The sequence below is a fragment of the Gorilla gorilla genome, chromosome 12 (assembly GCF_029281585.2).
Source record: "Gorilla gorilla gorilla isolate KB3781 chromosome 12, NHGRI_mGorGor1-v2.1_pri, whole genome shotgun sequence".
Lineage (NCBI taxonomy): Eukaryota > Metazoa > Chordata > Mammalia > Primates > Hominidae > Gorilla > Gorilla gorilla.
Genome location: NC_073236.2, coordinates 93,311,510 through 94,437,500, shown reverse-complemented (window position 1 = coordinate 94,437,500; position 1,125,991 = coordinate 93,311,510). Strand labels below are relative to the sequence as shown.

The following is a 1,125,991-nucleotide window of genomic DNA, read 5'->3' as shown; positions in this document are numbered from 1 at the left end:
AGGAGACCAAGAAGGAGCAGCTTGTGAGACAGGAGGGAAACAAAGAGAGCCATGCTGTTCTGGAAGTCAAGTGAAGAATATACATCCTGGAGGAAAAAGGATCAACTGTGTCAAATGAAGCTGTTAGATCAACTAAGTTGAGGACTGAGACCTGACCCCTGGACCCAGCAATGTAAGGGTTGACAAGAGCAGGCTGTGGAGTATAGGGGCAAAAGGCTGGTTAGAGTAGGTCTGAGAGGCCAGGCACAGTGGCTCACGTTATAATTCCAGAACTTAGGAGCCAAGATTATGCCATTGCACTCCAGCCTGGGCAACAAGAGCAAAACTCCGTTTCAAAACTAAATAAATGAATAAACAAACAGTGGGTCTAGGAGAAAATAGGAGGAAACAAACTGCAAGAATGAGCACAGACAACTTTCTGGAGAAGTTTTGCAGCAAGTAAAAAATCAAACAAAAAGTTGGAGAAAACTTTCAAGGAAAGGTTCTTTTAAAATGGGAGAAGTAATCACATGCTTGTGTGCTGGTGGGAATGATTCAGGAGAGAATGAACAATGAAGATGTGGGAGAGAAGCAGGCAATATTGTTGGAGTGATATCCTTGAGTAGGTGAGAAGGGATGAAATCCAGTGTGCAGGTGGAGAGGTTTGCTCTAGAGAGGGGCATGGAAAGTTCATCCCTGTTAGAGTCAAGGAAACAGAAGATACAAGGTCAGATGCTGGCAGGTGGGGAGTTGTGGTCTGAAGAGGGAAGAAGGTCATCTGCCAGGAGTAATATGGGGGGAAGGTGTTAGGGGTGTGAAGAGAAGGGATGGTGTGAAGTTGTCATCTAGGATAGTGGATGGACTCTGGGACAGAGTGTACGATGACCTGGCAGCAACTACAGGCCTCCTTGAAAATTGTGGGCCTGAATTTAAAGTGAGATCAGTCACAGGCTTGTATTTTTTTTCCACCAACAAGCATGGAGTAAATGGAGAGTTGGATCTAACCATGGTTATGGTTTTGCCAAAACAGTACAACGAAATGAGAGGGACAAGGGTGTCAAAGGGATACACAAGGGAGTGATTATGATAATTGACCATGGAATTTAAGTTGCATTCTAGTAAGAAGGGTTTCCATTTTAGTAAGTGGGAAAATGTGAGGTGTTTTACTTTGCCAAGAGTGAACTGTAGATGGAAAAAGTCTGAGACTCACTGCCTGGAGCCATCATTAACTCGGTGACTCCCTGATGATTTAACGGAGGTGACCTGCCTCCCAAACTTGCTCTCATAATTGGCCGGCGAAGAGATATGATGTAATAGATAAGTCAGCAGTGGAACAGGGAGATTACGAGCTGTCCTGTTTTACCAAACTTGCTGTTACGCTGCCCATGGAGCACCCCATTCACCCAAAGACACAGTCCTCCCTGCCCCATCAGCAAGCCTGGCCTCACCGGGAGTAGCTCTAGCAATGTGTCTCAGCCAGGCCTTCAAACTCCTCCAACCTGGGCTGAAGGAGCTCTGCCAGGCAGCTGCCTGTCCCTGTCCTCTGGCCTCCCTTCATATGGTTGGCCTTTCCCCACCCAATCTGTTAGTCCTGGGATGGCAGTGTCCACTCAGTTCACAGCCTTTGATTCCCAGAGATTTCCGATTCTCTTCTTCTGGCTTATAGGACCAAGTCCTTGGCTGCTCTGCCCTACTACTCTTCCCCATTACTATCCCCCATCCAACATCCAAGCGGGGCCTCACCAGCCGGTCTCATTCCTACATATTCAGCCCTGGAATAGCTGACTCAGCCTTCCCCTACCACTGGCAGAGAGTCACTTCTAGGCCTGTGTCCAGAATCATGATGATGATAATAATAACAGTAGTAACTACTACAATATAACCACTGAGATGAACCAGATCTACTTTGCTTCCTGCTATGCTCATGTTTCCAGAATGCAGCATAGAACCTTACACATTGGAGGTATTCAGTAAATGTCTGAGGAATAAAGGAATAGATGAGTACCATCTATCAAGTGTTTACTAAGCCCCAGAAAGGGCACCTAAGTCTTGTTCTCATGTTACCTAATTTAATCCTCTAAACAAACTTTAGCAAGGGATAATACTGTCCTAATATTATGGGTGAGGAAATTGAGATGCTAAGGAATCATATAGCCAATAAATAACAGAAACAGATGTAAAACCCAGTTCTAGATGTCTTTTAAACCTACTACCCTATACAAATCTATCCTGTGAGTCCCCAAGGTCAGTCTGGCCCCACTAAGAACAGAACAAGAGATTACAAATCAGAGCCCCCTGGGCCAAAGCCCTAAGCAGTCAAGCTACAGCTCATGATGTGTTACATAGAAATGGCAAGCCGCTGGCTCCCAGAAATGTTTTGGTTCCCCCTCAGCTCTGGGAAGCCGGGCTCCAATGCGTGACTGCCCAGTCCCCTCAGATAACTCTGGACAGAGGGTACAAGCTGACCATCCAGAGCTTTGGCCAAGAACTCTAGAAATTCCTCCCGCTGGTGACCACCTTCAGCCCCTCCCCTCCGCAGCTGGACCACTGTGCATTCCAGGCAGATGTCTCAGACATGAGGTGGGACTTCAGTGATTTGGCAGGCTGAGTATCTGAAACAGATGAAAAGACTACTAGTCGTCCCCAAACATCCATTCTCTCTTTAATAATAGAACTTCCAATTTTAGATGGGTAAGTTCTGGGAAACAGAATGACACCAGAAGTCATGTGTACTTTTTCTAGATCCATGGTCCTTAACTAGGGGTGATTTTGCCTCCCAGGAGATATTTTACAATGTCTAGATATATTTGTCATTGTCACCACTGGTATCTAGTGGATAGTGGCCAGAGATGCTGCTGAACGCTGACAGTGCACACTAAAGAGAGTTATCTGGCACAAAAATGCCAGCAGTGTCAAGGCTGAGAAATTCAATTCTAGATCTTATCCTTAAAAGGAATGCACACGGCCTCCTCTGGTTTTTTCCTCCTCTCCTCCAGGCTACAAGTTGAGGAAAACTGGAGCAATCTCCTTGGACTTAGAAAATGGAAACTAGGCCAGGCGTGGTGGGTCACGCCTGTAATCCCAGCACTTTGGGAGGCCAAGGAGGGTGGATCACGAGGTTAGGAGATCGAGACCAACCTGACCAACATAGTGAAACCCCATCTCTACTAAAATACAAAAAATGAGCTTGGCGTGGTGACACGCACTTGTAGTCCCAGCTACTCAGGAGGCTGAGGCAGGGGAATCCCTTGAACTCAGGAGGCAGAGGTTGCAGTGAGCCAAGATTGCGCCACCGTACTCCAGCCTGGGTGACAAGAGCAAAACTCTGTCTAAAAAAAAAAAAGAAAGAAAGAAAGAAAGAAAGAAAAGAAAAAAAGAAAATGGAAACTACCTGCTTGGGGATGTCAGAACCACAATAACAGCCTTGGACGACCTACCTCTACTATTACCATGAAAGAGAAATAATCCGCCTTGTATTTTGGGGTCCTTTTGTTATAGTAGCTTAGCCCATACCCCGATATGAGGGATTTTATGAGGCTAAATAGGATTTCAATTTAGCATAATTTAGTGTAATTCCTTTTTTTCTATCCTCTTTCTCTCTTACCCTTGCTTTTGGTAACACCCTGTGATGGGCAGAATAATGGCCCCCTAAAATGCCTCTGTCTTAATCTCTGGAACCTGTGAATATGTTAGGTTACATGGCAAGGGGGAATTAAGGTTACAGATGCAATTAAGGTTGCTAATCAGCTGATCTTAAACTACGGAGGGTATCCCGATTACCCAGAATTGCCCACTGCAATCACAAACATCCTTATAAGTGAAAGGGGGAGGCAAGAGAGGCAGAATCAAAGTGACGCAGCATGAGAAGGACTCAACTGGCCATTGCTGGTTTTGAAGATGAAAGAGAGCCACAAGCCAAGGAACGCAGGGAGCCTCTAGAAGCTGGAAAAGGCAAGAAAACGGCTTCTCCCCTGGAGCCTCCAGAAGGAACCAGTCCTGCAGTCACCTTGACTTTAGCCCAAAGAGACCCCTTTAGGACTTCTAACCTTCAGAACTGAAGGATAATCAAGTTATATCATTTTAAGCACCAAGTAGTGTGGTGATTTGTTACAGCAGCCAGAGAAAAAGAATATTCATCGCCTTCTTTCTTTCTCCTTCCTCTCTCCTCTATCCCTCTTTTCAATCTAGCTGCTGGGAATCTATTCATTTTCTATGAAAGTATGAGCCACTGTATAAGACAGGCCAAGGCCATAGTTTGCCTATGTCTGGAGTCTCCTGGAAAGCCCTCACCAGCAGGATAGCCTGTGCACCTGCACATGGAAACAGCAGCCATGCTAATCTGGAGCATGAGTTTGGTCCAGCAACTCATGAATTTGACTCTAATTTCTTTCATGATATGTTTTCAGAAACATAGATTTCATCAACATCCAAGATCCTGCAGTAAGGAGCCCAGGCTGCTCTTTATGAAACCCAGGTCATCACTACGTGGTCTGCTTTCCCAAAGGTGCTCTGCCCAAAGCCAAAGGGACCAGTAGGCAACAGCCATGTTAACTGTAGGCGGAATTAGCCAGCCCTGTAATTCCAAAGTGTTTAGCTTTGGAGCACAAAAAGTTAAACACCTTCTTGCAACACATTGTAAACATGTCAGTGTGTTTAACATGTTAACCATGCTCTGTTCTCCTGCCCATGTGTTTAGAAAAGAAACAGGTTATGATGTTTAACTAGTGAATAGATGTATGCGCTCATAGCGGCTAACACTTTCTAAACACTTGTGGATGCTTAAAATTATGATGTGTTTAAGATTCGAACACATTTGCTTTTCTACACTCTTAATCCAATGAGTGCTGGCTGCATTTTTTTTTTTTTTCTAATTGCGAGGGTTTGTCCACCTTGCAAAGGCCAGTCTGCCATGATGAGTTCCAAGAGCTGTCAATTGCCCTTTTTTTAAAATTAGCATTTTCTTTGATACACGAATCCCCTTCTCAAGGAAAGGAATAACTAGAAGAGTGTAAATAATAGTCATTCTCTAGAGGATGTTGAGAGTCCTATTCTGTTAGAGAATTTAAAGGGTTTTACTGGCATCAGCTGCAAGGCTTTACCAATTTCACCATATGGTTCAGAAAATGAAAACCAAAGAGGCTCCAAATCCTGCAAAGGCCACACAGAAGTGTATGGAGGAACTGGGGATAATACCAGGCCTCCAGGTGCTGCCCAGGCCTCTGTTTACTTGTCCTCTCTACCCAGTCTCCTCAAACCAGCAGCTGGAAAAGGCATTAAACACTGCCTCCCCCTTCCAAGCGTGGGCTCACCATTTGCGGTCATACAGAGGGTTGTTTGGGGGTGGTCATCCATCCAGTCCCCTCTGTCGTGCTGTAACCTTTCTACCCTACACCTCCATACTCTTTTGCCTGATGATGCCAGTAATATTCTCTCCAATCTCCTTTATCTACTCTGTGTCTGCCCACTTCTCCATGCCCCCTTCTGACCACAGCCCCTCCTGTAAGTGGCCTCGAAATGGCCTCTCTCTCTGCCATCAGACACCCTCTCTAACCAACCTTATTTCTTGCCAATGTCTCCTTTCCCCTGTAGGTTCCAGCCACCCTGGCCTTCTTTTAAGCTATTTCCTGCCTCAGGGCATTTCAATACGCTGCGAGAAAAACCAATCTTTCCTTGGTTCTTGTCAACTAGCTGTTTTAAACAACAATGCCTCGGGAAAGCTTTGCCTGACTATCCCACAACCCCCTTCAGCCCAGGTCATATCCCCATTTTCTATCCCGGCACTTTTTGCTTCTACCCTTAGAGCACTTAATTACCATTTATTTAGGTTTGCCTTCCCCCACTAGGCTAAATTTCCAATGAGGGCAGGGTCTAAGGCAGTCTTGTTCACTGTTGTATCCTGGGCACCCAATGCCTGACACGTAGTTAGCACCTAATGAATGTTTGTTGAATGGCCAGTGGGACTTCCAGCTATCCAGTCAATCTTGGGGTAGTGGAAAGAAAGATTGCAATATGAGTTGGGGGCTGTGAGTGTTGTTTCCCACCTGGTGCAAGCTGTTTAATTTCTCTGACTCTCGGTCTGTCTGCATGCCAGATGGGGAACTGGCTCAATTCAGCAAATGTTTTTATCAAGCTGGCCCCATGTATAAGGATGCTGATAGGCTCTCTCAGTGCCTGCAGAGATGAAAAACACAGTCCTGGCCCTCAAGGGGCTTGTCGTTTAGTGTGTAAGATTAAGGGGCCAGGCGCGGTGGCTCACACCTGTAATCCCAGCACTTCAAGAGGCCGAGGCAAGCGGATCACGAGGTCAGGAGATCGAGACCATCCTGGCTAACGCAGTGAAACCTTGTCTCTACTAAAAATACAAAAATTAGCCAGGCGTGGCGGCAGGTGCCTGTAATACCACCTATTCGGGAGGCTGAGGCAGGAGAATGGCGTGAACCCAGAAGGCGGAGCTTGCAGTGAGCCGAGATTGCGCCACTGCACTCCAGCTTGGGTGACAGAGCAAGACTCTGTCTGAAAAAAAAAAAAAAAGAAAAAAGATTAAGGCTTCAACATAAGTAACCACAATACAAGGCAAATTTGTTTTTTGTTTTTAGTATATGTCTTCATTTATTTCATTATGCCATTAATTATCTCCCTGCAATATTTTGTAGTTTTTAGTGTACAGATCTTTTACATCTTTTTCAGCTTTATTCCTAAGTATTTGATATTTTCTAATGATATTTTAAATTGCACTATTCATAATTCTAATGTCCAATGATTCACTGTAGATACATAAACATACAATTAATTTGTATATGTTGATCTTGCATCCTGCAACCTTGTTAAACTTAGTGATTAGTTGTAAAATTTCTTTCTTTTAACTTTTAGGTTCAGGGGTACACGTGCAGGTTTGTTACGTAGGTAAGCTTGTGTCACAGGGGTTTGTCATACAGATTAGTTCATCACCCAGGTATTAAGCCCAGTACCCATTAGTTATTTTTCCTGATCCTCTCCCTCCTCCCACCTACAGGACAAATTTGATAATGCTCTAAGATCATTTGAAAGGACAAGGGAATGCATAGAAGAAAGAACCTACCCCCAAGTAACATACTGAGAAGGCTTTATAGGGGGAGGGTCACCTGGGCAAACTTAGAACAGGCAGGACTTCAGCAAGCCAAAATGAGAGGGAATCCTTTCACTAATGCAGTGACATTAAAGACACAGAGATGGAGAAGCCTGAGAGAGGCTTGAGGAGCACCTAGGACCCAATGTAGCTGCCATGTAGGTTACAGAGGAGGAGATGAAACTGGAAAGGTTGATTGGAGACACATCAGGAGGTTTTGAAATGCCACTCAGGAGTTTGGAATAAACTATGCTGTAGGAGCTACTGGAGGACTGTGGGCAGGAGAGTGAGCAATGAGAGCTACGCTTTAGGGTGGTTAATCCAACTTCCAGGACAAGAGGGATGATGTGTTAAGAGGCACCTGCAGTTATTCAGGAGAGAAGGGAGAAAGCAGATGGCAGTGAGAAAAGCAGCAAGACGGGGAGGCTGAGCTCAAGGAGCTATCGAAGACAGAAGCAGCAGGACTGAGGAGCTGGCCAGATGAGCAGGCCAAGGGGAATGCCAGCGAGGATGCCAGCAGGCCAGCGAGGATGCTAAGGGTGCAAGCTTGGACCATCAGGAACAAGATGGGATAACGAACAAAAACACAGGCCACCAGAGTAAGAGAAGCGGGTGGGGAAACACATAGCATATTTCAGACACGCTTACTGCAAGGCCCTGGTGAAGCCGTCAGGTGAAAACACTTGTAGGCAATGGGAAATGCAGGTCTTAAAACCAGAATGTGGATTAACACTTCCCAGCCTGGCCACAGGGCTACTGGGAAAAATCAAAGGAGATGGTGAAACAGAAGGTACGTTGGGACCTACAAGTCACCATGTACATGTAAGGCATGACAATTTGTATTTTTATTACTGCTCCAAAATACATCTTAAATATCTCAGAAGCTGGGGATTGGTCTCTCTCTAATCTCTAATCTTAGAGATTAGAAACCTGAAGTTATTCCCTGAGTGTTAAAACCAACCCATAAAGGAGCAGAATGGAGGTCCTTGTAAGACAGAATGGCTTTGGGGCCAGCAGATAGTGGCAAAGATGCTGAACCATCCCTGTGGACACGGGAAAGGGAGAAACATGGGGCATGACTGATGCTCACCCGAGTACTGTCTAGGGGCACAGAGGCAGGAGCACTTCCCTCTCTGGAATACCTACCTGTCACCACACAGGTCCTCATACCTAGGTGCAGAGACACACGTACATACATATTCCCAATGCCTGGATTCTACCCCCCAAGATGCAGGCTGGCCTTCTGGTTTACACAGCAGCCTGTGCCTGTGTGAGTCTGGTTAATGTGAGTTATGCCATTCATGGCAAGCAAGGCTGAGCACTAGACGTTACACCAATGATTTGCCAAGTGAATGCCACTTGGTGGGTCCTTAAGGCACTTTAAGGAGACAAATGATCCTGGGCTTTCAAAACAATATTTTTTAAATACTTAACACCTATTTAGAGAAATAAAGGGAAACTTATTTTTCAACAGTAATGAACATTCAACATATTTTCATTAACAAAAATAATTCTCATTAATATAAAATAGAATTCCAGACACTGAATGTGCCATTAGCATCTCAGTGCATTTGGAACTGTCTTTCATTTTCCAGTTTTGGCATCACTCATAAATGGATAGCATTAGTCCCCTGCACTCACTGAAGTCTGAGGTAACATCCATGGATAACGTTACAAGGTCATATTGAAAATATGATTTATGATTTTTGTTCCTGGCTTTCCATTTTTCTGTAATTCCTTTGGAATCAGGTGGGTGGACGATTGGTTTCCTGAAGGCGGCCTCCCAGAGAGGGAGCTGGCCTTCTGCTGAGTTCCATGGCTCCTCTGCAGTTTTCTGAACTGGGTATCTTCTTGGCAGGTATATTAAAACGTTTAAATTTTAGATTATAAAATAAATCACTGATTTCCTGAGAACAGCATTACTCCATGCATAATCCACTTTCAGAATTTCAGCTGGCTATGCCTGCTAGCTCTGGGCAACAGTCAGCTGGCTAGTCTCAGAACAGGTGAGGACACCCACAATTCACACCGTACAAGTCGCAAATGTGAGTTACCTAAGCACTTGACTGATACAGGGTCAGTATAGTAGAGACTGTTTCTCATGACTGTTGAGTGCACTGTCTGTGAGGTCACAGTAGACTTTATTTGTTGTCCTCCTGGCACAGGAAGCCTGTACTTCTCAAGCCCCTTGGAGCAAGGCAGAGCCATATGCTGGGCTCTGGCCACAAGCTGAGAGAGGAAGTGACTCCAAGGCTGAGGCAGCAATGAGCCCATGCACGGCTTTTTCTCTCCTTTCCTGTGCCTCATTGATTAAGAAGGTCATGTATTTTACAAATACAGCTCTCATGGGTCCCTGAGTTGTTATATGGAGGACCTTTGCAGAGTTGCCAGAACTGGTGTAAGAAGTAAACCTGTGTGTAAGAACTTGGTATTTGAAGATTGTGTATGGAAATGTGACCCATGCCAGATTTTTCACTTATTTGGTGACATTTCTGCTCTTAGAATTGATTGGTGACTATATTAATTCTCTATTGCTGCTGTAACAAATTACCACAAACTTGGTGGCTTAAAACAATACAAATTTATTATTTTACAGTTGTAAATAACTGGAGGCCCTACGGGAGAATCCATTTCCTTGCCTTTTCTAACTTCTAGAGGTTGCCCACATTCCTTGGCTTGCGGCCCCTCCTCCATCTTCAAAGTCATTAATGTAGTATCATCAAATCTCTCTGGTTTCTGTTTCTGTCATCACATCCCCCTCTGTAACTTGGACTCTCTTGCCTCTCTCTTCTAAGGACCATTGTGATTATATTGGGCCCAGCCAGATAACCCAGGAAATCTCACCTGAAAATCCTTAACTGAATCACATCTGCAAAATCCTATTTGCCATGTAGGGAACATATTTACAAGTTCAGGGGATTCCATTGTGTATATCTTTGAGGGGCTACTATTCAGCCTTCCACAGTGACCCATGCATTTTTTTATCCAATTGATCTTTAATTCCATTCTGGTGAGATTTAGCCAGTAGCCAGATGGCCTTTCCCAAGTAATATTCCTCCATATTGCCTACAGCCATATAGCTTTTCTTTTGAAACACATACATTTCTACATATGAGAGCTGATTATAGGGAAATAATCCAAATGAAGATAAGCGTTATGCACAAAGATGGTTATGAAGGATTATGGATTTTGTTATAAGAAAAAAATTGGAAACATCTAAATGTGCAATGGTATAAGGAAATGTGCAAAGAAATTCTAGAATACCCCATGTGCAAATATTATGCAGCCATTATGTTTATAACAAATGTTTATAACTCTGAAATGTTCTTTATAATGATTTTTAAAGCAAGTTACACTTTTATATGATCTCAACACTGACAAAAACATATGTAGAGGAGAAAATTCTGCACATGTATACACCAAAATGTCAATAGTGAGGTTGTTTTTTTTCTGGAGGGTATATATAACTTTAGTTTTCTTTTTCATACTTCCATTTTTTAAAATATCGACAAAAAACAAGGATGACTTTTGTAATCAGAAATCTCTGTTGATGATAATAGCAGGTCACCAGGGTAGATAGGAGTGATCTGGAAGTGCTGGATAATTCTGTTTATTAGGAGAGGTGCTGTATCCTCCATCTGTAAGAACCTAAGGACTGGGTGCTGGATGATTCCCCTTCTATGTGTGCTGGGACCCTAGGGCATCCCTTCTTTCAGGGCATTTGCCCTGAGGGAGCATCCAGGATTTCTCCAGAAGATACAGGAACCCACCACCCATTGGGCCATACTGGACAATAAGGTACAAAGTTGGAAACATCACATGGATGGTTATCCTCAGCCTTCTGCTCAGTTGAGCAAGAAGATAATCGAAGAAAGGTCTTCAGCGTGAATACGGAAAAAGTATACCATCCTCCAGGGTGGCCAGAGCCAAGGTCAAAAAAAAAAAAAAGAAAGAAAATATTGGGTGATAGCTCTTCACTGCAGAGAAGCAGTGCTGGTCTCAGACCACATCATCCCCAAGGTGAAAATGAGTGGCAGCCGGTGTGGTAGGAGTGGGAAAATGGGGACATTCAAAGACTGCCAGGGGAGGTGCAAACTAGTAAAAACAAAACATGCCTGTGGAGGGTAGTAGGGTCTGAATCAAATCAAATCACAAAAATGTCAGTTCCTGTGGCCCTGTATTTCCACTTGAAGAAATGTATCCTAAAATAAGAAAACTAAAAATCTAAATTCCCAGCTTTATGAGATCCACACAGTAGATTATGCAACCATTAAAAATCATGCTCGAGTAGAATATTTAATAAAAAGAGATGTTTATAATATATTGCTAAGTTTAAAAAGCAGAATATAAAATAGCAAATACAGCATGATCAACTTTCATAGCAAATAAATACGTAAATAGATGTTCCTAGCAAAAAGCCTGCTTATACTAAAATCATCAAATGTGATAGAATAACAGGTAATTTGCAGGGTTTTAGGGGAGGTTGGTGTGGGGAGGTATAGATCTGAGTTCTCTAAGTTTTCGGCATGAAGTGTGTATACCCTTAACATAGGGCTTTTGCTTCCAAAATAATCAGCCTAAAGTTCCTTCCATTGTTGGAACTCCTGTTCTGCTCCCTGGTAGAAACACCTTCATGTCCATTGTCCTCCTGGGCCACATCTGAGTGGCCACTGGAGAATATGCACTTTGAAGAACTACCTGGCTTTTGCAGGCCCCGTCCTGCTGTTGCAGGACTGGGTACCCAGGAATGGTTTTAAGGATTGAACAAGCTTTTTTAGGCCAAGATTATGGTTCTTTTGATAACATCATTTCTTCAAATACATTTGAAATACCTTTGTTTCTGGTTATTCCATATGTAAAAAGCTACCACTAAAGCTCTTGCCCATTCACAATGTTTAAACCTATAAACTGTTCTTTCACATACTGCCTGCTGAGCTCTGCCAGTGCTCATAGTTTTATGGTAACTATGTTGAGACCATCTGAAAGCACAGGTCTGGGTGGAAAGCAGCCCCCGTTAAGCCCACCTAGACCAGCAGGCTCCCTATCGCTGTATGGCAGAACACTAATTTTATCCTCTGCTAAGTCTATGACTTCTCAAATACCACTTACTCTTTGCTTCAGTTTCAAGTACAGAAACAATTGGCTTTTTCAACCCAGCAAGGCTCCAAATTACTGAACTCTCAGTCAATTTAGACTCCAGGCTGCAGGCAAGAGAGCAGCACAAAGTCCCGTTCCTGCCCATCTGCTCTTGCAAACTAGCTCATGCCACCCTAACTTCACCGCATTCTTACCAGACTTCGTAAAAGCAACAAGGTGCAACCCAACACACACCAAGAATCTGAATCTCTGTCATCATTTCCCTATTGCCACAAACCTCAGGCAGCATATGATCTCTCTTTAATGTTGGGCACAATTTGATCAAATGTTTTACCACACATAACAAGGGTCACTAAGCAATATCTAAAGTCAGTCCTTACTGACTGGCACCTCAAATTCTTTTTGGAACAAGACAGAGTATGTAGCAAAATATGCACATCCCAATGCATGATGACCACTTCGAGGGTATCAGCCTTCATTTGGCTGTGCGCATTCTGTAAACTTCGTTTTTAAATTGCCAGCCTCAGTTTCATATTAGTTATACTTAATAATTTCCTGCTCAATGTCCTTGGAAGCAGATTTTCTCCACATTTAAAAGCCTTTCTCAACAATTAGCAAAAAGTGGACATGGGTTTAGCTTGATTCATCATGTCATGTATTAAGGTGTCTGCACATAGCAGGTACGTGCAGCAATTCCTCATCAGGTTCCAGTGAGATGTCTAAGGCTGATGTGATGACAGATATGGAAGCTCAACACTCAGGATAAAGTAATGTCCCCCAATCTCCAATATAGTTTGGATATTTTTTCCCTCCAAGCCTCATGTTGACATGTGATCCCCAATGTTGGAGGGGGTGGCTGGTGGGAGATGTTGGATCATGGGGGCAGATCTCTCATGAATAGCTTGGCGCAATCCTCTTGGTAATGAGTGAGTTCTCACCCTATTAGTTCATGAAAGAGCTGGTTGTTTAAAAGAGACTGGCAGCTCTCTTGCTGTCTCTCTCTTGCCATGTGACATGTCCACTCCCCGTGTACCGTATGCCATGACTAAAAGTTTCCTGAGGGCTCACCAGAAGCTGAGCAGATGCTGGTCCCATCCTTGCACAGCTTGCAGAACCGTAAGCAAAAAAAAAAAAGCCTCTATTCTTCATAAATTACTCAGTCTCAGATATTCCCTTACAGCAACACAAAACAGACTAATACATCCCCATTTTCCCAGTGCCTGACCAGAATTATGGTGTTTTTCCCTGTGGTTCTAGACAGGACATGGTGAGTTGGGCCCACCAACCCTGGTGGGTGAAACAACAGCTCTCTTTATGTGTCTGACCTGAGTCTACCAGCCCTTCTTCAATCAGCCCTTTTCTTAGTGCTATAGCTGCAGGGAAGAGTCTGCTTTTTCCAAGACAAACAATCATACTAGTGACAACAGCTTTGCAAGTTTGGAGGAGTCAACCTGATTTAGTACTGTCCTCTCCCTGGTGAGGACAATTCTTCATAAAAGACCAACATGGGGGGTGAGGTGGGTGAGGAGGAGGGGAAAATGAGCAGGCTGCCTTTGGAGTGTGACCTGTGTGTGCAGGTACATCACCAAAGCTCCCTGCTCACAAGTCTCTCGTGCCCCCTGCAGACTCCATAGTCCCCCATCAAGGTTCCTGTTCCATCACTGGAAACTTTAACCAGGTTACTCTTATAAGTGTCTCTGCCCAAATGGGACAGCTGGGTATGATGCAGGTGAACCCCAACATTGGGGCTTAGCCCAAGAGGGATCTTGGCTTCACTCAGGAAATAATTCAAGCATGAGCCAACAGTGAAAGGAAGCAAGTTGATTTGAGCAACAGCATACAACAAAATGGCTGCTCCACAGACAGGGCAGGGCTATCCCACAGGCAGAGTAGCACTGGTGGATTGCTGGCTAGGTATATTTACCCCTACTCCTAATTAGATGCTAAATAAGAGGTGGGTAATTCATGAACTTTCTGGAAAAGGGGCGAGCAGTTCCCAGAAGCATATAAAGTCATTTCTGGGCATTGCCATGGCATTTATAAACTGTCACTGTGCTGGTGGGAGTATCTTGTAACATGCAAATGTATTATAATTCCTAGTCCTTGCTGGTTGTGGACAGTTCCCTTGCTACATCAGCAGGGTCAGGAAAACAAGCCCTGCTGATCTCCTGGCTCAGTTAGGTTAGGGTCTAGGGGAGTGCCGTAGTGAAGACCCCAGGCACTGACCCATCCCCAGAACCTCCTCCTCCAGGCTCATTCCCTACTCATTCATTTGCCCATCTCCTGTGTTTGTTTGGTATCTATTTCAGCTCCTCTTCCTGGTTACAACATCCAGATAATGGCTCTCCCCACTCAGCTCAATCCCTGGGGCTCCTGCTGCTCACCATCCTTGAAGGGAGTGAACCCACCCATCACCAAATGCCTCAGAAGAGATGCATCAATAGCTGCTTCCCAAGAGGCAGGGAGCGAGTGCTCAGAGAAAACTGGGTAGGGGTGAGGATGATGCCAAAGGTTAGCTCTGCTCCCACTGTGCTCATGACTCTCTGGGCAGTCATGGTGCTTGGCCAGGTTCTCTTGGCATCAACCCCCTTTCTTCAGGTCCTGATCCAGAGCCCAGCCTTGAGGATGCTGCCTGTCTCAGATCCTGAGCTCCTTAGAAGGAGAAACGGGGCCATGCCCAGCACTGGGGCAGATGTAAAGAGCAGTTTAAAGACTATAGGAAAAAGGAGGAAGTAGAGGACAAGGAAAAGGGAGAAAGAAGAGGGGGAGGAGGGAGAACGACAGTGCCTCCTTTATTCCAGCCTCCATGCCTTTGCTCATACTGAAACCTAAAGGGCCACCATATCTGATCTCCTCCCCACAACCATTCCCATCCTCATTGCTCTCCCCTGCTGCTGCTCTCACATCTGTCACACAGCCTTGCCTCGCCTGTGCCCTCCCAACCCAGCCTGGGCTCACAGCCTGCAGCACTGTAGCCGTTAGCTGCATGTGCTTCAGGCTTGGGTCCACACTGCAAGCTGCTCCTCTCGCTTCCCTGTGGTGACTCACAGGCCCTTGCTGCAGCCTTGATTGATTGGGTGACAGGGTAGCCAGGGTCTGAGGCACCCTAGTGGCTCTTTGCAGAAGAAAAAGGAGTCCAGGGCACATTCCAAGCCCTGTCAACACTGGCTTAGCCCCTTAGTGGTGTAAAATCTCACGCCTGGAGTCCTGTAAGCTCCTGGTGCCAGCTGCAATTTTATTGGTGGTCTGTGACTTCAAAGGCCTCTCCTCCTGCATGGCTGAGCCAGGCAGGCTGCAGAGCAGAAGGCTTGTGCCCAGGGCACCAGGGAATTCCCCCAGGACCTGGACCTAGCCTCCTCTCCAACCTACACTGCCTCTTTCTTTTATAGTCACAAAAATCACTTTCCCAGCTCCCTTGGCAGCCAGAGCAGATGGAACTGCAGGCGAGGAACTGGCTTTCCTGGATCAGTTTCTTAGGATACCGCTTTTCTGGATCTCTTTGTCCCAGATTTGCAGGTGAGACACTTCTAACCAAACATCTCTTCAATGTCCCAACAGGATAAGATACTTTTTTTTCCTCTAGAAAGCCCCAGCAGTGGAAAGACAGGAGGCTGGGGTGTGGTCTGAGTCATCCTGAGTACCCACTTGACATCTGTCTGCCTAATCTATCAAGGAGGGTGACACTGAGGCCTGGCCACTGCCTCACAGCTCTTTGGAGGTTAGAAGAGGTCATGTCTGGGAAAGCAGGCAGTGAAGCTCTCAAAGAGAAGGCACTGCTCAGTCCACACTGCTGGTGCCCCTAGCTGGCCGTCTTGACACTCAATGAAGTGTTTAAGACACAGTGTCTGAATCTCAACTCTGACATTTCCCAGCTGCGTGCCTTTGGGAGAATTACCCAACTCCTCTGGGCCTCCATGGACTCATGGGGATTAGCTCATATTGGTGAAACACTTGAACAGTCCCCGACACCTGGTAGGTGCTATAGAAATGTTTGCTATTGGTTTTTTTGTTTGATTTGGTTTTGAGACAGAGTCTCACTCTGTCGCCCAGGCTGGAGTGCAGCGGCATGATCTCAGCTCACTGCAACCTCCACCTCCAGGGTTCAAGCGATTCTCATGCCTCACCTCCCGAGTAGCTTAGGTTACAGGCATGCAACGTCCAGCTAATATTTTTTGTATTTTTAGTAGAAACGGAGTTTTACCATGTCGGCCAGGCTGGTCTCAAACCCCTGACCTCAAGTGATCTGCCAGCCTCAGCCTCCCCAAGTGTTGGATTACAGCTGTGAGCCACTGCACCCAGCCAGAAATGTTTGCTTTCGTTATTATTGCCACACATATGTCTCATCTTGCTCATTTATTCCACATGAATAGGATTTGTGTGCCAATGAGATGACAAGCTTCCTGTATCCTTTCCTCCCCAACACACACAGACACCCAGTCCAGCCTGGTGTGCTCAAGCAAGAGCAGCTCAGACCCTGCTCAGCCTTTTGCTTGTGAAGTAAGCTTGGGCAAATTATTAAACCTCTGCAATCCGGCATGCTCATTTATAAAAGGGAGCTAAGAATAACCTGCTTCACAGAGTGGCATAGAATTTACATGAAATTTAGATAAAGCTACTAGTAAATATCAGCAAAGCTCAGTGCCTGGCCTACTACAGGCACTTAATGAACGTATTAATGAATATTTGTAGTAGGCATTGAATGAATGTCTGTTCTCCCCGGTACTGGGCAAACAACAGCTCAGTAAACACTTGGCAGCTTCAGGTCAGTTCTGAAGAGCATGTGTTAAAGGGGGTGGTGGCATCAAGTGACCAGCCCCACCCTCCACCGCTGGCCACACCTTCCATAGTGACCACACTGAGAAAACACTTAGATGGACTGATGGGTGTGAATCCCTTGAGAGCAAGGCTGTATCTTCTCTCTTGCACTTGCCAGCATCTGGCACAGCTGGGTATTAACCACACAAGACACAACTCCAGAGGCGGTGGCCCTGGATGTCTGAAATCCTGTCCAGAACATTGAGAGAAAGCCAAAGAAGGAAAGCTGCCCTCAAACATGCCCAGGATCTTGCTGGAGATGGAAACTAACAAGGATGGAAACATGACAGCAGAAAAATACAGACCAGTTTGAAGTCTGCCCACCTGGGAGTCAAGCCACATTGAAATTCAATAAGGCATCAAGGCCGGGAGCTCGGAGAGCCGACTGGATACCTGCGTGGGCCTCCTTTAAAGAGGGGAAAGCTTTGAAGTTGCAGACGACCAATAAAAATACAGCTGGCATTTACAGCTTCAACTCCTCCTGCTTTTGCTTTTCACCGTGTTGCTAAAGCTGCCTACAAAGCTGCTCCAGGCGGGACTCTTGGCCCAGGTCGACAGAGCCCATTCCCATTCCATGGACAAGAACAGGGGCTCTTGGTGTCCTCTGGCCAGGGATTGGTGATCAACTTTAGGCACGCTGGCAATTTCCCAGAACAACCCCGTCTTAGGTTCTGAACATCAGAGGCAGTGGCTAAGGTCCCCCAAAGCACTTTGGTAAGTTCAGTTAGAAGCAGGCTAAGTGGTGGCCAAGATAAACCTCAGAGAAGCTCATGCTCTTCTGGGATACCTTCACTCTATTTAGTGTGTTTTCCGTTCTCCTGCCCATTCAGTGTTCCCTTTTCAATGCCTGTAACACCAGGAGGAGGAAGGGCCTTCTAGAATGAGCCCTTCCCCTCAAAGATGGAGCAATCCAGGTACAACGGGTTAGTCTAAAAGGGAAACAATAGTTACAGTGAGAGGGAGCTGGACCCTGATTCCCAGCCCAATGCCTAGGATTTAAGATGCTGAAGCTGGAGGCTCTTCTTTCTTCTCTCACTTCTCTATTTACCACTCACAGGAAGCTCCAGGACCTTCCTCTTTCTTCAGCAAGCATAGAAAGGGTTCTCAGAACTAGGGGCTCCTGGCCCAGTGAGGGAGACAAGACTTAAAGCATAAAACATCATCCAGGCAAAAAGCTACAAAGCAGTCTCAGAATGAATGGAAGGTGTTATGCTATGCAACATATATGGGCAATGTCAGGCTTAATGACCAAGCTGAGCTAATGTCAATAAACAGAGAACTATTAGGAAATTCATTAATCAAGGTCTTGTTTATACTCCTATTTGTCAACCAAATTATTTGCTTGACTTGTGGCCTCCTTGGTTTATTATGGCCATTTCTGTCATCAGCAGAGCTGGGCTGCTGGAATTTCACACATAGGTAGTCCTGCCTCTGTCTTCAGCATGCTCCTGGTCAGCCTTCTCCCAGAATCACACCTCTCAGCAGGGGCCAAGGTCTGTCTTCAGTTAACAAATAACCATTCTTTATAATCCAGTGGTTTACTGGGCCTTAATTAATTGATTTGCTAATCGCTGTTTCCTGTTTCCAGGAATGAGCCCAGGAAGTTGACCTTTGAAGCACTCTCCTGCTCTTGGGGCCATGTCATCAGGAAGAAACTCCAGGCTGAAAACACAACTGCAAGGCCAACAGGCAGGGGAGCAGCTTTCTCAGGACACCTGAGGTCCTGCCCCACCAGGCTCTGGTCTTTACACACCATCTCTCACTGTCCTCCAGCCCCAACTGCACATTGCCTTCCTCCTTCCTGAGCTCATGCTTGCCCCTCCCTCAGCATCTCCCTAGCCCCAGCCTGAAGGCTGACCTCCTCCAGAAAGCCTCTCCCTCACCACGAGGCCAGAAAGAGTCTGTCCTGTCTCTAGCTTCTGAGTTTCTTAGTCCCAACGACTGTCCCTGCTCCACTGACACCTTCCATACACAGCTTTGTGAGCTGTGCGCATCTGTGGGTACCAGAGGGTAAGTTCGAGGGCAAGCTGACGCCTACTGTCTCTACTGTCTCACAGATCTGCATTGGGTTTCCTTGGTCCCAATCCCCCACAGACACACATACATGTACACACTCACACACACAACGCTGGACCAATAGAGAGAACTTTATCAGTAAAATGTAACTATTTCATTACACCAGAAGCTATCCGTGTTTAAGGCCCTATCCCCAAAGCAAGTAGAGAATGACAATTATCTTGGGAAGGAACAAGGGCCTTCCCACTTCCATCCCCTAAATTACACTAATTTCTAGCGTTTCCACCTTCTCTGAGCCAGTGCTTCCATTTGGGAAATAAATATGAAATGATTTCTCCATTCAAAGTGACAGATCACAGGTTTGTAGGTAGCAGGCAGGGGGACCTGCCTCACAAAGGTAGACATCCTTTATGACTTTGAAGGGAAAAGGGTGAAGGGCCTTGTGGGGAGTGGCAGCGAGGATCAGATTTCTCCAGAATCACTCGGAGTAATATCTATCCTCAGCAGCCGCCCTGTGGATTCTGACACATCTCAAAAAAGCAGGGGTCTGGAAAAAGCAGTCAGCATCTCTTACCTTCTGCAAAAAGCTACTGTGCAGACTGTTCCTTTGTAGTTTGGACTTAAAGAAAAAAAAATCAAACCATCTTGGAAAAATCAGAAAGCAGATGCGTCCATAATGGAACTTGGCAAGAGCAATAGAAACCTCGTTATGGGTGTTACAGGCACTCACACCTCAATTAACCTAGGGGGCGTGAGGCTGCTGGTTTCTCTGCACAGATGTCAGGGTGAGAGACCCTCATGGGCAGAAGACTTAGATACCCTGAGACTCCTTCTGAAACTAAGGACCCGGGATCCCCACCCAGCCCTGGCCTAGGATCCTTTTCAGAGCTTCGGAGCCTCATGTCCAGGGTAGTCCGTGGACACGGGGCCACCTCTGGTGCACCCTGGGCTGCCTAGGCCGCCAAGCCCACCCTGGAGTGGCAGGAGCTCAGCCTGTGGCCAGCTCTGCACCCACAGCCACGACCTGGTGCCGAATTTTACTATCTGCCATTTACCATTCTGACGGGGAAAACAAATTTAAAACACCTGGAAATTTATGTCTCTGATGGGTCAGGTTGCACTGTTCCATTATATTAAATAATCCAGGCTGTGCGCTTCAAAGGCCGCTGGCCTCGGGAGGCCGCCAGGGCGCGGGGCCTTTGTTAGCGGTGGGGATGCGGGCAGCCCATGGCCCACCTGCGCCTGGGAGCGCCCCAGGGTGCTTGGGCCTGAAGGCCGGCGTTGGGGGAGAGGGTGGCCTTCAGAATCAGCCCCAGGCACTGGCATGTGCTCTTTCGGAGGCCTGCTTTCCCTTTCCCTGGACTGGGTATGACTCTCATCTGCACTGGCCTGGGTTCAGAAGGTGGAGGTTTCCTTTCTCACCCGGTCACTCACAGGCTCAGTGATGTGGGGCCCCAGTCTCCTCCTCTGTGTAACAGGACCTTAGTGGCAGGCAGCTCTGTTCGCGTGGCTGACGCCCCTCCCCAGCCCCATTCTGTGCCCCAGACTTACCAGGGGGGCTCAATTGGCTCTGTTCAAACTCTCAGAAGCTCTGAAGGTCAAGGTGAGCATGAAGGGTTGAGAAGATTGGAATTTGGAGGAATGATCAAACTGCTTAGACTTGGGTGGCTAGCGGGGTCAGTAGCAGAAGCTGGGAGAACGCTCAGGAGGCTCTTGCTAAGCAAAGCTCTCAAGGCCAGGCTGGCCAAGAGCAGCACTAGTTTTGGGCAAGAAGGAGTTCCATACCCTGGGACCATCCGGCGAGTGATCCTCACCCAGCACTGACACTGCAGGGGAGGTGGGAGGGCCAAGGGGCAGGGGTGAGGACTTGTGTCCCAGAAGCTGGGCAGGAAGGATAGGTGAGTTGTGCCTGGAGTCTGAAACCAACAGACTGGTTTAAGAACTCATATGAGGTCTTGGAAACTTCTAGAAAATGCTAGAGGATGGGATGGGAGTGGACTCTGAGATGTTATCACCCTATGGTGAGGCCTGTGAAGCTTCTCAACGTTTGTGCTACATCTATAAGATGGAGATGAAGCTTCCTGCTCCCTCTGCCTCACAGCACTGCTGCAAGGACCAGAGCACACGTCTTCCGGAAGCACCTTGTAAACCTAAGATTCTGTAAATGAAGTCTTATTTTTGCAGTTGGGAAAAGGAAACCTGGAGGAGGCTGGGAACATGGCAAAGCCACAGCAGAAAGAGAAGACAGAGCTGGGTGTTCTCACTCCCAGCTCTGTGATGTCCAGCCCCCTATCCTGCCGGTCATCAGGGCTCCCGCCCCCTCCCCCATGTCGCCTCTAATCCTCTAAGTGTATCATGGATCCTTCCCCAGGTCACTGGTGACACCCTGCTCAGCCACAGCACCAGAGAGGAGAGAAAACACCACAATAGTCTTCATAGAACTAAAAGACTTCCTAGAGCGCGCTTGCCCTTTGTTTTTATAGCTGCTGCTACGTGGATAAGAGTCACTAGTTCAGCTCATACTCAGGACCAACAGAACACTTCCAAAGGTGGCTCACCTCAGAGACCGGGACTCCAGAGGTCAGCGTGCCTCTGTCTAGCTGTGCTTTCTAGTGAACACGTTACTTCACCTCCCCTGGGCTCAGTCTTGTCACTTTGGCAATGAGGGCATTTGGCGGCATTCTCTGAAGCCACCCTACCCCCTTCAATGGTCTGGAACCTTAGCAGCACATTTGAATCATCTGAGGAGCTTTTTTAAAATACCATGGCCTGGGCTCTGCCCCGAGAGGTTCTGATCTAATTGGTCTGGGATAGAACCTCAGGTGGTTCTCATGGGCGGGCAAGCTGGAGGACCCCTACACTAGTTGCTATGAGGATTTTATTCAGCAAACATCAAACCCCACATGGAGTGGTCCAGGGGCCAGAACCTAGACATTCAAGAGGGAGTTCCTGTGAGTTTAACTTCCTCTCCTGGAATAAAAATTTTAAGAACTCAAAAAGCACAAAAGTTGATTTTTTGGGGGGGGGGGGTCTCTTTTCAAAGTATGACCCTAAAGTTAGGCCGCCATCAGTCATATATAGGTCAGAAGGGGGCCCAGTCCTGACTTGGATGTTAGATGAGTTTATTGGCCACAGAGAGACTAAATCTTAAAGGACCCCCTTGGCAGAAGGAATCAGCAGCCAGCGTGGCCACTCGACTGCCTGACCCAGACCCCCAAGGTGAAGAGGCCCTTTGAGCCTCCATGCAGCAGCCCTGCCAGGAGGCACCACTGTGATGTATCACTGTGGTCAACCATCCCTCCAAGCCTCAGGGCAGCCTTTGAACCGGGTTGCCCTGCCCACAGTGTGAAGCCAGTGCTCTGAACAGGCATGTCGGAGAATACTGCCAGAAAGTCACTCCTCGGGACCAAGTAGGGAAGGGCCTTAACAAGCAGCAAAAAGTTATCCTTCGATGTGTTTAAAAGAAATCCTGTGTTAACCCTTTTAAGGATACTAAATGGCAGATGTTGGTGCTTGAAGAGGCCTGGCCCAAACCCTCCCCACAAGCAGAATAGGTTCTCTCATCCCCATGTTACCTCTACAGTAAAAACCCAGAGGAAGAGCTGATCATGTGCTGCCCACCTGGTCTACTCCAGTGAAACAGGATCATTTCTAATTAGCCAGACTCTAAACAAATGGGTACAATTGACATGCTGGGAACATTTTTGTTTAAGTGATAATGAAAATATTTTCCCTTTATTATGTGCTTGACTCGTAATAAAGTCAAGGATGTGGTTGACTTTCATCCTGTGTGGCACAGGATGGCACTTCATAACCCCTTGAGAAAGTGAGGCAGGTATTCATTTCACTATTTTACAGATTAGGCGCCCAGCATAAGTTAATGCCAGGGCAAGACTGTTTGTAAGCCAGGTCTCCTGGCTTATCCCCTCCTCATGTTACTGTAATTCTCTCTCCAGCTGCAATCAAGCTTACATTATCTGTGTGCTCACCAATTTTATTTTTAATTTAAAGGCATATGTTGTGTTCCCAATTATAATTAAAAAATTTAAAAATATATTATGTTTAAAGTATGAACCCAAGTCTGAAAAAGTGTAAGTTATATAGAATAAAATAACCAAAATAAAATACATCAAAATATTAACCATGGTTATCTATGGATGGTGAGAATGTGGTTGACTTTCACTGTCTTTATTCTACCTTTCTATATATTTTGAGAACTTTAAAATGAGCATGTGTTAACTTGGAATTTCAAAACAAGATGTTTCAAAAATTGAGTTTTGGTTCAGCAGACTATGCAAGAATAAGCTTCTGTTGGCCCCATCTGCGTCATCATGAATTTCAAAATGGCACTGATCCAGTTGGGAATGGCAATTACCAAGGGAGAGCTTATAGTTTAGCACCCCAAGCAAAGCCCAAAATTCATGGCTGTTAGCCATCACAATGGCCAATTTCTCAGGGATCACTCCAATTAGGATCTTCTCCATGGCTTACAACACTAGCCCTCTGACTTCAGACAAGGCGCATCTGCAGCACAGCTGGAGCAGCTGGGTTGGAAAATCAATCACTGCCCAACAACTGTGCAACTGATGGCCCATCAATCAGAAACATAAGGCGTTCACTCCATTTGTAAAACACATACATTTGCTTGCAAATCTGCAAATGCAATAAGCAGCCCAAGCAGCTCCAGCCCTGGAAAAATGGCAGCACCAGTCAATTTTGCCTGTAGAGAGTCACAGACGGTCAACCCAAATGAAGCACTCCCATTGCAAGAGTCCACAAAGACCCCTAGCCCCACACTCACTGGCCCTCAAAGCCCCTACAACCCACAGGACAGAGTTCTCCAGATATACTCAAGACCTGACAACAGTCATGCTTTAACTCCATGAGAATCCATCAGTGCTTGAATAATTTCTTTGAGACCTTCTAATTGTTCCTTCCTTCCTTCCTTCTTCCTCCTCATCCCTTTCTCCCTTTCTCCCTTCCTTCCTCTCTTCCTTTCTTTTTTCTAAAATTCAAACATCAAAGGAGAAATGTCTTTTCCCTCGGTCATGGTCAGATGAAGACCTAGTTCGTAGAACTTAAATGCACACCTGCACATGAACCAATTTCTGGGGCAAATTTACTTTCTCGGCATCTAAAAACTTTGTTGCAAGGTCCACAGACAACATCACTCCACACAGCATTTTAGATGCCCTCAGTAAATGTATTCAGAATAAATATATGAACAGAACACTTTATAGCCATAGCCGCCTCTGTTCCCTCCAGGACACCCTAACACTGCCTCGCGATGTCTCCCTCATTTGCCTGTGGAGTAAGGTGAAGAGTCCTTGGCCTTTGGCCTGGCACCAGGGTGGAAAGATAGCCCAGCCAATATTCCTGATCCCTACCAAGACCGCTTAATATGTTCCTCTCCGAATAATAATAATGGTAAGTATAAGCATCATATATCACTTTGTAATTTATAGATAATCTCACTTGATCCTGAAAATCCTGCCAAATAAGCATTATCATCACCAAGAAAGATAAGAAAACTGAAAGAGAACTAAGGGAGAAGAATATTTAATAAGGATCTATCAGTGATGTGTAGCACTGTGCTAAGTAGTTTTCCAATGTGAGATCATCCATTCTTTAGGATACCCCTGAAGAACGTAGCATGTAGATATTATTAGACCCAATTTATAGGTGAGGAATTAAGACTCAAAAAGGAAAAAGAATCACAGACGTTGTAAGACATAACAAGGTCACATGGTAAGTGATGGAATGAACTTGGATTTAAACCTGAGACTTCTGACTCCAAATTCTCAAAACTTTCTGACTATAGTTTTGTGAATCCAAGTATGTTAGTGCCATAGTTCTTAAAGTCACATGAGCTTTCCTGGTTGGTTGATAACCTGAAGCTCAGGATTTCTTTTCTGGAGCAGAAGACTGGACCAGGAAAACCCCCAAACAGCCCAACCGGAAGTCCAAACTCAATCTTGGGGATAGCCTTCCATGACCCACCCTAGCCCAACTCAGCCCTGAGGCTAGAGCTCAGGATTCTGGAGGCACCATTACATGAATAGCAAGTCCCGTGCCAGGCCAACTCCCCCATCCCTGTCCTCTCAGCCCAGAACTGCAGGCTCTGTTTGCTCCTGAGGGAATGCTTCTTGAAGCTCCAGGATCCTCCACCTGCACTGGTTTGGGAAAAGAAAGACCGAGCTGCCTCTGCCTATGGCTTTCAGAGCCTTTCCCTCTGTGAGCACGGAGTGCATGCCATTGTGTGGGCAGGAGGGAGTGCTGCAATGGGCTCCACTCCTGTTCTGAGAAACTTAATAGTGGTATTACTAATGCATCAGAAAACTCCAGGCAGCAGAACCAGACTGCCAAACCATATCGTGCTTGGGGGTGAGCTGCAAAATGAAGGGGCAAGCGGTACACAGGGAGCTTGGGTTCATGGGGCTCAGAAATCATACTCATAGACAGCAGTTATTGAGCATTATTTACATGTGCCAGGTGGAAGAGCAATCGAGCTTTTCCATATGGTTCCAAGGAAGGACCACAGGGAAGAAGCTAAAGGAAGACCCACCTCAGGTTGTAAAGGGAAGAACAAGGCTATGTAGAGATACAAAGGCTGCCTTGGTGGATAGTGCATTTCTTGTCACTGGAGGTATTCAGACATAGTGTGGACAAGCCCTTGCTGTGAGGCTGTAGATAGAATTACGGATCAGGGCAGAGGGTAAGATGTGAAGATCTTCAATGTCCCTTTCAACGATGAGGTTTCTGTGATTCTACTTTGGTGCCGCAACCTGGTAGCTCCTCTCTTCCATCCTTCAAACCAGGCATTTGCTGAACAAGGAGCAAGTTTGGCCCCCCATACCAGGAAGGAGAGGAGCTGCGGAGCTGCTCGGCTGCTCAAGGCTGCTGCGCCACCCGTGGAGTCCAGGTGCGGTGCACGGGGAAGTGGCTACGGTGGATTATGGAGAACTATCCCCAAGACTGCATTTGGACTTTAAGGAAAGCTACATCTATCAGGCCCTTCCTGCATTCCCTAATCTCACAAGCTCTTTGTAAAAATTCTCAGAGCCATGGTGCTCTTTTTGGCATTTGCAGTGAACACAGAATCCAAAACTACTTTCTGTTACTGAAATAAACCCTGATTCCCAAAGAAACAGGTCTTTTGGACGGCATCGGATTCCTTCCCTTGCTATTGCCAGTTGCTGTTTTTCTTTACTTTGTAACGTTCAGTTTTTCCCACAGTTTGCCACTCTGGAAAAAATGTGGAAGCGGGGCTCTCACATGTTTGAGATGGAGAGCAAACTCCTGCTGGAAAAAATGAAATCTCCAACCTGGAGCCCCAAGCCTGAGTCAAACTTTCCACTGAATCAAGATCTCTACTTACAACCTGAGAGGCAAAATTAAGTTGTAATATTCCAGCAAATAGCTGCAGCCATTCAGAATGCTACTCCTGGCTCCTTGGCTGGATCACAATCCAATGCAGAGGCAAATTTAATTACCTGTCAGGAACTAAATAAAAGGTTTGCTTCATCTAATATTCCCAGTGTGCGGGACAGCTATGAAAACAGTCTGACGCTCAATCGATTTGCTGTTTACAGAGGCCCAAAGAGGCTCTGAGACACACAAGCGGGCTACTTGAAGCTTGCGCTAGTTTAAATATTCTTTAGTGTATTTGCCAACTGCTCCCTATTCCTGAGCTACACTCAAAGCCACTGCCTATCCCCAAGGGCTCTTCCATCTGTTCCTTAAAAATATTCCACGATCTTTCCTTTCAGATGTCAAAAATGGCTGGTAAGGCAAGTCCCTCTCCATTAGATTACCCACAGCAGAATGCTCATCTCCTGCAGAGAGAATCTGGCTTTCTGAGGTCCACTGCCAACTCAGCAAGAGTCCAGGCTGCCTTTTACCTCTGGCAGCATCGGCCATCAGGGAGTCAGGGCAGAAAGGATGTTTTTGCACCAGGAAACTTTGATTAACAAGGCTAAGTTCACATCCATTGCTCTAAACCTCAGTTTCCCCAACTGTAACCTGGGGAAACCTGCCCTGCCCACTCACAGGGTTGTAGTGAGCCTAAGTGTGATGATGAGCCCAAAAGACCTGGGCTGATATAAGGAGGTGTTACTGCTGATTGATACGTGCAATGGCGTTTCATTGTCTGGAGTTGGAGAGCCCGAGGCTGGGGGAGGAGCAATTTCTGTCTTCATGGAAGTTGTAAATGGCAGCTGTGAGCAGCACACGGAGAACACAGAGGAAGGGCAGGGCCTGACTGTGATGGGAGATGGGCAGGACACAGCCAGCTCCCAACAGAGCTTCTCCTCCAAGGCTTTGCAGAAAGCAGAGTCAGTCCACAGAATTGCTTGAGAGAGCCCACTCAACTTGTTTAAGGTAAGACCCTGAAGATGCTACAAAAGCAGCAGTTTGTTGGAAATGAAGGGCAAAATCAAGATTGGAGACAGGAGCTTTAATGTTTTAGAATCATTTCTTCCCTGTGCCTAAAGTCAGAAGTATGGGTTTTTAGAGCAAGGACTCCATGTTGCTGTATCACTTGGACACGTTACTTAATGTTACTTAACTTCTCTGAGCCTCAGTTTCCTTACCTATAAAATAGATTTTGAAAAAAGTAAATAATCTTATAAGTGAAAATCATTATGTAAACAATTCTTGTACCATGATGGCTTCTGCCAGTTTTCACCTAGAAGCCTGGAGGACCTTGGTAAATAACTGGACTCATCTGTCCTCACTCTATCCTCAAGAAGGTTGTTCCAAAAAGGGCAGTGTATTAGTCTGTTCTCACACTGCTATAAAGAGCTGCCCAAGACTGGGTAATGTTTAAAGAAAAGAGGTGTAATTGACTGGCAATTCCACATGGCTGGGGAGGCCTCAGGAAACTTACAATCATGGCGGAAGGAGAACAGGCACATCTTATATGGCAGCAGGTGAGAGTGAGTGTGTTAAGCCCAGGGGGGATCTGCCATTTATAAAACGATCAGATCTCGTGAGAACTCCCTCACTATCACAAGAGCAGCATGGGGGAAACTGCCCCATGATCCAGTCACCTTCCATGAGGTCCCTCCCTCAACATGTGGAGATTATGGGGATTACAATTTCAGATGAGATTTGGGTGGTGACACAGAGCCAAACCATATCAGGCAGCTTGGTGCCACCCAGGAGACACTGCAGACCTAGGTCAGTCTCCTCAACTCTGGGTCACTGGGCCAAGGAGACTTTTTCAACATAAAGGCCCCAAGCTCTTGGCATGTATGTCCTGGAATTATGAAGCATGGATTAAAGCATGGGATCTCCCCACCCAGCCCCAAACCCTGACATCCAGGCACTATCACCACACCCAGCAGGGCTCCCAGGACCAGAGAGGCCTCCTGACCCTTTCTTCACACCCCTTAAAGACAGGTTCTGGAAGGTGCCTGACACAGCTGGGCTGGGACCAAAGTCTGTGGCTCAGTCACCTCTGCTGGCCCTTCTGTCATTGTAGGAGTCACAAGGGGCTCTATCCATATCCCCACCTCCTTGTCTCCCACAGATCAGCTTAAAGTATACTTTCTCTGGCCATAATCCCTAAGCCCTAGAAGGGACTGAGCACAACTTCACTCATCACCTGGCCCAACTCAGGGAGGGTCAAGTCACCCCAGCACTCCAGCTATAGCTAAGGATGAGCTAGAAGAAAGATTTTGGAGAGCCTCTGGCTTCTTTTTCTAAGAGTAGGGTAAAGAAAGATGCTCCCTGCAGCATCTTCAATGATCTAATTATCAGGAGGACACCACATTTTAAATTTCTCTCCATGGTGGCTTTTTTCCAAGGCAGTGCTAATAAAATCTCTAACCCACGTGGAGCCCCCCACTGCTCATCAACTATTAGCTGCCCTCAGGCTGTACCAGTCTGTTTATATTATAAATAAAGGCTGAAATATGCAGCTTGCTCGGTGCAGGATCCTTGGGGGCTGTGGGGAGCAGAGCCAGCCCCCTCCACTGCCTGCCCACCCCAGGTTAGGGAGGGATAGCCCAGCAGAGGTTTTGCCTGAAGCCAGCTCCTTTGGACATTAACAAACCACTACAAGAACCTGCGATCAGTCCCTGGAATCCTGCTTTAATTATTTAGGAGGAAGAGTGTTTTTGCTTCCCCCAAGCTCTGCAGCCCCCCAGAGCCCCCAGAATCATTGTTCAATGCTTATTACCGCCGCAGGCCCGGGCACAGTGTTGCAGAGACCTCATTTCAATATTTACCACTTAGATCACTTAAGGGCTGTCAGCTTTAATAACATTTTATCAATTGGATACTTATATTATTCACGGCTTCATAAAAATAACAAGACCTGCCTTAGCATTTCAATCATACCCGGACTAATTTCAGTGACTGCTCAGGGATTTCGTTTTTATTAACATTTAGATCCGCTGCAACTGATTCTCTTCCTGGACGCATAGCACATGAGGTGGCCACCGGTAGGCTGTGGGGGCGCGTGCGGAGCGATCTGCCCTGGGCATGTGGTCAGGGAAGGCATGGAGTTGACACGCCAAGAGGCCAGGCTGAGATCCCGCCCCATTTGTGTGACTGTTCATGGTGGGTGGCCTGGCTCAGGGCTCTGCTGGGGGAAAACTCCCCCCTCTAGCCTTTGACAATCCGTTCCCACCCTGGCCTCCTTACTCCCAGTCCTGGGGCTTGCAGCCACAGTGACTTATCTCCTGGGCTCTGAAAAGCAGCGCTGTACTCCACAGGGCTCCGCCTGGAAGGCCTCCTACCTGTCTTCCACCTGCAGATTCCTACTCAGCCTTCTGGGCCCACCTCCAAGGTCACAGCCATGAAGCCCTCTCCTGCTGCCCAAGAGCCAGCAGCATGGTCGGGGCTCAGGGTATGTCTGTGGAGGGAATGGCACCCTCCTTGTCCTTCTGGTCACTTCCTGCCCAGATTCTGATGTCCCTTTCTCCCCCAGGCACCAGAGTTCTGGCCTTTCCTGAAGCCACCATCACACGCCACTCTCCTTTCTCCATCCCTCAGGGGCATGGCATCGGAGCCCACTAGTAACTGCGAGGCAACTCCAGGCCTTTTGTCCACTGTCCATCTTGGCAACACCCCTTGGAGATGCTGTCCTTCTAGAGGAAACACCGCCTCACCCAGCAGCTGCCACATGTTCAGGAGTGGCTTGCTTTCTCCTTTGCTGCTCCCGGGCCCCAGGGTCTTCTTCAGCACCCCGTGGCCCCAGGCATGCTGCTGCTGCAGCTTCCTGCCTCCCTGGCCTTGCCTGCTCCTTTGCTCTCCAGTCGTTCTCCTCACAAAGGCCAAGGTTCTTTTATGTCACTCTCCTCTGGGAAGCTTTCAAGCTTCTTCAATAAATTTTTATTGCTCTCAGAACCAAATCAAAAGTCCCCCTCTCCCAACCCCTTGCTCTGTGTGCCCCCATCCTCCAGCCTCACCATGCAGCCTTTCTCCCACTCACAGTTGGCTGGCCATCCTGGTCTTTCAGGTTCTCAGTCCACCAAGCCTGTTTCCCCCAGGACCTTTGCAATGACAGCCCTCCCAGGAAGCCCTTCCCACTGCTCCCCACATGGCTCACACTAGCCCCTGCTTCCATGTCACCTAAGAGAGACATTCCCTGATGCCCTCTCTAACGTGGGTTTCTCCCTCCAGCCCTGTCATTCTCTATCTTGGTCCCATTTGCTACCTCCATGGGACCAATCACCACTTGCAATTTTTAAACTTCTTTGTTGATTTGTTCTTCTCCATGAACTCAGAGACTGTAACTGGTGCATAGTAGTTGCTCAATAAAAATGAATTGACTGAACGAATGAATTTATCCACTTCCTTAATCCTTTTCCCTTATGAGAATTCTCCCCATCAGCATCTTTCCTTCTCACATCATCTTGACTGTCTGTGCTGATAAAGGGAGTTTGACTCCTATGGGCCACTCGCGTCACTGGTAAATGTTCAGACTAGTGTCCACGGTCCACAGACAGGAGCACAGTAGTTGAGGACAGCCTCCCTTGTCAGCTGTGCCTCAGTCTGTTCATCTGTAACTTGGGGTTAGTATTATAATATCTACTTCATAGGGTCATTATGAGGATTAAATGAGTTGATATATGTAAAGTGCTTAGAACAGTGCCTGGCACATAGTAAGTGCACGATAAATGCCAACTATTATTATAGTAAGTTTAGAATGGCCATCCCCATTTCCTACAGAGAAAATTGCCCCCCAACACACACACATACACACACACTCCATTTATCACACCCTGTGGGTCGCAGGGAGGTGATTTAATGAAGCTGTGACTCCCTCACTTCCCTGCAGTTGCTGTGAATGGCCTTGGGGTGGGGATGGGGTGGAGGTTGGGTGAATGCTTCCTGCCGGCTCTCCAGGCAGATCTTCACGTTGAGGGGGACAGGCTTTCTTGCAAGAAGGTACTTCTCATTCCTGCCTACCATCCCAAGGTAGACTCCCTGAATCTCCATAGAAAAAGCCTATTCTTTGCAATTGAGACTTAAGGAAAGTCAGTGTCCAGTAACTGCTCCCAGGAGAGGATTGCCACAGCTGCATGACCCAGGGGGGCAACGAGTGCTGCTGGAGGGAAGTAGATGGGGAAGCCTGGGGCTGGCCAGATTCCAATGTCCTTTTCTCCCCAGGCACCACTGCTGTCCTGGCTGGAGTCCTCTAAACAGAGGCAGATATTCCAGAGCTGCCAGGCTCCATTTGTGCCCCATAATCGGTACGGATTCTGTCAGTAAATTTGTCTATTGCTTGAAGCTTCTGTTTCTGTTAAAGAGATGTTAAATGCCTCCCAGGTGACTGGGCTGCAAGGTTTCCAGTCTCCCAGGGGCTGTGTGGGGTGTGTGTGTGTGTGTGTGTGTGTCTGTGTGTCTGTGGTGGGGGAGCTATGTGAAGTAAGACCTATCCATTTTGACACCCTGAGTTGCCTGGGTTCTGTCCTCCCAAGTGTTCTAAATTGCAGGAGAAATTGCCCTGACAGAACCTCCTGCTGACAGACAGTGTCTTTTGTTACAGACGGAGGTGTTGATCCTTCTCTAATCAACAGCTTAATTAGGTCTGCCAAGATGAAAGAGCCATTTTTACTTTGGGAACTAATATTTATAGATAACCTTCTCCCCAGCCCCTGCACTGGAGGTGTTAACAACTTGAGGGCTAAATCAAATAAAAATTATAAAACTCATTACTTCACTCTACAAAAACCACTGGCAAACTCAGAACTCTGCAGACTGTAAGCTGCCCCATCGAGCAGCTTCATTCACTGCCATAGAGCCGAGCACAGATTCTGGCACATGGTGGGCACTCAGGAAGCATTTGTTGAATCTTGAAAGAGTGGAGAGTCAGTTTGGTGGCTTCCTTCTCTAGCAGAAAACACTATGGCATTGTCGTTAAGAGCTTGGCTTGAGAATTAGACAGTCCTGGAATTAAATCCTGGCAGCCTCACCACTCAGCTGTATGACCTTGGGCAAGTTGTTAAACATCTCTAAGCCTCAGTTTCCATGGCTGCAAAATGGGACAATAATAATACCTACAATTAGGGCTGTTGCCCTTAAAGCCTGTATAGCACAGTCTTTGGCACAGAGAAGTTCCTTTAGTATTGGCTACTTGGAGCAGAGGTGGTAGCAGTAGGGGTAGAAGTGACAAGTAAACCTCAGAGCCTCTATTGCTATAGGAAGGTCTCTGGGTAGCTTTTAAGTTATCTTGTTTTATAGACTGCTCAGTCCTGTTAAGAATGTATTAGGCTTCCTTATTTGGGAAATGAAAATTAAAACCACAGTGAGATACTACTTCATACCCACCAGGCCAGCTATAATAAAGAAAACTGGAAAATAACAATGTTGGAGAGGATGTTGAAAAATCGGAACTCTCGTACATTGATGGTGGGTACAATCAATGATGCAGCCAGTGTGAAAAGTGACTGGGTGATTCCTTAAAAAATTCAGCATAGAATTACCATATATCCAGCAATTCCACTCTTAAGTATATGTCTTAGTTTGTTCACGATGCTATAACAAAAATACCTTAGAATGGGTAATTTATAAACAGTAGACATTTATTGCTCACAGTTCTAGAGGCTGGGAAGTCCAAGATTAAAGTACCAGCAGATTCAGTATCTGACGAAGTCCTGTTTCTCATAGATGGATCCTTCTATGTGTCCTCACATGGCAGAAGGAGCAAGGGAGCTCCCTCAAGCCTCTTTTATAAGGGCAATGATCCCATTCATGATTGTGGACCCCTCATAACCTAATCACTCCCCAAAAGCTCTACCTATTAATACCACCACAGTGGGGATCAGGTTTCAATATGATTTTTGAGGGACATAAACATTCAGATCACAGCAGTATATGCTCCAAAGAATCAAAAATAGAGGCTCAAACAGATTCTTGTTCACCCATGTTCATAGCAGCATTATCCACAATAATCAAAAAGTAAAAACAACCCAAATGTCTGTCAGTTGGTGAACAGAAAAACAAAATGAAGTATATTTACACAAAGGAATATTATTCAGTCATGAAAAGGAATGCAATTCTAACACATGCTACAACATGGATGAGCCTTAAAAACATTATACTAAGTAAAAGAGGCCAGACACAAAAGACCACTTGCTGTATGATTCCATTTATATGAAATGTCTGGAACAAGTCCACAGAGACAGAAAGTAGATTAGTGGTTGCTATGGCAGCCCATTCCTCCTTAAGCTGGGGACACATAGGAGAATGGCCTTGGGACGGGGATAGGGTGGAGGTCAGGTGAATGCTTGCTCCTGGCTTGCTTGATAATGGGTATGGGGTTTATTTTGAGGGTGATGGAAATGGAATTAGATAGTGGTGGTGGTTGCACAACATAGTTAATATACTAAAACCCACCAAATGTTATACCTTAAATTTTACATTACGTGAACTATACCTCAATTTTAAAAAAAGAAAAAAGAATGTGTTGGGCTCCCAGTGGTTGACACTCAGCACTCATTCCCATGGCACCCATGTGCCCACCCCTGCAGGCGGCCTTCTTCATCAACTTGCTGTCTGGGACATGAACTAACAACTGTAGTCACAACCCATACAGTATAAAACTTTCTCTAACACTTCACAATTTGCAAATTACCTTCCTATTTGATCCTTACAATAGCCATGAAGGCAGGTATTATTATCACTATTCTACAGATGTGGAAACTAAAATCCACAAATATGAAGCAACTGGATGAAGATCACCCAGCTAACAAGTGAAAGAGTTGGAACTGGAACACAAGCCTTCAAACCCCAACACTCTCTATTTTCCCTACTGATGATACACAATTTGTTCAACAGTGCTTTCAAATCATCACAACAGTGAGCTACTTCTGAACACAGGCCTGAGTTATCTCTGATTTTAGCCCTCAGCCTCATCTACAAAGGCAGCATTCCCGACCCTGTGAGTTGAGGGCCTCCAGAGCGCATGTCCCACAAGAAAGAGAAAAAGCTTCACATTCTGCACCTACAAAACAGGTCGCTCAATTCCTATTTCACCCAGGCAAGGAGTTGGCCGGCAGTACGAGTCAGTATTCAGCTGCCAGGTACCCCTCTGTATGTCCTGCTGATTTGGACAGTGACTACAAACCTCAAGTAAGGAGCAGTAAAGAAGTCCCAGTTTTCACTCATTTCTGTTGCCTTCCATAGTCTGCTGCATTTGGAAGAAGGCTTCTCATGAAGTTCAGAGTCTTTTACTATCAAGATGAATCAGGTGTTGGGGACATCTAACCATCTGAGTCAAGAAGAAAAAGCCAGGCCAGGCGAGGTGGCTCACGCCTGTAATCCCAGCACTTTGGGAGGCCGAAGCGGGCGGATCACCTGAGGTCGGGAGTTCGAGACCAGCCTGACCAACATGAAGAAACCCTGTCTCTACTGAAAATACAAAATTAGCCAGGCGTGGTGGCACACGCCTGTAATCCCAGCTACTCAAGAGGCTGAGGCATGACAGTCACTTGAACCCGGAGGCAGAAGTTGCGATGAGCTGAGATCGTGCCATTGCACTCCAGCCTGGGCAACAAGAGCGAAACTCTGTCTCAAAAAAAAAAAAAAAAAAAAAAGGAAAAGTCCAGATGCAAAGAAGCTGAGAAGAGTGAGGGGGGCTTTCCATTCCAGATGTTAGAGGAGTGAGAGAAAGGGAGGCAAAGGAGAACCAAGGAATAGAGTGGAGAATATGCAGTGTGCGAAGAGAACCATAAGGAGCCCAGCCTTCCTGGAGCAAGAAGGGCAAAGATGAGGCTGCGAGAGCAGGTGGGAACCAGATTTCAAAGGCCACGGACAGCAGGCTAAGGAGGGAGGCCCTCTCTAGTAGGCAGTGGGAAGCCACCGGAACTTCTTGAGTAGGAAACGGATACGAGAGTTCATATTAGTCTCCAAGAGATAAGTTGTCGATGTGGAAAAGCCATTAAAAAGAAAAAACACCTGCTTATCTGTGGGCCTTAGATGTAGTTTCCGCGGGTGCCCAAGAAAGACTTTAATGAGCAACCAAGTTGGTGTTTGGTTGCCTCATGAGGAATGGAACTAGGGAGATGTATATGGAAGTATATACCCAAATTTTTAACTATGAGATGTTGGAGAAAGGTTCTAAAATCCCAAGGCTCTCTTCTTCATTTGACTCCCCGGTACTTTGTTGAAATAGAAGCTGACCCCTTCAGAACTGGTCAGATTCAACGGATGCAAAGATAATGGCCTTGTCTTCTTAAGGCTGAAAATGACCTTGAAGTCATTGATGCCTCCACGTGAAGCCCACATTCTGAAGTAACATCCTTGCCAAATTGTTGTCCAGCCTTTGCCTGAATGCCTGGCAGTGACAGGGTTGTCACTGTCTATGGGGGTAACCTTCTCTATCTTTAGAAATGTCTGGCTTTTAGAAACTATTTCCTTAGATAAAGTCAAAACCTGACTTCCTGTGACCTCCATTCATTGGCCTCATTCCACCTCTTGGGGCTGCTCAGAAACACATTTGCTCATTGTTGCACATGGTGGCTCTTCCATATTTTAAGCCTGCTGTTCATCCTCCATGCCTACTCAGTGAGTCTTCTCTTTGTATTTCTAATCCGACACTGATTTGAAGCTCTAAACTACCCTAGTCATTTTGGTCCTTTCTCTTTTCTAACAATTTACTTTTCAGAGAAGGAAAAGTTCATATTCTGCATTTCCTCTGAGATACTTCTGAACTTCCCCTCCATGGGTTAGCACAGCATAGGAAAATTCAGTAAAGGGATGGTTTATCTCCTCCTCATCTCCCAAATGTTCCATCTGTCTGGATGACAGCAGGGATGGGGACCTGGAACTAGACACATCAGCTGGGATATAGCTGCTTCTGAGGGGATGTCAAGTGTAACAGCAGAATGTGACATGAGTTCGTTAATGGGCATGAATTAGCAGATGTGACATGGGTTAATGGGCATGAGCTAGTCTGACAATGAAGGTCTCAAGGAGGGTCTCCCCATAGATCCAAAGATCGGACATCCAGGAACAAGCAATTCCCCAAGAATCAAGGAGACAGTGGCACCAGGAAAGCTGCACAGCAAGTGGCCATGCCTCAGGCCCAGGGTCCTCTTCTTAAGGAAACTGGTATTCTGTGAAGGCCAACAGTAACAAGGATGCAGGCACAGAAAATTGAGCCCCAGATCTGGGTCTGGATGAGGGACTTTTCTTGGCCAGTTTGCATACCAGTTCTGATTAGTTGGCAGTGAGTCCTGGGGCCTAAGGCTGAACAAGATTCTGGTTCTACCTGCTCTTGCAACCTCATCTCTGCCCTTTTTGCTCCTGGAAGACTGGGCTCCTCATGGTTTCCACCACACACTTTGTATATTCTCCACTCTATTCCTTGGCTCTCCTCTGCCTTCTTTTCTCCCGCTCCTCATCTCAACATCTGGAATGGAAAGCCCTCCTCACTCTTCTTAGCTTCTTTACGTCTGGCCTTTTCTTCTTGACTCAACTGGTTGGATGCCCCCAACACTTGATTCACCTAAGACTCTAGGAATCTAAGACAAGATTCTAAGACTGATTCCAGAAAAAGACTTTAATGATTGATTGCAAATGTCATCCCAGGCATAGGAGGGAAGAGTAATGGCTTAAATGGTTGACTATTTCCAAACCAGCAACAAGGTTTGCCTGTAGAACTGGGGCCAGGGTCAGAATGGGAAGAGAATCAAATGGTACCTGAAGTTATTGAGTCCTGATGCGGGACCAGAGTTGCATCAATTCCTCCTGCCGGAGGACAGGACTCATCTGCATAGAAGTGTATACCAGAATTTTAAACTATGAGATGTTGGGGAAAGTGCCTAAAATCCCAATGCTCTCTTCTTCAACTCACCAGTACTTCATTGAAATAGAAGCTGACCTCCTTCAGAACTCGTCAGATTCAATGGATGCAAAGATAATGGGCTTGTCCTTTTTTTCTTGGGATATACTTCTATATGGGGCAGATGGCAACATACTGAACTTGTAGGGGTTATGGGGGGAGAGACTGCCAAAGCTGGACGATCAGGCAGGACTCAACAACCACAGTCTTCAGGCCAAAATGAGCTTCTGACCATTTATAATTCCTCCAAATTGCAGTGATGCTTGACGTTCCTCAGTTTGAGTGGCAAAGTTATGCAATCGGGAAGCATTCTGCAGAAGCAATTGTTGCAGTGAACAAAAAGAGAATTCCAGCTGTTTCAGGTCAATAAAACAAAACAAAACAAAACAAAAAACTTACAAAAACCAGGGGGCAGGGAAGGGAGATGAAATGAGGATGGAAATGGTAATAAAGAGATTCACTTCCATAATAAGTAACTGGCAAAATATTTGAAATGTATTTATGTATATTTAAAAGCTTCATACCACTACTTGGAAGGTTATCCTGCATGGGAAACCTGTGATAGAAACTGATCGCGTTTTCTCTGAATGACTTTATTGTAAAAAAAAATGTACATTCTTAATGAGGCAAGGGAAGGCGGGAGGATGGACCACAGCAAGAAGGAGGGCAGAGCATCCTGAGGAGTTTGGAGTAGGATTTTATGCAAATCTAATCAGTTCACAAATCAAATCACAATTATTTAACCCATTATCACTGGTCCAGAGTAATGCCAGGCATATTATTCTTATCAACCCCTCACCCTGTCAAGCCCAGGAAAAAATACGTGTGTTTACTTTTATTATTATGCATCCTGTGATGATAGCCACAGTTGCTAAGTGCATGCAGCACCTTTAACTAAAGAAACTAATTGCAAGCCACTTTCAATATCTCTTGTTTTTTAATTTAATGTCCTCAGAGAGATATAATTGGGCTGGAGGGAAGAATTTTCACTGAAGTCATGAATTTGCTATATAAATACAAACAAGAAAGAAAGCTAATACAGTAAGGGAATATGGGATTAATTTTGAAATTGTCTGATTAGTGGATTGCTGCCCATCAATAATTGCCTTATATTTTCCCAAGGCCCTCTCTTTATTGGAGTCTGGCACCGCATCTGCCCACAGTCTGTCAATCAGCCTGTGCAGCTGGGAGGGTCTGGGGAGACCACAATTGGAAGCCTGCTGGGGCACCTTGTTAGACAAAGCAATATATCCCAGACGTGAAAACACTCCCATCTCAACTCAGCTGCTAACATCTTTACACTCAATCCTCCTGCCTTGGAGCAGGACCTCAATGTGACTAAGTCTGATTTTTAAAAAGGAAAAGAAAAAGTCACAACTGCCTGTTTACATGTATTTTACAGGCCTGGGCTCTACTGGAATTGGAGGTCAGAAACACCTCCCCCCTTGCAGTCGCTAAGTTGCCTAGTAACATCCTTGAGAAGAGCTCTGCAACAGCTGGAATTTTTAAAGCAACATCGGCGTCATGGGGGACACCTAAACACGCTTCAGACATTTAAAAATTAAGAAATATGATCAGAAGGGCTATGAGCAAGTGTGCAGATGGTGGGTTTCTAACTTAATCAATGCCTAAGATCTGGAATGTTCCTTAAGCTCCAAGAACATTTCCCATCTATCCTCCCCAGGCCTGGTGCTCCCAGGTCCTTAAAGACATGATCACAGAGAAGATAGGAGGGTCTGTTGACTGAACTCACCATAAACATCTTTTCAAACCACATGCACACACGCATGTGCATGCACACACGCATGTGCATGCACACACACACACACACACACAAAGTTGCAGCCCTGCTAATGATATGTTTATGCCATGCCCATTTCCAGAAATATTTATGTCTCTCTACCTTGCCAGCAATCAGTCAAAATACACAAAAATGGATTTGCATGTAAAGATGCTTCATTTAGAAGACCAAAAATATGATAATAGAACAAAGATGGCCCAGAGCATGCTTTTTTGTTTTGTTTTCTTATCTTCTACTGTTTTCCTTTTCTGTTTGGTAAGCTGAGCATTTGTTTTAAATTGGGATTTTGTCCTTGTGAGGTAGGAAATAAAATGATCTGGAGCCAAGGTACATAAACATGAGTTTATTAGTGTCAACCAAAAAGTGACTGAGGCAGATGTCAATTGATTTAGAGGCTGATTTGGCCAAGGTTGAGGATGCACCCAGGAAAGAGACACATGGGTCCCAGTAGGATCTGTGTCCTGCGCTTTTTCCAAAGAGGGTTTTGAGGACTTTGATATTTAAAGAGGAGAGGGAGAAGGAAGTGGAGGAGGAAAGGAAAAAAAGGCGAGAGGGCAGGCAATGAGGCAAGTGGTCACATTCTTGTGAGGCTCTGATTGGCACTCAGTAAAGCTACATTTTACATGTGAGAAGAACAGAGTGGTGGGGAAGTCAAGCATGCATTCCTATCTTGCTCAGTAGATCTACATTCTACATGAGATAAAGTAAACATATAAAACTACAGCTGTTTGGGAACAGAAGGAAGGTAGCTTTTTGCATGACTCAGTTCCCAAGCTTAACTTTCCCTTTGATATAGTGAGTTTGGGATCCTGAGATTTTATTTTCCTTTCACATTAGTCATTGAAAGGCAATTTCCTTTCCTCATCACAGGGGCAGAGGTCTAAAGGACAGAGCTAGCTGCGATCCAGGCCTGCGTGGTAAGAAAGCCAGCCCCTGGAACACTGAATGGCTCACATCCATGTTCACCACAGAAACCTTAGGAATCATCCATTCCTTCCTTCTACTTTCCATTTGGTTTCCAGCCTTGAAGTTGGTCACACCTTCCTCCAGTGTGTCTTCCTCCTGTGTGACTAACGAGAGCAGGTGCTGGTGCTTGGAGCACTAAAATCACCCCTGGTGGGCCAGATGCGGTGGCTCACGCCTGTAATCCCAGCACTTTGGGAGGCCAAGGCAGGTGGATCACGAGGTCAGGAGATCGGGACCATCCTGGCTAACAGGGTAAAACCCCATCTCTACTAAAAACACAAAAAATTAACCCGGCATGGTGGTGGGCGCCTGTAGTCCCAGCTACTTGGGAGGCTGAGGCAGGAGAATCACTTGAACCCAGGAGGCGAAGGTTGCAGTGAGCCAAGATTGCGCCACTGCACTCCAGCCTGGGCGACAGAGTGGGAGTCCATCTCAAAAATAAAAAGATAAATAAAATCACCCCAGGTGGACAGCTCAGTGCCCTGGGGTACACACTTACTGTGGCCTTGCCAATTAGCAGGCCTGGGGCCAGTCTGACATTGTGTATCTCCTGTTGGGAGAGAACATGAATATTTAAATCAGAGTTGTTGTGAAGCTTAAGAGATAGAAGGCAGGTGGAAACACATTTTCAGCTCTAGTCTAGAGCGTTCTGTCAAAGTAAGGTGATTTTTTTTATTACTAATTCTTTTCATGACTGGTCATAAGAGTGTTATCAAGGCAGCCGCCTTGGCTGTTTGCTTTGCTTTGGGTGAGTGGGCAGCCACCAGCTTAGGTCACAGGTCCATGGGACTTGTACTCACAATAATGAACTTCCCAGGTGCTGGGCTTGTGGCCCCAGGATGAAGGAGTCTTCCCTGCCTCTGTTTCTCTTTTCAAATATGCTGCCCCTCTAAGGCCTGTCAGACATTGGGCCACTTCTCACTCTGGCTTAAAGGAAATCACAATTTCTTTTCCTTACGAGTTCAAACCTCCAGAAGAGCAAAGCGGCGGCAGGCAAAGTCCTTCTCTCCAGGTACCAAGTTGGCTTTTGGGACCTCTGTAGTGTGTACCTGCTATCCCTGCAAGATGTCCTCAACTTTTTCACAGGCTGATCCCAACACCCCGAGGGGGGCTGAATCTTCTACTTTTTCACATTCTTTCCTCACTTGCAATGCTTCTCTTTTTTCTCTGGGGCCCAAGCTTGCCCTTCTTTAAAGCCACCCCTGACCTCATGGCTTCCAACTGCATCTCCCTCCACTTTCTCCAACCACACTAGCCCTTACTCATCTCCTCCTCCCTGAATCTTGCAGCATTCATGGTTGGTAAAGGTCACTGGACAATGATGAACCTCTATGGGCTTGTTCCTTTCACATTTGTTGAAAATTCTCTATGTGCTAAGCACTGTGCCAGGGCAGATCCAAGCAAGAATATATAAAGTTATACTGTTCCTGATTTTATGCTAGCAATTTTCAATTGCCTGGCCTGATTCTAAGCTCCTAGAGGGCAGGAACCATGTCTTATACTATATTTTGCAAGGTTCATAGTATCTGTCAATAAATATAGAGTGAATGACTTAGCGACAACCAATGTTTGGAGAGATCCAAGGAGTGAGCTTAAACCAGAGAAAACGATCTTGAAAATCAAAATGTTGGTTCTCCAGTCAGGACAGCAATGTCCCTTGCCTCCTAGATGGCCTGCCCCATATTACCAAACACATGGCATTGGGGAAAATCAAAGTGTCACAAAATAGTCATGTCTCCTGTCACAAAATAATCAACTCTGTGGTTCAGGTATAACATGGAAACAGTACTAGGACTGGAGCCATCAGTGTGTTCGTTCTAGGTCCAGACACAGGCTCCGTGCTTGTGAAGAGAACCCAGGGCTTCTGACTAGAGCACAAGAAGGCCACCAGGACCTGGGCCAGGGACTAGATCCATGAGATCTCCAAAGTCCCCATGGGCAGAAGCCTTAAGCCACCAAGATGTAAGACTTGATCCTGGATGGGGGGCTAGGAAACCAAGTGGAGATTACAAAACCATGAGACCAGGAAGGGTGAGCTCAGGTGAGGCCTTCACTTCCAGGTTTGTAAGTGTTGGAGAGCCTTATGGCTGTCCTTGGACCTATTCTCTTCTCCACCTCCCTGAGTAACTCTGTCCAGTCCCATGGCCCTCATCTGATCAATGATGATGCCTATATTTACAGCTCCAGACCCAGACTCTTCCTGAGCTCCAGATACTTGGATATCGGATAAGTATCCCAAAGTCAACACGTCCAAAACACATCTCATGATTCCTATCCCAAACCAGCTCCCTCTCCACATTTCCCTTTCTCAGGAAGTAGCATTGCTGTTCAGCCACTCTGGCCAAAATCCTAGGAGTCATTTTTGAGTACTCACTTTTCTCTCACACCCCATATGCAATCCTTCAGCAAGTTCCGTTGGCTCCATACTCAAAAGATATGCTGAATTTGATGGCTTCTCATGACCTTGACCACTACGGCAGTGTGTGAAGCCAGCCAACCCCACCTGCCTGGGCTACTGCTGCCGTTTCGTGGGTCTTCTGGCTTCCTTCTTTCTCCTCACTAGTCTGTTCTCCACACAGCAGTCATAGTGATGTTTGAAAACCATAAATCAAACCATGTCACTCCACTACTGAAAATCCTCTCGTGGCTTTACTGTATGCCTAGAATAAGATCCCAAACTCCTCCTGTGGTCTACAATGCCCCGCCCAGCGTGGCCTCATTTCCTGCCATGCCTTCCTTGCATACTGTGCTTTGGTCACTTGGACCTTCTTGCTTTTCCTTGAGCCCTGTTTCTTGCCTCTGGACCTTTCTACCTCCTCAGTGTTCCTCTCCTGGGTCTTTGTATAGTTCCAACCTCATTTCACTCTCGCGTCCACCGAAATACCTTCCAAAGAGGATCTAGCCCATCTACTCTCCCTTCCCCATGTCCTCATCACTCTTCACCCCCTTTCCCTGTTCATTTTTCTTCATTGTCACTAACTGAAACTATCTATTTTGCTGTCGTTGTTGACATCTTTCCCATATCAGACCCATGAGGGTAGACATTTTGTCTTTTTTGTTATTTGTTATATCCTTAGGGCTTGAATCATGTTTGGTACATAAGAGGCACTCAAGGAACATTTGCTGAGTAAATTAGTGAATGGATAAATAACCTCTAAACTTAATGCCATATTACTATACTTATGATCACGTACATAGTAACTCTCATGGAGTAATTTTTAAAACTAAAAGCCCTAGATTTGTAGGAAGGCCTTTCTTCGTGGGGGAAAAATGGTCCCCAAAAGAAACCAAAACAGTAGAGTTGCTGACAGGACAGTGCAGATGATAAAGAGAATGACTAGTTGCCTTCATAAAGCAAAACTCAGGTTTTGCAAGGTTGAGAAAGTGTGGCTGGGCCTTTCCTCCTCCGCCTCATTCTTGTCTCAAAGTTCCCCTACCCCTGCCCCAAGACCTCTGAACTATTAACACTTGCACCCTAGCTCCAATTTCTTACAGCAGAACTGAGACCACACTGGATCATTTCAACAAGACTTCACCAACTCAGGGAAACTGAAAGAAATGCTTGGTATACAGTGAGCCGGGTGCTGTGAGAGGGCACAGGGGAGGAGGAGGAGGAAAGAGCTCTGGCAATGTCCTTCCCTGAGGGCCAGGCTCACTGGCATTGCAGGATGGCCACTTTGGAGAAGACAATGTAAGGTTTGGGAGGTAGAAGGAGGACTTCAAAATGGAGATGGGAAGGTGCTTATACTTCCAATTGTTTATGTCCATCTTCCTCACCACTCATGAGAGATGAAAACTTGAATCCCAGTTTTTACAAGAAAACACCGTGCTTGGAGGCAGGAGTGGCAACAGGTCTGAGTGCCGCAAAGCTGGTGCTTTTTAATCACCTTGGATCCCCATTCCACGAGGACCCATGGAACCAAGGGCCACTTCTCCAGCTGGGGCCTGAGGAACACCGGAAGTGTCCACTTACAGTCTATGGCTTTAAAAAGCCTACAAACATGTGTGCTGGCTTGTTTTAAAATAAATGGTGTCACCCCTGGTTCCCCATGATTCTCACACCAAAGTGGGAGTGGGGGAGCCCGCAGGGGAAGGAAAGCTCTGAAGCAAAGCTGCTCCCTAACCATAAGGCCAGAACCCGGCTAGAAACATGACTGATGATGTGATAAGAGGGTGCCTGAACCATACGGAATGCAGAACAGGAATTCCAAGGTAACTGGCTGCATCTTAGGAACACAGTTTCCATTTACCCACTTGGAACAGAACAATCTGCAGCATAAAAGGAAAGTAAAATTTGGCAGGGCTCATTGTAAGCTGGTGAGGAGGCATGAGTGGAGAGAATTCCTAAAAGAGATCCTAACTTAATCAATCACTTGAAGCAGGAGGCAAAAAGCTGCTTTCAGAAATAGATCAAAAGGGTTGGATTGGCCCAGGCGTGCACACACCGTATCAATCTCTGGCCCAACCGTGCGAGGCCCCAGGCATCACCTCACAAGCGTGCACAGAGCAGCCTGGTTTTATTTGTAAATGCACAGGAACCATCTGAAACCCAACCCCAGGGTAAGGCTGATGGGGCAGGGGCCATGTGGAGTAGGAGTCAGGACCAAATGGAAATTCCCTTGGATTTATTTTCCTCCTGATTTCATGCCGGTGGAACACACACTAAATTCATCCCCAAACTGACAAATTAGTGGGGCCCCATCTAAGAGATGGAAAAGGGCCTAAGGCAAGAAAGAAAGGCCAGGGCTGGCTGGTGCCAAGGACAGAAGACCTGCCTCCCTGGCCTGTACCTTCATGAACTCAACTCCCAGGAACTGAGGCCACTCCTGTCTCTCATCTCCGTGCTCAAGGCTTTGAGCCCAGTATCCAGGCTTAGTTCACCTAACCCTCTGCACATGTAAGCGACTATATTAGTAGCTTCTTTATTTACACAGAAGACATTAATTATATACTTTGTGGTCCATCTTGCTTTTCTCACTTTATATCTTTTTCTCACTTTACAGTATCACTTGGAAATATTTCCATATTAACTTTGGTCCTATGAAAGAATTAAGCCCAAGCACTTTAAATCAGCAATGAATATCTGGAATTACGTTTTCTCCTACGCATTCAGAATGGCACTAGTCACATACAACGCTTGGGAGAATTAAGAAAACAGTCACTCAAAACACTTTCTGTTTTCTGGGGTTTGGATGAGGACGTGGGTTAAGAAAGGCTGATGGGGTATGGTGAACTACAATTTAACCAGTCCTGTATTGATGGACATTTAAGTTGTCCCCTCACCCCTCTTATTTTCCTATTACAAACAATGGTGCAATGAATATCCTTGTAACGGTAACTTGGAGAACTTTGGTGGATATCTCTGTAGAGTCAATTCTTAGTGCAAAAATGCTCCACAGCTAGATTTTAAGCTCCTTCAGGATAGGAAAATGTTTTAATCATCTTTCTTGCTCCCTCACTTAGCACAGTCAATATACAGTAGGGACTCAATAAATACTCGTTGACACGGATTAGTGAAAAAGATACAATCCATACCCTGAAATAATAGACCCATAAGCACAAAACAAAAAACAAAAAAATGGTTTATGATAAAGTGGTAAGAAAAGTGGTATGGACCTGGTAAAAAGTGCTGCAGGAATTCCAAATGGACGGTGTTAGGTCTTTGATTTCTACCCTTTTTCCTGCATCTGAATTTTATATAACATTGCTAATTAACATCTCCTTCCAAGAGACCAGCAATGGATAGATCACTCCTGCCTTCTTACTCCTGGAAATAACAAGCAGGTGGAAGAAAAAGAACCTGGTCAGAGCTTATTTCTTTCACTGTAATTTTTGGGAGACATCTAGAACATCACTGACAGGCCTGATTTCAAAACACAATCTTCTTCTAAATTGACTGGCTCAAGATGTTAGTAAAAATAAATATATATATGGAAAATGCTAGAATTTGGAATTTCATATTTTCCTATCTAAAATAATTTGGATCAGGGCTAGTTATGAACATATCCCACTGCAAACTGGCAATTTCTAAAATCATACTGTACCACAGATATGAGGATTCCAGGCTAGCTATGGGATTTGGGACAACTGTTGTTCACTTTGATACTAGCTGATATTTCATTAAGATGATGTCATCATTATCTTATTAGCAGCACAGCACAACACTGTGAGATTGTATCACCATTTTGCAAATTGGGAAACTGAGGCACAGAGAAATTGAGTACTTGACATCCCATAATTCCTAAATAGCAGAGCTGGCTTTGAATGTTATAAATGTTAAATATTAAAACCAGCTTTATAATACAATATTTTACAATATTCTTTCCTGATTTATTAATATTAGACATTACCTATTAATTTCTTATTTCAGTAGATAAAGCTCTCTTCAACCTACCCCCTTCCTTTCTTTCATCTTCTTTTTATAGTTATATTATAATTTTTTGGTTAAATCAATAGTCAGAGTTTACATTTTATATGATAGGGATACTATTTTTTAAAAAATTTAATTAATACTTTTCTTTTTCCCCTCAAATAATTATTCCCCACAGAAAAGCATGCGTATGTTCGTTCACCAAGAAGACAAATACAAGAATGTCCACAGCAGAATTAGTTATAATAACCTCCTACTAAAACCAGCCCAAATGCCCATCAACAGTCAAGTGTATAAATAAATTGTGCTATACTCATATAATTGAGTACTCTACATACATAATAATCAATGAGCTATTTTTATATGCAACAAAATGAAAGAATCTCAAAAACATAATATGGAGCAAAAGAAACCAGACACATCACAGTACATTAATCTAATTATATAACATACAAAAACAGACAAAACTAATACTTCAGTTAGAAATAAGTACAGTGGATGCCCTTGAGGGAGGCATAATGACTGTAAAGAGGTGAGAGGGAGGCTCCTGTGTTCTGATAATGTTCTAGTTCTCCATCTGGGTCCTTTATATATGAGTATATTCATATTTTCACTTTGTGAAAATGTAACAATATGTATACTTAGAATTTCTGTATTTTTATATATGTGTTTTACTTCCATAAAAAAGTGTTTTTAATCATTATAAAAAGATATTCACATCTTTATTACCTTTTGACCTCCCAGATTTTAAAGATTTTGTTGTACTTGTAACATCTGTTTATCCCTTCACCTCCCAACTTTTATTACTTTAATGCTTTTTCACAATATCTTGGTTTATCTATGCTTATATTTACATTCTCTTCTGTCATCAAGAACCCTACATTTGTTTTAGTTTTAGTTCTGCAGTTAAATAGACTCAGGGCTCACCACCAGATTATTTTCCTGAAGTTTTCCAGTCTTCTCCTAGGTAATTAAAATGTATGCTCTTATTCATCAAAAAAGCTCAATGAAATAATATTCCCTCCACTATGTTCTCATATATTCAAAATGGTTTGTTGGTTGCTTTAGTACAGTATTAGAATGATAGTTCAAGAAAGTATGTTCTATTGTCTTTTAGTCACTCTGAGGCTTGTCGGTTAAAGCCCTATATTACCTCCTATAAGAAATCAATTGCTTTCTTTCCTTCTTTCTTTCTCTCTCTCTCCCTCTTTTTCTTCTGTTCTTTTTTCTTCCTTTTTTCTTTCTCTTTCTTTCTTTCTCTTTCTCATTCTTCCTTTCTTTCTTTCTTTCTCCTCTCTTCTCAAAGGATTCTTTGATGTGAAGTTCAGTAATTTTTTGAGGATATATCTCTGAGTTGACCATATTGGCTCATTTTTTTTTTCTGGCTGTGTCCTTTCCATATAAAGATTCACACCTCTCTTTTATTTCAGGAAAGATTTTTTTACCTTTAAATATTTGTTCAGTCCATTATTTCTGCCGCCTTCTTTGAAGACCCTACATTGAACCCCTTGGCTTGTCTTCCGTAACTATCATTTCTCTTCTAAGCCTTTCTACTCATTCATTTGCTTTCATTTCATTTCATTATTTTTCTCATTTCTATTCTGTATGCTAATAGCCTTAAATGAAGAATGCATACCCCTGGGCAAAGACTTTCCTAAGGGTATGTAAGCACAGATAGTTTTAAGAGCATCAATTTCCATGTTCTCAATTTCTTTATGTATTCTTTCCAAAAATCAATCTGCCAGGAAATATATCTTAAGTCGAGATGTTTTATGAGTTATTTTTTTCCCAGCTCCTCTTCCCAAATCACTCACCATCACTGGTGTTGGTGAAGGCTCTTTTAATCAAGGCACCATAAACTCTCAGTAGGGCTTCATATCTTTACTTCTCTCATATATATTTATAATAAGTTTGAAGGAAGACATTAGAAACTGAGAATTTTGCCTGTGTTGGCATGTTCTGAATTCACTGTAACATGGGGACACAAAAGAGATGACAAATTTTGTTTATTAATCTCACCTCTTCCAATCCTTAACTATTGTCAAAAAGAGCACTGCTGTTCAGGGAGAGACTTGTGAGGGCCCGCGGGGGACAAATTGTTGACAAGCCCTGGCTCTTATCTATCTTATCTACATATCCATTAATCTAAAATTTTGAGTATTAATATTTATTTTTAAATGATATCTCTACCACAACTTGTTCTTTCTGAATGTCCACCACTCTTGGTGATAGAGCTTAGAGAATTCTCTCACTCACCCATGCCCTGGTCCCTTCAGGGATATATCCACATGACTTTGAGAAGGAGGAAGTGAACAGTTCCACACTCATTTCCAATGTTCTAGCAGGTTAGCATCACATCTGGAAATGGAACAGATACCTAAGTTAGGGGTTTGTATTTCCTTGAACATTTATTCATACTGGTATGAGAAACATTTTCATTAACTTTTGCCAATCGAGTATGCTATAAACTCCTGTTGATTTTTTATTTGAGCATACATCTCCTTCTCACTGCTACTAGTTAACCACTTGCTCCTCAATTACTCTGTTTTGCCATGCAGTTATTAGATTTATATTATATCAGGGATATGCTATAGATACCACTGTAAATAATGCCCACAGCAACATTAATAAAGTTTTTATAAGTCCTCCACTTACCTAATGGCCCAATAATTTCCTTTTGCTGTTACTTTCCATAAAGTAGTTTAAATTGCATTCTTAAAAGTAGAACATCTACCTCTACCCATGTAGGATAAAATGTTCCCCAAACATATTACAGAACATGATATCCTGAACTTTACCAGTGCAACTTTATTTAATTAGAGATAATTCCTCCCCTTCAGATGTTGATTGTGCTTCTCTAGTCATATCAAACACATCACTATAAACATGCTCCTTTTCAACCATTAAGTAAATGACTAACTTATCTCTGCATAACAACTGTCAAGGATACAACTCTGTTCGTCTGTCTTGCCTTTTTAAGACATTTTAAGTTGTCCTAGAAAAGTCGAATTCACCATGATTATACTTTGTTCACAAAACATGGACAATTTCTAATTTTTTAAAGTGAAACTGTGAACTGAATCTCCAATTTTATGCTGTTCTTTTTTAAAATCTGTTTAAGCTACAAAAACGAGGATTCTCTAAAAATAACAAGAATAATTAATAGCAATTTGATAAATCATGAAAAGACTTTTTCTGGGAAAATTGAGAAATTGAGAAATTGAATGGCTCTAAAGATTAGAAAACAAAATCTTTTGCAAGTTAAGTGGGTTCTAATTCCTGGGCTCCAACAAAATTGAGGGAAGATCTAATCAAGATAGATCATTAAAAAGAATTTTTGATGATCACAATATAATTTTGGCACATAACGTGAAAAAATGTCCAAGTCTTTAGTGAAATTAAAAAAAATAAGACTACTTTGACCTCCATCTGCTTATTTATGTGATCAGCTCTATCTATAAAAACTGAAAAGAAGAACAAAATTGATGCTAAGCCTGTCACATCCTGGAAATAAGTCATATTTATATAGGTACCTATGGATATGTAAATTGAAAAATGCCTCATCCAATACCATTAAGTGGTAATTTTCTAATAAACTTTTATTTTATACATTTAATCATTATTTATCAAAATTTAGAACAAATTTTTTGCTTAATTGTATACTACTAAAAATTATATGGTTTTGGTTGCAAAGAAAAATGATAAGGTAATCAATGAACATTTTTAAATATAAAGATATTGTACTGGCATAAAATTATATGGAAGAAGAGGAAAGGAAATAGGAGTTAAAGGAAAAAAGAAATGATGTACAATATTGGACTACTAAAAAGCTCATGCATTTTGGTACATATCAAAGCATTGTGATATTTAGGTCTGAAAGGATAATTTAAAAGAGTTATGCAAACAGTTGAAAGTGCCTGTTGGGTTATAGTTTCCTAATCTCTGATCTAGACCTAAGAAAGTAATGGAAAAAAATGTTAATAATGTAGATGAAACTTAAAAGTGTGTCATGTCTGTAGCCATTATATTGTGAATAGGAAAGAAAAGTAACTTTCCAAAATTCAAAAACTATTATCCAATTCAGCAAAGTCAGACACACCATTGACAACTGAACTAGTGAAATTCCAACATATGTCTTTATTGTTTCACTTGCATCTTACTTGTTAATGTAAACAAAAGCATCCATCAATGTGTATGTCAGAATCACACTTGGAGAGTCGGCTGCTAAGCATTTACCAGGAGCACACACCACTGGGCTTCCATGTGGGATTCCTCGTTTAGTCCAACTCCTTTTGCTTCTCAAAACCAATTTTCATCTCAGGACACTTCTCCCATCAGCCTATGCGTTTTCTTCTTGCCATCGTTCACAAAGGATTAGGTCTTATACTTTAGGATGTTTCCCTCAACTCTGAGACAGATGTTTGCTAAGGCACTTCTGACATTTGCAGAATGAATCCTCTCTGCTGCTTTCTGCATGCTCTCCTGTTTGAGCTCCACAGCTTTTGTTTTTATCCAGGCTTTATTATCTCTGCCTTTTAATTCAAAGTATTTACTTAATTACTGATGTATTCAGATTTAAATCTTACTATTTATTTTTTATTTGTCCCATCTGTTCTGTGCTTTCACTCTTCTCTCTTGCATTTTAAATGAAAAATTAATCAAATTATTTTTTATCATTGCATTTCCCTTTTGATTAGTTTGTTAATTAAACACTATTGGCTGGGTGCGGTGGCTCATGCCTGTAATCCCAGCACTTTGGGAGGCCAAGGCGGTAGGATCGCTTGAGCCCAGGAGTTCAGAAACAGTCTGGACAATAGAGTGGGGCACCGTCTCTACAAAAAATAAAAATAAAAATATTAGCTGGTTGTAGCATGCACCTGTAGTCCCAGCTACTCGGGAGGCTGAGGTAGGATTGCTTGAGCCCAGGAGGTTGAGGCTGCAGTGAGTGGTGATAGCACCAGTGCACTTCAGCCTGTGTGTGTATATATTTATACACACACACACACACACACACACACAAATTATTTTACTACCCTTTTTGTGGTTCCCTTAGAGATTACAACATGCATCTTAATTTGCTAGGATCAGATATAAATTTATATTTTTACCAATGCAAGGACTATAGAATATTTTAGTTCCCTTTACTCTTTTCCTGCTTTTTGTGTTATTATTGTCATGAAGGTTTTTTTTTTTACATATTTTAAACACCTTAATATAAGTGTTTTTATACAGTCAGTATTCATTATATATATATATCCACATACTTTTCTGGTTTTGGTATCAAGGTAATGCTGGTTTCATAGAATTAGTTGAGAAGTATTCCCTGCTTCAATATTCTACAAGTGTTTGTGTAGAATTAGTATTGTTAACTGTTTGGTAAAATTTCCCAGTGAAGCCATCTGGACCTGAAGTTTTCTTTGTAGGAAAGTTTTAAACTATAAATTCAACCTCTTTAACAGATACAGCACAATGCAAATTACCTATTTCTTTTTGATTGAGCTTTGGTAGTTTGTGCTTTCATGGAATTTTTCCATTTTATCTAAGTGTTGAACTGATTGCCATAAAGTTGTTATTTTACTCTTTTTCTATCTTTTTAATATGAATAGCCTTTGTGGTTATGTTAACTCTCTCATTCCTGACAATGAAAACTTGTGTTTTCTTTTTTTTTTTTTTTTCTCATCAGCCTGGGTAGAAGTTCACCTCCTCCCTGAGCCCCCCAACCTCCCACCCACCAAAAGAATCAGTTTTTGGTTTCATTGATTTTCTTTATATTTCATTGATTTTTGCTCATGTATTATTTTCCTTCTTCTGCTTATTTTGGCTTCATTTGCTCTTTTTTCTTTTTTCTCTTTTTTTTTTGAGGTGGAGTCTTGCTCTGTCACCCAGTCTGGAGTGCAATGGCGTGACCTCAGCTCACTGCAACTTCCACTTCCCAGGTTCAAGTGATTCTCCTGCCTCAGCCTCCCGAGTAGTTGGGATTACAGGCGCCCGCCGCCACACCTAGCTAATTTTTGTATTTTTAATAGAGACAGGGTTTCACCACGTTGGCCAGGCTGGTCTGGAACTCCTGACCTCAAGTGATCCTCCCACCTCGGCCTCCCAAAGTGCTAGGATTATAGGTGTGAGCCACCGCACCCGGCCTGCTCTTCTTTTTTTAGCTTCTTAAGGTAGAAGTCAAGATCACTGACAGGACTTGAGGGCAAGAATCCCAAATAGAAGGGTAGTACATTTTGCATAAGTTTTCCTTTCAGTCAATCTGCTGATCTTAAAAGCTTATGTATAAGAGTTGAAGAAACAAAGTAAAGAGCAGCAGCTTGGAACCTGGGAATCCAGGTGAGTCTTCCAGCAATCTCTCAGGCTAGGTGACAGAAATTAGAGATCAGTTCCTACCAATGAGGAGAGGCCCTGGTGTACCTTCCAGGCTTCCTGTTAAGATGCTGGAAGAATAACAGCACAGGTGTAAGTTGGAAATACAACAGCATGCACAAAGGACTGAAACTCAGCTTCAAATGAGCTCATTCCAGACTGGATTAAAGTGATGTATTCCTACTCTGCCTACCTGCCAAATAGTAGTAAATCTCTAGAAAACGAAAACACTGGCCAGAGACTCAAATTACACTTACAATTTTCAAATATAGTATCTGGCATTCAATCAAGTAATTACCAGACATGCCAAAAGATAGGACCAGTTGAACAAAACCAAGGAATAAAACAGACTTGAGAACAGACTCACAGATGATACAGATATTAGAGTTATCAGGCATAACTTTAAAATAACTGTGATTAATTTGTTCAAGACAATACTGGGCACAATGGAGAATTTCACTACAGAAGAATTATCAACAATAAAAAGAATAAAATGTAAATTCTCCACCTGAAAAACACAAATTGTTGAAATTAAAATTTTGCTAAAATTAAAAACTGAATAGACAATGAAGAAAAGAGGATTAACTAAAGGACAGGTCATTAGAAGATATCCAGAGTGAGCAGAGACTTAAAAAGGCTGGTTTCACCAGTATATGCAAATGTTAAAACTAATCAAATGGCACACTTTCAACATATGCAATGTATTGTATATCAGTTATTCCTCAGGCATGTATTGTTGCTACAATGGAACAAGAATCGTGGTGGCATCATATTTCTTTTCTGTAAAATCATTTTCTAGAAGACAACAGAGCAATAATTTGAAAATTCTCAAAAACTACTACTTTCATTCTAGAATTCTACGATTAACTAAATTAGCAATTATGTGAGGACTGTTTTTAAACATGCAAGTCGCAAAGTATTTACATCCTGGGCACATTTTTTGAAAAAATCTTAATAAGGTATCATAAATAGAAAATGGAGTACAAGAAAAAAGACTGAAGCTTCAAGAAACAGTGACACTTACCTAAGAGTGTGACAAAAAGAAATTCCAGAATGACAGATAAGCAGTAGGCTTGGAAACCACCTAGTTCCAACTGGACCACGGAAAAGCTGTCTTACAGAAGACAGTGAGTTTTATCAAAAGGTTGTATGGTGAAGAAGATGAATGTTTTAATGTTATGGTGAATGTATGTATTGTATATATTAAAATTAATGTGTATAATGTATATATTGAAAATAAATGAGAAAGGTAATTAAAAGCCTAGGTGGGTACTGTACAAGAAATGTGAAGCAACTAAAATAAAGTACAATTTTCTCAGCGCATAAGAAAGATAATTAATTTAATGTGATACCTGGAACATTCTCCTTCAAGAGGTAGTGACATAGGATTCTGTTTCCTTCTCTGAGGTTCCAATAACACTGTTTGACTTCACAATTCACCATATTTTCACAGTCCACTGTATATGTTCAGTGTATAATAATTTAATCAAATGCTATTTTTTTCTAGTTATAGTTACAGAGAAGAATATAAATGCCTTAAATATCAATGTTGTAAAAATAATGAAATACTAGCAGATGTTGCAGAGTAAAATTAGAGAAAGAAGGAAGAAGGAACTGTAAATATGCTTATTTTCTTACTTTACAAAGTGATATACATATATACCTATATTTTATATATATACATATATATTCTAGATTGGCAAAAATAGAGGTTTAAACATATTAGGTAAAATTTGAAAATAACCAAGAGAAGAACTAGACTATTAATAAAATTATCCGCTCTCATTTTAAGATGGAGAAATATTTCTCTGACCCCATCTGCTTTCTAAAAACCAATCAGGAAAAAAAAAAAAAAAAAAAAACAAGAATAAAAATGGAATAAAAAACTCTGGCTAAGAGGAAATCAAGAAACACCTATGACCTGAACTTTAATATTTATAAAGAACTGCTGCCAAGTGCAGTGAAGGTCAGACCAGGGTGAGAAACAAAGCCAAGAGGCCATGCTTATGGCTGCAGATCCCACACAGTCAACAGAGCACATTTTTCCAAGTTAGTGATGTATCTGGAGGAGCAAAAGCAACAGTTCCTTGTTTGAAAAAGCCTGAGGTTTAAAACCTGGCTACAGAATTCTCTATGACACCCTTTTGAAACAATATACACATGACATTCCTGCAAGAGAACATTTTGAGAGAGTTCAGAAAGTAAGGTTAATAGGTGGCCTCGAAGCTAGCAAGTCTTGTAAATTAAAATTTTGTAAAGCCTGAATCCACAATACACTCCACTGAACCTTACATATGTAAGGCCTCGTTGTAAGTTAGGAGGACTTCTTCTTAGTCCAGACATTGTTCAAAACCTCTGAAATCGCTGGGTGTGGTGGTTCACGCCTATAATCCTAGCATTTTAGGAGGCCCAGGCAGGAGGATCGCTTCAGCCCAGGAGTTTGAGGCCAGCCTGGGCAACATGACAAAAACCTGTCTCTACAAAAAATTTAAAAATTTAGCAGGGTGTGGTGACAGGCACCTGTGGTGCCAGCTGCTTGGGAGGCTGAGGTGAGAGGATCATCTGAGCCTAACAGGTTGAGGTTGTGGTGAGCTGTGAATGTGCCACTGTACTCTAGCTTGGACAACATAGTGAAAACCTGCCTCAAGCAAGCAAGCAAACAAACACATCTGATATCTCTCTCACATTTTCTTTCCCCAAAGAAAGTCCTACACAGAAGGAGTTTGTGTCCAAAAATGAGAATACCCAAGAAAAGGAACCAGGGGGTGCTTTCACGACTGTGTAAATATGCTAAAATAAAAATTGAACTGTACACTTTAAGTAAGTGAAATATATTGTATGTGAATTATATTTCAATAAATCTTTTTTAAAAAAGAAGCCAGGAGACAAATTCATTACAGAAAAAAAAGCAAAAGAGATAAAACAAATTTGGCATTTGCCAGGAAAAAAATTTATTGGATAGTTGAAAATTATCCCACATATTATAACTTCATATGGATTCAAGGAACTTGGTGAAAAAGTGGCCATCATGAAGAAGAGTTCAAAGTGCAGATACAATAAGTGACAAAAGTAATGAAAAGACAACATAAGAAGGTAAAATGAAGCCCAGGAAAAATGTAGAAGAGAAAAGTAATAACATCACAGACATAGAAATCACAGAAAAAACAACAGATATTGTTGAAAAGCTAAAGAAATGGAGGACAGGTTTAAGAAAACTGAGCACAAGAAAAAAGAATTTTAAAGAATTATAGAAAAAATCATACACATGGGAAACAGCTAAGGGAGAGTTCATGTTCAATTATGGATTCTTCAGATGACAACAAAATAATCAAGCACACAAAAAATTTTCAAAGTGTAATCCAAGAAAATTCTTCTGAAATAAAAGACTTGAATCTATAAACAGGCATACCATCTTTCAGGAAGAAGTAACAAAGATTAATCAGTGTAGAACATACTCTATAAAAGTTACTGGACTTCAAAGATATGATCTTTCAGACAAAAATCAAATTGCTTCAAGGGACAAGATAGAAATCAGGTTGGCTTCATACTTCCTTAAAGCAACAGTCTACACTGCAGAAATTCACTATCTTCAAACACCTCATGGAAAGTATGACTCAAGAATTTTATTTCTAGCCAAAGTATACTTCAAGCATAAAGGCAACATGAGGATCATTTCAAATATACAAATATTCGAAGAACACAGTTCCTAGGGCTCTTTCTTGAAAAAAGCTACTAACAATTAGCTCTGTCAGTTAAAGACAAATGGAGAATGAAAATAATTAAATGTCCAATACAATAAGTTACAAAAAGAATAACAGAGTAATCTCAAGAGCAAAAGAAGGGAAATATTAGTAAAGATAAGATCAACAATTAAAGAACTAGAAAAGAGAAGAACTGTAGGACAAACACCTCCTAGAGAATGTTTTTAAGGAAAAATAAATGGTAAACTTTTACCTAAGCTAATCAAACAACATAAATAAAAAGGGAAGACATGAATAAATAATAAAAATCAGCATGAAGAAATAAGCATAGATATTGAGGAAATTAAATTTTAAGAGAATACATTGCTCAGCTTTATGCAAATAAATGTAATAGATAATTAGCTCAAGAAAAACAAATTATCAAAACTGATCCCAGAAAAGACAAATCAATTTCTAAAAAATTTTACAAGTTAATTATATCAAATATTTAAGGAACATAAAACCTTAATATTATCTAAATGCTTCCAGAGTATAGAAAGGAAAATTTCCAAAATCTTACCAACTCAACATTAACACAGTCCAATCCCTAAACATTATAAATAAGGATATTAGCTGGTAGATTCTAGTCTATTGTTAAGCAAATATATATCATGATCAACAAAGACTCATACAAAAAAATGCAAAGGTGGGCTGGGCGCCTGCAATCCCAGCACTTTGGGAGGCCGAGGCTGGTGGATCACTTGAGGTGAGGAGTTCGAGACCAGCCTGGCCAACATGGTGAAACGCTGTCTCTACTAAAATACAAAAATTAGCTGGGCATGCTGGCACATGCCTGTAATGCCAGCTACTTGTGAGGCTGAGGCAGGAGAATTGCTTGAACCTGGGAGATGGAGGTTGCAGTGAGCTGAGATCATGCCACTGCACTTCAGCCTGGGCGAAGAAGTGAGACTCCGTCTCAAAAAAAAAAAAAAAAAAAGCAAAGGTGGTTTATTATTAAGAAATCTATTATTATAACTTACACATAGATCAAAGGAGAAATACTGCATAAACATTTCTGTAGATGCTGCAATTCATCTAACAACATTTAATATCTCTGCTGAATTACAAAAAAAGTGTATTAATGCAATACTAATAGATGAGTAGTTCCTTAACATGAGGAATATACTATTTTATTTCAAAGGCCAGAAACTATACAGTGAGTCTCATTAAAATCAGAAACAAAATAAGGGTGTACATCATTATCACTATTACTTAACTTTGGGCAATACTAGCCAATGTCATTAGAGAAGAGAAAGAAAAAAAATTAAGATCAGAAAGGAAAACAAAGAAAATATTATTATTTGCAGATGAGATGATAACTATGCCAGAAAGCCCAGAAAAATCAACTAAAAAATAATCCCTATTTCCAAAAGTAAGAAAATTTAGCAAGGTGGTTGAGAACAAAATTAAAACACAAAAATCAGCAGTTCTCTCTATATAAATAATAATCATCTAGAAAATATAATAGAAGTATCCAATTTATGTTATAAGAAATATAATAGAATCCTTAGGAATAAACCTAAGAAACATGTATTATTCACATGAAGCAAACTTGAAAACATTATTTAAGGCCATTAAAAGACTTAAATAAATAATAAGATGTATCATATTCTTAGATAGGGATGATGGTAATGATGACATCCTCTCCAAATAAATCTATAAATTAAACTTTCTATATAAAAACATTGACACCATTATTTTTGGAATAAAGCAAGAAAAAAGCAATAAGGGATAATCAGCCCTACCCGGTACAGAAAAGCATTATAAAAATTACAGTAATTAAAGTAGTTTGGGACCAGCAGATGAATGGGAATATCTATGGAAAGGAATAGATATCCCAGAAACAGATGTAACTATGTATTGGGATATTGTTTCTGACAAAGTTGGCATTTCAAATCAGTAAAATTGTGTATTTAATAAATGGTATTAGGATAAGAGGGTAGCGATTTGGAAAATATAAAATTCTTTCTTTCACCTCTTACACCAAAATAAATTTTAGATAGACTAACGATTTAGATTAACTATTTAGATAAGAAAAAAAATTAAACGAAATTATATAATTGACTTTACAAAAATTTTGATTTTCTTCATGGCAAAAATCCCAATTATATTTTTTATTTCCAAGCATTAATTTAGCCTGTTTTATCAGACCTCTATGGTCTTTAAAAAATATTATTTTTTCTCTTCATATAAATGATTTGAATATTCAATCCCTTCTTTCATTTAAACAGATTAAATACACCTACTTTATAAATCTTGTCTAATAATTCAATATGTGAAGGCTTTCTAAGTCTTATTCAGCTGTTTCTTTTCCGCTGGCACTTAACTTTGAGTGGCTTATTGCTTGTTTTGGTTTATTTGTTCATTTTTAGATTCTTGACTGTACTATCATACTCCTTGGAACTTTTCTAAAAGAATTCTTCTTCAGAGGAGATTTGCATTCACCTCAGCAGTGGCCAGGGAGCACAGTCATTTTAAATGATATTCTTGGCTTGAGGATTTGTGGATCACTGAGACGGTACAAAATCAGTGGTATTAGGTAGCGTTTTTGTTCATTTTGATAGGTGGTATTTTCTTCTTTTTAAAAAAGTTCTAAGTATTTTCTAATTTTCACTTTGATTTCTTCTTCGATTGATGGATTATTTCAAAGCTTCCAGACTTTTGTTATTGTTTTTTTTTTTTTTTTGCTACCCTCAATTACCTTTATGAGCATTCTGCAAGTGAACTTTCATCACTACTGTTTTATTCAGGCCTTGGATACCTGTTGCTTGTACTAGAATAACCACTGCACACTGTCTATGGCACCAATGTTGTCTCTCTACTCACGTTCTTTGTTTTTTGTTGCTGTTGTTGTTTTAACTGGATGTAATGGCATGTCTAGTTGAGATCTTACAGAATTATTCCAGAGAAAAGTTCACAGACAAAACCTCCTAGAGAGGACATCACGGAGGAATTGAATCACCTGGGTTCACCTGAAACAATAGAGCCCATTGAATCAGGGCAGTCAGACATGCTTCCTTTGAGGACACAGTATTGATTTGTTTAATTTCTGAAAGGTCATCTGCCCTGAGAAAGGAAAAGGGAATTGTTCATTCTCTTCCATGGTCTGTAACCTCATCCCTAACAGCTGCAAGGACATGTGTATGGGGAAGAATCTCTCCTTCTCCTCATACCCCCTCCTCCATTGCTATACAGACATAACTGCTTGAATTTACGTTCATCACCATGTCCTGAGATGGGCTTTATTTGCCAGACTTCATGTTTTCCATAGAGGCTTGCCATGGGAAAGCCTCTCCTTCCACGCCCCTCAAATCAACAGATAAGGCATTATTCCCCATTTGGATTCATCCTTGGATTATCTTCAGTTCACTAACAATTCCTGATCAGTATACCTATCTAAGCCTGATTCTAAGTCAGTGTCTATTCACACTGACTTACATATTACCAGCTCCAGAAGGCAAAACACAAGCCAACAGAGTCAAAATCAAGCCAAGTCCAGGCCCCCATTAACTTGTACCAACTGCAACAACTACCTCCTGACTGATCTCCCTGACTTCTATTCCTCCCACCACCCGCTACACGTCTGCCAGAGAATTGTCCTCAAATAGTACATATTTAAATACCCCCCAAATGAAATCCTTTCCCCCACCAACAATCTTCAGTGGATCCTCTTTGCTTAAAAAATAAGGTACAAATGAAGAGAACCAGAAATGTAGATAACAAGGTTAATATAACATACTATATAAACATATATGGTTAACCCCCTGTATTTGTGATTTCCACATCCATGAATTCACCCAATTGCAATGAAAAATATTCCTCCACCCAAAAGTGAATGGCTGAGTCTGTACTGAACACGTATGGACTTTTTTTCCTGTCATTATCCCTATGTAATGGGTATTTACATAGTGTTTACATTGTATTAGGTATTGTAAGACATCTAGAAATGATTTAAAGTAAATGGGAGGATGTGCGTAGGATATATGCAAATACTACACCATTTTATGTATCAAGGACTTGAGCATTTGTGAATTGTGGTAGCTTCGGGAGGCCTGGAACCAATCTCCCATGGATACTGAGGGAAAACTGTACTTGCTTTCTTTTCTCAGCATCTTTAATAGACATAAAGATACATAAAGTAATAATTATACCAACATATTGTTGGGTTTGTAACTATATATATATATATATATATGTAACAACAACATAATATATAACATAATACTAATAGTATAAGAAGGGAAGAGAGGGAATAGAGTTATAGGAGTAACATTTCTTTATCTCACTGAGATTAGGTTAGTATAAATCTGAAGTAGGTTATGCTAGCTTAATGTTTATATGGCAAGCCTAGAGAAACACTAAAAATATAACTCCAAAGACATCACAAATAAAGAGAGTGTGTTAGTCTGTCCTTGCACTGCTATAAAGAAATACTTGAGACTGGGTAATTTATAAAGAAAAGAGGTTTAATTCTGCAGGCTTTATAGGAAGCATGATGCTGGCATCTGCTCAGCTTCTGGGTGGGGGAGCCTCAGGAAGCTTACAATCATGATGGAAGGTGAAGGGGGAGCAGGCACGTCACATGGTGAGAATGAAAGCAACAGTGTGAGAGACTAGAGGGAGGCGAGATGCCACATACTTTTAAATGACCAGATCTCATGTGAACTCAGAGTGAGAGCTCACTTATCACCAAGAGGATGGCCCAAGTCATTCATGAGGGATCTGTCCCCACGGTCCAAACACCTCCCACCACGCTGTCTCCAATATTGGGGATTACACTTCAACATGAGATTTGGGTGAGGACAAATATCCAGACTATATCAGAGAAGTACAGACCAATATCTGTTATGCATGCAGATATAAAAACCCTCAGCAAAATACTAGCAAATCAAATCCAGTAATATATACAAAGGATTGTACATTATATATAAGTTTGCCAGGGATGCCATAATGAAGTTCCACAAACTGGGTGGTTTAAACAACAAAAACTTATTGTCTCACTGTTCTGGAAGCTATAAGTCCAAGATCAATGTGTTGGGAGGGTTGGTTGGTTCCTTTTGAGGGCACTAGGGAACGATCTGTTCTAGGCCTCTCTTCTACCTTCTGGTAGTTTCTCGGTTTGTGGCAGCATAACTCCAATCTTCACATGACATTCCCCCTGTGTATGTGTCTATATCCAAATTTCCCCTTTTTATAAGGACAACAGTTATATTGGACTAGGGCCCACTTTAATCCCATATGATCTCATTTTAACTAATGACATCCACAATGACCCTATTTGCAAATACAGTCACATTCTGAGGTACTGGGGATTAGGACTTCAACATATGAATTTTTGGAGGTCACAATTCAATCCATAACATACCCCTTGACCAAGCAGAATTTATCCCAAGAATGCAAGATTGGTTTAACATTTCAAAATTAACTAATGTAACATACCATATTAACAGAATAAAAGACAAACCCTGCAAGATCATCTCAATAGATGTAGAAAAAGAACCTGAAACAATTCAATACCCCTTTATGATAAAGATATTTTTTAAAAAAAAGGAATAGAAAGGACCTTTTGCAATTTGATAAAGGGTACATACAAAACCCCCCACATAGATAACATCATACTTCATGATGAAAGACTGAATGCTTTCCCCTGAAGATCAGGAACAAGACAACAATGTCCACTCTCACTATTTCTATTCAACGTTGTACTGGAGGTTCCAGTCAGATAAATTAGGCAGGAAAATTAAATGTAAGAAATTCAGATTAGAAAGAGAGAGATAAAACTCCATTCACAAATGGTATGATCTTATAATACAGAAAATCCAGAAAAATCTGCTAAAAAACTATTAGAACTAATAAAATGAGTTCAGCAAGGTTGCAGGATACAAGATCAATATAAAAAATAAACTGTCTTTCTATACAGTTGCAGTGAACATTCAGAAAAGAAATGTAAGAAATCAATCTCACTTATAACTGCATTAAAAATTAAAATACTTAGGAATAGATGTAACAAAAGAAGTGTAAAACTTATATGCTGCAAACAACAAAACATTGTTGAGAGAAATTAAGGACTGCCTAGATAAATGGAAAGACAGCCCATGTTCATGGATTGGAAGACAATACAGGTGTGCCTCGATATTCATAGGGGATTGTTTCCAGAATCCCCCTTGAACACCAAAATCCACAAATGCTCATGTCCCTTATATAAAATGGTATAGTATTTGCATACAACCTATACACATTGCCGCATACACTATGCTTTAAGTCATCGCTAGATTACTTACAATACCTAATACAATGTAAATGCTATGTAAACAATTGTTATACTGTACGGTTTAGGGAAAAATGAAAAAAAAAACTCTGTATACATTCAGTTACAGATGCAGCTATCCAGTTTTTTCCAAATATTTTTTATCTGCAGTTGGTTGAATCCACAGACGCAAAACCCATGAATTTGGAGGGCTGACTGTTCTATTAAGAGGCTATATCCCCCCAAATTGACCCACATATTCAACACAATCCCTATTAAGATCTCAGCTGACTTCTTTGCAGAAATTGACAAGTTGGTCCTAAAATCCATACGAAAATGCAAGGAACCCAGAATAGCCAAAACAACCTTGAGAATGAAAAACCAGTTGCGGTGGCTTACACCTGTAATCCCAGCACTTTGAGAGGTCGAGGAGTGGATCACGAGGTCAGGAGTTCAAGACCAGCCTGCAAAAGATGGTGAAACCCCACCTCTACTAAAAATACAAAAATTAGCTGGGCCTGGTGGTGTGCACCTGTAATCCCAGCTACTCAGGAGGCTGAGGCAGGAGAATCACTTGAACCTGGAAAGTGGAGGTTGCAGTGAGCTGAGATTGTGCCACTGCACTCCAGCCTGAGCGACAGAGCAAGACTCCATCTCAAAAAAAAAAAAAAAGGAAAAACAAAATTGGAGGATTGGAGGATTCACACTTCTCAATTTCAAAATGTACTACAAAGCTCCAGTACTCATGACTGTATGGTACTGGCATAAACACAGACATAATAAATTGATTGGAATTGATCTATATGTCTCTAGAACACATACATCTATGGTCAACTGATTATTGACAAAGGTACCATGACAATTATTAGTTTGGTGCAAAAGTAATTGCGTTTTAATTACTTGTTTTAAGTGAAGTTTTTGTAAATGCCATTAAATGGCAAAAAACACAATTACTTCTGCAGCAACCTAATAATTGGGGAAAGAATTGTCTTTTCAACAAAGAATGTAGGGACAACTGGATATGCATAGGCAAAAGAATCAATGTGGACCTCTACCTCATTACACATGCAAATTAATTCAAAGTGGATCAGATACCTAAATTTAAGAGCTAAAACTATAAAACACAAGAAAACAGAGGCATAATTATCCTGACCTTGGATTAGGCATTTTTATTAAATGATACCAAAAGCTCAAGCCCAAAAGAAAAAAATAAATTGACCCTCATACCAATTAAACATTTTGTGCTTCAAAAGGCACTATTAAGAAAGTGAAAACTCACACAATGGGATAAAGTTTTTATTTATCTGATAAGAAACTTGTATTTAGAATATATAAAGAACTCCCACAATGTAGTAAAAATAACCTAATTTAAAATATGGTCAGGCTGGGTGCAGTGGCTCACTCCTGTAATCCCAGCACTTTGGGAGGCCAAGGCGGGTGGATCACGAGGTTAGGAGTCCGAGACCTGCCTGGCCAATATGGTGAAACCCCATCTCTATTAAACATACAAAAATTGGCCAGGTGTGGTGGCCTGTGCCTATAGCTACTCGTGAGGCTGAGGCAGAAGAATCGCTTGAACCCAGGAGGCAAAGTGTTTCAGTGAGCCGAGATCGCACCACTGCACTCCAGCCTGGGTGACAAGAGCAAGACTCCATCTCAAAAAAAAAAAAAAAAATATGGTCAGAGTCTGAATAGACATTTCTTCAAAGATATGCAAATGACCAATAAGCATATGAAAAAATGCTCAATGTTATTATTCATGAGGGAAATGCAAATTAAAACCACAGTATGAAACCACTTCACACCCACTAAGGATGGCTACAATAAAAAATACAAACAACAACAAGTGTTGATGAGGATATAGAAAAACTGTAACCCTCATACATTGCTGGTGAGAATGTAAAGTGGTACAGCCACTTTGGCAAGCAATCTTTTGAAGAACTCAAAAGATTAAACATAAAGTTACCATTTAAAGACTCAGTAATTTCACTACTAGATGTACACCCAAGAGAAATGAAAACATATGTTTACACAAAAACTTGTGTTTGAATGTTCATGGCAGAATAATTCATAATAGCCAAAACATGGAAAGAACCCAATGTCTATCAACTCATGAATGGATAAGTAACATGTTGTATATTCATATAGGAGAATATTATTCAGCAATAAAAAGAAATAGACTATTACTACATGCTACAACAGGAATGAACCTTGAAAACATTACACTAAGTGAGAGAAGCCAGTTGCAAAAGACCACGTATTGTATGATTGCATTTATATGAAATGTCCAGAATAGACAAATCCATAGAGACAAAGTAGTTGTCTGCTAATGGGGGTGCAGGATCTCTTGATGGGGTGATGAAAATGATAATATGTATTGTAATGGTTGCAGAACTCTTTGAATATATTCAAAACCATTAATTGGTACCCTTTAAATATGTGAATTGTATGATATGTGAATTATATCTCAATAAAACTGTTAGAAAGCAAAAGAGCAAGACTGTGCAAGGGAAAGTTTCTAGACACAAAATTTTTGATTGCAGACTATTTTCTTTGGTTCTGGCCCTATTCACTCGGGCCAGCAAACTGTATTAGCGAAGAGTTGGCCAAAGCCCAAAGGAACTCTCTTGATCTGTGCTTTGCCCTGAGCAATTTATTTTTAAATAACCCTTTGTCAAATTAGACATACACAGTCTAGTTTTGCATATACTCTCCTAGGGTTTTTGATGTTTTTATCTTAGGAGGACAGGGGCATGGAGGGTATGTTTTCTTGTTTGAAAGATGTGATGGGTTAAGGGCCAATTGTCAGTTTTAGTTTTCTTGGCCCCTGACTCATTCATTTTCAACTCCAACAGCTTCCAGTATCAATCACACAAGAGCCAAACTCTCCATGAGCCAGAGAGATCTCCCCACTGCCCAGAATTTCTAATTTTCTTTCTTTAACGGATATGCAGCCGCTGCTCAGTGCTCTTGGAGATCTAGGTGGGAGGGAAATGATCCAAGGGAACCTTGTAAACAATGAAGAAATAAGAGAAGTTTTGGCACCTTGGTCACCTGGTGCTGCAACAAATTGTGAGGCCAGGGATAAGGTTCTGGGACTGGATTGCCTTGGAGCTGGTTGGGTTGCACGGGTTAGAGTTGAGTTCCACAAGTAGAGAATAGGAGCAAAAAACAACTGGGGTGGAAGAGTGGGGGGCAGTTCAGGTAAGTTAAGTTAGTTTGAAAGACTCAATTCTAATGCTCTGGAAGCTGTACTGGACTGGTTTATGAAGCTCACTCAAAGCCCCATAATCCACTGATTTACTCAGTCTTGCCTGTATCCCTCCCACCCCTGTCCTCAGCCAGTGGCTCCATGGGAAGCCTGTTTGCTACTACAGTCATGGTGCATGCTGTCTCACCTTAGCTGGGGGTGGTAAGGACCAGACTTCAGTGTGGTCTCCTTCTCACCTGCTGCTGTGGGATCCAAAGTAGCTCAAGCACAAGGGTCTGACTCAACTGGTTCCACTTCCTTAGCAGCTGTCCACAGAAGCCAAGTAATAAAACCTTGAAGTATGGAGGAATCAATGTCTGGTAAGGTGAACATTAACTAGTAAGAAAGAAACAGGAGTCAGGAGGGAGACAGCCAATGAATTATCTTCCCCTCCCTTCCTTCCACCCTTCCACTGTTCTGTGCCACCATCATACCACAGAGCTTCTTCCATGACAACCTGGTGACTAAGAAACTGGCAATGTTTTCTTATGAGTCTATGACTAGCTAAGTAACACAGCACTTTGTATTTGCTTTCTCTGCTTCCTGGCTCAATTCCTTTTTTCCCTTCTTCTTCCTGCTCTGGGATTATAACCCCCAATAAAGTATGAGTACATATGCCTTTTTCATGCTCTGTTTTCTCAAAAAAATGAGCTAAGAGCTAAGACAGAGCTCAAGGCCAAACACTATATCTAGAGGAATCAAAGGAAAAAGATGGAAGACTCAGATCTGATGAAGATAGGGGCAAAATCAGAGAAGGAATTAATAAAAAGGGGGTGGTGAGTTTCCTGATTATCACAAATAGTGGCAGATATTAAAGGTTGCTGTCCTCAGAGAGTCCTCAGAGGAAGACATTAACTACATGCTGTTACCATGTACAGAAATGTATATGTGCAGGAAATGAAGGAAAGTCATGTAGTATAAGGAGAGCCTGTAATAGTGAACTTGATTTAGTCTGGGAGAAAATGCCCTCTGAGGTAAGATCCAATACTGGGACCTGATAAACGGGTGGAAGTGAGAGGGAGGGGAGGCCGTTTCAGGCAAAAGGAATGACATCTACAAAGGCTCTGTAGTGTGAGGTACCATGCTGAGCAGGGGAACAGCAAGAGTTCTTACCATAGAGAAAAGTGTCTCCCAGTTTTGACTTTCATTTTTTAAAACCTCAATCCACAATAAAGACTATATTTTACATTTTAACCCAGTACCAATACACATATATGTGCTCATACAATTGAAACAAAAAATCATGAAAAAATATCTAACCTTACTGTATTGGTGGTGGTGGTAGGGGGTTCACAATAGCCATTGACCTTTAAATGTGCATATTCTTTGACAGAGCGGTACCACCAGGACAATGTACGATGGTGCTCACCGCAGCACTGTTTGCAATTGTTTACACACACACAATGAAACATATTAAGGTAGATATGTAGGTACTGACATGGGAACACGTACATGCCCAATTACAAAGAGAAAGAGAACAGGGTACATATGATGCCAGTTTGTTAAAAATCTTTACGAAGGAACATATGCATAGAAAAAGGGACAGGGATGTATGTAAACTATAGAAGGTGGCTACTTAGCAGAGGAGATTTTTATTTTCCAACTTTCGTATTTCATTATTCCTGCCTTTTAGACTACACATATTACTTTTTCAATCAGGAAAAATCATAAAAATACAGTTATAACAAATAGCCCAAAATAACTTGCTGTTTCTTGTGGGTGATAATACAGGTCAAGTGACAGTGTGCTTCATTGGAAATTCAATTATTTTGGTAACTGAAGTAGCAAATTACATCAAATTTGACTAAATTGGGCATTTTGAGTTTTAGCTTCATAAAATCACCTTAACCCTGTGAAACAAAGAATGTGAGTATATCTTAGTTTCGACTTTCACTGGTGTTGCCTTCTCTTTTCATTGCTAAGAGACTTAAACCTGGGAAGCAGGTGGGCAAATGTCAAATGATCAAAGAACCAATCGTTAGGACTGGAGAGAGACATCCAAAAGCGTGCTCCCTTGGGGGAAATTCCCCTAGTTATTGTGGGCCTGGCTATAAGAAGGTGGAAAGTTTTGCAAGAAGTGAAAAGCTTTCAGTAGCACACTTTCATTCGTCTTACTTGATTGCTTTTGCAAAATACTGCAATAAATCTAGAGAGTTATATTTGATCTAATTGCATGGATAAAACTCAACTCTTAAAACTTCGTACCCCACCAACGTGAAGCTATTAAGTTGGTCTCTCCCCCTTCCTCCCTCTGTTACCCCATGTCTCCCTTCACCATTGTATCTTTAACTTTAGATTTTTCTGGTACGACTGGGCTACATAACATTTCAGGCCGCCATATTAGATGGGCCATACAGTTAAGATAAACTCTCTGCTATCTCAGAAGTTTCCCTGAAGCATTTAGAGTAATAATTTACTTCCTTTCTTCAGGATGAGAGCTTCTTCTTTAAAATATTTAAGGGGTGGCTATATAATCCTTAGATTCTTGATATGAGGCAAGAGAACAACCAATCTTTCTGGGGGTGGTTTTTAAATTAATTTCTAAAAAGGTAATGTTTAGTGCTGAAAGGACCAGAGTCTGCTTATCCCACTCTCTCCCTAAATAAGAAATGCAGCCTTCATGCACAGAATCATCCTCACCATATAAAATGAGTGAGAAGAAACCTAATCTTTCTTCCTGTGGAACACACTGCTTTGGCAATGAGCCCAGTCATTCAGGAGTTCTCCAAGATCTGTTATTTAAATCCAACTCATTATGACTGATTTGAGGCAGGAAACCAAAATGAAAAGATGGACTAAATATATTTTTGGTTTTTCCATCCTGTCCCTTCTCGCCATCTCCAATTTTAACACAAGTGCTAACTCTGAGGTCGGGGTTAGATATATAGACACCCCAACATGAGCACTCCATTAATCCAAAGCTAAGCTTTCCAAAAGGTCCTGTGGTTTCAGATAAGATGGGATGCCACCATATTCTCAAGTAGACAGCAGCCAGCTGAATTCCAAAATTCTCATGATATTGAACTTAAAACACCCCTTACTGTAGCTTAAATTCCAACTCCTTCAGGCTGAAAACATCCTCACAAGATGTGCTCTTTTTTATCCCTAGAACCTGGCACAGGGTCTCATGGGTATTCAGGAAATGTCTTCTGAATGAAACTCTTAGGTCTATAGGTCTGTGTTTCCCCTATTTTTCCTCACATTCCACAACTGTGGCTACTCAATCACTTCTCAAAGCCCTTCTAGTTTGCTCGTAATTAAAAACAATTTATGTATAATCCATCTGGAATGTATTTTTGTTTGTAGTGTGGCAATATAATTTTGCCCCAATCTGAAGTGCCATTTCTTTACATTATATTCCCATTGATTCTGAATTTTTTTTTCCCCTCACTTCGATAAGCTGGTCTATGAATTGTTTTATTCCACTCTTCTTTTCCTGTGTTAGTAACATACTATTTAAATGATGGCAGCTTTAGAGTATACTTTAATAGCATGGCAAAGTCTCCCAAACCATACATACAACTCTTCTTTTTTTTTTTTTAATAGAGACAGGGTCTTGCTGTTGCCCAGGCTGGTCTCGAACTCCTGAGCTCAAGCAATCTGCCTGTCTCTCAGCCTCCCAAAATGCTGGAATTACAGGTATCAGCCACCACACCTGACCTGAACTATTCTTTTGAAGTATTGACTTGATTTTTCTCACACACTTTTCCAAATAAGTTTTATTTTTAAGTTTAAATAAACATTGGCAAAGCCTATTGGAATGATGATTAAAATTGTGGCAAAAAAGATATATATCATTTTTGGAGGACTGGTTTTTCTAGAATACTAATTATAGCCTTACAATTTAGGAAAATGGTATACCTTAATATTTTCTGCTTTTTAAATATTCATTAGTAATGCTTTATAATTTTTCTTCATATTCATCTTTTATATTGCTTGTTAGAGTCTAAATTTTTTTTTTTTTTTTTGAGAAGAAGTCTCGCTCTGTCGCCAGACTGGAGTGCAGTGGCACGATCTCGGCTCACTGCAACCTCTGCCTCCTGGGTTCAAGCGATTCTCCTGCCTAGCTTCCCAAGTAGCTGGGGCTACAGGTATACACCACCACACCCAGCTAATTTTTGTATTTTTAGTAAAGAAGGGGTTTCACCATGTTGGCCAGGATGGTCTTGAGCTCTTGACCTCGTGATCTACCCGCCTTGGCCTCCCAAAGTGCTGGGATTTCAGGTGTAAGCCACCGTGCCCGACCAAGTCTAAATATTTTATAGTGTGTTGTAATGAATAGGGATCTTTACTCCATCATATTGTTTTAACATGATTTTTTAGATGTTTATTTTACATTGAACCATTTTATGGAATTCTTAGATGTTCATTTATTCACCCAATCAATATTTATTGAGCAACTGTCACATGCTGGGCATTTTTCTAGATATAGGGGATAAAGTAGGGAACAACATAAATGTATATTAAGGAATACACTTTGCTGTAAGCCCCCACCCCGCTCCCCTCAGCTTAAATGAATGAGGAGTTTTGTTTTTTTCTAACAAAATATGAAGTCCAGTGCAGGCAGTTTGGGGCTATTTTGGTTACTCCATAATGTCAAGATAAATTTGGAAATTTTCAGTCTTTCTGATGTAATCTCCAGCACCTTCAGCATTCTATCTGCATTCCAAGCAGGAAGGAGGGCAAAGACAAAGGTTAAGAAAAGCATGATAGCTGAGCTGCCTGTGCTCCCCACACTTTCTAACTTTCCTAGAATTCCATCCTATGACTTTTGCCTACACGTAATTGGTCATGTTCACATCCATTAGCCACGTCACTGCTCCTCTCCAGGCAGGATCTTCTTAGAAAGAAGGGGAGAAATCTGAACAAGCATCTAGCAGGCCGTGCCATGAGAAAAAATTCTTGCTCTTATGAAGTTCAAAAATTTTATAGCTGAGGGTCTTGGATTTCAACAACTCAGCCCTTGGACCCCTTCTCTGCTTTATCTCCACTTATCCCATTGGTGGTCTCATTCAGTCTTACGGCTCTAAGCAGTTATGCTAGTAACTATCAAATTCACATTTCCAGTCCAGCCCACTCCCCTGAACTTCAAACTCACATAGCCAACTGCCTAACTTGACATCAGCACTTGGATGTCTAATGAGTATCTCAAATTTAACCTGTCTAAAATGAATTCCTTTACCAAAACTGTTCCCCCAATTTAACCTGTCTAAAATGAATTCCTTTACCAAAACTGTTCCCCCACTAGTCTTCTAATTTCAGTAGACAATTCCATACTCCTGATTGCTTAGGCCAAAAACCTTGGAGCCATCCTAGACTGTCTGTCTCACATCTTATGCCAGGAAATCCTGTTTGGCTCTACCTCCACCTAACTACATCCAGAATCCCACCACTTCTCATCATTTTTACCACTAACACTCTGATCCAAGCCACCATTATTTTAGCCTGCATTACTGAGACAGCCTCCTAAAATCATTCTTCACATAGATAATCCTTCCTGAGTTCTCAGTTCTTTTCTTTGAGAGAGGGTCTCGCCCTGTCACCCAGGCTGGAGTGCAGTGGCACAATCACAGCTCACTGCAGCCTCAACCTCCTGCATAGCTGGGACACAGGTGTGTGGCACCATGCCTGGATAATCTAATTTTTATAGAGATGGGGTCTCCCTATATTGCCTAGGCTGGTCTTGAACCCCTGGGCTCAAGAGATCCTCCTACCTTGGCCTCCCAAAGTCCTGGGATTATAGGCATGAGCCAGCACACCTGCTCAAATTCTGTTCTTGACAGACCAGAATTTCTTTTCTTTAATTGATCTTACCTTATCCTTTACTTCTGCTACTTATCCCACTATCATTCCCTATGCTGTCAGTACCAAAAACTGCAACTCCTCTGTAATCTCAAGGTTATGCACTCCACTTTTGACAAGTATTCTTACCTAAACCCATTATTTCCTTTATTAGTCCCACTCCAACATCCCTCCAACTTCATCAGGGTCTACAATCCTTTAATCCCATACTTTCCCACTGCTCCTCACTGTGCCCTTATACTCTCCTTTTTCTTCTTAAGCTTAAATTCCACGGTCAATAGTTTCTTTGTCCACGTGCCCTCAACTTCTTTGTCCTCTTTATCATAGTTGTTTGGCAAACCCCCAAACCTGATTAAATCACCTCTCCACCTAATCTGGGCCTGCATCCACACAGCTGACGGGCTGGAGAAAAAAATAAGTTGACTGATCCTAGATTCAATTAATGATCAATAACCTCAAGTGAAACATTTAACACTGCCTAGAAGTCACGCTGTTTCCCTAGGCTTTTCACTCTCATTCTCATCCGTTCCTCACACTTTCTTTTCAAACCTCCAATTCCCTTTCTCTTCAATGTTCAGTCTCATATGATGGTATTCCTTCATAATTCAATGAGAAAACTAGAAGAAATTCAGAGACTTTCCATGAGCTCCTACATTTGCCTACCTACATCTGTGCTCATATACTTAGTCCTTTCTCCCACTAATATGAATATACTCTTTGTATTCCTATCTTAGACCAACCCCTTGTGCACTAGATTCCATCTGATCTCATTTAGTCAAGGATATCTTTCCAGTAATTCTCCCCTCTGTCTCCTGTATCATATTTTCCTATTTTACTGGATCATTTCCATTTGTATACATTTCTTTTGTCTTAAATTTCGACTCCATTTCCCCCTTCCAACCACTATGCTATTTCTCTTCTTCCTTTACAGCTAAACTCCCTAAAAGAACTGTCTAAATTCACTGTCTGCAATCTAACTCCTCCTACTCTCTTAAGCCCACTCCAATACAGCTCATTCTATTTACTGGGAAGAGTTGTTATTAAAGGTCAGTAAAATTTGTCCTAGTTTTGGTCATCTTTCACATCTCAAATCCCACTGAATTACTATGACTTTTCTAAGTCAACCCATTAATTAGACGCTGTCTCCATTATATCACTTATCTGATTGTAATTTTACATTTTTATATGATTATTTAATTACACTTTCTTTCTCAATAGACTCTAAGCTCCATAAGGACAAGGATAATGACTATTTTTTTCTTTTTCTCTTCTTTTCATGCTCCCTACCCCTACCTATTTTTCCTATCAGAATTTCTGGTCAGTGACTAGCACAATGCCTGGCACACCAGGAGGCCACCAGTAAATGTATATGGGAATAAATGCTTTCTCATATGCCATTTTAAGTTTGGGAAAAGGAGGTCTGCAGAAGTAAAGATACCAGCTCAAACGCACACTGTGGATTACTAGTAGAATAGGGACTAGGAATAGAATATAATGCATCACCATGCACACTTTGCAGTTATAAATGAGATGTGGCCCCTCATTTTATAGCTTAGGCCTTATACCAGCCTCCACCATGTTTGGGCTGGATGGGACAAACTACGCAATCTAGTGCAATGTCAAGTCCTTATTGTGTCCATGAAAGCTTAGCTGCCAGGTCAACAGAGCAGCTTTACACTGTCATCTTTTCTTGTTCCTATATCCGAAGTGTCCAGTGAGAAGGCCTCTTCCCCCACAGAATTCGTGTGAACTTATATCTTGGGCTTCAGAGTAAGAGTCTTCAGGTACACATCATTCATTACTGATCTATAGATTATGAACCTGGAAGAATATTGGGAGGAGTGAGTAGGATCAACTTAAAGTTATAACATTAAGATAGATCCATTATCAGTTAAAGACCACTAAGAAACAGAGGAAAAGCATTTCAGAAATGAAATTGCTAGGCAAATAGTTGTATATATCAAAAAAGTTGATATATGCAACTTTTAAGGAACCTACTGCATTAAAAAGATCTACATACACCAGTTGGATATGTATTTTGAAAACAGCAAACCACCAGGTAGAACTATCACGAAACACAGTCACAGTCACTACTTAGTGACTACTACTAGTTGACCATATGATTTATCATCCAAAATGGGGCACTCTGAGAATAAAGAGAGGCAATATTAAAAATTAGGCCAGGACAATGGGTGTTTCCTAGGCAAATGAACAAGACTGGTCGTCTTTAGTAACTATCCCCTACTTATCATGCATGGAGAAAACCACACACTCATTCAGTCATACAAATATCTTCATCAGGCAAATCAACAGCAGCAGCAGTAGTCAGAATGAACAGGATACCAGTCCACTGTGGGCTTTATTTTGATCCTGAATGGTCATGTTAATCCTTACCATCTCCACTAAATAAAAACGGAATAAGAGTCACTTCCTTTATATACTTGTTTTTCTTGTCCCTTCACACCTGATCTATATTTGATCTTTAAAACGGCCATTTCTATCCCCATTTGAAGTTTAATTCTGATTTAAGAAAGGACACACTCTTCTATGCTAAGTCAAACAAACCATTCTTCAAATTTTCAAAGGCTTCCCTCTTCTCCAAAGGTTGCATAAACCATATCTTTTTTCATCAAGACTGACTTCTAGGTCATTCACTGAATCAACATAGCAAAAAACAAGTCACTAGCCACAAACATTTATTGTTGGGGTCAATACGTATATCCTTTTGAGAAATGTTTCGAGCCATTCATTTGATAACTACAAACACGTCAGAATCTGTTTTACTGGTATATTTTTGGCTTGCATGACAAGGGAAAAGAGATTATTGCAAAATTATGAATGAAGTCCAAAAGGCCTGATTAAAAAAAATCTATAAAATGGAAGGATTAAACACTGCCCAGCCCTACTGTATCAACAAAGACTATACAATTCGAATCAAGAAGACTATCCCACACAAGTCCAGCAAGGCAGATGTTGGCAAGTAGAAGTTAAGCAATCTGTTATACAAAATGCAAAAGGAGTTAAAGACAAATTACAAAAAATAAAAAACAAAATTTTAGTCAGAAAACTATTACTACATAAAGCCATATAAGAATGTGTATTAGCTGTTTCCTTTAAGGGAAAAGGAAATCAAACTGTTGGTTTTCTATTTATTCAGAAGAAAAAATAAAGGAAAGTGTTTGGAAAATATTTCTGATATTAAGTGAATTATTTCTCATCTGCTACCTAGAGTTTACAAACTGACTTATCCTTGTCAATCTGTGGAAATGAGAAAATAAAATCAGTGTCTGGCCTTCGTGGGATACTCATAACACCCGAATGAGGTCCAGAGTAATCCTAGATCGGGGGATGTCAATGTTGAGTACTTGGACTTCCACTCTTTCTCCGGGGCCCAGTCCAAGGCTCCTTCTCTTCTTTGTTTTTGGAAGTTTTGCTTCTGTTACATTTCGTATGGGAATCAGCCCAGATTTCCCCACTCCTATATCCACAAAAATTCCAAAGAGAGTGGCATTCTCAACTTTGCCTGTAAGAACTGTCCCAACCTGCAGATCTTCCAGGCATACTATGCTTCTCTTGAAATCAGGTTTATCAAAATCTGTAAGAGAAAAAAAGTGTAAATAAGGCATTGTACTTCCTAGATACAACATAACTTTGTGAATAAGCACTTACTACATACTGACTACGTGCCCAGACCAATATTAAAGATTAAGGGGGGATTATAAAAGGAGCTGAAGACCAACGCTTGCCTTCAGAGAACATGCATATCAGTTGGAGACAGCATTCATGCAGTAGAAACAATTCAAGAAAATTTACTTCTTTCTACAATGCTACACACTAGCATTATACATAAAGATTGAGAAGAGAGTCTTATTTTCCTCTTTGTGAAGAGGTGATGAGAATATATATTTGCTTAACAAATATACAAAGTTAAACCACAAACACTGAGAAAATAAGACCTTTGGAAACAAGAGACTGGAAGCTTTTTTTTTGGTTTTTCCCCCAGTGCCTGGATTATTAAATTGTTTAAAGATGGTAGAAAGTACATCAACTTTTGGCCAAATGTGGATGAAATTCAAATGTTCTTTCTTCCTCACTTCTTCCCACAAATTTGGAACTCAGAAAATCAATTCCCACCTATTTCATATATATTTATCCAATCAACATTTATGGATTCTTGATTATCTATGGCTCAGAATCCCAGACCAGGTAGTACCTAATATTCTTTCTCTTCTTTCAATTAAATTCATCAAACATTTGTTAACTCTATTATCTCCTGGCCAGGCACTCTGCTGGGTGCTAGAGAAACAATGATGAAGATACAGATTTCTGTTTCCAAGTTCTTTATAGCCCTTTTTTCTTGCTCACCCTGGCATACATTTCTTTGTTCATTATTGTCCAAAAGGTAGGCATAAAGCATGCCGAGGAATCATTATGGTTCTAGTTAAAAACAAAGGTTTTTATGACGGAGACAGTTAGAACTAACAGTTTAAATGGGGCTGTGGATTATCTGTGGACTCCATTTATCCATGCTCCTCCTGAAGGCCCCCTTTCCTAGGATTACTGAGTGTTGACTCTAATAACAAAGAACACATTCTATGCTTGGATCTCCTTTTACTAAGGCCTCATTTTCCCCTCCACCCATTCCATTTCCTTTTCCTCCACAGCTGTTGGCTTTATCCTGATGACTTGTTAAAGCTATCCTTTACATTTGTATTAACAACAGGTCACCCCTTTCTTCGCTTCCCCCAGTCCAACCATACTGATATCAAGATGTTTTAAAAATTAAGCTTTTTCTTATAAAACAAAATAAAAACCTTCTTTAAACTCCAAATCTCACTGTACCCATAAAAATGAGTACACTAACATTGGAATTGATTCTGTGGAATTTTACCTGATGCTAAAGCAGTGAATTCCAAAAGCAAGAAACCTACTGTAATGTAATATTACACCAGGCTAAGGCTGTGTCAAAGCAAAGTGGAACTAAGTCACTGATCAGGGGCAGAGGTAGGACGGTCTCCGAGACCCCATAGGCATTGTTTTTATGCTTGGAAATTCTTTCTCTCTCTTTTCTTGTGGAGGTCCAGCTGCTGCAGATTCCCTAAGGGTTCCTGATCAGCTGTTTAGTTTAATCTTGCAAGGAAAATCAGAGTCAGGAACTACTTAACATATTCCTGAAGACAGTCGGGGACACTGAGAAATCAGAAAATCCCCTGTGTACCATGCAAACTTTAACACTTTCATAGCCAAGCATTTTCAGCCCCTGTGTCTGGACTGCTTCTAATGAACCCAGTTAGGGAAATTAACTAGTCACCATAGTGTTAATACACATGAAATTAATTACACCATTGACAAAACAAAAGACAGAATTATTATGAGTAAAGAATGAGGCATTAAGAAAGGAAATACTTCTGAGAAAATGGAGAAAAGAGATGTAACATAAAATATCATCACGTGGAAATGCCCAAAATACTATCTGCCCCCTCAAAAGTATAGTTTGTAAGCCTTCCTCACCTTGGGTATGTGTTTAGTAGTAAGATGAAAGTTCTCAGACATTTTGAAAATTTGACTTACATTACAGCACAGGTCAGTTCCAAAGTTTGCTTAAAGAGACCTATTTAAAACTTCGCTTGCCACACTGATACAACATTGCAGTAACTGGAAAGCTCACTCCAGAGCCCCGATGCATCTGTCTTTTTGCTCAACAACTTGGTAGTTTAATTGGACCATATAATTTGAGTGTTGATCTTTGCTCTGAGTCTACAATGCAACTGGGATAATGGAACAATCGACACTATGACAGAAAAATGAAGACGGATGTGAAAAAACCAGTACAGGATACCTGCAGTTACAGCATTTTTTGCCAACCCTCTAATGCAAAGGATGTAGCCATACCACCTCCAAATCCAGTATTTTTGAGAACCGTTGCTCCACCTAGTACTCCTGCTAAAAACCAGCCAAGAAATTCCCATAAAAGGATACCGGGCCTCCAAATGGAGATGGATTTGTCTGCTGAAACATCCACATTGTGTGGAGGACTACTAGGAGGCTTCTACTCCCACATTTTTGGCATAGTTCTTACTGGGTGTCATTTTATTTTTCTTTAACTTAAAAAAAAAAAACAAAACAACCCTACAGAAGAAGGAATAGTACAATGAACTTGCTGGATGTATTTCAAATTTCCTTTAAACCTTTTCAAAGAAGTATGTCTAACCATCTCAATGCAGCCTAAACCAGAATAAAAAGAGCCAAGCCCTAAACATGGTATCATCAAAACTGGTTATAAGACCAGTGAGCGGATTCATTTAAATCTCAGGGGTTCCTATTCAAACTTCCTTGGGAAGTAGGTCATTTGATACTGTAATTCTTTTTCACTGGGTCACTGCTCTCAACAACTATGGTTGTTATATGGAAGTATAATTCCCTCACCATCTACCTGTGCTGAAAGCTGAGAGCACTTTTAATTAGAAGGAAAATCAACAGAGATACTATCTTATTTGTTCAATGTGTTCATTGACACAGAATCCAAGAACTTGGAAAGCTGTAATTTAGGAAGAAGATTCACCTTTTAGCTTGTGAAGGGACTGCTTTACCTTGCACCTCTGGCTCCCAGGAGATAAAGACAACTTACAAAAGGACCATAAAAAAATGTGTGCCTCCATGCATACAGCGGTACACGCATGATGCATTTCGTTTAGTAAATGGGAAATACACAGTGAACAAGGGGTCCAGGGAGACCACCTGGCTTCTAGCTTTGGCTCTGGATATTAATTATAATGACTTTGAAGGAAGATCACCATGCTTTATTTTTCTCATGTATAAAATGGGAGAATAATATCCATTCTGCTTATGGCATAGGATTGCTGTGAGGATCAAAGGAGATAACGGGAGCTATGCAAATGCAAGGTGCTATAATTCAAGTTCAATTGTTTACCTGTTCGAAAGTCAAAGCTTTCAGGCTGGCTGAGACCATCTATGATGACCTGTAAGGTGTGTACTGTTGTTTGCAATCTTTCTGCAATTTTCTCCATTCCTTCCTTTTCAAGGAATGAATTTATTTTTTGTTGCATTTCAGGCTTTCCAATCTCATACAGTGTCCCTCCAATGGATGACAAAAACCTGCAGTGGAAAAAATAAAAAGCCCAACACTTAACAATATTACTTCTTTTGCAATCTCCTTATACAGATCACCCTAAAATTCATTCATCTTAGACCCACAGGTCAATCAATCAGTCTTTATTGAGAATCTATTATGTGTCCTGTGCTGTAAACTGTCTTGAAAAAGAAAAGGCCGAGGGAGAGGGAGAAAGTGGATTAAAGACTTTTGTGCTATTTATCAAACAAAGCACCTGCCCAGAGTCAGCACCAAAAACATTTTTTTGTTGTTGTTGAGACAGTCTTGCACTGTCACCTAGGCTGGAGTGCAGTGACAAGATCTCAGCTCACCGCAAGCTCTGCCTCCTGGGTTCACGCCATTCTCCTGCCTCAGCCTCCCAAGTAGCTGGGACTACAGGCACCCGCCACCACGCCCAGCTAATTTTTTGTATTTTTAGTAGAGACGGGGTTTCACTGTGTTAGCCAGGATGGTCTCGATCTCCTGACCTTGTGATCTGCCTGCCTTGGCCTCCCAAAGTGCTGGGATTACAGGCGTAAGCCACCGTGTCCAGCCAAAAATATTTTACACTGTAATGTTCATTATAAGTTTAGTGTCACATATATTTTAAAAATGAGGCTATCTGTTCCCTACAATTTCAATTAGGAAAACATTTTATTTAAATTAGCTAATAGGCAAACGATGAAATGATACCAAACTCTAACAAAATGTGCATTACATATTGCCAGCTTTTGAAAAATGAATTACTCTATTCATGTGTCCTATCACCGCTTTTTACTTCTGTATACCCTTGATGGCAGTATTACCTGTGCAGCATACCATCAGCTTAATAACTCTCAAATTCCGTTTAACAGTTGAGCCTCATATAAACTAAATTATATCAAGTCTATTCAGTATTCAGAGTCAACAGAAAAAATATAGGAGGGGATATCAAAAAGAAAAAGTAACTTTCTTCCAAAATGGAAGCAGGTAAAACTTCCATTATACTATCTAAAGATGAATATTATCTTTATATTCTTTATACATTATGTAGCTGTAATATTTGTAAAATAAAAACATCTGCCTTTTATAATTTTCTTTTACTATGTTTACCATTACCTTTGATTGCAAAGCTACCTCTCAATTACTTTCCTTTATAATTCAGTAAGAAGAAAAAAAGAATTAAAGGGTTAAGATGCATTTCCCTTTAATTTCATGTGAATACTGGGCTGTAGCTTACTTTCTTGACATTCCTTGGCTGGGTATTTTTCTACACCATTAAGTTCCATTTCCTATGATTAATGGCACTTTAAAAATGTCAACACAGTAGTCAGGCAGATAGTGATACTAATGCCCTCAAATCCTTTCCTCTAGGGATACCTCTGGAATACAAAAAGAGAAAAAGGGAATTGTTGGAGGTTTGTCTATAATCAGAATGGGGATATATCCCATTTGGCAGGTTGCTGCACTATCAGAAAAAGAATGCTTGTGATTTTAAGTCTTTTTTGCATTGTTGTGTTCAACCAGAAAGGTCTCTTCACAGTGATACTCTGATAATAATAATCTGGCATCTAGTGGAGAAAGTTCTCCCATCTCTCACTTAAGTAGGGCATCTCTTTGGATTCAAATGTGCAACACTCCTACATTATTACAGCCATATATATGGCCAAAAATAGACACACTTTATGGCATCCGACTAATTCTCTTGAGAATGTATTTTGGTTAATGGTCTAATAAAATACCAAAACGTTGGTGTTTGGTCTCCCTCTTTGAAAATGAGCTTTCATCCAAACTGGTGGCCAGTGAGATAACACTGTAAGTCTGTGTGTCCGTGGCTTCCACAGCATGGTGGAAAGGCAGCCGGTATCTCTTAGTGCTGATGGACGAACAGTAGCATACAAGGGTCCCGGTGACAAGGAACAGCTGCTGGAGCTCTGACTGATGGGGCAGATGACACATGACAACCTCTGCCCAAATCCAACTTCCTTATACAACTTTCTAAATAATGCGTGCCCTGCTGAGCAGGCTTCCCTGGCATTCACCTTCTTGGTTTTATTGGTCTGCAACTGGCTACTTAGCAGAGTATCTTTCAAATCCTCAAGATTCTGGCTTCTAACCATCTGTTAAAAATGACAAAATGTATACTAATGCGCTGTAAGTCTAGAATCTTGAATAGCATTTTATAATTAATAAAAGTAACTAAATGGCAGAAACTTCCCAAAGCACTGTATGAGTCTATCTTAAGGTTGCTTGCACATGTGTATGAGTGTGTGTGAGACGGAGAGAGAGGAGAGAGGAACTAACTACTACCAAAGTCACTTCCAGATAAAGAATTCTGCCTATAGTAGTTGCAGATGTAACAAGAACATTTGTCTGTTTAACCTGGGTGCATATTTCATATATCATTTTCATTCTCACACATATAAGCCTGAGGGCATTAGTAACTGAAATCAATAAAAAAGCACCAACTTGTGCTCCTAGCTAATGCTTCATATTGATCAACCTATTTTTAAATTACTACAAAGTCAAGTGCTTTTTTATTTTGAAAACTTTCTTAAAGTTAACAAGGTCACGCACACACACACAAAGAGCCAACAACAGAGAGAGGAACTGTAAAACGAACTGGGAATAGCATTTAGACTGACCTCTACCTTAATGAATTTTAAATATAGTCAACTGTACATGATAGGAAACAATGTTTTATGCTTAGTAGCCATTCAATAAACGTATGTTCCTTAAATATCCTAAGAAAAATTTATTCTACATATTCTAAATTTCACTTCAGAATTAAGTGTGATAAGTAATATCCAATACAAAGTTTCACTTTAGAATTGAGTGTGGTAAGTAATACGCAATACAAAGTACTTTCTGGCTCAAAAGTACCAAATAAAAACACACTGCTTTATGAAGCTTGGCATACAGAAGTGAACAGGTAGTGATAAATATCTGTCAGACATTGTTCTAAATAGATTTTTCTCATTTAATCATGACAATGATCCTAAAAGGTAGGTATCATATCATACAGAAAAAAAAAATGAGGTTCAGGGAGTTTAAATAACTTGTCCAAGGCCATGAAGTTATTCTAACTGGAGTTTTATGCCACACACAATATATATGTCTGTGTATAACAAGATATGTAAAATTTAAAGTGCTATATTTGGTTAGGATAGAAAATAATACTTTTAGTAATATTTTACAAATAATTTACTGGCAGATTACTTTTAACATTAAAAACACTGAGGAAACCTGCAAAGAAATTATATACATGCTTTTAAACAGACAATTCTTTCAAAAGTCAATGAAATATTAAAGTCATATTCTCATTTTCTCCACTGTTTTTGGAAGGCTTTTTCAGGTTGGTAAGGACTGCTGTTTTTATTTAATGTGTAATTTCATCCATCTTACTTAAAGTAAGAAAGTACCATAAATGCAACAAATAAGCACATCATGTTCTTTAAGCACACATCTGCACAAAGTTAAAATACAGACCTTGCAGCAGAGTTAATGCTTATTTTTCAAACAGAATGCTATATAACCTAAAATGGCTAATATTTTCAACGGAAACTTGTTATAAGTGCAGGGCTTTTCCCCTCAAAGAATAAGAAAAGTCTTGTAAGGCTTTTCCCAAAGAATAAGAAATTCTCAAGATTCATGACTTCAGACACGGCCATTCAGTTTTATGTCATCGTTTCCAGCATGGAGATTTAGGAGCTGAGGACTTGGTTCATTATATTAAAGCAACATGATACCCCACAGAGCATAGAGGAACCATGGTGATGCAACACAATCACTTTAAAAACAACTTAGTATTAGTATGTGCTTTGTGGGCAAAACATGTATGATTTACAACTCCACCAAGAACCATGCTATAAGGGCAAAGTACATCTAGTAGTCTACCCACTCTCAACACTTTCAAGAGACTTTCCTACTTGTCTATTTTTACCCATTAGCTTTACTCAGTTTTAATGGAGTAACGCAACAAGCACAAAATTAAATGCAAGAACACATCATTTTAGAAATGAATAGGTACAGGTAGACAGAGCAGGTCTTAATTTGTAATACAGGTTAAATATTCAATAATTTAAAAAGAAAGCTTATACTCTAAGAAAATCTGGCCTTCTAAAAAACTATGTAAACTGTGGGACATAAATGCAAGTTCAGTAGTAATTTGTTACTCTAAAAATCTGTTACTATTTCTATATTTTCTCTCTATATAACATATATATGTTACTCTATGTATACATTTCTTTAAAATTTATTACTCCCTATTTTCAAATTTACTGCTCTTAATATTAAAAATTGAATATAAATTCAACTGTGGCAAACGAGGAAAACCTGCTGCTCCTTTATGCTATCTACAGAGGAGCTGAATTTACACAGCTGAGAATATCACAGTACCTATTTAGCTTAGCTTACAGAAGAAGTGCTGGCTTCACCATAGGGGCTGTTCTAGCAGTCAAATCAAAGGGACAGCAATGTGAACTGCATTTTAATCATCACTGAGGAATCTTTTCAAACTTTTTTTAAGACAGGGTCTTGCTGTTTCACCCAGGGGCTGTAGCAGTGGTGCAATCACAGCTCACTGTAGCCTTGGCCTTCCAGGCTGAAGTGATCCTCCTCCCTTGGCCTCCCAAGTAGCTGGAACCACAAGCCCAGCTAATTTTTATGTTTTAAAAATGTTTTGTAGAGGTGAGGTCTCAATATGTTGCCCAGGCTGGTTTCAAACTTCTGGGCTCAAGAGATCCACCCACCTTGGCCTCCCAAAGTGCTGGGATAACAGGTGTGAGCCACTGCACCTGGTATTTTCAAATGTCTTACCTCCTTGTTAAACCAAGATACTGAAATAGGCCAGAATCCTTAACAATCTATGCTGGTGCAAAATATACAAGTAATTATAAATTCAAGTATCATTCATTTATAGAGAGGCCCACAGAACTACCTGTTGTACTACAGAAGCTAACAGATATCTAGTGAAAATAATATTTAAATGGCATTTCTTAGCATAATAATCAACCACAGAAAGGGCAAAGAATTATCCAGTAGAACTTACAGCTGAGACCGTTTTTTTACAGTAAATTAACATACTAAGATAAACATTTTAAAAATGTAACCCCTTTAGAAAGTCATGAAGTTGTTCTGAAAGCTCTTCCAGATTCTGATGAGAGAATATAGTTTTAAAATGCATGCAGCTATCTGGGCATGGGTGGGGGCATTTTAAATGTTATTTCTTGGTACCATTTGGAGCACCTCCTGCATATATGAGTAGAAGAAAAAAAAAAGAAATGAAAAGAGAAAGATTTCCTGTCATAGATGAAGGAATGCAGTTTGTCTTCCAAAGGACTCGGTATTATAAGCATCAGACTGTTACCTGCTTCTGACTTCTGAAGAACTTACTAAATGTTTCCTGCTTTTTCAAAGATCTGTTATACATGTACAGAAACTGGATACTCATTGCATGTTGCATTCATTGTATGTAGGAGAATATATCCTTAGAAAGCTGTTTTATTTTAAAATTTCTATTACTTAGCAATTTAGCATTACTGAATAAGAGTAAAAATTTTTTAAAGTGCCATTTAAAAAGTCCTGAGATAGAAATCTTCTAAAAGATTTAGGATGATCATCTTTTCAGAAATAGTTGAACAGTGCTCATATAGTTACCTCAAAGTATCTAAGATCAGTGAAATAATAACCAATGCCATACACAACCACAGTGATTATGCAGCTTTCCCTATTTCAGAACCACTCGCTTTATACTGTGTAATTATCATATAATTTAAACAACTGTACGTATACCTCTAAATGAGCATGAGTATATAAAAATAGGAAAGGTATTGTGTACTGAAATGTTGCTATTATTGCTCCAAAGACATCTAAACTGTTGTAGGAACTGTCTTAGAAATAAATTTACAAGTGACATTAAAATATCAGTCTTCTCACATTTTGAAAAATAACAAACCATTACCCTCCCAAAAGAGAACCAGAAAAAAAAAAATCAACAACCCAGTATTATGCAGCCTGATCACCCTTTTCCTGTGAGTCTGGTTGTTTCACACACCCTGCCATTCCCCTGCCCAAATGATAAAGATTTGCTAAAATCAAGGCTCTTCAAAGGAATGTGACAAAATGCTGAAACCAACAAAAAATAATTTAGAAAAGCATACTCAGCTTTATTCAATAAACATTTATTGAGGAAGATAATAGAGCCTTTGCCTTGAATGAGCTTACAATCTAATTTTAAGTAATGACAGTATAAAATAGTCTTCCACTTATATCTGCTCTTTTAGAGGCAGGACTTTATGTGCAGATAAACAGATAGTTTTGAAAGTGCGCAGTACAGATTATTTCATTTAATTATCTCAAATATTTATTGTGAATGTAGATTTGCTGATAAGAAAACAAAATCTCAGAGAGATTAAGAGACTTGCCCACACCTGACATCACAAGGTAGTAGTAGTGAAGGTAAAAGTTATAACAGATTACATCTTCATTAGCAGGCCTACCCTTTTACTTTGGGAGATTTTCATGCAGACAGAAGATTTAGATCTCTGATAAACCTTGGCACCCAGGACCACTGCCTGGGAGCAATTTCTTACTATTTGTTAAACCAAATTCAAAAGGAAAAAGCTTTGGCTCTTTTTGAATTTCTGAATAAGAGTTGGACAAAATTAAGTTAGTGGTTTCAAAGGCTACAGACTCTCTACAGCTCAAAAACACTGTTTAGAATTAATATAATTTAATTTACTGCCTGTAAAGCCATAATGTGGATTAGTGCCTGTGAATGTTTGAAAGAAGAGGGCAAATTAAAAAAGTAGTATTTAAAAACATACAGGCTCATGGTGGAAAAGCTGAAATTAAACAGACCTTGTACCACTAGGGAATAAAACCTATGTATCAGAGGTAGAGGACTCTTCCCTGGGAAACAGCCTTTTTACTATAAATGCCATCCTGTCAAGGAATCCTCATATCAAAAAATTTGAAAATGCTTAACATCTGCCATTTCAATAAATCCCTAGTTGTCCTCTGAATGGGCAAAAACGTTATTCCATTTAAAGAGTATGCAACTGAGGTCAAAGTAACTCGCTTATGGTGACACTGAGAATCAGAAGACAAGCTAAGATTAAAATCCATAGCTAGGCTGGGGGCAGGAAGGGCAGGAGGGAGATAATGGGAAACTAAATCAATAACCTACTGAGTTTCAGGCTCCAGACTGAGTGGTCTAAACTTGATGAAAAGAAAAAAAGGAGAAGGACAGGCAAATATTTTGAAGATGGAAGAGGCTGAAGCAAGCACAACTTTATGATTGGCCAGCAACTCCCTCACACTCCTCCTTCATTGGGTACTAATAGGTTGCTCCAGAAACACAGGAGAGAAACCAGCATTTTCTCCAGTCTCAAAACCCAATATTAATATTCATTAACAATGTTAAATGTCTCAAATTACATCCAGATCACATGAAAAAACAACTTTTTTTCTTGGGGACCAACCATTGTAACTCTCCCCCACTCCCTCCAACTACCCCCATTTCTTTTATGGCTTAGCTTAGCCCCTCCTCAATCACAACAAAAATAACAGCAATAATAATCATATTAACACTTGCTTACTCTGTCCAGGTGCTAAGTATTCTACATATATTAATTAATATAACCCCATGAGATATGGTACTATTATTACGCACATTTAACAGACAAGAAAACTGAGGTATAGAGAGGTTAAATAACATTCCCAGTTCAAACAGCCATGATTTGAATCCAGGCAGTCTGACATTTCACTGCCTCCAGACTGAGTTAGGGGAAAGTTATATCAAGTCTCAGGTTCTTGATCTTCCTAGTTTCCTCTACCAGCTTTGCCAGAAACCTCATGTGGGCTGTGTTTTGGAACAGTGTGTAAGACATTGGATATGACAATCAATCCATAGCCTGATCATCTAATTCTCAAGTGGGTGAATTTTTTTCATTTTTCTCATTTGTAAGGGCACTTTTGAAAATATGAATGTTACTTCTTGGGAACTAGAGTAAGATGTTTAGGTTTTAACTACTAACAACAACAACAACAACACACAAAACTGGGTCCAGTGGCACACACATGTAGTCCCAGCCACTAGGGAGGGTGAGGAGTAGGGTCATTAAGCTCAGGAGTTTGAGTACAGCCTGGGCAACATAGACAGACCGCTGTATCTTTAAAAACAAAATTCACTTTTAGCAATCTGTCCACTTAACATTTTTATATTTTAGGTTTGGCCTCTCTTTTATGATGCTATGTCTTTTTATAAGGCAATCTAATATTGTCTAGCCATAGCTCTATTAGAAATTAACGTAGGATAACTAATTGATACACATCTTACATTATCATTTATCAAAAGCCAGGAACGAGTCTTTCTGCCCTGCTGCCAATTCTTATAAAGCAAGTCCAAGTTCAGAAAAATTTGGGCTTTTTCAAATTTGCAAATAATCTCTTAGGTCTGTTTACCTAATCATCGTTTATTGTACAGCATTTGCAGTTGGATTTCTTTTCAGGCAAGTTTCCCACAAAGGAACGTGTTTTTATCATTGCAGGAGTTAGCTGGCATGCCAATGCAGAACGAAGCTGTAGTGAATTTTAGATGTAGGGAGGTGTGTTAGACATATTCAGTAGGCTAATGACTCACCTGTCAGAAAAATTGCAAATTACAACTCATGGGCCTTCTGGTTGCTCATAGTGAAAACTCTGAATATCAAATCTGTGAAGAGTCAACGGTTGCTGTTTGTTTTTTAAATAAAACCAATGTAAAGTCTTTGCATTACAGTCATTTATTAGTTAGAAGACTTCTTTGCTCGGCAGTAAGCTCCGGTTGGAGGGAAGGCAATGAAGACTCTGAAGGCAATTCTCAAGGAGCAGTTCAGAGATGCTAAATCCTTGAACAGGAATGGGAAAGAGACAGAGACTGAGATATGCCCACTCATTAAGGGTCTTCAGTGGAGGCCATTCTTCACTATCTGGCTTGACTTATTTTAGCTCCACGGCAGGGAGCTAGGCAGAACCTTTTAAGGCCCTCCCCCAATCTCAACTACTTTTTAGCTCAGGGCACCAGTTAGGAACCTTTATATTCATTTATCTCATGATGGAATCCTTGTGTATCTGTTGGGTTAATCTACTTTTGGTTCTAAAAACCTGACACAAGTTTTTAGTAAATTAAAGAAAAACACTGTTTGGCTTTTGTACAGAAGTTTCTTCCCTCCCCATATAAATATTTTGCTATGTGATTATTCCTGTCCCAGACGTGAATTTTACATTCACGGCTGTCTACTCTCTGATACTTTTCAACATTGATTGTAAGGGTCACAAATAAGCACATCAGCAGAAACAAAGGAAATCCTATAGTACAAATATCACAAACAGGTATTGATACAAATCATTCCTTGACATACATTTGCCTGGTCCATTCCAATGCTACTGCATGTGATATTCCTGCTACACAGGCTGTTAACCACTTATAGAAACTAGTATTAGAATTCCTCCCTAATGGGAAAAATTGAAATAACAAATACTAGCTAATGCTTTATCAAAATGAGTGCCAAGTGACAGTCTTGACATTAAATTTCCTGATATTTTTCAAGTTAAATCAAGAGCACAACCACTTTCAAGCTTAACTATCTGGAGTGAATCAAATTCTTAATGCAGCAGATTCTCTGGAAGAGTGCCAGGTCTCACTGTGGCACATACAAATCAGCATCATCTGCAGCACCAAGCACTACTCCTGGCACCTTATTCAAGAAAAAGAGGAAATGGATACCTGCCTTAGCTCTCTGGATCAACCCAAATGGTAGGACAAAAACAGAGGGGGTAGTAGTGGGGAGAATAACCCCTAAATAGGCTGCTTCTGGGTCTCATTCTACTAATATAGCAGCAATTTTACTTATGGTTTATGGTACACAACACAACAAACTCACTCACACACACAGACATGACAGTTTCTGGATGACGACAGAAAATGGTAAGAAATCCTCTTTCATGGTCTCCAGACTTTTAGTCTGCAAAATCTAGGAGGGCCTTGGCCCTGGATACAATGCTCTGTGAAGGCAAATGGGATTCAGTTTGGGGAGGTCTTGAAATTTTTTCAATCCACAAGAGATTCTGGAAGAAGTACTTACACAATATTTAGGAAAGGCAACGTTAGGAAAGGATGATCTATGTGTTCTACCAACAATTTTGTTTATACAACTGCATTGACCACAGCCAGTTTAGATTATACAAAAAAAAAAATACATGAATTAAAGTAAAGCTAAACATTTCATTTTGTTCTACTGAAGTTATCAGTTCCTGAGTAGTTCCCTTCCTCAGTGTTCTTTTATGTAGTTATCTTTCATTATTAATTTCTATCATTTATTTTTTCATCAAAAAAGTTTCAATTTTAGCTTACAGCCAATAATTATAAACTAACCTGAAATTTAATTGTCACTAGCTTAGTAAATCTGGTGCCAAATTTTCAGATGCATTATTTATTTTGCAGAGACAAGGACAATTAAAGGAGCTCATGGCTTTACTATGATATTCTACTATGTTATACTCCTTTTTGACCATCTGAGCCTATTATGAGTAAGTGGGGTATGGTGGAGTAACCAAGGGGTACATCAAAAGCAGCTTTTTAATGAAAAAAATTAACATTATTTTTCTTGCTTTTATGCCAGATGTGTCTTAAGATTCCTGATCTCTAGGATCAGTTCAGTGTTCCCCATATTCTTTGTATTCTTATTTTAATATTTACTCTGAATTTTGTTGATGATTTTATGCATCATTTAGAACGTGCAGAGCACTGTGGCAGGGGCTGAAGAATATAAAAATGAATAGAGGTGATTTATGCCCTCCAGGAGCCTCCCAAAGTAGGAAGGATATAACTTATACTCACAGATACCATAACAGAAGTAAGAAATTAGTAAATGCCCTTAGTGAAGCATAAAGGTTGTTCAAGGAGAAAGATCTCATTTCCAGCTAAGGATATCTCGTCAGATCAAAGATGATTTCAAGGCTCTGAACTGAGAAGCTGAAAGGATGAACTGAAATAATCTGAGATGAAAAAGATTATAGTTGAAGATTTTGGGGAGAGACGGGTTCAGATTTAGGCATGTTAGGTTTGAGATCTTAAGTAGGCAGATACAGTTTGGAAGAGTGGTTTGGGCTAAGAATATAAATTTGGGAATAATGTGCTTATGACAGTCCTTAGAGCCACGGGACCAGATGAGATCACTATGGGAGTAATCACTGTTTAGTTCTTTAACTTTTCCCTCTTCCACTCCCCTCCAATACAGTGAGTTTCCACTTCATCCTCCACAGTGTCTCTAGTATTCATATTATTTTTGCCATTTGTAACCAGTTACTAATTTTCATATCCTTCATCCAATCTTTCAGTAAATCCTATTGACTCTACTTTTAAAGTATATCCAGAATCTGAACACTTCTCACCATATCTTCTGCTGTATCATCTGGATCTCAGTCATCATCTTTCTCTTGGATTACAGCAATTAGTTTAATTGGTCTCCCTGCTTCTACCACTGCCCCTTACAGTGGACTTAAAACAGCAGACAAGGGGATCCTTTTAACATGTAAATCAGATCATACCACTCTTTCAGAACTACAGTCAAACCCCTATAGTAGCCTCCCAACGCCCTTTTGACTCAATCTCCTATTTTTCTCTCCCTTGCTCACTCTGCTCTGGCCACATTGGCTGCCTTGTTATTCCTTGAACATGTCATGCCTGCTCCCACATTCGAACCTTCACACTGTCTGGCTCCTCTTCCTGGAACTCTTTCTCTAGATATCTGCACAGCTAACTCTTTCCTCCATCAAGACTTTTCTTAAATGTCACCAAGTCAATGAGGCCTGCGATGACTACCCTACTTAAATTTTCAAACCCTTACCCACAATCCTGGCAATCCCTATTCCATTACTCTGCTCTTTCCCTGTTTCCCACAACATTTTATCACACTGTATAATTTATTTATTATGCTGGTTGTATACTGTGTCTCTTTGAGAGCAGGGATCTTTGAATGTATTCCAAGATTGCATAACAGTACTTGGAATATGGCAATCACTCAAAAGACTTTTTTAAATGAAAGATTCTGTCAGTTCTAGCCTAAGTTAACGGAAAGAGATTCATGCCATTAACTATTCATTACTGAGCCTTTTTTGTTTGTCTTGTTTTTGTGTGGGGCTAGTGAGGACTGATGATAAAAGAAGATGGAGTTGTAAAAGGAGAGACAAAGGGGGGTGGTACAAGTTTCAATTTTAGAAACATAGAGTTTCCATTGCTAAGATATTCATGAGAAAATCTCTCACAGACAAATGGAAAGGTTGGGCTAGAGTTTAGAAAGGCCTGAACTAGGGATGTTAAGACATAGGATTTGAATTATATAGTCAGGTAAGAGATACAGATGGTCATGTGTATGGGTAGAATCATCCAAGGAAGCAAGTAGAACAAGTAGAAAAAATGATGAAGGTCAAAAGCTGGAAGAATATATACATCTACAGGGCCAGAGGAGAAAAAGAAACCAGAGACAACATAAAAGTCAAGGTAGAAGGTCGGTAAGTTGATAGTGTCAAATGTGGCAGAATGCGTAAAAGAGTTAAGAATGGAAAGAGATGACTGGTCATTAGTTGAGAGAATAATTTCAGAAGAGGGGTAAGGATAGAAGCCAATTGTAAGGGACTGGGAGAAAGCAGGAAGAAAGAATTAGAGGCAGATAGTTCTGAGAGGGTCAGCAATGAAAAGAAGGAGTGATGGGTTAGAAGGTCTAAGGGAAAGTAAGATAAAAGGTGGCCACAGCTTCTAGCTTTTCGGAAGTGAGGAATAGGGAGACCCCAGCAATAATACATCTCTGGCCAAAAATGATGAGAAGAAGTGAAGACATTAAAGATACAAGAGACAGTTATAAAGCTTTATAAAGCTATTATAAAAAACTTATTCATTTGGCTGCCACTCCCCCACCCCTCACATTTAGAGGTGAGGCAATTAAGACACAGAGATCAATACAATGGGCAAGGTCAGGAGTCCTCAGCAGCAACCTGGCAGAAGTCAGGGTGGGGAAGGAAAGAGAATCAAGACATGGAGGAGTCTTGTAAGGTAGTTTTGAGTTTTTTCAGTGAGGTAAGAAGTGTCACCAGGTGAATGTCACAAGACACTGAAACAAGTAAAAGGAATTTAGAATAGAATGGCTTCAAAGAACTATTGAGGGACAATCTATCTGTGGTAACAGTGTAGAGCAATACTCTAAATCCCATGTTCCCCTTATATATTCTATAACATGGGTTCTCTTGCCATATTTAATTGACATTCTACCTCCATCCTCTTGCTGAAAACCCTGCTCTGGCTCTAGGATGAACACGCTACTCTTGCTCTGTACCATACTCCTCTCCTAAAATAAGACAGCAAACACTTGCCTCATATAAAAAACATGATGGAAGGGAATTATTTTTAGTGGAATATTCTTCAGGAAATAGCATATCTGCAGCAGAACAGCATAAAATTCTACATACTCTAGAGAAGAATCCATTTCCTACATACCCCTTAATAAAATAAATCGGCAAAGTTTCATTTATTGGACAGGGTAATGTTTCCTTGAAAGAAAACGCAGTGTCAAATTTCAGCCACATGACGATAGAGTAACACTCAAAGACAGCATATTCCAGATACTCTTTTTTTTTTTTTTTTCTTAAGAAGCACATGTAACACAAGCCCTGTTACTTTTCTGTGCAGAATAATACATAGAGTCTTTAGGGTACAATACCTTTAATTGGAAAGACCATTATGATTTCATTAAAATCTGGCTGCAAGCTAGCTTTTTCATTGTAGCCTAGTTAAAAGCTCAAGCTTTAAAGTGATATAGATCTAGTTCAAATCTTGGTTCTACTAGCTAAGTCAGCTTAGGCAATTTACTTACCTATCAGAGACTGTATACCTGAAGAAGTGGGAATAATAATAGTACCAACCGCACAGGGTTGCTGCGTGAGGTTTAAACATGATGATGCTTCTAACATGCTTGGTAATGAGGAAGTAGTCAATGAAGGTTGTTTGTACTGGATCATTAACTATTCCAAAGCTAGCCTGAGCTATATTTTTCTGCCTCCAATTTTCTAAATGCCTCTTTCTACAGAATGAAATTTTTAAAAACCTAGCCTAAATGTAACCTTCTGCATAAAACTTTACAAGATTCCCCTATTTGGAAATGAGTTCTTTTTCCTGGGAATAACCTTTGTGCTTCACAAAGGGTACTTTCTAATTGTTCAGCACTATTGTGATATCTGTGAATGTAAGTTTTATCCTCCCCAAGGAGTTATTAGGCTCCTTGAGAGCATAATCACCTCTATTCATTTTTATATACTTCAGCCCCTATCACAGTGTTCTGTACATTCTAAGTGATGAATAAAGTCATCACCAACAAAATTCAGAGTAATTATTAAAGTAAAGAACACAAAGAATATGGGGAACACTGAACTCATCTTAGATGAGGGATCTTAAGACACAATTGCATAAAAACCAGAAAAAGTTTTAGTTCATAACAATTAGACATTCATACTTCAAAAACATAACATTATAAGCAGATATAAAAGGTAAACAAGTAGAAAAAAAAGCCAGTCCATATAACGAAGGGCTTTAATATTCAAAGAACTCATACATAAATAAGGCCTTTAAAAATTATATAAATAATAAATATAAACAAAAAAGTTGACTTTCTTTAAACCACTAAATAACTCAAGCTATAAAATATCATAATCTCAATTTTTCCTAAAAACAAATATGAGACAGACTATCATAAACATGAAAAGAAAGACATAATCATGTTACATTTTGATGTATTTATGTGGGTGATATTATGGAAGGGTGACATTAAAGCCATTTATTTCCAATAGTTTTCTGATATAATTAAAACATGAAATGTACTGCAACAAAAATTCTTTTAATAGAACTCAAATCAAACCAATGATGACCTAATCACATCTTAAATGGGCTTTTTTCTTCCCTGGGAAGACACTTGTGTGAGAATATATAGAGTATGAACTACCTATGTTGAGTGATGTTTAAACTAAGCGTACTTGATAGAAATTACTATCACAGTTCCAAACTGGATAATGGGGATGGCAAGATAAATTGCTAATTTCATCTCTAGGTTTTACACTTGACCTTAGCCAAAAGGCCGAGAAGCAATCATCTCCAGGTTTTGAAGGTCAGGAGTTGGACTGCAACAGAAGAAATTTCCCACTAAATAGTTCACAAATACCCTCCTCCTGAAAGACAAGCTTAGTCCCAAAGGAAACAGACAGAAAGGTGAAGTCACTAGCAGGGCATTTATATTTCACATGCAGAAACTGGACCACATCAAAGCTGGCAAAAAAAAGTCCTGTTTACAGGAGAAATTCAAGATTTTTCAGGTTTGAACATTGCTGATGACATTATAAATCAGTGTGTTACTTGGTGATGTATTTCAAGAGCCACAAAGACTTTTAAGCCCTTTGGTAGAGTAATTCTACTTCTAGGAATCCATCACAACGAACCACTATTAGCACTACTATAACTCAAATAAGTTACAGTTCAATCAGTTGATAAAACATTATCTAGCTTTTAATGAGAGGGGTATGTAGAAACAAAAAAAAATGTGTTTACAATAGAAAGCAAATTAACAAAAATTGAAAAACTTCTAAACCATATTATAACTAGATTATGGAAACAAACAAAAACATACATTATAAAAGATACTGGCCGGGTGGAGTGGCTCACGCCTATAATCCCAGCACTTTGGGAGGCCGAGTAGGACTGCCTGAGCGAAGGAGTTCAAGACCAGCCTGGACAACATGGTGAAGCCCTGTTTCTACTAAAAATACAAAAATTAGCCGGGCATGGTGGCACAGCACATGCCTGTAGTCCCAGCTACTTGGGGCTGAGGTGGGAGGATTGCTTGAGCTCAGGAGGTTGAGGCTGCAGTGAGCCAAGATCACACTACTGCACTCCTGCCTGGATGACAAAGTGAGACCCTGTCCACATCCCCTCTGATTGATTCTCCCCCTCCCCCCCAAAAAAGATAGTGATTTGCACAGAACAAAATGATAATTTAGTCTCCATGTACACCTCAGAATTATTGCAAGAAGTCTATGAATCCCTGTGCACATATGCACCTTCTCATCAAACACTAAAAATACAATTATTATGGAACCACAATTTTTTTTATATTAAAAAAATTCAGAACCATAGCCCAAAGTTGAGAACAAGACAAGGATATCTACTCTCACCATTCCTGTTCAACACTGTACTGAAGGTCCCGGCCATTGCAATAGGCAAAAAAAAAAAAAAAAAAAAAAAAAAGAATAAAGAAAAGAAAAAAGAAGCATGAAGATTAAAATGGAGGAAGTAAAGTTTAACATAGTTACTGATGACATAACTACTTATATAGGAGAACTTAAGGAACGTACAAATACCTAGTAGAACTAGTAAGTTAATTTAACAAGTCTGCAGGATATAAGGTTATTATACAAAACTCGTATTTTTATATATTAGCAACAAACAAGTAGCAGCAAATTTTAAAAACTCCATTTACAATAGTGTTGAAAAACATATAACACATTTAATAAAACACATGTAAAACCTGTACACTGAAAGCTAAAAGACACGGCTTAGAGAAATAAAAGATGACCTAAATAAATGCTGACATAATAAGTTCATGGACTAAAAGACTTGATAAATATTATTAAGACAGCAATATGACATTTTCTTTGTCTCTAAAAAAATAGAGGTAAACCACAAACTGGGAAAAAATATTCACAAATCATATATTTGACAAAGTACATTTTTATATCTGCAGAATATATTAAAACCCCCAAAACTCAATAATAAAAGGGCAAACAATTCAATTAGAAAATGGCCAAATAATATGAACAAATATTTCACAAAGAAGATATAAAAATGGCTAGTAAGCACATTAGAAAGTGTTCAGTGTTGCCAGGGAAATGCAAATTAAAACTACATAGATCTTTCCACACACATTAGAATGGCTAAAAACAACCATCACCACCTAATGTCATATGACAAAAATGCAAGGTAACCAGAATTCTCATGGTGAAAGTGTAAAATGTGAAATGGTACGACCAGAGGAGTTCTAAGAAAACTGAACTTTCATCTACCTCATGACTTATCAATTCCTCTCGTATGTATTTTTCTAAGATAAATGAAAACGAAGGTCAAAGGCAACAAAAAAACTGCGCAAGAATATTCACAGCAGTTTTACTCAGAATGGCCAAAAACTGGAAATAAGCAAGGTTCATGTGATATTGGGAAATACATATCTGGCTTTCCTCCTGTTTCCCTGCAAAAAGCTCCTAAAACCTTTGGAATCTCCAGAGTGATAGATAAGTGTCTTTTGTATGACACGACTGGTAGCTGAGGTCCCCTAGATAGCTTCAGGATAGGGGATGGTCACCAGAAAAACCAAACAAGTGACTAGAGGGGTTGTCACCTTCAGCTCCAGACCCCCAACCTCCAGGGAGGGGAGAAGGGCTGAAGGTCGAATTGATCACTAATGGCCAATGATCCAATCATGCCTATGTAATGAAACCTACTAAAAACCCAAAAGGCCTGGGTTCCAATGAGCTTCTAGATAGCTCAACACCTGGAGGTTCCTAGAGGGTAGTATGCCCATGTAGAAGTTCCATATCCTTTCTCCCATATACCTTCCCCCTATACCTTTCCCTATACATCTTCTTCATCTGGCTGTTCATCTGTATCCTTTGTAATATCCTTTATAATAAGTGGATGAACATTAAGTAGATGTTTCCCTGAGTTCTGCAAACTGGCAAATTAATTGAACTCCAGGGTCATAGGAATCCTGAAGCTACAGGTCACAACCAGACTTCTCAAGTTGGGAGCAATCTTGTAGTTCTGAGCCCTCAACCTGTGGGATCTGACACTATCTCCAGGTAGATAGTGTCAGAAATTAACTAAATTAGAGGACACCCAGGTGATGTCTGCTGGATAATCTGCTGCAGAATTGACTGGTTGGAGGGGAGAAATCCCTACATATTTTGGTGACCAGAAGCCACGAAAGTGTTCTATGTTGTACTGAGAGTAGACAGTATAAAAAAAGTTTGGTATTTCCTATATCTCTTAGATTTCATTAACAGGAAAATAGATAAGCTGTGGTATATTCACACAATGGAATATTACTGAGCAATAAAAAATAAGCTACTGGTACTTGTTACAACATGGATAAATCTCTAAATATGATGCTGAAAGAAGCCTTACACAGATGAGTACAGTTGTGTGGTAGAGGGAGAAAACTAATCTTTGGTAGAAAAAAATCAAAAAAAGTAGTTACCTCTGGGAGGTTGGGGCAGTAACTGATCGGAAGAGGTATAAGGGAATGTTTTCAGATAATAGAAATGTTCCTGATCTCGACAGCAGTTTGGTTACACAGAAGTAGGTATTTGTCAAAATTCAGCTAATATAAACTTAAAATTTAATTGTTATGTAAATGTGACCTCAAAAGAAAAAAATCGTAAAGAATTATCAAATTGTAGTTAATTATATGAATGCTTAAGTATTTAGTGCAAAGTGTACCAATGTCTGTCTGCAACCTTCTTTGGAATGCATCAAAAATATAAGATGGGCCAGGTGCAGTGGCTCACGCCTGTAATCCCAGCTCTTTGGGAGGCCAAGGTGGGTGGATCACTTGAGTCCAGGAGTTTGAAACCAGCCTGGACAATATAGCGAAACTCTATCTCTACTAAAAATACAAAAAATTAGCCAGACCGTGGTGCTGCACACCTGTAACCCCAGCTACTTAGGAGGTTGACGCGCAAGAATCACTTGAACCCAGGAGGCAGAGGTTGCCGAGATCACACCACTGCACTCCAGTCTGGGTGACAGAGAGACCTTGTCTCCAAAACAAGACAAAAAAAATAAGATGGATGGACAAGTAGATGGATATGTGGAAAAACAGATAGAATAAAATGTTAATGATAAAATCTAGGTGTGGCTATACAGGAATTCACTGTAAAAATTTTTTTTTCCAATTTTTCTGTATGGTTAAATTTTTTCATCATAAAACTGTTGGGGGAAACCAGGAACTAGTTGGATGTTCACAGAATATTATTTTTTACTTCTTTTTTCTAAGTTTTCTATAATATACTATAGTCTTTAAATATTTTTAAAACAAAGCAAATTAATGACACTGACTAAAATAATCAAATATAAGTGATTTTAAAACAAAAATCTCATTTTAGATTCAATAAAAGTTAAAATATTCACTATATTTGTTACACTGTCATACAATTCAGTAAGAATCTTTAAAAAATGTCGTTATGTAGCAAGTCATTGTTTTTGAACTAATTAAAACAATTTAAAGCTAATTATGCTATTAAAAAGTTTTTTCTTTTTACGCCGTAAACTTCCCTTTTACTCAAAAACTTCCCCCATGTCATTCTGTTAATGTATACTCACTAAAAGTACATCATTTCTTAGATTTTAAGATTTTAATAACCAATAAAGATAATATTACTTAAGAAAGCTGAGTTGGTTGTTTACTTTCAAAAGGGTTTTATCTTTAGAAAAGCACAAGTTTTATGCCAGGTGCTAGTCAATTGTGTCTTGTTAATTTCCAAAACAAACAGAGGGGAGTGCCATGCAATTTCCATTACACACACTTCACCATTAGTATCAGGGTTTATTAGCTTGACAATGCTCCAGGAGTAATGGTTTCATTCCTCACTGAAATAAAATAATGTGCCACATAACTCAGCAATGCAGAACTTCTGAAAAATGTTGTCACATTAAACGGTCATATTTTTTAGTTTCCATTATGCCAAAACAAAGGCCATTTGCTGTAAAGAACTCACTCTGGATATGGAGAATTCCCACATGGGCCTCAGACTTACCTCATTGCTATGTCATATGATTCTGGATGAATACAAGTTTGGTCCAAAGGATTTGGCTTCAGTAAAACATTCACTGCAGTTTTGCTCTTCTTTTTGCCCTGCTTCTCATTTGTGACCTCAACGTCTGCTGAAGATGTCACAGCAACTCCTTGAATTTGGCCTGAAGTTTCAGTTTGCTGACTATATAAAACCAGAAAAAACCACATTTATGAAAAGGGGAAGGTTGGGCAGAAAAGTCTTCAAATTAAAATGTGCTTACTTCTCTGTCATACAAATATGCAAAAACAGCAACCAGATTTTGACCTTTCACTTCATAGAAACTACCACTTATTTGTTTAAATCACTGGGAAAAGGGCTTTCTGTTACTTAAAGCCGAAAACATTCTTAACTGATTGTCTGTGTAATTGCCATTCTAAGAGAGAAAAGAGGAAAATGTAGGGAAACAAAATAATATTTCTCAGAGCTAAGAAAAACAAGCTCTCAAAAGAATCTATTGAGTGTAGAACAGGATGAATAGAAAAAGACTCATACTTGGCTTAGCTCAGTGGCTCACGCCTGTAATCCCAACACTTTGGGAGGCCGAGGCAGGCAGATCACCTGAGGTCAGGAGTTCGAGACCAGCCTGGCCAACATGATGAAACCCTGTCTCTACTAAAAATAAAAAAATTAGCTGGGTATGGTGGTGCATGCCTGCCTGTAGTCCCAGCTACTTGGGAGGCTGAGGCAGGAGAATCGCTTAAACCTGGGAGGCGGCGGTTGCAGTGAGCTGAGATCCTGCCACTGCACTCCAGTTTGGGCAACAGAGGGAGAGACTGTCTCAAAAAAAAAAGAAAGAAAAGAAAAGAAAAAGACTCATACTTGACATATCATGGATAAACTTTACAATATAAATAATCTTTAAAATTCTAAAAGGCTTTCAAGAGAGAAAATTAAAACATTACTTTAAAAGGATCTGGAATCAGACTAGCATCAGATTTCTCACTGGCAAACATCAGATGTCAGAACATAGTGGAACAATATCTTAAAGGTTCTGAGAGAAAATGATTTTGAATTTAGAATCGCATACCTAGTCAAATTAGCATTCAAGTAGGAGGGCAAATTGAAATCATTTGCAGGTATGTAAGGACTTAAGTATAACCCATACCAAGCTCTAAAAGAATTTCTTAAGGATTAATTCTAGCAAAAACCAATAAATCAAAGAAAAATGATAATATGAACTATAAGAAACTGCAGAAACCACAAAAACTGATTAAATAAGTGCTCATGAATGATGTAAATATATATACATTATGTGTATATACACATATATACATATACACTATATAGTATATATGTAGTATGTATAGTGTGCATACAGTATGTACACACACACACAGTGTGCATACAGTATGTACACACACACACACAGTGTGCATACAGTATGTACACACACACACACAGTGTGCATACAGTATGTACACACACACACAGTGTGCATACAGTATGTACACACACACACAGTGTGCATACAGTATGTACACACACACACACAGTGTGCATACAGTATGTACACACACACACACAGTGTGCATACAGTATGTACACACACACACACAGTGTGCATACAGTATGTACACACACACACACAGTGTGCATACAGTATGTACACACACACACACAGTGTGCATACAGTATGTACACACACACACAGTGTGCATACAGTATGTACACACACACACACAGTGTGCATACAGTATGTACACACACACAGTGTGCATACAGTATGTACACACACACAGTGTGCATACAGTATGTACACACACACACAGTGTGTATACAGTATGTACACACACACATAGTGTGTATACAGTATGTACATACACACACATAGTGTGTATACAGTATGTACATACACACATAGTGTGTATACAGTATGTACATACACACATATAGTGTGTATATAGTATGTATATACACACACATATAGTGTGTATATGTATGTATATACACATTTAAAAAACAAAAATGTACATCTATAAAAATATATTTTATACATATGGAGGAGTGTGTATATATAGTGTGTATGTGTATATGTATATACACACGTATATACACATGCATATAGTGTGTATACATATATATAGGTTAAAAAACAAAAATATACATAAAAATATTTTTATATATGTATAAAATATCTATAGAGAGCGAGAGAAAAGGAGGGGAGGGGAGGGGAGGGGAGGGGAGGGGAGGAGGGGAGGGGAGGGGAGGGGAGGGGAGAGGAGAGGAGAGGAGAGGAGAGGAGAGGAGAGGAGAGGAGAGGAGAGGAGAGGAGAGGAGAGGAGAGAGGAGTCTGAAACTAAAATCCCAGATCATCTTATCATGGGAGGCTGAGAGAGTTGAAGAGAGAAAGATTGGGAAGGATCCTGTTTCTAGTCTTCTCTAAGAGGACAGAGACACCTATTAACTCCAGAGGTCAGTCCAAAACCAATTTAAGGATGATCATAAGAATAGAAGATGTACAACTTTGAAATCACTAAGGAGAGATAAAGATGAGATGGGAAAACAAGGAGAGAAACAGAAAACTTATTAACTGATAAATCTAATAAATAGCGTAAAAGGAAAAGAAGAATCAGAAAGCATGATGGAGGCAAAATACATAGGAAGAATAAGCCCAAACATATAAATAAATACAACAAATATGAATGTATTAATAACAGATTGAGTAAAACCACAAAATCTAGCTATGTGTTTCTAAGAGCCGTATCAAAAATTAAATGTCATAGAAAGTATAAAAATTAAAAAAAAACATGCATATACAGTAACATTGCTAGCAAATAAATTTCAAAGCAAAAAACCTTAAATGTGGTAGCAATATTCCATTCTGAATAAACCTATGAACTATTCAGGAGATGTAACAGTCACAAATCTTCAAGTACCTAATTATCAGCTGGAAAAGTACAAGGCTTTAAAATAAGCTTCATCAATAAGACACTGATTAGACTAAATTATAGCCCATCCATACAATTAAATTTTATGCAGACAATATAAAGAATAAAAAATTAGAAATCTATATGTAATAATTTGGAAAGAGATCCAGAAGACTGAAACAAATAAAGCAAGTTTCAAATAGTTGCAGAGCCTGATCCCTTGTGTATACATTTTTAAAATAATAAACATATACATACAAGGTGACATAACTGTAAATTTACTTTCTGGAAGCAACATATAAGAAACTTTTTCAAGTGAGACTTGAGAGGCATCTTTTACTTTTTGTTCTTTTTTTATACTGTGAGTTTTTTGGTGTTTTTTTGGTTTCTTTGTTTTTGAGATAGATAGGATCTTGTTCTGTCGCCCAGGCTGGAGTGCAGCGGCATGATCTCGGCTCACTGCAACCTCCACCTCCTGGGTTCAAGCAATTCTCCTGTCTCAGCCTCCTGGGTAGCTGGGATTACAGGTGAGCACCACCATGCTCAGCTAATTTTTGTATTTTTAGTAGAGACGGGGTTTCACCATGTTAGCCAGGCTGGTCACAAACTCCTGGCCTCAGGTGAACGACCGCTCCTGGCCTGTGCTGTGAGTTTTCTAACCAAGTGTTCAAAGAACATATAAACTAACAAAAACAGAATCATTTTATCTTCAATTTTTTTCAATTGTGACTTCTAGGTTTCATGATCTATTTAGAAAGAATTTCCATCACTCTAATGCTCTGCAAGATTTCCCCATGTTTTTCTTCTGGTGCTTTTACAGTTTTTTACTTTTTGTGACATTTAAGTCTATGATAAATCTGTAATTTATCTGGGTATAGGAGTGAGAAGTGGGACTATAGCTTCCTTCACACATATTGAATTACTGGCAGTTGTCATAATATCATTTGTTAGATAACTAATCAATTTTACCCTACCATTTGAAATGTCACCTTTACTACAAACTAAATTCTAACTATGTTTTGGTGGATTTCAGACCTTATTCTGTGCTATTCCTACATCAAAAACAAACTGTTTAATTTCCACAGCTTTATAATGTATTCTAGTGAGGCTTAATCAGTCTTTTCCAGAATAAAGGTTATCTTCCATATGACCTCTATTATAAGTTTGTCAAAATTATAAAGTCCATATGAATTAACCACGTAGTCCCAAAGTAGTAGATACGTAAATGTTCTTCTTTCATGATTATATCATGCTAAGAAGTTTATCTAACAAGCTTTTGTGCTTTCAGGATTAGAAAATAAAGAAATTTAGCTCTTGATCCACACAACTGATAATCAATGCTTTGGTCCATTTTCAGTGAGGAGGGAGTGGGGAAACACATCTATGCTTAGGGAACAGCTATGTCAATATAAAGTGGTCATTTTGAAGTCACCATTGTCACCTCACCTTGTACCAGTCCTTCCCATTTGCTATGCCCTAATTGTGTGGGCCTTTGCCTCATTTCCTGAATACACCAAAGTTGGTCCTGCCTTAGGACTGTGCACACTTAAGTGTTCACTTTGCCTGGAATGCTCTCTTTCTGATCCTTGGATGGCATTTCATTCAAAACTCTGCTCAAATAAGTTTTCAAAAAATAACGAATCTAAAGTAGTTGTATTACTCTCCTAAGACAGTGTCACATATCCCTGCTTTAATTTTTATAGCACTTCTTGCCATCTGAAACTACTAATTTTACTAGTTTGCTTATTGTCTGTATCACATGTTAAAATATAACTCCATGAGAATCCGGAATTTGCTGACTTGCTCACTGCTGTATTCCCAATGCCTACCAAAGGACAGTCACTCAACACTTAACTGAATGAAGGCATGAATAATGGACACTTAGAAAATTTTACACTAATCAGTGGTAGGATAGGTAACAGTAACAAGAGAGGAGGTTGACAATAGAATCAAAGTGTATACTTATAATCACCTGCAAAATGTTCGGATATAATCCTGGTTGATTCTGATGAAGCCAGCACACTGTTGGAAGGATTTTGGGCCCAGCCCTTTCACTTTCTTCAGCTGTTCTCGGTTGATAAAGGGTCCATTTTTCTCTCGCCATTCAATAATATTTTTGGCCCTGTTGGCATTGAGTCCTGCAATATGCCTAGAAAAAAAAAAATAAGCAAACTGAAAAAAAGATCTCATCTGAAAAGACAATGATATAAAACATTTGGATCATAAAAATGACTGCAATGACATATCCTCATACATCTAAGTTAAGTTAATCCAAAAGGGAGTTAAAAAAAAAAAAACAAAAACGGAGAAAAAAAGAGTTGTGCAAGAGGAAAGAAGGACAACAGAATAAAAAAATAATGACAAAACCAATAGCTGTCATAAAGATGCTGGTAAGAAGGCTAACACTGATGCAAGAAAAAAATGTTCCTTAGTTTTTCTATACTATTCATATTCCTTATGTTTCTGGATAAAGTAATAATTTCGCCTATTTTTTTCAGCATACATACAAAGTGAGTTAGAAGAAGTTATAATAGCTACGACTGTGTTGTACTACCTTTTTTGTGTGTTAGCCTGTTCTCAGTAATATAGAGCTGAACTACAGAAAGGCCCTTATCTATAATTGTCATGGTTAGTATAAATTATATACAAAGACTATATCATTAGGTAGTTTGCTTGGTGTTAAAAGATTATTTCAGAGAATCTCAACTCTATTATGAAATTGCATATATGAAATTATGAAATGTTTGTAGATGTGTTAGAAAATCAACAACTTAAAATGTAAGGGATAGTTTCTGCTATACCTGTTTCAGTGAAAACGGTCCAGATCAGGGAATTTCATGCTGCATTAGCAGACTTGTGTAATAAATGCAAAACTGTGAACAAAAAAGCAGCTCTTCTAAAACCATGGGGGAAAAGAAGATTATATAACATGTGATTATAGTATGATAAAAATTTTGACAGGTTTCTTGTGGAATCAGGGTAAAAATATGGTAACCATACCTTGAAGCCTCAGAATTTATCTTTTGGTTACTGCCAGGTTTGACAGATGCATGCAAGAGGCTTAACTAGTGAAAAATCTCTACTCTCATGTGGTGGGAAACAGCTCTTTTCCATGTTAACCTTATTTAAATTCTATTAGCAACACTAATACACTCAATGGTTACCATATGCTCTTCACTTTAGACCTGCAATATTAAAAATGATAATGTGAATTGTTATAATTCTTTTCTTAAATGATGTCTTCCCCTCTGATTACTTAAAGCAATGTATAAACCCATAGATGTTCTCTACTTGACAACTTTATACACGTGTTCCCTTCTTCTAGCCGAGTTTGGACTGGATAGCCAGTTAAACTCAAGATTCTGTGATCTTCAGCCACATATTTGTCTCACCTTAACAAAACTTCTGAACAGATGTTAATATCCACTCCCACAAAGCTGACACATTCTTCTACAACACTGTCCAGTGTTGCCTTGAGTAAAGTCTGGGATACGTCATGCTGAAAAGACAAAGATCAAATATTAAAAGTGAAGGAGATGTAGTTCTTGGACTATTCCATTACTCTGCCTATATTACTGGTGGTTAGCTAACACACACCATGGTAAATTTCTTCATTCCTCTTAGACACACTGTTAGCAGAATTAAGCTGAAGTCAAGGCATCTGTGGCGTCTTACTCTTTAAGCTATGCATATATACCTAATTTGAATATAACAGTACCAGTATTTTTCCCTTGCCTGAAATTGTGCCCAGAGCAGTGGTTCTCAAACTTAAGCTTGCATTAAAATCACCTGTATGGCTTGGTAACACACCCACATCCAGATTCCTGATTCAGTAGGTCTAGGGTGGGGTCTAAGAATTTGCATTCTAACAAGTTCCCGGATAATACTGTGGCTGCTAGATCACAATAAGACATAGTCTCTATCATTCATGCACGGCCTTATAGTGTTATGGAGAAGAAAACATGTTATAATAGGAAGCAGTAAAATAACAGTAAGACAGTAAATCAAACTCGTTTCATCAAATTGAAGACAGTACTGTTTATATGAAGCACCATTTTATATACCACTAAGGAAGAAAATAGTCAATTAAACCATGACACATGCTTTCTTATTGCTTACATTTTTTATTTATTTTTTAAATATTGAAAGAGCTCTTTAGACTTATTCAGAAACCGTAAGAACCATATATCATGTACACATAAGAAAATATAAGCAATCTAAACTGGCTAAGCTATTCCTAAAATTTCTTCACATTCAGTGTTCAACTCTTCTGATCACTTTTATATTCAAAATCATAGGTGTCAAGGTTTTCCATGCAGTATTGTTTTTTATACTATCAAGATCCTTGATAACGTAGCATTCCTTAAAAGAGTAATCCTCTGTTGTCTCTGGGACTTTCAAGCTTCAGATGCACATTCTTACAAGCTTTGATGATAGTAGCACTATCTTAATCTTTTTATTTTATTCTTATTATTATACTTTAAGTTCTAGGGTACATGTGCACAACGTGCAGGTTTGTTACATATGTATACATGTGCCATGTTGGTGGTAGCACTATCTGAATCTTAACAGAGGTTATTAACAGAAGACATTTTGGACAGTGACAAAACTCCTATTCTTTTCTGAAAGGTCCTTAAATGGTTTATTATTCAATGGTTTGTTAACTAAAACAGTGAAAGGTGTGCAGTTCAGTCATGTCTCTAGGATTAGCAACCAAGTTCATGTGGAAACTACACCATGATTTACCACAGGGACAACAACAACTGTAGGACACCATTAAATGTAAGCTGCATTCTGATTTCAGAGGTATTAAAATGTCAGAAAATGGCCAGGTGTGGTGGCTCACGCCTGTAATCTCAGCACTTTGGGAGGCCGAGGTGGGCGGATCACGAGCTCAGGAGATCGACACCATTCTGGCTAACACGGTGAAACCCCGTGTCTACTAAAAATACAAAAAATTAGCCGTGCGCCGTGGCGGGCACCTGTAGTCCCAGCTACTCCAGAGGCTGAGGCAGGAGAATGGCATGAACCCAGGAGGTGGAGCTTGCAGTGAGCGTAGATCGTGCCACTGCACTCCAGCCTGGGTGACGGTATGAGACTCTGTCTCAAAAAAAAAAAAAAAAAAAAAAGTCAGAAAATGAGCATCTTACAATTGATGAAATGCAATATTTTAAAGTATTTGTTGACTAACTGAAGCTAGGTTACAACAATGAATACATTCGCTATTACTCGTTAATTCTAAAATTAATGATCTGCGGGACAGGAGACTTCTCTTTACCCAACATCAAGGAAAACAAGGAATATAATCTAGTAGAGTCCCCAAGTATTGTGATTACATTATTACCATTTAATAACAGCAGAAGCTTTTGTTCTGGAAGACTGAAGGGTACAGGAGCACTTCTGTATTTCAGAGATAACTTATTGGTAACTAGCCAGGCCGCAGCTAAAAATTTTGGATGTCATTTAAAAAATCTAATAAGCAAATATCACCATGAAAAAGATAATAAAGTAAAACCTTAGATCTTACTGAGAACTTGGTTACTCTTGAGCCATAGCTTTTAAGAAGCTAGTCTTTTGTCTAAGCAGATGAAAAGCAGCAAAATGAAAAGGGAACTTTTTAAAATGGGTGGGTAGGAGATAGTATGGCAATGTAAAGGCAAGCACAATGATAGCAACAAGAAAAAATATCTGAGGAACACAAAACTACAAACAAACCGGAAAAAGGAAAAATAATCGTTGAGCGCCATTAGAATAAGGGAAACAAGTTGATACAGTACTTCCTAGCACATCAGATGCTTAGGACAGCTAAATGAGTAAGCGACAGTCTCTGCAGCGGATTATTTTGGTTGCCTATCCTAACCTCTAGTTGTCAACCCCTTCTCCTCCTTTCAAACAGAAGCCTGACCGTGCGTCTAGCATTTATCCCATTTCTGCAAGGCCATATGCTTTGGAAAAGCTGGTCCCACCTCCCACAGACAATGGTGACTGGTTAAAATCCATGTTTTTCAAACTGAGGGTTATGATCAATTAGTGGATCATAAAATTAAATCAGTGACTTGCCACCGGCATAAAAAAATAAAGGAATAGAATAAACCACATAGAGCATATTGTATATACCCTTAACATCGAATGAACAATAGAATGAACAATGCAGCCAATTGAGACTATCATGTGAGAGGAATACAACATAAATTGGTCAGGAATAGGTATTTGGTTCACTGATAACTCATTTGATCTTCTGACATGGATGGTCAATTTGATGATAATGAAGAGGTTAAAGAGTAACTCTGCAGAGTTAAAAGCAAAGCATGTGAGAAGTTTATCTATTGGCAAAGTGCTGATTCTTTCAACCAAGTTTAGTTACAAACTTTCAGTGTATTTTTCAGAAAGAATGTTATTGAGTATAAAATTTTTCAAATTCTCAGCAACTGTAATATTTTAACTGATTTAGTATAAGCAGTCCTTAAAATGAATCACTCTATACTCAGAAGAAAAAAAGATAGTGAAGTAAAACTTACAGAGGCAAGCCCAACTACCAGATTTGGAAGTGTTGATAGCGACAAAATTGAGAGAAAATGTTGACTTCAATCAGTAATCTTTGACTTGACTTGAGCCACGTTTTATATAGAAAATAATAACCATAAGACTTTAAAATAAGCTTGATTTAAAACATGGTTTTATAAATGTGCAAAACAATAAAAATGACAGACCCCAGATGTATTGTTGGTAATGATATTCTTGTAGATGACAGTGTTAAAATAAAACTTCAAACTTAAAAAACAAAATCACTTGGAACACCCCTACCACAGGGCTAAAATGAAAACAATGGAAAATACCAAATATTGATGTGAATGTGAAGCAAATGGAATGCTCAAGTGATAAATGCATTTTAGGTTAGATATGCAAGGCAAGGCAGTTTAATGGAGGATTTATTTTATATGGTTTAAATGTAACTTCACATAAAATTAAATCAGATATGTTTACACAATGCAAAAACACATTATTGTTCCATATACATTAAACCAGATACATGGTAAGAGAATAAAAATTGGACAAATTACTAAGAACACCAAAATTGCCAAAACTGACTCAAGAAGAAATATAAAATCTGAACAAACCTGTAAGTACAGTCAATAAGTAATCAAAACTCTCCCAACAAAAAAAAGTTCAGAACCATACAGTTTCATTGGTGAATTCTACCAAACATTTGAAGAACACCAATCCTTCTCAAACTCTTTAAAAAAATAGAAGAGGAGCCAATACTTCTTACCTATTCCATGAGGCCAGCATTACCCTGATACCAAAGCCAAAGATACCTCAAGAAGAAAGAAACCTACATTTGAACTGATTTCCTATGAATATCAGTTCAAAAATCCTCAACAAAATACTAATAAACTAAATCCAACAGCCTATTAAAAGGATTGACATACATGACATACATACAATGTATTCAGTATGTATGAACTTAAGAACCAGACTCACATTGTTTTCATTTTAAAACAATCTCTCTTGACATTTTTAAATTTTAACTTTGAAATAATTTCAAATTTAGAGAAGGCATGCAAGAATAGTACTAAAACTTTATTACCCTTCCTTCACATAAATACTTCAGCGTATAGTTCCAAATAACAAAAACATTGACTTACATATCCATAATACACTTATTAAAATTAGAAAACATACTGATGTAATAATATTACCTAACATTCAACCCATGCTCAAATAATCAATTTTCTCAATTTTTCTTTACAGCATTTTCTTCCCAATCCATAATTCAACCTAGGATGACATACTGCATTTAGTTGCCTCATACTTTGTGCTAGGCAGCTTCCAAGATGGTTCCCAATGATCCTCAAATCCTGGTATTGATACACTTGTGTAATCCTCTCCCACTAAGTACAGAATTCATTGATGAATCTCATCTGAATAAATTATTATTAAGATTATTTTGCTACTCACAATGACCTGTTTGTGTAAAAAGGTATTTTTAATCTTGACTCAAAATTTGAAAAAACGGCTCAACCATGTACTATATATGCTCATAGCATTGTCCTCATGTATTCCAGACTGAAAAAAATTCATGAACAGCCCATATCTATACATTAAGTTAAATCTGTTCTAAATTTTTGTATTTAGGTATTAAAAACCTATTTAAACATAAGTAAAATAGCATTTAACTTACAATCAGTAGTAAAGATAAGCATTATTTTGAGAAAGTTATTTTGAATTACATTTAATTGTATAAGACAGACATACATAAACCCAAACAGAAGTGATGTGTGATAAGTGCCCTCGTCATGACGAAGTAAAATGTATTTCCTAGTGTGTCAAAATCAAAAGGTATGAAAAACAATGGTCTAAGCTAATCATGGTGGTCCCATTCTATTTATTCAATAATGGCAAATGAAATGTGAGGGTAAATCTGCTAGGTACTTCAGAAAAAGACTTCACTGCCCTTAAATAGAGTGACAGAGAACTAGCCTTTTCTTCTTTTGATTCAAGTATGACTCTCAGTAAGCACTGTATCATGTGATGGCAATAGCTTGAAGAAAAGCTAACTTAGCAAGAATGGCAGGTAACATACATTGAAAGACTGTTTCTTCATTGATACTCTTGAGCTTCTGAATTAACTAGTTCTGTACTCAGCCCCCCGAGCATCCTGTAATAAAATCTCTTTATCATTTAATCAAGAATCAGAAATTTCCTTATTGTTCAGGCCACTTTGAGTAAGGATCTCTGATGTTTTTCTAATTGAAGCAGTCACTTTATTTAGGGGCTCAAAGTCAAGCGGCAAGACTGAGACAATGAAAACAATCACCATACTATCAAAACTCCTTGAGATTTTACTGTCAGGCATTGTTGTAAAGCTTTATAATAGCACGTAACTGAATCCTCACAACAATTCTAAAAAATGTACATATGACTTTATGCAGTATCTTCATATATAACATTTTTTCTAAGGAAATAGCAAGACACTTGCGCAAAGGGGTGTGTATATGTGTACAATCTAAATATCCACATAGAGGTGACTTGTACAAATAAATTATGGAACAGCCCTACAGTGAACTATTCTGATGCCATTAAAAATCACACAGTAGGGGGTGGCTGGCAAGATGGCCGAATAGGAACAACTCCAGTCTGCAGCTTCCAGCGAGATCAATGCAGAAGGCAGGTGATTCTGCATTTCCAACTGAGGTACCTGGCTCATCTCATTGGGACTGGTTAGACAGTGGGTACAGCCCACGGAGGGCAAGCAGAAGCAGGGTGGAAAGCGCAAGGAGTCAGGGAACTCACTCGGAAAGCACAAGGAGTCAGGGAACTCCCTCCCTCTCCTAGCCAAGGGAAGCTATGAGGGACCGTGCTGTGAGGGACTGTGCTGTGAGGAATGGTACACTCTGCCCCAAATACCACGCTTTTCCCATGGTCTTCGCAACCTGCAGACCAGGAGATTCCCTTGGGTGCCTACACCATCAGGGCCCTGGGTTTCAAGCACAAAACTGGGCGGCCATTTGGGCAACACTGAGCTAGCTGCAGGAGTTTTTTTTTTCATACCTCAGTGGTGTCTGGAATGCCAGTGAGACAGAAACATTCACTCTCCTGGAAAGGGGGCTGAAGCCAGGGAGCCAAGTGGTCTAGCTCAGCAGATCACAACCCCATGGAGCTCAGCAAGCTAAGATCCACTGGATTGAAATTCTCACTGCCAGCACAGCAGTCTGAAGTCAACCTGGGATGCTAGAGCTTGGTGGGGGGAGAGGCACCCATCATTACTGAGGCTTGAGTAGGCGGTTTTCCCTTCACAGTGTAAACAAAGCTGCAGGGAAGTTTGAACTAGATGGAGCCCACAGCAGCTCTGCAAAGCCACTGTAGCCAGACTGCCTCTCTAGATTCCTCCCCTCTGGGCAGGGCATCTCTGAAAGAAAGGCAGCGGGCCCAGTCAGGGGCTTATAGATAAAACTCCCATCTCCCTGGGACAGAGCACCTGGGGGAAGGCGTGGCTGTGGGCGCAGCTTCAGCAGACTTAAACGTTCTTGCCTGCTGGATCTGAAGAAAGCAGTGGATCTCCCAGCACAGCACTAGAGCTCTGCTAAGGGACAGACCGCCTCCTCAAGTGGGTTCCTGACCCCCATGCCTCCTGACTGGGAGAAACCTCCCAGCAGGAGTCGACAGACATCTCATACAGGAGAGCTCCAGCTGGCATCTGCCACGCGCCCCTCTGGGACAAAGCTTCCAGAGGAAGGAAAAGGCAGCAATCTTTGCTGTTCTGCAGCCTCCACTGGTGATACCCAGGCAAACAGGGTCTGGAGTGGACCCCCAGCAAACTCCAGAAGACCTGCAGCAGAGGGGCCTATTAGAAGGAAAACTAACAAACAGAAAGGAATAGCATCAACATCAACAAAAAGGACGTCCACACAAAATCCCCATCCGAAGGTCACCAACATCAAAGACCAAAGGTAGATAAATCCACAAAGATGAGGAAAAACCAGCACAAAAAGGCTGAAAATTCCAAAAACCAGAATGCCCCTTCTCCTCTAAAGGATCACAACTCCTCGCCAGCAAGGGAATAAAATGGGATGGAGAATTAATTTGATGAAATTGACAGAAGTAGGCTTCAGAAAGTGGGTAATAACAAACTACTCCGAGCTAAAGAGGCATGTTCTAACCCAATACAAGGAAACTAAGAACCCTGAAAAAAGGTTAGAGGAATTGCTAACTAAAGGAAAAATAAGCAGGGGTTGTAATCCTAGTCTCTAACCACTTTAGAGAAGAACATAAATGACCTGATGAAGCTGAAAAACACCGCACAAGAACTTCATGAAGTATACACAGTATCAATAGCCGAATCGATCAAGTGGAAGAAAGGATATTAACCTTAAATGTAAATGTGCTAAATGCCCCAATTAAAAGACACAGACTGGCAAATTGGATAGAGTCAAGACCCATCAGTGTGCTGTATTCAGGAGACCCATATCATGTGCAAAGACACACACAGGCTCAAAATAAAGGGATGGAGGAATATTTATCAAGCAAATGGAAAGGAAAAATAAGCAGGGGTTGCAATCCTAGTCTCTAATAAGACAGACTTTAAGCCAACAAAGATAAAAAAAGACAAAGAAGGGAATTACATAATGGTAAAGGGATCATTGCAACAAGAAGAGCTAACTATCCTAAATAGAGGGACTCCTCCCTAATTCATTTAATGAGGCCAGCATCAGCCTGATACCAAAACCTGGCAGAAACACAACAAAAAAAGAAAATTTCAGGCCAATATCCCTGATGAACATCAATGCGAAAATCCTGAATAAAATACTGGCAAACCGATTCCAGCAGTACATCAAAAAGATTATCCACCGAGATCAAGTTGGCTTCATCTCTGGGATGCAAGCCTGGTTCAACATACACAATACCCAATACAGCTGCACCCAGATTCATAAAGCAAGTTCTTAGAGACCTACAAAGAAACTCAGACTCCCACACAATAATAGCGGAAGACTTTAAAACCCCACTGTCAATATCAGACAGATGAATGAGACAGAAAATTAACAAGGGTATTCAGGACTTGAACTCAGCTCTGGACCAAGCAGACCTAATAGACATCTACAGAACTCTCCACCCCAAATCAACAGAATATACATTCTTCTCAGCACCACATCACACTTATTCTAAAATTGACCACATAGTTGGAAGTAAAACACTCCTCAGCAAATACTAAAGAACAGAAATCATAACAAACAGTCTCTCAGACTACAGTGCAATAAAATTAGAACTCAGGATTAAGAAACTCACTCAAAACCACACAACTACATGGAAACTGAACAACCTGCTCCTGAATGACTACTGGATAAATAACGAAATTAAGGCAGAAATAAACTCACGCCTGTAATCCCAGCACTTTGGGAGGCCGAGGCGGGCGGATCATGAGGTCAGGAGATCCAGACCATCCTGGCTAACACAGTGAAACCCCGCCTCTACTAAAAATACAAAAAAGTTAGCTGGGCGTGGTGGCGAGCGCCTGTAGTCCCAGCTACTCGGAAGGCTGAGGCAGGAGAATGGCATGAACCCGGGAGGCGGAGCTTGCAGTGAGCCGAGATTGCGCCACTGCACCTCCAGCCTGGGCGACAGAACGAGACTCCGTCTCAAAAAAAAAAAAAAAAAAAAAAAAGAAAGAAATAAGTTCTTTGAAACCAATAAGAACAAAGACACAATGTACCAGAATCTCTGGGACACAGCTAAAGCAGCATTTAAAAGGAAATTTACAGCACTAAATGCCCACAGGGGAAAGTGGGAAAGATCTAAAATTGACACCATAATATCACAATTAAAAGAACTAGAGAAACAAGAGCAAACAAATTCAAAAGCTAGCAGAAGACAAGAAATAACTTAAGATCAGATCAGAACTGAAGGAGATACAGACACAAAAAACTCTAAAGAAAAGAATCCAGGAGCTGGTTTTCTGAAAAGATTAACAAAATAGACTGCTAATAAAGAAGAACAGAGAGAAAAATCAAACAGACATGATAAAAAATGATAAAGGGGATATCACCACTGATCCCACAGACATACAAACTATCATCAGAGAATACTATAAACACCTTTACGCAAATAAACTAGAAAATCCAGAAGAAATGGATAAATTCCTGGACACAGATACCCACCCAAGACTACACCAGGAAAAAGTCGAATCCCTGAATAGACCAATAACAAGTTCTGAAATTGAGCTAGTAATTAATAGCCTACCAACCAAAAAAGCCCAGGACCTGAAGAATTTGCAGTTGAATTCTACCAGAGGTACAAAGAGGAGCCAGTACCATTCCTTCTGAAACCATTCCAAACAACAGAAAAAGACGGATTCCTCCCTAACTCATTTAATGAGGCCAGCATCATCCTGATACCAAAACCTGGCAGAAACAACAAAAAAAGAAAATTTCAGGCCAATATTCCTGATGAACATCGATGCAAAAATCCTGAATAAAATACTGGCAAACTGATTCCAACAGTACATCAAAAAGCTTATCCACCGAGATCAAGTTGGCTTCATCTCTGGGATGCAAGGCTGATTCAACATACACAAATTACTAAACGTAATCCATCACATAAACAGAACCAATAACAAAAACTACATGATTATCTCAATAGATGCAGAAAAGGCCTTTGATAAAATTCAACACCCCTTCATGCTAAAAACTCTTAATAAACTAGGTATTGATGCAACATATCTCAAAATAATAAGAGCTATTTATGACACACAGCCAATATCATACTGAATGGGCAAAAGCTGGAAACGTTCCCTTTGAAAACCAGCACAAGACAAGGATGCCCTCTCTTACCACTCCTATTCAACATAGTATTGGAAGTTCTGGCCAGGGCAATCAGGCAAGAGAAAGAAATAAAGGGTATTCAAATAGGAAGAGAGAAAATCAAATTGTCTCTGTTTGCAGATGACATGATTGTATATTTAGAACACCCCATCGTCTCAGCCCAAAATCTCCTTAAGCTGATAAGCAACTTCAGCAAAGTCTCAGGACACAAAACCAATGTGCAAAAATCACAGGCACTCCTATACACCAATAATAGACAAAGAGCCAAATTATGAGTGAACTCCCATTCAAAATTGCTACAAAGGGATTAAAATACCTAGAAATACAACTTACAAGGGATGTGAAGGACCTCTTCAAGGAGAACTACAAACCACTGCACAAGGAAATAAGAGAGGACGCAAACAAACAGAAAAAAACATTCCATGCTCATGGATAGGAGGAATCAATATTGTGAAAATGGCCATACTGCCCTAAGTAATTTATAGATTCAATGCTATCCCCATCAAGCTACCACTGACTTTCTTCACAAAATTAGAAAAAAACTACTTTAAATTTCATATGGAACCAAAAAAGAGCCCATATGGCCAAAACAATCCTAAGCAAAAAGAACAAAGCTGGAGGCATCACGCTACCTGACTTCAAACTATACTACAAGACTATAGTAACCAAAACAGCATGGTACTGGTACCAAAACAAATATATAGACCAATGGAACAAAACAGAACCCTCAGCAATAACGTCACACATCTACAACCATCTGATCTTTGACAAATCCGACAAAAACAAGCAATGGGGAAAGGATTTCCTATTTGATAAATGGTGTTGGGAAAACTGGCTAGCCATATGCAGAAAACTGAAACTGGACCCCTTCCTTACATCTCATACAAAAATTAACTCAAGATGGATTAAAGACTTAAACATAAGACCTAAATCCATAAGAACCCTAAAAGAAAATCTAGGCAATACCATTCAGGACATAGGCATGGGCAAAGACTTCATGACTAAAACGCCAAAAGCAATGGCAACAAAAGCAAAAATTGGCAAATGGGATCTAACTAAACTAAAGAGCTTCTGCACAGGAAAAGAAACTATCATTAGACTTAACAGGCAACCTATAGAATGGGAGAAAAATTTTGCAATCTATCCATCTGACAAAGGGCTAATATCCAGAATCTACAACGAACTTAAACAAATTTACAAGAAAAAAACCACCCCATCAAAAAGTGGGTGAAGGATATAAACAGACACTTCTCAAAAGAAGACATTTATGTGGCCAACAAACATGAAAAAAAGCTCATCATCACTGGTCATTAGAGAAACACAATCAAAACCACAATGAGATACAATCTCACGCTAGTTAGAATGGCGATCATTAAAAAGTCAGGAAACAACAGATGCTGGAGAGGATGTGGAGAAATTGGAACACTTTAACGCTGTTGGTGGGAGTGTAAATTAGTTCTACCATTGTGGAAGACAGTGTGGTGATTCCTCAAGGATCTAGAACCAGAAATACCATTTGACCCAGCAATCCCATTACTGGGTATATACTCAGAGACTACTATAAAGACACATGCACATGTATGTTTATTGCAGCACTATTCACAATAGCAAAGACTTGGAACCAACCCAAATGCCCATCAATGATAGACTGGATAAAGAAAATGTGGCACCATGGAATATTATGCTGCCATAAAAAAGAATGAGTTCATGTCCTTTGCAGGGATATGAAGCTGGAAGCCATCATTCTCAGCAAACTAACAAAGGAACAGAAAACCAAACACCACATGTTCTCACTCATAAATGGGAGTTGAACAATGAGAACACATGGACAAAGGGAGGGGAACATCACACACACTGGGGCCTGTCAGGGGGTGGAAGGCTAGGGGAGGGATAGCATTAGGAGAAATACCTAATGTGGATGACGGGTTGATGGGTGCAGCGAACCACTATGGCACGTGTATACCTATGTATCAAACCTGCATGTGCTGTACATGTATCCCAGAACTTAAAGTATAATAGAAAAAAAACAAAAACAAACCAGTAGACCAGTTATTTCACCAAAACATCCTACAAGAAAAAAGGTCCAAGTTAACACACTGAATTTAGAAGTTTTAAAAACTCCTCTAGCAGCTATTTATGTAATAGAAACTTCTGTGAACACTGCCGTCAGGTCAGCTGTAAATATAAACTTTGCCTACATTCTTCCCCAATTTTTTGCTTAGGAAGGTACTAAAAAGTATTTATTTATTTATTTATTGAGATGGTGTCTCACCCTGTCGCCCAGGCTGGAGTGCAATGGCGCGATCTTGGCTCACAACAACCTCCGCCTCCCAGGTTCAAGCGGTTCTCCTGCCTCAGCCTCCTGAGTAGCTGGGATTACAGGCATGTGCCACCACGCCCAGCTAATGTTGTATTTTTAGTACAGACGTGGTTTCTCCATATTGGTCAGGCTGGTCTTGAACTCCCGACCTCAGGTGATCCACCCACCTCAGCCTCCCAAAGTGCTGGGATTACAGGTGTGAACCACTGCACCTGGCCAACACTATTTTCTAAAACTAAAAATCATATCTATTTGGTGGAAGGAATACTGAACAAAATCCCATACTGTTTCCATAATAATGTCTTTGACATTAAAGCAGAGGCATTCATTTGCTATTCTAAAAACATTTCTAAGCAACTATTTTGTACCAGACACTGTGCAAGTTGGGCTATGTGTTGAAAGTATAGAAAAAATCATATGTATTCCATGTCTTTAAGAAGCTCCATTTAGATTTGCTGAAAGCAGAGTTGTGACACATCACTCTACTGGCAGTAACTGGTACAAGAAGCAAGAGGGCCTGAGGACTAACAGTGCCAATAATCCCTAAGGACTTCATGCCAGGAAAAATGGACTGTTCCATTTTTAAATAGAAGTTACCCAACTCTGAATTTCTGGGCAAGTTACTTAGACAGTCTCTCTTTCGAATTCAACGAAATCCTGGGACATTATATTTTTATTAAAATTTATGAGATTTTTACAAAGGAATATAAGTGATCATTTATGCTAGTCAGCTTTTGTTCTAAGGTCAGAATTCTCAAAAAATAAAACTTTATTATTCTACCACAAACTTCTGAAAAACCTCCTCAAACTGCTGTGTTTTATTTTGCCCTGAAGGACGAAAAGTATCTAACAACTATTATTTTTTTAAAGTCCTTCCAGATGAAATACTGTGGACTACAGTTTCTAGAGCAACAAAATTTCACTTTACATTCCCCATACCAAACTTGAAGTTTTTCCCAAAGTGGTTTCCTAGTGCAATATTCTTAAGTCTTTATTTTACTCAGCGACCATCATCCACTCATGTCTCTTCCTGCCCCTTAGTACTGCCAAAATACAAAATGTAGCTAGAAAACCAAAGATGCAAAAAAGCTTTACAGGTGCAGTGTCACTAGGGTAAATGAGGATATACTGAACTCTTTAAAAATACAAAGAGAGTGGATGCTGAGTGCGCCCATCACAAAAATAACTGTGTGAGGTAATACATTTGTTAATTAGCAAGAGTTAACCATTTCACAATGTATGTGCACCTCAAAACGTCATGCTGTATGTGACAAACATATACAATGTTATTTGTCAAATTAAAAAAAATAAATTTAAGTTTAACCCAGGAAAAAAAAAGCTTTACAGGGACAGTCTATTCAATTTCAAATGAAGCAAGTTTACTTCTTCATTTTGCATCTCCTTTTCTTTGATTGACGTGTGACAGTTTTTAAGAGTCATCCAAACGAGTATGTGCTGAATGACCCATGACAGACAGAACTGACAGGAGGCTGGGAAACATTTGAGAAAACAGTGTGTGCTTAAGAAAGCTCCTCCTCCAATTAATCAAATCTGGTAAACAAGAGGTCTTCATATACTCCCTTTAAAGACAATGTTCAGCACTAAAGAAATACTTTAGTTAACTACTTAAAAACCTATGTGTTCTAGCTCCTGATCACAGACAAGTACATAGAACAAACAATATTGGAAGAAGACCTTGAAAAAGATATTTTCATAAGCACATTCTTTTAAAAATACATACTTCAAACATCAGAAGATTTTTATTTTGTAAATGCATAAACTTGTAAAATAAATAATTCATTGTGCCTATAAGGCTCTGGGATTAAGATGGCAAAGGGCATCAGCACTGGAAGGATTTTTTCCAGATCTGGAAACATAGATTGAAGCATGGCCAGTGGTCATAAGAGGGAAAAAAATAAACAGGAAGACATTCTCTTTGCAAATCCTCCTCCTCTGATAAAGCATATGGAAGGTATGCTGAAGATTCCTTTACTGCTACCTCAGTATTTAAGCATCAGATTTGCATGAATCTATTATCAATTATTCAAGCCAACTTGACAGAAGGATCCTTGGGACAATGATTGTCTTATTTGTTCTGCACAAGACAAATGTAAACTAATTTTTAAAACCCAACATTCCAGGGCTTCAATAGCCTTACTCAAGACATGGACCTTCTCAGGTATCAAATGAGTGCCCATGTTGTTCAGTGAGGTCTCCCCATTCTGGATGGCCTCAATTCTTATGTTCCCAAGACACTGTGTAACCCCTGGAATCTCGATTCACCTCACAAATCTTTAGCAGCTTTTCTGTCCCAGCCCTCATTGGATCTTGGCTTACATATGTGCACCTTAATATTTGGCAAACAATTTTTTTTTGCAGAGAAATAAAGTCAGTTTATTCTGTCAAGGATCTCCTACCTCTAAAAACAGATAATAGTTTCATAAATTTTTAAAGGGTCAGTGTTCTCAGATTTCCTATACAATCAATTATGTGTTAGAATCAATTTAATCAATCACCTCCTTTGCAGGGCTAACTCTCAATTAGAATGTCAAGGGTCTCCAGTTGACTTAAACTTTTGGCCCAGAGGTGTTTACGTCAGCAAGATCTGAAATCTGATATGCTCCAGAATCAAGTCTTTCTTGCCTATTTGCATTTTTTTCTTTTTTTTTTTTTAATTATACTTTAAGTTCTTGGGCACATGTGCACAATGTGCAGGTTTGTTACACATGTATACATGTGTCATGTTGGTTTGCTGCACCCATTCACTCGTCATTTACATTAGGTATTTCTCCTAATGCTATCCCTCCCCGCTCCCCCCACCCCACGACAGGCCCCGGTGTGTGATGTTCCCCGCCCTGGGTTCACATGTTCTCATTGTTCAATTCCCACCTATGACTGAGAACATGTGCAGTGTTTGGTTTTCTGTCCTTGCGATATGTTTGCTCAGAATGATGGTTTCCAGCTTCATCCATGTCCCTACAAAGGACATGAACTCATCCTTTTTTATGGCTGCTTAGTATTCCATGGCATATATGTGCCACATTTTCTTTATCCAGTCTATCACTGATGGACATCTGGGTTGGTTCCAACTCTTTGCTATTGTGAATAGTGAATATATGGCAACCAATTTTAGACAGCTGCAGGACTATGATCCCTGGGAGAGGAAAACTACATAGAATAAGCCTCACAATTGCCCCAGCTTTCTGTCTGAGAATACTTTCTAGACTGTGGCACCAGGAGGTAACCCAAGCAGGACACAGTAATCTTACTGAGCTGGAGAAACAGACTGGAGGTTGGGATTCCTGAAGGTTATAAGAGTATGATATCAGAGAGAATGAAGCTCTGAAGAGCAGTACTCCAGTTACTCATATAAGTGACATCTTAAGCATTTAGCTAAATACTAACCTGCACATACCCAGGGCACCAAGACAAGACAACACAAGGCCAGGGGGAAAAAAAAAAGAAAAAAACAGCTGCCTGTGAGTTGGCAGCTACCCAGAGATTCCTGAGATTACACAGAGCTGGGAGACATAGGACGTCCTACCAATCATACTGAAGAGACCTCGCTGAACACCCCGGATACTCTGCTGATACCCAGAAAGGGGTAGAAGTGAGCTATTCTAGTCCTAGAGAAAGGATTACACTACCCCCACCCTAACAAAATTTTAAAAAATAATCCTTACTCAGATGGGTTCACTGATGAATTCTATCAAACATTTAAGGAAGAAATTATACCAATTCTCTATAATCTCTTCCAGAAAATAGAAGTGGAGGGAATACTTCCTAAATAATTCTATGAAACCAGCATAACCTTAATTCCAAAACCAGACAAAGACATTACAAGAAAATGACAAACCAATATTTCTCATGAACACAGATGCAAAAATTCTCAAAAAAGCTAGGAAATCAAGTCTAACAATCTATAAGAAGAATTATACACCACAGCCAAATATAATATATCTCAGGTATGCAAGTCTGGTTCAACATTCAAAAAATCAATTAATGGAACCTATCACATCAACAAGCTAAAAAAGAAAAAAAAAATCACATAGTCCTAGCTGCAGAAAAAGCACTTGACAAAATCTAACACTCATTCATGATAAAAATTCTCAATAAACTAAGAACAAACGGGAAACATCCTCAAGGTGATTAAAAACATCTACAAAAACCCTACAGCTAACATAACATTTAATGGTAAGAAACCAGAATATTTCCCACTAAGATCAGAAACAAGACAAGGATGTCCCTTCTTACCACCACTCAACATCATACTGGAAGTACCACCTAATGCAGTAAGAAAAGAAAAGTTATATAAGATTGTGAGGTGTATTAGTCCATTTTCACACTGCTATAAAGAACTTCCTATGACTGGGTAATTTATAAAGGAAAGAGGTTTAACTGACTCACAGTTCCACATGGCTGGGGAGGCCTCAGGAAACTTACAATCATGATAGAAGGGGAAGCAGGCATGACTTACATGGTGGCAGGTGAGAGAGAGTGTGTGTCTAAGTGCAGGAAAAACTACCATTTATAAAACCATCAGATCTTGTTAGAATTTACTCATTATGAGGAGAACGGCATAGGGGAAACCACCCCCATGATCCAATCACCTCTCACCAGGTCTCTCCCTCAAGACCTGATGATTACAATTCATGATGAGATTTGGGTGGGGACACAAGCCCTAACCCTATCATGAGGAAAGAAAGAAAACTCTTTGTTCACAGATAATATGATCGTCTATGTAGAAAATTCAAAAGAATTGATTAAAAAACTCCTGGAATTAATACATGATCACAGCAAGGTTGTAGGACACAAGGTTAATATACAAAAGTAAACTGTTTTCCTATATGCCAGCAATAAATAAGTGGTATTTAAAATTAAAAACACCGTACATTTACATTAGCACCCTCCAAAAGCTTAAAGTATAAATCTAGTAAGATATGTATAAGATCTATAAGAAGAAAACTACAATACTCTATTGATAGAAATCAAAGAACTAAGAGGAGAGATATTTCATGTATGTGGGTAGGATGACTCAATACTGTCAACATGTCAGTTCTTCCCATCTATAGATTCAACACAATCCCAATTAAAATTCTAAAGTTTATATAGAGAGCTAATTAGACCCAGAACAGCCAACACAGTATTAAAAGAGAATGAAGTCAAAGAACTGACACTATCTAACTTTTAAGACATACTACACTAAGCATAGTAATCAAGACAGTGCGGTATTGGTTAAAAAAAAAAAAAGACAAATAGATCAATGGAATAGAAAGCACCAAAAGACCCATATACATATAGTCAACTGATCTTTGACAAAAGAGCAAAGGCAATACAATGGAGAAAAGGTATCTTTGCAACAGGTGGTGCTGGAACAACTGGACATCAACATGCAAAATAATGAATGTAGACACAGATCTTACACCCTTCACAAAAATAAATCAAAATGAATCAAGCCAGACATGGTGGTGCATGTCGATATTCCCAGCTACTCAGGAGCCTGAGATGGGAAGATCACCTGAGCCCAGGAGGCGGAGGTTGCAGTGAACCAAGATCGTGCCACTGCACTACAATCTGGGCGATAGAGTAAGACCCTGTCTCAAAAACAAAGACAAAAAATGAAACAAAGTCACATCAAAATGAATCATAGACCTAAATGTAAAACATGAAACCATAAAACTAGGCAATAACATAGGAGAAAATCTAACTAAACTTGGATATGGCAATGACTTTTTTAGATACAACAATAAAGGCACAATTCATAATAGAAATAATTGATATGGACTTTGTTAAAATTTAGTGTCTTTATGATACTATAAATAGTGAATACAGGTTATTATCTGTTTGTCCAAACCCATAATGTGTAACATTACACCATAATGTAAACTATTAACTTTGACTGATAATGATATGCATTCATCAATTGTAACAAATGTGCCATTCTGGTGCAGAATGTTGAGAGTGGAGGGGGCTGTGCATATGTGGCAGGAAGATTTATATGGTAACTCTCTGTAGTTTTTGCTGTTGCGAACCTAAAACTGCTTTAAAAATAAGTCTTGAAAAAAATCCCTATATGATTCATTCTGATCTGATAGTCTGATCTGAGAGTTAATTATCTGATTACCAGAAGAAAATTCAATACTCTTTAAAGGAAGACAACAAAATTTGTATTTTCAACAACAGAGAGCATCCACAATATCCACCATGTAATAAAACTAGCTAGACATATAAAAATGCAAGCACATGTGACCAATAACAGAATAATGGATCAACTTATCCAGCAGAAACCAAACTAGGATGACCCAGATGTTGGAAACAGCAGACAGGAACTTTAAAGTGGCTCCAGGACTTAAAGGCAAACATGGTCCCAAATCAATGAATAGATGGTAAACAGCAGTAAAGGAATTAAAGCTTTAATAAACAAAGAATAAAGAAATACAGCATCTGAAATAAAATTATTGAATGGGCTTAACAGCAGATTGGAGTAGAAAAATAAATAAATCAGTGAACACGAAGAGAGATATGCAGAAATTATCCTATCTGAAGACCAGAAATAAAAAAAGAAGCAGAGGTGAGGATGGGGGGTATAAAAGAACCTTAATAAACTGTGGGACAAGATCACAATGCACAAATATATGTAACTAGAGTCCTGAGAGGGAAAGAGAGAATAGGGCAGATAAATATTTGAAGTAGTAACAAAACTTTCGCCAATTTTTTCAAAAACATAACATAATGTAAAGATGCAAGAAGCTCAGTGAACCCTAAGAAGGATAAAAACAAAGAAAACTATACCTAGAAACTTTATGGTCAAACTGCTGGAAAACAAAGATAAAGAGAAAATTGTCAAAGTAGCCAGAGAGAATGTACATGTTATATATGGAGGAACAACAATATGAGTAATGGTTAACTTTTTATCAGAAACAACAGAGGCCAGGAGACAATGAAACGGTATCTTTAAAGTGCTGCACACACACATACACACACCACAACCACTTGTCAACCTCAAATTCTATATCTTTAAAGATAACGGAAAAGGGATTTTTAGATAAATGAGATCTCATTGCCAGCAGACTTACACTACAAAAAAATTTTAAAGGGAATTTTGCAGACTAAAGGAAATTGACACCAGCTGGAAAATATATGGGTAAATGTAAAATTGTGCGTGTTTATTCTAATTTTACTTAAAAGACATATAACCAGAAAGCAAAAAGTAAAACATGGTATTTTAGGACATATATATATATATAAAACAACTGATGAATGCATATATATATATATATATGCATATATATAGCACAAAGAAGGAGGTGAGGTGGTAAAATATTAACCACTGTTGACTGTGAGAAGATATGACTGTGTATTATAATCCCTAGAGTAACCACTTTAAAAAAAATGCAAAGAAGTATAGCTGAAAAGTCAATAGAATTAAAATGAAAAACTAAAAATGATTTGATTTTCTGCCAAAATAAGGCAGAAAAGGAACAAGAAATGATCAAAAAGCAGATGGGACAAACAAAGCAAACAGCAAAACTGTAGACCTTAATTCAGTTATATTAATACTTATATTAAATGTTAGTAAAAACTCCAACTAAAAAGCAAAAATTGTCAATAAAGACTGTATCACTTAAAATCTTTGCGTTTTTTCTGCAGGTAGATCATACCAAAAAAAAAAAAAAGAACCGTAAGTAAAAAATACAACCTAAGTTTCTAAGTTTCTAACCTGGTAGGCCAGATAATCAGTTTAGAAGACAACAGCAGTGCCCTTAACATCTGTCTCTCGGGTTTCATAGCTAGTGGCCGGGGTGCAAAATATAGAACACTTCTGGTTTTTGTCCACTGGAATCTGATAGCAGATGTCCTCCCCAGATGTCTCACCTCCTGACTCTAAAAGGTAATCCTTTTCTATATAAAGTATTTTGTAAAGCCAGAATCATTCTCAGCATAGCTTCTGTAGACCACATAGGTACTCAGTTAATGACACAAGCTTGCTAGTTAGCTGCTTGTTTGGTTCTCATTCCATAAATAGACGTTAAGATACTGATCCTGCCTTTAAAAGTTTCTGGTGATGATTAAAATTTAAACAAAATATACAACTTCTTTATGAATCACGAAACTAAAAAAATGAGTCTTTTTGTATGTTATCTAAGAGTCCTGTGTTTAAATTTTAATGCAGACAAACTTTCATTCTTTCCTCCAGGAGGTGTTCTTATGTCCCCTAGTGGATATAGGTCGATATGGTGGAGGAATGATAGGGCAATACTGGCTAAGTAAAGGTTCATAAATCCTAAATGTCTGCCTTGCCCACATATTTTTCCAAACCAGTACCTTGCACTATTCTAATTTACCATAAACAAAGAAAACATTAGTATATCTGAACTGGACCACACCTATCTGCCCCCATGTGTGGTCACTGGGCTAAAACATAGTTCTGGCTCATGACATATGCATGAACAAATGCACACCAATTAGCTACACATTTTGACCTGACATAATACAAAGGAGTTGACATTTCCACTGTAAATCTCTATTTTTAGAGATTTATAGCTTAGTCATAAAAGTGGACTTTAGAAAAATCAAGAGTGCAAACTTTTAGCCATAAGAAAGAATTTTTCCCTTCTAATAAATTAAAACAGTGTGTAGAAAATCTGATCTGAAACTATGGTTCTGTGTGAGAGAGACAGAAAGAGAGAGACAGAAATAGAGGGAAGGAGGGAGGAAAGGCAGGGAGGCATCCTCCTGGTGTTCAGAAATTTTGACAGCCATGTTTAAATTATTTGTCTGTTTGAGGAGACAGAGGTTGGAGAAAAAAAGAGTATTAATGCATAATAATAAAAAAAGGCTTTTCTTCTCCAAATGTAGAAAAAAGGCTCTTTCCTAATGTTTCCAGTAGTTAAGTTCTAAAGATACATTTTCTCTTCCCAAATACACATACATGTATGTGGTCACACATGTAGTCAGATATGAATTGGCTTCCAGCCCATTATTATTATAGACAGTAAACCTTCCAAATTAGACCTGAGGCTGACACTGCCAGGACAGGATCCACATTAATGTGGAGTCAGAGAGTTAATGTGGAAAGCAAAGGTTTCCTTTCGCTTCCATGTCCCATCTCTACACAACCATGGCGACAGAGCCCAGGCACTCCATGTGATCTGCAATGATCCTCCATACCTAGCCTCATGCTCTGGTGGCAGTGAAGACCAGGCTGCAAAACTCTGCCTCCCATACTGTTCCTATCCCCATTTCCTATTTTATCCATAGTATTTATTATCACCTGATGCACACAGGTGTGTATGTGTGTAAGTAAATAAATATGATTTGTTATTGTATCCTGGTACATAGTACGTACTCACTCTAACTGCTGCTTTAATTTTATTTCCTTAAGTACTGGTTTAGTTGAAGATCTCTTTGTGCATTTGCTGGCCATTTAGACTTTTCTTTGTATTCCCACTTCTTAACACCATGCTTCTTAGTACATAGTAGCTACTCAATAAATTGGGTAAAGGAAGGAAAAACCAGGGACAAATTTCTAACAGTTCAGCTTTTGGATTCTTCTTGCTGAAGCTGGGAATTTGATTTAAGAAAAAGAATTGCCCTAAAATAGGAGGAGATACTGGTGACGTGGCATTGCTTGAGGGCATTACAGCAGCACAGTCTCAATTCCTATTATAGAAACGCTTTCTTAGCAGGCATCAATCAACAGCAAACTCAGAAATTTTAAAGTGAAATTTAAGATGTCCTAACATGTTAAGACTGACCATAGCCACAGGCCCTCCCACTCCAAGCTGCCAAATTCTCATGCAAATAGTTTCTGGGTAGGTTTTTAGGTCAATAAAGAGTTCCTGATAACTCACACCCTAGTCAGACTAATCTCTGATGCTTTAATTAGAAATGTTTAAGTCTTTCTTTTCCTGGGAACTCAAAACTTAAGCTTCTCTCGCTTCAAACATGAACTAAAGTCCAGCATCTTATCATACAACAAAAAGATACCAAAGAAGCTGGGAGATTTAGAACCGGTATGCAAAGACACACTAGGAAGTCCTGACATGTCAGCTCCCAGGTCAAGCCTTATGAAACTCATTTATGGGATGCCATTTACCACAGACAGATTCTCTATCTTATAACTGACATGGTCAGAAACCAATTAAGCACCTCTAACAGAAAGGTCCAACAGCATACGTTGGTACAGACACATACCTTGATGCAATTAATAGATATGGGAAAAAATCTATATGAAAATGTTGCCTTTAGACATAATCTTTTCTTTAATGTTCAATGTAGTAGGACTCATTTTCCTGCAATATCTCCCGTTCTGGGAGAATTAGGTGAAACCACACCCATTTGACCCACAGACTAACTGTGCCGTGGACAAGGGCTAGGTCACAGAGTTAAAGAAAATACAAATTGAAGAATTCTGGAATTTAGAAAAGAGATATGGATATTACTAACTCCTCTTTACCAGGGAGAGAATCCTAGGGTATAGGAAACAAATGTTGGTCCTTAAAGAAACAGCTATATGAGCAAGATCAGGACTCAGATAATTCATCTTATTCATTCTCAACCCATCAAGGGAATATTCTATTGGAGTAAATCTCAGCTTAGAACTGACAGTTTATTTTAAGTAAGTTTGGGTTTTAAAGTGAATCAGCAACTTATTTCCATTTTAGTTTGACAGTTTTCTGACACTGAGAAGAAATGGAGATAAGGCAGTCTAGCTAGCTTTACATGCCACCCTTTTATAATATTCTAACAAAATTTCTTTCCTTCTCTTGAGGCAGTAGTGTCTGGTCCCTAAGTTTGTAATAAATATCTACTGTTTTGAATGGCCACACGTAGTAACAAGCTACAGTGCTGAAACTGAAAGGAGGGCAATCTGGCTGAGACATAACCAAAAAAAGGGGAAAGTACTAAGAAATAAGGCTGGAGAGTAGACAAGCTCTTGTAAGTCTCCATGGCAAGGAGTTCGAATTTTATTCCAAAGACAACAGGAAGAGAGATGGGATCTGACATACTTTTTAAAAATTATGCTGTAGAAAATGGATTTTAAAAAGACAAAAGTGAAAACAGGAAGTCCTGGTAAGAGACTTTCTCAGTATATCAAGAGGGAGATGATGGCTGCCTAGAGTCAGGTAGCTGGAGGAAAAAGAGGGAAAGAAGCAGATGGAGTTAATAGTAGAGAATGATGAAGCAAAAGGAAGAATAAAGAATCTTAATAACAAGAAGTTTTTAATGACAACAGGTTTGCAGTTTTACTAATTGGGCAGATGATGATGCCATTAATAGAAATAGGGAAGGATAAGACAGTATTGTGGTTTTAATTTAAAATTTTGGTGGGGGGGATTAGTGGAGGGACGTCAACAGTTTTTTTCTAGACATGTTGAGTTTGAGAAGCCTATTAGACTTCCAAATTGAAAGGTCAAGATGGCAGGTGGACATATGGAGTTTGGAGTTCAGGGACGAGATCAATGGTGTTTAAGGTAGAAACTGTCTAGCATGCAGATGGGAAGAACACTGTAAACATCTAAAACTTTGGCAGAGAGGCAGGGTGTGGTAGGGAGAAGAACCAGTAACATCAAGGAATAAAGTGGAAATGTGTATATTGCAAGCAGCTAAGTAAACAAAGAAAAACAAAACAACTCTTTTGCAGTGGTTATATGCAAATAATTCTGAAATTATTTTGAAAAAAAAAAAAAAAGAGGTGATAACTACCCACTAGTTTTACAAAGAGTGTTCCTTCCAGAATTTTTCTTACACATATCTAGTAATTTTCATCGGACCAGGTGCTTAATCTTTAATGACAGGTACTCCATAAATGTCTATTACACGGCTGAATTTCCAGAGAAATATTCATAATCTGGTGCAGCTGTTTTTTATTCTAAGGGGCAAAATACAAAATGTTAGAGAATCTACAGGAAGTTTTAAAGTTCTTCAATAGCTCTACATAAGAAAATCCATTTTACAGTACTAACACCAGAACATATTAATATTTATACTGGCCAGGAGCAGTGGCTCACACCTATAATACCATAACTTTGGAAGGACAAGGCGTGAGGATCTCTTGAGGTCAGGAGCTTGAGACCAGCCTGGGCAACATAGTGAGACCCTAACTTTACAAAAAAAATTTAAAATTACTTGGGTGTGGTGGTGCACCTGTAGTCCTAGCTACTCAGGAGACTGAGGTGGGAGAGTCACTTGAGCCTAGAAGTTAGAGATAACAATAACAAGCTTATAATTTCTTTACCAAAATATCCACATAACTTTAGTAAAGAAATAAGCTTGTTAATATGTAAAGTCATGGAAACCTCCTGTATACACTTGGGTGAAGGTGGGACAGTGGTAATTTTTTTAAATCTTTTTTCCTTCTTTTCCCAAAGAACCACTTTTAACTTTTCAGGGAAAGTTTAAAATAGCTTTGCTTTGAATGAATCCTTTTTGTTCATTATTTAAAAATCAAAATACACAAATAAATAGACAAAGGACCACACTATACTGGCTCAAAGTTCTTTATCCTTCTTCTTTAGTTAAAAATAATCACATACATATGTTAGTTGGCATCATAATTGGGATAATTTCAATAATCTTTTTCTCTAAATTTCCTCTGAATGTACTTCTCAATTGCTCAAATACTAATGCTCTTCTGCACTGGCATCAGAAGCCACTCAAGTTGGGGAACTCCTTTGGTATCAGTAAGAGACAAAGCCTCTGGCCCTGTGACCACTCAATGTTCAGCAAAGGCAACCTTCTGGCATGAAAGCAAGGCTTCAGAAGTCAGTCAGAAAGAATGATGCAAAATTTCTTGAAAACTTTGTCAGATGATGAACATAAAAAGTAGAGGGCAAAATAACATTGTCAAATTTGCTCTCCATTTTAGGAACTCAAGGCAAGACAAAAGTCATCCTGACCACAGTAGACAATGTTTCCATTGCTTTTAACTAATCCGGTAGCAAAAGCATCTAAAGTTTCAGGCATTTAAGAGTGACAATTGTCTTTCAGACAGTTGGAAAGGATGTGAAAAAACACTTGTTGGAATAAACGGAATGTGCCTTGGCTTCTGTGGTCAAAATTTCTGGGACTCAGCTGAAAAAAGATTCTGGCTTAAGACTTACATGGTTTTCGGCCGGGCGCGGTGGCTCACGCCTGTAATCCCAGCACTTTGGGAGGCCGAGGCAGGCGGATCACGAGGTCAGGAGATCGAGACCATCCTGGCTAACATGGTGAAACCCCGTCTCTACTAAAAATACTAAAAATTAGCCGGGCGTGGTGGCGGGCGCCTGTAGTCCCAGCTACTCGGGAGGCTGAGGCAGGAGAATGGCGTGAACCCAGGAGGCGGAGCTTGCAGTGAGCCGAGATCGCGCCACTGCACTCCAGCCTGGGCGACAGAGCGAGACTCCGTCTCAAAAAAAAAAAAAAAAAAAAAAAGACTTACATGGTTTTCATCACCCCATAAGCATTAACATTATTGATGCAGATCTGTCACTTGAAATATTTTACCCATATCCTCCACTGCAAGGAATTTTCTTTTTACCCATTCATCTCTAGTGACAAATTTGTGGCATTTACAAATTTAAAAGGCTGTCAAAATCTAATAATGAAATCTTGGGGGGAGTCACATGGGGCACAGATCAGAAGGAACCAAAATTAATTTTAGAGGATTTACTACATAGGTTAGGGGTCACAATGAGGCAAGTTTCTCTCTACAGTGTGAAATGCACAGAAGCAATATCTTCCCAGAGGTAAAAAAAAAAAAAAAAAAAAAAAGTAGAAAAGGAATTAGTGTTAGTCAAGCCACGGAACAAAGTTAGAAACATATTAAAGAAACCAATGTTAGACAGCATAGAAAAACCACACGTTGTCAGTGACTTAAACCATGCCAGAGTCCATCATTGTTTTAATAATAGCTATTACTAAGAGTCATATATACTTTTCAACTACTGATAACTCACCTATGAAACGTTTTCATCTCAACAGACATTAAATTTAAAGGCTCAAGTTCTACAATTTTTCCCCAGCAAAGTTCAACAAAAATGGAAACATGGTTTAAAAAGTAAAGGCCAGGGTGTTTTCCCTTGCCAAATCCTCTATGATGTACCTGCTACTAGAGAAAGTTCAATGGCTAGGAACAGACATTTGCCTCAAAACTTCAGTATTAGGTGTCTTGAGTAAGAAAAGTCAGAAGGAAGAAGTTGTAGGCTGACACATACATGATGGGGACACAGTTAAGTGGCTCCTGTCAGGCAGACCCTCTAGAGAGGTCTGACTTGGGATATGTCAGAGACCATACTGGACAGGATCTAGGGCATTAACTCAAAGTCAGAATATAAAACAGTTGCCTCCTAAGAACGAATTGACATGCCAAAGACTGATTCCCAGCAGGTTGGCTTCACACAGATGTTGGCCTTCTGCACAGTATGCGATGGGAATGATTGCATAAGCTAATCAATCCTGATAGAAAGCTGAGGTGCTGAATCAGGTCCCTGCTTCATAATGTCTTTAATGCTGGAACTGCAAGTCTTGAGACCCTAAGTCCCCATTATCATGCCTGGGGGAGAGCAGGGAGTCCCCTAACCATGTATACTGAGGTAGGAGAACAAGAGAAGAGGCAAAAATTCTGCCATACCGTACCACAACTGAATCTCCTTAATCCTTAAGGATTCTCCCAAATCATTAATTCTCACATCTTAAGGATTGGGGATCCTTTTCCCAAGTCTAAGTTTTCAAGTGTGAAGTCTGGTCCTAACAGTCCAATATTGAATAAGAAATCAAATATATAGCAAAAGACAATTTCTCAGAAGTGAAGGACATCTTTAGATTACAAAAGGTACAAGAAGTGTTCAACCCCATTAATAAAAAGACATGAGCATCTAGGCATATCAAGATGGAAAAAAAAAACCCCACAGAACACCTACAAAAAAACAAAAACACCCCAAACTTCCAGAAATTAAAAACATAGGTCGCCCTCAAAGGAATGAGCATCAGACTGCCATCAATACCACTGGGTGGTAGAAGGCAAAAGAATGGATGTAAAAAAATCATTAAGGAAAAAATATTTGCAACCTAAAATTCTACATCCACTGAAACTATTATTCAAGCAGGAGGGCAAAACACCTTTTTCGATATGCATGAACTTAGAACATTTACTTCCTATACACCTCCAAACAGTCATCCATCAGTGGCAGGGTTTTACGTCCTTATTCTTTTCTAATTTTCTATGTGCTACTAGTGTAATAAATGTTTTGTATCTGCATAATGAATACTTTCTTATGCAGAAACTTAAAGAGTTTAAAGCAGAAATTACTTCTGTGACTTTCTTCCTTTTCCCATCACTTGTAAAAAATTACCTTTAAAATGGCATGTTGAGGTCGGGCGCAGTGGCTCACGCCTGTAATCCCAGCACTTTGGGAGGCTGAGGCAGGTGGATCACGAGGTCAAGAGATCAAGATCATCCTGGCCAACACGGTGAAACCCCGACTCTACTAAGAATACAAAAATTCTAGGCGTGGTGGGGGGCGCCTGTAGTCCCAGTTACTTGGGAGGCTGAGGCAGGAGAATTGCTTGAACCCAGGGAAGCGGAGGTTGCAGTGAGCCGAGATTGCGCCACTACACTCCAGCCTGGAGACAGAACGAGGCTCTATCTCAAAAACAAAAAAAAAGAAAAGGCATGTCACATTTCCTAAATGGGTCAGATACAAAGAGTTAAGTGATTTAACCCTCATGAGGGTATTAAAAATTTTGGAACACATTATTTTCTGTTCCATATAGAAGGCAATTTTCTGCCTCTAATCAGAATCTCCCAAATTGGTTTCTTTTGCCAAAATAGAACCAAAAGGCAAAACAAAACATATATTTGAAGAATAGGCATTAGGCATATAAAACCATGAAAGTTGAATATCAAATTATTTAACAGACAGCTTTCCTTTTATACACTTAGATAGTTATTGTAGGGGTTATATTCCTGAATATGTTATGTAACAGAAGCTGAGTATATCAGAATTACACATTTTAAGCTAATATAATTTTATATAAGTGTACTATTCCTTGGGGCAGAGAATATTTACATCAAGTTTCCAAAGTAAACAGTATTTTCTCTCCATATCTTAACATACAACATACAACTACTATACATTTAAAATAACATGGTTTATTGTTTAATAAGAGTATTAAAGGATGCATTTTTAATAATTTGTTGTTTAATGCGAGTATTAAATAATACCATGTCGTTTATGACATACAGAAACAGGAAAAGCAATTGTTACTGAGTCCTCTCTTCAATAAGATAAGATTATTACTGGTTAAAGACCTCCAGAGATGCTAAAATGTAATCATTCTGCATATAACTTAGTTATCAATATTAAGAGCACAGATTTTGAATCCAGGTAGACTTAGTTTCAAATCTTGCCTCTACTATTAACAGATTCTTAATCTCTTTGTGCTTCAAGTTGTTTTATCTATGAAATGGGGAAAATAACAGCACCTAGCCATACAGAATTATTAGAACTAGATAGAATAATATATTTTATTATAAACTGGGTACTACAAAAGGGCTTAACAAAAAAAATTATGATCACCATGACCATTACCATATGCTGAGTAAGGAAAAAAACCCAAAATCCCAAACTTGGAGTGGACCATTCTACTATTACGACAAAGGTATTCAGCATTAGGCACAGAGCTGGAAAAATGCAACATCTGCATCTCAGAGGCCTGGGAGGTTACACAAATGTCAAAATCACACAGGCACAAGAGAAAGATGTCAAGGCTTAGGGTAAACTGGAAAGGCTTGTGCCCTAACGACCTTCATATTTACATTATTTAAAAATTTTAGTGCTAGACAAGCAAAAATACTCTGCTAGTGGAATAGACCTGCAGATAACTATTTTTCACCTCTTGAACTAGCGCCATTATTCAAGAACTGAAGCTACCCTGAAAGAAATTAGAAAACAGGATTCCTACATTCCAATGTGTCATTATTTTTCTCTGGATTTCTCATTTAATAAATACTTTTTTCTCCTTAGGGAAAAAAAGTTACATGTTTTAATTACAGCAAATTAGAGCAGTGCACAAATGCATAAAGAGAAGAAGAAACTAATACAATTTTATCACCTGGGGCAACTCATCTTAACTTTTAGGGATTTTTCCTTCAGGTTTTCCTAGGCATATTTTTCTTCTGTAATACAAATGTGAACCCAGCTTTTAACTATTTGAACATTTTATTTTCACATTTTATTAAAAATTGTTTGGAAGTTTAATTTTAAATGATTGCAGATTATTCAATTATATGAACAAATTTTAAGGTCTTTTTTATTGAACATTTTCTTTGCTTTTCCAGTTTTCAATGATTATAGGTAACACTATAAAAACATATTTATGCATAACAATTTACTTGCTTAAGACAAAATGCTCAAAAGAGAACTAGTCAAAACAAAGCAGGACATTTTGAGGACCTTGATACACACTGTCAGTCTGCACACTGAAACAGTTAAATCAGTTTACACTCCCTCAGAAGGACAGAGGAATGCCCTTTTGGCTACCTGTTTACCGACTGTGAGTCCATGGATATTCCTAATAAATGTCATATTAAGATTCTAAAATAGCTTCATAAAATAAGTGATTTTAAACTCTTATTTAAAAGTAATTTTGATACTGAAATCGCCATATGACTTCAAAGTTATATTACTTTTACTAACAGTGCATTGTAAAGTTTTACCTATCCTCTGAAATCCTGGATATGTATGGTTTTATTTCAAGTATCTAAGCTGTATGATAACAAGGGTGTGATATTAAAATCCAGGAATAATATTAGGACTATAATTTTGGCCAATATTTCAACCACTTCAACCCCGAAGTTTTTTTCAGAGCTATACAAATTAAAACACTGTATTTTTACACCAACATTCTCAGAGGGCATACTATGTAGCACTAGCTTGTGCTCTTATGGATATGCTGTGGAAATTAGCTACTTAAGAGTAAAGCCGCAGCAATAAGCGAGCTACAGTTAACACGAACTAGAGTCATCTTGAGTCAACTACTTCAATTCAACTTCAGGTGTGTGAGCTGAGAAGGCGAAGATCAGTGCTTCATAAGGGTGATCAGGGCTTCATAAGGGTGATCTGGGTCTATAGTCATTGTATGTCACAGCCCTCTCTCTTAAGGCAGGTGAAACCAGGTATCACATACAGCTATTCAGGGTTAATGGCTCCATATAACACCAATAATGCCCAAACACTTGGAAGTGAAACCAGGTTTTTAACCTTTCTTAACAGATGACATAAGACCACAAAAAGAAGCACAGGAGGCCTACAATACTAAATTTTCCATTCATCTCGTGAGAGTGTTATATGGAAATCAAATACAAGAACAGTTGGCCATTTGAAAAATTAAAGATTATCACTAAATAATTTTATAAATTGGCATACTTGGAAGCATTAATTCTCTGTTAAGTATAATGAGAAGATATCGAATTCAAAGTTCCTTAAGGGCAGGGATCATGAACTTTGTGATTTGTGGGGTTTATAGCACATTTCCCTTGAAATTGTAGGTATAATTGAGTAAATGAATGAAAAATGTTAATGAACTATATATTTGTATAGTACCAAATGCAAACTATTTTTCACATAATGAATCTACAGCTTTAGTAGTAACATGTTTCCAAAAATTTTAGATCTTCTATACTGGAAGAGTTACAATATTCTTAAATTTTCTGTGCTCTGTAACATTAGTCATAAATTAAGAAGTTCTTCTCAATTAGCATTATATCTTAAAGCACTGTCCTAGTCCATTAGATGTTCAAGGGAGGGAACAAGAGAATGACTATATATGTCAATTAAAGCAATTACAGAACAGAAAGATGTTGGGATGAATACCCATCAAGTTAGTTTTAGAACATATAAGAAGCATCAGAGTTTTGAAGGGAAAAAAGGCAAAAGTGCCCTATCTTGGCTGAGTAGCACTATTAAATTCAGATGCAGGGTTCTATTTAGTTTGGACAGGTCCCAGCCACAGAACAAAGTCAGTCTGTCTTAGTACCATAACTGAATTCTACAAGTTAACAGCTTTTCATGAAAAGCTGCCATTTCAAAATGTCAATCAAATCTGAGCATAAGTGGGAACTCCTGCAGAAATAACCAGCTGCAGGTTTGAAAAACATTTTTCACTGAAAGTGGAAACACAAAAGATGTTTGAACGGGATCTCTTTTCATTCCTGTAACAGTAGACGGCCATTTTCACAACATCAAGGACAGAAAACAAAGGACAAAATTGCAAATAATGTCTTGAAAGGGCTATTTGCAGGGTGATGACTGATTCAAGCTACAAATGACAGAATTATTGGCAAATGGGAACTCATTAATATGAAACTGTTTGTTTCTCATTAAGTGATCATAGTCTTGGACTATTTTTTTTAATTGCACTTGAATGGATTATGCCATACAGAATGAAATGTAGCCTCAAGTTTTGGCATTTATTCTCACCGTCTTTACAGACATTGATGATGGTATCCCTTAACTTTATGGGGGTGAAATTATTGAACATATGAAAAATATTATTTCGCTTTTCAGAATACCAAAGATAATAAAATACTGTGCATTAATATTGCACCTTTCTTCCAAGAAAAAGTCCCTTATTGGCAATTATACAATAAACTGATATTAAATGACAGAGTACTAGGTATGACATACTATCAGAGATTTTGTGGAAGAGAGATAGCATTCATTGAGATACACATCACTTTTCTTTGAGAAAATACTCTGCAGAAGATCTGCTGGCATACAATATCTTCAGAGACACACAACAGCAAAAAGATTAATCAGAAAATAGAATTTTAAAATTGTTCCACAACTTAGAAAGTGGTAAAGCACAAATATCCTCCAAACTTTTTTTTTTTTTTTAATATTACCTACTTCAACAAGTCTTTTCTTTTTTTTCCATTTGCTGGCAGCAACGAAGAGACTTTAAGTTCATATAAACGATGGCTCCTCTCAACACCAATGCAATTGTCTGTCTGGGCAGTAGAGATATCAATTTTGATTTTCTTTTATATAAATGAGAGGTAAAAATAAAAACTGATTTTCTTTTACATAAATGAGAGGTAAAAATAAAAATTGTGGTTAAAAAATTTTAATGTTTCATTAAAATTTTGGGGGATCCCACAGTTAACCAATTTTTATTTGCTTGAAGACTAAGTTTTGTTTACATATTTATTATACCCCATATTGTTACTTAAATATAAAAACAAAAAGGTATTTAGAAATTAGACTCCCACTCCCAAATAAATGCTACAAACTGTTCAAACCAAAAACTGCTTTCATATGTTAAGGAGTAATTCAGGGACATTAGAATCTGCCTTTAAAATTTTTATTTTACAGTTCAATTTCTCATTTTCAGAAATTTGGGCTTTCACTGTTTTGATAAAAATTTGCCACATCTAACTTAACTGCAGATTTATTTAATTGCTGCAGGATAGTCTAATTAACCTTCTTATTTCTAAGCCAAATTGTGATTCTCTGGTTTCACACGCCTACCTTTATCTGAGAATTTCTCTCAGGCTTATAATCAGCAGCAGCAGTGCCCCCAAGTAAGCATCTAATAATATCCATAATATTTGTATATAAAGTCAATTATGCAGAGATATAATCAATCTCAGTACACGTCTTTAACCTTTCCCAAAGAGCTATAACTCATGTTTAGTTAAATACCAATCACATTCTCCATTACAAAGAAAAATACTCTTCATCCTAATTTGAATAAATGAATTTGGTTTTAATACATTTATATGTGTTTCTAAATATAAGATAGCTAAGTCTTGGCATACTGGTGTCTTTTGCTTTAAGAACTTTTCACCTAGTACTATAGCATTCATAGATCTTCCTATGAGAATATCCAATATTTGGTTCTGAATGTTTTTAATTCTTGTGTTCAAACAGCTGTATGGGGTTGTAGAGCTTGTTAAAAAAATTGGTTGTGGTGGGGGGGCATAAGTTGGTTACCAGTTGTCACCCAAAAATAACAGTTTCTTTTATTAGGGTATTACAAATGCAAATGGTTAATGTGGAATAAACTGTATACTAGGTTTTAGTTAGAATGTCTAAAGCTATCACACAAGGCATTCATCTGCATTCCCTGTTTATGGGGATGAAATATGTAGTCATTTGAAGTCCACAATATGTATACTGTGTTTGTAATAACTGCAGATTTTACAAGCACATTATTCTTTCCATTAGGATTAAAACCTCACCGAATAGCAATTTGTGAAAGAATTCTAGCAGGGCCCAGAGCCCAGAACTCTGACCTCTGATGAGATGCTTGGCAGCAACAAACTCTAGGTCTAGGCAAAACATCTGGTTTGAGTTAGACTTCCTGAAAAAAACAGCCCCTGTACTGGGGAAACTGGTATTCACCGAGCTTTATATATATACTTTGACTGACTTCAACACTGCTACAAGGAAAAAAAAAAAAAAAAAAAGAAAAGAAAAGAAAAAGGAAAGAAAGACTCCACTAGAATGCTTGTCAATCATGACAGACTCCTTGGTGGCCCCTCCAGAGTTAAGCACTTTTATTAGCTAGAACAGTCTATTTCTCTCCATTTCTTAAAGTACTTTTTTCCACATTATAGTATACAGAAAATACAATAATGTCAAAATAAATTTAAGTTTGTTATTAACAAACAAATTACATTACTTTTAATCACTCCAGGGAAGAAATCACTAAATTTAACTTCATTCTGTTTACATACATGGAGAGAAAAAAGGTAAAACATGCTGAGAGTTCCTATAAATTTGGTAAATATTAAAACTCAAAAAAAATAGCTTCTAACTAGAGTTCCTTTCTTATAAAAATTACAAACTTAAATGTGGTAGTGATGTTTATTGCAAAGAGGTTCTTTCTGTTTTTGTTTTTAATCTTCACTGCAAATCTGATGAAAAACAAAACTCAGAAATTACTCCTCTAATATATACAGAGAGAGACTAGAGAAAAAGTTCTGGGTTAACATGCAAATATAAAATAATTTGGAGACAAAACATTCTTTTTAAAGATTCTTCTGCTCATTTTCCTCTTCTGATAAGCAACTTTAGTAGGACAAATGTGGCAATTCATCCACTGCAATTAACATAAATCTCCAGTTCATTTTAAACCTATCAAAATGTGAGTATTAAATTATTCCAACATTCTTATATACACAGTCTTTCGAAGCAGAGTTCTTATATGTCAGATTGAAGACAGCCTCAAACTATGAATGGTGCTACAAAAGGAAAAAGCATTATCTAGCAGGATCTATTAGCCAAAGACTAATGTACAGCCCTAACAGAAGCATAAAAGCAGGATATTACAATGTAGTATTCCCTATCTTGCCTAAGATTTTATTTGAATTTCTAGTAAAAGCAAAAATATAATCCAATTTACCCTATTGTAAATGTGTAAGATCGTGGTACTGTGGGATAATGACTGGGAGCGTGATTCACTTTGAAAGACCTGGGAGAGTTCTGTCAATCTCAGGTGGTGGTAAATTGCCATTTTATCTTTCTATATATCACCTTAATTTAATTATTCCCTTTGTGAGTAGAAGTGTAAACTTATTTAAATTTAGTGTTTTGAAAGAACAGTGTGGAATATAATACAAATTAATAGTTGTACATTTCTTTAGGTACAAATTTACTTTTCCACCCAACGGCACCGCGAAGGACTCCATTGAATAGTAACATGTTATAAAACATCAATCTAATTCTCCAACAAATATCAGCAGTCTGCAAACCCCACTTTTACCATACTTTAGGGAGCAATTTAGGAATAATTATGATTACTTACACTCTGCTTGCAAGTAAAAAATAAAGTCTTATTGACCAAACTCAAGCGATAGTCTGCTCTAAGTTCCTCAGAGTTCTTACAATGCACGAACATTTGTTTGTCTACTTCTCACAAACAGCACGGTTTTTCATGTGTCACAATCATTCAGCAAATTATGAACTTTGTTATATCTTAACATTATAAATTTTTAAAAAGCACATTCATATTTCTATCACAAAATCTTGTTTCTATTCTAATTTGAATCAACAGAATAATCACGGAAAGTAAGAAGTAAAAAATTTTACTTCTCCAAGCTTTGTTTCTTGAATCCATTATTTTTATATATTTTAACAAAGTTCTCCTTTGCCAGTTTTGGGTAAATATTATGTAGCTCAAATTTAGCATCTCTTTTCTCCACACTCTTACGATCTCCTTGTGTACACCCACCACACACACAATTCCTCTACACTTCTTAGTTTGCTATAAAATGTTTTTCTAAGATATTCATTTTGACACAAAAGTTAATGAAGGACATGACAAACTCTTTTCATTTAAATTTAATTTTTAAGAGAATATATTCTGAAATTAAATGCAGATTAATATTAGTAAATTTCTATAAGGGTGAATTTACTTTTCCACTTCAAAACTAGAATAAAGTAAACCAGTTCATTTCAGAAAGAAGGCAGAAGCATTTTTTAAAAACTGTGTAAGAATGTATGCAGCATTATCATACGTATTTATATGTAATCGTATTGCAGGTATGTGATAGTAGATTTAGGAATAGAGTTTTTAGAATAATCATCACCTGGGCTGCCTAAATTATTTTTGAAAGACTGCTTTCCCTTAAACCTGACTGTACAACAATCTATATTTAGGTCAGAGCAAAAACATAAATGTGCGTAACTTGACATGTGTAATCTTTTCATTTTGTCTGATGATGATAAAGAGGAAAACCATTATCCTAACTCTGAAGGCCACTCAGAGGGAAACCCTCTGAAGCATAGGGAAGGGGACTTCCCTGTCACCCCTCTTCTGATAGGGATAACAAGCAAACATTTTCTCCCTGACACAGCTTTGCAATGTATGTAGTTAGTTAAATCCTGCGAGTACAGATTTTTTTAAAGTTGACTTTAACAATAAATAGTAACCAAAAGATAAAAAATAAAAAAATAACAGTGGTGATTTTGTATTCTAGTAGTACTTTTACCCTGGAATTAAATAGCAAATTTTCTTTCCAAAAGAGCATGTCACTGCTAACCCTGTGCATTTTTGAAAGCTATTGCCACAAAGACACATTTATAAAATAAGCCCCACTTGTTAAAACTGTAACATTGCCACCATCACTACAGTTTCACCTTAGTGACTTAAATAAATATACATAAAGTAATAAACACTATATGTTTTATAGAGTTCTGTGAACCAGAAAAAAAAAATCACCTTACTAAATAACCTCCTGGCAAATGCAAAAGAAAAGCTAAATTTGGTTTGCTCATATTTTCTGAGTCCCCAGAATATAAAAAGCAGTGGGGGAAACCTTGTTTAACTGAAAGACTTCTGCTTATTTCATTTTCCACACTGGCCTTTCTGGAAAGTAAGGGGAAAAAAAAGTATTAAACAGGAAAGAATGAAAGAATTAGAAAACGGCAATCAATATATTCTATGTTTTAAGATGACCTTGACAGAAATTTTTCTACTGACCGAGCTGAGAGACTGAAAATAAGCTCTGTAAGAATCAGGCAGGATGGCCTGCTATCCCAGGTGGTCAAATGTCCAGCAAGTAAGTTAACCCTTTTGTTTTCTTGACGGTTAAGTGATGGTAAAAAAAACTTTCCATGCTACTGCTGTTAGATGGTTGTCATGTCAAATGTTTATTCAGAATTGAGGGATAGAAAATATTAATGGCTACTGTCATATAACCAATGTTAAAAAATATATTGTTTCAGACTTGCTAATATATAATGGGCATTTTGTAAAGTTTGAGTATAATTTTCAAGTCATCACCTGGATGCTATCAATAACAACAACACTTATTTTAAATAGCCCCAAATTACATACAGTTGAGTAAATTTTAATTTGTTTTCATTTAAGGTCTTCTAAAGTTGAGGCCAGCATGCTGAAGAAAAATATTAAACTATCTATAACCCTGTGTCAACATATGATGCTACTGGGAATGGTAAGTGAATTAATTTTCCAAGGAAAATTAATTACTTATGACTTACAGTTGTAAAAGCAAACAACGTAACTCTGGATTAGGGCACGTTTAATTTCTGTTTGTAGTAGCGATTAAATTAATTTCATTTAATTCATGGTATGTAATGGAAAGCAGAACAAAAATGAAATTCTAGACAATGGCTGACATAGAAAATGTATATATTTATGAAGCCGATCCAAAAATAAAGGTCATGGATATTAATCACTGGATAATAGACCTGTATTTTTAATGGCTCTATAATAATGGGTTTTTATAGCATCATTTTTGAAAAAGTATTATCAAATAGAAAAGTCTAACACAGAGAAACAAAATATAAAACTGTAACAATATCCTGTAACATCGCCTAATACTCCTCCCTGTCACCCCAAAGAAGGCCACTGGAATAAGGATTTACACATCTTTTATTTATAACTGAATAATTTTTGTCCACACAGATTTGGGAAGCTAAAATTAAAAATACCATTACATGATTTGCGGATGAAGTTCTTAAAATTACAACTTTTTTCCCTTGACACCCAACTACTAAAGTGCTTTGAAAATGGATCATCTGTGATTCATCTGACTGAAATATGCACCTGAGCACTACTAGGACAACAGATTTTGGCCAACAGAGCCCTAAGAATACATGCACAGCTGTGCATATTAAAATATTCACCTTTTATATGCCATCACTTCCTACCTGCTCCAATTAAGCTAGAAGTAATCTTTTTATTTCAAATCTCAACTTCATCGTATAGCTAATATTTTAAGATAAAGAAACAAATCTTGCCTTGATACTAACTGCAATTAAATAGTTTAAAGTAATATAAGAAATGTCATTCTCATGGTGTATGTTAAAAAAAAAACCCCGACAAACACTTCATGTTCTGGTAAAAACCTAAATATTAACTGTCACTAGCCACCTGGTGAAATCACTGATAGTCTAATTCAGCTAACATTTGGGAGCTGTTGACTTCAAGAGACCAAGAAATTTGACACGTGCATTTAAACTAAAATATTTTCAATGACTTATGCTTTTAGAAAAAAATGTAGGTGTAAACTTCAGATGAAAAACAGTACAAACACAATGCAAATGAGAATAGAAACTATACTCATACAAAATATGCTTTTCAAAATTGACTTTTTACAAATTTTAAACTAAATTATTCCCTTTCCTAGTTACAGCTCATATCTCAAAAAGCACTTACTATTCACATATTCTCTTTTAAAATAAAAATTAATTTATGTAATGTCTTTGAGATCAAAGAGAAAATAATATATTCTAAAATCCATTATAATTTTAAACCTATCAAACCAAGGAGAACTTGTGATGTTACTTTGGAGTTTATGAAAATAAATAATTTTGGCACTGTAGCTTTTAAGGGGATTTTTCTGAACTATCTCTGCAATGTCAAAAGATTAACTGAAGAGAGAAACTTTTCCATTTTGAGAGAAGCTGTGACCTGAGCGTGATTAGAAAACATTTGTTTTATTTCGAAGGGTAAAACTAAATGAAACAACAGAAGCCTCACCCTTTCTGGCTTGTTTTCCTAAAACACAGGATTACCTTTATTTCAAAATGGGCTTCACTCAGCATAAGCCAGACTGAAAGTAGTCTGTTTACAAAATGGCCTAAATTAAGTCTCTTTAGAGTAGGAGGTATATTCAGCTATTTTTCTGCTACTAAAGCTACCCAGAAGACTGAAACATCATCTTGGACTCTCTGACAACTTTATTTCCTTTCATGCTTGGCTTCAATATTAGAACAGTGTTTTAAGAAAAAAGACAAAGACAGAAACAAGCAACCATATCCTTCTTCATCAGAACAAAATCTGTCCTGTTATCCACATCAGTGCTGCCTTACTACATTTTTGAAAACAGAATGCTTTTCAGATTGGCAGTGGAGTCTACAAGAGAGGGAAGAGTTACATCAATACTTCCTTTTTAGAACACACACAAAACACCCTCTACATTCCCTTAAGTCTGAAATGAATTTCAGAAGTCTCTTCAGGTATTTTATTACAACTCACATTCATATTTCAGTAGAATGACTACAGGGGAATCACTAATTTTTTATGTAAACTATGACGTTTTGGCAAATATTATATGACCAACTATAAATCCACAAGTCTCAAATACTAAAGAGTTGGTAATTACATGATGAGAAACAGCTTGATTAGGGGAGAGGAAAGGCAGGCTGTCAACAAACAAACAGCTGTTTCTTATTGCCAACCGATAACCAGATCATGCATCCCAACAAACTACAGAGTTTGTTTCTGTTGTTGCTGCTGTGTTTGTTTTTAAGCATTCTACCCTCTTCCACTCCCACCTCCAAAATACTGAGTCAGTTTAGATGTGAACCACAACAGAAGAATCAGATACACAAGGATAACAAGTAAAACACTATAGACTTACAAAAAATTCTGTAGGTAATAACTAACAGAAGTTTAAAGTGTACTTTCCAATTCAACTTTAAATGCCTATCTTTCCCTGTGCAACACGTCCTGTCATTACTATTTATAAGAGGCAGGCAATGGGCCTTCACTTCCTCATTCCTGGATTATGACCACAGCAACGCTGCCACTCTCTCTGATCCTTTGTTTTGGGAGCTTTCCCCATTGGCTGCTTCTGTCCTTCCTTTCAGCAGAAAGGAATGAACATGCTTATACCTGACAGGTGTGAACTAAATGACCTTGAGGGTCCCTTGTAACCTGAAATTAAATGATTCAGTGAATATTTGATAAGGTTAGCATATGAATAAACAACAGGAATAAACAGGACCTTAACATCAAAGGTTTAAACAAAGAACTACTAAAGTGAATGAAATTTTTTTGATTTCATGAAGTGAAAACACTTTCACATATGCACCTTGAGGCACTTCCATGTCTAATTTTTTTCCCTTTAACACTCCTTCAGAAAACATATCGGTATCCTTATCTTATTTTCCAAGAAGGTAAAATTACTTTCCCAAGGTGACATGACACATGAGTAGCTAAACCAAGGTCCATAGCTCACTTTGGTGTCCAGGGCTCTGTGTTCTTTCCACTAAACCACACTGAACAAGGATGGTGCCAGTGAAAATGTTTCTGAAATTTTAGTTTAAAGCAGGCTCCTGTCTATGTAAGATCTTTATCTCTCAGGGCAATTTTCACTAAACACACCCTGAATAACCCAACGGCAAGGATGGGCATAGGTCAATGAGCATAGTTATGTACCCAAGGTATGACTAACCAAGTATTCTAATCTAGAGTCCAAATTTCCTTTTACAAACTTAATGATAAACATTAAGTTTGTAAATTTATCCACAAGAAAACACGTCCTGGCTCACTGCCAACTTCCATGTTCCATTTTATTCACAATCATGCCCTGACAATCTCGCTGACTGGGCTGGATGTCTTCTGCATTCTGCTGCCATCACTGGGTCAGTGTTCAGTTAATGCTAATTCTGGTAGCATGCCCGTAAATTTGTATTTTGAAAAACTAAAAAAAGTTGCTTAAATTTGTCAACACATATCCGACTAGGTTTCAAATCGTAAACGAGGTTTGGATCACTTTTTTAAAAGGCTGGTTGTATTTCACACCATATGAGGAGGGTTCTGAATGAGGAACTAGGGAACAAACCACCTCTTCAAAAGGCAGCTCACAGAAGGTTGGAAGGGAGTCGAGGAAACAGGCACATAGCAAGCAGGCACAGAAGGAAATGCTGAGGAAGGCAGGGAAGAGCAAGGATACACCTGAAATTATGGCTTCTCTATTATCTATGTTTTAAAAATAACTTATGTTCTGCATTGGTTTGTGGTGGGCATTTAGAAGAGAGAAAGGAAGAGTAACAGACTTTTCAAAACCAACTCCCAAGAATAACTTCTTAAATCTCAACCTTATAAAAAGTAGCAAAACCATTATGAACACAAATTCTCTTTTAAAAATTTAAATGCTGGCTTACATAGTATCAAACATAACGCTCTTGAAATGTCCAGGACATAGTTTAATTCTACTAGTGAAGACACCTGAAAGTTTGAGAGGCTCAACCAATGCCATTAAAACGAAGTTTTGCCTACAATCCAATTTTAAAATGAAATTTCTACCTCAATCTGGGACTGTCCATGATCATTACTAATCACCACTATGGAAGCAGTTTCAAAGTAGATACAAAGTTACCAGGAATGACTGGTCATGATGACCGAATAACAACCCAACCAGGAGTGCCAGCGCTCCCTCCCAGTCTGCCCTGTTTACAGAAACCACAGGCGTGGACCTCTCTCCTCTATAGCCTGTCTTTAAACTACACAAATAATGTATCTCCTGGACTTTGTCAATTCTCCTGGGGAAGTGTTATGAAGGAATGACATAATTTTTAGAGTAAATGTAGGGATCTGAAGAGAAATGTGGTGTGCCACTCCAAAGAAGCAGAGATAAAATATAAAACTGATTGTTATCCTTCCTTTCATGGAGACTTGTAATGTTCCAGGTATAAAATACCTTAATTGTTGGCAGTTAAATGGCTTACTGATTTCCAAGTCTTCCTGTCTGTTAATGGTTGGTACTTGGCACATCTGGAAAATGACGGAGTCTTTCAAAAATACTGCTGGGAAGATGACCTGTTTTCACTCTCTCTCTAGGCAGGTTCACATCACCAGATGATGCTGGATATGGCTCCACTCCAAGGAAAACAACCTTTTCTTGGTCTTTCAATGGCTGTTTATGAGTATACAACAAGTGCTTTCTATATACTGCAAACTCGTTAGACAGACAAGTCCCTCTGTCAATCCCACTCTACAGTGCATGTGCTTCTGTGTGGTACACATCCCCACCTTCTCCCATAACTGACACCCCCCCTACTTTTAAACCTCAGAGATTCAACTGCCCCCCCAACTTTTAAATCTCAGAGATTCTCTTACAAGATATTAATTTTCTTTTCCACTATGGATCTGCTTAAAAATGCATCCTACAAAAGGGAAGAACAGGTGCCTCATTTTCCTTGACTCTTATTTGACTTCAGATAGTTATCGTCATTCATTGAGAGCTTAGAATATTGACTTATTCTGTGGAGTCCTCTTCTGAGATAGATGTGGGAGATACTTGGAAGCTAAAAAGATGCTACTCAGTTCCCTAATGCCCTAACGTGTCGATCCTCCTCCCTTTTCTCTCTTCAGTTTGCTGATGAGAGCTGTTTAGTTCATTTACTAAGTTTTTATTTTCCCACAATAAAATGAAGAAAAGAAACAGAGATTAAAAATTGTACAAAAACATTACAGGAAAAAAAAGGAATCATTTTGTAGATAAACTTCATGTTGTGGTGTTGAAAGTTAAGGTCCACAAATCAAAATGCAGTCATTTCTACAGAGCTAGGCTTTTTCACTGCACTCGCAGCGAATCACGCTGTGGTTAGTTGAAAGTGCTGTTCACATAATAAATTAACCACCTCATTTCCTTCATCACCAAAATATACATAGCGCCCTCATACAGATTTGTTTTAATAAAAGTAATAAAGCAAGCCCAGAGGTTATGGCTGTTATGACATAATCACACCTCTGAGACTTAAAAACACTCACTTGCACATCATGCCTCAAAAAGTCTTTGCAAGTCCCCTTCCAGCAAAACCTAACTGCATTCATACCCTCTGGCCCCATGTATTCAAAATAAATAATGAAACAAAAGCCTTGTATATGTCAGAAAATTATCCCTTTCCATTATGCATTTGAAAAGAATATACACTTTTTAATAATACAGTACAATAAACAGATTGGGTGCCCTGCTCTAGATTATTAAAGACAACACATCAGCAGAGTTAAAAGTACACTAAGAGGAGATCGAAACCATCCTGGCCAACACGGTGAAACCCCGTCTGTACTAAAAAAAAAAAAATACAAAAAAAAAATTAGCCGGGCGTGGTGTCGGGCGCCTGTAGTCCCAGCTACTTGGGAGGCTGAGGCAGGAGAATGGCGTGAACCTGGGAGGCAGAGCTTGCAGTGAGCTGAGATCGCGCCACTGCACTCCAGCCTGGGCAACAGAGCGAGACTGCATCTCAAAAAAAAAGTACACTAAGAAGGCTGCTAACCTGCCTACTATCCCACCCAAAAATAGATTTTTTAAGGTTAGTTGTTCAAAACGACAACACATGCATTTCTGTGGACTGAAAAACAATTTTCATTCTACACGAATCCAGGATAAGTAACTTTTTTTACATGGTAATGATATTTAATTGTTGAGAATAACCCGGGGGGGAAAATCTCTCTTGTCAATATAATTTTCCCTCACTACAGACTTTTATCATTAGAATTCCTTTCCATGATCACCAGAAAGAAAGACAATGTAACACAACTGTCTATAGCATAAGATAGATTGGACGGAGAACTTTGCCATGAGTGAACCCATACCATAATTTAACGAGGCCACCCTTCCTGTCTCTGTACCACATTATAAAATCACTTTGCAGGCAGGGTTTATTTCCCACTTCAACTCTTATACCTCAGGCCTTCCTGCAGGATTATGCATTTAATGCATACTGTCCCTATAATAATGATGATGTCTTCCCCTTAAATTTAAAATGTAAGATAATCTTACAAGTAATTACATTTGCCTGTGCTATTCTTAAAGATCATGATCAACTCACACTCCAACACACATACATAAAGGAATGAGTTAATCAACATTCCTGAAAAATAGCAAGTATCAGATATTCAGGATACAGTTTTGAAATTCTCATAAGTGCCCCCCCATAGTGCTTCCACATTTTATTTCTCTTCTCAATTGCTATAATCACCTAGCACAATCTTATATTTGGGTTCTCAACATTTTTTCTAATGTGAACATTATTATATTACATGGTTTTTTCCATGAGTAAAGTTAAACATTACATCCAAGATTCTTAGTGTGCCAAATGGTTATCCACATATAATTATATCCCAAAATTCAGCAAAGCAGTAATACCTTTATGAAGGATTAAACATTTTTGGAGTAATCTTATTCTACTATTTTTAGTCTACAAACTATGCATCCACACACAACCAATATATGCATCCACACATAACCAGTATACTAAAAACTCCCTTAGGGCTCTGTATCAAACAAAGATAAAATTACTAAGAACTTCCATAACTTACATTTTGATGAATAAGTTCACTTTAAAGGAAAAATTCTATTCCAATGAATCCCATCGCAACAAAGTTTTTCTTGGATAAAGATATTACACTTTACATTGTAAGTCCTAATTACTGATTTAGTCATAATCAAAGAACATTCCTTTATAAGTGCTACCTCTGATCTGTCCTGGTAAGGATTATTTCCACCGAGAACAGAATATGCCTTGCAGAGGGGGTAAAGAAATGGAGATGTATGCTAAATTAAAGAACTCTAGTTCTTTCATCCATAGGACTCCTTCTTCACTTTCCTTAGCCATTCTCACTTCAACTACATGGCCATTCTAATGCTCTATGGCCCTAAATTATCAAACACCTTTCAAGCAGGTGCTCACATACAGAACTCCCACAGAAAGATCCAAGTCAAAAGAGAACAGAAAGGAGATGAGGTATGCAAGATAGCTCTCTCCTATCCTGTTAGGTTTCAAGAAACTTTTGCTTGCCAATTCACAGAAAAACGATGTTCTAGGGTACCTTTTGAAAAGACATTTCACGTCCTCAGATCATTGGTTAAATGGCAAATATAATAAACAAATAACAGCCCTCATAAAAGGTCAATTAATAAAGAGCTGTAAGTGTCACCTCCATACACTGAATTACACAAAGCATTCTATCACAAAGAAGGGAAAGAATGTGGCATTGGTTATTCTGGTCACTACCTCAGCTTTGAGACAGATTACATTTTGAATATGTTAACGAGGCCTTCACAAGGCCAGCCATTCACTATCAACTAAACCCAAGGGCTTGAAATTCACACAGGTATAAAACACTGAGACACAAAATTGGAGACTGGATCAGTGTTCCAGATCACAGAATGTGTAAATGAGACAGAATATTTTCAGGTAACTGAAGTCTGAACATTAAAGCTCTAAAAATGTATACAAAAGTATAAAAAGTAAGTTGTATGCCAAATACAACCTAATAAAATAAAGAAAAAAAGGCTATTTACGAAATAATAAAGTGGTTTTACCGACATCTTTAAACATTTGTCATAACTATTCTCAATTAATTGAGTACCAATACTCTGTTAAAAAGAAACTGTCATGGTTGAGATTGTACACACACACACACACACACACACACACACACACACACACACACACACAGAGTCATCCCCTGGTATGGGGGATTTTTTCTAGGACTCCCTGCAGATACCCAAATCCATAGGTACTCAAGGCCCTGATATAAAACGGTGTAGTATTTGCATTTAACCTATGCTGCACAACCTCCTGTGTACTTTAAATCATCTCTAGATTACTTATAATACCTAATACGGTGTAAAGGCTATTTAAATAGTTGTTAAACTGTATGGTTTAGGCAACAATGACACGGAAAAAAAGTCTGTACATGTTCAGTACAGATGCAACTATCCTTTTTTTCCTCTCAATATTTTCAATCCATAATTAGTTGAATTTGGAAGCCCCAGATATGGAGGGCTGACTATATACACACATATACATATATGTGTGTATATATATATATAAATGCACACACAGACACACGAATGTGACAGTCAAAATTCTGATGGGAAATGATCCAGACTGCAAGAAAACACCATGGTCCCTGTCTGGACAAAAAACTGAACAGATTCTTACCTTGAACATAAAGGACTTAACACTTTTAATGATCAAAGTATAAGACTGGAAGAAAACTAGAAAGGAAAACAATGATTTTCAACATATTTTCTTCAAAGGAGTTTCATTTTAAAAATATTATTTAACAGTTCAGGTTTAAAATTTTAAGTGAAAGGCTACACTTTTTAATGTAACCTTGATTTTTACAATATTTCCAGGTGTTCTGAATGCATGTTACAGTGCATTACATTACAGTGCATTCAAAACACCTGGATCTAAGAAGCATTTGTGACCAGGCTACATTTTCTTGATTTTAAATGAACAAGAATTGTTTTAAAATTAAACACAAAAGACACATTTTCAGTTCTGATCCCACCTCAACAAAAATTTGGAAAGGCTGCAAAATTTTATGGTGTGTTTATAATAAAGTTTAAAAAATACAATAAATGGTCAACTATACCAATAATCTACCATGTATTCATTCAGAAATACTTACTGAATATCTACCATGTGCCAGGTCCTGGGAGCTGAAGATACAAGAAGTGGAAACAGCCTACCCTCATGTAAGGGCTTTTATTGCATTAGAAGAGAAATACAGTAAGCAAATAAATACTGTGATTTCAGACACTTAACACTAGCTGTACTTTTGTGTGTGTTGAGGGAGCAGTTAGCAGGGAGTAGGTTCCTGCTTCACAGAGAAGATAAGAAATGTAGGGGAACAACTCCTCACAGTCCTGCTATCTTCTATCTCTTGCTGGGCACCTACTACCCCACAGGAGTCTCTCTGGAGCTCCTCTCCATTTTCTTCCTTAGGCTATTCCTGGAGGCATCCTGTGGATGCCATCTCCTCAGGCAACCAGCTGCCTCCCTCTTCAGCATATTCAACTTCTCACTCTCCACTTCTCCCTCCTCCCAGTGACATTCAACACGTTCAAATCCTGACCTCCTTAAATAACTCTCTTCCTTAAACATTTGTATACACTTGTCTCTCAAATGCTTACACTTCATTCAGTCCTGGATTTAATTCTTTCAGATTTCTGCCTCCACCACTGCAGTGAAATTATTTTTATGGTAATCATTAACATTTTAAATGAGTAAGTTCACTTTAAAGGAAAATTTCTTTAAAGGAAACATTTAAAATTAAACACAAAAGACACATTTTCAATTCTGTTCCTATTTCATCTTAGTAGTGTTTTACAATACTGATTTTTGCTTCTTCAAACTCTCACCCTTAGATACTGGCATGTCCTAATTTTCCTCCTACATTACATACACTGCAATGTGCATTCAAAACACCTAGAAATCTTGTTAAAATCAGATTCTGATTCAACAGGCCTGAGGGAGGGCCCAGGAGACTTTCAGCAGGGTCTCTTGTTAATCAAAACAGACCAGCAGCACAGTTATCACCTGAGTGCTTCCTAGAAACACAGACTGTCATTGCTCACTCCAGGTTAACTGAATCAGAATTTGCATCTTTAACAAAGGGATTTTATATGCATAGTCAAGTTTGAGGAGCATTAGAGACCAGTGGTTCTCAAACCTAGGCCAATAAAACACAGATTACAGGGTCCAATCCCCCTGAATTTCTGATCCTACAGGTCTGGGAAGCAAGTGAAAGAATGCGCATTTCTAGCATATTGTCAGATGATATTGATGCTGCTGTATTTTCAGAACTAGTGATTCTCCACCCTGGTTGTACATTTGAATTACATGTGAATTTTAAGAAGCTTGTTGGCATGTGGGGTCCACCCCCAGACCAATTAAACTACAAACTCTGGAGATGTAGCCTAGGTATTTTTAAAAAATCCCCTGCATAATCTTAAGGTTTCTCATTTAAATAATTTAAGAGTGAGGGAAGCAGGTAGTGGCGAAAAGAAAATAGTATACGATAAATGCTAGTTAAATGACAGTACCATTACTGTAACATATGATACCATAATTCCTTAAACATCTGCTCTACCCAACTCTGCCCTGTATATAAGCACTAGAAATTTGGCAGTCTACAGGTTTGTCGTAGGCCACATCTGCCTAAAATGACCACGGGGGAAAAATAATTATTTAATTCCTAAAATTCACAGAAGAAAAACCTGCACTTATGAGATAAGATATTTTTTAAGATAGTGTCAAAACTGTGCCTTACAAAGCATTTGACTTCGTGCAACATTAGGGGCTTGAGAAAGATTTCTAAGAATATTATGAAGGGAAAGGTAACATATAATATTAAATGTATATTTAAATTTTCACTAACAATGAAAATAGCTTACCTTTTTCTGATTATAAGTAAATTCTCATTGTAAAACACACGTGTACACACACACACATCAATATATAGGGAAGACACTAAAACCAACTGAAAGCCAAAGTTCCCGAGTTAAAGCATCTGTAGCATTTGACCAAGCTTTCCTGCATCTTTTTAAAAAATTATGAAATATTTAACAAAAGTTACAGAGTATAAGCGACACCAACCAGTTTAAGAAATAAGATATTATAAATATGATTGAAACTCCTGGTGTACCTCTCCCAGTTCCCATTTTTCTCTCGTTCCATGCCCCATCCAAACTATCATCTTAAATTCTGCGCTTATTTTTATAATCTTACTATATATAGGTATTCATAAATCCTATATATTTCATATTTTTACATTTTATATCAGCCCTATAATACTGTACATATTCTGCAACTTACTTTCTCTCTTAACATTACATCTTATGAGGTTTCTCCATATTAATCTAGCATTTCTGAGTCATTTTCACTGCTCTATCTGTTCTTTCACAGTCTTGACTTTACTAGTGTATCTTTCCAGTTTCCAGATGATGAGCACAGTATTTCCAAATTTTCACTACTATAAATATTGCTTCAATAAACTTTTTTTTTTTTTTGACACAGGGTCTCACTCTGTTGCCCTGGCTGGAGTGCAGTGGCGTAATCACAACACAATGCAGCCTTTATCTTCCGGGCCCAAGTGATCCTTTCACCTCAGCCTCCCCAGTAGCTGGGACTACAGGTGTGCACCACCATGCTCAGCTAATTGTTTTACTTTTTTGTAGAGATGAGGTCTCACTATGTCACTCAGGCTGTCTCAAACTCCTGGGCTCAAGCAATCCTCCTACCTCGGCCTCCCAAAGTGTTGGGATTACAGGTGTGAGCCACCGTGCCCAGTCTCAATGAATTTATTGTGCATGTCTTCTTAGGTTCATTTTAGAGAATTTTTCTAGGCTATATACATTCTGCAACAGAATTGCTGAGTTGAAGAGAATTCTCATCTCCAACTTTGTTAACTTCCAGTGCTCTCCAAAGTGGTGGTACCAATTTATACTGCTATAAATAATGTACAAGATTCCAAGTGTTCCACATGCTTGCTAACATCTGAATTATCAGACTAATTTTTGGCAGCCTGAAGGGTTTATGGCTTTAGCATGCATTTCCTCCATTCATGGTAAGAGAGAGAATGTTTTTCATACCTTTATTATTCTTTTGTATCTCCTCTTCTGTGAACTGCCTGTTCATAGCCTTTGCCTGTTTTTCTCTGGAATTGTCTTTTCATGTCTTGATTTGCAAGAGACCTTTACATATTCTGTATCATTTATAGTTTATGTGTTGTAAATATAATACCTTCTCTCTGTCTATGGATGGTCTATATATTGTTTTCTGACTGAGAGATGTTTTAGATTCTAATGCAGTAGAATTTACTAATCTTTTCTTTTATGATAGTATTTTTAATGTTATATATAATTTTTAAAATGATCATATAATTATTAGTTTTAAACACTGAAAGTAACTTAAAGTTTTAGAAACTGTAACAGTGATTTCTGTGCTAACATGAAAACTAGAAGGTGAACTTGAAACTGAAATGGATCTAGTTTCACTGCCAAGGTCAATGACATACACAGAGTAAGCAAACAAAAGATAAAGGAAATTAGATATGTCATTTTAATTTAAGGCATTATTGGTAAAAGGTTCTTCAAATCATGCTATCATTTCACATTTCTTTTAAAGATAAGTAATGGTGTTACACTAGGTTATGTGTGTGTATATATGGCTTATTACATTGTTGGTGATTTCCAGGAACTTGAGAAAACTAAAGCTAGTATTTCAACATAGGAAGCAAAATTCATCCTGAAGGGAAAAATACCCAGAAAAGAAATTTTAAAACTTGAAATTTAAGGAATAAATAGCAAATTCTAACACATGAGTTGGGTTCATACACCTAGTCAAGGTCAATTACTTGTTTTCCTTCAGTTAGGTCTCTGCTTTGTCACAAGTGAATGAAATATCTGAATTGCAAGGCTAAGTCTGAATTTCACTCATAATACCCTGTAAAGCAAAGATTCAGTACAGCCCATATCCTGGGCCTTAGAGTCAAGGGACAACATTGCAAAACCATTTTGGCAGAGAATTCACCTGTGTAAATAATGCCTCAGTTTTAGAACAATTTCCTCTGTTTCACCTTTGTGTTTTCTCTATTTCAAAATACTGCTTTTGTGTATGGGGCAAAAATCCAAACAAAAGTCACCTAGGTGACCGGGCATGGGACAGACTCTTTTCTGTATCCCACTTTACTATGATAATTAAGGAATTAAAATGTTTTAAAAGATTTGAGCAAACACTGTAGAACAGGCAAGAAACCTTACTTTATTTAGACCTAAACTAAAACTCCATTTAATAATCTCTACATGTTGACTATAAAACAGTTTGTTTTTTATTTTTTTGATTTGTTTTTACATAGAATTGATCCCACAGAGCAGGAGTGAAAGAAAATGCAAATTCCCACCTTTGAGGTTTTACTGTGAAAAATTTCCGCTGGGAAGATGATTTTCCTTTTACAGTAACTATTCGTTATCCACAATAATGAAGAATAAAGATGGCCTGGATATAGAATCCAATAACAGTTCCAAAAACTTATTTTGGCCAACCATTTCATTCTCTATCATCACCAAATGATCTAACAGAGAGGCACAAAGGAGGAAAGAGCACTGTTCTGAGTCTTTCCTACTTTACTGTGTGTGTTCATTACCAAATGGAGGTGTTAATGAGCATGAAAGTATCGAAAACACAGTCCAAAGAAGAAAAAATTATCAAGTAAATCCAATGTATTTAAGTTGTGCTTTCAGGATATGACAGGCCAAGCTAAACCACCATTCCCCACGTCCCAGTGAACTCAACAGAGCCAAACCTGCATCATCCTGCTCTCACTCTGGAGTGTTTTCTTGGGAGTAACATCAAGTCACTTTCCAGCAAAGTCTTTAGGGGTCAGTTAGGGATATGTTGTCATTTGACCATACTGGCTGCCTCTCTCTCCAGAAATAATGACAGGCATGTGTTTTTAAAATCACCTCTCCCCATCTTCTAAGACAAGGATTGGAACGCTGCCTTTAGCATTTTAGCTGTTATTAAACCAAAAGTATTTTAGTTTCTATTGAAATAATATTATAGCTTCTATTATTTCATCTATTTAACATTCTCTCTTTGAACAGCTTTCGTTTTTTAAACAGCAATGTTTGTCCATCTACTCATATCTTAAATCAAAATGAAAATAAGTATTAAGTTTATACTGAAAGCACTTAGAAGTCCAGACTAAAAATAAATTCAGTCCCACTCTGATTGTAAGGGAAATCTATTAATGGCTATACATTTTACAACAAATTTTTCCTAATACATATTCACTATAGGAAGTTTGAAAATCAAAAAGTGAAAAAAAATCACATCAACCAAAGAACAAGTATCAGTCACCTGCTTAGTTTTTTTTCTTCAATGTAAACACATGCCTACATTTTTAAAACACAAATTGTTTTTATTCTAGAGCAACAACTTTGTTGAAATTTTAAAATACTACAAGAGCAATTTCTCACATTATTAAATCTTCCTTGAAAGCCTGTTTAAATAGTTGTATATTTCAACTCATACTATAATTTTAAAAACTATTTTGCTATTGTAGTTGCTTCTAATATTTTGCTATTACAGTAAACTTGTGTATGAATCTTAACAGCAGTTCTTATTGTCTTAGAACTAGCTAAAGGGAGAACTAAAAGAAATGCATTTTTACAAGTGCATTTTAATAGGTATTAACTATTTGCTAGAAATAGTAATTTAGACTTCTACCAGCAGTGTATATAAAATGTTCACCTCACTGTATCCTTCTGACTTGCACAGATATTTTCATCTTATTACAACTTTACTTAATTGTTAGGTTGAAATAATAACACCTTCTAAAATTTGGGTTTCTTTGATTTCTTCCACAGTAAATGGTATGTAGTGGCTCTTTACATATTTTATGTAAATGTTTTATATAAACCAACTATAAATGTATATAAATCAAGAATAAAACAAAACCTTAATAGTATGCAGTTATCACATATACATATACATTTGTGGCAAATAATTTTCCTAATTCATGACATGGCTTTAAAATTATGTGTTAATAAATGACCCAGCAAATCCATTCTGAGGTATACATCCAAGAGAAATGAAAACATACATAAAAACTTGAACAAAAATGTTCACAGCAGCATTGTTTATAATACTTGAAAGGTATAAATAATCCAAAAGCCTACCAACTGATGAATGAACAAAATATCTCACACACCCACACCCACACATACACACACTAGAATACTACTTAGCCATAAAAAAGAATGAAGTACTGATACATACTGCAATGCAGACCACCTCTGAAAACATTATAAGTGAAAGAGGTCAATCATAAAAACCCACATATTGTATGATTCCATGTATATGAAGTATCTAGAGGAAAATAGATTAGTGTTGTCTGGGGCTGGTAAAGAAAGGACAACGGAGAATGACTGCTAATGAATACGTTTCTTTTTGGGGTGATAAAAATGTTCTATTTTCACAACTCTATGACTATACTAAAAAAATCACTGACTTGTACATTTTAAATCAATGAATTGTATGATGTGCAATTATGTACCAATAAAGCTGGGTTTGTCTTTTTAAGAGATGGGGGGTCTCACTATGTCATCCAGGCTGGAGTGCAGTGGCTATGCAGAGGCATGATCATTGCTCACTATAGCCTTAAACTCCTGGGCTCAAATGATCTCCTGCCTCAGTGTTCTGAGTAGCTGAGGCCAGGTGTGTGTCACCATGCCTAGCTTCAAGCTGTTTTTAAAATGTATATATTAATATGGTATGGTCTACTAAGACTCCTGCAAAAACAGTGAATCTGTCTCATCTAATTTTTAGAAAAGTTTTTAATATGCATATTTCTTGAAGCTATGCTGTTAGGTAACAGATTGCTCAGGGCAATCATATTTTCTTGGAAGACTGTTATTAACATGAAATATCTTTCTTTTTCCTATTTAATGATTTTGCCTTAAGTTCTATTTTGTCTAAGGTCAACATTGCTATGGCTGTCTTTTTCATTTATGTGGAATATTTTAATCCAAATCTTTAATATCAAGGTTGTTTTTTTTCTTTAGGAGTGTCTCTTGCACATATATAAGTTAGAGCTGTACTTTATTTTTTAAAGTCTTAAGTTCTATTAATAGGGGAAGTTAGCCCATTCACTTTTAAATACCTATTACTTATTCCTATCTCCTTATATTTTGTTGTTTATTTCCTATACTTTCTTATTTTCTTTTCTCTACCTTTGGATGAAATTATAAGCTTTTTACATTTTACTCTCATGATTTATATTAAATATCTTATTTGTGGTTGTTCTTCATATGTTTCAGGTTATATTTTTAATCAAATTCTAGAGTTAATTTATATCTGAATCTTTTTCCTGAAAAAGAATCTTAATACTTTTTATCATTTCTTTTTCTTCTACTCTCCCATGTTGAACTGATCTGATCTAGACTTCAATATTTAAAGATTAACATTATAGATTTTAAAAACTATCAGGCTCAACTATACATTTTACTGTGTGTACATGTTTCCCATGTTATGTCTTTCCCTTCTTTGGACACTCCCCTGCTTTTTGGAAAGGAGTACTTCCATCAATTCTTTCAAAGAAGATGTGAAACAATCAGAGAAGGTTCAAAATTGTTTTTATTTTCCACTCACACTAAATTGACGGTTTGCCTGATTTAGAATTATGAGTTCAAAATGTTTTTTCCCACAACTCCACAACTACTGCATTCTATCTTCTATCATTTATTTTTTATCAATAATAGGACTGATGTCAATCTCATTCTTTCCTTTGCAGATAAACTGTTTGCTCTCTGAATACTTTTAGTCAGTTCCTCTTTATCACGTATTCTGAAATTTCATAAGCAGGCATTTAGTGTTGGCCTTTTGTTATTCTTTACTTCTGCATTCATAAGGTGTTTTCAGAAGACTTGTCTGTCTTCAGTTCAGGAAAATTTCCTATTACTTCTGTGATTATAACTCCATACTATTTCAATTTTACATCAGATGAACGCTGAAGGTTTAGAATGTCCTCTGTATCATGGGACTTTTTGTTCATGCTTTCCACCTTTTTCAGTTCAAAACTGCATTCTGAAGGAATTCAACCTTCCAATTCATTAATTTGCTTTTAACTGTGTCCACTCTATTTAGTCCAATTATGCATTTTAATCCTGATAATTACATTCTTAAATTCTAAGATATTTGATTGGTTTGAATTCATTTTAATACATATTTCTTTATAAATGCAATAATCTATTTTCTCTCTATGAATCTTACTTTTACTTATTTCAAAGTCTCTGTTACCTATTCACTGTCTCACTCAGTATTACTTTTTGTTTATTAAGTTTGGTGCCTCATTTGTCTACCATAGGTTTTCCTCAAATGTTTAATCATTCTTGGTAGTGAGATCGTTTCAGAGTCCCTAACTGTCTGTCTGTGTATGCTGTTTCTGTTTATTATTCCCCACCTCCGGTGATAATGTGGGAAATGTGGGACATCATGCCAGGTGTCATGTACATGGCAGGAATTTATCTTCTCAGGATGAGGCTCCTTGAGCTTCCTGACATTCGAAGGTCTCTTGAGCTATCTCCCAGCCTCTCTGGCCTATGTTAAGGTCAGTGCTTCAGCTTGGATTCACAGTATACTGGAGGAGGAGGTCAGTACAGGCCTAGCTTTGCTATATGTATCTTCTTATCTAATACTTCAGACCCTCTCCCTACTATATGAATCTGACTAGTTTGGCTCTACCTGGAACTGCACCTACCTCAAGAACACAATGACACACAATGATCTGTATATGTTTTGAACTGTGACTCCACCAGGTTTTATTTCTCCATGAGTGTGATTCCCCATGCTTAGTATCTGTCAGGAATTCCTGAGATTTCCATCCACTAATGGGAGGGACCCTTTCTTGTTTTCCCATGCTGTTATCAATTTATTCAAATAAATATGTATTTATATAGGTACACATGTACACCTTTTCTGTCAACTCATGGAATTAGGAGTTCTGAATATGCAGCAGATGATGGTAGTGTAATTAAAGAATATCATTAATTCAGCCTACCATCTTGATCACGTTCTTAGTTTCATTATTTGCTGAACAGTGAGTAGTCCAATGTTAATATGGCTATTTTTTTAAATCTCAGACTCATACATCCAACTCCTACTTGACATCTTTCCTTGGATTTCTTATAGGCATCTCAAACTTAACATGTCTAAAACTGAATTACTGATCTTAACCCACCAAACCTGCTCTACTCAAGCATCATCCACATATCAGAACCCTTGGAGCAAATTCTTCATAATTCCTTTCCCTCACTTATCACCACACAGACTCTACAAAACAGACTTGACTTCTTTCCATCTTTACTGCCATTAACTTTGTCCAAGCACTATTATTTCTCACCTGGGCTAGTACAAGAGCCTCCTAGCTGTTCTATTGCTTCTCTTCTTCCTAAGTCACTCTTCCCAGATCAGCCAGAGCCAATGCTTAAAAATATAAATCAGATTGTGCCACCCCCCCTTGCTTAAAACTCTTCTATTACGTCTCACTGTTGTTAAAATGAATTCCAAAGTCTTTCACATTAAATGTTATCTCTGAATCCCAATCTGGAGGTTAGGTCTCCACTATTTACTTAAAGATCTCTTTGAAGTCAATAGCTTATTAGCCTGCCCAGGTTTCATAAATTTGGAATCTTCTCTTTATTCCACTATCTTGCCAAGATGCTCCATAACTTTATCTTGAATGAATATAATTCCTCTTCACTATAATGCCTATATCACAAAACTGTTATAGCTGTACTTTTTCTTTCTCGAGATGGAGTCTCGCTCTGTCACCCAGGCTAGAGTGCAGTGGCACAATCTTGGCTCACTGCAACCTCTGCCTCCTGGGTTCAAGCGATTCTCCTGCCTCAGCCTTCTGCGTAGTTGGGACTAAAGGTGCGCGCCACCATACCCAGCTAATTTTTGTATTTTTAGTAGAGACAGAGTTTTGTCATGTTGGCCAGGCTGGTCTCAAACTCTTGACCTCAAGTGATCCACCTGCCTTGGCCTCCCAAAGTGCTGGGATTACAGGCATGAGCCACTGCACCTAGCCAGTTGTACTCTTTAGATACCAGTCATTTCTATCTACTTGTAGCTAGATCAGTCCCTTTAGCAACTATCTTTCTGAAATGAGTAAGTCCAGTTAAAGGTCTGAATGCCTTAGTCCAACTTGCTATAAAATGGAAATATTCCCAGTTGAATCTCAATATATGACAGGTTAATCTAAGCTTTGCTACCATGAGATCTTGGGTAAATGTCTTAAGTACTCCCGGACACTGCCTCTTTTTCTATCAAATGAGGCGGGTAGGGTTACATGAATTCTAAGGTGTCTTCCATATCTAGTAGTCACAGATTCCATGACATAATATATTTCTTTAGAAAAAGTGTAGTATAGTACCTATCATTCAAATTCCATAAAAATTATACAGAAGGAAATACTCTATTTCACATTTAACAGCTTTTGACAAGGAGGAAAACAATTTGACCCAAGCCTTCTGGAGACAACTTCCCCACGTACCATTTTGCTATCACCATAAATTCACTCTGCCAAGGTTTAGTGCTGTCTTGAATTGCCCAATGAACACATACAACCTCAAGAATTAAAAATACAGTAACAACAAAAAACGAGTACCATTATTACCTACCACTTCTCTAATCACACATAAGATCTACTTATCTACTGTGAAGATCAAGTTCAATGCATGATATCACTATTGTAATTATTTTAGATAGCACCACCATTTTTATAATAATGTTAAAAGAAGAGGCTCTCTCTCCAAATTAGTTATGAGTTTCATCTAGTGTTTTCATAGTCTTTCAATCTGACCACAGTCAATTCTAAGTCTTAATCAAAATCATTAACACGAGAACAACGACAAAAATAATTCCCTCCTTCCCTGATGACTTAAAACTCCTACTTTCCACAAACTGTATAACCTTGAAAATGGGAATCTACTCCCACAGACACTTAATTACTATCCCAGGTTTGAGTACTGCTCCTTGTATTGATGGATTTCATAAATTAAATGATCCACATTGCTTTACCTGATACATTCCAACTCCAATGTGCTTCGGCTCAATTTTCACTAGCTCAGCTAATGGATCTTGTACACGCCTTGCTATGGAAACTGAAAAAACAGAATCAGAAAACAAGTATGACTTAATGTGAAAAGCAGTACCTAATAATTACTTACATTAGTTTCTCATAATGTAAGTACTTAATCCTGTCCCTCCTCATCATCCCTCTAAAAAAGGCCAACAATTTAAATTTCAAAGTTCTCTTTTTTCCCCACACAAAAAGTAAATGCAAAATTTCATGAATTATGTCACCAGAACTCCTAGGCATTCTTGAACACAAAGTAGTTTGACAGGATTATAGATTTGGAAAAACAAATAAAACGTTTATTCCCTATACTTACATGATTACCTATTCATTCTTCATTCTTTACATAAAGCATAATAGGATACCTCATGCTTCACAGAGGAAGCAAAACCTTGTTTTAAATAATTCTGCATTATTACAAATATATTTATATGTCAAATATGCTTATTAGAATTTGATCCCCCAAATAATGAACAAGTGACGGAATTACCTCCTTTTTTAAAGTTCCTTTTTTTTAGAGATAGGGTCTCACTCTGTTACCCTGGATAGAGTGCAGTGGTGCCATCTCAGTTCACTGCAGCTTTGAACTCCTGGGCTCAAGCAATCCTCTTGCCTCACCCCTCCAAAGTGTTGGGATTAGAGGCATGAGCTACTGCGCCCAGCAGAATCATATCTTAATGCAACCAGAGATCAAGTTACTTGGCTAATGAATATACTCATGTGGCCTTGAATATGACTGCAAGATTGCCCTGGCAAGTGATCCTCCTTCTGTCCCAACTGCTTGTCTCTTAACACACTATAGTTCTAATTACATCCCTTTCTTGACCATTACAATCCATGCTCAAGAAACTTTAGAGTTAATTTCAAACATTCCTTTAACTGTGTCATGATTTTACTTGATCGTCATTTATTGTCCTTTTTTTTTTTTTACCAAATATCAATAAAAATTCACATCTAATTTCGTTTATAAGATAGATTTAGCTAGAAAAAAAGATAACTATTACAACTCTTATGAATAGTTCTAAAGGCAGCCTCCCTCTCCAGTAGCATATTTACACTGAGTCTTTATATATATATGAACCGCTTCCATTTTCAAAACACATGGAAGCTAATCAGTGTCACCTTCTCATACAGGTTGGATGAAATATAAATTCATTAAGTGAAAATATTAAGACCATCAAAGAAAATCCTATGCCTGTTTCCATGTTAAGCTGTTCAAGGTCTGGAAACAAAAGTCATCTCTTGCAAGTGACTCTCAGATTCTCCAGTCACTGATTTGTACCACTTCTCTAATCAGACATAAGATCTACTTATCTACTGTGAACATCAAGTTCAATGCATGATCATTCAAGTCTTTTTCATATCCTTTATTACTACATCTAATATATAGTGACAATAGCTCCTTGCAAAGCAAGCTTAGAGAATATTGAGCTGGTGTTACACAATCTATTTTTCTCCCAGAAGAGACGGGGATTCCAAGGCCTTCACATAAACCTTTATTATTTAAAGAAATCAATCACAAAACGTTAGTTAGTGCAAGCATTGCAGGTGATAGGAGAAATGCTTTCTTCTAATAACCACATTTATAATTACAGATTTAAAGTAGAGATATACTTGAATTTCTCTAAAGCAAATATTATTTCTTTAGCCTAACATTTAAATGTGTAATGCAATAAGAATGATTTTCAACACATATACATTGCCAAAATACTCTGAGTAAAAACAACAAAAGCCCCCACAACAGTAAACCAAGTCAAGAATTTAAGAATATAGGGATACCTCATTGTATTGCATTTTGTTTTATTGTGCTTCTCAGACACCACATTTCTTACAAGTTGGAAATTTGCGGCAACCCTGAGTTGGGCAAGTCTATTGGCGCCATTTTTCCAATAGCATGGGCACACTTCTGGTCACTGTGTTACATTTTGGTAACTCTCAGAAATATTTCAAAATTTAATTATATTTGTTATGATAATCTGTGACCAATGATCTTTGAAATCACTATTGTAATTGCTTTAGAACACCACGAACCACACCTATAAGGTAACAAACTTAATCAATAAATGATGTCTGTGTCCTGACTGCTCCACCAACTGGCTATTCCCCTCCCTCCCTCTCCTGGGGCCTCCCTATTCCCCGAGACACAACGGTATTGAAATCAGGCCAGTAAATAACCCTACAACGGCCTCTTAAGTGTTCAAGTAAAAGGAAGAGTCGCACGTCTCTTATTTTAAATCAAAAGCTAGAAATAATGAAGCTTATTCAAAAGACATGTTGAAAGCCAAGAAAGGCTGAAAGGTAGGCCTCTTGGGTCAGTTAGCCAAGTTGTGAATGCAAACGAAGAGTTCTTGAAGGAAATTAAAAGTGTGACTCCAGTGGACACACAAATGATAAGAAAGCAAAACAGCTTTTTGCTGATATGGAGAAAGTCTGAGTGATTAAACCAGCCACAACATTCCCTTTAAGCCAAAGTGTAATCCTGAGCAAGGTCCTAACTCTCTTCAATTCCATGAAAGCTGAGAGAGGTGAGGAAACTGCAGAAGAAAAGTCTGAAGACAGCAAAGGCTGGTTTGTGAGGGTTAAGGAAAGAAGCCATCTTCCTAACATAAAAGTACAAGGTGAAACAGCAATTGCTGATGTAGAAGCTGTAGCAAGTTGTCCAGAAGATCTAGTTAAGATCATAATGAAGGTGGCTACAATAAACAGCAGATGGTCAATGTAAACAAAATAGCCTTCTCTTGGAAGAAGATGCTATTTAGGACTTTCATAGCTAGAGAGGAGAAGTCAATGCCTGGCTTCAAAGATTCAAAAGACAGCCTGACTCATTTTATTAGAGGGGAATGCAGCTGGTGACTTTAAGCTGAAGTCAAGGCTCATTTGCCATTCTGAAAATCCTTGGATTCTTAAGAATTATGCTAGATCTACTCTGCTTGTGCTCTATCAATGAAACAACAAAGCCTGCATGATGGCACATATGTTTATAGCATGGTTTACTGAATATTTTAAGCTCACTGTGGAGACCTACTGCTCAGAAAAAAAAAGATTCCTTTCAAAATATTACTGCTCATTGACAATGCACCTGTCATCCAAGAGCTCTGATGGAGACGTACAAGATTAATACTGTTTTCACGCCTACTAAAACAACATCCATTCTGCATACCATGTATCAAGGAGTAATTTTGACTTTCAAGTCTTATTTTTTAAGAAATGCATTTTGTAAGGCTATAGCTGCCATAGATGGTGATTTCTCTGAGGATCTGGGCAAAGTACGTTGAAAATCTTTGGAAAAGGATTTACCATTCTAGATGCTATTAATAACATTCATAATTCATGGGAGGAGGGCAAATGTCAACATTAGCCAGAGTTTGGAGGACAGTGATTTCAACTCTCATGGATGACTCTGAGGGATTCAATATTTTGGTGGAGAAAGTCACTTCAGATGTGGTGGAAATAGGAAGAAAACTAGAATTAGAAGTGGAGCCTGAAGATGTGACTGAATTGCTGCAATCTCATGATCAAACTTGACATAATGAAGAGCTGCTTTCTTAGGGACAAGCAAATAAAGTGTCTTCTTGAGATGGAATCTACTCCTGGTGAAGATGCTATGAACGTTGTGGAAATGATAAAAGATATCAAATATTACATAAACTTCATTGATAAAGCAGCAGCAGCAGGAATGGATAATATGGACTTCAATTTTAAATAAAGTTCTACTGAATATAAAAGGCTTCCAAACAGCATCACATGCTATAGAGAAACCTTTTGTGAGAGGAGAGTCCATTGATACAGCAGACTACTTCATTGTTGTCTTATTTTAAGAAACTGTCACCACATCTCAGCCTTTAGTAACCACCACTCTGGTCAGCAACCATGAACATCAAGGCGAGACCCTCCACCAGCAAAAAGACTGTGAACTGCTGAAGGCTCAGATGATCATTAGCATTTTAAACAATATTTTCTAAATAAGATGTGTACATATTTTTTGAGATATAATGCCATTAGATTCTTAACACACTATAGTATAAACATAACTTTTGTAGGCACTGAGAAAACAAAAATGTCATGCGACATTTTTATAACTCCTATGTCCAGGCTTTAGAGAGAGATGGTGCTACTTTCCTGCCGGCAAGATAATCAAGAATGCATTATTTAGTAGACAGTAATAATGCAGAGCTCTAGGTTGAGAATGATCAGGCTGACAAAAGATTCTTGAAAGTAAGAGGGAGGTAGCTCAGGAAAAGGGAGTCTGATGAATTGCTGATAAAGAGAATTAAGAGACAGGAAGAGTTATGGCCCAAAACTTAGGGAACGTCTACATTTTGAGACAGAGAAGAAAAGGAGGAAGTAATGAAAGAGGCAGAGAATAAATGATGAGGACAGCAAAGTAATAGAAGTCAAAAAGATTTCTGGAAAATGTTAAACATAGTTACATGTGCCCCAATTTTTATTCTCAGGCATACACTCAGGAGAAATGGAAACATATGTCCATATAAAATCTTATTCATGAATTTTCATAGCAGCCTTATTCATAGTAGCCAAAAATGTTAAAAAAAATCTATCAACTGATGACTAAACAAAATGTTGTATACCCATACAATAGAATGTTATTTGCCAATAAAAACAAATGAAGTGCTGATACATGCTACAGCATGGTTGAATCTTGAAAACATTATGCTTAAGTGAAAGAAGCCAGTCACAAAGACCACATATTGTATGATTTCATTTATATGAACTGTCCAGAACAGGAAAATCCATACAGAGAGAAAGTAGATTCATGTTTGCCAGGAGTTTGGGTGGTGAGTGAAGACAGTAAAGGAAGTGATTGCTAATGGGTATGAGTTTCTTTTTAGGATGAAGTTATAAAACTAGACAGTGGTGATAGTTGTGCAACTCCGACTATACTAGAAAACACTGACTTGTACACTTTAAAAGGGTAAATTTTATGTTATGTAAATTATATCTCAATGAAGCTATTATTTTTTAAAATGTAGTATGTCCAAATGTATGCCAAATACTATTTTGCCCACATATAGTGAATGACAACAGTTTGCTGTATCACTACTATTCACCATTGTTCAGAAAACTCTAGTTGATGCAACTTGACAAAAAGGGAAGATATAAATATTGAAATGACATTATTTATGTATGATGATTGTCTACCTAGAAAACCTAAGCAAGTCAAATGAAAAAATATCAGAACTAATAAGGTTCCAATTAGTTGGGTAGTTTCAAGACACACAAACAAAAATTGATGCTTCTACCATATGCTATCGAACCAATAACACAGGAGTTGGGGAGTGGAGAGAATGGGGAGATGCTGGTGAAAGGGTACATAATTGTAGTTATAAGTTAATAAATTACAGAGATTTTACGTACAGTATGGTGAAATTAAAATGTAATAAAAACAATAAAAACATCAAATCATGGAGAAAAACCTATTCACAACGTTAAACATACACACACACACACACACACACACACACACAAACAACCCATGAATAATAAAAATAAAACATGCAGAACAGGGATGAAAGTGGAAATTTCACAGAATTTCACTCTATATACTATAGACTTTTAAAAGTACAGTCATCCCGTATCCTTGGGTGATTGGTTCCAGGACCCCTGCAGACACCAAAATCTGTGGATGCTCAAGTCCTTTATATAAAATGGAGTACCATTTGCATAGAACCTACACATACCCTGCCATTTACTTTAAATCACCTATAGGTTACATTTAATACCTAATACAATGTAAATGCTATGTAAATAATTGTTATACTATATTTTCAAATCTATATTATTTTTATTGTTGTGTTGTTTTTTAAAAATATTTTCAATCCACTGTTGAATCTGTGGGCACGTGCACAGGGTCAACTGTATTTATTAAAAGCCTTTAAAGTTCATTTGCAAAAAACAAAAGAAATGCTATGAAAAATGCAATTTTAAAAAATTAAAGCAAGGCATATTATAAGCCACAGAAATTGAGAGAGTTGCATTGTGGTAGACTAGACAGACCACTGAAACAAGAACATAAAGTACACATAGGGATTTTAGGTTTTTTTATAAATGCTAATTTATTAAATGGTAACATAGGTCAATGTATAGAGGAAGACAATTAATATGGGATATTAATAGAAAAAGTTAAGCATTAGAGAAAAAAATTACATTTGATACACCAAAAGTTGGGAAGGGATCCCAGACTGAGTAAAGATTACCATCCTAAAAGATATGCAACCAGAGCTACTTCCTATGGTAAAGTGATTGAGTATATAACTTGCATGACCACATGCAGTAGCCTTGAAAGCAACATTTCTCCTCACTCATAATATGTCTTATATCCAAAGAATAAAAAGAATGTCATGGGTTTTGGCCTTTCAGTTCTATGAAATATCTAGAATCCTAAAGCTTCTGGAGCAAATCAGTTTATTTGCTTAAAAGACTATACTGAACTGTACTCTCTTTAAAATCTGTCTCATTCTGTTATCTAGCAATATTAGATATCTGTATTTTTAAAGTCCAATATTCATCTCATTTTATCCTTCCCCTTGACATCAGACAGGAACAGAGGAAAATAAGTAAAATTCCCCCATGTTGTCTTTTTCAGTCAACAACTTCAAATTAGAATTTTTTCACTATAATGCTTATTAAAATGTAGTTTTAGAAGTCTTGATGCAAATCTACTGTAATCCTGACCCTCTAAGTAATAATTACATTTTTGAACAAGAAGCTGAGAAATATGTTGAACTGAAAAAAATTTTCTGTATCCTGACGTAATGCAGGTAGACTGAAGGTTACCCAACTAGTATAAACTTTTCAAAATTCATAGATGATGTACCTAAAAAGGGTGACTTTTACTTTATGTAAATATATCTCCAAATAAATAATTTTTTTTATTTCTCTGAGAATGTTAAACTTTTTCTTCTGTCTTCATCATCTCTATTTCGTCCAAGTAGCTTTTTTTCTTCCCTAGTGTATTCTGGCATCTGTTTTTAATATTAATAGTAGAAGTTTTCATTACATGTTAGGTGACCTCTGACTGTCCACCAGGGGCAGGATGCTAAAACAATGACTTTAAGTGTTTTGCCCAGTGGTAAGGCTTGTCAACTATGGCTTACTTTGGGTGCTGTGGCCATTTCTTTGTGGTACCTCTAATCCCAAGTTTCTTCAATGTTGTCTCTTGTATTGGCAGAATCCTCTTATCTGCACAGGTTTATTCCTAAGATCTCTACAACAGCATGTAAATATTTACTCAACTCCCCTTTACTTCAGTAGCATCCCCACTCTCATTTGTAAGCTGTGCCCTCTATCGTAGAAACCTTCTGTTTAACCCTCTCCAGAGAACAAATCCCCAGTCTTCTGCAAAAGTAGTGAAAAGACAGTTCCTTAATTGTGTGGAAGGGGATGTTAATTGTTATTGTTATTTTATTGAGGTGAAATTCCCGTAACATATAATTAACTATTTTAAAGTACAGAAGTCAGTGCTACTTAGCATACTTGCAACATTGTGCCCCACCATCTCCTATCAAGTTCCAAAACATTTTCATTATGCCAAAAGAAAACCCTGTACCCATTAAGCAGTCACTGTCCATTCCTGTCTCTCCCCAGTCCCTGACAACCTACAGTCAGTTTTCAATCTCTACAGATTTGTCTATTCTGCACATTTCATATAACCATACAATATGTGGTCTTTTGGGATTGGCTTCTTTTACTTATGTTGGCATGACATTTTTGAGGTTCATATGGTGTTGTAGCATGTACCAGTACTTCATTCTTTTTACGGCTGAATGATATTCTATTGCATGGCTATACCACATTTTGTTTATTCTTTCATCATGTGAGTTGTTTCTAACTTTTAGCTATTATAAATAACGCTGCTATAAGCACTTGTGTACAAGTATTTTGGTTGAGTACCTGTTTTCAATTTTTCTGGAGACATGCCTAGGAGTGAAATTGCTGGGCCTATGTTTAATTTGGTCTCGTTGCTTTTTAAACAGACTTTCAACCAATACTTTCATTTTCAACCTAGCCTCAACCCTCTCACCATACTTCCAAAGTACTTGGCACCATTTCCTGAACCTATAGGGGTTGCGTGATCCATCCCAGGTTAGTTCTGTATTTTCTACAATGCTGTCTTAGAATTCAATGTTCTGAAGTTGACTAGGTGACTTATTGCTCATCTATCTGCTTTAAGCTTCAAATCTTGTTGTTGTTGTTGCTATCTCCTCTCCCATTCCTTTTATCTTAGTAGGTTTTATCTTAGTAGGTTTATGCTTTCATTCTATCATGTCATTTTAATCAATTTCAGAAGGAGAGAAGGAATAAAACATACACTCAATCTTCCACTTTAAATCCATAATAAACAGTTTAATATCATCCATCTACTATATCCATCCAATTTAAAGGCCATGTACCATGCATTGTGGGGGAATATAAGCATATATATAGAAGACAACTTCTGTTTTCAATAAGCTGATAAACTGGCCAGTGAGATGTAGTAATGAGGGTTATTTTCTTACACATGCTTAACACACATATAAATGTTGAAGTTCTGTTATATTCTTATACAGCAAACTTTTAGAGGACTTAAAGGTAAAAAATCCACACTTGTAGGTAGCTCAGATCTCACATAAAGTAAAAAGTCACCCCTGGCATCAATCACCAGGAAAAAGAAAGACTCCCAATGACAAATAGGAATTGAAAAGAAAGTGGACTCTGGAAAACCAAGAGTAGAGACTCCAAGCTCTTTGAATATTTGACTCCAGGACCAGATTTTAAAGACTCAAAGTTTCTAGGTATATATTAAACATGGTCATTGCCACATAGAAGTGAGCTAAGACACAGAAGGAAGACACAGATACTTAAAATGAATCACACACTGATGACACAGCTAGACTTTGAAATTAGAGTAATTAGAATCATAGAATGATTCTCCATTTTATTATCTTCTATTTTCATAGAATCTTGTTGGAATGTTGTAATTCTGTCTCACCTATAATACTGTGACAATTATTTACACACATGGGCCAGTGGTTAAGAAGAAACAGCAGTATCTTCAGCAGTGGGAGGCCTGAGGGATTGTTACCTCTCAGAAAATATGGTCTAAATATTTTTTCCAACACACTATTGGGAGATACCTTCTCAATAGCAACTTGAGAAATTCTGGATTTTATTTTTTTATAAATGAAAGTACCCTTTTATCATAGAAATTAGGTACACAAATATTATGTGCACATTTACTGGCTATGTGGCCTCTTTAAGCCTCAGTTTCCTATTTTAGAAGTGGGGATAGGCTGGGTGCGGTGGCTCACGCCTGTAATCCCAGCACTTTGGGAGGCCGAGGTGGGTGGATCATGAGGTCAGGAGATCGAGACCATCCTGGTTAACATGGTGAAACCTCGTCTCTACTAAAAAATACAAAAAAATAAATTAGCCGGGCGTGGTGGCAGGCGCCTGTAGTCCCAGCTACTTGGGATGCTGAGGCAAGAGAATGGCATGAACCCCAGAGGCAGAGCTTGCAGTGAGCCGAGTTCGTGCCACTGTACTCCAGCCTGGGTGACAGCGAGACCCCATCTCAAAAAAAATAAAATAAAATAAAATAAATAAATAAATAAATAAATTTTAAAAAGTGGGGATAATAATAAATACCTCACAGGGCAATAGAAAGGATAAAATAATCTTGGTAACATACTTACCACAATGTTTCACATATACTAAGTGCTTAAAAAATTACTATTAGCAGCTCCCAGTATGACTACTATTTCTATTCCTTCTGCCATTATTATTATAAGGCAACCACCAAAAGAATACATGGTAAGGAGACAGAGATCACGCTGAGCTGCTGTGCTAAGAAGCAGCTTCCCAGGAGAAGCAAGATTTTTAGCTCAGATTTAAGAAGATGATCATTTTAGAGAGGGAATTATGTCATGAAACAACTAAAGGGAAACTACAAGCTCTTTTGGACGTAAGAACGCTTTTAGCTTTAGATTACTGTAAAAATTTCATATATATCTCTCCAGGTATAGATTTCAAGAACAGCTGATGAAATCTGATGAGAATATTTAAGGAAAAAATTAAATAAAAGGTCCATTACTAACCAAGTGGTCTAAATATTCACTTATTATACAGAAAAATGCACTGACCTGATCTAACATATTGCTTATGATACCAACTGCTTTCATTAGATGCATCGAAGTATCTTAATTTCTTCACACACAAGATTTTGACTCTTCCACATTATAGAAATCAAAGCAATCAAATACAACTAAAATCAAAGCAAGCTGTTTTAAGCAAAACATGATCAAATGACAACTCTATTAGCAAGATGAGAGACTGGTCATTTGACAAATATTTGGCAATAAACTGAAAGCCTGTGTACTTTCATAAATTTGTATTACAAATATTTTTATGTTACTGTATTACTTTTTGCCAACAAAAAGCTTCAATAATATTTTGCAACAATAATAAAAGATCTTAGGATCTTTTATTATTAATATTATTATTACTAGTATTATTATTTGAGAGAGTCTCGCTCTGTCGCCCAGGCTGGAGTGCAGTGGCACAATCTTGGCTCACTAGAACCTCTGCCTCCTGGGTTCAAGCAATTCCCTGTCTCAGCCTCCCGAGTAGCTGGGATTACAGGCACCTGCCACCATGCCCCACTAATTTTTGTATTTTTAGTAGAGACGGAGTTTCACCATCTTGGCCAGGCTGGTCTTGAACTCCTGACCTCGTGATCCACCTGCCTCAGCCTCCCAAAGTGCTGGGATTACAGGTTTGAGCCACCACACCCGGCCTATTATTTTTATTACTGAACTCTCTAGCATTTAATTTTGCTAAAGACTTTGTGGGTTAGCTTTCCACTATAGAACAGTAGTGTTCTTTTAAAAAGTACAATATTCTTCCTCTTCTTTTCCATAATTTCAATTATTAGTCCAATTAACCACTTTCTTTCTAATATGCCAACTCTTATGCATGTAGTATAACTTTTAAATTTTCTTTGATATTTAGAATATTTAGCATGCCACACATGCTGCCCAAAATATCAAAATCACATGTTTTTGTGATGGTCCATAGTTTCTTACCTGCACTTCTCAAATTAGGGTCCAGCCCTGGCATCTCTTTGTTAGCTTCAGGGCTGACACTGTAGATTGATGCTCCTGCTTCACTGACGATACTGAGAAGACAGAAAAAGGGGAATATCACTTTCCAAACTTCCTGCCTGGTCAAAGAAAATAAATGAATGAAACCAGGCATTACCAGAAAAAAAAAAATAACAGGGCAAACTGTTCTCTTCATATCTCAATGATACTGACAGCATCTAATATTTCATTAATATAAAATGATTATGCAGTGTTTGTTTTTTTCACATATGAAATACACAGACTTAAATCCATAATGAATTCAATCAGAGAAATCAGTTGCTTTCTCTGTCACTGGTAACAATAGATGGTTTATAGATTAATACAATGAATACTCTCCCATGATGCCAACTTCAAAATATTCAGAATGCACATAGCCTCTCCTGTATTTATAATTCATTATTGACTGACATTTATGATTCTTACCTGAATGAATCATTCTAAGGCACCTTGGAAAGCATATGGACATATGTGTGGATATGTGCACATGCAGACATACAAAAAAACCACCATCATAAGCACTGTTATTGTTATTACCTGGTTATAATTAACAACCACAACATGAAAAAAAAAAAGGGATCAGACAGGATGTCATCTGACTTCTTTTCAGGAAGGTCTGAAAATCATCATCCTTTCAGTGAACTTAAAATCTTCCACTCAGGCAGGTGTTAATTCCTTTCATCATTTATTTAATCAAATAGTCACACAAATCATTCTCTTTCATTCTCTTCCTTTCTTCTTTGGCTCCAAATACCATACAAACCACAATGAGAATACTGTCTTACAGCTGACATTTGTATGGGGATTGCCATTTTGTACAGCTTATGAAAAATTTTTACATTAGAGTTCTCCTTTATGACATGACAGGCAAAGAAACATCATCTACTCTAAGTATACACAATACATGTGGCTCTATACCATGTGACCATGTAGGTGTCAATATTCAAAACCAGAAACATGTTAGGGCTCACTTTTTAATTCAGTCTTAGCAACCTCTCCCTTTCTCTGCTCCTCAGTATTTACTTCAATTGCATGAGGCAAATTTAATGGATGACATGTAACGTACTGCCCCACTATAACAACTGAACATTGAGAAGTAAAATGTGGAAAAGTTAGTTTGCTATCCCCATCTTTGGAGAATTCTTGAATAAATTTTTATGACAAATGTAAGCCACCACAACTTGAGAAGATTATTCTGGGGAATGTGACAACTTCTCTTTCTGCAACCAAGATCTACTCTCTTAAATTTAAATAGAAAAAAATAAACACTACAACTGAAAAGCAAGGCTGCTCATCCTGTTTTTCATCATCACCATCATCATGATACAATAACAGCTGAGTGCATATTATACACAAAGCAAAAAAACACTTTACAGACATTATTATCTCATTTAATGGAGTAGGTTCCATTTTGGGGATAAGTAGTATGCCCAAGATCATATAGCTGAAAAGGAACTGAGTTAGATTTGGACCCTAACCTGCTTGATTTCCAAGTCTGAGCCCTTAACCAGCACAACCAGGTAACCCTTAAATAGTTTCTCAAACTCTCAATAAAATGAGAACTCATATTTTTGTGCCAAACAACAAACGCAACATATTTTTCTAAGGAAGAGCTACTTTCTTAAACAAAAGATCTAGAAGAACTCGTATCTCTCTTCCTTTGCCTTTTTCTTTGATCAAAAGGTAAAGTGAATTGTTTACTTATCTAAAGCAGAACTTAAGGACATATAGGAGTCAAATGCGTTCCATAACTTCAGAGACCAGCTTCAAAATTAAAAGGTAATACTGCATTTTCTCCAAAATAACATTTAGATTATGCTTATCTTCTAATAATATAATGATCAAGGAGAAAATGTAATGTTAAATAAAGCTTGTAGTGAAGAAAATGTAGTGTTACATAATAATGTGATGTTAAAACTAAATTAAGAAGTGATTTTTTCAGTTCCATTATAGTGGCATTTCCTAACCAGGGGCCCTTGGACTATTGGGCAGGAAGAGGCAGGATTAATCAGAACTGCATGTAAAATGTTTGTGTTTATATAAATTTTCCCCCAAGGAAAGTGGGTTCTAGCATTCATTGATTACTTAAATTCGTGACCCCCAAAAAGGTTAAGAAATGCTACTACAGGATAAGAATATTTAGCCACCACCTATGGAAAATTCAGTTTTAAATACAAATCAACATTCAATCTAACAAAGTCTTTTCTAAAAAGACAGAGTATCCATGAAGTACAGGCTAGACCTATTATTAAGAGAAAAGAATATTTTTTAAAATCTCACCACAGATTTATTTTCTATCATTTCCAGAAGCCTCCAAAGTTACAACTATTTAAATAAAAGGAACTTAAATGGTAAATAAAAATTCCAATTAACTGTGGTTTTTAGCAACTGGGTACTCAAAAAACTGAGAATTTGCTGGGCTTTTGGAGGTTATAATTTTCAATAGACTGAGGGAAACTATTGCAAAGAAAAACACTCAGATAATAAATATTCCTCCAAATACCATACTGCCATTTCTTTTAAACAGAGGAATACAAAACAGATGTGACACATTGCACCCAAAGATTGTGGATTAACATTAATATTAAATCAATACAAAATGTAGTAAATTTCATATGCTTTAGTTACTGAAGAGTATGTGTCTAATACACAGTTCAGTGCTCAGCATAGATCAGAAATCTTAAATAACCTAAATGCACAGAAAAACCTCAACATTGATTACTTCAATATAAAACATGTAAGGACTGAAGAAGTATATGTGACTAGAATTAATGAAACAAATCAAACTGGGAGTGATGATTTTTTTCCAGACATTGCTAAGAACAAAAGTTTTAATACCCTCCCTTTTTCATTCCTATTTAAGAGTTCAAGAATAGACACTTGCCAAAAGTATACTACATTTACGAAAACACTTTCTGTTTGATGGGAAATTTTCCAATAAACTATTGGGAAATTATTCCAATTATCTCTAATATATTTTGAAGAAAGCAAAAATGAACTTTATATAAAATTCATATATCTAACGATTTAACATTACATTTCACAAAACAAATTTCTCAGCAGTACAAACAAATTAGCCTCAAAATCCTAGCAATTTGATTATTTTATGTATTTTGCCATGAAGCAGATGACTGAGCAGAATTTATCATCTGGGGGGATTTTAACTGCCACAGCTGTAATTCAACTAATTATTTATAGATTATTACAGTACTCAGAAGGCCCTTCAAATTGCTATAGTTTAGACCTTCACCTAAACCAATACATTAGTATTTCAAGCTTTAGATATAAGAAAGTACACTTCAGAAGCTACCACTGAATTTACATTTTACCAGATCTAAAAGTTAATATGCCAATTCTCTATAATTAAATTGATAATTTAAGATATTTTATTTAAGCACTATTTTTAGGATTTTTATTTTAAGGAAACAAACCACACACTTATAAACTAAAAAGCAAGTAAAGTACCTACAATATCAACGCATTCACTTTCAAATTTTTTGACAAAAACCCTATTGAGTTAAAAATGCTGTTTTATTTAATTAATTTATTTTTTTGAGACAGAGTCTCACTCTGTCGCCCAGGCTGGAATGCAATGGCGCGATCTCGGCTCACTATTACCTCCGCCTCCCAGGTTCAAGAGATTCTCCTGCCTCAGCCTCCCGAGTAGCTAGGATTATAGGTGGCCACCAACATGCCCGGCTAATTTTTGTATTTTTAGTAGAGACGGGGTTTTGCCGTGTTGGTCAGGCTGATCAGAACTCCCAACCTCAGGTGATCCACCTGCCTCAGCCTCCCAAAGGGCTGGGATCACAGGCGTGAGCCACTACGCCCAGTACAAAAATGCTAAGTTTTATCTTAGGTAAAATTCAATGGTGTTACTTACATAAAGCTAATCATTAATCAATATAATTTGTTTTCTGTATAAAAGATATATGTTTAAATAACAGAATTGATATCTCTACAGTTTACAAGTCTTTTCTACCATGACAGATTGTATGTTGATGAACCTTTTAAAACTAGGTTTTCAAAAAACTTTTCTTACAGTGACTATTCATTCTGACCGTAAGGAATGTTATTATCATTATTATATTTTGCCAAATTGAGATGGGAAGGTGAGATTATTTTCATGAGAAAGAAAAACTAGGTTTTTTTTTTGTTGTTGTTGTTGTTTTTGAGACGGAGTCTCGTTCTGTCGCCCAGACTGGAGTGCAGTGGCGCCATCTCGGCTCACTGCAAGCTCCACCTCCCGGGTTCACGCCATTCTCCTGCCTCAGCCTCCCAAGTAGCTGGGACTACAGGCGCCCGCCACCACACCTGGCTAATTTTTTGTATTTTGTAGTAGAGACGGGGTTTCACCATGTTAGCCACGATGGTCTCGATCTCCTGACCTCGTGATCCGCCTGCCTCGGCCTCCCAAAGTGCTGGGATTACAGGCGCGAGCCAGTGCGCCCAGCCAAAACTATTTTTTTTTTTAAGTTACTGGGCTAACAGTTTTCACCTTCATTTACAAGATTTCATGAAGACTCTGCATGAATCTCTTTTCTTCCCATTTCCCAAATATGAAAATAACTTGGTTTTTCTGATTTTAAAATAAATTACATGCTCTTTCATGTTAACAGAACTTAATTTAAAAGTAATTTGCTTAAATAAAAATGCAGTTATTTAGTAAGATACCAAAAATCAACTGGGATGTAATTACTCAACACTGACTGATACCTTTTTAATTCTTTACAAAAGTATATTAGAATTCTTCAGGCTCTACAAATATCTAGCATCTTCCTCTTTTCCTTCCTTCTGCCTATCAAAAATGAATGTATTAAAAAGCCACTATGCCAAATGCCTAGCTCATCTCAAAGTTTTAAAAATAATTTATCTAAAAAACATTCTTCCAACTTGTCAGACTGAGAAACATATCATGAGAGGTTAAATGCCTTGCACTAGGTTTCTCAACGAGTAATAGAAAGCACTAAAAACATGAACCAACATAAATCTTAATTATTTGCATATGAGATAACCTGTTCTGAAGTATCAAAAGAATAGCTGTTTGTATTTTAGGGATAGGAGACAAGGCCAAAAACTAAACTACCACGAACAGTGGGGGCTCTGAGATTTAATGCTTAAAGGGTAGAGCTTACTTCTAAGAAAATATCAAAGCAATTTTAAATTCTTTTATGTAATGATGAATTATCATTTCAAGGATTCTCAAATGAGCAATATCTAGTCATCTTAAAAACTTAGGTAAGGCCAGGCACGGTGGCACACACCTGTAATCCCAGCACTTTGGGAGGCCCAGGTGGGTGGATCACCTGAGGTCAGGAGTTCAAGACCAGCCTGACTAACATGGTGAATCCCAGTCTCTACTAAATACAAAAAAAAAAATCAGCCAAGCGTGGTAGTACATGCCTGTAATCCCAGCTACTCAGGAGGCTGAGGCAGGAGAATCGCTTGAATCTGGAAGGTGAAGGTTGTAGTGAGCCAAGATCGCGCCATTGCACTCCATCCTGGGCAACAAGAATGAAACTTCAACTCAAAAAAAAAAAAAAACAAAACAAAAAACTTAGGTAATCTAGTGATGAAGAGGACATGGGGAAACAAGCAGAACCATGTCCCGTCAAAGACTTTCAAACTGCAGAACTCTTTGGATGGTAAATTGAAAATCAGATCAAAAATCACAAAAATGTACATTAATCTCTGAACTAGCTATTATATTTTTAGCAATATATGCAAATGAAATGTAAAAATTCAAAAAAATTAAACTGCACTATTTATGATAGCACAACTGTGACTGAAACAAAGTGGAAAAAAATGCCTATCATTACAGTGTTCATTTAATTGAGCTTTCATTAAGAATTATTATTGTAAAATATTTTTATCTCATGTAAAATATTTATGATAAATTATTAAGTTAAAACTGGGTAAAGAAAAAGCAGGCTTATGTAATATAATGTTAATAGTATTTAAACATGTATTATTACTTTAATTGTATTCTTGTTTAAGTTTTTCTGCAATAACCATGTAATACTCATATGTAATCAGAAAAGGTTTAAAAATGTAAGAACAATTATTAATTGGTCAGGGAATCATATCAGATAATGGCCAACTTTTTTTTTTAATTTACCAAGCTTTCTTTTAAAGTTATTAAAGTTATTGTCAACTTAAATCTTGGTAAATACATCATTTGTTTGTAGAAGATCTCAAGCAATGACATTGTATGACATCATTATGATAACATAAAAGAAAGATAGCTAAGCAGAAAAGTCAAGAATAAGTTCTCAACTTTTACACACAGGCCATTTAAGAAGCAAATGAATGATTAAAAAATCTTATAAGAAAATACATATTATACATCCTTAAATTTCACTTGGTCCTTGCCCTCTTGAATTTTACTTGGCCTCCCAAGTTATCCTTCATGATCACTAAGGCATAACCAGCTCACTATCTACAATATAAAATATGTGAAGTGATGCAGCAGTATGCCAGGAAAGTAGCATGTATGAAAAAGTACTAAGGGCAAAATATGGTGAGGCAGAAAAAGAGAAAGAAAATACACAACCTCCTTACTTCAATACCAAAGGAGTTTACCTTTAGATACGTAACACTAGCACCATCTGGTGGAGGAAAAGTTAGAAGCAATTCTTCAATTACCAGCGTTTTGTTTTTGTTTTTTTAAGTTTGTTATGTTTCAAAAAAGATGATCATTTTCCACAGAGAACAACTCTAGTAGTGGTACAGTTATCACACAGAGGATCCATACCAAGCCTGGGAGAAAATAAAAAGTCTACCAACCAGAGGATCTAAGTATACTCCAGGATGGACATCCTATCAAATCTTAGCTACAGAGCAGTCTTTCAAAAGAACAGAATTATCTTCGCTACTTCTCTTTTGGTGCCCCATACCACAGTGGATGAAAAGAACACTTTCCAACCACAAAAGAAACCTAAAATGGACAGACCCGAATTACCAACTAAAAAGCAGAGCTTTAATTTGGATTTTGGGGTTCCAAACTTCACAGAGATGACAAACTCAATGGTACCTTCAAATGTCATCATGGGGAAAAGCAAATCAACAAACTGAAGGACAAAAAAGATGGAAAGTTTGTCTCCTATTTGTAGATTAAGTACCTCTACTGAGGTAGAAGAAATTTCAACAAAGAATGGCATAAGCAGAAATTGTTTCCCATTACCTTCCACAGTAAGCATCTCACTCTCTCTTCCCTCTCTCCCCGCATTCTGATTTTCTCTTTCAAAATCCCTCTTTTATCTTTTTTCTCTACCTGTATCTGATACCAACATAAAGTTGTTATAAGTATTGCATGGTACCACTAAGGAAACTAAAGAAAAAAACTGCCACAGGACCAAACACAAGACCTGGTGCGTAAGTGGCATTCGACTAGGCAAGAGGCAAGGGCCTGGTTGATTCTGGGACAGGAAAAGCAGGCTCATAGAGAGGAAGGAACACTAACTGTGGAAGAAACCGTTGTTTGCAACAGTACTATAAACATTCCAGGTTCACTGCTAACAAGATACAAAACCTAAGGGGGCAGGGAATAAACACTATTCTAATTTTATAATTAAAATGTTCTTTGGTCAACATTTTGAAATGTATTGGCTTAAAAAACATGGTATGTCAACCCACCTGCCATCCCCACAAAGCACCCAAAAGTTGCTTCTCCTGATTCTTGCACTTAACTCCAAAATTATTTATTTCTTTTGTACTCAAATTTGTATTTACTCATATAATACCAGATTATCTGTATTTGTTTATATTTTTCAAGTGCACCTTCATTCAGATACAAATCTGAGAGCTGCACAGAGAATTGTGAAGTTTTCTTAACAAAGGGAAAAGTTTGCATCATTTACTCTTCCACTGCTCCTATGTTTTGTTTTGTTTTTATTTTTAGCTTAAATGCATCTGTGGGAGTTTGTCCAGTAATAAATATGAGAAGTTCAGATTGCTATGGCATAGATTTTTTAGAATAAAACATATTGCAAATTATTCTACTCCATCATTATCTAATAACGTAAGACAGAATTAGCCAACTTTGAGAATATTCTAATATTTTGCTATATTTTCCCAATAATACTGACTATTAAAAGCATTAAAAAAGAATGACAACAAAAAAGAAAACCCCAAATAAACAAACAGAAAAAAAGCAAAATGAAAGAACAGTAAAAAGTAAAATAATAATAATAATTAAAAAGAGAAAGATAGAAGCAGCGATATACTTTGCCGGCAACAAACAGCCCAGTTCTTTTTTACCTATAGCTGAATAAAGTTTTGGAAATAACAATGGTTTCTGCTACATTCACTAATATGCTTCTATACTGTACTGTTACAATCTCAGCGAACTCCACTAACAAATGACATACATTCATGATGCCATTCCTCACTCCTCCCTCTCTCCCTTCTCTTACATTTGTTTATCTCTCTCCCCACAACCTCTACTTTCCTCTGAACTTATACCTCAGCAGGAGTCACCACTATCCAGTCAAAGGAGACCCTATCTACAAACTTCATCTAACATACTCACCACCCAGTAGCCTCCAGTTTGGATCTTGAAGCTCTATTCTGGAGCAGCCTCAACCTTCAAAATTTCTGTTGGCCACCCAGCTAATGCTGAAAAAAAATTCTGAAAACACATGCTATGTACAGATCAGCCTCTTTTCTAATCATAGTTTTTAAAGTACACTGAACAGATGGAGGGAAAGAATGAGTTGCTCAGTTCAGCCGGCTGCTTCTTAATCTAGAGTCAGATCTTTACTTTTTTGGGATCACTGCACATTTCTGACTCTGCTATATTACACTGTGTAAATATTTAGGAGACATAATTCCTTTCAAGGATCTAAACTTCTACTGTCGCTATGGCAAATGAACCTGTTTATGCTATGTTCATTAATGGCAAGCCTAAAAGAACACAGGAATTTACTAACATGTGGTACACAAACATCACAATCATAGAGCTTCTCATGGGGACATACCAAGAACATGAAAGGCCAGTTTATTTTTACTCTCATTGCCCTATAATTTCCTTTAATTCTACTAGAACAGTCCTTAATTCAAACCCTTCCTGCAGTTACAGGAACAGGGTAGACTGAATGTACATAAACGGTACCAAAAACAACCCACATTTCCATTTAACTTTCCTTGAATCTAGAGCAGTAATTCTCAAACTGGAGCCTACATCAGAATTAGCTGGAGGGTTTCATAAAACAGATTGCTGAGCCACACCCCCACAGTTTCTACTTCACTGTGGCTGAGAATTTGCATTTCTAAGAAGTTCACTGGTGAATCAGATACTTCTGGTCCCGGGCCCACACTTTTTAAGGTTTGCTGAGGTATGATTTACATTGCATACAATTCACCCATGTTAAGTGAATATAATTCAATGACTTTTAGTAAATGTTGTACAACCATCACCAAAATTCAATTTCATATAATTTTTTTTTTTTAAGAAACTGCCAGCCAGGCGTGGTGGCTCACGCCTGTAATCTCAGCACTTTGGGAGGCTGAGGTGGGCAGATCACGAGGTCAGGAGTTCAAGACCAGCCTGACCAACATGGTGAAACCCCGTCTCTACTAAAAATACAAAAATCAGCCGGGCATGGTGACATGCACCTGTAATCCCAGCTACTCAGGAGGCTGAGGCAGGAGAATCGCTTGAGATCGCACCACAGCACCCCAGCCTGGGCGACAGAGTGAGATTCCGTCTCAAAAAAGAAAACTACCCAGGTGCAATGAATGAAGGCTCCAGTTTGTTCATATCCTTGACAATACTTATTATTTGTCTCTCTTTTTACTATAGCTATTTTAGTGGCTATGAAGTGTTATCTACTTATAATTTTATTTATATTTCTTTAATCATTAATGATGCAAACCATTTACTCAATGTTCTTATTGGCCTTTTCTAACCTTCTTTAGTGAAATATCTATTCTGCCCATTTTTAATTGGTTTGTCTCCTTACTAGAGAGTCATAACTGTTCTTTACGTATTCTAACTACAAGTCTTTTATCAGATACAATATTTGCAATTATTTTCTCCCAATTTTGGTTTATCTTGTCATTCTCTTAATGGTTTTCTGAAACAGAAAGTTGTGTGTGCTCATTTTGATTTTTGAAAATTACTTGATATATAACTGTTATACATATTTTTGGGGTACATTGATAATTTGATATCTGTATATAATCTGTAATGATCAAATCAGGGTATAAGTGGGATATCCGTCACCTCAAACATCTATTTTTCTTCATGTTGAGAACATTACAATTCTCTTCTATTTAAAAATATATAATAAATTACTGTTAATTATAATTTCCCCACTGTACTACGGAATACTAGAACTTATTCCTTCTATATAACTTCTTCATGCCCCCCAACTCTGGTAACTACCATTCTACTCTCTATCTCCATGAAGTCAACTTTTTTGTCTCCCACATGAGTGAGAACATGCAACATTTGTCTTTCCATGCCTGGCTTATTTCAGTTAGCATAATGGCCTCCAGTTCCATCCATGCTGCTGCAAATGACAGGGTTACATTCTTTTTTTATGGTTGAATAATATCCCATTGTGTATACACAACCACATTTTCTTTATCCATTCATCAGCTGACAGACACTTAGATTGATTCCATATCTTGGCTAACGTGAATAGTGTTACAATAAACATGGGAGTACGATACCTCTTCAATATACTGAGTTCCTTTCCTTTGGATATATACTTAGCAGTGGGATTGCTGACTTATATGGCAGTTCTATTTTTAGTTTTTTTTAGGGAACCCACATAGAATTTTCCACAATGGCTATACTACCTTACCTTCCCACCAACAGTGTATGAGTGTTCACATTTCTCCACATTCTCTCCAGCATTTGTTATTTTTTACCTTTTTGATAAGTCATTCTAACTGTGGTGAAATGACATCTCATTGTGGTTTTAATTTTCATTTCTTTGATGATTAGTGATGCTTAGCACATCTTTAATATATCTAGTGATTATTTGTATGTCTTCTTTTGAGAAATGTTTGTACAGGTCTTTTGACTATTTCTTAATCACAGTATTTGTGGGTTTTCTTTTGCTACTGAGCTGTTTCACTTCCTTATATGTTCTAGTTATTAATCCCTTTGTGATAGTTTGCAAATAATTTCTCCCATTCAGTAGGTTGCTTCTTCACTTTGTTGACTGTTTCCTTTGTTGTGCAGAAGCTTTTTAGCTTGATGTAATCCCATTTGTCTATTTTTGCTTTGTCTGTGCTTTTGAGGTCTTACCCCAAAAATCTTTGCCCAGACCACTGATCGGCAGCATTTCCCCCAATGTTTTCTTTTAGCAGTTTTATAGTTTCGGGTCTTACATTTAAGTCTTTAATCCATTTTTAGTTAATTTTTATATATGGTAAAAAATGGGGATCTAGTTTCATTCTTCTGCAAATGGATATCCAGTTTTCCCAGCATCATTTATTAAAGAGGCTGTCCTTTCCCCAATGTGTGTTCTTGGCACCACTGTCAAAATGAGTTGGCTCCACGTGTACAGATCTATTTCTGGGTTCTCTCTTCCGTTCCATTGGTCTATGTGTCTGTTTTTATGCCAGTATCATGCTGTTTTGGTTATAACAGCTTTGTAGTATACTTTGAAATCAGGTAGTGTGATGCCTCCAGCTTTGTTCGTTTTGCTAAGGATTGCATTAGCTATTTGGGGTCTTTTGTTGTTTCATTTGAATTTTTAGTATTTTTTTTCTACTTCTATGAAGAATGTCATTGGTATTTTGATAGGTATTGCACTGAATCTGTAGATCACTTTGGGTAGTAAAGACATTTTAACAATATTAATCCTCCCAATCTATGAGCATGGAATATTATTCCAACTTTCCGTCCTCTTTAATTTCTTCCACCAGTATTTTATAGTTTTCTTTGGAAAAATCTTTGACTTCTTTGATTAAATTTATCCTGCGTGTGTGTCTCTGTGTGTGTGTGTGTGTGTGTGTGTTTGGTTAAATTTATTCTGTGCATGTCTCTGTGTGTGTGTGTGTGTATGTGTGTGTTTGGTTAAATTTATTCTGTGTGTGTGGTGTGTATATGTGTGTGTGTAGCTATTATAAATGAGACTGCTTTCTCGATTTCTTTTCCAGATTGCTGCTAGTATATATAAACAATATTGATTTTTTTTTTTTAAGACAAGGTCTGGCTCTATTGCCCAGGCTGGAGTGCAGTGGCACAATCACGGCTCACTACAACCTCCACCTCCCACACTCAAGCTGTCCTCCCACCTTGGCCTCCCAAGTAGCTGGGACTATAAGCACATGCCATCATGCCCAGCTAATTTTTTTGTAGAGATGGGGTTTCACCATGTTGCCCAGGCTGGTCTTGAACTCATGAGCTCAAGCGATCCGCCCGTTTCGGCCTCCCAAAGTGCTGGGATTACAGGTGTGAGTCACCACAGCCAGCCAACAATATTGATTTTCATATGTTGATTTTGTATTCTGCAACTTTACTGAATTCATTTATCACTTCTAAGAGTTTTTTGGTGGAGTCTTTAGGTTTTGAAAATATAAGATGGTGTTGTCTGTAAACAAGGATAATATGACTTCTTCTTTTCTAATTTGGATGCTCTTTATATATTTCTCTTGCCTAAATGCTCTGGCTAGGTCTATGTTGAATAGAAGTGGGAAAGTAGGCATACTTGTCTTGTTCTGCATCTTAGTAGAAAGGCTTTCAGTTTTTCCCCATTCAGTATATTAGCTGTGGGTTTGTCATATACTGACTTTATTGTGTTGAGGTATGTTCCTTCTCCACCCAATTTGTTGAGAGTTTTCATCATGAAGGGACACTGGATTTTACTGAATGCTTTTTCAGCATCTATTGAAATGATCATATGGTTTTTGTCCTTGATTCTGTTGATGTGATGTATCACATTTACTGATTTGCTTAAGTTGAACCATCCTTGCATACTTGGGATGAATCTCACTTGAAACACAAAACTTTTAATTTTAAAAAAATTTTTTGATTTTTAATTTAAAATATTTTTTAGACAAGATATCACTCTGGAGGGGAGGTGGTTCCAAGATGGCCAAATAGGAACAGCTCCAGTCTACAGCTCCCTGAGTGAGTGACACAGAACACGGGTGATTTCTGCATTTCCAACTGAGGTACTGGGTTCATCTCACTGGGGCTTGTCGGACAGTGGGTGCAGGACAGTGGGTGCAGCCCACCAAGCGTAAGCTGAAGCAGGGCAAGGCATCGCCTCACCCAGGAAGTGCAAGGAGTCAAGGAATTCCCTTTCCTAGCCAAGGGAAGCTGTGACAGATGGCACCTGGAAAATCGAGTCACTCCCACCCTAACACCGTGCTTTTCCAATGGTCTTAGCAAATGGCACACCAGGAGATTATATCCCACGCCTGGCTCGGAGGGTCCCACACCCACAGAGCCTTGCTCATTGGTAGCACAGCAGTCTGAGATCAAACTGCAAAGCGGCAGCAAGGCTGGGGGAGGGGCACCTGCCATTGCTGAGGCTGGAGTAGGTAAACAAAGCAGCTGGGAAGCTCAAACTGGGTGGAGTCCACCGCAGCTCAAGGAGGCCTGCCTGCCTCTGTAGACTCCACCTCTGGGGGCAGGGCATAGCCAAACAAAAGACAGCAGAAACCTCTGCAGACTCAAATGTCCCTGTCTGACAGCTTTGAAGAGAGTAGTGGTTCTCCCAGTATGGAGTTTGAGATCTGAGAACGGACAGACTGCCTCCTCAAGTGGGTCCCTGACCTCCGAGTAGCCTAACTGGGAGGCACCCCCCAGTAGGGGCAGACTGACACCTCACACGGCCGGGTACCCCTCCAAGACGAAGCTTCCAGAGGAACAATCAGGCAGCAACATTTGCTGTTCAGCAATATTGGCTGTTCTGCAGCCTCTGCTGCTGATACCCAGGCAAACAGGGTCTGGAGTGGACCTCCAGCAAACTCCAACAGACCTGCAGCTAAGGGTCCTGACTGTTAAAAGGAAAACTAACAAAAAGACAGTGTGGTGATTCCTCAAGGATCTAGAAGTAGAAATACCATTTGATTTGACCCAGCCATCCCATTACTGGGTAGATACCCAAAGGATTATAAATCATGCTGCTATAAAGACACATGCACATGTATGTTTAATATGGCACTATTCACAATAGCAAAGACTTGGAACCAACCCAAATGTCCATCAATGATAGAATGGATTAAGAAAATGTGGCACATATACACCATGGAATACTATGCAGCCATAAAAAAGGATCAGTTCATGTCCTTTGTAGGGACATGGATGAAACGGGAAACCATCATTCTCAGCAAACTATCGCAGGGACAGAAAACCATACACTGCATGTTCTCACTCATAGGTGGGAATTGAACAATGAGAACACTTGGACACGGGAAGGAGAACATCACACACCGGGGCCTGTCGTGGGGTGGGGGGAAGGCGGAGGGATAGCATTAGGATATACCTAATGTAAATGATGAGTTAATTGGTGCAGCACACCAACATGGCACATGTATACATATGTAACAAACCTGCACATTGTGCACATGTACCTTAGAACTTAAAGTATAATAAATTAAAAAAAAAAAGATATCACTCTGTCACCCATGCTGGAGTACAGTGGCATGATCACAGCTCAATGCAGCCCCAAACTCCAGGGCTCAAGCAATATTCTTGCCTTGGCCTGCCAAAGTGCTGGGATTACAGGCATAAGCCACTGCGCCCAGCAAAAGTTTTTAATTTTGATGAAGTCTAGGCCCACACTCTGAGAATCACGAGAATCACTGTTCTAAAGCCTCAAAAACTCAAAAGAAATACCAAGCCCTTGAAATATGTGAAAGCTTAGGAGTTTTCCAGCTGCACAATACATAAATGTCTTTCATAGCATCTACTTTTCTGTTTTGTTTTAGCAAAGCCTATCATAACTGGCATCCTAAACATATTAATTAGCCCTTTCCATGAAGAAAAGAAAACTTGCAACTGACTTTAATATATTATGGAATAAATAAATTTATTTTCATTTATTTCAGCTTCAGATGGGCCTGAGCTATCACCTAGGAAGACTGGATGGAGTGTTCATACTAAAGAATATGGATTGCTGCGCCAGTGTTTTCATAATCATTGGTCAGCCCTATGGCTTTTGACATCCTACTTATGAAAAATATAAGAAACATGTCTACTTCACAAATTAATAAGATAAATGGTGCACCATGGTAAAGATTATAGAGAACAAGCATATTATCTTAAAAATACATTTGATTTATCTTGGCATTTTTGTCTAATTTTATTAGTCATTTTCACTTTAGAGCCATTTAAAATAATTCACACACCAATTCATCCCTTTCTTAGTTGAAAATCTATTGTACTTCAAATTAAGAGGAACCAAAGATGGCAGCTAAAGTTCAAATCTTGTCTAATACCATAATTAGCAACTGTGTGAAACATACTTCAACAAATTTAAAACATGTTTGATTCAGGTCAAAGTAATATTAAGGTTATTCATTTCCAAGGTGAAACCCAAAATAATGCATGGTTTTTCCTTAGTGATTACCCACTTCCAAAAAGCAAATCCAAAGAGGAGGAGGCTTATATGAATGCTATTTCTATAACCTAAGACATATATTCTGTGATTCTATGGAAAAACTGTTATAATAGGCAGAATCCAGTTAAAAGATAAAGTTTAAATTTGCAACAAGAATCCTTCTTTATATAACTCAAGTCAGTCTAGCTAGCCCTAAGCAAGAAGCTTTCTTTACTGAAGAACTACCAAGTTTTTACTATAAAATATTTTCAAATATTTATGTTCCAATTCATGGATCTTATTGATAACATAAAAGCCATTAGTCCTCATTGCCTTCTAATTGCTCAAGATGGATTTTACATATCTACTAGTCTTCATAAATTATCTACTAGTCTTCACAAATTACCCTATAAGTTACAAGCCTGTTGGCCAATCTTCATTCTCCCTTTTCCACGTGCCACTTAAAGCCACTTGAGAAAAAGCTTTCCAAAGTGATGCCAGAGGATGTAGCTTCATATCTGACCCACAATCTTTCAACACAGTCTGGTTCCCAAAAAAATGACTTTTAGGGCATTTTTTCATCCAAATTCTTTATGTTTTTTGCAATTCAAAAAGATTAGAGTCATTGGAGCTTCTTTCCCAAATTACACCAAATTAGACTATCATCATCTCCGTGATGTAATCAGACCAGAGATTCAAGATAAAGATCAACATACGAGAAACAGAGGAAATAGTTTACTCAAAGCATACAGCCAATTATAATTTAACCATAATATTAAAAGGTAATAATATGCAAAATAATAATAGTTTTTTAAGCCTTCCTTTTTCACCAGAGTTCAATTTCCTTCCTTAAACAGGTAGCTATCAATTACTAGAAGGCAAAAACTTATCACTTATCAAGTAAACACTTCTTCTGTCCTTTATTACTAATCAGTCCTCTAGACTTAGGACATTTAGATGGCTCGAGGGGGAAAAGGGAAGGGGAAGCAGCAAGGACCTTAAACAGGAGGCCTTATGCCTGGCCGTTTTAGATTTGATGGTCACCAGTGTGTACATATGTATGACATATGATCGTAACAGAAGCCCATCCTCAAAAATCTGCAATTTCCTCGTGAAGTTTTTAATAAAAACGAGGAGTAAGGATGGGAACACACCGCCAACCCTCATTATTATCTAGTGAAGTACAGAAAATAATCACTAAAACCTTTACTTCTACAAAGATCAAATTAGTATCACACCAAATAGGTGCAAAGGAGAATAAGAACACATAAACACAACCGAGTCTTCTACACAAAACTTGTGGTGCACTGTCAAAAATAAATGAACTGTACCACTTCAGCAACTCATCCATCTATGAACAAATGCCCTCAGCCTCTTCCTGAGAAAGGAAAAAATCAGTTATATCTGTCTTCATCTTGTCTGAAAATCTTGACATTTTTCAGCAAGTAAAGGTTCCAAATGGCAGGTGTCAGAATGTCTTAGCCTCACATGTGGAGCAAGAACGCAGAAAAAGCAGCAGCAGCATGTGGTCATGTCAGAGCCACAAAGAAGCTGCCTAGAGAGCACATTCTGAAAAGAGCAAACCTCAGGCTCAGTTAAATCAATCTAGTGCCAGATGCCACTATCAGAACAAAGCTGTGGTGCCAAGGATTAGCTGCCCAGAGAAACATCCAACTCAAGGCTCTCACATAAGGGAAAATAGCTGAGCACAATGGCACCTGTCCATATCCTGTGTGTATAATTTGGTCAAACTGGCTCCTTCTATGCAGAGAAGAAAATGGCCACCAAATTCTTTGTTAAGTCTACAAATGAGTATAATTTTCTCAAGATCCTTTTCAGTTATTCTAAAGTAAATAAGATGAATCTCCTGCATTTGCACAATACTTAAGAGCTTCCTGAAAGTGTTTTAGGATCTGTTAACTCAAACCCATTTTAATATTTACAGCTTTAGCAGGAAGTTAGGATCATAAGTAAGCTCCTCATATTTGGAGGAAGAGAGACCCAAAGAGTTAAATAATCAGACCAAAATAATCTAAAACCATGACTTAGGAAAAACCTGATCTCTGGACTGTTAGGTCAGACTTCTTTCTATTTAGATATCCTCTGCCTAATCCCTCCTCCCAGTCATCTTTTCACTGGTTTTCCCAATAATAAGAAAGCTTTGGAGGCTTTTAAAAGTTGTTTGTGAATGTCAGCCAATTATCATTTTTGTCTCCAGAGGTTAACACAATTGGCATGATAGTATACTTTGTTGCTCCTCAGACCTGAGTCTAAGAAAGGGTAATAATGTTTAAGGAATATTCAAAGCAGGAGATGCTGAAGAAGCATACAAATCAGTGATTTGTTTAGGGAGGAGTATTTACTGTCAAGCCATCTGGTTAGATACATCAGAAATCAAACAAACTAGGGTTCACTCAGATGAGCAGTATATGATTAATAATATAATCCATCCATGGAAAAAGCAAATTTGTTCTCATTTAGGTTTTTATTCTCTATTGGAATACACAAAGGGATCACTGGGACAAAGATTCATACTTCAAAACCACCTCAGTTCCTCTCTTATGGCACAAGATAAAGCACAAGCAGGAGCCAGGACTTTACTTGTATTTAACTTAGTAATACTTTAACATAAAACAGTGCCAACAGAAAGGCCTTTGGAAGTATCTAGAACAGGTATGATCTTCTAATTCTCTCACAGACAAGCTGGAGTTTCCTCCAGCTTTTTTACTCCTTAATGACATTTTTTATTCCCCACTGACATTTATTTGCCATACACTTGTGCCTATTTCACACTAAAACAGCCCAGGGGAGCCTACATTATCTTGCCTTGTCATCAGCTAGCAAGTACTATTCTTAAACTCTATGCTCAAGTAATTTCTCATCTTTGTATTTTCAGATCTTCTTCTAAGACCAATTAAAATATACAGCATGAAAAGGATAAAAACACCAATTAATACAGACCCATAGTCATTTGAAGACCAAGAGTACTCTCACATATATGTTCTACAGTTTAAAAATCAAATGTAAATTAAATAGTGCATATTAAATAGTGTTTTCTAAATTAATTTCTTATTCACCATTTAGTCTGCAGGTTTCCAGTTCTTTAAAACAAGTCATTTTGATATGATTTCCATGTCTGCTGTCTTTTTTCCCACACACTTGGCTGACTTAATTGATTCCAGACTTCCTAGCATCTCATGTATCTGTGTTATGGACTGAAATAGAGGGTTTTGTTTTTCATTAATATGGATAAAAACCAATTTGTGCTCATGTTTGGCGTATAGTAAAGAATGAGTGTTGGTAAAAACGAGGTCTGATGCTGTTGTCAAGAAATGTTTATTGCTTAAGATCATGAAAATGGTAAACAGACACATGAAATAGAAAAGCTCTGCATTATCAGACTTGGTATGTATCTCAACTGAAATACAAGCAGGACTAACCAGACACACATCTCATAATTTCCAGTGTCACTGTACAATCATATTAACAGTGGTCAGTTTTTTTCAATCCACAGAAAAGCAAGCAGACAAACCAAGGCACTTAAATGTCACTTGGCTAATGACACTCATTTCAACCTCTTTGATTAAGCCAAATCACAAAAGACTTATCAAAATCACAGAACATTTTCTGAAGCTTAAAAATAATCCATATTAGGCTGGGTGTGGTGGCTCACGTCTGTAATCCTTGTACTTTGGGAGGCTGAGGCGGGTGTGGATCACCTGAGGTCCGGAGTTCAAGACCAGCCTGGCCAACATGATGAAACCCCATTTCTACTAAAAATACAAAAAATTAGCCCGGCATGGTGGCGGGCACCTATAATCCCAGCTACTCAAGAGGCTGAGGCAGGAGAATTGCTTGAACCCAAGAGGTGGAGGTACAGTGAGCTGAGATCGTGCCACTGTACTCCAACCTGGGCAACAAGAACAAAACTCCATCTCAAAAAGAACAAAAAACAAAAACAAACAAAATAATAATAATAATAATCCATATTCAGTCAATTCTCCCTTAAAGCCATGAAAATCGTCTAAAATCTCTTGATATCCCTGGCAATTTTCAAACTTAATTGTTGGGCCTAATTTTTGGCAAATACATTTTATCTTAACAATTCTCAATGCTCAGATGAATTCATAAGTGGCAGAAAAAAAGAACCAAAATAAATAAATAAATAAATGAACATAACCTGGTCTAATCTTACCTAAAAGGAATGACATTTCTCCCATCCCTTCTTACTGTTCCCTGACCCAAGTTCTTAAAGCCTGACCTATAGATATTTACATAATTTTTAAAACACAATATGTTAAACAAATTTAGAAGGTTGTTCAGCTATTCAGTCACACTATAATTTAAATGTATATATTCTTGAAAATTGTTTTTAAATATAAAAAATAACACAAATTAGAAGAAAGCTAAAGCTGTGTTCTTGAAATTCCCAAAGGTAAAAGAGGAAAAGAAAAGTTATAGCTGTCACTTAATACATACTGAACACCATGTGTAAAGAAAACTGGCAATATAATCTCATCCTGAAGAATTTAAACTATAGACTTCCTGATTTTCCAGTGCTGGAAATTACCTCTAACAGAAACTATACACAATGGCTGAAGAAACTTTTAAAATTATTTTATTTCCCCTAAGTTTATTTTAAGCATAAAGCCTCCATTCCAAAATAAATTTTAAAGAACTTGATGTTGTCCTAAAAATATAGTCTTTTATATGACAGGACTCCAGTGAATTTTTCCTGTTAAGTTTTCCAACTCAAAATTAGGACAACTACATGTGAAATTAGTATCTCTAATATTATTGTAGTATATCACACACATGGAGTCATATTCCAACATTATTTTCAGTTAAAAGTTAAAAAAACAAAAACAAAAGTATGTTAGAATACAAACTCAATGTGTGATATGCTATGTTGACTTAACTTTGACTTTTTTATTCTTAGAACTTTTTTTCTTAGAGGAAAATAGAATAGTGATATTTCTTCTTTATGAGCAATTTTACCCAGTGAATTGCTAAAGGTAATAAATGATTTTTACTAAAATAAATGTAAAAATGATTAAAGTCATAAGTCTTCATGAAACGAATTATTTACAGTCACAGGCATTCTTAGACAATTTTCCCTATGTTTAAATGAGAGAAGAAAAAAGGAAGAGAAAGAAAAAAAGCAGACAGAAAAATGTTTGCAGGGCACGGTGAGTTGGGAGGTGGGGGCAGGGAGGTGCAGAGAGAGAGAATACATGCTAGTACACAAATTTACATGACCACCAAATCCATTAAAATTTTTTCTTTCACTAAAATACTTACGATACAAACTAATAATGGCTTGTTCTGAAGCAACATAACTAACTGATATCAAGCAACCTACTTCTCCAAATCATCTACCTACCCTAATCTCCGAGGGATATATTGTTAATAAAATCAATGCATTTTCCTCATCTAGAATAAGTCACTATTATGAGCAAATTTGAGAGTATCAGTTTCTAACCTTACCTAGTAAAAAACAAAATTTTACGTATTAGAAACACACACACATGGCCGGGCATGGTGGCTCACGCCTGTAATCCCAGCACTTTGAGAGGCCGAGGCGGGCGGATCATGAGGTCAGGAGATCGAGACCATCCTGGCTAACACAGTGAAACCCCATCTCTACTAAAAATACAAAAAATTAGCCGGGCGCGGTGGTGGGCGCCTGCAGTCCCAGCTACGCGGGAGGCTGAGGCAGGAGAATGGCGTGAACCCAGGAGGCGGAGCTGGCAGTGAGCAGAGACTGCACCACTGCACTCCAGCCTGGAGGACACAGCAAGACTCCGTCTCAAAACACACACACACACACACACACACACACACACACACACACACACACACACACGCAAAGAAGAAACTAAAGGTCACATTTTCCCTTTCTTCCAATCTACTCCCCAGGCTTAGAAACCAGGTTTGTCTCCAGATATTTTTCTTTTTCCTTTTTCTCTTTTAAGACAGGGTCTCACTCTGCTGCCCAGGCTGGAGTGCAGTGGCGCAATCTCAGCTCACTACAGCCTTGTATTCTTGGGCTCAAGTGATCCTCCCATCTCAGCCTCCTGAGTAGCTGGGATTACAGGCGTGTGCCACCATGTCCATCTAATTTTTAAATATTCAGTAGAGACAAGGTCTCACTACGTTGCCCAGGCGGTCTCAAACTCCTGAGCTCAAGTGATCCTCTCACCTTGGCCTCCCAAAATGTTGGGATTACAGATGTGAGCCACCATGCCCAGCTAGATATTTTTTCAAACACCTATTTCATTTCTAGTTTGGCTATTTAAATATTCCCCCAAATACTTGGAGAAACACAGATTTCTAAGATAATTTTTCAGAAACAAATTAGCACGCATGTTTATGTGTGTATATACTCTACTTGTTTAAAGCTTTAACTTCATTATTTAAAAATGTAAGTTTTCTGTTATATAGAGATATACACACAAACACACAAAGAACCTATAACTAAAATTAGTCTTATTCTACCATTTTCAAGTGTGGGAAGGGATATTTTTAAAACAAAGAGTACTTTTTGAGTTAGAAAGATGTAGACTACAATACAACTAAAGGATAAAGGAGCATAAAATTCACACATTTTACACCTAAATTTATTGTCCTTCTGGAAAGCTATGTTTTTCTCACAAAGATTAGAATTTACTGCATTACCCTCTAAAACACAGAAAAATCTTTCCACTGTGTTAGACTATTTTAGGTGAGGCTCCTATGAAAAAAACAGCCAAGCAGCTTGAACTATCACATTAAATGGATCACAGGGTTTATAAAGTGCTGCTTCAAAGGCATTCCCCACACTAAGTATCACAAACAGCAAGAGAAGACTCCACTTCAGGCCCAAGACTAAAATCGTTTCCCTGAATTGTTTCTTGTCAAATTAAAATGTCAAAAATTATTCTATCAAATTCTGTCCCTAAGGATTCTAGCTCAATCCAAAGAGTAGCTACCAATTAGTAAAGTCGGGCCTTTTAACAGTACAAAAAATTTTTTTTCTATTGATATGTAAAATTAGCAGGTTCCAAAAAGAAAAGTTTCATCTCAGCAGTTAGGTTAAGTGCTACTGATAGCTATAATCACATGCAGGCTGCAATTCCTTTTTGAAAGGCTTTTCAAATGAACAAATACAAAGAAAAAAGAGAAGCACAAGTGTTTTCATAGTGAATGACTGCCTAGGATTATAGCTATAAAAAGCCAAGGTTAGAGATCCAGATATCCATGAGTATTGAGAACCAACAAACCAAAGCCAAACGAAATCCTTGCTCCCTCTTTTGACAAGGTCAGTGCACCCATCCCTTAGCACAATAACCGACTGAATTGCAGGCTGTACAAGGTGCTCCAGGAAAATAAAATCTACCACCAATCATTTAACGTTTTTCTATTGCTTTGGATGAGCAAATAAAATCCTCTAAGAAAAACATTTCCTGTTCACTTTGTTGTTTCGCCAAAGCTGCACATCTTTGGAAACTGACTTGTTAGCAGTATCCATTCATTAGCAGCATAAATATGCAGATGTAATAAGATGTTCTTGGCAGCAAATCATACTGTATCTTTTTCACTTGCCACTCCAGATGAATTTTTATAGTACATTTATAATTTATCCACAGAAGTAAGAGTCATGTTCATCTACTAGAAAGAGCTATGAGTGTTCATGAACTTCCCCCAAAAAGTTCTAAAACTTTATGTCAAGGAATAGAAATACAAATAACAGGAAAAACATGCTCACGTATAAGACCGTTTACATGAGGCATATACTTAAGTTGCCTAAGTTTACGGTTTGGCAAAAATCATCAAATGACCTGTGGCTACTAGAGTGATCAAAGTTTCAATTTTAACTGTGGCGAGAAACAATGTTATCGGCAAAAATTCAATGGTATATATTCCCATGCATATATTCCTTCTGCACTTTTCATAAGGAGCCTCTTAGACTTGAATTATCAAATATTTCCCAGTGCTGACGCTTTTTAAAGTCTCCATTCCCAGATACCAAGCTTTTTGGCATTGTGGCTAAGCAATGACAAACAGATCATTTCCTATTGATTCTACTTACCTCATCAAGACTGCTAGAATCCAGTTATGTAAAGAATTATTTTCAACAGCCACCTTCAATTACAAATGTATGACATGATCACAGACTTCCAATGCTAATCTCCTTTCAAGTTGAAATACCCACACAAGAGCCCTTTGAGACACACAGCATGGCTATGTGATTTGCTTTGCTTTATCCTGCAAAGAGGCTGAAATACACTGGAATCTTCTCTTCTCCACAGTTAATGCAATACACATCTTTTATGCAAAGTGGTATGCAGACCAACATGCTTTTGTCAAGATATGAGTCTTGCCAAAGGGATTTTCTTGGTTAAAACACTATTTCTCTAACGTGAGCTTCTAAACCTGAAGGCTACTTAAAGAAAAGGAAAGAAAATCTTCATGTAATTGACTATCATTTCTCCAAGTGTTTTACCTATAGACCATACTTCCTTAGTTTACATACATTTGCATGACTTGAATACTACATCTGTAACTTCAGAGTCCTATTGCTAACCACAATTCTGGACTTAGAAACTTTCAGCCTAGTTTACTAAGAATACGCATCACTTACCCAATGAAAAGAAAAACTGAATCTATGAAGGATAATCCTATCAACATACTAAATTGTACTTATCTGTTGAAGAGGTACTTTTAAATTCCAAAAAATAACAATTTTCTGGCACACTAAATTCAGGCATTTACACCAAGGGCAAACATCGAACTCTACTATTTCCATGCGACAACCAACTAGGGCTTTGAACAGAAAGACAATCATTGTGCTTTACGTGTAGGAGGATTCATGAAAATCTGCTCTTAAACTGAATTCTTATAAGTCAAAATCCATTTTAAATGCAACAAAGAGCTCACCAGCTAAAGGAACTACAAAGTTAAATTTTTACATTGCCAAAGATTCACTGGTAAAGTGCTGATTATCCCTTATTTTATGAACTTTTAACTTATGATTGTATGTTTGGAATTTGTGTAAGTGAATATTTTTCTTTATGCCTGTATTATTCCTAGGCTAGTCATGGAAATATGGACCTCCAAATTCTGTTAGAGAAAAGAAAGGTCTGTCCCCTTTAACCTACTAAGGGAAGTAGAAAGAGACACAAACCTCACGCTGAGAAGGACCAAGCAAGCACACAATAAACACACAAATTACCCCCAGAACACATGCCCCTCTGACAACAGAAAGCAAAATCAAAAAGCAAGAAATCAAGCTCTACTTTGCTGTCAAATGCTCTACCCCTGAGCTATATACCCCCATGGCCTCAAACTCTACTTTGAAACTCTTCCCTTCCTGGCCCTAACACTATTCTCTTCTATAATTTTTATCCCATGGCTCCAGCAAGAACATATCCATAGGATAGCATGCCAGAGAGCTGGACAGATCTTTCCCCACATTCTTCATCATACGAAACTGTGTTAGCCCAAACGTAATCCCTAACTATTTCTTGCCATCTGCTGAGATTTCAGGCTCAAAAAAAATGTCCAGTTATAATGAGAATACATGGTACGTAGTCTAGTTATGTAACAAGGGCTAGATTACAACCTGAAAGTTCCTCTTCTCCAGAATGCTCCCTTAAGGAAAAAAAAAACAACTGACCAGTTAATAAAATACTCCGTTTCAGCCTAGCACTGAGACAAATTCTCTTCATGCTGAATTCTAAAGTGCATAAAAGTTGAAGAAGATGAAAAATTCAAAAGGTGTTATATTTCACAACCTTAATAAAAACTATTTGACAGAGTTTAGGACCTATAAAGAACAAACTCTGGCTGGCTTGATCATTGAGCCCTCAGGTCCCTTCAAGAAAATGAGGAGTTAGAGCAGATCTTTGAGGGTATTCTGACTCAAATACTGTATCATGTATAATTTACGGAAATTCTTTAATGCTGAAAAAAAGATGAAAATTCATTAATCTGAATGTAAATTCGGCCTTGTTCAAAACAGTTTTTTTTTTTTTTTTTTTTTTTTTTTTTGCTATTGTCTCCTCAACCAAAGATAAAAGGTAAAATTAAAGGATGCTAAAGACAAGTTTATTCTCTCAATTCAAACTTTCTGGTAATAGCTACCATATTAAAACAATGGAGAGGTGGAAAGGCAGCATGGTGTGCTAGGACTTTGAGATTTAGAATCAGATGATTTGGACTTAAGTCCAAACTCTTTCATCATATTAGTTTATCAGTTTTCAGTTCAGTTTCCTCACCTATCAACTGTGAACAACACTTACAACCACGGGGTTAAAGTAAGAAATAAATAAGAATAGGTATAAAAATACTTGATAAATAGCAGTAAAGCCATGGGATATGATTACGAAAAGTCTGAATTAAAGAATTTACTAAAATCTACTTTTATTCATCTCTAAGAAAAAGTACATTTGAAATTCTTATAGTGAAGTGTATTATTTCCTATAACCTGATTTTTCACAAATTTCCAGTTCATGAAATCACATTCAACGAAGTGGTGAAATAGTAACAAAGCAAATAAGTAGGGACCATTTGTTGTGAAGAAGTAACATCCAGGATAACTACCAGTTCTAAATAATGCAAATATAGTTTCACAAGTGTATGAGTATGAACCTCAAAAAAAAAATATGAAAAATAAAATTTGTGACAACTTACCTATGAAAAGGGAAAAAAATGACTGCTTTACCACTGCGTTTAACTCCTAAAGTGCTACTGAGTGCATTCCAACACAAGTCATTTAGCTAACATTTAAACTAAAATTTGGCAGAAAAATAATTTTCTTATATGCCTACATAATACATGGCTAGAATGAAAACAAACGTGTCACACTTCTGGATCCTTCTCAGCCAGAATCATATGGGATGGCGGCGGGGACGGTACTGAAACTGTCTGAGTTCTTCTGGCTCTATCATTACAGAACTCAATGAATAGGCTCAGTCAGGATTTCCAGAGGAAACACCTATTTTCATCCTAGTCTCTCCGGAATAAATACTTTGGAAAGTGTTCCAATTTGCACTTAAACCACTTTTAAAATTACTAACAACTTCCTTATACCTTACAAATTTAATAGCACTAACAATTTTCAAAGCATTTTCAAACAAAAACTCCAAGTCTATCTTAGACTACGAACAGCTATAACAGACCATATTCTTGATCAAATATTCTTATTCAGTCTTTTAATCACTGGATGTCACTTTTTAATTTTAAAAGGAATTTCTGTATTTCATAAGAAAACATAACACTGAGCAATATGACTAAGACACTTGGAAATTAATACTGTTTCAAGCTCAAGAACAGCAAATTCCATGAGAACATGGGAACAAGAGAGGGTAGAAGAAATTATATCCTATATACATGTGGAACCATTTCAGAATTAAAGGAGATTTATTATTAGCTACTGAGTGTTAACATTTGCAGTTTCTATGGTCAGACACTGCTATCCTACATGTGTATTAATTTCTTTAACTATCACAGCAAACCTATTATTATCCCATATAGTAGCTGAAGAAACTAAGGTAGAGAGGTTGGGTAATTTGTTAAAGCTTATACAACTAGTAGGTGGCAGAGCTGGGATCTAAGCACAGACAGTCTTACTCAAGAACCCATATTCTTAACCCATATTGTGAGCTACATAATATATTCAGTACAGTGTAGATATCTTATTTAATTCACATATTCCTGAGATGTGGGTATTTTAGAAAACTGAAGCTCAGAAAGATTCAAAAACTTGCCCAAAGTCAGCCAGCTAGCAAGAAGCAGAGCTGAGGTTCAAATCCAAGACTGTATAACTCTGGAGTCTACGCTCCTTGACTTGGCACTATATTACCTCCTAAGGAGGCAGTGACTCTACCACCATGACAACCCCTAACTGATCACTATGCTGTTTCTCCTCCTCTTTCTCACCTGATTGTTGTCTTAATAGAGAAGGTATGAAAACAAAAATAGATTACATGAAGAAAGAAAATCAGCAGCCAAGAAAGACCTGAAAGATGATTTAAGTACAATGTTGTAATATTTCTAAGTTATCTCTATACAGAAAGACCACTGTCAACAATTTCTATCATCAGTAGGCAGGTCATAAATTCACCTTTTCATAATCACTGGGCATGGTGGCTGATTCACTCCATGACAAGTCCCACAGACACACTCTAAAGGGAATCCCTAGATATAACTACTTCAGCAGCCCCTGCCTTGCCCTCTGTGTTACCTATGTTTTTCTTCCACTCTCAAAACACTCCTAGTCAAGTATTCAGCCTTGACTTTAAACACAGAGGAAAGAAAAGGATAGATCTAATAAGCACATTTCAAAGTGCCAGGAACTGTGTTTAATTAAAAAACAAAATTTTACATATAACACTAAATATATGAATTGTACCAAGGGCTAAAACGAGAATCTTTTGCTCTTAAAAAGGGGACAAAATAGACATTCCAAACATGTAAACAAAAATATATGACAGTACACTATTACTTTTCGAAAATAAATATTAGGGATAAGCAGCAGTTGGAGCTGTTTTGAAAGGTGGGATCTGTGTGCCTAATAGTACCCCTGCCCCCACAAAAATCCATATTCTGAAAAAGTACCATAAAATATGCACATGCAATAAGATACTATTCGGCCATCCTTAAAAATGATGAGAAGCCTTTAAAATGGTACTTGTCTGTAACACATTAATGAGTGAAGGAAAAAACAGGTATCACTGTTAAATTATGTAACACACACACACACAACAGATATATCTGGAATAGTGTTCACCAATACAATAATGATTGTTACCCCTTGATGGAAGTAGAGATAATTTTCTACATTGCTCTTTGGATTATTCTGTACTGTTAAAAGTGCTTACAGGAGTAGATATTTCCACAAAAACAATAAAAATATTCTTAGTTTGTAAGTGTAGAGGTATAAAAACATACATTCTGATTTCATCAAAAAAGTATTGCTTTTTAAAAAAAGCTAAGTACCCTCACCATATAGATGCTGTAAGGAATTTTAACGTGGTTCTGCAGGAAAGGCATTTTGTTAATATAAATAAAAGATATATTAGAATCCATAGGTTCTGGTTAACACAGAATATATTAATTGAGTCACTCAATGTATGAGTACCATATGCTAGGCACACTCTTATGTCTGGGGATACATCAGTAAATAAATACTCAAACATGTCCTGCACCCATGGAGCTTACATGTTAGCCAATATTTACTAATCCTTAAATTTTAAAAAGTGTGCAGCCCAATAGCTAAAAACATACATAGCAATGTTATAGCAAAAAGTTAAAATATACCAAGAAATTAGCTCTTCAGAAGGGTTGTACTAATTCATACACAGTAATGAGGGTATCTAAAGCACCATATAATCATCATAATTAAATATCATTTAAACAGTTTAAAATTCAGTTCAAACGTTATCAGGCCATGTTCTCTTCCTATTGTTTTCTATGTGTGTTTTATTTTTTAAATGGTTAGCTCTGCTTTGGCATTTTCTGTTGTTTTTATTGCTCTCTGTTCCTATTTTTATGACTATCACATTGCTTTGTAATATGTTTAATTTCAATTAGAACTCAACTTTTACATAAGTGAGTTCATTATAACATGTTGTGGTAACAAAGAAGACTAAAAAACAAGTAGGTTACAGCAGAGCAACTAAAAGCAGAAAAAACTGTGAAATCCTTTGGATTAGGTGAAAGCAATTTCACAGCAATGAAAGGCTAATGTGAGAAGTTCTGACCAAGTCTGTATACAGCTAAGTCATCAAGCATTAATCAGAAATTTCCCGTTGATCCTAAGTAAAAGTTAACTCACAACTCAGTCTCTGAATATGAGTTTCAGAAATAACTTGGTCAATTTTATTCAGTTTATATTTTATTTTTTTCTATGTACAAGAGTAACTTACGATAATAATTTATGTCTAGATAATTCAAGGCTGGGCGTGGTGGCTCACACCTATAATCCCAGCACTTTAGAAGGCCAAGACGGGGGGATAGTTTGAGCCCAGAGGTGTCAGACCAGCCTGGGCAACATAGCAAGATCTTGTCTGTACCAAAAACATTTTTTTTTTAATAAGCTAGATCTGGCAGCACGTGCCTGTACTCCCAGCTACTCTGGGGGCTGAGGTTGGAGGATCCCTTGAGCCTGGGAGGTTGAGACTGCAATGAGCCACAACTGCACCACTGCACTGCAGCCTGGGTGACAGAGAGCCTATCTCAAAAAATAATGATGATGATGATAATTCAAAAGCTCTCTTTATTTGATGAGAAAGTGTAATATCATAATAGGCAGGCTTTTTTTTCCCTTAAAGTTACCCTTAAAAAGGTGTGTCTTAAAATGGATAACATCCTAGATTAATTGAAATACAATAATATATTTAGTCTCCACAATAATCCTGTAAGTATTATCATCATCATTTTTACAGGTAGAAAAACTGAAAGTAAATAATTCACCCAAGAGCATAAAACTAGCAAAATATCCAAATTTATGTGGAAACCAGATATCTGGCTCTGCTGTGCGATACTGCCCCTTCAAAAAGTCTACTGAATATTTAAGTAATTATCCACTATAACTACCTTCTAATTTACTTGAGCACTGCTATATGAGATTATTTTGAGCAGAATGAATGACAGAATCGTATTATAATTTCCAAACTAGGCTGGCAGCATTTGTCAGTCCAGTTGTTTGCTGAGTGGAATGGAAGACAGAAAAAGAATTTAGAGGCTGGTAGAGGCCTCGTGGCCCCATGTCATACCTCTCATCACCTTAATCTACAGCACCTCGTTACATGGAAACCATGGCTAAGGACAAGTAGGTAATAATCTTCCAACTTACATTTATACAACATGTTTGGTGCCTTTGTAAGAATCAACCAAGGAAACATCTTTTTTATGTTTTGGACAGACTATAAAGGGATAGTCTGAAAAAGCACAGATCATAAAATAACAACCTATAAATTTTCTATATAAAGGATACAGCTGTATTGCAGCAAATAAATCTCTTCAAACACAAATATCTAATTTGACTTGTTTTGTTTACTGTAATGAGGCAACAATTTACAAACTGCCAAAACATGTACTGTTTTGGTTTGTACAAGTAAAAAAAATTATTTAAATCTCATTTTTCCCAGAGACAAATGACAGATTTGAGCTTTCTCAGGGTGAGCTCCTAAGAATGAATAAGGCTAAAAAAAAAAAAAAGAAATCTCACCATTTTTCTCTAGCAGAATTTCTAGCAAAGTATATTGAGAAAGCCTAGAAAATTGGTAGGTAAGACAAAAAGCTGTAACAAAACTTAAAGCTATTCTAGGAGTGACTACAAGCTATAATTTTTTAATCAAATCATATTTATAGCTCTAAAAAGGTTAAACAAGATAGCTCCTGAAGGAGGGCACTAAAAAAGAAAACAAAATGTTTAGTTTTTATAGATAAGTAAAAATTTCAGTTATTCCCAGAAAAGACAAACGGTACAACTTTATAACCCTCATCGTACTCCTGTACTCAGGGGTCTTAAACTATACAACATGGGGACCCCACTGGCCTCACTACCACCTCACTTCAGACCCACACATTTCAAACTAAACCTTGGCCGCCATTGGTCCAGGGAAAGAAAAGCCTTAACTAAAGTAAAGAAACAAAAAGTTCATCTGGCCTGTTAACGCTTACAAGGACCCAGGTGCTGGCCACTTAAGTAGTTTACAAGAGTATCTTTGATTAAGCATGATTTTCATTGTGTCTCCTGTGTCCTCCAAAGGTGATTAATCCATTCATACTCTTTCATTTCCTTAAATATATTCAACATTCTTACATTATATTCTTTACTCAGTAATTCCGACAACTGCAGTGTTTGGTGGTTCCAAAGAAAATTTTGTCCCTTCTTCTAACTCAGGCACATACATTATGTGATTTTTTAAAAATTTTTGTTTATTTTTCCTGGAATTTTAGTTTCAAGAAATCTTTGATGCTTGTTAAATGTGTTGACTTTCAGAGAAGGTGGCATGTGTCTCTGCTATACAGTAATGGAGCCTTCTTCTAAGTACTTGCATATGTTAACTCATTTAATCCTTGCAACAACCTTATAAGGTTACTATTTATTATTATTCCCATTTTACGTATGAGGAAAACAAGGCACAGAAGGGTTAAGTAACCAAACCAAGACCAAAAAGCTAATAAGTATTGGAATTAGGATTCAAACTCAGGCAGATCAGACAGAAAAGTGATGATCTTAACCACTCCCCTGTACAAGTTCTTTATCCTTAGAAAAAATACATTTAAAGCAAGAGGCACTAACAGGACAAAAGTAAAAAAATAGAAAATTACATCTCAGGCAATTATAATACTACTTAAAAAGACAGATGTTCTAGATGTCAGCCAAATAGAGTCCAACAAGCTGTCAGCATGAGCAGCACAAAAACAGCAGCAGGGTACCTGGCCTCAATGGTACTTTTGTGCTGTTACTGGGTCAAGTCAAGCCCATGTCTGCAGGAGCACATATGCTAAAGCTATCAATCTGGTTCTACTGAGGATGATCCAGAAGAGACCCTCCTCCAAAGCCCCATGGCCAGTCCAGGCAGTAGTGTGAGAATATGGATTAGCACCTGCTGACACTGCCACAGGCTGTTTGCTTTAGGCATTTCTGGTGACACTTACAAGATCCCTGAATTTGCTATAGACAGGAGACAGGGAAATACTGGGGAGAAGAGGGCAGTTCCCCGGCAAAGGCCCCACCCTCAAACCTGGATATCCATGGCCCTAGTGAGATACAGGCATTCTTGTTTTCGTGCCCAAAAAGTTGCCTTTTGGCCCACCATGCCCTCCTATCCTGAACCCATAAAAACCCTGAACCCCAGGCTCCACGAGCAGATGAAGAGACAAGCAAATGGCAGAATGGTGCAGCAGAGAAAGAGGAGAGAAGGAGCATCTGAACACCAAGATGAGTTTGGCTGCGGGTGGTCGGAGAGAAGAATCAGCCACTGTACAGCCAAACTCCAGGGGAAGATCATCTTCCCACTATATCCCCTTGTCCAGCTCCCATCCATCTAGCTGAAAGCCACCTCCACCACTCAGTAAAACCCCCACATTCACACTCTTCAAGTCCATGTGTAACCCAATTCTTCCAGGATGTTGGACAACAGCTTGGGATACAGAAAGCTATTGCAATGGCCCTCTGCCCTTGCAAAAAGGCAGAGGGTCCTCTGAGCTGGTTAACACTTAAGCCATCCATGGACGTCAAGGCTAAAAGAACACACTGTAACATATGTCCACTTGGGCTCCTGCAACTGTCTGTCCACATGCTCCCCCTCCCATAAGAGGTTTGAACAGCGGCAGCAACTAAACAGACAAGCCACACCCCTGTCGCACGTCCTGCAAGGGGAGTCAGGGAAGTCTCCCGTTCCAAATCCACTACCTAGATGACACCCAATGACTGCAGAGAGCTAGAAACACAGAGGGGGAAAGTGCCAGTTCCACAGTATATAAGAACTCCTACAACTCAACAACAAAAAGGAAAACACACACACACACACACACACACACACACACACACACACACACCCAACTCGAAAACAGGCAGAGGAGTTGAATAGACATTTCTCCAATTAAGAGATACAAATAGCCAATAAGCACATTAAAAGATGTTCAACATCTTAGTCACTAGGGAAATGTAAGTCAAAACCAAAATGAGATATCACTGCACCCCTACTAGATGTCTATAATTTTAAAAAGAGAAAATAATAAGTGCTGACAAAGATGTGAAGAAACTGGACCCCTCATGCATTGCTGGTAGGAATATAAAATGGTGCAGCCATTATGATAACTCAAGATTTGATAGTTCTCAAAAATCAAAATATACAATTTGATTGTATATTTACACTCCTACATATATATTACCAGCAATTACACTCCTAGGTATATATCCAAAAGGATTGAAAGCAGGAATTCAAATCCCAGCACTTTAGGTGGCCAAAGTGGGAGGATCACTTGAGCTTAGGAGTTCTACACTAGCCTGGGCAACATGGTGAAACCCTGTCTCCACAAAACAATTTAAAAATTAGCCAGGCATGGTGGCACGTGCCTCTAGTCCCAGCTACTCAGAAGGCTCAGGTGGGAGGATCGCTTGAGCCTGGGAGATTGAGGCTGTAGTGAGCCATGATCATGCCACTGCACTCTAGCCTGGATGACAGAGCGACATCCTATCTCCCAAAAAAAGAAAGAAAGAAAGAAAGAAGAAAAAGGAGAAAGCAGAGATTCAAACAGATAATGTATACCAATGTTCATAGCAGCACTATACACAATAGCCAGTAGGTGAAAATCACCCAAGTGTACATCAACAGACAAATGGATAAACAAAATATCGTATAGATTGAGCATCCCAAATCCAAAAATCTAAAATAAAAAAATGCTCCAAAATCTGAAATTTTTTTTTTTTTGACAGAGGGTCTCATTCTGTTGCCCAGGCTAGAGCAGTGGCATGCACTGCAACCTCGACCTCCTAGGGTCAAGTGATCCTCCTAGCTCAGCCTCCCAAGTAGCTGTAGCTGGGACTACAGGTATGCACCACCACACCAGGCTGATTTTTTTATTTTTAGTAGAGATGGAGTTTACCATATTGCGAGAGCTAATCTACAGCTCCTGGGCTCAAGCAATCCTCCTGTCTCAGCCTTCCAAAGTGCTGGGATTATGGGCACAAGCCATGCATGGTGCCTGGCCCAAAATCTGAGCACAAACATGATACTCAAAGGAAAGCTCACTGGAGCATTTTGGATTAGGGATGCTCAACTGTTAAGTACATAATGCAAATACAGTTGACCCTTGAACAACATGGGTTTGAATCATACTAAAATTTTCCTCCATTTCTGCCATCCCTGAGATACCAAGACCAACTCCTCCTCTTCCTTTTTCTCTTCAGCCTACTCAAATAAAGATGATAAGGATGAAGACCTTTATGATGATCCACTTCCACTCAATCAATAATAAGTATATTTTCTCTTTCTTACAATTTTCTTAACATTTTCTTTTCTCTGGCTTACTTTATTGTAACAATATCGAATACGAGACGTATAACATACAGAACATGTGTTAATCAACTGTTTATGTTATCAATAATGCTTCCAGTCAACAGTAAGCTATTACTAGTTTTAGGGAGTCAAAAGTTATACACAAATTTCTGACTACACAGAGGGGGTCAACATCCCAACCTCCACATTGTTCAAGGGTCAGATGTATTCTAAAATCTGAAATCTTAAAAAAACTTCTGGTCCCAAGCATGTGATATAAAGGATACTCAACATGTGTATAAAACAGAATAATTAATGAGTCAAAAAAGAAATGAAAAAGGACATTAGAAAATATACTTTGAGATAAATAAAAATGAAAACACAACATACCAAAACTTATGAAATAAAACTAAAGGATATAGCTAAAAACTATAGTTATAAATGCCCATATTAAAAAAAGAAGAAACATCTTAAATCAATAACCCAACCTTCCACCCAAAACGCTGGAAAAGAAAAAAAGCAAACTAAACCTAAAGTAGGCAGAAGGAAGGAAGTAATAAAGATTACAGCAGAACTTAATAAAATAAAGAAGAGAAAAATAATAAAGAAATGAACTCCAAAGTTGAACTCAAAAGTTGGTTCTTAGAACATATTAACAAAATTGACAAACCATTAGCTAGACTGACCAAGAAAAAGAAAGAAAGAAGGACTTAAATTACTAAAACTAGAAATGAAAAGGGGACATTATTACTGACCTTAGAGAATTAAAAATTATTATAAGAACAACTGTGTATGCCAATATATTAGATAACACAGATGAAACTGACAAATTCCTGGAAAGACACAAACTACCAAAAATGACTCAAAAAGAAATAGACAATCTGAATAGATCAATAACAAATAAGGATACTGAATTTGTAATTAAAAAAAAAATACCCACAATCCAGGTGGTTTTAAAACTGAATTCTGCCAAACATTTAAAAAAAGAATTAATATCAATTCACAAACTCTTCCAAAAAACAGGAGGGGAGAACACTTCCTAATTCATTCTAAAAAGCCAACATTACCCTAATATCAAAATCAAAAGAAGACACCACAGGAAAAATACCAAATAATATCTCTTATGAATATGAATGCAAAAATTCTTAACAAAATACTAGCAAACCAAATCCAACAACACCATCACCAAGTGGGATTTATCCCAAAAATGCAAGACTGATTCAACATCCAAAAATCAATTAATACAGTACATACAATCATGTCAACAAAATTAAAAACAAAATTCATATGATCGCAGAAACAAAAAAAGGAGTTTGACAGAAGGGAGTATCTTTTCATGATAGAAATACTGAACAAACTAGAATTAGAAGGGAAATTCCTTGATCAGGTAAAAAGCATGTAGGAAAAACCCACAGTCAACAACACAATTAATGATGAAAGACTGGATGTTTCCCCTAAAATAGGAACAAGATGAGAATGTCTGCTCTTGCCGCTTCTATTCAACACTGCATTGAAGCTTCTAGCTATGGTAATTAGGCAAGAAAAAGAAATAAAAGACAAATACCCATAGTAGAAAGGAAGAAGATGATCTCTATTCACAGATAACATTATTTTGCATACAGAAAATCCTAAGAAATCCACTAAAAACTGTTAGCACTAATAAACATGTTCAACAAGTTTGCAAGATAAAATATCAATTATAAAAACCGACTGTATTTCTACATCCTTGCAAGAAACAATTAAAAAAATGAAATAAGAAAATTCCATTTACAACAGCATCAAGAACAACAAAATATTTAGGAATAAAGTTAACAAAAGAAGTATCGAACTTATACTCTGAAAGCTACAGAACATTGTTGAAAGAAATTAAGGAAGATCTAAATAAGTGGAAAGACATCAAATGCTTATGGATTTAAAGACTTAAGATTGTAAAAAGGACAATAATCCCCAAACCGATCTACTCATTCAATGCAAAGGCCATCAGATTTCCAGTTGATTTCTTTGGAGAAATTGACAAGCTGATTCTAAAATTCAAGTGGAATTGAAGGGGATGCTGAATAACCAAAACAATCTGAGAAAAAACAAAGTAGAAGACTCATATTTTCCAATTTCAAAACTGACTATGAAACAATAAAAATCAAGACAGTGTGGTTATGGCACAAGGATAGACTTATAGATCAATGAAACAGGACTGAGAGTTTACAAATAAACACACATGTCTATGGTCAACTGATTAGGACAGGGTTCTAAGATCATTCAACAGGTAAAGAACAGTCTTTTCAACAAATGTCGGTAGGACTACTGGATAGCCACGGGCAAAAAAAATGAATTTGAACCCTTACTTTACACCATGTACAAAAATTAACTCAAAATCTGTCAATAACTAAATGGATGTAGGCACTAAAACTATTAAACTCTTAGAAGAAAACATAGGAGCTCATCTTTATGACCTTGGATTTGGCAAAGTGTTCTTATATATGGCACCAAAAATCTGAACAACAAAGGAAAAAATAGAAAAGTTGGACTTCAAAATTTAAAACTTTTGTGCTTCAAATGTAATCAACAAAAATGTAAAATGACAACCTACAGAATGGGATAAAATATTTGCAAATCATACACTTGGATAAGGGACTTGTATCCAGAACTATAAAGAACTCTTACAACTCAGTAATGAAAAGACAAATTATCTAAATAAAAAATAGTAACAGTTTCAGTTATAGGAAGAATAAGTTTAAGCGATCTACTGTACAACATGGTGACTATAGTTAATAACAATATATTGTATTCTTAAAAAATGCTGAGAGTGGATATAAAGTGTTCTTACTATAAAAATATGTGGGGTAATGCAGATAGATGTTAATTAGCTCCATTTAGTCATTACACAATGTGTATATACTTCAAAACATCATGTTGTACATGATACCTACGATTTTTACTATCAATTTGAAGAAAATATTAACATTTTTTAAAGAATTAAAACCACCAATTAAACATACTATCATGTGTTTTATTAGGTTCTAAAAATAAATGAGCAAAGAATATGAATAGACATTGATCCAAGAAATACATACAAATTGCCAATAAGCATATGAAGAAGTGCTCAATATCATTAGTCATCAGGAAAATCCAAATCAAAAACCACAATGATATACTACGTCATACCCATTAAGATGGTTAAACCCAAAAAGTCAGGTAACCGTGGCAGGTTGTAGATAAATCAGAACCCTCATACACTGCTGGTGGGAATGCAGAAGAGTGCCACCACTTTGGAAAACAGTCTGCAGTTCCCCAAACAATCACAGAGTTACCACAATACTTCTACTTTTAGGTGTATACCTAAGAGAAATGAGCCTGTATGTCCACACCAAAACTTGTACACGAATGTTTACAGCAGCATTATTCATAACAGCCAAAGAGTGGAAATAACTCAATGTCAATCAACTAATAAATGGATAAACAAAATGTTGTATATCCATATAATGGAATATTATTCGGCCATAAAAAGGAATGAAGTTCTGATACATGCTATGACATGAATGAACCTCGAAAACATGCTAACGGAAAGAAGTGAATTACAAAACACCACATAATATGACTCCATTCATAAGAAATATTCAGGACAGGGAAATCTATCTATAGAGACAAAGTAGATTGGTGGTTGCTTAGGGCTGGAGTAGGGAAGGTGAGAATGCGGTGATGGGAGAGAAGGGAGTGAGAGCTAAAGTGTACAGGTTTTTGAGATGAAAAAGTTTTAAAATTAGTAGTGATAGCTGCACATCTGTGAATATATTAAAAATCGCTGAATTATATACTTCAAATAGGTAAATTATATGGTGTGTGAATATCTCAGTAAAACTGTTAAACAAAATAAATGAATAAAGACTTCCAAAAACAACAAAAAAAATCAGAAACCCAAATGTCAATCAACTCAAAAATAGAAAAATATTGTATAATTATGTAATGCACCACTGAAAATGAATCACAGCTAAATATATCAAAATGAATGAATATAAAATAATCTTAAGGAAGAAAAATCAAGTTATAGAAGAGTAGGATTCATGTAAAGGAAACATGCAAAATAGCAATGGAATTATTAACACAAAACTCAAGAGCACGAATAGCTATGGAGGGGAAGACAAGAGATGTGAAAAAGAAGGGACAGCCAGGGACTTCAAAAGTACTGATAACGTTACATGTCTTAAGCTGAGTGCGATCTGGGAACACAGATCATTTAATCATTTTAAGTTGTTTCTATAGTTTTTAGAAATGTTTTTTAAAATGTAGCTTTAATCTGAAAAGCATACCTTTTATTTTTTATATCTTCCATAGTCCTTATGGGAGTGCCTTATTCACAGAAGGTTCTTACATATAAATATGAATATATATACATACTCTCCACATACATTATGTGCGGGGGAGGGGGGCCAGCAAGTTTTAAATCAATTCAAATTTCTGAGTGCCAACATGGGCAAATCAGTGAACTATCTTCCAAAGGGATGAACAATGATGATTCTTCCTACCCCAGTCATAAATGAATTTCCGAAAAAAGTTACATAAATCGGTACAGTACAAAGGCGGCTATATATTAAATGTTATGGAAGTACACAGAAAATTTTAGGAGAGCACAGATGAGGGTGAGATTAATCCTAACCTGAGATAAATTAGAGAATTTCATGGAGAATGTATCTGAGTCAGGCCCTGAAGGATAGGTAAGATTTTGATAGGCAGAGGATGAGGAAAGGGTATACCAAGGGAAGAAAACAGGATGAGCAAAAATAATAATTATTATTACACATTTTGAAGTTATAATAAAAATAACTGCTAATATTTACTGATTGTATACTATGTGCCAAGCACCATTCTAAGTATTTTTCAATGTACTATTCAATTTAATCTTCAAGAAAACCCTACGAAGTAGATACTATTATTATCCCCACTTCAGAGATGAAGAGACACAGGGAGATTAAGTAACTTAAGCACAGTCACCATGGTAGTAAAGGATGAAGCTATAATTTGAACCTGGTTCCATAGCCTATGCTCTTAACTACAAAAGGGTAGAAAACTTCCACCTAACACATTCAAAGAACTAAATTCCAACTTACCTTGTATATAGGAATCATTGGTATCTGAGAATACATGGTATGAAAGGAAAGGGCACTCAAATGGAAGCCACTGAAAACAGGAGCCAAAATTTCATTGTAAATAATAGGAGCAGATCAGGAGAGATTTAGCTGAGGCAATTTTGAATAATAAAACAATGTTGAAAATGGATTTATTTTAGCTTATATATTTAATAAAATATAGGATGTAACTGTAACTCTGGGCTAATTCTTATAATGAATAAACTGTTGATTACATAATTCTTTAAACTGTATGATTCCTTAATAAATGGCATCACAATGGCATAATGTAAAAATAAATATGGAGACCCAGATTATAAATGCTTGAATGATGAACACCATGTGTTGGGTTAAGAAGTGAGTATCAAGAGACTATACATGAAAAGTAGGTTGAGGCCAGCTCATGAAAGCCTTAACATCTCAAAAGAAGAAATGGTAAAGATGAAGAACTGGAAGGAAGAAATAGGAGACACATTTCAGAGACAGAATCAACAGGACTTCATGGTAGTTTGAATGGGGTATATGACAGAATAAGAAATCAAAGAGTACAAACGTTGTGCCCAAGAGAATTACCATCAGTAAAGGAAGGACTTATAAAAGAATTAAAAAAACACATAAAAAATAGGTTTGGGAGCCAAAGCAAAAAGCTAAATTTGGTTGAAACTGAGGTACCAGAGGGGTACTCTAGAGACTAGCATAAGCCACTGAATCTGAGTCCATGTCTCTGGTGAGAACTTGAAACAATGTAGACTTAGAACCCACAAGATGCAAAAGATGAAGTTCCAGAAGTGGATGAAGAGATTATCAAGGAAAAGAAGATATACAGAGAAGACAAAGCGGGTGAGGAAAATATCTGGAGTGTTGTCTAAGTTTAAGAGTGGGGAAGAGGTACAAGAATGCCTAGAAAAAATGATTAACAGGCTTAGAAGTACAATTACCAAAAGCAGGAGAGAAAAACAGCAGTGTACGAAACTGAAAAGGAATCTAGATAAGCTACAGCTTAGAAGAGGCTGCTGGGTTAAACATAAAATGGTCAGTGGATATGCTTTTACAAATCTTTGACTCTACCATGCCAAGCACTGTACAGATAGAAGTGCTCAAAAAATGTGTTGAGTGAATGAGTAAATAAATTTTGATAGTCAAAGTGAAAGAATCATCCAATATAACCAAAACATTCCTGAATATGTTAGTGAAAATGTCAATAATTAACAGTACTATAGTAAGATCTCAGGCTTAACTGTAGAGAGGATTTTAAAAGAAGTATTTCCCTTCTATATAATGACAAAAAAGGATTCTGTGCATGCACTAGATTTTGGAGACAAATATCCCCCAAGATATTAAATTCAATAAGACAGATACATTTTACATTTTCCCAGTAAGCTGAAACCTGTCACTTCTCACTAAGAAAATGTAGTCAGAAGGAAGATGGGGAAAAAGCAGTAAAAAAATGAAGAGTAGAAACAAATCAAACCTGAAATAACTAAGATATTTCAAAGGCCCAATATGTTACTGACATATTCTTAGGTCTGCTTTCTTTATCCACTTCTTATACTTCCCTACCAAAAACCTTGAATGAGAAAAATGTCAAGTCCAAAATCCGAAAATTTGAACAGGGGTCCCTAACACCCTTCCAGTCTTTCTGCACCCAAAAAAATTTTATTAAAATAGAAAAAAAACTGATTTCATGGTAGAAATTTTAATTATTACTTTTCTCACCAAAGTCTAAACCATCTAAAAGCAGTATTTCCTATTTAGAACCAGATACAGAGTCTCCCAAATGGGTTGAGTTAGGGATTCCCCAAATAGGAGAGAAGATAAGAAAGAAAATAGGTATCTGGGTTCCTCTTGTGTAATCAGTGAATTTTAACTCAAATTAAGCCTAGAACCTTGAAGACAAGGAAATCATTAAATGCTAGAAATTACAGCATACAAGAATAGAAAGACTTCCTCAAAGCATTTCTCCTTATGAAAGACAGTACAAAGGCTTCTTTGCATCTATATCCCTCAAATTTTTGGTGATACCAAAATCTGAATTCCGAGCCAGAAATATTCCTAATATATTGTTGGACATAACTTAAAATAGGAAGTAGAATATGACAATGGCAATGATGGCAGCAGCATGGTTTAAACAATGGAACTATCTAAATTCAAACCAGGAATTAGAAGGGTGGCCTACCAAACTTCTTATGTAGTCCTAGATTGAGGAAAACCATTATGTTGAAAGGAAAAAGAAAAATACTTCAAAAGGTAGTGGGAATTTCAGGTAAATGGACTAATTGAGTAAACACAAGAATCAGTCAAAAATATACCCATTAACTGCTAACCTGATGACTCATTTGCAAGCTCAAGTTGCTTATCACTAAGTAATATCTTACGATCCTTGACTAGGTGGATTCTTATTAATCAAGCTTTAGACTAGCCTGTAATTAATATATTTGAATGACAACACAACACTAGGGCCAATTCATGTGCTGTAACAATGCTGATCCTAAATTACGTAGGATACACAAAACCTCAGAATATTTAAAAAAGAAAAAAGCAACAGCAGCAGCATGAATCAAAAGTCAATCCAAGGACTCCACAACTGTCCACCTCAGGAAAGTTAAAGTGCTTACAAAATAAGATCTTAACTTTCTAAGCAATATCATGCTTCACTGTCTCCTGCCTATGACTATGATGGGTCATATCAAATTATTAAAGACACACATCCTATATATGAAAGAAGATGCTATTAACTGTGAAGGGGAGCAGGACAGAGGTTGAAGGGAATTGTGGCATGAATAGAAAGGTATAGCACTTCCAACCTTTTTTCTACTACCCAGTTCCTAGTATCAGTCTCTAAAGCCCAGAGGTCACTCTTCCAAATACAGGGGCTGAACCATATATGGTATATGGCAATGACAGTAAGATGTTCTACTTTGCCTATGTCAACAAAGGGGCAAGCTGGACATGGTGGAGCACATCTATAATCCCAGATACTCACAAAAGGCTGAGCCTAAGAGTTCGAGATCAGCCTGGGCAACACAGTGAGACCCTGTCTCAAAAACAAAAACAAAACAAAGACAAATGGGCAAGATGTACCTCTCCACCCACTTTCTTCATCACAGAATCAATTGTCAAATAATTTGCGTATACTGTTCCCTACACACACATACTAGTCTATCTCTCTTCATAAAACCCCGAGAAACCTCAGTAGCTCATTCTATACTGATGGTTACAGTCTGTCTCAAATATCTGCTTTCCTTGAAAAGAAAAGGTCACTACCAAACGCCTCTGTGTCAGTTGTTGTGTTGGTTTCTTATCCTTTACAGGCCAAAGTCTTTAATTCAACTAACTGCCAAGTCCAGGTCTGGATTGAAATTTATTTTCATACTCACCGTATATAAATAAAAAGATAAGCAGGTAAGTGAAAACAATATTACAGAATGTCAAGAGAATATATGACTTTAAAGCATTTCAATACGTAAAAACGCACATTAAAAATACTATTTACAAAAAAGTTTTTATTACAATAGATTTTTAAAGATCTCTACAGGTCAAGGTTACATCAGTAAACTGAAAATAAAGTATATATTTGAAGGCAAGTAAATATTTTCTATAACATTCCATAATTTCTATTTTCCACTATTCAGATTAAGAAAGTTCTATAGTAAAGACGATAGGAATAGATCCAAAGACAATCATGGTGATAATCCAAAAAATAAAATGCTTTTAAATATTTTTTTCTTAAGTTGGGAGAAACAGCCAACTAATATTTATGAAACAAAGAAGTAACCAGGGTTTCAAAACTTAGCTGTAAGAAGTTCTACCCCCATATATTCAGCCTAGAACAGACAACAGCCTCTAAAACATGTTTACAGGAAAATAAATATTCCGTAATACATATGGCAAGCCTTCTCTGAGTCCTTTTTCCTTTGTTCTTTCTTCAGACTCAGTTTCCCACTTTACAGCTTCTTCTCATATGACTCAATAAAGAATAAACAGGCTGGAAGTTAAACTGGTTGAACAATCTCTGAATAAGATACTGACACTGCCTTTTATTCTTTCTTTCACAAAAGTTTGATGACTTTTCTTTGGCCACCCTCTTCAATCTTCTGATAACCAAGATGAGTGCCTCCTCCTCTTAATCATAAGCACTGTATTAAAGACTCTCCAACCCAAAGAAAAACACAAAAACAATCTTGGGAGGGGCACAGCTGAAAAAGAACATGTTCTTAACTTCTCATTTACTCTCATCTCTGGCTAACTTTTGCCATGCCGCTGCCATCACCACCATCAGCACCATCACAACCACCCTCCCCAACACAACCCCAAGACTAAAAACAACTGCTTTAAATTTCTTTTAGTGCAGCAAGCAATAGCTTGTAAAAGGATGCAAACCAGCTGAAACATTTGACAGACAGTGTTAAATACCAGGGAATTCCTATCAACCAATTTACTTTAAAAGGTGCTTTGATGTTGGCTATCTTTCATGTACCTCTTTCATGGCACATTAATAAAGAAAATGGAGCTGAAGTAAATCAAGACCCAAGGTCATGTCTAGAATTACAGCACTGTAGGTACCTGATGAAATAGGGATTAATGCTGCATGAGTAGAGAATAAATAAAAGCACCTCTACCCACCAATCAGGCAAGTTTTAAAAGTGCTTCTGAACTTTATTCTGCAACTAGACCTGAGATATCTTTAATCCCCCATGCCCTTGAAACCTAATTATCATAATGTGAACCCAAATGTTAGGGTTCCTTCAAAATGCAAGTGCTATGAAGCGGAAAAGTAATGGGAATTAAACTGGGCGTAACCTTAGAAATGTACGGATGTGGGGAACTTAAAAGAGGTATTTCATTAAGTTAGAAGAGCATAACACAAAGATTTAGCCACATAAAATACACTAGAATCAAAAGGTTTACCGACCCCCCACCGCAGCCAAAAAATACATAAAACACAAATAAGGTGAATTCAAGAACTACTGTTTTCAACTATCAATTTCTGGCCCCCGAATCTCCAAGTTCTATACAACCAAAAGAAAAGGATCTCAACAAAGGATTTCAGTAATTTTGAATTCAACTAATGCAACTAAAATCAGAGAGAGAACCAAAATAATTCTTCACAACCCAGTTTAAGAAAAAACCTAGATATTCCCTCAATAAGAAACTGAATACATTTTTTAAAACGTGTTGGCCAAAGGTGAGGCAAAACAGTAAGCTGTTTAATCCCAAAGAAAAGAGGAAAATATGGATAAGAATAGGCCAAAGAGTCAACAATCTTAAAGTAAAAATGGTTCCAGTGGTAGCAATTGATATATCCCTCACACATCTAATTTAGCCTAGAAACTATGATGGAAAAAAAGAGCTAACACTGCTTAATAGAAATACATTCATCTTGAATTCACTACATTACCTGTTGTTCACCAAAACACAGAATTCAGCAGAAATTAAGACTGCACTGGACCCTATCTACAGAGATGGTTACTAAAAGTCCTAAAGGATGGACACTACAACCCTAATATGGTTCCTAACTTCACCAAGAACACCATTAATAAGAGGGTCTATGTATAATTATTTCATCTACCTATTTACAAGCATTAAAGTCTCAGAAACTATCCTTTTCTACTCAACTGAACTCTCTAACAGAAAATACTGTTCATCTGATGTATGCTCTTTAAGAACAAAATTGTATACAGGAAATTGGTGAATTCCACTCTATTTTCAAAATGGCAGTAAAATGTCAGTTTGGAGGAGTATCTAGGAGTGTAAAACTGTACATACGCAAACAGATTAGACAGAGAAAAAGTAAGGCATTGTTTCCTCCACTTCTAAAGGTTATCAAAAACACTGATACAATCCCAAAGTTCATCAATTGCTACATTAATGCTGAACATGTTTAATTTACATTTTAGGTTCTGTTAGAGCCTAAATATACTTGTCTAAACAGGACATCTGTTTTGGTTATAATACATTGTATCTTTGGCAAGAACTTAAAACTAACAAAAACAATCAAGAATCTTTATTGGATCTGGCAACAAAAGCAGATTTGTAACCAAAAATCTTAAAACAAGAAATGACCATCACTGGGCTTTAGGCCAATTCTAATCTAAGTCAATAAACAAAGATCTGCAAGAGGGGCTACAGTGAGGGGGTGGGGTAACTCCTGCAGATATTTAAATTGGACTTACGAACACAAAAACACATGGGTTACAAAACTGGTAAAACATTTTATTTTGATCAAAAACAGTCAAACTGAATTCAAATCCAAATAGTATTTTAAAACCACACACACATATACATACACACACATCCAAATTATTCATTCCTTATGTCTCCTTTCCCAACATACTTCACTGAAATGGTCTATTTAAATATGTATTTTTAAAAACATTCTGCCTTTCAACAAAATGAACATAAATTGTATTGATTGTAAAACATAGTTTTATTTTTTAATTTACCTTATATCACAAACATCCTAGAAAGGAAACACTATAAACAAGAGCCCAGTGTTCATAATAGTCACAGAAATGGAGATGAATATCAATAAAGAAAAGGCAACAAAATTCTAGAATGTCACAGTACATCATCTCAAGCCATCACTGTAGAAAGAAATGAGAAATTTAAATAACACAGCACCTTAACTTGTCATTAGGCATGATAATCTGGATATTAGTTTTAATATCCAGAAAACAATTTAGGCTATCCCAAGTTCCAAGGATGATTTATTGTTTTTATCATTCCTAGAAAACTGCATATAGAGGAGACAGGATATTTAAATACAAAAATCCTGATTTCAAATTCCACTTGTGAAACGGAAAATACTGCACTAGTGAGAAATTAATAACACCAACCACATCTTTTCCTCCATATAAAACAGTATTAACTTCATAACATTATGAACTTACATAGCTAAATAGATCTTAAGTTACATAGCTAAGCCTACTGATTTTTTGGAAAGCAAGTTTCTTTAAACCAAAGCAAAAGAAAAAGGTCCAGGTGGTTCAGGACAGGGGAGATCTGCTGCACATTATTCTGATAAAGTCACTCACAGAGTAAAAAGAAACCCGAGAAATCATCCAAAAATCTCTATCAAAAATTCCCCCTACCATCACAAAATTAATGTATCCTTATTAAAATTCATATTGTTAGATTAGGTCCAAAAACTCAAGTCTTTCAAAAACTTTTTTGGTTCTGATTCTAACACACCTCAGTGTCCACAAATTTGAAAAGCATGTCTCCAAATCTTGACTGAATTATTGACTAAAATGTTAACTAATAGGATGTTTGTGGCACACTAGAGACCTCAAACCAGACATCAACACATTAGCTAATCAACATCTTTTTGGGAGCCACATAACCAAATCTCCAGTTTGTCCATAAGTGTATTAAGAGACTATCAATAGCTGTGTTGAGGTCCAGATGTTTCTACCAGTCTAATTTTCCTAACAGAAAATGAAATAGGTTAAGACCAAAATGTTTTATTTGTAAGAAACGCATGGTAATGTCCAGTGGTTATTTTTCTACTGTCCCTTCCTACCTAAGTGCTCATTAACCATTCCTTTATAATTTAATAATAATCTTACCTGTCCAAGATTACACTCAGTCATCTATACAACCTATTTTATTTTCCCTCTGGAACATCAAAATAACATCAGTTCATCTCCAAGCTTCCACAGTTTCTCAACAATTACCAACAGTGGTATCAAAATTTTATGTACAAGTCCACCCAGAACTCCAGAAAATGTTTCATCTGGGCCAGAAGATAAAATAAGAAACAGAAGATCTCTTAATATCTTATTTTAATTATGTTTTAGTTTTCTTTTATTGATACTTATTCATCTTTTCAGCCCCCCAAATCATCCTATCTCACAAATCAAAAGAGAAGTTGAACAAGTCTACTCTTTTATCCACTGATTAGGATTATAATATTATCTAGAAGCAATGAGATTTCTTTTCTAAATCTCTTTACCCAAAGATAATCATTAAAAGACTTTTATGCTATACATGGGGGGAAGCAGGAAAAGGAGGGATTCAGTTCTTAAATTTTGGTCTTCCAGAACTATTTTTAACAGATCAGTAACTTCCCTCTTACACACATTCTTGGTTACTTACACTTCTTTCAGCTTTGTATATGTCCTTGTAAAATCCACACCTGGCAGGGAGTATGCAGTCAATACATACAAATTAATTTACTTTTAGTTCCTAATCTTTTTCTGGTGGCAAAGCCCCTGGAAGTCAATGTGCTCTACTGAGAACACAACAGAATATTTGCATATTATATAATATAATTAAACATATAAGAGCTAAATCAGATACTAGTTACTAGTAGACACCAACAAATTAAGAAAAATACATAAATGTAAAATAAATTGTTCCAAACTTGGTTTGGCAAAGAAACTTTCTTGTATGAATGACATAATTCATACAAGAAAGGTTCCTTTCTTTTTTTTCTTCTAGGGGAAAAAAACATACTTGATAGAATACTTAAGCAATTTTCTGACATACTCTAATAGGTAGAAGACTTGTTCTAGCAAACCAATCACCCAAACATTTTTATTTGTGTTTTTCTCTACTGGAATTATGTTCTCTTTTCCATAAAATTTTGTTAGAAAGAGTGCATCTCTGAATTGGCCTATTAAAAACCTTTTGCCTTGAAATAAGATTATAATAAAGTTTTACCATGTGTTAATAACTAAAGTATTTGTAAAGTTTTCTTTGACATGAGGAATTTTAATTGAGATTGGGAAAATTCTATCCATTAATTTAACTTTTTTCCAAGGAATATGGTAAGGATCATGGCTCATTATTTTACTGGAAGAGTACATTTGTCCAGCTTACATATCCCAATGTGTTCTGAGAACCATTCCTCTATTTACTTCCCTTCAGAGGATCTTTTGCAATTGTATAAGGTAGTCTGAATTTTATTTCTAAAAGCTTTCTAACTTCTCAGTAAAGACTCTTGCGGGCCAATCTTCTCTCTTAACTTTGCATTTTTAAAGGCTGAAAACTGTAATTTCATAGAGCAATGTTCCTCAAACTTTTATGATCAACCATAAGAAATACATCACAACCCAGTACACATACATACATGTAACCAAAACAAATATTCATGAGGCAATACTTAGTTTACTACATGAAATGCCCTCTATTTCCTATTCTTTTCTATTTAACTTTTTAAAAATGCTGGTTGAGATGCACTAAATGGACTTCACATTTCACCAATGGGTTACAAGTTACAATCTGAAAAACATAGGCTCACACGACACAGAAAAATGAGGATAAAGAGAACATGAATCTGGATAGTATGGATAAAGGAGGACACAAATTCATCACACTTTACTTCAGCACTGGAGTCTTCTTAAAATGTGTCTCATATACCAAGAATATCGGTTATACCTATACTTATCTAAAAATTGTACTTCTTGTCACTATCGCCTTACCTTGCTTTTAATTCTTGATACAGAATTTTTCACCAACTGACATATATAAAAATACACACACTCTTATCTTTTTGTCTGTCTTCTCCATTGGAATGCAAACTTCAAGAGGGGTAGGGACTTTGCCTGTACTGCTTTCTTTCCCAGCACACGATACTGTGCCTGTCACATAGTCTTGGTTCTGAGGGATACTCTGCTGACTGGATGATCGAAACAGGAGTAATGGGATGTTTTTGTTCTAGCTAAAGCATCAAAGGCCTGTTTTGCCAACAATAGCAATCATTCATCTGTGTCCTATAAAATGGGTGTGTTTTGGGGGGAGGGACAAGAGTTAGACTTGAGAGAAAAAATTTCTTTGGGAAGATGATTGGGATGCTATGCCATTTTTCCTGCTCTCTCAACATTTCACATAGAAGAATATCTTATCCATCACATGCCAAGCGGAAGGCGCTTTACTGGGAACACTTCATGAGCTTCACATATGCTCCCAGAGTATGGAGTGCTAAACATGCCTTAGAAAAATGAAAAGGAAGAGCTACCTCTGAGGGCACAGAAAAGTACAACAGGAAGGCAAGGATGGGTAAGAAAGAGAATAGGTGCAAGCCTAAGGTATGAGAAAGAGAGAAAATTTAAAAGGGAGACAGCTGTGCTAAGGATAAGCTGTTGATACCCATTGGAGAGCAGGCAAGGCGGTATGAGCCAAATGGGCCTGCAGGAAGAAGTGTATGGTAGGCTTTCAACAGATTCTGTCCAAGAGGACTGAGCAGCGAAGTAATGCAGATGAGAATGGCTGGACTGAAGCCCAGGGCGAGAGAAGGAAAGCCATAACCAGTCAACCAAAGAAAATATCAGCTACATCACAGCTTCCTTGCAAGGGAAATCTCAGAAAACAAAAATAGAAAAATTCTTCATAACACCCCATGAAAGGAAGCATCAGCAATTGTATTTGGGCCACCCAGAGGGCCTTACCCCAGAATGCAACTGGTCCTGCTTCCTAAGACCATGCTCTTTTTTCCCATGCTACTCCACTCTGAGGACTAAACTTAGAGGGATCAGAAAATTCAGCTAGTGAGTTAGGGAAAATAAGAATAACAAAGAGGAAAAGAGAGAGGACACTAACTACATATCCCGATAAACTAACCTGCAAATCCCCATAGTGAAGTAGCATCTTCCGGAGTGAAAGAGGCCTGACATTTAATTGAACTTATCTTAAGTTTGGATCTCTGATTATTGCACTACAGAAGATATTTCAACTGCTGAAATGAGACTATGCTAATAACTAAGAGGGACTGAAAAGGCTATGAGACCTGTCCATTATTTCAGCCAGGAATGAACATGAGTTCATCCAAACATGAGTTGAATAAAGAGAGGAGGTAGTAAAGAAAAAGTTGTTCTCTTCTTGTACCTTACTGAGTCTATCTCATTCAATCTGACATTTATAGGTGATAAATATTTGTTGAATAAATGAATGCATAAGTAAAATAACCACAAGAAAATATATAAAAACATTAATATGATTCTCTGAGTAATGACAGTACCAATAATTTTTATTTTCCTCTTGGTATTTTTCTGGACTTCTCAAGATCTCCCTCTTAAGCATCCTTTAAAAAAAAAAGAATATTAAATTGCCAGAGAATGAAGGCTATATCATGTACATGTTTCCACAGGCATAGATATCCTGAGGAAAGAACTAAAAGAAACAAGTAATTCTTAACTCAAAAGTGTAAATTTAGATGATTGAAAAGATCATTATCTATTTTTTTTTATGGTCTTACTTTGGTGTCGGAAAATAGCAAATTTTACATTTAAAGAAAATTTAAAATACAAAACCAATATGAGAAATTAGCTACCTGGATTCATCTTTTACTGAAAACAACTAAAAGACCTATATTCTTAAAGAGATCTATGAGTTGGCAAGAAAGAAATTTTTTTGCTAAAAAAAAAAAATGAAGTATATGTGGGAACCTTGATTTCTGAAGCTGACTTTCAGCTGAGGGCATCTGCTGAACCAAGTGCATTTTATTTTCAAGTTTCATGGCCTCACAGAGCTTCACAGAACCAGAAGAATAAAATAGAAAACCCAGGATCCACCTAAGATATAGATGTTAACAAAAGATCCCCCACCTACTCTCACATATGTAAAGCTAGGACTCCAGAGTTAGGTTAAACCCTCAGTGTAAGAATAAAACAGAACTATAACTCACTATACTCTACCCCCAGGAGATCACAATGAAAATGGACTATCTCAAACTCAGTCACGGGCTGATGTAGGGGGGAACTACTGATGAGAATATGGAACTATAAGCCATCTGTCTGGTCTGCAGCCTAAATTCACACTACCTGGGTGGTCAGAAAAAAACTCAAGCCGAGAATTTAATTTAAGTGATCCCAAACTGGTAGTATCTAAGGGAGTGTAGCAGAAGCAAATGCAAATCCTCTTTGAAGCAACTTACCATCAGTCCAGGCCTAAATGAATTCCCACAAAGTTCCACCAAAATAAAAAGCTTACCTTAAAAACTGAACAAAAAAGGAAAGAAAGCATCACAAAGCAGAACCAGCAATTACAGCATATAGCAGAAATAAAATTACAAGGATTCTAGAATTATTACACAGATTGTAAAATGCAAGATTTAACATGTTTTAAAAAAAGACAGGCTTGAAAATACAGCCAGGAAAAAAGTGATAGAATCATCAAGCAGATTTGAATAACACAGAACTTCTAGATGAAAAATAAAACTGAAATTAAAAATTGAATGGGCCAGGCGTGGTGGCTCATGCCTGTTAACCCCAGCACTTTGGGAGGCCATGGCAGGCGGATCATGAGGTCAGGAGTTCAAGACCAGCCTGACCAACACAGTGAAACCCTGTCTCTACTAAAAATACAAAAATTAGGTGGGCATGGTGGCAGGCGCCTGTAATCCCAGCTACTCAGGAAGCTGAGGCAGGAGAATCACTTGAACCCAGGAGGCAGAGGCTGCAGTGAGCTGACATTGTGCTGCTGCACTCCAGCCTGGGCGACAGAGAGAGAGAGTCCGTCTTAAAAAAAAAAAAAAATTAAATGAGTGGATGTCAATTCTCCAAATATTAAATTACAGACTTAATGAGTTAAAACTATAAAACTTCTAGTACAAAACAGAAGAAAATCACAGTAACCTTGATTTTGCCAAAATTTCCTAAATAGAAAACAAAAAGCAAAAACTATACCAACAAATTGATAAATTGGACTTTCTCAAAACTAAAATTTTTGCCATTCAAAAGATCCTGTTTAAAAAAAAGTGAAAAGTCACAGACTGGGAAAAAATGTTTATGAAACATATACCTGACAAAGGGCTTAATTCAGAATAAATAAAAATACTCTTATTCAATAATCACAAGGAAAACAATCCATTTTTTTAAATGCAAAGATTTGAACAGATACCTCACTAAAGAAGATACATGGATGGCAAATAAGCAAATGAAGATGCTCATGATCATTAATCACTAGGAAAATGCAGATTAAAACCACAATGAGATATCACTACATATCCACTAGGGCAGCTAAATTTAAAAGGCTGACCATACCAAGCACTGACCATAACTTCATAATTCCATTGAGGATACAGAGAAACTAGTGTTACGGAATCCTTAGGGTGTCACTTTTCCAGCCAGACACCTCTGTGGCCAGTGGTGCCTTTGTCCGAGTTTTGCTCAGGCCCCCTGGGCTCGTTCCACTCACTCAAGCTGGCAGGTTGTGCTTGGCTGGTGCTACTGGCCCAGATCTCACCCTGCCAAGGGCGAGCCAGGCGTAGTGCGGTGAGCGGTGTGTGAGTGAGCACAGGGTCCGGCCACTGTGCAGAGCTAGGCGTGCCAGCTGTGGCAGGGCAGGTGGTGCCATGCAAGGCTGTGGCTGGACCAGATATATCACATGCAACTACCACTGCAGACACCCACATCTGGACGAGGGGAACACAGTGGTTCCTGGAAGGTGGGAGATGCCAGGAACCACAGAGTCCCAAAGAGGGTGCCATAGCCCTGGCTTAGGGAGCACCTAGGTCTGGGCTCCCCAAAGGGCTGCAGCTCTTTTCTCCTTCTCAAGGTCTGCAGCATGGCAGGCAGGAGGGCATGTTTCAGCCCTGTTTGTGTTACAGCTGTTTCAGATCCACCATTTGGTGGAACCAGAGTTCTTGTCCCATGTCCAAGAAGAATGAGGTATGTGGACAACTGGAGGGTGAGCAAGGCAGAGAGGAACTTCATTGAGTGACAGAACAGCTCTCAGAAGACCCAAAGTGGGCAGCACCTTTCCGCAGGCAGGTTGTCCCAATGAGTGTCTAGCTCTCAGCAGAGAGGAGACCCACAATGGGTAGCCCCTTTCTGCAGGCAGGTTATCCCAATGAGTGTCCAGCTCTCAGTGGAGAGGAGATGGGCAGTGGGTAGCCCCATTCTGCAGACAGGTCTCCTGACAAGTGTCCAGCTCTCAGCAGAGAGCAGACCCAAAGTGGGTGGCTCCTTCCCATAGCTGGTAGTCCCAACATCTGTGTCAGTCTGGCTGAGTCCAGGGTTTTTATGGGCTCAGAAGGGAGGAAATGCATGCTGACTGGTCCATGGGCAGCCATGGGCAGGTCTGGAAAAAGTACCATAAGTTCACACTCCCGGCCACAGACTCCACCCAGAACTGGCAACCTGGCCTCCAGACTTCACGTAGGCCCTGGCTTGGAGGTGGGGGTTTCACTGAGACCTGCCCCTTGCTGCCCAGGAATGTCTGCCTCCCACCATCAGCATGCCTCCATGGTGCATAGGCTGTTTGTGCCAGGGGACACCTGTAGGCCTGTGCCAAGCTGCCCTTAGCCATCACCCCACCTCAGCCTCACTCCTGTGTTGGTTGGTGCCCAAAATCCTGAACAGGCTGAGGCAGCCGGGGCTGGTGTCAGCACTGCCCCGAGTGCAGGCACACCTGTCCAGGTCGCAACAGTGCCTAGGCTCGGCCACAACTTTGCTCTGTTCTGGAGCGGGTGCTGGGAGCAGGGAGAGGCCAGGGAGGTGGAGCAGGTACTTCCAAGCCTGCAGGGGAAGGGGCATCGCAGGCCCCTGAGAGCGCAGGGATGCCCAGGTCCAGAGCTGCAGCTGGGCAGCTGCAACTGCGCCCAGGAGCATGGGGCTCCTCTGCCCCACTAACCTGGTAGGAGGTGGGGCTCCCATCACCTGTGGAGCATGCAACCCAAGCCACAACTCCCCTGCTGCAGCCAGTGTCTTCCCAGCAGCTGCTCCAGATGGGCTGCCACTGCCACCGCTAGAATTCTGATACATTGTTGTTGGGAAAGTAAGATGGTACAACCATCTTGGGAAAAAGCTTGACAGTTTCTTAAGTTAAACATATACCGTATACCATATACCACACAACACAGACTTTCCACACATAGCTATTTACCTAAGAGAAATGACAGCATATATCCATACAGTAAATGAATGCTCATGCTGCTTTATTGGTAGTAGCAAAAAACTAGCAACAACTCGAATATCCATCAACAGGTGATTGAATAAACTAATCGTGATACAGCCAAACAATGAATACTGTTCAGTAATAAAAAGAACCACTGGTTTCTGCAGCAACAAGGATGAAATCTCAAAATAATCATGCTCCATGAAAGAAGCCAATAAAAGATTATACACTGTATGATTTCATTATGTATAAATCTAAAAAACACAAACTAATGTATAACTACAAAAGCAAAATGAGTGCCTACCATATGTCAAAAGATTGAAAACTGCAAACCATTCTAGCATATACTTTAAACAAATGACCCATAAAACTGTAGAATTTTTCACGAATATTTTCAACTTTCATTTTTTCATGAACATTTCAACTTCAACTATCACAATTCAGTATGTGATAACTGAGACTTAGCATGGTTACATTCTGCAACTTAACTCCAGTTTAACTTTTTGCTCCTTTGGTAATTAGAATTTGCAGCTTTGGATGACTTGCCCCATAATATGTGTAAGTATCATGATTCGTAAGGTATTTTAAGGGTAGGGAGAGAAATGAATGAGAGAAAAGACAGATGAATGGGTCAGGTTTCCTGGGGTTTATGAATTAGGATATATATCATGGCGTTTGTTAACCTATGGCAGCATGCCAAGGCAAAGAGTGTTGGAAGGAACAGATAAGAAGAAATGTGCTGGTAGATATGGCTGGAAATGTTTTTCAGGATGAGTGGCTGACAAGATTATAGATTAACCTATCAGATTATCTGTTCAGAAGGTATTAAAAATGGCTGCCAGAGAAAGACTGGAGATTTCAATTTCAATGTAACTTCAAAGTGTAAGATGAGAAAACATGGTTTTCTCAAACAGGCACTTTGAATTGGCAAAATGATAATAAAATGAAATTAAACAGCTGATTTTTCTAAAGCACTTGCTATAAATTCCAATTAGATATCTGCATCATTTAAAAACTTCAAAAGCACATATTAGCAAACAAATACAAAAAGTACATTAAAAGACTAATACAGTGTAAGTAGAGTTAAATCAGAACTGCAAAAATGGTTCAACTGTAGAAAATAGCTACCATAATTAACCACACGGGTAGATTTTAAAACCCAAATAATTATAGCAGAAAGGAGAAAACAGACTATAGGAGAAAGTCTACCATCCAAAGCAAGTCTTAAATTGCAACAAAATGGGGCTCTTCTGAAAGAAAATGCCTAATAGAGACTATATTCATAAAAGTGCAAAGAAGGCACCAAAGATCCTGGCTAATACGGTGAAAACCCATCTCTACTAAAAACTATAAAAAAATTAGCCAGGCATGGTGGCGGGCACCTGTAGTCCCAGCTACTCGGGAGGCTGAGGCAGGAGAATGGTGTGAACCTGGGAGGTGGAGCTTGCAATGAACCAAGATTGCGCCACTGCACTCCCGCCTGGGTAACAAAGCAAGACTCCGGCTCAAAAAAAAAAAAAAAAAAAAAAATTTATATTAATGGGGTCTCCCTAAACTCAAAGATTAGCCCACACTTAACATATTTACTACAAATAGCCTTAAAAATAGGAGATACATAACACATTCCATTTTAAATCTTCACAGTTGTCAATGGTGCTAACAGGTAGGTAACATTTCCACAGATGAAGATGCTAAAGCTAAAAGAGGATTAAAACTATATGGCTAACCAGAGGCAGTAGGTGGCAGGCCTGAACCTAGGTCGTCTCTATAGCCCACATACTTCACTTCATACCACAGCACCTATGGTGAGGCTCAACTAAAATGGCATCTAATTCATATCCATTAATAAGACTGAACATCTCATGATACCACAATACATAGATTTATTTTACACAAGTACGACAGACATTATTACTATCCAAAGTGATAGATTTTACTATCATCCCTATTGCATCAAGGTGAAAATAAACTTTATGTAAGTTTATTAATTTGCATAAGAAAATACTGCATCTAATTTCACAGCCCTTTTAAAGACATATAATTTATATTTATAATAAAAGTACGTATATAAACAAATACAAACACACTCATAAAAAAACATATTGTTTATTAAAGCCTTAGTGTTTTGTTTTAATTTATGTTATCTCACTTTTAATACTGTTAAAAAACCTGTAAGGTAGGTATTCTTTTCCCCATTTTAAAAATGAAGGAAAGTGAAGCTAAGAAAGGCTAAGTAACTCTTCAAAACCTACATAACTAGTAAATGATTAAAACAAAAGATGAGGCCGGGCGCGGTGGCTCACGCCTGTAATCGCAGCACTTTGGGAGGCTGAGGCAGGCGGATCACGAGGTTAAGAGATCAAGATCATCCTGGCTAACACGGTGAAACTCCATCTCTACTAAAAATACAAAAAATTAGCCAGGTGTGGTGGCGGGTGCCTGCAGTTCCAGCTACTCGGGAGGCTGAGGCAGGAGAGTGGCATGAACCTGGGACACAGAGCTTGCAGTGAGCCAAGATTGCGCCACTGCACTCCAGCCTGGGTGACACAGCGAGACTCTGTCTCAATTAAAAAAAAAAAAAAAAAAAAAAAGATGAACCCAGATTTGTCTGACCCCACAGTTCATCCTTTCCTTTTTAATAGTACATACTGCCTAAAGTTCAATAAAGGGATATTCTATAAGCAAATGAAGAAAAAATGGAAGACATCTTCACTACTTAATATTTTTTATGATTTGAAAGTTGTACTTATAACCACTACAAATGTATGCAAGATTTTTACATGAAATTAATGTGAACAAGTTAAAAAAAAATCAGAGAAGGTACCTGAAATAAACTGAACCAGCTACATCAGTGCTTGTATTAGTTTCTCAAAAGGACTGGGTACACGTTTGCAGTTCCCAGAATAGGGAAGATCCACCGTATTTCCCAGGCCAACTTAAATTACAACAAGAGAAAGAGGGAAAAATTCTGCAGTGGATGTTTCAATCTGTTTCCTTCTTGAATCATGATCCCATGGCACCTATCAGTTTGTTCCTCACCTTCTCTTACTCCCCTTGTTACCCTGAGTTTGTTTTTCTGACTGACTCTGACTACACTCTTGGCACTCTTGACTATAATAACTGCCTGGCCTTTACCTTTTGGCCTACCTACACAAATCCTAGAATTCTTCCTGTGTTAGGTTTTACTCTCTGTTACTTTGTTGATCCTGTCAGTCACCTGCTCATCAGTCAACCATTCTTTTAGTTATTAGTTTTCTCACTAGCAGTGGGAGATAGCTCTTGATCACTTTCTGTTAAATATCAGCCATTATAACTACTCTCTCTCCTAGAATTAAATCCTTTAGGACTTAATATTCTACTATACTTTGGAAAAGGAAGACATGACTATTGAGATCCAAAGAGGAAGTAGGGAAACAATGGTGAAAGAAAGCAGAACTACTACAAATGCAGGGGCAAGACTAGAGAAATTGGGTCTTTCTAATCCAAAGCTATTCACAAGTTATCTGTACGCCTATATGAAATAAAAGTTTGTGACCAAGGGATAAATGAGGAAAGAATACTGGAAATACTTTTTAATTCATAATACTTACCTTGGCTCTCAGTTCTGAAGGGTAATGATTCATAGGCTTCAAAGCTTTGGGAGAAGAAGGCTAAGTTATTCACAGTCTACTAGCTGCTAGCCTGGTACATCATTCTACTTATTATTCAACAGTTAACTAGAACCCTCACACAATGTATAGCCTAGAAAATCCAATGAAACTGAGCCCTAACGTGCTGCTTCTGTAAGAGGTTTCTGGACTCTGTCCTGCTCTAATCATTCCTGTCTCAAATTTCTCCAAGAGTCAGACACTTTACATTATCCTGCAAAGTTCTCATGAACACCAAGAGGTGGCCTGGAGGGCAAAGAAGATGTACATCTTAAAAAGAGAAGGGAGGATTCATCACAAAAGGAACTTTAAAGTTCCCATGCTTCTCCAAGAAAAGAGACATATGTAATAGCCTTACCAGTAAACAACATCCAGTGGTGCAAAATAATTCTTCATTATCAGGTCAGCAAAGTAAGCTTCTGTTTCCCTGCAGGCAGTTCCATTTCCAATCACTACTGTGCTGCAGCTTCAAGGCAGAAACAGAATGACAAACTGAATTTCAAGGCATGCTTTGAAATCAGCTGGAGAAAATGTACAGAATGCACAAATACTATTATATGATTCTCTTATTCTCTCATATATACAAGCAACCTGTCCACTGTTGCATAAGGAAAAGACAGACTTATACGGAATAAAAGACACTGCCCTGCATTTGGTATAGGAGGCAGCAGAGAAGTATTTTACTGTCACACTATCTCAAAAAAGTCAGCTTTCTTCCCATCGAGAAGGAACCAAAATCAGAGATAAGTAAGTCAACTCTGGAGCATTCTAAGCCATCTAAGCCACAATAAAGATATTATGATTAAATTATATAATATATTGTCAATTTCTGAAACTTCTAACTATAACCACATCTATTCCTCAGATGGAAAGAAGGCAGGGAGAGAGGGAGAAAATTGGAACAGAAGAATGAACTGCTCACATCTGCCCATATTACCTCCTTTATTTGTAATGGTGGCAAAGGAAGGGAGCAGCATTTCTCAAGTCTCCACATGCAGAGTTCTCCAGCAATTTGCCCCAGAACTGTTTTATATGGTTTCTTGTCTCTCACAAAGGCACCTCCCTTAATCCCTCCCTCCAAATTAGGGGCTTCAAAGGTATCTCTGGTTGGCTGAGCCACTGATATATTCAAAAGATTACTTATTTTCATACTTGAAATTCAGCAAAAGTGTCTTTATTTTCTCCGCCTCTCGGAAGCCTTGTCCACAATGCAAGTAAACCACATCAGTATGAAGTATCTGACCTTTAAAAAATGAAAAGAATAAGCCATTTTACAAGAAATTACAAAGTGAAACACATGAATGATTTTGTTAAGCAAGTTGTAACAGAAAAGGAGACTGGCTTGTTTTTTATAATGAAGTCTGAACTATTCATATTCACTAAATCAGATTCTTCCTAACCTCTCGGAAGTATTGCTCCTTCCAATTTCACAGGATTCTGTTTGCTACACAAAACTACTATTAATTGGAGAATATGCTAGGATACCCAAAAGAAAAATGGTTTTCACTAACATCTAACATTAATAGTAGTAAAAGCAAACACTAACTGAATTATTAGTATATGTCAGACACTGTTGTGAGACTATCCTATTTCTTTTTTTCTGGTTGTAGATACATGACTTTATTTACCTTGTGCATATTTAAGACTTATGAGCTTTTCTATATTGCATTATAAAGAAAAATTTTTTTATTGAAAATATTTATAACAATTAAATTTCAAATAATTAAAATTATTTTGATTAAAAGTATTTTTTTAAAATTTGAAGATAACTACCTAAAGAATAAAACTGAGCTAAGAGACTAACTTACAAGTTAGGAAAAGAACAGCAAAATAACCCAAAGAAAGCAGAAGGTAGAAAATGTTGAAGTTAAAAGCAAAAATTAACAGAAAAAAATGCAACAGAAAAGATCAACAAAGTGTAGTTACAAATCACTTAAGAGAAAAACATACTTTTAGCAATACCAATCAAGTAAAAGAAAGGATACAAGATACAAATACAGGAATTATATTAGGAATAAAAAGAAGATATAACTAGAGATTGAACACAGGTTTAAAAGATATCTACCATTATAAACAAGTTTATATTAAATTATGAAAACAGATAATTAGAAATATCTTACCAAAACAGCTTAAGAATATAGATGTGTTTGTGACATTTTTAAAACAATTATCCTATAAGCAATACAATAACTGAAAACTGATCTAACAACACACCCAAAAGAAAGTATCATAACCAAGTTCCATTAATCTAAGGAAAGTGTGACTTGACATTTTAAAAAATTCTAGTAATATAATTAATCACAGCAACATAGTAAAGGACAAAAGCCACATGATATATTAACAGATGCAAAAAAAAAAAACACTGATAAAATATATTTCCCACTGGCTGTAAAATGAACAGCATAAAAAGACAACTAGGATAACAAAAACAAAAAGTCATGACTATATCTAGAACATAGATAAAATATCCCCACAAACCCCCACCCCCCAAAAAAGCAGGTGGGAACAATGTACTGACAAGACACCTATGCATCAGCATCTGCATGGAAGGAAGCAGAAAGAAACAGTGGAATATATGATGGAACTGAGAACAGGAGAATCCCAAAAATGTCAAAGGCTACTTCCCTGGAAATCTCAACAGTCAGTTTGAGAACAGGAGCTGAAACTGAGAGAGATTCAGCACAAAGGGGGTCCAGTACTTCTGAAAGGATTGGAAAACACTGATCCCTATGAACTCTTGAAACTAACTAGTAAAAGATACCTTTAAAGACAAAAATTCCACACTGAGGAGAAACAATTGGTAATCACATCCAAACTGAGCAAAGTAAAGATAGTAACAGCAAAGGAAAAAGAAAGCCCAGATAAAATAAAGGAAAGCAACAGAGAAGCAGATTCCAGAAACTATAAACTATAAACTATCTCTCAATCCACACAGAGTTTTTTTTTTTAATGATTTGGAAAAAACAGAAGAGAAAGTTCTAGAGATATACAGTGAGAACAACTTGCCTGACCCAGCTTCTACTAAAAGTTCAAACTAATGTATGTAAAACTAAACAAAAGAAATGCATGATAGTCAAATTCTATATAGAATGATTATTTTTTTAAGCAAAAAAATTTTTAAAAGACTAATATAATGTCCTTAGAGAAAGATGTGCCTAATGTATGAGAACAAGCTTCTTAAAAAGAAACATTACAGAAAATAAGAGTAATGTTAATTCTGGCTCATGCTGGTAATCCCAGCACTTTGGAAGGCCAAGGCAGGCACATAGCTTGAGCTCAGGATTTCAAGACCAGCCTGGGCAACACGACGAAACTCCGTCTCTACTAAAAATACAAAAAAAAAAAAAAAAAAAAAAAAGCCAGGCATGGTGGTGCGTGCCTATGGTCCCAGCTACTCGGGAGGCTGAGGTGGGAGGATAGTTTGAGCACAGGAAGCGGAGGCTGCAGTGAGCTGAGATCACGCCACTGTGCTCCAGCCTGGGTAAAAGAGCAAGACCCTGACTCAGTAAAAATTAAATAAATAAAAGAATAACATAAGTCAAAATTAGAAAATCTCAGAAATTAGATGAGATAAACTGGGAATGAATTCGAGATGAAAGAAAAAATTATTTCAGAAATGAAAATCTAAACTTAAAAAATTAAAATAGTACAGGCTAATAGAAAATAAAACAAGAAGTTAAAAGATCAAAAACATTAGAAATAAAGAAGTTCATAGGGAGCTATAACCCTATTTTTCAAAGTATCAAATGGAAATTCTAAAACTGAAAAACCAATCACTTGAACTCAGTAGATGGTTTTAGTAACAAATTAGACATAGCAGGATAGAGGATTAATTAACTTAGATGATCAACAGAAAATAAACAAAAAGGAGAGAAGAAACTGAAAGGTATAATATGTATGTAATTGGAGTTCCAGAAAGAGATGCTAGAAGCTCCACAAACCCTAAGTGGAATTCATGCAGAGAAGACAAGAAAACCCATACATACACACCCACTGAAGCACATAATAAGAAAACTGAAAAACACAAAGAGAAAATCTTAGCAGCCAGAGGAAAAGGACATATTACCTTCAAAGGAACAATAACAAATAACAACAGTTTGGCTGACTTCTCAACAAAAATTATAGTAGCCAAAAAAAAAAAAAAAAGAATGACATCTTTAAAGTACTGAAAGTAACTGCCAATCTTGAATTCTACATCAAGCAAAAAACATTCTTCAAAAATGAAGGCAAAACAGACATGTTTTCAGACAAACTAAAACTAAGACAATGTGTCTCATTAAAAGTAATAGCATAGAGTTCTTCAGGCAGAAAGAAAATGATCTCAAATGGAAGCACGGAAATGCAAAAGAAATGAAGAATATCAGTGTAAATGTAAGTAAACAGGAAAAAAAAATTGAGCAAAACAATAAAAATGTCTTTTGGTATTTAAAATATAAGCAGAATTAAAATGCATCATATATATAAATGCATCACAATAATAGAATCTGATGGGGAATTAATAGAGTTCAAGTCCGAGCCTAATTAATCCTCAATATCTCTACTGAGACATAGGAAGCATATAAATGATAGTTGTATATTGAGGAGTTTGATCAACAAATGAGAGAAAAATGAAGTTTGATTATCTGGTTCCCAACACCCCTGTATGTGAGAAAACCACTTTTTAAGCCTTTAAAATTAACATTATTTCCAAATCCTCATGAAATGTATGAAGTGAAACTTATAACCAACCAAACAACTTTTACATGGAAAATTGCAAGACAACTTACTAGTAGGAGAAATTATAGCTAATTTGCAACCATGTTTATAACCAGGATCCACTCCCATTAAGGTGCGCCCTGGAACAGGGCTTGTTAAAAGGAGCTGACGAAGGTTCCGTCCAAACATCATTACTGATTCCTTCTCTGCATCTGATGTTAGTTTGGCTCTTTAGAAATAGAAGAAAAGAAAAAGTTTTTCATTCACCCAAATTTTCTTTCCAGAAAAGGAGCAGAATTCATTTTGTACAATTATTTCTCAAATGATAATTTATTATAACAATATAACTTAAGAGAAAAATTACAAAAATTATATTGAGTCTATTTTCACTAATCACAGTAATATGATACCACAATCAATTCTGAAGCAAGTCTTGTAAGTTTATCATACCTACATTACCTCTCTATCTGCTCTCTACTGTATATAAAACCCATATTTATAAATATGTGTATATGTGAGAAAGACAGAGAGTGTATGCACGTTTGAATGTCACATGGGATGCAAACAAAAGTAGGCACAGTGGGCAGGGAGAAAATATCCCGGACAATGGAAACAGCATATGTAAAGGCTCATGGCTCATCATAGAAACAGCAAGTAATTTCGTATGCTAAAGTAAAAAGAAACAGCGAGACAGAAGTAGAGGCAACAAAAAAACAGATCACAAAGGGTCATGCATGTTCTTCTCAAGAGCTTGGATTCTATCCTGGAGACAAACAAGATCAGCTGAAAGAAGTATACAAGCATGAAATTGTGAGATGAGAATTTTGAAAGGGCGATTTGTAATATGCATTGGAAAAGACAAGACAGAAGACCAAGATCATCTATGACGCTAGTTCAGTAATCCAGACAAAAAATGATGATGTCCTGAATTAAGACAGTCACCACGGAGATAAAGGGGAGGAAAAATTCAAGTTATAATAAAAGATGGCAAAATAGATAGCACTTTGTAACTGACAATGTAGAACTGATGACAGAGATAGATGTGAAAAATGACACATGGATGAATGATCATGACAGTCACGGGAATAAGATATGCAGAAGTAGGCTATGCATAGTATACAGTCAACCAAATTAAGTGACTGCAAAATAAAATGATCTAAAAAACAAACCAAGTGGGAGTGTCCTCCTCTTTAATTGCTATTCAGGTTAAGTATTCCTATCAGGAGGCGTATCTGTAGATAATACCTGCAAACTAACTTATAAACTGAAATAAGTTATATTATTTTAACCATGGGCATTTTAGAAAAAGAAAGAGAAAGTACTCTTGCTTATCTACTGCTAATGGAATTCAGAAACAGTTTATACATTAAATGATCCCACATCAAACCGTTTACATTAAACCTTAATGAAATTATTCCACATGCAGTGAAGCTACTCAAATCAAAAATATATGCAAAAAATGTCAAAAGTGCCACTAGACAGAAGCAACATGAGAAAACAATAAAAAGAAAAACATACAAAAAGAAATTGAAATTTTAAATAATTTTTTCCTTCAGGAAGAACCAAATTCCTAATTTTTAAAGTGTATGCCCTAGCTCTCAAAAGCAAGTGATGTTAGACAGCTTGAAATGAAATACAATTCTAAAAGGAACAATATTTTTAGGCTACATCTAGGCTAAAATGGATGTAACAAGAGATTAAATGACTTTGGTAAAAGAAATTGGACAACAGGACTATGTGTCTTTTTTAATAGTACCTGCTCACTCCCTGCTCTGAACCCATCTTAATTCAATGGTCAAGTCCAGCAAAAGAGAAACAAGCCCTACATAGGCTGCTAAAAATTCTAGAGAGGCTGAAGAGATGGCTACAAAACTACAGTTTTCAAGTAGCCCTTGCTGAAACCTACAAATAAATGAGAATGAAGATAATCTATAATATTTTGGAAGGAATGAATTAGGGAATGTCTAGTTTCTAAAGATTGGGTGCAAAAACAAGGGTTACAGAGAAGCAAGAGAGAGGAGTTTTGCCTCCCTACATTTCCTTTCTTTCCATCTTCTGTCCTGAAAACAATTCTGCACCTCACCTCTTTTGAAGTTTTCATCTATATTACTTAGTCCTTCTATTAGTCCGTTCACATTGCCATTTTAATAATCTCCTAATATTTATCATTGCTGATAATTTTTCATCCAAATAACTCCCATTTGGAGTTAAAAACAAAGTAATTGATTCATCATGTACCCTACTGATTTCCTTATGCTTTCTTTGGCTCTCTTACCTCTAAAAACTGCCTCCAGCTGCAAGACTAGTATTGCAGGATTTCAAGGGGTATACATTAAGTGGTCAAGATTTGAAAAACATATCATAATTAAGAACTATTTTTATGATCTATGCATGTGAATGCATCTACAGATTGAAATCAAGCCTTAACTTTAACACTTTGTGATGCTGACTAAATTCTTTCGATTGGTTAATCAATCAACAAACATTAGCTACACACTGTAATGGTACTAGTATCATATAACAATAATCAGTACACAAAATTAAACAAGACAAGATATATACCTGAATTCTCTACAGAGAAGAGGATAAATAAGGCGTTTAAAGGAATCATTCAGTGAATTATATAAGATCTTCATTAACTCTGGCCTTGCAAAGCTACGTGGTCTCCACCTGCAAAACAGAAAAGCCCACACTAAAACTGATGCAACAATAAATAAGGCCATAAAAAGGCTCCCAAAAAGAAGGGAGGTGGAATACAGAAGGGGGTAAAACCTTTATTGAAGCCAAAGTAACATAATCTGCGAGAAAAGGCTGTGGTATCTGAAAATTATTACTATGACATCTGGAGTTTTTATTTTAAAAATCCTAGTAACTATCTATGGTCAGATATAAAACAAGGAAAAAATTTCCTCTTCAGTAAAGGGTCTCCAAAGCATTAATAATAATGGCCAAAATCTTAAGATACAAGAAAGTCACCAAAAAATTATTACACCACTGCTACAGACTGAATTGTGTCCCTCCCCAAATCCATACCTTGAAGATGGGGCCTTTGGGGGATAATCAGGTTTAGATGAAGTCACAAGGGTGGGGCTCTCATGATGGAATCAGTGCCCTGATAAGAAGAGATAACAGAGGGCTTGCTCTTTCTCTCTCTTTCTCAACCATGTGAGGACACAGCAAGAATGCAGCTGTCTACAAGCCAAGGAGGGCAGCCCTCACCAGAAAATGAATCAGCTGGCATTTTGATCTTGGACTTCTCAGCCTCCAGAACTATGAGAAAATAAATTTCTCCTGTTGAAGCCACATAGTCTGTGGTATTTTGTTATGTTAGTCCAAGTTAAGACAGCCACTGTATCCTTTTTTTCCCCCTTTCTTTATCTCTGAGAGTTAAAGTAGACGGAGCAAAGCAGAAACTCTGTTTCAACCCTTGCCTCTTGCCATTTCTGAGAACTTACTCTATTGCTCAGGCCACAATGCTCCACCAGGCAGCATCTGCATATGTAATGAGGACTATAAATGCCACAGAACCAATTGTTAATGAACACTGGGGAAAGAATAGAAGAGAAAAGCACAAGCTAAAAGGACAAATGTAGCCTCACTGAAACGGTCCCTATAAACCTTATAAAATTAATCAGGAAAGAAGGGAGGGCTAGAAATGAAAATAAACCAAGCTGGCAGCACATTCAGCATTAATCATGAGGTCAGCTCACTCTCTGACCTGCTTCCTCATAGTTGTTTGGTGCCTACTGTCCTAGAATCACACAGACCCTGTTACTAGATTATAGCTCCCCTTAACTGCTCTATAGGTAACAACCTGAACATTATGAAATGTTAAGTTTTCCATTTGAATACTCTTTCAGGTCCTGTGTACCAACGAAGCTACTGACATCAGCTAGTATAAAAGATTCCCACCAAGAAGCTGACTCACCAAAGAGTACAGTTTCCATATGCTGATGATTTTATCCCCCTTACCCCAACCAATCAAAGACCACAAATTTCCAGCTCCTTTCCCTCCACGATCCCCTTAAAAATCCTAGCCCAGGCTGGGCACAGTAACTCACATCTGTAATCCCAGAGTATGGCCTTCCAGAGGCCAAAGTGGGAGGATCACTTGGAGTTCAAGACTAGTCTGGGCAACATAGCCAGACCCTGTCTCTACAAAAAATAAAAATTTAGCTGGATGTGTTGGTGTGTGCCTGTAGTCCCCGCTACTTAGAAGGCTGAAGCAGGAGGATCACTTGAGCCCAGGAGGTTGAAGCTGTAGTAAGCCATGATGCACCACTGCACTACAGCTAAGCAACACAGACCCTTTCTTAAAAACAAAAACAAAACAAACAAAAAAAACCCAGCCCAGAATTTTTTGGAAAAATAGATTTCAAGTCCTCCTCCCATCTCTTCACTCAGTGCCCTGCAATCATTAAACCCTTTTTTTTTTTTTTTGAGATGGAGTCCTGCTCTGTCGCCCAGGCTGGAGTGCAGTGGCGCGATCCCGGCCCACTGCAACCTCCACCTCCTGGGTTCATGCCATTCTCCTGCCTCAGCCTCCTGAGTAGCTGGGACTACAGGCGCCACCATACCCGGCTAATTTTTTGTTTTTGTATTTTTAGTAGAGATGGGGTTTCACTGTATTAGCCAGGATGGTCTCGATCTCCTGACCTCGTGATCTGCCCATGTCAGCCTCCCAAAGTGCTGGGATTGCAGGCGTGAGCTACCTCGCCAGGCCCATTAAACTCTTTTCTCTGCTACAAACCCTGCTGTCTTGGTGTATTAGTCTGTTACTGCACAGTGGGCATATAAACCTGTTGGTCCTATGATACTATCCATTCTGTGTTTTCATCCATCTACAGCATCTCTGCCCTTGCCCTCTTGAATGAAAACCATTAACAAAATATTAATTAATATTACTTTAAGGGTACTCTCATCCCCTTTACTTATCTTAGGCTAGGAAATGAACTACATTTCACTGAACAAACATTTAAGCACTTACAATGTTTTATTCCAAAGATTACATAATAGCAACTAACTGAATCTCTTCCATAGAAAGTGTCATACAGTTTTTAAATTTTAGTGGAAGTGCTTTTAGGCAGGATATACATCCTTCCTTCCACCTAAATCCCTGCTGCTCCCTACTGTAACATTTGCCTGAAGGAATTAGGGATACAGAGGAGTAGGATTTCTCTACTCCATTGAAAAAAGGCATGAATTCAACAAACACACCTTTTTTCAATGAAACAAATATCTAAACAAATGTATGGCACAATAAATGTAAAAACAGAAATAAATGTTAAAGATATGAAGAGCTCAAAAGCAGAAGTGACAGCAAACAGCAGTATAATATACTAGTTAAAAGTATGATCTGCTCTGCTCTATGCTCTATTACTTTTTTTTTTTTTTTTTGAGACAGAGTCTCATCTCATTCTGTCACCCAGGCTGGAGTGCAGAGGCACAATCTTGGCTCATTGCAACCTCCACCTCCCAGGTTCAAGCCATTCTCCTGCCTCAGCCTCCCGAGTAGCTGGGACTACAGACGTGCGCCATCCCGCCCAGCTAATTTTTGTATTTTTAGTAGAGACAGGTTTTCACCACTTTGTCCAGGCCAGTCTCGAACTGCTGACCTCAAGTGATCTACCTGCTTTGGCCTCCCAAAGTGCTGGGATTATAGGCATGACCCACCATGTCTGGCCTTGCTCTATGTTCATGGTGGATTTACTTAAGTATATCTGTGCTACTACTTCTTCATCAGTAAAATGGGAATAATAATAGTCTACTTCATTGAATTGTTGTGAGTTAACATAAGCAAGGGACTTATAATGGTGCCTAATACATTCTATGTAAGTTTTTGCTGCTGCTGCTGCTGCTGTTATTATTAATTTGGGGAATCCAATGTCAAGAAAGACTTCCCAAAAGAAACATCTGAGATAGGTTTTTTTTAATGAATTGTAGTTTACCAAGCAAGACAAAAGAATAAGGGCATTCTGGGAAGAAATTATAGCATATGTAAAAGCTTAGAGGCAGGAAAAAGCACGGTAAATTGAAGTAACTATAAGGTTAGCGCTTCTAGGAAATAAAGTGGCAAGATCAACAGGAGGAAAGACGAGGGTAGAAAATGTGGCAGTGGCTGGATCATAAAGGGTCTTATACACAAAGCTATGGAGCTTGACGAGGTAGGAGAGAGAACATAGTCCTGAATCATGCAACAATATGCTAGACAGATAGTCCTTAGAGGTAGGAAGACCCTAACAGAGTGATTTGTTTTAATGTATGTATCTGATTTGTCTCCTAAGGTGTTTCCCTTTAAGCCACTGCTTGCAGGAAAAAGCCAGAAATCTTAAATATCACCTACCCATACCCTCTCAAACCCCCAGTAGTCTTCTTCAAGTCTCAAGATCCTCCCTTGGCTTGGACTGCTCTCCTCCCCTTCCTGGAACAGAGAGCTACGGGTCTATTTAATACTTGAGGATGCCTCAATTATGCCCATTCAGTTGAACTTTAGACCACTAGACCCAGCCCTGAAAGAGAACGGCTACATTCATTTCCTACATTATAGAAACTCCTTTTTGCTCCTTACACCAAAACAATTCCTGCCCTTCACCGGCTTCCTGGGATTTATTGAAGGCACTTAGCATACTAAGGGACCTGAAATAGTATAGTAAATTCACAAACCCTGTTGCTTAAATCTTTAAACTTAAAGAAAATATGATGGGTTTGCCTTACAGGAAGTCATCTCAAAACTTGATTCTTCCTCTAATTCAACAGTTAAATACATCTGAATAAAACTAAGGAGGACTCACTTAAACCAAATATACATTGCAAAACACATGCTATGTATGTTGCATACAATGAAGCACAAAACTGAGGTGAGGGATCACAAACTCCTCCAAAGAAATATTCTCCACTTTGGCAAAGAAATATGCTCTCCCAACTTCATATATATAAGATAAAGACAGGCTCTCTCCACTGGGCTTTCTTTTTTCCACATTTAAAAGAGAGACAGTTTCCCTTAAATCTACTACATGAAAAACAGCTGCACAATTTTAGGGAGAATAAAAATTAACTTATCAAGTCAAAGACACAAAAATCTGCAAACTCAAAAGACAAGTTCTGAAGCCAGGTGTGGTGGTGCATACCTGCAGTCCCAGCTAATTTGAAGGCTGAGGCAGAAGGATTGTTTAAATCCAGGAGTTTGAGACCAGCCTGAGCAACATAGTGAGATAATGTCTCTAAAAAGAAGTTTTCTTAATTTTTTAAAAAAAATTTCCTTAGATACGTTTTTATTTAGAGAGCAAATGCAGAAACTTAAATTACTGAGGTTCTCACAAACACAGCAACTATTTCAGCATCTAAAAAGCTTAGAAATCCTCTTCATACTTATCTTGTACTAGTAACATACAATTCCAAATGAGGAATTGTTCATTTGCTGAATTTGGACCTAAATATTAGTTTTAATACTAATACATTAGCATTAAATTATTCCTTGTTATGCTAATTAACTTATGTAATGACAAGATTGCCATTTAAATCACTATTTGCCCTATTACATAGTTCTTAATATATTTATAGTGTGATAGTAACTATATCATCTACCTTATTGTTCAAGCCACACAATTTTTTTTTTTTTTTTTTTTGAGATGGAGTTTCACTCTTGTCACCCAGGCTGGAGTGCAATGGCACAATCTCGGCTCACTGCAACCTCCACCTCCTGGGTTCAAGCAATTCTCCTGCCTCAGCCTCCCAAGTAGCTGGGGTTACACGCATGCACCACCATGCCTGGTTAATTTTTGTATTTTGTGTAGAGACAGGGTTTCGTCATGTTGGTCAGGTTGGTCTCAAAGTCTTGAACTCCTGATCTCAGGTGATCCTCTCACCTCGGTCTCCCAAAGTGCTGGGATTACAGGCGTGAGCCACCACGCCCAGCCGCCACACAAATTTTATGCTTCACTTCACCTCTCCCTAACCAATCCACCCACCATTTAATCAGATACCTTGTCCTGCCCGTCTACCTCCTAAATATTGCCCAAATCTATCTACTTATTCCCTAGTGCTACCACCCTAGTCTAAGCTACCATAATCTCTTGTCCCATATCTACTCTTGATTCCTTCCAAATAATTATCTACACTGTGGCCTGAGTGATCTTAAAATGCAATCTGATCATCACACTCCTGTATTTAAAATCTTTATTGGCTTCCCCCCATCCTTAAAAGAAAAAAATCTTTAGCATACCTGAAAGCTATGTATGATCTAACCTGTGTCAACATCTCAATCTCCATTCCATGTCACTTCTCTTCCTTCTCCTTCTATCTCCAACCTACCTAGCTGTCAAGTCCACACTACTCAGGGCTCTGTTACAAGCACTTTTCTTCTTCTTACTACACTTTTCCTTCATAATCTCAACATACTCGTAATGATTTTCTCAGTGTTGTTCTCATTAAACTACGCTGTCATCATGGATAAGCAGTATATCTGTCTAATTTACAGGTGAATCTCCAAAATCTAGCACATAACTTGAATGGATGAGTACATACAGAAGAGGGTAGAAGAAATAGGGAAAAAGAGAGTAAAAAAAGGAACAAGAAGATTCATCAAGTAAGCATTTGTAGTCATTCACATGTGCTTAAAGGAAAAAAAAAAGTTCTTTTGAGAATAATTTTTTAGGTCCTAGAAAAGTGTTTCAGCTCTTGGAATTATCTAAATGAAGAAAAAGTTTCAGGCCGGGCATGGTGGTTCATGCCTGGGGTGGTTCATCCCAGTACTTTGGGAGGCGGAAGTTGGTGGATCACTTGAGTTCAGGAGTTTGAGAACAGCCTGGGAAATATGGCAAAACCCCTGTCTCTACAAGAAAGAAAAATTTAGCTGGGTGTGGTGGTGCGCACCTGTAGTCCCAGCTACTCAGGAGGCTCAGGTGAGAGGACAGCTTGAAACTAGGAAGTCAAGGCTGCAGTGAGCCAAGATCATGCCACTGCACTCCAGCATGAGTGACAGAGTGAGACCCTGTCTCAAAAAAGAAAAGAAAAAAAAGAAAAAGAAAAACTTCCAAACCTGACTGAAAATTATATTACTATGCCATAATGATGTAACATGTTACATTGTAGGCTAAATAATATTACAAATTTTTCAATTGGAGAACTAAATAAAATATAAATAAGCCATGGAAAAATAAATCACTGTAAAAAAATTCCTTGACATTTACTTAGTCTAAAGATAATAAATAGGTTAAAAGCATATTTTTTCTTTAACTATTGAGGACTGACTCTGATACTGAGTATTATGAATATTTACAGAAAAATAAGCCAGAAATTGTCTTCAACTTACTGTGATTTACTAAAACATTTCTAAAAAGAATTAGCACAATAATCCCACTACTTTGTAATAACAGATACCATCAAAGGCCTGTTCTTCACCAGACATTGTGCTACACAGTTACGTAGATTATCATTTAATTCTCTCAAATCTACAAGTAACGTATTACCATTTTAAGGATAGACAAAACTGAGAAAGAAATTAAGTAACATGCCCATAGGTGCAGAGGTAGAAAGTAATATAACTGGAATTCAAACTGAAATATATCTACTTCTTAGGAGTTTCCTCTATGAAACTATCTTACAGTTTTGTCATATCTTAAAATTATCTAATTTCCTAATTTTTTAAATCTAGCATTTCTTTTAGGCATACATTTCCTCTTTCCTTTCATTGGAATTTATTTGCTTATTTATAAAGGAAATAAGCATTCATAAAAAATGACAACTAGCCAGGCATGGTGGGTCACGCCTGTCACGCCAGCATTTTGGGAGGCTCAGATAGAAGGACCGCTTGAGCCCAGGAGTTCAAGACCAGCCTGGGCAACATGGCAAGACCTCATCTCTTAAAAAAAAAAAAAAAAAGTTTAGCCAGCGGTACACACCTATGGTCCCAGCTACACAGGAGACTAAAGTGGGAGAATCACTGGAGTCTGGGAGATTGAGGCTGTAGTGAGCTATGATAGCACCTGTGTGCTCCAGCCTAGGCAACAGAGTGAGACCCTGTCTCTCAAAAAAAGAAAAAGAAAAGAAACTATATAGAAAAATACACACAGTAATATAAAGACATTTATTTGCCACTAGTGAAATCATACTATAAATAAATGCTAATCGTAAATTGTCTTTTTAACTTAGTAAGACATGTTCATATTTCAACTTCAGCTCTATTTCCACTTTTTCAAAATGGCTGCACAGAATTCCACCATATGGATATAACATAATTGGCTTAAGCAATTTACCTATTGATTAACATTTAGACTGTTGTTTTACTTAGTGGTTGCTTAGTTAGTAGTATTTGGTTGTTAAGCAAGTTGATCCTTCATGGCTTTTAATGAATTAACAAAACAGTTGTGTTGAATGAGATAACTGATTTCCAAAATCCATGATACTTATTTTCAAAGAACAAGTCATCTAACTTAAGTATCATTCCTAGCAATCTCTTTATCCTAAAGTTACACAGAACTAGCTGGTGATGAACTTTATCAAAATTTACATCTCCTAGCTGCTAGGAAGCCACTTTACTTACCTCTTTGTATCAGTTTTCTCACTGGCTAAGTGGTGGCTACAAAATCTGCTCTACCAACTAAATAGATTTTTGTGAGGATCAATTACACTCTGAAAAATTAAAACTAAAAGTAAAAAGTATTATACAAACATGGTGCTATTTTAAAAGGCTCCCTTAACAAATAAAAAGGGTAATAAAAAATTACATAAGCTTAGACATTTCCTTAAAATATCTAATAAATTTAATGTTTCTTTCAATCATCCTTAACATGCAACATTTATCCCCACATACAGAATGCTTATTTATATTGTAATATCCAATAAGTTAATTTTTGTTTCCATCATCCTTAAAGAGCTAAACACTTCAGATATGATACATAGAGCATATTTTTGTTAGTTTATTTTTGCAAGGGAAAAGATGATCTTACAAAAGTTTCAAATAGTACAGAAAAGTAATGAAGTAAAAAAGTTCTTCTCCACAGAGATAATCACTATCAAAAATTCCTCACACACCCTCCTGGATATTCTCTGTTTAAATATGCATGACACACATACTTATTTTATTACTTTTTTTAATGCAAAAGGGACACTACATACCTTGTCTGTTATTGGTGGGTTTTTTGTTTGTTTGTTTGTTTTCTTGAGATGGAGTCTTGCTCTGTCGCCCAGGCTGGAGTGCAGTGGCGTGATCTCGGATCACTGCAACCTCAGCCTCTTGGGTTCAAGCAATTCTCTGCCTCAGCCTCCTAAGTAGCTGGGATTACAGGTGTGCACCACCACGCCCAGCTAATTTTTTGTTTTTGTATTTTTAGTAGAGACAGGGTTTCACCGTCTTGGCCAGGCTCATATTGAACTCCTGACCTCACCATCCACCCCCCTGAGCCTCCGAAAGTGCTGGGATTACAGGCTTGAGCCACCGCGCCCGGCCTGTCACTGGCTTTTTAAAAATGTTCACGTAATAGACATCTTTACATATCAGTACATATAGATATCAGTATCATATTTTAGAAAAGAAAGAAAGAAAATTCTGTAAATATCTGTAAACAGACCTGTTTTGGATGCACCACCTACAGAATTCATCCTTCACTCCATCAGAAATATTGACCTTAACCGTCAGTACCTTCAAATTTTCTCCACGGTTAATTGCCAGAATCTGAGTGCAAACATAAGGCAAAGACTAATAATCCACAAAATATATGAAACAAATCAGGCGACTATGTAGCTGACAGCTATATGAATTTTTTACTCGTTTATTAACCAAGAATACATTTTAAAATAATCATTTACTTACACTTTTTTCAAGTAACATACCTCCCACATAAGGAAAACCCTAACATGCTCTTAGAAAATAAAATGCAGATACAAAGCCTATCTATCACATTTACAAGAAGAGACTTTGATGATCTAAAAATCTCATTTCAGATTCTACTAATTGAAAATTTTTGATTATCTGGAGTTGGAAGGGTATATTTTTTATAATTTGAAAAGATAACCTGTGCTAAGATAAATACAAACATGTAAAATCCTAGGTGCAATATTTAGTAGCTACAAATTGTTACCATCCATTGAGCATTACTAATTGTAGAGCCTATGTAAGCACTTTAAATATATTATCTCAAGTAATCCTTAGAGTCACCAGTAATGTGTGTATTATCTTCACTTTATATAATAATTTTTCTGAAACTAACTTGTTCCAAATCACAAAACTAGCAAGTAGCAAAAAAAGAATTTAAACTTCAGATCAATCTGTCCATGCTCTTAATTAAAATATTAAAAGAACGACTGTCTTAAAACACATTAAAAACACTCCTTAAAGTACAAACAAAACCAAAACAAGCAGAAGAAAATAATAGGGTAAAAATAAAATAGAGAATAGAAAAGCAATAAATATCAACAAAACCATAAGTTGGTTCTTTGAAGATATTAACAAAATTAACAGACCTTTCGCTAGACTAATCAAGAAAAACAACAGGAAACACTCAAACACCAAGATCAGGAACAAAAGAGAGGCCACTACTAAGGACCTTACAGAAATAAAAAAGATTATAAGAGATACCATGAGCAACTGTATGACAAATTAGATAACTAAGATAAAATGGACAAATTCCTGAAAGATACAAACTACCAAAAACAAACCAAAAAGAAACAGAAAATCTGAACACACCTATAAAAAGTATGGACACTGAATTAGTAATCTGAAAATTTCCCACAAATAAATGTCCAGGCCCAGATGGCACCACCATTGAATTCTACCAAACATTCTAAAAAGAATCAATATCCATTCTTCACAAACTTTCCAAAAGATATTAGAGAAGGAAAAACTTCACATATATTTCTATGAGGCCAGTATTACTCTGATATAAAAACCAGACAAGACTTCACAAGAAAACTACAAACCAATATCTCTTATGAATATAGATGTAAAAATCCTCAATAAAGTAATAGCAAACCACATGCAGAAATATATAAGAAGGAGTATACACCAAGATCAACTAGAATCTATTCCAGGAATGCCCGATTGATTTCACATCTAAAAAATCAATTGACCTAACACATTATATCAATAGAATAAATAACAAAAATCCTATGATCGTCTCAATAGATGTGGAAAAACATCTGACAAAATCAGGTAGCCCTTCATGATAAAAAACACTCAAAAAACTTGGAAATATAAGGAAAGTTCTTTAATATGAGAAAGGGCATGTGCACAGAAATCTCACAGCTAACATCATATTTACTGGTCAAAGACCAGGAACAAGACAAGAGTGTCCACTCTCACAACATTGTACTGAAGGTTCTAGCCAGGGAAAAGAAGGGAGGCCATCTATATTGGAAAGGAAGATGTAAAACTTTCTCTATTTGCAGCTAACATGATCTTATATACAGAAAATTCCAAGCAATCCACTACAAAACTATTAGAACTAATAAAGAGTTCAGCAAAGTTGCAGAACACAAGCTCAACAAATAAAATTAATTTCTACATAATAGCAATAAACATTCTGAAAATAATTTTTTTAATTCCATTTATGATACCACCAAAAGGAATAAAATACTTAGGAATAAATTTAACAAAAAAAGTTCACAACTTACACGGTTGACCTTTGAACAATACAGGTTTAAACCGCATGTGTTGACTTACACGTGGATTTTTTTCAACCAAACAGGGATTGAAAATACAGTAATTGCAGGATCTGAAACCCACGCATAAGGAGAGCTGATTTTTCATATACATGGGTTCTGCAGGGCCAACTCTGGGACTTGCATATACATAGATTTCGGTATATGCAGGGATCCTGGAATCAATCTCCTGTATATACCAAGGAACAACTGTACTATGAAAACTACAAAACATTGCTGAAAGAAATTAAAGAAGATCTAAATAAATATCCATGAACATCCCATGTTCAGGGATCAGAGGGCCTAATATTGCTAAGATGGCAACACTCCCCAAGTTGATTTACAAATTCAGTGAAATCCCTATCAAATCCCAATTGGCATGTTTTGTGGAAATTGGTGAACTAATTTTAAAACACATATAGTAATTCAAAGGACTGAGAATAGCCAAGTCAATTTTTAAAAATAAAAATAAACTTGGAAGATTCCCACTTCCCAATTTCAAAACTGACTACAAAGCCACAGTTATCAAGACAGTGGGGACTGGCATAAGGATAGACATACAATGGAATAGAATTGGAGTCCGGAAATAAACTTATACATATAGTGTCAACTGATTTTCAACAAGGGTACCAAGATAATTCAATGAAGAAAATCCAATCTTTTCAATAAATCATGAATAACTAGAACTAACCACATGCAAAAGAACAAAAGTGGACGGACCCCTACTTCATGCTATACATAAAAATTAACTCATAATTGATCTTAGACCTTAATACAAGAACTAAAACTATAAAATTTCCATTAAAAAAGGAGAAAATTTTTATGACCTCAAGTCATAAAGCCTTCTTAGATATAACACCAAAAGTGTAATCAATAACAAAAAACTAGATTGAACTTCAACAAATTTTAGTTTTTGTGCCTCAAAGAATAGTATCAAGAAAGTGAAAAGAAAATGCACGGCATGGGACAAAAATTTTTGCAAATCATATGTCACATAAGGGTATCTAGAATATATTTAAAACTCTTACAGCTCAACAATAAGGAGACAAAACCCAATTTATTTATTTATTTATTTTCTTAAGAGATGGGGTTTCACCATGTTGGCCAGGCTGGTCTCGAACTCCTGACCTCAGGCGATCCGCCTGCCTCAACCTCCCAAAGTGCTTGGATTATAGGCGTGAGCCATCGCGCCTGGCCACAACCCAATTTAAAATGTACAAAAGATCTGAAGAGGTATTTGTTCAAAAATTATATACAAATGACTGATAAGTACATGAATAGATGCTCAGCATCATTAGAGAAATGCAAATCAAAACACAAAAAGATGGACAATAAATGTTGGGGGGGATGTAGAGAAATCGGAACCTTCACAAACCGCTGGTGAGAATGTAAAAACGGCATAGCCACTCTGGAAAATATGGCAGTTCCTCAAAAGGTTAAATGTAAAGCTACCATATAACCCAGCAATTATACTCCTAGGTATATATCCAAGAGAAATAAAAACATATGTCCACACAAAAACTTAGACACAAATGTTCATAGCATTATTCATAATATCCAAAAAGTAGAAACAACCAAAGTATTCACTGACTGACGAATGGATAAGTAAAATGTGGAGAATCCATATAATGTAATATTACGTAGCAATAAAAAGGAAAGGCATACTAATACGTACCATAACAGACAAACTCTGAAACCATTATGCTAAGTGAAAGAAACCAGCGGCAAAAGTCTGCATATTGTATGATTCCTTTATATGAAATGACCAGAACAGACAAATCTATAGAGATAGAAAGTTGGCTGCCTAGAGCTTGATGCAAGGAAATATTCGGGAGAAAAATGTCCTAAAATTGCTTGTGGTAACGGTTACACAACTGACTGAATTTACGAAAAACTATTGAACTTATAAAGTTCTAATGGTTGCATTAAATGCAATATGAATTTTACTTCAATAAACCTACTAGAAAATTAAAACACTCTCTTCTTAAAGCACTCTTTAATACCAATTATTAAGATGATAAATAGTAACACAAATTAACCAAATAATTTAATCAAGTTAACAGCCTCCCTTAAATATTTGCTAGTCTGTAACTATATATTTATGTATATTATATATTAAAAATTAAAGAAACAACATCACTTCAATATATATTCAGATTTTTCACTAATTCTTAATGGCTTTCTTCCAATTACTCTTAATGAATGGGGTTTTAATAAACTAAGTTCTCCCTTTACAGGACACAAACTGATATTTTAACAATTTTAGCACATTTCCATGAGGATCTCTAACAAAAACTTAGACTTCCTATCTGTGGTGAAACAAGCTTAGAATAATTCAACTTAATATTACCACAAAATAATTCCACCATGAAAATTTCTCAATTTGTGCTTCATGTTGAAAAGAATGTCAAAAGATAAAAAGCGTATTTTTTTGTAACTTTAATTTAAATTTTAAAAACATTAAAATTTTAAATATCAAATTGTCAGAGTTTTAAAAAAATTATATAGGGGACTTTTTTCTTTTCTTATATACTTCAGAAATTTCTAAAGTAAACATCAGCAGAAATAGAACAATCACTTAGAAATAAATGTTTCGGCTGGGTATGGGGGCTCATGCTCATAATCCCAGCACTTTGAGAGGCCAAGGCAGGAGGACTGGTTGAGCTCAGGAGTTCAAGATGAGCCTGGGCAACACGGCGAAACCCCAACTCTCAAAAAATACAAAAATCAGCCAGGTGTGCTTGTGCATGCCCATAGTCCCAGCTCCTCAGGAGGCTGAAGTGGGAGAATGCCTTCAGCTCGCAAGGCGAAAGTTGCAGTGAGGTGGGATTCTGCCACCGCACTCCAGCCTGGGTGAAAGAGCAAGATACTGTCTAAGAAAAAAAAAAAAAAGTAAGCTTACATAAAACAATATATTCAATAATACTGCATAGAACTATCTATAAAGAAATAAATTGTGAATACAAAATAAACTTCAGTTTGAGCTCAGCAGAGACTTCCGTATTTGCTATAGGTTGTGCCAGCTTAGTAAACAGAAGTTCTTCATACAATAAATTATCTCTAATAAATTAATTTAAGTAGAGTACAACAATATAGAGGAGAGTTATTTAATTCCAATTTACATAAGTATACCATAATATCACAATACATTATTGGAGGTTTTTTGCTCTTTTTCACCATACCTAGTAATGTAATACGTCAAACTTACAAAAAATCCTGACACACAGGAAGACCCATGGTGGAGAAGGGAATAAGGTAACAGAAATAATAAAGCTTGGGACAGAAACTGAAATTGAAAGTGAGTAGTGGGTTAAAGCAGAATTATTGCAGATGGTGACATTGAACAGGAAATAGGTAGTTAAGACACAGGAAATTGCATGTCAGTAAAAAGACACACCAATAAAGATAAGGAACAGAAAGTCCCATGAGAGAACGTGAAGACTGAGTTACAAATTCATGTGGTAGAAAAGATCACACTAAGGACCAATTTGAAAAAGAAAGAAAAAAAGATGCAGCTGGAAGAATTTACTAAGCAGCTATTAACGGCTATTCCCACAGTACTTGGAGAGAGTTCCACAGTAATTTTCCTTCACCACACTGTCTTTCATCATTTGCATTCATTTCTGTATTCTGTGATACTGTGCTGGGGTTATCTACATAAAGGCTGAAAAGTAAGGTTCAGATTTAGGACATGAGGTCTCAGCACTATAGGAATTGGGAAGCTGTTTTTGTAACCTAGCATATCATCACTCCGGCCCGTACATGATAAACTAAAAAGTTCGTAAAACAGCAGTGCTGTTTTTCAAAACTGACATTTCCAAAATGCTCTGCTTTCCCAGGCCTGAATACTGTCACACCCAGAAGCCTGTGTCAATCATAATCTTAAATTCAGTCACTAACTCAGAATGCCACATTTGCTACACACACTAGTTAAAATGCAGAGCCCAATAAAATATTTTCAAGCAGAAATTAGAAGGCTAGGTTTTAACAGAATAAAAGCATTAATGTTTTTCCAAAGTTGCAATAAAATTAAATCAACATAAAAGGTGGACAAAATAAGACAGAAAAACTACTTCTGCAAAAGGAATGTTAGTATACTTAGTCACTGGTACTGTTAAAAATTATTTTTCATTATGTTGTACCTGTGTCAGTAGACTATAATAACTACGTATGTAAAATTTCACTGTACTTTCTTTCAAATTATTGAAAGTATGTACTTCACCTGATGTGGTAAATATAGTGTACACAAAAGTAAAATTGACAACTTTAGATATAATAGTGAAACATTTCAAATCTTTAAATGGGCAAGGGCCATGTTACCTCTACACCCTAAACAGGACCCAACATAAAATAACCTTTCAGGAAATATTTGTGGGATAATTCAACACTCTTCATGTCTTGTTACAACAAAACAAAAATTTTTCACATCTGTGTCATCTTAAATGAAAAACAATTACTTTTTTATTTTTTTAAGAGGCAGGGTCCCACTGTTGACCAGGCTGGAACGCAGTGGCTATTCACAGGAGCAATCCCACTACTGATCAGCACAGGAGTTTTGACCTGCTCCTTTTCTGACCTGGGCCAGTTCACCCCTCCTTAGGCAACCTGCTGGTCTCCCGTTCCTGTGGGGTCACCATACTGATACTAAACTTAATGTGAACACCCAATCGGCATAGCGCACTTCAGCCCAGAAATCCTAGACTCAAGCAATCCTCCTGCCTCAGGGTCCTGAGTAGCTGGGACTACAGGCATGTGCCACCATGCAAAACAATTACATTCTTAATGATGAAAATTAAGTATTACATGAAAGGTTAGGAATACTAGTTTTTTTTCTATTATTCTCTGTTTATAGCAGTAAAATGCAGATAGGAAGAAAATAAATTTTAAAATTATTTATTGAGAAATTCCGCGTTTGAAAAACACTGGCAGTTTCCTAATTTCAAATCTCCCCCTCCCTTTCTCAAAAAACTATAAAACCAATAAAGAAAATAAATAAAACACAACATAGGACCCACCTCTTTGCATTTCTAGGAGACAGAGAATTATACTGGCATCAGATTTCTCAAATATAACATACAAAGGAAGCCAACAGCAGAGCAACATATTCAAGAAACTTAAGGAAAGAAAATGCAAACAAAAGTGATTATACCATGCCAAGCTATCCTTCAAGTGTTAAGGCCATAGAAAACAATTTTGAATGTGTAAGAACTCAGAGAATATTGTACACATATACCCTTCTTCAGACATTCACTAGAGCAGAAGTTAGCAAACTATGGCCCATGGGTCAAATCCAGCCTGCCATCTGTTTTTGTGAATAAAATTTTGTTGAAACACAACCATGCTCATTCATTATGCATTGTCTATGACTGATTTTGTGTTACACAGCAGTTGCGTAGTTGCAACAAAAGCCATCTGGCTCACAAAACCTTAAATATTTGTTCACTGGACCTTTACAGAAAAAGTTTACCAACTGTATACTAGACTACAGAATAAGTTTCATTCACTCTAAAGGCTTTGGAACGCTCTGGCAAAAGGACCAAGGGCAAGCATTTAATATAATTGTAGGGCTGAGATTAAAACAAGACTAGGGAGAGTGGGGTCAATTTCCTTTAAGAAAGCACAGGTTGCAAGGCAATCCTAATACCAAAGCAGACTTCAGGATAAAAAGCATTAAACAAGGTAATAAAGAAAACTATATAACGTTAAAAGCCACACTCCAGCTCTGGAATAGAATGAGGAGTGTGCGATACTGTATTTTAAAGATGTTGTTAGGAGTGACATCACTGAAAATTGTGGAGTAGGGAACTCTAAATTCCATCCCTCCACAAAGGTAACTGGTAAGGTAGCAAAAACTGTCAGAATTAACTTTTTCACAACTATGGAATCTAATAAAAATTTTATAACAATGAAAGAAACACAGAAAGAAGTTGCAGAATTTCTGTAAGAGAGCACTTTTAACGTACCCCAGTCTCCAGCTCAGCAGTGGCCTCTGAAGATGACAGCCCACGTTCCTAAGGCAGGTTGCAGAAGGAGCAATATGGACCTTATTCTCATATAACTATGGTTGTGTGTTTTGATGTCTAGTGTGTCCCTGAGGAACTGACTCAAGGGCTTGTCTTTATTTCACATGCCTTGGAACTTAGGACAGAAGAAGCCTCCCAGGTGGCCTTTGTCAAAAGTACTTAAAGGCAAATATATTAGCCCCAGCCATGAGGGGTAAGGGATAACACGGGAGCAACTAACACAGAGACCAAAAAACCTGTGAAAAAATAAACTTGGAAATGAGATATTTGAGGGAAAAGGGGCTTTTTAAAATTCCTGGGCATGCTGAGGGCTAGGTGTATGCTCTGAAAAGATCTGAGGGAACCTTAAGCTTTCACCTCTAGATGAACTTTGGGCTCCACGCAAACAGGAAGAAAAGGCTACGACAGAGCTGTTAATGGCCTCACTAAGTGTTGAAAGAGTGCCCCAACAAAGTGCCAATCTGCAAAGTCTGGGAGAGTTTGGGTTTTTTTCTTTTAGGGGATTTTTTTCTTTTAGGGTTTATTTTGTTTTTGTTTTTGGCTCCAGGCATTTAGGGGAATCTCTGTTAAATAACTAGATGGTTACTAAGCTAACAAGGGAGACCTCAGTGGCCACACATAACAAAGAACAAAATTTACAAAAATACTTTAGAAAAGTCACTAGAGCAAACCACCCCAAAAACAAGCAGCAACAACAAACACTAGGGAGGGGAGAGAATCTGATTTCCAGAGTTACCAAGCTATAAAATACAACATATCCAGACTTTACCAAAAAAAAAAAAAAAAAAAAAAAAAACTGTCCATGAGGAAGCTTAGACATTGACCTTACAAAACAAAGATTTTAAATTAACTCTATTCAATATGCTGAATTCAAGAAAATCATGAACAGAGACCTAAAGAAAGCCAGGAGAATGATCTTTCAACCATATAGAAAAGTAAGGGTTAGAAATTATAAAAAAGAACCAAACAGAAATTACGGAGCTGAAAAGTACAATGACTGAAATAAAAATGTGCCAGGGGTTCGACAGCAAATTTGAATAAAAAGAATAAATCAACAAGCCTGAAGATAGGTCAAATGGGAATATACAGTCAGAGAAAAAAGAAAAAAATAAAGAAAAGAAAGCAACAGAGGCTGAGACCTGTGAGACACTATCAAACATACTCTCTACATATAATGGGAGACCCAGGAGAGGAGAGAAAGGCGCAGAAAGGATATTTTTTAAAATTATTATGAAGAATTTCTTAAGTTTGATGAAAAACATTAATCTACACGTCTAAGAATCACAATAAACTCCAAGTAGGATAAACTCAGAAAGACCCATGACAAGACACATTATAATCAAACTGTCAAAAGATAAAGACAGAGAATCCAGAATGCAGCAAGAGAGAAGAGACTTGTCATGAATAAGGCATCGTAAGATTAACAGCTGATTCCTCATAACAAACCATGGAGGCCATACCATAAGAGCGGATGGTATATTTAGTATTAAAAGGGAAAAATTAAAAACCATCAACCAAGAATTCTATATTTTAAAAAACTCTCTATAAAAAAATGAATGAAATGTTTAATGGGCATAGAGTTTCAGTTTTGCATGATAAAAAATTTCTGTAGATTGGTGGCACAACAATATGACTATGCTTCCCATTACTGAACTGCATGCTTAAAAATGGTTATGATGGTACATTTTATGTTATGTGCATCTTACCACAATTAAACATAAATTTTTTAAAAAAGGAGAAATTAAGATTTTCCAGAAAAACAAAAACTAGGAAGTTTGTCACTAGTAGACCTGCCTTACATGAAATATTACAGGAAGTGCTTCAGACTGGAATGAAAGGGCACTAGATAGTAACTTGAAGCCATACAAAGAAATAAAGAACACTGATAAATGTCATTATATATGTAAATATAAACGCCAGTATTACTGTATTTTTGGTTTTTATCTCCTTTTTGCCCTATATAATTTAAAAGCCACATTCCACAATGTAGATATAGCCTACGACTACACTTAGGAAAAAAAATTAGTAAACTGAAAAATGAAATTAAAACACTGAGATACAATGACTGATTTATATAAGTAAATGAGACCTCTCACACTTTATTCTAAATCAGATATCTCATATTTGTATTTCACATGGAAGAGATCCAGAATTGAGCTCAAATATAAGGATACTGGGAAGTAGAGTCTAACAAAAAGATCACCAGCCAAAAAGTCAAGATACCTAAAATGTTATATTGTCAGCTCTGCTAATAATTCTCAATGTCACTCATTAACTTCTCTGGGTCATTACTTCCCAATTTGTGAAGCGGCAAGGATATGACAATATTATAAGAATTTATATAAAGAACAAAGAAAACAGTTGACATAAAATCATTTAAATTCTTAGTAAAGTAGCAGGCAAATCCAAAATATTATCATTATTACTATATCAGCATGCACATGCAGTTTCTTTATTTACCTGATGATGGTGAATGTTTCTTATGTTGCAGGAAAAATGCTGGTAGAGCAGAAACTTATCAACATCTTTCTCATTTACCTTTTTTGAGGATACTTTTGCCAGAGATGACTGGATACAAACATGTCTCTTCTGGCACCTGTTCAGATACACAAGTGTTCAAAAAACAAGCAGTTATTAATTTGTGCTTTAGTAAAGAATATATAGAAATAAGGATAGCAAAAAAAGTTAAGCCATTGCCAAGTGAGTTTTTTTAATGATGCCCAGCTATGAAATCGATATTACTACCCCATCAAAAGGACTCTTTGCCTATTCATACTAGCATAGTCCTCCAGATCTATTTATATATCTACTCAATCTCCCCATAAAATGCCTAAATGAATTCAGAAACCATCCGCAATTATGCAAAAGATCAAAACTATCTATAGAAATCAAACCAATAGCTCTGATCTAAATATCAGACTTTTCTAATCACTAAGACAGTCACAGTCAGTTAAAAACTTAAAAAAAGAGAAACAAAAGGATGTGTCAGGACAGCTTCCAATAACAATTTATAATACTGAACCAAATTTAAGTGGCATAATTACTTATAAAAACACATTTTAAAACCTGAGCAATTATTTTGCTTCAACTCATTCCTGCTGGAGCCACTGAGAAAATACAAAAGTTCTTTCTAGCAACAGTAGTCAACTAGGTCATCTCCTCCTTTCCTCTCCTCTGCACAGCTCAAACAGCTAGATATGTGGAGGGAGAGAGAGGAAGAACAAACCTCTAGCAGAAACCTGTCTTCTGATACACAGCAGAAAAAGAACAAAATAATATAAAAATAGGGTTTTTAATTAATGTGTTTTTTTAATGATACATAAAATCCATAAGCCCAAGAAGGCTCTAGGTCAAAGATCTTTAATGTCTGATAAATTGGGACTGTGATGCCATAGATAAGCTGCTCTCCTCAAGAGCTAAAAATCATTTGGAGGTCAGTACTTTCATTCATATCTGATATTACACATTCTCAAGTCAAGCCAACCACTGGTAAACACCAGAAATGAGATACTATAAAATAAGCATACATCACAATCAACATGTTTAAAAAGCAATGCCACTCTAAAGGACATGAATCTCTCTTCGTATATATTGTGTAAGGCAATGGTTTTTAAACTCATCAGGCCCCTCCACTGAGATGCCTCAGTGTAAGGAGGGTGAGTAGGCAGAGTTCCAGGCTCCCTGTCCAGAATTCAATTAAAACAACTTTACTTTTATCTGTTTTATATATTTGGGGTCTGTTGTTTGAACAAAGAGTTCTGCTACTTTAAAAAAAAGTCTGAAAACAAAGTTTTTAATGAACATTGGTATTAGCACTAACCGTGTGACCCTTAACAGCATGAGTCCATAAAGCAGAAAACTCCATAAAAGAGATACTCACAAGTTCCGAATGAAGTCAAGCGTGTCTTTGTCTTTAGCAATCATATCTGCTAAAATATGTTGCACTCCTATTTCAATATCCTGAAGTGTTGAAAGCCCTTTAGGAGAAGGGTAAAAAGGAAAACAAAAACAAAAAGTCTAAGATTGGTTTTAAATTCTATAACTAAATCACAGTAAATTAATTCCAGTCAAAATAAAACCTTAAGTTGACAGTCTTAAGACAGAAAGATATTGCAGCAGTATACTAGCTTCCCTTTGTAACAAAAACAAGTCTCCAAAAGCAATAATACAGACATAATACATAATATACTGCCCAGTGGTAAAAATGCATCTCTGGAGCCAGCTGCCTTGTCGAATCCTGGTTCTACCATTTGCCAGTTGTGAGACACTGGGCAACCTACTTGACTCCTCTGTACCTCAGTTTCCTATAAAAATGGAATCATAACAGTACCTCCTTTATGAAGTGATTACAAATATTAAAGATGTTATGGGAAATATATATTAATAGAGTCAAAACCCAAGGGACACTACTCCATTTGTTTAAAAAATTATCCTTTAGAAGCAATTTCTATTTTGGATTATGGGGCATTTTTTCACATTTTCAACGACCCATTTGAATTTCACAAATCTCAAAAGCACAAAACAAGAGTTTTCATGCAGTTATTCCTCTTCACAGTGAAATTGTCTACAGATGAGCATTAAGTTCTCTTTAAGCATTTCTAATTTGCTAATTTATAGCAATGAATCTTGTAAACCAAGGTCTTTCTGATATCAACTTGCACTGAGAGAGATCATTTGCACTGCTTTGTTTCGTTTCTTTTGTCTTTATCATTCTATTTGCATGAAACGTTTTTTGCACTAAACCTGAATTACACAAGCACTGCATATCATATGTATATTTTCCTGTAAGTAAAGTTTTAATAAGTAATAAGGTACAAAAGCCAAAGGGGACAGGAAGATATTTGTTATGGCATAATTAATAAATAGAAAATATCTAGTTTGGTTGTGTTAGGATAGCTATGTTACCTACTGAAGTAATTATGTTTACAGCTGACCTTTAAACAACATGGGTACAGGTCCACTTCTTTTTCTTTTTTTGAGATGGAGTCTCACTGTCTTCCAGGTTGGAGTGCAGTGGTGCGATCTTGGCTCACTGCAACCTCTGCCTCCTGGGTTCAAGTGATTCTCCTGCCTCAGCCTCCCAAGTAACAGGGATTACAGGCACACACCACCACACCCAGCTAATTTTTGTATTTTTAGTAGAGATGGGGTTTCACTGTGTTGGCCAGGCTGGTCTCGAACTCGTGACCTCAAGTGATCTGCCCCCCTCAGCCTCCCAAAGTGTTGGGATTACAGGCGTGAGCCACTGCACCGGTCTGCACTTCTACATGGATTAATTACAATAAAAGTTGGAACAAGGGTGCCTGCCTCTCGTCACCCCTTCCACCTCCTCCACCACTTCTGCTTTTGCTATTCCTGAGACAGAAACAACTCCTCCTCCTCCTCCTTTTTCTCGTCAGCCTATTCAATGTGATGATGAGGATGAAGACCTTTATGATAATCCACTTCCATTTAATAAACAGTAAATATATTTTTTCCTTACAATTTTCTTAATAACATTTTCTTTTTTCTAGCTTACCTTATTGTAAGAATACAGTATATAACACATATAACACACAAAATGTGTGTTAATCAGCTTTATGTCATCAGTAAGGCTTCAGGTCAACAGTGGGCTATTAACAATTAAGTTTTTATAAAGTCAAAAGTTATACCTAAATTTTCAACTTTGAAGAGGGAGTGGGGAGGGGGTGGGGGTTGTTCCCCTAATCTCTGTATTATGCAACGGTCAATTACATTTTAAAGAAATTTAAAGAAAGAAATGTGGCTAATGAAACTAATAGGAATTCTATTTACATTTTAAGAAAACTTTCCTATGAGGGAATTTTCAGTAACAAATTACCTTTACAAGATGGAAGACTGTATATCTAATGGACTTAAAACAGCTATAACACATAGAGCACTCAATAAACATTTGCTCTTCTGTTAGCTCTCTCAGTCTTCATCTAGGAAAACCATTCACAAGAACTAATTCCTGGAGTTCCAAGTATCCCAGAGCATCATCACATGAAGTTTAATGACAACACCAGGGTGATAAGTCAATAGTAAAGATGGAACCTACAGGGAGAACCATTAATGGAAGCAGAGGACAGAAGAAATTATAGACTTTGCAATAAGAAAGGGCCTTTGAAAAGCCCCCATCATAAGAGGGGAATATAATTTGAAACCTTATGTAATTAATGAATCTAATTAAAATTGTGCTAGAGCTCTAGAGAAATGTTGTAAAGTGTAGTCCAAGGACCCAAAAATAAAATCATACCAGGTACTTGTTAAAACTATGAATGGCTAGACTGTGGAACTGAAGTACTTCATGGAGTGTCCCAGATAATTCTGATACTCATTCAACTTTAAAAAACTGCCACTAGGGAAATGCCTTGAGCTACTTCTAGAGCAGTGGTTCTCAATGGGAGATAGAAATTATCAGAATCATTTGGGACACTCTTTCAAATTACATTCCCCATCTCAGTCCAACCAGGGAGAAAAATAATTTAAAAGGAAAGTCTTCTGTGTTTTGAAAAAGCTCCTTTCCCAATCAAAGGGAATAGATCTTGTGGGTTTAATACAGCCAAGATAACAGATGTTCCAAAAGTTTAGCACCTCAGTTAAATCAGGAGGAAATATGGTACACAGAACCAGAAAATCTATCCTTTGCCTTACAATGAAATCTTTCCAGCTACAGAATCTTCAAAACTCCACACCTGTAAAGAAAAACCGAAAGGCCAACATTTCTTTTCACTTTCTCCGCACTTAAGCTACCTCTTCTTATGTATGACAGAACTTCCTCTTGGACACGAAAGTAGTATTTTGGATCTCCCAGGACATAGTCCATTTGTGGCACAGTATAGCTTTATGATTCAGACCAAATGCTTACTGGTCTGTGGCAAGCAAGCAAGAAGTGTCTTCTACTGGGGAAAAAAAAACTGAACTATCTGGTTTCTTAAATATTTCTTTCAGGAATGATAGGAATTATGAAACTTCTTTCAAAAAACAAGTAAAATTAAGGATGATCATGATTGTGTGTAACATAAAGGAGGAGGAGACAAAGAGAAAGAGAAAACATTCCTATCAAACTTAAAAAAAAAAGCAGTACCTAGCTTATATAGACTTACTAATAATAATTCTACATTTTTGATCAGGGTAAAAGAAAGAGGGAGTAAAGCAAACAAAAGTCCTCACACGTCTGCTAGTACAGTACTACTGTAACTGTGCTAGACCCTGAACTATCCACATTATAAGAAGTATCACCAAGTGTCCATTGTCATATATTCCAGCAGCATCACCATGTAGGACAATCCAAAGAGATATGGTTATCAAAAACCTACCCAGTAAGAACTCAGTGTATGAGAGAACTCAAGAGACCTTGGTACCAAAGGTAGTGAGAAGTAGAAGGAAAGAAAATCAACCACAAGGAGAAAAATAAAAATAAAAGCAGTCGATAAGCCTTTGTGCATCTAACATTCTGAAAGTTTCAACATTCCATTTTAATAAAACATATGATGACTGGGCACAGACAGTTTCCCACTGTGGTTAACCTTAATGCTTAGCTATAGTCTTAGCTATTATTAAAATATTAAGTGTTGCAACCATTTGGAAATCTAAATATAAATACACATTAAAAATTAAACAAACTTGAATTTTAGTCATTTCAACCCATCTCTAAATTCACATAATCCTATTTTACTTTTTCATTATTGCCCTTCTCCAAACATTAAGATTAAGTGTGTTTGGGTATGAACAGATATTTGGATTTTACAGACACACCCACTCAGTTTTTTATATCACAAATTCACATTTGCTGGGTTATTTAAAATAAAAACAGACTATGGTATGCTATAATTTTCTACAGGTTAGTACATACTGTGGATTTTGTTATCAGAGACTGCCCCCTACAGACATTTACATGTCCCAGCCTATGGGATCCACAGAAGGACAAAAGAAACTGGAGGTGGGGGCGGGGTGGAAAGACGTAGGTCAAAGGGTACAAAGTTGTAGCTACATAGGCTGAAAAAGACTAGAGTTCTAACATACAGCACGGGGGCTACAGTTAATAATATCGTAATGTATACTGTGGATTTGCTAAGACAGATTTTAGGTGCTCTTAACACAAAAGAAGGTAACTATGTGAGATGATGAATATGTTAATTTGCTTGATTATCATGTATAGTTTGACTATAGTACTCACTTCACTATGTATTAATATATGTATATCAAAACATCATGTTGCACATGTTAACTATATACTTTTTTAATATTAAAAAAATAATTTTTTGAGAGTAGAGACCACCAGAACATCAATTTCCCCACTCAATCCTAACAGCGAATTCCTGAGAAAAAGCCACTCTTAACCAAAATTTTTACTCTAAGACTCATTTTTACAATAAAACCAATGCATCTTGACATTTATCAACTGTCATTTCCCTTGAGTTTTTCTTAGAAATATGCCTCCCTTACTTCTTCCCTCTCTTATTCTCTGTTGTGCATGCACACACACAAAACAGGAAGATACACTTGGAGGGAAATTTCAGAAAAATACACTTTACTTCTACAGTAGAAGTGTGAGAGTGGAGCTTCACTTTACACTTCCTGGATGTCAAAACTGTTGACATTTTTAAAGAGTATTTATGACTTTTACAAGTAAACAAATTTTCAGAAATAAAAGCTGTAACAGACAATATAGGAGACTCTTTATAAACTTGGGATATGAAGGAATTTCTTTAAAAAGAAAATACAGCTATTATCTTAAAAGATGATTAACTATAATAAAACTCAACTAATACCTATTTATCAAGGGATGCCATAAAGAAAGTGAAAAGACAAGTTACAAACTGGGAAAAAAGATTTGCAACACATATAAATGACAAAAATTATTTTAAAATAATAATTTTAAAAAGAAAAACAATACAATAGAAAAACGGGCAAAAGACTAGAACAGGCACTTCATCAAAAGAGAAAAGCTGAATGGCTACTCAATAGGTATGTCAGGATTTATTTCAATTATTCTACATACGCTGTAATATTCTTTTGTATAATCAGTACTTAACAAAACAGTTTTTTAACATACATTTTTAAATTAAAAAAAAAAAAAAAGAAACAAAGTTGATCTCTGTAAATAAAGCCAGTACCTTTAACGTCAGGCCTAATGTATGATAGCAGACTGAGCTCCCCTGGTTTCTCAAGCAGTGCCCTGGCTGCTCCTTCTAAGCCCAACTGTCTTGCTCTCTGGGCTTTAGTCCCTTTGCTCCCAGTTTTATATGGAGCAGACTAGAAAATAAAGACAGAAAACATACGATTCAGTTTTAAAAAAACAAAAAGTTAAAACTAGGATACAAAATTAGAGGACATGCTGAGAATGCTAAAGAAATCCTTTTCTCAATCGTTTCCTCTTCCTTCAGAGATGAATTAAAACTAATTTGAAAATGCTTTACTGTATGAAGATGGTATGTGCTTTATCTTATTCTTTATATTTTTCTATATGCTAAATTAGTTGCTTGGTTTCACTCATCTTAAAAACTCATTGCTTGGACTGCAAAGTCCTCAACTCAAGCAAGCTCCTTTAAAAGTGTTCTACACGGCCGGGCGCGGTGGCTTACGCCTGTAATCCCAGCACTTTGGGAGGCCGAGGTGGGTGGATCACGAGGTCAGGAGATCGAGACCATCCTGGCTAACACGGTGAAACCCCGTCTCTACTAAAAATACTAAAAATTAGCCGGGCGTGGTGGCGGGCGCCTGTAGTCCCAGCTACTCGGGAGGCTGAGGCAGGAGAATGGTGTGAACCCAGGAGGCGGAGCTTGCAGTGAGCCGAGATCGCGCCACTGCACTCCAGCCTGGGCGACAGAGCGAGACTCCGTCTCAAAAAAAAAAAAAAGTGTTCTACACATAATTCTACTTCTTCGTTTTTTTGTTTTTTTCTTTTTTTTGAGATGGAGTCTCGCTCTTTCGCCCAGGCCTGAGCGCAGTGGCGCGATCTCGGCTCACTGCAAGCTCTGCCTCCCAGGTTTAAGTGATTCTCTTGCCTCAGTCTCCCAGGTAGCTGAGACTACAGGAGCGCACCACTACGTCCAGCTATCTTTTTTTTTTTTTTGCATTTTTAGTAGAGACAGGGTTTCACCATGTTGGCCAGGGTGATCTCGATCTCTTGGTCTCGTGATCCACCCGCCTCGGCCTCCCAAAGTGCTGGGATTACAGGCGTGAGCCACCGCACCTGGCCGGTCAATTCTTCTACTTCTTCTTTTTTTTTTTTTGAGATGGAGTCTTGCCCTGTAGCCCAGGCTGGAGTGCAGTGGCGCGATCTCAGCTCACTGCAACCTCCGACTCCCGGGTTCAAGCAATTCTCTGCCTCAGCCTCCTGAGTAGCTGGGATTACAGGCACCTGCCACCATGCCCAGCTAATTTCTGTATTTTTAGTAGAGACGGGGTTTCACCATCTTGGCCAGGCTGGTCTTGAACTCCTGATATCGTGATCAGCCCACCTCGGCCTCCCAAAGTGCTGGGATTACAAGCGTGAGCCACCGCGCCCAGCCAATTCTTCTACTTTTTAATCCACTCACTCTCCAACCCACCATCATCTGGCTTCTCTTCTCACATACCTTGCAGGAAATGATATCACAAAAATCCATGATGATCTCCTAATTACCAAATATATATATTTTTTTCAGTCTTCATTCTGCCAAACTTCTCTGCTACACATAACTGCTGATCATGACCTGCATCTAAAACTCTCTTCCCTGCTGTTCCAGGGCACCATCATCTCCTGATTCTCCTCATACTTCTCTATTTTTTTCCTACCTCCTTATGCTCTCACATCCTCCATCCACACTTCAAAAGGTGGTAACCTCCAGTGGTCAATCCTGACCTGCTAACAAACACTTCTTGAGTGAGTTCTTCCATTCTCATGGTTTCACGTACCAACTACAGGCTGAAGACATCCACATCTGGATCTCTAGTTCAGCCCTCTCTGATAAGCTTCGCGTTTGTATAATCTACTGTCCTTCCCTACTTGACTGGAAATTCCTTGAGACAAAGACTATGTATTTATTCATCTTTGTAAACCCAAGTGCCTAGCGCAAAAAAAAACTCCATAAATATTTATTGAATAAAGAATAAATATTTTGTTGCATTAAATAATGGTGGCTAATGACGTTAGCTTTTCATTTCTTGGTGTTCTTTAATCATAAGAAGACCCAAATTGCAATATATTCAGGTATTACGTTAAAAGATAAAAAGGATTCCTTACCACGTGTTCTAGTTCTTCAAAAGTTTTACAATTCAGCATGGCTTTTAACAAGCACTCAGACATCTTCCCTTCCTTCTTAATTTTCTGGATTGTACTATGAACTTTCTTTGCAACAGCCCTGAAAAGAGAAACTTTTGTAATATACCAAAACTGTATGTCAAAACTTTATTTTCAAAGCTACCTCAAACTTACAGAAAAGTTGCAGGTAAAGTAAAAGGAACTTTATTGTCTCTGAACTGTTTGAGAATAAGTTAACATCCCTGCACTCCCACACTTTAGTGTGATTTCCTACAAATACAAATCTTCTACATAACCACAAAATAACCATCATTATCAGGTAATTAACACTAATATATTACTACCATCTAATGCAGACCTCATTCAGGTTTTACCAACTGTCCCAATAATATCCTTTATAGTGGATTCAGTTAAGAATTATGGGTTACATGTAGTTGGCATGCAACTACAGTCTCCTTCAAGCTAAAACAATATTTCAGTCTCTCCTTGATTTTCTTCTCCTTGATAAGGCCTTGATGTTTTTGAACGCTACTGGACAGTTATTTTGTAGAATGTCCTGCAGCTTGGGTTTCTCTGATGTTTCCTCACAATTAAATACCGATGGAGCATCTTTGGCAGAAATATCATAGAAGTCATACTGTGTTCTTACTACACGTTATTAGGTGGCAAATGATTTTGATTTGTCTCATTACTAATTAACTTTGATCATTTGATTAAGGTAGTATCTGTGGGTTTCTCCAAGACACAGGTACTCTTTATTCCTCTTGTAATTATAAGTATTTTGTGGAGAGGTACTTTGAGACTATATAATTATCCCATTCCTCATTAAACTTTGAATTTATTCACTGATTTATTTATATCACTATAGATTTAATGGTTTTTTATTTTACTTAGTGCTACAATCCATTGCTATCATTTATCTTAATGTTCAAATTGTTCCAGATTTGGCCAGAAGTAACCCCTTCAAGCTAGCTTCTGTGTCCTTTTGACATGTATCTGTCATTCTGCGAGCACTTCCTTATTCTCTGGCATATGATATTTCAGGCTTATCTTCTAGTTTCCCTGCCCCAGCCCTGGAATCAGAAGAATGATACTTAAAAACCAAGGTATAGGTACTAGATATGCTCATTGCTACTGGAGTATCACTGCTCAGGATGGGCACACCTAGCACCCATAATTGGTTTCCAAATACCATTCCCCACTAAAAAGAACCAGGATTCCATGTAGAAAAGCTGATTCCAGGAATCAATTTACAGGGATCACTAAACAACTAACGACAAAAGGAAGGGTGGGCACAGTAGTTCCCCCACTTTACAACAGGTTTTCACTGTGAATATACAATCCTGTTGTTACAGTTAATGCTTCTCATCCTATTGTATTACCTCCTATTTATAGAATCTGCCTAATAATGGTATTGCTAAAATGATGGGCAAAAGTTAGAGATGATAATATGATTTATTCAAAATGATCGATGGAAAAGAAAATTAAATCTACTTGTAAATTAAAAAAAAACTAAAGGCAGAAGACTATAAATTAAAGAGAAGAATATAAATTAAAAAGAAGAATATGCAGTACTTAGATTACAACCTGTATGTCTTCTATAGTCATGGTAGCCCAAGACTGTTTTCAAGGGCTAAAGCCTACCAGGTCATTTTAACAAAAAGCCAATTCCTTTTGTCCTATTAGCCTGCATACAAGGAAGAAGAGAATTATCTTTAGAGAAAAATACAGAAAACTTTTCTTACTATCCATAATCATACTCTTTAATTCACTTTTCAACAGTGAATTTAAAAATGTTTTACGTTGCAACCCTACATACATATACATGCTACATAATTGAAACATTTCATGAAACAATATTTGCCTTTACCACATAAATGTACTCTTGTATTTTCTATTCACTATTTCATTTTTTAAGTGGTATGACTTATTAAATTGGTTTTACTTCTCATGTAGGGGTAGCAATTAACAAATTGAAAATCAATGCTCTAGTTATAGAAAATGCTGAGCTCAAGAAAAAATAAAGATCATATCTCATTACCAGAAAGAAATCTCTGTATTATAGAAAAAGATCTCTTAAGTTCCAGTCAATGCCCCCACTTACTTCAAGGAATATTCACTCCTCTACTAATATTCAATGTATTCCCCTATTCATAGAAACCCAGAGAATGGAATTCTTTTGCAATAGAAGGGTTTTTTAAAGAAAAAGAAAATAATAATATTCTTGATATACAGCTCCTATTTGTCTCCCATACAACCAAATATTGTTAGACTACCCTTAAATTTTTTAAGCAAGCTTTTCTTGCTTGTGAGGCTTTCTCCAATTTCAGATCCAAAACCCTCAGACTTTCTTAATTACCTTGCCTTCAACCAAACAGAAAGCTTACTTCAGAATTTGCAAACTGCTGGCCTTCTAGGTGTGGTCAAGAGTGGTTTTGTTTGGCCTAGAAATTTCTTACGTAAAAACTCAAATTACCAGCTTCTTTTCAGAAACAGGAAGAACCAGCAAACTGGGCAGACAACCCTGCATGACAGTAATCTACTGGAGACGAGCAGGGGTGGCCCCTCTTAGACAGGGTTTGTAATCTCCAATTCTTATCCCCCATGCTTGATTATCCTAGCCTGGCTCTGGAAGATTTGCATCTGAGACTATTTGATTTAGTCATTTACATTTTTACATTGGCAAATTGATCCTGCCTCTCAATGAAGTATAACTTTCCACATATTAGCACTTTAATTCTCCTGACACTAAAAGAACGTCAACAAAAGAGGTAGAAAAGTGAGATGCAAGTTCCCCCAAAATAACAGAAAGCTTGTCAAGCTTGTTATAAAAATTACCCTTAATACTTTTAAAATGGCTTCATAGTAGAATGATAATCCAATTTTAATCAGATCTTTTTTGTACACTTGAAGAATGTACACATTAACACAGTGCCCATGGGAGACATGCAATAAATGCATAAGCAGTGAAGTGTTTTAATAAACCTTATTGAATAATATGGTCAGTCTTGTAGTCTTTGTACACATATTTCTCTGTTATTAACAGTGAGTCCAGAGGCATAATTTTTTTAAAAAGGTACTTTCCATTCTGTAACCATACAAAACTTACAATCCACTATTGTTAAATTACCATAACCATTAAAAGTATGGGAAAAAGGCTGGGCATGGTGGCTCAAGCCTATAATCTCAGCACTTTGGGAGGCCAAGGCGGGTGGATCACTTAAGGCCAAGAGTTCAAAACCAGCCTGGCCAACATGGCAAAACCCCGTCTCTACTAAAAATACAAAATTAGTGGGGTGTGGTGGCGCATTCCTATAATCTCAGCTACTCAGGAGGCTGAGGCAGGAGAGTCACGTGAGCCTGGGATACAGAGATTGTAGTGAGCTGAGATTGCACCACTGCACTTCAGCCCAGGCGACAGAGCAAGACTCTGTCTCCGAAAAAAAAAAAAAGGTGGGAAAAGGAAATATACATATTTCCTACCAAACTCTATACTGCCAAAGAACTCTCCACTTAGGAACTTTATGAAATTAAAAGGACAGATTTATGTGAGTGGTTAAAAGAGTTAGAATAAAATGTACTTTCTGAGTTTCCTGCTGGCAGTCCTAATTTTGCCATTATGCCCAACCTTTTCTATGAAAGAAGATGACAGTCAAACTCTGAGGCACACACTTTTACTGCAAATGACCTTTTCGCTAATACATGCTCAAGCTATGCATAAACACACCAGCAGAGGGACTCCATACACCCGCTAAATAAAGAGGACTATATCCAGATTACAATAATTCAAGGAAACAAAATGTTGAAATTGTCAAATATACCATCATTCACTTTCTCACTGTTCCTCATTGGCCTTTTCCCCTTACACTAGGCTTATTCTTTTTTAGGTTTCTTACCGTAGCTCTTCTAGGGTTTGCTGAACTTCTCTCAAGGAATCAGCATCAAGGTTATTAATGAGCTCTTTTCTATAACGTATAATGAAGGGAATTGTGTTATCATCATTAAAGAGACGAATGATGTTGGCACAAACCCAAGGTTCAATATTAGTTCTTTCAGATAAAACCTGCAAATTAAAGATACTTAGTGATTTAAGATGCTGAAAATTAAACATCTATATCATGTATAATTTAAAACATAGTATCAAATAATGTTCTCCAGTGACTTAGAAACTACTTGCTATAGTTTTTTAAAAAAAGAAAGCCATATAAAATACATGTATCCATTGACAATCATAATGGTAAAATAGCCATTTCACAAATTCAATAAAATCTAATCCAAACCACTGTATCATTCAAATTCCAGTGTTCAATGAGGGCACTTTTTAATGATGCAATGATATACTTTTCATCTCTCATATTGGTAGCAAAGCAAGGAGTTGGTAACTCACTTTGTCAGCATGAGAGCAAAGGAAAGCCATTTTTAGTCATTGCTAGTGAGCAATCTGGCAATATCTATGAAAATTTACAATGCATAAATAAACTTTGGCCCAGCAGCAATTCTACTACTGGAAACTTATGATAACATATACATGCCTCTAGAAAATATTATTTATGATAATTTTTTTTTGAAGAACTGTTCCTAGCAGAGTAAAGGTGAGCAAAAACCTAAGTTTACAATGGAGGAACTGGAAAATATGTTATGCCTATACTAAATACCATGCAAGCATTTAAGAATCTGAGGCAGCTCTAATATGAACTAATATGAAATGATTCACAAGATCTGGAAATAAAAAGGTAATTGGTTGGGTGAGGGTTAGAGTTGGAAGACCCTTCTATATCTTTTGAATTTTGTATCATGCACAAATACAACATCTTCAAGCTAATTAATTACTTTTTAATTTTTTTAATTTTTTTATTTTTTTGAGACAGTGTCTCGCTCTTTCACCCAGGCTGGAGTGCAGTGGCACAACTGTGATTCAATGCAACCTTGAACTCGCAGGCTCAAGTGATCCTCCAGCCTCAGCCTCCAAATAGCTGGGACTACAGGCCACGCCATCACACCTGGCTAATTTTTTTTTTTTTATTAGTGGAAATGAGGTCTTACTACGTTGCCCAAGCTGGTCTCAAATACCTGGGCTCAAGCAATCCTCCCGTCTCAGCCTCCGAAAGTCCTGGGATTACTGGCATGAACCACCGCAACAGGCAATTAATTATTTTTTAAAATATTTTGTTTTAAAATATTATTTATTTAAAATCATTGGTATTTTAAATATTTAATTATTTTAAATTATAAATATTAAAATATTTAAAATTATTTTAAACATTTAATTACTTTAAATTATAAATATTAAAATATTTAAATTTTTAAATATTTAATTATTTTAAAATATTATAATTATTAAAATATTTAAAATTATTTTAAATATTTAATTACTTTAAATTATAAATATTAAAATATTTATTTTTTTTAAATATTTAATTTTAAAATATAAATATTAAGATTTTTGAAATTATTTTAAATACATATTAAAATTGATGTTAATTATAATATTAAAATACTAATATTTACAATAATATTAAAAGATGATTTATTAATTATTTAAATATTTAATTATTTTTAAGTCTACAGGTTTTAGCAAAATGTACAGTTAAACAGAAAAGTTTACAGAAGTCAACCCGGAAAAGAGAAAGAATAAAATCCAATTTTAGTAGCTTCCCAAACCCTAAGCAGCTCTTTCAAAGTAAAGAACAAAAGGAATACGTTTTATTATTATTTCAACCCTGAATGCCCAAGATCTGACAGAAACTGGGGTAAAAAACAGGGAAAATTTATTAAAGAATTATCGTAATCAACTGATTATCAAAATCAAGTCCAGATACATAACAGACTGAATTTCAAGACTACATATGAAATAAATGGCTAAACTCCAGAGACTATAGAGGATATCTCATTCTCGGGGCATATTAAATCCTGAGGTCTACATCTTATCACCCATTCTGATGGATTAATGCCATTTCTGATAAGAAAGCCAATTTCACATTTCTATCCCTGACTCTCTTTCACATGTGCTCCAGACTCATTTAGCTAACTATTTTGACACATTCTCTTGGAAATCTAATGGGCATCTCAAACCTTGCATTTCCAAAGTTATCTTCTTCTCAAACTTATTTCTCCTCTACTTTTACCCATATTATGCTATTCAAATGGCAATTCAACCCAGAAAACTGAGTCTAACTCTTCCAACTCCTTCAACTCTTAAATCCAATCCATCTTAAGAACCAGTCAACTTGAACTGCAGAATATTTCCTTACTCTGTCACTGTTCTTCATTTCTTCTGCCCCACACCCCAGTCTAGTTCTAGCCTGAACTAATGAAACAGCTTTTACCTGTTCTCCCTGCATCCACTCTGTCTCTTCTATTCCAGTATACACAAAGCAACAAGAATGTTATTTTCAAAATGTATACTGGATGTTGACCTGTCACTGATTTCCCATTGCATTTGGAATCCAAACTCCTTACCATGACCCAAAAGAAAGCAGCCTCTCTCCAACCTCATCTTATCCAGTCTTTCCCTAGATCATTAGATGCCAGCCCAATAGCCTTCTCTCAGTTCCTAGAACAAGGCCAGTTACTTTGCTCTTAAGAGGCCTTCATGAGGCTCCTCCCTCTTTAGAAATACTCCTGTTGCTTGTTATCTTCCCTGACCCTCACAAAATCAACTCATTTATATTTTCTCTCTCAAACCTGTACCTTTTCCTGTTTCCTGTTCCAGTCCACATCATGTCATCTACCACAGAAACCTTAGGGGATACTGTGGTTATCTCCCATAATACTGTGGCCACCTCTCTCCATTACATAGCAGCTATGTGGCTTGACAGCACTTGACCCTAACTCCAGCTCCACAGCATGAGGCTCAAGTAACCAGCTGTTTTCAGAATTAACAGCCTGAGTGCTGCATTGCTCTGGCCAGAGAGATTAGCCCAATCAGCATAAAGTTAAGATTTGGGCTGGAACTTCCTCTGAAGAAATACAGTTTGTAGAGGTAGAAATTCAAAGTTGTAGCCATTTTATTGTTATGAGGATGGTGGTGCTAAGAGAATAGTAGATTGTTTCAGTGAACTGACCGAAAATTTCCTGTTACATAGGTCAATAAATCTCCTTTATTGCTTAAACTAGTTTGAGACAGTTTTCTTTTATTGTAATCAAAAGCATTCTAATCAATGGCCTAAGCATCACTGTATATTCTCTATCACATCCATCTACTCTGTCATCAAGGAGGCAAACAGAACTTATAAAATGTCTGTTCCCTCCCCCCTAAAGCTCTGTTTCCACTAATAGCATCTTTGATCTGAACCCATAGTAGGTATTTATTGTTGTCTATGCCTCCCACCCATCCCATCCGCATTACTACAGATATTTCTAAAATACAAATATAATCAAGCCCCTTATTTTCTTCTTTTGTTTGAACTTAAGCTCCAATGACTCTTAGCTACCTACAGGTAAAGGTCTAACCACTTCCCTCTTGAGAGGCCTTCATTAGGCTGCTCATGAAGAAGTTAGCAATCTAGAGGGGAAGATAAAATATTAATCCAAATAAGTAAAAATAAAACAGCATGTGCCAGGCAATAAGTGGCACCATGTTTTTAAAGAAAAGATCTCCCTGAGGTAACCAAGGGAGGCCTGCTGAAGGAATAGCATTTTGGTTGACCCTTGAAAGATAGGCAAGATTCTGAAAGACAGAGATGACAGGTGGAAACGACAGGAATGCTCATCATTTTGGAACTGTGTGATTGTTAGAGCAATCCATGGGCTCCCACTACCCAACAGCTCAGTTATTGTTGAATAAAAGAAACCTAAGACAGCTAAGACTCCAGACACTGGATGGTACTAGGTCCTAACAAATCCATATGGCATCATGTATGTTATGGGAGTGTACAGTGCTGCTTATGCAAATTTGATCCTTGAAATTAAGGCTAACAAAACCACATACAAGCAGTCTTCATTCTGGGGACTCCAAATCACCAAATGTTTTCTATATTGATTCAGTTGAACATTTATTTTAGCTCATATTATATGCCAATAACCGTACTAAGCCAATGATAAGATGTAAAAAAAATCAAGTGCCTCTTCTCAAGGAGCTAACAAGCTAACAAAAGCAGACAGACATGTAAATAGTCAACATACAGTATGGTTCATACTCTGACAGAAGTGTATATACATTGTTTTAAGACCACAGGAAAGGTGGAAACATCGAATTCTGCAGCAATGGAAAAGCAAAAAGAGAATGAAGGTATTTCCAGGCAGCTAAATGGGGAGGCAGGAATTCCAGGAACAGAGAATAACATCAAAAGCCTCTGATGAGAAACCACTGCACATTTTTTAAATCGCTAAAAGTTCAGTAATGCTGAAATATATAAAACTGCCTTTGCAAAAATCATAACTGAGAAAATTATTACAGCGAAAGAGATCTGACCTAACCAATTCCATCTTATTCCTAACCTCCAAGCTGTCCTTGTCCATTCCTAGGCGTAGGCTGAACTAACTCTGGGAGGAACTTAGTTTACAGTTTAGCTTTGAAACAAAGACAATAACAGCATTTTTGCAAAACAAACCCCCTTCCTGCCTGGGGACTAGACTGCCTTTGTAGGACTAACAAATTAGCCACAAGAGTAGAAATTATGGTTCAGGTGTTGATATGGTTTGGCTGTGTCCCCACCCAAATCTCACCTTGAATTGTAATCCCCATAATCCCCACGTGTCAAGGGCAGAAACTGGTGGTAAATGAATCACAGGGGTGGTTTTCCCCATGCTGTTCTTGTGATAATGAGTGAGTCTTACAAGATATAATGGTTTTGTAAGTGTCTGGCATTTCCCCTACTTGCACTTCTTTTCCCTGCCACCATGTGAAGAAGGATGTGTTTGCTTCCCCTTCTGCCATGATTGTAAGTCTCCTGAGGTCTCCCCAGCCATGCTGTACTGTAAGTCAACTAAACCTCTTCCCTGGCCAGGTGCGGTGGCTCATGCCTGTAATCCCAGCACTTTGGGAGGCCGAGGCGTGCGGATAACCTGAGGTCAGGAGTTCGAGACTGGCCTGACCAATATGATGAAACTCCGTCTCTACTAAATATACAAAAATTAGCTGGGCATGGTGGTATGTGCCTGTAATCCCAGCTACTCGGGAGACTGAGACAGGGGAATCACTTGAACCCGGGAGGCAGAGGTTGCAGTGAGCTGAGATTGCAACACTGCACTCCAGCCTGGGCAACAAGAGTGAAACTCTCAAAAAAAAAAAAACCCTCTTTCCTTTATAAATTACCCAGTCTCAGGTATGTCTTCATAGCAGTGTGAAAATGGACAAATACAGGAGTCATGCAGCTGGAGGCTTCAGGATTTTAAAAATCCCCAAATTGCTCCTGGGGATAACATTCCCATTGTAAAACCTAAGGTCAGTGCTTAAGATATTTTGCAGACCCTGCACTACATGGATCAGCTGGCAACATGCAGATTGATAACCTAGTTCATCTGGTCTTATGGCCCCCACCCAGGAACTGACTCAGCAGAAGAGGACAGCTTTGACTCCCTATGATTTCATCTCTGACCTGACCAATCAGCACTCCTGACTCACTGGCCCCCTACCTACCAAATTATCTTAAAAACTCCAATTCCCGAGTTTTCAGGGAGACTGATTTGAGTAATACTAAAACTCTGGTTTTCCACACAGCTGGGTCTGTGTGAATTACTCTTTCTCTACTGCAATTCCCTTGTCTTGATAAATAGGCTCTGTGTAGGCAGTGGGCAAAATGAACCCATTGGACAGTTACATGTACAAGGAGTGTGAAGATCAGGTGAGAAATGGAAAGGCGGATGAGGCTACATGATGAATTCTACAGAGTTTGAACTTGATATCCTATACTCAATATGAAGCTGTTACAGGTAGTTAGACAGGCATGAGCATGGCAGGAGAGCCCCCCTCCCCAACTAGGAATGTTGGGTGATGGTTCAGCAATTATCACATTGCCTCTCTAAAAGTGATAAATTGGCAGCCAGCCCCAGGAAGAGGCCATTTCCTGATGGTCCATACTTATTACACTAAAGTGTTAACTGAATGCAGACACCAGGGAGAAGCAACTTCCTGGACATGCACACTGAGAGACAAAATGGTGGAGTGTGACCTTCCAGTGTGATATGGTTTGGCTATGTCCCCACCCAAATCTCAACTTGAATTGTATCTCCCAGAACTCCCACGTGTTGTAGGAGGGACCCAGGCGGAGGTAATTGAATCATGGGGGCCAGTCTCTCCTGTGCTATTCTTGTGATAGTGAATAAGTCTCACCAGATCTGATGGGTTTATCAGGGGTTTCCACTTTTGCTTCTTCCTCATTTTCTCTTGCTGCTGCCATGTAAGAAGTGCCTTTTGCCTCCCACCATGATTCTGAGGCCTCCCCAGCCATGTGGAACTGTAAGTCCAATTAAACCACTTTTTCTTCCCAGTCTTGGGTATGTCTTTGTCAGCAGCATGAAAACAGACTAATACACAGGGACACACCACCAGAGAAGCAAAGAAAGCCTCAGACAGGCTATTGCACAACTTCCTAAACACACACCACGTACTCACCTTCCAAGCATAAGGAGGGCACTGCACATGCGGGCAGCCCACTCTAAGGGAAGAATCACGGGAAAGGGGCCGGCCTATAAAGTCCTAGGATCAAAGTTAAACACCACACTTGACCTCAGTGCCTGCTTGGGTCTCTTCCGAGCATACTTTCCTTTCCTTTCTTTCCTGTTCTAAAGGCTTTTAAACAAACTTCCACTCCTACTCTGAAGTTTGCCTTGGTCTCTCTTGCCTTATGCCCCTCAGTCGAATTCTTTGGAGGAAGAGGCAAAAACTGAGGTTGCTGCAGACCCTTACAGATTTGACATCAGTAACTTGGATACCTTCCACTGGTAACAAAGCCATTCAACAATGGATCCACTCATTGTTTGGTCTCACCTGTTGAGTCAACCCCCTTTTCAAGAGTTGATGAGATCTATGAACTACAGCAGTGGTTTACAATGTGTGGTCCCCAAACTAGCAGCATAAGCATCATCTGAGAACTTGTTAAAAATGCAAATTCTTGGGTCCCACCCAAAAGCCACTCAATCAGAAACTCTGGGGTGGGGGTTTAATAACGAGTGTTTTAGAAAAATTAGGCAAACAACAAAGAAACATCTAAAAGAGCTAAAAACAGAGAACAAGTCTTAGAGTTGGGAAGGGGTAGGGCAAAGAACTACCATAGTTTTCACTTATAAGCGATCCACATTTATTACTTTTATATTTTTTAAAAATTAACTGGCAGATAGGAATGAGAGTAAAGGGGAAAAAAGGCACTCTCGAGAATTTTTTGTACCTCTAAGACAGAGGTACTTATTTTGACTGTTGTTTTAGGCTAATTCCTCTATAGAGTCTATTATGTTCCAAACACTCTTATACAGTCAATATAAACTCATTTACACTATATGAGAAAGGTACTTTATTGTTCCCATTTTATAAATGCAAAAACTGAGAGCCAAAAAAAGTAAACTGCCCAAAATTCCACAAGCTATATAACCTCTTCAAAAATTCAATTTATATGCCACGCAAGATGATTCTTCAGGCATAATCCTCATGTGTCAAGGGCACAACCAAGTGGAAGCAATGAATTATGGGGGGCGGTTTCCCCTATGCTGGTCTCAGGATAATGAGTCACATGAGATCTGATGGCTTAAACTGCCCTCTCTCTAAAACCTCCAAGAAAATGCTTTTTCCCAAAGTGTCCTGAGATTTACTCCTCCAAAAGGAAATTGCTATTTCCTCAGTTAAAAAGAAAACATCTTGGCATCAAGCAAATAAACTATAGCCTTAATCATCCAGGCAGCATCTGCATTTTAAAAGAACATCTAAGTTAAATGACTCTCTAATGAGTGAAATTGAGAGAATTTTCTATTCTAAATCACTCCCAAACCAGCAACTGGCCACCTCCCCTCTGAAAAGCTGTTGATTTCTGCAGTTCTCCTTACCCTTACCTAGTTATTTCACTGTATCACTTATTCTACTACACACACAAGTTTCCTTACAGATTGCAAAAGGAAAAACCAATCTATGCTGTTAGAAATCAGAAGAGTGGTTGTATGAGAGAGAAGGAGGAATTGGAAAATAGTATAAAGGGGGATTTTGAGATGTTGGTAATGTTCTGGAAGCTTGTTGCATGGTTACACTTTTGAACATCTCTGAGCGGTACATTTATGCACAATATTCTGTATGTTATACTTCAAAAAAAGGTTGTTTTTTAAAAAGACCATAATAAATACTACCAACAAAATTATATTAACAAAAAGTACCAATTTCTCTTATTTAATTTCTCCTGGACAAATAGGTTAAACCTAATAAGTGGTTCCGCCTTTATACACAGAATTGCACTGAGATACACAACTCAGAAATGTTGACCACTTTTTGTCTCACTTCTTTCCCCAATTTTGTCATCCCATGGCCTTCTTCACCCACATAATTCCACACAATCTCTTGCAGCAAAGCGAAAATAGCTAATAAAAAAGGTTTTGTTTGCCTTTTCTCCCTGTTTAGCAAACTTTACTAAGATATTACACATGGCTGCTCAACTCCCCTACACTCACCACTCCCGAAAGAAACTGGACAACAACCACCTTTGGAGCAGTTTAATTTTCCCAAAAATTGTCTGTAGCTGGTCACTTCTTCAAATTCTTATAGTTCATGGTATCCAAAACATATCTGCAAAATAACTTTAACAAAAACTAGTTTCTGGTCGCAATCACACATTTGCAGTTTGGCAGAAAGGGCTGAAAAGGAGTAGGTTGCTTCTGTCAAAAGACCTTGTGATCCCCAACCCCGGATTAGGAAATAGAAACAAAATACATTCATGTATAATGTCTGTTAAAACATTATAGGAAGCCATTGTTTTGGATGAAGCTCCTGCAGTAGGCCCCGATAGACCCTCTGTTCCATAGACTAAAAATCAAAATGAACTCACCCTGGCTAAAATTTTAGTCACCAAACTAAAACAAAGTTGTTATCTGACTTTCCAAGAAATCTAAAGAATGATAACAGCCAATTTATCAAACAGGCCAGTTTCAATCTTCAATAGGCATGATAATAAAGTTCCCTCTACTTTAATCCTTATACAAAAAGACTGAAGTAACTTCATTTTATCTGTTATTTTTCTATTTTTCTGTCTCCCTCTCTCCACCTTACAAGGAAAGTAATCCACTTTCTGTTGTTTCTGCTTTCATTAGTCCTATCTATAAAACCAACCCCCCTGCTCAATTCATTAGAACACTTATCCTATTTTATGAAATGAAGTGTTGCTTGATTCTAGAATCATAAACCCAATAGAGATCTTTAAACTAAACTTGTAATTTTGTCCTTTTGACAAGCCTAAAACTAAATCAAGTGTTGACTATATAGTTCTGCCTCTCCAAACAAGACAGTGATGTTCCTGAAAAAATCTGTAGTTTTCAGAGTTGAGAAATACACCTTGAACGGAAAAAAACAGAGGACCAAGTTATCATTGTGGCCAAGGCCATTGGGAATAGTACACAAAATAAAGGAAATATAATGACATTTCCACATGTTCAACTAGTAATACTTAATAATTTCCATACAATTAAGTTTCATAACCATTCCTTGCTAACTAGATAACTATTCAGGATTTCCCCCAAAGAATTTGGACATACATTTTGTGGCAGATAATATGCACGTTACAGGTATTTCGTTGAGTCTGATCCTTATCCAAATGTTCAAGACTTTTCTGATTTTCTGGCTTGGTATTACTTGACTCTCATTCTTGTCAGTTCCCTCTTTTTCCAACATCTACCCCTGTTCTCAACCATGTTTACAAGCAGGAATACAGTTTTAAGACAAAATTACTTTCTCTCCCACAAAGTTTCTCCTGTTTACGGAGAAATTTTAAAAGTATAGGAAAGGAAATCCACATATACCACAATAATTGTCTGTAAAATTCAAGTTAAAATTAAGGAAGGATAATTGCAACTGGTTAAATAAAAAGAACCCAAACATGTAAAATTCACACGTAATAGTTTCCCAGGCAATTTCCCTAAACCCACCAGGAAAATGCTGAGCTTAATAATTGCCATCGGATTGCTCAGCAAAGGTGGCAGCGTCCCAAAAACCACTTCCCAATTCACAGGCAAGGAGTGCCCAGATTCTCAGAGAATAGGCTTTCAGCTGTCAAAATTCACTTCAAAAAAGGAAGAGGAAAAAAAAATTGCTTGGAATTAAAAGGAAAATCTAGTATGCCTATAATTTTCAAAATATTTTCTAAGAGGGCAAAAGGCCATAAAATAGTTCTTGTGCCTTTAAATGAGACAACTTGCTTCCAAGTCACTATTCGAACAACACAACAAAGGACATTACTGCTACTAGCTTACAAATAAAACTTTTCTTTCTTTGCTTTTCCTTTGTCACTCACCTTCTGGCAGCTGGGCACCTATCGCTCATCATACACTTGTCCCTCCTCATTCTATTCAGCAAGTAATCTTGCCTTTCTCTTGGAATGTATTTTCCAAAAGGCTTTGTTTAGCTGCTATTTTAGTGACATTACAGAACTCATTAGTGAACCCAGATATTCATTCCTAACAAAACATTAAAAGTCTAGGTTAACGAATTGCAGAACAAATTTTCTTCTCTCAAAGCTCTGAAATCACCTTTAGTTATACCTATTAGAGAAATGATGCAAACTAGAAACTAAATTCTACAAATACTTTGAGTCAATTCTCAGCAATTTCTCAGTAAGTTTTAACTTTAAGATGGTTTTTCTGAACAAACAAAACTGTTTTCTGTCTATTCTACTCCTATCCATAAAGGATTTTTTGATGGTTAACCCATTGCATTTACTAATCCATCATGATAATGTATTAAACAAATGCAAAGTGCCTAGTACAGAGCCGAGCTCATAACAAGTCATCTATAAATAAATGGTAAGCATTATGATCCCTTGCCAATTAAAGATCTGTAAACCAACACCTTAAGGTATTATGGTAAAAGAAACCTAAGTAAATATTTGTCAACAGTGGCTAATCATCACCTAGATTTATAAATTTACATTCTAAAGCTGAACCCTGAAGTAGACATCTTCTGGCCCAGAAATGCCTTCCTTTTCTCAGAGAACACCCCCCCACAACCCTAACACACACACACACACACACACACACACACACACACACACACACACACACACACACACACACACACACACACACACACAGCCCTGGCAGCCATATTTCTAAAATACAGTGAGGCCTCAGCACCCCAGGCACTGGACCAGAGATGGATACCTGACCCAAATTCAGCCAATCAGACTTTCTTCTTAAAATTTGGAACTGGAGGCTGGGTGCGGTGGCTTACACCTGTAATCCCTGCACTTTGGGAGAAGGAGGTAGGCGGATCACCAGGTCAGAAGACGGAGACCATTCTGGCTAACATGGTGAAACCTTGTCTCTACTAAAAATACAAAAAATTAGCCAGGCATGGTGGCACATGCCTGTGGTTCCAGCTACTCAGGAGGCTGAGGCAGGAGAATTGCTTGAACCTGGGAGGCAGAGGTTGCAGTGAGCCAAGATCGCGCCACTGTACTTCAGCCTGGGCGACAGAGTGAGACTCTGTCTCACAAAAAAAAAAAAAAAAAAAAAAAATTTGGAACTGGAATACAGAAGCAACTGGTTAGTCTACGTAACTAATAAAACTAATGGCAAATAAACTAGGGAGCTGTCATTTTCTATCCTCTGTAAAGAAGCAAGAAAATCTTATCTGCTGAGAAAATAATAACTCAAACAGAGAAGCAGCAGAAATTGGTGATTATAAGACACCAGATAGAGAGAAAACTAACAGCACCTTCTCTGAGTCCTCACAGTTTCCAATTTCTGGTTCAAGTCCTTTGGGAGACTTGACCACATTCTGTGCCTTTTGTTCTTTGAAAGGTCCCTATGTCCTTGGTGAAAAACTCTTTTCTACTTAAGCTCATTATAAAGAGCTTATATACTTGTAACCTAGAGACAAAAGGTTAAGGCAGGGCCATTTTCTATATCTCTTTCCCTGTAACACAGGGTGGGAAGCAGAGTCATAGAATAAGTAGCTCTTTACTATGAATAACTTATTACCAAGTCTCAAAGACCAGAGACTTCACAGTCTAAAACTTCTTAACTTCCTCCTGCACACTGCCAACTACCAGAGGTGGATCTATGTCAACAATGGAAATAAGCTTAAAAAGCGTTAGAAAAGGAAAAGAGAAGGGAAGTGGTACATGTCCACCTGCCTCTGTAGGCCTGGTCTGGAACCAAGAACTTTAAGAAAGGCTTCAGGGTGAATCTGATGCAGGTAGTCCATGGACCACACTTTAAAAACACTGCCTTCTAGGTATAAATGAACAAAGAAAAAGAAGGCATAGAAAGAAGCCTAATTATACTCTGTTTTTCCAAGATACCTTGGACTATTCATTCAGGAACAAGGTAAGAGGAAAAGCTGTAAAGCAACATTCTATTCCTTAGTGCACCAGAGAGAAGAAAAATCATGATTAAAAATTACCAGTGACAGGCCAGGCGTGGTGGCTCATGCCTGTAATCCCAGCACTTTGGGAGGCCAAGGCGGGCGGATCACGAGGCAGGCAGATCGAGACCATCCTGGCTAACACGGTGAAACTCTGTCTCTACTAAAAATACGAAAAATTAGCTGGGCGTGGTGGCAGGTGCCTGTAGTCCCAGCTACTCGGGAGGCTGAGGCAGGAGAATGGCATGAACCCGGGAGGTGGAGCTGACAGTGAGTACCACTGCATTCTAGCCTGGGCGACAGAGCAAGACACCTTCTCAAAAAAAAAAAAAAAAAAATTACATTTTACTAATAGGTAATAGAAAAGGCAGCATGGGTACAAAGACATTTGTGACACACAGGCAGTCCCAGATTGAGAAGTGGAATCAGGATCCAGCAGAGGCCCTCGGCTCTACAGCCACAATCACAGCAACGGAAAGAGTACACAATAGAATCACATGGGACAGATAACAGTGAGGGAAGTCACCCCCATCTACCCTGAGAGGCACTACCATAATTAAGTCTAAAATGGTCCCAGAATGTGCTGGGACAGACAAAAGCTCACTAGCTACTCTTCGGGTCTCCAATACTGTCCCCAAAGCCAGCCAAAAAAACTGGGAGAAATCTGATTTCCCCTGTAGTAAGACATATAATTCTGGCATCTCAAGTTGGAATTCTTACAGAATTTCCTTTCAAAAATCACTAGGCCTTGTTGTAGTACATTACAACATTATACTAAGGGTTAAATAGATGTATGAACAACCAGTGACCTAATCACCTACACTGCTTTTATAGGAAAATACAGTCCAAGTTCAAAGCAAAAACTTAACAATGAACCTGTGGGGGCCCAACCAGTTGGTACAATCTGTCTATATAGTTTATGTTCACTAAAACACCATAGCAAAGGCCAGGAGAGGCCACACATCTTAGCTGAAGAACTGATGATTAGCTACAACACAAAACAGTGTACCCAAGAAAGTAACAAGTAGGAAAGCCTCCAGAAATCACTGGCAAAACTGAAGAGAGAATTGAAAACCCCCAGCCCTTCCCTTAGACAGTACAACCCCTATGCTAGTCAAAAAGAAAGCACTCAAAACAACTAAAGTGACAGAAAAAGGCTGCACATACCTGTACCATGTCCCAATTCATTTCCACCTCCTCTTTAATATTATTGGCATTTGCTGGAAACTTGACAGGCTGCCCCTGAGGACATGTTTCAGTCTTGATTTTCTTTAAAGGGGACTGACCAAATGTAAAGTCATCGTCATTCTCTTCCTTCTTGCATGTACCTCCCCACACAGTGCTTGTGGATGGTGTCTCTGAACTGTTACTCTCACCCTCTAAGTTGCTGGCTTTGCTGGTTTCTTCAACTTTCAGCTTTTTAGTCCTTCGAACTGTATGTGGCTGCACTGCACATTTGTGTTTTGTCTTGGCTGTTTTCAGAGTCTGTACAGTATCCAATTTATTTTTTCTGTCTTCCAAAGCAGTATCAGCAATAGCCACAGAGCTACTCTATCAAACCACAAAGAGAACATATGAGAATTAGAAGATAAAAAGCAATTTCCTGGGAATATTACTCACAAATAAAAGTGAACAAATTATTGATACGATAACTTGGAATAATCTCAAGGAAATTATGTTGAGTGGGAAAAAAAGCCAATCTCAAAGTTACATACTATATGAATACATTTATATAACATTCCTGAACAGATTAGAGGTTGGCAAGGGTCAGAGATGATGGGGGGAGGTGGGTGTGGCTATAAAAGGGCAACACTAGGCATCTTTGTGGTGATGGAACTTTTCTGTCATGGTAGATACAAAAACCTACATGTGTGATAAAACTGCACAGAACCAAGTACATACATATACATACACATGAATGAATACAAGTAAAACTGGAGAAATCTAAATAAGATCAGTGGATTTTATCAATGTCAGTATCTCGGTGGTGACATCTTACTATAGATTTGCAAGATGCTACCATTCGGGAAAAAATGGATAAAGAGTACATGGAATTCCTCTATTATTTCTTCCCATTGCATGTCAACTATTTAGAAATAAGCAGTTTAATTTTTAAAAATGAGTAAAGGATAGGTCTACACATGCCAGAAAACCAAGATTAAAACTTGCTATCAAAGTCAACCACTTAGCAGACAGAAAAGTAACACTCATTCACTCATACAACTCAACAGGCTACACATGCCACCAAGTTCTGCTGAAGAGTAGAGGACAGAACACAGAATGACAGCAGGCTAATGTCAGGCATTTTTCTTTAACAAGAGTCCGCACAGCAGCCCACACAGGTGTCTAGGGACTACACTCTGCACTGCCACTGCCCCCCAATCCAAGTGACAGCTCAAGTGTGAAGAAATGAGACTTGGCACCCATCTTGGCACTGGGGATAGTGTAAATAAGATAAAGACCCTACCCCTAAGCTGGTCTGTTCTCCGTTACCTAAATGATGCAGATGGCACAAACATGAACAATTCCCAAACTAAATTTTAGTCAAAATTCTATCTTCTCTTTTATCAAGTATTTTTTCCAGAATCACTATTAAAAATATTTAGAACTACAATAAAGAGCGCCTCCACCTGAATGCCAACCTGCCACCACCACCATCTGAACTTGAAAATAATGAACATTAGAGAGCCCTCTGAGTATTAAATTTTTTGCCCAAAATAGAACGGATCAGAGCAGAGACATAAAGGTAAAATAACTCCCAGGCCTAAAAGAGTTGATAACCTAATCAAATGAATTGACATATCTAAAGAAAGTGTCAATCATAAAGGGTGTTGTCAGCCACTGTCTTAGCTTCAAGCTATTAAAACAGTCAATTGTCATTGTGACAAGCATAGTGCCTAGACCACAGTGGACATTCAATAAACTCAAATGAATGGATTTATCTCATCATCTTATTCTGAGTCCATGCTCATCAAGTAAATTTCTGATTACTACTTAATTCCCTATTCAGATTAGCTTCCAAGGAGAACGAAATGCTGGCCATAAGAATTTCAAGTCCTTGAGATTATTATTTTAAACTATTAAATATTAAACCAGCACTCTGGTTGTATTTATCTCTCTTGTGAACACAACTGATGTAAAAACACCCAAGAGAGATATATCTGTTCCCAAAATGTTGACAAAATCATGTTCCTAACTTAGAAACCCAGTTCCATCACTTACTATCTGTACACCGTGAGCAAGTCACGTAACATCTTTCTTCAGCTTTCTCATCTATAAAATCAGCATAAAAGCACTTGCCTCAATGGTTGTTATAAAGATTAAGATCATTTAAATGAAATGTTGAGCACATTGCCTGGCTAATGGTAAGCACTCAACTATTTGCTAATGCCACCATCATTACCAGCACTACCACACCCAGACCAACTCCTAGGAGAGGGAAAAGGGAATAGACAAATAAACACAGTACAGACCCAAAAATTAAGACCCATGGAAGGGGATGCCATTGCTGGCAGTTTTTGTCATTTACATGCCTTGTCCTACTCTGTAGAATAAGAAAATAACATCACCAATCAGGAAGACACTACAGAGTTCCCTCTATCCAGCTGTAGCACCTACCAGCTCCTCCTTAACAACAACGACTTCTGAGCCATCACTGATCTGTGGGGCATTCTTCTTCACCCGAGGCATCCTCTTTGGTTTGGATTCCTTGGGAGGGGGCTGTTTACGGCTTCTGGGAACTTTCTTTTGGGGCTCCCAGGCACTATCTTCCTTGTCATCTTCTTCAGAGGCAGATGATCTAGAAGTAAATCAACAGAATAATCTCCAGGAAAAATAAAAGCAAATGTCAAAGGTAAAAAAGAGATGCAAGATTCTTGAAAAAATGATAAAGTAGGAGGTGTTTAATATAAAATGGAGTGATTGAGTACAGGCTGTGAACAGTTATTGCTAAGAATTGAACCAACAGAGTTGATGACGGACAAGTATAAAAATACCCCAGTATGCTGTAAATCACAGCTCTGTCTCTCCATTCTCTTCTCACCTAACTGACAAACACATACACACATTCATTCAAGACACAGAAAATCATTTATTACCTTAAGTAATTTACTGGGTCATGTCAAACTATAGTCAATGTGAGCTTTTCAATTTTAACAGTGAAAAGCACTTAAATAAGTTCCCAACTACTAATCAAATTCATTTAAATTGTATTAAGTTATTCAAATCAATGAAAGGATTGAGAAATGGCTCTAGGAAACACCCTAAATTACATTAAAAGCCAGCACCAAGACCCTTCCAACTGCTTTAATTAACCCTTTTTTCCTTTCACAGAATGGATTTCTTTCCTGATTAGATTGGATCAGGTGCGACTATAGTACTTTTCTAACAACGAAGAATCAAACTCACAGCAAGAGCAGAGAAAAAGCAGCCATGGGAACTCTTTTAAAGGACCATCATGCTCCTGCCAACCCAGTTAATTCCATTTCTACTCTAATGTAAAAGGTCAATATTAGTGAGACTTCCTTTACTGAGATGAGTGAATAGGGAAGTCTGGGTTTTTTAATGTTAAGTTCTTCCTGGGGGCAAAAACCTGACTGGATGACGTCTTAGCTAAATTGTGCTCTAGAAGAGAATAATTATGATAGGTCAAACTACTGGTGTTCTCTTCAGAGGTGCCACTAAGCCTGGTAAGCAAAAACAAACAATCAAACAAAAAACAGGAATAATCAGAATAACATAACAGCAGTGGAACTGAAAGAAACTATAATTAGAAAACCAATGAAATAGAAAACTAGGGTTCCACTCCTCATACTATCATCAAACTGAGCAGGATGACTTCTTCCCTCCTTACTCTCATCACCTATCAACCAGGATTACTGACTAACCCTATTTCACAAAGGAATATCACCAAGATTAAAGGCCCTTTAGTTATTATGAACAAAACACAAGCACAGATACCGTTGTGTTATACATGATATAGTTCTAAGGCAGCTAGTCAACTCTCCTTCCCAATCACTTGAGCTCTCAGGAGCATCTGGCACTCACCCCTTAGAGCATATCCCTTACATACAGGAACCCCACCCCTTGGTTTTCATACTACTTCTTGGCAGCTTCTCTTTAGCCCCTTTGACTCCTCTTCTCCCTAACCTCTAAATGTTGGAATCCCTCGAGGCTTAGTCCTCAGCCCTCTATGCTCTCTTGCCAGGTAATCTTATATTTTCTCGATACAGGAATCTATATTTTATTTTTATTTATTTATTTAGAGACAGAGTCTCCCTCTGTCACACAGGCTGGAGTGCAGTGACGTGATCTCGGTTCACTGCAACCTCCACCTCCTGGGTTCAAGTGATTCTCAGGTCTCAGTCCCCCAGGTGGCTGGGATTATAGGCACTTGCCACCATGCCTGGCTAATTTTTGTATTTTTAGTAGAGCCGGGTTTCCCTATGATGGCCAGGCTAGTCTCGGACTCCTGGCCTCAAGTGATCAGCCCGACGTGGCCTCCCAAAGCACTGGGATTACAGGTGTGAGCCACCACACCCAGCTGGGAATCTCAATTTTATATAGTATCTCCAACTCGACCTTCCCCCCTTGAGCTCAAGACTTGTATATCCACTATCACCTGAATGTCCAGCAATCACATCAAACTTACCAAGTCCAAAACTGAATTCCTGATTCCACCACTCTCACACCTGTTCCTCTTCCAGTCTTTCCAAAATGTCTGTCATTCTTTCATACCCCAAATCCAATCCACCACCATGTCCTGTCCACTCTACCTTCAAAATATATCCCAAATTAGACCATTTCTCATCACTTTCACGTCTAGAATCCTATGCTTCTACAATAATCTCCTTAACTCATTTCCCCTACTTCCAGTTTTGCCCCCTATAGTCTATTCTCCACCAAGAAACCAGAATATTTTACAAATATAAACCAGGTCATGTAACATCCCAACCCAAAACCCTCCAGTGGCCTCCCAACCCACTTCAAATAAAATTCTAATACCAGGGAAGATCAAGCTGGAGATACTGTATAAAACTGAGATTTTTATATTGAGCCATAAGACAAGATCAGCTACTAACAGGGAGGGGAGAGGGGAAGGGGGGTGGGGGAGGGGGAGGGCTTAGAATTAAGCCTTGAGGGATTCCAACATTTAGAGGTTGGTGAGAAGAGAAGTTAAAGGGACTAAGGAGAAGGATCTAAGCCTATTAGATCCAGATCCTACTCATTACAATCTCATTTCTTACTACTCTCTGCCTCATGTCTCTAGACTGGCCACACTGGTCTTCTTGCTGTTCCCTGAACACACCAAACTTATTCCTGCCTCAGGGTCTTTGCACTTGCTGCTTTCTCTATTTGGAACACCCATCCCCAAGATCTTTGCAAGCTGCACCTCCAAATCTCATCTAGATCTCTTGCCACATCTTCTGCAATAACTTTCTGACTACTCTATCCAAAATGCCCCCCGACTGCAACCACTCACTATGCTCTCTATCCCCTGCCCTGTTTTATTTTTCTTTATAGTACTTATTACTATAAATATTACCAGTCATTTACTTAACAAATATCTTCAGAGCACCTAATATGACTCTAAAGCAGAGATTCTCAACTGGGGATATCTAGCAATGTCTAGAGACATTTTTAATTGTTATAACTTAGCAGGAAGCTATTGGCATCCAGTGGGTAGAGGCCAAGGATGCTGCTAAAAATCCTACAAGAAAAAAGATAGCCCCCACAACAAAGAATTGTCTTGCACACAATGTCAGTAGTGCAGAGGTTGAAAAATCCTGCTCTAAAGCAATATATAAAACTCTACGCTCTCATGGAGCTTATATTCTAGTGTAAATATTATGTTATATATTTAGTTGGTTACTTTCTCTCTCCTTTCGATACTTTATTAGCAACACTAGACAAAACCTGGAACACAGCATGAGTTCAACAAATACTTGTTGCATGAATGAATAAAAAAAGTTTTTTCTACCCACATCACTTAAGGAGTTAGAAAGTGACAGAATGCATTACTACTTATTAAAATATTCATCATTCCCCTACCCACATATTAAACCAGTATGCTTACAACTCAGAGAATGAAGAAAATTCATCTTTCAGTACCACACCCTGGACCTGTACTTTCGCTCTTCTTGGCAATGATGACATCTAGAAGAAACAGAAAATAAAATCAGCAACACTTGAATATTCTGATCACTTTATTTGGCTACAAGTAATGGGTCATTCAAAACTAACATTTCATAGGAAAAAAACAAAAACAATGATGTTTATTCACAAGCCCAAACATCAGTTTCCTCTGCTATGTAGCTGCCAATTAAAAGAGTAGCTGGCTGGGCACCATGGCTCATGCCTGTAATCCCAGCACTTTGGGAGGCCAAGGAGGGCGGATCACCTGAAGTCAGGAGTTCGAGACCAGCCTGGCCAACATGGTGAAACTCAGTCTCTACTAAAAATAGAAAAATTAGCCAGGTGTGGTCGTGGGCGCCTGAAATCCCAGCTACTGGGGAGGCTAAGGCAGAAGAATCACTTGAACCCAGGAGGTGGAGGTTGCAGAGAGCTGAGATTGCATAATTGCACTCCAGCCTGGGCAACAGAGTGAGACTCGGTCTCAAAAAAAAAAAAAAAAAGAGTAGCTAACAGCCTTCCAATGGTTTAAAACTCTTAAGAGTATGGGCCATCTTTTAAAAAATATAAACTCCTACAGGGTGACACCTGTAGGAAAATTGTGTGCTTCATTTTTTAAGAATTGTGTGCTTAAGTATTCTGTGTTATTTTATGGTAATAATATCAGGCAGCCACTTACAAAGTCCTTTATTAAACTATATCTCAAAGACAGAAACATTTTTTTCCTATTCTTTTTTTTTTTTTTTTTTTTTTGAGACAGAGTTTCGCTCTTGCTGTCCAAGCTGGAGTGAAATGGCACGATCTTGGCTCACCACAACCTCCACCTCCTGGGTTCAAGCGATTCTCCTGCCTCAGCCTCCCTAGTAGCTGGGATTACAGGCATGCGCCAACACACCTGGCTAATTTTGTATTTTTCAGTAGAGACAGCATTTCTCCATGTTGGTCAGGCTGGTCTTGAACTCCCGACCTCAGGTGATCCGCCCACCTCGGCCTCCCAAAGTGCTGGGATTACAGGCATGAGTCACTGTGCCCGGCCTATTCTATATATTCTTAATGAATAAAGTAGAGGTCTCTCTACAAAGTTGGCAATGAAATAAATGATGCTGATTGACTGAGTAAGCAGCCAGGTTATTCTTAAAACAAGATAATCATTCCCTTATAATAAAAGTTCATTAAACTTAAATAAAATGATTAATCACTATGTGACTAAAAACTATTTACCAAATTCGAAGGCCAAGCTGTAAAAAAAAGTTAAGACAAATAACCAGAGACATCACATAATACAGGAAAGTAAATAAAATTACTTTAGCTGTTAAGATTAATTAGCTGTTAAAATTAATTAATAAAGGACTTTATAAGTGGCTGCCTGATGTTATTACCATAAAACCATCAAACTATAAGGACTACACTAGACTCTGACATGTTTGGAACCCTTTAAACAAGTTTCTGACCCAGTCATATGTTATAATGCCTCTGGTTCTAACATCCACTTAGAAGAGGAAATAATCTCTCATGGAAATACTAAAGGGGTTGTCACAAAAGGGAATATGTTCTCCCAGCAGCTATAGCTCAACTCAGTCCAGTAAGTACACAATGATTGGGCAAAATAGTGCTCAGAGGGAACCAAAAGAACAACAGGAAAGCAGTCTGCAGGAAGTAGACAGGATAATCTTCCATCTTTCCCTTCACTCTCTTTTTGGCATATTAGGTTATAAAGATCATCCTTTCTCAAATTAGTATTTTTTAGACATTGATCATGAAAGAACAGGTAATTGTGATTTTTATATTATGTGTATCTTACCACAACAAAATAAGAATGGAGGAAGTTAGTGTATGACAAGGGTGGCATTTCAAATCAGGGCAGGGTAAAAATGGATTATTCAATAAATGGTATTGAGACAACTAGCTATTCCTCTAGAAGAAAAAAAGGAGTTTAATTCCTACCTCCACACCATTAACAAAAATTTATTCCCCAATAACTAACAGTTTAAAATGTACAAATTAAAACTATAAAAGAACTAAGAAATAAAGGTGATTCTTTTCATGCTCTTGAGGGGAGATGGGGAAATGGAGGTTTTCCTAAATATGACTCCTCAAAATTCCAAAACCAAAAAGACTAACAAATTGCAACACATAAAAATTAAAATCCCAAGCCAGCAGTGGGAGCATTTGAGAACCAAACCAATTTACCCTGCAGTATTCTAAAAAAAAAAAATTCATATGAAGCAGTAGCTGATACCTTTGGAATTAAAGGTGAAAGGGGTTAGGGCTGTGTATAAACTGACAAAGGAATATCTCTAAGTGTCCTACCTCACTTCATGCTATTAGGCAACTGCCCCAGGAAAAAGACTGTAAGTTTATTCTCTGGAGAAGGTATTAATGAAACAGTCTAGACTGTGGGCATGGGAACCATACAGACTGAATGCTAAAGGCAGAGAACCCTAGTCTTCCGCCACTAAGTTCCTAAAATACTGCCCTCTAGGGAGGAGAATGGGAAGGCTTTTCTCTGGAGAATCTAACCAGTCCAAGAGTAAAAACTTGAAGGTGCTAAGCTTCCCATCAAACAACCCACCCAGATCACCTTACAATCACTCCTACCACCACATTCTACAATATGCCTGAATTCAGAACATTCCCACACAGACTACCATATACTAATTCTATCTCCACACTTCAGCCTTAACAGAAATGTGTTTAAAATAGGGACAGGCAAACCCTTGGCAGGCTTATGTTTTTGCTTAACCATTATCCTTAAAGAAGGCTCCCCTAAATCAAATATTTCCAACTGCCTCTTTATAAGGCACCCCGAAAGCAATATACCATGGAAAGATGAGTAAGTTGTAATATTTCTTTTCACAAATGTTAAAAATATCAATGTAAAAGGAAAGGTGGGAAAGCAGAATCTGCATGAACACACAAGCCAATTTCAAGCAGATCAGATTTAGAAAGAATATATACAAAAGCTGAAGACCTGGAAATTATGTCTTTAAAACTACCTACGACAGGTACACCCCCAGGAGTATGTATTCTCCAGTTTAAACACCAATATTCTTGAGGCCTGTTTCTCCATCTCCACTACTCCCATATCCTCTTACTTTGTGTCATAAAACTTGTTAGATTAACCAAAACCTCATCCATCTCCACGGTTTTACATACCGATGTCACCTACTTATTAACAATCCTAATCCCTCCATCCCAAACCGTGCCTTTAACATTCAGATTTCTATAATAAACTGCCTGACTCTGAAACTATTTAGATGTCTCACAGTTAACTTAACACATCCACAATGGAACTCTTGATGACCATTTCTTGCTCTAAAACCTGTTCCTATTCCAGTCCTTCCCATCTCAATAAGTGGCACCCACCTATTTGCTAAGCCAGAACCTTGAAAAAAAAAATTTTTTTTTTGAGACGGTCTCACTCTGTCACCCAACCTGGAGTGATCTCAGCTCACTGCAACCTCTGCCTCCCAGGTTCAAGCAATTCTCCTGCCTTAGCCTCCTAAGTAACGGGGATTACAGGCGTGCACCACCACACCCAGCTAATTTTTCTATTTTTGGTAGAGACGGGGTTCGTCACGTTGGCCAGGCTGGTCTCGAACTCCTGACCTCAGGTGATCTGCCTGCCTCGGCCTCCCAAAGTGCTGGGATTACAAGTGTGAGCCACGGCGCCTGGCCAGAAAATTCTTTAACAGCTTCATTGACATATAATTGACATGCAATACACTGCACATGTTTAAAGTGTGCAAATTTGATGTTTTGACATATGTATACATATCACTACAATCAAGAAAATGAACACATTATCATCCTCCAAAGTTCCATTTGCTAAGTCAAAATGTTACAAATCTTTTTTTCTTTCATCTCACATATCCAGACTATTAGTAAGTCACATAAGATCCTCCTCCAAAATGTCTTGAATCTCCACGATCTTCAGTGAGCCTTTAGTCCTCAACCTCCCTCACTTGAACTACCACACTCGCCTCTTAACTGCCCTCCCTACTTCCACTCTTGCCCCTGAAAATCATTCTCCACTTATCAACTCAAGATCATTTAGAATATGCTTTAGAAACAACGAATTACTTCCCACCCCATCCTTCACTTAGAATCAAGCCACATTTTTATGAGGCCTTTGAAAAGGCCCTGTCGGACTGAGCCCTGCTCACCTTTCTAACCACCTTTACTACTTGCTGGAGCTCCTCAGCTCTTGTCACAACATTCTTTCCCACCTCAGGTTCTCTCTGCCTGGAGTATTCTTCCCCCTGCTTGTCAATTGGCTGGCTCCTTGCATCCCTTAGATCTTAACATTTCAGGCCTAAAATAGGTTTCTCAATTATATTTTAAAAGGAGCCTATTTACTTCCTGTATACAGTAGGTTATAACATAATCTGTAATTATTTTTATTTTACTTGTTTATTGCTTGCACTGCTGTCAAGAGAGTAAATACCATGAAAGAAGGAAATACATGTGCCTTATTCACTTCCATATCATAGAACCTAGCACTTAACAGATGCCCTACAACTATTAAATGAACATAATATGTACAAATATGGTCTCTACAGAGGAATATACATTTATTTTCCACCATTCTTAGGCAATGCCACACATTGCACTCGTCTCTTTCTGAAGAAGTGATGGCACATAAGAATATTCCTATTCTTCAGTGACTTGGGATTTTTCCCTCCTTTCAAACTATCTTAATCACTGTGGGCACATGAGCATATTCCAAATCAATAATTTGGAGGTTGCTATGATGTTACTAAGGGAAGAGCCACTAAACTAGGACGACTGAAAATCAGGACAAAGGGGCAAAAGGACGTACACACTAACAAATACTAAATTAAAATTGGAAAAAAAATTTAAATTCAAGAAGGCAAACAAAGGAGGACAATTTCTTAAGAAGCACCTAAACAAGTTTCCATGAAGGACCACCAGAGTGCTTGAATATTAGCAGATTCCCAAGTCACAAAAACAAAATACCAGAGCTGAAAGAACCTGAGATCAGACAGTCCCGCTATATTCAGAAATCTGAGACCCAATGAGGTGAAACAGTTTACTCAAAGGGGAAAGATATGTGGCAAAGGACTAGCCCAGTGCCTGGAACACCAAGACTAGTCTGGTTTCCCATTCCACACACAATATGTTAATGACATGTCACGTGAGGGGTTCGAGGAAAGTTGCCTAGAGAGTTCCCAATTCATTCCTTTCTTCCGGTTACTGAGCGCCTCCTACATGCCAGGCGCACTACAGAAGGTGCAGTTGATTCAGACAGGGCCACCATGACCGTGAAAAGGGTGCTTCCTCTCCCACCTCCGATAATTTTAGGTATAAAAACAATCCAGGTAAATTAGCCGGGCGTGATGACGGGCGCCTGTAGCCCCAGCTACTCGGGAGGCTGAGGCAGGCGAATGGCGCGAATCCGGGAGGCGGAGCTTGCAGTGAGCCGAGATCGCTCCACTACACTCCAGCCTGGGCGACACAGGGAGACTCCGTCTCAAAAAAAAAAAACAGGTTTGCCCAGGCTTTTCTATGTCTGTTATGCGCTAAGAGCTGCAGCAATTTGGCTGAAAAGAGGTGTCACGAGGTAGCTAGGAGGGGTTTTCGGGTGGTCGGTTGTGAGAGACGGCTGACAGGAAAATGTAATGAACTTCTCACTTTTAAAAAAGGGGTGTTATTGCCCAAATGAGCGCTCAGAACTTTTTTAATGGCCCCAAAGATCCCGGAGCCCGGGCGCCGGGCTCTTGAGAACCCGCAAGACGACCGCCAAGGCGCACGCACAGCTCACCTTCCCGCCCGGCACGTCAGAAGACCCGAGATTCCGTGAGTGCCACCGCACCTTCCGGTTCCCGCCGGAAGTTTTTCAAACGCCAGAAGGTCCGCCTCGCTTCTTCCGGACCAAGTTAGCCACAGACCTCCAAGGCGCGGCGCTACCGAACGGGGCGGAGCCAGGCTGGACGGAGGCGGGGCTAGAGCGAGGATCCCGAGGGAGCGCCGGGGTGGGGCTGGTTCGTAGAAATGAAAAATGACTTTTTTTTTACGTGTTATTTACCAAGAACACTAAACTCTTAAGCCCACAGATACAGCCAAATAAATTAGATTATGAAAGTAGGGAAATAAGGCTGCTGTTGTCTACATTCGAATTTAGCAGATCAAAACCCCATGGATTTGTTTTAGAAAATTCTAAAAAGCAGCTTTCCACTGCTAATGACTTATTTCCAGGGACTCTGAGTACTGAAGAGCCTAGCAAGTTATTGAAATGACCTGTGAACGTGCCTTGTTGCAGATCTACCGGAAGTGAGCATAGATTTTACTGGATAATTTTTGTGATTGGGGGAAAAAAAAAGGATTCTTTCTAAATTTAGTAAATCTAATCTTCTATATCTGAGATTGTTGGCCAGGAAAGATCAGTTTCCGAGATTGTTTAGGGATTTTTTTTTCCTTTTAATTAGCACAGTCGTATGTTGCCTTTAGTGATGGTTCCAGAAGGCCTAGAATTGTCTACTACAATCACAGTCTCCTTCACAATTTATGGTCCTGAAGAAATACTAGAGAACGCCTTACCGTTCAGGATTTTGGGAAGAGAAACCAGATCATAGAAATCAACAACAATAATGTACTATTTACTATTCACCTACTTTTGATGTTGCATTTGCTACACAGGTTTATGGTAAGGGGTTGTCTTGGTCAATTTTCTGCTGCTGTAACCAAATACCATAGACTGGTAGATTTATAAAGAAAGAGATTTGTTTGGCTTGTAGTTCTGAAGGCTGGGAAGTCCAGGACAGAGGGCATTATTGTTGTGTCAAAATATGATGGAGGGCATCATACTGGGGTAGGGGTGGGGGAGGCATGTGAACCCAATTGACTCCCGAAATAACTAACCCTCCTGTGATAATGGAATTAACTCATTCATGACCTAATCATTTCCTAAAGGTCCCACCTCTTCATACTATTACAATGACAAGTTTCAACTTGAATTTTTGAAGGGGACATTCAAATCATTGCAGAGGTAGTAAGGGTAAAGGTGAACTAATATACTGCAAAGTCTTTTGACATAAGTCCTGCCCTGGAGGAATTTACGACCAAGAGTAGGAACCAGATACAGCCAGAGGAAACAGACACCCAAGCAAAACAGTCTAGATTCAAGGGTTGGGTATGCAGGTGGTAGCCTCACTACAGTGAGGAGGAGAGTAAGAGTGGGCCAGCAAAGCATTGAAGCTTGACTTTCCTCTCCCCACAAGGGATTTTTGCCTTACAGCTGGGGAAGAAAAAAAAAAATCACAAAAATAAATAGCCTGTTAAGATTTTAGACATCAGACATCTGGGGAAAATAAAATCTGAAGCAGGTTCTCTAAAATTAAAGTATGTAGGTAGTGGCCTACTCTAAAGGCCAATAAGGACTGTCCAGAGAATATTTGCCTTGGAATTCTACAAGAGAGCCACTCCCACTACACGCTGTCAAGGAAAATTTGTAATCACTTAAGTATAAAACAGGCCCTCCCACAAAAACTGCCTTTTCTGTCTAGGACATTGCCCAATCTATTGTTTACTTTTGGATCTCAAGTGCTGAATTCCAAGAAATTCATGGGTTTAGACTGAAAGCCTGGAATAATCCGGACACCCACCTGAGACTATGCAATAGGGTTTGGGAGTAATGAAAACATGTTTTGGATTTGATGGAGGTTGTTTTATCCCTCCAAAGTATATAGCTCTTCCCATGATATTCACTGATACATTATCATTTGTATGTTATTATCTGTTTTCAAGTCCTTCCCCTATGGGTTCTAGCTCCCCAGGGCAAATGTAATAATAATAGTAATAACTTACCTTTATTGATTACTTACCTGTGCCAGGCACTAAGTTAATGCTTTTAGATGTATTTATGTATATAATTCACATATTACCCAATGCAATATTGCTATTAAACCATTTTTATAAATGAGAATACCAGGTATAAAGAAGTTAAATAATTCATCTAAGGTCACATCAGCTAATAAATTGTAGATCTGAGATTCAAATCCAATAATCTGCTTTACTCCAAAGCAAGTACTCTGAAAGGTATCCACATACAATTTGCTGTCTATCCACAGGGGATTGGTCTGAGGACCCCCCACAGATACCAAAATTTACAGATACTCAACCAACCAGTGATAGAAAAAGTTGGCCCACCACATCTGCAGGTTCCATATCCATGAATGCAGATACAGATGGCCAGCTGTACCACAAACTCAAAGCAAAGACCTTTTCTCGCTCCACTATGGTGGCCAGTGAGACTCTCAATGTTTAAGGTGCTCCAGAACTGTCGAATCTCTAAATACTCTAAATAAAGTACTGTCTAACCACCTGAAACATAACAAAGCTATTCTCTCTATTGGCCTCAAACTAAGTTTCATAAGAACAAAAATTCTTAATATGTTAATAGATGCAACTGTTTCACCTACTAATAGATATTTGGATCTAGGAACTAAGTCTTGGTAATTTTTTATCTCCCCCTCTCCAACTTCTCCCTCCACCTACATAGTGCCTAATAATGCTTAACTAGGATACTCAATAATATAGTAGACTAACTCCTGGACCCAAAAACATGTCTAAAGTAAAAACAAATTTTCCTCCCCTCTCCACCTTCTCCCTCCACCCACACAGTGCCTAATAATGCTTGACATATAATAGGTACTCATTAAAAATAGTAGACTAACTCCTGGACCCAATAATATGTCTAGAGTATAAACAAATTTCTCTTATGAGAAAAGTAAGTTAAAGCTCTTGACACAGAAGGTGGGTTGCCATTTTAAAAATCAAGTGTACTTATGAAAATTCAAACATTTTATCTCTGAGAGTCAATCAGTGTGATGGTTAATTTTGGGTGTCATCTTGACTGGATTAGGGGATGCCCAGACAGCTGATAAAACATTACTTCTGTGTGTGTCTGTGAGAGTATTTCCAGAAGAGACTGACATTTGAATCAGTAGACTAAGTAAGGAAGATCTGCCCTCACCCAATTTCGGTGGACACTATCCAATTGGCTGAGGCCCAGATAGAACAAAGAGGAAAGGAATATTTTCTTTCTCTCTCTTTTGGAGCTGGGACACACTTTTTCTCCTGCCTTTAAGCATTAGAACTGCATGTTCCTTTGGACTCCAGGACTTAAATCAGTGTACCCTCTCAGCCCCATGTTCTCAGGCTTTTGGCCATGCAGTGAGAGTTACACCATTGGCTTCTCTGGTTCTGAGACCTTCAGACTTGGACTGAGCCCTACTGCCAGCTTCCCTGGCCCTCCAGCTTGCAGATGGCCAATCATTGGACTTCTCAGCCTCTATAATTTTGTGAGCTAATTCCCTAAAAAATATTCTCATATATCTTTATGCTGTATTTATTACACACACACACACACACACACCCTACTAGTTCTGTTTCTCTGGAGAATTCTAATACAACTAGCAAAGGCAAAAATGATAATAATAATGGCTGTTTCAGATTAAAGAATGCGCAAACAAACTGAGCCCTAGTTCAAAAATTTGCATATTTAATTAGCCAGGCATTGTAGTGGGCACCTGTGGTCCCAGCTACTCTGGGGGCTGAGGCAGGAGAATCGCTTGAGCCCAGGAGGTGGATGTTGCAGTGAGCCAAGATTGTGCCACTGCACTCTGCACTCCAGCCTGGATGACAGAGTGAGACTCTATCTCAAAAAAAAAAAAAAAAAAGTATGTATTAGCTCCTATCTCCCCTCTTTTCCCACTGTCAGACGTTCTTATTCCTAAACACTAAAGCTCTTTGGCTTCAATGAGCTTCTCTGACTAATTCAGCCAGAAATCTGGAGATGTACTGCAAAATCAAAGAGACTAGTAAACAGAGAGGGGCCTACTTCTGTTTCCCAAATGAAAAAGGAGTTTCTTATTAGTGAGGCTGACCAGGCTGGTAGGTGGGTTCTCAAATTTGGCCTGTCCTATTAACTCTTTCAACCTAGCTGGGAACAGCAGCATGACTCCAAAGTGCTAGACTAGTGCTGATGCCATTGTTCTAGCCAGAGTAACTTTGTCAGTCTTTCTTATGAAAGAGTAAAGATTCAAGAGATTAAAACCTGAGTCTTTATTAAATATTAAATGGATCTGGAGGAAGCATCAGTTAAGGTTGAGGAAATTAATTGTACAGATTTGTCAAGGAATTGGAATCAAAGGGATTGTATACATCAAATTTATCTCACACAAAGTAAAATTATGGAAACTGCATATTGAAGTACAATATAATTTGTATCTTTAGGTGAAAATTAAAATGTTCAGTGCTTTATCCTACTTATTTTGTACAAATTCCTAAGGTATTTTGTAATGAATGCAGTTATAAATAGGATTAAGACCCATAAAAAACATAAATAATAGATGAAATACCATATCTATTGCATGGTCCACTCTTCCACTGATCACTTACCTTGCAAAGTCACTGGCTAAGAGGCATTCAATTGGTTGCAATCATGAGCAAACATATTGAAATTTTTTCTCCTGTTGAGTTTCTCATCAGTAGTGCTCAGGGACCATCTCAAAGGCCTAAAATATCTATTAAACAGTCTGAGATCCAAGTATGGAAACCCCAGAGGGCTCATTAAGATCCTGATGATGCCATGGCTGGCTGGGTTTCAAGGAAGGGATAAATGGCAGCATAATGGGGCCAGATTTATTTTAGTCAAATCTGGACTAACCACAGGTAGCCATGTCTGGATACTGTAATTCAGAACTAAATATTATATCTAGTACCATTGGTCCATCTTCCACCTTAATAAATTGAAACTATCCTGCAAAGTGCTTGCTTGAAACATTCATCTAGGAATGCATATTGTCAGAATTTTAGTACTAGAGCCTTCACACACTGGAATTCAAATTCAGAAAAGCATGGTGTGTCAGATCAGTCTATGTCCAAATTTGTGTGTACTATTTTTTTAGTCAGGTTTATTGAAGTATAATTTACGTAGAGTAAAAGTCAGCTTTTTTATTGTTGCAAACACATATAGTTGTGTAACCATCACCACAATCAAGATATAGAACACTTTAATCATTCAAAAAAATGCCCTTTTATAGTCAATCTTTTCCCCTTCCACCAGCCCCTGGCAAACCACTGATGTGTTTTCTGTTCCAATAATTTTACCTTTTCCAGAATGTCTTTATTAGTCCATTCTCACGCTGCTATGAAGAAATACTTGAGACTGGGTAATTTACAAAGGAAAGGTTTAATTGACTCACAGTTCCGCATTGCTGTGGAGGCCTCAGGAAGCTTACAATCATGGCAGAAGGCAAAGGAGAAGCAGGCACCTTATTCACAGAGTGGCAGGACAGAGTAAGTGTCAGCAGGGGAAATGCCAGACGCTTATAAAACCATCAGATCTCATGAGACTCATTCACTATCATGAGGACAGCAAGGAGGGAACCACCCCCATGATCCAATTACCTCCACCTGGTCTGACCCTTGAAACGTGGGGATTATGGAGATTTGGGGGATTACAATTCAAGATGAGATTTTGGGTGGGGACACAGCCAAACCATATCAATATTATATAAATGGAATCACATGGCATGTAACCATTTGAGTCTCATTTCTTTCACTTATTATAATACATTTGAGATTAATGCACATCATTGCATGCATCAGTAGTTTGTTTATTTTTATTGCTAGTTAGCATTCCATTGTGTGGGTATACCACAGTTTGTTTATCCATTCATCAGTTGATAGACTTCAGTTGTCTCCACTTTTTGTCTGTTATGAATAATGCTGCTATGAACATCCATGTACAAGTTTTTGTATGGACAAACGTTTTCATTTCTCTTGGGTAAATAAACACCTAGGAACAGAATTGCTGAGTCATAAGTGTGTCTTTAGTTTTTCAAAGTAGCTATATCATTCTGCATTCCCACCAGAAATGCGTGAGAGTTCCAGTTTTACCACTTTTTGCCAGAACTTGATGCTGTCAGGTTTTTAAATTTTTTGGCATCCTAATGTGTGTATTTCATTTCCCTTATGACTAACAATTTGTATTAGTAATGCATTTATTTGCCATCCACATATCTTCTTTGGTGAAGTGTCTGTTCAAATCTTTTATTTTTAATTTGACTTTTTGTTTATTGAATTACAAGAGTTATTTATATATTGTGGATACCAGTCCTTTGTCAAATATGACACCTGGCTTTAAGAGTTGTATGTTATTACAGGCAACTGCTGACATAGTAGCACACAGAAAAATGATTCCTTCGTTGACCACAAAGAAAACTTTACTATGGCCAAACGTCCTTCAAGAAGCTAGCTGACAGGTGAAATCAAAACCACCAACATTTTTACCATATGGGAACTTTCCTAATGCCAACATCAATGCAGATAGAACACATTCTTTGCAGAAAAATGACCTAATTTCACATTGAAAGATGATAAAATTATGAGCTTAAAGTAAATGAATTTATCATACTAAAAGAATGTTTTAAAATTGGGAAAGTGGCACTTATAAGCTTTAGCAAATAATGTGGAAAGTTAGCTAAGTCATAATGTTCATACAGTATAACTGGGTATTTTGTTTAGATTGGACCATGATCTGAATATAAGAAAATTCAGATTGTTTACCAAGAAACTCCTGTGGCATCCTGGAATATAGAGTTTAGCAGAAGTAGGTATTGTGTATACAAGGGCCTCTTGTGACTTTCTACCATAACTTTTTGTCAGTCAGAACATCCCAGGTCTATAATTCCTGTAACTTTCAGGCCTGTTACCAGTAATCATGTAGCTAGTATGTGTAAAATTTTAATTCACCTAAGAATCACCAGGAGAGCTTTTTAAAATCCCAATGTCCAACTTTAATTTGGGATCTTGACTCCAAGATCCCAAATTAATGAGTCTAAGGTAGTTTCTACATGTCTATGATGACACCAGGTGATTCTGATGGGGTGTTCTATGCACTACAGAAAGACTGCCCTAATTCTTAGTGTGTACTTGACTTAGAAAGCTAGAGAACTGAGCTACAGCAGTATGGTTTTGAAATGCTGTATAACATTTTATGGGGCTTACCCTTAAACATGCCCTTCCAAAAGGCAGACCAGATATTCACAGTTCCTGCTAGCCACATTGACTACTATTGTGTAGTTTATTAATCAAAAATAATAAAAATAGATAACCCTTATAGATTGCCTTAATATTTTCAAGATATTGTAATAAACACTTTATATACTTATTTTAGGGCTTTCACATTGTTGTTTCATTTTGTTTTTTAGTTTTTAAAATAGTCGTTTGAGACAGGTGATATACTTATCCCCATTTTAAGAGGATGAAATTGAAGTTTAGGGAGTTTAAGTATTTTGCCCAAAGGTACAGAGCATAATTTATCTATCAAAACCTCAAGAACTAAAAAATAATAATAATTATATGCAGTGCCTACTTCAACTAAATCTGCATTTGTTAGTGATCTATTGCTGCAAATACATTACCCCAAAATGTTTTTTAATGTTGTAAATATTTTCAATAATCCACCAGCTCTCCTGGCAAACAATCTGCATGAGATGAAGTCCAGAGAGTCAGAGTCAGAATAAGGAAGAGTGCATATTCAAAGATATATTAAAATAATCAATATGCCAGATTATTTCAAAGTATAAGAAACAGAATTTTGTTGTTTTTTTTTTTATTTGAAAGCAGTAGACTTCATTTAGTAGACGAATAATGCTGTTAAAGTCTTTACTGGTAATATACAAGAAAGTCATACTATATTGATGGTGTCAACTCAATTTTTTTCTGTCACCCAGGCTGGAGTGAAGTGATATGATCATGGCTCACTGCAACCTCAACTTCCCAGGCTCAGGTGATCCTCCCACCTCAGCCTCCCAAGTAGCTGGGACTAAAAGCATGTGCCACCACGCCTGGCTAATTTTTTGTATTTTTAGTAGAGATGGGGTTTCATTATGTTGCCGAGACTGGCCTCAAACTCCTGGGCTCAAGCAATCTGCCTGCCTCGGCCTCCCAAAGTGCTGGAATCATAGGCATGAGCCACCCTGCCTGATCAGTGTCAGCTCAATTGAAGGGCAAAAAGAATGCTATGCCTGAATAGTGCACAGTTCAAATGAACACAAGAATAAGTCTGAATTAATAGAAGAAGAAGAGAAAGAGAGAAAAAAAGAAGAAGGAGGAGGAGGAAGAAGAGGAGGGGAGAAGAGGAGAAACCTCACTCAAATGTATTCCTCTTTGAATGTTTTAAGAAGTCACACAGAATTTGGACCTGAGCAAAGCCTACTTGTTCTCTGTGACCATGTCATATTTATTTCCTACAGAAACAGAAATCCTCATGAAGTTCACATCAAACATCTATGGGTTTGGTGGGGGATGAAATTATTCTGGCCATAAGCTGTTATTCTAATTCTATCAAACCTTCCTTAGTCTACATGACCATGGAGAATCATTTCAGAGAGTTTCTTGGGTTGAGTCAGCAGGTGTCAATGCAGGTGGGGCCATGGAGTAAATGTCTGAAAAGCAGAAAAAGTTTTGACATAATTTAGGTCATCAAATAAATATCCTGTGACTTTTTAAGAGGATGTTTGAAATAGCAAGGTGGATGTTAATAGAAATACATATTTTAGGCTGGGTGCAGTGGCTCACACCTGTAATCCCAACGCTTTGGGAGGCCGAGGCGGGCAGATCATGAGGTCAGGAGTTCGAGACCAGCCTGACCAACATGGTAAAACCCATCTCTACTGAAAATACAAAAATTAGCCAGGTGTGATGGTGAGCACCTGTAATCCCAGCTACTCAGGAGGCTGAGGCAGGAGAATCGCTTGAACCCGGGAGGCAGAGGTTGCAGTAAGCCAAGATCATGCCATTGCACGCCAACCTAGGCAACAGAGCAAGACTCCATCTCAAAAAAAAAAAGAAAGGAAGGAAGAAATATGTATTTTTAAATATAACTATGCCTGAAGTGCTAAGAAACTGATTTACCCACATGCTCTTCATTTTGAACTTGGATTACTTCTGCCACCTACTCTGTTTCCCCTTCCAATTTTTGAGTCATAGGAAATTATTTCATTGCTTTTATTTTCACCAGGGATGGGCAGGGGAAGGAAACTGAAGCATATTAAATATGCTACTTGTTAGGTGCTTTGTGGGAAGACAATTGAGATTTTGTTTGCTTGGCTGTTTTTTAAGACTGAAGTGGGACTTCCAGCCTTGGTAGGGTGAAGAGGTCAGTAAATCCTCTCTCCCCTCCCCATCCAAGAAACTGGAAAACTGGAGAATATTGTCCAAAAGTACCACTTCAAGGCTCTTTGATATGTATTGCAAATATTTTTTCTCAGTTTATCATTTGTCTCTTAATTTTACTTATAATGATTTTTCCATCAGAAAATTTTCCAGTTTATATGGTTGACCTCTGAGATTTATGCCATATTTGTAAAGAATTTTCTCACCCTGAGAAAGGTCTCATAGTCACTGGGAAACCAATTTACACTAGTCATTATCTTGCATTAATTTTCTTGGTTTTATTTTTGGTTTCTTGATGAGATTTGGAAAGCAATCTAGAGTCCTGGTGGGAGATTGAGATAATGCTCTAGTTTCCTGATAAGATTTGAAAAAGCCTTAGCTTCTTTAGCAGCATATTTTTAAAACATCATCTGTTCTGTGACAAGTTCTCCCATTTCGCTGTGTCTAGATATCACCTAGAAAACTTGTTTAAAATACTGATTCCCCACTCTGACTTCCAGAGAGAGAGTTGGGTGAGGTCTGGGAAATCTGCCTTTTTAATCAAGTTCCAAATGACAGTGATGTGGATCATCTGCCAGCTGCACTCTTTAATACCCTGGTTCAAGGGGCATTTTATTGCATTTGATCAAATTTAGGCTAGGTCTTCCATAGGGGAGTATATCAATCAGGATCCCAGTAGGAGACAAACGTTGCATTCAAATTAAGATATACTGTTTGCAAGGGTGTGGGCAAGGAAGAGGGGACCACAGGGGGAAATAAGAGAATGCTGCTGTAGGCCGGGCACAGTGGCTCACACCTGTAATCCCAGCACTTTGGGAGGCCAAGGCAGGCAGATCACGAGGTCAGGAGATTGAGACCATCTTGGTTAACATGGTGCAACCCCGTCTCTACTAAAAATACAAAAATTAGCCAGGCGTGGTGGCGGGCACCTGTAGTCCCAGCTACTCGGGAGACTGAGACAGGAGAATGGTGTGAACCCAGGGAGGCGGAGCTTGCAGTGAGCTGAGTTCGTGCCACTGCATCCAGCCTGGGCAATAGAGCGAGACTCCATCTCAAAAAAAAAAAAAAAAAAGAGAGAGAATGCTGCTATAACCTCTGGACCTGAAGGCATGATGAGAGGGAATGGTTACTACAGCTGGAGAGAGTCCTATATGGTTGGCCCCCTTGAGAGGAGCAGTAAATATGGCTGATCTCTTTGGTCAAGGGACACAGCCAAACTGAGTTGGCAAAAGTGGAGAATACATACCCTGACTTCATCTCCCTTGACCCTCCACCCCCAACCCTGATTTCCTGCTAGAGGTCCCCATAAGCCGTGGGTGTGAGCCCTTGAGGTTGCCCATAGGGGTCAGCCTCCTGGGGCAGAAAGTAGGGTGGAGAAAGGTGGCAAGTAGATCTGAGGAATAAGGAAAGGATATCTGGCACAGGACCTATGGAAGAATTACATCACAGAGTACAAAATGTGTGACAGAGAAAGAAAAGCCACAGGGAAACAGGCAAGCCAGTGATTCTTAAAGGGAAGTCATGGGAAAGAAGATTTGGGAGTAAAACTTATCATCTGGTATTTAAATAAGAAAACCATATTTTCTGTACCATAGATTGGAACAAATAATCTATGCTTTGCTTTGAAAAGTTATTACAGGTAATGTTTTATGTTAGTTGCACATTGAATTAACAGTCTTATTGAAAAGTAAATTTATATTAAATTATTAAATTAAGTCTGGCCTAATTCTAGAAAATGACGTTATTGTATCCATATCCCAAACAAGCCACAAAATAATTGTTCATTTTACTGCTGAGTTTTAAGTTGACTTCACCCTGTACCAACTTTCTGATAAGAGTGAACCACAAATGCCAACAAAAATTGATAGTAATCACCCTGGAGCCTGCCCTTTCCACACCCAACCAGCACTGGCTTGGATTCTGTCTATGTCAAACTTGAAAGCTCTGGCCCTGAAAACTGTATCTCTATTCTGCATTAACCTTTTTGACTTATTTTTGGAGTAGACCTGGTATCATAGATATTCACTGGTTATCAGTTATTCTTTGCCACGCAGGATTACTGGGATTGATTTTGCTTACTTCAGATTTAGTGTGGCTTTTTTGTGCATTTAATATTCAGCATGGTCTGGGAAGTGGCTGTTTGCATTTCTAAATATCCTCATCAACAGGAAGGAATCAACAGTGATCCTTTTAGTGACATGCACAACTGCCAACATCTTACAGTCATTTCCAGAATCTCCTGGTTCATTTAGCAAATACCACATATGAGCCATCATAGTAACTCAATTGTCAAGCGCGTTGGTGCCAATTAAACTGTTTTTCTTTTCTTCTCAAGATGTTTCTCTCATTTCCCTACAGGCTGTTCTATGGTTCTGTTGGCAGTCAGAATCTAGTAAGAGCAGAGCATCTGATATATTTGTGTCTTTCCTTATAGAACAATTTCATCAACAGGAAGGTAAAGAAAGCAATGAGGAAAACAGTTATGTTGAACTTAATTTTAACAAACAAAGATCTGGTTAATGATTTAAACATGACCAAAACCTTGGGAGAAAGGAATGATATCATTTAAAGTTAGTCCCTGACCAGGCGCCATGTTGGACCCTGCATTAAGAGGGAAGCATGCAGTGGCAAAGCCCTACCTTCACAGTGCTCATTGCTCATTGGCCATCTCTAGGAACAAACACAGAACTGCATGCAAATCTCTGTGAAGTCATGGTGTTGCAAGGGCTCATGTCCAGTTGTACTTTTTAAATTGGAATCTATTGTCCTAATGTTTTATTTGTTGAGATTTGTGGTATGATTCAAAATGTGAAAGATACAAAAGGAAATGCAATAGAAATTCTGTCACTCTGTTTCTTAGCTACCTAGTTCTTCTCCCTATGAGCAGTTCATTTTACCAGTTTCTTGAGAATCCTTTCAAACAAAATACTTTGCATATGTAAACAAATGCAAATATATTTTATCAAACCTAAGATGCCATGGTTTGCAAGATGTGCCATTGTTGCATATACTACTGCAAAAGAAAAATTTTCAAAGCCCTGTCCATTAAACTATGATATGGTATCTATTATACAATGCATTCTAATTTCAGAGACAACAAATGTGAAAATGTATGCATCTTAGAATGAACGAGACTAAGTGTGGTGGCTCACTCCTGTAATCCCAGCACTTTGGAAGGCCAAGGGAGGATCACTTGAGCCCAGGACTTTGATACCAGCCTGGGCAACATAGCAAGACCCCCGTCTCTACAAAAAAAAAAAAGTAGCTGGGAATGGTGGTGCATGCCTGTAGCCCCAGCTACTCAGGAGGCTGAGGCAGGAGCATCACTCGAGCCCAGGATTTCCATGGGCAACATAGTAAGACTCCAACTCTTTTTTAAAAATTGTTTTAAAAGACGAACTTATGTCTGACATAAAAGAAAACACAAAGTATTATGAAATCTAGATCTTTTACAGAAGTTACACCCTCTGAGCCTGAACAAATACAAACCACAGCACTAAAACAAACACACAGGTATGACAATTAGTGTTGTGGACTTTTGTGAAATAATGAAGAAAAGAAGAAGGGACTTTAGAAGAGGTAAAAGATTATTACTGGCCGGGTGCGGTGGCTCACGCCTGTAATCCCAGCACTTTGGGAGGCTGAGGCAGGCAGATCACGAGGTCAGGAGTTCGAGACCAGCCTGACCAATATGGTGAAACCCCGTCTCTACTAAAAAATACAAAATTTAGCCAAGCGTGGTGGCACATGCCTGTAGTCCCAGCTACTCAGGAGGCTGAGGCAGGAGAATCGCTTGAATAAGGGAGGCGGAGGTTGCAGTGAGCCAAGATCGTGCCACTGCACTCCAGCCTGGGTGACAGAGTAAGGCTCCATCTCAAAAAAAAAAAGATTATTACAAATGTGGAAACTGTAGATTAGAAAAAACAAAGAGTAGTGAAATTTTCCATCCACAACAAGGTTGTGAATACATTATTAAACAGATGGTTTGTTAGATTTAAAGAGTAAAAATGGCATACATTTTTAATTTTTAAAAAAGGAGATGATTAGAAAGAACCAGGAATATACACAGGATTATGCCACAGCTGGGTTGTGGCTGTGATATGGGGAAAGAACCAAGGAGATACTTGCTTTGGCAGGCCCTTAAATGAGTATACCCTGTATAGAATTTCCTTTCTCTGATGCTGTGAGTGACACACTACAGAGAACAACAGGTATAACAGGGTGAAGAATGGAACTGGTTCAAGTTCTGTTTCAGACAATAACTAGTGAGCATGGGCAAGTCACTTCATTTTGTTTTTCCTTCTCTAAAATAAGGAGATTGCATCTATTAATTCCTAAATTCCTTTCCACTAATTCCATTGTATTGCTAATCTGATAGGTCAGGAAAATCTGGAAGAGCTAGAGTTATTTGATGTAAGCAAAATGTCTGATGTTATCTGTGATATATTGGTGGAAGTGATGAAGAAATCTGGATTAGGTTCCCATCGAACTCCAATCAGTCTGACATCTGGGACCTCATGAGAGGCCTGGAGCAGAGCCACTCAGCTAAGCCGTTGCTGGATTCCTGACTTTGAGTTGGTGTAAGACAATATATGCTTATAGCTTTAAGCCACCAGGTTTTAGGGTAATTTGTTTTACAGCAATATAGGACTAGGACTAATATGCACACTTGAAGAGACACTGACAAACCTAAGTATGTCCCAAGAAGGACAGCCAGGAGGGCACTAGGTTTGAAGTCCTGTCACATGTGGAATACACTTGAGGTGGTAAGTAGGGCGGGTCTAATGAGGACCTGATGGCTGTGTACAAGTATCTTCCAGCCTATGAAGGAGTGGGCAAACCTTCTGTATGTGATTCCAGGAGGCAAAATAATGGTGAAAGTAGCTTTGGGTTCTTATTTAGAAATCACTTTCTAACAGTTATAACTGACCCATGTGAGAAAGGGGCCCAGAAAGAGATTTAACAGAAGGGTCTCAGCTGAGGCTTGATGATGCTGTCAGAAATGTTGCTGCAGAGGTCCCTACATGGGAAGAAAAGATGTCTCCGTAGGGATCTCAGGGTTTGGGATTTTGTTTTAGGATACTCCGTCTGCAATTCAGAGTGGATCACAGCTAAGCTCTTAGCTTAAATGGATATAAAGAGATGTTCCTTCTGCATGAAACTACAAGGTATTGGAGTTCAGGATCTCTGCCCAGTGCTGAAGCCTGAACAAAAATGTGACAGCTTACCCACCCACCTTGTGGGGTGAGGATTTTCACAATTATGTTATTCTACATCTTCACCAACCTCTAACATTTTCTATGTGTTTTCACATACCTTCTCTGGTTTGAGACCAACACTGTGAGTAGGTGGCAGGAATGACTTGCCTCTTTTGTACAGAAGAGGACTCTGAGACTCAGAGCCATTAAGTGATTCACTTGGAATCACACAGCTGGTAACTAACTAGTTAGGCAGGGACTTGGTGCCTGGATCCTGTTCATGTTCTAGGAGAAATGTCACAGGAAAGCTGAACTTCAGGTGAATAGATCTTGCTTGGAAGATGACCAGAAGAGTCTTTGGGAAACTTTAAGCCTAATTAGAGCAAATGAACCAGTGAAGGAGATACTAGTCTCAATCTGTATTTACAACTTGCCTTTCCAGAGACAGCCTTCCACCTGCCTTTTCTGAACCAAACTTGTTAATTGAAGGAATAAGTGTGTGGTTGCTTGATTTGAAAATCAGACACTTAGACAGTTTCCTTTACTGGAAAAAAAAAAAAAACAACAACAACCAGTTATCTTCTAAGGAAGATAAGGGGCAGTGAGAAGGAAGTGTGATTTTCTGAAACTGTGGGGGTGCAAGAGAAAAATTGGTGATAATAACTGGGAAAGTGAGTGTTTAAAGCCTTATATTCCCTGTGGTAAGCTGAACCTTTTTCTCTTAAAAGCTTAGCTTCTGCTCACTGGGTAATTTCTTATAAATATTTGGAGGGAAAGGGAGACTCTGGCTTTGTTCCTAGTTATGCCACCCCTGAAAGCTAATGGCCCAGTTCAAACAGGGTGAGTATACCTTTTCCAGGATAATGTGTCCTACAGGCTGAGGGAGGGTGGATTGGGGGAACGGGGGAACTAGAATAGGAAAAGTAAATAGAGCGGCCTCCTTTTTCAAATAAACTTTTGGCTCACACCTGCACTGGTCACTAGGCCTGGGTAGAAACGAGCCCGAAAGCCCGAGATAGGCAAATACTCTTGTTATCTTTTCATCTCTGAGTGATCAGTGGTCCCGAGGTAACCTAGGAGCCCAGGTCTCCAGCGAGCCATGTGAAAGCTCTGTGTCGTTTCATACACAGGGTGGTATTTCTTTCTTAAACAATCACTCCAGACTCATTTCATCAGAGTTAGTTCCTCCTTTCCAGGGACTCTGAAGATATTTTTCTGCTGTCTATGGGGAAAGAATGATGGAGAAGCCTGAACCCAAAGGTTCCCTCATTCATCCTTTGCCTTCAACCTTAAACCTTTTCTAAGGAGGCAGAAATTCCTAGTGTGAAAAACATGGGATTTGGAACCCAATAGAGCACCTGGAATCCTATTTCCATCACTTACAAGATGTGTGAATATAGGCACATTATGTCCTTCTGGGGCCAGTTTTCACATATATAAAACAGAATACTATGACTACTTACTTCATGAGATTCTTGTGAGGATTGGATGAGATTGTGTATGTAAAACATCTAACATGGGTCCGGGGTCATGACACTTGCACAACAAATATTATTTCCTTTGCTTCCACCTTCTACTCCTAGCTCTGCCAGAATCTCCAACTATGTCAGTTACCTGAGCAGATTCACCTAGAGGAGTGAATCTACCAAATGTCCCGTTCTTATGGAAGCCTAAAAGCTCATAGAGAGACATTCCTGAGTTTTACTCCCAGGAAGGAGAAATGTTTGTACTGAACAATCCACTGTACTGTTTATCTGGCTTTTGTGTGTCCAAGGGCATGCATTTGAAGACAATTGACCAAGATGAGGGGCACTATCTCTAGCTAGGACCAGGATAAAATGTGTGGTGAGGAGAACTTATGAATTTGTGTTTAGCTATGGAGCAAGGCACAGGCTAACCGGCCCTCTTACAGTCAAAGTTGGGATGCTAAAGAAAGACTCCAAGCAAACTTGCAGAGTCCACAAGCTCCTCTCTCTGACCCCCAGACTCCCCTTTTTGGATCTTTATTTCTTTTAAGGCCTCAGCAAGCCCATGCCCTCTGAATTAGCTTCCCATGGCTGCTGCAACAAATTAACACACAATGGGAGGTTTCAAGAAACAGAAATTTGTTCTCTCACAATTCTAGAGCCCAGAAGTCCAAAGTCAAGGTGTCAGCTGGGCCTTCCTCCTTCCAGAGGCTGCAGGGGAGAAACCTTCCTTGCCTCTTCCAGCTTGTGGTGGCTGTCTGCATTCTCTAGCTTCCGTGGCTTGTGACCTCATCACTCCACTCTCTGCCTCTGTCTTCAAGTCACTTTCTCTTCTGTGTCTGCATCAATGTCTATTTCACTCTTATAAGGATACTTGCCATTCAATTTAGGGCCTACCTGGATAATCCAGGATGATTTCTTCATCTCAAGATCTTTAACTTAATTATATTTGTAAAGATTCTTTTTCCAAATAATAGTCACAGTTCCAAGGATTAGGTTCCAGAGATTAAGACATGGACATATCTTTTTGGAGGCACTGTGCAAGCCACTATACCACCTAAACCTTTTTATCTTTAATTAATTTTTTTTTTTTTGAGACAGGATCTTGCTTTGTTGCCCAGGCTGGAGTGCAGTGGTACAATTACAGCTCACTGCAGCCTCAACCTTCTGGGCTCAAAAGATCCTCCCAGCCCAGCCTCCAGAGTAGTTGGGACTACAGGTATGCACCACCATGCCTGACTAATTTTTTTATTTTTTGTAGAGGAAAGGTCTCACTATGTTACCCAGGCTAGTCTCAAACTCCTGGCCTCAAGTGACCCTCCTGCCTCAGCCTTCCAAAGTTCTGGGATTACAGGTGTCAGCCACCACACCTGGCCTAACCCCTATTAGGGAGCTGACCAACTAATTCTGGCAATGTGAGTCCATGTATTACTCTTCCCAGGGGTATTTGCACTAGAAATATCACAATAACCTAAAAGAAAAGGGCAATTATTAATTCAAAAGGAAAAATAGTTGCCAATAGTGCCATTTTAGGCATAGCAAGGAACTTTTTCTTTTTATCATTTTCTTCTCATCAGTGAGAAAAGTTTTCCTGGAAAGCTCTCTCCAGAAAACTCTCCAACTCTCACTTCTCACTGTATAGTTTTGTATCATATGCTCATTCCTAAACTACTCTTAGGCACGGGGGATGCATTATACCTCCTATGACTGGCTTAGAGCCTTAGACTGACCAGGAATTCACTCCAGCAGCTGAGAAAGTAGGGAGGACCCAGCCTCTGAGAAACATATAACTTCCCATCAATAATAGAACAAAACAAGGGAGTAGAGATTGGTGAGTGGTTTTTGGAAGGCAATCACCAGTGTCTGCACTCCATGTAAGTTATTTCCTTTCCCACTGGCCATTGGGTTGATCCTGCTATGTAGGCTGCTTCACCTCATGGAACATACCTTGTTGGGAGCACTTGGCTGAAAGGCATAAAAAAATTGGACATTTCTGATGTGCAATCGTGATACTTCTGAAATGCAAGAGTCTGTGGGAGAAGGCATTTTTCAATATTCTTTCAAAAGACACCTACCTAATCATCAGAGAAATAGCCAAGGATGTCCACTCAGTATTTTTAAACTACTGAGGTTTTAGGCCAGGCACAGTGGCTCATGCCTGTAATCCCAGCACTTTGGAAGGCCGAGGTGGAAGGATGGCTTGAGCTCAGGAGTTTGAGGCTACAGTGAGCTATGATCGTGTCACTGCACTCCAGTCAGGGCAACAGAGTGAGACCCCAATCTCTAACAAACAAACATACAAAACCGAGGTTTCAAAGCACCAGGAAGAAAGTTCTTTTCAAAACTCAGAATGTCTCCTTAGAAAAATGTTTGCCTACTCAAATATCGCCTGAAGATGGGTTCTCAAAAATTTAGAGGAAAAAGTGTCAAGATATCTGGATTTAAATCAGCCTGGAGACTATATAGGGAAATTAGCCATATCTAACTCAGCCTGATTCTGAACCTGTGACCTGCAGGTAAAGGCTGAAACTTTTCCCTCCAGAGAAAATGTGAAAGCAGCAGTTTTCTTTGGGCAGCCCCTGCTTTTGAGTTAGCCAGGAACCCACCTCTCACTGGCACTACACTCATGGGGCTTACACGTGCATTTGATACTCTACCAGTTTTATTCTATGAGTTACTGCCTTAGATTATTCTTTTCTTGTTATTACCCTTGTCTTTCAAGTCTACCTCAGGTTTCTTCAAAGCACAAAGTCTCTGGGCATCTTACCCACTGAGCAGCACTGATAAGAGTATAGGTTTGGGCACTGGAGCATTGGGAGAAAAACTATTGCTTCATTATGCAGTTGTACTGCAATGAGATGTATCTTATCTTACTCACGCCGTTATACCAGAGACCTGCAACTGGCTGGCAACCTACCAGCCATGTCTGGCCTGCAATAATTTTTAACTTTTAAATTAGTTGCATTCAATATATACTGGGGACCGCTAGAGCAGAGCAAGGGTTGAAAAACTAACTATTGGCTACTATGCTCACTACCTAGGTGATGGGATCAATCATACCCCAAACCTTAACATCATGCAGTATACCCATGCAACAAACCTGCACATGTACTCCCTGAATCTAAAATAAAAGTTGAAATTATGTTTTTTAAAAATAAAAAAATTAGTTGCATATTAAACATTTAAAAATTTTAAAACAAAAAGAGGAAGGTTTGGATTTGAATATTTGTCCAATCCTTCCCACTCTCTCCTCTCCTTCCAGGACTCCAGTTACTTGTATATTAGGATGCTTAAGTTGTTTCACAGCTCATTGATGACCTTTTTATTGAAATCTTTTTTTCTCTCTGTGTTTCATTTTGGATCATTTCTATTGCTGTATTCAAATTCACTGAATCTTTTCTTCTGTAATGTCTATGCCATTAATCTCATCCAATGTGTTTTTCTTCCCAGATATTGTAGTGAATATCTCTAGATTTTTTACTTAGGTCTTTTAAATATATTTTGTCTCTATTTAGCCTTTTGAACATTTGTAATTCAGTTATAATAACTTTTAATGCCCTTGTCTGCTAATTCTAACATCTGTGCCAGTTCTAGGTCAGTTTCAATAGATTGATCTTTCTCCTTATTATGGGACATATTTTCTTGCTTCTTTGCATAATGTTAATTTTTGGTTGGATGCTGACATTGTGACTTTTAACTTGCAACACAATGGACATTTCTGTATTCCCTTGAATATTCATGAGCCTTATTCTGGGGCGTGGTTAAATTACTTGGAAATAGTTTGGTCCTTTTAGGTCTAGTTTTTTAAATTGTTAGGTAGAGCTAGATCAGTGCTCAGTCTAGAGCTGATTATTCCCCACCACGAATGCAAGACCTTTCTAAATATTCTAATCAATGCCTGTGAATCCTGAAGTTTCCTATTCTGGCTGGTGGAAAGAGATACTATTCTTGGCCCTGTGGGAGCAGCATACACTATTCTCTCTAATCCTGTCCCGTAGTTCTTTCCCAGCTTCAGGTAGTCCCCCCAACTCCAACCCCCCATCCCATGCACTCATCAGTACACAGATGAATACTTGAGGGAACCCTCTTCACTTATACAGAGGAGCCCCTCTATGTGCTTCTCACCTCTCTAGCACTGTGTCATGAAGGCTCTAGCATTGTGGTCTCCCCAGACTGTCAGCTCCATCTCCTCAACTCAGCAATCTCCCAGGCTCTGCCTGGAGTCCCCCTCACTGCATGATAGCTTAGAAACCCTCTCAATGCATTAAGCTGAGTCACAGGACTCACCTTGTTTTCTATCTCTTCACTGTTGCCTGACATTAGCATCTAGAAAAATCATTGTTTCACATATTTTGCCTTTTTTATGTTTGTTTCAGAGAGTAAACCCTGTCTCTGTTAGTCTATCTTATTTAGAAGTGAAAGTTTTTCTCATTCTTTTAAAATTTCATTTTAATTTTTATTTTGCATGTAAAATAAATAGTACATGTATGGTAGTACATGTAAAAAAAGTTATTAAGAATTAAATCTACATAGGCTGGGGGCATCCAGTTCTGGAAGATGGAGTAAGCAGCTAGGAACCTAAACAGAATGATTAGAGAAGCCATCCAAAAGCTCTGAAAAGTAAATGATAACAGACATACAAGGGAAAGAAACCAAAATTTGAAGTACTAATGAGTTGGTGGCGATTTTTATTTTTTTCTCTTCCATGTCTCCCAGCCTGGACTCAAACAAAGACCAAGAACTGTGGGCCCTGAGAAAAGCTTTTCTTTCTGGTCTGAAGAGCAGGAAGAGGGCCCCTGCGGGATACAGAGATTTGGGGGGAATCTCCTCCCTCATTTTAACTTTCTCTCCCATCTCAGCCCCAGGTGAGCCCCAGATACAAAATCACAATCGTGTGATGGCAGTGGCTGCCAACAGACACATAAAACCCAGAGAGAGAGGAATGCTTCTCTCTAATCATTGGAACTGTGATCCTAAAAATGTAGAGCAAATCCCAGGTGCTTTTTTCTCTATTTATCCTCCTGCTGCTTTTCCCCGGAGGTAGACTCAGTTGTAGGAAACAAATTGGAGAGCAAAGAGACTAAAGCCCTAGATTTCCATCAGAAGACCAGGAAGGGAGATGTGTTTAATATATATTTAAGATAACTGAAATAATACCAGGTTTACCGAATAATACCAAATGGAATTAAAGTAGAGCTCAACAACAGAAAGACATCTGAAAAATCCCCCAAAACTTAGACATCTAAATAATGCTTATAAATAACCTATAGATCAAAGAGGAAATATCAAGGGAAATTATAAAGTATTTTGAACTAAATGAAAATGATGTAACTAAAGCAATGCTTAGAGGGAAAGTTTTAGCACTAAATGCTTAAATGAGAAAATAAGAATAGAAAGAAAACTATAGACTGATAATCTGTCATGGTATAGATGCAAAAATTCTTTTAAAAATGTAGCAAATCTGGCCAGACACAGTGGCTCATACCTGTAATCCTAGCACTTTGGGAGGCCAAGATGGGTGGATCACTTGAGCTCAGGAGTTCAAGAGCAGCCTGGGGAACACGGTGAAACACCATCTCTACAAAAAATTATCTGGGCCTGGTGGTGCACACCTGTAGTCCTAGCTACCCAGAAGGCTGAGGTGGGAGGATAACCTAAGCCCAGGAGTTCAAGGCTGCAATGAGCCATGATCACGCCGCTGCACTCTAGCCTAGATGAATAGAGTAAGACACTGAAAAAAAAAAAAGAAAAAGAAAGAAAGAAAAATTAGCAAGTCAAATACAGCAATATATAAAAACAATAATAAAAACCAAGTGGAATTTATTTTTGGAAGACAAGGCTGGTTCAACATTTTAAAATCAGTCACTGTAATCCATCATATTAATGTCTGAAGAAAAAAATGTTTGTACCAAAAGGTACAGAAAAAGCTTTGAGAAATTTCAACATACATTCATGACAATAGTTTTTTTGGTATAATTATGTCTCATGGAATGTTTTGGACATAATTATACTAAAAATTATTTCTTGTTTATCTGAAATTCAAATTTAGCTGGATAGCATGTATATTGTCTGGGAACCATATAAGATCCAAAATGATTTTATAGACTTGATGAATAAGAATCAAAATATTAGCAGGATTTTTTAAAACATAAGCAAGCTGATTCTAAAATGTATATGAAAAGGCAAAGGACATAGAATAAACAAAACAATTTGAATAAGAAGAGTGGAGTTAGCTCACCCAAACCAATTTTAAAACTTAGTCTAAAGCGAAGTATAATAATTTTAAGACCCTGTGGTATTGATGAAACTATACACACAATGATCAATGGAACAAAATAGGCAATCCAGGAATAGATCCACAAAAATATGATCAATTGATTTTTGAAGATAGATTTTTTTATTGAGATAAAATTGACATAACATAAAATACATCATTTTAACCATTTTAAAGTACAAAATTGACAATTTTTGAAAAAGGTATTAAGGCAATTCAATGGATAAAGGATAATCTTTTCAACAAATGAAACAACTGAACATCCATATGCAAAAAAATGAACCTTAAGCTATATATCAGAGTATAATCTATAGAAAAGTTAACCTCAAATGGATCATAGATCTAAATGCAAAACTAGAAACTAACATGTTTATTTTAAAATATATGTTTTTGATAATGTTTAGCTATGACATCAAAATCCAATTCATAAAAGCAAAAAAAGATAAATTAGACTTAATCAAAATTAAATTTTTTTTGGCTAAAAACATTGCTAAATATTTAAGAATTAAAAGAACAAGCTGTAAACTGGGATCAAATATTAGCAAATTGTATATCCAACACAGGATTTGTATCCAGAATATGTAAATAACTTTCAAAACTCAATAATAAGAAAACAACAATACAATTTTAAAAATAGGCAAAATATGCGAATGAACATTTCAACAAAGAAGTTACGCAGATGGCAGATAAAGATATGAAAAGTTGCTCAAAATCATTAGCCATTAGGGAAATGAAAATTCAGACCACAGTAAGGTACTACTCCACACCTATTCGAATGACTATAATTCAAACACCGCCCTCACCAGCAACACCAAACGAGAACACCAAGTACTAGTGAGGAAGCAGAGCAGCTGGAAGAAATTCTCCCACATTGCTGGTGGAAATGCAAAATGGCAGACACTCTGAAATCTGTGTGGCAGATTCTTATAAAGTTTAACATGTACTTACAATATAACCCTGCCATCCCACTCCTAGATGTTTGCCCTAGAGAAATGAAAACGTGATTCTTACAGAAAAACTTGTACATGAATGTCTACAGCAGCTTTATTCATAATCACCCAAAACTGGAAATGCATTAAATGCCCCCCAATGAGTGAATGGCGAAGTAAATTGTAATGCATTCATTCAATGAATCATACTCAGCAATAAAAAGGAACAAAGTATTGATATGATCAATGACATGGATGAAGCTCAAAGACATTTTGCTAAGTTTACAGTCTCAAAGGTTTCTGAAAGAAACAAGTCTCAAAGGTTACCTATGGTACAATTCCATTTATAAGATATTCTGGAAAAGGTAATACTACAGAGATGATGAACTAATCAGTGGTTGCCAGAGGTTAGGTGCTGGAGACAAGAGTTTCACTACAAACTGGTAACATGAGAGAATTTGGGGAGGAGGTAATGGAACTGTTCTGTATTGATTGGTGCTTGCACAGATCTATATATATTAAAGCTCAGAGAACTGTACACACACAAAAATTAATTTTACTCTTTGTAAATAAAAGAAAAAGAGGATGCAAAAGATGTTTGGTCTTTGGATGCCTTTGGTAACAAAAAGAGAAAAACAAAGTTTGGAACTGGGACAGGCTCCTTATTTTACAATTGGAGAAACTTCAGCCAAAGAATGAAAGTAACTTAATCAAGGTCAAAAGAACTAACAAGCAACTACAGGAGTAGATTTTCTTTCTGGAAATATTTCTCATCCCTGTCCCTGACCCAGGCCCATTCTGGCAAGTTTAACTTAGCGTCTATTTTTCTTTAGGGAATATTCTAAGTTCAGAGTTTCTGTGGAAGACAGAACAGAATCATGTGCAAATTAAAACAAAAGAAATATAAATGTTATATATATAAATATGCTCACATGCATATAAAAGCGATATGGTTTGGCTGTGTCCCCACCGAATCTCATTTTAGATTCCCATGTGTTGTAGGAGGGACCCAGTGGGAGGTAATTGAATCATGGGGGCAGGTCTTTCCCATGCTGTTCTCATGATAGTTAATAAGTCTCACAAGATCTGATGGTTATAAAAAGGGGAGTTTCAGTCAGGCGCGGTGGCTCATGCCTGTAATCCCAGCACTTTGGGAGGCCGAAGCGGGTGGATCACTTGAGGTCAGGAGTTTCGGACCAGGCTGATCAACATAGAGAAACCCTGTCTCTACTAAAAAATACAAAATTAGCCAGGCATGGTGGCACATGCCTGTAATCCCAGCTACTTGGGAGGCTGGGGCAGGAGAATCGCTTGAACCCAGGAGGCGGAGGTTGTGGTGAGCCGAGATTGTGCCATTGCACTCTAGCCTGGGCAATAAGAGCAAAACTCTGTCTCAAAAAAAAAAAAAGAAGAAGAAGGGTGGGGGCAGTTTCATTGCACAAATGCTCCTCTCTTTGCCTGCCGCCCATCCATGTAAGATACGACTTGCTCCTCCTTGCCTTTTGCCATGATGGTAAGGCTTCCCCAGCCACATGGAACTGTAAGTCCAGTTAAACCTCTTTCTTTTGTAAATTTCCCAGTCCCGGGTATGTCTTTATGAGCAGTGTGAAAACGGACTAATACAAAAAGATACATGTGTATCTCCTGTTTTGCAGATTGTGAAGTTGGCATGAGCCCAGCTCATAATGGATAGACCTATGGCTGACTATGAGAAAAGGTGTCTGAAGGATGGCCCAGGTAGCAAAACAAATAAACCAGTAAGCAAACAAATGGGGGAGCCCTGGAGTTGGACCACCTGTCTATAAATCCAGGCTCTGCTACCTACTCGATGTGGGATGATCCTGTGGACATTGCTTAGTTTTTTACCACCTTACTGGCTTCATTTATAAAAGGTATCCTAATGTAAAGTACTACAGGAGATTAAAACAAAAAACTCACCAGCAACTATAGTAGTATGCCAGTACTTTCTCATCATGGATTACGTAAGATGCTAGTATGTGACAAAAATGTGCATCTTAGAATTGGAGAAATATGGTAATATATATTTCGTTTGGCTATTCTGATGATTAAAGAGTTGTTAAGGCCAGGTGCAGTGGCTTGCATCTGTGATCCTGGCACCTCAGGAGGCCGAGGTGGGAAGATAGCTTGAGTCTAGGAGTTCAAGACCAGCCTGGGAAACATAATGAGAGCCTGTCTCTATCAAAAAAATATATATATTATTATTTTTTAATTAACCAGGCATGGTGGTGTTGGTTCCACCTACTCAGGAGGCTGAAGTGGGAGGATCACTTAAACATGGGAGGTCGAGGCTACAGTGAGCTGTGATTGCACCACTGCCCTCCAGTCTGGGTGACAGAATGAGATTCTGTTTCAAAAAAAAAAAAAAATTGTTAAGGCTGGGTGTGGTGACTGATGCCTGTAATCCCAGCACTCTGGGAGACCAAGGCAGGTGGATCACCTGAGGTCAGGAGTTTGAGACCAGCCTGGCCAACATGGCAAAACCCCGTCTCTACTAAAAAAACAAAAATTAGCTGGGCATGGCGGCTCACACCTGTAATCCCAGCACTTTGGGAGGCCGAGGCGGGTGGATCACCTGAGGTCAGGAGTTTGAGACTAGCCTTGGCCAACATGGTGAAACCCCATCTCTACTAAAAATACAAAAATTTGCTGGGTGTAGTGGCATACACCTGTAATCCCAGCTACTTGGGAGGCTAAGACAGGAGAATCACTTGAACCTGGGAGGAGGAGGTTGCAGTGAGCTGAGACCTCACCACTGCACTCCAGCCTGGGCAAAAAGAGCGAAACTTTGTCTCAAAAAAAAAAGTTAAATATTGATTTCTGGCACATAGTTCTCAACCAACAGTTGTTAGCTTTTATCACCGTGGTTACTACTACTACCATTTTAAGAAATGAATAGCAAAACTTGTAATAAGTTGTAAAATGCTCCTCACACTCTGCCCTCCTACTGCATATCTTACCCACTTTGCTGTTGAATTTTCAAGCCCTGGTTCCTGCAAACATGAATGTATGGATGTCACCAGAAAAAAAACAAGAGAAACATTGACCAATTCTCAGTTCTTGTTAGAGGAAAACCACAATGACACATTAAATGTTGTGGCAGCAGGGTCAGTTCTGGCATGCACATGATGGTTCTCACAGGATGAGTGAATCGGGGCAGGAACTGAGCGATGTTTGCCTGGGTCGCTGTGCAGCGCACCAGCTGGAGCAGCAGCCTTTGCCTGGCGGGGTGTGGGGGCTTCCTTGGAGACTCAGATTCCAGGGAATTATAAAACACACTCACCGGCTCATTTCACACATAAAGTGGACAAGGTTGGTCATAGGAGGGAAACCTTGTCTGGGGATCTGGATCAATCCTTCACTGAAGGACAGGGGATGAGGGCCATGTCCAGGGTGATAAGAACATGGACCTACGCTGCGGCTCTGGGTCTGCCACTTGCTAGCCCTGGCACTTCAGGCATGTGGCTCAAGGTCATTTTGGTCTCACTTTCTTCTCTGTGGAAACAGAGAAAAATAACTACTCCTTTACTGCACTGAGAGATACATACCTTAGGGTTCCAGTGGGTCAAACGGCTGGAAAACCATGGCTGCAAAGGGAAAGGCACTTAACCACATTGTTTCCCTATATTTCATTTATATCATCATTCAAGTTCTTTGACTCTTTCCATGCAGTTCTACATCTCGCTGTCGGAAGGAACAGTGTATAGGGGGATACCCAGATCTGGTCCTGGAGCCAAACTTAGTGGGACGCTGGGCACAGGGCAAATCCCTTTGTGTGCCCTGACTCTTCACACCAAAACCCCATTATCCAGGAACCACCTTGGGGGAAAGGGGAAGCTGTAGGTCCTAGAGCTAAAAGAATTAAGAATGAAATGTTCCATGGGGACAGTGTATATAACAGAAACTATTATTTTCTGAGAGGCAGTTGTGCCAGCTACTGTACTTACTGGTAATTAGTGGTTACAACCCCCTACTGCATTTGAAGAAATGGAGGCCCATTGAGAGGCAGGTGATTTTCCTAAGATCCTAGAGCTTCCCAGATGGATTCCTCCTGCACACTACACTGTGCTGTAGGGACGGGCACCCCATAAGAGCCATCCGGATTGCACAGGTGACAGTGCTGGGGAGTCTTCATGAGAACCACTGGGCAGCTAAGCACTAGCTAAGAATTCTTTCTTCCTTTCTCTTTTATTTAACAAATGTTTATTGGAGCCTAGGAAGACCTCCACACCCTAAAAATACTCCATGGAATCTGAAGCACAGTCCCTGATTCAGGAAGTTTGCACAGTAGTGGGAAAGGCCATGAGTGAACCTGGGTTTCATGGGACCTGAAGCTTAAGCAATTTGGAGAGCCCTCTTTTGGAAAAAGAACACCAAATTAGAAAGTGGGGCTTGGAGGGAGCACAGCAAATGAAGGGCCCTAAAGCTTAAGCCTTATGAGCACCACTGTAATTCTGCTTTTTGGGAAACAAGCAAGTAGAACAGTGATGACAATAAAATGTAGTGTGGGCTGATGAGAGATCAGGAGAGTCACTTAGAAGAAATGCCTTCTAAGGTGAGGCCCACAGAATGGGCCAGGGAGTCCTGGGAGAGGGAATAATAGGGGCAGGATGCAGGCAAGGAAGAGGAGCTGGCATGGTTTTCAGGGAGTGAGGACAGCATCGTTTTCTCCTTCCTTTCCTAGATCAGGAAGCACCTGGGATGGTCCCAAAGTGCAGAGCCTTGAGCTGCCACACCCTAGAGGTTAACAGGACCCTTTCATCTGCAGGGCTGTCACCTTTTCTCCAAGCTCCCTGAGACATCTCAGGCCCTAGGAGAAGGCTTCCATACTTGGTTCTCACGCTCCAGGAAGAACACCAACCTGCTTTGAGGTCCCTGGCCTTCTTTCCTGGTTAGTTTACATTTGCATTTGCAAGAACAAAATGAGCCAGAAAAGCTTCCTTTGTCAGAAGTTAACCCTGAGGTCTAACAGGCTCAGAGAAAGGGAAGACAGGGGAGAGGCAGAGGGAGAGAGATATAGGGAAAAGACTAACCATAAATAGGAAATCCTTCAGTGAGGCAAAAGCTTGAGCAACATCTACCCTAACCCAAAGGTGGGGTAAAGTTTGTGCCCCTCTGAAAGCATTCAGCAAGGTGTCCAAGGGGCTGTTAAGGCCCCTTAGGGGGCAGTGTGGGCTTTGTTTCCCCTTGTGCAGAACAGTGCCTTGCCTGTTGAATTCTGATGCCAATGCACTCACCTCTTCACCTCCCCAGCCCCCGGGCCAGGTCAGCAGCTAAGAGTGGATGGAAGGTCCTGATGACTGAGCCTGGGTCTCTGTGCAGTGCACCAGCTGGAGCAGTGGCCTTTGCCTGGTGGGGTGGGGGGGCTTCCTTGGAGACTCAGATTCCAGGGAATTATAAAACACACTCACCAGCTCATTTCACATATAAAGTGGACAAGATTGGTCATAGGAGGGAAGCCTTGTCTGGGGATCTGGAGAACCAGGCTCTCCTCTTGGATCTGATGCACTTGAGTCCTTTACTTTCTCTGAGTTCTAGTAGCCCCGTCTTTAAAATGGGAATAATACTTGCCCTGCACTGTGGTTGAGAAGAGGGGAAAAAGGAGGGATGGATATAAAAGCTCCCTAAAAAGTTCAAAGTACAGACCATCATTACATCTGAAGCCTGTGCCAGGTGACTCGCTCATCAGCCTTCACTGCATTGCAGCAACTCTAAGGTCACCTGCACGGAGGACACTGACCACGTTTCATTTGTGGGTTGGGAATGGACCTCCTCCCGCTCCCAGGAAAGAGTCGGGGATGACTCCCACCATGCCACAACTCACACCAGAGATGAGGGCAACTTGGCATTTTAATGGGCAGAAGGAGAGAAGCTGGAAGAGAATGTCCTCTCTAGACACACCTAGCCCAGTGCGTGGCCTCCTCTTCATCACACCTCATCGTCCTTATCTTGGCCCACACCTGCACCTGTGTCTCTTTCACTTGCACCACAGAGTCCTCATAGCCTTTTTTATAAGGAATAAGATGGGGAAAGGGAGAGGAAAATGGAGAGGGGTTCAATTCTGCACTGAGGGTTAACCCAAACAGATCATCCTTATCTCCAGCAAAGGATGAAAGGACCCAGTGGGAGACGTTGCTCACTGCTCACCAAAAAGCCAGGCTCTCCTCTTCTTCCTGGGCACACTACAGGGCTGTGCTTCCCAGCCTCCCTGGCAATTATATGTGACCATGTGACTAAGTCCTAGCCAATGGGATGCGAGTGACCTGGCCCATAACACCCTCCCAGACTTGCTCCCCAGTAATCTGTTCTCTATCTGGATGGCTCCACTGGTGACAACCTTCAGGGTGACTGTGGAAGCCTGAGGACAGGGCCACCCTTTTGATTTGTTGACCTACCCAATACTGTTACATGAGCATGAAGTAAATGACTACTGTGTTTGAGCTTTTATGCATTTGGGGATCTACGTGTTAGAGCAGTCAGCCTACCCTAATTCATACAGATCATGATAGCCCATGGGTTTTGCCACTTCCAGGAAGCCCATGTGACCTCTGCCTTCTTTCTACCATCTTTATCTCTATCAAATGCTACCTTATAGTGCTATTTAATCATTTCATGGGAATAGTAACTAAAATTTAAACAAGGGGCTCTCATCTTTCTTTTCAATTTTATGCCATGCCTAGCAAAGTGCTGTCCCCAAAGAGATGTTTAATAATCATTGGATTAAATCTTTAGGTTCACCCCTCTGTGTATTTAGTAGGAAGTTCCTCCAGCAGGAATGTCCATTCTTTTTCTCTACCTCTGAACTTCTAGCACCTTGTCTATGCCCATTGTCCACCTCTCTTCTTCCACAGGGACTTTCCTTACCACTTTAGGCCTCAGTGATCTATCTTTCCTTCCCTCAAAGTCACAGCACCTTGTGGTTACTCACCTGATGATTCATCAAGATAACTTGTACATTATTGTCTTAACAGTGTAACTATAACATAACATATATAACATATATGTAAATATAACATAACTTACATATAATTTACATATTACATAACACTAGCTGTGTTATATGTAAATATAACATAACTAATTCTGCAGTGTAACTATAACATAATGATGCATTTAAAAGATGGGCAGAGGAAGAGGAGAAAAGAAACTGACAAGGAGACGTCAAGCAAGTAGGAAGAAAACTTGGAGAGTTCAGATGTCCTTGAAACTAGGAGAAGGGCTGGGCAGGTGACTCACGCTTGTAATCCCAGAACTTTGGGAGGCCGAGGTGGGCGGATCATGAGGTCAGGAGATCGAGACCATCCTGGCCAACATGGTGAAACCCCATCTCTATCAAAAATACAAAAATTAGCCGGGCATGGTGGTGCTTGCCTGTAGTCCCAGCTACTCTGGAGGCTGAGGCGGGAGAATTGCTTGAACCCAGGAGGTGGAGGCTGCAGTGAGCTGAGATGGTGCCACTGCACTCCAGCCTGGGCAACAGAGCAAGACTCTGTCTCAAAACAAACAAACAAAAAAGAAACTAGAAGAAGGGAGCATTTCAAGGCGAGAGGGGAGACAGCATCATTTGCGGCAAAGAAAGTGGTCAAATAAGGTACAGACCACAAAAATGAGTTTTAGCAGCATGGAAATGAGAGATGTTTCAGTGAGCCTAATGATGTGGGCTGAGGAGGGAGTGGGTAGTAAGAAAAGAAAATGGAGACTGAAAAATAACAACAAGGGACAGAGAGGAGAGGGTTAGTTAGGTGGTAGCTGGGCAGAAATGTGAGGTGAGGAAGGGTTACAATTTTTTTTAAAAGGGCTGAGACTTACTGAAGGAAAACAACCGGTAGAGGGAACGAGGGTGGAGAAGAGAAGTGAGGGGTGATCCACAGAGCAGAGTCCCTGGGAAGCAGGGCTGGGTGGTGCGGCCAGGAGACAGTTGGAGGCCTGAGCCCAGCCACCTGCTTCCATGATACCTGGTGGGATGGAGGAATGACATTCTTTCTTCCTTCCTAAGCTGTTGCCAGGTTTGGGGGCAAACCCAGCTGATGGCTTCTGTGTTTTTCAGAAAAGTAAGCCCAGCTGTGTGCTGGGATGACGAGAAGCAGCCTCCGAGCAGGTCCTGACCTGCTCCCATGCCCAGCACCTCCCATCCTGGAGGCGATGCCTGCAGTGGGATTGTACGGCCACTTCCCACAACCCTCACCTCAGCTTCAGGAGCTGACCTGCTGCAGCCTCAGGTTTGGGAAAATGCAGGGGTGGTCTCTGTGGTCTGTCTGAAGGCCCTTCGAATACCTTTACCTTCAAATTCTAGCTTCTTCCAAACCTAGACCACAAATCCTTTATCTGTATTTTTCCTGAACCCACCTTGGATTTAACTGTCAAATAGATGGCCTGTGGCTCTAATGCAGCGATAAGAACAGAATTCTTCACTTTGAAAAGCCAAGTTGCTTAAAAAAAAAGTTGGGGGGCACAGTTTTGGCATACAGCGAGTGACTGCATTTGACCTCCGCCTGCCTGGGGCATGTGGATAACGGCAGTGGTCCCATGCCGTGTGGTCTTCCTCTTGGCTTATCCCCCTAGCTCGCTGTTGTCCTAGTGGCCATGTACTATGTGCAGGACACTTTCATAGTCCGTTCATCCACAGAGCAGTCCTAGCCTCTTCTAATCTCCACTTAAGAGCCAATGAAGCTTCCAGAGCGCAGGTAACTTAAGTCACACAGCTTGAATTAGACTGGACAATGAGCCACCTTTCCACCGTGGCTGCACTGTGACCCTGGGTCAAACGGCCTCATGACCAGCCCCCTCCACGCCTGTCCCCTTCTTGCCCGGGTCTGCCGCCTTTTCTGCTCCGGGGCCTTAGGAATTCTCCTGGGACTGTGGCTCCCCTCTAACTCCCCTCCCTCCCAGTTGCTTTCTGTTCTGCTGTTCTTGTGGGTCTCTGTTCTCCTGGCTCCGGGCCTAACGGCCGCCCCCTCCAACCTTGGCCTTGGGAAGTCTCTTGGGGCGGAGAAGAGAGGGGCTGCCTCCTGGCCCCCACCCTGCGACCCTTCGTCCCCCGCTAAGCCGGGATGGCAGGTGGACTCGCCGGACCCCTTTTTAGACCCAAGGCTCTCTTCGCCTCTCCATCCGGCTCCGGCCGGGGTGGGGTGACCTGAGGGACCCGGTAGCCGACGACAGAGAAACTAGACCGGCCAGGACGTAGAAGGGTCGCTTCTCCCAGGCTGGTCCGGGGCTGAGCCGGGCACCGCAGGGAGCGGAGACAGCAGAGGCGGTGAGAGCCTCGGGAGCCACTGGGGCGAGCGCGCCAGCGTCCACCAGAGGGCGCTGTCGGCTCGCGGAGTGGGGCGCGGGCGGCCTGGAGCCCCGCGGTGCGGCCCAGCATCAGAGCGCGCAGCGACTTTGTCACTGCAGGCTTGCCGGGTGGGTTGCAGAAGAGAGAAGAGACCCACCCATCCTCAAGGCACTCATTTGGGCAAGAAGGGAAGAGACCCACAAGAAGACTATTTCACACTCTTCTCATTTCAAATGTGTATAGAGCACAAAGTTGCATTTACCATGTCCAAGATACCGAGGAGCACCAAGATGAGTCATCCTGGGTCTCCAAATTTAAAGACCTTTAGGGAAGTCGCAGGATCAAAGAGAGGTACCAAAGAACTATACTACAGTATATTAGGGAGAGGCAGGAACTCCAACGAGACGTGAGGAAGAAGTGGTAGGAGAGTTGAGGGAGGAGTTACAGCTTCAGCTAGGGGATGAGGCCCGGTGCATGGAGGACTTGGGCCTTGAAGTGGGACAGATTTGCAGCTTTCCAACACATGTGTTGCAACAGAACCCGTGGATTTAAGCAGTTCTGGTTACACATTCTGTTACACACAAATGCTTATCAGTGACAAAAGGCAATATTCCTTGCCCTTTAGCCCCAGCTTGTTGATCCTGAAAGGTAAATTAGAAATAAAAATGGATTCACCAAATATCCAGAATGTGCTAGAGATATATAACCTAGTCTGAACAATCAGATCAGTCATTCTGCTAATTGGTAAAATATCCATAGGGGAGCCTGGGAGACAGCTGTTAAACTTGGTTACAGGTAGCATCAAACCATCCGCCAAAAATACCTCAATACTTCTATTGGTATTGGGAGAGGAGACACAAAAATATAGAAGTTGAAGAACAACAAAGTCTTTCAGTCTTTTTGTTTTAAAGACTCTTATTACCAAACAACTTAAGGGAGAACTCTATCAACATCATAGTTCCCTTGAGAATTATGTTATTATAGTATAGATTATTATTGAAAGAATTATTATATTGCACTGTGCTAAGGCTAGTTTAATTTGGAGCCAATAAATTAAAACAAATCTAGACCTTAGGTTTATAAAAATGTTTCCAAGGAATTAAAATGTAATTGACATGATTATCATTAAATAGTGCTGCCTTGGTTCCGGCATGGCAGTGTAGAAAGAACAGTCAATGTATAAGGTATAAGATTTGGGTCTAGACCTCTAGGTAGTGTTTTGGGGTTTTTTTTTCTGTTTTTTTTTTTTTTTTTTTTGGCAAGTCAGTTAACTTTTCTAGGTATCAGTTTCCTCATTTAATAGAGGAATTTAATAACAATAAAGAATATAGTCTGGGCGCAGTGTCTCATGCCTGTAATCCCAGCACTTTGGGAGGCTGAGGCAGGTGGATCACTTGAGGTCAGGAGTTTGAGACCAGCCTGGCCAATATGGTGAAACCCTGTCTGTACTAAAAAAAATACAAAAATTAGCTGGGCATGGTGGTGTGTGCCTATAATCTCAGTTACTTAGGAGACTGAGGCAGGAGAATTGCTTGAATCTGGGAGGTTGAGGTTGCAGCAGTGAGACGAGATTGTGTGCCACCGCACTGCAGCCTGGGTGACAAAGCAAGACTCCATTTCAAAAAACTAATTAATTAATTAATTAATTAAACAAACCAAGTGATCCCTCAAATCCCACAGAGTTTAACAAGTAAGTCTTCTCAGTTCTGTTGGGCCCAAATGCCTCCTTTGTGCTGCCGTGGTTCTAAAGTGGCTTTAAGGAACTGCACGTCCCATGAGGTGTTAAGCATATAAGGGGGAGGGGAAAGGAGCTTGGATGGCTGCTGGTTCTGATATTAGGCAGGATTCTCCATGTCATCTGGAGTCTTCTGTATGCAGTGGCCCAGAGCAAAAGGGAGGGAGGATGGTCAAACAGTCTGACTCTTACTGTGATTATTGCTACCCTAAGTTCCTATAGTGCTTTCTGAGTGGGCTGATTATTTGTTATTTATTGTGTGCCACCTTGAATTACCTTTCTGCACCTGTCATTTGAGAATAGTGTCTATGGCAGTCTTCAGTGCTATTCACCAAACATTCCATGCTCCTTGACAGTACAGATGGTAGAACTTCCCAGACCCTGTGGTTGGGGAAGGCGGGATCTGAGACTGGTTCTAGCTAACAATTAGTGAGCACAAATGATATTTAGCACTTCCAGATAGATTTTTTTGGGTGGGGGCAGGTGGGGGACAGGGTCTGGCTCTGTTACCTAGGCTGAAGTGCAGTGTCACAATCTTGGCTCACTGCAGCCTCCTCAAGCAATTCTCCCACCTCAGCCTCCCAGGTAGCAGGGATTACAGGCACCCGTCACCATGCTCAGCTATGTTTTTTTAATTTAATTTAATTTAATTTTGTAGAGATGAGGTTTTGCTACCCAGGGCCTCCCAAAATGTTGGGATTACAGGCATGAGCCACCAGGTGGACTATTTAATTGCCTGTGTAAGACCCTCCAGACATCCTTTTTCTCTCTGCCAATGACCAGCCATGTTACAGATGGTAACTTTTTAGCCAGCCTGGATCCAGAAGTGAGAATGACGCTAATGGGAAGCAGAGCTCCCAACCAACCTGCCATAGACTAAGAGCATGCATGAGAAGAAAGCTTTGTTCTTTTAAGGTGTTGGGATCTGGGGAGAGCTTATTACAGCAGCATGACCTAGCCAATCCTGACTAATAAAGGGCCATTTTGTGTTGTCATTTTTTGTTTCCCTAGTGCTCCAAATGACATGACATGACACTACTGACTGTTAAATAAAGGACCGACTGAATTGATCTACTCATCTCCCCAGGTAGAGTAGGAATTATCCATATAGCTATTTATCCTCCCTGGAGCACCTGCCCTAGTATCCTATATATAGCAAGAACTTAGTAAAGACCCTTGGATTGACATATGATCTTAAAAGTCCAAGACAGGGGCCGGGCACGGTGGCTCACACTTGTAATCCCAGCACTTTGGGAGGCTGATGCAGGAGGACCACTAGAGTCCAGGAGTTCAAGACCAGCTTGAGCAACATAGTGAGACCCCCATCTCTACAAAAACAATCAAAAAACTTTAGCTGGGCATGGTGGCACATGCCTTTAGTCCCAGCCACTCAGGAGGCTGAGGTGGGAGAATTGCTCAAGTCTGGGAGGCCAAGGCTGCAGTGAACTGTGATTGTGTCACTGTACTCCAGCCTGGGTGACAGAGTGAGACTCTGTCTCTTATAAAAAAAAAAAATCCCAAGACACAACCCAACATCTGACCCACAGAAGATGAAGAATGTTATGCTATTCTCCAAATGGCATCCTAGTGAGTAGGGCTCACAGTCACAGGCCCTGAGGAATAGGGGCACCAGGCCATCTCCTTCTGCATCCATCAGCAAGCTCCATAGGGCTGCCTCTGATCCCTCCACCTCTTTGCAGGTATTAAGTGAAGCTTGGCCTGAGTCACTGCAACAGAATATAGAGCAGAGATGGGGCCAGAATTCGGAGCTGAGATGGGGCCAAAATAAGAAGACATGGCAGGGCAGACAAAAGCCCACCACAGGAGTATAGGTGTGGGGCAAAGTTTGAAGTGGGGCTCAGGGTCGGGTGGGGGCTAGGCTGGGGCAGGACCAGCGGAGCTCTAGAAGGTTTCTGTGTCATTATACTGCTGCGCGTTCCATCCCATGGCCCAGGTGGTTGGATTCTGTTCAGCGGAGCATGTGTGGAATGTATGATAGACCCTGACCAGGCAGACCTTTGCAGAAGCCCATTAACATTCTATAAATGGCAACAACCAGCACAGCAACAGGGACATGAATATTAACGCGCTAGTCTACGGTTCTGGCTCCCCCTTCCCCGCTTCCTCCAGCTGATCTAAACAGTATCCACAGACAGTTTCAATTTTGATTATACAGAGTGTAAATCATCTTCAGACTTGGATCTTCTCTTTGTCTAATACCCTGTTTTGAGGTGAGCCTTCTGGAGGAAAATTACAGAAGAGAAAAATATTTATCCATCACAAAATCGCCTTTGTAAAGTATTAACTCTAGTTATGCTGCTTGCCCGCTGGAATGTTCGGTGTCTCTCCAGGAAAAAGTTGAGACCCATCTGCAGGCCCTCTGAGGTCTTAACTATCAGGTTCCTACTTACTTCATCTCCTGTTACTACCTGCCACAAGTGGGGCACACCTGGCCGCTTACCTGAAGAGTCATGGCTTTCCTACCTGTACACATCATACTTTTTGCAGCCAGTACCCTTCCCTTTCCTCTTTGCTGCCGGAAGAACTCCTGTTGGAAAGCCTAGACTCAGCTCAAAGGATTCTGCTGGTTGATGCCTTCCCAGGCTCCCCAGGCAAAGGGGTGATCCTTCTTCTGTGCCACTCCCATCCATAGACCTATTGCAACACTGATCGCCCTGTCCTGGCCACATCGGTTGTTCTATTCTTTTCTCATAAGCCTTAATTTTGAAAGGAGAAAGGCTCCATTTTGGTCATCTTTGTTAAATTATTGTATCATTTTCTTCCTTCTCACAAAGATTATGAAATAACTAGGCCATAGTTGGAATCCAAAGGTCATTTTACTCAATGTATATGCTAACCACTGTCTTATCCTTTGGGATTGGAGACAGGGGCTGAGGGAAGGATGAAGCTGGCAATAATTTCCTATTGGAATTTTACCTTCTAAGCCCCCTCCTTGGGATTTTCTTTTCACATGAAACCTGGAGCAGGGGGTTATTTTGGACCTGCCTCTCCTTCAGGAAAACTTAGACAAGCTCACATCTGGCATCTCCATGATGTCCCTGGGGAATTCAACTTTTCATTTGGCCAAGTTTGAGAGTAGGAAGGCGAGAGATTTATTTAGAAATAAGGAGGTAATAAGGGCAGGAAACTAGCAGTGTTTGCATGCAGACTACCAGCCTTCTCCCTTTTTATGTAAACATTAATCCAATACAAAACATGTATTTTGTTTGACAAAGTCTTTTATTACCCTTGCTCCAAAAGAGTTGCTGTAATGGAAAGGAGACAAGCATTGGTCGCCCTTGAGAATTGCAGTCTGGTGATTTACACGGAGTAACAGTCTGCTGAGCCAGCATGCTAGGAAATGGTGCTGGAAGTTTGTAGGTTGTTTTAAGACAGTCACTGAGATGGTAACAGACCCTATTTAATATATTTGGGGGCTGGGCATGGTGGCTCCTGCCTGTACAAGACTTACCCAAAGCAAGTAATGAGAACATATGAAGCACCAATTAGTCAAGGATCCCTAACTCCATGAAATCCTTGACTTTCCAGACTTCCCAACAGGACCAGGACTAGGGTGAGATGAGTGACGCACTCGGCTCAGGTACAAAATTTAACGGGTGCCAATAAACTCAGTAGTATAAATATTTTAGTGCAATATTTAAAATTATTTAAAATGTGGATATTGTGTCCATTCTGGATTCTCACATTTTTATTTTTAAAAAATTGTATTAAATCTTTATCTTGATTACGTTTATTGGTACCCTTTACATTTTGCCTCTGAAAAGTATCTCACTCATCTCACTTTGGTGCTGGCTCTGCTTCCCAAATGCATTTTCAGAAGATCAAGCCATATTTGCCACTGCCTTCCATCACATGCCCTGGAAAGGGGGAAAGAGGCTTCATGAGAATAGCAGAGTGGAAGGAAGAAGCAAAAGGGAAAAAAGTAATAATCAAAGAAATAAAAATTAAACAGCAATGAGATACCCCTGCTTGTGCTTTGTCAAACGGACATATTTTAAGATATCGTATCTCCAGCTGGGGGAGTGACAGGGTAAGACAACCATTGAAATCCTGGCTCTTTACATCGGAGCTACCTAGATCATACGGAAGACTGAATCTTAGCACCATCTCTACCCAGCTGCCCCGTTCAACAGGGCAGACTGCGAGAAATTACTGTATTAGGAAGCTCCAGAGCGGTTGCAGGCAAAGGCTTTGCCTGTTCTTAGGAGATGGCCCTGGGACTTTTCGGATCATTTTTGGGACCTGTTTGCTGCACTTGATATCCTGTTTTTCCAGGGGACTGCCTCCTTCCTCGCCTTTAAGCCTTTTTAGTCTTTTAAGCCGCAGGCAATGATAACCTTTACCCACTGAGGAAAAAGTGATCGGGAGGCGCGTTTTAAATTTTGGTTTACACTAACCAGACCCGCCAGATGAACACTCAGCTTACCACAATACCTACAAATTCCCAGACTTGACTTGGCAGAAGGGCGAGGGCGGAGGTTTTCTTTCCCCACTTGCATAATCCCCAGCTCCCCGGCAGCGGAGCCGACCTCTTCACCGCCGCCGTCTTCGCGGGTGTCCCAGCTGGGCCGCGCCCCGGGGCCCAGCGCTCCGGCCCTGCCCTCCCAGGTTCCCAGTCTCGGGCGCGGGGCAGTCCCTCGCCGGCCGCCGGCCCGGTCCCCGCTCCCAGCCGAGGAAATTTTTCCCCAGCAGCCCAGGGCTCGCCTCACGTGACCAGCCGCGGCTGTAGCTTCCAGCGAGAGTTTAAAGGTTACGGAGGAAATTAGCATGGACACAGCCACTCGCCCCCCGGAGGGCGCGCCCCATTTTCCCGCAGCCCGGACGGCGGCTGTCAGCGCGCTGATCAGTGCCGAAGTCCCCCAAAGGGGCACCGATAAGGACCAGCGCAAATAGGAACAGTCACTTTGCAAAAAATAAACAGACCACAAACCAAGCCGGTGCTCTACCGAGCTTTCACTTGTCAACAAGTTCTCGCAGCCTGCGAAGTCCAGGACAGATCCCAAAGGGGAGAATGTCCCCAAAGAAAGGCAAGAGAGAAGAACAGAGTTTAAAACTTCACCCGAGCCATGCTTGTCCCTCCCCCTTCCCCCTCCCCCACCGCCGTGGATCACAGCGTCCCGGGACAGAGTGACAGATGGGCCAGAACTCCGCAGACTGCTCCTGCCCGCCGCGGCCCGAGTGGGGGTGGGCAAGGGAAGGGTCCCGAGGCCTCTAGGGCAACAGGGCCCCCTCCACTCCCCCATCCCCGGCTCTAAAAGACAGTGTTAGCCGCAGGGACCCCGAGAGATACGCGGCCCGGCGGGACCCATCCATGGCCATCCATGGCCCCCGGCACGCGCATCCAGCCCAGCGCCGCCGCTCCCCGGGGTCCCGCGCGGGGTCCCCGCCCCCCGGCTGCCCCGCCCGCCGCTGCGACCCCGGGCAGCCTCGCCCGCTCTCCACCGTTCTCTCCTCGGCTCACTTTTTCCGTATTGCTCCCCCAACCGGCAAAACTTTCTATTTCCCCAAACACTGCCGTGCGCGCGCGCGCGTGCACACACACACACTCACACACACACACTCACACACACTGACGTCTTTTGCGCATTTCCTGCATTAGAGGGAGGGAGACTCGCTCGCACACCGACAGAGGGAGAGGAGACCGTGGGGGAGCGCGGGCTGGCGGGCGGCGAGCGAGCGGCAGCCGAGAGCGGGGACGCGGGGAGCGCGGCGGGCGGGCGCCGGCGCCCAGGAGGTGGGGCCGCGCTGAGTCGCAGTCCCTGCCCCGCCGCCGCGCTGCGCACCGCCCGGTGCTGGCCTGCGCCCCCGAGCTGGATCGGCGGCCGCCCGGACTCCGAGCCCGCGCGGATGTGAGATTCCGGGCTCCTGGCTCCTCCCGATCGCCGGCTCCGGCGCGGCGCTGCTTCGCCCAGGAGGCGGCGGCCCCGGCTGGCCGTGGGGCTTGTGGATTTTTAAAAATTTGGCTCCGAGGAGGACCATTTCCTCTCGACATGCATCCCTCCGGATAGACTGAACATCCCTCCGTTCACCCCCCCGCCCCGCGCGGTCAGAGGCAGGCGCTGAGTGTGCGAAGAGGATCCGGGTTGAAATCTGCGCCCCCGGTTCTCGTCCCCGCCCCGTCCCACCGCCCCATCCCCCTCCCGGAGTCGAAATTTCCCGGGATTATGTTTCGGAAAGGTAGGTAAGCGCCGGGCGCGGCGCCCGCTTTCCCGCAGCCCGGAGCCGGAGAGCCAGCGAGGCGGCGAGGCAGCCCCCGCGGCTTGCAGCGGAGCCGACAGCTCGTCTTCTCTTCTGGAGGTGCAGCTGGTGGTCGGGGGGAGAGACTTGCTCCAAACACGGACATCCCCCAGCTCTCCCCCCTCCCTGTTTTCCGTTAGGAACCCGGCGAGGAAATACATGCACTGGCTGAGAATCGCCCGCGCCAGGGCGCAACGCCACAAGGTGTAGGGAGTGTGCGGGGTGGGGCGAAAGGGGACCCAAGAGTCCCTGTGGCTCGGAGTGCCGGGCCGTCGGTTCTTCATTCCTGCCCTCGGGGCAGACGGAGTGACCCCGGCCCCCACTCCCCGCCCCGACCATGGTAGTGTTCAATGGCCTTCTTAAGATCAAAATCTGCGAGGCCGTGAGTTTGAAGCCCACAGCCTGGTCGCTGCGCCATGCGGTGGGACCCCGGCCGCAGACTTTCCTTCTCGACCCCTACATTGCCCTCAATGTGGACGACTCGCGCATCGGCCAAACGGCCACCAAGCAGAAGACCAACAGCCCGGCCTGGCACGACGAGTTCGTCACCGATGTGTGCAACGGGCGCAAGATCGAGCTGGCTGTCTTTCACGATGCCCCCATAGGCTACGACGACTTCGTGGCCAACTGCACCATCCAGTTTGAGGAGCTGCTGCAGAACGGGAGCCGCCACTTCGAGGACTGGGTGAGTGCGGCGCCTCCCCGTCGTTCCGGGAACCCGGCTGTGGGGTCCCGGGGAAGGACTCGCTGGTCTTGATCGTAGGGCTCTGGGACTTATTGACGACTGGGGTGTGTGTGCCTGTAAGTCTCAGTTTCCTTGGGGAGGTACACTTCACTTCATAGTTGGGGAGAAACAGGCATTGGCGAGGAAGATGAGACTTGGAAAGAGGATGTGGCCCTCTGCTCCCTCTGTGCCCTCCAGTTGGTGGGTGCTGCGGGAGGTTTGCAAACTGGGAGAGCCTGGGCCGCTGGTGCTGAAGGTTGGCCGAGGACCCGGCTTTCTTCCGCAGGCGCGTGGTGGGCTGGCTGTGTGTGATTGTGTGTGGGTGGGTCCCTCCGTCCTTGGAAAGGCACGTGGAGCCTTTGACTGAAGGCTTCTTGCACGTCCTGGCTTTGTCCTGCTTAGCCGTGCGAGGAGTTGCTTTATTTTTCCCTCCGAGAGGAAGCTGGCTTGTTTCTATTCTCTTGCATGGTGGTTAGCTCATCTTCTGACATACAAGTAGAAAAAATGTGTTCTCCTCCAGGATGTCTCCTCTATGGTCCCAGAAACATCAGTCGAGCTTGTTTTGTCCAATTCATTGCCCATCCATGCAGAATGAATGTTGCGTTTTAAGAAGGGTTCTGCTTGTGGGTAATTGGAAGTCAGTGCTTTGAATCTTATTTAAAGTTATATTGTTTCTCTGTTTTGATTGTCAAGATACTGTGCAATAAAAGACGATTTCTAAGTATGAGATTGAGTTGTTAATTGATTCCATTATTAAACTATTAAGGATTTGGAAAGAGGTCTTGTCTTAATCTACTATAAACCAAATGCATCCAGTCTTGGCACTTGGACAAGCGGAGAGAAGCAAACCTTCATTTTGCTTTTTGTGTTTGTTTTTGGGTTTTTTGTTTGTTTGTTTGTTTGTTTATTTTTTGCTCTTCTTGGAAGGAAGGTGTTAATTTAGGATGTGGATTTTTGTGTTTTCAGGTTTGTTACATGTTTCCAGCAAGTACAAGTGTTCCTCTGGAGGTATATGTTTTCAGGGTTATTTGGTCTACACAAAAAGTGAGAGAGCTATCTAAGCCTCAAAAGTGGTGTAGACCAATTGCTTTCTATTGAAAACCAGGTAACTTCATGAATGTCCTAGAGGTCAGAGGTTGCACATGGATCACCTTGGCATATCACCTTACATATTTTTTTCAAGGACACGGAGTTTTAGGGAAAAATAGGAGAGAGCCTGTTGTTTTTATGCTCATGGCTGTGATGTAGTCTGCCTGAAACCATGGTTACGGTTTCACAGGGAAGCTCCAACAAGCCACATGCGTAGAACTCTAGATTTGTGGTTTGCACTTTGGAAAGCAGGCAAACCTTTATGGAATCCCAGAGAACTCCATGCCATTCTATTCTACTTCACAGATGTCCCTCATCTCTGCTTCCTTCAGCCCCCACAACAGAGCTCCCACTCATTCCGCATTTCTTTTCCATGCATGGCCTTTGGGCCCTTTCCTCATGAATGCAGTGCATATGAGAGGGGGAGTGGAAGGGATAACTAATTTCAGAGGTAGACCTTGACTCTGAAAACCTGTGATTTTGGAGTTGTTGTTTTTGGACAGGAAGGGGGTGGAAAAAACTTGACGCTGGTAGCTAGGAGATGGGGGCCTTTTGCAGTGTATGCAGATGAGGGGCTTGGACAGTGGGGCAGAGAGCAGGGATGAGGAGCAGCAGGTCTGCATTTATCCATAGAACAGATGTTGGTTGGAGGGAGAGTGTCTTTGTATCTCTGGTGATGCTTCACTGGGGCACACCCCAAACTCTGGGAGCTTCAGGACACTGTCCCCACCTTCATCCCTCCTAGTGAAGCATCCATTGGGAACTTGTTTGGTTATCATCCTCTAAGGTTCTCAAATTCATGTTGGATTTGGCCCTAGGCCAGATCATCTAGTGCACAGGCAAGTTTTACAGATGAGGACATTGAGTTCCAGAGAAGCTAGTTGGGGACCGAGGGTCACATGACAAGCAAAGGTGGGTTGGAAGTAGGGCCCTCACCGCCTGTTGCCCATGGCTTGTCTGATGGGGAGCCAAGCCTGCCCATCTGGCCTCCCAGCCTATTCATTCCCTGCAGATCCATGCGCTGTGTCCCTGACATTTTTATTGTACTTGATAACTTCATCTCTTTTGCCTTATAGCAACTGTGAATTAGGTATGGCAGGTATTGGACAAACTAAAAAACTTGAGATAGAGAAGCCCAAAGTCTCAAGGATGAGTCAAGTAGTGGAGCAGGTTCAGAATGCCCATCTGTTTTCACCAGAGGATGCTGTAGCCACTCTGGTTCCTCCAGGCTGAAGGTGGGGACTCATTGGCAGGGGTGACTGGCCCTTGGAAATGGAGACAAGTTGCAGCTGGGCTAAGTTCACCTTTCCCAGTCTTAACATTCAGGGTAAACCCATGGTTTCATAGCTTTGGGTAGAATTCCCTGGGCTCAGGTCTCTTCACTCCTTACCTGGCAGGAATGAAGAAACACACCCTTCTCAGGTGTGGCTAAGAGATCTGGCCTGAAGTAAGGGGATGTGGATAGCATAAAGCAGCCGCTTCTCTCATTGCTGCGGAACACCGAATTCTGCTGCACTTTGAATTCACTTGTATTCCTGGAGTTCCTGTTTTGTGCTCATGTCTAACCAGGGAAGCTTCTCACTGTGGGCCATCCAGAGGAAAATGAGGCCCTGGGTTACTCTCAGGGGGCTTCCATTTCACTAAGGAATTGACGCCAAGTACCCACATATACATCAAGCTTGTCTAACGCATGGCCCGTGAGCCGCATGTGGCCCGGGATGGCTTTGAATGCAGCCTAACACAAATTTGTACACTTTCTTAAAATGTTATAAGTTTTTTTGCATTTTTTTTTTTAGCTTATCAGCTATCATTGCTGTTAGTGTATTTTATGTGTGGCCCCAGACAATTCTTCTTCCGATGTGGCCCAGGGAAGCCTAAAAGTTGGACACCCCGATATAGACACTTAACTAGCAATTAGGTTCCACACAGGTGATACCATTAGTGTGTTAAGAGTTTAAAAAGGGAGTGTGGGCTAGGCACTGTGGCTCACGCCTGCCGTCCCAACTACTTGGGAGGCTGAGCTGGGAGGACCGTTTGAGCCCAGGAGTTCAAGATCAGCCTGGGCAACATAGTAAAACTCCATAACTACAAGAAACTTAAAAATTAGCCAAATCTGGACCTACGGTGTGGTGTGTGTCTGTAGTCCCAGCTACTCAGGAGGCCAAGGTGGGAGGATTACTTGAGTCCAGGAGTTCAAGGCTGCAGTGTGCTATGATCTGACCATCAGGCCACAGCATTCCAGCCTGGGTGACAGAGTGATACCCTGTCTCTTGAAAAAAAAAAAAAAAAAAAAGGTAGGGAGAACTGGAAGAATCCAGGAGGGTTTTTGGAAGGAGGCATGAGCTGAGTGAGAAACAGTAGGTTATATTTAAAGAGGTATCTACAAGAAGGAGCAGTGTTCCTGGCATGGCCACCGCAGGAATAAAGGCAGACAATCCTGTGGTCAGGGTTGGAGAATGGATGAGCAGGACAGAAACTGAGTGTACCTGTCAGAAAGGAGTGGGCAGGACAAGGTTTCCCAAATTTAAGACTTTTTTCTGAGTACTGCCTGTGCTTTCATTTACTTAATATTTAAAAAATTGATTCTTTTATTTTCCACGTAGTCTTTTCTTAAGCCCCACTATTCATGAAATCACAGGTTTGGAGCATGTAGTTATAACTTTTCTTTGTTCACATTAAAATAAACAGGGCTCTACAATACAGAAACAAAGTTCATTCCAGGTGCCTCTGAACATCATTAGTGATGTGGGGCCCACACTTCTGAAACATTGGAGTAGGAAAGAGTTTAGAAAACTGAGGTGAATTCTAGAATGTGTAAAAGCCAAGCTGAGATAATTATTCTCCAGATAATGAGAGATGTTTCAGTTGTGGTGACAAAGGAGGTTGCTTTAGAGAAAGCTCATTACCAAGAGAAGGAAAGATTTTGCTGATGCTTTGAAGTAAAATCTATTATAACACTATTGCTATAGCTGGGTTTTCCAAGAACCAGTTAATAACACTACTCAGACTTTCATGTACATAAGAATCAGTAAGGGAGGGCATATAAAATATAGATCTATATAGATTTATATAGATCCATATAGATAAAAATATAGATCCTCTGGCCCAACCGTGAGAGCTTTTGATGCTACAATTTGGAATAAGCTGGGAATCTACATTTTTAACCAGCTGTCCCAGAGATTCTGACCAGACCAGGCTTGCTTTGAGAAACATTGGGCTAGAATAGAAATTGCAGGCCAGAGAGGGCTCCAGATAATTAATGGATCAAGCATTTTTACATAGATATGTCCTGAAATGTGACTGTATAACTTTATAATTTTTAAAGAAAGATTTAGAAGAATAATTGTGTGAACTAGAAGTATTGGGATTCAGGTTAGAAGCAGAGGCTGAATGAATGCTGGATGGATTGGCATTGCATTTAGCACAGGGGTGGGAGGCAGGCGGAGCAAGGATTAGGGCTTGAAGGGCTGCGTGCAGGTGACAGCTGGCTGGCTCATTCACATTTTGGATTTTTCTCTATCATTGCTTCAGTAGTCTACATACTGAGCTCAGTTTCCTCTTTGTTCTACTGCCCTGCCTCTGAAGACATCTTTGGTGAATGTCACTCCCTTGTTGTATTCTGTAGAAGAGGCAGGCACTCAGAATCCAGAGGTACAGAAAGCCATCATTTGAGAGGTGATTCCCCGGAGCAGCGAAGTCTGGAGTCACACTGCTTGGACTTGAATCCCACTTCTACCATCTACCACTTTCATGACCTTTAGCGAGTGACTTAACCTTCCGTATTTCCATTCCTTCCCCTGTACAAAGTGGGTGATAATAAATATACCTCCCTATAATGAAATGGGTTGACTGTGGGGATTAAAATGAGTTAATACATGTACAATGCATACACCAATGCTTGGTCCCTAGTAACTGCTCAATGCATATCTACTATAATTATTATTATTATAGCCCCCAAAATGAGCATAGGGCTGGCCTAGAGAGAGTTTTTGACTGAGTTGATTATTATATAGGCCACGAGAAAGCTAGGTTTTCATATTCTCCAAAGTAGCTGTCTTCAGTCTGGCCATCTCATTTGGCAAAGAATGGGACACTAGAAGTGTCATTTCTGGTTTGTATTTCCCAAGTAGCCCATTGGCAAAGCTTTTCAAAATGATGGCACCCCTGCTGACTCTGGGAGATAGGCCTATACCCTGTTTGGACTCTGGGAGATAGGCCTGTACATCATTCAGAGAGGTTAGGCTCTGAGGCCGTTCTCCCTTGGCCCACCAGAATCACTTGGGGGAGATTCATGCAACACAGATGCCAGGGCACAGCCTCTAGCAGTGCTGATTCTGATGCCCCAAATGGAGTCTGAGTTAAGCAGGCCCCCTGCTGCATCTCCTACAATGGCAGCCTGACCGCACTTCGATATATGTTACTCTAGAGCACATCTCTATCTTCAGGACATTTGTAGGAAAAAAATTTTTAAAAGGATTTCTGAAACCTCCATTGTCATTTAAACACAGTGGGGTGGGAAGGGACTACTAAGGGGGTAAGGAGGTAGGGAAGGGCTGGCAATTGTCCATACCTCCTTTGTATGCGCCTATACCCTGAATTATTTCCCCAGCAGCTGAGGGTCCCTGGATCTCCCTTTCCCCTACTCCTATAATACTATGTAATCCAATATTGCTCTGATTGGTCCATAGCTGGTAGTTTAACAACTACCCAAAGGATTCATTCTTGGCCCAGTGCTATCACAGACAACCTCTTGGCACTGGGTCCCTAGAGTTAAGGACCTGAGTTAGCCTTCAACTTCATGGACAGTCAAGGGTTGTTTGTCCTGTTTCTTCTTCTTAGTGTCTTTGACCAGCAGCAGATTTAGTGAATATTTGAGACCGTGAATTCCCTGGCTCCTCAATGGACCGCTCTCCCTGGAATCAGTGAGTTCTAACTGGAAGGCATCTCCACCACTCACTAGTTGTGTGACTTTGAGCATGTGACTTAGGCTTTTTAAGCCCGTTTCTTCATCTGTAAAATGGAAATGTCATAGGTCTTGACTTTCAGAGTTGCTATGAGAATTAAATAAGGAACTATAAAGCTTGTAGCAAGTGGTCTGGCTATAATACATTTCAGCAATTTTATTAATATTTGAAGAGTCATTTGTGTGTTCATAGTTTTAGAATCTTAAATCAGAACATATGGTCCAGTGAAAGATATTTTTCTCCTTGATTTGTGAATGTATTTATATGAAAAGTCTTACATACTCTAAAAATAAATTTGATTTAGTTATACTTAACAAATTGCCGTTTTGAAGATAATAGAATTACTTGAAATGAGATTGTTCTGGAAAGTCTAGAAGCTGCGGTCATTGTAGACAAAGGTTAATTATTTATTGAAGAGTATGGGTAATTGGAAATGATGATATTTGGGAGCTGGTGTTTTGGTTTTACTGTGCCAATGTCATCTAGTTTCATGGATTTAAATACATTTTCAGTGCTGTTGACACTAAATTCCTAATTCCAGCTCATGCCTGACCCTGAACTCTAGACTTTATATATGGGATTGCCTTCAGGTCTTCAGCTTTCAATGTGTAAAGGGCATCTTAAACTCCATATGCCTAATATTGTATACCTATTTTCCCCTCTCCTCAATCTAAGCCCTTCTTCCTCAGCTTAAGAAATGGCAACTCCATCCTTCCAATTACCCAGCCAAAAACCTTGAGGGGCCATCCTTGACTCCTGTAATTCTCAGGTGCCCCATATCTTATCCATCAGCAACATCTGCTCTTTCTGCCTTCAAAATATATCTCAGATCACATCCTTTCCATACCTTTGCTGACCTCACTTGGGTCCAAGTCACTATTATCTCACACCTGGATTATTTCAACAGCCTCTGAATTGCTTCCACATGTACTGGCTTCTCAGCTCCTGTCTCTGCTCACAGATCTCTCAGGTGAGGTTATCCCTTACCATAATTTACAAGACCAACAAAGTCAGGCCTTCTGCTGTGACCTCTCTGACCCTATCACCTGCCACTCTTCTCCCTGTTCTTTCCTCTCTAGCTATCCTGACCCACTTGACACCCCTTAAATGCATTTACCATGCTCCTGCCTCAGTCTTTTCCCTTGCCATCCCATTTTTTTAGAATGCTCTTTTCCCAGATAGCCACATGGCTCAAGTCTTCGCTCAGATGTTATGTTCTCAGTAAAGCCTTTTCTGGCAATCCTATCTAAAAGTTCACCCTCTTATTTTATGCTTCATATGCTCCTTTCCTGCCTTTTTTTTTTTTAACTCTTTACTCTTACCTCTATCTTATACACTATTTATTTTTCTTATTTATCTTTGCTGTTTATCTCTAATACCAGAACACCAGACGCTCTATAAATGTAGAGCTTTTTGTTCACCACTTTATCTCGGCACCCAAAACAGTGCCTGGCACTTTGTTGAATGAATGAATAAATTGTTGAATGAATGAATAAATTTCTTGGCACATTGTTGAATGAATGAATGAATGAATGAACACAAAACAAGTGTGTATTTCTATAGTACCTACTATGGTCTAGCACTATTGGTAGATATGGGGTTTGATAACACAAAAGTTGTGTATGTGTAGTTCCTGCCTCTGAGGAGCATGGCATCTCGATAGAAACCAGTTGAATGAATTTCTTAAACAATCCTTCTGTACAGTTGAAAGAAGTGAGGAGGAGGAGGAAGGAGAAAAGGATATTTTATTTTATAAAAATCTATGAGATCCCTGAAGATGTTCTTATGAGAGAATGCTATATTATTTCCACGTAGCGATTTGCATCAAGCTGAAGAATCTCCGTCAAGTCTGAAGTTCCCAAAAGTAGGAATTTTCTACCCTCTGAGTGCCCAGGGCCCATTCCAGGTGCCATGGTGAGGGAAGAAGAAAAAGGCCCACTTGTCCTCCACTTGCAGAGTTTAAATGAAGTTCAGATTCTCATCAGGGCTTTAGATACAAAACCCTTTGTAGTTGGCAGCAACAAGAAATGAAATTTCAAATTCCGGCGCCTGAACTCATAGAGCTATTGAAGCATGTTCAGACAAAGCTTCCAGGGGTTTCACTTAGGCTAAAAGAACTCCAGAGCAGGCCTGCAGTATTTTACATAAATAAAAGCTACACTTGGTAAAACATTACATTTCTCTCCAAGTTCCTCTGGGTATATATGGGCTTGTTAAGTAATTACAATCTATTATAATGCTAATCAGCAGGGTTGCACCTGTTTGAAATTTAGTTTTCTGTCAGAAACCACGTGAAGTGGCCAAAAGTCTGTACTATGCTGGGAGAACCGGGAGGACAGGAACATACAGTTCATCGTAACTCACTGACATCTAAACAAAATTGAAACTCCAGAGGAAATATAACTGAAATCTGTAATACTGTGCTGGGGAAGAGGAGGAAAAACAGAAGCCTATCATGAAACCCAGATGCTGAAATGAGGATCTCCTCTCTCCTCATCCCTGACCTCTACCCCACCTTGAAGTCTCAAAGAGGTAGTTTTATGTTAGTGAAAAGTCACCTGTATTTGCCAGCAAGGAGTAGACTCACTGAGCTCCTGACCCCAAGAGGTAGATAAGACTAAAAATGTAATCAAGCTCAAGAAGAGTTTTTTAAAATTTGAGATGGAGTCTTGCTCTGTTGCCCAGGCTGGAGTGCAGTGGCGCGATCTCGGATCACTGCAACCTCTGCCTCCCGGGTTCAAGCGATTCTCCTGCCTCAGCCTCCCAAGTAGCTGGGATTACAAGCATGAGCCACCACACCCAACTAATTTCTGTATTTTTAGTAGAAACAGTAGAAACAGGGTTTCACCATGTTGGCCAGGGTGGTCTTAAACTCCCGACCTTAAGTGATCCACCCGCCTCAGCCTCCCAAAATGCTGGGATTATATAAGAGAAGTGAGCCACTGCACCTGGCTTCAAGAAGAGTTTTTTTTTGTTTTGTTTTGTTTTTTGTTTTTTTGTTTTTTTTGTTTTTAGAAGGAGTCTCGCTCTGTCACCCAGGCTGGAGTGCAATGGTGCCATCTCTACTCACTGCAAGCTCCGCCTCCTGGGTTCACACCATTCTTCTGCCTCAGCCTCCCGAGTAGCTGGGACTACAGGTGCCCGCCACCACGCCCAGCTAATTTTTTTTTTTTTTGTATTTTTAGTAAGGAAGGGGTTTCACCATGTTAGCCATGATGGTCTCAATCTCCTCACCTCATGATCCACCCGCCTTGGCCTCCCAAAGTGCTGGAATTACAGGCGTGAGCCACTGTGCCCAGCCTAGAAGAGTTTTAAAAAATCATGATGAGTGAATCTAGAACTAATTATTGAGGAGAAAAATAGTCTTTGATTTTGCTTATGTCCTTTTTGAATAGATTTGTTTTTTCAGACTATGGCATCTTTTGTTGCCAGTCTTCTTTCCCCAGGCAGATATAAGCATCTCGTGAGCAGGAAGTGTCCCCCTCTACCCCCCTTTAGCTCTTTGGGGTATGTCTTGTAGAAGCTCAAATAGGCAGTATTCTTTAATCAGACTGACTGAGTCTGTGCTCTTAGAAGTTCATCATTTGGTACAGTGCTGAAAAAGAAAGAATTCACAAAAGATTCAAAGCAGTGGACAGAGTAGTATATTCATTCATTGTTCTGGCCGTCCTTTCATTCACTGAGCAAATATTTATTGAATATGCCAGGTGCTATGCCCACTATGTCAAGAGCTGGTCGTTGCTCTCAGAGAGCATACACTCTACTAGGAGACACGACATTAATCAAAGAATAACATAAATATATGATCTGTAAAATTACAACTGAGAAGCACAGCTTACTACAATCCTTTCAGAGCCTGGGGAAACCTAGATCTCACCTCTTCAGGACTGGATTGGCTAATTTTTTCTCTCTCTCTATGAAATGTATTGAATAGGGGAGTCAGGTGACTCCTATTAATTCCCCAGCTGTGAAATCAGGAGTTAGGATAGTCTAGATGCTCTGTAAAGGCACCTGTTAACAATGATCCTGACTCAGCTCCTGGACCCTACATTCTGGGCCTTGGCTACGATTAACCTTCGCACTTGATAATAGTTTGTCTTTATTATTCTCCATGAAGTTTAGCCTTGTCTCCCCTGCAAAGGGGCCAGCTCCTGCTTTTTTTTTCCCTCTTTGCCTTTCTTCTTTGTTGTGATCGAAATCACAAAGCTATTTTTGATAGCTTGCTTCTTTACCTACCTTTGTTCAAGGCCCACAAAAAATAAATTTAATTCTTAAATGGAGTCCTCTCTCTGTATCATTAAGCCACTCAAAGAGTACTCTGAAAACAAACAAGCAAGCAAGCAAGCAAGCAAGCAGAATTCCTAGAATGTAAGGTGTATGAACCTATCTCCCTGCCTTCTGCACTGATGATTATCTCAACCAGTTTAGGTAGCTGAGAGAATCATCAATCAGCCATTAAAGATGGAGCATATAATTGACCAGCGTTTGCCAGATTGACTTTCAAGGAGTGGGAGCCTTATTTATTTTCAGGTCTCTGTGATCAAAGAGGTTGGGAAAAATGTTACAGAGTCAAATGCACATTAGTGTATTAAAGACTCAAGATGGTCTATCGCAAAGCGAGTTGTACACGTCTGTTTAACCAGATATGTCCCCAAAATATTTCATCATAGAATGCTTTTATTTGGGAAACATTAAGAACTCATGTTTTGTGGACATATTTTGAAAAACATTATAATTAGAAAAAAGAAATGGATATTCTCAAGTGGGCATTCGGAAAATCAAGATTAACACCCTTTTATAAAACAGTGAATCTGAAGAACTGTGGGAATTCAAAGGAGAGGGGAATTAATGTGGGTTCTGCTAGTTGGCAGAGGCTTCTTGGTAATATTTTGAGCCAGGCCTTGAGGAAAATGGGATCTAAATAGACAGGGAAAGGAGCCCCTCTAAACTGGAAGAAGAACATAGAAAATGTTGGACAGCTCACGCCTGTAATCCCAGCACTTTGGGAGGCCGAGGCAGGCGGATCACAAGGTCAAGAGATCGAGACCATCCTGGCTAACACAGTGAAACCCCATCTCTACTAAAAATACAAAAAATTAGCCAGGCGAGGTGGCAGGCGCCTGTAGTTCCAGCTACTTGGGAGGCTGAGGCAGGAGAATGGCATGAACCCGGGAGGCGGAAGTTGCAGTGAGCCGATGTTACGCCACTGCGCTCCAGCCTGGGCGACAGAGCGAGACTCCGTCTCAAAAAAAAAAAAAAAAAAGAAAATGTTGGACAGGCAGTTTTTAGCATTTTGTGTTATGAGGGCAGTCAGGAGACCAGTTAAGATTAAAGTAGGAATGCACTCCAGAAAAATTGCCCGATTAAAAAACAAAAACCAAAACAAACTATCCAAAGAACGGGAACAGTAGCTAGAATGGATGTTCATTCATTAATCTATCCATTCATCTAGCCAGCCAGCCATTCAACAAACATATATTGAGTACTTTCTATGTTCTAGGAACTTTGCTTGGAGCAAAGTGTTGAACAAAATCACTAGTGATATATTGAAGTTTTAATTATCCAGGAAATCTATGCTGACAATCTCACATGCTGCATTTCCAATTAATTTTCTTTTGTTTGTTTATTGATAGGTCTGATAGGGATGGAGAATAACTTTGTAGCATCCTTCATGTCATTGGATAGTGGTTTGTCCAAGTTCACGGATCTAAAACTAGTAGAATGGGCTTTGGAGTTAGTCCTGGGTTTGAAATCTAGTTTTATGAGTTTTGGCTGCATATTGGACAAATCATTTAGCCTATCTGTACCAGTCTCCTCATCCATAAAATGGGAATAATAGCTACCTTATAGCAAGTTTGCGATCAATGGTTAACTACTTATTATTGGTAATTATCTGTGATTAATGTTTATTATTAGATGCAGGTAAAATTGTGCTTCTGTTTGGGGATTTTATTAGTAATAACCAACTGAAGGGTTGCCAGTAAAACCTTTCCAGTCCTTATGTCCCTCCCTCTTGGAAATGAATGAGCAACAGGAGTTGGGTTTGCTAAATTCCAAGTGTGCAGAACTACAATTTCACACTTGGTTCTTTTTAAACAGCTCCTAGGGTGGGAGGTGAGGGGAACATGGATTACCTTCCCTTGGACTGGCTTCTGTCTTAGTCAATGGGGACATCTGTCTCATTGCTCCCTTTTGTGTATTTGAAAAGCTGAGACATTGTTGCATTTTGACCTGAACATCCTCTGCATTAGCTTGTGGGCCTAGTGTGGTAACTGAGGCTTAAGGCTTTTTTTCACATCCCATTTTCTGTGGTCCAGGTGTATATCCCATTTCTCTGGGCCAAAGCATCTGACTTCATTTTCCTACCATGTGAGTCTTATATATGCCCAACCTCTAATGCAGTGCACACTGATTGTTCAGTTGTCCTGGGCCAAATTTGGGCAGTGCACAAACGTGCTGCCTTTAGAGAGCAAAGCTTTGCTTTCCACCACGATGTTGGAATTGCTAAAGAGTAACAAGAGTTGAAGCATAGCCAGCCTTCTGAAAAGATTACTGTACTCTCAGTGAGGAAATATGCATTTACTTGTAATTGTTAAGAGCCTTGATCTTTAAGCTCGGATTTCATTTTACATAATTTACATTTAAGTAACAAAAATATATGTGGCAAGTAGTTCACCTACTCTTCATTGAGGATCACTTCTCAGAAATTGCTTTTTCTTCTTCTTTGCAACCATAGAAATCCTTTTCTTCCTTTAAAACATTCAGAATTCACCCAAGAGCAGGAGGTCTTGTTCTTCTGCTTTGTAGCTTTGTGACTTTGAGAAAATTCACTTAACCTCCTCAAACTTCTGTTTGCTAATTTAAAAAAAGAGTTAATAACAGTCATGTTTTGCAGCTTGTCGAGTTGCTGTGAGGATTAAATAAGATAGATGTAGGTGAAATGTTTGGGCATTTAAGTAAGCATCAACTCTCTGCCCCAGTTGATGAGCAACTGTGAGCTTCTGTAGAGTCACCACGTCTTGAAGTAGAAAAAAAAGTTTCTCTTTGGTACCCATGCTCCTTTGTCTTCTTTGCTTCTTCATGACACCATCCTATTTCTCTTGCAGGTGCACTGAGCCCAGAGTTGCCAGAGGAAATACAGGATGCTCAGTTGAATTTGAATTGCAGGTAAACAATGAATACTTTTTTTTTCTATAGATATGTCCTAGGTATTGCATGGGACATTCTTATACTACAAAAGTATTTGTTGTTTATATGCAATTCAAATTTAGCTTGGCCTTCGATTTTTCTTTGCTAAAGCTGGCAACCTAGGTTTCTGCTTCCCACTACCCCAATAATGAAACATGCCCAGGAATGGATCTGCTTGTCCTCTTGTCCCTGTGAGGGCAGAGGAGGGAAACGTAGCCTCTTGTTAAAATAATTCCAGCCTTGGTGTAAGTAGGTAACATATTTTTGATGAGGGACCCCTTTCTAGGGCTTCTAGAGTCATGGAGAAGGCCTCCCACCTTAACGTTTGAAGTTTATTCCCTGCCATTAGCCTGCTACAGGACCGCTTCCTTCTCCTCCCCTGATGGTGAATATCAGGGCTCTGTTCATAGAAGGTGCACAATTCCTGGCCATGACTACCTAGCTGGCTTTAAAAAATATTTCCTTTGTTTTAGAAAAGAATATCCCATTTAAGCTCCAGGCGCCTGAGTACTAATTCATGGAGACAGCTATAGGAGGGGTTTTTATATCTTTATTAGTCTGGTTCCCTGGAATCCAGGGGATTTGTGTATGAGTTGTGTGGGGATCATGGCACTAAATACCCTTCCGGTTGCTCAGAACCCACCATTGTCTCCTGCCAGCCCCAGTTGCCTACATAGTGAAGTCTGCTCATCCCTCCAGACATCCAGGGCCCTGTGTGGTTTGCACCTCCCCCGCTTCCATTTTCTGCCAGGTGGATATCTTATCCTCTGGGGTAGGAACCTTCTGCTTGAGGGCTTGTTTCTAACTTTCATACCCAAACTCTTTCTATCCCTTCTTTGTGCTCTGCTCTCCCATATCCCCATCCCTGGGATACTCTAACCAGCCATCCAAATCCCCTTCTCTTTGGGCGATCATTCCCAGAATTCTCCAGGCTACAGCTCTTTTGGCTCTTGGAATTGCGGTAACATTTACTGTTTGTGCCCTCCGTTTAAAATTACTGATGCTTAGTGTTGATGCTTTCTCTCTTTTCTTTAGCAGACACAGAAGAGGTCTGTTCCTGAGGGTAAAACTCCTGCCTTTTTGTGCTAATGCTTGGCATATTGCCCCACACATAACAGATGCTTGATTGGTTAAATTTAAAAACAAATTTATTTAAGTGGGGGTCTTCCTCTGTCACCCAGGCTAGAATGCAGTGGTGTGATCATAACTCACTGCAACCTTGAACTCATGGGGTCAAGGGATCCTCTTGCCTCAGCCTCCCACGTAGCTGGGATTATAGGCACACACTACCATGCCTAGCTAATTTTTAAAAGTTTTTTGTAGAGGCTGGGTACAGTGGCTCATGCCTCTAATCCCAGCACTTTGGGAGGCCGGGGCGGGTGAATCACCTGAGGTCAGGAGTTCGAGACCAGCCTGGCCAACATGGTGAAACCCCGTCTCTACTAAAAATACAAAAATTAGCCGGATGTGGTGGCACACACCTGTAATCCCAGCTACTTGGGAGGCTGGGGCACGAGAATAGCTTGAACCCTGGAGGGGGAGGTTGCGGTGAGCTGAGATCACACCACTGCACTCCAGCCTGGGTAACAGGTTGAGACTCTGTCTCAAAAAAAAATTTTTTTTTATCGAGATGGAGTCTCACTGTGTTCCCCAGGCTGATCTCAAACTCCTGGCATCAAGTGATCCTCTCACTTCGGTCTCCCAAAGTGCTGGGATTACAGGCGTGAGCCACCATGCCCAGCCTGGTTAAGTAAAATTTTAACATGAATTTATAATATTGATCTAAATAATAGACTTCCTTTGGGTATTTGCACTAGGGTATTCTCCTTTCTTCCATAACTGAAGAGAGTGTAGTATTGTAAAAAAAATTACATGCACGCACACACCTGTATGAACTTTAAAAAAGGAAAAGGCCAACACATGAGGAGGATTTTTATCTTTTACTTCAGCATTATTGTTAAAAATTAGTTATGTTTATTTTTTAGAGCAGTTTTAGGTTTATAGAAAAATAGGGCAGAAAGTACTGAGTTCCCATATACCCCCTCACCTCCACACCTAGTTTTCCTTGTTATTATATATGTTTTAACTTCAAAAAAAAAAAAAGTGAAAAAGGATGCAGCACAACCACCAGATATGGAACCAGGTGGCACCGTGGTTAAGTGGAAGGGCTTTATATGACAGGGAGATGGATTCTATTCCTGGTCCCACCACTGAACCAGTCGTGTGACCTTTTGACAAGTTGTGTAACCTCTCTGAGGTTTCTTCATCTGTAAAACAAAGTCAGTACTATCTATCTAATTGTGTTTGAAATAAATAATATAATGCATAGAAAGTGCATAGAAAAGTTCTTGTCACGGCTGGGCACGGTGGCTTATGTCTGGAATCCCAGCACTTTGAGAGGCCGAGGCGGGTGTATCACTTGAGGTCAGGAGTTCGAGACCAGCCTGGCCAACATGGAGAAACCCCGTCTGTACTAAAAATACAAAAATTAGCCGGGGATGGTGGTGAGCACCTGTACTCTCAGCTACTCAGGAGGCTGAGGCAGGAGAATCGCTTGAACCTGGGAGGTGGAAGCTGCAGTGACTGAGATGGTGCCAATGCACTCCAGCCTGGGTGAGAAAAGTGCTTGTCACGTGATAGAGCACACAAAAATGTTTGCTATTGCTATTATAATACTATTGTAAAATATAAATTGTGGATGATGTGGTTTGGGACTGAAGATATTGTCGAAGAATCCATTTGGTTTATAGTTCTTTATGTCCGACAGTCACTTGGGGCTAGGGGTTGCTTGTCATCTCAGTGGTGTGTCCTAGACGGATGGTCTTTCTCCTTATAATGAGTTACATAGGAAATGGCTGTGGTTTGCCAAATGTCTATTTGCTGCCCACTGTCAAGCATTTATAGGCTAGCATATATTCATAAAGTACTACATTCACAGTTTGCTAGTTCACTTTTCACCCTCTCGGTACTAATGAGCTGTGTGACCTCGATGAAGCTGAAACCCCTCTGAGCTTCAGCTTCCTCAGCTGTAAAATGGGAATAGTCACATTGGCCCTGCTTATCTCACGGAGCTGTGAGACTGATTTAATATGCATCCGAAAAGAAAAACATGTCACACACATGTAAGTAATAGTGATGAACCACTTTGGGATTCAGGGAGGGGGACGGCCCTTTCGTATACAGTTTACAAATGGAGAAACCGAGGATAAAGGATGCCTCTTGGTGGGGACTAGAATGGGACTCAGACCTTATTTCCCCAAGTCCCTGATCACACTAAGCAACATTTGGGTTTCTTAGCCAAATAGTCTGCCTCATTCTTTCACATTGTTGGGGCTGAAGATTTAAAATTAATCTGTGGGTTTTGTTTCTAGGAAACTTGTGTCTTAGAAGCCCACCCCCTCCCACAAGAGAACGTGTCTCTTTCTCATTGCTTCCTTATCCCTACTTGGCTCTTTAAAAATTTTTCTTTATCGCTGCTTATCATATGACTGTGCACAGACAACCGTAAAGCCAACTATTTTAAGGGGAAAAGGGGAGGAAGACAGATAAGACAGTGATTCAGAAACAAGCAGGAAAATGGAGTCATGTGGCTGTCCCCTTGTGGGTGGGATTTACAGCAGTGTTTTAGACTAAGAAAGCCTCCTTTTCGCCTGGAGAATAAATTAGGCCCATCAGGAATGTGTTTTAGAACCCGGAGGGAGCACTCCTTCACAAGTCTCTCATGTGGCCAGCCTCAGTGCTGGGCTGTGTTCTCTTACCGCGCAGCGTGGCTGAAGCCTCTGCTCTGTGCCTGGGACTGGACTGAGCTTGATACAGTGGGGGCTCCAATACAGAGGTCCTGGTGCTTGTCCCCAAGGTATAAAAAAGGGAGAAATGGCCACTTGAAAAGACTGATCTGATCACATCAGTTTCAGGGAGAGCAGGAAGAAACTAGGCCTTGTCCTACTCTGTTCGTAGAAATATAAATTAGCGGCACCTTTTTGGAAAGCAAAAAGGTAGTATCTGTGAAAATTAAAATGTATATCGGCCGGGCATGGTGACTCATGCCTGCAATTCCAGAACTTGGGGAGGTCAAGGTGGGCGTATCACTTGATGTCAGGAGTTCAAGACCAGCCTGGCCAACATGGCGAAACCCCGTCTCTACTAAAAATACAAAAATTAGCCAGGCATGGAGGCAGGTGCCAGTAATCCCAGCTATTTTGGGGGCTGAGGCATGAGAATCACTTGAACCCAGGAGGCAGAGGTTGCAGTGAGCTGAGATTGCACCACTGCACTCCAGCCTGGGCAACAGAGTGAGACTCAGTCTCAAAATAAAATAAAATAAAATTTATATAATCAAGACGATCACGTCTGTTATTAGTTATCAGTCATATATAGATGTGTGACACACTAATATTATTTAAGTAACTTGCCTCTGCTAGCTGAAGAGGTGGCTCTATGGACACCCCCACCCAGTAAGTCGGCCGCGTGCCTTCTCTAATGGGATTTCAATTTTAGGAAAGTGAGGCATCATCTGACTCTTTCCAAGTTTAAATCTGTTAAGAACCTTTAGGGTTTAATATGCTTTTTGTATAGGCTCCATTTTTCTTTTTGAAGGAGAAAGACGTGAGAAAAAGAGAATAAAGGCATAGCCTGTCTAGGCTATTGGTTTTCAAACTCTGGGTCAGGACCCTCAATAAAGTTGATGAAATCAATTGCGTGGATCTCTACAACAATTTTAAATATGAAAATTGAACAATATACACATTATCAGAATGCTTTGTATGCAATATGAATAAATACTGCCTTATAAAACTCCTATTTCAGTTTTATTTATGTGAGTACGTATGATCTTAATTCTTACTGTGAGTCCCAGTTTAAAAAAACATTGAGAAATATTGCCCCAGAACACAGTTTCTCATTCAATCTAATTTTAATGAGTACCAGTAACATGGAGAAAAGAAAGTAAAGAGGATAGGGTTCCCTGCACTCAATAAACTTACATTTTACTAACCCAAACAATTCCATAAAAGCAAATACGTTATCATTCCCCAGGGAAAGACTGACGAAGGATTTGTAGAGGAGGTGGCTTTTGACCTAGGCCTTGAAGGATGGATCGGATAGACTGGTTCTGAGAAACCTGCCTGACTACTCCTTAGTAAACAAGTCTCTGACGACAAATAATGCTGCAGTGCCCTGATGAACGGAAATACCTTCTGTGGCCTGAAAGCCCCCATCTCTTGAAACCCCTGCAAGTGGCATTCAACATCAGATAGTGGTGCTTCAGGGTTCCTGGGTTGAATTGTTGGAAATTCAAGGTCAGAGAGCTTAGTTCATGCCCTGTAATACATGGCGGGTTTCCTCAGCTCTAGCCATACTTCAGCTGGCACTGGAGAGTTTTGTACCTTCTGATCAGGAATGCAGCATCTTTGGAAGCTAAGGTGTTTGCGGCCTTACCCCTCAGGAGACTGCACAATGGGGATACATTTATTCAACAATTTGTACTGTTTTCTTTTGATTCTCCCATCAAACTTGTATGGTAGTGAATATATTCAAAGCGGGAATTAAGATATTCCTCTTAATTTGACATTTCAGGACAAGACCCAGGGAAGTTAAATGACGAATTGGGGGCCAAGGCAGATGAATGAGCACCTGGATGTCTTGCTTTTTAGGACAAAGGTTTTTTACTGCACATGCACGGGTATATAGTCTCCCAAACACACTAGGTACAGGAGGCCTAGGGCCTGGCCTAGAAGGTATTGATATCAGTACCATTACACATTTAATACCATTATCCATTTATGCATTTAAGCTCTATTTAAAAAGGCAATCAAATGAATCAAAATTTCTTCTTTTGTTCTTTCCTTCCTACCTTATTCTTTCCCTTCCATTCTCCTCTGCCTCCCCCCACCAGCCTTCTCTCACTTTCTTTCTCTTAGAGAAGATTAGGTAGGGGAAAGATTCGTAGACCATTTTACCTCCAATTGAAAAAATGTAAATCTGCTATATAATAAGAGATATTCATTAAATCTTCATTTCTACATAAAAATATAAGAGTTCAGAAGTTTAGTGACTTGATCAAAGTAAAAAAAAAAATCCAGTAGAGGACAGGTATGGTGGTTCACACCTGTAATCCAAGCACTTTGCGAGGCCGAGGCAGGGGGATTGCTTGAGGTCAAGACCAGCCTGGCCAACATGGCAAGACACTGTCTCTACAAAAACATTTTACAAATGATCTAGGCATGTTGGCATGCACCTGTGGCCCCGGCTACTTGGGAGGCTGAGGCAGGAGGATCACTTGAGCCTAAAAGGTCAAAGGTACAATGAGCCATGATTATGCCACTGTACTCTAGCTTGGGTGGCAGAGTGAGACCCCCTGTCTCAAAAAAAAAAAAAAAAAAAAAAAGGAAAGGAAAAAATCCAGTAGAGACAGAAAAAGTATGAGTAAACAGGTTTCCTGGTTCCTAGTAAGGTACTTACATTGCTATATCATGCTGCATCCAGTCACCATTCATCCATCATGCTTCCATCATTCATCCATCTCTACATCCATCCATCTGTCTATGCATCCGTCCATCCATCCATCCATCCACCCACCCATCCATTCATCCATCTCTACATCCATCCATCCATCCACCCATCAATTCGTCCATCCATCTCTTCATTCATCCATTCATTCATCCATCCATCCATCCATCTACGTATCCATCCATCCATCTATTCATCTATCTCTCCATCCATCCATCCATCCATCCATGCCTGAATCTACCCATCCCTGAATCCATCCATCCATCCATCCATCCATCCAGCCAGCCAGCCAGCCAGCCAGCTGGACAGCCAGGCAGCCAGACAGCCTGTCAGTTTATTGGTCATATAGTTAATGCTAATGCCATGTGTCTAAAATTTTTAATAAGGGAGTCTGATTTATTATTATCATTATTATTTTCAGTTTGCTTTTCAGCTATTGACTGAGGTTGCGGCAATTGACCAGACTACCCTGTGGGCTGATAAAACCTGAAACTTGTCTATTTGGTTGAGATTACCATTTGTCTGTCCCTCAGTGGCTGGTCTTTACATGTCAAGAGGATGGTAAAAACTGCCATAAGGAACTGAACACAGTGCCTCACGCCTGTAATCCCAGCACTGTGAGAGGCTGAGGTGGGAGGATAGCGTGAGCCAGGAGTTTGAGACCAGCCTGGGCAACGTAGTAAGAGCCAGTGTCTAAAAAATTTTTAAAAATTAGCTGGGTGTGGTGGCATGCATTTGTAGTCTCAGCTGCTCCAGGAGGCTGAGGCAGGAGGACTGCATGAGCCCAGGAGTTTGAGGCTGTGGTGAGCTATGATGGCACCACTCTACTCCAGCCTGGGCAGCAGAGCAACAGAGCAAGTCCCTGTCTCTAATAAAAACAAACAAACAAACCAAAAACCACAGTGAGAGATTTTTTTTTAAAGACTCCTCCACTCCTTTTTTTGGGTTACATTGTTTTTGTTCCCCCTACTTTCTGAACTCTCTGGAGTGTCAGGATACTTTGACTTTTGTGATTCAATCAGCCTACTGCAATGGTAGATTCTTCCTTTCAAGTTGTAACTCTTTCCTTGGAGCAGGGTTTCCCAAAATGTGTTCCAAACAATATAAGAAGTGAATAGGTCATTCACACTCAAAAACGAATGCCATAATCAAGTGAATTTGGAAAACCATAGAGTAAATGAAGCTAAACATTTATTGCAGGACTTTTTTTTACAGCCTTCGATAGGCTATTTTCCATCAGTTTTCTGGATGGCAATTGAGCGAGCAGTGTTTCCAACTGGATTTGATTGTTCAACACACATTTAGGGACAGTACTTACATCTCTTGATGTCATTTGGGAAACACTGTCTTAGAATCTGGCCCCTACTATTTAAAGTTAATATGACATATTTAGGGCTGCTGGCCAAGAGAAACTAACATGGTGAGGAGGAAATAATCATTATCCATTTATGTTAATATTTTTATCATAAAGACTAAAACTTTGTTTTTTAAACTAGGATCCCAAGTGTTGTTTATAGACACTTGACTAAAGAAGAGAGAAAAGCTTAGGTTGAACAAGTGTTTGTAGAGTATATGAAAATAGAAGTGCAAACAAGGCCCCTATTAGCCAGATTTTCTGAATAATATTCTAGGAGTTCATCCTTGTTCTGTCTTTAGTGAGTGACATTTATAAAGCAGTAGCAAAGCCAATATTATGGTTCCAGGGATCGTTCCTATGGAATTACATTGGCTGAGGACAGAGACCCACTCTTCCTCCTCTTTCCTGAATCAGGTCAGGGTGAATATTATCCAAGTGCAATTGAACTCTTGCTCCTTCTGTTCACAAATCAATTGTTGCTTGATTGGACCCAGAGTGTTTGCTGCTCATCAACTCTCTTTTGAAGGTGTATCTCAATATTTCATTTCCTTGTGTTTATTGGAAAGTATTTTTTAAAAGCTACTTGCAAAGATGTAAGCATGATCATTGGGGTTGACTTGCGGCGAAAATGTGAAGGAGTCAAAGACTGATTTCAGGTTTTGTGCACGCTCCTTCCACTTCTGAGCCCCTCCAAGCCTGGGGCCCAGCCGGGATTCCTCACTTCCTCTTGGCTGAGTATAAACTCATTTACACTGAGGTAGATGGCCATAATGAGATATATAAGACTGGTGCTTTAGAAGAGTGCTGTGGAGGAGGCCTTCCTTTATCTGGAGGGTGACATGGCAATGTCTGGAATTTTCAGATATCAGTGACAGGAAAAGATGGACTTTTGGGTCAAGAGGACTCTTTCAAACCAGGTACTCACTGGAGACCGGGCTATTTCTGAGATCATACTCTGTGTCAAGGGCTAGGGATCTTTACATGAGCCTTCAACTGTAAGTCAGGGCCCGACTCACTGTGGTCAGTGCATATATCTAGATTACCTCACGTTGGAAATGCTTGTCTCCCCACTCTGTGAGGGATTAGTGCTTTTCCACTTTAAAGGAAAAACAGGTCATAAATTACTGAGGAATTTTATGGCACAGCCCAAAGCACAGATTGGAGGCCAAGGAAAAATAAAACTCCAGCTTCTTTATGAAAGTCGAATGGAAAAGAGAAGATGCTTCCTGAAAAGAGGTGGGCACTGCTTGAGGGAGAGGAGGGAAAGGACTCTGAGTGAGCCTACAGGAACTCCTTTTGGTGTCCTTGAGGAGTTTATGAGAATTCTCGGCCTCATCTTGATAAACTTGAAGGCAAAGTGAAGCAGGCAGTTGAACTGTTTGTCTGGGAAATGGATGAGAGACATGATTATTTTTGGTAGCAAGATTTTCTGTGTTTGGATTATGCATGTTATAAATCCAGTATCTTAATTTCCATTTGCCTTGGGTGATCCATATGCCTGATTTTAACTCAATGCTGATTAAATGTCAGAGAAGGAAAGGAAGGGATGAGGTGAGAGTTTCCAAGCCTGGCTGACCAGGAAGACAGCAGGCAGATCCTGGAGACTGGACCTCATTGATTATAAAGAGAAAAATCCCCTGTAAGTTACAAAACAAAATAGCACAAGAAAACACTTTGTAGATGTACATTAAGCCGTCTCCTTTCCAGAAAACGTTTCCCCAGACCAGGAAGACCCAGCGTGCCCCTTAGCACCTTAGCCCAGGCCTTCAGCTCTTCTCAGCTCACCTTTTCCTCCAGTGAAGAAACATGATGCTGTTTTTAAGTCTTTGCTTCCTTGTTTCTAGCCCATGTTTTACTCCAGAGCAGTGAGGGCACTTGTGACCAGCTTTGGGGAGATGAATACACTGTCATTTATACATAAATGTACTGTCATTTATCATTTCAGAATTGGAGTGAATTCTAAATGAATCATAACAGTTGCATTTAATGAATTATTCTCCTGGGTATTGGCTAATTTTAAACCGGTCTGACGAGTTTTAAGGTCCATGTGGTTTGAGGAAATTCAGTGGTGCATTTCCCGGTTTGGTCCTCCTCATTTCCCTCCAGCCCTGCTCCTTTTCAACATGCCAGGCTGCTTGGCTGGGTTATCTTTAATCACTGTAGGTGGGAGGAGGGGAGGCGGGGAGGTACTGAGCCCAAGGTCATGCCAGAAGAGTTCAGGCCTCTGCTTGTCATCTGGCACTGCTCAGAATACCCGGGGGTCTCCGGGGAGCTGGCCCTCAGCTCACAGATGGGCCTGACTTTGGTGAGAGGTGGCCTTCCACCAGGAAGCCTCCAGCTGGCAGGATGGGTGGGTGGGGAGGGGTGAACTTTGGCTGTGGAAGCGTCTCAGCATTTTACTCCCCTTTTTCAACAGTTGCTGCCTCCACTCCAGGCTTTTATTCAAGCAGCACCGGTACCTGGCAGTAGCTCCTACAATGTTTTCTACATTGGCTCTAAAATCATGGCCTAGTAGACACCAATGCTTGACTTGTTTTTTTGTTTGTTTGTTTTGAGAAGTTGTTTACCATTGGCGTGACGGGATTTTCTTGGCCTTGTGAAGTACAGGGAGCCTCAGGATAGCTTCACTGGGGGTGTCATTACATGGTCATTATCAGTGGTAAGTTTCCCAGTCTCAAGATGGAACCCTCTGTTGCTTCTCTGCCACATGTTTGGCTCTGTTGACCTTCCATTGCTCACCTGTGCTTGTTCCCCCAGCAGCCTGTTTCTTGTAACTATTTGCCTCATAATGCAAGTATTCTAGTGATTGAAGTGTTGCTGTGCAAAAGAGATCTTTTAAACTGAAACCAGTAAAACAAAACAATTTAAAACATTTTAGTACTTTCTTAAAGGATACAGAGCCTTTTCCTCTCTTAATACATGCAGGTCAGAATGACGTCAATAAGGATTATATTTTTGCATTAACAGGAAAACTAAGTTTATAAGACTAGAGTATGGATAGAGAGGAAGATGGTTCTATTGGGATATAAACTCTGATCCATACATGGAAGTAGCCCAGTCCGTACAAACACCATTGCCTGTTTCATTCTTGACTGGACATACATATTGCCCCATTGTGATGAAAGGTTGTGATAATGAAGAGAGTAATAGAAGGCTCAGCTCAGGTTCTAAGGAGGGAGCGAGTAAAGGCCATGCAGGCCCATCCTTCTGTGGTCAGTCACTGCTGGTTGGGGAAGGAAGGAGGTATCAAGTGTCTCCATCCTTTCCTCTTTTCTTCATAGTTTCTAGATCATTCATTTAATAAATCATTAGGGAGCCCCTGCCATCAAACTAGGTCTTGGGATATAACCAGGAACATGCCTAGATAGGTACCCTAATCTCAGAGGGCTCATGCTCCAATTGGGGGACAGATACTCAAACAGGCAATTATGACATAGTTCATAAAGCCCTGTGATGTATGCCACCAGAGTACCCAAAAGGGCCCCAAACTAGACATGGGGAGTTGGGGAAGGCTTTTGGGAGAAGGCGACATTTCAGCAGAGACCTGAAAGGAGAAACTGGAAACAGTTTAATGTGACTACTGCGAAGTACTGTGGGGGGTGGGAGTAGGTTGGGGGCATGGGGACAAGTAAGCTGTTTTTTGTCAGCTGCCATTGATCTTCCTCCCTCTCCTCCTCCCTCCCTGCTTCCTTCCTTCTTTCCGATTTAACCCTGGAATCACGAGAGGCCACTTTAGGTGGATAGCAACTCTTGAATTTGGGCTTTATTCTCAGGGAGATGGAGGAGCCAGTGAAGGTTTTTTAAGCAGAGAAATAACCTGATCAGATTCAAATTGTATCACCCTGTGGGATGGACTAGACATGGATTAGAACATTAGGAAACTGCTTTAGGTATTTAGCCTGGTAAAGATACTCTGGCTTGTGGTCGGGTGTTATTTGCTGGGTGGGCTCTGGCTTAAAAGGCAATTGCTTTAGATCGTCGTGGAAAATTCTGTTTCAGAGACACAACCGCTTCAGATGGGCAGTGAAAAGGACGATGGAAAGGCCAGGACACCACGGAAGTTCTGAAGGGGTAGTGGGAACCGGTAGGAGCATATCAGTAGCTTTCCCTGCCCTTTTCTCTGCCACTGTGATGTAAATATCAACTTGATTTTACATGGAGCTGAGGAACCTTTTAGAACCCGATCGAAGAAGTTGGTGGTTCTACACTGAGCCAGGGGGAAAACTTTGTGGTCACATGGGAATTTATACTTACTTGGTTTCTCTGCCTTTCTCACCAATTTCTTTTTGGTTTCTTGAGAGCTGGTTGTGTGCATATGTGAATACATATTGCATATTGAAATTTTGGGTTTTCTTTTTTAAACCTTTAATGTTCTACCCATTTCAAATGCATTCAGGATGTATGATGCTGTTTTTATATAATGTAAACTATTCTTACAATGTCTTTTATTTAATTAAAAGAATAAAAGAAACCAAAGTTAAGAATTTAAATTTTATTTTGGCATTTGTTACTGGTTGGGTTGTGATATATCATTTTGGTAACATTAGTGAGGGATCAGGTTTAAAAAATTTCTCCAATGTTGTCTTCTGCAGATTGCAATTGTCTTGCAACTGCTGTTGGCAAACTAAAAATGCTTTTGCTGGTTAAGGTAACCAGTCATTTCCGAACTTTTTTTCGGTTGTAAGGGCATAGAATGAACGTGCACGCCTGATTTAGTGTGTTAAAACTAATATCATGTGAGGACATTTTATAGATAAGAGGTTAGAAGGCAAACGACTCTATTTTGAGAAAAATTTGGAGGGAACCTTTCTTTCAAGATAAATAAATCATTTACTGTCCAGAAGTTTATCATGTAATTATCTGGATTTTTTTTTTCATTTCTCCGAGCTTTAGCTCAGCCTCGATGGACTCTGCTTTCATAAATACATTACATTTTTCAATTTTAGAAGTCATGGGAAGAGGCACACAACTTTGGGAATTTGTGAAACTTAAAGCAAGTATAATGAAGAGATACATACTCATTTTGTTTGTGTTCTGTTTCCATTCCATTAACTTCTACTATCACTCAGGTTCATCCTTGTTGAGGCCTAGACGAGTGGAAAGTTTCTCATTTTGAAGTTAGTTGTTTTTTAATTGGTCACGCAAAAGAAAGGCTTACATTGATTTTGAAAGACAAAACATGTCATTGTTTTTTTCACTAATGCCCAACTTCTACATGGCTGACTGGATATTGTTCAAATTTTCCAAAAGAATAAAAAAGAGAGAGAAACACCCTTCTTTTGGATCTGAAGCCAGTCATGGAAAATTTCATCCTGAAAGGATAATTTTTCATAAATATGCAAGCAGCAGAATGGCAGTGTGGCTGCAATAGAATCTGCCCCAGGACTTCCATGCATAGTACTTTGCTGTAAACACGAAACTACAGGCACACATATACTCAAAAGAATACACGGTACTGGAAGCCTAATTATTTCCACTAAGATTGAGATTATTCCCTCTAAGAGCTATACTGGAGAAAGCAATGTGTCTTACTTCACTTTATTCCACATCAATTCACAAATTTTTATAGCATATATACTCTGTGAAAGGCGATACTGGGCTAAGGAAAATAATTCTGCCCTCAGTTTGCAATCTAACAGGGAAAATAAAGTCCATATATATTAAAATCTAAGTCTGTTTGTAATAAGTGCCAAGTAGACAATATGGACAGGAAGTACTGTGGATCTAAGGAGGTCAAGCTCATGGGTGTACAGGTTGTAATAGTTATGAAGCCTTTTCAGTAGCAGTAGAACTTGAATGATGGGGTGGATTGGGATAATGCACAGAGTGGGTGCATGTGGAACACTTACAAGAAGAGGAGATATGGGGAGCTGATGACCACCAAGAACAGGGAGCCTGTAGTCTGCGGGTGTATGTGGGGCCCTGCTGTAGGAGTGTTGATTGACCTCTGTAGGCACTTTGCCTTCCTTCTTCTGTGTTCCCTCCAGCTAGGGTAGAGAGGACTGGTTCAGCTTGGCTCTTCCGGGCCTGCCCAAAGGACCATGCAACATGAAGGTGAAGTCCTTGTAGAGCAAAGGGCATGAGAAGTCTCTCTTCTAAACCTAGGCTCTGCCCTGTCTCCATAATTTTATTTCATGATGTTAGATCTGGGAAGAGATTTAGCACGTTTCTGTATTAGTAGAGCATTTGAGGGAGATGATAACTATTAAACAAGAGGGGTAAAGAGAAACATTCAGAGATGAACAGGTTTATTGGGATAAAGAGCGAGGGTACAGATTTGAGGCTACCATTCACAGACCAGGGCTAGCTGTTCTAGAAACAATAGATGTCATTAGACAAATAATGAAATGATGGTTTGATATTGGTGTTCTAAACCTCCAGAGGTTAATAACTTTGTTGGATTTCAGTGATGGACACCAGCAATCTTAGGAGGTCTAGCAGCAAGACTGGTTCTTGCCAAGTTAGGAGATGTTAGTTTGTTAGTGCTGATTGGATGGAATAAGCATACAACCGCTCTGTGTGCCCCCTTCTTTCCCCTCTGCAGGGTGTGAGAATGGAAAAAGAGAATTACACTTCTGATAACCTAAATATTCGCTAACCTATGGTGGGGATGCTTATTTTGGCCTTTTAGGCGCAAACTTGTTTCTTTAACTGTTAGTTTTATGGTGCCCAGGGTTAAACTTTAAAGTTGGACTATTTACATGCTTGCGACATGGTGAACCAAACGGGGAAAGTAAGATAAAAACAGACTTGATAAAGCCCAGCCGACTTCTGCCAGTAGGCTAAAACTCACAGACTCTCAGATATATACATACATATACGGCCAAGATGTCTTGCTGTTAAATGGTCTTTAAGAGAGCAGAAAAGCCTTTTTAACAAATGCACATATTATACAGTCTTTCCAATAGCCTATACCTTTCAACTTGTGAAGATAAATAAGAACATATGGTTTGTCTCAACATGCTTTTAACAAAAACCAGATGAACACATGTAAAACAATTAGAGAGTTGTCTTAGGTACCCTGAAGTTCTTATACAGGATATTTGTTCTTCATTCAACGTTTATTGACTACCTACTGTGTTCCAGGCCACCAGACCCTGTGTTAGAGGTTAGAGATTTAAAACTCTAGTAACTTATGTATTATAATCTATACATGTCATTTAAAGACATAGCATTTTTGGGCCGAGTGCGGTGGCGCACGCCTGTAATCCCAGCACTTTGGGAGGCCGAGGTGGGTGGATCATGAGATAAGGAGTTCAAGACCAGCCTGGCCAAGATGCTAAAACCCCGTCTCTACTAAAAATACAAAAATTACCTGGGTGTGGTAGCATGCACCTGTAATCCCAGTCACTCGGGAGGCTGAGGCAGGAGAATCGCTTGAACCCAGGAGGCAGAGGTTGCAGGGAGCCGAGATCACCCCACTGCACTCCAGCCTGGGAGACAGAGCAAGACTCCATCTCAAAAAAAAAAAAAAAAAAAAAAAAAAAAAAAAAAAGGCATAGCGTTTTCTTAATATAATAAGCCTCCTGGTGGGAAGTAATTGTGATTGAGTGTCTAGGGCAATGTAGTTATCCTAAATTTTAACCAGGTGATTTTAAAATCGCCATTTGGAAAATGGTCCCATTATATCTATTTGTAAACTGAGTCGTGAAAAAGTTTTCAGAGTACTCAGGTAGGCATTTATGATGCACCTAAGTACAGGCCAGCCAAAATTGTTTTGGTTTTGGTGCTTCCACCTGTGATTAATGTCCCACTTGACTCCTTGAGCTGTTTCATCTGAAATTATATTCCTGAAATTCATCTGGCTCTGCTGATTATCTCTCCCTGGGCCTGTGGATGAGATCAGAGAGACCAGAGCTGGGGCTATTTCTTGGTAATGCAACTGCCATTCCCCACGTGTGGACACAAATAGACAATGCCTGTGGGAATCCAAACCCCAAGGACTGTGAGAGGCATGCATGCCCTGTATTAAAGCAGCAGCCTGGCTTGGTGCTCACTAAGTGCATGGTCAGCAGTCACTACTCCTGTGACATGTATTGTCTGAGTCACTCATTTGGCACTTATTACATCCTGTCTTGGGTTATTAGTAACCTTTGCATGCATTTGTTTCTCCTCCCCAGCCACACCGCCCCAGTGGTGCAGACTCAGGGTTCTCCTCGCCATTCAAATTCTTCACCAGTGCTCTTTATGGGCAGTAAACTTGATTTTTATTTTAATTATGAAATGGTACTGTTTAAGCTTATTAAAATATAAGTATTGTTTATCCAAACAATCATAAATGAACTTACTAAATTTTTTACAAACAGCTTTACTGAGACATCTCTGACATACAAACTGCCCATATTTAAAGTGTAGAATTTGATAAGTTTGAACTTCATAATATGATTTCTTATTCTTTTTTTCAGATAACATGATTTCTAACTCATTTTTTACAGATAACATGATTTCTTACTCATTTTCTTTTTCAAAATGATGTTTGATGAGCACTGATTTTACAGAGGGTGCCTGTCTGAGAGTATGAGGTAGGAACTTTTGAAATAACACACTGGTGGTAAGGGGGTAATTTGGTTCCCAGATAACTTTGAGTTTCTAGTTGTTTTTTTTTTTTTGAGACAGAATCTTGCTCTGTTGACCAGGCTGGAGTGCAGTGGCACAATCTTGGCTGACTCCAACCTCTGCCTCCTGGGTTCAAGTGACTCTTGGGCCTCAGCCTCCCAAGTAACTGGGATTACAGGCACACATCACCTTGCCTGGCTAATTTTCTTTTTGAGATGGAGTTTCACTCTTGTTGCCCAGGCTGGAGTGCAATGGCGCGATCTCCACTCACTGCAACCTCCACCTCCTGGATTCAAGCAATTCTCCTGCCTCAGCCTCACAAGTAGCTGGGATTACAGGCATGTGCCACCATGCCTGGCTATTTTTGGTATTTTTAGTAGAAACGGGGTTTCATCATGTTTCAACTCCTGACCTCAGGTGATTCACCCACCTCGGCCTCCCAAGGTGTTGAGATTACAGGTGTGAGCCGCCACGCCCAGCCAAGATTCTAGTTTTCTGCCACGGTAAATTGAGGTGTTCCTGGCATATAGTAGGCATGAAATAAAGCCTGTTTATTGAAGGCTATGTGTATCTAGTTGTAAAGTCACCTCAGTTCTCTTTACGAAAAAAGAATATTGTACATCTTTTATTTATTTTTAATGGGGGAATAGTTTGTAATGGCCTTAGTAACTTTGAGCATTTTATCCTCTTGACAAATCCAGCAGAGATTTTGCTTCCTGAATGAAAGGATACTGGCTAGCCAAGCGTTGGTTGAAAGGTTCAGTGGGGAAAGTAAGTTGATATTCCTATCGCCGCAGAATCTCTTTGTCTCTGGATTTCCCTTTGATTTTCACGAGGACTGAGCAAGTCCTGCAGGTAATTCAGTGCCAGGGCAGGCTAGCTGAGTTTTAATTGATGCTAATTAGCACCCCCATAGACTGTGACAATTTTTTCCCCTCAAGCAGTCAGCCAAGTGGCATTAGGAAATGTGAGACATCTTTCTTTGCAATCGTCATAGGAGCAGAACTATTTTCAGGCCCAGTCTCCTTGGCAGGTCTTGCCCTTCTCAGAAATAGTGAGGAAATGAGATAAGAAAAGTAATACTCTGAGGAGTAAGGTGCCAAGTAGTTCTAGACCCAACTGTGGGCTTAGGACAGCAGGGAGAGGATGCTGAAGGATTTTGCTCTCAAGTACCTTTGCTTCTAGTTGGAAAGAATGAGAGATAGGATGGAATGAAGTCTGACTGCTGCATGGGAGCTGGGGAAATGCTTTGCGGGAGCAGTATTTATGGCAAGTTCAGAAGACATCTTCTTACCTTGAACAAGTCATTAGAGCTGGAACTGTATACTGATGACAAAAGATAAAATATAACAAGATAAACGGTCCCAGGCAGTCTTGTGTGCTCCGTCCTCCCAGCTATACTCCACTGGAATCCAGTGTCTGCCTTTGGTGGTAGATGTTCCTGTTTCTCCATCCCTTGGCTAGATATATATTATCCATTGATAGGCAGCTAAGTTTGCAGCCAATTCTCAATCATTTCTTGTGGTGGGGGACAGAAATAATGTGGGAAGCTAAGTTCACCATCAACCCAGGGACTTATTAGCTAGAAGTTTCAATCTGCCTTGCCACTGAACACCATAAACAACTTCAGACCACAGCTGACTTGGTGTTTGCTGGTAGGAGGGAGTGAGAAATTATGCCAGAGGTGGGAAAACTTGTCAAGTCAAGGGGGGGGTCTCTTTATTCTTCCCCTCTCCATTCAGAGAGGTGATGGTGTCTATCTACCTCATTGAAACCTGCTCCCACGAGCTTCTGAAGTTGGCCATTTAGAACCCAGTGTGAATATAAGGCAGTGGATTCCCCTTTTCAGGAAATTTGTATTTTGAATCTAGACCTCTTTGATTAACCAGAAGGTCTTGGCTCCTGGTGAAGAAACCATGAGGAGATGGGGGGATAGGCAAGCATGATTCTGAAATGACGCTGGGGAGGATCAGGGCTATTTCATCTGTGCTCACATGAACACCACAGTCAAGCCTAAGGCTGGGTTTTCAGATATCTGACCTAGACTCTCTATAGGAAATATATTCTGCCTTGCGGCATAGCATGCACCATAAGGAGCAGTGGAATAGCACTTACCCTCACTACATTGAGAGGCATTTGATCTATGTTAATAACCTATTATTTTACTTAAAAAAATGTTGGTTGGACCTACAATATTGATTTTACAACCCCCTAGTGGCATGTGACCTACAGGGCTAAGCTGAGTTGCTCTTTCTCGTTTCCTGCATCTGGGCGCCTAGTCAGGGGGCAAGTTGGGACTGCACCTCGATTTTCATTTCTTTTGCCAAATGGGCACCCAGACTTGGGGCTGGGTCTGCCAGAGGTGGCAGTGCTTTTTATGATGTGTGTAACGGGTAGTGTGCACATCCAAGGAGGGAATGCATGGGACTTGTGTGTCCCCAGTCAACCCCATTTGTAATTTGCAAATAGGATCTGTGTGGCTGGCAGGGGGCTGGCAGTGTGCACCAGAAAGAGGAAACAGAAGGTAGACTCCCAGGTGAGGAAGAGCTAGATCCAGAGGGAGAAACGACACCCGCCCTGGCTTTGGCACTGGTTAGAAAGTCTGTTCCTGGCTTTTTCCTCATGGCCCTTCTTTCACTTTGTGGTCTGAAAATTGGCCAAAAGATCAGGAAGGTGCTGAATCAAGACGAGAATAAAAGGGCACTTGAAACCTAAACACTGGCCAATGACTCCTGGATAACCAAAACCTGGCTGAAGGGAAGAGCTAACATTCTATCTGCATGGAAAAGTAAAGGAAGATCAGTTCTCTGATGAAAATGAGAAATATTACTATTAAGTTGATCAATACTTTGTTGAAAACTTTCTCTGTACCTGGTACTAAGATACTCTGTTGTTTAAATAGCTTCTTATAGTCACTGTGGATTACAGTAATTTCTTTTTACAAGATATAAGATTTGTCCATCTGCATAAATACCCGTATTTTAATTCTATGATTTGTCTTTACTTCTAGCTACTCACTAAACATACATTTCCTGAAAGCAGAAGAGATTCAATTGCTGTTATTCACATGATTACTATCGTGCCAGGAGGGAGTGTCAGGGAAGTTAACAAAACAGGCCAGGTGTGGTGGCTCACAACTGTAATCCCGGCACTTTGGGAGGCCGAGGTGGGCTGATTGCTTGAGGTCAGCAGTTTGAGACAAGCCTGAGCAACATGGTGAGACCCCAGCTCCAGAAAAAAATACAAAAATTAGCCAGGCTTTGTGGTACGTGCCCGTAGTCTCTTGACTGTAGGCAACTAGCAGTCTTTCCCCAGGTACGGGGGGCAGTGGTATAGGACAGCTTTTAAGGGGGTAGAATGTGACTCAGGCTTTCGTGGACTGCGTGGTATTTGGATGAGCCTGGTGACAGTCTGCACACTATAGACTAGAGCACTCTGCTGTGACAGGTATGCCTGAATAGAACTTACGGAGATCCTGCTGTGGCAGTTTAGTCACTGCCTATCCACGGATAGAACCCTGACTACTCAGTAGTCACAATAGACAAATGATAGCTTAGCAGATTTTGGTTATTATTACTATTTTAAAATTTAAGTATAGGAGATTTTGCATGAATCATATAGAATCACATGTGGAATTTCTTAGAATGGGATCTTAGTACCTTATCTTGTATGTGTCCTGTATAAAACACACAGCTGATCCTATGAAGCCTGACAAGTTTTAAAGGGAAGGAGTATGCAAGCAGAAACCCAGAGGGCTTTAGCAGGGTAAATGTAGTTGGAGAGGCCTAGAGAAAAACTTTTCCTTCTTTATAATTTTCCTGCTTCTATTCTGTTTCACCTAAATCCCAGAGCTGAAATCAGCAATTTAATTGTCTTCTTTTCTCTTCTTCCGTAAGGGTTTGCAGAATACAGAGCTAACAGGATTACATGGGGCTTAGGGGGTCATGCTGCCAACGAGATAAGGAGGTCTACTACTACTGCCTTTATTCACCATTTTTCTGTGGGCACTAGCTGATGCACTTGGACAAAAGAGAAAAAGGTATACATGCAGAAAGAGAGAAATTGACTTATCATGTGCATATGATATGCTTATATGCTATACAATATGCTATTTATTACAAATGATAAGGTAATACAGTGAGGTGGCTTGACATAGAATTAATATACAAAAATAACCGTAGAGAAAAACAACAAGGTAGAAAATAGAGTGGAAGCAAATGCTTCATTCATAGTCAGGATAAGTGAGAATAATAAAGATGAACTACCTCTGCCAGATATTGCATATTTTAAACCATATTATGGTTTAAACTATATTTAATGTACTATAGTTTAATATATTTAAATATACTAGTATATTAGTAGATGTATAGTATATTAATATACTGAATATAGTTTAATATATTTAAACTATATTTAAGTAGCATAGAATTGATACTGTGTAGACTGAGAAATCAGTAGTACAGAATAGAAATGGAAAATTGGTGTCCAGAGCTAGACACCAATATAGAATGAAAATTTGTCTTTGGTGGCATTTTATATCAGTGAAGAATGGTAGATTATTCAATAGTTTGGGACAACTGGGTGGCCTTCTGGAAAAACAAAAATTGGATCTATACCTAGTTTCTTCTGCCAACATAAATGCCAGATGAATCAAATATTTAAATATTAAAAGCAATAGAAGAAAAAGGAGAAATTTAAAAAATCTTATGGTGGTACAGTCTTCCTAGGTATAACACAAACCATGGAAATCAAAAAGAGAGAGACTGACATATTAAATTTCCAAAAACAAAACAAAACAAGCAGGTTTCATGGAGCCCGAGGCCATGAAAGCTTCATGGACCAACATAAACAAAGTCAAAAGACAAACAATGAATTGAAAATCACACATAAAAACCAAAGGACTGATATCCTTAATTTATAAAGTATTCTAATAAATTAGTAAGAAAAGATCAATAACATAATGAAAAAATGGAATAAAGGTATAAACAGACAATTGACAGAAAAAAGAAATATAGATGACTCTTAAATATACAGAAAGATATCCAACTTACGATACGTTACCATTTTTATTAACTGTTAGAATGATAAACATAAAAACATTTATTGTTGAAGGTGGAGGGAACAAGACATCCATGCATAATGGGAACATAAATTGGAATAACTTCTACAGTGGGTGTTGTGATAATCTTTATCCAAAAATGCACATACCCATGAACTCAGTAATTCCACTTCCAGAAATGTTATCCCACAGAAATATTTATGTGTGAAGATATATTTAAGAATATTTCTTGTAACATCTAAATGTCTTTCATTACTCTATGTTTCATTTTGCTTATCTGTAAGGTGGCAATAGGGATTCTAGTTTCCTGACACTTGAAATGGCTGGTATAGGAGCACCTCAGAAACAAGCTAGGCTGCTAGAAAGAAGAAAGGTATTCTCTAAATTTAGAACATTATTCCAATATTTCAGAAAAAGGGAGAGTCCTAATTATAAGGTAGTTGCGCTGTGCTTTGTAATGCCAGGGCAGAGACAGCCCAGGTATTAGGTTCTCGCTTGCTTTTGTGCTCTGTTTGGAAGCACGTTGGAGACCAGTGTGACGGGAGTGGCTGGTGGCCTTTATTGTATGGGGTCCTCAGCGTTGGAGCGTTAGCACCCAGAAGATGTGCTCCTCCCCACTAGGAATCTAGCTCTGGCCCTCTGGCAGTGTCTCTAGGGAGAAGTTTCTCTAGGGCCATTTTCTTGACACCCAGCAAATAAGAATCCCTTATATTTGACAAGATTACATTCACACCAACATTAATTTGACTCAGATAATGATGCCAACTGTTACACAGTCCATCAGCATAATTATAGGTGAGGAAATTGCTAAGAGAGGTCCCTGAGCAGTTGGAGGCCAGAAGGAAATATTTTCAATTAATTAATGGCTGGGCAGGTAAATTTTTTTAGTATTAAAAAAATTAAGAATTCCCTAGTGTAAGATGTCATGGCTGCTAACTGTCTAGAAAGGGGTACATATCAGAAGAGGGTAAGCTGAGATTCATGGATGTTCAAACTTTGGTTGTAAGCGCTTTTCTTCTTTAAATATTATTTTAAAGATACTGTGTTAGGTTTTTCTTCTTTTTTTCCCCCTTAACCCCAAAACAAACTCTAATAAAATAACCATTCTGTGAGTTTATAAGTTGCACTGGCTAGAATTTAGCAAAATGAAAAGAATTTAACTTGGATGAATATATTATGCCTAAGGAATTGAGCATCAGTCTGGGCTTTGTTAATGGTGAATGCCTAAACCACCAAATGATTCTGTTGTTTTTGTGGGTTTCTTGAAAGAGACCAAGTATTTATACTCTCCCTGACTTATGTAACACTTCAGCTATTGCATTGGTAAGTCAAGAAAAATAAGGAACAGAGAACAGGTTTGAAATAAAGCTTCCTATCTGGGTTGCAAGGATATACTTTCTAATTATTTGTTATGATAATTTTATCAATTGCACCTACTGCAAGTGCTCCTTGTCCTTGGATCAATGTGCATTAGCCAGAGACTGTCTTATCAGTAAGCTTCTGAATTGCCTGTATGAGGCACAAATCGTTGGTTGCTCATCCACAACATAAGAGACTTGATGTTGGCCTTTTGGGAGCTCATGTTTCAAATCAGATTAGAGCTAATGTGGCCAGAACATAAGAACACAAGGAAAAATGAACAAAATGTTGTAGGTATGAATGTGCTATGGGGCGTGCTTTGTTTAAAGCAAACCTCATAAAAGAACAGCAGGGTTAAAGAAGCCTATTAAGTTAGGGATCACTTATTTGCTTTACAAGAAGGGAGTGACTTAAGCACAGCTCTTGTGGCACATTCAGAATAGAATTTGACTTACAAAAAAATCTAGATCACAGATTCCGAGTTGAAAGCATGTCATATAAGTGAGATAAAGAACAGTGATGCTTTATTTAACTGGGGAACAGATTTCAGGTAACCTTGGGTAACCAGAACGTGATCATGAATCAGAAAGTGCTGTGGAAGAATAGAAAGAACTGAACTGAACTGAATGGCCAGGGGTCCGGCCTCCCACGACCCCCAATCCCATTCTCTATACCTTGTTTCCTATTGGTGAAAAGAAGGTATTAGACAGTATCAAAGTCTCTCCCCTTGTTAAAAATTGATAATGTAATCTATCCTTTATTTGTTTTTATATATTTTATATATTTATATATTTGTAATATTTAAGAAAAGATTTAATTTAATAAATATACATAGCAAAGCATTCAAACAGTGAAAAAGTAAATGCTTAAAAGTTTATTTTCCAGCCAGGTGTGGTGGCTCACTTCTGTAATTCCAATGTTTTGGGAGGCCACGGGAGGTCAGGCATTTGAGACCAGCCTGGGCAACATGGTAAAACCCCGTCTCTACTTAAAATACAAAAATTAGCCAGGCATGGTGGTGTGACTGTAGTCCCAGCTACTTGGGAGGTGGAGGCAGGAGAATCACTTGAACCTGGGAGGCAGAGGTTGCAGTGAGCAGAAGTCACACCACTACACTGGTGTGACAGGCTGGGTGACAGAGCAAGACTCCATCTCCAAAAAAAAAAAATGCTTGTCTTCCTCTTATCACAGACTCCCACTTCCCTCTCTAGAGACTAGTTCCTTGGATATCCTTCCAGAAATATTCTGTGCGTTCTGTAAACTTATGCATATGTCTTTTGGAAACAAAAAGGAAAATCATGCACACTATCCTGCTTCTTGCTTTTGTTACTTACCAATTTGGAAATTGTTATGATAGGCTCATATTGATCTGCTTTCTTCTTCTGAAAGACTCTTCAGTGTAGTAATCCATAGTTCAATACTTAGTTGAACTAGAATCTTGGTAAATATTTCATTTATTTCATAAATCTTCTCTTCAGTTCCCTGCAGCTCTAAATTTCTATGACTGTAACATCTAAGTTAAAAAGATGTCTGAGATGTCTGAGTAAGAAAAAAAATAGTTGTTGCAAATCACATGTGCTGCTTCTCTTGGGGGATAAAGGCCCATTTGTTCTTGGTCCCTGACCACTGACATGTATGGTGCAAAGCAAGGGCTGAAAACACTGGTCCATATGTCACCAGGGGCAGGGGGCGAAGGAAGCACATTTATTCACAGTGGAGACAGGCCTCTTGCATTGTCAATTTTACCCGTGTGAGAATTGTTGTTCCTGTTGGTGACTGGGTCACTGATAAAAGATTAAATCAGATTGGAGACAAAAACTGCACTGCCTTTTAAAGCAATATATACATGTAAGAGGTTTTTCATGTTTAAATGTTAAAAAGTTATTTGGGGTTACAGATGAACCTCTTAAAGAGAAGGCTGTGTATATCGTGTGGGAGCTGGAAGAAAGGGAGTTGTAGAATTTGAGAGGTAGAAGGTTTGAGTGATTTTCCCTCTCTGTATAATGATCTGAAGTGAAGAGACCAATGTACTTTTTTAGGGCTGGACTGGGGCACGAGTGGAAAGGCAATCATAGACCATCCAGGTGCTCCCAGAGTTTAGGGACAACTTGGCATGGGCCATGCTGGCTTACTCTGAAGCAGATACAGCACATACCTTAGGGTGCCAGCAAAGTCAGGGCACTGCAAATTTATTTTGGAAATAGTTTTATGTTTAATATTTACCAAAAAGCTTCAAAATAGCCATCATGGGAAAAGCCTGAACTTCGCTGGATTTCTTTCTCTTATGGCTTAGGATTAGATTTATTTAAAATTACATACATGGGGAGCATTAAGTTTCAGTACTAAGGTTCTAAAAGCTGTAACCAGGCCAGAATGGGGCCTTTGGAAACCAGTGAGCTGTGTCCGTCAGTGGGCTGGGCGGTTCTCCATTACAATCTGTGCAAGGAAGAATGAGCCGTTTGCATTTCCGTGGCAGGAATAGTCATTTTGCCACCCTCAGATTTGATTTCCTCAGAGGAACAGGCTGGGTGCACCTGTTGCTGGTCTGCAGTGTCTCCAGAGAGACTGTGGATTTTCACTGTGACTCATGAGAATTATTTATGGCCACCAAGCTGGTGGACACCAGCAGACTGAGTGACGCAGGCTCAGAGAGTGTTTCCCCTCTGTCCATCAAAGGTTTTTCTGGAATGCCTTCAATATATTGGTTTTTAGCATTTGTGCAAGAAAGAGAAAAGAGAATAACTAACTGTCTGGCACATTCAGTAGTGTTCTTCCCAGTCCATTCATTCCTAAAAGGCTTTCAGTTCAGGCATCCGCTTCGTTGAATTGAAAGTGCATCAGTATCAATATTGGCATCTTATCATTATACTCCACTTCGTGTATGAAGAGAGACAGTTTTTATCAGCCTTCCCTCCCCACGCCCCCTTTAATGAATCTAATTTCTGCTGCTGGTATTTGGTATTTGAGATCATTAGCTCAGTGGAAGAGAGCCCTGTGCTAATGAGTACAAGGTCACAGCTTTGCATGGAGGCGGCACTCTTTCCTGTAGCGGACACCTGCAGGCCCAGCCAACTGCTTTGCCAGCATTTCCGTGAGGCATGGGAAGCCAGGTGAGGAGGGTACAGGTGGCTTAGAACTCAGCCCATCTCTGTCCTTCTCTGGACACAACACACTGCTCTGAGGTTCTACTGACTATGTGTCCGTTGTTCTATCTTAGGAAAATGATAGTTTCAGTGTTAATAATAACAGTCAAGCCTCAGAGGTTTTTTTTTTAAAAAAACCTTCACTCATGGAAAAAGTTTCTTGGTGTGGATGGTTCATTTTTGTTCATGAATTCACCAAGAAGTTAGTGAGTTTTAAGGGCTCTATGGACAGTGAGGAGTCTACAAAGGTAAATAAGATACAGCTCCCACCTGTCTTAGTTTCCCAGGACTGCCATAACAAAGCACCACAAACTGGGTGGATTCCAAGCACAGAAATTTATGACTTTTACTTCTGGAAACTAGAAGTCCTAAATCAAGGTGTTGGCAGGGCCATGTTCCCTCTGAAACATGTCGGGGAGTTTTTTCTTGTCATTTCCACCTTCTGGTAGCCCCAGGCACTCCTGGGCTTGTGTTAGCACCACTCTGCTCCCTGCTCTGCCTTTACAGGGCCCTTTTCCTCTCCCTGTCTTCTCCTCTTCTTATAAGGACAGTCATTGAATTAGGGCCCACCCTAATGACCTCATCTGAACTTGATTACTCTGCAAAGGCCATGTTTCCAAATCAGGTCACATTCATCAGTACTGAGGGCTAGGACTTCTACATACATTTTTAGGGGACACAATTCAACCCATAAAACCATTTGTCCTCAAGATGCTTCCAATTCAGTGAGGGAGACTGATGGAAAAGATGATGGAATCAGTGCTACAAGGGGCCCAAGCACTGTGCTGAAGAGTCCAAGGGAGGACACACACACACACACACACACACACACACACCCATGCACACACACCCCCATACACACCCCACTCCACCCCACACTAAACACACATCTATCACATGATGTAGAATCGGTCCATTCTAAATGCTCTGTGGGTGAGTTTGCCCTGGCATGTGGGCTCGAGGGATGAGTGGAATTTTAGTTGTAGAGAAGTGAGCCGTGCAGGGTGTTTCAAGCTGAACCTGAGCAATGTCATGGATGCACTTTTGGTCTGGCCTGGGAAAGAAGATGCTTCTGGTAACAATGTGTAAGGGAAGGATTGGACGCTGGAGACTTGAGGCTGACTGAGAGATTCTGCAGGGGGCCAGGGTGGCTCAGGAGGCCTGAACTTGGAAGTGGTGGTGGGATGAGAAGTCAGGAACAGATCCTGAGGAGTGCGGGGTAGGGGAGTGAAGTAGGTGGGAGGTGGCAAAGGATAGGTGGGTGGGAGAAGGTCAGAGGCAACCCTCAGACTTCCTGAAAGGGCCATTTGGGAGAACGGTGAAGACTTTAGGCAAGATAGGGGGTTTAGGCAGAGAGTAAACTTGAAAGGAAGATAAGTTTGCTTGTAAAGATGTTGAATCTGAGATCATTAAAGCTCCAGTGTAGATGCCCAGCACCAAGTGAGAAACTCGAGATTAGCATTCTGGAGGAGAGGCCAGGGCTGGAGGTGAGAATGCCATTGTGATGGTTGGAACCATGGGGGTGGCTGAGGTGACCTGGAGAGAAAGTGGACAGAAGAGAAGCAGGGCAAGGCCCAGGTTTAGGGAATGCCCCGAGGCATGGGTAGGAGATGGTGCAGGCCGGAAGGGCAGGGAGGAAAGTCGAGAGGAGATGGTCACCCAGCAGGGCTGGGTCCTGCCTTGAGCTAGCTGAAAAGAATGGAAAATGAGGAGGCTGTCAGATCTGACAGCTGATGTTCTCTCTGAGAGGCTGGTCTCAAGAAAACTCTCCACAAAGTGACTGGGGCAGAATCCAAATTGCAAGAGGTTAAGGAGAGGTAGAATAAGGCAGTCGGGGTGGACCGTCACCCCTGAGAGGTTTGGCAAGGAGAAGTGAGAAGGCATGGACATCTGAAGAAGCAGGTTAAAGAGAAGGAATTTTCAGTTAGGGAGGAAGATAGAGAGGACAGTACATTGATAAGGCGAGTTCTGGAAAAGATGGCAGGTCCTAGGATCCATAGCAGGGAGAGAAGTTTGACTGAGACTTAAGGGAAGTTAGGGAACATATAGGGAGTCATGGTGTGAAAGAAGTCCAACTCGTGTGGAAATGTTTAATCCGTGAGGGTCACTCTTCCAGCCACCTGAATCCTGGGGGGTGGAATTTTTGACCCGTGGACACAGATTTTGTGGTTATTTATTTCTGCTGTATCCTAACGATATGAGGATGAGAGGCTTACACCTCAGCTCCAAGAGCTTCCCATAGCTTCTTGTGGCCATTTCGAGAACTAAGGAGAGCTCTGGCATTCTAGATAGGCTTTCTCTAGCCTCAAGTATTAAAGCCAGGTAAAATGTCTCATCTAGGAAACGACAGTAGGAGCCTGAGCTGGAAATAGCAATTATTTTCCCTTCATCACCATCCAAGGGAAAAACTATGCTTTGCCCTCGCCCCTGCCTCTCTCTAGATCTGAATTTTTGGATCTGGATATGGATGATGGGCAGAAAAGTAAGGATGGGTTCAGGGAGCATGGAGTATATGACTTCAACCCCATGCCACGCTTATTGGGTGCCAAAGGTTTCACTCCAGGCCTTCCCCATCTAAGTGCTAACAGACACAAGAGGAACAGGTTTCCTGTCTTCATGGAACTTATGTGGGACTAACAGCCTGTCCTATGCTAGTGGGCAAGACAAGAATTCCCTGGGAAATGCATATGAATGAGTTGTGTGGTTGAGGAAGGAGAGGCAAAGTCAATGTTGGTTAGAGTGGCTGAGAAAGGTTCAGGGAGGACATGAGTGAGACTTCGAATGGTGGGTGGATTGGATAGATGGGTAAGACATGGAATAGCATCTTGGGTGGATGGCCAATATGATGGAAGCAATGTGGTGTGTCCATGAGACAGTAAGACCGGCAGACTACAGGGGAGTGTATCTGGGGGTGGACGGTAATCAGGTAGGACAAACCTGAAATGTGGAGGGTTTTAAATATCAGGCTGAGTAGTGTGGGCTTTTTCCTGAGAATGGCTGAGAGCTACTAGAAGTTAAAGAGAAGGGATCACATGAGGAGATCGGTGTTTTGGAAAGAGACCTGCCTCTCCCTTCTCCTTCAGTTTGGCTATAAAGAGCCAACTGCCTCACGTAAGATGCACTGGTCCTGCCCCCTGCCCCTGTGAGACACATACAAGGTGGCAGTTCCTTCTCCCTGTTTTTCCTGAGTCAGGAAACTTTCTCCCAGCAGCTTGGATGTATTCCTTCAAACTCTACAGAACGAAGGTTATTGTAAAGTTTGAAGAGGAAAATCTGTTTTTCAGTGTTTCTCCTTTTATCTCTTCTTCTTGACTTTGGTCTCTTCCCCTTAGCCTCTAAGGATCTTGGTAACATTCCTTTTTGGATTTTCTCTGTTCCTGCGATGATTTTAATGAAACCATCACCACCCACAGAAAAGAACCCAGAGTCAGGCTGGAGGTAGAGAGGTCAACTTCATTACAGTCTTTCTTTCCTTTTCTGCAGGGAGATGGTGTATGTGTTAGATAAATGTACCACCACTTCACCAAATAACTACCCATCACAGAAATCCTTGAAGAAATCCTAAAATAACAATAATAGAATATGTATAATAGGCTGGGCATGGTCGCTCATGCCTAGAATCCCAACACTTTGGGAGGCTGAGGCAGGTGGATCATTTGAGGTCAGGAGTTCGAAATCAGCCTGGCCAACATGGTGAAACCTTATTGCAGCTAAAAATACAAAAATTAGCTGGGTGTGATGGTATGTGCTTGTAATCCCAGCTACTCAGGAGGCTGAGGCAGGAGAATTCTTGAACCCGGAGGTGGAGGTTGCAGTGAGCTGAGATCACGCCACTGAACTCCAGCCTGGGCAATGGAGTGAGACTCCGTCTCAAAAACAAAACAGAAACCAATAGTAGAGTATGTACCATGCTTGTAGGATGCAAGGTCTCATGGGGAAGAGGGTGGAGAGCAGAAAAAAGAAACAGATTTTAACGTCAGGCTGACAAGAGTTTATTGTACTCATCAGTGGTTAGAATAATTACTTAAAATTTTTCTTTTTTTATTTTATTATTATTATACTTTAAGTTTTAGGGTACATGTGCACAATGTGCAGGCTAGTTACATATGTATACATGTGCCATGCTGGTGTACTGCACCCATTAACTCGTCATTTAGCATTAGGTATATCTCCTAATGTTATCCCTCCCCTCCCCCCACCCCACAACAGTCCCCAGAGTGTGAGAATTTTTTTTTTTTTTTTGGAGAACAGGGGTCTCTCTGTGTTGCACAGGCTGGTCTTGAACTCCTGGCCTCAAGTGATCCTTTCACCTAAGCCTCCCAAAGCAATGGGCCTATAGGTGTGAGCCACCACACCTGGCCGAAATAACTTTTTCGATTATTAAAAAAAGGCTTTATTCCTATTGAATACATATTTACAGTCTTTACATGTTTACATATTTAACAGGAATAAAGCCTTTTTTTATAATTAAATAAATTATATTGCCAGGGCCCCAAAAAAGTCACCTTGTTTTTCCAGGTCCCTGGGGCATTTGGCAGGAGGCAGTGGAAGTGCACCCATCTCCTGGCCTGCTCACTTCGAGTTTCCCTTGAGGAGTTTTGTGTGTCTTTGCCCTGATCTCTCCATTTTACATTTTGGGTTTGGTGTTGGCCTCCCCACATGGCTGTGTGGTGGGTGAAGCTGCTACTCAGCTTCATCTTTTCACTGGGTTCGAAACGGGCTTTTCTGAATAAGCAAAATGCATGACGAGTAGCTTTGGAGTCTGTGGGGGTAAGCGGAAGCCCAGAAACCTGATTCTCAGTTTTCCCACCCAGCTAGAATCTTCTCATGGGAAGTTGAGAATGCTGATTGTCACATTGTTCCACAGAGTGAAATGTGGCCACCATGCGGCCTCTCATCCTGATAACAAGCTTTTCATTAGACTTTTAGACTCACTGCAGAGCTCAGAGGCTTTGAAGCCCTGGTGAGGACCTAGAAGTGACTGCTGGGGACTCTGTTGATCATGTGACTGGTCTCATGACTAGAGCCCCCAGTCACAGAGCTGCTTTCCTCCCAGGGCCCCACACCCCACTTCCTTTTTATTCCAGGTCTTCTTTCCCCCTTGGCTTTTGTAATTGCCACCAAGGCCCATGTTTGGTGCAGAGCTGAAAGCAAACCTTTCTGTGACTACATTAATGTCCATGGTAATATTAAAGATTATCCCCTGATTGGAAAAGGTGGATGTTGTTCTAATACTTAGGAACATGCCTCCAAATAAGATGAAATGCTCTAGTGTAGCTGACAGTGACTGCATCGTCCTTTCAAAGAGTCCATGCTACCTGGGAGGGCCTGTGTAAGTGAAGAGGGGGCACACCCCACTGGCTGGCCTGGCCCTCCTGGCTGCCCACATTCTACTTGGCTCTGGTCCGGAGGTTTTATGGGGGATCTGGAGAGCTCTGGTCTGGCTGACGCTGTTGCCCTCTCTGCCTCTTAATGGCGCTCTGACCTTCTATTGTTCTTGGCCAAAATGAGTGAAAATCCATTTTATTTATTTAGCCAGGACAGATAAGGACTAACAAACAAAACCAAACCAGAGTGGAAATGGCAACCCGAGCCTCCCCAGCAAAAGCAAAGAATTGGAGGGACAGAGAACAGGCTCTGCTCTTCACTCAGGGTGGACTGGTTGGCATCTCTATGTGGGTGGCATCTCTAGCTCTTTCTTTTGTTCCGGCCCTGATTACCTCCCTCCCTAGGTGACATCCCTGCAGGTGCCATCTTCACCTGAAGGCCCTTGGCTCCCACCTGCCTCTGTTCCCAGGAACTTTCTGGAAGTTACTTCCTGTTTCACAGCCCCTCTCTTACTTTGAGGTTCCCATTTCCAGACTGAAAGGACAGACTAGCTCTGCTGACCACCCCAATTTCCAGCAAGCTTTTTAAAATGGATTAGCACCTAGGGATTCTTGCAGGCAGGTGGAATTTATCCCCAGATTCTTTAATTGGATGTAGTTTTTTTTTACATTGGAAGAAATTGAGAATATTAAAACTCTTGCACACATCTTCCTAGACAGGGTGAATGGAAAGCAGCCCTTTGACAGAAGAAAGACAGAGACCAGTTTCCAGTGAGCTCCCGAGGGTATGTCAACTCCATGTAGATTTATTTTCAGTTTCCAAGCAGCTAAGATTCTAGTGGACGTCAGTTTGTGCTGGCTTTATTTTCACAAATGCGCCATTGGATGCCACATGCAAATGTGGCTGTTGGCCGCAGGTTAGGTGGCACACACTCATTTTGTGGGCAAGTTCTGGAAAAGTGGTTAGCATAGGGTTTTGTAATGTAGTGATCTACTTTATAGATTTATATGTAAGTACCCAGATTGGTGGTAGGTGAATTTGGCGGAATCATTTTCTAGCAGCATCCTAAAATCATATTTAGAATTGTGTTTTAGCAAAATAAATGTAGTCTGGCTGGATATAAAACAAAAATTTCCAGTTGGGGGTGAAAGTGAAGGGAAGGGCTATTTAGAGGGAGTGTCCCCAGCCAGTGGGGACCTGGCTCCCTGGGGGTTGGGGATGGGGGTAAGAGGCTCGATTTTGCCCATCTCTGCTAATGATGTGGAGCTCCAGTAAACAGCAAGTTAATGGACTTCCCAGATACGTGAATTTCAACAGCTGTTGCAAACAGCAGTGAGCACAGAAAAAAAAATATATAAAGGAAGAGAGAAAGGAAGAGGAAAGAGAGGAAGAGAGGGGGAGGGGTGTCAGCAATGGAAGTAGGAAACAACAAGGATGAGGTCCAGTTTTTAAAATCCAGATTCTTGTATCTGGGCCTGATTGCAAATGCCATGTATCCTAGGAAGCCATCTGGAAAAACAGCCAATCTGAGAATGCCCTGAGGGTGGCCAAGGACAGACTTGTGGAGGGAGTTGTCTGGATTTCCTAGGGCTTGGTGTGCCGTTAGAGGGGAGTAGAACAGACTTTTGATATAGAAAGTATATGTGGTTACCCTCCCTTTTGAGAGAATTAACATCCATGGACTTAGAAATTCACCATCAGTAGTAGGTCAAAATTTATGTATTGCCAAGGAGTGGTAAGAGATTACATCTTGTCATCTTGTTTTAAGACTCTTTATAAACTAGCCCCCAGTTTTTATTTTTTCTAGCTTCGTCTATTTCTATTTTTAATAGACGCCTTATACCTCAGGCAGGTGGGGTGGTTTGCTGTTCCCATAATATATTTTTTTCCTTCTGCTTGGAAGCTCTGCCTTGTGCCCCCAACTCCCTCCTGTCCTCCTCCCTGTCTGCTGTTCGTCCTTAGCAGGCAAAGGAGGGGCTCCCCCTAATCCCCAGAGGTGTCACCCCCTGCAGGGCCCAGCAGCCTTTTGCACGGACCTCTGCTGGGACACTGACCCCACTGCCTTCTTGTTATGTGTGTCTTTGTCTGTAGCTTCTCAGAGTTAAGTTGCTGAAATATTGCAGTGAAGTAGGCCTTTTTCTTTCTCTGTCTCTCAAGTGACTCAAGTTGTTTCGCTGACTTGATCAGAGCTCAGTAAAGGTTGGCTGAGTCGGAGTGAATGAGTTAACCATGAGTTACAAAGTGAAGGAATAGCCAGATTGCTTCCTCTGTGACACCACACAGAGCCCGTCTGTGTGGTTGAGGGGCCGCTGGTGAAGGATGAGGGGCACCAGCCCCCATGCTGTGTGGGTCACTGTAGACATGGCTCTGCTGTCATCTGTACAGAGGCCAAACTTGTTTTAGCCTTAATAACTGTTTAAAGCTGACCCCCAAGGAAACAAGTCTTGCTTTTTTTATGGTCCTGGAGGATTTCAGAAGCAGATCTGGAGATGGGTGTGCACAGGGTAAGGTGGTAAAGGTATACAGTTGGGTCCTTAGAGAGCAGTGGCTTAGAGGAGACTGTGCTGTTGCTGTGGGCTGATGCGGGAGGTGTGATCCTCTTGGAATCCCGGAAGGCACCAGTGTGGATGCCGCTGCTTGTGTCTGATGAGTGGAGAAACGGACGCTCGTTTTGCACACTGATGAGATCGAGATCCCGGAAGGTACCAGCGTGGATGCCGCCGCTTGTGTCTGATGAGTGGAGAAATGGATGTTCGTTTTGCACACTGATGAGATAAGGAAGTGTGGGGAGCTGAGGGGTGCAGGGGGTAGCAGGTGGGGTCATAGCTCTCTGGTTTTCCTGTGATTTCTAGGTGTAAATTGGGCTGTTGAGGGGAGGCAGTTGCCAGGCCCAGCCCACCAGTGGAAGGCAGAAGGCACGAGCCACAAGATGAATGGGGGCAGTTAACTAACCAGGCCGCCTGGGGTTGAGGATGAAATGGGTACCTGAGTTTTCCTTTTAAGTAGCAGAGGGCTAACATCTGAGGCCCTGCCGGGAGCCAGGGTCTCTGTGGAGAGGTGAGAACACACCTGGGAGCAATATAGAGAGGTCTTTTTTCTTTGCAGCACTCGAAGTCTGATGGCAAAGAGAGACATCTATGAAGTAACCCCCAAAGAAATGGAAAACTAAGGGTGGTGAGGAGGGCAGTGAGGGAGACATAGATGGTAAGCAGAGGTCCTGGGTAGGGGTTTTTGAGCTGGTCTAGGAGGTCAGAGAAGGCTCCTTGGTCGGTATGCTTGAGCTGAGAGGCCAAGGAGGACAGGATTGGTTCGGTGAAGAAGGGAGAGAAGTCTGAAGCAGAAGGAACAGTAGAAGCAGCCCGGCACTGTCATTCTTTGATGTAATAAATTTCCTCCAGATATTCAAGTCTGTGCTTCTGCTTGACTGAGGATCATCTAGGAAATGAAACTAAACTTGGCTTTGACCTAGACCTTGTGTGACCTTGAGGTCATCACCCTCTCACAGGTGGGTGCTATGAGTTGAAGTGTGTCCCAGCAGAAAAAGACATTGAAATCTTAATCCCCCCGTACTTCAGAATGTGACCTTATTTGGAAGCAGGGTCTTTGCAGATGTAATCAAGTTAAGATGAAGTCACTGGGGTAGGCTCTGATCCAATATGACTGGTGTCCTTATAAGAAGGGGAAATTCAGATGCAGAGGCAGATGCAGGGAGAGGGCAGCCCCGTGAGGACAGCCACAGAGATAGGAGCTGTGCTCCCGTAAACCAAGGAATGCCTGGGGCTCCCAGAAGCTGGCGGAAGCAAGGAAGGATCCTCCTTTAGATGCCTTGGAGGGAGTGTGGCCCTGCTAACACCTTGGTTTTGGACTTCTGACCTTAACAACTTGGAAGGAAGGCATTTCTATTGTTTTAAGCCACCTGGTTAGTGGTTCCTTTTTGTGGCAGCCCTAGGAAACTAAGACAGTAGAGGAAGGAAGGACAAAGAAGGATTGTGTTGAAGATTAAGTAGAATATATTTATACCTAGAACAAGGCCAGGAACATAATAAGTGCTCAATGAAGAGTATCTACTCTTGTCTCATTGGGTAGAAAACGGGCACATTTTATTTTTCTATGTGTGTGATGGGGTAGGGTTTGTTTTTTGTTTGTTTTTGGAAAAATTGGAAGTACTCAAAGGTTAAATTGGGATGCTACCTATCTATCTATCGATTGATCCACCTATCTATCTGTCTATCAAATTTGCAGTCACCCTAGAGAATCCTTTACTTACCTATGCTGAAAAAAATGCCCCCATCAGTTACCCTATGATGAGGTCTCCAGCCCTTTCATCAGAAGACAGAGCTTTAAAATGCAGGTGGGTAACAGTGACCTGAAGACATACTAACAGGTAAATGATAGATCTCCAGATTCTTCTTTGAGGGCAGTTTTGATTTTGATACCAAGGTGGGAGAGCACAGAGCTTACCAAGGCAATAAAGGCCTGAAGTACAGAGGAGGGCACCCCAGATGAGATAATGCAGTGAAGAAAACTTGTTTTGCCCACCTCCTAGGTTCACCCAGGCATGGCCCCAGATGGAAACAGAATTTTTCCTGGTGCTCCAGGCTACTTCCCATTCCCATGTAAATTCTAGGCTGATAAAGCCTCACCTATTACACAGGTGTTTTAGAAAACGTCTGGATTCTTAGAGACACCGACGAGTCTAGATTATTTTTTTCCTTCTTCTCTTAGTATCTGAAATTTAGGACTCACCGTCACAACACAAATACAAAGATGGGCCAGGCGCGGTGGCTCACACCTGTAATCTCAGAATTTTGGGAGGCTGAGGCGGATCACCGGAGGTCAGGAGTTTGAGACCAGCCTGACCAACATGGTGAAACCTCGTCTCTACTCAAAATACAAAAATTAGCCAGACTTGGTGGCACGTGTCTGTAATCCTAGCTACTCAGGAGGCTGAGGCAGGAGAATCACTTGAACCTGGGAGGCAGAGGTTGCAGTGAGCTGAGATCGCACCACTGCACTCCAGCCCGGGTGACAGAGCGAGACTGTCTCAAAAAACAACAATGACAGCAACAAAAAAACAAATACAAAGATGACTTATGCCCTTGAAAATGGGAGTCCTCCGCTCAGATACAGATGTGAAAATCTACCTGGTTTTAGTAGCTGGTAAGGAGGCTTTAGTGTTGGGCAGCCTGGAATACTAGTCCCAGCTCTTGGGCAAGCTATTAGCCTTTCTGCACCTGTGAAATGGGGATGATCATGCCTACCCACTACAATCAGTTTTCATAGTGATGATCAGCTGAGAGAGCATCTGTAAACTGCCTAGTCTATTGTGTGTGTTATAGAAGGCACTTGGTCAACATGGTCAGTTTTACTTGCATGTGTTTATCCTGAGCGGTGGACTTTATGCCTCCTGAAGGCTGATTGTTGGGATTACTTCAAGCATCCAGTTCTGTACCTGGTTCCATAAACATTTGTTGAATAACTATTGATTGAGATTTAGTCACTGTTTTACGTTAGTGATATCTAAATCACTATTATATAGTAGAACCCTTCTTTTTTTTCCCCCAAAATAAAGCTCCAGGGGTACCCCAGCATATAAAGTGAATCTAAGAAGAGCTTCTGCTATTGCAAGCAGGACACGAACCACCTCTCTTTTCCATTTCTTTCCTTCACTGTTCCTCAGACATACCCTACAAGGAGCCATTTGAACACCTTACTCTGGGAGTAGATGGGCTAAAAGCTCTGCTAGAACTGAAGTTTGAAAAGAGTCATTCCACAGAAAGACTTCTGGGCTTAGTGTTCCGGAGATCAGCTGCTAAGGCCATAGCTAACAGCCTCGGCAGATAAGAGCCTCTCCTATTATCAAGTTTTCTTGAGAAAGCTTTTTTTTTCCCCCCCTCAGGAAGTCAGTCCTTATTCCTAACTAAAAGTTGTAAAATTTAGCTGTCCTTAGTAAGGGTGGAACACATGGTCCTCAGCTTCTGTTTTATTTATTTATTTATTTTTTGTATTTCTGATGGCTATTGTTATGTCACTCCTACCTGAGTTAGAGGCCACAGTGCTGTTTGCTTTCCTCCTATATTTTATTCTCTAGACCTTAAAGGAATAATCAGAACTCCTTGGGCTGGGTGTGGTGGCTCACGTCTGTATTCCTAGCACTTTGGGAGCCTGAGGCAGGAGGATCACTTGAGGCCAGGAGTTCAAGACCAGACTGGTCAACATAGTAAGACCCCCATCTCTAAAAATAATTTGAAAAATGTAGCCAGACATGGTGGCATGTACCTGTAGTCCCAGCTACTCGGGAGGCCAAAGTGGGAGGATTGTTTGAACCCCTAAGTTTGAGGCTGCAGTGAGCTGTGATCACAGCACTGCACTCTAGCCTGGGTGATAGAGTGAGACCCTGTCTCTAAAAAAAAAAGAATAAAGAAAAGAAAAGAAAAAAAAAGGAAGCTCATTGACGGTAGAGGCACCTTTTTTTTGGAGTCTCCAGAGAACCTTGCACTTGAAGGACAAACATGGGCTCTCTGCATGGAACTGATTCTTCTTTGGATTTTCCTTTATTGTCCTAAATAGACATCATCATTTGTTCTTGTGAAGGTTCTTTCCTAGAACATTTCTTTTGTTTTGGTTTTTAAAAGACAATAATTGGGCTTCTGTCACATTCTTTGGAAAACTATCTTTAACTATGCAGCCTGTTCACTCATAACAAAAAAATTCCTATTCTCTCATCCATATGCTCACAGAAGATAAAGCTAAAATAGCTTGTTTTATATTACTGGTATTGAAATGACAAATATGTCTCCAAATAGCAAATGGGTAGAGTAATGCAGATTTAAATTTCACCTGGGTTAGGAGGCATTATTTCTGACAACACTGTTATTTCACCCATTCATCTATCCATTAACCAAACATTCATTGAGCATTTACTTAGTGCCAGGCCCAGAGACACATGGGCGATGCATAGCTGAATAGAAAAGGGTCAAGGAAGGCATGGCAGGGAGCAGCGTATAGTGGAATTATTAGCATTTTACCTCCATTTACTCCTTTCATTGTTTTTAGGATTAAACACAGGAAAAAGAATCTATATGTGCTTCTTCAAGGTAGTATATCTCAAGGAAACTATTGGCTTAGTATGTTGGGGTTGGTTTTTCTGGTTTGTAGATTGTTCATTTTTCATTTCTTCTCTTGTCCCCTGAATATTCTGTACCTTCTGTGTCCCTCCCTCTAGGTCCCTGTCCAGGGACTGGGCAATCAGAGAGGGACAGAGAAAGGGGTGAACCTGTAGCTTTGCTTTTTGTTAGCTACGCCAGGTAAAGACCAGTTCAGAACTCAAATCCTAAAGTGATTTTCCTGTATGAAATGTGACTTGGGAGTGTTGGGGGTTTCCTTAGCCCAGTGTTAAAGTGTCATGACATGGCCTTTGTTAGAAGAGTCACTGGATTCCTAATATTAACTCTGCCAGTTACTCTCTGGGTCCCTCCTCTACCTCGTCTGAAAAGTGAGCATCACCACGCCAGTCTTTTAGAAGTATTGTGAGGATGAAATGCCTGTATGCTGCTGGCGCATGCGGGTGCCCAGCAAATGTCCATCTCTTCCTTCCCCCTCTAGTATTTCAAGGTGACAGGCAGCAGTTTTCACCTAAATGTTATGCCTAAGAAATGATAATCACACTGTTCACTGCCATATTTTAAGTTTAACCCCTGTACTTATTAAAGGGCTATCAAATTTGGTTGAGGAAGACCAGGGGTCATGAGAATAGTCTTGACCTTGCCAACTACTGTATAGTGTGATCTTAAGTAATTCTCAGCCCCTTTCCTTTGTCCCTCCCATCTTACCATCTATCAGGAGGGGAGCCTGAATGGTCCCCTCTTCCTTGCAGGGGAGCTGTGGGGCACAGATGAGATAAAGCGGGTGGAGTACTTCAAGAAGTTTAAAACTTACAAATGCCAGAGACTTACTACCATCACTATCATTTGGACATGGAATAATTCACTTCCAATTCCTTATTCAGTATCACTTTTGTGGGCATGTCTTTTACCACCATATTGCATGCATACGTGTGCCCAGTTCTGTGGAGCTCGGCTCCGAGCAGCGCTAGGGGCCTGAACTATTGTTGCCCTCTTAGGACACAATTTTATGTGGGGAGAAGCAGGAGGCTTTATTTCACCTGCTTGAAACTCTAGTTGCGGAGAAATTTGGCTCAGACTTTCCAAAATAAACTCACCTTTGGGCTGAATCCAGGAGTGGAAAATTTTAGCTGAAAAGGATGGCTTGCCAGAAAACATAGGAGTGACTGCCAGTTGGGGGTATATGTACTCCAGAGGAGGCTGGGTGTAAACCCAGCTGTACCATTCCCTGCACCGCATGCTCCAACCAGACCAACCCAGCCCTCCATGAGTAGAGGTTACAGGCTTATTGGAAGGAGGGAGGCATGACAAATCTTAAGGATTGTCTGTTTTTTTCCACTGTCAGATAAACCTCCACGCTTTGGCTTCTAGAGTGATGGGTGGGCTTGCTTTCCTTTTGTGGGCTTGATGGCATTTGACTGTATAATTATTCTTCTCAGCTGAATATCCCTGAGTGTCCTTTGACATGATGGTGGTATATGTAGCTTTACCAGGCATAATTTCTATAATCCATAGAGTGTCAAGAAGGTACTTATTTTCCTATCAAATGCTGCTGACCTGATTAAGCCTTCTGCCTGGCTTCGTAGCTGAAGATAATGAGTTTGTCCAGTGCAGTAGCTGTTGGGACCTGGGGGCTTTCTGAAGATGACTGTAACCTGGGTGTTGAGTGGGACCTTTTGTCAGTTGCTTTAAGTTAGATATCTGCTTCGGAGCTCTGTGTCTGGCTCTGTTCCCCAGGTCATAGTAGCCAACAAAGGGACCTGGTCCCCTGCAGTTGGCCCTTGAATTTTTTCTATTGTTTGAGAACTAGAAACTATTTCTGCCAGAGATTTCACCTGAGAATACATCCAGGTGAGTGCTTGAGGTTAGGGTAGGATGAGAAGCAGTAGAAGCCCTGGGGGAAAAGAATTCTGAGTTGATGCTGGGGTAGGAATGCCACAGGACTGGCCAGGAGAATAGTTTCACAGCTGCTGTTATAGTTGGCAAGAGAAAGAAGCTATGAAATGAAATATTACACAGGATTGCCCTAGACACTCAATGGAAAACTTTTTTCCCTCCTTCCACCAGAGGAAATGAATGCATGCTGATGGTAATGAGAAAATGAGGCTCTGAAAGTGCCTGCTTTTCCTTCATTTTCATCTTTCCCTTCTTTTCTCTGCATCCTCCCTGCCCTTGTGTCAAGCTTCATTCCTGGTTCTCCTAGGTCGGAGGAACTTGAAGCAGTGTTTGTCAACCAGTCTTGACTGAGAGGTGTCTGAGAAGACTGGGCTCTACCCTTGCAGGAGTCAGATTGGATTCCACAATGATCTTTGCTCTTGTTTCTGCTTTGAATGAATGAATAGTTTGCACATGTCTCAATCTCTGGCATCACATCCCAGCAGTATCTTCTCTCCTGTTTATCCAGAGGCAGGATTTTGTATTGGCCGCCTGATAGTTTGGCCCCCCACAATGAATTAAATTTCAGGAGCAGGAAAATGGGAACCCCTGTCTTCTGTGTGTAAGAGAATCTAAGAATACTGCATGTGACTCACGGTAAGAGATTTGATCATCAATAGCAAGAAATACCTTTCATTTGAACTGTGTCTTTTAGTTACCAGAGTCCTTTCTCATTCCTTATTCCTGTGAGAAGGAAACTGGGGCAGAGGGTGGTTAAGTGATTTGCTCAAGATCCCAAACTGAATAAGCGATGATAGACATGAACTGGTTTTGCTTTTCACAGGTCAGTGGAAATTGAGTCGATTTTCCACTTTGACTGGGGAACTAGCTCTCTCCCCAAGGATGGGGGTCTTGGCCAACTCTGGAATTCTGTGATTTTATGACTGTTATATTCCTCAGTCTAACAAATACCACATCTGAGTCTGCAAGAGCTGGTGTTTGATGATTGTGGTGGAAGTCCCTCATGGATCGCAGTTCATTACTTCACAGGCAGATATTCCTTGATTAGAGCATGTGTCCCAGAACTTACCAGGTCTGCTTGCAGCCCAGGCCTGTGCATCAGTCCCCATCTCTTAAATGTGGAGGCTGCTGCCTTTCTTCTGCTCATCAAGAGTGAGTCCTAGCCAAGATTGTAATTGTTACCAAACATCTGAATTCATTGGAGAGGCAGGAAGGGTGAGTGGATAATAACACCTTATATTCCCATAGAAAGCTTTATACTTCCCAGAGCCATTTAAACATTGATTATCTCATTCTAACTTCAGAACAGCCTTTATTATCTTCATTTGACAGATGGGGGAGAAATGGAGGCACAAAGGATTTGTCACTTGGCCAAGGTCACAAAGCAAACTCAAAGCTGGTCCTGTGACTTGCTCTTGCCCCTGTGCTTGTCCTTTTGGGAGAGGCTTTATCTGTTCATGGAAGTCAAGGATGTTTCCTTCAAATATTTTTCCCTCAGCCCCTGCTTTTGAGGATCTGCACTGGGGGAGGGAGAACATTTCTTCTGTGGCTTCTCATGTCTGTGGGACACACAGTTCGTGACGAATATGAAATAAAATGGAAATAGCTCCTGCATCCTCCCACACAGATGAGCTGAGAGTCTGCCTCTGATGTGACAGCCAGCATGGAAGGAGCGATGGCTCTGACTGTCCCCTTCTCCTTAGTTCCCAACTGCCAAGCCAGGAACCAGACCTGGGAGTGCAGGCATGAAGCTCCAGTTAGGCAGGCCCCAGCCTTCCCGCAGCATGACTTATGTCTGGTGCACCTGCGGGTTGCATTCCTGCTGCTTCTCATAAGGTAGACACAAATTAGAGGCCTCCTCGATGGCAGGCAGTGCATGAGGAATGCTGGGATGCTGCAGGGTGCTGCACATGTTTCCTGCCTTCAGTGAGCTCCTGATCTACTACCAAAGTCCGCCTCTGTCACTCCTCCCTACGCATCATAGGTTGGACTCGAGAGCCTGCAGATTTCCTTTAATGTCTTCCTGGGCAGAGCAAGTTGCTGGTTTAAGCTGGGGCTCCAGTCCACGATCATCAAGTGCCACAGAACAAAGCTGTGAGGTCAGTTGTAGCAGAGATGGCTTATGTGTCCACCAAAGCCTACATCATGGGAAAACAGCTAGACTACACCTCTCATTCCCTTATGACCAGGTGATATGGCTTGGCTGTGTCCCCACCCAAATCTCATCTTGAATTCCCACATGTTGTGGGAAGAACCTGGTGGGAGGTAATTGAATCATGGGGGCAGGTCTTTCCCATGCTGTTCTCATGATAGTGAATAAGTCTCATGAGATCTGATGGTTTTATAAGGGGGAGTTTCCCTGCACAAGTTCTCTCTCTTTGACTGCTGCTGTCCATGTAAGATGTGACTTGCTCCTCCTTGCCTTCCACCATGATGGTGAGGCCTCCCCAGCCACGTGGAACTGTAAGTCCATTAAACCTCTTTATTTTGTTAATTGCCCAGCCTCGGGTATGTCTTTATCAGTAGTGTGAAAACAGACTAATACACCAGGTATGGCCAGGTGTGGTCATGTGGCTCAATTCTGGCCAGTGGAATGTGGGTGAAAGGAGTAAGTGCTTCTTCTAGGCCAGCCCACAAAAACCTCCTGGGTCAGTGTCCCAGGTGCCTTCTCCCTCTGTTGGCTTAGAGCAGCCAGTCATAGTGGTCTTGGGGGCCATGTGTTGAAGGTGGCAGAGTCAGAAGAGGGAAGGAGCCTGACTCTCCAAATCCCTGCTTGGAAGAGAGCCACTCCTGTGTGGATAGTAGCACACAGTTTCACCTTGAATGGCAGTGAGCCACTATTTGGGGATTTACCTGTTACTCTAATATACCAGTTTGAGGGACAAAGACAATGGCTTGAGTCAGGATCACGGATTCAGTCTGGATGAGACAAGTGGGATTTGTGGAACTTACTGGCGCTGCTGCTCACACCTGGAGCCGCCTCTGGGTGTGAAAGAGTAGGAGGTGAAGACCCCCAATTCCCTTCTGGAAGAGGTTAGTAGGGCCTACCAGAGCTTGGTGGCAGGTGCTGGTCAGGAGCACCCTGGCCTGGGGCCCGCATACCGCGCAGACCCAGCCAGGCCAAGGTAGCAGCTGCTCCAACCAGGCCAAGACCCATGCACTGGGCTCTCAGCCTTCCTGGGTCAAGGCCAGAGGGCTGGTGTGATGGAAGATGACCCAGTTCTGGCAGATCTTGGCTCTTGCTTCATGCCCTACATCAGCCAGCTATGTGACCTTGGACAAGGCCCTTCTCTGGCCCTCAGCATGATTCCTTTCATTTGCAGCAGCTGGGTGTGGACTAGATGATCATGGATGTCTATGAATGTGAATTTTGAAAGCTTTAGTACAGACTAGTTTCTAGGAGTTTTTAGAGTTCCTGGGCCACCCCATCCCCATTCTGGATTCCAAGGCTGTGGTTCTGCCTTAGTGTGATTGCTGCAGCATGTTGTCAAACAGCACTTTGACTTTCCCTGTGACCCTAAGTCAGGGACTTCCAGATCTAAACTCTTTCAAACTCTTTTGAATAAAATGGAAGGCATCTCATCTCCAGTCCCCATCTCTATTCACCTGGATATTGTGACATCTCCCACTGGGAGAGATGTCTCCTGTCTCCCCTGTGACCATTTATCTTTTTTTTTGTTTGTTTGAGACAGTCTCACTCTGTCACCCAGGCTGGAGTGTAGTGGCATGATCTCAGCTCACTGCAACCTCCACCTCCCAGGTTCAAGTAATTCTCATGCCTCAGCCTCCTGGGTAGCTGGGATTACAGGCACATGCCACCACGCCTGGCTAATTTTTGTATTATTTAGTAGAGATGGGGTTTCACCATGTTGGCCAGGCTGGTCTCGAACCCCTGACCTCAAGTGATCCGGAAAGTTCTGGGATTACAGGCTTAGGCTACTGTGCCTGGCCCATTTATCTTATTTAATTAACACGTCCGTAGCACTGGCTAGGTGCTGGGCACCGTTCTTGGACTTTTCTGTATATTAACTCACTTAACCCCTGTAACAACCTGATGATGTAGGTACTATCATTATCCTCATATGACGTCTAAGAACACTGAGGCCCAGCCTGAGAGATTAAGGAACACGCCCCCAGTTTTTCAGCAGTAAAACAAGAGGCCAAGCTGGGATTTGAACCCAAATAGTCTGGCTTCAAAGTCCATACCCTTGACCACTGAGGTACACAGCCTCTTGTAAGTACTCCTTGAAAGTCCATACATCCTGCAGAGTCTCTAATATGTCCTCCTGAGAGCTTTGCTCTCCTGCTTCTGAATCTCAGTCCTAGATGGTTTGGTCTCAGTGGAACCCTGGTGTGTTTTTTAGCTCTATTTTCTTCTGTATATTTTCCTGCATGTTTTTCTCTTTGTGAAGCCTGTCCATAGATTAATGATTCCATTGCCAGGCCCCAGGCCAGGATTCCCATTCCCAAGAAGTGGCAGGAGAAGGCTCTGGACATTGCTGCTCCAGCATGGCCCAGAGTATGCCCAGGGCTTGGGGACTGGCTGTCACAGGGATTTACGGCTGTTACTAACTGACATCTTGTTTTTGCCAGGGCCAATCAGAGACGCCCAGGCCTGACTGAGATACCATTGTTTGCCACCCTGCTGTTTCTGGAGCTGAGGCCTGCAGACCCTCACCCCTAAAGGATCAGGGTGTTTTACCACCTGGCAGGCCAGATGACACAACCTGACTTGTCTAGAGGCTGAACCAGGGGTGCTGGGAGAGAGGGGGGACCTTGCCTTCTCTCGCTTAACATGGGGTGGGAAAAATCCAGCCAGGCAAAAACATATTCCATCTGATCTCTCACTATTCTAAGTATTCAGTCTTTTTTCAAGTTGCTGCCCCCTCCCTGTCCCCTGTCCCCCTCCCTGTGGTTTTTGTGCTTTTAGATTGAAGGGAGCGCAGCTCAGAGCATGAACTTTGCAGTCCCAAAGATTAATGTGCAACTCAACCACTTACTTACTCTATGTGCAACCACGGGCAAGGTACTTATCCCCTTTGTGCCTCAGTTTCCTTAGCTATAAAGCAGGGAGAAAAAAGAGTGCCTACCTCACAGAATTATTGTGAGGACCAGAGTAATAGACAACAGCTGCAAGGTACTTTCCACAGTGCTGGGCATATAACAAACAGGAGATCATGGACATCATGACCAAGAGCGAGGACTCAGGCCAGACTGCCTGGCTGCAAATCACAGCTCTACTACCTATGACCTGGGTGACCTGGAGTAAGTCACTTAATGTCTCTGTGTCTCAATTGCCTCATCTGTAAAATGGGGATAATGAAAATCCTTATTTCACGAGATCATTGCAATGATTAAATGAATTAGCATTTGTAAAGCACTTAGCATGCCTGGTGCCTAGCAAATATTCAGTATTTGTTAAATTAACTATATAAGTGTTCAAGACATGTTGGCTATTACTTCTATTATGTTTCCATTATTGTTATTATTTATGTAATTTTTTGAGACAGAGTCTTGCTCTGTCACCAGGCTGGAGTGCAATGGCATGATCTTGGCTCACTGCAACCTCTGCCTCTCTGGTTCAAGCAATTCTCCTGCCTCAGCCTCCCGACTAGCTGGGATTACAGGCATGCACGACCATGCCCAGCTAATTTTTGTATTTTTAGTAGAGATGGGGTTTCACTATGTTGGTCAGGATGGTCTTGATCTCCTGACCTCATGATCTGCATGCCTTGGCCTCCCAAAGTGCTGGGATTACAGGCATGAGCCACCATGCCCAGCCTCCATTATTATGAGTAACTTTATATTATGTCCTATAAAGGAGGCAGGACAAATACTCCTATTTCACTCTGCAGATGAAAGGTTATGTGACGGGGGCAGATCCTCAGTTTAGCCCCCACTGTTACTTGAGTAAAGAATTACATCTTCTTCACACTGTCTGTGTGCCCTCAGGTGTTCCTGTTGACAGTTGACCTCTGTCCACTCTACGGCCTGTCCTTTTTTTTTTTTTTTTTTTGAGACAGAGTTTTGCTCTCGTTGCCCAGGCTGGAGCGCAGTGGCGCGATCTCGGCTTACTGCAACCTCTGCCTCCCAGGTTCAAGAGATTCTCCTGCCTCATCCTCCCGAGTAGCTGGGATTACAGGCATGCGCCACCACGCCCAGCTACAGCTAATTTTTTGTATTTTTAGTAGAGACGAGGTTTCCCCATATTGGCCAGGCTGGTCTTGAACTTCTGACCTCAAGTGATTTACCCCACCTTGGCCTTCCAAAGTGCTGGGATTACAGGCATGAGTCACTGCGCCCGGCCTGTCCTGTCTTTTTGACACCCAAATCTGATCATGCTATTCCCCCTGCTTAAAGCCCCTGATGGGAAGCCTGTACTGTTGGTGGCCTCCAGGAATGTCTCTCCTCCTTGGCAAGGCCCATGAAGCTCTGGACCAATTGGCCCTGGCTGGTCCCACTGACAGTTGCATTCCCTCTATGATCTGCTACACCTCTGGGGCCTGGACAGGCCATTCCCTTTGCCTGGAAGGGCCTTTTGCCTTTTCTCCATCCAGCTCAAGTGTCAGCTCCTCCCTGTACCTACAGGCAGAGTCTGACTCCCTCCTCTGGGCTTCCATCTGCTTGGCTCCAGTGTTCTATTGCGTGGTTCTCATTTGTTTAGGAGATGTTCAACTCCTCCAGCACACTTCCCTGTCCTTGGAGGGCAGGGACCATGTGTCATTTATCTTCGTATTCGCCCCATACTTCTACCTCCTTGAGGCTGAAAGTATACCTGGCATATGTTAAATGCTCAGAGATTGTGACTAGATGAATAATAATGATAATTACAACACTGTCGCCTTGCATCTGTAATGTGCATCATGATTCAAAAGCTCTCACACCTTTGTGTTTTCATCTTGGTCCCAGTCTGGTGCTGACTTGCAGTGCTGTCCTCCATAAGCTAGCTTATCTCCCTGGGCCTCAGTTTCTTTCCCTGTAAATGATCTGTAGTCGCTGTCACCTCGAGGCTCTTATAAAGGTGAAGTGGATGCTTATTTAAGAATGTGTTTGGAATCAAGTTCTAGACATACAGAGGCTGTCATTGTTTTTGCTCATCTTGCCCTTGGACTCCGCAGCTAATCACCTTGCCAGATGGGAAGAGCCACAGGAGAGCATATGCCTGAGGGTGGCTAATAATGTGTATTTTTCTTTGCCCTACATATTTGTGTGATGCGTGATAGTAATGGATAGCTGTAAAGACTCATTATGTCCTGTGTAGCTGCAGGGGTATGCATCTTCCTTCTGTGTTACTGATTGGGAGGCTGAGCCCACAGAGAACCATCCAGGGCACACAGACAAACCCTGCTGTAAGAAACTCAGTATATGAACATCCGGACCAACAAAAAAGTGGATGGTATTAAAGCAATTTTAAAAAATCATTTTTCATTTGAAGAAGGGATCCACTGGCATTTCTTTAAATAGGAACCCATGGCTGTTTTTAGGTTGAGGAGTTAAAACCTACCTAATAATGAATGTGATGGGCCAAGAAGGGGGAAGGCGGAAAAGCCTAAAGATGTGGTATTAGTTTCCACTCATGGTAAATGAGAAGTGAAGATAAAACACCCCTGAAAAAGTGCATCTCTCTAGAAATAGATCTGGATTTGCAGGCATTCCATTTATGGGCACCTGTTTCAGAAGTAGGTCTGTGCTTATAACAGAGAGATCCCCATAACCATCTTCATTTACACAAAGGACTTTTATTCTATAAAGCGTTGGTTTGCAAACTTTTGTATTTCTTGAGACAGTAAAATGTCTCTTCCTTCAACCCCCACACCTCCAAAAGGGAAGGGCATTGACATAAAGTTATGTTCTTTTAATTTTACCAAGTAAGAATTTGAGCAATACATTTACTGTCATAATTATTTCATGAACAGAGCATTTTACTTCAATAATTAAATAAGCATTTTTTGAGATCCAGTAGCCCCAAACACTGTGCTAAGTAGTGGCTGTTTAATGGCAGACACGATAGGCATGGCCCCTGCTCTGATGAGACTTACAGTCGGATGGAGGAGGGGCATGAAACAAGCCAATACATAAGAACACATAGAAAGGGTACTCCGAAGAGAGACATGGAGCTAAGATCAAGGTGAGGGGAGATGGCTTGCCTTTTGGTGGCATGGTCAGGGAAGGACTGTCCTACAAAGATGCAATAAACAGGGACAATGACATTGAGACACAAAGGGAGAGAAGGAGCTGAGTAAGGAAAGGGAAATAAGTGTTCCAGGAAGAGGAAACTGCACTTGCAGAGGCCATGAGGTGGGAAAAGAACTTGATGTGCTCAAGGTCAAAAAGCAGGACAGATACATCTCAGGATACAGAATGGCTCTTTAAGTGAAACACATTCAGCTTTATGAAAACTTATGACAGTGAGTGTCTTTCTGTCTTGCTTTCTGCTTTCCTTCCTTGCTTTCCTCCTTCCTTATTTGGCTGTGGCCTCGTGAAAGGTCTTCTTGGCCCAGCACTACAATCCTGTTAAAGAGGTCCTGTGTGGGGAGTATAGACGGTGTGCTGAGGGGAATGGGGAGCTGGAGGTATAACTCACTGGGTGTCTTCCCTGACTCAGGGGATGATGAGCCTTGAGCCTGTCCAGCCTGTCCTGAAATCTCCTTAGCATTCTTGGAGTCTAATGTCTGTATCCCTCGGAACCAAGGTGGACCTGAGGCATTGGCCACTGGCCTGAGAGTATTAGTCACTTTCATGAATGTGGGTAAGCTGGTTGCAGCCTCATGGTTTGGGTTTTTGGACAAGCAGACAACCACAAGGTGTTTCACCTCTTGGCCTTCAGGTTTCCGGCATCTGTAGGTTCCTCCTTAGGATTTGTTGTTTTCCCTGAAACAGGCTGGAATTGTTCCCTGGCAGAAAATAAGACTGGGCTGCACAAAGCTTTTCCACAGGCAGGCAGGCAACTCGGAGCTGTGGGTTGAATGCATAACTCATTCACTCACTTACCAAATATTTCTTGAGTGCCAACTGTGTGCAACTGTGTGCATGACGCTGTGCAGCGCACGGCAGGAAGCAGAGGAGTGCCCACCACGAGATGCTCCTGGTCCACACAATGGCATCTTTTGCCTCGAACTATCCCTATGTATATTGATCTTGTCACCTCTGCTAGGCTTAAGCTCCTTGTGGGAGGAAGCTTCTTGTCTCCTTCTGTTTTGACCCCTTGACACCCCTGATAGGTGCTAGTGAATCTTGAATTATGTCTCTGACTTTGGCAGTCTCAGGGAACTCAGAGTCCTTAAAGATATGGTTGGGTTTTTTTCTTTGACCAATTTTGGCTTCTCCTGTTGGAGGAAATCCCTCCCCTCTTGCTTCCATCTATCCAGTGTCCTTCATTGTCACAGGGTTTCTAAGGAGCAAGAGACTCCTGCTCATCTCTCCCAAAGACTTGGCTTCTTCTGGAATTTTCTACAAGAGTCAGTCTACAGGGTAGTCTATTCTAAGGTGTCAAGTCCCTTTTAAAAACAAAATCTGCATGGTAAGGTATAAAGAAGAGATGAGCAGGGAAAGGGGGGATTATCTGTGGGTGGATTCTGAGAGCCCTCTGTCTTCTTTGCACTACACGAACTGCCTGTCTTTGGTGACTCAATTATTTTTGGGGGTGAGGATGGGGTCTGATGGTTTGGGACAGGTTGAGCAGTGTTGGCTGAAGGCAAACTGAAGTCCACAAAGCCTGTCTTGATTGCTCTTCTTCCCTTTTCTGCACTCCCCCCATGATGCCTCTCGTCTCAAAGCACCCCTGAACTCTCCCTCCTGGATGGAGGCCTAAAAGTCTCTGCTCCCAGTGCTGGGCCCACATTCTCAGCTGAGTCTTTCCTACTAAAATCCTGCTTCAGTTTTAGCTTCCAAGGTGCTTTTGAAACCTACAAGCCCCTCCTTTCTCTCCATTGTCTTTCTGCACTCGTGTGTTACTCACCTTCAATTGAATAGGGGCCCAGGCAGAACTGGAATCCCTGGGAGGGTTGTTTCTCCAGCTTTCAAATGTCAAGGCTGGTGCCATGGTGTATTACTTCATTCTCATGCTGCTATAAAGAACTACCCTGGGGCCAGGTGCAGTGGCCCATGCCTGTAATCCTAGCCTTTTGGGAGGCCAAGATGGGCAGATCACTTGAGGTCAGGAGTTCAAGACTAGCCTGGCCAACATGGTGAAACCCTGTGTCTACCAAAAATACAAAAAGTAGCCAGGCATGGTGTCGCATGCTTGTAGTTCTAGCTACTTGGGAGGCTGAGGCACGAGAATCACTTGAACTTAGGAAGCAGAAGTTGCAGAGAGCCAACTTCTGGAGTTCCAGTGCACTCCAGACTGGGAAACAGAGCAAGACTCTGTCAAGAAAGAAAAAGAAAGAAAGAAAGAAAGAAAGGAAGGAAGGAAGGAGAGAGAGAAGAAGAACAAGAAGAAGAAGAAGAAGAGAAGGAAGGAAGGAAGGAAGGAAGGAAGGAAGGAAGGAAGGAAAGTAGGAAGGAACTTCCTGAGACTGCAGAATTTATAAAGAATAGAGGTTTAATTGACTCACAGTTCAGCATGGCTGGGGAGACCTCAGGAAACTTACAATCATGGCGGAAGAGGAAGCAAACACATCCTTCTTCAGGTGGCAGCAGAAAGAAGAAGAATGAGAGCAGAGCGAAGGGAGAAGCCCCTTATAAAACCATCAGATCTTGTAAGAACTCACTATCATGAGAATAGCATGGGGGAACTGCTCCCATGATTCAATTACCTCCTACTGGGTCCTTCCCACCACATGTGGGGATTATGGGTACTACAAGATGAGATTTGGGTGGGGACACAGCCAAACCATGTCACATGGTGATGCCTCTGCTATCCTGAACCTGTCCAAGGTCCCTAAGTGAAAGGATGAGGATCCCATTGTTTGCCTCCCACAACAGGCTAGGCCCAGATGAGGATGATAGAATTACAATGAAGGAGGAGGAGCCCAGTTCTCCCATTTGCCACCCACAGTACAGCTTCTATAGCATCCAGGTTTGTGTGTCTGTCAAGTCTGTTTGGACCTATGGGTTAAAGAGCAGCACTTAGATAACAACTGGTTTGTTCTCTCTGTCTGTCTTCTTACCCCCTCTCTCTCAATCAATCATCTATCTCCCTACCCATCACCTATCTTTTTCCATCTATTTATCTGTACATGGGCACATGCATGTAAACATAGATAAGTATGTATTTTGGAAAGTTTTACTTGCAAAGGAATCCTACATTGGGTTCCCCCTAAAGCATATGGCATGTCTTGTGCAGATCTGCACGTTCCCTGGAGCAAAATACGTTCCTTCTAAGTTCTGTAATCTGTCTTGACTGCAAGAAGAGGATCCTGAGGCTTTTTTCCTAATAGTTTTTGTATTTAATGGTGATGATGATATTTAATTTAGCCCGCCATAGTAGTCTGCAAGGGGTGTCCAGACTTTTTCTTCTGCCCCTGTTTTGGGGACTCCTGAGGGTCCCTTACCCACTGGTCTGGCTACTTCCACAAACCAGTCATTAATCTTTGAGCAAATGAGAGTCAAACTGCATAATTGGCCTCATGTGGCTGTTAGCAATGGGCAGAGGACGGGGTAGAGGATGCTCCAGTATCACGGGTCTACTCTCTGGGTAACTGGCATTTGTGCCCCAGCCCCATATTGTACCTCTTGTGGATGTTAAAGGAAAGGCTCCTTTTATATATGAGCAAAGATGGGCCCCCTCAAGAAGCTGGTGGCTTGTTCTATAAGAATCCTTGTAGATACATTGTTTTGGTGAATTTACCAAGATTCTCAGCTTTGCGGATCAAGACCATGGGTTTATAGCACTCAGCACTATTGACATTTGGGCCGGATAACTTTTCATTGGAGGAGGCTGTCTTACGCATTTTAGGGTGTTTAGTTGCATCCCTGGCCTCTGCCCACTAAATGTCAACAGCACTTTCGTCTCAGTTGTGACAACCACAAATGTCTTTAGACATTACCAAATGTCCCCTGCAGGGCAAAGTTGCCCCCAGTTGAGAATCACTAGGTTAGCACATGAGGAAGGCTCCAGCAATTTGGGGAGAGCTAATAATTACCGAATGCTTACTTTTTTTTTTTTTTTTTTTGAGACAGAGTCTTGCTCTGTCACCAGGCTGGAGTGCAGTGGCGTGATCTTGGCTCACTGCAATCTCCACCTCCCAGGATCAAGCGAGTCTCCTGCCTCAGCCTCCCGAGTAGCTGGGATGACAGGCACGCACCACCACACCCAGCTAATTTTTGTATTTTTGTAGAGATGGGGTCTCACCATGTTGGCCAGGATGGTCTTGATCTCCTTACCTAGTGATCTGCCCACCTCGGCCTTCCAAAGTGCTGAGATTATAGGCATGAGCCACTGCACCCAGCCAAGAACAATTGTTATATAAAGTTGATATACTAGTTCAAGTCAGGAAAATTGTGTGTTATGTCACCTGGGACTCTCGGATAAGTTTGCTAGCCTGTTATAGCCCTGGAGGCAAGCTCTGCAGAAAACCCAACTCTATGCTGGAACCAGAGTCACAAAAATAAATTTAGTAATTTCATGGTTTAATCTGGAGCTCCAAGGAACACTAGTTTTGGGGTTATTAATGGTAGTTCCATATAGAAAGAGTTCTTATGGTCAAATGAATTGGGGAAATATTTAATTAAAAACAAACAGATTTCTTTATTTCAGAATTTATCAGAGCCTTTAATGTGCTAATATAGGCTAAAAGTCACCTAAATAATTGATATTCAGTGTTGGCCAAATTTATTAAAACTTGTGGAGTAATTCTTGAGACTATACTTCACAATGTAAAGTGTGGAAAAGTGGTTTATTAGCAGCAGGTTGAGAAGGCTCAAGGCATCTATCCTTGCCACCTGTGGGCGGTGCTAGGATGGGCACTGTCATCCTGTGCTTGGGGACTTCCCTCTTCCTTGGCACTGTTGGCTGGTCCTGGCTACTCCCCAGCCCTACCCCAGCCTCCGGCTTCTTGGAGATGATGTTAATGTGTTTCATCAGATTGACATCTAATCTAAAGTGATTGCTTTTGCTTATCTCTGCACTGATTCAGCATTGGATTAATCTTACAGTTTTATTCTGAGAGAGCAAACTATGTTTCTTAACTTTTTTTATTCCCCCAATGGGAATATCAGTGGAGGCCCACGTGCTGACATCCTTTGGTTTATATTCCCAGGGTGTCCTGTGGACCACGGGAAGGACTGTTTGGGGCTCCTTCCCTCACTAGGGAAAGCAATGGCGGGCAGTTGGCACTTGGGAAATAGGTACTGAGTGACTGGATGGATAGTGGGTCACATCTGAAAGACAGGACCAGGATTTTATCTAATATGTATTTTGAGGTGTGGCACATCTGAAATCTATGCACATAATACATGCTATGTAGCTGTGAAACACACATGGCATTTGGATATGGCTTGGAAGAAATTTTCTCTCCCCCTTTTACAATCTAGATCACACAAAATCATAACCCTCCTCCCCACAAAAACAATTAAAATACCCAGACTGGCCAGGTGCCGTGGCTCTTGCCTGTAATCCTAGCACTTTGGAGGCCAAGGCAGGAGGATCACTTGAGCCCGGGAGTTCGAAGTTACAGTGAGCTATGATCTAGCCACTGCACCTAGTCTGGGTGAGAGAAAAAGACCCTGTCTCCTCAAAACAACAACAACGACAACAACAACAAAATAACAACAGCAACAGAACTCTCAGACTGTTAGTAGGGAGTTCACAGATGGCTTGTTTGCTGGAGTCCCTTCCCAGTGATCACAGTCCAAGCAGCAGAATCTAGATTCACACGGAAACAGCATTCCTTGGCTGTGTCCTTCTTCTCTGATGGAGCTATGGGCTGCTTGCCAGGGACAGAGAGGGAGGGAGAGGGGCTGGAGGGGTAAGAGGAACTGTAGCAAGGTGCGGTAGGTGAGGGAAACAAGACTTCAAAGCTGGGAGCAGCCACTGTCCCACCCTTCTGGGGAGTTACCATAAAGTGGAGGAGTTGAGATAAAGTGAAGTGAGTGCGCTATCATTTCCACCTATCGGTTGGTAAAAGAACTACCTGGGAGGTTGGCGGGGGCGGTAGGGGTGCCTGGCATTGCTCCTAGGGATTTGAGGGCTCCCCAGTACCTCCCAGGGGTAGCTTAGGGAGTTTTCTGTGAGCGAGTGAGAGGAACAACATGCAGCCTCACAATACTGAAATCATAAGGTTCATGTCTGAGATGGAAATCTGTGACATTTGGGTAGGGAGTCTTAGATATGTCACTGCCCACCAATGCCAGTAATTCATGGTCACTAAAAGCCAGTATCCCTCTTTGCCCACATTCACTTCCAAATGTTCCCCTGGGAGGGCAGTACTGTCCTCTGGTGAGACCCAAACTTGATGTATTGATGCATGCATCTTTCAGTCATTCACTTAATTATTCATGCAGGTGATAGTTAAGGTCATTTCTGCCTGTCATGGCTGTGAATTTGGAAAGAAGATTGGTCTGCTTCTAATATGCCAGCACTGTGCTTGGGGCTCAAGAGCGTTACTACTTTTAGTTCTCAGAAAAACCCTGAGCTGGCCAGGCACAGTGGCTCACACCTGTAATCCCAGCACTTTGGGAGGCCGAGGTGGGCAGATCACAAGGTCAGGGGTTCGAGACCAGCCTGGCCAATATGGTAAAACCCTGTCTCTACTAAAAGTACAAAAATTAGCCGTGTGTGGTGGCGTGCACCTGTAGTCCCAGCTACTTGGGAGGCTGAGGCAAAAGAATCGCTTGAACCTGGGAGGCAGAGGTTGCAGTGAGCTGAGATTGTGCCACTGTACTCCAGCCTGGGTGACACAGCGAGACTCCATCTCAAAAAACAAAACAAAACAAAAAATCCTGAGCTAGGTGCTGTTGGAAGAGCAGGTAATTGCCTGGGTTTCACAGGAAGTCTGCCTGGTCTGCATTTTATAAACAAGGAAACTGAGGCTCTGTAACTTGCCCAAGGTCAGCCTGCTAGTTGAGAGGCAGAGCTAGGATTCAGACCCATTTTCACAGTTCCACATTGCCTTGGGGAAGCAAGACATACCCACAGGGAGAGTTAAATAACAACACAAGTTACATAACCCAGGACAATAGTGCAGGGGATGTCACCAGGCAGTGTCTGATGAAATGCTAGGTGGCATAGAAAAACTAGTTGTCAGCGGAGTGCAGAAGGTGGAATTCTCAGACAGATGGGGCTAGGTCAAGATTTGGTGGAAGACATGGGGGTGGTACTGGATCCTGAATGATAGATAGGGTCCGAGGGACAGAAAAGCAGCATAGTCCCAATTTAGTTTCTCAAAACACATAGATGAGAATTGACATGGTGGCTCATGCCTGTAATCCCAGCGACTCTGGAGGCTGAGGCTGAGGCAGAAGGATTGCTTGAGACCAGTAGTTAGAGACCACCTGGGCAACAAGCTAAACCCCATCTCCACAAAAAAATTTAAAAATTAGCCAGGCATGGAGGTGTGCACCTGCAGTTCTAGCTACTTGGGAGGTTGAGGCAGGAGACTTGTTTGAGCCTAGAAGTTCAAAGCTGCAGTGAGCTATGATCATGCCACTGTGCTGCAGCTGGGGTGATGGAGAGAGACCCTGACTCTTAAAAAAAAAAAAGAAAAGAAACATAAATGGGATTTGAGCATCTTTCTTTCTTATGAACTACTGCTTTTCAAACTTTTGGGTCTCAAGATCAAAATTTAAATTATTTAAATTTAAATATTTTAAAATTATTAAAGATTCCAGAGAGTTTCTGTTTATTTGGGCTACACCTATCCATATTTATCACATTAAAATTGAAACAGATACATTTTTAAATTACTTAATTAAAAAATGAGCCCATTGCATGTTAACACAAAGGGCATACTTTTATGAAATAAATGACACTTTCCAAAACAAAAGTCTTAGAGACATTGCACTGTTGTTTATTTTTTGCAAATCTCTTTTTAATTTTTTAATTTAGTTTTTATTATACTTTAAGTTCTAGGGTCCATGTATATCTCTGTGATGCCTGGCTTCATAGGAGTCAGCTGGATTCTTTTATTTGCTTCTGTGTTCAGGCTATTGTCTTATCACATGTCATGTAGCCTCTGGACTCTCCTGAGAGTAAGAGAGTGAAAGTGGCAAAAAAAGCGTTAGTATTATTGTAAGACTAATTATGACCTTGCATACCAACCGAAAAGGCCGCAGGAACCTCCAGAGGTTCCCAGACCACACTTTGGGAACCACTGCTTACATTTAAACCTAGGCAGAAGAGGGTGCTGAACTTGGACAGAAACTCAGGTCTTGAATCTCCCTTCGGAAACGGGAAGATGAGGAAAAGCAGATAGGTCACCATCCTTTTACTTCCTGGAGCCATCGTGTGGCCTGTCTCTCTGCGTCTGAGTGTACTAAGCAGGTGTGATTCAGGAGTGGTGACAGATTTGGCCTATTTCCACTTGGAGTCCTAATCTCACCTTGTGTATGTAACAAAAGCACCTCATGGCTTTCTTCATAGAAACCTAGGAATGCATTGTAGTCAGTTAAAAGATAAGTTAACAGGGCTGGGCGTGGTGGCTCACGCCTGTAATCCCAGCTCTTTGGGAGGCCGAGGTGGGCAGATCACTTGAGGTCAGGAGTTTGAGACCAGCCTGGCCAGCGTAGTGAAATCCTGTCTCTACTAAAAATACAAAAATTAGCCGGGTGTGGTGGGGGGGCACCTTAATCCCAGCTACTTGGGAGGCTGAGGAAGGAGAATCACTTGAACCCAGGAGGCAGACGTTGCAGTGAGCTGAGATCACACCATTGCACTCCAGCCTGGGTGACAGAATGAGACTGTCTCAAAACAACAACAACAAAAACAAAAAGATAAGTTAACACTGTATTTGTTCTCTGTTTGCTAACTGTGAAAAATAGAATATGGGAGGCCACTTCTGCCCTCTCGGGACTTTCAGTCCACATGGTTTACACATGTGGTTATTATTCCCCTAGAGATTCTTGTAGAAAATGCTGTGACTCCTCCCTGTTAAAATATGCAAGGGAGGAGGAGAGGCCCCTATGAGCCAGCATCCAGTTCACATGTGTTTCCAAGGTAGTCATTAGAGGGTGCCTGTAATAAGCCTCAGGAGGCTTCCAGGGCCTGAGGTTGAAGTGTTAATTTTCAACACAGGTGTGCTTCTAGGCTTCTGGACATTAGGTTAAGTGTGTCCTGCTTGGAGCTGATCTGGGACGGTGTTGCCCTTTTTTCTAACCTGTTTGCCCTGCTAATAGTCATGATTTACCGTTCCTTCTGCCCAGTGTGGATTCTCTGCTACTCAGGACAGCTCACTGGTTTAACATTCCAATACATGTTCTTTTGTTTTGTTTTGTTTTTTGAGACGGAGTTTCACTCTTTTGCCCAGGCTGGAGTGCAGTGGTGCGATCTCGGCTCACTGCAACCTCCGCCTTCCGGTTTCAAGCGATTCTCCTGCCTCAGCCTCCTGAATAGCTGGGATTATGGGCGCCCGCCACCACACCCAGCAAATTTTTGTATTTTTAGTAGAGATAGGGTTTCACCATGTTGTCCAGGCTGGTCTCAAACTCCTGACCTCGTGATCTGCCTGCCTCGGCCTCCCAAAGTGCTGGGATTACAAAGGTGAGCCACTGCACCCAGCCCAATACATGTTCTTTTAATTTGTTCATTCTGTGATGACATAGTCTGTTCTTACATTCTTTGAGGAGACCCTGCTTTCAGCTCTCATTTTGAGCAGCTAGCAGTCTAGAACCTCCACTTTTCACTTCCTGGCTTCAGACTCTGGGCAGTGTGCTGGCATCTTGCTATATGGAGGCACACCTTGTTTTATTGCACTTCGCAGATGTTGTGCTTTTTACAGATTGGAAGTTTGTGGCAAGCCTGTGTCAGTCAAGCCTATGGCACCATTTTTCTAATAGCATATGTTCACTTCATGTCTCTGTGTCACATTTTGGTCATTTCTGCAATATTTCAAACTTTTTGGTACAATTATGTTTGTTTGATGTTACTATTATAACTGTTTTGGAGTGGCAAGAATTGCCCCCATATAAGATGATGAACTTAATTGATAAATGTTGTGTGTGTCCTTACTGCTCCTCCAACTAGCCATTTCCCTGTCTCTCTCCCTCTCCTTCAGCCTCTCTAATTCTCTGAGACAAAATGATATTGAAATCAGGCCACTTAATAACCCTACAATGGCCTCTAAGCGTTCCAGTGAAAGGAAGTCTCAGAGCTCTCACTTGAAATCAAAACTAGAAATGATGAAGCTTAGTGAGGAAGGCATGTTGAAAGCTGAGACAGCTGAAAGCTAGGCCTCTTGCACCAGACGGCCAAGTTGTGAATGCAAAGGAAAAGTTCTTGAAGGAAATTAAAAGTATTGCTCCAGTAAATACACGAATAAGAAAGTGAAACAGCCTTATTGCTGATACAGAGAAAGTTTGAGTGGTGTGGATAGAAGATCAAACCAGCCACAACATTCCCTTAAGCCAAAGCCTACTCCAGAGCAAGGCCCTAACTCTCTTTAATTCTATGAAGGTTGACAGGTAAGGAAGCTGCAGAAGAAAAATTGTAAGCTAGCAGAGGCTAGTTTATGACGTTTAAGGAAAGAAGCCATCTCCATAACATAAAAGTGCAAGGTGAAGCAGCAAGTGCTGATGGAGAAGCTGCAGCAGGTTACCCAGAAGATCTAGCTAAGACCGCTGATGAAGGTGGCTACAATAAACAACAGATTTTCAATGTAGATTAGAAGTTGCTATCTAAGACTTTCATAGCTAAAGAGAAATCAATACCTGGCTTCAAAGCTTCAAAGGCCAGCCTGTCTCCCTTATTAGGGGCTAACACAGCTGGTGACTTTAAGTTGAAGCCAGTGCTCATTTACCATTCTTTACATTCTTAAGAATTATGCCGATTCTATTCTGCTCGTGCTCTGTCAATGGAATAACAAAGCCTGGATGATAGCACATCTGTTTACAGCATGGTTTACTGAATATTTTAGCCCGCCATTGAGACCTGCTCAGAAAAAGATTTCTTTCAAAATGTTACTGTTCGTTGACACTGCACCTAGTCAACCAGGAGTTCTGATGGAGATGTACAAGGAGATTAATGTTGTTTTCATGCCTGCTAATACAACATCTATTCTACAGCCCATGGATCAAGGAGTAATTTTGACTTTCAAGTCTTATTGTTTAAGAAATACATTTCATAAGGCTTTAGCTGCCATAGATATTGATTTCTCTGATGGATTGGGGCAAAGTCAATTGAAAACCTTCTGGAAAGGATTCACCATTCTAGATGCCATTAAGAACACTCACATCTGTAATCCCAGCACTTTGGGAGGCCGAGGCGGGCAGATCACGAGGTCAAGAGATCGAGACCATTCTGGCCAACATGGTGAAATTCCATCTCCACTAAAAATATAAAAATTAGCTGGGCGTGGTGGCACGCACCTGTAGTCCCAGCTACTTGGGAGGCTGAGGCAGGATGATCGCTTGAACCCGGGAGGCGGAGGTTGCAGTGAACGGAGATCACATCACTGTACTCTAGCCTTGTGACAGAGCGAGACTCCATCTCAAAAAAAAAAAAAAAACCGCCACCAACAACAAAAAAAACCCACATTCATGATGCATGGGAGGAGGTGAAAATTTCAACATTATCAAAAATTTGGAGGAAGTTAATTCCAGCTCCGTGGATGACTTTGTGGGTTTCAGTACTTCAGCTGGGAAAGTCACTGCAGATGTGGTAGAAATAGCAAGAGAACTAGAATTAGAAATGGAGCCTGGCGATGTGACTGGATTGCTGCAGTCTCATGACCAAACTTGAACGGATGAGGAGTTGCTTCTTAGGGAAAAACAAAGAAAGTGGTTTCTTGAGATAGAATCTATTCCTGGTGAAGATTCTGTGAATAATGTTGAAATGACAACAAAGGATTTAGAATATTACATACACTGATAAAGCAGCAGCAAGGTTTGAGAGGATTGACTCCAATTTTGACAGAAAATGCCATCAAACAGTGTCACATGCTACAGAGAAATCTTTTGTGAAAGGAAGAGTCCATTATGTGGCAAACTTTATTGTTGTCTTATTTTAAGAAATTGGTATAGCAATTTCTTGCTGTGGGGTTGCCACAGCCACCCTGACCTTCAACAATCACTACCCTGATCAGTCAGCAGCTGTCAACATCGAGGCATGATTCCCCAGCAGCAAAAAGATTACAACGTGTGCTGAAGGCTCAGATGTTCATTAGCATTTTTCTTAGCAATACAGCACTTTTCAATTAAAGTATATACATTTTTAGACATAATTACATCGCACACACAATAGACTACATATAGTGTAAACAAATTTTACATACACTAGGAAACAAAATATTTTTATGACTGGCTTTATTATAGTTATCTGGAACTGAACCTTCAATATCTCTGATGTATACCTGTACTTTTGATTCTCAGGATACATTCTTCTAAAAAATATTGCTGATTTAAGGGGTCAGATATGTCCTGGGAGCCTGTGGCTGCTGATCCTATTGCCTCGATCATCAGCCCTCCTGTTTTCCTAGGTGACATAGAGGGCTTGTAGGGTGGCTGTAGGGTGGTGGAAAAAGAAGCAGAACTGAATTCCAGGGCTGACTTTGCTGCTTGTTAGCTGGGTGACCTTGGGAAAACCACTTAACCTTTCTGGCCCTTACTTTCCTCATGGGAAATAAGATTAAAAATGTATGCGAAGGCTTAATATTGACAAGCTCTATTGAGTTTGAGATTTGACCTTAGAGTTTTTATTAATAGACCTGCCATTTGCTAAGCAAATTTTCTAGATAAAGATGTATACCTGGATGCATGTCATAGTACAGTCCCTGTTTGCCCAAAGTGAAGTTAATTTTATGTGATGGGGCATAGTTAATCCTTGTTAGGCAAATGATGCAGTCTTCTTTGCAGTAGAAAACTGTGTAGACAAGAACAGCTTACCTACCTCTTAAGGCCATAGTTATTTATTTAGCATAAACCAAATACATGGTGATAAGGGAGATACAGTAAGATCTTTTGGAAGTCTTTTTATGGAAACTGATGTGTATTGAAGGTAGAAGACAAGCAATGGAGGAATGTTGTGTATGTCCAACCAGTGCACAAAAGTGGGAGTGGGTACCTCTAATGGGAGAGATCACTGCGGGCTTCCCAGAGGATGGAGTTCACACTCTGCCTAAAGGATAAGGACAAGAGGATTTGGACTAGGAGGGAGGGCATTCCAGGTAGCTTAGAGTATTTGACCAAGCTTTTGTACAACATCTGTCATTCCACCCAGATGTTCTGCTGGCCATCATTTGCTCCCTGATGCCTTTAGTTTCTTGCCATTGCATTGGTTGGACTCTGCTTCTTGACTTCACAATGGGGCATGTATTTTATTTTATTTTATTTTTAAGATGGAGTCTCTCTCTGTCACGCAGGCTAGAGTGCAGTGGTGCGATCTCGGCTCACTGTAACCGCTGGCTCCTGGGTTCAAGCGATTCTCCCACTGCAGCCTCCTGAGTAGCTGGGATTACAGGTGCCCACCACCACACCCAGCTAATTTTTGTATTTTTAGTAGAGATGGGGTTTCACCATGTTGGTCAGGCTGGTCTCAAACTCCTGACCTCGTGATCTGCCTGCCTCGGCCTCCCAAAGTGCTGAGATTACATACGTGAGCCACCGGGCCCAGCCAGGGCATGTATTTTTACAGTAAACTCTGGGAAGCCAAGATGGAAAATAAAGCCCTTACTGGCTTAAACCAGGCTGAGGGAGATGGTCTCTTGAGTAAACACCATGCCTCGCTTTCTGTTTAAGTGTATCTTTTTTTTCAAGCCTGCTCCTTCTGTATAAGTGTATTTTTCAAAGTGTGACTCCACATCCTTTCAGGAAGTCCTTCGTATCCCATCAAGGGAGTAAGGTGATGGGTGAGAAGCTACTCTAAATAAATTAAGGGTAGTATCTGTTTTGGCTTCAAAGGGCAAAGGATCAAGGTTAGGGCAAGTAGAAATTTCTCCCTCTTGATTTTAAGTGAAATTTTTTATCTTTATTTTTATAAGACCCTAATTGCCTGCTTCATACCTAGAAGGCCAGAAGCATTCCTGGATGTTGGACTAGCAAGGCAGAGAACAATCTAAGCAATGCCATTTCACTGGCCCCTTCTTCACCAGAACCCTTCCCCCAATAGTCCCATGCCCAAACACACGCACTCTTCACAGTATCTTCTTGTGCATGCTGCTTGCTTTGAGGGTGGTGCAAGTGCTATTGGGTGTCATTTTATATTACAGTTGTAATGCCCACATGCCACTGGCATCTTTGTATCTTAGTCACAGACTTCTAGAGTGTCTGAGCTGGAAGGAACCTTCATTCTCAGCTCCTTGTTTTACAAATGGGGAACTGAAAGCCCCCAGGTTGCCTGACTGTAAGTTGAGGTCTGTCTTCACCAGTTCATGGTTTGTTTTCAGTATCTGAGCAATAACAGCTGCTAATTATTGAGGCCCTGTGCTGAGTGCTTTTCATGCATCATGTCACTTATTTTTCATAAGAACTGTATGAGGAAGGTATGACCATCATCTCTCCTTTAAGGTTAGAGAGGTTGAGTAATGTGTTTAGAGTTGGGTGTTGGAGTTGGGTGTTAGCAAAGATTTGAACTCAGTACACGGTGGCACTGGGGCACTGGCTCCTAACTGGTAGGCTGTGCTGCACTGTGTTTGCCAAGTGAGGCTGCCTCTATTCCCACTTCTTCCCTCACTTCCCATCCTCTTTCTTTTTCACTGCCCCACCAGGGATCTTGCTCTCGACTTGCCAAGGTAGGATTCTGACCATGGCTACCATGATGACTTGGAAGCCTGGACTCCAAAGGAAGGAGTTCCAAAGCCTTGATCAATGGAACAGAGGCATTGTCCTTGGGACCTGAAGGAGCTGATACCACTTCACTTATACCAGGATCCTTGCTGGTTAATTCACATAGGGCAGTGGAGGACACAGTGCAGTGTCTGTTTGCACTGGCTTATGGGAGACTGAGCAAGACAGAGTAGAGAGAAAGTAGATGAAAGGTGCCATGAAAGCCATCCTCAGCTCAAGCCTGTGTCTTCTTAGCAGGGGTCATTGCATCCTCTTTATTATCAAAGGGTGTGATCCTAATACGCTTATGAGACAGCCAGTGTAGATGTGATATCAAGCCAGCTCGGCCCTCCCTGGAGCCTCCATCATATGCATCTATGTGTCCCCCTTCATTACTTTCCGATTCCTTTTCCCCCTCCTACAGCAATAGCCTGAAGGATATTTTTCAGGCCCCAGTGAGGCTGTGATCACTGACCCTTGGCTTCTGAAAATTTTTACACTGTTTTGAAGGGATGTGCATGCTCAGGAATACAGCTATTTTTGAATCTGTACTAGAGATTCTAGGCTGTATCCTCCATGGGGGCTTATTTTTGAAGTTTGAGCAGAAAATATTCCAAAGGACATTGGTAGTGTAATGGATGATGAGCCTGTATGCTGATGCTGATTAGGCCAGAGTGGGTCCAGACTGCTCTGGCCATCCTTGACCAGAGGAAGAACTAGTACATCCACCTTGCCTCAAGGGGAGCAGATTTGTCAATGGCTCAAAGCCTGGAGTGCAGTTCCTACTAGCTCCACCTGGAGTCTTAAAAGAGGAACAGATCAGCATGGAGGAGATCTTTGGGTCCTGGGCATTTTGCATTTTTTAAGGGTATAGAGTCATAATTTTATAGTTCAACAACATTGACAAGAATGGATGTTTTGAGTCCCTTTGTTAACCTTGGATTTGAAAAGAGGAAGAAAAACAGAAACCACACATTAGCAGGGCAGCACTGAGGTTACAGTCATGTTACCAAAGACGCCAGGCTTGAAGAGCCGTTTGGGGATAACAGAGCACAACACTGGGAAAAAAAATTTTTTAGAGACAGGGTTCCGCTCTGTCACCCAGACTTGAGTGCAGTGGTGCTCATTGTAACCTCAAGTTTTTGGGCTCAAACAACCCTCCCATCTCAGCCTCCTGGGTAGCTAGGATTACAGGTGTGGGCCGCCATACCCAGCTAATTTTTTATTTTTTATTTTTGTACAGATGGAGTCTTGCTGTGTTGCCCAGGCTGGTCTCAAACTCCTGGCCTCAAGTGATCCTCCTACCTTGGCCTCCCAAAGCTCTGGGATTACAACTGTGAGCCACCATACCCAGCCAGAGCAATTTTTTTTTTTTTTTTTTTTTCCCGAGACAGAGTCTCACCCTGTTGCCCAGGCTGGAATACAGTGGCACAATCTTGGCTCACTGCGACTTCTGCCTCCTGGGTTCAGGCAATTCTTGTGCCTCAGCCACCTTAGTAGGTGGGATTACAGGTGTGCACCACCACACCTGGCTAATTTTTGTATTTTTAGTAGGGACAGGGTTTCACCCCATTGGCCAGGCTGGTCTCAAACTCCTGGCCTCAAGCTATCTACCCGCCTCAGCCTCCCAAAGTGCTAGGATTACAGGTGTGAGCTACCATGCCTGGCAAGCACAACATTTTTAATTTTCAAGAGCTACCAGTTTCTTTTGTCTCTGAAGAGACACTTCTCCCAAGGAAATTTCCATTAAAAAATTAATTTTGTGTGTCTGCCCGACAGATCATGGGAGACAGAGTGCTGTTATTTGTAAAACATTTTTTAAAACACAGTTTTACATTTATGGAACAATGATATTCCTGGATTTATCTAAAAGGAAAATCTGACTGGTGTGGAAGAACAAGTGGAAGCTGTTAATGAAAATTTTGAAGTGAAGGAAATAGGAATGTGGGAATAGAGGGAGCCTGGGTGTTTTCTAACCAGGGAGAACTCTCAGGCAGAAGGTGGCTACTGTGGACAGTTTAGAGACTGGTGAGTTTTAGGGCCAGTTGATTTCTGTTATTAGTTAGCATTGGCCTTTGTGTTTAGAGAGGAAGATGGTTATTACAGCTAGTGTCAGGAGAGCAAGGGGTGTCTTAATGGAGTTATGCACAGTTTTTGCCTATGACAACTCAGCCTCTTGGGCTCAGAGTATTCACTTAGGAAGAGCAGCTCCATTCCTGGTGGTTTTCTGGTCAGTATTTTAGGACCATCAGTTCTGTGGCTCATGCAGGTGTGATGTATAAATGTCTGGCCTGGGAGAGATGCCAAAAAAGAAGTGGGGAGATGGAGTAAAAATCATTTGTCTGGAGGTTTTTCATTTACTGAGTCTCTTCAGGAAACTGGGAGAAGTTGAGTTTCCTTCCTTAATTCTCAAGTTCATTTTAGACATGAGAGAAAGAGACTCAGAGACATTAAGTGTCTTGGATTTTGTAGTTACTAATGGGGAAACCTAAGCCTGAAAATCAAGAATTTTCTGAATTCCTGGAATTTTTTTTTTTTTTTTTTGAGGCAGGGTCTCACTCTGTTGCCCCGGAAGAAGTGCAGTGGTGCAAACATTGCTCCCTGCAGACTTGACTTCCTAGGCTCAAGTGATGCTCCTACCTCAGCCTCCCAAGTAGCTGGGACCGTGGGTGTGTGCCACCACACCTGGCTAGAATTTTTTGTAGAGACAAGGTCTCACCGTGTTACCCAGGCTGGTCTTGAACTCCTGGGCTCAAGGTATCCTCCCAAAGTGCTAGGTTTACAGTCATGAACCAGCGTACCTGGCCAATTCCTGGAGCTTTTTACTGCTGCAGACTGCCATGTGATTCAAATTAGGCTTTCAGAATGACCTCCTACTCCACAGAACTCCATTTTCACTGTCAGCCACAGTCCTAGAAATTCCACCCTTAGAAAGTCTTTCCTGTAAGTTAAACCTTGTTATGAGTAGTTAAAATACAGATGTCCTAGAGAAGGGCCATACCATCTTATCAGTCATGTGAACCTCAGTATAAATGAAATTTATGAGAGCTTTTTTTGGAACAGACTGTCATTGGAGAGGGAGGAAAGAATATGGGGGCCCTGGACATCCTAGGGCAGGCAAAGGGCTCCATGTCGGGAGGTTAAGGACAGACATGTCTCAGGGACTCAGGTTTTTCTGTAGGTGAGCCCTGAATGCCATTTTAAGTACATTCTACCCAGGTTGTTAGTGTTAAAATATTTGGATATGTTGAGGTTCTTCATATGTTAGTATCAATTCCCAGAGCAGATTTATGTTTCAGAGTACCTATCATATAACCAGGAGATTACTAAATAATGAAATACAGTATTGTTGGTCATTACCTGTATTAAATAGGTTTATTCATCCATTGTTATCCACCTTTTTGAAAAAAGATTTGAAGTCAGTCTATAATATATATTGTATGTTTTACTTATAGCTTACTTTGGGCAGTAGTAGTAGTGGTAACAATAATCATTATAATATCTTAGATGCTGCTTCCTCCAGGAAGTCTTCCCGGATCCTCCAAATCCAGCTACACATAGCTTTCTATGTGCATCTGTAGTGTGTTGCCTGCACCTTCCTCAGCCAGCACCTAACACACTATTTGGTATTTTCCTATTTGTTTATCTGTCTCTTTCACTATCTTTCTCAAATAAGATTCCTCATCTGACCACAGAACAACAACAACAACAAAAAACCGACACGAGTGAACTGTTTTCTGACTTCTCCTAAACATGGTACATGATTGGTAATTTTAGATAAACAGGAGAGAAGTTAAATCGTTATAATTAATGGATGTCCTAGATCAAGGGTCGACAACTTTCTTTAAAGGATCAGAGAGTAAATATTTTTAGCTTTGCGGGCCACATAGTCTCTGCGAAAACAACTTGGCTCTACCATTGTAGTGCAAAAGCAGCCATAGACAATAAAAATAAACAAATTTATTTATAAACAAAGGCAGTGACTGAGATTTGGCCCTGGGGCTGCGGTTTACTGGTGATCCCTGTGGCTTAGGGCTTGAGAGTTTACTCCTCTCTCAGAAGCTGGCTGAGGAGGTATCAGACTGACTGAATGTGAGCTTGATGCAGGCAGAGATTCTGACTTGCTTCCCACCTTTCCCTTGGTGGCTGGCCCTGTCCTGGTACACAGTAACTGCTCAACAAATATTAGCTCTTGTTCATTCATTCAACAAGAATTTGTTGAGTGCCTGTTGTGAGCCAGGCATGATTAAAGGAGCTTGGGATATGTGAGCACAGAAAACAGATAAGGTCTCTGTCCTCATGGAGCTCACATTTTAGCAAGGGAAGACAAATAATACGCAAGAAACAGTAAATCATAAATGATGGGGTATGTGATAAGATGATAAAGGCCACGGAAAAAGAGACATTACTAAGCAAGGTAAAGGGCATTGGAATTCCCTGGGGAGGTGCGGAGTGGCCAGGTTGGGGTGTTATGTAGGCTGGTCAGCACTGGCCTCGTTGAGGGGGTGAGGTTTGAGCAAAGACTTGAAGGAGGTCATGGAGTCAGCCTAGTGGCTGGCCTGAAATGCCCTCTCTCCTCCCTCTCACCATCTTCACTATCAGCTTTCTTTCTACGCAGATAAGAGTCTCTCTTCCCCCAAAGTCGTGTAGTAGGAAGCGCTCGGGGCTTCAAGGGACCTGGATTCCAGGCATGGCTCTGCTGGTGACCTCGGTGGGCTCTTTCTGCTCTGCAAGTCATAAGGCCACTTGGGGCCTGCTGGCCCCTGCCTTCTCAGAACAACGATTTTGCTTTGAGCCTGTGCACATGGCATTCATTGTGTAGCAGTTTCATGGGGTGGTCTTAGCTTCAAGGAAAACCTCCTTGAAGGCAGGGGCCATCTCATACTTTTTATATCTGCTGTATAGCAGGTGGCACCATGTGGGCTGTGCAGTTGAGGCTGGGTAATTATGAAGTACAGTCCAGTGGAAAACATTAAACCCTGGGCTGGGTGCGGTGGCTCACGCCTGTAATCCCAGCACTTTGGGAGTCCGAGGCAGGTGGATCATGAGGTCAATAGATTGAGACCATCCTGGCCAACATGGTGAAACCCCATCTCTACTAAAAATACAAAAATTAGCTGGGCGTTGTGGCGTGCACCCGTAGTCCTAGCTACTTGGGAGGCTGAGGCAGGAGAATCGCTTGAACCTGGGAGGTGGAGGTTGCAGTGAACCGAGATGGCGCTACTGCACTCCATCCTGGCAACAGAGCAAGACTCCATCTCAGAAAAAAAAAAAAAATTAAACTCTGAAATTCAGTTCCATGTCTATAGTTGAGCCTGATTTTACGTAATGCTTGCAGTCCTGAAAGACAGTATACTCATCCGTGTAAACGGGGGGGTTGTCTGCGTTAAGTGGTGTGAGCATTGGAAGTTAGCAAATGCCAGTGAGAGAAGAAGCAGCTTGATGGTATGACTGGGAATCCGACAAACACAAAAGGAGATGAGGTTACACAGGTCCGTGTGTTCTCCGCCTTCCTGGAGCAACAGGACTTTTGGCCTGGGCCTCTGTTGTGTTTTAAGAGAACCCTGAGCCTGAGTGTAGGGGTGGATTTTTTGATGCACAGATCCCCCCTGCAGGCCTGAAGTACTCACTCCCCAACTGCTGGGAGTGTGGGCTGCTGACAGCTTGCAGCTGCGCCCCTCCTCCCCAGGACTATTGCCTCAGCAGAAGAGAAGCCCCTTCCTGAGGGCAGCCCTCATGGAAAGACTGATTTATGGGAAACGTCTAGCCTCCTTTCCCCAAAATGAGACAGTTCTCCAAGTCCATCCTCGCTGTAGAGCTCCCCTCGGGATTGCCTAGGACTTTTGTTACAGCTGCGTCACAGCCCACCTGTTCCCTCTGCCCAGTCCTGCTTCTATCACCCCTTCCACCTAGATTGTTTCTGAGAACAGTCTTCAATAAACCTCCTACATGCTAATCTCCCTCTCAGAGTCACTGGGCCAGGCCAGCATCTGGTGGAAACAGTGGCCTGTGATGTGGGCAGGTCCCTTGGAGCCCTGGGCACATGATGTGATTGCAACACCACATGTGGTCCATCACCCCTGCAGGCTGGTTTGGTTCCACGCATGGCAAGTCTGCCGTATCTCCCACCACTAGAGGTTTCCATCTTGAGTTAGACATTGTCCTCCTGATGCAGGCTCTTCTTTGGCTCATAGAGTCCTCAGAGACTATCACTTCCATATGAACAAATATATCTCGGAACTGTTTAGTTGCAAAAAGGAACAATCAAAGCAGCTGTAAGACAGCTTGTAGTACAGTTTGGGGTCAAGACCATAGACTTTGGGTTTGAATTTTGCCTCCTCCATGGATTAGCTTTGGTCACCATAGGCAAGTCATTTGACTTTTCTGTACCCAGGCTCCATCACCTGTAAAATGGTGGTAATGGTAGCATTCACCTCATAGCATTGTTTTGCAGATTAAGTGAAGTAGTGCCGAGGTGCCTGGCACAGGCCTGTGTGAGTGTTGGCTCTTAGCAGATTTGTAGGAAGGGAAAGGAGCTCAGGGAGATGGGAAGTGGCAGGAAAGCAAAGTGTTGGAGGAACCAAAGAGAAAATAACTCTTAGAACATGAACATTTTGTGCATTTGTCTGAAGGTGCACATGGGAATGAATGAGGAAGGCAAGCCGGATCCTTATTCTGGGGAACATAGATGCCAGGCAGGAGGTAAGGATGAGAGGATAAAGGCCAAAGCTTTCATTCTTGAGTTGCGGAGGGTTGGGGAGAAAGGAAATTAATGCTAATTTGACAACTACTATGTGCTAGGCACTGTGCCAAGTCTTCCTATATATTGTCCCATGTATTTTTTACCATCTGACATACACATTTTCTTTTTCTTTTTTTGAGACAGAGTCTCACTGTCACCCAGGCTGGAGTACAGTGGTGGGATCTCGGCTCACTGCAACATCCGCCTCCTGGGTTTAGGCAATCCTCCCACCTCAGCCACCAGAGTACCTGGGATTACAGGTGTCTGCCACCACACTCAGCTGATTTTTGTATTTTTAGTAGAGACAGGTTTTCACCATGTTGGCTGGGCTGGTCTTGAACTCCTGGCTTCAAGTGATCTACCCACCTCTGCCTCCCAAAGTTTTGGGATTACAGGTGTGAGCCACTGTGCCTGACCGACATACACATTTTTATTCTTATTTCTGAGATGGCAAACTGAGGCTGTGAAAGATTAAGTCACTTGCCCAAGGTCAGAGAGCTATTACATGATAGGCGGGAGTTGGAAGGCTGCTCTGGGTGAGAGCAGGGCTGGTGTTCCTGTGACTAGATCATACTGCCCAAAGCATTTTTCTTCACTGCTGTTGTGTGCCGGGGCTTGAAGGGCAGTTGCTTACAGAAAAATCAGTCTATTAGGCAAATTAGACATGGAGAAGTCACCTCTTCCAGGAAGGCTTCCCTAAGTTCCCCTGCCCTGGAGTCTATTCCTCACTCTGACTTCCTGACACTGCCTGCCTCTCCATCAACTTTAAAACTCCTCTCACTTTCTACCATGTGTTGTGGTTCGCAGTGGGGCTATCCTCATTCCTCTTACAGTCAAGTTTCTGGAGAACAGGAAGGGCTGAACCTCTTTCCTCTCATTGTCCTGCATGTGCGCCTTCCTTAAGCATCCTCCAGTAGGTGTGAAGGACATTCTGTGGGAAGAATTTATGGATAGGAACACTAGGCAGTGATGGTAAGTGACTGTGGATTCTGCATCCTCAGAGGCTTCAGAAGTCTGATAGAAGTAAGGATCATTTTGGTTTAAGGTGATCAGGGGAGACTTCACTGAGTGGATAAAGCCCAAATCCCGGTCCCAGAAAATGGGAACGACTGGGGGGCTGGTTGAGCAGATGGAGGAGGGGCCCGGCCATGCTGAAAGGGAGCTGCCGCCTTCAGGAGATGGACGGTTGTCAGTCATCGTGCATCTCTCTGCCTGTGTGCTGTCAGGCCCCACACCTGGCCACCGGCATCTCCCCTGCAGCATGGGGTTGGGGGCTGGACGACTCTCTCCAAGGAAGTGTGGTTATGCTAGCCTTGCCAACTTGAGACCAAATGTTTCTCCCACGCAGCTGTCTTCAAAATGAAATCCTGAGAAGGAGGTGGGTGAGCGAGCGAGCAAGCATGAATTACCCTTGGCCCACGTCTTGGCTCGCTTACAGATTCCTCTCATCTTCTGGATAAATCAGGAACTCCCAAACACTCTTCAAGGAGTCATCCCTCACTCCCCACCCTGCCTGAAGCCAGGCGGAATCAGGCCTGCCAGTCCTGGAACACGCTGTGCTCTTCTTCAGAGCACTCAGACATCCACTACCTGTCCAGCCTTTGTGCGGGTGGGAACAGTGTCCCTATTCACCTAGCGGGAGACCAGGAGTGGGGCTGATTTGCCCACAGCCCGGGGCTCCTCCTCGCAACTGCCCAGCGGAGGACCTCTCGGCTCCTTTTCTGCCTCTTTCCAGGTGTCTCCTCTCGCCTGTGATGTGTAGATGTTCCCCAAGCGTCTGCCCTGCCTGGCCCCCTTCTCCCCCGGAGCCTCAAGACACAGAATGTCAGGGTGGAGTCAGGTCCAATCACGTGCTCTCTGCATCTCCCCCTGCCCTCAGGCGTGCTCTCCTTGCTCTGTCCGCAGAGCTTGTCTTGCCCGTGGCCCTCACTCACCTCAACCTGGGGCCTGAGACTCACCCTCTCTGCTGACTTGTGTACGTTGCCAAGTGCTTCTTGGACATTTCAACCTGGACATCGCCACAAGTTCAACAAAACCAGGAATAAATTTACATCCCTCCCCCAACCTTAGCGCCCCTTCCTGATTATACAGCACCTCCATTCTTCCGTCTCCCTGGCTTGAACCCTTTGTTTCATTCCTTTTCCCCATGTGCTCAACACCTCCTGGCAGGTCCTGACAGCCTCCTATGCCAGCGTCCTCCTCTCCACAGTCCTGCTGCAGGCGACGCAAACCTTTTGTCTGGGATCTTGGAATTTTCTCCTAACTAGCCTCCCTGCTGCCAATCTCTCCCACCCCTAGCTTCATCCTGCAACTATTACCAGATTTACAGTTTTAATTATGTTAATTAAAATCATTAATTAACATAGTTTTAATGATGTTATTTTTCAGGGTTTTCTCTTTGCTTTAGCATTAAGCAATGACTTCTTGCATAGCAACTAGAGCCTTTTATGGCATTTACCCAGTCTTTCTGACTTAATTTCTTTACACCTGTAGATAAAGTACACTTCAGCCAGAAGAGTTGATTTGCTGTTTTCTTCTTAAGCTGTGTATTTCCTTCCTCTCTGCCTTTGCTCATGCCTTGCCTTCCCCGAAATGCCCTTCCTCCTCTCCTCCACTGTTTGAAATCCCACTGTTTTCAGATAACCTGTCTTCAAGGGTCTTTTTCTGATTTTTGCAACCAGACGTGTTTTCTCTTTCTTTTGGATTGCCTTTATAATGGAGATTATATCTTGTCATTCTTTATATAACCACAGATCTTAGCCTTGGACGTTGTTCTCAGTATTGTCTGAATTGTACTGAATTTGAGCATCTCGGGAAGGATCAGTGTGAGTTTCTATGAGGGCCTAAGGTGTGAATAACTCTGAGATGTTTGATTGTCATATATGGCCTAAGTGTTTTGCTTTTAACCTTACAGTTATTGGGCATTAAGATATGACAGCTCTTAAAAGTACAGGATTGGAAAGCATGTTTCTAGAGACTGAAATAGATGAATTTTAATATCCAACAGCTATGTAGTTTTTACATGGCTCAATCACAGCTGTTATTTCGCGATCTTTGCCACACTTCAAAGTAATAGGTAGTTCATGCATTATTTTTATTAAGCAAATTAAGGGGCAGTATTGGTTCATGTACCAGTCCAAGGATAGATGGAAGCAAAGTGGGATGACAGTGCTCATATGAAGTCATCATATTGCTGTCATTGTCCCTCCAGGCTGCTGTCTTCTGGCTGGCTGTATTCTCAGACAAGATCTTCCCAAGTGGTGGCACAAATGGCCACCAGCCTCTCCAGGCTTAAATTCAACTATTAATATTTTAGGAACCTACAGAATGATACGAGAGGGTATCTCTCCTGGTAGCTTTAGCAGAAGTCACTGGGAAGGCCCGTCTTTGGTCCACTGCTGTGGCCAGGGACACATGGTCCTCTGATTGGCTGGGTCTGGACATCATTGGACAGAGGAGAAAATTATGAGCCTTGGAAAAGCTAAGTGACTTTTCTAAGATCACACAGAAGACTGAAGTGCCTGTCTTGTGACCAAGAGTGTCTCTGTGTGAGCCCTTTTTTGAGTTTAGGGGCAGCTGTTGGCTCAGTCGCAAAGGGAACAGATTGTATATTTGGGGCTTCAACTTTCCTTTTTCTGTACCCTTTTACAGCCTGCAGAGGACTCAGCTAATTCTGAAGACTCATCTAATGTCCAGTCTCTTAAAATTCTGTTTCTTCCCTTCCTTTTTAAAAACCTGACGTTTATATAAAAAAAATTATGTTAAGTGAAAGAAGCCAGACTGAAAAGGCTATATACTGTATTATCTCATGTATGTGGCTCTCTGGAAAAGACAAAACTCTAGGGTTAGGAAATAGATCAATGGTTGCCAGGAGTGGGGTGGGGGTATGAGATTGAGTACAAAGGGGCCCAGGGAATTTTTTGAGGCATGAACTGTTTTAGATTTTGATGGTGGTGGTGGTTACAAGACTGTATATATTTGTCAAAATCCACAGAACTCTACACTAAAAAGGGAAAATTTCACAGTATGTAAATTATACTTGAATAAAAACAACAAAAAACCTTAAATCCTCTTTAGGCCTGTTTGACAATGGGATTTGCATCTTAATGAGCATCAATACTGTAGCTGTGATGAACTAAGTAGCTTTGAGATACACCATAATCTAATATCAAGAACAAGAAACCACAAAGTGTTAGATACATTCAAGAATAATTGGCTGTCAGCCAGGCATGGTGGCTTGTGCCTATAGCCCCAACTACTTGGGAGGCTGAGGCTGGGGGATCACTCGAGCCCAGGAGTTTAAGACCAGCCTGGGCAACATGAGACCCCATCTCAAAAAAAAAAAAAAGGGCTTATTCACTGGAAAATGAACAAGTTGTCCCTGAACTGAGTAAACCAGTGGCCCTTATGCTGCTGCCACTATCTGACTGGAGCAGTGAAGCTGTGCCCCTAACTCTCCTTCCTTGGGCTTAGTCAGGAGTCCCTAGGGAATGTGGGAATCTGGGATGGAGGCAGAGGGCTTAGGGCAATATTCAGGAGGAAGCATCATTATCTCCACTCCAATTCTGTAGCAAGAATGATCCTTCCTAGCCAGTTGATAGGCTGGAAGGGGAGAGGAAAAGTCTGGCATTCAGGGTTCAGCATTGTTTCTCCTTTATGCTCTTTCCCCCTCACTCCTCTCCCTCCCCAACCACCTGACACATTCTTTAGGCCCCACTTGGTCGCACCCTTCCCCCCTGCCCATTGCAAGCCCTTCTCAAACAGAGCATCCTCAGCTCCAGGAATCTCCCCAGGGGCCTGACTTTTCAGTCTTTTCCATTCCAGTTTTTGTATTCCCCATTCTCTCAAACTCCTCCCTAGTTACTTCTAGCTCACCTCATTACAATCTGAGGATTTTCGTTTTTCATTCATGTCTGGTTATTCACTTCGAACACTACACTCCCAAATGTTTCAGTCTCTCCCTGCCTCATTCTGATTCTACCTGGGTTCATCTCAGACCACAGTTGTTTGAAAGTGCAGTATTACAAGGAGATACTGTATAACATGCAAATTATAGAGTGGTTTGTGAAGTTTTAGTAGCCTTCTGCTTAGTGAAAGTCTTTACTGACATGGAGGTAATAAATACTTTCCATTGTAGATATTACATTTTCTGATATAAAACATCTGATGAAAAAATCTCTCTATATAAGATGCAAACACTTTTATTTTTTCTGAAATGATCTTTTTGTGAAAAAATTAAAAAGGTTGCTCACCAGTTGCTAAAATTAAATGTGGAAAGTTCCGTAGTGGAATTGATACATTTGAATGCTGGTTTCAGGAATCCCAAATGTGATTGCTTCTATCGGTGCCTGTAAAGGAGTCTGTAATTATGGAAGCAGTCTTAGGCTGTAGGTAAGATCTGGAGCCAGGGTGGACCTTTGTATGTTCAGCAATGAGGGGATATTTTTGATGAGCTGGAATATCCAATTGAACAGCTGTAACAAAGCTTCTGAGAAACTTTTCCTCATGGTTGTTTATAGTTTGCTTCCAGCACACCCAGATCTGACACTTTCTGGCCTTAAAGTTGCATAAAACACCATGTCAGTTGTAGGGAGTAAGACAGGGTCTTGGGCCGACTGGGGACAAATATCAGAATCTTCCTGGGGCCAGTAACACCAGAAGAATGGGGCCTGGCAGACAGAGAGCCAAGGTTCTTCTGGGAGAAACCAGCAATGCTCTGGTGGAACGAGGTCTGTTCTCCACCTCTGACACGGTCCTCAGCCAGTTTCTACCAATCAGATTGGAGCCTTTGCCGGCTCAGCCTGGCAGATGGGCATGTGCACGTTTTGGGCCTGTGCCCGGGCTGTATGGTACTGCTGACAGGCTGCGGGCTGTGGTCTTGGAAGGGAAGGTTCAGGGGGTGGTGCAAGGCTAATACAGCCTGTGCTGGATTACCCAGGAAAGCTGCCAGCATGACCACTGGGTGACCAGAGAAGCTCAACAGCTCTTCTCTGTTCCAGCACAGTCCTCCCAGTGGGCATGTAGAGAGCTACCAGAAGGCCATGGGTTACCCAGGGTCTCTCCTTTAAAGAGGGCAGAAGTCCCCTGTAATGCTTGTTACCTGGTCAGCCTGAGGGCACTTGACTGTGTGTCCTATGCTGCAAGGGATGTAGAAAGGCAGGCTGTGGTTAGAGTGTGGGCTTTCTGTGTTCTTGCTTCCAGGTGCTTTCCATCTCCTTCTTGGGAATTTCTTGGATATCACACGAAAAGCACAGGCAACAAAAGCAAAAATAACAAGTGGGACTATGTCAAACTAAAAAGCTTCTGCACGGCAAAGAAAACAATCAACAAAACGAAAAGGAAACCCACAGAATGGGAGAAAATATTTGCAAACCATATATCCAATAAGGGTAACTATCCAAAATATATAAGGAACTTACATAACTCAATAGAAAAAAAAAACACCACACAACTGGATTAAAACCTGTGCAAAAGGTGGCTTGCACCTATAATTCCAGCTACTTGGGAGGCTGAGGCAGGAGGATTGCTTGAGCCCAGGATTTCAAGGCTGTGATGAGCTATGATCATGCCACTGTACTCCAGCCTGGGTGACAGAGACCCTATCTCTAAAAAGAAAAAAAAAACAAAACTAGGCAAAAGTCTTGAATGTACATTTTTCCAAAGAAGACATATAGCTTTCCAAAGAAGACATATACCAACAGGTATATGAAAGGGTGCTCCACATCACTAATCATCAGAGAAATGCAAATCAAAGCCACAATGAGCTATCACCTCACACCTGTAAGAATCAGTATTATCAAAAAGATAATACTGCATGTTGGTGAGGATGTGGAGAAAAAGGAATCCCTTTACATTGTTGGTGATAATGTAAGTTGGTACAACCATTATGTAATGTAAGTTGGTACAATAATGTAAGTTGGTACAACCATTATGAAAGACAGTATGGAGGTTCCTTTAAAAATCAGAGAATGACCCTATGATCCAGCAATCCCACTTCTGGGTGTGTATCCAAAGGAAGTAAAATCACTGTCTCAAAGAGAAATCTGCACTTCCATGTTCACTGCAGCATTATTTACAGTAGCCAAGATATGGAAACAACCTAAGTGTCTGTTGACAGATGGAAGGATTTTAAAAATGGAATATTATTCAGCCTTAAAGCAGAAGCAAATCCTGCCATTTGCAACAACATGGCTGAACCCTGAGGCTATTAGGCTAAATGAAATAAGCCAGTCATAGAAAAATAAATATTGCATGATCTCATTTATATGTGGAATCAAAACAAGTCAGACTCAGAAACAGAGTAGAATGGTGGTTGCCAGGGGCTGGGTGGGGAGTGAGGGTAATGGGGAGATGTTGGTCAAAGGGCACAAACTTTCAATTATAAGATGAATAAGTTCTGGAAACCTAATGTACAGCATAATGACTGCAGTTAATAATAATGTATTGTATTCTTGAAATTTGCCAAGAGGGTGGATCTTAACTATACTCACCATACAAAAAAGTAGGTGAGGTGAATATGATAATTAGCTTGATTGTGGTAATTACTTCACAATGTGCACTTATATCAAAACATCGTGGTGTACACCTTGAATGTAAACACTTTTTGTCAATTATACCTCAATAAAGTTGAAGAAAAATAGCCAGGAGCCACCTGATGGAAGTCTTTCTCTCCAGCTATTTCCCACCCCTCACCGAGAGAGGCCCAGGAGCTTTCGAGGGTAGACTTGATGCTTTTTTGCCTTTGAAGTTGCTCCGGAGAAAGGAACCAGGGGGAGCTGATGTAGGAAGTTAGCTCATCCCTTCCCACTGAGCCAACTCTGGTTTATCTTTGAGATCCCGCCCTGCCTGGCCACATCTGTGTACATTTACTTATTCCTCACATCCGTATTGTGGGCGTGGGTATCTTTTCCCCCGACTGCTTCTTTCAAAACCTTGCCCTAAGCAGGAGGTTTTTAAGACTGTGTTTAGTCCAGATACTTTGAGCCAACACATCCACATTAGCAGACTCCACAGAGAGCTTGATTCCGGCTCTGGTTCCTACAGATGTTCTGTTGGCTCTTGGGCCCTAGAAATAGGAAACTGGCCTGGTCAGAGATGGCCCAAGCGCCAGCATGACCTCATCCCCAGGCCTGGTGAAGGGCGAACAGACCTGAGTGTACAGGAAGGAGCCTGCCTCCTGGGAGCTAAGTAGATTGTAGATTTGGCCATTGTGTTTTTTGTTTTTTGTTTTTTTTCCCCAGATAATGCATCTAATAAAAATGATGTATGGGAGAAAGGCAGACAGTACTGGGTTCAAATCCTGGACCACCACAAGCTGAGTAACTTTGTTTTTCTTGCTTTATGTTTCTGAGCTTAGTGTCCTTGTCAAATGGGAATAATAACACCAACCCTGTTGTTTGTCATGAGACGTAATAGATACAATATTCGTAATATTCGTAGCTCAGGCACAGGAAGCCAGGAAGCTCTCAATCAATGGTAGTGGATGTTATTAGGACTATCAAGTAGAGTGTGTGTAGGTATTGTTTTCCAAAAAATTTCCTAGAGAAGGCAATGTTTTTCTCCCAATTCTGGCCACACATCAGAATCACATAAAGTAACTTTAAAAACCCAGTTGCCTGGTCTTTCTCTCCTTCTTTTCTTTTCTTTCTTTTTTCTTTCTTTCTTTCTTTCTTTCTTTCTTTCTTTCTTTCTTTTTTTCTTTCTTTCTTTCTCTTTCTTTCTTCCTTCCTTCCTTCCTTCCTTTCTTTTTCTTTCTTTCTTTCCTCCTTCCTTCCTTCCTTTCTTTCTTTTTGAGACAGAGTCTCGCTGTGTCACCCAGGCTGGAGTGCAGTGGCGCCATCTCCGGCTCACTGCAACCGCCGTCTCCAGGGCTCAAGCGATTCTCCTTCCTCAGCCTCCCAGATAGCTGGGACCACAGGTGTGCACCACCATGCACCACCATGCGTGGCTAATTTTTGTATTTTGAATAGAGACGGGGTTTCACCATGTTGCCCAGGCTGATCTCACACTCCTGGCCTCAAGTGATCCACCTGCCTTGGCCTCCCAAAGTGCTGGAATTATAGGCGTGAGCCACCGCACCCAGCCATTTGCCTGGTTTTTCAATCCTGGCGATTCTGATTTGTGAGTCTCTTGTGGTGCTCTGAAATCTGTATTTTTCCAAGTGCTCCAGATGATTCTGATATGCCCTCTGCTTTAACCCAAAGGAATGAACAGCCCTGAGTAGAATTTTAGGCAATTGCTTGGAGTGCTATGGGGAGGCAGGGAGTGAGGGGAGTTTGAAGGGACAGCGAAGGCTGTTTTCTGGGGACTCTGAGATCAATTCCATCTTACAATTGTCCCTGTCTGTCATGCGGGTCCTGCAAACCATTCAATTCTGTGTATTCCCCTCCTTCCTGCAGCGACTGAGACAGATGGTGGTGGAGAGCAAGTGCCTGGTGGGGAGAGGAGGCCCGGGACACAGATACCTTGGTCTCACTGCCCTGACAGGCCCACCCCAACTTTCCCTGCAGTGCCTCCAGAACTTTGCCTGGAACTTAGTCACCCTGGGGAGCCTTCTTTCCCTATCTGCTCTGTTGTGCTTCGCTTTCTCATCCCTGTTCTCAACAACATTTCGTCCCCTCTGCCCCACCCACATCACTCGCTCTGCCCTTGGGAGACCTGATCTCTACCTGGCTGTCATTCCAGGAAGCTTTCTTATTGAAACGAAAACATGTGGAGGTGTTGCTTCTCTGTGTTTATGGTCTGCACAGATAACCACTCCCAAATGGAGCTGGGTATGGTGTTAAAAAATTATAACCTTACTTTTAATCCCAGTTAATTTGGCATCTGGCGGCTAATGAGATGCCTGGGAGGTGGAGAGTTGGGCCCTGACTAGCCTAAGGGAGACCACCAATACGGATAATACATGTGGACCAGCCCCTGAGCGTGTCCTCAGTATCTGAACAGTGGTGAGGTGGGCAAAACAGACAATATCAGCGTTCCAGCTTCTGTATTTCAGTTTGTTCAGCATCAGATTTCTTTTCCACCATAGTTGAATTCTTTCTAGCCCTGGGTCACTGCACTAATTTAAATGGATGGCTAAATAGGTCATTATAGATGTCGTCACAAGCCTCTGGACTTTTACCATGCTAAGATGTTTTTTTCTTTTTTTGTAAATTAGCTTGTTAATTATCACATGCCTACAAGTGATAGCCAAAAGAAATCAGACAGTGGAACTGAAGGAAGTTAGGCAGCAATCCTAAGTATCTGTCTCTGCTTTCCAAGATGTTCCTTCCCCTCCTTTTCCCTGCCCCTTCCCTCCTTCTTTGTTTTGCTTTCTTTCAGTTTTCATTTGTATTTGTAGGGAAAGCTATCAGCTATATTCAGTCCCATAGCTTTAAATGATTCCTATATATTGATAATTATGGAATTTTCCCTTCTGTCCAAATCACTCCTCTAAACCTCAGAGGTATATCCAACTCTCTGGGTATCTAATAGGCTTCTCACACCTCGGGTGTCCAAAACCAAACTCGGTTTTCCTTCCCAAATCTGCTCCTCCTGCAGCCTTTCTGGTCCTCACTGTTGAGAAGGGCACCTGGCACATAGTGGGTGCTCAAAATATATTTACAGAATGAATGAAGACTAAGAAATGGAAACATTTATACCTTCATGCTTGGAGTTGGGAGTGTATCTATTCCCTGTTCTGTAGCTGATCAGCTGTGTGTCACCAGATGACTTGGTTTCTTTGTCTTCCTCAGTTTCTACCTCACTGAAATGTGGATAGTACTACTTATTCTTTGATGGTCTGTGCCAGGACAAGGTATTATATCATTGCCCGTAATATTCTCCATATTTTCAGTGTCCCACCTTTCCTACAGCATCCCATGGACATTATACAAGACTTTTGTGGCTGGCTTGTTTTACTTAGCATAATTTTACCCAGCTTTCATTCAGGACTGCTTGACACATCTCTATCCTGCCTACCCAAATGATTTCCCAGCATGCTTCTTCTCTCCAAGGACACAGACTTCCTTATCGTCTCAGGAACATGTCATTGCATTCCTGCCCTTCAGTCTCCTCTCCTTGTCCCAGGCCTGGATGCCCTCCTTTGTCCTCATACCTGTCTAGCCTCTTGCTACCTTTCAAGCCTCAGTCCCCGCCACCTCTGCAGTGTCCCACCACTGTGCAGCTGAACTGATGACACACTTCTCCCATTGCTCCACTACTGAGCCACACTGGATTTTACCCTGCCTCCTTTTGCGTGCGCTCATCTCATTTTCTCAGAGATTATAACCTCTTGAGGCCAAGGCATTTGTTTCTCATTCTCTTGCATCTCCACAGTATGTAATATGAAACAACTGGGTATTTTTTTTTGCAAATTAAAAAAATTGTGGTAAAATACACATGACACATGGCATAAAATTTATCATTGTAACCATTGTTAAGTGTATAGTTCAGTGGCGTTAAGTGAGTTTGCATTTTTGTACATGCACTCCCCAGAACTCTTTTATCTTGCAAATCTGAAACCCAGTACCTATTAAACACTAACTTCCCATTTTCCCCTGCCCACATCCCCTGGAAGCCACTCTTCTACTTTCTGTCTCTATGAAGTTCACTACTCTAGCTACCTCACATAAGTGGGATTATACAGTATTTGTCCTTTTGTGACTGGCTTGTTTTACTTAGCATAATGTCCTCAGGGTTCATCTGTGTTGTAGCATATGTCAGAACTGCACTCCTTTTTTAAGGCTGAGTAATATTCCATTGTATGGACATATCACATGTGGTTTTTCTAATCCATTGATGGATGCTTGGACTGTTTTCCCCTTTTGGCTATTGAATAATGATGCAATGAACATGGGTATACAACTATCTCTTTGAGACCCTGCTTCAGTTCTTTTGGGTACACACTAGAAGCAGAATTGCTAGGTGATATAGTAATTCTATTTTTAATTTTTTAAGAAACCCTCTTACTGTTTTTCATAGCAGCTGCACCATTTTACATTCCCACTGACAATGCACAAGGGTTCTAATTTCTCCACATCCTCACCAACACTTAGTCTTCTTTTTTTTTTTCTTTTTGGATAGTAACCACCATTTTCATTTCTCTAATGAGCAATGTTGAGCATCTTTTCATGTGCTTACTGGCCACCTGTATATCTTCTTTGGAGAAATGTCTGTTCAAGTCCTTTGCCCATACTTACATCTGGTTTTGCTGTTGTTATTAAGTTATAGGGGTTCTTTGTATATTCTAGATATTAACTCCTTATCAGGTATCTGATGTGCAACAATTAGGTGCTTTTGGGAGGGAACACATTGACAACCATTGGTTATTATAGGAGTCCACATCTGAAGGCAGGCATGTGAAAGAATTTAAAAAATCCATGGATATATGCCAGGCATCATCTCATGCAAAGCGCACAACTACCCTGTAAGATATGTGGCATCATTTTCATTTTGCAGGTGAGGAAATTGAGGCTCAGACAAGTCCAATAATTTACTCAGCATTCCCCAGTCTAGTAAGAGTGGCAGAAGCAGGATGTGACGTCAAGCCTGCCTGACTCCCCACGTTGCCTCCTGCATCTTCAGGCTGCGTGAGAGAGCGCAAGCAAGCTTCACACATGTGTTGCTCATCACTCTTCTTCTCTGGATTTCATTAAAGAAACGCCTGTGCCTGGCAAGCAGGCCGCTGCCAGCATCCCTGACTCTGCAAAATGTGATCCTTCTGCACGTTTAGATCTCGGTATGACTCAAACACCTAATGTCCCTTTACCCAGCCTTCAGTGGGAGGGCAGATACTCTGGCTTTTTGGATCTCTTATCTCTACCCTTCAGTCTCTAGTTTGGGTCTTCTCGGAGCTGCTCACACACATCAGTCACTTCAACAGGAAGCTTTGGACAGGCAAGGATTTGTGTTGGATTCAGGGGGAAGGGATGATGCTCCTGCCCTGAATGAGTAGCCTCTACAGGTGCTGGACTAGGTGGCGAATGCACCTGAGAGCAATGAGAGATGTTGTGCCTTTGAAAACCAAGTAAACAGTACAGTGCAGGCTATCAGGACTTCAAAAACAGAGAGGGAACAGGATTTTTTTTTTTTTTTTTTCTCAGACTGAGTCTTGCTGTGTAGCCCAGGCTGGAGTACAGTGGTGTGATCTTGGCTCACTGCAACCTCTGCCTCTTGGGTTCAAGCGATTCTCCTGCCTCAGCCTCCTAAGTAGCTGGGATTATAGGCATGCACCACCATGCCCAGCTAATTTTTATATTTTTAGTAGAGACGGGGTTTCACCATATTGACCAGGCTGGTCTAGAACTCCCGGCTTCAAGTGATCTGCTCAATTCAGCTTCTCAAAGTGCTGGGATTACAAGCGTGAGCCGAGTCCCTGACCTGGGAACAGGATTTTAATGGGTTCTTGAACCATCTTCCCTGATCCACCATGGGTATGTGCTCAGAAAAGCCAATCTATTTAATATTAGGCTGAGCAAAACCTATTTAGGAAGAATAAATGCTATAAGCGAATTCTATAGTGCAGCCCATAGCTGAGAGATGTGATCTTCAGCTCATACATTATTCTAGCTCCTGGGCCTCAGTTTACTTGGGAATTGAAAGAGCATCATTGGCATGTGGTTTGCAGCTCATGGGCGCAGTTCTGCTTCAGGACACAGCCCAATCTCTTGGATGGATGAATGTCTGACATAAACTAAGAGAAGTTATTGTAAGAGGGCTTCACCAGCCTCAAAGAGAGAATTCACAGTACTAAATATGAAATGACAATCATACAATGTGGATTGCATGATTTTAATGTTATAGCACACATAATGAAAATTAGTGATAAGCATGTTATGAACAGTGTCTCATTTAATTTTTGAAAGAATACTATGAAGTGTAGGTACTATGATTAGTGAGGCAAAGTGAATTCTCCAGAGTTTCACAGCTGGTAGATGATGGAACCAGACTTGAACATGAGTCTGCTTGGTTTCTAAAGTCTTTGCTCTCAAATGCTGCACTAAACCCCCTGTTCATTACAGCTGCTACAGGAAGACAGGACATAGGTTGATAAACTAAAGTATAAATGCCACTTATCCTGGCTCACACATAACATTCTTCCAGAGGTATTTAGAGGAGTCAAGAACTGCATAAAAGGATAAGGCCTTTTGGGGGGAGAACATATATTCTGTATTAAAAAAATCTTCACTTGTCTGCAGCCTGTGTTCTTTCTTCATGGTTGATTTTTCTAGGCTCTTAAGCACAAGTGGTGAATAATATATCATCTTCATCTCCTTTGTTCTACACCCAAAGGGTTGGTGCATCCTGTTAGGGTTTTTTAAAAAATTATGGTGAAGTACATATAACATAAAATGTACTGTTAGTGAAAATGTCGCTAATGTACATTCACAGTGTTGTGCAACCATCACTACTATCTATTGCCAGAATATTTTTATCACCCCAAAAGGAAACCCTGTACTCATTTAGCAGTCACTCTCTGTTCCTCCCTCCCCCAGCCCTTGGGAAAAATTATTCTGCTTTCTCTCTCTAAGGATTTTCTGGCTCTGGGTATTTTATATAGATGGAATAATACAAGATGTGGCCTTGTGTGTGTGTCCTGTTAATTTAAGCACTTATAGTTCCTCCTTCCCATACCGAAATTTGCGGTCCCATTGCCTTGGTGTAGAGCTGTGCCCCTGCATAGGGAACTGAGTCCCAAGGTGGATATCGGTTTGGGATCAGAGAGACTGCACCGGGCTGGTGACCAGACAAGTTATGTGACTTCTCTGAGTCTGTCAAGGTTGTTGCAAGGATTAAGTGAAATGATGTCAACTTCCTTGTTTTTGAACTTCGGCAAATTATTTAATACTTCTATGCCTCAGTTTTCTTCCCACATGAAATGGGACTATAATCATACCTATATCATGGGTCATTCTGAGAATTAAATGAGTAATACATGGAAGTATATAGAACAGTGTCTGAATGTGGGAGGTGCTTGATATGCATTAGTATTGCATGCTTGGTAAGTGTGTGGTGGCATGATTTTGACCAGGCCCCACACCATTCACTGGAGCAATCATGGAGGCCCCTTCAGTGGTCTTTCTCCTTCCTGTCTACCCTTGCAGCCAGAATATTATCACCAGAGTGTCGCTATCACGCACTCTTCATCTCAAGACCCTTCTGCTAGCTTTGTGTTTAAGGCCCTCTGCATCTCACTTGCTTTCCTTTCTGGTTTCTCTTCCCATCCTATTCCCCAGGAACCCATTCCCTGCTACCGCTCTGGACCACCTTTGGTTCCCCAAGCCCCCCGAGCCTTTCAGCCTCTGTGCCTTTGCTTATACTCTTCCCTCTTTTGGGAATGACCTTCTACTCACCGTCACTGGCAAAGCTGTGCTCATGTCTTTCACTCAGTTTTTCATCTGCCATAATGGTGTGTACATCATAGGGTTGTTCTGAGGATTGACTGACATGATACATGACCGAGATGATACACTGTACGTAATAATATGAACTGAGATAATAAAGCCTGTATATGTGGGTACCATCTGGTAATTGTTCAATATGTTATCACATCATTATATAATTATATTAGGACTATTTATACACTCTTGCTTTCCTAACTAGGCTGCAAATTCCTTGAGAACAGGGCCGTGTCTTGTTAATCTCTGATCCCTACTTATATCAAGCATAGTACCCTGCATAAAGTCTCCATATTGTTTATTTGGTTTCTCAACAGTTCCTATGTATAACTCTTGTTTCTCTAATCAGGTCAAAAAAGTCAAGTCTCTGAAGGAGGGCCTGTGGTTTCTCCTTTTCTCAAATCCTCCGCAGCTTTTAGCACCAGGTTGTGTAGACAGAATATGATTAATACATACCCAATAGATGTCAGAGTGTAATCGACTTTGAGAAATGACCCAAGCAACATTTTTCAAAACACATTTTTGAAAGTACGGAAAATAAAATGAAAATTTCCCATAACCCCACCCCCAGTGCTGTTCTAACTCCAGCCTCCAAAGCTAACCACTATTAGCAAGAAAACAAGTGAACATCACATGGAATAACTGATATGTGTTGAATACTTGTTATGTGCTAAATATTCATCTGATTTCACTCATATTTAATTTTATTCCTGCTATGAAGCAGATATTATCGTTATCCCCATTTTACAGAACAGGAAACTGAGACACAAAGAAGTTAATTTATTCAAAGCCACAAGACTTTTAAGTAGAGGAGTTGAGTTTTAAACCCCAGCAATCTGGCTTCAGGGTCTGTACCCTCAACCCTGTGCTGAACTGCTTGCCTTCCTCCCTCCTACATCTACTGAGATATCGCCCTCCCTCCCCTCCCCACTGTTTAATGGAACAAATTCAGCACTGAGACTCAGAGAAGCTGGGATTTCTTTCTCCTGTGCATTCATTGGTTGTATGACGTTACGGTGATCACTTCACCTCTCTGAGCCTGTTTCCTCATCTATAAATCTGAGAGCCGGTCTCGGTGATCTCCCTTGCTCAGCCAGAACATTCTGTGATTTCATGAATTAGACACTGAAGCAGGGCCTTGGTTTTCCAGCATATGCTGCCCTCCTCTCATCTCCTGCGCCTGCAGGCGTATTATCTTTTGTACCATGCAGGCAGGCAGTCAGGTCACCCTGACCTAGGTACCTACCTCCACCTCAGTGTGCCTGGAGAAGCTGCCAGCCAGCCACAGCCAGAGACAGAGTACTCCGTGGGGTTTGCCGAGTACTGGGACTTAGTGGGTTATATAAGTTTTTTACGACCCATTTTAATGGAGTTTGCATCCTTTGAACTACAGATGGGGCACCGGCTGTTAATGGGGCTTTCTGGAGCATGGACTTAGGAGGAGGGTCCTTGGGGTTTATGGAGCTTTCCTGCGGCACACACATTTCATGGAGACTGTATTGTTTTGTTTCTTCTCCCCATCAACTTTCCTGGTCAGGGCACAGGGTGTAGGGCAGAGTTTATCTGAGTAGGGTGTATGCATGTATATACCGCTGTCGTGTGTTTAACAGGCGCAGGGTAATGGCTGGGTTACCTACCACCCCAGGGCAGTGAGCCTCAGAACTACCTGAAGCCTAGTTGAAAACACACTAATTCCACCTCACCCCACCCTCCTCCCCACGTTTCTGATTAAGGAGGGCTTGGGCAGCACCTGGGCCTGACAATGTGCGTTTCTAACAAGTTCCCAGGTGATGCTGCACCTGCTGGGCCAGGAGCCACACTTCGACAACCACTGTGCCAGAGAAGTTTTATGGAGAACTTTACATCTTTTTAAGTACTAGACTGAAACTAAACTAAAACATTTCTGTCCATGTTTTTAGGTAAAAATTATTTACTTGTATTCCAATATACCAAAAAAGTAGTATCATATCTTCTTGATCTGTAGTCATAATTATGACCATTCATTATTGTGGCCAGCTGTCATTCCAGGGTGTGCTGAGCCCGCCTTGAGACTGACCCAGGTTGTTTGAGTTGTTGGTTTGCATTCTGTGTTTGCAGATCCGCTGCTGTGCCCATAGCATTCTTCCCTTCCTGGAGCTTTAAAAAAAAAACCTTTCTTATTAAAATGTTCACACATATAAAAATAGAGAGAATAGTATGACCCACTCCCATGTCCCCATCATCTAGATTTTTAACATTTTTGCTTCATCTTTTTCTTGTGGAAATATTCTAAAGCCAATCCCAGACATCCTAACATTCCCCTCCCAAATATTTCTGACTGCATCTCCAAAAAAAAAAGACATTTTCTTGCATAACCACAAAACCATGATCACAACAAATCCAGCAATTATTCCTAAGTATCCTCTAATACTCAAACCGTATTCAGATTTCCCCAGTTGCTCAAAAAGGTCTTTGCAGTTGAATGAGGAGACGAACAAGGCCTATATTCACATTGCCTTTGATTGCTAGCTACCTTTCCTTTGGAATTTGCTTTTGTGGGCGTAGGGGGATCTGCAGTGAGCTGGGGCTAGCTAGTTGCAGCGAGTCACCCAGAGCTGTTGAAATGCATCTGAGGTGGGGAAAGCAGGTTTGAGGTAGGGTCTGTGAGTAGAGTGCAGTACTGATTCTGAGGCCTGGAGACAGCTCTGTGCTGCTGAGATGCTTTCACTTTATTCTATTTTCTTTGATCTGAAGAGGCAAGGAGGCCAGGCATGTGACTTCTAGATCAGTGAGTTGCTTTCATGTGTGAATATGTAACTGTTAGAATATGTTTACAGAACAGATATGTTGCCTGGGGTAAGAAGAGGAGTTCTTGGCCCTGAAGAATCTTGGCTGTGGCTGTTCTAAAGTGTTTGGGGTATGCACTTTATTTATTCTCCGTGGGGTTTCTTTCTCTTTTTGTTAATAATCCAGCCTTCATTGCAGCTCTATGGAGGGAAAATATTCCTTCGAACTCCGGGCTCTGAGAGCTCCTCCACACACCTAGTCCACTTGGGTGGCCTGGTTTCATGCCAGAAGTATGATAAATAAATATTGATATGCTGTGCCCGCCCCCTTGAGGGCCTGCCCCTGGGTTCATCCCTCATGTAGGTGGTTTGAACATGTTACAGGCTTCTAATTTAGCTTCCCCATCCAAATCAAAGGTCCCTCGCTGCAATTTAAATGCCATGGTGTACCCGTGACTGGGCTGACGTGCATTGGAAGGCAAAGCTGTCCTGCATCACACAGCATCAGCTGGATCGCCATATGGACCACAATGCGGTGCTAGGAGAGGCTGCCAGCATCAAGCTGGCTAAGGATTGAGGTGTGAGGCTGCCAGGAGGGAAGGATTTTTCTGGACAGAGACCTGATTGTCAGGGGCTTCAGGGTCTTTCTACCTCTGGTTCGAGGTTGGGGAGCAGCAAGACTACGCCGTAGATACTGCAAGTAATGTAGCCTGCAAGTAATGTGGCCGGGCCTTGGCAAGGAGGGCCTGGAGGTGAGGGGAGTGTGCATTGCTGAATTCCTCATTTTGGCACAGAGCAGTCCTCTCTGCTGCTTCCTGACCCAAGGGGGATGGTTCTGATAGTCACCCTTGCACCTCTTTTGTGGCCACTCCACATTGTATAAGGTCGCCAACCACGTTGTATAATAATGGGCTGGTGCGTAGTTCTTACTGTTCTCTGGACTGGAAGATCCTCAGGGGCAGTGGACTATTTTGCTATTTGGTATACAGTGGCACTCAATAAAGGTGCAGCAAATACATTTTTGCAGCCCAGATAAGGGAGAGAAGGGAAGTGCTTAGGTTAAGCATATGATACAGAAATAAATCTGAGGTGGTCCTGAGTGTCATAGCAAATCTAATCTTCCCAAGACACGGTCCTTCATTCTACAGTGACCTTCATTCTACGGTGACTGCTAATGGCTGCTGTTTTGCTGAGAAACGCTATTGACTTCCTACACCTCACATTTTCCTGCCTGGCAAATGCCAAACCTCCACTATATTTAGCTCAAATTTCTTATGGCAATTACCAGGTCATTTAGAAATATTTCAGTTGTAACCATGTCTTATTCTTGATCTGGATTTTATGCTGCATGAGGGCAGTTATTCCACTTGATTTCTCTTTCTATCCTCCTGGGGCCCGGCTCTGTGGTTTGTATATATTATTGTATATATTACCAGTGACTCAAAACTAGTTGCCCAATGAAATGCAAGGCTGCTGGGCTTAGTGAGTCCTAAAGAACTGGCTCAGACAGGGGCTGTCAAGTTCAGAGGAGGGAAAGCTCCTTGGGGCTGGAGTCATCAGAAGAAACTTCCTTAAAGGCAGCTGGAACTGGTTGGCACTCGGAGAATTGGAGAAGGTAGAAGGGAGGAGGATGGAGAGTGGATTCCGTGTTGGGAAGATCAGAGGGGACTTGGCATCCCCACTGCTGGGTATAATAAGGAGGTGCAGCTAATTCGCTGGGAACCACTGGCTTCTGGGCGTTTACTAGACACACAATGAACTGCCAAGGACTATAGAGGCTGACCGCAGGGAAGAGTGGCTACAGAATTCTTAAAACATGATGCTGACTCCAGTCTTTGGTGAGACTGATGGGGATGAGTCAGGTTAAGACAGGGATAAACATTTGCTTATCAGATGAAGATCCACCCTATTTTCTAGGATCCTGGACTTCTTTGAAAAAGCATGCCTCCAAATACCAGATGATAGGGCAGAGAGGAAGAAGAGGATTAAGGGTATCCTGCTCCCAGGCTCTAGGGGTTCTGCTGGAAAGGAAATAGTGGGGTGGATTAGAGAGGATGGGAAAGTACAAAGCTTCAGATGTAGAAAAAGGTTGATCGTATAGTCTCTCTGGAAAACATTTTGCAAGTTTCTTCAAAAGTTAAACATAAACCTGCCATGTGATCCAGCCATTTCACTCTAGGCCTTAATTCAAGATAAATGAAAGCATTTGTCCATTCAAAATTTGTCATGAATGTTCATAGCAGCTTCACTTGTAATAGTCTTAAACTGGAAACAACGCAATTTTTCATCAAGAGAGAATGGATAAACAAATTGTGGTATATCTATACAATGGATACTATTTAGTAATAAAAAGGAACGGATGGATTAATCTCAAAATAATTATGCTGAGTGAAAAAAACAGACAATTTGGAGTGCACATTATATGATTCCATTCATATAACATTTTGGAAAATGCAAGCTAATCTATAAGATAGGAAGTAAAACAGTGGTTGCCTCAGGATGGAGGTTGTGTGGGAGGGGCAGGAGCAAGAGATTATAAACTCTGTGAGGAAACGTTGTGGGCTGAAGGATATGTTCATAATCTTGATTATGTGATGGTTTCACAGGGGTATATGTGTGTCAAAACTTATCAAGGTTTACTCTTATTTAAAGAGTGTTCAGCTGGGCGTGGTGGCTCATGCCTGTAATCCCAGCACTTTGGGAGGCCGAGGCGGGTGGATCACTTGAGGTCAGGAGTTTGAGATCAGTCTGGCCAACATGGTGAAACCCCATCTCTACTCCAAATACAAAAATTAGCCAGGCTAATTTAGAGACAGGTGAGACACCTGTATCAGGCTAATTTCGAGACACCTATAGAGACAGGTGGTGCATGCCTGTAATCCCAGCGACTTGGGAGGCTGAGGCAGGAGAATCACTTGAACCCAGGAGGCGGAGTTGCAGTGTGTTGAGATTGCACCACTGCACTCCAGCTTGGGCAACAGAGTGAGACTGTCTCCAAAAAAAAAAAAAAAAAAAAAAAAAAAAAAGAGTGTTCAATTGATTGTGGGTAAACTATCCATTAATAAAGCTATTATGAAGAGCTGGGCATCATAGTTCATGCCTGTAATCCCAATACTTTTGGAGGCCAAGGCAGGAGAATTGCATGTGGACAGGAGTTTAAAACCAGTCTGGGCAACATAGTGAGACCGTGTCTCTACAAAAAATAATACAATTAGCTGGATGTGGTGGCATGCAGCTGTAGTCCCAGTTACTTGGAAGGCTGAGGCAGGAGGATCGTTTGAGCCCAGGAGTTAGAGGTTACAGTGGCCATGATCACAACACTGCGCTCCAGCCTGGGTGACAGAGCAAAATCCTGTCTCTATTAAAAAATAATAAATAATAAATAAAAGTGATAATTTAGAGATTCAATGCAAGTCAGTTAAACAAGCCATTGTTGCCAACTCCTTACATTCCCATCCCCCACATGGAATTCATTCATTTCATTGGAAATGAGAGGAGAAAAAATAGCCTCAGGGTGCTTAGGATGGCAGGGGAAGACCACTGTCAAAACTGAATGTACATAAGGCAGGTCTTGACAGAGGTTGATGCTGGCAAAAACAAAACGAACTGCCTTTGAGGACTAGTCAAGGGAAGCTCTGGGGCAGATGTGGGATCCAAGTGACTTCAGTGACTGGGGACAATGTTAAAGGCAGTGAGGTACAAAATGAGCAAGGCCTAAAAGACGGAATCAACAGGCTGTGTCGAAGAACCAGGGGAGACCAGTACAGAGAAGGCTGAGGGTGCAAGGGGCTACTTTCAAGAATGAAAGCTAGATAGGCTGAGACAGATTGCCTCCCTATGCATCCTGGCTGCACCACTTAAAAACTGGGCAACCTTTGGGTAAATGACCTAAGTTCCCTGTGCCTTGGTTTTTCCATCTGTAAAACGGGAATAGTAATACATACCTCATGAGGTTACACTGAACATTAAATGAATTACTGCATGAAAAGTATTTGGAACCATGCCTGGCATATACTAAGTGCTTAATAAATGTTATTGCTACTGTAATTATTATCTACTCTTGGGGAGAATCTTGAATGCTAGGATTATTACAAAACAAGCAATAGGTACAGCAGTGAGAACCCCTAAACAAAAGTTTGAGAAACTGCTTCTAGCTTGTCCCTACCTCAGAGTCTTTGCACTTGCTGAGACAACTCTGCCTGGAACACTTTTCCTTGAGATGAACTCCTGCCTCACTCCCTCACATATTTTGATCTGTGCCCAAATGTTACCCCATCAGAGAGGCCTTCGCCAGCCACTATATTGAAAATTGCAGGCCCTTCCTCCCCTACTGCCTAACATAGGTATGTACCTTCATTTGCTTATTTTTCCTTCCTCCCACTAGAATGGAAGTTCTGTAAGCTCTTTAAGAATATGGACTTTGCTTTCTCTACAGTTATGTCCCCTGAGCCTAGGACACTGCCTGGAATGTAGTCGATGCTCAATAAATTGTTGACTCAGAGATTTATTAGGCTGTGTCTTAGGGGTGAATCACCTAGCGTCTTCAGGCCTCAGCCTCCTCACCTGTAAATTGCAGAGGGTGAATTGCAGCCTGAAGGTGATGTGAATTTGTGGGGAGTCCAGCGTGTTGTCTTGAACAAGGGCGTGATATGGTGAAGGGACCGTGGGAGAGTATCAGCACTCATGAGATAGCAGGAGAGCTTCCGGGTCATGCCTCCCACAGGGTGATTGAATTTACAAAGTGAATTTAGTTATTTATAGGTGATTTTGAAGATGACTTTCCAAACTCTCCCCTCTCCCCAATGGGGCACTGTGCTGTGCCCTGCCCCTGCCCTCCATTGAGAACCCCTTCTCTAGACACATACAGGGACAGAATATGCCAGAACAAGGCAGTATTGATAAAATGACAAATAAGTGACAAATAAGTGGTATGTGGGCTCATGGTTTTACTATGTCATGAGCTGCTCTGTTTTGAAGGACAGCTGACTCCAGGTTCTGGGCATAAGGAGCACATTAGGCTGAGGGGGCCTGGAGGCTGGAGAGGAGCTGACACACGTGTGAGAGGAGGAGCCAGCCAGATGGCTCCGATTTATCCATGTCGGTGCAGGGCTGGAGAACGAGCTCGGCCCAGCTGGGACACTGCTGCTGTGAGGCTTCCTGTGCATCTCAGCCCTTGAGAGACCAAGCCTCTCTTCTCACACCTGAGCTCCTGCAGGAAGCCAGGGCTGTGGTGGCTGGGAGATGCCTGTTGTTCCTCACATTCAGCAATTAGCGCCATCTCCTTAAGGGCAGACCTCCACATAGCTGTAATCTGAAATGTCAGTTATTACACTCTTTGATGTAAGTATAGAAGTGCCTCGGTTATGATCTCAGGAGTACGACAGAAATAGCTAGTCAGTGTGGTGAGTAATCTGCTAAAAGCATTCACAGGGATCATCCTCGCCATGGCATTATGTGCTGTTTAAAATCTGAGTAAATGCTTAGGAGTCCGGCATTCACAGATGCAGGGAGGGGTGGTGGAATCTCTTGGAGGAATCCTGGCTTAAGTCTCCTCACTGCTTCTGTTGCAGGTGATGGATCATGCCTATGCTATTCTTTGAGTTTCTAATGTGTAGTTAGATTTTATGGGGGATACTGAAGGGCATGGGAGCAGCCCTTGAGTCTTAGCTTAGGTCCCAGTCAGGAGGGACAATACCTATGCAGGCAAAAGCAGGTGCATTTGAAAGTGCTGCAGGAAAGGGCTGTAACAGCTGCTGGAATTACAGGACGGAGCAATCTCTGTGGAGTGAGGGGATCAGGGAAGGTTACTTGGAGGAGGCAGGCTGTGAAAAGGTGAAGAGATTAGGGGTAGAATGTATTGCTTTTACTTGGTTCCTGACCTGCCTCTGTCTTCTCAGGATGGAGGCATCTTCTTGCAAACCACCTTATCCAATAAAATTAACACACAAATAGAAAATCAAGGCCACAGAAAGAAAGAAAGTGGCTAGTATGGTTGCTCCAGTTGAGCACTGGATTTGGTTTTGCACTTCTTGGCAGCCAGGACATAATGAAAACCAGGTGACTCGCACAGCTTTATTGATCAGAAAGGGGAAAGTCTACCAACTCTTCAGGGGAGGCAAAATTCTTCCTGGCACATTTTTCTAAAATCATTTTCTCATGTGGGAGTTTACATAAAAGACACAGTGGCATAATAAACATAGGTCCATCGACAACAAAAGCCTTCATAAGCGTGGAGGATTGAACACCAAGGCGTGACACGATGAAGGTAATTTGGCCAGTGGCTAAGCTGGCAAGGTCCAGTTATGTGGCTTTTAGGGGCTCTGGCTTGATGTAAAATTAACTTAGAATCATTTTCTTGAAGAGGAGACTGAAGACAAATTCCCAAAGGAGACTTTGTAGTGGACATTCAGAGGGGAAAGCTCGTTGGCCTTGGTGAGATTATACCCGGTGAAAGGATGTGGGTGCCCTCCTGCCCCTGGGTTCCCACTTTCCATCATATAATTACCCTGTCTGGGTATCGGATTTGGTGCTGAGTGTCCTGGTGTCCAGAGGCATAAAGCGAAACACATGTCTGATTCCAGAGTCCAGAGCTGACCTTGTCTCTTTATCAAAACCCTTAGTACACTATTCCCTGGTTTATCTTAACTGGGGCATTAGAGCACCTGCTCTTGACTTTGACATGTTCTCAAGGAGTTTGAAGTCTAGACAGGGTGATTTTACTTAAAAAAAAATTTAAGGCCGGGCATGGTGGCTCACGCCTGTAATCCCAGCACTTTGGGAGGCCAAGGTGGGCGGATCACGAGGTCAGGAGATTGAGACCACCCTGGCTAACACGGTGAAACCCCGTCTCTACTAAAAATACAAAAAATTAGCCAAGTGTGGTGGTGGGCGCCTGTGGTCCCAGCTACTCGGGAGGCTGAGGCAGGAGAATGGCGTGAACCCGGGAGGCAGAGCTTGCAGTAAGCCGAGATCACACCACTGCACTCCAGCCTGGGCGACAGAGTGAGACTCCATCTCAAAAAAAAAAAAAAAAAAAAAATCTAAGTACAGAAAGGAATACATGCCAGTAGGTTGGCTTTGCCTCAGTTCCTCCTATCAATTGCTGCCATGTGTTGAGTATTTGCTGTGTCCCAAGCGCTTTACCTACAACACTTATGTCATCTTCACAATGACATCCAGAAGTATACGCTTTTATTGTCTCCATTTTATCAGAAAGAACAGGGCTTGTGGAGATTCTGATATTCTCTCAAGCCCCCAGCCTGAGGAAGATTCCAATTGGCCTCACTTTTGGGTCTAGTGGATCTGGACTTGGGCCCCAGTCTAATCTCTGGCCTGGGTCTCTCCCTCTCCCCTCTCGCACCCTCCTCTCTGGCCACAGTCTTCTGTTCTAAGCTTGCCCTGGCTTCCTGCAAGTTTCTGGCCTCTTGTATGAGATAAGCACTTCCCTATCTGATTTCAAAGGTTTTCTACTGAGCCCACGCTGCCATATTCTGGCCCCTGAGCCGCCCCCCTTTCTCACCCTTCCTGCTTGAGTCAGGGCTGTCTGCATCCCATCAGTCCCTTCCAAGAATCATAAAAGCAGAGTCCAGGTCTCCTTGTTTTTAAAGCCTCCTTGCCCTTCAGGACCACCCAGCAAGTTCCTGCTTCCCATCAGGGAGTTACTGCAGATCAGGCATTGATGAGGGGTCCCTCCCAACCTGGGTTTCCATCCCACCCTCTCACATGGGTTCCCTTGGTTGGTGTGCACCATTCAGCCACTCTCTAGGGGAGTAGCTGCTGTACACCACCACCATTTTATTGTATCAAAAATATATTTCAAATACATTGAGACTTTCACTCTCATCAATGGAAGAGAAGGAGAAGCATGGCATTTTGTCAAGCTCTCTTACTTCCGAAGGATTGAGGACTCTTGCTGCCTTTGGCCACCAGGATCAGTAAGCATTCATTTCTATTGGAAGAGATTGTGTATCTGGGGATGTTGCCCAGCGGGTCTCACTATGCTGGGAAAACTGGTGACCAACTGAGTAATACTCAAATTTATGCCAAAATTCCTGCCTTTTTCACTGATCAGTCTTCTCTTTTGCTCCCTGCTGAACTTTGTCACTTGGGAATGAGATGGGATGCGCTGGGTGGCCTCAAACTCACATCCTCAGAGGCTCAGAGGAAAGTCCCTTTTGGTACACTAAGGCTCTTTTTTATCCTTTGAAGCTTTTGAAGGATCTTTTCAGTGGACCAACATGGCGTCTTGTGCCTGGCTCTATCTGGAAGAGCTTGCCTGGGAAGGCAAGGAAGATATTGTCTGAAAGATACATGGAGAGTGATTCTCCCCAGACCAGCACATCTAGAGTTGCATGGATAGCTTCATTTCTCCATCAACATAATACCTATTATTTATTGAGTACTTATTTTATGCTAGGTCCAGTGCTAATGCATTTGCTTATATAATCTACCCAGCAACCTCATGGAAACCTGATAGCCCATTTTATAGATAAGAAAGTGTCAAGCCTAGGATAAAAAGCTTCTGTGCTGTTGGGGGCCCTCAGGCTGTAACAGGCAGAGTGGTCAAAGAGCAAGCTACAGGTAGGTGCTGGGAGAAAGCTGTGTCTCTTGAGGTGTTCTTTCTTTTCTTTTCTTCTTTTTTTTTTTTTGAGACGGAATCCTGCTCTGTCACCCAGGCTGGAGTGCAGTGGCGCGATCTCGGCTCACTGCAAGCTCCGCCTCCTGGGTTCACACCATTCTCCTGCCTCGCCTCCTGAGTAGCTGGGACTACAGGCGCCTGCCACCACACCCGGCTAATTTTTTGTATTTTTACTAGAGATGGGGTTTCACCATGTTAGCCAGGATGGTCTTGGTCTCCCGACCTCGTGATCCTCCCGCCTCGGCCTCCCAAAGTTCTGGGATTACAGGCGTGAGCCACTGCTCCTGGCCTTGAGGTGTTCTTTCTTTGGCCAATCTACATCTTGGGTGTGCTTTGCTTTGGGCCTGTGAATGGAAGGGGCATTTCTTTGTTAGATAAGGAACTTTTCCGTAAAAAACAGCAGAGACCTGTCTAGTGGATGATTAAGCCTAAGCTTATGCTAAAGGGCAGGGGCTGAAATGATTTCATAACATTTTTCATCCTCACCATCTGAACCTAGACCTAATGCTGTGCAGCCTAGTACAGGAATTGTTAAGGCTTTGCTCACGTCCCACCCCCTCCCTAGTCTCCAAAGGACCTCAGCCCTCATTGATTTTCCCTCTTCTAGGACAGTTTTCAGCATTTAAGTTAGTAATACTCAGTGTAGGGCTTGATTCTGCAATCTCCCTTGGTATAACCCGCCATGCTGCTGCTAGTCTCAGGCTCCCTCCGCTGTCTTCTGCTGCCCTTCTGCCCAGACTCAGTGAGCCCTGAAGTCAGGAAGGGCCCAAGGGATCATGTAGTTTAACCCACTCATTTTATCAGCGGGGGAAAGAGAAGGCCAGCTCGAGGCTCTCTCTCACGGTGAAGGGAAAAGTTACACACACCTTGTTAAAAGAATCCCAAGCCGAATTGAATAGATTGGGAGCTTTGGTGTTTGTTTTGGTGGACTCTTTCTTGTATGCCTGCAGTTTCTCCACTTAGATCTGACATCCTTTTACCTAATTAAATTCCCTTCCCACTCCTCTGCCGTCTTGCTTATGTTTTAGGTTGGTTCTGATTTCTAGTATCAACCACAGAATCTCAAAACTAGAAGGATCCTTTGATGTCCTGAACTGCGATCCCTTGGGTTGAGGCCAGTGCTTCAATTACAATACCCCAGGAGTTCTTGTTATCAGTGTATCTTAGGAGGAACCAAAAAGAGTCCTCCCACAATAAGAAGAATTGTTTTTATCTGTTCTTAAAACGCTAATTTCCTTGAGTTTCTTAAAGCAAAGCCCACCTGTACGAATGTCCGTAGGTGAAAATATTGGCCCTTTTAAGTTACACTTCTGCAACACAAGAGGGGTAAAATTCTAGCCCACCTGAGGAAATTCAAACACGTGGTTTAAGAGCTTATAAATGAAGGCAGAAGATTTTAGTTCAAAGAAAGAAATGGTTATGGCTAGTAAAGCCAAAATGGGATCTTAATTCAGGATTAATTGATTAAATACTTAACTAATTAATCTTCTAACTGGTTTCTGTTGCAATCAGGGTTCAGTTTTTAGACATGACCCCTGCATGTGAAAGTGAATATCTGCAGCTTAAATGTGTGCAGTGGGACAGGCATGGCCCCGAAACCAGACAGGGCAATTCACATCTGAGGCTAAATGAAAGAGGTAGGTGACAGCAGGTTTCAGCTTCCCAAATTTCTTTTCATCCATTTCTTTTATATGATAAATTTGAGAAAAAAAATGATCTGTTCATTTAGTAAGCCCATTTAGAAATAAGCTCAAATTATTACTTCCATGCCAGAAACTTGAGGCTGGGGTTACTATTATTTTTGAGCTTGGAAATTGCCATTCATTCTGCTGGAAATGAATTAGACTATATATATATATATTTTTTAACCCATTAAAATCAACATATATTAAAAATATTCCTAACTCCTGTCTTTATTCTTGCTCTTATGTCTCACACAATGGTCCTACTTGAATGCCTTAGAGACAATGGAGCCTCTGGCATCTCTCAGGTCTCTCCTTGACATCAAGAGCGGAGCAAACATGCTGAAGGACGTGGACCCCATGTGAACCATAGCCTTCCTCCCTGTGGCTTTGGCCTGGTACAGTCCAAAATGCCAGCTGCTCAAAAACCCACCCACTCACACGGGCCTTGTTTTCAGCAAATCTTCAAGTCTGGATGGAGGAAACGCTTTACCCTTAATACGTTCTTAAGCCATGCATAACTCTAAGCCTGTTTTAACCATGTGCTTCTAATTAATTTTTACGTAATTCTTCAGTGTTTCCTTTATTTTTGTTTTTTATAAGAAGCAGCCACATGATGAGTAAGCCTGGAGAATAAGCTTTCTGAAGAGGTTTTCTTGACAATAAAAACAATATGTTTATTGAAAGGTGAGACTAATGGCCAAGGCCAATGGAGTCTCCAGGTTGGGTTGTAAGGTGTGAACTGTAGGTAGAGTGCTGAGGAGATGCTTCATTTGGACTCCCTGGTGCCTTGAAGCTGTAGAGTAACCATCTCCGTTTGGCCTCGTTCTCAAATTCTACTACCTCCCTGCAGGGCTGTTGTGCTGTGTGTAGCAATACCTTTTGTGGTTTGCTTCCAAAGTTCTTCATTCAATACCTCATCTTTGCCTCTGCAGTGGTGTCATTCTTTTTCACTTCTTTCTTCCTCTTCCCCTTTTTCCTTTTCATTTGGGGGAAAGCATTTATGAAAAGAGGTCAAGTAACTTGGCCAAAGTTCTGATGGTGCTGGAAATAGAACTCTGGACTGTTGACCCCCACATCCTAAGCCCAAAGATGAGACCACCCAGTGGGATCCTGGGCTGTCTCCAGAGCAGCTTCCCAGAACTGGGCTGTTGGCAGAGTTTGCCTTTTAGAATACAGAGAATTAATGCACAGAAGGGGATTTCCCTTTCTTCCTGCCACCCTCCCTCCTCCCACTTCCAATCAAGAGAAGAGCCTGCCCAAGTGTAGGAAAGGGAATTATATTGGGTAACTGTGGGTAGCAGAAAGAACTAAGAACCTTATTGCAATGAAGTTGCAAGTCCAGACGTTGGTTCCAACCTGATCCCCTCCCCCACCTCCAAGCAAAAGAAAAGTTAAAACAAATACTGGAGATAGGGGAGATTATTTTAGGACTCTGGCAAGCACAGCAGTTCCCTTGCATTGCTGGCAGGTACCCAAGTTTATCTGTGTTTATGGGGATCTGCAGTGTTGATCTGTGGTGCATGGAAGCGTGCAGGTCCGTATACTCCATAGTCAATTACGTTTCCTGCTCATCCAAAAATTTCAGGACAAGATAATCGACTGGGAGAAGGAAAGGAGGGGGCTTTTGATTAATCTGAAGGACTTGAACAAATGTTCTATTACCTTTTTTGGTCCTGGGTGCTGTGCAGACCTCTGTCAATTCTGAAGGAAGACTTCAGTGAGGCCTAGTACTTTCTCAATCCAGTAAGAGAAAAAGCCCTGTGGCCACTTGAGGGTTGGTTCTACTCTCTTCTTTTTTCCCAGTCTGCAGACCTTCTATTTCCCTTTGGGTTAGATCAGAGAGATTCCTAGAGAATTAATGGGGACATGGAGACAGAGAGAGATAGTTGAGGGAAGCATGATAAACAAATCACAGTAAGACAAAGGAAGAACCTGGGGTGTTTCTAACCAGTGAGAAATCTTCATGGTGGAATTTCGGACCTTAGGATGGCCTAATAGACAGGGTACATGTTGGTTAGGGTGACTAGCATATCTTGGGCCTCTTGAATCATGCTTCATAGGTGCCTCTTCCACTCACATTCAAATTCCTAATTGTGGGACAAAAGAAAAAGTCTGGGCCGGGCACGGAGGCTCATGCCTGTAATCCTAGCACTTTGGGAGGCTAAGGTGGGAGGATTGCCTGAGCTCAGGAGTTCGAGACCAGCCTGGGCAACACGGTGAAACCCCATCTCTACTAAAATACAAAAAAATTAGCCGGGCATGACGGCGTGTGCCTGTAGTCCCAGCTACTCAGGAGGCTGAGGCAAGAGAATCGCTTGAACCTGGGAGCTGGAGGTTGCAGTGAGCTGAGATCAGGCCACTGCACTCCAGCCTGGGCAACAGAGTGAAACTCAGTCTAAAAAAAAAAAAAATAAGTAACTTCCTGTGTTTAAATTTGGAAAAATGGCACGGTCATGTTCTACTTTGGTCTTTGCGTTTGCTTCCCGTAGAAATGTACTTTTTCTAATTATCAAATAATTATCTCAAATATAAGATGGAGGCAACAGTTTTCTCAAATACCTCTGCTTCTGGAAGGAGGGTAGAGAGGAATTAGCCCAACCCTCTAACTTAATACATTGATGTTCTTTGAAACTTTTTAAAAAAAGGAACAAGAAAGTAAAAAATCTGCACAGCAATGGCTCCTTTTAACCAACCTCTTAATGGGCAATTTTAAGTACTTTCAGAATTTGGAAGAATGTTTATGTCAGAAATATGTATCATCTCAGCATCTTGGTTATGCTTATCCAAAAGTCTTGGCCTTCCTGCCTCTTCCTCTTGTAAGGGAATTTATGTAGAAAGAGGGTATGTAATCAACCATGTTCACACTGCAGAGAGAGTTTATACAGGAAGGCACTGGTTTGGGCTTTGTAATAATGAAGGCTTTACACCCAGAAGAATTTTGTAATCTAGCACACTCAATCTCCAGGGGCATAAGTTTTCTCCAATTATTGCCTTGAAGTTTTATTAAGGATCAAAGGAACGGCCTTACAAAGAATGTGCCTTCACTCTCAGCAGTGCTTCTGTGGACTTGCTGCTTTCTCTAGCATGCATGTCCATTGGAAAGACCCATGTGTTGGATTCCTTATTGGATGGTTTTACTGGAGGAAGACTTAGGGCTTTATTTTAGGAATTTGAAGACTTCCACCACCCTTCACAGTATCACAGGTGTTTGCCTCCTAGAGCATTGTAAACTAGAAACATCAAGGGATAGAAAACATTTGTGGGAATAATGGATCCATGCAAAAATACCTCAAAGAGCAAAATTTGGCTTGATACCAAGCAGAGGAGTGAAAACTCAAGTGCTGAGCTTCCAGAAGCTTCCTGGAGAGGAGCTATCCCTTGGCATTGGTGCCAGTGCCCTGGTGAGAAGCAAAATTGTTGGCCAGGGTTCATGAGTGGTTACCCAAACCTAGATGCCAGAGATCATGGAGAAGAAACTCTAAGATGGCCAAGCTTTTCCCACTCTTCTCCTCCAGATGTTTCCCAGTGGGTAGATGTGATCTCTTAGGAAATTTGACCATTTTCGTAGCGGAAAGAAATCAAAACAACGAAAGAGCCTTGAAAAGCTGTTACAGTGCTAAATGTATATTATGGGAATGCTTTTTTCCTTGGCCTTATCCTGGCCTGGCTCTAATTATCTACAGAGACATCTGATTAACTCCAAATGACATCGTCTATGTGTGAGTCCCATGGGGATGGCTTCTGGAAGGAACAGTTCAGGGACCATATCACATTTCATTAGTTGGGTTCCCCCTTTCATGATTTCTCATTTTGGTTGAGAAATGAAGGACATTTTAGCTTTCCCTTCCCTCTTTTCCTTCTGTAAAAACTTAAGTCTCTGATAGTTGGCCAGGGGGCTCGATGGATAGGGGAGAGTTAGGAGGGGACAGTGAGGGCTGGGAGATGATGCTAGGTACTCTTTTCCTTCTCACCTGAGCCCTACCTGAACAATGGGCCAGGCAGAGAATGGATATTGAGCAATTATGCTGTTTTCTTTCTCTGTTTATCCAAATGCTCTGTCTTTCACATGCGAGATGAAGGAAAACCCATTTCTACTACTGATTTTCTCTCCCTTCTCTGAATATGTGTAGGAATTATAGTCTTTACCATGCAGCTTAACACACATTTTACATCTATCTGTTGGCTAATGCTTAATTATATCCAAATGTTGTGTCTCCACCTTGCAGTAGGCTACTGGAGGCCCAGAACTCATTGGACAACTTCATATCTCCACATTACCAGGACAGGGCTTAGCCACAGATATTTATGGATCACCTGATTGTTCTGGTACTGACATGTTCACCTCATCAAAACCTGGTTTCAAAGCTTGGCAAATTCCGGGCCATTTTGGCAGCAGAGCTGTGGGACAAGATTTAAATTGTTTGTTGCCATTTATTGGTGAACTGGACAATCAATCCAAATTTAAAATTCTCTAATCAGATTAGTTTATTTTTAATCATCTGGAGTCTGGCTGGGTTTGTTCTGTGTGGGAGCCAGTGAGACCCAACTGTTTCATTGACTTCCTTTGTATACTCTTGACAAAAGTCTTTTCATCCTCGCCCACCTTATGCCTTCAAAACTGTGAGTCAAGCTGCATTTCACAGAGCTTTTTTCTCCTTCCTCGCCATGGATACATCTTAGTTGCCATTTTTTCTTACACCCCTTTTGTTAGGTGTTAGGGCTTCAGTCATGCTGCCTCCCTTTGGCAGGGCTGGGAGGGGTGTGTGTGTATGTACATATCTGCATCTGTGTGTGTGTGTGGCTTTTTGCATGCGTATCTGATGGTTGTGTGTACACTCATTCATGCACAATCGCTGGTGAGTAGTTTGAGTAACATGGCATCCAGCAGGGATCTTGGGCCCCGGAAACTGAAAAACTAACCATTTTTCATCCAGAGACTAGTTTATTTCTCACTGATATTAAGTTTGTTTAACCTGTGATACAGAATTGTGAAGGGATTCTATTTCATGAGTTTGTAAGTTCTTTTCTTTTCTATGGGTTTTAGCCAGTTTGTCTTTAATGTGAAATTTGTATTCTGTGCTCACATATTTTGATATGTTTTGCTTCCTGGGGTCATACTTAGGGTACAGAATCAACCAGATACAGATTAACCTGTGGATGTTTAGCTTTTCCTAAGTGCATCCTTGTCTCTAAATTCTTAAATTCCAGCACCCTGGTTAAAACAGTAGGAGGTGTGAGGAGGAACCCTTCTGAGAACAGATAGGCAGAAACATGTACACGGCGCCAATCTCCCATGGTTCCTTGCTCTTGCCAGGGTGCAGCAGGCACATGTGCACCCCATACTGTCACTCACAGACACATGCCTGGATGCCCAGGTGCACACTCACACAGCCATCACACAGGATTTGCAGTTCTGCAAGAGGTGGGGCTGTGAAATGCTCTCCTTCTCTATGCGCATGTCTTTTATCCCCTCTCTTGGGTGGCTCCTGCAGTAGCGGGTGCTATTGGAGTAGTGTATGCTCCAGCCCCCTCTCGGACTGCAGCCCTGGGGGACACTGTTCTGCTCCCCTCCTGTCTGGGGAGTTGCTGCTCTGCCCTAGGGTCAAATGCAGACTGGTCAGGGACAATCTGGAAATACTATAGGGATGCATGGGGTAGGTAAAAACCATGCTTCCTCTGTCTGGAAACAACACTGACTGTGGCTTTTTATTTTAGGGACATGATGTCACTCTTCTGTTTCAAAAGTATGCATATTGCCTAAGGTTCTCACATTCATGTAGATTGTAATTTTTGAGATAGGCTGTGAGACACTAGATATATGGCGTCCCTTCGGCCACTTGTGTTTCTGGAGCTCGCAGAAGGATGGTTTACTGTTTCCACAGAAGTCTGAATGTTGGTTGAGCGTCCTACCTTCACAGGAGGACCAGGCAGGGCACAGCCATGGTACCGCCCCCCACAACCACAAAAACACCCTATGATTTAGACAAGAGACAGTTATGGGCATCTTTACTTCATAGGTGGATGATGAAATTGAGACAGCGAGAAGCCCAGGGGCTGGGATGCCAGCTCTCTAACCGTACCCTCTCTCAACCTGCAGGTCACCAGTACTGGCCCCATCTGCAGCGGATTATTTCTTCCTTCCTAAAAATCCAGGCTGCTTCTTGCCATGCGGAGACAATGAGCTCCTTAACCAAGGGTGAAAAAGACCAACCAAATCAAAACAAACAAGGGCTTTTTTTTTTTTTTTAACACTTTTCTTAGGAAGTCATTAAGGAATTATTGAGCTGATTAATGTGAGTGGAAAATATTTAAGTTTGGTCATTGTTTAGGCTGGCCAGTTTGATTGCATTAGCAATTGACTTACAAAGCTGCTGTAGTGTTCCCTCCAAGCGTACTCTCATTCCTGGGTTGACTAATCAGTGGATCCCTGAGCTCAGTGATGATGAGGGTCCCGCAGTGTTTAGAGGGGCTGCACTGGGGAGTAGAGAATGCAGGGATGGGAAGAGGTGGGTCAATGCAGACCACTCCTCCCAGGCTGAGATTCACTTTTGTCCTTTGTTGGCAAAGATGGTGATGCTAGGGAATTTGGAAGCTGAAGGGAAAACAAAGGACGGGGCTCAGGCAGAAGGCAAAGTGAAAAGGAGCGAGCAGCATCTGTTTATATAGGGCTCCAAGAAGCTCACGTTAGGCAGATCCTTTTTCTGGCAGATGCTGTGAGCAGCCTGTGGAGGAAGAGCCTCTCAGACAGCTAATGACAGGTTCCTTCTCCCTGGCGCGGCCACCTCCCCTCTCCAGCGGGTGGAGATGGAGAACCTGTCGGCCGGCCTCAGGGTGACCCCTCTCTCCACAGTCCCCTGCAACGGCCTCATCTCCACTGACAGCAGGCACAACACAGCACACACTCTGTGGGCCAGGATTTTCCTCCCTCTGAGAGCCGCCCATTGTGACGTGGACTAAATCCTGGCCATTTTCCTCTTCCTCCCCCTTTGTCTTTTCTTAGAACTTCTGTTCCAGTTTTGTACTTGCCTAAGATACAGGGGACGTGGAGTGACTCTATAGAGTGGGGCGTGTGTGTGTGTGTGTGTGTGTGTGTGTGAGTGTGTGTTGGGGGCTAGCTAACACCAGTGGCAGGCAGGCTGTGCCCCTTCCTCCCCAGAGCCCTCTAGCCCATTTCTGCCCCTGCTATTTCCCTGGGGTCCCAAGTCTTCCAAAGGTTGCTTTGGGCAGGGATGGTGGAGCTGGATCTGCATGTGTCATTCCAGCTTCCCAGTTGGCATGCTCAGTCATTGCCATGAGGCCCAAACCACAGCCCCCAACTCTCTGAACACACACTGCCGACCATGGGAGGGAAGGGCAACCCCTTCTCATATCATTTCATGCTCTCAGTGGCTCTTGGAGATGTGATTGTTCCCATTTGACAGCAAGGGAAACCGAGGTCAGAGAGACTGAGTAGATTGTTCAACCTGGTTAAGTAGGTAGTCTGAGTGCAGCCAGAATTAGCACCCAGACATGCTGGTGCCTAATTTTGTGTTTCTTCTTCATAAAGCTGGATAGCAGGGAGACTAAGGTAGAAGGATCCCTTGAGCCCAGGAGTTCAAGACCAGCCTGGGCAGCATAGCAAGACCCCATCTCAAAATAAAAAAAAAAAAAGCCAGACAGCAAGGAAAAGATAGGGAGTAAAAGTAACCTAAGGAGAAAGAGAAACAGAGAGCAATGGGAAAGAGAAAAGGGAGGTGGTAGAAGTAAGGAGGGATTTAGGAACCTGGGAGGGACAGTCTTCTATCTCCAAGGGTCACAATGAGAAAGAAATGCAATAAATACTGTATATCTCCTAGGAAATGCAGATTTTGTCAGCTTGCCATGATATTCATTGATCACTTTCACTATTCAATTGAACATCTCCTGGGTACTCTGCCTGATCCTAGGCTCTCTGGGGACCCTTGAGACTGAGGAGAGATAGGCTCTTCCCACAGTGAGCTTGCTGCCTTCACTGGACATCCATGCTTGGAGAAGTTAAGTGACAGCTGCTTACTGAAGAAATGTGAGTTGAGCATCTGCCACATGCTCAGCACCATTTAGGGTGAACTTGTGGGTTCTAAGGAGCAAGCTCTGCATGGGGAAGGTGGTCAGGGAGTGTATCTCGGGGAAGAGGAGCAGGGGCTGAAGAGGACAAGGTGTCCTCCTCCCATTCTTAGCATGGAAAGGCAAGCTGCATGAACCCTGAGACTATGTGCTGTACCCGTGACACCCTAGTGAGCCCCTGTTTGTCATTGTTTAGGTGTTTAGACTGGCCCGAATGGAGTGGTGATGGCAGGTGGCTGGGCTGTGTATGACTGGGAAGGCTTTCTGGGAGAAGTGCACTGTCCTGCCCTGGAAGGCAAGAGCCCTACCTAATAACTTCCTTCTGGCTGCTCTGCCCCTTCCCCTTCAGGATTCCTTAGGCACTGGCTGCATAGCCCCTCCGAGGGGCTTTTGAGCAGGACCTCTCAGGGTGGGTCTTTGAAGGTCATAAACCCAAGAAGATCCATGTTGGCTCCTGGGACCCACAGTCTTCCAACTCTGCTCTCTGATGTCACCGTCCCCAGGAGAAGGGTCACCCAGGCTACAGGAGGGTGAGGCCTTTTGGGAGTGGTGGCTGAGGAGACCTGGATTCAGGCTTGTTTCTGGCCAGCTGTGTGACATTGAGTGGAGATGATGATGGCCGAGGTAGTGACAGACACTATTCATTGAGCCTGGCCCTGTGCTAAGCACTTGACAGACATCAACTCATCTGCTATTCACAGCAGCTCTGTAAGGGAGGTGCTGTCATCCTCCTTGTGCAGATGAAGAAACCAAAGCTGATGGAACTCCTGGGCACCAAGAGGTAGGGTTGAGAGTCACACCTGCTCTTGCTGACTCCAAAGGCCTTGTGCTAATGATTAGGCCACACTGCCTCCCCAGTTATTACTCCTGGGCCTCCCTTCTCACTGTGTCATTGGGACTTGAATTGACTGTTTGGGAGCATTCTAGAATTCCAGTGAGAGGTGTCCCCAAGTAGGCCTTGGCCTGGGGAAAGATGATGCTTCAGAAATGGCAGGGAGGAGCAGGCCCAAGATACAGAGCCCCTGTTTGCCCCACAGCAGCCTGTGGGCTGCTTCTCACCTCCTTCCTCCCCTGGCCATCCAGAGTGGCCTGCTCTGCTAGAAGCCCACGAAGTATACCCTGGGGCTCCTGTACCTACAGCTGCCAGGCCTTGGGTAAGGTGCCCTGGGCAGCTGCCCAAGGCTGCCCTCCTCGTGGAGCAGGCCTTCAGCAAACATCCCTGCTGAGCGATGCTCTTGCTCGGTGCTGTCCGCTGCTGTCATCCCGTGGCTGCTGCTGTCTGCCACATCAGGTTAGAAGTAGAAATTTCCTTCTAGACCCCAGAGTCCTCCCCTCCCCCACTGCTGCTGTTCATCTTGGAGGACCCACCCTTTGTTGGTAGGACCTCCCTTGGAGAGATGGGGGCTGGAGGGAGCCAGGGACTTGTCATCCTGGGAGTTCCAGGGCTGGGCTTGGCTGGGACATGTTGGGCTGACCACCCCTGTGGTCAGGGCCTGCGACTGGTGAGGTTCTAAGGCCTCCCCTCTCTCAGCAGCTGCTTCACAGCCTCACGGGAGGTGATCAGACACCAGCCTGGCAGGGCAGCCTCATCTCATCTTCTGTAGCTCCCAGCCTTCCACTGTGGAAGTGCTCCTTAAATAGGTGTTGAACGGAGTTGTGAACCCAGGATGAGGCAGAGTCCCGTCAGAGGCCTGTACAGGCAAACTCAGCACGGCTTTAGAGACCGAGTGCCCACCTTTTCTCTCTTTTTGATAAATTCCCTTCCCTCCCTGTCTCTCCTGTCTCCTTTCCATCATGCCAAAGCACCCCATGCCTTGGGGAAAGCTGAATGCCAGGAATCGGGTGGCTTTTGGTGTGTCTGTACAGAGCAGGCAGCCTGTGGGGTAGGGTTGCACTGAGAGTGGTATTCTGAAGCCACAGGCCCAGGAAGACAGACAGGCTGTGGTCTCTGAGACTACCTGATTTCCCACCTTGCCTTCTGATAGATGAATCAAGCCGGGACGCCCAGTCACCCTGACTTTGACTCTTTCCTGGAGGGACCCACCCAAGCTGCACATTCCCAGGGCCAGTGCACCCTTTCCCATGTGCCTGGGAGTCTCAGTCCTGCTCCTCCCATTCCTGAGTTCGTCTCCAAGTCCAGGGTATCACTGTGACCCGAGGAAGCCCAGTGACACAGTCCCAGCAGGGTGTGGTGAAGGAAGTTGTTTTTCTTAATGGTAAACAGGATAGTAAAATGACAATAGCAGCGTAGACACTTCTCAGTTATTTACAAGTGGATTCCTCTGCCTTCTGGATGATCTCCTCCCCACGATGGGATTGGTTCCCAAGAGGGGCCTTGAGGAAGGAACAAAGATTACTGAGACTGTATTACATGTCAGGTGTCGTGGCAGGCACTTTACGTAATTGCCCCTCAAGCCCCATTGTCCATGTTTATATCTCATTTGCTCATAAGGAACTAAGGCTCTTGGACTTTATTAAATAAGTTTCCTGTGGTCATTTGGTTAAAAAGTGCCCTCACCAGGCCATCTCACTCCATGAGTTACTGTCTTCCTGCTCCGTGAGTTTGCCCCGTGTGCATGTACACAAGTGTATGCGGAAAGGGCACATGGGAAGGTGGACTCCACGCAGTCCGCCCGTTCTCATGCTTCATGCAGTGCTCACAGCATTTGAGGCTCATGAAATTCTCCCACCAGCAAGAGCTTATTCATACTGCCTTTGAATTTCTGGGGCCATTTTAAATCAAAGAGCCCCCAAACATTTCTATAGAGTTGTTTTCAACTTATTTTCATACCTCCCTGGAAGATGGAAAGTGGGAGCTGAAACTATTGCAAACTAGGAAACTTAGGGCCAAAGAAGAGAATAAATCCAGAATCTGACCCCTTCTCTTCATTTCCACTACCCTGGTCTGAGCCTCTGCCGTCTCCTACCAGGGAACTTGCAGTCATCTCCTAATGGGTCTCTCGGCTTCCACCCTTGAGCTTCCTGCTGCCTCAGCCAGCGTGATCCTCGGGTTATGTTATTCTTCTGCTCAGAACCCCACAGTGGGCTCTCATCATGGGTGAAAATCCTTAAAACAGCCTACAAGGCCACACATGGTCTGTACCCCACCCCTGCTTCTCCGGCCTCATTGTGCATTTTTCTCTCCCAACTCCTCCCACTGGCCTCCTTACATCCCTGAGACTTACTAGGCATCCCCTTGTTGTCTTGGCCATTCCCTCTGCCTGGATCACTTTTGATCACTGAAACCCCACTTCAAATCTTTGTTGTAATGTGCCCACAATAAGGCATACCCTGAATACTCTACTTAAAACCGCAATGCCCTTCCCCCATCCTGATCTCCTTACCCCATGCTATTTATTCTGTAGTGCAGAGTATGTACTTATCACATTCTGAAAGATCATATAATTTACTTATGGAGTTGAACAGATTTAGAATTCTGCCTTTCAGTAAAATTAGACAATGAATTCTGTGCATAACATGGGTTGAATAGCAAAGCTTCTGAGAAAAGGCGACCTGATGGACCCCCTCCTTAAACTCTCCTCACTTTCTGAGCCATCCCTTTGGCATTTTCCTTGAGGTCAGGGATCAGACATCATTACTTGAATCCCCTACGAGTTTCGGCTTTTCTGCTGGTACACACTCAGTAGGCGTTGGTGGACTTGAGAGGAACTGAAATTGCCATTGCTCCTGAAGAGAACAAATAACCGGGAACTTGCAGATTAAAGGATGAAGGTAGATTTTTTTAGGGTGTCCTAATAAACGGACCAAGCCCAGAATCTCACCCACATGATCTTGCAGGCTTTTGCTCAAGGGACTTTGATCTTAAGCTCAGTATTTTCCAGTAGGTGGTCTGCTCGCAAACTTATTTGCTTTTAATCAAGACCTGCCTGTGAGAACTATTAATTCAGATGATCTAATCAAACCACACAGGAGGCTTTAATGATGCTACTCTGCCCCTGCTTCTCCCCCTCCCTCCACCATGACACTCTGATTCCATTTAAAGAAGCCCAAATGTGGTTTCAGGGCCTTGGAGAAAACTGCTGGAGGAAGGCCAGCCTCACAGCCTTTTGTCATGTATGCCTCTGGTTCTTTTCTGACTAGAACTCTCCAAGCAAACTCATTCGAAGAGTCCACAGACCATTCTTCCTTCTGATCTGTGTATCTTCTCTCAAGGAATGACCCCAGCCTTAATATGAAAGTTATCATTTTTTTTTTTGATATAACTAAAAACCCCTTAGGAGCAGTATGGCCTAGTGAGAGGAGTGCAGGGTCTCATGGCTTGCTGACTGACAGGCTGTGTGGGTCTTGGAAGAATAACATGAGTTCCCAGAACATCAATTTGCTCATCTGCAAAATGGGGATTACAGTCCACAATTAATAATTCACTGGACATTTGGAATATGTATTATAAGGGAAAGCATAGGGTGTTATGAAAGCATGAAATAGTGGGATCTAACCTTGTTGAAACAGGCAGAGTGGGACTGGGGGTTGTCAGGGACAACTTTCTTGAGAAGGTAAGTTTGAGATGGGTGTTGATAGAGGGTGAGTTTTAAGTAGGCCGAGTCAGCACCTTGGTCCCCCTTCCTTTATATTCATGTACCAGCTTGATCTCCTGGGGAAATGTGAGAAGTGTTCTGGAGAAGCATGGAGGTTTAGAGCCACCGTGAACCTCAGAGCACATTATGTAGCCCACCCTGTCTGCCCTCACTCTTCTCAGTATTGCCAATGAAGGCAGTGGCGCCCACGAGCTAATGTGACTTCCTCATACCCCTCAGCTGATGAGCAACAGAGCTGGGACTACAGGACATAGCCACCTTTGTCCCTATTATGTGCCAGACATACGTCTAGCACCCTGCGTACTTGATATTGAATCTGCACTAGCAACTCTATGCAGTATGTATTATTATTACTTCTTGTTTACAGATGAGGAAACAGAGGCCCCGGGAGGCTAGGCACCCCTGTAAAGGTCATACGGTTCGGGAAAGAGTCAGGATTTGGATTCAGCCTGACTGCACAGCCCCCACACTCCTAATCACAGCGTTGTCCTTCCCCCTGCCAGAACGTTGGTTTGCAGTATTTCTACTGAAACGTGACATTTTACCTGCCCTCATGGAGGTATGATCTTTTTGGAGAGAAAAGAAAGCAACAATTCAACACAGACACCACACCAAAGGTTCTTGAGATGGAACAGAATGCAGGCCCCAGGGATTCAAAGTCATTTTTCAGCATGGGAAGACTTGGCACTGAGTCTGTATCACAGGATGAGCAGGGCTGTGCAGAGAAAACCCAGAGGACTGGAGGGTGGGCTTTGGGAGGAGCAAGTCAATTTATCTCTTGGGCTTCATTTTCCTCATTGGGAGCATTGAGGAAGAGTAAGGGTGGGAGGGGTGGGTTAGCAAATGTTTTCCCAAGTCCCTGGGGTTGGTGGGTGGAGTTTAAGCCAATTGCTGATGGCTTTGCCACCAGGTGGCAAAGTTTAGACTTTGTCTAGAAGAAGTGGGGAGCCATGAGGGGTTTTGAGCAGTGGGACATGAAAGTATTGCTTTGGGAAGTTGGAATCCAGGAGGGTTTTATCTTCCAGTCTTGCTTCTCTGGAGACTAATGTCCCAAGAGAACATGCTTGGCCGCTTAGCTCCGTGGAGTTTATGCTCTGGGAGACCGTGATGGGGAGATCCTCATTTCGACTGGTCACATTAATACTACTTTTCGAGTGTGAAAGCTTGAGTTAAGGTTTGGACTTCTGGCAGGTTCTCGCCTGTGGCTGGTGTTTCTCCTTTGAGATGGTCCCACTACTTTGACTGAGCGTCCCTACCCCACACACATCTCCCCCTCTACACAGACACTAAGGGCGCCTCATGGGGTTTCATTAATGGTTTTTAGCGGATGTTCCTCTAACTCGGTGCATTTCCTCAAGCCAACTTCTATTCCACTATCATGGGGAAATTAATACAGAAATATCCTCCTTTGTATCATCAGTTTCAGATGATGTATGTTCCCGGCTGATGGCCCTCCCCTCTATTTGCATAACAGCAGGTAAACAATACTGCCACCTAGTGGGAGCTCAAGGTGTGACCTTCGGAGCTCCTCCTCCTGACCCCGGGACATTATTTCTATTACTGTTAATATTTAAACTAATGGGCAGTTCTGAGCTCAGTGCTCTTCCCAGTGGGTGGATCCACGTGGATTTTCACGTCTCCTTCCCATTCTCTTAAAACTTGCAGTTACAAGTGTCAGAGAAGCTGTTTTGTGTACGCAGAACGATTGAAACAGGTGCAGGGAGCTTTACCTACTTTACTTTGACTTTTGCTCACAGCAGTCCAGGTAGGTAACTGGATTCCCGTTTTATACGTGAGGAAACCCAGGCTCAGTAAGATTAAGTAACTTGGAACTTTACTGAGCACCTAACGTGCCCAACTACGTCCTGGACTACCTAGGTAGTATGGGGATTGTGGCCTGTTTTCCTCTAAGAATGCACTGTCCAGACACAGTGGCAAGGCGTAGTTAGCTCCTGGCCAACTTGTAGAGGAGAGGAGAGACCCTTGCACACTGCAGTAGTGCAGCAAGACTGCTTGGATGGAAGAAGTGGGTCTGGAGCTAGGATTCGAAAGGTGGCATGGGAAGAGAATGTTTGGCGGATGAAGGCACAGAGGCGGCGCTAGTGCTAGGGATGTCCGGGGGCGAGGAAAGACTTGCTGATCTTGGGCTGTGCCAGGTGTCGTGGGTTGAGGGGTCTGGGATACAGAGCCTGCGAGAGCTAGGTTGAGAGCTCCAGGGAGTCACTGCGACTACTTCCTTGCTCCATTTGTGAACTGAGAAGTAAGACTCGTTTGATGGACGAAATTTAAATAATGCAGAAATATATTAAAGTAAAAAAAAAAAAGAGAAAATCTCCTACCAGGCCTATTCTCCCCCAGAAAACATGATTAATAGTTAAACGTTTGGGGTACATGCTTTCAGAAGATTTTCTTTGCCTGTAAAACTATATAGATATATATGTCTATTCAAGTATATAAAAATTAATACATGCATATGTAGTGTGATTTATTTTAATAGGATTATGTTTTAACTACTATTTTATAATTTCCTTGTCATCAAAAATTCAAAAATATATCACAGTCATCTTTTAACTTAAACCTTTTACTATGGAAAATTTTAAACATATGCAAACCTAGAACAGTATAATAAATCTCCCTCAGCTTCAACATTTATCAATATATAATCAATTTTGTTTTCTCCCTACCTCACTCCATAGGTTCTCCTGAACTGGATTATTTTAAATAAAGCTCCAGACATCATACTTGCATCTGTAAATATATCTGTATCTATCCCAAAAGAAAAGGACACTTTTAAAACGTATATAACCACAATGCCATTATCACATTAAAGAAACCTGTATTCTTTCATATCATCAAATAGCTAATTAGTGTTCAAATTTTTCCACTTGTCTCATAAACTTTGAACAGCTGATGTGCTTGAATGATGATTCAAATAAGGTCTATACGTTGCATTTGAGTGCTGTTTTTTATGTCTCATTCCATTCATAGATTTCTACTCCCTCCTTTTTCTTTTTTTGTTTTTGCCATTTCTTTTTTGTTGAAGAAACTAGTCATTGTCCTGTGAAGTTTCCCACATTTTGGATTTTGCTGATTGTATTCCCATGGTGTCTTTTAACCTGTTCCTCTGGCCCTATATTCCTTGTAAACTGGTAATGAGTTCTAGGTGCTTGAGCAGAATTAGATTTGATTTCTTGGCATAAAGACGGGAGCTTCTTAGGCAGGAGAATGAGGCGACCAAGAGCCAGAGTGGTGGGTCTGAAGAAAGAGGGACACATCTCACTGGCCTCCCCAAGCAATCCCTTTCACTTGTCTTTCGAGGCACATGTGAGAGACAAAGGGGGCACCCCAAACCTCTGTAGGGTTGGCTTCAGGGATGCTCAGTTTCCAGGGGGTCACATCTCACAGCCTTCCATGGGTGGCCCACCCAATCCCACCATCTGGTCAGCCAGGGTTGCTCAGTAACTTGTTCTCATGATGGGTGGAAGTCATAGCTTCCTCCTCTCATTGTGGTTTCACATTTGCTTTCTTCCCTTCTTATAACATGTTTCTATTTTCTAAAATATCACAAAAATGCTGTCTTTCCAATTCTCAGCTAGCTCATCCAGTTGACACTGCTGAGCCACTGAGGACAGCTTAACTGTCTCAGCTCAGAGCCAGGAAAAATTTGGACAGTGTTTGCAGAAATTGCCAGGGCTCGTGAAATGCTTTACATATTGTATCACAAGCTCCTGAGGAAGAATCACTTAATTTAGAAATCAAATGACTAGGCCGGGCATAGTGGCTCAAGGCTGTAATCCCAGCACTTTGGGAGGCTGAGGCGGGAGGATCACTTGAGCCCAGGAGTTCAAGACCAGCCTGGGCAACATACGGAGACCCCCATCTCTACAAAATTTAAAAAAAAAAAAAAAAGCCTGGTGTGGAGTATGTCTGTGATCCCAGCTGCTTGGGAGGTTGAGGTGGGAGGATTGCTTGAGCCCATGAGGTTGAGGCTGCAGTGAGCCGTGATCGCACCATTGCACTCCGGCATGGGTGACAGAGCGTGACCCTGTCTCAAAACCAAAAAGAAATCAAATTACTACCTCTGACTCCTGCTTACCACCCTATCGCAGGGAGTCCAACCTCAGCCCTGTTTTTCTTAAATGATCATATTCAGTTCTTCAGTATCTTTGATTAGTCTCCCCTCCCCCTACCTTAATGACAATTTGTTTGTTATTTTCTATTAATCAAAATTTGCAGTTGCAAGTGTCAGAGGGGCTGTTCTGCATACAGGCAGAACCTTTGAAACAGGTGCAGGGAGCTTTACTCGGAACAAGAGATACTCATCACCAGCAGCTGATGCAGGGCCTCCACCCGCGCCGCCACCCCCGCCCCCCACCGACATGATATTGGAACAGCTACACCTGATAATCTAGTTTGCTGTGTGGTCTGATCTCTGTGAAATATTTGCTTTTCTTTAGGCTTTCAGAAATATTCAAAATAGCTTCTCATTATCACTTTCCTAAACTCCTGTGGTGTCTAGGACACCACAGTGCGGGGTTACTTCTGTTAGTTGTTAGAATCATCAATTTCATTGCTAGAGGGGACCACAGAAGCCACCCTGGTCCAGGGTCCTGCCTCATCCATCCCGCTTCAGTCTACTCACTTGAAAAACAAATTACCTGAATCCTAGACAGGTTACATCCTTTCTCAGGACCAATAGGTAATAAATGGAGGTGAGGTTTGAGCCTCGTTTTTGGTTATGAGTTTTATCAAAATTATTTTATTTTTAAATAATTCATCTACAGAGAGAAGGAAGCTCAAATTAAGGGCCAGCCTTCATAGATGCAGTCTGTGAAAGTGTTTCTCCTTAAGTCTGTCTTGTAAACTCTTCGGAGCTGAGCTAAGAAAGGGATACTTTCTCAACTCTAAGCTATCAGTGCTTTACCAAGCCTCCTCTCATCCAGGCCCATCTTCCGACTTGACCCCAGCAAGTGCCCATTTCCTGGGAATGAATGTTGATTTTAGAGACTGTCCTTAGGTTCTTTCAGGGAGGCAGTGTGGTGTCACAACACAAACCCCAGACAGACTTGGGTTCTAATCCCAAGTCCCCACTTGATTAGCGAGGTGGTGTTGGGTAAGTCACTTCGATTCTGATCCTCCATTTCCTTATCTTCAAAATAGGCCGAGAGTCCCCATCCCAGGTTATTCCTGACTGTGCATCTCCAGCTGGTGACATATCCCACACGCATCATAAATGGTTGCTATTGTTCCTGTGGGAAGGCAGAGTTGAATCTAGCCTCTAGGGAAAAGAGGATGGGCAAGACCTAAGATAGAAAGCCAGTGTTTCCAAGATAATGTACGCTTGTGTTTGACCCTCAGATTTGGGAAAGATGGTTGTTTTTTATGAACTGTCCACTTTTCTTCCTCACCAGCTAGAAACTGAGTTGAGATAATCAACTCTCTGTCAAACAATCTATACACACACACAACTATATATATATATACACACACACACACACACACACACACCCAGAAAAGGGGAAAAATACTCAGCAAAGCTCTATCCACATGTTGGCATGTGATTTCTGAAACTTTGTCAGCCAGTTTTCTCATGTCTGAATCCAGAAAGCAAACTGGGTTGGAGACAGTTCACGAGAAACATCCCCTCAGATGACCTACTCAGGTACTTCCTCTATATTATTTCATTACTTTTTTGTCCCAATGAATTTTGCTCTTACAGTTTCAAGATAATCAATTTATTTTCATGCGCCTTCCCCGTCCAAATTGGATTATGAATATAAATAGCCATGTGCTGGCCCCAGTGGCCAGTGTGCGCTCCCAGGCTGGTGTTTGGCAGACTGGGTCCTGGGGAAGGCTTGGGCTGTTTGTTTATTTTCAAGTGAAGCTCTAAATGCTGGAATGACTTCCAGCTCCTTTACGCACAGCCATCTCAAAACTCCCTTTGTTCCCTGGTTGCAGAGGCCAAATACTCAGGGTTTTCATTAGCTATGGTAAGAATGCTGGTGCTCTGGGCATCATCCTGCTGGTGGCTGTCCTGTGGTTAGCCTTTTTATATAAAAATCACTGTGTGCACTTGTGCACACATAGACCCCCACCCACCGAAGACTGCACCCTGTTGGTTTTCTTTCTAGGAACAGGAAAAGCACCACTGGGTAATGTCATAAGGGAAATAGGACGGGGTCTCAGGTCAGGAACTGCAGTCATCTCCTTTGCTGGGTTTCAGCATTTCCCTCCTTGGGAATCTACTTCTATCTCCAGGTTTTTTATACCTTATGTTCACCTTTGGTTGTATGGAAGTGGTTCTCTTACTGTTTAATCCAACCTCCAGTGACAGAAGTAGAATTAACTAAAACACAAGTTAGGCTCCATGCTAGCCAAGAACTCAGTTTTCCTTGGTCTGCAGATGAGGGGATGTTCAGTATCCTAACCTGTTCTCTGGTCACAGGATGGTGTTTCTCTGGTCACAGGATGGTGTTTCTCTGGGTGTGGCTCACGAGCCTCCCATGTTAGAATCTTCTAGGAGCCGGGAAGTGTGCAAGCTCTAGAGCCCTACTCCGGACTTGTTGAATCTGAATGTCTAGTGCTGGGGCTCAGGACCTGTGATAGGAAAGTCACAGAAAGCATAGATCTGTCTGAAGAAACTGCTGCAGCCTCCACTCATTTCTTTTTTCATCTTCCAGGCCATGACTTCGAACTTTGTTAGGATCCAACCTGCAGGGAGATTTCATGTCAGTTCAGTCACACACACACTCACCCACTAGCATCGCTGTATCCAATATCTTCTCTGGATGTCAGGAGAGCTCTGTGCTGGCCCTCAAGGACCTCAGGGTCTAGTTGAAGGAATGAAGTGTGCTCATATTAAAAGAAAAGTAGCAATGCAAAGCAAAGAAGGCCAAGTACAAATGTGCAGTGTAAACTTGATTTTAAGGGAGGGAAGAGGCTTTGGCCTCGGCCAGGATCCCAAGGAAGGAGCTGAAGACATGGAATTGGAGGCAGTGAGAAAGGTGGTCTTTGCAGAGGGAGCAGTGTTGACAAGGCCCCTGTAGGCGTGAGGGCCACTTGCGGGTGAGGTGTGGAACCGAACCTGCCAATAAAGGAAGAATTGGGCTGGCTGTGAATCTAGGAGAAGACTTACATTTGGAGAGCTTAAAAGATAATCAGATTAATTGGGATTTGCCAGAGAAACTTTGGCAAATCAGTGCTATAATCAGCTTCATGTTGGGATTTGCAAAGTCGGAATCCAATTTCCTAATTTGATGTCTTCCCAGTTTATGGTGCCCCAAATTGTAGATCTCATCCCATTAGAGGGTTAGAGGGTCTAGAGAAGATTTTAGATAAAGTAAGAACAGGGCATCTCCTAGCTTTTTGTTTTTTTTAAACAAACATTTTTATTTTGAAAAATTTCAAACACTTACAAAAGTATAACATGAGCAGAACTTTGATTTAACAGTGATGAAGCTACGCCTGTGAGCCAATAATATGAAATTCAAAAACAGAAAAAAATGAACCTATGGGGATAGAAAGGAAAATGGTGGTTGCCTTTGGTTGGGTACTTGACTGTGAAGGAGAAGGGGAGAACTTTCTGGAATAATGATAATGTTTTTTGTCTTTATTGGAGTATATGTGTATTTGTCAAACTCAGCAAACTGTACGCTTAAGATCTGGTACTATACCTCAAAAAAATAAAGGTATTTCTTATCCTTTTCCTCTAATTTTCTTTCAGTCCTTCTCATCAAATCAAAGAGCAACTCTCAGCTTAGGGCTAGAGTGTCATTACCATCTCTCTAATACTTATCACCCTCTTCACACAGAGGCAGAGGGCCTTAGCATGATATTATTTCATTTTCATTGCATTAAAAAAATACCATGGCCAGTGATTCTAATTTTCTTAAGTTGTATTATAGCATTTTTCTTTTAAAAGAAAATTATTTAAGAAAAAAAGAGGCCAGGCACGGTGGCGCACACCTTTAATTCCAGCACTTTGGGAGGCTGAGGCGGGCAGATCACTTGAGGTCAGGAGTTTGAGACCAGCCTGGCCAACATGGCGAAACCCTGTCTCTACTAAAAATACAAAAATTAGCTGGGTGTGGTGGTATACACCTGTAGTCCCACCTACTCAGGAGGCTGAGGCAGGAGAATTGCTTGAACCTGGGAGGCAGAGGTTGCAGTGAGCCAAGATCATGCCACTGCACTCCAGCCTGGGTGACAGATGAGACTCCCTCTCAAAAAAAGAATAAAAAAAAAAAAGAAATGTAAGTGGTAAACATATATGGTGAAAGCTGGAGGCAGTGCATGACTGGCAGAGGTTTGAGAAACACTGTAGAAGGGGAGCTACTACTTCAGGTGCCCCTGTGGGATGGATGAGGACTCTTGCTGAACACGATCTGTTCTTCTTACTGGGCATCACTCAGGCATCCTATGTAGCACCTGGTTTTGTTTTCCAAACTTATAGTGACCACTACCCTCAGAGCCAGTGGCACTGAGAGATGCTGGTCAGGGTTAGGGGATCTGTGGTGAACTGGAGACCACTCAACCCAGGCCGAGGAAGCACAACAGATGGGAGTGCTCCTATGACACCAGGAGGCCAAACTCGAACCTCTGCCTCACGTGCAGCACCGGGCAGACTGAGCTGTTGGAGTAAGATGGAGAGAGCAGGGATGGCTCGTTGCCTTGAAACCTCTCCCTTAGGCACCTGCTGCTGAGACCCAGAACCTTCCTAGGGTTCTGCTGCAGTCATGCTGCCTCAGCGCTGCTGAGGGGTCTAGAGTCTCACAGCCCTGCTGGGTCATCGTGGGGGTGAATAGATACCTGCTTCTCTCCAGGGACCTATGGCCTTCCATAGGCACCTGCTGGGGATCTTTATTTGAAATGAGCAATGTATTATTAGCAAGGGGCATTGATTGCAGTCTGCCAGTGACTTATTTATCCCCCGTGCTGCTTCTTGCTCTCCGGTTTCCAGGGAGTGCTGGGCTTTCCAGGTTGCCTGTCCAGCATCTCTGTGTCTCCCTGGCCTGGCCACACAGTAGAATTCATCCCAAGTTTCCAGGAGGAGTTACAATGAAGAGACAGTTCAAGTGACAGTTGCTGTTTAACCGCCTCATCCGTGGGGTTCCAAGAAAACTGTGACATCAGTGAAGTTTGTATTCCCTACCGCAACTTCCGTTTCTGTACCCACCCACTCCCTCTCTTTCTGGCTGCTCCTAGTATCTGCTTTCAGCCATTTTATCTTTAGTTTCCATCTGCACACTACCTAATTCACTTCAACAAGACCTGAAGCAGACAGGCCCCACTACCAGGAACAGGACAGGCCTTAGGGGCCTTCAGACCTTGGCACTGGAGGTTCAACTGGGAAGGCAGAGTATTTTGTGTGAGATTCAGAGGTGGGAGTGAGGGGGCAAGGGTCTAAGTTCATTATCAACGGACAGCAGCAAACCTTACTGGGGGGTTCACCCTGTGCCAAGCAGGCTCTGAGTGCTGTGTACAGCCTCTCGGCCACCTAATCCTCCAACAGTTCAGTGAGGTAACCACTACCCTCACCCCCGTTTTACAGAGGTGGAAACCGAGGGTTTAGAGAGCTGAAGTAACTTGCACAAAATCACATGGCAATAGTAGAGATGCAATTCAAACCCTAGGGAATACGATTCCAGAACCTCACTGTTAACCAGGAAGCTGGTGTTTCTCAAACTCGCCTCGTGAATCACTTAAGGCTTTGGTTCAAGTCGGGATTTCCCATCGGTTTCCCCTGGATCCGATGATCCTGTGGGTTTGGGAATCTGCACATTGAATAGAGACCCTGAGTGAATCTTATCTGCTGGTGGATGTGGGAAAATCTACACTTGGCCATTTGGAAGTGAGGTGTGCCCCCAAGCTGGGAGGAGCATGGCTGTAGCTGGCAGCCCTGCTGGGGGCGCTGAGCTTCTCAACAGGAGCTGGTGATAGCTGGAGCTGAGTGCAGGCTCAGAAGCTTGACCAAAACGGGATTCCAGGCACAGGAACTCAGTGATCACACCTCGATAGTTTTGGCGGTGGATTTGGAGAACAAATAGAAAGCCTAGTAGGATAAAATGTGATGAGGGAGAGGGAGAGACAGAGACAGAGAGAGACACACAAAGTCAGAGACATCTGAGCTGAATAGCAGCTGAGAGGCCCCTGACCAGTCATCACCTCTGGGCAATGCTGGCCACAGAATGGGACTGAGCCTGGAGGTGGGTCTGGGGAGGGGAAGTTCAGTTGTAGGCAATGGAGCCAGGCAGGTCTTTTCCAGATGGTTTCCTAACCAGGTGTTTCATGGGAACCTGATGAGAGGGAGGGGTGACAAGACTCATGCTATGGAAAGCCCTTCAACCAGGGGTATCCCATTTTCTCTTTATAATATGTTTGGGTTCCATATAAGATTTCATCTGGAGAGGGGAAAGATATTGAAAACGACAAGGCTTACCGTATCAACAGAAGAGACCTGACAACTTGGCTCAGGGTTCGCGATACAGGTATTAAGATTTTGCATCTAAAGAAAGTGTCTGGGTAGTGGGAGGTATGACCTTGAGGGATGAAGTTCTCAGCAAGGAATTGCAGGCCTGGAGATCCTGTGCAGGGGAGTGATATGTAACCAGCGGCCCACCCAGAGCATTGCGATCCTGCCAGCCACAGAGGCTTCTCACTGCTCTCCCTTTGTCTTAGCTGTCTCTCATGTTACGTTTTCAATGAAAGCTTGGAGTACCATGTGTGTGCCTAGAAACCCTGAAGGTCAGGATCGTTCAGTAGTATTCTCCCCCATTTCAGGCCTCACCGTGTTCTGACTCTGAGAGAGACAGGATTTCTTCCTGGTCAAGCCGAAACTTTTCCTGCCAAAGTGTCTCCTACTGAAGTCTGTGGCTACTTGGGATTCTCAGGGCATGAGTTGTTCTGGGTGACTGCAATTTCCAAATAGCTAAAGGTGTATTCCTTAAATTACACTTACCTTTTATTATTACTATTTTGGATGGAAGTCATCACCCCTATTTCAGCTTTCATAAAATGGTTATAATGAACATAATTTAACTCATCCTTGGTGACTCTGGGCTTTTCTTAGGAACATCGGTAATGTTGCTATGCAGTGGCACGTTGATGTTCACAGAGCCATTCTGGATACATCAAGGTGTTTGTCCCTTCATTAAAGAATCCTGACTCCAGTGTTTTTACGTGCAGTGTCTACTTACTTCAGTTTTTCTGTCTCTTCTCTATTAGCACTCACTTCTCATTGCAATCAGGGGGCCTGCTTCTACATAGCCTCTCTCATCCTTTCTACCTACCCCTCCATTGCCTCTAATTTACTTGATTCTGATCAGCTGTTGGTTTAGAAAGCAGATAAGTGATCTTGTTTCAACAGTGCATAAAATGAAACAAGCTTTTCCTGAGGACCAGAGGGACACTCCGTCTGAAAGGGATGTATGTGGACATTATAACATCAAATCTAATTCTCTATTCAGATGCCTTTATTACTTACTTTCTGTCTAAAGTAGGCAAAGTAGTGCTATTCTCGGGATTTTTAGGTCTGAAGAAATATATGAAGATACATTTCCTGATTCTTTAGCTTCATATGTTTAAGGATAGGTCAATCAGAGAAGGGCATTGACTTACACCATTGGTCCTCAACTCTGGCTGAATATTCAAACAATATTCAAATACCAGAACCTAGTCCTACCCCAGACCAATTAAATCAGAATCTTTGGAGATGTGTCCCATGCATTGATATTTTAATAACTCTCCTTGGGATTCTAATGTGCAAGCAAGGTGGAGAACCACCCATTTAGACCCTCGCAAAACCACCGCACTGAAGACTTGTGTCTTTTAAGACAGATGACAGGTTCTTGGTGGGGGAAGGTGGCTCATGCCTATAATCCCAGCACTTTGGGATGCTGAAGCAGGAGGACTGCTTGAGGACAGGAGTTCAAGACCAGCCTGGACAACATAGCAAGATCCCATGTCTACAAAAGAAAAGGTGCCTCTGGATTTTATATAATAATGTGATAACTCAGAAATTTGTGTACAGAGACCATAAGATTGACCATATTATTTAATACATTTATTAAAACACTGTTCACAGTTCATGCATTTATTGCATGTCTTCTTTCACTGTGCTAATGTGTATGTTTGACAAAAGCCTAGGACCATAGTGAGACCTTGCCTCTACAAAAATTTTTTAAAATCATATGGGCATGTAACTCATCACTGTAACTCCAGTGGAGCATAGCTCCTGCCTGTGGTCCTAGCTACTCAGGAAGCTGAGGCAGGAGGATTGTTTGAGCCTAGTTGTTCAAAGCTGCAGTGAGCTAATGATCATGCCACTGCACTCCAGCCTGGGCAACAGAGTGAGACTGTCTCTCTGGTTGGGGGAAAGGGGGGAAAGACAGGGATTCTCAACCCTCAGCCCTGGCTGTCCTTAAGAACCATCTGGAAGAGCTAGGAATCATTTGAAAATACCCCTGCCACCGATTTTTAATGAGCAGTCAGGGCTGAGAATCACAGCTTTAAGATATTTTGCCTGTAATTAATATTTATATTTTAAATCTACATTTTCTGAGAAGCTCAGAATTTTAAAAAATGTATTAGTATCTTTCTGAAGATAATGAAAACTTGTGTCTTTAGATTAGCTTTACATATCTGACACCTAAATGGTAGTGTTCATTCATATTGATAGGATAATGAAGGAAAGAAGAGCTTTGATCAAACGCCTGAGACACCAAAGATTTATCTCTGGTCCCAAGAGTGGAAATCTCGAGAGTGGCCCTGAATTACAGAGCTGGCAGGAGCTCACAAGTGGTTTGTGGAAGGATCAGCTCTTTTGTGATGGCTCTTGGGACAGACAGTTCCTGTGTAACCAGCTCTTCAGTATTGTCTACCGTGCATTCTGTAGTTGCAAAAATGCACACATGCATAAATGAGAGCATCCTTCAGCCTTTGGATGAAATGTGCAGCTGAATGAGGAATGCTGAAGAGATCATCAATGCCACCAAATCCTCCAGTGTTGTATGAAAGCATCAGTTTCAACCGAGATTCAGGGGAAAAGATAATATGAAAATGTGTCGAGGGTGGCAGAACGTGGGAAAACTTGCAGGATGCGCTGAGAAAAACACACACGTGTGTTCCAGTCTCACTGATTTGGAGCCTCAAATCTGCTAATAGGGCCTGTGCTATTTTTAGCCTTGTTATCAGAGCATAGAGCAAGTTTTCAAGGCTTGTAGGATGTATCTATTAAAATAACCTATGTGACTGAGTGGCTGCTCTCTATAACATTTTTGTTCCACTGAAATACAATGAGAGGAAATGGGGCTGCAGGAAATGGCCATTCTATCAGAGGACCCAAAGCACACAGGGCCAGTCCAGTATTTACACACATTCTGGCCATTGTGCTTGCAACCTTGGGTAACCCTTCACGTTTTTCTTCTCCTTTTTCATCTTCTTCAGATTTTGAAGGTTATTCGGCTTGAGAAGGGATGTGCTAAGCTCTGGGAAATTGATTTGTGAATACACTTTGTATCTCTTTCTGCACAATCCTTGGAAGTTTTCAAGGCTGTTGATTCTCTAACAAGCAGCTGACAGTATGAACTTCTGGTCCTGATGATGGTGCTGGTGGTGATAAGCGGGGAATGTGGTGGCACAGCTATCAGACACCTGAAGCCCGTACCTGATTAAGGACCTCTAGAAAGGCGTGTAGGCCTCCCACAGAGGCCAGGCCAGCGTCTCCAGACCTTTGAAAAGGGAACAGAGCAGGCCTGTGTTCCAGCCCCTCCACCTCCGCACAAACGTCTGCAGTCTACAGCCAGCTCACTTTGGTGAAGAAGGGAAGGTTTTGTGTAGAGGTCTCTGAATTGGCTGGTAGAGGTGCCTCTGACTGGTCACGGGGCTTGGGGACTAGGGATAGTTTCTGTGCCCTGCTGAACCTCCTCATTCCCATCTGATCAGCCCCTTTAAGTCCTTTTTACATATTGAGCTTTCTGGTAAAGAGGTTCCTGCTGTCCAAAGATTGAAACCAACTAAGAATAACAGAACGCGAGAGATGGAAAAGACTGTAAGGCAAGCTCTCTGGCTTTCAGTGGGGAAAGCTATAGTGAGCAGGTGGGGGTCCTGGTCCAGAGTCCCTTTTCCCATGGAGCCCCAAGAGCAGGCCCTACACCCGCTGGGCCTTGCCCCGTTCTAGTTTCAGGCTACCCTGTGGGCCAGCAGGCTCAGCATTACACTGTATTTGTATAATTCCCTATGTCCTTTCCTCCCATATCCTCTTTCTTTTAGTTCTTTTCTTTCTTTTAGTTCTTTCTTGAAGAATGGGGTCAATTCATTGATCTTGAGTAAACAAATAGTAGCCTGAGTGAATACCTGCAGAATTAAATTCTGATAGCTTATTTCACTCTAGAATCTTTATGGGTAGCTGCGCAAAGTGGTGTACTTTCCTTAAAGACAGCCTTTCCTTGATGCTGGGTTAATGCGCTCCTCTCTGCCCTTGCTGGTGCTAAAGGGTCACTGAGGCTCAGATGCTCACTGCCAGCTGTAACTCCAGTGGAGCGTAATGGTCAGGAGCACAGGCTTTGACCCCAGCTCTCTCAATGAGAATCCCGGTTCAAATACATTTGACCCACAGGACCTCTCTGGGTCTCAGTTTTCTTATCCCTGGAATGAGGATAATGGCACCTGTTCCGCAGGGTATTTGTAAATGACCACATGCCTGTAGTGCTTAGTTGACACACAGTGTTTTAGTCCATTTAGTGTTACTCTAACAGACTAGCTAAGTCTGGATAATTTATAAGGAAAAGAGCCTTGCTTAGTTCATGGTTCTGCAGGATGGCAAGCTCCAGAAGCCTGGTGCTGGCATCTGCTTGGCATCTGGTGAGGGCTTTCGTGCTGTGTCACAACATGGCAGAAGGGCAAAGGGGAAGTGGTGCAAAGAGGCCAAACCTGAGGGGTGTCCTGGCTTTTAACAACCCAGTCTCACCAGAAGTAATCCAGTCTCCCCAGAGCAAGAACTCACTACCATGAGAATGGCACCAAGCCATTCATGAGAGATCCATCCCCATAACCCAGACACCTCTCATGAGGCCCCACCTCCCAACACCACCACACTTGGGATCACATTTCAACATGAGTTTTGGTGGGGACAACTCAAATCATAGCATACGATGAGTGCTCAGTAAATGCTAAGCTATTGTCAGTGGTCACTTTCCATCCCTACCCCAAACACAAAGCTAGAGAAACTGCCCTTCCCACCCTTTCCCTTCTATCAGCTTGTTCTGGTGGCTCTAACACGCAGGAGAGATGCTGGCCGAGGGTGGCTTCTGCTGCCTGGTGCTCAAGTTCCTGTCCCACTTTTACTGCTCACTAACTGTGTGACTCTGGATAATCTACTTAGCCTCTCTGTGCCTGGGTTTCCTGCCTTGAAAAATGGGGTTAAGGAGAGTTTCTTTCTTCAAGGACTGGTTGTAGGATTAAATGAGATAATGCTTATTGTAAAAGTGCATCCATTTTGTTGTGAGCACTGATAAATGGTAGGTGGTATAATTAATTAATTTTTTTTGTTGAGACAGAGTCTTGCTCCATCACCCAGGCTGGAGTACGGTGGCACGATCTCGGCTCACTGCAACCTCTGTCTCCTGGGTTCAAGTGATTCTCCTGCCTTAGCCTCCTGAGTAGCTGGGATTACAGGCACCCGCCACCACTTCTGGCTAATTTTTGTATTTTTAGTAGAGACGGGGTTTCACCATGTTGGCCAGGATGGTCTCAAACTCCTGACCTCAGGTGATCTGCCCGCCTTGGCCTCCCAAAGAGCTGGGATTACAGGCGTGAGCCACCCCACCCAGCCTAATTAATTTATTTGCCCTTCCTTGTTCCAGAATAGATTTAAGCAGGGCAGAGAAGAGGTGTTGAGTAAACAAAATGTCCTGGAAAGCTCTTTGCTGACTGAGAGAGAGCTGCAGAGGAGCCTTCCTATTTGTTGAATTTGGGCGAATGGGGAAAATGCAAAGCTCCCAATCCCCCAATTTCTCCATCTGTTTCCTGGGCTGCTGCTCTTCTTTCTCGCTTGTTCTCTTTCTTCTTCTGCTCTTGTGTGTTCCATGTTTGGTTAGACACTTCGGGGGAGGGAGGCAAGCTGAGAGGGGAAGAAAGAAGAAAAAATTATACCCAGACTTCCCCAAATCCTGCTCTTTGGAAACCCTGAGAGCTGACAGGTGTTCTATCTCGTTTGTCTGCAATGAGGATTACTGATGAATCCAAGCTGCAGGTTGCTTTTCTCTAGCAATGGTAAGGTATGTGTCCAAAAGCAACTCCAGACGGTGGCCTCAGCTTACGAATTTTCTCTCTGATGCTCTGGCCTTTGAGTTCTGTATGAGCATATGTTGGGCAGTTAGCCAATTCCAGGTGTAGAGTTTTGTTTTCACAGCCATGATCAAGGCCAACCACCATACTTTGATCGAGGCCATCAGGAACCATCAAAAACAGCAACAATTGTTTAAATTTCCCCCTAGATATGTTTGGAACTGGGATCCGGGCTAAACCTGTGCCGGTGCTTGTCAAGGACAAGGACAGGGTCTCACACTGACTGGTGAACAGCCCTGTTACATAGCCAGGAACAAAGGACTCTGAGTCATGAGTGTTCACATTTTTTTTTCTTGCTTGGTTCAGATTGGTTCTAGTTATTGGGATATTAACAGAAATGAAAAGGTTTAGATAAAATCCACAGCAATCCCACATCTCCATGCCTGAATCCCAGAGAGTATGATTCGGATTAGCCCTAAAACCTTGCCTTATTATCGTGGGGCAGCCGCCCTGGGACCCCAGCTAGAGAAGAAGGGAGACGCAGATGTTTCAGCTTGCTGCAAATGGAATTGCTGACCAGTCAATGCAGAACTCTTCCTCAGGAGTGTGGCATCATTGATTTATGAATTATGGCCCTTTTAAACTCTCTGCTTGCCTTCTCGGATATCGACGTTTTAAAAGCGATTTCTCATGTGGATCCTTTTCAGAAACACATACACATGGCCCGAGATGAGTTCTTATGTCAGAATAAATGGAGTGGCGCACTCTGGGCTGGCGTTTCCTTCGAATAATGAATTATTCAGGGAGGGATTTTTGTTTTTGAAAATGGCAAATGCATTGCCGGGGCAGACAGGAAGGAATTACACTCTGGGCTGAGTACCTTCTTATCTTTCAGGGAGGGGTTAACCAGCCTGGATGAAGCAGGGTGCCAATTCGTTCTCATTCCTGCGGTATTCTAGCACGGACCCTGATGCACGGCTTTCTGTGGTTTCAAGCGCCTGGGGAGGAACCTGGGCAAGGCTGCGGCAAGGAATCTCAGGAAGGGCATGGATCTCGCCTGACAGCCCCGTCTCTGGAGGGAGATGTGTGACAGTCTCTGACAACTCACTGCTTTTTCATTTTCCTTCTGAGCTTCTCTGACTTCCTTTCTTCCTCTCCCACTCCCAATGTTGGACTGTTCGAATACAAGCCTCCTCCATTTCTAATTACTTGAAGTATTCATCATAATGATAGACATCCTTTATTGATCACCTATAGAATCCTATGGGGGAGGGACAATTATTGCCCTACCCCCCCCCCCCCCCATCCACCATTTCTTGTTTTCTTAACAGGAGAAGAAACTGAACCTCAAACAAGTAGAAATGTCAAGATCACAGAGCTAATGAGAGCAGAGTGATTCAGACTCCGCTTCTGCTGTTGTTGGTTTGTTGCTGTTGTTTTCCACTCTTTCCTTTCATCTTTGTGCCACCCAGCTCTGTCTGTTCGAGGTACATGACCCCACCTTCCGAGGAGGTGAGGCCAGCACCTCTTCTCCTTCTTGAGGTCCCCCACTGGGGTTTCCAGAGACTGCAGCATCCATGCTGATGAGCCAGCCAGGGCCCCAGCCTCACAGTTTCTGGTCTTCCTTGGCATGGGTGTGTCGTGGAGTGACCAGACCTTCCACCTAGAGCTTTGACCCTGCCCTCAACTCTCCCACCACCCCCCACCACCACATCCATGCTCTGCTCTCCCTCAAACCTGAACCACTTGAACATTATTGTTATTATTTTTTTTGAGATGGAGTGTTGCTCTTGTCACCCAGGCTGGAGTGCAGTGGCATGATCTCAGCTCACTGCAACCTCCGCCTCCCGGGCTCAAGTGATTCTCCTGCCTCAGCCTCCCAAGTGGCTGGGATTACAGGTGCCCACCACCACGCCTGGCTAATTTTGTATTTTTTTAGTAGAGATGGGGGTTTCATCATGTTGGCCAGGCTGGTCTCGAACTCCTGACCTCAGGTGATCCACCCTCCTCAGCCTTCCAAAATGCTGGGATTACAGACGTGAGCCACTGCGCCCGGCCTGAACATTTTTAATTGCCCAGTCTATTCTGCTGCTGTCCATACTGGATTCTCCACCTGGCCTGAAGGTCATAGTCAGCTTCTTCAAACCACACAAACTGGCTCTGTGGGCCCTGGTTCCCTCAGCAGGGTGCTTCCTGGGATTGGCCACTATGTTCTTTGCCGCTTCTCATGTCACTGTCTGCTGGTCCTGCTCGGGTGGCCAGGAGCAGAGCAGAGCTAGGCAATGCTGTGAGACCCCCCGCAGAGTTGTCTTCTGCAGGTTTGCACAGCTTTTAGCATGACCTCCACGCCACCCAGGCTTGACGGCGCTTTTTCAAATTTCAAGCATTCAGAAAAGTTGAAAAGAACAGAAAATAAACACAGCTCATTATTTCTAAGCAATACTCCCATCCTCCATCTCCCTTCACTCTAAGCTTCTTTGCATTTCTTTGAAAGCACTTGTTGTTCTTCACACCTCTGTGCCTTTGCTCATGCTGTTCCTTCAGTGTAGAATGCCCTTCCCTGCTCTACTTGCTGAACTCCAGCTAATTCTTTGATGTCTTCTCCAGGTTCTCCATTCCCATGCCTGCCCCAGTTAGTTGTCTTATTCTAGGCTGACAAAATGTCCAGGTGTCGTTTGTATAACATAGTAATTGATGATAGACTCTAGAGCCAGGCTGCCTGGCTTCAAACCCCAGCTCTCTCACTAGCTGTAAGAAACCTTGGACTGTTACTGAACCCTTTATGCATTAATTTTCTCATGTGTCAACAGAAGATAATAATAATTTCTACTTCTTAGGGATGTAATGAGCACTAAATGAATTAATATACATTATAAGAACAATGCTTGGTGTATGGGTGCCACATAATACAAGCATTGGCTGCTATTATATCTCTTATGATGATTTCACTGAAATTATCACTAAAGTTGAACTTCTTGAGAGGCGGCACTGTCTTATCTTGACTTGGGCAATCTACTTCCAGGCCAATTAACTTAACCTCTCTGACTTCACCTTCTCCACCTGCAAAATGGGGTTGATATGATATACTGGGTACCTGGGAGGATGAAATGAGTAAATACACGTATGTCATTGTGGTCAAACAAGGGTGAGCCATCATTCTTAGCTATTGTGCATTTTTCCCAGAGCCCAGGTCAAGACTTGCAGAGCTAGAAAAGACTTCACAGGTCATGAGGTTTTACTTTTTGTTTTGTAGAGATGGGGGTCTCACTATGTTACCCAGACTGGTCATGAACTCCTGGCCTCAAGTGATCCTCTTGCCTCAGCCTCCCAAAGTGCTAAGATTATAGGCACGAACCACCATGTCCAGCCATCTTGAGGATTTTTGTTTTTTAATGTTATAGATAAAGAGCTCAGAGCAGTTAAGAAATCATTGAGGGTTACATAGCTCCATTTACTATTTATTTGAGACACAATGGCACAAGAGTTTGAATCCCTAGGAGTGTCAGTGTTTCAGACAAAGCAGCCTTGGGAAGAGGGAGAATAATGCTTGCTGTCTAGCGTTTGATGTTTTCACAGATTGCCTGTGACCGCCTGTATGTAACAGGTATAGTATCATTAGCTTGTTGTCCATGTGGGGAGACTGCACCCAAACCCATTCTGGTGACATCACACAGTTGGCAGGCCACTTTACTCATTCTGCCTCACGGCTTAGCCTTCATAGAACAAAACCCCTACCAGAAATAAGCTGCAGGGTGAAGGGGAGGGAGGGAGCCACGGATGTCCTTGTCCTTACTAGGGTTTCTCAGCTCTCCACGACTGCAGTAACCACACACCCTGGTTTGCCCAGAACAATCTCAGTTTACACCTGTGGACCCAGTTCAATGGTGCACCACATACCTGTTCACTTGCAGAAGCGTCTTTTCCAGCGCTGGGGAGCCACATCTTATGTTTTGCTTTTTTAACCTGCCAGCAGGCTTCTTGCACGCACCAGGCTGAGGCCGTTGTTCTCCTTAATTAATTTGCTCTGCAAGCCAGCCAACCCCACTGAAGCTCTGGGAGAAGGACAAGGAACATTTAAACTGACCTGTCTTTGGTTGCGGTGGGGGGCGGTCTCCACTGTTGGGGCAACAGCACTACGCAGAGGATGGCTGGAGTCCACACGCTCAGGAAGGACTGCATTGCACTTCATAATTTTGTTTTCTTCCCAGCCCCATCTTTTTCAATTGGGACTACCGTGGTAGCTTTGGCACTTTCAGCATAGGTACTGCTATTCTTACAAGTGCTCTACCTCAGTAAAGGTTGAGGGGATCCAGGCCTTCTCATGGAACTCTGGTATTTAGCTGGATTGTAGCTGGAAGGAGAATACGCATTGCCAACATAACAAAACAGGCGCTGGGCTTACTGAGTTCCTTCGCCAAAACCCAGGAATGTAGACTTGTTCTCATTTCCTCATTTTATACTCCTGTGAGGAATTCTTGGGGCTGCATAAAGTGATTAACCCAGGAGCCAGCTCCTTGGCGTGTCGGGTAGAGAGGCCAGGCTTAATGAGTGTACTTTCTCCTGCCTTGATCTCAAGGAGCTCAGCAAAGTCGTTTGTGCAAATAAAGTATACAGTGGAAACCACTGTTTACTCCATTGGATTAGGCTAAACCAGATTGTAAAAGGCAGATGGGAAAAATAAAAAATAAATAGTTCTAAAATAAAAAAGGAATTTATATATGTGGAGCATATAAGCTAGGTTTTATTATGTCTATTTTAGAGATATGGAAACTGAGGCTCCCAAGAGTTAAGAGTAGCAGAGCTGTGGTTTGGATTTGGAAGCCCAAGCTCTCCCCACCAAAACACATTGCCTCCTCCTTTGCCTCACATACTTGCCTGCCCCCGACTTTTGTGGGACCTCCTGTAGGCGCTAAGGGAGAGCCATATACAATGTGTCCAAATATTGAAACATTAGATGTCAAACATGAAGACTGTTAAGATGTGTTCCAGCCTCCCAGCTTGACAAATATATCTTCAGAATGACAAAATTTAAAAAGTGTAAAGCCGGAGTTTTATATGATTGAAAGCAAAATATCAAGTTCAAGTTGCATATTTAATGGGAATATTTTTCTTGCTAATTTTCATTGTTTTGATCCGTAATTATTTCCTAAGTCTTTATTAAATCGAGAATTTATAATATCGTTTCAAAGTGTATATGGGCCATGCTCAACAGAAGTGGCTTTTTTTTTTACCTGTTTTCAGTGTTTTTAAAATTTAAAAAACTATATTTTATATTGTATTTTTTATTATTATGGGCACATAATTGGTGTTTTCTGTTTTTTAAAATGTGAGCATTGGCCGGGCACGGTGGCTCACGCCTATAATCCCAGCACTTTGGGAGGCTGAGGTGGGCAGATCACAAGGTCAGGAGATCGAGACCATCCTGGCTAACATGGTGAAACCCCGTCTCTACTAAAAATACAAAAATTAGCCGGGCATGGTGATGGGCTCCTGTAGTCCCAGCTACTCGGGAGGCTGAGGCAAGAGAATGGCGTGAACCAGGGAGGCGGAGCTTGCAGTAACCTGAGATCGTGCCACGGCACTCCAGCCTGGGCAACAGAGTGGGACTCCGTTTCAAAAAAAAAAAAAAAAAAAGTGAGCATTTTCATTCATTATTGATGTTCTATTATTTATTCTTTTCAGCTCCTTTTTTCTGAGCTCCACTTTTCTATTTCAATCATAATCCCAATTTATACTCATTTTCAGTGATCTAAAGAATTACACAAGGAAATTTAATTATATTCAAAGTATATAAAAATTGAGTATATATTTAGTAAATATATAAATTGTAGTAAATATAAAAATTAAAATATTTGGTCAGGTTTGGTGGCATGTGCCTGTAGTCCCAGCTACTCAGGAGGCTGAGTGGGGAAGATTGCTTAAGCCCAGGAGTTGGAGGCTGTTGTGCACGATGATCATGACTGTGAATAACCACTGCACTCTAGCCTGGGCAACATAGCAAGACCCTGTCTCTAAAAGAAAATAATATTTTTTAAAAAATTAAAATTATTTCAATGTTTTCAAAAAAAGATTGTCTTCCAAATATTCAAAATTAAAAGGCACATGTCAGTATAATTAGTGCATACTCAAAATCTGATACTTTTTAAAGCATGGGGCTCAGGGCAGGCTCCCGTTGTCCCTAGTCTGCGGATGGCACTGCTCACACATTTAGTTTGTACAAGGAGAAGATTCCATTTCTTCTTGCTGAGATGATGTCAGAAGTAGTTACCAGAATCAGGTCCCAGTCTAGGGTCAGGGTTTTCCAGCAGAGGCAGGATCAGGAATTGCAGTCATGTCACCAGGCTGCAGCTTAATGAGGTGTAGGTTAAGCTCCTAGCATCTGAATGTCTGGACTTCTTGTCCACAAGACAAAGAAAGCCTAGATTTGAGACTGTTTCCATGGTGGGTCCTGGGGAGGAGGAAGGCTGATATGTGGGTAGTCACTTCCAGGCTGGTCAAGTGGGGAGAGATTTTCCCCTTAGTTCTCTAGCTTGTATAATGCTGGGTAGATGAAAATATAGTTGCAGGGTAGGGTAGTGGTGGCGCAGGAGTGCCCAGCGGCTGGATACTTGATAGTGTGTTAAAGCAAAGGCATGGAGCAGTATGCTAAACTCTGCACAGTCAGGCTACAAGGTTGCTGGGTCAGGTGGGGGTCAGGGTGTTTTCACAAAATAAGAAAGGACTGAACAGGAAAGGCTGTTCAGTATAAGTCACCTTGAGAGCATGGGGAGTCACACTGCCCAGGCAGCAGCCCTTCCTTAAAGCCTCACGCTGGGGGGTCTGACTCGAGAGAACAATCAGGTTGCCTGTGTCATTGGTCAGGCTTCTGGGCCAGGGCTGGAGTGGCTGGAGCCCAGGTAGACCTGTGGCACCTGGCAGGTGCCAAGGGCAGTTTTAATCAGCAGTTGGCTACAGGCTCTTGCCAACAGGCAATGAGAGGCCTGTCTAGACTGGGGTTTGAGGGCAGCCTTCACTCCTTACTCCTAGAAGGAGTAAGTTCTGGAGAGAAGGACAAGGGAGAGCCACAGTCTTGGCAGAACTGGGCTGCTGGGCAAGGGGTCAAGTCCATGCCTTAAGCCCCACAAGGAGTTTCAACCTATGGGGTTCAAGGCAGAAGAACAAAATAAAACTTCCGCCATTAAAATTGGAGAAGGAACTTGGGGGTAGAACTAACAGTAGAGCTGGCTTCCTTCGGCCTGTAAATCTTCACTAATTATCTCCTATGCACCATGAACTGTGCTAGGCACTGACATACATGTATGCATGAGCCGTGGTTCCAGGTCCTCCCAGAGCCGGGGATTATATTCCACTCTATGAGAGAGGCAGAAGAGCAGATCATTACAATACCTTAAAACTAACGCAGTCATAGAGAAATGCAGCAGTTGCCTGGGAAAGATTCCTCAACAAGTCTCAGAAGATGGGTAAGAATTAGTGGGGGGAAGGGCATTCCAGGCAGGGGGAACAGCATAAGTGAAAGCAGAGAGGTGGGTGGCAGCACTGGAGTGTTCTCGGGTGTACAGGCAGTTGAGTGGGCCAAGTTTTCAGCAGGGTGGTGAGAGATGTGTTGAGAAGAGTTAGCCACATGTGGGGACTGATGGCCGCGCTCAGGAGATCTTCCTTTGATCTCATGGGGTACCATAGAAGAGTGTTAAGCTGACCAGTGGCCAGGAAAATTTGAATTTTAGGAAGACCTTTGGTATTTTTAGTGCCTTATTAGAGGTTGGATTTAAAAATGAATTTTCAGGGATGAATGTGAAAAGGAGAAGGCCAGAGGAGGGAATCCATTTAGATTGCTGTTCTGGAATTCAGGCCAAGGGTTGCAAAAACGGGGACTGGGGCTGTGCTCATTGGAACAGGAAGGGGAGCAGTGGAGAAGGGGGTAAACCCCACAGGACTCAGTCATCAATGAGTGCTGAGGGTGAGGGAGAGGGAGGAGGCGAGAATGCTGCCCAGGTTTCCAGCTCGGGTGATATGTCCTAAACTCTGCACAGTCAGGCTTCAAGATGCTGGGAATTTAGGATGAGGTGCTGGGAAGGAAGATGGGGAGTGCAGTTTGAGAGCCAGCTAGAGAGGAGGCTGAGGAAGGCCGTTGGGCAGAGCCAGGGTGGGAGACTGTGGGAAAGGAAATGCAGCCCCAGAAAGGACGTTCTTCCCTGGTGTGTCCTGGCTGTCCATGGGACAGGTTGCCAAACCTGAAGGAGGCTGCTGTGGGTGTGGCCTGAGGATGCTCCAGAGACCCAAGTCAGAAGTTTCAATGTTGTACTGATCCTAGCCTTGCTGCTGGGGTCAATTTTGCACTTCTCCTTTCCTTTTCTACGAAATGAGGATAATAATACTTAACATCTAGGCTGCGGTTTAAAAGCAATACTAGGCCAGGCCCAGTGGCTCATGCCTGTAATTCTAGCACTTTAGGAAGGCCAAGGCGAGAGGATCACTTGAGACCAGGAGTTCAAGAACAACCTGGGCAACATAACAAGACCCTATCTTAAAAAAAAAAAAAAAAAACACCCAAAAACTTAGCAGGGTGTGGGCATGGTGGTACATGCCTGTAGTCTCAGCTGCTTGGAAGGGTGAGGCAGGAGTTGAAGCTCAGGAGTTGAAGGCTGCAGTGAGCTATGATCACACTCCAGCCTGGGTGACAGAGTGAGACCCTATCATTCCTTCATACATGAGTAAATAAATAAGCAAATAAATAAAGTATGCATTTGGTTAATCTTACATTTTTCCAACTTTCAATTTCTAAGAATTCCAAATACATCTGGCAAAGGTAGGCTATTATATTTTATATTGGTCCCTTTTTTTTCTTTATTAATGATGCATAAAGGTCCATCTTAAAGTGATAGTATCTTAGATAAGATGATCTACTGTAATTGATGTGAATGTGTTTTGAAAACCTCAACAGAGTAGACTATTATAAAGCCTTTCACAGCCTGCCTCACACTGATTAGGCTCTGTCTTCTGGTGTAATCTTCACAACAACAAATACATTAAAATGTATTAAAGTACACTTCTAAAAGCAAATGGAGTAAGACCTCCAGGGAAGTCAGTCACTTTAGAATGCTCCACTCCGCCCCACTTCACAGCCCGGGATTTGACAGATCTCTGAAAGCAGAAAGGCTGGAATACACATGAGCTTTTCTTTTGTTCTTTCCATAGGGATCCAGTTCAGTGGCTCTCAAACTTTACTGTGAATTAAGATCGGTGGACATAGACGTATAAACATGCACAGTATATGCACTAAATCATATGGGTGCTTTAAGGTTTTCTAGGACCATCTTGATTATTATTCATTGTTTTTAGTCACCAACTGGAGAACACAGCTCGCTTCTGGATATGATGCAATGTCACCTTTTTACCAAGGAAGGCCCAAGTGTTATGTGAATAAGCAACTTAGATTGGAACGAGTTGGCTCACAGTATGAAAGGTATAGACACGTATTTTTTTAAGCAATAAGGTATGGCTTGAAAGGTGGCACTTGATTTCTAAACAATATTCCAAAGCAATCTTAAAGAGAAATTCAAAATTTAACATGTCTCAGGCCGTGGTGGATCTTAGAGGAATCATTAATAAACATTATGAGCTTTGAAGAAAAAGGAGAATGTTTAGATACAAGGGAACAAGATTTGGTCTATACCTAGGTGTTTGAATTGTACAGGATGATCTGGTCTTTTAGCCGTGACCATTTCACACCACAAAATAATACACTGAAATTAAGTCCTAGAATAAAGATTTTGGGTAAGTGCTTTGGAATCTGTTGAGCATCGTAGGAGCTGGTGTTAGCCTTGAACACAGTGAAGTCTCTAGTGTTTATTCCCCACTGGAATTTTGCCATATGTACAGTTTCCACTCCCTTTAGGCAAGGATTAGAAGATAGCTTGTGGCTACGCTTTTCCCACTGGCATTATCAGAGAGAGTGGGAAGGGTTCGCTAGAATCCCTCTGCCCTGCTTGTCACATTTGAGTTAGGGGAGTGGTCACGAGGATGCTTTTAAATGTAATCCCTCTTTGGTCCCCAGCTGTAGGTTGGCCTTTAATATTTATTGATGGTTTGGATTTGGACAGTCAAGGACTTCGTACCATCCTCAGCGGTAATGAGTACTGGCTCAGTCACTGTGGGTTATGCTCAATTTAGGTCAATGGAATAAATGTTTAGTAAATTGTTTCTGAAATGTTTTAATAACAGAGTGCTTCCCTCCAAAATATTGTATACACTGTAAATTTCATTAATTTACATAATGTATTATGTTTTGCAGGGTGAGTGGGGGCTCCATGAAATAGTCTGTCTAAAGTTGCAGAGATTCTGTACACAGGATGTTGTTTAATGGGCAAAGCTGGAAGTCAGGATCCTCAGGTCCTTATCCCTGCCCCATCCAGGAGAGGGAACTTTAGTCTCACATTTGAGCCAATCTCAGATTCACCATCTTGCAGGAACGTGTTTCTCCCTTACTAGATAGAGGGTCCTGGGTTGCCTGGGCTATCTGTGGCTGGTGCATCACCACCTCTACAGCACCAGTTGAGTGTCTTGCCTGCCAGGAGTGCTTAATGCATGACTCTAGTGGGTGCTTTATGATGATGCCACAGCCAGTAGGAGCAAACCCAATGCTGTGTAGCCAAAGCCAAGGGCTCCAGTAGGAGCAAACCCAATGCTGTGTAGCCAAAGCCAAGGACTGTTAGGAAAGAAAATGGAATGGGTTTCAACCCTAACTAAACATCAGCATTATGTGGAGGAGCTTTAAAAACCACCAGTGTGCAGGCCCCACCCCAGCCCTACCGACCTGAATCCCATTGAGAGGACCTGGGCATGCCAAGTCGAGGTGGCCGCAGGTTATTCTAATGGCCTTCCAGGGTCGAGAGCTCCTGGCCTGGTTGAGCAAGGCAGATCAGGAAAGGCTTGTTTTGGTTAGCAATGACTTCTCCTATACTGAGGTGCTGAAGTATGTGGGTAGCAGAAGGAACAAGCTCTGGGAAAATCTCTACAGGCTGTTCTAGAAAGCACTCTGCTGCCTGGGTTTTGGAGTTGGCCAGCTCCTTGTAGAGGCTGACTTCATGGGGAAGGAACATGGTTCCACTCAGAAAACAATTCAACTATAATTGAGAAAGAGGAGAGGTTGCTGTTCTTTCTCCCCAATCACCTAGTAAATTTGGAGGCTGAGGGACTTAACGTTACTGGCAGTCAGCTTGGCAGTGTTGATGTCTGGATGTTGGAAATTAGAGATTGAGGCAAATTAGTATAGGAAGGCCAACCAGGAATCAAATTTGATTGTTTCAAAAGCCTTTCCTATTTGTTTCTTTGGGACAGGATTTTGTTTTAAGCCTTTTAAGGATTTTGTTCAGCTAAACTCATCAACTTTTTTTTTGTTTGTTTGTTTGTTTTGCATTTGCTCTATGTTCTGTTTTATGCTAGAAGAGATGACTGTTCTAGAAAACCTTTCTAGAATGAGGCTGGATATATGGAAGCCAAGGAGAAGAAAACATAAAAAACAAATCAAAGGTTCAGTAATTAGAATAGCTAAGCCATAACTGTCTTCTTTTTGGATACCATTCTGAGCACTAATTTATCTAATCTTTACAGAAACCCTGTGGGTTAGACACTATTACTACGATTCCTGTCTTACAGATGAGAAAACAGAGCCATAGAGAGGGTAAATAACTTGCCCAAGATTGTATAGCTGGACTCAAACCCAGTTGGACAGCATGATTCTGTGCTCCTAGCCACTACACATAAGGCCTTTTAAGTTTGGAGCCTGGTGAGGGGTCGTCACATAATTATAGATGAGTCCTGCCTTATTGGTTTGGTTCAGTGTTCCTTCTCAGCGTTCATGCCCACACACAAAGGACGCTGTGATATTGTTTACTTGTGCCACTCTTTACTGGTGTGACTCTCTAGGCCATGACTCCCAGAGGACAGGTGTGGGTCCTACAGTGCACACCCTGGGAATTAAAGATTTTTGAAGAAAGTTCACTTATTGAAGCTTATGCTAAGTATTTGCATACATTACCTTCCTTTTTTTTTTTTTTTTTTTTTGTTAGACAGAGTTTCATTCTTGTTGCCCAGGCTGGAGTGTAGTGGTGTGGTCTTGGCCCACTGCAACCTCCGCCTCCCGGGTTAAAGTGATTCTCCTGCCTCAGCCACCCAAGTAGCTGGGATTACAGGCAACTGCCACCGTGCCCGGCTAATTCTTTTGTATTTTTAGTAGAGACAGGGTTTCACCATGATGGCCAGGCTGGTCTTGAACCCCTGGCCTCAAGTGATCCTCCCTCCTTGGCCTCCCAATGTGCTGGGATTACAGGCGTGAGCCACCGCACCCAGCCTACATTACCTTCTTTATCCTATCACAACTCTCCTGTTTTACACAGAAAGAAATGACCTTCAGAGAGGTCAAGGAACTTGCCCAGGGTCTCACATCCATCTAGTGTTTCTGTGTCCATGCTCTTGAGCTCCCCACTGTCTAACTCAATACATGCTTGCTGAATGAGCTCCAGGATTTTGATGCAGAGTTTTAGTTGCCTGGGATATTGGAGGAGGGGAGACTGGGGCACTCATCCCAACCTTCAAGGGGAAAGTTCTTAATCTACATCTACGTCCTTGAGAATGAAGATTATAGAAGGAATTTGCTTCAGGAATCCTGGCTGGCACATGAACCAAAGGGTCCCATGTGTGTGAGAAGGCTTGTGAGCAGGAGATGTGATTTACAGCTTTGCTGGTCCATGATATGCATGTCAATGGTGCTGCCCTTAACCCACGCGCTCCCCAAGCAGGGACTCAGAGATTGACTTCTCTTCTTTCACTTGATTCATTTATTCATTTGTTTAATTAGTTTGTTTATTTTAGAAGTTGTGGCAAAATACACATAAAATTGAACATCTTACTCATTTTTAAGTGCACAGATCAGTGGCATTAAGTCCGTTCACATTGTTGTGCAGCCATCACCACCATCCATCCACAAAACTCTTTTCGTCTTGTAGAACCATAGCTGTCTCTTTAAACAGCAATCTCCATTCCCCTCTCCTCACAACCACAGGCAACCACCCTTCTACTTTCTGTCTCTATGAATGTGACCACTGTAGGACCTCGTGTAAGTGGATCATACAGTACATGTCCTTTTGTGATCAGCTTATTTCACTTAGGTCGCTGGATTCTTTACCCTTAATTGTTCTCAGGATGAGTACAGGTGAGGGAGGACCCAGGGGTGGGTGAGGAAATGAGTGTGCAAGGAGATACCATGTACGTCAGGGACTAAGGAGGGGAAGGCTGGGGAAGCTCTGAGATCCCGTGGGCCTGAGAAGGTAGGGTCCGGGCTTGCTGCTTAGAGCTTCTGTGAGGCTTCTTTAAATAGCTGGGCCCCTGAGGATGTTTTGCCTAGAGAGCCACTGTGGGTAGACCTCAGGAGGCTGACAAGACTATGCTGAAGCTGCTTCCAAGAGCTTTCTGCAGGTCTGGATAGATAGAACAGGACAGGCTGTGGGATTCAGGGCTGGCACGGGCTGGGGAGCAGATAGGCCTTGGTGTTGAATACTGGCTCTGCCTTTTGTTAGAGGTGTGATCTTGAGCAAGCCATGTAACTGGTCTCAGCCTCAGGTTTTTAATCTGTAAAATGGGGATAATAATCGCTATCTTGCAATGTTGCTGTAAAGAGGTAATATACATAAAGTGTGAAGCATAGTGCCTAGCACATGGCGGACGCTCACACATAACAGTGGAATGATCAAAGATGGGTTTCTCATACTTGGCATTTTTAAAGAAGATGAAACCTCCAACTGGACAGTGTCTTCTGGTCTTTGCTGATGGCCCAGAATCATGGCTGCTAATTTCTCTCAAAATGCAATGTGTTTCACACAGAAATGAGAAGTGGGGGTATGAATAGATGTGGCAGCTAGTGGTTGGTGTCTCCTAATCCCATTTACCCAAAACTAGAAAACAGCAAAGGGTACAGAAAAGCCATTTGTAGAAATGGAGACAAGCAGAGTGCAAATCATTCCTCCAGACAAATCATGACTTCCACTCCATTTCCATTTACTCGAGGAAAGGTCTCCCAGAGCTCCCAACTGCCATGGCTAGCAGTCTAGCTGAGTGGTTCTCAAAGTGAGAACTCTGCACCAGTAGCATCAGCCTCACCTGGAAACTTGTTACAAATGCAGATTCTGAGACCCCCATCTCAGACCTCCTGAGTCAGGAGCTGCGAATGGAGCCCAGCAATCTCTGCTCTAACAAGCCCTCCAGGTGATCCTGATGTGAGCTCAAGTTTGATAGCTCCAGCCCCTGCCCCACCCCATTCCTACTTTCTCTCCCCCTGCTGCTTGACACACACTTCCTGGTCCAGCCAGACTGGTCTCCCTTTTGAAAATTCAAAAGGTATTTCTACTCTCCCTCCCTTGCTGTGCCACCCCCTGCGTCTGGACTATCACTGGAAGCCCACTCATCCTCCAAGGCTGCCCACAGATTTCAGCGCTCCCAGACTGCTGCTGATCATGGTAGCGCATAGTGGTCACTCCCTCTCTGACCATCTGTAACCCTCACCACCTGAGCCTCACACTGCCACTTTTATTGGCAGTTAACTGGTCTTTTACCCCAAGCCAGAGTTATAAGTGTCTGGTTGGCAAGAACCAACCAGTTCTTTGCTTCCCCCTTTAACATTCAACGTGTATTTTACCATTATGAGCACTGGAGTAGGGCACATGGTAGACACTCAGTATATACCTAGGTGATGAATTGACATTTGTAGGTTTGGAGGTTGGAGAAAAAGAACTGTGGAAAATTGCCCAGGGAATATTGTTCCTGTCATTTTTGATGGTACATCATGATCAACACTAACAACCATAAAAAAGTGTTATTCCCTAGATGCCCAACTTTTCACATCATTAGAGGAAACTCAACAGGTGTTGCTGGAGTGCTGATTAAACAATTATCACTCCTCCCTGGCTTCCTGTTTGTGTACCGTCTGGAGAATGCCAAAGTCACTGATGGTGCCAGCCCTTCCCATTGTCACTTGAGCTATCTGCCAGGGAGCTGCCAGGATCGGAGCCCCCTACCCTCTGGCGCTGGGTTGGGTGGTGGGAGGGCTGTCTCTGCACGTGACCCTGCTGAGCTGAAGATGCTCTCAAGGCTGCTGAGATTGTTTTGTTCTAGAAGTATATAATCTTAGGACTGGAAATTGGTTAGTCCAGTCTCAGATGGGGAATCTGAGGCCCAGTGAGGGAGAGTGCCTTGCTCAGTGAGACTACCAGTTAGCGTGAGGGGATGCTGGTTCCTCTTATTCCTAGCTTAGTGCTCGTTCTCCAACAATACCTGGGATGGGCATGAACAGAGCTATAGTTTGGGGGGTCTCCTCATATATCCTGCCCCCTCCTATTGCCCTCTTCCTAAATTACTACTGTACCCGGCTCTAATCAGCCCAGAATCCTGAACCTGAGAGTCCTCGTCTACCCTGGTGGTGTGTCCCTTCTGTGATTTCTGTGGGTATGGGCCGGTGAGGAAGCTCACTGAAGGGAAGGGCCTTGGGCTTGGTGCATTCTAGCCTGATGGGACTGGTCATCTACACTAGGGCCCCCTTCTAGTCCTGGAACTCTATAGGCATTCATACAGGTCCCTATAATTTGCTGCCCTAAATCCTCCCAGGAACAAGAGGGGTATAAATAAATAAGTTTGCATTAGAACCTGGACAACTGAGAAACTTGTGCTGATTTGTTATCCTGTAGCAGGAATGGTAATTAAGCGTCATTCATAACTCTTTTTGATACTAATGGCCACCTAGAATGTGACCTTGAGAAGCATTTTGAGTAAGGGCTCTGGGGGAAAAAAGCTTGATGACTGATTAATGATGTCTGCCAAGAACAGTAAAAAGGAGAATTTGCAGCTGTGCAAAGATGAAATCACTACATATTCTATTAGTAAAAATTTCTCTTGAAGTCGTTTCATTGTTAGATTTGACTGTAACAGAAAGCCTCCAATAATAGCGACTTAAAGAAGATAAATGTGTTTTTTTTCTCACACATAAAAGTCTGGGTACGGTCGGGCACGGTGGCTCATGCCTATAATCCCAGCCCTTTGGAAGTCTGAGGCGGGCGGATCACCTGAGGTCATGAGTTTGAGACCAGCCTGGCCAACATGGTGAAACCCCGTCTCAAAAAAAAAAAAAAAAAATTAGCCAGGCGTGGTGGTGCATGCCTGTAATCCCAGCTACTCGAGACCTGAGGCAGGAGGATTGCTTGAACCCAGGAGGCAGAGGTTGCTGTGAGCCAAGATCGCACCATTGCACTCCAGCCTGGGCAACAAGAATGAGACTCCATCTCAAAAATAAAAAAAACAAAAAAGTCTAGGTACAAGCCCAAGGAGGGCATGGCTCTCCAAAATCACAGATAAAGGTCACCTAGGCTCCTTTATCTAGAGGCAGTTTCAATCCTATTGTTCAAGATGATGGCATCTCTATTCCAGGCAGCAGGATAGAGAGAAGGATGTTTAAAGGATAACTTTTTTTGAGATGAAGTCTCGCTCTTGTCCCCCAGGCTGGAGTACAACGGTGCGATCTCAGCTCACTGCAACCTCCGCCTCCCAGGTTCAAGCGATTCTCCTGCCTCAGCCTCCTGAGTAGCTGGGATTACAGGTGCCTACCACCATGCCCGGCTAATTTTTGTATTTTTAGTAGAGTTGGGGTTTCACCATGTTGGCCAGGCTGGTCTCGAACTCCTGACCTCAGGTGATCCACCCGCCTCGGCCTCCCAAAGTGCTGGGATTACAGGCGTGAGCCACCGCGCCCAGCCAAAGGATAACTTTTTAAAAAGATGAACTCTTGACTATGAAACAAATATTATCTTTGCACATGGCAAAGATTTTATTTAACTAATTAATTAATGAGGGAACCAGTAAGATGTTATAGCTGGTTCAAAGAAGGACTAAATATATATACACATAGAGGCCACCAAGAATGCTGAGGTGAACCTATAATTAGCTGCACAATGAACGAATATTCCACTGCAATGTTAACTTCATCTCCGTTGGACATCATTTGCAATGTTTTGGGGAGGACAGGGTCTCACCCTGTTGCCCAGGCTGGAGTATAGTGGCAGAATCTCGGCTCATTGCAGCCTCCACTTCCCAGGCTCAAGTGATCCTCCTGCCTCAGCCTCCTGAGTAGCTGGGACTACAGGCATGCACCATCATGCTTAGCTAATATTTTTTATTATTTTGTAGAGACAAAATCTAACTTTGTTGCCTAGGCTTGCAATTTTGTAGTAGGGCACATTCATATTATTAACAGTATTTGTTCACTCACAGAATGATAAAATGGCTCCAAGACAATGAAAGTCTGAGATAACACAGAAGTGTCCTCTAGACACGATACCCAACCATCATTTTTGTCCATTTCAAAGTCTTTCACGATTTTTCCTGATGAGGTGATAATGGAGAGTGTTAAGGGAGTATATTTGCTTTCTCTTATGGAAAGTTCCTGAAAACTGTCACATACACATTTGTTTGTATCCTATGGCGAGATTTAGTCACATGGTCACACCTAGTTACAAGGGAGGTTGGGGAATGTGTTCTTTATAAAATTCTGTTGTACAGGAGAAGGGGAACACAGATATTGCCAGGAACTAGCAGCCTCAGCCTCAGCCTCAGCCATCATCTCTAGTTCCTGCTGTAGCATTGCTCTTAATAGCAAGCAATGAGAGGCCACTAAGGGTCCATCAGATAATCTGTGGTATGTCCATGCAATGGAACATTATGTAGCCACTAAAAGAAGGAGGCAGCTGCCTAAGTGCTGATAGAATGGTCTCCAAGATACAGCGTTCAGTGAAAATAAGCATGCAGGAGAGTGTGTATAACAAGAGTACTCTTTGAGCTGGAAAAAAATTATGAATATGTTTGTGAATCCATAGATTCTTATTAAAGGAATAATAGAAAGGACGAATGGTCTCTGGATGACTAGGGGCCAGACAAAAGAGGGAGGCTGGCTCACCCTGCATTGTAATTTTTCTTATTCTTTTTGAATTTGTACCATGTTCATGTTATCTATTATCAATAGGATAAAATAAAAGTCACCATCTATGTATGGCTCTAAAAAACACTGAAGTTGATCTGAGGCCGGGAAGAGGGTAATGTTTATAAATTGTTTCAAGGTGTTCCCCAATTGTGGGGAGAAGTGGGAACCTTGGAGAAGCTGGAACCCTAGAATAATAACAGATGATAGGGAGTCATCCCACTGCATATCTTTCTGAGATTCTTGAATTTCAAACCACTTGGATTTAATATTATTTTAAAGCCTTAAAATATTTTTAATATTAAATAAAAATTGTAAAATTATGCTAGCTGTTATAGATGTTTATACCTCCATGCGTACACACAGACACACACCCCCCTCCCATGTATTTACTCATTCATCCATTCATTCATTCTTGCTAGGGGATTCCACCACAGGGGGAATACTCTTGGCACTGTCTGTAGTCATCTCTTCTTAAGTAGGAAGAAGAGGGAACCAAGAGTTAAGAAACCTGGGTTTTAGCCTCAGCTCAACCCTGATGAGCAGTATGACTTTGGGTGAGTCACCCCACCTCTCTGAGTAAAGATCTGCATCTGTGAAACAGGCTTCACTACACTCGTTCTACTTACCTAACAAGATCATTTTCAAGATTTATGTTTGGAGGGGAGGTAATTTGTCAGCACTTGTGAAAAATGTAAAGCATCGCTCAAATGTAAGGGATTATTAGGGCCCATGGAGTGAGAAGCCACAGATCTTGTACGGGAAATTCTATCCTAGGCAGCAGAAAGGCTGTTTGAAACATGAAGCCTAAGGAGGGAACTGTTGAACTGTTACCCAGCAAAACAAGTACTTACGGAGCATTGGTGTGAGTCAAGCCCTGTGCAGGGGATCCCATAGAAGGCAGCAGAATGTGATGGTGAAGACAAGAAACTCCAGGAGTGCTGGCTTCCCATCTTACATTCTGTGTGACCTTGGGCCCTTCTGTGTCTCAGTGACCTCCTCTGTGCAGTGGGAGTAATATTAGTATCCACTTCACAAGCTTGTGATGAGGATTAAATTAGCTAACAGATGTAAAACATTTATTACGCCCGTGCCTGGCCCATAGTATTAGTAAATGCTGTGAAATGGTAACAGTGGTATCTACTTTAGTAGGTTAGGACCCTTAAATGTGCTGTTGATTTTAAAGCACCCAGCAGGGACTGGATCCCATAGCAGTAGTGGTGATGGTAAGAATAGAAGTAGAATTGATAGCATTGTTCTCTGCTCTTGCATCACTTAAAATCTAGTTGAGGAAAGACTCATGTGAAACAACACACATTAGCAAAAATAATAGTCCGCCAGGAAAATGTTTATATATGGAGTGGACATGTTTGAATTTTTTAAAGCTTTGACAGGTTAAGAAGTACCTTAAAGTTTTTCGCTTGGCTGCGAAAAACACAAAAGACGCGAATTGGAAGAAAATGGCTATTGAAAATTCTATCTCTGGGGTTTCCTGGCCCCGCTAGCGGCCCAGGAATGAGCTTTGTTTGGGATGGAGAGAATACGCTTTTGGCATCCAGTTCCAGGAGGCAAAACTGCAGGGAATTCTGCATGATCTCATCCAGTGTGCTAATCACCAGCCAGGAAGCCATTACACCTTCCTGAGGCACTTATCTAACTGGATTCAGAAGTGCAGCTGCCTCCAAGGGCCTGGGATGGGCTATTTGGCTTCATTCTGCGGGGACCTTGCTGGCCATGGGTCATTTTCAAAAGAAGGGCCTTGAAATGACTCCCTGACTGCATTAGCAGGAAAGGGCATGCTGGGGTTAATGGCTAGAGGCAGATCCCTCTTCCTCAGTGACTCAGTGTGAAGCAGATGCAGTGCTAAGGAAGGGGCTTATTCCTGAGCAGAGAGGAGACAGGAGCGCAGACGGGGGCTGTAGTTTGTTATCCCCGTTCCTTCTGGCCACGTGCCCAGCTCCCTGGCAGACACCATGTGGGACATGAGAGTTGAGAGCTGGAAGGAACCTTGGGAGACAACCCTCGTCTTTCACAAAAGAGAAAATTGAGGTCCAGAGAGGAGCAAGGAGGTCACCCAGAGACTTGAATCAAGCCACTTCCAGCGTACAGGACTTCAGAGCCCAGGCCCTGGAGGCCAGGCAGTACAGCAAGAAAAAAGAACAGAGACAGACAGAGCAGGGTCTAAATTGTGGCCTGTTGCGAATTCTCCTCTCTGAAATGGAAATGACCCATTGGAGCATTTGTCAGGAATCGTTGAGCTGATGTAAAGTGCCCAACACAGCCCACAGGGCACGTGTTCCAGATTGCATCCGTTCTCTTCTGTTATGGTATAAATACAGCTGAGATTAGCTGAATACTTGTGAAATCTAAACCTCCAAGACACGTGCAGTAAATTCATAACTGAGTATCATCAGTGTATAATCAACATGAATCTCATAAATTGACCTTACCAAGGTGGGCAGGACATCAGAGAAGCCCCCACCTCCGGTCCCCCCTCCCCCTCCTGCACAGAGGGGAATGATGCTGAGAAAAGGAGGGATTTGGCTAGGTGAGTTTCAAACTGGAATAGTGAAGAGGGTGACTACTCTCCTGCCATTGTGATGAGTCTTGCCATGACCGGGACCAAAGTGTGACTTTGGTGCCAGGTTGAGAAAAATTTTGAAGCCAGAGCTATAGATTGGAAATGGCAAACTTGACGGATTTGATCAGTGCAGCCCATCAAGAATGATAAGGAGCCATTTTCCTAGAGAATCTCAGACCTGAGTAATTAGATGCCCCGATACCCTTGCCTCGCAGCCAAGGGCCGTCGGGGGCTCTGCAGAAGTGCTCCCTGCCTGGAAGGCAGTGGTTTGCTGATTGCAGCTGGAGGTCAGAGCCTTACCTCTGTCCTGATCTCTGGTTTCATTCCTGGCAACACTGCTGGGGGCTGAGTTCACTCCTCCTCCAGAGGGATTTTAGAAATCTTTTATGCTGAAAACCAGGAAGGCAAATAAAACTCACGGACAAAATATGTACTTGTACACGGAAAAGGAGGGATGGGATACTCCCTCATCACCACCGATCTGGAAGAAAACGAGGAGCACCAGTTCTCCTGGGGTCTGTGTGCTATTCGGGGGTGTGAGCCAGGCATCTTGATTCTTTTAGACCTCAGGCACATTCAGGTTGGGTGCCAAGAATATTTGGTGCAACAGAGTTGCTGACATGTCCTAGCTCTGGACAGTGTCTTGTAGAGTACTTCATCCTCTCTGGAGGGAGGAGGGAGGGGAGTTTTCATAGCACCTTAGCCACAGGCTGCAGTTGTCCTGATGAGCCCTTATTAGGAGAAGAGACCCAAGAAGGGTCCCGTGCTTTGGAGGCTGTGGCAATGTGACTTCTCCAAAAACCAACAAGGTGTTGGTTTGGGTGTTCTCTAAGTTCCTTTCTGCTCCAAAGCTCCATGTTCCTGGTTGGAGATGGCTTCAGCTCACTCATTTACAGCAGGAGATCAGAGGTCTCTGTTCCCACCCTGTGTGATAGAATTAAGCATCCTCCCCATAGGAGAATTACCCTGTGGCATAATTTAGTCCCCAAGCCAGAACCTCATTACCATTTAAGAAGGCACTAATCTCATAAGAGGATTATGCAGGAAATTTGATACACCAGTTACCCCCCTTCTGTGGTCTCTCTTCAGTGGTTCAGGGTCAAGAAAATAATTTTTTTTTACAATGTTTATCCAGAAATAATTTGACAAAGTGTTAGTTCTAGAACCTAAAGAAAGCAGTATGTTCTTTGAGCTGCAAGTGTAGCAGGCAGTGATGCCAGAGGATTCTGAATCCTTTGTTCTCCTCGGAAGCTGAGGGGGTGCATTCCCAGACTGCCCCAGCCTACGCCATTCTCTCCCCTGGTTGTGTCCTACATTCCCCTATTCTTAGTTTGCAATTGGTTGTCTCCTGTCAGGTTCCAATCCCTAGGTGCTTTGTCTTTTTCTTCCTGGGTCCCCTCCATTAGATCTCAGTAAAGAAGTGCCCAAGAAACACTTCCTGACCAGTCACTTTGCAGAGGAAGATAGCATAAGTAGAAATCCCTCAGGCAAATATAAACAACCAGGTGGTTGTAGCCAGACTCCATGCAGGGAGATGTTTTATTGATAGAACATCCCAGCAACTATACTACTTTCTATATCTTATTTGTAAGGAATAACTAGGGAGGTTGTTGAGGAATGACATGGATCTAGAGTGGAAAATCACTACTTCTAGTAACTCCTACTTTTAGAACTAGTAGATTCTAGTTCTGCCTCAGCTGCCTTCCAGTTAGGTGACCTTGGGTGTCATCCTCAAGTCCCAGTTTCTCACCTGTTAAGTGGGAGCACTGGTATCCATTCCACAAATCCCATGCCAGCCCTGGGCTGAAGAGTGTGAATGCCAAGAGCTACAAATGAGAAGCCAAGAGTGTTGATGGTACCTTTATGGCGATTAATGCAAGACACATCCCAAGTACATTTGGGGCTCTCATTTAACCATTTTCTCTTGGCCTGTAAAGAGTACTGGAAAGGCACAACTTTACTTATGCTTGTATTTATTTATCTGTTTGCTTTTTATCACAGCTACCAAAATCCCTACAGTCATGAAGGCCTGGCACTGCGTCATACAGAAGTTTCATGTGTGGACTTTCCCAGTGAGAGTGATTTCAGGATCTGCTTGAGAGGCTTTACTTACCTCTTTGCTGGGCTCAGCCCTGCTATGAATATAGAAGGAGAATTCATCCTAGATGACCAGGCTGAATGATATTTGTTCACTACCCCCTGGAGTGTCACGAGGTTTAAAGTTTTTGAAGTGTCCTGGTGCTCCGGAGCTGGGAAAGCCATCAGTGATTGTTTTTCCTGGGGATGAGACAGCGTGGGCTTCATCCCTACAGTGCAGGGGTGGATAACTTGGCACCTCACCATCCCTAACACCCAGAGGTGCCTTTTTGTGTCAACTAGGGAGCTGGCAATCTAGCACTGGCCAGACTCCAGACTTCTTGTGAAACACCTGGATTTTGTTTGTTTTGTTTTCTTTCCTTAGCCTTAGATTCATGCCATATTTTTATGATCATTATGCCAGGCCTTTGTCTTTGGAGCAATCTTCCTTTCCTCTGTGCACTCTCTTGCGCAGCCTATTCCTGTACCAGGGTATCCCCAGCGCCACCCTGCATGGCCCCAGCCCCATGCATCAGATGGCCCCTTCCCAGCCTTCTCACTGCCCTGTTACCTCCTCCATATTCCTGTCCATCCTCCCTCCCCCTAATTGTTAGAGGTGAGCTGGCCCTAGGTGTGAACAAGGGGATCGGCTTAATTCCTTTTGGTACAGCTCTTTTAAAGAGACCCCCTGCTCGGGGGTTTTGTGAGGATGAAATGATTAAAAACATGTTTTCTGTAATTACCATTGTGAACTTATAATAACAGTAGGTGTTACTAAACATCCACAGAGACACAGAACCAATGTTCTGTGACAAAGAGATCGTTGTGTAAAGAAATGACTCAAATTATATACTGTAAGTAGAGAGAGTGTGTGTGTGTGTGTGTGTGTGTGTGTGTGTGTGTGTGTGTGTGTGTGTGTGTTGTGGGTAGGGACATGCCCCAGGGGGAGCGACCTCTTTTGGGCAACCCTTTGCAGCCCTGCCTGCAACCCTAGGCCTTGTCATGATAGCAGCAGCTCATTTCTTATTGAGCTTTGCAGTTCATGTGTAATCAGGCTTCACAGTTTATCAAGTACCAACTTTCAAATATCTTACTTATTTTTACTTTATCTATATTTTTAGTTTAAATCAGGGTAGTCCTGTTTAATTATACAAATTCATCATCAGCTTCAAAGTTAAGTCTCATCATGAATCAAATACTTTCTTTAAAAAAACTTTCCGGCTGGGCGCGGTGGCTCACGCTTGTAATCCCAGCACTTTGGGAGGCCGAGGAGGGCGAATCACGAGGTCAGGAGATCGAGACCATCCTGGCTAACACGGTGAAACCCCGTCTCTAATAAAAATACAAAAAAGCAGCCGGGCATGGTGGTGGGCACCTGTAGTCCCAGCTACTCAGGAGGCTGAGGCAGGAGAATGGCGTGAACCCGGGAGGCCGAGCTTGCAGTGAGCCGAGATCACACCACTGCACTCCAGCCTGGGCAACAGAGCGAGACTCCGTCTCAAAAAACAAACCAAAAAAAAAAACAAAAAAAAAACTTTCCAGTCCTGAGACTCTGCTGACACCGAGGCTTTGCTAGGTTCAGTGGCCTGTCTGCAGTCACCCTATAGATGGGTAACAATGAAGCTGGGAGTGGAATCCTGCCTTTTAAGGCAAATCTGGCTCTCTCTCTGCCTGCCCTCTGAAGGTGAGAGGAGCCAGGTGGGCATCTCACTGCCTGCTCTCAAAGTGTCTGGGCAAGCTACAGGCCGAGTTTCCTCCAGCTTCAGTAACCATCAGACCAGGCTCAGTCTCCCTGGAGTTTGTCCTTCTCAGCCCTGGAGCTGGGCAGAGTTTAAATCACTTTGATCCTTAGAGTATGACCGGAGACAAGAGGGTAGCACATTTGTGATTCTGTGACTTTTTCTCTTTCATGGGATAGGCAGTGGGAATTTCATAATCATTTTACACAATCAATTGGTCCATAAGGTAAAATGTATCATGTGCCACATAAAAATTTAAGTTCTGTTTTTGTTTTTTACTTTTTGGCATTCACAAGACATGTTTTGGTACATCAAAGAGTTCATTCCAAATATTTGGGACTGAAGATGTAAACAAAAAATCAATCTTGTGACTTGTAGATTTCTATCTTTTTTGGCTTCAGAAGTTGGATGAACTGGCTGCCCCACACCCCTCTGGATTTGAAACTTGACTTTCATCTGAGCCATAAGGATAACATTTATGAGATCAATACCCCACCGGAAGTTTTAGCAAAGGAAGAATAAACTACCCTGGGTCTCAATCATCCTAACAGATGTTTGCTTAGGAAGGACGGGACTTAGGTGGGCAAGTCTCTCAGAAACAGTGCTATTAAATGAGAACATCTAAATGGTTCACCTTACACTTTGAGATTCAACCCTTCTACCCTCCTTTCATCCTCAGTTTTTCCCATCTGCCTTATCTCCTTCCTAGGCCAGCCCTTTGAGCTGGCAGTTTGAATTCAGAAGAACAGAAAACTCAAAGGAGCCTCTGGCTTCGGGGGAGAGTGACCACAGCAGTTTTAACACGAGGAGGTGGAGACCTGTTTTTGATCATTTTAATACCTTGTTTTCTCCTTTGCCCTGCCGCAGCACTCACCATGGCTGTTTCCAAAACATGCATAATGATGAAAACCTATGCAAACACTCTTGCATTTGCCACCAAGTGTATCTAATAGCTTGCAAGAATCCAGGGTGTTTGCTGAGGGAAGAAAGGAAGTACAGCCCAGTATGAAGGCTTTGAATGCTCGGATGGAGATGTGATGTTTGAAGTGTTAGAGGCACTAAAAGGAGGTAGGGAGAAAAAAGGATTTGGGGCGTGGAGCCTCCTGAGACAGGAAGCTTGGTATTGAGAGTGAGGCATTTGCTCTTCTCCCTAAACAAAGCAGAGAGGAGTAGGTATATTAATAACCAGGGAGATGCCGCTGATGATGCTGATGATAAATATTTACTCTGTCAGGCATAGTTTCTATGCATTTTATATAAATTAACTCATCAGATCCTCACAACAATTCTATGAGGGAGGTACTTTGTCCCCACTTTGCAGATCAAGAGTGAGGCACACAAGGAATAATGGGTTTGCCCAAGGTCACACAGCTGCTAAGCGATGCCTGAGCCCAGGCAGTCTGGCTCCAAATCCCATGTGGTACCCATCTTGCTCTTGTCTTGAGAACCCATCTGGCTCAGAATGCTCCTTTCCTCTGGGGCTGTCAGGGAGAACACCACGTTTATAAGTCAAGGTCCATAGCATGGATCCAAGAGGACACATTGTCCTCAGTTGCAGCTGAGTGGCCGTTCTGTCCCTCCAAGGCTGTGGTTTCAGGGATAGTTCTCTTCCACCTTGCTCCCTGCCGAACTGACTGGTTGTTCCTTCCAGTTTTTCATGTTCCTGGGCCTGGGGACAGTCCAGGTGATTGGATGGAAGCACACACATACTACAGATGGGATGTGGGAGGTGAAAGGACTGAGGCCAGCCTGGATGACACTGTATAGCAAGCTGTGGTGTGAAACTGTTCAACTCAAAGCCTTGAGAGCCATCGACTAGAGCTTTGAAACCCATGGTGGTGCTCTGGGAAGTGTGGAATGTAAAGCAATCATATTCATTTTTCATATAAAGCTTCAGACAAAGCTGTCTGGGTAAATGAAGAACAATAGTAAGACTACAGTGAAGCAACAATACAGGGAAACAATTGCATCAAGCTGGTTTGGGGCTGTGTCATTGCACAGCCCACTGTATTCCTAATGTATGGATCTGGGGTGGCTGTTTCTTTGAAAAGCAACAGTGAGTTTAAGGGGTGTTGGGAGTAATCACTGCTGTGGGGATTGCAGTACTTTTACAGGACTGAGATGAGCTCAGAGCAAAATAAAGGAGGATGTTTTAAGTGGGTTGGACTGAAGGGGTGAATCTTCAATGGGATTTTCCAGCCGAAGGTAATGGAAACATCACGGCGCATCAGCTTTTCTTGGTATTACATCATTCAACCAACAAGAGTTTATTAAGCACCTTTTAAGTGCCCAGAAATGTTCCATGTGCTCCTGGAACACATAGAACATTGCCAGGCACTTGAGAAACATGTGGGGAGAGGGTAATCTCCAGGGACCAGCAAGAAGGATACAGGTGTGGACCTGCCTGGTGGGGAACTCCAGGATCGAGAGGGTAATAGATTCGAGGTGGAAGTAGGCCTGAAAATGTAGGTAGATTTTATTTGGAGGGGGAGAGGGTGAGTTTGGGAGGAATGAACTGGGCTAAGGAAGGGCAGAATGAGAAAGGCCTGGCATAGTAGGAGGGCAATATGGCTAAGGCATAAGGGGGTGGGAGACAGTTGGGAATTTCAGGGCTGGGTTTTGAAGGATGTTAAATGTCAGCAAGAGAAATGACTCGTGACAGCAGGAATCACAGAGTTGAAGATTTTTTAACTTTGCTATTTGGAAGTGAGGTCCTTAGGAGGCCTTTTGTCCTTGAGTCTTGTTTCACGACACAAATGCCATTGAAGTTTTCAAACTGAAATCTTCTCTGTCTTCATTTGCTGTTCTCGATCATTCCCAACTTTCTGTTTGGTGCATGGTTGTTGCAGATTTTTGCATTGTCCCTGCAAGAGTTTACAGTTGAGGCCCCAAGAGATTGTCCTGGGTCATGTTGACCTTAGTGGCAGAAGCAAGGCAAGACACCTGGCCTTCTGTCTCCCCACCCCCTTCCCACCCCCCAGCATGGCAACAAACTGCAATCTTATGAGGTTCTAGCTCTAGCTCCCTCACATCCAGAAAACTTGTTTGGGTCTGGTGACAAATCACCTTATACAAGAGATTACACAGCCAGCATCTTTGAGCTCCAAGGGTCAGGGGAGCCAAGCCTGGGGTAGGGAGGTGGAGGAGGCTCTTGGTTCAGGACTTCCAAGGCTAGTCTGGGATAATTCACCCCTTCAAGCCTCTTGTACCCTATCTCACAGGCTGTGGGCATACTTCCTTTTTGTAATATTTAGAAGTTGGTGATTGACGGAAAGGAGGGACAGCATTTAAAAATATTATTTATGTCTAGAGTTACTTTACTCAACATTGAATATTTACAAGTGGAAGTAATTATCTTCCCTAAGTTAGAGTTTCTAAAGGAAGAGACAGACCACCATAGCCTGGAGTGGACACAAGCAACAAATGTGAATTGAACAGCCCCTAAATGTAGGACCCTTTGCTGGGCCCAGGAGGATGGTGGGGGTGGAGGTATAGAGCAGGCCACACCTCTGAAGGGCTACCTGTGGAACCTACCTGGGGACTAGTAGTACAGGTGAGAAGAGAGTTCCTGACAACCCAGTTGACCCTCAATGCCCAAGGGGTGTCTCAGAGGGAGACTGCTGGAGGAGGGAGTGAGGAGTCAGGATGTGCCCTAGGAAAGAAGGTATTTGGAGCCCAGCATGAGGCTGATTTGGGGACTGGCATGTGTCGGGGGACTTGGGCAGGATGGTGGCCAGGGGAGCCCGGCCTGAGCACTGGGCACTGGTGGTGGTAAATAAGGTATGATTGGAATGCAGGCCGCAGTGCAGAAGTGGGTTGCAGTGTTGTGGAACTGAATGTCCCCCTGGGGACAGAGGGAAGTCTTGGGCAAGAAGTGTCCCGGTGGCAGCTGTATTGTAGATCGGCTAATTGAGATTCTATCTGCTGGGTGGATTCATGCTGAGGAGAGTAAGGGAAGATCTAGGAGCTGTCAGGCTAGAGGCTGAGGATTGGCACCAGGGACGAGAATGGAACCGAAGGGTGGGCACAGCAGCTTACAGTGAAGGGCTTGAGGGGGCTTAGTGACTGAGGAGCTCTGAGGCGCGGGGCGTGGGAGGACCTGTAGCCGGCTTCGGCTGAAGGGCCTGGGAGAGCAGGCTGCAGAATGTTCTGGCACCTGTCCAGGGTACTCTGTTTCTGAGTCATTTGTGTATACCTTTTCAGAAATGGTTGTGTAATGTCCACACATATCAGTTTTTGTAGATATCAAATTTGTGTGTGTACAAAGGCACACAGAGACAGGGAAGCTAAATGTTCCTGTCACCTCCAAAAGGGAGAATGGTAATTTTGTATTTTGTAGTTTAGGGAAGGCCCCATGGCATTTTAACAACAGCCAATTTACAGAGGATGAAACTTGAGCCAGCCCCGGAGAAAAGTGCTGTGGGCTCTTGGGAGAAATTAGAAAGCAGCCCACATTCTGTACCCACAAGCAACCCCAGCAGATGAGGTCAGTGCCTGGGGGTGCAAACCCTCTGGGGTGGCCCAGGTCCTGCCTGCAGGGTCGTGGCTGTCTGCAGATGTGTCTGTTGTTGGATGTGGACACAAGGGTAACTGCCAGCCATCCCCAAGTCTGCACAGTCACTCTCTTCCTTGTGCCTGGGCTGGGGTGCCCTGTAATGACTCTGGGCATAGAGAGCTTTGTGCCATGGGATTTGCACTTTCCACCTGGGTAACTAAGAACAGCTTGGCAATTTAAGTGGTGGTTGGGGTGCCTTTGGAGGTGCTGTGGGGCAAGACGTCCGAATCCATGTCACTCACTGAGTGAGTTCCATCGTTGCTAAGGCTTTTCTATAGATTTCTCTTTTCTGCCTTAGTTAGGAGTGCTTGCTTTTTAACCTTCTGTCTCTGTAAGGAGAGTTGCTTCTTAACTTTTTATTTCAGTAATGATTGCCTTATGCAAAACTCTCATTAGTAATTACCCTTCTCTCCCACTATAGGGTATACGATTGGTATGGGATGGCCAAAATATAATCACAGATAAGTGATGGATCTATTTCATTTTTTGATTGGGTTCTGTTAGTCACTCCCTTGTCATTAATTCCTGTTAAACCCCCACTCCCACCCCAATGGACCAGATGCCATGCTAGGCCCAGGGGAAACAACGATGTATGGACCCTGTCCCCAAGGAGCCTGGGCTCCTCCTGAAGTTGTTCCTTGCTGTCAAGCCGTGTGCTCCAGGAAACTTGTCAAGGAATGAAATGGACTCCACTAGGTCTTTGAATATTGGGATAGATTCCCAGGCCTGGGATTCTTAAGGCTTGAGAAGTTTGTCCTCGAGGACCACAGCCTTCCTACTACTTCAAACGACACACCTGGATCTATGAGAGTTATCAGCAGTAACGTTGAGCCTCTGCTCTTTCTGGATGAAAAGGAACTGGAATTGGTTGGAAAATATTTCACCCCTAGTAGCTGAGCTGTTGAATTACTTTCTCAGACAGGCTATTGAAACTTTTGGATCTCATTAAATCAGGAAACCTGCCATTCACTGACAGATTAATGAATTAAAGAATCAGAGAGTAACTTGACTTTCAAGGAAAGTAAGTGGTGGATTTTCTTCTACTTGACTAATTGGGTACCAGGGGATGTGTTACACTCCAGATAGTCACTCCACAGCAAGAAAGTCGGGGGTAGGAAGCAGAAAGGAAGCCAGGAGTGGACCATGGTGGCAGGCACTCCCAACTTCTTGGTTTAAATGCCACCAGTAGGCATCCTAGGAGAGCAGCTTCCATCTGCCTGGGACAGAGAGCTTCCAGTGTTCCATACCTGTGCCTCTGGCTGATTTCCCAGGTTGTTCCCTGGGCCCAGTTCCACCTCTGAGGGCATGTCCAGCTTTGCTGCTGGCAGCCACAGAGGCATCTGAGAGGCATGTGCTCTGGACAACTGGGTCTGTTCCGTGCTGGCAGAGCTTTCGCAGAGGGCTGCCCAGAGGCTCGCAGCTCCTGGGAGGAGCAAGGATATGGCGTCTGGCTCAGCTGAGATGGACCGGGCATTGCACTCACAGGATGTGCTCACTGGCTCACTGGCTTTCCTTGGCACTGCAGGGAGGTTGGCAGGCTTATGTCACACACCCTGCAGGCTGCTGCAGTCCCATCCTGTGTAGTGCTGACTGCACTCCCAGCTTTCTATGAGGGCACAGCCCAGCATGGCTGTATGCAAGTTTACTATGTTTGTTGGTGGAGAGGTAATCTTGAGGCAATCAAAGAGAATCAGGGATAATTTGCAGGCTTCAGCAGGACTGTTCTGTTGTTAACACAATTAGTTCCATTAACCCTCTCCAATCATCTAAGGTAAACAGACAGCCTTTGAAGTCAGGGCAAACATCTTTATGAAGAAAGGAAAGGATGAAGTGATCAACTCCTTTCTTTCCAAAGCCCTTACCATTGTGAATCCTGAACAAAACATTAAAAGTACCACCACCTGCTATATCCACACAGGAGGACCAGGGAAGCGGCTTGCGGAGTCTCTTAAGCGGGGCGTGTTGTGTCCCCGGCAGGGCATTGGGTTGGACTGGTGGGGAGGACTCCCTTCCCAAGTTGAGCTCTTCAAGAAAGCCTAGAATTAGCCTTTGGATAACAGTCCAGTTGGGCTACTTAAGTTGACCATTTCCTCCCTCCCTCCCTCCGTCCCTCCCTCCCTCATTTCCTCCCTTCTTTTTCTCCTCCTTTTCATTTTATTATGGAAAATTTCAAACATATTCAAAAATAGAGCAGAATGATGGACCCTCATGCCTCTACCACCCAGTTTCAATAGTTGTCACGACCCATGAACAATTTTCCAGTTGGTATTTAATGATTGCCACCCCTCCCTTTATGTGAGTTTTCTGATTTGTTGTGTGTTGCTTATCTGTTTATGAATGAAGGGAGAAATTCTAATGGAGATTTCCTGTCTCTTCTTTCTCTTCTCCCTTAGAAGTTGAATGGGCCAACAATTTTGGTTGATGTGGAGGTTTTCTGGGCCAAGAAAGCTGCAGTCAGGGCAGGAGAAGGGGTTGGAGAGGTTGGGTGGTGGGAACCGGGAAAAGGTTCTGCTGAACGTGGGTTCGCCTGGTGGGGTACATGGATTGAGAAATGAGACTGCCTTTTTGTTTAGATTTCAGCAAATTTGCCAACTCCGCATTACTTTTTTTCTCCAGGGATGAATGTAGAACTAGTAGCCTTCATAACAACAGCTATGCCAGTGTCATCTTTGCCTGGCCTTGGTTCTAATCCTCTTACTCCCTTTTCTGTGTCTCACCTTAAAACAGGAGCTGCACCCTGTGGGGAACTTGTGGCTCTGCAGCCTAAGTAAGAGAGCACCTTGGGCAATAGGTTTAGGCACTAGCCACGGTTTTCCTGCAACAGGCCTGGGACTTGGGGGGGCCCTGCTACAGCCCCCACCAGTGTGTCTTGACAGAATTTCGGAGCTAAGGTGTTTAGTGGTGAGGGGTGGGACACCAAACTGTGTTAGAGCAACAGCAGCAGGCAGATAGGTTTCTTAGCAACAGGAAATGCCATTATGCCAACTTGAAACATTAGTTCAGTTTTCCTACTTTTTTTTTCCCCACCACACAAACCTCACTTTGCAAAAAGTGCAGACAGTTAGTTCAGTGGTGCATGAAATCAATGTTACAACTGATTTAATAAAAACTACAGTATGCAGCTGGGCCCAGTAGCTTGCTCCTATAATCCCAGCGCTTTGGGAGGCCAAGACAGGAGGATCGCTTGAAGCCAGGAGTTCGAGACCAGCCTGGGTAACATAGCGAGACCCTATCTCTACAAAGTATGTTAAAAAAATTAGCCAGGCATGGTGGCATGCACCTGTAGTCCCAGCTACTTGGGAGGCTGAGGCAGGAAGATCACTTGAGCCCAGGAGTTAGAAGCTGCAGTGAGCTATGATCATACCACTGCTTTCCAGCCTGGGCAACAGAGCAAGATCCTATTTCAAAAACAAAAACATACCCCACAGTGTATACTTGGCAGGGAGGGGGGGATGGGGGGATGATAGACTTGGTTTTTTTTTTCCATCTCTTTAGAAGATATACAGAAAGTTAACAGAAGCAAGGCTTTTATAAGTCATGTGTCTGTGAAGAGGGTGCATGTTTGGTGGTGATGGTATGGAAGGAGAGAAGTCAAAGTAGACCCCACTCAGGGTAGTAGAAGTCAGGCCTTTGCATTTTCAGACACCTGAGCAGATCCTCCTCACCCTCCTGGTCTCAATGTGTTGGAGGGCTCCAGGGTCAGTCCTCATTCCTCTAGTTTCATGGCTCAAACTACAGATCCATATCTTTTATCCAAAATGCTTAGGGCTAGATTCGTTTAGAAATAAAGAATTTGGGGGAATTTTAGAAGGTTAATATAGTAAATATTCTGTATGTTACGTAACATTCCCACTAGATTCTGGGGCAGCTCTTTATGATCAAACAAATAGTATTTCTATATCACAAATGTACAAATATTCACATGAAGTAGAATAAACATAGACAGCAAATAGCCTTATGTCATTTTGGGTTAGGTTTTATTGCTGAATAATTTTGACCCAAACTTCAATAAAACTTTTAGTTTTTAGAGCCTTGTGGCTGTCAGGATTGTGGGTCACAGATTGTGGGTCAGTGCCATCTATCTGCTGCCAACTACCAAATTCAGGTCTTAAGCTTGGACCTTCCCCCCGAACTTCAGATCTGTAGATGCAGCTGTCCCCGGCTGTCTCACAGATGTCTCCGACATGGCCAGGGCAAACCTCCTCCTGTTCACCCCACCCACCCTGTTCTGATCACCGTCTTCTGTTCAGCCAAGGGCAGCTCCATGTTTAGCTCAGGCCAGAAGTCTCCATGCAATCCCTGCCTCCCCTCCTTATCTCACACACTACGTGCAATCCCGCAGCAAATCCTTTTGGCTCTATCTTCAAATTACATTCAGAATCTGACCAATTCCCATCACCTCCACTACCACCACCCCTTCCCAGCCACCATCATCACTTGTCTGGACTATTGCCATAGGCTCCTAAGTTGCCTTCCTGCGTCCTCATGGGTGCCTAAAGTTTATTCTCCATGCAGCCACCTTTTAAAGTGTGAGTCACAGCATCTCACTGCTCTGCAGTCTGTCCTCTGGCTTCCCATCTGACTCACAGCCAAAGCCAAAGCACGTGCCAGGCCCTGGCTCTCTGACCTCATCTCCAACTGCTCTCCACGCTCTGCTCCAGTCACACCCGTCTGCTTCAACTACTGGCAAAGACCAAGTCTTCCCCCACCTCCATGCCTTTGCATCTGCTCCTCTCTCTGCACCAGTCGGGCTGGCTTTTTCGATGATCAGGGCTTTCCTGGATCAAAGATGATACAATTCTTACGTGTGTTTGACCAAAATATCATATGGAAATCTAATATCTAGGATAGAAGATCATAAATGAAGGATCTATTCTGACATTCAGAGCTTGAACACTTTTCAGATCCTTTCTGCTGTGTGCTTCAGGAAATATCTTCCCTTGTGGTTCAGATCGTGGTGTGGGCTTCAGCATATGTGAGTCTCATTTGTTGTCCAGCTGTATGAGCCGGAATTGTTCATTTTTAAAGGCCTGGACTTCATAAATCATGTAGAAAACAAGCACAGATGTATAAGGAGAGTTGTCCATTTTCAGAGAATAGATAGTCCCTGCTTCCATATATAATTTGTACTTCAAAACTTATATATTACTTAGTTACAGAAAAAAAGCCAGTTGGACAGTTTAGTGCACCATTAGATTACATGTTAAGGCAGGTTCTATCCCAGAAAACAGAAAATCATGCCCTACTTCTTATTTACATCTTGTTCATTGTTTTGATATAAAATCTAAAAGTCTTAAAAATTTGATGTATACCTTCAAAATTCAACACAGAGTCAACTGATTAATATTGGATTAAAGGGAAATGTCACTGACTTTGACATACCTAATAAATTCTGTTTTACTTTATGTTATATAAATTTGAGACTTATGCTTCGTTTCCTTAGAGCACCAGCATTTTTCTTTTTTTCTTTTTTCCTGTCTTATAAAGAATTCGAGACAAATAGGAGAATATATTCCAGTGGATTCCTGTACATAGAAAGATAGTGACTCTGAATAGCTGGATGATAGGCACTGTATGGTCATATCATAGCAGAAATGTTTGCCCATTCCTGATCAATGAAGTCTGCTGTTATGACAGTTTGTTACATGAAAGGTAGTTAAAAGGTAACATTGTCTAGAATATAAAAAATGTGGACTGCCTCACCTCACAAAAGTGGAGGAACACCATCATATAGAGGAGATTCGATCAAAGCAAAGGATTTTTCAATTAGATTAAAAATCTGTTGAAAACTCTATTGATAATCCCAATTACTCGGGAAGCTGAGGCAGGAGAATTGCTTGAACCCAGGAGGCGGAGGTTGCAGTGAGCCAAGGTAGCACCACTGCTCTCCAGTCTGGGCAACAGAGCGAGACTCCATCTCAAAAAAATAAAATAAAAATCTACTGAGCTATTGAAGCTTTTCCTTAATATGTTCAAACTGTATCCAACTAAGAAATACACTTGACTACTTACCACTCAGAATTGGTGATTATGATTGAGTAGTGCTATAATTATTTGACCAGGAAATTATACTTTTCAAGATATATGAAAATTTAAAATAATTTGTCTCATTTTTAATTTGTACCTTAAAGAACTGAAAATCAGGATGACTGAGTTTCTTTTCTTTTTTTCAGCTGTAGGCAATTTACTCAGGTACTTTAATGGATTGTTTAGCCTCATTATGCCTCAGTTTCCTTACCTATAAATGAGAGGAGTGAACCACATAATGTTCTTAAAGCAAAAAATTACTTATTTTTAACAAAAAAGCTATAGTAGAAAGTAGAAGAAAAGTAGAAAGTTGAGAAACTATAGATACTTAAAAAGAAAAAAATTATTCCACTATTCCACAAACACCTTTTTCTGTAGCATATGTACCTACCACATACATATTTTAGTTTTACAAAATTGGATCATAGAATACATGTTCCTTTATAATCTCATTGTCTCCCATTGAATACAATATTGTGAATATCTTTGCATGTTATTACATATAATTCAACAATGTTTTTTTTCATGATGGCATGGTATCTAATGGTTTGAATATGCTACAATTTATTTAAATAATTTTGTTATTATTGAACAATTAGTTTCTAATATTACACTCTTAAAAATTCTGTAATGATTATTCTTATAGTTAAATCTTTTCACATATGTGTGATTTGAGATAAATTCCCAGAAGTGGAATTGCAAGATTAAAGGATTTTTGTCATGTAAGGCCAAAACATTCTTTATAAATTTTGTGTCAATTTACATTTCGTCAGCAGCGTATAATAGTGTTTGTTTCTTCCCCATTCTCATAAGTACTGCATAATAGTACTTCAGGTGACATATTTTGGAGTTTCTATTCAAGGTGGTCCTGGAGAAAATGAGTTTTGGGGTTTTTGTTTTGGTTTGGTTTTGCCTGCTTAAGACCGCATATAAATTATAGAAAAGGAGAAAAGGGGGAAGTCTGTATTAACCAAGTGGGCAGAAAGAGGTCATCATCAAACTATTTCAGAGAATTTCTGGGAGATGAAAGTAGAAGGCGGGGTGGCAGCTAATGAAGCAGAATAGAGAACTCTGTAGCTAGAGCCCAGAACATGTGCAGAGGGCACAGGAACCTAGCATAGAGCAGCTTTTCTGCAGGACCCTAAAGGGCTCCAGGCTTGGACACAGTACTTACCCCAGGTAAAAACAAGTGACCTTTGGAAAGTCTGTATGTGGAACCATATGCTCCCCACTGTCACTATGGAAGGGCCTAACTTTCACATAAAAAATTGGAAGGCTCTTTGAAAAAGAAATAGTATAATGGTTTGGGGAGAACTAGCAAAGCATTGTGGGTATTACTCTCCAGAAGAAACCAATTTCTCATTCGGGGACCCATGCTCTAATGGCCAGATCCCACCATCTAACCCTATGGCAAATGGGGCCGCAATTCTTAGAAATATGCTGCATTCATAAACAACAACAAACGAGAGAGAGAGAGAGAAATGAGAAAACAGGAAGGCACTGCCTGTACATGAGAAAGGCATTATGAATAAATAGGAAGGCATTTCTGGAAGCTCAAGATATTGTCAGAAAATTTCAGAGGAAGAATTATAAAGTCAAGGAAATCTCCTAGACTATGGAATAAAAAGATAAAAGAAATGGATATATATATGTATCACATAGTAAGAGACATAAGGATCATTCCTACTGGTCCAACATCTGAATAATAGGAGTTTCAGAAAGAAAATGAAGAAGAGGCCCATGACAAAGAACAAATAGAAGAGTATCTCCCACAAATTCAGTTTCATTTAGGACAATGAATCCCAAAAGACACCCTGAGACATATCACTGTGGCATTTTAGAATACTGAGGATAAAGAAGACCCAAAAACTTCCACAAAGTGAAAACAACGTCACCTACTAAACAACAGTAATCAGGCTGACATCAGAGTCCATTGACAATATTGATGTTAGAAGAAAGTTCTGATAGATTATGATTTTTTTAAAACCTAGAATTCTGTATCCAGCTAAACTATCAATTATGTGTGAGAACAGGCATGAAAGGTTTTGGTAAGCTGGCTTTCTGATTACTATTTCAATCAGAATGTACTGTCCTAGCAAAAACAAGGGAATAACTCAGAATAAGGAAGATAATGGATTTCCAAGACAGTGGCTGCACCCAGCAGAACAGTGAGGAGATATGCAGTGCTACAGTTGTGCAGCAGACTAGAGAATGTCTGCTCAGATCAGGGAGAATAGGACAGTGGGGTGTCCTGATAGGTACACCCTGCGAGAAAAGAACCCTGGGAAGACTCAAAGATCTGAGAAAGGCAATTGGTAGACTGTAAGATGAAGAATCCATTTGAATTAGATGCTAGGTATATTAGCCATTGAGTGGCATGTGAATTCTTACATTGGGCCCATGGGAAAGAAGGTGTATGTAACACCATTTACAAAGTCATAATAAGGAAAGATGATTAGTTTTCAGATTTTAGAACTCATGTATACACAAAACATGGAAATTAACTATGGTTAGAGAACAGAATGTCAGTGTTGTCAACCTTGATAGGTTAAGAGTAAAGACAAAAATTTCAGAGGTGGCTGGGATGCAGGGTGGCAGGCAGAGGATGGGGAATGCTGGAAGCACTAATGTCCTCTGGGTACAATGTGGAGGGTCAAGGGATATATTCTCTACAATTGATGGCATAAGAAATTGACATTTTAGGTGTGTGGGTTTTTTTGTAGTTGTAGAGAACAGAGAATAAACAGAATTTGTGATGTATAACTTTTGTGGAGGGGCAAAAGAGGAGGGAAGTGGTAAGCAAACTGAATCCTCTTCTATCATAGCAGCAAGGTAAGAGAATGTCTAAAATAAGAAATTGGGAAATTGAGGCATACACATTTTATTTAGGGACGCAGCAGTGACCACCAGAAAAACCCATATAAAAATTACTAAAATTGGTCCCTCTGAGGAGTTATGGGGCAGAGGACTGTTGCTTCTCATGACAAGCAGACATGTAGCTTTTGGTTTCTTAAAACTGAACACATCACAGTACTCACTTTTGGCTATATTTTAATAAATAAATAACACAAAAATATATAACCCAAATGAAACTTTGACTAATTTGATAAGCAAAAGAAAAGAAAAAAGATCTTATCCTTTATTTTATTTTTGTATGTATATTTAAACTAAATGATTTTTAAGTCATTTCTGACTCCTAAATTTCATGCTTTTATAGTTTTTTATAAAACTGTTCTTTTTCTCACAGGACATGGTTCCAACTAAACAATGAAAAGCAATGGCAAATAAGACTGGTGTACAGAGTATTATGATGCAGGAATATTCCCCAGAGAGCAATTATTCCCCAAAGTTGGGCATCCTGCGTCACATTTGTATGTCATTGTCTGAGCCTCTCGGCTGTTTTGCTGTGGGTTTAGTGTACCTTACAACTATGAGCTCCAGGAGGACAATGAAGGAGCATTACTCTCATTGCTCTTGTGTCCAAGGAGCAACTTTTTTTTTTCTTTTTTGAGACAGAGTCTCACTCTGTCACCCAGGCTGGAGTGCAGGGGGGCGATTTTGGCTCACTGCAACCTCCGGCTCTTGGGTTCAAGTGATTCTTCTGCCTCAGCCTCCCTAGTAGCTGGGACTACAGGTGCACTCCACCATGCCCAGCTAATTTTTGTATTTTTAGTAGAGATGGGGTTTCACCATATTGGCCAAGCTGGTCTTGAACTCCTGACCTCGTGATCCACCCACCTCAGCCTCCCAAAGTGCTGGGATTACAGGCATGAGCCACCGCACCTGGCCAAGGAGCAACTTTTTCATCATTCATGCAGTATGGGCTCCATGACAGCTCACAACGTGTTCTTTCTACAGATCTCCCAGAGCTCAGGCTGTCTGTGGGGCAGCCTGCCAGGCCTCAAGGTACCTATTGGAAGCATTGGGTCTCCAGTTGGAGAACCGGCTTTAACGCACACTCTTTTTCTGCAAATTGTGAGGATGCGCGCAAGTTATTTAAATTCCTAGGCCTCAGTTTTGTCACCCATCAAATGGTTAAGAACAACAATATTGCCTTCTTCACATAGGTAACACATGTAGAGTATTCAATAAAGGGTGCTTATGAGAGTTGTGATTATTAGTATTCATAACATAGTCTCTCTTTTGAAGAACTCAGAAAGAGGGAAACAAATGATCATGTCTTGGCTTTTAAAGGGAGTCAAGAACTGAATATCAGCCTGGTGTGGTGGCTCATGCCTGTAATCCCAGCACTTTGGGAGGCCGAGGTGGAAGGATCTCTTGAGGGCAGGAGTTCAAGACCAGCCTGGGCAACATGGCAAAAAAAAAAAAAAGAAAAGAAAGAAAGAAAAAATAACTGAATATTTTTTGTGAGCAGCCATTGATAAAAGTTCTATTAGGTTGTGATACTACAGAGACAGAAAATTTCCTGATATGAAGATAATTTTTCTGGTTACAAATTCCTGAGTTCCTGACCGAGCTTGCCTCTGTTTCACATGGATTCATTCAGTTCCACTTAGAGTCTTTATTGAATACCTATCTCAATCCCAGCCCTGAATCAAGAGCTGTGGAATCCTCAAAAGAAAGACATGGCTTAGCAGGAGAGGTGCTCACAGTCTAGGTGGGAAATAGCAATCATAATGACCTGGCAGCTAATATTTACAGGAAGTTGTGTGCCAGACAGTTTCAAGTGCTCCACCATCTCCTCAAATCCTCCCAACACTCTGAAGCAGGTCCTGCTGACATTCAACTTGTAAGATGAGGAAATCAAAATAAGCACCACAGAGCTTTAAACAGGCAGAACTGGGATTGGAACCCAGGTAGGCTAGCTTCAAAACCTTTACTTTCAATCTCTGAGATATATTGACTTAGTGTAAGAAATAGGAAATGTAAGATAAAGCACACACATTCAAATATACCTAGTGATAGGGACTATTGCAAATCAAAATGCAAAATGTGAAATGCAAAGTGCAGATCGGCAGTGGATTATCTGCTTCAGAATGCTTGGGTAGGTGGCTACATTTCCGCTATTAGTGCTCACCTACCTCTTCTTAGGATATACAGTCATGTACTGCCATTTCTCTCAAAGTAGACAGGCAGACTGTGCTGTGAGCAGATGATGCCGTGTACCCTTACACACTCTCCACATTAGTTTAGGCACTTTTGGATGTTTTCTCAGCTCAAGAAAGCATTTATGTATGCATAGAGTTATTCGTTTTTAGCTACCTCTGTCATCAGAGGGAGCCAGCTCTCTGGGGCCATTTCTGAGCCTGCTAAAAAGAGAAAGTAGGTGCTAACTTGAGCCTACTCCATTTGTGGTGTGTTGAGAGCTAAGATCTGTAACGTGGGCCTTCGGTCCAGCCAACAAGAGTTTCACAAGAAGATAATGGCTGCTGCTAACTTGGTTCCCAGTGACCTGGCTATGGGTGATGAGAATGCAATGTTTCAGCCAGTTTTGAGGGGTGTTTATTTAAGGTGTGTCTGGCAACTGAAGCAAGCTGTAGTCTGGGGGATTGGAGATTATAAACAGCCAGTGCAGTAAAAAGGGACATTTTATTTTTTTAAATGGGTAGTAACTTAAATTTTTAACAAGTTAGCTCAGAACACAATTTTTTAAATGGGCATAGAATAAAGAATAAGGCCTCCTTTCCTGATTTCTGGTTTGCTCCTCCTGTCATGTCCATCTCTTGAGTCAGCTCTTGCCTTTCGCTGATTAAGACTCCTTCTGGAGATAAGGACATATGTGCAGAACACGTGTGCGCATGTGTGTGTGTGTGTGTGTGTGTGTGTGTGTGTACACCCACATGCTCCCCCATTGTATTCACACAGCAACACAACATCATGAACTTACGGTGTGTTGCTTTATCTCCCTCCACTTAATGTATCACAGAGCTAGTTCCCTATCAGTTGGTACATTTAGATCTTTTTCAGTCTTTTTTAGGACTCGCATGGTGATCTACCATATGATGTACCATAATTTATTTAAGCAGTCTCCTATTCATGGACATTTAGGTCATTAAGTTCATTAAAAGGCTTTCTAGAACATTTGGTCTAATTATCTTGTTTTATATATGAGGAAGTTCAGATCCACAAACACACAGACAGATTTAAATAATTCAGCAGACTCTCAAACCTACATTTTGGATGTGTTTATCTTGCTATTATTGTATTTTGATCACAGGAGACAGGAGAAGGTGGCTCAGCTGTGTGCCTGTGAGTGTGTTTGCACACGTGGGCGGGTGTGTGAATGTGGGTGCCTACACAGGTAGGTGTACATTATGTTGTTTCACAGATGTGCTGTTGAAAAACTCTGAATGAGTCCTTTTATTTTTAAAAATGGAATATGAAATTTTAAATGCTCTGAGGGTGGGAATAGGATTTGTTATTTAAAGGAAACTTGTGGAGGAATCCTTATGCGAAATAAATCGTTTTTTTCCATTTTTAAAAACTGCTTCATTGAGGTATAATTTACATACAATTAAGTGCATTCATTTTAAGTGTAGGCTTGATTTGTCCCGCCAAATGTCTACATTCATGGAGCAGCCACCACAATCAGGATAGAGAAAACTCCCGTCACCCAGGACGTTCCCCTGTGTCTCCTGGCATTCACTGGCCACTTCCAGCTCCAGGGAATCACAGATGTGCTTTTTTGTTATTGTAGGTTTGTTTTGCCTGTTCTAGAACATCGTAGAAGTGGAATCCTATGGTATATACTCTTTAATGTTTGGCTTCTTTCACATAGCATCCATGTTGTTGCATGTATCGGTAGTATATTTGTTTTGTTTTTTTTTTTTTAAGAGACAGGATCTCACCTAGGCTGGAGTGCAGTTGTGAAATCATAACTCACTGCAGCCTCAAACTCCCAGGTTCAAGCCATTCTCCTGCCTCAGCCTCCCAAGTACCTGGGACTGTAGGCATGCACCACCATGCTCAGCTATTTTTTTTTTTTTTTATTTTTTGTAGAGACAAGGTCTCAGTATGTTGTACAGGCTGGTCTTGAACTCCTGGCTTCTAGCGATCCTCCTGCCTCAGCTTCCCGAAGTGTTGGGATTACAGGGGTGAGCCACCGTGCCCGGCCCTCATTCTTTTTTATTGCTAAGTAACATTCCATTACATGGATGTAGCATGGTTTGCTTATTCATTTACCTGTTGTTGGACATTTGGGACATTTCCAGTTTGGGGCTATTAGGAATGAAGCTGCTGTGCACATTTCTGTATAGTAGATGGCTTCCCAAGTAAATCATCTCCACAACTCAGCGTACAGATCCAGTTTTTTAATATATTGAAGTAGTATAAGCTAAGGCCATGCATTCAATAAGCCAACATGTAGAAATCTGTATTGAATCCCTCCCATGTGCCGGACAGACAGGGTCCTGCCTTGCAGGGATGTACACTGAAGCCTGCATGTCTTTGCACTGCAGTGGAAGCTGTTTGAGAAAAACGATCTGCCCCTCCCCTTATTTTATGAAAGTAAGTGCTATTATAAGCCCATTAACAGAATAGAATCTTGAACATATTTGATTACATGTGTACTCTCTGCTTTTTGACCAGTCACTGCACACTACCAATAGAGCTAGTAGCAAATTTTACCCCAAATGAAGAGTCTTTAATTAGCTGCTAACTTCAAAATCAGCACCCCGCAGCTGCTGATGAGTTGCTCATTGTATTGCCTCAATGCTTTCTGCTTTCCAAATGCAGAGCTGGGAGGACACCTGCTGCCTGAATGTCCCCTGCTCTGTCCAGCTGGCCTCTCCCATGCCAGGTGGGTCTGGGGACGGTAGTGTGCCTGCGGTGCCTCCCGGGGAGAGTGGGCATCAGTGAAGGGGTACAGGACTTGGGCAGTGGGCCCCCTGCTTTGGGAACCAGTCCCCCAGTCTTCTGTCCTGATGGTTCCCCATCTGCCTCCTCCTTTCTCACTCTCCACCCTCCTCCAAGTAAAAAAGAAAAAGACACAGCAGTAGATTATCTAGGACCTTACTGGTGGAACAAGGGCAGTGCAAGCCTTCCCTTGTCCTTCTCATCCTTTCTGGATTCATCTTTTTCAGACCCTGTCCCTCTTGCCCTTTTGCCTCTCTCCACGCCTTTGTGCCTGACAGCAGGTGGGAAGGGAAGTGAAACTTGAATTGGGCCTGTGTGACCTTTGTGGGCTGTCCCAAGGAAAGGTTTGCTTAGACATTTCAGGCAAAAGTTGAACCTATGGTTAGGAAGCGTGACTTTGTATATTAGACCTCCCTTCCCTTGAACCCAATAACCCCCAACATGTAGGTGTACAGATAACCTGTGGATCACGGGGGGCTGACAGCAGCACATCAGCCAGCAGCCTGGAGATCAGCATAGGTGGATTTTGCTGTTGTGGTTGTCAGAGCTCCTGCTGGGCAGGTGTGGTGTCGAGGAAGAAACATGAGACTGAGAAACAGGAGTTGAGGGAGCAAGTTCTTTTTTTTTTTTTTTTTTTTCAAGATGGAGTCTTGCTCTGTTGCCTAGACTGGAGTGCAGTGGTGCGATCTTGCCTCACTGCAGCCTCCGCCTCCCAGGTTCAAGCGATTCTCCTGCCTCAGTCTCCAGAATAGCTGGGACTACAGTTGCATGCCTCCACACCCAGCTAATTTTTATATTTTTAGTAGAGACGGAGTTTCACCATATTGGCCAGGGTGGTGTCAAACTCCTGACCTCAAGTGGTCCACCTGCCTCGGTCTACTAAAGTGCTGGGATTATAGGCGTGAGCCACCACGCCCGGTCTAGGGAGCAAGTTCTGATTCTGCCAGTCCGGCTCCAGGGGTCTCATGCACAGACATAGGTGTGAATGGCACCCCCTGGGGTTGTGCAGCTGGTGTGATCTCACTAGCACACTGCATGATATAATGGCCACCTATCTTCCTTAACCCCAGCTTTCTCAGATTTTCAACAGCACTAATAATACTTGTTACCACGCCTGTAATCCCAGCACTCTGTGAGGCTGAGGTGGGAGGAGGGTTTGGGCCCAGGAGTTTCAGGCTGCAGCCATGATGGCACCACTTCACTCCAGCCTGGGGCACAGAGCAAGACTCTGTCTCAAATTTTTTTTTTGAAAATAACAAAACTCGCTACCTTACAGATTAATTGTGAGAAATGAATAAATGAATGCATATGAGGGGCTTTGTAAATGGCTGAGCACCACCCCAAAAAAGTCCCTAACTTTTTGCTTTTCTAAGATTGCCTTTTCAGGGCTTGCTGTGGGTTGGGCTCTTCCCCACTGCCAAGTTCCTAATTCACATGAGAGGCACTCTCATTGCTGCCCAGACCTCCACTCAGAGCACCATGGGGTGGTCAAGGTGTCTGAGGTATTGCTGTGCCTTCCAGGTCTGCCTGGGGAAGCCAGTGACACCTGAAAAGGGGAATGAGCCCACTCTGGGGACGGGAGGGTTGAAGGAAGGAGAATGCACCTCGGACTGGATTGTCAGAGGAGGCTCAGTTGGCCAGGCAGGGCTGGGGTTGTGAGCATGACTTGCAAGCTCTGTTGACCTCTCCTCTGTGCCCCAGGCTGACCTGGGTGAGAATTCTGGCTGAAAGCTCTCTAAGCCTGTTTTTTCATCAGAAAAGTAGAGAATATTGCTGTCTCACAGGAGATTAGATGAACTAATGCAGGTAAGGTGCCAGCATGGTGTCAGAGGCACAGTAGGTGTCATTGCCCTTCTTTCATGAGTACCACACGTCCTCCTGATGCCCCCGAATACCCTGGGTATAGCCCTTCCTGCCCCGGGTTTCCCCCAGAAAGGGTGCATACAATACTCTTACCTTGGATTTTAAAGTACAATACTCTTACCTTAGTTTAAAAAAAATGTTTTCAGAGACAGGATCTCACTTGTCACCCAGACTGGAGTGCAGTGGCGCATTGCAGCCTGGATCTCCTGGGCTCAAGCAATCCTCCTGCCTCTGCCTCCGAAGTAGCTGGGACTACAGCTGCCTGCCACCACACCTGACCTTTAGCTCTTTATTTGATATTCACAACAACACTGTAAAGTCATCAAATGTCCTGGAATTACATGTAATAATACCAACTTTGTTGAGGAGAGTTTGTTGTAGTAGAAATAACATTGGACTAAGAAGCAGAAGACTTGCCTTTTTCATGATAACTGCACCAATGATGACTATTTTATGCCGGTGCCTTTGCTAAGCACTGTTCATAGGTTATCTCATTTAATCTCACAGCAGCCCCATTTCACTGACAAGCAGGCTGAGGCATAGAGAGGGTAGCTGCTTGCTTCAGGCCACATGGCCGCTAAGTTTGCTCTTACCCACCATGTGCAGAGTGTCTCCTGGGTGCTTAGTTAAAAAAAATTTTTTTTTTTTTAACTAAGGTAAGGTGCCAAGTGCTTTGCATGTATGTTTCATGGAATTTTCATGACAACCCATTTCACAGATGAAGAGGCTGAGAGGCTCAGGAAGAGTAAATAATTGCCTGAGGTCACTCAGCTGATAAAGGACAAAATGGATTCTGCCCTGATTTGACACCAAAGTCTGTGTTTGTCTCCCCCAGTTTGACTGCCTTGCTTCTGGCCCGTGCTGGAGGGGTAGCCAAGGCACCGTAGTGTGAAAGAGAATCATAGTCAAAGAAAATAGAAATAGTAGCTGGGAAGATGTGTTAAGTTGGGATATGAGGTCCAAGGAGGTTTGATAAATTAGGTTGCATCTGGGAGAACTGGGAGGAGCCTGGTGCAAAGAAGAGGCTCAGAACTAACCCTGGGAATGGCTGGGAGGAGGTAGCGAGCCTGCTTTTGTGTCACGCCAGCTGCCTGGTGCCAATGCAGACTGACAGCTTGCAGGGTTGTGCAGGGCTGGGCACCTACATTGCATCATTATCTGGACCATGTAATCGTGAGCAGAATTTATGATTAAACTAATTCAGCGGTGAAGTTGTGCCACACTCTTCACCATCTTTTATACTTGGTGACCCCTCCAGTCATTGAAGACCCACCACCTTGGATGGATTCTCAGAGCTTCCTTGCTTGGCTAGCTGGGGCTTGGCTGGCGATCTGCAGCCATCTGCTCATGCTGCAAAGCTCTTTGTTGCTTTTGGCATGTTTAATAGCTTAATTTCTATTTTTCTGTTTGGAAATGCAGTTCACCAGCACAGAGGCTGCAGTGGGTGCTAAAATGCTTTCTGATTGCTATCTTGAATGTTAATATCCGAATACATTTTATCATAAATGACCTGTCCTCCCTGCCACGAGTTCTCACTCCCCTTTTGCAAAGATGGGCATGGTGCCTGCCTTTGGATAGGCCCCGAAGCCCATCTCATTCCTTTGCTCTCTCCCTCCCTGCTTTACACAGATAGCATTGTACTTTGCCAATAAAGTCCACAGTTGTGGGAAATCTTTGAGTTGGAGGATATGAGAAAGAGTTTCATTTTGCCGGCAGGGTTTAATAGGGATGATCTAATCTCTAAAAGGCATACATTATTTAAATTCCATGCTTTTAGGCAAGAGGGCCCCTGATATTTTTGAACTTTGGCAGGGAGAAGATTCTGGTTTGGCTCTATTCAGCAGAGCCGACTGTTGGTTTTCCTGTTTGTCATTCGCTGCAGGGGCTGGTGAGGGTCAGCACTAGTGGCGAGAATTCTGGAGAACATTTTCTTTACCCAGAAACTTAAAATCATGGACTCTTGGGGAGAAAGGAATGAGAAAAGACAGCGTGCGGAATTACCAGTTTGTTATTTGGTTCCCATCTGGCTTTAAAACCGAAGATCCCAAACTCAGGTGAGCAGCTCCCCCAGGGTGCCCAGGGGGCAACACAGGCCTGCTCATGGCACTCCCTCACTCCTGTGCCGACGGAGCACCTCAGCTATCACCAGGGGCCTCTCCCACGAGGCACCGAAGAGTCTTGTGGATGAAAATGAAATTTTGAGGGAAACTTTAAGCTGTCTCAACCATTAGAGGCTGAGTCAGGAAAAAAGATGGGGTCAGGAGTGACTCTGGGAGCCTCCTGGATTGTGTGTGGGGTGAGACGTTGGGAGAGTTTGGAGAACACCATTCCAGCTGGTCGCTTTGTCTCATGGGGACATGTGGTGCTCATGGTATAGCCGCCTCATCTTTCCTCTACCCTTGTTCAAATGTCATTTTAGTAGAGATCACATGCCTGCCTTCCTTCCTGGGGACAGAGCCTTGGGAGGGTGAATGTTCCCAGAATAGACTCTGGAAGTTCTGAACACAGAGACTTTTCCCACCTCCACGAGTGTGTGCTGGGTGTTTCCTAAGAGACAGTGAGCTACGAACTAGGGATGCAAATCTGGTTATCATACTTTCTGTCTATCAGGACAGAGAAGTGGATGGACAATGTATTACAACTTAATAGGAGCTGTATTAGTCAGTGTTCTCTAGAGGGACAGAATCAATAGGATATATGTATATATGAAGGGGAGTTTATTAGGAGAATTGACTCACACGATCACAAGGTGAAGTCCCACAACAGGCTATCTGCACGCTGAGGAGCAAGGAAGCCAGTCCGTGTCCGAAAACCTGAAAAGTAGGAAAGCCGACAGGGCAGCCTTCAGTATGTGGCTGAAGGCTCAAGAGCCCCTGGCAAACCACTGGTGTAAATCCAACAGTCCAAAAGCTGAAAAACTTGGGGTCTGATGTTTGAGGGCAGAAAGCATCCAGCACAGGAGAAAGATGAAGGCTGGAAAACTCAGCAAGCCTAGTCTTTCAAACTTCTTCTGCCTGCTTTATTCTAGCCACGCTGGCAGCTGATTAGGTGGTGCCCACCCAGATTGAGAATGGATCTGCCTCTCCCAGTCCACTGGCTCAAATATTAATCTCCTTTGGCAGCACCCTCACAGACACACCCAGCGACAATGCTTTGCATCCTTCAGTCCAATCAAGTTGACACTCAATATTAACCATCGCAGGAGCCATGAGTAAGATGTGTCTGGTGTATTGTGGGAACACAGATGAGGGGCTAATTAATTCTGACTGGGCATATCTGGATAGATTTCAGAGAGGAGGTGATAATTGACCTTGACTTTGAAGGAGGAGGAGATATCCACTAGACTGACTGTTCTGAAGTAATTCTTGCTAAATGCGTGCCTGCTCTTTGCTGGGGACAGTGAAAAAGGAAAAGGAGGGGGATAGTGGTTCCTGCCCTCAAGATATTCACAGCTTGTTGGGGAGAGAGCCTGGCACTATGAACCAATGAAAGCTCTGTGTAGACAGATGGGATTGTGGAGGCGGAGAGGCTAGCAGGGGGACTTGGTGATCCAGGGTTTCCAGAGTTACTACTCTCTCTTATAGAGAGAACACAGTTTCTGTAAGGATAGTTCAGTCCTTGCAAAGATGTCTTTAACTACAAGAGGCCCAACCCTCTGGCTTTTGTCTCACCCAATTATTTCACCACCTTGTCTCTGTATATTGTAAGTAGTTAGCTGGATTTGAGGTGGGGAGGGAAGAAGTGAGGGTGCCTGTGCTGTTTCTTACGCCTTGCATACCTTCCCTTCCCTCTTCCCTTCCCTCTTCTACCCTGATTTCAGGTTCGTCAGATACTTTATCAGTTGTTCTCTGTACTTCATCATTAAGCTGGATTCAGCATTGTTCTCCATTTTTTAACTCCACAATGAGATGATAAATGCCGTAAAAGCAGGAGTAGTGTCTTCCTGCTTCTCTTATTTCCCCTGGGAGCAGTTTCTGTGGTATAAAGAACATGGGTTTCTCGAGACAGGCTTGGCATTGAATCTCAGCATTACCACTTACCTTGGAATTTGGGCACAATTTCCATATCTGTAAAATGGGATAACATAGGGCTTTCTCAACCTCAACATCATTGATGACATTTGGGGCTGAATGATTCTTTGTTGCAAGGGATCATCTTGTGCACTGTAGAATGTTTAATGGTATCTCTGGCCTCCACCCACTAGCTGCCAGAAGCAGCACTCTCTCTCTCCAATCATGGCAAAACTGCCTCCAGATGTTTGCCAAGCATCCCCTGTGTAGCAAAATTGCCCCCAGTTGAGAACCACTGGGATGGTGCTACCTATGAGGTATGCATCAGTCCTCCCAGGTCTGCATCTCACCTAGCACTCAACACATTGTAGGTTGGTGAATTACGTGGAGCTGTGTCTCTAGGTTTTAGCAGTTTGGGGTAGAAATGTTGTGGAACTCTCAGGTTGCCCACACAATGCACTAACAGAGTCACTGTCATTTTCTTAATTGCAGATTGATCTGGAGCCAGAAGGAAGAGTGTATGTGATCATCGATCTCTCAGGGTCGTCGGGTGAAGGTAGGAGAGCGTGACTTCTCATCCCTGTTTTCTTCCATTGGCCCTTTGCCTTCTGGGTCTCTTCTTTCCCTCCTTGGCCGGAACACATTATAGTGACATTTAATTAATTGGCATCCTTTAAAGGAAAAGGTTATTTTGAAGATGCTTACGCCTGTGTACCAAAAGGGACCAGCCATCTGTTAACTTTGGTGGAGCAGAGGGAAGATTTTGGACTTACCACGTGAGGCCAATAAAACGGGCGTTTTTGCACGCTATGTGCAAGGCAGGCTTCAGTGGCAGGGCAGCCTCTCCCAGGAGGCTTGCGTGGGGTTTGTGTGTGTGTGGTGGGAAGGAAGTAAAACCAGTTGGTCTAACAGCATCCAGAAATGAAACGAATAAGGTGACAAACTTCAGAATCTTCTTTAGAGCTTTGATAGAAGTGGGACTTCTTTTACCAGTTCTTTACACAGACAAAAGCTCTGCTCTTAAAGAGAAATAACGGGGTGAGGGAACATCTGCTCCCCACTGACTGATTAGATGGCGTATTACACCCTCTTCCTCTTACACCCTCTTCTTTCAATCCTTTCTTTGCTCACTTACTACACTTAAGACCTTTGAAGGGTTTGCTGGGTGTTGAGGACTGAGCAGTCAAGGGAAGAAGGGAAGCCTAGAAAATAAAACCTTATCCAAACAGGAACAAGGAGATAACAACCGACTTAAGCTCTAAGAAAGATTTGGAATTCGGACTGAAATGTAGTTATTGTGGGCATCTTTTCTCTCCTACTCCTCCATCTGTGGGCAGGGGGACAGAACAGTTGGCTTTAATGCCATGGCGGGGATATTGGAAGACCATGTGTAGTTCCTCTTGGCAGTGAGAAACAAACAGTGTTTGGGGACTGTGTCCCAAAGGGAAAAATGGACACTCAGCTCTCTCAGCTCTCCTGCCTGGAACACTTGGGCCTTTCACAACATCTCCCCAGAATACTGGGGATCACAAGCTGAAAGTCACAATCCCACACACAGTCTCTAGTTTAAGGCTCAGTGATAGAAGGAAGGATTACATATTCAGTTAGTCAAATGATGTGCTTGACAGTGGTGCCTGATGATTTCCATTCAGCTAATTTATCACCCAATCTCAACAGGTATTCGGAAGAATTCAGTAATTGTGTGTATATGGGGATTATAATAGAATTAGGCCCTCTTTTAATAGATCCCAATTATTTGGCATAGGTTTAAAACTTTAAACAGCCTTCCAAAATTGGTTGCTTACATTTCCTGCTCTTTATTGCAATTACATTTTGGCATTTCCAACTTCCCTTCTCTGCTCTCAGCTCTGAACTGCCCAGAATAGAACCTGTTGTAGAAGATTTGAGGATTTAACAATATTTCATATGAAATATTTAAGACCTACAAAAGGGCTTAAAGACAAATTAAATGAGCACCAGTGTGCCCACCGCCCCAATTAAGAATTAGAGCAAGCAGTGAGGTGAAGCCTTGGCCTTGCTTTTAACATAGAAAGTGATCCAAATTCACCAGACTTGACTTAAGGTTTTGCAGTGTGGCCTCCTGATTCTAGACACTGGCGAAACATTTGATGGGCAAAATCAATCCCCTTTTTTCCTTACATAATCTGTGTGCAATATGATAATTAATTAAATATGTATTTCCTGTGCCAAGATGCTGAGCAACCAATGGGAGGCTGGGACTATTTTCTCTTTCTTTGAAAAGATAAATGACTTGCAAAATTATAGAAGACATCCTTTTTTACATTAGAGGGAAAGGAGATGGACAAATGAATGAATAAATAAATCAGAAGCAATTGATTTTTTTCTGCTTGCTTCTACAGCTTATTGCATGTGAATAGCCAAAGCAATTTTCACTGGGCTAAATTCTGAGTCTATTTTTTAAATCTCTTTCATCTAAAGAAAATAGAGTTTACTTTAGAAATGCTGACACATGCCAGAGTCTGAAAAGTGCTAGCATGTGTTGCTCTGAAGAAAAGAAGACATTTTTCTACTTTTTTTTTTTTTTTAATTGCTGTTCTTGGACTTGGGATCCTTTCTTTCGATGGTGGGTAGGACTTTAGTAATCCGTTCTGAGAAGCTGCTCTTGTTGTTTGTGTTATACACGTCTGTTCTCCCAGTCCTGTTGCTGGGACTGTGAGGGTTCCTAGCCTGGAGGGGGTTTTGGAAGAGTTGAGAGGGCAAGGGGAGGCCCTAGAGAATGAGAAACCACAACATTTCATACCTAAACCACGTGAGATGGGTCTGGGGTGAAGCAAGTTGTCACAACCACCCTCCTGGATTTACAGACTGTGGACTAAGTATTTTTTTTTTTTAGTGAAAATACCTAACTCTGCATTCTGTGAAAGGGAGAGAGTTGAAATGAGGCACAGCTGAAGTTTCACCACTCCATTATTCTGCCATCAAGCATCCCTTCAGCTCCCATCTCTCAAATGCTGCAGCCCCATCAATGGAAAAAAATACATTCATGGGAATTGCACAAAGTTTACAACACATGCAAATTCCAAGGAGCTCAGAGAGAGGTGTGGGGGTGAGATGGTGTGACTACACCCCCTTCTTCTAGGATGCGCCGAAGGATTCTTTTTCTTGCTCATATGCTGTTAGAAAGCCTGGGCGTTTACGTCTGCTAGAGCTGGAGCTAATGTGATTTCTAACTGTCTAATAAAATTCCACTGCTTGCATGTCCTGTGCAGTTCACTATAATGGAATCTGGCCAGTGTGTGTTTTGGCTAAACCAGGCATCCTAACCCCAGATGTAAGGGGGTCAGGATGGATGACAGTTAAGGTCATTTCCGGCCATGTGATTTTATCCTTTGGTACAATTTGAATAGACATCTATCAGAGCTCGTGGCTGAGGGCTGGCTAATATGTACAGAAAAAAGGAGTTGCAAGAAATGGACTCATTTGGTGCTAGGTATGGTGCTAGGCACTTTACCTACATTATACCAAGTAGCAAACCTGCTCAAAATGCTCTTATGGGAAGCTCCAGTCTCAGTCCATGTTTTACTTGCATCGTAAGTAATAATCACAGGGGTTCTGGTAAGGGTGGCTCTCCAGGCTCTCCAGATGCTTAAATCAAAGCATAATTAGCCCAGGTAACAGAGACGTAAACAGCAATGTAATTCTCACCTGTGCAAATGATGGTTTCCTGCTGGGCCCATTTGTTAGTATTTCTTCCTTTCATATGATGTAATTTGCATATTATTTCTTATTCTTTCTAATAATGTGGCAATGCCCCATGATTCACAGGCTTACCGATGAGAGACGGTCGGCGCCTGACCTGGGGACTGATAGGTTCTTCTTCCCATGCCTTGCACCTAGGTGTCATGCTCACCTGGGAGAGTTCTTCGGCATCTAAACCAACAACAGCAATAACAAGTAGGCCTCATTGGTATGTTTGGATCACCAAACTGTTTCTCCAACAAAATACAGAGGATACAAAGGAATAGGAATGATTTTTGCAACACGTACCTCACAAATGATGCAGATAAGTCAAGTTCTGGAGGGATTGCATATTGTGGAAGAGAAGAGCAGGGAACAGGAGGCACCCTGTTTCTTTCTGCAGCCACAGGCTGAAAGGGGTCAGTCTTCTCTGTGGGACTCAACAGATAGAGGAGAAAGAGCACAGCCTTGGGAGTCCTTCAGACCTGGATTGAAATCCTGGCTCTAGTGTTTAGTAGCTTAGAGCCTCAGATTTCTCACCCACAACACGGGGATAATGGTACCTATGGTAGGTGCTAGGCCAGGATTGTCATAAGAACAGTGCTTTGGTACAGTGCCCTCGCATGTAAGAGATGATCAGTAAATATCATGAAGCCTTGGAGATCTGAGGGCAGAGAGGTTGGCATAGCTCTACCCAGTGCCCATGAAGAAGCATCAGGCAGGATATTCAGGGAAACTGTTCAAGGACAGGTTTCTGACGCTGGGGTGGGACATGTTCACAAGGGCCAAGAACAGAGCCAGGTACCAAAGAGGCGACTTAACAGAGTAATCTATCTGGCAGGGACTGTGCGATTGCTTTCTGCACAGTTCAGGCCTTGCCTCAGTTTTGCCTATTGTCACTCTATTTATTCCTTATCCTCTCCCAGGTAAAGTAATTCCTGGAAGGACATTCTCTAGCATCCCTGAGCCACTCATTTGCATTCCATGGCCCTTAATGCTGGAGGCTTCTGCTTGTCAGAGCCTGGGCTTGTCCCATCCCTGCTTAGTGTGGACCAGAACATGTGGTCCCCATCCTCTCACCAGCCCTTGGGTAAAAGGCCTTTAAATATTTGAAGACAGTTATTCAATATCTCTTTTTTCAGGCTGAATCAATCAAATCCCTTAACCTTTCAGAAGGGATATTTTAGAAATCTTAACTCAACTTTGCAACCTCTTCTGGACTTTTTTCAAGTTGCACAGACAGACGTGATCAAACACCAGCTTCGCTTGGTTCTGAAATAATAACATGTGTGTAGAGCTCTTAGCTTTACCAAGTGCCCAGCAGTATTACCTCCACGTGGGAGATGGTGAAATTGAGAGGTCAGATGATGTGCTCCAGGCCAAAAGGTTGATTATGAGACCCTGCTGGGTCCAGACCCCAGGCCACGGTCCAGGTCCTGCTTCCATTCATGGCCCCAATAATGAGTTTGCCACATGGCAGTGATTCCCCACCCCACCCCTTGTTCGATCTTTTTATTTTAGTTATCTTCTTCAGAAAGCTTTTTATGGAAATATAAAGCCACAGTTTTTAGCTTTGAATCCAAAGGTGACCAGAGAGTCTCTTTCATAAATAAGCAGATCCCTTTTCCACTGTGTTAGAAATAAAAGCTCTTTTGGTCCGAGCTCAAGGTTGGATCCTTCTCAGGTTGTCTGTAATGTGGATCCATGGCTAAGTCTTGGTCTGAAACTAGACCTGACTCAAATCCCAGCAGGTTAATAATTCTTCCTACTGACCTGCCCTCCTTGCTAGAGATGTTAGTTTTGTACGTGAAGACTCTGAGTCCATAGCAGGCATTACAGCAGTACCTCCAGGGCTGAAATCAAAGTGAAAGGGGTTTTTCTCTTGAAACTCTGTCTTAGCCAGTGGGCAGGATACACATCGACGGGTTCTCTCAGATTCAAGCCCCACTGGAGCTTCAATTCATAAGAATTTTACCTCTTTTCTTCTAAATTCTACGTTAATAATCCAATGTCTTCTAGTTAGTAGAAAATTAAAAAGAACCATTCATTCAAATGACCAATAGTTACCAATTCATTTTTTTTTTCTTTTTTTGAGACGGAGTCTTGCTCTGTCGCCCAGGCTGGAGTGTGGCAGCAGGATCTCGGCTTACTGCAACCTTTGCCTCCTGGGTTCAAGTGATTATCCTGCCTCAGCCTCCTGAGTAGCTGGGACTACAGGCATGCACCACCATGCCTGGTTAATTTTTGTATTTTTAGTAGAGACAGGGTTTTGCCATGTTGGCCAAGCTGGTCTCGAACTCCTGACTTCATGTGACCCACCCACCTCGGCCTCCCAAAGTGCTGGGATTACAGGTGTGAGTCACCACATCCAGCCTACCAATGCATTTCAACAAATGTGCCCAGCTTTGTGTCTGTGCTGGGTTTGGGGAATGGAGAGTGGAGAAGGAAGTAGAAAATGGGAGATGGCATTCACAAGAAGTGTAAAACCCTTTGCCTTCAAGGAGCTTGCAATTCAATTAGGCACCCTAGACTTGCAGGATGAAAGCATTAGAGAACAATGCAAAGCATTGTGTGTTTGATTAGGTGTTACCAAGAGTTCTCCAAGTAGGAATAAGTCGGGACCAGAATAACCCAGGAAAACTTCAAGAAAGAGGCAAGGCTTGGGATGGAAAGGAAAGGATAGGCAGGCTGGATTGGCAGGGAAGAAGTGGAGAGACCATTGTGAGTGGAGGGAATCATGTCATCATTATCAAAGACAGCTTTGAAGCTCTTATTTTCGGGGATGGCTGGATAGACAGGATAAGTTAAATAGATGCAGTGTGAGCTCTCTAGGAGCATCCAAACAAAGGCAGTCGTCAGTATTGCAGGCAGAAATTTTCATGCTATGCAAGCAAGAAAATGAAATGCCTTAAATGTTTAAACTGTCTGAAGATTGAAGGCAGTTCCTTCTGGGTGTGACTTCTGTGTCAAGTCTCTCTCCCACCATGACCTACAATGGGAAGGAGTGTTCTAGGTCAAGTTTGGTCAAGTCTGGGACACTGGGCAGAGCACATTTTACAACTATGACACTGAGGCATTTAGAAGATCAAGCCCAGGTACAGGCATCCCATCGTGGTCTTTGTGGTCTCTTTTCTCGCTTAGCAACCTCATAGAGTCCCATAGCAATCCCTCTGCCATCCTCAGCATTCTCTTCCTCTCCATCCTTTCGAAAGTGCCCCACAATCAAGCCCAGATACTCCCACGCTTTCTCTTTTCAAATTCTGTTCAGTCTTTAATAAGAAATGTCACTTGAGAGGTTAAGGAGAGCCTCCAGCTTCCCAAACAGGGGACCTCAAAGCCAGACACCAGCTCCAAGGTGCTGATCAGGCTCCCTCACATGTTGTGCCTTACGCAATGAGATCCTGATCCTGTTCACCACACAGACTCCCTAGACATGCATGGACATGTCAAATCCCCTGGCAGTGCACGGAATCCAGAAAACAACAAAATAACAAAATCCAGATGTTCAACAACATTGATCTTCCAATATGCACCCCACGTTACCACACCCCACCCCGGCATAACTTCTTCCTGTGGCTGATTCTCAGACCCAGGGAGCAAGCCTCTGTGTCTTGGGATTTTTGGCTCTATTTTTGGTCCTGATGGAATAAATTCTTGTTCCTAGAAGTGACTATATGCACCAGATGAGACCAAGGGGATCAGCTGGAAAACAGTGAGCACCAAGCCCCCATCAAGGAGTTTATAATGTCACAAAGAGACATCGCTAAGATGCTTGATGAGACATAAGCCAAGAAACCCTCATTTCCTTCCAAATAGCCTCTAGATGCACAGCAGTTCCTCTGAAATGAATCATCCATGGTTAACAACACCAAATGCCAACCATTAGCGGATGAGAAACAGAACTGAATCTTGAGTGTTTGGAGAGCAGAGCTCTTTTGATCACAACTAGAGCCTCCTTCCCCTCTGCCATTACAGGAGCGTAGATATATATTTCCTTTTGACTGGTGTGCCTGTCTTACTAATAAAATAATTGAAGGAAGAATAGTTACAGTGAAGAAATAAGCTTATTGGAAAGGTGGATTTCTAATAGATCCTTGATCAAGAAGTGGGTCCCACACGGTCTCTAGTTCTATCTCCGTTGTCTTGCTGTGTATCATTTCTGTGTCCTATAAAGAAGATTGCTTCTGGAAATTCCTGTTTGCAGCTGAGATCATACTGGCTCAAAATGGGTTCTAATTTAATCATTTATTGTTGTTGATGTCTTCATGATTTGGCTTAAAAGAAAGGGTATTTCCATTCATTTAACCTAATTTAGAGTGTCTGTCTTTCAGGACCTATTACTTTATTCTTTTATCCAGTTGAAAATGGCCAGTGCTAACAGTTTTATTGATTTTCCTTATTACCTAGCTTTGTTGAAACATGCATGTTTTCACAAGCAAGTGCATTCACCATTTTTAATCGAGCTGTTGACACTGGAGCTTTTATCTTCCTCCTTTATTTAAACCTTTGATGTGAGCTCATAGGGGCCAGTGTAGGGGTGTACAAGTGCCCATGTGCACACAGGTGAGAATGAATGTCTCTGAATCACCTATTCTGTCTCCCCCTCATCCTCCGTTTCTTCAGTTGGAAGCATCATTTATTTGCTTATCTAATATATACGAGGCCCTGGGGATGTAGAGCTAATGAACACAGTGCCTGCTGTCAGGAAGCTCATGCTCTGCTAGAAGGAGGCAAGCAATAGACCAGTAAGCATCATCGTGTGTTTTAGCTGTTGGGTAGCTACTGGTAGGGCAGGGTGCTGTGGGACCACCAAGGAGCCTCCCTTCTGTTTGCAGGCTCTGCTGTGAGTAGGCAGTCAGTAAATGACAGCCACAAACACTTCCACGTGATCACTGATCCACATGGCAACCCTGAAATGCAGGTACCAAAAGTTATCCTCTTTCCTTGGTTGAGGAAATAGTGCCACTGCCCACTGAAGATTCATTTGAACAGGAGATAAAATAAAGAGGGACTAGTACTTGATTGACCACAATTTGAACTTTTCAGGAAGACATGTGATGTATACATTGACTCATTCAACATATGGCTGTTAGGCACTTTCTGTATGCTAGTTACTCTTCTCAGAACTGGGGGCACAGAAGTGAATAATAGAAACAGAAATTCCTGCCCTCATGGGGCTTACATTCAAGTGGATATGCTTGTGTGTGTTTGGGAGGGGTGTGTGTGTGTGTTTGTAGGTTGTCTATGCAAGGATACACAGCAGATTGAGAACAGTGGGTGTCTCTGGGGAAAGGAAAGGGAAAATTTGGGAAGGATGAGACATTTCTTGTCAAGCTTATTATTTTGTTTTTCTTTCCCATGTATGTGCATGAGCTATTAATTTTTTTATTACTTAGAAATTGTGAAAAAAAATTGAATTATATAGAGATGTGACCATTCCCATTCACAGAGTGACTTGCCCATGGCCAGAGGCTACAAGAGGCTCCAGCAAACCCTGCCAGAGAGGAGTGACTCACTGAATCCACAGAACACCACGTCTAATGGCAGGGAACTCCACAAAGAATGCTCTCTGTTCATTTATTGCTTGATAGACACCTCTAATGTATAAAGGGCTATGTTGAAATTTGGGATTCCCTCGGGCTATGCCTGTCACCGAGGACTGAGTGCTCCTGCCATGGAGAGGCAGGTGGGCCAGGTGGCATGGGCTCCCGCAAAATGGGTGACGCAAGACCCCCTCAGAGCAGTAACTCCAGGAACCACTTGCCTCCACCTGCCAGCCCTGCCTGCACCTCGCTGGACAGACAATCCCACTGTGGCGTTTCTGATGGCAGCATTTTCCAGCACTTAGCCTCCGCTGGTACTTGTCCCAAACTTGGTCATCTCCCCAGACAGAGTGCTTTCATTAGCTCTGCCCTTCTACCCAGCTAAGTAGGGTCATACCTACTTTCCAAACATTCAAGTTTGTGTGTTTCCTGTTATTGAAAATAGTGGTGATGTTTAGTTCAAAGGGAGAAATGTTCTCTGCAACAAAAACCCATGACCTCTACTATTAGCCAAGTGTGAATTTGTTTTAAACTGTTTAAAACGGTTAACTCAAGGGAAGTTAAATTTACTTTCAGGTGTATCCATCTGTTATTGGGTTCTGCATTGTAGTTCCTGCTCCATAATTAGTTAATTACTTGATTGACCGATTCATTCAACTGATGTATACTGAGAGTCTATTGCCTGCGCAGGCACCATACTAAGAGCTAAACAAACAAAGATGAAAAAGACATAGGTCCTGCCCTCTAGGAGCTCTCAAGCCAGGAGATGTCCAGCAACAAGTCATTTACTCTACTTGGGTCCCACTGGCCTGCTCTGTACACAGAGAGGGGTGACACTCAGGGCTTCTTCTAGCTCTATAGTTCTGAGTCAAAACCAAGAGAGGTTTGCATACAGCTGGGCACCCGGAAGGGGGAAGTGGGAGATAATAAAAATGTTCAAGCCAAATCTCAATGCAGAAATTATTTTATTTAAGTCTAAATGGATCTGCCAGGTAGGTTTTATCATCCCTCTTTTACATATTGGAAAAATGAGGCTTAAAATGCTTAAGAATGTGAATTGCCTGGAGAACCTGTAAAAATGGAGATTCTGACTCAGGCAGCCCAGGATGGGGGCTGAGATTCTGCATTGCTAACCAGCTCCCAGGAGATGCCTGTGCTGCTGGTCCCTGAACCGCACTTGGAGTAGCAGGAGACTGGAAGCCTTGAGATATTCCGCCTCTGAACCATGCTGAGCTGGCACCAGTTCCTACTTGATGGAAAACTAAGAAGGAAATGTGCAGATTTTTCTTTCTCGAGTCCCGATCACTTAGTCCTTCTCAAAATCAATGCCTTTGAATCCTTTTCTGTTTGGAATCTTCTCCCTCCCCATTCTCCTTTCTTATGGGGAAAGGAGTTGAGAAGGCATCAGTGTTGTTAGAGAGCTGGGAAATGCCCAGGCCTTGGTTTTTTCATTCTGGCTTTCATAGTTTGCAGTTTCCATTTTGAGAAGGTCAAAATGGACAACATCAGTGTTCTTCCAAGATGAGAACAAGAAGCAATTATACCAGGAAAACAAAGCACTAAGTAACCCTTTTAAAAGCAACCAGTCAGGATATTGAATTTTTTGTTTTTGTGTTTGTTTTTCTATAAATATCCTGAAGTATTGAGTGGTGCCTGAATTTGATCCCACTGTGCTAATTTTTTCCTGGTTCCTGGGGCTTTAATTAAAATAACTCACCCAGGGACCTTGCTAGAACTTACCTCTATATGATCTCCCCTGAGGTAGGCAGGTCGCACCTGCTTTTTATGGAAGGGGAAATGCAGAGTTCTGGATTAGGTGCTGCGTACACAGTAGGGGCATAATTTTTACTTGCTGGATGAACGAATGCATGACTAAATGAAAATAACAGGAAAAACTGTCACTTTTAAAGGAAACTACTGAGATAAACAAGGTGTTTGGCCTGACTTTGCTTTGGATAATCAGTTGTTTCATATTCCACTGTACAATCAATTTCATGAGTGGGCATGGATCTGAATGTTTAAGCTTACTGTATCGGATACTTACTAGGGACTTTCCAATGCCACTCAGGGCCCACATGCACACCAAGTCCTCAGTTATAAAACCCTGTCCTCTCCCTGTTTATTTAGCTACTTCTTTATTCTCAAGTTTGCCACCTCCTGGGAGCCTTCCCACACACGGGCCCATCCCACCAGCATTCCCCTGGTTCATGACACTGGATTTGCCCCCACACTCCTCTGTGTCTTTCTATACAACCATGTACTCACATATTTATATTGTACCTATAATTGGAGTCCAGGTTGTGCCCTGCTTGCCCCATCTAAGGGCACAAGTCATTCAAGGGCAGCGGTTCCTGTACTGGTCCAGAACTGAGACCTGGCCCGGTGCAGTGTGGCTCCCTGCTGGCCTTGCAATGTGGCATTGCTGAGCCGGGAGCACCATCCTACCATTCTGACTACACAAAACAAGTATGGGGACAAGGACTGTCCCTGTACTTGGGGCCTCTTGGTCCAGTGGGGAACCAGACCTAGAGACAGACCACCAAAACCCAATGTGAAACAGGTTACCATAGGGAGGCATGAATTAAGTCTATGAGGGTCTTGCTTATTCCAGGGCCTCAATAGCCCTGGGCACAAGACCCCCAACTGGCTACACTGAATTAGCATTAGGTGGCATCATGATGAGGTATAGTGGGAGGAATCCTTGTATTAAAATAAGAAGCTTGGATTCTGTTCCTAGCTGCTACTAACCAGCCTATTGAAGGTAAACAAATCGTTGGGTATTTCTGACCTTCAACAGGATTGCAAGGAAAGCATTAAGAGGCAATGGTTAAGCCAATGCTCAGGATTTTGAATTCTCAGATTGAAGACTTTCCGAATACAGGCGTGAGTCCATGAGAAAGTTTCCTAATCTCTCCTTACACTTACCACCAGGGAGCCAGACCCAATTATTCTTGGCCAAAAAACAGGAGCCTTAATATTAATAGTAGATGAGACCTGGTAGGTGTCTTAGAAACTTGAAGTGTGGCCAAGTGGAATAGAGAGAGAACTTATTCTGTGGCTCCTCTTGCAGCTTTGGGATGACGAGGGTTACAAGGAGTTATAGGGAGGCAGATTTCAGCTTAGTTTAATGTATGGAAAAAGTCTCCAATAAGCAGAGCTCACCAGCAGTTAAATACACTCAAACAGTAAGTAGGGAGCTCTCCATCTCTGGAGGTATTCAAGGAGAGACCAAATGAGCATTTTGAAATATCGTAGAACAAATTTATATATTAGCTAGAGGGCTGTATTGGATAATTGCAGTTCTTTTTTCTGGTTTTGATGAACCAGTGTTTCCATTTGTTCTATTACAAGACTGTTCTTCTAATGATCTTTTGTAAGATCTGGATGTGACAAGTAACTTCCATAAATATATACAAGTGGAGGCTGATAAGGCAGTGTTTATTTTACTTTTTAAAAATCCAAGGCTTACACTGTAAGAAGGTAGAGAAAAAGAGTGTATGAAATAAAGGAAAAGGGAAAAAGTTGGATCTTAGCAGGTATTTACAGAATGCTTAAAAATCTTACAAATTTAGGCAAAAATGGAAATGTTAAAATTTGAACCTTGTTCCCAAAGAACTAGGGAAGCTCCCTATTTGAATTAAACCCCCAATTGTGTGAACCCTTCCTAAGAAGAGTTTTTAGAAGTGAAAAAGTCTGTAACATCAGGATTTGCTCCTTAATGTCTCTCTCGTGTAGCTGCACATGTGGAGTTTGTTAAAACACAGTGCATTGGTGTGTGTCTGGGAACAGGTCCATCTGGGAGAAAGGGAAATGGCAACACAAGCCCTTGACTTTAGGGGAAACATCCTTTCATCGTGCTTGCTTGTGTGTCCTGTGAAGTAAGGATTTTCTCCTCAAACTTAGGAGTTTTGTCTGGAAGCCACAGGAGTAGAAAGAGACTGAGGTTTCTTTGAGAAGAATTTAGCTTCTTAACTTGAGAAGGGGTTTTGTTTTGGGTAGAAAGCTTCTCACTGCAGTGGGTGATGTATTGCCATAAATGGGCTGAACAATGTTTTGCCCCTGTGAGGTGGGGCACAATAAGGCTGTTGACTGCTGCCCCTAACACTGACCTACCTTCTGTCTTTGCTTGAGATTTTGCCTTCAGGGCTTTCATGATGTTGATGGTTTAAAGTCTCTGTGTGCATTAAAAGGCGAACCCTCCCTTCCCTCAACAAACAAAAACAAAACCCTTCTAGAAAGATGGAATCCTAAGCCTTTCTTTCTTTCTTTTAAAAAAATTTTTTTAAAAAATTATAATCGATACATAATAATTGCATGTATTTCTGGGATACAATGTATTGTGTATATTTCTGGGGTTTCAATGCGTGTGTACATAGTATAGTGATCAATTCAAGGCAATTACCATATCCCCCTCTCTAAAGATTTATCATTTGTTTGTTTCTTTTTTTTTTTTTTTTTGAGATAGAGTCTTACTCTGTCACCCAAGCTGGAGTGCAGTGGCACAGTCTCCGCTCACTGCAGCCTCTGCCTCTCAGGTTCGAGTGATTCTCGTGCCTCAGCCTCCCGAGTAGCTGGGATTACAGGCATCTGCCACCACACCCAGTTAACTTTTATATTTTTGGTAGAGACGGATTTTCACCATGTTGGTCAGGCTAGTCTCGAACTCCTGACCTCAAGTGATCCACCCACCTCGGCCTCCCAAAGTTCTTGGATTACAGGCGTGAGCCACATGCCTGGCCCATTTATCATTTCTTCCTGTTAATAGCATTCAAGGTTCTCTCTTCTAGCTCTCTTGATATATACGACACATTGTTATTTGCTGTAGTCATGCTACTGTATAATAGAACAGGAAAACTTATTCTTCCTGTCTAACTGTAACTTTGTACCCATCGACCAACTTCCCTCCATCCCCCCTGCCTTCTATTTTCCCCAGCCTCTGGTAGCCACTATTTTACTCTCTACTTCTATGAGATCAACTTTTTAAGATTCCACCTATGAGTGAGATCATGCAGTGTTTGTCTTTCTGTGCCTGGCTTATTTCACTTAACATAATGTGCTCCAGGTTCATCATGTTGCTGCAAGTGACAGGATTTCATTATGTTTTATGGCTGAATAATATTCCATTGTGCTGATGTACCACATTTTCTTTGTCCATTCATCATCAGATGGGAATTTAGGTTGATTCCATATCTTGGCTGTTGTGAATAGTGCTGCAGTAAATGTGAGTGTGCAGATGTCTCTTTGACATTTGATTTCATTTCTTTTGGATATATACCCAGTAGTGGGATTGCTGGATCATATGGTAGTTCTATTTTAATTTTGTGAAGAGCTTTTATACTGCTTTCCATAGTGGCTGTACTAATAAAGGACCAACTGCTAGGTTTGTAGGCAGCTGGTTCCCTAAGTTGCACGTGATGCTTTCTAAAAATGCTTCTGGAAGTCAAAGGAGTGAAAGTTGAATAATTCAGTTGAACATTATTATGGAGGATTCCATTACCAGAAAACTAAAATGCATTATAAAATCCCCTCACTATGTCTCATTGTTCAGAAACAATTTCTGGTAATATTTCCAGCAGTTTGTTCTTTAAAAGAGTTTTTAAAAAATGTTCACGTGATCTTCTGGGCAGCCTGTCAACCTGCTTAAGTTCTGGAAGGGCCCAGCTGAGGCTAAAGCTTTGACGATGTGCCCTATTAGCCTCTATACTCTGAAGTAGATCTATCGCTCTCATCACAAGGGCCAACATTTTAATTTTTTTTCTAATTCATTGTTTCGATGGATTGATTTGTTTGTTTATTTATTTATTTTAGAGATGAGGTCTTGCTATGTTGCCCATACTGGTCTTGAACTCCTGAGCTCAAGCAATCTGCCTGCCTTGGCCTCCCAAAGTGCTGGGATTACAGGCATGAGCCACCGCACCCAGCATTTTGATTTTTTTTTTTAAAGGGTAGGAGGCAATAAAGTATTCAAATAATTGTACAAACTCTTTAGGATCTAAACTCTATCAGGGCAGGGACTGTGTTTATTTTCATCTCTGCTGTACCTTCATGACCTAAAACAGTGCCAGGATACAGTAGTCTTTAGGAAATATTTGTTAAATGATTAAGGAATGGCCGTTGTAAACAGTGCCAGGTAAAAATGGCAAAGCTGCGGAGGTGGCTGAGTTGCTTGGCTGGCAGAAAGCATCCTGTGACACGTGACCGCCAGCTGACGGCTGAGCGTCCACGTGTGGCCCGTGTGCTGTTTGAAGGCTGAAGGGATGAAAATCAAGAACTGCCTGTAATAGGTGGGTTTGGGTCACCAGGGTCATTGGCAGAGTGGCTGGAGCTTAGAAGACAGACTTCACCTGCTTAATTACAGATGTTGCTCAGGCCACTCAACCTCTCCCTGCCTGTAATGATGGCCCTTCTAGCCGCCACACTACCAGGCCAACTAGAAACACCTGGCTCTGCCTGGAGAAGAATCTATTTTGCTTTTATTTTTAATTTTTTTAAACATAAATCAAACCAGCGTCTTTTGGATTTAACATTCACTTCCTGTACTGCATGAGGCCTTCGTCAGGCTTCTTTGTTTTAGAAATGATGGGGGTTTTTTTTGACTTCAGAAAAAAATATCCTCTGTGATTTGTTTCCCTTGAATCAATCTGTCTTTTGGACTTAATTTAAATCAGACCTACCCTCCCTCCCTTCCACTATTTTTATGCTGAACTTATATTGTATATCATGGGTCATATGTCCCTATGATCCAGCTTTAAAATAAGTGTATGGCCAGTGCCTTTCAGCCCCTGGGCACCCTTCACTGACTTTGTCTTTGCCATTTTTTCCCCCAATGGGGGAAAAATTTTGTAAATATCTTAAATTTTGTATTATTTTCTTGCATTTCGTTATGATTTTAGCACCTAAATGTATGCTTTCCCAAGTAATATATTGTTTTGTTTTACCTGCTTTTGAGCTTTACTTAAATAGTATCAGGCCGGGTGCAGTGGCTCATACCTGTAATCCCAGCACTTTGGGAGGCCAAGGCGGGCAGATCACTTGAGGTCAGGAGTTTGAGACCAGCCTGGCCAACATGGTGAAACCCCACCTCTACTAAAAATACGAAAATTAGCCGGGCATGGTGGTGGGTGCCTGTAATCCCAGCTACTTGGGAGGCTGAGGTGGGAGAATCCCTTGAACCCAGGAGGCAGAGGTTACAGTGAGCCAAGGTCAGGGCGTTGTATTCCAGCCTGGGCAACAGAGCAGGACTCCATCTCTAAATAAATAAATAAATAAATAAATAAATAAATAAATAAAATGGTATCATCCTATATAAATTCTTTGTGTTTCATTCAACATTCTACTTTTGAGATTCATCCATATTGACGTGTGTGTGGCTGCAGTTCGTTTTTTTATTGCTGTATATTATTCTATTATATTAATATACCAAAATTAATTTATCCATTCTTCTATTCCTAGACATTGGGATTACTTTCAAGCTTTTTCTATTAAGGACAATAGTATATTTTGGGGGTGTACTTGTATCTATCTATAGTTTCTCTAGATTATTTACCCAGGCATGGTAAATGATGTTTCAACAGATACGTGCACATTCGGCTTTGCTAGGTAATAAGTTGTTTTCCAAAGTGATTTTACAGTTGATGCCACCACCAGACATGTTTGCAATATCCAATTGCTTTTTATCTTCATGAATATTTGGTATTATCAGACTTTTAAATTTCTACCAGTATGGTGGGTGATATGCCATTATAGTTTTAATTTATATTTATCTGATTATTCATGATGTTGAGAATCTTTTTATGTGTTTTTGACCTTTCCTCAAAAATGTCTGTTCACTCCCTTAGTGCATTTTTCTGTTGTTTTTGTCTATTTCTTAGTGCTTCAGAGGCAGTCATGTATTGCAATATCTTCCCCTCATTTGTAGATAATCTTTTCATTCTATGGTTATCTGATACATAGATATCCAAAGAATGAAAGTTGGTGGATCTTGAACAAATCATGTCACATATCTGGGCTTCCAAATATGTTTCTGCTTGGGCCAATGATTATACTGATGCATTCTCACCCTGCTAACTCAATAGGTGGCAGTGGCAAAATGAGCTGATGTGCATGAAAGCTCATTTTGAAAGTAAAGCACCACACACTTGTATAATGTAGAAAGTCTAGTTTTCTTTCTATCATCCTACTGCCTCCATTTTTATACATAATATACTTCCTGGAAATCTTTTTTGTTACTGGAGCTGCTTTTATTTCATTGTACTTTTAGTGCCTTATTAAACTAGTATCAGTTTGTTTACTAATGATCCGTTTGCCCCTCTAGAATGTAAGCTCCCGAGGACAAGAATCTTATCTAAGTTGTTTATCATTGTATCCCCAGCAACCTGGAATAGTGCCTGGCATATAGTACCTGCTCAGTAAGTATTTGTTTAATGAATGACTGAATCAGAGCTGTTAATAGTAGCCATGTTATCATTGCCATGTAATCACCCAAATGCTGTGTTTAGGGGTTGCTCCTTGTTCAGATAACTTGCAAACTTACATAGTGTACTGATCCATGTAACTCTGGCCTTCTCCTTTTCAGAGAGGATGGGTGGAGTCAGAGGAAGGGAATTGTGCCTTTGGGAGCTGAGGTTTTAGACTTGTAGCTGGGGCCCCCTGATGGGCTGGCACTCCTCTGAAGGCAGATTTCTAGGGTGAGAACAGAATTTCCCAGGCTATTTTCTTTGCCCTTCTGTATAGTTGCTGTCAAGTTTACTGCTTTTTCAAACCCTGTTAGCTTTTGCTTTGTTACTATAGGAACCAGAGCTGGTAGTTTGGGGGAAATATATGTGCATGTGAGTGCTGGGGAGGGGGTGTAGTGGCTGTGGTGGCTGTGGACTGAAGGGAGTGAGGACAGCAGAAGATGTTCACCGCTGAAGTCTCTCTGGGGGCCCTGCCCACTTTGGCCAGCGCTCTCTTCAGAGAGTTTTTGACTTTGCATGGTACACTCTTGGGGAACAGGCATCCCTTTGTAGATCTGCAGCACTCTCCTGGCACCCATCCAGTCCTTCAGTGGAACATCTGGAAAGCCTCGGCCCCTCCCCATGCCAAAGGCACTGAGCCCTGGAGACAGAGATCAATGACCTCTTCTTTGCTGCTCCTTAACCCGTGTCCCAGACAAGTGTTTTTCTGGGAACCAGTGAATAACGCAGATCTTTGATGCCAGCGCTTGTGTGCTGTTGCAGTAACACTTTCACTTTTGATGATAGGGTGGGGGCAGAGGAAGGGCCTCAGTAGGGAGAGCAATGAGAATTTGGCTTTTCAGGAAATCAGAACTCAAGTGGGGAGGCTTGCTTCCTACTCGCTGGTTTTCTGTCTGGGAAAACAGCAAGCTGAGCCATTGCCTGATGTGAATGCTCCTTCGTGCTGGGGCTGGTATTAGGGGTAGGGGTGGGCTTGAGGCTAGAGACTAATTTGGTTCTAACCTCCACAGGCAATCCTTGTAACTCCTGGGAGATAATGCTGAAAAAGTGCATGGTGATTTTTCATGCATGTAATTTATAACACACTGAGTTATGCTGAACACAGTGAAAAGAACTTATGATATATAATAGATTGGGGATAAATATGCTATGTAATTACCTGTTCTGCAGTAATGTTTTACAACCCATGTATTAGGTTGCATATTTAATAGTTATCAAAAATATATACATTATATACACATACAATAGCAAAAAAATATAGAGTAGAAATGCCCTTAGCCCATTCTTCAATAAATACGTCTTCACATGAGGCTTCAGGTCCCCAAGACTGGCTTATTTTCAGTGTTACTAAAATAAATTTTATTCTCCCTTCTCTCTTGCACATTGTAGGTACTCACTAAATGCCATTTGAACTGTTGGCGAGAATGAAACTAGAGTTTTCCTCGACCCAGAAACTGCTGTAGGTTTACTTCACTGATGAACCTGCCTAGGTAGTGCACAAAGTGCCAGGTCAAAACAGCAGAATATTGGAGGCAAGGTAAATGTTTACAGCTGAAGGGCATTGGTAACTCCTATAATGGAGTAATTAACAACCATTATAAGGTTTTAGGTTGATTTTTATATATTAATGAAGAGAGGTTTTGAAAATAAATGGTTAAGTAAAAAAAGTAAGTTGGAATAGTAGCTATACTGTGATCCCATTTGTGTGAAAATGAGGAAAGAAACACAAAAACATACGCCAGCATAGTGTACACACACACAAATTTACCTCTGAAAAGTGGAAATGGGGACCGAGGGACTTATGCTCCCCACGTAGCCTTTTAACTCATTAACATTTTTGCTGTGAGCTTATATGTATGTAAAACAATAACTGCCCTGGAGAATGGTCTTAGGTACTACCCCGCCACCCTAGTGTAACCTTTCTTCTTGTATATATATATATATATATATACACACACACACACACAGTATTTCAAATCTGTTACTCTGAATTCTTCATTGTGTTCCCTCCTGGTTTGCCAGGACTACTTCCATTTCCCTCCAACAATCTGCCTCCTCCTCATCCGTCCAGGTCTCACCACCTCCATGTCACCTCCTGGATCCCTCTCCAGTGAAACTTGGCCTTCTTTGAAGAGCCACAGAACTTCCTGGTCATACCACCTAGCGGTGCATTAGGCCCGAGATTGTTCCATCTTTTTTCTTAGTGTCAGCTCCTCTAACCAGACTGTCAGAAGTGAGCATGGTACTGTGTACAAGAAGGCATCAGGCATTGCCTACCTGTGCAGTCAGAGGGGTAGGGGATTCTTTGGCTGGATTTTCTGGTTTTCTGTGTCCCTGGAGCTGGACTCAGTCACTAACTTCTGCACTTCTGGGAAACCAATTGCCAAGTTACCCTACAGATCATGGGAACCAGGTCACAATGCGCAGGGCTTTGGGGATTGCCAGGACTCAGCGCAGGCAGCTTATTACCAAAAGTCAGCTCTATTTTGCTCCCCAAGGCGGTGTGTGTTTATATGTGTGTGGTGTGTGTACATACATGCATACAAATGTGTACACACATGCACCCATAATCACCTGTGCAGGGTGCCCCCAGGCTCAAAGCTTCACAGGGGCTGCATTCACATTGAAAACTTAGGGACCCTGTGCCCCAGATCAGGGCCTTCTGGCTGAGATCCATTTTGAAAAACAGCCTTACTCACTCTCTAATCTACTCCCTGGTGTCTCCACCCCCTCTACTTGCTGTGGCCCCACTGCTGGAGGAAAAGGGAGCAGTTGGGGACAATATGTGTGGTTTGAGGGACTGGGGGGTTGTGGGAGAGGGAAGCTGAACCCACAGTTTGTCCTGTTAGTGTGTGCTTGCAGTTCCTGGAAGTTGGGTATGCAGAATTAGGCTACTCATTTCCTGACAGCTCATAGCCTCCAGTCTAGACCCTACTGTCTAGGGTCTAGGATACTTTGTTAGGAAGATCTTGACTCTTCAGGAAAATGGAAGGTCTCAGGGCCACCCACTGTGTTGCCTATATAATGTAGCCCTTGGTATTTCCTACATAAAGGTAGGAAAACTCTTTTGTACCCTCAAAGGGCTTAAAATTTAGTCTTAGAGACAGGCTTGTCTGCAAACACAATACCAGGGTAAAATAGCACTTGCAAAGTCCCAAAGGCTGCTCCATGATGAATCAGGACCCCAAACAGCTCTACCTGCAAGGGCCAGAGTGGTGCCTGCCTTCCCTCCCCCCTTCTTCTTGCCCTACCTTCCTTGTTTGTTAGGTGCTCACGGGCCAACCCTGGGGTTGCAAAGATGAGTCACAGGCAGTCCCTACTCTCAAGGAGTTCATGTTTTAGTAGTAGAAATAGGCGTTTAAGCAGAGTAAGTGCAATCCAGTGCCACAGATTTAGGAGCTCATTCTGTTCAGGATGCATTAAGGGTTAACAGATGACCTGGCCAGCTCTTCCTGGCTCGGAATACGGCTTGCAAGCAGAGATGGCTCTTTTTTGCTAGGGAGAGGACAAGTGGTCATGATAGCAGGCTTCATCTGGATGTGTAGGAGATGAGCTCTCAGGGTGGGAAGGGCTAAGCTAGACAGTAGGGACGGGAATGGTGCGCCTGGCTGCACTGGAGAGTCTAAAAGGGGGCATTGCATCCTGCTGGGCAGCAGACGGCCCAATTCAAAGGCCATAGAGGTTGCAAGTCTGACCCTGCCATTGGTGTCCTAGACTAGCTCTCACTTTTCCAGGTTTCAATTTCCTTGCTTGTAGAATGGCCATAGTAAAACTGCCCTTCCTACAGCTACTTTTTTGTAGAGGAGGAATCTGAGGCTCTGGTTTAACTGGTTGGAGAGAATGCCAGGATTCAGCCTGGGTGTTAATCCTTCTACCCCTCAAAGAGCCTCATTCTGCTCTCTCTGGCTGCTCCCCACAGCAGAATGGATACCCTCAACATCAGTCCCATTGGCCTAGGGGGCCTGAATCTTCTGATATTGCATGCAAAATTTTCTGTACATTCTGGGAACGCATTTTAAGGGAAGAAGGTTCATGGCTTTGCTCCAGCTCTCAGAAGAAGGCAAGACCTCAGAAAGCCTAACAATAACTGCCCTGGAGAATGGTCTTAAGTCCTACCACACCACCCTCATGTAACCTTTCTTCTTATCCTTCCACATTTTTAGGAACAATAGACTGTCCTAAGTAGTTATTTTTCACTTGAAAGAAACATAAAACATTGTAATAGAAATATTTTTTTAATGTAAACATAACTGCCTTCTTAATGTACTGAGAATGAACTGAATGAACACAACTTAAGGGCTTAATGTCTTACACATTTTTATGAACATCAGTTATTGGTTTGTGCTCTTCTGAAGAGTATAGGGAGCATAGGATTTATTCCCATACCAAGCGACCCCAGGTTGCTTGCTTTCTTCTTTAATTCCTCCCCAACCATTCCTATGGATTATAAAGAGATATTTCATGTATAATTGTTTGCGTGGGAGCCTGAGGATGACTTCAGCTTCTCTTTTGAGGTAGAGTACTTGCTTTCATAATCATCTCTTGCTGCTTGGAGCTCTGGATTCATAGCAATATGGAGCTGTGTTTCAGGCTTCAGAGCAGTGGGCCTCGAACTTGAGAATACATCAACATCACCTGCAGGGCCAGTTACAGCTTGCTGGGCTCCACCTTCACAATTTCTGATTCTGGAGTTCTGGGGTGAAGCTGAAAATTTACATTCCTAAGTTGTCAGGTAACCTGAGACCTCTGGTCGTAAGACCAAGTTTTGAGAACCTCTGTTTTAGAGTAGGACATCTTAAATTTTACTGTGCATATAAGTTACCTGGGGAACTTGTTAAAATGCGGATTCTGAATCAGAAAATCTGGGGTGGTGCCTGAGATTCTGCTTTTCTAACCAGCTCCTAGGCGGTGCCAGTTCTGCTAGTCTGTGGAACAGGCTTTATGTAGAAAGACTTGAAAGCAGTGATTCTCAACCCTCTTTAATCAATTGGAATTCTCAACCTATTTTAATCACATGAGGAGCTTGTGGCAAAAGGAGGAGGAGGAGAAAAAAAGAGTCATACCCCCAAATAGATGATAAATCAGAATCTCAGAGGGTGGGGCTTGGACATAGGTATAGCTCCCCAGGTGATTTCAATGTGCACTCAAGGTTGAGAATATCTCTCTCAAGGTTGTGTGGCTGCTGGAAAGTCTGTCCTCTAAATAAATGGAGGATCGTAGTCTTGAATAGTGCTATGTGTTGAATGTGTCCCCTCCAAAATTCAGATGCTGTGCATGTGATAGTATTAAGCGCTGGGGTTTTGAAGAGATTATTAAGCCATGAGAGAGACTCCCTTGTGAATGAAAAGAAGGACCTTGTAACAGAAGCTCCATCAGCATTCAGCCTGCTTGCCTTTCCAACATGTGAGGCTGCTGTGCTTCTCCCCTGTGGAGTCTCACAATATTGGAAGCAGAGAGCAGCCCTCATCACACAACTGAACCTGCCAGTGCCCTGATCTTGGACTTCTCAGCCTCCAGAACTCTGAGAAAATAAGTTTCTTCTTCTTCTTCTTCTTTTTTTTTTTTTTTTGAGACAAGGTCTCACTCTGTCATCCAGGCAGGAGTGCAGTGATACAATTAAAACTCACTGCAGCCTCAACCTCACAGGCTCAAGTGATCCTACTGCCTCAGCCTCCCAAGTAGCTGAGACCACAGGTGCATGCCACCACACCCAGCTGATTTATCTTCATATTTTGTAGAGACACAGTTTTCCTGTGTTGCCCAGGCTGGTCTCGAACTTCTGGGGTTGAGAGACCCTCTCTCCTCAACCTCCCAAAGTGCTGGGATTACAGGCATGAGCCACCATGCCCAGCAGTTCGTTTTCTTTATAAATTACCCAGTCCCAGATATTTTGTTACAGCAGCACAAATGGGCTAAAACAGCAGTTCATTGCTTTCCAACTGGGGTTTTACATGTGAATCTTCTGGAAGGCTTTAAAAGATATGGGTGAGATAATATGTCTGGGATTTTCTTTTTATTTATTTATTTAATTAATTAATTTTTATTTATTTATTTTGAGATGGAATCTCGCTCTGTTACCCAGGCTGGAGTGCAGTGGCACAATCTCGGCTCACTGCAAGCTCCCCCTCCTGGGTTCATGCCATTCTCCTGCCTCAGCCTCCCGAGTAGCTGGGACTACAGGTGCCGGCCACCATGCCTGGCTAATTTTTTGTATTTTTAGTAGAGACGGTGTTTCACCGTGTTAGCCAGGATGGTCTCGATCTCCTGACCTCGTGATCCACCCGCCTTGGTCTACCAAAGTGCTGGAATTACAGGCGTGAGCCACCGCGCCCTGCCTGGGATTTTATTCAAACTGACAATGGCGGGGAAGCAGGCGACGGTGTTAATCTGCATTGTTCAGTATGTAGCCACTAGCCACCTGTGGCTATTTACGTTAATTAAAACTTAAAACATTAAATTCAGTTCCCCTGTGACACCAGCCACATTTCAAGTGCTCAGTAGTCAACGTGCGTCTAGGGGCTGCCATACTGCACAGTGCAGATATAGAACATTTACATCATTGTGGAAAATTCTACTGGCCAGCACTGGCACATGAAATAACATTGGCTATGTGTTAATAATTGTTGAAGCTGGGTGATTGGAGCTCTTGGGGTTCATTATCCTTTATTGTCTACCTTCATATGTCTTTAACTTTTTCCATGATAGGCTGTTTAAAAAAGATGCCCAGGTCCCACTCCAGACCAGCTAAATCAGAATCCTTAGGGGTGGGGTCCAGGCCTCTGTTGTTTCGGCAGCTCCCCAAGGTGCCTCTAACATGTAGCCAGGGTTGAGCCTCACTGGGCTGAATAGGTGTGCTGAAGAATGATTGTCCTGCTTGCCTCTCAGACGTGTAGCAAAATCCAGACAGAAAAATGGTAGAAAAGGCATTGGAAAGTGTCAAGCACCAAATGCACCTAAGAGGTTTGTTGCTTTTTCTTGTTCTGAGCCTTGCTAGTGAGGCCTTGGAATAGGGTCGCCAGGATTAGCAAACAAAAACCTGGGAGGCACAATTAAATTTGAACTTAAGACAAACTGAATAATTTTTAAACTTTTAAAGTATAAGTATATTCCATGCAAGATTTGGGATATAAGTAAATATACTACAAGGTTATTTGTATTTTACCTGGCAACCCTATGTTGGAGCCTCCTTCCCTGCTGCAGCCAACAGGGGTAGAGGACCTGAGCTGCTTATTTGTAACTGAAAGTCCATGGGACTGCTTTTATTTGGGGGAATTTTTCTGTTAACTGTCATTATGGAAGTGATCAGGATGAGAGATTCAGATTTATTTTTAAAATTCGGTGGAGGAATATCTCCTCATTGATTTAGATCTTTGATTTTTTTCATCAGAGGTTTAGTTTTCCTGCTATAGATTTTGTACATCTTTTGTTAGATTTATACCTGAGGGTTTTGTCTTTTTGGAGTGTGTGTGTGTGCACGTGTGTGCTAATGTGTTTTTAAGTTCAAATTCATTGCTGGCATATAGCAATTGACTTTTGTATATCATCCTTGTGAAAGGAGCAAAAGACCTGATGGAGCCGTTGTTTGGGGGCCTTTCATCCTACCTCATCACTTCTGCAGGACAGCCCCTTGGGAAGCCCCCAGGTCACTTGTTTTGCGGCTCCTGAACGTCTCACTAGTTGACCACAGGAAGTCCACTTGAAGTTTTTAAAAAGAGGGCGTATCATTGTTTTGATGCCTCATTCCCGTCAGGTTTTTCTATGGCCCCACATGGTCACAGCTTTTGAACTGCTTTTTGCTTTTTGGCTGCATTGTTCTCAGTGAGTGGTGGGTTCAGTCCTGGCTTCATACTGAAATATCTGCAAAGCTTTAAAAACAAACAAACAAACAAAAAACCAACAAATAAAAACACCCATGCCTGGTCTGGTTGGGGGGTGTAACGGAGCTTTTTTTTTTTTTTTTTGTTCTCCAGGTGATTCTACAGCCCAGCTTGAGTTAAGAACATCTGCCCTAAAGTCTCAAACACAAAAATCCCCTTTCCTGTCAAAAAAAAAAAAAAAAAAAAAAAAACTTTTTAGGGCAGTTAGTCCATCTTAGGTAAGGAAGGAAGGAAAACTGATTAAATGAATGTACACTAAGGTATAAGTAGTTGCTAGCCCAACTCTCCTGAGCCCCTTTTTCCCTCCTGCCACAGGCACCTGCCACCACACCTGGCTAATTTTTGTATTTTTAGTAGAGACGGAGTTTCCCCATGTTGGCCAGGCTGGTCTTGAACTCCTGACCTCATGTGATCTGCCTGCCTCAGCCTCCCAAAATACTGGGATTATAGGCTTGAGCCACCATGCCTGGCTGATTTTTGTCTTTTAAATAGCTGGTAGGGCTGGGCACGGTGGCTCGTGCCTGTAATTCCAGCACTTTGGGAGGCAGGCTGAGGTGGGTGGATTGTCTGAGGTCAGGAGTTCAAGACCAGCCTGGCCATCATGGGGAAACCCCATCTCTACTAAAAATACAAAAAATAAAATAAAATAAAATAAAAATAACCAGGCATGGTAGTGCATGCCTGTAATCCCAGCTACTTGGGAGGCTGAGACAGAAGAATCTCTTGAATCTGGGAGGCAGAGGTTGCAGTGAGCCGAGATCGTGCCACTGCACTCCAGCCTGAGTGACAGAGCAACATCCTGTCTCAAAAAAAAAAAAAAAAAAGAAAAGAAAGAAAACGTAAATAAATAAATAGGGGGTAAAATTCCAGCTGTGTGGTTTAAGTTGCATGGTCAGGAGAAGAAAAAAAGTTCATTTGGTGAATGGGTTTTCTTGACTTTCTAGGTTCTTTGTGATAGGTGATCTACTTTTTAGCTGAATTTAGGAGCTGATAGAAATATTTGAGAAACAATCTGTAAAATATTTGGCTAAATACTTCAAATGTAAGAATCAGTAACTTGATATTGACTGAAGATTCATGAATAGCTTTAGAAGAATCCAGCTTGTACTAATGTTAGCCACTATTGTTATTGTCCTTATGACCAAGATACTGTGCATTCCAGCCATATCTTCAGGGAAGAGAGGATTACATGAGGGAATCCATTCTCTGTCCTGGTTAAAACTGTTAGTGACACTGCTAGTAATCGCTCATAACAATGAAAGTCACAAAATATTGCTAACGATGGTAACAAACACAAAATCTACCATTTATTTAGCACCTATTACACTCCAGGCACTGTGCGGAGCCTTTCACACATGCTACCTGCTTTTTCCCCTCATAGCAACCCTATGTGAGGTAGGGACAACTCTTCTTCCCATTGTCCTGAGCATAGAGAGGTTGAGCTCACTAAGGGAGCACACCTAGTAAGCTGGCTTCAAATCCCCCTGGGCTGTCTGGCCCCAAAGTCCATTACATTTTTCTTTTTGTTTTTGTTTTTGTTTCTCTCTCTTTTTTTTTTTTTTTTTTGAGTTGGAGTCTCACTCTGTCACCCAGGCTGGAGTGCAGTGGCATGATCTAGGCTCACTGCAACCTCCACCTCCTGGGTTCAAGCAATTCTCCTGGCTCAGCCTCCCGAGTAGCTGGGACTACAGGTGCGCGCCACCACGCCCAGCTAATTGTTGTATTTTTAGTAGAGACGGGGTTTCACCATATTGGCCAGGCTGGTCTTGAACTCCTGACCTCCTGATCTGTCCACCTCGGCCTCCCAAAGTGCTGGGATTACAGGCAAGAGCCACTGCGCCCGGCCCCATTACATTTTTCTATGGAGGAGCTCGGTGACCGAGGATAAACTGCTCTCCTTCCTGGCCTGCAGTGTCCTTCCCTGCAAGCCAGGTCATTTGGATTTGCCTTCCCATCAAGCCCATTGCAGCTACCTCTGAAGGGCTCCTCACATCTGAGTCCTTTCTTTTAAACAGCCCTGAAGTATTACTCTACTCACTCTGGGGAGGAAAGTCAGGAGGACTGCTGGTTAACTAGGTTGCTAGAAATGCAGAACCCAAGACACAGAGTGCAATTCATGGAGTACTTGGGGTAAGGGGATCCTAGGAAAGGGGTCTGACCAGCCTTAAGGCGAAAGATCCTGTGTAGACTCAGCTATTAGCAGCACGCTCCAGTGTTTGTGTACATGTTCGAGATGCTAACTTGTTTTAAAGGTATAATTGGGGGGAGAACCTCTTTATAGTCAGTCATTGTATTTTAACATCAGCTATTGATTTGGGCACTTAAGTGATGTTCTTTAATGAAAGAATTCACATTCAGGGGTTTTGTTGTTGTTATCTCTATTTCTCTTGCTCTCTCATCAGCCATGCAGAGCAGAATTTCAGCCCATTTCTCTTGAGCATCATGGAATCAGTTTTGAAAGTAAGGAGATGTGTGAGGGAGTCAAGGGGGAAGAGCCTCGTGGTCAAGGGTGTAGTTTTTAGAGCCAGACACAGTTTGTTCAAATCCAGTTTCTATCGGTTACCTTAAGCCATGTCATCTTGGGCGGACTTCTTTAATTGTTCTAAATCTGGATTTCCTCACTTGTGAGTGGGGATGCTAATTCTCTCTCCTTCGCTTGTAGTGGCCACACGAGGTGAGTAATGTACTGGGCACATAGTGAGCGCTTGGTGATGACAAAGACACTAGATGTTTGGAGGGAGTAAACCCCAGTGGAACCAATGGCACTCGGGGGGAATGGGCTCCCCAGAAGATGGTGAGTGAATGCCCGGTCCCAACCTGTGCCCAGAAGTTTTGGGGCAAACAGCGGGGCCTGGTTGTCAGAGATGTAGTGGAAGAGACCTCTCAAAGTAGTGGTTGCTCCAGGGACCCTGCAAATGCTTGTCTTCTAAAGTTCCAGGGTGTCCTAGTCCTTTCAGGACTGTGGTTGCATGTGGGGACTGAGAGAGCAGGCACATCTGTTAACCACAGAGATGGAAGCCCCCTTCCTCAGTGGCTGGCCTGGTCTGTTAGTCCCACGCTCTCAAGGGGAGTCTCATTTGTGTATGGCTCTGGCTTTGAGAGCATTTCATGCTCTCCCTGGTGAGAACAAACGGAAGGTCATGCAGGTTCACACGTGCAATTGCGGTTGGGGTCCAGGATATTCATCCAGAGGAAGATTTAAATGAATAAAATGCTTTACCTGTTGCGGATTATGTGCTCCAGGGAACCTGTGGTTAGATAATCTGGGGTCAGGGGTGAAGGGGGCTATAAATAGTTGCTCCATGGCTTTGCTTTCTCTTGATGGAAATGCAAACTTGTTTTCTCAGCAGCAAGAGCAATAAAAACATCTTCAGAAGAGCTGTCTCTTTTCTTTTTCCCTGACTCCTTGAGAGCAGATGATTTAGAGGTATCTCTATAGGAGATTAAAGGGGATTCAGGTAAACAGCTGAAGGGTTTACATGGGATTAAGTTTTACAAACCCCATCCTGAGGGTATTTTTCTTTGCAGAGATGAGGGTGCAAAGCAGCAGCTTTAGAAGCCAGAAGCCAGGTCAGTGGTAAGGATTTAAGGGAGGAGGAGTGAACTTCTCCACAGTTCCCTCCTGAGACTGCCCCAGAGAGGAGAGACAGCCTTCTTTCCCCCCTGCCAGAATCTTCCCCTTACACACTGAGGTGTTTGATGTCTGGGGTCTGATGATGAAGTGGAGAAGGGAGGCAACCTGAGGAACTTGGAGCAGCTAGAGCAGAACTCCTGTCCCCATTCCACAAGTATACTGAGGATGGAGTTAGTGTGACAGTACCCTATGCCAGGCACCATGAGAGGCACTGGGGAGATAATGTGAACAACAGACAAAAAGCTCTGCCCTCATGGAACTTACATTCTGGTTGAGGAGACAGATTGCAGATACTTGAAAAGTCCTAGTTGTTAATAATTTATAACTGCTAAGGAGGGAAAAATTAAGCAAGAAAGGGTGGTATGAACTCTAGGGGGTGGGGATGCTGGGATGTTAGGGGAACAGGGAGCCCTTTGCGTAACTCTGGAAGGAAACAAAGTCAGCCATGCAGGAATGAAAGAACATCACGTTGGGCAGAGAAAACAGCAAGTGCAAAGACCCTGCAAGCAAAGAAGTAGCGTGACTGGAACAGAGCATGAGGAGGCAAAGGGTGGAAACGAGGTCAGAGCGGCAGCAGAGAGCCAGCTCATGCAGGGCTTTGCAGATCAGTTAGGACTCTGACCTTGGCTCTGAATTAAAGCTGGAGCTGTAGGAGGGCTCTGTGCAGAGGAGTGGCCTGACCTGAGGTTTAACAGCATCATTCTGGCTGCTGTGTAAGAATGGGCAGCAAGGCAGAACCAGAGGTCAGTTAAGAGCCACTGCCATGATCCAGGCCAGTGATGACAGTGGCCTGAATCAGCGTGGTGGGGATAAGAAGTAGTTAGGTTTTGGATATATTTGAGTGTGAGAGTGGAATCTTACTGACATGCCAGAAGTGGATTGGAGATAGAGAAGTCAAGGATGGCTCCAAGGTATTTGGTCTGAGCAACTGGAAGGACAGAGTTGGTGTTAACTGATATGGGCCAGACCTCAAGGGGCAGGGGCCATTTCAAATTTGAGATGTCTAGGAGATATCCAGATGTCTGGATAAATGGCTCTGGTGTTGGGGTGGGCATGGAGGGGCAGCGGCAGGCTGCAGATGTAAATTGAGTCATGGATATGCAAGTTGTCTCTGGAGCTGTGTGCTCAAGGAGAGCATGATACCTGGGAGCTGGAAGGGTCCTTAGTGGCTGCCTGGCACAAATCCAGCATCTTCTGAAGGGGAAAGTCAACCACATGGAAACAAAGGGTTATACATTGAGTCAGCTGGAAAGTCTGAACTAGAGCCCAGGTCTGCTAAGGGCCTACCCAGATATACTTCTTTAGAGTGTTTTAAACTGGAGCGATGGCTCTCACATATACACACTAGACTGTCTTCATATTGGACGGCCACTTCCTAGTCTTCCAGCCTAATTCCTGGAGTGAAGCTTAAGACAGTCCATGAACTGTCTGCCACTGGTCAGTAGAAAGGTAAAGCAGGAAGACCAGAAACTGAGCAAAAGCATTTAGAAATTCTCATGACAACTCCTAATTGCCACAATATCCTAAGGCAACATCAGTAGACTTGTCTTGTTGAGCAGAGAATGGAAAAGTCTGGGTGTTGTTGATGTCACATGGTGGCTTGTTTGTGGTACAAGCTGCATACGAGTGAGGCGTACCAAGACCACATAGATAGTAGATTGCAAAAAAAAAAAACAAAAAAAACAAAAACAAAACCTGAGTCCTTCACCACAGATAGGTTGAGAGGTATGGCCCCAGCATGGTGCCTTCTGAGATGAACCTTCAGCAAACACTTGTTAGACGTAAGTGTAGAATCCTGTATTCCTTTTTGTGTTTAAGATGCAGGTACTCCCCTTTGCCAGATGAAGTCAGCAGTTTACCTTTGCTCCTTTGGGCATCCCAGCTGCCTCCTCACTCCTCCTGGAGACCTTTGTCTCCACTCTCCCATGTTCCAGGAGACAGCTTGTCTCTTGCCTCAGTGTCAGTGTGTTCCCTGAGAGCAGTCCTCCCTGTGAGGCTCAACCTGTCTTAAAGTGTGAGCCCAGCAGTGTTTACCAGAGGATGCCTATAACCACCCACTCTGCCCCAAAAAAACCAACTGAGTCTCTTGTCTTGGCATTTCAGGCCAAGGAGGAGAGATATTTTGGTTTCACTTAGGCACTGAGCTATTTTAGAAAGAACAGGAGTTCTGGCAGGAGACAGATCTTGGACAGATGCCATTTACCTTTTTGAACATTTTCTCTGTAAAATGAGGCAGTGTTCCCCACCTCATAGCAATGTGAGGAGGGTTAGATGATATAGTGGTGTAAGGTGCCCATAAGGGCTGGTGCTGAAGAGATTGTCAACACAAGTTCTGTGAAGTCACACCATGTAGGTAACTTTCTACTTATGAATCCAGACTTACCCCAAACTTCCATCTCTCACACACTCAATCAGAGGCCTATGTGGGAGTCCCTTTTCTCCTGGTTCCTCCCTTCATGGCCTTGTCTGCCTGCAGGAATATTTAGTCAACATGCTGGATCCCAAATTGTTGAACCAGCTGCTGGTGAAGAAAGGAAGTGGCTGCAGGGGCTTCGTGATGACGCTGGCCTGCCCTGAACTTGTGCCTGTCCTCTGGCCTCCTGTCCGGCCATCCTCAGGCTGAGGGAGGAAGGAGGCTGCTGAGCCTGGAGTGAGCTGCCAGCTACCAAGAAGTCCCTCCCACATTTTGGCAGTGGCTCTCCCAACTTGGCAACTGGCTTAGAGGCAAGTGACAGCCTTCCCAGGCTCCCTTCCTCCTTCTTGTCTCACTCTCTGGTTTGGGTCTTTAGAAGAGTCACATGGGGAGGGTGTGGCCATGGGGTGTGTCAAATATCCAGCTCAGGTGCACCACCTGTTTTATTTCATGACAGTGCCATCTTCATCCTAGCCTTCAGATTCTTAATTCCTGGTGATTGAAAAGCAGCTGGTGGCTTAGGAGTCCAACAAGATGCAGCCCACTGTTTCCAGAGAGGATTCTTGCTTCCTGCTTCCTGCTTGCTGCTGGCACTTGATCTCACATTTCAGAATATGCCACCAAACAGATAGCAGTGGGGATATTTGGGAATGAAGTGCCTTATTCTATTTGCCTAAGTTCTGGCCTATTTTTATTTGCGGGTATAGCTTATGTCTATTTGGCCTACATTCCAATTAGGTAAGATTATCCTGTTTTTCTCATTACAGAAAGGGGAAATGTAGATGTCGACATACTAAATATGAAGAGTGTGTATGTGTGGATATACACATACCCACATTACACACATGCATGCAGGACCCCACCAGGTGCCTCCAGTCTCCACAGGTACCCTCAGATGCTACAGGATAGAGGTTGTGAATGGTATGGGCATGAGTGACCCCTTTTAGGCAGTTCCAGGTGAGACTCGGAGTGAAAATATTGCAGTGCAGTCTGGGAGAAGAGAGCCAAATGAATATTTTCTTGTAAATTAGTAGAGAACATTATACACTTGAGCCCAAGGTTCAACCAGCAATGTTAATGGTAAAACTTCCACAGCATATCTGATCTGTCTTAGCATTTTCATCTATTGCCTTTAGGCATCACGATTTAAAGCCTGCTAATGCAATGTCCACAACCATACTGAAGGCTCTTCAAGTTGGGACCTGTTCTGGTGTCACATGCTAAGGAGGATGTTGAAACATCAGAGTCCAGCTCTGGAGGGACCAGGAAGAGGGGTCTGGAGGCTTTGACAGAGGAGAGTCTGTGGCAGAGACACCTTGCATGTATCAAGCCCTCCGGGCACTGATTTACACATATGGGAAAGGAGGCTTGTATAGAAGAGGGATTGAGTTTTTGTTGTTGTTGTTGTTCTGCCTTGATCAGGAAGACAGTAAAGACCAGTTGGGGGTAAAATGTAAGCTCAAGATATTTTCCCACTACTAAACTGGCTGCTTTGTTGGGGTGGTGAGCTCCCATCCCTGGAAGTGTTCACACAAATGTCAACTAATCTTTCACCTAAAAGGGGCTCCAGCAGTGCCTGGGTGGTTGGACTAAATGAATTTGTAAACTCATCACAGACGTTTTAGAAAACAAATGATGGATCTCCTCCTACTTGAAGGTTCGGAGCACTTTTCCTAAAGTGCTAGGCAGATGTCCAGTCCTCAGAAAATGCTAAATAACTTTATTAATAGTGCAGATGACAGGTTTTAGAATTTCAAAGTTAAGCTGATTTCTGAAGAGGTTTAGCAGCAGTGGGAATAATCTTCTATGGGGGCTAAAAATCTACATCAGCTTTCCAGATTTTGGTCTCTCCATCTTGGGAGTGGAGAATAAGAATTCTCATTTCTTTGGACATTACTGAGTACCTGTATTTAAGATAATAAAATATTACAGTGGCTCTGGTCTCCCTGCTTCCATCTCCCCTTATTTCATTTTCTAAACAATCTTGCCTAAGTGGTTTTAAATGAAAATCTTGTGAAATCACTTCCTAGTTTAAAATCCTTCAGCATTTCCCCATCTGCAAACTATAAATCACAATTCTTTTATCAGAACACAAACCCTCTGTCATCTGGCCTCTCTGGTTCTTCCCAAGTCAACTCCAGCTTATCTTTGCCTCGCATTTCATACTCCAGCCACATCACTTCCCAATGATCCCAAATGTTCTTTATTATTTGTACTTAAAAGCACTAGCTCTTTGTATTTGTGTTTAAATTTATAGTATTGCAACTTGTGGTCATAGACGTTGTCTCCTGTGCCTCCTCCAATACTTTTCAACCATTTGGGGGTAAATCCCACTTTTTAATTTTTGCCTAACCCTGTATAGACTGGTCCAGCCTACCCTGCAGGCTTGATTTGGGCTATATTTCCCTTTAATCTTTACCCCTCACCACACTGATCTCCTGTCAGTTCAGCTTCCCCACTGCTGCGCCTTTGCAGTCACTCTCTCTTATGCCTGGATAGCTATCTTGGCCAGATTGACAGCTTCTCATTCTTTATATTTTACCTCATCTCTTATAAACAGCATACTGTTAGATTTAAAATCCAGTCTGACAATCTTTGTCTTTTAACTAGAGTATCTAGTCTATTTACATTTAATGTAATTACTGATATATTTGGGTGTGTAGCCTCTGGCTTTTTTTTCTTAACTTTCTTGACTTCTTTTGAATTGAATTTAAATTGGTTTCTTCATTTACTAGTTTGAAACATGAGCATTCTTGTTATTCTTAGTGACTACTTTGGAAATTACCACTTAAGTATTTATGCCTACTTATAAAATTAAAGTTAACCAAAACTTTTACCTTGTTTCTGGATAATATAACCACCTTTTATTCTTGCATGGTTTTATTTGTTTGTTTGTTTGTTTGTTGCCAGTATAGGATTCTAAATAGGGAGTTATTTCCTTTGAGCACCTTAAATGTAACATTCCACTCTCTAGTATGGTTGCTGTTGAGAAGTTAGCTGTCAATCTGTTACTCGTTTAAAGATAAGGTCCCCTCACCCCATCTCTTTAAGATTTTTATTCTTGTCTTTTTGTATTTTAATAATAACATATTTAGGTATGGCTTCTTATTTTTTCTTAGAGTTCAGTGGACTTTTAAACTTACATATTATCTTTCAAAAGTTCATTATCTCTTCTCTCTCTGGGATCCTGATTAAATATACTCCATCCTCTTACTCTTTCTTCTACGTTTTCTGTCCTCTCCTGTATTTTCCATCTTTTTCTTTCCATGGTTTATTCTGAATAACTTCTGACTGATTAAGTCTCTTTCTGTACCTAGTGTGATATTAAACTGTTACATCGAGTTTTTAAATTATGGTACTTTTAGTTTTTAGAAGTTCTATTTGGTTCTCTATAAAATATTCTAGGTCACTATGTTTCCTGCTTCTAATATATTTCTAAACTTTAAAAAAAATTCTTTACTATAAGTGTGGCTGTTTCATAGTCTGATAATGCCAACACCTGAAGTCTTTTGTTGTTCTTATGGTTTTCAGCTGGTTCTTGCTCATGGTCCCTTTGAAACTGATCCAATAGCCCCATAGACTGCTCTTTTTGATTAACATAATTATTCACCTTTCTGGTCTTAAAGCTTGAACCTTACATTTGTTTTATCTGAGTTCCTTCCTCAGGAAAGGACCTTCACGCCTCTCAAAATATCAAAGAACAGAAACTTCACCGAATCACCACATCCAGACAATGAGATGCTGGACTCCTCATTCATCATGATTGCATCCTTGCCCTTCCTCAGTTCCTGTTTCTTGCACATTGTTGCTTTTCTTACCTGCTATTATAAACCCTCAGTTTTAGTTGGTCAGGGAGATGGATTTGAGACTGAGCTCCCATCTCCTTGGCTGCAGCACCTGATTAAAGCCTATCTTCCCTGGCAATGCTCATCACCTCAGTCATTGGCTTGCCATGTGGCGAGCAGCAGAACCTAGACCAAACCCCTGGTGTTTCAGTAACACCTTGTTTCCTTGTAGGCTTGGTTGTCTTTGGACTGGTTCATTGTGCTTGGAAATCTTTTCTGGACCTGTTATGAAGGCATCCTCCTCTAGTGTTTGCATCTGCTTAGGTGCCTGGTTGTCCACAGCCACCTTATAACAAGTTTAGGGCTTGAATATCTCAAGTTACAAATCTACACAAAGGTTTATTTCCAGTCGACTCTTATCCTGAGTCTGGGCCTAGTATACTCAGGGGGGATGATCTTTCACTTGCGCCTCATCTTTGAGCAGGCTCTGATCTTTTTTATCTGTCTTCCTAATCTTAAAAAATCTTCCAAACTTTAAGGCAAAAGTGACTCCCTGGGTTCTCACTGTTATTCAATTTCCCTAGTTCTTCACTACTATCTTGTCTGTATTTTACTGCGTTAAAGAATAATTTTAAGAATTTTTTCTAGCATTTTCAGGGGTTGTTATTTTTAGTGGTATAGTTGACTCAAATAACCTACTCTGCCATTGCCAGAGCTAGAGTTCTCACTTTTTTAAAATGGCAGAATAAAAAGCTTTAATACCAAAGACATAATAAAGAACAATCAATGAAATATGTTTAGCTTTAAAAGACACACTTATTTTTCTGTCTGTTTCATTAGTGTTTGCTCCATTTCTCCTCATGCTGGCAATTGAAAAGCAAAGTTTGCTCTTGGTTTTTTAAAATCAACTTTCTCTCTGTGGATTTGCCTGTTGTAGACATCTTTTTAAATTGACATAAAATAATTATGATAGGGACAGGATGCAGAGAAATTCTAGACAGAAAAGGGCTGGGTCCCTGGTAAGGGCCCCACCCTCAAGCCTGGAACTATGGCAAAAAGTGAGAACTTTACATCCTCGTTTTCCCACTCGAATGTTGCCTTTTCCAAAGCACCCTGGCCCACCCTGCCCCTGCATCCTACACATAAAAACCCCAAGCTCCACTGGCAGAGAGCAGAGAAGGGGGAAAGAGAAGAAGCAGCTGAATGTCAGAGAGAAGCAGCTTGACTTCAGAGGGACGGCTTGATGGCGGGACTTCGAAGAAGAGTCCAGCCGAGGATGGCCAGACTTCAGGGGAAGAATACCTTCCTACTCCATCCCCTTTCCCGCTCCCCTTCCTGCTGAGAGCCACTTCCATTGGCAGTAAAATCCCCCACATTTACTATCGTTCAATTCATTCATGTGACCTGATTTTTTCCTGGACACTGGACAAGAGCTCAGGATACAGAAAGCTGTCACACTGACCCTCTGCCCTTGCAAAAAGGCAGAGGGTCCACTGAGCTATTAAACACTTAAGCTGTCCCCAGATGGCAAAGCTAAAAGAGCACTGCCTGTAACACATGACCTCTGGAGCTTCAGGGGTTGCAGGTACTCTCCACTAGATGCTGCCACAGGGCCCGAGTGGAGTTTTGCTCCTGCTGGCACTCAAAAGCACTTGCTCTGGCTCATGAACCCTCTCACCTGTCTGCTCCCCCTCCCACGAGGAGTTGAGAGCTGTGGGCTGAGTAAGCGAGGCACTCCTGTCACGAGGCCGTGAAAGGGTCGAGGGAAATTTCCTGTTTCAATTATGCATATTCATAGGGTACTGGTGATGTTTTGATACATCTTTTGTACAGCGATCAGATCAGGATAATTAGCATATCCACAATCTCAAACACTTATTTCTTTGTGTTGGGAATGTTAAATATCCTCCTCCTACCTATTTGAAATTATATATTAACTATATTAATTCTACAGTGGTGTAGAATACTAGAATTTACTCCTCTAACCTAGCTGTGATTTTGTATCCTTTAAAAAATCTCTTCCAAAACCCTCTTTCCCTTACCCTTCCCAGTATCTAGCATCTTCTTTTCTACTTTTTACCTCTAGGAGATCAGCTTCTTTTAGCTTCCACATGAGTGAGAGCATGCAGTGTTTAACTTTTCTGCTCCTGGCTTATTTCACTTAGTGTCCTCCAGTTCCATCTACGTTGCTCTGCAAATGACAAGATTTCATTCTTTTTTATGGCTAAAGAGTGTTCCGTTATGTGTATGCACCGCATTTTCTTTGTCCATTAATCTGTTATCAGACACCTTGGTTGTTTCCATATCTTGGCCATTGTGTCTACTGCTGCAGTAAACCTGGGGAGGGGGATACAGATATCTCTTTGATATAATGGTTTTCTTTCCTTTGGATAAATGCCCATTAGTAGCATTGCTGGATTATACGGTAGCTCTATTTGTAGTGTGAGGAATGGAGGACTCACTTTGAATGTCACCTCTTACAAAGAGACTTGGCCAAGCCCAATCTTATCTAGGGCTCCTTGTTTTACACTTTTATAACCCTATTTTTTTCTGCTTGGCATTTACCTCAATTTGTAATTTTATGTATATTTTTGATTAAGACAGTCTGTTTACTCCCTGGACAGCAGTGTAAAAGCAGGGAGTATGTGTATACCAATGCCTCACACAGTGGCTAGTTCATAGTAGGTGCACAACAAATATCCGGCCTCTAGGAAAGAATGCAGCAGTATTTGTATGGGGATTGGCCCGATACCAAAGACTACTGTGGTTTGAATACAGTCTTATTAAGAAACACTACTTGTCACTTTCATTATCATAGATCAGTAAGTAAGAACTAGATATTAAGGACTCAGAACAGTTCTTTCAAGATTTCAGGGTGTATTTGCCTTCAGGGCCTGCAGCTGGTATCTTAATGAGCCCACCTTCTCCTGCTCTGTAGTATCTGTCTGGAGAAGCAGAGCCATGAAATTAAGGCAATCCATATATAGAACATGCTGTGTCTAATTTAGTCTTCTACAGGCTGGAAAACAAAGGATGAGACAAATGTTGCAATCCAGGTGGACACATTTTAAAACACTTAGATGGACACATTTTAAATAGAATTTCTAGGCCTCATTACTATTTTTGGATATAATGGTACTTAAATGTTATTTAAGTACCCAAGTCAGAAATTTATAAATATAGTGATTGCAGTTAAAATATTTTATATTCAAAGTGCTTCATAGGTCCTTAATATGCACTAAATCATATAAAAGCCAACTCTTACATAGTGCTTACTATTCCCCAAGAAGGATTTTAACTATGTGATGTTTATTCTCTTAATTATCTCAGCATCATTATGTGGTAGGTGCTATAGTCATCCCCATTTTTACAGATGAGGAAACTAAGACCCAGCACGATGGAATGACTTGCCTAAGTCACACAATATGAGGTAGAGCCAAGTTGCAAACTCAGCCCTTCTGGCTCTGTGTCCTTAATCTTACTCTTTACTATTGAGGGAACGAGATTGAATTTTAACTAGCTGCCCAAGGCTATCTAGGGCGCTGTGTAGTTGTGCAGGTTAGCTAGAAACTAGAAGCTCAGTGGTAGCTCGAAGACCCCTGGAGCATGTGGAGCTCTGTGTGTTGTCATGACAATAGCCTAAGGAGACATTTCCTTGCCTTCCATTGGGTTTATGAGCTTTCCAAAGCGCTGATATGTCAGGTCTGACTGGCCAGGGGGGAAAGATGTTTCTGTAGAAAGGCATAAACTAAGCATGAGTTAATATTTTAAAAGTTTAGAAATGAAATTAAGGTGTTATAATTGTTTTTTCTGCTTTGGTGACTTGTCTCACCTACATGTTTTCCTTCCGATATCATGATGTCATAGCTAATATGTGGCGACTGGGTTTCGAGTTTCAGGTTGAGGATGCCGTGGTGATATACCTCCATGTAGAAGCTGTGAAGTTACAGCACCTTTGTTTTCATGTCAGTTGTCTTTTGATGCTGTCCTCCAAGACAGCTGCCGTATCTCTTGTAGCCATGTAGTTCTGCATGTGGGTTGCTATTAATATTTGTACACAAGCATCACACGTGGGTTAATGCAACATCCTCGCTCTGATGTCCGCAGTCTCATAGTAGTCTGAAGCCTCATTGGATGAGTTACTCTGTGGTACTGGGTCCTCCTCCATTGCTGGGATTGACAAATTCAAAGATGTCTTGGGGACATGAGTTCAACTACTCCAAAGAAAAAATGATGTTTGGAAAATCATCACTGCAGAATAAACAGTTGTTGACTAGCTTTCTACTAGATGCTTTTCTTTATGGTGATATTTGAGTGTTTTTCTTTCCTGAGCTATTCAGAAAATTGGCTTATTCTCAATTACTCCTTGACCCTGGAGGCCCATCCACCAATGGAAGAGAAAGACGGAGAAGACAGTGAACAGAAAGGAGCCTGCCTTAAGAGCTGGAATCTGATTCCACTTGCCCCTTTGGGCCTGCACTCAACGTTTCTTAAATGTTCACGTGTTACCTCCGAGTCTGCTGATTCCAGGGAAGCTCTGGCTTCTGTCATCACCTCTGGCAGGACAAGCAAGCAGGCTCCCTGCAAAAGGACTTGGAAGCTAATAAAGCTGGCCGCTGCTTCGGAAATGCAAAGGCTTGACACGTGTTCATCTGGCAAAGCTGGACTGAAACCACACTCCCCGCAGCAATGAGTGGCGACGGCCAGTCGCTACTCAAATACTTGGCACTCTGGGCTTAAATTTTAGTTGGGTAAAAAATGGGAAAAAAGCCTTCTATCTTCAAATTCACATTGTAGTACTTCTTTGAGGTACTGACTCTCATTCCTGCAGCCAGCCATTCTGTATATTCATTCTGTGTGTTCACTGCATATCGATGCTGCCATTTGGGGACTCCCCTAAACAGATTGCTCTTGAGTAGAGCCAAGTATGGATTTGGATTTTGCGGAGATTAACTGGTCACTGAGCTTGCATTGTCAGAAAGCGGTAGTGTTGCAGCACAATCCAGGGAGGACTCTGAGGCGCCCTGCAGGGATGACCCTTGGCTGGCCCATAGTGTGGGTGAAGACCCGAGGGAAGCCCATTATAGCCCCTGCTGCTGACTCAGCTGTGGCCAGTGTCTAATGGCCTTCGGGAGCCAACCACGGAGCCTGGAAGGCTCCTAGAGGTGAGTTCCCCATCGTGCTGGGGGCACAGGCAGGGCAGAGCTACCCTTCTCCGCATGTGCCAGCCTAACAGGTCCCTCCCTGTTGCTCATCTGTGTGGGTTTTGCCTTTTTGGGGTGGGAGGCATTAAATGTATACTATAGTTCTTACACATTTACAGTTTTTATCATGCCTGTGTGGAGAGTGAGTCTGCACAACTACCATGCCACGCTATACTCCCTATATGATGTCAGTCAGTTCCTTACGAAGAGGTTGTCCTCCCTGCCTGTCATGCTGGAAGGAAGGACAAATGGGGCTGGCATATCCTTTCTGCACAGCCACTGTGGGAACAGGGTATGGGTCACACACAGGCAGGAGAGTGTGTGGGAAACTCCCTTTTCTCTGCCTGGGGAGGGGCTTGGGCTTTGGGGAGAAGTCCTGGGAATCCTTGGAGCTTGCTTCCCACGTTGTCAATGCTTTGCAGAGCTGAGATTTTTCCCTTACTGCAGAGTCGCTCAGAATCTTTGAGACTGCCCAAGGCCTTCTGGGCCACAGAGCTGGGTTTTTGGCAACTGCCTTGAGAGTGAGTGGCGTTGTGGACTGCCATCCAGCCCCTCCCTCCCTGTTACAGTTTTTAGAATACTTGTTTTTGCAAACAACCAGGACTGTTGTGAACATCTGTATCCTGAAACCAACACTGTTTCAGGTGGAGGGGAAAGTCTGGAGAGGCCTGGCATCTCAGCCAGGAGGTGGGGTGAGAGGGTTCTGAGTTCAGGTTCTGCCACTGGGCAAGTTACTCAACCTCAAGGAGTTCCGTTTCCTCCTTGATAAAATAGAAATGCTACTGTTGACTCACTTGTTGAAAGGATGCCTATGATAAAGTCTCCCTTTTATTGCTGGGCAAACCAAAACCAGAAGTGACCTGTCCAGGGTTCATAGTATGACGACAGGGTGGTGGTGAGGAAGGAGGCCTGGGTTCAAGACCGGATCTCCCTGTTCTGCAATCCTTGTGGTCTTAGGCAAGTCCTCCAATCTCTAAAGTCTCCATTTCTATGGAGGTAAAATGGGAGCAGTAACTGTGGCAGGAAGCGTCTTGTCTCGACACCTACGACGATGTTATAGGAATAAAGGGAGGCAGCACACGCCTTGTAAACTGCAAGGAATTTTGCAGCTGCAAAACGTTTCCACCTCTACAGCTTGTTGGTGACTGAGCCAGTCAACAATGAGCTCTTTAGAGTTCCTGGCCTGTGGGCTCTTAAAGTGATTTTTAAAACATGTTTTCATGGCTAGTTTTTCTTATGAAAGTAATACTTGCTCGTTGTAAAAACTTCAACCAGCACAGAAGGATGAAGAGCGAAAGACACCCTTTCTCCAACCAGTTCTATTCCCCAGAGGTGACTTCTGCTTACTTCTGTCTCCTTCTGGAAATTGTCTGCACCTGTGCATATACACACGGACACAGACACATGTCTGATTGTATAAGCTGCGTGTGATCTGTTATATGTGATCCATATATATATATATATATACACACACACACATATATATATATATATATATATATATATATTTTTTTTTTTTTTTACCAAGAGCTCAAGTGAAAATCCAGGTAGTTTTCAGTATTTTGATTACTAGAAACAATGCCACAGTGAGCAGAGGTATACTTTATTATAACTTGGTCTCTCTGGATTTAAAACAAATGTTGAAAGCAGCTAGTGGCTCAGAGCTTTCAGAATTATCTTTTGCACTTGGCAGAATGAATCTTTCCCCAGAAAGAATTATGTTGTTAATACTGTGGTTTTCCACTGCTCCACCCAGTTAAATTTAATCACACCATGTGACTTCCAAATAAAATGATGTGTGTGTCTGGAGGGAAGGGACCTGACAAAGCTTCCTTTTTTTTATCGACCCTAGGGAACAGAGCAAAGCTCTCTTCAGAAGGCCTGGCTTTCAGAGACCTTCTGCCTGGGACATTTATATTCGCAGCCCATTCTCCAGTGTCCTTGGAGGAAGCTGCTGCTATTAATTGGGTTGGAGAGAGAGAGTGGCTATGTGTATTTTGATACATGTCTTCCTACACACAACAAGCCTGGCCCACTTCATTTTAAAAAGTTAATCTACATGAATTAATATATCTGTCTGATTGCCTCTGGTCTGGATGGCTATTTGGCCAGTGCATAATCGTAGCCCAGCCAAATTTCTCTGACTGTTGTTGACAACAAATAGGATTTAGTTCTCTAGCCAAAGCAAACACTTCATCCTAAAGTGAATATTTGGGGGTTAGGGCAACTCCTATGATTTCATATTGCAGTGTAAAATGGTTTCTCTTACAGTTAAAAACAAATCCACAAATTTGTGGGTTTTGGGTGCTTTGATTTTTGTTATTTTCCCAAAATGTTGTGTGTAGGATAATTTAAAAAGCAAAATCTTATTTTAAATGCACGAGGGAGCCTCGGAGAAATCCCATGGAGTTGCTTTTTAATGAAGGCTCTTTTGGCAACGTAAATCCAAGAATCAGGTGTGTAAAGAATGTTAGACCCACACCTTCCCAGAACGTGAATCTTTCCCACTGAATTCCCTGGTCAGTGTGGCCTCCTGCTCCTCCTCTTCCTCCTCAAGAGGCCTACCTGGGCTGTCTTGCCACTGACCCCATGTTTGCTGGCAGGTGGAACCCTTACCTGTCCTGGCCATGGGCTCTGGGCTTGCTTCACACGCTGGACAATTTCTGTTCTTGGCCTTAGAATGCATGGTGAAGTGCTTGCAGGACTGTCCTCAGCCCAGGGAGCTCTGGCTCCAGGTGACTCTCATTTCCTCTCTGTCAATTGTCCCAATTCCTAACCCACTCCCACTCTGAGCCCCTTAGCCTGTGTCTGGCTGCTGTCTGCTTTCCTGCCTGTTCTGTCTCTTCCTGAGAACCCCTGCCCATGACTGTCTGGCTATCTTAGAGCACACTTTGAGATTGTGTGAAGAGGATTTGCTTAGAGGGGACTTGGCATTTTAATGCTAGCAGTAAAACAAACCTGCCATGCTGACTTCTATTGCATTAAAAAGTGAAGCAACAGGCTTGCTTAAACATAAACAGCAACAATAAAAACCCAGAACTACCTAACTACATGGGCACAGGAAGTAGTCCAGCCATCTTGGAGAATAGCACAAAAATACAGCTGACGTGATAACAGTAACCCTGCAATGAGTCTTGACAATACTGAAGTCAAATGACTTTTTCAAACCTTTCTAATGCTTGGCTATAATCTAAAGGAAGCATTGCACTTTGAGTGCTGATTTTTTATGAAGCTCGTAAACCTTTTTCTTTAAATGCCAACGTGCTGAAAAGTTATGAGTATTAAAGACTTAGCAAGTGCCTTTAAAAGTGTGGGAAAAGGTCCCTCTTTTCTTGGTTATGATTCTTGAATGCTAGTAATGATAGTAGTAGTAATAAATGTCATTCTTCACTAGAATAGTTTTTTCCAAAGACCTTTTGGGTCTACTCTCAAGTTCTTTCCTATCTTTGTGTGAGGTGGACGATGTCACTAGCCTCACGTGGCAGAACGGGGTCAGAAGCTCAGAGTTTAAGTAACATGGGCTGGAATTAGAACCCAGGAGTATTGCTCCTTCTTGTAAACTCTGATGCCTGGGTTTTTACATGGTGTCTATCTGTGATGGCTTATAACAGGGTTGCTCCTCCAGAAGTTTTAGCCTCGTTCCTGCTTGATAGGCAGGGCCTCCCATTGGGCCTGACCCCGGATACATGCTTGGTTGCAGAAAGTCAGCTTTGCAGGTTATACTCTCAGCATTTTGGCCACAGTCAACCATGCAGAAGGCTTCCTACCTGGATGGACAATAGATAGTGATCTGTGTCTGAAATTCCACAGCCATCAAGATGAAACTGAGAAGCTAGATCATCCTTGCTGGAACACAGATTGAGTTAGGGTGTAGGTTGAGGTTCAGTTGTAGAAAGCAGAATATATTACAGCAAACAAGAGGAAGGGATTTATTATAAGGAATTAAATGGCTTATAGAACTATGAAGAGTTCTGAAGACAAAGGTCTCTAGGTGGCGGTTTCAGGAATAAGTACCCCGGAACCACACTACAGAACTAGAGCACCAAGAAAGCTGTTGCCACTCCTACAGATGAAGCCACTTCTCCAGAACCACATTGCAACAGCCATAATTGAGAGGGTCCCACAATCAGGAAGCCATGACTTTTATGGTTCTAGAACCATGCCACATCGGCTATGATCAGCATCTGCAAATGATGTCCTGGTCCTGCCTCCTGGAACCCACAAAGTTGGTACCTGGATGCTGCAACATTGGCTAAAACTGTCGTAGAAGAACCAGGTGCCTCTTGGACTTTGCTTGCTGAGCAAATGGCAGCTACTGCCAAAATGTGGTCTCTGCCTCACTTTGGCGTTCTAAATTTCACAAAAGCACATCTAACTGGCCCAACTTAAATCATAGCTGGAACTGTAGCTGCAGGGACTTTGAGAGTTGGCTTTAGCTTCCCATCCTCTGCCCACATAGGAGAGGTGGGCACACTAGAAGGATAGAATGTATGCTGGAAACCAATCCACTGTTATCTCCCATGATCTGTGATCATTAGAAATGGACCTAGATTTCCAGAGTCAGCAGATGAAAACAGAACTGAGGTTATAGCCAGAACATGGAATGGTTGTGAATATTTTGGGGAATGTGTGTGTGGATGATCCCAGATATAACAGATGGCAAAGAATTAAAAGTGGCAAAAGGCCCTGGGTTTGTCCTCTAGCTCCTGCTTAGCTGCTTTGAAACTTGTTAAGCTGTAGTTGCAACAGCCCAAGGAGTTCTGGAGAACTCTAGTCTCACTGTGTATTATTTGGGGAAACAATATGTTAAGAAGCCGTCTTAATTGCCAAGCCTTTACTATGCTAATGTTTGTTGTGAATCTCTAGATGTGGATACAGCATACAAGGGTTCCCCAAACATTTGGCCACTGGAAAGCCTCATGCCTCATCTTTAAAAAATGCAGAAGTAGTATTTCCCAACAGTCTTTTTTTTTTTTTTTTTTTTTTTTTTTTTTTTGAGCTGGAGTTTCATTCTTGTCACCCAGGCTGGAGTGCAATGGCGCGATCTCCTGGGTTCAAGCAATTCTCCTTCCTCAGCCTCCCCAGTAGCTGGAATTACACGTGCCTGCCACCATACCTAGCTAATTTTTGTAATTTTAGTAGAGATGGGGGTTTCACCATGTTGGCCAGGCTGGTCTCGAACTCTTGGCCTCTGGTGATCCACCCACTTTGGCCTCCCAAAGTGCTGGGATTATAAGTGTGAGCCACCGCACCTGGCCAGAAATACTCTTCCAAAGAGGAAGCCAGGGAGTACTGTGGAGAAAAGGCTTGTTTGATTTCCAGGGAGTTAACCTTTTCAATAGCCTCCATCAGGAACGTTTACTGTCAAGATGATAAGATTTCCTCAAGTACAGATGGTGCTCTGCCCTTCAAGGAGAATCAAAAGTGGGGAGACCTTGACCAGCAAAACCAGCCCGTGTGGGGTTCTCTCAGGAATTCAGATGGCCTGAGACTTATCCTGAGATACCCCCAAAGAGGTAACCTGTGATCATAATTAGAAATTACAACAAAATACTAATTATCTGTAGACCGCATAGCATTTGGGTTGCTCTGTTATAGAAGCAGATGGTGTTACAGAGAAGGAACTGCATTTAGCTTAAGGAAAATAGGGGCAGCTGGGGCAGGAGCTCAGCGACTAAGAGTATACCGAGTTGGGGGAGGGGAACACACTGTGGGGTGTGAGTGCAGGAGAGCTGACAGCTGCAGTGGTACCACGTGAAATGTATGGAGGGCGGGAGAAAGCCGACTCCACCTTATAAGGACTTGCAGCCAGGACAGCAAAGCCCTAGAGACAGTGATGAGAACTGCACCAGGCATAAATAGTCCATAAGCGCCCTCCAAAAACTGGATGATGCAGAAGAGGGTGAGAGGACACCTTCAACGATGAACTTGTGTCTTATAGCAAATCTCCCACAGATGTTGATTTTCTACATTAATACTTAACAGAGTTTGTCTGTGGCATGTGTGTGTCATTCTCAGGCAAATCCTTTTTGAAGTTTCTGCTTAAGTATTTAAATGCAGTACTGGCTGTTGGTGGGGTGGGGGAAGCCCTCAAATCTGAGTGTACACCTCTGCTTCTTAACACTAGGTGTGTTCCCATAGGAAGTCAGGCATGCCTTAAATAGATTTCCCAGGAATGGGAAATGGCAGCTGCAGAATTACAGAAGTTGTATCTGCAGAATTATGACTGTGCTTGTGGCTCCCTCCATTTTTATGTGTTCTGATTTAGTGAGCTTGATATTCTGGGACTGATACCAGCTTCATATGTACACAAAGGTCACGCACTCCTCCTCCAGTTAACCACACAGATTAACATGTGGGCTGCAACTGCATGAGCCGTGCAGAGGATAGAGTCACTACCCCTTCGCTCTTCTGTGCTCTTTAGGCTCAAATCCTCAGTGGTCAGTCCCTTATTGAAGTGCCTTTTTTCCCTGAAAGCACTCTAGTAAATGGAGGTTTAGCATTATTACTGAATCCCAGCTTTTTTCTAATACATGGAGCTCAGCGCTTACTGTCTGTTCCAGAGCAATTACTTATCACCATTACCGGAGATTTGAGTCCTCTCCCTTGGTGATTAGACTCTGAAGGATAGTCGTTTTAATTTTGGTAGTTATGATTTAATCTTTTCAAGCTTTTATTATGGACAATTTCAATATCAAAAGCAGAGAGAATAATGTAGTTCCCATGGACCTATTCCTAGCTTAGTTATTACCCATGGCCAGTCTTGCTTCATCTGTACTTGTACCCATTTCCTCTTCCCCTCGGATTATTTTGAAACTGTCATAGAAATACTTCAGTACATAGTACTCTCTGTTCCTTCTCAGTATCTTTTCAAAACTTTTGTGTGTGTGTGTGTGAGACAGAGTCTCACTCTGTCTCCCAGGCTGGATTGCAGTGGTGTGATCTCGGCTCACTGCAACCTCCACCTCCCAGGTTCAAGCAATTCTCGTGCCTCAGCCTCCTGAGTAGCTGGGATTACAGGCGCCCACCACCACACCTGGCTAATTTTTATATTTTTAGTAGAGATGGGATTTTCACCATGGTGGCCAGGCTGGTCACCTAAAGTGATCTGCCTGCCTCAGCCTCCCAAAGTGCTGGGATTACAGGTGTGAGCCACCACACCTGGTCTTTTCAAAACTTTCTAAACATCATAGTAATATGTACTTAACTCATGAGGGGCTTTTCAGATTTTTGCCTAGAATGAATAAATTCGGATAGCTCTACAAGTATACGGAGTGCCTACCCTGCACAAGGCACTATGCTCGTTGAGGGATGGGTTAAGGTCAGATTTTGTTGGATAGAGTGGAATTATGCAACGGAAGTGGATTTAGAAGATGTTAGGCCCCTGTCCTGACAGCACGCATGGTCTAGTTGGACCTTGGAATGTTGGCTAACAGAAACAAACATAAGTTAGGTGCTCAATGAAGTCGCTTGCTTTGTCTCCTCAGCAGAGCTGGAGGCTGTGTCGTCTGAGTATTTGAAGATGAGAGCTTTTAGGAAGGGCATAGATATTGGGTTGGATTTGATATTGTGGTTAGTCAGTTGTCAGCCAGCAGTGGAGAGCGAAAGTGGCATGTGCTTGAGCAAAGTTGGCCTAATGGGATATAGATTTACCTGACACACACTGATAGCAAATAGATTGTCCTTACAGCCTTTACCAATATAGAACTTTGATATGTACCATTCTGTTTGCAGAAAGAGCGACCAGAAATGTGCAGCAGTCAGTAATGTACCCCCTGGGGTTGCTGTTCATTCTGACTCAAGGAACTTTTTGGAAGCCCATTGCATAACTAAAAAAGAAATGGGCAGTCTGGTGTATTGTTGGCAAAGCACACCCTGCCATGCCACAGGAAACTCGGCCCAAGTTGTACCACAAAAGCTGCCACCATTTCTCCCATCCTGACGCTGGCTATCACTACTGAATGCCTTCTCTGGGATTGAATCCTAAACCATCCCTGTATCTTTTTCACCCCGTCAAGTTTCCAAGTCCCAGGTAGGACTATGTGATCAAGGTGGGCCACACACCTAAACAGTGGGAGGAGAATTGTGTTGGACTCCTTCGGCTTCTGTAGAAGACCTGGGGCTCTGCCTTCCATCAACAATCATGCAATGGGGATCTTCCGCACGTAGAGTGGGGGTTTCAGTGCTAAGCCTCCAAATGTCCGCTAGGCATATCACTGTTACCTTGGGCTGCTTCCTCTCCCTTGTTCTCAGTCACAAGGCCTTGGCCCTCCTTAAAAATGCCATGTGCACCTGTTGTTCCTGCTTTTCTATTCCCATGGCAACCACGCTAGCCCAGGTGCTCCTCACTGTCAGGTGCCTCAGAATCTCTTGTACAGACTTGCTGCTTTCAGTGGCTCCCGTCCCCACGTCTTCCTACACAGTGCTGCTGCAGCATTCCTGTTAAGCAAAACAACACGGTGGCTCAAATCTAGTATCTTCCTGTTGGAAGGCAAAGGCCACCTGCTTACCTTGGCCCTGCTCTCCACAGTTGACACCTGGCTTCTGTTTCCAGCTTCTCTCCACGTAAGCAGGTCCCCAAACGCCCTGTACCTTACCATCTCCACAATTGCTTTTCAATGGTTCTGTTTTCCAGAAGGCTTGCCCGTCTCTCTGCCCAACAAAATCTGTTCCACTCAGGTTCTGCTGACCTCCCCAGAGAGAGGTGACAGCTTTTTTGAGCTCCCATGGCCCAAGTGTGCATTGCTCAGTAAGCCCTTTCATGTCCCATGCCTGTCCACTTAGATGGATGAAGCCACTGGACAGCATTCAGCTGTTCTTTATATTTCTGTTATTGCTTAACACAGTGCTGGATGAACGGGGGCTCACTAGGTATTTGATACTTTCTTTTTTTTTTCATAAGAGAGCAGAGGAAAAAAATAACTAGGAACAGGAAAAGTGAAGTGCATAAATCATAAGTTGAGTGTTGACAAGCTGAGGACTTGAGGACTCAGGCAAGCTGGAGTGAGGGAGGAGGGGGACAAGTGCCTTTGGAAAGACAGTGTGGTTAAGTTTGTGCTCTGTTTGTGTTACAGACCAAATGGAGTTGCTTTGGTTGTATGCTTCCCAGGTGTACTGAGTGCCCACCTGGTTTTAAAGGCTGCCCTGGCGGTGGCCCAGAAGCAAATGTAGCATCGTTTGCCAGAGACTCAAGAATGTGTCTGTATAAATAAAAGTGAAAGTGGCATGTGCTTGAGCAAAATTGGCCTAATGGGATATGGATTTACCCGACACACACTGATAGCAAATAGATTGTCCTTACAGCCTGCACCAATATAGAACTTTGATATGTACCATTCTGTTTGCAGAAAGAGCGACCAGAAATGTGCAGCAGTCAGTAATGTACCCCCCGGGGTTGCTGTTGATTGATGACTTCTCAAGGGCAGCATCTCCACGGGGCTCAGGGAATTCACCGTGAAAGTCAGCCTGGGCCTCCTGCCCACTTTCCCATTGCCTCATTCCACTGCACAGAGAAGTGTTGAAAGGGGCTCTCCAAGATGGGCTGACTGTTTGCGACCCTCACAGAACCCCGCAGGCCATATTTACAGCAAATTTCACATGCAGAAGAATGAGAAGGGAAAGTTGGGAAGGGTCAGAGCACATGCAGCGCTCAGTTGAGTAGTTTGGTGGAAAGAAGTGGCCTGTTGCTTCAGAGAACTTGGGGAGATTTGGTGATAGAAGGGCATGACCTGTGAAAATGGCTGCAGTCCGGCAGGGTCAATGTAATGGACTCACAGGGAGAGGCTTTTCCTCAGGATCATCTCCCACAGCACAGCCTGGCTCATGTCTTTTCTTTTTTTTTGAGATGGAGTCTCACCGTCTTGACCTCTCGCCCTCTCGCCCAAGCTGGAGTGCAGTGGCGCAATCTCGGCTCACTGCAACCTCCGCCTCCTGGGTTCAGGCAATTCTCCTGCCTCAGCCTCCTGAGTAGCTGGGATTACAGGTGCCCGCCACCACACCCAGCTAATTTTTGTATTTTTAGTAGAGACAGAGTTTCACCATGTTGGCCAGGCTGGTCTCCTGACCTCAGGCAATCCGCCCGCCTCAGCCTCCCAAAGTGCTGGGATTACAAGCATGAGCCACCACGCCCAGCCTGGCTCATGTCTTTCTGCTTGGGGCCTCCCCCAGTGCCCCGCTCTTCCCACCTCATGGGCCACTCTTATTTGCCCACTCATTGATCGCCCTGCAAATACTCACTTGAACTGCAGAGTTTTGTTAATGAACAGCCAGGCTTCCCAACTATGCGGTGAGCTCCTGAGGACCGGGGCTGGTCTGTTCTTTGTATGCTGGAGGGCTCTTTGTACTGTGCCAGGCAGCATATAGGAGGCCTCCTGGAGAGGCTGGGGCTCTATGGCCACAATCCTAGCCTCTCTGTTTCCAGGCAAGAGACTTCTAACTTAGGTCTCAGTTTGCCCATTTGTAAAATGGATATAAATGTACCCCAGATTAAAGAGGTAATGTGTAATGCCCCTGGGCATAGGAGGCACCCAAACACTGTCCTTATCCCTTCCATACCCTGCAGCCCATACACATTGTCGCACAGGGTTGGCACACATTAGGTGTTCAATAGTGCATGTCTGTTGACTAGTGGTAATGAGAGTTGTTGTGGTATCAGTTTTTGAAGGTCTCTTAGAGCTGATTTTAGCCAGCAAGCACTCAGTAGCAGAATCACTGGGGGTGGGCTGGGGATAGGGAGTGATTAAGGAAACAGGTTGTTTAATAAAGGAGGATTGAGGAAACCGATTACTTTGAGCAATGAACACCTGGTTAATGCCAGGTAGCGACATCTTAAGGGAAAGGAAGTTGAGTCCAATAAAGAAGCCAATAAAAATCAAGAGGATAAACTTAAGATAGAGGGCAAACTAGATGGAATGCTCTGGGGAGTAGCGTCATTTAGTTAACACTGAAGAATCTCTTAAGATGACACATCCTTGCAGGGTGTGAAGGAAGGTGGCCTTGGGCAAGTTACTTAGCTTACCTGAAATGTGGTTCTCTTCACTCTAGGATGAGGGTTGGTGATACATTTCCTGGAGTGGACATGAGGATGTGTTGACGGTGCATGTGAAACATTCTCCATGATGCCTGGCACACACACAGTAGTTCCTTTCCACTTCCTCTAAAGTAGAAGAAAGTTATGTGTTTTGCCTTTTGTGTTTTTCATTTGTTTGTTTGCGATGGAGTCTCACCATGTCGCCCAGGCTGGAGTGCAATGACGCGATCTTGGCTCACTGCAACCTCCGCCTCCTGGGTTCAAGCAATTCTCCTGCCCCAGCCTCCCGAGTAGTTGGGATTACAGGTGCCCACCACTGCGCCTGGCTAATTTTTGTATTTTTAGTAGAGACAAGGTTTTGCCATGTTGGCCAGGCTGGTCTCAAACTCCTGACCTCAGGCGATCTGTCTGTCTCAGCCTCCCAAAGTGCTGGGATTACAGGCATCAGCCCCTGTGCCCCTGTTCGTTTGTTTTGAGTGAACACATAAATGTCATCAATGATTCCGTCTCTACCTGGGTAAACTTCAGAACTTAAGCATTAGTTGTGAGCGTTTGGCCACGTGGTAGGGAGAATGAAAAGGCGCCCAGGTGTCTCTTGAGAAAGGAAGGAAGTTGTTTTCAGGCGGAGTGGGTTGGATGAGGCACATGTTTCTAGACTGCTCTCCATTTTATTTTCTCACTTCTGGCCACTGTCGGTTGTAGAGGTGCCCCTTCAGTACACACACAGCTATGGTAACAGTACCTCTCCATCCACAGTGACTTATATGGACTTAAGGGAGTTTCAGTCGGGGAAGAAAGTGGGACTTTTTCATTAAAACAAGACTCTGCTATACAATGAGGGGAGGCCTAACTGTGTCTCCGCACCCTGATGTCATCTGGCTGGTCCCTGGATGGTGGGGATACATGGTACAGCCACCCAAGGCATGGCAGCCATGTGGTGATTTAAAAAGGAATTAACTGTTAGGACACCAGGAAGTGCTCAATTAATTCTTTTTCAGTTTGGTTAGAGGAAAAAAATGCTTTTCTGAGTTTATGCAAAATGATCATGTTTTATTCATTTGGTAGAAGTCACTCTAATGGCATGCAGGGTAGATGATGTCAGCTTTTCCATCTCAGCTGAATCAAATTGTATGGAGCCCTTAATCTCTGCTAGGGGCTGGGGCAATCCAGTGGAAAAGGATGGTCTCAATCTCAGTGTAGTAGGAAAGCAGGAATCAGCTCAGTGAGGCGGGATCTACGCAGGTGCGCAGGCGTAGAGGAAGCGCTGTAGGGCCGCAGGGGGTGGGGCTGTGATAGAGAAGGGTGGAGGATGCAGGCAAGGGGCTCCCAGAGGAGTTGGTGTCTGGGCTGTGGCTGAAGTTCACCGTGTGACACTGTCCATGAGGAAGGCCTCAGATGGAGGAGGGCACTTCAGGTAGAGCGTGGGCACTGCACAATGGTTGTCCTGGATGCGCAGGAGGGGGGTGGTCATCCACAAATGAGTGTTGCTAACCTAGATGTTGCCCCTTTGAGGTGTAAGCATATCTGGGTCTTGGTCCTTCAACCTGGCTGTGTTGCCTTGTCCGAGTCAGTTAACCTCGCTCTTTGTAGGTTGATTAAATGGCCAGTTATCCCTGCCATGCCTAGAGTGGTCTGTGTGGGATCTAAGTGAAGAAATTTGAAAGGCATGGACTCTTTGCTAAATTTTAGAGGTTGGGTTCTTCCTATGTTGCCTAGTCTGGCCTCGAACTCTGGAGCTCAGGTGACCTTCCACCTCCTGACTAGCAGAGCATACGTGCTTGTGCCATTGCACCTAGATGAAAGTCATGGACTTTACGTGGCTGTGGCTGGGAGGGAGTTAAAAGAGTTTTTGCTCCATTCTGTCTCCTTGGAAATACTGTTCCCAAAGGTTGTTGTGACCACCCACATGCCTGTTGCCTGTCCTTTTTTTGCTTTTTTTCTGAACTTCTCTTTTCTGACTTTTATATACTAGGTTTACATATTCGAATCAAGAAACAGGTTTTTCTGGGAAATGTGCATAAATACTTACAAGACAAAAGGCAATTTTGAGTCACTATACCTCTTATCAAAGTAGCACAGTGCATGTATACTTTTATTGGAGTAGATTGCAGAGAAAACATATGCAGTTGGCAAATAATCCTGAGATTGAATATGCTCTCCTGAGTAACCAACAGTGACTTAGGTGCACACTAGAGCTTCATGTGTAGCCTTTGAAGCAAGAACATATGAGAAAACGACTGAGGGTACCGTGGCTCATGCCTGTAATCTCAGTGCTTTGGGAGGCTGAGATGGGAGGATTGCTTGAGGCCAGAAGTTCAAGGCCAGCCTGGGGAACATAGTGAGACCCCATCTCAATAAAAAATTAAGAAGTTAGCTGAATGTTTACGCCTGTAGTCCTAGCTACTTGGGAGGCTGAGGTGAAAGGATCCCTTGAGCCCATGAGTTTGAGGCTGCAGTGAGCCGTGAGTGTGCCACCACACTCCAGCATGGGTGACAGAACAATATCTTATCTCTTAAAAAAGGAAAATTACTATTAATAACTGCATTGGTAGTATTAAATATAACATAATTTGAAATATCTAAAACTGTATTACACATATACTCAAATTATCTAGAAAACTTCACTCTTTAGTTCAGTAAGTATAGGCATGAATATATTTCATTCATCAGTCCATCTATCGGCCCGTCCATTCATGTAATCTTGGCCAGCATTCCCAGACTGTATCTCCTGAAGGTTATGTAATATCTGTAGACCTGTGGACACTGGTCTTCCTCAGGACACAGCCTGGTCATCACTGTGAGAGACAGCATCATTGCGAACTTGGAAATCAGGGCCCCTTTTTTGGTCAGGTTGCCCATCTTGTTTTGTGCTAATAGACATACATCATCTTTATTTTTTGTTTTTATTTTTAAAATTTGAAGAAAGTTTATATAGGTCAAATGGATGAAAGAATAGTTAGTGTTACAGAACAGAATGCAATTGAGTATCTTTAGTGGGGTAAAAGGCACTTTGCCCATGATAATTGCCAGATGTTTAGAGGTGCAAGAGGAGATGGCACCCCATTTTTTATGGTTACATTTCAGTGGCTTTCATGACAGAGATTGTTTTCTGCCTTGGTTGCAGCCCAGCTGAAGTAAGAGGAGTCAAGGTCAGTGTGGGGGGTACTGAGATGGAGAAAACAGCAATATGGTTTATGATTTGAGAGGAAATGTTTTCTTAGCCACTCACATATCTTTCCATGGTTCTTCCTGAAACTCCATCACAAGAAATTAAATTATTTGAGTTAAGAAGTGGCGCTTGCAGTGAGCCGAGATTGCACCACTGCACTCCAGCCTGGGCGACAGAGCGAGACTCCGTCTCAAAAAAAAAAAAAAAAAAAAAAAGAAGTGGCTTTTAATAATCACTGCTGACAAGGGCATGATGAGACACCCGGATAAACTGCTGGTAGGATACTGATTTGCCCAACCTCTGGTGTGATTTGGGCGATCTCTATGATAGTCATTTCAGAAGTATATACCTCTTCTTGCCCAGCAGTTTCATCTCAATCAATAAGGACGCAGTTGGGCAAGTGCACACCAGGCACAGGCGTGGTTCCCTTTTGCAGGCCCCTCGTGATAGAGATGACTGGTAATAGTCTAATTCCCAAAAACAAAAAGCAAAGATGAAGCCACGTGGCTTTTATGACCTAGTCTCTAAAATCACAACTCATCACTTCACCTTATTTATTCATTAGAGGCGAGTTATTAAGTCCAGCCCACACTAGGAGGGAGGGGAGTTAAGCTTCACCTCTGAAGGGAGGAATAAGAGAGAATTTGTGGGCATAGTTTAAAACAGCCACAAACACATGAAATTATGTTCAGTCTGAGCATGTTAGTGTGATTAGGATCTACCTGCTGGAAGCTGTCTGTCTTCTCAGTGGGTAACAGAGAGCAGCAGCAAAGGGTAGGGCATTTGACTTTCACATTAGGAGCTACTTGGATAACACTTAAGGAACAGAAAGCTACTCAGAGAGGACTGGGTCATTGGAGTCTGGAAGCTTGGTCCCACCACACATTGCTTGAGGACTCTGAGTAAGTCCGATGTCCCCTGGGCTTTCCTATCTGGTTATGCTGAGGATCTAATAAACCAGTGCAATTGAAAGCACTATATAAAACATGAAGCTGGCTGTTACTATCATTACCACTACTGTTACTGTAGGAAGAGAGTACCAGTGTGGGAGATGGAGAGGGGTGGGACATAGAAATAGAGGAGTAGAGAGAGGGATTTGAATACTATTGTAACCAGATCAGGATTTCCTAGGGTGGCTCTGAGGAGGGAGTGGAGAAGGCCTGCCTTGGCTGAACTCGCATGAGGCCATGCCATGATGATCACAGGGACTTCTGTGAAGGACCCCTGTCTTGGGTCTGCCAGAACTCTAAGGCCTGGTCCATGAAAAAGGCATCAGTCAGGGTGGAATGTCCCAAGAAGAAAGCAGCCCCCAATCTTCTTAGCTAGGCCATACACCCAACTCATTGTTTCAGGACTTATATGTTCATTCCTGGCTTTGTGCCAAGCCCTGTGCTAGAGGCTGGGGAGACTGTCCAATAGGCCATAGTGCCTTCTCTTTAGAATCCAAGTCCCGCAGGACAGGAAGACTGCAGCCGTTTTGAGTGAAAGGAGACTGAGCTTTGGCTGGTGGCCTCATTCCCTAAGCCTGGATTTGACCTTCAGGAAATGTTTTCTCAGATGGTCTTATTCTCTCAGAGGTCACATAGCTCTGAAAACTTTGTCTTTGGAAATTAAACTTTTTCCCCCTTTTGATATTTATAGGCTTCTTCAGTGTTGGGCAAAGATAAAGCCAGGCCATTGCATTCAGATGATTATAATTGCCACTCCTCCTTCCTTTCAAGTCTTTTTAAAAATTTTTTTTCTTTTTTTTTTTTTTTGATAGAGTCTCACTCTGTCGCCTGGGCTAGAGTGCAGTGGCACAATCATGGCTCACTGCAGCCTCAATCTCCCTAGGCTCAGATGATCTTCCCACCTCAGCCTCCCAAGTGACTGGGACCACAGGCGAGCCCCACCATGTCTGGCTAATTTTTGTATTTTTTTGTAGAGACGGGGCTTTGCCATGTTGCCCAGGCTGGTCTTGAACTCCTGGGCTCATGCAGTCTGCCTGCTTCGGCCTCCCAAAGTGCTGAGATTACAGGCGTGAGCTACTGTGCCTAGCCCCTTCCAAGTTTTAATGGCCAACACCATAGTTCCCGAAGGCCCCGAATTCTCTCTCAGAAGTGGCTGGGCCTGTAGGTAGTGCTGTGCAGAGCATTCCTGCCTGAAGTGCCACTTGCTGTTGACCAGGGCAGTGTGGAGAAAAGCCTGACACCACCTGGGGAGAAAGCTATGCGGCAATTGTGTCTCTTTTCATTTCTTGGTTATATTTCTAGCGTGAAGGGGCTCTAAATATCCACAAATAAATCTTTCTTCTACTAGCCCAGGCTCAACTATGAAAGATAAGTTACTTTTACTTAGCTGTTTGTGACCTCTGACTATATATTGCACAGTAAACCAAGTCAGTTCAGTGTCTTACTAGATCAGCTAATCTATAACAGATTTAAGTGGGAACTGTGGCTTCGGATAAAATGCAGTTGGAAAAAACCCAGAAAATAACAAGCATTGATGAAGATGTGGGGAAATGGAAACTGTTGTTTGTTGCTAGTGCACATGTAACGTGGTGCAGCCCCTGTGGAAAATGGCATGACATTTTCTCAGAAAATTGAATTACCATATGATCCAGCATTCCAACACTAGGTATACATCCCAAAGAACTGGAAGCAGGAACTGATCAGATGGATATTTATACACCAGTGTTTATAACAGCATTATTCACAATAGCCAAAAGGTGGAAACAACTCGAATGTCCATCAGTAGATGAATGGATAAACAAAATGTGGTCTATACATGCAGTGGAATATTATTCACCCCCAAAAGGAGGGGAATTCTGATACATGCTATGCCGTGGACAAACTTTGAAAACATTATGCTATGTAAAATAAGCCAGTCACAAAAGCACACATATTCTATGATTCCACTTACATGAGGTCCTAGAACAGTCAAGTTCATAGAGGTAGAAAGTAGGATGGTGGTTGCCAGGGGCTAGAGGGAGGAGAGAATAGAGGATTATTGTTCAATGGTAGAGATTTTCAGTTTGGGAAGATGAAAATGTTCTGGAGATGGATGGTGGTAATGGTTTCACAGCAATGTGAATGTACTTAATGCTAATGAATTATATACTTAAAATTTACCATTTTAACCACGTTTGTGTAATTTACCACTGTAAAAATCTTTTTAAATGTAATTGATTCCTAAATTTATGCTGCCAGGCATATGCTTTTGGGATACAGGATTGAACCAGACAGAAGGCCTGACTGCAAGGAGAACTAGATTGCTTTCTGCTGAGGAGAGATGAACAATACACACTTAACAAATGAATAAGGCAGTACAGGTACTATAAGGACTTTGGGAAAGAAACTGGGTAATTAACATGGTACAGAACCATGCCTCACATATGTGGGATGGAGATGCTTTCGCTGGGTTGGCTAGGGAAAGATTCTGATGAATTGACATTTGGGCTGAGTCCTGATGAGCAGAAATGATTTGATATCATAAACTCTACTGTGTATATGGATGTTTGGAATCCATTTTACTGGAAATCTCATTGAGATTTGAGATGCAGAAAAATTGCTACAAAATCCAGAACTTAGTACAAATTGTGCTTACAGAACCGTCTGTGTTGAGTACTCCTAATCGGTTGCTTGAGGATTGAGATGGGGACAAGCAAGGCATTAGTGTTTCAGAATGTTAAAATGTTTCTTACCCAAGGCCAAACGCTCCGACCTGGTCATGTTTTCATCTAGGTAAGGTATTAGCCTGTTCACATATTTCTCATGTAATATTTTTAGGAACTAGATCCAATAAAGTTTGCCCTGGGCCTTCTTGGAAAGACTTGTGCCTTTTAGAAAAGAACCGATTTACAAAAATCAACGTATGGCTGATAGATTTTTAACTTGTCATTTAGAAGATCAGTCTATTTCACCTTGGAAACTAAGGCTATTTAAAGCTCTGAGTGTAGAGTTTGAAGGGTTTTTTTATAATTCACCTGAGATGGAAAGAAATATGCTGCTGGGACGATGAAGTGTGTGCACAGCTGATTCGTACAATGTGTTTACATTTCCCATTATGTATCTTAGAGACTCTCCTGTTGTTGCTCAAATTTTTCTTTTTAACTCAGTCTTGGGGTAGAAGATTAAAGTTCCCTGAAGAATATGGAAATGCAATTGAATTCTTGGAAGTCTGTACCGTACTGGCCTTGGTTTGTGATGAAGCTCACACACGATGTCTGTAAAACCCTGAAGTCCAGCCAGGTGCGGTAAAAGAGTATGGTGACTTCAGAGTTTAAGAGCAGGTCATTTTGCAATAACTTTTTATAAGAGTACATGGCCATCTTTGCCTTAGGATAGTGAAGTGGTATTTTCCAGGACAGAAGAACTGAAATCATCTGAATTTCTAGGTTGTAGATCCCATAGTCCTTGGGAATTTTGACTTACAAACTAGGAAATTATTTCACCCTCATAAAAATCTCCAACCCTCTCAGGTCTTTCCCACTCCCACTTGGGTTGGAATTGGAGTGTTTGCCCAGCTATGGTGATGATTAGGAGGTGTAGCAATATGGGCCCAGAAGGCGACTTTGGGATTCATCTCTCATCTCTCATAGTGCATGAGAGAAGCCAGCTCACGGCTCTCTTAGAAAACATCCATTGTTCCTGAAACCTGCAGTAATTGGAACATGAGTGTAATACATACAATAAACAGAATTCTGCCTACAAGCTCTTACCAAAAGCCTGCCGATGCCCAGCCCATCTTGAACTAAGGGGCTGTGATCCAACAGGAGGGTATTGCACACAGGTAGCTCCAAGTCTGCCTGAGGAGCTAAGATAGAAATGAAGTAATCAGAAAATACTAGCAAAAGTCAAATCAGGATATTTGGATTAACATCCTGAGGACATGGGATGTGTGAAAAGCTGTGCTGGGGAAAAGTCAGAAATGAGGAACTGGCTGGAGTGGGCAGGAGAGGCCAGGAGGGTCAGGGAAGTTCTTGGAGCTGGAACTTGGGTAAGGTCTTCAAGAAAGACTGTGACTACACTGGTCTGGGAGCTTGGCTAGGAAGACTTCTGAAGAACCCAGCCCCCAGACCTAAAGTAGGGGCTAGAAAGAAACAGTAACTCAAGGGTTAGTTATGTTTCAAAAACATTTACATTTCTGATATCCAAAGTGTTCTCTGTAGGGTTAATAGCTATTAGAAGGGAACTGGAGTTCAGTGGGCTCTGCGGCCAAATAAGTTTGGATAGTGCTTGAGTAAGCACTGGGAGTTTCTGGACTGCAAGACTACTCAGGCCTTTGTATGCTGATGTACAGTGACTTTCCCAGATGGGCATATATAGCATACAACTTCCTGCTTATTTGATTATGGAATTATGTATTTTTCCCCCAGGAGGATCCTACGTGAATATAGTTTAGTTCCAAATAATATAATTGAGTTGAGGAAATGCTAGTCTAAATGATTTCACTTCAGTATGTGTTTTAGTGTGAATCACTATCCATAGTCATGTTTTCGGTGGTCTCAGTGCCCGAGGGAGTTGATTGGAAGGAAGTCAGAGGGACTTCATTAAATAAGTCAGTGAATGAGGAGTCCTCCAAGGGATCCCCGCCTGGCAAGAAATACCCTCAGGCCATCTTGGTTCAGAAGTTATTCCTCCATACATTAACAGGCACATAACACAGGCTTTAAAAAATACTAATTTTGTGAATATTATGGCTACTCCATAGACAGAGCATCCCCTTTTCTTCACTTGAGATACAGGGAAGGATTTTGTGTCAATGGTATGGCGTCACCATCCCCATGGGACAGGGTTGCAGCAGCTGGGGCTGTGAGGGAAGATGAGGCCGAAAGACCCAGCAAGATTAGGGTTGCAGGTAAGATACAGGACACTGTTAAATTTGAACTTCAGATCAACTCTGTGTAATATTTTGGTATAACTATGTTCCAAATATTGCATGTCACATAGTTATAAAGAATTATTTTTTCTGGAATTGAAACTTAAACAGTCATCTTGTATTTTTATCTTCTGTCTGGTAACCCCATGTAAGATGTTCAGGGAAGCCTAGACACACAGACCAGAAAGTGATGTAGAATGTACAAGGCAAGGCAGTGAGGAATGATTCCAAGTTTTAGAGAGCCCAGGTCCTCCTTCTTGGAAATGGGTTAATACATCCTCAAACCCTCTTCCCACCTCATCACTTTCATCATATCCCCCTCAGTCTGGGAGCATTTGTATATGAGAGGTTGTAGCCTGGCAGTTTTTTGTTTGTTTGTTTGTTTCTTTGTTGGCAGAGTCTCACTCTGTTGCCCAGGCTGGAGTGCAGTGGCATGATCCCTGCTCACTGCAACCTCCCATTGCTGAGTTCAAGCGATTCTCGTGCCTCACCCTTTGGAGTAGCTGGGATTACAGGCACGCACTACCACACCCAGGTAATTTTTGTATTTTTAGCAGAGACAGGGTTTTGCTATGTTGGCCAGGCTGGTCTCGAACCCTGGATCTCAAGTGATCTGCCCTCCTCGGCCTCCCAATATGCTGGGATTAAATCAAGGGCAAGATCCAAAATGTTACTAAAAAAGCTTTTCAGCTTTTTAGATTCTCTTAAAAATGCAAACAAACAAACAAAACAGTTTCTTAGAAAGAAGCCGGTTGCGTGTGAACCGAGAAGTCTTGAAACCAAAAGAACTCCAAGTTCCCTGCCTGTGCTGAACACTATGGGGGTGGCACGTGCCCATCCAGGGCAAATCACAGGGGTAGAAGATGAGGTTTCTTAACAGTACCACCTCTCACTTTTGGTATTTGTAATGGAGGACACAGACTTATATCACATGTGAAAATGAAACCATGGTTTAAAAAGTCATGTCTCTGTGCTGGCTCTGGATGAGATGAGCCTTTTGAGAAGGCAGAGGCATGCTCGGTGGGTTGGGCTCTGGGCATTTCTTCCCCTGCCAAGAAGCGAAATGTCTTAGCTCCATGTGCAGTGATGATTACTAACTGGCCAGGGCTTACTGTAAGTGGGCTGCGCTCGGGGATCTCACCAGGAAGAAAAAGAATCAAACTAATCCCTTTCTGGAAACTGTCTCCCCCGGTTGCCTGGGCCACCTGTCCCAGATGCGCTCCTCTTTCCCAAGACTCTTGCTGTCTCCCCGCTGTCCCAGAAGCCTGCCTTTTCTCCAGCCCTGCATGGGACATTCTCCTGATGGCAGGGACCCATGAGAGGGGGGCTGGGTGAGCCTATGTGCTGTGAATGTGTTGGTGAGCCCTGGGGGAGGAGTCAGGGGAACCAGGGGAGCTGGGGGTCCACGTGTGAGATCCCGGGCATGGACCATGGAGAGCCGGTAGCCTTTGTTGACCATTGTACAGACAGCGACGGGGGCTCCACATCACTTCAGCAGGCACGGTGACACACAGGACTCACTGGATGCCACGGTGTTAATCACACCACTGGGGCTTGCTGTATCCTATGGCAACAGCAGCTCCTTGTTAATTCAGAGTAATGCTGGGGCAGGCCGTAGTACAGGCCATCTCACACTGGCTGGGGCAAACCCTGGCTCAAGAGCATCCTTGATTTATGGCCAAGCCCCAGGAACCTCTTGGCTGGCTCTCCAACATAGCCCACCCTAACCCAGTTTTGGAATCTGGTAGTAGGAAAACAGGGAAGCTCCAAAAAAAGTAACTCAGAGGTCAAGGTGAACCCTGAATGAGTCCATTAGATTCCACAATCAATATCCAGCTTCTAAACATTATACATATTGATGAGCTGATTGCTAGGAGACTAGTGCTGAGAGAGCTGAAATCTATTTTGCTGAGGCCAAATTGGCTGTTGATGGGCCATAGTAGACTATGGCTTTAATAATCAGGTAAAAAACACCCTGCCATCTGGTAAAACACAGCTTAAGCACATTGGAGCCCTGTGAGCTTTCCTAAAAGCTGGGCAAAGCAGGGCTTTCACCGGGCTCTGTATATCCTGGCCCTGCAAGTCCTTCCTAAGGAGCTGAGGGCTGGCCAGGGCCCTAGCTGGGGAACCTCTGATGCTGGGAGGGTGGATGCCAGGTGGTGGAACACTGCAACTGTGATCTACAAAGATTGGATGTTTACTGAAGGGTAAATGGCGACCGGCCCATGCTCTTTATAGTCCCTGAACACACGTGTTGACCTGAACTGCTTACTCAACTCTGTACGCAGTTACAAATTGGGTGAGATGTGGCTCCCACGGTGGGAATAATTTCCTTGAAGGTCTTTACTCCAAGAGGTTCCTTGGGAGGAAGGATGTGCTTGTGCGGGGTATGGTGTCTGCCCACATGAAGGGCCGGGGTGGGCAGGCTATCTTCAGCGGTGATGCGCTTTCAACCCTCCTCCCCTACCCACATGACCCGGGTATGGAGCATGGGTTGGTATCGTGATAGCATGCTGGAATCTAACATGAATTATCCTAACTTGGTAGACCCAGATGCAGCGGCTTTCCTGCTCCCCCCAACTCTGCCTGACACATCGCTGGAGGTAGGGAGGGAAAGCCGCTAGCTGATTGCTAAGACCTAGGTGAAGAATCTCAACCACCTGGCCTACTGGGCATCCTCTGGTCATTTGGATGACCGCTGGTGTGCTGGTGCTGAGTCCAGGAGGCTGCACTGCTCACAGGGCATAGGCAGCTCTGCTTGGGGCAAGACATTGCCAAGGTGCAGAGAACAGGTTTCTGGAGGCAGGAAGTCAAAGGCAATTGGGTTAATTAAACCCCTGTGGATCTTCAGCTGCAGAATTGCTGTGAGGTACTCTGAAGACTTAAAAGTTGTACATTTACTAAAGCAAAAACAGAACACCCACAGTTAAACCAAGACAAGTCCTTTCTACCTGTGGTGCTATGCATGGCTCTAATTCAAGGGCAGGGAAGAGGGGGACGGGTTTCCAGTGTCTCCCCAAACACCTTTCCTCTGGTTTTGAGCATGGGCCTGTCTGATGGGATTCCAGGGCCGTCCTTTGATCTTACCTCTGCTGGGTTAGGTTGGGGGAAGCTATCTCTGCCTTGACAGGGTGATGCTCCCCTCTACTCATGTGCTCTGTATGGGAGGCAGCAGGAACCAAGGTCTTGATCTGTTGCTGCTGGCCCACCCTCCATCAGGCGGCAGCTCTGGGCATCAATGTGTCGGCAGCTTCTGAGGTGGCTGCTGTGTGTGCCCACCCTGCAGAGGCCTGGGGCCAGCACTGATGGGAACTTCTGTTTGATACTCAGAACATCTTCAGAGATGGGTCACACCCTGCGCTTGGCTGGGACAGTGTTTCATGGGCTTCTCCTGCTGCTCTTCTTTAAGGAGCTGCATTGTGAGTGTGGGCCCAGAGAACACAGTAGGAGAGAAATGCAGTGTCTCCCCATAATCCCCTGCAGGGACCAGGCTGGATGGGGCCCCAGTTGCTCCAAAATTAGGCGTCGGAGGTCTAAGTGGTATAGACGGAAGGAAGGCAGTCAGAGGGGACACGCTCCATGTTAAATTTCTGAGGAGCAAAGGTAAAATGCCAGGATTGCTGACATGATCAGGCCAGTGATGGAAAGAAAGCCTGAGAGAAGAGAAAAATGAAGCCTTAACTATCACAGAGCATCTGACTGAGAATAAAAAGATTTTAAGTGGACTGGCAGTTGGCAAAGGAAAAAATAAATCAGCCCCCTATTGAGTGACTTTCAGGAATGAGAGGCAGGCAAATTGGATATTGAGGAAATATCTGAATGCACTGGATTGTGTCTGGGTTCAAAAGCCAAGAACATCTGCGAGTCCTGCATTGCATTTGCTGAATAGCTGTTGGGGTAACACTCCTGTGAACAAAACCAAGACGAGTTTTGTCCCTGCCACAGAGGTAACAATGGACGAAGCACACTTCTGAGGGCGTCATCGCAGGCCCTGTTCATCTCTCCGTGCAGTGGCACAGCAGGCAGGGAGCATGTGCCCAAGCCTGCTTCCCATGTCACGTGTGTCATTTTCCCAGTGCCAATCATCGTGGTCCCCATTCTATGGACTGTTCTGTCCAGGGAGAAGGAGCATGAGCCCACATCTGCCGTGGCCACCTCTCCAAGGTCAAGTGGAGCACAGCACCACTGCGTGGCTGTACTACCTGAGGGCGTGACTGAGCCAATGGCCACCTCTGGGTCTCTGCTGCCTCCTTCTGAAGTGGGTGTCATAGCAGTCCCTACTTCACAGCCTCACCGTGCCCATCCTCTGAGCTAATAATACTTGCCAAGTGCTGAGAACAGTGCCTGGTATCTATGTTAAACAAAACGCCTTGTCCAGAATGATCTCCCATGCCCCTCCCAGTTTTCACCTTCTAGGATTCTGTCCGATTTCATCCTTTTCAAATCTCTGAAGTGGGGAGGGCGATTATCACCCCATTTTTGAGATGGGGGAAGCAGAAGACCTTTGAGGCATTTTCCAGAGTGTGAGTGGCTGGTTAATGGATGGGCAGGGATGGAAGTCAAGACTCCAGGCCCTTGATCATACCACTGGCCAAGGGGAAGGAATTATATCTCAGTCATGTGGCCCTTCACTGTGCCTCTGTTTACCCTTTACCTCCCTCAGTTTCCCAGTCTCATCATTGGCCCTATGGATCTGCTTCTCAGGCACAGGTTGAAGGGAAAGAAATATGACAAAATAACTCCTAGGCACTGGGAAGAAGCAAGTGCTGAAGAGGCAGCTGCAGGCATTGCAGGCCAGGCAATACACAGCCAGAAATGGACCAGGAGCAAGGACCCTAGGGTTTAGAGACTTGAAGACCCAGTCTGCTCCCAAACGCTAAGTAAGTGTGACTGGAAGCGACTGCTCCACTCTCTCTCGCCCATTGGACAAAGGCTTAGCCAATGGGAAAGGTGCATTGTGTTAGGATGCAGATTCTGACTCAGTGGGTGACCATGTGGCTGTGGCTTCTGCATTTCAAACCAGCTCCTGGTCTTGCCGATGCTGCTGTTTGTGGACCTAATCTGAGGGGCAAGAGTCCTGAGGATGCACTGGTATAGCCTGGATATCTTTCCCATCAAAAGCCATGACTCATTGTGAATGAGTCCTGTGTTCTTCTCACACTCAGGTTTCTCAACACTAGCTGGATAGGAAAGACTGGAAGAGGCCGATGAGGTCCCACTGGGGCAATGTGGAGGATCTCTCCGGGAGAACGTTGCCACAATTTCCCTGTGTGAGAAGGATTATCCTCCAGGGTGGGCAAAACCACAGAGATGGGGGCAGGCAGGCTGTATAGTGGGCAGATTCATACCCCTCTCCTTCCTCTGAGCCCCACAGTCCTCTATTCTGGCAGCTTTCTACTTAGCACTCTGATTTCTATGTCCAATCGATTGGCCACTCTTTGCGCCACATAAAAATGCGTGACTGAGCCTTGACCTTGAAGTCAGCCAGTCATGGAGACTTCTTTCACCATCTGTTTTTGAACTTAGAAAAAGATTGGCAGAGAAAAACACCAAACAGCTTTGCTAAAATAACGTCATTAGTCATGCAACTTCTTTGCATTAAATCCTGCATTTATTAGTAATAGTACCACTTCCTTCAATTCGCAGATTATATTGTCTCACAAAGCACTTTCATGGTCATTATTTTATTTGATATTCAAAATGCCATTATAAGATGAATGAAGATTATTGTCCCCAAGAAAGGAAGGCTCCAATTGGTTTATGAGTTTGCCAAGTATTACGAGGTGGTAGGCACCAGAAGGGGGATGTGGATGTTCATTTTCTTATTAGAGCTGATATTAACAATTCAGCAGACTTGCCAGTACTGTGCATCATAATCTCCCCCATCCCAAACATTATGATTCCATTCCAAAGGAAATTGTTAAGGTGTGGCCAGCCTATAGCTAAGCTAGGACTGTTCCTGAAATGATACTGGTTGTATTGTTCCTAAAGGGCATAGTTGAGAATGCTCTGAAATTTAGAAAGTTGTTAAAATAGCAAATAAACAGGGCTAACAAAAATCAGCGAAAATAAAACCTCAGGGAACAAGCTAGCAAGTGTGTTCTAAATTATTCTTCCTCATCCCCTACCCCCATTCTGTGCTTAGTTTTCCTGGTGAGGCTACCATTTCACAGTGAGGCATTTAGAAAAGCCATCCAGGCAGGAGTCAGTGAGTCAGTGCTTGCTGGACTTGTTCCTAGAACATCCCTTCCAGGTCACCATACCTGTCTCTTTCCTTCAGGCAGGTATTCCAAGCCACTGCCCATGACAAGGTGGGGCAGACACGTGGCCAACAACTTAATTTTCCCCAAACCTTATTTAGGCTCTAGTTCCACATGCTGCTTGGGGTTGCCATGGAGACAGTCTACTGCCTTCTCCCTCAAATAGAACCGGAATCACACTTCTGCTTATGTGCAAGGTAGAAGTGACAGAGTGGCATTTCTGTAAATGGCCCTTTCCAGTAAACTCACCCCCACCCCCAGCCAAGTGCCCAGGAATGTGTGACCAGGATACCTCAACTCATGCTACAAGGTACTTAATGCAAAATAAGACACCTAATAACAATGACGTGTAGTTCCATTTGTAGTTAATGATTCTAAAAATGCCACTGCTAAATTGCTGTTAAGAAAAACATCCCACATAACTGGAGCCTCACCTTAAGTGTCTCTGAAGGCCATTGTCACTGTGAACTGGTTGTGCTTGAGTCCCAGTGGCTGTGTGCAGAGTTCCAGACTAGGAGTAACTGGGAAATGGAAGGAGGAGGTGGTGAGGAATCTAAAGGGTGCTAAGACAGGAAGCCCACCCTGAAAACACTTGCCATCCAGTGGGGAGACATCTGTGTCCACAATCATGTTTTTTCTAGCCTAGTACCACTTTGGGGGTGTGAGTTGCACGATAGAAAGGATAACCTGGGAGCACCTTACATGGGAATAGGCTAGGGTTCAAACTCTAACTCCTCTGGTTATTAGCTCAGGGTCTTTGGGTGAGTTTCTTGGTATCTCCAAGCCTTGGCTACTTCACACTTCCTAAACAAGTTTGTTATGATCATTAAATGAAGTGCTATCTGTTGGATAGCCCAGCTCAGTGTCTCACAGCAGGGGCTCAGTAAACACTAGATTCTTTCCTTAACTATTTCCTACCTATTGGAGGTAGGCGGGCCCATGGTGAACAGGGAGGAAAGATGGTTCCAAGGGTGGGAGAGAACCTAGCCAAGGTTAGGGGGCTAGAGCTGCAGGCCTGGCAGGGGGCGGTGAGCAGTCCAGGATGTGCTGGACAGAGTCCCACGCTGGTCCTGCTGTGCAGCAAACCGTACAACTTGAAGGCCTGGCAAGCAGAGTGTGCCATGGCAAGTTTGCTGAGTGTCATGGGTGTGTAGGAGGAGAATGGGAGACTGGGGAATGGAAAACAGGGCAAGAAGGGATGCTGATCACAAAGTGAAAAATGGGAACCACTACTCACAGGCTTTTTCAATGGAGAGGTGGACTGATTGCATTGAGCAGCTGCCATGTGCAGGCCTTTGTTTCAAACCCTAGCAAAGGCTTGAGCATTCTGCATTTACCCAGGAGATACTGACCACTGGCACTTTCAGCCTAAAGGGGTTTTCTTTACAAATTTCCAGGGAAAATGCTTATCAATCAACATTAGGAAGAGCTGGGTTTATTTTTAAGTTGTTTTTTCCCACTGACACCTGTCTAGCCCCACTGTTGCACAACCTTCCCTACCATTCTTCTCAGGAAAAGGAATCACTGAGAATACAAACCAGGGCTAGATAGCATGTGCACTGCACTGGACGGGAGTGTTTCACCTGCTCAGAAATGCTGCATTATGCATGCAGAGCATTGCAGAGTCTCTTGGGGGTCAAAAAATCCCAGATGTGGCTTGAAGCAGCTGTGACTATTTCCAGAAGGCCATACCTCTGGGCTAAACATGGTCCCTTTCCCCTGAACCCTAGAGACCAGATGAGAAATTGCTTTGAAAGAATATTCTTTGTTAGTCCTGGATGTAGGCAGAGGGATGGGCTGATTGTATGACTCCTCAGTCTCTGTCAGTCCATTTTCTATGACTTTAGGAATGCCCCAGACCTGAAGATAACTGACTTGGTCATGTTACCTGGCTTCAAGGAAGCTGGAGGGATTGCCCCACAACGGTCACAGGTGACAAAGGTGAGCTGGGCCTGCATTTAGTTCTATACTGCCACTTGCTAGCCTTGTTATTTTACCTTCTCTAGGCTTTCATTTTTTATTTGATAAGGGCAGATAACTTATGATTTCCGTATCTACCTGGTAGGATTGTTATGAGAATTAATGGCGATAGTGTGTGTCCTGGTCTCTGGTAAATCTTAACAGGTGCTTGTATGTCAGCCGCTGCTGCTTGTTGTGGTGGTGGTATTTTATTGTGTTGTTGTTGTCTTTATTTAGAATGAAAAGCTAGAAAAAAGTTTTCATTTTTTCTATCTTGGGAGAATGCTTGGGAGAATGTTTCCCACGCATTCTGGTAGTGGAGTTTCAGGGTCTTTCTCTTTCCCCAGTTCTTCTAGTGTAGCAGTCATAGCTACGCCCCCCTCATAGAACTGGGGAGAGAAGAACGATACCAGGAAGGATGGCAACCATTTGTTTTTCAAAGTACTTTGATAATCCCTGGAGTCTCTACAACAGTCTGAAGATAGGCAGGGAAGGTGTTATCCCCTGACAGCGTTGAGATAAGGGGTCAATGTCCAGCCTGGAGCTAAATGGCTAATCAGTAATAGATAGAGGGCCCCAGGATCCACATCTCTGCAGCTGCAGGGCCTGGGCCCTGCCCTGGTGGTGAGCTCCAGGTACAAGGAGGGTGAGAGAGGAAGAAAAGCACACGTTGCCATCATCCTGGGCCTGCTTAGCCTTCACTTGGTGGAGAAGGAGTGCTTTGCCTTGGGAGTGGTCGGGGGCTGGGGTTCTGCCATACACTGCAGGGCCTTGATTGGGGAAGGCTGAGGCTCACAGCTTGAGCCTTCATCAGAGGAGAAGGCTTCTGACAGCTCCTGGCAGTTGAAATAATTCAGGAGGCTGGAAGGAGCCTCCCTGGGGACCATGAGAGACAGGTTCTGCAGGTGGCATGGAGTGGCCTTAGGAACGCACCTTAGAAGCACATCTCACCAAAAATCTGCACTGGAGCAGCCAGGTAGAACTTGGAGGCTTCTAACACAGTAGATTACAAAGGAAAAGCTTTCGAGAGAAGGGTCTGTCATTTGGAAATGACAAAATAGACTTAGTTCCAGGGTCTGGGGCCACATGTACATTTGCAGTCAGCTGCCTAGGAGCCTCCTGGGGACCACCATCCAACCCACGCCAGAGCCCAGAATGAAGTCCTGATGGAGTCCAAGCCCATACCTTATGGGGCCATTCTGAGGACACAGTGGTTCCATAGTGACATTGTCAAAAATATCTGGAACTGGTGGTCAGGAGTCACTCAGTGAGGGAGCTAAACAAGTACCACCATCAAGTGTATCTTCTCTAAGCTCCAGACTTATGGAAAAGTAAGGTGGTGTCTTGACTACTTTGTGTGAGAAGGTGCTGTCAGAGAGCAGGAGATTCTCCTCAGAGTGTTTTGACTAGACAAGCTCTTTTCTTTTGAGACAGGGTCTCGCTTTGTTCCCCAGGCTGGAGTGCAGTGGTGCAATCACATTTAACTGCAGCCTCAACCTCCCTGGGCTCAGATGATCCTCCCACCTCAGCCTTCTGAGTAGCTGGGACCACAGGCGAGCACCATCACGCCAGACTAATTTTTGTATCTTTTTTGTAGAGACAAGGTTTTGCCATGTTGTCCAGGCTGGTCTTGAACTCCTGGGCTCAAGCGATCCACCCATCTTGGCCTCCCAGAGTGGTTGGATTATAGGCGTGAGCCACCACGCCCAGCCAGCAAGAGCGCTTGGCTCCTGGTACAGACTCCCTGCTCAGTGGAGCTCTGGGTTCTGATGTTCCTTGGATTAAATGACTCTTAGTTCCGGTATCTGGAAAAGGGGCCTCATGTACCTTTGAGAGCTGCTTCAAGTCCTGTGGCCTGGCCTGATCTCTCCAACCGTAGTTTTTGGGGCTTCTGGCTGAAAGACCTTCTTCAGCATTAGTAAACCAGTTTTTCTGTCTATCCATCCATATGTCCACTCACTCACTTGAACAAATAATAAATTGAGTGCATTCCAAGGCTGCTGGGAATATAAGCTGCAGACATTGTCCCTGCCATCCAGGTGTCTAGTGTGTAGTCAGGGAGAGGAGCCAGTGTATAAACAGACACATTACAGCCCAACGCAATGTGACCTCTCATCCACGATGGTTCTAGGACTTCCCTTGTAAGGAATCCTGCCCAAACTTGAGTGTCTGTTCCTCAAGTCTTAGAAAAACAAGAATTTGTACCCTCCTTTCTTTTTATCCTTGATGCAGAATTTACTGAGATTTTATTTGTGGCCTACAAACTTAATGGAGCCTAGTACTTTTCTTCCTGGATTGAAACCGTTAACAATGTCAAGAGCTCTTAGCAGATACAGCTGTACATGTGTAGCAAAGTGTGATTCACATTCTAGTCTTCACATAACTTACTGATGACTTAAATTACATGGAAGCATACAATATCATGCTAGGTGCTATGAAGGCATTAAGGAGTTTATAATTAGGAAGATAAATTCACATGTGAATTCAAAAAAATAATAATGCAAGCCAGGTGGAGGGTAAATGCTGGAGTGTCTAGAATAGCTAATAAGATGGGTGGATGATAGGTCCAGTGACTGAATATGGAACACCAGAGGCAGGGATGAGCAAGCTCTGTTTGGACATGTGGACTTGGATGTATCTCAACGATGTGTGGTCCAGAGGGCTGGTGGCTCCCTGGGTCTGGAGCTCAGAAGTGTTCTGTGCTGTAGATCTAGATTTAGGAATTGTGGCATGTAGGTAGCCATGGTGGTCCAGGAAGTGTGTGAGACTGATAACTCTTTCTTTGCTCTTTGGTTTGGGAACCAGTCCCTACCTCCATGTTTTCTCTCACTCCTCCAGGCTGATCGTCCCCCATCTGCTTCGTAGGTTCTTCTTCCTCTCCCTGGACCATGCATTTAGAGCTTCCTCAGCAGGTTCTTTCTACACATGTTAAAGTCAATGAACCATAATCTGATTAGAAATTTTAAAGAGTCCACAAAGTCTTTCATTGATGGCAAGTTAATCAAGTGTTGCTTTTATTGGTTTGGCATACATAGGAAGTAATGAATGTCATGTATAGCTATGTAGGAGCACTCAGCTGTTGGGGAGTGATCCATGCATACGTAATAGGGAACTCTTTCTTGGTTTTCCCACAAAACCCCACTTTCTCTTACTATCAGCTGCTGAAAAAAAGTATCCTTTTGCTAGAACTTTCCATATTGTTTTGTTTGTTTGAGACAAGAGTCTCTGTCACCTAGGCTAGAGTGCAGTGGCATGACCTCAGCTCACTGCCACCTCCACCTTCTGGGTTCAAGCGAGCACTTCCAGCTAATCTTTGTATTTTTAGTATAGTTGGGATTTCACCATGTTGGCCAGGCTGGTCTTGAACTCCTTACCTCAGGTGATCTGCCCACCTTGGCCTCCTAAAATGCTGGGATTACAGGCTTGAGCCACTGTACCCAGACTCCATATTGTATTTTAGACTGACATTTTTGTTCTTTCCACTTGATGATTTTTTGCCAAATAATGTAATGAAGGAGTAAGGCATGCTGTTCTTTCAGCCCAATGAGTCTCTATTTTTTTGTTTCATTTTTTAGTAATTAATAGATTTAAGTGTTTAATGCATCTGTTCTTAGCTTCTAAGCACATCTTTAAGATCGATGGCATGAACTTCCAAGAACAAAGGGTTTAAATATTAATAAGATTGGGAATCAGCTGTTTTGTATGAGTATTTTAGAATTTCCCAAAGCTCCAGTGAACCCTAAAGAATTCAGCTTCCTTATCTTTAGAGATTTAGGTTATTTTGGGTCTTTCCAAGAGCAAGTTGTTTCTACCTGAGGAGTAGACAAAGGACAAATGAAAGGTCCTGAGGCCTTCTAGAGGCAGATGTAGATTTTCAAGTATCTCAAAGTTCTATCAAATTCGTATGATCTTTTTCTCATTTGCCTTTAGCTCAGCAGAGCGTGGTGCTGGTGGAGCTCAGTCGCGGCCTTGTTTTGGTGCTGGTTGATTCACATGGGCCCTTGGTCTCATGTACAGACATGGCCTGACTAGAAGTCACTCAGTAACTGGCTGGGCCAGGATGAGAGAAGCCAGTTCTTAGTTCCCAAGCATCCTCCTCTCCCACTGTCCCACAAGTGATACACACCTGCAGTCACAGGTGGATTTAAGGAATCTGAGAGAGAAATCGGGGTATCTCTTCCACTGAGGTGAATTATGCAGCATCTACATCCCCTCAGCACAGACTTGTAATCAGGGAGAAAAATTTGTCTGGGTGGGGAGCCTTGAAAATGGTGGTAGAACTTGGAGAGTTTAGGATGGCTCTAGGGCTCAAGAGAGAGATGGTCGTATTAGGAAGGAACTCTAAGGACCTTGAGAAGGGTGTGGTGTCTGATGGATTTCATGTTAGTCTTTTCTATCTCTACTTACTTTTCCTTTAAAGTTTTCTAAAATGTACTATCTTTATGACAGGAAAGAGAACTAGTTCTTCTATATTCTTCTATATGCACTGAGAAAATTTTTTTTTTTTTTAAGACAGGGTCTAGATCTATCATGCAGGCTGGAGTGTAGTGGTGTGAACACGGCTCACTGCAGTCCTGACCTCCTGATCTCAAGCAATCATCCCATCTCAGCTTCTCAAGTAGCTGGGACTAGAGGTGTGCACCACCACACCTGGCTAATTAAAAAAAAAATTTCATGTGTGGAGATGGGGGTCTCACTGTTGCTCAGGATGGTCTTTAATTCCTGAGCTCAAGTGATCCTCCTGCTTTGATCTTTCAAAGTGCTGTGATTATAGGTGTGAGCCATTGCACCCAAAGAAATAAGCCATTTCTTATTTGGCAAAGTCTGCAGATCATGTTTTATTTGAGCAATTTTGACATCCTCTCAAATTGAGTATTTCTTTAGCCAATTGGGAATCTTGGGTGTTCTGATCTCTTAGATTACAGTACATTTAAAAGAGCATACAGTCTAAACACAATAGAGCCCCATTACAGAGTGTCTTGTTCATACATTTACTTCCTACTGTGTCTGGAATTGGTGGGTTCTTGGTCTCACTGACTTCAAGAATGAAGCCGCGGACCCTCGCGGTGAGTGTTACAGCTCTTAAGGTGACGCATCTGGAGTTTGTTCCTTCTGATGTTTGGATATGTTCGGAGTTTCTTCTTTCTGGTGGGTTCGTGGTCTCGCCGGCTCAGGAGTGAAACTGCAGACCTTCCCAGTGTTACAGCTCATAAAGGCAGTGTGGACCCAAAGAGTGAGCAGCAGCAGGATTTATTGCAAAGAGCGAAAGAACAAACCTTCCACAGTACGGAAGGGGACTCGAGCGGGTTGCCACTGCTGGCTCAGGCAGCCTGCTTTTATTCTCTTATCTGGCCCCACCCACATCCTGCTGATTGGTAGAGCCCAGTGGTCTGTTTTGACAGGGCGCTGATTGGTGCGTTTACAATCCCTGAGCTAGACACAAAGGTTCTCCAAGTTGTCGCCAGAGTAGCTAGATACAGAGTGTCAATTGGTGCATTCACAAACCCTGAGCTAGACATAGGGTGCTGATTGGTGTGTTTACAAACCTTGAGCTAGATACAGAGTGCCGATTGGTGTATTTACAATCCCTGAGCTAGACATTAAGGTTCTCCAAGGCCCCACCAGAGAAGCTAGATACAGAGTGTCAATTGGTGCATTCACAAAACCTGAGCTAGACATAGGGTGCTGATTGGTGTGTTTACAAACCTTGAGCTAGATACAGAGTGCCGATTGGTGTATTTACAATCCCTGAGCTAGACATAAAGGTTCTCCACGTCCCCACCAGATTCAGGAGTCCAGCTGGCTTCACCCTGTGGATCCCGCACTGGGCTGCAGGTGGAGCTGCCTGCCAGTCCTGCGCCATGCGCCCGCACTCCTCAGCCCTTGGGTGGTTGATGAGACTGGGCGCCGTGGAGCAGGGGGCGGCGCTCGTCGGGGAGGGTCGGGCCGCACGGGAGCTCACGGTTTGGGGTGGGAGGCTCAGGCATGGCGGGCTGCAGGTCCGGAGCCCTACCCCGCGGGAAGGCAGCTAAGGCCCGGGGAAAAATCTAGCGCAGCGCCCGGGGGCCGGCACTGCTGGGGGACCCAGTACACCCTCTGCAGCCGCTGGCCCGAGTGCTAAGCCCCCTCATTGCCCAGGGCTGGCAGGGCCGGCGGCCGGCTGCTCCGAGTGCGGGGCCCGCCAAGCCCACACCCACCCGGAACTCCAGCTGGCCCGCAAGCGCTGCGCGCAGCCCCGGTTCCCGCTGGCGCTTCTCCCTCCACACCTCCCTGCAAGCTGAGGGAGCCGGCTCCGGCCTTGGCCAGCCCAGAAAGGGGCTCCCACAGTGCAGTGGTGGGCTGAAGGGCTCCTCAAGTGCCGCCAGAGTGGGAGCCCAGGCAGAGGAGGCGCCGAGAGCGAGCGAGGGCTATGAGGACTGCAAGCACGCTGTCACCTCTCACTACTGCAGGTAAAATCTCATGTGCTGGCTGTGGAAGGGGCAGGTGGAGCCTTTCCTTCCCCAGCAAGGGTGGGGACTATGTAATGTAGGCTTTAGCTTTCTCTTGTCTAGCCTATGGCACAGCTTTAACTTTTTTTTCCAAAATCGTAACTCATTTATTTTTAGTTAAACTCTGGTCATTGTACCAAACAATTTTATCAACAATACATACTTAAGATTCAGCCTCTATTCAACCAGCATTTTGCAAGGACTGTGGAGGAGAACAGGGCCAGAACAGAAAAGGGTTCGGACAATAAATGCAATTGGAGGAGGAAAAAATAATAACCACATAAACCATTTTTCGGTTTCTATAGTTACTTTAAAACCAGATGATTCAAATTCAACCCAAATCTCTGAAGCTTTATGGTTGTATATAGTAAACCAATCTGTCCACCAGCTGGAAACTAAAGGCACACGTAGGAATGACTTTTCATGGGCCAGAGTCCTCTGCAGTGGGCCTGGGGCTGAGGCACCGCAGGGCTGAGGTTGGCGAGGGGGGAATGGGAAGGGAGGGGAGAAGTGCAGGTCTTCAGAGCATGTCCTACTAGTTTGTATTTTGCAGAAGCCCAAAGGACAGGCCGTATTATTGAATGTTGCAGAGGTTGGAGGGTGTCACAGCTCCTTTCACCATCTAAGTTGTGTTCATTCCCCTTTGCTGTCACACACCCCTCTTCTTCAGGGAGAGCTGGCATGATATGGCAGTGGCCAGGGTATGCCAGCTGGGATGGACAGCCACCTGGAGAGGGTGTCAGAACAGTTAGGCTGGAGGCCAGCCCACGTGGGCTGGATAAGCTGCATGTAAATCAAGGTTGTTATATGGAAACAGCTGGTTCCACTTGAATTTAATTGAAAACAAGACATCAGGGGTAGGGAGACGAGGAGGGGTTGTGGGGGGGACAGAGGGGAAAAGAGCTGATGAATTGGGCTCTTGGGCTGATGCCGTACGGACAACCTGTCAAGGGAAAGAACACAGCCAGTGAGTGAGGATCACTGTGGAGCTTGGAAACCAGGTGTGGGAAGGCTGGGCTGGGCCGTGGACTCTGCAGGCTTGGAGTCGGACACCTTCTTCCTTTCCAAAACATGTGATCTCTAAATTACTTGGCTAGAGAAACCACAGGAAAGCCAGCGTAGGCAGTGGTATTTGCCTTCTGCCCTCTGGCCTCTCTTATTTGCTGCCTTTCCACTGAAGTGTGTTTATGCCTTGTCTTGGGGTTGAATTTGGGGAACTTCCTCCTGCACCCCTCTTCCAGTGTGAACTGGCCTCCAAGGGAGGGCCACGGCACATTCTGTGCTGTTTGGCTCACATTTAGAGAACACCAATAGGATCAGGGGCGGGGAAGGCCACCAGGAGACAAAGGCCTCTGAAGAGGACATCCCAACAGATCGTAGATCATTGTCATGAAGTCCCCCCAACCTTTTCTTGGAAAATCTAGGCCTTCTTTGGCTCTAGGGCTGGGGCTAGAGAAAAACACAGGAAACAACCTACAGGCATGTACCATGGCATGTGTGGAGTCCCTTCTGCTGAGTGAAAGCAGAAGGAAATAAACATCAGAACCTCCCCCAAAGGGGAAAATACATGTGCAGGACATCCTCATGGCTCAGGCAAACACTAGTGCCAGTGTTCATTAGGTGTGGAAAAGGGTGTGTGAGTGGGTGAAGGCAGACACTGGGACCGTGGGAGAGGAGGAGGCTTGAGACCTGAGAACTGGCTTCTCTCATCCTGGCCCTGCCAGTTACTGAGTAACCGCTACTCAGGCCATGTCTGTACATGTATTTGTGGCCCCAGCCGGTTCAGACACACCCATCACCCTAGATCTCCAGAACTAGTAGCCCCACTGATAGGAACAACTCTTCAATGTTTAGGCAGAGTCTGAATAATCTCTCAATCAAACTCCTGATAAGAGAAAATGTATCTTAAGGTCTAATGGAGGAAAACAAAGTTACATCAGCTTGAGGATAAACTTTGGGGGATGATGGAGTGCACACTGAGGCCTCAGCTTGGGGCTTTCTAACTGCCCACTCAGTAACCCAATACAGGAATATAAAATGGTGCAGATGCTTTGGAAGACTCTCTGACAGTTCTTCAAATGATTAAACGTGGTTGCCATATAACCCAGCAGTTCCACTCCTAGGTATGATCCCAATAGGAATGAAAACACAGAGACCTGTGCATGCATATTCATAGCAGTGTTATTCATAATAGCCAAAAAGCAGAAGCAACCCAAATGCCGTCAACTGCTGAATGGATAAATAAAATGTGAAATATCCATGGTTGAGCCATAAAAAGGAATGAAGCACTGACATGGATGACCCTTGATGATATTAAGCTAAGTCACCGATGTCAGATTCAAAAGACCACATATTGTATGATTGCACTCATATGAAATGTCCAGAACAGGGAAATCCATGGAGACAGAAAGTAGACTTGTGGTTGCACAGGGCTGGGGTGGGGAATTGGAGAACGGGGTGGTCGCTAAAGAATAAGGAGTTACTTTTTGAGGTGATGAAAATGTTCTAAAACTGATGGTTTAGTACATATCTCTGAATATACTAAAACAATTGAGTTGTACACTTTACATGGGTGAATTTATGGTGTGGCATTTATCTCAAAGCTGTTTTTAAAGAAAGTCAACCAAATAATTGTTGTCCTACCCCCATACACATGCCTGTTGCTCCCCCATTTTCATAAAGCAAGCAGGCTCTCAGCTCATCCCTACATCGGTGAGCTGAAGCCATCAGAAGAGAGAGTAGCTCCCTCTGAGGACTCAAGGAAGTCTGGAAATGTACCCTGCCCTAAAATGTTTATGAAATATTTTCACAAAATCGAAATAAACTGCTTAGGCCCTGGTCTTCAATGAACTGAAGGAGACTAAAGAATAAGGGCCACATAAAGGTATCAGGGAGGTAGTCTTTTACACAGCCAAGCCCCTCGTAGAATTCCTAAAGTTCTTGGGAAGAGGAGACTTGTCCAGAGAAAAAGGCGTGTGGAGTTGGAACTGCCAGAATTCCTATAGCCTTTGAGGGAGATGGTGGCCAAAGATGATAGGAAATATAAATTGTTGTAAAAAAAATACATATATAGATATAGTTAGCAGAGCCCTCTTAAAAGATGGGAGAAAATAACAATAGTTTACCTTTCATGAGCACTTGCATGCCAGCTACTCTTTCTTAAGTTTTGCATGTATTAGCTTATTTGTTCCTCACAATGACCCAACGAGTTATGTACTATTATTGGCCCCATTTTCTAGCTTAGCTCAGTTACAGAGTCATTGGGTCACTTGCTCAAGGTCCTAGCTGGTAAGTGGTAGAGCTGGGTAAACTGACAGGGTGACCAGAGCTCCAAGTCACTCCTTTCTGGCTGTGAGTGGCTGCCTCTGGTTGCTCCAGTGTTCTGATCTACCATGAGTTTTCCATGTGCCATTATACAACAAAGGCAAGGGAGGCTGGGTTGCGGCCTTTCTGCGAGACCTTTGAGGGGAGGAGTGTCATTTTGCTATTTCTTCTTGGTGTGATGCCTGCTGTCATACAGGAAGGACTCAATACATGTTTACTGCTTTAGAATGAATTAAGTTGGATGGATAATAAATGGAGGCAGTCAACTGATTTCTATATTGTTTTTGATATTTGGTTTAGTAGTGGAGATAGGATTATATTGTCAATATATATCACATGTTCCCTCATATAGGGAAAATGAACTAACGCTCAAATGAGATTACAGGTGGGCAGGCACTCTGAGATCACAAAAACAAGCCCTTTCTGCATAGGGGAATTCTTCCTCCATGGGACTATTTTCTTAAGGGCATCACTTGGTGTGAATGTGGTTCCTAATGAGCTGATACTCCTCTAGGAGGTCAAGTTGAAAGATCAAGTTGAAAGATAGTATGAGAGTGTCTCTGTTGACATTGGTTTGAGGTTATCTCTGACACTGGGGGATTGCTGTAGCCTGAGCTTTGTAAAATTCCATTAAATGGTAGTTTTACAAATTGCCATTAGCTTTCCTATCATATGTAGTGCTTAATGGAAAAGAGCTGTACTAGAGGCCCCAAAACTCTTTATACTGGCTGAGCTGCTAACCCACCAAGTGTTGTCTCCAAAGTCAAGCCCCCTTATACCCTCAGGGGGCAAAACATCTAGAGTGGGGGACACAGGAGTTAGAAGCAACTGCTTCAGAGTTTCCATGGAGGGGGTCAACTGCCCTCCCTGGAATTGTAACCTGTGCCTCATTTTGAATTCTTCAACTTTTGGATGACCCGCCACCTGCTCTCTTCCTACTATCTTCATTAAACCCTTCCCCCCAGGCTGTCTCCACACCAAGCCCATGTGGGCCCAGTCTCTGCCCAGCAGCAACTGCCTGGGGTGCCGTCAGCTCAAGCTGCACTTACCATGAGGCAAGAGCAGCTCTTTAATAGAGACGTGTGAGCTGATCCTCTGGCTTGTGTTGCTAAGCAGCTGGCTTTTGGTTGCCTGGAGATTATCATGGAGTTGAGACCACACAGTGCAAACGGGTGTATCTTCCAGTGCTGGGATGTGCTTAAACGCCTAAGAACCATCACACCTTTCTCTTGCAGCTCTGATTTTATGTTAAATCCCTGTAACTTGAGGGTACATCCTTCACATATTAGTCATTGGAAATAATAAATGCACAAAAGATCATGTTTCGATATCCCTGGCTTTACAGGGCTTGACGATTATTTCCTCAAGATATAAGAGGGGAGAGAATACCACACACCTTCTGTAGAGCCAAATAAAGGAAAGAAACAGATACTGAACCCTTGTGCTTATAGCAGAGGGCAGGAAGACAGCACTTCTGAATTTTCCTTGACTGTGTATCTGCATGGGGAGAAATAGAGGAGTAGGCCTTGCTGAGTGGAGAGCATTTCAGAAAGTTCTGATAGGAAGGACTATGGCACTAAAAGTCTTCTAGAAAATACAGAAATTGTAAGTCCCTGGGTCCCTGGTATTGTGACACATATACCTCTTCTTGAGTTTTGACAGCTTTCAGATAGGAGGTGGGAGTGTGGAGTATGTAACCAGGCATTCTGCTAACAAGCGTTTGTGTGCCCAGAGCAGTGGCCATGCGGAGAAGCCATCAGCCAACTCCCTGAGGCTCACAGGGTAGGGTCTGAATTTCTTCCTACAAGGAAGAAATGCCAAGTGGGGTCAATAGGATGTATGACTTTGGCCTGAAATTGCCATTTGGAGACCAGCTTTGGAGGTAGAGCAGAGCCCAGGGACATCTCTAGTTTCTGTCAACCAGCCAGGTGTGTTTATCACCTCAGCTGTGCCCTCAGCCCTGTCTTAGGTGCTGCGGTAGATATAGAAGCCTAAGACACAAAGACACCCGTGAAGCAATGTGTGCGGGTTTGTGATTAAGTGCTGACTTGTGCAGCACAGACTTTGTGGTATAGGAGGGCAGAGCAGGGAACCATCCCTCAAGTTCAGGGGGTTGGGAAGGCTCCCTGGGGAGGGGGCTGGGATCACCTTGGAGGGTTGCTTTCTAGGAGCAGAGGGAAGGAGGGAGGAAACTCGAGCCAGGGAGAGCATGGAAAGGAAAGGTGAGGTGGTTGGAGTGATCTTGCCTTGTAATAGGAATATGGAGAAACCACACTGGCCAGAGTGGAATGTTCTTGGGTGCAGCAGGAAGAAAGGTTGTTATTGGAAGTTTTGAGGGGAGAGGTGTACATTAATCGACATTTAACATGAGTTTATTTTGTCCCTGGGCTCCTTGGAGATATTGAGAGATGGAGAGGAGAAAAGAGCACTCCCTCCACAGGCCTTGATTTGTAATCAACAAATGGACCCAACCCACCGAGCCACCTTTTCCCATCTTCTCCTGTGCCTTAAACCGTCGGGGACTTTCATGGGAACCTTTCCTTATGGGTGGGGAATGAGCAATGGAATTGGCTGTTCATTCCTGTCCTGGCCATTTAGTTGCTGAGTAATTTGGTTTTTGATCTTTATAAGAATGGGAAAGAGATGTATTTTTGTTTGGGGAGAGGTATAACAAATATGTCCACTGCCAGGGAAATAAATCCTTGCGCCAATTTTGAGGCTTTCTTTACTGGGTAGGCCAGTTGTTTTTGAATAGGAAGATGAAGGACGGAGGCGGAGGAGACGTTAAGGAAACAATGATTGTTGGGATGGGTGGAAAGGAAGCATTCTTCACTGTATGTTTGCGTTCTATGGAGGCAGGATAACAGAGAGGCTGGGAGTGCGGGCTCTCATGCCAGATTGAATCCAGACTCTGCCACTTCCTAGCAGTGGACCTTTAGGCTGGTTGTTTAACTCACCAGGAAAAATGATAGGACCCACTTCCCTACCCCATCAGGTTTTGTGACGGTTAAAAGGGGGTTAACACACATAAAACATATGAAAAAGCACTTGGCAAATAATCTTCTTTCAGTAAGTGTTAGAGATGCTGCTGTTACATTACTGGCCTACACAGTACTGAGAAAAAATATGTCTTTTCATCTATACTTAGTGGCAGCAAAGAGTTGCATGGAAATTAATTCATGGGAGAAGTGAGGCTGAATGCAGGACTTGGATTGAGGGCAGAAACAATGGAAGGCATAGGTCAGTTACCAAAGCCAGGCCTGGGCTTGCAGGAAACAGCAGAGCTCTGAGTTCCTTGGTGCTCGTCAGCGAGCAGGGACATGGACAGCTCTGAGTGCAGGGGACCAGCCTGCAGACATCAAGGGCTGCACAGCCAGAGTTCTTGGTAGGTTCAGTGAGGGGAAACTGAGGTACCCTGGGCTGGGCAGGGTGTTTTAAAGGTATCCACTGTGGACATGGGTAGGCTTGCTAAGGTCTTAAAGTAGAAACAGAACTATCTGAAGCTTGATACTGGGCAGCCAGGACATGAGAACTGTTCTTGAGGATGTCCAGTTTCTCATTTCCAAGACTCGTACTAAGGGAGAGGGTGTTCCCCTTTCCTTTCGTAAAGGCCCTGTGGACAAGCATATTGTCCTGATAACTCATTTCCCCTTTTCTCTCTAAGCATGCTGTATTTTTTATTTATTTATTTATTTTTGAGACAGAGTCTCGCCCTTGTCGCCCAGGATGGATTGCAATGGCATGATCTTGGCTCCCTGCAACCTCCACCTCCCAGGTTCAAGCGATTCTCCTGCCTCAGCCTCCCGAGTAGCTGGGATTACAGGCACCACCACCACGCCCAGCTAACTTTTGTATTTTTAGTGGAGATGGGGTTTCACCATGTTGGCCAGGGTGGTCTCGAACTCCTGACCTCAGGTGATCCACCCGCCTCGGCCTCCCAAAGTGCTAGGATTACAGGCGTGAACCACCGCGCCCGGCCAAGCATGCTGCATTTTAATCATCAATTAGCATCGTAAGCATTTACTGTGTACCTAAGATACATCCATCTGAGTAGTGATCCCAAGGGAGAATTCTAGAGCATAAGCTCGGGGAGCTCACAAGCTGGCCAAGGATCACCTAGACTGAGCTGACTTCTATTAGGACTCTTCTAAGACCTGTGATGTTGATGACAGAAGGCTGCTTTCAATCATCGTGGGCTGGGCAAACTCTGGCAGCCTTCCAGCAACAGTGGGACTTGAGCTAGGACTCAAAGGTTTTGCATAAGCAGATAAAATATTGGGGTAGTCATTCCTGGCCCAGGCCAGGGATAACCTGAGGGTGGGATTCGGTGGGGGAGGCAAGGCTAACTTCAGTGGGTGGAATCAGGTTGGGAGAATTCAGTGGGGCTGAATATTCGAAGCCTCAGTGCCACCCACTTTGGCTTGGGAATTTCTAGAATATTGTGCCAGTTTTTTTCTACATCCCAGGAAATGGGGGACTTGCATCTCACAGACTTGTGAAGTATAAATAACTCAAATGTTGAGAAATGACAAAGTTGGCAAGCATGAATTTTCGGTCTGCTGCTCAGCGGCTGACTGCTGAGGCCTGCAATGATATGCAAGGGAACTTGGCTGGCTAATTTTGAATTTTCCTTTCTCCAGGGCCATGGCAAGAGGAATATGGGCAGAGGGGGGAATCAGTGCTTTGTTTCAGGGCAACTGCCATACATAACCACTGTCTTCAAATAAAAGCCTTTCACAAGTAGGTTTCCATTACACAGCAAGTCGAGGAGGAGCTGGTGAAATTAGTGAGTTAGGTGAGTTTCCCCATCCTCAGGATCTTTTGTTATGGTGGTGGTGGTAATGGCCGTGATAGTGGTGGTAAAGAGGAGGGGATGTTGCCCTTAATGTAGTACCGGCATATTACATAGCTCTTCCATACAGGTCATCTTATTTGATCCTAAAGCAAAACTGTGAGGTAGGCAGAGTATTCTCTCCAGTTGAAAGTCGGAGGCTGAGAAGGATTTGTAAGCCAGTGCTTTCTTTTTTTGTTTTGGACATTACTAAATTACTGTGTTTCTTATTAACGAACATTTTGTGACATGGACAGCCATGGCTAGAAGCATTCAGACAGAGGGGCTCCTGTGGGCCAGAGGCACCAAAAACGATTTTTGGAAATAGAATTTGAGCTTAGAGGTTTGGGCTGAAAAGTAGGACACAGGATAGTAGAAGTATAGAATGTGTGGTGTGTGCATGTGTGAGTGTGCACAAGACACAGGATGGTGAGAAGTATAGAATGTGTATATGTACACGTGTGAGTGTGGATAGGACACAGGATGGTGAGAACTATAGAATGTGTATGCATGCACGTGTGAGCGTGCATGGGACACAGGATGGTGAGAATTATAGAATGTGTATATGTGCACATGTGAGCGTGCATGGGACAAGGATGGTGAGAAGTATAGAATGTGTATATGTGCATGCATGAGTGTGCACGGGACACAGGATGGTAAGAAGTATAGAATGTGTATAGTCCATGTGTGAGTGTGCATGGGGGGGGTGTTGTCAGAGAAAAGGGAGGTGAAATTGTAAAGATATAATTTGTGAATTAACAAATGTAGTTGGATTTTTCCTGGGATTGGAACCTAGAGAAGGGAAGGAGACGAGTATTCATTGACATGCCTCAATGTGCCAGGCTCTGTGCTAAGCACTTTTATGTATATCATCTAATTTAATCATTGCAATCTTCCTATGAAGCAGGTATTATCTCCATTTTTTTTACAGCTGATAACTGATGCATAAACAGAAGAGGTACCTCCCTCAAGGTCTCATAGTAAAGCCACAGGCATCCAGGTCTGCCTGAGTCCAAGGGCCATAACTGCCTACCGTGCCCCAGGACCAAACCTCTGGGCCAGTCTGTACTGCTGATCCAGAGATTATGCACCCTGGCATATTATTTGGTTCTGCAGCCCAAGCTAAGGAGCATTAGAGAAAGGGAGGATTTCATCTCCAGAACTGTAAATCAGCAGGAAGTAAAATCTCTCGCATAGAGGCTGATACTCTCTCCTGCAGTGGATTTGAATATTTGTTTTCCCATTAAATAGATAAACACATAATTGCTAGCTGCTGATGTGTGCTGAGAAAAAAAAATACATCTTTATTTTTCCTTAGCTCTAGAAGAACTTTTCCACAGTGATTTCAAATAGTCTTTGAGATACCCAAGGCTTCGTGTAGATGTGTGCCTTCCTAAGTGACTGTAGCCTTCACTCACGGAGGCAGGAGAGGGTGGGGGGTCCTGGGTGGTACTGGAGGACCCCAATGTACATAGACTTATCTTTGATGAGCCCAGGGCTGAGGAAGAGTATCTGGCTATTGTTTGTTCTTTTGGGCTCTAAGATAGTACCCCTAACACTAAACTCCTTGACTTCAAGGATTCCCTTTCACCTCCCTCCAAGCTTTCCTAGGTTCTAGTTCTGTAAGAAACTGCTTCTAGTTCTGTGTTGTGATCTATGGGAAGAGGTGGCTGAGTCCCAGTGACCTCTACAAATTTTGCTTGTGGTGTGTGACCATGGGTATAGTTCAGACTCAAAGCTATAATGCTTTACACTTGCATATAACTTTATACTTCTTTTTGAGATAGAATCTCCCTCTGTTCCCCAGGCTGGAATGCAGTGGTGCCATCTCAACTCACTGCAACCTCCGCCTCGCGGGTTCAAGCAATTCTCATGCCTCAGCTTCCCGAGTAGCTGGGATTACAGGCGCACACCACCATGCCCAGCTAATTTTTTGTATTTTTAGTAGAGATGGGGTTTCGTCATGTTGCCCAGACTGGTCTCCAACTCCTGAGCTCAGGCAATTCTGCCCGCCTCGGCTTCCCAAAGTGCTAGGATTACAGGCGTGAGCCACTGTGCCCGGCCTATAACTTTACACTTCTCTGGACGTACTGTTTCATTTTAGTCCTTCCACAGCAATGTGTATAGAAGTAATGGTAGATATTTTTAACAGAAGGATGCCGAAGCGTCTTTGCTAGAATGGCAAGAATTGAGACAGAGATGAGGCTAAGACAGCCTTCCTCAGTCCTTCTTCATGCTTTTTCCTGCCCCCCACTAATAGTGTGGATGGACTTTTTTTTTCCTAGAAAGGTCCGCAGCTCATGCATATAATGCATGCACATAATCCATGCACAACCAGAATTAGACTATTCTGCAGCTGATGGAGCACCTGGAGCCTTTTGTACCCCGAGGCTGGGAGTCTGGGGGCCCCTCTGTCAGCGCTGAGCTCCACCTGTCTGAGTTGTGCTTATTGTAGGCGGGAGCAGCCTTTTCCTATTAGCTGTGCCACAGTTCAATTTGGAATTGTGCGTTCTTTCTTCTTTCCCCTTTTAGAAGGGATGGATTTAGCCTTGGCATGCCAAATACAAACCCTCACTTCATCTCGAGAGCTCTCTTCCCATCCACCCCTCCTCTGGCAGGCTATTTACAGACTTGTCATGATCTGCTCGTCATCCTACCACGCGGGTCAATCTACCAGTGAAATGAAAGGAAAGAAAGGCCCCAAGCCAATGGATTTGGGCAGATGAGCCTTATATAACACGTGCTAAAAATATGCAGCTAATTGGAATGGAAAAGGGAAAAATGAGTTGTGCTTTAGTCTTAATCTGAGACACCAAAGAGCGATAGCGGAGCCATTCCTCCCGGCGGAAGATGCCCATATATAAATAATTTTACTCTTGTGCGTACTCTCCATTTTGTGGCTTTTTAACCGTGTTTAATTCCCATTTATCCCCCCACGGGACTGAGTTCAGGCAGCAGAAACCGAGACTAAAGGAGCATGAAAGAAAAGATGCAGGAAACTGTTGCCCCTTCAGGGTAGAAGGAGGCAGTGTCTAGGTGGGTGGCTGGGTGTTAAGATGCTAATTAAGCTCCCACTCTTGATTTCTTCCAAAGCTAAAAACTTAGAAAACTCATATTATCAAAGGTTCTTATTGCCCTGGAAATTGGTTACCATTGGGAATCTTTGTAAGCATTGCAGGGATACTGTCTTCTTCCTGTTCCATCCCCATCTTCCCCCCACCCCCAGGACCTCAGATCATACAATTATCTCTAATCCTTCTCTTGCATCTTTCATGTGTTTCTCGTGTCTTCTTCCTCACCTATGATATGCTCAATCCTCCCTTTTAGTGCCATATTGTGGGTGATTCATTTTTAGTGCCTGCATTTTCTATAGAACATGAGCACCTCGAGGGCAGGGCCTTGCCCTAACCCACTGTCAAATTTCTCTAATGCCCAGCATAGTGCCTGGGCCAAGATGGCACCAAATATATGCTTATTGAGTAAATGAATCATTCCATGAATCAATGAATGGACAAACCAAAGGTCGTATATCATGGTTTTTGAAAAATATAGTGTGAGAAATGAACCCTGCTCTTATTATTCAAGTCTGATGTTGGTTTCCTTTGGCAGTCAGATGACGCCTCCATCCAGCTCAGTCACCTGATTACTGTTCTGTGCGACACCCCACAAATGAGGACATGAGAATTCTAAAGATAGCAGAAGAAGATGTCACAGACTGAATTAGAAATAGAGGAAGGCTAACTTTGGTGTTTGGAAAGCGCATGGATTAGAGTATCACAGGTTGATAAGTGATTAAGAGATGGCCTGGTACTACTTACCAGTTTAAAAATGAAGAAGGCCTAGGGAGTTCAGAAAACTTGACCAAAATTATATGATTAGCTAGTGGCAGATTCAAGAAAGTGCCTGGTGGCTCATGTTGGATGCTTAATAAATCTTACAAACATGAGGCAAGTCTCCAGAATCTGGCCCTCTCCAGTCACCACTGTGCCTCCCACTGGTGGGGGAGGAAGCATCGCACATACACAGGCAACTCCAAGGAGGGCTGTGGGTGTCCACCTTCCAATTGGAATGCCTTTCCTTTGTCTGTGGAGGGCATGGCAGCTGCAGTTACTCATCATGAACTCTGCTGCCTCATGACTGGGAACAGAGCACCATCGCTTACATGATTTATTGCACCTAGAATCCACTTAATGCCTCTGTTGTTTGTTTGACATTGCAGCCATACATTTGAGTCAGACTAAAGGGATTCCAGGTGTCAGATCAGGAAGGCTTGATGTGCAGTCCCCCTAAGAGTTGGCTTTAGGAAGGTTCGAGGAGATAAGAAGCAGTCAGATTCTTCCTTGCTCAGGGTCAGATTGTATGCCGGGTTTAGGAGAAGGCAACTTACCCTACTGGCGCGGTGCTGTTGGGCACATAATTGTGTCCCTGACCCTTCATTTCCTCCTGTAATTTATTTCATCCTTATACCAACTCTATAAGGTCACTACTGTCCCCATTTTCAGGTTGCAAAGCAGAGGCCAACAACATTACGTGACTTGCCCAGGATCCATCATGCTTCAAAGTCTAAGCTCTTTGTTTAAGATTGCCTCTGGATTGATATTTTAGTATTTCTGTTAAGTCCTTGCACTCTGATAACACATTTAATTTATTGTTATGTAATTCTAGTATTATGGTGTATTGCTATTAAACAAATGGTTTTGTGATTTATGACATGCCTGGCTTTGTGCTCAATGCTGTGATTTATGCTAGAGAAACCATCCCAGAGTTCCTGCTTTCAGGGAGCTTATAGTTAAGGTGAACATTCCTCAGACATTTAAATAACAAAACAAGGCTCCATGTGATTAGATGCCAGAATGAATGACATAGGTGGTAAATGCTCTAACAACACTTTCTGGTGTCATCAGCTCATTGACCTAAATTTTCCCCACTCCCTAAACAACCTCCTGATGGTAAATTACTCTAGTTGGAGCCACATGCATTCTTTTGCTTCGCCATTCCATTGGGGCTTAACTTCCCACCACTGCTGGTGTTCCAAATGTTCTATAATTGAATACTTTGTATGCAATGCTGCGTATGACTGATTCTGCCAACTTTTTCATTAAAGTAACATAGACACACAGAAAAATGCATGGCTAGTGAGTATACAGCTGACTGAATTTTTTTTTTGAGACAGAGTCTTGCTCTGTCACCCAGGCTGGAGTGCAGTGGCGCGATTTCGGCTCACTGCAGCCTCCGCCTCCCGGGTTGCAGCGATTCTCGTGCCTCAGCCTCCTCAATAGCTGGGACTACAGGCACCTGCTGCCACACTCAGCTAATTTTTGTATTTTTAATAGAGACAGGGTCTTACCATGAGACTGGCCAGGCCGGTCTCAAACTCCTGACCTCTGACCTCAGGTGACCCACCCGCCTCAGCCTCCCAAAGTGCTGGGATTACAGGCGTGAGCCACCACACCCGGCCACATACTGAATTTTTAAGATGCTGGGTGACCAGCATCCAGATGGAGAAAGAGAACATGGCCAGCCCCCTCCATCCTCTCTTCTGCTCACTACCCCTCACCCAACTTCTTGACTCTCAAGAACATGGGATAGTTTTACTTGGTTTTGAACTCTACATGGATTCATACAGTGTATAATGTTGTGTCTGGTTTTTCATTCAACATTAGGTTTCTGAGATTCATCCATGTTTTTGCATGTAGTTTAATCATTTTCATTGCTGTAGACTAGTCCATTGTGGGAATATATCCGTTCTATAACTGATGGACATGCACTTGTTTCCAGTTTAGGGGTAGTATGAATAGTGCAACTATGAACATTTTAGTTCATGTCTTCTGGTGAACAAATGTACACACTGGCATTGAGTGCATACCTAGGAGTAGCATTGCTGAGTCATGGGTTGCAGCTGCTCAGCCTCAGTAGATACTGTCGGTGTTCCAGAATGACTGTACAAATTTACACACCCACCAACAGTCTGAGAGTTCCAGTTGCTTCACAACCCTGCCAAAACTTGGGATTATTCATCTCTTCTCCATATTTAGCTGTTCTGGTGGGTATGTTTTATTGTATCTTTTTTTGTGGTAAAATATACAAAACATTAAATTTACCATTTTAAGTGTATTGTTCAGTGGGATTTAGTGTGTTTATGTTACTGGACAACAATGACCACTATCCATCTCCAAAACTTTTTTCGTCTTTCCAAGTTGAAATTCCGTACCCACGAAACACTAACTCTCTACTCCCCCCAGCCCCTGGCAGTCGTCATGCTACTTTGTCTCCATGAATTTTGACTACTCTGCATACTTCATATAAGTGGAATCAGGCAGTATTTCTTTTTATGACTGGCTTATTTCACCTAGCTCAATGTCTTCAAGGCTCATCCCATGTTGTAGCAAGTGTTAGAATTTCTTCTTAAGTCTGAATAGTATTCCATTATATCTATAATATGTACCACATTCTGTTTATCCACCATTCTTTGATTTTATTCTGATTTTAATTTGCATTTCCCTGATATCTTTGCATTGCTCTTGAGTGCCTTTTTATATGTGTATCATCTATTTGGATATCCTCTCTTAGAAGTGCCTACTCAAGTCTTTTGCCCATTTTTCTATTGGGTTGTCTGCTTTAAAAAGGATAATTTTTAGAAGGTCTTCATAGATTTTGGATATGAGTCTCTGTTGAGTATATGAATTGCAAGTACCTTCTTGTCTGTGGCTTACCTTGTAGTTCCTTAAGAGGATCTTTTGATGAACAGAAGTCCCTGAGGAATGTATCAATTTATCAGTTATTTTCTTTATGGTTTGACCTTTTTGTATTCCATTTAAGAACAGGCTGCCTACCTGAATGTCTTAAGGATGTTCACCTATGACTTCTTCCAAAAGTTTTGTTTTACCTTTCACCTCATAAGCCTGCTTTTCTTTTGTTTGTTTTTTGTTTTTTGTTTTTTGAGACTGAGTCTCGCTCTGTCGCCCAGGCTGGAGTGCAGTGGCGCGATCTCGGCTCACTGCAAGCTCCACCTCCCAGGTTCACGCCATTCTCCTGCCTCAGCCTCCCGAGTAGCTGGGACTACAGGTGCCCACCACCAGGCACAGCTAATTTTTTGTGTGTTTTTAGTGGAGACGGGGTTTCACCATATTAGCCAGGATGGTCTCCATCTCCTGACCTCATGATCCGCCCGCCTCGGCCTCCCAGGCCGAGCCACCTGGGATTACAGGCGTGAGCCACCGCACCCAGCATGCCTGCCTTTTTAACTGGGAGTAGTTATTTTGACCCTAGGGGAACGAGGCTGCTTATAGCACAATCATAAGATTTGGGCAGCACTGTAGTAAAATCATGTTAACTTGGTAACAGGGTCAGGGGACTAGTGGAAGCAAACATAAGTGCAGGTACTCCTGGCTTCAGGCATCATGTTTTTCTAAAGAGTTGCATGTGAATGTTATCCAGTGAATTTGTCCATATTATAAACACTGAGTCTGTGACTTTTCAGAGATTTCCACCAAAGTTCCAGAGGGAGTCTCCTAACTGACCTCTGCTGTCACCGACTTGCCAAATTAACTCTGTCTCCCATTCTCTCTGACGCACGCTCAGGGCACACTTGAAAGCTCACAGCCATATTGGAGCAGCTTATGCCATACTCCCACTGTACACTTCTGTCCCCACCAGTAGTTGTGTGTTTATCAAAAGCCACTTGTATTTGTTCTTATTGTAATAAATAATTGTAATTAAATCTTATTTAAACCGAGATGAGTGTGAAAAAAGTTTCTATTAAGACTAAGTTGAATGTGATGGAAAAAGCCAAAGATAAATTTCCTATAAAATTACTGTTGGCCAGGCATGGTCACTCATGCCTGTAATCCCAGCACTTTGGGAGGCTGAGGCAAGCAGGTCACTTGAGGTCAGGAGTTTGAGACCAGCCTGGTCAACATAGTAAAACCCCATCTCTACTAAAAATACAAAAATTAGCCAGATGTGGTGGCACATGCCTAAAATTCCAGCTACTTGGGAGGCTGAGGCGGGAAAATCACTTGAACCCACAAGGCGGAGGCTGCAGTGAGCCGAAATCACACCACTGCAATCCAGCCTGGGTGATAAAGCGAGACTCTGCCTCAAAAAAAAAAAAAGTCACTGTTAAATTGTGTGAGAAAAATAATAAAGCTCTAAAAAGATTCCAAATTCACATTACTTCACAAGTATCTTTAAGTTTTTGCTCCACTAGAAAGAAACCACAATTAGGCTGGGCATGGTGGCTCACACTTATAATCTGAATACTTTGGGAGGTTGAGGCAGTAGGATTGCTTGAGCCCAGGAGTTCAGGACCAGCGTGGGCAACATGGAGAGACCATGTCTCTACAAAAAAAAAAAAAAAAAAAAAATTTAAATTAGCCAGGCATGGTGGCATGTGCCTGTAGTCCTAGCTACTTGTGAGGCTGAGGCAGGAGCATTGCTTGATCCTGGGAGGTTGAGGCTGCAGTGAGCCATGATCATACTACTGCACTCCAGCCTGGGCAGCAAAGCGAGACACTCTGTCTCTCTCTCTCTCTCTCACACACACACACACACACACAAATAGAAAATGGAAATGGAAATCATAGATAATGTTTGTCTGTAAGAGATGATGAGGGGGACCATACCTTAAAGAAATTGGCCTTCTGTTATTGGCAAGTGAGTACATATATTTGTTTTTCAGTATTTTCAGTTTGAATATTGTTAGTTAAAATACTTAAAGTACATACATCTTTTCTTTGCATGATTCTCTGCTTTACTGACTTTTTATTAAACAAACATTCTTCCATTCACCAAAGATAAGTGGGGCAGAAGAAAATAAACCCCCTCCTCTCAGAGCCGGCCTCAAGCTAAGAACTTTTGAAGTACTGTTTTAGCTAAAAAATATTAATACTTTAAAATTTGCATACTATACCATATTTATAAACAAAAGTGTTTTTCTTTTCCAAGGTCTTCATATAAAATTGCAGCTTAGGGTTGGGTACGGTGGCTCACGCCTATAATCCCAGCACTTTGGGAGGCCAAGGCAGGTGGATCACTTGAGGCCAGGAGTTCCAGACTAGCCTGTCCATCATGGTGAAACCCCATCTCTACTAAAAATACAAAAATCAGCTGGGCGTGGTGACGTGCCTGTAATCCCAGCTATTCAGGATGCTGAGGCAGAAGAATTGCTTGAACCCAGGAGGCAGAGGTTGCAGTGAGCCAAGATCATGCCACCGCACTCCAGCCCACACGACAAAGTGAGACTGTCTCAAAAAAAAAAAAAAAATCGCAGCTTAGCTGAATTCTTGATAGAAGGTGGTGACTTAGATGCCTTCTCTTCTGGTTTGTCTGCTGTGTCTGTGTGCACCTGGACCCATTGTGCTCTGGAAAGCAGGCACACTGGAGTCCTGGAGTGCAGGCTGGCTGGCGCCTTGCAGTGCCTGGTGATGGCTGGGGTTTGGTCCCTGGTCTGTCCCCTGCGGTTCCCATGTCTATTGGTGAGTCAGCAGTGTGTGCTCATAGGAGACCCTCTGTCAAGAGGCTCTGTCAGGAGCCAGCCTGCTGCCCTGCTTTTGAGGCTGATCCTTCACCCTAGGAGGGCAGGCACTGAGGGCCAGCACTCTGGTCACGCCAAGGATGCTATGGCGACCCACTGAAGAATGAGCTATTACCCTGCCCACCCCTGCCTGCTGTGCCCCCAGGCACCCCTTGGGGGTTACTCACTTGCCTTCCTGGTATCAGGTTAAGAGGTTACTAGACCTTCCATTTATTCACTCAATTCATTTCCCTGTTCTCCTGAGTAATAACTCAGGAACCAGTGCCACAGCCATGCTGGGAACATGCTTAGAAAGTAAGGGGAAACCTTTGGGCCAGCACCCACGTGGTTTTGAATCACTCAAGGACAATCTGCCTGAGTCACTGGCTTGGTGGCCGTGGGCCAAGCAAGGAGTCATCCAGTAGCGCCTCTGCCCTCACTGTCCTCCTCCTCCAGGTTTCTGTACCGAAAGGAAGCCAGCGGGAGGCCCGATATCCAAAACATTGACTAGTGTGCCCCCGTGTGGCTCTGGTGGAAGAGTTCAGAAAATGCAGCCAGGTTTTCCTAACCTTACCCACCAAGGCCAGAGGATGCCCTAAGGACAGCCTGCAGCCCCTGCACCCCTCTTTTTGCATAATCTTTGATTTTTCTTGTTATTATTTCTTAACAGTTAAGCGCCTTAAGGCCTCATTTAACTTGAGTTAAAGAAGTGTGATTTTGGAGGACCCAAAGATTTTCCACTGATGTAGGGAATGTCTCCTCCCGGCTCTGAGAGACTCCCTCCAATCCACAACCTACTGCAGGTATGTGTTCTTATTAAAAGGGGCAGGGACAAAAGCTCTGCCTGTCCCTCTTGTACTTTCAGGCCATAATCAATCAGCAGGCACACCTGTTCAGACTGTGACATTGAATTTCCAGGATTAGGACCAGAGCCTGGTACAGACACAAGCCTTCCAGTACTTGTATTTTAAGTTCCATAGATGCTTGGACCTTTTGTGGGCTCCTCGGACAGTGATCCTGAAAGAAGAGTGCTCCCAGGGGATGAGCAAGATGATCCCCTTTGGCTGGGAAGAAAAGATTCCATGTCCATCTGGTTTTTTTTACTCCTCTAAAAATGTTCCCTTTATAGTTTTATAATTGTACTTAAATAAAAATAATTGCACTTAAATAAAAAAAATTTGGGAGATTATAGCAGAAGCTGTTGGTGTCCCGGCCATAGCTGTGTCCCTTGGTCTGCCACAGAGGTCACTCCCAGAATACACTTAGGACTCCCTGTGTCTCCTCTGAGGGTGACCTGAGCCACGATGTTATGGGATGGAGGCTAACACCTGGTAGGCCCCACATTTTTGACAATTTGGTTTTAAGAAAACTCATAGGTATGGCCACGCGTGGTGGCTCACGCCTGTAATCCCAGCACTTTGGGAGGCTGAGGCGCGCGGATCACGAGGTCAGGAGATCAAGACCGTCCTGGCTAATACGGTGAAACCCCATCTCCACTAAAAATACAAAAAAAAAATTAACCAGGCCTGGTGGCGGGCGCCTGTAGTCCCAGCTACTCGGGAGGCTGAGGCAGGAGAATGGTGTGAACCCAGGAGGTGAGCCGAGATCGCACCACTGCACTCCAGCCTGGGTGACAAAGTGAGACTCCGTCTCAAAGGAAAAAAAAAAAAAAAGAAAACTTGTAGGTATATATCATCGTTCCAACAAAAGCTGCCATTATCGAACGCCTACTGTGTACCTGGTACTTGATAATGATTACATTCTGTCACTCCAACTCTGGAAGGTAGATATTATCCTCCCCCACCCCACTTTTCTTTAAAGAGGTGAGGAAACTGAGGCTCAGCAATGACTGTGGGGATCTGGGAGCAGACTGCAGGTCTTGCTGGACCCAAAGCCCATTCGCCCTCCTTGCTGCCATGCTGGCTTCTCTACAGTGAGAGTAGCCTTTACGTTATGCACCACTAATGTCACTCAGAGGGTCCCGACCCTTCCCCTTCGGCCTCTTCTTATTCTCCTCCCTCTGTTCCTCTTGGATTCTCAGGAGCCAGTGTTACCCCAGAAATGAAGAATTAAAGACTGTTCACACCCACATAGAACCATCTGCTCTCTTAGCCTCAGGGCAGGGCTGATGGGGGTAGTATTTAGTCTCTTGGAGGTGGTATTTAGCCCCTTGGAGAGGTGGTGCAAATATAGAAGCTGGTGTAGATGGCTTGGCTGGAGGGGGGCTATCTGGCAATTCAATGCATCTTGTGAGTTTTGGAGAACTAGGGTGACTATATCATTTATCCTCCAAGAAAGGACACAGTTGAGAATGATAAGTGGCACTATACATAATTACTCTAAGAAAACAGGCAAAATCTAGGACTATCCTTAGTGACTTGGAACCTACATCCTCCCTACCCACTCTATAGATATCCCTGTATTTTCCACCTTGTGTCTGTGATTGACCTGTTGTGTCCCTTTCAACATTTCAGCGCCCACCCCTCAAACCCCCATCAAGCCTTGCAGCAGCTATTTATTCAGTTAGCAAACTTTTCCTGGCCTCCAATTTGCATTCTTTCCTAACTTATGGGTCCCTTCTCTTTTGCCTAAATGTTGCCTTTCCCTGGCTGTTTGACCATAAACTCATGGTATCATGCCTTATTCAGCAACTCTCAGAACAAAGTAAACAAATGTGCAAGTTTGCTTAAATTGAGAAAGCTTATATTTACAAAGTCGTGCCAGTTTTCTTTCTCACTCATCTACAATTCTCTCAAACATTGGCCCTATTCCTGATGTATTAGATTGTAAACCCCTGAGGGCAGAGGCTGGGTGTTCTCACCCAGTTACACATGGTGGGCACCTCATTCGTAACTCTTTCTAGCATATTCAGCGCTCTGCCCTCTGGAGTCTTGCGGCTGAGTCAACACTCAGGAATCCAGCGCAGTAGGCTAATTCCACGCTGGCTCTGACCTCATCCAACCCTGCTGTCCCAGTGAAATCCAGCCCACAGCACCCTGCCAGGGTGGAGGAGGTGCCGGGCTATAACTCTCCCCGTTGTTTCTTCTCCCGGAAAATATAAAACCAAAACCAAACATTATACATTATGCCCTCACTCACAGGGTCACTTGGAGGCTTCAATAAGACAAGGGATATGAGTGTGTTTCGGGAAAGAAATTTGATACAAGTGCCAAGTGCCGTTATTGAAGACCTTAGGCATTTATTTTGGTAGCACCCCAACAGTGACAAGAGATGGGCTTGTTTAAAGCCAGCACTGCCACCTTCCTCTGTGTTCACCACTTCATTCCCTGATGTCTTACTGTCAGGCAGTTGGGCCTTGGAGCTGCCCTTCCTTCCGCATGTTGCTCTTTCATCATTTCATACTGTATTCTCCTGTAGAGTAGCATCTGGGCACCTTCCTTTGTCGAGGTTACTAAGACTTTCAAAGAGACATTTCAACCCCAAGTCACTAAGAGAAAATGTAATGCAGCAAGTGATTCCAATGGCAGTTAGCTAATGCACTTTTTTTTTTTTTTGAGAAGGCGTCTCACTCTATCGCTAGGCTGGAGTGCAGTGGCGCAACCTCAACTCACTGCAACCTCCGCCTCCTGGGTTCAAGTGATTCTCCTGCCTCAGCCTCCTAAGTAGCTGGGACTACAGGTGCGTGCCACCAGGCCCAGATAATTTTTGTATTTTTAGTAGAGACAAGGTTTCATCATGTTGACCAGGATGGTCTCGATCTCTTGACCTCGTGATCTGCCCGCCTTGGCCTCCCAAAGTGCTGGGATTACAGGCGTGAGCCACCGTGCCTGGCCCGCTAATGCACTTTTAAGGCATGCTTGCTGTAAATTGTTTTGGGAGTCTGCTGTCATTTCTGAGATGTGGGTGTAACCCAGCCCCTCACCATACTGGGCTGGCAGTGAATTGCCAGCAAGTGCATTCAGAAATATGAACATTCTCCCCTGCTTCCAGTACAGCCTCAAAGAGTCTCCTTGCTTAGTTGACCTGATGTTTTAGAACTTCTCTCTGCGTCTTCCTGCCTTCTTTTTTGCGCTCACTTACTGGTTCCTGAAATTGGCATCAGCAATGCAAATTGGAAGCTTCCCTCAGACCTCATTTCCAGTTCATCACCTGACATTTGCTTCAGGTAATCTGGCACCAGTCCTCAGCAAGATGTGTGTCTAGGAGTCTGGTGAGAGGCCAGATTAGGGGTAGCTGTGGCTTCAAGGAGTGGCCTGCAAAGTGGAATTTGGACACAGTGCCCAGAGTAGGCAAGATGAGCTACTGGGATTTGGGAAACAGACCTTCCATCTGTATTCATTTTCTTACCTATGAAGCAAGAACATGATTTATCTTTAATATTTGATGTATGGATGGCCAGAGTATGTGTTTATAATTTATATGAAAACATTTCAAAATGTTGTTGCTGGTATATGCAGTCAAAAATATTTGGAGACCTCTGGCTTAGTAGACCCAAGTCAGTCAAAGAAATGGAAGAAGCAGAGAACACGTTAATTGGAGCAAGAAGAAGATGATGACTTGTATGCAGGGCCAGGTACATTCGCTGGTCCACACATACACTCTGTTCACACAGCACACACTCTTGCACTCACAAATGTTCACTCTCATGTACCGCATGCATGTCACACATACTTTCACTCCCACACACGCTTTCAAACACATACATATACCTTTTGCTTAATAACTTACAAGAATTAAAAAGTTGATAGGCACCTGGCTGGGCGTGGTGGCTCATGCCTGTAATCCTAGCACTTTGGGAAGCCAAAGCAGGCAGATCACTTGAGGTCAGGAGTTCAAAACCAGCCTGGCCAACATGGTGAAACCCCATCTCTATTAAAAATACAAAAAAAAAAGAATTAGCCAGGCATGGTGACAGGTGCCTGTAATCCCACCTACTTGGGAGGCTGAGGCAGGAGACTTGCTTGAACCTGGGAGGTGGAGATTGCAGTGAGCCAAGATCATGCCACTGCACTCCAGCCTGGGTGACAGAGTGAGACTTCATCTTTAAAAAAAAAAAAAAAAAACGCTGATAGGCACCTATTCCCTACTGAACAAATGACTTACATACTAACCGAAAGAGGGCCACATGCTCCTGGGAACTGAAAGCAATACAGTAGCCTCGTTAATCCCTTGAAGAAGCACTCATGTGGCCACTTGCTCATGGACTTAACCCATTCTAGTGGCTGAGATCAGACCCAGACCTCAAGAAGCCAGCATGTGGTGCATGCGCAGTGACCAGAGCTTAGTGATCTGGGCATTTTCTGCATGTTCAACAAATATTGGATGGACATCATTGGTATATTCATCTATAGATTAGGTGATCTGAGGGCGGGTGAGAGGAAAAGACATGGCCTCCAGCCTTAAGAAACTTATTACTGTTTGGAATGGGAGATCATACAGACCTACATCAAACCAGGCACGGACGGATGTTTATAAAGTGTTAGACTCTGCAGCTCAGAGAAAGCAGGGCCGTGAAGGGGTGGGCTTTGAGGAGGACACAGAACTTCAACTGAACCTTGAAGAATGGGAGGTTGAATTAACAAAGGGGAGGGGAGATTCAGTCAGCACAATTCCATCTGTTGAGGGACTGAGGACCTGCTGAGCTAAAGATGCTTTTTGTAAATTGAGTGGTGCCTGGGTCACTGAGCAATTCAAGCATGCACTGGAAGAGCCTGGGAGGGACTTGAAGTTAGGGCCTAGATAACCTCTACGGTCCACTGGAGTCCCGGAGTGGTCTGATTACATGACAGCCTTCCCTGGCTAGTTCTGTCTAGAAGGTCATAGATTCACTAATTATGGGGGAGGGGGATGTTCTTTACTGGGATAAAATACACTAGCTGGAGGAGAGTTTTACCTCTTCTACCCTGATTAAAACAGGAGAATCAAGCAAGAGGCTGCTGCAGGTAGCTGAAGTTTTTTTCTGAGTTGGCTCCATCTTTCAAAGAGCTGTCAAAGCACATGCTTAGAAACCAAACCTAATTGCTGTTATGAATTTGTTAGTTTGAAGTATGGCACCTCTGGCATGGTCCATGGAATGTGAGCACTCTTGCTTAGAGATGTATGGGAGCCAGGCTTTCAAACATTTACGTCTCATGTTCATCTGAGGCAGTTGCTATAAGACATTGATTCTAATTCTACCTGTTACATGTTGACAGGCTGAATCGTTGTGCTAGTTAAGGTCCAAAAACACCAATTAGAGAAGCGTTTCTGGCCAAAGACAACGCTTGTCTGGGTGCACCCTGAAATGCCTCAAAGTTTACATGTGGGGTAGGAGAATGACATCATTTGGCGGATGACTTCCAAATTGTGCAAGTAAGAAAAAAATCATATAGGCAGTATGTTCCTCCCAAAAATCGATCGAGAGGATATAAAAGAGCAAGTCTCTTGTAAATGTTATTATAATTAATATTGTCATATTATGTGTGACATGTCATATATGAGGAACGTGCAGCCATTGTGATGTGAAAGGTCCCTGTGGCTCTCATGAGGGGAGCAGCAGGGGATGGCGTAGGGTGTGCACTCAGTAAATTACTGTTGGTCTAATGACGAGGTCCCCGCAGGAAGGATTAGAACACGAATGGAATACAAATTCCTCTCTTTCCTGTGCTTTGTTGCGTAAGCACACTCTGTTTTATGATTCTGCGATTAACTCTTGAAAAAGTCACTTAATCTCCTTGAGATTCAGTTTTTTTAACAATAAAATGAATTATAATACATTATGTTTATTATAGTACACATGTAACTAAATGAGTATATATATCAAAATTTTCTGTAAACTTCATTTTTAATTAAACATCAGTGGAAATATGCTTACGGTAAAACATTTAACAGTAACAGTGCTTTAAAAGTATAAAAGAAAAGTTGTCCCCCCAACCTCTTATTCTCCACTCCCCAGAAGTTAGCTGCTGCTGTTCTTAATATACTTTAGAAGTGTTGCACAAATACATGTGATCATAATTCCCACTTATTTCACATAATATTTCTACTTTTATGGCATTTTGTAAATTGATGAATCATTTTAGCCAAAGAGAATGATTGCATCTCGGGGCTAGGATTCAGCTGTGAAGATTCAGGAGGCTTTAAGAGCTCATTTTAGGTAATTTTCTGCTTTTGAATATTGTAGAAAAGAAATTCCTTTGTTAAAGGACACAATTAAATATACTCTAAAGCAGACTAACATTCATTTATTCCTTTATTTAAAAAATGATTTCGCAGTCATCATGTGCAAAGCAGTTACCCAGTCTATGAAAGTTTAGGACCATAGCATCTAAGCCAGCATATAGGAGTTGCACGTGGGTACTATAGCTCAGAGTACATCTGCCAAAAGAGGGGTAGGGCAGAGGGCCACGGAACTCACTGTGAGCCCCTCTAGCCGGGGCTTAGGAAGGGCTGCCAAGGGCGCTAACGTTTGGACTTGACCTTGCAGGTTAGTTGTAATTTAGTTTTACAAGATGAACTATTTTTCTCCCACAAAGACTCAAAATGGTTGAGGTTAAACATGCCAGAAACATGTCAGAATTCCTTCTTTCCATATTTTTTTTTTTTGTCTTAAATGTTTTCCAGTTCCACTGTCTCAGAGGCCTTTGAGGAGGACACAGAATATAAAGTTCTCACCAGACGCCAGGATACAACAAATGTCAGCTAAGTTACACGTCTTAGCAGAAACCAAGCCTCCTCTCCTGCTTTCTGGGTCCCCTTTGTCAGGAGAGTTCCCAGTTTGCAGAATGCACCAGACAGCGGCAGGGGAGGCTGTGTCTGTGTTAAGTAAACAAAGGTGAATTTGGAGTGACCGCGCAGTGAAACTGCCCAGTCTAGATCATCAACGCAGGATTGTTTAGGTTGTTCAAGCTAGAAAAGGCACAGAGTGTTTGGTCCACTCACGTGGTTTTACAGTTTTGGAAACTGAGGCACTGAGCTGTGATGTGATTCATTCAAAGGCAGATAGATGGTGGGGGCGATGGCTGAGTCAGATGTGGAAAGAATATAGGTATTTTGAATCTATTCCAGGACTCAACCATGTTGGCAACCCTGCAGGGCCATTCTATGCATATTCTTGACTAGATTCATTGATCCCAAAGCCTTTTAGGCCTGAATCACTTCATTGGTGACTCATTTCTACCCCCCATTCTGCTTTGACTGCTGTCCATTTGCTCCATTCGGACTTTTTGATGCTCCTTTTGTTCCCCATATTGTGGGGTGCCTCGGGGTTCCAGGGCTGTAGGAAAAGCCTCAGCGTCTCTCCAGCAACAGGTATTCCTGATGCATGAGCTCTACAGGAAATGCTGTTGAGCCAGTATAGTATCTAAGGCACAGCTCAGACTGGAGTGATGGCTATGCTGGTATACAGTTCAAAACTTATTGACTCGTAAACTTAAGATCTGTACATTTTACTTTATGTAAATTCATCCTCAATTTATTTTTATGTATTTAGTTTTTTGAGACAGGGACTTGCTCTGTCGCCCAGGCTGGAGTACAGTGGTGTGATCTCAGCTCACTGCGACCTCAGGCTCCCAGGCTCGAATGATACTCCCACCTCAGTCTCCCAAGTAGCCGGGACTATAGGTGCGTGCCACCATACCCGGCTAATTTTTTTTTTTTTTTTGTAGAGACAGGATTTTGCCATGTTGCCTAGGCTAGTCTTGAAGTCCTGGGCTCAAGCGATCCATCCACCTTGGCCTCCCAAAGTGCTGGGATTACAGGCATGAGCCACTGTGCTGGGCAATCCTCAATTTAAAAACAAAAACACAAAAACCTCAAGTGACTTCACTTATAAATCTTTGGACATTTAGGTTGGCGGATTCCCTTTGAAACCATTTTGCAAATGGATACAGAGGTGGCCCTAGGTAGAGTGGGGACACCTGTTTTTGTGCCCTCACTCAGCCTTCCCTATCCCTGCCCTTTTCCTTTCCAATAATACTTCTTCCACTTCTTGTTCCTCTTTCAACTTCCCCCCTTCCTGAGCCTTCCATTGCCAAAACTTTCTCGCATTAGGCAGGGAAACGATGGCCACACCAATGCGTTAAGAGTAAGATGCGTTCTGTGAGGATTTCAGTTTCAGAGGAACACCTGGGGAAGGCTGCTGTGTGAGTCCGTTCTTGCCTTGCTATAAAGGAATTATTGAGGCCGGGTAATGTTATAAAGAAAAGAGGTTTAATTGGCTCACAGTTCTGCAGGCTGTACGAGCATGGCACCAACATCTGCTTGGCTTCTGGTGAGGGCCTCAGGAAGCTTACAATCATGGCAGACGCTGAAGGGGAAGCCAGCATGTCACATGGCGAGAGCTGAAGCAAGAGCGGGGAGGTGTCATACTCTTTTAAACAACTGGATCTCATGTGAACTCAGAGTAAGAACTCTTGTTATCAGGACAGCCCCAAGCCATTCATGAGGGATCCGCCCTGTGACTCAAACACCTCCCACCAGGTCCCACCTCCAACATTGGGGATTACACTTCAACATCAGATTTGGAGAGGACAAACGTCCAAACTATATCAGCCAGGCTACACCACAACCACAGCCGTCACTGGTTGAGCACATGCTATGTACCAGGCACCATACTAAGTGCTTTCCATGAGCTATCACGTTCAACTCTCACAGTCCCCTGCAAGGCAGGTACTCTTATTACCCCTTCCTCAGAGAAGTTTTAAAGAGATGCTGCATAACTGTGCTCCACTGGTGGGGGGCCAGATTAGAACACAGGCATCTGGCAAAGCCAGGGCTGTCTGTCTTTATACAACCCCTTGAGAGAAAAGAATGACTTGTTAATGGTGGAATGTCCTGTACTGATGGGGGAAGACCATTTGAAGGACTTCTCTATCTCCTTAAAAGACACCACATGAATGGCCACTTATCCCTATGTGTGAAGCCATGGTTGAATGGTAGTGATGATAAACCAAAAAATGGGGTGGATTCAGTGCAGTGCTCTGCATGTACAAGTTGTTTTGTGTTCATTAATGACTAGGGCTACTGTTAATAGCTCTGGACAGGATTGGTTATGAATGTGGCAGATGCCCTCCCAGGGTGTAGGATGTTGGCCAGATACCAACCAAGGTAGCCAGAGTTTGCAGAACCACTTTGTAAAGGAATGAGGAGGAACCCTGCATCCCTTAAATCCCTGCCCACAACTGGGTTCTGAGACCACAGGACTCTTGATAAGATTGTGGTGGTTTGTGAGTTATGCCCGGTCATCTATGACTAACAGTGCAGTGAGGCCATTTGGCCTATTTGCTTTTCCATTTGTTTTCTGGCTCTCTTCACTTGAATCTATTTTCCATTTAAATTTTATGATACGGGTTATAAATGACCCAAGTCAGAACCTTGGGATGTGCTGGCTCAGCTCTTCCCAGGGCTTACAGGGGAAGCAGGTACAATGGAAACATCTGTCTATTTGATGGGAGAGAATGCAAAGGCCTAGAAAACAGAGCTGTCTAATCCCAAAGACATCAGCCTTCCAGCTCTTGTTCAAACAAGGTCAACGATGGTGAGAATCCCCCTGCCAGCTCATTGCCTCTAATCTTGGTGAGATCCATGCTGGTGCTCTGGGAAATCGCCAGTTATAGGAAGTTTTTGGTGGAGTTCCATGGAGGAGGAGGTGAATTAAAAGCCAGAGGAACCAGGTTGTGATAAAGGTACCAATATGACATGCTGGGTTAATAGCTCCCCTGCCTGCCCCATGGGATTTTGGTGGAAAGAAAGTATCAATAAACATGGGTGTGACCATGTTCTGGAACAGTTCAGGATGCTGCACCAGTGCAAGCCTTAGCTATCACTCCCCCTTAGAGGGGTCAACTCCTATTAACTGTGCATATGTAAAGTCTCCTTGGGTTGGCTTGCCACAGCCAGGAGCTCCAAGAACTGCTGACCGATGTCGGCAAACCCAGTAGACCTAGACTCTATGAGATATTCAGCTTCTCATCTTTCAGCACCCTCTAAAGGAATTCACATCAGAATAGGCTAGACAGAAAACTCTCTCAACCTCTCTCCATCACCTGGTGTGTTTATTGTTATTGCAAAACAGTACCACCTAAAGTGTGGTATATCTGTGCAATCGAATGTTATTCAGAAATAAAAAAGAAATGAAGTACTGAGACATGCTACAATATGGATGAACTTTAATCACTATGCTGAGTGAAAGATGCCAGTTGCAAAAGACCACATATTGTATGATTCTATTTGTGATATGTCCAAAATAGGAAAATCCATAGAGACAAAGTAAATTAGTGATTGCCAGGAGCCAGGGGGTGGGGGAGAGAGGCAGGCGTGAATGAGGGATGACTGGTAAAGGGTGTGGAACTTCTGTTTGCGGGGGATGAAAATGTTCTAAAATTGACTGTAGGGATGATTACATGACAGAATATATACAAAACCAGTGATGGTATACTTTCAACAGGTGAATTGTATAGTATGTGAATTATATCTCAAACTGTTACTTAAGACAAATTATGCAAACTAAAATAACAATATTAAAATAAAATAATACTAAAATAACCTAATAACAATACTAACACAGCTATTTGAACTTTTGCATATCATCATCTGATCTTTGGCAGCTTGGAGACATCTTTTTGTGTGGTTACAGTCACAGTGTGCTGTTTTCAGTTGTCTATAGTCCTTATAATTCCATCAGTTTGATATTTTGCTTAATTATTTTCCAATTGATAGGCACTTAGGCTTCCAGACTTCTTGTGGTGATGGTTATTACTACAAACAGCATTTCTATAGAATTAAAACGTTTCTTTAGGATTTTCTTTGAAGTGGGACTATCGAGTCAAAATTTCTTGCTCTAAAGTGTATATTTCTTTTATAACCTATTGTACTTAATAAAGTTTGGAGTTGTAAAAATGATGAGAAACAGGAGGAAGTTAGAGAACTACGTATGTGTGAAGTCCGCAGTGTTGTTTTTGTACAGTAATAAGACTGACCTGCCACCCCATCCTAGACCATGTTCAGGCATTGCTCACCTACGTGAATGTCTTATATCTAAGTGGTAGGCACTGGCTGATAACTGGAGAACAATTTGTGAATTGCATCTGTTTCAAAGTTGTACTGTGCAGAACAATCACTTATTAGTGTTCATGTTACATCTTCAAATTCAATGCACTGAGGTTAAGTCTCCTTGCTATACCCATAACGTGGCACATGCAAAATAAAACAAATGCTCATTGGCACATAGACATACAGAGCCTTTAAAAACATTGGAAATATTTCCAATATAGATGAAAAAGCAAGAATGATTTAGTGACAATCTAATAAACCATAGTTAGCAAATATAAAAATTTTGTATTCGGGCTGCGTGCAGTGGCTCATGCCTGTAATCCTAGCACTTTGGGAGGCCAAGGTGGGATGATCGCTTGAGGGCAGGAGTTCAAGAGCAGCCTGGGCAACACACTGAGACCCTGTCTCTAAAAAATATTTAAAAATTAGCTGGCATGGTGGTGTATGCCTGTAGTCCCAGCTACTCAAGAGGCTGAGGTGGGAGGATTGCTTGAGCCCAGGAGCTCGAGGCTGCAATGAGCTATGCCAGCAGCACTGCACTCTAGCCTGGGTGACAGAGTGAGACCTTGTCTCTTAAAAAAATTTTTTTTTCACTTGCTTTCTTGACGAAATAAAACATCAGAATCAGTTCAAGTCTCCTTGTTGGGGGATTTCTGCTCTTTCTGTCTGCCCAGAGATAACCACTGGGCTGAAGTTGGTGTTTAGCTCATTCATATGTGAACACTTAAAAAAATATATACAAGACTGCCAATAAATGTTTGTTTTGTGAATTTTACTTTATATAAATGGTATACTGTACACATTGTTTTGTAACTTGCTTTTTAAATGGAACATAATTTTATAGATTTATCTGTGATATAGATCTGGTTCATTCATCTTAATTCTCTATGCTATTCCTCGAATGACAATACAGTATCACAGTTTTTACCCATTCATTTGTTAGTGGACATTTAAGTTGTTTTCAGTTTTTTATGACCACAAACAGTGTTCTAGTGAACATCGTTGCATGTGTCTCCTTGGGTATAAGTGTGCAAATCTCTCTAAGATATATACATGTATACTGAGGAAGGACCTGCTGGGTTGTAGAATATGCACAACCTCAGCTTAGCTGACTATTGTGTGATTGCTTATCAACATGGTTACATTAGCTCACATCCCCACCGGCAGTATGCAAGAGTTGCTTTACATCCTTACTAACACTTTAATGTCAGATTTTAATTTTTGTCAACTAATAAATATGATGTGGCATCCCACTGTTTTAATTTGTATTGCCCTGATTACCTTTAAAATATTCTTTTAGGACTATTGGCCAATGAATTGTTCATTTATTTTGCTTGTTTTTTTTTTTTTTTGATTGTTTTTTTTTTTTTCCTTGAGGGTAGGAGTTTTTAATATACATTGAACTAAATCTGAGTCTGCTACATGTTGCAAATATCTTTTCTCGGTATCTTTTTCTTGTCATTATTTATGGTGTCTTCTGTGCAGAAGTCTTACATTTTAATGATCATAGTTGGTGTTTGCTTTTTGCTTTCTGTTTAATAAATCTTCCCCTATCTAAATGACACAAATGCTTTCCTGTTTATTTTTTAAATAAAAGTTTTTATGTTTTGCTTTTTGCACTGGGTCTAACAGTTTTTTCTCCGTCACTTTGACAACCATGGACCTAGGATCATATTTATCGGTCCGTGTTTTCCCTCTTGAACCTCCTGTTTCTGATCTCTGTTCTATCCCTTTGGTCTGTCCCCCTGATACACAATGTTTTTATTGCTTTGACTGTGAAATTTTGATATTTGATAGCGAAGGCTTCATTCTTTGTTTTTTTTTTTAAAGAAAACTCAGTCCAAATATTCTTTATTCTTATCAACTTTTTTGTTGCTTTTTTGGCCATTTTTCTTCTGTGAATTTTAGGATTAGCTTTTCAATTTCTGTGAGAAACCTAGTAGGATTTAAGTTGAAAATGCATTAATTTTTGAATTCCTGATGAGAATGGTTATTACATCTATTCAAGTTTTTAATTTCTTTTTAAGTATTATGAAGCAGAACACTTGCCTAAAATGAATCCTTAGAAAATATGTCTCTAATTGGCATCCTGGGAACATAACAAAATAGTTTTCTGCAAAAATGAAATTTTGACCAAAGGCTGCAGCCGTCTTCAGTGAAGTTGTTTTTACCTTTACTGAAAATCAATATATTTACCAAAAATGAATGCTTAGTTTTAACACTAGGAGTAAAAACAGATCACTGCTTTATACACCAGACCATTTATTACCCCATCATGGGACATCAGCCAATCTCTGGTCTTTAGGAGAATGCATTTTATTCCCACTTCTTCTTATGAAAAGCTTTAAATGAAATTTTCTGGCAGAATTTCAGTTACACTGAGTTAATTTATTTCTGCTTCTCACATTCTAATTTTGAGGATAGCAGATAAAGATGTCACAGCACATTTGCATGAGGAACTCTGGCTGGATGAGGAGAAAATAACTTTCAAGGTCATTACCAGGGTTTATTCTCGACTGTGCCCCAGTTTCCCCAGGGATTACAAGATGCCTGGTTTGATGATGCCCCAGGCCAAGTGTCTAATAAGCCATAGAGTGAAAAAGGTTACTTCAAGCACGCAGAGGGCAAAGCGAGAGATGGATATCAAGGGGCGGGGTGCAGATCCACCCTTGTGTCTGCCAAGTGTCTGTTGTTCACACTTCCGTTGGCTCAAGGTGAGAAGTGCTTGGGGACAGCAACAGCAGCTGGTGGACAAGAGGGAGTACTGGCGTTCCTAGAGGACCAGCTTTCCTAGAGGACCTCTCAGAACTGGCTCCTCTAATTAAGTCCTGAAACTATCAGCCTCATTTCTTTGACTTATCTCTGCCCACTTGGTGGCTCCCGATCTGAGATCATGTTCACTTGGCCACCAAGACAAAAGCTCCAAATAGTGTCCTTGTACATCCCCAGTCATGACTGTGAATTGCACTACAATCCTGCCCACAGCTTAATGCTCAGTGCCCAAACCATCACTGTAAAGCCAGTGTTCAAACATCATCGTGTTGTCCGGTGCTGCTCTGGCTGCAAAAGATTTCCTGGGGAGTTGATTACAGTTACAGATTTTCAAGCCTCACCCAGTGGAATTGGGGAGTGGCTCTGGAGTTTATGGCTTCACTAGCTTCCCAGGTGATTCTGGTAAGTAGCCCAGATTGGGAACCACTGCTTTAGACAACTTTAACCTAAGGCTCTAAGGAGGAACCCAGTCCTCTGGGAAACAGCTTCATACAGACTGTCGAGGAAGTCGTGTTTCCAGTCACTGTCATCCCAGGTAGGTCCCTCTGTCTTGCAAGTCTTTGGGCTTTCGTAATTCCTCCCTAACTCTGACTTCCTCACTGAGACTAGGCAGTATGTATGTGTCCATGGCCCCCACTCCTGAGTCAAGGCTTCTCTGGGCCCAGAAAGACAGCCCTTTTGGCTTGGGGCCACACTTAGATGTTAACCACAAGATATGTGCTCTGCTGCCTCTAGGTTTAAAGGTGCTGCTCTCCCTAGGACCAATGCAGCATCTCACAAAATGAGGGCCCCAGCTGAGCCAATGCAACTCTGTGCTGGAGGCAAATGTAGCAAAGGCTGAGCACTTTTGTACACAACCACATACAATGAGTCTGGTTCTTCCACACTTCATCCTCTGAGTTTGTGCCAAGCTGGATCAAAGCACTAGTGAGTGGTTTAAGACTGTAAAATGTGACAAACTCAGTTGATCCAGACTCTCAGACTCTTTTTGTTTTGTTTTGTTTTTTGAGACGGAGTCTTGCTCTGTCGCCCAGGCTGGAGCACAGGGGCGCCATCTTGGCTCACTGCAACCTCTGCCTCCTGGGTTCAAGCTATTCTCATGCCTCAGCCTCCTGAGTAGCTGGGATTGCAGGCATGTGCCACCACACCCAGCTAACTTTTGCATTTTTAATAGAGACGGAGTTTCATCATGTTGGCCAGGCTGGTCTTAAACTCCTGGCGTCAAGTGATCTACCCGCCTTGGCCTCCCAAAGTGCTGGGATCACAGGCATGAGCCACTGTGCCCAGTTGATTCAGACTCTTAAAAGAGCCTGACTCCCAGAATGTTAGACCTATCACCTAGTCTGATTTTTCCATCACATAGATAAACAACTGAAGCCCAGAGAAGGAAAGGGACTCGCCCAACTAGGTGGTGGTCAGCAAAAGAGCCCAGGCCCCAAAGTTATAATGATATACACATTTCATTACACCATGCTGCCCCTGGGCCTCGCAAGCGTACATAAGTCATCACTATGCTGTGCTGTTCTTGTTCTCTCTCTCTCATGGGCTTAACACACAGAAGCACCCTGAATTTTAAACCAATAAAACACCCCTCCTTTTGCTGGAAGTATACATTCTAAAGGAACATGGACTACATGCAGAATTTATTATGAAATACTTCAGGCTTCCTTGTTAACGGTTCAAATTAAAGGAACATAAGGCAACCCCTATTATATGTTGAAATTGCTATGTTAAAAGTTTAGATTTACCAAACCGTTGAATTAAGATGTAATTATTAGCATTTCCAAAAAATGTAGTCACTCTTCAAAAGCACTCACCACAGGATTCCCTTATATAGCACTTAATGTACTTAATGTACTGTACATTTAAAATTGGTTTTGATTGATGGGAGGGCCATTGACATGCAGCTTTCCAGGAACACAACTTTTTATAGAAAAAGTAGGAACACTGAATGTGCTTTGTTTAGGCCATTATGTGCCATGTCACAGTAAAAGTCTATTAGACAACCAGTGTCTCTTTTCAACGAGCTTATAAATTAACAGCACGAAACACAGCAGCCAAATAAAACTATAGATCACAGTATGAGGATTTGTCTTACGCGGTAGGCTGAGTTCACCCTGACATCTCATTTTATGGACAGGGAGGTCAAGCCCGTTGCCTTTCTTAACATTACTGAGTAGTGTTTGAGATAATGAAATTCTTAAATAGTAGTAATTCTGAAATAACTCTAGATCTGTTCTCAAGTTTTAGCATTTGCCCCGGATTACCTGGGAGGTGAACACAGTTCTGAAACCCCTTCCCCATGGCCAGGTGGTCCAGGCAAATGCATCTGTAATGCCCCAGTACTTTTGATGGAACATACCTAGAGGATCTCAGAACCAGAAGGAACTTGAAAAACATGAACCATCCCGTGTAATTTTGTCTTGGGGAAGATGAGGCCAAGGCAAGAGAAATGACCTACCCACGGGTCACATATTTGGTTGTGACATATATCAGAGCCAAGACGATTCTCCATTACTGGACTCACTGCCCAGGGCACTTTTCATACGCTTTTCAATTTGGATAGAACATCCTCCTTCCTCTCTCTCTCCCTCCCTTCCCTCTCCCTGAATGGCCAGCTACCGCTCCCTTTCCCCTCCTCTGGAACACCTCTCCTGGAATACCCAACCATGGGCTGTGCCCTAAACCAAAAAATGACATTGAACCCAATACACTCCTTCAGTGTCACTGCTGAGTCAGAAAGTCACAGGCTTGATCAGTGCGGTTGTCCCTCGATGCCTCTCCTACTTTTTAATTGCACCCCCATCCACTCTTGCTGTCACTGCTTTAAACACTGGCTGCACATTTGAATCCCCTTGTGAGCTTTAAGAAAAGTACCAGTGCCTGGGCTCCCCCCGAAGAGATTGTGATTCAGTTGTCTGTGGTGGGCCACAGGCGCTGGCTTTCACAGCACTCTCCAGGTGAGTTTAACCTGCAGGCAGAGTTGAGAGCCCGTGTTGTGCAATATTGGTCCTAATTATTTTCGTGTACCTCCTGGACCTAATTTACCAGTTGATGTAGGCAAAGCACAGAGGAAGTCAAGTTTTCACAGAAGTGAATGGATTCACAAAAGCTGTCTATTTTCCTAAGACAACATAAGCTGCCCTTCCCTACTGCAATCTTATCTAGTGCCAGTGCCTTTGCCTATTAAAAAATTTAAAAAGACTTTCAAATGTCATTTTCTATAAATCTACTGGCCAGTTCTTGGAATAAAACAAATCTCCTTGGTCCTGCTCCCACTTTGAAGGTGGCCTCAGGTGCGCAGGGACTTTGTGTGGCCCTAGTGAATCTTGGCAAAGAAAACAGTTCTCAAAATTGTTCACAAACGTGTGCCTGTGTATTATTGAAATAAGTCTGTATACCCAAGCCAAATGACAGCTAATGGCTTCCTTATCACTAAGTATTGGAGTCAAAAGAATTTAGAGGCCAGGTAGAAAATTTCTGAAGAGCAGACAATTTTCTTGTGATCAAATTGTAAGTTCCTTATCAATATTGCATCATCCATTAACCCTTTATTGTAAAATAAGCAAAGAACATGTAAGGAAATGTGATATGAGACTCTGAATAGGATGACATCAGCCCAGCATGAGGGTCTTGCATCACTGTTCTGCAGGATTAAAAGACTAATTTAATTGGCCTATCTAATTTAAACATAAGCATGCGTGAAAATAGGAAACATTCATAGAGGGTACATATTAACTCAAGATGCTTGGCCAGACTTCTAGAAGAGAAAAGTAATGTATAGAATTTGTTTGATTAATGTTTAAACAAAGGGGGAGAACCTCATTTCAATGTGCTATCATGAAAGGAATCTTATACAAGGAAACAATTACTGTCAAGAAATGCAAGTACTTATTGCATGCTCTTGTAGGCCCTTTAGGGATTGTTAAACTGTTTAGAACCGAGGATAGCTTTTATTTTGTGAAAAGACATTTTAATCATGTATGCAAGAAAAAACACAGTGATTTTGAGCTGTTAAGTGGATGAATTATAGTGTGTTTGGTACCCCATTGCTTCTCCTACCTACTATTGTCAATACTTTAGTATTTCATTTAATTAATAATGATTAGAACTAGGCAATGGGGGTATGGGGTGAGGTTGGGAAGAAGCATGCAAAATAAATCTTAAGGGCTACTTTTCCTAAAGTAACTAGCAATCTAGCTGAGGAAACAATATGAACACTCCATCAAGTACTCCACCAAGTATATAATTAAATGTTTAATGGATGAGTATCCAATTCAATAGTAAAGACTCCAAGTACTATGGTAGTTCAAAGAAGAAAAAGATCCCTGTGGACTGCCCTGATATCGAAAGGTTTCATGGAAGAATTAGATCTCAAAGGATAGGGAGGATTTAGATGACGAGAGGGCAGAAAGTCCTAGGAAGGAGAACTGGTATAATGAGAAGTTTGGAGGGAGGAATGAGCTTGGCCTCTGAGAGGGGTTGCCAGGAGACTGACCTGGTTGGTGAGATAAAAACATGGGAGAAAGAATGAAAGGCCCATAGCATAAAAGTAGAACCAGACAGTGCAGGGGACCTTGTTAATACCTGATGCCCCAGCTTTCTCTGAACTTTTATGTTTATAGTCTCTTCTGCTCAGCTGAATTCCTAGTTACAGGCTATTTACATGCTCCAGGCATGCTGGGCTGGTGCTACTCACCTGTAGTCCCAGCTACTCCAGAGTTTGAGGCAGAAGGATCGCTTGAGCCCTGGGAGTTTGAGGCCAGCCTGGGCAACATAGTGAGACACTCATCTCAAAAACAAACCCCCACATGGATAAATAAATGCTTTAGGCAGATGTTCATTCTAAATTGTGCTCAGGGTTATTTTTTGTATCTTTAGTAGCTCCTGACACAGGGTTGCAGGTTTAGTAGGTGTGCCCTTGTTTTTCCGTCTATTTTAAAAAAAACAAAGTGTCATTTACATACAGTAAACTTCACCTTTTAGCATATAGTTATCTGAGTTTTGACAATTACATACAGTCATATAACCATTATCACAATAAAAATATAGAATAGTTCCATCACCTCCCAAATTCTCCCATTATCTTTCCCCTTTCATAGTCAAGCCCTTTGTTCACCCTCAGCCCCAGGTAACCACTGCGGTCTTTTCAGTGCCTATAACTGCTTTTTCCAGAATGTTGTTTAAATGGAATCATACGGTATATGTGCAGCCTTTTGAGTTTGGCTTTTTTCATTTAGCATGGTGCATTTGAGATTTATGTATGTCATTGCTTGTGTCTGTAAGTCATTCATTTTTGTTGCAGAGTAGAACTCCCCACTTTATAGCTACACACCAATTTGTTTGGTTGTCCTTTTCTCAATTGAGAGATGTTTGGATTGCGTCTAGTTTTTGGTGCTTATAAATAAAGCTGCTATAAATATTTTCATACAGGTTTTTATGTAAACATAACCTTTTATTTCATTTGAATAAATATCTGGAAGTAAGTTTGCTTGATTATGTATGGTAAGTGTGTGTTTTATTTTATAAGAACCTGCAGGCTGGATGCAGTGGGTCACGCCTATAATCCCAGCAGTTTGGGAGGTCAAGGTGGGTGGATCACCTGAGGTCAGGAGTTCAAGACCAGCCTGACCAATATGGTGAAACCCCGTCTCTAGTAAAAAAGAAAAAAATTAGCCAGGCGTGGTGGCATGCACCTGTAGTCCCAGCTACTCAGGAAGCTAAGACAGGAGAATTGCTTGAACCCGGGAGGTGGAGGTTGCAGTGAGCCAAGGTCGCACCACTACACTCCAGCCTGGGCAACAGAGCGAGACTCGGTCTCACAAAAAGAAAAAAAAGAACCTGCAAACTCTTTTCCAAAGTGACAGGACCATTTTGTATTCTGACCAGCAATGCATGAAAGACACAATGCTGAAATTGCATGTTCACCAGTACTTCATATTTTCAGGTTTTATTTTATTATTTTTTAACGTTAGCATTCTAATAGATATATAGTGGTATTTCACTGTCGTTTTAATTTGCCTTTTTCTAAAACTAATGTTGAGCATCTTTTCATGTGTTTAATTAGCATATATCTTTTTTGGTAAGGTGTTGTTCACATTTTTAGCTCATTTTTTATTTGACTGTTTGCTTGATAATTATTGAGTTCTGAGAGTTCTTTACATCTTCTACATGTGTTTTACCAGATGTGTGATTTGCAAATATTTTTTCCCATTTCGATACTTGTCTTTTCATTCTCTTAACATCTTGCAAACAGCAGAGGTTATTAATTTTGACAAAGTCAAATTTGTCAATCTTTTCTTTTATGAATTATGCTTTTAATGTCATAGCTAATCTTTACCCAAACCCAACGTCACAAATATTTTTTGTGTTTTCCTCCACTGTTTTATAGTTTAGGTTTTACATTTTTGTCCATGATCTATGTTGAGTTCATTTTTGTAGAAGATATGGGTCTATGCTTATTTTTTATGCATGGACATTCAATTGTCCAAGCACCACTTGTTGAAAGACTGCCATTTCTCCATTCACTTGCCTTTGCACCTTTTTTGAAAATCAGTTGTATGCACATATGTGGATTAATTTCTGGACTCTATTCTGTTGATCTATTTGCCTATGTGTTTGTTTTTTGTTGTAATGATAGGAATGATGGTCTTTCCAGCTTTCTACATCTTAATCAGTGTTCTAATTACTTGTGAATAAGTAAGTTGATCACTCTTAGGCAATTCAGATAGGATAGATAATGAGGTCTAGATAGTTCTTAAATGTGGCAGACAGGCATGGTGGCTCATGCCTGGAATTTGGAAACACTTTGGGAGGCCAAGGTGGAAAGATTGCTTGAGGCCAGGAGTTTGAGACCAGCCTGGGCAATATAGCAAGACCCCATCTCTGTAAATAAAGACCCAGACAGGCAGGGCATGGTGGCACACTCCTGTAGCCCCACATACTTGGGAGGTTGAGGTGGAATGATCGTCTGAGTCCAGAGGTTCAAGGCTGCAGTGAGCTGTGATTATGCCACTGCACTAGATCCAGCCTAGGCAACAGAGCGAGACTGTGTCTCTATTTTTTTTTTTTTTTTAATGTAGTCCTGGTCACATCATCACTAAACTTGTTAGAAGTGGTTCTCAACCCCTTCCCAGAGCTGGCCTGCTGAATGAGCAGTTCTAGAAGTGAAGTCCAGCGGTGTATGTTTGAGCATGCCTTCTGGCTAATTCTGATGCATGCTGAAGTTTCAGATTCACTGTTATTTTAAGCAGAGAGAACCTCAGAATTTAGTTCATTTAGAAGAAAATGGTGATGGAGTTATATTAATAGACCTAATCTATTAGGCCTGCAAAAAAAAAAAAAAAAAAAAAATAGAAAATTGGGCCAGGCATGGTGGCTCACGCCTGTAATCCCAGCACTTTGGGAGGCCAAGGTGGGCAGATCACGAGGTCAGGGGTTCGAGACCAGCCTGGCTAACATGGTGAAACCCTGTCTCTACTAGAAATACAAAAAATTAGCCAGGTGTGGTGGCGGGCGCCTGTAGTCCCAGCTAGTTGGGAGGTTGAGGCAGGAGAATGGCATGAAACCGGGAGGCGGAGCTTGCAGTGAGCTGAGATCGCACCACTGCACTCCAGCCTGGCTGACAGAGGGAGACTCTGTCTCAAAAAAAAAAAAAAAGAAAGAAAGAAAATCAAAACTCATAGAAACAACTCCCTTTCACACTACAATCCACCTGCCAGGGAGCACCCCCTTGAGATGTCCTGGCCTCTCACACACCCCCTGTGCTCCCTGCCATATATATTGTGGTGAGAGAGGGAGTTGTCTCTATGAGTTTTAATTTTCTATGAGTTTTAGCTTCTTCTGTGTGTTAATTCAGGTTTGTCAAGGGATTGTGGTTATTGTCTGAAAGACAGAACCACCATTTTTCCCCTCCTCTGGCCTTTAAAACATATATATATATATATATATATATATATATTTTTTTTTTTAATAGAATCCTTTAGCCATCACACTCCAACGGGAAATGTGTTTTCCCCCTAAGGAGCAGGAGGCAATTTCTGATCTCTAGAAAGGTCTTCAGGCTAGCTATTAACATCAGAAAGAGCCACGTCAGGGGTCTAACAGGTGCACATTTTCAGGCTGACAGGTTAAGAGTCAACCTGAAGTTCTGGTTAATGACTAATTAAGTTGCAGATAGTTCTTAGCTAGAAATCAACTGGAGTTCTCATGAGCTGAAAATAGGGAGAATAATATCTTTTTAGCTTTTAAAATGCACCGTGCTTCCTCGGGGCAAGAGGAAGGTGGTTGTCGTGGTCTTGCCTGTTTGACAGTAGATGCAGGAAGACCTCTACTTCCAAGGAATTATTTGGGCCAGACTGCTAGCCAGAGAGGCCAGGGCATCTCTAGAATGAAGGAGTAACGCCTTTTTGAACACCGCAATGTTTTTCTCAGGCAGGTGGTTTGGAAGAACAAAATATATAATGTCATGTCTTCATTTTAGTTCTCCTTCCTTAAACACATACATGCACACAGATGCATGAGAGTTTAACCTTTGACTTCAGATTTTCCATAATAAGTTTGATCTGGGCCTTTGCTAACTGCTGTGTTTGGAGAAAGAAGATCATGTTTATTTAAAAAACAGAAGCATTAATTTCAATCTTTGTGGCCTCAGTATTGAGGAGGGGACTGACCTGGAGAGAGAATAGACTTTTTCTTCATGGCTAGGTGTTCCTGCTGGGCACAGGATGGCTCAGATCACATTTAGGGAACACTTTGATCTGAAACTTTCTTCCTTGCTTTTCTCAAGCAGATACAAACTTTTTGTTCCCAGAGGTTAATGCCTGTGTGATGATTATATTTGCTCCGGAATCATCTAACTTACCCTCTTACCTTTCAAAATTCTGCATGAAACAGCCAGGGTCCACACAAATGAGCTAAAGTGGGGCCTCTGGTCTTCTCTCTGTCACCTCCTTATGTTCCCTGGCATGTGTGTTGTGGTGTGAGAGGGAGTTGTCTCCATGAGTTTTAATTTTCCGGGTTTTATTTGTTTGTTTGTTTGTTTACCAGCAGTCTGGTTTCAAAAAAACTTTCAGAACTTCTTGTCAGACCCCATATACATTTAAAAGAAACTGGCCTCTCCTCTTCCTATCTGCTGATCATTTTTCACATCATTTTTTCATTTACAGCATTTGGGAAGGAAAGTTCACTTAAAAAATCTTTAGACCACCTGTTAGAGAAATACAAACATAATGCTTGTTTTTTGGGATAAAGGGGGGAAAACCTCCATTTCATATTTTTTAATGTGCGTGGTATGGTGGAAAAGACATGAACTTTGGAACCGGACTGGCCTTGGGACCAAATCGAACTCTACCACTTAATAACTACGTACACCTAGATGAGTCACTTGGATTTTCTTAGTGCCGGTTTCCTCATTGTGTGGTGGAGGTAGTGATACGTATCGTGTAGAATCCTTTCGAGAAATAGAGAAAATATGTTTTAATCACCTGCTATACCGTAAATCAGTGTTCCCCAACCTTTGGGTACCAGGGACTGGTTTCGTGGAAGACAGTTTTTCCACTGATGGGCAGGGAGCGGTGTGGGGGGCAGAAGGGGAAGGGCATTAGATTCTCATAAGAAGCCCCCAACCTAGATCCCTCACGTGTGCAGTTCAGAATAGGGTTCCCGCTCCTATGAGAATCTAATGCTGCTGCTGGTCTGACAGGAGGTGGAGCTCAGGCAATAATGCTTGCCCACCCTCCAATCACCTCCTGCTGTGCAGCCGGGTTCCTAACAGGCCACAGACCAGTACTGTGGTCCCTGGGGATTGGGGGCCCCTGCTGTAAATGGTGCCTATTATTTCTAACATCCCATTTTCAATGGATTTTATCTTTTGCTTTAGAGATGCCAAGCACTCATCAGCCTTTGACTGAAAAATTCCCCAAATTTAGCTCCTGCCTCACTCTCCTTGCAGTTCCTACAATCCTTTCTGCCCCACAGTTTTCCTACCTGCCCAGCACAACCTCTACCAAAAAGGATCTGAGATTCACCTATGTTGAACTTATAATGGCCCTCCCAGAGGCTTTCTGTTTCAACAGGGTTGAAAGCCTCGCACTAAGGAGTAAAGCAAACACAGAGGGGCTGGAAGCAAGAGGGATCACTTTATTTTTTAGAATACCAGGACTTTAGTGTCTCTGAATTCCCAGCTCTCAGGAGCTAAGTCAGCCTTACTCACTTTTACACAGGCCCTGGTTTCCTGTGATAGTGAGTCTAATATAAGCTGACCTTTCATAGCATTGATCCTTCCTCTGCTTCTCTCCATAGGCAGGAGTGTGTAACACCAAGTACAGCAGTCACAATACCTACCTCCTTTTTCCCCCCATTTGGTTGGGCAATGAACAAGTCTCAGAGTTAAAAACATTTTTTCCTTCCAATGTTTACCCTAACTTTCTCCTGCTTTACCTATTACCTCTTGAATTAAGTATCTACTGCTATATAACAAGTTATCTCAAATTTAGCAGCTTAAGATGGTAATCAAGATTTATTGTGTCATTCAGTTTCCGTGAGTCGGTTTCTGTAACCCCTTAGCCTTTAGGGCTGCAATGCCTATGGCACTAAAAGTCTTGTTATTTGTTTGAGGGGGGAATGTCCCATTTCACTTGGCACATTCACACCCTTTCCATGTTCACCAACTAGCACCTGGGGACAGGCGGAGACCCCATTTAGACTTTCAGTTCAGGAGCAGCTTTAGCTGAGGAGCCAGGCTTGTTAGCATTTCAGAGGTGTAGCAGCCTGCCTTGGCCAGGGCAGTGCTACTCCATTGCCAGGATTCTTTTTTTTTTTGAGACGGAGTTTCACTTTTGTTGTCCGGGCTGGAGTGCAATGGTGTGATCTTGGCTCACCGCAACCTCTGCCTCCCGGATTCAAGCGATTCTCCTGCCTCAGCCTCCTGAGTAGCTGGGATTATAGGCATGTGCCACTAAGCCCAGCTAATTTTGTATTTTTAGTAGAGACGGGGTTTCTCCATGTTGGTCAGGCTGGTCTCGAAATCCCGACCTCAGGTGATCCACCTGCCTCGGCCTCGCGAAGTGCTGTCATTACAGGCGTGAACCACCGCGCCCGGCTGCCAGGGATTCTTAAGACTGTGGTAGACCTCAACCCCAGCCTCGCCTTTGCTACCTATTCCCAGGTACTGCTTAAACCAAAACCTACTGAAAAGGCAAGTGGGTGACTACTGTATGCAGGGCTTAGATTTTTGGATTAGGAAAGTGACACTTTCTTTAAGTAAAGACACAACTCTTGGGCTTTCCCGAGGTCAGCAAGGTGTAGGATGGAAGGTGAATTTTAGGAAAGAAGTTGGGTAATGTAGAACCATTCCTACTTTCCCCCCAGGGCCCTAAAGAATGTATACCTATAAGAAATCTGGCTGAGATTTAAGGCAGGGCCTGTGGCCAGTAATATTTACCTTCTAGACAAAGATAACTCACTCATGTGAGGAATTTGGTTGCTACTTTTACTTCATTAGCACCAAGAACTGAGCTAAATGGATCTCCCTTAAGCATCTGTGGCCTCAGAATTTTTTCTCAGGTTCATTAAACTGAAAACGCCCACCACCCCCCGTCCTTTTTTGTTCCCCTCTTGGTAGTTTTCATTTTCTCCAAATGGAAGTTTATAGATATGCAGCTCAGCATTTAGCTGATGTTTCTCTTGGTTGCAGAGCTATTAGAAATAGACTTTTTTCCTCACACAGTGACTATTCTTTTCCCAACATTCTCATATCACTATAGAAGACAGCTCAGGGGAAGAGAGGAGTTGCCAAGCCTTAAGGCCCAAATAACTGGGAATCTGGCAAATTTCCTGGACTGTGCTGTCCCCTGGCCTGGGAGAAGTGCCAGCAGCAGGAGTGTCAGGGAGAGGCACTGTGCTGTGTGCATGTGCGTGTCAGAGCTCATGAGCCCTGAAGGAGCATGAGTTTGATTCTGGGATGCTTTCAGTTATTAAAAGCATTATTGCTTTTGACCTTCTCATCCCTCTCTCCATGTGCAGAGTTTTGGTCAGTCTCAGTGGAACATAAAAACTGGCAAGAAAAAGTTTAATTGAAGCAGGTTTTTGAAGCCAAAGGAAAAGATATAAGTTCCACAAGAGCTGTGGCCATTATAGCTGTTTCTGTGGAAAGACTTGGGGCTTGTTCACCTATATGAAGCTTCCTAAGGGAGGTCTATCTCCCAGTGCCCTGCCATGGGGACTAGATGGGCCTGGGTCGATAGAAAGGATGGAAGGAAGGCAAGCTTGTTTCCTGATCAGTAGGAACCAAAAAACCAGGGAGAGGAGATTGTGTTATGTAAAATGAGTCCCGCTGCTTTCTGGGAACATGTGGGGTTCATTTAGGTAATTACCAGCTCAGACTGGGTGGCATAATAATCATCTTTACTTGTTTTTATTTATTTATTTTTTTAGACCGAGTCTTGCTCTATTGCCCAACGTGGAGTGTGGTGGCATGATCTCGGCTCACTGCAACCTCTGCCTCCCTGGTTCAAGCAACTCTCCTGCCTCAGCCTCCCGAGTAGCTGGGATTACAGGTGTGCGCCACCACGCCTGGCTAATTTTTGTATTTTTATTAGAGACAGGGTTTCGCCATGTTGGCCAGGCTGGTCTAGAACTCCTGACCTCAGGTGATCTGCCCACCTTGGCCTCCCGAAGTACTGAGATTACGGGCATGAGCTACCGCGCCTGGCCATCTTTACCTCTTTTATCCTCTGTCTTTCTCCATTTCCTTTGCCTTACCATTCTTTCATTGCCTTTTATCTCCATTTTATCTTCAGATTCCCTGAAATTCTTCTTCCTTCCCAGGTCATCTAATCAGAATACCCACCTGGTCAGCATTCTGGGTGCCCTGCCTGGACTCCAGATCTCTTGGGAAAGACCATTATTTTTCTTTTTAATTCTGACTTTAAAATTAGCAAGTGCTCAAAACTGCCTTAGTAAAGAAGGAGTTTGAGGAACTAAAAAGTTGGCTCACTGTGGTAGTCTGAGAAATTGTGCAGGCACATACCTTTGAGAAGCTCTGTGGAGCCCAAGGTGAGGTAGCTGGGAGCCTTGTGACGTCGAAGGGTGTGATCTTGAATTCACTTTGCTTTACTCTCATGAATGTGGCCTGCCACTGACTGGGTGACGTGGAATGGCCGCTACAAACAGCACTGGAAGGGTGTGGGTTTTTCAATAAATAACCCCATAGCCTTTAGGGCTGCAGTGCCTATGGCATTAAAAGGCTTGTTATTTGTTCGAGGGAGGAATGTCCCAGTCTACTCGGCACATTCACACCCTTTCCATGTTCACCAACCAGCACCTGGGGACAGGCAGAGACCCTACTAAGACTTTTAATCCTGCTGTCCACAGGCCCGTTTTAATACAGCATTTTAGAAGCATGAGCAGTGGCCAGAACCTGGCCTCATGGAACGTGAGCTCCATTGTGCTCAGGTGCCCGAGAATGCAGCAATTGCTCAGTTTCCTGTGATCCATCTCAGATCATCACTGGCACCAACAGGGATTCTGGTCCCACCCTTGGCTGGTGCCCCACTTGGCAGATTTCCCAGGCTGGGAGCACTCTTTGAGCTTTCAGCAGGTCTGCCTGGAGGCTTTTTGCTCTGTGGTTTCCTCCTGGAAGTAGTAATTTTTCCTGGGTACCAGAAGCATGCAGTAAAGTTCCACCATGTCTCTAATATGTAACTGTGAATGGATGGAGGAGGGAATGAATGAATGGGCGAATGAATGAATATAGACTAGAGGCTAGCAGGCTTCCTGCTTAAGTGAAATCACTGCTCCTCGGTGCTTCTTGGTGTTCAACACAGTGTGCTTGGCATCAGAAACCATGGGGCAGTGAGATTGGGGTTTGGCATCTTCTTTTCTCACATTATCAGTCAATCACCATGTTTTGACTCAGTTTACTCTAGTGCTGCTGTGCCTACCATATCAAAGTCTGAGATTTTCACTTTTTTTTTCCTATATAGTGAACACTAGCTGCAGTTTTGTTTTCATATCTGGACAGAGCATAAATCCTGCCATGAACACAGCAAAGATCATTCAGAAAGTGAAGAGGAAGGAGAAACAACGGTTCATGTTAAACTTGAGATGCTAATCTTGAAATGCCACCCGTTCTCTTCTGATTAGATTACATGCAGAATAAAACATGCAGGCAATCCCAAACCTCTCCTTTCAGACGTTTCTGATTCTCATTGTGTGCCTTTCTGGGAAGATACAGATAGCATCGAATAATCTCTCTGAGGGAATTAGTTGCTGTTTCCTCTTTCCTGTTTTGAACAAATTTTCTTTAATGCATTGTGTGAGTACACATGTAGAACATATTCTTTGACATCGTATAAATATTTACACAATATTTAAAACTCACTGTCATGAAGTATTTATTTCACTTGCAAACATTATCATCTATTTTTCTATGGAAAATTACAAAATAAAAGGCACGGCTGCTTTGATTTTTAGTACCTGGTTTTGTTTGTTTTGTTTTCTTTCCATTGACCTTGCATATTTACCAGTGAATTTATAAAGTCAAAACAGAGCATTATTGAAAGGGAAAATTAAGTAGACTCCCCAGAGATTGAGAGGTAAAGTTTGCACCCTAGCTTCTGTGAGGATCACCTCCCAGTCATAATCACTGTAATCTGGACTATCATGGCAATTCCTTGCTTTGTTAGCAGAGACCTGTGTATTAAGGACCAAATCCAGAATTTCTGAGAACAAAATTGAGGGAGTAGCCATGGGTTATGCCTTTGTGCCTAGAACATTGCCTGGAATCCAGTGTCCACATGATAAACATTTTTAGGATGAATAGCTTATTATATACCCTCGCAGAGATTTTCCATCCACAGTCTTGCTTATATGCGTTTGAGTGTATTCTTTTTTTCTCATTTTATACAAATAAATACACACTATCGACATGTTTCTTAGTTTTCTTTTTCTGCTTAGTTTCTTGGTGGGCTTAGCATAGCTGCTTTGTTCAACCGCTGCATTAAGTTCCGTTATGTGGGTGTGCCATGACTTAATCAGTCCCCCTCAGCTTTCTTTTCTAAGTAGGTGAGAGCAAGGGCAGATGTGTGGGGAGGTGGGTGATCAGCAGCTGACAGGAACCTTCTACACACACAGTTGGGTACAAGTGGGACTAGGCTATTTTGCCATCCTTGGGAGGTGTGGATGGCTGGGCCAGGGTGGGAAATCCCAAACTGACATTTACTGTTGGCTGCATGGCCTTTCACAAGACAGTTATTTAACCTCTTTGTGCCAAAAGTAATGCCTTGTGATATTAGAGGAAGTATGTAAGATGCTTACATATTGCATGAATATGTAATATTGATACTTCATAGATGTGTAACATGACCGCAGGTGCCTGTGATGCTCCCACAAACGTGTGCGTGAGATACTATGTCGCACGTGTGTGATGCTCTGTCACACATGTGAGGTACTACCTTGCACGCATGCGGGATACTGTCGTGTGTGTCAGATAGTAGTACCTCATACCCTTAAGGTGCTTGGAATCATGCTCAGCATCTGGCAGGGGTCCCATAAATGCTAGCTGACATCTTTCAGCTTTTGAATATGCAGGGTTTGACAGTTATTTAGACCAAAATACCAGGATAGTTGAATTGTTTTCTTTGTGTTGTAAAATTACCTTGAAGACTATAATCACTCTTTACCTGGATTCCAAGATAAGCCTCCTGATGAGCTGACCCCCACCCCAACCCCAGGGTTTTCCTCAATCTAGTCCCATTTCTGCTTTTTTCTAGAGTTAAGTCAGTGTTCCTTGCCCAGCCCAGTCTTCCTGACAGTTTTCCCGGTCTGGAGATGGAGTGAGTCCTAAAGCCTTGTGGGATGGGGTGTGGGGGAGATAAGGCAGGCGCTCCTCCTTACAGTGGCAAGTAGGTAACATCTGGGGGTAGCTGAACCCCAGCAGGGTGGGGGCCACAAGGGAGCATCGGAGCAGGTTCTGCAGGGTCAGGGATGAGGCGGTTGCTCTTCCTCAGTGAGGCATTGTTGGCTCCAGGGAGATAGAGAGATGCAGGGTTTCTGGAAGTCGGTATTGGATTACTAAAGCCACAGCTTTGGTGGATACAGCCTGTTTTTGGAAAGATAAAAGAGAAAGAACCTGAACCATGGCTGTATATGTCTGATCTCCTCAGGGCCAGGGGTGTGCTGGTGGTAAATGTTTAACAACAACCTCCCCAAGAAAGTCCTGATTTGTAGCATTTGTTGATTTTCCTGTAAATACCCAAACGGTGGCCATTTCAGGCTACTATGTGTAGTCCTCAGATGTGGAGCGGTGTGTACTACAGGATCCAGAGCTGGCTCCAAACCCCACTGCTATGGTCATAGGAGGAGAAAACCCTCCCTTCAGCATGTGCTAGATGCCAGGTGAAATTCAACAATCACCATCTGAACCCATCACATTTTTGGCAGTATTTTTTCTGTCACTTCTGGTCCTTACACTATCAATTTTGGAGGCCATCCTGGAGTGTCCCCTGGGGTGAAGGAGGTCCTGGAGGCCTACCTACCACCCCACAGTAGACCAGCAGAGGGAGAGAAGGGCAAACAGGGGCCACACTCCCACCACCCTTGCGAAGCCTGGTATGCTTAGGAAGAAGAACTTCACTTGGGCCTTTATCAACCATTATAGTCAAGGTCAGGACTATGGTGCAAGCAGAATTTAGGGCTGCCCCAAGTCTCAGGAATCAAATAATATTGTAATGTAGTAGTTTAGAAAATCAGATTAATGAAGGAAATAACAAAATTTGAAGTAAAGATACAGTCAGGAAGACTCATTTTTTTCTTTTTTTCTTTTTGCCTCAGAATCCAACATGGGTCTGTGCTGCTCCTCTCAGCTTGAGGTTTGGGTTGAGCCATGGAATTGCCCCTCTCCTGATAGATAAGATAGGAAAATACTGGCTCAAAGATATTAAATGACTTGTTCCAGGATATTAGGCAGGTTTTGGGAAAGGACAAAATTTGTCCAGTCTGCTAATACCTCATTCAACCATACTGGCAGAAAGGGGAGGTCAAAAGAGAGAGCTCAGAGAAAAGAAAGAAGACCCCACAGCACACCTGCCTGGGGAAAGATCCCTGTGTGCCCTGAACACAAAGGGTAGGGGACTGTCCTGCAGTGAGGAATGACAGTGGTGCCCCAAGATCATGCATGTTGGCAAGTCTGGCCCAGGCAAGGTTGACCCTTGTTCTTGGCTCCATATACTCTGGAAGGCATTGCTGGCATCCAGGCATACGTCTGTGTGTGTTAGAAATTCACTGTTAGCGATTCACAACTGCAAAGATATGGAATCAATCTAAGTGGTCATCAGCCAATGAGTGGATAAAGAAAATATTATACACACACACACACACACACACACACACACACACACACACACACCATGGAACACTACTCAGCCGTAATAAAGAATGGAATAATGTCTTATGTAGCAACTTGGATGGACTTGGAGGACATTATTCCATTATTCTAAGTGAAGTAACTCAGGAATTGAAAACCAAAGACTGCATGTTCTCACTTAAAAGTAGGAGCTAAGCTAAGGGTATGCAAAGGCATACAAAGTGGTATAATGGACATTGGAGACTCAGAAGGAGAAGGATGGGAGGGAGGTGATGATGAAAAACTACCTATTGGGTACAATGTACACAACTCAGGTGACAGGTACACTAAAATCTTAGACTTCGCTACCATATCATTCATCTGTGCAAGCAAAAACCATTTGTATCCCAAAGCTATTGAAATAAAAAGGTTTTTTTAAAAAAAGAAATTATCTGCTGAATATTCCTAAACTGAAAGGCAATCTAAGAACACTGAGGTTGTGGGTGCCCCTGACCCCACATGAGGAGGGCGTTCAGTTTTTCCAGCTTGCTTTTTGTGTGGGAGGAGACGTGGTGGGTAAGAGAAAGTACAGTGGAGCAGTGAAAACTTCAATGAGCAGACTGGCCAGAAAATGTGGTCTAGGGTTTGGTGCCAGGGGCCATCTCTCCCTGAGTCCCTGAGTGTTCCTGTGGTGCAGACTGAGAAGTCTCACCCCCAAAGAAAACGGGCCAGGTGAAGTTAGGTAAACAGAAGAAGAACTGCACAGTACAGACCCCATTTTTGCTCTTCTTGCCACCTGCCTACAGCCTGTGAGAGATTATCCCGTGCATTGGGGCTGTAAAATATTCATTGATATAAAACCTTCTGGAGTTTGAAGTTCATAGCCTAATTGAATCAAGGAGAAACCATCCCTGGAATGTTGTTGGAGGTTGGGGTTACTGTGAATCTTGAAGCTGCTTCAGAGGACGTCTCTGCTTAGCCTTATTTATGCCTTTGTGAATTCTTGTTACATCCGCACAGCCAAGTTCTCCATTTCCACAGAGAGTTTCCCAAAAGATATCCAGCTTTGTCTTGGCCTTTCCTTGACTCAAGTTCACCCCTTCTGCAGTGAGGCAGATGCAGGCATAAAACAACGGACCTCCAAAGAGCCAATGGGTCCTCTGGGAGGTCAGCCAACCTTGGTGTTGCCTCAGAGGTCACGGCGAATGAACTGTCATGCTGGCTGAGCATGGCTGAGTGCATCCAGTGCCAGCAGCGAGCATCTTTTGGAGCGGTTCAGAGGTGAACGGGCATGGGTCCGGCAACTCTGGTGTGCAGCGGGCCCAGCGTTTACTCAGTCCAGAAGCACAGGCAGCTGGGAAGCTGGTGGTTTCCCTCTTCTCTCCCCTTCTCCACGGCAAGCTGCAGTTCCCTCACCTCCTGTTTGTGCCAAGCAGCCCCCCACTCCTGCAGCATGAGGGAGCACCTCATTACCTAATACTTTTTAGGCAAGTGAAAGCTTTAAAAAGTCACTAAAGAGCATTAGAGAACACTTTTTCAAATGTCAGCCTATATAATCCCATCATCCTAGTGGAGCGCCGTTCTTATGTTATCTTCAGCCTGCAAATTTGCTTGACATAGGGGTGTATTATTGTTCATTCTTTTTTCACAATATTACATCACATTTCTCCAGGTTTCTGTGGTCTTTCTTCACCCTCTTAAAGTTGCTGTCGATGTAATGTAATTCATCAGACCATTGGCCTAATAGTAGACAGTCAAGTCATTTCTGTTTGTTGGCTAATATAGATATGCAAAGGGAAACATCTATAAGGATATAGCTTTTAGTTTGTTTAATTATTGACTTAGAGTTAATTCCTAAGGAGTTGCCGAATCAAAGGATGTGAATCTCTTTGAGGCCTTCCCTGTGCAGTCTCTGTGTCTTGTGATACTGCTTTCTGAAAACATGTCAACTGGCATTGCCTCTAGCAGTGAATGAATAAGTCAGTTTCATAGTAGATTTGCCAATAATGGATAATAATTTTAAAACAAATTGCCTACTGTTTTAGGTATTAAGTGGTATGTCAGTGGTATGCCAAAACTGTTTTGCTTTGCATTTTAAAATTCCTGATTATAGTCAGTATCTTCTGAAAATTTTATGTTTGTGTCATTTAAGCCATTATCTATGGGGATCTTGATGTATATATTTCAATTTGTTGATACATAGGCCTTTGTGCTGGTCTTGCCATTTAATCAGAAACTAATTGGGAGGAAACAATCAGAGAAATTCAGATTGTGAAGCATTCAACGTGACAGCATCCTGGATGCTACATAAATGTATCATAAAAAAGATACATTTATGTATCTAGAACAGTAAAGGAAACTGTTCTAGACGAAGATTAAGAAGATATGGCAACCTCATGAGCTCTGGGTAGCTCCTGGATGAAAATCAGAAACTACAAAGGAAACTTGGGAAACAACTGGGGAAATTCAAATATGAACTCTATATTAGATAATGTCATATCAATGTTAAATTTCTTGACTCTGTTATTGTGATTACGTAGCTGAATGTCTTTGTTCTTAGGAGATAAAGACTGAAGTATTTAAGAGTGAAGTGTCACTACGTCTATAACCTTCAAATAGTTCAGCAAAACTATATATGTATATATCATACATATTATATATACTATACTATATTATGGATCAATATATAATATATAAATTATACATACTATATATACATACACATATACATACATTTATGTATCTATTATTTTATACATCAGACACACGTATATTACCTCTACTATGAGAGTTGCATTTTATTTATTTTTTTTGTGATAATGCTTAACATAAGATGTACGCTTTCAGCAAATTAAGTATACAATGCGGTATGTTAACCATAGGCACAAAATTGCATGATAGATCTCTAGGACTTACTCATCTTGCATAACTGGAACTTGGTGCCCTTTTACTAGTATCTCCCTGATTCCTCCTTTCTCCCAGCCCCTGGCCACCACCATTCTGCTCTCTTGCTTCTATGAGTTCAACCACGTTAGATTCCTCATATAAGTGGTGTCATGTAGTATTTGTCCTGCCATTGGCTTGTTTCACTTAGCCAATATCCTCCCATGCATGTTACCCCAAATGGCAGGATTTCCTTCTTTTCTGTGGCTAACATTCGATTGCATGAATACACCATATTTTCTTTTTTTTTTTCGTTTTTTAGAAATTGTAACAAAGCATTTTATTTACATCAAGGAAGAAAGCTATGCTAAGGACATAGAAATCTGCTTCAGCTTTCCTTTAGCCTCACACTTCATAAAAGTATCAAGTGGTTCTCTCTGGCTTTTACTTAGTCATCTGTGTAACTAGGGTTGAAGACAGTAGAACACTGAGTCTTAGTGTAAGTCATTCATTTGAGAAGACAGTCTCTTTTGAATTATGGTTTTTCAATGTTTGTTGTATCATCTTTTTAAAAAGAGCAGTAGAGATTCTTTTTAGAAAATACAAAGAAGCACAAGGAGAAAAGTAAAAATCACCTGTAATTCCACCAGTGTCAACGAATGACCAATGTTAATGTTTTCTAAGTATTTGGAACATACCTTTCCGCCTTGTGTTTTCTTTTGTGTGTATGTGATGAATACACCATATTTTTTTTAACCATTCATCCATAGATGGACATTTAGGTTGCTTCCATGTCTTGGCTATTGTGAATGATGCTGCAGTGAATGTGGGAGTGCAGATGCATGAGGACTCTTCAAGGTCCTTATTTTCATTCCTTTGGATGTGTAGAAGTGAAATTGCTGAATCAAATGGTAGTTCTATTTTTCGTTTCTTAAGGAACCTCGCTACTGTTTCCTATAGTGGCTGTACAATTTTACATTCCCATGAACAGTGACCAAGCATTCGCTCTTCTCCACATCCTTGCTAACACTTATCATTCTTTTTTTTATCATAGCCATCTTAACAGGTGTGAAGTGACATCTCATTGTAGCTTCAATTTGTATTTCCCTGATGATTAGTGATGTAGAACATCTTATTAAATACCTGTATACCTGTTGGCCATTTGTATGTCTTTAGAGAAAAGTCTACTCAGTTCTTTTGCCTGTTTTTAAATTGGATTATTTGGTTTTGCCATTGAATTGTGGGAGTTTCTTATGTATTTTGGATATTAACCCTTTCTCAAATATACGGTTTACAAATGATTTTTTTCCATTCTTCAGGTTGCCTTTTTATTCTGTCGATTGTTTCCTTTGCTGTGCAGAAGCTTTTTAGTTTGATGTAGTCCAACTTGTCTATTTTTGCTTTTGTTGCCTTTTTGGTGTCATATCTAAGAAATCATTGCCAAGACCAATGTCAAGAAAGTTTTCCCCTATGTTTTCTTCTAGGAGCTTTATGGTTTCAGTGTTTACATTTAAGTATTGAATCCACGTTTAGTTGATTTTTGTGTATGGTAAAAGTTAAGGATCCAGTTTCATTCTTTTGCATTGGATGTCCAGTTTTCCCAACATCATTTATTGAAGAGAATAGCCTTTTTCCATTGTATATTCTTGGCACTCTTGTTGAAGATCAGTTGACTCTTCTTGGCTTGGAAGAATTAATGTTTGTTAAAATGCCCATACAAGAATTAATGTTTTGTTAAAAGGAACTGCAAATTTAATATGGTTCCTATCAAATTCTTAAAGGCATTTTTCAATAAAGACAGAAAAAACAATCCTAAAAGTCATATGGAACCATGAAAGACTGAACAGCCAAAGCAATTTTGAGTTAAAAGAACAAAGATGGAAGCATCACATTTCCTGATTTCAAAATATATTACAAAAATTCAGCAATTAAAACAGTGTGGTACTGGCATAAAAACAGACATATAGTCCAGTGGAACAAAATAGAGAGCCCAGAATTAAGTTAATACATATGTGGGATCTACATTTTGGAAGAGACCTTTCATAGTGGAGGGAAATGCTGAAGGGATCCGTTTCTGGTGGTGGACTCCAGGCCCCAGTAGGGAGGTTCTTGGGGACTGAGGGACCTAGTAGCTCCCCTTTTCACATTTTATAGGCCACTTTCTTCTCCACCTGTGGGTGACAGTGCCGAGGATACTCTGGCCTGACCCGTGGCTTTCCTGCCCAGAGGAATGTGGAATTGGGGTGTTATCAGCAGCCACAGGCTCCAACCCCTTTCTCCTGTCACCTGCTTTGTAGCTTTGCACACAAGCCTCACATGAAGCATGAAGTTTACCCATGTTCTTTCCCTCCTGTGACCTTCTGTTTTTCCATATCTGACATCAAATCTGACTTAAAAGGCAGTGCAGATGCTCCTTTGGGGCAATAGTAATAGAAACCTTGGAGGAAGTTGAACTTAGAACTCTGACTTACAGGAGTTATCCTTGGCTGTCTGCCTAGCCTGCGCCTGAGACTCCCCCTCCACACCCCTGCCAACTTTAAACAGCTTCCCTCCAGGTGTCGGGGCACCCTGCTGAGACAGCTTTGAAATGAATAGAGTCAAATTAATTGGTTGCCATATTGCCCTATTGAATTGATGTCAACACAGTTTAGAACGATCGGTTTCATTGCTAGTCATTTCTGTAAAAAGTTGGGAAATAAGGCTCTTAGGAAGGACTGTAACCACCATCATAACAGTGTTCCTTTGAGAAAATTAGATTGGACCCATCACCATTTTAACTGAAAATAGTTTCCCAGGATGAAAACAACTAGTCAATTTGAGGGATTTGTAAATCAAATTGCATCTTAAATGCATTAGGAGACGGGCTTACTGTTCAAATGTATTCCGTGGTGAATCCTGTGAAAGGAGTTAAGGATGCTCTTTTACAAAAAGAACCTGCATCCTGTGTCCTATGATGCCCAGGATGATGTTTCTGGATTGGATTTTTGTAGGTAAGTTTGTAGCAAGTAAGGGCTACTGAGTAGATTTGGTTTTTGGTTGTCATATTTTTGTTCTTGCTTATAAAAATAGTAGAACATTCTACACATTGTGAAAGTATGAAGCGGAACAAAAACTTGCCTATGATGGCAGCACCAAATGGTGATTGCCATACTTCTGCAGCTGTGTGTGTTGCTGTCTCTATACTAGAACAGACCTGTGTCCTCCCATGAGAATTTGGTCAGCAGGTCAAGACCCCTAGGTTGGAGCAGGGTAGGAGGTGGTGAGCTTTCTGTACCCAGAAGGTCGGTGATGCCAGAGACCTTTTGAAACAATAAGCACCAATTGAAACCCAGGTGGGCTAGGGGTCAAGAAGCAAGGGGATCCACAAGCAGACCTCCACCCGGGTCATCTGAGCCTGTGTTGAAGATGCAGTCTGGGAACGCTGAGGGCAGATTTCCAATAAACAGCTGCCTGTTTCCTCAGAGGCTGCTGCTTCCTTGGAAGCACACGCTGCACATTTGGTTCTGTTCTCACCTTTTACCTCCTTCAATTTTACCTTCCCTCTACCCTACCCTCCGATAACAAGATGCCCTTGGATTAATCTGTTGTTCAGGTCACACATATGACCTCCACTTCAGGGAACCTTACATTCAGAGAGGTCCAGGAGGGATCAATGCTTCTTCCCCTGAAGACTGGCCCTGTTATGGTGAGATGTCAGGCACTCGCTGATGCCTGGAGATATTTGGGGGCACAGAGCCTTCCAGTGCATTTTAAGCTGACCTGTGCAGGGGACCTTCTAGGAGACCTTCTAGAAGGTGTCAGAAACCTAGGAAGAAGCCCAAAGCCTGCCCACTGTGTTCTTGGGGAAGCCACAGGCAGCTGGACTCTTCGGTGATGAGAACCACTCAGATGAGAGCTTGGGGACTTTCTGTAAGGAGTGCAGGCCGTCCTTCAGAGCAGCATGTGGGTGGAGGAACAATGGCCTCTTTCTCACTCTCTGGGTTAGAATCTGGGCTTCCCCGCTGAGTAGCTGTGTTAACAGGAGTAGTTTACTTAAACTCTCTATTCTTCGCTTTGCCTACCTGTAAAATGGGGCTAATAGCAGTACCCTTCAAGTGGAGTTGTTTCGAGGGTTCAGTGAGATGTATTGTGTCACTAAGATATAACACACTTAGCATAGCACTTGCCAGAGAGTAAGCCCACAATAAACATTTATCATGGTCATCCTTGTCTTAATCAGCTCAGGCTGTAATAACAAAATACCAAAGACTGGGTGTCTTAACCAACAGACATTCACTTCTCACAGTTTTGGAAGGTGGACATCCAAGATCAGGGAGCCAGTATGGGTGGGATCTGGTGAGGGCCCTCTTCCTTTGCTCACATGACAGAGAGCTCACTGACTCAGGTCTCTTCCTCCTCTTATAAGGACACTAATCCCATCGTGGAGGCTCAACCCTCACGACCTCATCTAAACCTAATTACCTCCCAAAGGTCCCATCTCCAAGTAGTGTCACTTTGGGGGTTAAGGCTTCAATATATTAATTTTGGGGGGGCAAAAATATGTAGCCCATAACAATTATCTTTATTATTTTTGTGATCATCTGTGAGTCCCCTTGCAAGGCATTCTCAGTTGGCGGGGCAGTCTCAGAAGTGGAGGGAAGGAAGGTATAGGGAAGATCTTTTTGACTCCAGTGGGATCTTTACAGCCTATGGTGGTGGTCTTGAGCCTTCGAGAAACTGCTTTCACTGTGTCATATTTCCCTCTCCTTTTGACCTCTGGGAAAATGCTCTCGGTTGGCTTAGTCTAGGTAAGAGGAAGAAGGAAGAAGTCAGATTTATTAGGCAGCTACTTCTTGAGCCAGGAAGCTTAGGGTGTGGAGATTCATCTCATTGCGTCCTCTCAGCCACCCCCTGTGGCTGCCACTGCCATTGCCATTGACAAAGGGAGATGTGCTCAGATGCTCAGGGGGAGGAAACACCACCTATCCAAGGTCACACTGCTCAGGAGTTGCACTAAGATGCGAACCTTGAGCCTTTTGACCCCCAAGCCCTTGAAACCAGCTGTAGCCTGTGTGGGGAGGAAAGGGCAGCCAGCCCTGGAGCAGAATTTGGATTGGATGGAATCTGAGGATATAGCAGGAATAGGCACACTCTGGGCCTTTCCACCCTACATGTGCTCGCTCACTCCAGCTGCTCAGCGGGACTCCTCAGACCCCCGAGTCCCTCCACACACAAAGGCTACCTCTCACCCACCTCAGCTCCACCTCCCCCGGGGATGGAGTAGCTCTCCAGAGGGAGCTCATTTTGAAGGTGCACTAACCCAGACTCTGTTTTCTTCCCTGCTCTTGTCCTTCCCCAGCCCCTAAAGACAATGAAGAGCGTGTGTTCAGGGAACGCATGCGGCCGAGGAAGCGGCAGGGGGCCGTCAGGCGCAGGGTCCATCAGGTCAACGGCCACAAGTTCATGGCCACCTATCTTCGGCAGCCCACCTACTGCTCCCATTGCAGAGACTTCATCTGGTAAGCCTTTCTCTTGGGAACCTCTAATTACAACATCTCTGTTGCAAGATGTCGGGGATGGGGTAGGGGAGACTATGCACCTCATTTAAGGAATGCTGGTGTGCCTCATTTCTTCCTTATCTGAATGCAGGGGACTATTATGGAAGGCTAAGTGTGTGTTTGGTACATGGGGGGAAATACATGGAAAGAAGCGATGGTTTCTGGCAACTTTATACCTAGAATTTTATCAAAAGAGTTAAGATTTTAATAACCAACAAGGATATTGTGACTGTGTGTGTGTGTGTGTGTGTCTTGTTTTGAGACAGAGTCTAGCTCTGTTGCCCAGGCTGGAGTGCAGTGGCATGATCTCCACTCAATGCAACCTCTGTCTCCCAGGTTCAAGTGATTCTCATGCCTCAGCCTCCCACATAGCTGGGATTACAGGAGCACATGACCATGCCTGGCTAATTTTTGTATTTTTAATAGAGATAGGGTTTCGCCATGTTGGCCAGGCTGATCTAGAACTCCTGGCCTCAAGTGATCCACCCACCTCTGCCTCCCAAAGTGCTGGGATTATAGATGTGAGCCATTGTACCCAGCTGATTGTGTGTTTTTAAAAAGAATCCTTATCTTTTACAGACACACCTCAGGGTGAGGATTCCACCGAATAATAATCCACTGAAAAATAATCCACTGAATTATTTACAAGTGAAATTATCTGATGTCTAGGATTTGTTAGAAAATCGGGAAGGAGGCCAGGCGCAAGTGCAGTGGGTCATGTCTATAATCCCAGCACTTTGGGAGGCCGAGGCACGCAGATTGCTTGAGGTCAGGAGTTTGAAACCAGCCTGGTCAACATGGTGAAACCCTGTGTCTACTAAAAATACAAAAATTAGCTGGCCATGGTGGCGTGCGCCTGTAATCCCAGCTACTTGGGAGGCTGAAACATGAGAATCACTTTAACCCTGGAGGTGGAGGCTGCAGTGAGCCGAGATCGCTACACTGTACTCCAACCTGGGTGTGAAAGAGTGAGACTCTGTCTTAAAAAAAAAAAAAATCTGGAAGGAGGAGACAGGCTGGGATAAAGATGATCGAAGGCCAGCCCCATTCCACTAACAATACCAAGGCTCAGAAATGAAAATGAGACTGGCCTGATGTCCTCTAGCTAGGAAGTGTCAGAAGTATGATTCTACCCGTAGTAGTCTGACTTTTAATGCTGATACTTTTCCTGACATCCCACCAGCCTTTCTAGCAAGCTGTCTGAGCTCTTTGAAGCTGATGTAGAGGTTGCCTTCATGAACCCTTGGATCCAACTGGGGAGCGTGAGTGAGGCCAGGATGCAGTATGAACCCAGCCAGGGGCATCTGCACTGGGCTCTGAGGACCCCTTGGATTCCAGGTGTCCAGGAGTCACTTGTCTTATCCTCATGATGTCACAAAGCCAGTCATCCAGGTTGGCGTAGACATCTGAGATGATATAGCTCAGAGCAAGCCCAGCCCAGCTGAGGCAGAAATAATGCCCCATTCCAGCCACAGATACTTCCAATTACCAGGGCAGACCCAGCTGTCTGACCTTCACTTGCTATATTTGGTCATGAACTGAGTGGTCGGTCTTACAGATCCAGGTCTCCTCTAAGCCCATGGGCGAAGGCCAGTGAGCTCTAGGTTCCCTGGGGTGGAGCCTGAATAGCTTCTAGTTCCTACTGGGCTGGGAACTTCAGGGAGCTCCCTGACCAGCTGTAGTTAGTACACTAAGGACAGGGGTAAGGCCGGGTTTGTGTGATAGTTCTGTGTCCATGCTGACTTTCTGTCTTGCCCTGGGAACACCACTCTGGCCATGGGAGGAACCTCTAATGTTGGCCTTCACCTAGACAACCTCTTGAACCTCTGGTTCGGGGCACAGACTGGCTTAGAACTATTGGTGGTCTTTGGACTGCCCAGGGAAATATACCTGCCAGCTGCAGCCCTCTTCCACAGTTAGAGGGCCCACAGAGCGTGTCCTGGTGCTGGGAGAAGAGGTATGTACGTTCTATCCACAAGGAAAGGTATGCTTCACTGCTCAGTGCCTACCAGGAGCAAGCAGGGTCATTTGTGGCTTTCCAGAACATTGCTGACCACACAGGAATGGCTCTCTGTATAGGAAATCAAGCTCTGACGCTGACCAAACCTTGCACCTCCCCAAGCACTGGGACTGCCCTCTGTGGGCTTCTGGAAGGAGACATTTAAGGCACCTTGCAAGTGAGAGAGAAATTACAATATTCTGCATACTTCATGTACTTGCTGCAATGCGGGTGGTGGCCCAAATTGGGTGGTTTTTCTGTTTGTTTTTTGACCTGGTAAGATTTCACTTTTTTAAAAAAAATTTTATTCTTCTTTTCAGGGGTGTCATAGGAAAGCAGGGATACCAGTGTCAAGGTAAGAGGCATTTATGAATTAAATCTTCAGAGGCCCATGGTTAGATCCAGATCACTGGCACCCACAGGAGGCAGGTGCTCAGTCTGATGACATTTGGAGGCTCTCCACAGCTTGCATGCTTTCTTTGTTCCCACTTGACCATTACTTCTGCATATATGGGAATATATATGGGAGGCATCTTGCAGGTGCCACCTGTCTCCAGGCGTCCTTGTGATCTCAGCAGGTCCCCAATCCACCCAGCCTTTGTGTCTCAGCTGGAGCAGGTGGCACTTTCATCTTTCTGAATGAGACATACTGCTTCAGTTGGAGGCTCTTTGAAAGTCTCACTTTGTCCTGAACTGGGTCTGTGTATTCTGCCAGATCCCTCCCTGTCTCCCTCCCTAAAGAAGCTTCCTCGCCTGCTCGTTGTACTTGGTAACACTGAAAGGTCCTTGTCTAATCCCTTTTTTTTGGGCTTGGCTGTGTGATCATTAGCTCTTAAAAATGTAAAGCTCACTTGAAGGTATTGAAGATTATTCCTTTCCAGTTAATTGACTACAAATGCAAGTTTAAGTTGTACAAAATTGGAGGGTGGAAATGTGGCATGGTCATGCGGTGGTTTTGCTGAGGTTAGAGCAGGAAAGTTTTTCTATCTCCTCGCCAAGCACTGTTGGGTCTCACCCATGGGGTAGTGTCTGGTGGAAGTTGCTGTTCTTTGGGGTAACATGCACACAAACAGTTACTTACCTTTTCAGCCACCTACTGCCCGCTTTGCTCCATGACACTAACAACACAGATATAGGCCACTTCTTGTGGAAGTATTAAAGTCGATGGGAATTTTGAAGTTTGGTATGTCAGGACACAACCAGATAAAAAAGCCTCAGAACCTCTGCACCGCCTGCTGCAGTTCCCCCTATCACATCAGCCACCCTGCATGGTCCCGAGTGGGGTGCGAGGCCACTACAACACCTTTAATAGGCAGTGCTCCATGGGAGGGCTGGAAGGAAGTTTTTCCTTGACCTTGGCATATTGAAGTGAGAAAATTGATCAGTACTCCCTGAACTGAAGAAAACTGCTGATGTCCTTTGAATATAAATGTTACCTTGCTCTCTGGAGCATTTAGGAAACTGATGGCTCTGATAGCACAGTGTTTTGAAATAGCTGCATAAAAGACTTTAGGGAGGGTGTTAAATTAAGGCTCAGTGGCAGAAGGGGCCTGGCTCCCCTTGTCACTCCACCAAGCCCTGAATAGATCCTGGGAGGGACACTCCCTTTCCTGAGTGTCATTCAGCCTTCCTGTCTTTGCTATTTGCAGTCTGCACCTGCGTGGTCCACAAGCGGTGCCACGAGCTCATAATCACAAAGTGTGCTGGGTTAAAGAAGCAGGAGACCCCCGACCAGGTAAGTGTTTGTGACACGGAAATTCTGGGCTTCTTCACCGCCAGCCCCTCCCTTCACTGCCTCTTCTGTGGTTCCCAAGAAAACCTTCTCTGCCTGAGACCCTGTCATTTCATTGTGTTGATAAAAAACAAAGGGAGCTGTCCACGGTCTTCTGGCATGAGACACCATCCGCAGGATGAGCACAGGTCCAAGTCAGTTCTGTCCCCTTGGATGTTATGCCAAGTGCAGTGTGATCCCAGCACTCAAGCCCACAAGTAAAATATGAATTCTTTTATTGCATCATCTCATCAGAACTAAAATGGCTAACCAATGTGTCACTAGCTCCTCACAGGTAATAAACAGTAATAGAAACACAAGCAGGAACCTTGTTTAATGAGCTGATGGGGGAATGGTGTGGAATGAACAAGCCCAAGGAATACTTAGGAGGCGGCAATAACCACAGCAATAAAAAGAGTCAACATTCACTGGGCACTTACCATGCCCTGATTGAAGCACTTTAACATATATTATTTAATCACATAAAAACCTTAATGAGGTAGATGTTATTATCTTCATTTTACAACAGAATAGAAGCACAGAGAGTGAAATTAACCTGCCCAAAATCACACAGCTAAGAGCCACATTCAAACCCGGGCAGTTTGTTCTAAAGCCTGAGCCCTTGACCACTGCACTACGTTGTCTCTTAATCTTAGAAACTAGCATCAGATTGCCTTGTTTGGTAGAGGTAAGGAAGCAGGAAAATGCAACAATGAAGCTAGGTTCTCCTAACTGAGTAATTACGAGAATGATAGTCCCACTGATAGATTAAAAAACCTTTTTTTTTTTTTTTTTTTTTTTGAGACGGAGTCTCACTCTGTCCCCCAGGCTGGAGTGCAGTGGCGCGATCTCAGCTCACTGCAAGCTCCTCCTCCCGGGTTCACGCCATTCTCCTGCCTCAGCCTCCCGCGTAGCTGGGACTACAGGCGCCCGCCACCACGCCCGGCTAATTTTTTGTATTTTTTGGTAGAGACGGGGTTTCACCGTGTTAGCCAGGATGGTCTCGATCTGCTGACCTCGTGATCCGCCCGCCTCGGCCTCCCAAAGTGCTGGGATTACAGGCGTGAGCCACCGCGCCCGGCCTAAAAAACCTTTTTGAGGAAGATGGCAGTTGTGAATATGGATGTAGGTATTATCAGAACACTTGATTTCAAGAGCATGCTCTTAATTCTGGGGGAAATAAATTCTGTGTAGTCATAGGCTATTAGAATTGCGGGTTAGAGAGAAAGGCCTTGGGTAGGTTTGTAATCAGCTGGTCTACAATTTGACTTCCAATAGGACTGACTTATAGAGACCTTCTACCTGCTTCTTAATAATTGAGTCAAGTAGCATCCTGGCATCTAAGGCATTTCCCATCTTCTCTCTCCTTCTGCTTTCATACTGTCTCTGGAAAGCAACAAAGGACAAGGCTTAGACTGAGCCTTCTGTGTCTGTGAAGGTTAGTCTGAGCCCAGAGCACCAACATTGTTTGCAGGGGCTCTCTTGTGGTTAAGACTGCAAGCCAGCACCTGCACCTCCCGATTCCTGGTCTAGGATCATGACCCCAGTACATCATTGTTGCTTTCACGAGGAAATGAAAGAAAGAGACGGCTTGCTTGCTGTCTGCCTTATTTCCTTCCTGTGGACATTCCATTGAACATTTGTTGGGTATGTCCTGTGTGACGGGCGTTATGCTGTGTCCCATGGAAACAAAGAGGAGTACACTAGTCCCTCCCTCAAGGATCTCAGTCTCATCACCTGCTGGTGTCTGCCTCTGCAGGACTCTAAAGTTCTTCTGCACTTTTTTGGAGGGAAAAGTCCCATAAGAGTCCATGCCATGCAGGTTAAAGGGTTGAGTTTGAAATGTTCAGAACCCAGCTTGATCTGTGACCCAGTTCTTCTGACTGTCTTTCCTGGCATATTGAGCAGTGAGAAGAAGTCTCCAGTGAAGTGTGTTCCCAAACTTGACATGTATCACCAAGGGACAAATTGCCAGGGACTGAGAGAGGGAGGCTCTGGGTTTCTTAGCTTGGTGGAGTTGACTCCCAGTCCTGGCTCTCCCCGCCACCATCTTGTGCTTCCAGAGGCCAGTCTCCCTTAGTGTCAGTGTATCTGCCCCTCAGGGTTATGGGCTTGCCCTCTGCTGGGTTACTGAACTGCTGGGGACCAAACTTTGAGTTCGTTCTTTTGTGTAACCACCTTTAGTGTGATGCCTGTGCATACACACATCATACACACATACACACCACAAACACGTGTAGCCCTAAACACCATGCTTTCAATGCCCTCCTTCCTATTAAAAGGTGCTCTGGTGATGGACTTCTTGGGTGTCCTGCACCGTGAACACTCGGCCGGTCCCCCCCATCTCATGTCTGTGTGTCTTAGCATGCGGTGGACTCACACCCTGCCTGCACTTCCAGGTGTGGTAACCAAACAATGTTCCATCTCCACTGCTGTCACGTTTTTTTTTCTTTAATCTCACAATTCTTTCTGCCATTGTCTTCCTCTCCATGTTCTCTCTGTGACTCTCACTCACCCCATTGTATCTGTGTCCTCCTCAGCAAGCGCACATGTGACATGTCCCCCTGCACGCATGCCGTCTTTGTGTTGGTCTCTTGGTCTGTCTGATGCTGTGGCATGCTTTTGTGTGGACTCCTTCATCCTCCTCCCTCTGTTCTCTGATACCTTAGAGTTTTCAGTGGTCCCAACTGAGGGTCATGTAGCTCTTTCCACCCCCACACTGGATTTCTTGGTCACCTGGGACAACTTCCCCACTTTTTCACCTTAGTCTGTCATTCATACCCCTATGAGGTGATTCCTGAGAGACCAAGACTCTATTCTCAGTATAGGTCCACCATGCCTTCAGGGTTTGTGTAGGAATAGAGTGGGCACAGTGATCTCATACTTCCTTAGCAGTGAGGGAGACCATGGCAGTCAACAATGTCTACATTCACAAACAGGCACACCTAAGCTAGGCATCTAAGAATGGGTGAGTATAGTTGTTTTCAGTAGAGCTGACATTCTTGTTCCCAGGCAAGACCTCAAGTGGTAGACCATCCATTTCAGTAGGGATCAGTGAAATCTTGGTCCAATGGAAGGATCAGCCATTCCTTGGAACTGGGTGCTAGGGAACTTGTCTTCATGCTTGCGTTCAAGTTGAGCTCCCTTTCCAGCTCTCATTTTACCCCTCATTAGTCCCCCACGGGGGCCTGTTACTTATCAGTCAGCCACGGAGCTGAGGCCCAGCTTTGCCGCATGCCAGCCACTTCCTAATCCCCGGGGTAGCAAGAGTGATCTCCTCCCCAGCCCATGGATGTCCTGAGTGATGGTCTCCTGCCGATACTGAGAGGGGCTGGGGGTGCAGCTGCTCCACTAAAGACATAGATGGAGGGTAGCGCTGTGGAGGGGCAGAGATGACTCAGAAAGGTAGCCCAGCAGACCCTTGCTTCCATGAAATGTGTTATGCTTCTAGCCTCTTCCACCCCTGAGGTCTCATTGACCCTGCCATCCTGTGACACTGGGTGGGACAGGGATGATCATGCTGTGCCTTCATTTCCTCATCTGTGAAGTTGGGGTAACCATGGACTGCCCTGTAGGGTGGTGGTGAGGTTTAACTGAGATAATGGTGCCTGGTGTGTGGTCAGGGCTGAGACCTTAGCATTCTTAGTGCTCACCATTCTGTATTAGCCATCTTCCTCCTATTTGTTGTCCGTTCTGACCGATCCACAGTTTCCACAACATTGTGCAGAGTTTACACGCTGCTGCACAGAATCCCGTGTCCACCACTGAGCTTCCTAGAGACTTTTTGCCTAGGTGGGGCTTCCAGGCACACAGCAGTATTGAAGGTACAATTTTTTTTTTTTCTTTTTTTTTTTTTGAGACAGAGTCTTGCTCTGTCACCCAGGCTGGGGTGCAGTGGGATGATCTTGGCTCACTGCAACCTCTGCCTCCTGGGTTCAAGCAATTCTCCTGCCTCAGCCTTCCGAGTAGCTGGGATTACAGGCTCGCACCACCATGCCCGGCTAATTTTTGTGTTTTTAGTAGAGACAGGGTTTCACCATGTTGGCCAGGCTGGTCTCGAACTCCTGACCTCAGGTGGTCCGCCTACCTCAGCCTCCCAAAGTGCTGGGATTACAGATATGATCCACTGCACCCGGCCTGAGGTACACATTGAGGACACTGTACTATGATTGCTTAAAGTCCTGAAGTCCTGGAGAGGACCATGTTGGGGAGCAGGCCTGGCCTTGCACAGTCAAATGGAGCAGCCAACAGTGAGTTAAGAGCATCAGGAGCCAAGGCCAGGGCAGGATGGAAGCTCTTTTCACCTCAGGGCAGCTTTTAGAGCCAAGCTAGGGCCTGCCACCTACAATGACACAAGCTCTCTTGGAAAAAGTTCTGTGAGAATTCCGTTGACAAGTCTTCTGGGGCGCTGAGGAGCTTGGTGGTGAACCTGTATCTTGCCATCCCTGCAGGTGGGCTCCCAGCGGTTCAGCGTCAACATGCCCCACAAGTTCGGTATCCACAACTACAAGGTGCCCACCTTCTGCGATCACTGTGGGTCCCTGCTCTGGGGACTCTTGCGGCAGGGTTTGCAGTGTAAAGGTAAGTTGCTCCCTGCCCTGCCCTCAGCCCCTGCATGTCCCTTTCCTTGCTGCCTGCCCCCATCCCTGCTTTATAAAAAACCCTTGTCTGATTCCAGATTTGGCCAAGAACTGAGCGCAAGCCTTTGTTAATCCTGCATTAGTAACTCTGTGCATTTGGTAGGCAGTCTCTGGGCAGAGACCATCCAGGACTGGGTGGAGGGAAACATCGAGGAAGGAGGAGGGCGGACTCCACGCCTTAAGATCACTCACAATCTGGGGAGACAAAATGAGTCTACAAAAGCATAATAATTTAAGGAAAGATACATTAGAGCAGAAGAAAAGTAATATTTTTGGAGTTAGGCCATGAAGGAAGTGAGAGGTTTCTCTTGCATGGTCCGTGGCTCAGTGCTTACTCTTTGAAAGAGCCATGCCAGAACCTTGTCACATAAGGTAGCTTGCTGACTCGTCACCAGCTTGGGACATAGGGGATATTATTCCCACGGCCCTGGTGAGGAAACGGAGGCTCAGAGACTAAGCAACTTGCTCACATCACACAATTTATTAGCAGAAGTAGGATTTGAACCTTGACTCTTGCGTCCTCAGTTCCTTCCTGTTTCCTGCCGTGCCACCCGCAAACAGCGCGCTCAGATGATGATGCTAAGTGGCACGGGGAGTAGCATATAACACAGGGAGGTGGAAATGTATTCTGGTGGCCTGAGAAGTGTGTCCAGTTTTATAAGCTGGTCCAGCCTGCTTGCACAGTTGGGCAACCATGAACTACTAGGCAGGGATATTGCATGGACAATATTTTAAAATAGTGTTTTACTGTTTGTGTGGAATGTATTATTAATAAATTCCCATTGTAGAAAAATTAGAAGAATATAAGTAAAGTATAAGAAAATAAACCTAGGACATAACAAATTGGTCATTGAAGGGATCCCAATGAGAAACTATGAGAATTGGAAATAAGATCAGGACTGCAGTGGGAATAAAGAGGAGAATGACTTTAATATATCAAGGAGGAATGCTTTATTGGATGTAGTGACCAGAAGCAGCTGGGAGGGCAGTGATAGCATTCACTGAGATGGGGATACAAGAGGGAGGATAAGGTTGGAAGTAGAAATGGAGCCTGAGTTGGGGACACCTTAACTCGAGGTGCCCGTGGCAAATTGACACGAAGCTGTCCACCTGTTGGACATTCTCATTGACACTTGGGGAACAGGTCTAGACTGAGCATTTAGATGTGGGTTTTGTCAGGATCTAAGCAATTAAAGCTATAAAGTCAATGTCATTCTCCAGGGTAAGTACATTGAGTATGAAGAGAAAAAAGTCAAAGATAACACCATGAGGGTGGGTACCAACATCCAAGAGTGGGCCTGCCAAGGCAGTGAGAGGGAAGCACTCACAGGTAGGAGGAAAAGTAGCAAAGAATGGCACCATGGAAGCCAAAAGAGTAGAGAATTTTTAACAATTTTAAAAAGAAGTGGTGCCAAATGCTTTCCAACAGGTTATTTAAGATAAGACACGAAACATGGGGTTGGATTTAACAACAAGGAGGTCACTAGGAACCTCAGCAGGAGCTGTCTTAGTGGGACAGTGGGATGGAGCCCAAGTGCTGTAGGCTAAAGTGCTAATAGAGGGAGATGTTTTTTCAGAATGTTTTAGTCAGGAAAAAGACAGTGGCAAAGGAGAGATGGATGAGGCAGAAGGGAGAGGGGACTGACTGTTGATACAGCAGGGAAGGGGAGGCGAGCGGGGATGGGCCTTGGGGAGAATGATGGACACCGCCTTCCCCAGATGGAGGGCAAGCCTGGCTACCAGGCCTGGGCGCAGATGCATCTCGGGTGTCAGGGACAGAAATCCAGGAGGAGGTGAGTGGACAAAGTCATCATTTAAGTTTTGAATCTGTTGAGGGCATTGCAAGGAGATTCCCCTTATTTTCTGAAAGAGGAAATCTTTTTTGAAGTAGGAGGGAGAAGTGGGGGTGTGAGAGGCACGAGGAGGGTGGTGAGGGCTGGAAATAGCAATTGTGGGGACAGAACACAATCCAGCCACTGGACATGAGGAGGTGCTGACTGTGGACACGCCCAGCATCCTGTGAGCTTCCCGGCACCCCTGGAGGTGGGGGCGGAGCCATTCCACTTCCCCATTGGAGTATTCTTTCTAGTGTGTGACCCTGAACAAAATGGGGCCTGCCTGGAATCCTGTAGGTGAGATGAAGAGAGCAGAAGAGGAAGAAGGGAGGGGAGCAGGAGTCTCGAGTGTCTAGCAGAGGAGTGATGTGCTTTTGGGAAGATTAGTGTGGTTGCCGGGAAGCAGGGCCTGCTTTGGAGGGAACCCTGATGAGCTGATGTCTGTCTTTTTTGTAAATATATTAATTATTGATCTATCTAGTGAACCTAAATGAAGATACTATCATCATAAATATTGATATTTTAAGAAAGCAGCCCAGACACCCAGACATCACTGTGAGGGCTGTGGGTCCCCAATGACCCTGGAAGAAGGAGGGGCAGGGACAGTGTATTCAGCTCTTATTGGGCAGGAAATGCTCTTGCCCCTGCTCAAGGAAGGAAGGGGCAGAATTAGGATGCCTGGAGCAAGGGTATCTGTCCATGGGAGCCCAGGAACCCGGAGGGAATCAGGCCGCATGAGGGCTGGAAGACGAAGGCTGAGACCTGAAGCTCCCCAGCCAAAGTGTGCAGACTTTTACTCTCCTGTGGCTCTGATGTTATTACTTGGCCTTTTTTTCCCCTTGCTGCTGTTATGTGACCCTCTCCTTCTCCCTCTCCCTCTCTCTTTGTCTTTCTCTCTCTTTAATTAAGAGACCTTATTTTTTTTAAGAGCATTTTTAGGTTCACAGCAAAATTGAGCAGAAAGTACAGACAGTCCCTGTATTATGTGCCCCCCAACACACACGGCCTCCCCCCACCAGCATCCCCACCACAGCAGCACACGTGCACAGCCACGGAACCTGCACTGCACATCATTATCACTCACAGTCTGTGGTTTACCTTGAGATCCACTCATGGTGTTGAGCATTCTGTGGATTTGGACAAATGGACAGTGCTCGTTATCTACCATGATAGTATCATACAGAGTAGCTGGATGGCCCTGGAAAATTGCCTGCTTCCACTTATCTCTTTAGATCCTTTCTCCTCCTTAAGGCTTCTTGGTCCTGTAGACTCCTTACCCTGTGGAGAGGGGTCATGGCCAGAAGAGGCCAGCATGGGCCCAAGGCAGGGGCTGCTTGTGCCCAGGTCTAAGCCTGGTTCTGCTACTATGATTACTAAGAAAAAGAAATCAAGACTTAGTGACCTGCAAGCATCCCCGAGCAAGTCCCTATGAAGCTGGCTCTTGCACCCATGCAGCCTGGCCCTGTTCCTGGCTTTGGCAGGTGCTCTATGCCACCCTTTCCTGCTTAGGAAGACTCAGCCAGGCTTTCTCTCTTGCTGGACCATGCTAGCAGGGCCTCCTGGGCTGGAGCCCTGGTCCCCTGGTCCTGGATGGAGATCATCTATTTGGCCTGCTGCCCTATGGCTTCAGCTTTTTTGCCATTCCCATTCCCATTCCCGGAAATAGATTCCAGTATTTTCAGCAAAACAGGTTTCTTCAGAGCTTGGGTCTACGAGGAAGGATCTATGAGACTGTCCTGGTCACTCTTTCTCCAGTCTAAAATTGTCTGAGCCACACAGGTTCAAGCATTGTGTGTGTACCCTTCCGGGGACTGTCCCTTTGTCAGCCAGGTAGAGGGAGCATAATTATGTCTGCTTTTATGACAAGGAAATGGAAATCTGGAGAGAGTGAGTGCATGCAAGGCATACAACCAGGAACTGTGGGGCACTCAGCCCTTGTCCTTTTCCAGCCCACAGCCACAGGGGGGCCAGACCCTTGCAGGATGCTCACACGCTCATTGGGTAACTGAGATCCTTAACCGAGGGCAGAAAAACGCTGGCACAAAGTGAGCAGGCAAAATAGTTCATTTCTTTCTTTCATTTTGTGACTCAAGTGCCTGCTGCATCTGAGTCTCTCCAGACTCATTCGTGGGTCTGTCCGAGCCCCTCAACCACTATTAAGCAGTCCAGAAATCAGCTTCCCAGGTTCCAGGAGCAGCATCGCTAGTCTCGGGCGTTTGGAGCCTTTTCATTCTGCACTTTGTTGGAACAGTGCTGCCTTCTCCAATCTCAGGTTCACTGGCACCATGGGCCTCTCTGGGGCCCTTTTCCACCTGTTTTATTTTCCCATTGACGCATGGAGTCAGTGCCCCCTGGAGGCAGAGACGCCCAATACCCTTTGATTGCAGTTTCCTTCTCTAGAGAAGATCCAGTTCTCACCTGCCCCCGTCCCATCCCCCACACTCATGTCTCAGCACAGCTGCTCTGAAGTCATAGGGCACCAAGGGGCAACTTCACAGGAAAGCCAGACCTCCTGACGGAGCCTGCAGTTGGGCCTGCGGGGGCCTGTGGAAGCGGAAGCCCTGCTTTTTCTCATCCCCATCTGGGGTGAATGCTCTGCACCTGCTGTCCTCCAGGACAGGGGACGAGGCACAGGGAGGAAGGTGTACTCCACGAAGACCTGGCCTGGAGATTCCTAAAGAATCTTCTTCCTCACTCCTGCCTCTCTCTGACACACATCTTAATAACTGCTCTGATCTGCGGCTGTTTTCAGGGGCCAAGGGGACAGGGTGTCCCCTCTTCTCCAGTAAGTAGTAAACAGGAGTGGTGGCCTGAAGAGATCACAGGCTAGGATTTGGAGGAGCTGTCCTGGTTTGGGTACTGCCTAGCTGGGAGATTGCAAGCAGGTCACCCTGGCTTAGTGCCCTTGGCTTTTAACCCCAACTGCCCTCTTCCCTTCTGAGGACAGTAATAAAAAATAAAAATGGAGTGATCTTAGCCACATACCTTGGGGTGGCTGTGCAGAGCCATAAAGATGAAAGAAAGGCCTGCCTGTCTCCCTCCTTCCTTCCTTTCCTTGTTTAAAAAAAAATGTATTTTGGATACTTAAAAACACTAAAAACATGCAGAATAATTTTTAATTTTCAACATTTCTGAAAATGTCAGTCCTTTACTATTTTTAACAGCTAGGCCGCTTGTCGTAACTTCAACTTTTATTTTTAGAATTATAAAGAGCACAATACATAAATACATTCTCACTGTTCTTACTGTCAAAGATCCAAGCAAGACTGAAGTTAGATATATATTAAAAATATTAAAGGCTTTCTTTATATTCTCTTTCCACTTTCATCCTCAGACTTCTAAAAATGTGCTATGGGTCTTCTTACTTCTAAAAATGTCCTCTTTTTGTGTGCCTTTGCTGCACGGATACTCACACACACTGCGTTAGAGTCTATTGCTACATAACAAATGACCCCAGGCCACAGTGGTGTAAAACAACCAATACTTATTTTCTCAGAGTTTCTGCTGGTCAGAAATCTGGATGGAGCTTAGCTGGGTGCATCTGACTCTCATGAGGTTTCAGTCAAGCTGAGAGCTGGGGCTGTTGTCTCATCTGAAAACCCAACTGGAAGAGGATCCACTTCCAAGCTCGTCCACATGGCCATTGACCAGAGACATCAGTTCTCTGCCATATGGGCCTCTCCACATGGTGACTGGCTTCCTTCAATGCAAACAAGAAAGCGAGAAAAGATGCCCCAGACACGAGGCAATGGGACATCTTATCGCTTTTGATGTTTTCTGTTCATTAGAAGAGAATCACTACGTCCAGTCCTCTCCAAGGGAGGGAGTTACATAAAAGCATGAACACTATGAGGCAGGGGCAATCAGGAGGCAGCTTAGGGGCTGCCTGGCACACCTGCACCTCCCCATCCACATCTCCTTCACCTCCTCACAAATGCAATCGTCTTGTCTATGGGGTCTACCCTGACCACTGGGTAGCTCTCAAGCTCTTGTCTCTCGTCTCTTACTTCCTCTGATTTTTTTTCTAACATAGCACTTATCATCTTCTAATATTCTAAATTACTTTCTTTTTTTTTTTTTTTTTTTGAGATGGAGTCTCGCTCTGTTGCCCAGGCTGGAGTGCAGTGACATGATCTCGGCTCTCAGCTCACTGCAACTTTCACCTCCCAGGTTCAAGCAATTCTCCTGCCTCAGCCTCTGGAGTAGCTGGGACTATAGGTGCATGCCACCACACTAGGCTAATTTTTGTATTTTTAGCAGAGACAGGGTTTCACCATGTTGGCCAGGCTGGTCTCAAACTCCTGAACTCAAGTGATCCGTCCTCCTCAGCCTCCCAAAGTGCTGGGATTACAGGTGTGAGCCACCACACCCAGTCTAAATTACTTGTATAATGTTAGTTTCTTTCTTTCTTCCTTTCTTTCTTTCTTCTTTTCTTTCTTTCTTTTTTTTTTTTTTTTGACAGAGTCTCACTTTGTCACCCAGGCTGGAGTGCAGCGGTGCAATCTCAGCTCACTGCAACCTCTGCCTCCTGGGTTCAAGTGATCTTCCTGCCTCAGCCTCCCAAGTAGCTGGGATTACAGGCACCTGCCACCACGCCCGGCAAATTTTTACATTTTTAGTAGAGATGGGGTTTCATCATGTTGGCCAGGGTGGTCTTTAGCTCCCAACCTCAAGTGATCCACCTACCTCAGCCTCCCAAAGTGCTGGGATTACAGGCATGAGCCACCACGCCAGACCTTATAATGTTAATTTCTATCTCTCCCAATCCAAATACAAGGTCCATGAGGACAGAGATTTTTTTTTTGTCTGTTTTATTCTGTTTACCCAGCATCTAGAACAGTGCCTGCACACTGACATCCAATAAATATTTGTTAATTCAATCCTCCGTGCATAGTTATATAATTTGCTTTTCTACGGTATGTCTTGGAGTATTTCCAAGGCAGTGTACAGACATCTACTTGACTTACTAGAAAGAGTCCATATTGTGGATGTTCCATAGATTGTTTAAAATGTTGCCCTCTTGATGGATGTTTACTGGTTTGTGTGTTGTCGCCATTTTAATTTATGCTGTCACAGCCATCCTCATACATACCTTTTCATGCATATGTGTGAATAATTATGAAAGAAAGGCCCATAGAAATCAAACAATCACTTTAAACCCTTTTCTTTTTGTGGTTGAATTATACAAGGAGGGAATTACATAAGGGCACTTTTACTTGTCTGATTTAAAGTCAAGCCATGTTAATGGACTACTTTACCTTCCTTTTCATTGACATTTAATTTGTGTGGCTTGCATAGTGAGCTTGGGATTCTAGTTCCCTGTTATCTGTTGGGTCTGGTCTGAGAGGTGTCATTTATGCCACTGTAGTACTACTGCTTTCCGTAGAGTTAGAATAACTGAAAAGCATGGTGTCTTGATTTGTGCAAGGCGTCGTGGTGAACCTGGAGATAAAACATTACTTTAGTTCTCTAGAAACTTGCACTGTGCTTGGTCATTGAACATAATAAGTGAAATCATAGGCAATAATTCAGGCAATGAGTCAGAAATAAGTGTGAGCAATTTACAGGCAAGAGAGGGCCTGGAAAGGGGTGTAGGGAGAAAGAATGCCACAGGAGTGCTTTGGTTGACTCAGAATCCTTTGCAGTAGCATCCACAATGCCTGGGGACCATGAGAATGTCCCCTGTACACGTGGCAGATTGGCTGAAAATTCAGTCTGAGCTTTGATCTGAGGAATGCTGGGTAGCAGACAAGCGGCCGATCGTGGTCCCCGGAAAGCTCTGAGTCACGGTTCTGGTGTGATCAGGACTCCAAAATCTCTTTCTGGTGATGACATTTGGCCCAGCATGACCCCAGGCGGGCATTCCTCTTACCTCCTTTCTCCTCATTCTGCCTGAACGACTTTGCGGTCGTTCGCTCTCACACCCCTGCCAACTTCCATTGCACAAGCACACAATTTCCCATTTGCAAATATTTGCTCTCTGTCTCTGAGCTTGGCGTGACTGGAACCTGTTATGAAATCAAACCATTGCCCTGGCTCACCCTCAAGGGCCAAATTACCCCAACATAAAGAAATTCCTGCAGCATACATGGGCCTGGGCCCCTCCTTAGGAGTGGCTCTGTCGCCATTCCCAGAAGGTTGTCTGCTTGCTTTGGAGGAATTCCCAGGAGCCTGGCCTGCCTTTTGCTTCAATCTCAGCTATAAAAAGGGTGGAAACATGGAAACCAAGTCTCTCCAAAGGACGGTGGGATGTGTAATAGAAGGTGAAAGTCAGAGTGCCTGAACCCCAGTGTGTCCCCAGACAACACTGCTGCTGCTGCGCCACCCAGCACATAGTAGGTCCTCAACAAATGTGTGGTGAATAGCTGGGTAGTAGTAGAAGAGCGCTTCTCTTTTTGTAAGAGCCCCTGGCAAAGCAGATCTATTTCTTCCTGGTACAACTTTATCCAAATAAAACCAGTGAAAGTGAGCACTGAGAGGCATTCTGGAAAGAGAAGCCTTAAAGGGCAGCCTAGGGCTGGGAGTGGATTGGCAGCTGGGGCTCACGGCCTTTGGCCTTGGTGCTCCCCAGTAGTGTTGTGAGGGGTGGGGGTGGGTGGTTCATTTGGCCACATTAATGCAAATGCATCTCAGGTTTCTTTTGGTTCCAACAGGGACGCCCACTGTCCTTTGCTGGTCTGTGGCCTCCCAGTGACACCTGCAGCCTCCAGGAGCCCATCATGCTCCCGTTATGGCTGCCCAGAGTAACTGGAGCTCCCCTTCCTCACCACTTTGCCCTCGCATTTCCAGACTTTTCAAAGCACTTTCAAAGTCACTATCTCACATCGTGCATGCTAACTGATGTGTGATTGAGATTTTTTTTTTACATATTAAGATGACTACATAACTCAGGGGAAATAGCAGACTTTTTAAAAATAAAAGGCAAAGTCTCAAAACCAAAACCAAAAAAAGATACCTCCTTTGCCGACCTGCCAGCCCAAGTTGTTTTGTCAGGACAGACAGGTCTGGCATTTCAACACCAGAGGGCGCTAGTGGTCAAGCTATGTAGACAAGTTAGTTGCCCTTCTCAAGAAGTTCTCAATTTGGCTCTTTTATTCTCCTTTCCGTCACTTCACAGAGAGGCAGAAGACAGCTTTCATGGGTTTGGTGGGTGGAGCAGGTGTGGTGAATGAGCATCAAAGGGCAGCTGATGCAATGAGGCAGAGTAGTGGGGACAGAATTCTGGGCACAGTGCTGTTGCCTGGTCTCTGATCAGCCCGCGGATCAGAGTTATTAGTGATAACTCCATTAGTCAAGTCGGTGCCATGGCCTGGCTGCGCTGGAGTTTTCTTGTTTGTTTTTGTTCTGAGAAAGCCACCCTGCCACCACCTCACCCCACCCCCACCTTTAGCCCAATGGGCATCTTGGGTTCAGTAGCTCAGTTGAACAGTCCAGGCTGGTCTGGGGGGGCTGTCTCCAGACCGGTGACCAGGTTATGTAGAGCATTACGGAGATCTGGCTGCTCATCCTGCCTGGCTTCACTCCAGGAATAGTTTTGGTTTTTAAACATTTTTAGTAGACTTTACTTTTTAGAGTAGTTTTAGGTTCACAACAAAATAGGTCAAAGGTATAAAGATTTTCCACAAACCTTCTGCCTCCACACATGCACGGCCTCCCTCACCATCGGCATTCTGCAACGGAGTGGTATATTTATTAACGGTCAGTGAACCTTCATTGACACATCATCATCAAAGTCCATAGTTTACATTAGGGCTCACTCTTGGTGGTGTACATTCCATGATTTTGGACAAATGTATAATGACGTGAATCTACCATTATAGTATCTTACAGAATAGTTTTACTGCACTAAAAATCCTCTATGTTCTGCTTCTTCATCCCTCTCTCTCTCCTAACCCCTGGTAACCACTGATCTTTTTACCATTTTCATAGTTTTACCTTTTCCAGAATGTCCTATAGTTGGAATGATACAGGGGATAGCCTTTTCAGATTGGCACCTTTCACTTAGCAGTATGCATTTAATGTTCTGCTATGTCTTTTCACAGTTGATAACTCACTTCTTTTTAAGGCTGGATAATATTTCAGTGTCTGGATATACCATAGTTTATCCGTTCACCTACTAAAGGACATTTTGCTTGCTTTCAAGTTTTGGCAATTATGAATACAACTGCTATAAACATCCATGTGCGGGTTTTTATATGAACATAACTCTTCACCTCATTTGGGTAAATATCAGTAGTGTAATTGCTGGATCTTATGGTAATGGTATATTTAGTTTTGTAAGAAACTGCCAAACTGTCTCTCAAAGTGGCTGGACCACTATGCATTCCTACCAGCAATGAATAAAAAGTTCCTGTTGCTTCGTATCCTGAATAGCATTGGGTGTTATCAGTTACCTTCTTGTATTTTGGCCATTTTAATAGGTGTGTAGTGGTATCTCATTGTTTTAATTTGTAATTTCCTAATGACACATGAAATGGAGCATCTTCTCCTATGCTTATTTACAATCTGAATATCTTCTTTGGCGAGGTGTATGCTCAAGTCTTTTGCCCATTGGGTTATTCATTTTCTTATTGTTAAGTTTAAGAGTTTGTTGCCTATATTGGATAATATAGGCATATATTATCATATATGTCTTTTGTAAACACTTTCTCCCAGTCTGTTACTTGTCTTTTTATTCTATTGGCAGTGTGTACTTTGGTTTTGTTTGTTTTTTTTTTTTTTTGGTTTGTTTTAGTTTGGGGAGGTGGGGGACAGAGCAAAAGTTTTTTATTTTAATGAAGTTCAGCTTATCAGCTCTTTTTTTCATGGATCATGTCCATGCATCATGGTGTTGCATCAAGAAAGTTATCTGTGTAGCCAAGGTTACCTATATTTTCTTCTATATTATCTTCAAGGAGTTTCATAGTTTTGCCTTTTACATTTAGGTCTACAGTCCATTTTGGATTCATTTTTGTGAAGATTGTAAGGTTTGTGTCTAGATTCACTGTTTTGCATGTCTAGTTTTTCTAGCACCATTTGTTGAAAACTGTCTTGGCTCCATTTTATTGCCTTTGCTTCTTTGTCAAAGATCAGTTGGCTGTATTTGTGCGGGTCAGCTCTGGGCTGTCTGTTCTGTTCCATTGATCTATTTGTCTGTTCCATTGATGTTTTGCCAATTCCACATTGTCTTGATTACTTCAGCTTTATAGTAAGTCTTGAAATTGGGTAGTGTCTGTCTTCTGACTTTGTTCTTTTTCTTCAATATTGTGTTAGCCTTTTGCTTGGGTCTTTTGCCTGGGTCTTTTGCCTCTCCATATAAACTTTAGAATGAGTTTGTCGATATCCATAAATAACTTGCTGGGATTTTGATTAAGGTTGCATTGAATATATAGATCGAGTTTGGAAAGACATCTTGACAAATACTGAGTCTTTCTATCCATGAATATGGTATATCTCTATATGTATTTAGTTCTTGATTTTTTTCACAACGGTTTTGTAGTTCTACTCATATAGATCTTGTACATATTTTGTTAGATTTATATGTAAATATTTCATTTGGGGGAATGATAACATAGATGGTATTGTTTTTATTTTTAAATTTCATTTGTTCATTGCTGGTATATAGGAAAACAATTGACTTTTGTATATTAACTTTGTATTCTTCAATCTGGCTATAATCATTATTGGTTCCAGGAGTTTTTTGTTGATTCTTTTGGATTTTCTACATAGACAATCATATCATCTACAAACAAAGATAGTTTTATAGTTTTATTTCTTCCTTTCCGATCAGTATACTTTTTATTTCTTTTTCTTGTCTTACTGCCTTAGTTAGAACTTCCAGTATAGTGTTGAAAAGGAGTGGTGAGAGGGAACATCGTTTTTGTGTTCCTGATCTTAGTATGAAATTGGCTGTAGGGTTTTTGTTGATGTTCTTTATTAAGTTGAGGAAATTCTCTTTAATTCTTTGGTTGCTGAGATATTTTATCATAAATAGGTTTGGATTTTGTCAAATGCTTTGTCTACATCTATTGTTAGAATTATTTGATTTTTTTCTCTCTTTATTCTATTGATATAATTGATTACATTAGTTGATTTTTCAAATGTTGAACCAGCCTTGCTTGCCTGGGATAAATCCTACTTGGTCATGATGTATAATTCTCTTTATAAATTGTTGGATTCAATTTGCTGATTGTTGTTGAAGATTTTTGCATTCATATTCGTAAAAGTTATTGGTCTGTAGTTTTTTATGGTATCTTTGCTTTGATATTATGGTAATGGTGGCCTCATAAAATGAGTTAGGATATATTCTGTCTGTTTCTTTCTTCTAGAAGAGATTATAGAGAATTGATATAATTTCTTCCTAAGTGTTTGGCAGAATTCACCATTTGGGCCTAGTTCTTTCTGTTTTGGAAGGTTATTAATGATTGATTCTATTGCTTTACAAGATAAGCCTGTTTGTACTGTGTATGTCTTCTTATGTAAGTTTTGGCAGATTGTGTATTTTAAGGAATTAGTCTCATTTTGTGTGGGTTATCAAATGTATAGGCATAATATTCTTTATAATACTCTTTTATTCTTTTAATGCCCATGGGATCCATAATGATGTCCTCTCTTTCATTTCTGATATTAATAATTCGTGTCTTCTCTTTCTGTCTCTCTCTCTCTCACTAGCATTATTAGAGGCTTATTGAGTCTATTGCTCTTTTCAAAGAACCAGCTTTTTGTTGTTGATTTTTCTCTATTGGTTTTCTGTTTTTAATTCAAATGATTTTTGCTCTAATTCTTATTATTTCTTTTCTCCTGCTTACTTTGGATTTAAGTAAGCTACTTTGGTCTCCTTTTTCTAGGTTCCTAAGATAGAGGCTTAGATTATTGACTTTTAGAATGTTTTTCCTAATATATGCATTCAATGCTGTAAACTTCCTTTGAAGCACTGCTTTTGCCGTATCCCACTAATTTTGATGTTGTATTTTATTTTATTTCATTTTTAATTTTTATTTTATTTATTTATTTTTTTGAGACAGAGTCTCACTCTGTCACCCAGGCTGGAGTGCAGTGGTATGATCTCGGCTCACTACAACCTCTGCCTCCCGAGTTCAAGAGATTCTCCTGCCTCAGACTCCCAAATAGCTGGGATTGCAGGCATGCGCCACCACATCTGGCTAATTTTTGTATTTTTAGTAGAGATGGGGTTTTGCCATGTTGGCCAGGCTGGTCTCAAACTCCTGACCTCAAGTGATCCACCTGCCTTGGCCTCCCAAAGTGCTGGGATTACAGGCATGAGCCTCCATACCCGGCCGGTAAGTTGTATTTTAATTAATTCAAAATATTTTAAAACTTATCTTGAGATTTCTTTTCTCACTTATATGCTATTTAGCAATGTGTTTAATCTCCAAGTATTTTGGAATTTTTGAGCTATCTTTCTGTTATTGATTTCCAGGTTAATTCCATTGTGGTCTAAAGCCAACATTGTATGATTTCCATTCTTTTAAATTTGTTAAGGTGTATTTTATGGCCCAGAATGTGGTCTTTCTTGGTGATTGCTTCATATCTTGAGAAGAATGTGTATTCTTCTGTCACTGAATGAAGTTGTTGATAGATGTCAGTTATATTCAGTTGATTAATGTTGCTGTTGATTCAGTTGATTAATGTTGCTGTTGATTAATGTTGCTGTTGATTCAATTAATGTTTCTGCCTGCTAGATCTGTTTATTTTTGAATAAAGGGGTGCTGAAGTCTCCAACTATAAAAGCAGCATCATCTGTTTCTCCTTGTAGTACCATCAGTTTTTGCCTCACTTACTTTGATGCTCTGGTTTTAGGTACATACACGTTAAAAATTACGTCTTTTTTGAGAATTGACCTTTTTATCCCTAATAACTTTCCTTGCTCTGAAGTCTGCTGGGTCTGAAATTAATTTAGGGTTTCTGCTTTTTTGGGTTTAGTGTTAGCATGGTATATCTCACTCTATGTCTTTACTTTTCATCTGTATGTGTCTTTAAGGTGGGTTTCTTGTGAACAACATATAGTTAGTTGGGTCTTGTTTTTTTTGATCCACTCTAACAATCTGTCTTTTAATTGGTGTATTTAGACCATTGACATTTGAAGTCAATGATTATTGATTATTGACATACTTGGGTTAATATCTACTATACTTAGTACTGTTTTCTATTTGTTGCCCTTATTCTTTGTTTCTATGTTTGCCTTCCACTCATTTTCTGCCTTTTGCGGTTTTAATTGAGCATTTAATATGTTCGTATTCTGTTTCTCTCTTTTCTTAGCATATCATTTATACTTTCTTTTTTACTTATTTTAGTGCTTGCTTTAGAGTTTGCAGTATGCATTTACAACAAATCCAAATCTACTTTCAAATAATATTGTGCTGCTTCATGACAGTACAAGTACCTTATAATAACAAAATTATCCTAATTCCTCCCTGCCATCCTTGTCTCATTACTATCATTTATTTCACTTACACATAAGCATACCTAGCATATATGTAAACACTATAATTACACATAATCAGCACATTATTAATATTATGATTTTGGGCAAACCATTAGCTGTTAAATTAATTAAGAATAAAAATAAAAGTTTTTATTTTACCTCCACTTATTTCTTCACCTTTCTTTACCTGCTCTCTTTTTCATGTAGATCCAAGTTTCTGAGCTGTATCATTTGTCTTCTCTCTGAAGAACTACTTTTAACATTTCTTACAAGGCAGATCACTGCCCATAAATTCCTTCCATTTTTGTTTGTCTGAGGAAGTTTTAATTTCTCCTTCACTTTTGAAGGATAATATTGCAGGGTACAGAATTCTAGGGTGGTGGGGTTTTTATCTCAACATTTGAAATATTTAACTTCTTGATGGCATGGTTTCTGAGGAGAGGTTGGATGTAATTCTTATTTTTCCTCCTTTATAGGTAAAACTTTTTTTTTTTCCTTTGACTTCTTTCAGCATTTTTTAAATAGTTGATTTTCTGTAGTTTAGAAATTATATGCCTTGGTATAGTTTTTTGTTTGTTTGTTTGTTTGTTTTTGGCATTTATCCTGTGTGGTGTTCTTCAAGCTTCCTGGAGCTGTGGTTTGGTTTGGTTGCTGACATTAATTTTGGGAAATTCTCTGCCCTCATTGTATCAAATATTAATATTTTTTTCTGTTCCTTTCTCTTTCTTCTCGTAGTGGTAGTCTCTTTTTGCATATGTTACACTTTTTGTAGTTATCACCCAATCCTTGGATATTTTTTCCAGTCTTTGTTCTCTTTATTTTTTCATTTTTGAAGCTGCTGTGGATATATCCTGAAGCTCGGAGATTGTTTCTTCAGCCATGTCTAGACTACTAATAAGCCCATCAGAAGCTTTCCTCATTTCTGTTAGTGTTTTTGATCTCTAGCAGTTCTTCTGATTCTTTCTTAGCATTTCCATCTCTCTGCTTATACTGCCCATTTGTTCTTACATGCTGTGTACATTATCCATTAGAACCCTTAGCATATTAATCATAGTTGTTTTAAATTCCCAGTCAGATAATTCCAGCATGCCTGCTATATCTGAGTCTAGTTCTGATGTTTGCCTTGTCACTTCAAACTGGTTTTTTGGGGTTTTTTTGTTTTTTTTTTTCTTTGCCTTTTAGGATGCCTTACAATTTTTTCTTGCCAGACATTATGTACTGGGTAAAAGGAACTGTCAGCAAACAGGCTGTTAGTAATGTGAGTAACATGTGGAGGGAGGGAAAGAATTACATAGAGCTGTGATTAGGTGTTTTCATGAATTTGTGCCTTTGAGCTGTGAACCTCACAAGTGCTGTTCAGTCCTCCCCTGGCCTTAGATATGACAGGATGGCTAGAGTGGGCTGGAGTTGGGGGTTTCCTTGTCCCCAGATCAGTCGGGGTCTGATAAAACCTCAATCTCTGATAAAAAAAAAAAAACCCTCAACCTCTGATAAAATAGTTTCTCCTAAGAGAAGCCCTCATTAAGAAGAGCAGAGTGCTCTGTGCTATTTTAAAAAATGGTTCTCTCCCCACGTTCCCCACCTCCAACCCCCACATTGAAATCATGAGATTTTCTCCATATTTACTATGAGAATCTAGTTGAGCTCCTGAAGAGCACGACTCTCAACTGAATGTACAAAAGTCTATCAACTCGACGACTGGGTCCCCCTTAGAGTTTTTGACTCTCAGGCTTGTCTGCTCTGAGCCCATTTGTTGGTTACAGTTACAGTTTTTCTACCCTAGCATTGTTCCTACAGAGGTGTCTGCTTCAGTAAGTTGCGATTCTCTGTATTCGCCTGGTTGGCTGTCTAATTCTGGGAGCAGCAGTTTCAGTTTGCCCTAGGACTTCACTTCGCTTGGTGGATCTCGGAAGAGCTGTTGATTTTGTAGTTTGTTCAGCGATTTGCTTGTTAGAATGGAGTGCTGCTGACTTCTAAGCCCCTTAGGTGCCAGACTTCAATGAGCAGGTTGTTTTCACCTGTGATGTCTTACACCAAGGACAACTAAGTGAAGAGGGAAAAACAAAGGAATTCATTGAATTCAGACTGGAGATCTGAAAGATTCCCACTCCCTGGAGGGAAATATAAATGTGATATTTACTTACTTATCTCTATTTAGTATACGTAGAAAGGATGGCTGGAATGAAGTACTAGAAACAGTGGTTATGTCTGCAAGGTGGTTTAATGAATGATTTTGGTTTTGTATAATGGAAGACATATATATAATATATATTTCTGTATTTTCCAAATTATATCTTAAACGAACATGTAATACTTCATGAACATATAATACAATCTCAAAGAAAAGAAGCAACATCTTAGGGCTTGAATACTTATCTGTCTTTTCTCCATGTCTCCTTACAGTCTGCAAAATGAATGTTCACCGTCGATGTGAGACCAACGTGGCTCCCAACTGTGGAGTGGATGCCAGAGGAATCGCCAAAGTGCTGGCCGACCTGGGCGTTACCCCAGACAAAATCACCAACAGCGGCCAGAGAAGGAAAAAGGTAACTGGCTGTTTGGTGGTGTTTCTGGAGCCCATTTCAGGCTAGCATTTCTGTGCTGCCTTCCAGAGGGTGCTCTGGAGTGAGGAAATAAGATTCCTGGGTTTGAGGTATTTTACTCAAAACTGCAGTGCTTAAAGAAAAAAGCAAAGATAGAAGCCAGGCAGGTAACATTAATGTCTTCTTGAGCTCCAAAAGTGGAGTGAAAACAAAGCAAGCCTCAAGGGTTACGTTTGCCAGAGAAACATAAACTTTGAGATGAGGAATTTGAAATTCCTTCTAGAAAAAGCTTAACAACTCCATACAAGGAAATGGACTTATCTGCTTCCAGAACTGGCATGAAAGCAATGTCAGTGTCTGAACTTCACCCTTGGTATCATTATAATGGAGATAAATGGATGAAGAACTGGAAACACATTCTTTTCTAGGGAGGAAGCCAAGATGATTTGTGATCATACCAGCACTGAGCTGCCTGGGGAATATTGTTAATGTCTCACGACATGAAACATCTGGGCCATTCTTTGGAGACCAAAACTGTCTCTATCTCTGTGACATTCTAAATATCAGTAAGAAGAGATCCATTTGCCAAAATGTTATTTTGGTAAGTCAGGGCCCGCAGATGTAAACAGAGGGAAAGGCATCCATAGCATTTCATTTGTAGGCTCTTCTTTAGCCCTGGCTCCTAGCCTAGAAAATTTAAGAGGTCTTTGAAAAGTAAGTTATGAGAAAATTAGAACCATGTTAACAGGGCAGAAAATCCGGGTGAAGGGTGCAGTGGGGCATGGCCCTCATTGCCCAGTGGCAAACATCCTCAAGCCCCCTGCTAGAAAAGCAAGTCTGACTCTAGGTACCTCTGCAATCTTCCGCCTAAATAGTCTCCCTAAATTTTGCCCTGAAATGTCTTCTAAAGGCATTTCCTACATTTCCTGGTCATCTTGTCATGTTAGAAGCTACCCGTGGCTCTTCCATGTTGCTCCTCTTGTATAGGAAAGGTTGAAGGGTTCTTATTTTCTTAAACTTCTCCTACCCTGTTTTCTCAATAAGCAAAGCTGTTTTGCAAGGGTTGCAGAAAAAATTCTCTTCTCCCTGGTTGAGATAACTGAGACTTTGTGCTTTTGGTGGCTCTTCTCAGCTTTGTAAATCCCATTGGTGGAAACAAGACTTCAGTTGTTGACCCAAGGCCCTGGAATTGCAAGCAGAGTATCAGTACCCAAGAATGCTAGGGCCCTGCTGAAGAGGCAAGCTGAGCAAACACTCTGTCATGACAACGTTATGCAAACACATTTAAAAGCTCTAGAGAGAGCCCTTTTCAGGAGACGTGGTTTTTATTCTTGTCTAGAAGTAAATTAAGACAGAATCTTTGTCATGAAACATTTGAAAGAAAACTCATACCTGCTGTCTTTGCGCTATATTTACCTGGGTTGTCATGCCAGCTGTGAGACATTGTCTGCCTTGTCTTGGATTTGGAAGAACCAACAGGTAAGAAGCCAACATGGAGAAATTCAAGAAGAGGCAGGGTAGAAGGCTGAGGGACTGTAGTCCTGATATTTTTATTGCTGGGATGCTTCTGATGCCAAAATTGGAAAAAGCCAAGTTGTAACTCAAGTCACTATGAGAGGCTGGGAGAGAAGTGCCCTTGGTCTGAAGCTCAAAGGCTTCTTTGCAGGAATATCAGACTTTCTGGTGTTTTGGTAGCCCTTGTGTTGCCCCTTGCAACTAGTCCATCATCCAGAAAGGATGTGTGTGCACAGCAGGTAGACCAAGAGTAAGTACTAAAAGGGAGCAGAAGTGTTTGTGATCTTTGAGTCTAAACCACTGATGTTAATGGAGACTCAAAGTGGATATGCCAGCATCTATGCGAAGGAACAAACCTCACTGGAGGTGTTCTATTAAAATTTACCAACAAATATCAATATATCTGAAAATATTTATTGAGCATCTATTATGTTTCTTACTTTGTGTAAGTCACTAGGGGCAATAAAAGTGCCGGACAGAGTCTTACTTTTAAGTATCCTATAGTCTACTTAAGTGGAGAACACCTCACAATATACACATAAAGATACTAACTATAAAAAGCTGAATAAGATATACATAAGTGCCAAACAGGTGTTAGAGACAAGTGTCACATTGCTTTGCATGAGATAACCTGCATTGCTTGGATAGGTGGAGGGGGACGTTATGGAAGACATGGGGTGAGCTTTGCTTAGAAAGGTCAGTTGTATTTGGATAGAGTTAAAAGTGAACAAACTGAAGTCTCTTGTTTTCTTCCCTTAAATTGGCAAATGAAACCTTGAGTCTGTGCTTTCAGAATATCAATTCAGCAAGTACCACTGGGTATTAGGAACACTCTCTTTTTTTTTATTTTAGCAGTTTTTAATGAAAGTTATATGTAAGATTTATTCCTGAATCCTCTCAATTGTTTTTTCCTTGCATTTGCCCTTCTCTTTTCCTACTTGGTGAGATGTGGCTTTCCGTTCAAAGATCGCTTTGCAGTCTTTGTCCAACTTTAGCCTGGTGATAACCACCTTGCTGGGGTAGATACCCACGTGGATAGTTGAACATTAGCCTTTTCCTGCTATACCCGTCCAATGTAGATGATGTATTTCTTCCTGTAAACCTGGACTACTTTTCCAGTTTGCTAACCTTTATGGTGTCCTCGCACAACCCGAACTACTTCATCCTTTTGGATGGGGTTGGATCAAACATTGTACCTGTGTCTCAGCTCTTTGGAATGAGGGGAAGACATCATCCTTCTGTGAATGTAGGGAAGGTGCACTGAAATTCCTTTTGTGGTTCTTGCTCTGGTCAGACGTCACAGAGGGATCGAACTTCATTTTGGCTACTTTGGCGATGGCTGCAAGAGGACAGAGATCTACTGAATTCCTGCTGCTCTGGGAACTCTCATGGCTCTTATATGGCATCTTGATGCTTTTGACATCAGAAAACTCTCAACCCTCCCTTCTGATGCCTCTGTCCCTGCTTTTTCTCCTCTCTAGCTCATTGCTGGTGCCGAGTCCCCGCAGCCTGCTTCTGGAAGCTCACCATCTGAGGAAGATCGATCCAAGTCAGCACCCACCTCCCCTTGTGACCAGGGTGAGACCCTCAGATTTGCTTCCTGACCTCTGAGTTCTGCCATTGGATGGACCAAGGAGCTCTGAGGCCTCTTTAACCAAGAGTGAGCTTGTTAGCTGAAATAGCTAGCAGCCCTGGTGGGTTTTCACCCACCCGTTGCCTGTTGATTTAATAGTTCTTTCATTCTCCAAGACCTTCTTGAGGGCTGGGCACTCCATGGCCATATCTGCCTTAATTTCCTTCCAGGCCAGGGTAAGAGGAGAGCGAGTGTATGATGTTATGGTTCTCTGTTTTCCCTTGCCTCTGTCCCTGGTTCCAAGTGTACTGGAGAGAGAAGGGTACAGCTCCCTCTCTTAAAGCTCTTGCCTGGCCCTAGACCTGTCAACACCACTCCCTTGAGTTGAGTTTGACACTCCCTTCCCCATCATCATACCCAAAACCTGAGATCAGCTTGAGTTTGGGGCTGGGTGAGGGAGGATGTCTTCTATCCTGGCCTTTGGGTGGGTGAGGATAGAAAGATGAAGCTAGAGGAGAGACTGAGAAAAGAAGTGGGAAGGAGGCCAGTCCTAGGCCTGTTTCCCCTCTACAGCTCCAGATATCTCCTTCTGTCTGAATATGCTTCAGACAATAAGATCTGCGACATAATTTGCACAATAATAATTCTGCAGCCATCCGAGAATGCTGAGGCTGAGGAGGGACTTACACTTGCAAAACCTCCTGCTCTCGTGACCATTATCAGATATGCCTGGTAAGGGACATATGCATCTGCAGAAGAGGAATAACCATCACAGCCTGACAATGGTGCCTTGGTTTTTCTATATCCCTTTTTGTATTCATTATCCTAATTTTATGCCCATACCCACTCTATGTTGGTGCTTCATTACTGTCCCCCAGGTTAGTGAGTGGGAAGTGGGAGGTCAGAGTGTTGAAAAGTTCTGTCCCAAGGTTTGGAGATAAGTCAGTGGTAAGGGCAAGACTGTACCCATGCTGGCTGAGGGACACGCTCTCAGAAACCCTGCCATCAAACCTTCCTTGGAGGTCACCACCATGACCCAGACCTTCTTACCCAGGAGTAAATAAAAGAGCTTCGGGGGTCATGCACCAGCCCTGAGGCCACAAAATAATTGGTCTCAGTCCCTCTTCGTGCTACTCCAATTAACTTTCTGTGTCTTTATACTCTACCTCATTCCAAATGAGATTTGAAGCATTCATAAGTAGCCTGATGTACTCTGGGGCTGCAGAACTTGTAGCTATTTTCCCAGACCAGTTTGGGGGTTTTCACGTGTTCCTTTCTGAGGCTGAGATCCCCTTTGGGAGCTTCAGGGAGACAGGGTCATATAGAAAAGAGACCCCAGGTAAGAGTTCAGAGACCAGGGTTTGTAGGCCTGGCTCCTGCCCTGCATGCTCTCTGGCTCTGAGCTCTGCCATTGGATGGATACAGTGGCAGGATACAGTGGCCCCAGGGCCTCTGCTCATCCCACTTGACACAGAGGCCAGGATTTCCCAGTAGTGATGTTAGCACAGATGTCCCTCTGAGCGACATTATTACAGAACAGAAATAAGACATAGTTTCTTTTTCTTCCCTTGTAAAAACACATAGAAAAACCTTTTCTTCAAGCTTTGGTGTCCCCAAACAACTATGTTTTGCCTTCCAAAATTCATTTAATAACTGAGGCTTTTAGCTCTATAGTGAGATTAAAAGTTACTTAGTCAAGCTAAGTGATAGGTGGATAACTGCTGAATTGGCAAGGGGAGTGTCTGCAGACTCAGCAGCTTTCCCCGTCTTCACTCTCCCCAACACGTCTCAGAGGAGCCAAACTCCAGATCTAGGAAAGATCTCCGGATTCCTTGAGTAAGCCCTTATGGGACTCTGTCCTTCTGAAAAGAAGCTGAAGATCTCTTTCTGTCACTCATGCCTAATTCTGATTCCCAAGGGTTAATAGGCTATGTTCCCCTTCCATAATCCAAGTTATTCACAAGCATCATTTAAAATCAGATTATGCTCAAGATGCCCATTTCCACACAGAAGAGTGCGTGTCTTGATGAATGAGTTGCTAACAGTAAAGCTTCTTCAAATAGAAAAGGTCAGAGGATCATCCAGCATTATCTCCCCCAGGTAATTCAGGTCATAAGCTCTAGAGGGGGGCACAAGACTGTCTTGTAGTTGAGAAACTGTACTGAGAAATTCCCGCCCTATTGGAGATAAGTTTGCAACATGTCACTTGGGAAAGCAATTCTTTTGTTAATAATAAGCCCATTGCTCATTTTGTTAGATAACCTTGTGTAAGATGGGTATTTAGAAGAAACCCGGCAACAAGGCTGAGTAAAGGCTTTTAGAAGGTATGAAGGTTTCCACCTCCAATGATCAGCCACCGTTCTGATGGCTCAGTTGTTGAAATAATTATATCACCAGTGATTACTGTGATGACAGTTCTTGATTCGTTGTTCTCATCTTCAGAGGAAACTTGAAGGATACCTGTGACTCTGCAGAATTCCAGAGAGGGCCCAGATTTGTGTGCTTTACCTAGAACAATGGAATAGGCTACTAGCCAAAGGGGGCTTTCAGAGAGACGGCCAGGTCCAGTGTAATCTGGAGTTTACAAGGGAAGGGAAGGGACTGTGTCCCCCTCCTCTTTGCATACCTAAGCTCTGCTGCGCATTAGGTGCCAATAAGAGTGTGGTGAACAGATGAAGGAACATACAAAGGGATGTCACACTGGATCTGTTGTTGTGAAGAACCAGAAAGAGGACTGAGAGCTTACAGGGGAAAGTCTGAGTGTTGAGTCCTAATGTAACGGGCTTAAGAGGTATGCACTAATGCAATTTCTTGTTCCCCTTGGCCCTAGAAATAAAAGAACTTGAGAACAACATTCGGAAAGCCTTGTCATTTGACAACCGAGGGGAGGAGCACCGGGCAGCATCGTCTCCTGATGGCCAGCTGATGAGCCCTGGTGAGAATGGCGAAGTCCGGCAAGGCCAGGCCAAGCGCCTGGGCCTGGATGAGTTCAACTTCATCAAGGTGTTAGGCAAAGGCAGCTTTGGCAAGGTCTGTGGCACACATGGGTGGAACTGCTGGTTTTGTTCTACTCCTTAGCATTGTTTCATCTGTTTGATCTAAGATTGAGAGAGGAACCTTTCAGCCTGATCTCATTAGGTTTTCTTTCATTCTTTGTAAGTGCAAATGACCTGAGGCCAAGTAGACAGGCGCGCTGGTTCTGCTATTAATTGGCTATATGAGACTTTCAAGTAGTGATTTAATCTCTTTGGAATTCAATTTTTCTCATTTGTTGAATGGGGACAGGAATCAAGTGAGATGGTAGATGAGAAAGCACTTTGGAAAGTTTTAAATGCTCAGTGTTCCAAATCAATAGTAGTATCAATACGTCTTCCCTCCTTCAGAGATCAGCTGAAATTCTGTTTTTAATTTGTTATGAAGACTTTGAGAATGAATCTCTGCCCTCAGTAAACCTAGGGGTTAAAGCAAATTTAGCAAGCATTACTTTGGAAGGTAAATGTTATTTAACTGATCTTTCTGGCATATAATAAATGTTTTGTTTATCCTTTAAACGTGGCAAGAAAATGGGAATAATCATCTCATGCCTTGGATCAGGGTCCTCTGCCCTTGGTGCCATTCTCCATATCCTGTTCCCACTGAGATGAACACAGTGGTGTGGGGTGTGGCCTTTAGTATGCTCAATAAAGCACTAAAGGTGATCAGCCACCATTCCGATGGCTGGGTGAGATGGAAAAATTAACTCCTGTTCATTTAGAAAGAAGATGAAGGGGCAGGGAGCAGAGGAAGCTGTTTGCATTTCACCTGAGATCTCTGATTGTTCCCTGGCTCTATTCAGAGCTAAGCCTGGGAGTCACCTTTCTGGGACCCCCTGAGAAGTTCTGGGAGGTCCTGCTCTGGGGACCAGGAAGCTCCTGGGATCACATGCCCTGGCATGTCCTGGACTCTTGAAAGCAGCAGCCTGTAGGTCAGTCAGCTGGCCCATCCCACCTGGTTCCCAGCCGTCTCACCTGCCCCTATCTCACCCTGATACCACTCTGGTGGGAAGGTAACTGGGGTTTACTTAAATGGCAAAAGCTGAAGTAATTACATTCTTTAGAGACTGACTAAATAAAAAGAGGTCCTCTGGTTAGGCATAACTCTGGGACGTGAACAAGATGTGGTCTAATTTTGAGCAAGACTCCGAGATTCTAGGTTTTCATATAGTGTAGGCAGAATGGGAACTTAGATGACTTTGGAGCATTTAGGTTATCTCTTAGGAAAAATCACAGCCAAAGTTTGAGCCAGTTTTAAAGAGTCTGTAAAATACGTGGGCGACAAAAAGTCTTCAGGTTAACATCATGAATTCCCTCATTAAGTTTCTGATGGCTGCTTTTTAGCTTTGATGACTTACATTGGAATACTGTACTTAGGAGTTACTTATTTAAGAAGAGAAAGGCTTGTGACGTTTGTAGGTAAATGAGTGCAAAAATATCAAATGATAGGAACACTTTAAGAACATAGAACTGTTAATTAGCTCTCTTGAAAAGGAATCACGTTTCCAGCTTCAGAGTTATAAAAGAAACCATAAAGGCAAACAAGGACAGATTCAACTACGTAAAGATACATGATTCTTTTCAATAGAATAAAATAACAGAAAATTATAAAACAGGCTTAGAAAACCTTTTACAGAAAGTAAAGGGTTAGTATCTTTATATATCATATGTGTATAAATTTGTAAGAAATTAATATGATAGCAGCATAATTAGACAAAGGAGACGTGAATAATTTACACGAAAAGAAATACAGTCAGAAAACAGTTAATTTTAAAGTTTCATTTTAAGTAAAAATAGCATCAAGGTAACATTTCACACCTATTAAGTGAGCAAAAAAACTTTTTAAGTGAAACTACTCAATATTGGTAAGTCACCATGAAACTCCAACACTTCTACATTACTAGTGGCACATTGTATCACACATCCTTTCTGAAAATAGGAAATGTGCAAAATGCTTCACCCTTTAATCTACTTATGAGGGTTTCCATCTTACAAATGTAATCCAAGAGAAATTATTTTAATTGTGTACAAAAATACTCAATGCAACTTATATAATACTTAATGATTAGATATAACTGAAGTGCCTAATTTGAGGGAAATGGTTAAATAAATTATATTTACTTGAATTGAGTATAAGCAACCGTGATAATAATGGAGACCATATGGGGAATGTCTGTAAAATAATGTTCAGTTAAAAATAGTTACATTATTTTACTGTACTGTAACTGTAAAAATATTTGGTGTACTGTAATTGTAAGTATGACAAACACATATAAACATATGAATAACCATTCAACAGATGTGCATTGAACTTCTCTTTTTTATGCCTGGGCATTGTGCCAGAGATCAAAAATAAATAAATTGTAGTAACTGTAGAACGGTAATAACTGTAGAATAGGAAGTTTTGTTAAACATTATGTATACATCTTGAGAGCGGGTCTTGCTATGTTGCCCATGCTGATCTGTATGTAACTCCTGGGCTCAAATGAGCCTCCTACCTCAGCCTCCCAAGTATCTTGGGTGCATGCCACCACACCAGGCTTGTTATAATATTTAAAATTAAAGAAAAAACAGAATTCATTTTTGAAGTATTTGGTATTAGCTTATACTTCTTCTTTTTATTCCATACATGCATAGATTGATGGAGGCAATTGATTGATTGCAGGTCATGTTGGCAGAACTCAAGGGCAAAGATGAAGTATATGCTGTGAAGGTCTTAAAGAAGGACGTCATCCTTCAGGATGATGACGTGGACTGCACAATGACAGAGAAGAGGATTTTGGCTCTGGCACGGAAACACCCGTACCTTACCCAACTCTACTGCTGCTTCCAGACCAAGGTATGTTAGGAAGAAGCTGGCTGGCTGCCATGTTGGGGCATCTTGACTATCAGATAAAATACCAATTTTAGACCCTCTACATTGTTCTCTCAAAGACTTTGTAAAGTGGGATGGGTTTTACCCTTGAAAAGATCAGGATGTATTTGAACAGCATCTTCTTTTTTAGGGCACAGGATTTTCCATTCAAGGTTGTGCTTGTGAAGGGATGAGAGAGCTGTAGAATTCTTTGCAGCCAGAGTTGGACAAAGCCAAATGGCTAAACTCACTGTTTGCTCATTGGAAAAACCAACAAGTGTGGTTAGTCCTTGCTCTGCTCCTAACTTTCTATCACTAATCAAATCACTTAACTTCTAAGTTATTTTCATGTCATATGAAAAAGAGTAAAGGCCACCTTAATCTCTTCTAATCTGTGTAATGTCATCTGAAATAAAGGATGTGAACAAATGCTTAAAATTTCATAGTGAAACACAAATATAAGGCAGCATTTTTAATTTACCACATAGGTGTCTGGGAACCAGAAGGTGGCAGTAAAGAAACAAAGATAATCCATAACTCCATGGTAGAGTCTGACTCGAGTATTATTAACTGATTTGTTACCTGTTTTTAGTAAAGAAACACCAATGTTCTTCATGAAGCTCTAATTTTGTTATCCTTTTTGAGGGGTTGGGAGGAGTTAAAGTCTTTTAGGATCATTATGGATGTTTGTAGTATTTTGCTTCTTGAGAAGGCAAAGACAGACATCACCTGAAACTCCTAGCTGTGGCTTATGTGGAACCCAGACCCTGAGGGTGGCATCATGGAGAGGTGATACCTTGCTTCTGGGTGTATTCTCATCTCCATGTCATTGTGAATGCCAGTTTTTCCACTTAAAATTCAGCAGTTATTCATTGAGTCATTTGGCAAACTTTTCTTTTATTATATTTCATTAAATCCTTCCCGTGTGTCTGATGCCATGGCAGGTGCTGGAGATACAGTGGTGAACTAGACTAGTCCCTGACCTCATGGAGTTTACATTATCTTTGGTACACTGTTTTCCAAAGAGGATTTCTCAGAACCCCAATCACTTGAGCAGCTGTAAGAAGAAAGGACTCTGTGACCCATAGTTGGAGTCACTGCAAACGTAACCTCTCTTAGTCTCAACACACGTATGTTTATTAGCATCCTTGAGGAGACCTGCAATGAAAACAAAATTACCTTTGTTTAATGTACTTTTCCGAACTTATTTGATCCCAGGGTCCCCCATCTCTCTCTTACACACACATACACATGCACCGCCACACACACAATGCCCATTCCATACTGAGGAACCCTGATCCAGTGGAATTTTTCCTATTCTTCTGATCTCTCAGGAGAATAAGAAATATCGTCTGAAAATCTGAAAATCATTCTGCTTATCTTTCAAGATGGACACATATTTCTTTGTCTACGAAACTTTCCTCAGAGACCACTATTTAATAAGAATCTATCCCTTTTTCTGAACAAGTATAAGAATTACTAGCTCTTCTCAGTTTTCATGTGTGTTGTGTAATGCCTAATATTTATGGGTTTGTGTGTGTACAGAATCCTGCATAATAGAGACTCAGTGATGGAGTTAACTTTTTTCTTTTTTCCACTAGAGCATAATTTTAGATTCATGAGAAATGTATCATATTTTGTATTTTCCATGGTGCCTATCACAGGGCCTCACACTTGACAGGTACCCACGGACAGAATCAAAGACTTGGAAGATTTTTTCAAAGTCACCTTATCTTTCTTTATCTCTCTCTCTTTTCCTTTCTTTTCTTTTCCTTTTTTTTTTCTTTTCTTTCCTTTTGGTACCAGTGAGAAAATTGGGTTTCAGAAAAGTAAAACTATTTTGCTCATAGGCACTCCATCTTGGCAGAGTCAGACCTGGCATCTCATCTAGTCTCTGGGACTCCCAAGGTAGTGGGGCCTTGCTCTGATTCACATTGCTAGTTTCTTGTGCCTGATCCAGCACAGGGTCCCTTCTGTTGGAGGAACCCTCCCACTTCCCCTGTCCCCAGCAGGTAGCCCTCTCTCTCACTATCTGAGGTGGCTTTCCAGGCAGGGAGCCACTCTGGCAAGTTTTCTTTACACCATTGTCAAGAGGCCCAGCATCCTAGGAGGGGTCCAGTTTAGTTGTGAGGGCTCTATGGAGCCCCTGTACATGGTGGATCATGGGAAGCCACAGTTGAAGGTCAGCTTGGTGAATGAATGAGGGAGTGGGAATGGATATCTTCAATGTCAGCAGTGTTCTCCTTTGTGCATTGTAGAATATCAAGGCTAAGGATTCCTCATCATATGGCAGCTTTTGGAGCACAAAATGGTGTTGAATAACACCAGGGATTTCTTTTATGGCAGAACAATGATCAAACTAACATGGATGTTGTCATGGATGGCTGTAGGGTGAGGATGGGCAGAGAAGGAGCTTCCTCTGTAGTTCAGATATTTACTGTCTTTTCTCAGGCCACTGTCAGGCAGCCACAGTCACAGGAGCAGCTTTGCACCAACTCTCTCATGCCACCTCAATTTCATAGAATACTTTGCTTTATGTAACAGATGCATATTCACTGAATTTTTCTAAAGTGAATCATATTTTAACTTCATAGAAGGATCTTAACTTACTTATGAAAGGAACCTGATGAAGAATCAGCTTATAAACCTTCAACTTAACTTTTTAAAAATGTGACTTTCCCTATGACAAACCAACAGTTTATCATAGTTTTAAAGAGTAGCTATTATTCACCTGACTCTGAGGTAGATGCTGGGGTTATTAACCAAAGGAAGACAGTTCTCAAGTGGAAGGATTCACTGATAATAGATTGGGAGGTTATTCTAAATTCCACAAGCTAAGAGGGAGTAGCAAACAGCATTGAATAGTTATGTTCTAGATGGGAGTATTCAAACCAAGAAGACTCAGGGGAGGGGGTCTTCCCTACGATCTAGTGGAAGAAGTGCGATCAAGCCAGGCTTTGAAAGGTAGAGAGGATTTGGACAGGATTTGGGAATAGCAGCTGGGTTTGGTAGCCACAGAATTCAGTCTTGATTGAGTTTCACTTTTCCTGAAAACAAAGGACAGTTCCTCTGAGCCACCTTAAACCTGGTTTCCACTAAGACTCTAATACACCATTCAGGAACACAAAGACCCGATTGCAATCCTATTAAGATTTCTTTCATGCTTGTTTAATTATGACATACAGAACAGCAATAATGTTAAGTCCAGTTTAATTATTTTTAGGTGAGCCTTTATTTTTCAATGTATCGGGAAAAAATGGTCCTTTTGGAAACATTCCTTTGAGAACTTCTTCTGAGAGATTAGACATTGCTTCAGACTGCACACTACATACAAGTTGCCTGGAAAGACTCAGAAGTGTGTAAAGTGATGTCACCATATCTAATATGGTGACCAATGGCAATGGTCATATGAACCCATTGGCATCAGTCATGATGACATAGTCAGGTTCAGGTCTGGTCAGTGCAGCCCAGTGAAGGGCCAACTTACAGCTGAAGAGAGATTTGGGCTTTTCTTTACTGAGCCCGCCTACCCTTGGCTCATGTGCTCCATCCGTCTCCATGGGATCTAGAAAGGCAAAAAGCAAATAAAATGGCTCCAGCTTTCCAGGGCTAGTGAGAAAAAGCAGACAGAACAACAAATTAAGCCAGTGGTTTTAATTTCAGTCAAATTCAAACCAGTGTGTCTTTGGGATGCAAGAGTAACCTGAACCATGTAGGGAATTCTACCAAACTTGATTTAATTTACTGTCAAAACATAAAGTACAGAAAGAGGAATAAAGGACTTCTAATTCCAGTCAAGATCAAGTAGCCACATTCATCCCAGGTCCTCCCTCTTACAACTAAAAATCCCTGGACATAATTCTTATTTTATAAAGGTAGGGTGCTTATCAAAATTGGCATAGCCACAAAGAACTGTATCTGTTGAAGTGAATGAAAGACCAAAATTTTTATATTTAAAAATTCTAGATGGCTTTTAAGTGGGTAACATTGTCGGTAGTGTTTAATTTTTTCTTGCATATGAGAAAAAAAATTTTTTATACACCTACAGTTGTTTCTTGCTTCAAAAAAATTATGGCCTATAATTGTCTCAATTACAAGTCTTTATTGTTAAGCATCTATGTGCTAGACACTGTGCTAGATTCTAGGGCTACAAAGCTAAAAGATATCAACTCTGAATCATGCCAATTACTGTCTAGTAGAGAGATAGACATGCAAGGAGGCAGTCAGGAAGGCTTCCTGTTGGAGGTAGAACCTACCCTGGACCTGGAAGCATGGGTGGCATTTGCAAGAGGGTAGGGGTAAAGACATGGCTGCTGAAACCTAGAAATTATTTCCAAATCTCATTTGTATTATTTTTCCAATGCTTGAACTCCCAACCAATGCTATCTCCTACTTCTGCCAAGGAAATGATAATGGCTGAACCAGAGCAAAGAAGGAAGAGGAGAAAGGGAGGGTATCTGGAAAATAAGGAGACAGATTCCTGCATCTACAAGATCAGTTGCTTATTGGTAGAGGAGGGAGGTAATGCTGTGAGCCCTCCTTATTGGACTGCTAGGCTCTAAAACTTAGGGGCTTGGTCAGGGTTTGGGGGGGAAGTGACTTCTGGAATTGCCTCTCCCAGTTCCCAGGTTCCCATTCAGGCATTGACTACAAGGGATAGGAGAACCACTGAGAGGTAGTTTTGTTTTTTTTTCTGGAAGTTACAGGAAATGAAATTCCCAGATTTTTAGAGTCTGTGCATTTGTATTTGTGACCCCCATTGTTGAAACCATTCTCTCCAACAGGATCCCACAAAACCTGTCTTGAATAATTTCATGATTTTTCCTCTTTAAAAATTTCATCTCTACACAATTCTACCCATCCCCCACCCTTTGGCATTTCCTGCCAGGCCTGGGAAGCCAAATTCTGGAGGGCTTTGCTGCAAAGGAAACAAAGGGTGAACTAGAGAATCTCCCTTAGCCAATCTCCCTTGCTGCCCTAGGGAAAATGCAGCATGGAAAAATCCTTACAAAGCAACTGGAGACGTTTTTCAAATGCGTTTGAATCATCTGGGTGAGCACGGGGAGAAGTGAGAAAAGGAGTGTTAACAACGTAGGAGCAAAAGTGTCATTTCAAGGAACTCAACTCTGAAGAACAGAAACACTAAACCAAACAAACAAAAAAAAAAAGTAAAAATTAGGCCATTGGTAGATTTTGTTCTAAAGAGACAGCTATGTCAGATTAAATCTAAACGAGCTGACAGAGCCTTTGAGGATGGGTCTCTTTCCTGCTAGACCACACTGTCTGCCTGAGGCAACACCACTACTACTCCGAAGGAGTTGGAGAGTGTGTGAGCAGGTTTGGTGAGTGCTTTTCGAGAAGAGATTGAGATGCTCAACACAATGAGTTGGTTTGTGGGTCAGGCAGCCACCTGGGAATCAATATGCTTGCCAATAACAGATTACAAGCAGAGATAGCCTCAGTAATTTGCAATGGATTTTAGCGAAATGAGATCCGTGGTAGAGGTTACAGGCTTAGTGTTGGCAGAATCAGTTATTAATAGAATCAGACTCCAGGGAACTCCATCTCTTTACTTCTGAAGACCATCTTTGCCTGATAGTGGGCTGGACAGCAATGCCATTTATTCTGATCAGCCAATTAACACATCTTTAGTGAGCACCTATGGTGTGCAAATCACTGCAAGATGTGACAAGACTTTTATGGCAGGGCCTTTGGTCAAACTAGTTGAGGGGTAAGCTCTACTCTCTTGTGAAGGAATGCAGGGGTGTATGTGTGTGGTGGCGTGTGTCTGTGTAGATGAGCTGGCAGTTCTCTGGCCGGTCAGAGAAAGATCGTCACTGGTTTCCACGATCAAGCGAGGCTTCATGGAGCAAGACAACTTCACCCAGGTCTTGAAGCATAACAGGATTCATTCCGTGTGATAAAGGAAAAGTTGTGGAGTTTGTTAATGCTCATGTGTCCCAGGGGCAGAGAAGGATGTGTTGGCTCTTAATCTAACTGCTGCAGCTTCATGTAACCTCTTTGCATATAAGGAAACCTTACATTTCAATAGGACCTTTGCTTTTAAAAGTGCCCTGACTGGCTAGGTGCAGTGGCTCATGCCTGTAACCCCAGCACTTTGGGAGGCCAAGGCAGGTGGATCACCTGAGGTCAGGAATTCGAGAGCAGCCTGACCAATTTGATGATACGCCATCTTTACTAAAAATACAAAAATTAGCCGGACATGGTGGCGGGCACCTGTAATCCCAGCTACTCAGGAGGCTAAGGCAGGAGAATCGCTTGAACCCGGGAGGCAGAGGTTGCAGTGAGGCGAGATCGCGCCACTGCACTCCAGCCTGGGGCAATAGAGCTAGACTCTGTCTCAAAAAAAAAAAAAAAAAAAAAGAAAAGAAAAAAGCCCTGACTTAGATCAGCCATTTTATATGTGCCTAATGATGTCTCTGTGAATTCACCTACCATACTCTATGGTTATTCACTCCCCCTTTTTTTTTTCGGAATTTGTTATTGTGGTAAAATACACATAAAACGTGCCATCTTAACCATTTTTAAGTGTACAGTTCAGTGGTATTACATGCATTCATAATGTCCATCCATCACCCCTCTCCGTCTCCATGCCTCTTTTCACCTTACAACCCTGAAACTCAATACCCATTAAACGGTACCTTCCTATTCCCTCTCCCCACAGCCCTTGGCAACAGCCACTCTGTCAGTCTCCATAATCTTGACTACTCTAAGTACCTCTTATAAGTGGAATCATACAATAATGTCTTTCTGTGACTAGTATATTTCATTTAGCAGAATGTCCTCAAGGTTCATCCATGATGTAACGTATGTCATAATTTCCTTCCTTTTAAAGGCCAAATACTATTCCATCATGTGTATAATACCACATTTCACTTATCATCTATGGATGGACATTTTGACTTCCACGTTTTGGCTACTATGAATAATGCTGCTGTGAACATGGTTGTCTGAATATTTCTTTGAGGTGTTACTTTCAATTCTTTTAGCTATATACCTAGAAGTGGGATTCCTGGATCATATAGTAATTCTCTTTTTAATTTTTTGAGGAACTGCTATACTGTTTTCCATAATGACTGAACTATTTTACATTCCCATCAACAGTGCACCAGGGTTCTGATCTGATTTCTCTATTACTTTGCCCAACACTTATTTCTTTATTTGATAGTAGCCATTCTGATGGGTGTGAGGTAGTATCTCATTATAGTTTTAATCTGCATTTCCCTAGTGATTTGTGGTCACTCATTTTTACAGATAAGAAAACCAAGGCCCAGTCAAGTCTTATAATTTGTTTGCAACAGAACCCAGATTGGAATAAAGGTTTCCCAGCAGTCTTTGTTGTTCACCGTGTATTTCTGTCTCCCTCTCTGTCCTCCTGTCCAAATTCTCCACTTCAAATAGCCTCACCTCTAAATCCCCTCTTCCCCAATTCCTGTCACACACATGAAAAAGGGTCTGAAGGGGTGTCAGCTCTATTTTACATGAACTCAATGAGGCTGGGATTAAAAAATATTAATGTCCCTTAAGCTGGCAAGAGGAGCAGGGTTGATCAGCCTGTTTCTGGAAATGTTTCTGTTTTCTGAAAGTGTAAGAGAGAAAGGAGGAAAAAGGGGGCATGGGCACAGGAACGATCCAAAATGGGCTGGAGTAGGATGAGGCCCTCACACTTGTCTGTTTAGCCATTGCTTACTGAGCACCTGCTATGTGCCATGCCATGGGGCATCATGGGGCGCCATGCTGCCTGCTGAGGAACACAGGTGTGGGGAAAGGTAGGTAGGAGTCCCAGCCTTGTGAACTTGAAGCCTCATGGGAGCGTAAAACTGCTGGCCTCTACAGAGGTTACAGTGAGCCGAGATCCCGCCGCTGCCCTCCAGCCTGGGCCACAGAGTGAAACTCCATCTCAAAAAAAAAAAAAAAAAATTAAAAAAAAAAAAGCCCTTCTGGCCTCTATACAGTGCCCAGAACTCAGTGCTTTATTTTCCTTCAGAAACTCTTGGCCTGATCTTCTTTTGTAAATTGTGTTTTAATCACAAAGATTATTTATTAATTGTAGAAATTTTGGAAACGTCACAAGAGGACAAAAAAGAAAATAAGAACAATTCACATGACTACTACTAACATTTTGATGTGTATCATTCCAGTTTTAGAAAAGTACATGTCTGTTCATACATACATATTTATAACATCAGTATCATACTCTATGTAAACTGTTTCACTTAGTAATATAGCAGAGCTATTTTCCTTGTCACTAAATATTCTTCAGCCAAATGATTTCTAGGGTTCTATAGTATCTGAGGGCATCTTGTAGACATTCTGCATTGGGGGTTGCAGGTGGCTGGTAAGTGCCTGGCTTCCTCCCAGCTGATGTTAGCAGTGAATGGACCGCATGCTCTGCCCAGTGCTGGCCAGTGATGGTGCTGCGCTCTCTGCAGCAGAACTGCCTCCTTCTACTTTTATTTCTCTCTTTCTATAACATCAACCTGAGTACAACATGTAAATAACCTATTTGGCCTTGACATAATGCAAACTAAGACTTAAATGTCTTTAACATTAAATATGTGTGTATGCAGCAGGTCTTTGAATAACCTGATTTTGTTCAATGTCATTTCTTTATAACATTAATGAGAAAAATATCAATTCCTGGCCAGGGCCACTGACTATGTGGAGTTTGTACTTTCTCCCCATGCCTGTATGAGTTTTTTTCAGGGACTTCGGTTTCTTGCCAAATCCCAAAGGTATGCACATCGGGAGAATTGGCGTGTCTAAATGGTCCCCATCTGAGTGTGGGTGTGCGTGAGTGTGCCCTGCCATGGGATGGGGTCCTGTCCAGGGTGGTTCCCCGCTGGCACCCTCAGCTACCAGGAGAGGTTCTACCCACCCATAACCCTGAACTGCAGCAAATGGGTAAATGATGCTCTTACTCATTTTTCTTCATCTTTCTTAAACATATGTATAGCTCACATTTACTTCGGTGTTTAATATTAGAAGTGTTATTTCAGTTTTACTATTCAAAGTGTTCTAAATAATTTTTCTTAGAAGTTTGATGTTTTTGTAGCCAGAAGTATACTTAGGAACTTAACTCTTCTTTATACCAATTAGCCTATGGTAAAACTGGTTTCCTTACATGTCTTTTCACTTGAAGTTGCAGTTTCCAAGAACTTACCAATGACATTGTGAGGACTTCCTGTATACTGTTTGGCTAGGAGACTTTTTTTTTTTTTTTTTTTTTACCGCTAAGGAATATATTTACCCATTCTCCTAAACTATTTGCTTTTTCTTGTAAAGCTGTTGGTTTTCTCTCTCTTTTTTTTTTTTTTTTGAGACGGAGTCTTGCTCTGTCACCGTGCTGGAGTGCAATGGCGCAATCTCGGCTCACTACAACCTCTGCCTCCCAGGCTCAAGCAATTCTCCTGCCTCAGCTTCCCAAATAGCTGGGATTACAGGCACGCACCACCAGGCCCAGCTAATTTTTGTATTTTTAGTAGAAATGGGGTTTTACCATGTTGGCCAGGCTGGTCTCGAACTCCTGACCTCAAGTGATCCGCCTGCCTCGGCCTTCCAAAATGCTAGGATTACAGGTGTGAGCCACTGTGCCCGGCCGAGCTGTTGGTTTTCAAATTACATTTTGTGGCGGTGCCTCTGTTGCTTCAGTGTATGGTGGGTGGGAGCTGGGTACACAGACCCAGTATGCGCTATTAGAGGAGGACCTACACGTGCCACCTACTCCACCTGGCTGTGCAGCTCCATGTCCGACTGTTTCACATGTTAGCATTCCAAGGAAGATAACATTTGAAGAAAGGATTTCACTTTGAAAACAGTTTAAAACCACTACAGCTCCAACTGGGAGCTGGAGTGAGTCTTGATTTTTTTTTTTAACCTACCCATATTATAATCTAATGTATACAGGTGTCATTTCCTGAAGGTCTCCATTACAAATGTCCTTTCATTATTAAAATGGGCACATTCCTGAGATTTGGGCAGAAATGGAATTTTGGAAGCAGATTCAAGATTCTGGTATTCTGTCTGAGTAACATATTTCATTGTTTAGATCACGCACAGAAGTGCCTGCTGATGTGTAAAAGTGTGTGTTTAAACCTTTGACTCACTGCTGACAGGTGTAGAGGCCTGTGATAGAATGTAACTGGGATGTGACACTACTTCATTGATCAGGAGAATTTGCGTCAGAATCTTTTGAGGCACTGTTGGGAGGTAACAGGGACTGGGAAGGAGATATATGACAAGGCACAGCAAACAGTAACTTAGAATAAAGGCAGTATGTGATAAAGAGGAAGGAGAGACATATTTATTGAGCACCTATTATGCGGCAAGCCTATCCAAGTTGTTTAAAAGCTGATTTCATAAATCTTACCCAAGTCCCATGGGATGTAGGTATTGTTGCCAGTTCTTTGGGCAGGTAAGGAAACAGACTCAGGGAGGCTTAACCATTTGGTCAGGATCACACGGAGCTAAGTGATAAAGCTGGGATTCAGACCAAGAGTCCCCACCTTTGCCTCCTGGGGGTGAGAAGGGCCACTGTGGAACAGGGTGGATGCTGGGGCATTGGGGGGCAGGGCACAGTGAGTTTGGGGGCAGGAGGCGTTTGCAGGAACAGACTCCTGATTTAGGGAGTGTAATGATGAGTCCTGCTGCTGTTGCAGGCTCACGCTAGGAAGCCGTGAGGAAGACAACCTTGTGAGGAGGTACTGGCTAAGTTGTGGAGTTCTTACTATGTTAGGCAAGGAGTTTGTACTTATTCTGGAAGTAAAGGGGGATTCCTTGAAGATATTGTGGGAAATGATGACTTAAATCACAGCCTGACAGCTCTGCGTAGCCTGCATTAAAAGGAAAAATGAAAAGCAGAGATACCTGTGAGCAGGCTATTTCAATAGCCCAGGAGTCCAGAGGCAGTGGGGAAGAACTTCTTCAGGAAGCACTGATGTGGCCATTCGCTTTCCCCTTTGCATCTGCAAAGGCCTCCTGCTTGTGAAGAAAGCATAGTCCTCCCTTTAGCACTTAGAAACTGTCAATTGTGTAGCCCCTGACTGATTAGAAACAAGAACTTAAGTTGCTGCTAGTTGCAGCAGGTGATCTACACATTTCTAAGGTGTCATTTGGTCACAGTTCAATTGGCACATCATGATCCAATTTAAGTAAAAAGTTTCATCTTGAAATCTAAAACTAGAGGTCTAAGTTATCTAACCCGGTCACCAAACAAAGCCAGTTTCCTCATGGCTGACGTCAGATTCTCTCACCTCTCCCCAACGCCCGCCATCTATTGGATTTCAGAATTTACCTTTTTATGTGTGTGTGTCCAGTTTAGATTCGTGTTGAATTTTGATAGTGGTCTGGTGGTGTTTTCTACAGGGAAAGTCATCTGGGGCCTTTCATAGGGAGCTTCTACGTAGTCTATTGAGATGACTCCATTGAAGCAATGGGCTTTCCCCATATAACCCGAACTTTTTGTCCTAGTGGTCTCAAATACTTCAGACAACCCAGATGATTCCTAATGCTCTGATTTTGAAGACTTTGCTGGGTGGTAGTTGCAACCTATTCAGCTGTTTGGGTTCACATACGCCCTGTTGATGTGTGGGAAACACAGGATGCAGTAAAGAAGGCACCACGAGTCAAGAAACTGCAGGTCTAGCTGTGACTTCTGCCACTGATGCTTGCTCTGAGACAGTTATCTGGGCACTGACTTTTCTCATTCATAATAAAAGATGTGGGGAGGACACAGAGAGGTGAGTTCCAACTACATGACCTATACGATCCCTCCAGAATCTGATTCTAAAGACCTGTGACAATGCAATTCATTGGGAAATACGCATGGTATCACTACAGGTTTACCTGTTGCTAATGCATGTGTGAGACAAGGACAATGACAAAGTCAGTGAACAGTCCTTCTGTTTAGTGGTCTAGTGGTGTTTTCTACAGGGAAAGTCACATGGGGCCTTTCGTAGGGAGCTTCTGCCTAGTCTATTGAGACAACTCCATTGAAGCAATGGGCTTCACCCATATAACCCGAATTTTTCAAAGCTCAATTCAGCAAATGCTTCTACCTTGATCAAAGCCTCTATGTTCACAAGGCTGTTATTTTACATCAGGGTTCCAAACTCAAACACATTTTCAATGACTAATGCTCCTACATCAGAAAATTTACCAGGAGGTTTTATAGCTCTCTGTTTAAAGTACAGCATAGTTTCTAGCACACAGCAGGTTCAATAAATTCTAGCTTCTGTCTTATCCAGTTAACAGTTTCAATATCATCTATATAGATAGATCCCAAGCTGACTTGAGAGCTTTGTCATGTTTCTCTTTGCCTAGAATGATGGCCTGTTCTGGCCAGTTGGCCAACTGTTTGTGAAACAGAATTGAGACTACCTGAGTCTACCATTGTTGGTAGATTTGACCCCTGGCACATTCATTTCATAAAGAGAAAATATGTATTACCTGTCCCCTAATCTGGGCACACGTTGCCTGTAACAACAGCGATGGGCCAACCCTGTAACCTGTTTGGTCATCTCACAGGTGCCTGTTCAGGAGGGCATCAAGCAAGAAATGACTGACAGCCACCCCTTTTCCCAGAAGTTTATGCCAGCTAGAAGATGAATGCTTTGTGGTAGCACTTTTGTTTCTTAATTATATAACCTGTTTATGAGTTTAGAACTACAGCTGGTTAATGTGAGGATCACATCTTTGGCTGTGTGTCCTCAGGAGTTTGATAGCCCTTCCTTCTGACTGCTTGACCCATAGCTTGAACTAGGATTAGCCACAAGATTCCAGTGAATTCCTGCTGGGCCCTTTGTCTCCTTCCTGTCACTGAGGAGGAGGTCACAAATTGGGGCTGGCTTCCAAATGTGTGAAGAGGAGGTTACCGGTTCCAGTGAAGAATAACTTGGACAGAACTGTGCCCCCCACTGCCTGTGGTTTGTCTTTGGAGGCTTCTGGTGTAGCCTGAAAGGAGAGAGGGGCCATCTGGGTGGGCCAGTCACCACCTTCAATTTCAGGGTCATCTTTGGCTCAATAACAAAAATGGCAGGAATTTCTATAGTGTTCATTACATGCCAGGTTCAACTTGGAGCATTTTACACATATTAATTTAATCGTCACATCAGCCCTATGAGGTAGGACTGTTATTCCAAAGAGGGATCATACAGCTGGAAGCGGCAGAGCCTAAATTCAAACCTGGTTAGCTAGCTTCTATTATAGAAACCTCATTTTGTCTGAATGCCCAGGGGAGATTAGCCTCCTGAGGATTGATAAACCAAGGTCCCAAGAGCCCAAGGTGTAAATAAAATGGCAATTGGTTGATTTATAGTGGGGTGACTGAACTACTTACGTGAGTTGCCCAGGGCACCCTGGAGTAATTCTTTAAGGGTGGTATTCCAGGCAATCTGAGTTGTATTGGGAAAGCAACTGATGGAAAAACAGACCCTCTGCTTCCTGTTATGAGGACATTTTTTTTTTTTTTTTGCAGAGGCAATAGGAAGTTGAAGCCTCCACTTTTGACCTCATTGGAGCATTTTGTTTTTACCATGACGTTCCAGGGAGAATGCCAGGAAGGATCATGGGCAAAAAGAATTCTCTCAGTCCGCCTCCTTAGTGTGGCAGGAGGTACAAATTAATTCCTTTGTTGGGTCAGTATGATATTCACCTGGGATTCATCAGCAGTATGTAATCCATTTTATCGGGAACACTTGTGTGCGGGTTGCTAGGAAGCTAAGCTTATTACCTGGCTCTGACTCTTAGAGCTGAGCCTGCTGGTGCTAACAGATTTGGGCCTGAGAAGTTTGTGGCCTTCCCTGGACTTCAAAAGGAGGGTGGAAGGTCCAGTAAAGTGGCCAAGGATGAGAGTGAATGGGGAAAATGACTTTTGTTCTCAGTGTTTCTTTCACCATTTATCCAACCTATCCCCATGTGTTTTTGGTATTTTTTTTCTTTTTCAGGTAAGATTTTAAATCCAATCTCCTTTATTAAGCCCCAGTTTATGAAAACTTTCTAGATTCACCAGTGTTAACACTAAAAACATACCAACACAACCAAAGGAAACACGTTGCCATGAATGGTGAAATACTTCTACCATCCAATTTGCCCAGAGTTTTATTCCCTTGGGAGAGCTTCTTAAAGATCTAGGAAGTATCTTTTGATGTACATAACTCAGAGATTAAACACACTTCACAAAGTATAGGTAGGCGCCACTGAAAGAAAGCTCGAAAATTTGACTGTAAAAAAAAAACAAATGTAGGTGTGATTGTTGACCTTACAAAAGCTAACTCCTATTGTAAAATGTTTACAAAAGAATTCACGAGAGAACTCCCTGAGTTGGCAAGATCCATTTGGATTGCCAGACATGGTGACTGAGGTGCAGCAGTGCTAGGCAGAGTAACTGAACCCTGAAGTGTTAAAAAACAGCTGTGCAGGAGTAGTACCAGGGAAGGTAAGACATCTGGAACACACACCACCAGCCAGGGATGAAGTGTTCTGCTTCAGTATACATTAGACAACCAGTATTTTTTTTAATACCTGGTACGGTATGTCTTCAACTTAATATCAGGTATTCCAGGGATAGAAAAAGACACAAGCCTTGTTCAAAGAACTGCTGGTCTACCTAGGGAGGTTAGGCTAATAGGTGAACCAGAGAATGAAAATCAGAGGAAGAGATGAGTGGGCTGACTAGTAGGTATACTACTAGTCATATAGTAGTATGGACTACTACTAGTCCATATACTAGGTATACTAGTATACTACTAGTATACTACTGGTATACTAGTATACTACTAGTATACTACTGGTATACTAGTATACTACTAGTATACTACTGGTATACTAGTATACTACTAGTATACTACTGGTATACTAGTATACTACTAGTATACTACTGGTATACTAGTATACTACTAGTATACTACTGGTATACTAGTATACTACTAGTCATATAGTAGTATGGAGGAAACTGAGGCACAAGCGTTGAAGTGCCCCTTCCGGGTCACATACATGCTCATGTGCTCCCTCTCTCTCCCTTGCTCTCACTCTCTCCCTCTGTCACTCTGTCGCTGTCTCATAAGGGACTTTGTCACAGGAATAAGAACCCTGGGTTCCACCTACCCCACAGGAGCACAGTGGCGAGGTCCCATCTGATTCAAGGAAATTGGCTTTGTAGGGTTGTTATTGTGTGAAAAGGAGCAAGCCCTGTCTAAGGCAGATCTGGATGTTTGTGTAGTTCAGATCCATTTAGCTCCCTGGCCAGTGTTGATCTCTGCTGCTTTAAACCACATTAATCTCTGGGAGGGCAAACTGACCCATCACTATGGGAACCAGAGTGAGCCTGTGTCCTGGGTACTAGGTAAACACTGGAAGTCAGTATCTGGTAGACGCCATAGGCAGAAGCAAACTGGGGCCTTCCAAAAGCTGAAAATGATCAATAGATGTGATTCTTGTGCATCCATATCCCAGGAAGGATGGATTCTGTTTAGCTCTTTGAGCTAATTGTTAATTTTCAAATCTTGAAGACACTATTTAGCATGAAATGCAGATATTCAAATACCCCTTTCTCCTTGGTAGGAAATGGTACTAACAGTCTGCAGGATTATGGGAGTAAAAAGTGCAGTCTAAGCACATAGGCATTTATGGGGAGAGTATACGAAGTTAGAGGGTATAAAAGCTATGTGGATGGTTCAAAGATTAAGGTAAAGATGTAAAACCTAAAATCTCAATTCTCTAGAATGGGACATTTAGACTTCATGGGTAGGGGAAGACAAGAATCAGGAGTATGGGCAGTTAGACAAAATCAGAAAGAAGCGTAGAAGACTATGCAGAAACATTAAGAATGTAGTGGTGGAAATGTTACCTTTTTGGAAGATGGTATCATGCAGAAGGTTTGAATGCATTTCTCTGATCTTTAACTCTACCAAAAGTGTCACTCTGATGTAGGAAAATATTTAGGTTGGAAAGGTGAGGAACTGGTGACAGCTTTCCTAAGTGTGGCTGACAACTTGTATCCAAGAGAACAGAATGAATTGGTCAATTTGCTGTGTCATGACATTTTAGGGATGTTTTTGGGATGTTTAAGGGATGTTTTTGAAGGGGATTTTTAAGACAGAAAATGAGACCCCTTAAAAACAGAGATCTGAGGCATAAGAGCTGGTAATTTTAAAAGATACACAGCTGACTACAGAAGGAAAGAAGCAAGTCCCAGAAATATACATGTAGCATATTTCCATTTATATAAAACCCCCAAACAGGCGAGACTAAACAATATTCTTAGGAGGAAACACATGGGTGATGAAACTGTAAAGAAAAGCAAGGGGCTGGGTGTGGTGGTTCATGTCTGTAGTCCCAACATGGGGAGGCCAAGGCAGGAGGATTGCTTGAGCCCTGGGAACATAGTGAGACCCTGTCTCTACAAAAAATTTTTTAAAATTAGCCTGGCGCGGTGATGTGTGCCTGTTGTCCCAGCTACTCTGGAGGCTAAGGTGGGAGGATCGCTTGAGCCTAGGAAGTCAAGGCTGCAGTGAGCCATAATCATGCCACTGTACTCCAGCCTGAGCAACAGAGCAAGACCCTGTCTCAAAAATAAACAAAAGAATTAGCCAGGGATGGTGGCACACACCTGTAGTCCCAGCTATTCGGGAGGCTGAGGTAGGAGGGTAGGTTGAGCCCAGGAGGTTGAGGCTGCAGTGAGCCATGATTGTACCACTTGTACTTCATCCTGGGCATCAGAGTGAGACCCTATCTCAAAAAAGAAAAAAAAAGAAAGAAAAAGAAAAGAAAAACAAGATCATGATTACCAGGGAAGTCCAAATAGGGACTGAATGAGGATGGGGAGAGGGGTTGCAATTAAAGAGAGTTAAAGGGGTTTCAAAGGCCAGCAACCATGTTCTATCTGTCAAGGTTGGTCGCAGCTAAAAGTGAGTCTTATTTGATCTTTAAAATGCATATGCATATTTTACATATTCTCATTCGTAGGTATATTTTACAATAAGGCAGGGAAGGGGAATAGAACATGAAAGCATCCAAACTATCATAGACACTAGCATTTTAAATGATGACATGCTCTCCAAAAATTCGAACTTTAATAAAAACTGAGCTTGTGCACTACCTCTACGTATCACTCTTTTGCCACTAAAGTTTCGATTTTCCTGTTTTGGCAGTATGATCTGTCTCAAGGACAAGAAGTGTGGTGACTGGTCACATGGCCTATTTAGCTGGAAGAATGAAGCATAGTCCCTATCCTCTTTCCAAGACCAAGGCCAAGATGGGGCTCAAGACCAGGGGGTTATCTACAGAACTGCTGGCCCACCTTCCACCTACCCTGGGGGGCCTCCCTCTTGAAGGTTGGGATTCTTTTTTTTTTTTTTTTTTTGAGATGGAGTCGGGCTCTGTGGCCCGGACTGGAGTGCAGTGGCAAGATCTTGGCTCACTGCAACCTCCGCCTCCCGGGTTCACGTGATTCTCCTGCCTCAGCCTCCCGAGTAGCTGGGATTACAGGCTCCCGCCACTGCACCCGGCTGACTTTTGTATTTTTAGTAGAGACGGGGTTTTGCCATGCTGGCCAGGCTGGTCTCAAACTCTTGACCTCAAGTGATCCGCCCGTCTCAGCCTCCCAAGGTGCTGGAATTACAGGCATGAGCCACCGCGTCCGGCCGAAGGTTGGGATTCTTAAAGAGTAACCTAGCCCAGCCTCACTCTTTCAGCAAGCAGCTCTGAGTTGGGGGGTAAACTTTCTTCACTGCCACAACATTTGTGTTTTGCAACATGTTTTTAAACCATGTTTTATAACTAAGAAGATGCCAAACATTTCATTTGGCAGTTTGTATTATGAAAACCATAGTTATCTTTCCATTTTCACCTATAAAGTGATGTTATAAATTGAACCTTTTAAACTGTAGATGTATGTGTTCTTTCTAGATTCTGGCATATTCTATAGGGGACATAGCACTCACTGCGCTGCCCTCCCCACCTGCCACCACTGGTTGAAAATAACAGCTTTCCTTGCTGCCATCACATACAAATGTAACTAAAATTTATAGAGTGTTTTCTATAAGCCAAGAATGATAATAGCTGATGTTCTTTTTAGAAACTTTTAAGTTCAGGGTATATGTGCAGGTTTGTTACATAGGTAAACTTGTGTCATGGGGGCTTATTGTACAGATTATTTCATCACCCCGGTATTAAGCTTGGTACTCATTAGTTATTTTTGCTGATCCTCTCCCTCCTCCCCGCTCCCACAGGCCCCAGTGCATGTTGTTCCCCTCTATGTGTCCATGTATGCTAATCATTTAGCTCTCACTTACAAGTGAGAACATGTGGTATTTGGTTTTCTGTTCCTGTGTTAGTTTGCTAAGGATAATGGCCTCCAGCTCCATCCATGTCCCTGTAAAGGACATGATCTGGTTCTTTTTTATGGCTGCATATTATCCCATGGTGTGTATATACCACATTTTCTTTACCCAGTCTATGATTGATGGGCATTTAGGTTGATTCCACGTCTTTGTTATTGTGAACTTAGCTAATGTTCTTATGGCACTTACTATATACCTGTCATTTTTTAAAGCTGTTTACGTATGTTGATTAACTTAATCTTTGCAATAGCCCTGAGAGGTGGATATCCTGAGACACAGGGAGGTAGAATGACTTCTCCAACGTCACATAGTTAAGAAGTGGTAGAATTGGATTTGAACCAAGGCAGTTTCTGTTCCATTGTCCTAGTGTTCATCATTCTACAGTGCTGTCTCAGATAATAGGTTAAATTTACATTGTGGTTTCATCTTTTCCACAACTTTTTTATTTCCCCATTTTATGGATAAGCACATTGAGGTTTGGAATTTCATGTGACACCGGGGTGAACAGCAGGGGGAGGCACAAAAGTGGCTTGGAGGTGGGACCAATGAAGATCCTGTTTGTTCACTGCCCCCACTAACGCCACCCCTTGTGAAATGAAAAGGCCTCCCTGTTTCCCTCAGTCCCAGGGTGAGTGGCTCCTGCAACAGGAAGAAGGAGCAGGTCCTAGACCAAGAGCTCAAGCAAGCCTGTTCATGTATCGCTAATTGCTTAAACATCAGGGAAAGGGGTTTGTCGTCGTATGGGGTTTTTTTTTTTTTGTGGGAAAGCTTTTCATACAATGCTGGCTGACTCCTGAGCCTTAAAGTAAACAACTACATCATCCTGTACAGAGGGAGTCAGGAAAAGGAAACTAAGAAAATATCAAACTCCTGCAGCTTTTTTTGAAATGTAAGTGGAGGAGGAAATGATGTTTGGAGGGCATTTGCTCGGGTCCTTGTACCAGAAGACTCCATGAATAATGATCCTCTTCCCAAGCTGTGTATCTGAGTAAATGTTTCCCACACTGTCCTTTCTTCTAAATACCCTCTCTGTGACGCAAGGTGAAAAACCCACCCGCAAAACATGGCTAGAAGATTCTGTAAACCCATTAGAAAGTTAAGCTATTTCCCACCAGGGAGTGATGAAAAGCCTCACTTGCAAAGCTGCTGGGTGACTGAGCTGATCACTCCCTGAGATCCCCACATCCTGGGAGGGCAGCATCCTCACTGCTGTCTCCATAGTCTAAGAACACGGACAATATTCTAGGCATCCACCTTGAACATGGAGAAGACAGCACTGGAGAACCTTGCAGATATAGACCCACTCAGAAAGACAGCAGACTTGTTGAAAAACAAGCTTATTTTCTCATCCATACAACAGATGTGAACCTCCTGTCTAATGCCCAGGTCCTTTAAACCCACATGGGGCACTCTGGAGTGCTTTCCTGCTTCCCTAGCTAAGTTTAAGTCTTTCCTGTCCTCCCAGAATACCCCAAGTAGTGGGGCGGTCCCAAATACCAACTTGGTAGTGGGGGTTAGAGAGAGGGAGAGACTGAAAGGACAGAAGACAAAATCATGAAAATCATGTGGCTGTTCCACCATGCTCCCCTCCCTGGGGATTCTGAAGTCCTGTCCCTCCTCCCTCTTGCTGTTTCTTCTGAACAGCTATTGCATCTTTCAGGTGTGATTTGGGGATGCATAAGATCTAAAGCTGCTACCTTCAGGGTCTCTGAAATTAATGTCTCTTAGGATTGCTGCTATCATAATACTTTCCTGTAGCAACTTGTAATTATGTCCCAACGAAAAGGAATTATTCGCTTAAACGACTTTGCCCTTTTCTACCTTCTAACCCACCATTTGTTTCTCCTAGCCCTGTGTGATGTGGGATAGTCCCTGTATTCCTGCACCACAAACTCTAACATCCTTGCAGTCTTGGTCATCCACGCAATATTTCTTCTCCGTGAAGACAGTTTTCGTTACGTGTTTCCTTTTATGATTGGTGGGACCTTCTCTGGAGTGTCTTGCACAGTCCTGTATACATCATTTGTTACCTGGAGTGCATTCTATATTTAAACAACTCTCTCGTGAATGATGTACCATGCTCTATGTGAGTAGGGATGAATATTTAAATGGATTTCCCTTAAATACTACTTTGGATAGTAACTGAAGCAATGGATTAGAGTGGGATAGCCAATTAGATTTTTATTTGAAATAAATCACTTGGGAAAGGAGTTTTACAAATAAACGAAAAGAACTTGCCCACTTTTGTGACCCTATTTTGAGACTTTGAGCACCACTCATGCCCAGCAAAATAAAATGTCAATATCTCCTTGTTCCTTTGTTGGCTCTCAGCCTGCTGTCTTCGATCTCACTGCCCGCTTTCTGGAAACACTGGCATGTGAATTCCTGCCTGTTCCCTCTGCCTGAGATGCCCCAGCCATGCCCCTTGATTGTCCTGACCTCCCACTGCTCATCTCACATCCCGCCTCTTCCACAAACCCTTCAGTTCATCCAAACCCCTGTAGCATTTATTAATTTTCCTTCTTTCTTGGCAGCCAGCATACATACCACGACTAGCTATTTAGATTTGTATGCACAAAAGTCTTATCTCCCAAAATCACTGTCAGTACCCAAAGGCAGACACACAGTCTTCTACCCCTTTACATTCTGCTCGTGTGTGTGTGTATGTGTGTGTGTGTGTGTGTGTGTAGAAAAGACCCACTTACCCAGAGTAAAATGCTCATAAATGCTCATGCATCCTGTGGCAGTGATGGTAGTGAAAGCCAGTGTGATTACACCCAGCAGGAGTCATTTCTGGAACTAAAATCGGCTGATTTAGCAGCTACTGTCAAGTTGCTAGTCCATCATGCTCCTCCTCTCAGCCCATGACTAGAGAATCCTGAATATCCCACATGCTCCTCACAGCCCCTACCAACTGGTTGCAATTTGCATGGGAGAGAATCCAAACTTATTTTTTTAACCTCTTCCCACCCACACAAACTCATCTCACAGCCTCTTAGCAATAGGGTATCTCATTTTGAACATTTAGTTTTCAGACATTTATTTGGTTTTTTAAACTTCTAGCAAATATTAACAATGCCAGTGAATCCTGGTGTTCTCCTTTGCAAAGTGGAAATAATACTTCCCTTAGAAGACTGCCGCAAGAATTTAGTTAAAACATGTATGGCCTTTAGCACAGTGCCTGGCATGTAGCACACATACAACTTTTAAATTGCTTTACAAAGTCCTTTGTCCATGATCTTACTTTATCTTCATGGTGCTTTTGCGACAGGCAGGGTCCTGGGATATCTTTCTTTGACAGATGAGGAAATAGGCACAAACGATGAGCTGGGACTGGAACTGAGATCTTTCCAGAACCACGCCTGTGCCCTTCCTGTTCCTGACAATGTTCATTTTAAGGAGGGGAGAGAGGACAGCATTTGTCTATGGAATGAGCCCTGGCACCCAGCTTCCGCCTGGGAAAACCGCCATCCCTCTCTTAAAATGGGCACGGGTTTGCTGGCAGGACTTGCCCTTAATTATGGTCAGGCCACCTCTTCACCCCCAGCCTTCCAAAACCTTCCCGCTGGTTGTCCCCAGTTGTACAGTTTGTTAAAGTCTACCGTGTTTTTTTTCTTGCATCTCAGTCATCTCCAAAAGTTCCAGGATGACTTGGGAGTTTTTATTGGCTAGGCTGAAAAAATGCCCAGGCAACAATGGTGTGTTGATGCTTGGAGTCAGACTGGCTAGAGCAAGAAGTGATTTATGTAACTCTAGAAGGTCCTAATCGGGCAGCTGAGAGAAAGGGATGAAGCATGTTAATCCTCTCCATAATTTTCTCTTAAGAATGACTTTAGTTAGTCATGGGTAAAGTTTAACTTCCAAGATGTGTGCTTTTGGGATATCAAAAGATTTCATGTTTCCCAGCTGAGACTTCCACATCTGCAGGCTGCCAGTGTTTTCAACTGTGAGAAAAGAGCTCTCTTTCCCAAAAATTCATCATGGACTGGAAACACGGAGGTATAAGCTGAAGTAGCCGTCAGTGGTGCTTCTAAAGGTCAGGGTTTCATGTATAGAACTGGAGCCATCCAGTTGGAGGAGAAGCCCGTTCTCACCTATAATCAGATGAAAAATGTAGAAGCATGAGTTGGATGGCCTCCACTTATGATGCAATGACAAGAAATCAACATGTAGTATTTACAAAGATCAGTCATTTCTGGGAGGATTAGAGAGGAGAAAAGGTGAACCAAACATCACTTATGGACTTAGTCATATCATTTTCATTGATGGTGATGACAGCACGTCAACACATCATCATTTGGTGAGAGAGGTCTTGTAGCCATTGCTCATCATCTTCCTCACTGGGCGTGGTGGTGGGAAGTCCCACCACAGTGGGTGGTTTCCTTGGGATTCATAGCAGAACCCCACACCCTGTCTTCTGATGGCCCTTGGACATGGATCTTGCTGTCTCAGTTGACTATTGCATTGTCCCTCATGGCAGGGTTCTTAAACATTAGTGTTTTTGGATCTCCCAGGGAGCCGGTTAATTGGCAAATTGTAGGTCCCACCCCTTGAGATACAGATTCAGCAGGGCTTGGGGATCTGCATTTTAAAATGCAAGGTGGTTATTGGCCACACTTTGAGAAATACTGCCTGATAGTGGCATAGACACCTACTGTTGGAGAGAGTTGACTTTAGAATCAATCAGCAAATGACTGCCCAAGGCACTGTCCTAAATCTGACTGGATTTGGAAAAGATCGGTAAGCTATGAGCCTTATCCTCAAAAGTGTATGTATGAAATGAGGTAAGCAGTGCAGGATTCGATAGAATCAGATGCCGGGCTGCTGGAGGAGTTCCTAGAAGAATGGAGAGTCAGGGCAACTGGGCATCGGAGGTGGCATTTCACCTTAGCCTGGAGGACTGTAGGATTTGCACTGATGACTCAGAGGGGAAAGAGCATTTCTGATGAGAGGAACAAATTGAGGGGTCACCAGTGTGAGGACAACCTTGAGCTTGGGATTTCAGTCTGAAAGCCTATGTTTCAGTTTAGAGAAAGCCGTAGGCTTTCTAATGTACCTAAAACAGGCATCAAGTCTAGGCAGATGGCCCCAGCCCACTGACAGTGGGTAAGGACATAGCCTTAAGCCATGCTGGAGATGACAACACTCTAGGCTTTTAGAAATTTGGCCCTGAAATAAAGGATGTCTTGGGGCATCCCAAGAGCCAAGACTGCGGTCTGTGAGAGTCCAAACCTCAGTACTTATACCTCAATGTTACTTGTAAAGTAGTTACAGATTTTCCAAGCACTCACTTCCATGTTTTCCTTAGATAGGGGCTGTCACCTACCCCATAGGGTTGTAGGGAGGATTAAATGAAATAAATTGGGTAAAGCACTTACCCAACAGCACCAGGCCCATAGCAAGCATTTAATAAATGATGGTGGTGATTAGGGCTCTTCCCCCTACTTTCATAAGGAGGGGGCTGTGTGCCCGTGTTTGCATATTTGGTATTGTATTCTTCCTTGGTCAGAGTATCTTCCATTCCAACTCCTAATTTTGAAAACATTGCATATAGATCTCTAGCCACCAATCCTTCAGACCTCAAGCAACACCAGAATTGCTGCTTCCTTCCGAAGATCCTCCCTCCCACATCTAAGGACACCACAGTAACTCAGTCTCTGTCAGCTTCCCCTCCTGTAGCCTTGGGAGCACGCCGAGGCCATGGGCTTAGGAGAGGCAACCTAGCATGCTGGACAGAACCCAGGGCAGGGATCCTGTCTGGGCTCTGCTGCCCAACCACAGGGAGTCCTTTGGCAAATCAACTGCTCTGACCTCCTTTGGAGGCTTGTTGGGAAGATTAGAGATATTATTTCTGGCATAGTGCCATGCACATATCAGAGGCCAAACAGTAGCCAGATTCATTACTGATGGTATGTTCTGAGGTTTGCACCTTTGCAAACCCTTCTGAGACTGCTAGCTTGTTGGCATGCACTGCCTACACCTTAGAGTGATAGCCCTACTATGTATGGTCTCTGTACATCTTGGTTCTGGGAAGGGGCTACATATCTGGATTAGACCCAAAGAGTCCCTTCTCGAAAGCAGCCTGTGACCACATGGGTTGTACCTCTGAAGCTGAAGGTCTCACCCTTCCTCTTCCTTCAGACAGGGTCTCCTTTGCTCTGGCTCAGCAAAATCAGGATGACCCTTGATGTCAGGGCTTTCAAGCAGAGCACATTCCCAGCTTCCATCGTCCAGGTGTCCGCACACACCACAGGCCTGCCCATAGCTCATGACACCACACTTCAGGGTTTCTTTGATACCTCTAGAGAAACATCAGAATTTTTGAAGCTGGCCTGAAAGGCCAGAGCCTTCTCTGTAGCCTGAAGGATCTGAACTCCTTTCTCATAGAGAAAACAAGGTCCAGGTCTCCTGTGTGAGCAAGAAGCACAAAAGGCCAGGGCTTTGCTTGACTAGACCGTACCCCAGGGCAGGCTCCTTTGTGCAGATGCTAACTTGAAACAGGACACTTTGTCCTTCCCAGTCCCTGCCTGCTCCATCCCCACCTCATAACTCCCCTCTTTAGTCCAGGGGGTGCCCTCCCAGACTTAGGGAAGGAGTGTGTCAAATGAAAAACCATTAGAGGTCTCAGCTCAAGGAGAGAATAATACTGTTGTTCATAAATGTCTGTTGAACGTTTATCATGTATTTGGTGTATGCCATATACGTGCATGTGTATATAGTAGATGGTAAGGTAAATATAAATTACTATATATGGTGTATATGGCACATTATATATAGTAAATGTATATACATAAACATAGCCTAACACCATGGAGGCAAACAAGTTATAACATATGCATTAATTTAACATCTGTTTATCTTATACCTGCTACATGCAAGGCACAGTCCTAAGTCCTTGAGATCCAGCAGAGAACAAAAGAGCTGGAAACCTGTCCTCATAGAGCTTCAAGTAGTGGCAGAAAGGCAATAACGGATTAAAAAATCCCTGATGTCAGGTGGTGATAACAGATGAGACTGCAAAGCAGGGGAAGGTGGAAGTGCTAGGGAAAAGGTGTTTGTTTGTTGTAATCTAGGGTGGTCTCTGATGAACTACAGTAACATTTAAGCAGAACATGAAAGAAGTGGAGGAGCCGGCCACTCATATGCCTGGGGGAGGAGTGTCCCTGGCAGATCGAGTGGCCCGTGCAAAAGTCCTGTGGCAGGAGTGTGTCTGGGACTTCTAAGGAGCAGTGATGCTCTGCTCATGGTTGGAGACAGAGGGAGTTAAGGGGAAAGTGGGATGAGGTGGGGTCAGAGCGAGAGCAGGCACTCACCTGACCATTCTAGAAAAGAAAGAATAGCTAGGCCGGTGTGTGGTGGCTCATGCCTGTAATGCCAGCACTTTGGGAGGCTGAGGCAGGAGGATTGCATGAGGCCAGGAGTTCAAGAACACCCTAGGCCATATAGTGAGACCCCTATTTCCACACACACACAAAATTAATTAAAAAACATTAGCCAGGTGTGGTGGTACACACCTGTGGTCTCAGCTACTTGAGAGGCTGAGGTGGGAGGGTCACTAGAGCCCAGGAGGTGGGGACTGCAGTAAGCCATGATCGCGCCACTGCACTCCAGCCTGGGCAACAGAGCAAGACCTTGTCTCAAAAATAAACTTGGGTATCTGGACAAGGCAGGACATGGCAAGCACACACTAAGGAGCACAGAGCATCCATCTCAAAACTCTCAGAGGGGAGGGAGTGTCCTCTCTGTGCTGGGGTGGTCAAGGAAGGCCTCTTGCAAGAGGTAGGACTTGAGCTGACGAGAAGGACACTGCAAGCCCGTTGGACACTTGAGATGTTCCTGGTAGGAGAAAGGTGAACAAACCCCAGTGGAGAGTTTGTGTAGGGGCCTAGTGGAAAATAATGCAGAAGAGAGATGTCGGGGCTATGTGTAGAGGGCCTCAAGTGACAGAGAAAGTTGTAAAACCAGTGGAAGCCTGGCTGTCCCCCATCCTCTTCTCCCAGTCAGCTACCTTGGCCCAGGCCCTGGTAGATGCTGACTCTCAGAAGCTCCCAGCAGCTGCCAGGGCGGACCCTCCTCTTCGCCTGCCTTCCCACAGCTGGCGTCCAGGACACTTGGGTTCAGCCCCTTCATTTGCTGACTCAGATTTTCCTGTACCCATTCCAGTGATGACTATCACTCCGCCAGGGCCCCCTCCCAGCCACAGACACCCTCCCCAGACATAAATCTCTGCGGTCTGCAGGAATTCTCTTTCCGCCTTTCTGGAACCACTGGAATCCCACAGACTGGGGTGGACAGCTATTCTTATGAAAAGTGTGGCTCCATTTCTGGACTAAACAGGCGTACTGGCGCTGAAGATAAGGATCCCAAACTCCAAGTCAGGCCTATCTGCAAGCAAAGTCTCAGCCTCGCTCACCTCTTCCCTTCTTCCATCAGTCATTAGCCCTGTGTGAGAAAGCAAGGGGGCATTGTTACTATATGACATGGCAAAAAGGGATTACCTGCTAATGCCATTTGGTTTAGTGATGCCTTGTTACATAAACTACTCTGGAGGAGTTCAAATATCCCTCAGGCGAACGCTTCCATCCCCAGGTTGGTAACACTATAGCTGAGTATTGTTTTATTTGCCATTTTTCAAAAGAGGGAGAAACATACCCAAGCCATTATCCAGCCTGCCAATAATACATTTCAAGAAAACAACCGCAACTCCCAATCCTTTCTTCTGAGGGCAGGACGTTGTAGGGCTATTGTTCCTTCTCAGGCCACTCTTCAACCTACAGAAACTGGTCTGGGCTACAGTCAGATTACAGGGGGTATCAGGAGGCCTTTGAGAGTCAGGAAGAAAGTCTTACAGACAGAAGCCCAGCTCTAGCAAAGAGGGAAAGATCACTGCCTTTGAAGCTGGATACATATGTGGCCTTTAATTTGAGTGCTGGTTGGTTGTCGTTGGGCAAATGACTGAAAGTCCTTGATGCTTATTTTCTTTATCTTAAAAACATAAAAAATAAATGAGGATAAGGTGATGATGACCATCACAGGGTTGTTTTAAGGCTGGGATGCAGTGATGTGTGTGCAAGCTCCTGGCACAGCGACTTAATACCGGTCTCCTCTGTCCTGTCCTGCATCTGCTGAGGATGAAGAAGGAGAGCAGTTGAGTGTGGCTCTGCCTGGCTGGGGGCCCTTCCTCTATAGTTATCTTCTTTATAAGCCATTTATAGTCTTGGTATAATTTTAAGGAAAAAAAATCAAGGCGCTACTTTGCATTTAAAATTCATTTTTGAAACATACTGGCAGCAAACACCACACTATTGCAGTTAGGGAAGACAGGAGAGCAAATGTCAGGTCTTGGCAAGTGGGGTGGGGAATTTTTTGAGTGTGACATTTGAATAAAGAAGTCTAAACTAGGAAAAAAAAAGTTTTCCCCGATCTTATCATGGTACAATGAAGAGTTGTATAAAAACTGTTTGTCCCTGCTGCATGTTTACTTACCCATGGGCAGGATATCTCACGGGCCAAAAGTTCAAACTACTGCTAGCTCCCAAGCAATGTGTGAACTTAAAATGAACTGGCTTCAGAAGAGGCTCGAAAAATGATGCGATCCACAAAGGTTCTCACCTCCCAAATGTTCTACCAATACTTGTCATGGTCTTTGGTGTAGTATTAAATATGTACAATGATGGAATGAAGGCATGGTAACAACTTCACACACACACACACACACACACACACACACACACACACACACACACACACACATTTTCCAGATATTTCCTTGCGAATGACCGTCTTATTCCATTACATCAAGCATCTAGGCTTAGCCATGCTTTGTAATGATAAAACAGAGCTCTTCTACCAACTCCAAACAGAGGAATGACAGAAATAGAAGATTTAGCATGTTTTTCTTAATGTTGATTGAGTTTTCCTACTTATTGCTGTAGCAACTATGAACATCTTCAGGTTGGGAATCAGACCTTACCAATAAACATTTGAAGCGCCAATATAGTTCCTGCCTGAAAATGTCTTTTAGATGTAATTTATCTAGTTCCTTAGGTATCTGAGATACTGTTAAAATGCAGTTTAGCATGGTAGTAAGCATACGGCTTTAATGGCTAGCATAGTTGAGACCCCACCTCTGCTCAAACTAGCTGGGCAATTTTGGTCAATCTACTTCTCTGTGTTTCGGATTCTTGATCTGCAAAATAAGATAATAGTAATGAATAGACTAATTTTCAGGATTAAATGAGTGGATGCAATGTGAAGTCCTTTACATGACACACATGATTTGCTATGCTTTTAATTATGATTCTCTTCAGGTTTACCATCTCTTGCTCACCTGCTTCCCACCCAGTTTCTCTGTCTCTCTCACACCTTCCTCCGGTGAGAGCATTCGTTCCAGGGAGCTTGGAAGCCAGCTGTCAGTTCTCTGCCATGTTTTCCCAATGGTATTTGACCCATTGGAGTTTCAGATCTCCATATGTATATTCCAAAACATTATTGCTCAATGAGCCTCCACTGAGGCCTGTTCTTCTAACCCTACTGACCATGATTTTTTAGCTGTATTCGTGGGTTTTTTTGTTGTTGTTTGTTTTTTTGTTTGTTTGTTTTAGTAGAGGGGGAGGGGAGAGGGAAGGGAAGAGGGAGTCTGGTTCATGTTATTAAAAAAAAATTAAATTTTGCTCCCAGGGTCTAAGTTAGATCTTTGGGTTGGCTCAGCCTTCCTCTTCCAGAAGCCTACTCTGGCTAATATCCTCTAAAGTGTTTTTCCTGTTGTTTATTCCAGAAATAGTTCAGGATGACGATATTGACATTTGGGCTAAGGCATATACGAGGCTCTTCAATTAGACACAGGCTCAGCCTCTCATTTGCTCAGTGGCTCATATTCTCCACTGATCCAGGAGGGGGATATTTGGGTTCACACCACAGTCTGCCCTCAGTGGGGTTATTTGTGGGTCTCTGCACCATCCTAGATTTATTTCTCTGCTACTGGGATGGATTGTGGTTGTGCTTGTGGGCTGCCATGCTTGCAAGCCTGTGCTGTTTCTGGAGTTGCCATTTTTACCTACTGAGGGGAGGACATTTAATTTGAGTAAATATGTTAGAAAACTTGTTTCACAACCTGGTCAACACACCCGTTAACCATGGCTGGAAGTTTCCTGAAGGCAGGGCCTGTTTGCCTCTCTGAATACACACAGTGTTTAGACACAGAACTGAACACAATATCTGGCTCTCATGGTAGGTGCCTAGGGGATGTTAACTAAATTGAACTGAACTAGGCCTCAAAGGATGAGTAGGATTTTAGCTGGTAGAGCTGGAGAGCTAGGGGCATTCCAGGGAGAGGATCCACACAAAAGAGGAGACGAGTGGAAAGCAGGAATTGTGAAGGGTGAACAGCAATTAGACCGTAATCTGGTTACACTGGAGGGCACTTGGAGGACAGACAGATGGCAGAGCACCGTGAATACCTTAGGATAGTGTTGTCTACCTTGGCTTCAGCTTAGAATCACCTGGACTCCTTTAAAAACATACTACCTCCTGGCTCACCCCAGTTCAATTGAAACTGAATCTTCACGGTGGGGCCTGGGGGAGCACTCTGGGGAAGGGTTGAGAGCCACTGTCTAGGACTTCCAGGGACACTTAACAGGATGTAGGGAGAGCCCCACACCAGGAGACCTCTTGTACTGTAGATTGCTAACAATCTTGAGAAAATGGCAAAATCTGCCTTTAAGTCTTCTAAGCTAGAGTTTAGAATTTTAGAGTAAAACTAGAAAGAATTGGGTAATCATGGAAAGAGATCTGTTTATGACACAGAGTTAACAGACAGGACTAGTAACAATCTGAGCAGGCAGTGCTAAAGACTTACTAAGATTTCACCTCCCTACCTTTCCCTTAATTCTAACTAACCTTTGTACTCTGAAAATCGCTGATTTCCAAAAAGCTGGCAAACTGACGAATCTCAGTTTTAAATGTAGTTCGGACTTTACCCTCTATCTAGGTCACAGCTAAAGCTGCCATATGTACCAGGAATGAGAACTTTGTAAGGTAATCAGGGCACTGTTTATATTTCCAGCATTCAAAATAAATCATTACGTTTGCCTGTCATATTCTGACTTTTTGAAAATCATTTCTATCTGTGAGTAGGTGGCATGAGGTATTCATTTCATAAGTAGGTTTGGATTCTGCAGGTCTTCAAGTTCACAGCAGGGATGCAGTCTCCAGTTTTTCTCATATTTGTACCAGTTGTTAAGCCATAGGTTTTAAACTAACAAATGATTATCCTTGATCTTAGAGTACTGGGTATACCCAAGTCCAAAATCAGAATTTTAAAGCAATATTAAAACAAAACAAAATCCCTTTTCATGTAATGATTGGCTCATTGGTTTTTCCTTCCTTAAGTCAATATCTGATGCTTTGATTTTCTTAAGTCATGTATATTTATAGAGCCACATACACCTGTTAGGACACACATTGAGTTTTCAAGAGAGAAAAACACACTTGCACATGTTTCCCTGCCGTAACTCAGTTCACATCCAGACTGGCTTCTAGAAGAAAGGAAATTTACAGTGTGGAAAGTTGCAGCATTTGCAGGAGCTATGGGAATCTCAGCACATAGTCTTAGATAAACTTTACAAGTATTGGCCCAAGTAACCCACAAGGCAGTGATTTGGATTTGTTTACCAAGTTAACTGCCAAGTCACAAATAATAGCTTTTTCCCTTAATTTGGAATGAACAACATAGTACTGAAGTGTTTCCTTGTGAATACCTCTCCATATGCATCATGACAAAATACTGTATAGATCAATTTACATTCGATTGTTTAATGAAATTTAAAATTCTTTGAGCTGGAGGAATTTGCCCTAAAACTGTTGTGCACTGCCAACAATTTGATGTTGAAAAAACCAGCCTCCATGTTAACATGTCGGCTTGAATACTCTTATTTTCCACACTGGAAACTTACCATGAGCAGTTCTTTTCAGAGGTTAGCTTTTAGTTATCAAAATGGGTGATGTCTATATCAAAGATTGTAATATAATTTGAGGTGGCAGTCCCCCTTCCAGGAATCCCATTTTATGGTTTGATTGTATTTCTCAATATATGATCTGTAGCTGAACTCCAAATACTGACTACTGGGATTACCAGCCAAGTTAATATTAACATTATTGAAAAGACTCGGTTAATGTGAAAAGGAAAAGTCAAAGGTGTTAAATTAGCAGTTTGTTAGGGATCAGTACTTGCTGGTCTTTAGAGTGTGTGTATTTCATCAATTCTTCTGGCTGAGACAGGGAGTAACGTCCACAGCTGACACACAGTCTGTCTGGGTGAGTTCTCCCCCCCTGTTCACTCTTTCCCCCAACATCCTAGTCTCAGAAAGTTGCCACTTTTTATTCTTGTTGAACAGGTGAGGAAAGTAGTTTCTCCTGTTTGTTTATTGCCTGGGTCAGTTGGAGTTTTTCACAAGGAGCATTGGTAAGACAAGAAAACAAACAAAAGTAAACAGGAGAGGTTAGAGTCCAAGATTCTGTTCCAAATTTCAATCAGGACTAGCCACAGGGTAAATTGGCCAGCAGGGCTTAAGAGGTACTTGAGCCAGCCTGCAGTTCTCTCTCTTTGCCTCTGGAAAAGCATGGCCGAGACCTGCTTTTAAAGCCCATCAGATAAACCCCTCTTGGTCCTTCTACTTAATTTCAACTAATGGCATGAGCCCTGAGTGGTATTCTGTTAAGTAACTAATGGGAGAAGAAATGTCTCCATGGAGGCTTCTACCATGTTACAAAACACCAGAGGCGAAGGGTGGGTGCACACTCTCAAAAGCTCAGCTAGAGACCCCCACCTAGTTCTTCCTGGCTAATCAGGAATGGTAACTCCAGCCTGACTGTGGGCTTCTTCCCAGCATCCTTGTTCACAGGCACCTACCTGGTCAGGGTTTTGATCGCCACGCAATGTTCTTGTTTGGTGTAGCATTTTTACTAGAAGAAGAAAGTTTCAGAAACCACATTGGCCTCTGTGTAGCTCCCGTCTTTCTAAACCTTTCTAGAATTGTGGTAGTTTCCTGAGGGACCCTCTTTGTTTTGTTTTGTAACTTCATTCTACACTCACAAGGCAACTTCCCATCCAAATTAAACATTTGAAGTGGGAAAACTTTGTAGGGCCTTCAGAAAAACAGTTTTTTTTTCAAGGTGTTCTGTAGATATGGGATTATTACCGATCCTTGTGCCAAAGTCATGTTAAATAAAACAGTTTCAGATATGTACTTCTGACCCAAAGCCCTCTTTCATCACAATTAGGTCCTTAATCTGTTCTAGGATTATTGCCATAATATTATCACTCTAATTACAGCCCCTAAAAATGTGAAATATGTTATATAACTCAGAGCTTGTTTGGACTTCTTATAGTCATGCTTATATGGCAAGACAAACAACTTTCATTCCAGCAGTGAAGGGGAAGAGTCACACATACAGTAACTATTTCAATTTTTTTTAAGTAACATTAGAAATACCCATTGATATCTTTTTAATATATTATGTTACAAATGTTTTAACTTACAAGAGCAGTATTATAGTATACCCCTAGAGATAAGGCCATTGTTGCCTATAAGGTATTATGGTAAGTAATAGAAACATCCACCAAGCTTCTTCATTAGCAGCAAAAATGAGTTCTTGGTTGTGTGTATGGGCAGTGGGGATGTGGTAGAGGTGGAAGGGGAGATGGAGAAGGGTTTTAGGCAACTGAGATGATGTATCAGAGAAAGTAAGGTGAAAAGGGGGTTTCTGTTACTTCTGATTTTTCCCCTAGATTTCCCTTATGGAACTCCAGATGCAAGGAATCAGAAAGGAGTTTCTCTTCATCCATGAATCATTATAACGTATCAATTTGTTCTGAAAACATGAGTGTTTTTGTGATTGAAATAGTGGCTGGTTGTTTAGGAGTCTCCTATTTATTTTTGTGGCAACCATCTCAAAGCGGATGCCGAATTCTGAATGGGGAAGATCTTTCTGCATAGGAGAGTCATGAGTATCTGGCCCACTGGCTGGGGTGTCCTGAGCATAGCAATAATGAGTGACATCATGGTCTCTGTCCTTGTTAGGATTTCATGCCAACCACCTTGGATGAGAGGCCAAGATACATTTCTAATCCTGGTCACCAACTATGCAAATTCAATTCAATTCTGTATTGTAAAAGTACGCACTGGGGACTGTGTTCAAACCCTGGTTTAGAGAACTAAGAAGATTACAAGAGAAGTGTAACTTGGTGCTTAGTGGGTACAGAATGTTTGTTGAATGAATGAATGAATGAATGAATGAAAAAGTCTGGGCTTGGCCCTTACATTCTTATTTAGTAAGGAAGATCTAGCTATGTGAAATAATTAAAGAGTGCCTTAAGTCCCAGTGATCTGTTAGAGAAAGGAGATATCAATATTGGCTTAGGGTAATCAGGGCAGGAATTAGTGAGAAGACTAGCAAAGGCCTTATGCTGAGCTCATCTGGTGCTTTGGGGGCTTTGATTCAAGTATGAGCACTTAATTTTTGGCTGGGGACATTCATGTAATAAATACGCTTGTATTTAACTGTGATGTGGTCCTATTTTTGCACTGTGCTCAGATTTCTCTCTTCACCGTCTTGCTCTTGAGTTGAGAGAGTTGCTAACTTAGCATGCTGTTATTAAATTTAGGGTTTATGTCTTTTAGCATTTTAAATGCAAAGTCCTGTAGAAACCTGGAATGCTCAATAGCTCCTAATAACAGTAGGAATGCTGTGAGGTCACCACACACGAAGCTTTAATTTATGCTAATTTCATTAAAGGTAGTTGGCAAATAAATAAATTAGGGAAAGTGCACTGAGTTGCTCATAGCTCTGGATGAGCCCAGTATTGGAGCTGTGGACCCACTCTGTGCCCAGGGGCCCTCAGCTCTGCTCTGCCTCTCCAAGCAGGAGAATCTGTCACGGGGAAGGCTTCACTCCACGTGGAGTGTGATTCTAGTGTATGTTACATGTTTGTATCTTCTTATTCTATATACTTCGTTATGTATATTATATGTTCTCATATTTTATTTTACATAGCTGTATACATAAAACCATATATGCTATATTCTACAGGTGAGTTAAAGAGCATTTTTTTAAGCTCCAGGTTGTGTTCAATTAGTGGATCACAAAATTCATGTAGTGTGTCTCCATGGGCATTTTTACTTTAATGAAACAGAGTAGGGTAGACAATCTAGGGTATACCACATATAGCAAAAATAGGAATTCCATTGGGGAACATTTAATTTCAGTTACTTATGTGTATGTACACATATATAGTATTTACATACATACATACACCCTCATGTGTGAATAAGTTGGCCATGTATGTGTCTACATGTTTATTGACTGGGTCATCAGTACTGCATGTTGTGGTTAAAAATAAAACACTGATTTAAGGGCTGTTAAAGCAATTTTGACCGTCCTCTTTGACATATACAGAATTTTGCCTGACTTATTTATCCCTCAGTCCTACCTAAGACAGGCTAGCGCCAGGTTCATGGGTTGGTGGAGATGTTTAGGCTAGTAATATTGCAGGAGCTTCTCAGGCTCCAGTGAGTAGGATCTGCATGTTGTTTTGTTTCTCCTCTCTCCTCCCTCTGGTATCAAGGGATATCCACTGTGCTATGGAAAATGAAGCATATGGCTGGGCATGGTCACTCTCGCCTGTAATCCCAGCACTTTGGGAGGCTGAGGCAGGATGATCACTTGAGGTCAGGAGTTCGCAACCAGCCTGGCCAACATGGTGAAGCCCTGTCTTCGCTAAAAATACAAAAATGAGCTGGGCATGGTGGCACATGCCTGTAATCCCAGCTGCTTGGGAGGCTGAGGCACAAGAATCATTTCAGCCTGGGAGGCAGTTGTTGTTGCAGTGAGCCGAGATCATACCACTGCACTCCAGCCCAGAGCAGAACTCTATCTCAAATAAAAAAAAAAAAAAAAGAAGAAGAAAGAAAATGAAATTGAAGCATGTTAGGCTGTAGGTCTTAACTTACAGTGTGGGGCCCTGGTAGAGGGAACTGAATCAGCAGGTGAGAGATCAAAACAGCATCTCCTGTGGGACAAAGACAATGGCTGGAAGGAGGCCTGAGTCACAGACATCCTCAGCTGTCATGGGAAGATGGTATCTGATGGTAAATGAAATAACTCCCTTTCTTCCAGAGAGGCCAGTGCCCCTGCTTACCCAGTGGGATGGCTGGGATTCATTTCTGGTGGCAGTACTGGATGAGAACCATAAGAGCAGACCTGTTTCCTAACAGATCAGCTGCCATCCTTTGTTCAGAGTAAATCAGCTGCTCCAAGTTGGCTGAGCAGCGAACCTCCTGTCTCCACCAGACTCAGCATGCTCTAGCCGTTGGATATAGGCTCTGGGGCCTGCCCTACCTCTAGGGCTAGAGATCATTTCCCCCAACAATATGCAGTGACACCTAGCTCCACATGACGGTGTTTCTCAATGGCCCTCAGAACCGTTGCTTCTCATCAAAATCACCTCCTGAAGTTGAATCTCTGGGCTGAGGCCCAGGTGATTTTAATAAACCTTGTAGGGGCTGCTTCTGCATGTTCAAGTTTGAGAGTCTCTGCTTTGGGGTTTCCTCGATGTACACGTCACATTGAAAAATGGAAAAATTAAAGCATGTAGCATTTTTCTAATTAAAAAACATTAAGATGGCTTAATTTTGGGTTCTTCCTGGTAAGAGTTTACATAGCTGGTTGAAACTTTAAAAGTCAGTGAGGGAGGCAGAGTGTCAACTGTGTAGCTACAGCAGCAACATGATAGCGCTGCCCTTAGGGTCTACACATGGGCAAGACCCCTTCAGGAATCCTCTTGAAAATGCCATCTTATAAGCAAGAACTTAGAGCACTTTAATAGCCAGGGTTCCCTTGGATGGGATTCAAGAGGGACTTCACATTCTCTGTCTATTTCCAGTGTAGTCATTGAGTGATCATTGGTAGGACAGCCCTATTTCCACTTTCATCTACCAGTTCACAGGCAGCTCTTAAAATCTCATCATGCCTAGGAGGACACTGGGCTTTCCTCAACTTAGTGGGGAAGGCCATGATCAGCCTGCTCTGTCCCTTCTCCTGAAGTGAATTCTTTTTAGGTCAGGAGAGGTGTATCCGATATTCAAGAAATGATTGAGGCAGGAATCCAATGGCATCTTTTTCCTGGAGACCCAGCCTTCCTGGCCATTTTTATCCCTACTTAGAGAAGTTTTGAGGCACAGGATTAAGAGCAGGCTGGGCCAGGTGAGTCAAAGGCTTTCATTGAACTGCCCTCCTTGTCTGATACCTCCTTGCTAAACTCATTAGAAAAAGAGTACAGGAAATCTCATCTCCAGTTGGCCAGGGGAACCCGAGGAACTTGAATGGACAAGATCCCATTAAAGGCTGATAAACACAACTGATGCCTGGTGATGAAGGTCTTCTTTTATACAGCAATGAAGACAGGTGGCTGGAACAAGAGACAGAAAAAACACATCGTGGAAGACATTGTTCTGGGAGGTGATTGTACCCTCTGCCCTCCCAGCAGGCTGTGAGCTCACAGTGCTGTGTGGTCAGTGGAAGGAGGCCTTTAGTTGGCACATCCTGTGTAACTTGAGGAGTTGGAGATCACGGTAAAACTCAAACCTATTAGTTACATGTTAGGTATTGAATGTTTGAAAAGCTGCATTTCAAAACACTGAATTTGATCAGGACACACTCTGGACAATGTCATTTGTTGAAAGCTTCAAATCAAAGTGGTTCCCATTTCCCCTCCCCTTATTTACTTAACTCATTTATTTTTTAGTAAGAATGCTACATAACTCAAAAGTGAAAACTTGGAAAAAAGATTTTTTCAATAGGGAGGATATCTTGGCTTACAATAAATACCATCAAAGCATTTCCACTGCTTACTAACCTTTGACTTGCATACAGGAAGTTTTCTGTCAAGTACCAGAAAATCCTGGAAAATTGAATTTGGTTTTAAAATGCAATTCTCCCTTGGCTTTAGAAGGACCAGCTGGGTAGCTCATTAAATGTAAAAAGTACTTTGAAAATTGGAAGACTAACTCACATATTAATTATCATCAATAGTTATCAAACCAGTGTATTTTAATTTAACTCACCTACTTCTAAACAGTGGTCAAGGACTCCACAAATGAGCCTGCCTGCCACCCCTCCCACCCCCTGCCCCTTCCATAGTAAGGTTTAGTGACTTGCTTATGGGCACTTAGGGGAAAAGGAGAACTAAGTTCTGTTTTCTGTTCTTTCTCTGACTAGCCATAGGACCTTAGGGCAGGTACATGATCTCTTTGAGCCTTATTTTCCTTATCTGTGACATGGAGACAGTACTCCCTCCCAGCTTCATTCTCAGAACTGTCCTGAGGCTTCAGCTACAGCCTATTGAAAAGTCTCAAGGGTATTAACAAAATGGAAATGTCCTATCTTCATGTTCTTTTGTATTCCAGCCCCCATCAATTTCCCATGTCCAGAGATTCTTTACAGCCAACGGGGATCCATATGGGGTTCACTGGGCTCAATGTCTCACCAGAACCCCTCTGCCAGTGCCTCCTACCGAACAGATGACTTTCTAAGCAAGGTGCTCAGGTCTTGTCACCGAGGGGTGGACGTGCCCAGTGTCGGGGTCTGTCCAGTGGTCCTTAATTCCCCTTTGTCCAAGCACTTGGCCTTTCTTCAGGGGGAGACGGATGATAGCTGGAAGTGATCTACTCTGCTTATGGGTTCTGGCCAGTTCTCTCTCTGTTTAGGGGTGAACTAGTGTCTGACAGGTGAACTTTTCCTTAGGGTAGGAAATACATTGGCCTTTAGATGCAAAAGGACACCAGGTCATTGAGCTCAGACCCTTCACCAGCTCTGGAAATATTGTTCCTCTTGCAGGACTCAACTCAGTGTGACTCTTGCCCTCCTCCTTTCTCCTTCCCAGAGAGAATGCACTCTGCACTTTTCTATAGCTCTGTATGGGGCACCAGTCATGTGTTGTAATAGTTGGCCTGGAGTGTAGAGACTCGCCAGTAATGCCTCCATCTTACCTACACAGGAGGAACTCTAAAAAAAACTTTTATAAGCAATTTAGTTAGGCTCTTCTCTGTAGTCTAGAGTCCCAGGGCCTTCCATGGAGTCCCGTGATGTCTCTTACCTTCATAGTCAGAATTGAAAGGCAGGAAGGAGATACAAGGTCCTTCTTTCCCCTTCTTGACTGAGCTTGGGGCAAGATTGTCTGGGCCCATTTCTCCTAGACATTTCCTTAGTGCAACCCTCATCCTATTTGATGGTTTCCAGGGACCTCAGGGTTTCTGCTTAGAAGCTTCCCAACTGTCAGTATTGCCGAGTGGGCTTAGAGCCTGATAGAAGCCCCCACCTCACTGGATTAGTGCTGCCCTGGTTTCTTCCCAGTCCTGACAATGCATATAGCCCAGCTCTCTCTCATGCCCACAGATACTTTAAGCTTCTATTGACTTAAAGTGGCCTGAGATAGGGCAACAGGAGATGGGACAACCTATCCCAGTTGGTGCAAAGCCCTTTACACGCACATCTTGTAATTAACTGTGAGCCTAGACTGGAGTCCAGCCCTTGGGCAGCCAAGGTAGTTTCTGCCTGATTGTTCCTAAGCAGACTCTGGTCATGGGGGAAGCAGCTGCAGGTGTAATACCTGCTGCAGGAAATACCTTCTAGTATCCTTGTAGCTGTGGGAAAATATTCTCATTTGAATTCATGAAGGTCACCAGAGGGGCTTCTCTCTGCTTTCCACTCTGCATTCTCGTAAGTCCCACCTCTTCTAGAAAGCCTGCCTCAGTTTCCCATCATGCGTTTCCTTCTGCCCAGTTTCTTGTGTTACACATCAGTTTAGCTCTTTCTGATACACCATTTTGTGTTCTGTAGTTGATTTCGTGTAATTTACATTTTCCCATCTTGACTAAGACCCTGAGGCAAACCCGAGGCAGGTACTTCTGTCCATCAAATCCAACACAGTACTGGCCCTGGTGAGTCCTCTGAGAGGTACCCCCAGCATGGTCACCATGGCCAGTGTAGAAGGCTGGGGGTAAAAGCTGGGCCCACCGACTGATGGGGCAACCTAAAGTTCTTGCAGAATTGGAGGCTTGGCACTCCCTCCACTGGCTCCCATTGCCCGCCCTGCTGCCTGGTCCCCAGGGGTAGGGTGGCTTAGCTGAGCTCATGGCCTGTGATGCACATTCCCAGATCTTTGAAGTCATTTCCCTGAAATCACATTTACCGTTCACAAGAAAAAGGCCAAAGCTGGACAAAGGCACTGCTGCCAAGACTTGAGCACTGGTAATTTCTTATGAGCCCTTTGTGATGGTAGAGTTTATGAAATGTAAGTAAACAGGCTTCCTTCTAATCCCTGAGCCGTGAGAAGCTGTCAGAGTTTATTTGCCGAGCCGTCCCTGCATGCCTGTGCATGGCACACCTAGGCTCCAGTGTTCCGCTCGTTAAAAGGTGTCTAATTTCTGTAATCACCTTGGAGTTTAATGGGTTTAAGCCATGTGGGTTGCAGTGGAGAGAAAACATTATTTCTAGTCTTTTGGCTTCCTTTCCTGCCTTCCACACCTCTTCTCTCTCCTTGTCCCTCCCTTGTGAGCTGAATGGATTATAAAATATTAGCTGTGACCTTGTGGGGTGGGAAGGAAGAAAGGTTGCTGTTTCCCCCTCTGTCCTGCCTTCCCAGCCAGCACTGGCCCCTTAATGAGGTTCTAAAGGTAAAGGTATCTGGGACAATTTCAGGACACTGCCACCTGTGGCCTGCAAAGAGCATGACTTGATGGACCTTTGATTTTTTTTCCCCCCCAGCCACGTCCTGGGAATAATTTAGGAGCAGGCCAACACATTTTGATGCATCTTCTCTCATTTCCTTCATTCTTGTCAAAGTCTCACTGTTTTCTAGAAAAGAAATCATGGTCTTTCTCAGTGCCCACAATGGGCAGAAACATCTCTGAAGCCATCACCTAAGGAGTCTTAAAAGGCCCAGTTCTTTGTGGTCCTCCCTTCCTTTCACTTCACCTCACTTCCTTTATCTCTCCCACTCCCTCACCCCCAAATGAGAGAGGGAAAGGAAGAAGAAAGACAATATGTGCATCGTGTCAGGTGAGAGGAATTAGCCTCCTCCATGGATTCTGCTTTCATAGTCAAGCCACAAATAACTGCTGAGATGACTTCAGTTCCTCCTGCAAGAGTAAGCTGATAACAAATCCTCTTTCCCACTGCAAGTCTCAAAACTCCTTCCAACTTTCAGCTCATGTTATTTAATGTTGAAATCTGACCTTCCCAGAGCACCACAAATGGTAGCCTGGGTAGTAGGCCCCTGGGCTGGTGGTTTCTGGGGGCAAGAAGCTGTCCACATGCCTCAGTGCACCATACACATGCTGTCACCTTCTCTCTGATCTGTGACTGTGAAGGTGGGGAGCTGTGGGTAGGGCAAATGTGATTTTCTCACTTAAACAGATGAGGAAACTGAGGTTCAAAGAAGTTATATGGCACATGGCACAGCAGATCTCCCTAGTGCAAGAGAGTGCCCTTGCCATTCTTCTCCCAAGCTGCCGATTTTAAGGTGGCTCTGCTCTCCTTTGGGGAACCTGAAAGACATTTCCTGAATCTAGCACCCGCTTTGAAGGCATGCTGCATCTCAGTTGCTCATGGGCCGTTTCCTATTTTCTTTGGGGCTTTTCCACTTGCAGGTATTGTTTTCTCTACTTTATTCCCCCTGCTGTTTTTACCTTAGTGAAATAAAGTGAGAAACAAATCCTCAATGATGCTATATTAGTCTGTTCTCACACTGCTATAAAGAAGTACCTGAGACTGGGTAATTTATAAAGAAAAGAGGTTTAATTGACTCAAAGTTCCACGCGGCTGGGGACGCTTCAGGAAAGTTACAATCATGGCAGAAGGCACCTCTTCAGAGGGCAGCAGAGAGAGAAGTGCGCAAGAGCAGGGAAAACTGCCTTATGAAGCCATCAGATCTTGTGAGAAGTCACTATCACAAGAACAGCATGGGGAAAACCGCCCCCGTGATCCAGTCCCCTCCCATCTGGTTCCTCCATCAACACCTGGGGATTACAATTCAAGATGAGATCTGGGTAGGGACACAAAGCCTAACCATATCAGGTGCTTTTCAGTGCATGGGAAGGGAGGAGAAAAGCCATATAATCTAAGATTGTGTCACTGTCAACACAGTCCCTTCTTCCTTCCAGTAGTTGAGTCTACCTAAGATTTGAACCACTTTCAAAAGGTAGTGTGTGCAGAGAAGACCATCTGATATGTAGAAAATACTAGTCAATACACATGCAAAAGAAGCTACTAGAACTAATAAAAGAGTAGAGCAAGGCCACAGGAGACAAGATCAATATACAAAATCAATTACAGTTCTTTATACTAGCAATGAAGAATCCAAAGGCAAAATTAAGAAAACAGTTCCATTCGCAAAGGCATCACAAAGACTTAAATGCTCAGGAATAAATTTGACCAAAGAAGCTGAAGACTTTTATACTAAAAAGTACAAAACATTCCTGAGGGAAATTAAGGAAGATCTACATAAATGGAAAAAACAGTCCATGTTTGTGGAGAAGACACAGTATTATTAAAATGGCAGTTCTCCCCAAATTGATCTCTACATTCAATGCAGTCCCTATTAAAATCCCAGCAGAGTTCTTGGCAAAAATTGACAAGCTGATCTTAAAATTCATATGAAATTGAGTAAGATATGCAAAGGGCTCAGAATAGCCAATGCAACCTTGATAAAGAACACAGTTGGAGGACTTAAATTCCTGGTTCTAAAACATACTGTAAAGCTACATAATCACAGTAGTGTGGTACTGGAATAAGCACAGGACATATAGGTCAACAGAACAGAGTTGAGAGTTCAGAAATGAACACTTAACCTTTATCATCAATTGATTTCCAAGAAGAGTACCAAGACCATTCAATGGGAAAAGGATGGTTTTCCATAAATGGCACTGAGACATTTAGTCTTTGCTCTCACACCATACACAAAAGTGAACTCAAAGTGGATTATAAACCTAAACGTAAGAGCCTGTCACACAACTGCCTGTGAACTTACGGGTGAGAAAGCTGAAGGCCAAGGGAACCAGCAGCAGAAAGATGGGCAGGAAGATAAGATTATTGTATTGTCAAAGACTTCAGTAATTTCAAAGAAATAACTGAATGTGAGAGAGAAAACCACATAAACATGGGGAGAAGCCCCACTCTGGGGAGAAAGCTGTTTGGATTCCACTAGACATTTGCAGCCTAGGAAATTTGGACCTGGAAATTTAAAGCGAGAAAAATCCCAGGAAAGTGACCTTATTATGTTATAAGGGAGCTTACTTTTTAATAAAAAAAAGTTACTCCCCCCCCGATTATTTATTGTGGTAAAATATACGTAAAATTTACCATCTTAACCAGTTTTAAGCGTACAGTTCTGCGGCATTAAATACATTCATAAAGTTATGCATCCGTCACCACTATCCATCTCCATAACACGTTTCATCTTGTAAAACGAAAACTTTATGCCCATTAAGCAGTAAACTCCCCATTACCTACCTCCTTCAACCCCTGACAACCACCATGCCACTGTTGATCTCTATGAATTTGACCGTTCTAGGTACCTCATGTGAGCGGAGTCATACAGTATTTATCTTTTTGTGTCTGGCCTATTTCACTTAGCATCATGTCCTCAAGGTTCACCCATGTTGTGGCATGTGTCATAACTTCCTTTCATTTTAAGGCTGAATAATACTCCATTGTATATACATACGACATTTTGCTTCTCCATTTATCCTGTGGGTGGACACGTGGCTTGCTTCTGCTTTTTTGCAATTGCGAGTAATGCTGCTGTGAACATGGGCTTACAAATATCTCTTCAAGACCCTGTTTTCAATTCTTTTTGGTATATTCCTAGAAGCAGAATGGCTGACTCATATAGTAGTTCTCCTTTTAATTTTTTTAGGAGCCGCCATACTGTTTTCCACCGCAGCTGTACCATTTGACATTCCTACCAACAAAAACAGCTAGTTCTTATTTCAGAGTAACCCTGTGCATAGGTCCTTATTGCTCTCTCACAATCTCTTAGTGAGATAAGAGAATTAGTTACTATTGTCCTCATGTAGGCTAACACTTATTTTTGTGCTTTTTATATAGCAGGCTGTGTCCCTGGCACTTTAGAAATGATTAACTGATTGAATTCTCACAATAGCCCTAGGAGGCTGTTACTGTTATTACTTCTGTATTACAGATAAGAAAATGGAGGCAAAAAGTTATTTTGTCACTTGCAGCTAGTGAGATGGGCAGTGTGGCTATGGGAGTGACCTCCCCATGCTGTGCACCACCTCTTCCCACTTGCATTTGATAACTGAGGAAACTAACACGCAGGACATTAAGTGATTCCTTCAAGGTTATGCAGGAAGTTAAGCATCAGAACCAGGGTCTCTTGACACCTCTAGTATTTTTTTCTACTATGTCAGAATACTCCCTCAGCCTCTGCTCACTAGGAGTGCATCTCCACATATCTAAAGTGTTTGGTAGAGAAGAATTACAGGAGAACAAAAAGTCTTCCATTCTTAGGACAACTCATGTCCAAATTTAGAATAACTGCAACCCCAACCATACACACAGAATCTCAGGGCTTGAAGGTGTCTCTCAGAAATCCTCTAGTTCTGATAGGGACAGGAGGCAGGGAAATTCGGGGCAGAAGAGGGCAGGTCCCCAGCAAGGGCCCTACCCTCAAGCCTAATACCGTGGCCCAAAGTGAGAACAAACATCCCTGTTTTACCACTCCAATGTTGCGTTTTCCAAAACCACCCATGGCCCGCCCCACCCCCCATCCTGTGCCTATAAAAACCCCAGAACTCAAGACAGCAGAGAGAAGAAGCAGCTGTGCATCAGAGACTATGGGTGGACATTGGAGAGAAGCAGCTTGACTTTAGAGGGACAGCTTGACAGCGTAGCTTCAGAAAGGAGTCTGGCCATCCCAGGGAAGATCACTTCCCACTCCATCCCCTTTTCAGCTCCCCTTCCCACTCAGAGTCACTTTTACCCTCAATAAAATCCCCCACATTTACCATCTCTAATTCGTTCATGACCACATTCCTCCTGGACGCCGGACAATACAAGTGCCAGGTATGCAGGTGCAAAAGGCCGTCACACTGACCCTCCACTGAGCTGTTCATACTTAAATCACCATGGATGGCAAAACTAAAAGGACAAATGGCAAGGCTAAAAGGACACTGTTATACTGCTTCTGGGGCTTCAGGGATCACAGCCACCACCTTAGATGCTGCCACAGGGCCCTCACAGAGATTTGCTCCTGCTGGCGCCCAAAAGTGCTCTCCCTGGCTCCTGCACCTGCTCACCTGTGCTCCCCATCCCACAAGGGTGGAACTCAGCGGGACCAGGTGAGTGGAGTCTGCCCCTGCCAGCACTGAACCGGCTGGCTAGTTCTAGCGCCCATGAACTCTAGTTCCCTCCCATGAAGGGGTCAGTGAAATACCCTGGTTCAATTCAATCTCTCAGTCAGACTGAAATTCATCAAAGCTAGTTATCTGGCTTGTGTATTTTCTGCAATAGGATACCCTTTGTCTATAACTTTGATTCTTTTAGACCCCTACCAGATAGAAAATTCTTCTTTTTGAGCCACCATTGGCATTGGCCTTGCTGTGACTTCCATTCTCAGTCCTGGATCTGCCCTTTGGAAAAATGCTAAGTCTAATTTTATTTTTTTTGAGGAAGGTCTTGCTCTGTTGCCCTGTTGGCTGGAATGCAGTGGCAAGATCACCGCTCACTGTAGCCTCAACCACCTGGGCTCAAGTGATGCTCCCACCTCAGCCTCCCTAGTAGCTGGGACCACGGGTGCACACCACCACGCCTAGCTAATTTGTATATTTTTGTTAGAGATGGGGTTTTGCCATGTTGCCCAAGCTGGTCTTGAACTCCTGGGCTCAAATGATCTGCCCGCCTTGGCCTCCCAAAGTGCTGGGATTACAGGTGTGAGTCATAGCGCCCGGCCAGTAAGTCTAATTTTTGCATGCCAACCCATTGTGGATAAAAAATACAGGACTTCAGGAGTCCATTTTTCTGGGTTTGAATCCTGGCTCTACCACCAACAGGCTCTATAACCTTAGTCCATAATTTTCTCATCTGTAAAATGGAAGCAAGCTGTTTCGGGGACTGAATCAAGTATACCCAGTGAGTAGGAGCTCTATCAGCTGTTCACTGTTGCCATTTGTGGAAACAATAATTGCATTTGATCATGATCTTACTTCTTCATGGTTAATGTTCTTGAACCTTTTTTTTTTTTTTTCCATTTCATCCTTTGGCTTTCAGGCCCATCAGTTTCAGATCTCTCTCCTCCAGGTGTGCTTTGTCTTCAAATGTCTGTCCCAAAAGACGGAAGCCAGAACCAAGCTCAGTACCTCTGGCCCGTTTGCCCCTGCTGTGAGCTAAGCATACAGTAACTTATATGGAATTAAGTTTTCCTAACAGGGGCTTTCCAATAAGCTGTTCCTGTCCTATATGTTATTTGCAGTGATTGTATGGTACTTTCCCCAAATCCTTTCATCTTTTCTTTCTTAAAAGGTATTGCATTGATTAAGATAAAAATTGTCAGCAATTAGCAAATTAAGATGTTTCCAGAATTTAGATCTTTTCCTCTTGAATGTCTTTTCATTACAAGCTTTACTCTGCCTCATGAGTAATTATTTATCTATCTAAAAATATGTGTTGGATACTAGTCAAGCCTAGAGTTAGATTTTGCCATCATCATGTCATCCTTCCAGCAGGTGGTAGCAGGGCTGAAATTCTCTTCACTTATTCTTAAAGAGAGCCTTCAAACTTTTCTTTTTTTAAGTAGTGAATCATGGTTCTAATATTAATGAGAAAATTCAAGTATATAAAACAGATGAAAGCACTTCTGCTCTGACTGACAGGGGAAACTTGGACCTGTTTGGATCACTACTGCTACAAAAGAAATCACCCCAAAACTCAGAGGCTCAGCTGGTTGGTTCCGGCTCAGGGCCTCTTGTGTGGCTACAGAGGATTTGAACAGTGGGGATGGAGGGGGTGGAAACAACTGAGGGCTGGCTGGGCATCTCTCTCTCTTTATGGAGTCTCAGAGCTTCTCTATGTGGTCTCTGTGTATGACCTGACTCGGGCTTCCTCATAGCATGGTGGCCTCAGGGCAGTCAAGCTGCTCACATGGTGGCTGAAGTGTTCAGGAGAGAATATTCCAGTGAATGATGTGGAAGATCCACTGTCTTCATGACGTACTCTCAGAAGTCACATAGCATTGCTTCTGCAAAAATAATCCCACCTGGTGTCAAGGGGCCTGTGGAATGGGAAACATTCCTGTAACGATCTTGAGAAAATTTGTTCTTCTTCCCACCTATTCCCCCAAATTTAGGTCTCTTTAATACACAGTGGAAAGTTATTGGTATAAAGTATTGGAAACAGAGGGAACCAGGATAAGAAAAAATATTCTCTTCAACTTTTTTTTTTTTTTGAGTCGGAGTTTTGCTGTGTCACCCAGGCTGGAGTGCAGTGGCACAATCTCAGTTCACTGCAACCTCCACCTCCCAGGTTCAAGCGATCCTCCTGCTTCAGCCTCCCGAGTAGCTGGGATTACAGGCGCCACCACCATGCCCGGCTGATTTTTGTATTTTTAGTAGACACGGGGTTTCACCATGTTGGCCAGGCTGGTCTCGAACTCCTGACCTCAGGTAATCCACCCGGCTCAGCCTTCAAATTTTTTTTAATGTACCGAATGTCTATATGACCTTGTATTTTTGTTTGTTTATTTTAGTTTGTATTTTTTCTCAAGCATTCAGGCGTCAGTTTGTTCCTTCACAAAAATGGAGATCAGGACATAGCCACCTGTCTCCCTCACCAAGCTGTTGTGAGGATCAGATAAGCAACAACTTGTGAAAAGATCTGAGTATAAATACCACTGTTAGGGCTGTCCACAGTGATTCTTTCTACACTAACTGAAATGAAGGAAAGGCAAAAGCCACTTGCCGGCCACAAAGAGAATGCGAACCTTGGTCAGACCTCAGGAGTTACCTCCTAATTCAGTTTCCTTTCCTCTGCCCTCACTTTCCAATTTGCAACAGTGAAGTAATGGGCAAATGCATAGTTTCCTCTGCACTTTGTAGTTAGAGCTGGAAGGAACCTCAGGGACCATCTAGTTCTGTTTCCATTAGGTAAAGTGGCCTGCATAGGTGCACACAGATGTTAGACAAGGCTGCACGGAGGACTGAGTTTTGCTGCTTCTGCAGACTTGAGGCTTCCCTCTTGGCAGGACACAAACATCCAGGGCTTGGTGGCCCATGGCAGGTCAGGACAAGAGGAGGCTAACTGGCCACACCACCCATCCAGCCTCTGGAAAGCTGGGACAGGACTGGCTGGGATCCAGATGCTCATTGTGTGGGGATGAAATGTCATGTTCCCAAAGGAACTGGCTCATTGTTTAAACTGCCAAATATTTATTTAATCAACCAAACTTCAACTAAGGAAGAAAAAGGGTCTGAATTTTAAATCCCATAAACCTGGCTTGGAGAAACAGGCAGTGGAGAAGGGGAGATGAAAGGCGTTTCAAATCAGAAAGTTGTGGTAAAGATGTGAACGCCAGACTCATTCTGCGTATCACCTGGTGGCGGAGTGTCGGACTACTCACCATCAAGACAGGCCTCGACACTTCCAGTCTTCCAGATGTCCCAAATGCTGTGGTTTCACTCACATTGAATTGATTGATTGATTGACTGATTGAGACAGGGTCTTGCTCTGTCACCCAGGCTGGAGCACAGTGGCGTGAACACGGCTCACTGCAGCCTCAACCTCCTAGGTTCAAGTGATTCTCCCGGCTTAGCTTCCTAAGGAACTGGGACCACACCACACACTCAGCTAATTTTTAAAATTTTTGTTGCTATGGGATCTTGCCATGTGGCCCAGGCTGGTCTCAAACTCCTGGGCTCAAGTGATCCTCTTGCCTTCACCTTGTGAAGTGCTTGGATTACAGGCATGAGCTACTATGCCCCACTAAAAGTGTCATTTTAAGTAATAGAATAAAAGATCATTCAGGCTGGTTGCAGTGGCTCATGCCTGTAACATGGCAAGACCGTGTCTCCACAAAAAAATTTAAAAATCAGCTGAGCTTTGTAGTGCTTGTTTGTGGTCCCAGCTACTTGGGAGGCTGAGCCATGAGGATCACTTGAGCCCAGGAGGTTAAGGCTACAGTGAGCCATGATCACGCCATTGCACTCCAGCCTGGATGACAGAGTGAGACCTCGACCCTTGACCCTCCAAAAATCACTTTTAGATCAAATAAAATAGTATTACTGCCTATTTATTTGCACTTTGTTTTCCTTTAGCCAAAAAAATTATCTTCTGCAATCGCTATATGCAGTGGCCTCAGCCCATAAGTCATTACATTAACCAGGGATGATTCTTGTCACTCCTTTAAGTAACCAGCAGCAGTGACTGGTCAATCTTTATGGCACAAGTACTTCAGTAGTCTCTTTCCAGAATCTTATTCAGAAAAACTCAGGCCATTAGGATTTATCTCACATTTGCAGAGATTAGTTATTTTTATAATATTCTAAGCAGATTTGAGAGGCAGTTTATTATTTTAGTTATTCCCTACCATGCTTGCACTTCTCAACATTCTCAAAACCCAGAAGCCAGATGCCTAGAGTGTCAGCTGCTTGGCAGGCTGAGGGGGATCACCTGAGCCCAGGAGTTCAAGGCTGTAATGAGCTATGAGTGAACCTGTGAATAGCCGCTACACTCCAGCCCTAGCAATATAGTGAGACCCTTGTCTCTATAAAACAACAATAACAACAGTGCCTGGTTTGGGCCATTTGCTTACTACTTGTAATTTGCTTATTTCAGCATTTGAATTATTTTTGAAATAAACTTAACTTCAAAGGATATTGCACATTCTAGAGATTATCCAGGAGCACTTCTTACTACTAATTTGACATTTTCTTATTGCTTTGTGCTCAAGGTCATGTGTTTGCATTATTGCCACATATATGGGAAAAATTAAAACCAAATAAAATTAAAAGAACTTTAAAGGACTAAAGAAAAAATAGTAAATAAATTCAATGTGAATTATTCTGTATTTTATTAACCTCAGAGTATATCTCTGGCTTCGAATTGCTTACTAGTTGGGAGAAGAGTCTTTTTGCCATATCTTTTCTCTAGGGAACATAACTATTTCAGTTTAGGGATGCATTTTCAGCCCCCCAAAGCTGAAGTTAAGCAAATATATGATTGAGTAGCAAGTTCATGTCTAATCTCCATACGTCAGGTCAGACAGCCCTTCCCTCCTGGGCACTGCCCGGGCAGCCCAAGAACCTGCACAAGAGAGAAGACCCTGTCCATGGTTTTACAATACCTTCATGATGACACCAGAGGCAGGCAAAGCAGTGAGGGTTAAGTGAGTTGTCTGGGAGCTCTCCTGCTCCTGGGCACCACACACACTCATCAACACGGAGCTGTCATCCAGAAGGAGAGGGGAAAGACCAGAGAAGGAAAACAGTACCCAATCTTGTTAGCTCCCAAAGCAGTCCTTCCCTCCAGGACCACTGAGTTCCAGTGGGAAAAGGGTCCCAGAAGAGTTCTGTGTGATTATAAGACACCCCTCCTCCCTTTCCCGTTGCTGTATGCACCTGTGCATCCCATCCCACTCACCCAAAGAAATTGTCTAGTTCTGTCAATCTTATAGTCAGATTTTTTCTCTTTCCTTTTTGTTTTTTGTTTTTTGTTTTTGAGACAGAGTCTCACTGTGTCACCCAGGCTGGAGTGCAGTGGCACGATATCAGCTAACTGCAACCTCTGCCTCCTAGGTTCAAGTGATTCTCCTGCCTCAGCCTCCTGAGTAGCTGGGACCGCAGGCGCACGCCACCACACCTGGCTCATTTTTGTAATTTTAGTAGAGACAGGGTTTTGTCATGTTGGCCAGGCTGGTCTTGAACTCCTGACCTCAAGTGATTCGCCCACCTCCACCTCCCAAAGTGCTGGGATTACAGGAGTGAGCAACTGCGTCCGGCCAGACTTTTTATCTTTAATGATTTTCTTTTCTTCTTTTTTTTCCTTTTTTTTTTTTTTTTTTTTTTTGAGACAGGGTCTTACTTCTATTACCCAGGCTGGAATGCAGTGGCATGATCAGGGCTCGCTGCAGCCTCAAATGCCCAGGCTCAGGTGATTCTCCCACCTCAGCCCCCTGAGTAGCTGGGACTGCAGGTGTGCCCCACCATGCCCAGCTAATTTTTGTATTCTTTATAGAGATGGGGTTTTACCATGTTGCTCAGGCTGGTCTCAAACTCCTGGGCTCAAGCAATCTGCCTGCCTCAGCCTCCCAAAGGGTTGGGGTTACAGGCGTGAGCCGTGGTGCCTGGCCTTTAACGATTTTTTATTCTTTTTTTTCCCCCTATAATTTATTTATCGTTGTTTTCTCTGGGTGAGAGAAGAACCATTTCTCTCAAGTCCATTGTTACTGTGCTGGGGCCAATGACCTAGAGCAGTCATTTCTGGCTATTTTAGTAATAGAATCCTTCCTTAATATGAATCCTGCAGAGAAGCTCACTATATAAACTTATGAAAGAGGAATCCTCCCTTTACTGAAGTGAGCTGGGGGCCAACCCCCAAGGCACCTCCTTGGTATCTGTAAGGATTCCCGGAGTAGCATTTTAAATCCCCTAGTTCCTGGGAGAAATCAGGACTGGAAATCAAAGTACCCTGGAGATGAGCACGGTGTTTGCTTTCCTGAAGACCCATTCAGCATCTCGCTCTCACTCATGCATACGTTAAGTATTTCTTTTCTTTTCTTTCTTTCTTTTTTTTTTGCAACAGTCTCATTATGTCGCCCAGGAGGAGTGCAGTGGCACAATCTCGGCTCACTACAACCTCCGCCTCCCGGGTTCAAGAGATCCTAGTGTGTCAGCCTTCCAAGTAGCTGGGATTACAGGCAAGTGCCACCACGCCCGGCTAATTTTGTATTTTTAGTAGAGACAGGGTTTCACCATGTTGGTCAGGCTGGTCTCAAACTCCTAACCTTAGGTGATCCACCTGCTTCAGCCTCCCAAAATGCTGGGATTACAGGCGTGAGCCACCACACCCAGCCTCATGCATACTTTAAGTATTTCTTGCCCTCCTGCTGGATATAAAGCCCTGCGTCAGTTGCTGGGGGCATGGGAATGAATACGATAGACATGTCCCCTACTCTTCTGTTGAGAATAAGGTTTTAGCCTTTCAGAAACAAAATCTGGCCCAGTGCATGAGGTCGTTTGTGTGTTCTGGTGACAGGTCATCCCTGTGGGTGCTCCCTGGGCAGATATGTCCTACTCAAATTAGTCAGACTCTCTTTCAAAGTGTGCCCCTTAGGAAGCCATGAGAAGCCCAGTGTGCCAAGAACACTCTTTTGTGATTCTAAAACCATCCCTGGGGATTAGGACTAGACACAAACTATGAAGACTAACAGGTAAATAGGAGAGTTCGACAGAATGATACCTAAGGGGCTCTTTGCAATGCAGTAACAATCTGCTTTCTGTGTTTATGCATTGACCAACCCTCCCCCACTTCACCCCCAGTATTCTTTTAAGTAGGAGTTGAAGGGTATAAAAGCTCAGCCTTTTTTTTTTTTTTTTTGAGATGGTCTCGCTCAGTGGCCCAGGCTGGAGTGCAGTGGCACCATCTCAGCTCACTGCAACCTCCGCCTCCGGGGTTCAAGCGATTCTCCTGCCTCAGCCTCCTGAGTAGTTATAGTGGAGACGTTGTTTCGCTATGTTGGCCAGGCTGGTCTCAAACTCCTGGGCTCAAGTGATCCTCCCACCTCAGCTTCCCAAAATGCTGGGATTACAGGCATGGGCCACTGCGCCCGCCCTCAGCTTATTAATGTAGGTTTTCCTACATTTAAATCAATTACATACAAATCTTCCAGTTTTCTCATTTTAAGTGCATTCTTAGAAATCACTAAAGAAAGCAGAGTGGGCAAGCTGATCACTTTATTCTCCATCTGCAGTCAACTTGCTAAGTAGCTTGCAGTTAACAGCTTTTGCCACGAGAGGGCGATGATTGTTGGAAAGGCAGAGCTGAGTGGGCCAAGGTTGGACCCTGGGGATGTTGATGAACTAGCAACTGGTTATTATGTTCCGTTGATCCAGGGCCAGAAAGAGGAGACAAAGGACCTAAAATGCTTTAGGCTTAGATAGCTAGGTGATATTCTAGGAGGAGAAATTTTGGAACTGCTTCAGTTTCCAGCGTTGTATTATACTTTTATGTGTAAGAGCCTGAAGTTCAACAGAAAAAAAAAAAAGTCGGGGCGGAGCTGTCTTTTCTTTTAAAAATAGATGCATGGAAGCATGTGTTTGTTTGTTCCTACTTGGTGTTTTTGTTTTACTTATAAAATGAAAACAGCTGAAATAATTTCTGGATTGTTCTGAACTTTTGAGCACAGACTCCCAGATGGTTTCTGTGGTCTGGGCCCTCAAAAACCCACCTGATGGGGGATGGCGCCCATCTTTGGAAAAAGCTATTTGAGGCTCTGTGAAGCAGCTCGAGTTTGTTTGTTTTCCCTTGTATTTGAAAATGGAAGTCAAGCATGCTCCCAGGGCAGAGAATTCCGCAACTGTGACCATCTTGCAAGGGGCAGGAAAGGATTTACAGTGTTTTGCTAGACTAATCGCCACTTCCTTCTGGGGTAAAAATCCTTACCAGCAACTCCTTACCAGCGACTCTTCTTCTGGCTAAATTGGAGTAGCATTTTCCTATCAAAGTCATTTAAGATACAGATTATTCAATAACCTGAGAGAAGGGTGGAGTATTCATTTCTAATGACTTCACAGAATTCCAGTCCTCTCTGAGCCCCAAGAGTTGTTGACTATCATCAGGTGTTAGGCCTCACATCTTTCATTTGCTAACAGTGTTTTACTGTCTATGAAAATGGTTAACTGGTCGGGCACAGTGGCTCACACCTGTAATCCCAGCACTTTGGGAGGCCGAGGTGGGCGGATCACTTGAGGTCAGGAGTTCAAGACCAGCCTGGCCAACACGGTGAAACCCTGTATCTACTAAAAATACAAAAATTAGCCAGGCATGGTGACACGTGCCTGTAATCCCAGCTACTCGGGAGGCTGAGGCAGAAGAATCGCTTGAACCTGGGAGGTGGAGGTTGAAGTGAGCCGAGATCATAACACTGCTTTCCACCTGGGTGACAGAGTGAGACTCTGTCTCAAAAAAAAAAAAAAAAAAAAAGAAAAGAAAAAGAAAATTGTTAACTGCCCTTAAAAATATAGTCGTTCTCCTTTGACACTCAAAAGTTCTCTATTTGCAAATGAAGTTCATATGAATTTCAGTTAATGATTCACTTCTCAGTAATTGGCAATCCCAGATTAATCAGATTTCCTTGCACTAATGGTTTCTTTAATAAATGATATTAGATGGTAATAGAAAGGACAGTCTTGGCAATAACTGCTTAAATCATAGCATGAGGGATTTAGATTTCCATCAGCAGCTTGCACCAGAAGCAAAGTCTGACTGAATATTATCTCCTTTGTAGATTAGATAGAAGAAGAATTAGGGAGATACAAAGAAACATTTTCTAAGCATAGTTAGACTCTGATTTTGGTGACAGTACAAACTAGGGAAGTTGGAAAATGCCTCATTGGCCTAAAACTGGTAACATATAATAAACTAGGACTGGAGGCAAAATTACAGAAGTTTTTTTGGTAATTCTCTTGGGCTCTTTCTGGGGGATTCTTAGTCTTATAGAATTTTGCTACTTGATGCTCATCCATGGCCTGTGGAATGTATCGTCCTTTCATGTGGGTGTGGGGAGAAAAGGGCTGGGGCAGTGGGAAAGGGGAGGCCCCATTGTTGCTAACACCAAGCCCAAGCTTTCTGTAGATGTGGCTCCTCATTTTCAACTAGAAGAAGGAGAAATTTTTCATGTTCTAGCTTGAGAGGCCATGCTCTTAAGTTATTTGACCCTGTACATCCTCGACCCTTCAAAATATTTAAATTATTCCACACTTCAGCGCTGGCATCACAGATTATATGATAATAATTTACCAAGCTTCTTTTCTGCAAACAGGTAAAGGAGGAGGAGACATGGGTGGTAATGTAATTTCTGGATAGTTTAAACCTAAAAGCCTGCTATTAAGAGAAAAGGGGAAAATGACTGCTCAAGACCTGTATCTTGAAAGAATGCTGTTTATCTAGTATTCAGGGGCCAGGGAGTGTGTCTGTGGGTAAACTAAGCAATTCCTCCAAGAATTCTGACGGGAAACAGTTTTGGGGTTTGTCATAGTTTCTAATATTCTCTTAAAATAATCTGTTTCCCAACAAGTAAAAGCAGACGTCATTTCACGTAAAGAATTTCTCTGACTCCACCAGTAGCCCTTCCATCTTCTCATTTGTCCGGTTAAGCTTGAGTCAGAAGAAGAACACAACAATTTTGGTAAAAAATTTGTTGTTCTTCTCATCTGAATAGCCAAAAGTTATTGGTGTGTAAGGACCAGAGTTCAGATAAGAGCTACTGTAACTAAATTTAGAGAAATTACTTTTCAGATCGACTTTCCTGTTCTAAAATTAGATACTTCTGGTTGGTCTTTGCTTTATCTTCCTAATCAAGATCTGAGGTCACTGGAGCTCAGAAACATATGGCAAAAAGGAATTTAAATATTTTCCAATTAAAAAATTATCCTAAAATATCTTTATTATATTTCCAAGCCATAAATGATCACAGGTGCTTTGAGCCATGGTACTGATCCCAGGAAAGTGTTTGCAAAAGTTTAAAAAATAGAATGGATCAGTTGATTCATGCTTTAGCTGATGGCACTGTCTCTTGGGAAGCTAACCCACTCTTGCCTCTTGGCCATGGGGCCAGGGGAACACTGCTGTTTAATTTGTCTTAACTACCTCTTCTGAGACTGTATTGGTCCCCGACCACCCATTTGCAAAGATCCAGCATCCCTCAAGACTATTTAACAGACATTCCAAAAAGCTGGATGCTGACAGTCCAACTGTCATTTTAACCTTGGCATCTCCCATGACAGAGTGTGGAGCAGCAGGCTGTGACCTAGAGGAAAGACACAGAAGTGGTGAGGGGTTGCAGGGGCTGTAGTGTGGTGAGATGGCCCTGTACAATATCAGGTGAAGGGGAAGCATTTATAAACTTCCTTTGTTTTGATGTATCTGTTTTTCCCCCTATTTCTGCCTATACACCTACTTGAGCACTGGCTTGGCTAAAGTTACCCCCAAGAAAATGTTGAAGTAATGAGTCACCTACCTCACTTCATTTTTTTGAGACCTCACTTTCTTTCCTTCCTTTCTTTCCCTCCAAATTTATGAATGAAAATAGATAGGCAGAGGTTGAATTGGCTAAGGCTGTCTGTTGCTTTTTGATTTTCCCATCTCCAGGGGAAGAGGGCGGGGAACGATCCACTCCAATTAGGAGTCCTAGACTTATATTCATTTAACAACTTTATATTATCCAGAACATTTTGTACAAATACATTGTAAAAATAAGTTATTTCTAGTGCTTGGGGCATAGTCTGTGAACTGATTTGTCTGTATATCTCATAAATTTTCCATTTAGATGATCAGAGCAGGACAGAAGTTTCTCGCTGTGCTCTTAGGCTACAGGCAACTGTTGTCACTGGCTGACCCTTGGTTATAAGTACGTGGGAACTATGTCCTGGGCTTCACAGACAGGAGGAGAAGAGTTAGTTCTGTGGTGAGCTGTGTCTTTGGGGTGGTGGGAAGTCAACCCCAAAGAATGATTCTTATCATTGCTTCTTTTTTAACTAAGTTGGCAGAGTTTTATCTTCTCCATAGATACATGGTAAAGGAAACTCATTTGAGCCATTTGAACTGGTGGTTAATCTGAGTAATATGGAATATGTTCAAAGTGATGACATTTTATTACTTCTGTGCATGGACAGGAACTAGAACGGCTAATAAAATTGTTGTCAGGTAGAAGTTCTGAAGAGCCTAACATGATAAAAAGATAAGGATCATTTTAACCAGTACATTTGCTAAATAGGTAGTTGTTACTGCTGTGCCAAAAATTTCTTTCTATTCTTAAATTATTTAAAACATTATATACCTTTGCATTGGCTATTAATTGGCCAAGCAATGCATTTCTTTCTACAGATAAATGTTCAGCCTGGTCCTATACAAGATATCACCATATCCTATTTGAACAAGTGCCAAATGAATGACGTGCATTATATATACTGAGTCTGCATCCATCAAAATAATTTTATTTAAACAGTTTGGATTAATAGGAAAAGAATGGTACTTAAAGTAGTGGTTCAGAGTCACAATAAACAGCCTGAGGTGACATCTGAGAGGCAGTTTTGGCGCTACCTGGAAGGCAGAGGTGACAGGAGTACCTGTTAGCCGAAGGCAGTGAGTTTTATGCTGTGGCCTGGCCTTTGCTCCCTGCAGTCTTTCTCGTCTCTTCCACATGTTTGGTGCGTATTCAGGTTTGGGCCCAGCCTGCGTGGTGCAAAATGAAACACCATGTGTAATTTCAAGGGTGGACACATCTTAGAGTTCTGAGCCAAAGAAGAATGAGCACTTTATGTGTTGCAGGAACGCTGCTTGCATCTAGTAGATGCTCACAACGTATCTGCTGAACATTGAACGGCATTCGTGAAATTAATGCATAAAACTTCCAGTTAGTTTAAAGCAGAGCCTGAAGGTCTACAGTGGAGGGCTTGCCCATCCTTATCAAGCTAGACAACTTGGTAATAACTACTTAGCTAACTCTCCTAACGCTACAGACCAAGAATATAACGCAAGGTAGGGGTACAGTAAAAGTCATGTGAATCTGGAATGCCGGTATTCCAGGCATTTGTTGTGGGTTTCCTGGCATTAGATTGTTCATGGATCAGTATTGCAAGAGAATGCACATTTTTTACATCATACTCTCGTTGAAGGCAGGGTTTCCTTACTGGCTTACTGATTATATCACTCGCTAAGGGATTAGTCAGAAGGCAATGGAAACATCTTTCATTTTCATTGTTCATGAGAGAGACTGGGGGTTTGTCTGCACTTTTACATTATCAGTGGGTAGAATCTCCCTTTGAGATTCTTAACAGAGGGTCATGAATTAGTATAAACCTTAGCTGGTCTGTATCCAGGATGAAAAATATAATCTATTTTGGTGAGCCACTTGAGTCATAGGCTATCTAACTTACGAGCATGCCTACTCTGTTAGGTCCAGTAAAGGATTCAGAAAGAGACTTCAGGAGCTGCCCTGGGAAACAAGACCATAAAACAGTGTTGAATTAGGTTTTCTAGAGTAATGGTGCTCACCCACCTTGGTAGTTCAGACAATCATAGCAGAGCAGAACCAAAATGATATTAAATATATTAATTGATATATCTAGTTAATCAGTCATTATTTATTGGTGTACCATTAGGTGCAAGGTATAATTCCTACTCATGAGGACTGAGAAAGACCAGTTGAAGAAGGGTAGAAAAATAATACCAACTTTAAAAAACTCTCTCTGATGTAACAATATAAGGCAATGGTAGAAGGTTGTCATATACAGAATAAGATCAATCATCAGATGTGTAGTTTAAGGATTGCTGTGAATTCAGAAGCAGCAGAACTCTCCAAGGGCTGTCTTCATTTGCAAAGGCATCACCAACGACCAGGAGGATAGGAAATGCCTGGCATGTAGACGGGAGAGACTTGGAGCAGTTGCCCAAATGCCTCAGAAGTAACCAAGAGCAAGAAGTGGTTGTGATATTAAAAGAGATCAGCTCAAGTAGGGAGTTGTGAGATACCAGGCTGAAATTTAGATTACCACCAGACGAGAGGAGCTGTGGTCCTTGTGACTCCAAGGGTGATCCCTAGACTAGCAGCATTGCATTACCTCGGAGCCTCTTAGAAATGCAGAATTTCCGGTCCCAACTTAGACCTGCAGAATCAGAATATTTGGGTGTGGAGTCCAGGAATTATGCTATAAAAACTGTCCAATTGATTCTTCTGCATGCTCAAGTGTGGAAAGCACTGCTGCTTAGAACTGGGGCTTGGTTCCAAATGACAATGGAGATGCTTTGAAGAATCATTGAAGATGCTTTGAAGAGGAGAAGTGTCATGTCTTCTAGTGAGCAGACAGACCAGGGCATTTCAGAGACTTTCTTTCACGTGGTAGCCTCTGCTGTATTCTCATTTACCTGGAAAGTGGTTGCTCACCACCTGGAAAGTGAAATATCTCCAAATCGCCAGTCACTAACTATTGAAGTTGAAATTATATGACTGTTCTCTGAAGTGGTTTCTGAAGGCTGTCAGTAGGCCTTTTGTGGATACTGATATGGTATGCGTCTAAAATATGTTTCTGTAAGTAAGGATTTTTTAAAGTATATACTTTGCAAAAAAAAATACTCCAATCAACAGTAAGAACAACTATAGGGTACTTAGAGTTTAGAACATAAAAGTCATTCATATGTTTTCTAACCATTTGAAAAATCAGTTTCCTGTATTTTGATTCCATTCATTTATCTAGCACTTACCAGGAAATTCAGGTTTCCATGTTACACAGTTTATATGGGCCCTTATAAATCAGTATACCACTTTGATGGAAAAAATTTCCAAACTAAATCATTGCATAATCATTCATAGCAATAGCATCACTGTTATAATAAAATTAGCACAAATTTTAAAGTCTTGGTAAAAAGATTTTTGAATCTTATTTTAGTTTTTCTTGGCAACTTTGGTGTAACAGTTGGCTATAAGAAGGGCTATAAGATGTTAGGATTGCTATTCCTGCTTTAAATAGTTCCAGATTGGCAATTATGGGGCAATTCTAGCGGTCACCTATTCCCTTATTTCCTAAGCTGGGAAGAATGGAATTTTCTTAAGGTTGAAATCCTAACCTGAATTTTACTGATAGAACCACAAAGTGGTACTTAGCCAACAGATTCACACATGGTGTTCACTTCTGCTGTTGAATAGCACGTGGGTCCTGGTGCTAGTGTTGTGTTTCTTTTCCTGCTCAGAGGACCTCTTCTCTCTTACTGATTTACAGTGACGTCCAGATGGTGGAGTTTGCCACAAAGCAGCCCACTGTATGAAAGACATGACATTGTATTCACCTGGACTCTAGGTTGACTCTAAAGAAGGCAAGGGTCCTTTGGTCACAGGGAGAACTGTTGTGTTCCTTCAAAAGGTAGCAGAGACTTTGTATTCTAGAGACTTGAGACCACCTCTATAAATATAACCAGAGCACAGGCTTCCTGTGTGGACCCCCAATACACATTTTTGAATGTTAGCCTCAAGCACCTTCATTTCTGATGTATAAAAAAATGGCATTTTATGGCTGGGCGCGGTGGCGCATGCCTGTAATCCCAGCACTTGTGGAGGCCAAGGAGGGTGGATCACGAAGTCAGGAGATCAAGACCATCCTGGCCAACATGGTGAAATCCTGTCTCTACAAAAAATTAGCCAGGTGTGGTGACATGCACCTGTAGTCCCAGCTATTCAGGAGGCTGAGGCAGGAGAATCGCTTGAACCCTGGAGGTGGAGGTTGCAGTGAGCTGAGATCATGCCACTGCACTCCAGCCTTAGCGACAGAGCAAGACTCCGTCTCAAAAAAAAAAAAAAAAAAAAAATCAAAGGTGGCATTTTATTGACAGCTCTATTGAATGATGTTGAGGGTGACTCCTGGAGTAACAGAAAGAGCCCCTGGCTTTGGGACAGACATGGGGTCAAATTCTGGCTGTACTACTTACTAGTTCCATGGCCTTGGGCAAGTCAACTCCTCTGAGCCTCTGTATCTTTGTGTCAAATGTGGATGTTAACATTCGCTTTCATGATTCTTGCATCAATGGAAAAGTAGCTTATATTTGACATATAGGAGGTGCTCAATAAATGATAGCCATGATTACTCTTTACTTGTTAATTATGTCCTCTCATTTGCCTTAGATTATCATTTTCTAAGCAAACAAAAAGGCCAAGATGGAGATGGCTTGCTCCAAACAGCTAGGTCTCATCACTGTTCTCTTAAGTAAACCAAATGCGTAGAGATGCCCATGTCCTCATGGCTTTCCTGCACCCAGAAAACCCACACCCTACTCATTTTGACGCCTTCCCCCTAAATCTCCACTCTTCTATGGAAACTTCCAAATAATAAAATACCATCGAATAATGTTAACGTATTTCATTGGAGTTTCTCATCTCTCCAACGAGATTGTAGCCTTTTTGAAGTCCTCTATAAATATGTACTAGTCAGCTGATTTGAAATTTGTTTATCATGGAGCCATAGGCAGCTACTGAATGAAGACTAGTGAATGAAAAATCAGAACTAATATTTTCCTGAGCAATTTTTAAGGGGTAGGCAGCTACAATAAAGACACCTTATTTTAGTTTTCCATTAAGTAGCTACTATTGAATCTCAATTTTACAAATAGGGAAACCAGCATTTCCTTTTGTCCAAGTTCATGCAGCTAGTTCACGCAGCTGAGCTAGGATTTTAACCCAGGCAGTCAGGATTCCAAGGCCAAGTTTGGACGCCTATACCACACCAATGAGAATGAAGGATGAGGAAAGCTATAGGAAACTTTAAAAACGTCCATGGAAGGAGTGCCCAAACAGGGACTGACTACAGTCAAATCATGAACTGTTTCAGTTAGGTTCCCAGGCATTTGTGACATTACCCACTCTGTTTAGATAACGAATTTATGTGTTTAGAGAGACCAGCCTCCTATCTGAATTGTCAGCCATCAGTCTAAATCAAAGCTTCCACCCAGTCCTGAATCTCTCCCTTACTTGGTCTAACCACCTTTCCAAGTATTTAGGAACAAAAGATTTGTGAACAGATTAAACACAGGCTGCTTTTGTTCCACTCCTACAGCTACCTATGCCAGCTTAATGCGGACTACAGGGTGTAGACTGGAGTCTGCGCTCGTGTATTTTAAACACATGCAGGAATTCAGCACCTTCTTCCGACAGCACAACAATGGTTCAACAATTCTTCACAGAAGACCCCGCGCTATTATAGCAAATATTTATAAGTTTATCTCACCACACTGCTCAGTGTTCAGAGTAAATCTGAATGGAAATATGGAGATCAAAGAATTTAATAATAAAAAAACCCTTTCACGCTTTATCTGTCATCGAATGAAAGTATTAGTGAAGTGGTATGGAAATCCTCTTCAGCGTGCCTTCAGCCACCAGCTGTGCCACTTAAGATTTAAAACAATGTGATCAAGTGTTCAGAATCCACGGGATTGAGTTGTATGTTTACATTAGTGTATTATTTCCAAGTTTCCAGTTTCCCCCGGATTAGCACATTTTAATTTTGGCTTTATTAAAGCAGTCAGAACATGAAAGGGGATTTGGCAGAGTGGAGATGTCAACTACGCTTTCTTGCCATCATGAAATGGTTTACTTGGTTCTGGGCAGCCATGCATATGAATCCAACAACATGTCTATAAGACTAAAAGTCAGCCAAGTGGGACAAGAAATGCAATTATGGAGTGAAACCACAGCTATCTAAACACGGGTGGGACCTTCAGGTCCTCAATTTGATTTCATGTGACCCTACAGTTATGAAAACCCAACACAGCATAGTATCAACTAAACAGTAAATGCTTTAAATGCTAGGCATTACTGGAGTGGCTCACATAAGCCCAGTATCGTGTTAGGCATTGTAGAGACATGGTCAGATACAGGAGACATGGCCCTGGGAACTCCATGAGATACCTCTTGTAGGAAGCCATGGTTTTGATGGGGGTACACTTTGTCCATCAGTGTGCTGGGATAGAAGACTAAAAGCCACTGGTCCAAGAAATGACTCTTTAGTTAGATTTACCAACACATGAAATTATCAGAGAAAAATGCAAAACAAAATGCAGTAGAATCACCAAATGTTCATGTTAGAAGGCACCGCAGCAGCTGCCTAGTGTGCTGGTTCCCAAACCCCACTAATCAGTAGGAAGTACCTGGGGAATTCAAAAATAAATGCACATTCCCAGGGCCCACCCCAGAATCAGAAGCTCTGATAGAGGGGCCTGGAAATCTGTATGCTTTAAAATGCTACCAAGGGGTTCTAAACGTCCGCCAGCTCATCTGGTCCAGCCTCTCAGTGAACAAAGAGTATTTCTGTTCACAGCCTTGCAAAAGTGATCATCCAGCCGAGGCCAGCATCCCCCAGGCTGGAAGGAACTCATTGCAGAACAAGGCAGCAAGGGTCCGATGTTGCACAGAGGATTGGAGTTACTAGAGGTTTTTCTTCTAGTGTAATCAAAGGAACCTTGCTGTAACTTCTACCCACTGGGCTTAGTTTGACCCTTTGCAGTGACACAGACCAAATCTCCTTCCAGTGTGGAAATCCTTCAAATATTTTAAGAGTTTCTCTTCAGTTTGTCCTTTGTCTGATACTTATTTGCCCATTCATTCAGTTTAGACTGCCAGTCTCCTCTAACACTGGATTTACTGGGGCTGGCTGTTGCACTTCCCTCAGCTGCTTCTCGGAGGTCCTGGCTTCTCCTCGCCCTCCTGTTTGCCCTCAGTCAGCGTTCAGTGTAGTGCACAGTGTCTGACACCACACTGACCGTGTGGTCTGACCAGCAGAACCCAACAGGAGCAGCAGGAGCGGTTGCTTCCTGCATTCCAGGCTCTGTCCTGCTTCAACTGAAGACTGTTCTGAGACTAATCAGGGACCCAAACTGATGCAGACAGAAATCTCTGTGGCAGATCAGGAAGGGAAAATGTCAGTGTGGTTGAATTTACCAGGCATGAGTCACGTCCTGGTAAATGAATACATCTGGGGATGGAAGAGAGACACCGTCCTTCCAGTATTCCAAGTGGAGAAATACTGTTTCACTGGATACCTGAGTAACTGCTGCACAGACCACGCTATGCATGTATGATCAGGTCTGCAAGCTGAACAGATGCTCTCACGTGTCATCTCTTAGAGGTAGGATCAGTCCTGGCTGCTATACTCAAGCAGGAAAGGTAAGAGGGGGCAGTTTTTTTTCCCTCTCTTTGTGTAGTGTGAGCAACCTAAATATTTCCATCTAAGCAGGTTATGGTTCCTTCCCACAATTGAAGGGAAATATTGATGTGCCTGTTTATTGCGGGGTCAGCTTCCTGGCCTGATTTGCTTATCTTTAAAACAGTCACAAGAACTTTGCATATTCTTAGGAAAGAAAAGGGTAAGAAAAGAATCATTGTGTCTTGACAGCTGGTTGTAAAGTGAAGGAGTCAGTAAACAGGTTGGTGGTTTTATATACATGAGATTGAAAAAAGTTGCCTTGATTGTTTTTCCCTGAATCGGCTGGTCATTTTAATATCGATGTGGGCATGTTCTAATCCCCTGGTTAGTCAGCAGGATTTCTTTCTAAGTAGAATTAAGCAAGCAAAGAAACAAACAACAACAACCAGAAAAAAAAAAAAAAAAAGCACGGATAGAAAAAACAGCAGCAACAACAACAATAGCAGCAGGAGGAGCCACAATGAAATGGTTCAAGGATTGACCTACCCCAGGACTGCAGGTTTTATTTACTGCAGTATTCAGTACTTGAGCCTCCTGGAAATCAGAACTCCAGCATGACCTCTGTAGGTTTTGCTTTTTCTGTTGGTACAGGAACTGATAAGGTGACTCTTGAGTTTCTGGAATCAGAGTGGCAGCCACGAGGGCTGCGTAGGTTCTGTGTGAGGCTCAGCTCCAGCATCAGTGGTTGGAGACCAGGGAGACTCTTTGAGTTCTTCTTTACTGAGCTGCACGTGCACTGAGCCTGGACAGATGGGGATCTACAAGGGGTGTTTTGAGCACCAGCTGTTAGCCACTTACGTCCTGCCTGGGACACAGGAAGGTGTAAATGTGGGAAACAGGCAGAGTCTCATGCAGTCCCTACACCAGATCGTGGGGAATCGCCTGAGCTCACAGGAAGAGCATTGGTAGAGGGCAAGGCATTGTGTGGGCTTTGGCTGGGTTGGGGAAATTGGATTAGAACAAGAATACTTTTATTTCTATGCTCAAAAATCTTTTTCTTTTTTTTTTTTTTTTTTTGAGACGGAGTCTCGCCCTGTCGCCCAGGCTGGAGTGCAGTGGCGTGATCTCGGCTCACTGCAAGCTCCGCCTCCTGGTTTCACGCCGTTCTCCTGCCTGAGCCTCCCGAGTAGCTGGGACTATAGGCACCCGCCACCACGCCCGGCTAACTTTTTGTATTTTTTAGTACAGACGGGGTTTCACCGTATTAGCCAGGATGGTCTTAATTTCCTCGTGATCCGCCCACCTCGGCCTCCCAAAGTGCTGGGATTACAGGCGTGAGCCACCGTGCCCAGCCCGCTCAAAAATCTTATAAGAAATATTTCATAGGTCCTAAACTTCGGCCACAAACAGCTGGCTACTGGTGGCAACAGGTGCCAGTGAGCAACCTGTTTTTTGATTTCTATTTAAGTTATTTCTTGGCTGGATGTGGTGGCTCACACCTGTAATCCCAGCATTTTGGGAGGCCAAGGTGGGCAGATTGCTTGAGTCTAGGAGTTTGAGACCAGTCTGGGCCTGGGCGACATAACAAAACCCTCTCTCTACAAAAAAATATGAAAAATTAGGCAGGCATGGTCGCATCCACCTGTATGTGGTCCCAGCTACTCAGGAGACTGAGGTGAGAGGATTGCTTGAGCCCGGGAGGCCAAGGCTGCAGTGAGCCAAAATCAAGCCACTGCACTCCAGCCTGGGCAACAGAGTGAGGCCCTGTCTCTAAATAAATAGATACATTCTTGATAGAATCAAAAAGGGATTTGGCTAAGGCATCCTCTTGGCCAGAATGGGCAGACTGGAGCGTAAAACTTCTGCAAGATGATCAGGACACAGCATTGGGTAGAGGCCTGAGGCAAAGGTTCCTGAAGCCGTCCGGCTTTTCTGAAGTCCAGGTGAACAGCCAGGGACAGAGGACAGTAGCCAGATGCCATGCCCCACGAATGGCAATTGATAGAGAAAGCAACCAGTGGGGCGAAACCAGGAGGAAGCCAGCATACTGGAAAGTGATGATTCAGCCTGGACATTGATGCTGGTCATGCAATGGAGGAAAAGAAAGAGTCTCTGCAAAACAGTACCACTGTGCTTTCTATTGGCTGGGTTCCCCTTCTAAAACCCTCCTGATTCTGTCATTTTCAAAGAGGAAACTAACAACACACCATTCCTGCTTAACTTTAGATGCTGCTATTGTTCATGGCAGGAGATCGCTCTGGTGGTCAGCATTAACGAGATGTAGCCTAGCTGGGGGCTGCTCCATTTGTGCTGTCATATCATGTGATAAAAACTTCTTTTTCCTAAGATGTTGATGACCCCTGGAAAAGGAAAGTGTTCTCTGATCTATTGGACCAAAACTTTTCTTCTTTCCCCTGGCTTTCACACACAGATGGAAGTGAGTGGGACAGGGTGGCGGTAATTTGAGGTCATTCCCTGGGATAAGCAACTCTAATTAGAGGCAGGAAATGTTTATTTGAGTTTTATTGGGTGAGTCAGTTTGGCGCAGCTTTAGGTCACTCTAAACTTGGGGTATCCTGTTTAAGTCAAATAATCATAGTTTTAAGCAACTGGAAACAAATATCAGATATATGTGAATGAAATTTTTACTTTCTCAACCAGCAGACTATAGAGTGGAGTTTTTACCATTTGGCCAATTGTAATTGAATTAAGGCTTTTCTCCAACAAAAAAGGCATCTCCCCTTTTAACAAAAGTGGGAGGGACTCTACCGTCTCTGGCTTATAGACAATCATTATAAGAAAGAACCATGTCTACAGACAATGGAATATTATTTAACCTTAAAAAAAGAAAGAAATTTGGAACAATGTGAAAGAAACAGGAGGATATTATGCTAAGTGAAGTAACCCAGACACAGAAGGATAAATACTACGTGATACTACTCACCTGATGAATCTAACATAGTCGAACTCATAGAAACAGAGAGTAGATTAGGTTGGTGGCTTCCAGAGGCTGGTGGAGGGGGAATTGGGGAGGTGTTCACCAAAAGGCACAAAGTTTCAGTTATGAAAGATGATGATAAGTCCTAGTGATTTGCCGGGCAGCATAGTGCCAATTTCACAATACTGCATTGTATACTTAAACATTTGCTAAGACTGTAGATTTTATGTTTTCTCTCTGTCTCTCTCTCGTGCACACACACACACACACGCATGCGCACACCAAAAATAATAATAATAATAAAAAGAATGGACAGGAACTCTGGGAGGAGATGGATGTGTTTATGGAATAGATTGTGGTGATGGTTTCATGGGTGTATACTCATCTCCAAGCTTATCAAGTTGTATACATGAAATATGTACAGCTTTCTGTATGTCAACCAGACCTCAAAAAGTAGTTTTAAAAAAAGAAAATAATAAATATACAGCATTGCATTTAGAAAGAAAGGGAAAAAGAAAAGAACCAATCATGTGAAAACCCATTTTATATATTCCATCTTACAACTGGTGTGGATGGAATTGGCCTTTGCTATAGGAGTTTGATTGTGATAACTTAACTCTGAATTTGGAGAAAGACCACAAGAAGGTTATTACATACTTGTGTATGGCTTTGAACAATGGGAGTTAGCAGGGGGTGAAGGCCTAGTAGAATAAGGGCTGAAAACATGTGAAAATGACTTTTTAAACATCATTAAGGTGGTTATTTTTGTTATTATTACATAGGAACATTGACATCACTAAAAATAATTATTACTCAGATGAGACTCTTTCATTCTGTATGAATTGACAGGCAAGTCCCCAGTAAGAAAAAAAAATCCTTCTTTCTATTACCCACACTGACCTTCTAGAAATACGGAGTTGGAAGTTCTGGGACACTGACTAGACAAGGCTCTGCCTGTAGTTCACACATAGTCTGTCTACTTTAGAGCTGGAAAGTCCCACTCATCATTATTTACTGTTTTCATTTATTGTAATGATGGTTGTACTTTCTTTGTGGCTTAACATTCAGAAATGGGGAAATAAATTTGATTTGGTGAAGTTCTCCAAAGTGGCTGTATATTTATTGTGTTTCTACCAAGGAAGTGTAGTAGTGAGGAATGAGGATTGCTTGTTTATCTTTTTCAAAGACAATAAAACATTTTGGACAATGGAAATGGGGAAGAGAGAATAACTTCAGGCTGCCTTCTTCCAATCCACCTTGAACTCTGCTTCCAGAAGAGTTTTCCTTAAAATCAACTTGATGCCATTTTACAACTCCAGAAACTTCCAGGGGCTGGACGTGGTGTCTTATACCTGCAATCCCAGGACTATAAGAGGCTGAGGCAGGAGGATCACTTGAGGCCAGGAGTCAGGAGTTCAAAACCAACCTGGGCAACATAGCAAGACTCTGTCTCAAAAAAAAAAAAAAAAAAAAATTAGCTGGACATGGTGGCACATGTGTGTAGTCTCAACTACTCAGAAGGCTGAAGTGGGAGGGTCATTTGAGCCCAGGAGTTCAAGGCTGCAGTGAGCTATGATCATGCCACTGCACTATAGCCTGGGTGACAGAGCAGGACCCTGTCTCAAAAAAAAAAAAATAAGATTTTACGGTTCTTTACTTCCCACCTATGTTCTCAGAAGCACTTTTCTGTCTCCTTCCTACCTATGTCCTGGATCTATGCACTGTTTCCTAAATGACAGTTTTTTCACTGAGCTCACACCTACCTTCCTCATTCCCACATGTAATTTTCGTCTCTGCTTACCTCTGCCCTTCAAGGTTGTGCTTCTAATTTGCCAGGCCTTCTCCTCCTCCCACTCACATTGTTCAAGATTTCACTCAAGTGTAGTCTTTGCCCCAGTTCAGCTTTATCTGAAACAAATTCCTATAGCAGTGGTCGGTTTCATACACCAGTTGTACAATAGAAAATATAGGAGTTTCTGGCCGGGCACGGTCGCTCACGCCTGTAATCCCGGCACTTTGGGAGGCCGAAGCAGGTGGATCACGAGGTCAGGAGATCAAAACCATCCTGGCCAACATGGTGAAACCCCGTCTCTGCTGAAAATACAAAAATTAGCAAGGTGTGGTGGCGTATGCCTGTAGTCCCAGCTACCCGGGAGGCTGAGGCTGGAGAATTGCTTGAACCCGAAGGTGGAGGCTGCAGTGAGCTGAGATCATGCCACTGCACTCCAGCCTGAGTGACAGAGCAAGACTCTGTCTCAAAAAAAAAAAAAAGAAAATATAGGACTTTCCATAGGACTGTTTTGTATAATGATCTTCTCTAAGTGATAAAGCCTGGATGAGCGATGATTATTCTCTAGGGGGTGCTAAGATACAATCCAGATACATAGGCTTCACAATCTGATTGGATACAGGAGAGTTTAGCACATAATTATACAGCATTTTGTGTTGTTTTCCATGATTTCCTGTCTTCAGTTTCTAGCTCTTGAAAAACATAAGCCATGGCTTATATCATCTTCTATATCCCCCAGCCACCTACCCAAAATCTGGGCCCCCAGGAAAGACCTGTTGAATTGATAGGTTAGATGATATAGACATGGAGGGGAGAAGATGTTTCAGAGTGTGAAGTTAGGACCCACAATTTCCTTATATGGTACATTGGAGAAACTGCTCATGCTGTCACCAGCACATCAAGTATGGGCTGTTCCAAGCCTGGTCTTTAGTTGGTCATTTATGTGAAATTGATGTAAGAGCTATAAAATCTTTGCACGTATAAACAGCTGACAGGTGATGGAGAATCTGTGTGTCCAAAGAAACCTAACTGCTGCTGAGGGGAAGCCTCTGGCTATCCGTCACACCTTGAAAGGCAAACAGGGCAGGCCTAGTTTTCTCTTCAAAGACAGGAAAGATTAACGCTCTGGGAAAATGGAGCCCAATGGGAATTTCAAACACACGATGTGGTTCTTCCAGCCCGTAGGTCATTATTAACTATTCTTACCCTAAATGGCCATGACACATAATCTCTTTCCTAATTTTATTATTTTACTTGCTATCACAAGACCGTAACTTTTTAGACATTCAGGTGAGATTAAGGGAGGAGGAGGTGGAATAAGGCTTTTAAAATCTTTGATTACCTCAGAAAACGTATTTGCTTACTTTACCAGGAAGTTGATGTTTTGTTTTGTTTTGTTTTCTACCCATGCCAAGAGGGGATTAATGAGTAGCTGCTGGGTTTGCCAGCTTTCTTTTGATTTCATTTATGTAATTAAGCAGTTCTCAGAATGACTTGAGGTTCTCACCCTGCATCAAAACATGCTTCTCAAATGTGTTAGATTTGGAGGTCAGGAACAATGCAGACTCAGTAGAGGGAGGGGAAATGAAAATTTTACCTTGCTTTAAAACACCTTAATGTGTAAAAAAAGAGTTGATCATGCTTTGGGGTCATGAACATGGAGCTTTGTTGAGTAGAAAACAAGTTAAAACTAAAGTTCAAAATGGGCTAAAGTTAGAATAGCTCAAGATGAGGTTTTACAATAGAAATGACGTGAGGAAACCAACTCTGGATTACCTTTGAGTTTCTAGCAATCTGAACCATGTCCATGGTGGGTGTTCAAGAACTCAGGCATTTGACACAGACATAATAGGAACCCACTATATGCCTGGCTCAGTTCTAGTTGCTGGACTACAGTAAGGAACTAAAGCAACAAAAATTCCTCCTCTCATGGTGCTCCCTGGAGTGAAGGTTGGATAAGCAGATTTTGTTTGAGCACCTCCTCAGGTATGGAGTTTGGAGCTAGTATTGCTTGGGATTGCTAGGAAGAATAAGTGTGTTCCTCAAGGAGCTGAACATCTCACTGGGAAGTGAAGACAACTATCCAAAGAACAAAAGAACCACTCAAGTCCATAACCAAATACTGGGGTGTTGATATAGACAGACCCTCTGAAATGGTGAGAGTGGGCACCCAGCTCCAGGTTCTGCAGACACAGGCTCACAGCAGCAGGCTGACTTAACTAGCTAACTTAACTAAGCAGTAAGAATTTGCAGTTATGCATACACACACACACACACACACACACACACACACACACACACACACACATTTTTAGAGGCAGGGTTTCACCGTGTTGCCCAGGCTAGAGCACAGTGGTGTGATCACGACTCACTGAAGCCTTCACCTCCTGGGCTCAAGCAACCCTCCCAGCTCAGCCTCCCAAGTAGCTGGAACTACAGGCGTGCACCACGATGCCTGGCTAACTTTTTAATTTTTTTGTATAGACAGGGTCTTGGTATGTTGTTTAGGCCTCAAGCCATCCTCCCACCTCAGCCTTCCAAAGTGCTGGGATCACAGGCATGAGCCACCACACCTGGCCTGCAGATATAAATATTTAGATCACTCTTTGCTTCTTATAGCCCCCTAACCTTTTTTGTTCTTCTATTCACATGGTGTTTGCTTTTAAAAGAGATTATAACAACTTCTCTTTCAGGTTAGTTCAATTCCCTTAAAAAACAGCAAGCCAGAGTTACCAACAGTTCCTGCCCTCATGAAGCACACAGACTACGGGGAGGAGGGGAGAAAGTTATAAATTAATTACACAAATAAAACCTTGGCTGTGCTGAATGCTACAACAGAGACTGTAGCACGTCATAGGGGGATCTGACCTTGTCAGAGAAGTCAGGGGCAGCTTCCTGGGAGAAAAGATGGTTGTGCTGAGGTCTGAAGGGTGAGGAGGGGAGAGAAGAAAACGTTCCAGGCAGAAAGAACAGTGTGAGTAAAGCCCTGGGGCAGAGGGAACAAGCGACAGCTGGAAAGGAGAAGACTGAGAAGATCACACAGACTTTGAAGCATATTAGAGAGTTTTCCATTTATTCCTAGAGTAACAGGGAAACTTTAATAGAATCAAGCTATAGAGGCTGGGCACGGTGGCTCATGCCTGTAATCCCAGCATTTTGGGAGGCCAAGGTGAGTGGATCACTTGAAGTCAGGAGTTTGAGACCAGCCTGGGCAGCATGGCAAAACCCCATCTCTACTAAAAATACAAAAAATAGCTGGGCATGGTGGCATTTGCCTTTACTCCCAGCTACTCAGGAGGCTGAGGCAGGAGAATCACTTGAACCTGGGAGGCGAGGTTGCAGTGAGCCAAGATCACACCATTACACTCCAGCCTGGGTGACAGAGCAAGACTCTCAAAAAAACTAAGCAGTGGACTTAGAGGAGGAAGGGGGGTGGGTTACAAGCAGATTTCTGTTTCGGCAAGGTCCCTCTACCTGGAGCATGACCAGCGTTTGCAGTAAATGTGGGGAGCATCAGCAGCAAGGCATCTGCAAGAATCTAGACAAGGGATGATAGTTGCTTGGGCCATAATGGTGGGCATGATGGTGGTAGAGAGAGAGAGAAATGGACAAGTATACAGGGAAAAAGGCACAAAATGCAAAGATACGATAAGTAAATATGACAGGACTTGGTGAGGGCTGAGGGAGAGAGAGGTATTAAATGACTAAGGTTTCTGAAGGGTGAAGCTTTGCCCCGAGACCTAGAGAACTAGTTCATTGGGGTAGATCGTGAAGTCAATTTTGGACATGTTGGGCTTGAGTGCCTTTGGGGCATCTGGATGGAGATGTCAGAACCACAGTTGGGTGAGTGGTCCGGAGCTTGTGAGTCATCTGCATAGAGGTGCCTTGGAAACTGGGCGTGGAGGAGATCCTCAGCAAGCACTCAGTGAGGATGGGGAGCATCTGGAGCCCAGCCTCGTGAGATTCCAACACTTAACAGCTGGGAAGAGGCGAAGCCCATGAGAGAGGCAGGGAAAACCCTGCCAGAAATTTAGGGGGAAGCCTGAAAGCCAAGGGAAACAAGTGTGTGTTGAAAGAGGATGTGGTCAGGGAAGAAAGCTGCAGAGAGGTCAAAGAAAATGAAGACTTACGATAATAACTGCTGGAATACCATCTATAGCAACAGTCATAGCCAATCTTCATTTTGAGACAGGCATTTTAACATATAATTTAACCTTCATGAGAATTCTGTAAGGCAGCTTCTATTACTCCATCATCCTGACTTTTTTCTGAGACGGAGTTTCTCTCTGTCACCCAGGCTGGAGTGCAGTGGCACAATCTCAGCTCACTGCAACTTCCACCTCCCGAGCTCAAATGATTCTCTTTCATGCCTCAGCCTCCTGAGTAGCTGGGATTACAGGCATGCGCCACCATGCCCAGCTAATTTTGTATTTTTTGTATAGACAGGGTTTCGCCATGTTGGCCAGGTTGATCTCGATCTCCTGGCCTCAAGTGATCTGCCTACCTCAGTCTCCCAAAGTTCTGGGATTACAGGCATGAGCCACTACGCCCGGCCCATCCTCATTTTTACAGATCAGAAAACTGAGCACAGAGAGCCAAAGGCATTTGCCTGAGTCACTTGCAGCCAGTGAGTGATAAAACCGATATGGGAAGGCCTCTTTTTCTCATCCCACAGCCCCTACTCTTAAAAACTTGTCCAGTGTTGGTAGAATAAAAAGCATCCAGGGAGGATGATGGGGAGGGGAGATTTTTCCCCTTCAGAGATTTGGATTCTCCTAAACACAGTCAAGGAAATACTCCATTGTTGCTAAAGTCCAAGTCCAGGGCTGGTGACTGTGGAATGGGCACTTCAGTGGCTGTTTCAGGTGGTGTGGTTCAGTGTTCAGTGAATGATCCAGCTGTACTTCCCATGTGAAAGGCTTATCCTGGTGCTGCAGGGCAGAGGCTGTCAGAGTGTTGTCTCTGGCCTGCCAGCATTGCCCGGAAACTTGTTAGAGGATTCAGATTTTCAGACTCCGCCCCAGATCTTCTGAACCAGATATCTGAGTTGGGGGGCTCAGGAATCCATGTCCTAACAAGCTTCCATGTGATTCTAATGCACAAGTTTAAGAGTCTTTGTTCTTGGAAGGAATCCTTGAAATGACAAAAAGGAGACCAAAATAATGTATAATCCTTATATTGCACAGATGCAAGATACCTAGGCAGAAACCAGATGGAGGAGAGTCAGTGCTTCTCAACCCTGGCCGCACATGGGAATCACCTGAGGAGCTTTCACAATTACTAAGGCCAGGCCCCCACCCTCAGAAATTCTGATTCCAATGGTCTGGGGTTGGCCAGAGCATTTAATTTTTGAAATGAGGATTTGAATGGAGAATGGATGATTGAATAAACAGTGGGCAAGGCAGCCCATGTACTTCTGATTACAAAATTGTACTCTGGGGAGAAAACGAGGTAGGCTTTGAAGGCGAAGGGCAAAGTAAATGGAAGAAAAGCTGGACTTAGGCCCTTTGTGAATACTGGTAAAGATGGAATAATTCTGGAGACTGGAGTGGGGGTGAAGGTAGTTTGAATTAGTAACAATTCTTAACTATGGACTTTATTTTCAAAGAGATGTCAATAGTAAGATAGATATGCTTTGTAAATAAAGAAGCTCATTGGTAAATGTTACTGAGACCTAATGGAAAATAATAGGCTAACATCCTCCTGGAAGCTTCACTTAGACTATACCTATGTGTTAAAAATGTGAGCCGGGCACGGTGGCTCATGCCTGTAATCCCAGCACTTTGGGAGGCCAAGGCGGGTGGATCACGAGGTCAGGAGATCAAGACCATCATGGCCAACATGGTGAAACACCATCTCTACTAAAAATACAAAACTTAACTGGGCATGGTGGTGTGTGTCTGTAATCCCAGCTACTCAGGAGTCTGAGGCAGGAGAATTGCTTGAACCAGGGAGTCAGAAGTTGCAGTGAGCTGAGATTGCACCACTGCACTCCAGCCTAGCAACAGAGCGAGACTCCATCTCAAAAAAAAAAAAAAAAAAAGAATGTGCTCTGCCTCTCTGGCCTCTTAAACCTCACCGTTTACTTCGCTAACCTTCCTCTACAACTGATCTGGTCAGTTTACTGTCCCCTAAACTTGCTCACTCTGTTCCCATGTCCTGGCATTGGTTCCTGCCACCCCCGACCTTCTTTTTCTCTCCAGGCCTAGCTGCATCTAAAATCCTCCATGGCCTCCCAAGTCAGAGAGCTCCTTTTTCTCTGAATCTTTTTAGCACCTGGTGTCTTTCATGCATTCGACTCTTATTTTGTTTTTTTATCATTTTGTCCATTTCCCATCTCCACCCCTGGATTGTAGGCTCCCCAGGACAGCAATGGCTTATAATTATTTGCCCTCACCTAGCAGCTTAGCACCCTAGGAGCTTAGAATATAATAGTCAAGAAACGGTGCAAAGAGAATGTCAGTCCATCCTCTCCCCACATTATCATGGATTGCAGGTAAGAGGGGGCCACCTACAATAAGGTGTGACTGTGGTTTGGCCGTTCTGAGGGCTGCCGTGCAGGAGGAAACCGTAGGGGATCCTGGAAGGAATATCCTCCAGAGTAAAAAGTGGCCCTCACAGTGCATGGGGGTTCACAGTCTTATGATTCCACATTGCAATCTATTGGTCTCCTGGGACTGCCTCAACAAATTACTGCTAACTTGGTGCCTTAAAACAATAGAAATGTATTCTCTCGCAGTTCTGGAAGCCAAGAGTCTAGCATCACTGGGCCTACATGAAGGTGCTGGCTAGGCTGTTCTCCCTCCAGACGTTCTGCTCCTTGCCTCTTCCAGCTTCTGGGGCTGTCTGCATCCTTTGGCTTGTGACTGCTTCACTCCAATCTCTGCCTCTGTGGCCACTTGGCCTCCTCCTCCCTGACTCAGGTCTCCCTCTACCTGCCTCTTATAAGGACACTTATGATTGTATTTAAGACCCACGCTGGTAATCCAGGATAACCTCCCCATCTCAGGATCCTTCACTTAATTACATCTGCAAAATCCTTTTTTTTTTTTTTTTTTTTTAGCCATATAAGGTAACATTCACACATTCAAGGGTAGGACCTGGATATCTTTTAGAGGAGGATTGTTCAACCTACCACACATATAAAGACAACTGGAGCCCCAAAAGGGCAGAGACTTGTCCAAGATCACACTTCCAGATGACAACAAAAATCAAAGATCCAGGTCTCCTCTCTGTCCATTTAGGCTTCTTCCACTAGACCGAGGTGATGCCCACCGAAGGAAGACAGAGAAAAAGTAAAATTATGCTTCATACCCTAATCTGTGTGCTTTATTTGTTTGTCTTCTTTCTGGATCAGGTGCTACCAGGATTCACCCACCTTTGAGGCTTCTTCCCCCTTGAGTCTTGGTAACCTTACACTGAGCTCACACTAAGCTGGCCTGTGTGGGCAGCTGCAATCAAATGACCCAAATGGCATTTTCTTCTCTCCTTTCAGGACCGCCTCTTTTTCGTCATGGAATATGTAAATGGTGGAGACCTCATGTTTCAGATTCAGCGCTCCCGAAAATTCGACGAGCCTCGTTCACGGTTCTATGCTGCAGAGGTCACATCGGCCCTCATGTTCCTCCACCAGCATGGAGTCATCTACAGGTAGCCTCTTCTCTCCTCCTCTTTCCTGAAAGTGAAGAAAATAAAGGATGCTTCAGACACTTGAACTGACTTCAGCTCCTGCCCACTCGTCTCTTAGCAACCTGCTTTAGATTAGTTGTTTGTTCCAATTTGCTTACAGAAGACTTTTTTGGGGGCTGTTTATTCCTGTGAATGTTAGTATTTGAATGGCCCTGGGAGATTTGACCCACTGTTTGTGCCAGTTTTGATTTAAAGCTCAAGCATGACATTTTAAAGGCTTGGTGCCAGGTGACCTTGGTGTGACCTTCGTTTTTCTCTCTCTCCTCCACCCTCTTCCTTGAACATCAGGGCATTCTCTTTACGTTTTTCTTCTGTGCCATGAACTTCCTCCCCTTCCTAGTCTCTTGCCACTTCCTGAGTTTGTTTGGCTTAGTTTTCTCCAGCAGATAGAATCAGGGAAGGAGGAGTTGCTTGAGGGACTGGGGGTTTATGATCTTGGGTGGGGAACAAGGAATGGGAACTAGACAATATCCAACAGGAAGTTACTTTTTGCAGATCATCCAATCCTTTATTACTGCCCATTCCCCTTCCAAGAAACACACGCACGTCCACACACACATGCACGCGCACACGATTTTCCATAAAGAGAACAAAACTACGAAGGCTCTTCTGTGAGGTCAGGAATTCTGGGAGGAGTAAATATTTATAATTAGCAACAAGGACACTCAAGTTCCTTAAGGTTTTCTCAATGGCTGTTAATTTCTTCACTTGATCTTTGCTTCCTCTTTTTTTTATTTTATTTTATTTTATTCTATTCTTTTTTTTTTTTTTAATTGGGTAGAGGAGTAGCTGGCTTCGTTTCACCTAGAACTTGGTGAAACCAAGTATGGACATCATCTTGGTCTAGTGGAAGAAGCCTAAATGGACAGAAAGGAGACCTGGATCTTTCATTTTTGTTGCCAACTCGAAGTGTGGCATTGGACAAGTCTCTGCCCTTTTGGGGCTTCAGTTGCCTTTATGTCTGTGGTAGGTTGAACAGTCCTCCTCTAAAAGATATCCAGGTCCTAACCCTTGAATGTGTGAATGTTACTGACCTGCTCCTGGGAGCAGTGCCCTGGCCAGATGTTCTTCAAGGCATTCTGGTCAACCCCAGTCCAGGCTTCCTTTCCTTCTGCCATCTCTTAGCTTCTTTAGTCAGTGATTTCCTAGAGCCCATGTAATAAAGTCCATACTTCCTAGCCTGCCATTCATGGCCCTCTGCCATGGGAATCCACCCATTTGTTTTCTATTGCTGCATATCCAATGACCACAAACGTAATGGTGTCAAATAGCATCCATCCATTATCTCACAGTTTCCATTGGGTCAGGAGTCCAGGCATGACTTACCTACATGCCCTGGTCAGTGTATCACGAAGCTGTGATTGAGGAATCAGTCGGGCTGCATTCTCTTCTGAAGTTTGGGCTCATCTTTCAAGCTCATGTGTTTGTGGGTAGAATTTTTTTCCTTGCAGCTTTAGTACTTATGTGGCTTGCTCCTTCAAGGCCAGCAGGAGAGCAAGTCTTTTCTGCCGTAAGTCTCTAACTTCAGGGAAGGTCTGGGCCTTCTTTTCAATGGCCCTAATCAGGCTCACCCAAGATAATGTCCCTTTTGATTAACTCAAAGTCAGATGATTAGGATCCTTAATTATATCTGCAAAATCCCATTGCCATATAATGTCACATAACCTCAGTAGTGATATCACATCAGCTTTGCCATATTCTGTTGATTAGAGGTAAGTCACAGGCTCCACCTTACTCAAGGGCAAAAGACTATGGGATTATACCAGAGCATGAGTTGGGGGTCACTTTAGGCTGTGTCTGCTACAGCTTCATATACCTTTCTCTCCTCACTTCCCACACCCCTTGTTTCGCACCCACAAAGGTTCTTAGCTTTTCTCAAAGTCACCTGCCAATTTCCAACTTTGCTGTGCTTCTGCCCTCATTTTCACCTCCTCTGTCCAGCCCCAAAACCCCATGTAGCACTGCCTGCCTGGCCCCATCAGCCAGAGTGAGTCCCTCCGTCCCTCACACTTTCCTTTGTGAAGAAATTGCAATTTGAGACTTTCATTGCTGCACCTGCCCCTGTTCACCTTGTGGTAGGATTAGACATCTATATGGATCCTTCACTAAGTTTCAAACTCAAAGGGCCATTTCTTCTTTTTATTAAACCTTCAATCTTCCTTTATTCTTAATCCACATGCTCTTCTTGATTTGTGCATAATGAATATCAACCATTGACTTCAGTTAATGGTCTGAATGGCCTTAATCCCTATCCTCAAAGCAATTTACAAGCTACTTAGAGATGCAGGAGTTGGATACAATGCACGTACTTCAAGGCTGTGCATTGTTAGGTGCCAAGGACAAGAAGAAAAACGCCATTTCTTGAGATGTCTTCCCCATCTCTAATACAGTGAGTACAATCACCAACATTTTATTGCAGGGATACAGACACTCAATTTAAGGAATGTGTCCAAAGCCATACTTGGTAAATGACAGACATAGGAGGTATAACTGACACACCAACTCATGCTGTACACCATGACACTTGGTACCCTGCCTTTTCAAGTCCAACTCTAAACTCCTTCACTAATCATTTTAGATACTCCAAAACTTGACCTTCCCTTAGACATTTCTGCTTCCCTAAATGAATGCCTTCCTCTCACCAACCTGTGACCACTTTTGCCCTGTTGGCTTCTATGAGCCATTCTCTTCTCCCCACTTCCCTTCCCATTGTCCTAACCATTCTTATCACAGTGGCTGGCTCCTTCATCCTCTAAATGCTGGTTTTCCCCAGGGCCTTCCTCCCTCCTCATTCTTATTCTACATGCTGGGCAATTTCACCCTTCCCATGGCTTCAGACAGCTTCTACATGCCAATGACTCTTCACATCTGTATATCCAGCATTCCTCTATATCTAGCTCCCCGTTACTTCCAGAGCCCCACACAAGATCTCTTCCGTTAAACCTCTCCCCATCAATGTTGGACCTTCCCAGCCTTCTCCCTTCTTCCCTGGCTAGTTTGCAGTAGTTACTCTCTTCACTAGCTCACTGCCTCTTGGTTTTCTGCCCTCCAGTCTATCCATCCACCTCCCCTCAATTGCTGCCCACTATTCTTCTAAAACACAGACTGGTTGTTGCATGTTCCCCTTCTTAGCAGCCTTCAGCCCTTATAAGATAAAGTCCAAACTCCTTTGGGAACCAGACCCCTTCACGCCCTGGCCCCGGGGCTGCTGTGCATAGCTTTGTAGTTTGGGCCCAGCAGAAGTGAGGGGCACAGGCCGTGGGTTGGGGAAGGCATCCAGCCCCTCTCCACTTGCATGGGGAGCTTCAGCCCTCACCAAGAGATGCTTTTCTGCCCAGAGGAGATGGAGTTTTATGCTTCTCACAAAGACACCCTACTGTTAACAGGGCCCCGATGGCCATGATGACCTTTTGGCCCTTATCCCTATTGCCACCCTTTAGGCACTCCAAATTACTTGCCATTATCCCCCAAATACCATTCCCTCTCACTTCTCTGAGACTTTGCCCCCATTGTCCCTAGGATTCCCTTGCTCCTAATCTGTGTCTGCATCAGTGGTTCCCAGTTCGCATCCAAGATCTGATTGCCTCAGGGTCTCTGGTTTAAAAAAATACAGATCCTATAATACTGGGGGAGGGGAAATAGGTAAGGGTATGGGTGAAAACAGAACGGTCATGAGTAGGTGATTGCTGGAGATGGATGATGGGCACTTGGAGTTCACTATTCTGTCTACTTTTATGTATGTTTTGCCATAATAGTCATAAACACAGATTCCAGAGTAATCCTCCTGGAGCTATTGATTCAATAGATCTGATATATGGAGTTCAGGAATTTGTATTTTAAAAAAAGTGTTCTCTAGGTGATTGGGGGACCATAGCTCAAGAGAATTTCATCCTCAGGACCTCATCAAGCACTCCAGCTGTGAGCGGCCTCCCCTGACTCCCTCCCCTAGTGGGATCATGCCTCCCTGAGCAACATGACAGTCTCTTTATTGTGCATTTTGCTTGTTCCCTCTGCCAACCTTGGGTTTTTACTTATGATACCTCTTCTGTGATTGAGAACTCCACCTGAGAGTGCTTACTTAGTTGATCTAAGACAGCACCCTACTGGCAGTAGATGATCAATAAATATTTGTTCCTCTAGTCTCTACTGCCCCAGAGTCTTCTAATCCAGTGGATTGCTACCTCACAGGTATATATTTCTCCAGTCTTTGTTTGAAGCATTTCTAGTGTACAACATATTTTTTTCTGTGACCCTAGAAAACACCCCATTTCCTCTTATCTTTTATTTTATGGATTTATGAGGACCCTGTGGTCTGTGTTTCCCATGCTGCCTTTGTATCAAGCTGCAAAAGGCTCTGTGAAGGGCTCTGTGGGGAAGTCTATATGAGGTTGATGGAGAAGCTGTACATATGTGTTTCTGCCTGTTTGCTTCTGGCCATTCTGATCCAGGCAGAGACCATGTTTTATGTGATACAGGGAATTTATGTGGGAGACAGGCAAGACCAAATTTAGGAGGACAAGTGTCATTGCTTAAGTTGAGATAGAATTTTCCAGCCTTCCTGTTGGAATTGATATACAAACTAATTAGCAGCTAATTGGTTCATGTCCAAGAAGTAAGAGAAGTCATTTCTCTGGCTCACACTTGAAAGAGAGCCCAGATAGACACAATCTCCTTTTCCTCTGGTTTCTTTTCCCCCTAGACAGCAGAGGGTGCTGTCTCTGTGTCCCCTGTTGGACACGGGGTGGGGGAAGCAGGGGGAGGGGTGGGTGGGGGTTCCTGTCCCTTGTGCTGTAGTAGAAGAATGCATTAGATCACCTGTTTCCACTTTTCCTAATTATGGCATTTAACCACCCGCCCTCCCCATACACTTGTAGACACTGTGGGAGGTTTTTGAAGGGTGGGCCTTCCGTCCAAGGTTGATTCAGGGAAGTTCCTCCTCCTCAACATGCTGCTCAGTGCTTATGCATGTTAGTCTCCGAGCTGCTCAACGGCAGCAGCTGACTTTCAGAGAATACTCCCTCTGTCCACATGTCATGAAGGAGAAATTTTGTGATGATGCCTCAGACAGTGAGGGGAGTAGGGGGGCCTGGGAATGGAGCTGAAGGCTTGGCAGCCAGGAAGCTATCTTTTTATTCTTTTGTAATCCAGAAGCCAGGAGCGCTGTGCAGCAGAGGGTGGAGAAAGACGTAGATTCCATAGCCCTGACCAAGTGTCCCCATGTTTTCTGCCTGCATCCTCATCAATAAAATGGGGATGATAGTTATACCTGTCTCACAAAGTTGTAGGGATTTCATGAGTGAATAGGTCTAAGTAATTTTAAATAAATACCACCTGCCACAGAGTAAGTTCTCAGTAAATGTTAGCCAGTCACATACCTCGAATTTACATTACTAATGTACAGTGAAAGAACATTAGAGATTTCTTATCCATCCCAGTCTCCAAAAGGAATGCCTGAAATCACTTTAGAGAAATGAATTATTTCTTGTCCTTTTTTCTTCATTCTTCCCTTCTGATAAAATTGAACTCTTTCTTTTTTGAAATGATAAAGTAGTAGTCATAGGAAAAATAAAAATCTAAGCAGTGAAGAAAGGTGTAAAGTCCATTTTTCTTCATCAAACTCATAACTACCCAGGGGTAAACAGTTTAACAGTTTCTAGAGAACTTTCTGAGAAATCTTCTTGAGCAACTTTCAAAACCTCTTTGTGACTGGTCTCCACTTGTGAAGTTTAGATAGTACCTGCCTTGTCTCTTTCAAAAGGTAGCTGAGAGTGATTGCTGGAAGTCAGACTGTGATAGAGGATATGAAAGCCAGTGGGAAATGACAGAGCGTCTTATTTATGTCACATATCAAGAATAATTAACATTTGTCATTTTGAGCATTAAAATTTGGTCTTTATCCACCAGCAGAGAAAGATGTAAGTTATAAACTCTCCCTCCTTAGATTCTCCAAGCCTTTTGATCTCTAACGAGCCCTTATCATCATTCCCTGAGAGTCAGTCTTCCCTTAGTGCCTGTCGTGTGCCCGGTGCCAGAATTGGGCAGAGGGGAGACAAGGAGAAAGGAAGTGCCTCTGCCTTGGCCAAGCCTAGATTCTTCTGTACTCAGGAGGTACTTAGAAAGGGCTTTCCTTGTTGACCATGATGTTTACAAAAAGTCAGATAAGAATCAAGAGCTAGGAACAAAAATCCAGTCAGAACCTCAGTGCGCCTTATAAATCTGTCTTAACTATCTTGTTCTCTCCAGAGCCGGGGAACAAAGCCCAAAGGAGAGGCTTAGGAGGGGCTTTCCTAGAAGAAGCTGGGGTTGTACTGAGGTCTCTAGCTGTGCCCTCCAAACCAGGCCTCCGTATGGAAAATGCATACGAAGTTGTGATGTAAATTTTAATTCTGCCATCCTGCTAGTCAGAGGGGAAAGTGCGTGCCTTAATCTCTGGAATCATATCCTGCCATAGGCACACAGTTAGGGATTTCCTGAATTGAATGAAGGTCTTTAGTTAAACCTGAGTTAATAACTGGAAGGTCTAATGTGTAGTCTCATCCTCTTTTAATACATTATCAAGTTATTTAAAGCTCTAATACAAAGAAAGGGAGGAGAAGGTAGGGGCATCTCTTTTTGCCTTTGAGTCTTCTAGGACCTGACCTTTAGAAAGTCACTGAGGGTACTTGGGGATCGTTTTCCCCAGAGAGCATCGTTCTTAGCTGTCAGCGTTACCCCATCCATTATAGAAAATGATATTTTGACATAAAACTCCTAAGGATCTAAGGGCCGAGTCTCTAATGGAAGGAAATCAGCTACCATGGCAGAAATGATGAGTTAAATCAGGGAGGGCCTTGGAGACTGCATAATCCATCTCCTTCATTTTATAGATGCAGAACTTGGAAACCAAAATTGTGGAATAACTCACCCGAGTTTACACAATGAGGTAGTATAAAGTTTAGATGTTACTTCAGTCAAAGATAAACATACAGATGAATTAGTTCTACATGGTGTTTTGGTTAATAAAAAAGCAGGGTTTTTTTTGCCTTCCCTTCCCTCAATTTCCCCTTCCAAAGAAGCAACCACATTCAACTCGCAGCTGGGTCTTTTGGTATGTACCTCTGTATTTAGAAATAACATTATCTTATTGTACTTTTTTTTTTTTTGAGATAGGGTCTTGCTCTGTTGTCCAGGCTGCCATGCAGTGTTACAATGATAGCTCACTGCAACCTGGAACTCCTGGGTTTGAGCAATCCTCTCACCTCAGCCTCCCAAATTGCTGGGATTACACAGGCATGAACCACGGCACCTAGCCTTATTGTTATTTTAAAAACAATTATTTTACACATTATCTAGTGACTTACCACAGTGGAAAATGAGGATTTAGTTCTGTTTCTCACCCACTACCCACCTCCACAGCCCTATCATATATGCACACCCTTCCCAACCTCCCATCCTCTCAATATGGTTTACTGTAATTTTGGTTAAATGAATATATAGTATACATTATTATAACTGTGAAATACCATTTGGAATTCAGTTATGTGGTATGCTATAGTTACTTTTCCTTCCCAATGCATTTTTTTTGTTTATTTTCCCTGGAGTTAATAAATATCTCTTTGTTTTCTATGTAATTATTATTGATTCAACCACAAACTCTCTACAAACTGTCCATATCTCCTTTTAGCATGTTTAGTTATAATCAGTGTTCTATCAATTTCATATTCTTGGATACATTCTTCGCCAAGCCTTGTAAACTATTCCAGTCTAAATGGTTACCTTCTGCCCTGTGTGCCTGCTGCAAAGCTGTCACCCTGGGATCCCACTTCACTTTCATCCTAGGCTTCCTTTTCCCACTATCCTGTGAAGCTCCTGGCTCCAGTATCCCCTGCCTTCCTCTTTCTTTGTATACTGCATCAATTTGGTGAAGCACCTTTAGTAGATTTCTGAGAACAAATATATAGGAAGTGAAATATTGAGACTTTCCTTTTATATCTAAAATCATCTTTATTTTACTCTCAGACTTGATAAAGAGTTTGGGCATAGAATTTTAGATTAAAAAGAATCTTCAGATGAGATCATGTCCTTTGCAGGGACATGGGTGGAGCTGGAAGCCGTTATCCTCAGCAAACTAACACAGGAACAGAAAAGCAAACACTGCATGTTCTCACCTACAAGTGGGAGCTGAACGATGAGAACACATGGACACATGGTGGGGAACTACACACACTGGGGTCTGTCGGGGATGGGGTTGGGAGGGTGGGGACAGGGAGAGCATTAGAAAGAATAGCTAATGGATGCTGGGCTTAATACCTAGGTGATGGGATGATCTGTACAGCAGACCACCATGGCATGCATTTACCTGTATAACAAACATGCACATCCTGCATAAGAACTCAGAACTTAAAATAAAAGTTGAAGTTAAAAAAAAAAAAAGCATTTTCACTCAATTTTAAGGTATCATTCCATTGTCTTCCAGCTCTCAGTGCTGCTGTGCAGAAGTCTGAAGTCAATTGAATTCTCAATCATTTGTATGAATCGATTTCTCTTTTCCAGAAGTGTGTTAAAGCTTTGTCTCCATTATTCTAAAATTATTGAATGATGCGATATAGGTCTGTTTTCATCTATTGCACTCACCCGGGATAGATCTCTTCAATTTAGAAAATTAAGCCCTTCAGTTCTAGAAAATATATTACTTATTTCTTTAATGATTCTTTCTCTTCTGTTTTTCTGGAACTATCATTCAGATATTGGACTAGTCAACTTGGGGTTCACTGTAGACTAATCTGGGTGGCCCACTTTGTTGGGGAACCTCAGACTATCACTATTTTTAGGCCTTTCCTCTTGGAGTGCTTCGATTACTCCCAGAGTCCTGCCTAAAGGGAGACAGCCTGGTGGCCAGCACCGCAGGAACGAAGTGAAGCCAGATTAGAGGACCCGGCTTCCAGAATACACATGTTTATTTAATTCTCCTGTGTTCAGTACTATACCCTCATGCCCACCTACCCCCACTCCATGCTTAGTCTAGAGATCCTGTTTCACTTCTCCAGAGAATAAACCTCTAGGGACAGGGAAGGGGCCATGCCAAGAAGAAAAGAGAATCTGGATTTATAACTAGTTTTCAACCAAATCTCTCTTTTATCTCGCTCCACGTCACCCTCATCTCCAGAGTAACTGTTACTGCATATTTCCTGAGCTTTGGGGATAGGAAGATGGAAATTCTGCAGCAATAATTTGATTGCTCTTGACCTTCCCCATTGCTGGTTCAGGATTCAGTTTTCTTGGATCTACTAATTCAGTTACCACTCATCCATTTACTTTCAAGATTCCAACATTGTGTTGCATTCTTTTCTTATTCTCTCCATCTTTGTGTGTAATTTTGAGAAGGAAAGTAAAATAGTGGTGAATATTCAATATCTACAGTCTTTATCCAAAAATGAACAAGAATCTTAATAACAGCAGCAACAACAATAATAGCAAAACACTTATTTAGCCTTTGTGTAGCCAGACACTATTCTAAACACTTTGCACATGTTACTTATTTAGTCATCACACCAACCTTATACAGTAGAAACTCTTACTGTCCACTGGATTTACAACCTTTCCAAAAAGGAGATGTTGCCACATCCTACCACCATCACTGGCACTGTCAGGTCACCCTGTACTCTTTGTTGCCAGTCACAGTTTTACATGGGAAGCAACATTGTATGTTGGAGACAGCACAGAGTTTGAGGTCAGAAGAATGAGGCTGAATCCTGGGTCTGCCTCATCTTTGTTGTGTTTTCCTGGGTAGTATAATTAAACTGTTTGAAATGCAGTTTTCTCATTGTTCCATGGGAATTATAATGCAAACCTCTCTGTACTGCTTTGAAAATTACATGAGAAAACATTCGCAGAAGTGCTGAGTGCAATCTTTGACACCTAGTAAGCTCCATTATTATTGGTTGGCTAAACGGAGAACACAGTTCTGGAGTCAGAAAGTGAATGGACTGAATCATGCCCCCAACCCCCAGATTCTTATGTTGAAGCTCCAATCCCCAGTACCTCAGAATGTGATGGCATTTGGAGATAGGGCCTTTAAAGAGGTAATGAAAGCAAAATGAGGTCATTGGGTGACCTAATCCAATATGACTGATGTCCTTATAAGAAGAGGAGATTAGGACACAGACAAGCACAAGGGAAGACCTTGTGAAGAAACTGGGAGAATACAGCCTTCTGCAAGCCAAGGAGAGAGACTCAAAAGAAACCAACCCTGCCAGCACCTTGGTCTTACTCTTCTAGCCTTCACAACTGCAAGAAAATAAATTCCTGTTAAGTCACTCAATCTGTAGTTTTTTGTTATGGCAGTTCTAGCAAACTAATACTGAGAACCTCAGTTCAAGTCCTAGTATTGCCACTTACTAACTGTGTAATGCTGGGCAAATGACCTCATCTCTCTGAGCCACAGTTTCCTCATCTGTAAAATGGCACCACTAATGTATATTAAAATAAGAGGGCAAGGCCTGCGGACTTGGCACAAATTGTAATAGTTAAATAAGCTACTGGGCATAAAAATGTCTCTGGGGTTGTTTGGGGGCTCAGCCAGTGCCTGAGGAGTTACAGGTACCCCCACGATGGTGGCAGTGCAGTAACACTGCAGTCTGGGAGGAGCAGGTTGGTGGATATGTGAGTCTGTGTCTCTTTTGCAGGCTAAGGGCCCAGATCTCACAACCAGGTGATATTTTATTCTTGTGGTCACTTTGGGACCCAGGGACAGGATATATAGATACTGATAAACGTGCATGACGGTAACCAATGGGCTGGAAGGGCTGACAGATCTGCTTGCATTATAAAGCTGCAAAGTCGGCAGGGTGCAGTGGCTCACACTGGTAATCCCAACACTTTGGGAGGCCGAGGCGGGTGGATCACAAGATCAGGAGATCGAGACCATCCTGGCTAACACGGGGAAACCCCGTCTCTACTAAATATACAAAAAAAATTAGCCGGGCGTGGTGGCGGGTGTCTGTAGTCCCAGCTACTTGGGAGGCTGAGGCAGGAGAATGGCGTGAACCTGGGAGGTGGAGCTTGCAGTGAGCCGAGATCACACCACTGCATTCCAGCCTGGGAGACAGAGCAAGACTCCGTCTCAAAAAAAAAAAAAAAAGAAGTCTGACTTTGGTGGCTTGACTTCCCTGTTGGGCTCCCTTTGCACCCAGCCACCTTCATGAGAACCCGGCCCCATGCCCTGGTCCCTATGTGGCCTGCTTCAGCAAAGAAGCTGCCTTTGGAAATGTGCACTTTAGTTATAAGAGTCATTCTGTCCCTCTCCCATGTCATATAGATGAAGAGCTTGTCCCCTACTAAAGGAATGCCAAATACCAGCATGAGTTTTTCAGGAGTCATCATCACTTCTATATGGGTCCAAATCTACTTGAGGCTGAGACTATCTTTATCCCAAACTGATTCCATGCAGTGTTACCTGCCAGTGACAGTTGGGGGGTGAAAGCATTGTGACCTAACAAAGGGGAAGGGAGGAGGAGAGAGGAGAGACTGAGCTGGCTGGGATGAAAGCCAAGTTTACATTCCTTGGAGGAAGCCGCGTTATTGCTGACCAGCTTAGAAGTAGAATTCTGACTGCCTTTGACATCAGAGGTTTAGAGCAAACAGGAAGTTTGGAACCAAAGGGAAATTCCTGATTAAATTTGAGTGTTTCAGCTAGTAATGTGTGTTCAGAGCAAAAATTATGAGGGACCCCGTCATCTCTTATTTTTGTGTCTTTCATGGTAGCTCATATAGAACTGAGAACCCATTATAGTGGTTAAGGGCACAACTCTGGAACCCCTGGTCTCTAACCCTGCCTCTGCGCTCATTAGATCTGTGATGTTGGGCAAAGAACTTAACTTCCCTAAACCTCAGTTTCTTCATCTGTTAAATGGGGTTATTACTCCCCCCCCACCCACACAGAAATATTGTGAGAATCAAATGAGAGTTAGTACGAGTAAACCAGTAACAACTGGTTCTAGTACAGAGTAATTGCTCACTAAACATTAATTAATGTTATTATTATCATCGTTATTTTGCAAGTGGCTGAGTGCACAGTTCATAAGATTCACTTTGTCCATCTCAAAAATGGGGATGAATGTATCCTGCTAGTTAGTAAACTGATGAAAACACTTTGTCTAGTTAGAGGCCTCCAAACAAGGGCTAATTTGAGGTGTTGGGACCTGTCCTATATAGGGGAATTTGACATCAATATATTTTATTTTATGACTATGCTGTGTTCTATAGAAAGTAGACGTCTTGGAACAATTATTGCTGCAATATATTCAACAGCCAGTACTGAATGCTCCAAGGCTTAGTCATATGATTTTTGTTTCTTCAATGCCTTTGGCTATTGAATCATTAGATTGAGCTACTAAAAATGAGAATTGTTTCAGCAAACAAGTGGCAGCTTTGCCGTGGTAAGCAGAGTCCTGTGTGAATGTTTGAAGTTGGTCTCTGTGGTCCCTCCCAGTTGGCCATGTTTGTTTCAAGATGACTCAGGCTGGAGGTGGGGTGAGGAGGAGAGTGGTGGGGGGGTACCATAGTGAGCTGAGGCAGTGGAGACTACACTTAATTGGCTTTGCTTCCCTCTGGTCATGCAGCAGCAAGCTAAGGATTCATACTGCTAATTGTTGCCACCTTCTCTCTCCTTGCTTCTTGGTCTCTTCTTCCAACATTCTTGGCCAATTTATTCTGGTAAGCAAGGAGTTGGGTTGTTTTCTTGCTCAGAAGCCTGCCATGACTCCATTATCACAAGACATCCCCACTCTTCTGCTACTTACTCAAAGCCACCCATAAGCTGACCCTGCCCCTAGCTTCCTCTCTGGGGTTTATATACTGATCTCTTTCTACCCCACAAGATGACCCCTTTCTATCTCCTCAACAGCTTCTCCAGCCAAACTCCTCTTTGAGTCACTACTTGAGCCTAACAGAGGTGCTCATTGACAGGCCTTTGACACACCCATACACAATGTGCATTTATTACCAAGATCTTAAGCATCGATAGTCACAATACAACATGTTTCCACCACCCTGCACCTTTGCTTAGGAATACATACCTTTTCCTGGAATAAGGTATGGTATTTTTTTTTTTTTTTGCGCTAACTTTTCATCCTTTGAGATTCAGCTTCAGATCATTTTTCCTGGCTGTTAGTTATTTCTTCCAGCGAAGTTAGTTATTTCTTCCTCCTGTTAACATTGCATCTGCTACCTTGTATTCTAGCACTTCTTATACTGCATTGCAACTATTTCTTGGTTGACTGACCCTACAGAGTTTCCAGAGGTTATGATAAATGTATAGTTATACCCAGTGGCCCATGATTTCTTGACTAACCTATTTACATTTATCGAGAAAACTCCAGGGAGGTGAGGGGATTTTCTAAGCATATTTGGCTGCAGGATATATTTTCTAATGGACTTCTCACTGGACCACTCTTCCCCTGGGCCTCCTTTCTGTGTGCATGGCCCCATTTCACCTGTCTTTTTAGTCTTCACAAGGTCTGGTTGGTGAGTTGCTGCAGTGGAAAGAATACAGAGTTAGGAATTAGGGACTAGAACTCTAATAAAGCTCAGTCTTAGTTGGGTGTCCTTGGGCAAATGACTTCTCCTTGCTGGGTCTCAGTTTTCCTACCCACAAAATATGGTGGCCAGACTGGATGATCTAGCTCTGTGATCCTAAGATTGTTTGGTCTGGGAATGCCTTGAACAGCATCTGAAAATGAATTTCTGAAAATCTGTCTCAAAATTACCTCAGTGAGGCTCCAGAAGGTAACTGATCCCAAGTAACAAGAGTGCCCCTGAGGAACATTCAGAGATCCGGGCCCACAATTCCTGTCATTCCTCGGAAGGTGAGACTTCATTGGCTGGTGGTCCTATGTCAAATCACCATCTGTGGGTTTTCCTCCCTCTCTAATTTACCCAAAGTCCTCACTCTTAACCAAAACAAATAGCTTTTGGGGGATCTGATGTTACCAAGTTGTTAAGTATTTGCTCCTGTGGCAAGCAGAGCTCCCGCAAGGGGCTGTAACCAACCATGTAAGCAAGAACTGCTGGCCGAGGAGCAGGGATGCTTGCTCAGAAGTCCTAGTCCTGTCAGGATTGAGAATGCCACCCCTGAGACAACACCCTCTCGGAAGTGGGGCATCCCTTATGAAATCCCCTCCCTTGTTGGAAATCTGCTCATGCAAAAGCGTTCATCAGAAGGGGGTTTCTTTCTAGATTTGTACTTTTGTCTGGGGAAGCAACTAAGAAAAATATCTGTTGTTTGAAGAGCAGTATGATTTAAGCAGACATTCATTTATTCATTCAACAGACAACGAGTAAGTCATTTTTGCTGTGCCAGGTATAGGACTACTCTAAGATGCCATGACAAGGAAGAAGAGCACATTCTATCTCTACCTTCTTTCTGAATCTTCCTTCTTTCCTTTTCTTTTTTCTCTTCTCTTCTCTTCTCTTTTCTTGACGGGATCTCGCTCTGTCACCCATGCTGGAGTGTAGTAGCACGATCTCAGCTCACTGCAACCTCCGCCTCCCAGGTTCAAGCGATTCTCCCACCTCAGCCTCCCTGAATAGCTGGGATTACAAGCACCCGCCAACTTGCCTGGTTCACTTTTGGATTTTTAGTAGAAATGGGGTTTCACTATGTTGGCCAGCTAGTCTCAAACTCCTGACTTCGAGTGATCTGTCCACCTTGGCCTCCCGAAGTCTGGGATTACAGGTGTGAGCCACCATGCCTGGCCTATTTCTTTTTTAAAAAACTGATAACCAGAGAGACAGTCTCTGCCCCTTTGGCACTTGAATTTAGGTGGGGATGGCAGACAATAAAAGGAGCAATAACAATAAGAGTTATGATAGAAAAAAATATGGAGTTGCCAGGGAAACACATTACAGGGATACCTCAGCCAGTTTAGAAAAAGTCAAGGAAGGCTTTCTGGAGGAAGTGACCACTCCCGGAGAGATTCAATGGGCTAAGTAAGAGTTGGCCAGAGAAAGAGGACATGAAAGAGTGGCCCAAGGAGTGGGAATAGCATGTGCAAAGGCTCTGGTGGAGGGAGAGGGAACACCAAATGGGTCTGTGGCTCTACAGAATTTGTATATGCCTGGAACTCAAAGCACAAATAGAGGCCAGGGACCCTAGCCTCAGAGGCTGTCGAATGACTGTCAAAGCCCTGTAAGTGCACGGTGACATGACCTCAGGTTTTATCTGGAACAACATGTGGGAACTGAAAGATAATCCTAGTATTTAATAGAATTTCAGAGATGGGAGAAAACTTGGGAGTTTAGTCCTCCAATTCGCTGTTTTATAGATGACTAAACTGAAACTCAGAGACAATGTGGCTTGTCTGAGGACACTCGGTCTCATAGCAACACAGACAGAACCATGAGTTGGGAGTCTAGTGTTTTGATGGTGTATGCTGATAAACTGGCTTTCAAAAAAAAAAAAAAAAACCCAAAACCCTGATTTGTAGCATTAACTGATTTCTATGGTATAAATATTCCCCCTGGGGCCAGTTTCAGGCTATCCATGTTGAACAACCAGCTCACAAAATTCCTGAAATTTTAACAATCTGCTCTTGTGAGCTGGTGTGAGCTAGCTACAGGTCCCGGTGGGAAAGGTGATTGTGCGTGTCTCTTCCCCATTCTGTGTTCAGTCACATTCCATTGGTAGCTTGAAATCAGCCATGATGGTAGTACTTATACCATGGAAATCAGCAAGGGTTTTCCTCATTGTAAAGCCATTGTTAAGTGCTTGCCAGGACACCACTGGAGTATACAGTCTTCAGGACTAGTAATCAGAGACTCTCTTATGAAGATAAGAGAAAGCATTCCAGTGTGTTAACAGGCCTACACTGGGTTCCTTTACATCTCTGGTCTTGATTTCCTCACCTGTAGAATGAGGATAATGTCAAAGTTCAATAAATTTCAGATGTCTTTAAGATACACCATTATTTTTATTTAAATAAACTTTTTGTTTTAGAACAGCTTTAGATTTACAGAATAGTTGCAAAGATAGAACAGAGAGTTGCCACACACCCTACACCAGGTTCCCCTATTAATGAACTAATACTGACACATTATTATTAACTAAGCCCATATTTTATTCCAATTTCCTAAGTTTTTACCTAATGCCTTCTTGTTGTTGTTCCAGGATCTCATCCAGAATATCATATTACATTTAGTTGTCATGTCTCCTTCAGCTCTTCTTGGCTGTGACATTTTCTCAGACTTTCCTTGTTTTATGACCTTCACAATTTGAGGAATAGTGGTCAGGTATTTTGTAGAATATCTCTGAACTGGGATTTGTCTGATGTTTTCCTCATGATTAGACTCTGATTATGGATTAGACAGGAATACCTCAGAGGTGAAGTCTTATTTTCATTACATCACATCAAAGGTCCATACTATCAACATGACTTATCATTGATATTGACGTCAATAGTCAATATCAAATGTTTGCCAGGTTTCTCCACTGTAAAGTTTCTCTCCTTTTCCATGCCCTTTTCCATACTGTATTCTTTGGAAAGAAGTATATAAAGCCCACACTTGAGGAGTGACAAATTATATTTCACCTCTGTGAGGGCAGAGTAGCAATGTAATTTATTTAGAATTCTTCCACCCAGGTGCATTGTCTCCTCCACCATTATATATGTATTTGCTCATTTATTTATATCAATATGAACTCATAGATAGTTATTTTATATTTTGGGTTATAATTCAATACTACTTTATTTTGTTGCTCGAATTATTACAGATCTGCTTATTGGGAGCTCCTTTAGGTGGCTCCTGTGTCTCTTTGACATACCCCCATCATTGTGGAGTGGTTTGGTTTTCAGCACTTTCTTACTTTCTGGTATTACAAAATGTATATTTCTTGCCCCAGTCCTAGAATCAGCCATTTTCCCAAGGATCCCTGGCTTCTTTTATTGGAGAATGGAAATAGAAACCAAAATCTATGTGTGAAGTGTGCTAGTCGCTACTGGGATGTCATTTCTTGTAGTCCCTCTCAAAGGACAGAACAAGGAATAGTGTGTGTTCTAACTCATGAATACACACATACACATAACTCATGTATAATACACATATTAAGTATTTCTACAGTGGACCCTTGAAAAACATGGGAGTGAGTGAGCAAATTGAAAAAACAGTTGAAAATCTGTGTATAACTTTTGAATCCCCCCAAACTTAACTACTGATGCCCTACTGTTGCCCAGAAGCCTTACTGATAACATAAACAGTTAATTGGCCCATATTTTGTATGTTACATGTATTATATACTGTATTCTTAAAATGTAAGCTAGAGAAAAGAAAATATAGAAAATCATAAAGAAGAGAAATATATTTATAATTCATTAAGTGGAAGTGGATCATCATAAAGGTTTTCGTTCTTATCTCCACATTTGAGTAGGCTGAGGAGGAGGAAGAAGATGAGGGGTTGGCAGAGATGGAAAAGGTGGAGGAGGTGGAAGGGGAGGTGGGAGAGACTGGCATACTTGGTGTAACTTCACAGGAATACATCATAATTTCTGTCTGCCTCTTTTGCCTTTTCATTTCTCTAAAAATGTTTCTATACTATACCAATTCTTCCACCGTTTGCTTTATTTTCAGTGCCCATAAGATAAAAAGGTCCATGTTCTGAAAGAAGTCAAAAGCAACCTTGAATAATCAGAATCCTCTGCCAGATTGCCTAATATCAGTTTTTATTCTGGCACTGCTGCTCTACGTCTTCTTCCTCATCATCTGGCATTGCTTTGGAAGACTTCGTCTCCATCAAGTAACCTTCTGATAATTCTTCTGATGTGATGTCTATTAGCTCTTGAATTACCCCAAGATCCCTATCTTGAAACCCTTCACCTTGTACTTTTTTTTTTTTTTTTGCCATATCTGCAATCTCTTTCATGATTTTCTTGATTGGTCTGTTGTAAATCCTGTGAAGTCATGCACAACATCTCAAAAGTTTTCTCCTACAGGTATTTATTGTTTCAGGCTTAATGGCTTTCATGGCTTTTTCTAGAACAAGGATGGCATGTTCAGTGATGTAACCCTTCCAGACTTTCATGATGCTCTGTCTGTTGGGGTTCTTTTCTGTAGCATTGGCAGTCCTTTCCATAGAGTACTATATACAATGAGCCTTAAAGGTCTTTATGATCCCCTTATTAAGAGGCTAAATTAGAGATATTGTGTTTGGGGGCAAGTAGACCACTTTGACTTCTTTGATGTTCAACTTATGAGGTTCCGGATGGCCAGGGATATTGTTCAATATCAAAAGAACTTTAAAAGGTAGTTCTTTACTAGCAAGGTACTTCCTGACCTCAGGGACAATGAAACCAATTGTCCAATGAAACCAATCTAGAAAAAGTGTTCTTGTCTAGGTCCTTTTGTACAACTGAAAGACTGGCGGCTGGGGTTTATCTTTTCCCTTCAAGGCTCTGGGGTTAGCAGCTTTATAGATAAGAGCATTGTTGTTTATAAACCTGACTGCATTTGCACAAAACAGTGGAGTTAGAATATCCCTTCCTGCCTTAAATTCTGGTGCTTGGTTCTCTTCCTTACTAATAAATGTCCTCTGTGACATCTTCCTTTTTTTTTTTTTTTTTTTTCCAGAATAGAGCACTTTTGCCTGCATCAAAAACCTATTTGGGCAGATGTCTGTTCTTCTCAATGATTTTCTTAACGGTGTCTGAGAGTTTGTCTGCTGCTTCTTAGTAGACAGAAGCTGCTTCTCGGTAGACAGAAGCTGCTTCTCCTGTTATCTTGACATTTTTTAAGACAAATTTTTTCTGAAATTATCAAACCATCCTTTGCTGGCATTATATTTTTCAGCTTTAGATCCTTCACCTTCCTTTTGCTTTATCATATAACTTCCCTTCTTGAATCATATTAGAGTCTATGGCTAGGGCTTTCTTATAGCCTATGCTGAGCCCCTGTAAAAGCTGCCTTTCAATACAAAATTAAAAGGTATTTCACAAAAAGTGCAAGGTTTTCATGCCTGCTGGCATAGCTGCAACAACAACTTCACAAATTATCTTTATCTTTCCTTTTTTTTTTTCACAATAGTGCTTACGTTTGACTCATTTATCTTGAGATGTCAGGCAACCACAGATGCATACCTCAATCTGTGGCACGTATCAAGAAATTCACCTTTTTCTTCTAATACCATGACTTTTGGGAACACTTCCAGCATCACTAGTGAATGGCACTACAGTATTATACTAAACACAATGAAAAATACTCAAGAACCACCAGAGATCACTTTTTGCTGTGTGTAATACACAATTTGCTGGAGAGAGGAACTGCTCATATGGAGGTGGTTAGCATCACATGGCCTTTTAAGCAGATACTCACAACACTTGAGCTTACCACAATAGCAACAGGAGGTGGCTACAAAATTATTATACTAATACAGTATGCAGTACAGTTAATTTATGCAGTTATGACTTCATACTGCATCATTACATTCATTTACATTTTTCATGACTGCAAATGGCACCAGGTATGGTTGGTGTTTGCATAAGTTTTGATAAATTTTAACTTTTTATGTTAGATTTATGTATGTTTTATAGTAGTAAATGATTAAATAGACTACTATCTACATATGTTTTATTATTCATGACATACCTAACTTGTGCTTAACTTTTTCAATATTTCTAGGCTATGTGGTTTGTCTGCAAGTTTTTTCAAGTTGTCATAAATCTGCAAACATTTTTCCAATATATTTATTGAAAAAAATCCATGTATTAGTGGACCTATATAGTTGAAACTCATGTTGTTCAAGGGCCAATTGTGTATGTAACCATCTGTGTCTGTATGAAGCTATTTGAGCTCACACCGATGTCTAATTCTCATCTGTTACCATATGGATCATTCTAGCCTCTTCTCATTGCTTTTCTGTGAACTCCCACTCTGACATTAAGAAACCTAGCTCCCACCACCTGCCACCCATTTACTTAAGTGCTCATTCCCAGTATATATGCATAGAATTGTTAACCCACACTGCTGTGGGAAAAACTTTATCAACTAGAGTACTGCAATAGTTTGCTTGGGCTGCCATAAGAAAATACCACAAACTGGGTGGCTTGAACAATAGAAATATATTTTCTCATAGTTCTGGAGGCTGGATGTTCAAGATCAAGGTACCAACAAATTCCAAGGGCCATAACAGAAGGATCTGTTCCAAGTTTCTCTCTTTGGCTTGCAGAAGGCTGCTTTCTTGCTACCTGTTTGCATGGTCACCCCTCTGTGCACATGCACACCTGGTGTCTTTTCTGTGTGTCTGAATGTCCACTTCTTATCAGGACACCAGTCAGATTGGAGTAGGACCATCCTACTGGCCTTATTTGAATTAAATGACCTCTTTAAACGCCCTGTCTCCAAATACAGTGATTTTCTGAGTTATGGAGGGTTAGGGCTTCAACATACAAATTTTTGCAGAACACAAATCAGTCCCATACCAAGTATTGTGCTTAGGCTTAGGTCAGCACCTTTCTTCCCCACCCTTCAATGAAGTTGTTTCATACGTTTATAATACAGATAAGTTATTTTGTCACATTTTGCACTCCATCTGGGATTCCTCAGCTTCCTAAATAATTTTTCAAATTTGAGTGTATTAAGTTTCACTCTTTGTGCTATAAAGTTTTATGGGTTTTAACAAATGCATAGCATCATATATCACCATTACATTGTCATACAACATAGTTACATTGGCTGAAAAACCCCCTGTGCTTTACCTATCCAACTCTCTCCTCCTCGCTAAACCCCTGATAACCACTTACCTTTTTTTACCAACACTGTAATTTTTGCCTTTTCAGAACGCCATTTAATTGGAATCAAACAGTGTGTAACCTTTTCAGACTGGCTTCTTTCACCTGGCAATATGCACTTAAGATTCATCTATGTCTTTTTGTTGCTTGACAGCTCATTTCTTCTTATTTTTAAATAATATTCCGGCCGGGCACGGTGGCTCACGCCTGTAATCCCAGCACTTTGGGAGGCTGAGGCAGGCAGATATTCCACTTTATGGCTGTACCACACTTTGTTTATCCATTCACTATTGAAGGACATCTTACTTCCAGTTTTGGTGATTATGAGTAAAGCTACTATAAACACTCACATGCAGATTCTGGGGTAAACATGTTTTCCAATCAGTTGGATAAATACCTAGGGGAGCAATTGCTGGATTATATGGAAGACTATGCTTAGCTTGGTAAGAAACTGCTAAACTGTCTTGCAAAGTGGCTGAAATAATTTTGCATTTCTATCAACAGTGAGTGAAAGTTCCTGTTGTTCCACATCCTCTGTAGTAATTAGTATTGTTAGTTCTTGGATTGTAGTCATTCTAATAGGTGGGTAGTGGTGTCTAATTGTTGTAATTTGCAATTCACTAATGATAAATGATGTTACACATCTTTTCCTATCTTATTTGCCATCTGCATATCTGTATATCTGTAAAGGTATCCTTACAGATCTTTTGCCCATTTTTTAATTGAGTTGTTTTCTTATTGTTGAGGGTTTTGTTTTTGTTTTTGTTTTCTTCTAAGACAGGCTCTCACTCTCACAAGACTGCAATACAGTGGTGTGATCCTAGCTCACTTAACCTTGAACTCCTGGGCTCAAGCTGTCCTCCTGCCTCAGTCACCCAAGTAGCTGGGGCTACAGGTGTGTACCATTGCACCTGGCTAATTTTTTAGGGTTTTTTTGAGACAGGGTGTCGTTCTGTTGCCCAGGCTGGTCTCTAACTCTTGGCCTCAAGCAACCGAAAGGTCTTGGATTATAGGTGTGAGCCTCCATGCCGGGCCTTATTTTTGAGTTTTATGAGTTCTGTGTATATTCTGAATACAAATCCTTTATCAGATAAGTGTTTTTCAAATATTTTCTCCCAGTCTGTGGCTTGACTTTTTATTATGTTAATAGTGTCTTTTAATGAAATCATATCTTTTGCAGCAACACAGATAGAATTGGAGGCCATTGTCTTAAGTGAAACAACTCAGACACAGAACAACAAATATAGGATGTCTTCACTTGTAAGTGGGAGATAAATAAACTATGCATCCACTTGTGAGCAGAGTGTGGAATGATGGACAGTGGAGACTCGGAGAGGTCAAGGGGAATGGGTGATAGGAGGCTGCTCGATGGGTACAATGTGCATTGCTACAGTGATGGATTCACTGAAGACCCTGACATCACCACAGTGCAGTATATCAATGTAGCAAAATTGCATTTCTACCCCATGCATATCTACAAATAAAAAAGTGTGTTTTGTGGAGCGTAAGTTCTGAATTTTAATAAAGTCCAACTGATCAATTGTTTTACTTCATAGATTGTGGTTTTGGGTGTGTTGTATCTAAAACCTCATCACCAAACCCAAGGTCACCAAGATTGTCTCCTGTGTTTTATTCTAGAAGTTTTGTAGTTTAGTGTTTGATATTTAGATCTATGATCTATTTTGAGTTAATTTTTGTGGAAGGTGTAAAGTCTATGTATAGGTTCTTTTTTTTTTTTTCAATATTGATGTCCAGTTGTTCAAGCACCATTTGTTGTCAAGACTGTTCTTTTTTCATTGCATTGCCTTTGCTCCATTGTCAAAACTCAGTTGGCTGTATTTGAGTCTATTTTGAGGCTTTCTATTCTGTTTCATTGATATTTGTGTCTATTATTTCCCCAATACCATGCTGTCTTGATTACTATAGCTTTATAGTAAGTCTCAAAATTGGTTAATGTGAGTCCCCCAACTTTCTTCTTCTTCAGTAATGTTTTGGGTCCCTTATGTCTTTTGCTTTTCCATACACATTTTAGAATAAGTTGCTGATATCTGCAAATTAGCTTCCTGGGATTTGGATGGGTATTGTATTGAATCTATAGATTTTAAGTTGGGGACAATTGACATCTTAACAATATTGAAGCTTCTAATCCATGAACATGGAATAACTCTTCATTTATTTAGATCTTCCTTGATTTCTTGTGTCAGTGGTCTATAGTTTTCTTAGTTTTCTACATACAGATCCTATACATATTTTGTTAGATTTATACCTAAGCATGTAATTTTTTTGTGTGCTACTGAAAACGATATTTTTTTTAAAATTTCAAGTCTCAATTGTTCATTGCAAATACATAGGACATCAGATGACTTTTGCATATTAACCTTGTATCCTGTAACCATTCTATTATGTTTATTAATTACAGGAGTTTTTTGTCGGTGATTTTGGATTTTCTACATAGACAATTATGTCATATGTGAATAAAGACAATTTTGTTAATTCCTTCCTAATCTGCACACCTTTTATTTTCTTTTCTTGCTTTATCACACTAACTAGAACTCCAGTACAATGTTGAATAGGAATGGGGGGAGAGGACCTTCTTGTCTGTTACAGATCTTAGTGGGAAAGCATCCAGCTACTCACCATTAAGTATGATATTAACAGGAAGTTTTTTGTAGATGCTCCCTACCAAGTTCAGAAAATTCCCCTCTATTCCTAATCTGCTGAGAATTTTTATAATGAATGGGTATTGGATTTTGTAAGATGCTTCATCTGCATTAATTGATATGATCAAATGATTTTTCTTCTCTAGGCTATTGATACGTCAGACTACATTGATTTTCAAATGTTGAACCAGCCTTGCATACCTTGAATAAATCCCACTTGGTTGTGGTATATAATTCTTTTTATACATTGTTAGATTTGCTAATTTTTTGAGAAATCTTTGCATCTATGATCATGAGAGATATTGGTCAGTTGTTATATTTTCTTGTAATATCTTTGTCTGGTTTTAGTGTTAGGGTAATGCTGACCTCATAGAATGAGTTAGGAAGTATTCATTTTGCTTCTATATTCTGGAACAGATTGTGGATAATTGGTGTCGTTTCTCCCTTAAGTGTTTGGTACAATTCACCAGTGAAACTCTCTGGGTCTTATACTTTCTTTTTTGGGGGAAATTATTAATTACTGATTTGATTTCTTTAATAAGTAGAGGCCTATTCGGATTATCTATTTCTCCTTGTGTGAATCTTGGTAGTTTGTATCTTTCACAGAATTGGCCCATTTCATTTAGTTATCAAATTTGTGGGCATAAAGTTCTTTACAGTATTCATTTATTACTGTTTTCACGTTCCCGTGATCAACAGTGATGACACTGCTTACATTTCTTATATTGGTTATTAGCGTCTTCTCTCTTTTTCTGGGCTAGCCTGGCTATAGTCTTGTCAATATTATTGGTCTTTTTTTTAAAAAGCGGCTTTTGGTTTTATTAATTTTTCTCTATTGTTTTTCTGTTTTACATTTCATTAATTTATGCTCTAATTTCTATTATTTGTTTGTTTCTGCCTTAGGTTTAAATTGCTCTTCTTTTCTAGTTTCTTGGGACAGAAGGTTATTTATTGATTTTTAAGTTTTTCTTGTTTTTTAATGTACACATTCAATGCTATAAAATTCTGTTTAAACACTGCTTTCACCGTATTCCACTAATTTTGATAGGTTGTATTTTCATTTTCACTTAGTTTAAAGTATTTTTAAATATTTCTTGATAGTTCTTCTTTGACCCATGTGCTCTTTAAAAGTGTATTGTTTTATCTCCAAATAATTAGATATTTTCCAGCTATTTTTCTCTTGTTGATTTCTGGTTTAATTCCGTTATGATCTGAAAGTTTTCTGTCAATTTTAATTCTTTTACATTTAAGGCAGTTTTTCTCATCTGGATGTGATCTATCTTGATGACCATTCCATGCAAGCTTGAGAAGAATGTGAATTCTTATGTTATTGGACGGCTATTTTATAAATGTCAATTAGGTTAAGTTGATTGCTAATGCTGTTCAGGTCAACTATATCCTTATTGATTTTCTGCCTGCTTGATCCATCACTGAAATAGGGGATTTGTCTGTTTCTCCTTTCAGTTTAATCAGTTTTTTGGTAACAGCTTCATTGAGATATAATTCACGTACTATATAATTCATGCATTTAGAGTACACAAATCAATGGTTTTTAGTATATTCAAGCAGTTGTGCAGTCATCACCACAATCAACTTTAGAAAATTTTTGTCACACCAAAAAGGAACTCTGTTCCTTTTAACAATCATCCCCTAGTCCTTCCATCCCCTTACCCTGAGCCTTAGGCATTCACTTACCTAGTTTCCTTTTAGATTTGCCTGTTCTGGACATTTTGCATAAATGGGATCACACAATACATGGTTATTTGTTACTGGCTTCTTTTATTTAACATTATGTTTTCAAGATCCACTTTGTAGCATGTATTAGAACTTCTTTTATCACTGAATATTTCGTTGTTTGGATATACCACATTTTGTTTATTCACTCTCAGTTGATGGACACTTAGGTTGTTTCTACCTGCTGCTGTAAATATTAGTGTGCAAGTTTTTGAGAAGACTGATGTCTTCATTTCTCTTGGGTATATACCTAGGAGTGGACTTGCTGGGTCAAGTAGTGACTCTATGTTTAACTGAGGAACTCCCTGCGTGTTTTCCAAAAACGGCTGTACCATTTTATATTCCCACCAGCAATGTATGAAGGCTCTAGTTTCTCCAAATCCTCACCAACACTTGTCATTATCTGTTTTTCTTATTATATACCCACCTGGATCATCACATCCCACAGTGGTTTTGAGTTCTATCATTTCTTGCCTCTGTCAGTTTTGACACCCTGTTGTTAGTTGTATACCTGTTTAGGATTTTTAGATCATCTTGAGGAACCAACATCTTTATCATTATGTAATGCCCTCTTTTTGCCTGATAATTTTCTTTGTTTTGAAGTCATCTTTGTCTGAAGCTAATATAGGCACTCCAGCTTTCTTTTCATTAACGTTAGCATAGTAATTCTTTCTCTGTCCCTTTACTTTGAACCTGTCTGAGCCTTTATATTTAAAGTGGTTTTCTTTTAGAAAACAGATAGTGGAGTATTGTGGATTTTTGGTTTGTTTTGGTTTTCTTGCTTGTTTTGTTTATTTGTTTTATCCACTCCATCTCTGTCTTTTAATTGATGTATTTAGACCATTCACATTTAAAGTGATTATTGATATAGTTGGGTTAATATCTACTCTCTTTATCCCTGTTTTTGTTTTTTTGGTCTTTTTTGTTTGTTTGTTTTTTGTTTTTGAGAGACAGAGTCTTACCTTGTCACCCAGGCTGGAGTGGTACAGTGGCACAATCTTGGCTCACTGCAGCCTCCACCACCCGGGTTCAGGCAATTCTCATGCCTCAGCCGCCCCAAGTAGCTGGGATTACAGGCACGTGCCACCATGCCTGGCTAATTTTTGTATTTTTAGTAGAGACAGGGTTTCACCATGTTGGCCAGGCTAGTCTCGAACTCCTGACCTCAAGTGATCCACCCACCTTGGCCTCCCAAAGTGCTGGGGTTACAGGTGTGACCCACCACACCTGGCCTCTTTATCACTGTTTTCTATTTGTTATATTCATTTTTTGTTCCCTTCCCCCATCTTTTTTGTTGCTTTTTTACTAAAAAGAAAAATTACCAGCTGTAGGTTGCATCTTAATTTCAGATTTGTTAAAATATGAAAAAAGTTTGTTCTAGAATCTATAACATATTGTCATAGTACCCTCCTCATAGAGAGATTGTGAGGCTTAAATAGGACAATGCATCAAAGTACTTAGCCCAGTATTTGGTTTGGCAGTGAGCACTAGATATTAACCATTAATATAATTACTGTATTAGTGCTGCCCAAATACTTTATGGACCTCACAGCTGATTTAGACACCCCAATTCTGTCACTGCACCAAGGCTAAGAATAATTACCCTAAATACATAGTTCTGACTGCTTTTTTGTGGTCAGTTACTGCAAGTATGTTCTCTTTGCATGTTTATTCTGTGGTCTGTAGTTAAATGCAGAACTCTAAAGTCAGACATCCATGTGTTTGAATCCCAGACTGTACTTACAGATATCTGAACTTAAAGAGGTTTTTAAATCTCTTTCAATCTCATTTTAGTCACCTGAAAATATTTATACTAATACCTTCCTCACAGAATGTGGTCAGGACCTAGCAGGGGCCCAAATCATAGATATTATTATTGTCATCAGTTGTCCTCATATCTCTTCCTCTTAACAAGGTGCTCCCTGCGGCTCAGTCTCCCTTTTTGAGCTGGAAACTCTGGGGAGAAGTACTTTGGACCTGACGAAGGGAGAGGCTGCATATAGGAATTAAGCGTTAGCAGGGAGAATGTCTTGACCTATGGGGAAAGATCTCTGCAGGTAGAGTTTGCAGTCCCTGACTTGCAGTGGGAAGGGGGATGTGCTGCATGCTCACCTGCCTCATTTAAGGGCTGCCACTTAGCCCTGGGTAGGGGTAGCTTTTAGGCAAAAAGAGATTCCTGAGGGATGAATGTAACAGGGGTGGCATGACATGTGACCCCTTCTCATACCCATCATATCATAAAGCAGTGAGTCCTGAACGAGGACCAGCCACTTATTCGTCTCAGTCCTGGCTGTGGTGGGGACCTCAGATAGATGACTGGGCTTTGTCTCTACAGTTTTCTCTTCAAGACTATTCAAGATACTGCTAGTTATTCATCTTCCTTTGTTTCATTATTTTCCTCTTATATTTTTGTTATCTGACTCTGCAGTTTGGGTTTAACGGGAAGGAATCACTGCCTCTCTTTTCACTCCCCAGACACATTTTTAATGTCTGAACATCTACCAGGCTGGGCCTTTGGACCCGAATGAGCAGGGAGAAGCATATCCACAGAAGAACCCTGCGGTTCTTGGCTCTGCTTCACAGCAGTGGTGGGTATGTCGAGTGGCACAGAACTCAAGGTTCTGTATAGACTTCGGGGGTATAAACCTGTGCAGACCTCAGCCTGCCATGAGAGGACATTTCTGTGTCTGTCTTAGTGTCCAGCGATCAGGGGGGCTTTGTGGATGATTTTTCTGAGTTAAGATTACCATCTTCCCAGAGATTGGGCATTGCCTGACCAACAGGGCTAGAAATAATATTGCCCTCCCAGAGTCCAAGGCTTTTTTTTTTTTTTTTTTGAGACAGAGTCTCGCTCTGTCGCCCAGCCTGGAGTGCAGTGGCACAATCTCAGCTCACTGCAAGCTCCACCTCCCAGGTTCACGACATTCTCCCGCCTCAGCCTCCTGAGTAGCTGGGACTACAGGCACCCGCCACCACGCCTGGCTAATTTTTTGTATTTTTTCAGTAGAGACAGAGTTTCACCGTGTTAGCCAGGATGGTCTCGATCTCCTGACCTCGTAATCCGCCCGCCTCAGCCTCCCAAAGTGCTGAGATTACGGGCGTCAGCCACCGTGCCCAGCCCCAGAGTCCAAGGCTTTTAAGAGAATCTAAAACCCTTTCCCTCAAGAAAGCCCATTCACTGTGCCTTATGATTTAGTGAGAATTCTAATATACTGATGTGAGTTTAAAATATGTGTGTGTGTGGTTGATTAGAGCAATTGTCTGGATTACTTAAGCCAAGAAAAAGGCAAGATTTAGAGAAAAATATTTGAGACCTTTATAATATATGTTTAGGGATCTTTCTTATGATTATGTATTCTAGAAGGTCCCAGGAACTCTTGTGCCATTGACCTGGGCTGGTGAGGACATACTGGGACAGTCCCATGAAGGTGTCCAACCTCTCCTGAGTGGCCCTCCACATGAATCATGCTGCTATGGAATTGTTCCATCTGATGTTCCTGCTTGATCACAGTGTAGTGCAACCGTCAGTTCTAGGCACTGGCAGGTTCTCTTTGGATTCAGGTGTCAGGGAAGTAGTATTTCACAAGTATCAACTATGCAAAGAACAGAGGTGCTAAGCTCAGCCTGTCACCTTGGCCTCTTGCCATCTGGTCTTCTGCACTTCCATAGGACAGACATTCTCAGACACTGCTTCCATCCTGCCAGGTCCCTGTGAAGCAGGGGGAGTGATTTTGCTATTGGCAGGAGTCTAAAAACCTAACATTTTTTTGCACAAAGAGATGCACATCTCATAAAACCCAAATTCACAGTGAAAAATTTTCATCTAGTCTATCTTGCTCAGAGATTTGAGCCACCAAACACATGGCTGGAAAAATAAGCTGAGAGGGGTGTAAGGAACCCAGAAGCCCCATTTCTCTTCAAGCTCCTCAGCATTCTCCAGTGGGGACCCCTTTATCGTCTAATCTCATGCTGTGTATATACAACATGGTATCTGGCCATTGCTGCATGCAGCAGGCCAGATTTTGAAAAGATCTCTATGTGCATCAGTGCTTGCATCAAAGCTCCCAAGTTCTTTTTGTATATTTGTCTAAATTATAAATCAGTGTTTTAGATGGAAGCAAGATTCAGAGGTATAATTAAGCCAGCTTGGAACCAGACACAGGCTGCTTTCCCCCTTTGTAATTAGCACCCCATCACAGAGGGTACCAGGTACCCCAGGGACCTCGGCTGAGAGAGAGTGACCCCACCCTTTGCCTTCTGTTTTATCTTTGTATATGACTCTTCATCTTTGATTTTCTTTTTGATATAAGACATACAAATTTCCTTACTTTTAGAAGCCTGTGTCAACCAAGGGCCTAAAGCTACAGAGGAAAGGACTTGCTTTATAATGTTACAGGGCAGGAGGATTGGGGTGAGGTTTCTCCATACGGTGAATGATCATTTTCTCAGTGGCTTATGGGATTTTGGAGTGTGGGTACAGATGTAATGCTTGCTTAGTCTCGAAATGTTTCGTTTTTATTAGTCTTGTCTCCCCAACCAAATTGCTAGCTAGCCCTTGGAGATCAGAGACCATGACCTCACCTTCTCTTGGATCCTCCAAGGTACCCAGCTTAGGGCGGTGTCCAAGGGAAGCCAACTTCAGAGAGATGACCACAATCCTCTATGATGGAGAATGTCACGTGAGAGTTGCTTTCTAGAACTTCCCAGGAAACAGTGTGCACAGATGGGCATGAGCTGCCTTGACACTGCAATACACAGGATTCTAAAGTAAACGTCCCTGTGACCAGTAATAAGCAATTTGGTAACTGTGACCTGGTTGCTTTCATCCTAGTTTCAAGTAATAAGATGATTAAGAAAAATGTGAAAGGAGATTGGAGAAACTGCTGAGGTCACTGTTGACACTTTGAATCAATTAGGAAATCAGAAGGCTGGGTTACCGTGAGTATGTGCTCCCCACCTCTGCTGTCTGCCCTTAACTGAAATCAAGTGGGTCCTTTGATTGATGGGATTTGGTCTGTGTAGCCTTCATTTGCTTGTTAGCCAAGTTCATGGTTTATACATCTGTCCCCACCCTCCTCTGTGGCTGGCCAGAGACGCTAATTCAGTCATCACACATGGTGCTATTTCTGAGAAGCATGCCTGTTCGGAGACAAAAAAGCCCCTTGAAGGTCTGGCTAGAGAAATAGGAGGAGTAAAAGCATCCTCTACTGAAATAAGGGAAAGGAGAAAGAGTAGCACTGAGAGCGTACTGCAGCGGTTAGGTCTGGGAGGGGAAAAAAAACTGGAGAGCAGGCATTTCACTTGGAGAATCTAAAGAATTGCAGGGTGGTTTCTCTTGCTATTGTTTGAAGGGAAGCCAGCAGTCAAGAAAATTATTGGTCAAATTTCACAGAAGAAGGAACATGACACAGAGGATTTTAGTTTTAATAGCTCAGAATCAAATCTCATGTTTCAAGGAAAGTGAAGAGAACAATTGACTATCAAAAGTACTGGAGAATCTGCCACTGAGCTCTTCCCAAAAGCAAGTGAGGGCACCAGAGGGGTGAGAGTTTCTGTCCTTTGCCATAAGGAAATAGACTGACTTTTTTAAACCAACATACCAGAGTTTACACATTCACATGAGTATTGTCCTCTCCTTTAACTGTCCTTTTGGGAGACTTCATTCTCAGGGCAAAAATACTGCTTTTACATTGAATACATCTACATTCCTCTCTAGGTTTTTATTTGACTACATAGTCTCTTTTGTGGCTAATAATCCTGCTTTGGGAGTAGATCTGATTTCTGAAAATCATTTTGTATCCAAAATAATGTAAGCCTATAAAGGAAAAACCTGATTTTTCTGAGTTGGCTTTGAAATGATGGATTCTGAAATTAATTCTACATGAGGTTCAGAAATCACATGGGCAGAGATTTCAGGGCTCCCCATGGTACCTTCTGGGGAGCCAGAAGTTCAGCCAAGCTGGGTGATTACTCACCTGTGAGTCAGACACTCCTGGGATGGGATCCTCCCTTCACATGTGGATCCTAAGCCAGTTCTTTTTACCTTCTGATCCTCAATTTTCTCACTTAAAAGCCGGGATAGTAATAGTATCTACCTCATGGGATTACTGTGAATATTAAATGAGGTGATACTTGGGAAAACACATAGGAAGGGCTTAGTAATTGCTTATTATTATTGATCCCTCACATTGCCATAATGTGGAGCCAGGTACATAGTAGGTAATCACTGAATCTTTGTCAACTAGTTGCAGGGTTGTTGCTAAGGATGTCAGGTTTTGACTTGAAAGTACACCTGTAGTTAAAGAGTGGGGTCATCTGAGGTAACTCCAAGACTAGAAAAACATTTCTAATCCTCAATCCTGTAAAACACTTCAAAATGGCATTTGTTCACCTCTAAGATCTACCCTAGCTCTAATAGTCCATGAAATCATGATGCTGAATTACATAAAACAATGGGATTAATGTGAACAAAAGAAAAAATGTTGATAAATGGCATGGATAATTGAAGAATAAATGGTCAGAACCAGGAAACTCTAGAGGAAAAGCTTAGAGGACAGTTTCATGGAATTATCAACTGGAGAGACTCCTTTGAGGTTGTTTAAAATGACGACATCATTGTTTAACTTGAGCATGGGAACCATCACCAGGAGGAAACCTACCTGAAATTCTACACTCAGAAGAGTTGGCACTTGGGTAGCTGTGGGACACGGTGGAGAAAGAAACTACCCAAAGTTGGCCAAAGAGCTTGTCACTGTTCTACAATGATCTCAAATTGGTAAAGGAGGTTTTCACAGCTTTTCCAAAGGTTTGAAAAAGAAAATAGCTACTGGTGGCTGTGAAAACACTGCATTGGCTGCAAAAATCAGTGTGATCTGGTATCAGAAGCAAGGTGTTAAATATTATCCAAAAAATGCAGACACAATATACTCTCCATGGAAAGCCTTGGACTAACAAAAGAGAAAAATGGAGATGAGGCTATCATATGATAATCACTGCCTAACAACTGGCTTCAATAAGGAGGCTCCCCATGCTGTTGTAACCACAGAATACAGAGCATGAAGAAATGGACTTAAGTTACAGCCAAAGAGATGGAGGATGAGACCTAAGGAAAAAGACTTTCTTACCCTTCTTGAAGATAAAGCATAAGAATGAAGATCCCTAGAGATGGATGGGAGTCGCTGTGGAATCTGGCAGTTTGGGCGTTGACCTGTCCGATAGCAAACCCAGAGCAATGACCCCAGGGAGTCTGGGAGCCTCCAGGAAAGCAGAGACTTCACCCAAGAGTCTCATTCGAACAACCTGACTGAATCTCAGCCTGCAACAGATGGAACAAAAGTTCCATCTTAGGATGCTGGAGACTAAATGGGTTAGGAGTAGAGGGGGAAGTGCACGAACTCGGCTCCAGGAGGAAGAGAGCAAATGGCCCATGGAAGTTTTCCTATCTCTGGCTCCTTGGAACCATGGAGTCAACACGATAAAATTAGCAGAGCTAAGTAGGCAGATTTGTGGGGTTGGAGGCATAATTGGTCCTGTTTTTCTCTAGTCTTGACCTAACTGAAGTTCACTGGGTATGTAATGGAAAAAAAACAACCAGCTTGATATAAAAATACAGGAAATGCCTGCAATCACTGCTGATTACAGTAGCAGCTTTCCTTCTGTTATTTTTGTGAAAGAGAAAAAAAAAGGGGGGGTTATTAGGGTGTTTTTTTTCCCTTTCCTAAACTTTAGAAACAACTTGGGCTATTAGTTCTTTTTAGGGCATTCTTTACTCTAGCTAAATGATGTCACTTAATCTTTATAAAGTGGGTGGGGGGAGACATTCAAATTCTTATCATAAATAAAATTCCTGAGTATAAAATACATACAAATGGTTCTAAATATGGTTTATTGGCCCTAAGGGCTTGTGTTTTCCGAATTCCCCTAATTTCTAATCTTTCTAGGCTGAACAGGATAAATTTAGTTTTTAGCGTAGTGCCTCATTTTGCAGTATGGTTTGCATTAGTGCTAGGAGAGGAACATTGTTTCCAGCATTTTATCTCCCAGAAACCATCTCTGCTTAGCAAGTGAAGAAATATTTGCAAAGAGACTCTTTCAACTAGTGATTGAGAAACACGCATTGTTCCGGCAGCAGAGACAGTACATAGATTCTCACTAAAATGGTGCTTGTGAGGAACACTCCACCCAGTGTGTTAGTATCACTACTTATATCTTAATTTTGGCTTCAGGATTCTCAACTCCCGTTGCTAGAATTTAGATAGAACTGTTGAAGTCTGTAATGATAATGTATCTTTTAAAATGTCACCTTGGAATTTGTTGGATTCTCCTGGCTTTTAGTTGGCGGGTACCCTGGGAGTTTGTAGCTGGGTGGCTCCTTGGGCACCTTTTGGAGATGCTATGCTTTGTCTGTTAAGCCCTGGGGCTCCTTTGTTCATAAGTTTTCAAAAGATGCTGTCATTTTGGGACTTAGAAAACCCTTCTCCCCAGCATGAAGCTCAGATAAAACATAGAATTTGGTTCTTAAGCGGTAGCATTGTTAAGAGGAAACGCACTGACCTCATGTTCAGACACTCATCAACCATAGTCTCTTCACCTCCCCAGTGAAAAGTGGTTCTTGATGTTCCTCTAGCATAATGGTTCTCAACCACTAGTGGTTATTTTACCTCCAGGGAAGATTTGGCCGTGTCTAGAGACATTTTTGGTTGCTGAAACTTGGGGATGGGGGCCAGGAGAGTGCTGCTGGCATCTAGTGGGTAGAGGCCAAGGATACTGCTAAACATTCTGCAATGCACAGGACGGTCCTCACAACAAAGAATTATCCAGCCTAACATGTCAGTAGTGCCCAGGCTGGAAAACCCGCTCTAGATGCAAAGTTCTCTGCTCATGTGACTCTGAAGGTTTGGGGGTAGCTGTGAGCTAACAGGTCTCTTGTTTTGGCTAGTAAGATTTATACAGATTTTGCCATGGTGTTTAGGTAGAGTACAACCATATTTGCAGGTTTTTCAGACCCTGGAGAAATCAGATGTAGATGATGTAGGCTTTTTGAGCTCTTCTGAAGATAGGAGAAGGCATAAGGGGAGAGACTTCCATTTGTCATTTCACTTCCTTTCTCTACTCAACACGTTTTTGTAACTTCTCAGATTGTATTGAACTTTCTTTCAAAGGATGCCACCCATGTTTCAAAAACCAGAGGCTTGTCTTCTTTTCCTGTCAATGTTAAGTCAAGAAATATATTTAATCTATCCATACTGTAAAAACTAGAATAGTCTGAGTAGAATCCTGCCTTCTTACCGATGTATTAATATCAGTTTTCCACCACTCACAGCTGTTATGTTTGTTCACCATGAATCTGTGGCACTTGACCTACATGATCAGGAAGATGATTTTTAAAAACCCAACTCAGTCAAAGCTGTAAAATTTATTGTCTAAGAAAGCATAGGAGCCTTTTGGACTACTTGGATTCATTCCCAAAGTAAAACCCTTTCTTTTGAGATAAATTGTGTTTCAAACAAACCAAACTTTTTAAAATGTCACTTTACCATCACAGCTCCATCTAACCAGCGTATCTTCACCCACCCTTTCAGCAACTTTTATGGGGATGTTTATGCCAATAATGCTATGGCATTCTTGGGGTTAATAAGCTTAAGAATGCACAGGCAGACAATTTTCATTTCCACCTTGGTGCACCCATTGTAAAGTAGGCGTTGCATTGTTTATGGCCTCTTGGGGCCAGACTGCCTTGAATGTTTTATGGCATGAGATCAGTCCCCATGATCTGAGGTGGGCCCCACCCTGCACACTGAGAGATGTCCCCTGGTTCTGTTCTCTCTGACACCAGGGTGCCTGGCACAGTCATTGCCTGTCTTTGACATACAGGTACCTGCAACTCCCTGCCCAGTCTGTACAGCATCACACAGTGGACTCTGAGATATTATAGAGGTGCCCATAGGGAATTTACAGGACCCGGCATGGTGCTGGGCTTGTAAAAGATGGCTAAAAGATATTGACCAATTTGTGGATGGGAATTCTGGGTTGATGGTCAGGCTCACCAAATTCAATGCAAAGATCATAAACGCTAGGCTTTCAGCATGTGTCAGTGAGCACATTTGGACTGACAACAGACAGGTGTGCCAGCCCTAAATGGATACCTGCAGGGCCTTGTACACCCAAACACATACTAAACTGATGCTCATGAATGCTGTGGACAGGAGTCAAGATCTGATCATGGAGAAAAGACAGCACTGTTCTTTCTTGCCAGTCAGCTCACTCATTGAGATGGCTTCTCCTAAGCTGGGTTTACAGGGAACTTAAAAGGAGTAAATCAGGCCAAGGGAAATCATTTACATTCACCAGTATTCTTCTCTTTTTTTCACCCTTTTTCCCTCCTTCCCTCCTTTTTTCCCATTGAGATATAATAGGCCTACAGTTGAGTGCACAGTTCTTAGATATTAATGAATTTTTACATGAATACACACCTGTGTAACCCAAACGAAGATACAGCATATTCCCAGCACGAGGCAGGCTTCCTTAGGCTCCTTCCAGTCAGTGCTCCCCACTGCCCAGAGAGGTAGCCACCATTCTGCCAATAGGTAAGTTTTGTATTTAGGTCTCTTTATTTGTGTTTTTTGTTTGTTTGTTTTTGTTTTGTTTTTTTGAGACGGAGTCTTGCTCTGTCATCCAGGGTGGAGTGCAGTGGCGTGATCTTGGCTCACTGCAACCTCTGCCTCCTGGGTTCAAGTGATTCTCCTGCTCAGCCTCCTGAGAAGCTGGGATTACAGGTGCATGCCACTATGCCCAGCTAATTTTTGTATTTTTAGTAGACGGGGTTTCGCCATGTTGGCCAGCTGGTCTCAAACTCCTGACCTCAAGTGATCCACCCACCTTGGCCTCCCAAAGTGCTGGGATTACAGGCATGAGTCACTGCACCCAGCCCACTTATAGGTCTCTTTAAAACTGACCTTAGTGATGAAATATGTAAATAGTCCTCACTGGGCGAGGTTACATCCCTCTGACCTTACCCAGGTTTGGGTTGATAGATGAAATTCCTCGCTTTTATGAAGAATAATAATTATTATTGAGGGGTTAAATTGGGCCTGACAGTAAGTGTTTTTTGTACATTCTTTCATTTAACCATTGGGAAGATAGCTGCAAGGTAGATAGCATTGTCCCCATTTTACAGGTAAAGAAACTGAGGCTTCAAGTTTTAACATGAAGCAAAAAGGTCCAATGGTCAGGAAGTGGGGGCGCAGTGTTGAAACCTGGCTTTTTCTGGCACAACAGTCTGGGTTTTTTTTTGTTTTTTTTTTTTAGCAGTACACCAACCAGCACTAGTCACCATTATAATCAGGAGAGTCCTGGTGAAGCCAAATTATTTTTTATGTAAAACTGAGTTATTTCCTCCCTGGTAAAATCTGAGGAAAGATCCTAGAAAGCTTTACCAGATCACTTTGGTCATTGTGGCAATATTACTGCCCTGGGGCCATGGTTTCTGAAACCTGTCTCTGAAATGTATGTTTAAACTTTAAGAGGAAAGTTGACTTAAGTTCACTAGCAAAAAAAAAAAATGTGCAAATACAAGGAAAGGAAAAGCTTTACAAAAGAAAACACTTGCCTTTTTTTTTTTTTTTTTTTTTTTTTTTTGGTCTACACACAGCTTAAAGGAAACTCAGAGTAAAGAGATAAGCAAAGCACATGCTTTAATGTCTTAAACTATTCCCTGCAACTGTGGGGCAGTAGCTGACAAGTAGTGAGGCTGAAATGAGGATCATTTGGGGGAAGTCAAATGCAAGGGATTACTTTTAATGAAAGGATGGATGATTTGTCCTGTTTACTCTTAGAATCTTTGAGATCACATAGAACAAAAGCAAACTTTATGGGTTTCTTTCTTCCTTTCTTTCTTTTTGAAGACAGAGTCTCGCTCTGTCGCCCAGGCTGGAGTGCAGTGGCATGATCTGAGCTCACTGCAATCTCCGCTTCCCAGGTTCAAGCAATTCTCATGCCCCAACCTCCCAGGTAACTGGAACTACAGGCATGCACCACCATGCCCAACTAATTTTTGTATTAGTAGAGATAGGGTTTTGCCATGTTGACCAGGCTGGTATCAAACTCCTGACCTCCAATGACCCACCTGCCTCAGCCTCCCAAAGTGCTGGGATTATAGGCATGAGCCACTGTGCCCTGCCAAGTTTTATGTTGTATCTATGTCTTCTTCAGCTCTCTCAGAAGTTTGGTGGTAAGGATTTGTACCATTCCAAATGCAAAGAAATAAAGTTGCCTACAATGAATGAAGAAGCAAATGTTTACAAGGCATGCACTGATTGACAGGGGTGCTAACTCAAGGCAGTGCTGAGTGCCAGCAGTTGGCATGTGTCAAACAATTTCACCAAGCCATCCTGGGATGAAAAGTGATTTTAAAATGTTTGCTTTTTAATAAAGAGATATGGCTGGGTATGGTGGCTCACACCTGTAATCTCAGCACTTTGGGAGGCCAAGGTGGGCGGATCACCTGAGGTCAGGAGTTCAAGACCAGCCTGGCCAACATGGTGAAACCCCATCTCTACTAAAAATACAAGAATTAGTCAAGTGTGGTGGTGCATGCCTGTAATCCCAGATACTTGGGAGGCTGAGGCAGGAGAATCACTTGAATCCAGGAGGTGTAGGTTGCAGTGATCCAAGATCGCACCACTGCACTCCAGCCTGGGCAACAGAGCGAGACTGCATCTCAAACAAAAAAGAAAGAGAGATACTAGTGTTGAGTGGCTGACACTTTTCTTATTTCTAATTTTAATCGTGTTGCTGCCTTCCGAGATGTAATAAGGAATATGAATAGATGGCAATCTATAGAGAATTTTCTCTTAATGAATGGTTCAATTCTATCCACTGATACTAATATAAATAAGAATCACCTCCTCTGTGAAACCTCATTTCATGAGTTTCCTTGATACTGCCCTATCACTTTGTGTTCATTCCCCAGTTAGAGACCCCTCCTTCTGCTAAAAATGACCACATAATCCATGGCTCTGCATTTATGTTCACACTTGTGGGCAGAGGAAAGGGATCATGTTCTTTGTACCCAACACTTCACTCATCGATCTACGTGTGACAAACTACAAACTCTGAAGACTGGGCTCACTCCCAGTCTCCTATCTCTCTGATCTTCTAATATATCCAGCAAAGATCCTTAGTCACTGTGGGGAATGATAAGGATGATGGTGCTGTATGATTATAAAATATCACGTGCCCCAAAACAACTAAAAATATTTCTCCACTAGCAACCTCCACTTAATCGATGAATATGGTAAGTCTTGAAAGGAACTTTTTAGACACAGTTAAATCTTAGCTGGAAAAAGGGATGTCTCACTTGGCCTATCTCAAAGTGGCACAAATAAAGAGACTTTGGTATTTATTTGCAATGGTGTCTTGCCTCGTTCAGCCACTGATTGCCCAGTACTTTCTCCCTGTAGCCATTTCTCAAGTTCTTCTTTACTGCCGTGCTTAGTTATATGTCTGCATGTAAGCTTTAGAAAATTGGAATCTAATTGATTGCAGTTACACTTCTCTAAATATTAGTAGAAAAGTCTTTGGGAAGAGCATTTGGGAAAATGAATTGACGGTCAGTACTATAGTTCATCCAGTCTGTAGAGCTCAGTAATACAAACTGATAGGAAGGGAAAATAGGCATCATCCCGGGTATGTGGTTGACAAGGAGGACTGTTTGGTTGCTGATGTACTGTGCCTCTCTAGAAACTCCTTTGTACCCAGCCAATAACAGTGACTTTGGGGGGACATTTTAATTAACAATGACTGGATTTAAAATAAAAGTTTGAATTTGTGGGAGTCAATTTATCTGAAAAAGAGAAATATTTTCTCAAGTCGGTATATTGGACAAGAGGTGGCTGTTACATTCAGGCCTTAAGAAGGGGCTGGGGGAGGATGGTCGGTTTCCTAGATATGGTTAACCATACATCATCAGGAGAGAAATGAGCTAGTCATTGACTTCATCTAGCCAAATTCAACTGACTGATGGAATTTTTCCACTTTTCAGTGTCTTTGAATAATTTTCTTCTCTTAAATTCATGCATGCCAATAAATACAGGCATAAATATACCTTCACAGTATATACAGACACTTAGTAGGTACATAAGTGAGAATTCTGAGAAAAATCAATGTTCTGCCTATGACAATGAGTCATTCTTAATTCATATTAGAATTAAATAAGCATGAAAATCAAAGTCCATTGCATACATGATTACTGCCAGAGCAAAATGGAGTGTGAATCAAAATCCAGTTGTACGTGTCTTCGTTATGAGTGAAGTACCTGTTTAAAATGATTAAAAATGATTTAAGACAAGTTAATCTGCTCCAACAGCATGGCAGATGTAAGCAGCAGGCTTGGACCGCCAAGCCAGAGCCCTAATACTCCAACAGGTCGGTTCTTGCCGAGTGGGCTCAGGCAGTGTTGTTTTACCAGCCTGGCATCCAAGCTCTGGCACAGGTAATGCTGTTTCCAGAAGAAAAGTACTTATTGGATGTTTCTTTGGTAAATACTCCAAAGTGCCTGTTGTCTTAGAAGCAGATTCCATTCAACCCACAGAGATCTCTCTGGGTCTCTTCTTAACCCCTCTGTTCATTCTTAACCATCAGATATTTACTAAGGGCCTATTACATCTCAGGCACTGTGCAGCGTGCTGGGGGGATACAGTGGTAAACAAGACTCAGTTCCTTTGTCCCCTCTTTGTAGACCTCGCTGCCTATTGGGGGCATTCACATTTTCTTATAATATATACTACACCAGAGGAGGCATAGTGCCTTGGACCCCTTAGGAGGGGCACTGAACCCCCACATGGACTCCCATGGGGGAGTCCATGAATGCTTCTTACAGAAAGTGATGGTAGTTGGCCAGAGAAGGCATTGGCGGATGCTGTTACAGACAGAGGAAACAGTTTATGCAAAAGCCTGAAAGTGAACACTTAGTAGGCATACCTTTTATTTGATATTTACTCATAATTAAATATATATTTCCCATCTGAATATCAGATTAAAAGGCTTTTCCTGGTGGTAATTCTTTTTTAGCTTTCTTGTGTCTCCCCATAGGACCTAACACAGAACCGGGTCTATGGTAAGGGATTGACAACTGTGAATTTCCTCCTCCCTTCCCTTGAGCAGTCCCATGGGAGGGTGAATGCTGCCGTCACAGCCCTTACTGGGAGCTGATGAGTGAGGGCTACAAAGAGCATGGAGCCAGTAGATGCTGGAGGCAGGACAAGCATGAGATGAGGAAAGGCTACAGACAGCAAAGACACACTTCAGCGGTTTACAGTTTTCTTAAGACCCAACATTAACAGACTTGTCTTAGGTGAGCTCCTTTGAAATATGGGTGTTGTTGAGCTTAAAAATCTAGAGTCAGTGAGTGCTATTTTAAGCCTCCAGACCCTTGGCCTAGGAGTTCAGGGGCAAATGCAGAAAAAGGAAAGCTTGAGAGCCGGAGAGCCCACAGATTTGGGCCTTCCCGGTTAGCTCTAGGGGAATTCTAGATGCTTCAGTGTCCATTCTATGTTTAGCTTCCAGGTTTGTTCAGTTCAAAATTGTTGACCCTTGCCCTTAAACAATTTATCATTGATATTTTCTTCACGTCACTAAAATCCTGGTTTCTTAGGATCTTTTTAATACAGTGTCCCGCACAGTGAGTCCTCCAGGTTTTAGTAATATGTTTGATGTGTTCTTTTATTTTGAAGCTGGAGTAGAAACAGCTGTATAGACTTGTTTATATATATAAAAGAGAGAGCACGCCCTAAACCAGCATCTGATCCTAACCTCTCAGCTTCTAGATGTTCACAGTCATGGCAATATTCATCCAGTAGCTAATTTTTGCCCCAGCCTTCTCTTAGGGCATAGAAGCCCACTGCATTTGTAATGCTGGTCATATTGCACTTGATTACTTTTCACAGTATTGGTCTCTGCTATCAACCAGTGCTGTGCACTTGTGGGGAATGTATGATGGCCAGCAGGGCCTCTCCACACTGACTTGGATCTTGAGATAGTTCTGAGTTGGTAAATCTTTGACAGTGAGTGGCTGTCATTGTGGGCAGCCTGTTACCGTTGAGGATCAAGGAGTAGACTGTCCTGGAACTTGGGAGTTCGGTCAGAGTTCTCAGTAGTATGCATAGCTCTGCCTAACTTGCGTGGATAAAGAATTTGCTGGAAAGACATGAGACAGCTCACAGATACAGTCGGCAAACTGGAAAATCAATGGGAAAATGGACAGGGACTGGGGCTGGACCACAGCTACGTTTCTCAGACACGGCCGTGGGAAAACACAGTGGGTCAGCTCACAGCCGGTTTGCCTTCATGCCACTACCTCAAAAGTCACAGGAGTATCAGGAAGGCCAAGCCTTGGTGTTCCATGTTCACACACTGAGGTACGCCCTTTGTGGCAGACAGAGTCTGCTACAGTGGGCAGTAAAGATAAAATGAAAGCAAGCAGGTACAGACACCAGGTTACAATTCCTGGACAAATTATTCCAATGATATCCTCTTTCTATTCCTTACCTGGTTCCCCCTCTAGTTTTTGTTATTGTCATTTGCCATTGTGTTGTTCCCTTCCAGCATCACTTGTAATGTCATCAGTCAACAACAAAAAAAGAGTAGATATTCGAATCTGTTTACATGACAGTGATTTTTTTAGTATGTGAGAAAGGGGTAATGAACTCGTGGTTTAAATGGTCAAGTTTGGAAACGCTCATGAAGGGCATTTGGAGCTAACATTTGTTAAGCACCCACTCTGTGCCAGGAACTGGTATAAACCCTTTCCATATTACCTGGTTTAGGCATCACAGTAAGCCTTTGAAATGAGTACTGTTATCCCCATTTTATGGGTTAGGAACCTGAACCTAAGTGAGACTAAGACATTGTATTCACGTATTATTAATACTAAATCAGAGTAATCTTCAGACTTAGGCCTGGGAGACGTCATGTTCTCCTGCTCAATCTCAGGCATCTCTGCCTTGCTGTTCCTTAAGTAGCATCATAGGAGCTCCCTGTTTTGGTAAACGTTCCCTAATCTTTATGTCTTCGATCTTTTAATCACTTTTCCAGTGGCCCCAAATATAGATCTGTGGTTGACCATTAAAAATAAGGTTGATAAGCCAATGAAGTGTCATCATTGAGTAGTCAGGGCTGGATAACCACACACCTAAAGACCTTCTGCACTGGAAATGTTGGTGATCCTGGGGAGAGACCACCAGAGAGTGACCAGGCAGTCAGTATTTCTGGTCCTGCTTGTGGGCACTTGACTCTGGAGCAGGTGCTATGAACTTGAGGAAAATATGGATGCCATAGCAGATGCGGGTCCTTCTTGGAGGAGCTCAGGGCTTCTCAGGACCTCCTCCACCACCTAGCCTAGACACTGGGTGGTTAAGAGTTTGCCTCTGAGTTTCAAATCTTAGTTTCCCACTCCTATACTAGCTGTGGGCCCCTGAGCAAGACATGCACCCTCTCTAGGTCTCAGATTTGTCATCTTTAAAATGGGAGTGATGATAGTACCCATTTCAGAGTTTGGGGGAGAATTCGAGGAGCTCCTCCACATGAGGCGCACTAGTAAAGGCTCATCAGCACCATCAGTGAGCACAGGGTCTTCATGGTTTTCTCCTTGTTTCACATGTGGATGGCAGAAGCCAAGTCTCAGAATGATACCTCCCATCCAAGGAAGGTGGGGGCCCATGGCAGGTGCTCAGTATGTAGCTGTTGGTGAATGGAAAAGAAACAAGGGCATGGACCAGAGTTAATCTCAGCATGTACGTTCACAGCACTTTTACTCCTCAACGTTATTTTATTTTTTTTATATGTGTTGATTGTCTCTTTCCACACTAGGATATAAATGCCAAGAGGACAGGGAACGTGTTTCCATAGTGCCAAGAACAGCGCGTGTCACGTGGTAGTCACTCCATGAATATTTGAATGCATGAGTGTATGGGTTTTTTCTATGAAAAGGAACAAGCTGATGAGGAGCCTGTGGGCAGCCTCTGCCCTGGAACCTCCTGAGCCCTGGGCTGACTGTCTCATTCTTCCATCGGGCACTCCAGGCAGCCTTGTGTTCATGCTGGCTGAAGGCTGCCCACAGGAAGCTGCCTGTGCCCGCTCCTTGCCCCAGCAAACTACAGGGTCCAGGGCAGAGCCTTGCAGATTGAAAGCTGCTGAGTTATGTTGTAAGACTCGCTGGGAAATGCTGCCATTCCGATTTATTATTTTAATTGTTTTATAGTTTATACTTATGCCCTGCAGTGATTTTCCATTAAATCAGAACACTTATGTTTTCAAAAAAGAGCAGGTATGGTTGTGGGTGTATATCTTAACAGCTAATCTCTGGCAATAAAAGCTGTTTGACAGTCATCAACAGATTAGGAAATTAGTATTTGTTTAATTAACCTCCCTTAGGGACTATTAGCACATGAAAATAGCGAGTTTTTTTTTAACCTGATAAGATGACAGATTTTGCTCTTGTGTATTCTTAAGGTTTCAGGTATAATTGTTCTTGTGGTTGTTTTCATTTTTATTAGCATAAACCATTGGATTGGTAAAAATAATTACAAAATTGGAAAGAGACAAATAACACAAAGTATAATCTAATGAGTTACAATTAAACTTTTATTAATTTTATGTCATATTTACACTATATGTATATATTATACCACATAAAATATAAATATGCATATATGAATATACTATTACATATATTAATCATACTATATACTTTATCATACATACTTTGTTATACATTATATATACTTTGTTATATATAATAAAGTATACAGTATGATTAATATAACATGACATAGATATATAGAAACGTTGAGAGTTACATGTTGTCTGCGTACAGTCTCACAACACATGTTAATTATCTTTTTAGTTTTCACTGAAGTTTCAATTTTTGTCATAGCACTTGCTAAAATAAATTTTAAGTCATGATTTCTTTATTTCAGAATAGACTGCTTAAAGGATTTATTTGTCATAGATCTGAACCACCAACAAATTCCACATTCCTTTCTTCAGTTTGTTCAAAGCACTTGCTTTCTGGCTGAGAAATATTCCTTCCGCAGACCTCATTGCTCTGTTTCCGCTTGGTCTGGCTCATTTGCTGGCCAGCTAACCTACCCACACGTAGTTTCATTAGAAAACACATTAAGATATGTCCTGTACACAGGTAGAAAGTGCTGCTTGTTTTGGACCCTTAGAGTAGCTTGAGAAGAGTAAAACTGCAAATGCCAAATGTGGGTCTGCTATACTTCGTGTGCGCACCTTTGTGCCATCAGGATACTTCCATGACCTGAATCATAATTGAGAGACTTTGCTTAAAAACTGGGGGTCACTTTTTCCCAAAGCAGAGATAGGTTATCCTTTTTGAGTACCTGTCTTCCTTGAATATAACTTACTAATATTTCATCCACATCTATGGCCAAACAACCTGCTCTAGTGTGAGGATAAATCCAGCTGGTGACCACCAGCAAAGTCAGGGATTGAACAGCACTCTGAATTTTAGCTGAATGGCCTCAAGAAAATCCAAATCTTGCTCCAAGTAGAGTCTTTGGGTTAAAGAAGGTAAAAGGGAGCAGTTGGCTGGGGATGGAGTCAGAGGCAGGGGTGAGGCTGTGGCCTTCAGGAGGGCCCTGGAGAGGGAAATCTAGACTCTTCCTGCCAGGATTTGAGAAGTGGTCTTGAAGCTGTGCCCCATGCCTTATCACCTCTGCTGACTCTCCTGGATCTTCTGATACATCTCTGCAAGTTCCCTGGGGGAAGTTACATTTCAAGCCATAAGGGTCCACCTTAGCTCAATGACACTGAGCAGATTTGCAAGTAGTTCAGAAGGGATCACAGTTTAGGGAAGGGTGATTTTTAAAAAGGAGGAAGTAAAGAAATGTCCAGAGTATGGGCACCCCTTCTGATGGGCCTGGTGGAGTGGAGAGGAAAGAGAGGGCCCAGGAACACTGAGCTGATTTGGGCTGGGTCACCATTGCCCCAACTAACCTGCTCCTCAGGGACAGCCTAGGGTTGGCAAAGGAGAAGCTGCTGGATCCTTCTTGGTTGGAAGACTGGAAGGCATGTGGAGAACATGGAACTCTGGTGGGTTTTCTCTGAATAGGGTTCTTCCCACATGCAGACTCTACTGCCTTGAAAAAGGGCATGTCTCCCAGTGTCACTCCAAGAGTTATTGCTTGCTTCCTTTTTTTCCCCAAGTGGAATTCTGGAACTCTCCTTCTTTCCCATTGGCAGGTTTGAGGTTTACAGTTACTTTCTTTACTACAGCTATTCACTGGGCAGACCCTGATACACAATGCCTCTATTAGTCTGGAAAGTCTTTTCTCAAAAGACAGAACCAATTATTATTTTTATTATTATTATTTATTATTTCTAAATCAGAGTCTCAAAGCATAAAAAGAAAAAATAAATAAATATAAGTAAGGGCGCGTGACTTTATCTGCCTGGGCCTCGGCTGGATAAAAAGACCTCTAAACCACCCAAGTTCAGAGCCCTTCACTGACTGACCACGCTCTTTGTTTGAGATTCTCTTTTTGGGTTTCCCAAACACCAAAGTCCTCTGTGGTTGCTCTGTCCCAAGTCCCAACCATCAAGCGTTGTGCTTGCTTACGGATCATTTCCAGCCCTCTTCTCTTGTCACACTATATGTGATCCTCTTCTCAAAAAATCTCACCCACATTCATTCTTTTCCTCCAGCCCAAACCTTCACATATCACACCTAGTCAGCATGTCCGGTGAGGTGCTTCCAAGGGACCAATAACGTTCAGCATGCACGAGCTGAACTGCTGCTATCCTCCTGCCTCCCTCCAAAACCTGGGCCTTTCTGGTATGTCAGAAGTGCTCAGTAGATGTCCATCACATGGAGAAATGGAGGCTGTCTTTATCTCTAATCACCTTTGATTTTGTAAACTCTACCAGATTATGTCCTCCCTGATGAAGAGGAGGACTCTTCTTAACCGGCCTCATTCGCCTGAGCCTGTGCAGCCTCGTTGTCCATCAAACCACAGGTCTAGGCCCATAACAGGGCATAAGCACAGCCGTGTACCCCTTCTTATTGGCATATATGCATATATGCACATGTGCGCGCACAAACACATTTCTTAGCCGTTGGAAAGCACCGCATGGTCTTAAAGCAAATACCTTCCATGGCCAAATTAAACAAATACAAATGTAAGACTTCTTTTTTAAGAATAATAAAATCTGTTTTCTGTCCCTTCAGAGGTCAGTCCATTTTCAGCCTCCTAACCTTGAATGAGGCCTCTGATATCCTCCAAGTAACTTGGGTGACCCCCACTTTGCAGGAAGACGTGCCTTCCCTACATCCCCGTCAAATTGTGTGGAGTTACATTTGTGTTTCCTCAGCTCTTTATCTGGGCTGGGGTGACCTAAAAGGGGCTAACCAATCTCCTAGCACGTGGCTCCTTATGTGGCTGGACATGGAAGACATACGCCTACTAGTTTTGGCAGCCTCTGGTCCTGACAAAGGAGCTTGAAGTGCAGTTTTCTGGCCTTCCTGTCCGGGAATTCTGGACCCTGTATTGGGTTCTACGGTCCACTTCCGCCAGGCTCCAGGAACGCCCCCAGAAAGGTTACTCTTGGTCCTTTAGCTGGAGTGGCCCTTTCTGTGATGACAGAGTGCTGGCTGGACTTGGAGCTACAAATCTCTGGGCCCAAAAGAGGTGAAACCAGCAATCCTTGCCTTCTAAGGCAGTGATGATGTCCTGTTTCTCCCTCTGGTTTTAGAACTTGCCATCCTAGTACTCTGGCCTCATGTCCATCTCTCCTTCTAGACCCTAGACCTTTCCTTGAAAACAGGGATTGTGTCTTTCTTCCCTCTCCCTATCCTGAAACAGACTCTAAGTAGAAACTCAATAACTATTATAGAATTATTACATAGTAGGGGCAAGTAGTCAATGAATATATCAGTAATTGTAATCATGCTGCCAATTTGATGGATGCTAAAATGGACTTCATAGAGACCCTGCCCATCATTTCATTCTGACATTCAGTGAACATTGAATACTGGGTACTTTGCAGGGCCCTGAGGACCAATCTGTGAACACAAAGGCACCATCTCTGTTCTCCTGGAGTTCATGTGAGGAAACCAATAATGCTCAAGGCAATAAGCAAAATAATGACAAATTGTCATTGTTGTAGAGGAGCTGACCAAAGTGCTGTGACTGACATTAAAGGAAGGGTTGGGGGTGGTAGTGAGGGGCTGCTTCAGGTAAAGTGGCCAAGAGAGGCATCTTTGGGATAAAGGCAGAGACCTCACAACAAGAGGGTGTTGCTTGGTTCTCTTCCTGAGTATAATAGGGAGAATGGGTTGGAGAGTGCAAGAGAATGTTGGATTCAGCTGCCTCTGATGGTTTTGGCCTTAGTTTTAATAATTTTCAATAAAAATGTGTCAGTCATTCCATACATTATCTGGAAATGTGTGTTCACATCATCTGTCTGCCTGGGGCCACGATCTGTGAATTCACTTTTCTGCTCTTATTCCTTCATCCATTTGACCAGTAGGTATTGAGACACTGGGATGCATCAGACACTGTGGGGACTTGGAGACCCTGCCCTCATGGAATGGTCCCTTGTGGAGGGTAGACACTCATAGTGGAACAGGAGACAGGGACCATCCGAAGGTTCCTCTGGCCTTCTAGCCTTATCCATCATCATACACTCTCCTGATCCAAACTGGATGGATGAGGCTAGAAGGCCGTGGGGGACCACAAAGGGTCTCTCACACCATGCTAACAACCCTGCTTCTGGGGTGCCATTGAAGAATGCAAGCAGCAGGGGAGCATCATCTGATTTACATTTCGTGTAAAAATGCCTGCTGGCAAAGGTTTGCTCCAAAGTGGAAAGGGGAAACATTTGGTGTGCAACAGCCAGGACTGCAAGTTCAAGCAAGTTCTTTCACGGGCTCCAGCTGCCTTCGCTTCCTGGATCTTAGACTGGAAAGGCCCTTGGGGATTAACTCATCCAGCCGTCTTATCTCGTATTTGAGGACAGTAATGCTCAGAAAAGTGACTTGCTTGTGGTCACTCTGTCCTGGGCTCTGCCCAAACAGCTGTTTTGATGACCAAGTTGATTGGCCTGGAGAGAGATAGGGGAACTAGGTGTAAGTGTCATGACGGATCGTCAGGGTAGCTCACCCACATGCTGGAAACACAAGGCAATGCCTGTTTCCCCTCAGCAGGGATGAGGATTTTATCCATGAATATTAAGGATAAGAATGTACTTTCATTATTGTGGGTTAAAAAAAGTAATTGGATGATCATGCAATCAGATAAGCAATTCTGTAGTGATTCCAAGGCTTAATGCCCAGGTACAGCCACAGGCTGTTTATTATTATTTTTTCTGTTGGCGGGATCAACCAGGTACCAGGCTATTTATTTTGGCTTCAAACTGAGATGTTGTTTGACACCTCAGGCTTCCAGCTGTCAGTGTAGTGGCTAAAAGTCTTCTCTCTCCAGTTGAGAGGACATCTATTTGATCAAAATAGCATTGTCTGGCTTATCTGTTACATCTTATAAGCATGTTTCCATGAGTTAGAAACAACCACCACCCCAACAACTACAACTGTGTTCTCTATCCCATGAAAGGGTGGGCGTGTGGACACAATGTATATTTTTTTCTCCTCAAACAACACAGTGAAGTGATTCAGAGCATGGAAGTGGGGTCAGGCAGGGTGGACTCTGTTGCTCACTCACCACCTGTGTGTCCTGGGCCAGTCAAGTAACCCCTCAAACTCTTTTTCCTCATCTAGCAGGTAGGGATAATAACAGTCTTACCAGATTCACAGAGCACTTGTGGGATTAAATGAAGTAAGAGATAGAAAAGATTTGACACTGAGCTTGGGATACAAAAGCATTTGGAAGAAGAAAAGTTGTTAATTGTGTTGCTCCTAAATGATTGAATTTTCCTATGCAAAGACTTGGGGAGATTTTCCCTGGAGATTGGCCCAGAATGAAATATTATCTTTGACTCTCGGTTATCAGCACTGCAATGGAGAACTTGAAAAAAATTTACCTTGGGCTCAGAAACAAATTATGCTTTTTTTTTTTTTTTTTTTATGGAGGGGCAATAGACGCACTTTGCTTGTCTTTGTGTTTGGCCTCTGGTGGTCTTTGAGGGACTTGCTTCCTGAGAGTGATGGGAGGTGCCTGTGTAGAGAATGTCAGGAAGAGGGTGCCTGCCAGTCACCAACATTTGCCACAGTGTTGAGCTGGAAAAAACGTCTTTCTCTCAAGTGTATTGTTAAATTTATGAAGGTGCTGGTAACATCTGCCAGAAGAGCCAATATTCCCGTCTGATTGACCACAGTCATTCACAAGTCTCCACTATTTGTCCCAAAACAAGCAGGATTTCTTCATAATCTCCCTCGAGGGCCTGCTCTAGGACATGAAGTAATTTTTCTAATCTCTTATCTTCAAGTAACTAGAGGAATTTGCTGTTATTTCTGCAGCACTCAGGCCTGAGCTTTGTGGAATTTGCATGCCAGGGAAGTGAGGGCATTGGAAAACGAGCGAAGAATAAAGGAGCATTACAGGGCTCTTCTGTGGTGAATTTTCAAGTCAAGCATAAAAGAATTGTTTCCTATTCTTTCTGATATGTTAAGGGCCTCACGCGTGCTAACTGTTTGCTAGATGCTGTATGGTTTACAGAAGGAGAGTTTTCTGGCTGTTATTCTTAGGGAATCTACCATCAATATAGAAAGATACAATTTTCCAAATGGGAAATGATAAATTCAGATGAGATAGCTGAGTTGCAGGGTAAAGAAAACAGGATTCCACCACACATCTACAGTTTAGGTCTCAGTCACCTCCCTAGCCTTGTTTACTCACCCCCACCCCACCTCAAGTTCTTTATCTGCAAACCTATGATGATACCCGCTGCCCAGGGCTGTTGTGGGAAGGAAAGGAATACTGTATGTGATAGCACACAGTGGCAGCCAGTCCTGAGAAGTTTAAGGGTCTGGAAGCTGTCGCATGAATCCTGTTGATCAACATCTGCACAGCCTCACCCCTACCTGTGAGCCCCACTATCTTTGCTTTCTTCCCTGGGAACTTTGTGTTTCCATGCACAGTGTCATTCCCCAGTCCCGGGGAAAGGAATCTTGACTTTCTCACCGGGCTATGCTAAAAGTCTCAGTCAGTCTCGTCTCTGTTCCACATCATTTGTCCCTTTCCCCTAAGTTACAGTTGCGTATATTTCATATGTTTCGTCCCACAGCATCTATCTCAGTGCTTTATACACATAAAAGACCGTAAGTATTTTTCAAAAATAAAAGGAGTTTTAGGGATTTAGTGACTTGCACTGGCAGGGAATGTGTATTTTAAGAAATGAGTGTTAGAGACCCCTGGAGGAGGCAGAATTTCTGGGATAGCATGGATCAGGCACTGTGCTAGAGCTTTCGCAGAGGTTACATCATTCCATCATGGCAATACTATCCCCAGTTAACAGATAAGAAAACTAAGTCTTAAAGATATGTTGAACCAGCCCAACCTTATCCAGCTGGTAAGTGGCAGAGTTGAGATATAGATTCAGAACTGCCTCACTTCTTGTCTGACGTCGGGAAGAGAAAATCTGGGGACCCACCCAACATCTCAGATCACATGTAGGCACAAACAACTTCTTATACATAAATTACTATACACAGAATTAGATACATGCATAGCCAAACCTGGGAGGCAATTCTTAGAAGCCAAAATATGTGTTTCAGATTATTCTAGACACGTTGCTAGAGACATGAACAGTCAGTTTCTTTGCTGGGCACGGTGGCTCATGCCTGTAATCCTAGCACTTCGGGAGGCCAAGGCGGGTGGATCATTTGAGGTCAGGAGTTCGAGACCAGCCTGACCAACATGGTGAAACCCTGTCTCTACTAAAATTACAAAAAAAAAAAAGATCTGGACAGTAGTGGTGCATGCCTGTAATCCCAGCAACTCAGGAGGCTGAGGCAAGAGAATCGCTTGATCCTGGGAGGCGGAGGGTGCACCGAGATAGTGCCACTGCACTCTAGTCTGGACAACAGAGTGAGACCCTGTCTCAAAAAAAAAAAAAAAAAAAGTCAGTTTCTTGTCAAGTTAGAAGTAGAATTTGACCTACCACTGGTCTCATCCCATCTCCAGCATACCAGTATATATCTTGATATGAGATCTTCTTTGCATACCAGTTCTCCCTCAGTCTTAGACCATTTCTTCCCCACCTTGCAGCAAAATCACATTAGGGATCTGTTTGTACTCACTGATGCTTTTCCATTTTCCTACCCTAATAAATTAGTTAGTATAGTTGGTCTTAGAAGTCAAACTTTTTGTTTTTCCCTTGACACTATAACTGCTAGGTCTTATTTCTTTCCTGCTCAGATAGGTTTTATAGAATATTTTAAAAGTACATTGTTTAGGGAATTTCCTTTCTTGTCATGTTGTGATTTTCTGGAAGAGATCTTCACTCCTACCCCAGGAGAGCCTTCATTGTGCCATCCTGCCTTGAAGTGGGTCTGCCCTGGTAGTGTCTGTGATCCCTTGTGCTCCATGTTCTCCTCACCACAAAGATTTCTTTTCCCAGCCCAGAGGAATTTTAGTCCAAGCATCAAATAGAGATTTCCAACTCATACGTCTCTCATTTTATCTAATAGGTGGTCACAGGCAGTTATGTAGGGTCAGCCCACGCTGCCTTTTACCAGCCATGTGACCTCAGACAAGTTACCTTTTCTGAGCCTCAGTTTCCTCATACATTTAAAAATGTGGGTTGAGGATGCCAATTAGCAGGGTTGGTAGAGTCAGGATTCCCATCTCCTAGGAATAAAATGGCAGAGGATGTGCCAGGCGAATGCACCCTTTCCTTATAGCCAGGATGTGCTTTCCAAATCTCTGTCTGGCTTAGTGATCCGGGCCAGGCCATGTTAGAGCCCTAATCACTGCTTAAGACTCAGATTAGAGCAGTGGTCGTCAACCAGAGGGCCTGCAAGGGACATTTAGCAATGTCTGGAGACACAGTTGGTTGTCACAGCTGGAGAGGGGGCATACTAATAGCATCTAATGCATAGCATCTCATAGCATCTAATGCGTAGAGACCAGGATGCTAGTAAACATCCTGTAGTACACAGCACAGCCCCCCACAACACAGGATTATCCAGCCCCAAATGTCAATCTGGTCCCAGCATGCCAAGGTTAAGACACACTGGACTCAAGGGAAGCTGAAGAGCCTGGTTCTTATCACCTTCCTATAGCCCACATCCCAGTTGGCTCTTGGCACTGGGGGAGGAAGTGGGGTTCCATGGAAGTTCTCGTAAGTCTTTAGTCGAGTGGAGAGTAAAGTAGCCATCTATCCAGGTGTCAGGCAACAAGGGCTATCGCAAAGGCATTCAGGCTGAGGGGGAAATGCTAGGAGTGGCCCTCCTAAAATCAGGGACCACCAAAGATGCTATCACCATTATTACTTAGCATTGTTCTTGAGGTTCCAGTCAACACAATCAGACACAAGAAATGAATTAGAAGTATAAGTACTAAAAAGGAAGAGGTAAATTAATCATTAATAGCAGACAATTTGAAAAATCCAGAAGAATCACCTGGAAAACTGTTACAAAAATAGAGGGTTCGGTATAATGGCAGGGCACAGAATGATAAACATAAATCAATACCTAGCCTATACATGTGTGAGCAGATAGAAGATATAACAGAAGAAAGCCCCCATTTACCAGAGGAATTTAAAATATAAAATAATAGCCTGGATTATTTTGAAGTGGATTCCATTGCAATTAACACATAAACCCAAAACAACTGTGCTCTAAATAAGATACAAGTTTATTTCTTTTTCATATGAAAGTTATCTGAAGGCTGATGGTCCACTTACCATTCCTAGGACTTAGTCCTTGTCTTTATGGATGTAGGTGGCTGCTACTACTTTAGGCATTATATCCTCATTCATGCAATATACAGAATATATAGAGGAACATATATATATATATGCGTATATATGTGTGTGTATATATATACATATATACATATACATATATATATAGAGAGAGAGAGAGAGAGAGAGAATATATAGAAGGAGGAAAGAAAAAGAAGAGTAAGGCTCTTCCTTTTAAGGAGACTTCCACATATCTGATTGCCTAGAACCTAGTCACATAACTACACCCAGCTCCAAGGGCAGCTTTTAATTCTAGTTCATGGCTGCGTAGCTATGTGCCTGGCTTAAAAAATAGAAAGTAAATGTTCTCTTACAAAGGAAGAAAGTGAGAATAGATATTGGGACAACCAGCAATCTGCCATAAAATGTCATAAGAAATTTACAATATCTATATGAGAGAATTTTAAAATGCTCCTAAGGGACACAGATGACATGAAAATGGAAAGACACAAAGTATTATTGGATAAGAAGGGAAGACTTAACATCATAAAAATATGAACTCTCCCTAAGTTAATTTATAACTTTAAACATATTCACAATAAAGACATCATCAGGATTGTTTTTTAACTAGACAAATGATTCTAAAGTTCATATGGAAAAATAAACAGGAATGGCCAGGAAATTTTGAAAAATAATAATATGTAGACTGGTACTACCAAGTGTTAAAAGGCATTATAAACCTGCAATAATTAAAAGAGTGTGGCATAGAGTGACATTATAGAATAAAAGGTACAGGAAAAATTCAAGTGCACATGAGGATTTAGTACTAGTATTTGATAAAGGTGGTATTTCAATCAGTGAGGAAAAGATGACCTATTCAACGTATGGGATTGGGACAACTTACTAAGTTTCTGAAAACAAGTGAAGTTGGATATGGATCACACATCTTTTATCAGAACAAGTCCCAAATATATCAAAGATTTACATTTACCAGATGAAAACATAAAAGTACTGGGAGAAACCCTGGGAGAATACTTTTGTAACTTTGAAATGGGTAAAGCCTTTCAAATTAAGACATAAAATCCAAACCCATGATATAAAACATCAATTCAATTACATAAAAATAAATAATATTGGCATGACAAAACCACCATAAGCAATGCCAAAAGTCAAACAAAAAACTGGGATAAGTATTTGCAATTCTTATCTTATTGTATGCCCTTTCATGCATGAAGTTTGTTTCCTAATATAGAATGAGCTCCTAAAAATGGATAAAAAACAAACACCACAAAAGAAAAATGGGCAACAATTCATGGAAAAAAATACAGATCTCTTTCGAATACATGAAAACATGCTCAAACTTACAGAGAAACTTAATAATATAATGGGATACTGTTTTCACCTATCAAACTACCAAATCTTGATAATATACCATGTTGGGAAAGATATCGGAAGCAGGCACTGTCATATATTGCTGATGGACGTATAAATTGTTCTACCACCAAGAAGGGCAGTTTGGCAACATCCATCAAAATTCACATTCTTGTAGTACCTGATTCAGAAATTTATTTTCTAGGAAATGTGTATAGTTACCTTCACATATGTGCAAAATGTCCTATGTAGATGGTTATCCACAGCAGCACTGTTTGTACTAGCATATACTAGAAGCATCCTAAATGTCCCCCAATAAATACTGTGGATTATTATATAGCCACAATAAAGAATCAGAAGGCTCTTTAAGTGCCAAGACAGAAAGAGCTTCAATATATTTTAAGTGAAAAAGATAAAGTCTCAAAAAATGTGTACAGTAAGCTCCCATTTAGTTAAATGAGGGGAAATGAACATATAATCATATTTTCTTATTTATATTTAAAGTATGATCAAGAGAATACACAGGGCATGAATAAAAAGAAATCGCCTGTAGAGAGAGAAAAGGGTGACTAGGGAATGGATGCAGGAGGGAGAATTTTTACTGCGTGCCCTTTCATACTTTTTGGTTTTTTGAACACATGAAAGTATTACCTATTGAAGAAAAATTGAATGAAACTTTAAATAGATAAATGAGTATAGGCTAGTCACATTGGCTCACGTATTGGGAAAGAAATTTTGCTGGATTTTCCCCCCTCTATTAAAAAAAGACCCCCCTCCTTAAAATATGTCCCACTCCTCAAAAGTACCTGGCCTTGTATTTGAGGACCAAGTACACAGGGACTAATATCTGGGCAGTTGTCCCTCTTTGCAAAGCCGTCAGTCTCCAGCAAGTTTGATGAGCACTTGCTACACGCCTGGCCGTGTCCTGAACACTGAACACCATGGGAACTCTCAGGAGAATAGACAGCCTGCCCGGTTCTGCCCTGCCAGCAGGACCCCAAAGTAGGCAAGGCTGGGAAACCATTATTCCCAGTCCTCCTCCCCAGGAAGGTCTACAGGCCCCTAGCAAAGAGGCAGCACGGAAAACATACAGGCAGGAGACTCCTGGGGCAGGAATAAGGAGTGGAAATTCAGAGGTCCTGGGGTAGCAGTGCTGGTAAGAAAACCATAAAGGAATCTCTTAGGGAAGGACTAGCTCTTTATCTTCCTACCACCTTTCACCTCCACTGCATCCTGCCCCTACACCCACCCCTGAGCCATCATGGCCCTGGGCTTCCCTGAGCTATCCCATCCACTGAAACCCTACTCGTGAACTGCTTGCCACTGAGAGCCCAGTGCCAGGCAAGTTTAGTCCCAGAGGTGTGAGCTCTTTTGTTTATAATGGAACCGAAGACCCCCAGAGAAACAGAAAGTCCTAACAATCGCCCTTCTGGCTCCCGGAAGTCTTTGGACCCACTCTTAACTTTTTCTGTCATTAAGGAAAGGAACTTAAGTCCCTAACTCTTCCTGGACTTGGTTTTATATGGACAGTTAGAGTTTTCAAGAAATACAGAGGGGGAATTGGAGGAAGTGACCAGGGGCGGGCTTCAGGCCTCAGTGGCAAGACAGCAGGAAGAAGCATTTTGGCCAGGGCCTCCCCTAGTCATAGCCAAGGGCAGCTGCTGCATGCTGCCTGCAGACCATGCTTGGCTGTGGCAGCCACCCTGGACCACCTTTCCCCTGGGGAGAAGAAAGGGTAGAAAGCAAAGGGAGGGTGAGCATCTGGGGCCAGTGCAGGGGCAGGCAAAGAAGAGCAGGAGCTGGGGAGCAGTGAGGACTTCCTCCTTCTTTGCCCCACCTGAGGCAACCCTGGGCAGAAGGAAAGGCGGAGCCTTGCAGCCTGAGTCAGAAAAGGGGCAAGGTTCAAGCTGGCTTGGAATCTTCTGAATCCATTCAATTTATACAAAATTAGAAGAAGTCCTTCCTCAGACATAACAAAGGCTTTAAAAAGAGTGCTTAGGAGGTGGCATTTGGGGTATTTTATAAAGTTGGGCTTGGTGGCTGGCATTGGAGGAAGTCAACCAATGTGAAGGCAGGAGGGCAGAGGAGTGCAGCACACAGGGACAAGCACACTGGCTTGCAGAGCAGATCCACCAAGCCTTCACCGCCTGTAATTACCTACCTTCTTCCAGCTTCCATTGACTTATTTCTGTAAGGGTAGTTGCCACATGTGCTCCTCCTAACTCACAGAGCTATGCAATGGAACTGTTTAATGCAATTCACAGTGCTGAGCGTGGATCATGAACTGGGAGGTGCTTCCCACACATAAAGAAGCATCATTGTTGTTCCTTTTCCAATTAGTATCACCATTGTGCTGATCGTGTGTGTCATGGGGGTTGGCAGCACTGGATACTACAAAATAGGGATAGAGGGGCGTGTGACTCAGTGGGGCCCCAGCTGTCAGCTTCTCAAGGACTCAGACATTTGCAAGTGGGCAGATAGTTCACCCAGTTCCCTTGAACTTGTTTCCTTCATGAAGAAAGTGAGTGTGACAATGTTAAAGACCTTCTACTTTCACGCATATCTCATTAGTCCTTCAAATAAGCCTACAAGCATGAGCATGTCATTCTGATTCACCAGATAAGGTCACAGACCAGCAAGGTGACTTTACCACGACAAGGCTACAACCAGTGCTACAAACTCAGGCCCTGGGTCCTGGCCCAGTGTTTGTCTCACTGCTCCATCACCCACAGCCAGAGCTGGGCCTTGACCACACACAGTGGCCAGGGTGGGGGTGGGAGAACCCTGGTCCCAGGGGCTCAGCTTGGTTGGGCTCACTGTTCTTTCTGTAGTTCATGAGCATTTGCTTAGAGCAGCATATTTTATATGCTCTTTTTTCTCAAGAAGTCCCAGCTGTAAGCGGAAACGGGGTCATGGGTACAATGCAGGCAGGTCCTAAAGTGCTTCCTGCCCCACCTTTGCACTCAGGCCTGGATGCCTGGCAATGGCCGGAGTTCACATCTTGACACCAGCAGACCCCTCCTGCTTTCTGTGTGCAGACAAATGGGCCTTCTTTGCAAGACCCTTCACCCTCCATCCCAGCATAGCTGTTGCGGGGAGCCCAAGGTGGATACCACCACCCAGTCTGGGTTCTCCTACCGCGTCAGGGCTGTGGGTTCCAGGCATGGTGGCAAGGAATTCTTACCCAGAACCCCAAAGTGTAAAACAGGCCCCAAGGGAGCTGCACTGTTTGAGGCTGGCATGCCCCTATGGCTCTTGCTTGCTGCACAGAACCACGTGGGCTCTGTGGGTCCAGGTGATTCTAAGCAATGTGCCTTCCTTCCTGCCGCCAGACCTTTCCCCCACCCAGCCTGCTTGCCCCTAGGAAAGTGATCTTACAAATGCATTGTGCTCATGCAGGCAGGATGCTTATTGCTGTTAGCATGCATTTCAAATTCTTTTTCCTAGCATTCCAGGCTCTTTGAGCAAAACATTCCTGTCTTGCTTCACCATTCACTAGGGCCCAATTCTCTGGCCTCCTCACTACCTTTTGCATCAGCTATATTGGCCTTCTCCTCTCTCCCATCTTCTCTCCTCACAGTGTATCGAACCCTTATCTTCTAGCCAAGTTTCTCTTGAGGGGCGCTATTTCCTGGAAGCCCTCACTGCCTGCACTAGCTGTTTGTGGTCTCCCGCTCTGACGCACATTAGCTCTCATAGTGTTCTATAAAGTAGTGCCTGACTCTTAGGTGGTTTTATCTGTTTCGTTGATGTCCCTATGTGTCATGCTGGGACCCCCAGCTGATCCCCATGGTTAGTTCATGAGGGACAGGGGTAGATGCTTCCTTCTTTCATAGCAGGATCTGATTAATATGAATGTGGATGCGTAGCAGGGCTTCTATATATACCTACTGACTTAGCTCTATTAAACCACAGCAGTCTTGATATATTCCTGGGGTTACAGAAGTTCCTCCCTCTTGCTGAAGAAAGTGGAGGTGCCGTTAGGGGCTGACTAACATGAGAGAGAGCCCCTGGACTGAGATGGGTTTCAAGAAACACAAGCTTCTTTCAGGACTTTTTTTCTGGAGATTTCCCTAAGATAGGCACATACCTCCAACTCAAGAAGACTATATTGGGGTGAGTGACGTATTGACATTATGGTCCTGGCCTATCTTGCAGGGATTTGAAACTGGACAACATCCTTCTGGATGCAGAAGGTCACTGCAAGCTGGCTGACTTTGGGATGTGCAAGGAAGGGATTCTGAATGGTGTGACGACCACCACGTTCTGTGGGACTCCTGACTACATAGCTCCTGAGGTAAGACCTGTGTGCAAAGGTTCACCTCCTCCTGGTGCCAGGACCGAGGCAGGGGTCCAAACCCATGCACTGGGGTCATCTAGTGGTGCTGGGGGAAGGCTCTGGAAATCCAGGATGGATTCTAGGAAGGAGGGAGAAAAGGAAAGGAAAAAAGCTTGCTGATTGATGTCTGTCAAGAAGTCCTAGTGTTGGGGAGATGATGAGTGAAATGAGAGTAACAGGCTATTTCCGAAACCCGGGCAAGTTCTCACTGAACATCTCTTTCCCATCCTAGTCCAGAACCACCAATAAATCTAGGACCAAGGAAAACGTGTTGACTTTTATTATTGTTTTCATGTCTTTAAAATCAGAACAGGGTGGGCACAGTGACTCACATCTGTAATCCCAGCACTTTGGGAGGCCAAGGCAGGCAGATCGCTTGAGCCCAGGAGTTCAAGACCAGCCTGGGCAACATGGTGAAACCCTGTCTATATAAAAAATACAAAAATTAGCCAGGCATAGTGGTGCAAACCTGTAGTCCCAGCTACTTGGGAGGCTGAGGTGAAAGGATCAGTTGAGCCCAGAAGGTTGAGGCTATAGTGAGCCATAATTGCACCATTGCACTCCAGCCTGGGTGACAGAGCAAGACCGTGTCTCAATAAAAAAAAAAAGTAAAAAATAAAATCAGAATAAAGGAGCATCATTGATCATGGGAACACTTCACTTTATCAGCTACAATTTGCTAACAGTAAAACTAGGAACTGTTTGCTATTTCCCGCATAGTGGCAGTTCTACGCTGTGAGTACACAGGATGGAGCAGGAAGAGGAGAGTGACTGTGCCTCATTATATACAGATATCAGAGATGTTCACTGTGAACCACTCCAATAGGCTGCCTTTCCTGAAAGTTGTTTGGGATGTTTTGCTCGGCATGAAGTGTTTGTTTGCCTTATTCCTGCCCAAACTGAGAGATAACTAGTGTGATGTGATTCAGATTTAAGACATGGCCTGTCATAGACAATCAAAATGATCTTCATGGTTCTGAGACATGTAAGATAGGAAAGAAGTACCAATCCCCACTAAACATCGCCCATGGCGGATAGGTATTAGCACATTCAGAGCTCATTTCTTTCAGTGGGCATTGTTTGAGCACGTGCTAGGCACAAAGCAATGTGGAGATAAAGAACTGACTGAGACACTTGTCCCTATTCAAAAGAAGCTTTTGGTCTAAAGGGAGTGATAGATAAGTAAACAACTAATTAAGCAGAATAAATAGGCACATAAAAGAAGATGGTATCCTCAGGGATCAGGAAAGGCTTCTTGGAGCACCTGGTGGATGAATTGAGTTGTAAAGAATGAGGATTTCCTTTGACGGAAGGGGTGGGGAGGGTATTCCTGAAAACAACAGGATTGGAACGGGGGCAGGACAGGAAAGGAGGTTCAGCGTCCCTGGGCCCTGGATCCTTTGAGGGCAGGGTCTGTGTTTCTAATCTGGGTACTGCCAGGATCCGGCACACAAATCAGGATCTTAGAAAGGTTTGGTAAAAAATGACAACTTATGACATTCCAACATGAGCAAAGGCCAAGGGACAAAAACATCTTGGTCTTTTCCAGGACAGTTAAAAAGTGTAGCTAGATCATAGGGTTTCCTGATGCTCATAGTAATGAATGAGATTGGGATAAAGACCCAATGAATGTGGCTTTGATCCTGTAGGATCCGTGGACCCACTCAGGGTTTCAGTGGAGGAGAGTCCTAGTCAGATCCATCCCAGGAAGAAGGAAGGCCACAGCTGTGCAGATCAGAAGGCAGGGAGTGAGGGACTGATGGTCAGGAGGCTTCACAGACCACACAAGACAGGGGAGGCCTGAGGAACATCTCGAAGTGAAGGTGATGAGTAATAGGTAGTTTCCCTTTAGAATCTTTATCTTCTAAGAGATCTGAAGAGTAGGGATTTCAGTCTTTCTGCAAATGTATTTCCTTAGCAAGAACACTAGGAATTCAACCTTCAAGGAGCAATAAATGAAAGTGAGAGCTTTCAACAGGGAACTGCTTTTCTCGTGTTCTTCGTTCATTCTTCATTGTCAGAATACTCAGTTCCAGTTCCTCTGTAAGTTGATGCCATCGTTCATTCTTCATTGTCAGAATACTCAGTTCCAGTTCCTCTGTAAGTTGATGCCAGAGTCTAACAGTTGACAGCCCATATTATAGTTAAGGACCCAACCCAAGACAGAACATTCACTTTATAATGAACAAAATAGCCACTCAGCTTTCATGAAAAGCAGTCCATTGGTGAGACTCACAATGAACAACTCTGATCTCTGTTCACAATGAAGCACAGACACTCTTCCTTCCTGCTCTGGCCTTTGTGCCCACCGTGCAGAAACATCTCTGCACTGGCAATGACAATCCCTGGTCTTGCTGTAGGCAAATTACAGCTGATAAAGGTATTGCTGCCTTCATCGAGGGCTACTGGGAAGATTAAATGAGATTATGCCTCTAAAGCATTAGCCCAGTGCCCAGCCCACAGGGAGTGCTGGCTAAACGGTGGCTTCATGGTTATCATCATTGTTGGGTTGTGTGATGGGACAGGAAACGCAATCCTGAGAATTGAGTCTTGAGTCCAGATTTGACCACAAATGTACACATGAGCATTTGATGACTTGATGAAGTCACAAAATGTTTTTGAGTCTCAGGTTTCTCATCTTTCAGATGGGAGCCATAACTCCTGCCCTACCTACCTCATCAAGCTGCTTTGAGAATCTAATGAGATTAGAGCATGGAAATGCTTGAGAAAGCAGAAGCCTCTATTCAAATGGGAGAGGTGATAAGGTGCTGAGCTAACCTCAAAACCAGAGACAGCTTCGGAGGCATGAGGTCTGCCCCAAGGCTTATCTTCCTGCCACGTGATATGCCCCATGGCACCCCCTCTGCCCTCCCACTCCCAGCCCTTGCTTCCCAGGAAGTGGCCACCAGCCTTTGGTAATAGCATCATCAGGGCCAATGCCTTCTCCCTTCTCCCGAGCTCTGACGCACTTGAGGGGTTGGCTCCAGGTGACTTCCCGTGACATGGAAGCCTTGCCCTTCTGCCCAGATCCACTGCCGACAGCTAATTAGGAAGCAGATAATGAGAGCCAAGCCTAAAAGGAATCTTACAAAAGATGCCACCCAAAATGAGAAGGCTGTGGAAGGGGCCTGGAGCGGGGTGGCAGGGCGGCTCTGTGGTTTCCACAGCACCATCCAGTCTCAGCACACACAAGCCACCTTCTCCCCACCCCCTGAAGGCACAGAACCCAGCTGCCTCCTTCCGAGAAGCTGGAGGGCGGCCACTGTAGCACCCAGTGTGCCCTGAGGCTAGAAGAGAAGGGAGCATGCCCAGTAGATACACACAGTGGCCATGCATGCTAGCCAGTCACAAGATGTTGACTGTCTCCTAGATGATAGAACAGGCTGGCCACAGCAGTGGGCTCAGTAGCATGTTACAGCTCCTACCCTCTGGTACCTTATAGTTGCACTGGGGAGACCGCTGGCCATGAAAAAATAACTAACGATGCAGTGGTATGTGGAAAGTGAGAAAGTGCCTGCAACTCGTAGGAACAGGCAGGGGTCTTGAGTTGGGCGCTGTGTCTTTTGAGGTTGAGGGAGGAGTTGGCATTGGCTTTGGAGCATAGCAGAATCACTGGCTCCTCAGGACAGTGGAGCCCATAGCTTTGACCTTACAGCTCAAGGAACACTAACCACTGGGCTTAGACCAAAGGTATTAGCCAAACAGATTGCCAGCCCCAAGTAATGTAGAGTTGGCTGCATTTTCTCAAATTCCTTTTCATTCCAAATTCAGAAGATTCTAAACTGTGAGTGTTTTAACTGTTTCTAAATGCTTCTTCTATCCAAATCTTTCTAGTTCATCCTAAGCAATTTGTAACCTCTAGAAGGGTATTTTGAGTAGACCGCAGAAAGTCCAGATACTTGAATTCAGCCTCCTCTTCCCTGGCCACCATGAAATCTGAGAACTAAATTGGAGCCTTGTCCCCAGCCTGAGATATTATCTGCCCAAGGTGTCCCATGGGCTGGAATGACTAGGCATGAACTTTGCCTTTTTTTTTTTCAGGGTCCTCAAAGTGTTCCCCCTTTCAGGACATGCACTCCAACCTTGTTTCTCCTTCACTTTTTAAAATTCTTTATAGAATTATGGACCTGGATAGATCATCTCATCCACCCTCCTGTTTCTGGGCAGAGCCATGCCTAATCCCACTCTAATAAGAAGAGAAAATAATTGTGGAATGGGAATGTCACCTCATGATCTCTTCCTTGTAGAGTGGACAGCTCAGCATTTATTTTTCCTCTGAGCCAAACACATCATTGACCTGCTACATATTTTATTTATATATGTTATATTTTAAAGGCATACTGTAAAATACAAAGCTCTATACAGCTGAAAGGTGATATTAAATTCTAGTCTTTTCCATTGGATCTCATCTCCATATATATGTGTATATATATATATGTATTAATATATATATATCATTGACTTGCTGCATATTTATATGTATGTGTGTGTGTATCATGTATTTATGACATATGTGTATGGAGAGCAGATCAAATAGAATAGCCAATCAGAAAAGATCCTTTTTTTTTTTTTTGAGATAGGGTCTCACTCTGTTACCCAGGTTGAAGCGCAGTAGCATGATTATGACTCACTACACTCAACCTCCCGGGCTCAAGTGATTTTTTCCACCTCAGCCTTCTGAGAAGATGAGACTACAGACATGTACCACCATGCCCAGCTAATTTTTTTTAAGAGACAGGGTCTTACCATGTTGCCCAGGCTGGTCTCGAACTCCTGGACTCAAGTGATCCTCCCACCTCAGCCTCCCAAAGTGCTAGGATTACAGGTGTGAGCCACTGCGCCCAGCCAGAAAAGATGTCTTGTATTCAGTAGCATCATGTCATACATGCATTTAATCTAAGTGAATTTGACTCTACATATTTGGCTAGAGGAAAAAGAGAGACAGCATAGATAAGACAAGTGACCATTGTCAAAGACAAAATGCACCAGACAATCAAGGAGATGGTTCGATTCTGGCTATTGCAATAGGGGGTTCATTAGTGAAGGTGGCCCCAAAGGAAGGGGGCCTAGGGTTTTGTAGAAGCAGGCAAAGTGGGGGATTCTTCAGTGGATCTTATGGGAATCATGATGAACAATAGAGATGGGTTTTTTCTTAGAATATGCAAGAGTATAGTGGTCCTTTATAGGTGGACCATTACAGGGTGGGGGAGACTTATTCATTGCAGTTTCCTCTCCAGGAGCACAGGGCTCAGGTAAATTGAGTGTTGCACCATTTAAAGAAGACCTCTGCTCACCTTTCCACTCAGGCAGTGAGCTGTGCCCTGGACTGTGTGAGATGGGAGACCCGACCTCGCTGCACTCTGAGTCACTTACAGCTTGTTCTCTCAGTCTGCATCGTGCTCCCCTGACCCTGATTTTAGTGTCAAACTATGCAGTTTTTTAAAATGTGGCCCTCATGCCAGTCAGGAACTTTATCTGGTGCTCAAAGAAATAGGAATTTGTTCCCACTGGAAGACAGACTGTCGATGTTGACTTTGGAAAGATGATAGCCGGCCCCCAGCATAGTGCCTCCAAACTCAACTGTCACTGAATTTGCTGACTTAGAACTTCTAGGACTAGGACTCAACTGTAGGGAGGAGCAAGTTGGAATTGAAGTCCTTCCCACGGGCGTTCGTAGCACGGGTGTCACTGGGGTGGGAGCCTTTGATGGTGCCTGACATTGCTGGTTTCCTGAACAGATCCTGCAGGAGTTGGAGTATGGCCCCTCCGTGGACTGGTGGGCCCTGGGGGTGCTGATGTACGAGATGATGGCTGGACAGCCTCCCTTTGAGGCCGACAATGAGGACGACCTATTTGAGTCCATCCTCCATGACGACGTGCTGTACCCAGTCTGGCTCAGCAAGGAGGCTGTCAGCATCTTGAAAGCTGTGAGTCACTGCCCCTCACCCATGGCTGTGCTCTCCTGGGCTCCTCCCCCTACACACACACACACACACACACACACACACACACACACACACTCCCTTCTCCCTTTCTCTGTCCAGCTTTCTCCCTCCCACCTCTGCTTATCACCACGGAATGGGAAGGATTAAGGGCAGTTGCCACTGGGAGTTCAGGCACAGTGCAGAGGACTGCTACCAAGAGAATGGGGCCTGAGATGACTTGCTCTTCTGGTGGGAAAAGGAGCGCATGTCTGTGCTTCCTGAGATGAGGCACTGTGTACGTCTGTGTCCTCCAGCATTTCAGAGGGAACAGAAGCAACTCAACTGTGCTGACATCACCTCTGCCACTTCCATACCTTCCTTACCTGTGGCCTGTCTTCATCAGGGACCTGTGATGGAGAACAGAGAGGAGGGGAGGGAGGGTGGGCACCGCCCACCTGTGTCCATGACAGCATCACTGTGGCTCAAGAGCCAATCAGAAAAGATCTGGTACACTGGAAATTCATGCAGTCCTGCTGGATTTAGATACATAATACAGAGACTGACCCTGCCCTAGGAATCATCCCTCACATGGGAAAACCCCTTATGCTTTCTCAGCACAGCCATCTCTACGATGTAACAATGCTTGTACTGTGTCAAGCAAGTGATGTTACCTGTCCCCTTTTGAAATCCGTGAAAGCTGAGGTACAGGGAAGTTAAGCAAGCAGTCTGCCCAGGGTCACCCCTCTGAGCTAAGATAGGATGAGGGTGACAGCCCAGGGATCATGACTTCTAGACTTGGCTTCTTCCACTCATCTGAATGCCCCAAAATTCAGTCATTTGCACATCATAGTCACAAAATTTGCCATCTTCAAGTGTCTTCTGCACTATTACTAGCTTTTCTTGTTCTTTTAATCAACTTCCAATATTTACCTGATTATATGTATTTTACAAAGAAATTTTTTTTTTTTTTTTTTTTAGACAGAGTCTCACTGCAATGGCCAGGCTGGAGTGCAATGGTGCTATCTTGGCTCACTGCAACCTCCTCCTCCCGGGTTCAAGTGATTCTCCTGCCTCAGCCTCCTGAGTAGCTGGGATTACAGGCACCCGCCACCACGCCGGCTAATTTTTGTATTTTTAGTAGTGACAAGATTTCACCATGTTGGTCAGGCTGGCCTTGAACTCCTGACCTCAGGTGATCCCCCACCTCAGCCTCCCAAAGTGCTAGGATTACAGACATGAGCCACTGCGCCCAGCCTGTATTTTACAAAGAAATTTTATACCATTATCGTAGGTAGAAAATCAGTATCACTTGCCATAATGAATTAATGCAATTTTTTTTCAAGATGGAGTGTTGCTTTGTTACCCAGGCTGGAGTGCAGTGGTGTGATCTCGGCTCACTGCAACCTCTGCCTCTCGGGTTCAAGAGATTCTCCTGCCTCAGCCTCCCAAGTAGCTAGGATTACAGGCACCCACCACCATGCCCAGCTACTTTTTGTATTTTTAGTAGAGATGGGGTTTCGCCATGTTGGCCAGGCTGGTTCCGAACTCCTGACCTCATGATCCACCCACCTCGGCTTCCCAAAGTGCTGGGATTACAGGTGTGAGCCACTACGCCCTACCTAATGTAAATTATTGTATACAAATTTTTGAAAGATCTAAAACCATGTTGTAGGTATCTGAGGGTGCATGTACCATGTTTTAGAAAACTCCACATCAGAACATGTTACCCTTTTCTGTAGTTTTTTTTTCCTCCTTCCTTTCCTCTTTCCCTCACCTCATTCCTTCTCTCCCCTCTGCCCTTACTCTCCTCCCTCTCTCCTTCATTCATTCATTCAGTGAACTACTATCTATTGAGCACTTCCAACATGCCAGGCATGGTGCTGGATGCTGAATAAGTATTGGTGAGACCTGGTCTCTGCCTTGTGAAGTTTCCAATCCTGTGGAATTATTTATTATTTTTAATAAATTAAAAATATATCAATAGGTAGCCACAATTGGGATAAGAGAAGTGAAGGATGCAAATAGAGTATGTTCATTCATGCATTCATTTATTAAACAAATATTTATTGAGCATCTAGTAATGACTATTTATTCATTTATTCCATAAATATTTATTGGCAGGCACTATGCCAGGCGCTGGTGATACAAAGAACACAGTCTCTGCTTACAGACTAGTGAATAAATGAACAGACAAATGACTGTATATTGTACTAAATGGTAACAAGTGCAAAAAGACACACGCAGAGGCTCAGGAAATGAGGAGTAACAGGCTGCATGGGGTGCTCTTGAGTCTGGAAACGCCTGTCCCATGAGGGGACACTAAGGCGAGGTTTCAGTCAGGTGGCTACTGGGGGAAAGGGCGTCTGTTCAGAAGGAACAGCAAGTGCACAGGCCTTGGACTAGAAAACATCTGCCAGGGTGGACAACCCAAAAGGAGCTCAGGGAGAGTGGGCACGAGGAGGGTGATGGGATGGCGGTGTCTGAGTATGCAGGGCTTCTTCTTCTTCTTCGTCCTCCTCTTCCTCCTCTTCCTCCTGTTCCTCCTCTTCTTCTTCTTTTTTTTTTTTTTTTGAGACCAAGTCTTGCTCTGTCACCCAGGCTGGAGTGCAGCGGCACGATCTCTGCTCACTGCAACTTCCCCCTCACGGGTTCAAGCGATTCTCCTGCCTCAGCCTCCCGAGTAGCTGGGACTACAGGCACACACCACCATGCCTGGCTAATTTTTGTATTTTTAGTAGAGGCAGGGTTTCACCGTGTTAGCCAGGATGGTCTCCATCTCCTGACCTCGTGATCCGCCCGCCTCAGCCTCCCAAAGTGCTGGGATTACAGGAGTGAGCCTCCACGCCCGGCCTGGGTATGCAGGGCTTCTTATGCCACGAGAGCTTCCATTCGATTCCCAGTGCAGGGCTAACCCTCAGAGGACCAGACAGGGGAGGGAGCTGGCTGGTACACCTAGAAGGTAGCTCTGGCTGCTGGGGAGAGCGTGGTCTGGAGGGTGCCTCTCCTGCCAGCCTCCAAAGTCCTCCGCCGTTGCCCCAAGCCAGTGAGGAGGCCTGGGGGGTACTAGTCTTATTTAGGGATACTAGTTTGTTTATCCAACTTTCCAAATTCAATATGTGTTCTGGGCTGGGCCTCTCACTCCGAGCATGGTTCTTGCTACTCGTGGAAATTACTTCTGTTGCACTTCTCTGCCTTGATGTCCTCACGGCCCTCCCCACTCCCCCACCCCCAACCCCCCCCCACCCACCCCCCCCCCAAGCCACTGCATTTCTCCTCGGCCCCCTGTGGCTCTTTGAAGCTTTCAGGACCCCTGCCTTGGAGCCTCCCAGCCACATTCACTGGCTCAGCCAAGCCCCTCCGTGTTAAAGTCCTCCTTGTCCTTGCCCTCTGGGACTGGGTCTCCTCTGGCATTGGGCAGCTGCTTCTCCATCTCCTTTGCTACCCCTTTCTCCTGCTGCCCTCTGAGTGCCAACGTTTTCATAGGTTGACTCAGTAGCATTTTCTCAGTGAGGCTTCTTTTTTTTTTTTTTTTACAAAAAACTAAACCTTGTCCCCTTCCCTATCCGCCCTTATCCTGCTCAGTTGATACCTGATAGCAGTTTCCACTTTCTAACCCACTATATGTATTATGTATTATGTTTATTGTCTATTTCCTTCCACAAGACTGAGCTTCATGAGGGCAGGAACGTTTTCCAGCTTATTTCTCAGACGTGTCCCAAGGGCTGAGAACAGTGCCAAGCACATTGTACGAGCTATGTAACTGTTTCGTAAAAAACAGAAACAGCTCTTAGCTCTCTGTTCTTTCCATTTTATCACATATTTCAAAGTTAAATGCCTGCAAGAGCCCAGCAGGAGCTGTGGAAGGTGAACAGGACTGGGTGGGGCAGGGTAAACGGAGACCCCTCATGATCCCCCAGCAGATCTGGCTGGACTGGAACGAGGACTTCACCTCACCAGATCTGGCTTTCCAAGAGAAGCACGAAATCCAGATTTTTATGTAAAAATCTCGAAACATTAAATGATTATAACTAGTTCAATTAAATGATTACAACTAGTTCAACTGAGAGCCAAGGAAAACTTTGACCTGGGTGCCTCTTGGGTGACTCTTTGATGGACCCCTTCAAGGAGCTCTTCTCAGCTCCTTGCTGGTGTCACTCGCGGGCCCCTGTTCGGCTCCTTCATGAATGGATTCTGGTCACCGCCTCTCTTGTTCCTCAGGCCTGGGCCCCAGGTCCTCTGGGTACCCTGTGCTCTCCCCTGCACAGCACTCTCCCACTTCCCACCCTGCACTCAGGGAGGGGTATCCCCAGCCAGACCCATCTTCCAGCCTCCAGGCCTGTGTTTCCAGTTCCCTACTCACTTTCTCCCTTCAGCTGGCCAGGGGTCCCTCACATTCTGTATACTCCCAAACAGCTCTGGATGGTCCCCCGCAAATCTGCTCACTCTCAAATTCCTTGGTTCCGTAAATGGCACCCTGTCTTCCTTTCTAAACAGACCAGAAATGGGGTGCAATCCCTCTCTCCCCATCACAGCTAGCCATCAAGTCCGTTCCCCCTGCTAACCTTTTCCATTTGAGTTACCTTTCTCCATCCTTCTCCCCACTATCCCCATTGGAGCCACCACCGCCTCTCCCTTGGTGAACTGCAGGACCTCCTAACGGGCGGCCCTTCTTGTCTCGTTCTCATCTCTGTACATCCATCAGAGCGATCTCTTAAGAATGCAAATCTAGCCATTTCGCACCTCATCCCCTACTTAAAACTCATCACATTGTGATTAGATAAAGACCTTCTCTTCCACATAGCCTCCAGGGTTCTGCATCAGGCCCCGCCTCCCCCTCAGCCGTTCCCCGTCATCTGCTGGGCTCTGGCCATATTGGACCACTCTCCCCTGTGCCCTTTTTGCCTAGGTACATTCCTCCTTCAGGTCTCAGCCTAGGTGTTGCCTCTCAGGGAAAGCTTTGCCAAGTTCCTTGCCCATCACACTGTCAGAGCCTGCTGTGCTTCTCTCGTGGAGTTCATCACAGTCTCAGCTAATTGATTCTCTGGCAATTATGTGTTTCTTCTCAGCCTCCTTTACTCTTCTACATGCCCTGTGAGGGCAGGGACCGTGTCTCATCACTCACCACAGCACTTGGTACAGAATGGAGACTCATGTGTGTGCAAAGGAAGGAGAGAAGGGATTTTCATTGATGAGTACAGGGCACCTGCTAGGCAAGGCATTCAGCGAGACTGTCTGTATCCAAAAATGGCTCCCAGCCTCTTCCATTCTGACCTTCCTACAGGAAAGCACTTTAGGAAGGGCACGTCACCCAGTGGGAAGGAGCCTTGCTTAGGGGGACTCTATTGTCCAACTTTTCAAATTCTGTTTTGTTCAGTTTATATATTTAGGCCTTAAATATTTCATTATTTGCTTGCTGGTTTGATCACATGCTATTTTTTAAAAAAACACAAAGCATAAAATCAGATACAGTGAAAGGTCTCTGTCTCATCCTTGCTTCCATCTGCCCACTTCCCACACACTCTCTACTTATGTTTTGAGGCTTTTATATATCCTTCTGGAATTTCTTTAGGTATATGCAAGCAAATACAAATATAACTTCTTATTTCTTTTTCTGTGTTATACAATGGTAGGAATGCTGTACACGTATCTCATTTTCCTGTCAATGGTGTATCTTGCTTTTTCCACTCAATGAGATCTTGCAACAGGCATATCTTCATTGGTTCTGCCTCTACTTACACTTTGGAGCTGCAACTCTGAATCACTGCAGAGAACTCTCTGGGGTAATTAACTTGGGGTGGACATGGGAGCTTTTGCCTCCTGATTCCCGGAGCCCCATCTCTTCCCAAGTCAGCTGAGTAACTAAAGGAAAACCTCAGCTGCACCCGAGTCCACCAGAACACCATGCCCAGCAGAGCTGGCCACCATCCCAGGCCCCAACACCAGCCCATCACACCTCCCTGTGAGTCCCCTGCCAGCATACCAGCTGAGCCCTTTTATTTTGGAGGCCTTAGAGCAGTGGCCTTTAACTAGGGGCAATTTTGTCCTGTTCCCTTAGACATTCAGTAATGTCTGGAGATATTTTTGGTGCTGCTGGCATGTAGTAGGTAGAGGCCATGGAGGCTGCTAAACTGCCTGCAATGCACAGGACAGCTCCCCCCACCCACCCTGCAAAGAAGTATCCAGTCAAAAATGTTAATAGCATGAAGGCTGAGAAACCTTAACTTACAGAGATCCAGAAGTTAGAAGTCGTGCCTAACCGGTTAACCAGTTCGTGAGGGTGAGACATTCATGAGAAGAGCATCTTCCAACTGAGAAGAGCCTCTGGCTCAGGGGCAGCTTCCTAAGATGCCCAAACCTCTATGTGTATCCCTGACCCTGATACTTCCCCTCCCAGAAAAGGGAGGATGGGAGGAGCTGAGGAAGTGAGGAATCTACTACACCCTTGGCCTCAAAACACTTCATTTCCTCACACTGTCACTTGACTGCAGGGCCAGGCCAGGATTTCCATGACTCTAGCCACTGAGCTGTGTCTCCAAGGGCTACTGCCTATGTGAAGGTAATGCAGAACTTTAGAGAATTCCATTTGTATCATAGAAGTATGCAGTGCACAACCTGTGCAACAAGAAGTGGCTGTGCCACAGTCTCCCTCCCTCAGTACTATGCCCTGAGGCCCAGCCTTTAGCCCCTCACTCCATCATCACAATTTGCTGAGTGTACAGTGGGAACCAGGCACTGAGCCAGGTTTGGGGCAGATAAGACAGATTCCTAAATCATAGAGCTCACCAAAGGGAAGAGATGTTTAGACAAATTATAATTTAAATAAACCAGAAGCATGGGGTCTAAGATATCAACAGAGGAGGGAATGTGGGGAGGCTTCACAGAGGAGGTAGCATTTTGAGTAGTTCCTAGAGGAGGCCTAGGGACTGGAGAGGGACATTCAACCAGAGGGAAGAAAGAATGCAAACGGACAGCAAGGTAGACAGTGTTCAGGCTGAGGAGCTCCTGTGTGCCAAACTAAGGAGTATGGACTTCATGGTGGGGGCCATCCAAGGTGTTAAAGTGGGGGTCACCTTGCTGACTTGTAGATGAGAAAGATGAGGTGCACTGGTACCATTCCTGACTCACACCTACTCTCCACCCCTTTCACTCTTTATCTGGGGCTGCCCCCTCCAATCGCATTGAACTCGAGGCCAGGTGCTTTGGTTCCAAGGGCATCAGGCAAGAAATAGTTAGAGGCTCTCTCCCTTGCTGATGAAGCCTGAAATTCTACCAAAGATGTATTCCTTTGGATTATAATTTATTCTCTCAAGTTCCTCTGTTTAGATAGATATTCACCCTTCACACTATGAAATGTGACATTTTGTCTCTAACACACATGCACATACAATACATACATGCCATTATTTCGGGTAGCTATCAGAAATATTTCCACCTACTGGCACTTTTTTTCCCCAAGGTTTTATTGGTATACGTGTGCTCAATTAAATTAATGTTTACCCTCAGGACTGACTCATTTAATAGGAATAACAAGTTCACCTGGGTGTGTAGGGCTCACCAGACACCACCCAGAAAATATAAAACACATCAATGTGATTTTCACCTACAAGCATTGAAAAGGAATAAGCCTTTCTTTTTCTTGTTTTTTGTCTTTTGACCTTCATGGGCATTTTGTGTCAAGATTGCAAATTCAAATATAGAAACAGTGGAGAGGGGCTGGGTCCAGGAATAGGAAAGGGGCTGGAGGAGGTATTAGTACATTTGATCATTTACCTGGTCCTTATTCCTTATCTCAAAAAGGACTGTTGACCTCTCCGTGTAAATGAGTTTATCAGACCTCAGTCTCCCTGATGAGAAGACCTGAGAATCTGAGGGGGATCAGAGAGTCAGTAAGAGCCAGAGTGCGTAATCCCAGCTTGGTCCCTTACTAGCTGGGTGACTTTGGCCAAATTAGCTGACCTCTGTGTGCGTCTAGTGCCTCGTTTATAACATAGAGACAATGATAATACCTCGTAGGGCATTAGGATGAAATGAGTTGATACATGTACTATGTCTAGAATGGTGACTGGGACATAGTCAATTCTATGTAAGAGTTAAAGAAAACCCAACAGATGTGGCCCTTGAAAGTGCAAAGAACAGACTTGGGAGGCGATGCTGAAGATGCTGCCTTGGCTGACCTCCATCTGTCCCTTATAGCCTGTGCTGGCCAGGCCTTTCTCACTAATTCTGACTCTGTCCTCATCCCTGCAGTTCATGACGAAGAATCCCCACAAGCGCCTGGGCTGTGTGGCATCGCAGAACGGCGAGGACGCCATCAAGCAGCACCCATTCTTCAAAGAGATTGACTGGGTGCTCCTGGAGCAGAAGAAGATCAAGCCACCCTTCAAACCACGCATTGTAAGTTGGTCCCCGTGCACGTTCAGCACCATGGGTCGGGCCCAGGTACTTGCAAGACAGGCTGCGTGCACCCAGGAAGAGTGGTCAGGGGATGCGTATTACAGTAAAAATGACGAAGACCAGAGGTGGCTGAGGCTCTCCCTAAGACAATGTCTTTAGGCCCCAAGTGTTTACTATTGAAAACATGTAACCCACTACAGCAGCACCCAAGGTGATGATTTACGTGGGCCACAGAACACCTTTTGTCTTTATAGAGATTCAATTTATTTATTTTGATTGAAAATGACAAATGATACTAGTTTTCCATGTATGATAGAGACATAAGGTTTCTTTATGAAGAACTGGGTTTGTTTTCTAAATGGGTCAGTTTAAAGGAAAATATTAACTAAATAATAGCCGTGGTCATTCCATGGAACTAGCACAGAGCATGAAGCTGGGATTCACTGACTGGCAGCAGGAAGGATGGTGCTGGGGGGAGCTTCTGAGAGGCCCACTGCGTAAAAGTGCATTTCTGTGAGATACCCTCTCCCTTCTCTGCCGCACTCTCCCTTCTGCCTTCCAGATTCTCGGGCCTGCTGTGATGCCAGTTGGAGGGGGCATGTAACACAGGGCAGTTGAAGCTCAGAGCTTTCAGTCTGGGCTCGACTCACAAAATAAAGACCATGTCCTGGCAGTGGCCTTCTGCTGGAATGGGGCAAGGGTCATGTTGCAGTCCTTAAAGTTACAGTGTGTGTTATCTTAATTCTGTTATGTTGTAGCCCATTGAAGCAATCAATCATTCAGACTGAAAATTGAGGTAGCCGGCTGGCAGGCTTGCTGGGAGGTGAAGGGGGTGTGCAATGTAAGAGTTTATTAGGCAGGAGCCCCAGTGCTGTGGGGCTGTGGAACTGGGGTCCCAGGCAGGGAGGACTTGCCATCAGGCAATCAGCCCTCAGTCACCCAGCATACTGTCAGATGAGCCCCCGCTCCCCTTCTCCAAGTGCAGAAAAGACCTTCCTGTGCCTTGTGAACCATCAGAGAGGAATTCCATTCTATTCAAGGAGATTTTCTGGGGAGCCGTTATTGACAATGTTGTGATTCTCAGAAATCTTCCACGGTGGGAGTGGGAGTGGGAGTGGGAGTAGGGGTGGGGGATAGTGTCAGTGGACAGGTGTGGTCCAGGCCTCAGCCAGACTCAAGCACGTGGGGTTGAACATCCCCGGATGCTTGGTCCCGTCACCACTCCTCATTCGCTTCCTCCTTTGGTTTTCATGTTTTCGCTGGATAGCACAAGCTTGGGACAGCTCAGATTTAGGTTCACCTTCTTTCTTTGTAAATATCACTTCCTCTTCAGCCCATCTCCACCACAGCTCCAGGCCCACCATTCCAAGCCAGGAGGGCTTAGACTCTAAGTTCCCTGGGCTAACTGTCCCCTGCTGCCACAGGGCTCCCTGCACATGCCAGCCTGCCCCATTGCTGGGGGCTGAGGGCCTCTGCCAGTCACTTTTAAGGAAAGGATTAACTGTGCCCCTGGCAAAATAGGGGAAGTAGGACCCCAGAGGCCTAAAAAAGGAGGAGGAGAAACTAAAGGCTCAGATAGTAGGGTGAATTTTAACTTCTATTTAATCTAAGTTAATCAACCCAAAGAAAAATTAGAAGTAGTGCTAAGTGAAGAATCCAGGCCCAACTAACAGAAACACAGGATGAGACTGAAGCTGAGGGGATTATCAGTGCAGGGCTACAAGATGACTTAAACTCGAGTCTCCAGGTCTCAGCAAAACCACATTAAACCAGGCTTATGGAGCACCAGGCCCCAGCTGTACTGGCAGAGACGGAGGAGCAGCCCCTTCCTGCTTGGGGAAGAGTGGGGAGGACAAGTGAAGCCCAGAGGGAACCATCAGCAAGGGGTGTGAGGAGAGAGAGGGTCTGGGGTGTGGCAGAGGAAGCCAGGGGGTTTTTATTGAGAGGCCACTGGGTGGGAAGGAAGTAGGGAAGAACCTTAATCATAAAAGGCACAAAGGAGGTTTTAGAGTGTGGATTCATGAAGAATCGTCTCTCCCTGAGGTATAGCAGATTCCAGAACACTGGCAAAGCCCTTCCCGTCACAGGAATCCCTCACTGGGACTCCCAACTTTTAGTTTGAGACTTTGAGCCAATGAAAGTGCAGGCCTTCTGAGAGGCATCCCTCTTTGAGCAGCATATGGCAGGAAGGGTATGAAGAACAGGGGTGAGGTGAACAGGTGTGGGTCTGAGGGATAGGGAAAAGCCTAGACAGAAAGGAAGAGAGGGAAGGACAAACCGGGAGGGAGGCAGGCACGTGACTTACTCCACTAACACGCAGGCATTGCCTTGCCTCAGACAGGCAGGGAGCCCCTTAAAGCTCTCCCTGGCCAGAAGTGAAGGTGTTCCTGTGGGCAGGGGTATGAGGGGGCCTGGGAGCCAGCAGGAGGAAATATATCCCTGGGTCAGGGGTCAGGCAGGAGTCCACCTCTGCCTGGATGTCTAGAGCAAAAAGTACCTGTGCTTTCTGTCCTTGGGCCTCTTGGGAGCTCCCCCTTGGGACTAAAGAGCCAGAAAGACCCTGTTTGCTTTCTTTTGCCTGGAGGGTCAAGGAAGCTTCCAGGGTCCTTATCACCCCCTGAGAGGATGGCAAAGAGAAAGGATGGGGCTGTCCAGGAGCTCCCACCAATTTCAAAACTGCCTCGGTCAGACTTCCTAAAGACTGACTTCATCATTGCCTTGAAGTGATCTCCTGCGCATGTTCCCACTCTCCCTGCCTCCCCAGACCTTCAGAGTTAACCTCAATGCTCAGTGCTGTGGAGGGGGGCGGGGTCAGGGGAGAGGGTATTGATTAGGTAGGTTTGAATTCAGTTGGGAGGAGAGAATTAGAACATCTGGAAAAAGGAAGGCTAAAACGGAAAGCTGACGTTGTGTAAGAGGTGTTTCTGGCCACACTTTGAGCTGAGTAATGTTGATCCTTAGAGAGTTCTCAGCTGCAGGTCTTTAAAGACTTCTTCAAGTTATTTAAATGTCTGACATTTACAGCCTTGGCACTAGAGATTTCTCTCAGGAGAAATACCAAAATTGGGGAAAAAAATAAAAGAGAGTGGTCCACATCTAGTTAGCAGGTTGGAAAAGTGACCCAAATCTGTCCCTAAGTCAAAAGCTCTTTTCTGAAAAATGTCGATGGCACCAGCCCGAGTCATCCATGGGCTTGTGTAGAAAAAGCAGAAATAAATTTTAAATAGGATTAAAGCCCAAGGGTTAAAGCCCATGGCAGTGATGCACATACTGCATTTCTCATCTCAGAAAGCCTCAAAAGACTAATGGGAAGACTCACTTGAGGTTTTCATACGCCATCGCGCCCCTGTAACCAACTCAGGGTTGACCCCGGGGATGTGGGTGCCTGCCTAGCTCAGGTACCAGCAGTGAGGACAACTCTGTGCTGCATAAGCAGAGTCAGCCTTACCACAGGCAAAACAGATGGCCACCCACAGAGGCCACTGGAGAGCCACGGGGAAGCGGAGGTGCACCCCACAGAGGGCACTGAGAGACAGAGGGAAGCTGAGGCACATCCCCACAGAGGCCACTGAGAGCCATGGGGAAGCTGAGGTGCACCCCACAGAGGCCACTGAGAGACATGGGGAAGCTGAGTTGTACCCCACAGAGGCCACGGGAAAGGTGAGGTGCACCCCACAGAGGCCACTGAGAGACACAGGGAAGCTGAGGTGCATCCCCACAGAGGCCACTGAGAGACACGGGGAAGCTGAGGTGCACCCCACAGAGGCCACTGAGAGCCATGGGGAAGCTGAGGTGCACCCCACAGAGGCCACTGAGAGACACGGGGAAGCTGCGTTGTACCCCACAGAGGCCACTGAGAGACACGGGGAAGCTGAGGCGCACCCCACAGAGGCCACTGAGAGACACAGGGAAGCTGAGGCACACCCCACAGAGGCCACTGAGAGACACGGGGAAGCTGAGGCACACCCCACAGAGGCCACTGAGAGACACAGGGAAGCTGAGGTGTACCCCACAGAGGCCACGGGAAAGGTGAGGCACACCCCACAGAGGCCACTGAGAGACACAGGGAAGCTGAGGCACATCCCCACAGAGGCCACTGAGAGCCATGGGGAAGCTGAGGTGCACCCCACAGAGGCCACTGAGAGACACAGGGAAGCTGAGGTGCATCCCCACAGAGGCCACTGAGAGACACGGGGAAGCTGAGGTGCACCCCACAGAGGCCACTGAGAGACACGGGGAAGCTGAGGCGCACCCCACAGAGGCCACTGAGAGACACGGGGAAGCTGAGGTATACCCCACAGAGGCCACTGAGAGACACAGGGAAGCTGAGGCGCACCCCACAGAGGCCACTGAGAGACACGGGGAAGCTGAGGCACACCCCACAGAGGCCACTGAGAGACACAGGGAAGCTGAGGCACACCCCACAGAGGCCACTGAGAGACACAGGGAAGCTGAGGCACACCCCACAGAGGCCACTGAGAGACAGGGGGAAGCTGAGGCACACCCCACAGAGGCCACTGAGAGACACAGGGAAGCTGAGGTGTACCCCACAGAGGCCACGGGAAAGGTGAGGCACACCCCACAGAGGCCACTGAGAGACACAGGGAAGCTGAGGTGCATCCCCATAGAGGCCACTGAGAGACACGGGGAAGCTGAGGTACACCCCACAGAGGCCACTGAGAGCCATGGGGAAGCTGAGGTGCACCCCACAGAGGCCACTGAGAGACACGGGGAAGCTGAGGTGTACCCTACAGAGGCCACGGGAAAGGTGAGGTGCACCCCACAGAGGCCACTGAGAGACACAGGGAAGCTGAGGTGCATCCCCACAGAGGCCACTGAGAGACACGGGGAAGCTGAGGCGCACCCCACAGAGGCCACTGAGAGACACGGGGAAGCTGAGGTGTACCCCACAGAGGCCACTGAGAGACACAGGGAAGCTGAGGTGCACCCCACAGAGGCCACTGAGAGACACGGGGAAGCTGAGGCACATCCCCACAGAGGCCACCGAGAGACACAGGGAAGCTGAGATGCCTCCCACAGAGGCCACTGGGGAGACACGGGGAAGCTGAGCTTCATCCCCACAGAGGCCACTGAGAGACACAGGGAAGCTGAGGTGCACCCCACAGAGGCCACGGGAAAGGTGAGGCACACCCCACAGAGGCCACTGAGAGACACGGGGAAGCTGAGGTGCACCCCACAGAGGTTGTGGTGAGGTGGCTTCTATTCAGGGGGCAGATTGCCATCACAAGACAGGATATCAAATAACTTGAGGACATGTGAGATGCCTTCCTAGCAGAGCTGGGAAAGAAAGGGCTTTGACAGAGGGAAGAGGGAAAACTGGTTTAGATCCCAACATTGGGAAAAAAACCTCCAAGTTACCGGATCACAAGCAGCCAGGGACAATGTGCAGTTGTTGGTCCTGGGTCTTTGACAGACTCCAGGTCAAAGGCAAGACACTGTGAGAAGGGAAAGGATCAAGTCTGTGAGCAAACACCATCAGCCTTGCAATTTGATGGTGGCCTCAAGGAGACATTGGGTGTGTGTTTAAACAAGCAAGGAAGGCAGCTGTACAAGTGCCCTAATCTGGTAAAACTGAATACCTCCAAGGTGACTCAGTCAAGTGCCTGAAGCCCCTGAGGGAGCTCCAGGTTTCCTCTGTCGTGGGTTACCTCCACTTGCTTCCAAGCCATGCCCTTTTGGCATCATACTAGAATGACACCAGTCTCCAGAAACCTGAATTACCCCACTCCTCAGCTGGCCATACTGAATCTGGGTGACCTGGAGGGGGTGCCTTGCCTGTCTGATACAAGGAGGACCTGGTTTTGTCAGGTGGTTGGTGCTGGAGGTGAGGCTGGAAGAAGTCATGTCACTTACAGGAGCCAGGATGCAGTGGCATATTTTTGCAGAGCTCCTGACCCTCTCCACTCTCACTACAAGGACAGAGCCCCTTCGTGGAAGAACCTGCCAGGCACAACAAGGCTGTACTCTGCCCAGGCTGGCTCACTAGAGGCTGGGGGCCCCTGGGTCACCACCACAGAGGCCGAGGATGCAACAGCACAACAGCTTTCAGGCCTGACTTCCATTCCTGCACAGGAAGCCTCGCCCCTCTGAAGCTATCACCAAGGAGATTGTCCAGATTCATAGCTGGAATTTGGCCTCTGGTCAGGTTCCATCACATACCTCAATTGGCTTCTATTCCCCCCAGGCTTTTGCCTTCTTGAGATGTCTGCTAAGCTGAGATTTCTGCTCCCCCGGCTCCTAAGCCTCCCTTGTCTAACCCCTGCCCTGACTCACCAGCTGTCACTAGTCCAACTGGGTTTCCTGACTACAGGCCAACATCCCTTTGTACTAACCCCCACCCAGTGCAGTTTTCAGTGGCCTCTGCTTCAGCGTGGAGACTTTCCTGTCTTTCGTTCTCTCAGCTCTCTTACGTACTCTCCCTCCTCCACTTTCCCTTTTGTATTCCTCTTGTTCACCCTCTGTCCACCCACATAATGAACTGAGTTTGTGCAAGCGATGTGCCATCAACACCAAACCAAAGACTTTGCACCATCATGTACTCAAGTCAATTTTCCGGGGGTGGCTTGCTTCAGAGCAAGGACACACAGTGGGGGGCTGTTTGGTGGCAAATACTCCAGCACTGAGGGGTTGGGGAGACAGGAAAGCCAGCAAGGCTGGAGCCAAAGCCTTCGATGCTGGAGAAAATCTCCAACCCTAGAATGCACTGGTCTATCCCATTGGGGATTTCATCCCAAGATGATGGCATTGTCTAATTGCCAATAACAGTAGCACATTTCGCTTTTGTGTTACTGATGGGCTTGCCTTCTTTGGGGACTGGAGGGGCAGAGCAATGTGTTTGGTGTGGTTGAAGGGCATCATCTGACCTTGCAGATCTTGGGGATGTTCTGCTCACTCCTGGCTTCTCTGCTGTGTACCCATTCCTTCCCCTCAAAAGCGTTCAGCTCTGAGACTCTGGCTCCCAGGGCTTCAGCACTGGAATGGGGGGAAGCCAGCGTAGGAGGGAGAGATTTGCCTCCCCAGAAACCTAGTTGTCCTCAGTGAAAGCCAGAGGCAATGAGGGAAATGCTGGCCAAGTAAACTTCTCTTTGTGTACATGTTCTCTCTTTTCAAGTTTGCTTCAGTGTGAATGTCCCTCTTTAAGGTAAGGCCTCCAGAGTGGGGAGTCTCTCCAGGTAGGTGAGCCCTCAGGCCCGGTGACATAGAGGCCCCTCTCAACCTCATGATCCGTTTCCATCCAGCCATCCGCGCTGCATGGCGGGACCCCCGAGGGAGGCCTCTCCTGCATGCTCCTGCATGACTGGGCTGTGCTGAGAGAAAACCTGGGAAGTGGGCTCGAGACCCGCACACTTCACCAAGTTAGCGACCTGAGGAGGAGCCCTGTTGAACAGGCAGCCCCTTCCCCTGAAGCCAGCCCACCTGCCTAGGGACCACCTGATAACATGGGTTGTGATGATGGAGGCCAGTCATGACACCATCCTCATCCTCTGTCCTGGCAGAGCTGGGGCAGGAGCAATGCTGGGTTCTGCAGCCCCTCATGAGGACATCCCCCTGGACTGTGTCCACCACATCCAAGCGGCTTACCATCCAAGAGGCTCCAAGAGCCCTCCAAGAGCCAGGGCTCTGATCCAGGACTGGAGGGCATGGGAAAAGTCCAGAAACCTGTTTTTGGTGGTTGACCCAGCGGGTGGCATGGTACAGTGGACAGGATACTGGCTTTGACTTCTGAGAGACTTGGGTTGGAATAAAATTGCTCTCACAGGAAAGCCATATGACACTCAGAATTCACCTCACCCCTGGACCTCTGGCTTCCTTGAGCCTCCTTATCTGTAAAATTGGGATACTATGAGAATTCTTCCCTCATGGAATTATTAACAGGAATAGCTGGGTACTGTGGTTCATACCTGTAATTCCAGCACTTTGGGAGGCCAAGGCAGGCAGATCACTTGCACTCAGGAGTTCGAGACAAGCCTGGGCAACACGGCAAAACCCTGTCTCTACAAAAAATGCAAAAAGTAGCCAGGCGTGGTGGCATGCACTTGTAGTCCCAGCTACTTGGGAGGCTGGGGTGGGAGGATTGCTTGAGCCCAGGAGGTTGAGGCTGTAGTGAGCCATGTTCATGCTACTGCACTCCAGCCTGGGTGACGAAGGGAGATCCTGTCTCAAAAAGAATTATAAACAGGAATAGAATAAGTCTAAGCTACTTTGTGCACTGTAGATTCTCAATGAATTTTAATTCCTCTCTCTCCATTCACCACCCCTACCCTGGCCTTTTAACTTCTTCTCATCCCCAAACTCCAAGAATCAAGAGTTAAGAATTGCAGGAGGTTGGTGTGATGTTTGGAGGCTGGGCTTTGGAATCAGATGCAACCAGGTTCTAATTTGGGCTGTGGGATATTGGGAAAGTCACCACTTCTCTCTGAGCCTCGGTATGCCGATCATAGCATGGGGGTTATAAATATCTACCACCTGGGGTTGCTGTGAAGCGTCAACAAACCTAATTACCTGAAATGAGTAGCACAGTGCCTGATACAGGTGAACACTTGGATGGTGTTGATGCTGATGGTGAGGAGGACAACAGGAGCCTGAGGCCAAGGGAGGCTGGACTGGACAACACTCCTGTCCCAGAGGGACTGAGGGGCCAGGAGTTCAGATGAGGGGATGGCACCATCCAGCAAGGCACCAGCCATTACAGGGCAGAAAGCATCTGAAGGCAGGGAAGGAGCACAGTTCAGAATGCTGAGGCGCCTGCGGGGGCGTCATTCCAGCACAGCCACTGATATGAGCTGGGGAGTGCCAAGGGAAGGGAGGTACTGCGAGGGTAACTCACCCCAGGTGCCAGCATTCCAAGCCCTTTTTGCCTCTTGGGATGGCACCCCAAGTTCTGCCACATTTTCTCAGCACCCCCCGCCCCACCCCCCGTCCCCTGCTTTTACTCTGTGGCCATGCTTACCACGTTGACGTTCCCTGCCTTCATTCTCAGTAGTGTTTTTGCTGGGTACAGCTGTGCGGCCCTCAGCACCCCAGCCTTGAAGTGGTAGCAGTCACCAGTGAGACCCTGTTCCAGCACAGCACGCTCCCAAATATTTCTAAGCGAAACAGCCTCAGTGGAGCATCTTTGACTCTGGACAAGTGATTTCGCCATTTTAGAATTCTGATTGCAGGAATTTTGCCATTTGAGAATTCTGATGGCAGGAACAATGATTTCACCATTAGAGAATTCTGATTGCAGGAACGTTCCTGTGGCCTGGGATTGGGAGGGCCGACGAACACATCATTTTCATCCCCTACCCCCACTCCAGGGAAGAGTTTGAGGCCTGGGCTGGCCTGGGCTTTGCTGGGCACTTTCATAAGCTCCTAAGCTTTTCTTTGTGTCTTAATGGCCGTTACTTTGGTATATGCCTTCCTGGGTTCATCAGACTAGTGTTTCTTGAACTTAGTCTCCTCCCAGACCCACCTGCACTTGAAGTAACACACATACAACTCACCTGGGAGCATGGGAGGACTTCCTAGGCCATGCCTGATCAAACCAGAGGACAGCAGGAGGAATCAGGGAATGTTTGCTAGAGGAGCTGGAACTTGACAGAAAGCTGGGAGGGATCAGGAAGAAAGAACTATCTGCGAAAGGCATAAAAGGAGAAAGGGAAAGGCAAGATTCAGATCAGTTATATTCAACAAGTGTTTGTTGAACATGTCCTTTGCGCCCTCTGTGAAGCCCTGAAGCCCTAGAGGGAGAAGCTTGACAAAGGCAAGGAAAGAATCTTCTGCCATCACCCTAACATTGCCACCTTGAAAAGCTTCGATGGCAGAAGACTTGGTAATGCAAAATACTTAAGGGATAGTAGGCAGTAGGGTAGAATCCAGCATCTGACTCCTAACAGGATGCTCATTTGCAAGAGGAATTTGGAGCTCTGCCTTTCAAGGTTTGAGGACAGAAAGAAGAGGGCCTCCCCAAACAGGCTGGGAGCCAGGGTTTCTGTGGGTCCTGAGAGCCTATGTCAGCCCCCTTCTCGTCTTGGGTCTTGCAGAAGATCATATCCAAGTGGGTCTGCACTGCTGGATAAGCAATGCCCTCCTGCCTATCTCTGCGGAGAGGACTAAAGGATGGTCTGGCTGCCAGGAGGGACAGGGGTCAGAGCCTGGTTCGTGTGTATTGAAGTGAAGGCAGACAGAGCCTCATCCCTCCCTCACAGAAGGGCTCAGCCCTCCAGCCAGAATTTGTTCCCTGAAGGGTACAGGCACCAAGGGGCACTTTGCAAGCTGACTGGGGGGGGGGGTGTGTTCTGCCCACATCAAGTGGAGGACCTTTGATCTCCAGAGGCATATATGTCATGGAGAAGAGACACTCTGGGGAATCCAGTTTTGCACTTGGGGGATCAGTGCCTTCTTAACTTCCCATTGTTTGTGCTGGGGAAGGGGATGGTAACAGAATTAGGTTTGGCCTAAACATTCCATTGTTATTCTGGAATTCTGGGATTTGACTAATACACCGTGGGTTTGTGAAGGTTCATTAAGTTTCCACATCAACCTCAGTCTCCTCACTGTGAGAAGGCCTGGCCACATAGCAGCAGCCCTTCACCCTCCATGTTCCTCTGGCTACTCCTTTCTGGACCTACTTAGCCTTAACAGCAGCTTTCTTGGAGCACAGAGCTTGGAGATCAATGGAGTATTTCAGGTGTGAGAGGCCAGTAGGTGTGGAAGAGGGTGGCGAATGGCTAGGCCAGGGAACTATGAAATATATTTGCCTTAAGTAAGGAGATGGAAAGATAAGCCCTCCAGAGTAGGGCTTATCAACTGAGATGACTTAGAAAATAAACCAGACCCTGACCTAGGACTTTAGCCGCACTCCTTCCCCCCTAGCGCAGCAGCTGACATATCAGCTAGTGTTGGCAGTAACAGGATTTGCAGACTTCCTGGGAGGCGTGGCAGACTCAGACTATAGGGACCTGGGGTGTGGGTGTTCAACCAAATAATTGAGAAGACAGTCACCCCAAAATGTGGCACTTCAGATTGAAGCACCCACCTTGTATCACAGGCAGTGAGCTAAGGGGAAGTGCTGGACAGAACTGTTACTATCTGTGAGATGCTGAGAAATCCACTGAATCTCTCTGCTCCTTTCCTGTAAAATGAGGGACTTAAGTAATCCCTAAGATTTCTTCCAGCCCCAGCCATGTGAGAGCAGGGATTTGCAGGGTTTTTTTAATGTATTGCGATAAAATTTACATAGAATAAATGCACCCATTTCAAGTCCACATTCTGATGCATCTGAAAAATGTCATACACCCGTGTGACCACCAGCACAATAAGTATATAGAACACCTCCATCCTCCCAAGAAGTTTCCTGCCCATAGCCCCAGGCAACCCTGGTCTGCTTTCTGTCACTGGAGATTAGATTCGTCTTTTCTAGAGTTTCTTATAAATGGAGCCACATAGCATGTACTTTTTTTGTCTCTGCCTTCTTTCACTCAGCATCATGTTTTTGAGATTTGGGACTTATAATTTTAACTTTAGTATGGAAATTTCCAAACATATATAAAAGTAGAGCAAATCATTGAATGAGTCCCCATGTGTTCATCATCCAGCGTCAACAATTAGCAATGCACAGTAATTAGCAATTAGCAATCAAGGGAGAGAGTTACATCTGTTTTGTTCACAAGTGCATCCCCAGCAGTTAGAACAATTCCTGGCACACAGTAGGTATTCAATCTATATTTGTGGAATGAACAAATGAATTCCCCAGATATACAGTGTTTTTTTCAGCTCTATCTCAAAATTCTCTTCTCACCTTTTATGGCTCAAGATCAGTTCCAGTATATGCCCGGGAATTTGGGGGTCATAAGATCCTGCATTAGGAAACCTGAAATTATTGTTGAATGGTGAGAGAAGGTGGGTGACTTCGTCTTGACTTGAGAGGCACATATTAGAATGTTTACAGTTCCCATTTCACAGGCAGTGCAATAATCCTGGGCCAAGAGAACTGATCTCTATCTAGAACATTTTCCTAAATAAGTGGGGGAGAGATTGGTAAGTGGAGGAACTGGGCCTTTGCCAGGGCCAGATTGGAAAGTTTCTTCTTTGGATACCAAAAATATCCCTGGAATGGTAAACCCAACAGCTGTCAGCAATAACACGGCTTTAAAAAGTAGATGATAAATGAAAAAGATCCCCCAGTTAGAAGCAGAATGAGTCCAAGTTGCCACTGTTTTCTTACCCACTTCCAGCTGGAGACACAGGCTCCTGCTGCATCGCCAGGCTCGGGTCCTGCCACTGCACATCCCGCTGCGGGGGGCCAGCTCACTGCAGGGCCTGGCTCAGCAAGCTCAGGCCCCAGGCAAGCCAGCTCAGGCAGGGTACTGTCTCCTTCTAAGGCTCTTTATTCCTGGATAGCCACACAGTATTTTCGACATCATGTTCTGTCCCAGGCCTCTCCTGGGGTGCCCCAATGTCTACGAAATAACCCCAAAAGACTTGGTGGTGATGGTGGCCTCTTGCACTGTGAGGGGTACACAGCAGAATGCAGTTGTTTGTTTGATGTTAACGCAGCAACACCGCTATTGATAGAAACCATTGAACTGGCAGCTTATGCTGGGCACAGTGCTGCGTGTCTTTGTGCAGATGGCTGCATTGATGCCTCCCGGCAGTTCTTCATGGGAGGCAGGATAGTACATGCCAGGGGCACAGCCTAGGGGTCAGAACAAGCTGATTCCAAGTCCTGACCCCACCTCTTGCCCAGCCTGCCTGTTAGACAAGACGTCTAATGCCTCCGAGCCCATTTCCCCATCTTTACAATGGAGATGTGATCACAGCACTCTCCTCCCTGTGGAGTGGGTGTGAGGTTACAAGAGCCGGGTGTTGAAGGCATCAAAGCACTGGCAAAGTCTCCATCTGCAGCTTTGTTATGTTTTCGTCCTAAAGAAGCTAAGGCTGTCCCAGGCACTGAGCTGGTGCTAAAAACACAAGGCAGATGCCCATGTGGAGCTCCAGTCCAGTGGAAAAGACACCTCAGACTGAGTCATCATAGCTCCAGTTATGAGGAGTACCAGGAAACAGAACCCCAGCACAAGGGTCAAGGTATATATAGGAGGGGACTAGCCTGGTTTGGGGATCATTCCCCCAGGAAGAGGCATTTCCTTTCCTGTACAGCAGCAGCAGACACGTCCCTTGAGTGGCCTCAGGAATGGTTTCAGAGCTCACGTGCAGCATCCTCTTAGTTCGACTCTTGGAGGGCCAGTGCGCTCAACGGTGGAGAGAATGGCTGTGGCTCTCTGCCGTCCTCCAGAGACTCTGCAGGGTTCATTCCATTAGCTGGAAGCCTGCAAAGCCAGGCTGAGCTGGGCCCTGCTAGTGTCAGAAGCGCCAGGCCCTCTTTCCCCCCAGACACTGCCAGCCTCTTGCAGGAGCCGAGACTCCTGGGGCACTTAGCGACATACCCAGGCCATTTCTAAATCCCAGACTGGATGTCATCTGGGGCCAGTGTGCACTGGATGGACGATGTGGACTCATCCATAATCAGGTGGCCCCATGTGGCCGGAATGTGTACTTTATATTTTTGTTACCAAATTTCAGAATCAACGTGTCACAGCCAAAGGAGTGCATAGGTGTGGGCCTGGGCAGGCCTGGGCGGGCCTGGGCGGCCCTGGGAGGGTTTGAGGAGCAGGAATAAGCGCCATCCCTCAGAACTGCCCAGAAATGCCTCCTTCACTAACAAGAATGGAGACATAATGTGTTTGGAGCTAACGCTTTGAGACTATTGACTTCACCTGCACTTAGAAGACACCTCTGGAAAGAGGCTTAGATACACAGTCTACATCCAGGGGAGTGTTCTCAGCCATTTTTACATGAGACAGCCTTCCCCACAGAGCACCGTATAGTCACTAAGTCCAGAGGGGATGCCCCGTGCTGGGGACCCTTGTGGTCTGAAAGACTTAAGCAAAAGGGGGCACTTCAGGTCCTGAAAATACTTCTCAGGGCTTTCTCCTTTATGTGGATTCCTCAGAGACAGTTATTGTACCACTTAGAAAGCCAGGCTTTTTATAATGGAAATGTTTAAATCAGTGGTTCTTAACTTGGCAGTGGTATCACTACCCCCTTGGAGAATCTGATACAGTAAACTCTGTCTCCAGGAAAACCCCAAGGTGTCACAAACACAGTACACTGTTCTATATTCTACCAGGCTCGTGGAAACCCTGAAGCCATCCTTTGAGGCAGGGGTCTGCAAACTGCAGCCCAGGGCCAAATCCAGCCCACCACCTGCTTTTGTGCAGCCCTAGAATAAGAATGGTTTCAACATTTTATTAATGGTTGAAGAATACTATTTCATGACACATGAACACTGTATGAAATTCAAACATCAGTGCCCATAAAGTTTTATCGGAACACAGCCATGGTCATTCATTTACACAAGTTCATGCTGCTTTTGGGCTACAGTGGCAGAGCGGAGTGGTTATGACAGAGACCATATGGCTCACAACATCTAAAATATTTACTACCTGGCCTTTCACAGAAAAAAATGGCAACCCTTGCTCCAGGGGTGGGAACCCCATTTAAGAAGCTTACTTTATATTCCTTACTTTTGCTTACAAATGATTGAGCCATGGAATTTAGACATAGAAGCAGCATTGAAAGTCTCCTTGAAAAGCTTCTCACTTTACCAACAGCACACAAGGAACATGTTCCCCAGTTTCGCAGGAGCAAGAGCCAGGAAGGGGCTCTCTCCTGGGCCCTCCCTTTCTTCTGTAGGTTTCTGAATTGGCACTGCCTTCCAAAGGAACCTTTGGGTAGTTGCCCTGAAGTTTTGTTTCAAAGCATCATAACACATGTTAGAAGTTTGGTGGCAACTTCTTTATAACAGGGACACCTGCTTGCCTCTGTGATGGCAATCCCTGAAAGCTGTGTCTATAGACCCCAGCTAATTCCCAGACAAACCATAGTTGGCTGAACTCCTTTGATCTCTATTTGCTGAGTGTAGGGGAGGAGGTTTGCTGTTAGCTAATACCTGAAGTAGAGTTTTCTTTTTTCCTAAAGTAACTTCTCACATGGAATTTGTAAAAAAAATTTTTTTTTATAGTTTAGCAAACAATAATGAGACTGGAGATGGGAAATAGTTGAATTCCATCAAACAGCAGACCTGATAAAATTCAGCTGTGGTTGATTGTTCAGAATGCCTGGCGGTCTGAGAGAATTTGGTCCATTTAGAAAACAGATATGTGTGTCTACTGACTGCCTCCAAAGGAATGAAGCAACTTTCCCTCAGAAGTGTTTCAGCGAGGAAACCAATGAGATTGTGGGGAAGGGGCCTGTGAGGCCCAGCCTGAGGTTTGGGCAGCTTGTCCCTAGGACTACAGGGGCCACCTAGCTGCCAGGACCCTTTCCCGTGGGCTGGGGAATGGTGGGCCAAGTGGCCTCCCATTTTAACTGCCATCTGTGCCATCACGCTTAAAAAGCAAGTGGGTCTTCATTTTCTTCTCCCTTAAAAGGTGGAAGCAGCAATCTTTTCAATGACGTAAAGGTCGCAAACTGGAGGATTGTGAGACCCATTCAGCCAGGAGATAACTTCTTTAAAATCGAATTAGTAGGCAACATTTAAAGAGAGATGTAAGTGAAAATGTAGACTGGGGCATTTCGTGGCAACTCCAAAGACCTGGGACCCCTGGGTCTGTGTCCCCGACAGGTGGCATCAGCTGGTGAGGCATGCAGCCCTCAGCTTGCTGGGCTCCTCAGTTCCCGGTGCGCCCAGGCTCCCCCATGCCACTGGGGTTTATGCACACACACAACACACACAGACACCCAAAGACACACACATGCCCCACTCATTAGAAAAGGAGATATGATGCTTTTTAATTTTTTTTTAGATAAGATCTGGCACTGTCACCCAGGCTGGAGGGCAGTGATACGATCTTGGCTCTCTTGCAACCTCTACCTCCTGGACTCAAGCCAACCTCACACCTCCGCCTCCTGAGTAGCTGGGACTATAGGCACATGCCACCGTGTCTGGCTAATTTTTGTATTTTTTTGTAAAGACAGGGTCTCACTATGTGGCCCAGGCTGGTCTCAAACTCCTGGGCTCGAGCTATCCACCTACCTTGTCCACCAGAAGTGCTGGGATTACAGGCATGAACCACCATGCCCAGCCGAGATCTGGTGTTAGACAGCCTGCAATTTTAGCCAGCAGTGCTAAAATTGCTTCCTTCATTCCTTGTTTTTCCAAAATCCTTCCTTCCTTGTTTTTCCTTTCTTATTCCAGAAAGTTTAAAGACGTATATATAAAGTTTACTATGAATGTAATGTCCGTGAAAAGAAAGAAAGAGAAAACAGCACAGGAAGGCAAAAAAGAATCAGAAATGTTCTTTTGGGTGGGTCACATATTTGGCTATTTGCCTCCAGTGAAAACTAATTGTTTCTAGATTTCATGTGCATGGGAGATAAATGCACACAGGTGGCCTAGGTGAAACAATGATTATTCCGTGAACTGAGACCAGATAGAAAGTTCTCTCCTGGATCATCCCAAAGACAATTCTGTTTGTTCTAACCATATAGTTGTGATCTTAGATATATTGAGGAAGGAACAATGCCAATAATTTACTCGATGTCACCTACTGTTCTCACCACTTGATTGTATTCTTTCATTTAATCCTCATAACAAATATGTGGGGAGGCCTACTAATGTCCCCATTTTATGGATGAGAAAATGGCGGCACAGAGATTACATAATTGGCCCAAGGCCACGAAGTTAGTAACTGGAGAAGCAGGCATGGAATTCAGGCAGTCTGGCTGTAGAGCATGAAGGCTAAGCCACTAAGCTACCTCTCACAGATCGGCATTTAGAGAAACCAGTCTGATTCCATGAGAGTTCTCAGATGTCCCAATTTTATAAATACCAATATAAAATAGACCAAGAAGTCATGAAGCTGAGAAGGAATGCCAGTATATAGCATGAACTTGCTATGTGTTGGAGGAGGCCAAATCTAGTATGGTCTCAGGCTCCTAAAAAAGCCTTTGGGCAACAATGAAAACAGGCCTTTTGAAATTGTTAAAAGAAGAAAGAAAGAGACCCACGGCCTTTATATGGAGGGACTCCACCAGGCTGCCCACCAGAATCACTTATGGAGCTTTAAAAACTCACCGTCTGGAGATTCCAATTCATCAGGCCTAGGATGACTCTCAGGTGTCTAAATGGCTGTGTTTGGTTTTTATGCACAGCCAGGATTGAGAACCTCTGTGTTAAAAAATGGCAAAAAGCAGACCTGTTATTTTGCCTCCAATTTTCCCTAAAGAGAAATGGCTCCAAAGTACAAAGATAAGGGTGAAAACCACTAAGAGGAAATTGAAACCCAAGAGAGGCAAATTACATTTAATAAAGCTCACCTGGGGAGCCCTATTATTCCATGCCCAGACCAGATCCCAAAGCAATTCAACAGAATCCCTAGAGTGGGACGAGCAGCTCAGTGCGTTGAAGCTCCCCCAGGTGACTCCAGTGTAGGCCCAGGTGAATTACATTCCAGGTTACGGAAGAATCTGCTCTGCCTGCTGTTTGGTAAATTGGAAATGATGGGATAGAGTAATGATACCAAGTGATAGGAGAAAGGCAACCCATCTCCCAGTATTCAGAAACTGGGAAAATGTGAACTTAGGACACTTTGAAATTGATATTATTAAAGCAAGTTTCTATAAATTCTTAATGAGAAGATAGTTTGTGGACATTTAGGGGGCAGTAGTAATCACTTGAAACAATTAACTTCATTTCCAGCAGAGAAATGCTCAGCCGTTTGTATCTTTATTCCAGCAAAGCAACTGAGCAAAATGAAAACAGTGACCATGGCTGGTTGCTTCTCAATGAATTTCACAACCACACCCCAAAGAGTGCTGGTGGGACTTGATGTCACCTTTGTGAGAGGGCTGTTTCAGGGGCCAGGTCAAAGGGCTCTGGTCCTGATCCTGTACTAAACAATATTTGCATAAGTGTCCCAACAGAGAGATTGGAGGCATGCCAATCAAATTTTAGGATGACATAAAGCTGGAGGATGTAGCAGATAAGATGGATGATAGAATTAAAATGGCATTTGCATTGTATTTTAGGGTTTATCTGAGCTTTACCTATAACCCTCAGAAAGCTAGGTATGTCTGTTATGTCTACTTCCTAGGTAAATACACTGAGATTCAGAGAGGTAAGTTGCAGAATCATGGTGATCTTGACAGGCTAGAAATATGTCCCAAAATAAGAAGAAATCAAGTGTAAAGGATTACGTTAGGATTTTAAAAACCAATTTCAGGCCGAGTATGGTAGCTCACACCTGTAATCCCAGCAGTTTGGAAGGCTGAGGTGGGAGGATCACTTGAGCCCAGGAATTCAAGACCAGCCAGGGCAACACAGCGAGATTTCATTTCTCTACTTTATATACTTAAAAAATTTTTTTTAAATCAATTTCAGAAAAATAAGATTGGAGTCTGTATTAGTTGCCCAGGGCTACCGTAACAAAGTACCAAAACCTGGGTGGCTTATCTAACAACAGAAATTTATGATCTCATGGTTTGAGGCTAGAAGTCTGAAATCAAGGTGTTGGCAGGGTCTTGCTCCCTCTGAAACCTACAGAAGAATCTTTCCTTGCCTCTTTCAGCTTCTGGTAGCCACAGACGTTCATTGGCTCGTGCCGCACAGCTTCAGTCTTCACACGTGTCCCCGTGTCTCTTCCCTCTCTGCATGTCTGTCTCTGTGTCCAATTTCCCCTCTTATAAGGACACCAGTCATATTGGATCAGGGCCCAGTCTAATGACCTCATCTTCGTTTGATTACGTCTGCAAAGAACTTATTTCCAAATAAGACCACATCCTGTGGTACTGGGGATTAAAACTTCACATATCTTTTTGGGGAGACACAATTCAACTCATAACATGGTAAAATTGGATTGATACAACTAAGATAGTGCCAATGTTTTCTCATAGCTACTTAAGAAATGATAAAACATTGATACTATCTTAGACAATGTTAATGTAATTTAAGGGTTCACGCCAAGTAGAAAGTAACACCACTGCACTTGGCACTGTTCAGACCGCAGAGGCAGGAACTGAGCAGTCACTTCTGGCCACTACCAAGGATATGGATTTTAAAAAAAATGGCTGGGCGTGGTGGCTCACACTTGTGATCCCAGCACTTTGGGAGGCCGAGGCAGGTGGGTCACCAGAGGTCAGGAGTTCGAGACCAGCCTGACCAACAGGGAGATACCCCATCTCTACTAAAAATACAAAAGCTAGCCAGGCGTGGTGGCACATGCCTGTAATCCCAGCTACTCAGGAGGCTGAGGCAGAAGAATTGATTGAACCCGGGAGGCGGAGGTTGCAGTGAGCCAAGATTGTGCTATTGCACTCCAGCCTGGGCAACAAGAGCGAAACTCTGTCTCAAAAAAAATAGAGCACTGCCATGGACTCCCAGTAGAAAGTTCCATGGGCAGTCCAGTGCCAGATGACCCCTCTATACATTTTGACCTGTTTACTGTAAAGAAAATCCAAAAGTATGAACATTTCTTGGCTAACAAAATTATAAAGAGGAAGAAGGGATGACAGATGATTATGTTTAGAGAAATTTTTAACTTGAGAGTTAGATTCTCATTTTTGCCAGGCAGGGCACTATGCAGTGATACCTTCCTTATTTCATTTAACTTCACACATCAGTATGTGTGTATAAACATATACACATATATTCTTTTAATTCGAATGTATGACTATGAAGAATATATGCATCTATATGAGGATCTAGTTAATGTTGAGGAAGTGTTCTAATTGTTTAAATTCTTTTTCTTTTAGAATATTTAAAAGAGAAAAGTGGAGCATAGATAAGAATATGGACATTTCAAAGCTAGGACGGACTTGGGATTTGGCTGTTATGGTGACTAAAATTATTTCCAGCCAGTGAACATTAAGTGTCTGCTGTGTGCCCTGCCTTGCAGTAGGTACCTTGAGGGGTATGATGGGGAATATGATACACATGAAATAGCAGAAGGGGCTAAATGCATGATCCAGACAGTGCCATAGGAGCCGGGAGGAGGGCAGGGTGGAATGAGACTGGAGTTACAGAAGTCATAAGAAGGAGCCTCACGTGGGACCTAGAAGGATGCTGGCATTTGGGAGACCATGTAGAGACAGCATGTCTCAGTTCAGGTCACACCCCATGAGGCAGAGGACCTCTGGCTTGGGGTCACTATGCTACTTGTGCTGTTGCTGTCACGCCAAGCAGAGTTAAGGGGGAAGGCAGGGACCAATAAGGCAGCCACATGAAAGCCAGCCCTATGCCCCAGCCTGTAAGATCAGGGAGTTTTCTCAGTGCTTTAAAACAAAGTCATCTGTTGATCTCCTGGGAATCAGATGAAGACAGAAGCAGACACTGCTGGCTCCTCCGAAAGCTCAAGTTTATGACGTCAGCACAGTGAGGGCTGTGAGAGATTGTGCTGGCCAGACAGGAAGTAAGCATTGACGCTGCCTGCCTACCTCTGCCCTGGGCTCCCAACACCACCACAGCCGCTGAGTCTCTAGGCCTCAGAGCTGCCTGAGCTCTGAGGCAGGCCCAGTCTCTGAGAGGGATCTGGAGTGACCTGAAACTCTTATTTCCTCCCTTCCTGACTACAGACACCAAAAATGTGCCCTTCCCGCAGAGTCAGTCCCAGATTTCTCAAATCTAAGACCTTATTTCTGAAACGATGCCAGAGGGAATCGGAATGTTGTTTTCCTCTAACATCAGCCACAGGGGTCAGACATACCCACAAAGTCCCTAAACATATCTGTCTTGATGGAATTTTCCCAAACCCTGGTCGAACCTGTTTGTTTCTATCTTGTGTCAGCAATTAGAAAACTCTAGTGCCCCAAGTCCTGGGAGAAGAAATTTCATTAATTGGGCCTAAGCCTACCTGTTTTGCAGACCCCGTGGGCCTAGTGATGGTCTGGGATGCCTGGCTGTAGGCCCTTCATGAATCAGACTACAGCCATCCCCCCCAACTCCCTGCCTCCACTTCCCAAAATCAAAACACCCCCTGACAGGACAGCAGCCCCTGGCCCTGAACCCAGATCACATTACTGGCTCTAGATAAAGTAGCAGCAAGAGAGGTGCATTTATTAATTTTTTCTAGCAGATATCTATTGAGTATGCAGTATGTGCCAGGCATTGTGCTAGGCTGGGGATAGAATGGTGAGTTCAACCCAGTCTCTGCCTGCAAGGAGCTCATAGATTAGTTGAAAAGAAGAGGCCTCCTCAGTGTGGTGAGTACTAAGTTAGGAGAGATGGTGAGGGCACCCACAAGAAGCTTTGCTCAAGCAGCCTTGGAGGGATGAGGAGGGTTCCTGAAAGAAGAGCATGTACATGGAGGTGGGGAAATTGCATGGATATGGGGCAGAAGGCAGGGATAGGGGAGGGCATTCCAGGTAGAGGGCTAGCTGTGCAAGGCTGGAGGCAGGAGAAAGCAGGAGGAAGCCCCATGGTTGGGCAGTGCCAGGGATATGAACCTGGGGGATGAGGCAAGGACAAGCTCCTGAAGGGCCTCAGAAGCAGGTGAGTGAAAGAACTCAGGACCTTACCCCAAAAGCAGTGATGTGCAATGAAGCATCTCAGTTGCTGGAGGAAGCACTAGGATGTTCAGGCAGGCCCAGGCTCAGTCCTAGTTCAGGATTTGGAGGCACCGAAAGAAAGGTAAGACTCAGCCCCTACCTTCAGGAAACTCACTGATGGGCAGATACCACGCACTGTGTTGGGAAACAACCAAGCTGTGCCTGATGCATGCCCATGGCACACGAATGCTAAGATTTGAAGGCATGATGGGAGCTATCATTTATTGAGTGCCCTCTGTATGCCAGGTTCTGCAGAAGGAACCTAATGTCACATCTCACTCAGTCCTCAAGGAAACCTATAGTGTGCCTGTTACCACCCCCGTGTGACAGATGAAAAGACCACGGCTTAAAGAGGTTAACTTCACAGCGTCAATAACCAGGAAAGGATGGCACCAGAATGAGCTCAGCCAGTGATCTTCCTCCTACTCTATTCAGCCTTCCCTAAGTGTGGGCCAAAGGTTGTAGAAAAGGCTTCATGGATTAGGAAGGGACTGGAGAGTTAGAATGTTGTTCCCTGTGTCCCACTGTCATCTCTCAGGCTCTGCAGTGGGGGCCAGGAGCCTGACATTTAGGCATTAGGGGAGGCAGGGATGACTGAGGATCAGGATAAACAAGTGTCTCTGAGAGCCTGCCCCTCAGAATCTTTAAGTCAAGTCATGTGCCTGCTCTGTGCGGGAGGTAGCAGCTTTTCAAAGAATACAATCAGTGAGTAAAGAATATAATCTGCAGTTCTTTCCAAATTTGAGGATGCTGTGCTGCCTACATACCATTAATAGGGGATGGGTTTTCCCAGAGATGTTTGCTTTGGAAAACTCCCAAGCCTCTAGTGTTAATAGTTAGAGATTGCACATAGTGGGGATGGTTATTTGAATTAGAAATGGGTAACTCACATGCACCTGAAATGTCTCCAAGTAAAGTAGGGTAGGGACCAAGTTGTATAAGGAGATGGGTGAGCCAAGTCTGTAACGATCATGAAGAATGGCATACTCTCTCAAATGCCACAGATGATTCTGGAACCTCAAGAATCTCAGAGCTGAGCCAAATGGCTCTCCAAGATAGCCCACCATGGAGCTAAGGTCCTCTGGAATGACACCACTAGCAGTATTGACTGAGCCTGGTTCCCTGATTCACAACAGCAAGTCATGAAATTCAGACATCCTGTAGAATCTAGCTTTACCACTATGCTCAGTTGACCTCAAGAAATGAAACCAGCTTCCATGATTAACAGACACTAATGACCAACAGGTGAAACACAATCAGGTAAATAGGGAGAGCCAGTGCCAGAGAGCTTACAGATTTTCTGAAGTTCTTCATACACAGGTTCCCCTCATTAGCAGCCATCTGGGAGGGAGCTGGGGATGATTCTGAAACCTGGAGAATCCCGGTCACTATATCATACATTAGTTGAAAAGAGGGAGCCTCCTCAGTGTGGTGAGTGCCAAGTTAGGAGAGATGGTGAAGGCATCTCCTGCCTACACGCCTTGTACAGCCAGCCCTCTGCCTGGATTATACCAGTCTACCACATACCTGGGCAAGGCCCGTCCTTAGTGACGTTACAAAAAAGGGAATATTCTTCTTGCCCTATTCCTTGACTCTCTTTTTCTCCTTACTGCCACCCCTACTACTCCATTGTCCCCTTCGGCTCCAGCTCCCCCGGCGTGGATGCTCCTGGCTTGCCTTCTGGGATGATACCCAGGGCTTCCCTAATTGTTGCCACAGCCTACCCAGCCCGCTCCTCCCTCTGGACTCACTTCACCAGGCACAGAGGACCCATAGCCTGCAATCCTCCCCAGTCAGTGAATCCCTCCCCCTTCCATAGAGATCTTCAGAAGAGGTGTCGCCACACCCTTTGCCCAGGCGTCACCCTCCCGCGTCAATGTGCGTCACCGTGGGGATGGTCTTTGTTGTTTCCCTCTCAAGCAGGGCCCTCCTTTTCCTCTTGTTCTGTACACACTGGAGAGGGAGAACAGATGGTCCCCCTGCCGGGGGCCAGCCCTCCTGGCAGAGGTGACCAAACCACCCAGCTTTCCCATCTCAGGGGCATCATGGACACCCCTCAGCTACAGGTTCTGTTTCTGGGGATCCCTTGGGTTTTCTGTGTGTCCCCCCCTTCCCCCTTCCAAGGTCTCTGAGACCTGCTGACCTATGCAGCTCAAACCCAGAGAGAAGACACCAGGCAGGACTGGTGGTGCTAAAAGATGGTAGAAATCAGTTTGTCCCTCCTCCATGCTGTTTGTGATTCTGATTTCAACCTGGGACCAGTTGAAAACAGTCCCCTGCGCAGCTCACCCGGCCCACGTTACCCACTATCTTCCCAGACTCACAGCTGTCTCCACCCATGCTTGCCTACTGGCAGGCCTTTCCGGCTTTATTTTGCCTAGTGGTGTTACCTAAATGTCTCCTGGTTGAACTTGACTCTTGTTATATCTTCCAATTCCTCCCGTGTCCGGATTTCCAGACCTTACCCACTGTGGAAGGCATCACACTGAAGCCCAGACATGAGTTCTGGCTCTGCTCTTACCCAGTCCAGTGACCCTGGGAAAGTCACCAAACCTCTCTGAGCCAGTTTCCTCATCTGCAGGATCAGGATGTTACCGGCCTGTTCTGAGGATCAAATGAGCGAATAAATGCAAAGATTCTTTGTAAACTGTAAACCAACATTCTCCAAACTGCATTCTGTAGATCCTGCTCTCAGGAGAGGTGTTCATAAACTATTTAGGAAAACAAAAAAGTTTTATGTCAAGTTTGAGGAAGGCTAGCCTAAACAAAGCAAACCAGATTTCCTCGCTCTAGAATTGCTCGGAGACTAACTTGCCAATGTGCATAGCAAATCTCCAAGAGCAGGGTAGAAAACGTGGCTTTATGTCAAAACTGCTTTTTTCATGGACTACTTATTAACTTCTTTAGGTTAGTGGTTTCCACAGAGCATAGTGTATATTAATATTATTTCTCCTACAAATAATAATGTGAATCTTTCCACAAGATTTATTCCATCATCCAAGTCACTAATCCTGGGTAATACCAGTTAATCAGTGTCTGAAAACAGTATTGCTGGAGTCCCTGCCTTTAATCTTCTGGGCATTGTGCTCTGTGCTGTGGGGGAGAGGGGACCTGCTATTGAAGGCCTCTGCCATTGGACTCCAGCCCTAACTCCCGCCATCTCCATGCCGCACTCTGCCCCTGCAGCTTAGTGAACCCGCTGCCCTGTGTATGCATCTTTTGTCTTCCTGTTCCCTGCCTTTGTTCCATCCTTCTCCCTGCCAAGGTGCCTCCCTCCCATTTCTACCAGTACAGTTGTCGCCCATTCCTCAAGTCTTAGCCCAAATCCCAACTTCTCCATGGAAATTTTTCTAACTAAAGCGATGTGCTCTACACAGGACTACTGACCCCTTGAACTCAACTCTAAGCCCCTAAAGGCAGAGAGCATTACTTATACTTCCTGATTTTCTCCAAAAACCAGGATTCATTTCTGGGTTGATTGATTGCTCCCTTCCACCCCACCCCCCAAGAACCATAAGGCACACAGTTGTACCTTGGGAACTTCAACCCAGAGGTATGGGTCCTTCAGAGCTGGGGAGTCAGTGGTGAGTTTACTTACTTCATTCAGTAGACACTTATTGCTGGGGAACTGCTGGGAACTCAAAGTTGAACAAGACAAGGTCTCTGCCTTTAAGAAGCTCTTGGTCTAGACAAAAGCATAAAAATGTCATGGCAAGTCAATGTGCTGAGTGTAATAATTGAAAAAATACTGGAGCACAAAATTGGGTTCGTGGTGAGAGTAAGTGGAAATCGAGGCAGGCTTGTGGAGAGGATGTCACCTGGAGCAGATGTGGCCGGGTTATGGGGAAGAAGGACCTCTGAGAGGGGATTCAGATCTGTTCCCTGGGTCACAGGGAGGGAGGTTGTAATGGAGCCAGTAGGTTACAGCAGTTGCTGAAAGAGGGTGTGAGATGGGACCTTTGCATCATACACACACAAACACACACACACACACACACACACACACATCTGTGGGAATCCCACTTCCCTGCTTTTCCATCATACCCTCTCACCCCTTCTTCCTTCTCACCTTGACTCATTCTTCCTCTCCTCGTCTCTCACCTCCGGGTCCTGGGGCCATCCATTGTTACCTCATCGGGACAGCCCCGTGTCTGCTGTCTGTTGGTAGCTAGAGGCCTGCTTTGGTGACAGGCTGGTCAGTGCGGTGCCCACTCCCCATGGGGGGCCCTCAGGAGGGAGAGCAGCCTCAACCCACCACTTTCTCTTTTCTTCCCACAGAAAACCAAAAGAGATGTCAATAATTTTGACCAAGACTTTACCCGGGAAGAGCCGGTACTCACCCTTGTGGACGAAGCAATTGTAAAGCAGATCAACCAGGAGGAATTCAAAGGTTTCTCCTACTTTGGTGAAGACCTGATGCCCTGAGAGCCCACTGCAGTTGGACTTTGCCGATGCTGCAAGAAGGGGTGCAGAGAAGACTCCTGTGTTGGAGACACTCAGCAGGTCTTGAACTACTTCTCCTCCTCGGAGCCCCAGTCCCATGTCCACTGTCTATTTATTGCATTCCCTTGCCCCAGGCCACCTCCTCCCCCTCCCACCTGGTGACCAGAAGGCGCTCTCGGTTCTTGTCTCACCAGTAATGCAGACTCGTTGGGTCAGCAATTAGCTGTATACACTGCCGTGTTTGGACCATTGGCAAGCCTGGTTCCACTCCTCAGGGGCTCCTGGCAGTGAAGCAACTTCAGTTCTTTTACTGCAAAGAAAAGAAAAAAGAAAGAAAGCAAACAAGAAGACTCTGGCTCTGCTATCGGACACAGATCCTGACCCCTCTTGCTTCTTTTCCCTCCTGCACCCCAGCTTGCCATCCCTGCCCTTCTGTCCTGGAGAAGAGACTGGTGCTTCTCCACACACACGAGGGAGGGCGCCCTTGAGGCATGCCCTCTAAGGGAGGGAGACCAGAGATGCAGGGATTGGCCAGCTGGGTTGGTTTGCTCTGGAATGGCTAACTCTTGCCTGCTTTGGTTTTAGCTTTTCAGCATGCCAAAGTCATGTAAGTTTGTGTCTTGTGGAAGAAATCCTCTTTGTGGAAAAAGAAACGGGGTTTTGAACTCTGTTAACATTTGAAAAATATATTTTCAAATTCACTTTCTAATTGGCCAAAAGAGATGAGTTCCAGTCTGAATACAGGTAGATATTAAAGGGCTAATACAAAATGAGAAACCGGTCGTCCAAGGTGGATGCTGTCAATGCCCGAGTGACACATGAGGGCTGTATGAATTGAGAGAAAAGGCAACACGTAGCATTCTTCATCATTCAAGTTCTACCTGGACACAAAGGCGAGGACCCTGGGGTTCCAACAAAGCTCAGCTCCCAGATTCTCTTTCCAGTTTCATCCTAAGTTCCTAGCATAAACACTATTTATTTTCTGCAGCAGTGTGTTATTTTTGCGCACTTATACAAAATGGTAGTACTACTGTGTTGTGGTTTTTAAACATTAAACATGTAAAGTTATATATGAAATATCTGCTTTTGGAATAAGCAGAATGAGGCTAAACATGGGTTATACAAAGGGTATCTGGAGACTGAAGAGCAACTTGTTTGAAAACTGACAATGTCGCAAGATGTACTCAGTTTTGTTTCTGTGTGACATGCAATGGCAACTCATGTGGACACTATTGAAGGGATGTGACATTACCTCCTGTAGATATGCTAACAGTGTTATTCTTTCATTTCCAAGGGTTCTCTGTGGCTTTGTGTATATGTTTCCCAGAGGTCATTTGATTACCTAATTTACTGAACTGATTTAGCAGGGAATGGAATCCATTCCAACTATTGCACGTGGATTTCCTAGCTGCCCCTAAATATATATACTTGTGAGTGGCAAAGTGGCACTAATGAAGCTTTTGCCTTTTGTACATTTGAGATTTTTGTATATAGTGTTTGCTGCAAGGCCTGTGGAATTAATTCATTGAATATAGAGGTATCAACTGCTGCATGTTCAGGCATATTATAAAACTTTAGTCTATGAAAGAATAATTATAATAATGTCCAGGTGCAATACTCTGTAAGTGTATTGGTTCAAGTTACCGAGAGATAGGTGTGTTCCTTTATGGGGGATGGGGGGGTGTGTTGGGGATTCTTTGTATTGTTTATTTCATTTTGGTTTATTTTAAAAGATGTAAACATATATTAAGCTATATTAAATCTCACATACAGTTCTCCTGTGCTCTATTATACCCTGATAGAGATGGGGGAGAGAAAGGAATGTTTTTGATGGTGGTTTCAAAGCTCGGACAGTAACTATCTTGAGCCCATTAGAGAGTCTGTGTCCATATTTGCATCTGGCTGGTCATAGCCTTTGTTACTAATGATGACATTCAGTTCTCTTGTTTTTATTTTTTAAAAACTCAGGTGTAATTATTATCTGTTCTTAAGATAATTGCAAATATTAAATATTATGATATATCAATTCATGTGTTTGGCATACCAGTGAATGATGAAGAACATTAGATTAATTTAATTTATCTTCGGTAACTTGACATTCTGGAGAGAGACTATCTTCTGGAGTTGAGTACAAGCACAGAAACATCTTTACGGTGGCATCATCTCATTTTTTAGGAAGACATGATAATACTGCCCATCATATTCATGTGTAACTACTGTTCTTTCTTCTGCTTTCTTCACCATTATAAACTTTGGACAACCAAGCAAGCTCTAACCGCAATGCCAGATGGCCTTGTCCAAGGGCCTGGTGTTTGCACGGCAGTGGGAACTGGGCCTTTCCTACAGGACAACTGGCAAGTTTGCTGGGAAGTCAAATAATACATTCCACCTGGCAGCTGAAGGCAGTCAGTCAGTCTGTCCCAGAAAGGGCCCTTTTCAGCACCCAAAGCTGGGCTGGCTGGGATGCCTCTGGCTGGTGAAGTTCTCACATAGGCTGATTTAAATCCAGCAAAGGTCTATAGAAAAAGGCTTGTGTGTTCCTTGAGTAATCATTGTTTCATTTTCATTTTTACAAGAGTTTGAAAATAGACACACTGTTAACACTTCTGCCAGTTTTTTCTAATCTTTCCAGCCCCACCCCCTTTCTCTTTCTCTCTCTCTCTCTCAGAGAAAAAAAAAATGGGAGTGCAAAAAAAAAAAGCCAAAAAATATATGAAGGATAGCTGTTCTTCTGTGTTCTCTCATTATGGACTTTGTGAAGTAGAAACATAATTTTTTTTCCTCCAAAGGTGAAAAAACAACGCATTCTTGCTTTAAAAAAAAAAAAAGGCTAAAAAATTACCTCTTTTTAAATTATGTGCAAAATAATTCTGGCTAACTGTAAAATGTATTCAATTTTAGGATTTTTTTTTTTTGTATTGTGATGCTTTATTTGTACATTTTTTCCTTTCTGGATGTAATTTTAATCTCTTGCCATTCATTAGTGTTATTTCATTGTAAACATTATTGTGCCAAATGTACTGTATTCAAAAGGATGTGAATGTGTATTGTTTCAGAACCTAATAAATACAATGACGTTAAGTCTTATTTTCAGTGCCAATAAGAATTTTTCATCTCCGTTATGAGTGGCAAAGTGGCACTAATGAAGCTTTTTGCCATTTATATGTTAGAGATTCAAAAATTCCTAAACCTAAACGTGGTTTCAGCTTTTCCTTTCTCCTTGGAAGATGCAGAAAAGCTGCAAATGACCATATTTGCACATTCCCCCTGCCTCTGTGCTTCTGGGCTGTCAGAAGGAATAAGGGGGACCCGTGCCGACTGGACATGGCTCTCAGCTGCCTTGGCCTGTCTGCCTTGAGGTGCTGGGTGATAGGAAAGAAGGCAGGCGGCATCTGCATTTTTGTCTTTCCAGAGAAGCAAATGCTGGACCACCTTGCAAACAATGCCCACTTGAGCCTCCTCATGACTCAGTTTTGAGCCTGATGCTTGGAACTATAGGCCTTAGGGGTCCAGGGACTCCTCCTAGGGTGAGAGTTCCTTGCAGGCTGGCCTGGAGCACAGACTGGCCAGCGGGGCTCCATGCTTAGCTCTTGCCCGCCTCCCCCATGCAGCCCATGTCTGTGCCCATCCTGCCGACTCCCGGGCTCTCCAGGTTCCTCCTTCACTCTGGGACTCCTTTTCTGACATTCCAAGCATGTTGCCCTGGTACTGCAAGACTCCTCCTCTTTCTCCAGCACAAACTTTTCAAGAATGTTTGAAACTCAAAAGCACCCTCTTGAGTACACCAGAAATTTCCATTGGCCAAAACTTCCTGTTCCTTAAAAGTTACAGAAATGGGGCCGGGCACTGTGGCTCATGCCTGTAATCCCAGCACTTTGGGAGGCCGAGGTGGGTGGATCACCTGAGGTTGGAAGTTCGAGACCAGCCTGACCAACATGGAGAAACCCCACCTCTATAAAAATACAAAATCAGCTGGGCAGGGTGGCACATGCCTATAATCCCAGCTACTCAGGAGGCTGAGGCAAGAGACTTGCTTGAACTCGGGAGGCGGAGGTTGCGTTGAGCCGACATCGCACCATTGCACTCCAGCCTGGGCAACAAGAGCAAAACTCCGTCTCAAAAAAAAAGAAAAAAAAGTTAGAGAAATGATTGCAGTTCTACTATTTCTTATCCTAAGGTAAGGGGATGGCCTACCTTGTCACCCTCTCAACTTCCTCATAAGCCCTCCAGTGACTGGCATATCTGCCTGCAAGGCCTCTTCTCTCACAGTTTTTCCTCTCTCAGCAACATCTGCTGCCCACCTGGAGATCGAAGCATGAATTTCCAGACCCACCCCAAGAAGGATGTGTTTAGCACATAGTTTTCTCTCTGATTCAAGAGTTGTTTCTAGGTAAGTGACCACCCAAGGAGAAGCAACCGTCCTACCAGTTTGTCTGTCTTATCACGAACTTAAAATTAGGAGAAACATCAAACTCATAGAGGCAGAGAGTACAATGGTGGTTGCCAGGGTCTGGGGTGGGGGTGGAAATGGGGAGATGTTGGTCAAACTACAAAGTTTCAATTAGGACAAATACATTCCGAAGCGCGAATGTAGAACATGGTGACTATGGTTAATAATAATGTATAATTGAAAGTTGCCAAGAGAGAAGATATTATGCGTTCTCGCCACAAAAAAGAATGGGCCGGGGCCAGGCACAGTGGCTCACACCTGTAATTCCAGCACTTTGGGAGGCCAAGGTGAGAGGATCACTTGAGCCCAGGAATTCAAGACCAGCCTGGTCAATAAAGTGAGACCTCATCTCTACAAAAAAAAAAAAAAGAAAAAAAAATAGCCAGGTATGGTGGTGCACGCCTGTGGTCCAGCTACACAGGAGGCCATGGCAGGAGGATTGCTTAAGCCCAGAAGGTCGAGGCTGTAGTGAGCCATAATTGTGCCACTGCACTCCAGCCTGGGCAACAGAACAAGATCCTGTCTCAAAATAATAATAATGAGGAGGAGGAGGAGGAGGAGGAGAAAGAATGTGAAGTGATGGATATGTTAGGTTGGTGCAAAATTAATTGTGGTTTTTGACATTTTTAAAAGTAATACTAACACTTTTACCTATGTAACAAACTTGCACATCCTGTACATGTACCCTGGAACCTAAAATAAAAATTAAATACTATATACTATTTTAACAAATTTTAAAAAGTAGTGGCAAAACTACAATTACTTTTGCACCAATCTAACATCAATTAGCTTGATTTAATCATTTCACAATGTATGCCTATATCAAAACATCACATATACCACAAATATACACAATTTTTACTTGTCAATTATAACTTAATAAAGCTGAAAAACATTCACAGAAACAAAAGGAGCTGTTGTAGGAAGGTCAGGAGACATCTGCAAGCACTTGACTGAATGAAATGTGACCAGCCTGCCCTTCCCTTTACCTAGCACTCTGGAAGAGAACAGCTCCAAAGTCCTGGAGACAAGGGACTGGTCCTCTCAAATCTCTATGCTCCACAAAGCACTAAGAAAGGTCAATTGCTGTCAGTTTATCTGGTTTGGAGCCTCTTTTCCCACCCCCAACCACATTCTAGATGAGAAAGCCAGGCGCTGACCCACCTGTTCCAGGGGAGCGCTGGGCAGGGTCCCTAGCAAGGTTCAGGTGGCTGCAGAGCTCCTTGAGGAGAGTATGTGTGGCTGTGCCCTGAACTAAGAAAAAGCCAGACTAATAGATTTCTTGCCAAGGAAATCTATGGGGATATTGTCCCTTCTCTATTACCTTGTACCTAAGTGCAGACCATCACTCGGGCTACCAGAAGCCTGAAGATCCCCATGCAAGGCAATCTCAGAAGCACGAGGCATGTGTTGTCCTAGTGTTTACAGTGGCAGAGAGGGAGTGGAAATAAGGCTTGAAAGCCACATTATGAAGCCTGTTTTCTACTTTAAAGTACTTTAGCCCAGAGAGTGACATTACATATGTGGTATGTTAGTTTTAAGCTATACTTGAAGGATGATCTTTCAAGTATAATCAGAAATACATTTTTCAGGGGTGAACAGCAGGTTAAATAAGTAGTATTTATTCAGAAAGCTACTACAAGTGCTTCAGCCTTCTTTTACCTCCCAAAGCACCTGGGAGTTTTGTCATTAACATAAGGGATGCTAGAAAACTATTTTCTCAAGGAAAATGGTGGCTTGTTAATTAGCATAAAGAATGTTAGAAAGGTGACATTAGTGGTGTCTGAGATAAGTAGACTGGAAAAGATATCTCAAGATAAATCTCCACGTTTCAAAACACGGGGTATACAAACCTAGAGGACTTCAACTTTTCTAGTAATTGGAAAACTGCACATTTAAATCGAACTGTGATGCCACTTTACCTCCACCCAAATGACTAACTCAAAAAGGCAGACATAAGATGTGGAACAATTGGAACGTTCAGTGTTTCTAGTCTGAGTAGAAAATGGTACAAGTACTTTGAAAAACATCGTCAATATCTATGAAAGCCAAATTGTATACCTTTGACCCAGGAGAAAAATCTATCCACTATGGAAAGGAAAAATGAATTGTGAAATATTCCCACAATGGAACACTACATAACCATAAGAATGAGTGATTTAGAGCTACACGCAACAACACAGAGGACTCTCTTAACATAATGTTGAGGAAAAGAAGCCAAGCCGAAGAGTACACACTGATTCTATTGATATGAAACACAATCTATGCTCTTGGAAATCAGGCTAGTGGTTAGCCTTACGGGGAGGCGAGGTCGTGACTAGGAGGGGGCACAAAAGGGCTTCTGGGGGTACTAGTTTTGTTTTCAGAATGAGGAGCCAGCAAACAGATGGGTTCACATTGTGACAGTGCATTGAGCTGTATCCTTAAGATCTATGCACTTCTCTGTAGGTGTGTTATACTTAAAAGAACCCCAACCAAACACCGCATATTCTCACTCATAGGTGGGAATTGAACAATGAGAACACATAGACACAGGAAGGGGAACATCACACTCTGAGGACTGTTGTGGGGTAGGGGGAGGGGGGAGGGACAGCTTTAGGAGATATACCTAATGCTAAATGACGAGTTAATGGGTGCAGCACACCAGCATGACACATGTATACATATGTAACTAACCTGCACATTGTGCACATGTACCCTAAAACTTAAATAATAATAAAATAAAAAATAAAAAATAAAAATAAAAATAAAAAATAAAAAGAACCCCATGGCTGGGCGCGGTGGCTCGTGCCTGTAATTCCAGCACTTCGGGAGGCCAAGGTGGGCAGATCATAAGCCCAAGAGATCCAGACCATCCTGGCCAACATGGTGAAACCCTGTCTCTACTAAAAATACAAAAATTAGCTGGGCGTGGTGGCACATGCCAGTAATCCCAGCTACTCGGGAGGCTGAGGCAGGAGAATCGCTTGAACCCGGGAGGTGGAGGTTACAGTGAGCCGAGATCGCGCCACTGCACTCCAGCCTGGTGGCAGAGCAAGACTCCGTCTCAAAAACATAAAAAAGAAAATAAGTAAATAACCCCCTGCCGGGTGCAGTGGCTCACACCTGTGATCCCAGCACTTTGAGAGGCCAGTGTGGGCAGATAGCTTGCACCCAGGAATTCAAGACAAGCCTGGGCAACACGGCAAACCTTGTCTCTACAAAAAATTAGCCAGTCATAGTGGTGATGCCTGTAGCCCCAGCTACTTGGGAGACTGAGGTAATCACCTGAGCCCAGAGATTGAGGCCACAGTGAGCTGTGATGGCATCACTGCACTCTAGCCTGGGTGGCAAAATGAGACCCTGTCTCAAAAAAAAAAAAAAGAAAAGAAAATACCCCAAATCTGGAAAGACCTTTGCCTATCGCCCTTGGAGACAGCAACTTAGGCTGAACCCCTAAATGGCCTGTGTTTCCTGCTGCCTTGCAGGTGTCCTGGTTGTCTTAACTCCCACAGACAGCCTGATGCTATGGGGGAACAGGGTCGCATTTGCCACAGGAAACCTTTCCTGGGAGGCACTATCAAAAACACCCAAAAGGACAGGGACCTGGGACTTGATGGAGCTTTCAGAATATCCACAAGCCTCTCTGCCTACTTGCTAATAAATTGTCTGTATTTGTCTCGGAGGGTGGGCTGAGAACTTGTTATGGAGTAACTACGTCTCCCCTTCCTGCAGATGTAGGAATCTACCAAAAAGAATGCAAGGATGTGCACCAAAAATTGGCTTAGGGAGCTCGCTCACCTTTGGTAAGTAACTGTACCTTTCTAAACCTGTATCTATATTTATAAAATGGTGGTAATGAGACCTACAGCCTCAAGACCTGTTGTGAAACACCAGTGAGATCAAAAGTTCCAAGGCACAGTTTCTGGTTCTATTGCCATCATTTCTCCTCCCTGAGGCACTCACACCCCCACTTCTTGATCAGAGTGCGGGCTGCACCATGGGAAAGACTGGCTTGGTGTAACGAGGGCAGCCTTTCTTTTCTGTTTTCTCTCGTCTTTCAGATGTCTTGCTCCTCAGCATTCCTGGGGGCACCTGACACAACCCCCCACCCCCCAATGAGGGATCCTTACTGCAGACAGAAAGGAGCATAAGTCTCCAAGGCAAGGTTCTGGCCCTCAGGGAACTGACAACCAGCATGAAACAAAACAGGCCCCATACAGGAGAGCAGCAGAAGGCAGGCAAGAGAGACAAAGAAAGCCCTGCAGACGATACCAGGGAAATCCAGAGAAGGGGGGTAGGTTTGCCTTATCGAGGCAGGTTTCCCGGATGAGGCAGTGCTGAGAGGGCACTGAAGGGGGAGGAAGATGTGGGCAGACAAAGAGCAGGGAAGGGCCTTGCAGGGAAGGGCCACTCAGCTTTGCATGGCATGGAAGGGCTGGGAGCTTGGGGGACTTGGGTTCCAGGACAGTCCTGCAGCAGCCTTCTTCATTTCTCAACATGAGAGTGTCAAGTCATGGGAATTGTTTATAAAGTGGTTTGATGGTTTTTGTAGGGGGTGCAATCTTTGAGAGCTCAACCCACCCCTTCAATAAAGACACCCTTGTCTCTGTGTATGATGGCAGAGTTCATGTTTTACTGCTTACTTTCCCCAGTTGGATCAGGTCAATGCTGCCAGAGGGTTGAGATCAGACCAAATTCAGCTTTGGAACCCCCGTGCAAGGTGAACATTATACATGCCACTGCCTCTCAGGCCTTACGTACATTGGAGCAGGAGGCCACCCATTGGCTGCTTTGGGAAGCTCTGAAAAGGCTGACTTCCAGGAAACCAAATGCAGAATCCACCATTCATGCTTCCTTCTTTAGGTTATTAATAACTTAAATAACCTTCTTTGTTTCAGACACTATACTAAGTATGTCACATAAATTAGCCTATTTAAACCTCACCAAAATCACATGAAGTAGACACTCTAATTATCCCCCATTTTATAGATGAGGAAACTGAGTCTCAGAAATTATATAGCTTATTTAATCCTTACAACTTCATAAAGCTGTTGTTATTTGTATGTCAGTTCTACAGTTAAGGAAACTGAACATTGCTCAGTTCACAGACCTAGCGACAGGCCAGATCTGGCTGAACCCCAGAGACCATACAAAAAGTACTTGCACACAGGATAGATGATACACAGAACTATTCATGCACTCATTCATTCATTCACTTATTCCACAAATTTTCGTGGAGTTCCCACTAAATGTAAGCCATCTATCTAGACATCAGTGAACAAAGACAAAAATCCTTGCCCTTACACAAGGCAAGGATGTTGGCAGATAATAAGAAACTGTAAACAAGACCATTAAATAAATTACATAATGTGTTTGAAGGTCCAGGCTGCCCCTGACATTTAAGGAGTAGTATAAATGGACCAAAGGGCTAAATATGTTTAAAGTTATAAAGCAGGGTATTGTTAAGTAAAATACATCCTAGCTTTGTCCCTTGACAAATACATTTTCATAACAACCTGAAAGGCCAGGTTTGAATTTGGAATAGGGCTCCTTGGAGTCCTGGCTCCCAGGAACACGGCTGCCTGGGGAAAGCTGGCCCTGCTTGTTGGCTGCTCCTTCTCTTCCCACTCCAAGCTGTGTCTCACGCCAGTAGGACACCCCAGTCATCATGTCCAGATTCCGTCCACACTCCTTGGCCAAGGGTGCACATGCTGGGGGTTGGGTCACCCTGGCAGGATGGGCCCAAGGACAAAGTCTGTGCAGACTCTGACAGCAAACTCTGGACCATGAGTTTGCTCATGGCAGGGAATTCTACATCCTAGGTACCCAGAGGTAGTCTAGCAGCAGGGCTGCTGGCTGCAGCTGCTGGCTCCTTGGCCCTTGGAAAGGGGGAGCAGCTAGGGAAGGGATCCCTCTAAATTGCAGGGCCTGGGCACAGCCCCTCCTGCCTGGATCTAGGACTGTCCTGAGAAGGTGGCATATGCTATGGAGAAAAGAAAGAAAACGCCGAAGAGATCACAACGTGGGATGAAGTCGTTGTGATTTTCCCTAGGGCTGAACTATATTTATATGTAATTAAAAGAATGAACGAACGAATAAACCAATGAACAGTCATTCAGGGCTCCCAGAAGCATCCCAGAGAGAAGACTGTTAGGATGAGGGGTGGGAACCGGCCTGCTGAGATTCACTCAGCCTTCCTCTTCCTGCTGGGACCAAATCAAATAAATAGACCCTCCCAAGGACCCTTCTTTGGCATTTGATCCCATCTGGGTGGTGGTTTTTCCTGGAGCAGAACAATGTTGTGATCATAGAATTATCGGCCGCCCTCAGCTCTGAGTTCCCAGGGCTCCAGCAGAGCATGGTTTTCTGAGAGCACTTCCCCCAGGAATACATTCACCCAGGGCCAGCAGGCCTGGCTCTACCTTCACCCCAGATCTTTACGTGTGCATGCATAGAGACATTTTCACATTATTGCCAGATTTCCTAAATCTACCTCACTCCTACTTTATTGTCCCGAGAAAGGTGGGAGGGCAAGGAGGAGAGAACGAGGAGAGACTCAGGAAGGAGGAGAAAGTCTACATGGGCAGAGTCCGAGACAGGCTCAGCTGTGTCCAGCTGTTCCCTGCTCAGACGAGAGTGGGCCTCAGGCGGCCTCTGTTCTGGGCGGTTGTCAAGTCACTCGGTGCCTCCAGCAATTCAGCTGCTCCAAAGAGGCACCACTCCAAAGGGAAAGGTGAGGGCCCATCTTAACGGACACTGTCCACCCAGAGGCAAGGGTGGTGACACAAAAGACAGCAGACCAAGGGCCAGATGGAATCTGAGCAAGGCTGGGCTGATGGGCCCTCCCCACCCTCCCCTCCAGCCTTCCCGTCTAGGCCAGCTCCTCCGCACCTGGACCCACCATGGGGATGGGAGCTGTGGGCCTCATCTGGCCAACACCTTCTTAAAAATTGTGGTCCGTGTTAATGACCTTCGTAAATGGCCTTACTTTCTACCCACTCTCTCCCAGCTGTGAGGGGGCTATTAATCTGCACTCTATGTTGATGCTGGGGGTTGGGGGTCCTAGGTGATCCCTGGCCGGGGCAGAGGAACTGACAGAGTCTAGCGTGGTGGGGATAATGGGGACCAAAGGCAAGGCACGTGGGGCCAATCAGGAAATTCTGTCCTCCCCCGATCCTCTTTGCACTCACCACCCAATGAGGCAATACAGGAGAGCCAGAGCTGGGCAAGTGAGGGGCTGGGGACCAGCATGTGCCTGTAGGGTCGTAGAGAAGGCAGGAGAGAGGGCTTGGGGAGGGGCAGCAGCACCAGCCTAGAGCCTTCCCTTTGGCGGAAGTGGAGCCGATTGCGTTGTTTGGGGAACAGATGTGCCTCTGGACCCTTCTCCCCCTGCACTCAGTTGGAAGGAAGGAGACTGGCTTCCATTGGTGCCTGGGAGGGGGTTATTTGGACCCCATTCTAGAAATGAAGGCTCTGAGGTTCACAGAGGCCAGGAATTTGTCCAAGCAGCATACCCAGCCTCAGGGACAGATGAGCACTCAAGCCTGTGATTTGAATCTGGGTCTGGGTGGCGCCAAAGACCCGGCTCTTTCAACATGCTTCTGGTCACCATGCCAACATAGGTCCTGCATACTTTTTGCTTTTCCTCTCCAGAGAACTTTCACCTCCATGTGAAATACACACAATTGTTTGAGGTATGATTATGCTGGTGTTGCTCCCTCTAAGGGCTCTGGATGTGAACACAAAGGCACAGCCAGGAAACAGGCTGAGGTGTCCAGGGGTTCTTGCTCTCCTTTCCCACTCGTCTCCGTGGGCCACCTCCTACCAGAGCCCTGAGAGCTTGTCCTCAAGTCCAACAAAGCCTCCGCCTCCAGACACCCTGCCCACCATCAAAAAAAGAAACCATCCTTATGGACTGTTCTAAGCAGGAAGCTGAGTTTTCAGTTCACTGGAAAACAGGAAATGCCTCCAAGGGCCTGAAGTCTTTTTAGTGGCTGTGCCCTTCATGCAAGGGCTGTCTCCCAGGCCAGCTGCTGAGGACAGCCCTAGAACCAGGGCTATGCCAACTCCAGCCTGGAGAGCCAGTTCCTTGGTGCCACACCTGAGCCCCCTCTACCCCTAGAGAAGGAGCTGACCCCTCCATCCTCTGCTCAGGACAGTGGACCTTTTGTACTAAGGCAAGAAGGCTTGGGATGTCACGGATGCTGCGCGACACACCAGAGAGGTTGATTAGCATTGCAAGAAACAAACAGTGGCCATGGACTGACACCACCCCAACCTAAGGCTGGCCTCTTACTCCAGCCAGATTGACTTCTAAACCCCATCAGAGATAGGCTGAGCCTCAACAATGACTGACTTCCCCATCCTAGCTGCAGTCCGACCCTCTAACCTTGACCTTGTCAGAAACCAACTTTTAATCACAGGAAACTAACCCTGGCCACAGACCAAACCTAAAAATTTGTCAGCCTCCTCATTCATTCTCAATCATTGATTGAGCTGCTACTGAGCCCAGCACCACCCACGCAGCCCCTGCAGCCTCGGGTGGGGGTGGCAGGCCCCTCATGTGAAGCTCCAATCTGAGGCTGGTTGTGAGTGGGGATGGGGGAGGAGAGCAGAAGTTTTGTTTGAGACCTGATCTTATCTCTACCTTGCTACGTGACCTTGGGCTGGTCACATCATCTCCTGGGCCGGGCTCTCCATTTGTTCTTCCACAGTGGGGTGACAGGCCTAGATGGTCTCCATGTCCCTGTCCTCATGGCACCATGTCAGCAGGGGAAAGCCAGGAGTGATCTAGAATGGAGGTATCATGGTCAGGATTGATGTTACTCTTGGAAGTAGGAAGATATAAGAGATCAGGAACTTCTGCTTTTGCATAGTAATTAATAGGGGTTAAAGGAATTCCTCCATTTGAATGTTGTTTTCCTGGTTCTGCCACAGCCTCTGGAACCCTGACTGGATGCCATTGATTCTCCTTCCTGCCTCAGCTTTTCCATCTGTAAAAAGAGGTGTGACATCAGCTGTTCAGGAATTTGGAAGGATGGACAGATGGGCCTGTGTGAACATGAGCATCTGCAAATTCAGACAGAAGACTTCAACTGGAAGACAAAGTCAGATTCTGACTACGTATGTTGCTCACCCCAAAGACAGGAGCAATAGGATAATTTGCAGTGACGGCCCTCCAAGGCCAGCGCACGAGTTGTAGGGTTGCAGTTTAATTCCCCAGACAGCACCAGGATGGGGGTGGGCAGGGTGTGGGTTGGCTGAGGAGGGGACAGACTCTACCTGGAACCTCCCATGATCTGCCATCATGTCCCCGAGTAGCTGCACACTGCCTGAAATTCCACTCTCAGGGAGCAGCAATGCAATGTGCAGGCACCGTCCTGACCTGGGACTGGAAATGCACCCTATCACCTGTTACTGCTCACCTGCACAGGGCCTCATCCCTATACCAGTCCTCTTCCTCCTCTCAGCTGAGAGCGGGACAGTGAAAGAAGAGGCAGATACGGACTTGATAAAATCCATAAGAGCAGTTGAAGAGCGATAGTTCCAGAGTAGCAGTTTTCTAAGTGAGGTCTGGGAACTCCTGGGCATCCCTAAGACCCTCTCATGGGTATATTAGTTGTCCAATGCTGTGGAAGAAATTACTCAAAAGCACAGCAGCTTAAAACAACAAACATTTATCTGCAAGTATCTCACAGGCAGTCAGGAATCTGGGCAGGCTTAACGGATGCCTCATGGTCCCTCACAGGCTACATTCAAGAGTTCAGCTGAGGCTGCAGTCTCATCTGAAGGATCTACTAGGGGAAGATGTCCTTCCAAACGCATTGCCGTGGTTGTTGGCAGGATTCATTTCCTCGCTGGATATGGGCCAGAGGTCTCCTTCAGTTCCAAAAAGCCAGTCTTATTGTAATGTAATCGTCAAAGTGATATCTCACCACTTTTGCCATATGTATTGCTTAGAACCAAATCACTAGGTCCGGCCCACATAGGAGGGGAGGGGTTTACACAAGGATATGAATGCTGGGGGGCAGGATCACTGGGAGACATCTTAGAGGCTGCCTAACACAGGATCCATGAGGTCCTCACTTTTCCAACTGCATATCTCTGTGATGCTGGATTTTCTCCATATGCTTTGACCAAAGCATATCTTAAAGTATTTAATGCAAAAGCAGATATAAGAATCCAGCTGCCTTCTACTCAGCTGCACATTAAAGAGATTTATAAAAATATGAAACAATGCCGCTATGTTGATAGATACAGCTCAATAAATACAAGCTCTTCGGGGCCCTCATAATTTTTAAAAGTATAAGGTGGTCCTGAGGCCAGTTGTGGTGGCTCACGCCTGTAATCCCAGAACTTTGGGAGACCAAGGCAGGCGGATCACCTGAGGTCAGGAGTTCGAGACCAGCCTGGTCAACCCGGTGAAACCCCCATGTCTACTAAAAATACAAAAATTAGCCAGTGTGGCGGCGGGTGCCTGTAATCCCAGCTACTAGGGAGGCTGAGGCAGGAGAATTGCTTGAACCTGGGAGGCAGAGGTTGCAGTGAGCCGAGATAGTTCCACTGCACTCTAGCATGGGTGACAGAGCAAGACTGTCTCAAAAAACAAACAAACAAAGGGGTCCTGAGATCAAAAAGCTTGAGGACTACATGTCCAGAAAAATAGAGCTAAGATACTGCCCAAGGAGGGCTGCCCTGGGTGGGCATGGGGGACAAACCTGTAAGAAGTCTTCCAGCAGCCAGACATTACCAGAGGGACGGGGGTCAAATACAGCAAGGTACAGCAAGGGAGAGGAAGGGCCTAGATTCCAGCTTTTGCTTTCTTTACACTTTTACACAGTGTCTCTATGTTTATCTTTTATACATTTGTGTGCATAGAGGTTCACTGTGCACACACATTTCTTGGCATGAGCACATGTGCATGTACACACATGGGTGTGTGTGGGCACCTGTCATGGTTGTTATGTGTGTGCATACATGTGTGTACATATGCCTGTTTAAGCACAGTGTGCCTGGAGCCCCTGAGAATGAGCAAGTCCTGACCAGCAGGTCCAGGGGCATCCTGTGAAAGGAAGGGGCAGCAGAGGGTTGGGTGGCATGGGCCACTACCACCTCCACAGCTGTGTATCCCTGAAATCCCCCAGCCCTCAGCCCTCTGCTCTCAGCATGACTCTCAAATATTTTCATCTTCTATGGGAACTTCCTGTCCAACTTCCTGTTGTTCTTGGACTTTTCTTTTTTAGTTTTTTTTTAAAGGTTGTAATTCTTTAATCTGCCTTTTTATTTTGCCCAGAGAGGCACTGTGGTCTCCAGCCACCTCTGAGGAAGGGAGAAAAAAATCTTGCCAGAGCAGGCCAGGTCCTTGGCTGGAGTTAAAGGCTCCCAGGAATTGACCACAGGGACTGAACTCCTTTTTCCATCAAGATAAACGAAATAGTTTAAAAACCCCAATTTGTCTCATAGAAGATATTCAAGAGCTTCTGCCTGCTGTGCCCCAGAGTGAGCGGTAGTGGGAGAGAAAGAGGCCTCAGGACAGGTTTCTTGGGGGCTCAGAAAGGGCTGCCCTGAGATTTACAGGGCACAGGGTCCCATCAGTTCTGCCCCTCCATTCTCCTTTCCTTCAGAACCTGCCAAAGGGAGACCAGCTAACAAAGAATCCAGAAGCACCTGCCAGCCAGAGCCCAGCCTCAGCTCAGCCCAACCAAGTCTCCAGCCTCATCCCCCTGATCAGTGCCCTCCCCACAAATGGCGGTTCCTCTGCAAAGTCTGGTGCCTGTTCCCTTGCTGTCCTTCTATGCCCTTCATTTTCCAACCAGCCTCTGCTTCATCAGATTATTCTTCCCAGCTGTCATCAAATGGCCTCTGGGAAGCCTTCCCTGGCTCTCCCAGGCCAAAGAAATTGCTTCATCCATAATGCTTCCTTGGCAGGCCCTCCCCAGGGCTCCATCAGCACTGGTGTACCTCCCTGGTATCCCTCAGCACTGCTCCTACTGCCGCCCCTGTAGCTGGTCCTGTGGTTGAGCCATCCTTGTCTTCGTATTCTGGACCCCCTGTGTGTCCCAGCAGACCCCAGATGCCTGCAGGCCTGCCGCAAGCCTACTTCTCCCAAGGTGAGCCGGGGTTCTGAACTCCATCCCCTTTTCTCCTCACTTCCTTCTAGCTGCTTTCAAAGGGCAGCTCCCCCGCTTTTCTCAACTAGTCTCCCCTGCCCAGGCTGGGACCTAGCACAATTAGTCCTGAATAAGTGTTTGTTACTTGTGTTGTTTCATCTCCAGCAGTGCATTGCTTTGAAAAACTCACCCTGTTCAATTGTTAATAGCTGATGTGTCTTTCCCTCATCAAGCCTTCCCTCCTTCCCCAGCTGAGAGGTGTTTGCATTTTAGCTAGAGACAAACCTTAACCGAAAGAAACAAATGAATCTGCAACAGTGAGATTTTAGGGCACCCTGAAGAAGGTGGGGGTGGAGGGGAGCGCCCCTCAGGCCTTGAACAGTCTCTTTCACCCTTGCTTAGGGCTGGGCTCTTCCCAGCTGCAAGATGCCAAAGCTAGACCACTCCACTTCTCTGGGCCTGCCCAGAAGGCAAACCAGTCTCCTCTAGCAGGAACTTCTGTAAATATGTTCAAGTGAAAATGCGACTCTTGGGCTCCATCCTTTAACTCCTGAAGTCGGAATTGGAGGGTGGAGGGTTTCAAAGGTGACCTCATGTGTAGCTGGGGCTGTTGAACTCTGTCCTCACAGTGTCCTCAGTTTCTAGCTGAGTGACTGCCATGGTAGGTACCTCATAAATGTTTGAAGAACTGAATGAGAGGCAGGGAAATAGAGTGCAAGCAGCCTGGGTCTAAGGGATCTGCCATGTTCTATGGGATCTGGGGCGCATTCTGTGCACTGCTGAAGTAGAGACATTCTCCCCTGCCTTGCAGGGTTGCTGGAGGGGCCCCTCAAAGGCCAGGATGTACAGTTGTGCCCAAGGAGGGTGTGTACAGAGAAACTGCTCAGCCCTGTCTTCTGGAACTAAGGAAAACCAGCAGGAGCCATATCCTGGGGCTTTCCCTCCCCAGCCTTGGCCGGAGGGGCTCCTTGGAATCAATGTTTATGGTACTGGGATTGTTCCTTGGGCCAAGCTCAAGCAAGTAGCATTCCTGGAATCTGTTGTTTATTAGCAGGGATGAGAGGACAGGACACCACTTGCTGGTTAAACCATCTCTAGCCCTTATCTCTGCCCAGCACCTTTAAACACAAACTTTGCCCTGGGGCTGTAGCCCTCTGAAGCCACCGCAGCTAAATGAGGTGCATTTGGGTTTTGAGCCTGTTGATTCACACTTACCTCCAGAGAGTTCTCCTTCCTCCCCTAAAGCTCCCTCTAGAAACTTCCCTCAGGACCCAAGAGGGAACCTCTGCCAAACCAGCTCAACCTCCACCATCTAATTCCACTGGTATGGATAAAGCTCACATCATCCCAGGCCTCAAAACTCACAAGACAAGGAGTTCAGATGGTAGTTTAAAATGTTTCCCTTCTCCTAGCCCTGCCCAAGAGACTAATTCCCTGTTACTTCAGCCTTCACCGGAAGCCCAGAGTCCTCCAGGGTCTTACTGCTCTGATCCGTCCAGGCCTAGTTTTATCTAACCCTCTACCTATTCCCTCCTTGTCAAACCCTCCACTGGCCTCTGTCATGGACTGTTACTCCTAGCTCACTGTTTCTCTCTCCTGACTTCATTCTATGAGGCTTTAACATCCACGTGGCCACCCCACCCAATACCTCGATCTCCCAGTTCCCTGCCCAACTTGCCTCTAACTTTTCTTCTACCCCAATTCAGCCACTTCCCTGCCCCCATGGTCGCCCCACTCCTATTCAACACCAGTGACTCCAGCACCTCTGAAACTCAACCACAAACCTCCCATCTTCTCACCACAACCTTCTAGCTTTCTAGGCAAAAGTGCATCGACTTTTGCATCCCATCAATGTGTTTCAACTTCATTGAGACTTCTAATCCATTGATCCCATCACTTTTTCACTATCATCTTTCTTTTATCTTCAATTCTCTTTGTACAGCTTAAATTCTATAATTACTACCTTTCAAACACTCTCAGCTTCCTTGGGATTTAGTGTTTCTTCTCTGGTAAAATCCTAAACTGGGTAAAACCCAACAATTTCACCATGCCTATCCCTGAGCAACTACATATTGGTTGAGAAAATCACAAACTCTTTTTTTTTTTTTTTTGAGATAGAGTCTGCCTCTGTTGCCCAGGCTGGAGTGCAGTGGCATGATCTCGGCTCACTGCAACCTCCGCTTCCCGGGTTCAAGCAATTCTTCTGCCTCAGCCTCTCGAGTAGCTGGGACTACAGGCACGTGCCACCATGCTCGGCTAATGTTTGTATTTTTAGTACAGACAGGTTTCACCTTGTTGATCAGGCTTATCTTGAATTCCTGGCCTCGTGATCCACTCACCTTGGCCTCCCGAAGTCCTGGGATTACAGGCGTGAGCCACCACGCCCAGCCGAAAGTCACAAACTCTTATAGGTTTCCTCTTCCATTCATGATCACCAAACACAGTGGACATTTAACTTTTTCTCACAATCCTTGGATGGTTCCCGAATAAGTTTGCTCTCCCACTCTACAAGATGCTTAGTCAATACCTTCCCTTCTTACCAAACGTCTGACAGCTTCCCACCCATGTTCAGCTGATAACATTGCCTCATGCTTCATGGGGAAAATTAATGCCATCAAAGAATTCTTCATCCTCCTACCTCCCAACCTACCCTGGGAAGGACACAACCAGGACAATTTGAATAGAAACCATTATTATGGACATTCTTGATTTGATCCTGGTTTTAATGGGAAATCTCTCATACTTCAATATTAACTATAATGATTGCTATAGGTTTTAGAAAGATGTCTCTTTTCATGTTACCTTCTAGTACCAGTTGGATATGAGGTCTGTTTTGTTTAACATGAGTAAGTGTTGAATTTTATTAAGTATATTTTCTATATTGATTGATATAACTACATGGTTACAGAGATCCACAGACAATGGAGTGAGAAGTGTCGTAAGTTACTGAGATTTGGCGTTATTTGTTACATGACATGAGTGAAGCAAAACCTAACTAATATATTTTGTAAAACAAATTGGATTTTTTTTCTTTTTATATTCTCCGAAATAATTTGTATGTTTTTCTATTCTCTGAAATGAAGCTTTCGTGTAAAACCATCTGTGCCTGGTGTCTTTTGGGAGAAGGCTTTTGGTTACCAATTCACCTTCTTTCAGTCTCATTGTTTTTTTTTTTTTTTTAATTTGCTTTATGACTCAATCCTTATCATTTATATTGTTCTAGGAATATATTCATTTCATTCCAGTTTTCAAGTGGTTTCACATTATCCTTATTTTTGTATAAGTGAGGCATTCACTAGGCCCACAAATCAAAAGGTATAAAGAGCTTCTCACTATATAACTCTTTATATCTTTTGATTTGTGGGCCTTGTGTTATCAGTGGAACTGTTATCAGTTCCATTTGATAACAATGGACTAGGTAACTCCTACCTACCCTGCTGCTGAGAATAAAGAAGATACAATATTTTTAAAAATCGTAGATGTATCAAAAAACTTGTCGCAGGCTGAGAAATCTTTGGGAGACAAGGGAAACCTGGAGAGTTAAGCCTAGTGATTCCAAACTATGCTTGGCCCTGAGATAATTTACCTGGGTAAACAGCTGTGAAGCAGATCCTAACTCCTAGTTGGTTGCCTTATATAATTCACCGTATTAATAATTATAAGCCAAAACCCATATAATAGTTTCAATTGATTCAGAAAAATATTTGTTAAAAATAACGATTTATGATAAAGACACTTTAAAAAAGAGGCAGACAAGAGGCTCATAGAACACTGCAAAAATGCAGATTTTTCTGGAGCTCTTAGTGGGCAAGGCCATCATTCCTCCCCACTTCACCCAAAGATCAGCTACACTATGAAGAATATCAAAGTCAAAATTCAAAATGGGGAAGGAAAGCAATCCTTCTAACCAACAGCTTCTGATTTTTGCTAGCAAGCTGCTCAGGGATGAACTTACTCTTCACACTGAAAATATCTAAAGAGAATTTATCTACCATGTATCTGGTGCTGTGTTTTGGGGGCATTATCACTGGGTCTTCCTCTGCCAGTCTACCCAGAAATATCACTGCAACAATTATCTATTGAAAATATTACACCTAGCTGAATACCTTGCTTCAACACAGAAAAAAAGTGCAGTCATGCCAACAATTTATCCCCAAAGAAAGTCAAATAAAGGCCTTTTCCTCATTTGCCTGACAAAGGTGATCTCATTTCTGAGCTTCGTAAGACTGAGGTCTCAATAAAGCTCCCCTTTGGTTGACAGTAGTGATTAAACAAGAAGAAGAACTATAACCTCTTAGCAAATTAGGAAAAGAAGAGAATTCCCTAAATTTGGCAGCACATCTTACATTCCATAAGTAAAATGTTGAAAGTTCTCCCTTTGAAATTGTGAGGAAGACAGATACCTGCTGCCACTATGTAATCATTTCCTCTATTCAGCATTGTACCAGGATGTCCTAGCTTGTGCAACAAGGTAAAATAACTAACGAAACTAATACCAAGAAAAAAGGAACACTTGTAAAAGTAGGAAAACAAGAAACAAAAGTCATTTCCAAAACAGATAATTGTCTGTGAAGTAAGTCCAAAAGAATCTGTAGCTAAATCATTTGAATTAGTATGAAAATTTTACAAAATATCTCTGTACACATTCATTGTGCAAAACCAAACTGTATTTCTATATATCAGCAATAAACAGGTAGAAAATCAAATTTCTAAAAAATACTATTTACAATAACACCAAAAAACATGAACCACCTAGGAATACACAACAAGTTGCATACAATACCAAGAAAACTACAGAATATTAAGAAACATTAAAGAATACTTTAAACAATGGAGAAAACTACTATGGTCAAAGATTAGAAAATTTAATTTATACAGTGTTGCTGTAGAAAAATCTGAGCCTACTTAGTTTTTTTCTCCCTTATAAGTGATTTAATCTTTTTTCATGGCTGGCCAAAAAGATTTTCTGTCTCTTGGTTCTCTTGACGTTTATGTGATATGGTTTGGCTCTGTGTCCCCACCCAAATGTCATGTCACATTATAATCCCCACATGTCAGGGGAAGGACCTGGTGAGAGGCGATTGGATCATGGGGGTGGATGTCCCCCTTGCTGTTCTTGGGATAGTGAATGAATTCTCATGATATCTGATGGTTTAAAATGTGTGGCACTTCCTCCTTCACCCCAGTTCTCTCTCTCTCCTGCCACCATGTGAAGAAGGTCCTTGTTTCCCCTTTGCTTTACTCCATGATTGTAAGTTTCCTGATGTCTCCCAGTTATGCTTCCTATTAAGTCTACAGAACTGTGAGTCAATTAAACCTCTTTTCTTCAAAAACTACCAGTCTCAGGTAGTTTTTTGTAGCAGCGTGAGAATGGACTAATACACTTTGTCTTCATATTGACCACTCTGTCAGTTTGCTATGGCATATGGTGTGCCCTTTCATTATGTAGACTCAAGCTGCCGTTTATTGCAAGGTTTCAAAATTTTCCTGAATTCTGCATTCTAACTTAAGATCATCTAAATATCTGTTCTACTCCATTTTTCTCTTTTTAATAAACAATGACTCCAATTACACATATGTTAATTTCCTTCTCCTGTCTTCTATATATTTGCCCCTCTGATCCTTTGAAAACCTTTATTTCTGTTTCACAGTGGTCACAGTTTCAAAAATTTCTGACAACCATGTAACTCACTTATTTTCTGCCGTGCCTAGTTTGTCTCATTCCCCTTTTAATTTCCTCTTTGTTTCCAGGATAGTTTTTCTCTCTTTCCTGAGTGTGACTAGCTCCTGTTTTATCCTCTCTATCATTTTACCATCAACTCTTGATTTCTTATCTCTTTCCTGAATTCTTATGTTTTTTTCTTTGTGGTTTTTTTTCACAGCAACTATTGCTTTGTTAGGTTTTAATTTTTAAATTATAATAATGTGTTTTCATAGGATTTTTGTCTCTCCCTTGGCAATATTTTTCTGATGAGTGTTCTGCGTCTAGTAAATATTGCTGCCCTTTCCCAAATGATTTGTACTTTCCTGGCCCAGCTATTTCTAAGAGACTGTTTCGTGGAGTTATTTTTGCTGATATTTTTCACAATCTGCTACCCTGAGGCTATATTACCATTCTCTGCATTTTCCTGTGCCTCATACCCTATCCACCCCTGCCCGTGATTTCTGTCTCATTTCTGCCCTGTCCTTCTTGGATCTTGAAACATGTATTTAAAGATACACGATCATCACTACGGGGTGGGGTTCTTATCCACACGAGTAAGTTTTTAACAGAGTTCTCTCAGGCCTGCTGCACCTGGGGCTGTCTGGATATTGTCAACAGCCTATGGTACACTCTTCCAGATGTTCAGAACGTTGGGGTTTTAGAATGTGGATAAGGATTATGAATCTTTATTTCTTTTTTTATGTCTACCTGTAACTGGTTTATTTTTGCCTATGTGTGTTCTATGTTACTAAAAGTCATTTTTTATTTTGTTTCTTGAATATCCTAAAATACTAATTTTAAAAACCATTTTAACTTTCATTTTAGATTCAGAGGGTTCATGTACAGGTTTGTTACATGGGTATATGGTGTGTTGCTAAAGTTTTGAGTACAATTGACCCATCACCCAGGTACTAAGCAAAGTACCCCAAAATTAGTTTTTCAACCCTTGTCCCCCTCCCACCCTCCCACCTGTAGTAGTCCACAGTGTCTATTGGTGTCAACTTTACGTTCAATTAGTACCCAATGTTTAGCTCCCATTTATAAGTGAGAACATGTGGTATTTGGTTTTCTGTTTCTGTATTATTTCACTTAGGATAATGGCCTCTGGCTGCATCCTTGTTGCTGCAAAGAACATGATTTTGTTCTTTTTTGTGGCTGTGTAATATTCTGTCGTATATGACATTTTATTTAACCAATCTACTGTTGATGGGCAGTTAGGTTGCTTCTATGTCTTTGCTATTGTGTCTAATGCTGTAATTAACATATAAGTACATGTGTCTTTTTGGTAGAACGATTTATCTTCTTTTGGATATTGACCCGATAATGCTACTCCTGGGTTGAATGGTAGTTCTATTGTAAGTTCTTTGAGAAATCTCCAAACTGTTTTCCACAGTGGCTGAACTAATTGACATTCTAACCAATAATGTATAAGCTTTCCCTTTTTTTTGCAGCCTCATCAGCATCTGTTTTTTTGTTGTTGTTGTTGGTTTCTTTTTTGGACTTTTTAATAATAGCTGTGGTGTGAGATGGTACTGCATTGTGGTTTTGATTTGCATTTCTCTGATAACTAGTGATGTTGAGCATTTTTTCATGTTTGCTGGTCACTTGCATGTCTTCTTTTGAGAAGTGTCTGTTCATGTATTTTGCCCATTTTAAATAGAGTTGTTTTTTTCTTGTTGAATTGTTTATGTGCTTTGTAGATTCTGAATATTAGACCTTTGTCAAATTCATAGTTTATAAATATTTTCTCCCATTCTGTAAGTTTTCTGCTTACTCTGTGGAGAGTTTTGTTTTTGTTTTGGTTTTTGTTTGTTTTGTTTTGTTGCTGTACAGAAGCTCATTAGTTCAATTAGATCCCACTTGTCAATGTCTGTTTTCATTGCAATTGCTTTTGAGGACTTAGTCATAAATTCTTTCCCGAGGCTGATGTCCAGAATGGCATTTCCTAGGTTTTCTTCTAGGATTCTTATAGTTTAAGGTCTTATGTTTAGATATTTAATACATCTTGAGTATATTTCTGTATATGCTGAAAGGTAGGGGTCCAGTTTCATTATTCTGCATTTGGCCATGGCCAGCCAGCTATCCCAGTGCCATTTATTGAATAGGGAGTCCTTTCCCCATTTTTTATTTTTGTTGACTTTATTGAAGATCAGATGGCTGTAGGTGTGTGGCTTTATTTCTGAGTACTCTGTTCTGTTCCATTGGTCTATGTGTCTGTTTTTTTGTACCAGTACCATGCTATATTGATTACTGTAGCCTTATAGTAGAGTTTGAAGTCAGGTAATGTGATGCCTCCAGCTTTGTTCTTTTTGCTTAGGATTGCTTTGGTGATTTTGGTTATTTTTTGGTTCCATATGAATTTTAGAGTAGTTTTGTCTAGTTCTGTGAAAAATTACATTTGTAGCTTGATATGATAGTGTTGAATCTGTATGTTGCTTTGGGAAGTATGGCCATTTTAACAATATTGATTTTTCTGATCCATGAGCATGGAATGTTTTTCCATTTATTTGTGTCATCTTTGATTTCTTTCAGCAGTGTTTTGTAGTTATCCTCGTAGGGATCTTTCACCTCCTTGGTTAGATGTATTCTTATATAATTTTTTGTAGCTATTGTAAATGGGATTGTGTTCTTGATTTGGCTCTCAGCTTGAACATTATTGGTGTATAGAAATGCTACTGATTTTTGTACATTGATTTTGTGTCTGGAAACTTTATTGAAGTCATTTATCAGTTCCAGGAGCCTTTTGGCAAGGGTTTTCCAGGTATAGAATGATATCAGTGAAGAGAGATAGCTTGACTTATTTTCCTATTTGGATACCTTTCATTTCTTTCTCTTGTTTTATTGCTCTGGTAAGAACGTCCCATACTATGTTGAATAGGAGTGGTAAGAATGGACTTCCTTGTTTTGTTTCAGTGTTCAAGGGAAATGCTTTCAGATTTTGCCATTTGGTATGATGTTGGCTGTGAGTTTGTCATAGATGGCTCTTATTCTTTTGAGGTATGTTCCTTTAATACCTAGTTTCTTGGGGATTTTTATTATAAAAGGATGTTGGACTTTATTAAAAACTTTTTATGTGTCTATTGAGATGATCATATGGTTTTTGTTTTTAATTCTGCTTATGTGATGAATCACATTTATTACTTTGCATATGTTGAACAAACCTTGCATCCCAGGAATGAAGCCTACTTGATCATGGTGAATTAACTTTTCAGTATACTGTTGGATTCAGTTTACTAGTACTAAAATACTTATTTAAAGGGTTTACGTAGCTCAGAAAACAAACAGAAACAAGAAGTATTTGGGAGGGAAAAGAAAACCTCACAAAAGCAAGAAATACTATTCTTAATATCCTTAAGAGAGAAGACATTTTTCAATTTTAAAACAAAAAAAAGTATGTTTTATTTAAAGAGAGTAAGGAATATTTGAAGAACAACAACAACGACAACAAGAATTTCAGAAATATTATTTAATGGTAGTAGGAAAAAAGGCCCAATAGAATGTTTGGAAAATTCTTGACCATTATTTCTTTAAATATTGCTTCTTTTCCCATTCTAACTTTCCCTTCTTCTTCTAGGACTCCAGTGATACATATGTTGGATATTTGTTACTGTGTCTCATATCTCTTTTATGCTCCTTTCTGATTTTTTCCCATTTCTTTTCTTTCTGTGTTTCAGTTTAGATATTTTTTTCTTGTGTGTGTGTGTTTTTTTTTTTTTTTTTTTTTTTTTTTTTTTTTTTTATTGAGACAGAGTTTTGCTCTTGTTGCCCAGGCTGGAGTGCAGTGGTGCGGTCTCGGCTCACTGCAACCTCCGCCTCCTGGGTTCAAGTAACTCTTCTGCCTTAGCCTCCCAAGTAGCTGGGATTACAGGCATGTGCCACCACACCCAGCTAATTTTATATTTTTAGTAGAGACAGGGTTCCTCCATGTTGGTCAGGCTGGTCTCAAACTCCTGACCTCAGGTGATCTGCCTGTCTCAGCCTCCCAAAGTGCTGGGATTACAGGCATGAGCAACCTCACCTGGCCTAGATTTTTTTTTAATCTCTCCTTTAGTTCTCTAAATCTGTCTTCTCTGTGTCTAGTCTATTGTCCAACTTAAGAATAAAAAATATTCCTATTTTCTTAAGGTAAGAATACACTCTCTAGCAATAACTAATCACCAAAAGTGGTTTTATTTTCATTATTCATGCTAATTGACCGATTATAACTTGTTTTAGTAACTATGCTTCTGAATGCCAGCAAATCAGCAACAACCTTCATTTGAGAATCTATGCTGCTATAGCTAATGATCAGCCATTTCCTGAATACATTTACTTCTGAAACTCTGCCAATCCTGAACTCTACCCTTCCTCAAACTCTATACAAGAACAGCTGTAAGCTCTACTCAGAGATAATGTGTCTTATAATAATAGCACAATACATTCAGCTTTTTATCATATAGTAAATGATGATCTCTTACTTTGACGATCTAATCCAATGAGTTCTTTTTTTTTTTTTTTTTTTTTTTTTTAGAGTCTCATTCTGTCACTCTGTCACCCAGGCTAGAGTGCAGTGGCACAATCTCAGCTCACTGAAACTTCCACCTCTCAGGTACAAGCGATTCTCCTGCCTCAGCCTCCTGAGTAGCTGGGTTCTTTATTTTGTTCCATTGGTCTAAGTGTCTGTTTTTATACCAGACCATGCTGTTTTTGTTACCATGGTTCTGTAGTATAATGTGAAGTCAGGTAATGTGACTCCTTCAGTTTTGTTCTTTTTGCTCAGGATAACTTTGGCTATTCTGGGTCTTTTGTGATTCCATATAAATTTTAGCATTGTATTGTTCTATTTCTGTGAAAGATGTCATTGGTATTTTGATAGGGATTGCATTGGCTCTGTAGATTGCTTTGGATAGTATGGATATTCAAACAATATTAATTATTTCAATCTATGAACATGGAATACTTTTTCATTTTTTGGTGTCCCCTTCAATTTCTTTCATCAGTGTTTTATAGTTTCCATTGTAGATTTCTTTTACTTCTTTGGTTAAGATAATTCCTAGGTATTTAATTTTATGTGTGGCTATTGTAAATGAGATTACTTTTTAAATTTATTTTTCACACTGTTCACTACTGGCATATCAAAATGGTTTTTGTATGTTGATTTTGTACCTTCACCTTTACTGAATTTGTTTATCAGTTCTAGTAGTTTTCCTGCACAGTCTTTAGGTTTTTCCAAATATAAGAATATGTCATCTGCCAACAAGGATAATTTGACTTCTTCCTTTTCAACTTGGATGTCCTTTCTTTTTTTCTTTTTTTTTTTTTTTTGTCTGATTGCTCTAGCTATGACTTCTAGTATTATGCTGAATAATAGTGGTAACAGTGGGAATCTTTGTTTTATTCCTGATCTTAGAGGAAAAGCTTTCAGTTTTTCCCCATTCAGTGTAATACTAGCTGTGGGTCTGTTGAATATGGCTTTTATTATGTTGAGGTATGTTCCTTCTATCTCCATTTTTTGAGGGTTTTTTTCATGAAGCGATGTTGAATTTTATCAAATGCTTTTCAGCATCAATTGAAATGATTATATGGTTTTCATCTTCATTTCGTTGATATAATGTATCACATTGATTGATTTGCATATGTTGGACTGTCCTGAATCTCAGGGATAAATCCCACTTGGTCATACTGAAAGATCTTTCTAATGTATTGTTGAATTTCATTTGCTGGTATTTTGTTGAAGATTTTTGCATCAATATTCATTAGAGATGTTGATCTGTGTGTGTGGTTTTTTTTTTTTTTAATGTGTCTTTGTCTGGTTTTTGTGTCAAGGTAAATACTGGCCTCATAGAATGAGTTTCAAACTATGCACTCCTCCTCTATTTTTGGAATAGTTTGAGTAGGATTGGTATTAATTCTCTTTAAATGTTTGGTAGAATTCAGCAGTGAAGCCATCAGGTCCTGGGCTTTTCTTTAGTTGGAGACTTTTTATTATGGTTTCAATCTTGTTACTAGTTATTGGTCTGTTCAGGTTTTTGATTTCTTTCCAGTTCAATCTTGGTAGGTTGTATGTATCTAGGAATTTGTCCATTGATTATAGATTTCTAATTTATTGGCATATAGTTGCTCATATTAGCCACTAATGATCCTTTGAATTTCTGCAGTTTCAGTTGTAATGTCTCCTTTTTCATTTCTGATTTTCTTTATTTGAATCTTGTGTCTTTTATTCTTAGTCTGGGTAAAGATTTTTCACTTTTGCTTAACTTTTCAAACAATGAACTTTTTGTTTCATTGATCTTTTGTACCATTTCTTTCATTTCAATTTCATTTATTTCTGCTCTATTCTTTGTATTTCTTTTCTTCTTCTAATTTATGTTTGGTTTGCTCTTGCTTTTCTAGTTATTTAAGAGGCATCATTAAATTGTTCATTTGAAGTTTTTTTCTCTTTTTTAATGTAGGTACTAATAACTATAAACTTCCCTCTTAGTAGTGCTTTTGTTTTATCCCGTGGATTTTGGTACACTGTGTTTCCATTATCATTTGCTTCAATAAATTTTTCAATTTCCTTCTTAATTCCTTTATTGACCCACTCAGGAGCATATTGTTTACTTTCCATGTATTAAAATCATTTCCAAAATTCCTCTTGTTGTTAATTTCTAGTTTTATTCCATTGTGGTCAGAGAAGATGCTTGATATAATTTTAGTTTTTTGAATGTTTTAAGACATGTTTTATGACCTAGCATATGGTCTATCCTTGAGAATGATCCACGAGCTGTGTAAAAGAATGTGTATTCTGCAACTCTTGGGTGAAATGTTCTATAACTATCTATTAGATCCATCTGGTCTATTGCGCAGATTAAGTCTGATGTTTCTTTGTTAATTTTCTGTCTGGAACATCTGTTCAATGCTGAAAGTGGGGTGGTAAAGTCTCCAGCTATTACTGTGTTGGGGCCTATCTCTCTCTAAATAATATTTATCTCTCTCTAATAATATTTCCTTTATCTGTCTGTGTGCTCCAGTGCTGGGTGCACATATTTATATTTAAAATTGTTATATTCTCTTGCTAAATTGACCTGTTTATTATTTTATAGTGACCTTATTTGTTTCTTCTTATAGTTTTTGTCTTGAAATTTATTTTTTTCTGATATAAGTATGGCAATTCTTGCTTTTTTTGGCTTCCATTAGCATGGAATATTTTTTTCCATCTCTTTATTTTCAGTCTATATGTGTCTTCATAGGTGAAGTGTGTTTCTTGTAGGCAACAGATCAATGGGTCTTATTTTTTCATCCATTCAGCCTGTCCATATCTTTTAATTGGAGAGTTTAGTCCATTGACAGTCAATATTATTATTGATAAGTAGGACTTCCTCCTCCCATTTTGTTATTTGTTTTCTGATTATTTTTTGGTCTTCTCATCCTTCTTTCTTTTCTTCCTGTCTTCCTCTAGGGAAGGTGATTTTATCTGGTAATATAATTTAGTTTCTTGCTTGTGTGTGTGTGTGTGTGTGTGTGTGTGTGTATCCATTGTATGATTTTTGGTTTGTGGTTACCATGAGACTTGCAAATACTATCTTATAACTCATTATTTTAACCTGATAACAACTTAACACTATTTGCATAAACAAACAAGCAAGCAAATAGAAAACTCTCCTTAACTTTGTCCCCCTGCTTTTTAACTTTTTGTTGTTTCTATTTATATTTATTGTACTATGTCTTGGAAAGTTGTTGTAAATATTTTTGATTGGTTAATCATTTAGTCTTTCTACTTAAGAGTAGTTTACACACCATAGTTACAATGTTATAATATTCTGTGTTTTTCTGTGTACTCACCAGTGAGTTTTATACCTCCAGGTGATTATTTATTGTTTATTAATGCCCTTTTCTTTCTGATTGAAGTACTCCCTTTAGCATTTCTTGTAGGACAGGCCTGGCATTGATGAAATCCCTCAGCTTTTGTTTGTCTGGGGAAGTCTTTATTTCTCCTTTATGTTTAAAGGGTATTTTTGCTGGATATACTATTCTAGAGTAAAAGGTTTTTCTTTTTCCCTCTAACACTTTAAATATGTCACTCTCTCCAGGCCTGTAAGGTTTCCACTGAAAAGTCTGCTGTCAGACATATTGGGGCTCCATAGTATGTTATTTGTTTCTTTCCTCTTGCTGTTTTTAGGATCCTTTTTTAAAACTTGACCTTTGGGAGTTTAATTATTAAATGCCTTGAGGTGGTCTTCTCTGGGTTAAATCTGCGTGATGTTCTATAACCTTCTTGTACTTGGATATTGATATCTTTCTTTAGGTTTGGGATATTTTCTGTTATTATCCCTTTGAATAAACTGTCTACCCTTATCTCTTCCTCTATCTCCTCTTTAAGGCCAATAACTTTTAGATTTGTCCCTTTAAGGCTATTTTCTAGATCTTGTAGGCATACTTTCTTTTAATTCCTTTTACTTTTGTCTCCTCTGACTGTATATTTTCAAATAGACTGTCTTCAAGCTCACAAAGTCTTTCTTCAGCTTGATCAGTTCTGCTATTAAAGAACTCTGCATTCTTCAGTATGTCAATTCCATTTTTCATCTCCAAAACTTCTGCTTGATTATTTGTAATTATTTCAATCTCTTTGTTAACTCTATTCGATATAATTCTGAATTTCTTCTGTATTATCTTGAATTTCTTTGAGTTTCCTCAACAAAGCTATTTTTTTGAATTCTCTGTCGAAACATCACATATCTCTGTTTCTCCAGGATTGGTTTCTGGTGCCTTATTTTGTTCTTTTGGTGAGGTCATGTTTTCATGGATGGAGTTGATGCTAATAGATGTTCTTTGCTGTCTGGACATTGAAAGGTTAGGTATTTACTGTAGTTTTCACTGTCTGGGCTTATTTGTAGCCATCATTCTTGGGAAGGCTTTCCAGATATTTGAAAGATCTTAGGTGTTGTGATCTAAACTGTATCTGCTTTAGGGAACATTCCAAGCCCAATAACACTGTGGTTCTTACAGACTGACTCATAGAGGTATCATCTTGATGGTCTTGGCCCAGATCTGGGAGAATTCTCTGGATTACCAGACAGAGACTCTTGTTTTCTTCTCTTACTTTCTCCCAAGCATACAGAGTCTCTCTGTTTTGAGCCACCTAATGCTGGGAGTGGAATGACACAAGCACCCCTGTGACCACCACTACTATGACTGTACTATGTCAGACCTGAAGCCAGCACAGCACTGCGTCTTGCCCAAGGCCTACTGTAACCACTCCATGGGTACTGGCTACATTTACTCAAGGCCCTAGGGCTCTACAATTAGCAGGTGGCAAAGCCACCCAGTGTCCTTCATTTCAGGGCAGCAATGTCCCCCAGGCCCTGGGTAAGGTCCAGAAGTGTTTTCCAGGAGTCAGGGACTAGAGTCAAAAACTTTAGAAGTCTACCTGGTATTCTATTGCACTGTTGCACTCAAACCACAAGGCATAGTCCTTCCCACTCTTCCCTCCCCTTTCCAAAGGCAGAGGAACCTCATCCTATAGCAACTGCCACCCCAGGCCATGAGGAGTGCTGCCAGACTACCACTGATGTTCCCTTAAGGCCCACGGTCTCTTAAGTCAGCTTGTTGTGAATGCTGCCTGGCCCAGGACTCATCCTTTAGGGCAGTGGACTCCCCTCTGGCCCAGGGCATGTCTAGAAATGGCATCCAAGAGTCAAGTCTTGGAATCAGGGATCTCAAGAGCCCACTTGGTGCTCTTACCCCACTTTGGCTGTGCTGGTATCTAAGATGCAAGACAAAGTCTCCTTTACTTTTCCCTCCACTTTTCTCAAGCAGAAGGAGTTTTGCTCCATAGCCACTATAGCTGATAATGTGCAGAGTCTCACCTGAAGCCAGCAAGTCTGAGGTTCACCAATGCTCTCAATGTAGTATGTGGGTGTCAGTGCTGGTTATTTAAGGCCCAAGGGCTCTTCAGTTAGCAGGTGATTAATGCTGCCAGGACTTGGTTCTTTCCTTCAAGGCAATAGGTTCCCTTCTGGCTCACAGTGTGTCTAGAAATGTCATCTGGGAGCTAGTGCCTGGAACAGGAGGCTCATGTCTCTGTGCTCTATCCTGATCTATCCTCTGGCTGAGCTGGTATCCTAGATGCAAGGCAAAGTCCTTTCCACTCTTCCCTCTCCTCTCCTCAAGCAGAAGGAAGGGGTCTCTTTTGGAGCCTCAAGCCTGGGGTTAGGGGAGGGGTGACGCCAGCACTCCCTTAGCTGCCCCAGCTAGTGTTTCAGTATGTTGTGTGTCTCCTCAGTCCACTGTCTTTGGGCCTAGTTCAGCACTAGGATTCACCTAAAAGTTGCAATCCTTATGGCCTAGACTGCCTTTCAAGTTTACTTGGAGACGCAGAGTGCTGTAGCCCTTGGTGGTGAGATTTGCAGGCACTCAAGTTCTGACTGTTGAGATTGGTGATTTCCTTCTGGCTAGAGCTGGTTTAAATGCTGCCTCCATGGGCAGGCATCATCTGAGTTTGGTCTGGGTTTCCTTTCTGCTCTAACAGGACAGCACTGAATCCAATGCATCACAATTATTATGATCTCCCTCCCCCGGTGCCCAGAGATGCTCTCTGCACCATGCTGCTGCTGCCGCCAGGGGTGGGGGTGGTGTCAGCAATTTAGGACTGTTTTTTCTATTTCTTCAGTGCCTCTTTCAGTGATATGAAGTTAAAATCAGTTACTGTGAGTGCTTGCCTGATTTTGCGTTCTTATGAAGGTGGTTTTTTTCTGTGTGGATAGTTGTTAACTTATTGTCCTTGCTAGGGTTATGATCAGTGGAGCTTTCTATTCTGCCATGCTGCTCTCCCAGCTCTACCATCTTGCTCCCCCATCTGATTCTCTGTTGAAACACACCATTATTCATCCATTTATCCATTGTCCCTATATATCTTTCTTCTACCAATTGTGGTTATTTAGAAATCCTTGTCTGCTAACTCAATGACTGTTACCTTTTCTGTGTCTACTTATATTGACCCTTCTATCTTTTGGTCAGTGCTTCCCATTTCCACAATCCTCTCTTTTTTTTGCTTGATTATGAAGTTTTTAATGCAAGCTAGATATTGTGGGTGACACATTTTAGAAGCTCAGGATTATGTTATCTTTATCTAAAGCAGAGATATACAAACTACAGACAAAACTGCTGCTTGCTTTTAAAATAAAGTCATATTGGAACACAGCCATGTCCATTTGTTTGCATAGTGTCTATGACTGCTTTCATATTACAGTGGCAGAGTTGAACAGCTGTAATAGAAATCTTCAAAATCCAAAATATTTGCTCTCTGATTTTTCATAGAAATATTTGTCAACCTTTGGTCAAAAGAGTGTTGAGTTTTATTTGAAAAGACACTTATTCATATGTTACTGTGAATCCCCTTGACCCAATAAGGGTTGATTTTTACTTTGTCAGGGCAGGTCTATTTTAGTTTTGCTTTCTTAAAGCATAGCTCTGGGCCGGGTGTGGTGGCTCACGCCTGTAATCCCAGCACTTTGGGAGGCCAAGGTGGGCAGATCATGTGAGGTCAGGAGTTCAAGAACAGCTTGACCAACATGGTGAAACCATGTCTCTACAAAAATACAAAAATTAACTGGGCCTGATGGTGGGTGCCTGTAATTCCAGCTACTCAGGAGGCTGAGATGGGAGAATCGCTTGAACCCACGAGGCAGAGGTTGCAGTGAGCCGAGATCATGCCATTGCATACAGCCTGGGTGGCTGAGTGAGACTCCATCTCAAAAACAAAAACAAACAAACAAACAAAACACATAGCTTTTACTCCTAGGACATGGCTTTTTTGTGGTCTCTATCAAATGCCATGGATGCTCATCAAAGTTTCTCCACTCTGGCCAGAGAGAATCTCTAATGTCTCTCCAACTCTAAACAATCTCTAAAATCTCTATTCAGTTTCTAGGGCACACTCCAACAGCTCTTTTCTTTAGGTTTTCTGGGGTCTCAATTTGTGCATGCACATCTGAGGATTAAGCTAAGGATTCAAGAAAACCCCTACACAGATTTTTGATGTTCCCTCTATGTAGCTGTCTTGAGCATCATGCCCCTCCAAATCCCATCCATCACCCTACCATCCCCAAGCTCTGAAATCTGTTTCCTCCACCCACCAGACTTCCTCTCTCTGCTTGGGCTCTACTTCCTTGTACCATAGCTGTGAAATGCTTCCAGGAAGAAAGACAGAGTAAATGTGGGGTTCACTTTGCATGCTTCCTTTTTCTTAAGTCTTGCAACCTTGCACTGTTAGGTATCCAGTGCTTATAAAAATTGGTTGTTACTACCAGTACCAGCCACTGCAAAAATATGCCAAATTGTAAAGACCATCAATGCTAGGAAGAAACTGCATCAACTAACGAGCAAAATAACCAGCTAACATTATAATGACAGGATCAAATTCACACATAACAATATCAACCTTAAATGTGAATGGGCTAAATGCTCCAATTAAAAGACACAGACTGGCAAATTGGATAAAGAGTCAAGACCTATCAGTGTGCTGTCTTCAGGAGACCCATCTCATGTGCAGAGACACACATAGGCTCAAAATAAAGGGATGGAGGAAGATCTACCAAGCAAATGGAAGACCAAAAAAAGCAAGGGTTGCAATCCTAGTCTCTGATAAAATAGACTTTAAACCAACAAAGATCAAAAGAGACAAACAAGGCCACTATATAATGGTAAAGGGATCAATTCAACAAGAAGAGCTAACTATCCTAGATATATATGCACCCAATACAGGAGCACCCAGATTCATAAGGCAAGTCCTTAGAGACCTACAAAGAGACTTAGACTCCCACACAATAATAATGGGAGACTTTAACACCCCACTGTCAACATTAGACAGATCAATGAGACAGAAAGTTAACAAGGATATCCAGGAATTAAACTCAGCTCTGCACCAAGCAGACCTAATAGACATCTACAGAACTCTCCATCCCAAATGAACAGAATATACATTCTTCTCAGCACCACATTGCACTTATTCCAAAATTGACAACATAGCTGGAAGTAAAGCACTCTTCAGCAAATGTAAAAGAACAGAAATTATACAAACTGTCTCTCAGACCACAGTGCAATCAAACTAGAACTCAGGATTAAGAATCTCACTCAAAACCGCTCAACTACATGGAAACTGAACAATGGAAACTGAACAATCTGCTCCTGAATGACTACTGGGTACATAATGAAATGAAGGCAGAAATAAAGATGTTCTTTGAAACCAATGAGAACAAAGACACAACATACCAGAATCTCTGGGACACATTTAAAGCAGTGTGTAGAGGGAAATTTATAGCACTAAATGCCCACAAGAGAAAGCAGGAAAGATCTAAAAGTGACACCCTAACATCACAATTAAAAGAACTAGAGAAGCAAGAGCAAACACATTCAAAAGCTAGCAGAAGGAAAGAAATAACTAAGATCAGAGCAGAACTGAAGGAGACAGAGACACAAAAAAACCCTTAAAAAAATCAATGAATCCAGGAGCTGGTTTTTTGAAAAGATCAACAAAATTGATAGACCTCTAATAAGACTAATAAAGAAGAAAAGAGAGAAGAATCAAATAGACGCAATAAAAAATGATAAAGGGGATATCACCACCAATCCCACAGAAATACAAACTACCATCAGAGAATACTACAAACACCTCTATGCAAATAAACTAGAAAATCTAGAAGAAATGGATAAATTCCTGGACACATATACCCTCCCAAGACTAAACTAGGAAGAAGTTGAATCCCTGAATAGACCAATAACAGGCTCTGAAGTTGAGGCAATAATTAATAGCCTACCAACCAAAAAAAAGTCCAGGACCAGACAAATTCACAGCTGAATTCTACCAGAGGTACAAAGAGGAGCTGGTACCATTCCTTCTGAAACTATTCCAATCAATAGAAAAAGAGGGAATCCTCCCTAACTCATTTTATGAGGCCAGCATCATCCTGATACCAAAGCCTGGCAGAGACACAACAAAAAAGAATTTTAGACCAATATCCCTGATGAACATCAATGCAAAAATCCTCAATAAAATACTGGCAAACTGAATCCAGCAGCACGTCAAAAAGCTTATCCACCATGATCAAGTTGGCTCCATCCCTGGGGTGCAAGGCTAGTTCAACATACACAAATCAATAAACGTAATCCATCATATAAACAGAACCGAAGACAAAAACCACATGATTATCTCAATAGATGCAGAAAAGGCCTTCGACAAAATTCAACAGCCCTTCATGCTAAAAACTCTCAATAAACTAGGTATTGATGGTACATATCTCAAAATAATAAGAGCTATTTATGACAAACCCACAGCCAATATCATACTGAATGGGCAAAAGCTGGAAGCATTCCCTTTGAAAACTGGCACAAGACAGGGATGCCCTCTCTCACCTCTCCTATTCAACATAGTGTTGGAAATTCTGGCCAGGGCAATCAGGCAGGAGAAAGAAATAAAGGGTATTCAATTAGGAGAAGAGGAAGTCAGATTGTCCCTGTTTGCAGATGACATGATTGTATATTTAGAAAACCCCTTAGTCTCAGCCCAAAATCTCCTTAAGCTGATAAGCAACTTCAGCAAATTCTCAGGATACAAAATGAGTGTGCAAAAATCACAAGCATTCCTATACACCAACAACCAACAAAAGAAGAGCCAAATCATGAGTGAACTCCCATTCACAATTGCTTCAAAGAGAATAAAATACCTAGGAATCCAACTTACAAGGGATGTGAAGGACCTCTTCAAGGAGAGCTACAAACCACTGCTCAGGGAAATAAGAGAGAACACAAACAAATGGAAGAACATTCCATGCTCATGGGTAGGAAGAATCAATATCGTGAAAATGGCCATACTTCCCAAGGTAATTTATAGATTCAATGCCCTCCCCATCAAGCTACCAGTGACTTTCTTCACAGAATTGGAAAAAACTTTAAAGTTTATATGGAATCAAAAAAGAGCCCACATTGCCAAGTCAATCCTAAGCCAAAAGAACAAAGCTGGAGGCATCACGCTACCTGACTTCAAACTATACTACAAGGCTACAGTAACCAAAACAGCATGGTACTGGTACCAAAACAGAGATATAGATCAATGGAACAGAACAGAGCCCTCAGAAATAATACCACACATCTACAACCATCTGATCTTTGACAAACCTGACAAAAACAAGCAATGGGGAAAGGATTCCCTATTTAATAAATGGTGCTGGGAAAACTGGCTAGCCATATGTAGAAAGCTGAAACAGGATCCCTTCCTTACACCTTATACAAAAATTAGTTCAATATGGATTAAAGACTTTAATGTTAGACCTAAAACCATAAAAACCCTAGAAGAAAACCTAGGCAATACCATTCAGGACATAGGCATGGGCAAGGACTTCATGACTAAAACACAAAAAGCAATGGCAACAAAAGCCAAAATCGACAAATGGATCTAATTAATCTAAAGAGCTTCTGCACAGCAAAAGAAACTACCATCAGAGTGAACAGGCAACCTACAGAACGGGAGAAAATTTTTACAATCTACCCATCTGACAAAGGGCTAATATCCAGAATCCACAAAGAACTTAAACAAATTTACAAGAAAAAATCAAACAACCCCATGAAAAAGTGGTGAAGGATATGAACAGACACTTCTCAAAAGAAGACATTTATGCAGCCAATAGGCACATGAAAAAATGCTCATCATCAATGGCCATCAGAGAAATGAAAATCAAAACCACAATGAGATACCATCTCACACCAGTTAGAATGGCGATCATTAAAAAGTCAGGAAACAACAGGTGCTGGAGAGGATGTGGAGAAATAGGAACACTTTTACACTGTCAGAGGGACTGTAAACTAGTTCAACCATTGTGGAAGACAGTGTGGCGATTCCTCAAGGATCTAGAACTAGAAATACCATTTGACCCAGCCATCCCATTACTGGGTATATACCCAAAGGACTATAAATCACGTTGCTATAAAGACCATAAAAGTTATGCAATTGTGATCTCTTTCTCTCTCAAAATGCATTAAGTTTTCAGACTGTGGTTGACCATGGATAAGTAAAACTGCAGGAAGTGAAGGTGTGGATAGGATCGGGGGAATACTGTGCAAAAAAGGCAACAGGAGGGATCCTTGTGGTGATGGAAATGTTCTGTATCTTGACTGTATGAATGTCAATATTCTGGTTGTGATATTGTACTATATGTTTGTAAAACGTTAGCACTGGTGAAACTATGCAAAGGGTATATGGGATCTCTCTGTATTACTTCTGGCAATGCATGTGATTCTACAATTATCTTAAAACGAAATGTTTAATTAAAAAAAAACCACAAAACTTGACTGTTCCTCAAAACCTTCACTGAGTTAACCACTTCCTCTTTGAAACCACCTTATACCCTATACAACACTGATAATATAGTATTATTGCCCTTCCATGTTCTATTGTAATTAGTCTATCTCCCTTACCAAACTGTGATCTCCAAGAGGAGGTTTTAAAGGCAAGATATGTTTTGTTCATCTATGTATGCCTAGCATCTAGTAGTGCCTGATACATTGAAGATGTTTTGTAAATGCTTGTTGAATAAAACTGGATGTGACAGACGTAAAAAAAAAAAGACACACGCACACGTTTATTTCGGCACTATTCACAATAGCAAAGACTTGGAACCAACCCAAATGTCCATCAATGATAGACTGGATTAAGAAAATGTGGCACATATACACCATGGAATACTATGCAGCCATAAAAAATGATGAGTTCATGTCCTTTGTAGGGACATGGTTGAAGCTGGAAACCATCATTCTCAGCAAACTATTGCAAGGACAGAAAACCAAACACCGCATGTTCTCACTCACAGGTGGGAATTGAACAATGACAACACTTGGACACAGGATGGGGAACATCTCACACCGGGGCCTGTCGTGGGGTGGGGGGAGGGGGGAAGGATAGGAGATATACCTAATGTAAATGGCGAGTTAATGGGTGCAGCACACCAACATGGCACATGTATACATATGTAACAAACCTGCACGTTGTGCACATGTACCCTAGAACTTAAAGTATAATTTAAAAAAAAAGAACAGTGCTTTTCAGAAGAAAGTGATATTCCTCTGCTTTAATTAAAGACATGCATGTTTTCAGTAAAAAAAAAAAAAATTGGTTGTTACCTTTTCTTAATATTTTAGTGCTTTTTCTGTGTGTGTGTGTGTGTGTGTGTGTGTGTGTGTAGCAAGCAGGTTATTCTGATGCTGACTACTTCATCATGATCTTAAATAGAAGGATTTAAAGATAAAGATGAGGAAACCTCCAGAAAAATTGAATGAAGAGACATTGAGATAATAAATAGGAGTAAAACAATTAGAAAATCAGAGATCTAGTTCAGGAGATCTAACACCCAATAATTAGAGGTTACAGAAAAAGAGTATATATTAATGATCTATTTGGGGTGACAAATTACCTCAAAACTTAGTGGCTTAAAAAATTGTAAACATTTGTATCTCTTTCAGTTCCTGTGGCCACGAGTTCAAGAGTGACTCAGCTGAACGGTCTGCCTCAAGGTTTCTCATGAGGTTCAGTTGGATGTTGGCCAGGGCTGCAGTCTTCTTAAGACTGGCTGTAGCTGGATAATTTGCTCCAAGGCAGCACACTCATGTGACTAGTAGGTCTATGTTCTTTCTCAATTTCTCACTATGTGAATCTCTCCACAGGGTCACTTGAGTATCTTCATGACACGACAGCTAGCTTTTCCCAGAGAGAGTAATCCAAGAGACCAAGAAAAAAGGTGAAAGGTCTTTTATGACTACCCATTGATGTCATCCGTTGTCACTTTCACAATATCCTACTGGTCACACAGGTCCTCCCTTTTAATGTTGAAAGGGAGTACACAACAGCATGCATAGCAGGAGGCCGGGATCATTGTAAAGGGGCAAAAATAATCAAAGAAATAATAGAAGAAAATTTCCTATATGAGAAGAGCATGAAGTTTCTACTGCAGTGGATTAAAATAGACTCTACTCCAACGAACAACACCATGAAATTTCAGAAAACTGAAAGTCAAGAGAAAATTTCACAAGATTCTAGGAAGGAAAAAAAGGATGTCACATACCAAATGTTTAGAATCAAAATGGTTTCATAGGAGTGGATGCAGTGGTGTGCCCATGTAGTCCCAACTATTTGGGAGGTTGAAGCAGAGGATCACTTGAGGCTAAGAGTTTGAGGCCAGCCTGGGCAACACAGAAAGAACCCATCTCTAAAAAGAAATAAAGAAAAAAATAGCTACATACTCCTCAAAGGCAACATTGTAAGACATAATATATAATGTCAAATAGAATAAATGAAGACATATCATAAAGCAATATATTTAAAATTCTGGGAAAAATTATTTTAAACCTATAATTTAATACCCAAGTCAAACTATCAATTAAGTTTTAGTGTAGAATAAAGACACTTTAAGATATGCAAGTTAAAAAAATTATCTCCCACACACCCTTTCTCAGAAACCTTGGGAAAACAGAGGATTCAGGAAACAAGGGATTCAATACAAGGAAGAGGAGAAGGAAATCCCCAGAATGATGAAGAAAGGATTTCCCAAGACAACAGCTATGTGCCAAGTGCAGAGGGCAAACAGAACGGACTTTGAAAGGGCAGAAGATTCAGGAGATTGTTTCAAGGTTAAATTGATAGAACACCTAATGTGTTTAAACACACTGAGAGATTTACACAAGTGGGGAAGAGTTTAAAGTTGAACTACTTCAGATAGTGAACTTAGTGATAAATTCTTCAAAAAGGAAGGCAATGGAAAAATAAGCATTAATTCCAGACAAAACAATAAACTGTGCAGGAAAGGTAACACAACCAAAGTTTACTATATATCTCTGCTGGAACTGGCATTTACAAAGTCATGAAAATGTGAACACAGAATACTGATCTAGTGAAATCATAATATAATTATACTGAGAGGGCAGAGGAATGAAAAGTATGCATGTATGTGCTGGTGCAGACCAGGGATTAAAAGACAGCTAAATCTTCATTTTCCATAGTGGGAAATCAATAGGTAATATCTTGAACTGAAAAATCAATAAATAGCAATATAAGCATGTTATTTAGAGATGTGGAATTAAATACCAAATGAATCAACTATAGTTGCTGAAATTGGTTGCCTCTGGGGAGAATTAATGAAGGGTATGGCAAAATTTGTGCTAATTTTCTTAATAAACCTCATAAAACTGGCCTATTCTTTCAACAATGTTTGTATAAATTTTCATCAAAATAAACCAAAAACAATTAAACTTGAGAAAAATAACGGAAAAGCAGGGAGTAGTCAATTGTGTTGAACACTGATGAATAATCAAGAAGATAAGAACAGAGAATGGTTCATTAAAGGTGACAAGATGTAGATCATTGGTAACCAGAGGAGTAGTCAGTGTGGAACCCATTGGTAACTAGAGGAGTACTCGGTGTGGAAACCCCCTTAATATTCAAAGAGAAAAATATGCAAGGGATATAAATAGACATCACAGAAAATAGGTATATAATCATCCATAGACACATGAAAAAATACTCCATCTCATTCATAATAAAAGAAATGCCAATTAAAGTGATATCATGATATTTTGTAACATATTGGCATCAAATAAAAAAATAATGTACTCGTCATTGGTAATGGTGAGGACAGAATGACAGCCTCATACACAGTATATGAGAGTGTGAATTGGGAAAGACTTCACTGAAGGCTAATTTGGAATATCTATGAAAATGTATAATGCACCTGCTCTTTGAGTAACCCCTCTTCTGGGGTTTTATACTACAGATAAACTCATGGAAGTATGCAGTATGTTTGAAGATACTCAGTGGAAAATAATACAAATGTCTCTCAGCACAGAACTTGCTAAACAAACGATACATTCTTCCCACAGAATACTAGGTGCATCATTAAGAGTGGCTGTTCTGCACGTGCTCATATTGAAAAGGGGACAAGATATCTTAATTCAGAAAAAAAATGTTAATAGTATTTATAGTTATGAGTCTGCATGTGTGACAAATGAAGACAAGTCATTTGTAATGATCTGGCACCTACTGGATGGTCAATAGAAAGTTCTTAGCTACTGTTCCTAATGCAAGCTGTAAAACTAAACAATGATTATGATTCCAAATAAAAATGCATTGGATAATAAAGCTCACTTGGCTGTAGAGGTCATGCACATCGAACTTTACATTTTTCTGTGTGATTTACAACAGCTTTGCTGTTCTCATTGATCAACTTAATCATGATTAAATGTAATAAATTTGAACTTACAAAATCATGTAACAGTCTGCTGTCATATGTTTTGTATGTTTTGCCTATTGGACTTTTTTTTCAGAACAAGCTTTCTTTAAAAGTTATATAATTCTTTGGCTCAAAGAAAAAACCTAGAAAATAATATTCCCCACTGACCTGTACTTTCCTGACCCAGCAAGCCTTCAGCAGATTTGTCTTGGACTAGAATTCAAGACACCTGGGTGCCAGTCCTGGCTCGGCTACTCAGCAGCTGGGTGACCTTGAGCAAACCCCTCGGCCTCTTAGTTCTTCTTAGCTGTCATATGGGATACAGTACCTTTCCTATCTACCCTGTGGGACTACTGTGAAAAGCAAATGAGGCAACAGGTATATAAATGTGTAATCTGTGAAAGCATGCACATGAAAGCACTTTTATTTTGATAGCTAGAAGTATCCTCTCACAGGTTAAATATTTCTGGTCCTCCCAGTAGAGAGGCATGCCTGGGTATTTATTCAGTAGACCTTGAGTGCCTTTCTGGACCAAGCAGGGACTGGTGAGGCAGAATTGAATATGATGCAGTCCCTGTTCTCAAAGAACTCACAGTTTGATATGAGAGGCAATCACAGTAAAATGTGAGAAATACAATATAATGGTTATAGACAAAGACTGGTGGGACTCACAGGAGTCAAAATCTCTGACTAGGGAAGGCATCACTGACAAGTGACACCTGGATCGAGTCTTCAAGAACATGTGAGAATTTACCAGGCAGAGAACTGATTGATCGCTGGGTGGAACCCAGGCAGTGCCCCAACTGTGGAGCAATTTCTCACCCCTCTTTCTTTATCAAGTCTTACCTCTGCTGTGAGACAGCAGACCATCAGAAACTTGCTCTCAGCTACCTATCCTATTGGAAAATGTTTGAAAAAGATGTTAATGACAGGTTAGGTGTGTGCTTCCCTCCAGAATAGATGCATTTGGGTCCAGAGGGTGAGATGGTTCTCTATACACAGAAATACCAATAATTTTAGCTAAATAGATTTACTTTTAGGGAAAGTACCTAAGTATTTTTTTTTGAACCTCACTCTTTTACTGAAGTTAGAGTGCAGTGCTATTATCACAGCTCACTGCAGCCTTGACCTCCTGGGCTCAGGCAATCCTCGCACCTCAGCCTCCAGAATAGGCGGAACTACAGGTGTGCCACCACACCTGGCTTTTTTTTTTTTTTTAATAGAGACAGGGTCTCATCATGTTTCCCAGGCTGGTCTCATCATGTTTCCCAGGCTGGTCTCAAACTCCTGGGCTCAAGTGATCCTCCTGCCTAGACCTCCCAAAGTGCTGGGATTACAAGTGTTAGCCACCATGCCTGGCCAATACCTAAGTACTTTCTATGGCCACCAGCTGGTACGAGATCATTACAAACATTACTTTTCTTCATTATCACAACAACCTTGTTTTTTTCTTATTATAGGTGGCAGAACAAAGGACCAGAATCACCACCCAGCCAGTTATACCAGAGCCAGGATTCAAACTCAAGCCATGATCTTGCATATCCATTGACAAACTGTTTCTCATAACCGCCCTGGGAAATGAGCAGGAAAGGAATGTTATCCCCACTTAAGATGGGGAATCCAGGCATGGAAAGCTCTGCTGGGGACTCCCCGCTTGGCTTCCTGACTCCTACCCTGACTGAGGTTATTACCTTGCAATGGAGGCCAAAGTCCTGACAGGCAGTGGGAAAGATATTTTGGGGTAGGGCTGTCTCCCTGGTGCTTCTCAAATCTCATCTTGTGAAACAGTTGGTTCAAGTTCACTGGGCCCGGGTGCGCAGCCTTCCCTGGCTGGAGCTGGGACCCTGCTGTTCTGAAAAGCTATTTGGAAGGAGATTTCTTTCCTTCTCTGATTATCCTCACCACTAGGTGGGTTGGAAGCTGTCTACCAGAGTCTGCTGCAGGTTAACCCTTCCCCTGCCCTCATTCAAGGACATGACAGGGATGTTCCAGGTAAATGTGCCCCCTTGGCATGAGACAGCACTTGTGGTAATGGAATAGCTTCCTCTGCTATGGCCTGCTTGTGTTAGTTCACTGAGAACGGACTCCCTGTGGGTTCGTAGAGTGCAACAATTGAAGAGCTTGAATAATGGTTAACCAGGATGAAGTCACATCCGAATATGCGTCATCTCACCACCTCCTTTGCTGCAGTCCGAAAACCCCACTGAGTCTTTGTTCTTTTTCCACCCATCTGTCTCTCTTGGTATCTGTCTCTCTCTTTCTCATCACCCTTTCAAGGTATTGATGCTTATAGATACTGGATTTTCTTTCTCACTCCAGTTTTTCCTATCTCTATCCACCTGTCTTTCTCCCTCCAGCTCTCCCTCACTCTCTCTCCCTCCCCTTTTCCTCCCTTCTAGTTCCCCATTTTGCTGGTCTCATTGTAGACCTGCATTCATTTAGGATTCATTATTCTTACTGAAGAGATCCTTTGATCTTGTCTGTTAAAAAGTGAGTTGCACTCTATACACCAAGAAAAAACAAAATCATCTTTATTTAACTTTTTTTCTGGCCATGGGCCTGTGGCTGGAGCAAAAATAGGTCTCCCTGTTTCTGGCACACACACCAGCCTCCCCAAGCTGCAAGCCAGCCCAGTGGGCAGACACAGCTGCGGGGCAGGAATACTGTTACCCAACTCAGGGTGGTGCCAGAGCTCCGAGTGCCCAGGCAGGCCTCCCCGCCAAGGCAGGGATCGCTCTGAGGCCAGAGGAGGCCCAGGGGACACAGTCAAGGCTCCTGCTCACCTGGCCCTGGTTAGCCGCTTCCTCCCCTTCCCCAGCAGGGCAGCAGGAGGGTTCCACTGGAGCCCAGCCCTGTCTCAGCTTGACCCCTATACCTGGTGACATCCTGCAGCCTGGGTCAAGCTGTCAGGTTAGCATGCAGCCCAGTTAAATGCACTGGGCTAACATCTGGACTTAGAGTTATGTAATGTTTTTACCTCATAATATTGTAACCTAGTAGAGGACATTTTATGGAGTCTTTAGAGGTGACCAAACTGAGGCTCATGGAGGTTGAGTTATCCAGTTAGTCAGGGATGGAGCTGGTGCTCAGGATTCTGGAATCCCTTGCCCAGATGTTCCCAAACCAGGTTGCATGGGCTGCTCCCCCAGGCCTGTTTCCTAGGGTAAGTGGTAACAAGCATCCCCATCATCTCCAGTTTGGAGAGCAGCCATGGGGCAGTAGTTTGCCGGGGGGAGGGTGGAGCTTGGACATGTAAGCTGGAGTGTCCCCTGGCATGAGTGTGAGGTCCTCTGCAGGGCAGGATGTTGCTGCGGACAGGAAGTAAAGGCGGGTGGGATGGAGGCTGGGGGCTGGGGACCTGCTCTTCCTGAACCACCACATTCAGGCATGGAACTCCCAGGAACCGAATGTTCTGAATTTGAACCTGGCCTTCCACGTCATAATGAATGTGTATTTGCAAAATTGGAAGGATAGAATGTACTCTACTTAATGATTGTTAACTCAATAATTTTGAAATATTAAGATGTGAATTGGGCTATCACTAGACTTAGGGGCTCTGAGCCTCACAGATATTAGAACTGGGCCTGTGAAGCACCTTTTCACCTGTTGATTGGCTATTTGGTTTCCTCTTATGTGACACACCCCACAGCTGCTGTCCCAATTCCCCTTCAGATCCTCTCCCCTGGGGCCCGGGAGCTCCTCCTGACCACTGTCCTACCCCCAGCCTGGCTGGCTCTGCTCTATCCCCTTCTCCATTCTGCTGCCAGAGAGACATTCCTAAACGGCTCAGAAACTTTCCAAGTATCGCACTAGCCATGAACTAGAACTCCAGCTCCCAGCCTGCCCTTCAAGGCATTGTTTCCTTATGGAGCTAACTGTAAAGACCAAGTTGCTTTCTGCAGTGAGTTGGGGAGGCCAGGTGAGGATGCACAGGGAAGTCAACCGTGTGGCTAGACCTAGTCAACACTGTGGCTAGGCAAAGGCCAGGAAGCGCCACCAAGAAAGAGCAAGGAGAAGAGCAGGGTCAGGGCTTGTGGAGACTGGGGTATAGATGAGGGGCTCAGAGGTAGGGCCACCATGTTACCTCCTCAGCTCTGTGCTCTACTCTCACAGAAAGACACACAGCCCTCTGCTGCTCTCTTTGCTTTTTTCCCTTCTACTCTCAACACCAGCCAGCTACCTGTCTTTTTCTATCTCTCCACTTACAATCCCCCAGGGGAAGGATCTATTGATCCAATTAGTGCCAATATTCCTTTGGGCAGAATGTTCTTGCCTGGCCGCAAAGGGAAACAGAGGTACCCAGGCTGACCTAATCAACTGAGAGCTAGGAGGTGGGGTCACATGGTTTCTGAAGCTGGTCTTCTTGTTCTGGGGTGAATGGGCAGGTGTTCCAAGACCTGGCCTACCCCGTTCATCAGCCAGGCTCCAAGGCACTGTCCCCAGAGGTCCAGCTGCTGAGCCCACACAGTCTTTGCTTATGCCATTCCCCTCACCAGATACACTTAGCTTTCAAGCTCAGATAAATGCTGCCCCTCCTTCCCTTTCCCTCCCAGGAAGCCTTCCCTAAACCCCTCCGGCTAGAATGAACCCCTCACTCTGGGCCCGTGTTGCTAGTGCTTATAACCTTTTGTTAGCACTGATTGCCTTCTTTCTGTTATTATTATTATTGAGATGTAATCTCCCTCTGTTGCCCAGGCTGGAGTGCAGTGGCTCCATCTCAGCTCACTGCCACCTCCACCTCCCAGGTTCAGGTAATTCTCCTGCTTCAGCCTCCCAAGTAGCTGGGATTACAGGTGCCCACCACTACGCCTGACTAATCTTTGAATTTTTAGTAGAGATGGGGTTTCACTGTTTGGTCAGGCTAGTCTTGAATTCCTGACCTCATGTGATCCACCCGCCTCAGCCTCCTGAAAGTGCTGGGATTACAGGCGTGAACCACTGCGCAGGGTCCCTTCTTTCTGTTATTATTCTGAGTTGTTACTGATCTATCTCCTTAATTGGGCTGTAAACATCATGGAAGTGGAGACTATTTTATGCATCTTTGTATAGAGAGTCCAAGTGCCTAATACAGAGCCCTGCATAATAGGCTTTCAGTTCAATATTTTGTTAGATAAATGAATAAATGATCTGGTAAAATCAGCACAACAGATGATCCCAAAATTAATTTTCTTTTTTCTTAGATGCATCTTTTAAATGTTTTAAACACTAATAACAGATTTTTAAATGCTGGGGGCTCAAATACTGCCCCTCCACCCCCATTTCACCCTGCACCAGCTCCTCCTCAGTCAGGTCTAGGGTCCTGCCTCTGTCCCAGTGGCCACCTGGCTGTGGGGGCAGGGTGGGCCACCCAGGAACCTGTGTAGTCAGGGCTCTGCATGGAGGGTCTGCCAGGGCAGCCTGGGATGTGGCTGGGCTGCTGCTGTGGACTGGGTGGGGTGGGAGGCGTGGACAGCTCCAGCGTGCTCTCCCTCACGTCCTTGAAGTTTGCCCATCCTCTGACTCAGCTCCAGCATCTCAATTCGTGGATGAATGCCCTGGTCCTAGACAGAGAGCCAATTCAGCCCAGCAGGGTTTCTGGAGGGCTCCCAGGAGGGGGAGTCCCGGAACATGGCCCAGGACAGTGAAGTTGGGGTGATGGCCAGTTCACTCCAGCTGCAGCCTAGGACACATTCCTCTCCATTCCCACCCCCACCTCACATTCTGCTGGAGCCCTCCATAGTGCCCAGCTCTACGGGTAAACAGGAGACTCAAATATACCTTGGGGGCTCAGCTGCTAGTGTTCTGCAGCTCCTCTGCCCTGTTCCTCTCTTTCCCTCCATCTGGCTTTGTGTGTGTGCATATGTGTGCTTGTGTGTGTAAGGGTGTACACTCCTGATGGCAGATGAAGCCTCCATTCACGGTTCCTACAAGCCCCCAGGACTGCCATACACAGAGCTGCACAGGGAGTTCAGGAGTTCAGCCTCCTATTGAGCTGAAAAAGGCCCCAAAGGCAGGCTTAAACTTTTTTTTTTTTTTTTTTGAGATGGAGTCTCACTCTGTCACCCAGGCTGGAGTGCAGTGGCACGATCTCAGCGCACTGCAACCTCTGCCTCTCAGGTTCAAGCAATTCTCCTGCCTCAGCCTCCCAAGTAGCTGGGACTACAGGCTCCCACCACCATGCCAGGCTAATTTATTTTTTGTATTTTTAGTAGAGATGGGGTTTCACTATGTTGGCCAGGCTGGTCTTGAACTCCTGACCTTGTGATCCGCCCTCCTTGGCCTCCCAAAGTGCTGGGACTGCAACTTAAAATTTTTTTTTTTTTATTTTGAGACAGGGTCTCACTCTGTCTCCCAGACTGGAAAGTGCAATCATGGCTTACTGCAGCTTCAACCTCCTGGGCTTAGGTGATCCCCTCACCTCAGCCTCTGAGTAGCTGGGACTACAGGCACACACCATCATGCCCAGATAATTTTTTGTATTTTTTGTAGACACAGCATTTCACCGTGTTGTCCAGGCTGGTTTCAAACTCTTGAACTCAAGTGATCTGCCCACCTTGGCCTCCCAAAGTGGTGGGATTATAGGTGTGTGCCACTACATCTGGCCTATTTTTTCTATATAATTGATATTATATTAAAATGATATCATTTGATAAACATACAATAAAATGTACATATCAATTGATAATGTTTGACAATTTGGGTGCAACTATCATTCAAGTTATAGAATAGTTCATCTCCCCAAAATGTCCCTCACACCCCTTTCTACTCAACCCTCTCCGTTTTCAATCACTATCTGATTTTTATATATATTTATATATACATACATATATATATGTATACCTAAACCAGTATTAAGGTTTAAAATTTAAAAAAGATCTTCTTCAGACAAGACATCACATACTATGCCACTTAAGTATAGAGACAGCCACATGGTACCCAGTCCTCCTGAAGCTAAGGGGTCCTGACCTCCTCCCACCTTTCTTCCAGGTATCCCTACTCCAGGGCTACACCAGGGACTGCATGACAAGACAGTGGCATTTATAAAAGGTCCAGGGAAAGAGCCCAGGACTTGAAGTCGGAGGCTGGGCAGGGGTCCTGGGTTTGCCCTGTGTGGTTGGGAAAAGGCACTGGATCTTTCCAAGGCTCAGGTTCCTTAGCTATACACTGTGGAGGTGATGGTCACCCCCAGGGATGCTAGGAGGATTAAAGCCCATTTTGCAGCCAACTTTATTCTTCTGTAGACGGAGGCAAGGCATCAATCTATTAATTACATAACACAAATAGCTAACATACACTGAACTGTCTTTGGGTGCCAGGTACTAGGCTACCAACTTCCTTTTAACCCCCAAGTAAGGGAATGGGGACTATTGTTTATCCCCATTCTACAAATGAGAAAATGGGCCCAGAGGAATTAAAAGATTTGCCTTAGTTCAAACAGCACACCATGGAGTTAGTGTTTAACCCTAGGGAGCCACTGCAAACTCTTGCTCTTGTGTACTGTACCAGTCTTCCTCCCAGATGAATACAGTCATAGATAAAAATAAACTTCAGGCCAGGCACAGTGGCTCACACCTGTAATCCCAGCACTTTGAGAGACTAAGGCAGGAGGATGGCTTGAGTCCCGGAGTTCAAGACCAGCCTGAGCAACATAGCAAGACCCTATCTCTACAAAAAATTTAAAAAATTAGCTGAATGTGGTGTTGCATGACTGTGGTCCCAGCTAGTTGGGAGGCTGAGGCAGGAGGATCACTTGGGCCTAGGGGCTCAAGGTTAGAGTGAGCCCCTAGATGGCACCACTGCACTCTAGCCTGGGCAACAGAGCAAGACCCCTATCTCAAAGAAAAAAAGAATGAACTATAGCTGACAGCAGTTTGGAAACAACGATGTGCTGTGCATATGCTACTTGTAACTATTTCTACCAAAAGGTTTTGAGACCCAGAGAAGTGGATGACACCCGCAGGTCCCACCCTCTGAGCTGGTCTGTCCTAGTACATTTCAGAATCATGGCTGCTGCCTCCTCTTCTTGGATCCATGGAGTATTGCATCTCAGCTTCTGAGACAGAAAGTCCTTTATATCTAACTTCAGTCTCAACTGCAGTGGCATAGCCAGCACCGAGCTCACTCCTGGCCTTACACAAACTAATGTGCACGGGTGCCAATCGGATTTTGTACCCCAGAATGCTCAGACCTGATAGGGGCTGGTCTCCATAGTGCCCCTCCCAATCCTAAGCACGCCTCTCTAGGGCTTCTAGGGGTCATTCTCTGGCAAGGGAGGAGTAGAAAGGGAGGAAGAGTGCAGAGGGGGTACCTGAGCTGCCTCATCTGCTCTTCTCAGCTCCCGTGGTGGCCGCTGTGTCTGGCTCCTTTGTCTGCGAATTCTCCACCCACCATAGACTTAGCCCTCATGTCTTTGTGGTATTTCTGCAAGTCTTAGGGAGAAATGGGTATGGGGAGAAAGGAGAGCAGGGAGCAGGGAGAAATGTCCTGCCTTTGAGAGAGAAGGCCTTCTAGCTTGTCACTTGACCTTGGTTGGCCGGGGCCTGTCTTCATCCTCTGCCAATGGAGATAATGAGATCTACCTCCCAGGGTGAACACCTCTGAGCTCAGAGGCTCAGATAATACCAAAATGTGAGAAGGACTTGGCAGAGAAGAAAGACTTGAAATTCAGCCCCAGGGATTGCTTGAAGAACACCACGTAGCGGAGAAAGGCTCTGACTCACCTAAGGGAGCTCAGGACTAAGGGCCTGGCTTGCTGACCACTGGTCTAGGCTTCTCATGGACACATGCTGTGCCAAAGCATGAGGCAGAAGGACAGACAACCCACCCCAACCTCAAAACAAAGGGCCCCCTGCCATGCTGTGTGTGGGTTGGTCTGTGGGCCTCTATATCTGCACACTAGTCTGTGCTATAGGGTGCAAGTGGAGGTCTCTCTGTGATTACAGGGGAGGCTATGTTGAACCATGCAGCTCTCTGGGCATCTCTGTGTGTCTGCTGTGTGTCTGTGTGTCCCACTTCATGTCTCATGTGCATCTCTCTGTCTGCATATGTTGAAACATCTGTTTTTTATAAAGCAGTCCAAGATTTGTTATCTGTTAAATGGAAATGAGGCATCTTAGTCTCTAAGCATCTGGAAGCATGGTGATTGTTTTGTGAAGTGAGGGTGGGATGTCCACAAAGGCTTCAAAATCATTCCTCAATGCAAAAGTCTTAGCCTGGTATTCAAGGTTCTCTGCAGCCTGACACACACAGGTGTCCCCAGCACAGTTGTGCATTCTTACTAGGCACAGGCAGGAGAGGCTGCCACTTCCTGGCTGTGTGACTTGAGGCTTGTCATTTCTCCTCTGCCCCTTATTCTGTCAAATGTAAAATGAGCTATGAAAAGTTGATTGCAGAGTGTAAAGTTTGGTGTGTACACAAAGGATGTTTCCTGGAGCCCCTCCTGGACTTTGGGGCCTCTATGCCTTTCCTCCTGTTGCTCCTGTGTCCTCCCTGCTTGAGCACCCTCCCCTGTTTCTCTGAATACTCAGGATCTGCCCAGCTTTGGCACTCAGCTCCCCTCTGCCTGCACTTCTCCTCCTCACCCCACACCCTTCCCCAGGTCCCCTCTGTCCTCATGATTTCATGAGGGTTCCCGTGTGTGTGTGTGTGTGTGTGTGTGCGTGTGTGTATCGTGGGTATCTCTGTGTATGCATTTGGGTCTACCCTCTAGATATACCTTTAATTCATTCAGCAAATATTTCTTGAATACCTACCAGACATGGTGCTAACTGCTAGGAATTCAGTGTGAACAGGGCAGATGCAGGGCCATCACTAGCCCATTGGGCATCTGTGCAAATTAGAAACAGGTACCGTTGGGTAGATGCAGATCTGTGGCTGAATGGCTTGATGAGCAAATGATGCTTTTGTGCAGAGAAAAAGAGTTTTTTCCTCCTAGCAGGCACAGCCCCAAATTAAGATACAAAGCTTGGGAAATAGAGGTGGGGATGAACTTTATGATCCATTCACCCCACCTGGCTAAGCCAGGCACCTTTGTGCATTGAACAAACATACATCTAAAAAAGCAGCCCAGGAAATCTCTTACCCACCCTTGGCAGGTAGACCTCCAGCTTGGGGTGTGTCTGTGCACCTGTGTGCTGACTGTGTCTATTTCAGCCTGTGTGAGTCTGTGAGGTCTGTTGCACCTCTGTGTGCACATGTCCCTCCCTCTTGTGCTCCTCTTTGGACCCGTGTCTGTGGGGGTGGGGACTTACATGTAGTATAAGTGTATATGTGTGCACCTCTAGCTCTGACAGCCATTTCCTCAGCAGCCTGCAGATCTCTTCTTGGATGGCCACCTCATCTTCCCTAGTTGTTCCGTGTTCCCCAACTGAACCCCATGTTCTCTGAAATCTTTCTTGCTGTCTGCCGCCAACCCACCACCACCACACACTCCACAGCCTCAGGAACTCATACAGCAGAGGGGAGTTGAGCCACTGGTACAGCCAGACCAAAGCTGGGTCCCGTCCTCCTGCAACCTGTTTCCACTTCTTCATTCTTTCTAAGAAAAGACTGAACCCCTCATGGGGCAGCGTGGAACAGGGAAAAGGACATAGCCATAACACAGAGGGCCTAGGTTCCTTCTGCCTCGGAGTCTCTGGGAGACCCTGGCTAGTTCCCTAACCTCTGCTGACCTCCTACCCATGTGGAACAGGATAAACTTCTTTGTTTTTTGCTAAATAAGTTTTGCCCAGTCTTGCCTCTGCACCTTTGCTCAGGCTGTTACCCTTGAGGCATGCCCTTGCATCTGTCAAGACTGAGGGCCACCTCTCCTATAAATAGCAGCAGCAGCCCCCTTCTAAAAACACTCACTGCACCCAGGTGTGTGTGGAAACATGGATTGCACATATTGCTGTACACATGCCTGTTATACACACAATCTCAATCCTCACATCGATGTCATGAAATGGGTATTATTATTATTGTCCTAGTTTTAGAGGCAAGGAAACCAAGGCCCAGAAATGTTTAAGCACTTGCCCAAGGTCACGGTGCCTCACTAGCCTTCAAGGTAGTTGGGATTGGATTCTGCCTGACCCTTGGGCTCCTGCACTCACATCCTTGGGTCAGCCCCTGACCCCAGGGCTCACAATCAGCACTCCCGCTCTGAACACCTGTGGCCCTCTGGGCACAGCTGTGATCTGAACTCATAACCCCAAGCCATTGTCTTAAAAATCTATACTAAAATGAAAATTTTGTAACATTGTAGATACCTCCCTGATATGGCTTGGCTCTGTGTCCCCACCAAATCTCATCTCAAATTATAATCCCCAACTATTAAGGGAAGGACTTGGTGGAAGGTGATTGTATCATGGGGGTAGATTTCCTCCATGCTGATCTTGTGATTGTGAGTCCTCACAAGATCTGATGGTTTAAAAGTGCTTGGCAGTTCCCATCCACCCTGCCTCCTGCCACCATGTAAGACGTGCGTTGCTTCCACTTGGCCTTCTGCCATGATTGTTTAAGTTTCCTGAGGCCTCCTAAGCCATGTGGAACTGTGAGTCAATTAAACCTCTTTTCTTTATAAACTTCCCAGTCTCAGGTAGTTCTTTACAGCAGTATGAAAACAGACTAATACACTCCCTGGCTAAACTGTATGTTTCTGAAAGTAAGTACTATGTCTTTCAGCCATTTGTTTCTTCAGTTCCTTATGCCTAGAAGGTGGTGGTGGTGATGATGGTGATATGGTAATGGTGGTGAGGATGATGATCCTGATGGTAGTGATGGTGGTGATGATGGTGATGATGAATCATCCTTCTGCCCACAGCTACTTCCCACTCTGTCTCCTGGGCCACGAGGTCATGGTGTGACCTAGAAGAGCAGTGATTCTTGTAGAGAGTTTCCTGATTTGGGAGGAGGAACTGTGGGCAGCTGTGGCCCTCTGGCCTGGCTATGCCAAAGAAGCTTCTGCACCCTTGAGGACAGAAGTAGAGAGGGCTGCTCCCTCCCTCCTCCTGAAGCCCCAGTTCTTTGCCAGCCCTCCTACTCTGACTCCCCCAGGGCACTAGGCTTTACAGGCCTGGGTGGATAGGAAGTAGGTAGCAGGAGGACCTCCTGCTGCTTCTGTGGCTAGAGTATAAAGCTTTGTTGTCCTTGCAGTATGTTCAGAAACCCCATTCCCACAGAGGCCTGGACCAGGCGGAGCTGACCTCCTGAGGGCAGCCTGGTTGGATGGTCTGGGCCTGGGAGCCACCTTAGAGGTGCCTGACAGGTGCCACAGGATCTGGGCTGTGATGCTTCAGCTCACCTGAAATCAGCTGCCCAAGTCCTAGCATCTGAGAGGCTCACTAATAGCAGTTATGGGATCACAATTCTCTGCAATTTAGCAAATAATCAAGGACATGGCAAGCACCAGACACTGAGTGGGAAGGCTTTGAGATGCATTTCCTGCCCTATGCATAGGTGAGCTAGATACACACAGTCTGCTCACACCAGAAATGGGTGATAAATTCAGAAAGCAGTGCTGGGTAGCAGCAGTGCTGTGTTAAGCTTAGGAGGGGAGGGCATGGTGAGCCAGACGAGTCTGGGAAGGCAACACAGAGGAAGGAGCTGGCGGTTGACAGGGGAGAAGGCTCGGGGGATCTGAAAGGTTATCCTTGGGGTAATGTGCCAACTATTTCGTAACATGATGGTTTCCATCTCCCTCTACAGTGGATAGAGGCTGGGCCCTGACATGGGCTCCTCATAAACATAGAGGTACCCTCTCAAGATAGACCTGACATCTAATGTTGACACTACTGACTTCTAGGTGTGTGAACCTGGGAATGTTATTTCACATCTCTGAGGCTCAGTTTCCTCATCTGCAAAACAGAGATAATGACTCTTACCTCTGATGCTTGTTTATTTTTGAGTCCATCATTCTCTGGAGTGAGATAGCACTCTCAAGAGAAACTTCTAATCTTTCCCTAATTTGAATGAGGCGGAGAATGGTACTGTTTGGATTCCTTGACTTCTATCTACCAAAAAGTATTTATTTTCTCACCAAAAAAACCCAAATATGTACGATCTCACTAATATGAGGTACTCAGAGTCGTCAAAATCGTAGAGACAGAAAGTAGATGGGTGGCTTCCAGGGATTGGGGGAAGTAGGGGATGCAGTTTCATTTAATGGGTACAGGATTTCTGTTTTACGGAAAAGTTATGGCATAGATATTAGTGATGATTAAACAATATTATGAACATCTTTAATATCACTAACCTGTACACTTAAAAATGGATAAGATAGTAATTTTATGTATATGTATTTTACCACAATAAAAAAAATTGGGAAAAAAGGTACTGAAGTCCATAATTTTGCCCTGTGTTGTGTGTCATGAGGGAAGCAGGGGATGGCCTTTGGAATCTTCAAGCCTCTTTTGAGATACAAGGTTGGTCTTGGTTATAAGACTGGCTCTGAAGAGACAAGATTGTGCCTTGCCACAGTCCAGGGCAGTGTAGACAAACTGCACAGGCCAGACAGCAAGGGCTGCAGCGGCTTATAAAAGAGGACAGCAATAAGGGCTGGAGAAACCAGGATATACTGCTGTAGAGGCTGGTACTTGAATGGAACTTTTGACTTTGTTAAAATGGCCCAGCATGTTTTATATGGATGATCTTTCTGCCTATCCTTTGAATAATTTTTATGTTAGCATATAAGTTATCTATTGCTGCCTAACAAATTATGCCAAAATATAGTGGCTTAAAACAACAAATATTTATTATCTCATAGTTCCTCAGGATTAAGAATTCTGGAATGGCTTAGCTGGGTGATTCTGACTTGGGATCTCTCATGGGATTGCAGTCAAGATGTCAGTAGGGGCTGCACTGTAATCTGAAGTCTTGACTGTGCTGGAGAATTCATTTCTAAGTTCATGCCCATGACTATTGGCAGAAGGACTCCGTTCTGCACTGGCTGTTAGCTGAGACTGCAGTTCCTTACTATATGGGCTATTTGAGTGTCCTCACAACATGGTAGTTGGCTTCTTTCAAAGTGAGTAATTCGAGAAGGACAGGGCAAGGAGGAAGCTACACTGCCTTTTATGACCTTGTCTTTCAATTACACACCATCACTTCCACTCTTTCCTATTCATTAGCAGCTGTCACTAAGTACAGCCCACACTCAAGGGCAGAAGGGAATTAGACTTCACCTGTGCAAGGGAGGCATATCACCAAATTTGTAAACATATTTTCAGAGCATCACAATTATGGATTTTTTTTCTTTTTAACTGAGAAAATGTTAAACAAAGCATACAGAATAGGATAATGAACTCCCATATACCCATCATCCAGCTTCCAATTATGAACACAGGCCAATATTTACCAGCTTTATGGAGGTATGCCTGGCATATAATAAACTGCAGATAAGAGCACAATCTGTTAGTTTTGACATATGCTTACTCCCATGGAATCATCACCACATTCAAGATAATGAGCATACCCAGACCATCAAAATTTCCTTGTGCACCTGTTTGCTTCTCATTCACTTTTCTGCCTACTTTGTTATACCATTTTTAATATACAGACTGTAAAACTCCATTTGCAAAAGTCTATGTGAGGAGAGCACACCAGCAGGAAGGATTCTTAAACTATTCTTTATGAGTTTTTCTGTTGGTTTTGCTAGTTAATGGTGAAATACAGGACCCACCATTTTTGCAGATTCATCTGAAGCTTATGGCCATATTCACATTTTCACATTGCTTTTTTTTTTTTTTTTTTTTTTTGAAATGGAATCTCAATCTGTCACCCAGGCAGGAGTGCAGTGGTGCGATCTTGGCTCACTGCAACCTTCGCCTCCCCGGTTCATGCAGTTCTCCTGCCTCAGCCTCCCGAGTAGCTGGGATTACAGGTGCCTGCCACCATGCCCAGCTAATTTTTTTTTTTTTTTTGCATTTTTAGTAGAGATGGGGTTTCACCATGTTGGCCAGGCTGGTCTCGAACTCCTGATCCGCCTGCCTCGGCCTCCCAAAGTGCTGGGATTACAGGCATGAGCTACTGTGCCCAGCCCACATTGCTCTTTTGAAGTAGCCCTGCTCCTCTCAAAATTGATCAGAATCTGAGCTTCAGTCTACAGGCAGTGAGATCAACAGTCCATTTGGCTCTGCCTTTGAACAGCTTTCAGGAAGTACAATTTCTGAAGGGGTGTGCATTTCATGGATTTGCACATGCAGCTCTGTTTATTAAAGTGCATTCTTCTTTCCAAAAATAAACAAGAGGAATCATGTTTATCCTCTTTAAGCAAGGCACTTAAAAAAATGAACTTTTTGGTTTCTCAGCAGATATTCTCAAATTGATTCTATCACTATTAATTTTAGCCTTCTGTTTACAAACATTTATAGGGTTACAGGTGGAGGGAACCTTATAAAATTAAAGATGTGGCTTCTCTTGAAGCAAAAATCAGTTCAACAAATTCATACAGAGATATATACACTTGGTTTACAATGCATAAGCTTGTGGATATTTACACAGAGATTGAAGACATCCCCCTCGAAAAAAACCCCATTTAAAGTAATTTCCAGCCTAAACTCTCACTGTACATCTATATCAGAAAACTGTCTCCTGCTATCAGATTTGGTTTTAATTCATTCAAATTATTTCTGTACATTCTCTCCTGGCAGAATGTCGGTCCCAGCTTTGGAAGGAAGAATCCAGTTTAAGGAAGCCCTTTGTGCCCCTTGGTAATTCATTTTTTGCCTCCCACCCTACCCTCATCTCCAGGTGACCACTGATTGCTTATAAAATAGTTCACATTCTCTAGAATATTATAGAAACAAAATCATACAGCATGTACTCTTTTTGTTGGATTCTTTCACTCAGCTTAATTATTTTGAGATTCATTTATGGTGTTGTGTCTATCAATAGCGTATTCTTTTTTATTGCTAAGTAGTATTCCACTGTAGGTATATATTACTATTTGTTTATCCATTCATCTGTTGATGGGTATTTGCATTGTTTCTGGTTGTGGCCATTACAAACAAAGCTACTGTAAATATATGTGTACAAGTCTTTGGGTATACATATGATTTCATTGCTCTTGGGCAAGTGTCTAGCAGTGGAATGACTGGTTTATATGGTAGGGTATACTTAACTTTTTAGAAAACTACTGAACTATTTTGTAAAGTGATTGTGCCATTTTATATTCCCAGCAGCAGTGTACAGGAGTTAGCTCTTCCACCTCATCACCAACACCTGACATGATCAGTCTTTCTGATTTTAGACATACTAAAATTAGTAGTGGCATTTCATTGTGGTTTTAATTTACATTTCATGGTGGGGCATGGTGGCTCATGTCTGTAATCCCAACATTTTGGGAGGCTGAGGTGGGCAGATCACTTGAGGTCAGGAGTTCGAGACCAGCCTGGCCAACATGCCGAAACCCCGTCTCTACAAAAAATACAAAAAAAAATTAGCTGGGCGTGGTGGCGCATGCCTGTAATCCCAGCTACTCGGGAGGCTGAGGCACGAGAATCACTTGAACCCAGGAGGTGGAGGTTGCATTGAGCTGAGATCACAGCTTTGCACTCCAGCCTGGGTGATAGAGTGAGACTCTGTCTCAAAACAAACAAACAAACAAAATTCACTACTGACTAATGAAGTTTAACTTCTTTTCATGTGCTTATTTGTCATCCTCTTACTGTCTTTGGTAAAGTGTCTGCTGACAGGTTTTGCTCATTTTTTATTGGGTTGTTTGCTTACTTCCAGTAGAGGTTTTATTTTTCTTTTGAGGTAACACCCAGAACTATTTTTTAAAGGACTTTTTTGAGGTCCGATTGACATATAAAAAGCTGTACATATTTAATGCATGTAACTTGACATAAGTATATGTTTGTGACGTTATCACCACAGTCTATGGCATAAATATGTCCAGCATCTCCAAATGTTTCCTACCACCCTCTTTACTTATTATTAGGCTATATTATTGTTATTATTATTGTTATTTTTACTGTTTTTACAAAGTTTTGAGAGGTCTTCCTATATTCTGGATAAAAGTCCTGTTTTAGAAATGTGATTTGCAAATATTTTTTCCCAGTCTATGACTTCTCTTTTCACACTCTTAAATGTCTTTTAAAGAGAGGTTCTATTTTTTTAATTTTAATTTTAATTTTTTGAGATGGAGTTTCATTCTTGTTGCCCAGGCTGGAGGGCAATGGCACGATCTCAGCTCGCTGCAACCTCCACCTCCTGGTTTCATAGGAGTTTCTTTTCTCATCCTCCCAAATAGCTAGGATTACAGGCATGTGCCACCCTGCCCAGCTAATTTTTTTTTTTTTTGTAGAGTCAGGGTTTCACTATGTTGGTCAGGCTGGTCTCGAACTCCTGACCTCAGGTGATAAACCCACCTTGGCCTCCCAAAGTGCTGGGATTACAGGCGTGAACCACCATGCCTGGCCTAAAGAGAGGTTCTTAATTTTGATGAAGTCCAATTTATCCTTACTTTTTTGAAAATTTCTTTTTAAATAAAAGGGAACATTTTTTTTGGTGCTGTTTATAAGAATTCTTTGCCCAACCTTAGGTCATAAAGGTTTTCTGGTAGGTTTTCCTCTAGAATTTTTATAATTTCACGTTTTACATTGAGGTCTGTGATCCATTTTGAGTTAAGTTTTGTATATGGTTCAAAGTATGTGTCAAAGGGTTTTTTGGGTTTTTTTTTTTGCATACATACATCCAGATTTTCCAGAATTGTTTGTTGAAAAGTCTATCCTTTCTTTACCTTCGTTGAAAATCAATTGGCCATCTATCTGTGGATCTAACCTGGACTCTATAATTTTCTATTCATTTGTTTACTTATCTTTAAATCAAAACACACTTTATTAATTACTGTAGTTTTATAATAAGATTTTTCCTGTTTTTAAAACCTGAGACATAATTCTTGTATCATAATATTCATCTTCCTAAGCATACAATTTAGTGGGGCTTATGTATTAACAAAGTTGTGCAGCCATCACGACCATTTAATTCCAGAACATTTTCATCACACTCCCAAAAAAACCTGTACCCATTAGCAGTCATTGCTTGTTCCCCACCTCTTTGCCCTTAGTGGCCACTAATCTACTTTGCCTCTATGAGTTTACATGCAATGGTATGGTCACTTCTCACAACTAATTTTCCCTTCCTTCACCACTTATTAGGTAATAATAATACTGAATCCTGCATCCTTCATTTCCTTGTACTCCTTTTTTCTTTTTTTAAACTTTCCAACTTTTAGGTTCAAGGGATACATGTGCAGGTTTGTTACATGGGTAAATTGCGTGTTGCAGGGGTTTGGTATACAGATAATTTTGTCACCCAAGTACTCAGCGTAACACCCAACAGGTAACTCCCACTCTCTACCCTCAAGTAGGCCCTGGTGTCTGTTGTTCCCTTATTTGTGTCCATGTGTATTCAATGTTCAGCTTCCACTTATGAGAACATGCAGCATTTGGTTTTCTGTTCCTGTGTTAAGTTGCTTAGGATAATAGCCTCCAGCTCCATTGATGTTGTTGCAAAGGACATGATCTCATTCTTTTTATGGCTGCATAATATTCCATGATGTATATGTACCACATTTTCTTTAGCCTGTCCACTGTTGATAGACATCTAGGTTGATTCCATGTCTTTGCTGTTGTGAATAGCGCTATTGTTGGAAATGCTTGTTCCCCGGTGCCATAAAGAAATAGCACTTGAACATAAATTTAATTTACTCAGCAAGGCCATTTTTACTTCCTGCAGAAAGATTACACTTGTCAGCAGTTTTGCCACGAGAGTACACCGAACAAAGGAGAAGGGTATTTATAACCTGATGCGTCCACCTTACTGTTGTATCTGGTTTCCATTGGCTGGAACGGGACCTCACATTCTGTATTTGTCCTGATTGGCTAGCAACTTAGAACTTTTTTAAAGAGGCAAAGGCAGAGGAGAACAAAGGAAGGAGGAAGTAACTTGTGGAATGCTGAGAAAGGTAAAAAACACCTTCAAATAAGGAAGAGGAACAGGCTATTATCTAATGCTTGCTTGGACCAGTATAAGCATGCTAGGGCAAATATTTAGGCTAAATTGTGGGAGCTAAGAACATAAAGTACATTGATTTCTTTATCATGGCTAGCAGATATTTAAGACTGTTAGCACAGGTCTTTGAATAAATTTTGCTTCTAAGAGAAGTTACTATTTATTCCTAATTAAATGGGGAGGAAAGTCTTTGAAGAGGAACCTCTACTTTACTTTTTACACTATAATGAACATACACATTCATGTGTGTTTATGGCAGAATGATTTCTATTCCTTTGGGTATACACCCAATAATGAAATTGCTGGGTCAAATGGTAGCACTATGTTAAGTTCTCTGAGAAATCTCCAAACTGCTTTCCACTGTGGCCAAACTAATTTACATTCCCACCAGCAGTGTATAGATAAGCATTCTCTTTTCTCGACAGCCTCACCAGCATCTGTCTTTTTTTACTTTTTCAATAATAGCCATTCTGACTGGTGTGAGATGGTATCTCATTACGGTTTTGATTTGCATTACCCTAATGATTAGTGATTACATTGAGCTTTTTTTGGTATGCTTGTTGGCCGCAATGATTGTTGTTATAAGTCTTCTTTTGAGAAGTGTCTGTTCAATGTCTTTTCCCATGTTTAAATGGGATTATTTGTTTGTTGCTTGTTGATTTGTTTAAGTTCCTTATATATTATGGATATTAGACCTTTGTCAGATTCATAGTTTGCAAATATTTTCTCCCACTCTGTAGGCTCTGTTTAATCTGCTGATAGTGTCTTTTGCTGTGCAGAAGCTCGTTAGTTTAATTAGGCTCCATGTGTCAATTTTTGGTTTTGTTGCAATTGCTTTTGAGAACTTAGTCATAAATTCTTTCCCAAGGCTGATGTCCAGAATGGTGTTTCCTAGGAATCTTATAGTTTGAGGTCTTATATTTAAATCTCTGACCCATCTTGAGGTAATTTTTGTATACGGTTAAAGGTAAGGGTACAGTTTCATTCTCCTGCATGTAGCCAGCCAGCTATCCTAGTACCATTCATTGAATAGGGAGTCCTTTTCCCATTCCCTATTTTTGTTGACTTTGTTGAAAATCAGATTGTTGTAGGTGTGTGGCTTTATTTCTGGGTTTTCTGTTCTGTTCCATTGGTCTATGTATCTGTTTTTGTACCAGTACCATGCTGTTTTGGTTTTTGTAGCCTTGTAGTATAGTTTGAAGTCAGGTAATGTGATATCTCCAGCTTTGTTCTTTTTGCTTAGGATTGCTTTGGCTATTTGGGCTCTTTTTTTGCTTCCACATAAATTTTAGAGTAGTTTTTTTCTAGTTCTGTGAAAAATGTCATTGGTAGCTTGATAAGAATAACACTGAATCTATAGGTTGCTTTGGGCAGTATGGCCATTTTAACAATATTGATTTTTCATATCCATGAGCATGGGATGTTTTTCCATTTGTTGGTGTCATCTATGATTTCTTTTGTTTTACCTCTCTGGTTAGCTGTTATTCTTAGGCATTTTATTTATTTTGCAGCTATTGTAAATGGGATTGTATTCTTGATTTGGCTCTCAGCTTGGATCTTATTGGTGTATAGAAATGCTCTTGTATTGCTTTTTAATAGTATTATTGTATCCATATAACTTCTTAAATGTAATTTTAACATTTTTACCTAACTTTGTAAAAGTGATGTTATGCTGCATGTAGTTTGGGGAAACTTACATTTTTCACTTGATATTGTACTGCTTAGGTTTATTCATATTATTGTCTATCACTACAGTTTATTTATTTTAATCCCTATGTGAGAATATGCCAGAGTATGATCTTCCACTCTCTGGAGATAGACATTTGGATTGTTTCCAGACTTTGGCTATTGTAAACAGCTCTGCTATGAATACTCTTACACGTGTTTCCTGAGTACATGTGAGTGAGTGAAAATCTGGGGCATAGGTTATGTTTATTTTCAACTTTAGAAAATAATGCAAAGCTGTTTTATAGAAATGGTTTCACCAATTTATGCTCCCACTAGTAATGTACAAGAGACCCTGTAAATGTGGATCCACACACTCTAAAAACTTGATATTGTTTGACTTTTTAAATATTTCCCAATTGAATGGATGAAAAACAGTGTTTCATTATGATCTTGATTTGCGTTTCCTAATCAGCAATGATGTTGAACATCTTTGCATGTTTATTGGCCATATGGCTTCCCTTCTGTGAAATCTCTGGTCATGTCTCTTGTCCATCCTTCTGTTGGGTTGAGTGGGTCTATCCTCTTATTTAAAATGGTTGTTATATATACGAAAATATTCTTGATACTAATCTTTGTCAGTTGCGTATATTGCAAATATCTTCTCCCAATGTATAATTTATCTTTTTTACTTTAAATTGTCTCTTGAAAAACAAAAATTCTTACTTTTAATATAATCAAATCAATTTATCATATATGTATTTTTGTTGTTGTTGTTGTTGTTTTTTTTTTTTGAGATGGAGTCTCACTCTGTCACCCAGGCTGGAGTGCAGTGGTGCAATCTCGGCTCACTGCAACCTCTGCCTCCTGGGTTCACACCATTCTCCTGCCTCAGCCTCCCGAGTAGCTGGGACTACAGGCGCCCACCACCACATCCAGCTAATTTTTTGTATTTCTACTAGAGACGGGGTTTCACCATGTTAGCCAGGATGGTCTCGATCTCCTGACCTCGTGATCTGCCTGCCTCGGCCTCCCAAAGTGCTGGGATTACAGGCATGAGCCACCGCGCCCGGCCTTATCTTTTATATTTAGCCAATGTTTTTTGTGTTTTAAGAAACCCTTTCCTACCCCCAGGCATAAAAGATATTCACACATATTTTTTCCTAAGAATATTAAAGTTTTGTTCTCGACATTTAAGTCTAATCTATTTGTAGCTGTAAAAGGATCTAATTTTATCTATCTTTCTTTGAGTAACCATTTTCTCCCAGTTTCATTTATTGACTAATCCCTTTTGTCCCCACTGGTTGAATGTATGACATCTATTATTTACCACAGTTTCATGCTATATGAATCTGTTTCTGAATGCTCTGTTTTTTTGTTTGTTTGTTTTTGTTTTTGTTTTGAGAGGGAGTGTTGCTCTGTCACCCAGGCTGTAGCGCAGTGGCACCATCTCAGCTCACTGCAACCTCCACCTCCTGGTCTGAACTCTTTGTTCTATCGCATTGATCAATTTGTCTATACCTACACCTCACAGGGATACCACATTGTTTTGACCACAAGAGCTTAAAAATAAGTCTTGATATGCAGTAAGGCAATTTCCTGCTCATCTTCAGAAGGGCCCTATCCTTGGCCCTTTGGTTTTTCAATTAAATTTTAGAATTGTTTTCTCATGTTCCATTTTTAAAAGCCTCCTAATGGATTTTCAATGGAATTGCATTTAATTTATAGATCATACTGGGAAGAATTGACATCTTTATGATAATCAGGTTGTCAGTTCATAAATTAAGTATTTTCCATCCATTTATGTGTTTTAAGTATCTCTTAATAACATTCCCCTGTTCTTCAACATCACTTGTTAGATTTATGCCTGCATATTTTATATTCTTTAATGGACTACAGGCACCCACCACAACGCCTGGCTAATTTTTTGTATTTTTTTAATAGAGACAGGGTTTCACTGTGTTAGCCAGGATGGTCTCGATCTCCTGAGCTTGTGATCCGACCACCTCGGCCTCCCAGAGTGCTGGGATTACAGGCGTGAGCCACTGCACCCGACCAACTTTTGAATATTAATTTTATATCCAGGCACCTTGATGAATTCTCTAGGCTTTTAGAATATTTGTCCTTGATTGTCTTAAATTTCACTGCATTATAGATAGGTATGAGTCTTCCCTTTTTTCTCCTCTTTGGTGCTCTTATAGGTCCTTTCAATCTGAGGTTGCTCAGTTTTTCTTTTTTAATTTCAGGAAATACATATCTATTATTTCATAAGGTATTTTATCCCTTTTTCTCTTTCTCATAATTCCTATTAAACAGACATTAGCATTTCCACCTCTCAAATTCATATCCCCTAACTTCCCTTGTATGTGTTCTAATTCTTTCCTTTTTCTCTTTGAGAGCTTTTATCCATTTCAATTTTGGGCTTAGGAATTCATTTCTAGGTTTTAATCATCCTGCTATTTATCCATCTATTGTATTCTTTAATAAGAGTACAAGCTCCTAACTAATACTTCTACTTGGTTCTTATATTACGAGCTTTTCAAATTGCCGGCCTATTTGGGCTGGGGGCTCATTTTCTCCTAAGGGTACTAGTTAATGTGTCAGGCAATAACTATGTGGGGAGGGCCAGATTCTAGTCTGTGAAGATTTCAGAAGACTCAAGAGATGGCAATGAATAAACCTGAGGGTGGAGAGAGCTTCCAGTGCCTGAAAACCACAGTCCCCACCCAGGCCCAGCTTATCTACCAGCTGCAGCACACACGGTGCCAAGGGTCCACAACATTTTTAAGTACCCACAGAAGTGTTTTATTTCTAATTTATTTCACTATCTGAAGAAAGAAATAAGTATAGTAGTAATGAATATATAATAATGAATGAATTCAGCCTGGATTTTTTTTTTTTTTTTTTTTCTGAGATGGAGTCTTGCTCTGTTGTGCCCAGGCTGTGGAACAGTAGCACAATCTCGGCTCACTGCAACCTCTGCCTCCCGGATTCAAGCAATTCTCCCATTTCATTATCCCAAGTAGCTGGGATAACAGGTGCCCACCACCACACCCAGCTAATTTTTTGTGTTTTTAGTAGAGATGGGGTTTCACCATATTGGCCAGGCTGGTCTTGAACTCCCGATCTCAGGTGATCCACCCGCCTTGGCCTCCCAAAGTGCTAGGATTAGAGGTGTGAGCCACCGCGTCCGGCCCAGCCTGGATTATTTTCATCTTTATATGAATTCAGCTATAAAATACGATTTTTAATATATTTTATGAGGGAAGGGTACACAGGACTCACTAAAGTCATAACACAGGTCTGTCCTCACTCCCATAAAACACAGTCAATCACTGCTCAATCTACAAAAGAACTGCCAGGCCACTTCTGGTCTTTTCTCCTCCTCCTCCCATGCCCCAGACTGAGAAGTGCATTAAGAGGAGACACTCCCTAGGGTGTAATTTCCAAGCCCTTAGGACTGGAAGGAGATGGAGTAGGAAAGGAGGCCAGTTGGTCCCTACATATTTTTGTCACTTCCTTTTGAGCGCAGGGCTCCTGCTCTGTCTGATTTTAGTTCTGAGGCACCAGAGGTATGAGGACAGCACCTGTCTGACCAGAGAAATGGTGGTAGAAAAGCAGGAGCAGAACTCCAGCAGTTCATTGCTCAGTTTAGCCTCCTAGGAAGTGCTAGAAGCCAGAACACGTCTAGCCCCAGGCCAGTCACTTCCCACACCACAAATCAAAACAGTTTCTATCATGCTAGGGTGTCCTCACAGTTTTCTATCTCACATTTCTCCCTGGTTGATCTTGAGGGAAGAAAACCAGCAGATGTACTCCTTAAAGATGCAAATCTTATCTTGCCACTTACCTGGCTGAATAGCCTTTGGTGTTTCCCACTAGGCTTTCAGAGTCTTAATCTGATTCATTTAGGAGAAAGGAGAATTTATTATAACCTCCACTCCTATCCTATTCTAAGGTCCTCTCTGCTGCTTCTTCCCAACTCTCTCTCAAGAAGTATTAACCGGGAAGCTCAGCATTGAGAACTGCCGATTTGGTGCCATAGAGAAGTAGGTGGGCATGCCGTGCATTAATGAATCATGTGCATCCATGTGTCTTTCTGCATCCAGCTGAGGAGCAAGTTGACTTAGTAAATGAGTCCATATTTTACTGTACAAACCTGGCTGTATTAATTCCCCTCTACGTCTGATTTCTGCCATGCAATCCCAGCCAGAAGATGGTGAGCTCACAAACTGGATTTGGGCCTGGGGGGAAGCAGGACATCTTATTCAGCTTAGCATCTAAGCCTCAAGCTTCAACCCAACCGAAGACCTGCACTTGTGCAGCAATTGAGTGCAATTTCGATTCCTATTTGGCTCCTGTTCCTTCCAATGGGAACTTTGTGGGGCTGAGAGGAAGGGAGAAGAAATAATCTGCAGGACAGGAATCTGATTTTCCAGGATTCCTGACCACATGCCATCAAATGCCAGCTGCACCTCTTCCCCTGTGATGGTGTAGCTTTTCCAGCCCCTCTGTGAACTGGCTCAGTCCCTATGGCTCCAGTCTTCTTGCCATTTCACCTCTGCCTGTAGCGTTTCTGACAGCTGGTCCTTCTTGTGTGTCCCCAGCATTTAACATGGTGTCTGGCACCTCCCATATATTTGTAGAATGGACATGTTAAATAGGCCTTGTCACCCCTATTTCCTGGATGTAACTCAGAGAAACTCAGTAATTTCTCCAAAGTCACACAGCTAGTAAGTGCTGGATCTGGAATCGACATCAGGCTGGCCTGGTTCCCAGTCCCTGCTCCTCTCCACAGGGCAAAGCAGAGAGCTGCTTTCCCTGGCATGGCCCCATTTGTATCCGGAGAGGGAAACTTCAGCTCACAGAGATTACATGCTCTGCTGCTGACAGCTTGTTCATCTCGTCCACTTATCTGCTGTCTATCTTTCTTACTAGTGAAGGTACTGGGGCATAGTTCTTATTAAATTAAGCATAAGACAAAATAATTTATTTAAAGCCATTTACCTGTCCATTTCCCCAGGGCAGCTCTTTATTAAGTGATTTCTCACATTTTCCGGATGACTCAGTCAGTGTGATGGGTGCTATTCCAGGAGAAGAGAGAGGGAGGACAGAGACAGGGGCAGAGAAAGCCAATAAAGCTGACTGAGTAGCTGGAAGGGAAAGCACAGTATCATGGCATAGGTGTGGAGAGAGTATTTGAAGCTTACTGTGAAGGCCGTCTGTCACCACAGAGCTCTGGGAGCTACCCAAAATGTCCTCATGAGCAATTATGCCCTTCTGAGCCACTCCCTCTGAAGTACTGATTTCCCCCAGGAGGAAAAGCAGCTGCTGTTTGCCCAGTAAGGAGCCTCAGGGCAGAAGGCAGGTCTTGTGTTTCCAGAGGCCTGGGAAGCAAGGCGGAAAGGCCTAGAAAGGAGAGGGACTTGGGGGTAATGCTAGAAGCCAGACTTTATCCAGGGTAGAGTGTTGAGGGGGCTGGGCCCCTGTGAGAAAGAAAACCTCTCTAAGGTGAGAGTCGAGGCCTGAGAGTGACACGGCCCAAGGAACTGACACATGGCTGAGGTCTCATTGCCATTATTGTCAAGACTTTGAGAAATCCAGAGTAAACCAGTAAGGAGAATCTGTGAAAAGAAGTGGCAACTGTGCTGGGATCCAAGACATTAAATTGGGTGTCCGCCTGCTCTCAGGCTCGAAGGCCCTGCATGTGGAATGGAGTGTTAATCTGATGGTTCTCTCAGGCCCCTCACGCCTAAGGGGGGATCTTCGGCCTGGGTCAGAGCTTCCTGATGGTGCTGTCTGGACCTGACCTTTAAAGGCACCTGCCATACCACCACATGTAGAACATATGTGGGCTCATGAGGCTCAGACCCTGCCCTGAAACCCATTGTAGACAAAACATTTCTGATACTCCACAGGGCTCAGAGCAGGCTGGCTACCTAGGCAACCCGAAAAAATCCAGATCACTGGCCTTGGATCAGGATACTGGACCCTAATACCAGCTTCCTGTGTGACCCTGGTCAAGTCTCTAAACTTTCTGGTCTCCAACTATAAAATGAGGGAAATAATGTTTACCCCTTCTACCCCATGGGGGCTTGGAGATCCAAATGGGATCCGTCTGTGAAGGAGCTTAGAAGAATGTGAAGTTCTCCTGCAGAGGAAGGCAGATGACCAATACAGACATGGCTACGCAACCGTCAGCACAGATGCTCAGTGTTACCAACAAAAGTGGTTGTCTTTCTTGGAATTATTTTAGAAGTGGGTCATTTGCTTTAAAGAAAGAGATCATCATGGACTGGCCACACAGTCCATGACACAGCAGGTCAGAAAGGCTTCCTCCTACTGGGAAGTCTGGGTGGCTGCTGCACCCACATCCTGGGAGATTCCCACCTAGGGGGCCATCAGGTTTGGAGACATGACAGCCGGCGCTGGCCACAGCCAAAATGACACGGAGTAGTTATGGGCAACCCTAGGCTGGCAAGGTTGCAGCTATGAGGTTTCTGACCCCAGGGCTGTGCCCCGCCAGATGCTGGCTGGGTGATCCATGACACATGGTCTTCCATTCCCCAATCCCTAACCCCAAAACTTTTCCATCACCTCACAACCCTGTAGAGCCTCATTCTTCTGCTCCACTGTATTTCAAAACTCCTTGAAAGAGTTGTCTGAACTCACTGTCTTCTGCAAGGAGGGGTTCCTCTCCTTTCCTTATTTCTTTTTCTTTTTTTTTTTTTGAGACAGTCTCGCTCTGTCGCCCAGGCTGGAGTACAGTGGCGCGATCTTGGCTCACTGCAAGCTCTGCCTCCTGGGTTCACGCCATTCTCCTGCCTCAGCCTCCCGAGTAGCTGAGACTAGAGGTGCCCGCCACCCTGCCCAGCTAAATTTTTTTTATATTTTTAGTAGAGACGGGGTTTCACCATGTTAGCCAGGATGGTCTCAATCTCCTGACCTCATGATCCACCCGCCTCGGCCTCCCAAAGTGCTGTGATTACAGGCGTGAGCCACCGTGCCCGGCCTCTCCTTACCTTATTTCTTAAACTCATTCAGTTAGGTTTCTGCCCCATCACTCCACTCCCGTCAGAGCCACCAATGGTTATCATGCTGCACACTGATGCATGGCAGTCACTTCTCAGTGCTCATCCTCCTCCACCTCCCAGCAGCATTCGATGCAGTGGTCAGATCACTCCCTCTTCTCTGTGGCCTCTCTTCTTTTGATGTCCAAGACCACCGTCTCTTGGTTCTCAACTTCATGGGCTGGTTCTTGGCCTCCTTTGCAGGATTCACTTCATTTTCTTGAATTTCTTGATTGAACCCTGGGATCCTCCAACATCCAAACAAAATGTCTTTATTTATTTATTTATTTATTGGATGTTGGAGGATCCCAGGGTTCAGGCCTCAGATCTTTCTCTTCACCATCCATACTCACTCTTAGTTTAACCCATCCAGTGCATATTCAACAATGAATATGCTGATAATCCCCAACATATACTTCAGTCCAGACCTTTCCCCTGAACACCATGTGTATATTAGATTCCCGTCCAAAATGTCTACTTGGATGGCATCTCAACTGAAATACATCCAAAACCAAATTTCTGACTTTTCCCACCCCTCCTCTCCAATATTTCACTATCCTAGCAACTTTAGTTTAGTTACTCCAGCCGAAAACCTTGCCATCATCCTTAATTCTGTCCCTGCTCCCTACCTGCCCCCTCCATGTAATCAATCAGCAATTCCTGTCGGCTCTACCTGACTGCCTTATTCCACCCCCATAACCACCACTCGGTCCCAAATCACCCACGTCACACCCAGAGACCTGCAGCAGCCTCTGCACCCTCTCCTTGCTCCATCCTCATCCCCATCCTTTCATCACAGCAGCAAGAGTGATCCTTCCTAACATAAAAGTAGATCATGCTATACATTTGCCACAACTCACAGGATATATGCAACTCAAATAGTGACCCCTACTATGAAGAATGGATTTGAGTAGATAATAATGTATCAGTATTGGTTCATCAATGGTAAGAAATGTACCACACTAATATAAGATGTAAATAGCAGGGGGACCTGAGGAGAGTTGGTGTGTAGGAAATTTCTGTGCCTTTCCACCAATTTTTCTATAAACCTAAAACTGCTCAAAAGAATTATCCTAATAGAAAAAGAGTAGATCACATCACTCCTCTGCTGTAAACCCTCCAGGGGCTTCCAGCTCCTCGTAGGGGAGAGAGAAACAAATCCCCTACAGGAGCCCAGAAGAACTCCTGCGGTGTTGGCCTCCTATGAGTTCTAGAGCCTCAGTCTCATCTCTCCACCTCTCCCTCTCCCCTTCACTGTGTTCCAGCCACACTGGCCTCTTTGCTCTCCCTCAAATACAGCAAGCACCCTTCCCTGCCTCCCCGAACCTAGGGCTTAGCATTTACTCTTCCCATTGCTTGGAAGGTGCTCACCAGATGTCTCCTTGCTGTCTTCAGATCTCGCTTTGAAGTTTAGCTTCAGAGAAGTCCTCCCTTACACTCCGTGAAACATGGCACCTCCTCTCACTCTCTCCCTTTCTGACACTTTATCCTTCTTCTCTGCATGTAGCACCATGTGACCTTTAGTAAGATTATCTTTGTATTTCCCCACACGTCACTTCCTCAAAATTAAAAGAACAAAAAAGTCCTGAAGTTTAGAACTGGATCACTTGGCCCTTTCTCCTCTTATCTCCTCCCAGCTCAAAGTGCTCGTATCTCTGAATAGCCAGCATCCTCTTGATCTGCAGTTGGGTGCGACATGTTCCAGCTTTGGCACAAAGCTCTTGGTGATGTTAGCCTTCCTCTGGAAAACTGGCTTTGTTTGCCCACCATTGCCACTCTGTTTCCCATCACAGCACTCTTTCTCTGGGCACTCAGGGAATCCTTGCCCTTCTTATACCGGGTGGCTCTGTGAGGCTGATGTGTGCCACACTTCTTATAGAAAGTTCTTCAGTTTCCAGGTACTTTGACATCTTGCAGCGAAGGTGTCTACATGATGAAAATGGAAGTCTGGCATCTGCCCTCTCTGCCTTGCCCTGCTGGAGCCTGTCACCTGATGTGTCTGTGTAATTTTGTTGTCTTCCTCTACTAGAATGTAATCACCATGAGCACAGGAACTTTGCGCATTTTGCTTAATACTGTATCTTGAGGGACCTGCCCCCATGATCCAAACACCTCCCACCAGGCCTGATGGGATGCCTAAAAAAATCTGGGTACTGATTGATGTTTAATTAATATTTGTTGATGTAATGAATTACAAAAACAGAACAAATTAGAGTCCTTCCAGGCTGTCGGCCCTGGAAAGGCTCAGAAAGTCAGGAGTAGTAGGAGCTGCGTAGCCAGAGGATAAGAGTGGCTCAGTCGCCATAATGATGCAGTTTGTCAGAAGGAACTTCAGCATCTGTTGCTAAGGGGATGGCTAAACACCCATGTCACTCCAGCTGTGTTGTTCCTAAACAATAACATATTTTCCAGCTGGTGATTCAGCCTCCCTGAGATCTGGCTTGTAGTGCACTTGAGGTTGTTTCCTGTTCATTACGCTCTGTACACTTTCAAAAAGCCCTCATTCGCTGAATTAACCCAGCTACCTTTATTTGCAAACAGAAGGACTCAATTTATACAGAGAGGTAGAGAACTATCCTCATGCCCAGGTCTAAAAATTTACTATCAGTTTAACATATTTTACCTGCTTGTATTCTTGTGGTTTGTTTTCGTTTCTTGACCAACTTCAATTTGTTCCAGGTTTCGAGGAATCGAAAACAACAGATGATAATGTTACCTCAAAATTTTTGATGTTATAAATAACATCTTTGCAAACAAATCTTTCTTGGCATTCTCTGATCATTTTCTTTGTTTCTCTTTCTAACAGAATGAAGCTATGAATCCTGATTATGCTCAAGTGTAAGGTAGGGTCTTTTTTTTCAATCCTAAATTATTCCTCAGAAAAGAAGAAATCATTTATTGTCACGTGCTTATGAATGCTTTTATTAGCAGCACTCTTTAAATTATAGTTCACCTTTGAATAATGCCCTCATGCAGTTGAAAATCCATGTCAAACTCTTGGCTCCCCGAAAACTTAATTAATAGTAGCCTACTGTTAACGTGGAAGCCTTACTGAGAACCTAAATAATTGATTAAAATTTATTTTGTATATTATATGTACTGTATAGTGTATTCTCACAATGAGGTACGCTAGAGAAAAAGTGTTATTAAGCAAACTTAAGGAAAATAAAATGTATTTATTAAGTAGAAGTGGATTATCACAAAGGTCTTCCTCCTTGTTGCAGGCAGAGAGAAGGAGGAAGAGGAGGGCTTGGTTTTGCTGTGTTAGGGGTGGCTGAGGTGGAGGAAAATCTGTGTACAAGAAGACACCCGCAGTTCAAACCTGTGTTGTTCAAGGATCAATTGTGCTTTATCTTTTAACAGCAAAGTGCTGTTGGAAGAAGATACATAAATTTAATACTTCTCAATCCTGGACGGAATGTTGGGGGTGGGGGAGTTTAAGAAAATACTGATGATCAGATCCCACCTGAGACCAAGAATATTAGAATCTCTGGGGTGGTACTGGGCATTGGTATATTTTTTTAAGCTTCCCGGCTGTTACCAGTTCATATGGATTGGATATTTGTCTCCTCCCAATCTCATGTTGAAATGCAATCCCCAGTGTTGGAGGTGGGGCCTGGTGGGAGGTGTTTGGATCATGGGGGTGTGTCCCTCATGAAAGGCTTGGTGTCCTCCCTGTGATAATGAGTGAAGTCTTGCTTTATTCATTCACGTGAAAACTGGCTTAAAAGAGCCTGGCACCTCTCTTGCTCCCTCTCACCATGTAACACGCCTGCTCCCCTTTGCCTTCCACCATGATGCAAGCTTCCTGAGGCCTCACCAGAAGCAGATGCTGGCACCATGCTTCATGTACAGCCTGCAGAACCATGAGCTAAATAAACCTCTTTTCTTTATAAATTACCCAGCCTTGGTAAATGCAATGCAAAATGGACTAGTACACCAGCGTAAAGCTAGGACAGACAGCCTCTGTCCCTAAATGACCTCAGTCCTTGCTAATTTTGTGTATTTATAGAAGCCACTTTTCAGAGTCAATGTCCAAGAAGCTAAAGAAATTTAACTTTGATTTTGTCATTATTCTTGGAGGTGTGGCTTCCTTCTCTTCTTATCAACCCATTCTCAGGAAACTGACAAGCTCAGTCACACTGAGGTGTTAATGACTGATAACACTTCATGTGTTAGTTTTTTAACAGAATATTCCTTGCCCTGAACAGGAGGAGCCATGGGGGCCTTCTACATCCACTCCTCCTTTTCCACCATTCTGTGGGTGACCAGCTGCTTCCTGTAAGGCCTGTCCAGATTCCTGAGAGAAGCTTTAGGGCTTCTGGCCATAAAAATAGGGTGTTCCAAGGACATAAGCAGGGCAGTGAGCAGGGCAGTGTCCCTTTAGTTTGCTGCTGGAATTGGGCAGCATCTGAGATCAGGACCTTTGAAATATTTATCTGCTTGTTATTTATCTGGGCAGGGTGCAGGGGAGAGGAAAGGTCCTGGGAACTCTACCCAGAGTCAGGGAGAATGCAGGGAAAACTTTGCTAAATTTGTTTTAATAACTTTTACTGTACTATTTTATTGTAAAAGTAACAAAGCTTACTAGAGAAATTTTGAAATATACAAAAAAGTGTAGAGAAGAAAGAAACCACCTATAATCCCACAACCCAGTGATAGCCAATGTTAACAGTTTGGCATATTTCCAGCTAGAGCTCTTTTTTAAGCACAGACACATGCGCTGTATAGAACTCTGTATAATGTTGCATCCTCTTCTTTTCCTTGAATGTTACAGCATAAGCGTATTCCTATGTCATTAAAATTTCTCTTAAAACATAATTTGGAATGGCTCCATAGTATTCCCTCATTTGTTGTCTCACGATTTATTTAACTAATTTCCTATTGTTGGATATTTAGGTTATTTCCAAGTTTTCATCTTATGAAGATAATGAGACTAGTAGCCGTTCACAAATCTGCTTGTATTTCTGCTTAATTTTTAGTTTAATCTTTGACCAGAAAGTCAACACGGTTTTGAGAAAAGTCTACCTTTTTTTTGTTTTGCTTATTGTTTTTTTTAAATGGAGGCAAATTTTATTTCACATAAAATTCACCATTTTAACTATTTTAAAGAGTATTTTTTGTGGCTTTTAGTACATTCGTAATGTTGTGCAACCATCACCACCATCTAATTCCAGAACATTTTCGTCACCCCAAAAAGAAACCCTGTACCCATTAAGCAATCACTCCCCATTCCCCCTCCTCCCAGTCCCTGCTTTCTGCCTCTGTGAATTAAAGCACACTGTTCTTGTTCTCAGGAACACCAGGATTCAAATCCTGGTTCACCGGCTGGCTAGGCTTATGACTGTAGGAAGTTACTTAGCCCTCTTCCGCCTTAGAATCCTCATGTGTAAAAACTGAGCTCTTGACAATTTAAATGAGATATAATATGGGAAAACTCATGGCATGTAATAGATGCAAAATAATTTTGAAAATTAAAACATTACAGCTAAAATGGACTTTTAGAAATAATATCAAACCATCTACTTTACAGATGAGGAAACTGAGGCCCAGAAGGAGTAAATAAGTGGTGTCTTCCCAGTGTAACTATAATTGAGCTTATACCTGCATTACTTTGCATGCTGTCCAAAGTGTGCTGCTATAATCCAATGTGCCCAATATATATAGGTATAGTTCAGTGTAGCTGCACTTGAGCTACTTCTACACTAGTTTGTATACATGCTTTGGAGTGACACTGCTCTGCTTTTTATGAAAAATACAATCCTCACTTCAAATGATTAGAAATAGCCCTTGGGCCCAGGAGCCAACAGCTTGCAGAGGCACTGGGGGTTCCATTGCAGCTGGTCTCAGATTAGTGTCTGGGAACCAGGCATCTGGTTACTGTTGTACCATTGTCTCTTTTTATGTTCCCAAAACACCTACAAAGGTGCTAAATAAGCCTAAGCTAACAGTCTCTAAATGTCACTCCACAGATTGCTTATGAGTTAAAAAGGGAAAAGGGTCACTCTACAATGGATAAGGCCAGTGGAACTCACCTTAACAATGTGGACAAATTTGACATCACCAATAATGGGACAAACTGACATATTTGCCCCGATATGATGTACTGAGAAGGACATGAAATCACCCATGTAATATTCTTCCCAAAAATGTCTGACCTTTTATCATGAGCATACATAATCAGGCAAATCCAGACTTAGTCTTCAAACAACTGGCCTGGGCTTTTCTAAACTGGCCATGATATGAAAGACAAAGAGGGCAAGAGAACTCTTAAAGATGAGATGATACCAGAGGGGCTTGACATCCAAGTACAATGTGTGATTCTGGACTAGATTGTGGATTTTAAAAAGAAAAAGGAAAGTATTATAACAATTGGGGAAGTCCAAATATGGACCATGCATTAGATAATATTGTACAATGTTTAGTTTCTCAAAACCAATTGTGTTATGATTATGTGGAGCATGTCTTTTTTATTGGGAGATAGATGCTGGATTATTTAGAAGTAAAGGATCATGTTTGTAATTTACTCTCAAATCATTTAGCCAAAAAAAAGTGTGTGTGTGTGTGTGTGTGTGTGTGTGTAGGAAGAAAAAGAGATAAATGAAACGTGTAAACGTGTAAAATGCTAACAGTATGTGAGAGTAAGGAATACAGATGTTCATCTTACTCGTCTTTAAACTTTCCTGGATTTGAAATTTTTTTAACATAGCAAAGTTTGAGGAAAAATAAAATGATATCTAGAAATGTACTGTTTGAGCTTTACAGTGTTTAAAATTTGGGGGACCAATATTTAAGCATCAAAGAATTTCACTTACAAATCTAACTTTCAACTTTTTAAGGAAAACTATCAGATCTGGCCACACAGCCCACATTTTTGGCAGGACAGCAACTGGTGCTGCTGAATGGTCTCTTTCTGCTTTAAAAGGCCCCCTGCCCTACTTCAATCCTAGGTTCTTACACCCCTGGTATGGGAGCAGCATTTGGACAGAAAAGCTTTGATGGTGGAGAATTTTACAGCAAGCTCTATACAGGGAAGGAGAAGGTTCTGGACCAAAAGCCCTCAGAAACCTATAGAGCAGGTTGGGTTGCCAATGTGGCCAACCAAACCAGCATGACCTAACAGCTTGACCACATTCCTCCTTTCAGACAGATGGCTTGCTAGGATGGGGGCTGAGCCTCCTCCTTCTGACTGGGGACTACCCCAGAGTCTTATCCTTATCAGATGAGGGGCTTCCTGAGAGCAGAGACTGTAGACTTCTGGCCTTATTCCAGAAGAAGGTGTTTGTTAGGCACGCATCTTTGACAGCAGACACCCAAATAACATTTTAGGAATCTTGACCACACCAACATCCATAGAGTACTCCTAACAAAGTATTTCACTCAGAAGCCTGTGGGTTATTGGTGGCCAACCTGTCACCATGGTGTCCATCATGGTAGCCAACCAATCACAGATCAAAGCAGGCTGGGGCAAGAGCAACACCTCATGTCTTTGCAGAAAATTTTGATACTTAATTTGATACTTAATTGTCTAAGAACTTTGCAGAAAAATTTGGTACTTAATTGGCTAAGATGAATCCAATTAGGAGACACATACACCTGACTCACATGACATCATTTTAATGGGATAAAGTCCTTGTCATTGGTGGAGGAAAAAGAAAATGTCAATTCTGGTCTCCACTTCACCACTGACTCACTCTACAAGATTGAGTGAGGCACTTAACTCATCCGAGCCCTCAGATGCCTCACTGATCAATTGGAGCCAATTGTCTGTGCATGCCCTTTTCTCTGGGATGTTGTGATGAGGTAATAAGATAAGCAGGAAGGACAATATGTTGAAAAGTATTTAAAAATACTGAAATGATATTAATGTACTATTTGGGGACCGTACTGTTATTTTTCCTCCCAGAGATATCTTCTCTACTTCAAGGTCATCTATTTTTTTTGTTTGTTTGTTTTGTTTTGTTTTGCTTGTTTGGTTTTTTTGTTTGTTTGTTTTTTGTCTCTTTGTTTTGTTTTGTTTTATCTCGCTTTACTTCAAACTTTCCCTTACCCTATCCTGGAGTTCTTAAAGCTCTCAGGAATGGCTTTTCTTGAAGACTCTGGCACCAAAACATACACAGATGCAGCCTGGACACTCAAGCCACAGGACTCCCACAGGAGCAAGAATGGGCCTTATCTGTATCTGTCACTTTTGACAGATATGAAGAGGCTCTGCTCTGGATCTGGTGTTAAATAGGAGCTCAGTTTGTGTTTGTTGAGTGAATAAGTGAGTGACTCAGGAATGTGGGATGGACCGTACCTGAGGAGGGCTCAGTTGGGGAAGGGAGGAGATGGGATGGGTACCAGCAGCCAAGTTTCTCTGCAAAGCAGGATGGCCCAGGGAGCAGAGAGGAGGGGCCTAGGTTTGGGGCTAAAGGAGAGAGAGACCTGCTTGATTATGTGGAGGAACTTCTGGCTTGGGCAACGTCCCCCCTCTCTCACACCCCAGTGATGTAGGAGCCAGTTGGGTAGTGTAAATGGATTAATAATGGTCTATAGCCAGCAGGGCTGAGACTCCATGCCTCACCTGCCACCTGGCAGGACAGTCTCAAAAGCCACTGCGTTCTCAAATTCACCAGGTGAAAGGAAAACAACTTCACTTTAAAGCTGCTCAATGTCACTCTCTGGGTTTGTTTTACATTTCTTTGGTGCAGGAAGGCTTTGGTGTTCTGCCTAGGTATAAAAATCCAACTAACTGTATTCAGCTTTGAAAACAATAGATTAATGGCCAGGTGCAGTAGCTCATACCTGTAATCCCAGCACTTTGGGAGGCTGAGGCAGGAGGATCACTTGAGCCAGGAATTCAGGACTCTGTCTCTCTAAAAATAAAATAAAATAAAATAAAATTAAATTAAATTAAATTAAATTAAATTAAATTAAATTAAAATAAAATAAAATAAAATAAAATAAAATAAGCTGTTCGTGGTAGAGTTTGTCTGAAGTCCTAGCTACTCAGGAGGCTGAGACAGAAGGATCACTTGAGCCCAGGAGTTCAAAGTTACAGTAAGCTATGATCATGCCACTGAGCTCTAGAATAGGCTACAGAGCAAGATGAAAAGAAAAAAAAAAAAAGAAGAAGAAAAGAAAACAGTAGATTAAGGAAGGTGAAGTGGCCCACTGCTCTGAAAGCATCCATTCTCAATCCTATAAAACTGGGTGTTTTTGACATCCAGAAAATGCCAGGCACTGTGTTAGACTCTAGAGACAGAGATTTAAAAAGAAAAAAAAAAGACTTCCATACCCTCAAAGCACTTCTAGTGACAAGAAAAGAGGCAAAAAATGGACAAGTGAATGAGTGGTCAGTGTGGAGCTTGGAGAAGCACCAGGCACTGCAGGATCCCGGTGGAGGTAGTCCTAACCCAGCCACCAGAGGACAGCTGGAGGCCTGTGGGAGCCATGGAGGAGGGGAAAAGGGTATTAGACAGTGGTTGTTCAAAATCAGTCACTTTTTAAAAAGAATCATTTGTGTGTGTGTGTGTAGACATATATTCATGATAAAAATCATTACATAATACAATTGCTGCTTCTAATCCTAAACTCAAATGCTTCAAACACACAAGGAGTTGGGGAGATGTGATAGAAAGATGTGATTTGTGTAGGTGTGCATGCGGAATTACAAAATAAGTCTTTTTCTCCTCAAATTGTTACAGCTCCCCTCCTCCATGAAGCCCTCTTTGACTCCCTCTAATGTGATCCCTTCTCTTCAGTAACCCTAGAGCACCCATTCTGCTCCTCACCTGTGACGAGAGGTGTTAGTCATTTTTATGTTCGTTATTTTTGTATTTGTTATTTTTATCATTCAGCAAGTACTTTCCGAGAGCCTGCCATGTGCCAGGTTCTGTCTCTAGTGTCTAACACAGTGTCTGGCTTTTTCTGAATGTCAAAAACACCCAGTTTCACAGGATTGAGAATGGGTGCTTTCAGAGCCACTTGAGAAACAGTTTGGCAGTTTCATATAAAGTTAAACGTGCACTTACCAGATGATCCAGCGATCCTACTTCAAGGTATTTACCCTAGAGAAATGAAAATTTGTGTTCACACAAAAACCTGTGTAGGGATGCTTGTAGTAGCTTTATTTATAATTGCTAAACTAAACCCAGATGTCCTTCAACCAGAAAATGGACCGACAACAGTGGCATATCCATACAATGGATGAAATGCTACTCAGCCATAAAAAGGAACAAAGTATTGATTCAAACAACAACATGGCTGAATCTTAAATGTATTTAGTAAATGAAAGAAGCCAGAACCAAGAGGCTCCATATCGTATGATTCCATTTATACGACATTCTGGGAAAAGCAAAACTACAGGGGTGGTGAACAGATGAGTGTTTGTCAGAGGTCGGAAGGAGTTAATGACAAAGAGGTAGCATGAGGAATTTGGGGGTGATGGACCTGTTCTGTATCATGGCTGGTGGTGATACACTACTCTAAGCGTTGGTCAAAACTCATAAAACTATACATTAAAAAGAATGAATTTTACAGTATGTAAAATTTTAAAATCAGGGCATGGAGTGAACTCAAATCAGGACACAAACTAACAAATGAACCTAACTATATTATAAATGAATAGCACTACCACACTGATGGGGGTGGTGAAGAAAAGAACTAATCTAAGTAAGCAAGCAGTGTTTTGACTGGGAATTGCAAGGTTAAAGAAAAATGAACTATGCAAAAATAATGTAGTTAGTAAATTTGTTTCTCGTGAGGACATGTATAAGTAATTCTGAAAATGGACATACTTGGGTTGAACAATAAGTAAATATATTATGAATAAGAAGAGCCCAATTTCCCCCATCAGAGAAAGAAGTTACAAATAAAAACAAACGGAAGGCTAGAATGAACTCTGTGTTACTGGACTGGATGCAAAAGTATCACCATGAACGCATGTTTGTTTATGGTAAAATACACGCAACATAAGATTTACCTTTTTAACCTTTTAAATTGTACAATTCAGTGACATTAACCACATTCACAATGTTGTGCAACCATCACCACCATCCAATTTGGGAACTTTTTCATCATCCCAAACACAAACTCTGTAACCATGAAACAGTAATTCCCCATTCCTCGACCCTTCCCACCCCCAGTAATCTCTGTGAATATGCCTATTCTTGTACTTCAGATAAGTGGAATCTTATGCTGTTTGTCATTCTGTGTCTCGCTGATTTTACTTAGCGTACTTTCTAGATTCATCCGTGTTGTAGCATATATCCGAATTTCCTTCCTTTCTGAGGCTGGATAATAGTTCATTGTACTAGATATTACATTTTGTTTATTTATTCATCTGTTTATGGACACTAATGGTCTTTTAATATATATACAGAGAAGTAGCTACAAAAATAAATATAGAAACGTGTATATTCACATATTAGTGCACATATATAAAAATCCTATCTTGGCTGGGCACAGTGGCTCATGTCTGTAATCCCAGCACTTTAGGAGGCCAAGGCAGGTGGATCGCTTGAGCTCAGGAGTTTAAGACCAACCTGGGAAACATGGTGAAATGCTGTCTCTACAAAATATACAAAACTTAGCTGGGTGTGGTGGTGCGCGCATGTAGTCCCAGCTACTTGGGGGCTGAGGCAGGAAGATCACTTGAGCCCAGAAGGTTGAGGCTGCAGTGAGCCATGTTCGTGCCACTGCACTCCAGCCTGAGCAACAAAGTGAGACCCTGTCTCCTGGAAAAAAAAATTATATATATATATATATCCTATCTCAGTCTGCTGAAAGAGCCTAGAAGCAATAGCATCCCAGTGGCAATGAGCACATCAACTCTCACAGGTTTGTTTAAAATATCATTCTCCAATAAGAGATACCAGGGAGGAGTGGATGATTCCAGGTCAGGGGCAGGGAAAATGCAAGATGATCCTGAAACATGTTGTGGGACCAGAAAGATATGAGCCAACATGAAAGAGCTCCCAATAGCCAAGGCTGGAACAATGTGAGGAGTAAGATAAACAATGGTAATAATAATATTATTAGATTATAACCAAATAAATATCCATAAGTTTATTCCTATATAAAGAAATAATTGGAGAAATAAATAAGTGGGAAGGAAAGGAATCTCTTCCTTTCAGAAGAATTTCAACTAATAAATGTGGAAGGAATGAAGGAAATAGAAAAATCACCATTAGAACACTACAGTAATAATGTTGAAGGCAAGATCCACAAGAGATATTAAAATTAAGGGGCAACACTTTGGGAAGAAAGATATTTGCAAAGTATCTTTCTCCAAATATTTATTAATTACAAAGGTTAAAACTGTAGCTTGACAGTAGGGAAACCCAGCAGACACCACCTTAACCAATTATCAAAGTTAACATCCTCGATAATAAAACATACAGATATCCTGTAGCCCCTGGTATGATAGACTCAGAAGAGCACACTGGCTCTATGCTATTCTTGCCAAAAATCTATAACCACAATATAAACATCAGAAAACCTTATACAAACCCAAACTGAGGGACATTCTAGAAAATGTTCCAGTCATGAAAAACAAGGAAAAATAGAAACTATCACAGACTGGGCCAAGAGACTAAAATGACAGGACAGCTGAATACAATGTGGGATCCTGGCTTGGATCCCAGAACAGAAAAAGGATATTAGTGGGAAAACTAGCGGAAATCCAGATAAAGTCCATAGTTTGGTTAGTAATATTGTGCCAATGTTACTATCTTAGTTTTGATCATTGTCATATAATGATTATATAAGATATTAACATTAGGAGAAACTAGAAGAATGTATGAACACTCTCTATACTATTTTTGCAACTTTTCTATAAGTTTAAAATTATCTCAAAATAATATGTTTTAAAAAGAAGGAATAAATGCTTTGCTGCTCTCTGTATGTTTTTCAAATATACATCGTATGTTAGTAAAGTGGTATAAACGTATTAATTTATAAAGTAATAACTATGACATACTGGTGGTATGTGTGCTAAGATATTTAACAGTGGGAGTTCATGGTTAAAAAGGTTTGGAGACCACTCTTCTTCAGCACGAGCAAGAAGTTCTAGAGATGCCTAGTGTAGTCAAGCTCACATACAAACAGAAAGTGAAACAGTGGCTTCAGGGGCTGGGGGAGGAGAGAATGGGGAAGCATTGTTCAAGGAGTAAAGAGTTTCAGTTTTGCAGGATGAAAAGCGTTCTGTGGATAGATGCTGGTGATGTTGTGCAACAATGTAAATATTCTTAATGTCACTGAATTATACACTTAGAATGGTAAAAATGGTAATTTTACAAGTATCCTATCACAATTTTAAAAAGAAAAAAGACTGCGCAGTTTATCACTCAGCTCTGCACTATCTCACTTTTACATATTTCTCGCAGGTTAGATTTTTCTTCCCACAGGTTTCACGTGATCTAGGTCTGGAATACACCTTGTTCTGGAAGGCAGTGGCACCAGGCTGAGTATCAGTTTATGCTTAGTCCATAGATAGAGATTGACAGGAGTTGGGAAAGGTCAGAGTGCAGAAAGGAAAACTTACCACTTGTGTCCATTTGGGGGAAACTATTAACAAGGTTTCATTGAAGATTATCTCAATGTCCCAGAGACAAGACAAGCTTCCCTCAGGTCTTTGAAGCCTGGCGACTCCAGGCTCAGATGTAACCTGGGAGATGCATGCTCCTTCTCCATCTTCCTTGACCACCTTCCTGAGGGCACTCAGCCCACGCTATAAGTGTTGCTTGGTTCTGTGATATCTTCCTACCTGATTTATGTTTAATCGATTTGTATTTGTCATGAACCCATCTGTAGAGGCAAGGTTTTGTCATGGTAACGAACAATCCCCAACATCAATGGTTTCAAACTTCAGAGGTTTATTTCTTGCTCACTCTGCACATCTACCATAGGTTGGCTGGGGGTTCTCTGTGCTGTCATTCCTGTGGTTCCAGGATGATGCCACAGCCACTTTCCAGAATGTTGTGGTGACCGTGGGAGCTGGCTCTTGGAGCCTTTGCCTGGAAATGACCCAGGTTGTTTCTGTGCACATTTCATTGGTTAAAGTGTGTTACAGCCAAGCATGATTTAAAGTAGATAAGAAATTATAATCCTCATGCAATCTATTATTGGCGAATAATAATACAGTCCACCACTCCTGTACTTTCCCCGCAACATTTCCCTACTCCCAAGGGGAATAAGTTTTGGGGCTGGAGAGAACGGCATCCCCACTCCCACCCACCCCCACCTCACACACCCTACACCACTGAAAAAATCTTTAATGCCTCTGCCTCCTGGAGGTAAGGCCACAAAGCCCAATTAAGATCATTTGTTTTGGGTTTAGAGGTCTCTGTTGCTGCCCTGGGAGCAACAGAAACCTCTAAACCCAAAACAAATTTAGGTTTATTCGCACACTCCAGGCTGAGTCCATCCAGATGGCTGTGAAGGTCACACCCTACTCCTTCTGGGAGAGGACTCATGGCCATTGATGAAGAGTACTTGTTGGTTGCCCACCGTGGCCCCGTGTGACTCACTGGTTTCCCAGAAGCTAATCAGCCACTGGTGATTAGTGATTCTCCAGCCCATTTCCCCCTCTACCCCTACTGGGAATCTGTAGCTGAATCAGGAGCTGCAATCCCGGAAGATTAGGAGAATCCCTATCCGTTATTTGCATTTTTAAAGGGAACAGCACTTGTGAATTTTTTCCCCTTGTTTTTCTTTTAAAATAATGTAATGTAATCCTTCTTTTAAAATTGAACCCTTAGCAACAGAACACATGGGAGGGTGCAGTGGGTGCAATGTATCCGTGTGTAAGCATAATTTCTGTGGTTTAGCTGGGTTTTACCTTACACTGATGTAACAAATTATTCACTTCCTATACAACTTCACTGCATTCTTAAAATAACCAATTCACATTGTGCACGTAAAATACTAAATTGTCTCATAAAAATCCAACTTACACCCAACTTTTTGGGAGCATTGTTCCTTCATAAAGCAAAACCTTACTTTGTTGATGTTTCTCAGCAAATTCCTAGAACTACAGACAATATGGAAATGGAGGGTCTTGGATACAACAATTGGAATATTTGTGACTTGCCCAAAACTTGCTTCCTTTTAGGACAGGGGATTTCTAGCAGGGAGGAAACAGAGTCATACATTTGTTTAACAAACGTTTGTTTGGCTGAGTGTCTTCTAAGAGCTGAGCACTCTGCTAAGTACCCTAGAAGATGGAAGGAGTGATTAGTACCCTAGAAGATGGAAGAAGTGATTAGCACCCATTACTCTCTGCTAGGAGCTTACAGTGTGGATGAAGAATCATATTTCACTTGCATGACATCATCCCTAGAGAAGTATCTTCCTACCCAAAGACCCAGTGAGGAAAGTGAGACCTAGAGAGTTTAGGGCTCTGGCCCCAGCCCACACAGCCCCTGGCTGAAATCTCCTGTGTCCAGCTCCATACTTATTCCACTGGACAGGTCCCTCTGCAGATGGGAGCTGCAAATGCAGCCCTTACCCTACAAACAATCCCTACCCTTTTCTCCCGGGCACACATCCCCTTGAAAGTTATCCTTGGCAGATATGACTCTCTCCACCAATCCTGTGGTCTCCCAGGACCCAGCCCTGCCAAAGAACAGGCTGTGGCCCCAAATGGGACACATCAGTTAGGCACAGGGAGCGTCCAAGCTCAGGTTTCTCTATTTGCTTAAATTAATCCTTTGTTATTGTTCGACATTAATGTCTTATTAAATCAAGGTGGGCCTTCACTGGCATGTGAATGCTGGTAAGAGTTGGCAGAGCTGGGCATAATTGTGCTCTGGGTACAGAAGCCAGCATCTTGGTTTGCCTGGGTGTGGTGACAGCGGCAGTAGCCTGGAGCAGTCTTTCAGGATGTGGGAGATCTTGTCCGTCACACAGCTAGGAGGTGATGGGACTGTCCTGGCTGAGAAAGGCCACTGGAAAAAGTTGGTCCCTCCTTTACAGTCAAAGCACAGGTTTCCCAAAAGGGAAAGCAATTCTATTGTTAGTGGGGAGATACTAATGAATTGAGAAATTTCTCCAAACCTGACCTGCCATTTGGTGTCAAGGCCTCTTCTGTGGAAGTTCTAAGAAGGGGTTGGGAAGGTAAGCTGGGCTCCCCTGGAGGCTGATCTGAGGCCCCCAAAGCTTCTGCAAGAACCCTTGGGGGGCCGATCATCTTAGAAAGCCAGTGAGAGTGCATACACCCACACACAGGCAGGGAGCTAATGCCTTTTGAATCCCGGCAGAAAGCAGCCACCTTGAGCGCAGAGGTGCTGGGTGAGGCAAACTGGCTGATGTGGTACTTATGTGGGATTGCTGTTTTACTCCTTGAGGGATTATGGCTCTAAACATAAACACCCCTGCAGTTATAGTTTAGAGTTTAAAGAAGTGGTCTAACTAGCGGTAGTCCCCCGCCACTGGGCAGATGTTATTTAAACTACATGATTTTTCTTTTCTTTTCTTTTCTTTCTTTTTTTTTTTTTCTTAGACGGAGTCTCGCTTTGTTGCCAGGCTGGAGTGCAGTGGTGCAATCTCAGCTCACTGCAACCTCCAACTCCCTGGTTCAAGCAATTCTCCTGCCTCAGCCTCCGAAGTAGCTGGGACTGCAGGTGCATGCCACCACACCCGGCTAATTTTTGTATTTTTAGTAGAGACGGGGTTTCACCATATTGGCCAGGATGGTCTTGATCTCCTTACCTCGTGATCCACCCGCCTCAGCCTCCCAAAGTGCTGGATTACAGGTGTGAGCCACCGTGCCCGGCCACCACATGGTTTTTCTAATGCTTCCATGTATTCCCTCCCATCAGGCCTCTGCTGTATCTGCTCACCTTCTTTAGAGTGTCTCCCACAGAAATACTGTCTCTCCTCTCTTTCTGTACTTTCTCATTCCTCAATTCCAGGCAGCACAAATGACTTGCCTCTAGTTGAGAATGTTGAAGGCATTCTCTTCATCTTGCATTTCTCGTTGCATTTCCAGATGGTAGCATAGTGCCCAGCACCAAGTGGCTGCTCAGAGCGTTTCAGAATTGACTGGAATGCTTCCCCCCTGCCCACCTGAGAGACTCGATGGCCTCTGTCAGTGGCTGCTTTCCAACTCCCCTGGAAGCCAGTTCCTAACCCAAATTCTTTACCCCGAATTTCAACCTTCTTTTCCTAAGAAATAAATTACTAGAGATGAGGGAGGGCTTCTTCCTTAGTCTTTGGTTTCCATGAGGAGGGAATTATCTGTGCACTCCTGGCAGGTTACTCCACCATGCCCAACAGAGGTGAACTGCGGTAGTGACTGAGTGAACAGTTTGGGAATGGATCAGGGCCCAGTTGGGTGTGCCTCACAGCAGGTAGTTTGCACTCTAAGGTGCTCTGACAGGGGTAGGGGTAAAGGATCTACCAACTGGGGGTGCCTGTAGCTGGTTGGGGGTCTGCTGAAGCTGGTCTTCTCCAGCGCCCCCTTGGGAAGTCCCTAGTCCTCAGCAGCTCAGTCCATAACAGAGCCGACATCTTTCCCTCCATCCGCTGATTCTATATTTCAGAACTTGGGGCCTGGCACAGTAGTTCACACCTGTAACCCCAATATTTTGGAAGATGGAGGTGGGAGGATTGTTTGAGGTCAGGAATTCAAGACCAGCCTGGGCAACATACTGAGACCTTTGTCTCTACAAAAAAATTAAAAAATAGTCATGTATGGTTGGTGTGCACCTGTAGTCCCATCTACTCAGGAGGCTGAGGTGAGAGGATCGCTTGACCCCAGGAGATAGAGGCTGCAGTGAGCCAGGATCATGCTACTACACTCCAGCCTAGGCAACAGAGTGAGTCTGCCTCCAAAAAAAGAAAAAAACAGAATTTGGATGGGGAAAACATGATTGTTATGTTTCAACCTCCTCAGGCTCCGACAGGCCCAGAAAGAAACTGAAGAGGCATTTTTAAGAACTGTCTTGAGGCCCAGAGGCACATGGGAAGGAAGCTGGGTGCCCAGGGTCTGGAACCCTATTTTACAGAATAGCTGTCTGGGTCTCTAAATCTGTTCTTGGTTGCGTTTTCTCCTTAGGGCCTCTTGACATGTACAGACGCTTGGCTGAGTCCTGGAAGCTGCAGTGTTGACTTAGACACTGTCCTCAGCCCGGTGTAACTACACAGGGTCAAAATGAGTCAGCAGGCACCCCAGGCCCTCATTCGTTTTCCACAGTCTCCTGACGGAAATCTCTGGGCAGACGGGGAGGTATCAAGGAACCACCAGGGAGCTAGGCTGAATTCTGGGTAAAGCAGGAAGGATGATAAGGTGTCTCAGGAAGAAAGTCAGGACACCCCCAGCAGCCATTCTCCCTTTGTAATTAGACCCCTCACCCACCCAGCTCTCTGGAGATCAGGAGTACTGGCCAACACTTCCTGTTTAGAGCAAACATTTGCTATAGCTGAACTTTGTGTCCAATCCCTGAAATGGGTACATAGGAAGGGCACCCTGAAGCTAAATAAAACATGTTATCTTAGGGATTTTAGGTCAGGCTAAACTTCCAGTGTGTACTTCCTGAGCCAATTGTGGAGAATTCTTAGCTTTCCATTTCCCTGAGGAGTTAACACTTGACAACTTTCACGGAGGAGTGATTGGAAAAACATTGCTCTAAAGAAGTCTTGAAATTTCTGGGCCCAATGTGAGCCCCAAATTAAACAATTCTAGTAGGTCACTGTATCTTTAACTGGCTCATCTCTATGACCCAGATGGAGGGAGGGAGCTGCCTGCCTTGGGGACGTTCCTGCCTTACCCAGAATTCAGCCTAGCTCCCTGGTAGCTCCTTGATACCTCCCCGTCTGCCCAGAGATTTCCTTCAGGAGACTGTGGAAAATGGATGAGGGCCTGGGGTGTCTCCTGACTCATTTTGACCCTGTGTAGTTACACCGGGCTAAGGACAGTGTCTAAGTCAACACTGCAGCTTCCAGGACTCAGCCAAGCGTCTGTGCATGTCAAGAGGCCCTAAGTAACTAGCACTGGGTGATTTTACAACTTGGTTAAACCCAAGCTGTCACTTCCATGGCTAGTGGATTGATCATTTACCAATCTTTAAAGAACAGTTCTGTCAAGCAAACCTAACCAATCCTTCTCTGATGTGTCAGACATATTTCAGGATCTCTTGGGATTTCAGAGTACCCTTGGAACTATCATTCCCATTGCACAGATCTGTCCACTAAAAGAGTAGGAAGCTTATGGGAGGAGCTAGTGCATTTAGTCTAGAGAAAGGATGACTCAGTCTACAAATACAGGAAGGGCCAGACAAATTTGGTCTCTCCCAGGGAGCAGAACCATGTCCAATACATGGAGGGAGGGAGCTGCCTGCCTTGGGGACATTCAAAGAAAGACTGTATATGCATCAGCCAGGATGCATAGAGGGAGTGTTTATGTCTCCCATGAGGGCTGGTTTCCAAGACATTCCCACCTGTTATGGACTGTATTCCCCCAAAATGTATATGTTGAAGCCGTAACCCTCAATGTGATGGTGTTAAGGAGCAGGACCTTTGGGAGGTGATGAGGTTTCGATGAGGTCATGTGGGTGGAGTGTCCATGATGAGGTTAGTGCCCTTATAAAAAGAGGATGAGATACCAGAGCTTCCCAGCCTCCAGAACTGGAGAAATAAATGTCTTTGACCTAAACCACCGAGTCTAGGGTATTTTGTTACAGCAGCAGGACTGGCTAGGATACCACCCACGAGTCCTTAATTTCAGGAGGTTAAATAGATGGGGCTGAGTCTACACCAACCTTATGAGATGCCCTGAACATTATAAAAAAGAAAGAAAATTTGCTCCTTTGTCTCCTCTCAAAAGCAGGCAAAAAATTCCTATGGTTTGTACTTTCATTGAATTGTGGATAAACAGGAATCTGACAAATCTTCATGTGTTTTCCTGGGATCTGGAAGGTGCTATTTAGCGATGGCCTGGGGGCAGAGGTATGCTGGGCTTCACTGTATCTTATGAGTCTATGAGCATTCTCAAAAGTCCTGCACTCGGAGATTGTAGTGACAGGTAGAGACCCAAATTACCAGGAGGTGACATTGGCTGAACCACTACTGCCAGAGACCACCTCTCAAGTTTTCTTCTTTTCTGTTCATCCAACTTCTCCACCATCTAATTCATGTGGCAACAATTGAGGTCTAGGTCAGAGGCAAAAAATAAAACATGCAGGAGGCCAAGGAAGAAAGGCAGACCCTTTATGTGGGAAGAGCAGGTGGCTCTCTGCATGGTGAGCCTTGAGAGACACTTATAAAGTGCCTTTGTCCCCACTCCCACCCCATCCATACTCCCTGACCCCTCATTCTGCAAAGCTCTGCCCCACCACACTGCCATGGTGCCTTGGTCTACTGACTAGTTATACAGCAACACCAAGGCTGGATCCAGGGTATTCATTAATTCAGCAAAGCTCCAAGTAGTCATCACAGAAAAAAATATATGAATCTTGTTGTTCTTCCTTATGTTTCCTTTATTTTTCCTTGAAGTGTTTTAAAGTTACAGAAAAGTGAAAAGAACAATATAACCAGCATCCATATTTTCACCACCTAAAACAAGCCTTCTTTCTCCCATTTGCTTCTAATCACTTTATTTTGCAATATATAAACATTTCAGATAGAGCTAAGTGTCCTTGTATTCTTGCCCCAATCCTACTCTTCCATATCTGTTTGTGTCTCTTTCTTTTTATATAAATAAATATAACGTAATTATAAAATTATGAATGGGTACTGGGACACTGGGATATTTTCAGTGCTTGGGGCCCTGTTTAGAGGGACTTTGGGGTCCAGGAGAGACCTGTCACTCAGCAATGAGGTGACCCGCTCCCTGGGCTCGTGCCCAGCAGCCAGTAGGGCCTTGTGACCTCAAGCTCTCTCTCCTCCAGGCGCGACAAGGCCAGGCAGGCTAGGGCTGCTTCCTAGAAAGCTCCGCCCAGGCTTCCCCTGGCTGGCTGGGGGGAGGCGTTTCCGGGACGCAAGACCCCGGCAGCCTGGCAGGGCCGCCCTGCGGAGGAAGCGCTTTATTCTCCGAGTGGCACGTTCGCCCCAGGCCGTGCCAAGTGCCCCGCTGGGCGGCAGGGAGTAAGGGGAACCCGCGCCACTCTGGGGGGCCCAACTAGGCCTTGGGGTTTGCAGGGAAGCCCGAGGGCACTCATTTGTTGGTGCCCTAATGATGGTAGCATTTCTTGCACACATGCATACGTCTTACAGCTCTGTGCTGGGCACTGGAATTACAAAGACGGTTTCTTCCTTCATTCATTTGTTCCACAGATAGTCATTGAGCCTCTACCTGTGCCAGGCACAGTTGTAGGTGTAGGGGAAACAGCTGGGGAACAAAATATATAAAGGTCTTTGCTCCCCTGAAGTCACATTCCAGCAGAGACAATGAGTAATAGACATAAGAAGTGAGCATATTCTACTGTAGATGTTAAGTGCTATGGAAAGAAAAAAAGAAAGAGGACAGCAGGGTCGGGGAAATTAATAATAGAGGGGGGAGTGGGGAGAGAGTTGCCAAATTAGGTCTCTGGGGGAAGAGCATTCTAGGTAGAAGAAACAGAGCATGAAAAACCCTGATATGGGAACCTGCCTGGTAGAATGCGGTTTATGCAGAGATGGTTTTCTCCCTCAGACACTTGAGCCTCATCTGGACTCTCTAAGCTCCCCTAGAGGAAAAAATGCAAAATTTCCCTAAGGCAGGGCCCACAGTGAGTGGCCACATCTGAGCTCCAATGGCTACTATGATCTGCAGGATAAAATTTATACACCTTGGGACACCCACAGGTATCCTCATTATCTGGACCTCGTGTATCACTCCAGTTCCATTTCCCACCCGTTTCTACTTTCTCCCCTGAAGCTTGACCCGTGACTTCTGGTTCTCTAGGTGCACCATGATGCTTTATTTAGGCCTTGGCTCAGAGCATCTCCTGGAATGTAATAAATGTACTTTGCTCCTACCTGAATTTACCTGAGAAGCCCTTACTCTTCCTTTAAGACTCTGTTCAACATCACCCTCTGTGAAGACTTTTTTCATTTTCCTCTGAACATTCCAGCCCCATCCTCTGCTTGTTTGACACCTGGCACAGACCTCAACCGGCAAGTGTCTGGCTACATTGCAGCTATGCATTGACTTGTCTGTGGTCCCACTGGATGTGGTGGTTCTATCTCCCTCACCTCTGTGTCCTCAGCATCCAGCACCTGCCTCGTGCAAAGTAAGTCCTCAAGAAAGACATGCCAGGTGACTGAATGGGCAGTGCTTGGTTGCTCTGGGCCCCTGAGAGGGCCCCGGAGGCCTGCACCAGGCAGCACCTGGCCTGTCTTGAGCTATTTAACAGACTGTATTCACAGCTGTGAACTCCCGGGACAAGGATTTCCTGTGGGTGAGGGACTGGCGGGGAGAAAGGCCCTCCTTTTAACCACAGAAAATGGCAGGCTCGGGGACATTGTTATCCAAGAGAATAGGAGGAGCCGCCCCTCTCCCTGACCCCACCCTTGCCCTGGGTGCCAGTCTGTACTGGTGTACAACTCCTGGAAACTCTGGTCAGAAATGTGCTTCCTCTCCCTCCCCCAGGGACTCTGAGCACTCCTGGGGCAGTGGCGCCTCAGCTGCTGAGATCAAGGTACACAAAGAGTGTGCTGGGCTGGTGGATTGGCCACCACTCAGCCCCCAAGGCCTGCCCAGTCTTTCCTTGAAAGTCCTTCGCCACTGGTCCTTTTCTTCCCATTCCCACCTCCACAGTCCTAATCCATGCCCCTGGCATCTCATCTGGATGGCATGAATGTCTCTGACTCACCACCTTGTCTCCAATCCCTACCAGTTCCTACTGTCTCCTGCCAATGTTTAGAATCACCTTCAGATACCTCTTTTCAAAGTCACCTCTTTGTTTGGAAATGTGCAGCAGATGCCTCTCATTGTCCAAAGGACAAAGTCTGGACACTCAAACCTGGCATTCTTAGTCCTTTGCAAACCGACCCCAACTCCCTTGTGTGTACTTTTCCCTACTTCTCTCCTTCACCAGCCTCCTTCCAACAGTCTACACACTGTCCCTCAAATGTCCCAGCTCTGTGCTTTACCCGTCCTGAAAGCCTTTCCCAATCCTCTGTGGCAGTCCAGCCCTAACAATCCTTCTGCACTCCCAGACAGTCCTGGCTCAACTCATGTCTGAGCTCTGTGTCCTTTGTGCATATACCTCTACAACAGTTATTTGATAACCAATTGGATGGTCAATCTTGAAAACTTTTAAAGTCACTTCAGTCCTGCAGTTCTATGCTACCATATGTTTTTGCTGTTATTTTTCACAAGTCTGTCTTAGTTCTCCATTTACAGAGTAAGAAACCTGAGGACCAGACCTTGCCTCATATTGGTCTGCATCTTCTGTGATATAGTAGTGCCTGGCACAGGGTAGGAGCCTCAATATGGGTTTACTAATTGAAGATTCCAGACCTCCATCTGCAGGTATGGCCATTCTCAGTAGTTCCCTGTTCAGTTCCCGTATGCAGGGGCTCTCACATACTTGCCTTCTGAAGGGGAGCTGATAAATATATACATATCAATACGTACATATTAATATATTTGTCCTCCAAAGGGAATCTGCATTGTTAAAGGTATCTAGAAAGAACATTCAGCTTTAGTGGTGGGATGCCAGTTACCAGTGAAGGCAAAATGCTTGGCATATGAACCTTCCTTGGAGCCATCTCCCTACCTTCTTTCCCTGGATGTTATGCCGGCTCTAGACTGGGGGGATAGAAAGAGGAGAAAAAAACCATTTACAAGGAAACTCCCTCTCACTCCTTCACTCTGTGCAAACTTTACCTCCCTAGATGTCATCCTGAGAAGAAACCCTGAATATGGGTTGTCAGGGTGAAGGGAAGGAGGGGTCGTCCCTATTCCTCCATCACTAGTCAGCAAGGCTGCCTGAGCTCCAGCTGGCACCATGCCCTGAAGGAAGGAGCTAGCTCAGTCCTCCTGGGCCAACAGACCTGCTGGGAAGGGAAATGTTACTCGAGTAAAGGAGAGTGAGACAGACTGTCAATGGCACATAGGGTTCAGAGCAAGAAAGATGTGTGCGGGAAAGAAGAGGGAGGGAGAAACAAACCTGCATTTATTTGAGCATCTGTTATGTGCCAGGCACTGTGCTGGTCACATTCATCATCTAATGTTCTCAACGATCTTGATAACTGTCCTTAGCTCCATTCTCCGACATAGAAGTTCATTTCTTCTCAGACCCTTTCTCTATTGTTCTTTTTTGTTTTTTAATAAGCTCATGAAGTATTGATAGTCATTATAGATATGGTATATAAAAGAATATAAAAGTGTATGGAAGAAAATAAAAATCACATATAATCCCATGCCCAAGATAAATCATTGCTAGCATTTAAGTATGTGCATTCCTAGTTTTAAAATTCATTTTAAACATATATTTAAAATATGTATATACAATTTTCTGTTCTTCTAATGACCTTTATAACAAAAATATTTCCATGTCATTAAAATTTCTTTTTTTTCTTTTTTTAAATTTTTTTATTTGATTATTATTACACTTTAAGTTTTAGGGTACATGTGCACAAAGTGCAGGTTAGTTACATATGTATACATGTGCCATGCTGGTGTGCTGCACCCATTAACTCGTCATTTAGCATTAGGTATATCTCCTAAAGCTATCCCTCCCCCCTCGCCCCACCCCACAACAGTCCCCAGAGTGTGATGTTCCCCTTCCTGTGTCCATGTGATCTCATTGTTCAATTCCCACCTATGAGTGAGAATATGCGGTGTTTGGTTTTTTCTTCTTGCAATAGTTTACTGAGAATGATGATTTCCAATTTCATCCATGTCCCTACAAAGGACATGAACTCATCATTTTTTATGGCTGCATAGTATTCTGTGGTGTACATGTGCCATATTTTCTTAATCCAGTCTATCATTGTTGGACATTTGGGTTGGTTCCAAGTCTTTGCTATTGTGAATAGTGCCGCAATAAACATACGTGTGCATGTGTCTTTATAGCAGCATGATTTATAGTCCTTTGGGTATATATCCAGTAATGGGATGGCTGGCTCAAATGGTATTTCTAGTTCTAGATCCCTGAGGAATCGCCACACTGACTTCCACAGGGGTTGAACTAGTTTACAGTCCCACCAACAGTGTAAAAGTGTTCCTATTTCTCCACATCCTCTCCAGCACCTGTTGTTTCCTGACTTTTTAATGATTGCCATTCTAACTAAAAAACATCTTTAGTGCATTCACAGTGTCCCATTATGTGGTGATACAACAAGTTTCTTAGCTGTTCTCCAACTGCTAGATACCTGTTTTCCTATTTTTTAAATTATAAGTAATGGTTTAATCACCATTGAGTCTTGGCTCTTTATACCAACATGTTTCACTGAATTTCTGATTTTTTAAACATATTTGAAGAAGAGGAATTACTGGGTCAAACAGTGTTATTGTGATTTTAAATAGTAGTTTATTTTCTCATTTTAAAAGTAATGCTTGTTTACTGTGAAAAGCTTAGAAAATATAAGAAAACGTCATGTATGACCTTTCAAATTACTATTATTAACCTTTTGGGGTGTTTCTCAGTCTATTTTCTAATATATAAGCATAAATATAGCTGCATAAAATTGAGATTATATATTATGTACGTTATTTCCTGCTTATCAGCAAACATTGTATTGTAATCACTATATCAATCTATAAAAATATTTTTATTAGCTGTAAAATTCCACTTTAAGAATGCATTATAACCAATTTAAACATTCTTTTACTCATGGCCATTTAGATTTTTTTCCAAAAATTTCCTGTTAATAACTCTGTGATGAACATCTGAACATCTGTGAATATTAATCTTTGACCTCATCTCTGATTATATCCTTCAAACAGATTCCTAGAAGCGAAATTACTAGGTCAAAATGCATGAACATTGTTAAAGCTGTTGGTACATATTGCCAAATTGTGTTCCAAAAAGCATTCCTAATAACCAAGTGGAGGTTGTCCGTCTTATCACACCCTTGTCAATACTGATTATTATAGATTAAAAACTATAGTAGCTTTTCATAAGTGAAACGTGCCTCATTTCTTTAATTTTCACTTTTATTATTAGGGATGTTAAACATGTCTTAAAACGTTATTAGCTACATGTATTTCATCTTTTGGAATTATCTGTTTCTGACTCTTATCCACTTATTGTTTTTGTCTTATATTTCTTTTCAAATTTTATTTATTTATTTAATTTTTTGTGACATGGTCTCACTCTGTTGCTAAGTCTGGAGTGTAGTGGTGTGAGCTTGGCTCACTGCAGCCTTGACTACTTGAGCTCAAATCATGCTCCCACCTCAGCCTCCTGAGTAGCTGGGACTATCACCACACCTGGCTAATTTTGGGGTTTAGAGACAGGATTTTGCTATGTTGCCCACGCGGGTCTCGAACTCCTGGGCTCAAGCAATCTGCCTGCCTCAACCTCCCAAAGTGCTGGGATTACAGGTGTGAGCCACCACACCTGGCCCTTAGTATACTTCTTGTTGTTTTAGATGAACTGTTTATATTTTAAGGATGTTAACTCAATGCCTGTTATATTCATTATTGAAGAATTGTCCAAAAAAAGAAGAAAATAGCATCATTTTTATAGAAATGGAAGCCAAGACTCAATGAGGAAAGTGAATTATCTAAGGTCAGCCAACTGGCAAGTGGCCTAGCTGGGATTTGAACTCAGGTATGACTGGCTCCAGGGCTCTTCATCAGAAAAAATAATAAGACAATAACAGTACTGTGGAAGCCTTAGTGGTAGAACTTGAGTATGTTCTGTGGGATGACTAGAGGTCAGCTGTTGGAGGGGTTGGGGACACATATGGGGAAGGAGAAGGAACAAAGTGCTGTGGACTTGGGAGCCAGAAAAGGACCTGGCTTGGTGCCAGCTATGCATCTTTCTACCCATTGCCTCCAAGCTGAGGAACATGCTCTTGGCACCCCTCATCCCTTCACAACCCTTCAGAGGATTGCCTCTAGCTACTTACCCACGTCTTCTCCAAATCTGCCACGTGTACAGCAGTGCAACCTTTGACTTGCCCTCAACTGTATATTCCCAAGGCTTTGAGGGGGTCCCTTTTATCTCTTGCCCCATTATTTAGGGATGAGAGCAGCCTCAGAGGCAACATTCCCTGCAGAGTTTAGAATCTAAGGACTTCTTTGATCAACTTCTCTTACCCAATCACGCTTATTCCAACCCACAGTTCTATGATCCTTGCTAATTGGCAGGGAAAGAAAGGGGAAGAGGAGGGAGAAGAAACAAAAAAGGAGAAGATTGGATTGCTGATTTCCTTAGGAGGGGTACCCATGGTCTCCCATCTAGTCTATAAGCTCCTTCACTTCCCTGCAGCCTCTCCACTTCTGCCTTTCTCTTCCCCTAGTAGAGGGGCTGCACTGAGGAGGGGGCTTAGTAAATACCTGAGGATAACTGACGGGGATCAGACTGCTGCTGCAAAGGGCTTGATGCTCTCCTCCCTGGCCCAGGAAGGAAAGGAGGTAAATCATCATCATCATCATCATCCAGTAGTTTAATCTTGCATTGCAGTGTCAGAGAGGTCCCCTTTGGGGAGTATAGGGAAGGTGACATAGGAAGGAGGAAGAGGAGAGGCTCCTGGTTACCTGCCCTCTCTTCTCTTTCATGGCTCCATCTGGGCCTGTCCTTAGGGAGTTTGGAAATGCCTAAAAATTTATCTTGGGACTTAACTGCACTGTGGGAAATGGTTGGAAACTTGCAGGTTTTGGAGGCTGCATGGAAGCCAGAATGGAAGGGTAGAAAAGCTGCAGTGTCCCCAGAGGGGGAAGAGAATTGTGAAGTTCTGCAGGTTGAAGGGAAATAAAACAGAAACATGACCTACAGAAATGAATGAAGAGCATCAGAAATTATTAAATACAGCGGTAACTTTAAAAAACATACTCTTTTCAATTCTTAATGTCTTTAAGACATAATTATCTAAAGCAATAACAACAACAACAATAATAGTGGGGCTTATGACATACGCAGTACTTAGGTATATGATAACAGTAGAACAAAAGATGGGGGTTATAAAAGGGAATGACACTGGTTTAAGTTCTTTCATGTGATTTCAATGTAGACTATGAAAAGTTTAAGGTACATATTATAACCCCTAAAATAAACACAAAAATTAAACAAAGAGATTTAGCTAAAAAGCAAATGGAGGAGGCAAAATGGAATACTAACACTTGATTGATCCAAAATATGGCAAGAAAAAGGAAAAAAAGAACCAACGGGACACATAGAAAATACATGATGGCATGTATTCATTGTAATATTATCCCCAAAGGGAAGAAATCAGATGATCTCTAAGGTCTTTTCTAGCTTTCAGTGTCTCCAATTTTAGTCCATACCTCCCCCATCAGTTTCCACTCAGGGAAACTGATGCAGATCTAGTTAAGGTTCAATGTGGCAGGACTGGGATGACAGTCTGACCTGCTGGATCTTATGTCTAGAATTGGTCCATCGAGTAGAGGGGACTGTGCTTATGGATTTGGGTTTGTCATTGAGATTAGAGTGCCAAGTTAAGGTGGTTATTAGGGACAGCATTAAAGTTAGAAGAAGGTGTTGTTTACACAGTCAGGCCTAGGGTTAAGGCCACATTTAGAGTCAAAGTCCGCTCTGGAGTTACTGCTGGGTTTGGCTTGTTGGTCAGATTGGAGGTGGGGAGTGAGCCTAGGGCTCAGGAGTCCTAGATCAGTGGGGACGGGGTGACCCAGCAGAGCTTGTGCAATCTCTCATAGCAGCTATTCACTCATATTGGGCATATTGTTTCCCATCATTAATAACCTCTTTTCCTTCACTCTCTCCCAGGACTTTTCTCTCTTTCTTTTATCAATACAGTGCAATATCCATTCATTCAAAAAGCCCTTCATTAATTACCCTCTAAGTGCCAGGTACTAATCTAGGTACTGGGGATGCAGCATCAACAAAACAAAGTCCCTGACGCCATGGAATTGATGATCTGCTGATGGGAGGCAGGAAACAAACACGTAAACAGATAAATGAGATGATTCCAGAGAGCAAAAAGCAGGCAGTGGGACAGAGTGATTTGGAGGACAAGGAAGCCCTGGGATTGAGAAGGAGGCAGGCTGTGGAGAGTCAGTGGGGGAGAAGCATGATGGCAGCCTGGTGTGAGAGATGGGGAGGAAAGCAGCTTAAAGAAGGTGAGCCACCTGGACTGTGCTCTCTCTACTGGGAAGCCACGGAGAGTGTGAGTCAGGAGTGACATGGTCTCATCTGAGGTTTAAAAGATGACTCTGGCTGATGTGTACAAAATAGCCTATGACAGAAGAGAAAACCAAACAAAAAAGAAAAATGGACTAAGAGAGAGGAGCCCTGGATCCCTCAATATGCTGTGTGATCTTGGATACGCCACTTAGTCTCTAAATAAATGCTGATAGTAACATCTGTGTTGTTGATGTCAGAGAAACGAGGTAGGAATCCGTGATAGACTGTTTAAAAAGTTACTTTTAAAGAACAAAGGGCTATACAAAAGCTAAGTCTGTGGTGATTTCCCTCCTCCTTTGTATATGGACACTTGCTAAATGCAATTGATTATGTGGGGTGTGTATAATAATAATTTGAGTTAATTTCCTCCATGAACATTGGGGCTTCTGAGACATCACTTGCACAGCGGCTGGTTAGCTAATTTGGTTAATGAGGCCAGACTCAGCTGTGTAACCCTAGAGCTAGCCAGATTCTTCCCCTCCATTCCCAGGCCAGGAATGCTCAGAGGCCCTGATCGACAGCTTTTAACTGGATTTTGCTGGTCACCAGCAGCCCCACTGACAGAGTGAAGATTATTTCCCGTGGCTTCACTGCTGAGGCAGCCCCTGGTGCAAGGAATTCTCACTCCTCAACCTCTGGAAGTCAGATGAGCTTCAAGCCTGGTGGCCCCACATCTCTAAGGCAATTGGTGGGGGTGGGTGGGTGGGAGGATTCAGGATCAACAGAAACCCCTGGGGAGGTGTCCACGTGTTTGTTGTGTTGTTGTTGATGTTGCTGATGAAAACTTTCCTGTCCTTAGTGAGAAATAAGAGAAATAAAAGCCTGTGGCACATCAAGAAAGGTTTTAGTGTTCCTCCAGCAGTGTTATCTGTGTCCAGCCCTGGCCTTACAGGCCAGATCTCAGTGATAGGGCATTTTGTTTAACCACACACATGCACAATGCAGAAAACAATCAACTAAACAACAACAAAATGCAAGAAGCCAGACCCCATCTGCACATACACTTTGAGCGGTGCTGTAGGTGATTTGTGTGTCTGAACACTGTAGAGGTCTTGGAGATCATTTAATCCTCACAGCACCCTCTGAAGTGGGTAACTTCATCCCCATTTTACAGATAAGCACTTTTTTTTTTTTTTTGAGATAGAGTCTCGCTCTGTCGCCCAGGCTGGAGTATAGTGGCGCGATCTTGGCTCACTGCAAACTCCGCCTCCCGGGTTCACACCATTCTCCTGCCTCAGCCTCCTGGAGTAGCTGGGACTACAGGCACCCGCCACCACGCCCGGCTAATTTTTTTGTATTTTTAGTAGAGACGGGGTTTCACCACGTTAGCCAGGATGGTCTTGATCTCCCTACCTCATGATCCGCCCGCCTCAGCCTCCCAAAGTGCTGGGATTACAGGCGTGAGCCACCGTGCCCGGCCCCAGATAAGGAAATTTATATCAAGAAAAGTTAATGGATTTGTCCAAGGCTATAGGATGAATTACAGAGCTGGGAGGCCGACCACGTCAGTCTGATTCCGAGACGCCGTGCTCTCCAGTCCTCAGGCTTGGACAGTCCCAGAGCATTTACTGTACCTTTTTTTTTCTCTTTCCATGAAGCCCAGAGCTCCCAAAACCCTGGTAACTCCTCAGGCCAGAGATGACGGAGGACAAGCTGAGACCTCATAGGGCTGGTTTGTCATTCAATCCATCAGAAGACAAATGCTCAATCAGCTGGGCTGCATTAATTGAGGTCTGTGAGGGGTCTGGCAGGATAGGCAGGAGGTATGCATCCCTATGAATAATTTTAGAGCAAGATGCAGCCATGTCTGCGCCCAGTGGAGGGGTAGTGCTGGCCACTGGGAAGGAGCTGACCAGGGGTTAAGGGTGAGGCAGAGTCAAGGGATCCAAGGCAGGTCTGGAAGAGTGCAATGCCATGGGCTCAGATGCCACCACGGGGAAGCCAGAGGTCTGACTGCTTCCCTTCCTGGGGCCTGGGACCCTTCCAGGGTCCAGGATCCCTCTGGATCCTAGGAGAGGCCAGGCCAGGGCCACTGGGAGCACCAAGCAAAGCCTGCACCCACATCTCAGGCTTGCCCGAGTGGCCTAGGTGCCAACCCTGGTCCCCTGTCCTCCCCTCCAGAGCCATTCTCGGCACTGCCAGCTCCTAGCTAACGTCTGGATGAGTGACTGAGGCTGCCAGGGTCTAGATACAGGAACAGGGCTAGGAGCAGGGGTTTCTTTCTACGTGCGAGGAGGCCCCAGGAGAAAAGGGAAAATCAGGGGAAGGAGAGGTTCTCATGGAAACACTGTGTGGGGCCAGGGCCATGCAGCACCCTCTAATTTGTGGGGCGGGACTGACAGCTCCCCTGGGGTGACAAAGTGACTGGGTGTGGGGCAGGTGGGGAGGGAGGGCAGGAAAACCTGTCCTTCCTGTCTGGTGAGCCTCCCTGCCTGCCTGCCTCTCTCTCAACACTATTTTTAAAGTATAACCAGAGGCTTAACACACTCCCACCCAACTGCTCAGGGGCAAGGGGAGGGAGTTCACCCAAAGAGTCCTGCACTAGTGGGGCAGGAAGGGAAAAGGGCCTTCTCCTCCAGAGGCAGGCTAATTTAGCAATGGCAAAGAGCAGGGAGAGAGTCTTTCCCAACACTTAGAAATGCTTCTGAATTTTAATAGAAACTGATTTTTAAATAATCTTAAATAGAAACTAAGCTTTAAAATGTACTGAATTTATACTGCCTTAGTGTACAAAATTTAGTTTCTTTGGTTCCTTCTGAGGCTATTTTATCTTGCTAATGCTCTCCCTTTGGAAATCCATTATGGTATAAGAAACACCAAGATATTAATGATAGGATATTAATAACCACATTTGTATTGTACTTTATACAGTGACTTTGGGCTTAGTATTGCATTTGATTCTATCCCTAAGTGTGTGAGGTGGAATTAGAATTCTCATCTTGCAGATGAGGAAGTGGGGACTCAGAGATGTTGTTCGGGTTGATGGAGACCTGAACCTGGGCTCCAGGATTCAGACTTCAAGCCATGCTCTTCTCCCCTCCCCTTCTCCCACAGTGGGCTCCACAGCATCATCTAATCCAGGGACTTCTAGGCCCACAGGAGAAAAGGGCAAGTTAAACTGCTTCCTATTCCATGTCTAGCCCAGCTTGGAGCAGCTTAGCCCACACAGACCCAGGTCAGATGAGTTCGAACCCTTATATTTATATTGGGCTTTAGACTTTTCTTATCTTATGTCTCAGTTACTTCTCCACCATATGAGGAAGATATGTTTCCTTTAATTTGGCAGAAAAATAAAGTTAGGAATCAGTGGGAAATGGGACCTCATTGCATGTCCTAACGCCTTCTCTCGGGTTCTCTCTGCCATACCTCTCTAGCATTCCTTACCCTCACGCTACCCCAGAACCACCCCAAGGCCCAGCACAGTGTTGGGTTCTTGGGTACTGGCCTGAGTGACTTAAAGCCGTTCATCTTTCCCTCCAGCTCCTCATAAGCAGTCTGGCCAGGCCTGCAGAGAGGAGCCTCTGCTGTCTCTCATCCAAAGACAGTGATGGAAATAGCCTTCTTATCTCTGTAATCAACATGGTCATTGAAACCTTCAAACTCAGTAGAAACTTCTGGGAAAAAAAAGATATATTTACGAGAAAGAGGAATGGGGAAATAAAAGAAGAATTGGAGAGGAGAAATAGAAGAGAAGGAATAGGTACAGAGAACAGGTGGAGGCAGTGCCCAGGGTGAGAAATTGAATGGAAACTTGCAGGGCCCAAGGACTCCCCACTAGGCCCACTCTTCCCAACTCTAGAGGCCTCTCTGATGTTCCCTATGCCTAAGAATAACTCCTGAGTTGGGCCATGAGGGAGTTTGATTTGCTTTTGACTCCATTTAACATCCTCTGCGTTGAGCAGAGATCACGCCACTATACTCCAGCCTGGGCGACAGAATGAGACTCCGTCTCAAAAAAAAAAAAAAAAAAAAATCCTCAAGATGCTGTGGCCTCCACAGCCATCCATCTGTACTTCCAGGCCACAGATACTAATCAGTGTCCCCTCCAACTTCAGGGCTGCAATAATTGGCTCTTTGCTTAGAGTAATGTACTCCAGGAGATTCCAGAACTCATGGGAATGTTGCTTTGATGCTAATGCCTACTGTGCAAAATTTCAGTTTTAAGAGAACATTAAGGTTTTATAAAAATTAGGCCAAACAAGAAAGATACATCTTCTTGGGAAGAACTTGAAAAAGGTGCCTGGTAACCTGAGTCAACTGCTGCACAGGTCAAAGGCATCTGCACTCGGTTCCACAGATGCTCCTGGAGTTTGCAGAAGAATACTCACTACTGTGCTTTGGTGTCACTACCGCTGTGATGGCCACTTAATTATTGGGAACAAACCCAAGGTAGGAGAGCTGGAATGTCATGACTAAAAGATGAGGGTCATATCCCATGCATCTCTAGCACAGGCATTACTGTCATCCTCAAAATACCCTATCAGGCACTAACTTAGGTGGTCTAAGTACTGCACAAAGTCAGAAGCAGTTGATAGTCTAGCATGGGCAATAATAACTAAATCTCTGCAAAAGGTCTTTTGAGTTGCTCCTGTATGACCTGACATTTGCTTTGCGAATTATCAGAGAAGACTCTGTCCCAATTCTCAACCCAGAATGCTCTTCCTTCCCTGTTCTAACTAGCAAACTCCTGGTCACCCCTCAAGATGCAGCCAAAATGTCACCTTTTCTAGAAGCCTTCCCTAAGTTCTCCTCCCTCCCACCTCCATCCCCAGGCAGAGTCATTTCCCATTCTGAGCTCCCAGAAAAATGGGGTTTTCTCTTTGGAGGTGTAGTATTTTGTTTAGAAGTCTGTCTCCAATAGGAGAGAGTGAGCTTTAGAGGGTAGAGCCGTGTGTCATTCATCTTTCTCAGCTGAGTTTCAACCACATCCATGCATATGGACTGGACAGTCAATAGATGCCAATGAATAGAAGAATTAATAGATGAAATTAATTCAACAAAGATCAGAATGCATGCAGTCAAAGGGGATGGTGCCTCAAGCACAGTGGAATTTGAAAAGGAAATTGGAAAGCTGCATTGTGTAAACACCATCGTTTTATTACTTATAAAATGAGCTTTCTACTCTTAACAGGCAAAGCTAACTTGGAATTGTGTATGGCTCTTTTCAGTACTCTTATAATTAGGCTCTTAATTATTCTTTAAAACCTTGGGCACATGAACTTCACTCTGTAATTCTTTCATACACAGTGCACTCTGGGCTCTCTGCCTTGAGGTCATCTACTTAGAGATTTACCCCTGGCATGTTTTTAGGCCAGAAGGCATCTCTTCACCATAAATTACTATCTGATCAGGATGCATTTTAATCTAGCCTAAGATAGAAGTAATTAGGAGAGCTAATCTGCTATCATAGAAAATTAACAATTAAGATAGGGCATGCTGGCTGGATGCGGCGGCTCACATCTGTAATCCCAGCACTTTGGGAGGCTGAGGTGGGTGGATCACTTGAGGCCAAGATTTCGAGACCAGCCTGGCCAACATGGTGAAACCCTGCCTCTACTAAAAATACAAAAAGTTAGCCAGGTATGGTGGTGCATGCCTGTAATCCCTGCTACTCAAGAGGCTGAGGCACAAGAATCACTTGAACCCAGGAGGCAGAGGTTGCAGTGAGTGGAGATTGCGCCACTGCACTCCAGCCTGGGCGACAAAGTGAAACTCTGTCTCAAAACAAAAACAAAAAAGATAGGGCAGGCCAAGACCCATTGCCTAAAGGTTTTGAAATGTCTGTTTCTCGTCTTCCTTCCACTGGGGTAGATCATTGAGCACACAGGGGCCAGATGGCCTTGAAACCCCAGGATCCATACACCACAGACTACAACCCTCTGAGGAGACCAAGAGAAAATCCTCAGAGTTTAAAATCTGAAGTATTTACAGTCACATTCTCAGCATTGCATCCCTGGTTTTCTTCAAAGGGCAAAGACCGAGGTATGCACTGAAGAGAAATGAAAAGTTTCCAGTGAGGTTTGTGTAGAACCCTATTTCTGAGCTTGGCACCAGGGAGGTACATAAGCATGTACATGTGTGTATGTGCAGGTGCGTCTGGGGATACTTCAGTGTGTGCTTTAGACATCACCCCTGTATCTCTGTTCTATAACACCATGACTTTGGAAGGACCCACATTCAGTCCCCAGAATGATGCAGATATAGAAGGCCCTTACACAGTCACTGGGAATCATAAAGGGGCAAACATTTTCCTCATTCTTCATATATTATTTTTTGAGTGTCCATTTTATGCCAGGTTCCCTGCTAGGCACTGAGGACGCCAAGACATTTTCCCATCTAGCGCCTCTACCCCATCCCCTTACTAGCCTCACCTTGGCCCCTGTAGAGTAGGAGGGAGAATAAAAAACAAGGAGTAGGAGATGCCTCTCTGTCTGCCTGCCTTCCTTCCTTCCTTCCTTCCTTCCTTCCTTCCTTCCTTCCTTCCTTCCTTCTCTCCTTCCCTTGATCCTTCCCTTCCTTCCTCCCTCCTTCTTTTTCTCCCTCCTTCCATCCTCCTTCCATCCTTTGTTTCTAGCATGGATGAAGTATCTCTTTGACCTTCCCTGGCCATGGCTGGTGCTTCCCTCTTTGGTACCTTTGTCACCTTGTATGTAGCCCTCCTGGTCCCCTGGGACTCAAGAGTCCAAAGGGGCCTCTCCCTCAGCTGGTCACTTATGGTCCTCCTTCAGCCTCTATCTCCAGTTGGGCCTCCACCTTTTTCTGCCAAGGTCTTTTTGAAGAAGCCCATGTGGACAGAGTCCCCTTAAAAATTGCTGGGCACAGTGGCTACTTGGGAGGCTGAAGCAGGAGAAGTGCTTGAGCCCAGGAGTTCAAGGCTACAGTGTGCCATGATCACACCTGTGAATAGCCACTGCACTCCAGCCTGGGCAACATAGCAAGACCCTCATCTCTAAATGTTTTTTTCCTTTAATTAGAGGTGGTTATTCCTTTTTTTTTTTTTTTTTTTTTTTTTGAGGTGGAGTCTCTGTTGCCCAGGCTGGAGTGCAGTGGCGTGATTTCGGCTCACTGCAACCTCTGCCTCCCAGGTTCAAGTGAGTCTCCTGCTTCAGCCTCCTGAGTAGCTGGGATTACAGGCACCCACCACCATGTCTGGCTGATTTTTGTATTTTTAGTAGAAACAGGGTTTCACCATGTTGGCCAGGCTGGTCTCGAACTCCTGACCTCAAGTTATCTGCCTGCCTCAGCCTCCCAAAGTGCTGGGATTACAGATGTGAGCCACTGTGCCTGGCCCTAGGTGGTTATTCTTCTTGCAGTTTCCACATCTGGTACCTGCATGCCATGTGCCATACTGGACCCTGTGATCCCTGCCCAGATCTCCCCTTAGGAATGAAGGACACATTCCCCCAGATGCTGTTGCTCAAGGTCACAGCCTTTCCCCAAGGGGTCAGCCAGGAACAATGACCAATTTGTGGCAGGGGTAGAAAGGCCCCTTGGCTCTGCTTTGGGACAACTCTGAAGGGCCATCCCAGCTTCAGATCCAGGCAGTGGGGGTCCACTTCTCTCTGATCCTGCTTCTTCTCCTTTCCTCCTCTGGGTGCTATCCCAAGAGCACTCTAATAAACCTTCCTCATGCTAATCTTCCCCCTCAGAGTCATCTTCCAGGAAACTCAATCTGCCACACACTCCCTTGCCATGATATAGGCAAGAGGGAGTGACTTCCACATGGAAATGTCCTCTACAATAGGCCTCTTCAGCCAGCTGCTCACCAGTGGGCAGTCTCCTGTGTTCCACAAGCTCCAGGGACAGATATCAAGCTCTGTGTGTGGTCTCAGGTAAGCCCTAGTCACTGGACTTAACAGACAGGAGCGAGGCATGTCCTCTCTCCATGGTATGGGGAGGAAAACTGATCACAATGTTGACAACTCAATCCTAGAACTCCAACTTTGAGTCCTCTTCTGTATCAATCCATGCACTTCCTTGAGGTGGACAGTGGCTGGAGAAGGCATGCAAAATCATTTTCAAGGAGCTCTTGTGTTCCGCATTTTGGAAGTGGGAGTAGCTGGCATTGATTGTCTTGGGAACTCAGTTGAAACTGAAGTAGGAAGAGTCCCATTTTAACACTTTGCTACAGGCCAAAGCAATGCCACAGAATAGGGAGGGTGTCTCTGACTACACCCCGACCGGGCCTGTCCTCTATGCCTGTCTTAGCCAGGTGCCAGAGAAAATCGGATGCTTGGGGCCCAATGTCATCATTTTTAGTGATATAGCACCTTCATTTCTACTCATGCCTTTTTCTAAGGTGGGGCTGGCATGTCCTTCTTATTGGCCATTCCTCCCACATGGGTGTTATTTTATCATCTCAGAGGTCACACTCATTAGCCCGGCAGCTGGGCCAGTCCAAGCTAGGCTTCTCTGGGTCCTAGCAGTGGACATGGCTGGGACTCCAGATTTTCTGGTTGTTCACCACCACCAAATTCTTACCACTCCTATTGTTTAGGCTATAAGATTTTGCTCTCTATTTTCACATTTAAAAATGTTAAGAGCATATCAATTGTACATATTTACCAAATTAAAAATTGGGGGAGGAAAAGGAATTACCATGTCAAAAGATACCTGATTTTGGAAGCCTTAAAAAGTGTGTATTCAAAATCTGGGAAATGCAGTATGTACCCAACTGAACCATGTCCTCTTGGAGGGAAGGAAACCACCAGTGCCCTCTTCCACAGACTGATGTCTTATGCTTTCCCGGAGGCAGCAGAGCACATTGGCCCTGGACCAGTGACTCTTTCACCATTGGTTGAATGACAGTTATAAATGCACAAGTCCCTTCATAGGCAAAACTTCATTCCTAAGCCTAGCAATGGAAGATGTTAGTCTCCAAGTCATCAGTATACAGGTGTGAGGAATGGAGAAGCTGGGGTTCTTTAAAACTGCATCCTTCTTACCAGTAAGCACTTAGGAATTCAAGGAGGAAAAAAAGTTTGACTCTTGCCTCAAAAAAAAAAAAAATCACAGAACTCTTTTTGAAAGATGACAAATTCTAGATTTGTGGGGTCAAAAGTCACGACATTTAAAAGAAGATACAGCACATGTCTGTGTGGAATATCTCACGACATTGGCCTAAAGCCAAACACAGGGGGCACAGTTTTCTGGACCTGGAGTTCAGTGACAGGGAGTGTGAGTATAGATTTTGTGAAGTCATAAAAGGGGCTGGTTTCATTTGGATGGAGTAACATGCAAGTGTGAGGGAAGGAGTGACTCAGGCAAGGCTTTTCATAGAGAAAGAGTCTCTGCCAGCTTGTCCTCTCTCCCATCTCTGCTCCTTACCTCCCCTGCTCTCTCCACCCCCAAACCAACTAAATAGCCAGACAAGGGTCAGATGGGTATTACGTGAGATAAGGCATGTGGCAGGACAGAGGCCAGTGTACTTGCATGACTCTTAAAGGCCTCTTTTGCCTCACCCTGGTCCCAACTCCAATATGTGACAATGCATTGGAAGCTGTAAGGTACTAATGAGATAGCCCATCCTTCCAAGAGCTCTTCCTGTTAGATCCCATCCATTCCAACCTAATTTCCAACCGCATCCTGGAACATACTGTTACTTCAATGGGAGTACTGAGGCCATCTTTCTTCCACCAGCCCACTGCATCCCAGGTGCCTGCTCTCTGCCAGGTTTGTAAGTTCACACTTTATCTCTATCCCATCCTCCTGAGGGCACACCCTACAAAGAAGAGAGGAAGCAAGAGAATCAGATTTGTCCCTTGTCAAAACAAATAGGTGTTTCACTGGTGCCATAGCTTTTGTTCCCAAACCATCCAATACAGAGTTGGGGGGCAGGTAGGGAGATTTGCTGGGAGGTGGGCAGTTTGCTCCTATTTTAAGCAGCTTGGGAGCTTTGCCTACCGGTGTCCTCTGCTGCCCTCTGTGGCCAAAACATCAGTGTCTCTAAAGACACCCCTCTAAATCCGGGGACCCAGCTCCCCATCCCCCACCCACTGCCCCAGCATCACCTTTCAAAGTTTTTCTCCTTTAGTTCTCCACAGGCTCTAAAAAGTAAAATTGGATGCACCCTAGCCACAGCCTGCATCTGGTTTACACTCTCAGCTCCTTCCTGCAAAGGTTATTGAGCTGAGTCCTGGAAGAAATCTTAGGCCACCTGGCTCTGCTCTAAGCAAGGCTGGGTGCAACCCTTTTGAGAGTTATTATAATGAGTTTTTGGTGAATCTCAGACACTGCCAAAATCCCAGACTTGGCAAGGTGCGGTGGCTTATGTGTATAATCCCAGCACTCTGGGAAGCCCAGGTGGGTGGATCACATGAGGCCAGGAGTTCGAGACCAGCCTGGCCAACATGGCAAAACTCCATCTCTACTAAAAATACAAAAATTAGCCGGGCATGGTGGTGCACATCTGTAGTCCTAGCTACTTGGGAGGCTGAGGCAGGGGAATAGCTTGAACCCGGGATGTGGAGGTTGCAGTGCGCCAAGATCGTGCCACTCCGCTCCAACCTGTGCAACAGAGTGAGATTGTCTAAAGAAAAAAAAAAAAATCCCAGACTCAATGCCAGCTGTTTGTGTTAGCCTGGGGATCCTTCACTTATAGGGTGCAGTCTGGCCAAGAGGAAGGAGCTATATAAGATGGTTGATGAAATTTCTAACATTTAAGTTCAGGGGTACATGTGCAGGATGTGCAGGTTTGTTACATAGGTAAATGTGTACCATGGTGGTCCACTGCACAGATCATCCCATCACCTAGGTATTAAGCCCAGCATCCATTAGCTATTGTTCCTGATGCTCTCCCTCCTCCCACCCCTCACCCTCTGACACGCCCCAGTCTGTGTTGTTCCCCCGATGTGTCCATGTCTTCTTAGGTTGATGTGGTCTTGAGTGACCCCTCCTTGCCTTTCCTCTTTAAAAACAAGATCTAAAAGGCTATGTTCTCTATGGGTTGGAGGTGATGCCTTGATCTGTCAAGCACAGTCCAGGACTCAGAGGCTGTTGTGGTGAACTACTGTAGGCACCTGGAAGCCACCAAGGTGCCCTTTTCCCGCACCCTAGTCCCAAGTGAGGGAAATAAGCCTATGGTTAAGGGAGAACTGTCTACCAATTTGAACTCATTAAAATACATGTGTCCACTAGAAATGGCTGGCTGGAGAAGCCCAGTACCAAATCACCCCGTTCCTGAAACCCACCAGCCCCATGAAATAGTTCGCTAGAGAGAGATTTGCAATCTTTGAATTCGTTGACTATCAACCTATAGGTGCTCCGTGCCCCGAGATCTGAGAAAATGACAAAATAGGTCTACTTCCCGGCCGGGCACAGTGACTCACGCCTGTAATCCCAATACTTTGAGAGGCCAAGGCGGGCAGATCACTTGAGGTCAGGAGTTTGAGACCAGCCTGGCCAACATGGTAAAACTCCCGTCTCTACTAAAAATACAAAAATTAGCTGAGGGTGGTGGTGGGCGCCTTTAATTCCAGTTACTCCGGAGGCTGAGCCACAAGAATCGCGGGAAGCGGAGGTTGCAGTGAGTCGAGATGGGGCCACAGCACTCCAGCCTGGGCGACAGAGTGAGACTCAGTCTCAAAAAAAAAAAAAAAAAAAAAAAAAAAGTATTTCCCAATTCTTCGTCAGTTTTTGCCCTCTCCCCACTTTGCTCTTCTCCAGGCTCCTGAAAAGTATCTCCCCCAACCCTTTCTGTGTACACGGGGAAAACACGTGTTCATTTTTATTATGGCGCTGAAACTTACCCTTCTCTTCAAATCGTTTCTGTAGATTGTTCTAGTATAAAATGTGGCAAGAGGCTAAAGGGAGAGATATAGACCAGTTATTTGGCCCTCGCTTTCCAACTTCAAGTTACACCTGTGAAACTCATGGGTCCTTCCACAGGCTTCAAAAACTAAGGGCGTCCCCTGTCCTCTCCCCAGATGTCCCTTCCCCATCGCCGGTAGCGAGTGGGAGACAGCTCAGCGCGGGGCAGGGGAGCACTGGGCCCGGAGATCGAAGGCAGCGTCAAAAGCGCCGCTGGAAAATCCCTGAGCGCTAACCGTTGCCTGTGTGAGCCCTTAAATCTACGAATTTCCAACACCTGTAGCCTTTGCGTTTCCCAGGACTTCCATCGACCCTGGCGGCAGAGAGGGCAGGCCTGAGATGCAGTGACTTGAGGGCACATGGCCAACTCTTGTCACTGCAAGATCACACTGGGGAACCAGACTGACTTCTCCAATTCTGAACTCGCCCCGGCCCGCGCAGGAGCGGCGGGGTGCCGAGAGTAGGGACAGAAGGTCGGGCGGCTCAAAGGGCCTCCTCTCCCGCATCCCCGCCAAAACCAAACCGCCTGGCACAAGCCGGTAAGCAACCACCCTGCTGGGAGAGGGAAGGAAGAGCAGGCGCAGCCCTAGATCAATTTCCTTGCACTGTTTCTCCCAGACGGTCAAGTCAGCTGCGTCCCACCGAAAAGGGAGCATCGCCCACGCCCGAAACGCAGCCGCTGGGGGCCGAGAAATTATCCCCACCTGGCCCGAGGGCCACGCCACAGGGCCAGGGACGCAGGAGCGCAGCAGCGTGGAGGGGCTCCGCGCTGGCCCGGCGCTGCCCGCGGTCCTGCCCTCGTTCCAAGGGCACGGCGCCGGTACGAGGACACCGACGCTGTGGCGCAACTGCCGTCCCCCGCAGCAATCCCGGAGCCCGGCTCCCGGCCGCCCCTCGGCCCTGCGCAGGCTGCGTCTCCCCGACGCGGAGTCCCACCCCGCTACCCGCCGCCCAGACGACCTCATAAACAAGTCCTCGAAGTGCGGAGGCAGGAGGCGGGGCGCAGCGCGGGGGCAGGAGGCGGGCCAGGGTCAGGGCAGAGGCTGCGGCCGCGCGTCCCCATTGGCCGGGACGCAGTGAGCCGCCCGGAGCTCGGCGCGGGCGGGGCCTGCCGGCGCGTGCCCGCCCCCACCCCCGCGCCGGTGCCCGCCCCCCGCCCTCCGCGCCCGCCCCGTGCCCGCCCCAAGCCGGCCGACGGAGTTTTTAAAGTGGGCTGCCGGCCGCGGGAGCTTTACACTCGCGAGCGGACCGCCACACGGGTCCGGTGCCCGCCGCGCTTCCGCCCCAGCGCTCCTGAGGCGGCCGTACAATCCTCGGCAGTGTCCTGAGACTGTATGGTCAGCTCAGCCCGGCCTCCGACTCCTTCCGACTCCCAGCATTCGAGCCACTTTTTTTTTTCTTTGAAAACTCAGAAAAGTGACTCCTTTTCCAGGGAAAAAGGAACTTGGGTTCCCTTCTCTCCGTCCTCTTTTCGGGTCTGACAGCCTCCACCCACTCCTTCTCCGGACCCCGCCTCCGCGCGCAGGTTCCTCCCAGTCACCTTTCTCCACCCCCGCCCCCGCACCTAGCCCGCCGCGCGCCACCTTCCACCTGACTGCGCGGGGCGCTCGGGACCTGCGCGCACCTCGGACCTTCACCACCCGCCCGGGCCGCGGGGAGCGGACGAGGGCCACAGCCCCCCACCCGCCAGGGAGCCCAGGTGCTCGGCGTCTGAACGTCTCAAAGGGCCACAGCGACAATGACAGCTGACAAGGAGAAGAAAAGGTAAGCGGGCGTCCGGGCCGATCAGGGGGCCGGTCCGAGGCCAGGGCCCGGCTGCGCGGGGCAGGCGCGACCGAGAGTGGTTGGCAGAAGAGTGCTGAGAGGTCTTCGGAGCTCGAGGCTTGGTTTGGAGGGCTGTGAGGGGGAGAGCATGTGCCCGGTTTGGGGGCGCGGAGCAGCAGCTTTGCAGTGGAGACTTCTGCGGCTCGGAGGAGTCGGGGATTTGCGCGCACGGCGAGGCCAGGAGGCCGAGGGAGATGGCCTGGAGGTCGGAGGTGCTTCCGCGGTGCCTTTGAAAATCTCCCAGCCGCCCCGCACCAGATTACCGTGGCCACCGGCGCTTGGAAATGTTTGTGGGTGCATGTCCTCGACTTTCTCTGGTCTCTCATGTTGGGGCAGCATCCACGTCTCTATTTTTCTCTGGATTCCCGGAGTCCTTCCAAATGCGCTCCTATGCCCAAGTGGGGAAAGGGGGGCGGGAGGCGGAGAGCGGCTCAGGGACACGATCCTACCGAGGAGCCAGGACCCTTCAGAGCGCCCCGCTGCCGGGCTCCAGACCCCACCGAAGGTTGGAGAACCCACTTCCTCGTGCCGCACCTTGACTCTGGGGAGAGTAGGTAGTGAGTGACCTGGATTGCCCTGCGGGGGCAGATGGTTCGGTGTGTAGGAAGCGGACGGCAACACTGGATGTCCCTGGCAGGTCCGGGTGTCTGTCTCCTAAGAGGACAGAGAAGGGCAGCCACGATCTGCCCGCCTGCCCTCTCGAGCCTCTCGGCACTGGGTGAGAGGCAACTCTGGCCAATTCTTGCTGCCCTCTCGCCCTCTCCCGGCCGCTCCCAGTCCAGCCGGGCCCGGCGCTACCGGAGCGAGGGTTCGAGCCCTCTGCGCCGCCGCGCAGAAGCAGGTAGGGCCTCATCTTCTGCAAATGTGTGCGGCTCGCCGCCTGTCCCCTTTCTCTTCCTGTCTCCACCCGTGCGGCCCCAGTGGCCTGGAGCTTCCATCCCCGCGCTCGGCCGCGGCTTGGCGAGGCTATGCTGCGGGAAGCTGGAATCCAACGCGCGGCCGGCTGAACCGCCTGAGCCGCGGGAAACCAGCGGCGGAGCGGCAGTGAAGAGATGCGAGGATGAGGAGGACCGACTCGCTAAGGGAGGGAGGTGACTGGCCGGGAGGGCTCACTGCCGAGGTTGATTTGCTCTTGTTCCAACTTCCACTACGGGACTGGAGCCAGAAACCGTGTATCCTCCGGTCGAAAGCAGCGGTTCCCACCTCGGGGCACCGATAAGGATTTGATAAACGGGAGCGAATCGCGCCTGTCCTGGCTCGGCGCCCGGGCCCTTCACTGCGGGATCGCTAGGGGAGGGGATTGGGCCCTGCTCCCCTTTCCTGGCCGCAGTCCCCCCTTTCTCGTCACCGTCGCGCCCTCAGACCCAAGACAAGTGAGGGAGCCCTGAGACTGCAGCTGGCACATTCCCAGGGCCCTCGGAGCAGTCCTGGGGTTCGATGTCTTTTGAAGGCAGCAGAGCAAGGAAAAGACTCTTAAGATTCCAGTGCGTTTCGTAAAAACCAATCATAATGCTAATAATGACTGAACCATCGAAAAGCAAAGTTATAGACAGCGCCTGCAGACGTTTTCGGGTCCGGAGCCGGGGAGGGAACTTGTGTATTTTACAACTGCGATGCCTATCGGGAATGTGGCAATCGCCGAGGTGGGGCCTGACAGTAATCTTGACAAATGTGTGAAGTGTCAGCTCCTCCTGCGCTCCTTAGCGCCGGGTTTTGTGCAGTTTTGTACAGTACATACCGAGAAACTTGGGAGCAGGGGAAAAATGATTTCGACACACCCAGCTACAGTACCTGCTTCGTTAGCGGACTGTTGGAAAGAGAGAAGAAGCGGGAATGGGAGCGGGAAGAACGTTGCGTAATTAGACTCCCAATTATTGGCGAGAGCGGCCGCTTTAAGAACCACTGTGGGGACTGCCTGCGAAACGCCTTGGAGGCCGCTGTGTGAGCTGCGGCTCCGGGCTGGTGGCCACGCGAGGGTGTCCGCCCTCTTCGACCTGCCTGGATTTTTGTGCTGCAGAATGGCAGGGCAAACAGCGTGTCCTTCACCATCTAGAGCCCCTTAAGGGGTTGTCCAGTTCCTATTGGGCTAATCATTTTGAGACTCATTTACTTTTCGTGCCTGGGTCTGTTTGCTGGCTGCAGGCTTCTTTAGGGACCAAGATGTAATTAAAATATGTGAACCAATACATTGAAAGTTGGTGTTGTCATGTAAGTGACTGCTGTAGCTTTTCTGAGTGCCTCACAAGGGCGATGTGACAGTGAGGGGGCTCTCTGCTGATGATTCTGCCCACTAGTTCTTACATTTTGTGTTTCTTTGGTTTAGCAGAGCAGTTTCTTCCCCCAAATGTAATATGGGCAGAACATTTGGAATATTCGTTCTAACAATGGCCCCTCAAGAAGTGGGCAGATGATTTTGTCCCAGAATGTTCACACGTCGATAAATATGTTAATGTTTAATAATAAAGAGTTTGCTTTCTAAATGTTAGTTGGCTGGGTGTCCTTGATAGTACCAGTTTTGGTGGTAGTGGGCATTTGCGGTGACATCACAGATGTCAGAAACTGAAGCCTGGTGGGTGGAGGTACTGCACTTTCACTCACCTTTTTGTGCACGCATCTATCAGGAATGCCTGAGTCCTTTCACTGGGAAAAAAATGTGGAAATTCTGGGGTGCACAGGGTTTGAGGAGTGGTTCAGGCAAATGTAAATGAGATCCTTGGATAGTCAGGGATCAAAGTCCAGTCCCAAAGCCAGACCTAGGTCCAGACACCTTCCCAGAGTGCTTATACAGTAGTGCTCAGTACAGGGCTAGCGTGGAAGGGGAATTGGAGACACCTGGATCTCCAATCTCCCCCTCCTTCTGACAGCTGGACTTAGTTGTTCCTCTCCTAAAATCAAATCAAACTCCATCATTATTCCAACTCTGAAGGGAAAAAATATTGCTGGACAGTTTCTCTCAATTTAAACATATATTTTAAATAAATATTCCCTCCACACTTGATATGTTTCCATTGTATTACCAGCAGTGCAGGATGATACAGAATTGATGTAACACATTGTTGGCTTGAGTATTTAAGTTTTAATTCATACAGTTTTCATGAAGTTCAAAAGAATGCCATCATTTCAAGTTTTTTTCAATGGTGCTTATAGGGAGCCTAGAATTATTTTATAAGAGACCATGGAAATCATCTAGTCAGACTTTTCTCTTTCTGCATAAGGAAACTGATGCCGAGAGAGGTTAAAAGACTTCTCCGGTCACAAGGAAAATTAGTGCTGATAAGAGTCAGGGCTGGTCGCGGTGGCTCATGCCTGTAATCCCAGCACGTTGGGAGGCTGAGGCTGTGGATCACCTGAGGTCAGGAGTTCAAGACCAGCCTGGTCAACATGGTGAAACCCCGTCTCTATTAAAAACACAAAAAAATTAGCCGGGCGTGGTGGTGGGTGCCTGTAATCCCAGCTATTCTGGAGGCTGAGGCAGGAGAATTGCTTGAACCCGGGAGGTAGAGGCTGCAGTGAGCCGAGATAGCGCTGCTGCACTCTAGCCTGGGCAAGAGAGTGAAATTCCGTCTCAAAGAAAAAAAAAAAAGTCAGAACCCTGGTTTATTACTTTCAATTAAGTATGTATTTTCCTATTGTTCACAGGAGAGTACCCCAGCCCTGAAATATCTCTAGATAGTGAGGATGATTTCCGAAGGAGTGCCTTCCCCATCACAACTCTCAAACCGCTGAACCTTATAGAAAGGAGATTTGCTTTTCTGGATAATTATCAACACCTTTAGGCTGCAGTAGAAGTGATGATTCTGTTTGCTTTTTGAAAAAAAAAAAAAAAGGAAGCAGAGTTGAATTGATGCTGTTCCCAGTGTCTGTAAACTTTGAGAAGTATGAATTCATTGTTTTAGTTAGAAAAAAATCTACTTATATAGGTAGACCTCATTAAACAAAACCAATGCAAGGACCGCTCCTCAGTGGAGCAGATTGCTTGTTGAGGTAGAGAACATTCAAGCAGCTGCTAGATTGATTTTTGTACTGGGTTAGTTGGCATTTTCACTAGGAGTGAAAACTGTGAGACTAAACAGTTTAATTTACTTAGAATGTCCCTCTTTCTCTCTCTCTGTGTGTGTGTGTGTGTGTGTGTGCCCGTGCGTCGGGGGGGGGGGTGGGGGTGGTGATTCTCAACTTTCTAGGAATTTATTAAGTAAAGTGTTTAGAAATGGAAGGAAACAATTAGATAATTCTCAGTGCTCCAGGATTTTAGGCTCCTACATTTGAAAATACTTGCTGTCATTAATTGTCTTGAGATTTAGGCTTTTCCACTTTTCAGGAAATCTAGTAGTTTTTTGGGGGTTTTGTTTTGTTTTCCTTGGTTCTGCCCTATGCCAACCTGCTAGTTTCCCTTTTTATTTTAGCCTGATGAATCTTCCCTTTTGCTTTCAGTACTAACCATCGCTGGTAGTTCTTAACAGGTCTAGCTTTTACCAGTATTGTCAAGTTAGCAATATTAGCTCCTGGGGCCCTAGTACTCTGTACTTCTACCCCTCTCCCCACCAGTACCATGCTGCCTGTTCACATGATGGACACCAGCTCTGATATTCACCCTAAGATATAATCCATAAGATGCCAAACTTGTATTCAACACCGACTCCTACTCTGGCTAAAATGCTGAAGAGAATACTAAGAAATAGGGGATATGGTCCTGGTCATCAACTTGCTTAGTCTGATTAGGAAAAAAAAAAAAAAAAAAAGAGATACAAGGAAGCTTAAGTGAAAATATAAGGGGTTGGGCGTGGTAACTCATGCCTGTAATCCCAGCACTTTGAGAGGCCGAGGCAGGCAGATCACGAGGTCAGGAGTTTGAGACCAGCCTGGCCAATATGGTGAAACCCCATGTCTACTAAAAATACAAAAAATTAGCCAGGCGTGGTGGCGTATGCCTGTAGTCCCAGCTACTCAAGAGGCTGAGGCAGGAGAATCGCTTGAACCCGGGAGGCGGAGGTTGCAGTGAGCTGAGATCGTGCCACTGCACTCCAGCGTGGGTGACAGAGCGAGACAACGTCAAAGAAAGAAAGAAAAGAAAGAAAATATAAAGAGCTGACAGCCTACATGCTTTTCTGTAGAAATCTAATATTTTGAAGCAAAAGATAAGCTCTGAGTAGCATTTCAGGTAATAACCGCCCCCCTCCCCAACACACACATAAGCACACACAATTATTTAAGAGTATTATGTGTATTTAGAGGTGGAGAAATTTTTTCCTAGTGTCCCCGGAACCACACAGAGTAGGTGCTGACCACCAGCTTAAAGACTGGCTCAGAAGGAATGTCAAATGGGAGAAGGCAGTGTTTGAGGGCTAACGAGAGGAAAGAAAACACACAAGGCTCCCTATGGTGTATCCCTTATCATGTACTTCGATACCATACACAGGAAGGCCCCTGAAATGGAATGTTTGCTGTTCTTTATACACTTGCTTTGGGTGGGGACATGGAAAGGGAGCTGGTGGGGCTCCACAGACAACAGGGGTAGTAATTTCTGTTCCCCTGAGAATATCAGTGGAGACAGCTATGACTCCAGGAAGGCCAAGAAGGGAGAGGGGGCTTCTTAACCAGGCTTTGTGAATGGGTTTCAGAGGCTGGCGTGTAAATCTCTGAAAATGTGTGCAAGGCATTATGTATAGAAGCAACTTGTTCTGAAGGAAGTCTGTTCAGCTCTCCATAGCCTTTCGAAGGTTCTAGGATATGGAAAAGGCAAGCCCTTGCTCTTGGATGTCTGATTTGGTGACTGTCTTATGTTTCAGAGTCTTTCTGTTCAGATCCCAGACAGTTCTTGTGTTTTACTGCCATTGCCTCTCCCTGTGGTGAAGAATGGGGAGGAGGATGGTGTGTGTATTTAGTAAAGGTTCTGAGGTGCCGCTTAATCTTCCCTGTCCCTGGCTGGCGTGTCCGTCCACCTACATGTCTGCCCTCAGTCTTGGAAGGACGGGAAGCCAAGTGCCCTGCACAGGGTAAATACTGGTATGATTCATTTTATTAATGCTTCTGAAAAATGACTGTGAAAACAAATTTATCCTCAAATGTTCCATCATCCTCAAACAGTTATTTGGATGACCTTCATGTTCTAGGAATGTATGTGGCCTTAATAGAAATTATATTTTGCATCAGGACAAAATAAAAAACTGACAGTCTTAATTTGTGCCAGTGCCGTCCTCAGAACTTTACATGGATTAACTTTTTAATCCTGTGAGATAAGCCCTGTTATTATCCCCACTTCATTGATGGGAAAGCTGAAGTCTAGAAGGGCTAACTGCCCAAGGTCATATAGGTAGCATGGGCAGAGCTGCATTCAACCTGAGTAAAGGAGGTCCCCAGAGTCTATACTCTCAATGGGTGTTCCATACGCCCTTCCCTTACTGAAGATATCTATAAAGTATTTAATACTGCTTCTGACTCACAATAAGTGCTCTATAAATGATAACTGCCTTTGTTGTTTTCCTTATAATTACTTTTCTTTTTTGTGATTTATCACTTGCATCAAACCTCACAAGCAGATAGGGATTGAAGATCTGAAAGGCCAACATGGAACTCCTTGAATTTCTTATTTTTCATGGGTTTTCCTAGACCCTGACAAGAGGTGGTTCTCTCCTGCCCCAAGAAGTTCAAAGCTTTCCACATCCCACCCTTCGCTGGTGGCAAGACTTCAATAATTACTTCAGCCTTCGGACTCCATTGTGCAGGAGAACCTGTTAGAAGCTCTTCCTCTGTGGCTTCTGAAGAACCATCAAGATGCACAGGACTTCCTGTGGCTCTTTTGATCTTTTGAAATTGCAAGCACAGGAAGGAAAGAATGGATAGGGGGATAAAGAATAGCTATGATTGTTGTGATAATAGCATGTTGCATTTCTATAGAGCCCTTTCGCTGATGAGCCCTGAGCCTTCACAGCCATCACACTGTTGGCCTCTGCACTGTGAACCTAGAGGGTACCTTGAGTTTTTCTAGTGCTGTCAAACAGAATTGCATTGACACATACCTTAATCAAGAGAGAAGCAAGCCATGTTGGCAACTGTGCGTCACAGTCCATGTGGTGGTCATCCATGGGGTGCCCCTAACAGCATCTGTAATTTTCAAGTAGATGTTGGGTGTAATTTGGTGACCCTTGTCTGTTCCCACTGTTGGAAGCCCCATGATCTGATGAAAGCATAAAGTGAAGAAGAGTGGCGAGACCCTTTGTGAGATACCTGGAGCTGAAGAGTCAGGTGTGGAATGGACAAGAATGTTATCCACTTCTAAGTGACCTTGTTTTTTCTAATTCCTTAAGAAATACCTGTTTGCTTGACTGCCTTAGGCTGTGTGCAGGGGCCACTTGTACGTCAGCAAAACTCTTACTAGATGACATCACTGCCAGAAGTTCCACATGTTTCCAGGAGGCACATTTCCCACTGCCCCTACTCCCCCGAACTTGGAAAGATTCCTCAGTTTTAAAGTTATAAGTAATTTCCATGCCAGATAATGATCCTGTGAACAGATCCTTTTCTCATGTGGAAAAATATTTCAGAAAGGGTGTCTTGTCAATGAGAAAAATGACCCCATTGAAACATATGTTTATTTGCCATGTACTCATCTGATGTTTTGCGAATTCTATAAAGCCATGGAAGTGGATTGTTAGAAGTGTCTTATACACCCCTAGTGACTTCTTGAACTGTCCCCCCCATCCCCAGCCATGGAACTCTCCTATTAAGAAAACTAAGAGATAAGTGGTAGCAATCATAACAAGTTAGTGATTTTATCTGGTTAGGCCGTGTAATCAAACACGTGGGCAGGAAAGTGGATCCATTACGTTGTACTCATGATTGTGGTGCTGAAGGTAACCCCCATTGCCCTGTAGGCTGCCCCCAGAAGCAGGGGGTACAGCCAATAGTATTCTTAGAAGTTAATCAATTCTGTAACGGGTTGAGTCTTTTGGTCTCATTTTTAGTCCGAGGTGCCCTGATGTCGGCCTGTGACTAAGGGGAGTCAGTGGCTTGTTATGAATAAGAGGACACATGAGCTGAATCTGAGAAAGTTCAGAAGCATTTTATAAGTTGTTTAAAATACATCCATTAAAGTATATGATTATTTTTTGGTAATCATTTAAATCATTGTGCTGTGTGTCTACCCAGACAGTATTTATCTGTCTCTCGATGTTGTATTAGTATAGTATTAAAAAAATACACACATTTCACTCTTGATAAAAACTTTGCATACTGTCACTACTTTGTATAAGATTTTTCCTGACTGCCTCTGGTTAGGGGGCAGGGAGCAAGAAGACCAGCATGCTTTCCTTCCTTTATATTTGGGAAATGGAGGTGCTGAGAGAAACAAGCCACACTGTCTGAAGTAAAACCTAGAAGTGGACCTGGGTGTCCATGGTGAGGGAAAGCCCATATGTACCACCTTGGGCTCCAGTTACAAGGTAATGAGCCATGAGCACAAAAGGGTGACTCAAAATTCAATGCCAGCCATTCTCATTACTAATGAGTAATTACAGCAAATATTTACAGGCCTCCTTCCTACCTTTATGACTTCCTGTTACTGAAGCACTTTGGAGTATTGAGAAAGATTGTCCTGGAAAAATACGTCACACACAGTTGCAGGAAAGAGTGCCTTTAAGCACACATAAAAACTCGGTTACTTGGCTTTGTTTATGAATTCCACATAGAAACAACAGAAAATTGTGCCTTTTGAGGAACTGCTTGAGAATCCTTCCTTCTGCATTTCAAGACAAGATTTTAAAAATCACATATATCAAATATATGGGGAAATGAGATACAATGTTTTTAGAGAGTGTCTAGAAATAATAGGACTGTGCAAGTTAGTACAGCAAAATTTTGGGTCAAAGCACGGGTCATTTGACAAACTCTCTTTATGAACATTACCTCTGCAATATTTTTCTAAATGAAAACAATCACACTTAATAGAATTAATCAGGATGGGAGCTAGAAGCATATAATTCACTTTCCACAGATTGGAGTAAATCCTCATGATGCCCCTTTCCTGTGTATTCAGTTAAAAAAGCACTCCAGTGAGATTGCTTTCGCAGTAAGTTTCTGTAAACCACTGTACCCTTGTATTTCTCTCCTGTGTTTCCAAGAGTTCTCAGATGCTATTTTCGAATGGCAGCGTTCACTCCAGAGCTGGCTGAGGTCGACGAAGCTAATTTTGGTGCCTTGGTGCCCAGGGTGAAGGGAGAGAGAAGTCCTCTGCAGAGCCAAAAGGACTCTCTGGGGCCTGGGTTTGGAGCAGTGTGGTGTTGCTGGACACACCACATTTCACCTTTAGAACCTTTATTTGTGTGCTTGCACAACAAATGTTTACCCAGATATTAAGATAAGGAAAGTATGAAGGTCACATTTCACTGGTGACAAGAGAGCTTCTATAAATGTAACCATATCGTTGTGCAGCGGGAGTCTGTCTTTTATTCTGTACCCAGGACTTAGGGGGAATTATTGGTGGGTGGGGCATGGGAGTTGAGGCTCTTCTTGGTTTTTTGGCTTTCTTGCTATCACTCTGTTTGTCTTGCCTCAGCTGATGTGCGCCTCCCATTTGGTAAGGGCCTTTGTCATGGCCAAGACATCTAAAGAAATCCTAGTCTGTGTGGCTGGGCACTGTGTGGTCCCCTGACTCTCTGGAGTCTTCCAGAGTTTCATGGAAATTAGTGCCCCCGTGCATTTCCCTGCCGACTGACTGGAAGGCACCCTGGCTGCTGAGATCGCTTTCCTGGTCCCTCAGAAGAGGTCCACATGGTGCTGATCCTGCAGCTGTTTTAGGCCTCCTCAGCGGGATTGTCCTATCCTCGGAGCACAGAGAATCTTCAGAGTGGGATAGGGGTTTCTTTTGTGGATTTGGGTTTCTCTTAGGGATCTCCAAAGATTAGCTAGACACTCAGGGCCTCAGTAAAGACATGGGTCCTTGGCCTAGTTTTCTTCCCAAGGGCAGCCACCATGGCAGTGGGAGTTCACCTTGCTGACTACAAGGGACCCCACTTCACCTCTATCGCCCATTCACCATCATTCACTGTGCCTCCTGAGTTCCTAATACACAAGCCTCCTCCCACAGCCTCAAAGGCAGTGCTGCAGTACTCATTCCCACTTCTATTCCCTCACACTAGCTCCTCCATCTGGATGCTTTTCCCCTCTCTTCCTATTCAAATAGCTCCTACTTTTCTATTGTGAGCCCAGGCTTCCCGAAATCTTACACAAAATCACTAAGGGAGCGTAGAAATTTCCACAGTGGCACTCCCACTCCCTGCATTACTAGCTTTTGGTTGTTTGCCAAAAAGCCTGCTTATATTTCCTTGTTATCTAATGATACTTTATTTGTTTTTGCCTTTCTAACAATATAGCATGTTCCTGAAGGCCAAGGATGTCTGATTTTCTGATGTGCCCTAATATCTTGCTTGCTTTTTTTTGGGGGGGGGGGGGCTCTGAAATCGTGCTTAGTTTTTTTAAAAAAATAATAGAATTGCTTTGTTCATGTCCCTTGGGTTACTTGGAAAGCCTGCCTCACAAGCTCTGCTTTCTTTATTCATGTAGATTTGACCCCTTTACTTATTTCCCTTTAAAAAGAAAGAAAAAGGAAAAGAAAAAATTTGGGGGACCACAGTCAGGTCTTATTGATACATAGCTTTATATCAGATGCAAACGTCAGGCTAGTATTATATCAGTGCTTCACTTCAAGAATGCCTTATACACTAAGGTGAGTACAGCCAAACAGAATACTCCAGCTTAATCTCAAAGTTAAAAGCAAGATGGGGAAGTTGTGCAAGAGGGCACTAGCTCTCAGTTCAGAGATCATCCTCCCTGGGAAGCCTTCCCTGATTAACTGCACATTGGTTACCCCTGTGTTTATAGACGGTCTTCAGTCTGTATTTTGTTATTTGTATGATGCTTTTACAACTTGCTTTTGAAGGTTGGGGGTGGCATATGTCCCTGATCACCACTCAAGTGGTAAGCCCTTCAAGAGCAAGGATCCAGTCATTTTTTCCTGTTCTTTTTTCCCCACAGAAGTCAGAATAGAGGTCTCTTTAGGTGCTCAGTAATTATTTGTAGACTGAGTAATTCTGTCTATGTCAGGAACTTTGGGAGTTTGGTGTAGAGAACTGGAAGCACAGGTAGACACTTTGCTCACATCAGCCTAACTTATCCTCATTGGTTATCCACCATGCTTATAGCAGGGTTTGTGGGAATCATCACTGTGTGTAGATGTTTATAGGTTCCCTCCCAAATTCAGGTGCTATGCTGAACGGTGAGGTTACAAAGAGGCATTAGATGGACCCTGCACTCAGGATGTCCTAAAATGATTTGTTTAAGCAATATAAGATGATTTATGTTAATGGATGTCCAAGCTGCCTTTACAATGTTGCCATCTTGTTAGGAAGTCACAACCAACTCAGATAAAACATTGAGCAAACAATGGAAGATTGATAGTAATTAAGTGAGAGTGAGTAAGGGTAAATAGATCTTGTGTGTTGGGAATAGTTAGGAAGTGATTAGTGGAGATTAGAGGGAGGTTTATTGGAGGAGCATGAAGACCTAGGTCTGTCTTGAAGATTAGGTAGAATTTGGATAGGCAGATGAGTATGGGGCATTCCATTTGAGGTGAATTGCATAAGTAAAATGAGAAGGCAGGAATAAACAGAGTGTGCAGGCTAGGACTGGTGAGCCAGTTCCTTCCAGAGCTGGATCTGGAGCTCTGCTAGCAGAAAGGAGATGAGGACCAGGCCTGGGCTGGTGTTGGGAAGTTTAGGGGCAGGCCTTCCTGAGTCATGTTGTGATGGAATCTTTGGGTTGCCTTGGGGCCATGGGAGCAGTGCATGCCTCTTCTGGCACATGAGAAGCTGCTCAGGGCATCTCCATCATTAGCCCTCCAACCAGAAGCCTAGCTCTAGTGTGAGCATCAAGTGGGTGGTTGGAGGAGGCCATGATTTGTCTTCTGTAATATTGACCTCAAAGCCTCCCCTGCTAGCCCTTAGTAAATCAGGCATGTGTGAATGTGCCCAAATCACTCTGATATATGTTTCTTTTTGGCCTGTACCACTTCTCAGGGTAATAAACGCCATGTCTGAGTCTCCTAGTCCACGGAGTGGGAGCTGGAAGAGGACAGCTTGCTATATCCTAAAATAGCAGTGACCCTCATCCCCATGTTCTCTTTCTGATGGTAAAGTCTTTGTCCCCCTCATTATTTGATAAGGTTCTCTTTCTGATGGTAAAGCCTTTGTCCCCCTCATTATTTGATAAGGCTCTCATTCTGTCCCTTTCTCATTCTGGATTCTAGGTTTTTGAGTCTAACCATTATGGAAAGAGAACAGTCCCTTCAATATCCCACTATCTGTAGGGCATGACACAGCCAAATCCAAGTCAGACCATCCCTTTGATCAATTTCTACCAATAACTGTTCATTGCACACCCTGTACAGAGCACTGCGACCAAGCTGTACCTTGACCTTCTCCTTTCCTAGTGTTTGGTCACAACACTCCCTAAAGCCGTAACTCAAGTTCTTGGGATGATACCACCAGAAGAGGGAAAAAAGGAGCCGTCTTCCTGAAGTCACTTGGGTAGAGCAGCTGGGGATTTTTCCCTCCTCGAGCAGGTGTAACCTTTCCCCTGGAGGAATTTAGAAACACTTAAAGTCATACCTGAACACTGTGGGCCAGGCCTTGGCCAGAGATCCCAAATCACTGGAGAAGATTCCATTCCAGGGACCAGTAGAGGCCAGCGGGTCTCATCCAAGTCACTCTAGCTCATTCTGTCCACTAGTACTTTGAGGGAGGCTATATAACTCCTGAGTACTTTTGGCTTAGAATTTAACCTCACAATGACAACTGCATGTTTGGCCTTTTTTTTTGAGACAGTCTCGCTCTGTTGCCCAGGCTGGAGTGCAGTGGCACGATCTTGGCTCACTGCAAGCTCTGCCTCCCAGGTTCACGCCATTCTCCTGCCTCAGTCTCCCCAGTAGTTGGGACTACAGGTGCCTGCCACCATGCCCGGCTAATTTTTTTGTATTTTTAGTAGAGACGGGGTTTCACCGTGTTAACCAGGATGGTCTCGATCTCCTGACCTGTGATCCACCCGCCTCGGCCTCCCAAAGTGCTGGGATTACAGGCGTGAGCCACTGCACCCAGCATATTTGGCCTCTTATTCCTTTTCTGTCCCTCTAGTAATCAATAAATTCTTGTAAAACTGGGAAACTGCTGCCTGGCCCAGGCAGGATTGGTTGGTTCAATGACTCGCTCCACAGTCATTCTCTGCTCATTGCCTACTCTGTGCAGGCTGCTGAGCCTTAGGCCCGAGAGCAGGGAAGGGCCCTCTACAGTTAGGTGGAAAGGAGCCTGGACTGTCAGAACCAGGAAAAGACTGCAGGTGCCAGAGAGCTTTGGAGCACAGCGCAGCCCAAACTAAGGGACCTAGTCTCAAGAATCTCCTAAGAACTCCCCTAGGCTAGAAAGTGTTGTTTACCCAAATCTTGCCATGGCTAGAAATTTGAGTCTAGCATCTACCTTCTCACAGCTCCAGGTGGACCTCCAGAAGGAAAAGGAAGATGTCCTACCAAGCTAACCTGTGACTAGATATCTGTTAGGGTGTGAAAACTGTGAACATATCCACATCTATTCCTTTGTGTTCATTTCCTTTTCTCTTCCTTTTAAAGTAAAACATCCTTTTGAAAAGTTCCAACTTTGCCTTTGCTGAACTCCTAGCAAGTACTTTTCCCCACCTTGGCTAGTGAGATGTTGAGACATGGGCACACCTGAGAGTGGTGTGGTCACTGTGGCCGCCAGCCAGCCCAGGGCCTTGGGAAAGCCTGGTGAGCAGAAAACCCAGGCAGAAAGGAGTCTGGGTGACTGTGAGCATTGATCCCTTTGTTCCTGAGTCATCTCTTTTGAGCACATTTGAAACCATTTTCCATACCCAAATCAACATAATCTTGGTGATTCCAGGCCACCTGTATCTCCTTGTATGGCTCCAAATATTACCAGGGCAATGACGACAACTTAATTCTTCTTGAGTTAGATCTTCAGGGCCAAGGCACAGTACATGTTTATTTTGGAGAGAGACAAACTTTCACCCACTTGAATTTCTTTGCCTCCAAAATTAGCGTTGGGATGACCACAGGGTTCTGTGTTTCTTGGCTTTTATGTTGCCAAACGGATTGTTAATGCTCCCGAGTCACCTTCTCTTTTTTTGTGTCCCTGGCAAAGCCTACCTCCCCATGGGGTTCAGAGGAGCTCTCAAGTCTCTAGGAGTTTGAAAGACTTTTCTAGATCTTTCTCTGATGTGTGTGACCTAGGACAGGTAATTTAACCTTTCTTTCTTTAACCCCTTTCCTAAGTGGGGTTAGACATATTTGCTGCTTTCTCAGAGTACTATTATGAGTTTGAAATGAGCTAGAGTTTCATAAAACCATGCATTTTTAAAGTCTATTATATTTTAAAAATCACTTTTGCAACTATTATCTCAATAGAACTTTGAAAAGTTTAAAGGGCAGACCTTCAAGGCATCATTATTAACAAGCACAGCAATATAATCATTAGGCACATAATTGCCTGTTGATGTGATTTGGCTGCAGTTGGAAGGCAGCCTTAGGAAAAGCTAGGAGACTCTTGCTCTCAGGCCTTTAAATTTCTTACCTGGCTGGGATTTTCAGAATTATTAGTTTTTACTAATAATGATTTTTGGGTATGAGTTCTATTTTTGCCCATACCCTGGGATGTGAGGAAATCTGATTATACCCAAGAGACCAAGGACACTTCCAGGATTCCAGATAAAGGGTCTGACCAGTTATGCTCCTTTCTACATCTGGCCTGTTTTTCCCTCCCCTGTGGAGATGGAGATGGTTTGTGCCAGATGTGATTCTGTCGAGAATGGGAATATCCCTTCAACTCAGCACACCTAGATCTCTAAACCTAAAGAGCTACATCTGTACCATGTCTGCTCAGGTCCTACTTGTTGCTTTGCATCTTATGAGCAAGACCTAATTGTGGGCTCCCAAAGAAAGCAGATGACTTGCCCAAGGTCTTTAAGAGGTCAGACAGCTACTAGCAGAGAAACAGAGTGAATGCTGACACCTAAAAGATACCTTGTCCTTCCGGTGTTACTAGAAGTGGGAAAAAGGCTTTGAGTGCAAACGCCTGGCTGTGCTACATGCTGACCATGAGATGTGACAGGCCACTCAGCTCTGGCCCCTGATCCTTCATCTGTAACATCTTTGATGCCCCTAATGCCTAAGCTTGCTCATCCCTCTGCCCCACCCATGCGGCTGGCCAGTTAACTTCTGCCTTCAGGTCTCAGCTTAAATATCACCTCCCTAGGGAAGCATTTTCTCACCTCCTTTAGTTAACCTCCCTCCTGTTCTGTTTTGTTTTGTTTTAACAGTACTTCCCACATGTTGTAATTTATTTATTTATTTATTTATTTATTTATTTTTGAGACAGTGTCTCACTCTGTCGCCAGGCTGCAGTGCAATGGCAGGATCTCAGCTCACTGCAACCTCTACCTCCCAGGTTCAAGCGATTCTCCCATCTCGGCTTCCCGAGTAGCTGGGATTACAGGCACGCACCACCATGCCAGGCTAATATTTGTATTTTTAGTAGAGATGGGGTTTCACCATGTTGGCCAGGCTGGTCTCAAACTCTGACCTCAGGTGATCTGCCCGCCTTGGCCTCCCAAAGTGCTGGGATTACAGCCATGAGCCACGGTGACCAGCCCCACATGTCATAATTTATTTGCTTATTATCTGTCACCTTTGCTGCCCCCTAGTTTGTAAGCTTCATGAAGGCAGGGACCATGCATTACATGGTTACTACCATATCCTCAGGGTTTGGGGCGGTGCCTACACACAGGAGGTGCTTCTTAAATGTTTGTTAAGTAAAATAATCTGGAGTTGTCAGGTCTTTGTCTTCAACGTTATTATTTCTTACATTTGTTCAGTGCTTAATTTTTTTTCAAAGCTCTTGATGTAGATTGAAGCTTTTGTCATTTTTGTCATATAGATGAAACAACTGAGGCACAAAAATGTGATCACAAAACCAGAGAGTGGCAGTGCCTACCTGAACAGCTCCCAGACCCAGACTCTTTCCACAGACCCATGCTGTCTCTCTTGGCACCTTATTTTTCTGTCGTGGTGATGTTATTGTTTGTTTTATTTGGCAATGTTTACACCGGAGGAGTAGAGGCCATTGTGTGTTGGTGGCGTCTGGAAATACACAAGAGAGTCCCAGGAGAATGCCACTGTCGGTTCTTACCACAGTTAGCAATTGTCAGGTCAGGGGCAGTGATTGGGTGGGTGTCACTCTCTACATGGCTGGCTCTGCGTGTTGAAACACCACTGCCTGTACCTCCACAGATGCCAAAGGGATTGTGGGTCCTAGGACTACAGCCCCATTTCTACCCAGCCCTGGCTATCCCTCCACTCAGATCTAGGTCCTTTCTGTTCAGGAAAACATCCTGTTTGTGTGGCCTGCTAGACAGCAAAGGCAAGTGCTAATCAGCTGGCTGATCTCTCTGGGCCTCAGTTTCCCCATCTTCACAATGGACTAGTAAGTGGGAACCAGTCAAAATGGGCTCAGAGATCCCCAATAGGGTTCTAGCTCCATTGTGAAATAAATTTCAAGTGGAGCCTTGTCCTGACTCCTGTTTTCACATGCTCCCTTAGAGGGAAGGAAGGTAGACGATTAAAGATGATTGGAGCTGGAGGAAGGAACTCCCCATTCTCCAAGAGGAGGTTCTGTTGGAATAGAGGGGCAGAGACTTGGAAGTCGCTGTTGGGCATGGCCCAGCCCACTTCCATGACAGCCGCAAGACCACCACCCTCAAGAAGGAGGTGGGCTGGGGTATGAGAAGGTGGGCTGCCCAGTGGTTTCTACAAAAAGGGATAGTTGTGCTTGCAGGAGGGGTAGTGTCTCCATCTCCTGATGCCAGGGAGAAGGAGGCAGGCTGCTGGGATGACGGAGAGCACCGTCAACTAGGTCACACTGCACTCCCTCTGTGCCTCAGTTTCCACTTCTGTTAGATGGCTGATATGATCTCTGCCCTGCCAGTTGGATTGGGGCTTCCAAAATATCAACTACTGCAAAAGAAGAGGTTGTGGCCACTGTGACTCATATACATGTACATGAACGTATCTGAAGTTTTCAGGGCTGATACTGATGTGAGACAACCCATGCAGGCAACCCGGAGGAACTGTGTCCCTCACTCTGAGACAGTGAGAACGGACTGAGCTGGAAAGCTGATGGCCATGAGAGGAGCAGGTTTGAAAATCACTGAATGAAGTCATGTTGTACAGAGGGGGCGGGGGTGCATACTGTGGGACGGAGGTGAGTCACAGTGCATAAGTGTTGGGGAGTCACCTTGAACTTGGGCCAGAAGAGTAGAAATATTGAGACTTGGGTTTATCTGCCTCACATCAGGTACATCAAGTTCTGGATGGCTGCCCACTGGCCAGAGACATAAGGTGGACGGCTCCCTTTTGCTGCCCTGGGAAGGCCTTCTGCTGGCTTCGGCCCCACTGAGCAAAGTCTGCTTGTTCACTGGAGTTCACACAGACTCCTTGCCAGGCCTGCCCAGAATCCTGTCTCCTCTGACTTCCTGTGCTCTTGCATAATATTTCCTTGCTCCTTGAATGGCTGGCCCCAGTGCAGGAGCAGCTCACTCACACTGCTGGACCGAGGGCAGGATGTAGAGGGAGGGCAGAGATCTGCAAACGTCACCCAGGGGTGCTCTGGGCTCTGAGGGTGGAGGGCAAGAGGGGCAGAGCCCCCTCAAATTCTTTGGAAGATTATAGCACAAGGGGAGTTAGGAGGGCCCTGGGACCATGTGCACACACATCCATCTCCATGAATTGTCTCTCCTGTAAAATTATTTTTAAAGTTGCTAAGTTGTTTTCTTCTCATTATAAAAAATATACATGTTCCCCATAAAAAGTCATAGTAAAAGAAGGCATGGAGATAAAAATAAAAATCACCAAAATTCCATCACCCAGAGATAACCACTGTTAACTCTTTGGGGAACATACTTTTCTCTATATCATGAATATTGATATATAATTACAGAATACAGGCATACTTCTAAGATATTGTAGGTTCGTTCCAGGCCACTACAGTAAAGTGAATATCACAATAAAACGAGTCACATGATTTTTTTTTTGTTACCTCGTGCATATGAAAGTTATGTTTATATTTTAGCATTATGTCTAAAAAACAATGTACATACCTTTTTTTTTTTTTCTTTTTGAGACACAGTTTCACTCTGTTGCACAGACTGGAGTGCAGTGGGGCAATCTTAGCTCACTGCAACTTCCGCCTCCTGGGTTCAAGCAATTCTGGTGCCTCAGCACCCCCGAGTAGCTGGGATTTACAGACATGTGCTGCCACACCCAGCTAATTTTTGTGTTTTTAGTAGAGATGGGGTTTTGCCATGTTGGCCGGGCTGGTCTCGAACTACTGGCCTCAAATAATCTGCCTGCCTCAGCCTCCCAAAGTGTTGGGATTACAGGCATGAGCCACCGCACCTGGCCAACAATGTCTATACCTTAATTTAAAAATATTTTATTGCTAAAAGAAATGCTAACAATCATCTGAGCCTTCAGTGAGTCATAATCTTCTTACTGGGAGAGGTTCTTGCCTCCATATCGGTGGCTGCAGAAGTGATTAGTGTGATGGTTGCTGAAGGTTGGGGTGGCTGTGGCAATTCCTTGAAATCAGACAAGAATGAAGTTTTTTACATCAACAGAGTCTTCTTTTCATGAAAGACTCTGCAGCATGTGATACTGTCTGATAGCATTTTACCCACAGTAAAACTTCCTTCAAAATTGGTGTCAATCCTCTCAAAACCTGCCACTGCTTTATCAACTTAGTTGATGTAATATTCTAAATCCTTTGTTGTCATTTCCACAGTGTTCACACCATCTTTACCAGGAGCAAATTCCATCTTGAGAAGCCACTTTTCTTTCCTCATCTGTAAGAAGCTCTGACTCATCTGTTCAAGTTTTATCATGAGGTTGCAACAGTTCAGTCACATCTTCAGGCTCCACTTCTAGTTTTCTTGCTATTTCTTCCACATCTGCAGTTACTTCCTCCACTAAAGTCTTGAACCCCTCAAAGTCATCCATGAGGTTTGGAATTAACTTCTTCCAGACTCCTGTTAATGCTGATATTTTGGCATCCTCCCACAAATTACAAATGCTGTTAATGGTGTCTAGAATGGTGAACTCTTTTCAGGTGGTTTTCAATTTACTTTGCCCAGATTCATCTAGGAATCACTATCTATGGCAGCTATAGCCTTACAAAATTTCTTGAATAAGACTTGGAAGTCAGAATTACTCCTTGATCCATGGGCTTCAGAATGGATCTTGTGTTAGCAGGCATGAAAACAACATTAATTTTGTGCGTCTCCATCAGGGCTCTTGAGTAACTAGGTGCGTTGACAACGAGCACATAGACATATGTGCTGTCATCCAGGTTTTGTTGTTCCACTGATAGAGCACCAATAAAGTAGATTTGGCATAATTTTTAAGAACCCTAGGACTTACAGAATGGTAAATGATAAGTGGCTTCAGCTTAAACTCACCAGCTGCATTAGTCCCTAGTAAGAGAGTCAGCCTGTCCTTTGAAACTAGGGATTGACTTCTCCCCTCCTGCAGTGAAAGTCCTAGATGGCATGTTCATCCAGCATAAGGCTCTTTCTTCTACACTGAAAATCTGTTTAGTGTAGCCACCTTCATCAGTGATCTTAGCTAGATCTTCTAAATAACTGGCTGCCGCTTATGTATCAGCACTTGCTCTTTCACCTTGCATTTTTATGTTATGGAGATGTCTTCTTTCCTTAAATGTAACGAACCAACCTCTGCTAGCTTCATACTTTTCTTAATGCAGCTTCCTTACCTTGCTCTGCCTTCCTAGAATTGAAGAGAGTTAGGGCCTTGCTCTGGATTAGACTTTGGCTTAAGGGAATATTATGCCTGGTTTGATCTTCTCACTAAGCTTAATCATTCCTTAACTTTTGATGTAAAGTGAGAGATGTGACTCTTCCTTTCATTCGAACACATAGAGCCCATTGTAGAGTTATTAAAATTGGTCTAATTTCAATATTGTTGTGTCTCAGGGAACAGGAAGGATTGGGGAGGGGGACAGAGATACACACACACACACACACACACACACACACACACACACACACACACAGGAACAATCACTGGACCAGTCAGAACACACACAACCTTTATTAAGATCACTGTCTTATATGGGTGCAGTTTATGCCTAAAAACAATTACAGTGGTAACATCAAAGATCACTGATCGCAGATCATTGTAATAATAGCCATAATAATGAAAGTTTGCAATATTGCAAGAATGACCAAAATGTGACACAGATATGAAGTGAGCACGTACTATTGGAAAAATGGCATGGATAAACTTGCCTGAGAAACCTTCAATTTGTAAAAAGTGCAATATCTGCAAAGTGCAATAAAGTAAGGCATAATAAAACAAGGCATGCCTATGTTTCTTAACCATTTAACACGTGTAAAACTGTGCTACCATTTTTATTAAGTTCCCATATTGTTTTTGTGTTGCTGAGAGTTTTTGAGTGTTATACCGTAACCTCTTCTTTCCCATAAGCTCTGTGGTTTTTAGTTTTGCATAGTGTGGTGATTTTTAGGAGCTCATATGCCATGTTGTAGCAGAACTACTTGTAAATTCACATGACGTGTCTCCCCTAAATTCAACATTATTAGTTATTAATATTATTAATTGTGAAGCACAATAAAATGAGGTATGCCTGCATTATCATGTTACATGCTATTGTGAAATGCATTTTCTATATAGCAATATATCAGAACTATCTCTTGCTACTAAGTTACAAAGATTTAATACATAGTTGTATTAAGTTCCACTTATAGAGGTATCATAGTGAAACCCTTATTCATTGACATGTCCAGGCTCAGAAAACAAGCTATAACCAGCCCAAGCTTATTTTCAGATCCGAAAAGCAGCATCTTTTCTATATTTCTGACCAATGTGTTATCTGAAAAGCGGCATCTTTTCTATATTTCTGACCAGTGTGTTAGCTATGGTGCCCCAGAAATAGCTGCAAAATAAAAGGTTAAGTGCCATGTAGGCCTTTCTCTAGGCTTAGAATAATTCACTTGATTACATAGGAAGAGGCTGCAATGATGACAGCTTCCAGGGCTGGGCCAGACCTTACTCTGGGTAAAATGATCCTCCAGTGTGGCCCATATGTATGCTTTGAGCCAGGAGCTGCTAGCTGGGAGAACAAGTTTTTCTTCAGTGGTATTCCTGTGACCAAGATTTCAAATAAGCTCCATTTTTAATTTTAATTGGTTATTGTCCTCCTGAAATTTTATGACACAATCTATATCTTTAAAAAGGCACTCTTTCTTCTTTATACAGTTGTTTTCATGATAGTAAAAACTTTAAAGAAAGTATCATTCAGATTTGCTGACAGTTGGAAGATTATTTTAAAAATCCAACTAGTTTAGCTGAAAAAGGTGCTATCAGTGTTTCTGTCTCATCCTTGGAAATTGTATATTTTTAAGGCTTGTGATTAGCTTTTTCTCCTCCATTGCTGATCGTGGTTGGAAGTGTGGCATAGATTTACAGTAAACTTTGATATAATGGTGATTCCTCTTTGTTTTGGAGCCAGGTGCCTGCGGTATTTGCTTATTTTCTTTGATTCATTCTTAAATTGAATTGAATGTTTGATTTAATCAGAAGTGATAGTATGAGGCCGGGGATGATCGCTTGTGGTTGGGAATTGCTTGTAAAGTTTACTGTTTAGTCAAGACAAATCGTTTCCTAAAGCTCTCTTTTTCAGATTTCTTGTCTATGTGGGAAAGCATGATAATGCCAGTCAGTTTAAACATATTTAAGAGTTCCCAGGCATCTTTTAAAAGAAAAATTTGCAACAAAATTTGGCAACAGCAGAATGCGAGGATTTTGCCTCATTTTGTTTATAGTTGTCTGCTCTTCAGGCAAATGATCTATTACAACAATCTGAATAATTACAGTCTCTCCTTCAATTTATTCACCCTGGACTCCTTTTTCTAGCATTACTGGCCAGACTCTTATTACACCAAATTCCTTGACTCTATTCCCGAGGAATGAGGTTGGGACTAGGAGTAAAAGTTAAAGAGAGAAACTAATTGTTGCCTGCTTTTCAAAGTTTTCGGTGTGTGGAAATTTGTTGATTTCGTAATTGCTCCCTTAGTTGGTCATTACCCGATTCTGGTGGGGTACTTGCCATGTGTACACATTTAGGGAGTGCAAAGGGACAGTAAGACTTAATTGGTCCTGAGAATTGTTGAACAGGACTTTGTTGAAATGGCTACTTCTGTACAATGCACATGGAGCAGCTGTTGGCATAGCAACTCCTACGTGGAAAAGTGCACGCTGCTTGCAGATGACTTTTGCAGTGCTCAGTGTTAATTTGATAAATGGCTTTTCTAATAGCAGTTTGTGGGCTAATGGAAAGATCGAAGCAAACCTTCATTAACGGAAAGGAGAATAGGGATTTTGAAGCCACTGGGTGAACACACTGGACAGCCAGAGCTAAATCTCCATTTTCAAATGTGTCTCTTTTTCACAGCAGATATGCTTGGAGTGTGGCAGATGAAAGTAAATTAAGAAAACTGTCTGCCCGTGCCATTATCATCTTAGATTTCAAGCAGGGAGAGGTTTTGGAGTCCTTCTATTCAAGATACTTACTTTGTGTGAGAGTTTAGTTTAAGAGTACTGTAGAAGCTTTGCATTGTGTTGTCGTTTTCCTTTGCTGGTAGTGGTGGGGTTAAGGTGGTTAAATCTTTTTTTATTGTGGTAAAATATACATAACAAAAAATGTTTACCATTTTAACTATTTTTAAGTGTGCAATTCAATGGCATTAAGTACATTCATATTGTTGGGCTACAATCACCAGTTGGGCTACAATCACCACTGCTCAAGAACTTTTTCATCATCTCAGATGGAAACTCTGTACTCATTAAATAATAACTCTTTATTCCCCACATGCTCCAATCCCCGATAATCACTATTCTACTTTCTCTATGAATATGACTATTCCAAGTAGATTGTATATATAGACATATAAAGTATTTGTCCTTTTATGTCTGGCTTATTTCACTTAGCATAATGTTTTCAAGGTTCATCCAAGTTACAACATGTATTCAAAATTTTATTTCTTTTTAAGGCCGAATAATATCCTATTGTGTGTAGACACTATATTTTGTTTATCTGGTCTTCTGTCAAGGGACATTTGAGTTGTTTCCACCTTTGGGTGTTGTGAATCATGGTGAACATGGTGTACAATTTGAGTCCCTGCTTTCAGTTTTTTTGGATATAGACCTAGAAGTGGAATTTCTGGATCATATGGTAATTCTGTGTTTATTTTTTTCAAAAACTGCTGTACTGTCTTCCATAGCAGCCATACCATTGTACATTTTCACGAGCAATGCATAAGAGTTCCGGTTTCTTCATTTCCCTGCTAACACTTGTTATTTTCTGTTTTTTGTTTTTTGTTTTGTTTTGTTTTTGTTTTTAGATATCAGCCATCCTAGTGGGTGTGAAGTGGTATCTCATTGTGGCTTTGATTTGCATTTTCCTAATGATCAGTGATTTGTCTTTATAAATATATTGCCTGTTCCTTGCCCCCTACCCCACCCCCGCACCCCCACAACAGCCTGTGTGGGAATGGAAATCACTGCCCCATTGTTTACACCTGTGAGGCAAACAAAGACTATCAACATAATGATATTTGGGAGTGAAAGGTGTCAGGGAGAGAAGGATGAAGGCACCATAAGGTTATTATATATAATAACTGGCATATAGGATATAGTACAGGCACCTCAGTAGACCTATTTTCAGTTCGTCCTGTGGAGCATGTGAGACTATTTTAAATAGAGGCCTTTGGGACTTAAGTAACTTCAACTCTCTGAATGAGGTTTAAGGCAAGCTTGCTGTGGGCTGGATCTATCCTATATAATCCCTACCGATTTGGGTGATGTATAGGTACCCTTCCCTGAAATTCTTCCCTGAGAATAATTATTGTTGTCTTCTACTACAGAATCCTGGGCCCACTTTCTTCCTTCTTCTTCGGGGAGGAAATCTCCCAGACATCTTGCCAAGCATTTGCTTAAGTCTTTGAACCGCTGCACTAGCTAATTTCTCCACCTGAAACAATATACAAACCCCTCCTCTTCTCCACCCGCTAGGTTCTTGTGCTGGCAGCTCATATTTTTACAAGAAAAAGAAGTTAGAATGTATTGAGCACCTGCTATAAGCCTGGCACTTTGCTAGTCACTGTGTGGCAGATGACTACATCAGTCATGACTGATAAAACATAACTTCTATCCTTGTAAGTACTGCGGGACTTATTTGTGACTCTTAACAACAGGGGTTCCAAACCTTAGTGTGCATCAGAACTGCCTGGGGCTTATTAAAACTCAGATTACTGGACCTCATCCCTAGAATTTCTTACTCGGCCTGCAGGTCTGAGGTGGAGCCTGAGAGTGTGCATTTCTAACAAGTTCCTAGATGATGCTGATGTTGCTCATGCCTGGACCACACTATGAGAACCACTGCTTTCCATCAAGCCTGTGAAATAGATATTATTCCCATTTATAGATGAGGAGCTGAGATGTAGAGAGGCCAAATGACTTGCCTCAGGTCTTGTAGACAGAGCCAGAGCCCAGATTTGAAGCTGAGAGGCCTCACTCCAAAGCTTCTGCTGTTTCCATTATATCAGGGATGGCAAATGCATAACTACCACCTGTGCTTCCCTCACCTAGTCCACCCCCACAACAGGCAATATTAATCAATCACAGCACCTCTGAGCCCAGAGGTGTCCTCGGAATCTTTCACACACTGCTCCTGACAGCCAAACCTACCCGTCAGTGGGAGCTGAAGTTTGCAATTTCTGTACTAACCTGTATGGCCTTTCTAAAATGGAGACATTACCAAGGAATCAATCTATTAACAGCTGAAAACAAACCTTGTGTGAGCTCCAGTCTTATCTGCCTAGGAGGGAAGAGCGTGGTAGATTGCAGGCTGTGTGAAGCACAGCACTCCCGTGGCGACCTCACCGATCATAACCAGAGTCTACACTCAGCACACAGGCAACACAGGGCCGTTACCCTTGAAAAGTGTAAAAATCTAGACGAAGTTAATGAGGAGACTTTTTTTTAAAGCTGCTATATTTTGTCTAATTCATATATGCTACATTTTATTCTAAAAATAGTTATTCTGCTATTTGGCACTAAGTTTGGTGATGGATATAAAATAGTGATCAATAAACAGTTGTTAAGAAAGGAAAAATAAAGTAGGTGCCAAAGGCAACTGTGTCCACACCTGATGAGGTCTTTTAACAAATGGATGGGAGGAATAAACAAGACTGAATTATGTTTTTATATGTCTCGCGCACCCCACAGTTCTTAGCAAGGCCCATGGACAGTAGATGCCCAATAAATATTTATCATACGGAACTACAAATCTTGCTTGTGAAAGTACAAAGCATAGGTGCATGCTGGAGGTAGGGAACAGTAACCCTGAGAGCAGACTGGTTTAAGGCCATCTCTGGCCAAACCAAGACACATTACAGAGCCTCTCTGAGTCCCAAAGTCATCCACAGATTGATGTCTTGCTTCTCTTCTTATGGCATAAGAAACTGGTAGAAAACTGACCAAACTCATCAAGAAAGTAATATTTTTTTTTCCTCTGAAAATTGTGAATTGTATCAGATATTGCCACTATTATGCCCCTAGGTCACTTGCTCATCTGTTTTCCACAGGGAAGCCAAAACAGAATTTTGCAAAGATATACATGAGTAATCAAAGGAAACTGACTGTACTGGGTGTGATTCTCCTGTCTTCTGAAATAACCCACCATGATCTTTTGCGTGTTTCTGCCAGCCCATACAATGTCTGGTCTCACCACCAACAACAAATATTTAGTCTATGGCTACTGTGTATATAGGGCAACCTCTTGTCTCATTTGCTGTTTGTGCAGCCTAAAAGCAAGGGCAGGGTGAATTATGGTTTTTTTGTTTGTTTGTTTTTGAGACGGAGTCTCGCTCTGTAGCCCAGGCTGGAGTGTGGTGGTGCGATCTTGGCTCACTGCAAGCTCCGCCTCCTGGGTTCATGCCATTCTCCTGCCTCAGCCTCCTGAGTAGCTGGGACTACAGGCGCCCACCACCACGCCTGGCTAATTTTTTTGTATTTTTAGTAGAAACAGAGTTTCACCATGTTAGCCAGGATGGTCTCGATCTTCTGACCTCGTGATCTGCCCACCTCGGCCTCCCAAAGTGCTAGGATTACAGGTGTGAGCCACTGCGCCCAGCCCTAATTATGTTTTTATATGAATTGCGCACCCCACAGTTCTTAGCAAGGCCCATGGGCAGTAGATGCCCAATAAATATTTATCATCCAAAACTACAAATCTTGCTTGTGAAAATACAAAGCATAGGTGCATGCTGGAGGTAGGGAACAGTAACACTGAGAACAGCCTGGTTTAAGGCCATCTCTGGCCAAACCAAGACACAGTTAAAGGGAGCATTTATGTCCCTGTTTGGCTGTGATATGCAATATAGACTGGGGCAAGACTGTGGCAGCCTGGCCAGGATGAAAACGCTCATCCTCGGGCTGCCCCTAGATGCCAAACTTTTTCCATACAAGTTTTCAAGGCACATATTAAAAGCAGTTACGTAAGTGGGGAACTAACTGCACCTTATAAAAGGCTTAACAGGAGAGACAGAGTCCTCCATTTGGAGCTGTTTTGTTAAATGTTGAGAATAGAGAAGTCCAGAAGTGGTTGGTGTTTCTGCTCTACACTGAAAACGAATTGGGCTGGAGCCCATCTCACAGCCTGCCTTTCTTTCTTCTATCTCACCCAGCTTGGGCACAGGCTTTTGCTATACTGTTGGACTGGGCAGTTCCCCATTGATAGAGATGTTGTTTAATATTTAAGTATGTTGTGTAGCTCTTAACATCGAAAGAGAAGAAAAAAGGTCCAGTTTATCTTTAGGGTGAGCTGACCTTTCCAGATGGAGCAGGGAAATCTCCTGAGGACAGGACCCTGGGAGGAATCCACTTCCCTGCTTAAGAAGCATGGTGAGGAAGGTTCCCTTGGGCTTGTTGGATCCAGTACTCTCCAGTGGGCAGTGCTCTGTATGTTCTAGGTTAGAGTCTTAGATAATATGGGATTTTAAAACCAGTATTGTATTACATTAGAATATTACTGCCCTTGGGAATTTTTTAGATAGTTCCTTTTGGGGAGAGAACTGTTTTGTCCTATCCATTGCAGATGGGAGCAAGAACATACAAAAGAGCATAAAGAAAAATTCTGCCAATGTGGGCATTTCCTTGAGGCTGAGGGACTAGGAGAGGCACCAAAGGGTGTGCTTCATTCATGGTAAAAGCCCTAATAGCCTCAGTGTAAGAATATCCTGTAGGCAGGCGAAGGATGACATGACTCACTTTGGTGGTGACCTCCTAGTAGTTCAACTGAGAATCCAGGCGGGATAAGATCAGTGCAGGGTAATTGTATGGTAGCTAGTCAACCTTTCCATTGCTTAGCAGGAGAATTCTGGCTTTTGTGCTGGTGATGTAAGGCAGGTGTTGGAGGAGGAGTTCCATGACCATTTTCTCTGTTCCTGCCAACAGGAAAGCTCCATTGGAACATACACGCTGACTTCCAGGGTGTTTTATATTCATCCATAGCTGCTGCATGGATAAAAAATTTGGTGAAAAACTTGAAATCCTGTTACCATGATGATCATTAGAACTCATGTTAGGGCTTTTTGTTTTTAAAACAGGGACACAAAGAAGAAACAGAAGGCTGCCATATACAAGGTTAGTGAAAGCCCCTTACCTTCACCCCATTTAAATCCTGAAGAGAGAAAGTAGCTAAGCTGTAGTGATCACTTCCTGCAAAGAAAACCATAATTATGGCGCCCAGTTATTCTTCATAAGGGGAAACCTTGGAATAGCATGGGTGCTGTTTTGAATATTTGAGAAAACAGTGACATTTAATATGAAATGGAAATGATTCTGTGCTGCTGGGATTGGATCAGTTCCTTCTAGGCATCAGTTGCCCCTGGGGATAACCTAGTTCTCCCTCCTGTGTGAATTTGGGAAACACTAGAATCTTGTAGTTGTTGCTGACTCTCCCACCAGCAGGGAACCAACTTATGCTCTTGGGAGAAGCAGGGGGAGTGGGGAATCTGCTTTTCTCTTTAAGCTTCCAATCTCAACTGCCTAATAACAAGGGAATTAGACTATCAAGATTTCCTGGAATGGTTTAAGTATGGGAGCCAGGATGCAGTCTTCTGTACACAGTGAAAGAAAACGGGGGTAAAAACCATGATGAATAGGTGCAGAGAGGAGTGGCTAGATCACCTGCCTGGGGGATGAGCCTCCCACGTGACTGTAAGGTTGTGCAAGAATTGGGCAACATTTGGTCAGGGTGGAGAGGCCTTGACAAAGCATTTGTACTCCCACTAGATTCCTATCTCCTCCGTGGGGAAAAACAAGTATTTAAAGTTCTACACAGTGTTTTAAGAGGAAGAAATGGATTGCTTTACTACCCTAGCATACTTCATTTGTACATATTTGGAGTTCTATTCACTAAGCACCCACTGTAGGAAGGGCACTGGGCTGAAGATCCCAGAAAATTAAAGGAGACACCTTTGTTCCTGCCCATAGGAAATAAAGTCTAGTGGGGGCCAGGAAGGGGTAAGATGAGCATACAGGTGATCATACTCAAGACAGGAGATAGTAAATACCCTGAGATGGAAATAGGGGAAATGGTTCTAGGGGTTCTGGAGAGGAGAAGTGAGAGGGAGGCGGTAAGCCTGCAGGCCCTGGAGCCAGACTGCCTGGGTTCCAGTCCGAGATTTACCACCTATGAGTTGTGGTATCTTGGAGAAGTTACTTAAACACATTGTACCTCTGATTCTTCAACTGCAAAATGTAGGTCACTGTTGTACCTATGTCAGTAGATAATGGTTTACTGCCCATAAACATTAGTCTCAGCTTCAGGACCAGGAGGGGCCGTGCTGACCTTGAGCTAGTGACTTACAACCTCCAGGTCTCAGTTTCCCCATCTGTACAATGAAGAGATTAGACTGGATAAATGCTAACATTTTCTTTATTCTAAAGTGCCATGATTTCATGGTTGAATATGTATTAAATGCCTGCTGTGTGCCCAATATTGTGTTGGCATAATGAAAAAGAGAAAAAGTAGAATATGTGGTCCCTGGCCTCAAGGAGCTATAATCTAAGTGAGGAGAGGACATTAATATACAGGAGAGTATTAGAGAATTAGAGAATATTAGAAATTAAAAGCTAGGTGGTATGGGCAGTGAGAAGATAGGAATAGAGATTTTAGAATGGACCAGAGTAGTCAGGAGATTTGATAGTGACCTATCTAATGTTTAGAACCACAGAGACTTTAGACAGGAGCTCAGACTTGTTTACAAATTCCATGAATTCTGAAGCTTGGAACACTGCCATTAATATTTAAATTAAAGTTGAACTGCAGAAAAACAAAAGTTACCTATTTGGAATATAAGGTGGGACAAAGTTTATAAAACTCCATGTCTAAAACTGGTAGTGTGGATGGAAGCTATAAAGAGGCTCAAACCAGCTTCCCATATATCCTTGGATGACAATTCCATTAGAATATAGCCCCTGGCACAGAGTAGGCACACACAAAAATTCATCTGTTGAGTGACTTGTGGAAAAAGTGTTCTGCCCTGTTCAGCTTTGAACAGCTGTGGGCACCCTGGTGGTGGTCTCAGCCCCACCTCCAGAGGGCAGTGCACAGAGGAGGCCCCGCCAGAGCCCTCCTGCCAAGTCTTTGGGAAGAGCTTAGTATTGCCTCATGCCTCCTGAGCCAGCCCTCTATCAAAGGTGAGTTCTCTGCTCCCAAATGTTAACCTACCTACGGGGGGGGGGGCGCTACACGTACTCCCTTCCCAGCATTGTCTGAACTTAGGTTTTGAGAAAACTTGGCAACAGCCTCAAATTTTTCTTCCAGTCTAACTATCCCATGGTCCCCAGGGTCCATATGCAGATCGGGCTGTTAGTGACCCTGGCTTACACAGGTAAAAAAGAGACTTAACAAAACTTGGCAGAGACTGCTAAGTGCCAAAAGAGTGGTGTAGACAGTAAGTGAGGTCACCCTGGCCAGGAAATTGGGGGCACCTCCTGGAAGGAGGGAGAGCTCTAGGAGCTTGAGTGGGTCTTGAAGAATGAGTAGAGACCACGATGGCAGGTAAGACAGGTGGAGGCATTAAGTACTTCTGTCCCCATGACCAGTTCCCCCATACCACTCTTCATTAACCAAACATGGGAGGTGGCAGGCCCATTTAGATCTGGTGCTTTATTCTAAGGGAGGAAATGAGATGAAAATGACAGATGAAGTGCAAGCTTGAACTCCCTGGCCTCAACCAGTCACTGAGAATGGCTGCCCATCACCCAGTCAGTCAGTGATGGCCTGGTTTGATGGGCCCGTTTATGACCTCCTGGCTTGAGAGCAGCAGACCACAAACCTTCACAGAGCTCTCTGTTGAATTTCCTTCCCAGTACAGAACCCAGAAGTCCTAGTTATAAATGTCACTACACTTTATTCATGTAGCATCCTCTGTGAAAACATGAGTATATATCATATCTACCATCAGAACATACCTTCAGCAATCGCTTAGAACAGTGGGGAGGACAGATGGGGTCTTCAAGGTTCAGAAAGGTGAAATGTACAATATCTTCCCATTGTAACTCTTCAGAGCAAATCAGAGGTGAAAATGTTCAGAACACAAGTCTGCCTTCCAGGCCAGTCTTCTAAGCACCTTTTTCTTCTCTTTCACATTTTACCCTTGTCTCATTCCCTGTTCCCTCCTCCTTTTTGTTCATAAAAAAAATTATTTTTTTCCAAATAAGCAAAATGGAATCAAACTTTGCATCCTCAAAATGTATGAAGTAAACATTATTCCTAATGAGCCTCTGGGAAAGTGCTCACCTTTGAACTTGGCCAAGGATTATGCAGCAAAGAAAAAGTCTTAAGAACTTGATAGAGTGTTAGAGCTTCCTGGGTTTTTAAAGTCAAGTTGCATATTACATTTCTTTTCCTTAATAGGGGCATTTCCAGAAACCCTTCCTGGTTGAGTAGGCCAGTGTCTGAAAGTGAAGCGCTAGGATTGGTTACTGACTCTGGTTCAGGGATTGTCATCTGGGTGCGAGGCAACCACAGGATAGGAGGCACCATTTCTAGAATGCTCTTTCTTTCCTAGGACTCAGCACCTATGCTGACAGTCCTTGCAAGACAGGAGGGGAACGTGTAGGCTATCCTATTTATGGTAAGGGGAGGCCTATGGAAAAACAGGAAGATGGTCAAGGGAAGCTGGCAGCAAAAAGGCAATGAGACCGAGGAGTTGTCCCTGTAAGATAAGCTCTTTTCCCCTTGGAGACCTTGCCTATTCATTGGCCTGTGCTCATCTCTATAGGCTTTCTATTAAAACACACACACAGCCAGGCGTGGTGGCTCGCGCCTGTAATCCCAGCACTTTAGGAGGCTGAGGCGGGTGGATCATGAGGTCAGGAGTCCGAGACTAGCCTGGCCAAGATAGTGAAACCCCGTCTCTACTAAAAATACACAATTTAGCCAGGTGCAGTGGTGGGCACCTGTAATCCCAGCTACTTGGGAGGCTGAGGCAGGAGAATCGCTTGTACCCGGGAGGTGGAAGTTGCAGTGAGCCGAGATCACACCACTGCACTCTGGGTGACAGAGCAAGACTCCATCTCAAAACAAGCAAACAGACAAACAAAACACACACACACATCCTTCTTAAAGACAAAAACATCTCTGGCTGTCTGCATAGCTTCTGCCTGCCTCTGTGGAATATTACACATTTTAAATTCCCCAACTGTTGCCTCACAGCCAAGAAGTTCACTTATAGACATTGAGATGAATCATTCACAGAATGACTTAAATCCAACTAAGAATGTGTAACTGCTGAACACATTCTGATTGAGGTTCCAGACCGTTTGTGATGCCACATGTTTGTTGTAACAGGCAGAATCATCAGTAATACTTTGTTTCTCTTTTCTTGAAACTTTCCCTCCAAGTTTCCATCTTAATGCTTTAAATCATGACAGAATCAAACAAGCTCTGTGCCCTCTGCCCCGACCCCCGTGATGGCATGAGCTTCACCAAGCACCCCCATTCCCACAGAGATCTGGGATAAAGGGCTTTACAGAATCCAGAATCTAGCTCCGTTTCTGAGCTGTTATCGCTTCATAGCACAGGCTGTCTTTTTCTCTTCCCTCAAATCCCTACACGTAGAGCTAGGCACACATAGATGGGTAGTGCACTGTCCCTGAATTGAGGCTCTCTCAAGTCCAGGCTACCTTCTGCCCAGCACCTACTTAGTGTAGCTTATCTTTTAAAATAAGCCATCCTGCAAAGAGCAGGGTTCCCAGTGGCCTTGAGGTTTGTCAGAAGTTCTCTAGAATTGGCAACTTAGCTGTGACCTCAGAAGTCTTGGCTCTGGCAAAGCAAGGTCTTTGCGCTAAAACAGGCTCAGTGCCCATGGAGATAATCACCTCTTGTAATATCCACACAATCATCTCATTGTCAAAGCACAAGGAATGCAAAAATAGAAGAAATGCCACAATAGGGTTGCCCCATGGTTCAGCTAAACCAGGATTCTGCTTCCGGCTGAGGGCACCTTGGGACACCTTAGGAGGGATGGTCCCAAACATTGTTCTGGAGTTCAGCCCCTGTTGGCAAGACCTGTGCTCCTACAACCATAGCCTCACTGGGCCTGATTTTGCCCCATCTTTTTGGGACTCCTTTACCACCTCCTTGTCCTGGCTAACTCTCCTTTGTCCTTAAATTCACAACTGGGGAAACCCTTGAGGAGTCTTTTTTTTTTTTTCCTCCCCATTTTGGGTTATGTCATCTTTCTTGCTCCCAGAGCACTTGCTCCTGACTTCCGTAGCAATGGCCTCAACACTATTGAGTGTGTAGTATTTCTTAGGCATGGTTCTCTGCATACATATATATATTATTTATTCCTCACAGGGGCTCTGTAAGGCAGGCACTCATAGACGCTGAGGTTTAGAGAAACCTAAGTAACTTGCCCCAGGTCATAGAGTAAGTGTCCAAGCCCTCAAGCCCGGGCAGTCCTGCTGCATCTGCATGGCACATGCGCTTGGCCTGGTCTGCTCAGTGTGTCTCCCTGACTGGGCTGTCAGTTCCTGGAGGGTAGGGATCTGTCTTCCCTTCTCTATCCCCAGTGCCTGGCATGTAGTAGACACTCAGTAACTGTCAAATAAATGAAAGCCCTGGCTCATCAAACAAAGACCAGATGTGATTTAAATTCCAAGGAGCCATACTTTTTACAAAAATGCTAAAATGCCAAGAAGTACTTTTTCATTAAAACAAAACAAAACTGTTTTAGCTATGTAAGGGTGGCCTTTTAGAACTCTGATTGCTTTAGATCTTTCCTCTAGGTGGCATAGAGTTGTGGGGTTTGGCAGACCACCATGGGAAAAGAACAGATGCATTTGTCAGAATCTCTGTGGCCATCAGACGTCACTCCAATGAAGCCAAAGCTCCGAGGTTTAAAAATAATTAAGGGAAATAACTAAGCGGAGAGACAGAAAAGACCACTTCTTAGTTGATTCTGGAAAAATGAACCTTTTCTTTCTACCAACCGGCACCGAAATTCAGAGTATCCTGGACAGAGCTGAGAGACTACTCAGGGAGAGCCACTGCAGTCACACCACACCTCCACTTAGGTGTCCCTACACTCACGCTAATCTTCTAAATCGTTTAATCAGACACGGCGCTGCCTCTGAGGCTTCAGGACTTTCAGGCTGTTTTTTTTCCCCGGGCTTAAAGTCTTTCTCTGCTGCTGACTCACATGTTAATTATTGCTTTGCATAAAGTAGAATTAGCAGTGCTCCTGCACTCACCTGCCTGCGTGTTATACAACTGTTTTATCTGCTGGACAGAACTGAGTGTGCAGGCCGACCTACCATGGTGTCACCAGCGGCCCTGTCTTGAGCTGCCAGGGCAATGAGCATCACACAGAAACCAACCATTGCTTTAGAGGCTCTGGGGAAGAGGCTGTGGGGTGTGCTCTGCTTGTCCCAGGAAAAAGAGGATTAAGTGCCAAGTTTTGACCAAAATCTTATAAGAATCGTCCAGGAGTTTCAGTTCCCTGTCACCTGTCGGTGTTAATGGACAGAACTGGTGTTTCACAGAAAAAAAAAAAAAAAAAATACATGTGTGTGTATATATATATATATATATATATCAACTTGTTTTCTCTTTGGCTGCTGGGCTGGATAATGAAGTAAAGATGACATTATCTCTAATAAAAGTGATTTGCAGAAATCACTGACGGGACCTCAGTAGCAGAGATTCGCCATTAGCAGGCTAGCCAGATAAGAGGGGCAGCTGGGTTCTGTTAACCCCCTCCTGGTCTGATGTGTGTCTTGCAGGGAAGTCAAAGGCGGGGGAGTAGAGTAGAGTGGACTTTTTGAAGTTTGGGCTAATGGACAGTGTTTTTTCCAAAGTGTGGGCTGTTCTTTAGCCCCACTTGCTGATCTTTAGGGTTGTCATTGGGTTTTCATTTTTGTTTTGTTTCTTAGGATTTTTGTGTTAGTGGCTTTTTCCCCCTGGGGCTTGGCCCATTTTCTCACCTCTATGTTATATCACCAGAAGGGTGGAACCCTGGCCAAGCCCTGGCATCCTCTGCCAGAAATCTGAGTCCAAGCAGGGCACCTACACATGTGAGGTGAGGGCTCTGGGCCACGGGTGTTGGGCAACAGATTGTCCTGTAGTGTTGAGGAGGTGGGATCTGAGGCAGAAACCTCCCTGGCCTCTTAAGGATGGGACGGGTCAGGAGGGGAGGGGTCTGCCCTTGTCAGGACTTGTTCACCTGTGTCAGTGAGAGCTGACTAGCAGCTGGCTCACGAAACACACCCATGATGTGGACAGCGGGCACAGCCAGCTACTTCTGTGTGAAAACATCCTTAGGATATAGGGATTTGTTTCCTGGGGACAGTGAGGAGTCATGGGGTGTTAAGCAACCTAGTGATGAATATAGCCACCATCACTCCCCTTTATTAATCCACTTTCTACTGGAAGCACTAAAGCATTGGAACTCTGCAATACCCCCACAGCTGGGGGACCGTGACTGATTTAATCTTCATGCCAGCTCACCATACCATAACTGAAAGGGCTGTATGACACTATTATTGTTGGAATAAGGTACTTTGATACATGAGAGGTTTGACATTTTGCCTGTGCCCTCAGAGAACCTTAAAACAAGGACTAACAAGGTGACGGTGCCTTGCAGTCAAGTAGCACAGATTGTCTAAGTGTTCCAGGCAGGAGGGAGGAGGAGACACCAGTGTAGGCTCGGTAAGATGCTCAGAAAAGCCTCTGTGGAGGTGGCAGGCCTATGTTGGCTCTCAAACTGTAGGGTTTAGAAGGTCAGAAAGGAAGAAGCACTTCAGGTGGAACAAATCAACTGGGGACATGGCTGGGCAGCAGAAAGGGGTGCGGAGTTTGGGGGTGGCAGGGCATAGTGTGGTCTGGCTGGAGTAAGCGTGGAGCTACAGGATCGTAGGAGCTAAGTTTGGAAAGGGCTGGGAGACCTCAAGGAGCATGTCCAGCTTGGACTTCATCATGAGGATGGTCGGGAGCAATTTTCATTTTAAAATGGGGGAGCGACAAGCTGAAAATGGTTTTGGGGAAAGAGTGGTGGGCTGGCGAGCTGTTCCTTGCCCCAAGGTCTGACTCAAATTTTATTCTTGGTCAGCGGTAAAGCAAGTGAGGGGCAAGGGAAACAGAAGATGGGGACTAAGGTCTGTGGAAATAGATAAAACACCACCAGAGCCAGAGGAGGCGTGTGCCCTGGGTGAAGTTTGTTTTTCATCCCATGGGTAACATTTATGAGTTACTGTTCAGCAAGAATGCCTTGCGGAGGTCTCTGTGGACTGAGCTGAGGCTCCAGCCTGTGGCAGCCCAAGGGTTGCTGCCATATTTAGAGCTTCCAACAGAGGGTTTCATTTTCCTTGGCTTTGGTGCCAAGAAAAGAGGGGTTCTCACACTTGCTGTCCAGCAGGGCCAAAGCATGGCCAGCAGGAGGAGCATGGAGGTTGGGTTCTGGCACTGCCCACCACCTGGCACCTCAGCCACTAATCAGACAACAGGGTAGGCAATTATCCCGGGCATCTGACTTTAGCTACCTGTCCTTTTGTTTAAAGCCCTTTTGTGTGCTTGGCACCTTATGGATACTCAACAAGGTCTGTTTAATGAATGCGTTCTCCCCACCCAGATTCTCAATGCCTTGCTCCCTGTTCTCTAGCCTGTCTCCCAACCACTGGCACCTCTGCTCATTCCTAGTGTGTCTTTGTCATCCCTCTGCCATCCTGATTGCCTCCCTGTATCCTGCTCTTCTTTCAAAGCCAACCTCCAGCAGAGTTCTCCCTGTCTTCTCCAGCCTTGCAGGCTTTCTCCTCCCAAACTCCTACAGCCCCGACTATTCAGCCCATTCTTCAGGACTTGGCTCTTCACCTCCTGCAAGCTCCCTGAGGTCGGGGATAGTTGTTCCACATTTCATTCTACTGCTCACAGCCCCATCATAGGAAGAGAGAGAATCGTTAATATATATTGAATGAGCAGAGGGAATAAGCCATTGCTGGGGGAAAAATACAGTTTTATTTCCCAAATTGCTCAATGTTATTTGAGAGCATGATAATAAATTTGGAAAAGACTTTTAGCATTTCCTGTGGCTTTTGATGACTTCTTTACAAAGGAATGGAAATGTGCACAGACATCTCACTTCTCATCACAGCAAGAGAGGGCAGAATTGGGGGAAAGCAAGTGTTCGCGCTGTGGCATGAATCAGATCCCACAATACTAGACATGTGACCATGTGAACAGGCCTCAGATCAGGATTCTTTATAAAGGAAGCCCAGGACAGATTCTCTACCAGCTCTCTCCTCTTTCACTTTTCCTTTTTCTTTGCTTTCCTTTTTTTACTTTTTTTAATACGGAGGGGAGAAGGGGTTATGGGGATGGGGGTAGGAGAGTAAGGGATCCCGTGCTTTCTCCCCCTTCTCTTGCTGTTTTGAAATACTTTAAATTCCAGGAACCAGAAGTTCTGGCAACATGTTGGGATTAGTAAGGCAGATCCTAGGATATTTCACTATTAGCATGTGATCAAGCATCAGTCCTGATTAAAGGTCTAAACAAATGTTTTCTTTGAAATTAAAGTGTCTGAAATAAAGAAGAGAGAACTGACCCTTAAAATCATATTCTGTACTTGAAAAGAGTTCTGACAACTGTCTGTCCCGGTTATGCGCACCCCCGCCCCCCACCCGCCTTTTTCCACCCAGAATGTTTGACGACACTGCCAGGGGAATTTCTGCCCCCTCCTTCCTGTATATACCCAGTGCTGGCCTCTGAGGCAGTCCAGCTCTGTTTTCTCATGACACAGTGATTATTTTTGGCATTGCAGATATTTTTTCTAATGTTATTACCCAGCCCCATTCTTGGTTGCCTTTTGTGGAGCAATCTTTTGGGTAACTCCCTGTAAATCTGAGGGTTAATGTTAGTTTGGTGTGGTAGAGGAGGCAGTGGGAGAGAGGAGGAACGACTTCTACTCTGAAGCACGCCACCCCCACCTTAAGAGGAGCCGGAGAGGTCCTCTCACGCCCTGCTCATGAAAGAGCTTGCTTTCACCAGCTCTGTGCTCACCATTCATCCTTTCTGCCGGCGGGCTTGAGGATATGGATACCCAGAGGTGACGCTGGGGGCTGCACCTCGGGGATGGCATCTTAATGACTTGACTTGGCGGGTGTTAGAACAGCCCCATTCAGAGTGAGTTCACTCCCTGCGCAGTTGGCTCACTCAGCCTCTGTCCATAGAGTTCTCTTGTTCACGCTGCAGGAGGAAATGGAGATTTCCAAGTGGGAAGGAGCCTTCCCAATGCTTTAACTCTTCACTGAAGGGAAGAGGAGCTGCAGAGAGCGAAATAAAATCTAAGCCGCCCCAGCTGCAGCGCCTGGGAGAGGAGCAAGGCTGGGCTGGGGATGGAGGCCAAGGCAGCTGGGATCACTTTTTCTTTCCTCCTTGAGAGGGAAAGGAAAAGAGCAAAGGGCATTTTTGATTGTCTTTCACAATCAGCAAATATTTACCCAGTTTATCTGCCCTAGCCCAGGTTCCAGTGAAGGATACACGAAAGTGGAAGATGTTGTGTCTGTGCCCTTCCCCTGGTACTTACAGCACAGTTATAGGAATAGAACGTTTGCATAGAAAAGCCACCAAGACAGGGAGGCCTTTAATAAGGGCCTATGAGTAATGTGGGCAGGAAGTACCCTGGAGAATGTTGCTAAGGGGCCAGGGACACTGCTGGAAGAAGTAGGGCTTGGGCTGGTCCTAAGGGGTGGATTTTGAAGAAATAGGAAGGAATAAAATGATACAGGTAGGGAAGACATGAAGGAGGAGAGGGACATTAATGTAGGGCTTTGTAAAATCCCATAAAGAAAGATACAAAGAGAACAGGATTCTTCCTGGCCAGAGAGAAGATTGGACTTGTTGGACTTTACGTGCCTCAGATTAGGATGGCAGCAGGCAGCACTAACCCTGCCAGATGGCATCTTCAGTCTCAAGATCGCACGTGTTCCTGGGTCTCTTTCTACTCAAAGTGTGAGGTCACAGACTAGTAGAATCAGCATCCTCTGAGGGTTGTTAGGAAGGCAGAATCCCAGGCTCCAGCCCAGATCCTACTGAGCCTGCACTGTAACAAGATCCCTGGGTGATTCCTGGCCACAGCAAAGGTTGGGAAGTGCTGCTCTGGGTGACTCCACAGGCAGCTGTCAGCAGCACTAGTTCAGACCCCAGATTTGATTCACAGAGGTGACAAAACACCAACAGACACACACACCTTGAGTGTCCGCAGGGTGACTCTTCCCAGATGGAAACCATCTATTCTAATTAAGAGCCGGGTTAGAATTCTTAGGAAAGATCTAGAACAGTGAGCAGCTTTGAGGAATCCACAGAACTGAAGTCATTGACGTGGTTTTTATCCAATGTCTCCAGTTTGTACCACTTTGTACTACTGATGCTTTAGAGGACACCAAAAGAACAGGTGTGGGGTTCTTTCCCTGAAGAGTATGTGGTCTAGTTAGGGAGACAGAAGCCACAGAAGTGAAATCAAGGAGAGCAACACAGGGCCAAATCGTGCGTGTGTAACCTCTGAAATGGGACTTGGAGGAGAAGTCAGTGCAGGTGAGGCTTTCCTAGGGAAACAGATGCATGGGAGATCTTGAAATATGAGCCTAATTCAGACAGGCCTGGGAGATGGAGAGAATATATTCCAGGCAGGGAGTGGGAGGGGCAGCAGCAATAGCTAAGTCCCCCCTAGAGACTGAAGTGGGGCGGGAAACTGCTCCCCACTTGCCCCACGGAGTTTGCTTCATGCCGAGGAACCCGTTTTACATCTCAGGCCTTTTCTTCTTGATTCTACCGCCGTGCAATTTCTTTGTCAATGTTCTTAGCTGAAGGCAGTGTTGTAGGAACAGGATGGCAGCACAGGCAGAAGGGTTTGAGCCAAACCACAGATTGTGTTGTTGGAAGCTTGTGAGATCCAAAGGGAGAAGGCTGCTGATGGGTAGAAGCCCTAAGGAAAAAAATCTAAATCAGATCTGGTAACAGCCTGGGTGTGGGGAAATACCTTCAAGCCCAGAGAGGTGGCACCAAAGAAAACAGTCTGGTGAGAAGGAAACAACCTGTGGCAGCTGTAGACTCCTCAAGCAAAGCACAAACCTTTTTTTTTTTCTTTTTCTTTTAAAGACAGACTTCTCCAAGCTGAGAACTATCCCAAGGGGGCTGGTGTGCCAGCTGAGGGGCTGGCCTCAGGCAAAAGGGTGGCCAGCGTGTCTCACTTTGCTGCTTCCCAGACCAAGTGTATGTTTCAAAAAGCTCATCAGATTTAGTATCCTAGAAGGCTTCACCCTCAAGATGCCCAGCTCAGCTAAATCTTTTGAACCTGAGGGACTTGCTTATTGGCCTTGTAGGGAAGGTCACCCAATTACAATCAAGAATATGGGATTTAGGGTCAAATGATCCAGGTTTGAGTGCTGGCTCCATCACTGGGTGATGGCTGGGCATGCCACTAACATCCTTGGGGTCTGTCTCCTCATGTGTAAAATGGGAGTGATACACCTGCTCTGCAAGATTGATTCAGGATTAAACAGAAGCAATATGCTGAGAGTTCTTTACTAACCGGAAAGAGTCACATGTGGTTGTTTCCTAGTTGTATAGTCAGTATCTCAGCTTGCGGAGGTTAATTAGTCCCTTAGCTGAAGGCTGCATGGTGTCAGGGGTCGGGCAGTGGCAGACATCAGAGGCCACAGAGAGTAATGGAGAGCCAGGCAAATGCCTCCTGCACCCGCTGGCTTTCTCCCTGCTTTTTCATGAGTGAAGACAGCACCGAGTCTTCTCTATACATCCCTGCAGTGGATAAGATGAGGGGTGGGAAAGATGGAAAGAACACTTTATTTTTACAATGGGGGAAGAGGTCCTGCTCATCAGCAAGGGTGGCCCTCTTCTCAGAACTGGATTAGAGTCAAAGGAAGCCACCAGTTTTAGCACAGCTGGTCTTCTCTTCAGATGCTTTGACCTGCGTATGCATGAGGAAGAGAAGCAGCCTAGAGAGAGCTGGCCATGGGGAAAGGAGGCTGAGCCTGGCTCCAAGGCTGAGACTGTTGTACGTTCTGTCTTCCTTCCCTCTGATACTGCCCTCTGAAGCACCGTGACCCATGCTCTGTGCTCAGTAATGCTGGCTGTGGTCCTGAGGATGCCAGTGTAGCCAAATCTGCCAACTCGGCTTTCATGGGGTGGGGGTGGGGTCACTGTGAGGTGGCTATGGGGAGCTGGCAGCAAGCTGGATACATATCTTTTATTGTAAAAAATAAGCAATACCTGATGCCAAGGTAGTTGTCATGGTATTATTTATAACAGCTAAAAATTAGAAACCATAACTGAAAAGCAATAAGGGAATAGTAAAATGCATTGTGGTTCAGCCACATGATGTGATATTGCCGGCTATTATGAATATTTTGAAAGAATTCTTAATGGGATATCCTGTTAAGTAAAAAGAGCAAAGTATTAATTTATAAATCCAATGAGATCTCAGCTCGTTTTCTTCATACCTTTTTGTATTTTTGAAGTTGCTTATACTAAATATGCATTACCCTTATCTTCACCATGGCATTTTTAAAAAGGAAATTATGTGTTGGGAAAAGCTAGGTTCTATGATGGACAGATAATGAAGGTCTGTTTCTAATCGTGCCACATGGCCAGTGCTGCTTGTCAGCAGGCGCTCTGTTCACAGGGCCTTGAAGAAGCCAGAACTCGGGGCTTTTGTTCCAGTTCCACATACTCCCATTACCTTTCTAAACCTCAGTTTTTCCTTATCTCTAAAATGGGAATGATGGTAGCTGCTCTTCCTAGCCTACTGTGTGAAATTTACAAATTTAGTTACAGATTTCCAGATTCACTCACGAGTGTTTTAGACTGTAGTGTGTGATCCAAATGTAAAGTGGTATTATTCACTAATATGTAGAATAAAGAATGCCCCACTGTCTTAGCCCATTTGGGCAGCTACAACAAGATACCATAAACTGAGTGGCTTATAAACAACAGAGTTTCATTTCTCATGGTTCTGGATGCCGGGAAGTCCAGTATCCAGGTGCCGGCAGATTCAGTGTCTGGTAAGGGCCCACTTTCTGGTTCATAGCTGTGTCTCCACATGGTGGAAGGGGTGAGAGGGTTCCCCTGGGCCTCCTTTACAAGTGTACTAATCCCATTCATGAGGACTTCACTGTCATGAGTTAATCGCCTCCCAACGGTTCCACCTTCAAATACCATCACATTGGGAGTGGGGATTTCAACATAAGTATTTTGAGGGGACATAAACATTCAGACCTTGGCACCCACTAAGGCTTGGGCTTGATGAAGCTAAGCACAGGGACAGTTCATTATGATTATTCCTGTGTACGCACAGCTTTTCCCAGCTGGGCTGGGGAGTCCACGTGTCCTCCGGTTACGTAAGGAGCTGGGTTATCTGGAGCCCCAGATGGGCTGCTTAGTAATTGAATCTGCTGCTCTTTTCTACGAGGCTGCCTGGGGCTGAGAAGGCCAGAAGATAAGTATCTCCAGTCAACCCAAGCAGAATTGACCATTAGAGGGCCACGCTGGGTGAGCCCCAGACATTACTGTCAGCTCTGAATGCAGTCCAGGCCCTCTGCTCCAGGGACACAGACCGTCAGAGTAGGTCAGAGAGCTGGAGGCTCAGCCCCAGCGGAGGGGAGGTTGGGAGGCTGAGGTATGAGATGCTTTCCAGGATTCCTCTTTCAGGGAAGTGGCAAGTGAAAGCATTTGTCCCTGTTTTAACCACTCCAGTCTCATGTCTTCTCTCTTCTTTGTCCTCTCTTGTAGACTTTTGATACACTAGTCTGGATTATTAGTCTTATCTCCCAGATGGGCTGTGGTCTCTTTCAGGATAGAGACCATGCCCCTCAGGAGAGGTGTGTGTATTAAAGCATATTAATGCCTTTTTTCTCTTGTCAAAGTCTGTCTGATCTGGCCAGCTCCTCCTGAATTTGCTAATTTAATATTTTCCGTTCTGAATTTGTAACTTTTTGTTGTTTTGCTTTGAGATGGGTTCTCACTCTGTCACCTGAGCTGGAGTGCAGTGGTGCATGGCTCACTGCAGCCTCGAGCTCCCAGGTCAAGGGATCCTCCTGCCTCAGCCTCTTGAGTAGCTGGGACCACCGGTGTGTGCCACCATGCCCAGCTAATTTCTAATTTTTTTAGAGATGGGGTCTTGCTGTGTCGCCCAGCTGGTCTCAAACTCCTGGGCTCAAGCAGTCCTCCTGCCTCAGTCTCCCAAAGTGCTGTGATTATAGGCATGAGTCACTGTGCCTGGCCTATTTTCTGTTTTCACTATCTAACATTGATACCTTTCCTCCCTTTGTGATGGATTCCCCTACTGATCCCTGCAGCCTTTGGACATCAGAATGTACCTAGAACACTGACCACTGGAACACTGCCTTCATCTCAAACATTTTTGTCACTCCTTTGGAATGGCCCTCACAGCCAAGACCATTCTTTTCAATACCTTCAATTGTGGCAAAGTCTTATCTTTTGAGGGCACATTTTATCCTATCAAACAACCACAATCCATCCACAGCTAAGTCTGGTGACTAACGGGGTGGGTAAACTGGATAATATTGTTTGGGGTTTGAAATGAGGCGTGTCCTTTGAAGAGTTGTGACTGATTTTCTTATGTGGCTCTGAAGTTAATTCTAAAAAGACTTCCCAAAAGACAGAGCAGTGGCCACCTACCAGCATAAAGTTATAGGCTTCTCCCAAGGTGGCTTCTTTGAAGGGTAGCCACCTTCTGTGTGGCATCTATTTCACATGTCTCATTATTTTCATCTCCCTCTTCCTATTAGCCATAGCGTCTGGTACAGTGGTGATCACACCAACTCCTAGATAAATGACTGTTTGGCTTATGATGGTGACTTCAAATTTGCTGGACACAGTGAATATGGACACAGTGCATGGTAGAGGGAAAGAGTGTGGTTAGGTTTTGGAAGTGGACCTGGGCGTCAGTCTTTCATAGACACATGATCACAGGCCCAGAAATCTATGTTTTAATAAGTCCTCCAGGTGATTCTGATGCAAGCTAAAATTGAGAACCACTGCTCTGCAAAAATGGGGTCAGTAACACTGCATCATTTAAGTGAGGATCAAATGAGACTATTTATTAAATGCATCTGGCCCCAGTGCTCAATAAATGTGTTTCCTTTTCATCCTACTCTTTGAGAAAGGTGACATAGCTGTTTGCATCTCCAAAAACATTTAAGTCCAACCCCATCTGCCTCCCCCCACCACACACACACCCACCCATCCATCCTTCCTTTAAAAACTGGCTGCTTTGGAACCGTGGTCCTCAGCCCTGGCTACACATGGGGAGCTTTTAAAACTCCCATTGCCCAGCCTGCACCTGAGACCTATTAAATCTGAATCTCTGGGGATAGAGCCCAGGCATCTGTTTTTTAAGGTTCCTCTGGTGACTCCAGTGAGCAGCAAAACTGAGAACCACCGACTTTGGTTCTGCCCCAATTAAGTATGGGGACCAGTGACTCTTCCTCATCTTTGGAACCTGGAGCTGGGTGTGTTTCTCCTATCAGGCAGCCCCTGTACAGCAGCCACAAGCCTCATAGAAGTGTCACTAGACCTCTCCCAATTGCATTTGACCTTTATTTCCTCCATTCTCAGCTTTTTGCAAATTGGCACCAGCTTAGAATCTCACCACCAACCAACAGACTGATCCCAGCTGGCTTAAGTAGCCTCAGTCATCTCTTTACCTGCTGAAATCCATTCTGTTTCTAAGCCATTTAACCTTATAGGGTAATAGGCATGTTGTTTTGATACCTGAATGGCCACAGGCATTAGGCATGTGAGTCCTAATCACTCTAAAAGTCTAGCTAATTAGGCAGCCAACCCCTCTGTGTTACTGGTGACAGACATCTTGGGGCCTCACTCCAGGCTGTGTTCATGTGGAAGTCAGGAACCAAGATCATCTTGACCAAGAGCAGATCATCCTTAGATTCATGACTTAAGTAGCGATCCCTAAGCCATACTTGGAGCAATGACCTAAAAGTTAAGATGTTTTTAAGATAACGAAGCTCTGGGCAAAGAGGTTTTTCCTGGATGAACTGTAGCATCTCTCTGCTGACAATTTTTGGACATTTCAGTTTTGTTTTATCTTTTGACTGGCTGCCTGGTGCTTAAGTGGTTGTTAACTTTAGCTGGGATCAAACGTTTCAGAATGTGAGTTTCCACCTCGGGGAGAGTAACTATAAATTTGTGCATATTAAAATGTCCAGGGGGAAAAAAAAAACAAACCCAAAACAAACCCAAAACAAAAAGAAACAGCTTTTTCTCCACCTGCGGCATAGATAGATACTGTGGCAGGGTTGGACCTGCTGCTTTTATGGAACACTGCAGAGCCACATCTGATAACATTCCACCACACTCCCAGCACTACTGTGACCGGCACCTGTGTCTGCTAAGGCCCACAGCACTTAGTCCCTTCTTCCCCCGCCAACCCCATCTGAACTCTGATGCTGGTTCTTAGTCCTACTCTTAACATTCCAGGTGTTCTCCTAAGGTGAATGGGTGCTCACTTAAAGACATGAGGCTCCCCTCATGAAATTTTTGTCACTGTATTTAAAAAAGTATTAGCCCTTCTTCCCAAAGTATGTGTGAGCATCCAGGTTGTGGGAAAGTATCAACACAGCACAGGGAACATCAAAGTTGTACAGTAAATGATAGTTTCCTTGCTGCCAATGGAAAAACTTTTGATCTTGGACCCAGAAGAACTAGGTTTGAGACAATGTTTTTAGCAAATTATTTAATCTCTCTAAATCTCCACATCCTCATCTATTAAATGGAGATGATAGTTTCTATCTCTCAGGGTTGTGAGAATCAAATGAGATAACACATGTTAAGAAGAAGTGCTCTCTGTAAAGGCATTATTATTTGTCCTTTTAGGTTCAGCTGAAATCCCACCTCCCTGACTTTTGAACCAAGAGGCTGCCTAAGATTCTCAATCTTCCTTTTTCTGGAAGTTAAGGTGTTGCTGTTTCTTTATTTCTTGCCAAAGCCACTATCTCCTACAGTTAAGCAGTGAAAAGAGTATTCGCCTAGGAAGAGCAGGGTTCTAGCCCTAGCTCTGCCACTGATTAGCTGGATTGCTCTAGGCAAGTAACTTACCTGCTCAAGTGTCTGTTTCCAGATCTGTGAAAGGGGAACAGTGACAGTACCTGTCTTGCCTACCTCACTTGGTTGCAAGGGTGGAATTAGTTAGGGATCCCCTGTGTGTTTCCGGACTTCTAAGTGTCTGCTCACTGACTATAAACCCTTAAATGGCTTATGTAGGCGTTGGCTTTGTGACACTGGGCAAATGACATATTATGTCTGAGCGTCAGTTTCCGCATCTCTAAATTGTGTAAACAATACCTACTTTATTTTGTTGTTAGGAAGAGTATAATGAACTAATATATGAAAGGTTCTTGATACAGCACCAGGCACAAAAAGCACAGCAAGACTCATATATCAGATGCCATTGTCAGAGCATTGACTCCAGATTGCCTTTTCCCTACCTGGCTTTTCCTCTCTGCCTCTTCTTCGAGGAAGGGGCCAATGGCAGAGGGAAGCTTTGTGCATGCAGATATTGGTGTTAATGCCATAGCCTGTGCTGGGATTGCTTTTGCTTCAGGATGGCTTCCCTTGGCCCCTGATGACGAGGTTATGTGTTGATGATGCTTTTGTTGGAGAGCACAAGGGTTAGTGCTAGAGAATGAAATCCGGCATCTTTCACCTGACCCTCCTGATCCAAAGGCATGATGTGTGTGGTTTCAGCATCCTGCCCTCTTCCCATCTTCCTTTCCTGTGCCAGAATACTTGCAGTTCTTTAACTTTTTCTCCACAATCAGGTCAGGATTAAAATGCAAGTGGGAGGGACTAATATAAAAACTGCCACTAAAGGTCTAATCAGGGCAAGTCCTGAGAAGGTGGGGAAAGGAGGGTGCAGGGGTAGGTGTCCTGAAGGTTGGAAGTCAGGGAGGGAGGGAAACAGGGATTAGATAAAGGAAGCAGAGAAGGGAGACATGACAAGAAAAATAGTTTCACTCATTTCACAATTTTTCTGAAGGTTCTTCTTGACCATCAACAGCTGTTGGACAATTCATCCTTTAATCCGAGTATATGATGCTTAATCCATCCGCAGAGCTGGATAGTCTGTCTTTTTAAATGAAGTATGTTATAAAATCAAAACAGTGCTTCTGCCCCAAATCTTGAGGGATTTGAGAGGCATGCTCACATTCCATGAATCCCAAAATACAGATTTTCTGTCCAAATAACAGGCTGCAAAGCCAAACAAAAGGAGAAGCAGCCTCTGGAATCTCAGATGGCAGGACAGAACGAGCCAGCTAGAGCTGATTGGATTGAGGCCTTGAAACCTATGAACTGCGCTGGATGCTTTTTTATTTTATCTTATTTATATTTTTATAGAGACGGGGTCTCACTATATTGCCCGGGCTGGTCTTGAACTCCTGGGCCCAGGTGATTCTCCCATCTGGGACTACAGGTCCAAATACTACCATGCCTGGCTTAGATGCTTTTTAAAAAAATAAAAAACATACTTGTTTCTTTATTAAATACGCAATATAGGTTATTTATAGACACAAGAAAATACAGATAAGCATTACAAAGCAAAACAAAAACCAAAAAAACTTCCTGTAACCTCACTACCCTGCAACTGCTAACATTTTTGAGTAGAAGGAGACAGGACAGTCATTGGTGGTTAAGTGCCATGATTCTGGAGCCCACCTTCCCAGTGCAAAGCCCGACTTCCCCATTTACCTGCTGGGGGCCACAGGTAAATTACTTGGCCTCTATGGGGCAGTTTCCTCATATGTAAATTAGGTATAATAATAATAATAATAATAATGCCTACTTCCAAGGGCAGTTGTGTGAGTTTAAATAAGCCAAGGTAGTACTGCTTAAAACAGTCCTTGTAAGCTCTATGTCTGTGATACCTATAATAATAAGTTATTATACATCTAGCCTTTCTCCTATATAATTTATAGGAAGTATTATGTATAATACATTTCTATGAAAATAGAATTGTCCTGTACTGTTTTGTAACTTTTTAACTCTCATGATTGTCTTTTCATGGCCATCTTTTTAATTAGTATTAGCTAACATTGATTGCTTACAGTTGGAACAGGCTTAGTGCTAAAGATTTTACATAAATTATCACATTTAGTCCTCACAGTTAACTCTGTAGGGTAAGCACTATTGTTACCATTTTACAGATGAGGAGACTGAGGCTAAGCAGTTTAAATGATTTATTTACAGAGCTAACAAGCAGAGAAGTTAGAACTCCAATCTAAACATTCTGGCTTTTAAATATGCCTGTGTTAGAACTTGCCATGGATTTTATAAGAAAGTCCAGGATTTCTTTAGGACTTCTAAAAGAGGCAGGCTTCAGTGCGTGTCATCTTTCTTTCCATCCTGCAGCAAAGAGGAGAATGAGGCTGAGACAGCCTGGCAACCTATGCTGGCAGGGCTTAGAGAGAAAATGTTTGTGCCCACTCCTTTTTAATCCTTGACAGAATGCACGTTGGTACTCTAGACTGTTGGGTGTCTGGCTAACTGTTCTGGGGCTGTAATGGCATTTTGAGTTTTTACTGTGGAAATCACTTTCTGGTATGAAGCGGGATCTAGGGTTCAGTACTACTCTTAGTTTTTTCTGATTGTGTCTTATGCAGAAAAAGAACCTTAAAGCAGTTTTTTTATCTTGTTCTCCAGAGCCCTTGACAAAGCCATCTGAGCCACTGATCATAGCTTCCTTACCCTTCTCTTTCCATCCCTGGACATTCACCCCTATCCCCAGATATTCCAGGGCTAGGTCCCAGGCATTGGTAGTTAATTTAATCAGCCAGTCTTTGCCCAGACTCCACCCATGTGAAGCCCTGTTCTGGCTTCCACAGGGAATGCAAGAGGAGGACTTTGGTTGCGAAGACACCAACACACATAAAAGCAGAGCTAACAATACAAAGCAGGTTGTGTGTGGCTCAGACAACTGGTGTGAGCCCAGATCAGTCTAGTAGGGGAGTGTGGCTGCACTGTGGGTTGGGGCCATGGGGATGTCCTGGCCAGAGGTATGATAGGCTGACAGTAACCTTTCCGGGACTAACCCCTTCTTCTCCACTTAGGAGTAGCTCGGAGAGGAGGAAGGAGAAGTCCCGGGACGCTGCGCGGTGCCGGCGGAGCAAGGAGACGGAGGTGTTCTATGAGCTGGCCCATGAGCTGCCTCTGCCCCACAGTGTGAGCTCCCATCTGGACAAGGCCTCCATCATGCGACTGGCAATCAGCTTCCTGCGAACACACAAGCTCCTCTCCTCAGGTAAGGCCAGCAGGCTCCCCTAGGCTGGGCAGATGCCAGCCTTACCAGCATGTTCCTATATGCAGGGGACCCTTCTGCTGCCAGAGCTGGAAAGTCACCCCACTACAGAACTTTCACCCACAGAAACACCATCATGAGTGATTTATTCCTTCATGTTAAACATCTCTCTTCCAGCAGTGACCTTCACCGTGAATCCAGCTGTGAGAGGAGGGCAGGGACAGGACCAGGGAAGAACATGGGCACCCAGAGGCTGTGGAGAACACGGGCTGGGGGAACCAAGGACGGCTTTTGCTGACTTCTCAATTTGTTGCCATCTGGCCATAAGACCCATCCTCCACACTAGATTGAGTCCGTAGGAAGCATTCTAATCCTTAACTTCCAGTGCCTTCTCCAGAACAGCAAGAAGGTGTGCCCAGATGATCTTTTCCCTCTGAGAAGCCAGTTAGGCCAAGTAAATCATTTAGTCTCTCTGAACATTGGTTTCCTCGTGTATAAAATGGGGTTAAACATACTTCTTGCCCAGGGTGTCGGTGAGAGTGGACTGAAATGATGTCCATAAAGCACCTGGCCTGGCTGAGCTCACTCACACTGGGGAGTCCTTGACATCACCCCTCCCCAGGAAAATAACTGGTTCTCCGCTCCCTAGTACCTCTGCAACTCCAAAGTTCACAAAACATTTGCTTTTTCTCAGTTACATTCTTCAAGAAACCATTTCCTATGCGTCCTGACCAGAAACAGGTGTCTTGAGTAGTCTTCTGGTTTCAGATCCTAGGTGACATTCTTGTCAGGGGTGTCAGTTCTGTAAGGATGCTGGGCCATGTGTTGTGCTCCTCCCCGCCTGGTCTGGTGCCACAGGTGGGGACAGTGTCTGACGGGTGAGCATGAGGGAGGCACTCAGGGAGGGAAGGTTCTTTTGTGGTTGTTTTTCAGTTTTCCGGAGTAAGCCTGGTGCCTTGGAGACGGTGGATTCCGCTATCCTGTTATGAAGTGGCTATTCTGGGAAAGAGGGAATCCAGTGTGAGGCTGGGAGGCCAGACCAGAATGTACTATTCTGGTCCCTGTAGTACAGGAAGGATATGGGGGACAGACTTTCAGAAAATAGGACGACAGCTCAGTGGGCCTGGGGTTGGAGGGCTAGGCCTAAAGAGGCGAAATGTGCAGACAAGAGCAGGAGAGCCAAGGGGGAAGATATGCTCTATAAATACTTTCAAAGAACAATGCAAGACAATGGCAGATACATGATCCTAGATGCTGCAAAGAGAGAACAGTGGGCTGAGCCCTGGCAAGGCTTGGATTGCTGGATATAAGAAAGGCTGGGATACTCCATCACAGGGCATTTGTGTATCCCTCCCTTTAAAAAGGCTTGTCTTCCTGGATAACTGAGGGCCAAGTTGGCTAATGTTGCAATCATCTTTACATATAAAGAGTAGACAGTGGAGGATTTAATGACTGGATGGAGGCCCCTTCCCCACAGTGAGAACCCTCTCCCCTGCTTTCCTGCTGTGGTACTTGAGATTTTGCTCTTAGACATTAATTCCTTTGGATTAATCATTGCTTCTTTCATCACCACTCCAATTCCTCCACCCACACAAAGCCCCAGAAGGGGTAATACAGGTTGAGTATCCCTTATCCGAAATGCTTGGGAGCAGAAGTGCTTTTGATTTTTTAATTTTTTCAGATTTTGGAATACTTGCATTGTATTTATCAGTTGAGCATCCCTAACCCCAAAATCTGAAATTTGAAATGGTCCAGTGAGCATTTCCTTTGAATGTTGTGTTGGATTTTGGAGCATTTCAGATTTCAGGTTTTCAGATTAGGGACAGTCAACCTGTATATTAATTGTAGAACGCCTCTGACTAAATTTGGACTCGTTGTGTTTCTCCTTATTTCACAGATAAGTGAAGCACAGACAGGTTAAGATTGCTCAAAGTCACACATTTAGCACATGGTGAACCTGCACCTGGAATTCAAGTCCTTTTGAATTTTGGTCCATGGGAAAACAGACATGGGACAGCAAGAGCATTTTGTAAACCTGGTCAGGCAAAGATGCTGACAAGGGCTGGGGTATGGGGTGTGGGGGAAGGGAGAAGGTAGGGGAACAAAGGTCAACAGAGGCAGCTGGGGGCCAGCGTGATGGGGAGGAGGTCCTCACACATTCAGAGAGTTGTGCTGTCCTTCCCCCTAGTGCAGGGCTTCGTTTTGCATGCTTGCCCTCCTGAGCCTGGCTGTCCGTCTCAGTGGTTCAAAGGTTGGCCTGGAAAAGGCCACGAGTTAGGTTGGGCTCTCTGAGCACATCTACCTGTGTGTGTTCTGGTGTGAGCCCTCGTGTGCTGATGGGAACCCCTGTGTGCTAAACACACCCACAGAGACAGGACCAGAGTGGCCACAGTGGGACATCCCATATCTACCCCATCTCCGGAGCCTGTTGAAAGTTGTGGACACAAACTTGCCTGCCCTCTGGCTGGGCTCGGCCCTAGACCAGCTAGAGCCCTTAGCCTGTCAGCTCTGGTCCTCTCTGTCCCAAGGAAAGAAATGAAGGAAAAGGATAAAAAGTTTCTACTTTTGGCCATGTGGTCCTGGTGTCCTTGAAGGAGAAGTTCTCACCAAACGAGCACAGCCCAGGGAGGAGGAGATGGTTTCTCAGCACCCGCTTTTCTCTGACTTCTCTCCCAGGCTCCTGCCACACATTCTCTAGACTGATTGTTAAATTATTTTCAGAAATTGTAAGACAAGATCTTTTTCTTTCTAAATCGTATTTTGCTTTTCCAACACATGTAGCGTTATGAAGAGGAGTACAGGATTTGTGGGCAGATAGACCTGCATTGGAATCTTAGTTTGGCTGCCTTCTTTCTTTGCAATGTCGTAAAAATTTCTCTTTGAGCTTTAGTTTCCTCATCCGCACAAAGGGAATAATGGTGCTTACCCTGCAATGTTATTTGGGGATTGAGATAATAGATATAAAAGGCCTTATCCTCTAGCCTGCCACATATTAAGCTCTCAATAAGTTATAGCTTAGAAATAAAAATTATTATGAACAAATATATTGATTTATATTAAATATAGGCTTCTGGAGAAATGATGTAAAAGAAAACCCAATGTAAATTCTTACTAGCCTCTAACCTACTTTCTAGCAATTTCTATCAAAATGCAGAGTCGTCAAACTCTTCCAAGGCAAAACAACCCACACATTCATTATTTAAGCATTTCTAACAAAGGTGAGTACCAATTTTGGCTCACTTTATAATAGGAAATAGCTGGTTGCATATCTCAAAGTTCAAAAGGCTAAAAAATACCAGGTTTTTCTTTAGAAAAGTTTCTCTTTACTTAGTAACACGTTTCCCTTTGATTTTCACAGTAGGCTGTTCTGTGTGGGAATGTTGGAGAGGAAACCTCAACGTTGAGAAATTCAGGCTGTGGGTCTGGGCTGCCGATTGAGATTCGTATCACAGGAAGCAAACTGAAACAATAGCTTTATGATATTAGCTTCCACGCTGGGCTGAGGACAGAACACACTCTTATAGGAACATCGGTGGAAATGCCACTTGATTGTCTTAAATCCTCTTTCAAGATGAGCCCCACAAACCATGAGCGAATCAGGGTCAACTCTGCATTCTGAGGGCATTAACCCGCAGTGAATATACAAAATTTGCTTTTCATTGTAAAATTGAATTTTGGGCTTGCCCAAACTCATACATGGCGAAATCAAATTCATTTTCCATGGACCTGGAGATCAGCGTGAAGCAAGGTTTCTAAAGAGAAGTGTCAGCTGCATTATGGATTCATCATCATTTGCTTAGCGAAGACATCAGTTATAACAAGAGATTATATTTTCCTGATCTCTAGACTACTGAGGGAAGGATATTAAAATGTGAGACAAGGCCGGGCGCGGTGGCTCACGCCTGTAATCCCAGCACTTTGGGAGGCCGAGGTGGGCGGATCACGAGGTCAGGAGATCGAGACCACGGTGAAACCCCATCTCTACTAAAAAATACAAAAAATTAGCCGGGCGCAGTGGCGGGCGCCTGTAGTCCCAGCTACTCGGGAGGCTGAGGCAGGAGAATGGCGTGAACCCGGGAGGCGGAGCTTGCAGTGAGCCGAGATTGCACCACTGCACTCCAGCCTGGGCGACAGAGCGAGACTCCGTCTCAAAAAATAAAAATAAAAAATAAAAAAATAAAATGTGAGACAAGTGATTTTAAAGTTTTTAAGGCTTGATATGACCTTTCCATGCAGGAAAAGTGGGACAAAGAAAAAACTGTGGAGGCAGATACATGTTCTGGTACCCTCTCACACCCCACTTTCAGACTTCTTTTCCCAGGCTTTCACTCCTACCTCCACCCCTTTGTCCCACCCACTCCAAATCAAGGCCTTTTTCTGTCCTGTTTGGAAAGAACTCAGTAAGCTGATTCATGTGAGGATGTTAATGGGTGAGAGCAGCTAATATACAATCTCTTCTAGAGATACTGACTTTGTTCAGATCATTCCTTTAACTTAAACTAAAAAGTCTGGTCAGTCAACAGATGTTTGCTGAACCCATTCCTGTACTACATCTTATGAAGGGTAATACAGAGAGGCAAGATAGGATAGTAAGATATATGCAAAGAACAAAGGCATGAATCTCTCCTAGTGGACTTTCAGGACTCTCAGGGAGCCCAAGAAGATCAGGAAGGACAAGTGCCTTCTGTCAAAGGCATCAGAGGAGCCCAGGCGTGCTAATGGTGGCATTTAAAGGTATGGCTAAGGATCCAGTAAGCGATCCCAGAATGATTTGCCTGTGGCTTGACTGGCACTGCTCTTGCAGTCTGCACATCCGGGAGGGCGGGGATTGAGGGGCCAGGCTGTGGGTCAGGTGGAGGGGAGGAATCAGTTTAGGCAGAGCCTTAGAAGGAAGGCCCCTGTAGTGGTCACAAAGTGGTAACGGCCAAGCACATCTGAACCAGGAAGACCCCATCAGAATGGCTTTAAGAACAGTCAGAGCAGTCCTGGAACTTCTCGGAGTAGGAAACAAGAGGCAAAGTGACCTTGGTGGAATAAAATTGCAGCCAGCATTCTGACCAGCAGCACCGTGGGGCAGCCTGGTCTCTGAGACCACTCAGGAGGCTCTGCTCTGCCACTCTGCCTGCTCTCTCCCAATGCACAGCCCCTGCTGCCCAGGAAGTCCCACCCCACATGGGCGGTGCTGCCTGAAGGAAATGAGCGTTGCTCCGGAAAAAGTGCTCCAAAACCTCAGCTCGCGCATATCCTGGCTGTGGGGAGTCATCAAAGCCTGTTTACCGGGGCTATTTTTAGCATTAAAGAATCTTGTTATGCTCCCCAGGACGGGCATGCACTGTCTCAGCAGAGCACCTCTGGTTTTAATGACCCATCTCTCGTCTTTGGGGTCAGACCCTGAAGGGTCCTCGGAAGCAAGTAACTGAGATCTGGAGCCCAGGATGATTTACAGACCCAGTTGGTGGCTTATTGAGCACCTACTCTGGGCTCCTCACTTTGTTCTGACCAAGAGTTGATGCTGGATTGTTGCATCACCTTACAGCAGTTTATCTGTCTTCCCCACCAGTCTGTCAATTCCGAGGGAAGGAATTGCTCTTACACCTTTCAGTATCCCTGATTCTCCTTAAGACAGGACTGAGCACACAGTAAGTGACACTTCTGGACAGATTACCTTGTGCCTAGCATAAAGCAAACATGAACACAGTAGAAACTTAATAATGGTGTAGGGAATGAGTGCATTTTTCCATGTCCGTAACACTGAGTAGGATATTAATGGTACATCAGGGAAGACACGATGTTCATAGGGGAAGGGGCAGAAGGGTCTTCAGCAGATTTGTGACATGAGCCTCCACGGTGAGGGGCTACCTCCTGGCTCCACAGTTTTCACTCTCAGCTCCAAGCTGGGAGTGACCTGGCCAGGTTCCTTCAGAAGCTCCCAGGAGAATAAGCAGGTGCCGTGAGGGCAACTAGTTCCACAGAGGGAAGAGACCCTGTCCCAGCCCTGCCGTCACAGGGTCCCTGGGGCCAACCTGCTGGCTTCCTGGTCCTCCAGCCATTGTGACCTCAGTCCCAAGACATTCTGTTACCCTTCATGGCCCTAGATTGCCCCTCTCCCTCCCGGAGGCCAGCTGACCCGATGCTGCTGTAGCCAATTTCGCCACCTCCTGGAAGCAAATGCACTGGGCATGGGCGGAAACCAGTTTGGCTGTGTTGGAACTGTTAAAAACAGGAAATTTTAAGCAGGACTATTTCCTCTGGGACTAGTTAACCCAAATAGGGTTGTCTTGGGATTACTTCAGATTTTGAAGTCAGCGTTACCACTGAGATCAAAGAAATTGAAGAGAAAATATCTTCTCGGTTGGCTAGAAACCACAGGGTTGGCCTCTGTGTATCTATAGAAGGTGGTCACCTATCTGGTGTGATTGAAGTGGCGCTGAAAACCTCTCCTCACTCATCTCCAAAATAAGTCACCACCTGCCAGCACAGGGTAATTAAGGTCACTCGTAGGATCTTTGAGTTGAGGCCATAGCTCTCAGCATGTGGTCCTATGAGTAGCAGGGTCAGCATCACCTGGGAACTTTTTAGAAAAACAGATTCTCAGTTCTACTGAACCAGGAACCCAGCGGGGGCCCATCCAGGGCCAGCTTCATGGGCGTGCAGCACAGGCAGTCTTAGAGGGCGCCACACTTAGAAGGTTCTCAGGCTTGGTTTAATTTTTCCAATGAGAGGTCTCACATTTTTATTTTGCACTGGGCCGCGCAAATTATGTAGCAGTCCTGGTCTCAGAAATTTTTCTTTTAGCCTGGCCTATAGATGATTCTGATGCATACTCAAATTTGAAAGCACTGAGTTAAGTCATTTTCTCCCCTAAAGCCCCTGTTCAAATGAAGATTTTAGCTGGGAAAGCTAACATTCACAGTGGCATCGCCCACACCTGGGACATTGCATCATCGCTTCAGCGGGCTGATGAGCTGGCAGAGAACAGGTGTATCAGCAGAAACCCCAAGCAGGGATCAGGTGTGTGTATATGTATGGTGTAAGGTCATTCCCATGACCTGTGGTTCTCCCCTCTCCAGGCTAGCCGCCTGAACCAGGGTGTGCAGAGGAAAGAATTTCCCTTGTTTCACCATTTTAGCAGAACAGAGGGAAAGCGACCGGGGCATTACTCTGTACAACCCAACTCTTGGCTCTGAAGGCTTGCCCATCCCTGGACAGGACCCACTGTGATCCTCTGCGAAAGGCATCTGTGACTCTGGCGTGTTCTCTGATCCTGTGTCCTGAAAGATAGCTGGTCCCCTTTGCCTTCACTGAAGCCTCTTGGTAGGAAGATCTTGTAATGTGGATTTGTTCTTCTTGAGGAATAACAGCAGGTAACCCAAAGCTTAAATTTAGAGGCTCGAGGAAAAAGATAAAAGAGAAACCCAGTTCCCTTGCAGAAAGGCCCTTGAACGACATTTCACAGCATTGATGTGTCCCTGGCCAAGTGGCCCATAAATTGAGTTGCATTCTACATTCCTTAGAATAGTCTCCATTTGAAAGACTCCTTTTAGTTCAGTGAATATTAATGTTTGCAAATGACATATTACTCTCATCCCCTTGTTCTGTAAATCAAGTGAGGCATATTTTGATTGATGTTTGCACTGGATAAATACAAATTTTCATAAGTAAATGTCTTTGGAGTTAAATAATGAACTAGGAGAAGAGGGCTGAAATAAAGTCTGTGGTTTGTGTATAACAACCAAAGGCCTGGGGCCTAAGAGGTTTTTTTTGGTCTGGGGCAAGAGCCGAGTCTATATTTTTCAGATAGCAGAGGTATACTAGATAGGGCACGATACTCAAAGTGTGGGTGGTTCGGGGTGGAGGTTTTCCTAGGCTGCACCCAGCAACCACCTGTACAGCCTGCTGAGAATGCAGTTGCCTGCTCATTCTGTTTTGCACCTCTGGGCTTCACTCTCTCCAAACCATTCTGTATGCCATTGCCAGACTAATCTCCCCAAAGCAGTGCTTTGAGATGCACTCCTCTGATCACATTTGCTTGACATGTGAGGCCCCTCCAGGACACTGGGCCTGCCTCACCAGCCCAATCTCTGAGACTGGGAAATGGATTCTCTTCTTCAGCCAGATGGGCCTCTCTTCTGTCCTAGGACTGAAGCTTGCTCCAGGTGTTTTCCAGTGTTCACACAATCCCATCTGGTTCAGAAGGCCCTTCTTTCATTCCACAGAGTGAAATCTGTTTTTTCTAAGACTCTTCAAATCTTCTTTGGAACAGTTAGTTGTCTGTGATCACCCCAAAGTGACCCCCTCGTCCTCTGACCCCTTAGAGCTCTTCCCATCTACACTTTTCCTTGGGAGCCCAGCTATGATACCCTTGAACTTTTATTTAGCTTTGCATCTCTGAGTGCTACATATTCCTCACCTGGGATCTGAGCAATTTGAGGGTGGTGCATGTCTTGGAGCAGAAAGAAGAAAGAATTTACTGTTGTTATAGTTTTAGGCACTTTACATACTTATCCTTACAATTCAGAGATGGAAATTGTTATTCCCATTTAGCTGATGAGGAAAGTGATATCCAAAGAGGTTGTTACTTATCCAGAGTCATAGCCTAATAGGAGGCTGATCTAGGAATAGAACCTGTGTTTAACTCCAAAGCCTATGAATGGTTGAGTGTGGCTTCTGGATTCAGCTGTCAAAGCTTGCTAGCTTTGCAATCTTTATACCTTTGGACAAATGGCTTAACCTCTCTACACTTCATCTGTAAAATGAGATTAAGAATAGTATCTACCTCGTAGGTCACTGTGAAGATTACATAGCATGCTTAGTGCGGTACCTTTCATGTAGTAATTGCAGTATATATTAGCAGCTAAAATTTGTTCCTACTACTACGACTACCATTATATTCAGGCATACTTTGATTGATGTTTGCACTGGATAAATACAAATTTTCATAAGTAAATGTCTTTGGAGATAAATAATGAACTAGGAGAAGAGGGCTGAAATAAAGTCTATGGTCTGTGTATAACAACCAAAGGCCTGGGGCCTAAAAGGTTTTTTTGGTCTGGGAGAAGAGCTGAGTCTGTAGGCTGTACAGGTGGTTGCTGGGGGCAGCCTGGGAAAACTTCCACCCCGAACCACTCACACAGCAGCTCCTACTGCTCTCATTACTAGTGCCAGAAGTACTGTTGTCACAACAAGCACACTGTCCTCACAGCTCCCGTCAGGGTGTCCTCTGTGCAGTGGTGCCTGCTGCCAGGCGGAGGCAGACATTCAGATGGTCGGCAGTATGCGTTTCCAGAAAAGTCCACCCAATGCCTTTGCACCATCCCTGGCAAATGCCTATCTGTGCCAGTCACATCTGTTTTCACTCCACATTCATGCAAGCTGTCCCACCCCCCTCTCTTTCCAGTTTGCTCTGAAAACGAATCGGAAGCCGAAGCTGACCAGCAGATGGACAACTTGTACCTGAAAGCCTTGGAGGGTTTCATTGCCGTGGTGACCCAAGATGGCGACATGATCTTTCTGTCAGAAAACATCAGCAAGTTCATGGGACTTACACAGGTGACACCCTCCTCTATCTCTTTCAAAAGAAGAAATGTTTCCATTTGGGGGTAGAAATGAGTGGAAGGTGCTAGCCACAATCCCACTTGACCTCTCCCTGCAAATGCCCACGGTGACCCTCGCTGACCTCAGGCCACACGCCTCAGGCCACACTCCCACCCCCAAGCATTGGGTTTCACTTTGCTCATGTCCATCCTGGTAGACAGCTCTCTACTGACTCATTAACAGACCAAGTCTCTGTCATCATCAGTAGTCCCCGATTACATCCTTCTGTCTGTGGACCTGACACTGGACTGGGATTATGAGAAAACCCAATTCAGTCTCCTCCCTGCCTCCAAATCTGGAAGGTGGCTCAGCTTACTCTTGGAGTCTTTTACTTCACTGTTAGGAATAATGATGCCTAACCTTGTTTTTGAAACAGGTGGAGCTAACAGGACATAGTATCTTTGACTTCACTCATCCCTGTGACCATGAGGAGATTCGTGAGAACCTGAGTCTCAAAAATGGTATCCTTCATTGTGTTTACTTCCTTCTTGCCCCCACTGGGTGGGAATCTGCCTCTCCTTTGTCTACGAGTATAAGAGAGATAGCTCATGGCCCTTGTGATGCAGGAAAAATGGATGTCCTTAAAAAATTTAAGTATGTAGCCTGTGAGATGAGATTGGGGCATTGAGAGGATCCAGTACTCAGAAATATCTCCTGCTGGCCCTGCATGGTGCCTGGTGTCCCACTACTAGGGGACACCTTTGGGTTAGGACACTGTCTCTAGGAGGTTTCATCACCCAAGAGTCAAGCATCTCTGCCAAATGACACCACCCAAACCAATGAGGAACTAGTCTGTGCCAAAGTGCTCATAGTAACTACTGTAGTTATCTATTGCTGTGTAACAAACCACCTATAACATAGGGCTTTGATGATTATCTCCCAGGGTTCTGTGGGTTCAGTGGGTGGGTTTTGTACTCCATGTGATGTCAGCTGGGCTGCAGTCATCTGGGGGCCAGACTAGGCTGGGGTGATCAGGATAGCTCACACACGTCTGGGACCTTGTGGCAGGTGGCTGGAACCCTGGACTCAGTTGGCATGCTGGGACAACAGGACTGCTCTCTCACTCTATGGAGACTCAGAGACTCTCCCTCTCCATATGGTGTCTCTAGGGTAGCCAGACATCTTATGTGGCAGTTTAGGGCTCCCAGAAGCACTAAAGTGGAAGCTGCCAGGCCTTCTGAAGGCTTTGTCCCCAGATTGGCAGAGCATCACTTCTGCCCCATCTTGTTGGTTAGAGCATGTTACAGGCCAGCCCTGGCTCACTGTGGGAGGAAACTACACGAAGCCGTGAGTATCAAAAGGCATGGCTTGTTGGAGCTACTTTTGGAAATGAGCTACCACAGGAAATGGTACCCTGATGAGACGTAGGTCAAGTAGGTTTTGATGGAGAAGAGGTTTAAAAAGATCTAGCATTCAGGACCTTACCCATCGGGATACCCAGCAGGTGCCAGTAGATGAGAGGACCCACACAAGCAGAAAGCACGTTGCAATGTCAGTGGAGCTTCCTGTCTTATAACTGTGGCCATTCAACAAAGGCATGAATAGGGACATTGTTAAGAGGACTGAAGCTTTGGTCAGAATTGGGGCTTAATGACTGTCAAGGTCCCTTCCAAACCTGAGATTCTGTCACTGGTCTGGGGAGATTCTGTGCATGTCTAGATGTCCTCTTTAACAACCTCACCTGTCACTGCCATGGGGCTTGTGCTTGTCCAGCCTGAATAACAGAGGCAGTGAGGCTAAGCCTACAAGGTTTGGCTCTTATTACCACACATGCTGCAAAAACAGACACTTCGTTGGCTCACCTCCACCCTATTACAGACTGAGCCTGCAGTCCACATTTGGGCCTGCAAAGTACAGAATTACAACCACCTCCTCTTCTACCACTGCCACAGCTCCCTCACCCAGCTCCTCTGCTCTCTCATCTGCAGGCCTTAGACCACCTGGGTCCTAGGGTACACTGGCAGAGAGCACCCTGTAGGCTGCTTAGTGTCTTGTCTGGTTCTGTGGGGAAAGGGCTACCAGACTTTCTAAAGCTCTCTAAAAAGAGGATTCATGTTCTGAATGGGTAGGTGCTTGAAGCCTGAGAAAGCCTGAGAAAACCAAAGACTGATTTCTTCTGTACTCCAGAAACCCTTTGGCCTTCGGGTTCTTAGTGTCAGTTCAGCCACCGACCATAGTCTGAGTTTGAGTCTGTGACCAGAAGCAAGTACCCTACTTCTCTGTTCCTCAGAGTCTTTCTTTTCAAATTGATGGTATTGGACTAGGCAAAGGCGACAACCTTTCAGTTCTCAAGTGCCATGATTCACAGCCAAGTGACCTCTAATTATCTGAGTAGAACTTTAGATCTGTTGATCTGCATATTGAGGACTTGGGATCAGTCAAACTCAATGAGTCAGCAAATCTTCACTGAAGGTGCCAGCCTGTGGGTGGACTCATGATCTAGACCTAAAGGGTTAGTGTGAGTTCCTAGAGGAAAAGAAAGCCATGAGGCAGATTGTGGAAGGCTTTGAAGGCCAGGTGGAGGGCCTTGAACTTTATTCCATAGACAATGGGGAGCTATTGAAGGTTTCTGTGCAGGGGTGGAGTGATCTGTGTGGAGCAGTGTTTAGAAAGAATGATCAAGGCCAGGCACGGTGGCTCACGCCTATAATCCCAGGACTATCGGAGGCCGAGGTGGGTGGATCACGAGATCAAGAGATCGAGACCATCCTGGCCAACATGGTGAAACCCCGTCTCTACCAAAAATACAAAAATTAGCTGGGCGTGGTGGCGCGTGCCTGTAGTCCCAGCTACTTGGGAGGCTGAGGCAGGAGAATCACTTGGACCCAGGAGGCAGAGGTTGCAGTGAGCCGAGATCACGCCACTGCACTCCAGCCTGGTGACAGAGCGAGATTCTGTCTCAAAAAAAAAAAAAAAAGATCAAATGTCAGCATGGGGAGAATCCAGAGGTTAGCAAGTTAAGAGGCCTCAATAATACCCCAGCAACAGCCACAGATGAATCCCTCCAGCCCCCTTATACCCAACAACTGGTCTGGTCCTGGTGGTGGGGCCAGATCCCAAGATACAGGTATATCTCATTGTATGCTAACCCCACCTCTGAAAATTAAAATGGTAAGAATCATAATTTGGTATGGGAGAAATGGTTTTATAATCGTGATGAAGGAATGTTCTCTCTTTTTTAAAAAAATTCACTATTCAGTCTGTTACTGAGTGGAGTCCCCTAAGGATGTTGAAGTTTTGTTCAAGGGTGCCACAGTTCCTCTGACACATAACTCTTCAGGAATATGTCAGTCAAGGTCCTCTGGAAGTTTAAGTGCAGGGGCTGGTGACTGTTCCTGGATAAAGGAGTGTGACTATTCGAAACAAGGCTCTAGATTGTTCTATGATGCTGGGTAGGGGGCAGGATTATATCTTTGAAAGTAGGTACCAGAGATGGTGGTGTAGGCAGGATTTAGACACAGACAAGTGGGATTCAGCTGGCACTCTTCATTACTTTGTTTTACAAAAAGTGGAAAATATTTCTGAATCGGTAGGCTGTTTGGCAACTATAAGGAAGGAAGCTATATTGCTGGTCTTGGTGATTTAATTTTTGCTGAGAGAGAGGATATGATCCAGGTTGAGTTAATCCATAAAGTGGACTTGCTCACCAAGTCCACTGTATGGAGATTCGTACCAGAGGTCTCTCTAGAGCCTTGATACATATGTCACTTCAGGGACAAAGCTAATGGCATGGTATCCTGAACACAGCTATTGCAGTTTGCAAATGGGGTACAGGAGGGGTTAAATTCCTTCTGAGAGACAGGTTATAAAGGAAAGACGGGAGTGTCTGAGAGACATTTCTAACCTGTGAGGAAGGCTTACACCCTTGGAGTAACTGTGGCCTCACTCAGACTGTCCCTTGGAATTTCTGCGAGAAGACCTGGGCCTGCCCCAGGAAAGGGTGGCTGAGTTAGTGGCTGAGTTAGTGGCTGATAGGCAGTCGTTGTGTCGCTGCTCTGAAGGCACCACTGACCATGTTCCAGATGCAATGGGAAATTAAATGATGGAGCAGCTCCTACCTTGTGGGAGTTTATGCTCCAGTTGAGGAGATAAGCTTGAGAGTGGGAACCATTAGTTCATAGGCCATGATGGAGCTCAGTGTTGATGGCAGACCACAGGTGCTAAGAGAGCAGATATTTGGAAAGTATAAACAATAGGCTGCCCAGAAAAACTGCAGCTGGGCCCCTCTCATGAATATCCATATAAAACTGACTTCAGCTGGTTCTTCCCATCCTTCCACATCCAGGCTCTGGTTTTGGGAAAAAAAGCAAAGACATGTCCACAGAGCGGGACTTCTTCATGAGGATGAAGTGCACGGTCACCAACAGAGGCCGTACTGTCAACCTCAAGTCAGCCACCTGGAAGGTAGGGCAACATCAGGCCTGGGTTGGAGTCCCAGGTGTAGGGTAACGGCGGTGCAGGGGATGCCTAAGGCCCTACCCCCACCCCCAGCACTCTCGGCTCCATGTCTGACCCTTCCACGCCTGTCTCAGGTCTTGCACTGCACGGGCCAGGTGAAAGTCTACAACAACTGCCCTCCTCACAATAGTCTGTGTGGCTACAAGGAGCCCCTGCTGTCCTGCCTCATCATCATGTGTGAACCAATCCAGCACCCATCCCACATGGACATCCCCCTGGATAGCAAGACCTTCCTGAGCCGCCACAGCATGGACATGAAGTTCACCTACTGTGATGACAGGTAGGGGGCCATGGGTGTGTATGCTGTGGGCACAGATGGGTCTTAACCTGTGTGTGTGGGGAGTTGTGCCTGTATTAAAGGTGTGGAACTGAACATAGACGTGGTATTGCCGGGTGCATGTTCGTGGACCTGTGCCACTGTTTCATTGCATCAGTGCCCCTCAGAGGTTCCCGGTACTGTATTTGGTGGTCTGCCATTGACAGAGCCTCAGGGTCCACCTGCAGAGCTTTCCTGGTGTGCAACTCTTCTCATCATTGTGGCGTGAACATATTTCTCCATACGTGTATCAGGCTCCTGAGGAAATTCTCAAGGCAGTCTTCTGCCCCAGGAGAAAGAGTCTAGAGACTTCCATCTGTACTCCTGCTTCAGAGGCCAGTAAGGAGCATCAGCTTCTGCCCTGGAGACTGACCCTCTTCTATTACTGACTGAGCCTTTCCCTCCGCCTTGTTCCTTCCTGCATGCAACTCCATTCTGGCCAGTGTCCAGCCATTTTGAAGAAGATGAAGGTAGCTGAGCCAGATGCTAACCCCCCAGTGCCAGGCCCAGTGTCTCTTAGGAGACACAGTAGTGATTAAGAGCATGGGCTTCAGGACTAGATGGCTTAGGTTCAAATTTAGTAATAAATGTTCAGTGTTAGCTCTTATTATCACCTTTATTAGAGTTGTTGAAAGAGTGCCTAAGACTGCTTATGCATGTCATGCCATCTCGGGTTCTTAGCTCATTTAGAAGATTGAAGCAGGTGGGGAAGAGGCTGGGGTTGTCATAGGAGGGAGTATTTAGATACCCTACAGCTCCTAACTCCCCCACCAGCCCTGCCTCTGGGACTGTGGAGCCTGATGATGGGAGGTAGGAGGAGGAAGATGGGGAGAACAGATGCCCGGAGCAATGGCCGGCCCCAGGGAGGGAAGGAAATGCAGAAGACTGGGCCTAGGGTAGGCCTGGCTTGAGTAAGCGCCACTGCGGCTTGCTGAGCAGCACACCCCGGATGCACCCTTCCTGGCAGAGATCTCCCTGCCTGACCTCAGCTTTCTGCAGCATCTAGAGCCGCCATGTGTCCCAGGGTGACAGTTCCTGTGGCAGCTCTTTGCCACCCCAAACTCTTTGCCACTCTTCTCTCATCTTCTAGGGTTTCTCCTCAGGAAACCCTGAGATCTCAGTTTCCCCTTCTCCAAAACAGAGATAACACTTTCTAACCTGTTTCATGGGGTCACTGTAAAATGAGATAATGGCTGTGCAAGCACTTTGAGAAGTCCAGACACCACAACACATGTGAGGCTTCTTGTTATTGCTTATATCTTACTTCCTGTCCTTGGCCTCCTCCAAAGCAAAATCTTCCACTAAACTCAAGGAGCTGAAACCACTTCTGAAGGCAGTTAGTGGCTGGGGGGCAGGAAGAGGAAGAATCTGACCCCCAGATTAGCAAGAATCTGCCTTGTCTTCCTCAGCCAGCAGGAAACCATGGAACCCCAGGAAAAAAAGCTCCTGCTCAGCCTCCCCCAGGCCTACCCACTTTTCTCTTATCAGCTGGACATCCCAAGGGCATCTGGTTTCTTCATAGGAGGGACCCTCCTCTCCAGGATGGGGTTTCTCTCCTCTGATTCCAGACTGGCCTGGTGTTGGTTGGTCACCCCTTCTTAGAGTTGGCCACCACTTGTGGCACAATTTCAGAACTTTTGTAAAAGTATCCCTGAGTCATTCCTGTCCTTCAGTTCTGACCACAGTAGGGCCAGGATTCACAGCCTTTGGAGGTAGTGGGTAGTTATATAAGTAGAAAGAAATGCTCTAACCTCATAGGGAGAAAATGTCATGCATGAAGCCTTCCGTCCTGGAACTTCGACATAGTCACCATTTATTGTAATTGTTAGTGGTGGTGGTAGTGGTGGTAGTGGTGGTAGTGGTGGTAGTGGTGGTGGTGGTGGTGGTGGTGGTGGTGGTGGTGGTGGTGGTGGTGATGATAATGGTGGTTCAAGAAGAAGATTGCCCTTTTAGTGACAGGCACTGCAGGAATCCATGTTATAGGTAAGGTTATTTATCAGATGCAGTCTTTGTATTCAAGTGAACATTCTGGGCAAAAGACACAGCTTTGTGTACCTCAGTAGTCTTGTGAGATAACATGGACAATCCCAGTGCATAGCCCCTGTGTCACTGGCTTTGAGGTGAAGTGGCTCAAGCCGACCTAGCCATATAGCCTGGGAGCATATATAGTGCTGGGGATGATGAAAGTCAGATACGTGCTTCACCCTGGTGAGTGAAGCACATCCGTAACATAACTCCATAAGCACTGGGAAAACCCTACTGTCCTAGAAAATAACTTGGCATCCCTAGATAATAGAAAAGAGATTTTTTTTTAAGCTTAAGATTTTGATCCTTGTTACAGTGAGAAGAAATCCTCTGGAAGGGGTAATTCAGCATTATCCTTTATTCATTATCTTGGTTTAAATGAGTTTCAGGTAATTTTCTGAAGGTACTAACCTTTGGACAAAAGAAGACGGGGAGAAACACAAGGAATTGGATGTCTAAATGTGGCTGGAGAGGAAATGTACATAGAAAGGGGAAAGATGCTGTGCTGACTTCTTAGTTTGGCTCAGGGCTGGTAGGCAGAGTAGCTTCTGGCTTAAAGGAAGTATCAAGCCTCGTGATTTAGGGCTTTGTGACTCATAATGTAGAGGGTGATATTGCTTATAAGTTCTGCGAGACACACTGCATTTTCAGCAAAATCTTGCCTTTCAAGAAACCTAATTACATGGCCCCAAGTCTGAATTCAGTGGTGCTGGAGAGCTGCATGTAGAAGCATTTAAAGACATAGAATGCTGTGTCACACTGAAGTTGTGTTTAACCGATTAGCAGATTAGTTAACAAGGGCACAGACATGGCTTAGACAGTTGATGAAGTGACTATTTTAAGTCCTTAATCCCTAAGTGTTATATCTTAATTGCTTTGATGAGGCCTGGGATATTTTTGGTTTTGGTAGCTTGTTTTGTTTTCACTCTTTGTGGTGGGATGGGGAGAAGCATATGCACATGCACACATATATACACTCTCCACCTCAATTCCCCTTTAGAGACAAATCCTGCAAAAACCAATGCCTGTCCATGATACCTAATGGGGTGAGGGGTTCTACATTTTAATCAGAAATTCACTAGGTTTAATGACATCTGAGACACACAAGGTGCTGTGATTCCCACAAAGGGGATTGTTTTCCTACAAGAAAAGTTAGAATCTGAAGAAAATGTATGGCAGTTAGAATCCACAAAATCAATTTTGAAGCAGTTTGGTACTTGTCTTAGATATACTGAGACCACAGACACAATCAAGCAAAAAAACAAAAAGGGTCATGGAGAAAAAGATGAAAACCGACAGGAAAGAAGGGAGAGAAAAGACACCTCTAATTTTACATTGAACTCTCAGGTCAAATCAGTTGAATCTGAAACAACCTATTCTGAAACATCTGAAATAGAATAAAGGAATACAGATGGTTCAAAGTGCATTTGTCCTCCTGTTAATGAGGGATCAGAGTACCATATTAAGTCCTGCATTAGTTATTTTTAAAATAGTAAATACTTTTAAAAGTAAATTTCATAACAATTCATGTCGGTCACATTTATGTACCTATGGTCAACTGCTCTAGACAAGGGGAGCAAGTTGAGTAGCAGGGTAAAAGAAAAATATCCTGATTATTAATGGAATTAATGATCTCTTCTTCATTTGTGACTCAAACATAGGCAATATACTCTGTTTCCCGAAATACTGAGCAACCAGTTACGAACTGTCATTTACTGTGCATCTGCTATGTAACTGTGTGCCAGAGACCATTACATCAAAGTAAAAGAGATGACTCCTGATCTTCAGGAGTTGAGAGTTTGAGACATAAGCCATTTAATGAAACCATAGTGAATAGTACAAAATACAACATTCCATTTACCCAAAAGGAAGACAAAAGTTGTTCCCAAGTAGTTTAACTTTAAAATAGGGTGGTTCTTAAATTCATGTGGAGGTGCCATCTAGTGGTGAAAGAGGTAACTGTGAAGGAAGCCAAGCAGTCAGGGAGATAGAGGCCAAGCCTTTCTAATTATCATATAATCCTACTGCGATTTTGTCAGTTGTAGGAGTCTTCCTGTATCTTAGAAATAAATTATAAAACCAAATTATGTGGATAGGACCAGTATCACCAGGGGAAGAGGTTTCAAAATTACAGTAAAAATTTCAAATCAACCAAGAGGGTCATACAATTTTTACAGGTAAAGAACTTTAGGGCAACCCTGTTTTGTCATTGGATTTAGGGAACATAGGACATATTAATATCAGGAGTTACAGTTTAATAAAGATGCCTACATTCCAAGTTCTGTGGATAAATTTATGGTGAATTGTTTTTCTACAAAGAAGTTGAGAATAAGTAAAAATGGTGAAAGTGAGGGAAAGGTTGAGGATCCTAAAGATAATGTCAGTAAGGAGAACTATAAAGAGCCATAAGTGGTAAAACACACACACAACCTTCCTATGTATACACTTACCCCTACAGGTACCCTGTAACACTCCACAGACAGGATAGCAATGGATTTCCCGTTAATTACAGAGCTGGTTGTATAGATTTCATATAACCATGTAGTATTTGAGGAAAACACAAGGCTTAAGTACTGTTTAAAGCAAACAAAATCTAGATGAAAATATATTAAAACCAACCGAAGGCACTGAAATCTGAGTTAGTGAACAGCATAGATATTAGTAAGGAAACGCAGTGTCAAAGCTTATAAGCACATATAGAAACCAAAATGAGATAAATCACGGGGTGCTGAGGAGAGGCGATGGGCAGAGTGTGGAAGGAAAGCAAGCCGACTTGAAGTATTTATTAGCAGATACATTCTTTGGAAAACAAATAGGTGGTTACAAAGTACTTAAAACTTTCATCCTCTTAAACAGTTTAAATACTCTCTCACCATCTTGCTTACATGATTAATTTACCTAGCAAATCCTTTACTCGTGTAGGGAACAGGGGTAAAAACTGCAGCCAGATCTTGCGTGACTCCAGGTGGTGGCATCTGAAGTCAGGCACCGTGGCGCTGCACCGCATGTGGACGGGTGCTGGCGATTACACGCGAGGAAGAAGAGCGAGCCTTCTCAGGCCTGTGGGTGGATTTCTTTCTGCCACTTGAGGTGGCAGCACTCACGCTGTAGCCAAGAGAGTAATTTTTTTGCGAGCACTCTGCTGTAGGTGGTGTATTTTGAATAGAGCTTCTAAACAGTTTTGAGAGTAAAGAGCAATGAATCATTCATTTTACATTTTGAAGGCACATCTCACTCTGAAGTCCAGTGCTCACAGAGCTGACCCACATATTTACTTGGGGTAACACCAACTTCAGAATTTAACAACCCCCTTTAAAGCTGTATTTTCTATTTCCTTTCATCCTTCCTCTGCCTCCTTGTGGCTGACTATCTATCTGCATCTCTCTCCTCACTGCATCCTTGGTCTGCTGTTTTTTGACTTTATTATTAAAAAGTATCCTCTGTTCTTATGTTTGAAATCTGGTGAATTAAGTCCTTGTACATTTCTCTCTTCTCTTAGAACAGCCCTACTGAGTTGACCTTTAAATTTACGGGTGACCTCAAACTGATTTTCTTTTTCCCAGTGAGTCAGGGGTCCTTAATTAGAAAGAAAGAAAAAAAAAATAGTTCCCTGGCCCCTGATGGAGAGAGCAGATGAACTTGTGTTATCACAGCCCAGCTCGGAAGGCTTGTCTGGAGCCTGGGGGAAATGAGCGGGGAAGGCCCTTGTGTGCCGTAGGAGCGACCTTATAAACAAGCTCGGTTCATTAACCTCCCCACTGGCGTCTACGTGCCTGCACATGGGGGCGAATGACCATGAGCTTTAAGTTGGGGTTTCCTGGCTTTGTGAAGTTTGACAACTCAAATGTTCTTCAATTGTGTTTGGGATGTGGTGTATTTCCCAGTTTTTATAGTAGTCTGTTTAAAGGAATGAAGAAAGACATTAAATATTTATTTTAGTTGACAAGATAAATGAAAGCTGCTACTGGGAAGATATCTGGCAGTTCTGAAATCTAGGTTTGTTTTTCCACTTCCAAAACATGCCCATTGTATGCCTTTGAATGGATGATACATTAATTAGATAAACATTTTATTATGAGGCAGATTATAATAAACATCTACTCTGAACATTTTAATTTAAAGATTCTAATCTCGAAAGGAAATTTAATTCCTTCAGAGAGTAGAAAGACATCTTTCCTAGAATGCCAGTAGACTCATTTTGGAGGGTCTCTAGAAAATTCTAGACCTGCCCAGGAACAGAAGCAGTTTATCTGGCAAGTCAGTGAGCCTGTAGATGGCCAGACCATTGTTAGCTGGGCTCACTCATGCAGTTCTAGTTCCCAGGCTAAGCTTGAAAGTCATCCGACCCAGCAGCGAAGCCAGTTGATCGTAGGACCAGCACTGTTCTGTCTCCTTGTCCCCCCTAGTCTCCACCTTTGCCAAGGTGTACTTGGGCGCCAGCCCCAGGGTCAGGTTGCCAGATAATGTATCCATTGCTAATGAGTTCAGAGACCTCTCTGCTCAGGGCCAAGCGACGGGACAGATCCTTCTGCTCTGAGACTGGCTGGCTGGCACAAATGAGCTGCTAGGATCTCACTGGAGAAATCTCCACTGGGCTGAATCAGCTGAGACCTAAGCCTCTCAGCCCTGTTGAGCTGCTCCTTGTTTGACAAAGGCTTTAACCCCCAAATTCTCACCCAAGCAGAGAACTTGCCTCTTCTCTGCCCACTTCAAAACCAGATGACTTACAGAATGAAGAAAGGATGGATAGACTATCATGACAGGTTCTGTGTGTGTGTGTGTGTGTGTGTGTGTGTGCGCGCGTGTGCATGTGTGCACACGCACATTGAGACAGTTAATCATATTATTCTAGAAAAAAAAGTAGATCCTTAGTGCCCAGGTTCCTTAGCAGTGCTGGGATAAACAGGTGTCTGTTTGTACCGTAGGTTCAAAGAGAAAATCAATCTACTGGTCAGCTGTTGAGGTTTTTACTAAGCACCCGTTATAGAGGAAGCAAAAGGAGAAAGTGGTCCCTGAGTTCAGGGGTTGACAGCCTAGGATGTGAGGAGACAAATGCATAATTTTCTGTAATATTGTGCATACTCCTTAGGACTTCATGAGAGACATTGTGCTGGAGGAATGGGAGAGGGCTCTGTGGAGAAGATGAGGCTTTAGCTGGTCCTGGAGGTGTCAGGGCTTGGAGAAGAGGGGAGAAGAGAAGGCATAAAGCTTCTGCAGCAAGAATGAGTTTTCCAGGCATGGGGAACTGAGGGGAGAGGGGTCTTCCATGACAGAGGGTACATAACATTTTACAGATGAGTTGAAAATCAAATTGCTCAAAAGATGGAGAGTAGGTTCTGGGGGGACTTGGAAGTTAGGCAGCATTTACTGTTGGTGTGGTTGGCAAAAGTGAAAGCTGTAGATACTTAAATAAGAGTATGGCAGGTTGCAAGTAGTATTTTAGGGCAATTTGGTCTGACAGACGTATGCAAGTTGACCTGTTTGGGGGGTGGGTTTAGAGCAGAGACAGGAAATGAGGAGCCACTGCTTCTGCTTTCTGCTTCTGCTTTCCTCTCCGTGTTATTGATCCCCTGCAAGGATAAATTATAGGACTGTATCCAGGAGTCATGCCTTCTGAAGTAGAGTTGTAATAACGAGATTGTGGCATCACTTCTAACTTGTGATAGGCCAAGTAAACAAGACAGTGAAGCCATTATTTAAAGTTTGTGAGAGAACCAAGATTTTGAGAGATAATATGGAGGTATTATATAGCCTAGGATAGGACATGATGTTGGGTAAAGCAGCCAACCTGGTGGTTCTTAGGCAGGGCTTTGTTTATTTTAGTGATGCCAGCACAGAACAAAGGGTCCTAAGAATGTTAAGTGATTCTTCATGGTTCTCCACATTTGCCCTTTCCTCTGCCCACTTCCCATCAAAACCAGATACCTTACAGAATGAAGAAAGGGACACTGAAATGACAGCCAGTGGTGTCATCTCAGAGCTGCCTATTAGAGTATAATAAGGCACATTTCTATGACTATGATTTAATATTTCTTCCTCTCAGCACCTCCTTGCCTCCCTCGTTTCCTTGAAATGTGAGGGACAAGTAGAAAGTGTCCGAGGGCACCTGAGGTCACAGGCAGGACCTGCAGAAAAGTGAAGGTTTAAGCACAGACGGGGTTCTGCCTGCCTGGACTCCCTGTCACATGCTGGTTGACACAGAGACAAAGGTGGCTCTACCTGGGGCCACATAATTTTCTTGTTTCATTTATACTGCCTTCTACTAGAATGAGCTTGACGTAGCAACTGGAGGCCCCAGTTTTCATTCTTGCTCTGTCCCTGGACACCTGTGTAGGCATCGAGCAAATTGTCTGCCCTTCCTGGATGTCTACTCCCTCATCTGCAAAAACTTGGGGTGAGCCCCTTCCAGTGGTTCTTGGAGAACAGACATATGTGTGTACCGGGGTGGTGGGGAGAGGGAGTCCTCAGAACTGGTGCTTTTCTCTCCTCCCAAACATGGCTTCAGGAAGGGCAGGAACAACAGGGGTTTGGTTAAACCTGCAATTGTAGATTGAGCACAGTGTTCTTTTGCTTGGATACATGGTACAACAAGAAAGTCTGGATTGTGTTCATCTGCATGTGTGTGTTTGATTTGCCTTCTGGGGTTAGCTCCTGCCCACATGCTGTGCTAAGTTAATATGGTCTTTCTTCCTTACATGCTGCCTTTTTAAAAACTCAGAATCACAGAACTGATTGGTTACCACCCTGAGGAGCTGCTTGGCCGCTCAGCCTATGAATTCTACCATGCGCTAGACTCCGAGAACATGACCAAGAGTCACCAGAACTGTGAGTTCCAGGAGTGCCCCTTGTGGCTTCCTTGTGTCTGTGGTATCTGGCCTTGAGTGGGGTGTGACTGGTGAGACAGAAGACCAGGTCACTTCCTCCACAGAGCTGCTGTCTTGTGTGGCAGACAAGACTCATGCCCTCAAGATGGTTAGAAAACCAAGGCTGCCACCAGCCTATAGACTCCTTCGTGCAAATCAGAAAAAGGACACTTCCTCCAGGGAGACACACCCGTGCCAAGGTACACAGCTGAGACAGTGGAGGGTGGGTTGAGTCTCAGTCCCCCATACCACCTCCACGGAATGCCTGTGTGCAGTCAGTGGTTTGCACACCCTGTGGAACAGCACTGTAGAGAGTAAAATAATTCAACATATCATCAACTTGGGTGCATGCTGTAGATTCAAGTACATACATTCACAGAAGAGGAGGGCAGGGGGAGTTGAGGAAAGGACACTTGAGTTGGACCTTGAAGGATCGGGGAGGCTTAGGCTGAACAGAGGGGAAAGTATTCTGGGTCCAACTTAACACATATGTTGAGGTAGGCCACAGTTCTCAGAGAGCTTGCTTGCTGGATCAAGGGAGCTTTAGAAAAGGCTGTCCAGGCAACCCAGGGATGGCGTATGGAAACTCTGCTTTGCAGGTTGAAAGAAGCCTGAGTTATGTAAGGACTCTGGAAGAGGGCTGCCACACAGAACTTTCTGCAGTGGAAATGTTCTTGAAATGTGGCTAGAGAAACCGAGGAACTGAACTTTATACAATGTAGTTTTAATTAATTTAAATGTAAATATCCACACTTGGCTTGTAGCTCCCATATTGGACAGAGAAGTTCTAGAGTGTATCCTTGGCCATGTTCCCAATTCAGGCTTCCTATAGGCAGGTGATCCAGGACCATTCCCTTGAACCCATGCGACTCATCACTGTGCAAGGGCTCTGGGCCTGTAACCCTGTGCTTGGCCCGCTGGGGGTGATATAAATTGGTAGAAATGATTCCTGCCCTAAGTGATCTTATTTCTGAGGAAAAAAGAGGACTGTGGGCTCCTTGGGAACAAGGGGCTCATATCTTTAACCTCAGTATCTAGCATAGCGTCTGGTACAGAACAGGCACTAAATGCACTATATAAACCCATGGGCAAGACTATATTTGGAAAAGAATGCTTCAAAACAAGTGCCCACAGTGGTGCAGACAGTGGTGCTGAGAGGATTATGGGAGGAATAAAAACGGGTAAAGTAAGTCTGAGAAGATTCCCAATGGCCCTGCTGGCAATGGAGAAAATGGAAGGGCAGCCATTTGTTCGTGGTTCCTAAATCCACCCATCTACCCCAAGGCTAAGACAGCCAAGTTCAGTGCAGCCAGCAGAGTCACAACCCCGCAAGCTGTATGTGAACATGGTTAACCGACTCTTAAGGAGTGAGATCTTTTCTTTTATTGGTTCCTCTGCCTCTTCCTCATGGCTTTTGGGTTTGATTTGACAGTACAACAGGGCCCATTATGATATCTCAGAGAAGTTTCTCACTGTGCTCTCTGGCAAAACACACATGCACGCACACACACACACACACACACACACACACACAAACAACCTAGATTCAGCCCCACTCAGGAACCCAGAGATGGGGTAGGAGTGGAGGTACTCTTTTAAGCCTGTGAATGTGACCCCACCTTAGCCTGCCCAAGCTTTGAAATTGTAACATCTGGTTCCAGCCTTCCCTTTGGGATTCCTTCATGCTTCCTGGTCCCTGAGGGGTTCCTGTTTTCAAAGGCAGGTGACAGAATCATCCAGGCACTGGGACTTAGTGGCCCAGGCTCTGTCCTAGCCGACCCACTGATTCCCTAGGGCCTGGATTTCTGGACCTTCCTGACTTTAGATGTAAAACTGGGGAAAAGTCTAGCCTTCCTTCCAAGCTAAGGGTGAAGCCAAAGCAAGAGACAAATGTAAAAATTTCTGGGAATTCTTGGAGGACAGTATTGTCTTTTATCTTGTAGGATGGGAAAGCAGAAGAAGCTACTGTCAAAGGAAAGAAAAATTGTGACTTCTGACTAGGCATATAGAAAGGATTTTCCCTCTTGTTCCTCTTAGAACATCTTCAATCCATAAAAAGGGCTAGGATAAAAATGGTTTATGTTTTCTGCTAACTCTAGGGAAAATAAGGTGCTTTTTACTGAATCCATGTATTTACTTATTAGGCACACTGAAAGGTAACTCACAGCCCAAATAGAAATCACAGGCTCTCTCTCCCCTTGATGGAGCCAAGTAAAGCTGCCCTGAGCTCAGAAACCCATAGCTAGCAAAGGGACAAGCCCACATCCAGCAAAGGGAAATCTGCATGGGTTGGAAATTGGATTAATGACAGTTATGACACGAGCTCGCCCCTTGCCCCTGACCCCTGTCTCTCATTTGTCCTTGAGGTTTTGCAAATAAAGTTTCACTACAGACTGACACACATGCTCTAGACTAACTGGAGGCTCAGGTTTGAGACAGGTCCAGATTCACACACTGGGGTCCCCCATTTACACACATGTATGTCTTAGCCTGTAAAGGTTTACCGTTGAAATGCCTGGAGAAGCTCAACTAGATTTAGATCATTGAAAGCTGTAATTTCCAAATGGATTAATAATTTATACACTGTTACTCTGGGGGTGAGGTTAGGGGTCAGTTTCCCTTTGTTATATGAGGATATTATGTGCTTTTAGGCTTTTTATGGCCTTTAATCTTATTTTCCTATCTATTAAGTAGCAGGCCCTTCACCAAGGCTGGCATTAATGACCAGATGATTAGAAAGCTGGCGTTAATTATATTCTACTGACAGAGCAGGCCCTTGCCTGCAATTGTTAGAAATGCAGTTAAAACCTTTGCTTGCTGCACTGTTTGATCAAAAAGAGTAAGAGCCCTGAATTTGGTTTGCATTAAGGACCATCTAAATAAGTTAAATACAGGCACTTGAAATTGTGCAAGAATCATTTTACTGCAGCAGAGGAGCCTCAGTGGCACAGATAAAGGGAGAGCAGAGAGGATAAAAGTTATTTCCTTGGTTGAGTCCATGATGGTTTAGGACAGTGGCAACAGCAAGTTTGGTCTTCCCAGTGATTTGTGGACCCAGGTAATAAAGAGACCATTGTATTAGGAGCCACAAGACTTGTTGTGTAGCTCAGACTCTGTCACTATTGTCTTGTAAGCTGTGAAGCAAATCATAACCCTCTGGCCTTAGTTTCCTCATGTTAAAAGAAAATACTTATCCTCCCTGTGGCACAGGATTTTGTTTAAAAGATTAGACAAGATGATACAACCATTTTGGAAATAATTTGGCAGCTTCTTATAAACATAAACTTTACAGGTAAGCCAGCAATTGCACTCCTAGCTGCACCCACGAGAAATGAAAATATGTCCATACAAAGATTTACACACAAATGTTTATAGCAGCTTTATTCATAATAACCAAAAACTGAAAACAACTCAAACATCCATCAACAGGCAGATGGATAAACAAATTATGGTATGTCCATGCAACGGAATACAACTCACTGATGAAAAGGAATAAACCACAAATGCCTGCAACGCCATGATGAATCTCAAAACATGCTGAGTGTAGAGAAGCCAGACACAAGAGTAGACACTCATATACAATTCCACTTACATGGAAATCTAGAAAAGACAATTCGAATATATAGTGGCAAAAAGCAGAAGAGTGGTTGCCTGGAACCAGGGTGAGAATGAAGATTAACTGCCCAGAGGCATTAAAAAATGGGGTGGTGGGGGCAGTGATGGAAAAGTGCTATGCCTTCACTGTACCTTTGTCAAAACTTGTTGAACTGTATACTTCAAATGGGTGTGTGTTTTATTGAAGGTAAATTTGACCCCAATAACATTTATTTTTAAAAATTAAGAGCAAACAGAAAAAGCTTAGACTAGGAATCTTTAATTTGAACTATAATTCTGTCTACTGTTTCCACTGAGGTGGTCTTTCAGCAAATCACTCAGTAGTTTTAAGCCTCAGTTTCTTCAGCTGTAAAGTGGGAATAACAACAGGCACCCCATGGTGTTGCCTATGAAATGCAGTGATGATGACCTAATCCTTAGTGAGCGCCCTATGTGCCAGGCACTGTGCTAAATGCTTTGCAGAAACGAATTCATCTTATCAGATAGTTCTGAACACTGCAAAGCACTATACAAATGTAAGTTACAGGAATTCTTGCACTTTGCAGGTGCTTGTTAAATTTTGAAGAAGAAAGCAAAACATAAGTGTAAAGGATTACCAAACTGCACTAGTATGAAGAGAGCCATGTTCCTCAGCTGTACAGGGCTGATGAATGGGGAGGAGGCCTGCGAGCCTACCAGGAGAACCGGGGAGACTCTCTGTCTACCGAGAGCCTGGATATCCTCCCAAGTGGCCCCTCATGAGACTATCTACCAACGTGTAACAGACTGTCTGTGACAGGCCATGGGCATAATATGTATTAGTATCTCTAAGAAAGAGGTGGCTTTTCCTATACAGAATTTGTTGGTGACAGTTGGTCAACACTTACGTACCTGATAAGCCATGTGGGTACAGTCGATCCTCAGTACAAATGGCAGTGGTATGCTGGGTAGCTAATGATGACAGTTATTACCGTTACTACTATTATTAGTAGTATCCTGTTTTGCAGAGGAGGAAACCAAAGCCAAGAAGGATTGTTCCTTTCCCCAAATCCCAAGCTAGCAAGATTTCCCGATCCTCCCTCCATGCCCTTTCCTCACGTCTCTGTGATTTGGGAGCTTCTGAGCTGGAGTTCTGTAAATTCCCAAGAAATGGGCAGTTCAGAAAAATACCAAAAATTCTAACATTATTAGACTTTAAAGAGATTTATTGATTCCTTTTGAATGGCAGCAGATGGAACATTCTGGACTGGGGAAGGACAGTTTGTGATGTGAAACCCTTCCCCAAGGTAGACAACAAAAGCGTTTTTTAAATGAACACTTAGTAGAACAATCTAGAAGAGGAAAAACCTCATAAGTAGGAAGCCTAGCTGGGCAGTTGGGAGAAGGAGTATAAGTGATTTATTACAGCTTATGAAGAGACTGTGTGTGGGCTGCCAGGGTCCCAGCTCTTTCTCAACCCCAACTGAGAAAGGGTGGGGTGGTTTGCCTCTGCCTTTGCTGTGGGTCACAAACCTTCAATGGCCCAAAAGGTGGCAAGCCTGACAGATGACCTGGAAAAATCAAGGATATCAATGTTTTAAATGCTTTTATTCATAAGCAGGGTATTGGTGGTGGGTCTGCAAAACAAAACAAAAAAAAAACAAACTGCCCTGAGGTCAGGCTTTCTCCAAGCTGCTTAGAAGTCCCCCCACCTGGAGTGCTTGACAGGGGATGGCGCTCCTTACCCAGGGCGAAGGGGCTTCTTCTCATTGAACCCCATGAAGAAAGTAAGGCAGGTTCTGGTCTTGGTTCTGCTTATAGCTGAGCTGGTCTGTGAGCCTGACTTGTCCAGGGATTGGTGATGGGCCATTGCAAAGCTGCATAGTGAGTGGGTCCCTCCCTCAGTAGACAGCCTTGGGCAAGTCATTTCATCTCTTCTCACCTCTTTTTCCTATATTTAAAATGAAGAGTTGGCTGAGGTGATCCCTAAGCTCCCTCCCAGGTCACTCTCCCTGGTCCTCACTGTCCTGGCGCCCTGTTCTGTCTGTTCCCCTGCAGATTAGACTGCCCTCCCATGCGATCTGCTGAGCCTGTGGTGCACACCCCTGCCCCACCTCCCTAAGCTCAGCTCTGTTTCTCCTCCCCTAGTGTGCACCAAGGGTCAGGTAGTAAGTGGCCAGTACCGGATGCTCGCAAAGCATGGGGGCTACGTGTGGCTGGAGACCCAGGGGACGGTCATCTACAACCCTCGCAACCTGCAGCCCCAGTGCATCATGTGTGTCAACTACGTCCTGAGGTAAGCATGTGAGGGCTGGCGGGCCCTGGTGCAGGGTATGTGGGGGTGCCCAAGCTTCCCAGACTGAGGATGACAGGGCTAGGAGATGCCAGGCCTCTCAGCGCCCTGGGCACCACCTCAGGGAGGTCTTGCAGGGCTAACCCTAGTGACTGAGAGGACTTCCTGTGGATGTCTTGGAACAGTGGGATACTGGGTTGGGATTTTTTTTTCCTGCCCTTTCCCTGTCATCTGTCATTTATGCCATGCATCTGACCCAGGTGGGGAGGCAGATAGCACACAATAGACAATATTTTCTGAATGGGGAAAAAGGAAAGAGAATTGCTCATGCTTTTGGGAAAAAAAAAGATGTCATGCCTTCACTCTACAGTACCTGGAAAGAAAGCTAGACGAAGTCATTTCTAGTTGTTTCTAGAAACAGAGAAAAACAAAAGCATTCAGGCCTCATATATACCACCCCACTCAAGTGCAATAATATTTAATAAAACAGGATCTGAAACAGACATACATTCAGAGGATACCTCTGTTGTCACTACCTCCATGGCTCACACACTTCTATTGTATGGTTCTTTATAAGACGCCAATGCCTGGAGTCCTACCCATTTTTTGTCGGAGAGCTTAGCTGTGAGGGTTTCCATGCATCTAGGGGAGCAGAATTTTTCTAGAAAATGTGGAAAGTCTGAATGGCTCTTTCCCCGCCGTTAGTGAGATTGAGAAGAATGACGTGGTGTTCTCCATGGACCAGACTGAATCCCTGTTCAAGCCCCACCTGATGGCCATGAACAGCATCTTTGATAGCAGTGGCAAGGGGGCTGTGTCTGAGAAGAGTAACTTCCTATTCACCAAGCTAAAGGAGGAGCCCGAGGAGCTGGCCCAGCTGGCTCCCACCCCAGGAGACGCCATCATCTCTCTGGATTTCGGTGGGTGCTTCTTAGCTAAGCCAGGCCCCTGGAACCCTGTTGGGGCTGGGAAGAGTTCTTACTATAACAGGCCTCCCTGGCTACAGCTTTTTCTTAACCAGAGCTACCCCAGCCCCCCAAGTCTTGTTAATCACCTGTTAGAGGCCAGGCTCTGCTGAGCACAAAAGAACACCACACGCTCCTGCCCTGATAAGACCGTCCCATATCCGACCTCACCAAGTGCTGTACGAGGAGGGGTTAAGAGAGGACACCCCCCTGAGGAGTCGATTCTCCACCACGGGTGGTGAGAGTCTGAGATGAGAGGGAGGGGAGAGGTGAGGGATCTGCTCCGAGGCCACTTGGACACTGTCAAAGAGAAGGGGCAGATTCCTACCAGGGTCTGGAAGGACAGATGGCTTGTTCAGGCAGAGGGCCAAGTTGGAGTAATGTTGGGAAGGATAATTCCAAAAACACAGAGAACATATTGAGGCCTGGGATTAAGCCCTCAAACCCACGACTTCATTAAAGTGTCTGCCTGTCCCTGGGGATGTAAGTCACTGGGGACCCCGGCAGGGTTTTCAGCCCTCGGCTGCTCCAATCCTGGAAACACCCTTGAAGCCCCATGCTCCCCAGTTCGCAACCCGCTGCCACCCTCTCCTGGCCTTGCTGTGGCTGCCGGAAGAGTGGTGCTCACCCTGGACTGTGTCAGCCCCTTTTAGATGTGTTCTACAGCGGCCACGTGAGGATTGCAGCTACAGAGAATCTGAAACGCAGCGGGCCCTTGGCCAGTAGGTCTCGCAGCTTGTTTTGTGGCAGTACTGAGGCAAATAGCTCTATAGCCCAATTCTCCTCTCCCTCTCATACCTTCCTTGTCTACCCTTCCGGATCTGTTCCTCAGGGAAGAGTGGCTCCTAATATATTTAGTCTCTGAAAATTAAATGTCCCAGGAGACTGTTCCATTTAAAGGGAGTCTGAGTCTCTACGTTGACTCATAGCCAGAGTCAAAGACCCATGTGTTCCAGCTGAGCCCCAGGGTGTTGGGGGGGCCTAGCCCCAGGCATGCCTTCCAGACCCTCTTAGGGCCTTCTCTGCCTTGGGGTGAGCCCGATGGTTGTGGGTGTTCACCTCCCAGGCCCTTGTCTCCACAGGGAATCAGAACTTCGAGGAGTCCTCAGCCTATGGCAAGGCCATCCTGCCCCCAAGCCAGCCATGGGCCACAGAGTTGAGGAGCCACAGCACCCAGAGCGAGGCTGGGAGCCTGCCTGCCTTCACCGTGCCCCAGGCAGCTGCCCCAGGCAGCACCACCCCCAGTGCCACCAGCAGCAGCAGCAGCTGCTCCACGGTGAGCAGCCCTCTTATGGCGAAGACACAGAGAGGGCTCCGTATGTATGACTGCTGCCAGATGGCTGAAGGGACATTTGGGACAGGTACTGTCCTTCTCCTTCTCAGGTTATCACAGAGCCCCCTAGGGTGGCCATGACACTTACCTACCAGGTATCAGAGCTATTTTCTTCCTTTTAGTGTTCATCCCCCAACCCCATTGAAATAAGCTCCTTGAAGGGCTTTGAGCCCCCAGCTCAGTCCCCATACAGGGCAGTAACATCCCGTATGTGGCATAGAGCTGCACAGTTTGCACAGCCCTGCTGGCCACAGCCTGTATCCTGCTTGGTCCTCAAGACAGGACAACCTGTGAAGCGATAGTAGCCTCATTTTATGATGAGGAGACTGGAATTTAGAGAGGTTGATGAATTGGCCTAATTCATACAGCTTGTTAATTAGCGGCCCCTCTACAAATAGTTGTGTGGTGGAATGGAATTGAACCTTTGGGTCCAGGAATGTATTTCTTCTTCCATGCTGGACTTCTGGGGAGACCAGTGCCATATCTTTGACTCTGTCCCCCTCCTTCCTGGCCCCTAGCCCAATAGCCCTGAAGACTATTACACATCTTTGGATAACGACCTGAAGATTGAAGTGATTGAGAAGCTCTTCGCTATGGACACAGAGGCCAAGGACCAATGCAGTACCCAGGTAGGTGGCTGTGGAGATCAGGCTAGGGTGTGTGCCTGCTGTCTGGTGGACAGCAAAGGCTCACATCCATTCTTGTAGCCTCATCCCTTTGTTGTAAAGAGCAGTGGAGACACTTGGCCAAGGCCCAGGTCCCCTAAAGAGGTAGGGGTACAGGGTAATGGAGCCTGTGGTCACCCCCTCCTCCCACTGTCAAATCCAGCTCTTCCAGCATATGTGTCTCCTACTTAGATAACTTTCTTAGCACACATGAAAACCGAAATGATACCACTGCACCTTTCTTTAAACAGGCCCTACATTTAACAAGCATAGCCAGATGTATAAAACATGTATAAACATAAGGGCCAATTAATCCCTTTATAAACACATTCATCTTGTGAGTTTTAAAAAATAATCATTTTTATGTGAAATGCACTTTAAAATAACATCTGTTTGACAATTTTTCATTTACATAAAACTTTTCAGGAACACATTTATTACATAAGGCCAATGTTCTTGCAAAAACTATGTAAACAAGGATAAGGTAGAGGGAGGGGTACGTGTTTTAGAAAACCCCAGGGAAAACCATTAATCCCCCATTTGTCTTAGTCTTGAGTTCAACCAGATTTCTGCCTTGCCACTTAGTTTGTTTCTTGATCCTACTTGGCACAAATCCCAGCTACTCTGCAAAATATTCCCTATTTTAGCTTTTCTATCACCCTCCCAACTCCTGTAGTATATATCATGTGGCACTTAATCACAGCTATCTGCTTCTGCTCCTTAAAGATTGCTTAGTATTGCAGTCATTAGTCAGCTGACACCCACTGAGGGTGTCAGTCTCTGAAGTTAGAAACTGTTTTCCGCATCTGCTTGTATTCCCTGTAGCGTCCGTCATGATACTGCCACCCTAAGGGATGATCTGAGTATCTGCTGATTGGAACCAAAGTCTCTGTCCCTGGGGTCTGGCTGTTAGGCTGTTACTCTGCGAGAGTCCACAGATGGACCTGGGCACTTACTGCTTGCTTAGGCCCGTGCCAGCTTACAGGAGGGAGAAGAGGACAAAAAAAAGCCACAGTGTGCACCACAGGCCTAAGCATTGTAGGACAAGGACAACCACCACAGGCTGGAGTAGGCAGGGCTGACTCTGTGGAAGAGGGGCTGCCTCGGCTTCAAGAGAGAAGGCGGGCTCCGGACAGGTGGGATGGGGAGAGGAGAACATTTCTCAATGTGCAGGGTGAAGAGGGGATAAACATGGGGGAAGGCTGGTACATGATACAAGGTCGTGTACATGACACAGCCAAGTCTGAGGTTTTCCTGATAGGCCCTCGGGAGCCACTGGAGGTGTTTGAGCAGCACTGTGAAACAGTGCTTGAGATGAATGGCTCTGCAGGAGCTGAGTTGGAATAGTGTTTGTGAGGTCGTACCAACCCCCTTGCCTCTTTGCCGGTGCTGTCTCCCCTCAGACGGATTTCAATGAGCTGGACTTGGAGACACTGGCACCCTATATCCCCATGGACGGGGAAGACTTCCAGCTAAGCCCCATCTGCCCCGAGGAGCGGCTCTTGGCGGAGAACCCACAGTCCACCCCCCAGCACTGCTTCAGTGCCATGACAAACATCTTCCAGCCACTGGCCCCTGTAGCCCCGCACAGTGCCTTCCTCCTGGACAAGTTTCAGCAGCAGCTGGAGAGCAAGAAGACAGAGCCCGAGCACCGGCCCATGTCCTCCATCTTCTTTGATGCCGGAAGCAAAGCATCCCTGCCACCGTGCTGTGGCCAGGCCAGCACCCCTCTCTCTTCCATGGGGGGTAGATCCAATACCCAGTGGCCCCCAGATCCACCATTACATTTTGGGCCCACAAAGTGGGCCGTCGGGGATCAGCGCACAGAGTTCTTGGGAGCAGCGCCGTTGGGGCCCCCTGTCTCCCCACCCCATGTCTCCACCTTCAAGACAAGGTAAGTGGCAGATACTCAGCTGTACCAGCAGGGCCGAACAGAGAGGCACCCACTAGTAAGATAGCTGGACCCCCAGGGAGGCCCCTGCCCCTCTCCCCAGCCATCTGATACCCCATTTAGCACTTCTCTGAGCTCAGACTTTGGGGAATCACCTCAAGCCATGTGAGGCCTAGTGTAGGATGGGTTTTTATCTGGGCTGCCACTGAGGGCAGGCAACGAAGTGGCTTGTTGAGAGCCCTGTACCTCAGTATCTCCCTTCGGACCACCACCAGTGTGCCTTTCGTATCTCGGTTCATCATCTGAGCCACACAGAAAATTGAGTGATGATTTTCCCTGGTTGAAAAAAGCAAAAAAGATACCCATGCCTCCCCCTTGCCTTTTGACTGCCCCCGGGTCCTCGCCACTGCAGCCTCTCCCAGCTGTGCCCAGGCTCCAGAAATGCCTTCCCATCTCCCCAGCATGCTCATTTCACCAGCCGAGAGCTCACTGGGCTAAGCCGCAGTGGTTGGTACATGACCTGCCACTCCCAGGGGCCGCTGGTACTTGCCCTTTATAGAGCAGCCAAACTAGTTTTCAGTGGGAGCAAAAGGCAGAGGAGAGACAGGGGCAGAAGAAACCCTCCTAAGGACTAACATTGCCCAGCCAGGCAGCCATCCCCCAGACCAGGAGGCTTGAGCCCTTCAGCATCTTATAGCTGAGGAAGGAGGCAGAGCTCGGCCTGCAGGTGCACAGCCTGCCTCTGAGACTCTGCCTTTTGGGTCTTTGAGTCATCACAGGCATCAGCATTGGGACCGGAAGGGCCCCTAAGATGAGAAGGCACTGAGTGGCATGTGGCTCCAGACTCCCTCATAGCCTGCTCTCTCGGGCTTGGCAGGTCCGCAAAGGGTTTTGGGGCTCGAGGCCCAGACGTGCCGAGTCCGGCCATGGTAGCCCTCTCCAACAAGCTCAAGCTGAAGCGACAGCTGGAGTATGAAGAGCAAGCCTTCCAGGACCTGAGCGGGGTGAGTTATCCCGACTGGCCACAGGGGCCTCTCCATAGCCCTTAGGGAACCCAGGGCTGCTGAGAGGGGTGGGGATGTGGCCCTTCCAAGCCAGCAAGTGCCAGCCCTGTTCCAGGCCCACCCAACCCACCCAGTCTGGGGACCTGGTTCTCTGGCCGTTTCCCCTTTCCATCTGCCCTTCTTACTCCCAGGGGGACCCACCTGGTGGCAGCACCTCACATTTGATGTGGAAACGGATGAAGAACCTCAGGGGTGGGAGCTGCCCTTTGATGCCGGACAAGCCACTGAGCGCAAATGTCCCCAATGGTGAGCAGCGGCCACAGGCCTGGGCCTCCTGGGGGTTCTGGTGGAAGGACTGGGGCTCGGGAGCCCATCCTGGTTCTTCCATTCACCACAGGCCGTACCTGCCTCTCTGAGCCTTGTTAGAATGGGGCGATGTCCTCTGTCTCTCCTGCAGTCCCACACACCCAACCCAACTTTTCTATTTCCACTCTGACTTAGATGACGCCATCAGAGGGTCCTGAAGGTTGGCTGTAGTTCTGGTGACTCTGAGCACCTTTTATAAAGGAAAGGGATGCTAGGGCTTCCTGGCCTCTCCCCTCCCTCAGGCCAATGCTACCGTCACTCTCTGACTTTGATCTTTCAGATAAGTTCACCCAAAACCCCATGAGGGGCCTGGGCCATCCCCTGAGACATCTGCCGCTGCCACAGCCTCCATCTGCCATCAGTCCCGGGGAGAACAGCAAGAGCAGGTTCCCCCCACAGTGCTACGGCACCCAGTACCAGGACTACAGCCTGTCGTCAGCCCACAAGGTGTCAGGTGGGTGTGCCCAGGATCTGTCACCCCCCCATCCCAGGATTCGATGCCAGGGGAAGCCCACGTCTACTTTTTTTCCAGCGTCTGCACAGTGCCAGGCACAGGGAGGTGCTCGACTTGAAGTCACCTATACAGGGCTCAGGTCTCCTTGGATTTAGGGAACCTCCTCACAAGTTCCTTGTGACATCAGTGATCAGGCCCCCCAGTGGGTGGGTCTGAGACACAGCTAAAAAACTCAAAACAAACTCAGGCTGGAATACTGAAGGAAAGAATCCAGACCACTACTGACTGCCCAAAAAGGACTGAACACTGAACACTGGGTTGGCCACCCCCAGAACACTGTACCAATGTTGACAGGAGCACTTTCAGAAGAGCAGGCGGCCACAGTGGTGAGGGCCTGTTGAAGAAGAGAAAGTTCAGAGAGAGAGAGTTGGGAAGGGGTCTGGGCAGAGGCAGGGGTCTCCTGTCTATGCAAGGATGAGCTTGCTGCGTGGAGAAGAGAGTGCTCCTTCCCTGGGGCTTTAGAGAGAACCCTCCCATGATCAGGTGCCATCCAGGGCTCTTTGAACCCTGAGAATCCCGGAGCCTTGCCCCTTCCTCAGTTCTTCATGTGGATGTGTTTTGGGGTGTCACTCTGAGTTCAGGCAGGTGCTGAGAACATGCCAAAACTTGCTGCAGGGAGAACAGCCTGGAAAGCTCTGGTAGGCCCACCCCACTGGACTTGGTTCAACTGCAGGCACCGATGCCTGCCTTCAACCCTGGGCCACCTTCATCTTGACAGTATCTTGTGAAACATATATGTCTTCATGAGGTTTGTTTGGCCTGAAAATAATTCGTGGTTTATGGAAAAACATACCAGGCCCCTGTTCTAAAAGGCAATTTCCTCAGCAACAGAGTTTGGGGAAGGTTATAGTTCTGTGCTTCAGAGTCCAGGCTATAGAACCACCAGACAGCCCTGGCTTAAATTCTGGCTCTGCTGTTGAGTTCAGTGGCTGGTATATATTTATGTGCAGTAAGAGGTAGCCAGCACTATTCTTCCTGTTATGTGAAGCCCACGAATTACCTTGAATATTGAAATCAAGGGAAAATCATATTCTTTTCAAAAGAGTTGAATCATATCAAACTCTTTTCTGACCATGAATAAGAGAAGTTAGCAAGGGATGGTGAGCAGGTATCCATTGATACTGTCCACAGGAGCAGTCAAGCTGGGGAGGCAGGCATGGACCCCAGCAAGGATCTGAGCTAGGAGGTGCAGGAGGCAATGGCCACTGGAACGAGGCTCTGCAGATAAGGGAAGGTGGGTGGGCATCTCCCATCGGAGGGGCAGAATGCAGGGCTTCCAAGCTCTCTGCTGCCACCTAAGCCTTTCCTCCTTGGGATGGGGCCTGTGTGTGTGCTGCGAGTGTCCCCTCTGCCACTCCCTGGTCTGCCTCCTCGGCAAGAGAATAGCACAGAGGCAAGAAAGGACTGCTGAGGGTGGTGACCAGAAACTGGATTTTCAGACTCTTGAATCTTGAGGCAGTCTGTGTTTGCGTCTGTAGGTATGTGTGTGTTCTGCATGTTCTGTGTATGTTAGCATCGGTGCCAGGTGGTTCAGAACTCCCTCTCAGCCTTTCCTCCCTGCTGCCAGGAGGCATGGGGTCAGCAACCCCAGGCTCTTCCTGAAGCTTCCACCTACCTGTGCTGCAGCCTGCACCTCACGCTTTCCTCTTTCTTGGGTCTCAGCACCCCACCTGAGGCAATGGTTCTGGAGGCAGACACGTTCCCCGAGCATGCAGCAGGCTGTGGGACAGACACCACTGAAGGAGCAGAGTGAAATTAGGGCTGCTCTATTGGTATCCCCCAGTCACAAAGAAGTAGACACTTTTCCAAATGTTCGATTTAGGCCTTTAAGTTATGGTACCAACCCTTCTTTCAGGCATGGCAAGCCGGCTGCTCGGGCCCTCATTTGAGTCCTACCTGCTGCCCGAACTGACCAGATATGACTGTGAGGTGAACGTGCCCGTGCTGGGAAGCTCTACGCTCCTGCAAGGAGGGGACCTCCTCAGAGCCCTGGACCAGGCCACCTGAGCCAGGCCTTCCACCTGGGCAGCACCTCTGCCGACGCCGTCCCACCAGCTTCACTCTCTCCGTCTGTTTTTGCAACTAGGTATTTCTAATGCCAGCACACTATTTACAAGATGGACTTACCTGGCAGACTTGCCCAGGTCACCAAGCAGTGGCCTTTTTCTGAGATGCTCACTTTATTATCCCTATTTTTAAAGTACACAGTTGTTTTACCTGTTCTGAAATGTTCTTAAATTTTGTAGGATTTTTTTCCTCCCCACCTTCAATGACTTCTAATTTATATTATCCATAGGTTTCTCTCCCTCCTTCTCCTTCTCACACACAACTGTCCATACTAACAAGTTTGGTGCATGTCTGTTCTTCTGTAGGGAGAAGCTTTAGCTTCATTTTACTAAAAAGATTCCTCGTTATTGTTGTTGCCAAAGAGAAACAAAAATGATTTTGCTTTCCAAGCTTGGTTTGTGGCCTCTCCCTCGCAGAGCCCTTCTCCTTTCTTTTTTAAAACTAATCACCATATTGTAAATTTCAGGTTTTTTTTGGTTTAAGCTGACTCTTTGCTCTAATTTTGGAAAAAAAGAAATGTGAAGGGTCAACTCCAACGTATGTGGTTATCTGTGAAAGTTGCACAGCGTGGCTTTTCCTAAACTGGTGTTTTTCCCCCGCATTCGGTGGATTTTTTATTATTATTCAAAAACATAACTGAGTTTTTTTAAAAGAAAATTTATATCTGGGTTAAGTGTTTATCATATATATGGGTACTTTGTAATATCTAAAAACTTAGAAACGGAAATGGAATCCTGCTCACAAAATCACTTTAAGATCTTTTTGAAGCTGTTAATTTTTCTTAGTGTTGTGGACACTGCAGACTTGTCCAGTGCTCCCATGGCCTGTACGGACACTGTGGAAGGCCTCCCTCTGTCGGCTTTTTGCCATCTGTGATATGCCATAGGTGTGACAATCCGAGCAGTGGAGTCATTCAGCGGGAGCACTGCACGCTATCCCCTCACATTCTCTATGTACTATGTATGTATGTATTATTATTATTGCTGCCAAGAGGGTCTGATGGCACGTTGTGGGGTCGGTGGGTGGGGCGGGGAAGTGCTCTAACTTTTCTTCAGGTTTTGTTGCTAGCCCTTCAAGTGCACTGAGGTATGTGACTCGGATGGTCTTTCACACGGCACATTTGGACATTTCCAGAACTACCATGAGATGGTTTAGATGGGAATTCATGCAAATGAGGGGTCAGAAATGGTATAGTGACCCCGTCCATGTCCTCCAAGCTCACGACCTTGGAGCCCCGTGGAGGTGGACTGAGGAGGAGGCTGCACAGCGGGAGAGCAGCTGGTCCAGACCAGCCCTGCAGCCCCCCTCAGCCGGCAGCCAGATGGCCCCGCAAGGCCTCCAGGGATGGCCCCTAGCCACAGACCCTGGCTGAGGTCTCTGGGTCGGTCAGTGACATGTAGGTAGGAAGCACTGAAAATAGTGTTCCCAGAGCACTTTGCAACTCACTGGGTAAGAGGGACGACACCTCTGGTTTTTCAATACCAATTACATGGAACTTTTCTGTAATGGGTACAATGAAGAAGTTTCTAAAAACACACACAAAGCACATTGGGCCAACTATTTAGTAAGCCCGGATAGACTTATTGCCAACAACAAAAAGTAGCTTTCAAAAGAAATTTAAGTTCTATGAGAAATTCCTTAGTCATGGTGTTGCGTAAATCATATTTTAGCTCACGGCATTACCCCACACAGGGTGGCAGAACTTGAAGGGTTACTGACATGTAAATGCTGGTATTTGATTTCCTGTGTGTGTTGCCCTGGCATTAAGGGCATTTTACCCTTGCAGTTTTACTAAAACACTGAAAAATATTCCAAGCTTCATATTAACCCTACCTGTCAACGTAACGATTTCATGAACGTTATTATATTGTCGAATTCCTACTGACAACATTATAACTGTATGGGAGCTTAACTTTATAAGGAAATGTATTTTGACACTGGTATCTTATTAAAGTATTCTGATCCTACCACTGCTGGTGGCTCTTATTTCCTGTGGGTTTATCATGGGCTATGCCAATGTAAAGTGAAGTAGTAAGTCGTTCATATAAATTGAACATTAGCACAGACCTTTCTGAGACTACTGAAGTGAGCTGATAAGACTGGTGAAGGAAAGACTGTGTTAAATACTTGGTAGTTGCCTAAGTCTGAAAATTCATATTGTATCTTCCATATTTCTGCAAGTATTTTTCTATCTATCTATGTGCCTCGGGGCCATTTTTTGTATCCTATGGGGAACCCAAGGAAAGAAGTCATGGTCTCTGCTTTCAGAAAATTATATGAGTCGTTTGAGAGCCACACTGCTCTGTATATTCACATAGTGCGCTTTGGGATGGAGGTCCCGAAGGGAAAGGGTCAGCCTGAGCATTAGGACTTCAATTTGGAGGCGGCTGGGCTGGAGTAGGGTCTTCCCAGGTAGACTGTGATTGGGAAGAGCAGAGATCCCCTCGGCCAGAGACAGAGCACAGTGAAAGCCCAGAACTGGACATGAGCATGATATGTTCCCCAATTCAGATTTCACTTTTCCAGATCATGACCTGCTTGTGAGCAGACCTTTGTCTCCATGGAGAGATGGGGGCAAGGGGAGAGACCGTGCAGCAGCCTGCGCTCTGTCTACCCTAGAACCAGCCATTCCAGCAGCATGTACTTTGCCTAAGCATTTGGTCCATATAGTATGGTCTCACATGTTAGCTTGTTAGCTCACTGGATCCTAGGTCTAAGCAATGCCATGGGCACCCATTCTACAGCTGAAACTGAGGATCTTATGACTTAAGCAAGTCACAGCTTGTTGATGGGAGAAATGAAACTGAAACCCCTTCCTGGCCAGTGCGTCTCTCCTCTTACACCTTAGACTGATGGCTGGGAGGTTGATTTTATGACAGGACCCTGTTCTCATTTCTAAATAGCAAATTCATGTCTTTATTTAGCCTTTAGACCTCCTTCTGGTTCTTTTGCTCACTCTTCTCTTCCGAATCTTGGGGCCTGGATCTTCAGATTGGAGTTTCTGGGCTCTGCCAGGTTCCTACCCACCTTTGCCTGCCATCTTGGACTTCCTGAAAACATCACCTGTTCTTTTCTGAAGCTTTTCTGTGACTGACACATCTCAGCCCATCCTTCAGCAGCAGAGTTGCCTCTAAGCACTGGCTAATTCAGGATTCAGGCCTGGAAAGGTGCTATCCATCCCAGCCCCCTAACAACTGCAGGGTCCCATGGGGTCTACAGTGCTGTCCCTGGGCCATGATTATACCCTCCTGCTCCTGGGGGTGCTGGGCAGCTCAAAGCTCCTCTTGCTTCCAAGTCCAGCGAGCAAGCCAGAGCAAGCCAGGAACACAACGAAGCCATTGTTCCTGATGGGTCAGAGGAGCTCAGCCTCCAAGCACAAGACACAAGACCCACACAAGCCATCACTGCTTCATGTTTTGCCTCAAGCAATCCAGTGAAGACTGACTTAAATGCTCCCGATTTTGTATTTTCAAAATGTAGGTGACTCAGGAGTAGGTACATGCCTGTGTGACCAGATGTGCAAGGACCAAGGTAGGGGCCCGAGCAGAATCAGCAATCGTTCAGCCGTTGGGGGTCCTCCTGATGCTAGACATATTCCCCTCTAGGCAAGCAAACCCTGGTGGTCTGTGACAACATCTCAGCACTTGTCTTGGTTGGCTGGCTTATGGATGAGAAGTCTCTCTGGGAGAGGGACTCTGACCCAAGGCTGGAACATCAGAAGGCCCTACCTAGTAGAGAAGGGTCAACCCTGCCCCTTCTGATCATGCAGGGCAAAACTGATCCCATTCCGCAGCATGGGCTTTGATGCCCATGTTCAGATGGGGATGGAGGGTGAATGAACTGTTTTTTTCCTGGAGATCAAGGAAATGCAGATTCATTTCTTTTACAACATGCAAGATTCAACCACTTAACATCCTTCCTCTCCTGGATCGTGCAAAAAAGACTCTGCTTTTTTGTGAAAAAGAACTTTTACCAGGAGGCCTGCAGAAGAACAGTCAGGTTAACCTGGCTCTTCCTTCCCTGAGGCAGTGGCCCAGGGTAAGACAGCACAGGATGTTATCTCAGATGCTGAGAGGGGCTGAGAAACAATGTCGCCCAACCCCATCACTTCTTTTTTTCAACCTCCTCATTTTAGAGATGAGGAAACTGATGCCTAGGAAAACAAAGCGACTTGCCTGCAGTCACACAGGGAGTTAGTGGCAGGGTGGGGGCCAGAGCCCAGGCCAGCATCATGGGAACTGGGGCCGAACTCATGTAAGTGAAAGGGCTGTGTTCTCTGCCCCAGAGGTCACCGCTCACTGTCTCAGCCAGCACTGGGCCTCCCACATGGCCCTTCCCAAATCTTCCTTCCAGCCTCCTGCTCCTCACTTCCCTCTGGCACTCTCAGTTCTTCCAAAAATGATCCTGTCACCCTCATTTCTTCCAAACATTCCTTTGAGCTCAGCGACCCCTGTGGGAACTGCTTGACCTCTCTGTGACCTCAAATAAGTCTAAATCAATTCACTACTGGACTGAACTTTCCTTGGTCCCCCAGGACCCAGGAGAAAAGGATTTTGAAGTACTTCCCCAGCCCCACCTAATACACACAGTGTTTAAAAATGATACTTCTTTGGCAGTCATGATCCTTCTTTCTAGAAGCTTCCCGGCTAGTAGGGGAACCAAAAAAAAGCCTGCCTGGATGACTGAGACCCTGCCTGAGATGGTGTGTGATGATGGAGGCCCATGGCCCAGTTTTCCCAGCCAGTCCAAGCGTTAGATCACGTGCTTCCGCGTCCCCGCGGGTGCAGCTGTACTTGGGCCAAGGGCCCCATCGCGGGTTCAGAAAGCATGATAACTATTGATGCAAATGAGCCCTTGGTTGTTTTAGGGTGGACTTCAGCTCCTGCAAATGTCCAGAGGAGGCCAGCAGAGATCAGCCTGGGTCTTAGGAGTGAAGAATCTCCCACCAGAGCTGGGATGGAAGAGGATTAGACAGGCAGGGGGAAAAGAGGTCATTCCAGGAGAAGTGGACCAGGGAGACAAAGGCCTGAGGCCAGAATGAGCAATACATGCAAGAGGCCCTGGGGAGCAGGCAGGACGGGAGCTGGGAAGGAGGGGGCGGCCGGGCAGCCTGGCAACTCACAACACAGACCTGGAGTCAGACAGACCTAGGTTCAAATCCCAGCCCTGCTGCTTCCTGCTGTGTAACCTCAAGGAAGCCCCTTAAACATCTGATAGCCTAAGTCTGCTGTTCTGTAGAATGGTGGTGACAGCAGTCCCTACCTCATAGGGTTTAAAGCTGGAGATACAAATTTGGGTATGTGCAGTAGGTAAATTGTACCTAACTCCATGAGGTGGGATGAAATATGCCTATGAGATAAGAGTGCAAAGAACAGAGGTCCGGAGACAGAACCTAGGCCACTGGTAGAAGCCAGACTGAGCAGGAGCAGCCAAGGAGCAGAAAGAAATCCAGGGGTATAGTATCCCAAAAGCCAAGTGACAAGGGTGCTGTGGGAAGTAGGGCATAGTGAACTGCGTTACACACACAGTAGACTGAAAGGTAAGGGAAGGGGGAAAAAATTGACTCGGATTTGCCAACATGGAGCTCACCATCAACCTTAATGAGCAGTTTTGGTGGGGAGCTAAGGACAGCAGATTGGAGTAGACTGAGGAATGAGCTGGCTGGAGTGGGGAAACAGAGACCGTAGCAATACACAACTCATTTGGGAAGGTTCCCTGTGCAGGAAAGCAGGGAAATGGAGTGGAGCAAGAGGATGACATGGGTCAGGGGAGTGTGTGGGAGTGTGTGGGAGTGTATATGTGTGTGTGTGTGTGTGGTTTCATATTTAATCGACTTTTATCTTAGAATAGTTTTAGGTTTACAGAAAGGCTGTGAGACCATTATAAGAGTTCCCTGCACTCAGTTTCCTCTATTATTTTATTTTATTTTTAGAATAGAGACAGGATTTCCCTATGTTGCCCAGGCTGGTCTCAAACTCGTGGGCTCAAGTGATCCTCCTGCCTCGGCCTCCCAAAGTGGTAGGAATATAGACGGGAGCCACCGTGCCTGGCCTCCTCTATCGTTAACATTATATGGTACATAAGTCACAATTAATGAACCAGTATTGGTACCTTATTATCTAAAGCCTGTACTTTATTCCAGTTTTTAGTTTTACTTAATATCTTTCTTTTTCTGTTCTAAGGTCCTATTCAGGATACCACATTACATTTACTTGTCACGTCTGCTTAGGCTTCTCTTAGGTTTTCCCCACTTTTGACAGCCTTGACAATTCTGAGGAGTGCTAGTTAAGTATCTTGTAGAACATCCTTCCATTTGGATTTGTCTGGTGTTTTTCTGGTTGGACAGAGGTTGTGGGTTTTGGAAAGGAAGACCACAGAGGTACAGTGCCATTATCACCTCCTCACATCACAGCAAGGGTACATTCCGCCATCATGACTCGTTGCCTTGATCACCTGGCTGAGGTGTTTGTCAGGTCTCTCCACTGTAAAGTTACTGGTTTTGGGGAGCCAGGAGGGACATTATTTTTGAAGATGAGCTACATTAGGAAATGTATATACGGTGATGGCAGAAAGTTGATGAAGACAGGAAAGAGAGGGGATAATTGCAGAAGTAGAATGATTGAAAAGGTGGGATGGGCACGGATGGAATCCACTGCACCATCGAGGGGCTGGCTTCAGACAGAAGCATGGACAGCTCATCGTTTTAAAAGAGGGAAGGCAGAGAAGAGAGTAAAGCCTTAGTCCATCAGGTGGAATTGGTGGTGGGAGGATAATAAGCAATCTCTAGTCTGATCGCTATTTCCCCAGTGATATATGAGGCTGTCAGAGGTTTGAAGAGATACAAGTATGAAATAGTCACTAGAAGGTCAGACTGATCGATGATCAGTATCAGAAACTCAGGTGAGATTTATGGTCATGAACTGGCCCGTGGCACAGTTGTGTTTTCTTCTAGCCACACTGTTCTACTCTAATGGAGGCTGAATGGGTGGGTAGTTGAGTTTACCAGGTTGTGGTTCAGCCAGGATGGTATGTTTAAGGGAGTGAGGAAAGTTTCCAGTAGGATGACTATTAACGATGGATCACTAAGTTGTGTGAGAAGGAAAGAAAAAAATGAATAGGTTCATGATCAATGAAAAAAATGGCAGGCTCAGTGAATTGGAGGTCTTAGTGAGGTCACAGTGGTCAGTGTGATATGTTAGAGAAAGGAACCATGTGGATGGGGCACAGTTGTCAGAGGAGAGGAAACTTACAGTTGAGATCTCACATACATAGGACCCAGCAATGACCACTTCTAGGTATTTTAAAGAAGTCAAGATTTTAAGTCCACACAAAATCTGCACACAAATGTTCATCCTCACCAAAAACTGAAAACAACCCAAATGTCCTTCGACAGGGGTAGATTTTTAAAAAACTGTAATATATCTACACAATGGACTACTACTCAGCAATAAAAGTTAACATGCTTGATTCAAACAACAGCATGAATGAATCTCAAAGGTATTATTCTGTTGAACAAAAGAGGCCAGTACCAAAAGGGCACATTCTATATAATTCCATTTATATGGCATTCTAGAAAAGGCAAAAATACAGGAACAGAGAACAGCTCATTGCTTGCCAGAAGGCAGGGGTGAGGAGAGATGAGGGCATTCTCTGGAGTACTGGAACTGTTGCTTGTACTGTCTGTGGTGGTGGCTGTGAGAATCCACGCATGTCTAAGAAACCACAGACCTGTACATCAGAAAAAGAATTTTACATATGTAAACTTAAAACTTTTTTTAAATAAAAGCAAATTTTCAGATCTCAGAGGTGGCTGAAATCAAAGAAGGCAACGGTCTGAAGAAGTTGGGGAGCCAGGATGTCGTCAGAGTGGTCCAGGTGGGTGTCAGCGTCAGTGAAAGTAAAGGTGGATGGAGAGAGGAGCTGGGGACTGAAGTCACTGGGGAAAGAAAAAAAGAGTCTGAGGACTGAGAGGGAGAAACGAGTAACCCCTCTACGTCCAGGCCCTGCCTGACACCTGCCTGTAGGCGACAGAAACCAGCCTCAACCTGAGTGGCTGCAAGGAGCAGGGAGCTTGAGGACAGCCAGGCTTCAGTGAAAGAAGGTGAAGGCCCCTTCAGAGGAGGGGAGGCTCTAGGAGACAGAGTTCTCGATAATGCAGTGGAAAGGTCTGGAGGTGAGCAGGGGTGAAGGGAAGCAGATGTGCAGAACTCTCCCAGGACAAGGGCCACGTGGTGACTGATGACCTGGAAGGCTTGGTCTGCAGTGGTGACCGAGGAAGACAATTAGGAGGGACAGCATGTTGCCAAGAGGTCTCTCAGAGGTTCGAGCAAGACGGCCAGCGGGGGCAGGGTGCTGACCTCTTCTGTAGCTGGAAGGGAGATCCAGCATGCTCCCCAGGCATGGGCAAAGCTTTCTGGCCCTCCTCTTGTCCTGCAGCACCTAGGGACCAACATACATGCACACTCACAGAACGCAAAGTGGGTTTGTGTTTGTTTGTTGATTTCCAACAGCAGGTATCTGGGTGGCCAGGGGACAGCTCCCTCCATCTCTGTCCTGATCTTGGCTTTAAACTATGTGGGTGGGCCCAGCACTTGTAGGAACAAAAAAAGAAAACAGCTGCAGTTAGAGAAGACCCATTTGGCCTAAAACAAAGAACTTTTTCCCCATCCTCATTAGCCTGGTTGAGGCGAGGGCAGCTGAGCGTGAACATTGACATCATTTTGGGGGCCTCACTAAAGGCCAAGGCAGTGCTCTAACTAAGACTCAAGTCTGGATGAGAAAGCTGACTCAGACCGGGGTGGGTTGGCCTGCACGGGTTTGGGAGATCCTGGGTACGTGTGTCCACTCCTGCTTAAAATGTGGAGCACCAGCTGTGCTGGCCAGCATGGGCTCTGCCGCGATGGTCATCATTCCCACCCCCCTACATGCTGTGGACCAACTCTGAGCTCCGCTGGGCTGTGCTCGGGGCATGAGACTGGTCATGGGTCGCTCACTTTCTGACTGAAGAAAATTGGAAAATTCGTGGGAAACTGCCCTCTAAGCCACTCCGAGCCCAGAATCCCTTTCAGGACATCTCTCTGGCCACTCACACCCTCATGGGAGAACTTCTGAAAAAGAGTAGAGGACCCAGTCTCTGCTCAAGTTTCCAGGAGCCAGCTGTGGGTGGCATCTGTAGCTCTCCAGGGGTGGGGGGGGGGGGGGGCAGGGGATAAGACTGATTGATCTTTAACTTCCTGGGTCCAATAATGACTCACATGGGTGAAGGATGAAATTCCAGGCATCACAGCAGGCTAGCAAAAGGCATATTCTAAGCAGGAGGAGGTGGACGGGGTCTTCTGGGTATTCCTCAAGTCACTCCAGGTAGACCCATCCCCTCTCATAAATCTGCACTTTTTATTTCTACAAGCAGAGGTGGGGGTGGACTTGTAGCAGTACTCACAGTCAGAAAGTAGAGACAGTCACAGTGACTTTATTATTTATTAGGCTGAGCTTGACCAGAGTATCTCATTCATTCATCACAATAGTCCTGTGAGCTCATAGGATCATAATTATTGCCGTTTGGAGATGAAGAAACCAAGACAGAGAGAAATACAGTCACTTTGCCAAGGAAGTGCCTTTGATATTGAGTATGGGAATTTCTGAAAAATAACTTATTAATAAATGAGTACTAGCCTATAAAGTAATCATAGAAATAATGTGACCCTAAAAATGCATTAATAGAAGAACAATATGGAGAAAAAAGGAATGGGTAATCCCACAATACTATGGGCTAGGAAGCCACCCCGATAATATTATATCCCTCTCTGGGCACCAGGTTTTAATAAACAGGAATGAATTCAAAGAAGGATGACTAAAATGGTGAGGAGACTCTCAACTATGTTACAAACACTGACTAGAAAAGCTGAGGAAGTTTGTACTGGAGAAAATAAGGTTTGGGGGAGCTCAAAAGCCCACCTGCAAATATCTGGAAAAGCAGAAGGTGTAGAACTTTTTTGGGTGGCTCCACAGGATAGAATCAGGCCTACAGGTGCAGGAAAACAGAGTCCATCTGAACGCAAATACACTCGGAAACAAACTTCACCCTTTCCCTGATGTTTCAGTGTTTACTTGCTCAGAATAACAGAGAAATCCCTTTACTCTGATCACCACAGAAAGCTATTTAGAACATGATGGGCTAAGGATAACAGGAAAAGGTAAAGAAAACTATGATTGCAAAACTTCGCTCACATCTCTGTGTAGATAAAGCTTGGTTGTGAAAGATAGATGGCCCATATGCAACCCAGGATGACCAGAGGGGAACTGGCACTGCCCCTTAACTGTGAGCCGAAAAAATGGTGCAAATTATGGTGAATTTAAATTTTAAAATGTGTTTCTTCCTTAATAGAGATTTAGACTGCATGGCCTTCATGGACTACTGTTTCTCTTTGGGAGGTACTGTGGCATTACATCTGAAGTTAGGAAGAAAGCAAAAAACCCCACCAAGTCAGAATTCCCCTCGAGAACCCCTAAGGAAGGTGTGACCACGCTGAAAACCAACACCCCACTTCTCCAGCGCAGTCAGCTTTTCCTCCGGTGTCAGAACACTTGTGGTTTCTTTGGATCAGCACCAGATGAAATAATTGGCTCATATCTAGAGATCATCTTGTAAAGAAAACACATCTTTAAACACAACTATACTCAGCACAGCAAGATGCTCACATCTCCAGACGGATGGGGTGACTGAGATTCCCTAAAGAAACAGGATCCACAACTCCTTTCTCATCCTTTCTCAGGGGCATATGGTCATTTCCTGGAATGATCTATTAGCATACTTACCCGTATTCAGAGGTAGATCCAGATTTTGAAGGGCTTGTTAATGGTATGTGCCTTTGCTGGGCATGGTGGCACACACCTATAGTCCCAGCTACTTGGCAGGCTGGGGCAGGAGGATCACTTGAGCCCAGGAGTTCAAATCCAGCGTGGGAAACATAGCAAGACCCCATCTCCATTAAAAAAAAAAATAGTATGTACCCTTGACATGATATAATAAAAATGATATTTTACCTCTATGATTCTTCCCCCTAAAAACCTTTAGGGAATCTCAGTCTAATCATGAGAAAGAGAATCAGACAAATCCCAACTGAGGAACATTCTACAAAAAAACCTCATTAGAACTCCTCGAAACTGTCAAGGTCATCGAAAACATGTGCTGGGCATGTGGCTCACGCCTGTAATCCCAGCACTTTGCGGGGCCAAGGTGGGAGGATCACTTGAGCCCAGGAGTTCAAGACTAGCCTGGGCAACATGGCAAGACCCTGTCTCTACAAAAATAATTTAAAAATTAGCCAGGCATGATGGTACATGTCTGTAATCCCAGCTACTCAGGAAGCTGAGGTGGGAGAATGGCTTGAACCTAGGAAGTTGAGGCTGCAGTGAGCTGTGTTTATGCCATTGCACTTCAGCCTGGGTAACAGAACAAGACCTGGTCTTAAAAAACAAGTAAATTTGAGCAACTGTCTCAGTCAAGAGCAGCCTAAAGAGACAATTAAATGAAATGTGCTCTCTTTTTTTTTTTTTTTTTTGAGACAGAGTCTCACTCTGTCGCCCAGGCTGGAGTGCAGTGGCACGATCTCGGCTCACTGCAAGCTCCACCTCTTGGGTTCAACCATTCTCCTGCCTTGGCCTCCCAAGTAGCTGGGACTACAGGTGCCCAGCACCACGCTCAGCTAATTTTTTTGTATTTTTAGTACAGACGGGGTTTCACCGTGTTAGCCAGGATGGTGGAATGTGCTTTCTTAAACAGGATCCTATAACAAAGAAAAGAACATTAGGTAAAAACTAAGGAAATGTGAGTAAAATACGGGCTCTAGTTAATAATGATGTATCAATATTGGTTCATTAATTATAGGGAATGTACTATACTAAGATGTTAATCATAAAGAGAAAAACTGGGTGTAAGGCATATGGTAATTCTTTGTATGATTTTTGCAATTTTTCTGTAAATCTAAAACTATACTTAAATAAATGTTTTTTCAAACTATGCCAGATGAAAGCAAGGAAAACACAGGAGGGAATACAAAGCTAAGAAAAGGTAGATAAATGAGTAAATCTAAGTGAATACTGACTGTCAATAATTGTAGGGTTTAAAATAAATGTGGAATTAACGTATGTGAAAACAATGGCACAAAAGCTGAGAAGAAGTACATGGAGTTAAGTGGCTTTCAGTCTTTGCCTTGTCTAGAAAGTGGTCAATGTGGCCGGGTGTGGTGGCTCACGCCTGTAATCCCAGCACTTTGGGAGGCCGAGGCAGGTGGATCATGAGGTCAGGAGATCAAGACCATCCTGGCCAACATGGTGAAAACCCGTCTTTACTAAAATACAAAAAATTAGCCGGGTGTGGTGTCACGCGCCTGTAATCTCAGCTACTCAGGAGGCTAAGGCAGGAGAATCCCTTGAACCAGGGAGTCAGAGATTGCAGTGAGCCAAGATCGCACCACTGCACTCCAGCCTGGCAACAGAGCAAGACTCCGTCTCCAAAAAAAAAAAAAAAAGAAAAAGAAAGAAAGTGGTCAATGTAATTATTTATATTAGATGCCAATAAATCAAGGATGCATGTTGTAATTACTAGAGCGATCATTAGAACTGTAAAATAATGTAACAATGACAAGCTAATAGAGCGGGGAAATGAAATCTCAAAAAAAAAAACAAACAAAAAAAAGTGATTATTCCAGAAAAAGGCAAGAAAGGAGAGAAAAAGAAACACAGGGAGGTTGGATAAGTACAAACCAAGTAAGATGCTAGCTTTCAATCTAAATATATCAGTCATCGACCAGGCGCTGTAGCTCGTGCCTCTAATCCCAGCACTTTGGGAGTCTGAGGCAAGAGGACTGCTTGAGCCCAAGAGTTTGAGACCAATCTGGGCAACAAGGGAAACCCCATCTCTACAAAAAAATAAAAAATTAGCTGGGCATGGTGGTGCATGCCTGTAGCCCCAGCTACTCGGGAGACTAAAGTGGGAGGATAGCTTGAGACCCAGAGGTTGAGGCTGCAGTGAGCCATGATCATGCCACTGCACTCCAGCCTGGGTGACAGAGAACCATGTCTCAAAAAAAAAAAAACAAATATATCAGTAATTAAATAATATGAGTGGGGTTAAATATTAATAGTTCCATTAAATGACAAATATTACCAGACCAGGTTAAAAGATAATATATAGACTGCTTACAGGAAATATGCCTTATAAATAAGGATACAGACAGGAGACAGTGAAAAGACAAAAAGAAACCATGCAAACACAACTCCCCCCAAAAAAGCTGGTGTAGCATACTAATATCAAATAGGTAGACTTTGAGGAAGAAGCATTAACCAAAATAAAGAGTGACTTTTCATAATAATAAAAGGGTCAATACAATAGGGAGGTTTCATAATTCTGTATTTGTATGTACCTAATAAGCCTCAGGAATTAATACTACCACAAGGAAAACTAGAAAATCTATAATCATAACAGGAGATTTTAACACATCTCGCTCAGTAACTGATAGAACAAGCAGAAAAAAAAGTAAATGAGGATCAAGAAAATGAAAAGACAAGCAATAAAAGGGAGCAAATAGTTACAAATCATATATCTGCTAAGGGACTAATATCCAGAATGGATAAAGGACACTTACACCTCAACAACTGAAAGGAAAATAACTATTTAAGATTCCTCCAAATATTCCTCCAAAGAAGATACACAGATGGCCAATTAAATGTATCAAAAAGACACTCAATGTCATTACAGACATGCAAATTAAAACCACAATAAGACACCCCTTCACACATCACTATGCTGACTAAAATTTAAAAGATGGGCAATAAAAAGTGTTGCTAAAGATGTGGAGAAATAGAAACACTCATACATTGCTGGTGGAAATGTAAAATGGCATGCAAAGTCCTTTGGAGAACGGTCTGGCAGTTCCTCAAAGAGTTAAACAGAATTGCCATATGACCTGCAATTTCACTCCTAGATATATACTCAAGAGAACTGAAAACATATGTTCACATAAAAACTTATATACAAATATTTACAGCAACACTATTCATAATAGCCCAAAAGTAGAAACAACCTAAACATCCATCAGCTGATAAATGAATAAACAAGATGAGGTGTAGACATACAATGGAATATTATTCAGCCATATAAAGTCATGGGAGTACTAATACATGCAACAATATGAATGAATCTCAAAAACATTATGATAAATGAAAGGTGCCAGACACAAAGGCCACATATTACATGATTCTACTCATATGAAATGTCCAGAATTAGTAAATTCAAGGAGTAAATTAGTAAATTACTCCAATGTCCAGAATTACTCAATTTAATTAGTAAATTAGTGATTGCCAAGGGCTGAAGGGATAAATAAGGAGGGTTTCTCTTTGACGTGATGCAAATGTTCTAGAATTAGTAGTAATGGCTGCACAATTTTATTAAAATACTAATTGTACACTTTCAAAGGGTGTATATGGCATGTGAATTATGTCTCTATTTTAAAATAAAGATATGAGGGACTGAAGTATACAATTCAAAAACAAGACCTAATTGACATATTCTGTGCCCAAATACAGAATAAACATTCTTTTAGATGCATATAGGGGAATTTACAAAAATTGGCCATGTGCTAGACTATAGTGCTAGTACCAAGGAAGCCATAACACATTTCAAAGGTTTAAAATGACTCACCATATATTCCCTGACCACAATGAAATTAAACTAGAAATAAATAACCAAACATAGGTTTAAGGATCACCGAGTGTTGAATTTAAGCAATACACTTCTAAATAACCATGAATCAAAAAATACTACTTTGGAAATTAGGACATATTTTGAGTATTAATATAAATAGTGTACCAAAGCTTCTGGGATTCAGTTAAAGCCATGCTTAAAGGAAAATTTATAGCCTTAAATGGATATATTAGAAAAGAAGAAAGGATGAAAAACAATGCTATAAGTACTTACATCAAGCAGCTAGAAAGCAAACAGTAATTGAACATCACAGAAAAATAGAAATAAATGAGGAAAACTTCATAATTTATTAATAGAAAACAAGTACAAAATAGAGAAAAATCAACAAAGCCAAAGTTAGTTCTTTGAAAAAACTGATAAAATTGATAAACACCTACCAAGATTCATCAGGAAGAGAGAGAATGGGCACAAATTACTAATATCAGGAATTAAAATTAAAGATTATAGAAGAATATTTGAAACAATTTTATGCCATTAAAAACTAGGTGAAATACACTAACTCCTTGAAAAAAATCAAACTGATCAAGACTGACACTAGAAAATAGAGAAAATATAAATAGTTCTACATTTACTTTGAAAAGTGAGTCCTTAAATAAAACGTTCTAAGAAAACTTCAGTCCCAGATGGCTTCACCACTAAATTCTCCCAAATGTGTGAGGAATATCATTCTGTCTCCAATACATTTAGAGAACAGAAAAAGAGGGAACACTTGGAACTCATCAGTGAGGCCAATATATCCTTGGCATCAAAGCTTGGCAGACATACAACAAGAAAAAAAATTGCAGGCCAATCTCTCTCACAAGCCTCAATTCAAATATCTTCAAGAAACTATTATCAAATCAAATCCGGCGGTACATGAAAAGCACAATGCATTCCAAGTAATCTGGGTTTATTACAGAGATACATGGTTAGTTTAATAAAGAACAATTGGATCAATGTAATTTACCATATTAACAAAATAAAGAAAAAACCTATCTCAATAGATGTAGAAAATACATTTGATAAAATTTGAAATGCATTATTTTGTTAAAAAAAATTCTTAGCACATAAGCATAGAGAATAACTTCCTGAATCTTAAAAAGAATATTTATTTTAAAGCTTATATAAAACATCATACTTAATGGTGAAATCTAAAAGCTTTCCCCTGAAAGAAACAAGACAAGGATGTCAACTATCATCACTTCTATTCAACATTAAATGAGATAGAAAAAAAAGTCAGTTTCTCCCGTTTTCTACTTTCACAGTCACTCAACACAAAACTTTTGACACACCAACCAACCAATTTTCCAGCAGACACCAATTGGATGTCCTGTAATTCAACACAATCCCGACACTACCTATCTGGAGATAGTATCAGATCCTACAGGTTGAGGGCTCAGTCCCACAGTATTGCCCCCGACTTCAGATGCTAGTCACAAGTAATAAGCTCTACCTATACTTCTGATGGACTGGCAATAAATCGGGGATTCTTGTAAACCCCTCGTTGGGCTCAATAATTTTCTGCAGCATCTCGCAGGACTCAGGGAAACACTTTACTTTTGTTTACCCATTTATGATAAAGGATACTACAAAGGATACAGATGAACAACCAAATGAAGGAGATACATAGGGCAAGGTATGGGAGAAGGAATGCAGAGCTTCCATGCCCTCTTCAGCAGTGCCACCTTCCAGAACCTCCGTGTGTTCAGCTATTCAGAAGCTCCCTGAACCCAGTCCTTTTGGGTTTTTATGGAGTATCCATTACTTAGGCATGATTAAATCATTGGCCATTGGTGGTCAACTGAACCTTCAGCCCCAGAGGTTGGGGGGATTGGGCTGAAAGTCCTAACCCTCTAATCATGTCTTGGTCTTTCTGGCAACCAGTCCCCACCCTGTAGCTATCGAAGGGCTCTCCACCACCTGTCATCTTCTGAGCATACAGAAGACACTCGTCATCACTCTGGAGATGTCAAAGGTTTAGGAACTGTCAGGAAAAGGGGATGAAGACTAAATATATATTTCACAATATTACAAATATTGTACTAAAAAACCTAACCAATATAATAAAACAAAAAAAAGGTATGAAGATTAGAAAGCAAAAAAAATCCTATTATTATTTACCGTCTACATGACTGTATATACAGAAAATGCAATAGGATCCTCAGATAAATTATTATGGTTCATTAGTGATTTTAACAAGATTGCTGAATTCAAAGATAATATACAAAAATCAATTATCTCCAGCAACAAATAACTGAAAAGGTATATTTTAAAATGATTGCACATAAAATAAAAATGCACATTTTTATTGTACTAATTCAATTAAAAATAAGAAAAAAATCTGAAAGACATACAAGAATACTAAATACAGAACTTTAGAAAATATGGAGAAAAATAAAATACCAAAATAAATCCCATGTTCACGGATTGGAAAAGTCAGTATGTCTAAGATGTCAGTTCTCCTCAAATTTGGCTATATATTAAGAACATTCCCAATCAGAATACTAGTAGTTTATTTGTATATGTATGTTCATAGTCAAAAATTTATTCTAAAATTTATGTGGGAATGCTAACAGCCAAAAGTATCCAAAACAATGTTGAAAAAGAACAAAGTTGGATAATAATGCTACTGGATATCAAAACTTATTTTATTAGCTGGGCCTGGTGGTGTGACCCTGTTGTCCCAGCTACTCTGTAGGCTGACGTGAGAGAACTGCTTGAGTCCAGGAGTTCAAGACTGTCGTGCACCATGGTACCTGTGAACAGCCCACTGCACTCCGGCCTGGGCAACATAGTGAGACCCAGTCTCTTCATTAATTAATAACAATAAATTTCAAAACATTATTTTAAAATGACAATAATTTTGACAGTGTGGTATTGTGTATGGATCGGTGAATAGATCAAATAGAAAAGAAAAAAACTATCATTGTTATCATTATTAAAAAACTATCACTAGCCCAGAAATTAACCTACTCATATGTGGACACACTGCATGACAAAGGTAACACCGCAAAGCAAAGAGGAAAGGTCAGTCTTTTCAATAAATGCACTAAGTCAATAAGACATTCATATGGGAAAAAATTATTCTTGGCTCCTACCTCACACTAAATATAAAATTTCCAGGTCAATTACAGATCAAAATGAGAAAAATAAATTAGACTTCTAGAAGATAACATAAGAGAAAGCCTTCATGACCTCAGTAGGCAAGACTTTTTGAATATGAAGAGATGATCCACAGAATGGGAGATAATATTTGAAATATTTACACCTAACAAAGGACTCATATCCAGGATATAGAAAGAACTTCTCAAATTAGTCCCAACAACAACAACAAAAAAGACAAGTGACCCAGTAGAAAAATGAACACAAGACTTAAATAGCTACTTCACAAAGTTTTTATGGCCGATAAAAGTAGTGCTTAAACTCAGGAGTCATTAGGAGAATGAAAATTAAAACCACAATCAGAAACCACTTACATACCCACTAGAATGGCTAAAGTTGAAAAAACATTGTCGTAAGTACCAAGTCCCAGAGAGGCCATGAAGCAACTGGAGCTCTCAGATATTACTGGTGGAGGTGAAAATTGGCACAACCACTGGGGGAAGCTGAACGTACGCATACTCTCTTACCCGGTTATTCTACTCCTGTGTATACCCAAGAGAAACAAGTGCATTTGACCTGCAAAACACAGGTTTAAGAACATACCTAGCAGCATTATTTCCAATGGCCCCGGACTAAAAAGAGCCCAACTGTCCATCACTAGAAAAGTGGACAAAAAAGTCATGATCTATTCATAAAATGGAATATGCTATAGCAATGAACATGAACAAACTACTGCTACATGTAAGAACATGGATGAATTTCATATATGCTGCGTCAGAAACCAGAAACGATAGATTACAAATTGTGTAAATTTCATGTAACAGTACAGGCAAAACTAACCTAGACCATTAAAAGTCAAATATTAGTCATCTTTGGGCAAAAGGGTGGGTTGTGACAAAGACGGACAGAAGGAGGGCTTCTAGGATGCTGTAAATAGTCTAGTTCTAACCCAGAAGGTTATATAGATACGTTTTCCTTTGGGAAAATTCATCTAGCCAAATACTTACAATTTCTGTGCTTTTCTGTGTGAATTTTATACCTCCATAAAATTTTATCAATAGAAAAAAACTTTGATAAAATATTATTGATGAGTATGTAGTGAGACAGGCACCCTATATGTGTTAGAAGTATAAACTGTAAATATCTCTGAAAGGCAAATTGGTCATATCTACACAAATTGAAACGCTATATATATCCTTTCAACCAACAATTCTACCTAGGATATTTACAGTTATACTTCCACATATGCAGAAAGATACAAATAAAAAGATTTCCATCCTTTCATGGCCACATCATTTTTAAGCCCAAACATCTAAAGGCTTGTCTGAATAAATCACGGTGCATTTAAACAAGAAAATACCAGTGTTTAAAACAAACAAATGAATGTCAACCAAATCTGGCTCAAGTCCATGAAGTCACATTCTAGGTTTACATATGTTAGGACATCTCTGAAAGGGCACTCAAGGAGCTAGCAGGAGTGGTGGTCTCTCTGGCATGCACTAAGGGATGGAGCCTCAGGGTAGAAGGAGGATGATCCCCTGTACCCTTTGCAATTTGCACCATGTCAGAATATAAACTTGTTAATCAAAACAGAAACATAGTCCTAGCCTTACAGTGGAGTCCAGACGTGACAGCATATAAGATGCCAGAGGGCAGGGCTTCAGAGGCCATAGGGTCCAATTTTTCATCACAAAGGTGAAAAGACTGAGGTACCCATGATCTGCATTCCTTCAGAATGGAAAAACACATTACCTGGGAGGTAAACACACCCAGGCCCCACCACCCTCCCATCTAAGTGCAGATGAAGCTATCAGATAGCAGCTAAGGCCCCAGGAGATGTGCGCAGCAAAAGCAGGTTTTCTGGGAAGTCGGGGGTAGGGCTGCAGGTGACAGCAGTGGGGATAGGAGGCAACCACATAAGGTCCCGGTGGCACCCTGGGCAGACTGGAGGTGGGAGAAACAAGAGGCAACTACTGATAAAGCTCTCCTGCTTCAAAGTAGGCTCGGGATACAAGAGCTGGTTTCAAATCCAGTCGCTTCTCTTAAATGTCTACATCCATTCATTCACTCAATCAATTATTCATCCATCAATTTTGTGCATGAGTGATACATACTAGGATGTGGGCTGGGCATGAAGAATATAATCAAAAACAGTCCTTGCAGAGCTCAGGAGTTACTATAGCACATACTGGCCCAGTGCAGATAAACTGTGGTGGTCTATTGAGATGACTATTGACAATCCCCTCTCTTCTTTTTAATGTTCTTTTGTAATTTAATGAAATGTGAATGTAGCATGAAAGTGTACTTTCATCCTTTGTGCTCAACTGAAATATATCTTTTTAATCTTTTCTCAAAATTTATTGTGGTATAATTGAAATTCAATGAACTGCACACACTTAAAGTATAAGAATTAATCACTTTTGACATATATATACAGCTATAAAACCATTACCACAATTAAGATAGAGAACATTTCCATCACCCCAGAATGTTTCCTCATGTCCTTGTGTAATTACTCCCTCCTTCCATCCTTATCCCCAGGCAACCGCTCTCCTCTAGAAACCCTTTTTGGAAATAAGGAAGACTTCTGACTGCTATCAGGCCAATCCTTGGAGGGCAGAGGTGAGGGAGGTAAAGAAGTATCAGGAAATGGGGATAAGTATGGAGATATCATAGGCCCAAGGCCTAAGGAGACCTGAAGGGCAAATAGCTTTAGCAACATATAGGCATTTAACCCTTGCAGCCAACGTAAGAGAAAGGTTCATTATCCTCCTTTTCATGAATGAGGAGACAGCCTCACAGAGGGTAAGGAGCTGGGTCAAGGTCACACAGGTAGCACGTGGCAAAACTGGAGTCCAAAGCTCACATTGCCCAGCTAAGTGCTTTCCCTCTGGGACTTGCTGAGGTCCCCACCTGCGCCCCAGGGGTAGCCTGCCCACTGTGCACTGAGCCTAGCTGTGTCCAGTGGGATTCCCAGCACCTCTCCCCTCATCAAGAACACGGACTTCCCACCCACCCTCATACCCCAGCCCCATCTGATGCTGAGACCAAGGAGCCCCAGCCACGCAGGGAGACAGGCGCCTCCCCAGGGAACTCCCCAAGTTGCCACACTCCAGCACAGGACCCATGTTGGAACAGTTTAATGCCACCTAAAACCAAAACAACAACAGGCACATGCATCCAACATTTACCTCCTGAAAAGTTACCAAGTAATACGCAAATGCTTTCTTCTTCCCCACACCTGCCTCATCATCAGGTGAAGATCAAGCAGGGGTTGGTAAGTCAGGGTCAGGGCAGGGTTGAGGAAGAGGAAAGGGAGAGACCAGGTGGGGGTGACATGGCTTACAGAGATCCCTGGGAAATACTACTTAAAAAAGAAGTTTAAGTTACCAGTGGTTTTGCATCTGGGCAGTCATTTTGACACAACCACACCAAAATGGCAACATATAAGCAGCTGAAAGAATATTCCAGAGCCCTCTCTGAGCCTCAGCTTCCATAAGCAGTGTCGGGTAGAGGTTGCAAGAAGCATCTGGGAATGAAACATGTCACAGGCTTCAATTCCTCCAGAAGCTGAGAGACAGAGGCGGGGGACACGTCCACTCGGTGGAACAGAAAACTGAAAAGAAGAGACACGTCCTAAATTTTCAGTGACTGGCGTTAGAGTTACCAGACTTTCTGGGGTGGACACTTGATGGGTAACATGATTCCTGGCTCAGTTTCCTTCTCTGCATAGTGGACACGATACCCCAGCTCCTAGGCTTTCAGGACTCAGTGGAACCAGGTGTGCCATTTGCCAGGCCTAGCACCAGCACAAGACCTTCAGCAGTAGCTCCCTCCTGCCCCACTGCCAGTCCTGCCCACATCCCCGATATCCGGGCCACCAAACTGAGAGGAGCTCTCTGGATGCTGTGGGAAGTTGGCATCAGCCTCACAATGCCCCTCCTGGGTCCATCTCCTTTATCCTGTGTATGGATTGGTTACAGTCATGGGGACAGGGTGGCCACTTGTTCTGCATTTGGATTCCTTGTTACTCTTTTCATCATTTGAATTGGGAAGCAAGGGGCTGTGGTTACAGAAGGACATCCCAACAGGATGCACTGTTGGTGTGTCTCCTGCCCTTACCCCCAACACCTTTCTGCACTCTCCCTTCCTCCCCCAGCTGGGCAAGAGTATTAAGGTGTGATCTGACTCACTAAGCCGCCTTCTCCCAAACAAAAGAGAGCCAGAGCTTTTCCCCAGCCTACTGGCAACGTATGGCTTCTCTGCCATCAACAAACCTAATCAAGAACTGACCGTCAGGAGTTCGAGACCAGCTTGGCCAACCTGGTGAAACCCTGTCTCTACTAAAAACACAAAAAATTAGCTAGGTGTGGTGGCAGACACCTGTAATCCCAGCTACTCTGCAGGCTGAGGCAGGAGAATCGCTTGAACCCGGGAGGTGGAAGTTGCAGTGAGCCGAGATTGCATCACTATACTCCAGCCTGGGCAACAAGCACAAAGCTCTGTCAGGAAGGAAGGAAGGGAGGGAGGGAGGGAGGGAGGGAGGGAGGGAAAAGAATTGACCATATACACATGAGCCTTGTGCAAGTGAGGAGGCTTCCAGCAAAGGAAGAGAGTGAGGGTGGGTGAGGCTTCAGGAAGGAGGCAAGTCTTAGATAAGTCTTGGAAATGGAGGGCCAAAGGTTGATGGAAGCAAGAAGGCATTCTGACAAGTCCTACAGATGACATTTCATTCACCAGCTCTTTTGGTGTAACAAACATCTATTGGGCACCTACCAGGTGCCAAGCACTGTGGGCCATGGGGATGTGAGAATGAACAGAACACGGTCCTTGCCCTCCAGAGGTTCGTCGGAAAAAGCACTGTGACTAACAAATGTTGTGGCAAAGCAACAGTAGTCACCAGCACCGAAGGGGAAGCACCAAACAGTGCCTGGGGAGGCCAGGTGGGCATCAGTGGGAGGGCAGTGCCTACGAGGGGCTTGAGACATAGTGTAGCAGTCAGGCGCAGGTTCTAGCACTGGCTGCATGGGTTTGCACCCAGGCTCTGCCAGTTACTAATTCTATGAGCTTGGTCAACTTACCAACCTCTCTGTGCCTCAGTTTCCTCATTTATAAATGGTACCCACTTCAAGAGGTTGTTGAAAAGATTATATGAATACATGTAAATCACAGTTAGTACAGTGTCTGGCTACTGGGTCTGTAAATGTATTTATTAAGATTGTCTTTCATGCAATTTACCTAACAAATGTACACATGTACCCTACACCTAAAAGTCAAAAGAATTTAAATTTAAATTTAAAAAAGATTATTGTCTTGATGGCAAAGCAGGCATCTAGCAGGTAAAGAAGGATACAGGAAAGGTGTAAAGCAGAAAGCAGGAACAGCATGAACAAAGGCAAGGAGACGGAAGCGTGGGCCGTGGTTTGGCATGGCTGCTACAGGGGAGTGTGTGGTGAGAATTAAGCCAGAAGGGTGGGCAAAGCCCAGGTCTCGCCAGGCTGCGCACACCTTGGAGGTTGTGGACTTGATTCTGGAGTTGATAGCAAGCTCCTCCGCCTTTTTGTAATGATCGGATTGGGCCGTTGTATTAGGATTGTATCAGATTTGGGGACTGCATCATGCAGCTGGCTCAGGAGCTAGGAACTCACTACTACAGAAAAGAGAGAAAGAGGCCCTAAACTAACACAGGGCCGCAGGAATGCAGAGGCAGCAAGGACTGCGGCCTAGAGATGACTGGATACGGGCACGGGCAGGACACAGGGTGGCCTGGGTGAACCACTGAGCCACAAACCAGGACCGGGGAGACTGCAGCATGAGCAGGTTTGGGGCTGGAGAAGAGAGACAATAAAATAATAGGTGCTAGGCCAAGATCTAGGAACTTTATATAAATTATTTCATTTAAATCCCACACTGGGGGACCTTTGAGAAGGGCACAGCTATTATCCATATCTATAGATGAGAAAACTGAAGCGTAGTGTCATTGAAAACCCTGTAAGAATCAGAGCTGTGATGTGGTTTTCAGAGCCTGCATCCTCATTTCTGGGCCCCACGCTGACTTGGAGACACCTGAGGGCAAAGGCTGGGCATCTGGGGCTGGGCAGAGGCTGGGCATCTGGGGCTAGGCAGAGAGGCCTGGGCTGGAAGCTCTCTGTCGAGCCACGGGAGAGATAAGACTGAGATTGGCAGGGAGTGTGAGAGAGTGAGGAAGAAGGCAAGGCCGGACCACGAAGAAAGGGGCTGTCACAGAGGGTGATGGGTAGGCAGAAGTCCAGCCAGCCAGGAACCCATCCCAACCCCGGGATCCAGCAGGAGCCTTCCTCAGCCCTCTCCCCAGCCCACAGGGAAGGAGTCCAGCCCTAAAACTTGGCCTTTTGCCTACCTGCCCTGCCCACAGCCCACAGAACGCACACAGGCGGCCTGGCCCTCCTCCCGCGCCTGGAGCTGGTTGCACAACCACCTGAGCTGGTGAGGCAAGGATAGCGTTCCCTTCCTCCCCAAGAGGAGTCCAGAGGCAAGGGCTAAAAGGATTAGGCTCAGCTTTGGGAAACAAAACCAACTCTAAGTGGAAAAACACCAGCCCTCGCTGGGCTATTGTGAGGCGCAGTCATGGTTCCCACTCCATATGTGGACAGGGCCTAGGATCTGTTGACAAAAGTGACTCAGGCGTTTACCTCAGGCCCAACGCCCGCTGGCCCAGGTCCCGTCTGGATGTGTCATTGGCTCAAGTGAGGTCCCATGAATACACACACACACACACACACACACACACACTTGGGAGCCAACTCTCTGAGTCACCCAATCCCAGCCAATTCACCTGAAGCACCTGGCATTTCTTTCATCACCCAACAGGTCATTGTGCTGAGCTGTCAGTGCAGAGGAGGCTTAGCTGGCTCCATCATTCACATCACAAGCTTCATAAATTCCTGAGGAGAGTGCCAAAGGCCGAGATTGCTGCAGCACTTTCACTGGGGGAAGAGGAGAGGCTAAGCAGGCAGGTGGTCAGGGAGAGCCAAAAGAGGCAGAAATTCCAGCCTCCGCTTACTCCCCCTCTGCCACTTGGTTCCACCACATGTAGGGGCAGTGTCTGGCCCCAGTGTGATGAGAGAAAAAAGAGAAAACACACACAGAGAAGTGGGGATCACAGAACATGGAATGTGTGTCCTCAAGGGCCCTTCCAGACCTTTAATTAGTGTGGCTCTCTCATTTACAGATGAAGAAACCATTTGTCAGACACTTAGCGGGTGAAGGACAAACAAGAGACAGAATCCAGGGCCTTCAATGTCCTCTCAGTGCTCTTGCCCCTATATCACACAGACTCCAGACAAGCAGGACTGGAAGAGGCTAAGATGACCACGAGCCTGACCCCACACCTGCTACTGGAGAGACCCACAGCCTCCTCATCTGGGCTCTTCTGGCCACATGGCACAGCCTGGCGGGGTAGGTTTTACTCATTGTGGCATCTCCGGTACCTGGGGCACAGTAGGTTCTCAGAAAATGTTGCATGAGTTAATCTAATGGAATACCAGTTTATCCCATATGGAAGTATGCTAGCCGCTTTTTTGGAAGCCACGAGAAATTTAAAGCAGACTTTAAAAAAAAAATCATGTATCATTTCGCTTCAGCCTGACAAGATTTTTTCTGGCTGGACAAGAATTCTTGACAAACCTGCATTTAGGCAGGTAAGTTCCCCTTGTGGCATACCTGAATTGCTCTCTCTCTCTCCCGCAAGCAGGTGCCCAGGAAGCAGGAGATGGAGGTAGTTGAGACAAGGCTTTCCCAGCTAGCCGTGGTGGTGGGAACACCATGATCAGCTTCCCCACGACATACCCAGCAAACAGGAATCTTAATGAAACTACCAGAGCTGCCCGAGGCACATGCCCTGCTCCTCTCATCTTTGGCACAGCTGAGCATGTGTTGGCCAATAGCCTATGCTGTACCCAGAACGGGTGCCCAGGATCAAGTGGAACCTTCCTGGTCAGCTGGGAAGACAAATGCTGAGAACGTTTCTTTACCAAACATTCCTGAGTACCTCTTCAGGGCCAGCCCTGATCCAGGCCCTGAGGATACAGATGTGAAGGTATATAGGCCTGCTCCTGCTCTCATGGGGCTCAGAACCCTTCTTACTGTTCCAGAAACACAAGGGCAGCTGTGTTGATGTAGCCACGCTGGTCCCATTAGATGAAGTTGGACAGAGGGATGGATGAATGAATGCACGTGGTGAAGAGGGGAGGTTCAGGGCCTTGCTGAAAAAGATGAATATTAAAAAGCAAGTTAAGAGATAACAATGCTTGAGAATCATCAGAGCAAACACTCGCTGAGCCTTTCCAGTGTGCCAGGCCCTGTGTGGGTTCTGTGTGGACCCCTGACAGCAGTGAGCATTCTGGTCACTATTGTGCCCAGAGAGGTTGCTAAACTCACAAAAGTCACACAGCTGGGAAGTGGCAAGTGAGAACTGGAACCAGGCACCAGGGCCCTGGTGCTCAAATGACCAGCTGGCATGCTTCATAGCTCCCTTCAGAGGCTTCTACCTGTGTTAAAGCGTTGAACTGAATGAATCAGGTGGGATCATACATGAGTTGACAAAAGGGTGGTAACACCAAGGGACCTCAGAGGGTGACGCTGCTTTGGCATTTCTTAGCAAATTTACCATGATCAGAGTCTGGCCTTAACTGACCAGGAAGAGGACTCCGTCATTCATGCAGAGATGAAAATACTTATTAGTAATCAACTGATGCTGATCCAATGCAGAAGAGATCTATAAAATCCCATCTAAATGCATTCATTTACATTGGGTGGGGTATATGAGTAATAGTGACCAGAATGCTCACTGCTGTCAGGGGTCACCAACCCAGGAATGGGGCATGGCCACTGTGAGACAGGAGTGAAATCAGCACACAGGAAGCAGAGAGCACAGGAAAAACAGGTCTCTTGCTGAGGCAGTCTGCCCCAAAGCTACAGCACACCTCTCTGGTCATGGCCCACTAGACCTTTTGCTGGGCAGTGGGGAACCATCTAAGAACCAGACCAACCTAGGCCCTGCCTCACTGAGTGTATGGTCCTAAGAGAGAAGCCAGACACTAAACATGTCATTACGGGTGGGTGACGGTTACCCAAAGACACACTGAGGATGCTCTTGCAAAAGAAAACTGTATGACCCACATTCCCCAGAATCGAGTCTCCTCTTGCCTGGGTAGACCTGGGTAGACCTACCGGGTGCTCACCATCAGATTTGTTCCTCTGATCCCCACTTTCTTATATCCCATGATATAAGACAGATGACACACTCCTGGCTCTTAATGGACCTAAATAACCTCTCCTGTCTCAACCTGGGACATCCAAGTGAGCTCAGTTCTTTCCCTGTTTTTGTTCCAGGAGGACAAATTCATTATTTTGGGCCGATTCCAGCTCTGCTGAACCTGCGTCTGCTACTGGAGAGACCCCAGAGCACACTTCCCAACCTCCTTCTCAGGGCTCTCAGGCTGCACAGCTCTGCCTATGTCCTTGTTCCCCTCATTGCCAAGTTTCAGGGGTAACTGTCAGCCCCACATATCACCAGCTGCCAGTGTCTATCACAGAGAACTGCAAAGACACAGAGTGATCCAGGTTGTTGGAACCAGAGGGATGCTGGGAAATGATGTTGCTATACTGTGTAGACAGATGATTACACATGAGCACCCTGGACAACCCAGGAATGTCCTGGAAGCACCTGCTTCACACCCAGCCCTGGTAGACCAAGAAATCACACATTTGGGCAGCTAATTTCTCTAAGTTATTTTCTCTGCCAAGCACAGAAATGAACAGCCCAAAAAGGGCAGGAAGAAACAGAGCCAAGAGTTTATATGCTCCTGATTTAAAACATAAAAATAAGAGAAATAGTCCCACTGTGCAAATAACAAATAGACCAACCCTTACTCCCCAGCCAAATATTGGTATTTCCTTTAAATTTTTGACTAAAATATCTATGCTTGGGGGTAGGGACAGACTTGTGGCTATTTGGCCAAAAGCTGTTCTAGGTCATAGGCAGCCATTAAAATTACGATTTTCAAACAAAAGTTACAGATTTAGATTGACTTTCGAGCCCAAAGTTATTTTGACGTTTCATAAAATAAATCATCAGATAAGCACATCACATTATGTTCACAACAGTGCCCAAAATGGTTTTACTATTTTTAGTATTTATATTTATCATTTTATTTTTATTGATTTATAATTGTATAATTTATAATTAAATAATATCTATATTTGGGATTTTTAAACAGCCAGTATAAATAGACAAGAATGGAACAGTTACAACCATGTATATGGCAGGCAATATGTAAGGCATCTTTTTTCCTGGAATGTGTGATTTCTCCCCTGAACGATGATTAAATTCATCTCCCAAGAAGCTTTTGGTTTGAATCCGGGTAGACCAAGCCAAAAAAGAAGACAATACAGCATAGGACCCACAGTTTTAAACTTGTCAGCTAAATAATTCAGACGGTCTCTTTCTTCAGTCATGGCCACTGTGTGCTCAGTCAGCTCAGCCTGTAACTGATTCCTGTCCTGAATCAAATGCCAAGGACCCTGTTCTTAATACTCCTGCCCTGACTTCCCCCAAAGGTGTGACAATGGCAGTCCGAAGTAGGAAAAAGCTGTGCCTGGAGCCTACCTGCACCTCTTGTAAAAAAAAACGGAACTGAGAAACGCCAGCTTGCAATTCAATGCACAAAAATTGACATCCATTTTAGAAGCAATGCTCAGTCAGCTAACTTGTTGGTATTTGAGGGGGTGGACAGCTGCCTTTTCCAAAAAGAACAACGCTGCATGGGACAGGATCCTACCTGTAGAGGTAATAAGGAAAAGGAGGCTGGGTGTAGTGACTCACACCTGTAACCCCACCACTTTGGGGGGGCCATGGCCAGAGGATCGCCTTGAGCTCAGGAGTTTGAGACCACCCTGGGCAACATACTGGGACCCTGTCTCTACTAAAAATAATTTTTTAAAAAATAGCCAGATATGGTGGTGTGCACCTGTAGTCCCGGCTACTCAGGAGGATGAGGTGGGAGGATTGCTTGAACCCAGGAGGTAGAAGCTACAGTGAGTTATGTTTGCACCACTGCACTCCAGCCTGGGTGACAGTAAAAACCTGTATCAAAAAGGAAAAATTACAAAAAAAAAAAAAAAGCAGACGGACAGGATTCCAACATTCTGAGTAGCTCTTAAATGGCTTGGGGATAAGACATCTTCTCAAAGTGAAACTGTATTTACTAGCAAGAAAATAGGGACCAATTAAATTGGTCCAAGTACTGCATAATTTGGAGCAGTTGACCTTGATTTGTAAAACTACATGTTAATTGTTATCTGAGCTTTTAGGAGCTTAGCCCTAAAATCATACCTGAGGTAAGTGAACCCTAGAAACCATCGAATGACCACACATAGAGAGGTAGTACAGCAGAGTGGTTAGGCCAGCCTCCAGAACAGACAGTCAGGATTTGAATCGCAGCTCTATTCTCTACTAATTGTGCCACCCTGGGCACATAATCTACCTCTCTTTTTCTTTGTAAAATGAGCATAATAATGGTACCTACCACATAGCTGGTTTATGGATAGAAGAGAGATTCAAAGATCTGCAGAGGGTCCCTGTGGGTTTTCAGCTGGGAACAATCAATGCATTCATGTGAGGAAGTTACCTGATGCTGACGAAAGGACCACTCAAAAAGAAAAAGCAAATCACTGGAGCTCACGCAGCACCAGGAGCAGTTTATATTTCCAGCAGCCAGAATAGAAAACCTCATAATCCGTGATGTACCAGGTGAAGGACTCAGATATTGCCTCAGTAGTATAGAGAAATGTAACCCTAGACTAAAGATTATGATGGTCCCACCTAACTTAAAAGAAAGACTCAATAGTATCATACTTTTTCCAAAAAACTTAATTGCATCCCAGAACCAAATTTCAGAATATTTTGAGGAATACACAAATATCTAGAATCTGAAAAGGTAGAATGTATAATATTTGGCATTCAATTAAAAAAAAAAAAAACAGAGGCCAGGCCCTGTGGATCACTCCTACAAATCCCAGCACTTCAGGAGGTCAAGGTAGGAGAACTGCTTAAGCCTAGGCATTCGAGACCATGATGGGCAACACAGTGAGACCTCATCTCTACAAGAATAATTTTTTTTTTAATTAGCCAGGCACAGTGGTCCATGCCTGCAGTTCCAGCTACTGGGGAGGTGGAGGGGAGGATTGTTTGAGACCAGAAGGTCAAGGCTGCACTGAGCCAAGATCAAACCACTGCACTCCAGCCTGGGGAACAGCCCTGTCTCTGAACAAAACAAAAACAAGCAAACAAAACTGAAAGGTAACAGGAAATATCAAAGGAAACAGGAAAGGAAATAAAATAGTCATGAAGGGAAACAGGAAACATAAGGGAAAAAATTCAATAAATAGGAACATATGAAAATGGCACAAAAGATAAGATTAGCAGAAAAAAATCATCAAAATAATTAGTATAAATATATTCTATATGTCCAAGTAGGTAGAGGAAAATGCTAAATGATGAGTTAATGGCTGCAGCACGCCAACATGGCACATGTATATATATGTAACAAACCTGCACGTTGTGCACATGTACACTAAAACTTAAAGTATAATAATAAAATAAAATAAAGTGAAAAAAAAAAACCAAGTCAAACCCTAAAAATAAAAACCTCAACATTTAAAACAAAATAAACACTGGATAGAATAAATAGACAGACACTACCAAGGGAAAGACTTGTGAGCTTGAAGACACAACAACAGAAAGTATCCAAAATGAAACATTAAGAAAAGACGGGGTGAGGACAGAACATCAGCAAACTAAGAGAACAAATTACATGTAATTAAAGGGAAGGGGAGAACCAAAATATTATTTAAGGAAATAATGGCCAAAACTTTCCAAAAATGATCCAAACTGTAAGTCCACAAAAAATCTCCACAAACCCCAAGCAAAAGACACACCAAGGACATTACACTTCAGAATATCATAATTAAATTACTTAAAACCAACAATAAAAAGAAAATCTTAAAATCAGGCAGAGATAAAAGATATGCTATAACAGAATAACAAAGATAAGAATTACATCAGAATTTTCATTGGAAACAATGCCGGCTAGCAATTAATGGAGTAAAATCTTTAAAATTCTGGGGGCGGTGGGGGAGGAAGAAGCCTGTCAATCTAGCAATCCAGACCTAATGAAAATGTGTTTCAAAAACAAAGACAAAATAAAAACCTTAGAAATTCAAAAGCTGAAATTATTCTTCATCATCAGATCCATATTACAAAAACATATATTAAAGGAAATGTTTTTAGATGGAAGGAAAATATCAGATACATAAACAGAGAGCATTGGAAAGGATTAATAGTGAGAAAATATAAAATAATGTATTATGTTTAGAGTCTTGAAAACAAAATTACTATTTAAAGCGAAAATAATAGCCAATAACTTATAATGGATATAAAAGTAACATATATGACAAGAATAGCACAAAGGCCAGAAGAAGGGAAATACAAGTAAACTGTTGTAAGTTTTTAATTTAATACTATATATAAAGCAATAAAGTATTAATTGTAGACTCTAAGTTAATATGTACAACATAAAGCCTAAAACAACTGCTAAATAAAACAAATGGATAGAACTATAATCTAACAAAGAAAGTAAAACAGAATTAAAAATAGGCAATAAATCCAACAGAAGGCAAAAGGAAAGGAAAAGGGGAACAAAGAGCAAATGAAATGAAAACAAATGACAAGATGGCAGATTCAATCAAATCATATCATTAATATTAAATGTAAATGGTCTAAATACCTCCAGGTAAATGACAGAGAATGTCAGATTGGATAAAAAAAAGCAAGGCCTAACTATCTTGCCTATCAGAAATTCACTTTAAAAAGACAAAAACAGGTTAAAAGTAAAAGAACAGACATAACACTAACCAGAGCACACAGAGTAAAAGAACACATTTAACACTAACCAGAGCAAACCAGGAATAAACAGGGGCATAGGAAAGGTTAAATTCATCAAGAAGACAGTCCTTAAACGTATATGGGCTTATGTGACATTATGAGATACAGATACAGGTGGGTTTTTGTTCATGGCTCCTGGTTCATAACTGACATAGCCCTTGTTACAGTAAAAAGAATTTCTCTCTCTGATCTTCTCTTGCCCAAGGCAAAACTCTGAGTGTAGAACATAAAAGCCTCATTCCAGAAGGAATCCTGCCCCATATTTTGAAGGAAGGAATGTTGCACAGACAGGCCAAGAAGAATCTGAACAGACAGGCTTCACTGTATTTAGATCATACCCTTTTAGTCCAGTCACATTTGTACATGGTCATCAATCATGCCTATCCAATGAAATCTCCATAAAAGGTCCAAAGGTTCATAGGGAGCTTCCAGACAGCTGAACATATGGAGTTTCTTTAGAGCTGGCATACCCAGGGAGGGCATGCAAGGTCCATGCCTCTTCCTATACCTTGCCCTGTGCATCTCTTCATCTGTATCCTTTGTAATATCCTTTATAATAAACTGGTAAACATGTTTCCCTGAGTTTCTGAGTCACTTAAGCAAATTAATCAAGCCCAAAGTGGGGGTCACGGAACTTGAAACCCAGCTTAAAGCTGGTTAGTCATAAGTTCCAGAGGCCATGACCTATGACTGGTGACTAAAGGGAGCGACAGTTTTGTGGAATGAGACCTCAACCAGGGGATCTGACACTACCTCTAAGTAAATAATGTCAGAATTGAATTAGAGGATACCCAGCTGGCACCCACTACAGAACTGATTGCTTATTTGTTGGTGGGGAGAAATCCCAACACATTTTGGGGTCACAGAAGTCTTGTGTTGATATGACAGCAAAGGAAAAACGGTTTGAATTTTTCCTAACAGCCTAATAACAGAGTTTCAAAATACATAAAGCAAAAACTTATGAAATCACAAGAAGACCGCAAAATTTAGAAAATCCTCAAATATTCTGAGACATGAATTGCAGAAGAAATTTAAGAAGAGCAAATTAGAAAGTAATTTTTAACTGGAGGGAAATGAAAACACAACATATCAAAATTGCGAGACACAGTGAAAGCAATGCTTTAGGAAATTCACAGTACTGACATCCTTTTATTAGAAAACAGAAAATGTCTCAATTCAGCGGTCTCAGCATCCATATTAAAGATTAGAAAAAGAACCCAGATGAACATGTATGTAAAAATTCTCAACAAAGTATCAGCAAACTGCAATAGTACATTAAAAAGATCATTCACCGTGATCAACTGGGATTCACTCTGGGGATGCAAGGATGATTGAACATACGCAAGTCAATAAATGTGACACACCATATTAATGAAATGAAGGACAAAACCCATATAATCATCTCAATGGATGCAAAAAAATCATTTGACAAACTTCATCCTTTATTATAAAAACTCTCAACAAACTAGCTATAGAATGTACAAGTAATGTACCACAACATAATAAGGACCCTATATAACAAGCACACAGCTAACATCATACTCAACAGTGAAAAGGTGACAGCTTTTTCTCTATCATCAGGAACAAGAGAAGAATGTTCACCCTCACCACTTCTATTCAATATAGTAATAGAAGTCCTAACCAAAGCAATCAGGCAAGAAAAAGAAATAAAGGCATCCAAAAAGGAAAGGAAGAAGTGAAATTGCCGTATTGCTGATGACATGATCTCATATATAGAAAACCCTAAGGATTTCACAAAAAAAAAACTGTTAGAACTGATAAACAAATTCAGTAAAATTGCATGATACAAAATCAACATATGAGCATAAAAAGCCCAGGATGGGAGGAGCCAAGATGGCCAAATAGGAACAGCTCAGGTCTACAGCTCCCAGCTTGAGCGACGCAGAAGACGGGTGATTTCTGCATTTCCATCTGAGGTACCGGGTTCATCTCACTAGGGAGTGCCAGACAGTGGGCGCAGGTCAGTGGGTGCAGCGCACTGTACGCGAGCCGAAGCAGGGCAAGGCATTGCCTCACTTGGGAAGCGCAAAGGGTCAGGGAGTTCCCTTTCCTAGTCAAAGAAAGGGGTGACAGACGGCACCTGGAAAATCGGGTCACTCCCACCAGAATACTGCGCTTTTCCGATAGGCTTAAAAAATGCCGCACTAGGAGACTATATCCCGCACCTGGCTCAGAGGGTCCTACGCCCACGGAGTCTCTCTGATTGCTAGCACAGCAGTCTGAGACCAAACTGCAAGGTGGCAGCGAGGCTAGGGGAGGGGCGCCCGCCATTGCCCAGGCTTGCTTAGGTAAACAAAGCAGCTGGGAAGCTCGAACTGGGTGGAGCCCACCACAGCTCAAGGAGGCCTGCCTGCCTCTGTAGGCTCCACCTCTGGGGGCAGGGCACAGACAAACAAAAAGACAGCAGTAACCTCTGCAGACTTAAATGTCCCTGTCTGACAGCTTTGAAGAGAGCAGTGGTTCTCCCAGCACGCAGCTGGAGATCTGAGAATGGGCAGACTGCCTCCTCAAGTGGGTCCCTGACCCCTGACCCCTGAGCAGCCTAACTGGGAGGCACCCCCCAGTAGGGGCAGACTGACACTTCACAGGGCCGGGTACTCCTATGAGACAAAACTTTCAGAGGAATGATCAGACAGCAGCATTCGCGGTTCATGAAAAACCACTGTTCTGCAAACACCACTGCTGATACCCAGGCAAACAGGGTCTGGAGTGGACCTCTAGCAAACTCCAACAGACCTGCAGCTGAGGGTCCTGTCTGTTAGAAGGAAAACTAACAAACAGAAAGGACATCCACACCAAAAACCCATCTGTACATCACCATCATCAAAGACCAAAAGTAGATAAAACCACAAAGATGGGGAAAAAACAGAGCAGAAAAACTGGAAACTCTAAAAAGCAGAGCACCTCTCCTCCTCCAAAGGAATGCAGTTCCTCACCAGCAATGGAACAAAGCTGGATGGAGAATGACTGATGAGTTGAGAGAAGAAGGCTTCAGATGATCAAACTACGAGCTGCAGGAGGAAATACAAACTAAAGGCAAAGAAGTTAAAAACTTTGAAAAAAATTTAGACGAATGTGTAACTAGAATAACCAGTACAGAGAAGTGCTTAAAGGAGCTGATGGAGCTGAAAGCCAAGGCTCGAGAACTACATGAAGAATGCAGAAGCCTCAGGAGCCGATGCGATCAACTGGAAGAAAGGGTATCAGCGATGGAAGATGAAATGAAAGAAATGAAGTGAGAAGGGAAGTTTAGAGAAAAAAGAATAAAAAGAAATGAACAAAGCCTCCAAGAAATATGGGACTATGTGAAAAGACCAGATCTACATCTGATTGGTGTACATGAAAGTGACGGGGAGAATGGAACCAAGTTGGAAAACACTCTGCAGGATATTATCCAGGAGAACTTCCCCAATCTAGCAAGGCAGGCCAACATTCAGATTCAGGAAATACAGAGAACGCCACAAAGATACTCCTCAAGAAGAGCAACTCCAAGACACATAATTGTCAGATTCACCAAAGTTGAAATGAAGGAAAAAATGTTAAGGGCAGCTGGACAGAAAGGTCGGGTTACCCACAAAGGGAAGCCCATCAGACTAATAGCGGATCTCTCGGCAGAAACTCTACAAGTCAGAAGAGAGTGGGGGCCAATATTCAACATTCTTAAAGAAAAGAATTTTCAACCCAGAATTTCATATCCAGCCAAACTAAGCTTCATAAGTGAAGGAGAAATAAAATACTTTACAGACAAGCAAATGCTGAGAGATTTTGTCACCACCAGGCCTGCCCTAACAGAGCTCCTGAAGGAAGCACTAAACATGGAATGGAACAACTGGTACCAGCCACTGCAAAATCATCCCAAAATGTAAAGACCATCAAGACTAGGAAGAAACTGCATCAACTAACGAGCAAAATAACCAGCTAACATCATAATGACACGATCAAATTCACACATAACAATATTAACTTTAAATGTAAATGGACTAAATGCTCCAATTAAAAGACACAGACTGGCAAATTGGATAAAGAGTCAAGACCCATCAGTGTACTGTATCAGGAAACCCATCTCACATGCAGAGACACACAGAGGCTCAAAATAAAAGGATGGAAGAAGATCTACCAAGCAAATGGAAAACAAAAAAAGGCAGGGGTTGCAATCCTAGTCTCTGATAAAACAGACTTTAAATCAACAAAGATCAAAAGAGACAAAGAAGGCCATTACATAATGGTAAAGGGATCAATTCAACAAGAAGAGCTAACTATCCTAAATATATATGCACCCAATACAGGAGCACCCAGATTCATAAAGCAAGTCCTGAGTGACCTACAAAGAGACTTAGACTCCCACACAATAATAATGGAAGACTTTAACACCCCACTGTCAACATTAGACAGATCAACGAGACAGAAAGTTAACAAGTATACCCAGGAATTGAACTCAGCTCTGCACCAAGCTGACCTAATACACATCTACAGAACTCTCCACCCCAAATCAACAGAATATACATTTTTTTCAGCACCACACCACACCTATTCCAAAATTGACCACATACTTGGAAGTAAAGCTCTCCTCAGCAAATGTAAAAGAACAGAAATTACAACAAACTATCTCTCAGACCACAGTGCAATCAAACTACAACTCAGGATTAAGAAACTCACTCAAAACCACTCAACTACATGGAAACTGAACAACCTGCTCCTGAATGACTACTGGGTACATAACGAAATGAAGGCAGAAATAAAGATGTTCTTTGAAACCAATGAGAACAAAGACACAACATACCAGAATCTCTGGGACATATTCAAAGCAGTGTGTAGAGGGAAATTTATAGCACTAAATGCCCACAAGAGAAAGCAGGAAAGATCCAAAATTGACACCCTAACATCACAATTAAAAGAACTAGAAAAGCAAGTGCAAACACATTCAAAAGCTAGCAGAAGGCAAGAAATAACTAAAATCAGAGCAGAACTGAAGGAAATAGAGACACGAAAAAACCCTTCAAAAAATTAATGAATCCAGGAGCTGGTTTTTTGAAAGGATCAACAAAATTGATAGACCGCTAGCAAGACTAATAAAGAAAAAAAGAAGAATCAAATAGACGCAATAAAAAGTGATAAAGGGGATATCACCACCAATTCCACAGAAATACAAACTACCATCAGAGATTACTACAAACACCTCTACGCAAATAAACTAGAAAATCTAGAAGAAATGGATAAATTCCTCGACACATACACCCTCCCAAGACTAAACCAGGAAGAAGTTGAATCTCTGAATAGACCAATAACAGAGCTGAAATTGTGGCAATAATCAATAGCTTACCAACCAAAAAGAGTCCAGGACCAGATGGATTCACAGCTGAATTCTACCAGAGGTACAAGGAGGAACTGGTACCATTCCTTCTGAAATTATTCCAATCAAAAAAGAGGGAATCCTCCCTAACTCATTTTATGAGGCCAGCATCATCCTGATACCAAAGCCTGGCAGAGACACAACCGAAAAAGAGAATTTTAGACCAATATCCTTGATGAACATTGATGCAAAAATCCTCAATAAAATACTGGCAAACAGAATCCAGCAGCACATCAAAAAGCTTATCCACCATGATCAAGTGGGCTTCACCCCTGGGATGCAAGGCTGGTTCAATATACGCAAATCAATAAATGTAATCCAGCATATAAACAGAACCAAAGACAAAAACCACATGATTATCTCAATAGATGCAGAAAAGGCCTTTGACGAAATTCAACAACAACCCTTCATGCTAAAAACTCTCAATAAATTAGGTATTAATGGGATGTATCTCAAAATAATAAGAGCTATCTATGACAAACCCACAGCCAATATCATACTGAATGGGCAAAAACTGGAAGCATTCCCTTTGAAAACTGGCACAAGACAGGGATGCCCTCTCTCACCACTCCTATTCAACATAATGTTGGAAGTTCTGGCCAGGGCGATCAGGCAGGAGAAGGAAATAAAGGTTATTCAATTAGGAAAAGAGGAAGTCAAATTGTCCCCGTTTGCAGACAACATGATTGTATATCTAGAAAAACCCATCGTCTCAGCCCAAAATCTCCTTAAGCTGATAAGCAACTTCAGCAAAGTCTCAGGATACAAAATCAATGCACAAAAATCACAAGCATTCTTATACACCAATAACAGACAAACAGAGAGCCAAATCATGAGTGAACTCCCATTCACAATTGCTTCAAAGAGAATAAAATACCTAGGAATCCACCTTACAATGGACGTGAAGGACCTCTTCAAGGAGAACTACAAACCACTGCTCAATGAAATAAAAGAGGATACAAACAAATGGAAGAACATTCCATGCTCATGGGTAGGAAGAATCAATATCGTGAAAATGGCCATACTGCCCAAGGTAATTTACAGATTCAATGCCATCCCCATCAAGCTACCAATGACTTTCTTCACAGACTTGGAAAAAACTACTTTAAAGTTCATATGGAACCAAAAAAGAGCCCGCATTGCCAAGTCAATCCTAAGCTAAAAGAACAAAGCTGGAGGCATCACACTACCTGACTTCAAACTATACTACAAGGCTACAGTAACCAAAACAGCATGGTACTGGTACCAAAACAGAGATATAGATCAATGGAACAGAACAGAGCCCTCAGAAATAATGCCACATATCTACAACTATCTGATCTTTGACAAACCTGAGAAAAACAAGCAATGGGGAAAGGATTCCCTATTTAATAAATGGTGCTGGGAAAACTGGCTAGCCATATGTAAAAAGCTGAAACTGGATCCCTTCCTTACACCTTATACAAAAATCAATTCAAGATGGATTAAAGACTTAAATGTTAGACCTAAAACCATAAAAACCCTAGAAGAAAACCTAGGCATTACCATTCAGGACATAGGCATGGGCAAGGACTTCATGTCTATAACACCAAAAGCAATGGCAACAAAAGCCAAAATTGACAAATGGCATCTAATTAAACTAAAGAGCTTCTGCACAGCAAAAGAAACTACCATCAGAGTGAACAGGCAACCCACAAAATGGGAGAAAATTTTCGCAACCTACTCATCTGACAAAGGGCTAATATCCAGAATTTACAATGAACTCAAACAAATTTACAAGAAAAAAACAAACAACCCCATCAAAAAGTGGGAGAAGGACATGAACAGACACTTCTCAAAAGAAGACATTTATGCAGCCAAAAAACAAATGAAAAAATGCTCATCATCACTGGCCATCAGAGAAATGCAAATCAAAACCACAATGAGATACCATCTCACACCAGTTAGAATGGCAATCATTAAAAAGTCAGGAAACAACAGGTGCTGGAGAGGATGTGGAGAAATAGGAACACTTTTACACTGTTGGTGGGACTGTAAACTAGTTCAACCCTTGTGGAAGTCAGTGTGGCGATTCCTCAGGGATCTAGAACTAGAAATACCGTTTGACCCAGCCATCCCATTACTGGGTATATACTCAAAGGACTATAAATCATGCTGCTATAAGGACACATGCACACATATGTTTATTGCGGCACTATTCACAATAGCAAAGACTTGGAACCAACCCAAATGTCCAACAATGATAGACTGGATTAAGAAAATGTGGCACATATACACCATGGAATACTATGCAACCATAAAAAATGATGAGTTCATGTCCTTTGTAGGGACATGGATGAAATTGGAAATCATCATTCTCAGTAAACTATCGCAAGAAGAAAAAACCAAACACCGCATATTCTCACTCATAGGTGGGAATTGAACAATGAGAACACATGGACACAGGAAGGGGAACATCACACTCTGGGGACTGTTGTGGGGTGGGGGGAGGGATAGCATTGGGAGATATACCTAATGCTAGATGACGAGTTAGTGGGTGCAGCACACCAGCATGGCACATGTATACATATGTAACTAACCTGCACATTGTGCACATGTACCCTAAAACTTAAAGTATAATAATAAAAAAAATCAACATATGAAAATCAGTAGTGTTTTATACACTAAAAGCAAACTATTTGAAAACTTAAGAAATAATCCCATTCATAATAGCATTAAAAAATGAAATACTTAGGAACAAATTTAACCAAGGAAGTAAAAGATCTATATACTGAAAACCATAAAACATTGATGAAAGAAATTAAAGATGACACAAATAAATGGAAAGAGATCTTGTACTCATGGATTAGAATTAATATTTTTTAAATGTCCATACACTACCCAAAGCAATCCATAGATTCCATAAAATCGCTATCAAAATTCTGATGTCATTTTTCACAGAAATAGAAAAAACACTTCTAAAATTTGTATGGAACCCCAAAAGATCCCAAATAGCCAAAGCAATCTTCAACAAGTTCAAAGCTGAAGGCATCACACTCCTTGATTTCAAAGTATATTACAGAGGCAGGACTAGCTTGCAGCTCCCACTAAGATGGACAGAGCAACATGTGGAGACCACATCCTGAATTGTTGCTCCAAGAACTACTGCAGCAACATACCAGGAAAACTGAGGGAATCCATAAACTCTTCGCAGGAACTAGATCACCACTGCAGGCTCCCTGAGACGCCAAAAAACTAATTGCAGTCGATGCACTCTTGAAAGTGCCACCTCCTGGCTGCAGGCAACCAACACAAAACCAGCACAGTAAACAAAAACACAATCAAGGACCCTCACACAGTCCACTTCACTCTCCTGCTGCCTCCACCAGAGCAGGCGCTGGTCTCCACAGCTGAAAGACCTAAAGACGAATCACATCACAGGACTCTTCGCAGACACTCCCCAGTGCCCAGAGCCTGGTAGCTCCACTGGGTGGCTAGACCCAGAAGAGTAGAAATCCAGTTCAGCTCTCAGGAAGCCCCATTCCTAGAGGAAGAGGGAGAACACCACATCAAGGGAGCATCCTGTGAGAAAAAAGAATCTGAACAGCAGCCCTTGAGTCCCAGATCTTCCCTCTGACATAGTCTACCCAAATGAGAAAGAACCAGGAAAGCAATTCTGGTAATATGACAAAACAAGGTTCTTTAACACCCCAAAAGATACCAGCTCACCAGCAATGGATCTAAACCAAGATGAAATATCTGGAATTGCCAGAAATAGAATTCAGAAGGTTGTTTATTAAGCTAATCAAGGAGGCATCAGAGAAAGGTGAAGTCCAACTTAAAGAAATAAAAAACATGATACAGGATATGAAAAGAAAAATCTTCAGTGAAACAGACAGCAATAAAATACAATTACAACTTCTGGAAATCAAGGACACACTTAGAGAAATGCAAAATACACTGGAAAATCTCAGCAACAGAATTGAACAAGCGGAAGAAAGAATTTCACAGCTCTAAGACAAGGCTTTTGAATTAACCCAATCTGCCCAAGACAAAGAAAAAAGAATTTTAAAAAGTGAACAGAGCCTCCAAGAAGTTTGGACTATGTTAAATGTCCAAACCTAAGAATAATTGGTGTTCCTGAGGAAAAAGAGAAATATAAAAGTTTGGAAAACATATTTGAGGGAATAATCAAGGAAAACTTCCACAGCCTTGCTAGAGATCTAGACATCCAAACACAAGAAGCTCAAAGAACACCTGGGAAATTCATCGCAAAAAGATCATCGCCTAGGCACAAAGTCATCAGTTTACATAAAGTCAAGATGAAGGAAAGAATCTTAAGAGCTGTGAGGCAGCATCAGGTAACCTATAAAGGAAAACCTATCAGATTAACAGCACATTTCTCAGCAGAAACCCTACAAGCTAGAAAGGATTGAGGTCCTATTTTTTAGCCTCCTTAAAACGATTATCAGCGAAGAATTTTGTATCCAGTGAAACTAAGGTTCATAAATGAAGGAAAGATACAGTCTTTTCCAGAGAAACAAATGCTGGGAGAATTCATCACTACCAAGGCAAAACTACAAGAACTGCTAAAAGGAGCTCTTAATCTTGAAACAAATCCCTGAAAAACACCCAAATAGAACCTCCTTAAAGCATAAATCTTACAGGACCTATATAACAATAACACAATGAAAAAAAAGCATTCAGGCAACAAGTAGCATGATAAATAGAATAGTACCTCACATCTCAATATAAACATTGAATGTAAGTGGTATAAATGCTCCACTTAAAACATACAGAATGGCAGAATGGATAAGAATTCACCAATCAAGATTCTGCTTTCAGGAGACTCACCTGACACATGTGGACTCACAGAAATTTAAGGTAAAGTGGTGGAAAAATATATTCCACACAAGTGGACACCAAAAGCAAGCAGGAGTAGCTATTCTTATATCAGACAAAACAAACTTTAAAGCAACAGCAGTTAAAAAAGACAAAGAGGGATATTATATAATGATAAAAGGACAAGTCCAGCAGGAAAATATCACAATTCTCAATATATATGCACCTAACACTGAAGCTCCCAAATGTGTAATACAATTACTACTAGATCTAAGAAATGAGAAAGATGGCAACACGATAATAGTGGGAGACTTTAATACTTCACCGACAGCACTAGATAGGTCATCAAGACAGAACGTCAACAAAGAAACAATGGACTTAAACTATACCCTAGAATAAATCGACTTAACAGATACTTCAACCCAACAGAACATTCTACCAAACAACTGCAGAATATAAGTTCTATTCATCAGCACATGAACATTCTCCAAGATAGACCAAGGTAACAAAACAAGTCTCAGTAAATTTAAGAAAATCGAAATTATATCAAGTACTCTCTCAGACCACAGCAGAGCAAAACTGGAAATCAACTCCAAAAGAAACCCTCAAAACCATGCAAACACATGGAAATTAAATAACCTGCTCCTGAATGATCACTGGGTCAACAATGAAATAAAGACAGAAATTTAAACATTCTTTCAACTGAATAATAGTGACAAAACCTACCAAAACCTCTGGGATACAGCAAAAGCAGTGTTAAGAGGAAAGTTCATAGCATTAAATGCCTACATCGAGAAGTCTCAAAGAGCATCGATAGACAGTTTAAGGTCGCACCTCACAGAAGTGGAGAAACAAGAACAATCCAAGCCCAAACCCAGCAGAAGAAAAGAAATAAAGATCAGAGCAAAACTAAATGAAATTGAAACAATCAACAACAAAAAATTACAAAAGATAAATGAAACAAAAACCTTGTTCTTTGAAAAAATAAGACAGATCATTAGCAAGATTAACCAAGAAGACAGAAGATTCATAAGCTCAATTAGAAATGGAATGGGAGATATTATAATTAATACCACAGAAATACAAAAGATTATTCACAGCTACTATGAACAGCTTTACATGCATAAACTAGAAAACCTAGAGGAGATGGATAAATTCCTGGAAATATACAACCCTCCTAGATTAAACCAGGAGGAAACAATCTCTGAACAGACCAATAACAAGCAGTGAGATTGAAAAGGTAATTTAAAAACTGCCAACAACAAAAAAGTCCAGGACTAGATGGATTCACAGCTGAATTCTACCAGACATTCAAACAAGAATTGGTAACAATCCTACTGACACTATACCAAAAGATAAAGAGGGAAACCTCCCTAAATCATTCTATGAAGCCAGTATCACCTTAATATCAAACCAGGGAAGGACATAACAAAAAAAGAAAACTACAGATGAATAATGATAAAAGGACTAGTCCAGCAGGAAAATATCACAATTCTGAGTATATATGAACCAACAATGGAGCTCCCGAATTTATAAAACAATTACTACTAGACCTAAGACATGAGATAGATGGCAACACAATAGTAGCGGGGGACTTGATGAACACAGATGCAAAAATCCTCAACAAAATACTAGCGAACTGAATCCAGCAGCATATCAAAAAGATAATCCAACATGATCAAGTAGGTTTCATACTAGGAATGCAGGGATAGCCTAACTTACATAAGTCAATAAATGTGATACACTGCATAAACAGAATTAAAAACAAAAAAATCACATGATCATCTCAATAGATGCAGAAAAAGCATTTGATGAAATCCAGCATCGCTTTATGATTAAAACCCTCAGCAAAATCAGCATAGAAGGGACATATCTTAAGAAAATTAAAGCCATCTATGACAAACTCACAGCCAACATTATACTGAACAGAGAAAAGTTGAAAGCATTCCCCCTGAGAACTGGAACAAAACAGAGATGGCCCACTTTCACCACTTCTATTCAACACATCCTGGAAGTCCTAGCCAGAGCAATCAGAAAAGACAAAGAAATAAAGGGCATCCAAATCGGTAAAGAGGAAGTCAAACTGTCACTGTTTGCTGATGATATGATGGTATACTTAGAAAACCCTAAAGACTCATCCTAAAAGTTCCTAGAACTGGTAAACGAATTCAACAAAGTTTCAGGATACAAAATCAATGTACACAAATCTGCTATACACCAACAGCAACCAAGCTGAGAATCAAATCAAGAACTCAACCCCTTTTACAATAGCTGCAAAAAAGATAAAATACTTAGGAATATACCTAACCAAGGACTTGAAAGACCTCTACAAGGAAAGCTACAAAACACTGCAGAAAGAAATCACAGACAACACAAATAAATGGAAAACACATTCCATGCTCATGAATGGGTGAAATCAATATTGTGAAAATGACCATACTGCCAAAAGCAATCTACAAATTGAATGCAATCCCCATCAAAATACGACCATCATTCTTCACAGAACTAGGAAAAACAATCCTAAGATTCATATGGAACCAAACAAGAGCCCACATAGCCAAAGCAAGACTAGGCAAAAAGGACAAATCTGGAGGCATCACATTACCCAACTTCAAACTATACTATAAAGCCATAGTCACCAAAACAGCATGATACTTGTATAAAATTAGGCACATAGACCAATGGAACAGAATAGAGAGCCCAGAAATAAAGCCAAATACTTATAGCCAATTGATCTTTGACACAGCAAACAAAAACATAAAGTGCTGAAAGGACACCCTATTCAACAAATGGTGCTGGGATAGTTGGCAAGCCACATGTAGAAGAATGAATCTGGATCCTCATTTCTCACCTTATAGAAAAATCAACTAAAAATGGATTAAAGACTTACATCTAAGACCTGAAACCATAAAGATTCTAGAAGATAACATCAGAAAAACCCTTCTAGACATTGGCTTAGGCAAAGACTTCATGACCAAGAACCCAAAAGCAAATGCAACAAAAACAAAGATAAATAAATGGGACTTAATTAAACTAAAAAACTTTTGCACACCAAAAGAAATAATCAGCAGTTAACAGACAACCTACAGACTGGGAGAAAATCTTTGCAATCTATATATCTGACAAAGGACTAATATCCAGAATCTACAAAGAACTCAAACAAATCAGTAAGAAAAAAAACAAATAATCCCATCAAAAAGTGGGTTAAGGACATGAATAGACAATTCTCAAAAGATATACAAATGGCCAACAAGCATATGGACAAGTGCTCATCATCACTAATGATCAGGGAAATGCAAATCAAAACCACAATGTGATACCACCTCACTTCTGCAAGAATGGCCATAATCAAAAAAATAAAAAAAAATAGATGTTGGCATGGAAGCAGTGAAAAGGGAACACTTTTACACTGCTGGTGGGAATGTAAACTAGTCCAACCATTATGGAAAACAGTGTGAAGATTCCTTAAAAAACTAGATCTACCGTTTGATCCGGCAACCCCACTAGTAGGTATCTACCCAGAGGAAAATAAGTCATTATACAAAAAAGGTACTTGCACACGCATGTTTACAGTAGCACAATTTGTAATCGCAAACATATGGCACAAGTCCAAATGCCTATCAATGAATGAGTGGATAAAGAAAATGTGGTGGGCTGGATGCGGTGGCTCACACCTGTAATCCTAGCACTTTGGGAGGCCGAGGTGGGCAGATCACTAAGTCAGGAGTTGGAGAACATCCTGGCTAACACAGTGAAACCCCGTATCTACTAAAAATACAAAAAATTAGCAGGGCGTGGTGGCGGGTGCCTGTAGTCCCAGCTACTCAGGAGGCTGAGGCAGGAGAATCACTTGAACCTGGGAGGCGGTTCCTGGAACCTGGAGGTCACTCCCGCCTGGGTGACAAAGTAAGGCTCCATCTCAAAAAAAAAGAAAATGTGGTATATGTGTACCATGGAATACTACTCAGCCATAAAAAGGAAAAAAAATAATGGCATTCACAGCAACCTGGATGGAATTGGAGACTATTATTCTAAGTGAAGTAACTCAGGAATAGAAAACAGAACATCGTATGTTCATACTCCTGTGAGAGGCAAGCTATGAGGATGCAAAGGCATAAGAATAATACATTGGACTCTATGGACTTGGAGGAAAGAGTGGGGAAGGTGAGGGATAATAAAAGACTGCACAATGGGTACAGTGTAGACTGCTCGGGTAATGGGTGCACCAAAACCTCAGAAATCACCACTGAAGAACTTATTCATGTAACCAAACACCACCTGTTCCCCAAAAACCTATTAAAATAAAAAACTAAAAAGATCCACAAAGAATAATGAAATCTGAATAAAGTCTAGAGTTTTAGTTATTGTTTTCTAAGTCATAGAAACAGAGTAGAATGGTGGTTACCAAGGGCAGAGGAGTACGGGTGGGTTTAGGAGATGTTGTTCAAAGGATACAAAATTTCAGTTAATCAAGAGATCTATTGTATAACATAGTGCTATAGTTAATAAAATGTCTTCTTGAAAATCTCTAAGAGTAGATTTTAAGTGTTCTCTCTACAAAAAATTGTAAGTATGTTAGGTAATGGATACATTAATTAGCTCAATTTAGCATTCCACATTATATACATATTTCAATACATCATGGTATATATAATATATAATTTTGTCATAAATATTTTTAAATTTAAAAATTAATTTTTTAAAAATATGTTGTTGTTGGAGCATGACAGCCTCTCCACATATGAATGCCAACATTCAATATTGAAAAAACAGTATATTACAAAGCTACTGTAATCAAAACAGCATGGTAGTAGCATAAAAAAACAGACACTCCAACCAATGGAACAGGATAAAAAGTCAAGAAATAAACCTACACTTTTATGGCCAACCGATGCTCATGCCTATAATCCCAGACTTCAGGAGGCCGAGTCAGGTGGATTGCCTGAGCTCAGAAGTTCGAGACCAGCCTGTGTAACATGGTGAAACCTCGTCTCTACTAAAAATACAAAAAATTAGCCGGGCGTGTTGGTGTATGCCTGTAGTCCCATCTACTTGGGAGGCTGAGGTGGGAGGATCACTTGAACTCAAGAGAAGGAGGTTGCAGCTAGCCAAGATCACACCACTGGATTCCAGCCTGGGTGACAGAGTGAGACCCTGTCACCAAAGAAAAGAAAAGGGAAAGCTCCATGACACTGGTCTGAGCAATGACTTCTTGGATAAGAACCCAAAAGCACAGGTAACAAAAGCAAAAGTACAAAAATGAGACTGCATCAAACATAAAAGCATCTATACAACAAAGGAAATAACTAGCACAGTGAAGAGACGACCCACAAATTGGGAGAAAACGTTTGCAAACCAAACAGTTGATAAGGAACTAACATCTAAAATATATAAAGGAACACAAACAACTCAACAGCAAGAAACAAATAACTCAGTTACAAAATGAACATAGAACCTAAAAAGACATTTCTCAAAAGAGGACAAATGACCAACAGATACATGAAAAAATGTTCAATATCTTTAATCCTCAGGGAAATGTAAATTAAAAATACGATGAGCTCACACTTGTTAGAATGGCCATTATCAAAAAGATGAAAGACAAGTGTTGATGAGGACATAAGAAAAAAGAAGGAACCCTGGCCCGCTTTAGTGGGAATGTAAATTAGTACACCTATTTTGGAAAACAATATGAAGTTTCTTCAAAAAACTAAAAACAGAACTTTCCTATGATCTAGAAATCCCGCTTCTGTATATCCAAAGTAATTGAAATCAGTAAGTCAAAGAGATATCTGCACTCCTATGTTCATTTCAGCAGTATTCACAGTAGCCAAGATATGTAATCAACCCAAGTATCTATGCAATGGATGAAGGGATGAAGAAAATGTATATATAAATGATGGAATGCTATACAACCTTGAAAAAAAAAAGGAAATTCTGTCATTTGGGACAACATGAGTAAACCTGGAAAGCATTATGACAAGTGAAGTAAGCCACGTCCAGAAAGACAAATACTGCAAGATCTCATTTATATGTGAAATCTAAAAACGTCAAACTTATAGAAGCAGAGAGTACAATGGTAGTTACCAGAGGCAGGAAATGGGGGGTGGGAGTTGAGGGGGGAAGGAGAAGAGAGATGTTGGCCCAAAGGTAGAATGTTTTGGTTAGAGAGGAGACATAAGTTTTAGTGGTCTATTGTACAGCACTGTGACCATAGTTAATAATAACATATATTTCAAAATTGCTAAAAGAGTAGATTTTAACGTTATCATAAAAAAATAGGTAAGGTGATGAATATGTTAGCTTGATTTAATCTCTCTACAATGTATTTATATTTCTAAACATCACACTAAATCCCATAAATATATATAATTTATCAATTAAAATTTTTAAAAATTAGAAAAAGATGAGAAAATTAAACCAAAGTTAGTAAAATAATAGAAATAAGATATAAGCAGAAATCAACAAAATAAGAAAAAGGCACAGTGGCTCATGCCTATAATCCCAGAACTTTGAGAGGCCAAGGCAGGAGGGTTGCTTGAGCCCAGGAGTCTGAAACCAGCCCAGGCAACTAGTGAGATCTCACCTCTACAACAAGTCCAAAAATTAGTTGGGTGTGGTGGTGCCTGCCTATAGTCCCAGCTACTTGGTAGACTGAGGAGGGACAATCACTTGAGCCCAGGGGATTGAGACTACAGTGAGCTGTAATTGCACTACTGCACTGCAACCTGGACAACAGAGCAAGACCTTATGTTAAAAAAAAAAAGAAAGAAAAAAGAAAACAATAGAGAAAAATAAATAAAACGAAATCTGATTCTTAGATAAGATCAATACAATTAATAAATCTTTGGCCAAACTAATCAAGAATAAAAGAGAGAAGGATGAATTACCAATATCAGGAATGAGAGAGGTGACATTATTACATATTCTAGGTATCAAGAAGATAATTAGTGAATACTATAAATAATTTTATGCCAATAAGTTCAAAAACTTAGGTAAGATGGACAAGTTCCTTGAGAGACTGAAAATACCAGACCTCATTCAAGAAGAAAAAAATAACCTGAATAGTTGTATATCTTTTTAGGAAAACTCTAGTCTCCAATGGCTTCACTGATGAATTCTAGCAAACATTTAAGAAATAAACATCAGTTCTACATATACTCTTCCAAAAACTGAAGAGAAGGAAAATCTTCCCAATTCATTATTGCAATCTAGCATTCTCCTAATATCAAGAACAGGTAAAGATATCTAAGTAAAAATAAATAAATAAATAAATAAATAAATAAATAAATAAATAAATAAATCCAAAAAACAAAAAACAATATTCCTCATAAACATAGGTGCAAAAATCCTTTTTAAAAACTTTCATCAAATTGAATCTAATATTATATGTAACGGATAATAGATAATGACAAAGTGGTGTTTATCCCAAGAATGCAAGGTTAGTTACACACTTGAAAGTTATTTAATTCATTTTAATACATTAAAAAGGAAAATCCATACAATCATATCGAGACACAGAAAAAGCTTTTTATAAAATTAACCACCCATTTCTGATTTTCAAAAAACTCTCAGCAGACAGATAGAAGAAGAGAACTTCCTTAAATTGATAAACAGCATCTATAACAAATCTACAGTTACATCTTACTTAATGGCAAAAGACTGAATGCTTTTCCCAAGATTATGAATAATGCAAAGATGACTGTTCTTACCACATCTAGTCAACGTGATACTGGGAGGTTTTAGCCACAGTAGTAATGCAACAAAAAGAAATAAAAGGCATCCAAATGGGAAAGTAAGAAGTAAACTGTCTTTACAAATGACATGAATATCATTCTAGAAAATCCTACAGAATCTACAAAAAAGCAAGTAGTACTAATAAGTAAATTTAGCAAGATTGTAGGATATAAAGTCACTATACAAAATAACTTCTATTTTAATATACTAGCCATAAACAATTATAAAGTTTAAAAAATATTGTACTTGGCTGGGCACAGGGGCTCACGCCTGTAATCCCAGTACTTTGGGAGGCTGAGATGGGTGCATCAATTGAGCCCAGGAGTTCGAGACCAGCCTAGGCAACATAATGATAACCCATCTCTAAAAAAAAATGTAAAAATTAGCTGGGCATGGTGGTACACATCTGTGGTCCCAGATACTCAGGAGGCTGAGATGGGAGGACCACTTGAACCCAGGAGGTTAAGGCTTCAGTTGGCCATGAGGTGCCACTGCACTCCAGCCTGGGTGACAGAGTAAGACCCTGTTTGCTTGTTTCTTTCTTTCCTTTCTCTCTCTCTCTACATATATATACACATATATATGTGTGTGTGTGTGTACATATACATAGTATCAAAATATAAAATAGGAAGACATTTGGCAAAAGACATTCATGACCTATACACTGAAGACTAAACAACATGCTGACAAAATAATAATAAAACTTAAATAATGTGTTCATAAATCAGAAGGCTCAATATTGGTTAGATGCCAATTCTCCAAAACTGATCTATAGATTCAATGCAATCCCAATTAAAATTCCAGCTTGCTTTCTTGTAGAAATTGGAAAGGTGATTCTAAAATTCGAATAACACAAATTACCTTGAAAACTACAAACAAAGTTGGAGCGCTTATACAAACCAATTTCAAGACATTATTAAGCTACAATAAAGACATTGTAAAAAAATAATAATATAGTGTAAGAATAGAAAAACAGATCAATTGAATAAAATAGAGTCCATAAATGGACATATACAGCTATGGTCAATTGATTTTTGACAAAAATGCAAAAGTAATTCAGTGACAAAAAGGGATAGTCTTTTCAACAAATGGTGCTGGAACAATCGGATATCCATGTGCAGAAAATGTGACTCTCCATCCATACCTTGCACCACACCCACACACAATTTATTAAGGAACATATGGTAACTTCCATCACTTAGGATCTGGTTCTCAGCCCCGTCACAACACAATTCATAATCTAAATAATCCCGTGAACAACGGCATTCAAACCCCCAGGGAATCTCTTCTACCCATCAGGCCAGAAAGATTTATGGGTTTTGCCACTGCCAAAACATCAGAAATGGACACTTCCTTAGAATGTGGAAAGGATTTAAGTGACAAAGCACTTAGGTAAAAGACAAGACAAATTAACTTTCCAAATCCTAAGTCTCAGCATGAATTCAATAGATTCTTACATGAAAAAAAAAAAAAAAATACTTCCCAGCAGTGTTTGGTATTCATTTCCTTGCTCCTTTTATGCTCCAATTAATGGCTCCAGAAGTACTCACAGATTACTGCCAATTTCACAATACTTGCTCATGATGGCTGAGGAGCATTTTACAATATTAAACCATTCATATTACTCTTAAATTTGTATATATGTGGGTCTAGATGTAATATGCATGAAATGTAATTCTGATTCTTCATCTTGGCAACTAGATGGACACTGGATGCTAGAATCATCCAGGGGGTTTTGTCATGTTGTCCAGGTTGGTCTCAAACTCTTGGGCTAAAGTGATCTACCCGCCTTAGCCTCCCAAAGTGCTGGGATTATAGGTATGAGCCACTACACCCAGCATGTTTCAGATTTAAATTATTTTTACTTAGAATTTTGATAGTTCAGTTATAGCTTGTATTTTACCTTTTATTTCAGTAAGTAATTTTGCACAGTTTAGAAAAAATACAATTTTTGCCGGGCACGGTGGTTTACGCCTGTAATCCCAGCACTTCGGGAGGCCGAGGCGGGCGTATTACGAGGTCAGGAGATCGAAACCATACTAGCTAACACGGTGAAACCCCGTCTCTGCTAAAAATACAAAAAATTAGCCGGGCGTGGCGGCGGGCGCGTGTAGTCCCAGCTACTCCGGAGGCAGAGTCAGGAGAATGGCGTGAACCCGGGAGGCGGAGCTTGCAGTGAGCCGAGATCGCGCCACTGCACTCCAGCCTGGGAGACAGAGCAAGACACCATCTCAAAATAAATAAATAAATAAATAGAAAAAATACAATTTTTGAAACACTCATGAAAGATAATTTTTAATTTTTTATATTAGCTAGAATCTTTAATGAAGATATATTCAAATTTCAGATACCTGAGCACATTAAAAACTTTTTTAAAATGCTTCAGCTGTTTGAGGTGTAAAAATAAAGATATACTAGAGATAAAAAATGGCAAGGTAGAACTCAGGAAAAAAAAAATTAGAGAAAAAAGTAACAGAAAAATATCCCAAGTGGTGATCTGTTAAGTTTTTAATACTGGAAACAATGAAAGTAAAAAGACCTCTGTCAAACATGACCCAAAATAGAATGTGAGAAAAATACATAATAAAAAATTAGCATAATTTTTTATCAAAATAAAAACAAGCAAGAAAATTATTTTTGTCAAATCTGCAATGTGAACAAGTCAGATGAAGCTCTTACGACTTCATACTAAAGTGACAATGAAAACAATTGATCTAATGCACAACTCAGGATTAAAAACTTACACTCTGGCCTTTCTATTACAAAAAGAAAATCATGTTTTAGAATTGGTATATTTCATGTAAAAGAAAGAAACCTCCATGGCTTTACTCTCCTTATTGGACAATGATTGTAGGAAAGGGCAGTCACATGTTTCTCACAGCAAGAGAATGTATCTCAAACACAGTCTGATATGAACTAATGTTTACAACTTTCCATTGGATGAACATGCAAGAATATTTAACACTTCATTTTACATCAAAACTATTTCAAATGGAGAAATGTAGACGAAGAATTTTGTAACTATTGCTATGTTTTATAATCAATATTCAAAATTAGCATTGACCATGAAAATAAAATACCTGTGACTGGAGAGACCTAGGTTCTTGGTTAATAGAAAACATTACTTGCACACAAAAGACATGCATGCAACTATTATACTAAAAGTTAAAAAAAAAAAAAAAGGCTGAATTAACAGCAAACCTGTGATAGTAATCAAGGTAAGTGAACACTGAAAACCCTGTCTCTATCAAAAACACAAAAATTAGCTGGGTGTGGTGGCAGGCCCCTGTAATCCCAGCTATTCAGGAGGCTGAGGCAGGAGAATCGCTTGAACCCAGGAGGTGGAGGGTGCAGTGAACTGAGACTGCGCCACTGCACTCCAGCCTGGGCAGCAAAGGGAGACTCCATCTCAAAAACAAAAACAAAAAAAAAACAAACTTGTTTTGATCCTCTGAAAAGAATAAAATTATGTCTCATTATTTTAGGCAAGCAAGTTGAAGTTCTTTAGGGTACTAATTACGTAATATTTTTTTAAAAAATAAAGACAAGGTATAGGTTTGGAGGAAATCATTTTGAAATGGTGCTAGAGTGGCAAGATATAGAAGTGAAACTTTTTTTTTAGAAACTTTGGTTACCATCTAAGATGGAGATATAAATGAGATAATGATTAAGTTAATAGGTAATAAAGTAATGAAATCATACATAAAATAAATGCATAAAATAAAAGTGAATATTACTTCATTCAACTAGATTATAACAGGAACAAAAGTTACATTAACAATATCCTTAATTTGTACTGATGAACTACTAGAAGAGGGAAACTAGGAATTGATGAATTCTTCACCTGCTGTAAAAAGTACAAGTTTTGTCTTAAGCAAAAAACTACAGAAACTACTTTCAATGAAGGAATTGTTTTTAAAGACTGTCTAGAGTAAGCCTTTAATAAAGGCACTAATATGGTTGGTAAATTAAAAAACATTAATGAGCCAGAATTGTGGTCAAATATTTAAAAGCATTATTTGTGCTATACAGGACCACAGTTTGAATTTGTTCCTAGGAGAAGCAGGCTCATGTCAAAAGTGAGTGATATTCAAAAAATGTTCATATATAATTTTAAGACTATATATGGAGTGTCTTGGTGAAACACATACAAAATTTGATCTCACAGATACCCTGAGATACATAATGGAAACACTGACTAAATGTTCTTAGAATAAGTAGATTTGATCGGACAAGATATGAAATGCACTAGATGAGCTGAGCAAAACAACAGACAATCCTCAAATAAAGTGCATTGTGGTCTGTGGTCTTTGATATTAAGAACTGATTCTTGGCTGGGCACAGTGGCTCACACCTGTAATCCCAGCACTTTGGGAGGCCAAGGTGGGCAGATCACCTGAGGTCAGGAGTTCGAGACCAGCCTGGCCAACATGGTGAAACTGTCTCTCTAATAAATATACAAACATTAGCCAGGCATAGTAGCAGGTGCCTATAATCCCAGCTACTCGGGAGACTGAGGCAGGGGAATCACTTGAGCCGGGGAGGCGGAGGTTATGGTGAGCCAAGCCCATGCCACAGCACTCCAGCCTGGGCAACAAAGCGAGACTCTGTATTAAAAAAAGAAAAAAAGAAAAAAAGAATTGATTCTTAATACTAAAAATGATCTTTTTAATTTGCAAATCCAGTTTGGTATGAACTTTTGCTTACTATAATATTTTAAAACTCACCAAAAAATCCAAGCAGGTCTGTATTTGACTACTGTATTTTTTTAAAGGATTACAAACTTAAAAAACAACTTTAGAGGAAATAATTTTTCTAAGTCCAAAAGAAACCACATGAGAAATATGCAATAAAGTGACATTCCAATAAGATATGAAAAAATTAGAAAAAGAAAACGAAAACATTTGTATGAATATGAAGGAAAGGATTCACATACAAATAAGCCCCCGAATAATTTGTATAGTCTATTTTTTGACAATTATAGATCAAGGTACTGTCTTGATTGAAGGAGCTTTGAAAAAATTGTGGAATAAATTCTGCCTTCAGTTTTTATAATATCTAAGCATTGAAAAGTGTGAAAAAAGAACTTACTGTAGGGATCTAGATATTGCTTTAAATTGATGGTGATAAGCATTTTTTGATGAAGTCAAAATATTTTGTTGTATTTCAGCAGTAATAATTTGTCATGCAACCACAATTACAATGTTTGTATTTACATGTAAAATTTTTGTTTCATTTCCTAATCAAAGTAATGCTTTTAGTATTTTATTGACAATTTCAGCAGCTACTGCCTCTGCAGAAGAAGTTTTTCCAATTAAAATTAATTTTTAAAATAACCACAAAGACTAAGGAAAGGATGTCTAATTTGACATTACAGTCAATCAACAAAAATTTTGTGAAAAATTCAATTAAAATAATTTTTAATTTTATTTAAAATATAGACAAATAAAATTTTCACTGAAACATTATCATTCCATAAACAGAATAGACAGATATTCCCAATAAAAATAAAATTCAGTTATCTCCGATGTTTCACCAGCTTTAGCCATATATAAAACCACAGCTTTTAAATATCTTTCAATTTTGTAGTTATATAGCTTTGTCATGGTAGGATAAAGTCAACAGTTTCTTAATTTATGGCTTTAAATATATTTATAGATTTAATATATAATATATAATATAAATATATATAATATAAATATATATTTATATATATTTATTTATATATATATTTTTTTGAGACGAGTCTTGCTCTGTCACCCAGGCTGGAGTGCAGTGGCACCATCTCAGCTCACTGCAAGCTCCACCTCCCCGGTTAATGCCATTCTCCTGCCTCAGCCTCCCCAGTGGCTGGGACTACAGGTGCCCACCACCACACCCAGCTATTTCTTTTTTTTTTTTGTATTTTTAGGAGAGACAGGGTTTCACCGTGTTAGCCAGGATGGTCTCGATCTCCTGACCTCGTGATCCGCCCGCCTCGGCCTCCCAAAGTGCTGGGATTACAGGCATGAGCCACCGCACCTGGCTAAATATATTTTTTTTATATACAGTATGATATATATGTACTCCTTCATCAATACTCCTGCCCTAGACTCCACATATTTTAGGACAAGCCTTTATACTAGAGAAGATAAATACAGTCAAAAGATAGTTGTTTAAAAAGACTAACAAAATTGATAAATCTTGATGACAGTGTTCA

At 42.5% G+C, this 1,125,991-nt stretch overlaps 3 protein-coding genes, 2 long non-coding RNA genes and 2 pseudogenes across 11 annotated transcripts; 4 read left to right on the top strand and 3 right to left on the bottom strand.

Moving 5' to 3' along the window:
• The first annotated feature begins 16,861 nt into the window (after window positions 1-16,861).
• On the top strand, window positions 16,862-19,174 carry LOC129531576 (uncharacterized). Its single transcript, XR_008676844.2, has 2 exons — window positions 16,862-17,710; window positions 18,585-19,174. It is a non-coding gene; the product is annotated as an uncharacterized lncRNA (long non-coding RNA).
• A 55,357-nt stretch (window positions 19,175-74,531) lies between these two features.
• Window positions 74,532-296,992, bottom strand: SRBD1 (S1 RNA binding domain 1). The gene is made up of 21 exons (XM_031008302.3): window positions 296,826-296,992; window positions 290,985-291,064; window positions 287,528-287,708; window positions 285,077-285,460; window positions 271,314-271,480; window positions 267,400-267,517; window positions 265,289-265,427; window positions 260,050-260,146; window positions 258,630-258,765; window positions 248,079-248,182; window positions 239,074-239,181; window positions 236,583-236,740; window positions 232,969-233,059; window positions 232,175-232,282; window positions 173,648-173,739; window positions 162,509-162,591; window positions 105,131-105,237; window positions 103,711-103,887; window positions 98,833-99,012; window positions 78,784-78,968; window positions 74,532-75,447 (listed from the first exon to the last, which is right to left on the bottom strand). Exons 2-21 carry the CDS (start codon window positions 291,062-291,064, stop codon window positions 75,158-75,160), a joined length of 2,985 nt encoding a protein of 994 aa, XP_030864162.3. The 5' UTR covers window positions 296,826-296,992; the 3' UTR covers window positions 74,532-75,157.
• A 39,961-nt stretch (window positions 296,993-336,953) lies between these two features.
• Window positions 336,954-873,073, top strand: PRKCE (protein kinase C epsilon). Of its 3 annotated transcripts, none has more exons than XM_004029173.5 (15): window positions 336,954-338,084; window positions 527,851-527,914; window positions 660,752-660,911; window positions 663,270-663,304; window positions 664,599-664,684; window positions 669,172-669,301; window positions 686,023-686,165; window positions 689,159-689,255; window positions 692,081-692,280; window positions 694,948-695,121; window positions 770,687-770,841; window positions 829,439-829,577; window positions 835,358-835,546; window positions 843,791-843,937; window positions 869,822-873,073. In XM_004029173.5, exons 1-15 carry the CDS (start codon window positions 337,737-337,739, stop codon window positions 869,966-869,968), a joined length of 2,214 nt encoding a protein of 737 aa, XP_004029222.1. In that variant the 5' UTR covers window positions 336,954-337,736; the 3' UTR covers window positions 869,969-873,073. The 3 variants fall into 3 exon arrangements, with proteins under 3 accessions (XP_004029222.1, XP_018876660.1, XP_063551975.1); XM_019021115.3 differs by lacking the exon at window positions 869,822-873,073 and adding an exon at window positions 851,070-851,099 and having other exon boundaries at window positions 337,737-338,084; XM_063695905.1 differs by lacking the exon at window positions 336,954-338,084 and adding an exon at window positions 525,384-525,402.
• LOC129531578 (uncharacterized) lies at window positions 361,612-431,638 on the top strand. 3 transcript variants are annotated; one of them, XR_008676850.2, is made up of 4 exons: window positions 361,612-362,471; window positions 363,228-363,312; window positions 367,664-367,750; window positions 371,681-383,378. It is a non-coding gene; the product is annotated as an uncharacterized lncRNA (long non-coding RNA). The 3 variants fall into 3 exon arrangements; XR_008676846.2 differs by lacking the exon at window positions 361,612-362,471 and adding an exon at window positions 362,480-362,801; XR_010129984.1 differs by lacking the exons at window positions 361,612-362,471; window positions 367,664-367,750; window positions 371,681-383,378 and adding exons at window positions 362,480-362,801; window positions 427,491-431,638.
• Window positions 688,559-688,996, bottom strand: LOC101134177 (large ribosomal subunit protein uL24-like; annotated as a pseudogene).
• A 68,686-nt stretch (window positions 873,074-941,759) lies between the features above and the next one.
• Window positions 941,760-943,155, bottom strand: LOC129531471 (large ribosomal subunit protein eL42-like; annotated as a pseudogene).
• Window positions 943,156-982,352: 39,197 nt separating this feature from the next.
• EPAS1 (endothelial PAS domain protein 1) lies at window positions 982,353-1,072,025 on the top strand. Of its 3 annotated transcripts, XM_055377821.2 has the most exons (17): window positions 982,717-982,985; window positions 1,010,880-1,010,916; window positions 1,031,944-1,032,134; window positions 1,041,529-1,041,680; window positions 1,042,102-1,042,186; window positions 1,046,011-1,046,129; window positions 1,046,258-1,046,463; window positions 1,055,243-1,055,349; window positions 1,061,109-1,061,256; window positions 1,061,959-1,062,173; window positions 1,063,301-1,063,494; window positions 1,064,070-1,064,180; window positions 1,065,620-1,066,110; window positions 1,066,985-1,067,111; window positions 1,067,303-1,067,417; window positions 1,067,758-1,067,931; window positions 1,069,847-1,072,025. In XM_055377821.2, the coding sequence occupies exons 3-17, from the start codon at window positions 1,032,086-1,032,088 to the stop codon at window positions 1,069,996-1,069,998; spliced, it is 2,445 nt and encodes an 814-aa protein (XP_055233796.2). In that variant the 5' UTR covers window positions 982,717-982,985; window positions 1,010,880-1,010,916; window positions 1,031,944-1,032,085; the 3' UTR covers window positions 1,069,999-1,072,025. The 3 variants fall into 3 exon arrangements, with proteins under 3 accessions (XP_030862788.3, XP_063551971.1, XP_055233796.2); XM_031006928.3 differs by lacking the exon at window positions 1,010,880-1,010,916 and having other exon boundaries at window positions 982,353-982,985; XM_063695901.1 differs by lacking the exon at window positions 1,010,880-1,010,916 and having other exon boundaries at window positions 982,389-982,985; window positions 1,067,758-1,072,025.
• Window positions 1,072,026-1,125,991: the final 53,966 nt, after the last annotated feature.

Bases quoted from the DNA above. Each gene is read 5' to 3' on its own strand.
- PRKCE (XM_004029173.5), top strand. From the start codon at position 337,737: ATGGTAGTGTTCAATGGCCTTCTTAAGATCAAAATCTGCGAGGCCGTG. The intron at 660,912-663,269 runs GTAAGCCTTTCT...TCTTCTTTTCAG, and splicing joins CATTGCAGAGACTTCATCTG to GGGTGTCATAGGAAAGCAGG. The intron at 770,842-829,438 runs GTAGCCTCTTCT...CCTATCTTGCAG, and splicing joins CAGCATGGAGTCATCTACAG to GGATTTGAAACTGGACAACA.
- SRBD1 (XM_031008302.3), bottom strand. From the start codon at position 291,064: ATGTCATCATTGCCAAGAAGAGCGAAAGTACAGGTCCAGGGTGTGGTA. The intron at 248,183-258,629 runs GTAAATAAAGAA...GTTTGCACTCAG, and splicing joins GAAACATTCACCATCATCAG to ATTCTGGCAATTAACCGTGG. The intron at 78,969-98,832 runs GTAAGTCTGAGG...TTTCCACTGCAG, and splicing joins TCATATGACATAGCAATGAG to GTTTTTGTCATCCATTGGAG.
- EPAS1 (XM_063695901.1), top strand. From the start codon at position 982,960: ATGACAGCTGACAAGGAGAAGAAAAG. The intron at 1,041,681-1,042,101 runs GTGACACCCTCC...TTTTTGAAACAG, and splicing joins AGTTCATGGGACTTACACAG to GTGGAGCTAACAGGACATAG. The intron at 1,067,418-1,067,757 runs GTGAGCAGCGGC...TTGATCTTTCAG, and splicing joins GAGCGCAAATGTCCCCAATG to ATAAGTTCACCCAAAACCCC.